The sequence below is a fragment of the Ranitomeya variabilis genome, chromosome 6 (assembly GCF_051348905.1).
Source record: "Ranitomeya variabilis isolate aRanVar5 chromosome 6, aRanVar5.hap1, whole genome shotgun sequence".
Classification (NCBI taxonomy): Eukaryota; Metazoa; Chordata; class Amphibia; order Anura; family Dendrobatidae; genus Ranitomeya; species Ranitomeya variabilis.
Window position 1 is genome coordinate 376,698,663 of NC_135237.1, and position 1,153,433 is coordinate 377,852,095.

At 44.3% G+C, this 1,153,433-nt stretch overlaps 2 protein-coding genes and 1 long non-coding RNA gene across 4 annotated transcripts; all 3 read right to left on the reverse strand.

The window, feature by feature from the left end:
- Positions 1-22,975: 22,975 nt before the first annotated feature.
- Positions 22,976-603,997, reverse strand: GALR1 (galanin receptor 1). 2 transcript variants are annotated; one of them, XR_013216992.1, is made up of 4 exons: positions 603,047-603,997; positions 242,070-242,135; positions 29,635-31,529; positions 22,976-29,317 (listed from the first exon to the last, which is right to left on the reverse strand). XR_013216992.1 is itself a non-coding variant. In XM_077270066.1 (3 exons), exons 1-3 carry the CDS (start codon positions 603,719-603,721, stop codon positions 31,212-31,214), a joined length of 1,059 nt encoding a protein of 352 aa, XP_077126181.1. In that variant the 5' UTR covers positions 603,722-603,997; the 3' UTR covers positions 22,976-31,211. The 2 variants fall into 2 exon arrangements, 1 of the variants encoding a protein (XP_077126181.1); XM_077270066.1 differs by having other exon boundaries at positions 22,976-31,529.
- Positions 603,998-833,994: 229,997 nt separating this feature from the next.
- On the reverse strand, positions 833,995-849,651 carry LOC143783288 (uncharacterized). Its single transcript, XM_077271695.1, has 6 exons — positions 848,260-849,651; positions 848,105-848,179; positions 847,590-847,785; positions 847,274-847,436; positions 846,085-846,517; positions 833,995-834,057 (listed from the first exon to the last, which is right to left on the reverse strand). Exons 1-6 carry the CDS (start codon positions 848,452-848,454, stop codon positions 833,995-833,997), a joined length of 1,125 nt encoding a protein of 374 aa, XP_077127810.1. The 5' UTR covers positions 848,455-849,651.
- A 68,716-nt stretch (positions 849,652-918,367) lies between these two features.
- LOC143781186 (uncharacterized) lies at positions 918,368-922,548 on the reverse strand. The gene is made up of 3 exons (XR_013216608.1): positions 922,232-922,548; positions 919,745-919,868; positions 918,368-918,402 (listed from the first exon to the last, which is right to left on the reverse strand). It is a non-coding gene; the product is annotated as an uncharacterized LOC143781186 (long non-coding RNA).
- Between the last annotated feature and the right edge of the window lie 230,885 nt (positions 922,549-1,153,433).

Genomic DNA, 1,153,433 nt, shown 5'->3' on the forward strand with positions numbered 1-1,153,433 from the left:
TCTGATTTGCCTCTCTAGCAATCCTACGAGCAGCTCTCACTGAAATTTTGCTTGGTATTCCAGACCTCATCTTGACCTCCACTGTTCCTGTTAATAGACATCTCTTAATTATATTTCAAGCTGAGGAAAAGACAACTTGAAAAAGCTTTGCTGTTTTCTTAAAGCCTTCTTCTGCTTTGCGGGCTCCCATCATTTCTATTTTCAGTGTGCTAAACAGCTGCTTAGAAGAACCCATAGCTGCTGTTTTTGGCACAAACTAAAAGGAGGCTGGATTTTTATAAAGCTGGGAAGTGTTCATCACCAGGCCTTATGTAACGATGATAATGAGCAAGCCATAACTCTAACAGGCTTATTAAGGTCTGGAACCTCTGTCAAAGTTATCTGAGCACACAAATTTCAAAGGATGCCCAAACTTTGCATTAACCCATTTTCCTTTTCGTAATTTTAAAATTTTAATAAGTGACAGTATTTTTATAGAATAAAATACAAAGGAAATGTGTCATCTTTTTAACTTTAGCCCTTTTAGAGATCATTTAATCTCCAACTTGCTTAACTGTTCAAAATAACAGTAAATTTGACGTGGGGCTAACAAACTTTGTTCTGTGATAAAGAGATCAAGAAGGAACAGAGACTTACCTCAAAGGGAGAAAAATTTTGGCATCAAAAACAAAATAAATAGCAAACAAAAGGTACAATAAAAATAATTTTTGTTTCAATAACAAATTAAATAGCTGACAAATATGTGCAAAAATAGGTAGCATGCAGAAAATAAGTCACAATGCACATGAACAAAAATATGAATATAAAGTTATAATATGTTTTCAAGCAATGAAGGGAAGTGTACTAAGCAACAGGTGGCCAAATCATTTTTATTGAAGCCCTTAGACTATGGCAGCATTCACACACCTGTGAGTCAGTCTGTGTTTCTGACAGGTTGTGGGATGTAAGTGGTTCTAAAGTTAGTCATATTAAAAAAAATGTTTTTCAAAATATCGCATACAACACTTGGGTGCAATTTTTTTGCATGATCTAAAAGGACAAAATAGCACAAAATAAGGCATTATACAGACAACAGGAGTATAGTGATCTGGAAACAACTTACATGGTACTCTTTTGAGAAAGCACAACACTTACAAGGGCTAAGTAAGTTTTGGTCCAGTTGGTGTTTTTCTGCAGGTCGATGGACCAACCATGAAATGAAATGGTGTAGAGAATTGGATATGCTGCCATGCTGGCATATCTATAGATAAAGAAGCCAAAATACACTTATAATTTATAAATTAATCAGTGTAGTTTTAAATGCATTTAGAATAAAGCCAAAATACTTGTTCAACAATTTTAATTGTATTCTGGACATCTGTACTTATTTATTGAGACTCCAGCAGAGCAGCATATCCGCTTCTCCACACCTTTTTTATCGTCATATTTTGTCACTTTTTCTTCCATTTCCTTCATTCTTCTTCATCACAATAAGTGGGCAGTCCAGCATTGCTATGCCTGTGACCAGTTATTTAGATAGGAAACTACATTTCCCAAGAACTTGCATGTCCGCCAGGCTCCCTGCTTTGTTTTCATATGTGATCCATGTATATAAACTTCTGCACTTGCTCAAGTGCTACTGTCACACAGATGTGCATGCTTTCTATATTTAACAAAAAGTTTAAGGACCAAGAAATGTTTTGTTTACTTTTCCATCAACATAGACATGTGAGAGCTTGTTTTTTGCAGAATGAGTTGGCTAAGTTAACCCCTTCCCGACCTCTGGCGCATACGCTGCGTCATGAAAGTCGGTGCCAATCCGACTTGTGACGCACCGTATGCGTCATGGAGGGATCGCGTCCCTGCAGATCGGGTGAAAGGGTTAACTCCAATTTCACCCGATCTGCAGGGACAGGGGGAGTTGTACTGTAGCCCGGGGGGGGGGTGGCTTTACCCCACGTGGCTACGATCGCTCTGATTGGCTGTGGAAAGTGCAACAGCCAATCAGAGCAATTTGCAATATTTCACCTATGAAAATGGTGAAATATTGCAATCCAGCCATGGCCGATGCTGCAATATCATCGGCCATGGCTGGAAATCCTGATCTGCCCCCCCACTGCCACCGATCTGCTCCCCGGTCCTCCGTTCAGTCCGGTACTCCCCTGCGTCCGCCTGTCCACTCCCCCGTCCTAGTGTCCGCTCCCCCCTGTGCTCCGATCCACCCCCTGTGCTCCGATTCACCCCCCCACCACCCCTTCATACTTACCGATCCTCCCGGAGTCGGTCCGTCTTCTCCCTGGGCGCCGCCATCTTCCAAAATGGCGGGCGCATGCGCAGTGCGCCCGCCGAATCTGCCAGCCGGCAGATTCGTTCAATGTACATTTTGATCACTGTGATATAACCCATCACAGTGATCAAAATAAAAAAAATAGTAAATGACCCCCCCCCCTTTATCACCCCCATAGGTAGGGACAATAATAAAATAAAGAAAATATATATTTTTTTTTTTCCACTAGGGTTAGGGTTAGGGGTAGGGTTAGGGGTAGGGTTAGGGTTAGGGGTAGGGTTAGGGGTAGGGTTAGGGGTAGGGTTAGGGGTAGGGTAAGGCTATGTGCACACATATTCTGGTACTCTGCGGATTTTTCCACAGCGGATTTGATAAATCCGCAGTGCAAAACTGCTGCGGATTTACCGCGGATTTACCACGGTTTTTCTGTGGTTTTTCTGCAGATTTCACTGCGGTTTTACATCTGCGTTTTCTATTGGAACAGTTGTAAAACTGCTGCGGAATCTGCAGAAAGAAGTGACATGCTGCGGAATGTAAACCGCTGCGTTTCCACGCAGTTTTTTCCGCAGCATGTGCACAGCGTTTTTTGTTTCCCATAGCTTTACATTCAACTGTAAACTCATGGGAAACTGCTGCGGACCCGCAGCTGTGGAAACGCTGCTGTGGACCCGCAGCTGCGGACCCACAGCTGCAGAAACGCTGCTGCGGATCCGCAGCATTTTCCGCAGCGTTTTCCGCAGCGTGTGCACATACCCTTAGAATTAGGCTATGTGCACATGGTGCGGATTTGGCTATGGATCCGCAGCGGATAGGCCACTGCAGATTCGTAGCAGTGTTCCATCAGGTTTACAGTACCATGTAAACCTATGGAAAACCAAATCCGCTGTGCCCATGGTGCGGAAAATACCACGCAGAAATGCTGCGTTGTATTTTCCGCAGCATGTCAATTCTTTGTGTGGATTCCGCAGCGTTTTACACCTGTTCCTCAATAGCAATCCGCAGGTGTAATCCACACAAAAAACACTGGAAATCTGCGGTAAATCTGCATGTAAAACGCAGTACCTTTTACCTGCGGATTTTTCAAAAATGGTGCGAAAAAAATCTCACACGAATCCGCAAGGTGGGCACATAGCCTTAGGGTTAGGGTTGGAATTAGAGTTAGGGTTGGAATTAGGGCCGGGGTTGGAAATAGGGTTAAGATTAGGCTTGTGGTTAGGGTTATGGTTAGGGTTAGGGGTGTGTTGGGGTTAGGGTTGTGGTTAGGGTTAGGATTAGCGTTAGGGTTGGGATTAGGGTTAGGGGTGTGTTGGGGTTAGGGTTGTGGTTAGGGGTGTGTTGGGGTTAGGGTTGTGATTAGGGTTATGGCTAGAGTTGGCATTAGGGTTAGGGGTGTGTTTGGGTTAGAATTGAAGGGTTTCCACTGTTTAGGCACATCAGGGGTCTCCAAACGCAACATGGCACCACCATTGATTCCAGCCAATCTTGCGTTCAAAAAGTCAAATGGTGCTCCCTCCCTTCCGGGCCCTGACGTGCGCCCAAACAGTGGTTTACCCCCACATATGGGGTACCAGCATACTCAGGAGAAATTGCCCAACAAATTGTAGGATCCATTTTCTCCTGTTACCCATGTGAAAATAAAAAAATGCGGGCTAAAAAATCATTTTTGAGAAAAGAAAAATTATTTTTTATTTTCACAGCTCTGCATTGTAAACTTCTGTGAAGCACTTGGGGGTTCAAAGTGCTCACCACATATCTAGATAAGTTCCTTGGGGGGTCTAGTTTCCAAAATGGGGTCACTTGTGGGGGTTTCTACTGTTTAGGCACATCAGGGGCTCTGCAAATGTAACATGATGCCCGCAGGCCATTCCATCAAAGTCTGCAATACAAAGCGTCACTACTTCTCTTCCGAGCCCCGGCATGTGCCCAAACAGTGGTTTTCCCCCACATATGGGGTATTAGTGTACTCAGTAGGGTTGAGCGACCTTTACATTTATAGGATCGGGTCGGGTTTCACGAAACACGACTTTTTCAAAAGTCGGGTCGAGTGAAATCGGCCGATCCTATAAAAAAGTCGGGGTCGGGGTCGGCCGAAACTCGAAACCCAATGCAGTGCATTGGGTTTCCAATGGTTCCCAGGGTCTGAAGGAGCGGAAACTCTCCTTCAGGCCCTGGGATCCATATTTAAGTGTAAAATAAAGAATTAAAATAAAAAATATCGCCATACTTACCATCTGATGCGCCCTGGTACTAAGCGGGAACCTTCCTTCCTTAGAATCAGCCTTCCAGGACCTTGCGGTGACGTCGCGGTGACGTCGCGGCTTGTGATTGGTCGCGCAGCTGCCCATGTGACCGCTCGCGCGACCAATCACAAGCCGCGACGTCACCGTGACGTCACCGAAGGTCCTGGAAGGGCTGATTCTTAGGAAGGATGGCTGCCGGAAAGAAGCCAAGGGTGAGTATATTCCTATTAGGTATATACTCACCCTCGGACGCGCCCTGCTTCTTTCCGGCAGCCTTCCTTCCTAAGAATCAGCCCTTCCAGGACCTTCGGTGATGTCACGGTGACGTCGCGGCTTTTGATTGGTCACGCGAGCGGTCACATGGGCGGCCGCGCGACCAATCACAAGCCGCGACGTCACCGCGACGTCACCGCAAGGTCCTGGAAGGCTGATTCTAAGGAAGGAAGGTTCCCGCTTAGTACCAGGGCGCATCAGATGGTAAGTATGGCGATATTTTTTATTTTAATTCTTTATTTTACACTTAAATCTGAATTCCGATACCAATTCCCGATATCTTAAACATATCGGGAATCGGTATCGGAATTCCGGTTCCAGATTCAGAAGATCGCCGACTTCATGGCCGACCCCACACAGGGGTCGGGTTTCATGAAACCCGACTTTGCCAAAAGTCGGCGACTTCTGAAAATTGCCGACCCGTTTCGCTCAACCCTAGTACTCAGGAGAAACTGGACAACAACTTTTGGGTTCCAATTTCTCCTGTTACCCTTGGGAAAATAAAAAATTGTGGGCTAAAAAATCATTTTTGAGAAAAGAAAAATTATTTTTTATTTTCATGGCTCTGCGTTATAAACTTCTGTGAAGCACTTGGGAGTTCAAAGTGCTCACCACATATCTAGATAAGTTCCTTGGGGGGTCTAGTTTCCAAAATGGGGTCACTTGTGGGGGGTTTCTACTATTTAGGCACATCGGGGGCTCTGCAAACGTAACATGATGCCCGCAGGCCATTCCATCAAAGTCTGCAATACAAAGCGTCACTACTTCCCTTCCGAGCCCCGGAATGTGCCCAAACAGTGGTTTTCCCCCACATATGGGGTATCAGCGTACTCAGAAGAAACTGGACAACAACTTTTAGGGTCAAATTTCTCCTGTTACACTTGGGAAAATAAAAAATTGAGGGCTAAAAAATAATTTTTGAGAAAAGAAAAATTATTTTTTATTTTCATGGCTCTGCGTTATAAACTTCTGTGAAGCACTTGGGGGTTCAAAGTGCTCACCACAGATCTAGATTAGTTCCATGGGAGGTCTAGTTTCCAAAATGGGGCCACTTGTAGGGGAGCTCCAATGTTTAGGCACACAGGGGCTCTCCAAACGCGACATGATGTCCGCTAATAATTGGAGCTAATTTTCCATTCAAAAAGCCAAATGGCACGCCTTCCCTTCCGAGCCCTGCCGTGCGCCCAAACAGTGGTTTACCCCCACATATGGGGTATCATCGTACTCAGGACAAACTGCACAACAACATTTGGGGTCCAATTTCTCCTGTTACCCTTGGGAAAATAAAAAATTCCGGGCTAAAAATCATTTTTGAGGAAAGAAAAATTACTTTTTATTTTCACGGCTCTGCGGTATAAACTTCGGTAAAGCACCTGGGGGTTTAAAGTGCTCACTATGCATCTAGATAAGTTCCTTGGGGGTCTAGTTTCTAAAATGGGGTCACTTGTAGGGGAGCTCCAATATTTAGGCACACAGGGGCTCTCCAAACGCGACATGGTGTCCGCTAACGATTGGAGCTAATTTTCCATTCAAAAAGTCAAATGGCACGCCTTCCCTTCCGAGCCTTGCCGTGCACCCATACAATGGTTTACCCCCACATATGAGGTATCGGCGTACTCAGGAGAAATTGCCCAACAAATTGTAGGATCCATTTTCTCCTGTTACCCATGTGAAAATGAAAAAATTGAGGCTAAAAAAATTTTGTGTGGAAAAAAAAAGTACTTTTTCATTTTTATGGATCAATTTGTGAAGCACCTGAGGGTTTAAAGTGCTCACTATGCTTCTAGATAAGTTCCTTGGGGGGTCTAGTTTCCAAAATGGGCTCACTTGTGGGGGAGCTCCAATGTTTAGGCACACAGGGGCTTTCCAAAGGTGACATGGTGTCCGCTAACGATGGAGATAATTTTTCATTCAAAAATTCAAATGGCGCTCCTTCCCTTCCGAGCCTTACCATGTGCCCAAACAGTGGTTTACCCCCACATGTGAGGTATAGGTGTACTCAGGAGAAATTGCCCAACAAATTTTAGGATCCATTTTATCCTGTTGCCCATGTGAAAATGAAAAAATTGAGGCTAAAATAATTTTTTTGTGAAAAAAAGTACTTTTTCATTTTTACAGATCAATTTGTGAACCACCTGGGGGTTTAAAGTGCTCACTATGCCTCTAGATAAGTTCCTTGTGGGGTCTAGTTTCCAAAATGGGGTCACTTGTGGGGGAGCTCCAATGTTTAGGCACACGGGGGCTCTCCAAACGCAACATGGTGTCCGCTAAAGATTGGAGACAATTTTTCCTTCAAAAAGTCAAATGGCGCTCCTTCCCTTCCGAGCCCTGCCGTGAGCCCAAACAGTGGTTTACCCCCACATATGAGGTATCAGCGTACTCAGGACAAATTGGACAACAACCGTTATGGTCTAGTTTCTCCTTTTACCCTTGGGAAAATAAAAAAATTGTTTCTAAAAGATCATTTTTGTGACTAAAAATTTAAATGTTCATTTTTTCCTTCCATGTTGCTTCTGCTGCTGTGAAGCACCTGAAGGGTTAATAAACTTCTTGAATGTGGTTTTGAGCACCTTGAGGGGTGCAGTTTTTAGAATGGTGTCACTTTTGGGTATTTTCAGCCATATAGAACCCTCAAACTGACTTCAAATGTGAGGTGGTCCCTAAAAAAAATGGTTTTGTAAATTTTGTTGTAAAAATGAGAAATCACTGGTCAAATTTTAACCCTTATAACTTCCTAGCAAAAAAAAATGTTGTTTCCAAAATTGTGCTGATGTAAAGTAGACATGTGGGAAATGTTATTTTTTAACTATTTTGTGTCACATAACTCTCTGGTTTAACAGGATAAAAATTCAAAATGTGAAAATTGCGAAATTTTCAAAATTTTCGCCAAATTTCCATTTTTTTCACAAATAAACTCAGAAATTATCGACCTAATTTTACCACTATCATGAAGCCCAATATGTCACGAAAAAACAATCTCAGAACCGCTAGGATCCGTTGAAGCGTTCCTGAGTTATTACCTCATAAAGGGACACTGGTCAGAATTGCAAAAAACGGCCAGGTCATTAAGGTCAAAATAGGCTGGGTCATGAAGGGGTTAATTGTATTATATAATGTACTGAAACACACGGAAAAAAAAATCTAAGTGCGATTAAATGGTGAAAAAAGGCAATTCTACCATTGTTTTCTGGGTTTGTTTTTACAGCAGTCAAATTACCGGAAACATGGTTGTTTAGGTCAGTATAATTAAGATGATACCAAATATCCATCAATTTATTTTCTTTTTAAGTGCTAAAAAAAATCTAAATATTCTAAAAAAAATTGTTTGTGTCCCCATTTTTGCTTGCTAATTATTCCTTTTTAAGAAAACGAGGTGACACAAAAAGAGCAATTCTACTGTTTTTATTTTTTTTATTTTATGACTTTTACAGTGTTTACCAATTGGGTTAATTAATTCCATACTTTAATTGATCAGACTTTTATGAACATTGCAATTCAAACTATGTTTATTTTAGCTTCTTTATTTTTATGGGTGAAAATGAGGTTATTTGGACTTACGTTTTTAATTTGTTTTAAGTCCCCATTGCGGACTTTAGCCTGCGATTGTTGATCACTTATACTATATATACTGCAATACCACAGCTTTGGAGTATAAAGTAAATATCTCAGTCTAGTATGGTTCTCATCCTATGTTCTCATGCAAAAGAATCTGGCCATTTATGCTCTTGCCATTCTGCTCAAATTCTGACAAAAGTTGACTTGAGCTGAGTGTAATCTTAGTGTGATCTGATTCTTTCACATGAGAGAATAGGAGCACTGGTGTGGAGAGGATGGAGAACTTAATTTCTCCATTTTCTCCATAGTCTCTGTGAGCATTAATCGGACTGCACTCAAATGATATCCAAGTGCAGTCTAATGTTTTACATTCACCCATAGACTTTATTGAGTGTGCATGGTCCAATTGGATGCACTTAAAGCATGCTACCGTTTTTTCTCATGCTTACTCAACATAAGAAAAAAGCTTGAGTCGGCACTGTCCGATAATATAAAATTGGGCCTAGTGCTATCCAATAAAATATCGGAGAGCACTAGGCCATCTTATACACTCATGTGAATGAACCCTATGGCTGAGCTTCACTAGGATCAAGATGACAGTGACTTTAGTGGTTCATCCGCAGAGCCACAGTTGTTATATTAACCCATCAGTTCCCTATGATCACTCCATGGAGGTCATTGGGAGGTAGTGAAAGCAGGCATTCCATTTAAATATCAAAGACTAGATGGTGGCCTGATTCTAACGCATTGGGTATTCTAGATTATGTATGTATGTATATAGCAGCCACATAGTATATAGCACAGGCCACATAGTATATAGGAGCCATGTAGTATATAGCAGACAAATAGTATGTGGCCTGTGCTATATACTATGTGGCTGCTATATACATACATAACATACATATTGTAGAATACTCGATGCGTTAAAACAGGCCATGTAGTATATCACTGGCCACGTAGTATATAACAGCCCAAACAGTATATAACACAGCCCACGCAGTATATAGCAGCCATGCAGTACATAACACAGGCGACGTAGTATATAACACAGGCCACGCAGTATATAACACTGGTTACGTAATTTATAGCACAGCCCATGCAGTACAAAACACAGCCCACATAGTATCTAACACTGGCCACGTAGTATATAGCAGCCACGCAGTATATAACACAGCCCACGTAGTGTACAGCATTGTGGGCACCATATCCCTTTTTAAAAAAATAATTAAAATAATAAATAGTTATATACTCACTAGCCGGGATCCAGCGAAGCTCTGGCGATGCGTGCGCGGCTGCCGCCATCTTCTGTTCCCAGGATGCATTGCTAAATTACCCACATGACTTAGCGGTCTTGAGAGACCGCTAAGTCTTCTGGGTAATTTTGCAATGCATCTCTGGGAACGGAAGATGGCGGCAGCCAAGTGCGCCTAGGCGGACTACGGAGGGTGAGAATAGTAGGTTTTTTTATTATTATTATTTTTAACATTACATCTTTTTTACTATTGATGCTGCATATGCAGCATCAATAGTAAAAAGTTGGGGACACACAGGGTTAATGGCAGTGATAACGGAGTGCGTTACCCGATGCATAACGCTGTCCATTACCGCTGGCATTAACCCCGTGTTTGCGGTGACTGTAGGGGAGTATGGAGCGGGCATTGGGCACTGACTCCAGGGGAGTAGGGAGGGACTAATCAGACTGTGGCCATCGCTGATTGGTTGCGGCAGCCATGACAGGCAGCTGGCGAGACCAATCAGCGACTCGGGATTTCCATGATGGAAGTTGCCGACACAAAGACGGAAGTACCCCTTAGACAATTATATATATAGATTGACAGCAGCTTTCAGATGGAAAACAGCCATGGCTGAAACTAAGCGCCAGCTGCTGTGGTTAGAGACAAACTCCAGCTGTAAAATATAGCCTGTTTCTGCAGCGTGGAGAGGAAGCTCAGCTCATAATTCCCTATCCTCTTGAGAATCCTTTCCTAACTCATGAATACAATTATTTTGTGGAAAAGGGGTTAAAAATAGTTTTTCAAAATATCTTACCACTCAAATGTACTTCCAGCAATACATTAGGTTTTTGAGTGCTACTAATTTCAGGTCTTTTGGTGATAAGCTAAGAATTCAGAAAATAAAGAATAATCGATGTGATTTGTCAAGGTTTAGAAGTATGTTGTTACAAAAGAACTTCTAGATAACTCTTATTCCTGGAAACAAATATATTTGTTCTGAATCCAAACCAACATCTTGTTTTATAGCAAATCTGACATGATCACAAACACATGGTTATTTTATTTTATGGTTAGTTTACTTTAAAAGTAAAATTGCTTTCGGTTACTGCTCAAGCTTGGGTTCAAAGACATGTACAGAGTTGTAAATAACCAGATATTTTAAAATTAATTTACTAAATGGAAATATTTGCTGTAGTAACACTAAAGCAAGACCGTGCAGTTGGAGGATAAATGACAAAGTGAAAGCTTTAGTAACAGATTCTTCAATCATGTCTTTAATCCAAAACAAATGAGCTCTATCTTTATCTTACACAATTTATGCATCCATATATTTTATAGCTCCAGAGATTGAGTGTCATAAACAAGAAGTGTACTAGAACAATGACAATAATAGTTACCGTATATTTCACATTTTACCAGGCTGTATTTCTAATTCATACTGCTCTAGGCACTTTAAGTTCTCCTGCCCTGGATTGAAAACTGTCCAGAAATTCCTGAACAATCCGTAAAAGTAGGGCACTTTTTTGTCCTGTCCTTAAAAGAATTTTGAGATATTCATGATTATTTTGAGCTGTCAGAAAATACAGGATTTTTTTAACTGTAATTATTTTACAGTTCATAGTGATTGCTGCTAACGTTTCATATTATTATTATTATTATTATTATTATTATTATTTATTATAGCACCATTTATTCCATGGCGCTTTACATGTGAGGAGGGGTATACATAATAAAGACAAATACAATAATCTTAAACAATACAAGTCATGACTGGTACAGTAGGAGAGAGGACCCTGCACGCGAGGGCTCACAATCTACAAGGGATGGGTGAGGATGCAGTAAGTGAGGGTACAGCTGGTTGTACAGCAGTTTGGTGGATCGGTGGTTACTGCAGGTGGTAGGCTTGTCAGAAGAGGTGGGTCTTCAGGTTCTGTTTGAAGGTTTTGATGGTAGATGAGAGTCTGATATGTTGTGGTAGAGAGTTCCAGAGTAGGGGTGATGCATGAGAGAAATCTTGTATGCGATTGTGGGAAGAGGAGATAAGAGGGGAGTAGAGAAGGAGATCTTGTGAGGATCGGAGGTTGCATGCAGGTAAGTATCGGGAGATGAGGTCACAGATGTATGGAGGAGACAGGTTGTGGATGGCTTTGTATGTCATGGTTGGTTAGGGTTTTGTACTGGAGTCTCTGGGCAATGGGGAGCCAGTGAAAGGATTGATGGAGGGGAGAGGCCGGGGAATAGTGGGGGGGCAGGTGGATTATTTGGGCTGCAGAGTTTAGAATAGATTAGAGGGGTGTGAGAGTGTTAGAGGGGAGGCCACAGAGCAGGAGGTTGGAGTAGTCAAGGTTGGAGATGATGAGGTCATGGACTAGGGTTTTTACAGATTTAGGAATGTACGGATCCGTGAAATATTTTTGAATTGAAGGCGGCAGGAAGTGGAAAGGGCATGGATATGTGGTTTGAAGGAGAGATCAGTGTCAAGGATTACCCCGAGGCAGTGAGCTTGTGGGACTGTAATAAGAGTGGGCAGTCGTTTACTGTAATGGATATGTTCATTGGGAGGGTGCGTGAGATGGGGGAAATATGATGAATTCTGTTTTGTCCATGTTAAGTTTTAGAAATCTAGCGGAGAAGAAGGATGAAATAGCGGACAGACATTGAGGGATTCTGGTTAGTAGGGTGGTGATATCTGGTCCAGAGATGTAGATTTGTGTGTCATCAGAATAGAGGGGATACTTAAAGCTGTGAGATTCTATGAGCTGTCCCAGGCCAAAGATGTAAATGGAGAAGAGCAGGGTCCCTAGGACTGAAACTTGCAGGACTCCAACAGATAGGGGGCGAGGTGAGGAGGTGGTGTTTGAGTGGGAGATGCTAAATGTCCGGTCTGTTAGGTATGATGAGATCCAGGATAGGGTCAAGTCTGTTATGCCAAGGGATGAGAGGGTCTGTAGTAATAGGGAATGGTCCTCTGTGTCAAAGGCAGAGGACAGGTCCAGGAGGAGAAGGACAGACTTGTTTTGCTTGCTCTTGGCAGTTAATAGGTCATTGGGGACCTTAGGGCAGTTTCATTGGAGTGGTGTGACCGGAAGCCAGATTGTAAGCGGTCAAAAAGGGAACAGGAAGGGAAATGGGAAGACAGTTCAAGATGGATGTGTTTGTTCCAGTAATTTTGAGGCATTGGGGAGAAGTGACATAGGGCGATAGCAAGATACAGAGGATGGGTCAAGAGAGGGCTTTTTGAGGGTAGGTGTGATTGAGGCATGTTTAAAGCTTTAGAGGAAAGCACCAGTTGTTAGTGATAGGTTTGAAGAGATGGGTTAGGGTTGGGATTAAGACTGTGGCGAGGTTTGGGATGAAGTGGGACGGGATCGGGTCAAGTGCACTGGTGGTGAGATGCAATCTTGAGAGGAAAGTGGAGAGTCGATCTTCTGTAATGGTGGAGAAGTTGGTTTTGGAAGTGGAGGGCTGGGCAGTTGGGAGGAAGGGACCTGGGGGTTGTCGACCAAAAATGTCTCTGATGTTATTAATCTTCTGCTTGAAAAATGAGACAAAGTCTTCAGCTGAGATGAATGGGGAGGGAGGAGGTGCTGAGAGACGGAGGAGAGAATTGAAGGTGTTGAATAACTGTTTAGGGTTGTGAGACAGGGAGGATATGAGATATGAGAAGTAGGCATGTTGCTGAGGCGAGTGTGGCCTTAAAAGTAGTGAGGGACTGTTTGAATGCGATGAAGTGCTCGTTGGAGTGGGATCTTTTCAGCAGCTAACTTTATTGATTCTGAACTGATATATATTTTTTTTTTTTCATATTTTTTAAACATTGTTTTTACTTTTGCCATGCTTTAATAGCCTCCATTGGAGGCTAGAAGCTGGCACAACTCAATCTCCTCTGCTACATAGAAGTGAAGCTCAGATCGCTCCTATGTAGTAGAATTGTTGCAGTGCTATGAGTGCCGACCACAGGGTGGCGCTCACAGCAAGCCAGCATCAACGACCATAGACCTCTGGTTGTCATGCTGACCCATCGCTGACCCCCGATCACGTGACGGGGTCAGCGATGCACGCATTTCCGGCCGATGGCTAGTTAAATGCCGCTGTCAGCATTTGACAGGGCATTTAACTATAAAGCATACAAGACCAAACCATACATGCACCATCTACCAAAATAGACGATGGAGCACAGATGTATATAGACGGTTCAGTGCAATGAATTATATACACAAAAACCAAAAAAGAAGAAAAGCACCAAAGGAACCAAATAAAATAATATAGAACTTTATTAAATGACACTATAGGAAAACAATAATAACAATAAGGGACATGACAAGGTAAGTTAATGATCACCAAAAAAATGGCAGAGTGGGTCTGACAGGTAAGTATAAGTAATACAAGTAAGTTTACACCCAATAAAACTAGTGTGCTACTAGTTCAGTAAGCACACTTAAAAGAGCAGCCACTGAGAGTGCAAAGGTATATAAATAGTTAAAGTGCATTAGTGCAAAAATATATAACACCTACGCATGTAACACAGGACCGAAACAGTGAAGAAAAAGGGGTAAAGAAATCACTAAATCATACTACCTGAGAAAAGACCCACACTGCCAGGAGCCCCAACGCGCGTTTCGGCGCGATGCCTTCTTCCGGGGGTGTGGCGTACCATTAGATTAATGGGGTATTTAAAGGAAGAGTCCACCAATCCTATGGTCCCTTGTATATGAACGCTGTATTGTAAACTGCGCTTGCGCATACAATAGCGCTGTATAAAGCAGTAGAAGAGAGATCCAATAGGGGCCCAGGATGCAAAACTGACAAAAGAAAAAGCCGTACATGCGCACAACACCTCAATAAAGAGTGTCACACCTACTCATAGGTGTATGCATGATATCACTACGGCAACGGAGAAAAACCTCAGAACAGAGGGAGGACATACCGCGCGTGCGCAAAAGAAGAACATGCGGAAGGCAGTGGCACTGATTGTGCAGCTGTATATCGTAACCCAAGCAACGGAGAGAAACAATGGGAGAGGAAGACACAGGGCAACATTCCGGTCACGACCACCGGTACGGCGTGAATCGGAGAATGGAGCACCGGCATACATTCCTCACACCGATAAAAAGAGAGAACGTTGCTGATGGTAAAAAAAGGGGGAGGGATGAAGGGGACAATACCAGAGTGCTAAGAGGAGTGTAGAGATAAAAACATAGTGAACCTGTCACTAAAAAGTGGCAGGACTGGAGACAGTGAACACTGTGGCCCAAATATGTAAATAAGTGCCATAACCCAGAAAACAGAGACAGGGGAGGATAACGCAAGGCGACAGACTCGGTCACGCTCACCGGTACGGCGCGAACCAAGAACAGAAGCACATGCATATACCTCTCCAATGGTAGGGGATATTCCCATTGAGCCACAGAGGGTTTCGACACAATATACAAAGAAAAAGTGCTAAAAGGGCACAACATGGAACCTAACACAGGGTGTGACTAAAAGATAAACATACACAAAGGAGGGCATATCCATGATGCAATACTGAGTACAAAAAAGTGAAAATTACAAATCTTAAAATGCATAAAAAAAAATACAAACATGTGAATACACATATGTGAAGTGCAAAATAATAAAAATAAGTGATAATGTACAAAATACGGATAAAATAGGATCGGAACATGTTATAAAAATATATATATTGCAGTCCACGCTCTCCTGCCACTTTGTTTATAGTAGAAGGCTTGTCATGTTGAAGAATCCGAATTCCTGGGCGTCATGAAGGATCAAAAGTAAGATGTTAAGGCATCCAATAACACAGGGAAACTAGAGAGAGGTAGACACATGTTAAAACAATAAAACACAATACATAAAAAAAGCCAAATTAAAAAATATGGAAAATGGATGACTCAGAGGAATGAAGAGAAGCTCAAAGTTTCATTGAGTCCGGAGGGTTGTAAGGTTTTAAGTCGCCATATCCAGCGTGATTCTTTTTGAGCGAGGTGGCGACTAAGATTACCACCACGTAAGGTAGTGAGAAGATGATCGATACCTATAACTGAAAAACCTGAGGGATCACAATCATGATAGGTTTTGAAATGTCGAGGAATTGTTTTTAAGTTCTCAAAATTGTTTTCCTTTTTAGCTGCCAAAATATCCAAGACATGCTCACGTACTCGCACTTTTAAAGTGCGCGTCGTGAGGCCAATGTAGATCTTGCCACAAGGGCAAGTGCCATGATATACTACCATAGTGGTACTACAGTTGATAGAGTGCGTGATTAAAAATTCACGACCATCCGAGGATACGAAGTGGGTGGCGTTGTTAATGTTAGGGCAGGCAATGCATTTGCCACAAGGTTTGCAACCCCATCGGGATGGTTTTTGGTTAGGAAAAGTAGGAAACAAGGGGGACGGGGTGACAGGTGGAAAGTAACTCCGTACCAAATGGTCCCCCAAATTGTTGGATCTCCGAGCGACAACTGACGGATACGTTGGCAGATATTGTTTCAGGGTTGGATCGGCTAAAAGTATAGGCCAATACTTAGCCAATGTTCGTGTCATTTCCCTCCACCTTGAATGGTATTGCGTGATCATACGTACCTGTTGATTACTCCTGATTTGTGAATTAGAGAATAGAAGTTGCTGACGGTTAGTATTTCTGGCCCTGTTGTATGCCTTTTTCACACTCCTCTTGCTGTATCCACGAGCCAAAAAGCGTTGTTTCAAATCCTCAGCTTGTCTCTCAAACCCCTCAGTTGTGGTGCAAATTCTTTTCAAACGGAGAAACTGTCCTATCGGGACCGCATTGATCACATGGGGCGGATGGGAAGATGTGGCATGAAGAACAGAATTTACCGATGTTTCCTTACGGAAAACACTGGCACCTAAAAGCCCATCGATCCCTCTCTCCACCAGGACATCCAGAAAATCTATATGAGAAAAATCAAATTTGTAGGTAAGACGTATATTCAATTCATTATTGTTGAGATCCTCAAAAAAAGATTGTAATTGAGAAGGGGTCCCCCGCCAGATCAGGAAAATGTCGTCAATGTAGCGGGCCCACAAAAGGACCCGCTCCATTGACGAACCCCGATCCGACGAGAATAGGTCCCTCTCCCACAGCCCCAGGAACAGGTTGGCGTAAGAGGGCGCGCAAGCCGCCCCCATTGCTGTTCCCTGGAGCTGTAGGAAGAAGGATCCATTAAAGAGGAAAAAGTTTTTGGTTAGTAAGAACTGCAAAAGAACAGTCAAAAAATTGGTATCACTGGGTGAGAGAGAGGTCATGGACAAAAAATAGGAAACTGCCCTCAAGCCATCCTGGTGTCGAATACTCGTATATAACGACTCAACATCACACGTGACAAGGAGAGTATCCTCATCAACGTGGATGGAGTCAATTTTTTTCAAAAAATCAGATGTGTCTTTTAAATAAGATGGAATAGTCTCCACCAGGGGCTTGAGGAAAGAGTCAAGATATCTGCCAATGTTTTCCGTAAGTCCCCCAACCCCTGAGACTATAGGTCTCCCAGGCGGAGTGACAGAATTTTTATGTATCTTGGGCAACAGATACAGTGTTGGGATACGATGATCCTTACCCAAGAGAATGTTCCGAACCTGGGTAGTAATTATCCCATCTGACAAGGCCCGTTGTAAGATTTTTGACAATTCATCTCTATATGCAGTCAAAGGGTTGAACGTCAATTTCTTGTAACAAAGTGTATCACGCAGTTGGCGATGTGCCTCTGCCAGATACAATCTGTTGGGCCAGATGACAATGTTTCCCCCCTTGTCAGCCGGCTTAAATACCACATCCTTAATTTGTTTGAGTCTTTTCAAACTATTTTGTTCAGCAACTGACAAATTATTATGACTAATTGATGTTGAAATCGATTCAAAGTCTTTTGACACAAGTTTAACAAAAATGTCAATATTAGAGCACAGTGACAAGGGGGGAAACTTTTTAGATCTTGGATACAGTGATGGAGGTATCTTACCCAGAGAGGGATTCACATGTTCACGAGCAAGTTCCTCTAACGTTTGAAGAGCCAATTGTTCCTCTGGCAGGGGAAATGCCTGCTGAAGTTCCTCGTTGTGGTACCATTTTTTGAAAAGCAAAGAACGTGCAAAGAAATGTAAGTCCTTCAAGGCCATAAATGGGTCAAAACGCATGCTGGGTGAAAAAGTAAAACCCTTTGAGAGAAGAGAAATTTCATCAGCATTAAAAGAATGTTCAGATAAATTAATTACCTTCGGGGTATCTCTGGATGCCGAATGGTGGGCACCACGCTTGTTCTGAGATGTTTTACGATCCCATTTCCTCTTACCCACATTACCAAAACGAGTTTGCATAGAGTGCTGCGAAGTATCCGAAGCTTCCCCAGAAGACGATACTGAAGAAACAGATGAAGATCTGTGCTCTTGCCCCATGTGACCAATGCGCCTCCATCTATAGGCAGTTTTCTTGGAAAAATCCATTGAATCCCGAATCAATTTTTTAGCCTGGGTAGTCTTAATTTGAGCTTCCCACTCGGTGGAATTTTTGTCCATAGATGCATTAAAAGTAGACAAGGTATCATTACTGGCCACTTTCTTGAATTTTAGATATAGGTCATCAATCTCACTTTCAATTGTAACCAGGGTCTTTTTGTCAAGGTCAATAAGAAGCTCCATAAATTGTATGGAAGCCTTATTGCACACTTCCTCCCAACTGCTTGTGAATTGTTCATCAGAAACGGGGAAGGAGGGAAAAATCTGGATGCGAAGACCCCGTGGGATCAAATTCTTTTTGATATAGTTCTCCAAAAATGCCTTGTTCCACCACAACTTTGTGCGTCTGTATAATAGTCTTTTGATTTGTGTCTGTAACACACTAACATTCCCTGAAATATCCATCTCCATATTAATGGGATCATTATCAAACACTTGAGCAACTACTGTTTGCCATGTTGCATCCCTAGAGCGGTAGTCCATCCTGGTCGGGACAAAAAAAGATCTGTGGGAATCCACAGGGTTAATAATAAAGCATACAAGACCAAACCATACATGCACCATCTACCAAAATAGACGATGGAGCACAGATGTATATAGACGGTTCAGTGCAATGAATTATATACACAAAAACCAAAAAAGAAGAAAAGCACCAAAGGAACCAAATAAAATAATATAGAACTTTATTAAATGACACTATAGGAAAACAATAATAACAATAAGGGACATGACAAGGTAAGTTAATGATCACCAAAAAAATGGCAGAGTGGGTCTGACAGGTAAGTATAAGTAATACAAGTAAGTTTACACCCAATAAAACTAGTGTGCTACTAGTTCAGTAAGCACACTTAAAAGAGCAGCCACTGAGAGTGCAAAGGTATATAAATAGTTAAAGTGCATTAGTGCAAAAATATATAACACCTACGCATGTAACACAGGACCGAAACAGTGAAGAAAAAGGGGTAAAGAAATCACTAAATCATACTACCTGAGAAAAGACCCACACTGCCAGGAGCCCCAACGCGCGTTTCGGCGCGATGCCTTCTTCCGGGGGTGTGGCGTACCATTAGATTAATGGGGTATTTAAAGGAAGAGTCCACCAATCCTATGGTCCCTTGTATATGAACGCTGTATTGTAAACTGCGCTTACGCATACAATAGCGCTGTATAAAGCAGTAGAAGAGAGATCCAATAGGGGCCCAGGATGCAAAACTGACAAAAGAAAAAGCCGTACATGCGCACAACACCTCAATAAAGAGTGTCACACCTACTCATAGGTGTATGCATGATATCACTACGGCAACGGAGAAAAACCTCAGAACAGAGGGAGGACATACCGCGCGTGCGCAAAAGAAGAACATGCGGAAGGCAGTGGCACTGATTGTGCAGCTGTATATCGTAACCCAAGCAACGGAGAGAAACAATGGGAGAGGAAGACACAGGGCAACATTCCGGTCACGACCACCGGTACGGCGTGAATCGGAGAATGGAGCACCGGCATACATTCCTCACACCGATAAAAAGAGAGAACGTTGCTGATGGTAAAAAAGGGGGAGGGATGAAGGGGACAATACCAGAGTGCTAAGAGGAGTGTAGAGATAAAAACATAGTGAACCTGTCACTAAAAAGTGGCAGGACTGGAGACAGTGAACACTGTGGCCCAAATATGTAAATAAGTGCCATAACCCAGAAAACAGAGACAGGGGAGGATAACGCAAGGCGACAGACTCGGTCACGCTTTTTTTTGGTGATCATTAACTTACCTTGTCATGTCCCTTATTGTTATTATTGTTTTCCTATAGTGTCATTTAATAAAGTTCTATATTATTTTATTTGGTTCCTTTGGTGCTTTTCTTCTTTTTTGGTTTTAGGGCATTTAACTAGTTAATAGAGGCGGGTGGATCGCGATTTCACCTGCCGCTATTGTGGGCACATGTAGGCTGTTAAAAACAGCTGACATGTCGCGGCTTTTATGTGGGCTCACCGCCGGAGCCCGGATCAAAGCAGGGGATCTGACCTCGGACATACTATCCCATCCAAGGTCAGAAAGGGGTTAAACTGCCAATAAAAAATAAAATAATAGTCTATTATTTAAACAGAGTGTAAATAGAAGATATTTTTTAAATTACACACACCCTTCAAATGATATAAACTACTTTGCAGGCATTATATATTTACTTGGTTTTATTTATCTTTATATATTTTTTTAATCTGGTTTTATTACAAAATTGTGCTTTTTGCCTTCTACATCTTTTGTTTTGCACTATTTATTGCCCACTGCAGAATTAACTGAGAATCCATCAGTCAGCTAATTATGTTGGAAGTGTTTATAACTATTAACTTTGCACTTATAATCTGCTCTTAACTGAGTTATAACCTTATGAAAGTTTAGCCGAACTGGTTATAAAATTACAGGAACTCAAACGATATAAGATAAGAGTTATACATTTTCCCAAGAGTTCACTGACAGGTTCTCAATAATCTCTGCAGACACCAGTAGACAGTACAATACAGAGTATATAGAATGCAAACAGTGCAAAATGTATTAAGAGACCCAAAAGCAAAAATAATTTCTAGCCAAAAAATATACTGTATGCATGTAATAACAAAAATGGGGAGTAATCATTCCCTGCAGACTGCTTGACACACATTTGACCAATGAGAATGTTCTGGAGTAGGATAAGGAGTTCCAGCTTGTTCTATTAAAACTGATACTGTATGATAGTCAGGGATAAAGAATTATTTTACAGTTAGAATTTATGTACGGTATATATTATATATATATATATATATATATATATATATATATATATATATATATATATATATATATATATATATATATTATATCACATATACATTATACACATATCTGTTATATGCACACATTTATTAATCACTTCTGTGTCTAACAATATAAGATTTTAGAAATAGACCGGATTGTGTTATTTTTTACAGAAAGCCCATTGTTTAGTCATCTGGTATAATTATCGCTTTACCGCAGCTATGAATAATGAAACGTCTCATGAAATATATGAAACATAATTTCTCTTTAATTGCAGAATAATCCAAAGCATTTAAAGAAAGCAAATCAAGAACAAATATATTTAATCTGAAAGGAGAGATTTAATGCTGGAAAGCGTTAGACACAATAATACAATGTCATCTATTGAAGCAGAAAAACATCTCATCACTGGCTGGATAGGACTAGGGATTGGTCTAGGTAGCTAAGCAATTGAAGTTTCAAAGTATGCAATATTTTACATAATGTACATTTCCTTAAATACATGCTTACCATGTACAGTAATGAACAAACGACATTTAAGACAAGGAGTTTTAGGGGGTACCTAATTTTTAAGATTCACTGTACAATACCAAAACAAATAAGAGACACAAGCTTATCAAGGAGAAATTAGAATCCTGCAGAATTAAATAATGTATTGTTTTATTGTAGAGAAGCTTTTGTCATTTTACTCATGATTATTGTGTTAATATAACTCATCCTGTATTTGGCGTCGATTGGGCTCAATGTTTTACGGTAACACTATAGTACAAATTCTGCAAATAGCAGAAATATGTTAATATCGGTCGGTAAAAAAACATCATGATTGACCCGTTCAACAATTTTAGTGTCAATGCAGCAGAGCTTTTTATTTTTTTAGTTTAGCAGAATATTTAGAGCACCACAGGTGTAAAATTGCTGCACATGTTTACCTGCAGCCCTATGGAAAACCTCCAATAGGAGACAACGGCAGGGTGGTGAATGGTAGCAAATTATTAGCTCGGCTCAACTGAATTAGCAAACATCTTACTAACTCATTTTCACAGATAAGAGGCATGCTTACAAATCCAAATTGTGAAATAAGTTTATTAACAAAATGTACAAACTTTCTGCTGCTTGCAATAAACTAATAAAACAAGAACAATTTAAAAACTTCAAACACAACTAATAGAACAAGTGGTTTCTTCAAATTTAGCACAACTTTCCACTTTTAATGACTACCGCAGTATCATAATTATTCAATCCCTTCACAACAAGTGTCTATAGAACCTCTCTGCCATATAACATGATGGTTGATTCACCCAACATCTTCAAAGGGATTCTTGAAAAGTATAATATCGTATGTGATGTAAATTAGATTTAATGGAGAGGAGATGCTCATTCAGGGATGTATGCTAAAAGCTATATTTCGAGTTGAGAAATAATTTTTCTGCAGATATACAGTAAGTCAGTGTTATCCAGCTCAGTCCCCTACGGCATTTAAAGTATGTTTCCTCTGAAATTCTGAAATCTACCTCCTAAGTTGTGCGATACTATTGAGAAAACCTCTTGGCATAATTATTTAGAGCTTAGACACGCTTTAGCTAGCAATTTCCAACATAAATGCATTAAAAAATGAGATTATTGGACATCAACGTTCCCCTAGATTTCTGTCTAATCGCTGAATCCACCAAAATATTGTTTGTGTCTTTCCTATATATGTAGTATTATTGTGGGTAAGAAACGCTACCTCATAATTTGTTTAGTTGCTAAAGTTATACTGTTACATTGTTTCTTTTGTTTCTATTTCAGTGTAATTTCCCCCTATTTGATATGTTGTAACAAACTAAGGCTACGTTCACATTTGCGGTCCTCGCCGCAGCGTCGGGCGCCGCAGCGGCGCCGCATGCGTCATGCGCCCCTATATTTAACATGGGGGCGCATGGACATGCGGCGCACTTGCGTTTTGCGCCACATGCGTCGCTGCGGCGCCCGCGTCGGTGCGCAGAGGACGCAGCAAGTTGCATTTTTGCTGCGTCCAAATTCAATGAAAAAAACGACGCATGCGGCGCAAAACGCAGCGTTGTGCATGCGTTTTGCTGCGTTTTTATTTGCGTTGTGCGTTGCGGCGCCGACGCTGCGGCGCACAACGCAAATGTGAACGTAGCCTAAGTTCTTCCTATGCAGTTTCCCAAGGCCCCCCTTTTCAATCTCACCCTCTTTGTTAAAAAAACAAACCCCACAATTCCCAACCTACTTAACGCTTTCCCCTTACCACTCTCCCCCTTGTTATTTATAAAAGTTTAAATAAAATTTATTGGAAAATAAATTCTGAAATCTTACAGCCAGTGCCTGAGTATCGGGCAGCATGTATCAGCTCACAGGTTATTTAGGTTTTTCTTTTCCTCTGGATCAGCACTATAGGAAGAAATTCATTTACATGTGCATTTTTCAAATTTACCAAATATAAGTATGTATATTCATTTTCCCTAAAAGGCTCCACTGAGTTTTAATTCTGCCATTGTACTTGTGTTTTCTATATTAGTCCTTATGGGTGTGGATGTGTGACTTACTATGTGAATAAATAACTAAAATGAAATCCAACAGTATATATGCTGCCCGACCCAAGGGCAACATGATCAGACACTTGCTGTAGGATCTCAGGCAGGTATGTTTGACCCTGAAACATTGCAGATTTTTAGAGGAAAACATACTAAAAGCAACAGGGAACCTAGCCACACAGTAGACTTGTTGGATAGTCTGGTCCCTGGCAGCTCCTCCCCACCTTGCTTCCTAGACTGACCAGTATCTTACTTTACATGAATACGGGGACAGATCTGTAACTCCATGGGAGTGGGCATGGAGAAGTACGTTTTTCTTGGCCATGTCACAGTATTTCAGAGTCAAACACACCTGCCTGAATTCTTACAGCCAGTGCCTGGGGATGGGGCAGCATGTATCAGCTGTCACGTTTCCTTTAAATTCACTAGAATTTGTAGACCGTTGCAATTTCTTCAATTTATATGTAGCCTTAAGTTATGAAGTGTGAAACCTTTTCTTTCATATTGATGTTCCTTAACTGTAGTTTTTCTTACTGTCTATGCATACAACGTGACCATGGACATAGCTATTCATAGGGTCCATTATGGCCTGTATAAGTGCTAGTGAAGTGCAAAACGGACGTTGTCCGCCATGTCTCACATTTTTTTCTGAAATCCTTGCATCTGCATTTGCAATATTAGCACTATCGCACTTTATGATATTTTCTAGGATGTTAAGAAAATAAAAATGGCCTGATTTACCTGCAGACTGGGTGAGTGCTGCCATTCCTTCTTCTCCTTGAAAGCTTACTATGTGTTTTGTATCTTGCACCACGCTGAATAGGTCTGAGCACAAGGTTATGAAATAACTATATGGGTCATTCAGACACTAAAAAAAGTCTTCAGAAATTTGTGCCATGACAGTCTTCCTTGCATATGTCACTTACTGTACATACCCGTTGTAAACTATGGTCTGTAGATTGAAAAAGGGGATTTTTTTAATTTACTGGTCAGATTAATCATGCAAATATATTGACAATTCAAAATGGTTGGCAAAGATTAGAAAATAAATCTGTTCTCTTTTTATAAAACAGAGCCATTCTGTCCAAATGTTGCACTGGTGTTGCAGTTCAGCCATATTTAAGTTAATACATTTTTTTCAGCATATTTCAGTATAGCTGACACTATAAACAGAATATATAGATTGGTAAATATTTAATATATGGGTATCACACCCGACATACACTATCTGCTCACATGTGATGATTACTTAGAAAGAATAGATTTCCATTGGGTAAGATATAAAAAAATATGTTTTACTAACTGCATATATGGTAATGTATTTTTAGATGATAAAGTCACCTGTAGTTTTAGTCTGTACAATATCATTCAATCTAAAAAAAAAAAAACACAAAAAGTGTGATCTCACTGTCTGGTTATTATAAAATGGATGTCAACACATGTAAAGAAATTTTCAATGTTTAGTAGAGCGATTGAACACATTCTGGTAAAGTCATGAAAATCTGACCTTTTCAAACTAATCGACTGAAAGGATTCAGATCTGGCAGCAACAAATGTAGAGTGTTCTAGATTAAACTATAAATAAGAAGTTTTGCTCTCCAGAGCAATCAAACATTTTTCAGGTCAAGTGTACAATGGGTTAGCAAAAGGTTACTTGCAGTAAAAGCAGCAACACTTTATTTTTACTATTTTGGCTTAATATTGAATTTATCCTCACCATATTTTGTTGAACGTGTTTATTTTTTGGAATAATAGGACAATATATATGGGACACAAAAATTTGCATGTACATGATACTCAAGGTGTAAAGTTGTCAAGTGTGTGTATGCAGCAGAAAGACATTAAACAAAATGCAATATGCACCATAACTATATACCGTAATTAATTGGTGCTGATGGTAGAAGTTCAATAGAAAGGAAATGTGATCATTTTTGGATCCGTCACCAAATTGCACAGTAAAAACTGCATTCATTATAAAATAGATCTCTAATACCAGATGAGGCTGGTGTTCTTATTTCAACATCATATTAGAATGTAAGCACAACGCACCAGCCCATTTCCATTATACCAAGGATGGGCAACACTCCAAAATCAATGAAAGCATACTGACAATAGAGTTATTAAACTCCACCTAGTCATGAAGCGTTAGAGTTTAAAATCAATACCATTATTAACATAAAAAAGACACACACAGTTAAAAATGCCTCACAATCAGAAATATTAATAACATGACAGAGAACAGCGGAATAAGGGTTATGCACATCCAGACAAAAAGATCAATCTTGTTACGTTATATATGTAACATGTATTTCTACCACAGCAAAAATCAGTTTTTTTAAAATGACAATGCAAACCAATAACTAGAGGGCCACATCACCTGAAGGTGCCAACACTTACTATTTATTCCTATATCCTTCTAGTAACGCCAGGAAAAAATTATTACACCGAAGAAAATGAATTGTTCCTCCGTTGTATAGGGCAATTGCCCAGCATTAAATATTGCATTAATCTCAATATAATATGCTCCTGAGCCCCATAACCGCTCAAGAACCTGGCCCAGTCACCAAAGAGTCACCCGCTAATTATGCGTGTTTCACAGGGCAGAAATCTCACCCGGATGCAGGAAAAAATCAGCCAGACCAAAAGACTCTGGCCCATCCCCTATTGCACCTCCCGTTCGGCCCAAATACACATCACAGTGGAGAGTGAAAATAAATCGATACGATATCTTGTCTAATACATATTACCTGGATGTGTCCGCCAAAATACCAGCCTCGTGGCACACTGAAGCTCTGTTACGGAGGGCCATTGATTTTAGACTCTAACGCTTCATGACTAGGTGAAGTTTAATAACTCTGTTGTCAGTATGTTTTCATCATATTAGAATGACTGCATTTGAATGTTTTGCCCTTTGATGTTAAAGTTACCGTAGTTTTGTACTAGTAAAGCTAAAACTGAAATGCTAATTTTAATATCAGAAAAAGCTGGACGTATAATAATATCATGCAGGAAGAAGTTTAAAAAGGGTTACACATTACACAACAGTTATATAAAGAATATAAATTATTTGTCTATGTCATATTGTCCCTGGGAATCTTGGACGGAGGAGAAAATGCTGATATTGTAGGAAACATCAATCATGCCAATGTGTCTGGAATGGCAGCACTAGTCCTCACTAGTCTGGACAAATTTAGATATGGTAAGTTGAAGTGCAAAATTGATTTTGTACAAATATATGCATTAGCTTTAAAAAATATATTTTAATTAGGATGTTTAAAACTCTTGAGGTTGCTTTTAAAGTGTCTATGGACATTTTGTAAATGCAATGTATATGATGTATATACACTTTTCAATGTTAAAATTGCAATACAAAGTAGTAAAAGTTAAGGAATTAAAAGTTGTAGACCACATGGGCAACACCATGAGGAATGTCCCGCTAGTCATGCTCTAGTGATTATGGTGTGGGGTTGTAGAATGTCTGGTAACCAAGCTCCTCTAATCTTCAGAAAACATGTTGTAGCTGCAATTGTGAGCATCGTGTGTAGCTTCTATGTGCTACTATTCCCTGAAGGGTCTCTAGACTTATCTCACACTCATCTAGGAGATATTTGGTCGGCAAATACTAAGGGAACTTGAGCCGTGCGTCTTGGTGATATTCGTCCTAAAGTGCGTTCAGTGTGACCGAACATTCTACAGGCAATTAATCTTAAATGTAGAATGATAGCATTCCAGGTAATGCAAGTGGATGCATTTCTCCATGTGGTGCTGACACTCCATACTAAGTAAATCAAGAAGTTTTGAAAATAATATTTCCATTTGGTCACCACCTGGGATTTCAATAATTCCACAACTTTTCCTTCTTTGCGTTGCAAATGTAATTATATATATTTATATATATTTGGGGGTATATACACATCTATATACAAATATACAGATCATTATAACATGGGAGTACATAAAACAATGGTATATGGAATATTTCTCACCAGCAGCCTGTAGTTTCTTTTTTTTTCCTTTCTGCTGGTTCTTTTTAGTGTTTGATTAATAGTAAGTAGTAAATATTATACAGGAAAGGAGGTTTGAAAACTGCTGTTTGGAGGAGATCGGAAGAGGGCACAATGAAGAATATTTCGTAATAGTTTCTAACAGTCTTAAAATGCATCACAGTTATCTTTGTGCTTCATGCTGTTTAATCAGTTCATGAACGGCCATGATCCCCCTTTCTTAACCAGGCAGGTTTTCGGGCTTTGTTATATAAGCATTTAAATACTATAAAAATTGTTCTCATTTGGATATTCAAATAGTTTTTGCCTTTTTTCCCGATACACGGATATTTATTTTTATGTCTTTTTTTAGGATATTGAGAAAATATGTAAAAAAAAAAGTAATATATGTCCATTTTCTAAGGAAGGGGGAGATTTTGAACATTACATTTTTTTGCTGATGATTTCCCCTGTAACTAGAGTTGTTATATTAGCTCCAGTTACAGGGGAATTTCAGCCTCCTGACTATATAGCAAAGCTGATTGGGTCACCTACGATCCTACAGTTCCTGCTCCTTACCTATAACCAGCAATCAAATGTTCACTGTGTCCAGAGGAAGAAGCACTGTCAATGTTTACTAATCTGTAGACACAAATGCTGGTTCAGTTCTGTATATACAAAGATTAGGAAGGCAAACATGGTAATAAGCAATGTTTCTATTCAGTCTGTGAAGTCAGCCTGTGTCTGACAACCATCTCCCCTCCCCCACAGTTGTCTGATCTGTTTGTACATTAGTTGTGTTTACATGTGCATTTATATTTTCCATTTATCTGTTTGTTTATATACACAATTTGTCTGCTCTAAACATGACTTTGCATCCTATATATTAATGGAATACATTTCTCTAATTCTAAAAATAAAGATCAAATAGAAACCTGATGAACTCGAACTGGATGCAATTTCTGCTTATCTGTTTCATTTTTCTATTCTAAATATAACAGACAAACAGAAAAGATAATGGGCATGCAAAGAAAGTTTAAATTGGCTTAACTCATGCCAGAATGTTGTACCAAGACGTTTAACCCAATATTTGGTGAATTGTAAATTTTTTTTTTAAGCCATGCTCCCCACTCATTTCTGCTAAGTCTCACTCCTTTCAGCAAAGCTGCATTCCTTGTTAGACAAGGTTCTAAAAGACATGTAAAAACACAAATTCAATATGGTAAAAGTGATGAAAGATACATTTTTTTTAGCAAATTGTTGAAGAATTCTGGCACATGTAGCTTAAATAATCACTCTATGTGTAAGACAGTGTTTTGAAGAGAAGGACTGTAAAAAAGTGAAATGTCTGATTAACTACAGCATTACAGTTCTGAAACTGGACCATCTCTAAAGCACATGTAATTTATTACAGATGAGTGGAATTAGAGCCAAATATGACATATTTCACTGCTAAATCTACTGGAAAAACGATGTGCAAAAGGTGGTGTCATTCAGTTGCGCTGCTGATAAAAGTTTGATGGTCGAGATAAAATCAAAGGAATTTAATAGTGTAGGCTTTACAAGTCAACGCATTTCAAGGTTCTGCACGACCTCTTCCTCAGGACAAACACTTATGTTTTGGGTATGAATATAATACATTAAATGTGGCCAAAATATAAATTAAGACTAATGGATTTACATTATTATTATTATTATTATTATTATTATTATTATGTGAGCAACTAGACACAAGTATTGCACTTGAATTAAAAAAAGATACATTTTTTGCAAAAAAAATATATAACTTGCTGGAAAGAATCTACGCTTCACATGCAATTTTCTTGAATTTCTGAAAGATGTTGTAGGTTACATTCCCTATATATACTGTAAAATCCAGAATCCAGAACAGTATCATTAGGAAACATTTTCTATCAGTTTATATCTACAAATGCCATAATATAATGACAAGATCACACCCGTAATTTACATTCTGGGCGGCACGGTGGCGCAGTGGTTAGCACTGCAGCCTTGCAGCGCTGGAGTCCTGGGTTCAAACCCCACTAAGGACAACATCTGCAAAGAGTTTGTATGTTCTCTCCGTGTTTGCGTGGGTTTCCTCCAGGTTCTCCGGTTTCCTCCCACATTCCAAAGACATACTGATAGGGAATTTAGATTGTGAGCCCCATAGGGGACAGTGATGATAATGTGTGCAAATTGTAAAGCGCTGCGGAATATGTTAGCGCTATATAAAAAATAAAGATTATTATTATTATTATTATTCTGTCTTGTCAGTATGCGACCCAAAACTCTGCATGGTTTTATCCCCAAATGTATTTTTTAAATGAAATGTAATTAATTTGCTATAATTTTGATGTGTATTCACATGTATTAGAAATTAATTTTTCATAGAATAGTGAGTTCTAACCTTGGCTACGGAACAGATGGTTACTAGAGGTGGGTGAATGCAGCAAAATTCAAATTTGCCTGTTTGCACAGATTTTCCCAGTAAATTCAAATTTCCGGAGAAATTATTCTCCACAAACTTAGTGTCTCTTATTATTCTCCAGTCTTCCAAGAGCCCAGAGCAGAAAGGACTAGAAGAGTGATGGTGAGAAGCAGAGGGAAAATGAATATTAGTAATTTTTCTAATTTTTAAACTTGATGGCTATTTATGATTCAGAAAAAGAGTGGTCAGCTGCCGCTATTTTGCTGTATCCGCGCAGGAGTGGATAAAAAAAAAATCAGCATTTTGGCAAATGCGGATTTTTTAAAATATAGTGATGAACGAGTATACTCATTACTCGAGATTTCCGAGCATGCTTGGGTGTTCTATCTTGGGCGTGCTCGTATATTATGCTTGTGTCGCCGCAGCTGCATGATTTGCGGCTGCTAGACAGCATGAACAAATGAAGGGATTGTATGTTTGTTACAAATCCCCACATGTATTCAGGCTGTCTAGCAGCCGAAAGCAGCTGCAGTGACACAAACATAATCTATGAGCATGCCCAAGATACTCGGAGAATACCCGAGCATGCTCGGAAATCTCGAGTAACGAGCACACTCGCTCATCACTACTAATATTCAATTGTAGAATTCAGTTGCTCTCAAACATATTAGCTCATCCCTAATGCTACCTGTTAACAATTAGTGGCTACAGTTTAAAGTTAAGACACCTATTATAATGTGTAGTATTATAGATTTTCTGAGCAGTTGGCCAGTTTACAAATCAAACAAGAATCCAAGACTAAAGTTAGTGTTCATGACTCCATTATTCCATTTTTTAAATGTAATACTTTCTTGATTGGAAGTGAAATAATTTTGTTTGAAAAAGAAAATAATAAATAAGGCTAATGTCATGTAAACAAAAACATTTGCATCCAAATGATGCTTTCATAAGTAAAGCAAATTATAGTCTAATAGTGGTTTTAAGAATCAAAACAGTAATTTCATGCTTCCCTAAAAAAATGCATAAAATGTGTCAACCGTTCCTCTAATATGCAGTTAATATGCTAATTTCTGCCTTTAACAAATGCGTAACAGCAGCTAAAAGCACAGCAGCCAGCTAAACTGTATTGATGATAACATTAAATTGGCAACATAATCATTATTTTTTAACATGTTGACATAATAAAAAATATATTTTACAGCTTCAAAAGCATCAAGATCTCCATCTTTCATCTCTTTTGATAAACAGGACTGCACTTTTTTTCTAGACCTACTGTACTATGAGCAATTGCAGCTTTGAGGATGTAAGCTAACTGAAGCAGATGCCAGCTACAATAAATCTAGAAAATGTAGTGGCATTTTCAGCCAAGTATGCTTGTGCTTTGAAATCTTGCGGCTTGCATTAATGAATCTGAGCAAGACCATCGTCGTCTTCTCCGTCACACATGAGTGCAATTTGTAGAGGGTGGGGTCTCCATTTTGTTTTTCATTTCCTTAGCATCACTTTGCATGGAATCGCAGCCTATCTGACATTTAAATACTTGCTTGTAAGCTTTTCGGAAATTTTCAGACAGAAAAGCATAAATGATAGGATTCACAGAAGAGTTACTGTAAGCAAGGCAATGAGCAGTTATTCTGAAGACAAATGAGGCCTGAGTGAGAGGAAAGCTTCCAAATTCTGCCCAGAGATGGATCACATGATGGGGGAGCCACGATATTCCGAACACCACCACAACAACGAGCACTGTTTGAGCAGTCTATAAGATAAAGAATAAAGAAAATTAATATTATGTATCATCAAAACAACAATGATGATGAAATGTGTAAATAATCAAAGTCCAAAATAGCTATTACTGCAAGATAGACAGAATCTATAATATAACGCTGGAAGCGTCACTCTGTCTGAAGACTTTATAGACTGCGCAAGCGCGACGCACCTGAGCAGTCTGGACCTTACGGAGTGATTCAGTACAGGTGACTGTGGTATGCGTAAGCACTGAACGCATACTGCGATATTTCTGGCACTCGCAGCTCTTCCTGTGTTCAACGGTCACGTGTTACCGCTCATTAAAGTAATGAATATGGACGCATATTCATTACTTTAATAAGCGGCACCATGTGACCGCTCAGCACTGGAAGGTGCTGCCGGCCCAGGATGACTGAGAAGCAGGGACATGCCAGGATGGGGTGAGTATAAATGGGGAGGGTGAGCCATGCTATATTCACCTGTCTCCATTCCACCGCCACACTGTGTCTTCTGCGTCTTCTGGCTGTGCGTCTTCTGGCTGTGACGTTCAGGTCAGAGGGTGCGATGACGTGGTTAGTGCGCGTCCTCTGACTGAACAGTTACAGTGAGAGGACCCCAAAGACACAGCAGCACGTGGTGGTGGAACGGGGACAGGTGAATATCGCAAATGTCGGGGGGCCTGAGCCAGTGGCGGCACCGGCACCTGACCCCCATATTGCGCCAGCGTCCCCTGCTGCTCAGGCCCCCGGCACCTCTCCTCCAGCGATGAGAGGTGAGTATGTCATTTTTTTTAAATGGAACTGGAGCAGCATATGGGGCATATTATGGTATGGAGCATCTTATGGGGCCATCAACCTTTAAGGAGCAGCATATGGGGCACATTATGCTATTGAACATCTTATAGAGTCATCAACCTTTATGAAGCATCATACGGGGCATATTATACTATGGAGCATCTTAAGGGGCCATCAACCTTAATGGGACATTATATGGGGCATATTATGCTATGGAGCATCTTATGGGTCCATCAACCTTTATGGAGCATTATATGGGGCATATTATGCTATGGAGCATCTTATGGGGCCATCAACCTTTATGGAGCAGCATATAGGGCATATTATGCTATGGAGAATCTTATAGGGCCATCAACTTTTATGGAACAGCATATGGGGCATAGTATGCTATGGAGCATCTTATAGGGCCATCAACCTTAATGGACCAGTATACGGGGCCTATTATGCTATGGAGCATCTTATGGGGCCATCAATCTTTATGGAGCAGCATGTGGGTCAGCTTATGCTATGGAGCATCTTATGGGACCATTATTAACCTTTGTGCAGCATTATATGGGGCATATTTTAATATGGAGCATCTTATGGGGCCATTATTAACCTTTGTGCAGCATTATATGGGGCATTTTTGGTATGGAGCATCTTATGGGGCCCATCATGAACTTTGTGCAGCAACTTATGGGGCCCGCTATGAACTTTATGGAGCATTATATGGGGCATATTTTGCAAGGAGCAACTTATGGGGCTCCTGATTCAATATGGATATTCAAGAACATTTAACCTAATGATGTCTCAGCGAATTTCACTTTTATTGATGCCTATTTTCATTTTTGAAATTTACCAGTAGCTGTTGCATTTCCCACCCTAGGCTTATCCTTGAGTCAGTAAGTTTTCCCAGTTTTTTGTGGCAAAATTAGAAGTCTCGGCATATACTTGGGTCAGCTTATACTCGAGTATATACGGTACCTATCCGGTATTGCCACGGGGTCTCTTCGGGCTGGAGGGCGGGACATGAATCCTCCGTTGGAAATGGCACATGCGCATAGCACATTTCAGGTGCCAGTTTGGAACTTACGCATCCGGGGATGAGGATTGTGGCCCAGGAGAGTTGTGGCATCGGAATTGGCACCTGCGCAGTCCACGCTTTCCAGCGCCATTTTTAGATACTGAATCTATTTACAAAATATATCAGCCGAGCAATCCAGCCACTTTCTACTGAATATATATACTGTAGAAAATACATCAGCGTAGCAAGCCAGTGACTTTTTACTGCACATGACAGAATGGGGGCGCTGGAAGGGAGCAGCACATTACAGAATGGGGGCATAGGATGGGGCAGCACATGACAGGATGGGGGTGCAGGATGGGAGCAGCACATTACAGAATGGGGGCGCAGGATGGGAGCAGCACATGACAGAATGGGGGTGCAGGATGGGATCAGTACAAAACAGAATGGGGGCGTAGGATGAGAGCACCACATGACATTGATGGGGGCGCAGAATTGGAGTAGCACATACCAGGATGGGGGCAGCACATACCACAATGGGGGCACAGGATGGGAGCAGCATATGACAGCATGGGGGTGCAGGATGGGAGCACCACATGACAGGAAGGGGACACAGTATGGGAGCAGCATATGACTAGATGGGGGCGCAAGATGGTAGCACCACATGACAGGATTAGGGCGCAGGATGGAAGCAGCACATACCAGGATGAAGACCATATACCAATATACATGCTCTCTACCCAGGGGTAGAACGGGTTCAATAGCTAGTATATATACTGTATATCAACGCTGAGATCTCATCTCCCAAGACTTTGGTGCCGAGATCTCCATCTGTGCATGCGCCGCTCCTGGCTGGCAGCCATTTTCTGAGAGTCCAGTCCACCGCATAGGAAACCATGTAACTGTGGGGGCTCTGGACTTTCACAAGATGTCGGCAGAGCCCCCACAGCACCGAACACCTGCAGCACTGAACACCCGCAGGGGCGCCATGAACTGCTTATCCAAACACCCCCTCATCCCAGCCTGCGGCCTGCAGCAACACTCCACTCTTGCCTTCTCCAGGAGCAACCCTGGGACCCCGCTTCACCGCAGCCACCACCCCCAGTAAGCAACAAGATGCATGGATTATAAGAAACACCACCATTTTATTAAAATAAAGGTTTTTTCCCTATTTTTCTCCCCAAAATTTGGGGTGCATCTTATAATCTGCAAAATATGGTATATCTAAAAAAAAAAAAATAGAAGCAGCACACCATTATTGGATCAATTCACATGCAATTTAATTGCCCATAGGGAAATGTTTTGGTCCAGGAATGTGGACCTTTTCTCAGGCTTGAGAAAGGACGTCATTCCGGGAAAGAAAAGTCGCCATATGGGCAATTAAATTGCACGTGAATTGATCCAATAACGGTGTGCTGCCTCCATTTTTTTCATATCATTACCTGGTTTGGTACGTACCTGGGGGAAGTTTTTTTGCACCTCACAAATATTTATTTTTTGTGCTGCTTTTTGTTCTCTTTTCTCTCTCTCTCTCTCTCTCTCTCTCTCTCTCTCTCTCTCTCTCTCTCTCTCTCTCTCTCTCTCTATATATATATATAGGGAGAGAGAGATACATAGGTGCATACAGTAGCAAATAAAAGTTTTGCTTTTTTAATTATTTTTTTTTAAGTGTAACTACTTCTATCTTGTCCAGTTGTTGTGATGACATTTTCCAGGTGATGAATTGAAAGTGCATGAAGTTGTCATCATGCAAGACATTCATTTCAGCCAAAATGCTTTAGAATACAGTTATGGTCATTTAATTACAGAAAACAGACTGCCTAAAGTTTTGCATATACTATTTATTGATCACAACATAGAGAAGTAATTTATTGCTAACAATGCCATAACTGAGTATTTTGTAGCGTAGCGACCTGCTTTACTTACTGCACCACACCGATGGGGCATTGAAGCCACTAGGCTATTCAAGATATCTTATGAGTTCTTGCTCCATTCCATCTGCACATCTGCAAACAATTCATTTTTATTGCTATGGTCACGGGCTTTAACTCATCATCCTTACTCATCCCAAAGATGCTGTCATAGGTTTACCATCTATAGAGGAACAAGAAGACTGCAACGTCTTATTGCTCCCACACCTGCACTGAATAAGAAGCACTTCACCTTCTTAAATGTTGTAAATTTCTATTGGCAGTGCAGGGGTTAATTTGTTCAGCTATGGGCTCTGCTAGTTAGGATCTCAGCTGTGCAATGTTAGCCACTCCTACCCTCTAGATTATCTGGGTCCTAACTAACACACATCCTCAGAGTTATCTTATGCTGCATGACTGGGAGGATTGTAGTTGGTGGTTACTGGAGGAGGCGTTTGGTAGATTTATCTGTGACCATTGCTTGGTTTTGTGAGTGTGAGAATCTCTTTTCTTCTCCTACTTTGGTTTTACAACATCCTCCACTCTCTGATGTAAACCTCTGTTATATGTAAGTATATATTTGTATGCCTATTTTCTGTTTCCTCTGTTTTTGTTGCCTATTTCATCTGGTTGGTGTACTACGGTGTGCACTGCTACTCACCTCTTCCCTGGGTGGTGGAAGGGTACAGGTGGAGGATGGATTCAGGAGATAAGGCAAAGTATGTGGCCTCCGAATCTTAACCTTCAGAAGTAACAGGGAGAGCTAGGGCACCCTCTAGCATTAGGAACAGGGAAGGAGCCTCTTGTCCCGGATCACTTAACAACAGAGTCGTGACAGGTGCTCTATAGGGTTTAAATCAGATGATTGGCTTGGCCATCGCAATAGGCAAACATTTTTATTGGCTAACCAATTTTTTACTAAACTAGATGTGTGCTTAGGATCATCAGATGCAGAAAAGCATCCCAAAACCATGAAATTGCCACCATCATGTTTCATTGTAGGTGTTTGGTACACTACATCATTACGTTTTCCATTTGGGTGGTATATGTAGTGCTTGCCATCACTGCCAAACAGATTGAACTTTTCAACAGATTAATCCGACCTGAACACCTTAGACCATTATGACTCTTTCTATTGTCTGTTTTTTTTGGCAAACTCAAGTCAGACCTTCCAGTTCTTTGCAGATATAAAAGGCTTCTTGACTGGAACTCGTGCATTCAACCCCACTGCTCTTAGCCATCGCACCACAGTTTGGCGACTCACTTTGACCCCATGTTCTTCTTTCATTTCGTGCGAAATCAAAACAGCAATTTTATGAACATCAGATACTGATTGTTTCTTAATAATGAGATCAACTTTGGAGGAAGTTTTCCCTGGTCATCCACTGCTAGGTTTGTCAACTGTTTCATAACCTTCTTTTTCTTTATTACATGTGACAGTTGACTCTGAGAACAGTTAAATTCCATAGCTACCTCTCTTTAGCTTTTGCCTGACTTCACTCTCAGAATAATAAGCTTCCTGATATCTGGTGAAAAATTTGGCTTTATCTTTGCCATGTTTTAACCTAAAAACGCACACCCAAAAAATTTGACTACCAAAAAATTTGACTGCCAATGACCAAAATGCACAACATTTGGCACAGCAAATGTTGAAAATGAACACATAAAGGGCTAAAAAAAATGTCAAACACAATTTTCATCCTTATAGCTTACAGCCATTTGCTTCCAGTTACTAAAATCACCAGAAAAATGGTATCACAACAACCAGACAGAAGTAATCACACTTTTTTTAAAACAGGTATTATGCAGCCTTACTCTTTCTTCTCCCTCCTTTAACCCTCTGTTTATTTCCCAGAGGGTCATGTATCTTTTTTGACCATCTCTCAGGATTACTGAACTGCTCTTAGGGGGGTATAAGCCTTATTTACTTACTCATTATTACAATTTCACTATATTTTGTGAGTCTGCAGGCCTTATCCTGCTGAATTATTTTTGTCTTTGGTACCACGATTGGATTTTGTCATAACATTTGCTATCTGTTAATTTGCAGGATTTGTCCTGGTGAGCCTCATTAGCTCTGGTTACCATCCTGAGTAGCCTAGTGTGTTTTATCATAACACACTCCTGATGTACATAGTGGAGAAAGGTCTCTTTGTGTGTGGGGGGCACTTACAAGGCCTTCCACACTGTTGTTCATTTGTTAGCCTTGTTTTTTTTATTGTTTTTAACTTGTTTGTGGCTTGTCTAACTTTAATTGTCTTAATAAAATTAATATTGCTATTTATTATATTGTTTGTGGAGATCCTTACCTTTACATGCTATTTTCTGCTCTTTGGTCTCACATATATTTTTTAGCGTGTGGTTGGTGATCCCCTATATTATCCATTAGAGGAGCTCTCAGGTTTTTTGTCTCTAGCCATTCCATTCCAGTATCAGTTGAATTCCAACCAGAGTACACCTCATTCTACTTAATGTGCTTCTGATTAGGTGATCACCTGAACCAAATCTTATTTAACAAAGGAAAGTCTAAATAACACTGCTGTGGTGTTCACAATCCTCTTGCAATAGGACAAGCTGGATGGCAAAACAAGTTCTAGTAATATACAAAAAAGCAATAGGAATGAAAAAATAACTTTTAACCATGCCAAAGGAGTTGAAAAGAAAAGTCTTGAGTAAGAAAAAAAGGGCTCAATTCTGGCTTTACTAGCAGAGGGACTCAGTGAGCGTGATGTTGCCTCCATCCTTTAAATTTCTAAGACTGCAGTCCATTACAAGGTCAAGCAGCAGACATTGGGGACAACAAATCTACAGACCGGCAGAGGGTGAAAATGTCTCTCCACTGACAGGGATGACCGTCATCTTATTCAAATGTCACTCAGTAACCACAGGATAACATTAAGTGACCTACAAAAGGAATGGCAAATGGCAGCTGGGGTGAAGTGCACGGCAAGAACAGTTCGTAACAGGCTCCTAGACGCAGGACTCAAGTCATTTAAAGCGTGAAAAAAGCCTTTCATCAATTAGAAGCAAAGGAAAGCCAGGCTGAAGTTTGCCAAAGACCATAAGGAGTGGACTATAGAGGACTGGAGTAAGGTAATCTTCTCTGATGAGTCTAATTTTCAGCTATTCTCAACACCTGGTCATCTATAATAATAATAATAATAATTTTTATTTATATAGCGCCAACATATTCCGCAGCGCTTTACAACTTATAGAGGGGACTTGTACAGACAATAGACATTACAGCATAACAGAAATCAAAGTTCAAAATATATACCAGGAGGAATGAGGGCCCTGCTCGCAAGCTTACAAACTATGAGGAAAAGGGGAGACACGAGAGGTGGATGGTAACAATTGCTTTAGTTATTTGGACCAGCCATAGTGTAAGGCTCGGGTGTTCATGTAAAGCTGCATGAACCAGTTAACTGCCTAAGTATGTAGCAGTATAGACACAGAGTGCTATTAACTGCATAAGGTGTATGAGAACACGATGCAAGGAACCTGATTATGTGTTTTGTTTTTTTTTTTCTATTTTTAATAGGCCACACAGGGATAGTTAGGTTAATGCGTTGAGGCGGTAGGCCAGTCTGAACAAATGCGTTTTTAGGGCACGCTTAAAACTGTGGGGATTGGGGATTAATCGTATTAACCTAGGTAGTGCATTCCAAAGAATCGGCGCAGCACGTGTAAAGTCTTGGAGACGGGAGTGGGAGGTTCTGATTATTGAGGATGCTAACCTGAGGTCATTAGCGGAGTGGAGGGCACGGGTAGGGTGGTAGACTGAGACCAGAGAGGAGATGTAGGGTGGTGCTGAGCCATGGAGTGCTTTGTGGATGAGGGTAGTAGTTTTGTACTGGATTCTGGAGTGGATGGGTAGCCAGTGTAATGACTGGCACAAGGTAGAGGCATCGGTGTAACGGTTGGTGAGGAATATGATCCTGGCAGCAGCATTCAGGACAGATTGGAGCGGGGAGAGTTTGGTAAGAGGGAGGCCGATTAGTAGAGAGTTACAATAGTCCAGACGGGAATGAATAAGAGAAACAGTAAGAGTTTTTGCAGAGTCGAAAGTAAGAAAAGGGCGAATTCTAGAAATGTTTTTGAGATGAAAATAAGAAGAGCGAGCCAGTGATCGGATGTGGGGGGTGAATGAAAGCTCGGAATCAAGGATAACCCCAAGGCAGCGGGCATGTTGCTTTGGAGTAATGGTGGAACCACACACGGAGATGGCAATGTCAGGCAAAGGTAGGTTAGTAGAGGGAGAGAACATGAGGAGTTCAGTTTTTGACAGGTTCAGTTTCAGATAGAGGGAAGACATGATGTTAGAGACAGCGGTAAGACAATCACTGGTGTTTTCTAAGAAGGTCGGAGTGAAAGCAGGAGAAGAGGTGTATAATTGGGTGTCGTCAGCATAGAGATGGTACTGGAAACCAAATCTACTGATTGTTTGTCCAATAGGGGCAGTATACAAAGAAGAGGAGGGGGCCTAGGACTGATCCTTGAGGAACCCCAACAGTAAGGGGAAGGTGAGAGGAGGAGGAACCAGCAAAACATACAGTGAAGGATCGGTCAGAGAGATAGGAGGAGAACCAAGAGAGAACGGTGTCCTTGATGCCGATGGAGGGGAGCATAGTGAGGATGAGCTGATGATCCACAGTGTCGAATGCTGTGGAAAGATCCAATAGAATTAGCATGGAGTAGTGACCATTAGATTTAGCTGTTAGTAGGTCATTAGAGACTTTACACTCTACTGAAACTGCCCTCACTAAAGAGCGGAAGCCAGATTGAAGAGGGTCAAGAAGAGAGTTATCTGAGAGATAGCGGGTAAGACGGGAGTGGACCAGGCGTTCCAGGAGTTTAGAGATGAAGGGAAGATTAGAGACAGGTCTATAATTAGAGGCACAGTTTTGGTCGAGGGAGGGTTTTTTAAGTAATGGATGTATGATGGCATGCTTAAATGAGGAGGGAAAAATACCGGAAGTGAGGGAAAGGTTGAATATTTTTGTTATGTGAGAGGTGACAGCCGGGGAAAGGGACTGGAGGAGATGTGATGAAATGGGGTCACTGGTGCAAGTGGTCGGGCGAGAAGATGCAAGGAGCCTGCTTACTTCTTCTTCAGTAACTGGTTCAAAGTCAGAGAGTGAACTAGATGCAGTGGGGGAGGGAGGACAGTGCCTGGTATGAAGAGATTGGGAGATGATTTCCTGGCGAATGTGGTCAATTTTTTCTTTGAAGTAATTGGCCAGATCTTCAGCGCGGAGATCTGTGGTTGGGGCCTGCTCTCTTGGGTTGAGTAGGGACTGGAAAGTGTCGAAGAGACGTTTAGGGTTATTGGACAGTGAGGTGATGAGGGTGTTGAAATAGGTTTGTTTGGAGAGGTGAAGGGCAGAGTTGTATGTTTTTAGCATGAACTTATAATGGATGAAATCTTCGGGTAGATAAGATTTTCTCCACAGACGTTCGGCGCACCTGGAGCATCGCTGCAGGAAGCGTGTTTGCAGCGTGTGCCACGGTTGTCGCCGTCTGTGTTGAGTTGCTCTATGTATAGGAGGAGCAGCTTCATCCAGGGCACTTTGCAGGGTTTCATTGTAATGGTTCAGAGCAGAATCAGGACATGAGATGGAGGAGATTGGGGCCAATGAGGACTGCAAGTTCTTCATAAGTTTCTGGGTGTTAATGGCCTGTATGTTTCTATAAGTGTGGAAAGTGGGGGTGACCTGAGTGGGATGGCAGTTCTTGATAGAGAATGAAAGAAGGTTGTGGTCAGAGAGCGGGAGAGGGGTGTTTGTGAAATCATCCACTATCCAACCATCTAATGGTTAGACGGAGACCTGGAGAGGCGTACAAGCCACAGTGGCTTGCACCCACTGTGAAATTTGGTGGAGGATCGGTGACGATCTGGGGATGCTTCAGCAAGGCTTGAATTGGGCAGGTTGTTCTTTGCGAAGGACATATGAATCAAGCCGCATACAAGGTTATCCTGGAAATACAGTTGATTACTTCTGCCCAGGCAATGTTCCCTAACTCTGAGGACTGTTTTTTCCAGTAGGACAATGCGCCATGCCACACAGCTAGGTCAATCAAGGTGTGGATGAAGGACCACCACATCAAATCCCTGTCATGGTCAGCCCAATCTCCAGAAGAGAACCCCATTGGACACCTCTGGTATGTAATCAAGAGGAAGATGAATAGTCACAAGATATCAAATAAAGAAGGACTGCTTACATTTTTGTACCAGGAGTGGCATAAGGTCACCAAAAAGCAGTGTGACAGACTGGTGGAAAGCATGCCAAGGCGCATGAAAGCAGTGAATGAAAATCATGGTTATTCCACAAAATGACATGCTGTCAGTAGTTTATAGAATAATAGAAGAATTTACATTTTATTCAAAAATATACCTATAAGGAGAAAAATCTGTGAAACTGAAAATTTTGCAGTGGTCCCTTAATTTTTGCCAGAGCTGTGTATGTGAATATATATATATAGTTATATATATATATATATATATATATATATATATATATATATATATATACACACACTGTACAGTCTAACATTTTTAGGCAGGTGTGGAAAAATATCTTGATGATACTCTGCAGTGAAGTTGCTCCAGACAACTTTGTTTATATCTATTATGTGAGTTATTAATGAAAACTGGCTGAGTGTTCGGGGTCATTGTCCAGCTGAATGAATGTGGAGCAAATTATGATTCTCCTTGATGGCATTGGCAATACATACTGATCATCATTCTGCCTGTATTTCTCAGTGATGAGGATACCATTAATCTTCATTCAATCCCAAACTCTGCTGAAATGCAGCCCCAAATTTGCAATGTCCTATGTGCTTAACAGAAACCTGAAAACACTCTAAGCCCTTAAGCACACAAACTGTCTTGTGTTGTAGTAAAATATTTTAAGTTTTGCCTCATCATGCCACAATGTTTTTGTGCAAAGTTGAGTCTTTGCCATTGTTTCCATGTTAATTGTATTGATTTTGGCTGCCATTCTTCCATGAAAACCAATTTTCTCTAACAGTAGATGGGTGTAGCTTTGCCCCACTGGCTGCTGCCAGGTCTAAATTGATGGTACTGCTGTATATACTTTGATTTTAAAGGGTCGTAAACATGATGTGTTCTTTATCTGCTGCACTAAGTTTCCTTGGCCACCCACTGCATCTTTGGTACTCAATGCTGTCCATATCTTCATGTCCTAAGGGTACACTTCCACGGCCATATATCATGGCTGAGTTGTATGCAGTGTGTTATTAGACAGCACTAGGCCTAGTGTTATACTATAGGGAAGCACAGATATCTGATTATTTTATCATGCCGATTCATAGTGAGAAAATGATCGCAGCATCTGATAGTTGGATCACACTCACCAATTCAAGTCTGTGGGTGAGAGTGAAACATCAGACAGAACTCGGATATCATGCAAGTGCAGTCCAATGTACTCACTCAAGGGTAAGGAAGAATATGGAGAAATTAAGCTCTCAGCCTTCTCCACACCTGTGCTGCAATACTCCTAACAAAAGAAAATTGGATCACACTCAGATGATACTCAGATCAAAATTTGACGGTATTGTAACAGCGTGTCCCTCCCCTGGCCTGTGTCCCTGGACTGCCATGTAATCAGGCTGGAGTCAACAACCAGTAGGGAGGGAACCCTTCCCCATGGAGGGGTGGATCCCAGGACACAGAACAATAGACTCAAGTGTTGGCTGATTCAATTGTGTGGTGACTTGGGAAGGGTGTTATGATCCTGGTGGTTAGAAGACATGAACTGACCTGATAAGTAAACCCAAAAATACGGACAAGCTCTGGGAATGTGGGAACTTTACAGACCGCAATTCTGATCCTATTAAACCACACTACAGGCAGCAGTGGAGCGTTCCTAACTCGGCCTAGACGCCTGAGAAACTAGCTACCCCTAGAGAGAAACAAAGCCTCACTTGCCTCAGAGAAATTTCCCCCAAAGTGTAAGCAGCCCCCCACAAATAATAACGGTGAGTTTAAGGGGAAAACACAAACATAGAAATGAAAATAGGTTTTAGCAAATGAGGCCCGCTAATAACTAAAAAGTCAGAAGATAGCAAGGAATCTGTGCGGTCAGTATAAAATACTACAAAAGTATCCACGCAGAGAATACAAAAAGACCCCCACACCGACTCACGATGTGAGGGGCGCAACTCCGCACCCCAGAGCTTCCAGCTAGCAATAAAATAGCATATTAGCAAGCTGGACTGAAGTCATAACATACTGAGAAACATTTTCAAATAGAAATGAGCAAAAAAGGACTAGCATGAACTTAGCTTCTCACGAGGAGACAGGTCACAAGGGAAGTCCCAGAGAGATCTGAACCAGTACTGAATACAACGACAGCAGGCAACAAGTAAAGGTCCAGATGGAGTTAAATAGGCAGCAGGCCTAGCAGGAAAACGAGGCAGCTGGAGTCCAGCTACAGACCAGCCGTAACACTTAAAGCCACCAGAGGGAGCCCATGAACAGAACTCACAAAGTACAACTCATGACCACAGGAGGGAGCCCGAGAACGGAATTCACAACAGTACCCCCCCATTGAGGAGGGGTCACCAAACCCTCACTGGAGCCCCCAGGCCGATCAGGACGAGCCAAATGAAAGGCACGAACCAAATCGGCAGCATGGACATCAGAGGCAACAACCCAGGAATTATCCTCCTGACCATAGCCCTTCCATTTAACCAAGTACTGAAGCTTCCGTCTCGAAATATGAGAATCCAAGATCTTCTCCACCACATGCTCCAATTCTCCCTCGACCAACACCGGAGCAGGAGGGTCAACAGACGGAACCACAGGCACCACATACCTCCACAACAATGACCTATGGAACACATTATGAATGGCAAAAGATGCTGGAAGGTCCAAACGAAATGACACCGGATTGAGGATTTCCAAAATCTTATAAGGACCGATGAAATGAGGTTTGAACTTAGGAGAGGAAACCTTCATAGGAACATAACGAGATGACAACCATACCAAATCCCCCACACGAAGTCGGGGACCCACACAGCGACGGCGATTAGCAAAGCACTGAGCCTTCTCCTGTGACAACGTCAAATTGTCCACTACGTGGTTCCAAATCTGCTGCAACCTATCCACCACAGAATCCACCCCAGGACAGTCAGAAGGTTCAACCTGACCTGTGGAAAAACGAGGATGAAAACCAGAATTACAAAAAAAAGAACCAGAATTACAAAAAAAAGGCGAAACCAAAGTAGCGGAACTAGCCCGATTATTGAGGGCGAACTCAGCCAATGGCAAAAAAGTCACCCAATCATCCTGATCAGCAGAAACAAAACCTCTCAGATAAGTTTCCAGGGTCTGATTCGTACGTTCGGTTTGGCCACTCGTTTGAGGATGGAAGGCCGAAGAAAAAGACAAATCAATGCCCATCTTAGCACAAAAGGACCGCCAAAATCTGGACACAAACTGGGACCCTCTGTCAGACACAATGTTCTCCGGAATACCATGCAAACGGACCACATTCTGAAAAAACAGCGGAACCAAATCAGAGGAGGAGGGTAACTTAGGCAAAGGCACCAAATGGACCATTTTAGAAAAACGATCACAAACCACCCAGATGACAGACATCCTCTGAGAGACTGGAAGATCCGAAATAAAATCCATGGAAATATGCGTCCAAGGTCTCTTCGGGACAGGCAAAGGCAAAAGCAATCCACTGGCACGAGAATAGCAAGGCTTGGCCCGAGCACAAATCCCACAGGACTGCACAAAGGAACGCACATCCCGCGACAAAGAAGGCCACCAAAAGGACCTAGCCACCAAATCCCTGGTACGAAAGATCCCAGGATGACCCGCTAACACTGAAGAATGAACCTCGGAAATAACTCTACTGGTCCATCTATCCGGGACAAACAGTCTCTCCGGTGGACAACGGTCAGGTCTATCGGCCTGAAAGTCCTGCAGCACCCGCCGCAAATCAGGAGAGATGGCAGACAAGATCACCCCCTCTCTGAGGATACCAGCCGGCTCAGAAACTCCCGGAGAGTCAGGCACAAAACTCCTAGAAAGGGCATCAGCCTTCACATTCTTTGAGCCCGGAAGGTATGAAACCACGAAATCAAAACGGGAGAAAAACAGCGACCATCGAGCTTGTCTAGGATTTAACCGCTTGGCAGACTCGAGATAAATCAAATTCTTGTGATCCGTCAAGACCACCACGCGATGCTTGGCTCCCTCAAGCCAATGTCGCCACTCCTCGAATGCCCACTTCATTGCCAACAACTCCCGATTACCAACATCATAATTCCGCTCGGCAGGCGAAAACTTTCTAGAAAAGTAAGCACATGGTCTCATCACCGAGCCATCAGAGCTTCTCTGTGACAAGACAGCCCCTGCTCCAATCTCAGAAGCATCAACCTCGACCTGAAAGGGAAGAGAAACATCAGGCTGACGCAAGACAGGAGCCGAAGAAAACTGACGTTTCAGCTCCTGAAAGGCCTCAACGGCCGCAGAAGACCAATTAGTCACATCAGCACCCTTTCTAGTCAAATCCGTCAAAGGCTTAACCACACTAGAAAAATTAGTGATGAAGCGCCGGTAAAAATTAGCAAAGCCCAAGAACTTCTGAAGGCTCTTCACTGATGTAGTTTGAGTCCAGTCATAGATGGCCTGGACTTTAACTGGATCCATCTCGATAGTAGAAGGGGAAAAAATAAAGCCCAAAAAGGAAACCTTCTGGACTCCAAAGAGACATTTAGAGCCCTTCACAAACAAGGCATTGGCACACAGGACCTGAAACACCATCCTGACCTGCTTCACATGAGACTCCAAATCATCAGAAAAGACCAAAATATCATCCAGGTACACAATCATGAATCTATCCAGATACTCTCGGAAGATGTCGTGCATGAAGGACTGAAACACGGAAGGGGCATTAGAAAGCCCAAACGGCATCACCAAGTACTCAAAATGACCTTCGGGCGTATTAAATGCTGTCTTCCATTCATCGCCCTGCTTTATACGCACAAGATTATAAGCTCCTCGAAGATCTATCTTGGTGAACCAACTAGCCCCCCTAATCCGAGCAAACAGATCGGACAGCAGAGGCAAAGGGTACTGAAATTTGACCGTGATTTTATTTAGAAGGCGATAATCTATACAGGGTCTCAGAGAACCATCCTTCTTGGCCACAAAAAAGAACCCTGCACCCAAAGGTGACGAGGACGGACGAATATGCCCTTTCTCCAAAGACTCCTTTATATAGCTCCGCATAGCGGTATGTTCTGGTACAGAAAAATTAAAAAGTCGACCCTTAGGGAACTTACTACCAGGAATCAAATTTATGGCACAATCACAATCCCTATGAGGAGGTAGGGCACTGGATTTGGGCTCATCAAATACATCCTGGTAATCCGACAAAAATTCAGGGACTTCAGAAGGAGTAGAAGAAGCAATTGACACCAAAGGAACATCGCCATGTACCCCTTGACAACCCCAACTTGACACAGACATTGCTTTCCAATCCAGGACTGGATTATGAACCTGCAGCCATGGCAGACCCAACACGACAACATCATGCAAATTATGTAACACCAGAAAGCGAATAACCTCCTGATGTGCAGGAGTCATGTACATAGTCACTTGAGTCCAGTATTGAGGCTTATTCTTGGCCAATGGCGTAGCATCAATTCCCTTTAGTGGAATAGGGAATTGCAATGGCTCCAAGATAAAACCACAGCGCCTGGCAAATGACAAATCCATCAAATTCAGGGCAGCGCCTGAATCCACAAAAGCCATAACAGAGTAGGATGACAGAGAGCAAATCAAAGTAACAGACAAAATGAATTTAGGCTGTACAGTACCAATGGTGACAGACTTAGCGAACCTCTCTGTGCGCCTAGAACAATCAGAGATAACATGAGTGGAGTCACCACAGTAAAAGCACAACCCATTCTGACGTCTGTGATTTTGCCGTTCAATTCTGGTCAGAATCCTGTCACATTGCATAGACTCAGGCTTCTGTTCAGAAAACACCGCCAGATGGTGCACAGGTTTGCGCTCCCGCAAACGCCGATCAATCTGAATGGCCAAAGACTGACTCATTCAGACCCGCAGGCGTGGGGAACCCCACCATAACATCCTTAAGGGCTTCAGAAAGACCCTTTCTGAAAATCGCTGCCAGGGCACACTCATTCCATTGAGTGAGCACAGACCACTTCCTAAACTTCTGACAGTAAACCTCTGCTTCATCCTGACCCTGAGAGAGAGCCAGCAAAATCTTTTCTGCCTGGTCTACTAGATTAGGTTCCTCATAAAGCAATCCAAGCGCCAGAAAAAACGCATCCACATTTAGCAATGCAGGATCTCCTGGCGCCAGGGAGAATCCCCAATCTTGAGGGTCACCACGTAACAAAGAAATAATAATTTTAACTTGCTGAGCAGGGTCACCAGAGGAATGAGGTCTCAGAGAAAGAAACAATTTGCAATTATTTTTGAAATTCAAAAACCTAGATCTATCTCCAGAGAACAGCTCAGGAATTGGTATTTTAGGTTCTGACATAGGACTGCGAACTACATAATCCTGAATGCTTTGTATCCTTGTAGCAAGCTGATCCACACAAGAGGACAGACCTTGAATGTCCATATCTGCAGTTGAGTCCTGAACCACCCAGAGATTAAGGGGAGGAGAGAGGATAAACACACTGCAGAGGAAAAAAAAAAAAACCTCAGAGCTTCTCTTATCCCTCTTTTGCGATGCATTAACACTTTACGGGCCTGCTGTACTGTTATGATCCTGGTGGTTAGAACACATGAACTGACCTGATAAGTAAACCCAAAAATACGGACAAGCTCTGGGAATGTGGGAACTTTACAGACCGCAATTCTGATCCTATCAAACCACACTATAGGCAGCCGTGGAGCGTTCCTAACTCGGCCTAGACGCCTCGTTCACAGCCTGAGAAACTAGCTACCCGTAGAGAGAAACAAAGCCTCACTTGCCTCAGAGAAATTTTCCCCAAAGTGTAAGCAGCCCCCCACAAATAATAACGGTGAGTTTAAGGGGAAAACACAAACATAGAAATGAAAATAGGTTTTAGCAAATGAGGCCCGCTAATAACTAAAAAGTCAGAAGATAGCAAGGAATCTGTGCGGTCAGTATAAAATACTACAAAAGTATCCACGCAGAGAATACAAAAAGACCCCCACACCGACTCACGATGTGAGGGGCGCAACTCCGCACCCCACAGCTTCCAGCTAGCAATCAAATAGCATATAAGCAAGCTGGACGGAACTCATCATATACTGAGAAACATTTTCAAATAGAAATGAGCAAAAAAGGACTAGCATGAACTTAGCTTCTCACGAGGAGACAGGTCACAAGGGAAGTCCCAGAGAGATCTGAACCAGTACTGAATACAACGACAGCAGTTAACAAGTAAAGGTCCAGATGGAGATAAATAGGCAGCAGGCCTAGCAGGAAACGAGGCAGCTGGAGTCCAGCTACAGACCAGCCGTAACACTAAAAGCCACCAGAGGGAGCCCATGAACAGAACTCACAAAGTACCACTCATGACCACAGGAGGGAACCCGAGAACGGAATTCACAACAGAAGGGCTGGGATCTTAGGCTGAGGCGAGATCCCTGTGACCATGTGTATTGTTGGAAGCTGCCACATGGGACTGTGTTGTGCCCCTCATCTGCTGGATCTATTGAATTCACTCAAGGTCTATTGCTATTTCCCTGGGGTCAGATTGCTGGGTGGCACCCCCAGATCTACTTCCCTTCTGTGGACTCATTGTGGACTCATTGTGGACGCTGCAGAATTACTTTAATTTGCGTTGTCCCAATTCCCTGTTCCAATAAATCTTGTTAGATTGTTTATCGGACTGGTGTCTCTTTCTGCTCTGTTGCATACCCCGTCACAGGTATGATCTGAGTGTCATTACCATAATTGGCCCAATTCTCTCGCAAGAGAGAATCTACACCAGTGTGATCGTACCTAAGTGGTGAGTATTGCAGGCAAATACTTATCCATTATGCAATAAATCCAAGTAGGCATCTAATTGGCTCCAAAAGAATTCTGCAGCAAGTAAATACTCTAAACATACAGCCAATGTCATCAACAACTATCTTCAAGGTAAAAATCAATAAGGATACCAGGAAATTATAGCATATAGGTATTTTTTTGTTGTTAATTTGCTTTGCAGTTTGTAAAATTAGCTACCAGCACTCCTATTTTTGGAAGTGCTCTTACTTTGCAGAATTTTTACACACCCATCTTAAACTATACAGTAAGGTATATACTGTATATTAGAGACTATGCAATTACAATTTTGCTATGCAAAATGTTATGTTATTTTATGTAACATTGTGTCATAACACGTCTGACAAAGATAGAAAGAACATTACAAGAAATCACTTGAACACTTTCGCCAATTCCATCCTATGCTGGTGATACTATATTGCAAATAACATTTCCATTTTGGCTAATTCAGTGCACTACAAATTTATTTTCATTGTCTATGTACAATGCCATCCATTTTCTTGTACAGTCTAATTAATGAAAGTAAACACAGCATGTCCTTCAAACTTGGTAAGTTAATTAAAATGCCTGCCTCTGTTAATCTTTCTGGATTTGCTGCATTGTCTACTCTGCTCTGTGTGTATAGGTGCTTGGAAACACTGAAAATAATGAAATGTAGCTGAAAATGCCTGTATTAACCCTAGAACGCATACCTGGGGCCTCGCAGGCCTGCCAGGTTACTTGTTTTCTATTTTCTGTAAAAGTACTTTAGTTAGAATTTTGAAAATCTAGGTAATCCTCAGGTATATACCATATATACTCGAGTATAAGCCGAGATTTTCAGCCCAAATTTTTGGGCTGAAAGTGCCCCCTCGGCTTATACTCGAGTCACGGTCGGCGGGTGAGGGGGAGAGGGCACTGAGGCATACTTACCTAGTCCCGGCGATCCTGATGCTCCCCCTGCCCGTCCCACGGTCTCCGTGTGCAGCAGCTCTTCCCCTGTTCAGCGGTCACATGCGACCGCTCATTAGAAAAATGAATAGGCTGCTCCACCTCCCATAGGGGCGGAGCCGCATAATTCATTTCTCTAATCAGCGGTGCCGGTGACCGCTGATAGAGGAAGAGGCTGCGGCACCGAAGACCAGCTGTCCGGGGGAAGGAGCGGGACGCCGGGAGCAGGTAAATATTACATAGTCACCTGTCCTCGTTCCACACGCCGGGCGCCGCGCCATCTTCCCGGCGTCTCTCCGCACTGACTGTTCAGGTCAGAGGGCGCGATGACGCATATAGTGTGCGCCGCCCTCTGCCTGATCAGTCAGTGCAGAGAGACGCCGGGACCGGACGCCGAGGAGCTGCAAGCAAGAGAGGTGAGTATGTGTTTTATTATTTTTATTGCAGCAGCAGCAGCAGCTTTCTATGGCACAGCTTTCTATGGCACATCTATGGGGCAATAATGAACGGTGCAGAGCACTATATGGCACAGCTATGGGGCAATGGTGCAGAGCACTATATGGCACAGCTATGGGGCAATAATGGATGGTGCAGAGCATTATATGGCACAGCTATGGGGCAATAATGGTGCAGAGCACTATATGGCACAGCTATGGGGCAATAATGAACGGTGCAGAGCACTGTATGGCACAGCTATGGGGCAATAATGGTGCAGAGCACTATATGGCACAGCTATGGGGCAATAATGGTGCAGAGCACTATATGGCACAGCTATGGGGCAATATTGGTGCAGAGCACTGTATGGTAAAGCTATGGGGCAATAATGGTGCAGAGCACTATATGGCACAGCTATGGGGCAATAATGGTGCAGAGCACTATATGGCACAGCTATGGGGCAATAATGAATGGTGCAGAGCACTATATGGCACAGCTATGGGGCAATAATGGTGCAGAGCACTATATGGCACAGCTATGGGACAATAATGGTGCAGAGCACTATATGGCACAGCTATGGGGCAATTATGAACGGTGCAGAGCACTATATGGCACAGAGATGGGGCAATTATGAACGGTGCAGAGCACTATATGGCACAGAGATGGGGCAATTATGAACGGTGCAGAGCACTATATGGCACAGAGATGGGGCAATTATGAACGGTGCAGAGCACTATATGGCATAGCTATGAGGCAATAATGGTGCAGAGCACTATATGGCACAGCTATGGGGCAATAATGAACGGTGTAGAGCATCTATATGGCACAGCTTTATATGGCACAGCTATGGGGCCATAATGAACGGTATGGAGCATCTATTTTTATTTTTGAAATTCACCGGTAGCTGCTGCATTTTCCACCCTAGGCTTATACTCGAGTCAATAAGTTTTCCCAGTTTTTTGTGTCAAAATTAGGGGGGTCGGCTTATACTCGGGTCGGCTTATACTCGAGTATATACGGTAGTTGTTAGTAATTTCCAGTTATTCATATATTTTTATGTTACAGACATTTCGGTATAACAACCTTTTTTTGGGACTACCCCATATTCACGCACCTGGGGCCTTTTAGGCCTGTACTAGGTTTACATGTGATACACAGATTTGCTTATCAAGGCAAATTACGGAGGCAATGATCCGATGTGGAATACACTTTCTGGAACATCCAGAGCAAAGAGAAAAAAAAAAGAAAGCGCTGCTGTATTTGTCCAGCAAAGAAGGAAAGAAAATCGGAGCGTTTCTGTTCTACTTGCAGACAAAATGTATGCAAGGAACATTCAGCCGAAAAAATAATATGCGAGAATTGTCGGGGGAATATGTAAAGTTACAAATAAATATTCCTGCACCAAGTTTGCTACAACCAAATAATGTTTTCATAAAAAAATTGCATATAGAATGCCTATATTTGGCGTCCCGTTTACTTACTTTTTTGTTGTTTTATGCACATAATTATGTTTTGAAATATACACATCTTAGGCTGTGTTCCCAGTAGCGCTGGGGTTCGCCAGAAGGGGATCCATAATGGATCTGACCTCCTGGTAACTCCAGGATTCCGCCAGCCTTAGCTGGGGTCATCAGGAGGTCAGATCCATTACGGATCCCCTCCTGGCGGACCCCAGCGCTAGTTGGAATGCATCCTTACCTTGCAATTGTAAAATAAATTTTGAAAAGCATTTTTATTTGAGTTTTTCCATGATAATTGTAAACAGGCCTAAAAGGCCCCAGGTGCGTGAATGTGTAGATTTCTATGGGTATGCGTTCTAGGGTTAATGCACAAAGATGGAAAAAGATTTTCTGTTTTCATTTGTTTTCTGTGACAAACTTTTACATAATTCCCAACAGTTCCCATTTTCTTAGTACAAGAAATTAATAATGGTTTCACATTTTTACTGTAAGTAAAAAATATCAGAAATATAATAGCATTTCTATTGGGATAATTTAGTTATATAATAATATTTAATGAAAGTATTTCATAGTAGACGTAGAATTCCCAACTCATCAGTGCTATGTCCAAATGAATTATTTTAGCACATTGATTGCTATGATATTAGTATTTAAATACATAAAAAATATAGATTTTTTTTTTTTTAAATCACATTAGCCTTTTAGAAAGTTATTTTTCATATCATTTCTAATCTTTCACTTTTTCAAACAAACTAACCTTTCAAATATCATATTTCTGCAAACAATAATGGAAAATTACATGTAAGCAATCTCATCAAAAAGGCAATTAAAGAGAAAATCAATGTAAAAAAATCCAAAGATGTTGTTTAAAATGATTTAATTCAAGCACTGTAGATTTCTGAAAAGACATTTAACAATATTGTTTTTTGTAGCCATTCAATCAATAAAAGATGGTAATTGACCTGTAAGCTTGGGGTGGTTTCCCACCCTGAGAAAATATAATGGAAAATATTCAACAACATAAGATGTTTCTGTAATTATTTGAAATTGTTTATTTTCCAAAATTGTGAATTTGAAAAGCTAACACTTTAAAAACATGTAAAAAAAAAAAATACTGTTATGCACAAGCTACCATCATCTACAATACTGCAGGGTAAAAAGGTCTTTAAGACATAGTGACAAAGCCAATGTTGGCGTTGGTTTTTACACTTTAGAAAGACGACAGTCAGGCATGGAAACTTCTTTCTATTATTGGATCAAGGATCTTCATTTCAGTTAGCGCAGCCCAAGGAATGAATTTTCTTTACCCTCAAGCTTCGTAGTACAGTTCATTCCCCAGCCACGGGGCAGCAGCAATTGATATTGGGCTTTCACAGGAGTTGTGGTTACACAACTTGCTCAAGTGAGCAAATTACCTGGATCTATTTTATCTTTTTATAAAGGTATCACTATCCTGTCTGCTCTGTTTCTCAACAGTGTTTATTTAATTTTGACATTAATGACAGAGCCCTATTATTCAAATCTCACATGTGTCACTTTATATGGTAATACTGGAATGATTCAAAATATCCCAGTGCTTCTGAGAATGATTTGTGGTGACATATTGTACTTTGTTAGTTATACACTAGATGGCAGCCCGATTCTAAAGAATCTGGAGTCTAGAATCCATATATACTTTATTTATTCAAATGTAAGAATAATACAATTAATAAATAATAGTAAGAAAGAACAAAAAATGGCTGCACTCACCAGCTCTTGACAATTCTTGACAGTATGGCACATTTCTGATTGGTCGCTCGCGGCAGGCGGCAACCAATCAGAAAAGTGCCGCGCACCACGAAGGCATATATCTTTGTCCACCCTGAGCGGGTGTAGGACGCTGGTGACGTCACTTATCTCCGGACATTATCTCCGGACAAAGCCACGGAAGTTGGCACAAATTGCCGGAAGTAGTATTCTAGGCAATTATATATTAGATTTTAATGTTATCAGTGTTTACCTTTGAACGTTTATATTGTATTGTCCTGTCACCAGCCATGTGTATGATTATCGGCCGAAAGCCTCTCTGGAACCAATAATCACCCCATGTAAAGGTATCTTTATAAGTTAAAGATTCAGAATACTATGACTTTTATCATATCCTGAACAGTCAAGTTTTTTATGAACCGTTAAGGTTTTCTGGTTGAAGTAAAAAAAACTCTGAGTGTTTACAGTTTGAAACCATAAAATGTTGAAAAATTATGTCATTCTTGAGTATATCACTCAATGGTGCTCATAAACGTGTCAAATTTGATCTATAATATACTTTAATATACGTTACTTTAATCTTTAATATACTTAAGAACAGGGCCCCAGACATCACACAGGGGGTCTGAAACACCGCACAGTGGTCCAAAATATCGCTGTGCTCTGCCTGGGGCCCCATATGCTGCCTGGGGCCCCTGTGCTCTGCCTGGGGCCCCATATGCTGCCTGGGGCCCCTGTGCTCTGCCTGGGGCCCCATATGCTGCCTGGGGCCCCTGTGCTCTGCCTGGGGCCCCTGTGCTCTGCCTGGGGCCCCATGTTCTGCCTGGGGCCCCTGTGCTCTGCCTGGGGCCACTGTGCTCTGCCTGGGGCCCCATATGCTGCCTGGGGCCCCTGTGCTCTGCCTGGGGCCCCATATGCTGCCTGGGGCCCCTGTGCTCTGCCTGGGGCCCCATAGGCTGCCTGGGGCCCCTGTGCTCTACCTGGGACCACTGTGCTCTGCCTGGGGCCCCATATGCTGCCTGGGGCCCCTGTGCTCTGCCTGGGGCCACTGTGCTCTGCCTGGGGCCCCATATGCTGCCTGGGGCCCCTGTGCTCTGCCTGGGGCCCCATATGCTGCCTGGGGCCCCTGTGCTCTGCCTGGGGCCCCATGTTCTGCCTGGGGCCCCTGTAATCTGCCTGGGGCCACTGTGCTCTGCCTGGGGCCACTGTGCTCTGCCTGGGGCCCCATAAGCTGCCTGGGGCCCCTGTGCTCTGCCTGGGACCACTTTGCTCTGCCTGGGGCCCCATATGCTGCCTGGGGCCCCTGTGCTCTGCCTGGGGCCACTGTGCTCTGCCTGGGGCCCCATATTCTGCCTGGGGCCCCTGTGCTCTGCCTGGGGCCCCATATGCTGCCTGGGGCCCCTGTGCTCTGCCTGGGGCCCCATAGGCTGCCTGGGGCCCCTGTGCTCTACCTGGGACCACTGTGCTCTGCCTGGGGCCCCATATGCTGCCTGGGACCCCTGTGCTCTGCCTGGGGCCACTGTGCTCTGCCTGGGGCCACTGTGCTCTGCCTGGGGCCCCATATGCTGCCTGGGGCCCCTGTGCTCTGCCTGGGGCCCCTGTGCTCTGCCTGGGGCCCCATGTTCTCTGCCTGGGGCCACTGTGCTCTGCCTGGGGCCCCATAAGCTGCCTGGGGCCCCTGTGCTCTGCCTGGGACCACTGTGCTCTGCCTGGGGCCCCATAAGCTGCCTGGGGCCCCTGTGCTCTGCCTGGGACCACTGTGCTCTGCCTGGGGCCCCATATGTTGCCTGGGGCCCCTGTGCTCTGCCTGGGGCCACTGTGCTCTGCCTGGGGCCCCATATGCTGCCTGGGGCCCCTGTGCTCTGCCTGGGGCCCCATATGCTGCCTGGGGCCCCTGTGCTCTGCCTGGGGCCCCATAGGCTACCTGGGGCCCCTGTGCTCTACCTGGGACCACTGTGCTCTGCCTGGGGCCCCATATGCTGCCTGGGGCCCCTGTGCTCTGCCTGGGGCCACTGTGCTCTGCCTGGGGCCCCATATGCTGCCTGGGGCCCCTGTGCTCTGCCTGGGGCCCCATATGCTGCCTGGGGCCCCTGTGCTCTGCCTGGGGCCACTGTGCTCTGCCTGGGGCCCCATATGCTGCCTGGGGCCCCTGTGCTCTGCCTGGGGCCCCATATGCTGCCTGGGGCCCCTGTGCTCTGCCTGGGGCCCCATAGGCTACCTGGGGCCCCTGTGCTCTACCTGGGACCACTGTGCTCTGCCTGGGGCCCCATATGCTGCCTGGGGCCCCTGTGCTCTGCCTGGGGCCACTGTGCTCTGCCTGGGGCCCCATATGCTGCCTGGGGCCCCTGTGCTCTGCCTGGGGCCCCATAAGCTGCCTGGGGCCCCTGTGCTCTGCCTGGGGCCACTGTGCTCTGCCTGGGGCCCCATAGGCTGCCTGGGGCCCCTGTGCTCTGCCTGGGACCACTGTGCTCTGCCTGGGGCCCCATATGCTGCCTGGGGCCCCTGTGCTCTGCCTGGGGCCACTGTGCTCTGCCTGGGGCCCCATATGCTGCCTGGGGCCCCTGTGCTCTGCCTGGGTGTAGGACCCTGGTGACGTCACTTATCTCCGGACATTAGCTCCGGACATTAGCTCCGGACATTAGCTCCGGACATTAGCTCCGGACATTAGCTCCGGACAAAGCCACGGAAGTTGGCACAAATTGCAGGAAGTAGTATTCTAGGCAATTATATATTAGATTTGGAACAATAGGTTTTGAGTATTTTATTATAACATATGGCAATTGATGAAAATTTTGAAAAATTTGCAATTATAAAATTTTGCTTATATCCTTAAACCAGTCATGCTACACAAATAAAAGAATCATAATTCACCGCACACTCTACTAGAATGTATGCAAAAATTAATCCAAGTTTATTCAACAATTCAATGTCCAAAATAAGTGCCAAAAACAAATACTTGTGGTGATAATAAAGGTCTAACATTGACCAGCGCATACAGCAAGGCGTGGGAGCGCCGCTACTCAACCACTACACAGCCCCCAACACCAGGTGCTCCATGAACCAGACGGCTACCGATGTTAGACCTTTATTATCACCACAAGTATTTGGGGATTACAAAGGGGCTTCTTCACCTCTACTCTTGCCTTATCCTTCTTCTATATCTGATAACAAATAACCCCATGACTAAGACACGGGAGGGTCGAAAAGTCGATTTTTTTCAATTGTAGTTTACTATCATTTCGGACATTGAATTGTTGAATAAACTTGGATTAATTTTTGCATACATTCTAGTAGAGTGTGCGGTGAATTTTGACTCTTTGATTTTGGTACTTTAACAGTCCATTCCACAAGCACCTCGCCTCTTAGACCAGAGTGTACACCATTTTTTCCTTATGCTACAAAAATAGTTATTAATCAACCTTATCCATATGTCTACTTGACATCAGCATAATTTTTCAAATATATTTCTAGATGTGCTTATATTTTTCATTTATGTTAGTAAGATATTATGAAATTTTTGATAGTGAGATGTGACGACACAGCATTTAATCCTAAATATCCAGACGTCTATTTTCAGTAAGTCAGGAGGCATAGACATATCTTTATGTTGACTATTCTTGTATGTTGAATTGATATTTGTAAATTGATAAATGGTTGTTATTTACCTCTTATACCAGACCCTACAGTTTATTGTACTGTAATCTTTACAAAACAGGGATGTAGGGCCACTGAACAATAATGTTTTGTTGATATGTTGATTACACATTATGCCAGGCCATGCAGTTTGTTTACTTTCAAACATTGAAGGTTAAACTATAAATAATCAATGTGGGTTGACCTAATCACTCCTCCCTCTTGTCCTGTGGATGATGCCTTGAAGAACAGTTGTGAACTATAAAAAGGATATGCCTCTGTAACAAGACATCCAGACATCCAAGAAATCCAAAGAACCAGAGAATCTTTACAAAACCACAGCCAGGAACACTCTACAGGATAGCTGGCAGATTATGGCTCCATCACTAGGGACATTTTACAGGATGCCAGCTTAGGGGACCACATCCCCCGCTGAAAGAATACAGATCTGCTCCATCGACCATCATTTAACCCACGAATACACTTGGGGTAGTAAAGATTTGGACTCATCGGTCACCTGTTCCCCATGGATACATTTGGGAAAGCCAGGTTTCAGACCCACTGGTCACCTGGCTCCATGGAGATGTATGGAGATGCCAGGTGCTGACCATCCTGTCAACTAGTCTTATACCTCAATGGACTGTGAGCTTCCTAAACTTGTTGTTTCCTCCTCTCTGTGCATTCTCCAGGTGGGGATAGTCGGCCCTGGAAACTGTGCAGTCACAGCTGCTCTTATCCTAGAGAGTCAGCAGAAGTATGAGACTATGTAATTTTCACCATCTTGGGTATTTTCTGGGACTATTCTATATGTTATTGTTTGTTGGTAGTTCAATAAATTATTACCACATGGTTTTATGAAAAAATCAAAACCAATTGGTGTAGGGACCAATCAAAACTAGTTTAGCACATGTAATCCCCTTTAAAACTTAGCTTTTAGTACTCTAGGTAAAAACTTAGACCCAAAGCAAACCTTGGTTCAATAACCATATAAATATATAAAATACCACCAATAGGTGACCTGTTGAGGTGCTACAATATAGCCTACTGCTAACCCCTGCCTTGCTGTGGAGGTTGGCACCCTAAGAATCAATTTTTTGGCACCCCCACTCAACGTAGGCTGTCCCTATCTTCCCTATAATCTCCCTATCAATGTAGGTGGGAAAACAATATAGTAGAGAGCAGTGGTGAAAAAGAGTAAACACAATATATAAAATCCCCAACAGATCTCACTGATAATACTACAGCACACCGCCCAGTGGCAAACCAGATAAACCAAATAACCGAATAATACTCAGTCCTTAGATACCCTGTTCATCATGAGTATACGATAATGACATAAACAGATCAATTTGGGGACCGACACAGAAGACCAGAGTATTATAATAATAGATGACAGAAGATCAATTAGCGTGTGCTGACATCACCCCGACGCGTTTCCCCGTTTGTATGGTTCACCAGGAGGAGATAATATGGTGACCGATGCTGCCGCATGCCATATAGATAGATAGCATAAGTCGGCGGTGGTAATGTGTGAGTATAAATAACTCACATCAAATCCGCGTGCCTCAATAGGCCCCGCCCCCAAACACATACAGCGGGATTACATCCGGGTCATAGCAGCGTTCTGACCCCCAATTTAAACTCAAAATGAAACACCACTAATCCTCTTGGCATCTACAGGAGATTGCCATGCTTAAAATAAATATGAAGTGTCAAATTCCTAATGTTAATGAGCTGTTGATTACCTTGCTCATATTATCCCTTCCGGGTTCTGATGTATCCCGGCGCGTACCCACCTCTCTCTTACTCATGCGCACTGGTGATTTATCAAACCTCGCCTGGAGCGCATAGCTAAAGGCAGCTTGCGCTCCACAAGGAGACTGCGTAGTGATTAGAAAAATGGAGAGGGGGGCGTGCCCTCTTGCCGGTAAAAGTATATGTTCAGACTCATACCGCTCAGCATTGAGGAAGCTGTGCTTCGTTACAGTACCATCTAAATTAATAATCCCTCATATAAACAGGAAATAATGAGAAGATATGTATGTTCCAATCTCTCTGGTGAAGAGATTATAGCTTTAGAGAATCTGGAAAAAAACAGAGATGTCATCATTAAAGCATCGGACAAGGGTGGTAACCTGGTGCTTATGGACCAATCTATTTATTTAAAAATGTGCTATCAGTTGCTAGAGGATGCAGACACCTATGAGGTCTTGGATCATGATCCTACTATGAGATATAGTCACGAACTGATAGACATTTTGGATAGTGCAAAAGAGGGGAGCTTGCTATCTCTAAATGAATGGAAATTTTTGACACCAGACAATCCAGTCAAGCCCACCTTCTACGCCCTACCGAAGGTGCACAAGGGTCTGTCCCCCTTAAAAAGGCGCCCAATTGTATCGGGTATTGACTCAGTGACGCAGAATAGTGGGATCTACCTGGACAAATTCCTAAGACCCTTCGTTATATCCTTACCGTCCTATGTCAGCGAAACATCACACCTATTGAGTCAGCTGGAAGGTATTACGGTGGAAACTGACACTCTGCTTGTATCAATAGACGTGGAGGCTCTCTATAGCAGCATCCCGCATGCTTGCGGGATGGAAGCTATAATTCATTATCTGCAGACGAGAGCGATTGAATGTCGTGAACATAATCTGTTCATAGAGGAACTTCTGCAATTTTGTCTTACCCACAATTACTTCCTCTTCGATGGGAAGTACTTCCACCAGCTCAGGGGTACTGCGATGGGGAACCCTTGTGCCCCCACGTATGCAAATATCTTCCTGGGCTGGTGGGAGGAAACCATCATTTTTGGGGAGGGGGAATTGTGGTGGAGTCCGTATATTAGCCTCTGGGCCAGATACATAGACGATATCCTTGTGCTGTGGTCTGGCTCAGAGGCTGAGCTCCAGTGCTTTGTGGAGACAATAAATATCAACAACATTGGTCTCCGCTTCACTCACGAGCACCATGATAGGAGTATAAATTTCCTTGATCTGACCATCTCTAAGGAACTTGATGGGAGCATCAGTACCTGTACGTATCGGAAACCGACATCTACAAATAGCCTGTTGAGATGGACAAGCCACCATCCGGTCCACCTAAAGAGGGGAATACCAAAGGGGCAATTCATGAGAATTAAAAGAAACTGTACGGATGAGGTTATGTACAGGAAACAGGCAAGGGATCTGTACCAACGCTTCAGGGCAAGAGATTACCCCTGTGAGATATTGGATGGCCCCTATAATGAGATTTTGAAGATGGAGAGACAGTCCCTGATAAGAACTAAAGATACCTCTAGTCTATTGAAGGAGGAGACGGTCAGGCGTATTGGTACTTTCGACGGGCAATCAGAGAGGGTCTACCAGGTGCTTAAAAAACATTGGGGGATCCTACTGGCGGATCCCGCTTTGAGGAAATATCTACCATCTAGACCGAGTGTTACATATAGAAAGGGTAGATCAATAGGGGATCGTCTGGTACACAGCCTTTACCAGAGACCACCTAAACCAGGGACATGGTTAGATAGAAGGCCTTTGGGCTTTTGTAGATGTGGGAACTGTACTAAGTGTGACGTCATGTCTCAAGGGAAGGTTTTCAGGAGTGCATCGAATGGGAGAATGTTCTCTCTGAGAGACTTTGGAAACTGCAAGTCCACCGGTGTAATCTATAAAGCCACCTGTACTTGTCCTTTGGACTATATAGGGAAGACTCTGAGGGAGCTTAGAGTCAGGGTTGGCGAGCACCTGGGGGATATCAGACATAAACGTGATACCCCAGTGGCTCGTCACATGAATGACTATCATGGTGGAAATATTCGTGAGATTTCATTTAGTATGATCGAACTGGTGAAACCGAAAATTAGAGGGGGCGATCTGGATAAGATTGTACTAAGGAGGGAGACCGAGTGGATATATAGAATGCAATCAATGTCTCCTAGGGGGCTTAATGAGTGTCTGTCATATACCTGCTTTATTTGAAGAATATTTTTGTGGATTACCTGTATTTGTCTGTCTGTTACGCATAAAACTGTAAGGAAAGATTGGGATATCTTCCATATGAACCCCATATTCATGTATGCTTTAGCATGCTCCCGATTGCAGGGAGATTAATCTTACATCGTAGTTTTTCTACATTATTATCTATGGTTACTGAATATATCTCCAGGCGTCTGGTTACCCCAATTATGTGTATAAGAAAGTTAAAATGAATTTATTTATATGACTAAGCCATTTTTTTGCTATTGCCATGTACAGGAATATGTATTTCTATCATCTTTTATAACTTATTCTAACTTCATTATTTCTCCAAATGTGTATACATATCTTCTCATTATTTCCTGTTTATATGAGGGATTATTAATTTAGATGGTACTGTAACGAAGCACAGCTTCCTCAATGCTGAGCGGTATGAGTCTGAACATATCTTTTTACCGGCAAGAGGGCACGCCCCCATCTCCATTTTTCTAATCACTACGCAGTCTCCCTGTGGAACGCAAGCTGCCTTTGGCTATGCGCTCCAGGCGAGGTTTGATAAATCACCAGTGCGCATGAGTAAGAGAGAGGTGGGTACGCGCCGGGATACATCAGAACCCGGAAGTGATAATATGAGCAAGGTAATCAACAGCTCATTAACATTAGGAATTTGACACTTCATATTTATTTTAAGCATGGCAATCTCCTGTAGATGCCAAGAGGATTAGTGGTGTTTCATTTTGAGTTTAAATTGGGGGTCAGAACGCTGCTATGACCCGGATGTAATCCCGCTGTATCTGTTTGGGGGCGGGGCCTATTGAGGCGCGCGGATTTGATGTGAGTTATTTATACTCACACATTACCACCGCCGACTTATGCTATCTATCTATATGGCATGCGGCAGCATCGGTCACCATATTATCTCCTCCTGATGAACCGTACAAACGGGGAAACGCGTCGGGGTGATGTCAGCACACGCTAATTGATCTTCTGTCATCTATTATTATAATACTCTGGTCTTCTGTGTCGGTCCCCAAATTGATCTGTTTATGTCATTATCGTATACTCATGATGAACAGGGGACGATTATGGTTATCTAAGGACTGAGTATTATTCTGTTATTTGGTTTATCTGGTTTGCCACTGGGCGATGTGCTGTAGTATTATCAGTGAGATCTGTTGGGGATTTTATATATTGTGTTTACTCTTTTTCACCACTGCTCTCTACTATATTGTTTTCCCACCTACATTGATAGGGAGATTATAGGGAAGATAGGGACAGCCTACGTTGAGTGGGGGCGCCAAAAAATCGATTCTTAGGGTGCCAACCTCCACAGCAAGGCAGGGGTTAGCAGTAGGCTATATTGTAGCACCTCAACAGGTCACCTATTTGTGGTATTTTATATATTTATATGGTTATTGAACCAAGGTTTGTTTTGGGTCTAAGTTTTTACCTAGAGTACTAAAAGCTAAGTTTTAAATGGGATTACAATACCACATGGTTTTACCCTCACACTGTGTTGTCTAAGTAGAGTTATGAAAACCAAAAACAAAGAACCTTCACATAAGGCCAATAATTAATAACAATATAAATATATTTATTGAAAAATAATAATAATTAAAAACAAGGCAGATACCACAGGTACAGGAGACCAAGCGGTGGGGCACCCCGCCAACGTCCATAAAACACAGTCCGAGTATACAACGATGAAAGGGGTAAACCTGATGCACATCCCCAATAGTTACCACCATGTGTAAACAAAGGCATATATAAAGTGCAAAAATGATTGCTAAAAGTATATAAAATTCAAAATTTTGCAATGAGCCAGTGATTTACCACCTTATGAACACAGAGGCACATATAGGGTGCAAAGTGATTACATTAAGGTATAGTTACCAATTATTTTTATTATACCTTTCAACCGTGTGTACGTATGTAACAGTATATTACTCAGTGACTGTTGTTCCCTTGCCTGCCTGAGTCTAACACTAATATTATGTTAAACCACTTGTTTATTGCTAATCTTTAGCTTTGTGTATATTGTACTAAGGAATTGGGTCTGTCCAGTAGAGTTGGCTACAGCGTTGTTCAGCGCAAATTCCGCCCATGGTAGCAAGGATGCCCAGTCATCCTGCCTGGCCAAAACAAAATGTTGTAGGTATGTGATCAGGGTCTGGTTGGCCCTCTCTACCAACACATTCGTCTTGGGATGGTAAGCTGAAGAGAGATTCAGCTCAATGCTGAGTAGACGACAGAGCTCTCTCCAGAATCGAGATTCAAACTGGGGACCCCGGTCACTGACAGTTTTGTCAGGCATGCCGTGTAGGTGAAAAACATGCTTAATGAACACCGCCAAGGCCTGTGCAGAAGATACCCGTGGAAGAGGCACCAAGTGCACCATTTTGGAAAAATGGTCTGTGACAACACAGAAAACGGTGCAGCTACAAGACTTGGGTAAGCCCACAACAAAGTCCATTCCAACCATTTCCCAGGGCCTGTCCACCACTGGCAGGGGGTAAAGTAGCCCAGAAGGCTGTTCCTGAGGAGACTGATTCTTGGCGCAGGAGACACACAACAGAATATAGTCTCCGATGTCACGGGCCATGTGCAGTCACCAGTACATACTCGCCAGGAGCTCAGATGTCCTCTTGGTCCCAAAATGTCCACCCACCCTGGATGACTGAACCCAAGAGAGAACCTTCAGTTAAAAATTAGGTGGTACAAAAGTCTTGCCCGGGGCACAGACTCTAGCATGACTGGAGCCATAGTTCTCAGGCTCTCTGAAGGGACAATTTGCCGAGGCTCCTCTCCCCCCTCCTCTGATGACACTATGGAGTGGGAGAGAGTGTTGGCATGAATGTTCTTCTCCCTGGAAAGAAAGTGGAGGGTGAAGTGGAACCTGGAAAAGAACAAGGACCATCTAGCCTGGCGAGAGTTTAGCCACTGGGCAGTTTGCAAATAAACCACATTTTAGTGGTTGGTGTACACTTGGAAGGGATAGCGAGCCCCCTCCAGGAGGTGTCTCCACTCCGAAAAGGCCAACTTCATGGCTAGCAACTCCCTGTCCTCGATGGAGCAGTTCCTCTCCGCCAGTGAGAAGATCTTAGAGAAGAAGAAGCAAGGATGCTTCTGACCTTGAGCATTCTTTTGGAAGAGGACTGCTCCAACACAACGACGGATGAGGCATGCACCTCCATAATAAATGGTTTATCCACATTGGGCCGATGTAAAATGAGAGTGCTAGCAAAATGTGACTTGATAAAGGGCAAGGACTTGGAGACCTCCTCCGACCACAATTTGGGATTAGCTCCCTTCTTGTTGAGGGCAACCAAGGGAGCTACCAAAGTTAAGAAGAAGTAGGGAATGAACTGGAGATAATAGATAATGAACCCCATAAAGTGCTGCACTGCTTTGAAAGAATGGGCCTCTTGCCAGTCCATCACAGCCTGTAGCTTGGCAGGATCCATGGCCAATCCCTTCTCCATCTTGGTATAGAGGGAGTTTGCCCGTAGGAGGTTGAAGACTTTGCAAACTTTTCTCCGGAGGGAGTCTATATCTGGAGAGTAGATGAGAATATCATGCAGATAGACTACGACCAAGGTGGTGAGCATATCCTGGAAGATGTCATTTGCAAAGTCTTAGAAGATGGCAGGGGCATTACAAAGGCCGAAGGGCATCACCAGATACTCATAATGGCCGTCCATGGTGTTAAATGCCATCTTCCATTTGTCCCCCTCATGGATGCGAATCAAGTTGTAAGCACCCCACAGATCAAGTTTAGTAAAAACCCTTGCTCCACGCCACCTATCAAAGATCTCAGATAAAGAGGGTACTTGTTCTTAACGGTGATGGCGCTAAGACCCCTGAAATCTATGCATGGACATAGTTTTCAGCTTTTCTTCTGTACGAAGAAGAACCCTGCCCCTGCAGGTGACACCGACTTCCTAATGAATACTCTTGCCAGATTCTCATGGATGTACTGGGTCATCACCTCCATCTCCGGGAGAGATAATGGATAAAATCGACACAGGGGACGCTCAGCATCAGGCAAAAGGTCAATAGGACAGTCATGGAGGCGGTGAGGAAGAAGGGTCTCTGCAGCCCTCTTGGAGAACACATCCACATAGGGCCAATAGTGCTTTGGGAGAGAGGAGAGATTTGCGGGTACTTCTGTAGCAGCAACCTGAACGTACTCCCTCAGACATCTACCCTCACAGGATTCATTCAATCCCAGAATTCTCCCTGAGGACCACTCAAAATGCAGGGAGTGGTAACATAACCAGGGAATCCCTAACAGGATCTTATCAATTCCCTCGGGAATGACAGGCAGTGAGATGATCTCCTGATGGGAAAGTGACATACAGCAGACAGAATAAATTTGATGGGTTATATATGAGGGTAGAGTCGATCCATTTACCACTCGTATGGTCACTGGTTTGGCGAGCATCACCAGGGGTATTGTGTGGCGTTGGGCGAAGGCAGAAGACATAAAGTTGCCCTTCTCCCCAGAATCCATGCAAAGCTTTACCGCATGAGTGGATGGGCCAATGGTAATTGTCCCATGGAAGGGCAATTTGGAGGAAAATATTGCCATGTCAAGCTTACCTCCTCCAACAACCACTAGATGCTGACATTTTCCCAACCGCTCGGGACATTTCTTGGCATCATGTGGCTCGAATGCCTGAACCGGAGATTCCAGAGGTCTGGGGAAGGTGGGAGCCAGTTGAAACCTCTGCCTACACTGGGCTCGCTCTAACCTTTGCTCGCTAAAACGAAGGTCGATGCGAGTGGAGACCGCTATTAGCTCCTCCAGTGTGGCGGGAGTTGTTATGACCCCAATGGCGAGGGTCTCAGAGGAACGTGGAAGTCTGCAGAATACAAAAATCCAGCTCATAGGGCAGTGGTAACTGGGTTGACCATATATCTACTCCTAACGCCAACACTAGAAGTAGCCGGGGATCATTCCTACGTTGATTCTAGATGACACGCGCCAGCCGGAGAATCTAGCTACCCCTAGTAGAGGAAAACAAAGACCTTTCTTGCCTCCAGAGAAGGGGACCCCAAAGCTGGATAGAAGCCCCCCACAAATAATGACGGTGAGGTAAGAGGAAATGACAAACACAGAAATGAACCAGGTTTAGCACAGAGAGGCCCGCTTACTGATAGCAGAATAAAGAAAGGTAACTTATATGGTCAACAAAAACCCTATCAAAATCCACACTGGAAATTCAAGAACCCCCGAACCGTCTAACGGTCCGGGGGGAGAACACCAGCCCCCTAGAGCTTCCAGCAAAGGTCAGGATATAGATTGGAACAAGCTGGACAAAAATACAAAACCAAAACAAATAGCAAAAAGCAAAAGGCAGACTTAGCTGATATGACTGGAACCAGGATCAGTAGACAAGAGCACAGCAGACTAGCTCTGATAACTACGATGCCAGGCATTGAACTGAAGGTCCAGGGAGCTTATATAGCAACACCCCTAACTAACGACCCAGGTGCGGATAAAAGGAATGACAGAAAAACCAGAGTCAAAAAACTAGTAACCACTAGAGGGAGCAAAAAGCAAATTCACAACAGTACCCCCCCCTTAGTGAGGGGTCACCGAACCCTCACCACGACCACCAGGGCGATCAGGATGAGCGGCATGAAAGGCACGAACTAAATCGGCCGCATGAACATCAGAGGCGACCACCCAGGAATTATCCTCCTGACCATAGCCCTTCCACTTGACCAGGTACTGAAGCCTCCGCCTGGAGAGGCGAGAATCCAAGATCTTCTCCACCACGTACTCCAACTCGCCCTCAACCAACACCGGAGCAGGAGGCTCAGCAGAAGGAACTACAGGCACAATGTACCGCCGCAACAAGGACCTATGAAATACATTGTGAATAGCAAACGACACAGGAAGATCCAGACGAAAAGATACAGGATTAAGGATTTCCAATATCTTGTAAGGCCCAATAAAACGAGGTTTAAATTTGGGAGAGGAGACCTTCATAGGAACAAAGCGGGAAGAAAGCCATACCAAATCCCCAACGCGTAGTCGGGGACCCACACCGCGGCGGCGGTTGGCAAAGCGCTGAGCCTTCTCCTGTGACAACTTCAAGTTGTCCACCACATGATTCCAGATCTGCTGCAACCTATCCACCACAGAATCCACCCCAGGACAGTCAGAAGGCTCCACATGACCCGAAGAAAAGCGAGGATGGAAACCAGAGTTGCAGAAAAAAGGCGAAACCAAGGTGGCGGAACTAGCCCGATTATTAAGGGCAAACTCAGCCAACGGCAAGAATGTCACCCAATCGTCCTGATCAGCAGAGACAAAACACTGCCCATCCTACTACAAAAGGATCGCCAGAACCTGGAAACGAACTGGGATCCTCTGTCTGACACAATATTCTCAGGGATGCCGTGCAAACGAACCACGTTCTGGAAAAACACAGGAACCAGATCGGAAGAGGAAGGCAGCTTAGGCAAAGGAACCAAATGGACCATCTTGGAGAAGCGATCACATATCACCCAGATAACGGACATGCCCTGAGATAGCGGAAGATCAGAAATGAAATCCATGGAGATATGTGTCCAAGGTCTCTTCGGGACAGGCAAGGGCAAGAGCAAACCGCTGGCACGAGAACAGCAAGGCTTAGCTCGAGCACAAGTCCCACAGGACTGCACAAATGACCGCACATCCCTTGACAAGGAAGGCCACCAAAAGGACCTGGCCACCAGATCTCTGGTGCCAAAAATTCCCGGGTGACCTGCCAACACCGAGGAATGAACCTCGGAAATGACTCTGCTGGTCCACTTATCCGGGACAAACAGTCTGTCAGGTGGACAAGACTCAGGCCTATCAGCCTGAAATCTCTGCAACACACGTCGCAGATCCGGAGAAATAGCTGACAAGATAACTCCATCTTTAAGAATACCAACAGGATCAGCGACTCCAGGAGCATCAGGCACAAAGCTCCTAGAAAGAGCATCGGCCTTCACATTCTTTGAACCTGGTAAATACGAGACAACAAAATCAAAGCGGGAGAAAAACAATGACCAGCGGGCCTGTCTCGGATTAAGGCGTTTAGCAGACTCGAGATACATCAGATTTTTGTGATCAGTCAAGACCACCACACGATGCTTAGCACCCTCGAGCCAATGACGCCACTCCTCAAATGCCCATTTCATGGCCAACAACTCCCGATTGCCCACATCATAATTTCGCTCGGCAGGCGAAAACTTCCTAGAGAAGAAGGCACAAGGTTTCATAACAGAGCAACCAGGGCCTCTCTGCGACAAAACGGCCCCTGCCCCAATCTCCGAAGCATCCACCTCAACCTGAAAGGGAAGTGAGACGTCAGGCTGGCACAAAACAGGCGCCGAAGTAAACCGGCGTTTCAACTCCTGGAAAGCCTCCACGGCAGCAGGAGTCCAGTTAGCTACATCAGAGCCCTTCTTGGTCATATCCGTCAAAGGTTTCACAATGCTAGAAAAATTAGCGATAAAACGACGGTAGAAGTTAGCGAAGCCCAAGAACTTCTGAAGACTCTTAACTGACGAGGGCTGAGTCCAATCAAGAATAGCTCGGACCTTGACTGGGTCCATCTCCACAGCAGAAGGGGAAAAAATGAACCCCAAAAAGGGAACCTTCTGTACACCAAAGAGACACTTTGAGCCCTTGACAAACAAAGAATTTTCACGCAAAATTTTAAAGACCAACCTGACCTGCTCCACATGCGAATCCCAATTATCAGAAAAAACCAAAATATCATCCAGATAAACAATCAAAAATTTATCCAGATACTTCCGGAAAATGTCATGCATAAAGGACTGAAAAACTGAAGGCGCATTGGAGAGCCCAAAAGGCATCACCAAGTACTCAAAATGACCTTCGGGCGTATTGAATGCGGTTTTCCATTCATCACCTTGCTTAATGCGCACAAGGTTGTACGCACCACGAAGGTCTATCTTGGTGAACCACTTGGCACCCTTAATCCGGGCAAACAAGTCAGACAACAGCGGTAAAGGATACTGAAATTTGACAGTGATCTTATTTAAAAGCCGATAATCAATACAAGGTCTCAAAGATCCGTCCTTTTTTGCCACAAAAAAGAATCCCGCACCAAGAGGGGAAGAAGACGGACGAATATGTCCTTTCTCCAGAGACTCCTTGATATATGAACGCATAGCGGTATGTTCAGGTACCGACAGATTAAACAGTCTTCCCTTAGGAAATTTACTGCCTGGGATCAAATCTATAGCACAGTCACAGTCCCTATGAGGAGGCAGTGCACTGGACTCAGACTCACTGAAGACATCCTGATAATCAGACAAATACTCCGGAACTTCCGAAGGCGTAGAAGAAGCAATAGACACAGGCAGGGAATCCCCATGAATACCACGACAGCCCCAACTTGAGACTGACATAGCCTTCCAGTCCAGGACTGGATTATGGGTCTGTAACCATGGCAGCCCTAAAACAACCAAATCATGCATTTTATGTAAAACCAGGAAACGTATCACCTCGCGGTGTTCAGGAGTCATGCATATGGTAACCTGTGTCCAATACTGCGGTTTATTTGCTGCCAATGGTGTAGCATCAATACCCCTAAGAGGAATAGGATTTTCTAATGGTTCAAGAGTAAAACCACAGCGCTTAGCAAATGAGAGATCCATGAGACTCAGGGCAGCACCTGAATCTACAAACGCCATGACAGGATAAGATGACAGTGAGCAAATCAAAGTTACAGACAGAATAAATTTAGGTTGCAAATTACCAACGGTGACAGGACTAACAACCTTAGCTATACGTTTAGAGCATGCTGAGATAACATGTGTAGAATCACCACAGTAGTAGCACAAGCCATTCCGGCGTCTATGAATTTTCCGCTCATTTCTAGTCAGGATTCTATCACATTGCATTAAATCAGGTGTCTGTTCAGACAACACCATGAGGGAATTTGCGGTTTTTCTATCACATTGCACCGAATTAGGTGTCTGTTCAGACAACACCATGAGGGAATTTGCGGTTTTGCGCTCCCGCAACCGCCGGTCAATTTGAATAGCCAGTGCCATAGTATCATTCAGACCTGTGGGAATGGGAAAACCCACCATAACATTCTTAATGGCTTCAGAAAGGCCATTTCTAAAATTAGCGGCCAGTGCACACTCGTTCCAATGTGTCAGCACGGACCATTTCCGAAATTTTTGGCAATACACTTCAGCCTCGTCCTGCCCCTGAGACATAGCCAGCAAGGCCTTTTCTGCCTGAATCTCAAGATTGGGTTCCTCATAAAGTAAACCGAGCGCCAGAAAAAACGCATCAAGATCAGCCAATGCCGGATCTCCTGGCGCCAGCGAAAAAGCCCAATCCTGAGGGTCGCCCCGTAAGAACGAAATAACAATTTTTACTTGCTGAGCAGAATCTCCAGATGAACAGGGTCTCAGGGACAAAAACAATTTACAATTATTCACGAAATTCCTAAACTTAAACCTGTCTCCGGAAAACAGTTCAGGAATCGGTATTTTAGGTTCTGACCTAGGATTTCTGATAACATAGTCTTGTATGCCCTGCACACGAGTAGCCAGCTGGTCCACACTTGTAATCAAGGTCTGGACATTCATGTCTGCAGCAAGCATAGCCACTCTGAGGTAAAGGGGAAGAAGAAAAAAAAAAACTCAGAATCTTCTTTCTTATAATCCCTCTTCTGCAATGCATTAAACATTTAATACTGGCCTGGCAAACTGTTATGACCCCAATGGCGAGGGTCTCAGAGGAACGTGGAAGTCTGCAGAATACAAAAATCCAGCTCATAGGGCAGTGGTAACTGGGTTGACCATATATCTACTCCTAACGCCAACACTAGAAGTAGCCGGGGATCATTCCTACGTTGATTCTAGATGACACGCGCCAGCCGGAGAATCTAGCTACCCCTAGTAGAGGAAAACAAAGACCTTTCTTGCCTCCAGAGAAGGGGACCCCAAAGCTGGATAGAAGCCCCCCACAAATAATGACGGTGAGGTAAGAGGAAATGACAAACACAGAAATGAACCAGGTTTAGCACAGAGAGGCCCGCTTACTGATAGCAGAATAAAGAAAGGTAACTTATATGGTCAACAAAAACCCTATCAAAATCCACACTGGAAATTCAAGAACCCCCGAACCGTCTAACGGTCCGGGGGGAGAACACCAGCCCCCTAGAGCTTCCAGCAAAGGTCAGGATATAGATTGGAACAAGCTGGACAAAAATACAAAACCAAAACAAATAGCAAAAAGCAAAAGGCAGACTTAGCTGATATGACTGGAACCAGGATCAGTAGACAAGAGCACAGCAGACTAGCTCTGATAACTACGATGCCAGGCATTGAACTGAAGGTCCAGGGAGCTTATATAGCAACACCCCTAACTAACGACCCAGGTGCGGATAAAAGGAATGACAGAAAAACCAGAGTCAAAAAACTAGTAACCACTAGAGGGAGCAAAAAGCAAATTCACAACAGGGAGTCTCCCTAGTGGGCAAATCGTCGTTCACATGGTCAGCCAGCCTCCGCCAAAATACAGGGATGAGGGCTTTATCCGGCCACTCAAGCTCAGATGCTAAAGTCCAGAAGTGGACGGAAAAATGAATGACCATGGATGAGCCCTGTGTCAGTGCCAGCAGTTGGAGCGTCGTATCATGTGTGGTGCAGTGACCAATGTTACAGCCAGGGGGCGCTGTGTGTGCACTTCAAGATGCACTTGGAAGCATAGTTGTGATGAAACAGTGACTGGCAGTGTTGTGAATAGCCGATATGTATTGCAGAGGTGGGTGGCCCTGTGATGGAAGCCTGGGTATGTTTTGCTCAAGCAGATCTACTGCTGAGGGATTTGTTTACATTGGGAAGGGTTCCAGGTGATTGAAGAGATGGGTGGGTCCAGTCACCTACAAACCCCCCCAAAGAGGCGTGTCTGAACACCTAAGATGGTTTTGTGTTTAAGGACCTGTGGTGATGTCATGCTCACATGACTGGCCATGTGATAGGTACCTGGGTGTGGTTACACCTATGTAAAGGAGGTGTGTGTAGCACATGGTGTGAGTGTTTTGGGAGTCTGTCAGGGTGGACACACTTCCATGTGTCCTGGCTGGACACTGCAGAGTGGCCTGTGAGTTTGGACGGTTCCAAGTGGGGACAGATGTCCTGAACAGCACACAGAGACCATATTTAGGCTGGAGAGCCTGCGTGCTGGAAGGTCAGTGTTGGAGGCTCCTGGGAGTGGAGTCGTCCCAGAAGCACCTAGAGACCATGGACCTGGACGGTCAGTGTTGGAGGCTCCTGGAAGTGGAGTTGTCCTGGAAGCACCTAGAGACCGTAGACCTGGAGAGTCTGTGTTGAGGACCTGGGACTGACGTGAAGTCAGCGTGAGGAGTGGAACTCCTGAAAGGTAACCATGGACAAGGGGATTGTAATATATGGCAGAGAAGATTATCTGCTCCATGAACAGACTGGTGGTCGTGATAAGTTCATGGACATAATGAAATAGACTGTATGTCATGTGGTTTATGAAGTTTAATAAACCAGATTTGACCAGATTTGTGTGAGGTACCGTGCCTGAGTGCTTCAATCCTATGCCAAGCGAGTGTCCCCCAACACACTCAGGTAGCATATCACCGCACATGGGTGACTTGAGGTCCCAAAAAGACCTGTTTCAGAGTGCTCAGGAACCGTGGAGCACTCTGAACCACATGATTGTCGCGCTCCCACAGCGGCATAGCCCACTCCAACGCCCTGTCCGACAACAGAGATATAATGAATCCCACTTTAGCCCACTCTGAGGGGAAACGTGCAGCCAGGAGCTCAAGGTGTATTGCACACTGGTTCACAAATCCCCTACATGACTTGCTATAGCCAGAGTACTTATCTGGCAGTGGGAGGTGGGATATGGTCAGAACAGGGGTGGCAGTGGAAAAAGTAGCTGCAGCCACGCTAGCAGCCTGAACAGCCACTCCGGTAACATCCACAGCCGAAGTTGTGCGCTCAAGAGCCATCAACCTGCCCTCCAGCTGCCGGATATACCGCTGTAGTCACTGTTCGTCCGCCATTACTAACCTGACCCTGGCGCTAGTATAATGTTAGGACTGGCAGAATGCACCAAATAAATATAAATATGGAAATAAGGTGAGTTCGCAGCTCGGGGTCCATCGTGCAGTGATGGTACCTGCTGCTGAGTAATGGCGGCACTCTACAGCGGCATTACACCAAAGTACACATGGGTTAACATAACCCAGTGTGAACAGATGCGAAATCTGTTCCTTCACAGAGCCGCAGAGCACAATAGAACGCTGTACCCTGTTAGCTGACACAGAGTGCAGCAGAGTAGGATCTAGTGGGATCCCTAACGCTCACCCCCACTACACTGGTGATTGAACCCGCTCTGTCACTCAGTGGCTTTTGAGCCCTCGCCTGAGGACGCCCAGAGACAGATGCTGGTTTAAGAGGGAATTCCCACCCTACTCCGACAAAGGTATTGTGCTAAGATTACACTGGTCAACAGCAATTTTGGTGCCAAAGATATTTCATAGAATTTAGGGTATTTTTGGGGTGCTGATTCTGAATATGTCATCAGTTTTGCCAGATTGGCTCAAGTTTTTGAGATTTTTGGTATCTTATTTATAGCACTTGTTGGTAAATGCGACGCATCATCTCATTAATTTCTTTGGATTAGTACTTGAACTGAGCAGTTCTCAATATAGTTTTGTGTTAATTAGTGTTCTAAAAGTTTGTTCATAGCTTGATTTTTGCACTAACTTTATGTTGTTGTCTGTTTTCCAGTGAAAAGCATGAACTCATCAAGAAGAAGTTGTCTTAACGATCCAGACTCATTCTGTTACATTTGTGGTGAATACACACTGCCAAAACATAGAAGAAACATAACAGACTTCGTAAAAAAAGTGTATTTTGCCTATTTTGGGGTTATGCTTGGGGACCAAGACAAGTTTTGGGCACCACACATAGTGTGCAAAGCATGTATCGAATTATTACGAAAATGGAGCAAAGGACAAAGAAAAAGCTTCAAATTTGGTGTTCCAATGGTGTGGAGAGAGCCAAAAAATCATCATGATGACTGTTATTTATGGTAAACACAGGTACAGGCACATCTTCACAATGAGGGACAGGCCTTCTTGCAGATTCCATGTTACTCCCATTTTCGTTTCTTATGCTTATTGAATCCTTGCACTTGCACTGCACAGAAATAACAGTCATCATGATGATTTTTTGGAATCAATACTGCCTGAGTGGCTGTGCTAGTCTCACTGTTAGTATAAGGTTCCATGGGATTCAGGGCCGTCTCACCATCTGGTGCACCAAGACAAGTGCTGAGGCCTTGAACATACAGGGTCCCACTCACCTTCAGGGACACTGGTACGCTATGGGGCCAGTGAGTTGGGAGGCTTGAAGCCAGCGCAGACACTGGGTCCCTTCTCCCATTAAATAGTTTCAAATATTAACCTCTCCCCATTCACAACTGCTCTGGTCTCCTCTGCTTCTCCTCCTCTTCTGACACTCTGTGATATCTCAGTGCAGAGGGCGCGGTGTCGTTACTACAGCGTGCTCTCTGTGCCAAAAGTCAGAAGACTCTGAGGAGACTGGAGCTGCAGGGAACAGGGAGAGGAGAGCATTTCATTAATTATTTTTTAAAATAAATGGAGCATTATATGGGTCCTATTATACTGTATATAGCAATATATGGTACCCATGATACTGTATGTAGAACTATGCAGAGCCAGTATACCGTATGTAGCACTATGTGTGGGCATTATTCTGTTTGGAGCATTATGTGGTGCCCATAATACTGTTTGAGCGACTTTGTGATGCCTATAATACTGTATGGAAGCCTATGTGATGCCTATAATACTGTGTAGAGAACTACAGTTGTGGCCAAAAGTATTGACATCCCTGCAATTCTGTCAGATAATACTCAGTTTCTTCCTGAAAATGATTGCAAACACAAATTTTTTGTTATTATTATCTTCATTTAATTTGTCTTAAATGAAAAAACACAAAAAGAATAGCCCTAAAGCCAAATTGGATATAATTCCACACCAAACATAAAAAAGGGGGTGGACAAAAGTATTGGCACTATTCGAAAAATCATGTGATGCTTCTCTAATTTGTGTAATTAACAGCACCTGTAACTTACCTGTGGCACCTAACAGGTGTTGGCAATAACTAAATCACACTTGCAGCCAGTTATAGATCAACTTGGCACACACGTGATGAAATGCAAGTGAAATTTAATTCAGGAGAGTACATACAATGTAGACGTTTCGGTCATAGACCTTCATCAATGTACCTCTCTCAGAGAGATAACTTGTAAGTGGATTTTAGGAGATTAACCCCGTTTGGTCATCTGATGCAATTAAGTAAAATATGAACGCCAAATGTGGCACTACAGATCTGGTGTCTGGACGCGGTGTCCACCTGGGTCTCCCTCAGAGGTCATGGGTCTTCCAGCAGGACAATGACCCAAAACACACTTCAAAAAGCACTAGAGAATGGTTTGAGAGAAAGCACTGGATACTTCTAAGGTGGCCAGCAATGAGTCCAGACCTGAATCCCATAGAACACCTGTGGAGAGATGTAAAAATAGCAGTTTGGAGAAGGCACCCTTCAAATATCAGGGACCTGTAGCAGTTTGCCAAAGAAGAATGATCTAAAATTCCAGCAGAGCATTGTAAGAAACTCATTGATGGTTACCGGAAGCGATTGGTCGCAGTTATTTTGGCTAAAGGTTGTGAAACCAAGTATTAGGCTGAGGGTGCCAATACTTTTGTCTGGCCCATTTTTGGAGTTTTGTGTGAAATGATCAATGTTTTGCTTTTTGCTTCATTCTCTTTTGTGTTTTTTCATTTTAGACAAATTAAATGAAGATAATAATAACAAAGAATTTGTGTTTGCAATCATTTTCAGAAAGAAACTGAGTATTATCTGACAGAATTGCAGGGGTGTCAATACTTTGGGCCACAACTGTATGTGGTGTCCATAATACTGTATGGAGACCTATACAGTCCATAACTAATGAAAAGTCTGCAGTCACTTTGTGCGCTGTGAGGATTTGCCGGTTTCTGAGTTATTGTAGAATTTACAATAGTGATCACTCATGTAATGTAATAAATAAGTCAAATCTTTGGCATTGTACTATTCTTATTTTTTTTGCCATATCTGTGCATCATGAAACATGGCATGTGTTAAAGGGGCCCACTGAGACTCTTTTGCCCGGGGCCAATGAAAACCTGTAGCTAGTCCTGATGGGATGTACAGACTAATAAGACTGACCCAAATTGAGGGCAAACATCAACGGAGGAAAAAAGCATCCAAACAGCAGGTATCCACAAAGTAATGTAGAGGATGTGAAAAAAGACTCAAATTGATTTATTGTGGTATTATTGTGTAATGAATAGGATTGATACAATTTAAAGACTAAAATGAAAATGAAAACACGTCTCTGCACTATATAGTGTGAACATGTGTGGTAATTAGTACCATAAGCTATCTAAATACAATTTAAAGACTGACATTTTATTACAATATTTTTTTAAATTGGAGCCATAGCCAGTACTTCCCTCTCCCAGTGCAAAGGTGTATTTCACTGCCCTAACACTGTAACCAAATACCCCAGCCAAGGCAACCTGACTTGTTCTGTAACTGAACTGGCAGCTAAGGGTAGGAGCACAGCACCAGTTGCTTGTCTTCTGTTACAAGCCTAATCCAAATGATAGGGATGCAGAGTTTTAAAGGGATCTAAATGTAAATAAAAAACATATTCCATGTGGAACTTGCTCAGTACTATGACCACCATAACATCACATACTGGATTTGGGTTATTCAATAGGTCTACTATATGGAGAGTAAATTTTTACAATGCCCTGCAAACAAGTATTCCAGTTGATGAGGCTAAAGGGAGTGATGTTTGGACCTTTCTAATATCAAATATTTCTGGTTGGAACTAAAGAAATATTACCATAAAAACATGTGAATTTATTGCCACACCTCTACTAAGCTGCAGAGGAATATGACAGATGGTAACACAATTCTCCCAGAAAGAGCTCATTCACACAATTGCATTTTCGGCCTGGGTGCTGTCCATTAGGGAAGAGTAAACCGTGGATGTTCAGGTTCATCGGGTTCTGCTGAATTAGAATTAATAGTCTGGTTCGGTATGCAAAGGTGACCCAGAACCCGATCCCCTTACCAGATAATGGCGACTCAGTGCTTTAAAGTGGCATTAAAATAGTCATAGTAAGGGCTAGGGGGCTGTATAAGGAAGCTAAATTGGGGTAAGGGCAGGACAAGTGACCTGCAAACAAATTTGGATAGAAAAATGACTTAACCCCTTCACCACCTTGGGATGTCCTGCTTTTTGCACTTTTGTTTTTTGCTCCCTTTCTTCTCAGAGACATAACTTTTTCATTTTTTGGTCAATATGGCCATATGAGGGCTTGTTTTTTGGGAGACGACTTGTACTTTTGAATGATACCATCCAGGTTACCATATGGTGTACTGGAAACCAGGAAACAAATTCCAAGTGCTGTGAAATTGGAAAAAAGTGCAATTCTACAATTGTTTTTGAAGGTTTTTTTTTACCATGTTCTCTAAATGCTAAGACTGACCTGCCATTATGATTCTCTAAGTCATTACAAGTTTGCAGATACCAACAATGTATACGTTCTTTTTTATTTAAGTGGTAAAAACAAAACTCAATTGTTTGTGAAAAAAAATTTAACTAGATATGATGTTTGCTTTCGTTGACCCAGGTTATGCAAAAGGAAATACTACACCAGGGCTCATCACTGCTGCCACAGCCGCTGCAACATGTGCAGAGTGGAATTCCATTGTGTTGGAAAATCACTAATCAAACAGTTAACCAGTAGGACGAAAGAGCTCTGTTCTGTAAGGATGCAAGTCAAGGACCTGAGGGGTGCAATTGTCGAAGGTGAGCAGACAGTGACCGTGCTTCCTACAGCATCACATGCAGGTCGGGATAATGGCAGAGAAATTGCTGCATCACCAGGTTGAGGACGTAAGCCATGCAGGGCACATGTATGAGGTTGTCATGGTGAAGGGCCACCACTAGGTTTGCACTGTTATCACACATGGCCTTCCATGGCCCCAGTTTTAGTGGAGACAGCCATTGCTCTAACTTGGCCTGGATACCTGTCCACAACTCTTGATCTGTGAGACTTCGATCTCCAAGGTATATTCATTTAAACACTGCAGGATTACGGTGAGCCAATGGTTGCGCACTACGGAGGTGGGATAGATTCTATCTGCACTGTTGTAATGCATGTCTGATTAAGGGAGAGGTTGAGGGCACAGGTGGAGGCCCTAGAGGAGGTGGAGGAGGCAGAAGCAGTGACAGAGCTGTTAGATACAGAGGCTTGTCCCTCAAGCCTTGGGGATTCCAAGATGGGTGGAGCAGCAAAAAGATTGTCTGCATCATAGTTGCCCAGTGCCCAGTCAGCCAGATGTAATGCCCCTGCCCATGGTTGTTCATCCAGGTTTCAGTGGTGAAATGCACCCTGGCAGATGGATTTTTTCAGGAAACGAGTGAAGTTGTCGGCAACAAGCTGCTGTAGTGCAGGCTCAGCTTTCTTAGAGAAGTAATGGTGACTGGGCAACTGGTACTGGGGGACTGAGATGGCCATAAACTTTCTGAAACCATCTGTATCCACTAGGCAGAAAGGCAGCATTTCTGTGGCCAACAGATAGGAGATGGTAGAGTTCAAGCTCTTAGCTTTGCCATCTGTAAGAGGAAACATTTTTTTATGTGACCACAACTTCCTGACCAAGGGATTGCTGCTGTGTAGCAGAGGGCATAGCATGGAGATCACGACAAGCTACTGGACTGTGAGTGTGGTTCAAGTGAAGATGTTATGGTGGATTGAGAAAGATATGTTGTGCTAAATTACACAAAAGCAGCAGTCATGCCCACTTCCGTAACAGCTGACCAGCTCTCACTCACTCCGACTGTGCTGGGTAAACAATTGTAGTTTCACCTGTGTGAGAAGTCTTGGAACGGTGATGGAGAAGGAAGAAGCAGCAGATGGGGTCAAGTCAACGGCCGGTGGTTGGCGAGGCCCGCTTGTCCGCATTTTAGTGCAGTGAGATTCCCACACTAAGGCATGTTGATCGTGCATGTGCCGGTAGATGAATTAATGAAATTTCTGCCTTTTTTGCAAATTTGACAGATAATGTCTGTTGGGTCATCTTTGGCAGTCTAAAAAAATTGTCCACTCTAGGCAACCCTTGCCACCCCTGTGAACTGCAAACACGTGGACAGAGCTGGCCACAGCCAGAGTTGAAGCTGAAGATACAGTGCTTGTCGTGGATTCATCACTTCATGTCTGTGTGGGAAGCCGCAATGTAACAACCTCATCTTTCTCCTCCACCTCCTCTGCTGAGCTACTCAGCTGCACACCTCTCGGTTCACACCAAGTGGGATATACAACCTCATTGTCATTCTCTCTGTTCTTACATCCCACACCCTGAGAGTTATCCTCATCCTCTTCCTGCCTTGACATCACAGTACAATCTGCCGTCACTTCTGGTATCTGAGTCTCATCAGGATCACCTCCACCCTTGATGGTTAACATCTGGTGGTGAGGGTCTGGATTCTGCTTGGACCATACTTCATAATAACATACCAGAACCGATGTAAGATGACCATATTCATAAGGAATACTGTGATAGACCAGCACCGGCCTATCATCACATCTGGCGTCAGGAAGCAGTGAGTGCTGGGAAACAGTTCCCATTGCAGCAATTGTACTCAATGCTTCACACAGACGCCATCGGGGATGAAGGACGGAGGAGGCAGCCGTGCGCATGCGCTACCCACGGCAGGAAGTAATCTCGAGCCAGGAAGCAGTGAGTGCTGGGAAGCAGTTCCCATAGCAACAAATATACACAATGGAATAGGCCTCCTTGTCCTTCAACTGCCTGAATACCTCACATTCATACATCCTAATGGGCCAGACCACCACGTTCCCCCCTTGTCAGCAGGTTTAAAAACCACATTGCGATGCGCAGTAGATCAAAGAGCGCCTGCCTTTGAATACCAGTTAAATTATCATTTACTCTCCCAGTTCTAAGTTCCTGCATAACCAACTTGAGGACATAACAACAGAGGGGAAAACGTGGTGGACCTAGGAAGAATAGACCTTGGAAAATTACCTGTAGAGACATCAGAAGTTTCCCCTGCCAGTTCCTCAAGGATGCGTAAAGCCTCCTGTTCAGCCCTGGTATCAAGATCCATATTTGATTGGTTCTTGGAATGCAACTTTTTTAAAATCAACTTCCTTGTAAACAAAAAAAGATCCTTCACTGTAGTAAAAAAATCAAAATTATTATTAGGAACAAAAGTTAAGCTCAGGCGCAAGACCTCACACTGAGTATCAGATAACACATGAGAGGATAAATTAATTACCTCTAAAGGCCCCGTCTCACATAGCGATTTACCAACGATCACGACCAGCGATACGACCTGGCCGTGATCGTTGGTAAGTCGTTGTGTGGTCGCTGGGGAGCTGTCACACAGACAGCTCTCTCCAGCAACCAACGATCAGGGGAACGACTTCGGCATCGTTGAAACTGTCTTCAACGATGCCAAAGTCCCCCTGCAGCACCTGGGTAACCAGGGTAAACATCAGGTTACTAAGTGCAGGGCCGCGCTTAGTAACCCGATGTTTACCCTGGTTACCAAAAAAAACAAACAGTACATACTCACCATCTGATGTCCGTCAGGTCCCTTGCCGTCCGCTTCCTGCTCTGACTGAGTGCCGCCGTACAGTGAGAGCAGAGCGCAGCGGTGACGTCACTGCTGTGCTGCGCTCTCACTGTACGGCCGGATCTCAGTCAGAGCAGGAAGCGGACGGCAGGGGACCTGACGGACATCAGATGGTGAGTATGTACTGTTTGTTTTTTTTGGTAACCAGGGTAAACATCGGGTTACTAAGCGTGGCCCTGCGCTTAGTAACCCGATGTTTACCCTGGTTACCAGTGAAGACATCGCTGGATCGGTGTCACACACCGATTCAGCGATGTCAGTGTGACCTCTACGACCAAAAAACGGTCCAGGCCATTCCGACACGACCAGCGATCTCGCAGCAGGGGCCTGGTCGCTGGTACGTGTCACACATAGCAAGATCGCTACTGAGGTCGCTGTTGCGTCACAAAACTTGTGACTCAGCAGCGATCTCGCTAGCGATCTCGCTATGTGTGACGGAGCCTTAAGTTGTTTTTGCTTTTCTTATCTTTTGATTGTGGAGGAGTAATCCTGCGCTTGGTTTTACATTTGTTATGAATCATACTAGTGTATCTCACAGGCCTAAGTCTCTCATTCCACTGTGAACTCACACCTGTGCCCAACAAGGGGTCTTCATCCACAGATGAGACAGAAGAAAATGAATTTGACCGAGTTTGTGAAGGCAATTCCCTTTGGTTTGTAACAGCAGGTCTCCGCCACTCTGATCTACGGGTGCTTTGCAATTTGGTTTTTAAACCTGCTGACAAGGGGGGAACGTGGTGGTCTGGCCCACTAGGATGTATGAATGTGAGGTATTCTGGCAGTTGAAGGACAAGGAGGCCCATTCCACACTTACATATAATCCGGTATCTACCTTTCAGAACAAGCTCCTCCGGATTATTGAATCGGTCGCTCTCTCGGGGAGTGATTACCGAAAAAGTTTTGTATTGCTTATTTGTTCAGTCCCCAGTTACTCCTACGTTTTATCTATTACCTAAAATCCGTAAGGATCCGTTGGTGCCTCCAGGCTGCCCCATTGTCTCTGGCGTGGGAGGGTTATTCAACCCAATCTGTAAGTTCATTGATCATTATCTACATCCTTTGGTGGAGACGCTCCCCTCCTACATCAGAGACACCACTGATGTCCTGCGGAGACTTGACAGCCTTACCCTGGAGCCCGGCATGTTGCTGGTCATGGCGGATGTAGAATCTCTGTACACATATATTGCCCATCAACACGGTGTGAGGGCTGTGGAATTTTTTCTGGGTACAAGTAATCTGGATGTCACGCTGCAAATTTTGATTTTGGAGTTTTTAAATTTTGTTTTGACTCAATTTTTTTTACTTTTAAGGATCTTTTTTTCTGCAGCAACGCGGTACTGCGATGGGCGCGGCATGTGCGCCATCCTATGCTAACCTCTTTCTCGGCTTTTGGGAGAGGGACATTTTCAGGGATGGCACATGCTCTGCCTCCCAGGTAGTGGGTTGGTACCGCTATATTGACAATCTTCTGATAATTTGGCAGGGCTCAGAAACTGATATTATTTTTTTGCTTTTCTCAATACGAATGGGTACAATATTCAACTTACATTTAAATTTCATGAACACCAAATTGATTTGATGGACATCCAGATTTTTGTTGACCATGTTAATATGGTCCAAACAGATGTATTCAGGAAGGAAACTTCCATGAATGCTCTTTTACATGCCTCGTCAGCCCACACTCCATCCATGGTGCGGGCGATTCTGATAGGCCAGTTCCTGTGAATCAGGCGCTTGTGTTCTTCTGATGAGCGTATTGAGATGCAGACGCTGGACCTCCATGATCGTTTTCCTGCGGGTGGTTACAGCAAACGTTGTATTAAAAAGGGCTTTTGGAGACCCAAAACATCCATCTGTGGTCAGCTCCTGTCGGGCTCCAGGAGGGATAGGGATGGTTCCAACCAAATAAGGTTTATTTCGACATACAACAATAGGTGGAACACCATCCAAAATATCCTTAATAAACACTGGCCGATTTTAAAAACTGAGCCTGTTATTGGGGGGGTTGCTCCCTGAGAGAACGCTGATGACAGCAAGGTGGAGTAAAAATTTGAGGGACTCCTGGTTAGGAGCCATTATGGGTCAACTCCTGTCAGGACTCTGAACATTTTTTACCTTTTGTGCATTACTGCCCTTTTCCAAGATGGCGTCTTTGGTCTCATGTGCACTGTGCCTTCCTGCTATAAAACTCCACCCCAGCCTTCGGTCTGTGCTAGAGTATTCTGCCTTGCATCCAGCTCCTGACCTCTGATTACTCCCTGGCTATATACCTGCTCCTGTGAACCTGTGTGGTGATCCTGCTACTCTGCTCTGAGGTCCTGCTGCATACACCAGTTTCAGTAATCCTCCATCTGCTGCTCGTATTTACTTCCATCTGCATTTGCTGGACATGAAAGCGTTTGCTGCTCTGTAAGAACCTGAGACTATTAACCAGGCCTCCCTGGTTGAGCTAAGATATTATTTGAACTGCCTTATAAGCTTATCTATCTGTGTTTTGGACTAAGACAAGGATTAATTAGTGTCAAGTATCCTCAAGAATAATTGTGCTTCATAGACTTTCTGCTTGATTGCATTTTCCTCTGAAGTTCCCTATAGACTGTTAAGCTGCATTTAATATTTACTCCAAGTGTTGTGGACTTGAGTTTCTCTCTGCACCTGTTTGAATCACCGTGTGATAATATAGACTTTACCACTTATAAAACTGTGTCCTGTAGTTGACTTGTTCCATGCAAAGAGTCTCCTGAGTTATCCCCTCTAATTATTGCAACTCCCTCTTTTCCATTCCAAACTGGGAGGCCATGACAGGGTTGTTTTCCGTGTGGGTCATGCTTAGCATGCCGGAATATTGAACGGGTTTCGGATTTCTGTTCATCAGATGGGTTAAAAGAATTTTAAAATCAGGGAATATATTTCATGCAGCAGTGACTTTGTCATATACTGTACTATGCCACATGTCCCTGCAGCTTGATATAAGTTGGTCTTACCTCAAGGGAGTTATGTATTAGAACTAGAGAACATGTGAGGGACATTAAAGCTGCTCAATCGGCCATTGATGTAGTGTCCTTAAAAACGATTCCCCGGCATTTCAGGCTGCGTCATGCCTGTGACTCAGACCTGTTAAAGATCCGCGGTATTGATCGGGTATACTGTGGAATTAGGGGAGGTGACCTTAAGCGCAGGCTGGCACAGCTTGAATGCCGTTAGATTATAACTTTGGATACTGTAACCCCTCTGAGATTAAACGAAAAAGTAAGCTTTTTCTCATTTTTATAACTATGTGCATCTCTTTTGGGATTACCCCTGCCTTACGCAAACAATGTGGATCATCTGCCTTTGGAAAATGAATTTTTAATTTTATTTTAACTCTAGTGTGTTTTTGTGTTTTTCACTTATTTCATGGACATTTTACTGGATTACATATTCTGGCTGTTGACATCACGCCATATCCCTATTCTGACTGACATTCCTGGGGGCAAGTGATGGTTCGCCGGCCTTTTCATCTTTATCTGTGGTAAATCATTATTGGAGTCTGCAGTACATCATGGACACTGGATTATTATTATCATGTGTCTATTAATAATTGTTACATATTTATTCTGTCCTTTTATATTTGTATTTTGATACTGTTAATTGTTGGGGATTTATTAATTTATATGTTTTTTGTATTGCGCCTTATCTTTTGTTACTGTTGACAGTAAATATGGTCACTAGATGATTTCTTGGTATGGGTAGCGCATATGCGCGTTTGTCCCTTCCGTCCTTTATTTTTAACTATATCGGCGTGAAGCATTGTGTATATTTTTTGCTATGGGAACTGCTTCCCAGCACTCACTGCTTCCTGGCCCGAGATTACTTCCTGCCGCGGGTAGCACATGCGCACGGCTGCCTCCTCCGTCCTTCATCCCAGATGGCATCTGTGTGAAGCATTGAGTACAATTGCTGCCATGGGAAACTGTTTCCCAGCGCTCACTGCTTCCTGACGCCAGACGTGATGATAGGCCGGTGCTGGTCCCGCCCCCATGCGCTCGTCAGACGTGGCCGGTGCTAATCTTCTCCTTTCTAGTGAATTGTCTCCCGGCTTCACAGAGGGATATTTAAACCTGTGATATGGCACATTTATACACTGCACCCGAAGAAGCAGCAGCGAAACATGCATTTGGGTACCTGTGCAGCAGCTTTTGGCATCCAATGGGTAAGACATGCTTGTCTGTGACGCATATGCACTTTCTGCACTTTGCCTTTAGCTCTGAAGGAATGCGGTGATTTTGTCAAACTTTAGATTTATTGATTAGCATGTCCTTTTGACAAGCATGGTATTCCTTGCCCATTTATACTAGGCTTTTATGAGGCTACTCTTTTTTATACGCACACATGTGGGGTTATTTTGAGTGTTCTTATTTCACGGGTTGCCTGCCTCTGTCAGTTTGTATCATTGTTCATTAGATCTGTCCAGTACTTCTTGTTTTTTTATTGTGTGCACTGGTTTGCCTTGTTCATATTTAATTATTAATAAAGATATATTTTTTTATATAGAACTTCTCTGGGCATTTGTGATTATTTATTCATTATTAGTGTTGAGCATTCCGATACCGCAAGTATCGGGTATCGGCCGATATTTGCTGTATCGGAATTCCGATACCGAGATCCGATACTTTTGTGGTATCGGGTATCGGTATTGAAACAACATTAATGTGTAAAATAAAGAATTAAAATAAAAAATATTGCTATACTCACCTCTCCGACGCAGCCTGGACCTCACCGAGGGAACCGGCAGCGTTCTTTGCTTAAAATGCGCGCTTTTCCTTCCTTCCGTGATGTCACGGCTTCTGATTGGTCGCGTGCCGCCCATGTGGCCGCAAGCAAGCCGTGACGTAATTTTCAGGTCCTTCTAGGCATTCAGTATTTTAAAATTACGTTCCGGCTTTGTGATTGGTCGCGTCACGGTCACATGGGCGACGCGACAAATCACAAGCCGTGACGTCACGGGAGGCTGGACAGGCGCGCATTTTAAAATGCGCGCGTGTCCTGCCTCCCGTGACGTCCCGGCTTGTGATTGGTCGCGTCGCCCATGTGGCCGCGACGCGACCAATCACATGTTGTGGATTCTGTTGGTGGGCTCCCTCTGGTGGTTACTGCTGGTACTGGGTGACTTTGGTGGGTTGCGGCCTTTGGTTTCCACCTGTCCATCAGAGGCTGGGTGTTTCCTATTTTACCTGGCCTTTCTGTCATTTCCCTTGCCGGCTATCAATGTGTTCAGATGTGCTCTGTTTGGTTCCTGCCTACCTGCTCCCAGATCTTTCAGGATAAGCTAAGTGCTGATTTTCAGTTGTTTGGTTTTTGGTCCAGCTTGCTTAGAATGTCTCTATGCTAGCTGGTTGCTCTAGTGGACTGAGGTTCTCCCCATGTGCCATGAGTTGGCACATGGGTTCTTGTAATCTCAGGATGGTTTTTTTGATTAGGGTTTTTTGCTGACCGCTCAGTCCCCTTTTGTATCATTCTGCTTTCTAGTTTTCAGCGGGCCTCTATTTGCTAAAGCTATATACATCATCTCTATGTGTGTGCCTTCCTCTCATTTCACCGTCAATACATGTGGGGGGCAACTATACCTTTGGGGTTAATTCCTCTGGAGGCAAGTGAGGTCTTGTTTTCTCTGCAGTACTAGTTAGCTCTTAGGCTGGTGCGTGGCGTCTAGAACCAACGTAGGAACGCTCCCTGGCTATCTCTAGTTGCGTTTGTCAGGCGTAGGGCAGCGGTCAGCCCAGGTTCCATCACCCTAGAGCTCGTCCGATATTTGTATACTTTGCTTGTCCTGTGCTATCCCTAGCCATTGGGGATTCATGACAGTATAGCCGGCCTACAAAGTGTTAATTGTTTGGGCTGAAGCAGGAGGAAAAGAAGTGTTCAAGGAAATTTTTTTTTTTTTCCTTCAGAGTTTTGCTGCCTAGCCCTTAATTGCTGTCTAGCTGCTTCTTACCTCCTCTTAACCCTTGAATGGCTCTGATCTTAGCTGTTTATCATGGATGTCCAGAGTTTGGCTTCCAGCCTGAGTAATCTCGCGGCAAAGGTTCAAAACATACAGGATTTCGTTGTTCACACTCTCATGTCTGAACCTAGAATTCCTATTCCAGAGTTTTTTTCTGGAGATAGATCTACCTTCCTGAATTTCAGGAACAATTGTAAATTGTTTCTCTCTTTGAAATCTCGCTCCTCTGGAGACCCTGCTCAACAGGTCAAGATTGTTATATCGTTCCTACGGGGCGACCCTCAGAATTGGGCATTTGCATTGGCACCAGGGGATCCTGCGTTGCTCAGTGTGGATGCGTTTTTTCTGGCATTGGGATTGCTCTATGAGGAACCTAACCTAGAGATTCAGGCTGAAAAGGCTTTATTAGCCCTCTCTCAGGGGCATGATGAAGCGGAAAAATATTGTCAGAAATTTCGGAAATGGTCGGTGCTTACTCAGTGGAATGAGTGCGCCCTGGCTGCAAACTTCAGAAATGGTCTTTCTGAGGCCATTAAGGATGTTATGGTGGGGTTCCCTGCGCCTACAGGTCTGAATGAGTCTATGGCTATGGCCATTCAGATTGATCGGCGTTTACGGGAGCGCAAACCCGTGCACCAGTTGGCGGTGTCTTCTGAACAGGCACCTGAGACTATGCAATGTGATAGAATTCAGTCCAGAAGTGAACGGCAAAATTATAGGCGGAAAAATGGTTTGTGTTTTTATTGTGGTGATTCAGCTCATTTTATATCAGCATGCTCTAAACGCACAAAAAGGGTTGATAAATCTTTTGCCATTGATACTCTGCAGTCTAAGTTCATTTTGTCTGTGACTCTGATTTTTTCACTGTCTTCCATTTCCGTCGATGCCTATGTGGATTCAGGCGCTGCCCTGAGTCTTATGGATTGGTCATTTGCTAAACGCTGCGGTTTTAGTCTAGAGCCTCTGGAAGTTCCTATTCCTCTGAAGGGAATTGATTCTACACCATTGGCTATGAATAAACCGCAGTATTGGACACAAGTGACCATGCGCATGACTCCCGTTCATCAGGAGGTGATTCGCTTCCTTGTACTGTATAATTTACATGATGTACTAGTGCTTGGTCTGCCATGGTTACAAACTCATAATCCTGTCCTGGAAAACAATGTCTGTGCTAAGCTGGGGATGTCAGGGGGTTCATGATGATGCACCTCCGATTTCTATCGCTTCATCGACTCCTTCGGAGATCCCTGCGTTTTTGTCAGATTATAAGGATGTTTTTGAGGAGTCTAAGCTCAATTCGCTCCCTCCTCATAGAGAGTGTGACTGTGCTATAGAATTGATTCCTGGCAGTAAGTTCCCTAAGGGTCGTTTATTTAATCTGTCACTGCCAGAGCATACTGCTATGCGGAATTATATTAAGGAGTCCTTGGAAAAGGGACATATTCGTCCATCTTCGTCCCCTCTGGGAGCAGGTTTTTTTTTCGTGGCAAAAAAAGATGGTTCCCTGAGGCCTTGTATAGATTATCGCCTTCTGAATAAGATTACAGTCAAATACCAGTATCCATTGCCATTATTTACTGATTTATTTGCTCGCATTAAGGGGGCTAGGTGGTTCACTAAAATAGATCTTCGTGGTGCGTATAATCTGGTGCGGATAAAACAGGGTGATGAGTGGAAAACCGCATTTAATACGCCTGAGGGCCATTTTGAGTATTTGGTAATGCCTTTTGGACTCTCCAATGCTCCGTCAGTCTTTCAGTCCTTTATGCACAATATTTTCCGTGAATATCTGGATAAGTTTATGATTGTGTATTTGGATGATATTTTGGTGTTTTCTGATGACTGGGAGTCTCATGTTCTACAGGTCAGGAAGGTGTTTCAGGTTTTGCGGGCCAATTCTCTGTTTGTGAAGGGCTCAAAGTGTCTCTTCGGAGTCCAGAAGATTTCTTTTTTGGGGTACATTTTTTCTCCTTCTACTATTGAGATGGATCCCGTTAAGGTTCAGGCTATTTGTGACTGGACACAACCTACATCTGTTAAGAGCCTTCAGAAGTTCTTGGGGTTTGCTAATTTTTATCGTCGGTTCATTGCTAATTTTTCCAGTATTGTTAAACCTTTGACTGATTTGACTAAAAAGGGTGCTGATGTTGCTGATTGGTCTCCTGCGGCCGTGGAGGCCTTTCGGGAACTTAAGCGCCGGTTTTCTTCTGCTCCTGTGTTGTGTCAACCAGATGTTTCACTTCCTTTTCAGGTGGAGGTTGATGCTTCCGAGATTGGAGCGGGGGCGGTTTTGTCACAGAGAAGTTCTAATGGCTCGGTGACGAAGCCATGTGCTTTCTTCTCTAGAAAATTCTCGCCCGCCGAGCGCAATTATGATGTGGGTAATCGGGAGCTTTTGGCCATGAAGTGGGCATTTGAGGAGTGGCGTCATTGGCTTGAGGGTGCTAAACATCGCGTGGTGGTCTTGACTGATCACAAGAATCTCATTTACCTTGAGTCTGCCAGGCGTTTGAATCCTAGACAGGCTCGTTGGTCATTATTTTTTTCTCGTTTCAATTTCGTGGTTTCATACCTGCCAGGTTCAAAGAATGTGAAGGCAGATGCTCTTTCCAGGAGTTTAGTGCCTGATTCTCCTGGAGACACTGGGCCTGCTGGTATCCTTAGGGATGGGGTAATATTGTCCGCCGTATCCCCAGACTTGCGACGCGCATTGCAGGAGTTTCAGGTGGATAAACCGGATCGATGTCCACCAGAAAGACTGTTTGTTCCGGATGATTGGACCAGTAGAGTCATCTCCGAGGTCCATTCTTCTGTGTTGGCTGGTCATCCTGGAATATTTGGTACAAGAGATTTGGTGGCCAGGTCTTTTTGGTGGCCTTCCTTGTCTAGGGATGTGCGTACCTTTGTGCAGTCTTGTGAAGTGTGTGCTCGAGCTAAGCCTTGCTGTTCACGGGCTAGTGGGTTGTTGTTATCTTTGCCCATCCCGAAGAGGCCTTGGACGCACATTTCCATGGATTTTATTTCTGATCTCCCGGTTTCACAGAAAATGTCCGTTATCTGGGTTGTGTGTGACCGCTTTTCTAAGATGGTTCATTTGGTGCCCTTGCCTAAGTTACCCTCCTCCTCTGAGTTGGTTCCTTTGTTTTTTCAGAACGTGGTTCGTTTGCATGGGATTCCGGAGAATATCGTTTCTGACAGGGGATCCCAGTTTGTGTCTAGATTTTGGCGGACGTTTTGTGCCAAGATGGGCATTGATTTGTCTTTCTCGTCTGCATTCCATCCTCAGACGAATGGCCAGACGGAGCGAACTAATCAGACCTTGGAAACTTATTTGAGGTGTTTTGTTTCTGCTGATCAGGATGACTGGGTTGCTTTTTTGCCACTGGCCGAATTTGCTCTTAATAATCGGGCTAGTTCTGCCACGTTGGTCTCTCCTTTTTTTTGTAATTCGGGGTTTCATCCTCGTTTTTCCTCTGGTCAGGGGGAATCTTCGGATTGTCCTGGAGTGGACGTGGTGGTGGACAGGCTACATCAGATTTGGAATCAGTTGGTGGACAATTTGAAGTTATCTCAGGAGAAGACTCAGCAGTTTGCTAATCGCCGTCGCCGCGTGGGTCCCCGACTTCTTGTTGGGGACTTGGTGTGGTTGTCTTCTCGTTTTGTCCCTATGAAGGTCTCTTCTCCTAAGTTCAAGCCTCGGTTCATCGGTCCTTATAGGATCTCGGAGATTCTTAACCCTGTATCTTTTCGTTTGGATCTCCCAGCATCGTTTGCTATTCATAATGTGTTCCATCGGTCGTTGTTGCGGAGGTATGAGGTGCCCGTTGTTCCTTCGGTCGAGCCTCCTGCTCCGGTGCTGGTGGAGGGAGAATTGGAGTATGTTGTTGAAAAGATCTTGGATTCTCGTGTTTCCAGACGCAAACTCCAGTATTTGGTTAAGTGGAAGGGTTATGGTCAGGAGGATAATTCCTGGGTGATCGCCTCCGATGTTCACGCGACTGATTTGGTCCGCGCCTTCCATAGAGCTCACCCTGATCGCCCTGGGGGTTCTCGTGAGGGTTCGGTGACCCCTCCTCAAGGGGGGGGTACTGTTGTGGATTCTGTTGGTGGGCTCCCTCTGGTGGTTACTGCTGGTACTGGGTGACTTTGGTGGGTTGCGGCCTTTGGTTTCCACCTGTCCATCAGAGGCTGGGTGTTTCCTATTTTACCTGGCCTTTGTCATTTCCCTTGCCGGCTATCAATGTGTTCAGATGTGCTCTGTTTGGTTCCTGCCTACCTGCTCCCAGATCTTTCAGGATAAGCTAAGTGCTGATTTTCAGTTGTTTGGTTTTTGGTCCAGCTTGCTTAGAATGTCTCTATGCTAGCTGGTTGCTCTAGTGGACTGAGGTTCTCCCCATGTGCCATGAGTTGGCACATGGGTTCTTGTAATCTCAGGATGGTTTTTTTGATTAGGGTTTTTTGCTGACCGCTCAGTCCCCTTTTGTATCATTCTGCTTTCTAGTTTTCAGCGGGCCTCTATTTGCTAAAGCTATATACATCATCTCTATGTGTGTGCCTTCCTCTCATTTCACCGTCAATACATGTGGGGGGCAACTATACCTTTGGGGTTAATTCCTCTGGAGGCAAGTGAGGTCTTGTTTTCTCTGCAGTACTAGTTAGCTCTTAGGCTGGTGCGTGGCGTCTAGAACCAACGTAGGAACGCTCCCTGGCTATCTCTAGTTGCGTTTGTCAGGCGTAGGGCAGCGGTCAGCCCAGGTTCCATCACCCTAGAGCTCGTCCGATATTTGTATACTTTGCTTGTCCTGTGCTATCCCTAGCCATTGGGGATTCATGACATCACAGCAAGCCGTGACGTAATTTTAGGTCCTTCAGGATTTTAAAATTACGTTCTGGCTTGTGATTGGTCGCGTCGCGGTCACATGGGCGACGCGACCAATCACAAGCCGGGACTTCACGTAAGGAAGTAAACGCGCAAATTTTAAGCAAACAACGCTGCCGGTTCCCTCGGTAAGGTCCAGGCTGCGTCGGAGAGGTGAGTATAGCAATATTTTTTATTTTAATTCTTTCTTTTACACATTAATATGGTTCCCAGGGCCTGAAGGAGAGTTTCCTCTCCTTCAGACCCTGGGAACCATCTGGGATACCGTCCGATACTTGAGTCCCATTGACTTGTATTGGTATCGGGTATCGGTATCGGATTGGATCCGATACTTTGCCGGTATCGGCCGATACTTTCCGATACCGATACTTTCAAGTATCGGACGGTATCGCTCAACACTATTCATTATTAATGAGTTATATTTGGGAATTTAAAGCTCTTGTTTTCGTTCTTATGTATACTATTGGACCATACTTCGTCCGGCCCCGGATCCAAGATGAAAATAGTTTGGGCATCGGCGCTGAAGCTTTCCTCCTCTGCATTCCGTGATTCTTTGGAGCAGACCTCAGATACCCATGGAATAGAATGTGTGAACAGCTCTTCAGAATGGCCCATATGAGGTTCCGCAGAATCAGTTGGGTGTTTGGAAATTTTTTACGAGGTGCGAAACAAGGGTAATTGGGGTGACACCTATGAGAATTGTACTGTGTGTGATATTAAGGTGGAGGAAGAAGAGAAGAGGCCGCTTGATGCAATGCTTGCCATCGACTCGAGCACATGCTGTTTCTCAGCCTTATCTACCAGGCTTACCGCTGTGCAGCCGCCAAAGAAAGAGGTTGGAGTAGCCCATCCAGTAACAGATGATGTCAGTGGTCTTTGAATAGGATGAGACAGTGTTTGTTCAGTTGAGATTTTATTCATAGTAACACCTAACCCATGAACACGTCAAACACCAACTTTTGATACCTTTTTCACAAACTTTTTTAAAAAATTCTAGTGGAAGTGGTCATCACAGTTTGCAACCTAACCCATCAGAAGAGAAGAGGGATACTTTGTAGTCTGGGTGGTGCCATTGGCTTCATCTGTTGAGGGCACCAAAATACTTTGTCCTGGTGTTGGGTGCAGTGTACACACAGCGGCTTTTTAGCATAGTACTCCCACTAAGACATGAGCAAAATACACAAAGAGTGTTTTTTTCAGATTAAGCAGTCTAATTCTGTCCCTCACTCCAGCTGCATCCTATTCTTACACTAATCAGAGAAGAATGACAGCGGCACTCATGGTCTAGCAGTTATACAGGCCAGGTCATGTGGTGCACCGGAAATATCACAGCCATTCCAATATTGGCATGACTGTGATGACTCAGGAAGTGCCTAAAGCTTAAAGGGAACCTGTCCGCAGGATTGTGCACAGTAAGCTACCTACAGTGTCATGTCGGCGCCATTATACTGATTAAAATGATAACTTTGGTTCATGAAATCCGTCTTATGGTTGTTCTTTAATCTTTATTTTCAGTTTTGTGCTAATTATATGCTTGTGGCCTAAGGCGGGTCTGGAGGGGGGGTCTGCATGTGGTGCTCTGATTAGATAATCATAATGCAGACTGCTGACAGGTCACTGATCCCTCAGTGACCTGCACCCTAGTTTGCATAGTGAATATCTATATATTCTTTATTAAAAAAAAAAACAACCTTCTGCAGCCAGATGCCAGCCATGGCACTTTCTCTGCAGCATAATCACATGTTTAGTGTGCCAATAACATTTTCTTCATGTTATTCAGCTTGGAGAAAATAAATCAATTTAAAAATGGCACCCGCTGTACCTGTGCAGTAGCTGCTATCAGTGTCTGTAGCTGTGATCCGATAGCTGCTAAGGCCCATGTGCTGGTGGCACCATCTTACTGGAGAATAAAAAAAAGTTCTCCATATTTACAGTGAAGGAAATAATTATTTGATCCCTCGCTGATTTTGTAAGTTTGCCCACTGACAAAGACACGAACAGTCTATAATTTTAAGTGTAGATTAATTTTAACATTGAGGGATAGAATATTAAAAATAAAATCCAGAAAATCACATTGTATAAATTTTATAAATATATTTACTTTTTGCAGTGAGATAAGTATTTGATTCCCTACAAACTATTAAGACAGACAAATTAGATGCTCCTATTCAACTCGCTACCTGCATTCAAGACAGCTGTCTTACATAGCGACCTTTATAAAAGACTCCTGTCCCCAGACCCAATTAATCAAACAGACTCTATCCTCTACAACATGGGCAAGACCAAAAAGTTTTCTAAGGATGTCAGGGACAAGATCATAGGCCTGCACAAAGCTGGAATGGGCTACAAAACTAAACATAAGACATTGTGTGAGAAGGAGACAACTGTTAGTGCAATAGTAAGAAAATGGAAGAAATACAAAATGACTGTCAATTGACATTGATCTGGGGCACCATGCAAAATCTCACCTCGTGGGGTATCCTTGATCATGAGGAAGGTGAGAGATCAGCCTAAAACTGCACAGGGGGGACTTGTTAATGATCTCAAGGTAGCTGGGAACACAGTGTTATGATCTGGTGGCCTAGGATCAGCATTGGACGTACTCTGGAGAAGGTGGTATCTATACTGACCGCGGACCCTGAACTTAACACCGCAACTAGAAGTAGCCGTGGGATGTACCTACCAATCCTAGACACCTCGACACAGCCAGAGGACTAATTAACCCTATAGATAGAAAAGGGAAAACTATCTTGCCTCAGAGAAAATTCCCAAAGGATAGGCAGCCCCCACAAATATTGACTGTGAGAGGAGAGGAAAAAACATACACAAACTGAAAACAGAATTTAGCAAAGGAGGCCAATCTAGCTAAAATAGGAAAGATAGGACAGAGAACTATGCGGTCAGTATTAAAATACTATGAAATGTCCACCACAGATAATACAAAAGCTCCACATCTAACTAAAGACAGGGAGGGTAAATCTGCCTCTCCAGAGATTCCAGCTTGGCTGCATAAATCCTTACACAGATAAAGCTGGACAAGAAAAAACATGCAATGCACTGAACAATGAGGCCCACAACATGTGGGCAGAAAAACAAGCACAACTTATCTTGTAGAAATGAACTGCAAGCAGGAGCGACCAGGAAGGATGTGAATCCTCCAGAAACAATGAACAACTGGCACTCACTAAAGGGTGAAGCCAGACTAAATAGCCCCATCCGAAGTGGACACACCTGATGACTGCTGTGAAGGACAAACAGCAGCACTACCACTTATAACCACCGGAGGGAGCCCAAGAGCAGAACCCACAACAGAATTCACAACACACAGTCAACAAGAAAACCATTGGTAACACATTACATTGCAAAGATTTAAAATCCTGCAGTGCCAGCAAGGTCCACCTGCTCAAGAAGGTGCATGTGCAGGCCCATCTGAAGTTTGCCAATGAACACCTGGATGATTCTGTGAGTAATTGTCAGTGTGGTGAGATGAGACAAAAATTGAGCGCTTTGGCATTAACTCAACTTGCTGTGTTTGGAGGAAGAGAAATGCTGCCTATGACCCAAAGAACACTGTCTCCACTGTCAAGCATGGAGGTGAAAACATTATGCTTTGGGGGTGTTTCTCTGCTGCTTTCCTGAGTGACAACCCCCTTCCCTCTGCCAGGACATTAAAAATGAGTCTTAACTTGGTCTTCCAGCAAGACAATGAGCCAAAACATACAGCCAAGGCAACAAAGGAGTGGCTCAACAAGAAGCACATTAAGGTCATGGAGTGGACTGACCAGTCTCCAGACCTTATTCCCATAGACAACTTGTGGAGGGAGTTGAACCTCCTAGTTGCCAAGCGACAGCCTCAAAAACTTAATAATGTAGAGATGATCTGCAAAGAGGAGTGGACCAAAATTCCTCCTGACATAAGTGCAAACATCAACTACAAAAAATGTCTGACTGCTGTGCTTGCCAACAAGGGTTTTGCCACCAAGTATTAAGTCTTGTTTGCCAGAGGATCAACTGCTTATTTCTCACTATAAAATGCAAATAAATTTATATAATTTATACAATGTGATGATCTAGATTTTATTTTTGATATTATATCTCTCAATGTTAAAATTAATCTACTCTTAAAATTATACAATGATCATGTCTTTGTCAGTGGGCAAACTTAAACAATCAGCAAGGGATCAAATAATGATTTCCTTCACTGTACAGAGATATACATTATGCAAACTAGGTGACAGGTCAGTGAGGGATCAGTATACAAAGAAACACCATGAGCACTACTATAGGGGGGGGCTAAGATAGGTCCCCAAACCGTTCAACAGTAGAAATGAAACCTTGCACTCAACTTAATGACCTGATGATTTATTAGTAGTACGCTTAACATGTTAAGTGAGGGATCTACAAGTGAGGGATCAGCAGTCTGCATTATGAATATCTAATCAGAGCACCACATGCAGACCCCTCTCCAAGACCTGCATTAGGGCATGAGGCTATCATTAGCACAAAACTGAAAACAAAGATTAACCCCTTCACCCCCGGAGCTTATTTAGTTTTTTGTCTTCGTTTTTTGCTCCCCTTTTTTCCAGAGCCATAACGAGTTTTGTTTTTGAAAGATGCCATTGGTTCTATCATGTCATGCAACAGAAAACGGGAACAAAACTCCAAGTGCGATGAAATTGCAAAAAAAGTGCAATCCCACACTTGTTTTTTGTTTGGCTTTTTTGGTAGGTTCACTAAATGCTAAAACTGACCTGCCATTTTGATTCTCCAGGTCATTATGAGTTCACAGACATCAAACATGTCTAGGTTCTCTTTTATTTAAGTGGTACAAAAATTCTAAAATGTGTTTAAAAAAATTTGTGCAATTTTCCGTTACCCGTAACATCTCCATTTTTCGTGATCTGGGGTTGGGTGAGGGCTTATTTTTTGTGTGCCGAGCTGATGTTTTTAATTATACCACTTTTGTGCAGATACATTCTTTTGATCGCTCGATATTGCATTTTAAAGGAATGTCACGGCAACCACAAAAACGTAATTTTGGCGCTTTGATTTTTTTTTTCGCTACACCGTTTGGCAATCAGGTTAATCATTTATCTTTTTTAATAGATTGGGCGATTCTGAATGCGGCAATACCAAATATATGTAGGTTTGATTTTTTTATGGTTTTATTTTGATTGAGGCGAAAAGGGGGTGATTTGAACTTTTATATATTTTGTATTTTTTTAATATTTTTAAACACTTTTTTTAAAATTTTGGCATGCTTCAATAGCCTCCATGAGAGGTTAGAAACATCCACTACTCGATCACCTCTGCCACATAGAGGTGATGTACAGATCACCTCTATGCAGCAGAATTACAGGCTTGCTATGAGCGCTGACCACAGGGTGGTGCTCACAGCAATCTGCCATCAACAACCATAGAGGTCTCGAGGAGACCTCTGGTTATGATGGCAATGCACCAATGACCCCTGATCACGTGACGCGGGTCAGCGGTGTACGTATTTCCGGCCACGCGGCCGGCAGCGCATGTTAAATGCCGCTGTCATCGTTTGACAGCGGCATTTAACTAGTTAATGGGTATGGGTGGATCGCGATTCCACTCATGCCCATTGCGGGCACATGTCAGCTGTTGAAAACAGCTAACTTGCCGAGTCTTTGAGGTGGGATCACCGCCTGAGCCCACCTCAAAGCAGGGGATACTGCCAGATGACGTACTACTCCGTCAGCTGGCAGAAAGGGGTTAAAGAACAACCATAAAATGGATTTCACTAACCCAGGTATCATTTTAATTAGTATAACAGTGCTGACTTGACACTGTGTGTAGGTTACTATGCACAATCCTGCTGACAGGTTCCCATTAAAAGCTTGTTAATTGGCTGTGCTGCAGTTGTTCATTAGGCATCCGAACTCGAACAGCAAACCGGACATCCTGTTAAAAGTCCATGTACGGGATTTGGTACTGGACACTAGGTGTCCAGTAGGAATCTCAAACTTTACAGATCGGGTTTGCTTAACCCTATTATCTGTCAAAAATAGCAAGCAGCACAATGGCCAATGTTATTTAATGAGCCAGTGCAGATGAACAATTTTTTTCCACTGAACAGTTCTGCAGCATGATCTACAGTAGTTCCATCTGTAAATCAGATGAGACTCGCCCTTTCTTTATCAGATGCCATACGGAGCCACAGTAGAACATGCATTTTTTATGGATACATTGTAATTCTGTAACTTAGTCTTGTAAATGATTAATAGCTGCTGGTGTAAACAAAATGAATTGTATACAGATTGCACTCAAATGACCAGTGAGAGAAAAATCGTCTGAGTTTTCTAGATGAAACTCTGAACAATTTTTTTATACGCTCATGTGAACCTGACTCAAATGAGGGCCCAAGAGCGCTGTAGCTGAAATAATATGTTCTATGCCTCAAAAGAAACAAAACAAAGGACATTTAAAAACCATAAGTAAAAAATATCTTTTTAAGACAAGTTATTTAGTGCAGCCTTATTCGTTAAAAAAAAACATTTGATGTGTTCAGGTTAATTTCTTAGTATTTAAGCTATTTTCTTAGCAAATCTATTACTCCTTTTATATATCTAACGTTAATTGTACATAATGGTTTGCACTGCCTGTAAATTTTAGTGGCATCTGTTTTGTGTCATTATATTTCTATATGTAATTCCAGAGTTCACCTTTTAGCACATTATCAGTATCATCTGTAACCAAGGAAACATAAGTACCCTCTTTTTGTCTTTTAATGGAAACTAACAGTCAAGTATAGTATATATAAATACTCAACTACAGTAAACACAAATTTCATAGAAAAGAACCCTCTAATAGTGACGCATCATGCATGGTATATATATATATATATATATATATATATATATATATATATATATATATATAACAAAGAAGAATGGACACCAGAGCTATGTAAAAAATATATATAACAACTTTTCTTACAGAATATTTTATCACAGAATTCAATATAGATTCAATATAAACAAAATTAAAATACAAAGTGAAATGACACCTAAATGCCTCGTCGAAGCAGGAAAGTAATAACATAGTTTATATATACGCCTAGACCTCCAGCTGTCAGCTTTATATTGGCTGGTTAAAAATAGAGGGGTTCCCATGCCATATTTTTAAATTAAATTAAATTCATTTTATTTTTATTTTTTTTGACCACTTGCAAAGCTAAAGCAGACGGATGGTGGCTGGCATTCTCAGACTGGAAAGGATAATGGATATTGGCTCTCCTCAGCCTAAAAATAGCAGCTTGCAGCTGCCCCAGAAATGGCGCATCTATTAGACGCATTAATTATGGTGCTTTGTGGTTTATGTCAGCTGTATTAATAATAATAATAATAATAATAATAATAATTTTATTTATATAGCACCAACATATTCCGCAGTGCTTTACAAATTATAGAGGGGATTTGTACAGACAATAGACATTACAGCATAACAAAATAACAGTTCAAAACAGATACCAAGAGGAGTAGGGACCCTGCTCGCAAGCTTACAAACTATGAGGAAAAAGGGGAGACACGAGAGGTGGATGGTAACAATTGCTTTTGTTGTTCGGACCAGCCATAGTGTAAGGATCGAGTGTTCATGTAAAGCTGCATGAACCAGTTAACCGCCTAAGTATGTAGCAGTACAGACACTGAGGGCTATTAACTGCATAAATTGTATGAGAACATGATGCGAGGAACCTGATTTTGGTTTAACTTATATGAATGGGCCACACAGGGAAAATTAGGTTAATGCGTTGAGGCGGTAGGCCAGTCTGAATGTGTTTTTAGGGGACGCTTAACCCCTTTCTGACATTTGACGTACTATGCCATCGAGGTGGGGTGGGCCCATATGCCCACTGATGGGATAATACATCATAGTGATCGGCCGCGCTCTCGGAGGGAGCACGGCCGATCGTGGCCGGGTGTCAGCTGACTATCGCAGCTGACATCCGGCACTATGTGCCAGGAGCGGACACGGACCGCCCCCGGCACATTAACCCCCGGCACACTAACCCCCAGCACACTGCGATCAAACATGATCGCAGTGTGCCGGCAGTATAGGGAAACATAGTGCAGGGAGGGGGCTCCCTGCGGGCTTCCATGAGACCAACGGAGCAATGCGATGTGATCGCGTTGCTCCGAGGGTCTCCTACCTTCTTCTCTCTGCAGGCCCCGGATCCAAAATGGCTGCGGGGCTGCATCTGGGTCCTGCAGGGAGGTGGCTTACCAGCGCCTGATCAGCAATCTTACACTATAACATGATGCCCCCCCCCCGGGGCAATGTTATAGTGTAAAAAAAATATTCAGATGTGTAGAAAATGTTAAAAAAATTCCTAAATATATATATATTTATGTATATATTGTTCCCATAAATATATTTCTTTATCTAAATAAAAAAACAATAAAAATACACATATTTAGTATCGCCACGTCCGTAACGACCCGATCTATAAAACTGTCCCACTAGTTGACCCTTTCAGTGAACACTGTAAAAAAACAAAAAAAAAAAGAGGCAAAAAACAACGCTTTATTATCATACCACCGAAAAAAAAGTGGAATAACACGCGATCAAAATGACGGATATAAATACCATGTTACCGCTGAAAACGTCATCTAGTCCCACAAAAAATGAGCTGCCATACAGCATCATCAGCAAAAAAATAAAAAAGTTATAGTCCTCAGAATAAAGGGATGCAAAAATAATTATGTTTTCTATAAAATACTTTTTATCATATAAAAGCCCCAAAACATAAAAAAATATAAATGAGGTATAGCTGCAACCGTACTGAACCGAAGAATAAAACTGCTTTATCCATTTCACCAAACACGGAATAGTATAAACGCCCCCCAAAAAGAAATTCATGAATAGCTGGTTTTTGGTTATTCTGCCTCACAAATATCGGAATAAAGAGCGATCAAAAAATGTCACGTGCCAGAAAATGTTACCAATAAAAACATCAACTCATCCCGCAAAAAACAAGACCTCACATGACTCTGTGGACCAAAATATGGAAAAATTATAGCTCTCAAAATGTGGTAATGCAAAAAATATTTTTTGCATTAAAAAGCGTCTTTTAGTGTGTGACAGCTGCCAATCATAAAAATCCGCTAGAAAACCCACTTTAAATAGTAAATCAAACCCACCTTCATCACCTCCTTAGTTAGGGAAAAATTTAAAAATTAAAAAAAGTATTTATTTCCATTTTCCCATTAGGGTTAGGGCTAGGGTTAGGGTTAGGGCTAGGGTTAGGGTTAGGGCTAGGGTTAGGGTTAGGGTTAGGGCTACAGTTAGGGTTGGGGCTAAAGTTAGGGTTAGGGTTGGGGCTTAAGTTAAGGTTAGGGTTTGGATTACATTTATAGTTGGGAATAGGGTTGGGATTAGGGTTAGGGGTGTGTCAGGGTTAAGGATGTGGTTAGGGTTACCGTTGGGATTAGGGTTAGGGGTGTGTTTGGATTAGAATTTCAGTTATAATTGGTGGGTTTCCACTGTTTAGGCACATCAGGGGCTCTCCAAACGCGACATGGCGTCTGATCTGAATTCCAGCCAATTCTGCGTTGAAAAAGTAAAACAGTGCTCCTTCCTTTCCGAGCTCTCCCGTGCGCCCAAACAGGGGTTTACCCCAACATATGGGGTATCAGCGTACTCAGTACACATTGGACAACAACTTTTGGGGTTCAATTTCCCATGTTACAAAACTGGGGGCTAAAAAATAATTTCTCACAACACATCTAGATAAGTTCCTTGGTGGGTCTAGTTTCCAATATGGGGTCACTTGTGGTGGGTTTCTACTGTATAGTTACATCAGGGGCTATGCAAATGCAACGTGACGCCTGCAGACCAATCCATCTAAGTCTGCATTCCAAATGGCGCGCCTTCCCTTCCGAGCTCTGCCATGCGTTCAAACGGTGGTTCCCCCAACATATGGGGTATCTGTGTACTCTGGACAAATTGGACAACAACTATTGGGGTCCAATTTTAGCGGTTACCTTTGGGAAAATACAAAACTGGGGGCTAAAAAATAATTTTTGTGGGGAAAAAAATAATTTTTATTTTCACGGCTCTGCGTTCTAAACTGTAGTGAAACACTTAGGGGTTCAAAGCTCTCACAACACATCTAGATGAGTTCCTTATGGGGTCTACTTTCCAAAATGGTGTCACTTGTGGGGGGTTTCAATGTTTAGGCATATCAGGGGCTCTCCAAACGCAACATGGCATCCAATCTCAATTCCAGTCAATTTTGCGTTGAAAAGTCAAATGGTGCTCCTTCGCTTCCGTGCTCTGCCATGCACCCAAACAGTGGTTTACCCCCACATATGGGGTATTGGCGCACTCAGGACAAATTGTACAACAACTTTTGGGGTCCGTTTTCCCCTGTTACCCTTGATAAAATAAAGCAAATTGGAGTTGAAGTAAATTTTTTGTGAAAAAAGTTAAATGTTCATTTTTATTTAAACATTCCAATAATTCCTGTGAAGGGTTATTAAACTTTTTGAATGTGGTTTTGAGCACCTTGAGGGGTGCAGTTTTTAGAATGGTGTCTCACTAGGTTATTTTCTATCATATAGACCCCTCAAAATGACTTCAAATGAGATGTGGTCCCTAAAAAAAATGGTGTTGTAAAAATGAGAAATTGCTGGTCAACTTTTAACCCTTATAACTCCCTAAGAAAAAAAATGTTGGTTCCAAAATTGTGCTGATGTAAAGTAGACATGTGGGAAATGTTACTTATTAAGTATTTTGTGTGACATATCTCTGTGATTTAATTGCATAAAAATTCAAATTTGGGAAAATTGCGAAATTTTCAAAATTTTCGCCAAATTTCCATTTTTTTCACAAATAAATGCAGGTAATATCAATGATATTTTACCACTATCATGAAGTACAATATGTCACGAGAAAATAATGTCAGAATTACCGGGATCCATTGAAGTGTTTTAGAGTTATAACCTCATAAAGGAACAATGGTCAGAATTGTAAAAATTAGCCTGGTCATTAACGTGCAAACCACCCTTGGGAGTAGAGGGGTTAAAACTGTGGGGATTTGGAATTAATCATATTAACCTGGGTAGTGCATTCCAAAGAATTGGTGAAGCACGTGAAAAGTCTTGGAGATGGGAGTGGGAGGTTCTCATTATTGACGATGCTAACCTCATGTCATTAGCAGAATGGAGAACACGGGTAGGGTGGTAGGCTGAGACCAGGGAGGAAATGTAGGGTGGTGCTGAGCCATGGAGCACTTTGTGAATGAGGGTAACAGTTTTGTACTGGATTCTGGAGCGGATGGGTAACCAGTGTAATGACTGGCACAGGGTAGATGCATCGGTGTAACAGTTGGTGAGGAATATGATCCTGGCTGCAGCATTCAGGACAGAATGGAGAGGGGTGAGTTTGGTAAGAGGGAGGCCATTTAGGAGAGAGTTACAATAGTCCAGACGAGAATTAATGAGTGAAACAGTAACAGTTTTTGCAGAGTCGAATGTAAGAAAAGGGCAAATTCTAGAAATGTTTTTGAGATGCAGGTAAAAAGAGCGAGCCAATGATCGGATGTGGGGGGTGAAGGAAAGCTCGGAATCAAGTATGACCCCAAGGCAGCGGGCATGTTGCTTGGGATTAATAGTGGAACCACACACGGAGATGGCAATGTCAGGCAAAGATAGGTTAGTAGAGGGAGAGAGCACGAGGAGTTCAGTTTTTGAAAGGTTCAGTTTCAGATAGATTGAGGACATGATGTTAGATACAGCGGTAAGACAATCACTGGTGTATTATGGCCGCTGACATGAATCCCAGGGGTTAGTAATGAGAGGAGTCTATATGACGCCTGCATTAATAACCCCATAGTCATATCATAATAAAGACACAGACAGAATAAAGTCCTTTATTTGAAATAAACACCCAGACTGCTTTATTTGAAATAAAAAGTCCCCACCCTTTTTCCTCATTTCTTACTGTAAAATAAAAAATAATAAAGCATCTTATTCCTCAGCTGTCAGACGATTATACATTAATTTTCCTCTCCTGAGAAGATTTGAGGATTGCTGGATGTTCCTTTGACCAGGTTGCTACTTCCTACTACCACTTCATCATCCGCTCATAGTAAGACCTGCACCAACAACTTTTATCCCAGCCAAGGGGAAATGACAGCAGGAGGTTCTGAGACTAATCTGTTTCGAGGACAGATCCCACAACGCACCTGAGTTGTGAACTGGGATCAAAACGCAGACACATGAGTGGTTGGTGCCACTCCACCTCAAGCCATGCATGGTGGTGTGCTATAACAGGCAAAATCTGGTAGCAGTTCTTGGCCTTGCCCCAATAACATGGAAAGTTAAATCCAAGAACACTGATGTGTGGATTCGTGGATAAAGATAAAAGAGCAGTCCAAGGTTAAATTATATATTTAAATGCCTTAAGGGCACATGAGACAAAATACTACATACACAATCATTATACATATACTGTACAATGGTCAGATATGCAAATACAGATTAAGTACAAAACATATAAGCAGATGAATCATGTAATTCACCATTTTGATGTTCGACCATGTATGCAGGCCACATGGGGGCATAGGCTGCCAGCTGATTCCCATTCCTCCCAGCATGTTACTCGACGTTCCCCCCTTTTAAAATTGAACAGCAAGTATGACAAAAAGAGAGAGAGCATTTATCCCCTTGGTTGGTAACACTCTTTTCGCCCCTGGGAGGGGCCTTATCCCTCTCTCACCAGTGTTTGAAGCTAAAACTCCCAAAACCTATGAAGAATCATAACTTCCTAAGGAAGTCATAGGGCAGAGGGTTCTGACACCATCGGATCTGGAAGGGCCTTCATTGTGCTTGGAAACCAAATACTGCTTTGCTACCTGGCTTCTACCTGGGGAACTAGAATGTAACGAGACCTGGAAGGCATTCAACCCATTACAGATATCTCGAACATGTAACTGGTGTGTGGCTCAGCCCTCAGCTGTCTGCTTTCCCTTAGCTGATCATTAAAAATAGGGGGCAACCAATGATTTTTTTCAATTATTTATTGCTAATATAAATAAATGGAAAAAAATATGTGAGATCCCCTTTATTTTTCAGAACCAGCTGAGGCTTGGGGCTGTTGTTAATACTCTGGGATTGGGTCAATATCCATACATTTTCCCAGGCTAATAATATCCCAGCTGTTTGCTTAACCTTTGCTGATTATTATAGGGGAGTCTTATTGTAAATAAGACTCAGCCAGAATAAAGTCCTTAATTTGAAATAAAACTTCCCACCCTCTTTAACCCATAGATTTTTTTAAATAAAAATAAACCATATTCCTCACCTGTTCAATGAGAAGATAATCCATATTTGTCCTACGATGCATTCTAACTCTGCTACATCTGGAGTTCATGGCTAAGCACTGGCATGATGCGAGCGCTCAAGTGTGATTCCAGGGTAGAGATAGAGCTGAGGCCGAGATCTCAGCTGCAGCGATGAGCGGTAATGTCAATAAGCAATAAGGTGAGTGGAGTAGGCTACTTCAGCACTGGCAGTGTGTGAACTTTCTCACGAACACAGATGTCAGTGGGGTCACCAGAGTTCATCGATCATGAACTCTGACATCACCACTCAGCACTGTAGCCGAGTTGTCAGGCTCAGCTCAGTGTTTTCCTGGATTCACGGCTGAGCAGTTGCATCATGCCATTGCTCAGCCATGAAATCCAAATGTAGCTGAGTTGGAGCTCATCGTGGGACAGATATAGATTATCTTCAGTTCGGGCAGGTGAGGAATATGGCATTTTTTATTTTACATTTTTTTAAATAAATGTGTAAAAGAGGGTTTAAATAAAGGACTTTATTCTGGCTGTATCTTCTTTATTACAGTCTGACTATGGGGCTATTTATGGAGACAAAATGGGGAGGCCTAAATGGGCACCATATTGTTGGGGGTTGCTGTTGTGGATTCATGTTGAGTAGGGAGATTGTGGAAATATCCTATTGTTTTGTTGGCAGTGTAGCAGCATCATACTGTGTTGTGGAACTATGGGTGGGGGAATCATACTTTGCTGATGGCACTATAGTGCCAATCTGTACATGTGCATGTTTCTCATTAAACTTGATGGGTTTTGGCATTTTTCATGGCCATCATACTGTATAGAGGCCATTAAAGAGATATTGTAGTAGGAGAGAACACTATGAGGCTAAACCACTGTGTTTTTGCCACAATAGGTCCTTCTCCCTGTCTTTAAAAGTTGAGCCATATGACCTTCCATTTCTGCACTTATGTGTCCTTACTCCGCTTACTCCATGTAACATTTATTTTTTGTAGGATGACAGGAATTTTGCTAAGGGGTCTAATGATTTCTTTGTATAACCTTAAAAGATCAATATTATTTCTGAAGGCGGAACTCAAGGACCTTATTTACTTTAATTATTTAGGGACATTATTAGTTTGTATTGGTGCATTCGGGGAGCATTAGTATTTAAGGGGGCATTTGGGGCATTATTATTTTTTTAAGGAAGCACTTGGGACATTATAACCTTCATTCATTCTGTCCAGGGGAAAAAAACAAGCATTATTACTTTCTAGGCAGCACAGTGGAAACATTATTACTTGCTATGGAACACTATTATTGCTAGAGGCACTAGCTTTCTGGCACACTGTCACTGTGTAATTTTTTTTGGGAGGAAGGAAGTGGTAATCATAGTAATTACATTTTTATTTATAGGGGTCATTTGTATTTGTGTTTGTTGGATCAAGGTGAGGATGGGGATGGTACTTAAAATGTGAGAAGTCAAATGTATCTTTCTTACAGACTATGCTGACGAGTCATGGCTGGAAGATGTGTTCAAACTGATTTTGACAAGTTGAAAATAGATGAGAAATGTGAAACAACTTCAATCAGAAATGACATCGCTTGTAAGTCACCATGTTCTATATAATTGTACCATATCTCTCATATGGTTGACAGGAGTGATAATTACCACTATTTATATGGTAATATTGGTCTTTTTAATAGTGTATTATTTGTTTGTTTTAGTAAGTAAAAGTTTAGTGGTGAAACTCGGCCTTTATTTAGTGATAGGTACATGTGCAATGCCATTAACTAGCTAACAATAGGGAAAATTAATCTGCCATAAAACTGAAACCTCTCAATATGTTTGAGTCTGAGTTTCTTGGTTTTCTTTGGAAGGTGGAGAGGGTAATAGTGAATGCCATTTATTGGTTTTCAAGTTATTTTGGGGGGCGTTTGTATACTATCCAGTCCACATATGAACATACCAAATTGTGCAAACAGACAATTTCTAAGTGCGTTATTATTATCTTTACACAATAGAAACAAAGAAAAAGTATCTCACTGATTTGCATATGAGTCAGTTATGCCATTTCATGTAATTGCAAAGCTTCCTTTTACATACTATATGTAACACAATGACACAATGACTGTGTGAGAGTAATCTTTGCTAGCTTTCCATATGAATGTTTTTTCATGTCCGTTCATGTTTTGCATTAATTTATTTTACTCTGTGTAATCATTTGAGAAATACAATCAAATAGTGTTTAAATCATTAATGTTATGATTTTTTAGCATGCAAATAGCCTGTGACATCAACATACAGCAATCACCAATACTAAAATTGCTTACTTACTATAATACCCAGCTTACTAAATAAAAATAATAGGACCTTCAGCCGGTTTGTGCCTTTGGACACTTTCTCAAGGCTCATCAACAAATGACCGAAGGCTGAGTTCTGTCTGTGCTCAATGTTTGTTATTCCTGTTTTGTAAACTGAATATTATAAAGAAGATTTAATAAATGGTCTGGTAACCCTATCTCTATGCTTTAAACACTGTAGAATACACAGCACCGGCGTGTGATTTAATGGTTGCAGCAGTTTCAATTTTTTAGACTAATGGCTAACACCATTGAGTATTGCCATCCACTTTTTCTTTCCTAACTCTGATTTTTACATACAGTGTGTAGTAGATTGGCTCACTCGGCTGTACACGGAGGTAGACACAGGAACACTATTGCTTTATGAATGTCCTTGGTTTATTAGATGTGGCATAAACCAAGGTGAAGCACAAAGTAAACATGGCTCTCTGGACAAAACAGTAAAACAAAACAAAATGGTAGCACTATGCACAGTCCTTGTATTAGTGAGGATCAGCCCGCTCAGGGTTAGCAAGACCCATTGTTCATGTATAAGCAAAACACAAAACACTTCTATGGAGTGTTTCTCTCCAAATGCTAAACAACTACTGCCTCTGAAGGCCAGCTACTTAAGCCCCAGACAACACCCTTGGGTGGAGATAAGGTGGACATCCTCCCAACCACTCTTTGAATGTCCACATAAAACTCAGCCAATTATATAAATAAGCTGTTAACTCCTCACAGCAGTTAGTGTGATGGAAGAAATTCTCTGGGTTTAAATCACTGACGCCATTAAGCGCAGTGAAACATATCTCCTCTCCAGCATGTTACCAGTTACTTTGTCTCAAGTGACATGTCAAATTTTTGGCCCCCTGGTCAAATTTACTGTTATTGTGAACAGTTAAGCAAGCTGAAGATGAAAAGGCCTAAATTTAGCTCCTTAACCCCAAGGGTGGTTTGCATGTTAATGACCAGGCCAATGTTTACAATTCTGACCACTGTCCCTTTATGAGGCTATAACTCTGGAATGCTTGTATGGATCCCAGTGATTCTGACACTGTTCTCGTAACATATTGTATTTCATGTTAGGCCGGGATCACACATACGCGAGATACGGCTGAGTCTCGCAGGTGAAAACCCAGCTCTGGCGCCGGCACTCCGGAGCGGAGCGTGCAGCTCCATGACTTTACTTGTGTTTATTTGTGAAAAAAATGGAAATTTGGCAAAAATGTTGAACATTTCGCAATTTTCCAAATTTGAATGTTCATGCTCTTAAATCACAGAGATATGTCACACAAAATACTTAATAAGTAACATTTCCCACATGTCTACTTTACATCAGCACAATTTTGGAACCAACATTTTTTTCCCAAGTGTGACACCATTCTATAAACTGTACCCCTCAAGGTGCTCAAAACCACATTAAAGAAGTTTATTAACCCTTCAGGTGTTTCACAGACATTTTTCGAATGTTTAAAAAAAAAAAAAATTAACAGCGATCTGACAGGCAATGCAGGAGGCTTGCCGATGACTGCTCTCAGCAGGCACTGACAAGCCGCCTCCCTGCAGGACCCGGAAGGACTCCCATGGCCATCTTGGATCCGGTGGCCTGCAGTGAGGAGACACTCGGAACAACACAATCATATCGCGTTGTTCTGAGGGTCTCAGGGAAGCACGCAGGGAGTCCCATCTGTTATGATCCTTAGTGGTTGAGGATCACAAATTACTCCAGCTAAGTAACAAACATAGGACAAGCTCTAGGGAGGTGGCAAACTGGACTGACCGCAAATCTGAACCTATCCAAACACACTAGAAGTAGCCAGTGAACGTGCCTAAAAATCCTAGACGTGTCGAGCCAGCCTGAGGAACTAACTACCCCTAGAGAGAAAGAAAGACCTCTCTTGCCTCCAGAGAAATAATCCCCAAAGATATAGAAGCCCCCAACAAATAATAACGGTGAGGTAAGAGGAAGGCACATACACAGGGGTGAAAGCAGATTCAGCAAATGAGGCCCACTAATACTAGATAGCAGAAAATAGAAAAGGGAATCTATGCGGTCAGTAAAAAACCCTTACAAAATATCCACTCTGAGATTTCAAGAACCCCCACACCAACTAACGGTGTGGGGGGAGAAACTCAGTCCCCTAGAGCAACCAGCAAGCGAGGAAATCACATTTTAGCAAGCTGGACAAGAAACATAATGAATGCTGATAATCAAAAAATGAACAAACAAAAACTTAGCTTGTCTTGGAGAGACTGGGAGCAAGGTAGTCACAAGGAATCTGAAGAGCACTGAATACATTGATAGCAGGCAAGGAACTGAGTATCCAGGTGAGCTAAATAGGAAACCAACCAAGGATAATGAACCAGCTGATGCTGCCAACCTGCAGAAAGACAACACTACACAGTACCGCTTGTGACCACTAGAGGGAGCCCAAAAATAGAGTTCACAACAGTACCCCCCCTTGAGGAGGGGTCACTGAACCCTCATCAAGACCCCCAGGGCGATCAGGATGAGCCGCGTGGAAGGCACGAACCAAATCGGCCGCATGAACATCAGAGGCGACAACCCAGGAATTATCCTCCTGACCATAGCCCTTCCACTTAACCAAATACTGAAGCCTCCGTCTAGAGATACGAGAATCCAAAATCTTCTCCACCACGTATTCCAATTCGCCCTCGACCAGCACCGGAGCAGGAGGCTCAACAGAAGGAACCACAGGTACCACATACCTCCGCAACAAAGACCTATGGAACACATTATGAATGGCAAGCGATGCTGGGAGATCCAAACGAAAAGACACCGGGTTAAGGATTTCCAAGATCTTATAAGGACCGATGAAGCGAGGCTTAAATTTAGGAGAGGAGACCTTCATAGGAACATACCGAGAAGACAGCCACACCAAATCCCCAACACAAAGTCGGGGACCCACACCGCGGCGGCGATTGGCAAAGCGCTGAGCCTTCTCCTGTGACAACCTCAAATTGTCCACCACATGGTTCCAAATCTGCTGCAACCTATCCAACACAGAATCCACCCCAGGACAGTCAGAAGGCTCAACCTGACCCGAGGAAAAACGAGGATGGAAACCAGAATTGCAGAAAAAAGGCGAAACCAAAGTAGCAGAACTAGCCCGATTATTAAGGGCAAACTCGGCCAATGGCAAAAAAGTCACCCAATCATCCTGATCAGCAGAAACAAAACATCTCAAATAAGTTTCCAACGTCTGATTAGTTTGCTCGGTTTGGCCATTAGTCTGAGGATGGAAGGCCGACGAAAAAGACAAATCAATGCCCATCTTAGCACAAAAAGTCTGCCAAAACCTGGACACAAACTGGGATCCTCTATCAGACACAATATTTTCAGGAATGCCGTGCAAGCGAACCACATTCTGAAAAAATAGAGGAACCAAATCGGAGGAAGAAGGCAACTTAGGCAAGGGCACCAAATGGACCATCTTGGAAAAACGATCACACACCACCCAGATGACAGACATTTTCTGAGATACTGGAAGATCCGAAATAAAATCCATGGAAATGTGCGTCCAAGGCCTTTTCGGAACAGGCAAAGGCAAAAGCAAACCGCTGGCACGAGAACAGCAAGGCTTAGCCCGAGCACAAATCCCACAAGACTGCACAAAGGAACGCACATCCCGCGACAAGGAAGGCCACCAGAAGGACCTAGCCACCAAATCTCTGGTACCAAAAATCCCAGGATGACCCGCCAACACCGAAGAATGGACCTCGGAAATAACTCTGCTGGTCCATCTATCCGGGACAAACAGTCTCTCCGGTGGACAACGGTCAGGTCTATCCGCCTGAAATTTCTGCAGCACTCGTCGCAAATCTGGTGAAATGGCAGACAAAATCACACCCTCTCTGAGAATACCAGCCGGCTCAGAAACTCCCGGAGAGTCAGGCACAAAACTCCTAGAAAGTGCATCAGCTTTCACGTTCTTCGAACCAGGCAGGTATGAGACCACGAAGTTGAAATGGGAGAAAAACAACGACCAACGAGCCTGTCTAGGATTCAGGCGCTTGGCAGATTCAAGATAAATCAGATTTTTGTGATCAGTCAAGACCACCACACGATGTTTAGCTCCTTCGAGCCAATGTCGCCACTCCTCAAATGCCCACTTCATAGCCAACAACTCCCGATTACCAACATCATAATTCCGCTCGGCAGGCGAAAACTTTCTTGAAAAGAAAGCACATGGCTTCATCACAGAGCCATCAGAGCTTCTCTGCGACAAAACAGCCCCTGCTTCAATCTCAGAAGCATCAACCTCGACCTGGAAGGGGAGAGAGACATCTGGCTGACATAAGACTGGAGCTGAAGAAAACTGGTGCTTCAGCTCCCGAAAGGCCTCCAAAGCCGCAGGAGACCAATTAGTCACATCAGAACCCTTCTTGGTCAAATCCGTCAAAGGTTTAACCACGCTAGAAAAATTAGCGATGAAACGACGGTAAAAATTAGCAAAACCCAAGAACTTCTGAAGACTCTTAACAGACGTGGGCTGAGTCCAGTCATGAATAGCCTGGACCTTGACTGGGTCCATCTCCACAGTAGAAGGAGAAAAAATAAAACCCAAAAAGGAGACCTTCTGTACTCCGAAGAGACATTTTGAGCCCTTCACATATAAAGCATTAGCACGCAGGACCTGAAACACCATCCTGACCTGCTTCACATGGGACTCCCAATCATCAGAAAAGACCAAAATGTCATCCAGATAAACAATCATAAATTTATCCAGATATTCTCGGAAGATGTCATGCATGAAGGACTGAAACACAGAAGGGGCATTAGAGAGTCCAAAAGGCATCACCAAGTACTCAAAATGGCCCTCGGGCGTATTAAATGCTGTTTTCCATTCATCTCCCTGCTTAATGTGCACATGGTTATACGCACCACGGAGATCTATCTTGGTGAACCAACTGGCACCCTTAATCCGAGCAAACAAATCAGACAATAGTGGCAAAGGATACTGAAATTTGACTGTGATTTTATTCAGAAGACGATAATCTATACAAGGTCTCAAAGAACCGTCCTTCTTGGCCACAAAAAAGAATCCTGCACCAAGAGGGGAAGAGGATGGGCGAATATGTCCCTTCTCCAAAGACTCCTTTATATAACTCCGCATCGCGGCATGCTCTGGTATAGACAAATTAAAAAGTCGTCCCTTAGGAAATTTACTACCAGGAATTAGATTTATAGCACAGTCACAATCCCTATGAGGGGGCAGGGCACTGGACCTGGGCTCATCAAATACATCCTGATAGTCAGACAAAAACTCAGGGACCTCAGAAGGAGTGGAAAAAGCAATAGACACCAACGGAGTATCGCCATGAATTCCCTGACAACCCCAACTTGACACAGACATAGCTTTCCAATCTAAAACTGGATTATGAGCCTGCAGCCATGGCAGACCCAAAACGACAACATCATGCAAATTATGCAGAACAAGAAAGCGAATCACCTCCTGATGTACGGGAGTCATGCGCATGGTCATTTGCGTCCAATACTGAGGCTTATTCTCAGCCAATGGCGTAGCATCAATTCCCCTCAGAGGAATAGGAAATTCCAAAGGCTCCAGGACAAAACCACAGCGCCTGGCAAACGACAAATCCATCAGATTCAGGGCAGCACCCGAATCCACAAAAGCCATAACCGGGTAGGACGACAAAGAACAAATCAAAGTAACAGACAAAATAAATTTAGGCTGTATAGTACCAATGGTGACAGGTTTAGCGAATTTTTTTAAGCGTTTAGAGCATGCTGAGATAACATGAGTAGAATCACCACAGTAAAAGCACAACCCATTTTGACATCTATGACTTTGTCGCTCAATTCTGGTCAGAGTTCGGTCACATTGCATAGACTCAGGTCTCTGTTCAGAAAACACCGCCAAAGGATGAGCAGATTTGCGCTCCCGCAAACGCCGATCAACCTGAATGGCTAAAGCTATAGAACCACTCAGACTTGTAGGGGTGGGAAACCCCACCAAAACATTCTTAACATCCTCAGAAAGACCTTCTCTGAAATTTGCAGCCAGGGCACACTCATTCCATTGAGTAAGCACCGACCATTTCCGAAATTTTTGACAATACACCTCTGCTTCATCCTGACCTTGAGAGATAGCCAGCAACGCTTTTTCTGCCTGATTCTCAAGATTAGGCTCCTCATAAAGTAGTCCAAGAGCCAGAAAAAATTCATCTACATTAAGCAATGCAGGATCTCCTGGCGCCAGAGAGAAGGCCCAATCTTGAAGGTCGCCACGCAACAAGGAGATAACAATTTTAACTTGCTGAGCGGAATCACCAGAGGAACGAGGTCTCAGAGATAGAAATAACTTACAATTATTTTTAAAATTTTGAAACCTAGATCTATCTCCAGAAAACAACTCAGGAATGGGTATCTTTGGTTCTGACATAGGGCTATGAATAACAAAATCCTGAATACTTTGCACCCGTGCAGTAAGATGATCCACACTAGAAGTCAGAGTCTGAACATTCATGTCTGCAGCTGAGCTCAAAACCACCCAGAGTTCAAGGGGATCAAAGAAGCTAAACAGACTGCAGCAAAGGAAAAGCGGGAGGAAAAAAAAAATAAAAATGTACTCAGGTCTTCTTTTTATCCCACTTCTGCGATGCATTAAACACTTTTTGGCCTGCTATACTGTTATGATCCTTAGTGGTTGAGGATCACAAATTACTCCAGCTAAGTAACAAACATAGGACAAGCTCTAGGGAGGTGGCAAACTGGACTGACCGCAAATCTGAACCTATCCAAACACACTAGAAGTAGCCGGTGAACGTGCCTAAAAATCCTAGACGTCTCGAGCCAGCCTGAGGAACTAACTACCCCTAGAGAGAAAGAAAGACCTCTCTTGCCTCCAGAGAAATAATCCCCAAAGATATAGAAGCCCCCAACAAATAATAACGGTGAGGTAAGAGGAAGGCACATACACAGGGGTGAAAGCAGATTCAGCAAATGAGGCCCACTAATACTAGATAGCAGAAAATAGAAAAGGGAATCTATGCGGTCAGTAAAAAACCCTTACAAAATATCCACTCTGAGATTTCAAGAACCCCCACACCAACTAACGGTGTGGGGGGAGAAACTCAGTCCCCTAGAGCAACCAGCAAGCGAGGAAATCACATTTTAGCAAGCTGGACAAGAAACATAATGAATGCTGATAATCAAAAAATGAACAAACAAAAACTTAGCTTGTCTTGGAGAGACTGGGAGCAAGGTAGTCACAAGGAATCTGAAGAGCACTGAATACATTGATAGCAGGCAAGGAACTGAGTATCCAGGTGAGCTAAATAGGAAACCAACCAAGGATAACGAACCAGCTGATGCTGCCAACCTGCAGAAAGACAACACTACACAGTACCGCTTGTGACCACTAGAGGGAGCCCAAAAATAGAGTTCACAACACCCATCCCTATGCGATGCTTCCCTATGCCACCAGAATGCTGCGATCAAGTTTGATTGCAGTGTTCCTGGGGTTAAAGTGCCGGTAGCTCTCCCTGTCCACTCCTGGCACATAGTGCTGGATGTCAGCTGTGATAATCAGCTGACACCCGGCCACGATTGGACGCACTCCCCCCGTGAGCGCAGATGATCGCATATGATGTACTATCCCATCCATGGGAATTAAGTCCCAGGTCACATGGATGGGATAGTACGTCCAATGGCAGAAAGGGGTTAAAGAAGACACATTTCCTTTTATGTTTTAGGCAAACAAAATATATAAATTGTCATTTTTTACATTTTAAAGTTATAAAAAGGAAAATGAGCTCATGAAAAAGTTTGGGCACCCTTGGAGATTTGTGTGTTCAGATAACATTGACCAAGGTTTAAGGCCTTAATTAGCCTGTTAGGGTTATAGCTTGTTCACTGTCATCATTAGGGAAAGCCAAGTGGGGGAATTAGAATATTGTTGAAAGAAAATTATGATATGGAGGGGATAAGGGAGACATGGCTGGATGAGAGCTATGACTGGACTGTTAATTAAAAGGGCTATTGTCTGTTCAGGAAAGAACATACCAATAAGTGAGGGGGAGAGGTTTCCCTATATGTAAAATCCTATGTGATGCTATATGTGACGATAATGAAAATGTAGAGTTCTTGTGGCTGCACTGGACATCTCATCACATAGGCATTAGTATGGGTGAGCTGGCCTTATTTTGATCACTTTAGCTTCTGATCTGCTTCTTGCTATACCTTAAGTTTTATGTGTATTGCTACAACAGCTATTAAGCATTATAATTTACTAATTTTGGTACTGGCTCCTGTGAAGTTTACTTGGTAATTCCTCAGCCTTCCCTGCTTTGCTTTCTTTCCCCTCCCTCCTCACCCTGGTGAATACATCTGTTACAGTATATGCGAGTGTATATTTTGTATATGTGGAGTTTTAAGTTTACCTTTGTCTTTGTTACCCTGTCCGTCGGGTTGGTGTACTGCAGTGCACAGTAGTGCCCCTTCTTCCCTGGGTGGGGGAAGGGGACTGACATAGAACTAATCTAGGAGATAAGGCAATGGCGGAGGCCCTGACATCTTTACCATCTGAAGTATCCCGGGGAACAGAACGAGCTAGGGCGCCCCTAGTGTTAGGACAAGGAAAGGTGCCCCTGGTCCCAGGTCACTTGCCAGTCGAATTGTGACAGCTTCTTTTTTGTGGAACGGGTTGTCGTTTTCATTGGTACCATTGTAGGACACATGACATTTTTTTCCACTTTCTATTCTGATTTTTGAGAAACTGAACAATATGTATCAATTCATGACTTGCTTTTTGTTGTTTTTTTATACCATTCCACATGTGATAAAATTTATAAGGCAGTTTTATTCTTCGTGTCAGTACGATTACAGCAGTGCAACATTTATTTTTTTATGTTTTGGCACTTTTACACACTAAAAACTATTTTAATCGAAAAAACGTTTTATTTTTGCATCGCTTTATTCTGAGGGCTATAAGTATTATATACTTCCCCTAATGGATCTATATGGTCGCTAGATTTTTGCAGGACAAGATGATGTTTTCAGCTATACAATTTTTATTTATATTCATCTTTTTGATCGCATTTTATTCCACTTTTTGTTTGATGGTATGATGATAAAGCACAATTTTTTGCCTATTTTTTTTCTGTGTTTACTGAAGTGATAAACTAGAAGGGCAGTTTTACAGGTTGGTTCGCTCTAGACGCGACAGTATCAAATGTGTGCTTTTCTCCGTAATTTTTTTTTCATGGGTACAATATATTTTTTTTCATTGAATCATTTTGTAATTTTTTTAATATATTTTTACCCATTTTTTTTTTACTTTTATACTTTGTTCCACTATGGAACTTTCAGTGGACTCTAACTGAAGGTGATTAATGACAACTATGAATAAGAAGAAACTATCAGTTAGCTGAAAGTGAATGTTTCATTTTTGGGGGGGTTTACGATTCTATGATTATATTCCTTAATATTCTTCATGGGAGTTCAAAATTAGCTTATTTCTAAAATAGAGCTCAATATTCCTTACATAGTGCCAGTGATCAATGATAATATTTTCATGTGAAGACCTAAAAAAGTTTTCCTGGATATGATAAATTATTAGTTCTAGAATGGATGGAGTTTGCCTTACAACATCCCGAATACAAGTGCCATATTTCTATCATTGTTTATCCAGGCACACTAACGTATGTACAGTGGTATGCCTGATACTGCACCTCAGGGTGGGACTAGTCATACTTTTGAATGACACAATCCATTTTATCTTAAGGTGTACTGAAAAATAGGAAAATAATTCAAAGTGAAGTAAAATTAAAAAAAAAAATACAATTCTACCATTGTATTTTTGGGTTTTGTTTTCTGGCTAAAATTTTGCACCTGAAAGGCTATGGAAATATGATTATCCTGGTCAGTACCATTAAAATGAAAGAAGCTTGCATGTTTTGTTATTTAAGTGTCGAAAACAATAAATAAGAAATTCACAAAAAGTTAGCTTAAGTCGCCATTTTAAAAAATCCTTAATTGCCATATATACTCGAGTATAAGCCGACCAGAGTATAAGCTGAGGCACCTAATTTTTCCACGGAAAACTGGGTAAGCTTATTGACTTGAGTATATGCTGGGCATACATTGTCCCCTCATCCCTGTCCTGGTATGCATGGCTCCCCCATCACTTTCCTGGTATGCATGGCTTCCCTGTCCCTGTCATTGTATGCATAGCTTCCCGATCCTTGTCCTGCTATGCATGGCTCCCTGGTCCCTGTTCTGCTATGCATGGCTCCCCCATCCCATCCTGGTATGCATGGCTCCTTATCCCCTATCCTACTCACTCTCCAACATGCCCTCACAGCATCTTGGTGGCCCCAGCACCTTTGCAGCATCTCGATGGCTCTCTCTTCCTGCGCTGAGCGATCACGTGGCACCGCTCATTAAGGTGATGAATAAGCACTTTATACCTATTCACTACATTAATGAGTGGCGCCACATGATTGCGCCGGAAGAGCTGCTGGAAGTTAGAACCATTGAGATGCTGCGAAGGCATCGGGACCACTGATATGCTGCGAGGCCACGCTAGTGGGTGAGTAGGATGTCTTCTGGAAGTGGGTGGCTGTCACTGTGCGCTGCTATAAGAGAATGAATATTCAATTCTCTTTAGCAGCGGGCACAGTTACAGCCGCAGCCGGCGGCTTCTACCTCCTGTGACCTGCTGCACCGCCGCTTCCTTCCCCAGTTGGCTTTCTGGACTATTGACTCATGTTTAAGCCGAGGGAGCATTTTCAGCACAAAAAGTGCTGAAAAACTCAGTACACGAGTATATACGGTATTTCTAATTTTTGGTTGATGTGACATTGTGAATATTTGTCTTTTGCATGATGACTAGTGTTGAGCGATACCGTCCGATACTTGAAAGTATCGGTATCGGAAAGTATCGTCCGATACCGGCAAAGTATCGGATCTAATCCGATACCGATACCCGATACCAATACAAGTCAATGGGACTCAAGTATCGGACGGTATCCCTCATGGTTCCCAGGGTCTGAAGGAGAGGAAACTCTCCTTCAGGCCCTGGGAACCATATTAATGTGTAAAAGAAAGAATTAAAATAAAAAATATTGCTATACTCACCTCTCCGACGCAGCCTGGACCTCACCGAGGGAACCGGCAGCGTTGTTTGCTTAAAATGCGCGCGTTTACTGCCTTCCTGTTATGACCCCAATGGCAGAGGGTCTCAAAAATACATACCAAGTCTGCAAACACAAAAACCAGCTCATAGGGCAGTGGTAACTGGGCTTACCATATATCTAATCCTAGCACCACAAATAGCAGCAGCCGGGGAACGTGCCTACGTTGGTTCTAGACGTCTCGCGCCAGCCGGAGAACTAACTAACCCTAGAAGGGAAAAGATAGACCTTTCTTGCCTCCGGAGAAAAGACCCCAAAAGTTGGATACAAGCCCCCAACAAATAATAACGGTGAGGTAAGGAGAAAAGACAAACGTAAGAATGAACTAGATATTTAGCAAAGAGAGGCCCACTGACTAATAGCAGAATATAGAAAGATGACTTATATGGTCAGCAAAAACCCTATCAAAATTTCCACGCTGGATATTCAAGAACCCCCGAACCGTCTAATGGCCCGGGGGGAGAACACCAGCCCCCTAGAGCTTCCAGCAAAATCAGGAATCACATTTAGTACAAGCTGGACAAAAAATATGAGCAAAGCAAATAACCAAAAAACAAGGAAGCAGGACTTAGCTTAATTTTGCAAGATCCAAGACCAGCAGACAGGAGCAAACAGAAAGGAACTGATTACAACGATGCCAGGCACTGGACTGAGAAACCAGGAAGTTTATATAGCAACACCCCTGGACTAACGACCCAGGTGGGTGCCAAACTGAGGAAAGACAATCCCAGAGTCATATCACTAGTGACCACAAGAGGGAGCCAAAAAAGTCTAATTCACAACAGTACCCCCCCTTTAAGGAGGGGTCACCGAACCCTCACCAAGACCACCAGGGCGATCAGGATGAGCAGCGTGAAAGGCACGAACTAAATCGGCCGCATGCACATCAGAGGCAACCACCCAGGAATTATCCTCCTGACCATAGCCCTTCCACTTGACCAGATACTGAAGCCTCCACCTGGAGAGAGACGAGAATCCAAGATCTTCTCCACCACGTACTCCAACTCGCCCTCAACCAACACCGGAGCAGGACGCTCAACAGAAGGAACCACAGGTACAACATACCGCCGCAACAAAGACCTATGGAACATGTTGTGAATGGCAAACGACACCGGAAGATCCAAGCGAAAGGACACAGGATTAAGGATTTCCAATATCTTGTAAGGACCGATGAAGCGAGGCTTAAATTTAGGAGAGGAGACCTTCATAGGAACAAATCGAGAAGACAGCCATACCAAATCCCCAACACGAAGTCGGGGACCCACACCGCGGCGGCGGTTGGCAAAACGCTGAGCCTTCTCCTGTGACAACTTCAAGTTGTCCACCACATGATTCCAGATCCGCTGCAACCTATCCACCACGGAATCTACCCCAGGACAGTCAGAAGGCTCCACATGTCCCGAGGAAAAACGAGGATGGAAACCAGAGTTGCAAAAAAATGGCGAAACCAAAGTAGCGGAACTAGCCCGATTATTAACCCCTTCCCGACCTGTGACACAGCGTATGCGTCATGAAAGTCGGTGCCTTCCCGACCTGTGACGCATATGCTGTGTCACAGAATGATCGCGTCCCTGCAGATCGGGTGAAGGGGTTAACTCCGATTTCACCCGATCTGCAGAGACAGGGGGAGTGGTGCTTCAGCCCAGGGGGGGTGGCTTCACCCCCCCGTGGCTACGATCGCTCTGATTGGCTGTTGAAAGTGAAACTGCCAATCAGAGCGATTTGTAATATTTCACCCAAAAAAACGGTGAAATATTACAATCCAGCCATGGCCGATGCTGCAATATCATCGGCCATGGCTGGAAAACCTAATCTGCCCCCACCCCACCCCACCGATCGCCCCCCCAGTGCTCCGGTGCGCGGTCCGCCCCCCTAATTCGTTCTGTCTGCTCCTCCGTCCTCCTGTCCGCTCCCCCGTGCTCCGGTGCCCCCTCCCTGTGCTCCGGTCCCCCCCCCTGTGCTCCGGTCCCCCCCCCCGTGATCCGATCACCCCCCCTTCATACTTACCGGGCCTCCCGATGTCCGTCCGGCTTCTCCATGGGCGCCGCCATTTTCCAATATGGCGGGCGCATGCGCACTGCGCCCGCAGAGTCTGCCGGCTGGCAGATTCATTTCAGAAGTATTTTGATCACTGCGATATAGCCTATCGCAGTGATCAAAATGAAAAAAAAGTAAATGACCCCCCTTTATCAACCCCATAGGGACAATAATAAAAATAAATAAAATATTTTTTTTTTTTTCTGCTAGGGTTAGGGTTAGAACTAGGGTTAGAATTAGGGTTAGAATTAGGGGTAGGGTTAGGGTTAGGGGTAGGGTTAGGGCATGTGCACACAGTGCGGATTTGGCTGCGAATCCGCAGCGGATTGCCGCGGATCCGCAGCGGATCGGCCGCGGATCCGCAGCGGATCGGCCGCGGATCGGCCGCGGATCCGCAGCGGATCGGCCGCGGATCCGCAGCGGATCGGCCGCGGATCCGCAGCGGATTGGCCGTGGATCCGCAGCGGATTGGCCGCTGCGAATTCGTAGCAGTTTTCCATCAGGTTTACAGTACCATATACACCTATGGAAAACCAAATCCGCTGTGCCCATGGTGCGGAAAATACCGTGCGGAAACGCTGTGTTGTATTTTCCGCAGCATGTCAATTTTGTGCGGATTCCGCAGCGTTTTACATCTGTTCCTCAATAGGAATCCGCAGGTGAAATCCGCACAAAAAAACACTAAAAATCCGCTGTAAATCTGTAGGTAAAACGCAGTGCCTTTTACCTGCGGATTTTTCAAAAATGGTGCGGAAAAATCTCACACGAATCCGCAAAGTGGGCACATAGCCTTAGGGTTAGGGTTGGAATTAGAGTTAGGGTACCGTCTCACAGTGGCACTTTGATCGCTACGACGGTACGATCTGTGACGTTCCAGGGATATCCATACGATATCGCTGTGTCTGACACGCAGCAGCGATCAGGGACCCTGCTGAGAATCGTACGTCGTAGCAGATCGTTTGGAACTTTCTTTCGTCGCTGGATCTCCCGCTGTCATCGCTGGATCGTTGTGTGTGACAGCTATCCAGCGATGCGTTCACTTGTAACCAGGGTAAACATCGGGTTACTAAGCGCAGGGCCGCGCTTAGTAACCCGATGTTTACCGTGGTTACCAGCGTAAAAGTAAAAAAAAAAAACGTACATACTCACATTTCGGTGTCCTTCAGGTCCCTTGCCGTCTGCTTCCCGCTCTGACTGTCTGCCGGCCGGAAAGTGAGAGCACAGCACAGCAGTGACGTCACCGCTGCGCTCTGCTCTCACTGTACGGCGGCACTCAGTCAGAGCGGGAAGCAGACGGCAAGGGACCTGAAGGACACCAAAATGTGAGTATGTACGTTTTTTTTTTTTACTTTTACGCTGGTAACCACGGTAAACATCGGGTTACTAAGCGCGGCCCTGCGCTTAGTAACCCGATGTTTACCCTGGTTACCCGGGACCTTGGCATCGTTGGTCGCTGGAGAGTGGTCTGTGTGACAGCTCCCCAGCGACCACACAATGACTTTCCAACGATCACGGCCAGGTCGTATAGCTGGTCGTGATCGTTGGTAAATCGTTATGTGAGACGGTACCCTTAGGGTTGGAATTAGGGCTAGGGTTGGAAATAGGGTTAAGATTAGGCTTGTGGTTAGGGTTAAGGATAGGGTTAGGGTTGTGTTGGGGTTACAGTTGTGGGTAGGGTTGGGATTAGGGTTAGGATTAGGGTTGAATTTAGGGTTACGGGTGTGTTGGGGTTAGGGTTGTGGTTAGGGGTGTGTTGGGGTTAGGGTTGTGATTAGGGTTATGGCTACAGTTGGGATTAGGGTTAGGGGTGTGTTGGGGTTAGTGTTGAAGTTAGAATTGAGGGGTTTCCACTGTTTAGGCACATCAGGGGTCTCCAAACGCAACATGGCGCCACCAATGATTCCAGCCAATCTTGCGTTCAAAAAGTCAAATGGTGCGCCCTCCCTTCCAAGCCCCGACGTGCGCCCAAACAGTGGTTTACCCCCACATATGGGATACCAGCGTACTCAGGACAAACTGGGCAACAACTATTGGGGTCCAATTTCTCCTGTTACCCTTGCAAAAATAAAAAATTACTTGCTAAAACATAATTTTGAGGAAAGAACAATTATTTTTTATTTTCACGGCTCTACGTTATAAACTTATGTGAAACACTTGGGGGTTGAAAGTGCTCACCACACATCTAGATAAGATCCTTTTGGGGTCTAGTTTCCAAAATGGGGTCACTTGTGGGGTGTTTCTACTGTTTAGGCACATCAGGGGCTCTGCAAATGCAACGTGACGCCCGCAGACCATTCCATCAAAGTCTGCATTTCAAATGTCACTACTTCCCTTCCGAGCCCTGACGTGCGCCCAAACAGTGGTTTACCCCCACATATGGGGTACCAGCGTACTCACAACAAACTGGGCAACAAATATTGGGGTCCAATTTCTCCTGTTACCCTTGTGAAAATAAACAATTGCTTGCTAAAACATCTTTTTTGAGGAAAGAAAAATGATTTTTTATTTTCACGGCTCTGCGTTGTAAACTTCTGTGAAGCACTTGGGGGTTGAACGTGCTCACCACACATCTAGATAAGTTCCTTGGGGGGTCTAGTTTCCAAAATGGGGTCACTTGTGGGGTGTTTCTACTGTTTAGGCACATCAGGGGCTCTGCAAACATAACATGATTCCCGCAGACCATTCCATCAAAGTCTGCATTCCAAATCGTCACTACTTCCCTTCCGAGCCCCGCCATGTGCCCAAACAGTGGTTTACCCCCACATATGGGGTATCAGCGTACTCAGGAGAAACTGGACAACAACTTTTGGGGTCAAATTTTTCCTGTTACCCTTGGGAAAATTAAAAAATTCTGGGCTAAAAAAATATTTTTGAGGAAAGAAAACACATTTTTTATTTTCACGTCTCTGCGTTATAAACTTCTGTGAAGCACTTGGGGGTTCAAAGTGCTCACCACACATCTAGATAAGTTCCCTTGGGGGTCTAGTTTCCAAAGTGGGGTCAATTGTGGGGAGTTCCTACTGTTTAGGCACATCAGGGGCTCTGCAAACGCAACGTGACGCCCGCAGAGCATTCCATTAAAGTCTGCATTTCAAAACGTCACTACTTCCCTTCCGCTCCCCGACGTGTGCCAAAACAGTGGTTTACCCCCACATATGGGGTATCAGCGTACTCAGGAGAAACTGCACAACAACTTTTGGGGTCCAATTTCTCCTGTTACCCTTGGGAAAATAAAAAATTGTGGGTTAAAAAATCATTTTTGAGGAAAGAAAAATAATTTTATATTTTCATGGCTCTGCGTTATAAACTTCTGTGAAGCACTTGAGGGTTCAAAGTGCTCACCACACATCTAGATTAGTTCCTTGGGAGGTCTAGTTTCCAAAATGGGGTCACTTGTGTGGGAGCTCCAATGTTTAGGCACACAGGGGCTCTCCAAACGCGACATGGTGTCCGCTAATGATTGGAGCTAATTTTCCATTCAAAAAGCCAAATGGCGTGCCTTCCCTTCCGAGCCCTGCCGTGCGCCCAAACAGTGGTTTACCCCCACATATGGGGTATCATCGTACTCAGGACAAACTGGACAACAACATTTGGGGACCAATTTCTCCTATTATCCTTGGGAAAATAAAAAACTCCGGGCTAAAAATCATTTTTGAGGAAAGAAAAATATTTTTTTATTTTCATGGCTCTGCGTTATAAACTTCTGTGAAGCACCTGGGGGTTTTAAGTGCTCACTATACATCTAGATTAGTTCCTTGGGGGGTCTAGTTTCCAAAATGGGGTCACTTGTAGGGGAGCTCTAATGTTTAGGCACACAGGGGCTCTCCGAACGCAACATGGTGTCCACTAACGATTGGAGCTAATTTTCCATTGAAAAAGTCAAATGGCGCGCCTTCCCTTCCAAGCCTTGCCGTGCACCCAAACAGTGGTTTACCCCCACATATGAGGTATCGGCGTACTCAAGAGAAATTGCCCAACAAATTTTAGGATCCATTTTATCCTGTTGCCCATGTAAAAATGAAAAAATTGAGGCTAAAAAAATTTTTTTGTGAAAAAAAAGTACTTTTTCATTTTTTACGGATCAATTTGTCAAGCACCTGAGAGTTTAAAGTGCTCACTATGCATCTAGATAAGTTCCTTGGGGGGTCTAGTTTCCAAAATGGGGTCACATGTGGGGAGCTTCAATGTTTAGGCACACAGGGTCTCTCCAAACGCGACATGGTGTCCGCTAACGATGGAGATAATTTTTCATTCAAAAAGTCAAATGGCGCGCCTTCCCTTCCGAGCCTTGCCGTGCACCCAAACAGTGATTTACCCCCACATATGAGGTATCGGCGTACTCAGGAGAAATTGCCCAACAAATTTTAGGATCCATTTTATCCTGTTGCCCATGTGAAAATGAAAAAATTGAGGCTAAAAAAAATTTTTTGTGAAAAAAAAGTACTTTTTCATTTTTACGGATCAATTTGTGAAGCACCTGGGGGATTAAAGTGCTCACTATGCATCTAGATAAGTTCCTTGGGGCGTCTAGTTTCCAAACTGGGGTCACTTGTGGGGGAGCTCCAATGTTTAGGCACACGGGGGCTCTCCAAACGCGACATGGTGTCCGCTAAAGATTGGAGCCAATTTTTCATTGAAAAAGTCAAATGGCGCTCCTTCGCTTCCGAGCCCTGCCGTGCCCACAAACAGTGGTTTACCCCCACATATGAGGTATCAACGTACTCAGGACAAATTGGACAACAACTTTTGTGGTCCAGTTTCTCCTTTTACCCTTGGGAAAATAAAAAAATTGTTGCTAAAAGATCATTTTTGTGACTAAAAAGTTAAATGTTCACTTTTTCCTTCCATGTTGCTTCTGCTGTTGTGAAACACCTGAAGGGTTAATAAACTTCTTGAATGTGGTTTTGAGCACCTTGAGGGGTGCAGTTTTTAGAATGGTGTCACTTTTGGGTATTTTCAGCCATATAGAACCCTCAAAATGACTTCAAATGTGAGGTGGTCCCTAAAAAAAATGGTTTTGTAAATTTTGTTGTAAAAATGAGAAATCACTGGTCAAATTTTAACCCTTATAACTTCCTAGCAAAAAAAAAATTTCTTTCCAAAATTGTGCTGATGTAAAGTAGACATGTGGGAAATGTTATTTATTAACTATTTTGTGTCACATAACTCTCTGGTTTAACAGAATAAAAATTCAAAATGTGAAAATTGCGAAATTTTCAAAATTTTCGCCAAATTTCCGTTTTTTTCACAAATAAACTCAGAAATTATCGACCTAAATTTACCACTAACATGAAGCCCAATATGTCACGAAAAAACAATCTCAGAACCGCAAGGATCCGTTGAAGCGTTCCTGAGTTATTACCTCATAAAGGGACACTGGTCAGAATTGCAAAAAATGGCAAGGTCATTAAGGCCAAAATAGGCTGGGTCATGAGGGGTTAAGGGCAAACTCCGCCAACGGCAAGAAGGTCACCCAATCATCCTGATCTGCAGAAACAAAACACCTCAAATAAGCCTCCAGAGTCTGATTAGTTCGCTCCGTTTGTCCATTAGTCTGAGGATGAAAGGCAGACGAAAACGACAAATCAATGCCCATCTTAACACAAAAGGATCGCCAGAACCTGGAAACAAACTGGGATCCTCTGTCAGACACAATATTCTTAGGAATGCCGTGTAAACGAACCACATTCTGAAAGAACAAAGGAACCAGATCGGAAGAGGAAGGCAGCTTAGGCAAAGATACCAAATGGACCATCTTGGAAAAGCGATCACATACCACCCAGATGACAGACATGCCCTGAGACACCGGAAGATCTGAAATGAAATCCATGGAAATGTGTGTCCAAGGCCTCTTCGGGACAGGCAAGGGCAAGAGCAACCCGCTGGCACGAGAACAGCAAGGCTTAGCTCGAGCACAAGTCCCACAGGACTGCACAAATGACCGCACATCTTGTGACAAGGAAGGCCACCAAAAGGACCTAGCCACCAGATCTCTGGTGCCAAAAATTCCCGGATGCCCTGCCAACACCGAGGAATGAACCTCGGAAATGACTCTGCTGGTCCACTTATCAGGAACAAACAGTCTGTCAGGTGGACAAGAGTCAGGTCTACCAGCCTGAAATCTCTGCAACACACGTCGCAAATCCGGAGAAATGGCTGACAGGATAACTCCCTCTTTGAGAATACCAACTGGTTCTGCGACTCCAGGAGAGTCAGGCACAAAGCTCCTTGAAAGAGCATCAGCCTTCACATTCTTTGAACCTGGTAAATACGAGACCACAAAGTCAAAACGGGAGAAAAACAATGACCAGCGGGCCTGTCTAGGATTCAGGCGTTTAGCAGACTCGAGATACATCAGATTTTTGTGATCAGTCAAGACCACCACACGATGCTTAGCACCCTCGAGCCAATGACGCCACTCCTCAAATGCCCACTTCATGGCTAACAACTCCCTATTGCCAACATCATAATTCCGCTCAGCAGGCGAAAACTTCCTAGAGAAAAAAGCACATGGTCTCATTACAGAGCAACCAAGGCCTCTCTGCGACAAAACGGCCCCTGCCCCAATCTCAGAAGCATCCACTTCAACCTGAAAGGGAAGTGAGACATCAGGCTGGCACAAGACAGGCGCCGAAGTAAACCAGCGCTTCAACTCTTGAAAGGCTTCCACGGCTGCAGGAGCCCAGTTAGCAACATCAGAACCTTTCTTGGTCATATCTGTCAAAGGTTTAACAACGCTAGAAAAATTAGCGATAAAACGACGGTAGAAGTTAGCAAAACCCAAGAACTTCTGAAGACTCTTAACTGACGTGGGTTGAGTCCAATCATGAATAGCTCGGACCTTGACTGTGTCCATCTCCACCGCAGAAGGGGAAAAAATAAAACCCAAAAAGGGAACCTTCTGTACTCCAAAGAGACACTTTGAGCCCTTAACAAACAAAGCATTCTCACGCAAAACCTGAAACACCATCCTGACCTGCTCTACATGCGAGTCCCAATCATCAGAAAAAACCAGAATATCATCCAGATAAACAATCATAAATTTATCCAGATACTTCCGGAAAATATCATGCATAAAGGGCTGAAACACTGAAGGAGCATTAGAGAGCCCGAAAGGCATCACCAAGTACTCAAAATGACCTTCGGGCGTATTAAATGCAGTTTTCCATTCATCTCCTTGCTTAATGCGCACAAGGTTGTACGCACCACGAAGATTTATCTTGGTGAACCACTTGGCACCTTTAATCCGGGCAAACAAGTCCGACAACAGAGGCAAAGGATACTGAAATTTAACAGTGATTTTATTCAGAAGCCGATAGTCAATACAAGGTCTCAAAGATCCGTCCTTCTTGGCCACAAAAAGGAATCCCGCACCAAGAGGGGAAGAGGATGGACGGATATGCCCCTTCTCCAGAGATTCCTTGATATACGAACGCATTGCGGTATGCTCAGGTACAGACAGATTAAAAAATCTTCCCTTAGGAAATTTACTACCTGGAATCAAATCTATAGCGCAGTCACAGTCCCTATGAGGAGGAAGAGCACTGGACCTGGACTCGCTGAATACATCCTGGTAATCAGACAAATACTCAGGAACTTCCGAAGGAGTAGAGGAAGCAATAGACACCGGCGGGGAATCACCATGAATTCCCTGACAGCCCCAACTTGACACAGACATTGCCTTCCAATCCAAGACTGGATTATGGGTCTGTAACCATGGCAGACCCAAAACGACCAAATCATGCATTTTATGCAGAACAAGAAAACGAATCACCTCCCGATGTTCAGGAGTCATGCACATGGTTACCTGTGTCCAAAACTGCGGTTTATTTTCCGCCAATGGCGTAGCATCAATACCTCTAAGAGGGATAGGATTTACCAACGGCTCAAGAACAAAACCACAGCGCTTGGCAAACGACAGATCCATAAGACTCAGGGCAGCACCTGAATCCACAAACGCCATAACAGGGTAGGAGGACAATGAGCAAATTAAAGTCACAGACAAAATAAATTTAGGTTGCAAATTACCAATGGCGACAGGACTAACAACCCTAGTTAGTCGTTTAGAGCATGCTGATATAACATGTGTAGAATCACCACAGTAAAAACACAACCCATTCTGACGTCTATGATTTTTCCGTTCATTTCTAGTCTGAATTCTATCACATTGCATTAAATCAGGTGTTTGTTCAGACAACACCGCCAGAGGATTCGCGGCTTTGCGCTCCCGCAAACGCCGGTCAATTTGAATAGCCAGCGCCATGGAATCATTCAGACCTGTAGGAATGGAGAAACCCACCATCACATTCTTAATGGCTTCAGAAAGGCCATTTCTGAAATTTGCGGCCAGAGCACACTCATTCCACTGAGTAAGCACGGACCATTTCCGAAATTTTTGGCAATACACTTCAGCTTCATCCTGGCCCTGAGAAATAGCCAGCAAGGCTTTTTCTGCCTGAATTTCAAGATTGGGTTCCTCGTAAAGCAATCCGAGCGCCAGAAAAAACGCATCAATATTTGCCAATGCCGGATCTCCTGGCGCTAGCGAAAAGGCCTAATCCTGAGGGTCGCCCCGTAAGAAAGAGATAACAATTTTTACTTGCTAGGCTGAGTCTCCAGATGAACGGGGTCTCAGAGATAGAAACAATTTACAATTATTCCTAAAATTCCTAAACTTAAATCGGTCTCCAGAGAACAGTTCAGGAATAGGTATTTTAGGTTCAGACATTGGACTACTGGTAACAAAATCTTGTATGCCCTGCACACGAGCAGCAAGCTGATCCACACTTGTAATCAAAGTCTGGACATTCATGTCTGCAGCAAGCACAAGCCACTCAGAGGTAAAGGGGAGGAAAAAAGAGAGGAAAGGAAAAAAAAAAAACTCAGACTTTCCTTTCTTGTAATCCAACTTCTGCAATGCATTAAACATTCAACCTTGGCCTGGCATACTGTTATGACCCCAATGGCAGAGGGTCTCAAAAATACATACCAAGTCTGCAAACACAAAAACCAGCTCATAGGGCAGTGGTAACTGGGCTGACCATATATCTAATCCTAGCACCACAAATAGCAGCAGCCGGGGAACGTGCCTACGTTGGTTCTAGACGTCTCGCGCCATCCGGAGAACTAACTAACCCTAGAAGGGAAAAGATAGACCTTTCTTGCCTCCAGAGAAAAGACCCCAAAAGTTGGATACAAGCCCCCAACAAATAATAACGGTGAGGTAAGGAGAAAAGACAAACGTAAGAATGAACTAGATATTTAGCAAAGAGAGGCCCACTGACTAATAGCAGAATATAGAAAGATGACTTATATGGTCAGCAAAAACCCTATCAAAATTTCCACGCTGGATATTCAAGACCCCCCGAACCGTCTAACGGCCCGGGGGGAGAACACCAGCCCCCTAGAGCTTCCAGCAAAATCAGGAATCACATTTAGTACAAGCTGGACAAAAAATATGAGCAAAGCAAATAACCAAAAAACAAGGAAGCAGGACTTAGCTTAATTTTGCAAGATCCAAGACCAGCAGACAGGAGCAAACAGAAAGGAACTGATTACAACGATGCCAGGCACTGGACTGAGAAACCAGGAAGTTTATATAGCAACACCCCTGGACTAACGACCCAGGTGGGTGCCAAACTGAGGAAAGACAATCCCAGAGTCATATCACTAGTGACCACAAGAGGGAGCCAAAAAAGTCTAATTCACAACACTTCCGTGACGTCACGGCTTGTGATTGGTCGCGTGCCGCCCATGTGGCCGCGACGCGACCAATCACAGCAAGCCGTGACGTAATTTTCAGGTCCTGAATGCCGAATTCTAGGTATTCAGGATTGTAAAATTACGTTCCGGCTTGTGATTGGTCGCGTCGCGGTCACATGGGCGGCACGCAACCAATCACAAGCCGGGACGTAATTTTAAAATGCGAGCGTTTCCTGCCTCCCGTGACGTCACGGCTTGTGATTGGTCGCGTCGCCCATGTGACCGCGACGCGACCAATCACAAGCCGGAACGTAATTTTAAAATCCTGAATGCCTAGAATTCGGCATTCAGGACCTGAAAATTACGTCACGGCTTGCTGTGATTGGTCGCGTCGCGGCCACATGGGCGGCACGCGACCAATCACAAGCCGTGACATCACGGGAGGAAGGAAAAGCGCGCATTTTAAGCAAACAACGCTGCTGGTTCCCTCTGTGAGGTCCAGGCTGCGTCGGAGAGGTGAGTATAGCAATATTTTTTATTTTAATTCTTTCTTTTACACATTAATGTTGTTTCGATACCGATAACCGATACCACAAAAGTATCGGATCTCGGTATCGGAATTCCGATACCCGCAAGTATCGGCCGATACCCGATACTTGCGGTATCGGAATGCTCAACACTAATGATGACCAGTCTTTTTATTAATACTATTTTAGGGCAAATAAAATGATTTGATTGCTTCTTAATGCATTTTTTGTGGAGTTGTGGCAAAGGACATTGGAGCTGCGTTGAGAAAGAAAGAAAATGAAGCAATGACCCCAACAGCCACTTCGATGATAATATTTCCTGCATGATGGTAAAGGGCTGGCACAATAACAATTATAATAATAATTATTAATATTATATTAATTAATAATAATAAATGAATATAAGAAATGTATAAATTGGATCACCTCACTGCATTATAAGAGATAACAAGAAAAAATAGTACACAATGGCAACAAAAAGTTATCTCTGCTTACTGAGGAGAGAAGAAATGAGGAAGTGCTTCCATTTCCATTGTTTCCAGGAACATCACTACACTTTATCGGAAGATTGCTTCTCGTGGCTCCACTGTCCTTCAACAGTAGTAAGCATATAATTACAGCTTTCCCTGCCACACTGTAGATTCTCTAGTATTATAACACTGGTGATTATGGTGCTTTCACTCCTATCAGAGCACAGGCCAATGTGGCAACGATGTATGGTGAAGCTGAGGAGAAGCAGGGAAAAATCTTCCAATTTTTCCAATCCAGCTTTATGATGCATTATTAGTCTGTTTGACCTGAAACCCTTTTTTAGCAAAAAATACATTATATTGATATACTGATAGGGAATTTAGATTGTAAGCCCCATTGGGGACAGTGATGATAATGTGTGCAAACTGTAAAGCTCTGCGGAACATGTTAGCACTATATAAAAATAAAGATTATTATTATTATTATTATTATTATTATTATTATTATTATATTGATGCAGATAAAAGGCAGTCATCAGTCACTGGTTAGAGTGGTGTAATAGGCAAGTAGAGGTTAGGGATCCATTTAAGAATACAAGAAACTATGATTCTATTGTATTTTTGATATCTTCTACTAGCATAACAGTCCTCATATTAAGTTGCTCTTAAACATGGCACTCTTGTCTGCTTTAGAAAGCATTTCACAAAAGAATATAGTGCTTCAGTATCCTCTAGGCTTTCTGAAAATCACAACAAAAATAGCAGAGCTCCTATTGAGGCTGTCATCCAGTTTCCTAGACTTTACTCTATTAGTGCACAACAAGGCTGATTTGTCCCTTTGAAAAAAATATCTGGCTACCTCTAAATGAGTTGTAATGGCTTATATCACTACCTGGTATTACATTTGTTAAAGAAGAAAGCTAAGAAACAGCTAAATAAAATTTAAAAAATACTCAAGGGAAGAGAACACTTCACGATTTAATATTTATTGATTTTCTTCTTATTATAAGAATAAAAACAAATATTAAACCTTGAAATGTTCTATTCCCTTGAATCACTGTGTTCTTTAATATTTAACCTATATTGAATTACTCCATATCAAAGGTACACTTTAAAAGTAGAATTAATGACCTCCATTGTCTGCACTGTAGTGTCCCTTTTCAGTAAGTGGCTGGAGAACTTGCAATCGTCAATGTGGCTATAATTAAAAGTGTTTCTATTTTTAATTGTAAGCTTGTGGTAAACTATTTCACTTTTTCATCACGAAGTGTAATAACATCCAGTAGATCTGAAACAGATGTGGATGCCTTAAAACAAATTTCCTATTGAAATAATAAAAATAATCCAATGCATCTTTCATTAGCATCCAAAAATGCTAAATAACACAAAATCTAGCTTTTATACCATTTTAGGCACAAGCTGAATTCAATTACAGGGTGACCAAACACGAAAAGTGAACAACAAACTTTAGGTGAAAATACTGGCCACCAGCTTAATAAAATGTCTTCCTAAGCTTATCAATGCAGATCAAGTGGGCGATGTGGTGGTATGTCAGGCTCTAGACAGCACAAAACAATTTGTGGACTTGATACACTTTGCTTGGACAAAATGTATGCCTTCTTCACGCCTGGTGTTCAACACAGGAATGCATAAACACTGCATGTGTTAGGACAAGATCTTGGATTTGTTTGGATTCAAAGGTTCTTTTCTCCACCCCATTGGCCAGAGTTGTATTTTCTGGATTCCTCGTCTAAATCTCTCTGAAACATTCCATATATATATCTTTTCAACCAATCAAAAAAAAATCAGGCATAACTAATCCCAACACCATTAAGTAATATAATCATTTATTTTCATCCTAGTTTGACAAAATACCCACACTGAAAATATTGGTCTTGCCCACAAGTGCACAAGGTGAGATGGGCTATGGGTCTTACAGAACTAATATAGTATCATAAATAAGGCTACCTTTCATCAGATGAGACAACTATGGCATTTTCATAAAAAAAAGGTGTATAAGCCTTGACTAGGAAATTATAAATAGCACCTCTAATTTTCTCATGGGAAATTACCTAGGATATCATCCACATGCCACATGATTAGCTGTAGTAGAAACAGCAGGGCCAGCTTTACCAGAATTACACTTCTGTAAGAAGTAGGTATAAATTGCTTTTATTTTCTGTGAGTTCAAGATCTGATTAAAGGGATCTTATCAGCAGAATTGTGCACAGTAACCTACAGACAGTGTCAGGTCAGCGCTAGTGTTGAGCATTCCGATACCGCAAGTATCGGGTATCGGCCGATATTTGCTGTATCGGAATTCCGATACCGAGATCCGATACTTTTGTGATATCGGGAATCGGTATCGGGATCGATATTAATGTGTAAAATAAAGAATAAAAATAAAAAATATTGATATACTCACCTCTCCGACGCAGCCTGGACCTTACCGATGTAACTGCCAGCTTCCGTTCCTAAGAATGAACGCTTGAAAGACCTTAGATGACGTCGCGGCTTGTGATTGGTTGCGTGGCGGTCACGTGACCGCTCATGCGACCAATCACAGGCCTCGACGTCATCTAAGGTCTTTCAAGCGCTCATTCTTAGGAACTGAAGCTGCCGGTTACATCGGTAAGGTCCAGGCTGCGTCGGAGAGGTGAGTATATCAATATTTTTTATTTTTATTCTTTATTTTACACATTAATATGGATCCCAGGGCCTGAAGGAGAGTTTCCTCTCCTTCAGACCCTGGGAACCATACAGGATACCTTCCGATACTTGGTATCCCATTGACTTGTATTGGTATCAGGTATCGGTATCGGCGATATCCGATACTTTTCGGGTATCGGCCGATACTATCCGATACCGATACTTTCAAGTATCGGACGGTATCGCTCAACACTAGTCAGCGCCATTATACTGATTAAAATGACACCTTGGTTGAGGAAATCTGTTTTGTGGTTGTTGTTTAATCTTTATTTTCAGTATGTAGTTAATGATATGCTCGTGCCCTAATGCAGACTGCTGACAGGTCATTGATCCCTCAGTGACCTGCCCCGTAGTTTGCATAATGAATACCTAACATACTGAAGAAAGAGACAAAAAACATTTCTGCAGGCAGGTGCAAGCTGAGGCATAATCGCATGGTTAGTGTGGAAATAATAAATTTTCTTGATGTTATTCAGCTAGGTTATCCAGCTACTGCGCGGGCCGCACCATCTTGAACAAGGATTTTTTTTGTTCTCAAGTATGATGGCGCCACCAGCACATGTGCAGTAGCAGCTATCAGACCACAGCTATCGATACCGATAGATGCTACTGCGCAGGCTTGGCAGGCGCCATTTCAAATTTTTTTTCCCTAGCTGGATAGCATCAAGAAAATGCATTATTGCCACACTAAGCATGCGATTATGCTGAAGAGCAGGTGCCATGACTGGCAACTGCCTGCAGAAGGGTTTTTGCCTAAATAGTGAAAAATAACATCAACTTACCCCATTTTGGAAAATTACACCCCTCAAGGATTTCAGTGAGCATTTTGAACCCACAGGTACTACACAGAATTGGATAACATTAGGTCGTCATATTGCAAATTTTCTTTTTTTTCACAAAAATGTTGTTTTAGCCCCAAATTAGTAATTTTCACATAAGATAATAGGAGAAAAGGGACCCCATAATTTGTTAATCAATTTCTCACGAATGTAATGATACCCCATATGTGGTCCAAAATTTCTGTTTGGGCACACGGCTGTGCTAAGAGTGGAAAGAGTGCTATTTGTCTGGAATAGATTGTGAATGCCATGTGTCCCATTTGGAGAGCCCCCTCCCCCTAATGATGCCCTAATGATGCTATTTTGGAATCTACACCCCTCAAGGAATTCATATGTGGGTGTACTAAGCATTTTTCACAAAACTTTATAAAATTTAAATGTTAGAGCAAAAAAATTAATTTTTTACACAAATACTATTTTAGCACCAAATTAATAATTTACACAAGGGCTAATGGGAGAAATTGGACCCCACAATTTGGTATGCAATTTCTTCCGAATGTGATGGTGCCCCATATGTGGTTGAACAATACTGTTTGAGCACACAGCAAGGATCGGATGGCAAGGAGCGCTACTTGGCTTTTAGATTGTAGATTTTGTTTGAATAGATTGTGGGCTCCATTTGCTGAGCCCCTGACATGCCAGAACAGCAGAAACCTTCCCAGGTTCTCCATATTGGAAATTTCACTGCCTAAGAAATTCATCTAGAGATATAGTGTGTATTTTGAACTGCTAGGTGCCTCACAAAAGTTTATAACATTGAAACGTGGAAATATGACATTTTGGCGGTAATTTTTGTATTTGCTGCAAATTTGTCAGGTACAGAACAGTTAATAAGTGAAACTGGAACCCATAATTTGTTGTGCAATTTCTACTGAACGTGGTGATATCCCACATATCGTCAGAAATTTCTGTTAGGCCATATGTCAGGGCTGAAAAGGAAGGAGTGCTATTTGGCTGTTGGAGCACAGATTTTGCTAGAACAGCTAGCGGGAAACATTTGTGGAGCCCCTGAGATGCTAGAACAGCAGAAAAATCCTAAAAGGGACACCATTGTAGAAATTACACCTCTCAATGAATTGATGTACGGCTGCAGTGACTATTTTGTTACATCCACGCCAGGCTTTTTTTTTATTTTTGGAGATTTCCAAACCTACCAGTTTATCAACCATACATTGTGCCCCAATACAGTGTAGAGCCCCCATTCATTGTACCCAGCTTAGGTTTCTGGCAACAGTCTCCCTGTAAATTAAGTGCTCTCGTCCCACTACAATAATGCCAAAGATGTGGTAGTTTACTGTGGTTTAGGCACGGTGGAGCTCAGAAGGAGGGGGCATTTGGTTTTGGGAGAGCAGATTTCACTGGATTTTATTTGAGGGGGCGGGAGCCATGTCGCTTTTCCAGAGTCTTTGTTCTACCAGTAGTGTGGGAAGACCCCTATTGTTCCAGTGAAAAATGACGGACCTGAGTGGGGGCTGGTTTTGTGCAGAATAAATTAGGAGTTTTATTGGTAACATTTTGGGGTACATAATATTTTTTGACCGCATCCAGAATAAGGCTTGAATCACATTCTTGTGTTCTATGCTGAACACTTACGTCAAGGTTTCCATGTAAATTGTACAAAAATGCAATTCAGACGAAGTCCTCAATGGAATCACCCACCATAATGAGGTAGATGGATGCAATTTGGAGTCCGTTTGGCATCTGCTCTGCTGGTATCCATATTTTTAGGCATATGCAAATATGCAGTCATCCACACTTGTGCGTGCGCTGAAAAGCTGACTAAAATTATGAAGCACCGTCAGGACACAGATCAGTCGAAAGTGACTCCATCTGACTCATAAGTGCGTGGTTCCATTGAGGGTTTTGTCTGTATCGCGGTTCTGGGGAATTTACACGGAAACGCAGACATAAGTGCTAAGTGGAGAGTGCAGGATAAATGTGATCTGAAAAATCTATATAGAAAAGAAATACCAAAAATAAAGGATAATATATAAAAAATCCTGAATACTAACCATATATAATTATCATACCGAAAAGAAGCTGTATTCAAAGAAAAATGTATGTAACAAATTTTATTGGATAATTAATCACACAAAGCATAATTAAAATACATGATTGAAGAACACATGATTAAAAAACTAAATATAAAAATATATATGAATAAAATTATACATTTATGTGGGTGAGGGGAACGGGGTGTGCAGAATGAAAAATCATAATAGAGGATGCATTACATACATGTACCTAAAAAAATCAAACATTATGTAAGCCTTTAGCTGGCATGAATATAATGTAGTTAATAATATCAAAATAGAGGTATAGGATAACATAGCAAAAAAAACACCTAATATAAGGCAACATATAACACATGTAGTGATAACAGTTCATATAGGACCAGCCATGCCAGATGCTATTAGATAATAGCAACAATAGTGATAGGTATCAACCCTGGAAAGGCACACCACAGTTCCCCTCACACCAGGGGATGGGTGAGGGGCACCCAAGTCCGACATAGATTTTTATTTGCATTCCATAACTATTGAGTATTGCAAAATACATGAGACGTGTATAAATAACAAATATTAAACATTGTAATCATTATTTTCATTTTTCCTAGAACTAAATACTTAATTTTAGAAATCCCATTGTTAGAATCATAATTAAATAGTTCCTTCCACATGTTTTGAGCAATGTGAAATCAACTGAAAAATGGTGAATGCAAATCATGGAACACACATTGTACATTACAGATAAACCAAGTGCATAGGAAAGACAAACGTCTTTGCAAGCAATCAGGTAGAAAAATGTAGGGGTATCTTCACTTTGTATATATAAGGATCCAATTGAACAATATATTTTAAACAAACCTCACAAACACTTATCAGCCAAAGCAAGAAAACCCTTTGATCAAATCTGTTATGAAACCTTCAGGGATACAGTGAAGTCCATTGGATTGCAAACCCCTTCCATGCACTTGAGTTAACCCTTTCATGTCTGGGTCTGTATTGTAGGGGGCTTAATTGTCTCCTCTCCAAATCGCACCTCACCACCTGTGCGCTCGACCCCTTCCCATCCCACTTTCTCCCCAACCTCACCACCACACTTATCCCATCCCTAAACCACCTCTTCAACCTATCAATATCTTCTGGCACCTTCCCTTCTGCTTTGAAACATGCCACAATCATGCCTATCCTTAAAAAGCCAACCCTCGATCCAACTGCTATGTCCAGCTATCGCCCAATATCATTGCTACCATTCGCTTCCAAACTCCTGGAGCAGCATGTCCACTCGGAAATTTCCTCCCACCGCTCATCTAACTTGCTCTTTGACAATCTACAATCTGGTTTCCGCCCCATCACTCAACTGAGACAGCCCTGACCAAAATCACTAATGACCTACTTACCGCCAAAGCTAATGGACAATACTCTGTACTCCTCCTTCTAGACCTGACCACTGCTTTCGACACAGTTGACCACTGCCTCCTACTACAGATCCTCTCCTCCTTTGGCATCAAAGACCTCGCCCTATCCTGGATCTCCTCGTACCTTTCCAACCGCACATTCAGTGTCTTCCACTTCCACACTACCTCCTCATCCCATCCTCTCTCTGTTGGAGTCCCCCAAGGCTCTGTTCTAGGACCCCTAATCTTCTCAATCTATACACTTGGCTTGGGACAACTCATAAAGTCCCATGGATTCCAGTACCACCTCTATGCTGATGACACTCACATCTAACTCTCTGGCCCAGATGTCACCGCTCTGCTGTCCAGAATCCCAGAGTGCCTATCAGCCACATGCTCCTTCTTCTTTTCTTGCTTCCTCAAACTCAATGTCGACAAATCTGAACTCATCATCTTTCCTCCATCCCTTAGATCTTCATTACCGGACCTGTTATGATCTGGTGGCCTAAGAGCAGCATGGGACGTACTCTGGAGAAGGTGGTACCTGTACTGACCGCAGACCCTGAACTTAACACCGCAACTAGAAGTAGCCGTGGAATGTACCTTTCTCTCCCTAGACATCTTGACACAGCCGGAGGACTAATTACCCCTAGAGATAGAAACGGGAAAACTATCTTGCCTCAGAGAAAATCCCCAAAGGATAGACAGCCCCCCACAAATATTGACTGTGAGAGGAGAGGGAAAAAACATACACAGACTGAAATCAGAATTTAGCAAAGGAGGCCACTTCTAGCTAGATAGAAAGGATAGGACAGAGTACTATGCGGTCAGTATTAAAACACTAGAAAATATCCACCACAGAAAATACAAAATCTCCACATCTAACTAAAGATATGGAGGGTATATCTGCATCTCCAGAGATACCAGCTTGACTAAACAAATCCTTATACAGACCAAGCTGGACTAGACAAAAACATGGAAAAGAACTGAACAATAAGGCCCACAGCATGTGGACAGCAAAAAATCAAGGCCAGAACTTATCTGTGTTGAAATGAACAGCAAAGCAGAAGAGACCAGGCAGGGATGTTAATCCTCCAAGAACAATGGACAACAGGCACTGACTAAAGGGTCAAGCAAGACTAAATAGCCCAGTCAGAATTACAAAAAGTGAACACACCTGATAAATGGTGAGATCCAGAGACAGCAGCACTACCACTTATAACCACCAGAGGGAGCCCAAGAGCAGAATTCACAACAGTACCCCCCCTTGAGGAGGGGTCACCGAACCCTCACCAGAGCCCCCAGGCCGATCCGGACGAGCCAAATGAAAGGCACGAACCAAATCCTCAGCATGAACATCGGAGGCAACAACCCAAGAATTATCCTTCTGGCCATAACCCTTCCATTTGACAAGATACTGAAGCTTCCGCCTCGAAAAACGAGAATCCAAAATCTTCTCAACCACATACTCCAACTCCCCATCAATCAACACCGGGGCAGGAGGATCAACAGAGGGAACAATGGGCACCACATATTTCCGCAACAAAGATCTATGAAAAACATTATGGATGGAAAAAGAGGCTGGAAGGGCCAAACGAAAAGACACTGGATTGATAATCTCAGAAATCCTATAAGGGCCAATAAACCGAGGCTTAAACTTAGGGGAAGAAACCTTCATAGGAACATGACGGGAAGACAACCAGACCAAATCCCCAACCTGAAGCCGGGAACCAACACACCGACGACGGTTAGCAAAACGCTGAGCCCCCTCCTGAGACAACACCAAATTGTCAACAACATGAGCCCAAATTTGCTGCAACCTGTCAACCAGAGAGTCCACCCCAGGAGAATCAGAAGGCTCAACCTGCCCTGATGAGAAACGAGGATGAAAACCAGAGTTACAAAAGAAGGGTGAAACCAAGGTAGCAGAACTAGCCCGATTATTAAGGGCAAACTCAGCCAATGGCAAGAAAGCCACCCAATCATCCTGATCAGCAGACACAAAGCATCTCAAATAAGTTTCCAAAGTCTGATTAGTTCGCTCGGTTTGGCCATTTGTCTGAGGATTAAATGCGGAAGAAAAATACAAATCAATGCCCAGCCTAGCACAAAAGGCCCGCCAAAACCTAGAAACGAACTGGGAACCTCTATCAGACACAATATTCTCTGGAATGCCATGCAAACGAACCACATGCTGAAAAAACAACAGAACCAAATCAGAAGAGGAAGGCAATTTAGGCAAAGGTACCAAATGAACCATCTTAGAAAACCGGTCACAAACCACCCAGATAAACGACATCCTCTGGGAAACCGGAAGATCCGAAATAAAATCCATAGAAATATGCGTCCAAGGCCTCTCAGGGACCGGCAAAGGCAAAAGCAACCCACTAGCGCGGGAACAGCAAGGCTTGGCCCGCGCACAAGTTCCACAGGACTGCACAAAAGAACGCACATCCCGTGACAAAGAAGGCCACCAAAAGGACCTACCAACCAATTCTCTGGTCCCAAAGATCCCAGGATGACCAGCCAACACAGAACAATGAACCTCAGAAATCACTTTACTAGTCCATCTGTCAGGAACAAACAGTTTCCCCACTGGACAGCGGTCAGGTTTATCAGCCTGAAATTCCTGAAGAACCTGTCGTAAATCAGGGGAGATGGCAGAAAGAATCACCCCTTCCTTCAGAATGCCAACCGGCTCAAGGACCCCAGGAGAATCAGGCAAAAAGCTCCTAGAGAGGGCATCAGCCTTAACATTCTTAGAACCTGGAAGATACGAGACCACAAAATCAAAACGGGAGAAAAACAGGGACCATCGGGCCTGTCTAGGATTCAGCCGTTTGGCGGACTTGAGGTAAATCAGATTCTTATGATCGTTCAGGACCACAATACGATGCTTGGCCCCCTCAAGCCAATGTCGCCACTCCTCAAATGCCCCCTTCATAGCCAACAACTCATGATTGCCGACATCATAATTGCATTCCGCAGGCGAACATTTTCAAGAAAAGAAGGCACACAGTTTCATCAAGGAACCATCAGAATTCCTCTGAGACAAAATGGCCCCTGCCCCAATCTCAGAAGCGTCAACCTCAACCTGAAATGGAAGGGAGACATCCGGCTGACGCAACACAGGGGCAGAAGTAAATCGGCGTTTAAGCTCCTGAAAGGCAGAAACAGCCGCAGAGGACCAATTCGTCACATCAGCGCCTTTCTTTGTCAAATCGGTCAGGGGTTTAACCACACTGGAGAAGTTGGCAATGAAACGGCGATAAAAATTAGCAAAGCCCAAAAATTTCTGAAGGCTCTTCACGGATGTGGGCTAGATCCAATCATGAATGGCCTGAACCTTAACCGGATCCATTTCTATAGATGAGGGAGAAAAAATGAAGCCCAAAAAAGAAATCTTTTGTACTCCAAAGAGGCACTTAGACCCTTTCACAAACAAGGCATTATCACGAAGGATCTGAAATACCATCCTGACTTGTTTCACATGAGACTCCCAATCATCTGAAAAAACAAAATATCATCCAAATATACAATCATGAATTTATCAAGATAATTCCGAAATATATCATGCATAAAGGACTGAAACACAGATGGAGCATTAGAGAGTCCGAATGGCATCACAAGTTATTCAAAATGGCCTTCGGGCGTATTAAACGCAGTTTTCCATTTGTCACCCTGCTTAATACGAACAAGATTATATGCCCCTCGAAGGTCAATCTTAGTAAACCAACTAGCCCCCTTAATCCTAGCAAACAGTTCAGAAAGCAAAGGCAAAGGGTATTGGAATTTGACCGTGATTTTATTCAAGAGGTGATAATCAATACAGGGTCTCAAGGAGCTATCCTTCTTGGCAACAAAAAAAAAACCTGCTCCCAATGGTGAAGAAGATGGCCGAATATGCCCCTTCTCTAAAGACTCCTTTACATAGCTCCGTGTGGCGGTATGTTCTGGCACAGACAGGTTGAAATGTCGGCCCTTGGGAAACTTACAGCCTGGAATCAAGTCAATAGCACAATCACAGTCCCTATACGGTGGAAGGGAACTGGACTTGGGCTCATTGAATACATCCTGGAAATCTGACAAAAACTCAGGAATTTCAGAAGAGGGGGAGGAGGCAATTGACATCAAAGGAACGTCACCATGAACCCCCTGACAACCCCAACTAGTCACAGACATAGATTTCCAATCCAATACCGGATTATGCACCTGTAACCAAGGGAAACCCAGCACAATAGCATCATGCAAATTATGCAACACCAGAAAACGACAATCTTCCTGATGGTCTGGCGCCATGCACATGGTCAGCTGTGTCCAAAACTGAGGTTTATTTTTAGCCAACGGTGTAGCATCAATGCCCCTCAAAGGAATAGGACTCTGTAAAGGCTGCAAGGGGAAACCACAACATCTGGCAAATTCGAAGTCCATTAAGTTTAGAGCGGCGCCTGAATCCACAAATGCCATGACAGAAAATGACGATAATGAGCAGATCAGGGTCACAGATAACAGAAATTTACGTTGTACCGTACTGATGGTAACAGAACTAGCGATTCTCTTAATACGCTTAGGGCAATCAGAAATAACATGAGCAGAATCGCCGCAGTAAATACACAACCTACTCTGACGTCTGAATCCTTGTCGTTCAGCTCTAGACACAATCCTATCACACTGCATAGGCTCAGGACTCCGCTCGGAAGACAATGCCATAGTGTGCACAACTCTGCGCTCATGCAAGCGCCAATCAATCTGAATGGCCAGAGACATAGAATCTCTCAGACCAGCAGGCGTGGGAAACCCCACCATAACATCCTTAACGGATTCAGAAACCCTTTCTGAAAATTGCCGCCAAGGCATCCTCATTCCATTTAGTCAGCACAGGCCATTTTCTAAATTTCTGGCAATATGATTCTGCCGCTTCTTGACCCTGACACAGGGCCAACAAGGTCTTCTCAGCATGATCCACTGAATTAGGTTCATCATACAATAACCCAAGCGCCTGAAAAAAGGAGTCTATATTAAGCAAAGCCGGATTCCCAGGTTCCAGGGCAAATGCCCAATCCTGGGGGTCACCACGCAGCAGAGATATAACAATTTTAACCTGCTGGATGGAATCACCAGAGGAACGGGGTTTCAGAGCAAAAAACAGCTTACAGTTATTTTTAAAGCTCAAAAATTTGGACCTATCCCCAAAAAACAAATCAGGAGTTGGAATTCTAGGCTCTAAAACCGGAGTCTGAATGATATAATCGGAAATACCCTGTACTCTCGCAGCAAGTTGATCCACACGAGAAGCCAATCCCTGAACATCCATGCCAGTGCCAAACTCCTGAGCCACCCAGAGGTAATGAGGGAAGGAAAAAAAAAACACAACAGACTACAGAAAAAAAAATGGCTCAGCACTTTCTTTCCCTTCTTCTGAGATGCGGTTAACTCATTGTTGGCCAGTTGTACTGTTTTGATCTGGTGGCCTAAGAGCAGCATGGGACGTACTCTGGAGAAGGTGGTACCTGTACTGACCGCAGACCCTGAACTTAACACCGCAACTAGAAGTAGCCGTGGAATGTACCTTTCACTCCCTAGACATCTCGACACAGCCGGAGGACTAATTACCCCTAGAGATAGAAATGGGAAAACTATCTTGCCTCAGAGAAAATCCCCAAAGGATAGACAGCCCCCCACAAATATTGACTGTGAGAGGAGAGGGAAAAAACATACACAGACTGAAATCAGAATTTAGCAAAGGAGGCCACTTCTAGCTAGATAGAAAGGATAGGACAGAGTACTATGCGGTCAGTATTAAAACACTAGAAAATATCCACCACAGAAAATACAAAATTTCCACATCTAACTAAAGATATGGAGGGTATATCTGCATCTCCAGAGATACCAGCTTGACTAAACAAATCCTTATACAGACCAAGCTGGACTAGACAAAAACATGGAAAAGAACTGAACAATAAGGCCCACAGCATGTGGACAGCAAAAAATCAAGGCCAGAACTTATCTTTGTTGAAATGAACAGCAAAGCAGAAGAGACCAGGCAGGGATGTGAATCCTCCAAGAACAATGGACAACTGGCACTGACTAAAGGGTCAAGCAAGACTAAATAGCCAAGTCAGAATTACAAAAAGTGAACACACCTGATAAATGGTGCGATCCAGAGACAGCAGCACTACCACTTATTCCCACCGGAGGGAGCCCAAGAGCAGAATTCACAACACGGACCTATATATCGCAATCAATGACATCATGCTTTTCCCCGTACCGGAAGTCCGCTGCCTCAGAGTAACCTTTGACTCTGCCCTGACCTTCAAACCGTACATCCAAGCTCTTTCCACCTCCTGTCACCTCCAGCTCAAAAACATCTCCAGAATCCATCCTTTCCTCAACCGTCAATCTACTGAAATGCTTGTGCAAGCCCTCATCATCTCCCGCCTTGACTACTGCAACATCCTTTTCTGCGGCCTCCCTGCTAACACCCTTGCAACTCTCCAGTCCATCCTTAACTCTGCTGCCCGACTAATTCATCTCTCTCCTCGCTACTCCTCTGCTTCCCCCCTCTGCAAATCTCTTCACTGGCTCCCATTCCCTCAGTGTATCCAGTTCAAATGACTAATACTGACCTACAAAGTCATCCATAACCTGTCTCCTCCATATATCTCTGAACTAATCTCCCGATATCTTCCCTCACGTAATCTCCGTTCCTCCCAAGACCTCCTTCTCTCCTCCACACTTATTCGCTCTTCATCCAATCGCCTCCAAGACTTCTCACGAATATCCCCCATCCTCTGGAATTCTTTGCCCCAACACGTCCGACTATCAACCACATTCGGATCCTTCAGACGGAACCTGAAAACCCATCTCTTCAGGAAAGCCTACAGCCTGCACTGACCCCATTGCCTCCTCATCACTACTGAAGCTACCGCCTCAACAACGCCGGAGCTGCAGCAACCCTCAACCTATTGTCTCCTTCCCCATAATCCTGTAGAATGTAAGCCCGCAAGGGCAGGGTCCACGCCCCTCTGTATCAGTCTGTCATTGTTAGTTTGTTTACTGTAAGTGATATCTGTAACTTGTATGTAACCCCTTCTCATGTACAGCACCATGGAATCAATGGTGCTATATAAATAAATAATAATAATAATTTTTGCCTTTGCAACCAATTTTTACAATTCTGACCACTGTCACTTTATGAGGTAATAACTCAGGAATGCTTCAACGGATTCTGGTGATTCTGAGACTGCTTTCTTGGGACATATTGCACTTTATGATAGTGGTAAAATTTGCGTTTATTTGTGAAAAACGTAAATTCGGCTAAAATCGTGAAAATTTTGCAATTTTCACATTTTTAATTTTTATGCCCTTAAATCAGAGAGCCATATTGCACAAAATAGTTAGTAAATAACATTTTCCACATGTCTACTTTACATCAGCACAATTATGGAACCAATATTTTTTTTTGTTAGGAAGCTATAAGGGTTAAAAGTTGACCAGCGATTTTTAATTTTTTCAACAAATTTTATTAAACAATTTTTTTGGCACCACCTCACATTTGAAGTCACCTTGAAGGGTCTATATGAAAGAAAATACCCAAAGTGTCACCATTCTAAAAACTGCACCCCTCAGGGTACTCAAAATCACATTCAAGAAGTTTATTAACCCTTCAGGTGCTTCACTGGAATGAATGAAATGTAGAAGGAGAAAATAAACATTTACTTTTCTTTCACAAAAATTTTACTTTAGGCTTTATGCACAAGTTGCAGATTTGACTGTGGAATTTTCTGTGCAGATTCTGCATTTCTTGGCAGAAAACGCAGGTCAGAATCTGTGCCTTTTTGGCATGTGCACGCGTTGCAGATTTTTGTGCAGATTTCTTCCTTTTTTACCCATGCGGATTTCTATTATGGAATGGGTGCAGAAACGTAGCAGATCTGCAAAAAGAATTGACATGGTCCTTTTTTAATCTGCTGTGTTCTCCGTGCGGATTTTTCCACACCATTAGCATAGCATTTTTTTTGCCATTGATTTACATTGTACTGTAAATCACTTGCGGATTTGCAGTGTTTCTGCGTGGAAAAAAAACGCTGCAGACCCACTGGAAATCTGCAACGTGTTCACATACCCTTAGACCTATTTTGTTTACTTTTTCATGGGTAACAGGAGAAAATAGACTATACATTTTGTTTTGCAATTACTTCTGAGCATGCCGGTACCCCATATGTTGAGGAAATCTACTGTTTGGGCACATGGCAGTGCTCGGAAGGGAATGAGCAGCATTTGACTTTTTGAATGTAAAATATGCTGAAATAATTAGTGGTTGCCATGTTGCGTTTGGAGAGCGCCTGATGTGTCTAAACAGTGGAAACCCCAACAAATGACACCATTTTGGGAACTAGACCCCTTAGGGAACTTATCTAGATGTGTATTAAGCATCTTGAACCCACAGGTGCTTCACAGATGTTTATAAAGTAGAACCGTGGAAATAAAAAAAATAACATTTTTTCCAAATAAATCTTTTTAGATCCATATATTACATTTTTATAATGGTAAATGGTGAAATTGCTCCCTACAATTTGCTGTGCAATTTCTCCTGAGCACACCGATATGCCATATGTGGGGGAATACTACTGTTTGGGCGCATGGCAGGGCTCGGAAGGGAAGGAGCACCATTTGACTTTTGGAATGCAAAATTGGCTGGAATCGATAGCGGATGCCATGTTGCGTTTGGAGAGCCCATGACTTGCCTAAACAGTGGAAACCCCCAACAAGTGACCCCATTTTGGAAACTAGACCCCTCAAGGAATTTATCTAGATGTCCGTTGAGCACCTTGAACCTCCAGAGGCTTCACAGAATTTTATAATATTGAGCCGCCAAAATAAAAAACACATTTTACCACAAAAATGCTATTTTAGCCCCCACTTTTTAATTTTCATAAGGGTAGCAAGAAAAAATGGACCGCAAAGTTTGTTGTGCAATTTCTCCTGAGTATGCCAATACCCAGTATGTGGTGGAAAACTACTGTCTGGGAGCACGGCAGGGCATGAAATGGAAGGAGCACTATATTACAGTGCAGGTTGTGCTACATTGATTTGAGGGGGCCATCTCACATTTGCAGAGCCCATGAGGTGCCAGAACAGCAGAAACCCCCATAAGTGACCCCATTTTACAAAGAACCCTTCTCAATGAGTTCATCTAGGGGTGCAGTGATCATATTGACACCACAAGTGTGTCTCAAAATGTGATACCATTGGGTAGTGAAGAAAAAATAATTACATTTTTACCACAATAAAAATTATTTTAGCCTCAGATTTTACATTTTCACACTGGGAAATGGGTAAAAATGGTGCCAAAATGTGTTACACAATTACTTTTGAACTTGGAAATACCCCATATGTGGCTGTACAGTACAGCTTAGCCACACAGCAATACTCTGGAGGGACGGGGCACTATTTGACTCTTGGAGAACAAATTATTATAGAATAGTTTCCAGACTCTATGTAAAGAGAACCTAAATGCCAGAAAAGCAGAATCACCCAAGTGACCGAAGTTTGGAAATTATACCCCTTTAGGAATTTAACTACAAGAGTGATGATTTTGACTCCATAATTGTTTTCCAGAAACAGGCAGCAGTGGATGTTGCTGAGTGAAAATTTCAAACTGCCATTGTAGTGGCCGGGACACTGTAGTGACCAGTACGTTATGCCCAGCCCATGCTTCTGGAGGCATGCATCCATAAATTAGGCTGGCTCTCATCACTACAGAAATGCCAAACATGTGGATGGTATATTTGGTTTAGGTACACTGTGAGACTCAGAAGGGAGGGGGCATTTAAATTTGGGAGCACCGAATGTCTTTTAGGGCAGTGAGTAACAATAACGCTTTTCCAGAGCCTTTGTAATAGCAGTAACGTGGAAGCCCCCTATATTTCCATTAACAGATGACAGACCTGAGTGAGGACTTGCTTTTTTTGTGGATTGAGTGGAAGCTATTATTGGGAACATTTTACATAACGTTTCGGATCACATTTATCCTGCGCTCTACGCTGAGCACTTACTTAGCGGTTTCTTTCTAAATCTCTGAGTGATGTGACAGATGAAACAGAGGCAGCAGAGTTACCCTTGACTCCGTCTGGCCTCTGCTCAGAGGTGTCCTTTTCAGAGGTGCACAAAACTGGCTGACTGTGCATGACTAAAAAGACGGACACCTCCGGATCACAGGTCTTATGGTGTCCAAAGTGTCTCCATCTGCCTCATTATAGGGAATCTTCCGCCAGGGGATTCATCTGAATCACCTATTTCAGACATTTACTTGGAAACCCCTGTGTAAGCGCTCAGTGCAGTGTGCGGGATAAATGTGCACCGAGCATTACTGCAATATTTGGGAGGCAGAATGAAAAGAATCAACAGCATGTGAAGGATTGGTTTTATTTATTTTTTACGCCGTTCACCTTGCGTTATAAATGATAAATGATTAGGTGACTTTTCTTATACCAGATTTATATCGGGTTTTTATGTTTGGCAGCTCTCACACACTAAAAGACGCTTTTTATTGTAAAAGCATGTTTTTGCATCACTATATTTTGAGAGCTATAATTTTTACATTTTTTGGCTGACAGAGTCATGTGATGGCTTGTTTTTTGCTGGTTGAGCTGACATTTTTATTGGTACCATTTTTGGGCACATGACATTTTTTGATCGTTTTCTATTCCGGTATTTAAGAGACAGAATGATCAAACATCAGGAATTAAGATATATAATATACATATATATATACAGTACAGAGCAAAAGTTTGGACACACCTCCTCATTTAAAGATTTTTCTGTATTTTCATGACTATGAAAATTGTAAATTCACACTGAAGGCATCAAAACTATGAATTAACACATGGGGAATTATATACTTAACAAAAAATTGTGAAACAACTGAAAATATGTCTTATATTCTAGGTTCTTCAAAGTAGCCACCTTTTGCTTTGACGACTGCTTTGCACACTCCTGGCATTGTCTTGATGAGCTTCAAGAGGTAGTCACCGGAAATGGTCTTCCAACAGTCTTGAAGGAGTTCCAAGAGATGCTTAGCATTTGTTGGCCCTTTTGCCTTCACTCTGCGGTCCAGCTCACCCCAAACCATCTAGATTGGGTTCAGGTCTGGTAACTGTGGAGGCCAGGTCATCTGGCGTAGAACCCTATCACTCTCCTTCTTGGTCAAATAGCCCTTACACAGCCTGGAGGTTTGGGGTCTGTATATATATATTTATATATGTGTATACCGTATATATATATATATATATATATATATATATATATATATATATATATATACACACAGTATATACTGTATATATATATATATATATACACACACAGTATATACTGTATATATATATATATATATATATATATATATATATATATATATATACACAGTACAGACCAAACGTTTGGACACACCTTCTCATTTAAATATTTTTCTGTATTTTCATGACTCTGAAAATTGTAAATTCACACTGAAGGCATCAAAACTATGAATTAACACATGTGGAATTATATACCGTATTTTCTGGCGTATAAGACGACTTTTTAACCCCTCAAAATCTTCTTAAAAGTCGGGGGTCGTCTTATACGCCGGGTACAGACAAATGTGCATATGGTGGGTGGGGGGGAGTGATCCCAGCACAAACACTATGCTGCTGCAATGAGGAGCCGCCACTCCCCAGAACAGAGACCCCCACGCTGCCGCAATGAGGTAATAGGGGCTACTCCACTCACACTTTCCTGTGAGACGCCCCCTCCCTTCGTCACCGGGATTACTCCCCACCCCAAAAGGCACATTAGTCACCGGCCCTATAAGACGACATACGGCATATAAGAAGACCCCCGACTTTTAAGAAGATTTCATAATTTAACTGGAAAAGTTGGGGGGTCGTCTTATACGCCCAGTCGTCTTATATGCCGGAAAATACGGTACTTAACAAAAAAAATGTGAAACAACTGAAAATATGTCTTATATTCTAGGTTCTTCAAAGTAGCCACCTTTTGCTTTGATGACTGCTTTGCACACTCTTGGCATTCTCTTGATGAGCTTCAAGAGGTAGTCACCGGAAATGGTCTTCCAACAATCTTGAAGGAGTTCCCAGTGATGCTCAGCACATGTTGGTCCTTTTGCCTTCACTCAGCGGTCCAGCTCACCCCAAACCATCTCGATTGGGTTCAGGTCTAGTGTCTGTGGAGGCCAGATCACCTGGCGTAGCACCCCATCACTCTCCTTCTTGGTCAAATAGCCCTTACACAGCCTGGAGGTTTGGGGTCATTGTCCTGTTGAAAAATAAATGATGGTCCAACTAAACGCATACCGGATCGAATAGCATGCCGCTGCAAGATGCTGTGGTAGCCATGCTGGATCACTATGCCTTCAATTTTGAATACATCCCCAACAGTGTCACCTGCAAAGCACCCCCACACCATCACACCGCCTCCTTCATGCTTCACGGTGGGAACCAGCCATGTAGAGTCTATCCGTTCACCTTTTCTGCGTCACACAAAGACACAGTGGTTGGAACCAAAGATCTCAAATTTGGACTCATCAGACCAAAGCACAGATTTCCACTGGTCTAATGTCCATTCCTTGTGTTCTTTAGCCCATACAAGTGTATTCTGCTTGTTGCCTGTCCTTAGTGTGATAGAAGTATATATATCATGTAGATCTCACTTGCATGTATACTCCTCTATAATCATAAATACTCATATACTCACAGCTAATATATACATTATAATCAATGGTTTAAAATGGCTGACACGAACTAATATAACCCAGACAGATCATATGGTGTTTTCCATCTCAAAAAGCGGAAGTTGGGTCAGATGTCTGAAATAATGTCTAGAATATAGCTGAATCTTGCTGAAACGGCAGACCAAGAGTGTCAGATGTTTGGTGACTGCTGATCAGATGTCTCCACTTTGTCCTAGACACAGAACTCAAGTTTAGTTGCTTAATCCTCTGTCATATGAGCATTAATCACCATATTCCATATATGTTTAGATAACCAATGACAGAGGAGCTAGACAATATGGTAATTAACTAACCACCCCTGACAACCCCTAACCACTCCTTTCTATGTGAAAATATAAAACTATGTATGTACAATAAAGTTTCAGTATTGATGGAATGTTGTACTGTCACAGTTGTGTACAGTCCATTCTTGATGAGCGCTCAAAATACTCAGTCTAATTGGGAGCGGCCGCAGCACACACAGGGATAAGATTTATCCAACCCTAATATTTCCATAACAGAATGGCGCCCAACGGCACGGATGAAACGCACGGGATCCTTCTGACCGGAAATACGGAGGTTGTGGCTGTGGTTTCCTAGCAGCTATTTTACCATGAAGGCCTGCTGCACAAAGTCTCCTCTTAACAGTTGTTGTAGAGATGTGTCTGCTGCTAGAACTTTGTGTGGCATTGACCTGGTCTCTAATCTGAGCTGCTGTTAACCTGCGATTTCTGAGGCTGGTGACTCGGATAAACTTATCCTCAGAAGCAGAGGTGACTCTTGGTCTTCCTTTCCTGGGGCGGTCCTCATGTGAGCCAGTTTCTTTGTAGCGCTTGATGGTTTTTGCAACTGCACTTGGGGACACTTTCAAAGTTTTCCCTATTTTTCGGACTGGCTGACCTTCATTTCTTAAAGTAATGATGGCCACTCGTTTTTCTTTACTTAGCTGCTTTTTTTTTGCCATAATACAAATTCTATTCAGTAGGACTATCAGATGTGTATCCACCAGACTTCTGCACAACACAACTGATGGTCCCAACCCCATTTATAGGGCAAGAAATCCCACTTATTAAACCTGACAGGGCACACCTGTGAAGTGAAAACCATTTCCGGTGACTACCTCTTGAAGCTTATCAAGAGAATGCCAAGAGTGTGCAAAGCAGACATCAAAGCAAATGGTGGCTACTTTGAAGAACCTAGAATATAAGACATATTTTCAGTTGTTTCACATTTTTTTGTTAAGTATATAATTCCACATGTGTTAATTCATAGGTTTGATGCATTCAGTGTGAATGTATAATTTTCATAGTCATGAAAATACAGAAAAATCTTTAAATGAGAAGATGTGTCCAAACTTTTGGTATGTACTGTATATATATATATATATATACGCATTTATTGGTTTAATATGTTTTCTTTTTTCTATTTATTTTGTGATTTTTTTTAACTTTTTTACTTAGTCTCTGTATGGGACATCAATTTTTATTTGTCTGGTCACTGGTCTCTTACAATGCAATACACATGTACTGCAATGCAAGAGACCTGTCAGTTTTACACAGGAATATTGCTTGTTAGAATCAGTCGCAGGCTGAGCCTAACAAGCCACTGTAGCTAGCAGATCCAGAGTTCATTACATGACCTCCGGCTGCCGGGACAATGTGGGATCCCCCGTGATGTGATCAGATCTCATCATGGGGGGCGTCGGAGAGGTGAGTATAGCAGGGGTCTCCCTCTGCTATCTTTTAAATGCCATGATCGTGGCAACTAGAAGATAGCAAAGGGTTAACATCATCCTGATGATGTCATCTGTCAGAGCAACTTCTCTGCACAGGAATCACAGCACTTGCAGGACCCTGGGGGTCCTGAGAGCTGCTAGACCACCCACCGTTGATAAACGTCCGTGCTGCACAATGCCCAGCATACACCAACGTATATCTATCGTGGGCGGTCATGAAAAGGTTAAAGAAAAAAAATAGATGCAATATTCATACCCTACTCTGTAGCCAGTATTTGTTTTACTACAGTAGCTATATAGTAGGGATGAGCAATTTTATTGAAATGGAAATTAATTATCCTCAAATTTCACCAAAATTTTGCCATCTTCATAATAAAGATTTCTTTGCAATTTGCTAAGTGCAAATTTAGCAATATGGTGGCTAACTGTGGATCCCATTTTGCTGAATCAAATGAGGCCAGCTGAAGGTTAAAAAAATAATATACTCACCTAACTGCTCGCCTGTTCTACTACTCCCAGAGCCGGTCATCAGGACTTCTGTACCACTTATTCTCCCAATTTCATCTTCCCTAGTCACGCACAGCTTTGATCAATCATTTTTGATCATCTATAGTATATCAGGTTTTTTTATGTGTCAGTACCTGTGTTTATGTATGCCTCATAAATAAATTGGCTATACTTTCTCTTGATGGCTTTAAAATCGGTTGCACCATACAGTTTAATGTCATTGGGACTGTTACTATACAGTGATTGGAACTTGCATTAGGCTATCTTCACAATTTGCATTTTTGCTGCATTTTGATTGCTGCATTTTAATTCAAATTAAAAGTTGCTTTTTACAGGACAAGCAAAAACTACATAATCTCAGCAACCTCATGCACAAACTTGATTTCTTTTTTTCTGAATTTTTTGAAACCTCCAGCATGTTAATTCTTTCAGCGTTTTTGCATCATTTTTTCACCCATAGAAACCAATGAATAAGTGCAAAAAAGCAGTAAAAATGCAGCACGAAATCTTGTTATTAGTTTTTGCAGTGTTTTTAATGATAAAAAACCTACATGTCCTGTAAATAATCCTATGTCCACAGAGTAGTTTTAGTGGGACCCCAATGTTCGGGGATAGCACTTGAATTAAGAACAAAAGCCAAAAATGAGTTAAACTCCCTTTCTATCCAATATTTTTTATACATTTAGCAGTAAAACAGAGAACAGAGAATATTAAATAAGAGAATCACAAGTCCAAGGAAAATTTCAAGTTAAGTGCTCAGAAGTATATTGAGTTCTTCTGAAAGTGTAGGAAGAAGAAGCCAAATGCTGGTAGTGTAAGAACAAAGTCAAATGTTCATATGCCCAGGAATAAAGCCATATTTATTATTTATTACTGGATATTTATAACTCTGAAGGAGATTATGAAGCCTTATAAGTATAGGCCTTTTTTCCAGACAAGCTGAATAATGTTGGCATATAATACCGATGATACAGTCTGTATGAAATATTTGACTTACTGTTTAAACTTGTGACACTGGTTTCTTGACACATTGTACATTCATTTATAACCTTCCTAAGAATTGCTTTAGTTTCTTTTTTTAGTTTTACTTCCCACCACATGACAAATTTATTTTGTTAAGGTTTTTGGATACAGAAAAAAAACAGTTTCATGCTCAGCTTATATCTGTGTTGTACATCCATTACACAAATTAGCAGATTTGTGAAACTCTTTTAAAACGTAATTTGTTATGATGACCATGCTAGTCATTACACTGGCCTTCATTTGTTTTACTTTGTCTCTAATTGAGGGTATACATTACCAAGTCACCAACAATCTTACAGACTGTGCAGGGCAGAGGTCTATGGTAAAATAAACTACAGATACAAATGGAAGATTTCTTTTTTTGATAAATTGTATTTCCTTTTCATTTACAGCAAAATATAAGTAAACTGTCTAAACCGTAAGCTAAAAAAAGCATGGAGAAAAAGAAATTACTCATGTTTCCGTATCAGCCATACATTTCCATATACCGTAATATAACAAAAAATTCCATAGCAATATATATTTTTTCCAAATCTGAAATCTTTCTTCTATACTGTCCGGTAATTTTATGATATTCAATTATTTTTCAAACTTTGTTTCCCCATCCGGGGGTTTAAAAACACTGCATGATTAAATCCTTTGCTACAGTTAAGAACTTATAAATTAATATTTTCCCTCCACAGGCCATACCTAATATTGTGAACAACCCAGAGTTTTATTTTTGATGTCTATACGTACGTTGCCACAGTGAGTGTTTGACTTTGCGCAGTCTCTTAAAATTTCAAAATGGATGGGATTTATAGAAATCTTATGCCCACTGGGCTTCTTATTAACGCAGCGTAATCTGCGTAATCATAAAGTGACAGTGGTCAGAATTGTAAAAATTGGCTTTGTCATTAAGGACAAAATTGGCTCAGTCACTAAGGGGTTAAAAACCAGAATTTAGTGATGTGAACTTAACAGGCTGAGTGCTGTTGTTTACTTACAGTGAAAGTTTTATCTCTAGGCCATTATCATTGCTGTGACTACCTGCCAAGTACCAAGTGTTCCAACCATGTCAATAGACAATTTACACAGAGAACCTGCTGTGGGTTGGGTTAGCTGTGGTGTGGGTGAGGTTAGCTTTCTCAGCTGTGCTGCATTCTACATCTAAGAACTCTTGATTGTATCACAACTGTTGCACCAAGTAAAATAACAAAGACATCTCTGGATTCAGGGTCACTGTGCCAACATTTTGCTTCTCTCAAATGAGGCAGGAAAAGCCTGGTGACAGATTGCCTTTAAAAAAAGTGTTAAAAATAATACAAAAAATAAACATATGTTGTATTTCAATGTCCGTATGTGTGATCCATCAAAATATTAACCCCTTTCTGACCTCAAACGGGATAGTACGCTTTGATGCAGGGCTCCGGCAGTGAGCCCGCTTCAAAGCCGGGACATGTCAGCTGTTTTGAACAGCTGACATGTGCCCGCAATATCAGCGGGTGAAATCGCGATTCACACGCTGCTATTAACTAGTTAAATGCCGCTGTCAAATGCAGACAGCGGCATTTAACCGGCGCTTTCTGCTGGGCGGCCTTAAATGAGCGCTTCGCTGACCCCCGTTACATGATCGGGGGTCAGCGATGCTTCTGCAGAGTAACCATAGAGGTCCTTGAGACCTCTATGGTTACTGATCCCCGGTAGCTGTGAGCGCCACCCTGTGGTCGGCGCTCACAGCACACCTGATTTTATTCAACATAGCAGCGAACAGCAGATCGCTGCTGTGTAGCAGAGCCGATCGCGTTGTGCCAGCTTCTAGCCTCCCATGGGGGCTATTGAAGCATGGTAAAAGTAAAAAAAAAGGTTAAAAAAAATGTGAAAAAAATAAAAAAAATATAAAAGTTTAAATCTTCCCCCTTTCGCCCCATTCAAAATAAAACAATAAAAAAAACAAACCTGCACATATTTGGTATTACTGCATTCAGAATTGCCCTATATATCAATAAAAAAAGGATTAACCTGATCGCTAAACGGCGTAGCAAGAAAAAAATTAGAAACGCCAGAATTATGTTTTTTTGGTCGCTGCAACATTGCATTAAAATGCAATAACTGGCGATCAAAAGAACGTATCTGCACCAAAATAGTATCATTAAAAATGGCAGCTCGGCACGCAAAAAATAAGCTCTCACTCGACCACAGATCACGAAAAATGGAGACGCTACGGGTATCGAAAAATGGCGCAATTTTTTTTTTTTAGCAAAGTTTGGAATTTTTTTTCACCACTTAGATAAAAAAGAACCTAGATATGTTAGGTGTCTATGAACTCGTACTGACCTGGAGAATCATAATTGCAGGTCAGTTTTAGCATTTACTGAACCTAGCAAAAAAGCCAAGCAAAAAACAAGTGTGGGATTGCACTTTTTTTGCAATTTCACTGCACTTGAATTTTTTTTCCCTTTTTCTAGTACACGACATGCTAAAACCAATGATGTCGTTCAAAAGTACAACTTGTTTCGAAAAAAACAAGCCCTCACATGGCCATATTGATGGAAAAATAAAAAGTTATGGCCCTGGGAAGGAGGTGAGCGAAAAACGAACACGGAAAAACGGAAAATCCCAAGGTCATGAAGGGGTTAAACTAATTAACCCAACTGGTAAATACCACAGAGAGAAAAAAAAATGTGAATAGATTTTTTATTGTATCATCAACACTCCACAAAATTTAAAAAAGAAGTGATATAAACACTATATACAGCTCTGGCAAAAATTAATAGACCACCACATCATTTTACTAAAAAATCTACCTATAAAGAGAAAAATCAGACAAACTGAACATTTTGCAGTGGTCTCTTAAATTTTGCCAGAGCTGTATATCCCAAAATGGTGTCAGAAAAGCATAAGCAACAAAACACCATCCCTCACACAGCTTCATCGCTGGAAAAAGAAAACGTTACATGCCTCAGAAATGGCGACACAAGCATTTTTTTCTTGTATGAATTTGCAATTTTATTTTTTACTTAAGCAGGGGTCACACTTACCATATGGAAAATCGGTCCGAGTCTCCCTGTCGAAAGTCGTACAAGTGTTCTCCGTATGGTCATCCGTATATAATGCGTTTGCAATGCGATGATGTGATTTTCTCACACCTATGTATCCGTATGAAATCCGCATGACATGCGTATGGCTTTACATTTCTCACAGCTTTTCCCCATTGAATTAAATGGCTCAATGGGCTGAAATGAGGAAAATGTGTGCGTATTTGTCACAACTCCAATGGATGGTCTGTGTGGTGTCCGAGTTTTTCTAGCACCTATAGACTTGTATTGGTGAGTCTCAGCCGATATACGAGTACAATTGCAGCATGCCGCGACTTCACTCGCACGCTGAATACGCCCGAGAAAAAAATGATGATATGAGTTGCCCCATAGATTAACAGTAGTCCGTGTGCCATGCGATGTTTTATCGCATAGCACTCGTCCGTATTCTATGCTAGTGTGACCCCGGCCTTAGGCCGGCCTCACACTAGCGAGTTTTACGGACGTAAGAGCGCAGAAATTACGTCCGTAAAACTCGCAAAATAAACGGCACAATTATTCTCAATGGGGCTGCTCCTATTAGCCGTATATTACGGTTCAGTATTATACGGCTTTCTACGGCCGTACAAAATCGCAGCATGCTGCGTTTGTCAGTGTATTGCGCAAAAAAATCGCTAATGAAAGTCTATGGGGGCGAGAAAAATACGGATTCCACACGGACCTGCAGTGTGACTTGCGAGAAATACGCAGCGGTGTTAGTGAAAAGTCGGTAATTCAATTGCCGGCTTTTCATTTCTCCTGCACAAACCCGACAGGATATGAGACATGGTTTACATACAGTAAACCATCTCATATCCCCTTTTTTTTTGCATATTCCACACTACTAATGTTAGTAGTGTGTATGTGCAAAATTTCAGCGCTGTAGCTGCTGAAATAAAGGGTTACATGGCGGAAAAAATTGGCGTGGGCTCCCGTGCAATTTTCTCCGCCAGAATGGTAAAGCCAGTGACTGAGGGCAGATATTAATAGCCAGGAGAGGGTCCATGGTTATTGGCCCCCCCGTGGCTAAAAACATCTGCCCCCAGCCACCCCAGAAAAGGCACATCTGGAAGATGCGCCTATTCTGGCACTTGGCCACTCTCTTCCCACTCCCTGTAGCGGTGGGATATGGGGTAATGAAGGGTTAATGCCACCTTGCTATTGGAAGGTGACATTAAGCCAGATTAATAATGGCGAGGCGTCAATTATGACACCTATCCATTATTAATCCAATTGTTGGATGTCACGTCACGTGTCATGTCACACACATGAGTTAAAAGTAGTTTAATGAAATAAACACAGCGGTTGTTGTAATAATTTATTGTTCTCTCAATCCATCAGGAACACCCTCGCTTGGCAAAATTATAAACGCACAAGATACATACCTTCTGGTGAACCGTCTCGTCCCACGAAGTAATCCATCTGAAGGGGTTAACTAATATTACAGGCAGGAGCCCTGCTAAATGCAGCGGTGCTTGTGCTTGTAATTCCCCGGCGAATGAATGAAATGTAGGTCATTGACCTACATTTCCTTCAGTCGCGGTGATGCGCCCCCTGGTGGATGTCCTCATATGACCTGGAGCGTGGGAAAAAGTTCCCAGGCTGCAGTTCATGAGAACATCCACCAGAGGGCGCCTCACCGCGACTCAATGTAAGTACAGATCCTGCTTTCCTTTCAGCACCCGGGGATTACAGGCACGAGCGAGTGGTTTATCGCAGCTCGTGCCTGTAATATTAGTTAACCCCTTCAGATGGATTACTTCGTGGGATGAGATGGTTCACCAGAAGGTATGTATCTTGTGCGTTTATTATTTTGCCAAGCGAGGGTGTTCCTGATGGATTGAGAGAACAATAAATTATTACAACAACCGCTGTGTTTATTTCATTAAACTACTTTTAAATCATGTGTGTGTGTGTTTTTTAACCCTTTCCAACAATTGGATTAATAATGGATAGGTGTCATAATTGACGCCTCTCCATTATTAATCTGGCTTAATGTCACCTTCCAATAGCAAGGTGGCATTAACCCTTCATTACCCCATATCCCACCGCTACAGGGAGTGGGAAGAGAGTGGCCAAGTGCCAGAATAGGCGCATCTTCCAGATGTGCCTTTTCTGGGGTGGCTGGGGGCAGATGTTTTTAGCCATGGGGGGGCCAATAACCATGGACCCTCTCCTGGCTATTAATATCTGCCCTCAGTCACTGGCTTTACCATTCTGGCGGAGAAAATTGCGCGGTAGCCCACGCCAATTTTTTCCGCCATTTAACCCTTTATTTCAGCAGCTACAGCGCTGAAATTTTGCACATACACACTACTAACATTAGTAGTGTGGAATATGCAAAAAAAGGGGGATATGAGATGGTTTACTGTATGTAATCATGTCTCATATCCTGTCGGGTTTGTGCAGGAGAAACGAAAAGCCGGCAATCGAATTACCGGCTGTTCACAGATATCGTGCTGAATGAAATCTAAATACAGAATATATATATATATGTGTCTCAATGATATATATATATATATATATATATATATATATATATATATATACATACATACTGTATATATGTTTTCCCGAACATTTGAGCACATAAATCCATTAGATGTCGGTTTTGCAAGCCTGCGCGAAAATCTCGAAGTACGGATGCCATACGGATTACATACGGAGGATGCCATGCGCAAAATACGCTGACACACCCTGACTACGGATCAATATTTTGGGAACATTTCTCCGTATTACGGCCGTAGTACGGACGTATAAGTGACGTATTGTCTTACGCCAAGTGTGAGGCCGGCCTTAAAGTGAAAAAGGACAATACAAATTGGATATCTACGTAACTGTATTGACTTGCAGTATTATTCTGCTAGATTTTTGCTTTTTTACAGCAAAATAAGGTTGTATAAACAAAAGCCCCAAAAACAATTTCGGAATTGCAGTTTTTGTGCAATTTTCATTCAAAACTACAACTCATTCCATAAAACAAAAGCTTTCATGGCTCTTGGAAAAAGATTATCTGGTAGAATCTAAGCCTGCAAAGGCAGGGCTTGCTCCTTTCTGCCATTGATAGTTTGTTCTCTGTAATTTGTATCAGTATTTTTTATGCAACCACTTCGCTTGAATAGCATAATAGAATCAATGGTGCTCTAAAAACAAATAATAATGATACGGAAGAAACAAAAGCGAAAAAAAATTGAAAACTGCCCTTTGTGGCTTTTCCCAACTCATCTTCTCTTTTCAATTAAAAACTGCTTTAATCTAACTCATTTTCTATATCAATTGAGATCATTGACAAGAGTCTCTATTAATATAAATAGCTTTTCATAGATCTAACAGTTATCATTTGGTACATACAATCAGTATTGGCATTCTCACCATTGCCAATCTGTCAAATAAAGACAAGTGAATTTTGGTCCACACTGACACCATATACCTTCTTATTTTACTTAGAAGCAGCATGACATTCTGTTCTACATATTCCACTTACTAGGAAGATATTCCATTGCCAAGTTACTTCTATAATATTCTCAGCTTCCCAAAACAGTTACTTATCTTTGTTGTTGCCACTAAATGAAAAGTTTTGCTCTAGTTTGTTCATCTTCAATAATACCAGCCCATTACAATAGCTCACCTCCACTTTGCTGGCATTTGAGTTGAAATGGAGGTCTATGCGTATTACTGATCCAAACACAGGCCATCCATCTAGGCAGTCAAGACTTACTCTCATCTCATCAGTCCATAAAACCTTCGAAAAATCTGTTGTCATGATTTTCCTGGCCCTAACACTAGGGGGTGCCCTAGCTCACCCTTTTTCCCAGGATACTTCAGATGGCGAAGATGCTGGGGCCTCCGTTATTACCCTATCTCATAGATTAGCCCTTCATCTGTCACCTTACCCCACCCAGGGAAGAGGGGCGCTACTGTGCACCACAGTACACCAACACGACGGACAGGGTAACTAAGACAAGGGTAAACTGAAAAGTCCACACACACAAAATATACACTCACATATAACATAGGTATTCATCATGGTGTGTAGGGAGGGGGAAAAGCAAAACAGGGAAGTATAAGGAATTACCAAGCATACAAACCAGACTGCAGTCGCTAATAAATTCCTCCAGCACTCCTTCACAAAACCAACTTCTCCCGCTCCTATGTGTTGCAGCAATTGCTAACTCAGACAAGGACTTGATAATCAAGTCCAGATTTTATAGGGGAAAGGAGTCTTGATTTTTCAACTTGTGTCTTGTTCAGTGTTTCAGTCTTCCTTACCTTTCTCATGTCTCTGAGCACTGAACACCTTGTACTTCTGGGCACAACAGGAGTTTGCAGTTCTGTAATATGACAGCACTGAAGCATAATGGGCTCCTGGTTGATTAACATTTGACTTTTCTCAAATCGTTGGCATATATTGTGCATTTTTTTCTCACCATGTTTTTTGTGACCATATTGCCTATTTTCTGCAGCCCTCCATAAGACTTTTAACCATTTTTGACTTTTCAGAATCAGTTAAATCTTTTTGGCCCATTTTGTCCTGAGGAAATCAAGCTGATTAATTATTCCAAACACCTTTATAAAAGAATGTTGATCTCATTAGGCCTCATCATCCCTCGTTACACAATTATACATCGCCTGATATGCTGCAAACCAATAAGCATTCAAATTTATAAAGCTTGGAGTTGGAAAATATGCATAAAAATCATTATAAAATCAATGTACTCACTTGCATAATAATTGTGCACTGATTGTATTGTTTTAATATGTCTCATATAGGCTGCTAAAGCCTTTTCATTTTCACTGTGTACATAAATACCAAGATTTGTAATCTATGTTGCTCTGTTTAAGGAAGCATTTTAGAGGCATAGCTTCACTAAAAATAAACTTAACCCCTTAAGGACCTGTTGATTTTTAGTTTTTGTACTTTTAAAAAAAAAAAATTCCTCCATTTTTTCAAAAAATAATATTGAAAAAACAGGGCTTCCGACTACAACCAAATCTTCGAGCTTAGAATGTGATGTAGCACTTTACACTCTCATTCCTAGTAGCCTCTGGAAGTCCTGTTGTAGAGTTGGGACACCGGTGCATAACTGTGGAAAGTAGAGGCCCTTAGGCCAAAATAGTGGACAGCTGGTTGGCAAATTTTGGCCTGGGAGGTCAAGCACACAGCGGTGGCCCATTCTTATTGTATTTGCAATATAAAATTCATTATTAAGGTGAGATTAATATATCAAGACTTTGGACAGAAGCAACCTCACCAAAGATCTGTTGGTCATTACACAGAAATGGCACTAGAACCAAACTAACTACTTAGAAGCAATAAGTGCACCAAGCCTCCTACACAGATATTGTACAAAATCGACGCTTAGGCCATGTTCTCATGCAGCGTTTTTGCTGTGTTTTTTTCCTGAAACCAAAATCTGCTCTCTTGGCAATAAAAATGCCCATTTTACTGGCGTTTTGGGGTGCAGATGACATGTGTGCTTTGTCTACAGTGCATGATTAATAAAATGTGATTTATTCACAAATACACCTCATTCCTCATCATGATTCTCCTGTCTTCCCAGTGGGAGTGATCACAAGTATGTGATTTTCAAAGTTGCAGTCAAATGCTGACTAGATTCTCATGTACTTCTCTTAATGTTCAACTGAGAGAAGCACCTCCAGACTCCAGTCCGGAGGTGATTACAACTTTGTGTTCACTACACTGGGAACAGTGGGGAATAATAACATTGTGTGTAAAGTGCATGACTACAATTCCGCAATTTGCAGTGACAGTGGTACTACAGAAATTTATCTAGAACCTGGAAAACCCATAGAGGCAGTAACAAATCCAAATGCACTAACAGTACAAAGATACAATAACAGAATTAACTTTACTGCTACTAGTTACTTATAGATTCTGTAACTGAAGAAACAATCCTGCAAAGATACTTGCAAAGTGTTGGAAGAAAGTTTGTGGTTTGGAAATTGGATGTTATTTTAGAATTCATTCATGTATACCAATCCATTATCCATTGTAAAATAGACAAAACAGTTTACTTAAAGCCTCCCATTAACTTTTTTCCTCTAAATGTGCCTGTATGTACATGTAGTGATGTAGCGTTGTGTCAGTGTGTTTATATACTCATCTTCTCCAATATCCAGTGCTGTTCTGCTCCTCTTCTCAGTGACGTCACCACTCTACAGACTCTCCGCATTACACTACACTCTGCATGACCCAGAAGTGGCCTTTGCAACGTAAACCTATGGAGTGTCAGAATGAGGCACCATATACTCACATTGTAAGGCCTCATACACAAGTCAAAAATTACGCATCAGTGTTTTAATGTCAAAGCCAGGAGTGGAACTTACAGCGAAAAACTATAATTGAAAGAATGACAACTGTTCTGTGCTTTGGAAACACTTTTGTACCACAAAAAGTATATAAGAGAGCACATGACTGGAATATAGAGAAAAATAATTAACTCGCAGGACCTTGGTAACGGGACCCTGTCATTAGTCATTATTCTGGCGCCGCTGAATGTGAGCCCTGCAAACCTCTTCCTACCTGCTGGCATACATGGCTTTTCCTTTAATTTGTAGCCTGGCCTGATGTCATGCATGTGTCGGCTGCTAAAAATGCAATTTTGCCAGGCTGTAAATCAAAAGAGGAGGGGATACCGGGGAGAAGCAGCATGTCTGCAGGGTTCCCTATAGGTGGCCACGGACTACCGATGTGGATACTGAACCACAGTCCTGCAAATAGATTTGTTCATCTGTATTGATATATGATATGTGATGACTACACAGCATCAGATGTTATGCCAGCCATATGTTATCCTGTATATAACATCTGTAGGAGCACAATGATCGCAATCACAGAGGCTGTGACCATGACCAAGCCCGTGGAGTCAGGGGTATACCTACAACTGCCCTGTCTACAGCTGAATGTGCTCTAGTGAGTATCTGCCTAACAGAGTTGGCAGTTGACATTGACCTGCTGCATATGGTGCTAGACGTCACTGCCATGTGCCGTTTGTACCCCGTACAGCAGTATAGAGGAAAAGAGAAGACAATGTTTGCCCAGGATGTGAGAAAAGGTGAGATGTATGGGGTTTTTTGGTGTGTTTAAATCTGTTTGTGGAAAGCACCAGGACAAGGACATTATTCCATTCAGGGCCCCAGACAGAGACATTGTTACAGGACGGAGACATTGTTACATACAGGCCCCTGGAATGCGGCATTATTACAGACAAGGTCCATGACTGGGACATAATTACAGGACAGGGACATTGTTACAGGACTTTGACATTGTTACAGACAGGACACAGGATGGAGACATTATCACATACAGGGTCAAGGAACGGGGACATTATTACATACAGGGCCAAGGACTGGGACATTATTACAGACAGGGTCCAGGATGGGGGACATTATTACAGACAGAGCCCAGGACGGGGACATATTAAACGGGCCCATAGATCTGCTGGTGGGGGATCCAGTCTAAATTTTGAATTTGGGCCCATTGGACTCTGGTTACACTGCTGACCATCTGACATCTGTGCACACAGTACAGCACAACCAGAACACAGAAAAGTATATACTATACTGTGGCTATAGATATTAGATGGTATAAAACAATGTGTACGCTGGATGTGTTATACTGTGCACATATACAATGTTATATGTACTGACTGATCCTCAGCCTACAGGACGTCACATGTTATAATATATGGTTATATATATGGTGTCCTGTATGCTGAGGATCAGTCAGTGCAGGGTTCTGTATACTCCTGTCTGCAGTTGCTGTATCTGACCCTCACTGAGATAGTGCTGCAGATTGAACTTCCTTACAGATCGAGTGAAACTGGAGCCGATGACCCTACTGACAGCACAGTCTTATCGATGTGAAGGTTCAGGCTGCTGCAATAAATCAGACTGTGCCTCAGAGCAACTACATACAGACCAAACACTGCTGTGTATAACATACCAAGAGGTGAGTCTGGTCCTGTCAGCTCCTCACTGGAGGATATTAGAGAGTTCCTGCCTCTCCCCGGCCCTGTGCTGCTGACTTTCTGTATCCTGCTGACAGACTCCTCTCCTGCTAGCTGCAGGCATTCGGCACTGGTAAGTAGAGTTCTGCAGACCGTGTGGGGGGAGTGTCTGAAAATGTAGTGACGCAGCCACCAACACGTGTACAAGTTTAAATGTACAGTGCTCGCACCTGGCATCAGACACGGGAGGCCCAAATCAGCTGCTGAGGGACCAGCCTGGAGTGGCATTTGCTCCTTTGCCCCCCCCCCTGGAAGGGCACTGGGAAAGGTGAGCAATTAGGAGAGAATTATGTTTTTTTTTAAACTTGTGCTTGCACTCTACAGTTCAAAAAAAGGCCACCATTTTGCTGAATGCGAATTACAGAAAAACTGTATGCTGGAGAGCCTAATTCAACTCAAGTAATTTGTTTAATATGTAAGAGCTATAAGCTTATTTTATATTAGCAATATAAAATAATTGGTTTCTGAAAATGGATGTAAAAAAAAGTCCAAATTTCATGGATATACATTTTGGTCTCAAATGTCAGGAAACACTTTTTAATTGAGTAAAGCATAGAACTCATGGGTTTTCTTTAAGCATAGGATCATTTCATGTGAATTTTTGCAATTTTAATTCATATTTGAATAATAAAAATGTGAATCATGTGAATCACTCACAGTTTAATGAAATTACTATGAATACATTTGTTTAAACCTTTTTTCCAGTTTGATTTTTATTAAATTGAATATAATTTTTAAAATAAAAAATAATCTATAGTTTAGCATTTAGTGAACTAAAAGGGTTAACCACAATTTCTTTTTATTGCGGCTTTCCTCACAAAATGACCAGCACTTCTGTCCACAAAATGGCTCCAGACCTGTCCATCAACTATGTCCAATGGAAGGGCATCTTTGCTATATGAGATGTTGGAGAAGGCTGATGGACTGATATAGTCACATGAACCGCCATCATCAGCCATGATATTGGACAGAAATTAGTACAAAAAACTGCATTAACAACAGAAAGTGGCCAATCACTTTAAGACTGTTACCTATTGCTTCAATCTGAATAGTTACAATATGCTGTATGTTCCACTCGTTAATCTTATTCAGCTATGTGTTCTGACTTCACCTTGTTCTTCTTCCAGATAACAGATCTTTTTTCATATGTTATGACATGAGTATGTTAAGCTAGGGCTTTTGGGCTTCTAAGAATTTTACCTTATTTTTTTTTTTGTAACATGATATGCTTGTCTTCTAATTTGAACCAAATGTCACATTGTTCTACTTTGTCCAAGTACAAAAGCGATTTGTTTAATCCAACATTGTTAATATCACACTTCATAATTTGTGTTAACATTTATGGAAATATATTTGGCAAAGTAGAAGAAGAACCAAATGAATTTTTCCATATATGGGGACACCACGTCCTTTATTTGGGGAAAACATTGACATTTCTATAAAAGAGAGAGTGATTAACCAAGCAGTAATTTAATTGCTTGTTATCCTCTGTGCAAATTCAACATTGACGTAGTTTTCACATTATAATAAGGGTAATATGTTTTAGATTTTGTGGTAAAGCAATGCTGTTGCATTGAGTTGTGCAAATGCAAAGCAACCGGTGACTACTAAAAAGTACCATCATCATCATCAACCTCCATCTACTAAACTTCTTGTGTAAACAAATATTGACTAAAAGTCAATGTAGGCCAATAATCAGGAAATGACCATTCTCAAGAACAGGTCATTATTCAACATATGAATTAGCAATACAGTGGCATGTAAAAGTTTGGGCACCTCTGGTCAAAATTAATGTTATTGTTAACAGTAGTGTTGAGCATTCCGATACCGCAAGTATCGGGTATCGGCCGATACTTAGCGGTATCGGAATTCCGATACTTGCCGCGTATCGGATACCGGAATCGGAAGTTCCCAGGATTCAAACTGCACAAATTTGTACAAAATCAGCCAATGAGAATGATTCCAAGTGTGGGCACATCCTGTTCAGCATGGAGGGCCTGAAACTACTGGCAAGGCTGTGATTGGCTGCTGAAATGATGTCATGATGCAGTTTAAAAGTCGCTGGCGCCATTTTGCGATCACTCTGCTGTGAATTCAGTTAGTGACAGGACGCTGTTTGCTGACTGAGGGCCAGTTTAGAGATAGCGATTTGCTTCTTTGTGCTTTTCAAAGGCTAATTTAGCAACCGCTGTGTTCACCTATTCACCTTGCTTTTGCCTTGTAGCGCTGTTTTCACAGCGATCTGCAAGGTCTGTGTGTGTGTGTGTGTGTGAGTGCAGCCCACTCTCTAGTCTGAGTGCAGCCATAGGCCATCCATAGCTGGTTGTATTCAGTTCAGGGAGGGTGGTTCATTGCCTCATACTGTTCTTTTTTTTTTTTTTCAAGTAGTGTAGTCTGCTGCTCATTTTTTCAAAAAATTCCTATTAGTGTCTTTCCACCCGTCTCCAGCTAACTTGTGGAAAAACACTACATAGGATAACGTAGAGGAGGGTTTTTGGGCCTTGCAGCGCCGTTTACGGCTGTCTGCACGGTCTCCGTGTGACTGCAGCTCGGCCTGTAGTCTGTGAGCAGCCATAGCCTGGTTGTCTCCAGCTCAGGGTTCTTCACTGCGTCATACCGTAAAAACAATTTTCCTTTTGTTTTAAGTAGTGCAGGCTGCTGCACATTTTTTCAAAAAATTCCTATTAGTGTCTTTCCACCCGTCTCCAGCTAACTTGTGGAAAAACACTACATAGGATAACGTAGAGGAGGGTTTTTGGGCCTTGCAGCGCCGTTTACGGCTGTCTGCACGGTCTCCGTGTGACTGCAGCTCGCCCTGTAGTCTGTGAGCAGCCATAGCCTGGTTGTCTCCAGCTCAGGGTTCTTCACTGCGTCATACCGTAAAAACAATTTTCCTTTTGTTTTAAGTAGTGCAGGCTGCTGCACATTTTTTCAAAAAATTCCTATTAGTGTCTTTCCACCCGTCTCCAGCTAACTTGTGGAAAAACACTACATAGGATAACGTAGAGGAGGGTTTTTGGGCCTTGCAGAACCGTTTACGGCTGTCTGCACGGTCTCCGTGTGACTGCAGCTCTCTCTGTTGTCAGTTCAGCCCCCAAAAAATAAATAAATAATAAAGTTCACCAAACACACCAGTGACACCACTTTACATTTGTGTAGGCCACATTAGCTCATATTAAAGTCTAGTCCACACTTTAGAAAATTAGTGTTTCTTATACCTGTTAGGAGTTGTTCAGGAATAAGCACACAAAGCCATTAGTACTTTTCTGCTTATCTTTATCAGTCAACCAAGATGAAGAAGGCAGTGAGTAAGGCACGTGGGCATGGGCGTGGAGCAGGGAGAGGACGTGGGGATTCTGTGCCTGCTGCGGGCACCGGTGACTCATCAGCACCCACTTTCACCAGGGAACAGTCCTTCATGCGCAGCTTTGTCGCAGAGCGCCGTACACCGCTGCTGCGTGAAGAACAAATTGAAGCCGTTGTCGGATGGATGGCAGCTAATGCATCAACTTCAATTAGTGCCACATCCTCTCAGACACAGAGCACTGGAGAGCAGCCATCTGTCTCTTCACCACCTGCCAAATTGCCCAGGCAGACTGAGATCCCAGGACAGGAGCCGTCTCTACTTCTGTTCTCTGAATCTCTTGGCTTGGAAACAGGGGGCCAGCCAAGCAGCATTGGAGAAATGGAAGAAGAGGCAGGGTGCAGTGATGCCCAACAGCTTTTTCTCTCTTCCTCTGAAGAGGCGGGTGGGCCAGTGGCTCCGGTCACCACATCGCAGGACGTATCCGCTGATGACACTCAGGTTCCACTTTCTGGTGCGTGCTCTGCTGCTGAGACTACCCAGGAGGAGCAGTTGGGGGCAGAGGGTAGTGTAGATGATGAGGTCCTTGACCCATCTTGGCGTGAGGGACAGGAAGGTGGTGGGAGCAGCTCTGAGGAAGAGATTCCCCGTACGGCCCAAAGAGGGAGAGGGAGGGGGAAGACTGCGGATCCTGCAGCCTCCGCTTTGGCACCCGTTAGGAGCATGTCTCTTCCAAAAGCCAAAAAGGGCGCTCCCAAGACTTGAAGTGCCTGGTCCTTTTTTGACACAGTTGCAGATGACATTTGCTATGTCAAATGCAAGGTGTGTCATCACAAAGTAAAAAGAGGTCAAAATGTCAGCAACCTCAATACCTCCAACATGTGGAAACATGTGCGCACCAGGCACGCGGCGGAGTTAGAAAGACACACTGAAGAGCTAGGCCAACCAACAGCGGCAGTTACCACCTCTTCAGCTCGTGTTGCCTCTTCCTCCAGCTCACACGCAGCTGGTTCGGCTTCCTCCCAGGATCGCCGTGGAAGAACCTCTGGCCCTGTTGTCCAGAGACCCGCTGTAATTCCACCCGCAGCACCACTTTCCCAGTCATCCACACACTCCCAGCCCAGTGTACAGCCATCGGTAGTACAGGCATGGGAGAAAAGGCGGCCTTTCTCGTCAAACCACCCACGAGCACAGGCTCTGACTGCAGTCATTGCCAAACTTCTGTCACTGGAAATGCTGTCATTCAGGCTGGTGGAGACTGACAGCTTCCGTGACTTGATGTCATTCGCAGTCCCACAGTACAATGTGCCCAGCCGCTTTTACTTCAGCAGGCAAGCCGTCCCTGCCCTGCACAAGCATGTGGAGGGACACATAAAACACGTGCTACTGAATGCCGTCAGTAGCAAGGTCCACCTCACCACCGATGCGTGGACCAGTCAACATGGACAGGGGCGATACCTTTCCCTCACTGCCCATTTGGTTAATGTCGTTGAGCTGGGTCCAGATCGTGCGAGTGGCGCAGGACGTGTCCTGCCCACTCCAAGGATTGCAGGAATCCATTCTGTACGCATTGACTCCTCCTCTTACACCAGTTCCTCAGAATCATCGCTGCAGGAGCCGTCACAGTCCACCTCCACATGGACCCGTGATGAACGTTTACCTGTTATGACCGACATGAGCACAGCCGTGGCCAAACGTAAACAGGCCGTCTTGAAATTAATTTCTTTGGGGAATCGAAGCCACACAGCGCAGGAGCTCTGGAATGCCATCAAGGAGGAGAGCGATGTGTGGTTTGTGCCAGCGAATCTCCAGCCAGGCATGGTAGTGTGTGATAATGGCCGAAATCTGGTGGCAGCTCTGGGCCTCGGCAACCTCACTCACATCCAATGTCTGGCACATGTGCTCAATTTGGTCGTGCAGAGTTTTTTGAGGGACTATCCGGATCTTGATGCACTGCTGCACAAGGTCCGCCTAGAGTGTGCTCACTTGCGGTGTTCCAGCACGGCAAAAGCGTGCATTGCGGCTCTGCAGCGCCGACACCGCCTGCCGGAACATCGCATTATATGTGACCTACCTACCAGGTGGAATTCCACGTTACATATGTTGGAGCGGTTGTGTGAGCAGCAGCAAGCTGTAATGGAGTACCAGCTGCTTCAGGCGCAAAGAAGTCGCACTCAGCGCCGTTCAGACTTCACAACCACAGAGTGGGCCACTATGAATGACGTCTGCCAGGTTTTGCGTCCCTTCGATTATTCCACGCGGATGGCGAGTGCAGATGATGCACTAGTCAGCATGACTGTCCCCCTTATCCGCCTGCTTGAAAAATCACTGCAAGCGCTAAGGGATGATGTTGTGGAAGAGGTGGAGGATGAGGATTCACCATTTCCATCATCTTCTGGACAGTCAGCGCCACGTGGTTCCTCACAAACGCGTAGGCAGGGGACAGTTTGTGAGGAGGATGAGGAGGAGTCAATGGAGGAGGAAGACATCCGTCCAGAGGAGGGAGTTACACAATTTTCCAGTAGTCAGTGTGTACAGCGAGGGTGGGGTGATGACGAGCGGGCAGAGATCACGCCTCCAGCAGGGGACAGCGTTTCTTGGGCAGTTGGCAGTCTGCAGCACATGGTGGATTACATGCTGCAGTGCCTGAGAAATGACCGTCGCATCGCCCACATTCTCAACATGTCTGATTATTGGGTGTTCACCCTCCTCGATCCCCGCTACCGGGACAACGTAGAAAGCCTCATCACACCGTTGAAATGGGAGCGAAAAATGCGGGAGTACCAAGACACACTGGTGAATTCCATCATCTTCTCCATTCCAACTGAGAGAAGTGCTGCTAGTGCATTACAAAGCAGCTCAGTGCGTCCAGGCAGTGGTGGAGGCTCTGCACAAAGAGGGAGCAGAAGCAGTGCCTCTGCCCAAGGCAAGACCAGTATGGCCCAACTGTGGCACAGTTTTCTGTGCCCGCCACAAAAGTCTACACCATCACAGACGGCTCCAGTCAGCAGGAGGCAACGGTTCCGTCAGATTGTGATAGACTACATGTCTTGCCCTCTTGCTGTACTCCCAGACGGCTCTTCACCTTTCAAGTTTTGGGTCTCAAAGCTGGATACATGGCCAGAGCTAAGCCAGTATGCATTGGAGGTGCTGGCTTGCCCTGCGGCTAGTGTATTATCGGAACGCGTCTTTAGTGCTGCAGGTGGTGTACTAACTGACCGTCGCATGCGACTATCCTCCGATAACGTTGACCGGCTTACTTTCCTGAAAATGAACAAGGCCTGGATCTCGCAGGAATTTGCCACTCCTCTTCCTGATTAAATAATTAGGTGACTGTCTACGTTATCCAGGTCTCCTGTTGTGTTCATCTTTCTACCACCTGAACTTAAATTCCTGGGCTCCAACACCGCCAGTTGAGGCTCTGAAGTGCCGTCTGCACAGTCAAAACATACGACCCAGTCTTATTGGGTTTCAGTAACGTCAGCTGATCCCCAGCTGTGTAGCCGGCAATGTGTCCTGCGACCGCCACGCTGACACAACAACTGAAATGTAAGGGAACCTGTCCCCCCCCACAAGGCGTTTGTTACTGAAAGAGCCACCTTGTGGAGCAGTAATGCTGCACAAGGAAAAGGTAGCTATTTTTGTTTAGCTCCTTGCACACGCAGAACTTAACACTTATAAAATGTGTCCACTGATACCGTAAAACCGTCCCGGTGGTGGGACTTTCCTTTGTAATATGACGCAGCACAGCTGTCATTCCTACCCCCTTGGCACCGTGCCCCGGCTCCTCAGCGTTGTTTGATTCCGTCCCGGAGCCTGCGCTGTTATGTTATCCCTTGGCCAGGCACACTTAGCGCTGCCCATCTTCTGACATCATTTGGTGTCAGGCAGGCTGGCTGCACCTGTGCGGCCGCGCTGGCCGAGAGCCCGCCTCGCATTGTCTTCTGATTTAATCCCACTGGGGTCCTGAAATCCATGGACATGCGCAGTGCATATCTGAACCTCCGCCTCTCACTCATCTCCCTACGCCTTCTTCAGACTGTGCGCCGTCAGCTGATCACTAATAGCATGCCACGGCCGTGACGCCGCACAGTCTGAAGAAGCCGTAGGGAGGGGAGTGAGAGGCGAGGATATGCACTGCGCATGGCCACGGATCCCAGGCCCGCGGTGGGATTACATTAGACGACACTGCTAGGTGGGCTCTCGGCCAGCGCGGCCACACAGGCGCAGCCAGCCTGACACCAAATGATGTCAGAAGATGGGCAGCGCTAAGTGTGCCTGGCCAAGGGATAACATAACAGCGCAGGCTCCGGGACGGAATCAAACAACGCTGAGGAGCCGGGGCACGGCGCCGGGGGGGTAAGAATGACGGCTGTGCTGCGTCATATTACGAAGGAAAGTCCGACCTCCGGGACGGTCTCACGGTTTCAGGGGACACATTTTATAAGTGTTTAGTTCTGTGTTTGCAAGGAGCATAATGAAAAGAGCCACCTTTTCCTTTTGCATCTTTTGTGCTGCACAAGCTGGATCTTTCAGCTACAAACGCCTTGGGGGGGTTAAAGGTTCCCTTTCGACTTTCTCCAATCAGGCTTCAGCCTACATTGTGTTCCTCTGCTTCTCCTGCTGTCCCTGGGCTCCAACACCGCTAGTTGTTGCCTGGTAGTGCTGTACGCACAGTCAACAGTCGCTCCTCTGTTATTGGGGTTCAGTAACATCAGCTGTTCCCCAGCTGTGTGTGTGGCAATCCCTCCTATCTCCTCCACCTCCTCCTCCTGTCCCTGGGCTCCAACACCACTAGTTGCCGTCCAGAAGTGCTGCCCGCACAGTCCCAACAGTCCCTCCTCTGTTATTGGGGTTCAGTAACGTCAGCTGTTCCCCAGCTGTGTGTGTGGCAATCCCTCCTATCTCCTCCACCTCCTCCTTCTCCTGTCCTTGGGCTCCAACACCGCTAGTTGCCGTCCAGAAGTGCTGTCCGCACAGTCCCAACAGTCCCTCCTCTGTTATTGGGGTTCAGTAACGTCAGCTGTTCCCCAGCTGTGTGTGTGGCAATCCCTCCTATCTCCTCCACCTCCTCCTGTCCCTGGGCTCCAACACCGCTAGTTGCCGTCCAGAAGTGCTGCCCGCACAGTCCCAACAGTCCCTCCTCTGTTATTGGGGTTCAGTAACGTCAGCTGTTCCCCAGCTGTGTGTGTGTGGCAATCCCTCCTATCTCCTCCACCTCCTCCTCCTCCTGTCCCTGGGCTCCAACACCGCTAGTTGCCGTCCAGAAGTGCTGCCCGCACAGTCCCAACAGTCCCTCCTCTGTTATTGTGGTTCAGTAACGTCAGTTGTTCCCCAGCTGTGTGTGTGGCAATCCCTCCTATCTCCTCCACCTCCTCCTCCTCCTGTCCCTGGGCTCCAACACCGCTAGTTGCCATCCAGAAGTGCTGTCCGCACAGTCCCAACAGTCCCTCCTCTGTTATTGGGGTTCAGTAACGTCAGCTGTTCCCCAGCTGTGTGTGTGGCAATCCCTCCTATCTCCTCCACCTCCTCCTCCTCCTGTCCCTGGGCTCCAACACCGCTAGTTGTTGCCTGGTAGTGCTGTACGCACAGTCCCGACAGTCCCTCCTCTGTTATTGGGGTTCAGTAACGTCAGCTGTTCCCCTGCTGTGTGTGTGGCAATCCCTCCTATCTCCTCCACCTCCTCCTCCTCCTCCTGTCCCTGGGCTCCAACACCGCTAGTTGTTGCCTGGTAGTGCTGTACGCACAGTCCCTCCTCTGTTATTGGGGTTCAGTAACGTCAGCTGTTCCCCTGCTGTGTGTGTGGCAATCCCTCCTATCTCCTCCACCTCCTCCTGTCCCTGGGCTCCAACACCGCTAGTTGCCATCCAGAAGTGCTGTCCGCACAGTCCAACAGTCCCTCCTCTGTTATTGGGGTTCAGTAACGTCAGCTGTTCCCCAGCTGTGTGTGTGGCAATCCCTCCTATCTCCTCCACCTCCTCCTCCTCCTGTCCCTGGGCTCCAACACCGCTAGTTGCCGTCCAGAACTGCTGCCCGCACAGTCCCAACAGTCCCTCCTCTGTTATTGTGGTTCAGTAACGTCAGCTGTTCCCCAGCTGTGTGTGTGGCAATCCCTCCTATCTCCTCCACCTCCTCCTCCTCCTGTCCCTGGGCTCCAACACCACTAGTTGCCGTCCAGAAGTGCTGTCCGCACAGTCCCAACAGTCCCTCCTCTGTTATTGGGGTTCAGTAACGTCAGCTGTTCCCCAGCTGTGTGTGTGGCAATCCCTCCTATCTCCTCCACCACCTCCTCCTCCTGTCCCTGGGCTCCAACACCGCTAGTTGCCGTCCAGAACTGCTGCCCGCACAGTCCCAACAGTCCCTCCTCTGTTATTGGGGTTCAGTAACGTCAGCTGTTCCCCAGCTGTGTGTGTGGCAATCCCTCCTATCTCCTTCACCTCCTCCTCCTCCTGTCCCTGGGCTCCAACACCGCTAGTTGCCGTCCAGAAGTGCTGCCCGCACAGTCCCAACAGTCCCTCCTCTGTTATTGTGGTTCAGTAACGTCAGCTGTTCCCCAGCTGTGTGTGTGGCAATCCCTCCTATCTCCTCCACCTCCTCCTCCTCCTGTCCCTGGGCTCCAACACCGCTAGTTGCCGTCCAGAAGTGCTGTCCGCACAGTCCCAACAGTCCCTCCTCTGTTATTGGGGTTCAGTAACGTCAGCTGTTCCCCAGCTGTGTGTGTGGCAATCCCTCCTATCTCCTCCACCTCCTCCTCCTCCTGTCCCTGGGCTCCAACACCGCTAGTTGCCGTCCAGAAGTGCTGTCCGCACAGAGCCAAACACCTCGCCAATGTGTTAGTGGGGTTCAGTAATGCCTGCTGCTCCCCTGCTGTGTATACGGCAACGTGTCCTGCGACCGCCACGCAGGCACAACAAGTTAAGTTTAAGGGAACCTGTCCCCCCCCTCCAGGCGTTTGTTACTGAAGGAGACACCTTGTGCAGCAGTAATGATGCAAAGGGAAAAAGTGCCTCTTTTCGTGGTGCTCCTTGCACATGCTGAACCTAACACTTTTGAAATGTGTCCCCTCACACGGTTAAACCGTCCGGTCGGTGGAACTTTCCTTTGTCATGTGACGCAGCACAGCCGTCATTCTTACCCCCTTGGCGCCGTGCGCCTCCTCCTCAGCGTTGTTTGAATCTGTCCCGGATTCTGCGCTGTTATGTTATCCCTTGGCCAGGCACACTTAGCGCTGCCCATCTTCTGACATCATTTGGTGTCAGGATGGCTGCGCCTGTGCGGCCGCGCTGGACGAGATCCCGCCTCGTAGTGTCTTCTGATTAAATCCCACTGCGGACCTGTGATCCATGGACATTAGCAGTGCATATCTGAACCTCCGCCTCTCACTCATCTCCCTACGCCTTCTTCAGACTGTGCGCTGTCAGCTGATCCCTAATAGCATGCCACGGCCGTGACGCCGCACAGTCTGAAGAAGCCGTAGGGAGGGGAGTGAGAGGCGAGGATATGCACTGCTCATGCCCATGGATCACAGGTCCGCAGAGTGATTACATTAGATGACACAGCGAGGCGGGATCTCCTCCAGCGCGGCCGCACAGGCGCAGCCAGACTGACACCAAATGATGTCAGAAGACGGGCAGCGCGAAGTGTGCCTGGCCAAGGGATAACAAAACAGCGCAGACTCCGGGACAGATTCAAACAACGCTGAGGAGGAGGCGCACGGCACCAAGGGGGTAAGAATGACGGCTGTGCTGCGTCACATGACAAAGGAAAGTTCCACCGACCGGACGGTTTAACCGTGTGAGGGGACACATTTCAAAAGTGTTAGGTTCAGCATGTGCAAGGACCATAATTAAAAGAGCTAAGTTTACCTTTTCCAGCATTAGTGCTGTACAAGATGGCTCTTTCAGCTACAAACGCCTGGGGGGGTTAAAGGTTCCCTTTCAACTTGCTCCAGTGCAGGCTGCGGCCTACACTCTGCTCCACCTGCAGAGCCCGGGCTCCAACACCGCTAGTTGCTGTCCGGAAGTGCTGGCTGCACAGAGAAAAACACCTCGCCAATGTGTCAGTGGGGTTCAGCACCGCCAGCTGTTCCCCTGCTGTGTAGCCGGCAACGTGTCCTGCAACAGCCACGCAGACACAACAGACCCAAAGCTACCGCCAGTGCAGGCTTCGGCCTACACTCTGCTCCCCCTGCTCCTCCTGCTGACCCTGGGCTCTAACACCGCCAGTTGGGGCCCGGTACTGCTAGCTGCACAGAGAAAAACACCAGCCAATGTGTCAGTGGGGTTCAGCACCACCAGCTGTTCCCCTGCTGTGTAGCCGGCAACGTGTCCTGCAACAGCCACGCAGACACAACAGACCTACAAATGCCTCCAGTGCAGGCTTCGGCCTACACTCTGCTCCCCCTGCTGACCCTTTGCTCCAACGCCGCTAGTTGGGGCTCTAGGAAGACAAGCTTGAATAGGTCCCCATCCTGGTTCCAGCACCGTCAGCTGGTTCCGGGCAGAGCCTTTGGCTTAGGTGCCTCCCTCTGGGTATCCGAGTTCCACCAACGTCAGGTGGTCCTTGGTAGTGCTTTCAGGCATGGTTACCTCCTGCTTAGTAACTGGGTTCCAGTAACGTCAGCTGGTCATCGGTAGTTCCATTGGCTCTTGGACCTTCGGCTACCCATCCGGGTTCCAGTACCGTCAGCTGGTTCTCAGCAGTGTCTTTTGCTCTTGTACCTTCTGCTCCCCATCCTGGTTCCAGTACCGTCAGCTGGTTCCGGGCAGAGCCTTTGGCTTAGGTGCCTCCCTCTGGGTATCTGAGTTCCACCAACGTCAGGTGGTCCTTGGTAGTGCTTTCAGCACGGGTACCTCCTGCTTAGTAACCGGGTTCCAGTAACGTCAGCTGGTCCTCGGTAGTTCCATTGGCTCTTGGACCTTCGTGTAGCCATCCGAGTTCCAGTTCCATTAGCTGTTTCTCGGCATTTTCTCAGCCTACTTGTACCTTCTGCTACATTTCCAAGTTCAAGACCCTAAAGACGACGACTCGGAACACCACCCCTAAGATGACGACGACACCAGAGACGACAACCACTGAGATGACGACGACCCTGGAGACGATGACCCTGAAGACCACCCCGATGACGATGACCCCGGAGACAACGACCCTGGAGACGATGACGACCTGGAAGACCGAGAAGCAGAAGAACAAGAGGCTGCAGAGCAAAGAGCAGAAGAACATTAAGCATAAGACTAAATATCAGAGCAAAAGATATTATCTAAATTATAAGCAGAAGACGACTAAGCAGTGTATGGGGGTGAGTCCGTTCCTCCTCGTGGTGCCCCTGGATAAAGCCTGATGCTGCAGGCCAAACTGAACGCGGACAAATGTAACTGTTTTGTGACAGGCAGAACGGAAGGTGTAATCTTCAAACTTTTATAGATAACTACGGGAATGCCTGTCACAAATAAGAATATGATGAAGAAGTTGAATATGAAGAAGATAATAGTAAAATAAAAAGAATATGAACAATGTATGTAACAAAAAAAATAATAGGTAGAAGATGAAGAAGAAGATGAATAAGGTGAAGAAGTTGATGTCAAAGAAGCTGGTGATGAGGATAATGAAGAAGAAAGTGTGGGAGAAGTAAAAAAGAAGGTGAAGGGCATGGAAGTAGTGAAACATCAATATCTGACAAAATAAAAAAAAAAATAACATAGTCAAAATCTTTCTAACGCCGAACGTCATAAAAAACAAAACAAAATCCTGCTATTCTATTAGATTGGGCTAAACCTCTGTGCCTTTAATGTCTCCGCCACGTCCCCCAATACATCCTACATTATTCTTAGTTGTTTTCCTTCATGTAGAATGAACCTACAAGTTGAGAAAGGGTTTATTTTAATTCCGATATTTTCGTCCCATTGACTTGCATTGGGATCGGGTATCGGTATCGGATTAGATCCGATACTTTGACGGTATCGGCCGATACTTTCCGATACCGATACTTTCCGATATCGGAAGGTATCGCTCAACACTAGTTAACAGTTAAGCAAGTTGAAGATGAAATGATCTCTGAAAGGCCTAAAGTTAAAGATGACACATTTCCTTTTGTATTTTAGGCAACAAATATATATTTTCATCTTTAAAAATCCTTATCGCAGCATATAGTCTACTGTAAACAAGTGACATTCTATCAGCACACATAGAATTCAGGGCAGTCTGTCTACATAGGCCATTAACGTCCAACAATTGGCTTACATAAAGCAGATCAGTGACCGTTTATTGGTCTGGATCATGCCCATAAAGCATAAACATAGGGAAAATATTGGACAAATTATTATTCTTCCTGTATAAAATAGCTCCAGGCATGATTTGCAGCATGGTTGTCAGCAAAATTTGACAGCCATCCACAAGCTCATTCATGCCATTCACATCCTAATTGATTATTAATAAAATTGGAAAACAAGTTTAGGTACTGTAAACAAGGCAAAGGCTTTCCCATAAAAATACATGGTGACAATTTTCCACAGTGGGATATATATTTTCTGAAAATAGTGTGTATCTCTTAGCATGCTTAACTAGATGAAATAAGAGGCCTACACTAAGGAGTAGAGTAAAGGTGAGCCACATTTATTTCTAGTTGTGGCTAGCATTTGTGACTTCTCCCTATTAATTTATTAGCAGCCTTTCATCTTCTGACCTTGCTTTGAAGTCACCTATTTTGAAATAGCAAACTGTAACCTTTATTTCAAAAACAAGGGAATAAAGTCATCAAAGTAATATCTACTTATTCCAGACTTCTTTGACTCTGTCTCAGTGTCTCTTAAATAACTATTACTATTATTAGGTTAGTTGATGCAGATCAAAGACTGCGCATAGCTGTGAACCTATGTATGAAGGTAACAAGTGTCTTTTGTGGTGCTGTCTATAACTGAATTGTATAACTACATAAGATATGTCATTAACTCAAACATTTCCCCTTCTATTTGTAACAAATTTAGGCTATATTTATATGGGAATATTTTGTCAATAGACAAATTCTTCACTGGAAATTCTTCACTATTGAAGATGATAGAATCACTTGAAATTCAAAATCATTGGATTCCTCAAATGTTTCGAAAAGAATGGGTTACGTTTTGAGTTATGTAATGCAAACACAGCCTTTTTAATGTCCCACTGACTTCAAGCTACCTGGCTGGATGGTAACCGGCATATTTAAAGGAGGTTCCGATAAACAAAATACATTTTTATTAATAGATTTTGGAATAATAATATGCTACACAATTGGATGTGTTAATAAAAATGTTCATAGGTTGAGATATTCTTATAAATGTGCCCCTGCTATGTACTATGTAATGACTGTTTCTGACCATGCATGGTCTGAACATACCAATGTTTTTGGCCAGGGGCAGACGCAAAAGACTATACGGACAGAACAGCATGGAACCGAGGCAGCAGCCTATGATATTTTGATATGATGAAACAGAAGTTTCATTCTGCCATTGTGACAACCTGGCACACAGCAGAAACATAGATCCCATCTGAACAGCCATATCTATATGTACACAGACTGTGTCCATTCTCAGGAATGTACCTAAGCCCAGATCGCATAGATTTCTGTTTCAACAAATTGGACCAGTGGTAAGAACTATCCCAGTTTTCTATGTGAGTACTGTCATGTCCAGCTACCATTTTAATTTCTGAGAGGTTATTCATGGCGATTGGTGGATTTGTTACATCAAAGTGGTCCGGTTATCTATCACAATTGTGGAAAACCTAAAGTTTATAGAAATGAATCAGGCATGGATCAGTGTAGACTTTCATACACCTACAGCTGATGCCAATGATCAAATCAGCCATACCATCTGGCACTAAACTGCCATGTATCTTCTTGTCTGCTTCATCCTAACTCTCTTCCAAGCTGCTTCTGTAGCAGCCACGCCAGTCAAACATTTCTTGGCTGCCCTCTCTGTTTTATAGTTCTAGTCAGTACTATTTATCCTGGGAAACATATTTTCATGTTATTGCAACCTCAAGAAAAAGCTCCAAAAATGGGGTAATTTTTTAAACCCCTTAACCCACTGAGCTTTTTTCAGTTTTGCTTTTCGTTTTTCGCTCCCCTTCTTCCCAGAGTCATAATTTTTTTATTTTTTCATCAATTATGGCCATTTGAGGGCTTATTTTTGGCGGGAGGAGTTGTACTTTTGAACGACACCATTGGATTTACCATGTCAAGTACTAGAAAATTGGAAAAAAAATTCCAAGTGCGGTGAAATTGAACAAAAATTGCAATCCAACACTTGTTTTGTGTTTGGCTTTTTTGCTAGGTTCACTAATTGCTAAAACTGACCTACCATTATGATTCTCCAGGTCATTACAAGTTCATAGACACCAAACTTGTCTAGGTTCTTTTTATCTAAGTGGTGAAAAAAATTCCAAACTGTGCTAAAAAAAAAAAGCGCCATTTTCCAAAACACCGTTAAGTGATGGCTTATTTTTTGAGCACCAAGCTGACATTTTTAATGATACCATTTTGATGCAGATAAGTTCTTTTGATCGCCTGTTATTGCATTTTAATGCAATGTCACGGAGACCAAAAAAACTTAATTCTGGCGTTTTTATCGCTACGCCGTTTAGCCATCAGGTTAATCCATTTTTTGTCTGATAGATCGGGTGATTCTGAACATGGCAATGCTAAATATGTGTATGTTTGATTTCTCTTTTGTTGCTTTATTTTGAATGAGGCGAAAGGGGGGTGATTTGAACTTGTATTTTTATTTTTATTTTTTTATATATATCCATAGGAGACTAGAAGCTGGGGGTATATGGGGTATCTAGATAGAGGTAGCACCTCTGGTGGAGGGCTTGCCGTGTCCTTTCTGGACAGCTCTTTCCATCTTTGGTGCTCATCTGATGCTCAACACTCACCTGTACCTCCAAGTAGCTGCTAGCATGCGGCAGCAGGTACACCCTGAAACACCGCCTCGGCAGGCGGGCCAAACCAGGTGAGGGTAGCTGGTGGGTTTCTTTGAGACCTACGATGATTTTAAAGGGTTTGCCTACCCTTGCATGTGAAGACTAAATATGGAAGATTCAAGATTCAACAGACAGACAAGAGATTCCCAGCACAGTGTTGTGGAGCACTGAGAGGGCACAGTGAGGCACATATAGGACACTGCTGGCCATCCACTGCACCCTGACCTATTTCAAATTGCTCAGCTAGTTCTTGCCACTGGGGCTCAATAGGTACAGGCGAGAGGGTGAGGTTGACAACTACGCAACTCTTCCTCACTTTAATTCAAGTCAAGCGCAAGTCATGACTTCAACCACTGTGTATCTAAAGTCCTGTGGCGATTTGAGAGTGGCAAAGCAGCAGGTGTGGAGTCACTAGAAGCTGTAGTCATGAGCCTGCATTCAGGTGGCCCAGGCCATATGGTCGTTCCCCACTGGACCGAAGCAGCAGTGGAGTTCGGCAGCCTCCTGGGTGTTTGAGCAGTTCTGTTCAGGATCACTCTGCTCACCTCAATCGAGGACGGAGCTAGAAAAGGTGCCTCAAACATAGTCTGCTTCATTTCACCTGGCCAGCCTACTGCAGCTGTCGGGTTTCCCATACAGCAGTCGACACACAAAGAAAAAGAAAATGATGCTACTCAACCTTGGCACATGGAATGTGAAAACTCTACTGGATAATACTAAGGCAGACAGACCAGAGAGAAGAATGGCATTGGTTGCTAGGGAGCTAGCTCATTACAAGGTTGATATAGCAGCTCTCAGCAAAACACGCCTGGCAAACAAGGGTCAACTGACAGAGCATAGTGGTGGATATACATTCTTCTGGAGTGGTTGAGGCAGCACTGAAAAACGAGAAGCAGGCATGGGATTTGCTATCAAAACTCATCTTGCTCATAAACTTCCCAGACTTCCGAAGGGCATCAACGACCATCTGATGACATTTCAGATCCCACTTACAAACAAGAAACACGCAACTCTGATCAGTGCCTATGCTCCCACGATGACTAATCCGGATGACATTAAAGATAAGTTCTACAATGAACTTGACACATTATTTCAGCAATCCCACAGGCAGACAAGCTCATTATACTTGGAGACTTTAATGCCAGAGTGGGAACAGACCATCAAAACTGGGAAGGGGTCATTGGGAGACACGGCACTGGCAAGTGTAACAGTAATGGCCTGCTTCTCCTCAAGATGTGTGCCACACATGACCCTGTCATCACCAACACTTTATTCCACTTACCCACACATAAGAAGACATCATGGATGCACCCACGCTCGAGGCATTGGCATCTCATTGATTACATCATTGCCAGGAAAAGGGATGAGATGGACTTTAAAATGACGAGGGCCATGTGCGGTGCAGTCTGCTGGACAGACCATCGCCTCATTGTGTGTAAGTGCAGGCTCCGCATCCTGCCTGCGAAGAGACCCCAAGGGCAGAAAACGACAAAGAGGCTGAGTATCTATAAGCTGCAAAATAAAATAATTGCAAGGGAATGTGCTAATGACCTTGATGGCAGACTGTTAAATATACTGCAGGCAGAGGAGATCGGCGTTGAGGAACAGTGGACAATTCTGAAAGACGCTGTTTATAATACTGCTCTGGAGCATCTCGGATCAGCAGCCAGAAATAATCAAGACTGGTTAGATGAAAACGACGAGGAAATAAAGACACTCCTAGAAGAGAAACATCAGCGGTATAAGGTGTATCAAAATGACCCCACGTCGTTAGCTAAGAAAGTGCCTTTACCAACATAAAAAGAAAAGTACAGATCAAGCTACGCGAGATACAGGATAACTGGTTTAGCAAGAAGGCCGATGAAATTCAGGGCTATGCAGATACCCATGACAAGAAACGCTTCTACGATGCGCTCAAAACTGTATATTGACCCCAGTCATTAAGCTCTTCATCTCTGCTTAACGCAGATGGAACTAAGCTGCTGACAGAAAAGAAACAAATTCTGAAACGGTGGGCTGATCACTTTAATAATATTCTTAATCACCCTGCCAATATCAATGATGAGGCTATTGCTCGCCTGCCCCAGGTAGAAATCAACAAGGACCTTGATGTTCTTCCAAGTGGAGATGAAGTCAGGAAAGCAGTAAAACAACTTTCTTGTGGAAAAGCACCCGGAAATGATGCTCTACCTGCTGAGGTATATAAAGCTGGTGGTCCTGCTCTGATACAAACGGTGACCAATCTATTCCAGTATATGTGGAAAAAGGAACAGGTTCCGCAACAGATGACAGATGCCAGAATAATTCACATTTACAAGAGGAAAAGTAGTCGCCAATCTTGTGACAACCAAAGAGGCATATCCCTTCTGTCCACTGCAGGAAAGATATTGGCTCATCTCTTGCTCAACCGCCTTTTACATCACCTTGAGCAAGGCCTATTACCCGAAAGCCAGTGTGGTTTCCATGCTAAATGTGGAACAGTGGATATGGTCTTTTCAGCACGTCAACTTCAGGAAAAGTGCCAGGAGCAACATCGTGACCTTTATGTAACTTTTGTTGATTTGACCAAGGCTTTCGACACAGTCAGTAGAGACGGCCTGTGGAAGATCATGGCAAAATTCGGCTGCCCGAGCAAGTTCATCTCAATCGTCCGGCAGTTCCATGATGGCATGATGGTGAAAGTTCTGAACGATGGAGATGAATCTGAGGCTTTCCCAGTAACAAATGGTGTAAAACAAGGCTGTGTGCCTGCTCCAACCCTGTTCAGTATGCTATTCTCTGCAATGTTAAGTGATGCCTTTAACAACTGTGAAGATGGAATCCAGGTTAGGAAGGCAGTTACGAAAGTGCATGAGACTGTTATCCGTGAATTATTATTTGCTGATGATTGTGCACTTAACGCTAGCACGGAATAGCAGATGCAGCATGAAATGGACTGTTTATTGCATGCTTGCGACAGCTTTGGTCTCAAGATCAACATTAGAAAAACTGAAGTCATGCATCAACCTGTTCCAGGAAATCTATACAAGGGGCCACATATCACGGTGAAGGAGCAAAACCTCAAAGCAGTCAATAACTTTACCTACTTAGGCAACGCACTTTCCCGTGAAGTAACCATAGATGCTGAGGTTAATAACAGAATTGCCAAAGCCAGTGCCGCCTTCAGGAGACTGCGTAAGAGCGTCTGGGAACGAAGGGGACTCAGCCTTACCACCAAGCTAGAGGTCTATTGCTCGGTGGTCCTCACTACACTTCTCTATGCTAGAGAGACCTGGACAGTCTACAGCCGGCATGCTAAACAGCTTTATTATTTTCACATGAGTTGCCTCTGCAGACTCCTCCACATCATGTGGCAAGACTGTCCCGGACACGGCAATTCTGGAACAAACTGGGCTCTGCAGCATTTACACTCTCCTGCTGAAAGTCCAAGCCAGGTGGCCTGGACACGTGGTCAGAAAGCCTGACAGCCGACTACCGTAACAACTGCTTTATGGAGAACTGTGCCAAGGAAAGCGAGCAGTTGGGGGAAGAAGAAGCGCTGAAAAGACTGCCTTAAGGTTTCTCTCAAAAACCTGGAAGACAACACCAGCTTGCCCTAGATCATCCAGGTTGGTGGGGCAGGATCACCTCAGGAGCACGTGCAGCTGAAGATAGGAAAATCTTTGATGCAAAAAGAAAGCGTGCTGTCCGCAAGGCACAAGTAGAATCTGGTGTACTGACCACATCTGCTTCCTTATGTCAAGTATGTGGGTGAACCTTCAGGGCCCGGATTGGACTCCTCAGCCACCTCTGGAACCATAACTACTAATTCTCTTCTAACCCTGAAGTCATGGTCATCTTCGACTATGAAGGACGAACATCAGAAGCTGCCATAGCCCGATTGGCTAAGCTACATAGAGGCGATTATTAGTTTGCCTCTATGTAGCTGAATTACTGACTTGCTATGAGCGCCGATCACTGGGTGGTGCTCATAGCAATCCGGCACTGACAATCATAGAAGTCTCCAGGAGACCTCTGGTTATCATACCGACGGACAGATGACCGCAATCATGTGACAGGGGTCACCGGTGTGCGTATTTAGGCACAATTGCCGGAAGCGCCATTTAAATGCCACTGTCAGAGTTTGACAGCGGCATTTAACTAGTTAATAGCCGCCGGTGGATCGCGATTCCACCCGCGGCTATTGAGAGCACATGTCAGCTGTTCAAAACAGCTGACATGTCCCAGAAAAGATGTGGGCTCACCACTGGAGACCACATCAAAGGAGGGGATACTGAAATCAGCATAAATGTACTCCCGATGTCGGTAAGGTGTTAAAAGGCTTAATAACAATAAGCCATAACTTCTTCATATTCCTAACAGTGCTTCTACAAAACACATGGATAATTTTTGGAAGGCTTTTAAAAAAGATTTTGTAATTGCATAATCATTTTGTGATTAGAAAAACAGCAAATCTCTTTATACTCCCCAAATAGGGACAACTGCTTCACCGAACGTTGTGAAAGTGCCTCGGCTTCCTCCATTTGCATCACTTATCTATAAGCAACAGCAACAGCAATACATTCATATGCCCCCCCCCCCCCCACCAAAAGTTATCATTTTTAAACATTTTCTACAATTTAAATATCCTAAAAAATCTGACATTAAGTATTGTTAATAGAGTTGTCTCACAAACCTAGTACATTTTATGTCATAAATATTTAAATAAAAATAAGTCCCCAATTGGATGTTTAAATAAATGTTTCTGTGCTAAGATAATTTTAAATAATAAATGTGCCCAGGGGCATACCATCCATAGCAGTAACTTAATGTTGACTAGAATGGTGGATCACAGGTTAAAGGCTCCTTGATCCTCCACTCAGCATGAGACTGAGACTCCATGTACTACAGGCACAATGACATCAATACATTGTGCCTGCTTGGCTAAAGCCTCACTACGCACACTGCACAGACTGGATCAGCATGCTGGGGGAATTGGATGACAAAAGTAGTGTCAGTAATTGTTGGGAAAATCATACCGAATTGGTGATTTGAAGGAGCCAATCATACTTAGTGGAGGCTGATGGGGCCAATTATATTTAATGGGATGATAGTGGGGGATAATCATTCTGAATGGGAAGGGGATGGGGCAATTGTACTGAATGGGGCAGTTGAGGGTCAATTACACTGGGGTTCTGGTGGAGGCCAAACATACTGAGTGGGTCATTGTACTGAGCGAAAGGATGTGGGAACCATTATGCTGAGTGGGGGGCTGGTTTGAGCAAATCATACTGAATGCAGGGCTAAATGCTATTTTACTGAATGGGTGCCATAATATTGAGTGGGGAGCTGCTGAGGGCCATAATACTTAGTGGCTGAGTGGGGGAGCTGGTGTAAGCCATTATACTGAGTGGGGACCATTATTTTGAGAGTGGAGCTGGTTGAGATCATTATACTGAATGGGAAGCTGTGGAACCATAACACTGTGTTAAGGTTTATGGGGGACTCTGAGAGCTTCATATTCAGCTGAGAACTGTAAGTGCCCCCTGTGACGGATTGCACAGGGGAAGGGGGTGTCTACTTTGCTCACCTCGGGAGGGGGGAGAGAAAGACCGGGGAGGGATTGGCTCTCTGGCGCCACCATTTGCTCCAGGTCAGTCAGGGAACTGCTCCAAGGGCAAATAATCGCCAGAAAGGCTTCCCTTATAAGTGTGAGTTATTGAGGTTCTCCCACTGAGGGGGGATATATATCACCAGACCAGGCTGGGGATAGATATAAAAACCTCCTAGCCATCACTGCCAGAGTTCCTCATTATCTCAGTACGGTATGCTGCCACCAGTTCCTTATTCGAAATAAACCCCAACTGACAACAGGCTTATATCAGGTCAGGAACCAACCTGGGTAGCATATAATATAACTAACCGAGCATGTGGACAAGGGGATTCATGAATTGAGATAAAAGAGCAGCCCAAGATTAATTTTATATTTAATCGCCGAAAGGTGCATTAGAAATATACATGTGTATATATACAAAAGCAGATATACAGGTATATAGTCAGGAGTGTAGTACAATGGTAGGGCATAGATAGGTTGCAATTATCATGTTATGCAGCATGTGACCAGAGGGAGGCGTTGATGGATCACAGGTCCAAATCTTAGTTACAGGCTTTCCTAGCTGCATCATCTAACTGACCCTCCTGCCAGTAGAAAAACTCCAAAAAGTCCAAAATGAGGGGCTGCCTTATATCTTCTAGGCTGCTGCCTCCCACATTCTGCGCCCACCCCTTGGCTTGTGCAGCCTCTCTCCTCCCATATCTGAAAGTATGATTTTCTGTCCAGAACTGTGGAGGCTCATAGCTTTCCGCCCAAAGCTCTGAATGGAAAGGCAGCGATTCCGCTGGATTTTATCTGCTCATAAAGACTAAATATGCCTACCATATATAATTCCTGGTAGCTATGCTTTGTAACTCAAAAATGCAGAGTGCTACAGGTGGCTGCCGGGCATGGGCATGTGGGGGAAGGAATGACGATTCCGATAATATGCTCTGCTAGGCTCAGAGATATTGCATTCTGTTAATATAAGTCATTTTCCAGATTCAATACCTCAGAGTCTTGCTGTGACTTGTTGTGCCACAATGTTTTCATATGCTTGAGTCAGATAAAAGAATCCACTTTGACTGTAGCTGCACACGAGTTCACACCCTGGTGCTAATTGCTAGTCACCGAGCTTCAAAGGGTTTGTTCCTGGATTTTAAATAAAGAAAAATGATGATCCTGTGGAATCTCAAGAGTGGGGGCACATTTCAGGAGTGGAGAGACATTTTCTTCATCCCTCACACCCCTATACTGAGATGGGCACTGTGGGGGTCCACATTCTGTGGTGGCCCTAATACTGTGTGAGGGGCTGTGGGCATCCTTACGCTGAGCGGTAGGTGGTGGGGACCATCATAATGAGAGTAGAGTTGTAGGGGCCAATATATTGTCAATGCCTGCCTTCTGGTCATCTGTCAAGTCAGCAGTCTTCCCCATGATTGTGAAGCCTCTTACAATAGATTAAGGGACCTTTTTAAAACACTTAGAAAGCCTTTGCAGGTGTCTTTTGTTAATTATATGTCATATCTTGTCTCTCCCTTTGATACGGCCTCCGGCGCTGAGCTCATATATTTTCTTGCACATGACTGCTGTCATGTGATCATAACAGTCGCAGGTAGAATCGCAATCCACCTATGGCTGTTAACATGATAAATGCTGCTGTCAATCTCTGACAACAGAATAAAACTAGGAAAAAAAGACAGCACATTATGGTTTTATCCGAGGGAGATTAAGGTGTATATTCCAACCTGATTTAGTTGTGTATACACAACATTTCAATCACTTAAACATCTAGCTGCTGCAAGTCCAACGGGTCTTGAGACCGGGAAAACACAGATAAGGAGGATTTGTGGATAATCTGCGCTGCTGCTATCCCCTATAATAAATCCAAATCCAGACAGAAAGTACATGCTTTTTTGCTTTATTTAGTCAACGCGTTTCAAAGTACTACAGACTTCTTTTCTTGTTCTGATGAAGAACTCTATAGTACTTTGAAATGCCTTAGCGCCTTTTGCTTTCACCTAGCCCTGCTATGTGTAGCACAAGCGATAAGAAGATCACAGCTTCAAGTCTCTTAAGGAGACTGTTGAAGCAAATAAAAAGTGTAAAAAAATTTAAAAAAATGTTTAAAAATATGAAAAAAATATAGAAAAAGTTCAAATCACACCTTTTTCCCCATTTAAAATAAAACAATAAAAAAAATACATATTTGGCTTCAGAAACGCCCAATCTATCAAAATATAAGAATTATCCCGATTGGTAAATGGCAGAACGAGAAAAAAATTCTAAATGCTAACATTTAGTTTTTTGGTTGCTGCAACATTTTAATAAAATGCAATAGCAGGCGATCCAAAAATTGTATCTACCCAATACTGTATCGATAAAAACGTCAGCTCGGCACACAAAAATAAGCCCTTGCCCAGCTCCAGAAAAATAAAGTTGTTTGCAAATCTGCAATAAGTGGTTCAATACCACCTTTGTTTGCTAGCACTATGTGAATTAATGGAAAAAATAAAAACAACTAATAAGGTGCTCTTGCTGCTGTATGTCAGAGATGCATTGATTCACAGTCACAAATGGAGTAGTGATGATGAGACTGCTACAAGATTTCACTGTAAGAGCAGATATAGATCACAATGCACAGTAAGTGATACCAGTACCACCTGTGCCCATATACGGAATGACACCTTTTCCCAGTGCAAACAATAATTAGAACCTATACAAAATGCACCAAAGAGGGATCCAAATAAAAAGTATACACTTTATTGAAAACATGTTAAAACAGTAACATAGTGTCAACAATGGGATTCAATGATGGAAACTACTACTAGGTGGAACCACATGTCAAAGGCAATTGCAACATACCGGTTATACTAACACCCTACCCAAAATATGCATGTCCTAATTGTATCAGAGGCTGACCAAGCAAAGTGCATAAGTTAATCTGGTATGGAGTGTCCAGTGGTAGACATATAAAAAGCAGGGAGAAATAAAACTGTGCAAACCGGTGTATTACCTTCAGACAAGCGGTGCCACTGAAGGTATAACCGGTATGTTGCAATTGCCTTTGACATGTGGTTCCACCTAGTAGTAGTTTCCATCATTGAATCCCATTGTTGACACTATGTTACTGTTTTAACATGTTTTCAATAAAGTGTATACTTTTTATTTGGATCCCTCTTTGGCGCATTTTGTATAGGTTCTAAAGATTTCACTGTGTATCACTTAAATCTTGGATTTCTATTTACAAACTGAAACAATCACTCCAATTTTTAATCAGGTATTAAACCATTGTCTATTCATATGCTGGATGCTCTGATCCCTCTTATTTTTACATGGTACAAGCATAGAATGGCATTCCTTTGTGAGCCCTAATGTTTTAGGCCGGGATCACACATGCGAGAAATACGTCCGAGTCTCGCATGGTAATACCCGGCATTGCCGCCGTCTCTCTGGAGCGGAGCGTGCGGCCGCATGTATTGCTATGCGGCCGCACTCTCCTCTCCTGAGTGACGGCGGCAATGCCGGGTATTACCATGCGAGACTCGGACGTATTTCTCGCATGTGTGATCCCGACCTAATACTGCCTGTGATAACCCACCTGATTGGCTGTACTACATCAGGTAATCAAATTGCTGCAGGGCATTATAGGTAAAACTGAGCTGTTGCTCTTGACACCATTAGCCCGCTCACTGAGTGGGCAGTATGTGTGAAATGGTTTAGGTCATTTTTTTTTTTGATGATCTGTGTGAATTGAATCTTAGTTTGTCAAATTCACATGGAACTGCGTATTTCAGGAAATTTGACTAGAATTCGATCATACGCTGATTGTTTGGCTCATCTCTAATCACGTTATGCTTAGAGATTGTTTTTGTAAAATGGTAAGTTATCTTACTATAGAATTGTAGAAGCAATATGGTACAGCCTCTGAGTCGCTCTATCTTCGGGCTCATAATGGAGAGTTTTCGAAGATTTCCTCAACGTTTAAAGCAGTTTTATAAATTATTTCATTGTTTAAATATTCTTAAAATCTTAACATAGGTATACTTATTTGAGCTTTGATAAAGATCTTTAGTGATCGAAACGCGTCGCTCTTGTCCCGCTGTGCTTCTGGAGAGCATATTTCCACTGCTTTTAAATTGGCAAAATAAAGTTTCAAACCTGAATTTTACAGATATGGAGCTGGAACAAGTTCTTTTTTTTCCATACTTATTTGTCCTCAATTTTACTGTCAACTCCTGCAAATGTCAAGACTATAGAAAAAGCAATCAAATATGTCAATCATTCTTTCAAGCACATCTGGGGGTTAAATATTTCAGTATTAGTGAAAATAAAAGGTCTATTTATATAATGAAATCATTTTCCACAACTGACTAGTGAGGGAAATTGTGGTCACTGTTCAAATTTTCATGATATGTTAACATATTCATCTTCCCTATTGATATTCAAGGGTTTGAAAAAGTACTTAAGTTAGCAATTATTTTTCTAATATGCATTCAATTTTAGGTGATTGGAGTTTTTACAAATGTGAAAGTAGTTTAATAAAAGTTGCTGACCTTTTCAAAAGTCACTTAACAAGGTAAGTAAATACACTCTAATAAGTTAGGCTCAGCAACATTGCTAAAATTGAAATAATACAAATTTTTATGGCTAGAAATTGTATCTATTGAAATCAATTGAAAATTAATTAACTTTTTTTTTAAATAAATCTATTATGACAGATCAAAATGAATTGGTAGGATTTGTAAGTGAACCATCAAAAATTGTTAAAAAGTATACATTTTAAACGAAGCAGAAATAAATGGATTTGTGAAAAATAATTTTGTCATATATAAAAAATGTAAATGATTTCAAAATAATTAGTTATCCAGAAAGTACCAGCTTCTCATTTTAAAGACTGTGGCCCCATTTTTAGACCATCCTGTGCACCAGCAGAACAGAGTACAAATCTGTCACGTTGTGAATGACTCAAGAGGATGGTGCAGGAGTATCTGGAGCTCAATACCAATGCTATTCAGGGGGATTGGATGCTTTTACATTTTGGTCTTAAAAAATGAAAGAATGGCCTGAGCTCGCCTGTCACGCCTTTTAGGTTTTATCATGCCCGACAGCCAGTGTTCTCTCAGAACGTGTCTTCAGCGCTGCTGGTGGTATCCTAACAGATAAGCACATCCGGCTGTCCCCTCCAAGTGTAAACCGCCTAACTTTCATCAAAATGAACAAGTCATGTGAGTCGCCCGTCAGGGCAGTGGGGTACTCAGTACCGGGTCCGGTTGCAATTAAAGGGGTGGTCATGGTGGCAGCGACCCAGTTCGTGGCCCTGGGCACCCAAGTAAAAGGCACGGTCTTTACTGAGGTTGTGGAAATAATGAAAGTTCGTGACGCCACCTGTGGTTCTCAGTCAGAGGTGACCGATGCTGCTTAATGGATCCTCTGGGGGCGATGGTGCTGCAGCAAAGATGGTATTGCTTCCCACAGGTGAAGTGGTGTCCCCAGGGCTCCCGATGTATTGGGCAGGGATGGCAAATGCTGGCAAATAAAAGAAAGAAACAGGGTTGCAGTCTTTACCTGGTTTAGTGGTGTTAAGCAGCCTCAGTCCAGGGTACTGGCAACAGGTGTAGATGGAGTCCAGGCAGCCTGAAGACAAGTGGATATCCCCTTGACAGGTCAGTTTGTGAACCTTCCACTATGCGCTGGTCTGTAGTCCCTTGCTACCTGTAGCAGTCTACCAAGGTCCTCTATCTTCCCTGTCCAGGGACAGTACAGTTTTTTTGGGGTCTCTGTCCACGGTAACTTCGGGCTCTGATTGCTGCTCTACCTCAGGTATTATGTGGGCAAGTTCCTTTTAGTTTCTTGCCCTCTGGTTCTGCCGTGGGACCTGTAGTTCCTCACAACCTCGGGCTCCCGGTGCCCAGTTTCTGCGCTCAGCTTAGAGAGGCCCAGTCGCAGCCATTCTCTAGCTCCTAAGTCCTTCTGTGCTCCCTCACTGTCTGCTACCAACTGTCAACTGTCTGCTTGTCTGTACCAGACTAACTGAAACCCTTGAACCTGGTTTAGAGCTCCCCCTTCTGGCCTGGAGTCACAATGTGTTGCATGTAAGGTTACCTGCCAAAGGGATTCCTCCTGTCTCCTGGCATGCATTACCCTCCCCGAGAGGAAGGCAATACCACTGTGGTACCTGAACTCCTGTGGTGCCACACATGGATCTTCCATGACTTTTGAACCCCAGTCGGAGATTAGGCAGACTAGGCGATGGTGTCATTTTTAGTGTCATGTATTGATCTCGCATTATAGCAGTCTGTGCCATCTTTGTGGTGTCTTCTGTGCCTTCTGTTGCAACTGCTGCTGATGTTACAAACATATTTTTTAAAAATGTGGAGACTTCAAATTGGGTCTCCATCACATCCGTTGCCTGTAGTGGAAGGTGTGTCTGAATCCTATTATATGGTTTCTACTCTGTGAAAATTTTGGCCAATTTAGTGCTTTGTGACAATTAGCCCCGAAGAATCAAAACATTAGAAACTCCACAAAAATGTACCTGATTTTGGAAACTATACCTCTTCACAGAATTTATCTAACTGTATAATGAGGATCCTGAACCCACAAGTATTTCACATAATTTTAACACAATGTGCCATGGAAATTAAATATTATGGGGGTTTTTCCACAAAAAGGTGCTTTAGCTTAACAGTTCTTAATTTCACAAGGGTAATATAGGAAATAATGGAGTATGTCAATATCCCACATGGGGTTGTAAACTACTGTTTTGGCACAGGGCAGTGCTGGGAAGGGAAAGAGTATAAATTAAATATTAATTAAAAAGGTAAATTTGCTGTGGACATCGCAAAGTGAAACTTGCACATATGCCAGCTTGGCACCCAATACATTGTGTCCCGCTTGTGCTTCTGGAGACATGCATCCCCTAAATCTTTATGTCCTACTTACTAGAGTAATGTCTAATGTGTGGGCACTAACAGTAGATTAGACATAATTTCAGGCTCAAAAGGAATGGAGGCATTTTGATTTGGGAGCACAGATCTTGCTGGATTGTTTGGGGGGTGGACACCATGCCACTTTTTTTGAGTATTTGGAGAACATGGAAAAATGCTATATTTCTTTTGACAGTTGATGAACCTGAAGGGGGCTTTTTTCTAGTAAGTTAAGGTGATGTATTTATTCGTCCTATTTTGGGGTACATAACATCTTGAATCTTTGAATCTCCAAAATATATGTGATTCAGATGGAACTCTCAACGTATCCATTCCCAAAATTTAGGCAGGCACATATACTCTGTCTGGCCTATGTTTAATATTCAGAGATGCACAAAACTAGGGTTGACGGTGCGGACACCGCCAGCAAAGAGGACAAATTGACTCAAAAACGATTCTGTCTGCCCCATTACAGTGAATGATAAACCTACAAAACAAAGTGAATAACCACAGGAAGAAATATATGTAAATATAATCTTATTGATACATAATTTTTTTTTGTAAATGTATACATTAAAATTGTGAGGGTCAATGCACAAAAGAAAATTTGTGACAAATGTATCATATATGGGTATCAGGTAAGTAAGCAGTGTTCTATTCTCAAGTGATTAAAGAATGGTTTGTATATAGCGGATATAGCATAAGTATATTGCAATGAAAGTATTGTATATGTACAGTATGTATATATCCAACAATTGAATTAAAATAAATAGCAAAGCAGCAAAGATCAAATGCAAATATCAGATTATAGACACCAACACAGAAAGTCAGGTACGCAACATTTGCTTTCTCCTTTGGCTTTCTCAGTTCTTGATGTAAAAAGCATTAAAGTACTTTTATATAAATGCCCTTCATTTTGAGGTATAAAATCCTGATGGCAGGTTCCATTTAATGCAGAAGCAGAACAAAAACTCTAGGGTGTATCAAATATAGATACCCCAAAGACTCCTCAAATATGATCAATCACAAATAGCCAAGGGAATCTCCTATATATAATAAAACATAACTTTTAATAATAATAGTATAAAACCGTTTCATGGACGACAAATGTGATAAAGTGCAAACAGTGCTCAAAATACCAGTGCTAATTAAGAAAATGGTTTTGTCTCACCAAATCAGTCGCTTTTTTGCAGGAGCTTTCAATTGTACACCGGGGGAGGGGAAAATAAATATTTTTCTATTCTATCCCGGTCGTGCCCCTGTATTGCTCCTGCCCTGACAAGGGCAGTCCCCAAGTCAGGCTCAATAATTGTACCCACCACAAGTTAGGTAGATTTCCCTACGCGTTTCCTCTCCCATAGGGGAGACTCATCAGGGGAACATATAAATATAAATTGTGGGATATTCTATTTCAGAGTGAGAACCCCTCCGTAGGGAGGCTGTTCCTATGTGTCCAATGCACCTGATTTTGGGTATGGACTATAGTAAGGTGAGACGACGGACGGAAACCAGTCCCCTTAAATAGTTTCCTACTCATTTGAATCAAAAATTCGGCGTCCTACCTCATTTCCGTTAGGTGCACGTTTATAACGGCGCCATTACTTCACATTGTGAATCACATACCGCCATTCCTCTTATACACCTACTTCCGATATACCGGATAGTTCCTCTGCCGCGCATGCCCAATGATGCACAGACACAAGAGGCCAGTTTCCGGTTCAGGTATCCCTATAGCCTATCATTATATCCGCGGCGCTTCAGGGGCCGATATGCGCCTGCAGACTTATAGCGTCGCCATGTTTCTGGCGGTCGCCTTGTTTTTGGAGTCCAACACACCTGCGCACGCGTCCTTAAAGGGAAGGTGCCATAAAAAAAAATTTTTTACAGCAATTGTAAAAATGTAAAGAATTAATGTTTAAATTTTCTTAAAAAATATTTTCATTTGTTTATAATTTAGTAAAATATGAAAAATAATTTGAAAAGTTTTGGAATTTCCACTTTTAAACACTAGGGGGAGCAGCTGCTGAAATTTCAGAAAAACCTAGTGTACAACTAGCTCACATTACTGCACTGCAGTAATTATGGGCGGAGTCTGCTGATGTGTGTGATGTCTCCTCTCCTCCCCTTCTGGGTGTTTGCTAAGGGATAAGAGAAGATGATATTCAGGAACCCAGTGAGCAGCCATTTTGTTGGTGACTGCAGAGTAAGGCTGCCGTCACACTAGCAGTATTTGGTCACTATTTTACCTCAGTATGTGTAAGCCAAAACCAGGAGTGGAACAAATAGAGGAAAAGTATAATAGAAACATCTGCACCACTTCTGTATTTATCACCCACTCCTGGTTTTGGCTTACAAATACTGAGGTAAAATACTGACCAAATACTGAATGTGTGACGGCAGCCTTATACTGACAAGTAGACAGTCACCGAGGATGGCAGGCAGCAAGGATTCTGGGAGATATATGGTGGAGGGAGCAGGGTGACAGCAGCACAGAGTATTTCAGGAGAGCAGTGTGCTGGTCTATAGGGGGGCACCATGTTCAGTGCGCAGAGCAGCCAGGGATTGTACATAGAGCGCTGTCTTTTATACACATGGATGGACCGTCTGCTCCACAGAAATCCAGGAAACATTTCTGCTGATTGATGGCCGGTTCTGATACAGACTTTGCATGCAGACCCCATTCCCCTCCTCAGATCCTGTCTTCTCCATCCTGTCCTGGCGATGTGTGAAAGTGAGACAACAGACGCAGTCCGGGGTGACGCTGGGAAGGAAATGTAGCCATATAGTAACGATAAAAATGAGACCCCTCTCTTCAGCTGCCTCACCAGCCCTGACTGCACCTAACTGAAGGTCATGCTGCCCCCTCTATTACCCCAGACCCGCGTGCAGGTGCTCAGCCAGAACCACCATAGAATGGGTCCGCTTTCTGAAGATAATACTGCCATAGTGTTCTCACATAATACCGCCATATAGATCTCACATAATACCGCCATATAGATCACACATAATACCGTCATATACATCACACACAATACTATCAAATAGATCACACAATACTGTCATACAGTTCTCACATACCACCATATAGATCACACATAATACCGCCATATAATTCTCACCTAGTACTTCCACATAGATCACACATAATCCCACAATATAGTTCTCATATACCACCGTCATATAGTTTTTACATCATTCCACAACACTGAGCAAACATAATATTGCCATATAGATCACATATAATACCGTCACATAGATCACACAATACTTGGCGGCATAATGTGTGATATTATATATATATTATAATATCCCGGCATAATGTGTGGTCTTTATGGGAGTATATGTGATATATATATATATATATCGGCATTATACGTGATCCATATGGTATTGTGCTGCTCTAGGGAGGTGAGAGACGTATGGTGGAAGAAGCAGGGTGACAGGAGCACAGTATTTCAGGACAGCAGTGTACTGGTCTGTGGGTGGGAGGGTGTGCTCACACTCACACGCTCGCAACTGTATACTTATAGCCTTTACTGGCTATTAAAATGGGGGACACCCCCCAAAAAAAGACGTGGGGCCCCCTTATAATTAATAACCATCAAATATTATGCAGACAGCTGCGGGCTGACATTAATAGCCTAGGAAAGGGCCATGGATACTGTCCCCCCCCAGGCTAAAAACATCAGCTCTCAGCCGCCTTTTACAGGCCTTTTCTGGCGCTTTGCCTGGCAATTTCCACTTACCCTGTAGCGGTAGCAAGTGGGGTTCATATTTGTGGGGTTAATGTCACCTCCATATTGTCTGGTGACATCAAGCCCACGGCTTAATAATGGAGAGGCGTCTATAAGGCACCCATCCATTACTAATCCTATAGTTGTATTGTAAATAAAGACTCGGCCAGAATAAAGTCCTTTATTAATCTTTTTTAAACCATACCGAACGCATAATCCTCGACTCCCTCATCTCCCACAACAAAAATAATAAACCACAATGGGGAAAGACACGCAGGGGGGAGAGGAGTGCATAGGAGAGGATTAGATACTGTCTGCTGAGCCGTGTATCTAATCCTGGCCTGTGTGATACCGACAGCTGAGCCGTGTATCTAATCCTGTCCTGTGTGATACCGACAGCTGAGACGTGTATCTAATCCTGTCCTGTGATACCGACTGCTGAGCCGTGTATCTAATCCTGTCCTGTGTGATACCGACTGCTGAGCCGTGTATCTAATCCTGTCATGTGATACCGACTACTGAGCCGTGTATCTAATCCTGTCCTGTGTGATACCGACAGCTGAGCCGTGTATCTAATCCTGTCCTGTGATACCGACTGCTGAGCCGTGTATCTAATCCTGTCCTGTGATACCGACTGCTGAGCCGTGTATCTAATCCTGTCCTGTGTGATACTGACTGCTGAGGACACAGTACACGGGACAGGATTAGCCACCCAGGACAGAGGTAGCAGTGGTAGGTGTATATAGAGGCAGGTAGCAGTGGTATATAGAGGCAGATAGTGGTATACAGAGGCAGGCAGGCAGTGGTATACAGAGGCAGGCAGGCAGTGGTATACAGAGGCAGGCAGGCAGTGGTATACAGAGGCAGGCAGAGAGTGGTATACAGAGGCAGGCAGAGAGTGGTATACAGAGGCAGGCAGTGGTATACAGAGGCAGGCAGGCAGTGGTATACAGAGGCAGGCAGACAGTGGTATACAGAGGCAGGCAGACAGTGGTATACAGAGGCAGGCAGACAGTGGTATACAGAGGCAGGCAGACAGTGGTATACAGAGGCAGGCAGACAGTGGTATACAGAGGCAGGCAGTGGTATACAGAGGCAGGCAGGCAGGTAGCAGTGGTATACAAAGGCAGGCAGGCAGTGGTATACAGAGGCAGGCAGACAGTGGTATACAGAGGCAGGCAGACAGTGGTATACAGAGGCAGGCAGTGGTATACAGAGGCAGGCAGTGGTATACAGAGGCAGGCAGACAGTGGTATACAGAGGCAGGCAGGCAGGTAGCAGTGGTATACAGAGGCGGGCAGACAGTGGTATACAGAGGCAGGCAGTGGTATACAGAGGCAGGCAGACAGTGGTATACAGAGGCAGGCAGACAGTGGTATACAGAGGCAGGCAGACAAATGGTATACAGAGGCAGGCAGTGGTATACAGAGGCAGGCAGTGGTATACAGAGGCAGGCAGGCAGGGTAGCAGTGGTATACAGAGGCAGGCAGTGGTATACAGAGGCAGGCAGGCAGTGGTATACAGAGGCAGGCAGACAGTGGTATACAGAGGCAGGCAGACAGTGGTATACAGAGGCAGGCAGACAGTGGTATACAGAGGCAGGCAGACAGTGGTATACAGAGGCAGGCAGACAGTGGTATACAGAGGCAGGCAGTGGTATACAGAGGCAGGCAGTGGTATACAGAGGCAGGCAGGCAGGTAGCAGTGGTATACAGAGGCAGGCAGGCAGTGGTATACAGAGGCAGGCAGGCAGTGGTATACAGAGGCAGGCAGACAGTGGTATACAGAGGCAGGCAGTGGTATACAGAGGCAGGCAGACAGTGGTATACAGAGGCAGGCAGGCAGGTAGCAGTGGTATACAGAGGCAGGCAGACAGTGGTATACAGAGGCAGGCAGTGGTATACAGAGGCAGGCAGACAGTGGTATACAGAGGCAGGCAGACAGTGGTATACAGAGGCAGGCAGACAGTGGTATACAGAGGCAGGCAGACAGTGGTATACAGAGGCAGGCAGACAGTGGTATACAGAGGCAGGCAGTGGTATACAGAGGCAGGCAGTGGTATACAGAGGCAGGCAGGCAGGGTAGCAGTGGTATACAGAGGCAGGCAGGCAGTGGTATACAGAGGCAGGCAGACAGTGGTATACAGAGGCAGACAGTGGTATACAGAGGCAGACAGTGGTATACAGAGGCAGGCAGTGGTATACAGAGGCAGGCAGGCAGGTAGCAGTGGTATACAGAGGCAGGCAGTGGTATACAGAGGCAGGCAGTGGTATACAGAGGCAGGCAGTGGTATACAGAGGCAGGCAGGCAGTGCTAGGTGGTATATAGGGGCTGGTATCAGTGGTAGATGCATAAGAAAATAAAAACGCTGTACTTACCTTCCGTCCTCTACCAGGAAGTGCTGAGTCATGTTCAGGGCAGAGCAGTGCGACGATCTCCCTGCTCTGCCCTGAACAGGTCGGCAGTGATTGCAGCCTGTAATGTAATACTAAGTACAGGCTGCAATCACAGCTCCTCGCTGCAGATACTTACCCTGGACCCTCGGCAGCAGCTTCTCCCAGCAGCAGCTTCTGCCATCGCACGCACTGAGCTGTGTGTGCGATGGCAGATGGAAATAAAATAGCCGCGATCTCCTCTCACAGCTGTGACGTGGCAGCTCAGTGGGCGTGGCCAAGTCACAGCTGAGAGGCAGGAGATGCGGTCGGGGCCGACCGTTCGCTCCTATGTACATGGCTGCCGTAAGTGAGGTGTGCAAGTGTCGTGCCCAGACACTTACACCCACACTAATGAAAATGGCGGCCTCCAGTGGTGAATGTAAAAGTGAATAAATAAAAAAGTATGAAAGAGGTACATTTACTTTTGTATTAAAAATAATTGATTGTATAATCAATAATTATTAATACAAAAACTAAAATCACGGCACCCTCCCTTTAAAAAAGTCAATACACCTACTCATGGCGTCACTGCATGCCTAGCAACCGCCAGGCTTCACCAGTTACATACTGTTGCGCACGCGCAATTCAAGGACTAGAAAATCCCATTCATGGCGTCACCACATGAGCATTGAACGTCAGGTGTTATGACCCCAATGGCAGAGGGTCTCAAAAGTACATACCAAGTCTGCAAACACAAAAAACCAGCTCATAGGGCAGTGGTAACTGGGCTGACCATATATCTAATCCTAGCACCACAAATAGCAGCAGCCGGGGAACGTGCCTACGTTGGTTCTAGACGTCTCGTGCCAGCCGAAGAACTAACTAACCCTAGAAGGGAAAAGATAGACCTTTCTTGCCTCCTTTCTTGCCTCCAGAGAAAAGACCCCAAAAGTTGGATACAAGCCCCCAACAAATAATAACGGTGAGGTAAGGAGATAACGTAAGAATGAACTAGATATATAGAATCACATTTAGTACAAGCTGGACAAAAAATAAGAGCAAAGCAAATAACCAAAAAACAAGGAAGCAGGACTTAGCTTAATTTTGCAAGATCCAAGACCAGCAGACAGGAGCAAACAGAAAGGAACTGATTACAATGATGCCAGGCACAGGACTGAGAAACCAGGAAGATTATATAGCAACACCCCTGGACTAATGACCCAGGTGGGTGCCAAACTGAGGAAAGACAATCCCAGAGTGATATCACTAGTGACCACAAGAGGGAGCCAAAAAAGTCTAATTCACAACAGTACCCCCCCTTTAAGGAGGGGTCACCGAACCCTCACCAAGACCACCAGGGCGATCAGGATGAGCAGCGTGAAAGGCACGAACTAAATCGGCCGCATGCACATCAGAGGCAACCACCCAGGAATTATCCTCCTGACCATAGCCCTTCCACTTGACCAGATACTGAAGCCTCCGCCTGGAGAGACGAGAATCCAAGATCTTCTCCACCACGTTCTCCAACTCGCCCTCAACCAACAACGGAGCAGGAGGCTCAACAGAAGAAACCACAGGTACAACGTACCGCCGCAACAAAGACCTATGGAACACGTTGTGAATGGCAAACGACACCGGAAGATCCAAGCGAAAGGACACAGGATTAAGAATTTCCAATATCTTGTAAGGACCGATGAAGCGAGGCTTAAATTTAGGAGAGGAGACCTTCATAGGAACAAATCGAGAAGACAGCCATACCAAATCCCCAACACGAAGTCGGGGACCCACACCGCGGCGGCGGTTGGCAAAACGCTGAGCCTTCTCCTGTGACAACTTCAAGTTGTCCACCACATGATTCCAGATCCGCTGCAACCTATCCACCACGGAATCTACCCCAGGACAGTCAGAAGGCAACCACCCAGGAATTATCCTCCTGACCATAGCCCTTCCACTTGACCAGATACTGAAGCCTCCGCCTGGAGAGACGAGAATCCAAGATCTTCTCCACCACGTTCTCCAACTCGCCCTCAACCAACAACGGAGCAGGAGGCTCAACAGAAGGAACCACAGGTACCACATACCTCCGCAACAAAGACCTATGGAACACATTATGAATGGCAAACGATGCTGGGAGATCCAAATGAAAAGACACCGGGTTAAGGATTTCCAAGATCTTATAAGGACCGATGAAGCGAGGCTTGAATTTAAGAGAGGAGACCTTCATAGGAACATACCGAGAAGACAGCCACACCAAATCCCCAACACGAAGTCGGGGACCCACACCGCGGCGGCGGTTGGCAAAACGCTGAGCCTTCTCCTGTGACAACTTCAAGTTGTCCACCACATGATTCCAGATCCGCTGCAACCTATCCACCACGGAATCTACCCCAGGACAGTCAGAAGGCTCCACATGTCCCGAGGAAAAACGAGGATGGAAACCAGAGTTGCAAAAAAATGGCGAAACCAAAGTAGCGGAACTAGCCCGATTATTAAGGGCAAACTCAGCCAACGGCAAGAAGGTCACCCAATCATCCTGATCTGCAGAAACAAAACACCTCAAATAAGCCTCCAGAGTCTGATTAGTTTGCTCCGTTTGTCCATTAGTCTGAGGATGAAAGGCAGACGAAAACGACAAATCAATGCCCATCTTAGCACAAAAGGATCGCCAGAACCTGGAAACAAACTGGGATCCTCTGTCAGACACAATATTCTCAGGAATGCCGTGTAAACGAACCACATTCTGAAAGAACAAAGGAACCAGATCGGAAGAGGAAGGCAGCTTAGGCAAAGATACCAAATGGACCATCTAGGAAAAGCGATCACATACCACCCAGATGACAGACATGCCCTGAGACACCGGAAGATCTGAAATGAAATCCATGGAAATGTGTGTCCAAGGCCTCTTTGGGACAGGCAAGGGCAAGAGCAACCCGCTGGCACGAGAACAGCAAGGCTTAGCTCGAGCACAAGTCCCACAGGACTGCACAAATGACCGCACATCCCGTGACAAGGAAGGCCACCAAAAGGACCTAGCCACCAGATCTCTGGTGCCAAAAATTCCCGGATGCCCTGCCAACACCGAGGAATGAACCTCGGAAATGACTCTGCTGGTCCACTTATCAGGAACAAACAGTCTGTCAGGTGGACAAGAGTCAGGTCTACCAGCCTGAAATCTCTGCAACACACGTCGCAAATCCGGAGAAATGGCTGACAGGATAACTCCCTCTTTGAGAATACCAACTGGTTCTGCGACTCCAGGAGAGTCAGGCACAAAGCTCCTTGAAAGAGCATCAGCCTTAACATTCTTTGAACCTGGTAAATACGAGACCACAAAGTCAAAACGGGAGAAAAACAATGACCAACGGTCCTGTCTAGGATTCAGGCGTTTAGCAGACTCGAGATACATCAGATTCTTGTGATCAGTCAAGACCACCACACGATGCTTAGCACCCTCGAGCCAATGACGCCACTCCTCAAATGCCCACTTCATGGCCAACAACTCCCGATTGCCAACATCATAATTCCGCTCAGCAGGCGAAAACTTCCTAGAGAAAAAAAGCACATGGTCCAATTACAGAGCAACCAGGGCCTCTCTGCGACAAAACGGTCCCTGCCCCAATCTCAGAAGCATCCACTTCAACCTGAAAGGGAAGTGAGACATCAGGCTGGCACAAAACAGGCGCCGAAGTAAACCGGCGCTTCAACTCTTGAAAGGCTTCCACGGCTGCAGGAGCCCAGTTAGCAACATCAGAACCTTTCTTGGTCATATCCGTCAAAGGTTTAACAATGCTAGAAAAATTAGCGATAAAACGACGGTAGAAGTTAGCAAAGCCCAAGAAATTCTGAAGACTCTTAACTGACGTGGGTTGAGTCCAATCATGAATAGCTCGGACCTTGACTGGGTCCATCTCCAACACAGAAGGGGAAAAAATAAAACCCAAAAAGGGAACCTTCTGTACTCCAAAGAGACACTTTGAGCCCTTAACAAACAAAGCATTCTCACGCAAAACCTGAAACACCATCCTGACCTGCTCTACATGCGAGTCCCAATCATCAGAAAAAAACAGAATATCATCCAGATAAACAATCATAAATTTATCCAGATACTTCCGGAAAATATCATGCATAAAGGACTGAAACACTGAAGGAGCATTAGAGAGCCCGAAAGGCATCACCAAGTACTCAAAATGACCTTCGGGCGTATTAAATGCAGTTTTCCATTCATCTCCTTGCTTAATGCGCACAAGGTTGTACGCACCACGAAGATCTATCTTGGTGAACCACTTGGCACCTTTAATCCGAGCAAACAAGTCCGACAGCAGAGGCAAAGGATACTGAAATTTAACAGTGATTTTATTCAGAAGCCGATAGTCAATACAAGGTCTCAAAGATCCGTCCTTCTTGGCCACAAAAAAGAATCCCGCACCAAGAGGGGAAGAGGATGGACGGATATGCCCCTTCTCCAGAGATTCCTTGATATACGAACGCATTGCGGTATGCTCAGGTACAGACAGATTAAATAATCTTCCCTTAGGAAATTTACTACCTGGAATCAAATCTATAGCGCAGTCACAGTCCCTATGAGGAGGAAGAGCACTGGACCTGGACTCGCTGAATACATCCTGGTAATCAGACAAATACTCAGGAACTTCCGAAGGAGTAGAGGAAGCAATAGACACCGGCGGGGAATCACCATGAATTCCCTGACAGCCCCAACTTGACACAGACATTGCCTTCCAATCCAAGACTGGATTATGGGTCTGTAACCCAGGGCAGACCCAAAACGACCAAATCATGCATTTTATGCAGAACAAGAAAACGAATCACCTCCCGATGTTCAGGAGTCATGCACATGGTTACCTGTGTCCAAAACTGTGGTTTATTTTCCGCCAATGGCGTAGCATCAATACCTCTAAGAGGGATAGGATTTACCAATGGCTCAAGAACAAAACCACAGCGCTTGGCAAACGACAGATCCATAAGACTCAGGGCAGCACCTGAATCCACAAACGCCATTCTGACGTCTATGATTTTTCCGTTCATTTCTAGTCTGAATTCTACCACATTGCATTAAATCAGGTGTTTGTTCAGACAACACCACCAGAGGATTCGCGGCTTTGCGCTCCCGCAAACGCCGGTCAATTTGAATAGCCAGCGCCATGGAATCATTCAGACCTGTAGGAATGGAGAAACCCACCATCACATTCTTAATGGCTTCAGAAAGGCCATTTCTGAAATTTGCGGCCAGAGCACACTCATTCCACTGAGTAAGCACGGACCATTTCCGAAATTTTTGGCAATACACTTCAGCTTCATCCTGACCCTGAGAAATAGCCAGCAAGGCTTTTTCTGCCTGAATTTCAAGATTGGGTTCCTCGTAAAGCAATCCGAGCGCCAGAAAAAAAGCATCAATATTTGCCAATGCCGGATCTCCTGGCGCTAGCGAGAAGGCCCAATCCTGAGGGTCGCCCCGTAAGAAAGAGATAACAATTTTTACTTGCTGAGCTGAGTCTCCAGATGAACGGGGTCTCAGAGATAGAAACAATTTACAATTATTCCTGAAATTCCTAAACTTAAATTGGTCTCCAGAGAACAGTTCAGGAATAGGTATTTTAGGTTCAGACATTGGACTACTGGTAACAAAATCTCGTATGCCCTGCACACGAGCAGCAAGCTGATCCACACTTGTAATCAAAGTCTGGACATTCATGTCTGCAGCAAGCACAAGCCACTCAGAGGTAAAGGGGAGGAAAAAAGAGAGGAAGGAAAAAAAAACAAAACTCAGACTTTCCTTTCTTGTAATCCCACTTCAGCAATGCATTAAACATTCAACCTTGGCCTGGCATACTGTTATGACCCCAATGGCAGAGGGTCTCAAAAGTACATACCAAGTCTGCAAACACAAAAAAACAGCTCATAGGGCAGTGGTAACTGGGCTGACCATATATCTAATCCTAGCACCACAAATAGCAGCAGCTGGGGAACGTGCCTACGTTGGTTCTAGACGTCTCGCGCCAGCCGGAGAACTAACTAACCCTAGAAGGGAAAAGATAGACCTTTCTTGCCTCCAGAGAAAAGACCCCAAAAGTTGGATACAAGCCCCCAACAAATAATAACTGTGAGGTAAGGAGAAAAGACAAACGTAAGAATGAACTAGATATTTAGCAAAGAGAGGCCCACTGACTAATAGCAGAATATAGTAAGATGACTTATATGGTCAGCAAAAACCCTATCAAAATTTCCACGCTGGATATTCCAGAACCCCTGAACCGTCTAACGGCCCGGGGGGAGAACACCAGCCCCCTAGAGCTTCCAGCAAAATCAGGAATCACATTTAGTACAAGCTGGACAAAAAATAAGAGCAAAGCAAATAACCAAAAAACAAGGAAGCAGGACTTAGCTTAATTTTGCAAGATCCAAGACCAGCAGACAGGAGCAAACAGAAAGGAACTGATTACAACGATGCCAGGCACAGGACTGAGAAACCAGGAAGTTTATATAGCAACACCCCTGGACTAACGACCCAGGTGGGTGCCAAACTGAGGAAAGACAATCCCAGAGTCATATCACTAGTGACCACAAGAGGGAGCCAAAAAAGTCTAATTCACAACAGTCAGGCTTTAGTAGTTATATGCTATTGCGCATGTATCCTCAAGAAACCAATGCATCATTAGGCTGGCTGTATCACCATTAGTGTTAAGCATTCCGATACCGCAAGTATCGGGTATCGGCCGATACTTGCGGGTATTGGAATTCCGATACCGAGATCCGATACTTTTGTGGTATCGGGTATCGGTATCGAAACAACATTAATGTGTAAAAGAAAGAATTAAAATAAAAACTATTGCTATACTCACCTCTCCGACGCAGCCTGGACCTCACTGAGGGAACCGGCAGCGTTCTTTGCTTAAAATGCGCGCGTTTACTTCCTTCCGTGACGTCACGGCTTGTGATTGGTCGCGTGCCGCCCATGTGGCCGCGACGCGACCAATCACAGCAAGCCGTGACGTAATTTTCAGGTCCTCAATGCCTAATTCTAGGTATTCAGGATTTTAAAATTACGTTCCGGCTTGTGATTGGTCGCGTCGCGGTCACATGGGCGACGCGACCAATCACAAGCCATGACGTCAAGGGAGGCAGGAGACGCGCGCATTTTAAAATTACGTCATGGCTTGTGATTGGTTGCGTGCCGCCCATGTGACCGCGACGCGACCAATCACAGCAAGCCGTGACGTAATTTCAGGTCCTGAATGCCTAATTCTGCATTCAGGACCTGAAAATTACGTCACGGCTTGCTGTGATTGGTCGCGTCGCGGTCACATGGGCGGCACGCAAGCAATCACAAGCCGTGACGTAATTTTAAAATGCGCGCGTCTCCTGCCTCCCGTGACGTCACGGCTTGTGATTAGTCGCGTCGCGGTCACATGGGCGACGCGACCAATCACAAGCCGGAACGTAATTTTAAAATCCTGAATGCCTAGAATTAGGCATTGAGGACCTGAAAATTACGTCACGGCTTGCTGTGATTGGTCGCGTCGCGGTCACATGGGCGGCACGCAACCAATCACAAACCATGATGTAATTTTAAAATGCGCGCGTCTCCTGCCTCCCGTGACATCACGGCTTGTGATTAGTCGCGTCGCGGTCACATGGGCGACGCGACCAATCACAAGCCGGAACGTAATTTTAAAATCCTGAATGCCTAGAATTAGGCATTGAGGACCTGAAAATTACGTCACGGCTTGCTGTGATTGGATGCGTCGCGGCCACATGGGCGGCACGCGACCAATCACAAGCCGTGACGTCACGGAAGGAAGTAAACGCGCGCATTTTAAGCAAAGAACGCTGCCGGTTCCCTCGGTGAGGTCCAGGCTGCGTCGGAGAGGGGAGTATAGCAATATTTTTTATTTTAATTCTTTCTTTTACACATTAATATGGATCCCAGGGCCTGAAGGAGAGTTTCCTCTCCTTCAGACCCTGGGAACCATCAGGGATACCGTCCGATACTTGAGTCCCATTGACTTGTATTGGTATCGGGTATCGGTATCGGATTAGATCCGATACTTTGCCGGTATCGGCCGATACTTTCCGATACTGATACTTTCAAGTATCGGACGGTATCGCTCAACACTAATCACCATGTCTCTGACAGTGCTCTAGCCTTTCAAAATTCAATACAAGTGCGTGTGTATAGGCAGGTACATTAGCTAACTTATCCGATACCTCTGATTCATCTATGTTCGTATGATCAGTTCTCATCACTCATGTCGATACCTCTTGATTAATGCGAGTACGTGTTACTTTGATAATAAGAGTAGGTAAATATCCAATCTGCAGGAAAAATAATACAAAAGAATTATAATAAGGGTGTACAATTGAAAGCTCCTGCAAAAAAGCGACTGATTTGGTGAGACAAAACCATTTTCTTAATTAGCACTGGTATTTTGAGCACTGTTTGCACTTTATCACATTTGTCGTCCATGAAACGGTTTTGTACTATTATTAAAAGTTATGTTTTATTATATATAGGAGATTCCGTTGGCTATTTGTGATTGATCATATTTGAGGAGTCTTTGGGGTATCTATATTTGATACACCCTAGAGTTTTTGTTCTGCTTCTGCATTGTTGGTGTTTCTGTTATGGCTGGTTTCCTGTCGGCAGGACCTGACACTGATTCATGGCTTAACGAGGCCAAAGAGATTTTTTCTGAAAAAACATTTGCCCAGAAAAAATATACTCCAACATACACGGCAGCGTTTAAAGATCTAAATAAATTGTATAAAGAGCATACAAGCTCTTGGTGGGAAATCCAGAGCTAGAAACATACATTAAAAATAACATAGTTCCCAGGGGACTACGCATTACATTGCTACCAGCACCTCGGTGCCGGAATCCACAACTATTAAGCTGTTGGGAGAAGGAGGCAACTAATAGCTCTCTGAGGTTCATGAACTTGTTGGTTTCGGAGGAAAAAAATAATTTTGAAAAACTTAACATCAAACTGAAAGAACAGATAGAAATAGTAACAAAATTTAAAGGAGAAAGTGACTTTAGCATTAAGGAAACACAACTACAGAATTCTATTGAAAAATTTCAATATAAATTAAAGGAAAGGAAACAAACAGTATTTAAGAGATCTCCAGGACTTTAAGGAAAATAAAATCTATCAGGTCCTGGGAGACCGTACGGAGAGAGAGAGAGAAACGGATTTATCCTCGACAGAAACTGACATCTCAGACACAGAAACAAGGCAGAGGCCTATGCGTAGTCGACAGAGGGGTAGAAATAGAGGCCATTCGAGAGGTGGTAATTTTCACTCATATACCAGGCCTGGTTTTTTAGACAACACATACTCCCTGAGGAGCAGAAACCCCTTCAACAAGGATTAGAACTACAAGTGGTTAATCTCTCTAATAGAATAATTAGCGATCTAGAGAGATTGGTACTGAGTAAGGGGATATCCTTTATCCCTACTACTGACTTTTCTGCCTTTGATTGTATCAAGGATATAAATTTATTTGTTAGAAAACTTAGATGGCACAAATTTTTTAAACAGCAAAATAAAAAAACCTGTGTGGGTTTAGATATTCCAGTGGATATGCTGCAGGAGGTACAACTCCTGGCTGAACTGGATCAATTACCACCCTCCTTAACCGGCCAGGGCCCATTCACATCTTTGAAAAAAACAAGTACTAAGATGCCGCCAGTTGGTGGTGATGTTTCCGCTATAGATGTGTTCCTCAACCTAACAACTGATGAGATCAAACAAAAGGAGGGGACACACGTTAGATATAATCTGACGAAGGAACAGGTGGATGCTCTCCAGGGTCTGGAGAGGGACACATCTATAGTGGTAAAACCCTCTGATAAAGGGGGTAATATAGTCATAATGAATGTGGATGGCTACAGGGAGATGTGCCTTTCATTGTTGAATGATTCTACAACTTATGGCCGAGTGTCATGTAACCCAGTAGAAAAAACGAAAAAGGAATTGAAAACCATCCTTGATGAAGCCAAGGGGTATGGACTAATTAGTCAGGGGGAATATGATTATCTCCTTCCAAAACATCCTGTGGTGGCAACATTTTATGCACTCCCGAAGCTACATAAGGGGGTCTGTCCTCTTAAAGGCAGACCCATCGTGTCGGGCATCGGGAGTATAAGCCACAATGTGGGCACATACCTTGATGAGATTTTGAGACCCTTTGTGAGTTCCCTACCATCTTACGTTAGAGATACGGCCGATCTTTTGAGTAAATTGGATAACATCAATGTGGAACCGGAGGTACTTTTAGCCAGTATTGACATCGAGGCACTCTATTCATCCATCCCACACAATTTTGGGATTGGAGGTGTCAAACATTTTCTGGCTACAAGGGGCCGTCAGTGTATGCCTCACAATGAGCTGGTTATCTCCCTCCTGGAATTCGTCTTGCAGAACAACTTTTTTACCTTTGATAGTAAGGTCCTCCACCAGCTCAGGGGCACGGCCATGGGGAATCCCTGTGCGCAGAGCTACGCCAACCTGTTCCTGGGCTGATGGGAGGACACCATCGTATTCCCTGAAAAGTCTATGCACCTGACCAGTAGGGTTGACCTCTGGGTCAGGTTCATAGATGATGTTTTCATACTGTGGCGGGGTACCGTGGCTGAATTTCAGGAATTCATAGAGTTTCTGAACCACAATGAGATGGGCCTGAGGTTCACATATGAGATTGACCCTAGACAATTGGCATTCTTGGATGTTCTAATCACAAAATCAAAAAATGGGGATGCTTTAGAAGCCACCATTTATCGCAAGCCCACCTCCACCAATTCCTTATTAAAGTGGGAGAGTCATCACCCGTTTTCCTTGAAAAAAGGTATACCTAAGGGTCAGTATCTTAGGCTAAAAAGAAATTGCTCAAATGCAAAAGATTTTAAAAATAAGGCTGATGATTTACGTCAAAGATTCTTGATGAAGGGTTACCCCGACTCTATACTGAGGGAGGCATTCAGACATGCAAGCGAACAGGACAGGAGGGGACTGATGGTACCCAGAAGGAAGGTCGAGAATTTGGAGGGGAAGGCTCGACTAATTTGTACCTTTGACAATGGAGCTCAGATGGTGAGGGAAGTAATTCCAAAACACTGGAGTATCCTCCAGATGGATGAGGACACAAAAGAATTTGTTGGTGAGAGACCACAGATCACCTATAGAAAAAGTTGGACAATAGGGAACCGTCTGGTCCATAGCCATTTTGTTACACCGGCGACTAGAGAAACATGGTTACCAAATAAAATCAAGGGGTGCTACCGCTGTGGTGAATGCATAGCCTGTGAACATATGTGTGTGGGTAAGAAATTTGATGGCCCCAATGAGTCCTTTGAAATCAGGGACTTTATTAATTGTAAAACTAAGGGTGTTGTCTACCGCATCATGTGCAGATGTGGTAAGGCATATATAGGTAAAACCACGAGAGAATTCAGAAGGAGGATTGGTGAACACCTAGGTGACATCCGGAATGGGAGAGACACACCCATAGCTAGACATGTTAATGTATTACACAATGGGGACCTCAAGACCATACAGTTTATGGGCATTGAGAAAGTCAAACCACCAAGGAGAGGGGGGGATTTTGACAAGGTTTTGCTCCAAAGGGAATCGAGGTGGATATTCCGCCTTAACACCTGTCATCCGTCAGGTTTGAATGAACAATTAAGTTATGGTTGTTTCTTGTGATATATGAATACTTAAATGAGCCTCAGGACATGGGAGGCTCTATTGCTGTGTATTAGATAGGTTGGAGTCTGGTCTTTGCCTTCTAGGAATACTGAGTCAATAAAACGGAATTTACAGTATCTATCAGGATTTGACAACAGAATACTAGCCATTGCTGTATTTTGTTTATCTATATCTCGGGCTTTAATGTATGGGGTTTGCTACCGAGATTATGGTCTCGTGGATGCTTATGATTAGACGGCTTCTTTCCCCTTATTATAATTCTTTTGTATTATTTTTCCTGCAGATTGGATATTTACCTACTCTTATTATCAAAGTAACACGTACTTGCATTAATCAAGAGGTATCGACATGAGTGATGAGAACTGATCATACGAACATAGATGAATCAGAGGTATCGGATAAGTTAGCTAATGTACCTGCCTATACACACGCACTTGTATTAAATTTTGAAAGGCTAGAGCACTGTCAGAGACATGGTGATACAGCCGGCCTAATGATGCATTGGTTTCTTGAGGATACATGCGCAATAGCATATAACTACTAAAGCCTGACGTTCACTGCTCATGTGGTGATGCCATGAATGGGATTTTCTAGTCCTTGAATTGCGCGTGTGCAACAGTATGTAACTGGTGAAGCCTGGCGGTTGCTAGGCATGCAGTGACGCCATGAGTAGGTGTATTGACTTTTTTAAGGACGCGTGCGCAGGTGTGTTGGACTCCAAAAACATGGCGACCGCCAGAAACATGGCGACGCTATAAGTCTGCAGGCGCATATTGGCCCCTGAAGCGCCGCGGATATAATGATAGGCTATAGGGATACCTGAACCGGAAACTGGCCTCTTGTGTCTGTGCATCATTGGGCATGCGCGGCAGAGGAACTATCCGGTATATCGGAAGTAGGTGTATAAGAGGAATGGCGGTATGTGATTCACAATGTGAAGTAATGGCGCCGTTATAAACGTGCACCTAACGGAAATGAGGTAGGACGCCGAATTTTTGATTCAAATGAGTAGGAAACTATTTAAGGGGACTGATTTCCGTCCGTCGTCTCACCTTACTATAGTCCATACCCAAAATCAGGTGCATTGGACACATAGGAACAGCCTCCCTACGGAGGGGTTCTCACTCTGAAATAGAATATCCCACAATTTATATTTATATGTTCCCCTGATGAGTCTCCCCTATGGGAGAGGAAACGCGTAGGGAAATCTACCTAACTTGTGGTGGGTACAATTATTGAGCCTGACTTGGGGACTGCCCTTGTCAGGGCAGGAGCAATACAGGGGCACGACCGGGATAGAATAGAAAAATATTTCTTTTCCCCTCCCCCGGTGTGCAATTGAAAGCTCCTGCAAAAAAGCGACTGATTTGGTGAGACAAAACCATTTTCTTAATTAGCACTGGTATTTTGAGCACTGTTTGCACTTTATCACATTTGTCATCCATGAAACGGTTTTATACTATTATTATTAAAAGTTATGTTTTATTATATATAGGAGATTCCCTTGGCTATTTGTGACAGGTTCCATTTAAAGCAGAACCTCTTAGAACTTGTTCACGTGAGGTGTTTGTGCCTCATTTTCTCCAAGTATTTTTTAAAAGCAAAAAAAGCACTTTACAGGAAAGTGAATAGGATTTCAGGAATCTCATAAAGAATCTTGAAATGCAGCAAGATAAGAACATGTGATATTGATAAAAATATGCTTTTATTGTACAAAAATAAAGGAAAAAATAAGAAATGCTATTTAGTAGGTTATAACACTTACTGACTTTTCCTTGTTGTCCATGTTGTCTGCTACTGTTAAAGGGGTGGTCCAGGACCTAAAATGTATTTTCTAACTGTTTATCTTTACAACCTAACTGCTGTAATATGCTTTGTTACATAACAACCTACATTTCTCCCTATCTACCTAATTATTAAATGTGTGTTTTTTATACTTTACTTCCTGTGACATTTTGTTTCAAAGGAGTTTCAAACAGGACATCACAGGAGGTTGGGGCTACACTCACCCCCTGCAGCATACATTGCCCCTCCTGGAACAGGACGTCACAAGGGGCAGTGATGTGCAGTTACTCACTAGTGTCTTGCATCGCTACCCCCTCGAAAGAGGTTCTGGATCCTGGGTGATGTACACTGTGGCAGATGTGAGTGCAACGTGGGTACTCTAGTTCTATCTCCATTGCCGCCGTAGATTCTGTGAAAATAGATTTCATCAGCGGCCAGAGATAGAAACAGCAATACCAGCGAAACCCCTACAGCTTCTAATACCACCCTCAAATGAGTCATCATCAGGGGGCAGTGCTGGTGTTACTCACTCCTTACAGTGCCTTACAAAAGTATTCGGCTCCTTGGAACTTTTCAACCTTTTATCACATATCAAGCATAAAGATACCAAATCTACATTTTAAGTGAAGAATCAACAACAAGTGAAACAATTGTGAAGTTGAACGAAATTTATTGCTTATTTTAAATTTTTGTGGAAATTCAAAAACTGAAAAGTGGGGCGTGCAATATTATTCGGCCCCTTTAACTTAACTTTGTTGCACCACCTTTTGCTGCAATTACAGCTGCAAGTCACTTGGGGTATGTCTCTATCAGTTTTGTACATCGAGAGACTGAAATTCTTGCCCATTCTTCCTTGGCAAACAGCTCGAGCTCAGTGAGGCTTGATGGAGATCGTTTGTGAACAGCAGTTTTCAGCTCTTTCCACAGATTCTCGATTGGATTCAGTTCTAGACTTTGACTTGGCCATTCTAACACCTGGATACGTTTATTTGTGAACCATTCCTTTGTAGATTTTGCTTTATGTTTGGGATCATTGTCTTGTTGGAAGACAAATCTCCGTCCCAATCTCAGGTCTTTTGCGGACTCCAACAGGTTTTCTTCAAGAATGGTCCTGTATTTGGCTCCATCCTTCTTCCCATCAATTTTAACTATCTTCCCTGTCCCTGCTGAAGAAAAGCAGGCCCAAACCATGATGCTGCCACCACCATGTTTGACAGTGGGGATGGTGTGTTCAGGATGATGAGCAGTGTTGCCTTTACGCCAAACATATAGTTTGGCATTGTTGCCAAAAAGTTTGCTTTTGGTTTCATCTGATCAGAGCACCTTCTTTCACATGTTTGGTGTGTCTCCCAGGTGGCTTGTTGCAAACTTTAAACAATACTTTTTATGCATATCTTTGAGGAATGGCTTTCTTCTTGCCACTCTTCCATAAAGGTCAGATTTGTGCAGTTTATGACTGATTGTTGTCCTATGGACTGACTGTCCCACCTCAGCTGTACATCTCTGCAGTTCATCCAGAGTGATCATGGGCCTCTTGGCTGCATCTCTGGTCAGTCTTCTCCTTCTTTGAGATGAAAGTTTAGAGAGATGGCCGGGTCTTGGTAGATTTGCCGTGGTATGATACTCCTTCCATTTCAATATGATCGCTTGCACAGTGCTCCTTGGGATTTAAAGTTTTGGAAATCATTTTGTATCCAAATCCGGATTTATACTTCTCCGCAAGAGTATCATGGACCTGCCTGTTGTGTTCCTTGTTCTTCATGATGCTCTCTGTGCTTCAAACAGAACTCTGAGACTATCACAGAGCAGGTGCATTTATACAGAGACTTGATTACACATAGGTGGATCATATTTATCATCACTAGGCATTTAGGACAACATTGGATCATTCAGAGATCCACAATGAACTTCTGGAGTGAGTTTTCTGCACTGAAACTAAAGGGGCCGAAAAATATTGCACGCCCCACTTTTCATTTTTTGAATTTCCACAAAAATGTAAAATAAGCAATAAATTTTGTTAAGCTTCACTTTGATTCTTCACCAAAAATGTACATTTAGTATCTTTATGTTTGAAGCATTATATGTGGTAAAAGGTTGAAAAGTTCCAGGGAGCCGAATACTTTCGCAAGGCACTGTAAATCAGCACCCCTTACGGACGACTTGTTTAAGGGCAGAGCTAGAAGCTATGGGCCGGTGTTGGTGTCACGCACTGCTTCTATGACTGCCTCCAGAAGTTTTGCTTTACAGAAGCTATGGCAGCGGAGATAAAAAAGATCAAGCACTGCACTCACATCTCTCACTGCTTCCATCACTCAGGATGTCTTCAGAGGGGGTGGCGATGCAACAAACTAGTGAGTATCTGCAGCACTACCCCGTATTTCAAGAGGAGCAATGGCGAGTGTGTGCATTCCCACCCTCTTGTAATGTCACATCTAAGACACCTCTGAAATAAAACATCACAGGAAGTACAGTAAAAAAAATACATTTACAGATTAGGTAGATAGGGAGAAGTGTAGTGTGTTGTGTAATAAGGGAAATTACAAATGTACAAACATGGTTACTGTTTAAGGATGTAAATGATGAACTAATAATGATTCTATTTTTGTAATTTGCAATTGTATTTGAATATTGCTGACTAATTCCTAATAAGTTCCCATATTAATAATTGGATAAACAAGCTCCGTTTAAATATAGTTATGTTAGAACACTTTTATGCTGCTTTCCTGCAGTGCAAAATTATAGTTCTCATTATTTAAGAAAGCAATTAAAATAATTGGTATGCAATTACTGAAAAATGTTTATATTCAAAGTATCATCCATAAAGACCTGTAATTTCATGCAACATAACATTAAGAAAACTACTTTTGTGTAAAGTCAATTATTTTGCACAGTTACAAATACAAAGGAACATAATACTTTAAATTTTAGCAAATTTTCTATTTTTGTTCAAAATAGGCACCTACAGTAAACATTTATGGTTGGTACTGTAAAAAAGTGAGTGATTTAATTTTATATGATGCGAGAGCCTCCCGATATTCGCTGAGAAAAAATTTGCCGTATTATTATTATTATTATACATTTTTATAGCGCCATTTATTTATGGCGCTTTACATGTGAATACTGGGCATATATAGACAAATACATTAAACATGAGCAAAAAACAAGGCACACGGGTACATAAGGAGGAAGGACCCTGCCCACGAGGGCTCACAGTCTGCAGGGGATGGGTGATGAAACACTAGGAGAGGGTAGAAGACAAGTCTGCTTAAAGGGAACATGCTTCCTGTCCACGTAGTTGCAGATTATATAAGTGGATTGATTAGACAGTTAGAGCCATTATGGGTGTTTTTTCTGCCTCATGTAAAAAGTGAAAAATTAAGATTCTGTTAGGATGTTTATGGATCATTTTACATTTTGATATAATAGGGAAAATCAGTGTGAAAACAAAATTGCAACTTGCACTAGTCTCTTCCGTATTTCAGATGAGACTCATCTATTCCAGTCCGTAAGTTTACAAACAAAAAATGAATACTTTATGAATCATCTGAATTGCATCTGATTTTTATGGATACATTACAATTAACATAGGAATCTGTATTTGGTCTTTTAAATATTATTAACTATTTTTGTAATAAAAGAATGCCATATGGAGGAAATGAAAATAAAAAAAAACACACATGGATGACACATAAATGGTAGAAAATTGGAATATGGATAACAATATGGATTAAATTGTCTAATTTAAGCCTGTGTGTTGGGCTCTCCATGCATGTGTTGTGACAGTGACACAGCCGGGACACATGCAGCTGAGGTGCCGAACAGCTAATCAGCCGGCGCGCTCCATGTATCCTCGTTCCCTCTGCAGCTTATTCTGTAAGAGCTATAGCTTGCCGAATAAGCAGGGACCCGGTCAAATTCGCTCATCTCTTGTCATGACCACGCTGCTGTCCTGTTACGCTGTGGCACTTTACAGGAAAACAGTGTGCTGTCAGATGTGGGGTGCATCACTCTCACATGTAGGCCACAGGCCTCCGCTGTCTCCCCGTCTCCATCATGAAGAGACTCCGTACACAGCTCAGGTGGCGCTAAGTTCATTTCAACTAACAGAAGTTTACTGGACAGTTCAAGATGAGATTTTAACATGTGGGATAGTGTTGTGAATTCCGTCTGGGCTCCCTCTGGTGGCCTTTAGCGATACTGCGGGTCTGTAGCAGGGCTCAGCTGCCTCATTTCCTGCTATGCTGGTTCCTATTTAATTCCACCTGGACCTTTACTTGTTGCCTGCTGTCGTTGTATTCAGTACTGGTTATGATCTCTCCTGGAATTCCTTGTGACCTGTCTCCTTCTGGAGAAGCTAAGTCTTGCTAGTTCTTTTTGCTCATTGTTTCCTTGAAATTGTTTCTCAGTATATTATGAGTTCAGTCCAGCTTGCTTATATGTGATTTTTTGCTTGCTGGTAGCTCTGGGGTGCAGAGTGCGCCCCTCACATCGTGAGTCGGTGTGGGGGTTCTTGTATTTTCTGCGTGGATAGTTTTTGATAGTATTTTGTACTGACCACACAGATCCCTTGCTATCTTCAGTCTATTTAGCGTTAGCGGGCCTCATTTGCTTAAACCTGTTTTTCATTACTACGTTTGTATTTTGCCCTTAACTCACCGTTATTATTTGTGGGGGGCTGTCTAAACTTTGGGGTTATTTCTCTGAGGCAAGTGAGGCTTTGCTTTCTCTCTAGGGGTAGCTAGTTTCTCAGGCTGTGAAGAGGCGTCTAGGTTTTTAGGTAACGCTCCACGGCTGCCTTTAGTGTGTGTGGATAGGATCAGGGTTGCGGTCAGTATACTTCCCACATCCCGAGAGCTTGTCCTAATATTCAGGTTTACCTATCAGGTCAGTTTGGTGATCCTACCACCGGATCATAACAGGATAGGGCAAAACACTTCTTATTACCAGCTTCCTTAGCACAACTCATCTTCAGCCTTATCATTCATTTCTTCTGGAATATGCCAATGCCCACTGTGTCAGTCAGCCCAGCGATTTTCTGTCCAGTCTGGCAGTGCATCTTTAAGGGGTGTGCTGGAGGCTAGTTTGTGCTCTGCAACCCTCTGCGTACCTGCTTTATGAAACCGGGCATGTTGCATATGTACTGATGTTCATGCATTGTGTATGTTTCATGATTAGGGATAGAGGTAGGGAAATTTTGTATTTGGGTAAGGTTTAGGGTTTGAAGAGGTAAAGTAATACTTAGAATAGAGGGGGGCACTATAGAGTAGGCGTTTAGAGTGAGTTTAGAGAAGAAATAGTTAAGCCAATAGGATGCTAGTTAGCAGAGCTAGAGGAGAATGTGTTCCTGAGGTAGTGAGTTGTTGTTGTGAGGAGAAAGAAGAACAGTGAGCTTATTTACCGCAGCTGTATTATGACAGACGCTCGTCAATCCAGGCCCTATGGGTGGACAGACACATGAGCACGAGCAGATTTGGGCAGCATGAGAGAAACAGCGGCTAGGCTTATGGGAAATGTCCATGATGTCCGAGACTTACGGTCTGACAAGGATTGGCAGAGAGATCCTTTATTTTCACCCAGCATGGGAAAATGGACAGGGAGCACCAGGAACAAGCTAGTCCGGCTACTCAGGGATATGTGGTACTGAAGAATATGATACAGGAACAAATGACAGGAAGAAGCAGGGACAGTTCAGAGGAAAGAATGTCCATCCTGTATGAAGATTGCTGTGCGGTGTCTGTATCTAACCTGGATGAGCTGCGTAAAGTTGTTATGTTTGAATTGAACTTGAACTTTGAGAATCTTTGTGTGTTGCTGAGAAAAGCTGGAATTCTGCAGCCTGAAGAGAACTCTGACCCAAAGGTCGGTGAACTACAGCACACACACACCACACCAGAAAAGGGACATGATGCATTTGTTGCAGGGTGTCAGGGCATATCGGAACAGCAGCCCCTCGGCATGACTACCACCCAGGCCCTCGTTACCTTTCTTCACATGGTTTTATGCCCTTATTTTCCTGTGTGCCAGATGACACAATGCACCCTTTTGCCCCTATGCCTGGCCTTGATCTCCTGACATTACCGTAATGTCTGCCATGGATTCCAGCACAGCTTTCCACTGCTTTGAACATAGGTACATGCTGGCCCTAGCAATCCACTGCACTTAAACTTGACCTTGTTACTCTACAATACAAATGTCCTATACTGCTGCAATGTGCTATGAATATTATACTTCACATTACTATATTAACAGTGCGTATACTACCCCATATCACAGTCTATTTGTAATATACACTAAAATCACAATACATAGTGTTGTGAACTCTATTTTTGGGCTCCCTCTAGTGGTCACAAGCGGTACTGTGTTGTGTTGTCTTTCTGCAGGTTGGCAGCATCAGCTGGTTTGTTATCCTTGGTTGGTTTCCTATTTAGCTCACCTGGATACTCAGTTCCTTGCCTGCTCTCAATGTATTCAGTGCTCTTCAGATTCCTTGTGACTACCTTGCTCCCAGTCTCTCCAAGACAAGCTAAGTTTTTGTTTGTTTATTTTTTGATTATCAGCATTCATCATGTCGCTTGCTGGTTGCTCTAGGGGACTGAGTTTCTCCCCCCACACCGCTAGTTGGTGCGGGGGTTCTTGAAATCTCAGTGTGGATATTTTGTAAGGGTTTTTTACTGACCGCACAGACCCCTTTTCTATTTTCTGCTATCTAGTATTAGTGGGCCTCATTTGCTGAATCTGCTTTCACCCCTGTGTATGTGCCTTCCTCTTACCTCACCGTTATTATTTGTTGGGGGCTTCTATATCTTTGGGGGTTATTTCTCTGGAGGCAAGTGAGGTCTTTCTTTCTCTCTAGGGGTAGTTAGTTCCTCAGGCTGGCTCGAGACGTCTAGGATTTTAGACACGTTCACCGGCTACCTTTAGTGTGTTGGATACGTTCAGATTTGCGGTCAGTCCAGTTTGCCACCTCTCTAGAGCTTGTCCTATGTTTTGTTACTTAGCTGGAGTATTTTGTGATCCTCAACCACTAAGGATCATAACAGTAGAGCAGGCCCTAAAGTGTTTAATGCATCGCAGAAGTGGGATAAAAAGAAGACCTGAGTACATTTTTTTTTTTTTCCTCCCGCTTTTCCTTTGCTGCAGTCTGTTTAGCTTCTTTCATCCCCTTGAACTCTGGGTGGTTTTGAGCTCAGCTGCAGACATGAATGATCAGACTCTGGCTTCTAGTGTGGATCATCTTGCTGCACGGGTGCAAAGTATTCAGGATTTTGTTATTCATAGCCCTATGTCTGAACCAAAAATACCCATCCCTGAGTTGTTTTCTGGAGATAGATCTAGGTTTCTAAATTTTAAGAATAATTGTAAGTTATTTCTATCTCTGAGACCTCGTTCCTCTGGTGATTCTGCTCAGCAAGTTAAAATTGTTATCTCCTTGTTACGTGGCGACCCTCAAGATTGGGCTTTCTCTCTGGCGCCAGGAGATCCTGCATTGCTTAATGTAGATGCATTTTTTCTGGCTCTTGGACTGCTTTATGAGGAGCCTAATCTTGAGAATCAGGCAGAAAAAGCGTTGCTGGCTATCTCTCAAGGTCAGGATGAAGCAGAGGTGTATTGTCAAAAATTTCGGAAATGGTCGGTGCTTACTCAATGGAATGAGTGTGCCCTGGCTGCAAATTTCAGAGAAGGTCTTTCTGAGGCCGTTAAGAATGTTATGGTGGGGTTTCCCACCCCTACAAGTCTGAGTGATTCTATGGCTTTAGCCATTCAGGTTGATCGGCGTTTGCGGGAGCGCAAATCTGCTCATCCTTTGGCGGTATTTTCTGAACAGAGACCTGAGTCTATGCAATGTGACCGAACTCTGACCAGAATTGAGCGACAAAGTCATAGACGTCAAAATGGGTTGTGCTTTTACTGTGGTGATTCTACTCATGTTATCTCAGCATGCTCTAAACGCTTAAAAAAAAATCGCTAAACCTGTCACCATTGGTACTATGCAGCCTAAATTTATTTTGTCTGTTACTTTGATTTGTTCTTTGTCGTCCTACCCGGTTAGGGCTTTTGTGGATTCGGGTGCTGCCCTGAATCTGATGGATTTGTCGTTTGCCAGGCGCTGTGGTTTTGTCCTGGAGCCTTTGGAATTTTCCATTCCTCTGAGGGGAATTGATGCTACGCCATTGGCTGAGAATAAGCCTCAGTATTGGACGCAAATGACCATGTGCATGACTCCCGTACATCAGGAGGTGATTCGCTTTCTTGTTCTGCATAATTTGCATGATGTTGTCGTTTTGGGTCTGCCATGGTTGCAGGCTCATAATCCAGTTTTAGATTGGAAAGCTATGTCTGTGTCAAGTTGGGGTTGTCAGGGAATTCATGGCGATGCTCCGTTGGTGTCTATTGCTTCTTCCACTCCTTCTGAGGTCCCTGAGTTTTTGTCTGACTACCAGGATGTATTTGATGAGCCCAGGTCCAGTGCCCTGCCCCCTCATAGGGATTGTGACTGTGCTATAAATTTAATTCCTGGTAGTAAATTCCCTAAGGGACGACTTTTTAATCTGTCTATACCAGAGCATGCCGCGATGCGGAGTTATATAAAGGAGTCTTTGGAGAAGGGACATATTCGCCCATCCTCTTCCCCTCTTGGTGCAGGATTTTTTTTTGTGGCCAAGAAGGACGGTTCTTTGAGACCTTGTATAGATTATCGTCTTCTGAATAAAATCACAGTCAAATTTCAGTATCCTTTACCACTATTGTCTGATTTGTTTGCTTGGATTAAGGGTGCCAGTTGGTTCACCAAGATAGATCTCCGTGGTGCGTATAACCTTGTGCGCATTAGGCAGGGAGATGAATGGAAAACAGCATTTAATACGCCTGAAGGCCATTTTGAGTACTTGGAGATGCCTTTTGGACTCTCTAATGCTCCTTCTGTGTTTCAGTCCTTCATGCATGACATCTTCCAAGAATATCTGGATAAATTTATGATTGTTTATCTGGATGACATTTTGGTCTTTTCTGATGATTGGGAGTCCCATGTGAAGCAGGTCAGGATGGTGTTTCAGGTCCTGCGTGCTAATGCTTTATTTGTGAAGGGCTCAAAATGCCTCTTTGGAGTACAGAAGGTCTCCTTTTTGGGTTTTATTTTTTCTCCTTCTACTGTGTAGATGGACCCAGTCAAGGTCCAGGCTATTCATGACTGGACTCAGCCCACGTCTGTTAAGAGTCTTCAGAAGTTCTTGGGTTTTGCTAATTTTTACCGTCGTTTCATCGCTAATTTTTCTAGTGTGGTTAAACTTTTGACGGATTTGACCAAGAAGGGTTCTGATGTTACTAATTGGTCTCCTGCGGCCGTGGAGGCCTTTCGGGAGCTGAAGCACCGGTTTTCTTCAGCTCCAGTCTTATGTCAGCCAGATGTCTCTCTCCCCTTCCAGGTCGAGGTTGATGCTTCTGAGATTGGAGCAGGGGCTGTTTTGTCACAGAGAAGCTCTGATGGCTCTGTGATGAAGCCATGTGCTTTCTTTTCAAGAAAGTTTTCGCCTGCCGAGCGGAATTATGATGTTGGTAATCGGGAGTTGTTGGCTATGAAGTGGGCATTTGAGGAGTAGCGACATTGGCTCGAAGGAGCTAAACATCGCGTGGTGGTCTTGACTGATCACAAAAATCTGATTTACCTTGAATCTGCCAAGCGCCTGAATCCTAGACAGGCTCGTTGGTCATTGTTTTTCTCCCGTTTCAACTTCATGGTCTCATACCTGCCTGGTTCGAAGAACGTGAAAGCTGATGCACTTTCTAGGAGTTTTGTGCCTGACTCTCTGGGAGTTTCTGAGCCGGCTGGTATTCTCAGAGAGGGAGTGATTTTGTCTGCCATTTCCCCAGATTTGCGACGAGTGCTGCAGAAATTTCAGGTGGATAGACCTGACCGTTGTCCACCAGAGAGACTGTTTGTCCCGGAGAGATGGACCAGCAGAGTTATTTCCGAGGTTCATTCTTCGGTATTGGCGGGTCATCCTGGGATTTTTGGTACCAGAGATTTGGTGGCTAGGTCCTTCTGGTGGCCTTCCTTGTCGCGGGATGTGCGTTCCTTTGTGCAGTCTTGTGGGATTTGTGCTCGGGCTAAGCCTTGCTGTTCTCGTGCCAGCGGTTTGCTTTTGCCTTTGCCTATTTCGAAAAGGCCTTGGACGCACATTTCCATGGATTTTATTTCGGATCTTCTAGTATCTCAGAAAATGTCTGTCATCTGGGTGGTGTGTGATCGTTTTTTCAAGATGGTCCATTTGGTGCCCTTGCCTAAGTTGCCTTCTTCCTCCGATTTGGTTCCTCTATTTTTTCAGAATGTGGTTCGCTTGCACGGCATTCCTGAAAATATTGTGTCTGATAGAGGATCCCAGTTTGTGTCCAGGTTTTGGCGGACTTTTTGTGCTAAGATGGGCATTAATTTGTCTGTTTCATCGGCCTTCCATCCTCAGACTAATGGCCAAACCGAGCGAACTAATCAGACGTTGGAAACTTATTTGAGATGTTTTGTTTCTGCTGATCAGGATGATTGGGTGACTTTTTTGCCATTGGCCGAGTTTGCCCTTAATAATCGGGCTAGTTCTGCTACTTTGGTTTCACCTTTTTTCTGCAATTCTGGTTTCCATCCTCATTTTTCCTCGGGTCAGGTTGAGCCTTCTGACTGTCCTGGGGTGGATTCTGTGGTGGATAGGTTGCAGCAGATTTGGAACCATGTGGTGGACAATTTGAGGTTGTCACAGGAGAAGGCTCAGCGCTTTGCCAACCGCCGCCGCGGTGTGGGTCCCCGACTTCGTGTTGGGGATTTGGTGTGGCTGTCTTCTCGGTATGTTCCTATGAAGGTCTCCTCTCTTAAATTCAAGCCTCGCTTCATCGGTCCTTATAAGATCTTGGAAATCCTTAACCCGGTGTCTTTTCGTTTGGATCTCCCAGCATCGTTTGCCATTCATAATGTGTTCCATAGGTCTTTGTTGCGGAGGTATGTGGTACCTGCGGTTCCTTCTGTTGAGCCTCCTGCTCCGGTGCTGGTCGAGGGCGAATTGGAGTACGTGGTGGAGAAGATTTTGGATTCTCGTATCTCTAGACGGAGGCTTCAGTATTTGGTTAAGTGGAAGGGCTATGGTCAGGAGGATAATTCCTGGGTTGTCGCCTCTGATGTTCATGTGGCCGATTTGGTTCATGCCTTCCACGCGGCTCATCCTGATCGCCCTGGGGGTCTTGATGAGGGTTCGGTGATCCCTCCTCAAGGGGGGATACTGTTGTGAACTCTATTTTTGGGCTCCCTGTAGTGGTCACAAGCTGTACTGTGTAGTGTTGTCTTTCTGCAGGTTGGCAGCATCAGCTGGTTCGTTATCCTTGGTTGGTTTCCTATTTAGCTCACCTGGATACTCAGTTCCTTGCCTGCTCTCAATGTATTCAGTGCTCTTCAGATTTCTTGTGACTACCTTGCTCCCAGTCTCTCCAAGACAAGCTAAGTTTTTGTTTGTTTATTTTTTGTTTATCAGCATTCATCATGTCGCTTGCTGGTTGCTCTAGGGGACTGAGTTTATCCCCCCACACCGTTAGTTGGTGCGGGGGTTCTTGAAATCTCAGTGTGGATATTTTGTAAGTGTTTTTTACTGACCGCACAGACCCCTTTTCTATTTTCTGCTATCTAGTATTAGTGGGCCTCATTTGCTGAATCTGCTTTCACCCCTGTGTATGTGCCTTCCTCTTACCTCACCATTATTATTTGTTGGGGGCTTCTATATCTTTGGGGATTATTTCTCTGGAGGCAAGTGAGGTCTTTCTTTCTCTCTAGGGGTAGTTAGTTCCTCAGGCTGGCTCGAGACGTCTAGGATTTTAGACACGTTCACCGGCTACCTTTAGTGTGTTGGATACGTTCAGATTTGTGGTCAGTCCAGTTTGCCACCTCTCTAGAGCTTGTCCTATGTTTTGTTACTTAGCTGGAGTATTTTGTGATCCTCAACCACTAAGGATCATAACAACATAGTTCCCATTTCACACTAAATGCACAGAAAAGCATGACACTATTCACTTTACACAATATTGACAACATTTTTCTTACCTCATCTAAGAGCAGCATGATACAGAAAGATACCTGAATCCAATGATGTATCACTTGGTTTACTGGGTGCCATGGTGCAGACACAATCAGAGTATTTAGATTTAGCAAAGCAGCAATGCTGAAAAAGCTGCTCCTGCCCACATTGGGCTCTCTGTGCATAAAGTCTATAGACACGGAGCTGCTTAACACAGAACGAGTCAGACGAGTGAAAGCATGCCATCTAGTCACAGCAATGATAATGATTCTGTGTTTTAACCCCTACCTCATGCTGTTCTCAGATTATATAGAAAAAAATGCTGGAAGATTAAAAAATGTTTAACTTCACCAGCAAAATGTAAAGTACTACGTGTTTTGAAGGTTAAGTTAAAGTCGCATAATGGGCTGGTTTCATGTGGACATTCAAAGAGCGGGAGGGAGGAGGTCCACCATATCTTCACATGCAGAGCTGACAGGACCTGTGTGATGTTATTACCATGTGGTCAGTCACATTATGGAAAGTGTCACATGGTCTTGGGTTTAAATAACTGGGTTCTAGAGGCAGTCTTTGGTCAGCAAGACTCAAAAGAGGATTCACCAGTGGTTTTGTATCTTGAGAAGGAAAGACAGGACCTGTGTTGCTCCAGAGTGGAATGTTACTCACAACGTATGGACTGTATTACAGCATTTTGTTTGCTTTCTTGCTTTCCTGTTTTTGCCCTAAGGGCTGTGTTTACTTTCTACTCCTAGTTGGTTTATACTGCCTTATAATAAACCAAATGACCAACTGAAGACTTAAAGAGACAGTGTTCCCGATTTTCCTACCTCCGTGTACCATGAAGGGGGCTGACTTAACACATTATATATATATATATATATATATATAGCATTTCCCTAGCCTCACCTACTTGTTTAGATGTATGTGTTAACGCAGAAATATTGCTCCTAATGAAGCTTATTCTTTCACACAGTACGACACTGCTTCAATGGCCCCCACAGTGCCAACCACACACAGTATGAAACCATCAAGGACACAGCTTGATATGTATTTAATAGACCCCACAGTGCCAATCACACACAGCATGAAAACCATCAAATCCCCAACACATCACAGTAGGATGTGTACAGTGGCAGTCACACACAATATGATGCGGTCATGGTTTTCTTCAAAAGATAGGATTCTCCCACACACCCCTTTCCCAGAGTGTGTAACTGATTTCATGGCCCCCACAGTGCTCACCACACCACATGCAGTATAAAAACCATTGAGGCCTCCCAAACAGTATGAAATCCCCACACAGTATGATGCCCACAGTAGCCTTCACATACAATATGATGCTCCTACAGTCTTTCCCACATTGTATGATTCTCCCACACACCCACATGCAAAATGATGACCCCAGAGCACTCTAAAATGGTAGGATTCCCCCACCTCACCACCATTAGTATGATGACACCACAGTACATTTACACTCACACAGTTTAATGTCCCCACACAACACCCACACAGTTTGATGTTAATGTGTTGTACCACAAACACTATAATTCACCAACCCCCACAAACACAGTACAATGCCCCCACAACTAACACAGTATGATACCCCTACAGCACCCATACACAGTGTCATGCCTTCAAAGTCCCAGCACACACAGTCAGGGCTGGTTTCAAACAAACTAAGGCCCTGGCAAAATGTTTAAAGTGGGGCCCCAAATGCTCACATATCGCACCATCACACAGAAACATTTCTGTTGTATTTACATGTGCTAAGTTCAGGCAATACTGAAGTCATTTAACGCTTGTTTCCTGGCCTCTTTAAGGTAGGTGCACACGTTCTGTAATTTGGCAGAGCTTTGGATGCAGCACGTCTGCTGTCGGCTACTGAAGGCAGGTGAATCCACATATGTTCATTGAACTGTGCGGATTCACTGCGTCCAATACATTGTATGGGTGAAATTTATCTTGCGGAGACAAATAAAGATAAATTGACATGTTGTAGTCTGGAATTATGCACCGCATGTCCCTCTCGGTGGGTGAGCCGCAGGTGTCTGTGCACACTTAGTGGGCATGGGATTTCTTGAAATCCCATCCACTATGTTGTAACATCTGGCCACTATACGCAACGTCCAAAGACGCATCATTAACTGACCGTGTGCAACTACACTTACTCCGGCAGAGGAAGAATGATTGGTACAGATAATCCTTGATACAGTATTATGCAGGTCCCATATAGTACAAATAGTAAAATGCACTCCCCATGGTCTTTGGTAGCATATACTGCAGCCCCCCTCAGAGTATACTTCAGCCACCCTCAGAGAATAATGCACCCCACTCAGAGTATAATGCAGCCCCACACACACAGTATAATGCAGGCCTCACCCCCTCACACAGTGTAGTGCAGCCCCATTCACGCAGTGTAATGCAGCCCCCCACACATACAGTAAAATGCAGCACCCAAGAGTATAAAGCAGCCCCCCAGAGCATAATGCAGCCCCACACAAAGTATAATTCAGCCCCCCCACAAACACACAGTATATTGCAGACCCCTTCACACACAGTGTAATGCAGCCACCCATACCCAGTATAATTCAGCCCCCCACACAGTATACAGCAGCTCCTTCAGATTATAATGCAGCCCCTAGAGTATAATGCAGCCCCCCACAGACACACACACAATACTCACCTTTCCTCCTTGTTCCCCAGCTGCTCTGACTTCTGCAGAGTGTCTCAGTGTCTCATCAGCTCGACTGCTGAAACACGCCAAATCACAGGAAAAGGAGGAGTGATGCGAGAGGGAGAGTCACATGACGTTCTCTCCTCTATCACTGCTTTCAACTGTATCGGCATCTATAATGCCGATAAATTGAAAGCGCGATGAAGAGAGGAGGCCCTGCACACAGTATAATACCATCACAGTACCCCAACACAAAACATGACACCACCCACATGGTATAATGCCTTCTCTGTCCTCCAACACACAGTATGATGCCCCCACATTTTTTTCCAAACCGTATAAATTCCCACAGCATCCCCCACACAGTATAATGCACCACATAGCAATCCCACACTGCATGATGCCCCCACAGCCAACCCACACACATTATGATGCCCCTGGTGTCCTCATAATGGCTCTCACACAAGCATCACATTAGCCTACATAACTACTCCTCAGTGAGCTGCTCTCTGCTACCCAGTCTTTTAACCTGAGACTGTCAAGTAACCTGAAGTTCTTTCAGTCTCTGTATGGAAGGAATGTTATAAAGCTTTCTGCGAAATTATCCTGTTCAATAGTATACTTAGGACTTAAGACACAGATACAGTTATAGTTGGGAAATACACCAACATCCCAAAACAGCCGGACAGCCCCAAAAATTGGAACTGTCAAACTATATCTGGATTGGTTGGAAGGTTTTCATAAGTATGTAAATTATGCATTAGACTTGCTGGTAAGGAGAAAAAAAGGTAGCATTTATATGCATTAGAATCATATATATGACTTCCCCATAGTACATTATTTTTCACATATTATTGGTTTACCATGACAGCTAGAAAGGGTTTCTGAATGTAATGGAAGCAATATACACTCTACAGGGCTTAAAATTACTTACAAAAAGCATAAGCATGTTTTGAATTACAGCATAAAGCATATCAATACCACAGTCAATAGTACTCAGTTTACACTGTCATACAGATAACCACACTAATAATGTAAACGTCAGTTTTGTCACACATCATGATCAAATTGTGTGAGCTTATTTATCACTTCAAGGCAAACAAAGGCTCAACTGTCTGTAAAGATTTGCTATCTTCAGTTCTATATATGACTATGGTGTGTATTATACTATTATATATGACTATGGGTTGCATTATACTATTATTGATGACCATGGGGGCAGTATAGAGAGACATGAGGCAGAATAGGAGGACATGTGGGGTCCAGAATGGGAGGACACGTGGGGTCCCGAATGTGGTATATTATTACTGTAAGGGCTAATTAAAGGATATTACTTTTGAGGATACAGTTTTCAGTGTGGAGGAGGAGAGGTCATGTTATTGTGCAGGGCAACACGGTCGTTTGTTTTCTTCATCTGGCATAGTGTAGAGGTTGGAGAAGTGATGGCAGTCTGCGCTGGATGAAGATGAAAATGAAGATGAAGGACATCAGCTAGAGACGTCACCGGTGAGTCAGTGTGTTACCTGTACACTGACACTATACACTGTAGACTATATACAGAGCTCCTGTGTATAATGTCACTGGTGATCATTGTATTACCTGTAAAAAACAGCTCTGGCAAAAATAAAAAGACCACTGCAAAATTTTCTGGCTTTTCTCTTTATAGGTACAGTATATTTTTTAGTAAAATTTAAATTGTTCTTTTATTCTATACACTTCTGACAACATGTCTCCGAATTTCCAAGCAATAAATTTTGTATTTTCTTTCTGAAGAGGAGAAACGGTCCGTATTAAAAAAAACAAAACAAAAAACAGTGCTTTCAGACTTCAAATAATGCAAATAAAACAAGTTCATAATCATTTAGAAACAACAATACTAATGTTTTAACTCAGGAAGAGTTCAGAAATCAATATGTTGTGGAATAACAATGAATTTTAATCACAGCTTTCATGCTTCTTGGCATGCTTTTCACCAGTTTTTCACATTGCTTCTGGCTCAAAAATTTAACCAGTTCTTCTTTGTTTGATGGCTTGTGCCTATCCATCATCCTCTTGTTGATTACTTTCCAGAGGTTTTCAATGGGGTTCAGGTCTGGAGATTGGGCTGCCCATGACAAAGTTTTGATGTGGTGGTCTCTTAATTTTTTGCCAGAGTTGTATATGCTATATACAGCGCTCCTCTGTATAATGTCACTGGTGATTACTGTATTATCTGTACACTCACATTGTATACAGAGCTCCTGTGTCTGTCACCAATGATCAATGTATTAAGTTTACACTGACACTATACACTGTGTACCATATACAAAGATCCTGTGTATAATGGCGCTTATGGTAAATTAGTATTATGTCTTTTTTATTAATGCTCAATATTGTAGTATTTGGTCACTATGTGGTTGTAATATGTGGTCCAGCTATGGTGTGGCTGTATTTGTCCCTTGTATGTGGTATTATTAGGTAACCATTTGGTGGTAATGTGTGGTCTGGCCATGGTGTGGTGTTATTATTTGGTAGGTATGTGGTGGTAATATGTGGTCTGGTCATGGTGTGGTGGTATTTGTCCCTTGTATGTGGTATTATAGATCACTATGCTGTGGTAATATGGGGTCCGGCTATGGTGTGGTGGTATTTGTCCTTTGTATGTGGTATTATTGTTCATTTTAAAAAATGTATGTGAAAGAAACAAATAAAAATATACCTAAAAAAAAGCATTGGATATTTTAACAAATATTTAATAGGTTAGAGTAGACTAGGGCCTGGCCAAAATAGTTTACCTTGTAGTGGTGGGGGCTTAAAAAAAAAAATCTTTCAGCCAAAACATAACCTGCTGGCTATGTATGTGATCTGGTGTTAGATGGGAACTGACAATGTTTGATTGGTGAGGACGTGGTGTAGAAGAGAAGTTTCTCCAAGAATAGGTGGTTGGACTGTGGAAGGTTCGAGGATTGAAGGCAGAGCTGGGGTGGAGCCTGGGCAGAGTCTTAAGGGGACCCAAAAATGTTGCCAGTATGGGGCCCTGAAATTCCTAGTGGCAGCCCTGCTTGTATGACCAACACCACCAGCGTCAAAATATTGTGAAAGATTGTCTAGTGAATCTAGTTATTTTATAAGCTGCTGTCGTGAGAAATATGTACTGGTTCTGATTACGCTATTCACAGAAAGGTCTACTATGATATCCTAGCCAAAATATGTATTTTTTAAATAATGTAGCACTTTGGGAACAAAAATGACTTTACAAACAGCATTGGAGTTAAATTTTCTTCAAAAATAGAAGAAATATTAATGTGTGCTAAATGTTGTCCTCAGAATTATTTATCTGTATTATCCATTAATTATGCACCATTTAAAGATGATTCTTAAATTTTGCTCACAGTCACATTAATTTAATCCCTTTCAGCTCGTTGTCAAGACATACAGTCAAATATTTCACATTTTCCCTACTTATGCAATATCTATGGCTAAATAATTGGCTTATTATGAATCTGCCAGGCAGGTCACTGGATTGTAATGCAGTCATAGGTTTCAGTTTTGGATTGAAATCAGTTGATAAATTAATACGTGCTTGCTGCTCTTTTTGCAACTTGAAGCCAAAGCATGTTGAAAATTCAGCTTTGAGCCACAGTGCATCTTTTGCAAGCACAATATGGTAGTTTTTGGCTCTGCATAAATGGTAAAATATAATTTTTATGCTTCTAAATTCTAAGCCACAGATAAACTAAACATATGGAAATCATACAAGGTCATTATTGAACACCATTAATGTTGAAAAATAAAATAAACATTATCTTGATTGCGATGCCAGACTGTTCCACAAGAAGAATTAATGTTAACATATTGGTAAACAAATAGCACAAACTAACTTAATGTTTTTTTTTTTCTAATGGTTCGTGCTGCGGCTGCTGCTGCTATGCAGTGCTTGGGTCCTGGGTTCAAATTCTATCAATGACCACCTCTACTAGGAGTTTCAGTCTTCTTGTGTTTTGGTGGGTATCCTGCTAGACTCCAAATACATACTTATAGGGTATTAATATTGGCAGTAGTCATGACTCATGAGTGAATGTGCTGGGATAAAGTGTTATCCGAACATGCTTGTGTCCTAATTGAGTATCTTCGGTGTGCTTTGAAAAAATGCTTGAGTCCCCACAGCTGCATGTCTCGTGGCTGTTTGACAGCCGCAACATGAAAGATTGCCTAATAAACAGGCAAACCCTGCATGTTTTGTGGCTGTCGAACAGCGGTGAGATAGACATCCACGGCAACTCGAGCATTTTTTCGAGCACCTTATCCAAGCATGCTCACTCATCACTAATTGCGAGCCCAAATGGATATAGTGATGATAATGTCTGTAATGTGCTGTGGAATGATGTTGTGCAGTACAAATAAAATTTTAATAAGTAATGTTACCTAGGCATAAAGCAAGTCATGCTGAGAGTCGTAGTTTCACAGCAGCAGTGGAAGCGCACGTTCGAGACTACTTGGTGTAAAACATATGCTTGTACCTTGTGTTCATAAGGAAGTTTCCTGAATTTTTACTTGTTGCAAGGTATTCTTTATAATAATCAGGAAATCATAAAACATTTTAGCAAGAAATAACCATTAGCCGAAATCGGACTGAGAAAAAAATCGCAGCAAGCTGCGTATTGCTGCGATTCTCGGACGAGACTCGCCAATGCAAGTCAATGGGTGCAAGAAAAAAAAATCGCACAGCACTCGCACCATGCGAGTACTGTCCGATTTTTACGCACCGGTGTCCTTTGAAAAGCCGGTAATTCAGTGCGGTGTACAGTAAAATCACACTGACATGTTAGAATAGAGTAGATATATACACATAGAATAGGTATATATACATATACACTCACCGGCCACTTTATTAGGTACACCTGTCCAACTTCTTGTTAACACTTAATTTCTAATCAGCCAATCACATGGCGGCAACTCAGTGCATTTAGGCATGTAGACATGGTCAAGACAATCTCCTGCAGTTCAAACCGAGCATCAGTATGGGGAAGAAAGGTGATTTGAGTGCCTTTGAACGTGGCATGGTTGTTGGTGCCAGAAGGGCTGGTCTGAGTATTTCAGAAACTGCTGATCTACTGGGATTTTCACGCACAACCATCTCTAGGGTTTACAGAGAATGGTCCGAAAAAGAAAAAAAATCCAGTGAGCGGCAGTTCTGTGGGCGGAAATGCCTTGTTGATGCCAGAGGTCAGAGGAGAATGGGCAGACTGGTTCGAGCTGATAGAAAGGCAACAGTGACTCAAATCGCCACCCGTTACAACCAAGGTAGGCCTAAGAGCATCTCTGAACGCACAGTGCGTCGAACTTTGAGGCAGATGGGCTACAGCAGCAGAAGACCACACCGGGTACCACTCCTTTCAGCTAAGAACAGGAAACTGAGGCTACAATTTGTACAAGCTCATCGAAATTGGACAGTAGAAGATTGGAAAAACGTTGCTTGGTCTGATGAGTCTCGATTTCTGCTGCGACATTCGGATGGTAGGGTCAGAATTTGGCGTAAACAACATGAAAGCATGGATCCATCCTGCCTTGTATGGAGCATCTTTGGGATGTGCAGCCGACAAATCTGCGGCAACTGTGTGATGCCATCATGTCAATATGGACCAAAATCTCTGAGGAATGCTTCCAGCACCTTGTTGAATCTATGCCACGAAGAATTGAGGCAGTTCTGAAGGCAAAAGGGGGTCCAACCCGTTACTAGCATGGTGTACCTAATAAAGTGGCCGGTGAGTGTATATATGTCAGTGAGACACCTATATATGTATATTTATATTTAATGCAGCGCAAGATAGCATTAAAGCCGCTAATTCAATTACCGGCTTTTTCTTTCTCCTTCCCATACCCGACAGGATATGAGACATGGTTTACATACAGTAAACCATCTCATATCCCCCGTTTTTTTGCATATTCCACACTACTAATGTTAGTAGTGTGTATGTGCAAAATTTCGGCGCTGTAGCTATTAAATTTAAGGGTTAAATTGTGGAAAAAATTGTTGTGGGCTCCCGCGCAATTTTCTCCGCCAGAGTAGTAAAGCCAGTGACTGAGGGCAGATATTAATAGCCAGGAGAGGGTCCATGGTTATTGGCCCCCCAGTGGCTAAAAACATCTGCCCCCAGCCACCCCAGAAAAGGCACATCTGGAAGATGCGCCAATTCTGGCACTTGGCCACTCTCTTCCCACTCCCGTGTAGCGGTGGGATATGGGGTAATGAAGGGTTAATGCCACCTTGCTATTGCAAGGTGACATTAAGCCAGGTTAATAATGGAGAGGCGTCAATTATGACACCTATCCATTATTAATCCAATTGTATGAAAGGGTTAAAAAAAACACACACATGATTAAAAAGTATTTTAATGAAAGAAACAAACAGGTTGTTTTAATAATTTATTGCTCTCTCAATCCATCAGCAACACCCTCGCTTGGCAAAATAATAAACACACAATATACATACCCTCCGATAAACTGTCACGTCTAGTGTTGAGCATTCCGATACCGCAAGTATCGGGTATCGGCCGATATTTGCTGTATCGGAATTCCGATACCGAGATCCGATATTTTTGTGGTATCGGGTATCGGTATCGAAACAACATTAATGTGTAAAATAAAGAATTTAAATAAAAAATATTGCTATACACACCTCTCCGACGCAGCCTGGACCTCACCGAGGGAACCGGCAGCATTGTTTGCTTAAAATTCGCGCGTTTCCTTCCTTACGTGAAGTCCCGGCTTGTGATTGGTCGCGTGCCGCCCATGTGGCCGCGACGCGACCAATCACAGCAAGCCGTGATGTAATTTCAGGTCCTTCAGGATTTTAAAATTACGTTCCGGCTTTGTGATTGGTCGCGTCGCGGTCACATGGGCGACGCGACCAATCACAAGCCGTGACGTCACGGGAGGCAGGACAAGCGCGCATTTTAAAATGCGCGCTTGTCCTGCCTCCCGTGACGTCACGGCTTGTGATTGGTCGCGTCGCCCATGTGACCGCGACGCGACCAATCACAAAGCCGGAACGTAATTTTAAAATCCTGAAGGACCTGAAATTACATCACGGCTTGCTGTGATTGGTCGCGTCGCGGCCACATGGGCGGCACGCGACCAATCACAAGCCGGGACTTCACGTAAGGAAGGAAACGCGCGAATTTTAAGCAAACAATGCTGCCGGTTCCCTCGGTAAGCTCCAGGCTGCGTCGGAGAGGTGAGTATAGCAATATTTTTTATTTTAATTCTTTCTTTTACACATTAATATGGATCCCAGGGCCTGAAGGAGAGTTTCCTCTCCTTCAGACCCTGGGAACCATCAGGAATACCGTCCGATACTTGAGTCCCATTGACTTATATTGGTATCGGGTATCGGTATCGGATTGGATCCGATACTTTGCCGGTATCAGCCGATACTTTCCGAAACCGATACTTTCAAGTATCGGACGGTATCGCTCAACACTAGTCACGTCCCACGAGGTAATCCATCTGAAGGGGTTAACTAATATTACAGGCAGGAGCTGTGCTAAGGCACTCGCTCGTGTCTGTAATCCCCGGGTGCTGAAAGGAAAGCTGGGTGATCTGTACTTACATTCAGTCGCGGTGATGCGCCCCTGCTGGATGTTCTCATGAACTGCAGCCTGGGAACTTTTTCCCACGCTCCAGGTCATATGAGGACATCCACCAGGGGGCGCATCACCGCGACTGAAGGTAACTATAGGTAATTGACCTACATTTCCTTCATTCCCCAGGGCTTACAAGCACGAGCACAGCTGCATTATAGCAGGGCTCCTGCTTGTAAAATATTTTAACCCCTTCAGATGGATTTACATCGTGGGACGTGACAGTTCATCAGAGAGGGTATGTATATTGTTGGTTTATTATTTTTCCAAGCGAGGGTCATCACATGGATTGAGAGAGCAATAAAATATTAAATCAACCTGTGTGCTTATTTCATTAAAATACTTTTTAATCATGTGTGTGTGTTTATTTAACCCTTTCATACTATTGGATTAATAATGGATAGGTGTCATAATTGATGCCTCTCCATTATTAATCTGGCTTAATGTCACCTTACAATAGCAAGGTGGCATTAACCCTTCATTACCCCATATCCCACCGCTACACGGGAGTGGGAAGAGAGTGGCCAAGTGCCAGAATAGGAGCATCTTCCAGATGTGCCTTTTCTGGGGTGGCTGGGGGCAGATGTTTTTAGCCACTGGGGGGCCAATAACCATGGACCCTCTCCTGGCTATTAATATCTGCCCTCAGTCACTGGCTTTACTACTCTAGCGGAGAAAATTGCGCGGGAGCCCACGCCAATTTTTTCCGCGATTTAACCCTTAAATTTAATAGCTACAGCGCCGAAATTTTGCACATACACACTACTAACATTAGTAGTGTGGAATATGCAAAAAAAAGGGGGATATGAGATGGTTTACTGTATGTAAACCATGTCTCATATCCTGTCGGGTATGGGAAGGAGAAAGAAAAAGCCGGTAATTGAATTAGCGGCTTTAATGCTATCTTGCGCGGCATTAAATATAAATATACATATATAGGTGTCTCACTGACATATATATATGTATATATACCTATTCTATGTGTATATATCTACTCTATTCTAACCGGTCAGTGTGATTTTACTGTACACAGCACTGATTTGCCAGCTTTTCAAAGGACACCGGTGCGTACAAATCGGACAGTAATACGGATGTCATACGGATGTAAAACGGATGGTGCGATTAAAAATCGCATTGCACTCGCATGACACTCGCATGACAATCGCATACGCTACATCCCTTTTTTCAGTCCAGATTACGGACCGATTTGTCTCTCGCCAGTGGAAATGAGCCCTAATACTTCCAGTAGCTAAACACTATAGCCATTTCCCACAACATTTGAAATGTAGGTGCATGCCATTGTAGCATGGACTTATCATCTGAGCAGCTGATTCAGTGCAAGGGGCCCAAAGGGAGAGTGGTTGCAACTCCAGCTGTACAGCAGTGGTAGGCATTCAGATACTGGGAAGTACAGCTGAGCAAAAGATTTTGGGATTTATGTAAGATATTAACTTCAGCCTTGGTATGAGTGGGTGAGGCTTAACGACATAACAAGTGTGGCTCATGCAGGAACTTGGTGGGATGTTTGGAGACACAGAGTCAGTGGGGTGCTCTAATCCGCTGGCCTGGCTCTCTTTAGAAAGACTGCATGGACCAGGGCTCATGCCATTGAATGCCTGTTCTCTCTTCTCGTAGGCAGAACGCTACTCAGACAACAAAATGTGTGAGGGTAAAACAATGTGGCAATGATTTATTAAACCACCAACCAGCAATAACATATAGAAGAGTTGCAGCAAATGCCCAAGATGGTGCAAATTACAGAGTCTCACCCTTCCGGTGGCCCCCACAGAGAGGAGGTAACGACAATCTTAGGAAGCTAACCAAGAGCAGTGAGGTATGTGGTCTGGTGACCTGATTGTCCTAACCTGGATTCTTCAAGATGTCTCAGAGGGTTCAGTGATGATCAATGAAGCAGTGCTGTGTTCATCCTGCTGGGGTCATGGTCCCCTAAGTTTACATCCTGTAGAATCTCTGGTTCTTTAGAAGGCCTCTGAGAGGCGGTATTTTTATTTGTCAAGAGTGCCAAGCTGGTGTAAGGAGACTTATAGGCTCTTCTGGGAATTTAAATATGCAAATAGCATCTTCTGAGAAAAAGAGGACTTGAACGCTAGCACCACCTGTAGAAAATAGTGATCCTAAAAGTCATTATTAACCCTCCTTTCTCCTAGCCAAAATTATATCACCTGCTTTACAGTGATGAGGGACAAATGCAGCACGACAAATGTCTGTAAATGAAGTGTTGAGTTTGTTAAAAGTTTGAAAATGACTTTTAGAATTCCTGCATCCAATTAGTGGTGTGAGAGATCCTCACTAAAGAGGTTATTTGTTTAGTGCTTGATAAGTGCATATGTGGCATATGTCTAGTGCATGATTGTCATGTATGTGTTGTGGAAAGTGCATAACTAGCATTTATGCAGCACAAATGTAGTGTGTGACTAACATCTGTTTCACGTGTCTAATGCATTACCTCTGTCATAGGTGCCATATGTCTAGTGCATGACTGGTGTTTATATAGCACATTTTTAGTGTGTGACTGGAGAATACAGTACGTGCATGCATCTAGTGAGTGACTAGTATGCATATCACATATTGTATGTGTACTCCATGACTGATACAGGAAAAATACACTGCTCAAAAAAATAAAGGGAACATTAAAATACCACATCCTAGTTATCACTGAAAGAAATATTCCAGCTGCAAATCTTTATTCATTACATAGTGGAATGCATTGAGAACAATAAAACAGAAAAATGATCAAAGTAAATAAAAATTAGTATCCCATTGGACATATGAATTTGGAATGATACAACATAATCAAAGTGGAAAATCTAATTGCAGGCCGATCCAGCTTCAGTGGAATTGCCTAAAGACAAATAAATGATGCTCTGTAGTGTGTGTGGCCTCCATATGCCTGTACCACTTCCCTACAATGCCTGGGCATGCTCCTGATGAGGCCGCAGATGTTCTCTAGAGGGATCTCATCCCAGACCTGGATTAAAGCAACAGTTAACCCCTGAACAGTTTGTGGTGTAACCTGTCGTTGGTTGATTAAATGAGGCATGATGTCCCAGAAGTTCTTGATTGGATTCAGGTCTGGGGAATGGACTGGGGAATGGACAGGTCAGTCCATAGCATCAATGCCTTCATCATGCAGGAACTGCTGACACACTTCAGCCACATGAGGCCTAGCTTTGTCATGCATCAGAAGGAACCCAGGGCTCACTGCACCTGCATATGGCCCCACAATGGGTCTGGGAAACTCCTCCCAGTACCTAATGAATGTAAGGGTACCTTTGTCTAGCACGTGGAGGGCTGTACGGCCCTCTAAAAAAAAGCCTCTTCACAACATTACTGACGCACTGCCAAACAGGTCATACAGGAAAATTTTGCAGGCAGTAAAACATTATCCATGGTGTCTACAAACTCTGTCACATGTCCTCAGTGTGAACCTGCTCTTATTTGTGAAGATCACAGGGCACTAATGTCAAATCTACCAAACTTGGTGTTCTCCGGCAAATGCCAATTGCCTTACACAGTGTTAGTGTTCCCGCACCGAGCGTGACACCAAGTGCAGCATCAGGGGTAGAGGTGAAGGAAGCCCAAAAAGTAGGGAAAGGGGAAGTGGAGACCCCTAGGCAGATTTAATAGCACCTTGCCTCCCCACCATCCCTATATTGGTTCGACACCAATCGCCGAGCAGGAATCTAAGCCCTGTATATCTCTAGAGCTAGGACCTGAATAAGGAAGGGGGATGAGCACTGGTCAGTCCCCACTGTACGCTAAAGAGAAGAAGGGAGACAAACAAGGGGGAAGCAACTTAGCTTGAGCAGACTCAGAGAGGTAACACCAAACTTCCTCCAACAGCACCAGAGAGGAAGTTAGCCAACTTCTATTGCTCCAAGCCTTCCCAAGGGAAAATGTGAATATCACCGGCGACTCCCTGAAGCAGACTAAGAGCCTATAAACACCCAGGTCCAGGTGTGTCAATTAGAGCCAGAGGGAGGTTGTCATTGTGTCAAAAATTCAGAAGGATTAAGAAGGTATCTGCAATGTAAAATGCAGAGACCTTCTGCAGCCAGATGCAGAACGACTGTCTGTAGCTTCTGACACACCCGTGACAGTTGGGCTGTAAGCACAACAACCACTTGTGGACTTCAGACTCTCACACCACCCTCACGGAGTCTGTTTCTGACAGATTGAGCAGACATATGTATGCTAATGGCCTGTTGGAGTTTGTTTTGCAGGGCTCTGGCACTGCTCCTCCTGTTCCTCCTTACACAAAAGTGGAGGTAGCAGTTCTGCTGCTTGGTTGCTGCCCTCTTATGGCCTCCTCCATGTCTCCTGGTGTAGTGGTCTCTCTCCTGGTTTCTGCTCCATGCTCTGGACAATGTGCTGTCAGACACAGCTACCCCTCTTGTCACAGCTCGCATTTATGTGCTATCCTAAATGAGCTGCACTACCTTAACAACTTCTGTGGTATGTGGAAACCACCTCATGCTACTGTCCAGTACATCTAGAGGTGAGAGCAATGACAAAATGCAAAAATGACCAAAGCAAAGACCAAGAAGAATGAGAACAGAAAAATGGTCTGTGGTCACCCCCTGCAGAATCACTCCTTTGTAGGGTTTACCTTGCTAATTGCCTATCATTTCTATATGTTGTATGTTCCATTTGCAAACAGCAAGAGAAATTGATTCACAATCTGTGTTGCTTCATCACTAGACAGGTTGATTTCACAAAAGTTTGATGGACTTGGAATTACATTGTGTCGTTTAAGTGTTTCCTTTCTTTTTAGGCAGTGTATATGTTTGTACCATGTTATCCAGTAGATAGAAACTTATGAAAACTTGAGAGTCCTCAGTGGTTTATATCTTTTAATGGATAACGGAAAAGATGGTAACAAATAGCAGGTTTTCGGGACTGCTCAGTTCTCTTCATCAGGCTCAGTATAACAGAAAATCTGAAGAGTCACATATTTATACACAACAGGACACAAGAATAAAGCAGTAAATAAGACAGGTGATGTGAGAATTAGTTGGGGCCTTAAATATTGGAGAAGTTCGTCCAGGGATTGTAATTCTCCCACAAGGTCTGAGGAACACATTCCTTAATTGATGTAAAAAGACATAAATCCATGAGATGCCTTCATTCCTGCTCTCAATCTGTCAAAGGTCATCGTAAGTTTTTATTCTCACATTCTTCAGTATTTACTTCAGAAGTTACCTTTCCATACCAGCAATTTCATGTCTATGATGCTGTGATCACGGATACAAAAATGTTTGGCCACAGGTAGATCTATTGTTCTTTTTTATTATTGTGCTGCAATGAGAGTTAATCCTCATTCTAAGTTTTTGTCCAGTCTCCCCTAGATACAGACCCCCAGTTGGACATTTGGTACATATAAAGTAGTATACTTAACATCTGTTTGGTATGTCTGTGTGACTGGAGCTTATGTGAGGGCCCAGACACATGCTTTGCACAGGAGCTACAAACTATCAATATATGCCTCTATTGATACTATACAGTCATAAAGATAACCCTTCATAAATATCTTACTAGTTTAGTAAAATATAACATTACCTTTTTCTTTGAAGCTTCTGACTTCTTTGACATGTTCCTTAACTTTTTATGCAAATGGTTAAGAACCTGAAATCATAAGAAAAAAAGAGACTCACTAATCTCATTCAATGGAAAAACATCATATACAGAACCATTAGTTCACTTAACGGTAAACACTTTTAGGTAATTGTAAGACATCCAGCATCTGTTAGTTCACAGTGAAAATTCCAATAAGAAACTACGTTGGCATGTATTAAGATGAATAACATGTCTGATAGACAACTTTACAAGTATTTTCTTTTTCTTTTAAACCAATCTCAGAATAAAAAATATATTACTTGTGGCAGTGCTGGAAAATCAAAACCATGTTTATTAAGGTGATTCAATTCCTCATCTCAAAGTGGATGGTGCAAGAGGGCAGCACTAACTATTGACAGATTCTCATAGTCATACAGTCAATGATAGAGATGGGCGAACTCGAATGGTAAATGTCCGAAGTCTGTAGTGTACATCTAGAGTCTGTGCACGGACTCCAAGCACAAACTTCTCCTGGAAGTCCATGCTGCTGTTCAGGTTTGGCAGCCCAAACAAAGCTTGTTGAAAGGCTGCAGCGCAGCCAATCAGCCATCTTTCGTGTGTGGACACTTCTGGCTCAATCACAGCCATGTTAATGAATTTTAGTTTTGTATCAGTTTATTCTGAGAGATGTTACTTTCTATTTTTTTTGATAAATGGGCCATATTAGGGCTTGTTTTTTTCCAAATGGTTTGGTGGTTTCATTTTTTTTTACATACAACTTTTTGATCGCTTTTTATTCACTTTTTTGTGAGACAGTATGATGAAAAAGCAAAATTTTTGGCATAATTTTTATAATTTTTATTATTTTTTTTCAATCATTTGCCAAGCGGAATACATAACATGCCAGTTTTATAGAGTGGGTTGTTAAAGATGCAGCAATACCAATTGTGTACTTTTTTTATTTCTGTGTTATCACAAACGCTGCTTTTTGAGTGGCGAAATGGATCTTAGTGACTTGTGTGCACTTTTTTGTGTTTTTTTTTACATATTTACCTGTTTTATTTTTTTTTTTCACTTTCTTACTTAGTACCTCTGTGGGACATGTATAATTTTCAGTTTGATCACTTAAGACTACATGAAACTGTCAGTGTCTCACCAATTATGCATGTGAGACTCAGCTTGTAGTTGAATCTCACAGGCCACCATACCCAGGAGTCATCACATGACCTGAGGGCACCATGGTAACCATCGTAACCCGAGTTGTTACGACTGACAGCTGTATTTACGGGGCTAATCAGCCCTATTTGGTCACAAAATTGGCCGGGGCCGATACTGCAGGGTGTCAGCTGTCATGTACCACCTCTATTCCCCTATTCCCAATCATTATTTTAAAATGGCAATGAGGGAATAAGTACCCTTAATGACCCCCATTTTAATGCATATCAGCAGTCATTAAGGGGTTAGGCTGGTTTCATACTTGCGTACGGGAGGGCTGCGGATGGCAGCGTACTTCCTCCCTTCTTCCTCCATGAAACCACACCTACGCTCTGCCTACACTCTGCCTACTTCTCCTTGCGTCCTACGTACCTATCTTTATCATTGGGTATGCAGGTCATGTGAATGTATGCTGATGCCTCCGCATGCAACATTTTGACGCTGCGCCGAACGCAACATGAGCATTTTGTTGCAGTAGGCACAGCATCAAAATGGCGCATGCAGAGGCATCTGCATACATTTACATGACCTGCGTACCCAATGATAAAGATAGGTATGCAGGGCAACGCAGCACGCAAGGAGTAGTAGGTGGAGCATAGGCGAGGTTTCATGGAGGAAGAAGGGAGGAAGTACGCAGCCCTCCCGTACGCTAGTGTGAAACCAGCCTTAAACAACTATAACGCAAAACATTTAGGAATTAATGAGGGATGGAGTAAATACTGAGAGATCTCTGCCTTTGGCACCAAGACTGCTTTCCTAAAATCTAGTCTTAGAACAACATTTTAAATATAGAATTAATATCCATAAATAGGTCACTGATTAATAAAAATTTGCATTGATCTCTTCTGGGTAAATACTAGGTTAATCGGATATCTTTGTCATGCATTGATGTAGAATTTATTATAAGATACAGTGAATAACAGCACCATTCAAACCATTTAGATTGCAACCATAACCCGAATATATATCTATATTTATATGTCATTTTCACCCATTGAATGTGATAGGGAAAACAAAACATTACGGTACATCTAAAAATCATCACTATGCAATTTTTATAGAATGAAACACAATAAAAAAAATATATTCTAAAGCTGCTCAAAATGTGCAAATTGTTGAATTTGCATTGTTGCACACTGTGTCCTGAACTTTTATGCTTTCCCAATCCATGAAATAAGATTTCTGTCAAAACTAACTTCACTTGAACAAATTTAATTGCAGAAAATAATAAAAGAACATATTTGTATGCTTCAGACTTCTGCATGTTCTTTTAATGCCAGTCAAATATTCTTTATATTTTATCAGATCAATCAAAACACAAGTATTTAAGGGTAAAAAAAAATCTATATACTTGCAAATAGGTCTGCTTGGAATTGAAATTGTGACTAAAAATCTATCTTTACGTTAATCCTTTATGCATCCTTTAGATATCAATTCATCCATGTATGAGTCAATTAACATAAAAATAAGTTGAAAAAAAGTTGTGTCCCACTGGACGAAGTATGTTATATATGAGTAAATGTAATACTGAGTAATACATTATAAGCAAGTGAGAAATATTCAGTATCGCATAAACATGCACACCTTTTGATACTATCACACACTTTTATATACTATCATAGAGGTTACCAATGATTATCTGAGGATTAATTTTTTACCACACTGAATGTACATGTGTGCACAAATCATCAAGATCCACAGCTGGCAGCTCCTGTTATAATTGTCTACCAATGAAATCCCAGATATGCTTGACAAGAGATGCTGCAGGTCATGGAAGCACCTGTAGGTCACGCAGACTGCTCACTGCAGCATGAGCCACACAGGGGCCTGGCATTGTCATGTTGTGTTATTTGTGTTTATTCGAGATTAGGCAATTTGGGTACACTAATACATTGATACCCATTTGCTTTCTCTGTACAGCCCTGAAGAATATGATGATTTAATGTAACAAAATGCATTATTATATTAAACAAGCTGTATTATTCCCATCTCCACATGCGTTACTCTCTGCTATAATGAACAGCTTCATATGGATTTCTTTTTCTATGTCTTTGGAAACATTTATATAAATAAGCTAGATGTCAGCAATCATCTCAAAAGCCTGGTTATTGATGCTATAATTAAATTAAATAATAGAGATGCAGCACAATTTTCAATTCAACAGACTACAATCATAATTAGACTGTGCCAAATAATTAAATATCCACTTCTTAGCAATTCATTATTGCTTGCCATGGATTTATTATGGGTGTATTATAAGGATGAGCAAAACCACAAAAAATTGACTTTGCAGATTTCCTAAAAATTTGTAAAGGAAATTCACCTTTTATCTTCTAAAAAAATATTAAAGGTGTTGTTCGGTTATAGAATATTGACAACCTATTCATGAAATTGGTCATCAATATCAGATCAGTGGAGGTCCAATGCCTGGTACCCCCGAGCATAATAAACCTAAGGTAAGAAAACAATAATACTCACCTAGACCTCATCTTCTTCTTGTGGTTCCTTGCTGATGCTGCCTTCAGTCGCGTAAGTCATTGGTCTTCTTGATAGGTCTTTTCCAGTCTTCAGAGCATCCAGTGCTGACAAGATCTTAACCAACATGAAAATGTGCATTTGGCTGTGATGTCATGAGTAGAAATAATTGGGTCTTTTATAATTTAAACTCACTGAATTCACCGAGTGAATCTCAATACAGGAAATTTATTTGAAAATGCATGTGGGGAAAAGGAGAGAAAGAGAGAACCTTCCTGACCATAACAGTTTACACTTTACAGGCAGGGCCGGACTTAGACAAAGTGAAGGCTTGGGGAAAAGTTTATAGCAGGGCCCTAAATGCTAATATATTGCACCATGACATAGAAACATTTCAGTTTACATGGACTTAATTCAGGCAGTTAAATGAACACTTGACAATACTGAAGATATTCCGCATTTGTTTACAGGCATCTTACGCAGGCTTTGGAAGATGATGAGCACAGGATGATCACTAGTAGATCAGTATGTTCCCTTACACCTCATGTTATCAGCAGCACATCTGTATTTCACATCAGATAATGTTCTGCTGAGTACAATGATTTTTGTTGCACCGTACACAATCCAATCACCCGATGAATGAGCCTCATTTTATTTGCTCGGTGGGTGATGTTTACACCTATCAGCTCCTGTGTGCCCTACCAGTATTTATAAATATGGTCATAAAGTTAGAAAAAAGTTTAAAGCTTCACCTTGTTGTTTGTGCTGTAACAGAACCATTCACAATACAGAATTCCGCTCCAAGGAACCGTATTGATCCACAGTAAAAATATGAAGAAACATTCCAAATGATGGCAACTTGATAAAATGTTCAAAGACTTAAGATTAAAATTCATGGTGGTAGATTAGTTTTATCCAGTTGCTGACGTTTAGAATTTTTCTTCATATTTATAAATGTGGACTCTACATACACAGTATGTGACACAAGTACTGCATGTTAACCCCTTCATGACTTTGGGATTTTCCGCTTTTCCGTGTTCGTTTTTCACTCCCCTCCTTCCCAGAGCCATAACGTTTTTATTTTTCTGTCAATATGGCCATGTGAGGGCTTATTTTTTGCGAAACAAGTTGTACTTTTGAACAACATCATTGGTTTTAGCATGTCGTGTACTAGAAAACGGGAAAAAAATTCCAAGTGTGGTGAAATTGCAAAAAAAGGTCAATCCCACACTTGTTTTTTGTTTGGCTTTTTTGCTAGGTTCACTAAATGCTAAAACTAACCTGCCGTTATGATTCTCCAGGTCATTACGAGTTCATACACACCTAAAATGTCTAGGTTATTTTTTATCTAAGTGGTGAAAAAAATTCCAAACTTTGTTAAAAAAAAAAAGAAAAGAAAATTGTGCCATTTTCCGATACCCGTAGCGTCTCCATTTTTCATGACCTGGGGTCAGGTGAGGGCTTATATTTTGCGTGCTGAGCTGGCGTTTTTAATGATACCATTTCAGTGCAGATATGTTCTTTTGATCACCAAAAAAACAACGAAAACTTAATTCTGGCGTTTCTAATTTTTTTCTCGCTACGCTGTTTAGCGACCAGGTTAATTCTTTTTTTATTGATAGATCGGGCGATTCTGAACGCGGCGATACTAAATATGTGTAGGTTTGATTTTTTTTATTGATTTATTGTGAATGGGGCGAAAGGGGGTGATTTAAACTTTTATATATTTTTTATTTTTTTCACATTTTTTTACTTTTTTTTTACTTTTGCCATGCTTCAATAGCCTCCATAGGAGGCTAGTAGCTGGTACAACTCGATCGCCTCTGCTAAATAGCAGCGATCATCAGATCGCTGCAATGCAGCAGAAATGCAGGTGTGCTATGTGCGCCGTCCACAGGGTGGCGCTCACAGCTTGCCGGGATCGGTAACAATAGAGGTCTCAAGGACCTCTACGGTTACTATGCAGAAGCATCACTGACCCCCTCATGTGATGGGGTCAGCAATGCGCTCATTTCAGGCCGCCCGGCCGGAAGCGCTGGTTAAATGCCACTGTCAGCGTTTGACAGTGGCAATTAACGGGCCCTTGCGGGCACATGTCCTGGCTTTGATGCAGGCTCACCGCCGGAGCCCGCATCAAAGCAGGGATTCTGACCTCGGACGTACTATCCCGTCCGAGGTCAGAAAGGGGTTAAAGACATATACACATACTGCTTGTTACAGACACATAAATCCTACAACGAAGCCTGGAGTAAATATACACCCGCTGCCCCGACGCGCGTTTCGCGTTGGGCTTCCTCGGGGGGCCCCCCGAGGAAGCCCAACGCGAAACGCGCGTCGGGGCAGCGGGACTGACACTGGCACCAACAATAATGGGTAAGACAGACATGGCTCTATCGGTCCTTTAATTTGGCCTATATAGGCATAAAGGGTTACATGGGAGACACATATACCGTCAGATATGGTCATCTGAACCGTACTCAGCTTTATACTGAGCGGTGCTCTGCCTGTTAGTGTTTACATGGTGTTACTTGCAGTAGTCAGGGTCCCTGTACGTGTAGGCTATGAGCACTTTGTTTATGTATTTTTGTTCTTTTGTGTATGCTTTATTATAATAAAATTTGAATTTTAGTAAATTATACTTTTGGGTGTATATTTACTCCAGGCTTCGTTGTAGGATTTATATTTGTATGGAGTTGTACCCTGTGATCTATGTCCAGTTAAAGGGTGTTTCCCTGTGATAGAGTTCTTTGATATGTATCAGTGGTATATGTATTTTGTTACAGACACATACAGTGCCAAGAGTGTGCAAAGCAGTCATCAAAGCAAAAGGTGGCTACTTTGAAGAACCTGGAATATAAGACATAATTTCAGTTGTTTCACACTTTTTTGTTAAGTATATAATTCGACATGTGTTAATTCATAGTTTTGATACCTTCAGTGTGAATGTACAATTTTCATAGTCATGAAAATACAGAAAAACCTTTAAATGAGAAGATGTGTCCAAACTTTTGGTCTGTACTAACTATATATATATATATATATATATATATATATATATATATATATATATTTTATATTTAATACAGCGCTAGATAGCAGAAAAGCTGGTAATTCAATTGCCGGCTTTTGCTATCTCCTTCCCAAACCCGATAGGATATGAGACATGGTTTACATACATTAAGCCATGTCATATACCTTCTTTTTTTTACATATTCCTCACTACTAATGTTAGAAGTGTCTGTGTGTAAAATCTTGTGGCTCTAGCTGTTAAAATAAAGGGTTAATTCACGGAAAAAATTTGCGTGGGCTCCCACACAATTTTCTCCGCCAGAGTGGGAAAGCCAGTGACTGAGGGCAGGTATTAATAGCCTAGAGAGGGACCATGGATATTGCCCCCCTCCTGGCTAAAAACATCTGCCCCAGCCACCCCAGAAAAGGCACATCTGTAAGATGCGCCTATTCTGGCACTTAGCCTCTCTCTTCCCACTCCCCTGTAGTGGTGGGATATGGGGTAATAAAGGGTTAATATTACCTTGCTATTGTAAGGTGACATTAATCCTGATTAAGAATGGAGAGGTGTCAATAAGACACATATCCATTATTAATCTAATATTAATGAAGGGTTAAAAAAACACACACATTTGGAAAAAAGTATTTTAATGAAATAAATACACATGGTGTTGTAATATCTTTATTATACGCTCAATCCAATTGAAGACCCTTGTCACCTGAAACAAAGTTAAAATAAAAAAACAACAATATCCCATACCTTTCCGGCGACCAGTCATGTCCCACGCTGTAAATCCATCTGAAGGGGTTAAATAATTTAACAACCAGGAGCTCTGCTAATGCAGCTGTTGCCCCTGCCTGTAAAAACTGGGAAATGAATGGAATGCAGGGGAACATAGCATCGTAGACTTGCGGTGCTGCGCCCCCTGCTGGCATAACCTCATATGATCTCTAGCGTGGGAATATTTCTGAATATTTTCTCACGCTAGAGTTCATATGAGGTTATGCCAGCAGGGGGCGCAGCACCACAAGTCTAGAAAGCTACGTTCCCCTGCATTCCATTAATTCACCAGTTTTTACAGGCAGGGGCAACAGCTGCATTAGCAGGTTCCTGCTTGTAAAATTATTTAACCCCTTCAGATGGATTTACATCATGGGACATGACTAACGCTGGAGAGGTATGGGATATTTTTTTTTATTTTAACTTTGTTTCAGGTGACAAGGTTCTTTAATTGGATTGAGCGTATAATAAAGATATTACAACACCATGTGTATTTATTTCATTAAAATACTTTTTTCCAAATGTGTGTTTTTTTTAACCCTTCATTAATATTAGATTAATATTAATATTAATATTGGATTAATAATGGATAGGTGTCTTATTGACACCTCTCCATTACTAACCAGGCTTAATGTCACCTTATAATAGCAAGGTGACATTAACCCTTTATTACCCCATATCCCACTGCTACAGGGGAGTGGGAAGAGAGAGGCTAAGTGCCAGAATAGGTGCATCTTACAGATGCACTTTTTCTGGGGTGGCTGGGGGCAGATGTTTTTAGCCAGGGGGGCCAATATCCATGGTCCCTCTCTAGGCTATTAATATCTGCCCTCAGTCATTGGCTTTCCCACTCTGGCAGAGAAAATTGCGCGGGAGCCCACGCAAATTTTTACCCTTTATTTTAACAGCTAGAGCCACAAAATTTTGCACACATACACTTCTAACATTAGTAGTGAGGAATATGTAAAAAAAAAGGGATATGAAATGGTTTACTGCTATCTAGCGCTGTATTAAATATATATATATATATATATATATATATATATATATATATATATATATATATATATATATATATATATATATATATATATACACTGCATATATGTTTTCACGAATATTTGAGCCCATGGATCCATTCTATGTCCATTTTGCAAGCCGGCGAGAAAATCTCACCGTACGGATGCCATACGGATGACACACGGATAATTTTTGGAGAAAAAAATCGCATCCTCGCATTGAATACGGATCAATGTTCAGGAGCTTTTCTGCGTATTACGGCCATAAAAATCGGACCTTATTTCCCTACGCTAAGTGTGACGCTGGCCTAAGGGTGTGATAAAGGGGGGTTTTGTTTACTATTTTTACCAAGTTTTTATGGCGGTTTTTATGTTTGGCTGCTGTTGCACACTAAAAGATGCTTTTTATTGCGAAAAATAGTTTTTGCATCACCACATTTTGAGAGCTATAATTTATCCATATTTTGGCCCACAGAGTCATGTGAGGTCTTGTTTTTTGCGGGATGAGATGTTTTTATTGGTACCATTTTCGGACATTTGTTGATTGCTTTTTATTCCAATTTTTGGGAGGCAGAATGAACAAAAACCAACAATTCCTGAATTTCTTTTTTTTTTGGGGGGGAGGAATTAACACCGTTCCATGTGTGATAAAATTGATGAAGCAGTTTTATTTTTTAGGTCAGTATGGTTACAGCGATACCTCATTTATATCTTTTTTATGTTTTGGCGCTTTTATTCAATAAAAACTATTAACCCCTTAATCCCATATGACGTACTATCCCGTCAAGGTGACCTGGGACTTAATTCCCAGTGACGGGATAGTACGTCATAGCGATCGGCCGCGCTCACGGGGGGAGCGCGGCCGATCGCGGCCGGGTGTCAGCTGCCTATTGCAGCTGACATCCGGCACTATGTGCCAGGAGCGGTCACGGACCGCCCCTGGGACATTAACCCCCGGCACACCGCGATCAAACATGATCGCGGTGTACCGGCGGTACAGGGAAGCATCGCGCAGGGAGGGGGCTCCCTGCAGGCTTCCCTGAGACGATTGGTACAAGGAAATGCACTCACCTTGTACCGAGCGTCTCCTCCCTGCAGTCCCCTGATCCAAAATGGCCACGGGGCTGCATCCGGGTCCTGCAGGGAGTACTTCCAGGTGCCGTGCAGTCGCTGGTAAGCCTGCGGAAATGTGAGTGAGATCGCCGATCTGATAGAGTGCTATGCAAACTATCAGATCGGCGATCTGTGATGTCCCCCCCTGGAAAAAAGTAAAAAAGTTTAAAAAAAATTTCCACGTGTGTAAAAAAGAAAAAAAAAATCCTAAATAAAGAAGAAAAAAAAATATTATTCCCATAAATACATTTCTTTATCTAAAAAAAAAAAAAAACAATAAAAGTACACATATTTAGTATCGCCGCGTCCGTAATGACCCAACCTATAAAAACTGTCCCACTAGTTAACCCCTTCAGTGAACACCGTAAGAAAAAAAAAAAAAAACGAGCCAAAAAACAACGCTTTATTATCATACCGCCGAACAAAAAGTGAAATAACACGCGATCAAAAAGAAGGATATAAATAACCATGGTACCGCTGAAAACGTCATCTTGTCCCACAAAAAACAAGCTGCCATACAGCATCATAACCAAAAAAATAAAAAAGTTATAGTCCTCAGAATAAAGCGATGCCAAAATAATTATTTTTTCTATAAAATAGCTTTTATCGTATAAAAGCGCCAAAACATAAAAAAATTATTTAAACGAGATATCGCTGTAATCGTACTGACCCTACGAATAAAACTGCTTTATCAATTTTACCAAACGTGGAACGGTATAAACGCCTCCCCCAAAAGAAATTCATGAATAGCTGGTTTTTGGTCATTCTGCCACGGAATCGGAATAAAAAGTGATCAAAAACTATCACATGTCCGAAAATGTTACCAATAAAAACGTCAACTCGTCCCGCAAAAAACAAGACCTCAGATGACTCTGTGGACCAAAATATGAAAAAATTATAGGTCTCAAAATGTGGAGGCGCAAAAACTTTTTTGCTATAAAAAGCGTCTTTTAGTGTGTGACAGCTGCCAATCATAAAAATCCGATATAAAAAACACTGTAAAAGTAAATCAAACCCTCCTTCATCACCCCCTTAGTTAGGGAAAAATAATAAAATTAAAAAAATGTATTTATTTCCATTTTCCCATTAGGGCTAGGGTTAGGGCTAGGGTTAGGGCTAGGGCTAGGGTTAGGGCTAGGGCTAGGGTTAGGGCTAGGGCTAGGGTTAGGGTTAGGGTTAGGGCTAGGGTTAGGGCTAGGGTTAGGGCTAGGGTTAGGGCTAGGGCTAGGGCTAGGGTTGGGGCTAGGGTTGGAGCTAAAGTTAGGGTTGGGGCTAAAGTTAGGGATAGGGTTGGGGCTAAAGTTAGGGTTGGGGATAAAGTTAGGGTTAGGGTTGGGGCTAAAGTTAGGGTTAGGGTTTGGATTACATTTACGGTTGGGAATAGGGTTGGGATTAGACTTAGGGGTGTGTCAGGGTTAGGGGTGTGGTTAGGGTTACCGTTGGGATTAGGGTTAGCGGTGTGTTTGGATTAGTTTCAGGTAGAATTGGGGAGTTTCCACTGTTCAGGCACATCAGGGGCTCTCCAAACGCGACATGGCGTCCGATCTCAATTCCAGACAATTCTGCGTTGAAAAAGTAAAACAGTGCTCCTTCCCTTCCGAGCTTTCCCGTGTGCCCAAACAGGGGTTTACCCCAACATATGGGGCATCAGCGTACTCGGGACAAATTGGACAACAACATTTGGGGTCCAAGCTCTCTTGTTATCTCTAGGAAAATAAAAATTTGGGGGATAAAATTCATTTTTGTGGGAAAGAAAGGATTTTTTATTTTCACGGCACTGCGTTGTAAACTGTAGTGAAACACTTGGGGGTTCAAAGTTCTCACAACACATCTAGATAAGTTCCTTCGGAGGTCTAGTTTCCAATATGGGGTCACTTATGGGGGGTTTATACTGTTTGGGTACATCAGGGGCTCTGCAAATGCAACATGACGCCTGCAGACCAATCCATCTAAGTCTGCATTCCAAATGGCGCTCCTTCCCTTCCGAGCTCTGCCATGCGCCCAAACAGTGTTTCCCCCCACATATGGAGTATCAGCGTACTCAGGATAAATTGGACCTCAAAAGTTGTTGTCCAATTTGTCCTGTTACCCTTGTGAAAATACAAAACTGGGGGCTAAAAAATCATTTTTCTGAAAAAAAAAAAGAATTTTTAGTTTCACGGCTCTGCGTTATAAACTGTAGTGAAACACTTGGGGGTTCAAATCTCTCAAAACACATCAAGATAAGTTCCTTAGGGGGTCTACTTTCCAAAATGGTGTCACTTGTGGGGGGTTTTAATGTTTAGGCACATCAGGGGCTCTCCAAACGCGACATGGTGTCCCATCTCAATTCCAGTCAATTTTGCATTGAAAAGTCAAATGGCGCTCCTTCCCTTCCGAGCTCTGCTATGTGCCCAAACAGTGGTTTACCCCCACATATGGAGTATCGTTGTACTCAGGACCAATTGCACAACAACTTTTGTGGTCTAATTTCTTCTCTTACCCTTGGGAAAATAAAATATTGGGGGCAAAAAGATAATTTTTGTGAAAAAATATGATTTTGTATTTTTACAGCTCTGTATTATAAACTTCTGTGAAGCACTTGTTGGGTCAAAGTGCCCACCACACATCTAGATAAGTTCCTTAAGGGGTCTACTTTCCAAAATGGTGTCACTTGTTGGGGGTTTCAATGTTTAGGCACATCAGGGGCTCTCCACACGCAACATGGCGTCCCATCTCAATTCCATTCAATTTTGCATTGAAAAGTCAAATGGCGCTCCTTCGCTTCCGAGCTCTGTCATGTGCCCAAAAAGTGGTTTACCCCCACATATGGGGTATCAGCGTACTCAGGACAAATTGTACAACATCTTTTTGGGTCCATTTTCTCCTGTTACCCTTGGTAAAATAAAACAAATTGGAGCTGAATAAATTGTGTGTGAAAAAAAGTTAAATGTTCATTTTTATTTAAAAATTCCAAAAATTCCTGTGAAACACCTGAAGGGTTAATAAACTTCTTGAATGTGGTTTTGAGCACCTTGATGGGTGCAGTTTTTAGAATGGTGTCACACTTGGGTATTTTATATCATATAGACCCCTCAAAATGACTTCAAATGAGATGTGGTCCCTAAAAAAAAATGGTGGTGTAAAAATGAGAAATTGCTGGTCAACTTTTAACCCTTATAACTCCCTAACAAAAAAAAATGTTGGTTCCAAAATTGTGCTGATGTAAAGTAGACATGTGGGAAATGTTACTTATTATGTATTTTGCGTGACGTATCTCTGTTATTTAAGGGCATAAAAATTCAAAGTTGGAAAATTGTGAAATTTTCTAAATTTTTGCCAAATTTCCATTTTTTTCACAAATAAACACAAGTTATATCAAATAAATTTTGCCAATAACATGAAGTACAATATCTCACGAGAAAACAATGTCACAATCGCTAAGATCCGTTGAAGCGTTCCAGAGTTATAACCTCATAAAGGGACAGTGGTCAGAATTGTAAAAATTGGCCCGGTCATTAACGTGCAAACCACCCTCGGGGGTTAAGGGGTTAAAGCTTTTTTTATATAAAAAATTATTGTTTATACATCGCTTTATTCTGAGAGCTATAACTTTTTTATTTTTCTGCTGATGGAGCTGTATGGCAGCTTGTTTTTTGCAGGACAAGATGACGTTTTCAGCGGTTCCATTTTTATTTACATCCGTCTTTTTGATCGCTTTTTATTGCACATTTTGTTCGGCAGTATGATGATAAAGCATTGTTTTTTGCCTCATTTTTTATTTATTTTTTTACGGTGTTCACTGAAGGAGTTAAGTAGTGGGATAGTTTTATAGAGTGGGTCTTTATAGACGTGGCGAATGGCGATACCAAATATGTGTATTTTTATTTATTTTTCTATTTACATAAATAAATGGATTTATTGGAAAAATATATATATTTTTTTCTTTATTTTGGGGATTTAAAAAAAATATATTTTTATACATTCTATTTTTTTTCTAACTTTATAACATTGTCCCAGGTTGGGACATTACTACTATATAAAGTCAGATAGCTGACAAGCAGTGTAGGAGGCTTGACGGTGCCTGCTCTCAGCAGGCACTGACAAGCCATCTCACTGAAGGACCCGGAAGGACCCCGCTGCCATTTTGGATCTGGGGTCTCCATGGAGACCACCGGAACAACGCGATCGCATCGTGTTGTTCCAGTGGGAGAGAGCAGGGAGCCCTCTCCCTGCTCTACTGTATTGTTCTCTATGCAGCTGTCACTATTGATAGCACTAATCATGGGCATTGCGGCGGGGTGTCAGCTGTCTCATACAGCTGACACCCGCACGTGATCACCACGGCGCTCACAGTGAGACCGCACAATCGTGCCACCATACTAGTACTGTGGTTTGCGGCAACGCATTTCCTGCAGAGCAGTACTAGTACGGCGCATGTCGGGAAGGGGTTAAAAATGAAACATTGAATTAAATTACAACCCGAAATGTACCAAATATAATGAAGAAAAAAGAATATACCTGAGCCTATGGCGCAAGTTTGTGTAACCTGCTGCATTCAGGATGTGCACCCACCCTGATGCACGTTTTGGCATACCTTCATCAGGGGGTTGGACACATCAACAGAGAAGACCCCGTTGACAATAAGAGCCTACACTCTACAGAACACAGAGAGTGGACCCTGCTGATCATAAGAACTTACAGTTTAAAGGCAAGAGATAAAAGGAGAGGATCTTGCTGACCTGAAGAGCTTACACTCTACAGAAGAGAAAGACTTGCCCAGTTATTCTGAAGATGGTAAATGACTTTGCTGTACAAACTATGCTCCACTGAGAGACGCCAATCTATGATAGCCAGGAACTGACAACCACTGTGCAAGGTATGATAATCCCTAATATGTTAGGCGAGTTTATTTTTGCTCAGATTTTAGGAAATTGAAATCGAATTCGATCATGTGCAGAACGATCCACTTATCTGTAATAATGAGGCCTACTCAGTGCTGTAGGCTCTGAAGACCAGACGGGACCTGTAAAGATGATCAAAGACCTGCTGTGACTTAAGACTGAAATTTTGTATTAGGTAGACACCTGTGCAGAGAAATCGAGGGTCGTGAGCGTTGAATATATATTTTTTTAGTTAGTTTTTCATTTTTTCACAAACCTTTTGAATCTAGCATAATGAATCTGTATCAGTTGTGAAAATGTAGGCAAATTCAATTTGTCTGGAATTAGAATAATTCATCCCTCTATCATTCAAAATATTCACACACACAAACAAATGCACACTTACACACATACTTGCTAACACATGAATAAATATGTATAAAGACATGCAGAATGCACATTTACACACAAGCTTGAACAAAATTGTTGATAGAAAATGTTTTGATATTTGGATGATGCATATAGAATATCACCATTGTCTACTCTTTAACATGCAACAGACTTAACAGGTAACTATTCAGATTTGAAATATATGAAGTGTACATTATTGCGTACAGACCTCTTCACTGGTTGCTAGAGTAACTGTTGCATATGTTAAAACATAAAAGCTTGCACTGCGTGTTATTAGAACTCATTGGATTAAAGATATAACTTAACCAACATGTTGACAATGTTCATGAACATAATTGACAATGAGCGTATGTCTTTTTTCTCATTATAGCCATCTTCTATAATGTTCACGTAGTATAAGCTGTTTTGCTTGATGTGTATTTTCATTTATGATTTTTTCCTATTACAATTTCTTTTTACATATAAAAATATTTTATTCTATGCATAAAACATGTAGTGCAAACACTACAATCTCTCTATAGGATGGGAGACAACACCAATCTGTGACAAAAGATGGTGCCTATTTAACAAATATATTTAATGAAGCCCTGTCATGATGCTTTAGAAAAGGCAAGCAACACCTATGCCAACAATGAAATATCAGGGTGCAGATATTCTCCAAAAGCAGATTATGCAAAGCACAAGAAAGCGTATGTGACACCCGAAAAAATAAGAATAATTTAAAAAAATCTATTTTTGTTTGCCAAGTTGTATACATAAAATGGAAACTAATAATGTGGAAAAAAACATTGAAATACTAATGATCTGCTTGATACATAGGGAAAAAAATCCAGAAATCACAACCTACAGTATCAGTTTATAGCACAGTTTCAATGTATTCCAGTATGCTTTAATGTTACTGTTGTAGCAAAGTAAGGTAGGATTGAATTAAATGCTAACAATGAAGGTATTAATTAGATGCTCCTGGCTTGCTTTAAGTAAGAATATGGACATGTGTTCACCTTGGTGTATTAGTCTGGTGAATGAAGCAGAGTAGATTGTACTGAAGCTGGTGAGTATCCAACCAAAATGTGAACTGTAGGTGGGAGAGAGACAAGCCAGAGTTTCTTTCTTCATGGAGACTGCATGGGTCAGGTATGAAAGCTGCAGAATAATGTGTGGAGGCTGCAGCCTGTTCAGTATGAACAATGCACAGAGTTGCACACTTCGGTTTGGCACTGGAAGCTGCAGGAGCCCAGGCTGAAGGGGATACTGAGACTGGTGAGATTGCGCCTCTTCCGTGTATGACGTTTGCTCTGGGACAAAGGACTGTAATCTGTTCGGGTGAGCACACACCAATATAAGCTCTTTTTTGGTTTTGAATCCTTTGGAGCTTTATGAAAGCAATAAAACTACCTGTTTAGACTAAAGTGCATTTCCCGTGTGAACGATACCTAATGAGTACATGAGAACCTGAATCCCTACACGGCTAATTTCATGATATTGTGACGTGAAATTTTAAAAGTTTAATATCTAGTCAATAGTAGCACCATGTTTCCAGCACAATACACAATTATTAAAGATGATATCATACAAAATATATAAAAATGAAAATAAACATTGTGGTTTTCATAATGATCTGCTCACTGTAGCTGGGTTAGGGCTGTCCCACACGTCCAGATAATTCCGGTACCGGAATAAATCGGTACCGGAGTTATCCGTGTCCGTGTGCCTGGGAACTCACGGAGGCCATACGTGCGGCACACGTGTGCCGCCCGTATGGCGAGTGGGTACCACACGGAGTGTGTGATACCCACTCTGCATGGTGCTGAAGCTGCGATTCATATCCTCTCTGCAGTAGCGTTTGCTGCAGAGAAAATATGAAGAATAGTGTTTAAAATAAAGATCTATGTGTCCGCCGCCCCCCCACCCCCTGTGCGCCCCCCCGCTGGTCAGAAAATACTTACCCGGGTCCCCCGTCGGCTGTCGCTCCTTCCTGGTCTGGCCGCGGCTTCTAGTGTATGCGGTCACGTGGGGCCGATCATTTACAGTCATGAATATGTGGCTCCACCTCCCATAGGGGCGGAGCCGACTATTCATGATTGTAAATGATCGGCCCCACGTGACCGCATACAGTAGGAGGCGCGGCCAGACCAGGAAGCAGCGAGGGAGCGGGTAAGTATTTTCTGACCAGCGGGGGGGCGCACAGGGGGTGGGAGGGCGGCGGACACATGGATCTTTATTTTTAACACTATTCTTCATATTTTCTCTATAGCAAACGCTGCTACAGGGAAGATATGAATACCGGCTTCAGCACCATGTGGGGGGGACAGCGCTTACTGTAGCGCTGTCTCCTGCACGCACACGGACCCCAGACGGAGAATGTCCGTGTGAGGTCCGTGTTTTACGCGGACCCATTGACTCTATTGGGTCCGTGTAAAACGTGCGCTCCCACGAACACTGACATGTCTCCGTGTTTGGCACACGGAGACACGGTCCGCAAAAAATCAATGACATCTGCACAGATGCATTGATTTTTATGGGTCTACGTGTGTCAGTGTCTCCGGTACGTGAGGAAACTGTCACCTCACTTACCGGAGCCACTGACGTGTGAAACCGGCCTTAGAGTGTACAATTAACTATTTATCACTGGGCAATTTCATTGATGTGTGTTTATTTTTTCTCCCCTTCTTCCAAAAACCATAACTTTTTTACTTTTCTGTCCATTAAACCATATGTTTTTTTATTATTGTCATTCAAGTTGTAGTTTTGAAAGACACCATTTATTTTCACCCATTGTACTGGAAAGTAGGAAATGTGGTGAAACTGCACAAACTCACACTTATTGCAGCATGCACTGTATTGATAAACTGATTGGTCAATATGATTCCATAGGTTAGTACAGTTACGGTGGTACCAAAGTTGTACAGTTTTTTTAAGTAGTGAAAAACGAATTGTAAATTTGTAAAAAAAAAAAAAAAAAAAGTGCTTGTTTCTCTATTTTCCATGACCTAAAACTATTTAATTGAAGGTTTCTTTTTTTGTGTGGTGAACTCATGTTTTTATTGATTCTCAGTTCAATTTACTCTATACAGCATCTACTTGTAGAATTTATCTTAGATTTTGATAGATCAGACTTTTACAGATGCAGCAATATCACGTTTTTTTTTGTAAGTTTTTTAATGCTTGATTTTTAACATGGGGAAAAAAAGGGATAAATTGAATTTTAAGATTTTATTTTATATGTATTTTTAAAAACTTGTACATAGTAAAAATGACTGCTTCTTGTGAATGCCAGCCCAGTTTGCTTGCTATAAATGCCCCTGTCTGAGATTGACAGCATCATGTCAAGGGATGACAGCAATGGATAGAGCTCAGTTCCACTTACTTCTGTTAGAGGCTGATGCCAGATGTATAACACAGCCAACATCGGCCAGGAATGATGCAGGCTCAGTTTCTGAGCCTACAATCGAAGATGGGGACCCGACGTTAAGACATAGAAGTTAGTTTAATGTCAGGAAGGGGTTAAAACAAATGTGAAAATTAAATTCTCATTTATTTCAAACAATAAAAAAGTCCACCTGAAAATGAAATTACTTTTACAGCGCTATTTCACACATGACTAAACTATAACAAATTTCAGCCAGTAATCCAAATAATACTTATTGATGTTAATTATTTTTTAATGTGAGTGGTTTACTGGTTTATGGAATTTTATAAAAAAAAATGTTAAAGGAGTTGTCCTGTCAAAGAATGTTGATGGCCTATCCAAGTGATAAGTAATCAATATCAGAACAGCTGTTAAAAAGATAAGCTATAAATTTCTCCATTGTCCACAGGTGTGAAAATGGTGAATGGAGCTGCTCTGTGCAATTTTGTTCAATGTGTAGCAGCTGGTTTGACATAACATTTCCTGTTGACTGGACAACCCCTTTAGTGATATAGAACACTAAAAGAATATATGTAGGAATCCATGCATTTCTAAAATAATATAATTACAAAAACTAATTATATGAAAATGTGCAGTTTATTGAAAGTGTAATGCGATACAGATTTTAGAAGATAAAATTATGTCAAATAAAAACATATTATATTTTAGAGATACATTTATAGTCCCATACATATAAATCATGAAAGGGATTGTCCAGTCACAGGATATTGATGAATTTTCAACAGGGTTGCAGTACAGGCCCCAATCACCCTGTGTCAGGCGCAATAGGCCTGACAGGAACAGCTCACCCATTTTTGCTTCCCCCTACCTACCAAGGCGGCAGGGAATCCCATGCCCCCCAGGACGTTCCTATCTTTAGGTAATATTTGAAACCCCCTCTCTCGGTTTTACCGCAGTCCTTGTGGAGAGCAGGTGTGACCTCCGTGGCCTCTTGGGCTCATTGCGATTATAGATTCACACTTTTGAAGGTTAGTACTTTCTGGGTTTTTTTTTATCACAATTGTTTATTTAGCTTATTTACAAATGAATAATGCAAAGTTTGTAGATATTTCATAGAAATAAGTAGGGTTTCTTGCAAATAAGAGAGTTTTTGTGGTAGTTGTGAAATTTGAGTACTTTTGTTTTATTACGTTTATGGTTATTAATATTGTTTTTTTGCATCTGATTTTGTGTACTCTCTTTTAATACATCATTTATGAAGGTCATGAATTATTTTTTAAAGTCCATAAATTGAGAAAATGTGATATTATAAGCGGCTCTCTAAGCTGCGCCTGTTAGGCGAACTGCGCGTGAATTCAGGAATACCAGAGATGTGCCTGACCCAGAGTTAAAATGAACAGGAACTATTTTGTAAAACCCAGAAGTGGACACTACACATTTTTATTATATATACAGGTGCTTCTCACAAAATTAGAATATCATGAAAAAGTTCATTTATTTCAGTTCTTCAATGCAAAAAGTCGTATCTTATATAGAGTCAATACAAAGAGAGTGATGTGTTTCAAGTGTTTATTTCTGTTAATGTTGATGTTTATGGCTTACAGCCAATGAAAACCCAAAAATTAATTATCTCAGTAAAATAGAATAATAAACAAAAAACACCTGCAAAGGCTTCCTAGGCATTTAAGAAGGTCCCTTAGTCTGTTTTCAGTAGGCTCCGCAAACATGGGGAAGACTGCTGACTTAACAGATGTCCGAAAGGCAGTCATTGACACACTCCACAAGGAAAGTAAGCTACAAAAGGTCATTACTAAAGAAGCTGGCTGTTCACAGAGTGCTGTATCCAAGCATATTAGTGGAAAGTTGAGTGGAAGGAAAAAGTGTTGTATAGAAAGTGCACAAGCAACCGGGATAATTGCAGCCTTGAAAGAATTGTTAAGAAAAGGACATTCAAAAAATGTAGGGGAGATTCACAGCTGGACATCTGCTGGAGTCATTGCTTCAAGAGCTACCACACAGAGACGTATCCAGGACATGGGCTACAAGTGTCACATTCCTTGTGACAAGCCAATCATGACCAATAGACAATGCCAGAAGAGTCTTACCTGGGCCAAGGAGAAAAAAAATTGGACTGTTGCTCTGTAGTCCAAGGTGTTGTTTTCATATGAAAGTACATTTTGCATTTTATTTAGAAATCAAGGTCCCAGAGTTTGGAGAAAGATTGGAGAGGCCACAATCCAAGCTACTTGAGGTCTCGTGTGAAGTTTCGACAATCAGTGATGGTTTAGGGAGCCATGTCATCTGCTAGTGTAGGTCCACTTGTGTCTTACCAAGACCAAAGTCAGCGCAGCCGTCTTCCAGGAAGTTTTAGAGCACTTCATGCTTCCCTCTGTCGACCAGCTTTTTGGTGATGGAAATTTCCTTCTCCAGCAAGACTTGGCAGCTGTCTACACTGCAAAAAGTACCAATACCTGGTTTAAAAACAACAGCAAACTCGCCTGACCTTAACCCCATAGAGAATCTATGGAGTATTGTCAAGAGGAAGATGAGAGGCACCAGACCCAACAATGCAGATGAGCTGAAGGCTGCTATCAAAGCAATCTGGACTTCCATAACACCTGCACAGGCTGATCACCTCCATGCCATGCCTCACTGATGCAGCAATTGATGAAAAAAGAGCCACAACCAAGTTTTGAGTTCATTTACTGAACATACATTTTAGTAGGCCTACATTTCAGATTTTTAAATAATTTTCCAAGCTGATGTTATAAAGAATTCTAGTTTACTGAGATAATAACCTTTGGGTTTTCATTCGCTGTAAGCCATAAGCATCAGAATCAACAGAAATAAACACTTGAAATAGATCACTCTGCAATGACTCTATATAATATATGAGTTTCACTTTTTGTATTGAAGAACTGAAATAAACTAACTTTTTGTTATATATATATATATTTGTGTGGAGATATATATACAGTATATATATATATATATATATATATATATATATATATATATATATATATATATATATATATATATATATATATATATATATATATATATATATATATACACAGTGCCTACAAGTAGTATTCAACCCCCTGAAGATTTAGCAGGTTTACACATTTGGAATTAACTTGGCATTGTGACATTTGGACTGTAGATCAGCCTGGAGGTGTGAAATGCACTGCAGCAAAAAAGAATGTTATTTCTTTGTTTATTTTTTTTTTAAATTGGGAAAAGTATTTTCAGAGGGTCATTTATTATTCAACCCCTCAACCCACCAGAATTCTGTTTGGTTCCCCTAAAGTATTAAGAAGTAGTTCAGGCACAAAGAACAATGAGCTTCACATGTTTGGATTAATTATCTCTTTTTCCAGCCTTTTCCGACTATTTAAGACCCTCCCCAAACTTGTGAACAGCACTCATACATGGTCAACATGGGGAAGACAAAGGAGCATTCCAAGGCCATCAGAGACAAGATCATGGAGTGTCACAAGGCTGGCAAGGGGTACAAAACCCTTTCCAAGGAGTCGGGCCTACCTGTCTCCACTGTTGGGAGCATCATCCAGAAGTGGAAGGCTTATGGAACTACTGTTAGCCTTCCATGGCCTGGACAGCCTTTGAAAGTTTCCTCCCGTGCCGAGGCCAGGCTTGTCCGAAGAGTCAAGGCTAACCCAAGGACAACAAGGAAGGAGCTCCGGGAAGATCTCATGGCAGTGGGGACATTGGTTTCAGTCAATACCATAAGTAACGTACTCCACCGCAATGGTCTCCGTTCCAGACGAGCCCGTAAGGTACCTTTACTTTCAAAGCGTCATGTCAAGGCTCGTCTACAGTTTGCTCATGATCACTTGGAGGACTCTGAGACTGACTGGTTCAAGGTTCTCTGGTCTGGTGAGACCAAGATCGAGATCTTTGGTGCCAACCACACACGTGACGTTTGGAGACTGGATGGCACTGCATATGACCCCAAGAATACCATCCCTACAGTCAAGCATGGTGGTGGCAGCATCATGCTGTGGGGCTGTTTCTCAGCCAAGCGGCCTGGCCATCTGGTCCGCATCCATGGGAAGATGGATAGCACGGCCTACATGGAGATTTTGGCCAAGAACCTCTGCTCCTCCATCAAGGATCTTAAGATGGGTCGTCATTTCATCTTCCAACAAGACAACGACCCAAAGCACACAGCCAAGAAAACCAAGGCCTGGTTCAAGAGGCAAAAAATCAAGGTGTTGCAGTGGCCTAGTCAGTCTCCTGACCTTAACCCAATTGAAAACTTGTGGAAGGAGCTCAAGATTAAAGTCCACATGAGACACCCAAAGAACCTAGATAACTTGGAGAAGATCTGCATGGAGGAGTGGGCCAAGATAACTCCAGAGACCTGTGCCGGCCTGATCAGGTCTTATAAAAGACGATTATTAGCTGTAATTGCAAACAAAGGTTATTCCACAAAATATTAAACCTAGGGGTTGAATAATAATTGACCCACACTTTTATGTTTAAAATTTATAAAAATTTAACTGAGCAACAAAACTTTTTGGTTTGTAAGATTTATGCATCTATTAATAAATCCTGGTCTTGTTTGAAGTTTGAAGGCTCTAACTTATTTGCATCTTATTAAACCTGCTAAATCTGCAGGGGGTTGAATACTACTTGTAGGCACTGTGTATACACTCACCGGCCACTTTATTAGGTACACCATGCTAGTAACGGGTTGGACCCCCTTTTGCCTTCAGAACTGCCTCAATTCTTCGTGGCATAGATTCAACAAGGTGCTGGAAGCATTCCTCAGAGATTTTGGTCCATATTGACATGATGGCATCACACAGTTGCCGCAGATTTGTCGGCTGCACATCCCAAAGATGCTTCATACAAGGCAGGATGGATCAATGCTTTCATGTTGTTTATGCCAAATTCTGACCCTACCATCCGAATGTCGCAGCAGAAATCGAGACTCATCAGACCAAGCAACGTTTTTCCAATCTTCTACTGTCCAATTTCGATGAGCTTGTACAAATTGTAGCCTCAGTTTCCTGTTCTTAGCTGAAAGGAGTGGTACCCGGTGTGGTCTTCTGCTGCTGTAGCCCATCTGCCTCAAAGTTCGACGCACTGTGCGTTCAGAGATGCTCTTAGGCCTACCTTGGTTGTAACGGGTGGCGATTTGAGTCACTGTTGCCTTTCTATCAGCTCGAACCAGTCTGCCCATTCTCCTCTGACCTCTGGCATCAACAAGGCATTTCCGCCCACAGAACTGCCGCTCACTGGATTTTTTTTCTTTTTCGGACCATTCTCTGTAAACCCTAGAGATGGTTGTGCGTGAAAATCCCAGTAGATCAGCAGTTTCTGAAATACTCAGACCAGCCCTTCTGGCACCAACAACCATGCCACATTCAAAGGCACTCAAATCACCTTTCTTCCCCATACTGATGCTCGGTTTGAACTGCAGGAGATTGTCTTGACCATGTCTACATGCCTAAATGCACTGAGTTGCCGCCATGTGATTGGCTGATTAGAAGTTAAGTGTTAACAAGAAGTTGGACAGGTGTACCTAATAAAGTGGCCGGTGAGTGTATATATATATATATATATATATATATATATATATATATATATATATATATATATATATATATATATATATATACTGTATATGTGTGTGTGTGTTTATGTGTGTATTAGTCCAGGAGGAGATACCTAAGGTTGCATTCAGATTAGCACCAATGCCGCTGATTTGTCAAAGATCGCAGGCTGGGAGGTCATGCAGATCCACTCACTATATGTTTGGAATAAAAATATATACTGTATATACCCTGATACAGTCACTGTGAACTCTAAGATAACTCCAGACTACTTGTTGCCACCACCAGTTGTTTAAACAGACTGGAGGCCTGGATTTGATTCTGGTAGCATATGGCTTCAGGGGTGCAGGCTACAGAACAAAAGGAACAGAACTATTACATTTTCTATTATGCCAAAACGAAGCAGTGTTTATAAAAAAATATGCAAAAGATTTTACAAAGAGGAAAAAAACAATACAGCATATACAGTTACATAAAATAAAATGGATAAAACAAAAAAAAAATTACTACACTAATCACAGATATGATTCAGCCTAGCGAAGAAGAATGCATTGTTTGAAGAATGTCCAGCGGACAGGAATCATGCATACACCAAAGTGTGTCTCTCTTTAGGAACTCAGATCATAATCTGTCTTGAACTTTCATCAGAAAGGCTGGGATCACACTATCGAGTGCATTGAGAGAAAATTGTGTGAGTCTCTTGCATCAATACCCAGCACTGCTGTCATCACTCGGGATCGGAGTGTGCAGGTGCATGTATTTCTAGGCAGCTGAACGCTCCGGTCCCGTGTTCCGGCGGCAGTGTCGGGTATTGATGCGCGAGTTTCTTGCATTGCACTAGCAAGTGTGACACAGGTCATTACATCCACACACACCCCCATGATGACCTTAAGTGGGCTGTCATCAGCCATTCAGGATTTTATGAAATTATAAACTTACTAGATGGTGGCCTGATTCTAAAGCATCGGGTATTCTAGAATATGCATGTATGTCGCTCTGTGAGTGGTGGTTAAATTCCGCACTCAATGAGCGAAGCGTGGTTGAAATCCCGCACAAATTTGCGGCCGGACTGCATTTGGCTGATTGGTTGCGGTTGGCCGGGCACGACTAATCACCGAAGCGGTGTTCAAATCCCGCGGCAATATCGCTGATTGGTCCCGGCTGACCGCTTAGTATATTGCACAGCCACGTAGTATATAGCAGCCACGTAGTATATAGCACAGCCATGTAGTATATAGCACAGCCACATAGTGTATAACACAGCCCACGCAGTAGATAACACAGCCACATAGTATATAGCACAGGCACATAGTATATAACACAGCGATGTAGTATATAGCAGCCATGTAGTATATAACACAGCCCACGTAGTATATAGCACAGCCACATAGTATATAGCACAGGCACATAGTATATAACAGAGTGATGTAGTATATAGCAGCCACGCAGTATATAACACAGCCCACATAGTATATAGCACAGCAACGTAATATATAGCAGTCACGTAGTATATAACACAGAAAGCCACATAGTATATAGCAGCCACATAATATATAGCAACAACGTAGTATATGGCACAGCCACGTAGTGTATAGCACAGCCACGTAGTGTATAGCACAGCCCACGTAGTATATAGCACAGCGACGTAATATATAGCAGTCACCTAGTATATAGCAGTCAAATAGTATATAGCAGCCATGTAATATATTGCAACCACGTAGTATATAGCACAGCCACGTAGTATATAGCACAGCCCACGTAGTATATAGCAGCCACCTAGTATATAACACAGGCAGCCACGTAATATATAGCAGTCACGTAGTATATAGCACAACCACTTAGTATATAGCACAGCAATGTAGCATATAGCAGCCACATAGTATATAACACAGCCCAAGTAGTATATAGCACAGCAACATAGTATATAGCAGCCACATAGTATATAACACAGACAGCCACATAGTATATAGCAGTCACGTAGTATATAGCAGCCACATGATATATAGCAGCCACGTAGTATATAACACAGCCCACATAGTATATAACACAGGCCACGTAGTATATAGCACAGCCCACGTAGTATATAACACAGCCCACATAGTATACAGCAGTGTGGGCACTATATCCCTGTGAAAAAAAAAATTAAAATAAAAAATAGTTATATACTCACCCTCCGGCGTCCAGTGAAGCTGTCCTGATGCGCACGATGCTGCCGCCAGCTTCCGTTCCCTGTGATGCATTGCGAAATTACCCAGATGACGTAGCGGTCTCGCGACCTGCCAGCCGCAACCAATCAGCGACGCGGGATTTCCATTACAGACAGACAAACAGACACACAGAAGTACCCCTTAGATGATTATATAGATAGATGCGACAACTTCTCTTTGGATGATCACAGAAGATCGAGATCAGTGACATAATTTTTATTGGGATTTTATCGTTACCCAGAGACCATACAGGAAATTACTGATGAGAGTTACCCAGTCACTATTGATTTGAACCTTATAGACAGGTGCCACAGTTATTAAGAAACATACATATTCTTCCCCTATTCACCCTGAAGCTGAAAATGTATGTCCCATCACTATTGGATTTATACAGACTCCAATATTCATAATTTTCTTTTGGAGACATATGACTGGGTTGACCATTGTAGCATTTCCCTTGCAGTAAACCACTGTGTCCCTTGAATTCAAAGTTCATTACTTGTGGAGAAAGACTCTTTTGCTATTTATGTGCAAACACAGGTACCCTATTTTTGTCCAACCTTCTGAAAAGAGTTCTTCCTACCTTAACCATTTGCCTGACCAATATATCTCTGGCTCATGCACAAAAGACATATTTCTTGACACTGCAGAGGTCCTTTATTTCCAAAAGGAATTGTCTTATTTATTATTTATTTTTTGCTTTTTAGTCTATAGAGCTATATGATGGCTTATGTTTTGCGGGGTGAGAAAACATTTTTATTTATACCATTTAGGGTTGGATATGACACTTTGATTGCTTGTTACAAAATTTTTGTTGTATTACATCGACCAAAAAGCATAATTTGGCCTTTTTGAATTTTTAAACTTTTACAGAACAGGTTAAAAGGGTTGACTGGTCTAAAATTGCCATGTTCCAATATGTCCGATTTATAAAAATATAAAAATAATTAAGGGGTTCATCTAAAATGAGAAGTTTTGTTAATCCCCCCCAGCGCAATCAATGTGCGTTGCGAGGATCTGCCACTTTCTGAGCCGAATCCGGCAGAGAGTGACTGCAGTCTTATCATTTTATACTGGTCAATCCCTTTAATAATTTTTATATTTTGATAAATCTGACTATTCAAAACACAATGATACTACATATATGTATTTTTCTCAATTAAGGAAAAGGGATGTGATTTAAACTTGTTTTTTTTTTCTTTAATAGTTATTAAAACATTTTTTTTATGTTTCACTGTTCTTGTTAGCTCCCATAGGGAACTAGAAGCTATTATTGTCTCATCACTTGTGCTGCATACAGTAGCTTGCAAAAGCATTCACCTCATTGGCTTTTTACATTTTTTTTACATCATATCCTGTGTGTTAAATATTTATGTAATCCGATATGTGTGTACTGCATCAGCATTAAATAGTCTAAGTTGTTGAAGTGAAGTGAGAAAAATAGGCAAAAATTTAATTTATAGATCAAATAGCTAAAACTTGGCATGTGATTATGTATTCACCCCTTTTGCTATGAAGTCCCTAAAATTTATGATCATGTAGTTAACAATTTTTTACTTTTCAAATTTAGTTAAATCTCTTTTTTGGCCCATTTTTCCTAATGAAAAAAGTTGCCTAATAATTCTGCACACCATGACAAAGGCTGTTGATATCCCTAGGTCACACCCTACTTCATTGCACAAATACACATTTGCTTCATCCAATAAGCATTCAAGTTTATATAACATCTAGTTGGGAAATCTGCAGAAAATTGATGATGATATGGTCAAAATACTCATTTGCTTAACAATTGTGCACACAGTGTAGTTTCATGCATTATTGGCATAAAGTATGTAATAAAATCAATCTATATGGCATATGTTTGGGATCGAGTTCCCGCCTCTGCACAGGGAGAATCTCGAACCATCTCCGCTGTGGTATCCCATTCTTCTCCAGCCACAGTGGAGCCTGCTCAGCGGAGATGTCGGTCCCAGCATCTGGCTCAGCCAGATACAGTGCGGATGGTTACTGCTGCCTTTCCAGGCTCAGCCATTGTAGCCAGTACTGGTCATCGGCTAGCGGACGTCTCTGGGACTAAGTCCTGTTTTTCCCCTTCTGAGCATGCCCAGGGTAAGTGCTCTCATTGGAGGTCGGGGGTCACATGCTCAGGTACTACATCAGCTCCCATTGGTCCTCTTGGAAGGTCCTGATGTGGCACAGGTACTGTAGCAGCTCCCATTGGTCCTCTAGGAAGGTCCTGTAGTTGCTGCAGCTATAAAAGGTTTACATGGCCGCACGGCCATGCGCTAGTATCAACTAACTTATGTGTTCTGCCCCAGTGTGGTCATATGTACTGTATGTGGATTCAGGGTTCGGCTGAAATAAGCCCCTAGAATACCAGCACCTCTGGTGAGGAGTTTTGTGTGAGTGGATTCAGGGCCCGGTTGAAATAAGCCACTAGAATACTGGCACCTCCGGTGAGGAGTTTTGCGTGTGCTATTCTGACTTCATGACCACTGTTCGCTCTATTTGGTAGCTGTGTTCCTCTGTGAGGTTAACAGGGCACAACATTCTCTTGTCTTAAGTGACTGTGTGAAGTAACAGAGTTCACTTATACCGCCATATAGTACCGTAATTTACTAGCAGCGTGTTTTACTCCTGCACAGTGGACCCCGAGTTGCGAATGCACCTATTACTCTATAAATATATATTTGGTGCGTTCCGCCAAACCCTAACATAATACTAGCGCCAAGGTCTGGCTCGTAAACGGCGGATAAACAGCAATCTTTGCAGTACATCCAGCAGCAGGAGGGTAGGTTGGCGGCTCTCGAGCGCTCAACCTTAGCAGTGGATGTTACCGCAGTTGCTGTTCAGGCTGCTAGTGTGGCTGCAGCAACCTTGTCCACTGCCACCCCTGTTCTGACTCTTTCTTGCCTCCCACTGCCAGAGAAATTTTCTGGAGATAGTAAATCTTGTAGGGGTTTTGTGAGCCACTGCTCTATACAACTCAATCTTCTGGCCGCATGTTTCCCCACAGAGCGGGCAAAGGTAAGATTTATAGTGGCTCTCCTGTCGGACAGGGCGTTGGAGTGGGCTACGCCACTGTGGGAGTGTGGCGATCATTTGGTGCAGAGTGCTCAGCTGTTCCTGAGCACTCTGAAACAGGTCTTTTTAGGACCTCGAGTCACCCATGATACGGTGCTCCAACTGTTTGCATTGACTCAGGGCTCGTCCTTGGTCAGCCATTTTGCCATCCACTTCTGCACCCTAGCAAATGAGCTGGAGTGGTTGGATAAAGCCCTTATCCCAATATTTTGGAGGGGGCTGGCTGACCACATGAAAGACACTCTGGCAACTAGGGAGAGTCCTGCCACAATGGAGGAGTTAATAACTTTGTCCACTCAGATTGACCTCTGTTTTCATGAGCGGAGGTTAGAGCGAGCCCAGTGTAGGCAGAGGTTTCGGCTGGCTCCCACCTTCGCCAAACCTTTGGAATCTCTGGTCCTGGTCCCTGAGTCACATGAGGCCATGGAAGTGTCACGAGCGGGATCTAAGTCCCAGACCGCTCATGCACTCACGGTCTGTCATGTTTGTCAGCAGTCAGGACATCCTGCCACCAGATGTCCCCAGCGGTCGAGGAAACGTCAGCGTCTAGTGGTAGTAGGTGGAGGTACACTTGACATGACGACGTTTGACTCCAAATTGTCCTTTAAGAAGACAATTACTATAGGCTCATTCTTTCACTCGGTATAGCTCTGCGTGGATTCTGGGGCAGAGGGCAATTTTATGTCTTCTGCCTTCGCCCAACGTCACGCAATTCCTCTGGTAATGCCAGGTACCATACGGGTGGTAAATGCGTTGACACTGCCCTCTCAGATAACACAACAGACCATCCCTTTCACTCTGTCCATGTCGCCATCTCATCAGGAGATTATACTTCTGCTCATCATTCCTGAGGGATACCTTGGCTACGGCACCAGTCTCCTCATATTGAGTGGTCCACAGGCAACATTTTGGGATGGGGTGAATCTTGTAGGGGTAGATGTCAGAGGGAATGCGTTCAGGTTGCTACTACCGAGGTACCCGCAGATCTATCCTCTCTCCCCAAGCAATATTGGCCCTATGCTGACGTGTTCTCCAAAAGGGCTGCGGAGACCCTTCCACCTCACCGCCCCTATGACTGTCCTATAGACCTCTTGCCTGGTGCTGAGCCTCCCCGGGGTCAAGTCTATCCATTATCTCTCCCAAAGATGGAGGCAATGTCACAGTACATCCAAGAAAATTTGGCAAGAGGATTCATTAGGAAGTCAGTGTCACCTGCAGGGGCTGGGTTCTTCTTCGTGCAAAAGAAGAACAGGGAACTACGTCCATGTGTAGACTACAGGGGTCTTAACGCCATCACCGCTAAGAATAAATATCCCCTGCCCCTGATATCTGAGCTCTTTGATAGGCTTTGGGGAGCAAGAGTATTTACTCAACTAGATCTGTGGGGTGCTTACAACCTGATTTGCATCCGTGAGGGGGACGAATGGAAGAAGACTTTTAACACCAGGGATGGGCACTATGAATATCTGGTGATGACATTTGGGTTCTGTAATGCCCTAGCCATTTTCCAAGACTTTGTAAATGATATCTTCCGGGATATGCTTTCCACCTCGGTCGCAGTCTATCTGGATGATATTCTCATCTACTCTCCAGATATTGACTCCCATTGGAGAGATGTTTGCAAACTCTTTGACCTCTTATGAGCTAATTCCCTCTATGCCAAGTTGGAGAAATGTGTGTTTAAGCAGGAGTCCTTACCTGTCCTGGGCTATATCATCTCCACCCAGGGATTGGCTATGGATCCTACCAAACTACAGGCTGTGTCTTGGACTGGCAAGAACCCCATTCTCTTAAAGTGGTGCAGCGCTTTATGGGGTTCATTATCTATTATCGCCAGATCATTCCTCATTTCTCAACTTTGGTAGCTCCCTTGGTAGCCCTCACCAAGAAGGGAGCAAATCCAAAATTGTGGTCTGAGGAGGTCTCCAAGGCCTTCACTTTTATTATGTCCCATTTTGCTAGCGCTCCCATGCTACCTCGTCCTGATGTAGATAAGCCATTTATAATGGAGGTGGATGCCTCTTCCGTTGGTGCTGGAGCAGTCCTCTTTCAAAAGGATGCTCAAGGTTGGAAGCATCCTTGCTTCTTTTTTTCTAAGACCTTCACACCAGCACCAGCAGAGAGGAATTATTCCATCAGGGACAGGGAGTTGCTAGCAATGAAGTTGGCCTTCTCTGAGTGGAGAAAACTTTTGGAGGGGGCTTGCTTTCCTTTCCAAGTATTCACAGACCACAAGAATTTGGTTTAACTACAGACAACCCAGCAGTTAAATTCTTGCCAGACCAGATGGTCCTTGTTCTTTTCCCGGTTCCATTTCATCCTCCATTTCCTTTCCGGGGAGAAGAACATTCGTGCCGACGCTCTCTTGCTCCATTGTATCATCTGAGGAGGAGGAAGAGGAGCCTCGGCTTATTGTCCCTACCGAGAGACTGAGAACTGTGGCCTCGGTTTCACTAGAGTCTGTGCCTCCAGGCAAAACTTTTGTGCCATCCAGTCTGTGTCCAGAGGTTCTCTCTTGGGCTCACTTGTCCAGGGTGGGTGGACATTTTGGGTCCAAAAGGACATCTGAGTTACTGGTGAGGACATACTGGTGGCCGCATATGGCCCGTGATGTCGCAGACTATGTTCGGGCATGTGTCTCCTGCGCCAAGAACAAGTCTCCTTGTCAACGGCGAGCTGGGTTGCTTTACCCCCTGCCGGTGGCGGACAGGCTCTGGGAGATAGTCAGGATGGATTTTGTGGTGGGCTTACCCAAGTGTCGTAGCTGTACCATTATTTGGGTGATCACCGACCTTTTTTTCCAAAATGGTGCACTTGGTGCCTCTTCCACGGCTACCTTCTGCACGGGTGCTGGCAGCGTTGTTTATCAAACATATCTTTCGCCTACACGGTATGCCGGACAAAATTGTCAGTGACCAGGGTCCCCAGTTTGCGTCTCGATTCTGGAGAGTTTATACAAGTAAAGACTGGCGGGCACCACTACAAGGGATCTCCCATCACATGCCACAAGTACATATAAATAGAGAGCTAAAGAAAAAGAAGGCATGTACAATGTGGGGATCACCAAGTTAGGAATCATATAAATATAATAAATTTTATTGAAAGATCAAGACACACAACACTACAAAGACCTTTAAAAACATATAAATCAACCATAAACATGGTGGATACAAAGACCCATAATAGGGTCTATAACCCTGGTTCACAACACCCCCACCTCTGATAATATGTTCAACATCAGTATAATGTACTGAAAGTAGATATGCTATGCAGTCCCAAATGCAAAAGTATTGAAATTAGCAGGTCTATACTTACACCTGAGCAAAAGGTGCCCATTCAAATGTACCTATGCAGCAATAAAGGTTCCAAAGCACAAGCGATTATATGCAAAGCCAAGATGGTGCATTGCCCAATGCACCATCTTGGCTTTGCATATAATCGCTTGTGCTTTGGAACCTTTATTGCTGCATAGGTACATTTGAATGGGCACCTTTTGCTCAGGTGTAAGTATAGACCTGCTAATTTCAATACTTTTGCATTTGGGACTGCATAGCATATCTACTTTCAGTACATTATACTGATGTTGAACATATTATCAGAGGTGGGGGTGTTGTGAACCAGGGTTATAGACCCTATTATGGGTCTTTGTATCCACCATGTTTATGGTTGTTTTATATGTTTTTAAAGGTCTTTGTAGTGTTGTGTGTCTTGATCTTTCAATAAAATTTATTATATTTATATGATTCCTAACTTGGTGATCCCCACATTGTACATGCCTTCTTTTTCTTTAGCTCTCGATTCTGGAGAGAGCTTTGTTGTCTACTCAGCATCGAGTTGAATCTCTCCTCGGCATATCATCCCGAGACGAATGTGTTGGTAGAGAGGGCCAACCAGACTCTGGTCACATATCTATGTCATTTTGTTTCTGCCAGGCAGGATGACTGGTCATGCTTGCTACCGTGTGCGGAGTTTGCGCTTAACAATGCCGTAGCAGACTCCACCGGTCAGACTCCATTCCTCCTTAATTACAGCCAGCATCTGCGTGTCCCTATGCCCATGCCCGTGTCTTCTGCCTACTCCATTCCATTTGGGCCTCCAAGGAGAGAATAAGGTCCTGATGCTCATCGGCACCCCGCTCTGACCTTTGCTCCTGGTGACTTAGTGTGGCTCTCTGCCCGTAACATCAGGCTGCGTGTTGAGTCCACTAAGTTTGCACCTCGCTACTTTGGTCCCTTCAAGGTCCTGGAACAGGTTAACCCTGATGTCTACCGTCTGGCCCTTCCTCCACGCCTAGGTATCACTGACACCTTTCATGTGTCCCTCTTGACGCCCGTATACATGTCCCGGTTTTCTGAGTCATCTTACAAGGTGAATGCCATTTTGGGGTGCAAAAAGGTGCGTGGAAGAACATTTTATTTGATGGACTGGAAGGGTTATGGCCCAGAGGACAGGTCTTGGGAACCTGCTGAGCACAATCAAGCTCCGCAGCTCATTGCGGCCTTTGAGCATAGCGAGGTCCAAGGAGGGGGCCCTAGGAGGTGGGGTAATGATAGGGTTCAAGTTCCCGCCTCTGCACAGGCAAACCTCAAACCATCTCTGCTGCAGTCTCCCATTCTTCTCCAGCCACAGTGGAGCCTGCTCAGCAGAGACGTCGGTCCCAGCATCTGGCTCAGCCTGATACGGTGCAGATGGTTACTGCTGCCTTTCCAGGCTCAGCAGTTGTAGCCAGTACTGGTCAGCGGCAAGCAGACATCTCTCTGACTAAGTCCTGCTTTTCCCCTTCTTAGCATGCCCGGGGTAAGTCCTCTCATTGGAGGTCGGGGGTCACATGCTCAGGTACTACAGCAGCTCCCATTGGTCCTCTAGGAAGGTCCTGAAGTGGCTCGGGTACTGTAGCAGCTCCCATTGGTCCTCTAGGAAGGTCCTGTAGTTGCTGCAGCTATAAAAGGTTTGCATGGCTGCACGGCCATGCGCTAGTATCAACTAACTTATGTGTTCTGCGTCAGTGTGGTCATATGTATGTGGTTTCAGGGTTTGGCTGAAATAAGCCCCTGGAATACTGACACCTCTGGTGAGGAGTTTTGCGTGTGCTATTCTGACTGCATGACCACTGTTCGCTCTATTTGGTAGCTGTGTTCCTCTGAGGTTAAAGGGGCACAGTGTTCTCTTGTCTTAAGTGACTCTGTGAAGTAACAGAGTTCACTTATACTGCCATATAGTACCATTAGTTACTAGCAACGGGTTTTACTCCTGCACGGTGGTCCCCGGGTTGCGAACGCACCTATTACTCTTAAATATATATTTGGTGCATTCCGCCAAACGATAACCGCATATTAACCCCCTAAACCAAGGAGTTTTTTTGGTTTTATGTTTTCGTTTTTTTGCTCCCCTTCTTCCCAGAGCCATACATTTTTTGTTTTTCCATCAATATGGCAATATGAGGTATTGTTATTTGCGGGATGAGTTGTACTTTTGAAGGCTACCATTGTTTTTACCATGTCATGTACTAGAAAATGGGAAAAACACTCCAAGTGCAGTGAAATTGCAAAAAAAGTGCAATCCCACACTTGTTTTTTGTTTAGCTTTTTTACTGGGGTCACTAAATGCTAAAACAGACCTGCCATTATGATTCTCAGGTCATTCAAAGTTCACAGATACCAAACATGTATAGGTTTTTACTGTTGAAAACAGTTGACATGTCCCGGGAAAGATGTGGGCTCACCGCTAGAGCCCACATCAAAGGGAGGGATACCGACATCAGCATACTATTATGCCCGATGTTGGTAAGGTGTTAAAGTGATAGGAATTGAATATTGTAAACAAATTCATTGCATTTTTCGCACTGAATTTATATTTAAATGTTGCATCTTTTTATTGAATTTTTAAAACAAAAAGACTGAACTAACATTTTGAATAAAATGCATTAAAAATGTAATCAAAAGATAAGTCTAACATTCAAAAAAGGTATTTTTCACGTCTGTGACCTTCTAGGAGGGCAGATTATGTGATGCCAATTAAGACAATGCTTTTTCATAGAAGGGAGGCAAGGAATTGTTATGCCCTTTAATAGATTGAAGGCATTACAATAAAGATAAATTTAAGTATTAGCTAATATCATTTTTGTAGCATTGAAAATGTTATATTACACTGCCTGGGGATTGGGCGTGATTAGTTTTGGAATCATGCTAGGGAGCAGAAACAGAAATATATAAATAAGAAGAAAATGAAACGCTCACAGTTGTAGGCATATTCTTTACATTAACCAATGTAAACCCTCAAAAACTGAAATTCCAGGTAGTGAGGTAGCAAAACATGAAAACTGCCAAGGGGGTGAATACTTTTGTAAGCCACTGTACGTGTCAAGGTAATACATGCTTCTTCCATATTCCTTTTTTTCCCATTGAGCATCCTAGTGCGGTCTCTTCTCCAAAAAAGCAACATACAAGTAACTCACCAGCCCAATGAAGATATCATGAGTGAAGCCAGACCGCGGTTTTTTTTTGCTTTATCTTTCAATTCAAATGTTCACATGTTGATTACAGAAATTGTAGAGACTAAGGCAAGGTTCACATTGCGTTAACAGCAGCCCGTTCACCACAACGCGCTAACAGGCTGCTGTTAGCGCGTTGTGGTGAACGGGCTGCTGTTAACGCAAGTGCCGATATGTCATCGCACTAGCGCAGATACAGCTAGCAGATGCTCTATCTGCGCTAGCAGTGATGGACCCGGAAACGCTGCAGCCCGCATCCCAGGGTCCGTCACTCAATGATGGTACATCGCTAGCGCACGCCCATTGTGGGCGCACGCTATGTGATGCGTCCGACATAGGACATAATGGTGGCATTAATGGCCTGCATTACACCACGTTATGCCGCGGTGTAACGTAGTCCGTCTAACGGACGCAAATAACGCAATGTGAACCCAGCCTAAGCTGAACAGGGATCATAATATGCACCTTGCCCAATTTTTAAGTCTGCAACTTTGTCCATAAGCAGCAAGCTGAGATTTACTACTCTATCATAGCCTGCATTAAGTTTCCCCTAATTTGTGCTATAGTAGCTATTATGTGGGATGAAACTAGACAAGCTAACTACTAGCTTTTAATCACATTAGGGAGCTTGGAACCAAATACACATCAACTGGTTCTCTTACTTTCCTTTCTTGAAACACTTTTCTGGGAAGTAAGCCCTGCATTCTGGTAATACTCCACAAGACATGCAGTTTTGGAAATGTTCTCACCCAGTCATTGAGCCATGAGAATTCTAACAGACCCTTAAGCATGACAAGTGCAATTGTCGGTATACAGTATATTTGCACACAATTTATTTTTGCTACAAAAATAATTGTACTGTATTTCAAAACCTGTAGTCACATACCAATAATCCAATAACAATTGGTATTCCTAGAGATTCTTAGAGTTCTGCAGTAGATTCATTTGTATGGAAAAAAAATGACAAGCCAGTCACTGAAGTTTATTTCTGTCCCTAGAGTTTAAATTATGGAATTTGGAAGATTCTGATCTCTGTTGTGCAGGTTCTCAAAATGAATAATTAGTGGCCATGAGTTTAATCTTCCAAAAGCAATTAACTTGTAAGGTGGGTGACTGAAGATTTATTATTGTACCATATGTCAGTGCAGACGATTTTGGCATAGTTGATGTAATTCACATCTAATTTATTGGCCTTGGAATTCTACAGGAAGGTACTGTGTTAAATTGTGTGCTCTATTAGGAATTTGTTTTCTTGTTGATTATTAATTTTATTATTGAACAACTCCAGTGCTGTTGGTCAATCTCAAAGATTAACCTTGAAAATTTAAGAAAGTAAAAACGTAAAGTTTTGCCTTTCTTAGGAGAAAATATAGAAGAAGGTGAAAAAGTAAATTGTGGGGGTGAGGTTGGGAGAAAAGGGGGTGGGTGGGACAATTGTATGCTGTGGTTTAAAATATGATTTCATAAAGGTGTGGTCTGATACCTAAAATGTCCTTTATAAAAATATAGCCTTATATACCCTAAGCACTTTTGTCATTTGCTCTATTATAAAATGCCCTACACTTCTCCCTATCCTGTTAATCCCTACATGTGTGATTGAAGCAAGGTAAGCCAGCCTAGAGCTTCAATCACCATCTTCAAACAAATTGTCATTAGGAGTTTGAGGGTTTTAATAAAAGCTGTGGAACGGTACTGGGGTCACTCACCCTGATTCTATCAAGGAACACCTGATGACATCTTGTTTCATAGTAAAAGCTCTGACAGGTGAAGACAAAAGCAAAATGTGCATGCCTCGTTGATGTCTCCCTTAGTATCTATCAACATCATAGGGTAAGGACATCTTCACAGGACGGTGAAAAAAGGAACTTGGGTGTGTCACTGCATCGCAAACCTTTGATGATATTCTGTTCTAAGTATATTGACAGATGTTGAGGGGGAAGTGCTTTAAGCCCCAGCCTCCTGATGCTTTGTTTGAGACTCCTTTCAAGCAAAATGTCACAGGAAGTGATTAGGAAGTGAAGCAAAAATAGAATTACACTTACCGGTAATTTCTCCATGACAGCACACAGGAGGTTGCCTCTCTATCCTAATTAGAGACAGGAAACACAAGAGTTTTAAATAGCCCTATCCCTCCCTCAATCCTCAGTGTTTTTCCAAGGACCACGCAGAATGAATGCTTGAATTTTTTATTAACACCAAGGAATCAAGTGAATATAACGTTTTTAGAGGTGGTGGAGGTGGTGGGAATTACCCGTGCTGTTGTGGTGGGTCTTAGAAACCAAATTACTGGTAAGTGTAATTCTCCAGTCCTTATAAGCCACCAACAGGTCATGTTTTCAGGATTTCCTTAGCATTGCTCAGGTGATAATTGCATTATTTGGATAGGCAAGAATTCCATCACCTATACAATACTAAGGAAATCCTGTATACCTGACCTGTTGGTGGATCTTGAGGACCAGAGTTGGGGAGCACTGGTCTAGGCAAAAGATTAATCTGTTGTTCAGAATTTTCGAATATGGTTGCCTAATGAATAGGGCCTGTATCTCGCCCTCCCTTCTTGCTGTTACAATTGCCAGCAATAGAGCTGCCTTACAGAATAGTTTGGCCATTTGGAGCTGTTCCATAGGTTTAAAGGATAGGATATTTGGACCCTTCAATATTATATTTCAGTCCCAAGATGGAACTACATTGTACCATCTTGGATGGTTACTAGAGGCAGCTGTCATGAACCTCTTTATCCATTGGTGGTCTGCCTGGTTTTGATCAAAGTAGGAGCTCAGTCCTGACACCTGGACTTTCAAGGGACTAGGTCTTAGTCCTTTTGATAAGCCATCCTGTAGGATGTCTAGTATTATAGTTATGTCAGTGTGGAATGGATCAATGGGAGAGGATCCATACCAAGCAAAGAAGGTCTTCCATATCTTGGAATAGATGGCATTAGTGACATGTTTCTTGCTTTTTTGCAAGATATTTATGATGGCATCTGAGAATCCCCTGGCTGTCAGGACTGTGGCTTCAGAAGCCAGGCTGCCAAGTGCAAGCTGTGGGGAGCTGGATGACAAATTTGCCTTTGATGTAGAAGGTTGTGGTCTGGCGGCAGGATAAGTGGTTCCTCTGAGTTCACAGGTTTCAGAGCTCCAAACCAGCTCCTCTTTGGCCAAAGAGGAGTGATCAGAATGGTTTTGACCTTGTCTGTTCTGATCTTTTGTAGAGTTCTTGGCAATAACAGAATTGGAGAGAACACATAGGCCAATCTGAAGTGCCCTTGATTGGGTTTCATTTGGACCTTTGGAAAAATAAAGATCTACTTTTGCATTCTGTCGATTTGCAAACAGGTCCACATCTGAGTGACCCCATTTCTTGGTTATTAACTGGAACATTTTCATACTGAAACTCCATTCCCCTGGATTTAGATCCATCCTGCTCAGGAACTCTGACTGGATATTGTTGGATCCCCTTAAATAAAGGGCTGACAAGGACAGAAGATGATGCTCTGCCCAACAGAAAATTCATGCTGAGACTTATTGTAGGCTTTCGAATCTTGTGCTGCCCTGAGGATGTAGATGGGCCACAGTGGTCATATCATCGGAGTAAATTTGGACATAGGTTCTCTGAAGCTTTGACTTAGAAGTAGCCCTCTCACAGCAAACGCTCTTAATACCCTGAAATTGGATGATCGGTCTTCCATTTTTTGGGGGCCAGATTGCCTGAAAGACCTCTCTGCTCTCCAACCTCTTTGCTGACATCCATTGTTAAAAAAGAAACCAGGTGTTGAATCCAAGGTATTCCCTTCACCAAACTTTCCTGCCTGAGCTACCAGTTGATAGATATCTTTACGTGTTGAGAAAGGAAGAGTCTTATGCTGAGAGCTTCTGGAGCTTTGTCCCAGCGAGAGAGGATACATTTTTGGAGGATCCTCGTATGAGCCTGGGCCTAGGGAGCTGTCTTGATACATGCTGTCATTGATCCCAGGACCGACATGGCAGATCTTAAGGACACCTTTTTTGTTTTTTTAGGATCCAAACCTTTGTTCTTACATTTAACTGTTTGGTGACCGGAAGAGAAAATCTCTGATTTTGAGAGTGTAAGAGGATCCCTAAAAAGACCTTCTTGGTTGATGGGGCCAGATCTGTTTTTTTCTGATTTATGATCCAGCCTGATGATGTTAGGGTTTGGAGGACTGACTGGAGATGTGTCGTTAGAATCGGAATAGAGGGAGCCATGATAAGAAATTCATCCAGGTAGGGAAATATGCAGATGTTTTCTTTCCTGATGAATGCTACTACCTTCACCATGATCTTTGTAAATTGTTTGAGGAGCAGAGGATATGCCAAAGGGAAGGACTCTGAACTGAAAGTGGTCCATCTCCTAGTGTGGCCGCAAACCTCAGATGGTAGCTTGAATGAATGGGCACATGGTAATATGTATGCTGGAAATTTATTGTGGCCATGGCAAAGTCTTTCCTGATCAAAGGGGTTGTAGATTTTACGGATTCCATTTTGAAACATCGGCATACAATGTGCTGATTCAGCAGTTTCAAGTTGATAAAAACTCAGTCGGCTCCACTGGGTTTCTTTTTATAAGGAACACACAAGAGTAATGACCTCAGCCCTGCTCTGTTTCTGGAACTGGAGAGATTACCTCTGAGGATAACATTTGTTGGAGTTCTGCTTCTAAGGTTTTCTGTAACCTTGTTGAAGGAAGCAATGTTACTACTAGTCTCTGTGGGGGAAAGGAGGAAAACTCGATTTTTATTCCCCTCTTGACTGAGTCCAGGATTTTGTGGTCTTATGTTATTTTCTGCCATCATGGTAAGAATCTTGAAATTCTGCCCCCTATCTGTTCGGCATCACTTCCTTTCTGAACATTGATTCTGAAAAATACTTCTCCCTCTATCTCCTTCCGGGTAGCTCAATGTCCAGATTTACCTTTCCCTCTGTATTGAGGATTCTGCATCTGAATGGGAAGAAATGGCCTCTTTTTGAGGGATTAAGATTCAGGAAGACTTTTCTTTTGGTCGACAACCTTTTCAAGCAACTCGTCCAGAGCAGGATATCCACTCGACTCCCCATCTTTAACCATAGTGCTCTTTTTGTGGTGATAGAGAGCACCAAAATTCTTGCTGCAATCCGGACAGATTCAGTAAAGGCATCCACAAGGTGGCTGAGACATTCATCCTTAAGGAGGCTACCGATGTCTCTAAGGACTTCCTCAGCAGACTATACATCTTGCAGTTAAGTGGATCCTTAAGTTGGGAGGAGTCCTCAATGGGTAAGGTAGTCTTTTCAGCTATCCTAGCTACCTACATATCCCCTTTGGGAATTTCAGTCCAGCATTTTGAGATGTCTTTATCCAGGGGAAAGCTGTCCTTCAGATCACCTGGGATGCTCAGCTTCCTTTCTGGGAACTCCCATTAATCCAGGATTACATTTTGAATGTTGTTCTGGATAGGAAACACCATTTTCCTTCTAGATCTCAAGCCCTCGAACATCTCATCCTGGACTGTGCACGATCTCTATTTTCTCCTCTTCAACTTCCATCATATTTTTGACAGTGAGTAATAATTCCCCCATGTCCTCAGAGGAAAAAAATAATATTTTATCATCCTCTGTATAACTTGGAGTAACTTCTCCCTTCTCCAACGATTCTTTGGAATGTGCCATTTCTGTGTCTGATAAAGATTAAAGAAAAAGAGCACAAAATATAGTGCACAAAAGGCAATTAAATAGAAAGAGGCTTTATTACAACAACAACAACAATGCCAAGACAGACAAAAAATTCAATTAAAAACAATTAAAATCATGATGGAGTGACATGCAAGACAATGAAAGGCAAGTGAAATAGGAAATGTGCAAAATTAGAAAAATCTTCAAAAATTATTATAAAGGGAGTCAATATTGTGAATACATGATAGATCTGGTATAAAAGAGGCAATGAAAGGATTTCCAGGGAGAATGATGTCAAATGTCCATGGCTGGGAAAAAAATATTGGATGTCTAGCAAACTATGTGATATAATAATGAAATGTTCAAATAACTGTAGTAAGCCAACTGATCAATCTCCCTGAGAATCAAATCATATATAAATACCCACCTGACAATTGTCATACATACAAAATATAAACATGCATGAATCAATGTATGAAGTCATAGATCACCAGAGTGGAGATAGTCCATCAGATGCTCAAGCACACAAGCAAACACTCAGAATGTGTTTGCAACCAAATACTAAGGCAGAAATAAGCCAAATAAGGATCACATGTGTGAACAAGCCCCCATGGTGAGCTGACAGTCACCAAGTTTCTCAACAGAGACCGCACAAATATCTAAACATACTTACAGGAAAGAAATATATCTTGGTACCGTGTTAGCCAGTAGATAGAAAAATATTTAGAATTGAGGTATCAACCACTGAGGACTCTCAATTCTAAATATTTTTCTAAACATACTTACTAAGTCAGCATACCCTAGCTCTGCCCTGATATAATAATGAAATGTTCAAATGACTGTAGTAAGCCAACGGATCAATCTCACTTAGAACCAAATCATATCTAAATACCAACCTGACAATTGTCATATATACAAAATATAAACATGTATGAATCAATGTATAAAGTCATACTGTAGATCACCAGAGTGGAGACAGTCCATCAGAGGCTCAAACACACATGCAAACACTCAGAATGTGTTTGTAACAAAATGCTAAGGGCATTTCTGTGTCTGATTCAGAGCTATCTTCAGGGGCGTATTTCCTCTTTTTTGGCACAGATGTGCCCCCTGAAAATGACTGCAGACACAGATCTAATGGAAGACACATCCATCATAACAACCTCAATCCTACCTTACAGTGTCTTCAGTCAGGATCCTTTTATGCAGCAACTGAGACCTGGACTTTCTCTCATCCAATAGAATGATATCTCCCCTTCTCTGATGTTAGGTCCGGTCTTCTGGACGTGTTTCCCAGATTATAAATTCACGAATTTCATATTTCTCACCAAAATGGTGGTGTTTTCCACCAAGGAACACATGCTGGAAGTGACATTGTGCCTTACTGACTTTGCGGTGCACGTCACTTCCTACAGTGGCTTGCGAAAGTATTTGGCTCCCTGGAACTTTTCAACCTTTTCCCACATATCATGCTTCAAACATAAAGATACCAAATGTAAATTTTTGGTGAAGAATCAACAACAAGTGGAACACAATTGTGAAGTTGAACAAAATATATTGGTTATTTTACATTTTTGTGGAAAATCTAAAACTGAAAAGTTGGGCGTGCAATATTATTCGGCCCCTTTAACTTAATACTTTGTTGCGCCACCTTTTGCTGTGATTACAGCTTCAAGTCACTTGGGGTATGTGTCTATCAGTTTTGTACATCAAGAGACTGAAATTCTTGCCCATTTGTCCTTGGCAAACAGCTCAAACTCAGTGAGGTTTGTTGGAGATCATTTGTGAACAGCAGTTTTCAGCTCTTTCCACAGATTCTCGATTGGATTGAGGTCTGGACTTTGACTTGGCCTTTCTAACACTTGGATACATTTATTTGTGAACCATTCCATTGTAGATTTTGCTTTATGTTTGGGATCATTGTCTTGTTGGAAGACAAATCTCCGTCCCAGTCTCAGGTCTTTTGCATACTCCAAGAGGTTTTCTTGGTCCTGTATTTGGCTCCGTCCATCTTCCCATCAATTTTAACCATCTTTCCTGTCCCTGCTGATGAAAAGCAGGCCCAAACCATGATGCTGCCACCACCAGACCATCTGACCAGAGCACCTTCTTCCACATGTTTAATGTGTCTCCCAGGTGGCTTGTTGCAAACTTTAAACAGCACTTTTTATGGATACCTATGAGAAATGGCTTTCTTCTTGCCACTTTTCCATAAAGGCCAGATTTGTGCACTGTACGACTGATTGTTGTCCCATGGACAGACTGTCCCACCTCAGCTGTAGATATCTGCAGTTCATCCAGAGTGATCATGGGCCTCTTGGCTGCATATCTGATCAGTCTTCTCCTTGTTTGAGATGAAAGTTTAGAGGGATGGCCGGGTCTTGGTAGATTTGCCATGGTATGATACTCTTTCCATTTCATTATGATCGCTTACACAGTACTCTGTCATGAATCCCCAATGGCTAGGGATAGCACAGGACAAGCAAAGTACAAATAAATAACGGACGAGCTCTAGGGTGATGGAACCTGGGCTGACCGCTGCCCTACGCCTGACAAACGCAACTAGAGATAGCCAGGGAGCGTGCCTACGTTGGTTCTAGACGCCACGCACCAGCCTAAGAGCTAACTAGTACTGCAGTGAAAATAAGACCTCACTTGCCTCCAGAGGAATGAACCCCAAAAGATATAGTTGCCCCCTCACATGTATTGACGGTGAAATGAGAGGAAGGCACACACATAGAGATGATATATATAGCTTTAGCAAATTGAGGCCCGCTGTAAACTAGAAAGCAGAAAGATACAAAAGGGGACTGAGCGGTCAGCAAAAAACCCTAATCAAAAAAAAACATCCTGAGATTACAAGAACCCATGTGCCAACTCATGGCACATGGGGAGAACCTCAGTCCACTAGAGCTACCAGCTGGCATAGAGACATAATAAGCAAGCTGGACAAAAAACCAAACAACTGAAAATCAGCACTTAGCTTATCCTGAAAGATCTGGGAGCAGGTAGGCAGGAACCAAACAGAGCCCATCTGAATACATTGATAGCCGGCAAGGGAATGACAGAAAGGCCAGGTAAAATAGGAAACACCCAGCCTCTGATGGACAGGTGGAAACCAAAGGCCGCAACCCACCAAAGTCACCCAGTACCAGCAGTAACCACCAGAGGGAGCCCACAAACAGAATCCACAACAGTACTCCTTGGGATGTTTAAAGTTTTGGAAATTATTTTGTATCCAAATCCGGCTATAAACTTCTCCACAACAGTATCACATACCTGCCTGTTGTGTTCCTTGGTCTTCATGATGCTCTCTGTGCTTCAGAAAGAACCCTTAGACTGTCACAGAGCAGGTGCATTTATATGGAGACTTGATTACACACAGGTGGATTATATTTATCATCATTAGGCATTTAGAACAACATTGGATCATTCAGAGATCCACAATGAACTTCTGGAGTGAGTTTGCTGCACTGAAAGTAAAGGGGCCGAATATTATTGCACGCCCAACTTTTCAGTTTTTGATTATCCACAAAAATTTAAAATAGCCAATAAATTTGGTTCAACTTCACAATTGTGTTCTACATGTTGTTGATTCTTCATTAGTGTTGAGTAGGGTTGAGCGAAACGGATCGTTCATTTTCATAAGTCGCCGACTTTTGGCAAAGTCGGCGTCTCATGAAACCCAACCCGATCCCTGTGTGGGGTCGGCCATGTGGTATGCGATCTTGGCGCCAAAGTCGCGTTTCGTATGACGCGTTTAGCGCCATTTTTTCAGCCAATGAAGGAGTGTGGGCAGAGTGATGGCATAGGGGTTAGGGGCGTGCACGGCTATCATCATTTTATCGCTTGTGCGCAGTAGGGATTTGCAATGTGTAACATGAGATTTTCTGTGCTGGGACGGAGGGGAATATGGGACGGAGGGGGGAGAGAGAGAGAGAGAAAAAAAAATAAAATATCCCCATTGACGTGCATAGGGTTTTGTGTTCCAGCCGATCCTCGACTTTTCGCAGTAATCGGCCGATTTCGCCCGACTCGACTTTTCAAAAAGTCGGGTTTCGCAAAACATGACTCGACCCTAAAAAGGTCAAAGTCGCTCAACCCTAGTGTTGAGCATTCCGATACCCCAAGTATCGGGCATCGGCCGATACTTGCGGTATCGGAATTCCGATACCGAGATCCGATACTTTTGTGGTATCGGGAATCGGAATCGGAAGTTCCCAGTGTATGGTTCCCAGGGTCTGAAGGAGAGGAAACTCTCCTTCAGGCCCTGGGATCCATAATACTGTGTAAAATAAAGAATTAAAATAAAAAATATTGATATACTCACCTCTCCGGAGGCCCCTGGACATCACCGCTGGTAACCGGCAGCCTTCTTTGCTTAAAATGAGCGCGTTCAGCACCTTCCATGACGTCACGGCTTCTGATTGGTCGTGTGCCACTCATGTGACCGCCACGCGACCAATCACAAGCCGCGACGTCATGGAAGGTACTGAACGCGCTCATTTTAACCCCTTCATGACCCAGCCTATTTTGGCCTTAATGACCTTGCCGTTTTTTGCAATTCTGACCAGTGTCCCTTTATGAGGTAATAACTCCGGAACGCTTCAACGGATCCTAGCGATTCTGAGACTGTTTTTTCGTGACATATTGGGCTTCATGTTAGTGGTAAATTTAGGTCGATAATTTCTGAGTTTATTTGTGAAAAAAACGGAAATTTGGCGAAAATTTTGAAAATTTCGCAATTTTCACATTTTGAATTTTTATTCTGTTAAACCAGAGAGTTATGTGACACAAAATAGTTAATAAATAACATTTCCCACATGTCTACTTTACATCAGCACAATTTTGGAAACAAATTTTTTTTTTGCTAGGAAGTTATAAGGGTTAAAATTTGACCAGTGATTTCTCATTTTTACAACAAAATTTACAAAACCATTTTTTTTAGGGACCACCTCACATTTGAAGTCAGTTTGAGGGTTCTATATGGCTGAAAATACCCAAAAGTGACACCATTCTAAAAACTGCACCCCTCAAGGTGCTCAAAACCACATTCAAGAAGTTTATTAACCCTTCAGGTGTTTCACAGCAGCAGAAGCAACATGGAAGTAAAAAATGAACATTTAACTTTTTAGTCACAAAAATGATCTTTTAGCAACAATTTTTTTATTTTCCCAAGGGTAAAAGGAGAAACTGGACCATGGACGTTGTTGTACAATTTGTCCTGAGTACGCTGATACCTCATATGTGGGGGTAAACCACTGTTTGGGCGCACGGCAGGGCTCGGAAGGGAAGGAGCGCCATTTGACTTTTTGAATGAAAAATTGGCTCCAATCTTTAGCGGACACCATGTCGCGTTTGGAGAGCCCCCGTGTGCCTAAACATTGGAGCTCCCCCACAAGTGACCCCATTTTGGAAACTAGACCCCCCAAGGAACTTATCTAGAAGCATAGTGAGCACTTTAAACCCCCAGGTGCTTCACAAATTGTTCCTTAAAATGAAAAAGTACTTTTTTTTCACAAAAAAAATATTTTAGCCTCAATTTTTTCATTTTCACATGGGCAACAGGATAAAATGGATCCTAAAATTTGTTGGACAATTTCTCCTGAGTACACCAATACCTCACATGTGGGGGTAAACTACTGTTTGGGCACATGGTAAGGCTCGGAAGGGAAGGAGCGCCATTTGACTTTTTGAATGAAAAATTATCTCCATCGTTAGCGGACACCATGTCGCGTTTGGAAAGCCCCCGTGTGCCTAAACATTGGAGCTCCTCCGCAAGTGACCCCATTTTGGAAACTAGACCCCCCAAGGAACTTATCTAGAGGCATAGTGAGCACTTTAAACCCCCAGGTACTTCACAAATTGATCCGCAAAAATGAAAAAGTACTTTTTTCACTCAAAATTTCTTTTAGCCTCAATTCTTTCATTTTCACATGGGCAACAGGATAAAATGGATCCTAAAATTTGTTGGGCAATTTCTCCTGAGTACGCCGATACCTCATATGTGGGGGTAAACCACTGTTTGGGTGCACGGCAAGGCTCGGAAGGGGAGGCGTGCCATTTGACTTTTTGAATGGAAAATTAGCTCCAATCGTTAGCGGACACCATGTCGCGTTTGGAGAGCCCCTGTGTGCCTAAACATTGGAGCTCCCCTACAAGTGACCCCATTTTGGAAACTAGACCCCCCAAGGAACTTATCTAGATGCATAGTGAGCACTTATAACCCCAAGGTGCTTCACAGAAGTTTATAACGCAGAGCCGTGAAAATAAAAAATAATTTTTCTTTCCTCAAAAATGATTTTTAGCCCAGAATTTTTTATTTTCCAAAGGGTAATAGGAGAAATTGGACCCCAAATGTTGTTGTCCAGTTTCTCCTGAGTATGCTGATACCCCATATGTGGGGGTAAACCACTGTTTGGGCGCACGGCAGGGCTCGGAAGGGAAGGCACGCCATTTGGCTTTTTGAATGGAAAATTAGCTCCAATCATTAGCGGACACCATGTCGCGTTTGGAGAGCCACTGTGTGCCTAAACATTGGAGCTCCCGCACAAGTGACCCCATTTTGGAAACTAGACCTCCCAAGGAACTAATCTAGATGTGTGGTGAGCACTTTGAACCCCCAAGTGCTTCACAGAAGTTTATAACGCAGAGCCATGAAAATAAAAAATAATTTTTCTTTTCTCAAAAATGATTTTTTAGCCCACAATTTTTTATTTTCCCAAGGGTAACAGGAGAAATTGGACCCCAAAAGTTATTGACCAGTTTCTCCTGAGTATGCTGATACCCCATATGTGGGGGTAAACCACTGTTTTGGCACACGTCGGGGTTCGGAAGGGAAGTAGTGACGTTTTAAAATGCAGACTTTGATGGAATGCTCTGCGGGCGTCAGGTTGCGTTTGCAGAGCCCCTGATGTGCCTAAACAGTAGGAACTCCCCACAAGTGACTCCACTTTGGAAACTAGACCCCCAAGGGAACTTATCTAGATGTGTGGTGAGCACTTTGAACCCCCAAGTGCTTCACAGAAGTTTATAACGCAGAGCCGTGAAAATAATAAATGTGTTTCCTTTCCTCAAAAATATTTTTTAGCCCAGAATTTTTTATTTTTGCAAGAGTAACAGGAGAAATTGGACCCCAAAAGTTGTTGTCCAGTTTCTCCTGAGTACACTGATACCCCATATGTGGGGGTAAACCACTGTTTGGGCATATGCCGGGGCTCAGAATGGAAGTAGTGACGTTTTGGAATGCAGACTTTGATGGAATGGTCTGCGGGCATCATGTTGCATGTTGTTCAACCCCCAAGTGCTTCACAGAAGTTTACAACGCAGAGCCGTGAAAATAAAAAATCATTTTTCTTTCCTCAAAAAAGATGTTTTAGCAAGCAATTTTTTATTTTCACAAGGGTAACAGGAGAAATTGGACCCCAATATTTGTTGCCCAGTTTGTTGTGAGTACGCTGATACCCCATATGTGGGGGTAGACCACTGTTTGGGCATATGCCGGGGCTCGGAAGGGAAGTAGTGGCATTTGAAATGCAGACTTTGATGGAATGGTCTGCGGGCGTCACGTTGCATTTGCAGAGCCCCTGATATGCCTAAACAGTAGAAACACCCCACAAGTGACCCCATTTTGGAAACTAGACCCCCCAAGGAACTTATCTAGATGTGTGATGAGCACGTTCAACCCCCAAGTGCTTCACAGAAGTTTACAACGCAGAGCCGTGAAAATAAAAAATAATTGTTCTTTCCTCAAAAATTATGTTTTAGCAAGTAATTTTTTATTTTTGCAAGGGTAACAGGAGAAATTGGATCCCAACAGTTGTTGCCCAGTTTGTCCTGAGTACGCTGGTACCCCAAATGTGGGGGTAAACCACTGTTTTGGCGCACGTTGGGGCTTGGAAGGGAGGGAGCACCATTTGACTTTTTGAACGCAAGATTGGCTGGAATCAATGGTGGCGCCATGTTGCGTTTGGAGACCCCTGATGTGCCTAAACAGTGGAAACCCCTGAATTCTAACTTCAACACTAACCCCAACACACCCCTAATCCTAATCCAAACTGTAGCCATAACCCTAATCACAACCCTATCTGTTGTGAATTTGGATTCTGGGCTCCCCCGGTGGCTACTGGTGGAATTGAACTGGTGTCTTCATCTTCTCTGTTCACCTGTTCCCATCAAGATGTGGGAGTCGCTATATAACCTTGCTGCTCTGTTAGTTGCTTGCCGGTCAACAATGTTATCAGAAGCCTCTCTGTGCTTGTTCCTGCTCCTAGACAACTACTAGATAAGTTGGACTCTTGTCCATGTTTGTTTTTGCATTTTTGTTCCAGTTCACAGCTGTAGTTTCGTTACTGTGTCTGGAAAGCTCTTGTGAACAGGAATTGCCACTCTGGTGTTATGAGTTAATGCCAGAGTTTTAAAGTAATTTCTGGATGGAGTTTTGATAGGGTTTTCAGCTGACCATGAAAGTGTCCTTTCTGTCTTCTGCTATGTAGTAAGTGGACCTCAAATTTGCTAAACCTATTTTCATACTACGTTTGTTATTTCATCTTAATTCACCGCCAATACATGTGGGGGGCCTCTGTCTCCTTTCGGGGTATTTCTCTAGAGGTGAGCTAGGACTAATATTTTCCTCTGCTAGCATTATTTAGTCCTCCGGCTGGTGCTGGGCATCTAGAATCAACATAGGCATGCTACCCGGCCACTGCTAGTTGTGCGTTAGGTTTAGTTCATGGTCAGCTCAGTTCCCATCTTCCAAGAGCTAGTTCCTATATATGCTGATGCTATGTTCTCTTGCCATTGAGAACATGACAGTTTGACCGGCCCACTAAAGGGTTAAAATCCTTGGCTGAGAAAGGAGAGAAATAAGAAGTCTGCTGAGATTTTTTTTTTTTTTTTTTTTTTTTTTTTCTCCTTCTAATCTTTGAATGGCTCTGTGTCCACCTGTTTGTAATGGATCTTCAGAGTGTAACTGCAGGTTTGAATAATCTCGCCACGAAGGTACAAAATTTGCAAGACTTTGTTTGTCATGCACCTGTATCTGAGCCGAGAATTCCTTTGCCGGAATTTTTCTCGGGGAATAGATCTGGGTTTCAGAATTTTCGAAATAATTGCAAATTATTTTTGTCCTTGAAATTTCGCTCTGCCGGAGACCCTGCACAGCAGGTCAGGATTGTGATTTCCTTGCTCCGGGGCGACCCTCAAGACTGGGCTTTCTCATTGACACCAGGGGATCCTGCGTTGCTCAATGTGGATGCGTTTTTTCTGGCCTTGGGGTTGCTTTATGACGAACCTCATTTGGAGCTTCAGGCAGAAAAAACTTTGATGTCCCTATCTCAGGGGCTAGATGAAGCGGAAATTTACTGCCAAAGATTCCGTAAATGGTCTGTGCTTACTCAGTGGAATGAGTGCGCCCTGGCGGCGACTTTCAGAGAGGGTCTCTCTGATGCCATTAAGGATGTTATGGTGGGGTTCCCTGTGCCTGCGGGTCTGAATGAGTCCATGACAATGGCTATTCAGATCGATAGGCGTTTGCGGGAGCGCAAACCAGTGCACCATCTGGCGGTGTCCACTGAGAAGTCGCCAGAGAGTATGCAGTGTGATAGAATTCTGTCCCGAAGCGAGCGGCAGAATTTTAGACGGAAAAATGGGTTGTGTTTCTATTGTGGTGATTCTACTCATGTTATATCAGCATGCTCTAAGCGCACTAAAAAGCTTGATAAATCTGTTTCCATTTGCACCTTACCATCTAAGTTTATTCTATCTGTGACCCTGATTTGCTCTTTGTCATCTATTACCACGGACGCCTATGTCGACTCTGGCGCCGCTTTGAGTCTTATGGATTGGTCCTTTGCCAAACGCTGTGGGTATGATTTAGAGCCTTTGGAGACTCCTATTCCTCTGAAGGGGATTGACTCCACCCCATTGGCTAATAATAAACCACAATACTGGACACAAGTAACTATGCGTATTAATCCAGATCACCAGGAGATTATTCGCTTTCTGGTGCTGTATAATCTACATGATGATTTGGTGCTAGGATTGCCTTGGCTGCAATCTCACAACCCAGTCCTCGACTGGAGAGCTATGTCTGTGTTGAGCTGGGGATGTAAGGGGGCTCATGGGGATGTACCTGTGGTTTCCATTTCATCATCTATTCCCTCTGAAATTCCTGAGTTCCTGTCTGACTATCGTGACGTCTTTGAAGAATCCAAGCTTGGTTCGTTACCTCCGCATCGAGAGTGCGATTGTGCCATAGATTTAATCCCGGGTAGTAAATACCCAAAGGGTCGTTTGTTTAATCTGTCTGTGCCTGAACATGCTGCTATGCGAGAATATATAAAGGAGTCCTTGGAAAAGGGACATATTCGTCCATCGTCATCTCCCTTAGGAGCCGGTTTTTTCTTTGTGTCAAAAAAGGATGGCTCTTTGAGACCATGTATCGATTATCGGCTTTTGAACAAAATCACTGTTAAATATCAATACCCATTGCCGTTGCTGACTGATTTGTTTGCTCGCATAAAGGGGGCCAAGTGGTTCTCTAAGATTGACCTTCGTGGGGCGTATAATTTGGTGCGAATCAGGCAGGGGGATGAGTGGAAGACCGCATTTAATACGCCCGAGGGCCACTTTGAGTATTTAGTGATGCCTTTTGGTCTTTCAAATGCTCCGTCAGTTTTCCAGTCCTTTATGCATGATATTTTTCGCGATTATTTGGATAAATTTATGATTGTGTATCTGGATGATATTCTGATTTTTTCGGATGACTGGGACTCTCATGTCCAGCAAGTCAGGAGGGTTTTCCAGGTTTTGCGGTCTAATTCTTTGTGTGTGAAGGGTTCTAAGTGTGTTTTTGGGGTACAGAGGATTTCCTTTTTGGGATATATTTTTTCTCCCTCTTCCATTGAAATGGATCCTGTCAAGGTTCAAGCTATTTGTGATTGGACGCAGCCCTCTTCTCTTAAGAGTCTTCAGAAATTTTTGGGCTTTGCTAACTTTTATCGTCGATTTATTGCTGGTTTTTCGGATATTGCTAAGCCATTGACCAATTTGACTAAGAAGGGTGCTGATGTTGCTGATTGGTCCCCTGACGTTGTGGAGGCCTTTCGGGAGCTTAAGCGCCGTTTTTCCTCTGCCCCTGTGTTGCGTCAGCCTGATGTTGCTCTACCTTTTCAGGTTGAGGTCGACGCTTCTGAGATCGGAGCTGGGGCAGTGTTGTCGCAGAAAAGTTCTGACTGCTCCGTGATGAGGCCTTGTGCCTTCTTTTCCCGTAAATTTTCGCCCGCTGAGCGGAATTATGATGTTGGGAATCGGGAGCTTTTGGCCATGAAGTGGGCTTTTGAGGAGTGGCGCCATTGGCTTGAGGGGGCCAGACATCAGGTGGTGGTATTGACTGACCACAAAAATTTGATTTATCTTGAGACCGCCAGGCGCCTGAATCCTAGACAGGCGCGCTGGTCATTATTTTTCTCTCGGTTTAATTTTGTGGTGTCATACCTACCGGGTTCTAAGAATGTTAAGGCGGATGCCCTTTCTAGGAGTTTTGAGCCTGACTCGCCTGGTAACTCTGAGCCCACAGGTATCCTTAAGGATGGAGTGGTATTGTCAGCCGTTTCTCCAGACCTGCGGCGGGCCTTGCAGGAGTTTCAGGCGGATAGACCGGATCGTTGCCCACCTGATAAACTGTTTGTTCCTGAGGATTGGACCAGTAGAGTCATCTCTGAGGTTCATTCTTCTGCGTTGGCAGGTCATCCTGGCATTTTTGGTACCAGGGATTTGGTGGCAAGGTCCTTCTGGTGGCCTTCCCTGTCACGAGATGTGCGAGGCTTTGTGCAGTCTTGTGACGTTTGTGCTCGGGACAAGCCTTGTTGTTCTCGGGCTAGTGGATTATTGTTGCCCTTGCCTATTCCTAAGAGGCCTTGGACGCACATCTCGATGGATTTTATTTCAGATCTGCCTGTTTCTCAGAAGATGTCTGTCATCTGGGTGGTGTGTGACCGTTTCTCTAAGATGGTCCATTTGGTTCCTCTGCCCAAGTTGCCTTCTTCTTCCGAGTTGGTTCCTCTGTTTTTTCAAAATGTTGTTCGTTTGCATGGTATTCCTGAGAATATCATTTCTGACAGAGGGACCCAATTCGTGTCTAGATTTTGGCGGGCATTCTGTGCTAGGATGGGCATAGATTTATCTTTTTCGTCCGCTTTCCATCCTCAGACGAATGGCCAGACCGAGCGGACTAATCAGACCCTGGAGACATATCTGAGGTGTTTTGTGTCTGCTGACCAGGATGATTGGGTTGCTTTTTTGCCATTGGCAGAGTTCACTCTCAATAATCGGGCCAGCTCTGCCACTTTGGTGTCCCCGTTTTTCTGTAATTCGGGGTTTCATCCTCGATTTTCCTCTGGTCAGGTGGAATCTTCGGATTGTCCTGGAGTGGATGCTGTGGTGGAGAGATTGCATCAGATCTGGGGGCAGGTGGTGGACAATTTGAGGTTGTCCCAGGAGAAGACTCAGCTTTTTGCCAACCGCCACCGTCGTGTTGGTCCTCGGCTTTGTGTTGGGGATTTGGTGTGGTTGTCTTCTCGTTTTGTCCCTATGAGGGTCTCTTCTCCTAAGTTTAAGCCTCGGTTCATCGGCCCGTATAAGATATTGGAGATTCTTAACCCTGTTTCCTTCCGTTTGGACCTCCCTGCATCCTTTTCTATTCATAACGTTTTTCATCGGTCATTATTGCGCAGGTATGAGGTACCAGTTGTGCCTTCCGTTGAGCCTCCTGCTCCGGTGTTGGTTGAGGGTGAGTTGGAGTACGTTGTGGAGAAAATCTTGGACTCTCGTGTTTCCAGACGGAGACTCCAGTATCTGGTCAAGTGGAAGGGATACGGCCAGGAGGATAATTCTTGGGTGAATGCATCTGATGTTCATGCCTCTGATTTGGTTCGTGCCTTTCATAGGGCCCATCCTGATCGCCCTGGTGGTTCTGGTGAGGGTTCGGTGCCCCCTCCTTGAGGGGGGGGTACTGTTGTGAATTTGGATTCTGGGCTCCCCCGGTGGCTACTGGTGGAATTGAACTGGTGTCTTCATCTTCTCTGTTCACCTGTTCCCATCAAGATGTGGGAGTCGCTATATAACCTTGCTGCTCTGTTAGTTGCTTGCCGGTCAACAATGTTATCAGAAGCCTCTCTGTGCTTGTTCCTGCTCCTAGACAACTACTAGATAAGTTGGACTCTTGTCCATGTTTGTTTTTGCATTTTTGTTCCAGTTCACAGCTGTAGTTTCGTTACTGTGTCTGGAAAGCTCTTGTGAACAGGAATTGCCACTCTGGTGTTATGAGTTAATGCCAGAGTTTTAAAGTAATTTCTGGATGGTGTTTTGATAGGGTTTTCAGCTGACCATGAAAGTGTCCTTTCTGTCTTCTGCTATGTAGTAAGTGGACCTCAAATTTGCTAAACCTATTTTCATACTACGTTTGTTATTTCATCTTAATTCACCGCCAATACATGTGGGGGGCCTCTGTCTCCTTTCGGGGTATTTCTCTAGAGGTGAGCTAGGACTAATATTTTCCTCTGCTAGCATTATTTAGTCCTCCGGCTGGTGCTGGGCATCTAGAATCAACGTAGGCATGCTACCCGGCCACTGCTAGTTGTGCGTTAGGTTTAGTTCATGGTCAGCTCAGTTCCCATCTTCCAAGAGCTAGTTCCTATATATGCTGATGCTATGTTCTCTTGCCATTGAGAACATGACACCTATCCCCAACACACCCCTAACCACAACCCTAACCGCAACACACCCGTAACCCTAATTCCAACCCTAACCCTAATCCCAACCCTAGCCACAACTGTAACCCCAACACACCCCTAACCCTATCCGTAACCCTAACCACAAACCTAATCTTAACCCTATTTCCAACCCTAGCCCTATTTCCAACCCTAACTCTAATTCCAACCCTAACCCTAAGGCTATGTGCCCACGTTGCGGATTCGTGTGAGATTTTTCCCCACGATTTTTGAAAAATCTGCAGGTAAAAGGCACTGCGTTTTACCTGCAGATTTACAGCAGATTTCCAGTGTTTTTTTGTGCGGATTTCACCTGCGGATTCCTATTGAGGAACAGGTGTAAAACGCTGCGGAATCCGCACAAAGAATTGACATGCTGCGGAAAATACAACGCAGCGTTTCTGCACGGAATTTTCCGCACCATGGGCACAGTGGATTTGGTTTTCCATAGGTGTACATGGTACTGTAAACCAGATAGAAAACTGCTACGAATTCGCAGCGGCGAATTCGCAGTGGCTAATCCGCTGCGGATCCGCGGCCAATCCGCTGCGGATCCGCGGCCAATCCGCTGCGGATCCGCGGCCATCCGCTGCGGATCCGCGGCAATCCGCTGCGGATCCGCAGCCAAATCCGCACTGTGTGCACATGCCATAACCCTAACCCTAACCCTACCCGTAACCCTAACCCTACCCCTAACCCTAACCCTACCCCTAGTTCTAACCCTAGTTCTAACCCTAATCCTAGTGGAAAACGAAAAAAAAAAAAATTCTTTATTTTATTATTGTCCCTATGGGGGTGATAAAGGGGGTGGGGTTTATTTATTATTTTTTTTATTTTGATCGCTGTGATAGAACCTACCACAGCGATCAAAATGTACCTGTAAGGAATCTGCGGGCTGGCAGATTCGGCGGGCGCACTGAGCATGCGCCCGCCATTTTGGAAGATGGCGGCGCCCAGCGAGGAGACGTACGGACACCGGGAGGATCGGTAAGTATGAAGGGGTGGTGGGGGGTGGATCGGAGCACAGGGGGGGTAATCGGAGCACAGGGGGGGTGAATACAAACAAGGAGGGAGCGGACAGGAGGACGGGGGAGCCGGCAGGCGGACGGAGGGGACCGGACTCCATAACGGAGGACTGGGGGGGCGATCGGTGGGTGTGGGGGGGTCACTTGAGTATTTCCAGCCATGGCCGATGATATTGCAGCATCGGCCATGGCTGGATTGTAATATTTCACCAGTTTTTTAGGTGAAATATTACAAATCGCTCTGATTGGCAGTTTCACTTTCAACAGCCAATCAGAGCGATCGTAGCCACGGGGGGGTGAAGCCACCCCCCTGGGCTGAAGCACCACTCCCCCTGTCTCTGCAGATCGGGTGAAAGGGTTAACTCCGATTTTACCCGATCTGCAGGGACGCGATCATTCCATGACGCATACGCTGCGTCATAGGTCGGATTGGCACAGACTTTCATGACGCAGCGTATGCGTCAAAGGTCGGGAAGGGGTTAAGCAAAGAAAGCTGCCGGTTCACAGCGGTAAGGTCCAGGCTGCGTCGGAGAGGTGAGTATATCAATATTTTTTATTTTAATTCTTTATTTTACACAGTAATATGGATCCCAGGGCCTGAAGGAGAGTTTCCTCTCCTTCAGACCCTGGGAACCATCAGGGATACCTTCCAATACTAGAGTCCCATTGACTTGTATTGGTATCGGTATCGGCGAGATCCGATACTTTGCCGGTATCGGCCGATACTTTCCGATACCGATACTTTCAAGTATCGGATGGTATCGCTCAACACTATTCTTCACCAAAAATTTACATTTGGTATCTTTATGATTGAAGCATGATATGTGGGAAAAGGTTGAAAAGTTCCCAGGAGCCGAATACTTTCCCAAGGTACTGTATGCGCACCCAGGCCGACACTACCGGCTTCACTGGAGCAAGGGGAGATGATTATTTGACCTTTTAGTTATCGGATCACCACTATATACTGTATTTTTATGTGCTTATGGCTGCAATCTCTTGCGCAAATGCCTGAGAAAAAATTAACTTTAAATATAAGTATAAAATTATATTATGGAGTTAAAAAAGCTACACTTTATATAGATAATTGCCACATTTTGTTTTCTGCTTGAGAAATGAATTGTGGTAGCTAAGAGTAGCTGAATACTACTGTGATTTTTGGGTGGTCCACTTGACTTACTGCTACAATGCACTTACAAAGCAGAGACAATCATACATCAGAATAAGAAATTACTATATAATCACTGTTTGCCTGATTTTCTTTGGAACTTAACAGCCCATTGACTGCCTTTTTATATTTACAGTATATTTTATACATATTGTTTGCATTTTGACTGTTAGATAAATGAATGGTAAAGAAAAAGGGATCTTATTAAATTATACTGTATCATAACGAATCCATCATATCTGGAGCCTGTAAAACAAAAATTCATTATGCCACTGTGTACAAAGCCTAAAATAGAGACTTAACCTTAACCTGATTTTGTTATCGTGAATTTAAATGTCTCTTCTTGTAGGCAGTCTTTTCTAGGGATAGTGATTTGTGATATAAGAAGACGTTACAGATTGATGACCAATAAGATTTATATACTGTAAGTTCCTTGCTATATATATGTATGCATATATTTGAACCACCAACTTTATCCTGCACATAATTAAGTGTCTTGTATGCAAAATATCATCTTCTATATAATCGTCTAATTCTGTCTGTATGTCTGTAATGGAAATCCCACGTCGTTGACTGGTCACGCCAGCCGCCCGCGACCAATCAACGACAGGTGCAGTCCAGCCGCGAATTGGCACAGGATTTGAACCACGCTTTGCTGATTGGTCGTGCCAGACCGGCCGCGACCAATCAGCAATATTGGTGTGGGATTTAAACTACTACATACATATTCTAGAACACCCGATGAATCGGGCCACCATCTAGTGCTTATATAAGCAGGCGCTGACAGCAGATCTCATTGCGAATTTAAGCCCCCAAGGGTTAATGATTACATGAAATTTTTGCAACAGGACAGTGAAAGTCTTATTCACGATTTGCCTATGAAAGCAATTCTGTCTATAAAAATATGTAAAAAGACAGTTTTCATGAAGTACATGTTACGGCTAGCGGAACGCACCGAATAAATAGAGATGTTTTATTCATATTGGTGCGTTCGCAGCCCGGGGTCCACCGTGCATTAGTACCTGCTGCTAGCAATGGCGGCACGATATGGCGGTATGGACTAACTCACTTACTTCACCGAGTAGTCGTGAAAGAAAAGCACTGTGCCCTGTTAGGCTTCACAGAGGCACAGGCTAACTGCCCACACAGAGAGCAGTCAGTGGTCATGCATGCACACAAAACTCCTCGCCAGAGGTGCCAGCATTCTAGGGGCTTATTTCAGCCGGGTCCCTGAACACATTCAAACACAAACTCCTCGCCAGAGGTGCCAGCATTCTAGGGGCTTATTTCAGCCGGTTCCCTGAAAACATACTCTCGTGACCACACTGGCGCAAAGCACTTAACAAAGAACAATACTAGCGCATGGCTATGTGGTCATGCGAACCTTAAATAGCTGCAGCACGTACAGGACCTTCCAAGAAGGACCAATGAGAAGCTACACCAGAGCGTGAGCACCTACAGGACCTTCCTGAAGGAGCCAATGACCTTAGCTGCAGTATCAGATCATGTGACCCTCGATCTCCACTGAGAGATCTTACTCTGGGCATGCTCAGAAAGAGCAAAGCAGGACGTAGAACCAGAAGTGTCTGCTCGCCGCTGCCCAGCACCGACTTCAATGGCAGAAGCAGGAAAGGCAGCAGTAACTCTTAGCAGAGAGTCAGACTGAGCGAGATGCTGGGACCGAAGTCTAAGCTGAGCAGGCTCCACTGCGGCAGGAGAATGAGAGACCGCAGCGGAGGGAACTCGACCCCTAACAGTACATTAATGTTAAAGATTAACAATGCAAATTGCCTCTTCTGAGAAAAAGAGGACTTAACTCTATAGCGCCACCTGTTGGAAGTAGCGATCCTTCAAGTCACAATGAACCCTTTAATGAGTCGTGCAATATGACTTAGGATAAAAGCCAAATCAGTATCTCAGTTCGCAGACACGGTGTTTCGGGCTGTTGGCCCTCGTCAGTGCGAAGCATGAGAACTGATTTGGCTAGCTGAGAGGCTCTGGACTGGGGTCTAAGGGGTATCGTTTCTCCTTATGGAGAGTGACATACCATCTCTGGCTTGTCAAGGTAAGGAGGCTTATTTGCCGTACAATGCTCCTCTGGGAATTTAAATATGCAAATTGCCTCTTCTGAGAAAAAGAGGACTCTATAGCACCACCTGTTGGAAGTAGCGATCCTACAAGTCACAATCAACCCTTTAACGAGTCGTGCAATATGACTTAGGATAAAAGCCAAATCAGTATTTGCAATACTCGCCACTTTTTTTCCAGGAAATTCAATTTGAAAGCAGAAAAGTACTCTCCAACTGCACTGAAAAACATGACGCTATTCCCTTTTCTTCTCACACTAATCTTTTTCACTGATGTACTGTCATACAAGTAAACTAACCCTTAGACTGAGCGACAATGTGTTTTTGATGTGATCGCTGTCGAACCGCAATGTTTTTGCTGGCATTTCAGAAATTATACCCCAAAAATGCTTTTTTTGCCCAGATTGTGGCAAATAATTGTGAGAGCAGCCTTTCAGTTTCTTCTGTTTTAAGACTTTCTCTCCCAATCGCTATAGTTAAGATATAATCAGCGACATCCTCTAGCTCTCCAGTTTTACTATAAAATGACTGCTGCATTTCCTGCTTCAGCTTTGGTATAGGCTATGATGGTCCCTCCTCATTGGCTGAGATGTCATAGCTGCCAGGCATTATAGGGAAGTCCTCTTGGCTGTGCCCAAAGTTATGCGAGTCTTCTCTGTCTGATACAATCTCCTACCATGTGTAAAAAGGTAGCAGTCATTTTTGGCAGTTTGCGCTGAGCTAATCACAAATTGCTCTATTTCAATGTATCCCAAAAATTCTAATATAAGTCTGATTAACATTAGCAAATTGATTTGCTCATCGTTCCTTATTGTAAACCTATGCTGAAATAAAATGGTCAAATCCCTGTTACAAAGCAGATGTGCATCAATTTGGAATATCAATAGTTGGGCCAATTGGAAAACACTGACCTTTCTATTTCAAATGAATATTTGTAGATATTGTAATTTCTTGTCTCCCGAGTCCTGTTACTAAGCTTTTTGGTCCTTGTCCTTTTTTCCATTCACATGACAATAATGAGCTTAAAGTCAATTCTTTGCAGAGACTTGTCATTAGATTTTGCATTATAATTAGAATAAAAACAGATTTTGTTTACAGCTCAGTGTCCATTTTACAGTACTAGTTGTGTTCTGTTTATTTAACTTGGAGCATGGATAGTTATAGACATCAGTGATTCTCATTTGTCTGCAGAATAAAAGTGCTTATGGCTCAAGCAATTCCTTTTCAAAGTATTCTGTGCCTGAAACATGTCATACATCATTACTCATTAGAAAAGAACATGTGTACACGGTACACCAAGATCATTCATCAAAAAAGCAGGTGAACAACTAGACGTACTAAAATATTTATTAATAACTATCATTCATTTATTAAAAAGACTATCAGTTTTAATTTATCTGAGCATTATTACAAAATTCTCAACTTATTTACAGTTGCTTGGGGAAAAAATGGTCAGACAGATGGAGAAGCTTTTAAAGATTGATCTATGGGGATGGAGGGAATATGTGCTAAAAAGGGGGTAGAGTAGACAGAGTGAGACAGTAGGGGTCAAAGAGGATTTAGGGGAGACTGGAACATGCAAGGAACATAGGAAGGCGAGGAGGAGTAAGACATGTGCTAATAATATTAATTGTCTGCTGGCAAATGCAAGAAGTCTTGCAAGCAAAATGAATGAACTGGAGACTCTTATGTGAGCTGCAGGATATGATGTGATGGGTATTAGGGAAACTTGGCTGGACAAAAGCCATCACTGGATGATAAACATAGAGATTAGCCTACATTTAGAAAGGACTGGAAAGACCAAAATACATACCCCTCCACCTTTCCTATTAAATCCATCTGAAGACCTGTACTCAATGACAACATTTGGGGGAGCTGCAACAATGTAGAGTTAGTATGGGTAAATGTACATGGGGATGGCAATAATGGAATGCTGATAATTGGAGTTTGCTACAAGCCTTCTAATATAGCTAAACAGGTAGAGGATGAAATGTTTCAACACATTAAAAGGCAGCAAATAATAAGAGGGTTCTTATAATGCGGGATTTTAACTATCCAGATATTCAATGGGACATATAATCTTCTGGTTGTGCTAAAAGCTGTAAGTTCTAATCCACAATTCAGAAAAATTATCTCTCGCAGCTAGTAGATGAACCAACCATGTAAATATGCTGGATCTGGTTCTATCTGTGATTCTAGTCACAACTCACAAAAAGACAGCCAAGTCAGAAGTTCCGGGGTCAATACCAAAAGAGCATGTAGTAAACCAAGGGAAAATATAAATATCTATAAAGTTGTAAGTCAGGTCACATTTTAGGGTCAGAATACTATAGAAATAGTGGACAAGCAAAGGGGCAATAACAAACTGGTAGTCAGAACACGGTCCAAAGGTCAGCAGCAGAAGATCAGAACTTACAACACAGAGACGAGGCGAACACACACCAGATAGCACAAGCTTTTGACTGGTAGTAATCTGGGGCAGACAGCTCATCTAAATAGATGGGCAAGTACCAAAAGCAGGGAGCACCTGTGGAAATCTCTGCACCTCCCAGTCTCAGATACGTCAACTGAGCTGTCAATCAAAGCACTGACAGCTCAGCATGCCCCAGCACAGGATAGGATGGCAGAGCTGTCCTTCACCGAGTCCCAGACACTCTGAGCAGGGGAATCATTCAATTTCAGATCTACAGTTCTTCAGGGAGCATTTAGGTTGCAGTGACTATAATATGGTAGGTTTCAAAGTCATTTTCAATCAAACACTCAAAAGGGTAAATGCAAAAACATGGGGTTTTAGGAGAGCTGATTTCAACAAATTAAGGGACGAACTTAATCATGTAAACTGGAAACATGTATTGGTAAATGGGGATATCGACCATAAACGAGGCATGTTTAAGGATATACTACTAGAAGTATGTAGAAAACGTATACCCTCTGGCAATAAAATGTCAGGGAATAAAAAGAAACCATTATGGATAAATATGATGTTAGGGGTCGAGTTCCCTCCTCTGCACAGGGGGAATCTCGGTCCATCTCCGCTGCGGTCTCCCATTCTTCTCCTGCCGCAGTGGAGCCTGCTCAGCGGAGACGTCAGTCCCTGCATCTTGCTCAGTCTGACTCTGTGCTAAGAGTTACTGCTGCCTTTCCAGCTTCTGCCATTGAAGTCGGTGCTGGGCAGCGGCGAGCAGACGCTTCTGGGTCTAAGTCCTGCTTTGCTCGTTCTGAGCATGCCCAGAGTAAGATCTCTCAGTGGAGATCGAGGGTCACATGATCTGATACTGCAGCTAAGGTCATTGGCTCCTTCAGGAAGGTCCTGTAGGTGCTCACGCTCTGGTGTAGCTTCTCATTGGTCCTTCTAGGAAGGTCCTGTACGTGCTGCAGATATTTAAGGTTGGCATGACCACACGGACATGCGCTAGTATTGTTCTTTGTTAAGTGCTTTGCGCCAGTGTGGTCACGAGAGTATGTTTTCAGGGAACCGGCTGAAATAAGCCCCTAGAATGCTGGCACCTCCGGCGAGGAGTTTGTGTTTGAATGTGTTCAGGGACCCGGCTGAAATAAGCCCCTAGAATGCTGGCACCTCCAGCAAGGAGTTTTGTGTGCATGCGTGACCACTGACTGCTCTCTGTGTGGGCAGTTAGCCTGTGCCTCTGTGAAGCCTAACAGGGCACAGTGCTTTTCTTTCACGACTACTCGGTGAAGTAACTGAGTTAGTCCATACCGCCATATCGTGCCGCCGTTGCTAGCATCAGATACTCCTGCACGGTGGACCCCGGGCTGCGAATGCACCAATATCAATAAAAACATCTCTATTTATTTGGTGCGTTCCGCTAGCCGTAACATAATACTAGCGCCATCGTCTGGCTAGTAAATGGCGGACATTCAGCAATCTTTGCGGTATATCCAGCAGCTGGAGGGTAGGTTGGCGGCTCTCGAGAGCTCAACCCCAGCTGTGGATGTTACCGTGGTTGCTGCACAGGCTGCTAGCGTGGCTGCAGCTACCTTGTCCACTGCCACCCCTGTTCCGACATTATCTCGCCTCCCGCTGCCAGAAAAATTTTCTGGAGAGAGCAAATCTTGTAGGGGTTTCGTGAGTCAGTGCTCTATTCATCTCGAGCTCCTGGCTGCACGTTTCCCTACTGAGCGGGCTAAGGTGGGATTTATTCTGTCTCTCTTGTCGGACAGAGCGTTGGAGTGGGCTACGCCGCTGTGGGAGCGTGGCGATCATGTGGTGCAGGGTGCTCCGCAGTTCCTGAGCACTCTGAAACAGGTCTTTTTAGGACCTCAAGTCACCCATGACACGGCGCTCCAACTGCTGGCATTAACTCAGGGTGAGTCCATGGTCAGCCATTTTGCCATCCGATTTCGGACTCTGGCTTCTGAGCTGGAGTGGTTGGATAAAGCCCTCATCCCCATATTTTGGAGGGGCCTGGCTGATCACGTTAAGGACGCTCTGGCCACTAGGGAGATTCCTGCCACACTGGAGGAGTTAATATCGGTCTCTACTTGAATTGACCTCCGTTTTAACGAGCGGAGGTTAGAGCGAGCCCAGTTTAGGCAGAGGTTTCAGCTGGCTCCCACCTTCGCCAAACCTCTCGAATCTCTGGTCATGCTACCTGAGTCACATGAGGCCATGGAAGTGTCACGAGCGGGTTCTAAGTCCCGGACTGCTCGTGCACTCCAGGTTTGTCATGTTTGCCAGCAGTCAGGACATCTTGCCACCAGATGTTCTCAGCGGTCGAGGAAACGTCAGCGTCTAGTGGTAGTAGGTGGAAGTACACTAGACACGGTGACGTTTGCCTCCAAATTGTCCTTTAAGGGGACAATTATTATTGGCTCATCCTCCCACTCGGTAGAGCTCTGCGTGGATTCTGGGGTGGAGGGCAATTTTATGTCTTCTGCCTTCGCCCAACGTCACTCAATACCCCTGGTTATGCTTGCTCAACCAGTGACGGTACGAGTGGTGAATGGGTCGACACTGCCCTCACAGATAACTCACCAGACCATCCCTTTTACTCTGTCCATGTCGCCATCCCATCAGGAGATTATATCTCTGCTCGTCATTCCTGAGGGAATTGATGAGGTCCTGTTGGGAATACCTTGGTTACGGTACCACTCTCCTCATATCGAGTGGTCCTCAGGCAGAATTTTGGGATGTGGTGAATCTTGTGGGGGTAGGTGTCAGAGGGAGTGCGTTCAGGTTGCTACTACAGAGGTACCCACAGATCTATCCTCTCTCCCCAAGCAGTATTGGTCTTATGCGGACTTGTTCTCCAAAAAGGCGGCAGAGACCCTTCTGCCCCATTGCCCCTATGACTGTCCTATTGATCTCTTGCCTGGGTCGAGTTTATCCGTTATCTCTCCCGGAGATGGAGGCAATGTCTCAGTACATTCAAGAGAATCTGGCAAGAGGGTTCATCAGGAAGTCAGTGTCTCCTGCTGGGGCTGGGTTCTTCTTCGTGCAGAAGAAGAATGGGGAACTGCGTCCATGCATATACTACAGGGGTCTTAATGCCATCACCGTTAAGAATAAGTACCCTTTGCCCTTGATAACTGAGCTCTTCGACAGGCTTCAGGGAGCAAGGGTGTTTACAAAACTAGATCTGCGGGGTGCTTACAACCTGATTCGCATCCGTGAGGGGGACAAATGGAAGATGGCTTTTAACACCAGCGATGGGCACTATGAATATCTGGTGATGCCCTTCGGGCTCTGTAATGCCCCAGCCATTTTCCAAGACTTTGTGAAAGACATCTTCCGAGATATGCTCACCACCTCGGTCGTAGCCTATCTGGATGATATTCTCATCTACTCTCCAGATATTGACTCCCACCGGAGAGATGTTTGCAAAGTCTTCGACCTCCTACGGGCAAACTTCCTCTATGCCAAGTTGGAGAAGTGTGTGTTTGAGCAGGAGTCCTTACCTTTCCTGGGCTATATCATCTCTGCCCAGGGATTGGCCATGGATCCTGCCAAACTACAGGCTGTGATGGACTGGCAGGAATTCCATTCTCTTAAAGCGGTGCAGCGCTTTATGGGGTTCATAAATTATTATCGTCAGTTTATTCTGCACTTCTCGACTTTGGTAGCTCCCTTGGTTGCCCTCACCAAGAAGGGAGCAAATCCCAAATTGTGGTCTGTGGAGGTCTCCAATGCCTTTAACTCCATAAAGTCTCACTTCGCTAGTGCTCCCATCCTACATTGCCCCGATGTAGATAAACCTTTCATAATGGAGGTGGATGCCTCATCTGTTGGTGCTGGAGCAGTCCTCTTCCAAAAGGATGCTCAAGGTCGGAAGCATCCTTGCTTCTTCTTTTCTAAGACCTTCTCACCAGCAGAGAGGAATTATTCCATCGGGGACAGGGAGTTGCTAGCCATGAAGTTGGCATTCTCAGAGTGGAGACATCTCTTGGAGGGAGCTCGTTTTCCCTTCCAAGTCTACACAGATCACAAAAATTTGGTGTACCTGCAGACAGCCCAGCGGTTAAATTCTCGCCAGGCCAGATGGTCCTTGTTCTTCTCCCGGTTTCATTTCACCCTCCATTTCCTTTCTGGGGAGAAGAACATTCGTGCAGGCGCTCTCTCTTGCTCCGTTGTGTCATCTGTGGAGGAGGAAGAGGAGCCTCGGCTAATTGTCCCCACCGAGAGCCTGAGAACTGTGGCCCCGGTTTCGCTAGAGTCTGTGCCTCCGGGCAAGACTTTTGTACCATCCGGTTTGCGACCGGAGGTTCTCTTTTGGGCACACTCGTCCAGGGTGTGTAGATATTTTGGTTCCAAAAGGACATCTGAGTTACTGGCGAGAACATACTGGTGGCCGCATATGGCTTGTGATGTCGCAGACTATGTTCGGGCGTGTGTCTCCTGCGCCAAAAATAAGTCTCCTCGACAACAGCCTGCTGGGTTATTATATCCTCTGCCGGTGGCAGATAGGCCCTGGGAGATGGTCGGGATGGACTTTGTGGTGGGTTTGCCTAAGTCTCGTGGCTGTACCGTCATTTGGTTTATCACCGATTATTTTTCTAAAATGGTGCACTTGGTGCCCCTTCCACGGCTACCTTCTGCACGGGCCTTGGCAGCGTTGTTTATTAAACACATCTTCCGCCTACACGGTATGCCAGACAAAATTGTCAGTGACCGGGGTCCCCAGTTTGCGTCTCGGTTCTGGAGAGAGCTTTGTCATCTTCTCAGTATTGAGTTAAATCTCTCTTCTGCTTATCATCCCGAGACGAATGGGTTGGTAGAGAGGGCCAACCAGACCTTGGTCACATATCTGCGACATTTTGTCTCAGCCAGGCAGGATAACTGGGCATCCTTGCTATCATGGGCAGAGTTTGCACTGAACAACGCTGTAGCCGACTGCACAGGACAGACGCCATTCCTCCATAATTATAGTCAGCATCCGCGGGTACCTGTGCCCATGCCCGTGTCTTCCACCGACCCCAGGGTGGCAGACTGGGCTGTGGAGGCATGGGACATTTGGGACCGCACTCACGATGCCATTCGGGCCTCCAAGGAGAGAATGAGGTCTTCCGCCGATGCACATCGGCACCCCACTCCGACCTTTGCTCCTGGCAATTTAGTGTGGCTCTCCGCCCGTAACATCAGGCTGCGTGTTGAGTCCACTAAGTTTGCTCCTCGCTACTTGGGTCCCTTCAAGGTCCTCGAACAGATTAATCCTGTGGTGTACCGTCTAGCTCTTCCTCCACACCTAGGTATCACCGACACCTTTCATGTGTCCCTCCTTAAGCCCGTATACATGTCCTGGTTTTCTGAGTCATCTGCCGGGACATCGGGTTCTTCTACGGACAATTACGAGGTGAACACTATTTTGGGGTACAAGGTGGTTCGTGGCAAAATTTTTTATTTGGTGGACTGGAAGGGTTACGGTCCTGAGGATAGGTCCTGGGAGCCTGCTGAGCGCATTCGGGCTCCGCAGCTCATTGCTGCCTTCGAACGTAGCGAGGCCCTAGGAGGGGGGGTAATGTTAGGGGTTGAGTTCCCTCCTCTGCACAGGGGGAATCTCGGTCCATCTCCGCTGCGGTCTCCCATTCTTCTCCTGCCACAGTGGAGCCTGCTCAGCGGAGACGTCGGTCCCTGCGTCTCGCTCAGTCTGACTCTGTGCTAAGAGTTACTGCTGCCTTTCCTGCTTCTGCCATTGAAGTCGGTGCTGGGCAGCGGCGAGCAGACGCTTCTGGGTCTAAGTCCTGCTTTGCTCGTTCTGAGCATGCCCAGAGTAAGATCTCTCAGTGGAGATCGAGGGTCACATGATCTGATACTGCAGCTAAGGTCATTGGCTCCTTCAGGAAGGTCCTGTAGGTGCTCACGCTCTGGTGTAGCTTCTCATTGGTCCTTCTAGGAAGGTCCTGTACGTGCTGCAGCTATTTAAGGTTCGCATGACCGCACGGCCATGCGCTAGTATTTTTCTTTGTTAAGTGCTTTGCGCCAGTGTGATCACGAGAGTATGTGTTCAGGGAACCAGCTGAAATAAGCCCCTAGAATGCTGGCACCTCCGGCGAGGAGTTTGTGTTTGAATGTGTTCAGGGACCCGGCTGAAATAAGCCCCTAGAATGCTGGCACCTCCAGCGAGGAGTTTTGTGTGCATGCGTGACCACTGACTGCTCTCTGTGTGGGCAGTTAGCCAGTGCCTCTGTGAAGCCTAACAGGGCACAGTGCTTTCTTTCTTTTGAGTTAGGCTATACCGCCATATCATGCCGCCGTTGCTAGCAGCAGGTACTCCTGCACGGTGGCCCCTGGGCTGCGAACGCACCAATATCAATAAAAACATCTCTATTTATTAGGTGCATTCCGCTAGCCGTAACATGACAGCACAAAGTTTAATGAGACTAAAACACAGGGCATTCAAAATCTTGAAGGCCGAAAATACGTATCAGCAGTATAAAGATCACAATGAGAAATGTAAAAAAGAAATCAAGCTAGCAAAGTTAGCTACAGAGAAGCAAATCACCAGTTAAAATAAATCCCAAAAAATTGTATAAATACATCAATGCCAGAAAGAAAAAGAGAAAGATGGTATAGGCCGCTTAAAACACAATAAGATAATAATAGAGGACAAAGAAAAGGCTTAGATATTAAAATAGACACTGTTCACCAATGAACTGACAGCTCCAGGGGTCATTCAACAAGTCAAAAATCAAAGTTCACCATCTGATATAACTAGTTTAACACAAGAAGCTGTACCCCTGAGTCTGAGCAAATTAAACATCTACAATGACATACATAATACATCATGGATATTGTAATGTGCAAAACAGTAAAAACTATGCTCATAAACAATTAAATTATTATTAGCTTCAAATCTTTATAAAGTAGATAATAAGGAACAATCTCAATAGTATTCTGCGGTGATGTGCACACACTGAAATCCAGGTCTGCTGTTCACATTAGAATAGAAGATCCTATTTGGAAGTAAGAGGGGGGTGCATCATTCAATAGCCACACATTATATCACCAAAAAATATCTCATAGGATCACTGAAAACTATGTACCCTAATGCACCTCCTTGACAAGTCCTTAAGAGAGAAGGAGACCAGAAAAAAATATATATACAGGGATGCGTTATATTAGCCCCTCAGGGCTGAAAAGTTAGGTGATTTCACATCTTATGTGTGGGAAAAATATCTGGTGCCAAATCTTGGTGGTTGTGGGTGTTAAATAACCCACTGCAGTTGATGAAGAACACCTCTTCCGATGCGCTCGGGTTTTGAACGCATTGGTGGCCCGCATGAGTCACTACTGATGCATCATTATTGGAGCCAATTCATCACATCCGGCTCCCCATGCGGCAATAATGTACAGTGCAGCAATTGGAGCACATCTATACTAATGAACCGCACACATTACAGGTATGGGTCATAAAAGGGTGCATGGTCATAATCTGATATATTCAAATGAGGAAAAAAGTATAACCGCTACAAAGTAAAATATATGGTGAAATTACATCTAAATCAAAGGCCATATTTCTATAGCGCGATTTGTACTTAAGAGGGGAGCAGCTAAAGTCAATCACTCCAAATAAAACCGACACTACAGTGTAGGAGAGAAAATCCTACACCCTCCTGTAGAGGGAGGATACATAATAGAGTGGTATTAGAGGCCCAAAGAACAACAATTATTGATGACCAATACTAGATATCCTGGATGGGTGTGTCAGAATCTCTTATCTTATAATTAAAGGTTATATTTTCTTTTTTTTTATTATACGATCTACCTTGCTGATCCAATCTAATTGTTGACTGGTAGTTCTATACTTTGCAAGTAAACATTAACAAATCTCAAAGGACAGATTGCATTCATCCACAGATATTAGGGAATTTTACTCGGTAATTGTATCTTATATTCTTAGACTGTCTTGTAACAGGGTTGGTGCCACAGGATTGGAGGATGACTCATGTGTAATGTTGAGCGATACCTTCCGATATGCAAAGGTATCGGTATCGGATTGGATCGGCCGATATCCAAAAAATATCGGATATCGCCGATACCGATACCCGATACCAATGCATATCAATGGGACACAAAATATCGGAATGGTTCCCAGGGTCTGAAGGAGAGGAAACTCTCCTTCAGGCCCTGGGATCCATATTCATGTATAAAATAAAGAATAAAAATAAAAAATATTGATATACTCACCCCTCAGACGGCCCCTGGCTCACCGGTCCAAGCGTCTGCCTCCGTTCCTAAGAATGCAGAGTGAAGGACCTTCGATGACGTCGCGGCTTGTGATTGGTCGCGTGACCACTCATGTGACCGCTCACGCGACCAATCACAAGCCGCGACGTCATCGAAGGTCCTTCACTCCCTGCATTCTTAGGAACGGAGGCACCGCTAAGAGCCAGGGTCCGCCGGAGGGGTGAGTATATCAATATTTTTTATTTTTATTCTTTATTTTTTACATGAATATGGATCCCAGGGCCTGAAGGAGAGTCTCCTCTCCTCCAGACCCTGGGAACCATATGCACCTCACACTTCCGATTCCGATTTCCATATCGCAAAAATATCGGAACTCGGTATCGGAATTCCGATACAGCAAATATCGGCCGATACCCGATATTTGCAGTATCGGAATGCTCAACACTACTCATGTGGTACCAATACAGAAGAAAGGTTAGAAGGTGAATCCAGGCAACTACCTACCAGTAAGCCTGACATCGGAGGTATGCAAAGTTTTTGAGGTCATTATAAGTGATTACCTGCAGAAATATATTGCAGAGAATAATATAATAACTGACTAACTAACTAACTGTGCAACACCAAACCTGCTGCACCAGCCTGGGATGGGGTTTCCGGGACGCCACATCACAGCAATGGATGTGTGGGGGCTCCAGGCTTTCAGAAAACGTCGTCAGAGCCCCTGCACCACGAGCACCACCGAACCTGCTACACCAATCTGGGATGGGAGTCATATCACTGCCAGACCACTGAACACCCACTGTGACCATGCTCCACCAGTGCTGTCAATCCCCCCCCAGTAAGCTGACTGCAAGAAGGACCCCCATTAGACACATTTATTGTTTTTCCACATTTTCCTTCTGAAAATTTGGTGTGCATCTTATGGTCCGGTGCATCTTATAGTCCGAAAAATACATTATATGCAGATGGGTAAGGAATTAGCTAAATGACAGGAAACAAAGTCAGCATAAATGGTACATTCTCTAGATGGGATATAGTTAGCAGTGGGGTACCACAAGAATCTGTGCTATGACAGATTCTTTTTAACCTCTTTTTTAATGCCCTCTTGGATGGAATTGAGAGTAAAGTGTCAGTCTTTGCTGACAACACCAAACTATGCAGGATACAAAAATCTGAAATTGACAGTACAACATTGCAGGGGCGTGACTAGATACCTTACCAAGTCCGACCTTGGATAAACGCAGCTGACAAAACTGCAATCCGAGGAGAGATGAGGGAGGCGGGATCAGGTGCTACACCAGAACTGACCTCAGGTAGTTGGCAGCTGACCCCCAGAGGACATGAGGCAGGAACAGCCAGGAATGGTAGATTTGGTAAATACTGTCTGTCATGGCTGGTATCTTGGCATGCATGGGACTGCACGCACCATAAGCACAGCGCTCATGGATCTGTGAGACGTGTGCATATCCCGGGCAGCAACAAGAGGATGAGTGAGAAGCACAAGACCGTGGCAGTGAGTGTGTTGGCGTCATTGCTGGGAGAGGGAGGCAGAGTGCAGAGATGCCAGCACCACAGCAGGAGAAGGAGAAGGATGGGGAATTGCGGAACCGAGGCAGTGAGAGAGTCAACATCTCTTCCGGATAAGGGAGAGCAGAGATGCTGGCATTACACAAATTTCACAAACTAAGTTCCCATTCCAATAAATGTTAATATCTTTGCAATGGAGTGACATAGCTTAAAAAGTAAAAGAGCATCAGAATAAGGGATGCTCAAGGATTTTAACAAAATATTTAATCAATTTTTTTTCAACAAGTTACAGGTCATCTTTAATTTCTTCTCCAACTTCTATTCGGCAAGAGAAAATATAGCTAGGGAAATGAGATTTCAAGTGTAGATTTCAAAGGTGCAAGTCCAGATTATGGCTCATTTAGACCATTAGTTTTTTATGTGTGAGTTCTTTCTGTGTGTTTCCTGAATTGAACTCATACACATTATGGTTTATGAGGCTGTTCACAAGTCCATGTTTTTTTGCATTCTGTGTTGTCAGCACCACATCATGGAGAAGTGACCCGAGTTACATATGAAACTCACCAAAAGTCAGACAGCACTTGAATCTGTGTGCTATCTGCTTTCCACTGACTGTTAGAAGAAGCTTAAAGGGAATCTGTCACCTTATTTTTTGCATAAAAGCTGTATTTACCGCCATTAGCATTCTGTATTGCTGTAGATAAGCCCCCAATATAAACTGAAAAATTAGAAAAACAAGTTAGATTATACTCACCCAGGGGTGGTCCGGTGCGGTTCGGGTCCGATGGGTGTCACAGGTCCGGGTCCGGCACCTCCCACCTTCGTACGATGTCATCATCCTCCTTGCTTTGTGTCGTGGCTCCTACACAGGAGTACTGATTTGCCCAGTTGAGGGCAGCGTAAAGTACTGCAGTGCGCAGACACTGGGCCTCTCTGACCTTTCCCAGTGCCTGCGCACTGCAGTACTTTGCTCTGCTCTTATCAGGGCAGAGAATTACGCCTGGGCAGGAGCCGCAACAGAAGCAAGGAAGAGGACATCATATGAAGATGGGAGGTGCCAGACCCGGACCTGTGATGCCCATCAGAGCAGAACCACACCGAACCGCTCCTGGGTTAGTATAATCTAATTTGTTTGTCTTATCTTTCAGTATACATCGGGGGTTTATCTACAACATTACAGAATGCTGTAGATAAGCCCCTAATGACAGTGGCCGCAGCTTATATGTGAAAAATGAGGTGACAGATTTCCTTTAATAAAAGACCCATCATTTTTTTGCATAATGCAAAAGTCTAATAAAACTCTAATGGAAATAAAAATTACACATTTGTAAGGGAGGCGGACTGTGCTGCCACATTCGTACCACTGAAGTCACCAATTGAGTGATGTGCACTGTGTTCTGAATCAAATATTGCTATATATATATATCTAATATATAATTGCCTAGAATACTACTTCCTGCAATTTGTGCCAACTTCCGTGGCTTTGTCCGGAGCTAATGTCCGGAGATAATGTCCGGAGATAATGTCCGGAGATAATGTCCGAAGATAAGTGACGTCACCAGTGTCCTACACCCAGGCAGAGCACAGGGGCCCCAGGCAGCATATGGGGCCCCAGGCAGAGCACAGTGGCCCCAGGCAGCCTATGGGGCCCCCAGGCAGAGCACAGTGGCCCCAGGCAGAGCACAGGGGCCCCAAGCAGCATATGGGGCCCCAGGCAGAGCACAGGGGCCCCAGGCAGCATATGGGGCCCCAGGCAGAGCACAGTGGCCCCAGGCAGAGCACAGGGGCCCCAGGCAGAACATGGGGCCCCAGGCAGAGCACAGGGGCCCCAGGCAGAGCACAGGGGCCCCAGGCAGCATATGGGGCCCCAGGCAGAGCACAGGGGCCCCAGGCAGAGCACAGGGGCCCCAGGCAGCATATGGGGCCCCAGGCAGGGCACAGGGGCCCCAGGCAGCATATGGGGCCCCAGGCAGAGCACAGTGGCCCCAGGCAGAGCACAGGGGCCCCAGGCAGAACATGGGGCCCCAGGCAGAGCACAGGGGCCCAGGCAGCATATGGGGCCCCAGGCAGAGCACAGGGGCCCCAGGCAGCATATGGGGCCCCAGGCAGAGCACAGTGGCCCCAGGCAGCATATGGGGCCCCAGGCAGAGCACAGTGGCCCCAGGCAGAGTACAGGGGCCCCAGGCAGCATATGGGGCCCCAGGCAGAGCACAGTGGTCCCAGGCAGAGCACAGGGGCCCCAGGCAGCTTATGGGGCCCCAGGCAGAGCACAGTGGCCCCAGGCAGAACATGGGGCCCCAGGCAGAGCACAGTGGCCCCAGGCAGAGCACAGGGGCCCCAGGCAGAACATGGGGCCCCAGGCAGAGCACAGGGGCCCCAGGCAGCATATGGGGCCCCAGGCAGAGCACAGGGGCCCCAGGCAGCATATGGGGCCCCAGGCAGAGCACAGTGGCCCCAAGCAGAGCACACACCAAATCGGAGGCCGAGGGGCCCCGCCAACCAAATTGGAGGCCGAGGGGCCCCGCCAACCAAAATCGGAGGCCGAGGAGCCCCACCCACCAAATCGAAGGCCGAGCGGCCCCGCCCACCAAAGCGGAGGCCGAGGGGCCCCGACCACCACATCGGAGGCCGAGGGGCCCCGCCCACCAAATCGGAGGCTGAGGGTCCCCGCCCACCAAATCGGAGGCCGAGGGTCCCCGCCCACCAAATTGGAGGCCGAGGGTCCCCGCCCACCAAATCGGAGGCCGAGGGGCCCCGCCCACCAAATCGGAGGCCGAGGGTCCCCGCCCACCAAATCGGAGGATAAGGGGCCCCGCCCACCAAATCGGAGGCCGAGGGGCCCCACCAACCAAATCGTAGGCCGAGGAGCCCCGCCCACCAAATCGAAGGCCGAGCGGCCCCGCCCACCAAAGCGGAGGCAGAGGGACCCCGCCCACCAAATCGGAGGCCGAGGGTCCCCGCCCACCAAATTATTCTTACATTTGAATAAATAAAGTATATATGGATTCTAGACTCCCGATTCTTTAGAATCGGGCTGCCATCTAGTATGTATATATATATATATATATATATATATATATATATATATATATATATATATACGGTACAGACCAAAAGTTTAGGCACAACTTCTCATTTAAAGATTTTCCTGTATTTTCATGACTATGAAAATTGTACATTCATACTGAAGGCATCAAAACTATGAATTAACACATGTGGAATTGTATTCCTTACAAAAAGGTGTGAAACTACTGAAAATATGTCTTATATTCTAGGTTCTTCACTGTAGACACCTTTTGCATTGATGGGATTCTCTCGATGAGCTTCAAGAGGTAGTCACCGGAAATGGTCTTCCAACAATCTTGAAGGAGTTCCCAGAGATGCTTAGCACTTGTTGGCCCTTTTGTCGTCACTCTGCGGTCCAGCTCACCCCAAAACATCTCGATTGTGTTCAGGTCTGGTGACTGTGGAGGCCATTTCATCTGGTGTAGCACCCCATCACTCACCTTCTTGGTCAAGTAGCCCTTACAAAGCCTGGAGGTGTGTTTGGGGTCTTTGGACCATCATTTATTTTTCAACAGGACAACTAAAAGCAAACCGGATGTAATAGCATGCCACTGCAAGATGATGTGGTAGCCATGCTGGTTCAGTATGCCTTCAGTTTTGAATAAATCCCCAACAGTGTCACCAGAAAAGCACCCCCACACCTTCACACCTCCTCCTACATGCTTCACGGTGGGAACCAGGCATGTGGAGTCCATCCGTTCACCTTTTCTGCGTCGCACAAAGACATGGTGGTTGGAACCAAAGATCTCAAATTTGGACTCATCAGACCAAAGCACAGATTTCCACTGGTCTAATGTCCATTCCTTGTGTTCTTTAGCCCAAACAAGTCTCTTCTGCTTGTTGCCTGTCCTTAGCAGTGGTTTTCTAGCAGCTATTTTACCATGACGGCCTGCTGCACAAAGTCTCCTCTTAACAGTTGTTGTAGAGATGTGTCTGCTGCTAGAACTCTGTGTGGCATTGACCTGGTCTCTAATCTGAGCTGCTGTTAACCTGCAATTTTTGAGGCTGGTGACTCGGATAAACTTATCCTCAGAAGCAGAGGTGACTCTTGGTCTTCCTGTCTTGGGGCGGTCCTCATGTGAGCCAGTTTCTTTGCAGCGCTTGATGGTTTTTGCAACTGCACTTGGGAACACTTTCAATGTTTTCCCAATTTTTCAGACAGACTGACCTTCATTTCTTAAAGTAATGATGGCCACTTGTTCTTCTTTACTTAGCTGCTTTTTTCCTTCCATAATACAAATTCTAACAGTCTATTCAGTAGGACTATCAGCTGTGTATCCATCAGACTTCTGCTCAACACAACTGATGGTCCCAACCCCATTAATAAGGCAAGAAATCCCACTTATTAAACCTGACAGGGCACACCTGTGAAGTGAAAACCATTTCCGGTGACTACCGCTTGAAGCTCGCCAAGAGTGTGCAAAGCACTGATCAAAGCAAAAGGTGGCTACTTTGAAGAACCTAGAATACAAGACATTTTCAGTTGTTTCAAAACGTTTTTATTAAGTATATAATTCTACATTTGTTAATTCATAGTTTTGATGCCTTCAGTGTGAATTTACAATTTTCATAGTCATGAAAATACAGAAAAATCATTAAATGAGAAGGTGTGTCCAAACTTTTGGTCTGTACTGTATATATACACACACATTTGTGTCATCTGAATTGTAATGTATTGTGATATAGAGTGTGATAAGGACTGCACAGTATAGGGTGTATAGTGTAAGATAGGTAATAAAGGAGTAGATAGTTGACTGTAGTTCAGGTAATGACATTGCTGTAAGAGAGTTAATGTTTGGGACTAGTTCATAGTGGTAGGGCTTTGTGTTTGGGTAAGTACCGTATTTTTCGGACTATAAGACACACTTTTTTCCTCCCAAAATGTGGAGGAAAATGGGGGTGTGTCTTAGTCTGGATATATTGGCTCTGGCTGTGGTGGGGAGGTGGAGGAGCGATATCGGAGGGGCAGCAGGTCAGAGAGGCAGAAGCTGGTGGCTCTGGTTAACTCCTGTGCCCACTGCTAAAGAGAAATGAATATGCACTGCATTCCAAACCCATGGGCATGGAGGGCAATGAATATTCATTTCTTCCTGGCATCCTGGTATGCTTGATTGGCCCCATCCCCTTGCTGGTATGATTGGCCCTATCCATTTGCTGCTATGATTGGCCCCATCCCAGTCCTGATATCCATGGCCCCATCAGAAAAGATTAAAAAAACAAACCTTTACTCTTACCTTCCTCCGCTCCCTTGCAGCTTCCTGCTCCGGTGTCAGCAGCTGCTTAATGCCTGCAAGCAGCTCATGGCAGGGACGTCATGCGCTGCTCAAAAGCAGAGCACAACTGCCAGAATACTCACCGGGACCATTCAACAGAGATTGCGCTGAGTATCTATTCCTCTTAAGTAGAGCGTAGGGTCAGCCACCTGCTTCCTGCTGTGGCCGGAGGTCACATGTGCCGACACACACACGACCGCCGACCCCAGCAGGAAGTCTCCGGCTGACACTGCACACTACTGAACAGGAATGGATACTCACCGTGATCTCTGATGAAAAGTCCTGGTGAGTATTCTGGCAGCTGTGCTCTGCTTCTGAGCAGAGTATGATGTCCCTGCCATGCGCTGCTTACAAGCATTAAGACACGGCCATTACACAGCACACAGCAGGGGCACATTTCTAAGATTATCTCAATTCTAAAGAAGAGGTAAGTGATTAGTCACAGTGGCCTTCTGGAGGAGGCAACCTTGCATAGAACACAAAGTCACGAGCCCCTGAGCCTGCAATGTTGAAGGTAGCAGGCCTAAACAGGACTGAGTTTGTAGGACTACTGGGAGTCCCGAGCAATATATCCAGAAATAGGAGAAGAAATAGGACTCGGAACCGCTGAAAGAGTAGAGAGACTTGCTAATCAGGACTGTTGCATTCAGGATGGGTTATGGCGATGAAAGGACAAAACAGTGTGCCTGCAGTGTCCTGGAGTAGAACTACAGATGAAGGATGTGGTGTGAGGGAAAATGCTTTATGCTTGTAAAAATGATGACCATATGACTTTGTGCTCGCTATCTTTTGTATATATACTTTGCCAAATTATCGTTAAGTAAAGAAAATATGTTTGAACAGCGGTCTCCTTTATTGAACTGTGGAACGTATGGTCCTGGCCAGCCTGCACCACTGGCCACATGCGGCCTACACAGGCATGATACCCTCACAGTACAGGTTCACACACCCAGCCAGGAGCCACACTTTTATGTAGCAAACCACAGCGTAAAAGGAGACGAGTGCCTCGCCTGTGGCTGCCATCCGGCCCCACGCTACACACTGACCAAAAAATCTCAAAGCTGAAGAAAATTAATACGTTTTTGGCATGTAAAAACATTAATGATATCTTGATTAGCCTTTACTTACATATCTTTGCTTTTTAATTAAGATAGGCAAGTGCAAACAATGCCTCCAGACAAACAACTTTATGAAAACATCCAAAAACATGTTACAGCGATGTGTGAAACTCGAAGACTACAAAACTATTGCTTTAGACCTGGGTGTGCACCAATTCATGATTAGACAAAAGGTCTACAAATAGAGAAAAGTCAGGGCGTTTGATACCTTACCTAGAAACTAAGTTTCATGATAGGTTGAAAAAAGACCTAGGTCCATCAAGCTATGTAACTATATAACTCTGATAAGACAAATCAAAAGCACAATGACAATGATGAAAGAACTGAAAAAACACAAAAAACATTCAATGACACCATGAAAGAAGCTATTGCTGTCCAAAAACTTAATGAAGTGCAATATAATCTCTCAGTTATACTCCTAATGGGCATCTACAAAAGGGAGACGTAAAGGCCTTTCTTAGGCCCATGACTGTCATAGCAACCCATCAACATACTGTACTATTAATTCATCATGGAGGCACTGATAGGGTGACTGATATCTGAAGAGTTAAACAGCAGAATAAAAAGTTCTATGATCCTGGCCATTGCAGCAAAGTGTCAGCTTTAATATACAACCGACATGTTACACAGATGGTTTGGGCACAGCTTCTGTGCTCACATTTTCCCTCTGGGGTACATTTTTTGCACTTTTTGACAACTGTGTATATGTACAGCAGATGTCACCAAAGTTTCAATTGGGAGAAAATATACCTCGCGCTTACTATGAATAGTTTATAACATTTGTATACTAAATTACATCAGACATGACTGCTGAATGATACAGCATATATAACATTCAGTATATTAAGGGCATGTATTATATTGGTATTCTGGAGATAAAATAGGTATGTGGTCTCCAATAAATAAAAAATATATATCATTACATAATTTTTGTTTTTACTCCTTGTTCACTAATTATTTTAGTTTAAAATGTCTTTATTGTTATTTTGGGTGTTAATATAGGGGTTCTGTTAGGAAGAAATATAGTTAGTAGTGATGAGAGCAAGTGCTGGTTACTTGAGTTTGCCGAGGGTGATCGGGTATACACCAAGTAGCGCGGGTGCTCAAGTGAGATGTTTGCATCCCCGTGGCCGCATGTTTCGTAGCTGTGAGACAGCCACAAAACATCCGGCAATCGCCTGACAAACATGGACAATCCTGCCATGTTTTTTGACTGTCCACTAGCTACATAACATTTGGCTGTGGTGACACGAACATCTCACTCGAGAAAACGTGCAACTTGGGGAATACCCGATAACCCTCGGCAAACTCAAGTAACGAGCAGTTGCTCTCATCACTAATAGCAGATCTTTAAAAAAATGGAAATGTAAAGATGGAAATGATGGAAATGGAGATGCTAAAATTATGCACAACTAACTGTGTGATCATAAGACCACACACTAGTGAAACAGGTCCATGTGTGTGTGCGTATGTGGGTGTGACTGTAGCTTCTTTAAACATAGTCCTCCATGGCCCAATACCTACAATTATAACAAGGAAGGAGCCACTCCAGTGTGCAAATACAAACTCTTGTTTACTGATGGAACTGATGAAACATAGTAAACTATTCACAGTGAGCTCAGGTACAAAGCTTGATCAGTACACCTTCAGTTTAAAATTAAGGCACACTTTATTTTTACATATGACAGTACACTTCTTGTAAAAGGAATTACAATTGCAAAACATAGCTGATTTGAGCCCACTTCAATGTAATACCCACGTCACTTCACTAAAGAGTCCAGGTTCAACCTACAGATTGCCTTAGCCCCTACTATCATCTCCTTTGCTGCCTTAGGGGCGCTTAAAATCCACAGCTACAGTATATCTTCCTAGGCTTCCAGCTCCTTAACTAGTAAAGATGAGTTCTTCTTCCTTTATTCTCCAATTTATTGGACATTTCTCTATAGATACCTGTTTCCTTCCTTTGCACACACCTTGCAGCCTAGATGGTCAGACTTACTTTGAACTCTCTAATACTGAGTTAACAGCTTAGTAGAGAATTCTTTTTCTTTAATAATAGCTCCATGCTACAGGGCTTAGCTAACTATTAACTCATCCCTGCCCAAGAGTGTCTAACAGTTCATTGTATACTCCATAATGGCATAATAAACTGAGAGTACTGAACAATAAACCACCAAGCCTCCCTGTTCTTCTATTGCAGACTCCTGAAAACTCACGAGGCCTGGAACACCTGCAATAGATTCACTGTTGCTTTTTGGATTTCAACACAGCCTTTTGAAATTGAGCATTGTCTCCAATAAGTTGTTTCAGGAGTCAGGACCTGTGACCATTCAAATGGAGCAAGATGGATCTATGGCCCAGTCTCCTGTATTGTCGTCAAATGCCACACAGTTGTTGCATGGTGTCCTCCAGGACTCTTAACTGCACCTCAGATCATCAACTCTGAACAGGGCCGGACTGGCCATAGGGCACTTCTGGCAAATGCCAGAAGGGCCGGTGCCAGTGGTGGGCCGCTCAATCCGCCGCCCCCGCCGTCGCATTCAACTATACCGGCGTATAGACGCCGGTACAGTTGAATGCAATGATGGAGGAGAGCGTCTACAGACGCTCCTCTCCCATCATTCGTCGCTCTGCCTCTGACACTGCGGGTGCGCGATGACGTCATATCATCGCGCACCTGCTGTGTCCCGGGCAGACTGCAGCTGCTGAGACAGGAGCAGGAACCAGGAAGCAACGCTGGGCACGAGGAGAGGTGAGGAGAGTTTTTTTTTTTTTTCTGGACTGTGGGGCCATTCTCGGAGGAGGTGAGGGGAGGAAGAGAAGAGATGTGGGCTGTATATAGTTCTCTGTGGGCTGTGCTCTGTGCTGTATACTGCTGTGGGCTGTATATAGTTCTCTGTGGGCTGTGCTCTGTGCTGTATACTGCTGTGGGCTGTATATAGTTCTCTGTGGGCTGTGCTCTGTGCTGTATACTACTGTGTGCTGTATATAGTTCTCTGTGGGCTGTGCTGTATATAGTACTCTGTGGGCTGTGCTGTATATAGTTCTCTGTGGGCTGTGCTGTATATAGTACTCTGTGGGCTGTGCTGTATATAGTACTCTGTGGGCTGTGCTGTGTATAGTACTCTGTGGGCTGTGCTGTGTATAGTACTCTGTGGGCTGTGCTGTATATAGTACTCTGTGGGCTGTGCTGTATATAGTACTCTCTGGGCTGTGCTGTATATAGTACTCTCTGGGCTGTGCTGTATATAGTACTCTCTGGGCTGTGCTTTATATAGTACTCTGGGCTGTGCTGTATATAGTACTCTGGGCTGTGCTTTATATAGTTCTCTGTGGGCTGTGCTGTATATAGTTCTCTGTGGGCTGTGCTGTATATAGTTCTCTGTGGGCTGTGCTGTATATAGTTCTCTGTGGGCTGTGCTGTATATATTACTTTGTGGGCTGTGCTGTATATATTACTTTGTGGGCTGTGCTGTATATATTACTCTGTGGGCTGTGCTGTATACTACTGTGTGGACTGTGCTGTATACTTCTACGTGGGCTGTGCTGTATACTACTGTGTGGTCTGTGCTGTATACTACTGTGTGGTCTGTGCTGAATACTGCTGTGTGGGCTGTGTTATCTACTACGCGAGCTGTGCTATAGTATGCAGGCTGTGCTGTATACTATGCGGTTTGTGCTATTTAATATGCGGGCTTTGCTATATACTATGGGGAGTATATTATATTCTATGGGGGAGGCCATGTTATGTACTATGTGGCTATGTTATATACTATTGTGGGGGTATATTATATTCTATGGGGGAGGCTGCGTTATATACTATGGGGGGCTGCATTATATTCTATGGGGGGCTACATTATATATTATGGGGAGGTGGGCTGTATTATATTCTATGGGGGTTACATACTCTGGGGTGGCTGCATTATACTCTGTGGGGTGGCTGCATTATACTCTGGGGTGGCTGCATTATACTCTGGGGTGGCTGCATTATACTCTGGGGTGGCTGCATTATACTCTGGGGTGGCTGCATTATACTATATGTGGGCTGCATTATACTGTATCGAGGACTATGGGGAATATGTTATACTATATGAAGAACTATGAGGTGCATTATACTATGGGAAGTGAATTGTTCTACATGGATGACTGTGGCGGTGCATTATACTATATGGAGCACTATGAGGATTGTATTATGCTATATGGAGGACTATGAGGATTGTATTATGCTATATGGAGGACTATGAGGAGTGTATTATACTATGTGGAGGACTGAGCAGTGTATTTTAATATATGGAGGACTATAGGGAGTGTATTATACTATATGGAGGACTATGGAGCACATTATAATATATGGAGGACTATGGGGTGTATTTTACTAAACAAGTAAAATGCTGCATATTCGGATTGTTTTTGCTGGAACAAAAAGCCTTGTTGTCAGCAGCACATTGCCAGTGTAAACTGTAGATGTGCTGCTGAAAACATGATACTGTATGGCGATCTGTTAGTGATCTATTAGTGATCGTTCTGTCTCATCATTATTCCTCAGCTGGTGGAAAGAGGCCGGGAAACAAGCGTTGAACAACTTCAGTATTGTCGATCAAACTCGTTTAGCGGCCTGAACTCAGCGCACGTAAATACAACAGAAAGGCTTCTGTGTGATGTGCAATATGTTAGCATTTGGGGCCCCATTTTAAACTTTACCTAGGGCCCCACTTTGCCTAAAACCGGCCCTGCCTACAAGTGTACAAAGATAATATACAGTCACCATGTGACAAGTGGGCCTGTGTAACTTCAAATGCCAGGGCTGAATTTTAGTCCCAGTCCGGCCCTGACTCTGAAGCTCTGATTCACCTGAATTGGGATCCCAAGTACTTCCCCTGAATTTATGCTACTGGCTCACTTCACCCACCTCCCAGTCAGTAGGACTTTATTTCACTTCGTGTATGGGCAGTACTGCTTCAGTTTTGTGATCTCTGTCACTGTCTGTCATTTCAGTGGCTGAACAACACGTTACACTATTCTGCTCTGTCTTTTCCCATGGCATGCCAATTATATTTTTGTAACTGTGGCAGATACCGCTATCTTCATTAACTTTTCTTTGGACGTTTCATACTGCCAACTATGCCACACATGAGAGTACTTTGTAAGAAGAATTTAAGTTACCTGACATAGCTAACCTGAACCTTCCATACTTCTATAGATATCCTATTTTTTTCTGGTCAAAGCCCACTTAATTTCTATACCTTTGCCCCATCCTGGCAGGCCCACTGTTCCTTCACTAAGGCTCCCGGGTCTCGACTACATGTTGCCTCAGCCCCTGTCTATTCATTTCCTGTCTCGGGGTTCCCACTATACCTTCCTGGACTCTCAACTCTGTACTTGCTGCACCTGAGCTCTCTTTCTTGTCTGGTGAAGTGGTTGATAGGATGTCTTCTGTAGAGGGCTGGATATGTCTATATCAAATTGTATGATGTAGATATGAGCATAGGCTGCATCTTTATCTTATTGTATGTGATATACATATTCCCAGCTATATTTCAACTAGACTATGCCCAGCCTCGCTCAATACACTTGCATTGAGAGAGGTCGTGCCCAACTTGTTGGCACATGAACACATGTATGCAAACCACATACTTGCTATCATGTGCCTGCTGCTCCCAATACTGGAAAATCTTCACAGTGCGAGTGATGTGAAAATTCACAAGTCTGCACTCACATAGAATGACTGCAGACTTGTAGTAGCCCAAGAAAACCCCTTTAAGACATTAGGCACTGGGTATGCCTATCTTTTCTTAAGACATCTAGTTTTGTATAGGTAAATATGGTATGAACTGAATTAACTGGAAAACTGAAAGTCACTATTGTATATTTTAGTTTTTAACTGCACATTGTTGGTGGAACATTGAATAGAGTCTTTATCAACTGTACAGTTTCTTAACATAGTGTTCTCTGTTCTCTCAGTTGGATCAGATTTATGTTTACTTCCAACATAAATCTAAATATGACATGTTGTATTTATGACACTGTGTTCAGTCAGCTGTTATTTTAAACCCAAGGCCTTGTGGTTGGGTTCATTTTGCTCACCTAGAGCAGTATGGAAAATAATGCTGTCCAGTATTTTTTTCAGTGGAAATATAAACAATGGAAACACCAGTCATAATAAAACATTTTTTAATTTCGCAATCTGGATTTAATCCTGGACGAAAGTCAAACCTTAAGGAGAAATGGATGAGACTACTTAAACATGGTGATACTTTATAGTTAATAGGCATGCAAAGTAACAACAATCCTTCTACTTATCTTAAGGACTTCCACATTCATCTTCATAGAATAGATTAGTCTGATTGGCAGTAATGTGAACCACAATATCTACTGTACTGTAACAGCAGAGATATATTTGTTGTTTTTTATCTTAACAATAGATTTTATATTAGTTAAGGTGAAAAACACCTTTAATATTATACTAATATGAAACCAGGGGAATCTGGGGGGGGGGGGGCTGTAACCAATAAAGCAAGACATCTGTTCCTTGACCTCCATCTCATCAACAGCAGAAAAAGCTTCCTAGAGTCCAATCAGCAAGAGCAGAAAGCATCCCACTAAAGAAACTCCTGCTGTGCATTATTTTCCTGTTGGATTTTCATCTAGACAAGTGTCTTGTGCCGGACCCAGCCATGATGGCACTATCTCATGCTGTGCTATCTTCCAGCATTTCTGAAAGCCCTCACAAGTGTCTAGATTCCTCATCCTTTTCCAACCCACTGCTTTATACTTCACACAGCAAGCCACGGTGATCTACCTGGTTCTCCTGAGATAAAGAGGCAGCCTAGGTCCACATCTACATCACACCATTTGATATAGAAAGCCTTTCAACCACTCCAAAACTCTCATCCTATAGCTGTCATGTCGGACGCTGTTCATACTAGGGCGTTCGACAGACAGCGGTAATTCTGCTTTTGTCCACTATGCGGTCAGTGGCGTCGGCTAGATTTGGTCTAGCTGGTCCGGGGTTAATTTAGCTGGTGCTCGGATTGGAAGCTGGGTCACGCCCACTACCTTTATATTGTTCTTCTGAACATTGGGCGTCGCCGATTATAGCTTCTGTCTTGTGCTTGGTTATCTCGGTCTGGAGTGGTGGTCTAGGAAAAGGAGTATCGAATCTGGTGGTGTATATTTCCCTTTGTCATATTTTCCTGCTTCCTATATTTGTATTTGTTTTGCCCTGTGCACTTATTGTGTATTCCTGAGTGACTGCGGCGTGGTGTATAATTTCCGTTATCCTTGTCTGTGCTAACTGTGGGTATTGGTTAGTGGTCTCTTCACTGGGTGGTGGGTGGTGGTTTCAGCCTGAGGTTGTAACAGGAGACAGGGTGAGGGTGGAGGCCCAGACATGCACACCATCAGTGTAAACTCTGGGAGAGGGTCAGTCAGGGTTTCCCAGAGTTGAGGGAAATCGCAGGGGCCCGGGTTATTAGCTCTTGCCTACCTAGGTTTCCCATGACACCTAGGTTTCCCGTGACAATAGCGTCATCACTAGTCAAGCACCACAATGTCTTCAACAGATGAAAAGTCATTGTACACTAAAAGGGACTCTCAACCACTGATCTTATAAGGGTCCAATACTCATCCTTTTGAAATTTGCTTCATGAAGCAATGTGACTTAAATCCTACTTCTGAAGTAAGATTTAAGTCACATTGCAGCTTGGGTTAAACTTTCAGAGGAGGAACTCTAATGCCATCCAAATTTGTCACAAATCAGTCTAGTGATTATAAATCAAGGATTTGAGTTTAGATATACAGTATACCCGTGTTTACTTACAACTTGAATATAGTGACAATATAGGCCTTAGAGTCACATTAGGGTAAACAGCCTTCAGCATTCAGACGGTCAAGAAAACCTAAAAGACTTGAGACTGTTTATAATAAGAACTAAAGTGATCCAGAGAACTACAATATGAAGATGGACAGGGCCCATACAGACCTCATGCAGATCAGTGTCCTGTCCATAGCCTTGAACTGCTTATTTCTATACAAGAAAAATGTGAATTTCTCTGGAATAAGACATCAGATCACAGTTATAAAAGTACCATTTTATTCAGCTTCCTATGCCTTACATGCACATATAGACGGCTTAGGAGGGTTGATCCAACTGACAGATTTCCTTCAATCTAAGGGAGGACATTTTTCAGGATCAAGTTAAATTGGAGGAAGCCTACAATACACATATCTCTCATGAGGACGCGTCAATCCCAATTACCTAAAAGACTTTATATAGATGAACAGAGGGCCTACACCAGAGACTACATTAATATTTTAATATTTAATTTTCTTCTGACAATTTAGCTCTCAAGGTATTGTTTCTCTTTTCAAAGATCAATCTAACGTCAAGAGTTTAGGGGTGAATTTGGGGACACATTAATCAGGGGGCATTATTAGTATGCAGGGTCGATCTGGGGTGCCTTGGGCCCACCAGTTTGTGAACAGAGTCAGAATAGGCGGCTTCACAGGAGCGCCAAGCTGGTGATGGGAGTTTTTTAGTGCAGATAGCATGCTGCAGCTCCGGCCTGATGCCTCAGAAGAGGATAAGATTGGATGAAGTAAAAATGGACCGGTCATATGGAGCGCAAGCGACACAGTTCAGTTGGTATTAAAAAGTCTTCATTTAATATTTCCACAACGCATTTCAACGGAATAGTTCCGTCTTCTTCAGGTGGCAGTTAATGAAAATCCTGCTGTACGAACATCAGCCCCTGCACATACAGTGCCTTGCGAAAGTATTCAGCCCCCTGGAACTTTTCAACCTTTTCCCACATATCTTGCTTCAAACAAAGATACCAAATGTAAATTTTTGGTGAAGAATCAGCAACAAGTGGAACACAATTGTGAAGTTGAACGAAATTTATTGGTTATTTTAAATTTTTGTGGAAAATCAAAAACTGAAAAGTGGGGCGTGCAATATTATTCGGCCCCTTTAACTTAATACTTTGTTGTGCCACCTTTTGCTGTGATTACAGCTGCAAGTCGCTTGGGGTATGTCGCTATCAGTTTTGTGCTTCGAGAGACTGAAATTCTTGCAAATTCTTTCTTGGCAAACAGCTCGAGCTCAGTGAGGTTTGATGGAGATCGTTTGTGAACAGCAGTTTTCGGCTCTTTGCACAGATTCTCGATTGGATTGAGGTCTGGACTTTGACTTGGCCATTCTAACACTTGGATACATTTATTTGTGAACCATTCCATTGTAGGTTTTGCTTTATGTTTGGGATCATTGTCTTGTTGGAAGACAAATCTCTGTCCCGTCTCAGGTCTTTTGCAGCCTCCAACAGGTTTTCTTCAAGAATGGTCCTGTATTTGGCTCCATCCATCTTCCCATCAATTTTAACCATCTTCCCTTTCCCTGCTGAACAAAAGCAGGCCCAAACCATGATGCTGCCACCACCATGTTTGACAGTAGGGATGGTGTGTTCAGGGTGATGAGCTATGTTGCCTTTATGCCAAACATATCATTTGGCATTGTTGCCAAAAAGTTCGATTTTGGTTTTATCTGATGAGAGCACCTTCTTCCACATGTTTGGTGTGTCTCTCAGGTGGCTTGTTGCAAACTTTAAATGACACTTATGGATATCTTTGAGAAATGGCTTTCTTCTTGCCACTCTTCCATAAAGGCCAGATTTGTGCAGTGTACGACTGATTGTTCTCCTGTGTCCAAATATTCCAAATATTATTCCAAATAATATGTCCAAATATTGATCACCTATGAAAAAGCAAGAATTCTAGCTCTCACAGACCTGTTCTTTTTTCTTTAAGAAGCTCTCCTACTCTGCACACATTACCTGTATTATGTGCACCTGTTTGAACTCATTACCTGTATAAAAAAGACACCTGTTCACACACAATCACACTCCAACCTCCCCACCATGTCCAAGACCAAAGATCTATCTAATTACACCAGTAACAAAATTGTAGACCTGCACAAGGCTGGGATGGGCTACAAGACAATAGGCAAGAAGCTTGGTGAGAAAGCAAAAACTGGCGGCACAATTATTACAAAATGGAAGAACCACAAGCTGACTGTCAATCTTCCTCGGTCTGTGGCTCCATGCAAGATTTCATCTCGTGGGCTAAGAATGATTCTGAGAAATGTCAGGAATCAGCCCAGAACTACATGGGATTTCAATTACCTGAAAAGAGCTGGGACCACAGTCTCAAATATTACCATTAATAACACACTACGCTATCATGGATTAAAATACTGCAGGGCATGCAAGATCTCCCTGTTCATGCAAGCACATGTCCAGGTCTGTTTGAAGTTCACCAATGACCATCTGCATGATCAAAAGAAGGCATGGGAGAAAGTCCTGTGGTCAGATGAGATCAAAATCGAACTTTTTGGTATCAACTCCACTCAACATGTTTGGAGGAAGAAGGAGGATGAGTAAAATCCCAAGAACACAGTCCCAACCATGAAGCATGGTGGGGGAAACATCATACTTTGGGAAAAGAACATGTATACTCCAGCTCCAGCAAGATGGGTAAAAAAAAAAAATTAAATTTTTCCTTTATATTTTATTGTAAATCCAACATGAAGATAAAAAACAAATCCTTACAAAAGGTAGACCAAACAGGTGATTGTAAAGATATGGCTACGCGTTTCGACCAAAATAGGTCTTACTCATGCCTATGCAGCCCCAAACGTGAGCGCTACACATATAGCACACACAGACCTAAGACACACCCCTCGTGTCACATGATCATTTTGTAAGGTCCTGGAACCACATATATTTTAAAATAATTTCTACAATACTATACAAAACACTTTAAAACATCAACAGTAATGATACATAATTTCATTTCTCCTGTTCATGCCAGCAGGGAAACGGGTATTTAGATTATAGATCCAAAAAGCCTCTCTTGTGAGCAGGCGTCTTTTTAGATCCCCTCCGCGATATGACAAATAAACTTTCTCAATGCCGTGCACTTTCAGAGTTGTTATGTCCCCATTATGTTGCATACAAAAATGTTTTGACACCATAGACATATTCCTATTTGTCATATTACGATTAGTAGCATCTCTAATATGTTCAGTTACACGTGTTTTTAGTCATCATACTTTGGGGGTGCTTTTCTACAATGTGGTCATGTATCATGAGATTTTGGCCAACAAACTCCTTCCCTCAGTAAGTGCATTAAAGATGGGTCATGGCTGGGTCACCCAACAAGACAATAACCCGAAACACAGAGCCAGGGCAACTAAGGAGTGGCTCCGTAAGAAGCATTTCAAGTTCCTGGAGTGGCCAAGCAAGTCTTCAGACCTAAATCCAATAGAAAATCTATGAAGGTAGCTGAAACTGAATTTTGCCCAGTGATAGCCCCAAAAACCTGAAATACCTGGAGAAGAGCTATATGGAGAAGTGGGCCGAAATCCCTACTGCAGTGTGTGCAAACTTGGTCAAGAACTACAGGAAATGTCTGACCTCTGTAATTGCAAACAAAGGTTTCTGTACCAAATATTAAGTTCTGTTTTTCTATGGTCTCAAATACTTATTTAATGCAATAAAATGCAAATTAATTACGTAAATATCATACAATGTGATTTTCTGGATTTATTTTTTATATTATGTCTCTCACAGTTGAAGTGTACCTAAATGAAAATTGAATCCTTTTTTCTTGAGACTTTTTCTTCAGATGATATAGCTCGGATAGCTATTTGATGATGTGGATTTTCCTTGAACTATGTTTTTATTGATGGGATAAACGTTACATTCTATCTGAAGTGCTGGATTAAACGCTCTCTTATTGACTGCCTATACAGAAAAATAGCATATAGAGATATAGCCACATAAATGTCTTCTATTTCCAGCTATTTAGTTCACAAACAAAATGTAAATTTCAGGCAAATGCATGCGCCCCATCTCCAAAAAAATAAGATCTTGTTTCTTAGACATACACCGTTATTAAAGTGGTTGTCCAGGCATGTTACTAAGGTCTTCATGTCCTCTATGTGACTGTAGGCTGCTCATGATTGTGAAGTACGCACACGGTCACAATTCCCCGATATTGCGGGGCGAGTTGTCATTTGACCACATGTATGGGTTTTGCATATTTGCAATCACGTGTAGACTAAATAAGTTGGGCTTCTCTCCATCAGGAGTGAACTGGCAGATAATGGATGAGTCAACTTGAATGCTAATATGCTAATTGCATACAGTCACATGGCCACCTGTCATCGGCATTATCACGTTTTAGCAGTCAGCAGTCATATAGAGTGCTTGCAGACTAATGTCCTAAAGGTACCTTCACACTAAACGACTTTGCAACGATAACGATAGCGATCCATGACGTTGCAGCGTCCTGGATAGCGATATCGTTGTGTTTGACATGCAGCAGCGATCTGGATCCTGCTGTGATATCGCTGGTCGTTGCTGAAAGTCCAGAACTTTATTTGGTCATCAGATCGGCGTGTATCGTCGTGTTTGACAGCAAAAGCAACGATGCCAGCAATGTTTTACAATGGTAACCAGGGTAAATATCGGGTTACTAAGCGCAGGGCCGCGCTTAGTGACCCGATATTTACCCTGGTTACCATTGTAAATGTAAAAAAAAAAAACAGTACATACTCACCTTCTGATGTCCGTCAGGTCCCTGGCTTCCCGCACTGCCTGTGAGCGCCGGCCGGCCGTAAAGCACAGCACAGCGGTGACGTCACCGCTGTGCTCTGCTTTTACTTTACGGCCGGCCGGAGCTCACAGTCAGTGCGGGAAGCAGACGGCCAGGGACCTGACGGACATCAGAAGGTGAGTATGTACTGGGTTTTTTTTACATTTACAATGGTAACCAGGGTAAACATCGGGTTACTAAGCGTGGCCATGCGCTTAGTAACCCGATGTTTACCCTGGTTACCCGGGGACTTCGGCAACGTTGGTCGCTGGAGAGCTGTCTGTGTGACAGCTCTCCAGCGACCACACAGCGACGCTGCAGCGATCGGCATCGTTGTCGATATCGCTGCAGTGTCGCTTAATGTGACGGTACCTTAAGCCTGGACACCCCCTTTAACACATTTTTGAATAAGATTTTTTTTAATTCATCATATGCATATAATTTTATAAAACCAATTCAGAATCACAAAAAAGATGCCACAAATGCGCCACATGTGAATACTTAACTAATGTGTCAGTAGAATGTGTAATCCGTTTCCAACAGCCTACTGTAATTTGATGCTGGAAGGTGCTGGTCTTGAGCTTACAGCTATACCTTTTGACATCACAGTAATAATGCTCCTGCTCCTAAAGTCTAGCAGGAGCAGATCATGTCTATATCCAGACAATGGAAGGGATAACAAAAACATTTTATCACTTCTTCTGGCATCTCTGCTTTAGACTTTATATTGCTTAATTAGCATTATGCCGTATTGGACTCAGCAATTACATGATCAACGGATGTCTGCCAGGTCCAGATGGTTGGCAGATCAGTTCCATCAGTAACCTGTGATACAGCAGGTTGAAGATTTTTTTCCTATAACTTGGGCTCCAATAGATGCCCCAGCTACTGTTACAGTGAAATACTGGGCGATTAATTATGCAACTAATATAAAATATAAGAAAACAGCTTAGCATGAACCATGCTTTATAGCACTTAATTGTCCCGTTATGATCTCCTTTTAGGGCTCGTGCACATAGCCATGCTATCGGTAGGAGTGTGATCTGACAAAACATTGGATTGGATTATAGTGAAGGGCTATTCAAATGTCGATTTTTTTTTCCTTGGACAGAGCCACAGCGGGGCCAAAAAAAAAAAAAAAAGAAAAAGCATGCAGTAGTTTGATGTGATATTTAGATTACACTTGGCCATACAAGTCAATGAGTCCATGGAAAACATCTGAATGCACTTGTTGAGTGCAGTCCAATTTCCACGGACTGACAGATTGGAGAAGATGGAAAAAAAAATTCTCCATCTTCTCATTCGACAGAATTGGATCACACTATGAACATATACTGATCAAACTCTGGTCACAGTTTGATCAGAGTGTCATTTGCATAATTAACCCTATTCTGTCAGATGAGAGATTTGCCCTTGTGTGACCCTAGAATGAAACCCAGGTTTGGACTAGTATGAAATATCATCTGATTTTTATCTAGAAAAATCAGATAACCATCCATGTATCCATGTTTTACTACTATGTGACATGCAAATTACCTCTGTAATATCTGTACATGATCAAATACAGTTTCCTCAGTTAATAATTGTAATGCATCCATAAAAATCAGATGCACTACTAATAATCAGCATAAGAAACCATAATTCGGTGCACTCAGATTTAAACAGGCGAGTCACTCCCAAAATATGGAAAAGATTAGCGCAGGCTGCAATATTTTTCACAAGGACATGTCAAAAAAATGGATTTTTAACTACATTGATCAGTGCACTATTTGATTTTATCATGGACAGCCCATATAATACACTTCTCTGAATAAGCTCTAAGGCCAGGTCATCAAGTGGTTAATAATGTGCAGCACTGCAGTGTTAACTATACCTATTTGCCATTTTTCACTACTGTGCTATCATTTCAAATATATAACTTCTCAAAAAGAAGTTATATGATCCCTTACAGGATATTATTTTATATTAATGCTGCTGACGAAACAATGATGTGGTGGTAGACCGAAAATAAAATCAGGGTAATAAACAGAAAAATTCAGGGACATGCATGCTCATATTGTTCCCAATTGTGTAATACTGGTGCATTGATATATGTGGATGCATAGGCCGGTGCCCAGGAGTTTTGAATATTCATAGGTCAGCACCGCAAATCCTGCACATTCCATTTATGTACACAGTGTAAAGAGCAACAGTCAATAGCAAAACAACATTTATGTCCATAGTCTGCAGTGGACAAGAGCAAGAATGTCCTAGTTCAAGAAATAAATCTTCCCTTTGATTTACTAGTGTTTGTATCATTTTCGATATCATCAGCTGCAATGTGCTGGTTAACAGTTGTAGATAATACTGTTCTGCTTTTTACAAAGAATCATTAAATCTGACATTATAATGACCTGTGTTATATACAATTACCCAACGAAGACCAAAACATAATAAGTGACTCATGTAGATGACTGTGAAACCAATATAGAACAAAATAATCCATAAATATAACATTTGGTTTTGTGATTTCTGGAACTTGGGACAAACATGATAAAATACCAAATGCCAATTATAGAACAGGTAGAATATTTATAGACTTATTTATATGCTAAAATTAAAACACATTAGTTTGTGCCAATTTACATAATGTTGGTGGTAGATGTTCAGAAGTGAATATCACCCAAAGGGGTGGGGAGTGGTTAATTAGCATATATTTACCAATATAACCCCTTAGTGACCCCCATTATGGCTCTCTACGATGGTCACTAAGGAGTGATGACAGGTGAAGGTCTAGCCCCACCTAAAAACAGTCAAGTCATTTCTGAACAACTGGAGGTCCAGATAATAGCATTGCATACGGAGAAGATAGTCTTCCATGTGCTGTCTGTTTTTTTCCATCCATTTTCCTTAGATCATCTGGAGCTGAGAACTCGAGTGCTCGTTCTGGTCTGAAGATCCTGAGAAGTGCTTTGTTGGGGACAGTGGAGTCTCAAGAACTGTCTGGTCTCTAAACATCCAGTTAAGCCACCAGTGTTACCATCTTCACCACCAGGTTTCCTAGTTGCTTACACAATGTATGCTGGTGTAAGGGGGTTGACTTGACTAAAGCCATGAAATATGTTATGGATATTTAATGTTATGGATATTTAAAGGGAACCTGTCACCACGTTTTTGGAAGATGGGATAAAAATAGCGTTAAATAGGGGCAGAGGTGGGCGTTACATTAGTGTGTGTGTTATGCGTTTATTACCCACCTAAGTTGCCGAAATAACTTTGCAAAGTCTCCGTTTTCGCCTGTCAATCAGGCTGGTCAGGTCGCATGGGCGTTGTCTTCCCCCAGATTTGGCGTAGTTTTCCGTTGGTGGCGTAGTGGTGTGCGCATGCCCAAAGTCCGGAATCCTCTTCCAGGGGATTTAAAATAGCGCGGTGTTCGTTATTGCATTGGTGATCGGTGGGCGCGGCCATCTTCCTTTGGCCGCGCGTGCGCAGAAGCGGCGCTCTGCTGGCCGCGGCTTCAGGAAAATGGCCGCCGCGATATCCATCTGCGCACGCGCGGCATCCCGCGGCCATTTTCCTGAAGCCGCGGCCAGCAGAGCGCCGCTTCTGCGCACGCGCGGCCAAAGGAAGATGGCCGCGCCCACCGATCACCAATGCAATAACGAACACCGCGCTATTTTAAATCCCCTGGAAGAGGATTCCGGACTTTGGGCATGCGCACACCACTACGCCACCAACGGAAAACTACGCCAAATCTGGGTGAAGACACCACGCCCATGTGACCTGACCAGCCTGATTGACAGGCGAAAACGGAGACTTTGCAAAGTTATTTCGGCAACTTAGGTGGGTAATAAACGCATAACACACACACTAATGTAACGCCCACCTCTGCCCCTATTTAACGCTATTTTTATCCCATCTTCCAAAAACGTGGTGACAGGTTCCCTTTAATGCTTATTTATGCTTTTAAATAGTGTTGAGCATTCCGATACCGCAAGTATCGGGTATCGGCCGATACTTGCGGGTATCGGAATTCCGATACCGAGATCCGATACTTTTGTGGTATCGGTTATCGGTATCGAAACAACATTAATGTAAAAATGTGTAAAAGAGAATTAAAATAAAAAAATATTGCTATACTCACCTCTCCGACGCAGCCTGGACCTCAGCGAGGGAACCGGCAGCGTTGTTTGCTTAAAATTCGCGCTTTTCCTTCCTTACGTGAAGTCCCGGCTTGTGATTGGTCTCGTGCCGCCCATGTGGCCGCGACGCGACCAATCACAGCAAGCCGTGACGTAATTTTAGGTCCTTCAGGATTTTAAAATTACGTTCTGGCTTGTGATTGGTCGCGTCGCGGTCACATGGGCGACGCGACCAATCACAAGCCGTGACGTCACGGGAGGCAGGACAAGCGCGCATTTTAAAATGCGTGCGTGTCCAGCCTCCCGTGACGTCACGGCTTCTGATTGGTCGCGTCGCCCATGTGACCGCAACGCGACCAATCACAAGCCAGAACGTAATTTTAAAATCCTGAAGGACCTAAAATTACGTCACGGCTTGCTGTGATTGGTCGCGTCGCGGCCACATGGGTGGCACGCGACCAATCACAAGCCGGGACTTCACGTAAGGAAGGAAAAGCGCGAATTTTAAGCAAACAACGCTGCCGGTTCCCTCGCTGAGGTCCAGGCTGCGTCGGAGAGGTGAGTATAGCAATATTTTTTATTTTAATTCTTTCTTTTACACATTAATATGGATCCCAGGGCCTGAAGGAGAGTTTCCTCTCCTTCAGACCCTGGGAACCATCAGGAATACCGTCCGATACTTGAGTCCCATTGACTTGTATTGGTATCGAGTATCGGTATCGGATTGGATCCGATACTTTGCCGGTATCGGCCGATACTTTCCGATACCGATACTTTCAAGTATCGGACGGTATCGCTCAACACTACTTTTAAATATTGTATTTTATTTTTTTATTATTATTTTTATATTGTATTTTTAAGATTTTTTAGGGAGAGCTTGGTACCCTAGTTTGCCCACTAGATGGGGGTGGAGTGATACTCAGCTTGTAAATAGTTAAGTGGTAGGAGCTAACGGCCATTAATCTGGGAAACCTCTAGAATTTGAATTAGTGGGCGGGAGCGCCCTGACAGGGCAGTTAGCTCCATAACGTTTTAAGACAAGAGCCCAGCCATCCATAGCCACAGGCTAAGACAGCAACAGGCCAGGAAAACAGCAAGATAGAGCTACAGTGGGATACAGCAGTGTGGTGCAGAAGCTGAAGGAAAGGCCAGGAGAGTACAGGGATGCAGGAGACTCAGAGAGGATGCTGCGTTACCGTTAAAGGCTGTAGGTCCCTGTAATGTACTGGAGGCCATCAGAAGTACCACAGGAGAAGCTATGGCAGTGCAGAAGGGCAGGTCACTCGCCATGTGGCAACTGACTTCGGGTACAAATGATCTGACGTCTGAGGTGAAATAGACAGAGGAGTGTCTAACCGTGGCAGAGGCAAACAGGAAAGACGCTGAGAGACCGTCTGGGATGGGATGGTCCGACTCGGATACGTGCTGTGTAGCCATGAGAGAAGTGCAGGGAAAGATGAAGAAAAAGTGTATTGTGCAACCTGTGATAAAAGCTGTGGAGTACAAGGATGTGCTGTGTAAAGAAACTAATAAAGTTGTTCATTTAAAAGTTACAATGGACTGTGGCTCAGTTTCTGTGAAATTACCTGGAGAGAGTCCCTTGCAGAAAAGAGGAGACTCTGAAGGTGTTGGAACTGGAGACACAAGTACACTTACTAATGGACATTATGTTTATGTGAGGGGAGGCCAGGGTGTGCAAGAGACTTTTACCTCAGCCACGACTACTGCCCTGGCCCACCCTTACACTGGCATCTCCGAAGGAATGAATGCGGAAGCAATGTGCCCACACAGTCTTTACAATTGTTCCGATGATCTGCTTCCAGGAACCTCCCCACTTTGTGGACGTGTTGTATTGGAGACCAGGCTGAAGATTGACCCAGATGAGGCATCTTCAGTTTCTAGAAGATTAGATGTAAAGTACATCAAGGTGGTGAAATCTTCCAAGGCTCTGAGATCCACTAACCAGGAGGCAGAACTTCAGTTGGTCCTTGAACCTTCCAGGATCGTAGCTGGTCTCACAGTAAAGACTTCACTGTGCATAGTTCCTGATACTACACTAGCTTTGTCTACATGGAGGATGGCTTGATGGAGAGAAGCATTATAGTCGAGAAGATAGTGAGAGATGTAACTTTTCTTCTAGTGGCCTGCAGAGAGCACGGCCCTGCAGATGGTCCTCATGGGCTTGAAGAAAAAGGGGCAAAAGAGGGAAGCACTGTAATGCCAGCATCGGCACCCCTGCATGGTTCCCCTTACTCCTCCATGAAGGGATGCCAGCATATGCATCGCCCCTTGGCCTGTGCTGAGACCCATGTGTCTGAATGAGTACTTCTTGCATCCAGATGGTTATAGCAGTCTCCAAATACAGCCCTGTCTGTGACTCCATGTCAGTATCTGTTTTGTGTGAGAAGTAGCCTGAGTCCAGTCCGTGTATGTGTACTTGATCCCTGGGGTCAACAGATGCAGAGCCGCAGACTGCACACAAGTGGTACCTGGTGGCTACCTGCAGCTCAAGCCTAAGTTCACCACAAGGCTCTCCAGTAAATGCCAGGTAGCTGCTTAGCTATGCTCCTCCTAGGTAAGACCAGCCTCGTGGCACAGTGGGTCCACAAACCACATGCATGACCTGCATAGGTGATGGCTATGGCTCTTTTGTGATTTCCTTGTAAATCCAGTCAAGCAGTGGCATTCTCTTGGAATTTTTTATGGCACTGTCAGCCCATTCTATCTTGTAACTTCCCTTGCTGACCTCCTTTCATTTTAATAATTTTTTTTTATTGAATATCACTAAAATGTTAATTAGTATTAATTGGTTGGTGAGTTCCAGTTCCTCCATTATCCACTCTTGTGTAGTCATATTGCTAATATATTAGAGCTAGGCTGCAATATGTGCTTCCTAGCAGGAGGTGCAAATAAAACTACTTTTATTTTGATTTTGCTGAACTGAATGTGTGAGCTCCACCAACACCTCAAAACACACTGCGTACACAACCGTAAACACATAATAATACATTATGTTCACTTCTGACAATCTACAAAAGGCTGACAAATACACCTATTTCTTAGTCCCTGCCCTATAGGTAACTAGCTGTTTGGGTCCAAGCTCCATTGCCATCTCTTTGTTTTGCTTCTGTATGACAAAATACCATGTTCACGTTCTCAGTTCTACATTACAGACTCACCATTTTGATCACACTACTTTTCTTTATTGAATTTGTATAAAATCATGTCTAATTGTATATCTGTATTGCAAACTACTGTCAGTTATTAACATTGTTTGTTGTCAACAAGGTAATGATTCTTTATCTTATCTCGCTTTGTACCTAATGACTTGTGCAGTTTATGCTGTAAATAAAGCTGTGCTATTTATATGGCTTGTTATATTGTTGGTTTGAATACTTTGCCCTTATTGCTTTCTCTCGATTTCCTGCTCTTATGTTTGTTGTCTGCTTTGGAAATACCTGGATAAATATTGACTAATTAAACAACAGCAAAATAATAAAAATGAAATATAATACTTTTGTTCAAATATGAGTAGGGACGAGCGGATCAGTGGAAGTTTAGGTTCTGGTACCCGAGCAAACTGAATCTGGAAAATGATTCTCTATCGGACTTCTTGGACTCTCGAACTGTAAAACGGACTTCCAGGAGAAATCCGTGTTCAGACTTTAGCACCGGACACTACAAATGTCAAACTTTACAGTTCGGGTTCGCTCATCTAAAAATATGAGCAATCAATTATTTTATAAATGAATCATCATTAATGAAAGTCTTCCTTTAAAGAAACACTAAATATAATTAATTTTGAGGGAAAATTGAACCTCAACCTATGACAGTCTGCAGAACCTAAAATTTTTCATGATTTTATTTATTTTGTTCATATTTTAGAACTTTTGCAGATATTAATTGCAGGTCTTAATTTTCTTCTGTAAAATGAAAAAGTAAACAGTAATCCATATATATCCATATACTCACCTCTCCGGCGGCACCTGGACCTTACCGCTGTAACCGGGAGCCTCCGTTCCTAAGAATTAGCCCGTGAAGGATCTTCGATGACGTTGCGGCTGACGTCGCGGCTTCTGATTGGACGCGTGAGCAGTCACATGAGCGGTCACGCGACCAATCAGAAGCCGCGACGTCATCGAAGGCCCTTCATATGCTCATTCTTAGGAACGGAGGCTCCCGGTTACAGCGGTAAGATCCAGGGGCCACCGGAGAGGTGAGTATATCCATATTTTTTATTTTAATTCTTTATTTTACACATGAATATGGATCCCAGGGCCTGAAGGAGAGTTTCCTCTCCTTCAGACCCTGGGAACCATTCCGATACTTTGCGTCCCATTGAAATGCATTGGTATCGGGTATCGGTATCGGCGATATCCGATATTTTTTGAGTATCGGCTGATACTATCCGATACCGACACTTTCAAGTATCGGATGGTATCGCTCAACACTATTTAGCACGTTAACCCGGTTGGGTGATGTAGTCGAAAAAATGTGTTGTTCTCATTTCAAGGCTTCCTTGTATAGGTTGGCTTATTCTTGGGCGTTCTTTGTGGCTTTGAGGCTGGGGACGCCGGTGTCTCCAAACAAACGTAGAGCAGGAGGTCTTTCAACAGAAGACGTGGAATTTTGGGCTGGAGGTATTTCTTTTGGTATTCGGCGTTCCAAAACTGATAAGTATGGTAAAGGTAAGCGGGTGGTGTTAGGCAGGGTGGATGGTAGTTTGATGTGCCCGCAACGTTGCTTGGAGGAGTATTGGGGCTTATGGTCTGGTAGATCGGGCCCATTGCTTTGTCACCAGGATTGGACCTTTTTGTCGTGTTTTCAGTTCACAGAGGTTTTAAAGAAGGCTTTAGCGGAGTTGGGTTTGGATTTCGGTTTGTACGGGTCCCACTCTTTTCGAACTGGGGCCGCTACAGAGGCTGATAGTTTGGGTTTAGGAGCGGAGGGGATTAAGCGAATTGGGAGGTGGAGTTCGAACCGTTATTTGACCTATGTACGTTGCTAGAGGTTTGTTTTTGGATTTTATTGAGTATGCTGGTATTCAATTGCTGTTCTATTTTTCAGGTTCCTCCCCGTTACTGATGTGGATTTTTGGACACTCGTTCGTGTATTGGGGTGCGTTGCGGGCGGACATCAGGCCGGATGGCAGACAGTTAGGTTTTAGCCGCGATGCCGTAGTGATTCGCTGGTTGGGGTTCCTGTTGTGAATTAGACTTTTTTTGGCTCCCTCTTGTGGTCACTAGTGATATGACTCTGGGATTGTCTTTCCTCAGTTTGGCACCCACCTGGGTCGTTAGTCCAGGGGTGTTGCTATATGAACTTCCTGAATTCTCAGTCTGGTGCCTGGCATCGTTGTAATCAGTCCTTTCTGTTTGCTCCTGTCTGCTGGCCCTGGTTCTTGCAAAATTAAGCTAAGTCCTGCTTCCTTGTTTTTTGGTTATTTGTATTGCTCTTATTTTTTGTCCAGCTTGTACTAAAAGTGATTTTAGGGCCGTTAGACGGTTCGGGGGTTCTTGAATATCCAGCGTGGATATTTTTGATAGGGTTTTTGCTGACCGTATAAGTCATCTTACTATATTCTGCTATTAGTCAGTGGGCCTCTCTTTGCTAAATACCTAGTTCATTCTTACGTTTGTCTTTTCTTCTTACCTCACCGTTATTATTTGTTGGGGGCTTGTATCCAACTTTTGGGGTCTTTTCTCTGGAGGCAAGAAAGGTCTATCGTTTCCCTTCTAGGGTTAGTTAGTTCTCCGGCTGGCGCGAGACGTCTAGAACCAACGTAGGCACGTTCCCCGGCTGCTGCTATTTGTGGTGCTAGGATTAGATATACGGTCAGCCCAGTTACCACTGCCCTATGAGCTGGTTTTTTGTGTTTGCAGACTTGGTATTTATTTCTGAGACCCTCTGCCATTGGGGTCATAACAGTATGCCAGGCCAAAGTTGAATGTTTAATGCATTGCAGAAGTGGGATAATAAGAAAGGAAATTCTGAGTTTTTTTTTTTTTTTCCTCTTTCTTCCTCCCCTTTACCTCTGAGTGGCTTATGCTTGCTGCAGACATGAATGTCCAGACCTTGATTACAAGTGTGGACCAGCTTGCTGCTCGTGTGCAGGGCATACAAGATTTTGTTACCAGTAGTCCTATGTCTGAACCTAAAATACCTATTCCTGAACTGTTCTCTGGAGACCGATTTAAGTTTAGGAATTTCAGGAATAATTGTAAATTGTTTCTATCTCTGAGACCCCGTTCGTCTGGAGACTCAGCTCAGCAAGTTAAAATTGTTATCTCTTTCTTACGGGGCGACACTCAGGATTGGGCCTTCTCGCTAGCGCCAGGAGTTGCGGCATTGGCAAATATTGATGCGTTTTTTCTGGTGCTCGGATTGCTTTACGAGGAACCCAATCTTGAAATTCAGGCAGAAAAAGCCTTGCTGGCTATTTCTCAGGGCCAGGATGAAGCTGAAGTGTATTGCCAAAAATTTCGGAAATGGTCCGTGCTTACTCAGTGGAATGAGTGTGCTCTGGCCGCAAATTTCAGAATGGCCTTTCCGAAGCCATTAAGAATGTGATGGTGGGTTTCTCCATTCCTACAAGTCTGAATGATTCCATGGCGCTGGCTATTCAAATTGACCGGCGTTTGCGGGAGCGCAAAGCCGCTAATCCTCTTGTGGTGTTGTCTGAACAAACACCTGATTTAATGCAATGTGGTAGAATTCAGACTAGAAATGAACGGAAAAATCATAGACGTCAGAATGGGTTGTGTTTTTACTGTGGTGATTCTACACATGTTATATCAGCATGCTCTAAACGCCTAACAAGGGTTGTTAGTCCTGTCGCCATTGGTAATTTGCAACCTAAATTTATTTTGTCTGTGACTTTAATTTGCTCATTGTCTTCCTACCCTGTTATGGCGTTTGTGGATTCAGGTGCTGCCCTGAGTCTTATGGATCTGTCATTTGCCAAGCGCTGTGGTTTTGTTCTAGAGCCGTTGGTAAATCCTATCCCTCTTAGAGGTATTGATGCTACGCCATTGGCGGCAAATAAACCGCAGTTTTGGACACAGGTAACCATGTGCATGACTCCTGAACATCGGGAGGTGATTCGTTTTCTTGTTCTGCATAAAATGCATGATTTGGTCGTTTTGGGTCTGCCATGGTTACAGACCCATAATCCAGTCTTGGATTGGAAGGCAATGTCTGTGTCAAGTTGGGGCTGTCAGGGAATTCATGGTGATTCCCCACTGGTGTCTATTGCTTCCTCTATTCCTTCGGAAGTTCCTGAGTATTTGTCTGATTTTCAGGATGTATTCAGCGAGTCCAGGTCCAGTGCTCTGCCTCCTCATAGGGACTGTGACTGCGCTATAGATTTGATTCCAGGTAGTAAATTTCCTAAGGGAAGACTATTTAATCTGTCTGTACCTGAGCATACCGCAATGCGTTCGTATATCAAGGAATCTCTGGAGAAGGGGCATATCCGTCCATCCTCTTCCCCTCTTGGTGCGGGATTCTTTTTTGTGGCCAAGAAGGACGGATCTTTGAGACCTTGTATTGACTATCGGCTTCTGAATAAAATCACTGTTAAATTTCAGTATCCTTTGCCTCTGTTGTCGGACTTGTTTGCCCGGATTAAAGGTGCCAAGTGGTTCACCAAGATAGATCTTCGTGGTGCGTACAACCTTGTGCGCATTAAGCAAGGAGATGAATGGAAAACTGCATTTAATACGCCCGAAGGTCATTTTGAGTACTTGGTGATGCCTTTTGGGCTCTCTAATGCTCCTTCAGTGTTTCAGTCCTTTATGCATGATATTTTCCGGAAGTATCTGTATAGATTTATGATTATTTATCTGGATGATATTCTGTTTTTTTCTGATGATTGGGACTCGCATGTAGAGCAGGTCAGGATGGTGTTTCAGGTTTTGCATGAGAATGCTTTATTTGTTAAGGGCTCAAAGTGTCTCTTTGGAGTACAGAAGGTTCCCTTTTTGGGTTTTATTTTTTCCCCTTCTGCGGTGGAGATGGACTCAGTCAAGGTCCGAGCTATTCATGATTGGACTCAACCCACGTCAGTTAAGAGTCTTCAGAATTTCTTGGGCTTTGCTAACTTCTACCGTCGTTTTATCGCTAATTTTTCTAGCGTTGTTAAACCTTTGACGGATATGACCAAGAAAGGTTCTGATGTTGCTAACTGGGCTCCTGCAGCCGTGGAGGCTTTCCAAGAGTTGAAGCGCCGGTTTACTTCAGCGCCTGTTTTGTGCCAGCCTGATGTCTCACTTCCCTTTCAGGTTGAAGTGGATGCTTCTGAGATTGGGGCAGGGGCCGTTTTGTCACAGAGAGGCCCTGGTTGCTCTGTAATGAGACCATGTGCTTTTTTCTCTAGGAAGTTTTCGCCTGCTGAGTGGAATTATGATGTTGGCAATCGGGAGTTGCTGGCCATGAAGTGGGCATTTGAGGAGTGGCGTCATTGGCTCGAGGGTGCTAAGCATCGTGTGGTGGTCTTGACTGATCACAAAAATCTGATGTATCTCGAGTCTGCTAAACGCCTGAATCCTAGACAGGCCCGTTGGTCATTGTTTTTCTCCCGTTTTGACTTTGTGGTCTCGTATTTACCAGGTTCAAATAATGTGAAGGCTGATGCTCTTTCAAGGAGCTTTGTGCCTGACTCTCCTGGAGTCGCAGAACCAGTTGGTATTCTTAAAGAGGGAGTAATCTTGTCAGCCATTTCTCCGGATTTGCGACGTGTGTTGCAGAGATTTCAGGCTGGTAGACCTGACTCTTGTCCACTTGACAGACTGTTTGTTCCTGATAAGTGGACCAGCAGAGTCATTTCAGAGGTTCATTCCTCGGTGTTGGCAGGGCATCCGGGAATTTTTGGCACCAGAGATTTGGTGGCTAGGTCCTTTTGGTGGCCTTCCTTGTCACGGGATGTGCGGTCATTTGTGCAGTCCTGTGGGACTTGTGCTGGAGCTAAGCCTTGCTGTTCTCGTGCCAGCGGGTTGCTCTTGCCCTTGCCTGTCCCGAAGAGGCTTTGGACACACATTTCCATGGATTTCATTTCAGATCTTCCGGTGTCTCAGGGCATGTCTGTCATCTGGGTGGTATGTGATCACTTTTCCAAGATGGTCCATTTGGTATCTTTGCCTAAGCTGCCTTCCTCTTCCGATCTGGTTCCTTTGTTCTTTCAGAATGTGGTTCGTTTGCACGGCATTCCTGAGAATATCGAGTCTGACAGAGGATCCCAGTTTGTTTCCAGGTTCTGGTGATCCTTTTGTGCTAAGATGGGCATTGATTTGTCGTTTTCGTCTGCCTTTCATCCTCAGACTAATGGACAAACGGAGCGAACTAATCAGACTCTGGAGGCTAATTTGAGGTGTTTTGTTTCTGCAGATCAGGATGATTGGGTGACCTTCTTGCCGTTGGCTGAGTTTGCCCTTAATAATCGGGCTAGTTCCGCTACTTTGGTTTCGCCATTTTTCTGCAACTCTGGTTTCCATCCTCGTTTTTCCTCGGGACATGTGGGGTCTTCTGACTGTCCTGGGGTAGATTCTGTGGTGGATAGGTTGCAGCAGATTTGGAATCATGTGGTGGACGACTTAAAGTTGTCACAGGAGAAGGCTCAGCGTTTTGCCAACCGCCGCCGCGGTGTTGGTCCCCGACTTCGTGTTGGGGATTTGGTATGGCTGTCTTCTCGATTTGTTTCTATGAAGGTCTCCTCTCCTAAATTTAAGCCTCGCTTCATCGGTCCTTACAAGATATTGGAAATCCTTAATCCTGTGTCCTTTCGCTTGGATCTTCCGGTGTCGTTTGCCATTCACAACGTGTTCCATAGGTCTTTGTTGCGGCGGTACGTTGTACCTGTGGTTCCTTCTGTTGAGCCTCCTGCTCCGGTGTTGGTTGAGGGCGAGTTGGAGTACGTGGTGGAGAAGATCTTGGATTCTCGTCTCTCCAGGCGGAGGCTTCAGTATCTGGTCAAGTGGAAGGGCTATGGTCAGGAGGATAATTCCTGGGTGGTTGCCTCTGATGTGCATGCGGCCGATTTAGTTCGTGCCTTTCACGCTGCTCATCCTGATCGCCCTGGTGGTCTTGGTGAGGGTTCGGTGACCCCTCCTTAAAGGGGGGGTACTGTTGTGAATTAGACTTTTTTGGCTCCCTCTTATGGTCACTAGTGATATGACTCTGGGATTGTCTTTCCTCAGTTTGGCACCCACCTGGGTCGTTAGTCCAGGGGTGTTGCTATATGAACTTCCTGAATTCTCAGTCTGGTGCCTGGCATCGTTGTAATCAGTCCTTTCTGTTTGCTCCTGTCTGCTGGCCCTGGTTCTTGCAAAATTAAGCTAAGTCCTGCTTCCTTGTTTTTTGGTTATTTGTATTGCTCTTATTTTTTGTCCAGCTTGTACTAAAAGTGATTTCTGTTTTTGCTGGAAGCTCTAGGGGGCTGGTATTCTCCCCCCGGGCCGTTAGACGGTTCGGGGGTTCTTGAATATCCAGCGTGGATATTTTTGATAAGGTTTTTGCTGACCGTATAAGTCATCTTACTATTTTCTGCTATTAGTCAGTGGGCCTCTCTTTGCTAAATACCTAGTTCATTCTTACGTTTGTTTTTTCTTCTTACCTCACCGTTATTATTTGTTGGGGGCTTGTATCCAACTTTTGGGGTCTTTTCTCTGGAGGCAAGAAAGGTCTATCTTTTCCCTTCTAGGGTTAGTTAGTTCTCCGGCTGGCGCGAGACATCTAGAACCAACGTAGGCACGTTCCCCGGCTGCTGCTATTTGTGGTGCTAGGATTAGATATACGGTCAGCCCAGTTACCACTGCCCTATGAGCTGTTTTTTTGTGTTTGCAGACTTGGTATTTATTTCTGAGACCCTCTGCCATTGGGGTCATAACAGTTCCAAAGTATGTTATGGCGCAGGTTGTTGTCTGAATTCTCCAAGGCCGTGCGTCTGGATAGAGCTCCGGAGATCTTGTTGGTGCACTTGGGGGGAACGATTTGGGTACGAAATCGGTTAGGGAGTTGATTAGAGACATCCGTTTCGACCTACTGCGCTTGTGGGTTTCTTATCCGAGAGTTCTCACTGTATGGTCGGACATAGTGCCCAGGAGGCAATGGCGGTTGGCCCGATCTTTAAAAGGCATCAACAGGGCTAGGATAAAACTTAACAGGGCTGTGGCAAAGTTTGTATCCAGGAATGGGGGCATTGCAGTGAGACATTTTGAGTTGGAGGCCGGGACCGGTAATTTTTGGAAAGAGGATGGGGTGCACCTGAATGACATTGGTATGGACTTGTGGGCGCTCGCACTACAGGAAGGGGTCGAGAGGGCGTTGGCTGTGGTGGGGCACTCACGAGCCTGAGGTGGTCAGGGCTGTTCGTGGTTGGCAGGGGGCAGGGTTCTTGGAGTTGGTGAGGTTCTATTGGAGGAAGGTCAATTGGATGGGGTTGATCTGGCTTGTGGTTACGGGCTCTGGACGGGGATTGTCCTCGGGAGCTTTGGAGTTTTTTGGCCTGCCCTGAAAAGGGTTACATGGTGCTCTCGAGCTGGTGGTTAAAATGGTTGGGGCATTGTTTGCCTACTTATATGATGCCAGATCTTTTAGCTCCAAGAACCCTCCCCTCAAGGTTTTCAGATGTTTTGTATAATTATAATTTATGCTTTTGTTTGTTAAATAAACTGGCCGCTGTGGCCAAAACTTTCCAAAGAATGTTATGTGTTATGTTTTTATTGCCTATTTGGGTTAAGTAGGGGTGGCGGAATTTGACTTGGTTACAAGTTGAGGGCTTGACGGAGTGGGGGCAGAAAAATCCCCAAAATGGGCTATACGCGGTCATGAGTGTTTCTGGGCCAATACCATCTTGCAGATTCAACTATCAGCAAGATCATTCAGCACTGAGACATTGAGAGAAGATAAGCTGTTTTACTTGGGACATTAAACAACTATGATTTTTTCATCAACATGGAGGATACAGGAAAGAAGACACAAACAAAACCGAGAACTCATACAATATAGTATAGAACACAGAACTATCTGCTTTAAGCTAGTGATAGTCCCTCTACAGCATGAGCCTGCAGTTATTGATGTATGCTACAACCAGAGGGAAAAAGAAATGTGGAAAGGAAGAGACGGGTAGCATTTTCGTACAGCAAACATTATCCACTGTATTCTTTAATCACTCCTATTTACTAAATGCCTGTAGTATTATTAACAATCATATTTAGAAAAAAAGGAGATTAGGTAGAAATAATTCAACACTCTGTGGGTCATAGGATATTCCAAATGTATAATCACATCCCATCAGGGCATCAATCAAGTAGAAAGAAATGAAACTGCACTAATGTAATTCAGTATGTGTAACATAGTACATCTGTTATAGCTGGTAATACACAATGGTCAGTACATCAACTAGTACTCTAAACTAAGAGTGCTGTTTCTTTCATTTCTTATGAACTGAATATTCAGATGAGAAGATGACTTTAAATTAGGGTCATGACTATAGTAAGTGCAAGGGATGCAGTTGCACAGTCACCCCTGAGTTTAGGACACCCCTAAAAAACCATTTGGCTCATATGAGTAGACTAATACTATTAAAGACCATGAACGTTGGGGACCTTGTTGAAAATTATGGTGTGTGCTTACAAGCTTTAATTTGCGCTACTGATCTCTAAATGTGGCAATCTGCATCATGTTTTGATTACAGCAGAACTTAGATATCATGTTACTTTAAAGCACCACTCCAGTATTTTTTTCAGAGTTGAAGTGGTGCTACTAGTCTAAGCCGCTATGGTCCTGTGGTGTTATCTTGTGAATGCAACTTCTGACTGACCAGTGGAGATTAGCAAACTTTTTAAGGCTCGACTTGGATTGGCGAACTTCCTGATGTTCGCCAAACTTATCCGAACCCCACTGAATTCAATGGGAGACAAAATCAATCGCACGGACAGCACCTTCGGGGGGGAGGCAAAAAGCTGCCAAACCAGCTAAAATTAGGGGCAGACACCATGAAAAGTGGCAACAATTGACCCAGGGTACAAATAGTATAATTGCGCAATATAGATGCATGGTACAGGGACTGGGACAGGGTTTAGACCTGCATTTTTAGCTTAAACATTGATCAGTAACAGGTGAATGAGTGACAAGTGTAGGCCTAGTGCTCTGAGAGTCCTGCCAAATTCAGGTAACAAATATGAAAAAGACCCAACATGAAGTCCAAACATTTCCAAAAATTAGTGGTAGACACCACTAAAGTGGCATCGATTGACCCACAGTATAAATTTTTTAATGATGCAGCTTGGATGGATGGGATCAGCGTTACATTTTAGATGTAGCTGATTGCAACTCTTGAGCTGTGTGACTGCGAACTCCAAAGCATATTCATTTAAACACTGCCTGATTGTGGTGATCCCTGGCTGCGCAATACGGAGGTGGGAGGATTCTCTCTGTACTGTTGGATCTCGTGTCTCATTAAGGGAGAGGTTGAGGGCATAGGTGGAGTCCCTAGAGGAGGTGGAGGAGGCAGAAGCAGTGGTGGAAATGTTAGATACAGAGGTTTGTACTGCAAACTTTGAGGATTTCAAGACTTGTGGAACAGCTCCTTACCCACATCCCCCCACAGCCACCAGAGTCACCCAGTGACCAGTCAGAGAGATGTAATGACCCTGGCCATGCTTGCTCATCCAGGGGTCAGTGGTGAAATGCACCCTGGCAGACACATATTTTTTCAAACACCAGGTGATGTGGTCTGTAACATGGTGTAGCACAGGCATAGCTTTCTTAGAGAAGCAATGGTGACTAGCAACTAGTACGGGGGGACGGCAACAACTATCAGCATTTGGAAACAGTCTGTAAACACCAGGAGGAAAGGCAGCATTTTTGTGGCCAACAGATTGGAGATTATGAAGTTCATGCTCTTAGCTTTGACATGGGTAGGAGGAAACATTCTTTTATGAGACGACGACTATATGACTGATGGCTGGCTGCTGTGCTGAGAGTTGGTGGAGTAGGGTGTACGCGACAAACTGCTGGACTGTGAGTGAGGTGCAGGCAGAGAAGTTATGGTGGATTGAGAAAGATGGGATGTGCTCAGTGCCTGAAAACAGTCAAAAACAGCAGGCATGTCCACTTCCATAAGAACTGATGGGTTCTCACTCAACCCAACTGTAGTATGTAAACAAGTGAAGGTTCTGCGGCCGGAGACCTGTGTGAGAGCACTTGCCACAGTGACGGAGGAAGAAGAAGCAGAAGATGTGATTCATCGGGCAGCCGGTGGTTGGCAAGGCCAAATAGGCCGCATTTTAGTGCATTAAGAATCCCAGACTAAGGCATGTTGATTGCACATATGCCAGTTACTGCATGTAGTAGTCAAATTATTGTTATTTTTGCCTCTAATGAGTTGCTTTTTTTCAAAGTTTGCAGAAAACATGAGTTGGGTCATCCTTTGCAGTCTCAGAAAAGGCTATGGAAATTAAACCGTTACCGCCCCTGTGAACTGTAGATCCACAAACTCTGCTGGCCACAGCAACAGTTGTGGCTGAGGATGCAGTGCTTGTTGTGGTTGAATCAATTTGTGTCTGTGTGGGAATCTGCAACATAATCTCCTCATCTTCCTCCACCTCCTCTGCAGATTTACTCAGCCGTGTGCCTCTGGGTTCACACCAAGTGTAATCTACAATCTCATTGTCATCCTCTCAGTTCATCCACTCCTGAGAGTCACCATTCTCCTCTTTCTGCACTGACAGCACAGTACAGTATGCATTCAACTAAAGGTACCTTCACACGAAACGGCATCGCTAATGATCCGTGACGTTGCAGCGTCCTGGCTAGCGATATCATTTCGTTTGACACGCAGCAGCGATCAGGATCATGCTGTGATGTCGCTGGTCGCTGAATAAAGTCCAGAACTTTATTTGGTCGTCCGATCGCTGTGTATCGTTGTGTTTGAAAGCAAAAGCAACGATACCAGCGATGTTTTACACTGGTAACCAGGGTAAACATCGGGTTACCAAGCGCAGGGCCGCGCTTAGTAACCCGATGTTTACCCTGGTTACCAGCGTAAAAGTAAAAAAAACAAACAGTACATGCTCACCTGCGCGTCCCCCAGCGTCTGCTTCCTGACACTTACTGAGCGCCGGCCCTAAAGTGAAAGTGAAAGCACAGCGGTGACGTCACCGCTGTGCTGTTAGGGCCGGAGCTCAGTCAGTGTCAGGAAGCAGACGCTGGGGGACGCGCAGGTGAGCATGTACTGTTTGTTTTTTTTACTTTTACGCTGGTAACCAGGGTAAACATCGGGTTACTAAGCGCGGCCCTGCGCTTAGCAACCCGATGTTTACCCTGGTTACCCGGGGACCTCGGCATCGTTGGTCGCTGGAGAGCGGTCTGTGTGACAGCTCTCCAGCGATCAAACAGCGACGCTGCAGCGATCGGCATCGTTGTCGCTATCGCTGCAGCGTCGCTTCGTGTGAAGGTACCTTAAGTTATTGGAGTCTCATTAGGATTACTTCCACCTCCAGTAGTTAATGTCTGGTGACAAGGGTCTGGATTCTGCTCAGACCCTACTTTGTCTGGCCCCAAATCAAACTGAAAAATATTTTGGGCATTGGTGCGTATGCTCTCCTCCTCTTGAGCCTGTGACTCTTTGAATCAGACATCTGATGCCCATGGAATAGCATGTGTGAACAGCTATACAGACTAGCCCATCTGTGGTTCCCCACAGTCAGTTGGGCAGTTGGAGAGTTGTGGCATGGGGGGAACCAGGGTAATTAGATTGCCACCGCTGAGGACTGTACTTTGTGTGATGTTAAGGAGGAAGAAGAGGAGAGGCCACTTGCTTTTTATGGCCCTCATCTACAAAGCATACTGCAGTGCAGCTGCCAAAGAAAGAGAGTTGAGTAGCCCATCCACTAACCAAAGTTGTCAGTTGTCTTTGGATAGGACAAGCCAGTGTTTTTTCAGTAGAGCTTCCAGGGATATTACCACCTACCCCACATACACCTTGAACACCAACCTATTCCCCCTTCCAGCACAACCTTGCTTTTCCCCATTCATGTTGGATGTACCCTTCCCCTCTTGTAACCAGTTTCTCCACATCCTTAAGCCCAGACATGTTAGTCATCTGTCACTAAATGAACAATCAGTATTTATTTGCGAGATAGTGTGGCTAGACCACAGAATTAGCCCAAAAGATTTATATGCTGAACTGTGGACTGGTGGCTGGACCACAGAATTAGCACAAAATATTTATATGCTAAAATGTGGACTGGTGGCTGGACCACACAATTAGCACAAAGGATTTATATGATGAAATGTGGACTGGTGGCTGGTTCACACAATTAGCACAAAAGATTTATATACTGAAGTGATGACTGGTCACTGTACCACAGAAGCAGCAGAATTATGAATTTATATGCTGAAGTGGAAACTTGTGGCTGCATCACAGAATTAGCACTCCAGATTTATATGCTGTAACTTCGATTTGACACAGGAATCTATCTATCTGATCTAGCTGATAATACAATGCCTAGTTAGCTACTTGCAACAGCAGCCTCACAACGCTGTTACACTCACAAAATGGCGCCAAAGCCACATGTCCACTTATTATATTTAGAGGGACATTTGATTTCGGCAGTCAATGACATAAGCCCTTGTGTTGTGAATGGATTCCGCACCCCGATTGGTTGCCAAAATCTCCACACATTAAGTTAATAATAATTATAAAACAAAATAACAATAATCCGCCATGCCTCTGACCTCTCCCCACCCCCTCCCCTCATCAAACACGTGTCCTCCTCTCATCATATAGCACCACTATCCTAGCCAAAGTCCTCACAAAAGCATTAGTAGAAACTCAATTATTTACCAAACTTTAGCCCAATTTGAGGAAAATGTTCAGAAATTGACATTTAAGATTGGCAAACTTTTTCCAAACAAGTTCGCTCATCTGTACTGACCGGAAGTCAGAAGTAACATTCAAAAGTGCACATTCTAAGTCTATGAGAGCAAGAACGAGGCTCTCAAACTTACATTGAAAAATGACCAAACACTAGAGTGATCAGCAGGTCACAACCTGCTGAAAACTGACAAGAGTGACGCTGATAGAAAGTGAAGACGGCGACTGATAAGTATGTGACTAGGGGCAGAGACCTTAAATTAGAAGCACCACTCTAGAACTGCAATAAAATATAACTCAGGACTGTTGCTTTAACACAAAGGATAATACATTTCTGTCCCCACTGACCAAACATTGCTGGCTTATCCTAAGGCAATACCATTAATGTTCTGAAAACCACTGTAAATAAAAGAATAATCCAAAAAAATATATTATTACACGTACATGTTTTTCATTTTGACAACAGTTATTACTTGTGTTGCATACAGCTTTAGACACAGGCTAAACAATGAGAAAACCGTAAACACATTCCTTTACAAACTTTGAAAGCACAGGTAGGTACCAGTCTGGTATTTCTCTGTGTCCTTGGCAAGGACACTGTCCATAGACCTAGGGCATTTATTGTCATTCGCTTAAAATAATATTAATTATGTACATAACATTTCTGGTAAATATTAGTGTTAGAAACATTAGTACTACATCTGCCAGCAACTCAGTAGCAACTTTGAAGACAAAAACATGAATCTGCTTTTGTTGTGATAAACGTCACTAGGTGTCACTAAATGAATTTAATATTCTGAAAATTGGAATTCAGCATCTGCTAATGTAACAAATACAGATAATCACACTTTACAAGGAAACTGAAAACTAAAAGTGACACTCAACATGTCATTATAGGGGTATTCCCACCTTCACAATCCTATCCCAGTATATAGTAGGTGTAATAATAAAAATAATATTAGCAAATGCCTCCAATTAGAAATGTAGGATAGTTCTTCTGATTTGCTATGTTGCTTACCCTATGTGCTGGGCATTGCAGTAGCTTAGGTATCCATGGTTAATACCACTAACCGCTAACCTACTTTAATGCCCTGCCCATGGTGTAAGCAACACAGCGAATCAGAAGAACTATAGCAACATAGTTATTAAGGTTGAAGGAAGACTTTAAGTCCATCTAGTTCAACCTATAGCCCAACCTAACATGCCCTAACATGTTGATCCAGAGGAAGGCAAAAAAAAACCATGTGGCAAAGAGTAAGCTCCACATTGGGGAAAAAAATTCCTTCCAGACTCCACATACGGCAAACAGACTAGTTCCCTGGATCAATGCCCTATCAAGGAATCTAGTATATACAGTGGGGCAAAAAAGTATTTAGTCAGTCAGCAATAGTGCAAGTTCCACCACTTAAAAAGATGAGAGGCGTCTGTAATTTACATCATAGGTAGACCTCAACTATGGGAGACAAACTGAGAAAAAAAAATCCAGAAAATCACATTGTCTGTTTTTTTATCATTTTATTTGCATATTATGGTGGAAAATAAGTATTTGGTCAGAAACAAAATTTCATCTCAATACTTTGTAATATATCCTTTGTTGGCAATGACAGAGGTCAAACGTTTTCTGTAAGTCTTCACAAGGTTGCCACACACTGTTGTTGGTATGTTGGCCCATTCCTCCATGCAGATCTCCTCTAGAGCAGTGATGTTTTTGGCTTTTCGCTTGGCAACACGGATTTTCAACTCCCTCCAAAGGTTTTCTATAGGGTTGAGATCTGGAGACTGGCTAGGCCACTCCAGGACCTTGAAATGCTTCTTACGAAGCCACTCCTTCGTTGCCCTGGCGGTGTGCTTTGGATCATTGTCATGTTGAAAGACCCAGCCACGTTTCATCTTCAATGCCCTTGCTGATGGAAGGAGGTTTGCACTCAAAATCTCACGATACATGGCCCCATTCATTCTTTCATGTACCCGGATCAGTCGTCCTGGCCCATTTGCAGAGAAACAGCCCCAAAGCATGATGTTTCCACCACCATGCTTTACAGTAGGTATAGTGTTTGATGGATGCAACTCAGTATTCTTTTTCCTCCAAACACGACAAGTTGTGTTTCTACCAAACAGTTCCAGTTTGGTTTCATCAGACCATAGGACATTCTCCCAAAACTCCTCTGGATCATCCAAATGCTCTCTAGCAAACTTCAGACGGGCCCGGACATGTACTGGCTTAAGCAGTGGGACACGTCTGGCACTGCAGGATCTGAGTCCATGGTGGCGTAGTGTGTTACTTATGGTAGGCCTTGTTACATTGGTCCCAGCTCTCTGCAGTTCATTCACTAGGTCCCCCCGCGTGGTTCTGGGATTTTTGCTCACCGTTCTTGTGATCATTCTGACCCCACGGGGTGGGATTTTGCGTGGAGCCCCAGATCGAGGGAGATTATCAGTGGTCTTGAATGTCTTCCATTTTCTAATTATTGCTCCCACTGTTGATTTCTTCACTCCAAGCTGGTTGGCTATTGCAGATTCAGTCTTCCCAGCCTGGTGCAGGGCTACAATTTTGTTTCTGGTGTCCTTTGACAGCTCTTTGGTCTTCACCATAGTGGAGTTTGGAGTCAGACTGTTTGAGGGTGTGCACAGGTGTCTTTTTATACTGATAAGTTTAAACAGGTGCCATTACTACAGGTAATGAGTGGAGGAAAGAGGAGACTCTTAAAGAAGAAGTTACAGGTCTGTGAGAGCCAGAAATCTTGATTGTTTGTTTCTGACCAAATACTTATTTTCCACCATAATATGCAAATAAAATGATAAAAAAACAGAAAATGTGATTTTCTGGATTTTTTTTTCTCAGTTTGTCTCCCATAGTTGAGGTCTACCTATGATGTAAATTACAGACGCCTCTCATCTTTTTAAGTGGTGGAACTTGCACTATTGCTGACTGACTAAATACTTTTTTGCCCCACTGTATAACCTGTAACATTATACTTTTCAAGAAAGGCATCCAGTCCCCTCTTAAATTTAATTAATGAATCACTCATTACAACATCATACGGCAGAGAGTTCCATTGTCTCACTGCTCTTAGGCTAAGTTCACACGTTGCAGAATTGCCGCGGAAATTTCTGCGCCTCCTGCCGCGGGTATATCGCATGCAGAATTAGCATGCATATACCCGCAGAAAACTAGCGTTTTGCAAGCATAATTAGCTTGCAGTATGCTAGAGTTTTCCAAGCGATCTGTAGCATCGCTTGGAAAACTGACTAACAGGTTGGTCACACTTGTCAAACATAGTGTTTGACAAGTGTGACCAACTTTTTACTATAGATGCAGCCTATGCAGCATCTATAGTAAAAGATCGAATGTTTAAAAATAATAAAAAAAATAAAAAACATGGTTATACTCGCCTGCAGACCTCAGCGGCGTCCGTTCCTATAGCTGGAGTGCAGTGAAGGGCCTGCGATGACGTCACTGTCTTGTGATTGGTCACGTGAGTCACATGAGCGGTCACGCGACCAATCACAAGACAGTGACGTCATCACAGGTCCTGAACCACATCATCTATAGGAACGGAAGAGAGATCATGCACCGGAGAGGCGGGAACACTTCGGGGGCCATCAGAGGGTGAGTATAGGACTATTTTTTATTTTAATTCTTTATTTTTTACCAATTATATGGTGCCCAGTCCGTGGAGGAGAGTCTCCTCTCCTCCACCCTGGGTACCAACCGCACATGAACCGCACATGATCTGCTTGCTTCCCGCATGGTGTGCACAGCCCCGTGCGGGAAGTAAGCAGATCAATGCACTCCTATGGGTGCAGAATCGCCGCAATTCCGCAATTTTAATGAACATGCTGCGTTTTTTTCTGGAATGCGATTCCGCTCAGGAAAAAGATACAGCATGTGCACAAAAAATGCGGAATGCATTCTATTACATAGGATGCTTAATGTAAGCATTTTTTCCGCGGTTTTATAGCATTTTTATAGCGAAACACCGCGAAAAAAACGCGAAAAATATGCTACGTGTGCACACAGCCTTACAGTAAAGAATCTGCGTCTGTTATTATGCTTAAACCTTCTTTCCTCCAGACGTAGAGGATGCCCCCTTGTATGGTACATTTCTAATTGGCAGCATATGCTAATATTCTTTTATTATTACACCTACTATATTGCAATAGAATCTTGGAGAAGAGAATACTCCTGTAACAATTACTCTAAGTATCAATTATAATCTAGCATATTAATCTAATCTAATTTAGTCACACTAGGTATAACCTTTTTCTTTAGATTTTGCTCACAAAAGCAGCGAGACAGTTCATTGCCTTACAAGAAACGGTTTCATGGCTTAAAACCGCCACGTAGCAGAAGTCATTTACTTCTTTTTTGCCAAGTAATTTTTTTCTAACTAAGCAAAGTATTTTCTTCTTTTTGGTCTTACCTAATTCTTTGTGGTTACCTAATAACAATCTCTGACAGTAAGGTTATGTGCCCACGTTGCAGGAAAGAAGCAGATTTTTCCTCATCAAAACCGCACACCCTTGCCAGGGACAACACATGTGGATTTTGATGTATTTTATATGCATTTTTCATGCATTTTTTTAAGCTTTTTTTAGCGTTTTTGAGCACAAATAAATTTGGGACAAAAAAAAAAATCATACCAGTCCATATCAGATCATACCAGCCATCATCCAGGACAGGAAGATGGGAATGATCTGGGATTCTCGTCTTCCTGGATTATGGGATGCTCATGGGATGGCATGATGGGATGCCCATGATGTCACTTCCTATTTACTGTGGTTTTGATTTTACAAAACCGCAGTAAATACACTTGAAATCCGCAAACATTTTTAATATTTGCGGATTTCAGGCATTCCAATACAAGTCTATGGCGGCGGAATCGCCACGATTCCGCAAAAAAAACAAAACATGCTGCGTATTTTTCCATGATGCAATTCCACGAGGAAAAATATGCAGCATAGGAACAGCAATTGTGGAATGCAATTAAAATTAATGGGATGCGTTTTGTTAGCATTTTTTAAGTGTTTCCGCAGCGGAAAAATGCTGCGGAAACGCTTAAAAAATGCAGTGTGGGCACGCAGCCTAAGAGAAACAAGCCTTGCACATTGACATTGTGTATTTCTGGTCTTTGAAACATTGTTCCTGCTTTTGACTGGCACTAGCAGATACCTTGCATCTACCCATAGCTCTCCCAAAAAAGGGGTTTCCACTACATTGCTAGCATGCCTATGTAGTAAGAGTAGTGTGAGCATGAGTTTGAATGAGCATGGCAGTATAGTGTCTGGAAACTGTGTTCATTAGGGGTCTTTTGTAACGAAGACATCCGTGTGCACATACCCTATTAGGGTACTTGCAATTCTCCTCTTTGAACCAAGACAAAGAGCCATACTATGTGAAGATCTACTACTATAACATCTTTGTATCAAATAGATGGCCATTTATCATAATTGCCTCCATCTAATACTTCATGAATCCTGCAGTGAATTAATCTTGGCAAACAAGGATTTCCCTGACAAGATCAGTAGTGAATAGTGTTGAGTAGTGTTGAGCGATACCGTCCGATACTTGAAAGTATCGGTATCGGAAAGTATCGGCCGATACCGGCAAAGTATCGGATCCAATCCGATACCGATACCCGATACCAATACAAGTCAATGGGACTCAGGTATCGGACGGTATTCCTGATGGTTCCCAGGGTCTGAAGGAGAGGAAACTCTCCTTCAGGCCCTGGGAACCATATAAATGTGTAAAAGAAAGAATTTTAAAAATTTTAAAATGCGCGCATGTCCAGCCTCCCGGCTTGTGATTGGTTGACCGCGCCGCAACCAATCACAAGCCGGGACGTCACGGGAGGCTGGACACGCGCCCATTTTAAAATGCGCGCGTGTCCAGCCTCCCGGCTTGTGATTGGTTGACCGCGCCGCAACCAATCACAAGCCGGGACGTCACGGGAGGCTGGACACGCGCCCATTTTAAAATGCGCGCGTGTCCAGCCTCCCGGCTTGTGATTGGTTGACCGCGCCGCAACCAATCACAAGCCGGGACGTCACGGGAGGCTGGACACGCGCCCATTTTAAAATGCGCGCGTGTCCAGCCTCCCGGCTTGTGATTGGTTGCGGCGCGGTCAACCAATCACAAGCCGGGAGGCTGGACACGCGCGCATTTTAAAATGGGCGCGTGTCCAGCCTCCCGTGACGTCATGGCTTGTGATTGGTTGCGGCGCCCATGTGACTGCGACGCAACCAATCACAAAGCCGGGACGTAAGTTTAAAATCCTTAAGGACCTGAAATTACGTCACGGCTTGCTGTGATTGGTTGCGTCGCCCATGTGACTGCGACGCAACCAATCACAAAGCCGGAGCGTAATTTTAAAATACTGAATGACCTGAAATTACGTCACGGCTTGCTGTGATTGGTTGCGTCGCCGCCACATGGGCGGCATGCGACCAATCACAAGCCGGGACTTCACGTAAGGAAAGAAAAGCGCAAATTTTAAACAAAGAACGCTGCCGCTTCCCTCGGTAAGGTGCAGGCTGCGTCGGAGAGGTGAGTATAGCAATATTTTTTATTTTAATTCTCTCTTTTACACATTTTTACATTAATGTTGTTTCGATACCGATACCCGATACCACAAAAGTATCGGATCTCGGTATCGGAATTCCGATACCCGCAAGTATCGGCCGATACCCGATACTTGCGGTATCGGAATGCTCAACACTAGTAGTGAATAGTGGATACTGTTTATTTCTACCGGACTCAAACAGAGTGCATAAGTTTTCATTAGTATTGTCATGGTTTCTTGACAAAATCAATGATAACATTTGTCCAGTCACTGAGGTCAATAGAGATGAATATGAATTGGAAACATTTGATAAAATATTGATAGGAAATTATACAAACCGATATCATATGATTAAGCAGAAAAAAGGGGAAAAGCAATATTGTTTGACAAAAGGTTGCAAATTGTCTGATTTCAAGCGCAATTCATAATGATAATAAATACATAAAAATGGGAGTGCTCCAGTTTTAGTGTACCCACACCAAGTTACAGCAGTGATGGGAAATGGCAGCCAATTAATGGTTTAAGTGGCTTAATACCATATACTACTCTACCTTTGGGAAAATAAACTGGTACAGACAGATTTTTTTACTTTTGTTAATACCATTATTATATCGAATTCCTCAATAATTTTGCAAAACATTTGGATTTTTCTAACTCTGAATTTTTTTCTAATTCGCTCCATGCGCATTCAATAAAATAGCTGCTAGATAGGTGCCATTATTTTGAATTGTGAAGGGCAAGAAAAAAATGTAAAAACAAAATTGAGTACTCCCTTTGCCACTCACCTGTTTTTTGATGTGCATCAGCCTCTTTTGCCATCTTCAATCTATGGTAAAGCCTCTACCCCTGGTATCAAGTAGTTCTCTGACGTCATGGTTTATGTCATGATGTTACAGTGTATGTCGTTTGAGGCCTGGTCAGTGTTTTGGGAGATGCATGTCATAATGTCTTGACGTGCACCATGATACCAAAGGCTTACTCAGTACCTGAATCTTCACCACAAAATAAAGATGGCAGAAAAGGCTGTGTCAGTGGCAAGACAGGTTAGATTGTAGGTGAGCATTCATTTTTTTTTCTATTTACACCCCAGAGCATAGCAAGAACAAACATCAAATTTCCTCAAACAATGTGCCAATTTCAAATCTCAGCGGATTCACTCATCTTTAATATACTGTACAAACTGGAGATGACCCCTTTTCCACACTTTCAGAGGAAAATATAGTCCAATTGGTTGCAATAAAACCACCTATTGCACTGAATCCCTTCTCTGAAAGTCAGACAGCACCATACACCAATAGCAATCTAGGCCAGTCTTTGTCAATGGTCCAGTCTACTTACCTAAAGGTCGGGGCTCAAGATATCTGCCAGAGAAAAGACACAGTCCAGCTACCTGTTTAGGTGGTGTGTCAATTTTTTCTGATCTACATCAAGCACTGCAGCCATGGATAAATCATCTATTCCCTGATGTCATATATATTGTAATACTGCTGCTGTTTTTGTGACTTGTTACAGCCTTAGCCCTGGTGGGGGAGCGTTGGATTTGCGGGAAGCACAGAAGGGTCTCCAGGTCAGAAGTTCTCTTAGCATACATCAGCTCAGGAAAAGCTTCCCTGAGCAAGAAATACAGCTTTTCCTGCTAATGCATCAATTTTGACTTCCTTTTGGAAGCTGGAAAAAAATCCCTCAATTTGTCTTTACAGCAAGAATCTAAAAGCATGGCTATCCAACAACCATTCCTTTGTTTGAAGCTAACAATATACCTATCATCTTACAAATAAAAAGAAAAACAATGCAGCTTGGCTTGATTGCTAGCACAGCAGAGGGCTCTTATTGTTCCCCTTCTCACCCCATTGAGGCAGCATTTCATCATAGCCAGCTATGTCATTGTCATCATCACTATCAGCTTCACCTCTTGCTTTCATCTGGGATAACTCAATGTACACCTCCACATCCACCTGCTGCTCCTCCTCTTTGAGTTATTGCTGCATGTAAGAAAGATTGACTTTAGAGTCCCAAAAAGCACTCAATGAACACATACAATTGGATGGTGTTCCTCCATCCCCTATTGTTCCTTCATCCCCTTGCTCAAATTGCAGGCCAGCTTGCTTTCCTAATAGAGAAAGTGATGCTACTTCATGTGCTGATGGACAGCAGCAACTCTTCATCTATTCAATCCTGGATGTCCATGGACTATTTACCTCCTCTAGAGTCTGCATGCTGCAAAAGATTTATCGGCCAGTGCTTGTAGCGCAAAGAAAAATTTCCACACATAGGACTCATCAGCAGCAAGATCTTCGCTATTGTTGAACCTTCTCTATAAACATCTCATGCAACATCACCTGCTCCCAAGCTGAATCTGTAGAAGAAGCAGATCTACCCCTGGAAGATATCTTGACCGATCATTGGGTTCCCCTCTGATGATATATTCTCTACATCAATTTGATGTGGTTCCCAGATCTTGTCTTTTCACATTGAAAGTAATCATTTCTGACTCTAGCAATGTCTGACTGTTCATCTTAAGCCACATTCACATGTTCAGTATTTGGTCAGTATTTTACATCAGTGTTTGTGTGAGTGTGGCTTTTGTCAATAAGTTAACTGGAAGAAGTTGTTGAGAAGTATATTCCTTTGCTCCTAAAATGCTGTGCCTCAAGGAAATAAGTGGCAGAAAAGATAGAGGTGTCATCAACAGAATTGAAAATATGCTATATAAAAAAAAAAACTATTAAAGTGTCAAAGGAGTAGAACTGTGCAAAATACTGACTCAAAACTGACTTGCAAAAGAATACATGCACATTTATCGTGAAACCCACAGAATGAATATGTCAATTGTTATTTCCCTGTCCAAGGTTATGCGACGGGCATGGTTTTTGTTTTTTTTAAGGGAAACGGGTGGCGCTGGCGATTTAAACTTTTACACTTTTTTTAAATATTTTTTTAACCCTTTTTCTTAATTTTTAGTTTATTTTGTAGGCCACATAGGGATTTGAGCAGGTGAGCCTTTGATTCCCAATTATTGCAACATATGAAACATATAGGAAGACTGTGGTCATACTATGAAGGTGTCTGTAGCTGAATTTCACTAAAGGATCAAGATAGTTTTGGGTGCATTCAGCAGGCCACCAGCTGACATGGTAACACATTGGTTTCCCATGATCTCATCCCTGTCATTTAACTGCTGCTGTCAGAGATAGTGTCATTTAAATGGTTTAACTGCAGTGATCGGAGCCAGCTCTGGTCACAGTTATAGGCAGATGGTGACTATTTAGCTGATGTGTGAAGCAGGCTCAAGATATGGAAGGAGATGGACTAGCTGCTGTGTTCCCCCTGAAGACATCAGTGCTACTGTGGTGTAGGATGTGAATAATGTCTTGTTCCTGATATGATTCCTTGTTATAACAATTGTAAATCCCCTGTGGTCTGCAATAATAACTAACAGTCACAAGATATCAATGTCTAGAATGCAGGTGAAGTTTGCCTAGTAACACAACAGACAGAGTTAGTTGAGGGTTAACAGCCAGCCCAGTTTTGGAGGGGAGGCTGAGTGTTAGTGGCATGTCCAGTCAGTGTATACAAGGGCAGGAGTGCACCTGCAGCAGGAATAGTGGGCTGCTAGTGACAACGAGTGCATAATACAGTCGGGACAGCAAATTGCCATAAATACCCTTCGTGTGATACTGTCTAATGGCCAAGGACAACCTCAAGATGGATGTTGTGGTCCAGGGGCACACTCAGCTTGCAAATCTAGATGAAAGGATGGACTCCGACGACAAGGTGTGGAAATTATTGCAATCCAGAAATGCTACTAAAGGTGAGGAAGATCCCCAAGAGCTATGAAAGCCAGAGAGGGGGATATGCCACCTATCCCGAGAAACAGGCCTTATATCCGGTACCAGTGGGAAAGATGACAATCCATTGGGCCTTATCAGTGGCAGATTATAATAGGGTTAATCTGGGTGGTAGCCCAGGGCCCAGTGGTATGGGGGGGCCCTGGGCAACCGCTCAGATTGACCTCGGCCGCCATTAGGGCATTACTGCCCTGACTGGCGTATGGGCCTGGTGGGCAGAGGGGATCCGCATCAGGCCCTGTCTCATCTACCTCACCGGGCCCCCTACAGGCGCTGCGGCAGTAAGGCTATTGACTTGCGGGTGCAAGCCCGCACGTCAATAGTTAACAGCCACCAGCCAATCGGAGGCTGGCAGCTGACATGTGCCGCAGTCAATGTCAGCCGCCGGCGAGTGCATGTTTCACCTGAGTGGAGGGAGGAAGCTTCGCCCGCCGGCCGCCGCAGGAGCGCGGCTTGGTAATTAAGAACTCGTGTTTTTTTTTGTTTTGTTTCTTTTAGAGCGGCGATCTCGGGGCAGAATGCTGGAGACACTGGGGGCAGAAATGCTGGACATGCTTGGGGCAGAAATGCTGGATACACTGGGGGCAATATGCTGGAGACACTGGGGGAAATATGCTGGACACACTGGGGGCAATATGCTGGAGACACTGGGGGCAGGATGCTGGACACACTGGGACAGATTGCTGGACACACTGGGAGAAGGATGCTGGACACACTGGGGCAGAATGCTGGACACACTGGGGGCATCATGATGGACACACTGGGGGCAATATGCTGGAGACACTGGGGGCAGGATGCTGGACACTGGAGCAGATTGTTGGACACACTGGAGCAGATTGCTGGACACACTGGGGGCAGGATGCTGGACACACTGGGGCAATATGCTGGAGGCACTGGGGGCAGGATGCTGGAGACACTGGGGCAGTTTGCTGGACACACTGGGGCAGAATGCTGGACACACTGGGGGCAGAATGCTGGAGACACTGGGGCAGATTGCTGGACACATTGTGGAAGATTGCTGGACACACTGGGTGCAATATGCTGGAGACACTGGGGCAGATTGCTGGAAACACTGGGGAAATATGCTGGACACACTGGGGGCAATATGCTGGAGACACTGGGGGCAGGATGCTGGACACACTGGGGGCAGGATGCTGGACTCACTGGGGGCAGGATGCTGGACACACTGGGGGCAGGATGCTGGACACACTGGGGCAGAGAGATGCTAGACACTGGGGGCAGAGAGATGCTAGACACTGGGGGCAGAGATGCTGGAGACATGGGCAGAATGTAGATACGGGGCATGCTTGGAGACACTGGGCAGAAAGAAAGACATGGGGCAGGATTGGAGACAGATTGTGCAGGATCATGGGGCAGGATGGATACGATGGAGACTGATGGGGCAGGATGGGGAGATCATATTGGGCAGGATGGATACTCATGAGGGCAGGATGGGAGCACATATGGCTGGAGCCAGGAATGAGATACACGGGGCCAGGATGGGGCTAATTAAGGGATATTATTACTTCAGTGATGTATTTATTTTATTTTTTGAGGACACTGTTTTAAATGGGGGGTTCTGTTACTGTGTAGAGTGACGCTATGTCGCCTCTTTTTCTTCATGTGGTGTAATGTAGAAGTTGGGAAAAATTAAGTAATGTGTTCTGCAAGCGGAGCGCGAGATAACTGTGTTATTTCCTGCAGAGACGAGTCCTGGCTGAATGAAGCGATGGCAGTCGGGGCTGGAAGAAAGATGAAGGACTTCACCTAGAGACGTCACTGGTGAGTCAGTGTGATCTATTCTCTGACGCTATACACTGTATACTATATACTGAACTGAAGGGTAAATTGACTAAATCAATGGATGTTTGACTGGTTATAGTATCACACAGCAACTATTTTTCTGGAATAATCTGGTTCAGGTATATGATGACCCCGTCGCATGATCCCATCACATGACCCCGTCACATGACCCCATCACATGACCCCATCACATGACTGGGGGGCCCACAGTGTGAACAGCCCAGGGCCCTGGCTACCTTTAATCCACCCCTGAGCCTTATCCTTTAAACCTGCTTGTAAATACTGTACAGACTTACAGACTGCCATTCTCTAAGTAAAAGTTTGTTTTTTATTAACCATGTGTCTCCTGGATTGTTTGCAGCCCTGGTTCCAGAAAAGGGATTCCTGGAGTCAGAAGAGGACTGTAGGCCACAAGAAAGTGAGAAGCACCACATGGATAGCAGCACACAAGGACTGAGACACCTCTTGTCTGCAGGATGCCGGAGAGAGTGGGAACCAGAGCTCACTCACGAGAACTTCTCTTGGGTACCTTACGTTTACCTTAGTAAATTTGACAAAAATGTGTCGTATCTGCCTTCTATGAGGGGTTGACATGCTCAGCTGCTTTTTAAGGTAGACACAGGAACATTTTGGTAGCAAATTACTTGCTGGTTTATTATAGTCAGCATAGACCAAAGCAGGATTCAGGAAAAATAAGCAGAGCCTTCCTGGCTTAACGGAAAGCAAAACAAAGTGCAAAAGAGTTCTTTCTCTGCAGGTTTCACCTGCAGATGCCACACAATGTCCTCAGCTACTCTTGGAGCCATGTGGGAGTACCTCCTCTCCCAAGTCACAACTACAACTGAATCTCCAGACAGACTTTTTAACCCAGACCATGTGAGGATTCGAGATGAGCGAATTTGATTGGGTCAGGGCTTATTCGGCATTCTATAGCACTTACCGAATAAGCTGCAGAAGGAACCCGGCTTCCTGGATCGTTCCAGCTGATCAGCTATGCAGCTTCATATGTCGCAGTGATCCAGGAAGCCGGGTTCCATCTGCAGCTTATTCGGTAAGTGCTATAGCTTGCCAAATAAGCCCTGATCCGATAAAATTTGCTCATCACTAGTGATGATTGATCACCTGACCGTGACTTCATCTCAGGTCCTGCATGCCGGTGCCAACTCTGCCGGAGGAGATATGATGAGCACCCTCCCTCCTACTCTATGGGTGCCCACATAAAACCAGCCAATGTATACAACTTTAAATTAACTCTCTTAGCATGTAGCATGCTGGAGGAAAAATATCCTGGTTTTACATCACTGATAGCAATATGTGCAGTGACACATATCTCCCTTCCTACAATGTGCCAGTGACCATGTCACATATTCCCTCTCTCTGCCCAAAGCCGGGGGTCTTGACACCTTCAGACACTAAACAAGGAATTTGTGAGAGAGCATCTGCGTTGCCATGTAACTTCCCTGGCCCATGCTCTATGTGGAAAGTGAAGTCATGAAGGGCTAAGAACCACCTAGTCACCCTGGCATTCTTACCCTTCTTCTCTCAACCATCTCTGAGGGGCATGGTCCAACACTAGCTTAAACTTACAGCCTAGAAGGTAATACATCAGTGTGTCCATGGCCAGTTTATGACTAAACGCTCCTTCTCCACAACTGCATATTTCTTCTCGCAGGAACTCTGTTTCCAGTTCATGTATAAGATGATATGCTCTTCTCCATTTATTTCCTGAGACAGCACGGCTCCTAACCCGACTTCTGAAGCCTCGTTCTGAAGCCAAATTCTTTGCTAAAGTCTGGTGCGCCCATAAATGGATGCTTGCACAGATTCCACTTAAGTTCTTGAAATGCCATCTCAGTGTCAGGAGTCCAATTCACCATCGTCAATATGATGCCCATAAGGAGATTCATTAACGGTGTGGCAATGGTGAATTTCGGGATAAATCGCTGGTAATACCCCACAATCCCAAGAAACACCCCCACTTGTTTCTTGGAGAGTGGTTGCGGCCACTTATGAATTGCCTCTATATTATTTAACTGAGGCTTGATTTCGCCTCTCCCAATGATGTAGCCTATGTACCTGGCCTATTCCTTCCCTATGGCACACTTCTTTGGATTTATGATGAATCCAGAGTTCCTCAATGCATCGAGGATCGCCTGTACCTTTGGAAGATTGGAACTTCAGTCAGGGCTAAATATGACAATGTCATCCAAGTAGCCTGCCTGCAGCATATTTCTTATGTGGAGCCAAGATTCAATCCATCGCCCTCTGGAAGGTAGCTGGGGCCCCCCATCTTAGAGAAAGCCGTAGTCTCCTTGGCACTCTGGGACATGGGGGTCTGCCAGTACCCCTTCGTCGGTACCATGCAGGTCCCAGTCACTCAATGAGCTCATCCATGTAGCGCATTGGATACACATCAAAACTGTACACCTCTTGAGCCCACGGTAGTTGTTGCAAAAATGCCACTTGCCATTTGGCTTCGGCACAAAGAAAATGGGACTCGACCATCCACTTCTTGACTCCTCTATCACACTGAGGTCCAGCATTCTCTTCACCTCCTAGCAAATTATCTCCTGGTGTGCTTCAGGGATTCTATAGGGCTTGAGGTTCACCCTTACATGCAGCTCTGTTAGCACGTCGTGTTCAACGACATGTGTGAGCCTTGACAACTCTGAGAACAGGTCACGGTTCTGCTGCAGCAGTTCTCGAAATTGTTGCTTCTGTGCCAGAGTTAGCATCTCAGCAATCATGACCTCCTCCACCTTGGTTTTGGGATTGGCCCCCAGTCAATGAGCATTCAGGGGTTCTCAGTCCTGCCTTGATTTAAGCAAGTTCACATGGTATACCTGGTGCGGCTACCGGGCTGGTGTACCTTGCAATTCACATCCCTGAGTTTTTCCTCAACCTTGCATGGGCCTTGCCACTTTGCCAGGAACTTGCTCTACACCATGCGGATAAGTACTAGTACATGGTCCCCAGGCTGGAATTGCCCTAACCTCGCTGATCGGTTGTAAACCATTTCTTGGGCCTCCTGTGCCTGGAGAGGATGTTCCTTTATGATAGGTATTACATGTGCCATCCTCTCCTGCAGCTGGGCTTCATGCTCAATGACACTCGGCATGAGCTCACCAAGGAAACCTGGGAAGCTGAGGTCCAGGAGCCCTGGTGAATGTCATCCGTAAAGGAGCTCGAATGGTAAGAAGCCAGTGGAGACCTGTGTGACTTCTGATAGAACGTGATTGGGAGCAGATAGTCCCAGTCTCGACCATCCTTCTCAACGACCCTCTTGAGCATGGCCTTCAAGGCCTTATTGAAGTGCTCCATCAAACCATTGGTCTGTGGATGGTAAACTGAGGTGCACAACTGGGCAATCTGGAGGACTCCATATAGCTCCCGCATCATTTTGCTCATAAAAGGGGTACCCTGGTGTCAGCTCCCGGCTATTGAGCATTCCCATTACATACAGTAACATCAAATGCTTCCTTTAATGTAAGGTCTCGAGGTTGAGCCGTCACAAAGTTCTCTTCAGGCACCTCTAAGTCAGGAAAGCTGGGCTCCTCTGTCACAGTCTCATCCTCCTCTCCAGAGGCACATAGGGAAAACTCCACTGTCTTTAATTTTGTCAGAGCTTCTCCCAGATGGGCCCGGCTTTTGACTGGGACACTCTGTACAGCCCCCCTTTCTCCACATGTTCCAAAACAGAAAAAATACTGCCCCAGAATGACAGGATGTATCAAGTTTTTTACTACCCCTACCGCATTGGACTTGGTACCACAGTCTGTTTCCATGGTTACTTTGGCTAAAGGGTAGTCCTTGGCATCTCAGTGTATGCCATGGATGCCCACAAACTTGTTAGAGATTAATTGGTGGGGCAATGCATCACTGATCAGGGTCACCAGACTTCCAGGGTCCAAAAATCCAAAAACCATTACCCCATTGACGGACATGCACACAACTGCGGTCCCTAGCCAGGTTGACTATCCACACTGCAGGCTGGATAGGCATAATAAGAGCAGCACCTGCCTAGACTCCATTCCATGGGATCAGGGGACATATGACACAGGGAGGCTGTGTGTTCAGGATTGTGACAACGCCAACAGACCACGTCATTCATAACAGCCTTAGGGGACACCTCAGCAGGATTGGGCCACCCACCATTTGTGGGTCTAGTCACCCTCCATGGTGATCCCGCACCCTTTTGGGTATCCCATTATGAGTAAGTAGCGATGTTTGGTTTCCAAAGGAATTTCTCAACAACCTGGTATCTCTCAACCAGACTAACCAAATCGTCTGCATTCCGAAAGTTGCCCTGCACAACCCAGGTCTGTATTGGCCTTGGAAGGGAGTGGATGGACCTGACCTTTATGCTTGACCATCTGGGCCGCAGTGGAAGTCTCTGGCTGTAGCCACTTTTGGACCAGATGCAACAAATCAAACATATGAGAGTGAGGAGGTTTGTTGACAGCATACAGACAGTGGTGGACTCGCTGTGCTCTTCCAGACATCATTAATCCCAGGCATGCCAAATTTCAGTATTTAATTTTTCATAATGTGGCACCCCTGAGGGTCCAGTCGCCACAGAGGTACTGCAGCTCAGCAAGAGAGAGAGAAGATCCTGAGAGAAGGAAGGAAGGGGTCATGGAAGTGAGGATTCCACCCTGGGCACCTGAATTCACACCGACCGTCATCAGGTGAAAGGACCAGGTCACAGTGGGGGAACCGGCCCCCAGACTAGTGGAGAACTACAAGGCTCAGCTAGCAAGCTGAAGGATGTGGTTACTGTACGTGCCACAGTAACACACGTTTGCAAAAAAGGCAGCCACATAGGATCAAGGGGACAAGGAGGATGTCGCCCATCAAGATCAGACACTGCTGGCTTGGGACACTGTGTGAGGCGCAGGACAAGAGGGTGAAGCCAGGGCAGACAGATGGTCAGGGAAGGCACATAAGGAAGGGGGTCTCAGGAAAGAGCACCCCAAACTACCTGAGAGCTGGCTTGACCACTGGTCCAAAGGACACAGCACCCTGGCTGGGGAATGCCATATGGAAACCGTGTGTAAAGTGTGGAAACTGAACCCTGCTGTGTCTTCTGAATTATTATTGCATCACCTGCCCTGCATCACAACATTCACCATCATTGACCATAGCATCATAATTGCTCTGGGGTCCAGCTCTACTCTTGAAGAGCTGTAACAACTCTGCTGTATCACCATCAGCCCCAGAGGTCTCCTTAAGCAGCGTCGACCACTCATTGCCGAACACCATGGGTGGCATCACAAACAAATCCCCTATAAACTTTATTCCCCTTTAAAGGGCACCTGTCACCCCGTTTTTTCAGTATGAGATAAAAATACTGTTAAATAGGGCCTGAGCTGTGCAATACAACAGTGTATTTTGAGGACCCTGATTCCCCACCTATGCTGCCAAAATACGTTACCAAAGTAGCCGTTTTCGCCTGTCAATCAGGCTGGTCTGGTCAAAAGGGCGTGGTGTCTTCCCCCAGATCTAGCTTAGTTTTCCGTTGGTGGCGTAGTGGTTTGCGCATGCCCAAGGTCCCGAATCCACTGCACAGGGGAGTTAAAAGAGCGCGATGTGCACTATTTCATTGGTGATCGGTGGGGGCGGCCATCTTCCTTTGGCCGTGCGTGCGCAGAAGCGGCGCTCTGCTGGCCGCGGCTTCAGGAAAATGGCCGCGGCATGCCGCGCGTGCGCAGATGGAGATCGCGGCGGCCATTTTCCTGAAGCAGAGTTCGCATCTCTTCTTCAGGAAAATGGCCGCCGCGGCATCCCGCGGCCATTTTCCTGAAGCCGCGGCCAGCAGAGCGCCGCGGCCAAAGGAAGATGGCGGCCCCCACGATCACCAATGAAATAGTGCACATCGCGCTCTTTTAACTCCCCTGTGCAGTGGATTCGGGACCTTGGGCATGCGCAAACCACTACGCCACCAACGGAAAACTAAGCAAGATCTGGGGGAAGACACCACGCCCTTTTGACCAGACCAGCCTGATTGACAGGCGAAAACGGCTACTTTGGTAACGTATTTTGGCAGCATAGGTGGGGAATCAGGGTCCTCAAAATACACTGTTGTATTGCACAGCTCAGGCCCTATTTAACAGTATTTTTATCTCATACGGAAAAAACGGGCTGACAGGTGCCCTTTAATTGACTTTTATTGGATGCCCAGGGTCACGGACCGGGTCACTGCTGCCGTAACCACCCCATTAGGAACCATTGGACCCTGCCTGAGTACCCCATGGCCCTAGCGGGTGCTCCATTTTGGCATCAAGAACAGGATGGACCGACCCGGTAAGCCCGGGTCTTGGGCGCCTATCATGGGCCGGGTTACCAAATGGCACAAAAGCAGTACCCACCCACTGTAAAGACTTCAATGCAAAATGGACTTGTCCATCAGCCAGAGGATCTGCCTCCTGGTATGGCTGGTGGGAAAAGAAAAACGATCCAACCACAAAGGGTGGAGGATGGAGGGAGCACGTTTGGATGCACGGGAAAGTGTGCTGCAGGAGAGGTGGCAGGGAACCTGGTGAGCACCATGGCGAGTGGTAGATGGAGAGCTCCAGAGCATGGGGTGGAAGCAGTGGACTCCCCCAGCCGACAGGAGGACTTGGACTAGCTGCCAGCAGTGGACCTGGAGTTCCTTGGAGCAAAGGTGCTGGAGTTAGGTCTCCAGCTCCTGGAGATGCAGCTAACTGCAGTCACAAAGTGGAAAGAGGCCCTGCTGAAAAAAGTGTCTGAATGGAGGTTGGCCTAGCGACCGGCAGTGGAGAAGGAGAAGGAGGAGATGGGCACCAGAGAGGAAACAGGTACCAATGTTGCTCCGATGGATGATGAAACCTTACTTTTGGCCCTAAAAAACCCTGCCAGCTCTAAAACCCGGCCAGGCATTTAAGAACTTAGCCTGGGACCGGACAGCAGGCACAGGAGATAAACTAGCGGTGCCACTGCAGCCGGAACTCATGCCCTAGGAGGTGCATTGTGAGAGCGTAGTCATCCGGTGGGAGCACCAGTGGACAGACTTGATGGGGTTGCCAGGGGAGGCCCATGCGGGAGCAGCCTGGGTAGAGACCCTCAGTTGGGAGGACTATTACCGGCAGAAGAAACCCAGGTTGCAAGCAGAGGAGCAGGAGTGCTGATTACTAAGATAAGTTAGACTGAGTGTTTGTGCCATTTAAAGACAATGTGGTCATGGACAGTGAGTGGCCAGAACTTTTATTGTACAAAGTTAGCACTTAATGTGCCCCTTCTTGGTTTTACAGTAAACCTGAAACACTCTACCTTCAATAGAAGACCAAAGAACAAAACCCTCTGGCGTGGCCGAAAAGTGGTCATACGAGGGGACCATCTATGCCCTGTAGCCATGCCCAGGGCCTATGTTACATAGTTACATAGTTATTAAGGTTGAAGGAAGACTTTAAGTCCATCTAGTTCAACCCATAGCCTAACGTAACATGCCCTAACATGTTGGGGGCTTGAGACGGGTTTCCCCATTTTGCACTAAGGACCGGCTCGGGATCTCACTGTAACCTGCTGAACTCGATTGAGAAAAGTTAATTAAGAGAAATAATATGTTTTATGTTTGTAATATTTATATGCAACGTTCAAGGAAAAAATTGCATCCCATAAAGGGAAGAAAGTGTTGACTTGTTTTACTTGTTGGATTGCAATTCAGAAATTGTTTCCATGTTTTAACATTTTTGTTTGCTCTGTTTCAGCCTGCCGGATGTGCTATGTTCAACGGGGGAAAATGTGGCACCCTTGAGAGTCCCATCGTCACAGAGTTATTGCACCTCAGCCAGAGGTGTGGTACTCTGCTCTCGGGTAAGGAGAGGATGCTACCCAGTACCCACACACTGGCACCTTACACTAGACCTCTCCAGGCCAGAGAGGGACTAGGTAAATGGTATGGATGGAGAGAGTGGCAGTTGTAAGGAGTTGTCATGGAAAAAAAGGGAGGAGTTAGTTAATGGTTAGTGAGAGGAGATGAGTGAAGGAGAGCGGACATGGAGAGAGAAGCTCCTGAGAGAAGGAAGGAAGGGGTCCTAGGGGCCAGGGAAGTGAGGATCCCACCCTGGGCACCCGAATTCACACCGACCGTCGTCGGGTGGAAGGACCAGGTTGCAGTGGGGGAACCAGCCCCCAGACTGGTGGAGAACTACAAGGCTAAGCTAGCAAACAGGAAGCTGTGGTAACTGTATGTGCCACAGCCACAGTCTCAAACATTCGCCAAAAAGGCAGCCACATAGGATCAAGGGGACCTGGAGGACATCGCCCAACAAGATCTAAGGCTGCTTGCTTGGGACACTGTGTGTCAAGCGCAGGGCAGGAGGGCAAAGCCAGTGCAGAGAGATGGCCAGGGAAGGCACATTAAAAAAGGGGTCTCAGGAAAGTGCACCCCAAACTACCTGAGAGCTGGCTCGACCACTGAGTCAGAGGACACAGCACCCAGGCTGGGGAATGTCATATGGAAACAGTGAGTAAAGTGTGGAAACTGCACCCTGCTGTGTCCTCTGAATTATTATATGCATCACCTACCCTGCATCACAACATTCACCATCATTGACTTTAACACCATAATTGCCCTGGGGTAACAACTCTGCTGCATCACCATCAGCCCCAGAGGTCCCCTTAAGCAGCGTCGGCCACTCATTGTCGAACACCACAGGTGGCGTAATGAACAAATCCCCTATAAACTTTATTATAAACTTCTCCTGTTCAACCACCCTCTCGAAAACAGTCAAAAAGGCTTCCACATCATTCCCCGGGGTCATTTTCTGCATGGCTCATCTTACCATTTTCTGGGAGTACGAGTCATCACCTGGATATAATGATGAGACCGCCGGCCATTAGCGAACCACCTCTGTGAGGAGCTCCATTTGTCGTGTCAGCGCCTCCTGCTGCTGTGGCTGCTGCTGCTGAAGCTGATGTACTAGCAACTTATTTGTTTTCTTCTGCGCCACTTGCTGCTGTTGACTGCCGAGTTGGTGTTGTTGTTGAACCAGACAAGATGTTTCACAAGCTCCTCCATGCTTCCAGACATCTCGTGCTGAATGGTAGATGTTACCCAGCACATGTAGTTTTCCAAAGCCTCTACGCGTGTTCCTGGAATGCCGCCTGCATTCAAAATACTACATGTGAGGGGAGGACATGTTCAACTGCTTCTCAAAGTAGACACAGGAACGTTTTGGTAGTAAATTACCTGCTGGTTTATTATAGTCCATATAGACCAAAGCAGGGTTCAGGAAAAATAAGCAAAGCCTTCCTGGATTAATGGAAATCAAAACAAAGTGCAAAAAAGACCTTTCTCTGCAGATGTCACCCACAGATGGCACACAATGACCTCAGCTCCTCCTGAATCCACGTGGGAGTGCCTCCTTTCCCAAGTCACAACCACAACTGACTCTCCAGACAGGCTTTTTAACCCAGACCATGTGATGATCATGATCACCTGACCGTGACTTCATCTCAGGTCCTGTTAGTACACATGCCGATGTCGGCTCTGCAGGAGGAGATATGATGAGCACCCTCCCACTCTATGGGTGCCGCCCACATAAAACCAGCCAATGTATACAACTTTAAATTAACCATCTCAATACGTAGAATGCAGGAGGAAAAATATCCTGGTTTTACATCAGTGATGCCAATATGCGCAATGACACATATCTACCTTTATACACTGTGCCAGTGACTGTCACATTTCTTAAGGAGTTAAGCCTGACTAAAGGAGTCATGTGCTGTCTGACTATTGATATAGCATTGCTCTCAACTATATACCTGGAAGGAGTTCTTTTTCACCTAGCTAAAGCTCCATCATGATACCCAATTACCTCCTGCTGCCCTTGACTTCCTTTGAATTCCCAGCATTTTTGTCCAAACTCAATTGGGTTTACATCGGTGTAGTCCACACGTGTCTATTCTAATCAAGGTTTCAGATTATCAATTGTTTTTAGCTCTATTCACACTTCAGTCACTGCAATCAAGGTAATACACCACAGCAAGCTAGTTTCCAGTTTGCTTATATATTTCTGCAGTTTGTGTGAACCTCACCTCTCCAAATAAGAACAAGTTGCCATTACTTCAATGCTATCTTGCTATTAACCATTTTCAAACTACAAGTTACTCAGTGCATACATCCATGCTATACACCATAACTCTTCAAGCAAGCAAACATACCTGATTGTGTAGTTGAGTCGCCCACCAGGGCCTGGGGTACTCGGCACCGGGTCCGGTCGCAATTAAAGGGGTGGTCAAAGTGGCAGTTACCTGGTCCATGCCCTGGGCACTCAAGTTAAGGGCAAAGGTCTTTCAAGAGATTAATAAACTCTATTTGTGACGCCACCTGTGGTTCTCGGTCAGAGGGACCAACGCTGCTAAAAGGGGTTCTCTGGGGTGATGATGCTGAAGCGGGGTCCCCAGGGCTCCCAAGGTGTATGGCACGGATGGTGGGTTGCCGGTAAATAATGGAGGACACAAGGTTGTAGTCTTTACCTGGTTTACTGATGGTTAGGGTTGAGCGAAATGGGTCGGCCATTTTCAGAAGTCGCCGACTTTTTGCAAAGACGGGTTTCATGAAACCCGACCCCTGTGTGGGGTCAGCCATGAGGTCGGCGATCTTCTGAATCTGGTATCGGAATTCCGATACCGAGTTCCGATATGTTTGCGATATCGGGAATCGGTATCGGAATCCATATTAATGTGTAAAATAAAGAATCAAAATAAAAAATATTGATATACTCACCCTCGGACGCGCCCTGGTACTAACCGGCAGGCTTCCTTCCTAAGAATGAGCGCGTGAATGACCTGCGGTGACGTCGCGGCTTGTGATTGGTCGCGAGCGGTCACATGGACAAGCCGCGACGTCATCTAAGGTCCTTCACGCGCTCATTCTTAGGAAGGAAGGCTGCCGGAAAGAAGCAGGGCGCGTCCGAGGGTGAGTATATACCTAATAGGAATATACTCACCCTCGGACGCGCCCTGCTTCTTTCCGGCAGCCTTCCTTCCTAAGAATGAGCACGTGAAGGACCTTAGATGACGTCGCGGCTTGTCCATGTGACCGCTCGTGACCAATCACAAGCCGCGACGTCACCGCAGGTCATTCACGTGCTCATTCTTAGGAAGGAAGCCTGCCGGTTAGTACCAGGGCGCGTCCGAGGGTGAGTATATCAATATTTTTTATTTTGATTCTTTATTTTACACATTAATATGGATCCCAGGGCCTGAAGGAGAGTTTCCTCTCCTTCAGACCCTGGGAACCATAGTATCCCATTGCACTGCATTGGGTTTCGTGTTTCGGCCAACCCCGACCCTGACTTTTTTATAGGATCGGCCGATTTCACTCGACCCGACTTTAGAGAAAGTCGGGTTTCGTGAAACCCAACCCGATCCTATAAAAATAAAAGTTGCTCAACCCTACTGATGGTAGTAGTCAGCCTCAGTCCAGGGTACCAGGTACAGGTGTAGCTGTGGTCCGGCCGGCTTGGAGGCAATAGGAGATCCCTCTCCCAGGTGAGGTCCATAAGCCTTTCCTACTTGCGCTAGTTTGCGAAGTCCCTGCTGCTTGTAGCTTGCTGGCAAGGTACCCTCTCTCTCCTGTCCTGAGACAAGTGCCTGCATGGTGGGCAGTGTGAGCAGTTTTATAGAGTCTCTATCACGACCCGGGCTCATCAGGTTACTGCTTCACCTCAGACTTTGTGTGAGAAAATAGCGTACAGTCCTATGCCCTCCGATTCTGTTGTGCATCCTGGAGTACATCACGACCTCGGGCTCCTGGTGCCCGGTTTCTGCGCTCTGGCTCTGAGGGTGTCCGGTCGCCATTCCCCTCTGAGCCCCTTTCTCTTCCACTGTGCTCCTTTCATCTTAAGCTCCACTACAATCCAACCCTTCAGGTTATCTCTCCCTTTTCCTGGGGCTGCAGATCACACGTTGCTGTTCAGCCCCACTGTCTGCTCTCTGTTTCAGACTTCCTTCCCCTTCAGTGTCTCTCACCAACTGCCTAACCCCTCCTCCAGACTAGAACACTTAAAACTGGGGAAGCTCCCCTGAATCCAGGTCCTGAGCTCCCCCTTCTGGCCTGGATTTGGAAAGTGTTGAATGTGGGTGCGCTTCCTGGTAAGGAGAATCCTTCTTGGCTCCAATTATGATATTACTCTCCCTGAAGGGAAGGCAACATCATTGTAACAATTGGTTACCTGGGGTGTTACATATTTATCTATTACTACTTTCTTCCACCACACCTCTGTAAGTACCAATCAGTTTCCCAATCAGTTACCATTATATTGCTGCTTTCTTGCTATTAAAGGAGTGGTCCGTAGAGTTGAGTGACTTACTTTTTTCGGATCGAGTCGGGTTTCGCGAAACCAGACTTTGTCAAAAGTCGGGTCGGGTGAAATCGGCCGATTATTGTGAAAAGTCGGGGGCTGATTGAAACACAAAACCCAGTGCAAGTCAATGGGGAATCAAAGTCGGCAGTGAGTGGAGGACAGGAAAACACATACAGTGCCCATTTTAATGCCAAAAACATCAATTCTTATTACTTAAGCTTGTCAATCTTAATTTACTTTTTAATAATAGTTAGGCATTGAAAACTCGGGGTCATTTGGCTAAAGTTGTGGGGGGGTAGGGCTGGCTCAAGATTTTCATGGGCCCAGGAAACGCGGAATACGTCATGGCGGTGGAGTGTTATGGTTCTCAATGGCAAGAGAACATAGCCCAGCAAACATAAGAACTAGCTCTTGGAAGGATGGAAACTAAACTGACCATGAACTAAACCTGCCGCACAACTAACAGTAGCCGGGTAGTGTAGCCTGCGTTTTATCCCTAGACGCCCAGCGCCGGCCGGAGGACTAACTAATCCTGGCAGAGGAAAATATAGTCCTGGCTCACCTCTAGAGAAATTTCCCCGAAAGGCAGACAGAGGCCCCCACAGATATTGGCGGTGATTTTAGATGAAATGACAAACGTAGTATGAAAATAGGTTTAGCAAAATTGAGGTCCGCTTACTAGATAGCAGGAAGACAGAAAGGGCACTTTCATGGTCAGCTGAAAACCCTATCAAAACACCATCCTGAAATTACTTTAAGACTCTAGTATTAACTCATAACATCAGAGTGGCAATTTCAGATCACAAGAGCTTTCCAGACACAGAAACGAAACTACAGCTGTGAACTGGAACAAAATGCAAAAACAAACAAGGACTAAAGTCCAACTTAGCTGGGAGTTGTCTAGCAGCAGGAACATGCACAGAAAGGCTTCTGATTACAATGTTGACCGGCATGGAAGTGACAGAGGAGCAAGGCTAAATAGCGACTCCCACATCCTGATGGAAACAGGTGAACAGAGAGGATGATGCACACCAGTTCAATTCCACCAGTGGCCACCGGGGGAGCCCAAAATCCAATTTCACAACAGTGGAGCAGGGAGAGGTAAGTACCGTATTTTCCGGCGTATAAGACGACTGGGCGTATAAGACGACCCCCCAACTTTACCAGTTAAAATATAAAATCTTCTTAAAAGTCGGGGGTCTTCTTATACACCCTATGTCATCTTATAGGGCCGGTGAATATGTGCCTTTTGGGGGGGGGGGGGGAGTGATCCTGATGCCGAGGGGGCGTCTCACAGGAAAGTGAGTATCCCCCATTACCTTATCGTAGCGGTGCAGCGTGGGGGTCTCAGTGCTGGGAGTGGCGGCGGCGGCGGCTGCTGTACTCTGGTGCGGCGGCTGCTGTGCTCTGGTGCGGCGGCTCCTCTTCTGTGTGGGGCCTCTGTGCTGTGAGGTGGCGGTGGCGGCGGCATATCTTTATCCAGTTGGGGCTCCTCCGGCATCTCCTTAGCCCTGGAGGCCCCGCCGCAACTCCATCGGTGCAATGCAGCGGCCATTTTCCCGGAGGCAGCTCAATAGGTGCGATGCGGTGGCCTCCGGGAAAATGGCCGCTGCTCAGATTCAGATCTCGTCCCGAAATCTCGGGACACGAGATCTGAATCTGAGCAGCGGCCATTTTCCCGGAGGCCACCACATTGCACCGATGGAGTTGCGGCGGGGCCTCCAGGGCTAAGGAGATGCCGGAGGAGCCCCAACTGGATAAAGATATGCCGCCGCCACCGCCACCTCACAGCACAGAGGCCCCACACAGAAGAGGAGCCGCGGCACCAGAACACAGCAGCCGCCGCCGCTCCCAGCACTGACACCCCCACGCTGCACCGCTAGGATAAGGTAATGGGGATTACTCACTTTCCTGTGAGACGCCCCCTCGTCATCAGGATCACTCCCCCTCCCCACCCACCATATACACCGGCGTACACGACGATTCCCGGCGTATAAGACGACCCCCGACTTTTAAGAAGATTTTCGGGGGTTAAAAAGTCGTCTTATACGCCGGAAAATACGGTATTTCAACTTTGAAAGTGCTGTGATCCTGAGCAAGCAGGGGGGGCCCACTCGTTGGCACTGGCACAGGGCCCCTCATAGTACGGCGGTGTGTTTGATGGCGGGTGGCGCCTCCCACTGGCAGAGACACTTTTGCATACTATGAGGGGCCCTGTGCCAGTGACATCGCCAATGAGTATGCCATCCCCCACCTGATGAAGGAACCTGTACTTTCATCTGCACCTTCCTCTTTGTCCTCATGTAAGGTGGTATAGTATGTGGGAAGGGGAACCTGACTTTCAGCAGGGTCAGATTCTGGCTGTGTAGAGTGCAAAGGGAATGTAGTGGTCTGGGTCAATGTACCAGCAGACTCATCTAGCAGTGGCTGGGAAATGGGCAGGATGAGGATGAAACAAAGATATAGGCCCAAATAATAAAGTAGGCTAAATGCAGTTCAAAATTGGTAACAGGACTACATAGGTGGCATTACTTTGTTCAGTGGAGGAAAACTAATGAGTGGCAGACCTAGTTAGTAGGCCCAAATAATAAAGTAGGCTAAATGCAGTTCAAATGTGGTAACAGGACTAAACAGGCGGCATTGCTTTGTTCAGTGGAGGAAAGCTGTAATGAGTGGCAGACACAGTTAGTAGGTCCAAATAATAAAGTGGGCTAAATGTCTGCCAAAAAATTGTTCATAAATAAACAGGTGACGTTGCTTTGCTCAGTGTCAGAAAATTGTAATGAGTAGCAGACTAAGTTAGTAGGCCCAAATAATAAAGTGGGCTAAATGTCTGCCAAAAAATTGTTCATAAATAAACAGGCGACATTGCTTTGCTAAGTGTCGGAAAATTGTAATGAGCAGCAGACTAAGTTAGTAGGCCCAAATAATAAAGTAGGCTAAATGTCTGCCAAAAAATTGTTCATAAATAAACAGGTGGCATAGCTAGGTACAGGGGTGGGCTCCTCTGCTGAGTAGCAGACAGTGGTAGTAGGTGCAAAGTATTAACTGGTCTAAATTGAGGCCAGGGCCCCTGTATATTTTAACTATCATCTATCATTTCAACCAGTTTAACCATCTATCATTTCTTCTACCAGACTTCCTCATTTTTTGGAAAATCTAACCAAAATAACAACCGTTATATGGTACTGTAAAACAAGGTAGAAGGTATATATAAACTTGTTGAGAATTTAAATCTCCCTTTTTTGTGGGGAGACTGAACCAAAACTCAGGCCCTGTTCATAAAACAACACAATGTAAGTGGCATAAAGTGGCTGGCTGATATACCACAAATTAACAGGACTGAAATATATCCACTTTGTGAGAATTTGAATCTCACTTTTTTTCTGGGATACTGAACCAAAACTCAGGCCCAGTGTATATAACAACGCAATCTAAGTGGCAGAAAGTGGCTGGCTGGTATACGACAAACTAACAGGACTGTAGTATATCCACTTTGTGAGAATTTGAATCTCCTTTTTTTTTGGAGACTGAACCAAAACTCAGGCCCAGTGTATAAAACAACACAATGTAAGTGGCAGAAAGTGGCTGGAAGATATATGAAAAAATACAAGGACTGTAGTACAATTTCAATCTCCCTACAATGATCTCAGGACAAGTATGGCAGCACTAAAAAGGACTGCTGCACACAAAAGTGTGGACAAATAAACAAGATAACTGTGCAGAAAGGAGCAACAGGATTTTTGCTTTTAAAAAAGCAGTTGGTTTGCACAGCACCGTGCAAACAGCAATGCAGATATCAGGGAGCCTCATAAGGCAGCCTAATAAGGTACAGAGCTGATGCACAAAAATATAGCCTCCGCTGTCCCTGCAAAAAAAGGTGGTGTTGGACAGTGGAAATTGCTACAGCACAAGCAGTTTGGGGGTTAATCTTCCCTCCCTAACTATATCACTTCTTCTGATGAAGCTGCAGCAACCTCTCCCTATGCTAAGATCGGCAGAAGTAAGATGGCTGTCGGCGTGCACGCCCCTTTATAGCCCCTGTGATGCCGCAGAAAGCAAGCCAATCACTGTCATGCCCTTCTCTAAGATGGTGGGGACTGAGACCTATGTCATCACGCTGCCCACACTCTGCGTCCTCCTTCATTGGCTGAAAAATGGCGCTGAAAGCGTCATATGAAACACGACTTTTGCGGGCAGATCGGCGACCTCATGGCCGATCCCACACTAGGATCGGGTTGGGTTTCATGAAACCCGACTTTGCCGAAAGTCGGCGATTTTTAAATTTTTCCGATCCGGTTCGCTCAACCCACTCCATGTGGATGCAGACTTGTGAGTCCTCACATTACATGCACTGCATGCTGTGAGGTGTCTCCTGGGCTTCTGCTAGGAGAGGCAGGTACATGTAGTAGGTGATTTGCATACATGCGGTAACATACTAGCTAGATGGGTGCAGCCCCTCTCAATGAAGTGCATTGAGAGATGCAGACAAGACTAGTCAGAATGTGGACGGAAAAATGCAAATTGCGTACTTGTGGCACCAAAGAATTCTCACATCGCAGTGCATGCGATGTGAAGATTCACAAGTCTGCAGTCACATAGTTTGACTGCAGACTTGTAGCCTAAGGCCAGACAACTCCTTTCACTGCATCTCTGTTGGAAGATTCCAGTATGCATATCCTTTTCTGTTATACCATATTCTTCTCTGTTTTCCCTGTGATTTACTGCACCTTTGCTTGAAGATACCAGACTGCACATTCTTCTTGGTTATCTCTATGATTAATTGCATCCCTGCTCGAAGATATCTGATTCTAATAATGTACATCTATTGATCCCATGTGTATCCTCATGTCTGGCTCTGCTTCATTATTATCTTCATGCTCCCGTTGTCTATCTTCAGTCATGTATAACCTGCTGTTCTGCTCCTTGCTGATCTATATCCATAGAAAAAGTCCACTTTTTTGTTCCATCACCTCCAGTCCATGTTACACACTCTGACATTTGGCTTAGAGAATCCATCTAATCTCATGAGCCCATAGCTTTAATTATACAAGATCCAGAATTGCTGTTTTTATACTCATTCCATCACCCATGAAATATAGTAAAAAGCAATAAAAAAGTTGTGTAGTACAACAAAGTTTTATCACTCAAATCTACATCTTGTCACACAAAAAATGAGCCGTTATATACTGCAGCTATAAAAAATGTAAACCATCAGAGAATATGATGAGATAAAGCCAATTATTATAATTTTTATTTTTTATTAAACTTTATACAGTACTTGAATAAATATAATTAAATGTAGTTTTGTAAACTTATATAAATTTTGTTTCTCTTTTATCGAAATTATAAACAGAATAAAGTTCATATTTGAAAACCGTGTAAAAATGTAAAAAAAAGCCTGCTAATTGCAATTTTTTTTTAATTTCTCACCATACAAAAACTGAACAAAAGTTAAGCAATATGTTATATGTTGTGATTCCACAGACAAATATAGTTCATCACTCAAAAATAACATCTCATATAACTACATTGACAAAATAATACCTAATTTGGGATGCATAATTAATTATTTATAATGAATATATCAATACTTTGGAGTATCAAGAGGTCTTTAACCCCTTTTCAACATTGGGCGTACATTTACGCTGATGTCGGACTCCCTCCCTTTGATGTGTGCTACTGCGGTGAGTCCACCTCTTTCCTGGGTATCTACGGGTATCGGAAAATGGCAGAGTTTGAAATTTTTTTCACCACTAGATAAAAAAGAACCTAGACATGTTTGGTGTCTATAAATTTGTAATGACCTGGAGAATCATAATGGCAGGTAAGTTTGAGCATTTAGTGAATGTAGTAAAAAAAACTAAACAAAAAACAAGTGTGGGATTGCACTTTTTTTGCTATTTCACCGCACTTGGAATTTTTTTTCCCGTTTTCCAGTACATGACATGGTAAAACAAATGGTGTCGTTCAAAAACACAACTTGTCCCTCAAAAATCAAGCCCTCACATGGCCATTTTGACCGAAAAATAAAAAAAGTTATGGCTCTGGGAGGAAAGGGAGCAAAAAATGAAAAATGCAAAACCAAAAATACCTCTGGTCGTTAAGGGGTTAATGGGAATCAAATAAAAGGGGGATACCCATATCTGTCGATATAATAAAAGAATGTACCTTAATAGGGAAATATAAGACCTTTAGATATACCTACCTAGTGCTAATTTAGTACACATATCCTAGGCAGGACCCGAAATATCCTCCTAAAGAAAATATATCTTAAGATAATCAGCATAGAATACGGTTTGATAGACAGGTACAACACTATAAGTACCTCCCCATATCACGAGAGTTTGTGGTTCCAATAGGAGTTAAAGATAATAAATAGCACTTTATCTCTCATACTTTATATGTTTGTTTGTCCTGCCACTGGCACTTTGGATTGAGCAGCACATTTGTCTTTGTTATTTTAATACATACTAATAAGTTAAATTTTATCCCAATTGCTATACCTTACCTGAAAATTGTTGGGACACCACTCTGTAGCTAATTGCTTTGGATAGATAGTATTTTTGCATTCTGTGCAAGTCGGGGTGTGGCCTCCCTCTCCTGAGCTGGAAATTATATTTAAAGGTTTCCCCAGACTGGGGTTCACAGGTTGGGACCTGGTCCTTTTGTCTGCCCTTATTCACACACTGAGGTCAACTCTGACACATGGTAAGGTTTTTAATATTAGACAGCGTAGGTTCCATTCCGATCAGGGGCACCTTTTCGACGGTGGGATGGCTTTTACGTTATTTTTGACCAAAAACAGTATTACTAAGAACTCTGTGTTATTTAAATGCATTTTTACTTGTACTTACTAGTATTTAGTTACAGCAGGGTTTTTTCTTGTAGGTATTGCTTGCTCTATGATCAATGTGAACATGCGTTTATGTGCTGCATGTACTGTATACCAACTTAATCCAAGCTCAATTTTTGTGTTTTGTCTTTGCTTTGGATAGATACAGATTGTTGTATGTAAAGACGCACAACATAACCGTCATCCTCCTGCACTTGGATTATAAGTAATGGCTGGTATTCAGACTCAGTGTCAGTATTTTCTGGATAGACATATCAGTCTTGCCATATTACACGAGAGACTTAAGCTTCTCTTAGGGATCATCCCCCCCTCCCCCCTGCATGATGCTGCCTACTTATGATTGGGCAATGTTACACAGGCTGAAGAAAAAAATCTCTACTTACATTCCAGTGGTTGAAGGGGAAATTAGCGTATCAACTGTACAAACAAATATCTCCATAACAGATGTGAAATAAAAATATGTTTAATTCAGATCTTTAGTCAGTTTGTTATGAAGTTGTCAGTTTATCATGTAAAAAGTGGTCAAATGTCCTCTATAAATGGAAACTGTCAGCTTTTTCATGATGGTTAAAATGTAGGCCGCATGAATCAAAGCCTGGCTGTTTTATTGCATGCATGATTGCAGCCAGGTATCTTTTTTTTCTGAAATGCTGGCATTAAATATCACGCCACTCACCAAAGCTGAAGATGACACTTGTCTGGCACTTCACCTGGCTGTCTTTTCTGATCTCCACTGAAGATGATTGACATGTTATTCCCATTGTGAGGTACCTGTCAATCACCTAGAGCGGCTCTGGGAAATGTCGGCCGGGGGCAGCACTTGTTTAGTCTGGTCTCCAGCGATGGTCACTGGACAGAGCATTTCAGGAAAAAATATACATGGCTGCCCTTGTGCAACTAGTCTCTGATTCATGCTGTCCACAGTTTGGGCACAATAGATCAGGTGACAAGGTCTCTTTTATGGAGTTACTACAGGTTGCTAGATTGTTACTTCAGGTTCCTAGATTGTGATAATCTAGGAACCTGAAGTCTTCATAGCAGGAACCCTGCAGTTTTAGATTCTGTTCTTACCTATTGTAAATTAATGACCGGTTCGCCAGAAATCACATAAGCCCAAGAGTGTAGTACACATCTGAGCATTATGCATTTTTCCCGGAAATGTGCTTATTAATCCAATTAACAGGAATTTGTTTCAGTAACCTATACACTACCTTTGACCCAATCACTGGCTCATGAATAATTGGAGTTGTACTGCATGTAAAGCAGTCCATGAATATCTACAGTAGTTAGACTGCATTCAAAAGAATACAGGAAGCACTAAAACTAGTACTATTTTACATGCTGCCGAATTTACTTTACACCCAGGCAAATTAGCATTCTGTTTTCTGTAAGAATGTCAAATTAATTTCAACAAATTTTCTAAAATGTTACTAGTGAGCCAAACGTCAACATATTACTGAGCGAGAAAGCGTATTTATAATTCAACAGATTTAAGCTAAACTGTTCCCATCTAAAGCCCTGGCACAGTGTTTAGTGCTTTGTAGAAGTAACAGCATTCTGTCTTTCATCATTATAATTAGGTTAGTTATGTGTCAAGTCATGTATACAGAAAAGGGCTCATAATGGCGGACACAATATTTAAGTACTTTTATTTTAACAGATTAGTTTGAGTTGTTCAATCTCCGACATTTCGGCAATTGTTTTCATCATTTGCTTGTTTAGTACTCACCACTAGAATATTAGTGCAGTTTCCTCTCATTATTTTCCTCTTTTAGTTTTTTTTAATATTGTAGTTTTATTGTATTGCATGAGTAACATGATATAATAGATATGTTCTGCATAGAAGTCAGAAGGCACTAATGTAATGTATTGTGATTAATGTATAATGTTATTCATATATAGTGTGTAGGGAAAATCTAGGATTAAGTTTAATATACAAGGTGTAGCACAGGACATAGGGATTACATTAGAAGGGGGAAGATTTATTTGCAGAATATTAGTATAGGAAATTCAGCAGATACTGTTAAAAGATAGTGACCGAAGTTAAGTAGGTGAAAGGTGAAAATTCCTGAGCAACAGACAGCTGGGGCAGACAGGTTATGATACAGTTAAATGTTTGGGACCAGCACAGTTTGGAAGGGGGCAAGGTCAGTTAAGGTGATATTCGTAAGAAGGAAAGCAAAGTTCAAGGGCAATGGGCTAGGCATCAGAAGTACCTATTGTTCGGGCGGTATTGCATCCTGTGGAACCCCCTGTGGACATTCCTGGAACGTCTGTAGTCTTGGGCTTGTGACAGTGACTATGGAGAGCTCTGACATTACTTCCATAATATGGAAGGTGAACAGGGACCTGGAGGGAGTGACATGACAGATTATGTGAGTGCTGCAGAGCCCATCACAAAATTCCTGGGGCTGAAAAGTCTAATAAGCAGAGTGATAGAACAATCTGAAAGAATGGAGAATGTAAACGTCTAGTGTGCCATGAACCTTAGTAACAGAAACGAAGGTTGTGCCCAATGCTGCATGGTGTCATCTACTGAACTGAGGCTGTTAAGTAAAGTTGGACTGGTTAAGCAAAACCGGGTGTCTCTGATTTGTGTGCGGATGTCCCTGGATCCGGAGTAATGGACAGAGGAGTCTTGTGGCTGAACCAGGAGTGTACTACAGCACGCAAAGAGCACATGGAAATTGGTGCACCATTTATTTGAAGGGCGAGTGCAGTTGTGCTAGTTGCACAGAACAATGTGGGACTGTGTTGCTTCCCTTAGGGCAAGGTACTGAAGGTTATCGGTAGTGGCCAGCACAGCCGAAGGTTTGAGTTATGTAAGTGTGTAATGTGTTTTCCCTTATCCAATTTATTTAGCGCTTGTTGTGCATCCCCTGTTGGATTATGAGACTAAGACCCTTACAGGGTCAACCACCCTTTGTGACTAAAAAGGAATGTGTACAACTGCCCCATGAACTCTGTCATATTTCCCTCTGGACTTTGTTTTTATTTAACCTTGAACTTCCATCCAGGGACTGATGGGCAGCACACCTCTCTTTTAAAGGGACCGTACTCTACAGACAGAACGGAGGCAGAAAACTGAACAGGACAACCCAGGAATTGTGCCGGGTCATTGCTCCTGTACTGTTGAAGCAGTTGTGAGTTGGCCATTGAGCTGGTGTGTTTTCATAGGGACACACTATTTGGTTTATAGTGCGTTTCAGGTTGCGGCACAAACGCTGCGGATTCTACCGCAAATGTGAAACTAGCCTAAGGCTGTAATTTTGCACTTAACAGGGTTAGTTTTAAACCATCAAGACATATAAGCCTGCATAGGAATAATAGAATATTTTCAATGAAGGCTGCTTATCAAGATATTTCAATTTTCATTTTAGATGTGTATGACAAATTAATATAATTGCCAAATGTTAAAAAAAGACACAAAAATATTACCTTATAGGCTGTTGGAGAAATCATTAAGGCTACCATATGAGTTTATATAATTTATGGTTGATTTATTTCAATACATCCTTCCTAGAAACTTTGTTATATAAAGTTTATTAATTGGAAAAATAAATATGTACATGCCGTGGTTAAAGTTGCCAAAAAGGAAGTTAATATTTGCATAGCTCAACCGAAGATAGAAAGACAAGTCAAATTACTCATAGTCAGGTAACATCATAGACTGAAGCTTTCAATTACCAACACAGTTTCAGGATATTTAATCATGACTCCCCTCTATAATTTGTAAATTCTTTTTTCTGTATAGTGTATAACTACTGTATATCAAGTCCTATCAATTTAATTAAACACAGTTGGACTCCAATGAAGGAGTAGAACCATCTCAATGAGGATCACAAGGAAATTGACAGCATGTGACTTAGATATGAATGTCTGAGCAAAAGGTCTGAATACTTGTGACCATGTGATGTTTCAGTTTTTCTTTATTAATAAATTTGCAAAAATTACAACATTTCTGTTTTTTTCAGTCAAGATGGGGTGCAGAGTGTACATTGATGAGAAAAAAAAACTTTTTTGAATTTACCAAATGGCTGCAATGAAACAAAGAGTGAAAAATTTAAAGGGAAAGGGGTCTGAATACTTTCCGTACCCACTGTATGCTTATTGAGGGTCAGATCTAATCTTTAACTCAGAATATGTACATTATAAAGGAATTTGAAGAAGAGGTGCTAATTTTTAAAGAAATTACATCAATGTACCTCTTTCTTTTTCATTCATTGTCTCAAAAAGGGTTCCTTGCATATATTTACATACTTTCCTACAGTGCGGCTTCTGATGATGCCTTTGCCGTTAGACGACTGCAACACATTTCCTGTCTATATGTGTGTGCTATATTATAATGCTTCAGAAATATTACATAGGCCCAAAAATAGTTATTTTTTTGTACATCTTGTTGACAGTCCATTGTTTTTCACTTTTAAAACTGCTACACTGTTTCTGTTCCGTAAAGAAGCAATAGTTTTTGGAACGCTTCATAAAAAGTCTTTGGAATTTTTTTTATTATTTTGAGAATAACAAACCTGTTATAGTTCTTAAAAAATGAAAATGTTTTTCCCTTGCAGCCATTAGTTATTCACTTTCAAACCAGCTTACCTGTTCCTGCACCCAAAATAAAGTGTTAATTTTTGGATGGCTTGTGAAAAAGCTTCTTCATTTAGCAAAGAGAAAAAAGCTCTTGATATTCCCCAAAGATCATTTGTGCACACCCCATTTGAAAAAGCCACAGCTTCTTCCATTTGAATCACCTTTGTACTGTATAAACACCATCAGGACAGGCATCTTTAGCTAAAAAGGGATAATTTTGGTACTGTTTTTAGAATATAAGCAGCCTACAAAGTCCGTTAGTCGAGTGTGTTGTTAACTCTTCACAACTTTTAACATACTTGTACTGCCTTTTTGATATGTGCTTGCACGCAGATCTCGCATCTTTCTCTTCACATGACAGCTCATTTAATCAGCCATCATATGCCTTTAACAGCTGCAGGTGGATCAGCGCTGTGCCTGGTGCCCTAAACATATAGAATCCCACTGTCCATGTCACACTCTGTTAGGGTTGGCGGATTGCACCAAATAAAAATAAATAATAAATAAGGTGCAATCGCAACCCGGGGTCCACCGTGCAGTAAACTGCTGCTGGTGTGGACAATGACGGATAAAAATCTAGAGAAAGTTCCTCCTTAAACACACTAAGTTAACTACACAGTGTGAATGGAACGCAGAAAATCAAACCCAGATACTACTCAGAGATGCATAGGGAGAGGAGTACCTACTCAGCTAAAAACTGAGAGGTACAGGGAAGGTGAGTACCAGATCAGCTACCCACCGAGGGGTACAGGGAAGGTGAGTACCAGATCAGCTAACCACCGAGAGGTACACAGACAGAAAGTACCAGCTCAGCTAACCACCGAGGGGTACAGGGAAGGTGAGTACCAGATGAGCTAACCATCAAGGGGTACAGAGAAAATAGGAAGTGTGCAATACCCCGTTAGAACCACTACAAAAAAACACATGGGTTGAACTTGCTCTGTGGTGCAATATCCTGTTAACCCCACAGGGAAATATAGCATACACACGGGATGGAAACATAGCAAAATCCCACAGTCAGCAAGAACACGCAGCAAACCTCCTCTCCGGAGGTGCCGGAATCCTAATGGCACAGGGCCAGCCCTGAACACATGGTGACACAGATCATCGACGTGCCTCTGGTAGCCGATATGGTGCTAAACACGCAAACGCACAGACAGAGGGGTAGCAAATCCACCCACACATACACCAAACACAAGTGACGCTAGCATGCCCGCGTGCTTCACTGAAAGCCCTTATGTGTCATGCTCCACCCCAAACCCTTACGCCCAGTCTGATGAGGCGTCACCTGTGGGCCAATGTGGAGCTGCCACATCACCAGAGCAGAAAACATCCGAGCACCAATGAAAAGGCGCCACATCAAGGACATGCTCAGTAAGGTGATTTCTGGGCTTAGACTGCAGAAAGTGAGGCTGTCTCTGTGTACCACTGGTTACCATAGACTATAGCTGGAGAGCCAGAAGTAACCACACTTTAAAGAGGAGCCTGAGCAACATGCTGGGACCAATGTCTGCGCTAACCAGCAGACCCAGAAGCCGGACCTAAATGGGAGACCAGAGCAACAAACAGTGCCTGCGATACATCCCACCTGGCATGAAAGTCCTGGCCTCTAACACACTCCCATTTTAGTGCCCATAGCATGATCCAATGGTGCCGATGGGTTGCCATGACAGCTGGGGGCCTGCTGAGGACCCACATAGCTGTCATTATGAGCTTCCTGTCAAAGTCATCCCATTGCTGGCGTTGATAGAGGACCATGATTTTAACCATGCACAGCACTTCTGATGCACTGCTTTGCATAGCACAAGCGATCAGATGTTCGCAGCATCAAGTCTGCTAAGGGGGCTAGCAAATAAAATAAAAAGTGATTAAGAAAAGTATTTAAATATGAAAAAGAAACAAGTTCAAATCACTCCCCTTTTGCCCTATTAAAAAAAACAATAAAATAAAATGAAAAATGCACATAATGGTATTGCAGCATTCATAAAAGTCCAATCTATCAAAATATAAAATACAGTGCAATGAGAAAAAAAATCAGAATGCCAGAATTGTGTTTTTTTGATATGTTAGGGATTGGCAACACAAGCAATTTTTTTCTTACAGATTTCCAAATTTATTTTAACCACAAATATAAAAAAACAAAAAAACAACTAAGCATGTTTGGCATCTGTGTACTCGTACTAACCTGGAGAATCATATTGCCTGGTCAGTTTTACCAAATAGTGAACATGGTAAATAAAAAAAAAATTATAATAATTGTGGATTTGACTTTTTTTGCAATTTCAACGCACTTGGAATTTTTCCTCAGTTTCCTGTGCATCACATGATAAAATGAAGGAGGTCATTCAAAAGTATAAATAATCCCGCAAAATACAAGCCCTGATATGGCGATGGGGACTGAAAATAAAAGAAGCTATGGCTCTTGAAGGAAATGGAAGAAAAAGCTAAAGTGAAAAAATGTAAAATCACAAGTTCGTGAAGGGGTTAAATAGTCTTTTGGTTACCACTAGGGATTAGAGATGAGAAAACCTGAACTTAAAAGTTTGGGGTCCGTACTGTAAGGTTAGTGTCCTGTGCGAACTCCGGACACAGATTTCTCCCGGAAGTCCATGTTAATGTTCGGTGTTCCGAGGGAAGTCCAGGAACGAGAGAGAGAGATTTTAGTCTCCAGATTCTAAGTTCCAGTCTCCATTGTTTTCAGTGAGGTTCGGATTCCTGTTCAGGTACAGTTTTGGTAACTGTGTTTGGGTCGGGTACCAGAATCCAAATTTCTACCGGCCTGCTCATCCCTCATCCCTACGAAGTGGTCATACCCATAGAAAACACCTGTCAAGCAGTGACAGGGCATTGGATGGAGAATAATCTTTAAAGAATGCTACAGATGTTTTCTAAGATTAATTTTCACATTATTTGTCATACTAAATAGGAGACCTGAGATCAGAATAATTAATAAGTGATTATTAAAAATATCCAAAATTCAACATATTACCTTCTGTGACCTCTCTTACAGGAGACAGATTCACTGTTACATGAACAAACCAGTTTGCATATAAAAGATATAACAATACTGCTGCAATTTACCACACCGAAACAAGCGTCTGCCAATTACCTTCAGGTAAAATAAACGAGGTAAGATAATCCAAATAGTTCAAGTGATAGATATGCAGAGAGTGTATGCTATTGCTGTAATAAGGTATGTTTTACACATGTGTTCTTTAATGCTGTAAGAGCTTATTCCTATGAAAAAATCAATTCGCTACAGTTTCACTTATGAACTTTTTTTAGGAAAAGAAAAAAAAGAGGAAAAGAGAAAGGAGGAAAGGAGAGAGAGGAAGGAAGGAAAGAATTGTGACTGCTCATAACAATTTTCCATTTTAGAGAGTTAAGGATTGTAAGGTAGCATTGTAGAGATGGGTATCTATTAATGGTGGACTTTGACCAAGTCTTCATTTAGGTAAAACTGGAGGTAAAGAAGTGGCCATGTATGAGTGCTGCCATATTTTGTAGTTTATGAGAGATGGTAAACACTCGACGGTGCCATTATCTAATATGATTAGTGTTGAGCATACCAATACTGCAAATATCAGGTATCGGCCGATATTCGCTGTATCGGAATTCCGATACCGAGTTCCGATATTTTTGTGATATTGGAAATCGGAATCGGAAGTTCCTATAAGTTCCCAGGCATGTGCGGTGCGTATGGTTCCCAGGGTCTGGAGGAGAGGAGACTCTCCTTCAGGCCCTGGGATCCATATTCATGTAAAAAATAAAGAATAAAAATAAAAAATATGGATATACTCACCCCTCCGATGGACCCAGACCGCAGCCGTGCAACCGGCAGCCTCCGTTCCTAAGAATGCAGTGAGTGTAGGACCTGCGATGACATCGCGGCTTGTGATTGGTCGCGTGAGCGGTCACATGAGAGGTCACGCGACCAATCACAAGCCGCGACGTCATCGAAGTTCCTTAACTCTGCATTCTTAGGAACGGAGGCAGACGCTTGCAGTGGTGACAGCCTGGGTCCGTCCGAGGGTGAGTATATCCATATTTTTTATTTTTATTCTTTATTTTTTACATGAATATGGATCCCAGGGCCTGAAGGAGAGTTTCCTCTCCTTCAGACCCTGGGAACCATCCAGGATCACTTCCGATATTTGTGTCCCATTGACTTGTATTGGTATCGGGTATCGGTATCGGTCATATCCGATATTTTTTGGATATCGGCCGATCCAATCCGATACCGATACTTTCAAATATCGGAAGGTATCGCTCAACACTAAACATGATATAAAATAGAGAAAGCTCAATCCATGATCTTTTCCTTTCTGGATTGTGAATGGGAGAGAAGAGGACCTATATTTTCCCTAAAACGGAATCATCACATACTGTATTTAACATCTATGTTGGGATGTTTATGTGGCCATTGTGGTTGGTTCAATAAAGCCTTTGCATCAATAAAAATGTGCACTCCTACACCACAGTTTGATATCTCAGCATCAACCATTTCTTGGTGCACACATTAGTATGTTTACACATTGCTTCATATTTCCTCTTGGAGATAAATTTTATATTACGATTGAGATAAATATCTTTAATAAATATATACAGTTTAATGCATATTTGTGAATGCGGTTCTTTTCCTCACAATGAAATGTGGTATGGACACAACACTTTCTTACTGCACAAGAAAATATCTACGTAGCAACCCATGCCTGAAATTGGCTACTGCAAACAGGTTTGTATAGAAGAAATACATTTTTCCCACCCAATCTTTTAGATTTTGAGTCATTTTACCCCTGAGCTTGGGACATAAGCGACAAACACTGATTGGATGCTCAGCACAGGATCATGTTGGCATCAACATTGTAGTAAGACTATTTCTCAGTGGCAGTGAGGAGGAATATGTTAATTCTTGGAAGTTTTCAGGTGAAATAGAAGCTAATTGTCACCTTTGTGCCTGTTGGTTTATTTAATGTTTTGCGCCTTTTTTAGATTTTTGTGCACTAAATTCATTATTCTATTTGTGCATTTTTTAAGCCTTTTGACATGTACTCTCCTGAGGATGGATGTTTACAGATGATTAATCAATTGCGACTTTTTAGAAAAATCACAAAATTTGGCAAATCTATTCTCCTGTCTCCCCCGGTGTAGCTTAATGGACATCTTTTCAGAAAGTGAGATGTTTTGCATAACTTTGAAAAAGATGCTGCTTTTAACATGGCAATCTCTTTCCCTAAAATGAATCATCAACAAGGGGCAGTGAGAGAGAAGCATTGTGACACCAGTGCCACCCCTACATGATGATTCATGTGAGTGCGGTGATAAAAGCATGGTGAATATAGGCAGCACAGTGATTCAGGTGATTCAGTGGTTAGCGCTGCTGTCTTACATCGCTGGGGTCCTGGGTTCAAATCCCACCAAGGATAACATGCGCAAGGAGTTCTCCCCGTGTTTGTGTGGGTTTCCTCCGGGATCTCCAATTTTCTCCCACACTTGGACTATTGAGAGATAATTGACCTGACAGCCAGACCAGCGCATACTCCTTGCCCCACACCCAGATCACAGACTGTCTACCCTGGAAGTCTCCTGGTATCTTATCTTATTTTAACACATAAGTGCTGAGCTGAATGGACACTTTCTATTTTTCAACTATTTTTGTAACTATATGTAAATATTTTTTGTAAAATAGAAATACACATTTAGAAAATATCAGAATAGGGAGAAATGTAGGAAATTTAATAATAAAGCAAATTACAAAAGTGACAAGAGCTTAAAGATAGGTATTTCTATAAGGCTTTAGAAGGTACTTCTTAAATGACAGGACTGCATTTCATTTTTGAATTTTCAATAAATTCATGAATGACGTGGGTCATTTTAATGAAGTTGATGCAATAAACCTCAGCCGATACCACAAGACAAAAAAAAAAGAAAAAAGTGACTTAAAAAGAAAATGCAAAAGGTTAATCGAGGTCTAAGTGTTCACATTTGGATAAGGGGAAGATCAACCAAAATAATTTATTCAGGAGGGTGAAAATATTTCTGTTTATATTGGATTTAAATATAAAATGCTACAAATATGATATCTCTTAAGAAGTCCTAGCATTTCTGCTCGCTAATGTGACTGAAGAAAGGAGCACTCAATCTTCATATTATATCATTCCTATTACATTAGCACCAAGCAGATGCAATTACTTTTAATCTGTTTGGGATGGGGAATATTATCTGTAATTTGTTTGTACAAAAAATGTTAGTAACAGTTTATAATGTCATACACTCCTGTGGGTAGAGTATCAAGGTAATCCTGCTCTTTTACATTTGTCATATATTCCATATGTCTATCAAAATGTTTTAGACGATATGATTTCCTGAGGTTGCGGAAAGATGAAGAAGATCTGGAATGTCAGTAAAGCTCTATATTGCTTCTGTATTAAATTACTCTTAAACCTCAGCATGCACTGTGCAATGACCCAGTGCATGAATGTAAACAATATAGTGTAGCAATAAGATTTATTATTGCTGGTGTCAGAGAGCATATTGAGCTACATTGTACAAATATCTACTTATCATTGTCAAATGTGAAAAACACTTAACCCCTTCATGACCCAGCCTATTTTGACCTTAATGACCTGGCCATTTTTTTGCAATTCTGACCAGTGTCCCTTTATGAGGTAATAACTCAGGAACGCTTCAACGGATCCTAGCAATTCTGAGATTGTTTTTTCGTAACATATTGGGCTTCATGTTAGTGGTAAATTTAGGTCAATAATTTCTGAGTTTATTTGTGAAAAAAATGGAAATTTGGCGAAAATTTAGAAAATTTCGCAATTTTCACATTTTGAATTTTTATTCTGTTAAACCAGAGAGTTATGTGACACAAAATAGTTAATAAATAACATTTCCCACATGTCTACTTTACATCAGCACAATTTTGGAAACAAAATTTTTTTTTGCTAGGAAGTTATAAGGGTTAAATCTTGACCAGTGATTTCTCATTTTTACAACAAAATTTACAAAACCATTTTTTTTAGGGACCACCTCACATCTGAAGTCAGTTTGATGGTTCTATATGGCTGAAAATACCCAAAAGTTACACCATTCTAAAAACTGCATCCCTCAAGGTGCTCAAAACCACATTCAAGAAGTTTATTAACCCTTCAGGTGTTTCACAGCAGCAGAAGCAACATGGAAGGAAAAAATGAACATTTAACTTTTTAGTCACAAAAATGATATTTAGCAACAATTTTTTTTATTTTCCCAAGGGTAAAAGGAGAAACTGGACCACGAAAGTTGTTGTCCAATTTGTCCTGAGTACGCTGATACCTCATATGTGGGGGTAAACCACTGATTGGGTGCACGGCAGGGCTCAGAATGGAAGGAGCGCCATTTGACTTTTTGAATGAAAAATTTGCTCCAATCTTTAGCGAACACCATGTCACGTTTGGAGAGCCCCCGTGTGCCTAAACATTGGAGCTCCCCCACAAGTGACCACATTTTGGAAACTAGACCCCCCAAGGAACTTATCTAGATGCATAGTGAGCACTTTAAGCCCCCAGGTGCTTCACAGAAGTTAATAACACCGAGCCGTTTTTTAGCCCGGAATTTTTTATTTTCCCAAGAGTAACAGGAGAAATTGGACTGCAAAAGTTGTTGTCCAGTTTCTCCTGAGTATGCTGATACCCCATATGATACCCCATATGTGGGGGTAAACCACTGTTTGGGCACACGTCGGGGTTCGGAAGGGAAGTAGTGACGTTTTGAAATGCAGACTTTGATGGAATGCTCTGCGGGTGTCATGTTGCGTTTGCAGAGCCCCTGATGTGCCTAAACAGTAGAAACCCCCCACAAGTGACCGCGTTTTGGAAACTAGACCCCCAAAGGAACTTATCTAGATGTGTGGTGAGCACTTTGAACCCCCAAGTGCTTCACAGAAGTTTATAACGCAGAGCCGTGAAAATAAAAAATCATTTTTCTTTCCTCAAAAATAATTTTTTAGCCCGCAATTTTTTATTTTCCCAAGGGTTACAGGATAAATTGGACCCCAAAAGTTATTGTCCAGTTTTTCCTGAGTACTCTGGTATCCTATATGTGGGGGTAAACCAATGTTTGGGTACACGTCAGGGCTCAGAAGGGAGAGAGCACCATTTGACTTTTTCAACGCAAGATTGGCTGGAATCAATGGTGGCGCCATGTCGCGTTTGGAGACCCCCTGTTGTGCCTAAACAGTGGAAACCCCTCCAACACTAACCCCAACACACCGCTAACCCTAATCCCAACCCTAACCACAACCCTAACCCCAACACACCCCTAACCCTAGTCTTAACTCTAATTCCTACCCTAACCCTAAGGCTATGTGCCCACGTTGTGGATTTGTGTGTGGATTTTTCCACACAGTTTTTGAAAAATCTGCAGGTAAAACGCACTGCGCTTTACCTGCGGATTTACCGTGGATTTCCAGTGTTTTTTGTGTGGATTTCACCTGCAGATTCCTATTATGGAGCAGGTGTAAAATGCTGCGGAATCCGCACAAAGAATTGACATGCTGCGGAAAATACAATGCAGCATTTCCGCACTGTATTTTCCGTGGGCAAAGTGGATTTGGTTTTCCATAGGTTTACATGGTACTGTAAACGTGATGGAAAACTGCTACGAATCCGCAGCGAGCAATCCGCTGCGGATCCACAGCCAAATCCGCACCGTGTGCACATAGCCTAATTCTAACCCTAATTCCAACCCTAGCCCTAATTCTAACCCTAACCCTAATTGTAACCCTAACCCTAATTGCAACCCTAACCCTAATTCTAACCCTAACCCTAATTCTAACCCTAACCCTAATTCTAACCCTAGCCCTAAGTGCAACCCTAGCCCTAAGTGCAACCCTAACCCTAAGTGCAACCCTAACCCTAAGTGCAACCCTAAGTGCAACCCTAACCCTAAGTGCAACCCTAAGTGCAACCCTAGCCCTAAGTGCAACCCTAGCCCTAAGTGCAACCCTAGCCCTAAGTGCCACCCTAAGTGCAACCCTAACCCTAAGTACAACCCTAAGTGCAACCCTATCCCTAAGTGCAACCCTAAGTGCAACCCTAACCCTAAGTGCAACCCTAAGTGCAATCCTAACCCTAAGTGCAACCCTAAGTGCAACCCTATCCCTAAGTGCAACCCTAACCCTAAGTGCAACCCTAACCCTAACCCTAATGGAAAAACAAAAATAAATATATTTTCTGTATTTTATTATTGTCCCTATCTATGAGGGGTGATAAAGGGGGGGTTATTTACTATTTTTTTTATTTTGATCGCTGTGATAGAACCTATCACAGTGACCAAAATGTACAGGGAACAAATCTGCAGGCCGGCAGATTCGGCGGGCGCACTGCGCATGCAGAAGACTGAGGACACTGGGAGGGACACCGGGACTAGGTAAGTATGGGGGGGTGCGATCGGACAGCGGGGGGGCGGAGGGGAGGACGGGGGGGGCGGAGGGGAGAGGAAGGCGCTTAGGACAGGATGGAGGGGAACAGAACACTGACGGCGGCTGCAGATCGCCGCCGTCAGTCAGTGTGGGGGCCAGATCGGGGTCTCCAGCCATGACCGATGCTATTGCAGCATCGGCCATGGCTGGATTGTAATATTTCACCAATTTTCATAGGTGAAATATTACAGATTGCTATGATTGGCTGTTTCACTTTCAACAGCCAATCAGAGCGATCGTAGCCATGGGGGGGTGAAGCCCCCACCGGGCTGTAGTACCACTCCCCCTGTCCCTGCATGTTGGGTGAAATTGGAGTACACCCTTTCACCCGGCCTGCAGGGACGTGATCTGACCATGACGCATATGCTGCGTCACAGGTCGGATTGGCACAGGTTTTCATGACGCATACGCTACGTCAAAGGTCGGGAAGGGGTTAAACAAAATGTGTTGTGTTGGATACAGATGTCCAAACAGATTTTCCAGACCTGTAAAAAATACACAGAATAAAAGCTATGATATATATGTAGAATATTACAATGGAGTGATGAAACAAATTGAAATTTTAAACGGGCTTGACCAGTGTTCCAAGTTACACTTATCTGTACCAATAGCATAGGGGATAACTTTCTGATTTCATGTTGAAGCTCAATGTAAGCGTGATACGATCGTCGTCTGTATTTGCTCCACTGTTTTATCTGCCTGCTGCTGGTATGATGATGCCACAATAAAGGAATTTGTTGCACGGGATGGTATGTGCCAATCCACTTTCTTCTTTATGGACATTCAGATTCTCTTTCTTTGGAAGTGGCACCTATAATCTCTGGTGTGTGTGCAGCTTCATTAACCTGAGGTCATACAGCTGTGCCTTCGTCCTGCCTCTCTCCCGTGGTATGTAATATCTCCTTTTGTATCCCAAATATCTACTATATAATTGTCTAAGGGTCACTTCCGTCTTTCTGTCTGTCTGTCTTTCTGTCTGTCTGTCTGTCACGGATATTGATTGGTCGCGGCCTCTGTCTGTCATGGAAATCCAAGTCGCTGATTGGTCGCGGCAAAACGGCCACGACTAGGGTTGAGCGAAACGGATTGGACAAATTCAAAAATCGCCGACTTTCCTAGTGTGGGATCGGCCATGCGGTCGTCGATCTTAGCGCCAAAGTCGCGTTTCGTATGACGCGTTCAGCACCATTTCTCAGCCAATGAAGGAGGACACAGAGTGTGGGCAGCGTGATGACATAGGTCTTGGTCCCCACCATCTTAGAGAAGGCTTGCTTTCTGCGGCATCACATGGGCTATAAAGGGGTGTGCACACCGACCGCCATCTTAATTCTGCCGATCTCAGCATAGGGAGAGGTTGCTGCAGCTTCATCAGAAGAAGGGATATAGTTAGGGAGGGAAGATTAACCCCCAAACCGCTTGTGCTGTAGCGATTTCCACTTTCCAACACCACCTTTTTTTGCAGGGACAGTGGAGGCTATTTTTTTGTGCATCAGCTCTGTAGCTTATTAGGCTGCCTTATAAGGCTCCCTGATAGCTGCATTGCTGTTTGCACGCTGCTGTTCAAACCAACTGCTTTTTTAAAAGCAAAAATCCTGTTGCTCCTTTCTGCAGTTTTCTTGCTTATTTGTCCACACTTTTGTGTGCAGCAGTCCTTTTTGTTGCTGCCATACTTGTCTTGAGATCATTGTAGGGAGATTGAAATTGTACTACAGTCCTTGGATTTTTTCAGATATCTTCCAGCCACTTTCTTCCACTTACATTTGTTACACACTGGGCCTGAGTTGTGGTGCAGTCTCCCCCCCCAAAAAAGGGAGATTCAAATTCTCACAAAGTGGATATACTTCAGTCCTGTTAGTTTGTCGTATATCAGCCAGCCACTTTCTGCCACTTACATTGTGTTGTTTTATGCACAGGGCCTGAGTTTTGGTTTAGTTTCCCAAAAAAAAGGGAGATGTAAATTCTCAACAAGTTTATATACACTTTCTACCTTGTTTACTGACTTCTCCAATTCCTCCATTTGCAGCTGCTGAATGTCCACCATAGGCCATTTTTATACCTCCCTAAATGGGCTGACTCCCCCCACAGGGCCGTGGTCACCACCTGGCGCAAGCACCCGTGCGAGTGCCATTTGCCTGGACAGGTGGATGGGTCCACTCTTGGGTGACGGCACTGGCACAGGGTCCCTCATAGTACAAAGAAGTGTCTCTGACGGTGGTGGTGCACAACCAACATCAGACACACCGTTGTAATATGAGGGGCCCTGTGCCAGTACCGCCGCCCACGAGAGAGTGTTCCCCCCAGCTCGAACAGTGATCTACCACTTGCAATACTTACCTCTCCCTGCTCCACCACTGTGTAGTCTGTTGTCATGATCTCAATGGCAAGAGAACATAGCATAAGCATATATAGGAACTAGCTCTTGGAAGATGGGAACTGAGCTGACCATGAACTAAACCTAACGCACAACTAGCAGTGGCCGGGTAGCATGCCTACGTTGATTCTAGATGCCCAGCACCAGCCGGAGGACTAAATTAAGCTAGCAGAGGAAAATATTAGTCCTAGCTCACCTCTAGAGAAATACCCCGAAAGGAGACAGAGGCCCCCCACATGTATTGGCGGTGAGTTGAGATGAAATAACAAACGTAGTATGAAAATAGGTTTAGCAAATTTGAGGTCCACTTACTACATAGCAGAAGACAGAAAGGACACTTTCATGGTCAGCTGAAAACCCTATCAAAAACACCATCCAGAAATTACTTTAAAACTCTGGCATTAACTCATAACACCAGAGTGGCAATTCCTGTTCACAAGAGCTTTCCAGACACAGTAACGAAACTACAGCTGTGAACTGGAACAAAATGCAAAAACAAACATGGACAAGAGTCCAACTTATCTAGTAGTTGTCTAGGAGCAGGAACAAGCACAGAGAGGCTTCTGATAACATTGTTGACCGGCAAGCAACTAACAGAGCAGCAAGGTTATATAGCGACTCCCACATCTTGATGGGAACAGGTGAACAGAGAAGATGAAGACACCAGTTCAATTCCACCAGTAGCCACCGGGGGAGCCCAGAATCCAAATTCACAACAGTACCCCCCCCTCAAGGAGGGGGCACCGAACCCTCACCAGAACCACCAGGGCGATCAGGATGGGCCCTATGAAAGGCACGAACCAGATCGGAGGCATGAACATCAGATGCATTCACCCAAGAATTATCCTCCTGGCCGTATCCCTTCCACTTGACCAGATACTGGAGTCTCCGTCTGGAAACACGAGAGTCCAAGATTTTCTCCACAACGTACTCCAACTCACCCTCAACCAACACCGGAGCAGGAGGCTCAACGGAAGGCACAACCGGTACCTCATACCTGCGCAATAATGACCGATGAAAAACGTTATGAATAGAAAAGGATGCAGGGAGGTCCAAACGGAAGGAAACAGGGTTAAGAATCTCCAATATCTTATACGGGCCGATAAACCGAGGCTTAAACTTAGGAGAAGAGACCCTCATAGGGACAAAACGAGAAGACAACCACACCAAATCCCCAACAGAAAGCCGAGGACCAACACGACGGTGGCGGTTGGCAAAAAGCTGAGTCTTCTCCTGGGACAACCTCAAATTGTCCACCACCTGCCCCCAGATCTGATGCAATCTCTCCACCACAGCATCCACTCCAGGACAATCCGAAGATTCCACCTGACCAGAGGAAAATCGAGGATGAAACCCCGAATTACAGAAAAACGGGGACACCAAAGTGGCAGAGCTGGCCCGATTATTGAGAGCGAACTCCGCCAATGGCAAAAAAGCAACCCAATCATCCTGGTCAGCAGACACAAAACACCTCAGATATGTCTCCAGGGTCTGATTAATCCGCTCGGTCTGGCCATTCGTCTGAGGATGGAAAGCGGACGAAAAAGATAAATCTATGCCCATCCTAGCACAGAATGCCCGCCAAAATCTAGACACGAATTGGGTCCCTCTGTCAGAAACGATATTCTCAGGAATACCATGCAAACGAACAACATTTTGAAAAAACAGAGGAACCAACTCGGAAGAAGAAGGTAACTTGGGCAGAGGAACCAAATGGACCATCTTAGAAAAACGGTCACACACCACCCAGATGACAGACATCTTCTGAGAAACAGGCAGATCTGAAATAAAATCCATCGAGATGTGCGTCCAAGGCCTCTTAGGAATAGGCAAGGGCAACAATAATCCACTAGCCCGAGAACAACAAGGCTTGGCCCGAGCACAAACGTCACAAGACTGCACAAAGCCTCGCACATCTCGTGACAGGGAAGGCCACCAAAAGGACCTTGCCACCAAATCCCTGGTACCAAAAATGCCAGGATGACCTGCCAACGCAGAAGAATGAACCTCAGAGATGACTCTACTGGTCCAATCATCAGGAACAAACAGTTTATCAGGTGGGCAACGATCAGGTCTCTCCGCCTGAAACTCCTGCAAGGCCCGCCGCAGGTCTGGAGAAACGGCTGACAATACCACTCCATCCTTAAGGATACCTGTGGGCTCAGAGTTACCAGGCGAGTCAGGCTCAAAACTCCTAGAAAGGGCATCCGCCTTAACATTCTTAGAACCCGGTAGGTATGACACCACAAAATTAAACCGAGAGAAAAATAATGACCAGCGCGCCTGTCTAGGATTCAGGCGCCTGGCGGTCTCAAGATAAATCAAATTTTTGTGGTCAGTCAATACCACCACCTGATGTCTGGCCCCCTCAAGCCAATGGCGCCACTCCTCAAAAGCCCACTTCATGGCCAAAAGCTCCCGATTCCCAACATCATAATTCCGCTCAGCGGGCGAAAATTTACGGGAAAAGAAGGCACAAGGCCTCATCACGGAGCAGTCAGAACTTTTCTGCGACAACACTGCCCCAGCTCCGATCTCAGAAGCGTCGACCTCAACCTGAAAAGGTAGAGCAACATCAGGCTGACGCAACACAGGGGCAGAGGAAAAACGGCGCTTAAGCTCCCGAAAGGCCTCCACAGCATCAGGGGACCAATCAGCCACATCAGCACCCTTCTTAGTCAAATCGGTCAATGGCTTAGCAATATCCGAAAAACCAGCAATAAATCGACGATAAAAGTTAGCAAAGCCCAAAAATTTCTGAAGACTCTTAAGAGAAGAGGGCTGCGTCCAATCACAAATAGCTTGAACCTTGACAGGATCCATTTCAATGGAAGAGGGGGAAAAAATATATCCCAAAAAGGAAATCCTCTGTACCCCAAAAACACACTTAGAACCCTTCACACACAAAGAATTAGACCGCAAAACCTGAAAAACCCTCCTGACTTGCTGGACATGAGAGTCCCAGTCATCCGAAAAAATCAGAATATCATCCAGATACACAATCATAAATTTATCCAAATAATCGCGAAAAATATCATGCATAAAGGACTGGAAAACTGACGGAGCATTAGAAAGACCAAAAGGCATCACTAAATACTCAAAGTGGCCCTCGGGCGTATTAAATGCGGTTTTCCACTCATCCCCCTGCCTGATTCGCACCAAATTATACGCCCCACGAAGGTCAATCTTAGAGAACCACTTGGCCCCCTTTATGCGAGCAAACAAATCAGTCAGCAACGGCAATGGGTATTGATATTTAACAGTGATTTTATTCAAAAGCCGATAATCAATACATGGTCTCAAAGAGCCGTCTTTTTTTGACACAAAGAAAAAACCGGCTCCTAAGGGAGATGACGATGGACGAATATGTCCCTTTTCCAAGGACTCCTTTATATATTCTCGCATAGCAGCATGTTCAGGCACAGACAGATTAAATAAACGACCCTTTGGGTATTTACTACCCGGGATTAAATCTATGGCACAATCGCACTCTCGGTGCGGAGGTAACGAACCAAGCTTGGATTCTTCAAAGACGTCACGATAGTCAGACAGGAACTCAGGAATTTCAGAGGGAATGGATGATGAAATGGAAACCACAGGTACATCCCCATGAGCCCCCTTACATCCCCAGCTCAACACAGACATAGCTCTCCAGTCGAGGACTGGGTTGTGAGATTGCAGCCAAGGCAATCCTAGCACCAAATCATCATGTAGATTATACAGCACCAGAAAGCGAATAATCTCCTGGTGATCCGGATTAATACGCATAGTTACTTGTGTCCAGTATTGTGGTTTATTATTAGCCAATGGGGTGGAGTCAATCCCCTTCAGAGGAATAGGAGTCTCCAAAGGCTCTAAATCATACCCACAGCGTTTGGCAAAGGACCAATCCATAAGACTCAAAGCGGCGCCAGAGTCGACATAGGCGTCCGTGGTAATAGATGACAAAGAGCAAATCAGGGTCACAGATAGAATAAATTTAGACGGTAAGGTGCAAATGGAAACAGATTTACCAAGCTTTTTAGTGCGCTTAGAGCATGCTGATATAACATGAGTAGAATCACCACAATAGAAACACAACCCATTTTTCCGTCTAAAATTCTGCCGCTCGCTTCGGGACAGAATTCTATCACACTGCATACTCTCTGGCGACTTCTCAGTGGACACTGCCAGATGGTGCACTGGTTTGCGCTCCCGCAAACGCCTATCGATCTGAATAGCCATTGTCATGGACTCATTCAGACCCGCAGGCACAGGGAACCCCACCATAACATCCTTAATGGCATCAGAGAGACCCTCTCTGAAAGTCGCCGCCAGGGCGCACTCATTCCACTGAGTAAGCACAGACCATTTACGGAATCTTTGGCAGTAAATTTCCGCTTCATCTTGCCCCTGAGATAGGGACATCAAAGTTTTTTCTGCCTGAAGCTCCAAATGAGGTTCGTCATAAAGCAACCCCAAGGCCAGAAAAAACGCATCCACATTGAGCAACGCAGGATCCCCTGGTGTCAATGAAAAAGCCCAGTCTTGAGGGTCGCCCCGGAGCAAGGAAATCACAATCCTGACCTGCTGTGCAGGGTCTCCGGCAGAGCGAGATTTCAGAGACAAAAATAATTTGCAATTATTTCGAAAATTCTGAAACCCGGATCTATTCCCCGAGAAAAATTCCGGCAAAGGAATTCTCGGCTCAGATACAGGTGCATGACAAACAAAATCTTGCAAATTTTGTACCTTCGTGGCGAGATTATTCAAACCTGCAGTTACACTCTGAAGATCCATTACAAACAGGTGGACACAGAGCCATTCAAGGGTTAAGAGGAGGTAAGAAGCAGCTAGACAGCAATTAAGGGCTAGGCAGCAAAACTCTGAGGGGAAAAAAAAAAAAATTTCCCTTCAACACTTCTTTTTCTCCTGCTTCAGCCCAAACAATTAACACTTTGCGGGCCGGTCAAACTGTCATGATCTCAATGGCAAGAGAACATAGCATAAGCATATATAGGAACTAGCTCTTGGAAGATGGGAACTGAGCTGACCATGAACTAAACCTAACGCACAACTAGCAGTGGCCGGGTAGCATGCCTACGTTGATTCTAGATGCCCAGCACCAGCCGGAGGACTAAATTAAGCTAGCAGAGGAAAATATTAGTCCTAGCTCACCTCTAGAGAAATACCCCGAAAGGAGACAGAGGCCCCCCACATGTATTGGCGGTGAGTTGAGATGAAATAACAAACGTAGTATGAAAATAGGTTTAGCAAATTTGAGGTCCACTTACTACATAGCAGAAGACAGAAAGGACACTTTCATGGTCAGCTGAAAACCCTATCAAAAACACCATCCAGAAATTACTTTAAAACTCTGGCATTAACTCATAACACCAGAGTGGCAATTCCTGTTCACAAGAGCTTTCCAGACACAGTAACGAAACTACAGCTGTGAACTGGAACAAAATGCAAAAACAAACATGGACAAGAGTCCAACTTATCTAGTAGTTGTCTAGGAGCAGGAACAAGCACAGAGAGGCTTCTGATAACATTGTTGACCGGCAAGCAACTAACAGAGCAGCAAGGTTATATAGCGACTCCCACATCTTGATGGGAACAGGTGAACAGAGAAGATGAAGACACCAGTTCAATTCCACCAGTAGCCACCGGGGGAGCCCAGAATCCAAATTCACAACAGTCTGTGCTGTTAAATCCTTCAATGGCACTGCCAATACAAATTTGTTGAAATGATAGATGATAGTTAAAATATACAGGGACCCTGGCCTCCATTTAGACCAGTCAATACTATGCGCCTACTACCACTGTCTGCTACTCAGCAGAGGAGCCCACCCCTGTACCTAGCTATGCCACCTGTTTATTTAGGAAAAAAATTTTGGCAGACATTTAGCCTACTTACTTATTTGGGCCTACTCACTGTGTCAGCCACTCCTTACAGTTGTCCTCCGCTGAACAAAGCAATGCTGCCTGGTTAGTCCTGTTACCAATTTTGAACTGCATTTAGCCTACTTACTTATTTCGGCCTACTCACTGTGTTAGCCTCTCCTTACAGTTGTCCTCCGCTGAATAAAGCAATGCCGCCTGGTTAGTTCTGTTACCAATTTTGAACTGCATTTAGCCTACTTACTTATTTGGGCCTACTCACTGTGTCAGCCTCTCCTTACAGTTGTCCTCTGCTGAACAAAGCAATGCTGCCTGTTTAGTCCTGTTACCAATTTTGAACTGCATTTAGCCTACTTACTTATTTGGGCTTACTCACTGTGTCAGCCACTCCTTACAGTTGTCCTCTGCTGAACAAAGCAATGCCGCCTGGTTAGTCCTGTTACCAATTTTGAACTGCATTTAGCCCACTTTATTATTTGGGCTTATATCTGTGTTTCCTCCTCATCCTGCCCATTGCCCAGCCACTGCTAAATGAGTCTGCTGGTACATTGACCCATTGGGTTTCGTGTTTCAGTTGGCCCCCGACTTTATGCAATAATCGGTCGATTTCACCCGATCCGACTTTTGACAGTCGGATTTTGCGAAACCCGACTCGATCCGAAAAAAGTAAAAGTCGCTCAACTCTAACCACGACCAATCAGCGACGGGCACAGTCCGGCGGCAAATGGCCACTCCTTCCTCCCCGCAGTCAGTGCCCGCTCCATAATCCCCTCCAGTCAGCACTCACACAGGGTTAATTGCAGCGGTAATGGACCGCGTTATGCCGTGGGTAACGCACTCCGTTACCGCTGCTATTAACCCTGTGTGATCAACTTTTAACAATTGATGATGCCTATGCGGCATCAATAGTTAAAAAATCTAATGTTAAAAATAATAAAAAATATAAAAAATCGTTATATACTCACCGTCCGTCGGCCCCTCGGATCCAGAACTGGCCTTTCCCGCTCCTCGCGACGCTCCGGTGACCACTCCATGCATTGCGGTCTTGCGAGATGATGATGTAGCGGTCTTGTGAGACCTTTATGTCATCATCTCATGAAACCGCAATGCACTCTTGGGTCCAGAATGCCGGGGAGCATCGGTAACTGCTTTGCTTGGATCCGGGGCCAACGGAAGATGAGATTATAACTATTTTTTATTTTCATTATTTTTTTTAACAGGAATATGATGCCCACATTGCTATATACTGCGTGGGCTGTGCAATATACTACGTGGGCTGTGCAATATAATACATGGGCTGTGCAATATACTACGTGGGCTGTGCAATTTAATAAGTGGGCTGTGCAATATAATACGTGGGCTGTGCAATATAATACGTGGGCTGTGCAATATACTACATGGGCTGTGCAATATATTACGTGGGCTGTGCAATATACTACGTGGGCTGTGCAATATACTACGTGGGCTGTGCAATATACTACGTGGGCTGTGCAATATAATACGTGGGCTGTGCAATATAATACGTGGGCTGTGCCATATACTACGTGGGCTGTGCCATATACTACATGGGCTGTGCAATATACTACGTGGGCTGTGCAATATACTACGTGGGCTGTACAACGTGGGCTGTACAACGTGGGCTGCACAATGTACTGCATGGGCTGTGCAATATACTACGTGGGCAGTGCAATATACTATGTGGCTGTGCAATATACTATGTGGGCTGTGCTATATACTACATGGGCTGTGCTATATATTATGTGGGCTCTGCAATATACTACGTGAGCTGTGCAATGTACTACGTGGGCTGTGCAATATACTGTGTGGGCTGTGCAATATACTATGTGGGCTGTGCAATATACTACGTGGGCTGTGCTATATACTATGTGGGCTGTGCAATATACTACGTGGCCTGTGTTATACACTACGTGGGCTGTGTTATACACTACGTGGGCTGTGTTATACACTACGTGGGCTGTGTTATATACTACGTGCGTGGGATGTTATATACTACATGAGCTGTTATATGCTACGTGGGCTGTTATAAACTACCTGGCTGTGTTATATGCTATGTGGGCTGTTATACACTCCGTGGGCTGTGCTATATACTCAGTGGCTGTGCTATATACTCTATGGGCTGTGCTATATACTACACGGGCTGTGCTATATACTATGTGGCTGTGCTATATACTACATGGCTGTGCTATATACTACGTGGCTGTGCAATATACTATGTGGCTGTGCAATATACTACGTGGCTGTGCTATTTATTTGTTATATACTACATGGCCGGCCACGAACAATCAGCGACAGGTGCAGTCCGAATCCTGTGTATTCAATGTATTATTCTAAAATCTTCATAAATAAACTACATACATATTCTAGAATACCCGATGCGTTAGAATCGGGCTACCATCTAGTATATACACTCACCGGCCACTTTATTAGGTACACCTGTCCAACTTCTTGTTAACACTTAATTTCTAATCAGCCAATCACATGGCGGCAACTCAGTGCATTTAGGCATGTAGACATGGTCAAGACAATCTCCTGCAGTTCAAACCGAGCATCAGTATGGGGAAGAAAGGTGATTTGAGTGCCTTTGAACGTGGCATGGTTGTTGGTGCCAGAAGGGCTGGTCTGAGTATTTCAGAAACTGCTGATCTACTGGGATTTTCACGCACAACCATCTCTAGGGTTTACAGAGAATGGTCCGAAAAAGAAAAAAAATCCAGTGAGCGGCAGTTCTGTGGGCGGAAATGCCTTGTTGATGCCAGAGGTCAGAGGAGAATGGGCAGACTGGTTCGAGCTGATAGAAAGGCAACAGTGACTCAAATCGCCACCCGTTACAACCAAGGTAGGCCTAAGAGCATCTCTGAACGCACAGTGCGTCGAACTTTGAGGCAGATGGGCTACAGCAGCAGAAGACCACACCGGGTACCACTCCTTTCAGCTAAGAACAGGAAACTGAGGCTACAATTTGTACAAGCTCATCGAAATTGGACAGTAGAAGATTGGAAAAACATTGCTTGGTCTGATGAGTCTCGATTTCTGCTGCGACATTCGGATGGTAGGGTCAGAATTTGGCGTAAACAACATGAAAGCATGGATCCATCCTGCCTTGTATGGAGCATCTTTGGGATGTGCAGCCGACAAATCTGCTGCAACTGTGTGATGCCATCATGTCAATATGGACCAAAATCTCTGAGGAATGCTTCCAGCACCTTGTTGAATCTATGCCACGAAGAATTGAGGCAGTTCTGAAGGCAAAAGGGGGTCCAACCCGTTACTAGCATGGTGTACCTAATAAAGTGGCCGGTGAGTGTATATATATATATATATATATATATATATATATATATATATATATATATATATATATATATATATATATATATATATAATCGCCAGTTGGGACTTCCGGACGCTGTCCCCGAATCCCATAGGGCACCGCGCCCAAAGAAATCAGTGCGGCCTGGAGCATGGCACAACCCCTCAATGTAAAGATGAGGCTGTTGGTTGCTAGGAGACGGTGGAGGCCTTTGCTGTCTGTAGTGAGAGGCGGGAGTGCTGACATTATGTGTCCTGTGGCGGAGCCTGGTAATAGGACGGAAGGTATGAGCCGTGTGTGTCCCGTCCTCACTGATATCATATATACTGCACAGTACACAGCGCAGACCGCTGGCAGCATTATCTACCACTACACTGATTCTCTGTATACACAGCATACAATGCTCTGCCTTATATATGAGACTTCTCCCCAATAACTCGTGTGCGACCCCCAGTGGACAGATGTTGTCTGGTTACAGGGGAGTAGAGTGGCAACTAATAGCTGACCTTACTACACCCGCAGAGGCTGTCCCCCCAGCTCATACCCATAGAGGTTGTCCCCAGCTTACAGGTGCAGATGCTGTCCCCCAGCTTACACCTGCAGAGGCTGTACACCATTTACACCCGCAGAGGCTGCCTCTCCCAGATTACACCCGCAGAGGCTGCCTCTCCCAGATTACACCCACAGAGGCTGCCACCCAGCTTACACCTGCACAGGCTGTCCCCCCAGCATACACACGTGGAGGCTGCCTCCCCCAGCTTACATCTGTATACAGTATATATATATATATATATATATATATATATATATATATATATATATATATATATTCATTCGCCAGTTGGGACTTCCGGCCGCTATCCCCGAATGCCATAAGGCACCGCGGCAGTGTCACAGTGTGCACAGGCAAGTGACATACGCGTCTCCGCTATTCCCGTGCATGCGCAGGAACAGCCACAACTGCGCGCTCTACCTGCTCTACTCGCGCATGTGTGGTAACGACGTGGCTGTTATTGCGCCTGCGTGGGGAATAGCGGAGATGTTAATTTTACCGCACTCCTGATGCGATAGCATTGGCCTATTTCTAGTATATATAAATATACTGTATAGCTCTAGCAAAACTTAAGAGACCACCACATCAAAATCTGTCATGGATAGCCCATTCTCCAGGCCTGAACCCCATTGAAAACCTCTGGAATGTAATCAAGAGGATGATGGATAGTCACAAGCCATCAAACAAAGAATTGCTTACATTTTTGCACCGGAAGCAGTGTAAAAGACTGGTGGAAAGCATGCCAAGACATCAGAAAAAATGTCAGAAAAAAAATACAAAATGTATTGCTTGGAATTTCAGAGACATGTTGTCAGAAGTTTATAGAATTAAACAACAATTTACATTTTACTCAATAATATACCTAAAAAGAGAAAAATCAGCCAAACTGAACATTTTGCAGTGGTCTCTTAATTTTTGCCAGAGCTGTATATATTGCATCAGAGCAAACTATGTTACAAGCTTCGAAAAATAGAGATTCTATCAAAACTGCAACAAGCAGCCCAAAAAGAGATACATAGCAAGAATCAGGCTGTCCGACACTACATCATGCTGCACTCTGGTTCCACTGCATAATTCTCTTTAATGTATTGTGCTCAAAAGTTCACTTACTGCAGCCATAGTATGATGTTCAGAAGATACGTTGAAGATGGGATGCCCAATATTATTTAATATTATTTAATTATGAACTGCAAGACCACCCTGAGATTTATTTGAGGGCTTAACAGATTTAGAAATCCCTTAAAGGGAACCTGTCACCCCCCCAGGCGTTTTTAACTAAAAGAGTCACCTTGTGCAGCAGTAATGCTGCATTCTGACAAGGTGGCTCTTTTAGTTCTTGGTGCTGTAACTGCCGAAATAATCAGTTTTGTAATTTGTCCTAAATACCTTTTCTTCAGTCAAGGAGGCAGGCCTTTCCCCCCTGTTGCAGACGCCACACAGCCGTCACTCAAATCTTCTTGGCGCCGGGTGCCGCCTCCTCACCGCTGTTTTGAAATGAGCGGGCGCCTGCGCTCTTTTCTCCTGCCTTGGGCAGGCACAGTGAGTGCTGCCTGTCCTCTGTCCTCATATGCAGTCTAGCTGACTGCGCCTGTGCAGCCGCCCTGCCTGTGAATCCCAGCCCCGCAATGTGAATAAATCAAAAGCCACTGCAGGGCTGGGATTCACAGGCAGGTCGGCCGTACAGGCGCAGTCAGCTAGACTGCATATGAGGACAGACGGGCAGCACTCACTGCCCTTGCCCAAGGCAGGAGAAAAGAGCGCAGGTGCCGGCTGATTTCAAAACAGCGTTGAGGAGGCGGCGCCCGGCGCCAAAAAGATTTGAGTGTCGGCTGCGTGGCGTCTGCAGCAGGGGGGAAAGGCCTGCCTCCTTGACTGAAGAAAAGGTATTTAGGACAAATTACAAAACTGATTATTTCGGCAGTTACAGCACCCAGAACTAAAAGAGCCACCTTGTCAGAATGCAGCATTACTGCTGCACAAGGTGGCTCCTTTAGTTAAAAACGCCTGGGGGGGGTGACAGGTTCCCTTTAATTTTGAATGCGAAGTAAAATTAAATATTGTAATTTGAGATCTGAACTCAGACAGAAAATCTTAATTTTAAGCAGTTGAAAGTTACACAGCAGCTTTGGGAGCACAGGGGCATGTCCTCAGTTTTAGAAGCATTAACTTAATGCTCTGACACTTGACCATACTTATGTATGCTACTGAAATTGTATTTATTTTGTATTAAAATCTGTTTTTAAGTATCTCCCAACCACACTTTTTATCCAGTCAAGCAGTAATGTGGTGAAAGTATCTGACTGACTTGATCACTTCATTAACTAAGCCAGACTTATTTCCAATTTTAACTGAGTTTAACTAATCAATTAAGCTAGACATCCATTATCCTTCAAGCATATCACTTGTAGAGATGAGCAAACCTTAAAAGGTTTGGTTCGACTGGGATCGGCAAATTTCTCGATGTCCGCCGGCTTGCCGAACATAACCGTACACAATTTAATTCAATGGGAGGCAGAACCTAACGCTTAGACAATGCCTTCAGGGGGCCAAACAGCTGCCCAAAGAGCTCACAATAGGGGCAGACACCAGGAAAAGAGGCATCAATTGACCAAGAGTAGAAATAGTATAATTGCGCAGCAGGATTCATGTTGACAGGGCTTGGACCTGCATTTCTAAATTAAATTGATCAGTAACAGGTGGATGAGTGATAGGTGTAGGTGCAGCGCCCCAGAGTCCTGGTCGTTGCAGTAATGTCGCTCTGCCACTAAGGGGAGCGATGTTACATCTGATTGCACTAAAGGAGTTCACCTGACCAGGTATCACAGTCACACATTACACTTCACACTCCGGCCACCAGGGGGAGCAAAGGGTTCTATGTATTAGGCCACTCCTCCCACTCTGGTAAAACTGGGGGTTGGATAGGAAGTTAGGAAGAAGCTGACTGGGTTTTGCCCAGGTAACATCTAGTGAGAGGAGAGCGCAGCTTGGGAAGATTCAGGGGGGTCCCTGTCAGGGGTGGGATCCTGACAGAGGCCTAGCGAAAGGACAGATTGTTACGGAGCCGTGCCTGCACCTCATTGCTGTGGCATCTTAAGAAAGGACACGAAGTGAAGTATATTGTGGAGAAGTGAGAAACGAGATCACAGCACAAAGGCGATAGAACCAGAAGGAGTCGTGCCCCGAGATCGGCAACATTCTTCTGAGGCGCGTAGCCGGCGGCCGGAACGCCGAGGAAGTAATAGACTCTACGCATTACTTTGAACTACAGCAGGGCAGTTAACTTTAGGTTGGCTGTCTCACCTTTTACACCTAATGAAGACAACTGAGGCAATTGTGTGAGAGGGGCGTCTCTAGGGTCCCTATAAAATAACTCCAGGCCTACCCCGTCATACGGGTGCATCCTATCCATATCATCTGGGGGATGGAGAGAAAGAACAGAAACATACACAACATTTGTGAGGACTATCCCGTGGTGCTCAGCAGGGAAGTACTACAACACCCAGGCTCTAGTAGGTAGGCTACTGATTTCCACCTGCAAAGGGAACTCTGGATGTGCCTTTGGACCGGCCGGTCTCAGCCAGCCCTGTTAACAGTGCTCTGGATTGCGGATGCCAAAGCCTTCAGTAAAGAGGTAAAGAGACTGCAACCCTGTGTCCTCGTTATTTACTGCGACCTACACCATCACCTACATCTTTAATTGGGCGCCCCTTAGCAGGGCCACGGACCGGGTCTGGCCACCGTGACATCCCCAGAACCGAGAGACCCGATACCGAGTACCTTGCTGCCCTGCGCTTGGGGGCCGCTACATAGGCATGGTGTTGTGACAAATTCAGCCAACCCACGTGAAGGAGACTCAACTTGGAGTCCAAATATTTCCAAATATTAAGGTCAGACTCCTGGAAAAGTGGCATCAATTGACCCACAGTAGACATTTTATAAATGGCACATCAGTCAGGCATGGGCCATGCTTGAGACAAGGTCTGGGCCTGGTTTTAGAGCTTTGAATTTAAGTTAAAATTAAGAAATGGGTGAAAGATCGGTGTAGGCCTGCTGTGCTAGGAGCCCTAATAACTCATACAACAGCTTAAACTGCTTTTATGCTCAGTCACACTCAGGTGGCTCAAATATCTTCGTAGACTACTATTGTTTGCAGTCAGGAATGGGAAATTAATGAGACAGGGTCTGGGCTGGCATTTACATCTTTGAAATTAAGTTGATATTAAGAGGTCAGTGAGGGACCGTATGTAGGCCTGCTGTGCTGGGAGCCTTGCCAAATTCAGGCAACACACATGAAAGATCAAATTTGGAGTCAAAACATTTCCAAAAATAAGGGGCAGACACCAGAAAAAGTGGCATCAATTGACCCATAGTAGAAATTGTATAATGGCGCAGCATGGATGGATGGGACAGGGTCTGGTCAAGCATTTCTAGCTTACAAATTAATCAGTAAGAGGTGTATGAATGACATATATAGGCCTGCTGCTCTGAGACCCCTTCCACTACAGGCAACCCACCAGATGGAGATCCAACTTAGAGTCTCCACATTTCAAAATAATTATCTCCAGTACGCTGGATCACTGCGTTGAGAAACACGTGATGGTGTCTCCGCGGTGTTGGATGTTTTGATCTCCCCGAGGTCATTCATCCTTATGTTTATAGTCTTTTTACTAGGCACTGCTCCTAATAGCCAGTTTCCTACTCCACACTGATGAGGGGCAAATACCCCGAAACAGCTGTCTGTGGATGGATACCATGTTTTGGCATAGGTGGTTTTCCTTTATTGGATACTGCTCTTCCCGTGGTTGTTCCTTCCCGGTGAAAGACCTGGCTATTCATTGCTTGCTTTGAGAAACACGTGATGAAACATGTTCTTTCTTCCCTTGGCATCAAAGACCTCGCCCTGTCCTGGATTGCTTCATACCTATCCAACCGCAAATTTAGCGTTTCCCACTCCCACACTACCTCCTCATCCCGCCCTCTCTCTGTTGGAGTCCCTCAAGGCTCTGTCCTAGGACCCCTACTTTTTTCCATCTATACCCTTGGCCTAGGACAACTCATAAAGTCCCATGGCTTCCAGTACCACCTGTATGCAGACGACACTCAGATCTACCTCTCTGGCCCAGATGTCACCTCTCTGCTCTCCAGAATCCCGAAGTGTCTGTCAGCCATATCCTCCTTCTTCACCTCTCGCTTCCTAAAACTCAACGCTCTCTCCCGCTCCTGAAATCCGCTGCCTCGGAGTAACTCTTGACTCTGCCCTGTCCTTCAAACCTCACGTCCAAGCTCTTGCCACCTCCTGTCGCCTCCAACTCAAAAATATTGCCAGAATCCGTTCCTTCCTCAGTCCACAATCTACCAAAACTCTTGTGCATGCTCTCATCATCTCCCGCCTCGATTACTGCAACACCCTCCTCTGTGGCCTCCCCGCTAACTCTCTTGCACCACTCCAGTCTGTCCTCAACTCTGCTGCCCGCCTAATCCAACTCTCTCCTCGCTACTCCCCTGCTTCTCCCCTCTGCAAATCCCTCCACTGGCTCCCAATCCCCCAACGAATCCAGTTCAAACTACTAACACTGATCTACAAAGCCATCCACAACCTGTCCCCTCCCTATATCTCTGAACTAATCTCCCACTATCTTCCCTCACATAATCTTCGTTCATCCCAAGACCTCCTACTCTCCTCTACACTTATTCGTTCCTCACACAATCGCCTCCAAGATTTCTCCCAAATATCCCCCATCCTCTGGAATTCCATGCCTCAACACGTCCGATTATCCACCACCCTCGGATCCTTCAGACGGAACCTGAAAACCCATCTCTTCAGGAAAGCCTACAGCCTACAATAACCGAGCCGCCGCCTCACCACCGCCAGAGCCACCGCCGCCTCACCCCTACCTTCTGTCTCTTCCCCACTATCCCATAGAATGTAAGTCCGCAAGGACGGGGTCCTCTCCCCTCTGTACCAGTGTGTCACTGTAAACCTGTTTACTGTAAATGATATCTATAACTATGTAACCCCTTTCTCATGTACAGCACCATGGAATTAATGGTGCTATATAAATAAATAATAATAATAATAATGGTGTCTCTGCGGCTTTTCTGCATGCATTTGCATATTTCCCATAAGGGATGGGGGCAGTGTTCTGGATCACTGCGTTGAGAAACACGTGATGGTGTCTCTGCGGTGTTGGATGTTTTGATCTCCCCGAGGTCATTCATCCTTATTTTTATAGCCTTTTCACTAGGCACTGCTCCTAATAGCCAGTTTCCTACTCCACACTGATGAGGGGCAAATACCCCGAAACAGCTGTCTGTGGATGAATACCATGTTTTGGCATAGGTGGTTTTCCTTTATTGGATGCTACCCTTCCCGTGGTTGTTCCTTCCTGGTGAAAGACCTGGCTATTCATTGCTTGCGTTGAGAAACACATGATGGTGTCTCCGCAGCTTTTCTACATGCATTAGCAAAAATACGATGACTTAGAAAACAGACTGGGGAGGAAAAAAACTCATACTATTAGCCTACCTATCAGGACACTGTCCTGATGAAGAAGCTTGTATTACTTTGAAATGCGTTGACTAAATAATGAAAAAACGCATATACTGTACTTTTGGTCTGGACTTGGATTTATTATTTGAGATACCAGCAGCGCACTTTATCTGCAAATCCACCTTATTTTTATTTTCCCGGTCTGATGACACTTTGGACTGGCAGCAGCTGGATATAAAAGTGACTGAAATGCTGTGTATACACAACTAAATCAGGTTAAGTATTACCTTAAACAACTTTATCTCCCTTGGATAAAACCCTATTGTGCTGTATTTTTCCTTCTAGTTTTAGGGTACTGTCACACTCTGCAACTTTCCAACGATCACGACTAGCGATACAACCTGGCCATGATCGTTGGAAAGTCGTTGTGTGGTCGCTGGGGAGCTGTCACACAGACCGCTCTCCAGCGACCAATGATGCCGAAGGCCCCGGGTAACCAGGGTAAACATCGGGTTACTAAGCGCAGGGCCGCGCTTAGTAACCCGATGTTTACCCTGGTTACCATCGTAATAGTAAAAAAAAAAAAACAGTACATACTCACATTCCGCTGTCCGTCAGGGTCCCTCGCAGTCTGCTTCCCGCTCTGACTGAGTGCCGCCGTAAAGTGAAAGCAGATCACAGCGGTGAAGTCACCGCTGTGCTCTGCTTACTTTCCGGCCGGCAGTCAGTCAGAGCGGGAAGCAGACTGCGAGGGACCCTGACGGACACCGGAATGTGAGTATGTACTGTTTGTTTTTTTTTTACTTTTACGATGGTAACCAGGGTAAACATCGGGTTACTAAGCGCGGCCCTGCGCTTAGTAACCCGATGTTTACCCTGGTTACAAGCGAACGCATCGTTGGATCGGTGTCACACACACCGATCCAACGATGACAGCGGGAGATCCAGTGACGAAAGAAAGTTCCAAACGATCTGCTACGATTCTCAGCAGGGTCCCTAATTGCTGCTGCGTGTCAGACACAGCGATATCGTATGGATATCGCTGGAACGTCACGAATCGTACCGTCGTAGCGACAAAAGTGCCACTGTGAGACAGTACCTTTAGGGTATGTGCACACGTCAGGATTTCTTGCAGAAATTTCCTGAAGAAAAACAGAAATTTTCTGCAAGAAATCCGCATTTTTTTTTTGCGGTTTTTTTTGCGTTTTTTTCGCTTTTTTTAGCATTTTGCAAGCGAAATTAGCTTGCAGAATGCTAAAGTTTTCCAATCGATCTGTAGCATCGCTTGGAAAACTGACAGGTTGGTCACACTTGTCAAACAGTGTTTGACAAGTGTGACCAACTTTTTACTATAGATGCTGCCTATGCAGCATCTATGGTAAAAGATAGAATGTTTAAAAATAATTAAAAAAATGGTTATACTCACCTGCAGACAGCCGATCTCCTCAGCGGCGTCCGTTCCTATAGATGGTGTGTGCGTGCAGGACCTTCGGTGACGTCACGGTCACGTGAGCGGTCACATGAGCGGTCTCGCGACCAATCACAAGACCGCGACATCATCGCAGGTCCTTCACACAGAGCATCTATAGGAACGGAAGAGAGCATGCAGCGCTGAGAGGCGGGAACACTTCGGGGGCCATCAGAGGGTGAGTATATCACTATTTTTTATTTTAATTCTTTTTTTTTACCAATTATATGGTGCCCAGTCCGTGGAGGAGAGTCTCCTCTCCTCCACCCTGGGTACCAACCACACATAATCTGCTTACTTCCCGCATGGTGTGCACAGCCCCGTGTGGGAAGTAAGCAGATCAATGCACTCCTAGGTGTGCGGAATCCCCGCAATTCCACATTTTTAATGAACATGTTGCTTTTTTTTCCGCTATGCGATTTTTTCACGGAAAAAAATGCAACATTTGCACAAGAAATGCGGAATACACTGTAAATAATAGGAGGCATATGTTAGCGCTTTTTTTCGCGTTTTTTTCGTGTTTTTATAGCGAAAAAAACGCGAAAAATACTGAACGTGTGCACATGGCCTTAGTCTAATATTTCAAGATATGCAATATACACAAACTTTGAATATATTTCAGCACTGGGGTAATAGGTTCAAATCCCACCAAGGACAACATCTTGAAGGAGTTTGTATGTTCTCCCCATGATTGCCTGAGTTTCCTCTGGGTACTCCGGTTTCTTCCCACACTTTCAAATCACTGATAGGAAATCTAGAGGTTGTGAGCCCCAATGGAGACCATAATTCTAATTTCTGTAAAGCGCTGTGGAATTAATGGAACTATATAAGAGTCAAATAAATAAAGTAAATTAATTTCAATGATATTTGAATTTGATTTCTGGGAATAGCTAATTGTTATAAGATAGAATAGTGATATGCTTAAATTTGTAAATTTTTATAATTTAGAAAACTCCACGGGATAAGATTTTACGTGTTTGTATTAACTTACAGATCTATAACATTTTAATCATACTACCTAGTGTATGTTTTATGGATAACCTGAACAAATAAGAATCTCGATTTTGCTTGGAGCACTCATCTTTAGAGAGTTTCTTTATGCTGGTCCCTTGTCTGGTGGTTTTCGTGAAAACAGACGCGTTAGATGAATAAATAGTAGTTGTATAACCTATACGTCTTCACTTATTGAATACACGCCTGAATATTTCTAGTCATTAGTGGCTCGGATGGTTCAATAGAATAATAATGCCCATGTGCTAGACACGGAGAGTTCACGGGCATCCCCAACTGTTTTTTATTGGCCACAATTCACTGTATCTTGTTCAATTACACTGTTCAAAAGCAAAATTGGTTCAGAGATGAAAACAGTTGAACTTTATTAGTTTGCAGCATCACAAAATTAGTTTTTTTGCCTAAATTTACTGATTGGCTCTAATTTTCAAGATCCAGGAAAGGTTGTTTTTGCTTATGACACCTCTCTTGCAGGCAAATTGCTTCTTTATTATTTCATCATTATTATTGCATTGTTTGCAGCTATTCTAGTACATCATCAAGCTAGTCTATTGAGCCTTCAGGGCTTTTTTTTAATCATTTTAGGGTAACCAATCAAAAAAATGTTAATTCGGCTCCAATGACATAATCCTAATAATTAGTTTCACCTGCTTTAATCCCCTTAGTGACAGAGCCAAATTTTTTAAATCTGACCAGTGTCCCTTTATGTGATAATAATTCTGGAATGCATCAACAAAGCCCAATGATTTTGAGATTGCCTTTTCGTGGCACATTGTAATTTATAATAATGGTAAATTTAGGTTGACATGTTTTGTGTTTATTTATGAAAAAAATATTAGAAATTTGACAAAAATGTAAAAAAAAATTGAGCAATTTCAAACTTTGAATGATTATCCCTTTAATCGAGATAGACATAGCACAGAAAAACATTAATAAACAACAGTTCCCACATGTGTACTTTACATCAGCACCATTTGTAAAATGTTATTTTATTTTGTTAGCTTTTTTGGAGGTTTAAAACTGTAGCAGTAATTTTTCATTTTTTCAAGGAAATTTACAAAATTAATATTTTTGAAGGGCCTATTCAGGTTTTAAGTGACTTTGGGGGTCCTACATATCGGAAAACCTCCAAAAGTAATACCATTTTTAAAACAGCACCCCTTGACATATTGAAACTGCTGCCAACAGCTGCTGGATTGTCAGGCTATGTGCACACGTTGCGGGATTTTGCTGCCAATCCACAGCGGATTTGACCCTGCGGATCTGCAGCTATTTTCCATACATTGTACAGTACCATGTAAACGTATGGAAAACAAAATCCGCAGTGCACGTGCTGCAGAAAAAAACATGTGGAAATGCTGTGGTGTTTTTTTCGCAGCATGTCAATTCTTTGCACGGATTCTGCAGCGGTTTACACCTGCTCCTCAATAGGAATCCACAGGTGTAAAACCGCAAGTGGAATCCGCACAAAAACCACTGTAAATCCGCTGTAAATCCGCGAGTAATCAGCAGTGCGATTTACCTGCGGATTTTGCAAAAACAGTGTGGAAAAATCTGCACACCAATCTGCAACGTGTGCACATAGCCTGACCTGTATGGGGATGCTATTCCCTTATATCTTAGGTCAGTAAAAAAGACGTTTTGGCAGTCATTAAGGGGTTATAAATGCTCTCTGTGTAAGGGATACAGTTTTAGGATTTCTTAACTTAGTTTCTTAGCAAATTCACATTTTTTTTCATATATGCCTTGTTCTTGCATTAACAAAGCAGGGGTTTTGTGGGGAAACTTGACTACTTTGATAAGAAAAGCCTACAACCTATGTTTTGACTGGAGAGTAGAAAATCAGGGCAAGAGTTGGGCTCCACAAATATGCTGCAATAGATGTGCATCACATCTTACCCAGTGGTTGCACGCAACTGATCACACTACCAATTGCTATTTCTGATGAAGGAAATTTTTCGAAACGAGCATCGGGGTGCACGATCTCGAGACGTAGCGACCCTTAAAGGTAAATTAGAATTATATAATTCCTCCTTGCACGCAGTACTTTAATATTAGTTAGTAGTGACCAATTATTGGTCTTTTCAATCTGTAGCACATAGCACTTTTTTTTTTTCACACAGCATTGAGAATTTATATATTTTACACCAACCGCTCTATTTTATTTTTTGCACAGTCATCTCTATGGTTTATGGATTTGTGTATTTATTCTATTTTGCACAATTGAGGAATATATTTATATATAATTGGGTCTGCTGTCAACATTTGATTGATTATATAATCATATGTACCGTATTTTTCGGACTACAAGACACTTTTTCCCCCCCAAAAAAGGGGGGAAAATAGGGGGTGCGTCTAATAGTAGCAATGCAGGCTTACCGTGGTGGCAGAGCTACGGTGGCAGAGGTGGGGTGGCAGAGGTGCGGCAGCAGACGTGCGGGGATGAGGAGGCGCAGTGAGTGGGGTCCCTTTCCTCGGTGAGGTGATGCAGCAGCCCGGTAAGCAGCAGAGCCGGGTGAATCCTGTTAGCGGTGGTGGCGGCCATCTTCTGGAGGCCGCACGTGCGCAGATGGAGCGCTCTGCTTCCCGGGGCTTCAGGAAAATGGCCGCGGGATGCCGCGTGTGCGCAGATGAGGATTGCGGTGGCCATTTTCCTGAAGTTCATGGCTTCAGTAAAATGGCCGCCGCGATCTCCATCTGCGCACGCGCGGCATCCCGCGGCCATTTTCCTGAAGCCCCGGGAAGCAGAGCGCTTCATCTGCGCACCTGCGGCCTCGGGAAGATGGCCGCCACCACCGCTAACAACAGTATTCACCCGGCTCTGCTGCTTACCGGGCTGCTGCATCACCTCTCCGGGGAAAGGGACCCCTCTGACGCCATACCTTTCACTGCGCCTCCTCATCCCAGCACCTCCTCATCCCAGGACCTCCTCATCCCAGGACCTCCTCATCCCAGCACCTCCTCATCCCAGCACCTCCTCATCCCAGCACCTCCTCATCCCAGCACCTCCTCATCCCAGCACCTCTGCCGGTAACCACTGCTGCAACCCTCCCATGGACACCAGGCCGTGGCGTTGCCCACCTAAGCAGGAAGGGACCCTGCTCAGGTGCACGCCGTACCGCATCACCCCACCTCTGCCGACACCATGCCTCCTGTGACCCTGCTCTGCCACCACCAGCCCTCAGGTAAGATACTGTAAATTCGGACAATAAGACGTACCCCCATCTTATAAAAAATCTTTTTTCTGCAATTTTCACCCCAAATTTGGGGTGCGCCTTATGGTCCGGTGCGTCTTATAGTCCGAAAAATACGGTAATTTTTTTAGTCCAGATACGCACACTGATTTTGATTTTTAATTAATTGCCACTAATATTGAATAAAGGCATTTTATAATCTACCTCCTGTGAGGTGCTTTTCTGGTAATCCATATTCTTGGTTGTTTGGATTGTTCTCCCTGTTTGGTGGCATTTACTGTCTTCCACAGAGCACCGAGACTATAGAATCATATTTTTATAATTTTTTATATATATATTTTATATATGTTAATTGAGTGACTTTGGTGTGTCTGTGTTTTAATACAATTGTTATTTCTGCATAATGCTCCCCATTAGAAAAGCAATTTAAAGGAAGAAGTAGTGGACTTTACAGTATCCAAACATTCCATCTGAAGTTCGCTCAGTACCACATACAAAAGAACTGCCAGTTCCAAAAGCACCTGCCAGTTTTTAGCCAACTCTCAGGCACCTTGGGTAAGTATGAGAGAAACTGCCAGAAAAAAGCCAAGTGCTGCATTTTGTTATCTGGCAGTCTCATTGCATTAAATCCAGTCTGCAAATTTCCACGATCCTTTGGATATCTTTTGATAACGTTCAATGATGGTAATTCTAGGGGACTGTGCTGTGTCTCTCACTGATCTGACACTGGTCATTCAGGTGTACTGCTGGGCCACATTTGGACATTTCTAAAAGTTTAGTGAATATATATATTTTTAATCAGAATGGGACATGTTCACAATATATGCCAGCTATGGTCAGTTTCTTTTACAGATTTCTTACAAAACATGCAGTCTTCTGATCAGGGCTGAAGGAGATGATCAATAATCCTTTAAACAAAATTACAGTGACATGTAAAAGATTGGGAACCCCTGGTTAAAATTATTGTTATTGTGAACAGTTAAGCAAGTTGAAGATGAAATGATCTCTAAAAGGCCTAAAGTTAAAGATGACACATTTCCTATGTATTTTAGGCAAAAAATATATATTTTCATCTTTTACATTTTAAAAATTACAAAAAGGAAAATGTGCCAATGCCTTGAAACCTTGACGGTTTGTGTGCTAAGATAACGTTTACCAAGGTTTCATACCTTAATTAGCCTGTTAGGGTTATGGCTTATTCACTATCATTAGGAAAGGTCAGGTGATGCAAATTTGCCAGCTTTATAAAACCCAGTTTCTTCTAACCTTGTGCCAAAAAATAGTCATGGGTTCTTCTAAGTAGCTGCCTAGCACTCTGAAAATGACAATGTTGGAGGTGCACAAAGCAGGAGAAGGCTACAAGGAGATAGCCAGCATTTTCACGTTGCTTTTTTCTCACTTCAAAATATAATTAAGAAATGTCAGTTAACAGGAACAGTTGAGGTCAAAATAAAGTCTGGAAGACCAAGCAAAATTTCAATGAGAGCTGATCCGTAGGATTGAGCAGAGTCTGGAGTTGTGGTACATAGTTCTGCTGTTCAGAGACACCTGCACAAATATGATCTTCATTGAAGGGTCAGGAGAAAACCTCTCCTGAATCCTCACCATTAAATTCTGCATTGGAAGTATGCAAAAGAACATCTAAACAAGCCTGATGCCTTTTTGAAACAAGTCCTGTGGGCCGATCAGGTTAAAATAGAATGATCAATGATCAATAGGTATGTGTGGAGAAAAAGGGCACAGTTTTAAGGAAAAGAAAATCTCACCAACTACTAAGCATGGGGGTGGATCAATCATGCTTTGGGGTTGTGATGAAGCCAATGGCACAGAGAACATAACATTTCACAGGTAGAGGGAAGTATAGATTTAATGAAATTTAAACAAATTATTGATGCAAACATAGCACCATCTATAAAGAGGAAGAGAGTTTTGCATACAATACAAAGGAAATGTGTCATGTTTAACTTTAGACCTTTTGGGATCACTTTATCTTCAACTTGCTAAACTGTTTACAATCACAGTCATTTTGACCAGGGGTGTCAAAACATTGACATGGCACTGTAATTATTGGCTTAAGGTACCTTCACACCGAGCGACTTAACAATGATATCGCTAGCGATCCGTGATGTTGTAGCGTCCTGGATAGCGATATTGTTGTGTTTGACACGCAGCAGCGATCAGGATCCTGCTGTGACATCGTTGGTCGGAGCTAGAAGGCCAGCACCTTATTTCGTCGCTGGATCACCCGCTGACATCGCTGGATCGGTGTGTGTGACACCGATCCAGCGATGTCTTCACTGGTAACCAGGGTAAACATCGGGTTACTAATCGCAGGGCCGCGCTTAGTAACCCGATGTTTACCCTGGTTACCATTGTAAATGTAAAAAAAAAAAACAGTACATACTCACATTCTGGTGCCTCTCCAGCGACCACACAGCGACGAAACAGCGACGCTGCAGCAATCGGCATCGTTGTCTATATCGCTGCAGAAAATAAGAGAATGTACTAATAAACATATTCATCAGCTATTAGGATAGGTGATAAATGTCTGATCACTGGGGCCCTCACAATCTCTTGTCTGCAGTGATGAGTATGAATGAACTAGCGCTAGAGCAAGCAGCTCCATTCATATCTGTTGGGATGTACACTCACCGGCCACTTTATTAGGTACACCATGCTAGTAACGGGTTGGACCCCCTTTTGCCTTCAGAACTGCCTCAATTCTTCGTGGCATAGATTCAACAAGGTGCTGGAAGCATTCCTCAGAGATTTTGGTCCATATTGACATGATGGCATCACACAGTTGCCGCAGATTTGTCGGCTGCACATCCCAAAGATGCTCCATACAAGGCAGGATGGATCCATGCTTTCATGTTGTTTACGCCAAATTCTGACCCTACCATCCGAATGTTGCAGCAGAAATCGAGACTCATCAGACCAAGCAACATTTTTCCAATCTTCTACTGTCCAATTTCGATGAGCTTGTACAAATTGTAGCCTCAGTTTCCTGTTCTTAGCTGAAAGGAGTGGTACCCGGTGTGGTCTTCTGCTGCTGTAGCCCATCTGCCTCAAAGTTCGACGCACTGTGCGTTCAGAGATGCTCTTAGGCCTACCTTGGTTGTAACGGGTGGCGATTTGAGTCACTGTTGCCTTTCTATCAGCTCGAACCAGTCTGCCCATTCTCCTCTGACCTCTGGCATCAACAAGGCATTTCCGCCCACAGAACTGCCGCTCACTGGATTTTTTTTCTTTTTCGGACCATTCTCTGTAAACCCTAGAGATGGTTGTGCGTGAAAATCCCAGTAGATCAGCAGTTTCTGAAATACTCAGACCAGCCCTTCTGGCACCAACAACCATGCCACGTTCAAAGGCACTCAAATCACCTTTCTTCCCCATACTGATGCTCGGTTTGAACTGCAGGAGATTGTCTTGACCATGTCTACATGCCTAAATGCACTGAGTTGCCGCCATGTGATTGGCTGATTAGAAATTAAGTGTTAACAAGAAGTTGGACAGGTGTACCTAATAAAGTGGCCGGTGAGTGTATAGAACAACCAAACAAAACTGCTGCTTTTTTAATCAACTAGCATCCAAGAATAGATGCCAGGAATATGGCTTGGACAAGTGGGCATCAGAGAAGATCAGTATATTCAATGTTAACGCAAAACTTAAAGGGGGTTGTCCCATGAACAAAATATACTTTAATCAACAGGTCTGAAACAAAAATCACATTTGGATGCGTTAAAAAAAAGTATTCCTGTGCTAGGATAATCTTATAAATGTATACCTGTGATGTACTGTGAAATGGTTGTGTCTGACCATGCAGGGACAATGCAAAAGCGAGTGTACAGAGATTACAGCATGGGATTGCTGCTGCTGGCTTCTGTAAGAAAAACATTTCTCTGCCTGGTTAAAAACTTGCTTTACATCACAGAAAGAATCAGCTGTGATCCCCTGCTGTCCTGTCTATATACTCTGTTTTGCTTAAAGGGAACCTGTCACCACGTTTTTGGAAGATGGGATAAAAATAGCGTTAAATAGGGGCAGAGGTGGGCGTTACATTAGTGTGTGTGTTATGCGTTTATTACCCACCTAAGTTGCCGAAATAACTTTGCAAAGTCTCCGTTTTCGCCTGTCAATCAGGCTGGTCAGGTCGCATGGGCGTGGTGTCTTCACCCAGATTTGGCGTAGTTTTCCGTTGGTGGCGTAGTGGTGTGCGCATGCCCAAGGTCCCGAATCCTCTTCCAGGGGATTTAAAATAGCGCGGTGTTCGTTATTGCATTGGTGATCGGTGGGCGCGGCCATCTTCCTTTGGCCGCGCGTGCGCAGAAGCGGCGCTCTGCTGGCCGCGGCTTCAGGAAAATGGCCGCCGCGATATCCATCTGCGCACGCGCGGCATCGCGGCGGCCATTTTCCTGAAGCCGCGGCCAGCAGAGCGCCGCTTCTGCGCACGCGCGGCCAAAGGAAGATGGCCGCGCCCACCGATCACCAATGCAATAACGAACACCGCGCTATTTTAAATCCCCTGGAAGAGGATTCGGGACCTTGGGCATGCGCACACCACTACGCCACCAACGGAAAACTACGCCAAATCTGGGTGAAGACACCACGCCCATGCGACCTGACCAGCCTGATTGACAGGCGAAAACGGAGACTTTGCAAAGTTATTTCGGCAACTTAGGTGGGTAATAAACGCATAACACACACACTAATGTAACGCCCACCTCTGCCCCTATTTAACGCTATTTTTATCCCATCTTCCAAAAACGTGGTGACAGGTTCCCTTTAAGGTACCTTCACACGAAACGACTTTGTAATGATATCGCTAGCGATCCGTGACGTTGCAGCGTCCTCGCTAGCGATATCGTGTAGTTTGACACGCAGCAGCGATCAGGATCCTGCTGTGATGTCGCTGGTCACTGAATAAAGTCCAGAACTTTATTTGGTCGTCCGATCGCCGTGTATCGTTGTGTTTGAAAGCAAAAGCAACGATACCAGCGATGTTTTACACTGGTAACCAGGGTAAACATCGGGTTACCAAGCGCAGGGCCGCGCTTAGTAACCCGATGTTTACCCTGGTTACCAGCGTAAAAGTAAAAAAAACAAACAGTACATACTCACCTGCGCGTCCCCCAGCGTCTGCTTCCTGACACTTACTGAGCGCCGGCCCTAAAGTGAAAGTGAAAGCACAGCGGTGACGTCACCGCTGTGCTGTTAGGGCCAGAGCTCAGTCAGTGTCAGGAAGCAGACGCTGGGGGACGCGCAGGTGAGTATGTAGTGTTTGTTTTTTTTACTTTTACGCTGGTAACCAGGGTAAACATCGGGTTACTAAGTGCGGCCCTGCGCTTAGCAACCCGATGTTTACCCTGGTTACCCGGGGACCTCGGCATCGTTGGTCGCTGGAGAGCGGTCTGTGTGACAGCTCCCCAGCGATCAAACAGCGACGCTGCAGCGATCGGCATCGTTGTCGCTATTGCTGCAGCGTCGCTTCGTGTGAAGGTACCTTTACTCCCTACCCAGGAGATCCAATAATTTTCCTGTACTGTCAGACAAAACAAAGAAAAGTGCAGCTCACCATAGTTGACATCTCTGAATATTCGGAGCACGGAACCGCTGTGTCAGGGCGTGGAGGGATTAAAGAAAAAAGGAAAATCCAGCTCAACGAAATAGTGAAAAAAACGTGTCGTTCCTTTATTCACTTCAATAATATATGTGGAGGATAAAAACATCAGCAACAACAGATTAAGGGTGCTCTGTCACCAGAAACGCGTTGATACTGTTTTTATTTCTGTTGTTGCTGATGTTTTTATCCTCCACATATATTATTGAAGTGAATAAAGGAACGACACGTTTTTTTCACTATTTCGTTGAGCTGGACTGTCAGACAAAGCCATTATGCAATAAAGAGCAGGGGACATTTATAAGATTATCTCAAGCAGAAACATTTTTTTTAACATCCAATTGAGGAACTTATTTTATTCTAAGATCTATCAATTAACTTGTACTTTGTGGGACAAGACCTTTAAGCTAGGTTCTCATTTCGTTTTTGTGTGAGCACTAACAGACAGCATTGCACAGTGAAATTAACCCCGTGCAACGTGTCCGTTAGCGCTCCCATTGCCAGCAATGTTAAAGCGCATTGCAAGCGCGTGTCAGTTTCGGCACGCGCCAGCGATGTGCCGTTGTTCTGTGGCGCGCCTCGGACGCTGCTTGCAGCGTCTGCGGCGTGCCCGAGGTCCGTTCCCCGCTCGGGCAGATCGGGGATCTGCGCTAGCGGGGACGTTTAATGCGACCCCTAAAAAGACATTGCGTTAGCACAATCCACTAGCGCTTAGCGCTAAACGGATTGCCCTAACGCAATCTGAACCTAGCCTTAAGATTTTTTTCACATGAAAAGGTACATCATTATATTTGATCAGCAAAAATTTCCTCTATTGTAGACATTGTTTTAATAACAATCAAGGTTGGCCCTCAACGTTGTTCAAGTTTAAAATGTTGGCCCTCTATGTATTTGAGTTTAACATTCCTGCTTTAAACTATGGAGTTGAATAGAACGCACTAAGCAAAAAAGAACTGGAACTAATGGTGGAACTATTGATAAAGGGAAAATACAAACTTTGCAAGAAATTATAACCCTGGGCAAACTTATCTTACAAATACCCTATGGCTACACTTAAATTTCTCTCCAGGAACATTAGGGGGCAGTTTTAGGAAGTGGAACATGATATTTACTTTAATACACTAATCACAAGCTCAAATGTCTGCATGTGATGGATTTAACACCCACCCAAAAAAAATCTAGACTATGCAAACCATGGACACAATACTTTAAACTAGACACTCATACCTCATACTTTCTATTCTTATACGTTAATCCCAGAGATGGTCAGTTCGGAGGGTGAAATGTGACCCGGACAATAGATTTTTATATGTATATGCATTTATTGATGTGATTCCTTATGTATTACTGATTATTTACAACTTTCCCCCAGCATTCTTCAACAGGCAGCAATATTTGTATTGGAACATTCTAGATTGTTATGCCTGGGAGACTTTAATATGAACCTTGATATTCATTTATATGCACCCAAGCACTAGGCCTGATAATAACCAGAATACCGCAACTTCATATCAGTTTATTTCAGAAGTGGGTTGGATAGATTTGTAGAGACAACAACACCCACTCAAAAATAATTTTCCCGCTATACACCAGCAGCTAGATGATTATCCAGAATAGATTAGGCCTTCAGCAATAGTCTCGTGTTCGAAAGTTTATGTAGCATTGAATACCTCCCTAAGGAAATATCAGTTCATGCACTGATAATGGTACACTTCTAATTAACAGATTGATCGTTCGAAAAGATTTTATACATCCATTTTGGCTTTCTCTGATAGATGAATAAGATAGAATTCCCGAACAATTAATGATGTCTATAGACAGCAATACTGCATGTTTAGATAAATTAATAGTTTGGGACACATTTAAGGCTTATCTAAGGGGCTATATTAGGTCCACAATTTCCTACATTGTGAGAGAATCTTCTAAAAGGGAAATACAACTTGCTGAAAAATGAAGATCTTTGGAGAATGAGTATGTGAGTAACCCTTCTGAGGAATTACTTAAAAATTGGCTTGGGATTTAAGAAAACATTTAACACATTTATTGACGAAAGCTCAAAGACAGTTATTGTTCTCTAAACAAACAAACTTTGAATTGGGGAACCAATCTAGTAAATTCTTAACCTCTCCACAATATTGACTTTTTAATCTAAAAGATAGTGATCTCTTACATAAAGGAAATTTGTCAGCATGTTTTTGCTGTATAATCTGAATACTGCATTAAAAAGAGGCTGAAATGCACAAATTAGAGATGTGTCAATTGGCAAAGTGCGTGCAGCTGTGTACTAACTATGAAGAATTTAACTCTATGAGATTAAAAATGGCAGACTATACTAGTCTGGAAACGCCCCATCCCCCTGTGATAAGTACCTCACTGTCTATGGACTTTGTACATGGAGAGCCTGGTGTGGGCAGGGTTAGCTTTCTCAGCTCTGATTCATTCTAAATGTAAAAGCTTTGATTGTGTCAAAACTGCTGCACCTAGTAATCTAAAGGTACCGTTACACTAAACGATTTACCAACTATCACGACCAGCGATACGACCTGGCTGTGATCGTTGGTAAGTCGTTGTGTGGTCGCTGGAGAGCGGTCACACAGACAGCTCTCCAGCGACCAACGATCCCGAAGTCCCCGGGTAACCAGGGTAAACATCAGGTTACTAAGTGCAGGGCCGTGCTTAGTAACCCGATTTTTACCCTGGTTACCATTGTAAATGTAAAAAAAAAACCACTACATACTTACATTCCGGTGTCTGTCAAGTCCCTCGCCGTCAGCTTCTCGCACTGACTGTGTCAGTGCTGGCCGTAAAGCACAGCGGTGATGTCACAGCTGTGCTCTGCTTTTACTTTACGGCCGGCGCTCACAGTCAGTGCGGGAAGTTCTCGGCAGCAGCGCGTAACCCTGTGGACGCCGGGGGACGTGACAGACATCAGAAGGTGAGTATGTACTGTTTTTTTTTTACATTTACAATTGTAACCAGGGTAAATATCGGGTTACTAAGCGCGGCCCTGCGCTTAGTAACCCGATGTTTACCCTAGTTACAAGCGAACACATCGCTGGATCGGTGTCACACACACCGATCCAGCGATGACAGCGGGTGATCCAGAGACGAAATAAAGTTCTGGACTTCTATCTCCAACCAACGATATCACAGCGGGATCCTGATCGCTGCTGCGTGTCAAACACAACGAGATTGCTATCCAGGACACTGCAACGTCACGGATTGCTGTCGTTCTCGTTGGAAAGTTGCTCAGTGTGACGGTACCTTTAGTGTCACATCTTTGCATTCAGCTTCTCTTTACCTACATTATGCTGCTCTCAGATGAGGTAGCAAAATCCTGCTGAGAGATTCCCTTATAATCTGATCTTATTGCAAGTAGGTTTGAGCAATATGTTAAAGAACTCTATAGCTCCCAACCATACCACACAAATGAGGGGATCAACGAGTATCTAGATCAATTTAAATGACTCCAACTTTCTCCTGAGGTTCAATTATTATTCGTTAATGTTATGAAACTAGATGAAGTTACCAAAGCCATAATGTCGCTCTCTAACGGGAAGGCGCCTGAACACGATGGCATGCCAATAGAACAATATGAAAGATACATAGACAAAGTAGGTCCACTTTTATTGCAATCTGTTTCTGAATCTCTTAAAAGCTTCACCACCTCCTTTTCATGATGCCACCATAATGTTAATTCATCAACTAGACAAAGCAAAGGAGCAGTGTAGCTTCTATTTACCTATACCTCTCCTAAATAGCGGCCCTGCGCTTAGTAACCCGATGTTTACCCTAGTTACAAGCGAACACATCGCTGGATCGGTGTCACACACACCGATCCAGCGATGACAGCGGGTGATCCAGAGACGAAATAAAGTTCTGGACTTCTATCTCCAACCAACGATATCACAGCGGGATCCTGATCGCTGCTGCGTGTCAAACACAACGAGATTGCTATCCAGGACACTGCAACGTCACGGATCGCTGTCGTTCTCGTTGGAAAGTTGCTCAGTGTGACGGTACCTTTAGTGTCACATCTTTGCATTCAGCTTCTCTTTACCTACATTATGCTGCTCTCAGATGAGGTAGCAAAATCCTGCTGAGAGATTCCCTTATAATCTGATCTTATTGCAAGTAGGTTTGAGCAATATGTTAAAGAACTCTATAGCTCCCAACCATACCACACAAATGAGGGGATCAACGAGTATCTAGATCAATTTAAATGACTCCAACTTTCTCCTGAGGTTCAATTATTATTCGTTAATGTTATGAAACTAGATGAAGTTACCAAAGCCATAATGTCGCTCTCTAACGGGAAGGCGCCTGAACACGATGGCATGCCAATAGAACAATATGAAAGATACATAGACAAAGTAGGTCCACTTTTATTGCAATCTGTTTCTGAATCTCTTAAAAGCTTCACCACCTCCTTTTCATGATGCCACCATAATGTTAATTCATCAACTAGACAAAGCAAAGGAGCAGTGTAGCTTCTATTTACCTATACCTCTCCTAAATACAGATTGTAAAATTCTTGTGAAAATCAAAGCAAACAGATAAAAACAGTAATTCTTGAAATTATACACGAGGATCAATCTGGCTTCATGCCAGAGAGATTAACCTCATGTAATATCAGGACAGCCCAAGTACTGACACAAATTAATCATTCACGTAAGGAACAGTGGGCTTTTGCCATGTTGAATACAGCAAAGGCTTTGAATCTATGGAATGGGAACATTTGCACAACATACTTATTAGATTTGGATTTGATGTTAATTCTAAATATAGATTAAAAATATCTAGAATAAACCACATGCCAATGTTTTAGTAAATGGAAAAATATCAGATTTTTTTTATATGGAGAGAGGAATTAAACAGGCATGTCCTCTGTATCCAATGCTCTTTATGTATTGGCAATAGATCCTGTAGCACCGGTGTCCCTGCATGCTTTCCTCCTCCCCTGGCAGGATCGCCGACCCTTGTCCCGCACTTCCTCCTTCTCCTGATGTTGCCTGGAGTCTGCGCACGGCTCACAAATCCCTGGGCACTGTGCTTATAGCGAGTGCTCGTACCTTCCTTCTAAGGGTATGTGTCCACGTTCAGGATTGCTTCAGGATTTGGTCAGGATTTTATGCAGGTAAAATCCTGACCAAATCTGCACCTGAGGTCACTGGCAGGTCACCTGCGTTGTCCTTGAGTTTTTTCTGCAATGTAAGGACATGCTGCGTTCTTAAAAGATGCGCCGCATGTGAGTTTTCTCGGGTGTGCTGCATGCGTCTTTTACTGCATAGTGGAGACAGGATTTCATGAAATCCCCTCCACTATGCTGTAACATCTGGATGCTGCATTTTTTATGCATGCTGCTCAATGCTCCTTCAAAAACTCAGCGTTTCCTGAACGTGGACACATACCCTTAGAAGGACAGATCACGCCATTAAAAAGTGTCCTCAGCCAATGGCTGGGAGAGCTTTATTATTTAAGGCACATGTGCCTAAGGGGAGATGACTGAGCAACTTGTTCACTTTGTTTGCTGCATGATTGCTAGTTCTCAGGTCCCATGTTCTAGTTTATCTTCCAGTAGCTGCCTGTGTCTGCCTGTATACCAGCCGTACTTCCCGTATCTGCCTTCACATGCCAGTGCCTTCCTGTTAGCCATACTTGCCTGCAAATGCCATGTCCACCTGTATACCAGCTAGTCCCTGCCAGCATCTGCTGTGTTCCTGCTGTGCCTTCCTATATCAGCTGAACTTTCCATTTCTAGGTAATTTCTGCTCCCTGCCCCTGGGGGTCAGATGCCATTTGTCCAAGGTCAGTCCTAGTGTCCACCTGGAGTCAAGTCTAACCCCACCATCAGGGGCTCTAGTGAAGAGACAGGTGTTCACCTAGTTACACCCCTCCAGGCTCTCTGCGGACCACAGCACAGTGGTTCCACCACTCCCGTTACATGTTAAAATTTAAGCAAGATGCATCAGTGGAAGGGGTTAGAGCAAACTGCAAAACAGAAAAGGTGGGGTTGTATGCTGACTATCTAGTCCTCTTTCTATCCTATGTTGAACAGTGCCTTCCTAGAGCAATTGATTAACCACTTTGGAGAATTCTCTGGTGTCACTATAAATTGGAGTAAATCAGTAAAAATGCCATTAAGATATAATTTATCTGGTCCTTTAGCTTATCATTTTCTGAGTTGAAGAGAAGTTAAAATATCTTTTGATCAATAATCAATGATAACCCAATTATGAGCAAAAAGATAATGTGTATCTTTTGTGTACTACGCTCAAAAGGAAATTTGATACAAGGTCCCAACTTCCTCTCTCTGGATGGGAGAATTAATCTTTGTAAAGTGATAATTTTTTCTAAATGTCTCTATATATTGGAACACTTCTCTATAGATATTCCTAAAACCTTCTTTAAGAAACTACATAGTGTATTAGAAACATCTATATGGTGCTTTTCACAGCATGACAATGGCAATGGTTCATTTGCAGAGGCCCAAAATCAGGGAGAGTACGCACTGCCCAATCTAGTTCTACCTGGAGTAATTGCACCCAATGCAGTAACCCATATTTTACCATTTTTAAACGGGATCTCTTTTTGGGCAATACTAGAAGGATAAAAAAAAACACAAAAAGGTTTAGCAAATTACTCAAAATGGTAATAAAGATATAGATGAATGTAAACATTCTAAACCTTACTTCAAAATGGGAGAAACTTAATTGTGGGAAACCCCGAATTCACACATGTCTAAAACCTGCAAGATCTAGTATTTTGGAAACAACATAGCATTACAACACTAGACCAAATCTTAGAAAAGCGGGATTTTACTGTTTTAATATTCCCAACAATGCATTTTACAGATATTTTCAATTGTAAAATGTAAAAAACAAAACCAATTTTCTCATCTAAGAATGCTTATTTCACGATACCCATTGATTGGAGTACTTACTACTGAGTCTAAGCAAAGATAGTTGAAAGAGTCACTCACTGTCTCCTTATTTAACATCCTTTATTCCAAATCACAGGGTATTCATGCAGTATGCGTGGGAAGGGGGAAGTGCAGTACAATGGCCATTTTGCGTGTCCACAATGCTTCTACGGGTCCAGGACCTAGCGAGTGAAGCTTTTCACGATCTTTGTTTAGACTAATTTACTCACATATGGGTGGAGCATCACTGTCACGCCTGCTTAAACATTGACCAGGCTCACAGTAGGGATAAAGAATCAAAGTGTTTAACTGTTTAGGGCCAAGCAGCTTTATCTTCATTCTGTACTTACTACCAAGGGTCCCGCTGGTATTACATCTAAACTTTATACCTTCTTGATAAACTCCAAAATGTTCTTAACTAACTGTTGAAAGTAAATAACATCAACTTACACTTCACTAACTTTAGAGCAATGGAATGAGGCCTTAGAGGCTCAGATTTTGGTATCATCAGCTGCAAATAAACATATGCATTTATAGATTTTCCATCAATCCTATTAAACACCCTAAAGATTGCTCTGATTTGGTAGGTTATCTTATTATAATTCTCACATATGTGGGGAATTATAAGCAAATTTTTGGCATCCCATCTGAAAGTTTACGATTTTAAAATAATACTGGACTGCTGGGACTAGATTGACACAAATAATTGGGATACCAGAGTATTGTTTTCCAAAACTTTGTATTTTGGGAATTGTAGATGAGGAAATATGATTCTATTATGATATGATATTTCTTTGAAGTTATATTCCAAGCCAGCATAGCAAAAGCACTGAGATGGATGAGCGGGAAATCTCCTACTATTTCACAATAGAAATAGTTGGTAAATTATATAACACCCTCTGAGAATATACAGTACTTTGTAAGAACAAAGGATGCTCTCAGTTATTGAAACAAAATAAAAAAAAACACATTTTCAACAAGACATGAGGGAGTGATGTGATTCACCCCACAAGCAGCTTCCAGCCAGATTATATCTTCTGCATGCTCACAATAAATATATATATATATATATATACGAAAGTGGTCCATGAACAGACATAGATAAGCTGAAATACTGCATATAAATTGAATTGTAATGTTCCCATTACATTGATAGTTTCCTTCCCTATGAATATATATGTGTCTAGGTTTACACTGTCTAGCTTAAAAATAAACATTCCTGCCAAATCTTTTTTTACAGTATAGTCATCTATGTCCATATATAATATACTGGCATGTAAACGTTTGGGCACCCTGGTCAAAATTGCTGCTATTGTGAACAGTTAAGCAAGTTGAAGATGAAATGATCTCCAAAAGGCCTAAAGTTAAAAGAAATATAAATATTATATTGTACGTGTGTAAATATATATATATATATATATATATATATATATATATATATATATATATATATATATATATATATATATATATATATATATATATATATACACATACTTATATATTTATATTGTAGCCCAGCGGGGTTGGTTCAGTGTGACAGACCGTGACCACAAGAAAAGTTCACAGCAAACGTGTTTAATGTCCACACTCACACAGTGTACAGCATATGGTATCCTCCGGATTGCAGCCGGGAAACAAAACATTCTATGGGAATCCTGTTGCTGAGGGCGATGGCACCACTGTATCACACTGCATGGTGCCAGGAGTTTGCGCTGTTGGCTCTGAGTTAACTCACACAGGCTGAGCTTCTCCAGAGCTGACTGCTCCACAAGTTGCAAACTCCAAACTGACACACCCAACCCTCTGCTACAGGGGTTTTAACAATCAACCTGTGGCCATAGGCCACATTGAAAACCCAGCAGGGGGAAGAAACGAGCTGCCCCGCTACCTTCCTGTAGGCCATTTCAAAAATAAAAGCCCATGGCAGATTTTCCTAAATCTGTCCTGGACAAACAGGTTCCCCAAGACTACCCTTACTTTCATTGTACATTGCAATCTCAGCTACGCCTGAGACTGCAATGCACTCCTGTGGCCTCAGTACACTTCTGAGCATATCCTGGGGGACACATAGTGACCCTCACAGATAACACCGCTCACTGCCTCACAATATGTATATAAATATATATGTATATAAATTTATATGTGTATATAAATATACATATATATATGCGAGGGTCGCTATGTGTCCCCCAGGATGCGTACAGAAGTGTATTGAGGCCGCGAGAGTGCATTGCAGTCAGAGGCATATCTGTTATTGTAATGCAAAATAAAAGTAAGTGTTGGTCTTGGGCAATGTTTTTTGTACATTAAAAGACAGTTGTTTTCAACTTTCTTGTGGTCACTGCCTGTCTGTCACACTGCACCAGCCCCGCTGCACAACAGTCTACTATGTAATCATCCAATTCTGTCTGTTTGTCTGTAACGGAAATCCCGCGTCACTGATTGGTCGCACCAGCCGCCTGCAACCAATCAGCGACAGGCGCAGTTCTGTCAGTCACAGTGCCACGTAGTTCAGTCACATTTACAGAATAAGTTCTGTCACAGTGCCACGTAGTTCAGTCACGTTTACTGAATAAGTTCTGTCAGTCATAGTGCCATGTAGTTCAGTCACGTTTACTGAATAAGTTCTGTCACAGTGCCACATAGTTCACTCACATTTACTGAACAAGTTCTGTCAGTCACAGTGCCACATTGTTCACTTACGTTTACGGAACAAGTTCTGTCAGTCACAGTGCCACGTAGTTCAGTCACATTTACTGAATAAGTTCTGTCACAGTGCCACATAGTTCACTCACGTTTACTGAATAAGTTCTGTCAGTCATAGTGCCATGTAGTTCAGTCACGTTTACTGAATAAGTTCTGTCACAGTGCCACATAGTTCACTCACATTTACTGAACAAGTTCTGTCAGTCACAGTGCCACATTGTTCACACACGTTTACGGAACAAGTTCTGTCAGTCACAGTGCCACGTAGTTCAGTCACGTTTACTGAACAAGTTCTGTCAGTCACAGTGCCACATAGTTCAGTCACGTTTACTGAACAAGTTCTGTCAGTCACAGTGCCACATAGTTCAGTCACGTTTACTGAACAAATTCTGTCAGTCACAGTGCCACGTAGTTCAGTCATGTTTACTGAATAAGTTCTGTCAGTCACAGTGCCACATAGTTCAGTCACGCTTACTGAACAAGTTCTGTCAGTCACAGTGCCATGTAGTTCAGTTACGTTTACTGAACAAGTTCTGTTAGTCACAGTGCCACGTAGTTCATTCACATTTACTGAACAAGTTCTGTCAGTCACAGTACCACATAGTTCACTCACGTTTGCTGAACAAGTTCTGTCAGTCACAGTGCCACGCATAAATATATTATAGTGTCGATGTACTTCTTTCGTCCGATGATTTATTTAAATACAGTTACATATTCATATAATGGTTTATATATATTGATGATCTGTTTAATAATTTTGTTCAGTTGTATTAAGTTCTATGAGCAATAAAATTTAATGATAATGTACATATTTTACCCAGAAAATCTTGTGTATTCATAGCATTATTCTTAAATCTTCATAAATAAACTACATACATATTCTAGAATACCCGATCCGATAGAATCGGGCCACCATCTAGTAAACATATAAATATATTTATTTATTTATTACAGACACACACACTTGCACTATATAATATTTATATTATTTTCCCCCCTAAAATACAAAGGAAATATATAATCTTTATCTTTTAACTTTCATGCCATCTGTAGGATTACATCCTTTTCATTATTGAAATTAAAGGTACACTTTAATAAAATTATAAAAAAATAAAATTAATCTATACAAATAATTTATAGTAAAAAATTAATAAAATAACTTTAGAAATTCTTTAAAAAGCAGTTCACTCAAAATTAAAATGTTTAACCCCTTCACCCCGAAGCCTGTTTTCACCTTCCTGACCAGGCCAATTTTTATAATTCTGACCACTGTCACTTTATTAGGTCATAACTCTAGAATACTTCAAAGGATTTTGGTGATTCTGAGACCGTTTTCTCATGACATATTGTACTTTATGATAGTGGTACAATTTCTTTGTTATGACTTGAGTTTATTTGTTAAAAAAAACAGAAATGTGGCGAACATTTTCAAAATTTTGCAATTTTCAAACTTTTAAATTTTATGCACTTAAATCAGAGAGAAATATCATACAAAATAGTTAATCAATATGTCTAGTTTACATCAGCACAATTTTAGAACACCTTATTTTTTTGTAAGGAAGTTATAAGGGTTAAAAGTTGACCAGCGATTTCTTATTTTTAAAACAAAATTTGCAAAACCATTTTTTTTAGGGATCACCTCACATTTGAAGTGACTTTGAGGGGCCTATATGTTAGAAAATACCCCAAAATGACACCATTCTAAAAATTGGACCCCTCAAGGTACTCAAAACCACATTCAAGAAGTTTATTAACCCTTCAAGTGCTTCACAGGTATTTTTGGAATATGGAAGAAAGAAAGAAATATTTACTTTTGTCACAAAATTTTTCCTTTAGACCTACATTTTTTTTACTTTCACAAGAGTAGCAGGAGAAAATAGACCATACATTTTGTTGTGCAATTTCTCCTGAGCACGACAATACCCTATATTTGGGGTAAATCTACTGTTTGGGCACACAGCAGGGCTCGGAAGGGAAAGAGCGCCATTTCACTTTTTGAATGTAAAATTTGCTGGAATAATTAGCGGGCGCCATGTCGCATTTGGAGAGCCCTAATGTGCCTAAACAGTGGAAACCCCCCCACAAGTGACACTATTTTGGAAAGTAGACCCCTTATGGATCTTATCTAGATGTATACTGAGCACCTTGAACTCCCAGGTGCTTCACAGAAGTTTATAACGTTAAGCCGTGAAAATTAAAACAAAAAAAAACACATTTTTCCCCAGATACATCTATTTTAGCTCCAAATTTTGCATTTTCATAAGGGTAACAAGAGAATTTGATCCTTACAATATATTGTGCAATTTCTCCTCAGTGCAGATAGTCAATATGTGGAGGAAAACAACTGTTTGGGTGCACGGTAGGGCTTGGAAGGAAAGAATCGCCATTTTACTTTTTGATTGTAAAATTTATTGGAATAATTAGAGGATGCCATGTTGAGTTTGAGAGACCCTAATGTGCCTAAACAGTGGAAAACCCCCTCAGTGACCCCATTTTGGAAATTATAACCCTTTGGGAATCTGTCTACAGATGTAGTGATGATTTTGACTCCATGGGTGTTTTCCAGAAAAAGACAGGAGTGGATGTTGCTGAGTGAAAATTGCAAATTGCCACAGTAGTGACCAGTACATTATGCCCAGCTCATGCTCCTGAAGACATGCGCCTGTAAATTAGATGAACTCTCATCACTAGTGATGAGCTAATTTGTTCGGAAAACGGTCGCCATACATAAATTCGGCACGAATATGGCACATTTAGATTTGTTATCAGAAACCAAAGCAAAATTTTGTAAAATCGGTAAAAATTGGAAACATTCGGTAAAAGTGCAGGAAATAATTTGTTTTGTCACAAAAATATTTTCAGCACTTTAGAAACAATAATGGTGGTGTATTATGAGCATTTGGCACATGTTTGATGAGGGGAGGGGGCTTGCAGAGCTCAGAGGCTCCACATTCTTGGAAGCACAGCAGTCATTTTTTTCCTAACTTTATGTGTGCATATTGCAGCTAGCCAATCAGGGCACAGGAAACACCCACAATGTCCTGCCAACTGCTTGTGTCATTGGATGCTGAAATCACATGTCCCTCTCCATAATAGCGGACATCTTGTTTTAGCACCATTTTGACACTGAGGCCGGCATCACACTAGAGAGGAATAAGGAAAAGGGAGAGGCACAAAAACAAAGCATTGCACGTGTACCAATGCTTCTCTATGGGGCAGCTCCCATTAGCCGTATATTTCTCGGACGTATTTTATGGGCTGAGAAAATCGCAGCATGCTGCGTTTGTCAGCGCATTGCGCAAAAAATCTGCCAATGAAAGACTATGGGGGCGAGGAAAATACGGATTACACACGGACCATGTGTGTGACTTGCGAGAAATATGCACCAGTGTTCTATAGAAAAGCCGGTAATTCAGTGTGGTGTACAGTAAAATCATACTGACAGGTTAGAATAAAATAGATAGAATAAATATCTACACTTAGAATAGGTATATATATATATATATATATATATATATATATATATATATATATATATATAGATATATATATATATAATTGTCTAAGGGTTTTTCTGTCTGTCTTTCTGTCTGTCTGTCCTGGAAATCCCGCGTCTCTGATTGGTCGAGGCCACCAGGCCTCGACCAATCAGCGACGGGCACAGCATGGCGACGATGATGTCATAATGGAAATCCCACGTCTCTGATTGGTCGAGGCCGCCAGGCCTCGACCAATCAGCGACGGGCACAGTATCGACGTAGATGTCATAATGCTTGCCATGGCGACGATGATGTCATAAAGGTTGCCTCGACCAATCAGCGACGGGCACAGTCTGCCGCGAATTCTGGAATCATCATTGTCCATATACTACGGGGACATGCATATTCTAGAATACCCGATGCGTTAGAATCGGGCCTGTTGCCTTGACCAATCAGCCACATACAGTAGTAATGACTCCTAAGTATTCACCACATACAGTAATAATGGCCACTGAATCCCCCACATCTATATATATATAATTGTCTAAGGGTTTTTCTGTCTGTCTGTCTGTCCTGGAAATCTCACGTCTCTGATTGGTCGAGGCCGCGAGGCCTTGACCAATCAGCGACGGGCACAGTCTGCCGCGAATTCACCTCGACCAATCAGCGACGGGCACAGTATCGATGTAGATGTCATAATGGTTGCCATGGCGATGATGATGTCATAAAGGTTGCCTCGACCAATCAGCGACGGGCACAGTCTGCCGCGAATTCTGGATCATCATTGTCCATATACTACGGGGACATGCATATTCTAGAATACCCGATGCATTAGAATCGGGACACAATCTAGTGTATATATGTATATATATATATATATATATATATATATATATATATAAAATACAGAGCTAGATAGCTTGAAAGCCGGTAATTCAATTGCCGGCTTTTGCTATCTCCTTATCAAACCCGACAAGATATGAGACATGGTTTACATACAGTAAACCATTTCATATCCATTATATTTTTACATATCCGTCATTAATAATGTTATTAGTGTCTGTGTGCAAAATTTGGGAGCTCTAGGTGTTAAAATAAAGGGTTAAATCACAGACAAAACTGGCGTGGGCTCCCGAGCAATTTTCTCTGCCAGAGTGGTAAAGCCAATGAGTGAGGGCAGATATTAATAGCTTAGAGGGGGACCATGGTTATTGGCCCCCCCGGCTAAAAACATCTGCCCCCAGCCACCCCAGAAAAGGCACATCTGTAAGATGCGCCTATTCAGGCACTTGGCCACTCTCTTCCCACTCCCGAGTAGTGGTGGGATATGGGGTAATAAGGGGTTATGTCACCTTGGTAATGTAAGGTGACATTAAGCCAAGTTAATAATGGAGAGATGTAAATAAGACACCTATCCATTATTAATCCAATATTAATAAAGGGTTAAAAAACACACACACATTATGAATAAAGTATTTTAATTAAATAATCACATGTGGTTTTAATATCTTTATTGTACTCTCAATCCAACTGATAACCCTCGATCTGAAAAAAAGGAAAAATAAGAAAACAACAATATCCCATACCTGTCCGCCATACAGTCATGTCCCAAGATGTAAATCCATCTGAAAGGGCTAAATAATTTTACAACCAGGAGCCTGCTAATGCAGCTGCCCCTGGCTGTAAAAACTGGGAAATGAATGGAATGTAGCTTCGTTGACTTGCGGTGTTGCGCCCCTTAGTGGCATAAACTCATATGAACTCTAGCGTGGGAATTTTTCAGAATATTTTCTCATGCTAGAGTTCCTTTTTTTTTTCAGAAGATCGAGGATCGTCAGATGGATTGAGAGTACAATAAAGATATTAAAACCCCATGTGTTTATTTCATTAAAATACTTTTTTCATAATGTGTATGTTTATTTAACCCTTTATTACTATTGAATTAATAATGGATAGGTGTCTTATTGACATCTCTCCATTATTACCCTGGCTTACTGTCACCTTTCATGCTCTGTATTGTATAATTTACCTGTGATATCCCTGTTATACCTTGTTAACTGGTGTTAGCATTGCAATTTCCCACCATAACTGAGGAAATTAATAGCTCATTGATTGTTCCAACTTTGTATTCCCCTGCAAAATGCATCCAATCACTTGCATTACATATGCATGCTTTGGAAGAACCCATAAAATTTTGAACAGGTCCAGAATGTTAATGGAGGGAGACAGTCAAATATTTATGGGATATAATTAGATATTTTATTTGAGTTAAAATTTGAAGGCTCTAATATAAAACTTATAAGGGAGTTTTTAAATGTGTAAGGCAGGTCATACATATGAGATGACAATGTATTCAGTTTTAGAGATATCAACCTTACACCCCAACAGTAAACTATACTTCTGTATGTTCGTGAGTTAATCATCAGTGCAGTTAGGAAGTGTATTGCTACATTTCGTAGTACTGTTTGTACCTGAGTAAGTAGTATACAATATGCAGAATGTTACTGTAAGGACCTTTTTCCACTTTTAATTTTAATTCAATAACAAGTCTTTGGTCTCTTGTTTTCTTTTACCACTGACCATTCTGTGTAGTATATTCTTAGTAAGTATAGCAGTAGCAGACTTTTTCCACTTTCACGATAGCCATAGTAACCCTTTAACTTATTAGTAGGGTTGAGCGAAACGGATCGTTCATTTTCATAAGTCGCCGACTTTTGGCAAAGTCGGCGTCTCATGAAACCGAGCCGATCCCTGTGTGGGGTCTGCCATGCGGTACGCGACTTTCGCGCCAAAGTCGCGTTTCAATGACGCTAAAAGCGCCATTTCTCAGCCAATGAAGGTGGACGCAGAGTGTGGGCAGCGTGATGACATAGATCTCAGTCCCCACCATCAGGGCAGTTTCTAGCCCAAAAATGACACAGGGCGAGAGTAGGAAATTTCTCCCCCCCCCCCCCCCCCCCCGGCACCGAAAATAATAAACATTATTTTTGTGGGCTTGAGTAATAAATAGAGAGCAGGCTTGTATCTTCCCTTTTTTTAATAAATTATAATTTGCCTTTAACTTATATAGAACTTGGGGAAAAGGGACAAGTATGCTAATTATTAACGGTGAGAACAAAGTTGTAGGTAAATAATATCTATTAATTATTTTGGAAACAGATCCTAAAAATTGTAGGTTGCAGATTTATGAGAAACTGACTCTTCTAGATTTAGCCGCTGCAAAAGCATTAATAGCTTCCGAATAATTCAGCTTTTCTGCCAGTTCATTTTCTATTGATAAAATAGCAAGAGATGATAACCTCTCATCTGTCATTGTGGTACGAAGATATGTTTTTATCAGCTTCAGTTTGCTAAAGCTTCTCTCACTGCTTGCAACTGTAATCGGAATAGTTAGTAATATCCTCATGGCAATCCATATGTTTTTAAACAGGTCATGAGAGTGCGTGTAATTTATGTGCTTCAAAACCTCCAGTGGTGTTATAGAAGAATTTGAAATCATTGGCTGAATATGTTTTAATTCTTCCAGCAATTCATTGCCGTCAATGTCACATTGTAGTTTGTCTACCTCTGCAGTATGGCTTAGCATATTTTCCAACGATTTGCACATATTTTTAAGTTGTTCTTTTTCTGGCAAATCTTTAATGTTGTATAGAAAGCCCCAACATTTATTATGCTCAGACAGTTGTGAGAAACGCCTCTCCAGTGATGCAACCATGTTATCTACAAGAGGGTAGAAAACAGAAATCTTAAAATGTTGCTCTGCATCTGTAATTAACTCATCCTGACTTTCATAGTCAAACAATTTTTTTTTTTTACTGGGCCTTTTATTTATTGTAAATTTAGCTTCGATGCCCAAGTCTGTAGCCATTTCAGTGGCCACGGTCTTTGCAGATTCATAGCCAGAATCACGATATTCTTTTACAAATATGGTACACTTCTTCAACAAATCGTTGCATCGAGTCATCTCCATATTTTTTGACTGCATAGATTTACTTACGATTTGTACCTGAAATAAAAGGTCATACCATACTACCAGTGTGATTAGAAAGGCAAAGTCTTCCAACATCACTGACAGTGACTTTGCTTCAGAAGCAAGAGTGGGATCATCAACCTTTTGCTCCAAATCTAGGAGAGCCTCGTGAATTTCCGGATATTGGGGCTGCTGGGAAGGGAAGGACTAATCCATAGGCAGGGGGTGGGCATTTTTGCTATACTGCTACCACTGTCAGACTAGACTGCAGCCTGTCCTGTCCAGCATTGAAATTGGCAACAGCCAGGCAGCCTAGTCTGACAGTGATAGTGTGTGTGCTTAGCTCTTTGATCACTGTCTCAGGGAGCGCCCGTGCTCAGCCGAGAGCGCGGCGCCCCTGCACAGTATATTGGGACAGGTGAACGGCACGGTATATTGGGGGCAGGTGAACAGCACGGTATATTGGGGGTATGTGAATGGCACCGTATATTGGGGGCAGGTGAACGGCATGGTATATTAGGGCAGGTGAATGGCACAGTGTATTGGGGGGCAGGTGAATGGCACGGTATATTGGGGCAGGTGAATGGCACGGTATACTGGGGGCAGGTGAATGGCACAGTATATTGGGGCACGTGAATGGCACAGTATATTAGGGCAGGTGAACGGCACGGTATATTGGGGGCATGTGAATGGCACAGTATATTGGGGGCATGTGAATGGCACAGTATATTAGGGCAGGTGAACGGCACGGTATATTGGGGGCATGTGAATGGCACAGTATATTGGGGCAGGTGAACGGCACGGTATATTGGGGGCAGGTGAACGGCACGGTATATTGGGGCAGGTGAATGGCACGGTATATTGGGGGCAAGTGAATGGCACAGTATATTGGGGCAGGTGAATGGCACAGTATATTAGGGCAGGTGAACGGCACGGTATATTGGGGGCATGTGAATGGCACAGTATATTGGGGCAGGTGAACGGCACGGTATATTGGGGGCAGGTGAACGGCACGGTATATTGGGGGCAGGTGAACGGCACGGTATATTGGGGCAGGTGAATGGCACAGTAATTTGGGGGGCAGGTGAACAGCAAGGTATATTGGGGGCAGGTGAACGGCACGGTATATTGGGGGCAAGTGAATGGTACAGTATATTGGGGGGCATGTGAATGGCATAGTATATCGGGGCAGTCACTTTTGAGAGAAGAGGCAGATAACTGGGGCATGTCGCTGTCACTGACACCTTTGCATTGTCGCCTGGTGCCAAGTAGAAATCAGCAGGAGCTAAATGTTTCCACATACCAGCGCGGAGCGGAGGTGAGTGGCGGCGCCGAGGTGGCCGCAACCATTATGTGCGGTGCGGGGGGGGGGGCGCGGCGACGCGAGGCGATGATCTGACCGCTCAGCTGTCAGATTTGCAGCTGAAGGTACCTTCACACGAAACGACATCGCTAGCGATCCGTGACGTTGCAGCGTCCTCGCTAGCGATATCGTTTCGTTTGACACGCAGCAGCGATCAGAATCCTGCTGTGATGTCGCTGGTCGCTGAATAAAGTCCAGAACTTTATTTGGTCGTCCGATCGCTGTGTATCGTTGTGTTTGACACCAAAAGCAACGATACCAGCGATATTTTACACTGGTAACCAGGGTAAACATCGGGTAACTAAGCGCAGGGCCGCGCTTAGTAACCCGATGTTTACCCTGGTTACCAGCGTAAAAGTAAAAAAAACAAACAGTACATACTCACATGCGTCCTCCAGCGTCTGCTTCATCACACTGACTGAGCTCCGGTCCCTAAAGTGAAAGTGAAAGCACAGCGGTGACGACACCGCTGTGCTGTTAGGGCCGGAGCTCAGTCAGTGCAGGAAGCAGAGGCTGGGAGACGCGCAGGTGAGTATGTACTGTTTGTTTTTTTTACTTTTACGCTGGTAACCAGGGTAAACATCGGGTCACTAAGCGCGGCCCTGCGCTTAGCAACCCGATGTTTACCCTGGTTACCCGGGGACCTCGGCATCGTTGGTCGCTGGAGAGCGGTCTGTGTGACAGCTCTCCAGCGATCAAACAGCGACGCTGCAGCGATCGGCATCGTTGTCGCTATCGCTGCAGCGTCGCTTCGTGTGAAGGTACCTTGAGTTCGGGCAGGGCGCGCCCGCGCTCAGCACTGAGCGCGGCATCCGCGCCCCTGACAGCCCTTAAACAGCAGCAGCAGCGGGCAGGGGACCACCGGGGCCCGAGGCCTCTCCTGCGCCCCCCGGCCCCACGGCGCCCCGTGTGGCCGCCCTGCCCGCCCTGTTGAAGAAACGGCCCTGCCCACCATCTTAGAGAAGGGCATTGCAGTGATTGGCTTGCTTTCTGCGGCGTCACAGGGGCTATAAAGGGGCGTTCCCGCCGACCGCCATCTTACTGCTGCTGATCTGAGCGTAGGGAGAGGTTGCTGCAGCTTCTTCAGAAGCAGGGATAGTGATAGGCAGGGTACATAAAGCTACAAACCGCTTGTGCTGTAGAGAATTCCACTGTCCAACACCACCTTTTGATTGCAGGGACAGTGGAAGCTACATTTTTTTTTCCTCAGCGCTGTAGCTCATTGGGCTGCACTAGAAGGCTCCCTGACCCTGATAGCTGCGTTGCTGTGCCTGTGTGTACGCCGCTGTGCAAACCAACTGCTTTTTTCAAATCACAAATCCTGTTTTTCCTTCCTTTCTGCACAGCTATCTTGTGTGTTTGTCCACACTTTTGTGTGCAGCAGTCCTTTTTATAGCTGCCTGCCATACTCTTCTGAGATAACTGCAGGGAGATAAATATTGGCAAGTCTGCCTCCGTGCCATTGCTGTGTGTGGCATCTGTCTCTCATTGTGTGCCACCGAAAACACTGTGTAATACTTGGCCATTTTTTATTTTTTTGGGGTACATTCTCCCTTTTCAAAAAAAAAAAAAGTTAGTGGGAGATAAATATTGGCAAGTCTGCCTCCGTGCCATTGCTGTGTGTGGCATCTGTCTCTCATTGTGTGCCACCGAAAACACTGTGTAATACTTGGCCATTTTTTTTTTTTTGGGTACATTCTCCCTTTAAAAAAAAAATAATAGTGGGAGATTAAGATTGGCATTTCTGCTTGAGTGCTGGTCCTGTGTGTGCCATCTGTCTCAAATTATTGGGCCACAGAAAACCTAGTGTGTAACATTGGGCCTGATTTTCATTTCAGTGTCAGGCACCTATAAAGGTATATATAAATCCTACAGAAGTTTGAGTTCACCTCATAAGTTGTTTTACAGGAACAAATAGCGTTACTTTGGTTACGTTTTGCAAACAATGAGGAAGTCTAGTGGAAGAGGTCGTGGCCGTGGGCGGTCATTGTCAGCTGGTAATGATGGTAGTGGTGGTGGAGCATCAGGTGGTCGTGGTAAAAGCAGTACAGCACCTAAGTCTCGAGTTGTTGAGCCAGGTTCGTTGTCTGGCTACATAAGGCCTCGAACGCTCTCTTTTCTGGGAGTAGGAAAACCACTTTTGAAGCCGGAGCAGGAGGAACAAGTATTGGCTTTCATTGCTGACTCTGCCTTTAGCTCTTTCGCCTCCTCCTCGGAAAGTGCCAAATGTCATAGCAGTGCATCGTCAGTGGATGCTCCCGGTCATGAACAAGTCGCTTCCTTGTGTCCTTCACTAACAACAACAGTTAAGGATGCGTCAGTCGACACAACAGGTTACTCCATGGAGCTCTTTACACATACCGTTCCTGGGTTAGACAGTGAAACAGTTAACAGGCCATGCCCATTAGAAGTTGAATCGGACATGGAGTGCACAGATGCACAGCCACAGCCAGATTACTATGCTGTTCCTTTGACTCAGACCAGAACATTGCCCTCGCAGTGTACTGAGGCAGAATCAAACCCAGCGGAGACTATGGTGCCCTGTCACGAACGCTATACCACCGGCTTACACGGTGACACAGACGAAATTGCACACGACATAGAAGAGGAGGTCATAGATGACCCAGTTGTGAACCCCGATTGGCAGCCATTGGGGGAACAGGGTGCAGGCGGCAGTAGTTCTGAAGCGGAGGAGGAGGAGCCGCAGCAGGCATCAACATCACAACAGGTTCCATCTACCGGGCCCGTATCTGGCCAAAAACGTGTGGCAAAAACAAAACCAGTTGGAGGACAGCGTGGCCATCCGGTTAAAGAAGCTCAGTCTGCAATGCCTGAAAAGGTATCCGATAGTAGAAAGAGTGCAGTCTGGCATTTTTTTAAACAACATCCAAATGATCAGCGCAAAGTCATCTGTCAAAAATGTTCAACAACCTTAAGCAGAGGTCAGAATCTTAAAAGTCTAAATACAAGTTGCATGCATAGACATTTATCCACCATGCATTTGCAAGCCTGGACTAACTACCGAACGTCCCTAAAGGTTGCAGCACCCTCGGCCAATGAAGCTAGTCAGTAACGCTACATCCCTTCCCTCCCTGTAAGCCGACCATTTCCCACACCACCTGCAGTATCTGTGCAGCTTTCGTCGCCAGGCCAAAGCAGTCAGGGAATCACCAGGTTAGTAGTAGGAAACACTGCATGTAGGGCACCGGCAAGAATACCATCTCCAACCCTCTCTCAGTCACCCATGTCCACCGGCACCACCACTAGTTCCACGATCTCCAGCTCTCCAGTCCAGCTCACCCTACATGAGACTCTTGTTAGGAAAAGGAAGTACTCATCCTCGCATCCGCGTACACAGGGTTTGAACGCCCACATTGCTAGACTAATCTCATTAGAGATGATGCCCCACCGGTTAGTTGAAAGCAAAGCTTTCAAAGCGCTGATGGACTACGCTGTACCACGCTACGAGCTACCCAGTCGACACTTCTTTTCTAGAAAAGCCATCCCAGCCCTCCAACAACATGTTAAAGACCGCATCGTCCATGCACTCAGGCAGTCTGTGACTACAAAGGTGCACCTGACAACAGATGCATGGACCAGTAGGCATGGCCAGGGACGTTACGTGTCCATCACGGCACACTGGGTGAATGTGGTAGATGCAGGGTCCACAGGGGACAGCAATATTGGGACAGTTCTGCCTAGCCCACGGTCAAGGAAAGAGTTGGCTGTAGGCGTTAGCCCCCCCTCCTCCTCTTCCTCCTCCTCATGCAGAAGCGAGAGCTCGTCCACAGACCACAGTCGCACATCCACTCCATCCGCAGCTGCCACTGTTGCACACCAGGTGTGCCATTATGGGACAGCTAGTGGCAAGCGTCAGCAGGCTGTATTGGCAATGAAGTGTTTGGGCGACAACAGACACACCGCGGAAGTTCTGTCCGAGTTCTTGCAGAATGAAACTCAGTCATGGCTGGGCACTGTACATCTTGAGGCAGGCAAGGTAGTGAGTGATAATGGAAGGAATTTCATGGCTGCCATAGCCCTTTCCCAACTGAAACACATTCCTTGCCTGGCTCACACCTTAAACCTGGTGGTGCAGTGCTTCCTGAAAAGTTACCCGGGGCTACCCGACCTGCTCCTCAAAGTGTGCAGACTTTGCTCGCATATCCGCCTTTCGCCCGTACACTCCAGCCGTATGCAGAACTATCAGCGGTTTTTGAACCTTCCCCAACGTCGCCTAATCATCGACGTTGCAACAAGTTGGAACTCCACACTGCACATGCTTCAGAGACTGTGCGAACAGAGGCGTGCTGTTATGTTTTTGTGGGAGGATACACATACACGGGCAGGCAGTTGGATGGCAGACATGGAGTTGTCAGGTGTGCAGTGGTCGAAGCTACAAGACCTGTGTCAAGTCCTTCAGTGTTTTGAGGAATGCACACGGCTGGTTAGTGCAGACAACGCCATAATAAGCATGAGCATCCCCCTAATGCGTCTGCTGATGCAAAGTTTGACGCACATAAAAGGAGCAGGCGTCTGCAGCCGAGGAAGAGGAAAGCCTTGATGACAGTAAGCCATTGTCTGGTCAGGGCCGTGTAGAGGACGCTGTAGCGGGCGAAGAGGAGGAGGAGGACGAGGAGGATGATGGGGATGAGTACTTTTTGAATGAGGAAGCTTCTCCTGGGCCAACAGAAATTAGTGGCGTTGCAAAGCCGGGTTCTGTTTTTTTAAGGGAGACAAGTGACAGATTTGCCTGTAACTGCCCCTCCAACAAGCACAACCGCAGATTTGACAACTGGAACTTTGGCCCACATGGCGGATTATGCCTTACATATCCTCAAAAGGGACACACGCATTATTAAAATGATGAGCGATGACGATCACTGGTTGGCCTGCATCCTTGACCCTCGCTATAAAGGCAAATTGCAAAATATTATGCCACATGAGAACCTCGAACAAATCTTAGCAACCAAACAAGCTACTCTTGTAGATCGTTTGATTCAGGCATTCCCATCACACAGCGCCGGTGATGGTTCTCACACAAGCTGCAGGGGGCTACATGGCAGAGGTGTTAGAGAGGTGCACAGATCAGAAGTGGCGTTGGACAGAGGGGTTTTCTGACCAGGTTGTGGAGTGATTTCACAATGACCGCAGACAAGACAGGTACTGCAGCATCTATTCAAAGTGACAGGAGACAACATTTGTCCAGTATGGTTACTAACTATTTTTCAGCCCTTATTGATGTTCTCCCTCAACCGACATTCCCATTTGATTACTGGGCATCCAAATTAGACACCTGGCCTGAATTGGCAGAATATGCGTTGCCGGAGCTTGCTTGCCCAGCAGCTAGTGTGCTATCAGAAAGAGTATTCAGTGCTGCTGGTTCAATATTAACCGAAAAAAGGACTCGTCTGGCTACCCAAAATGTGGATGATCTCACCTTCATTAAAATGAACCACTCCTGGATTTCAAATTATTTTGCCCCACCTTTCCCGGCTGACACCTAGCTTTCCTATAAAAAGGTCTTGCTTGTGGACTGGTCTTACTGAGTGTTCAAATCTCTTAATTTGCAGCAGCTGTTTGAACAGCATACGACATGTTTACACATCCCCCAATGGGAAAACTCCCCCCACGGGGCCGTTGTCTCACTCTCGACACTTGGCGCAAGCACCCGTTAGTTACAGTGCTGTTTGTCAGAAGAGGTGGGTGTGCTCACTTTTGGTCGACGGCACTGCCACTGGGTCCCTCATAGTACAATGTAGTGTCTCTGGCGGTGGTGGTGCGCACCCAACATCAGACACACCGTTGTAACATGAGGGGCCCTGGGGCGGTACCGCCGGCCACAAGAGAGTTCCCCCCCCCAGCTCAAACTGTGCTCTACCACGTGCAAAATTATCTCTGACAGCTCCACCAATGTTTAGTCTATGCGCTGACATCATTCAATGCCTGGCACTGACAAACAATACCAATTTGTTGACATCTATGATGCTAGTTAAAGTAGTCTGGGTCAGTGTCCTATATTGACACCAGTAAATACTAATTTACTGCCAAATTACTTTGTCATAAACTCTGCAAATGAGCCCACCCCTGTACCTAAGCATGCCACCCTTTTTTTATTTATAGTTGTTTTGCGAGACATTAACATCTATTTATATTTTGGGAGTACTAACTGTGTCAGACACTTCTTGCAATACTCCTCCACTGTCCACAATGCTGCCTGTGTATCCATGTAACCGATTTAAAACTGCCATGAGCCTATTGTTTGTTATTTTAGGCCTTTGATAGCCTGTCTGCGGCCCCTACTTGCAATACTCCTCCAGTGACCACAATGCTGCCTGGAGTGCCTGCCTGTGTATCCATGTAATGGATTTAAAACTGCCATGAGCCTATTGTTTGTTATTTTAGGCCTTTGATAGCCTGTCTGCGGCCCCTACTTGCAATACTCATCCACTGACCACAATGCTGCCTGGAGTGCCTGCCTGTGTATCCATGTAACCGATTTAAAACTGCCATGAGCCTATTGTTTGTTATTTTAGGCCTTTGATAGCCTGTTTGCGGCCCCTACTTGCAATACTCCTCCACTGACCACAATGCTGCCTGGAGTGCCTGCCTGTGTATCCATGTAACCGATTTAAAACTGCCATGAGCCTATTGTTTGTTATTTTAGGCCTTTGATAGCCGGTCTGCGGCCCCTACTTGCAATACTCCTCCACTGACCACAATGCTGCCTGGAGTGCCTGCCTGTGTATCCATGTAACCGATTTAAAACTGCCATGAGCCTATTGTTCGTTATTTTAGGCCTTTGATAGCCTGTCTGCGGCCCCTACTTGCAATACTCCTCCACTGACCACAATGCTGCCTGGAGTGCCTGCCTGTGTATCCATGTAACCGATTTAAAACTGCCATGAGCCTATTGTTTGTTATTTTAGGCCTTTGATAGCCTGTCTGCGGCCCCTACTTGCAATACTCCTCCACTGACCACATTGCTGCCTGGAGTGCCTGCCTGTGTATCCATGTAACCGATTTAAAACTGCCATGAGCCTATTGTTTGTTATTTTAGGCCTTTGATAGCCTGTCTGCGGCCCCTACTTGCAATACTCCTCCACTGACCACACCAATGCTGCCCTTGTACCCCTGGAACCTATTTAAAAGTTCATAGAGCCTAGTTATATATTTTATTTACTATTACTAAGGCCATGATGGACTACGCTGTACCACGCTACAAGCTAACCAGTCGACACTTCTTTTGCGGGAAAAGCCATCCCAACCCTCCACCAGCATGTAAAAGATCGCATTGTCCATGCACTCTGGCAATCTGTGAGTACAAAGGTGCACCTGACAACAGACGCATGGACCTGTAGGCATGGCCACGGAAGATTACGTGTCCATTACGGCGCAATGGGTTAATGTGGTGGATGCATGGTCCACAGGGGACAGCCTACTAAGTCTGTCTGCAGTCCCCAATTCAAATTGTCCTTCACTGTCTAAATCGTAGCTTCAACCTTCTGGCTTTCGGCCTATAGTATCAGAAATTAAACTGCATTTGGCCTTCAACTTTGGTTACGGCCTACTAACGGTGTCTGCCGCTCACTGGTGTTGTTCTCCACTGTATAAAGCTGAGCTTCCAACTTCTGGCTTTCGGCCTATAGTATCAGATATTAAACTGCATTTGGCCTTCAACTTTGGTTACGGCCTACTAACGGTGTCTGCCCCTCCCTGGTGTTTGTCCTCAACTGAATAAAGCTGAGCTTCCACCTTCTGGCTTTCGGCCTATAGTATCAGATATTAAACTGCATTCGGCCTTCAACTTTGGTTACGGCCTACTAACGGTGTCTGCCCCTCCCTGGTGTTTGTCCTCAACTGAATAAAGCTGAGCTTCCACCTTCTGGCTTTTGGCCTATAGTATCAGATATTAAACTGCATTTGGCCTTCAACTTTGGTTACGGCCTACTAACGGTGTCTGCCCCTCCCTGGTGTTTGTCCTCAACTGAATAAAGCTGAGCTTCCACCTTCTGGCTTTCGGCCTATAGTATCAGATATTAAACTGCATTTGGCCTTCAACTTTGGTTACGGCCTACTAACGGTGTCTGCCCCTCCCTGGTGTTTGTCCTCAACTGAATAAAGCTGAGCTTCCACCTTCTGGCTTTCGGCCTATAGTATCAGATATTAAACTGCATTTGGCCTTCAACTTTGGTTACGGCCTACTAACGGTGTCTGCCCCTCCCTGGTGTTTGTCCTCAACTGAATAAAGCTGAGCTTCCACCTTCTGGCTTTCGGCCTATAGTATCAGATATTAAACTGCATTTGGCCTTCAACTTTGGTTACGGCCTACTAACGGTGTCTGCCCCTCCCTGGTGTTTGTCCTCAACTGAATAAAGCTGAGCTTCAACCTTCTGGCTCTCATTAAGTGCTGTTTTTTTTAAAAATTGGTGGTTACAGCCTACTAACGGTGTCTGCCCCTCCCTGGTGTTTGTCCTCAACTGAATAAAGCTGAGCTTCCACCTTCTGGCTTTCGGCCTATAGTATCAGATATTAAACTGCATTTGGCCTTCAACTTTGGTTACGGCCTACTAACAGTGTCTGCCCCTCCCTGGTGTTTGTCCTCAACTGAATAAAGCTGAGCTTCCACCTTCTGGATTTCGGCCTATAGTATCAGATATTAAACTGCATTTGGCCTTCAACTTTGGTTATGGCCTACTAACGGTGTCTGCCCCTCCCTGGTGTTTGTCCTCAACTGAATAAAGCTGAGCTTCCACCTTCTGGCTTTCGGCCTATAGTATCAGATATTAAACTGCATTTGGCCTTCAACTTTGGTTACGGCCTACTAACGGTGTCTGCCCCTCCCTGGTGTTTGCCCTCAACTGAATAAAGCTGAGCTTCCACCTTCTGGCTTTCGGCCTATAGTATCAGATATTAAACTGCATTTGGCCTATTAGTGTGTTTGGGCCCTTAAAACAGTGTCTGCTGCTCCTGGGTTTGCTACTCCACTCAACAAAGCAATGCCGCCTGTTTAGTCCTGTTACCAATTTTGAACTGCATTTAGCCTACTTTATTCTTTGGCCCTATATCTGTTTCCTCCTCATCCTGCCCATTGCCCAGCCACTGCTAGATGAGTCTGCTGGTACATTGACCTAGACCACTACATTCCCCTTGCACTCTACACAGCCAGAATCTGACCCTGCTGAAAGTAAGGTTCCCCTTCCCGCATGTTATACCACCTTACACAGGGACAAAGAGGAAGGTGCAGATGAAAGTGCAGGTTCCTTCATCAGGTGGGGGGGGCATACTCGTTGGCGACGTCACTGGCACAGGGCCCCTCAGAGTACGCAAAAGTGTCGCTGCTGGTGGGACGCGCCCCCACCGTGCAAACACACCGCTGTACTTTGAGGGGCCCTGTGCCAGTGCCAATGCGAACGAGTGGGCCCCCCCTGCTTGCTCAGGATCACAGCACTTGCAACGTTGAAATACTTACCTCTCCCTGCTCCACCGCCGTGACTTAGTCCACGATTCCTGGGCCCACTAAAACCTTGAACCAGCCCTACCCCCCACAACTGTTGCCAAATGACCTCCAAGTTCCAATGAACAACTATTATTATAAAGTTAATTAAGATTGACAAGCTTCAGAAACAAGAATGGATGTTTTTGGCATTAAAATGGGCACTGTAGGTGTTTTCCTGGCCTCCACTCACTGCCGACTATGCTTCCCCATTGACTTGCATTGGGTTTCATGTTTCGGTCGATCCGACTTTTAGCGATAATCGGCCGACTGCCTTCGACTCGACTCTGGACAAAGTCGGGTTTCACAAAACCCGACTCGATCTTTAAAAAATGAAAGTCGCTCAACCCTACTTATTAGTAGTCAAGGAAGTACATTAATGAACACAGGGCTATATGGATCACTAGTCGGGGAGATGCACACAAAAGCCAGCAAAGAGTATTGGCCAGCAAAGAGTTTTGGGTAATAATGGCATTTGGAAAAAGTGATATGGAGACAAGGTTAAGCTTGTCTCCATATCAGATGACAGCTCATGTACAGGATAATAGATCATATATACGGGAGAACAGTTTTTTTTTAATGAAAAGTTTAGGTTATGTACTATCTTTGACATACTTATATGTTAAGTCATGACTGCAATCATGGGACAGAAATTGTTCTTTATTATAATGTCTATTATGTTCCACCAAAAGGAGATAACAAAGCTGTGAAATTATGAGTTGGCAATTTTCACAAGAGCTGACATGAAAAAGACAGTTCAATTTGCCATTATGTCACACATTAAAATACATTGGCTGGTATACTCAAAAAGAAAAAGGAAAGATGCCATTACCATAATCAAAACTGCTGTAGAATGAAACACATTTCTTGGGTTAATAATAGTAAAACAGGACATAACTGCACAAAAATGCAAATCAGTCAGACAGATGGACAACAAATGGTTTAGCAAATACGCTAAGGTTATATTCACAAAAATGAATCCCTGTATCTGGTCCATGAAACTCACAACATATCCTTGTTAGGGTTTGCGGAACGCACCGAATATATTTATTGATGGGATTGGTGCGTTCGCAACCCAGGATCCACCGTGCAGGAAAGATCCTGCTACTAAGTGAATGGCGGCACAATATGGCGGTATGAACCAGCTCTGTTAACTTCACAGAGTGGCCGAGAAAGCAAAGCTCTGTGCCCTGTTAGACTCTCACAGAGGCACAGGCTAACTACCCAGATGAGAGCAGTCAGTGGTCATGTTTCAGCCAGGTCCCTGAATACACTCATACACAATCTCCTCGCCAGAGGTGCCAGCATTCTAGGGGCTTATTTCAGCTGGGTCCCTGAACACATTCAAGCACATGACCACAGTGGCGCAAAGCACGTAACTTTGGAAGATACTAGCGCATGGCCGTGCGGCCATGCGAGCCTTAAATAGCTGCAGCACGCACAGGACCTTCCTAAAAAGGATTAATGAGAGACTGCTACAGAGCCTGCGTACCTACAGGACCTTCCTAGAAGGACCAATAGATTTGGCTGCAGTACCTGAGCATGTGACCCTTGATCTCCACTGAGAGATCTTACCCTGGGCATGCTCAGTGTGAGCAAAGCAGGACTTAGTCCCAGAAAAGCCTGCTTGCCGCAGATCAGTGCAGGGTACAATAGCAGAGCCTGGAAAGGCAGCAGTAACCCTTTGCACAGAATCAGGCTCAGTGAGACGCTGGGACCGACATCTCCCCTAAGCAGGCTCCACTGCTTCCTATGGAGAATGGGAGACCGCAACAGACACGGATCGAGATTCCCCCTGTGCAGCAGAGGAAACTCGACTCCTAACAGTCCTATTCTTATTATTTTTTGTAGATCAGACTCTTCCATTAAAGAGAACCTGTCATCAGTAGCCCTATTTTGGGATCGGTCTTATGTTAGTGCATCCTCAGAGTACGATTCACAGCAGCAATATAGTTTGGCTATACATCACACTGGACAAGCGCAGGAGATGCGTGTGGGCATCCAGTAGCAGTGGCAGCAGCCATCATACAGCATAAAAATATGATGGGTCAAGCAATGAGATTTCTGGTGTTTTAGGACACTAAGAATCAAAATTAAAAGCCAAGGGATGTGAACCAAGCCTGGCTATGCAGTGGCCATGGCAGAAGCTGAATGGTAAGAAAGGGCATATGGTGGAAAAATATGATGGTCCAGACAAGATGTCTAGCAGTATAGGGTCAATAATGGTAGCTCTGACAGAAACAATACAGTATTGACCAAAAAGATTGCAAATGGCAGCCAGGAGATGTGTGTCTGGCACGGCTGTGCTGCAGCAGGAGCTCTATGGCAGAAAAAAATAAAGGGTCTGGAAAGGATATGTCTGGCAGTGTAAGGCCAGCATTGGCAGCCCTGTAAGGAGGTGGCAGGGACCCTTGTGTGCTTCCTCTCTCCTGAACACCAGGCACATGTGTCACGTGCAGCACAATGTTGTTTTATTAATGTTTTGCCATTGGTGCACTGTAATGTATTTGTCATGTACTGTAATGTGATGTATTGTGCTTTAGCTTAGGGATAGATTAGTGAGTTGTGCAGGACCATAAGGGGTTAAGCAGATGGAAGGGGCAGAGAGCAGAGTAGCACAGAGCAGGGAGATATAGGACAGACACTTCCTGGTTCTGTCAGGCACCCGGGCCGCTCACCCAAGGGGCAGAATGCATACAGTGAGACAGTTACAGGCTGTGGGTGATAAGCCTGCAGATGGCAGTAAGGGACCATCCCCGGCTGAAGAATAGTGCAGTTGGGCACCAGCTCAACAGTTCAATCCCCAAGGAGGATCCGAAGTCTATGACCGGGGTGGGAGCAGCTGAGATGGTGTTCCCGGCACCTTTCCCTATTGGAACCAGACAAGGGCTGACACTGAGCTGGTAATGCTAAAGGTACAGACGGGACACAAACTGTCTAAAGATGCTGCCCGGATGGCATAGGAGAGGAAAGCGCAGACAGGACAGAGCATGGCTAGAGGTACAGCTGTGAACACCAAGAGTAAAGAGAGAGAAATGACAGAGATACTAGAGTCTGCCCATATGGCAGAGAAAGGGAAAGTACAGGAAACATTGCCCTGTATGAACTGTGCTGCTGATGTGAAGAATGCTGATAAGATGTCTCTGTGTTTGAACTGTGCTGTCTGTGAGATGAATATGCTGCTGTCTAGTAAAGTTAAGCTGTTGGAAAAAGACCTTGTCTCTGAAGTGCTTTGCGGAGTTCATGAATGTGGAGCTGGCATGGCAGCAGCTGAGGGAAATCTGACAGAGCCACTGAGTGTGCTGTGGTGCATGCTGTACATGCAGCACAAGGGACTTTATCTTTTTATATGCAAGGTTCTGGGGTGCTCATTGACTGTTGCTTTGTGAACTCGCCCATGACTACCACCCCGTGCCACCTTGTTACAGCCCCACAAGCATCAGTTTAGTGCAGCACTATAAAACACAGTAGACAGCAAGGAGATGCGTAGTTGGCGTGGCTGTGCCAGGGCAGTGGCAGTCAGAGAAGGTGCATTGTAAAAGATAAGATGTGGCAGGCAATGAGATGTCTGATAGTGTAGGGCTAGCAATTGTGACCATGGCAGCAGCAGTACTACAGTTAAGATTACATGAAAGACAGAGAGCAGATGCCCAGCTTAGTGTACAGGGTGGGCCATTTATATGGATACAATTGGGCAGGCCATTTATAAAGTTGGATCCAAAATGGCCAACTTCAAAATGGCCACCATTGTCACCACCCATCTTGAAATTTTTTCTCCCTCCCATATACTATTCTTCCAAAAACAGGAAGTTGATATCACCAACCATTCCCATTTTATTTAGGTGTATCCATATACATGGCCCACCCAGGTCTATCCATATAAATGGCCCACCCTGTAGATTGATAATGGACAGACAAGCAGCTGGTACAGCATCGGCATATGAGAAAGTCGGCGCTGATCCATGTCTGATAAACTTAGAAAAATCTAAGTTGTTCTACACTTGCGGTGGATAACCTTGTCTAATTGGGTGTGACAAAGCCACTGCCTACATACTTCTGACAGCACACTGGAGGCTGGACATTACAGTATGCTGATATCTAGTTCATGACAAAGGTCTAGTATACTAACTCAAAAGACAAAGGGATTGTCACTCAGGGTATCTGCTTGAGAAAGGACAAAGTATATGCATGGTCTAGCAGTTAAGTTTGTGCGTCTGTTTGCAGAAGTGCATCTGCTGAGCACAATGGAAGACAAAATATCAGGTCCATCAAGTCAAATATATACAGCATCTGTTGTGCCTTGGGTACTTGTTGCAGCCCTGACAACACCACAGGAAGGAGAGCATTGCGTATGTGGAGAGTAGTGTTGAGCGATACCATCCGATACTTGAAAGTATCGGTATCGGAAAGTATCGGCCGATACCGGCAAAGTATCGGATCTAATCCGATACCGATACCCGATACCAATACAAGTCAATGGGACTCAAGTATCGGACGGTATCCCTGATGGTTCCCAGGGTCTGAAGGAGAGGAAACTCTCCTTCAGGCCCTGGGATCCATATTAATGTGTAAAAGAAAGAATTAAAATAAAAAATATTGCTATACTCACCTCTCCGACGCAGCATGGACCTTACCGAGGGAACCGGCAGCGTTCTTTGCTTAAAATGCGCGCGTTTACTGCCTTCCGTGACGTCACGGCTTGTGATTGGTTGCGTGCCGCCCATGTGACCGCTACGCGACCAATCACAGCAAGCCGTGACGTAATTTCAGGTCCTCAATGCCTAATTCTGCATTCAGGACCTGAAAATTACGTCACGGCTTGCTGTGATTGGTCGCGTCGCGGTCACATGGGCGGCACGCAACCAATCACAAGCCGTGACGTAATTTTAAAATGTGCGCGTTTCCTGCCTCCCGTGACGTCACGGCTTGTGATTGGTCGCGTCGCCCATGTGACCGCGACGCGACCAATCACAAGCCGTAACGTAATTTTCAAATCCTGAATGCCTAGAATTAGGCATTCAGGACCTGAAATTACGTCACGGCTTGCTGTGATTGGTCGCGTCGCGGTCACATGGGCGGCACGCAACCAATCACAAGCCGTGACATCACGGAAGGCAGTAAACGCGCGCATTTTAAGCAAAGAACGCTGCCGGTTCCCTCGGTAAGGTCCAGGCTGCGTCGGAGAGGTGAGTATAGCAATATTTTTTATTTTAATTCTTTGTTTTACACATTGTTGTTTCGATACCGATACCTGATACCACAAAAGTATCGGATCTCGGTATCAGAATTCCGATACCCGCAAGTATCGGCCGATACCCGATACTTGCGGTATCGGAATGCTCAACACTAGTGGAGAGTGAAAATAGGTATCCCTGTTAGGCTAGGTTCATATTTCGTTAACAGCAGGCCATTCAACACATGCATTAACGGGCTGCTGTTAACACAAGTGCCAATATGTCATCGCGCTAGTGCAGATAGAGCTAGCAGATGCTCTATCTGTGCTAGCAGTGACGGACCCGGAAACGCTGCAGCCCGCGTCCCAGGGTCCGTCACTCAATGATGGCACATCGCTAGCGCACGCCCATTGTGGGCATGTGCTAGCGATGCATCCGACATTGGACTAAATGGCGGCGTTAACAGACTACATTACACCGCGTTATGTTGCGGTGTAACGTAGCCCATCTAACGGATGCCAAAAACGTAATGTGAACCTGGCCTTAGTTGCACAGATGGCAGGCATCCGCTTGGTGAATGCTTTGCAGAGCAGATAATATAGCTTAATTTGGTAATAAGACATTTTGAACTCTGTTTCATATATCAGAAAAAACATACCCCCATTTTCCTTTTATTACAATGCCCCAAAAGCATGGCAATCCAATAGGAATCCCTTTGCTTGATGGTAACAAAAAGCCTGTAATCCCACACGCTTTTCAGCATAAAGCTTGATATGCTTGCCAAAATGACTAAGGACCCTGTTGGTTCACTTTCATCACCCTGCAGTCATGGTTGGTGGTCATGGCCATCATTGTTGTCATCATTTTGACTTTGACTGTTAGCCTCACCTCCTGCATGTGCCAACTCAATGTTTCCCCCAACATCAACTTGCTGTTGCTGCCCCCCACATCTTGCTGCCTATAACAGAGGAACAATCCTGTGTCATGTCCTAAATTGGAACTCCATCCAACCCAAAAAATCATTAACAATTTAGACAAAAATAAAGTGTTATGTTAAAGAAAATTACATTAAAGATTTCCAACATTTTTTTGTTTGCAAAGTTAAAGCAATTTTGTTTTGTCCCTTGCCTTGCGCAAGTGCTTAATCCTGTTCTGATTTCTACCAGGTGAAGTAACCCCAGTAAATGCCCTCAAAAACATTTTATAAAACAAATGATGAAGCAGAGCTCTTAAAAAATGAGGTGCAATTGAAACCAAAGGATTTGTTTTTAAATCAATGTTTGGCCTTTCCACTAGGACCTATACAAGGACCCAATCCTGTGCTTGAATACCATCACAAAACTTCAACCCAGATGCAGGGGAAAAATATGTAATTTCACCAAAGATAATAAAAAAATCTGAATTTTTTTGCAAATAATCAAATAATTTTTGCCCATTTATGTCATGTTAATTGGGGCTTAATTTCCATGTCATTTTTTATATTGGCAGTAAAAAATATATAAATGTGTCTAGTTTTTACATTCTTATATTTATTTATTATCATCAATAAGAATGGTTAAAACATTTTAAATAGTATTCTTATTACCGGGGAAAATATTTTGATATATCGGACATATATTTTTTTAGTGGGGTGGAGCTACAAACTATTCAGACTAGCAGTGTCTTATTTTTGTTATATTTATTTAGGTTTTTTAATTTTATTTTTTCATTTACTTTACACATTATGCTCCCCATAAGGTCTTAAAAGACACTGAGTGCGATGGGGGGCACATTTTAAGACATTAATAAATTAGTTTTACTGCGGATTTCCCCTGCAACTAATAAGACTGATATATTAACTCCAGTTAAAGTGGAATTTCAGCCACTGCCTGCATAGCAGAGCTTATTAGGTCTCCTAGGACGCAGGAACTCCTTCTCTCTACCTACACCCAATAATTACAAGTTCACTGGGTTGAGAAGAAAGCACGGTCCATGATACCACTTCCTAATTTATATATATACAAATGTTGGTTCAGTACTGACTGTGCATATCCTGTGCTGTGTATACAGAGATTAAATAAGTAATAAATCTTCTAGGAAGTCTGGCTGTGCTCAATAGACAGCTTCCCAACCCCACAGCTGCATGATCTTGTCCAAGCTGCTTAGATTATATTTCCATTTTAGTATGTAAGTGCAGATTTGTGTGCGTATTGCCCAAATGTTTATAGCTTATGGGTAGTCCAAAAGTAATTAAACTGTCCTGCTTGTTTGCTGCATATCAAGAAGAAAAAAGGCTGTTATTAAGATGCAGTTATTGATGTATTTTTTTACTTATTTATTTTACTCAGTTATATAACACCATTAATTCCACTGCGCTTTACAAACATTATCACACGGCTCCTGAAGAAGTTCTAGCGAAACGTGCGTTGGGGCGGCATGGACACTCCGGTTACCACATTCATCACAGTAAGGTGTCTTTCCTGGTGCTGTGCCTGCAGTGCGGATAGGCTTGTCTCTTGCCACCGGTTACCTACATAAATGCATTGCCACTTTGGTATATTCTGCTAGCACATTGCACTTTATATTTTGGCTGTCGATACTATGTGGTTTCTATGTTTTCACTGCCACATTGATTACTCTATTCACTTCAGTCAGCTGGTTCTGGATTTTGCATTTGATCTATTTGTGCTTTATTCTTGTCTTCTTATTTTTGTCTTATGATTACATTGCAGTTAGATACTTGTTTTTGTCAACGCCATTACTATCGCATTGCCACTTTCAATCATTGTATTTGCACGTTGCACTTTTTTCTGCCATTGCTGCTTATATATATATATATATATATATATATATATATATATATATATATATATATATGGTCATTTACACTTCCTTTATACCAACTTATTTGTTGATTGAATATTTATATGCATTTTGCACTCTATTGGTAACTTTCGCCCCTGCATTTTGGTGTACAGCAGCCTTTTATTTTGTTTATATGAACAATATGTGAGATACCTAATAAAATTGAATTTTTAAAGGATTATACCATATGGTGGTGGAGGTGTTCAATATACAAATGTTGGTTCAGTACTGCATGCTGTGTGTACAGAGATTAAGTAAGTAATACATCTTCTTTCTAGGAAGTCTAGCTGTGCTGAACAGACAGCTTCCCAACCCCACAGTTGCATGATCTTGTGCAAGCTGCCTAGATTATATTTACATTTTAGAATGTAAGTGCAGATTAGTGTGTGTACTGCCCAAATGTTTACAGCTTATGGGTAGTCCAAAAGTAACTAAACTGTCCAGCTTGTTTGCTACATATCAAAAAGAAAAAAGGCTGTTATTAAGATGCCTTTTGATATCCCAATGTGTAATAAGCTGTGTACTCTGCCATATCCCTTGGCTATAAAGTCCTAAAATGGCAAAGGCTTGGCAGGCCTTCATCTTTTATAGTCCATGTGATACTCCTTGATTTGCTGTGCAAGACAATGCAATGTAATGGCTAAAAGGCATTATAGATCCGACCGTGCGGCCTCACCGATGTCTTGAAACTGCTTATTGGCTGCTGCAATCTTCAGCAGTGTGTGAAATGGCACCTTGGCACATGGACCTTTTTTTGTGATTCTCACAAATCAAATTGTTTGATTTCACAGGGATTTGTGACTTTCATTAAAATCGACTCCAATCCGAATTGATCCAAGCATCTCTAATATAACCCAGATTTATTACTGGTAGATGCCTTCTTTAGAGGGCTGAGTCTTTTGTATGATGATAATTGCTATGCAAAAAAATAAATCCTTTCTTTCTGTGAGTTTAGACACTCTACTGAAGAGTTCTGTAAAAGATTAAGACAATGGCTATTGACTCACAATGGAAGAATCAGTCTCAAATTTGTCTGTTACAAGTGATATTGTCTAATACTTTCTAGGAGATAATAATACATAATCACACTCTCAGTTTTATATGTTTTTCCATAATTGTATCCCTTAAAGAAGACAGGAGATTGTGACAATGCTGTCAAAAATCATCTTGGGTTTCAGATCGTGATTTAACGGATATGCAGAAGCAGTTGAACAAATGGGGTTTTCAACTGTAACGTAAATAGTAATAATGTACATTGGCGTGCACCGGTCAATAAATCCCTCAGCAGATGGAATCAAGATAGAAGATGTGCCAGTTCTGTCATAGGAAAAAAACGAAATAAATCAATAAATGATGCTGCGCTTGAGGGTAGATGCACACTAAAAAGTAAGAAGTTGTAGAAAGGCAATCAACCTATATACAATGATTAGAGGTGCAGCTCCTTTAAAAAAATGGCTTAATAGTTAATTGTAGTCGCTGGAAATAGCTTGTTACACAATGCAGCAGGAGAAACAATGCTCTAAATGTACTTACTGGTAGAAGAAACATGATATGGCAAGTCCCACTTGGAAGCTGCAAAGTTGCATCCTGGCATGTATAACGCCAGGAGCGGAATGTGCTCTACATAGTAGGCGAGATGCCAGGAGGGCGGGGGAGCTGTACAGAGCCAGAGAAGCACTGGCCAGTGGCATCCCTGGATACCAGGCTGGAAAAAATGTCCAGCAGTGTTTGCACGCATAGGAACTATGGAGCAGCACTGGGATCAAAAAGGTTGGTAGCGCTGCTCCGTAGTTCCTATGACGACACCCGCAGACCCAGATAACTAAAGCTGTATCTGACAACTAAGTGTGGTTGCTTTACTCTGTGCCTTGTATTTTTCTTGTTGATCTATTGTTGCCTGACCTTAGACCTTATTCTAACCATCTGTCTATTTAACCCCTGTGCTCTGATCCACTATCCGCCAGGCATTTTGACCTCAGACCTTTACCCTGTCTATGACTGTCTCTTCCCTCTGTTTAGGATGTACCGTCCTGGTTATTGACCTTAGAATCTTCGATTATCCCGACTTTATGGTCGGATTTGGTCTGCTTCTTTTCAAAAACTAAATTCTGCAGCATAAAATATACTTGACTGCATACTTGTCTCAGCTGATTCAAGGTTGTTTCCATACAATCGTCTCTGCTTCAATTATCACATTAATTTCTGCTGATCCACATGTTGCCCTTCATATACAGCTTTATTGCTCCTCACTGTTGATATGTCATCTGGCTACTCCAGAAGTTTAGACACCTTTGGTCCATACTGCTCATTTTAACCTAAAGCTAAGTGAATCCACTTCATTAAGTGATCCCATAACAGCAACCTATTAGATGAACAAGTTGCAAGAATCTAGGCCTTTGCTTCTATTCGTGTCATCACATGTTCAGTTTGTATTTGAACAGATGACCCCTAGAAAACTAATGAATGGATTAGAACTTCCATGAATGGCAGAGCAGATAAAGATATTGATAAAGAAGTTGCTAGGAATGGATGCTGAAGTTTTCCCTCATTAAACATTAAACTTGACTTTCATCTCTGAGTTCTGTAGAAGATAGTAGAGATGAGCGAATTTGTTCGGATTCGGTTCCAAATACAATCGGAATCAAATATTGGTTTTGCAATATTTGTCAAACACTAGTGTTGAGCGATACCGTCCGATACTTGAAAGTATCGGTATCGGATAGTATCGGCCGATACCCGAAAAGTATCGGATATCGCTGATACCGATACCCGATACCAATACAAGTCAATGGGACACCAAGTATCGGAAGGTATCCTGATGGTTCCCAGGGTCTGAAGGAGAGGAAACTCTCCTTCAGGCCCTGGGATCCATATTACTGTGTAAAATAAAGAATTAAAATAAAAAATATTGATATACTCACCTCTCTGGAGGCCCCTGGACATCACCGCTGGTAACCAGCAGCCTTCTTTGCTTAAAATGAGCGCGTTTAGGGCCTTCCATGATGTCACGGCTTCTGATTGGTCGCGTGCCGCTCTGGTGACTGGCACGCGACCAATCACAAGCCGTGACGTCATTCTCAGGCCCTAAACTCCTCATTATCAAGATATAGATACAAAAACGGCCCTAAACGCGCTCATTTTAAGCAAAGAAGGCTGCCGGTTACCAGCGGTGATGTCCAGGGGCCTCCGGAGAGGTGAGTATATCAATATTTTTTATTTTAATTCTTTATTTTACACAGTAATATGGATCCGATACCGATTCCCGATACCACAAAAGTATCGGATCTCGGTATCGGAATTCCGATACCGCAAGTATCGGCCGATACCCGATACTTGCGGTATCGGAATGCTCAACACTATCAAACACAGCCGAACGTCTTTAGAGTCAATGGGAGTAGAAATTACCGAATATGTTTGGACTCGAGCATAAGACAAACATTCGGCATGAACAGTGTTCGAATATGGCCCGAATATGTCAAAATCAGATTCGGGGACAAAATCTAAACAAATTCGCTCATCTCTGGTAGATAGTACCCTCTTGTTTCAGGAGAACGCAGAAATACAAAACTTGGATTTTTTTTCTATCATTTTTTAACTGTTTGCATGTCGCTGAGTCTTGGGGTCCCCCCAGTTATCCAGTAAAATAGTATATGGGAGATAAAACTTGGTGGAATTCAGTTTGACACAAACTGCTTATTGCTGTCGTCTTCTAAATAATTTTCCAATATTTTTGCTTAACAGATTGAGGCATGTTATCGCTGTTGGACTATTGTTGAGAGTTTGAAGCACAGTTTCATTCAGTCTCCTTCCTTTCCTTTAAGAGCAGGATTATGCTTTTTTTTAAGGAAAAGGTTGAAGGATTATGGCTTTGTATTGACCATCGCAAACTCAATACAATTATTTTAATGGTCATTCTTAGATATGTTCAAAGAGCTTCAAGGAGCCCAAGTTATTGCTAAATTAGATCTCAGAGGAGTATATACTCTTATTTGGGCTCATAAGAGAGCTGAGTGTAAGACTGCCTTGATCACTACAGACAGACATTATGAACATCTGATGATTTTTTGTTTCAGCAATGCCCTACCAGTATTTAAAGATTTTAATAGCATAATTTGATACCTAATCAAACTACCCGTGACCACTAAGGTCTCAATATTTGAGATAAAATCATTTATTTGTTAAGATTAAAAATGTGCTTTTCATTTCAGGAGAGTACTGCTAAAAGGTACAGAAACATGCTTTTACTACAGTATTCCATATAGACCCCTCACAGGTGCAGGTTACTCAAAAGATTGGTTGCCAAAATCACATCTCTGGCCATATAAAAAGTGGACATCTTGTTTATCTGGCACCATTTTCTCAATGTCACAGTGCAGAGAAGCTGCTCCTGCTAGTGCTCCAAGTGAACTTGTCAGATATCTGAATAGGGTCCTTTCCTGTGTGAAACCGATCTTACAGCATCGAACCACATTGTGCAAAAACTGTGTGGCAGTCTCCGGAAGCCCCATTTGCTAATCCAAATAGTTTGCGATAAAACTGTGTTTGCACTTAAAAATCATTAGGTCTAATATTGGTGTTCAGTCACGAGGCCCAATTAGCTGATACAGTTTTATCACAAACGATTTTTGTTTCAGTGTGAAATCAGAAGGCCAGATTTCCACTTAAAATAGTTAGGTCTAATATTGGTGATGCAGCGAGGAGGACCAATTAGCTAATCCAAATAGTTTGCGATAAAACTGTGCTTCAGTTGCAAATCAGAAGGTTAGATTTCCACTTACAAATCGTTAAATATAACAGTGTTAAGGCCCCGTCTCACTAAGCGATTTACCAACGATCACGACCAGCGATATGACCTGGCCGTGATCGTTGGTAAGTCGCTGTGTGGTCGCTGGGGAGCTGTCACACAGACCGCTCTCCCCAGCGACCAACGATCAGGGGAACGACTTCGGCATCGTTGAAACTGTCTTCAACGATGCCGAAGTCCCCCTGCAGCACCCGGGTAACCAGGGTAAACATCGGGTTACTAAGCGCAGGGCCGATAAACCCGATGTTTACCCTGGTTACCGAAAAAAACAAACAGTACATACTCGCCTTTCGGTGTCCAGGTCCCTTGCCGTCTGCTTCCTGCTCTGACTGAGCCGCCGTACAGTGAGAGCAGAGCGCAGCGGTGACGTCACCGCTGTGCTCTCACTTCTCACTGTACGGCCGGGAGTCAGTGAGAGCAGGAAGCAGACGGCAAGGGACCTGACGGACATCAGATGGTGAGTATGTACTGTTTGGTTTTTTTTACATTTACGCTGGTAACCAGGGTAAACATCGGGTTACTAAGCGCGGCCCTGCGCTTAGTAACCAGATGTTTACCCTGGTTACCAGTGAAGACATCGCTGGATCGGTGTCACACACACCGATTCAGCAATGTCAGCGGGGCCTCAACGACCAAAAAAAGGTCCAGGCCATTCCGACACGACCAGCGATCTCGCAGCAGGGGCCTGATCGCTGGTACGTGTCACACATAGCGAGATCGCTATGGAGGTCGCTGTTGCGTCACAAAACTTGTGACTCAGCAGCGATCTCGCTAGCGATCTCGCTATGTGAGACGGGGCCTTTATTCAGGCACATTATCTAAGAAGATAAATAGTGATTGTTCTATTAGTGACAGCTGTTGGCCTAAGGTTGTGAAACAGCAGGTTACAAGAGGGAAAGGCTAAATAGAGAGTTAGTGGGAAAAAGCGAGGTTGTAGCAGAAGGGGGAATAGGCTTGGTGTTCGATGTGTACGTGGGTTAGGTGTTAATGTTAAAGAAAGCTCAATGTGGCCAGTCCATATGGCCATGTGAGGGCTTTTTTTTGTGGAATGAATTGCACATTTGAACGACACCATTGGTTTTACCATGTCGTGTTCTTGAAAACAAGAAATAAATTCCGACTGCGGTGAAATTGTAAAAAAAGTGCAATCCCACAGTTGCTTTTTGGGGCATTTTTTTACCATGTTCACTTAATGCTAAAACTGACCTGCCAATATGATTCTCTGGGTCATTATGAGTTCATAAACATCAAACATGTCTAGGTTCTTTTTTATTTAAATGATGAAAAAAAATCTCAAATTTGTTTAAAAAAAAAAAGCCTTTCCGAGACATGTAGCGTCTTCATTTTTCAAGATCTGTGGCTAGGTGAGGACTTATTTTTTGCATGTCTAGCTGATGTTTTTATTGATACCATTTTGGTGCAGATACGATCTTTTGATCATTCTTTATTGTATTTTATTGCAACGTAGCGATGACCAAAAAACCTAATTCTGGCGTTTTAATTTTTTTTTCTTGTTACGCCGTTTAGCGATCGTGTTAATTTTTTTATTTTATTGATAGATCGAGCGACTCTGAATGCAGCAATACCAAATATGTGTATATTTGATTTTTTTTTATTGTTTTATTTTCAAAGGGGGGTGATTTGAACTTTTATATTTTTTATTATTTTAAAAAACCTTTTTTAAAACCTTTTGCATGCTTCAATAACCTCCATGGGAAACTAGAAGCTGCAATACTTTTATCAAATCTGCTATACACAGGCGATGATCAGACCGCCTGTGTGTAGCAGAAATGCTCACTTGCTATGAGCGCTGACTACAGGTTGGCGTTCATAGCAATCTGACAATGACAGCCATAGAGGTCTGCTGCAGGCCTCTGGTTGTCATGCCAACCCATAGGTGTCCTGCGATCATGTGATGTGGTCACCGATGGGCAGGATTAGCAACATGCTTCTGGTAAGCGCGTGTTAAATGCCACTGTCAGAGATTGACAGCGTAATTTAACTCGTCAACAGCCATGGGTGGATCATGATTCCACCCACATCTGTTACAGGCACATGTTGGCTGTATAGATCAGCTATCATATACCTGAAAAGATGTGAGCTCAGTGCTAGAGCCCAGGCCAAACAGAGGGAGTCCAGCATGGGCATACTCTTATGCCCAATGTCGGAAAGTAGTTAACAGTAATGTGCCAACTGTAAGGTTTGGTGAAAGAAGGCTAATGACCTCAAACTCATTGAACATTTTTGAGATGGACTGGAACAGAGACTATGAGCCAAGCCTTCTTGTCCAACATCAGTGTCTGACCTCACAAATGCTCTTCTGGATGAATGGGCAAAAATTGTCACAAACTTCTTATAGAAATTCATTCCATAGGAGGGAAGCTGTTTTTTAGCAATAGATGGGGAACCAACTTCTTATTAATGCCTATGGATTTAGAATGGGATGTCAAATGTCAGGAAGCGTGGGTAAACTCAAAAACGAATATTTACCTCACTTATAAGGAGAAGACACCTGCAGAAGAGATTTGCAGTAGGCCTTTGTCGCCAACTCCTCAGTAGTGTATGGTTTTCTGCTAGGGTTTATAGCAGCCATATAAATATTTATTCTGTCTTTCAACTATGTGCATGGGAACAACAAACGCATTACCAGCTTCCTCATCATTATCACTCTTTGCTTGCTCAGTTATATTGTGTGTATATACAGTATCTTACTTCCTGTTTTACTGGATATCATTTATCAATTGAAATTACATTACATAATATTACATTTTATTATATTTCATTTTGTATTTGCAGCACTTTGTGTTCATCCCCAGTTTCGCAAATTCTTATTTCTTTATGAAATACCTATAGTTCACATGTGCAGACAAAATATTGACACTTCCACAGTATTGTAAAAATATTCAAGTCCTAAGTGTTGCTGCATGCGTTCCCACATTGGATATTAATAACTCATCATTTTTCAAGGGAACCTGTCAGCTCCACTGCATCTCATAAACTCCCAGCATAACTTTAAGTAAGCCTATTCCTTGAGTAGAACAAAGCCCTGAAGGAGTCATGTAATCATTTCTCATTTTTAAAAATTATTTTTTAAGGTTTCTTTCTAATATGAAAATTAGCTGAGGACTAAACTATTTCTGCCTTGGCTCTGGTAGTCCCGCCATCTCAAGCGTGATTGGCACCCACCACACAGGCAATGTGTTTCCACTTTGGAAGAGTTTCCCACTCTCTTGTAATCTGCATCACTAATGCCTTCCTTAGCATGTGCAGTGTGCCAATTTAGCCATGAATATTATACACTAAAGAGTCATTGCACATGCCCAAGCAGGTAGATCACAGAGGAACATAAAGAAATGATGATGATCAATCATACCCAGACAGGTGTTATCAGAAGAGCTGGGGAGGCTAAATCTAAAGAAATCAATTACTTGCCAAACTAGATTTGGATAATTTATACAGGGTAAATTAACATTAAAAGTAGGATAGGTTATATAGCACATTATTGGCTTTGTTCCAATCAAGGAGAAGGCTGGTTTAAAATAGTAGTGGTTTAAAAGGCATAGTGGAGCTGACAGTTTCCCTTTAAATATAGCATATGTTTATATAATGCAAAAGCTGTAAAGACATATTAACAATATTTCAAATTATTTTTTCCCAAAATGCAATTCCATCTCTAATTTCCATTTTACGCTTTATGTATGCTGAGGGTGGGGGTTGGAAAGTAGTCGACAGCCTCACACATACAGATCATGTTATATACAAAGAACCCAGTACCTGGCCCCTCCAATCTAATAGTAACACCTAAGCTGTAGATAGGGATGCAGTTTGTTAGTGGAAATGTCTTTTTAAATAAACACAATACTTTAGCTCCGCTAACAGTAAAGTTACCTTCACACGAAACGACTTTGTAACGATATCGCTAGCGATCCATGACGTTGCAGCGTCCTCGCTAGCGATATCGTTTAGTTTGACACGCAACAGCGATCAGGATCCTGCTGTGATGTCGCTGGTCGCTGAATAAAGTCCAGAACTTTATTTGGTCGTCCGATCGCTGTGTATCGTTGTGTTTGACAGCAAAAGCAACGATACCAGCGATGTTTTACACTGGTAACCAGGGTAAACATCGGGTTACTAAGTGCAGGGCCGCGCTTAGTAACCCGATGTTTACCCTGGTTACCAGCGTAAAAGTAAAAAAAACAAACAGTACATGCTCACCTGCGCGTCCCCCAGCGTCTGCTTCCTGACACTTACTGAGCGCCGGCCCTAAAGTGAAAGTGAAAGCACAGCGGTGACGTCACCGCTGTGCTGTTAGGGCCGGAGCTCAGTCAGTGTCAGGAAGCAGACGCTGGGGGACGCGCAGGTGAGCACGTACTGTTTTTTTTTTTACTTTTACGCTGGTAACCAGGGTAAACATCGGGTTACTAAGCGCGGCCCTGCGCTTAGCAACCTGATGTTTACCCTGGTTACCCGGGGACCTCGGCATCGTTGGTCGCTGGAGAGCGGTCTGTGTGACAGCTCCCAAGCGATCAAACAGCGACACTGCAGCGATCGGCATCGTTGTCGCTATCGCTGCAGCGTCGCTTCGTGTGAAGGTACCTTAAGAGTTCACTAATCCCTGCTTATAGTATGTTGTAATCAGGCTTTTGGCTGACCTTCCCCACCAGACAGTGACCGTTAAAAACAGTTCTATTTTAAAATATTTTACATCTATTTCCTACATTAGACATTCAGTAACAGTATGTCTTCCAGAAGTGCCCTCAAACTAGAACTCATCTCATTAGCGGAAACTGTAGTTAACAATCAGCATAATACAACTCCGAAGTCATAAATAGAGGAGAATAAGCAAACTCAATATATCATTATGGCTCCTCGACATCTAGCAAGTATCATGGAAATTAAACATTCACTATCTCTACGATAACTTCAATAAACTCATCTGCTATTGCTGTAAAATGAAAAACAGACATAAAAAGAGGAATATATTTTATAACTTACATTTGATTCAATTTAAAAATGACATTAGCCGCTGAGGTACTTAACAAAGGAGAACAATAGTTGTCTGTGTTAACATCTTAGGCATTACATTAAATGTAATCAATCACCGATGAATGAATTAATCCTTAGAAATCCATTGAAGTGACAGTAATGAAAATACTGAAAGATATGCAGACAGAGGCGAATTATGTTGTTCACCAAGATCATGCAATGCGTTGAAATGAAATGCTGTATAGATCTGCTATTAAAAGAGATAACGTAAAGAAAGTTATGAGTCCTCTCATTTTTATCCTTGACTTATGTTTGTCCCTCTGTGAAGAAACATCTTTGTGATACTGTTTTGCCTTTTTTTTAACATATTATTCATTTAGCTTTAATATTTCATCACAATATTAAGTATTTTAAATTTTGTCTACATTCTGCACAATTTGTAGATGTTTCTGCTCAGTAAGTTCTACAGTGTCAGATGGGCTATTTAGAACATTACATACTTGAAATTGCAATATATATTTAGTTCCTTGCTTAAAGTCTAACTAATTTCAGGTGACTTCAGAATAAGCTGTGGTGTTAATAAATGCGGAGTAACAACATTTCTGAGTATTATTTGGCATTGACAAATCACAGAATATCAAATGTAAGTGCCAACAAAAAAAATCAAATAATTCACCGACAAAAAGCACTATTTAAAGCGATAGAATAAATGACCACAATAAAACTTAACATTTACTAATATTTTGAATAAAAATACACAACACAACATACACACGACCTAACATAACTTATGGCTGTAAAGATACAGGGTGCACGAAGTCCCTGACACACAAACTATCTGTGCCCTACCTTGCCGCATGGGTTGGCACCCTAAATCCTGCGCAATGGCGCCCCCGCTCAACATAGGCTCTCCCTAACTAACCCTAGTAGGCCTTATCGTGCAGAAAAATAGATCAAACAGCAGACCATGCAATTCAGATAACCACATGTGTAGAATCGTCACTAAAGGTAATGTGCTCTTTTATTGCACTAAGGCCTGTGCAGAAAAGCGTGCTTCGTTAACTTGTAAAGATATTGCACACTTAATTTAATTATTGCACATATCCCCAATGGCCCGTGCAAACCAATGCATTTACTAATATCATAGTTATCGCATATTCATTATTGCACATACTCCATATCAATTCTTACTCCTGCCTATCAGCGGGGGTTGGCACCCTACCGTCCTGCGCAAATGGCGCCCCCACTCCAGTCATCTGACCCTAATACACCCTGTTAAGAGTCTTTTATGTGTATTTTGAATCGTCACGAGTGTGTCTTTCGGTGCACTGTTGCTTTGTACCTGCATTAGTCCGTATAAGGTGTTTCTCTGGGTATTGTTCCCTGCACCTGCATCAGTCTGACAGGGTGTATTAGGGTCAGACGACGGGAGTGGGGGCGCCAATTGTGCAGGACGGTAGGGTGCCAACCCCCGCTGATAGGCAGGATGTATCTAGGCACAGTGAGAGTTTTTTTTATAAGAATTGATATGGAATATGTGCAATAATGAATATGCGATAACTATGATATTAGTAAATGCATTGGTTTGCACGGGCCATTGCTATTGGGGATATGTGCAATAATTAAATTAAGTGTGCAATATCTTTACAAGTTAACGAAGCACGCTTTTCTGAACAGGCCTTAGTGCAATAAAAGAGCACATTACCTTTAGTGACGATTCTACACATGTGGTTATCTGAATTGCATGGTCTGCTGTTTGATCTATTTTTCTGCACGATAAGGCCTACTAGGGTTAGTTAGGGAGAGCCTATGTTGAGCGGGGGCGCCATTGCGCAGGATTTAGGGTGCCAACCCATGCGGCAAGGTAGGGCACAGATAGTTTGTGTGTCAGGGACTTCGTGCACCCTGTATCTTTGCAGCCATAAGTTATGCTAGGTCGTGTGTATGTTGTGCTGTGTATTTTTATTCAAAATATTAGTAAATGTTAAGTTTTATTGTGGTCAATTATTCTATCACTTTAAATAGTGCTTTTTAACATAGTAAGGCCGAAAAAAGACATTTGTCCATCCAGTTCAGTCTATATTCCTATATTCCATCATAATAAATCCCCAGATCTACATCCTTCTTTTTGTTGGTGAATTTTTTATTATTTGGTATTGAGCAGTTTTCAATGTGTATCTCTGCCTCCGTTTCTAATGAGTATGACTCTAATTGTATAGCACCAACTTATTTTGCAGAACTTTACAAATCATAGGGAGCATGTAAAGACAATATAAGACGTTACAGGGTAACACATAATTCACCAATCACCAAGAGGAGCAATAGCCCTGCCTGGAAGCTTAAAATCTATGAAGAAGTAGGTGAGACATAAGGTAAAAAGAGCATTTATTGTGTATGGTGCAGTCATGACTACAATATAGGGGTATTTAAATAACTCTGCACAAACCAGTCACCAGCCAGTATCTGTACAAGTATACTGGTTATAAATAAATACAGGGTTAATATGCTGTTTTTTTTCTTTAATTATTTATTTAGAATAATGTAGTTAGAATTTATTTGAAATACTCCCAACAGCCGCTGCCTGCCTCACTGTTATTAGTCGCAGCAGGCGTAGGCTAATGGAAGTATGAGTCCCATCAGCCGACGCCAGTGTAAACTTGAAACCTCCAATCAAAGCTGCGTGCTCACACTATAATTTGACAGCATGGGAACCGTGCTTTCTGACCAGCGGTAAGGATTTTACTGCCGATCAGAAGCAGTGTTTGCCGCGCTGTCATTAGGTGTTTGGTACGGACTCTGAACTTTACGAAAGGGGTTGTGACTAGGGTTGAGCGAAACGGGTCGATCATTTTCAAAAGTCGCCGACTTTTGGCTAAGTCGGCGTCTCATGAAACCCGATCCGACCCCTGTGCTTGTCGGCCATGCGGTACGCGACTTTCGCGCCAAAGTCGCGTTTCAATGACGCGAAAAGCGCCATTTCTCAGCCAATGAAGGTGAACGCAGAGTGTGGGCAGCGTGATGACATAGGTCCTGGTCCCCACCATCTTAGAGAAGGGCATTGCAGTGATTGGCTTGCTGTCTGCGGCGTCACAGGGGCTATAAAGGGGCGTTCCCGCCGACCGCCATCTTACTGCTGCTGATCTGAGCTTAGGGAGAGGTTGCTGCCGCTTCGTCAGAAGCAGGGAGAGCGTTAGGCAGGGTCCACTAACCAACAAACCGCTTGTGCTGTAGCGATTTCCACTGTCCAACACCACCTTCGGTGTGCAGGAACAGTGGAAGCTATTTTTTTTTTTTTCCTCAGCGCTGTAGCTCATTGGGATGCCCTAGAAGGCTCCGTGATAGCTGTATTGCTGTGTGTACGCCACTGTGGAAACCAACTGCTTTTTTCAAAGCACATATCCTCTTGTTCCTTTCTGCACAGCTATCTTTTTTGTTTGTCCACACTTTTTATTTAATTTGTGCATCAGTCCACTCCTATTGCTGCCTGCCATACCTGGCTTAGATTACTGCAGGGAGATAGTAATTGTAGGACAGTCCCTGTTTTTTTTTTTTTTTTTGTGGGAGATTAAGATTTGCATTTCTGCTACAGTGCCATCCCTGTGTGTGCCATCTCTCACTGAGTGGGCCATAGAAAGCCTATTTATTTTTTCCGTGATTTGTGTTCTAAATTCTACCTCAACACAAAAACACTACATCAATCAGTGGTAGAAAAATATTGGCCTCAGTCAGGGCTTGTGTGCCACTGCTGTGTGTGCTATCTCTTATTCAGTGGGCTATAGAAAGCCTATTTATTTATTTTTTTTTTTTCTTATTATCTGGTTTCTAAAGTCTGCCTGAAAAAAAATAAATAAATAAAAAAACAGTGGGAGAGTAATATTGCCCTTTCAGCTTGTGTGCCAGTCTTGACTCCTGGGTGTGCCACCTCTCTCTCTAATTGTGGGCCATAGAAAGCCTTTTTTTTTTTTTTTTTTTTTAAATATTATTGGGTTTCTAAAGTCTCCCTTAAAAAACAAAAAATACATAAAAAAACAGTGGGAGAGTAATATTGCCCTTTCACCTTGTGTGCCAGTCTTGACTCCTGGGTGTGCCACCTCTCTCTCTAATTGTGAGCCATAGAAAGCCTTTTTTTTTTTTTTTTTTTTTAAATATTATTTGGTTTCTAAAGTCTCCCTTAAAAAACAAAAAATACATAAAAAAACAGTGGGAGAGTAATATTGCCCTTTCAGCTTGTGTGCCAGTCTTGACTCCTGGGTGTGCCACCTCTCTCTCTCATTCAGTGGGCCATAGAAAGGCTATTTATTTTTTTGGTTTTTTTAATATTATTTGGTTTCTAAAGTCTCCCTGAAAAAAAAAAAATACATAAAAAAACAGTGGGAGAGTAATATTGCCCTTTCACCTTGTGTGCCAGTCTTGACTCCTGGGTGTGCCACCTCTCTCTCTAATTGTGGGCCATAGAAAGCCTTTTTTTTTTTTTTTTTAAATATTATTTGGTTTCTAAAGTCTCCCTTAAAAAACAAAAAATACATAAAAAAACAGTGGGAGAGTAATATTGCCCTTTCAGCTTGTGTGCCAGTCTTGACTCCTGGGTGTGCCACCTCTCTCTCTCATTCAGTGGGCCATAGAAAGGCTTTTTATTTTTTTGGTTTTTTTAATATTATTTGGTTTCTAAAGTCTCCCTGAGAAAAAAAAATAAATAAATTAGGTGGGAGATTAATATTGACATTAGTGCTTGAGTGACAGTCCTGCGTGTGTGTCATCTCTGTGATTTTGTGCCACAGAAAACAGAGTGTGTAACATTGTGCCTGATTTTCCTTGTGGTCTCACCAACCTGTTAAGGGATATTGAAATCATACTGAAGTTATAGCTCACCGTGTAAGTTGATTGACAGCAACAAATAAAGTTACTTTGGTTAAGATTTTAAAACAATGAGGAAGTCTGGTGCAAGAGGTCGTCGTGGGCGTTCATTGTCAGCTGGTAATGATGGTAGTGGTAGTGGAGCATCAGGTGGTCGTGGGGATAAAAATATTCCACCTAAGTCTGGAGCTGTGGAGCCAGTTTCATCGTCAGGCTACACAAGGCCTCGAACGCTCTCTTTTCTGGGAGTAGGAAAACCGCTTTTAAAGGCGGAGCAGCAACAGCAAGTTTTGGCTTACATTGCAGACTCAGCCTGTAGCTCTTTTGCCTCCTCTTCCGAAACTGGTAAATGTAAAAGCAGCGCGTCGCTTGTGGATGTTCACGGTCAGGGACAAGTCGCTTCCTTGTCCTCCTCAGCAAAAACTACAACAAGAGAGAAGGATGCAGCAGGCGACACAACGGGTCACTCCATGGAGCTCTTTACACATACCGTCCCTGGCTTAGAAAGTGAAACATTTAACAGGCCATGCCCATTACAAGTAGATTCTGACATGGAGTGCACTGATGCACAGCCACAGCACTATGCTGCTCCTTTGACTCAGACCACCACATTGCCCTCTCAGGGTACAGATCCACAATCAGACCCTGATGAGACTATGTTGCCCCGCCACGAACGCTATACCACCGACCGACACAGTGACACAGACGAAGTTGCACACGAGCTCGAAGAGGAGGTAATAGATGACCCAGTTATTGACCCCGATTGGCAGCCATTGGGGGAACAGGGTGCAGGCGGCAGTAGTTCAGAAGCGGAGGTGGAGGAGGGGCCGCAGCAGGCATCAACATCGCAACAGGTTCCATCTGCCGGGCCCGTATCTGGCCCAAAACGCGTGTCAAAGCCAAAACCTGTTGGAGGACAGCGTGGCCATCCGGTTAAAGCTCAGTCTGCAATCCCTGAAAAGGGATCCGAGTCTAGGAAGAGTGCAGTCTGGCATTTTTTTAAACAACATCCAACTGATCAGCGCAAAGTCATCTGTCAAAAATGTTCAACTAGCTTAAGCAGAGGTCAGAATCTGAAAAGTCTAAATACTAGTTGCATGCATAGACACTTAACCACCATGCATTTTCAAGCCTGGACTAACTACCAAACGTCCCTTAAGGTTGTAGCACCCTCGGCCAATGAAGCTAGTCAGCAACGCAACATCCCTTCCGTCACTGTAAGGCCACCATTTTCCGCACCACCCGCAGTATCTGTGCAGGTTTCTTTGCCAGCCAAAAGCAGTCAGGGTCAGGGAACCACCAGTTTTGTAGGAGGAAATATTGCATCTAGGGCACCGGCGGAAACAATACCGTCTCCAACCGTCTCTCAGTCTGCCATGTACACCGGCACACCCGAAAGTTCCACGATCTCCAGCTCTCCAGTCCAGCTCACCCTACATGAGACTCTGGTTAGAAAAAGGAAGTACTTATCCTCGCATCCGCGTACACAGGGTTTTAACGCCCACATAGCTAGACTAATCTCGTTAGAGATGATGCCCTACCGGTTAGTTGAAAGCGAAGCTTTCAAAGCCCTGATGGAGTACGCTGAACCACGATACGAGCTACCCAGTCGACACTTTTTTTCCAGAAAAGCCATCCCAGCCCTGCACCAGCATGTTAAACAGCGCATCGTCCATGCACTCAGGCAATCTGTGAGTACAAAGGTGCACCTGACTACAGATGCATGGACCAGTAGGCATGGCCAGGGACGTTATGTGTCCATCACGGCACACTGGGTGAATGTGGTGGATGCAGGGTCCACAGGCGACATCAATTTAGGGACAGTTGTGCCTAGCCCACGGTCTAGGAAACAGTTGGCTGTAGGCGTTCGCACCCCCTCCTCCTCCTCCTCCTCGTCCTCCTGCAGAAGCTACAGCTCTTCCACAGAACGCAGTCTGCCAACCACTCCATCGGCAGATGACACTGTTGCACACCAGTTGTCCCATTATGGGCCAGCTACTGCCAAGCGTCAGCAGGCTGTATTGGCTATGAAGTGTTTGGGCGACAACAGACACACCGCGGAAGTTCTGTCCGAGTTCTTGCAACAAGAAACGCAGTCGTGGCTGGGCACAGTAGATCTTGAGGCAGGCAAGGTAGTGAGTGATAACGGAAGGAATTTCATGGCTGCCATCTCCCTTTCCCAACTGAAACACATTCCTTGCCTGGCTCACACCTTAAACCTGGTGGTGCAGTGCTTATTGAAAACTTATCCTGGGTTCTCCGACCTGCTCCTCAAAGTGCGTGCACTTTGCTCACATATCCGACGTTCGCCTGTACACGCCAGCCGTATGCAGACCTATCAGCGGTCTTTGAACCTTCCCCAGCATCGCCTAATCATAGACGTTGCAACAAGGTGGAACTCAACACTGCACATGCTTCAGAGACTGTGCGAACAGAGGCGTGCTGTTATTTATTTGTGGGAGGATACACGGGCAGGCAGTAGGATGGCAGACATGGAGTTGTCAGGTGTGCAGTGGTCTAAGATACAAGACATGTGTCAAGTCCTTCAGTGTTTTGAGGAATGCACACGGCTGGTTAGTGCAGACAACGCCGTAATAAGCATGAGCATCCCCCTAATGCGTCTGCTGATGCAAAGTTTGACGCACATAAAGGAGCAGGCGTCTGCACCAGAGGAAGAGGAAAGCCTTGATGACAGTCAGCCATTGTCTGGTCAGGGCAGTGTACAGGATGAGGTAGCGGGTGAAGAGGAGGTGGAGGACGAGGAGGATGATGGGGATGAGTATATTTTTAATGCCGAACCTTTCCCGGGGGCACAGGAAATTGGTTGCGTGTCACGGCCGGGTTCTGGTTTTTTGAGGGACACAAGTGACGTAGATTTGCCTGCAACTGCCCCTCAACCAATCACAACCGGAGATTTGACAACTGGAACTTTGGCCCACATGGCGGATTATGCCTTACGTATCCTAAAAAGGGACACACGCATTACGAAAATGATGAACGATGACGATTACTGGTTGGCCTGCCTCCTTGATCCACGCTATAAAGGCAAATTGCAAAATATTATGCCACATGAGAACTTGGAACTAATATTAGCAACCAAACAATCAACTCTTGTTGACCGTTTGCTTCAGGCATTCCCAGCACACAGCGCACGTGATCGTTCTCACACGAGCTCCAGGGGGCAGCAGACTAGGAGTGTTAGGGGTGCACACATCAGAAGTGGCGTTGGACAGAGGGGTTTTCTGACCAGGTTGTGGAGTGATTTTGCTATGACCGCAGACAGGACAGGTACTGCTGCATCAATTGAAAGTGACAGGAGACAACATTTGTCCAGTATGGTTACTAACTATTTTTCATCCCTTATCGATGTTCTCCCTCAACCGTCATTCCCATTTGATTACTGGGCCTCCAAATTAGACACCTGGCCAGAATTGGCAGAATATGCATTGCAGGAGCTTGCTTGCCCGGCAGCAAGTGTCCTATCAGAAAGAGTATTCAGTGCTGCAGGTTCAATATTAACCGAAAAAAGGACTCGTCTGGCTACCCAAAATGTTGACGATCTAACATTCATTAAAATGAACCACAACTGGATTTCGAAATCTTTTGCCCCACCTTGCCCGGCCGACACCTAGCTTTCCTATGAAAAGCTCTTGCCTGTGAATTACTTTTCTAATGTCTAATTTGCTGCAGCTGATTGTACAGCATACGACATGTTTACACCTCCCTAAATGGCAAAACTCCCCACAAGGGGCCGTGGTATCGCGACTTGGCGCAAGCACCCGTGAGACTGCTGTTTGTCTGAAGAGGTGGGTGTGCTCGCTTTTGGTTGACGGCATTGCTACTGGGTCCCTCATAGTACAATGTAGTGTCTCTGGCGGTGGTGGTGCGCACCCAACGTCAGACACACCGTTGTAACATGAGGGGCCCTGGGGCGGTCCCGCCGGCCTCAAGAGAGTTCCCCCCTACCCCAGCTCAAAATGTGCTCTACCACGTGCAAAATTATGTCGCACAGCTCCACCAATATTTAGTCTATTCGCTGACATCATTCAATGTCTGGCACTGACAATACAAATTTGTAGACATCTATGATGCAACTTAAAGTAGTCTGTGTCTGTGTCCTATATTGGCACCATTAAATAGTTACTGCCAAATTACAATGTCAGAAACTCAGTAGATGAGCCCACCCCTGTACCTAAGTATGCCACCTTTTTTTTTGTTTTGGTTGTTTTGCGAGACATTAACATCTATTTATATTTTGGGAGTACTGGGACAGACACTCCTTGCACTACTCCTCCACTCACCACCAAGCTGCCTGTGTATCCATGTAACCGCTGTAAAACTGCCATGAGCCTATTGTTTGTTATTTTAGGCCTTTGATAGCCTGTCTGCGGTCCCTACTTTAAATACTCCTCCACTCACCACCAAGCTGCCTGTGTATCCATGTAACCGCTGTAAAACTGCCATGAGCCTATTGTTTGTTATTTTAGGCCTTTGATAGCCTGTCTGCGGTCCCTACTTTAAATACTCCTCCACTCACCACCAAGCTGCCTGTGTATCCATGTAACCGCTGTAAAACTGCCATGAGCCTATTGTTTGTTATTTTAGGCCTTCGAAGCCTGTCTGCGGTCCCTCCTTCCACTAGGCCTCCACTGACCAGACCACTGCTGCCCGTGTACCCCTGGAACCAATTTTAAAGTGCCTACAGCCAGCCAATTTTATTGTGTTAGGCCTTCGAAGCCTGTCTGCGGTCCCTCCTTCCAATAGGCCTACACTGACAAAGGTACACCTGACAACAGACACATGTACCTGTAGGCATGGCCACGGAAGGTTACGTGTCCTTTGTGGCTCAATGGGTTAATGTATTGGATGCATGGTCCACACAGGGGACAGCCTGCTAAGTCTGTATGCAGTCCCTAATTCAAGTTGTCCTCAACTGAATAAAGCTGAGCTTCTACCTTCTGGCTCTGATTAACTGCTGTTTTTAAACACATTGCTGGTTCCGGCCTACTAACGGTGTCTGCCCCTCCCTGGTGTTGCCCTCAACTGAATAAAGCTGAGCTTCTACCTTCCGGCTCTGATTAACTGCTGTTTTTAAACACATTGCTGGTTCTGGCCTACTAACGGTGTCTGCCCCTCCCTGGTGTTGCCCTCAACTGAATAAAGCTGAGCTTCTACCTTCCGGCTCTGATTAACTGCTGTTTTTAAACACATTGCTGGTTCCGGCCTACTAACGGTATCTGCCCCTGCCTGGTGTTGCCCTCAACTGAATAAAGCTGAGCTTCAACCTTCTGGCTCTCATTAAGTGTTTTTTAAAAAACAAAATGGTGGTTCCGGCCTACTAACGGTGTCTGCCCCTGCCTGGTGTTGCCCTCAACTGAATAAAGCTGAGCTTCAACCTTCTGGCTCTGATTAACTGCTGTTTTTAAACACATTGCTGGTTCCGGCCTACTAACGGCTTCTGCCCCTCCCTGGTGTTGCCCTCAACTGAATAAAGCTGAGCTTCAACCTTCTGGCTCTCATTAAGTGTTTTTTAAAAAACAAAATGGTGGTTAGGGCCTACTAACGGTGTCTGCCCCTCCCTGGTGTTGCCCTCAACTGAATAAAGCTGAGCTTCTACCTTCCGGCTCTGATTAACTGCTGTTTTTAAACACATTGCTGGTTCCGGCCTACTAACGGCTTCTGCCCCTCCCTGGTGTTGCCCTCAACTGAATAAAGCTGAGCTTCTACCTTCCGGCTCTGATTAACTGCTGTTTTTAAACACATTGCTGGTTCCGGCCTACTAACGGTGTCTGCCCCTGCCTGGTGTTGCCCTCAACTGAATAAAGCTGAGCTTCAACCTTCTGGCTCTCATTAAGTGTTTTTTAAAAAACAAAATGGTGGTTAGGGCCTACTAACGGCTTCTGCCCCTCCCTGGTGTTGCCCTCAACTGAATAAAGCTGAGCTTCTACCTTCCGGCTCTGATTAACTGCTGTTTTTAAACACATTGCTGGTTCCGGCCTACTAACGGTGTCTGCCCCTGCCTGGTGTTGCCCTCAACTGAATAAAGCTGAGATTCAACCTTCTGGCTCTCATTAAGTGTTTTTTAAAAAACAAAATGGTGGTTCCGGCCTACTAACGGTGTCTGCCCCTGCCTGGTGTTGCCCTCAACTGAATAAAGCTGAGCTTCAACCTTCTGGCTCTGATTAACTGCTGTTTTTAAACACATTGCTGGTTCCGGCCTACTAACGGTGTCTGCCCCTCCCTGGTGTTGCCCTCAACTGAATAAAGCTGAGCTTCAACCTTCTGGCTCTCATTAAGTGTTTTTTAAAAAACAAAATGGTGGTTAGGGCCTACTAACGGTGTCTGCCCCTCCCTGGTGTTGCCCTCAACTGAATAAAGCTGAGCTTCAACCTTCTGGCTCTCATTAAGTGTTTTTTAAAAAACAAAATGGTGGTTAGGGCCTACTAACGGTGTCTGCCCCTCCCTGGTGTTGTCCTCAACTGAACAAAGCTGAGCTTCCACATTCTGGCTTTCGGCCTATACTATCAGATATTAAACTGCATTTGGCCTACTAGTGTGGTTAGGCCCTTGAAACAGTGTCTGCTGCTCTTGGGTTTGCTACTCCACTGAACAAAGCAATGCCGCCTGTTTAGTCCTGTTACCAATTTTGATCTGCATTTAGCCTACTTTATTCTTTGGCCCTATATCTGTTTCCTCATCATCCTGCCCATTGCCCAGCCACTGCTAGATGAGTCTGCTGGTACATTGACCTAGACCACTACATTCCCCTTGTACTCTACACAGCCAGAATCTGACCCTGCTGAAAGTAAGGTTCCCCTTCCCGCATATTATACCACCTTACACAGGGACAAAGAGGAAGGTGCAGATGAAAGTGCAGGTTCCTTCATCAGGTGGGGGGCATACTCGTTGGCGACGTCACTGGCACAGGGCCACTCAGAGTACGCAAAAGTGTCGCTGCTGGTGGGAGGCGCCCCCGCCATGCAAACACACCGCCGTACTTTGAGGGGCCCTGTGCCAGTGCCAATGCGAACGAGTGGGCCCCCCCTGCTTGCTCAGGATCACAGCACTTGCAACGTTGAAATACTTACCTCTCCCTGCTCCACCGCCATGACGTAGTCCATGTTTCCTGGGCCCACTAAAACCTTGAACCAGCCCTACCCCCACAACTTTTGCCAAATGACCCCCAATTTCCAGTGCCCAACTATTATTATAAAGTTAATTAAGATTGACAAGCTTCAGAAAACAAGAATGGATGTTTTTGGCAGTAAAATGTGCACTGTAGGTGTTTTCCTGGCCTCCACTCACTGCCGGCTATGCTTCCCCATTGACTTGCATTGGGTTTCGTGTTTCGGTCGATCCCCGACTTTTAGCGATAATCGGCCGACTTCACTCGACTCGACTCTGGACTAAATCGGGTTTCACAAAACCAGACTCGATCTTAAAAAAATGAAAGTCGCTCAACCCTAGTTGTGACTAGAGATGGGTGAACCCGAACAGTATTTTTTTTTTTTAGAAAGGGCTGCTGCAGATCCACAATCAATGATAGGATGCAAACTTAAAGTGGATGTAAATCCGTACTGCTGGAGATCCAATATATGATGAGAGATGAAAAAAGTATGGAAGAATTTTTTGTCAATGCGTATCGAGGTATTCGTACCTCTTCATTGTGGTTTGTCCAGATAAAAAGGTATAAATACCTCGAACCCCGTTGACAAAAAAAAACGCATCCATACTTTCTTTGGTTTCTCCCTGCATATTGGACATCCAGCAGCGTGGATTTACATCCACTTTATCTGGAAGTTTGCAGTGTAACATAATGGCAGAGTTCTTGATTCCAGTGATTTATCACTTACTGATCTGTCTATTGTCATTGAAAAAGTCACCATTTTCTCTAGCAGTAATCTGAAATTTGAACTCTGAAACTGGCAGCTCTCTGTCCATGTACAGTGTACTTTGAAAGCTGTCAATCAGTGGTGGATGCAAGATTACATAGAGCTCATGAATGTGTGACTGATAGGCAGCAGTTTTATTAGTCCTCTAATGATAATCTGCTGCTGACATTGAGCACCAAAAATACTCTAAGCAGCCCAGTAAATGACTGATTACTGAAATCAGGGCCTCTGGCTCTACATTATACTGCCCTCCTGTTAGGTAACAAAAACCTGGTGATAAATTCCATTTTATAAAAGGAGTTTGTCAGCACAAAATAGTTCAAATAAAGCTTAGGCATGTTGTGCACCCTTGTCCAAATAGCTCAGTACACCTTCTCACTTAATTTGTATTGCATCTATCTCCCTCTACTTCCGACTCCTGTAAATCCAGAACTATCAAGGAAGAGGAAGGTAGAGATAAAAAAAACAAAAACAAAACACAAACAATCATATCAAGCCTTACATGCCAAGTGAGGAGACTTAAGCCACAATGCTCTTCTGGGAAATATGTAAATGGTCTATTCAGCAAGGAAGAGGACTAGAACTCTATTGTCACCTATAGAAAGTAGCAATTCTAAAAGTCAATATTGACTCTCTAACCAACCTTGTCACATGACTTCAGATAAAAGCCAAAACCAAAATCTCAATTTGCAGACACTGTGTTTCGGGGTACTGCCTCTCATCAGTGCAAAGTGTGAGATCTAGTCCTTTTCCTCTCTGAAGAGGCAAATTGCATATTTTCCAGAAAAGCATTGTGACTTAAAAGTCTCCTCACCTTGGCATGTTAGGCTTGACATATAATTATCTGCAACGAGATACATTACCCCTTGGAGCACAAGTCAGACATCTCTCACCCATCCAAACCAGATCTCACACTTTGCATTGATGAGGTGCAGTACCCTGAAACAGAGTGTCTGCAAATTGAGATTTTGGTTTTGGCTTCGAATCCTAAGTCATGTGACAACGCTCGTTAGAGAGTCGATATTGACTTTCAGGATTGCTACTTCCTATAGATGGCACTAGAGTTCTAGTCCTCTTCTATTTGAAATACTCAGTCACACCAATGGTGCGTTAAGCACTTGTACACGGTTTGAGCAGTTATTTTATGATCCTTTTCAAAGAAAATTAAATAAAAATGAATTGTCTGTCTATATGATGTTGGATCCTCTAGAGAGAAACCACACACTCTGGCTCATTGATACAGGTTATGAATAATAAACTCCCCTTTATTAACTGAGGGGGCCCTTGAAGGGTAATTGAAAATGGATTTTGTAAACTGTACAATCTTTTTAAAATGAACGCACTAATAATGAACCTGTGCCTTGTGTTTAATCTAATTCCATTTTTTACATTCTATTTAACAATTAGAAACAATTTCAAGTTCACAACTATGCAATAAGAATGCTTCTCAAAGGGAGTAAATACTTTTTCACAACAGAGAATAATATTTGTGCCTATATTACTCAGAATTTTGCCTGTAAAGTTAAAGTTTAGCTAAAGTTACCTAATAACCTCATTCATCAAGATCAGCTCACATTCATTCCTGGGATGATCTTTTCATTGATGTACATCCCACTGCTCTCCAATAGTTGCATGCATTTCCATAAGCTCCAGACAGATGTTTAGAATATATATTCTACAGTACTGAAAATCCAACCTTTCATATCCCACTGCAAATGATAAATTGTCAAATATGTGCATGTATGTATATATATATATATATATATATATATATATATATATATATATATATATATATATATATTATATATATATATGCAGCGCCCCAGAGTTCTGGTCGTTGCAGTACTGTGGCTCTGCCACTAAGGGGAGCCATGGTACGTTCGATGGCACTGAAGGAGTTCCTCCAATCAGGTATCACAGACACCAATATGTTTCACAGCAGGGCCTCCGGGGGGAGCTAAGGGTGCTATTCATTAGGCCACTCCCCACCATAGTGGGTAAACTGGGGGTCAGGCAGGAAGTTAGATGAGAACGCTGACGGGATTGAACAGAGCAACACCCTGTGGCAGAGGGTGTTGTGAAGGGAGAGACTGTAGGGTCTCTGCCAGGGGTGGGATCCTGGCAGAGGCTTGGCATTGAGAGAACGTAACGGGACCGTGCCTGCTCAGCTTAGCGGCGGTGCCCAAGAAAGGACTAGAAGCGAGGCAGATTGTGCTGAGTGAGAAACGAGATCAAGCAGAAGGAGAATACCAGCAGGGGTTTTGTTGAAAGAGGCAGCACCCTGCTGAGGCGCAATACCGGTGGCCGGAACGCCGAGGGAGTGGATTAGAATACAGCTTCAAGCCATACTCCAAACAGCGGCAGGACAGTCGGTCTCAGGCGGGCTGTCTACCACATATCACCTATGAAGTCTTGGGGGGCAATTGCGGGAGAGGGGCGTCTCTAGGGTCCCGGAAGAACTCCAGGCCTACCTGACAAATGGGTGCCATTCCAACCTGAATACAGGGAAGGGGTGGATTACAGAGGAACATCAAATCGAGTTGTGAGGGAACTTAAGAAACAGACACAACCGTTGTGGGGTCACTTTCCGTGAGCACAGCAGGGAAGGACTACAACACATAGCGCTAGAAGGAAGGCACAGATCTCCACCTGAGAGGAGAACTCTGGAAGTGCCATTGGACCGGCCGGACTTGCGCAGCCTGGTGAACCGTATTCTGGACTGAGGACTCAGAGATCTCCAGTAAAGAGGTAAAGAGACTGCAACCTGGTGTCCTCGTTATTTACCGCGACCTGCACCCCACAACTGCACCGCTACACCACCATTAGCACCACTTATTTCACCGGACGTCCCCCACTGACGGACAGGGCCACGGTCCGGGTCTAGCCACCGTGACAACCCCAGGACTGAGACCTAGAGGCCCGGCTCCGGGTACCCCTCGGCCCTGCGGCGGTGTGGGGGCGCGCCGCATATACCGTATATACTCGAGTATAAGCCGACCCGAGTATAAGCCGACCCCCCTAATTTTGCCACAAAAAACTGGGAAAACTTATTGACTCGAGTATAAGCCTAGGGTGGAAAATGCAGCAGGTACCGGTGAATTTCAAAATTAGAAATAGATACTCCATACCATTCATTATGGCCCCATAGATGCTCCACATAAAGCTGTGCCATATATAATGCTCTGCACGTTCATTATGGCCCCATAGATACTCCACATAAAGCTGTGCCATATATACAATGCTCTGCACCGTTGCCCCATAGATACTCCACATAAAGCTGTGCCATATATACAATGCTCTGCACCGTTGCCCCATAGATAGCTGTGCCATATATATAATGCTCTGCACCATTGCCCCATAGCTGTGCCATATAGTGCTCTGCACCGTTGCCCCATAGCTCTGCCATATAGTGCTCTGCACCGTTGCCCCATAGCTGTGCCATATATATAGTGCTCTGCACCGTTGCCCCATAGCTGTGCCATATATAGTGCTCTGCACCGTTGCCCCATAGCTCTGCCATATAGTGCTCTGCACCGTTGCCCCATAGCTGTGCCATATATATAGTGCTCTGCACTGTTGCCCCATAGCTGTGCCATATAGTGCTCTGCACCGTTGCCCCATAGCTGTGCCATATAGTGCTCTGCACCGTTGCCCCATAGCTGTGCCATATAGTGCTCTGCACTGTTGCCCCATAGCTGTGCCATATAGTGCTCTGCACCATTGCCCCATAGCTGTGCCATATAGTGCTCTGCACCGTTGCCCCATAGCTGTGCCATATAGTGCTCTGCACTGTTGCCCCATAGCTGTGCCATATAGTGCTCTGCACCATTGCCCCATAGCTGTGCCATATAGTGCTCTGCACCGTCCATTATTGCCCCATAGCTGCTGCCGCTGCAATAAAAAAAAAAAAAAAAAAACACATACTCACCTGTCTTGCTTGCAGCTCCTCGGCGCCATCTTCCCGGCGTCTCTCTGCACTGACTGATCAGGCAGAGGGCGGCGCGCACACTATATGCGTCATCGCGCCCTCTGCCTGCAGTCAGTGCAGAGAGACGCCGGGAAGATGGAGACAGCGCCCGGCGTGTGGAACGAGGACAGGTGAATATGTCATACTTACCTGCTCCCGGCGTCCCGCTCCTTCCCCCTGCCTGTCATCGGTGCCGCAGCCTCTTTCTCTGTCAGCGGTCACCGGCACCGCTTCATTAGAGAAATGATAGGCGGCTCCGCCCCTATGGGAGGTGGAGCAGCCTATTCATTTCTCTAATGAGCGGTCCCACGTGACCGCTCAGGGGAAGAGGCTGCGGCACCCGGAGACCGTGGGACAGGCAGGGGGAGCGACAGGAGCCCCGGAAGCAGGTAAGTATATGACAGTGCTCACCCGCCGACCCCACCACCGATCATGACTCGAGTATAAGCCGAGGGGGCACTTTCAGCCCAAAAATTTGGGCTGAAAATCTCGGCTTATACTCGAGTATATACGGTATATATATATTTACAGGACAGAGCAAAAGTTTGGACACACCTTCTCATTTAAAGAATTTTCTGTATTTTCAGGACTATGAAAATGGTACATTCACACTGAAGGCATCAAAGCTATGAATTAACACATGTGGAATTATATACTTAACAAAAAAGTGTGAAACAACTGAAATTATGTCTTATATTCAAGGTTCTTCAAGGTAGCCACCTTTTGCTTTGATGACTGCTTTGCACACTCTTGGCATTCTCTTGATAAGCTTCAAGAGGTAGTCACTGGGAATGGTTTTCATTTCACAGGTGTGCCCTGTCAGGTTTAATAAGTGGAATTTCTTGCCTTATAAATGGGGTTGGGGTCATCAGTTGTGTTGTGCAGAAGTCTGGTGGATACACAGCTGATAGTCCTACTGAATAGACTGTTAGAATTTGTTTTATGGCAAGAAAAAAGCAGCTAAGTAAAGGAAAACGAGTGGCCATCATTACTTTAAGAAATGAAGGTCAGTCAGTCTGAAAAATTGGGAAAACTTTGAAAGTGTCCCCAAGTGCAGTGGCAAAAACCATCAAGCGCTACAAAGAAACTGGCTGACATGAGGACCGCCCCAGGAAAGGAAGATCAAGAGTCACTTCCGCTTCTGAGGATAAGTTTATCCGAGTCTCCAGTCTCAGAAATCGCAGGTTAACAGTGTTAGGGGTCGAGATCCCGCCTCTGCCCAGGGGGAATTTCGAGCCATCTCCGCTGCGGTCTCCCATCTTTCTCCAGCTGCAGTGGAGCCTGCTCAGCAGAGACGTCGGTCCCAGCGTCTTGCTCAGTCTGATTCTGTCCAAAGGGTTACTGCTGCTTTTCCAGCTTCTGCCATTAAAGCCAGTACTGGCCAGCGGCGAGCAGACGCTTCTGGGACTAAGTCCTGCTTTTCTCTTTCTGAGCATGCCCAGAGCAAGATCTCTCAGTGGAGATCGAGGGTCACATGTTCAGATACTGCAGCTAAATCCATTGGTCCTCCAGGAAGGTCCTGAAGGTGCTCAGGCTGTGTAGCAGCCTCTCATTGGTCCTTCTAGGAAGGTCCTGTTCTTGCTGCAGCTATTTAAGGTTCTCATGACCGCACGGCCATGTGCTAGTATTGAATCAGTTTTGTGCATGCGCCAGTGTGGTCACATTTATGTGTGTGTTCAGGGACTCGGCTGAAATAAGCCCCTAGAATGCCGGCACCTCCGGCGAGGAGATTGTGTGTGTGGATCTAGGGCCCCGGCTGAAATAAGCCCCTAGAATACCGGCTTCTCCGGTGAGGAGATTGTATGTGTGTGTGACCACAGCCTGCCTTCAGCTCGGCAGTTAGCTGTGAACTCCTGTGGGGTTAAAAGGGCACAGCGTCTTGTTTCCGTGCGACTCTGTGAAGTAACAGAGGTCGCTTAAACCGCCATATAGTGCTGTCATTTGCTAGCAGCAGTTTCCTCCTGCATGGTGGACCCCGGGCTGCGAACGCACCAATAATAACATCTATATTTACTTGGTGTGTTCCGCTAGCCCTAACAAACAGTAGCTCAGATTAGAGACCAGGTCAATGCCACACAGAGTTCTAGCAGCAGACACATCTCTACAACAACTGTTAAGAGGAGACTTTGTGCAGCAGGCCTTCATGGTAAAATAGCTGCATGATGCTGCATCACCAATGGCACGGACATAGCTTCCCCACGTTCCTACAGGCACCGCCTTTATTGGACTGATTCCTTTTTTCCTCTCTGCACCGCTACCACAAGTGAGGATTTGACAAAGACTGCCCCCGGTCGAATTGTTAACCTTATTGTCTGCAACCTGTATACGTCATAAAGCACTTGGTGATGTCTGTATGCACAAATAAAGATATAATACTTTTGGCATAAATCTTCATACTACTGGAGTGCGGCTGTTTTTACATGGACATTACCTCTTGAAGCTCATCAAGAGAATGTCAAGAGTGTGCAAAGCAGTCATCAAAGCAAAAGGTGGCTACTTTGAAGAACCTAGAATATAAGACATATTTTCGGCTGTTTCACACTTTTTTGTTAAGTATATAATTCCACATGTCTAATTCATAGTTTTGATGCCTTCAGGGGGAATGTACAATTTTCATAGTTATGAAAATACAGAAAAATCTTTAAATGAGAAGGTGTGTCCAAACTTTTGCTCTGTACTATATATATATATATATATATATATATATATATATATATATATATATATATATACATATATATATACACACAGACATATATATAGTATCTTATTTTCTATGTAACGTGGATCGGAAAGATGATTAATAGAGTGAACTCTCTATATACTTGTTGTGTATATCAGCCTTAACACTGTTCCCTTTCAGTGTGTTCCTTTGAAATGTATGTTCACATATGGCTTTTGGCAAAGATGTAAAATATATATTTTTATACAGTGCTTTATTATTTCATGTTGAATACTCCCACAAGACATAACATGTAGAATACGCCTGTAAGACATAATTTTAGAAGTCCTCTATAAAAGAGTATATCGTAAAATGACTTTACAGTCTGGCAATTACAGTATAAGTGATATGAAAATATGCAATTTTAGTATATTTTCTTCCAAAGCGAATATTACTTTAGTCGTTTTGGCAACAATATCAAAACAATGAAGTTCAAGGCAAATACTTGGATAAAATTGCATCTTTATTAATACAACTAAAATGAAACACAATGATGGTATTAGTATAGAGACAACACAAGATCAAATTAATATAGGCAAGCTGAATGCAAGGTGTACACTACTCAAATGTCTACCACGAGACTGCAGCTTGTAACCACATGTGCATAAAATATAACTATATTTGTGCGCTGTCAAGGAGAAACAGTATGGAAAATACAGATAAACCAAGGAATATAAGCTAATAAACAAATCCGCACATGTGAGCCCCAAAATAAGGTATATAAACAAGAGCAGCTACAGTAATGTAGTCAAATTGACATAAGTTATAGCAGCAGGGAATGAGGAACATATAACACCTGATATGGGTTTCACCTGGTAAGTTGTTTCAGGGCTTATTTTTTGTCAATATACAAAATACTGGACGAGAATGAAGGAAGTAAAATGGGCGTATACTCAAGACTATAGAACAGGAGAAGGACTTGGGTATTCTGGTTACAAGTAAGCTGAGCAGCAGTACTCATTGCCAAGCAGCAGAAGCAAAAGCAAACAAGACTTTAGGCAGTATAAAAAGAGAGAAAATCGAGTGATCCCAACATATTACCACTTTATAATATTACGTGTGAGGCCACATCTAGAATATGGGATCCAGTTTTGGGCTCTATATTTAAAAAAGGACATTCAGAAATTAGAGTCCATTCAAATGTGGGCAACTAGATTATTACAAGGGATGGAAGGCCTCTCATATGATGAGAGGTTGGAAAAGTTGAGCTTGTTTAGCTTGGAAAAAAAATATGCTTCAGAGGAGAACTACATTACATGTATAAATACATATCTGGTCAGTACAAAGGACTGGCACATGACTTATTCTTTCCAAAGACCATGCTAAGGACCAGGGGCACTCAATACGGGTGGAAGAAAGGTGATTCTGACAGCTAAAGGATTCTTTAGAGACAGAGCAGTTCGACTGTTGAATGCCCTACCACAACAGGTAGTAATGGCAGACATTCTAACAGTTTTTAAAAAAGGCTGGATGATTTCCTCAATATACAAAATTAATGTAGTGACAAAATGCATAATTGGCGTTTTTGCATTCATTTTTTGCATGCATTTTTTTATGTGTTTTTGTACAGCAATGAATACTTTTTGGAGCTAGATAAAGATAGGTGAAAAAAGGAAACAAGTTTTTTTAATGTAATTTCCTTGTTCAACACCTTCTTTTTCATGCTTATTCACGATGTCCCAGGCTAAAAATACCAGCCCTCAGCTGCCCCAGAAATGGCACTTCATATTTGAAGAGCCAGTTCTGGCACTTAGCCCATTCTCTTCCTGATGTCCTGGTGTAGTCGCACTGGGGTAATGGAATTAGGGGTTGGTGTCAGCAGCTGTCACTAACACCAAGCTCCAGCTAGACACATTCATTACTGAACCTGTATGTAAAGAGTTAAATAAACACACAGAGAATAAAACGTGATATTTGGCAACTGTGACGCACGTGGGGCTATTAAGGCTGCAAGAAAAACGGACAAAAACAATCAAACAAAAAAAAAAATCGAAATGCACTCTGAACAATGTTAATCTATGATTCCCTGCTCATCTGTGATTTTTTTTTTCTTAGCTGAATTCGGACTGAGAAAAAAAAATTGAAGCATGCTGATTGTCCTCGTATATCGGACAAGACTCGCCAATGCAAGTCAATGCATGCGTGTAAAAAAAGCAGGCAGCATACAGGCCATGTGAGTGTCCTTGAAAACGCCGATATTTCATCTGCTGCGTATCGTAAAATCTTTATTATCTAAGTGGTGAAAAAAATTCCAAGCTTTGCTAAAAAAAAATTGTTCCATTTTCCAATACCCACAGCAATTTTTAGTGATCTCGGATTGGGTGAGGGCTTATTTCTTGCGTGCTGAGCTGCCATTTTTAATTATACCATTTTGGTGCAGATATGATCTTTGATCACCCACTATTGCATGTGTGGCGTTCAAAAAAACGTAATTCTGGCATTTTTATTTTTTTTCTTGCTTATCTGTTTAGCGATCAGATTAATCCTTTTTTTATTGATATATCGGGTGATTCTGAACGCGGCTATACCAAATATGTGTATGTTTGATTTTATTTTTATTGTTTTATTTTGAATGGGGTGATTTGAACTTTTATATTTATATTTTTATATTTTTTAAAACTTTTTTTACTTTTGGCATGCTTGAGTAGTCTCCATAGGAAACTAGAAGCTTCCACAATCCGATCGACTCTGCTACATAGAGGCGATGTTCAGATTGCCTCTATATAGCAGATTTACTCACTTGCTATGAGCACCGACCACTGGGTGGTGCTCACAGCAAACCAGCACTGACCACCAAAGAGGTCTCCAGGAGACCTCAGTGTTGTGGATTCTGTTTGTGGGCTCCCTCTGGTGGTTACTGCTGGTACTGGGTGACTTTGGTGGGTTGCGGCCTTTGGTTTCCACCTGTCCATCAGAGGCTGGGTGTTTCCTATTTTACCTGGCCTTTCTGTCATTTCCTTGCCGGCTATCAATGTATTCAGATGTGCTCTGTTTTGTTCCTGCCTACCTGCTCCCAGATCTTTCAGGATAAGCTAAGTGCTGATTTTCAGTTGTTTGGTTTTTTGTCCAGCTTGCTTATTATGTCTCTATGCTAGCTGGTAGCTCTAGTGGACTGAGGTTCTCCCCATGTGCCATGAGTTGGCACATGGGTTCTTGTAATCTCAGGATGGTTTTTTGATTAGGGTTTTTTGCTGACCGCTCAGACCCCTTTTGTATCGTTCTGCTTTCTAGTTTACAGCGGGCCTCAATTTGTTAAACCTATATATATCATCTCTATGTGTGTGCCTTCCTCTCATTTCACCGTCAATACATGTGGGGGGCAACTATACCTTTTGGGGTTCGTTCCTCTGGAGGCAAGTGAGGTCTTTATTTCCTCTGCAGTACTAGTTAGCTCTTAGGCTGGTGCGTGGCGTCTAGAACCAACGTAGGCATGCTCCCTGGCTATCTCTAGTTGCGTTTGTCAGGCGTAGGGCAGCGGTCAGCCCAGGTTCCATCACCCTAGAGCTCGTCCGTTATATATTTGTACCTTGCTTGTCCTGTGCTATCCCTAGCCATTGGGATTCATGACAGTATAGCCGGCCCACAAAGTGTTAATTGTTTGGGCTGAAGCAGGAGAAAAAGAAGTGTTTAAGGGAATTTTTTTTTTTTCCCTTCAGAGTTTTGCTGCCTAGCCCTTAATTGCTGTCTAGCTGCTTCTTACCTCCTCTTAACCCTTGAATGGCTCTGATCTTAGCTGTTTAACATGGATGTCCAGAGTTTGGCTTCCAGCCTGAGTAATCTCGCGGCAGAAGTTCAAAACATACAGGATTTTGTTGTTCACACTCCCATGTCTGAACCTAGAATTCCTATTCCAGAGTTCTTCTCTGGAGATAGATCTACCTTCCTGAATTTCAGGAACAATTGTAAATTGTTTCTTTCTTTAAAATCTCGCTCCTCTGGAGACCCTGCTCAACAGGTCAGGATTGTAATATCTTTCCTGCGGGGCGACCCTCAGAATTGGGCATTTGCATTGGCACCAGGGGATCCTGCATTGCTCTATGTGGATTCGGGCGCTGCCCTGAGTCTTATGGATTGGTCATTTGCTAAACACTGCGGTTTTAGTCTGGAGCCTCTGGAAGTTCCTATTCCTCTGAAGGGAATTGACTCTACACCATTGGCTATGAATAAACCGCAGTATTGGACACAAGTGACCATGCGCATGACTCCCGTTCATCAGGAGGTGATTCGCTTCCTTGTACTGTATAATTTACATGATGTACTAGTGCTGGGGCTGCCATGGTTACAAACTCATAATCCTGTCCTGGACTGGAAAACAATGTCTGTGTTAAGCTGGGGATGTCAGGGGGTTCATGATCATGCACCTCCGATTTCAATCGCTTCATCTACTCCTTCTGAGATCCCTGAGTTTTTGTCTGACTATAGGGATGTTTTTGAGGAGCCTAAGCTCAATTCGCTCCCTCCTCATAGAGATTGTGACTGTGCTATAGAATTGATTCCTGGCAGTAAGTTCCCTAAGGGTCGTTTATTTAATCTGTCACTGCCAGAGCATACTGCTATGCGGAATTATATTAAGGAGTCCTTGGAAAAGGGACATATTCGTCCATCTTCGTCCCCTCTGGGAGCAGGTTTTTTTTTCGTGGCAAAAAAAAGATGGTTCCCTGAGGCCTTGTATAGATTATCGCCTTCTGAATAAGATTACAGTCAAATATCAGTATCCATTGCCATTATTGACTGACTTGTTTGCTCGCATTAAGGGGGCTAGGTGGTTCACTAAGATAGATCTTCGCGGTGCGTATAATCTGGTGCGGATAAAACAGGGTGATGAGTGGAAAACCGCATTTAATACGCCTGAGGGCCATTTTGAGTATTTGGGAATGCCTTTTGGACTCTCCAATGCTCCGTCAGTCTTTCAGTGCTTTATGCACAATATTTTCCGTGAATATCTGGATAAGTTTATGATTGTGTATTTGGATGATATTTTGGTGTTTTCTGATGACTGGGAGTCTCATGTTCTACAGGTCAGGAAGGTGTTTCAGGTTCTGCGGGCCAATTCTCTGTTTGTGAAGGGCTCAAAGTGTCTCTTCGGAGTCCAGAAGATTTCTTTTTTGGGGTACATTTTTTCTCCTTCTACTATTGAGACGGATCCCGTCAAGGTTCAGGCAATTTGTGACTGGACACAACCTACATCTGTTAAGAGCCTACAGAAGTTCTTGGGGTTTGCTAATTTTTATCGTCGGTTCATTGCAAATTTTTCCAGTATTGTTAAACCTTTGACTGATTTGACTAAAAAGGGTGCTGATGTTGCTAATTGGTCTCCTGCGGCTGTGGGGGCCTTTCAGGAACTTAAGCGCCGGTTTTCTTCTGCTCCTGTGTTGTGTCAACCAGATGTTTCACTTCCTTTTCAGGTTGAGGTTGATGCTTCCGAGATTGGAGCGGGGGCGGTTTTGTCACAGAGAAGTTCTGATGGCTCGGTGATGAAGCCATGTGCATTCTTCTCTAGAAAATTCTCGCCCGCCGAGCGCAATTATGATGTGGGTAATCGGGAGCTTTTGGCCATGAAGTGGGCATTTGAGGAGTGGCGTCATTGGCTTGAGGGTGCTAAACATCGTGTGGTGGTCTTGACTGATCACAAGAATCTCATTTACCTTGAGTCTGCCAGGCGTTTGAATCCTAGACAGGCTCGTTGGTCGTTGTTTTTTTCTCGTTTCAATTTCGTGGTTTCATACCTGCCAGGTTCAAAGAATGTGAAGGCAGATGCTCTTTCCAGGAGTTTTGTGCCTGACTCTCCTGGAGACTCTGGGCCTACTGGTATCCTTAGGGATGGGGTAATATTGTCCGCCGTATCCCCAGACTTGCGACGTGCATTGCAGGAGTTTCAGGTGGATAAACCGGATCGTTGTCCACCAGAAAGACTGTTTGTTCCGGATGATTGGACCAGTAGAGTCATCTCCGAGGTCCATTCTTCTGTGTTGGCTGGTCATCCTGGAATATTTGGTACTAGAGACTTGGTGGCCAGGTCTTTTTGGTGGCCTTCCTTGTCTAGGGATGTGCGTACCTTTGTGCAGTCTTGTGAAGTGTGTGCTCGAGCTAAGCCTTGCTGTTCTCGGGCCAGTGGGTTGTTGTTATCCTTGCCCATCCCGAAGAGGCCTTGGACGCACATTTCCATGGATTTTATTTCTGATCTCCCGGTTTCACAGAAAATGTCCGTTATCTGGGTTGTGTGTGACCGCTTTTCTAAGATGGTTCATTTGGTGCCCTTGCCTAAGTTGCCTTCCTCCTCTGAGTTGGTCCCTTTATTTTTTCAGAACGTGGTTCGTTTGCATGGGATTCCGGAGAATATCATTTCTGACAGGGGATCCCAGTTTGTGTCTAGATTTTGGCGGACATTTTGTGCCAAGATGGGCATTGATTTGTCTTTCTCGTCTGCATTCCATCCTCAGACGAATGGCCAGACGGAGCGAACTAATCAGACCTTGGAAACTTATTTGAGGTGTTTTGTTTCTGCTGACCAAGATGACTGGGTTGCTTTTTTGCCACTGGCCGAATTTGCTCTTAATAATCGGGCTAGTTCTGCCACGTTGGTCTCTCCTTTTTTTTGTAATTCGGGGTTTCATCCTCGTTTTTCCTCTGGTCAGGTGGAGTCTTCGGATTGTCCTGGAGTGGACGTGGTGGTGGACAGGCTACATCAGATTTGGAATCAGGTGGTGGACAATTTGAAGTTATCTCAGGAGAAGACTCAGCAGTTTGCTAATCGCCGTCGCCGCGTGGGTCCCGACTTCTTGCTGGGGATTTGGTGTGGTTGTCTTCTCGTTTTGTCCCTATGAAGGTCTCTTCTCCTAAGTTCAAGCCTCGGTTCATCGGTCCTTATAGGATCTCGGAGATTCTTAACCCTGTATCTTTTCGTTTGGATCTCCCAGCATCGTTTGCTATTCATAATGTGTTCCATCGGTCGTTGTTGCGGAGGTATGAGGTGCCCGTTGTTCCTTCGGTTGAGCCTCCTGCTCCGGTGCTGGAGGAGGGAGAATTGGAGTATGTTGTTGAGAAGATCTTGGATTCTCGTGTTTCCAGACGCAAACTCCAGTATTTGGTTAAGTGGAAGGGTTATGGTCAGGAGGATAATTCCTGGGTGGTCGCCTCCGATGTTCATGCGACTGATTTGGTCCGCGCCTTCCATAGAGCTCACCCTGATCGCCCTGGGGGTTCTCGTGAGGGTTCGGTGACCCCTCCTCAAGGGGGGGTACTGTTGTGGATTCTGTTTGTGGGCTCCCTCTGGTGGTTACTGCTGGTACTGGGTGACTTTGGTGGGTTGCGGCCTTTGGTTTCCACCTGTCCATCAGAGGCTGGGTGTTTCCTATTTTACCTGGCCTTTCTGTCATTTCCTTGCCGGCTATCAATGTATTCAGATGTGCTCTGTTTTGTTCCTGCCTACCTGCTCCCAGATCTTTCAGGATAAGCTAAGTGCTGATTTTCAGTTGTTTGGTTTTTTGTCCAGCTTGCTTATTATGTCTCTATGCTAGCTGGTAGCTCTAGTGGACTGAGGTTCTCCCCATGTGCCATGAGTTGGCACATGGGTTCTTGTAATCTCAGGATGGTTTTTTGATTAGGGTTTTTTGCTGACCGCTCAGACCCCTTTTGTATCGTTCTGCTTTCTAGTTTACAGCGGGCCTCAATTTGCTAAACCTATATATATCATCTCTATGTGTGTGCCTTCCTCTCATTTCACCGTCAATACATGTGGGGGGCAACTATACCTTTTGGGGTTCGTTCCTCTGGAGGCAAGTGAGGTCTTTATTTCCTCTGCAGTACTAGTTAGCTCTTAGGCTGGTGCGTGGCGTCTAGAACCAACGTAGGCACGCTCCCTGGCTATCTCTAGTTGCGTTTGTCAGGCGTAGGGCAGCGGTCAGCCCAGGTTCCATCACCCTAGAGCTCGTCCGTTATATATTTGTACCTTGCTTGTCCTGTGCTATCCCTAGCCATTGGGATTCATGACACCTCAGGTTGTCATGCCAACACACTTGTGACCCGCAATCATGTGACAAGGGTCACTGGTGTGCGTATTTCTGGCGCGATTGCCGGAAGCGTGATTTAAATGCCGCTGTCAGAGTTTGACAACAGCATTGAACTGGTTAATAGCTGCGGGTGGATCATGATTCCACCCACGTCTATTGCGGGCACATGTCAGCTGTTCAAAACAGCCGACATGTCCCTGACAAGATGTGGACTCATCACCGGAGCCCATATCAAAGGGAGGGAGTCCGACATAAGCGTAAATGTATGCCAGATTTCACAAAGGGGTTAATAGTCTTGAAAAGGACCATAGATATTGGCCTCATCCCAGACTAAAAAAAAAATCAGATCTCGGCTGCCCCAGAAATGACCCATCCATAAGACACACCAATTCTGGCACTTAGCCTCACTCTTTTGATGGATTTGGTTATCCTACTTGTGTACCACCAGAATTCCTGAAGTGCCGTATCTTCCTAGTTACTAGTAGAGATAGGTCTAAAAGACATCCCAATTACTAACCCCACAGTGATATTGTATATACTGTATATATTAAAAAACGCACACCCAGAATAAAATCCTTTATTTGAAATAATGACAGACTCCTTTAATTAATCTAGATTAAGCCATACACACATCATAGCCCAGTCCACTGAAGCCAATGTCTCCTGTAAATTAATTAATTTAATAAACAACAATATTCCTCAACTGTCCAAAGTGAAATGCGAAATGAGATAATCCATATTGTCCCACAATGATCTTGATGACTTTGAGACTAATGTGACAGCTGGCTACACACTAACACAGGAGGCAATCACTCCTGCAGTGTGTAATGCTGAGCTGTGGTGAGAAAGCTCAAAAGAGTTCATCAGGTGATGTGCCCTAGTGAGCTCGCTGACAGCACTGGTGGGTGAGAATGTAATTATATGCTCCTGTCAGTGTGTTGCCAGCTGCTGGGTAGAACAGTCACATCAGCTGATGTGACTGCTCTATAGGTAATTCTAATCATCACAGGACAGTATGGATTGTGGCAGATAAATGAGGGATTTGGTGGTTTATTTTTGCACTTTTCCAGGTGACATGGGCATTGAGAATTAGGTGTTAAGGTGAGTATATGTTTGGGTTTTTTTTTTTTTTACAGATGACAAGGGCTTCAGGGATTAGGTGTAAGGTGTGGGTTTTTTTGCTGTTGCAATATGTATTCCTTTATTTTACTCAATTTAAGTCAATGAGTGAAAAACGAGGCAAAAAGCACAAATAATTGACATGCTGCTTAATTTACCCCTTAGTGACGGAGCCAAATTTTTGAAATCTGACCAGTGTCATTTTATGTGGTAATAACTCTGGAACGCTTCAACAAATCCCAGTGAATTTGATATTGTTTTTTCGTGACACATTATACTTTATGATAATTGTAAATTTAGGTCGATTTGTTTTGTGTTTATTTATAAAAAATATCAGAAATTTGAGAAAAAAAAATGTTAAAAAATTAGCAATTTTCAAAATTTGAATGATTATGCCTTTAATCCAGATAGTCATGCCACAGCAAAACATTAATAAATAACATTTCCCTTATGTCGGCTTTACATCAGCATCACTTGTAAAATGTTTTTTTTTATTTTGTTAGCATTTTAGGAGGTTTAAAAATGTAGTAGTAAATTTTCATTTTTTTTAAGGAAATTTACAAAAAAATTTTTTGGGGGGACTTAGCCATGTTTGAAGTGCCTTTAGGGGTCCCATATATTTGGAAACCCCCCAAAGTAATACCATTTAAAAACAGCACCCCCTGCCATATTGAAAACTGCTGTCAGGTAGTTTATTAACCCTTCAGTTGCTTTTTCAGGAATTAATGCAAAGAGACAAGACAGAAATGAAAATGTGTATTTTTACCACCTACTGTAAATGCCTCTAACTTCTGAACAGGTTACAAAAGCCGTCAGACTCTTAGACCAGAATTTGGTCATGAATTGCCAATCGCAAACATCAGGACCACAAAATCATGATGTGAGGGCACCAATTGGGTTTAGGAGGAAGCCCCCACAGTCTGTTAACCATTTATAATGATGTAGTCACTATTCAAAGCAGCATCTGAGGGGTTAAACAGATTTGGAAGGTGCAAACACTAATCGTGGCTGATGCAGCAAATTGTCAGCTATAGTGTACAACCGACAGCTGTGGGATTGTCACTTGTATGGGAAGGCTATTCTCTTATATCTCAGGTCAGTTAAAAGACATATTGGCTGTCATTAAGGGGTTAAATGCACAGCGAATCCTGATTGGAAAATTACTGATAGTGTACACAGCACTTCAGGATTCTCATTTACTTAGCTGGCATAAGGATTCCATTGCATTTTTGGGTCAATTCTGTACTGAAAAAACTCCTAAAAAAGCGCAACAAACACAGTGTGCACATAGCCTAACACTAACACACACTTACAAGAAAACTTCAATAAGGGAACGTAAAAATTTTTTCCAGAGGTAAATTGTCTTATACATCTAAAAACATGTTGATAGCATCTTTTTTTTTTGTTTTATACATTGAAGGAAAGTTGTCAGAAATTATACTTAAATTAATCCTTAGCTTCCTCCTTTTATTACAGAAATAGATATTTATAGTCTAAATATGAAAAAAATAAAAATAACAAACAAAACGTATCTGCTGCATTTTTTTTTTTTTTTTTTACCATGAAATCTTACAGGGATTTTCCAGGATTTAATTGTGATTGCCTATCCTTTGGCAATGCCATTTCTAAATAAATAGGTCTTGCCACTACAATGAGCACGAAAACTTCTTCATTGCTTTCCAGGCACAGGAGCATGAATTTGATAGTTGCTGTGCTTTATACACAATTAATAATGAAATGGATGCTGCACTCTTCAAGTGTTATGACATCTTAAGCAACACATAGTGGTCTTAATAGATCCCCTTTGATCTGATATTGATAGCTTATGCTAAAGATAAGCCATCAATATCAAATGACTAGCAACTCCATTTAAACATGTGGAGAGAGAGAAAGAGAGAGAAAGAAAGAGAAAGAAATAGAGAAAGAGAGTAAGAAAAAGAAAAAGAGAAAGTTAGCAAGCCTGCATTTTTCAGAATCTTTTCATGTTTTGAGTCATTAAAATCACACCATTCAGCATATACATTAGAGCAAACATTGGTTCTGGTGAATAGTATGGAAACCTCTCCAGCCAATCCCTTTACCATCCGCTTGTCACCACCACCAAGTTTTAAGTTCATGGTCCTCTGTACTCTTGCCTGTGATTTACAGCTCTGATGAGGTCTCTGATGTTTCTGTACAAGTGAGTGAAAGGTCACAATATCATGACATCACATGGTCGTGAACTGTGACCTTGCGCAATACAGCATATAAACACCCCTTGCCTCATCTAAATCAGAAGTCCAGGCCTAGTATGAAACAGCAAGGGAACTTCATGCCTGGCAGCAGTGATAAGAAGATGCACCAAGGATTGTATGGTGTATAGAGCAGAGTGGAGGAGCTGGAGAGGTGAGCTGTAATAGGACTATAAGTAATATCTTTTTACCTTTTTTGTGTCCTTTATGGTTCAGCAACCTCCATTTTGCAAAAGCGATTTATAAGAATTTAGCATTTTGGCAGATAAAGATTTTTGTAATATGAGTAGAATTCAATTCCACTTGAATACATTTGCTCACCTCTAGAGTCTGTTTATTTTACATTTGTGGATAGAAGGCATGTAATATCTGTAAATCATCATCAACTTTTTATCCTTTTTATATTTTATTATATACTGAAAAAAAAAGTAGAGGCTATGTCAAACTGTGCTTACAATGTGTCCCTTAACAAATGCCAAAATGTAGGTGATAGCTGTTCTTGATGCATTTCACACATGTCAAAGTGAGACCAAATATTAACATTAATAAATTAACACAACATTTTAATCAGAGAACTGTCAAACACAGTAGTCACTGGGTAATATGAATTGGATGAAAGTGTAGGAAATTTTGAGAAGCTCTAAATCCATACCAAAGCAGAATAGTACCATACTAGTACTACTACTACTAATAATAATAATAATTTTATTTCTATAGTGCCGACATATTCTACAGCACTTTACATTTTAGAGGGGGTTTGTACAGACAATAGACATTACAGCATAACAATAAACACATAGATAAAAACAGATACCAAGAGGAATGAGGGCCCTGCTCGCAAGCTTACAATCTAACAGGAAAAGGGGAGACACGAAAGGTGGATGGTAATTGCTTTCGTTGTTCGAACCAGCCAAAGTATAAGAATCGGGTGTTCATGTAATGCTGCCTGAACCGGTTATCAGCCTAAGTATGTAACAGTACAGACACAGAGGGCTATTAAATGCATAAAGCAAGTTAAGAACATGGTGCGAGGAACCTGGTTATAGTAAAATTTTGAATGGGCAACACAGGGATAGTTAGGTTAATGCATTTAGGCGGTAGGCCAGTCTAAACAAGAGCATTTTAGGCCACGCTTAAAACTGTGTGGATTGGGGATTAATCATATTAACCTGGGTAGTGCATTCCAAAGAATTGGCACAGCACGTGAAAAGTCCTGGAGACGGGAGTGGGAGGTTCTGATTACTGAGGATGCTAACCTCAGGTCATTAGCAGAACGGAGGGCACGGGTGGGGTGGTAGATTGAGATGAGGGAAGAGATTTAGGGTGGTGCTGAGCCATGGAGTGCTTTGTGGGAGAAGGTAATAAGTTTGTACTGGATTCTGGAGTGGATGGGTAACCAGTGTAATGACTGGCACAAGGTAGAGGCATCGGTGTAGCGATTGGTGAGGAATAGTGTTGAGCGATACCGTCCGATACTTGAAAGTATCGGTATCGGAAAGTATCGGCCGATACCGTCACAGTATCGGAATCCAATCCGATACCGATACCCGATACCAATACAAGTCAATGGGACTCATGTATCGGACGGTATCCCTGATGGTTCCCAGGGTCTGAAGGAGAGGAAACTCTCCTTCAGGCCCTGGGAACCATATAAATGTGTAAAAGAAAGAATTAAAATAAAAAATATCGCTATACTCACCTGTCCGACGCAGCCGGGACTTCAGCGAGGGAACCGGCAGCGTTGTTTGTTTAAAAATCGCGCTATTACTTGGTTACGTGAATTCCCGGCTTGTGATTGGTCAGGTCGGCCATGTTGCCGGGACGCGGACCAATCACAGCAAGCCGTGACGAAATTACGTCACGGCTTGCTGTGATTGGTCCGCGTCCCGGCAATATGGCCGCCCTGACCAATCACAAGCCGGGACGTCACGGGAGGCTGGACACGCGCTCATTTTAAAATGGGCGCGTGTCCAGCCTCCCGTGACGTCACGGCTTGTGATTGGTTGCGCCGCGATCAACCAATCACAAGCCGGGAGGCTGGACGCGCTCATTTTGAAATGGGCGCGTGTCCAGCCTCCCGTGACGTCACGGCTTGTGATTGGTTGCGCCGCGATCAACCAATCACAAGCCGGGAGGCTGGACGCGCTCATTTTGAAATGGGCGCGTGTCCAGCCTCCCGTGACGTCACGGCTTGTGATTGGTTGCGCCGCGATCAACCAATCACAAGCCGGGAGGCTGGACGCGCTCATTTTGAAATGGGCGCGTGTCCAGCCTCCCGGCTTGTGATTGGTTGACCGCGACGCAACCAATCACAAGCCGTGACGTCACGGGAGGCTGGACACGCGCCCTTTTTAAAATGAGCGCGTTTCCAGCCTCCCGTGACGTCACGGCTTGTGATTGGTTAATGGCGGCCATGTTGCCGGGACGCGGACCAATCACAGCAAGCCGTGACGTATTTTCGTCACGGCTTGCTGTGATTGGTCCGCGGCCCGGCAACATGGCCGCCCTGACCAATCACAAGCCGGGACTTCGCGTAACCATGTAAAAGCGGGAATTTTAAACAAACAACGCTGCCGGTTCCTGCGCTGAGGTCCCGGCTGCGTCGGACAGGTGAGTATAGCGATATTTTTTATTTTAATTCTCTATTTTACACATTTTAACATTAATGTTGTTCCGATACCCGATACCCGATACCACAAGAGTATCGGAATCCCGGTATCGGAATTCCGATACAGCAAGTATCGGCCGATACCCGATACTTGCAGCATCGGAATGCTCAACACTAGTGAGGAATATGATCCTGGCTGAAGCATTCAAGACAGATTGGAGAGGGGAGAGTTTGGTAAGAGGGATGCTGATTAGTAGAAAGTTACAATAGTCCAGACAAGAATGAATAAGAGAATTGGTGAGAGCTTTTGCAGAGTCAAAAGTAAGAAAGGGTCGAATTCTAGAAATGTTTTTGAGGTGCAGATAACAAGAGCGAGCCAGTGATCGGATATGGGGGGTGAATGAAGGCTCGGAATCAAGTATGACCCCAAGACAGCGGGCGTGTTGCTTGGGAGTAATGGAGGAACTACACAAGAAAATGGCAATGTCGGGCATAGGTACATTAGTAGAGGGAGGCCACACAAAGAGTTCAGTTTTTCACAGGTTCAGTTTCAGATACTAAAAATACTTAAACAAAGAGTGATCTTAATAAACCAATCTTAGAAACTGCTTATATACTTCATATCTATTTTATATAAAGTTTTGCATTTTCAGCAATACATGAGCAATATGATTTGCTGGATCATGGTAGAGCAGCCATGTTTGTCTTCTATGACCAGCAGACCTAAGCATTGCAAACTTCCAACTGTCTATCAGCAATGGTGCTGCCTCTTCTGATTAGCAGTTCCTGTGGAGTCAAGACATTGCGATGTGGTACAATAACTTAGTAATGACATCCCAGGTGTCTACTAATCAGAAGTGCTGCCAAGGATGGAAGTTAGCAGTGGTCAGTTCCAGTTGCCATGGAGTACCGGCTTAACCACTGAATCAGGGTCCTATGAATCATTTTGCTCTTCTTTCGTAAACATAAAACCTAATTTCATACATACTACATTGTAAAAACATTTATATTCTAGTTAAGTCATATAAATGTTTTAGTTCCAATTTTTTCTGTGTTGTGCTGTGTCACCTAACTGTATTTCCTCTGAATAGTGGTACCCTAGGAACTACCTACACAGGTATATGTTCAGCAGTCTCATTTAAGTGAACAGGGCCAGTTGCAGTTCTCTACATAGCTGGGAGGAAAGTAGCATTGCTGTGCAGAGAAAACTTAGAAGAGTATGCAGAACTAAATTTACACTGCAGTCCCTTTATTCACAGGATGGGTTAGGGCTAGAGATGAGCGGATCCATGGAGAATAAAGTTTGGTTTAAATTTCCTGAAATTTGTGGTTTCACGTGAATTCGAACATTTTGAGATTCTATTCAGGGTTCGCAAAAATAAAACTTTCCCAGCAAAATTTCCCACACTGCTGAACCATTAGATACTAGGTACTAGGATTATGTAATTTTGCATTGCCGCTTGGGATTCCCCATAATGCCCTGCAGCTTTGACATTTAGTGGATAGTCATATCATGTACAGTGGTGGTTAGTACCAGGGTCATCAAAGATCAGCGGTTCCCAGTGGTGCACAATTTACTTGGTAGAGTCATTTTTCTTCTCCAGTGTCACAAGGTAAGTCTCTCTGAAAGTCTGAGGTTACACTAGCGTTGAATACGGATGAGTGCTATGCGAGAAAACATCGCATAGCACTCAGACCATTGCTAATCTATGGGACAGCTCCCATCACTGTTTTTTTTCTCGGGCGTATTCTGTGTGTGAGAGAAATCGCAGCATGCTGCAATTATACGCGTATATCACCCGAGTCTCGCCAATGCAAGTCTATGGGTGCGAGAAAAAAATCAGACATCACACAGACCATCAGTGTAGCTTGCGAGAAATACGCACACATTTTCCTCATTTAGGCTGCTTTCACACTTGCGTTTTTGTCTGCAGCGTTTTTTGCACAAAAAACGCATGCGTTTTTTTTTTCCTATATTTAACATTGAAAACGCATGCGTTTTTTTGCACATGCGTTTGGTCGCGTTTTCAAACGCATGCGTTTTTTGACTGCATGCGTTCATTTTCAAAAATGCTACCTGTAGTATTTTCTTGCGCGTTTTTTTGCCGCGAAAAAACGCATGCGTTTTTTCGCGGCAAAAAAATGCATTGCTGTCTATGTAAACGCATGCGTTTTTAAGCACATGCGTTTGTTTGCGCTAAAAACGCATGCGTTTTTATAGAAAAAAACCAGAAAACACACTAAAAAGTCACCCACCACCATCAAGGTGATAAAGGGATCCAAACCCTAACCCTAACTCTACCCCTAACCTCACCCCTAACCGTTTAATGAACATTTTCTGACAGTCATATTGCCACGTATTTAAGTGCCACGTATCGCGTATTTCAGTGCCACGTATGCCACGTGCCACGTATTTAAGTGCCACGTGCCACATATATAAGTGCCACGTGCCACATATATAAGTGCCACGTGCCACATATTAAAGTGCCACGTGCCACGTATTTAAGTGCCACGTATTTAAGTGCCACGTGCCACGTATTTAAGTGCCACGTGCCACGTATTTAAGTGCCACGTGCCACGTATTTAAGTGCCACGTGCCACGTATTTAAGTGCCACGTGCCACGTATTAAAGTGCCACGTATTTAAGTACCACGTATTTCAGTTGCACGTATTTCAGTGCCACGTATTTCAGTCACGTTTAGGGTTAGGGTTAGGGGTAGGGTTAGGGTTAGGGTTTTCTTGTTTTTTCTTGTTTTTTCTTGTGTTTTCTTGTGTTTTCTTGTGTTTTTCTATAAAAACGCATGCGTCTAAAAAACGCATGTGTTTTACCGCGTTTACATGCGTTTTTCACACATGCGTTTTTTTTAAAAACGCATGCAGACAAAAACGCAAGTGTGAAACTAGCCTTAAGCCTATTGAGCCATAAAATTCATTGGGGAAAAGCAGTGAGAAATGTAAAGCCATACTCATGTCATACGGATTCCATACGGATACATAGGTGAGAGAAAATTGCATCACCACATTGCAAATGCATTACACACGGATGACCATACGGAGACACTTGTGCGACTCTCAGCAGGGAGACTCGGGCCGATTTTCAATACGGTGTGACCCTGGCCTTATGCAGAGTGTTAACTCTTCTGATCATCTAATGTGTAAACTCTTAAGACAAGGAGGGATCTCTATCTCTCTCTCACCTGTCAAATATAACTAGCAGCTCTTACTTACTCCGGATGTATGCGATTTGTCTGAAGGTGGGGAGAGTAAAGCCAGCATAGACTGGCCACAGGGATTGTGACAATGTCACTTGTACACCGGGAGAGCCAGTGCCGACACCAATGGAACAGCGCCAGCACCGGTGGACAGTATAGAGGTTAATATTTTATTGGGGGGAAAGCATAGGGATTGAGAAGGGGTTGTTTGAGTAGTACCTAACTCCTTTAACCAATGAAGGCTAGTCCTGAAAATCAAAAATTAACTGGTCCTGTAAATCAGAAAGGAACTATATAAGCTGCAAATTATTATTGTGCTTATTTGTTATGTATAAACAACATTTCTGCAAGGAGGTCATTTTATAGCAAGAATACATACTCAAGTTGCTTTAGCAAAGCTCAGATTCAGCAGATGTTTGCTTGTTTGTGAGTTTTCATTCTGAATGTAATCTAATTTCTCTTATTTAATATCTGTGTGAAATGTAATTAGTGTGAAGTTCATATTTTAGTACTGCTGTAGAATTTGATGTCACAGCTAACACCCAGAGAAAGGCCACAGAGCGTGATCTGCCGCTGTAAAAGGGAGATTTTTGATATTATTTACTATATATATAAAAATATTAAAATGGTAGAATATAAACTGTGCATTTATCTATTTATCTACCTACTGAATATATGAAGACTGTAGGGTGGTCACGAAGGCCAAAATTTTGCCCCAGTGGGAACACAATATTTGAAGAAAATACTTAGCATGCCAAACATATGTGACCCCCATGACAGCTGTGATACATGTGCTAAAAGTTTCTAACCCCTGATATACAGTATATACCAACACACACATAATCAATAAACAAGCTCCTAAGTAGTAGGAGAGCCAGACAGCCATTATAGGGAGAGATTCACGGAAATATCAAGGAGAAACTTGTAAAGGAATATACTTGAGCAGCAGACTGACTACAAGACGGGAACAGTCATTTAATGAACATGACTTCTATAATAGTACATGCCTAAATATTTTCAGATCTCCTAGAATAACATAAGACCACTATATTATTATTTTGAAAACTGGAACCAGATCCATAAAAATATTCAGACCTCCTATAATAAAAGTCCCCAAATAAGACCGCTACATTTTTTCAGACCCCCTTTGTGAATATGTGACAAGATAGATGTCCTAACTCGCAAATGTAAAAACAATGGGTATTAATGAAATACAACTAAGAAAGGATAGGAATGCTTTTCTCACAAAACTATATGTTAATCTGCTCAGCTACTCCTGCTTTATACCAAGCTGCCCACAAATATGACTGCATATATGACATTTGTTTTTTACCTTGATAAAGGTGACATTCCAGCACTGAAAAGCATTGGTTATATAAAAGCCTTAATTCTTCATTCTTGGAAGCCTAGGCAAGTAACCGTGATCCCTTCATTACAGTGAATTGTTATCTAGAAGATTTTCTCCTCCAGCCACGGGGCTGAAGCTGCAGATTCTAAGGCTCTTATAGGTGTTGTGTCTCTACACAATGCCCCAGGTGAGCAGTACCATCACTCTCACCCTCTCTCAATTCTCTCGCGGTATTGCCCTATTATGCAATTTTGTTGGAACCATACTTCAGCACAAAAATCACTTGGCATATAGACATCCATACAATGCATGTGATAGGCAATCACAATATGATGATAAAATGGGTCACTAAGATAAAACATAACCAAAAACATGTAGGGGCATATTTATCAAAATGTCTAATTGTGAGACAGTGCAAAGTTAGACTAGACAGTCTTAAAATGCTCCAAAATTATCAAAGTTTGACTGTCTAGTCTAAGTTTGCACCACCTATTAGTTGTATGACTTTGTGCCAAGTCATTTAAAATGTCTCAAATACATAATATGTATGAAAGGCAGATTTGGTGCAAACTAAGACAGAATTAAGGTGCATTTAGCTTTGTAAATAAGCCCCATAGTCCATAAAAATAAAAGTTGTTACAAAATAGTTAATAGTTCTTGATACCAGCAGAAATGAAAAATATACCAATATCTGTGGAAGCAGGAAATGTTTCTCAAATGCAACTGTAAAGTCATAGCTCCCAAATGTCCCGAATTAAGTGAGACTGTTCTCATTTGAGATGTCAGTCACACCATGTCAAGGCCTTGTCCCATTTTCCAATCATTTTCTTCTCTGTCTTCATCACTCTGTAGCTCCTTCTCCTTGGTAGTGAGGAGTGTGGAGTCCAGCATCTCTTACACAATTATTTAGATATTTTATTTTTTCTTGAGATCAGGTCTCTCCAGGAATCAAACTCACAACTTCTATCATTACAGGCAAAAAACAAAGCTACGAACCACATCCTACACTAACAAGTATGGGAGAATTTGTATTCTTGAAGCTGCATTACAGGCTTTGAACCCACAAAAAGATTATGTAGGTACATAGAAATACACTGGTATGTACAGGTGGATCCTTATGTCCCTGTACTTTAGATCAGAGGTGTCAAACGGCATTCCTCGAGGGCCGCCAACAGGTCATGTTTTCAGGATTTCCTTAGCATTCCACAAGGTGCTGGAATCATTCTGTGCAGGTGATTAAATTATCACCTGTGCAATACAAGGAAATCCTGAAAACATGACCTGTTGGCGGCCCTCGAGGAATGCAGTTTGACACCTCTGCTTTAGATGCAAAGAGACAGATTTCTTTGTTCCTACAAAATCACTTAAAAAATAATGAAAAAGAATTACAAAAATGAATTTTCTCTTCTTGAGATCTGATCTCCTCAGGAATCAAACCCACAACCTGTATCATTGTAGGCAGCATAAATAAATGACAGTCTGCACTGTCATGTATGGGAGGATTTCCTCTACTTGAAGCCACCAAAGCCACAGCAGTGTATTTTATGTCCCTGTATTCTAGAGGGAAAATGAAAGCAGTACTTTTTTTCTTCCTATAAAATTACTAAAGTAAAATGAAAAAAGTTACAAAATTGTAATTTTAATGTTTATATATACTTATATATCACAAATCAGCAAATACTGTTGACATATTTTATGTCCATGAAATCGCAATAACCAGCACAACACAGTGATCAGTTTATGGTGTTCGGTAAGTGGCATAAAAAAATGGTATGACCTTTTTTTCTCTAATAACCCCCCCCAAAATGTAATGCAAATGTAATGCTGAGGTTGTATTCACTCATAGAATAAATGCTCCATTATTTCTGCTACTTGTTTTGCACAGAAATTCTACTGTGTTTAACTGTCGAAGCAAATTGGATATGAATTCCAGAAGACTGTACCCACTGTGGGGTGTTGACACACTCAGCTGCTTTCCCAGGTAGACACAGAAACTGTTCTGGTAGAAGATCGATCACCTGCTGGTTTATTGTAGATAGCATAAACCTTGGCATGGTTTAGCAAAATAAACAGAGTCTTGCTGGCATAGAGGTAAACAAAACAAATAAAGTATCACAGAGTCCTTTCTCTGCAGGTTTCAACCTACAGTTAACCTGCACAGTCCTTTAGCTCCTTTGGGAGCTATGTGGGAGTTCCTGCTCTCCCAAGACACGACCCTGCTTTAGGCCTGTCCCACACGTCCAGATAATTCCGGTACCGGAAAAATCGGTACCGGAGTTATCCGTGTCCGTGTGCTCACGTGGCACATCAGTGTGGCACACGTGCGGCAGCAGTGTGCCGCCTGTGTGCCAACTGGGTACCACATGGACCGTGCAGGAGACAGCGCTAGAGATAAGCGCTGTCCCCTGCATCTGGTGCTGAAGCCGGAATTCATTCCTTCTCCCCAGCAGTGTTCGCTGGAGAGAAGGAATGACAAATTATGTTTTTTTTTGTTTGTTTTTAAAATAAAGATCCTTGTCACCACCCCCTCTCACCTCCTGTGCGCCCGCCCGTTGGCATTAAGATACTCACCCGGCTCCCTCGATGCTTCCGCTCAGCGCCGCAGCTTGTCCTGTATGAGCGGTCATGTGGTGCCGCTCATTACATTGATGAATATGCGGCTCCTCCTCCCATAGGGGTGGAGCCGCATATTCATCACTGTAATGAGCGGCACCACGTGACCGCTCATACAGGAAGAAGCTGCGGTGCTGAGAGGAAGCATCGAGGGAGCTGGGTATTTTATTTCCAGTGGGCGGGTGCACAGGGGGTGGGAGGGGGTGGTGACAAGGATCTTTATTTAAAAAAAAACATGATTTTTCATTCCTTCTCTCCAGCGAACGCTGCTGGAGAGAAGAAATGAATGGCGGCTTCAGGACCACGCTGGGGGGACAGCGCTTACTGTAGCGCTGTCTCCTGCACAGCACACGGACAGCATCCGTGTGCGGTACATGTTTTACATGGACCCATTGACTTTAATGGGTCCATGTGATACGTGCGCTCCCACGGACACTGACATGTCTCCGTGTTTTTCAAATGGACACACGGTCCATAAAAACACACTGACATGTGCAGAGACACATTGATTTTAATGTGTCTACGTGAGTCAGTGTCTCAGGGTACGTGAGAAAACTGTCACTACACGTACCGGAGCCACTGACGTGTGAAACCGGCCTTACTCTCATGTCCAGGTATTTAACAACCCATGTGATGGTCACATGACTTTGACGTCGCACAGGTCCTGTCAGGACTCTGCAGGTGGAGATACGTGAACCTCCACCCTCCCGCTCTATGAAGGTCCACTAAAATCAACCCATAACATAGGTTCTGTAACGCTCATGCCCTGACTCGGTGGCAAGAGCAAGAATTGTGACTGTAATGCTCGCATTCTGACTGGGTGGCACGAGTAGGATTGTGGCCCAACCATGCCACAAACCAGACTACCCTGGAGAGGCACGAATAAGCAGCTACCTTGGTGTTCACAGGAGCCTCTAGTGGTGGAGTTAGGCTTCTGTGGCAGGTACCTACTAGGAGCCACTCCAGGGCAGTGTCTGGCTGATCCCACTGGGGGATAGAACACTAGGGACAGGTGCAGGCAAATACAGATGCGCACGACTGGTACTCTGGCAAGCGCAGCAGGCACTCTGGTAGGCAGGCACAGCTGGCATGCTGGCAGGCAGGCGGGCATGCATGGCACTCTGGCAGGCAGGCACAGTTGGCACTCTGGCAGGCAGGCGGACACATCGGCAGGCAGGTGGCTGGTGGGCATGACTGGCAGGTGGGCACGACTGGCAGGTGGGCACGACTGGCACTCCAGCAGGTGGGGTACAGACAGGAGGAACAAGAATTATTTCAGGAAGGACAGGAACACTAACAGGTACATGTGACATAAGGGAATAGGTAAGGACCAGTTCAGACTGGAGGGACAGGAAATGCTTCAGGAGGTACAGGAGCACAGGCAGGTACGAGAGGGATAAGGGAATGGGTAGTAACCAGTACAGACTGGAGGAACCAAGAGCCACAGGGTGAGGGCCGAGAGCAGAGCTGCAGGATGCGGAGAGCAGAGAAAAACCGCAGGATGCAGAGAGCAGAGCAGAACCGCAGGATGCGGAGCAGAGCAGAGCCACTGGATGCTGAGTGCAAAGCACAGCTGCAGGATACAAAGAGCAGAGCTGTAGGATGGGGAGAGCAGGGCCTCAGGATGCGTAAAGCAGAGCCGCAGACTGCATGGAGCAGAGCATAACAGAGCCGCAGGATGTGGAGAGCAGAGCAGAGCCAAAGTATTTGAAAAGCAGAGCCACAGGATGCGGGACAAGAACAGACACAAGGATACACACAGCTGAATAGGGAAGGCAACAGACAAGGATACAAACATGTATAGGAAACAGACTTAGTACAGACTAGGACGGACACGGGAACAAGTTCAGGATAAAGGATACAGACATGGGTATGCAGCTCCCAGGGTGGTGAAAATGAGACACACAGGAAACAGGAACAGGGTTGGGTATACAGCCCCCAGTGTGGCAGAAGCAAAAGTAGAAACAGAACAGGACCTGGCAACTCAGTAGCAGAAAGCAGACTGAGTTTGTTGCTTAGGCATCTCCCTGTGGGTGGAGATGCCTTAAGTACCCAATACCTCTTAGCAATAGGCTGGGGACATATTAGGAAAGTGCACACAGTCTCTATAAGACTCAGGAAGTGCCAGGGCCACCGCAATAAGCATACAGCAGGAAGTATGCAGCAAGCAAGGACATGAGGTTCACAGCAAGGAGCCGGCAGAGGACAGAACTCATAGCATGGCCCATAGTTGTGAGTTAGATGGGAGATGGGAAGCCATGCAGTGATGATGGCAGGGATGTTACAGGTTCCTTTTAACCCTCTCAGCACTTAGCATGCTGGAGGAAAAAAAAACACTGGTTTTATATCACTGACCACAGTATGGCAGTGACATGTATCTCCTTTCATACACTGTGCCAGTGATTCTGTCACATATTCCCCCCCTTGGCCAAACCCATGGCCTTCACCTTCACCTTCAGATATTAAACAGGGAATTCAGGATACAGCATCTGCATTACTATGTAACCTCTCTGGCCTACGCTCTATGTGGAGACTGAAGTTTTGAAGGGCTAAGAACCCCTAGTCACCCTGGTGTTTTACCCTTCTTCTCATTCAACCACCTCAGAGGGGCATGGTCTGACACTAACTTAAACCTGCGGCCCAGCAGTTAGTACTTCAGTTTGTCTATGGCCCATTTTGTAGCTAAACACTCAACTAAGGCATAATTCTTTTTGCAAGAAGAGTGTTTCTGGCTCAGCTATAGGATGGTATGTTATTCTCCATTTATTTCCTGCTTCTGAAGCATCGGTCTGGACCACAAATTCTTTGCTAAAGTCTGGTGCGACCAGAACCGAAGGTTTACACAGAGACCACTTGATCTCTTGAAACGCCATCTCTGTGTCTGGAATCAATTTTACAATTGTTGACTTGGTACCCTCAAGGAGATCAGTTAACGGTGTGGCAATTATGGCAAAGTTGGGGATAAAATATCCCACAATTTTAGCAGCATTTTTTTATGTAGAGCCAAGACGTGATCCATTGCCCTCTGGAAGGTAGCTGGGGCCCCCTGCAGCCCGAAGGGTATTCTGGTGTACTGAAAACACCCATCTAGCATTGAGAAGGCCATCTTCTCCTTGGCCCTCTGGGACATGGGGATCTGCCAGTACCCCTTCAGGTCGCAGGTTGTGATGTACCTTATGGACCCCAGTCCCTCAATGAGTTTATGCATGTGAGGTATCGTGTATGCATCGAAACTAGACACATCATTGAGCCTAAAGGTAATAATAACAAAACCGCCACTCACCATTGGGCTTCGGTAAGAAGATGATGGAACTTGACCAGCCACTTCTTGATTCCTCTATCACCACGAAGACCAGCATTCTCTTCATCTCCTTGGAGATTATTTCCCAGCATGCTCTGGGGATTCTGTAGCATTTGAGGTTTACCCCTACATGTGGCTCTGTTAGCACATTGTGTTCAATGACCTGTATGCACCCTGGCAACTCAGAGAACAGGTCTTGATTCTGTTGCAGCAGTTCACAACATTATTGCTTCTGGGCTGGCATTAGAATCTCAGCAATCTCAACCTCCTCAAGCTTGGGTTTGGGATAGGCCCCCAGGCAAGGAGTTTCCAGCAGTTCATAGTCCAGTCAAGGTTTGAATAAGTTGATATGGTATACCTAGTGTGGCTTCCTGCAACCGGGCTGGTGTACCTTGTAATTCACATGCCTGAGTTTTTCCACGATCTCATACGAGTCTTGCTACTTGGCCAAGAACTTACTCTCCACCTTTGGGATAAGTACTATCACTCAGTCCCCAGGCTGGAATTGCCATAGCCTCGCTGATCGGTTATACACCCTCGCTTAGGCCTCATGTGCCTGGAGAAGGTGTTGCTTTATGATAGCCATTACGTGTGCCATCCTTTCTTGGAGCTTCGTAACATGCCCGCATTCTCCACCACGTGTGCAGGGTTGACACACTCAGACGCTTTCCCAGGTAAACACAGGAACTGTTCTGATAGAAGATCACCTGCTGGTTTATTGTGGATAGCATAAAACTTGGCAAGGTTCAGCAAAATAAACAGAGCCTTGCTGGCATAACAGTAAACAAAACAAAGTATCACAAAGTCCTTTCTCTGTAGGTTTCAACCTGCAGTTAACCCGCACAGTCCTTTTGCTCCTCCGGGAGCTATGTGGGAGTTCCTGCTCTCCCAAGACACGACCCTGCCTGGCTCTCATTTAACAACTCATGTGACGGACCTTGTCCTCACACAGGTTCTGTCAGGACTCTGCAGGTGGAGATATGGTGGACCTCTGCCCACCCACTCTATGAAGGTCCACTAAAACCTGCCCATAACATAGGTTCCTATTAACCCTCTCAGCACTTAGCATGCTGGAGTTAAAAGAAAACACTCTGGTTTTACATCACTGACCACATTATGCGCAGTGACACGTATCTCCCTTCATACACTGTGCCAGTGACTGTCACAGCATCTAAAGACGCTGTTGTACTCTATGATTTTGTTGCTTTTTTCTTGAGGGTTTTCTACATGGAGCCTAAGAATAATGCATATAAAAAACTATAGTTCTTTTTCTAAATGCAGTACAAATGATTTTATGTGCTGTAAAAACACAAAATAATGATGTTTCACATGTACACCAAAAAAGCATCGATTCAAATGCCATAAAAAAAATACCATAAGCAAAGATTGTCATTGCATAGTTGGTGATTACACCTGCAGAAAATAAAAAAATAAAAGTGTGCAGTGTGTGAAAACAGCCTTACGGACACAAAAGAGCCATATGTCATATAGTGAAGATGCATAAAAAGTTATGGCTGCTACATTTGTGATAGAATTAACAGAAAATAAGTCTCATTGAGGACACCAGAAGGTAACAAATTCACAGGCATACAGTCCAGCCACCAGGTGGCACTGATCTGGATGCTGGGCCACAGTCCTGTGAATTGATCTGATCATCTGTAGTCCCAACCATCCTGGATATAGCAGAATGGATTTATGTCTGCGCCATGCAGTCTCGGGAATCTGCTAAATATCCCTCACTGCCACTGTCTCTCTGACAACTCTTCCTACCAGGATAGAAATAAATAGTGTGTAGGTGTGGCTTGGGGTGTGTTTAGGGATGTGGTGAAAACTTACCATGGCACGCCACACTCACCACATGATTTGTCCTTCTTTCTGTTCTTCAAAAGCTGGGAAGTATGGTAAAATAGATAAATAATAAGTACTAGCATTTAGGTTAAATAGTCCCATTTTTTATAGGCTATAGGTTTTTGCACATTCTTGAGGATAAAATCTTCCCAAAAGATTAGGTTATTTGAAGAGGTTAGAGGTAGCTTGCCTTTCATGATTACATGCCATTCCTGATTATATGCTAACTGCTCTGAGATTATTTAGAGGTTTCGGGGAAGGCAGTACATTCCAGTAAAGGATGGATAAATGCATATGATCCTGGTCTTTGTTATTCTGCATTTGTAGCCAAGATTTATTGTTCCATGCAAGCAAACTTCACCGGTCATTAAATCTGTAACATAATGATTTACATTTATTGCTTTCATGAAATTTCATGGATGATTTCATTCCCATGTATGAACTGTATGCAAAGGTCACTACAGAAATTATCTGACCTTTTTTCATACCAATGTCTCTAGCCATAACACAGAGGTGTTTGCTGTTGTGAACCACAAATTAGTCTTTTTCTTAACTATACAAATGAGAGCTCAATCATGTAAATCATGTAAATGATATATAGATGTATACATTAGTAACTAGAGACGAGCAAATATGTGTGATCAACGATCACCAAACATAAATGTGGCACGGATATGGTACATATGGGAGGGGGAAAACCTTTCAAGATGGGTGGTGACCATGGTGGACATTTTGAAGTTGGCCAGCGCATTGATCTGGAATCAGTCAATAATCCCTTCAGCGGATATTAGCTACTCACAAATGGCACCCTTACAAAATCCAGCTGCTGCAGCATCTCAACGAGGATGACCCAAGTCAGCGCCCTGAATTTGCAGAATGGGCAAAACAAAAATTGAAACAGGAACTTCAGTTTACACAGAACATTACGTTGAGTGGTGAGGCAAACTATTTTGGCTGGGCCATTTATATGGATACACCTAAACAAAATAGGAATGGTGACAGTTTTCTTGCGTAGGGAGTCTTGCATTGAAATCTGCTGTAATGACCCGGGTACTGCATTCACCAGACATCAACACAATTTCTATCAGCTCCTCACATGTTAACCTCTGCAACATGTCAATGGCTGTAAACAAAGATAAACTTGTAAATAACTCATGAAAGAATAAAGTTATGTTAACCCCTTAGTGACAGAGCCATTTTGGTACTTAATGACCGAGCCAATTTTTACAATTCTGACCACTGTCACTTTATGAGGTTATAACTCTGGAACGCTTTATCGGATCCCGCTGATTCTGAGATTGTTTTTTCGTGACATGTTGTACTTCAAGTTAGTGGTAACATTTCTTCGATATTACTTGCGATTATTTATGAAAAAAATGGAAATATGGCGAAAATTTTTAAAATTTTGCAATTTTCAAACTTTGTATTTTTATGCCCTTAAATCAGAGAGATATGTCACAAAAAAATAGTTAATAAATAACATTTCTCACATGTCTACTTTACATCAGCACAATTTTGGAAACAATTTTTTTTTTTGTTAGGGAGTTATAAGGGTTAAAAGTTGACCAGCAATTTCTCATTTTTACAACACCATGTTTTTTTTAGGGACCACATCACCTTTGAAGTGATTTTGAGGGGTCTATATGATAGAAAATAACCAAGTGTGACACCATTCTAAAAACTGCACCCCTCAAGCTGCTCAAAACCACATTCAAGAAGTTTATTAACCCTTTACGTACTTCACAGGAACTCAAACAATGTGGAAGAAAAAAATGAACATTTAACTTTTTTTTGCAAACATTTTACTTCAGAACCATTTTTTTTAATTTTCACAACTGTAAAAACAGAAATTTAACCACAAATTTTGTTGTGCAATTTTTCCTGAGTACGCCGATACCCCATATGTGGAGGTAAACCACTGTTTGGGCGCACCGCAGAGCTTGGAAGTGAAGGAGCACCGTTTGACTGTTTCAATGCAGAATTGGCTGGAATTGAGATCGGACGCCATGTCGCGTTTGGAGAGCCCCTAATGTGCCTAAACAGTGGAAACCCCCCACAAGTGACACCATTTTGGAAACTAGACCCCCCAAGGAACTTATCTAGATGTGTGGTGAGCACTTTGAACCCCCAAGTGCTTCACAGAAGTTTATAACGTAGAGCCGTGAAAATAAAAAATCTCATTTTTTCTACAAAAATGATCTTTTTGCCCCCAAATTTTTATTTTCACAAGGGTAACAGGAGAAATTAGACCACAAAAGTTGTTGTGCAATTTCTCCTGAGTATGTCGATACCCCATATATGGGGGTAAACCACTGTTTGGGCGCACCGCAGAGCTTGGAAGAGAAGGAGTGTCGTTTTACTTTTTCAATGTAGAATTGGCTGGAATTGAGATCGGACGCCATGTCACGTTTGGAGAGCCGCTGATGTGCCTAAACAGTAGAGACCCCCCACATATGACACCATTTTGGAAACTAGACCCCTTAAGGAACTTATCTAGATGTGTGGTGAGCACTTTAAACCCCCAGGTGCTTCACAGAAGTATATAACGTAGAGCCGTGAAAATAAAAAAAATCGCATTTTTTCTACAAAAATGATCTTTTTGCCTCCAAATTTTTATTTTACCAAGGGTAACAGGAGAAAATGGACCCCAGAAGCTGTTGTACAATTTGTTTTGAGTACGCCGACACCCCATATGTGGGGGTAAACCACTGTTTGGGCGCATGGCTGAGCTCGGAAGCAAAGGAGCGCCATTTGACTTTTCAATGCAAAATTGACTGGAATTGAGATCGGACGCCATGTCGCGTTTGGAGAGCCCCTGATGTGCCTAAACAGTAGAAACCCCCCAAAAGTGACCCCATTTTGGAAACTAGACCCCCCATGGAACTTATCTAGATATGTGGTGAGAACTTTGAAAGCTCAAGTGCTTCACAGAAGTTTATAATGCAGAGTAGTGAAAATAAAAAAATATTTTTTTTCCAACAAAAAAGATTTTTAGCCCCCAAGTTTTTATTTTCACAAGGGTAACAGGAGAAATTGGACCCCAAAAGTTGTTGTCCAATTTATCCCGAGTACGCTGATGCCCCATATGTGGGGGTAAACCACTGTTTGGGCGCACGGCAGAGCTCAGAAGGGAGGGAGTACCATTTGACTTTTTTAGCGCAAAATTGGCTGTCGTGTTTGGAGACCCCCCTGATGTACCTAAACAGTGGAAACCCCCAAATTATAACTCCAACCCTAACCCCAACACACCCCTAACCCTAATCTCAACCCGATCCATAATCCTAATCACAACCCTAACGATAATCACAACCCTAACCCCAAAACAGCCCTAATCTCAACCCTAACCATAACCCTAATCAAAACCCTAAATCCAAAACACCCCTAACCCTAATCCCAACCCTAACCCTAATCCCAACCCTAATCCCAAACGTAACACTAATCCCAACCCTAATCCAAACCCTAACCCTAATCCCAACTCTAACCCTAACTTTAGCCCCAACCCTAACTTTAGCCCCAACCCTAAACATAACTTTAGCCCCCATCGTCACAAAAAAGTTCAATGTAACCTTTTTTTTGTACGTCGCGTCCGCCATTTCCGCGCATGCGTGGCCGTAACTCTGCCCCCTCCTCCCCAGGATATAGACTGGGCAGCGGATGCGTTGAAAAACTGCATCCGCTGTCCACGTTGTGCACAATTTTCACAACGTGCGTCGGTACATCGGGCCGACGCATTGCGACCGCCCCGTACCGACGCAAGTGTGAAAGAAGCCTAAGGCTACTTTCACACTAGCGTCGTACTCGGCCCATCGCAGTGTGTCGGGCCGATGTACCGACGCTAGCGTTGTAAGCGCCGCACAATGGGTGCAGCGGATGCTGTTTTTTCAACGCATCCGCTGCCCCATTGTGAGGTGCGGGGAGGCGGGGGCGGAGTTCCAGCCACGCATGCGCGGTCGGAAATGGCGGACACGTCGCACAAAAAAGTTACATGTAGTTTTTTTTGTGTCGACGGTCCGCCAAAGCACGACGCATCCGTCGCACGACGGATGCGACATGTGGCAATCCGTCGCAATGCGTCGCTAATGCAAGCCAATGGAGAAAAAACGCATCCTGCAAGCAATTTTGCAGGATGCGTTTTTTCTCCAACGACGCATTGCGACGGAAGCCAAAAAACGCTAGTGTGAAAGTAGCCTAACCCTAACCCTAAATTTAGCCCCAACCCTAACCCTAACCCTAATTTTAGCCCCAACTTGTCTTCTCCTGCCGGCCGGCAGATGGCAGCAGATGGCGGGCGCACTGCGCATGCGCCCGCCATGATGAAAAAGCTGGCTGGCAGGAGAAGACAGAAGAGGACCCAGGGACCCCGGGTGAGTATGATAGGGTCCCCGAATCCCCCTATTTCTCTGTCCTCTGATGTGCGATCACATCAGAGGACAGAGAAATAACTGATCTCTTTTTTTATTTTTTTGCGGTCGCCGGTAAACTGTTAATTACCGGCGATCGCAAAGCAGAGGTCGGTGCAAACCGACCCCGATCATGTTCTTTGGGGTCTTGGCTACCCCGGCAGCAGAGACCCCAAAGATCTTCCGGGTGCCAGGCGGCGGGCGCACTGAGTGTGCGCCCGCCATTTTTTCCCGGAAAAAAGATGGCGGCGCCCATGGGGAGACACGAGGAGCACCGGGGGAGGTAGGTGAGTATTGGGGGGCTATTGGGGGCCATCGGGGACCACATTTCTCTGTCCTCCGATGTGCGATCACATCGGAGGACAGAGAAATTAAACGGCAAATCGCGTTTTGTTTTTTTTTTTGTTGCGACCGCCGGTAAACGGTTAATTACCGGCGATCGCAACTCGGGGGTCGGTAAAACCCCCCCGAATCATGTTCTCTGGGGTCTCGGCTACCCTCGGCAACCGAGACCCCAGAGAAAATCCGACTCTGGGGGGCGCTATTCACTTTTTCCACAGCGCCGTTAATTAACGGCGCTGTGGATTAAGTACCCTTAGCGGCCGCCGTTAAAAGGCGTATCGGCGGTCGTTAAGGGGTTAAAACCAAGCACACCATTGTTTTTCTTGCGAAATTCTCAATAAGTTTGATGTCACATGACCCTCTTCCTATTGGAAAAAATAAAGTTTGATCCAAAATCACCACCCATCTTGAAAAGTTTTCCCCCTCCCATATACTAATGTGCCACAAACAGGAAGTAGATATCACCAACCATTCCCATTATATTTAGGTGTATCCATATACATGGCCCACCGTGTATATTACATAGAAAGATAGAAGAAATGCCAGCAATTCATCTGCTGTGTTCAGCAATATCCCAGTACAACAGGTTAGAATAGAATAGAATAGATATATATATATATATATACACATACACACAGTACAAACCAAAAGTTTGGACACACCTTCTCATTTAAAGATTTCTCAGTATTTTCATGACTATGAAAATTGTGCATTCACACTGAAGGCATCAAAACTATGAATTAACACATGTGGAATTATATACTTAACAAAAAAGTGTGAAACAACTGAAATTATGTCTTATTTTCTAGGTTCTTCAAAGTAGCCACCTTTTGCTTTGATGACTGCTTTGCACACTCTTGGCATTCTCTTGATGAGCTTCAAGAGGTAGTCACCAGGAATGGTCTTCCAACAATCTTGAAGGAGTTCCCAGAGATGCTTAGCACTTGCCTTAACTCTGCGGTCCAGCTCACCCCAAACCTCAATTAGGTTCAGGTTTGGTGACTGTGGTGGTGAGGTCATCTGGCGTAGCACCCCATCACTCTCCTTCTTGGTCAAATAGCCCTTACACAGCCTGGAGGTGTGTTTGGGGTCATTGTCCTGTTGAAAAATAAATGATGGTCCAACTAAACGCAAACTGGATGGAATAGCATGCCGCTGAAAGATGCTGTGGTAGCCATGCTGGTTCAGTATGCCTTCAATTTTGAATACATCCCCAACAGTGTCACCAGCAAAGAACCCCCACACCATCACACATCATCCTTAATGCTTCACGGTGGGAACCAGGCATGTAGAGTCCATCCGTTCACCTTTTCTGCTTCGCACAAAGACACGGTGGTTGGAACCAAAGATCTCAAATTTGGACTCATCAGACCAAAGCACAGATTTCCACTGGTCTAATGTCCATTCCTTGTGTTCTTTAGCCCAAACAAGTCTCTTCTGCTTGTTGCCTGTCCTTAGCAGTGGTTTCCTAGCAGCTATTTTACCACGAAGGCCTGCTGCACAAAGTCTCCTTTTAACAGTTGTTGCAGAGATATGTCTGCTGCTAGAACTCTGTGTGGCATTGACCTGGTCTCTAATGTGAGCTGCTGTTAACCTGCAATTTCTGAGGCTGGTGACTCGGATAAACTTATCCTCAGAAGCAGAGGTGACTCTTGGTCTTCCTTTCCTGGGGCGGTCCTCATGTGAGCCAGTTTCTTTGTAGCGCTTGATGGTTTTTGCCACTGCACTTGGGGACACTTTCAAAGTTTGCCCAATTTTTCAGACTGACTGACCTTCATTTCTTAAAGTAATGATGGCCACTCATTTTTCTTTACTTAGAATTTGTATTATGGCAAGAAAAAAAGCAGCTAACAGTCTATTCAGTAGGACTATCAGCTGTATATCCACTAGACTTCTGACCAACACAACTGATGGTCCCAACCCCATTTACAAGGCAAGAAATCCCACTTATTAAACCTGACAGGGCACACCTGTGAAGTGAAAACCATTCCCGGTGACTACCTCTTTAAGCTCATCAAAAGAATGCCAAGAGTGTGCAAAGCACTCATCAAAGCAAAAGGTGGCTACTTTGAAGAACCTAGAATATAAGACATAATTTCAGTTGTTTCACACTTTTTTGTTAAGTATATAATTCCACGTGTTAATTCATAGTTTTGATGCCTTCAGCGTGAATTTACAATTTTCATAGTCATGAAAATACAGAAAAATCTTTAAATGAGAAGGTGTGTCAACACTTTTGGTCTGTACTATATATATATATATATATATATCGGTGACACACACTGAGGTCACTGCAGTTCATCCCTTTTGGAAATGCAGCCTCAGTGACCAGAGGTAACCTTGATGATGTCATCGATAGTCAGTGAGGCTGCGCTCGCAGTAACTTATTCCCTAGTGGTTGTCAGCATGGATGCATCTTGGCCCCATCCAAGTTGAAAACTATTAATCCCTCAGATATTGATTACAGCGTGGGGCAGAACAACAGACAGCAATGGTATATTGTTGTTTATTTATTCTTGTTTTATTACAGGAGAACTAAGGCTTTGGTGGAATTAGGCATTAGGTGAGCATAATTGTGTTTGTTATTTTTAAATAAAATGGAAAACAGTTTAGTTTCATTTCTAATAAATGACTTAATTCTGGCTGTGTCTTTATTTACCATACAACTATAGGATTAGTAACGGATAGGTGTCTTATAGACACTTCTCCATTACTAATCCGTGGGCTTGATGTCACCTGACAATGCAAAAGTGACATCAACCCCACAAATATGAACCCCACTTGCCACAGTTACAGGGCAAGTGGGAAGAGCTGAGCAAAGAGCCAGAATTGGTGCATCTAATAGATGTGCCTTTTCTAGGCAGCTGCAGGCTGCTATTTTTATGCTGGGGTGCCAATATCCATGGCCCCTTACAAGCCTGAGAATACCAGCCCCCAGCTGTCTGCTTTAGCAAGGCTGGTTGTCGAAAAGGGGGGCCCCACAACACTTTATTAATTAATTAAATAATTTAAAATTCAGCATGTGGACCTCTCTATTCTTAGTTTTGTCTGTCAGTTTTGTTTGGCTTGTTATCAAAAATACAGGGGAACCCTCGCAGGTATTTTTTTTATTTTTTATTTGCAGGGCAGGAGCGGCTGATGAATGCTCCCATCTGTCGATCCTGTTCTCACTGTTATTATCGGCAGCAGGTGCCAGCTGATGGGAGCTGTAGTCCCATCAGCTGACACCAGTGACCGGTGGTAAACTTTATACCTCAGATTACAGCTGAGTGCTCACGCTGTCTTCTGACAGCGTTGGAATCGCAGCTCTGTCCAGACGGGGATGATTTCACTGCTGATCAGAAGCCCTACATGGATGTTTCCTATGCTGTCACACAGCGTGGGAAACACCGGATTTTCTGCTGTGTATGTTTGTCTAAATTCCACAATTTATTTGACGATTAAATCGGCAAATATTGCAAACGAGGTGATCGTGAGCTAAACTGAACATTGAAACATTTGCTCATCTCTATTAGTAACATCTGAAACGTATTCATGATATATTTAAAATTTTGAATAACTAAACCAGAAAACCATAGGTCAGGTTTATTCTGTTCAGCAGAATCTAATGGGCTCTCTTCACCATCTAATGCTTTTAGTAGGAGCTTCTCTACAGGGGCCACAGATTGGGCCTAGAAAGATATGTAGCTAGCCAGGGTCTGAACCAGACCAGACACAGTTTGCAGGGACCGGCAGACTAAAAGAACACAGACTAGTAAGACAATTTCAAGTCAAACCAGAATATACATCCAAAGGTTAATTCACAAGAATGATCAAGGAGAAAGTCAAATTGGAACTTTCATAATACATTTATCTCACATAATGGAATAAGAATACCCATGCTACAATTAGTTCACTGACATATTCCCCAGATTTATAAGTCAGATCAAAATTCTGGGTTTTTTAGAAGTGCAGGCTGCCATGATAGCTAGAAAATAGGGGTAAATGAGCCACCTGGAATGTCTACCATCACAGTCAGTTTTAAAAGTGGCCAAAATGATCACTGGATCATGGGCACATGATTTTGAGATAACCAGCATAAAAAAAGATACATTTGGATAAATACATAATTTTGAAGGAGACCCAACCTCTTTCTCTCCTTACGTGAAAGGGTTTGAGAAGTTTAAGTGATTGTGGATTTTAATGGCAGGATATTATAAATTAGTTGCATCTAAGCAAAAAAAAAGTGTAACTTTGTAAAACTTTGTTATCTCCAAAAGACGAGAACACTTCACATAATCAAAATCTTTGTCAGTGTCAATAGACACCACAGAATTAGGGGAGAAAAGATGACGCAAGCAGTCTCAAGTTTGTGGTCTTTCCTGGTTTCAATAGACTTTGAAGCTTATTTTTAATTCACTCTTAGTTGAAATCACTTAAATTCAATAGTTCAATACATGGAAATACTGTAAAAAAATGTTTAAATGTTACGATGTCTTTTAATATCTGGTCACTTTATAAAAATGAGACCCCCATTGATTGTTGAAAAAACTGCTCTGCATGACTGCATGCACATAGCAGTGTTCGTGCTCAATGGGAAGGCAATGGGCCTTTAACCAGAGTGCAGCATAGACCAACAGATTTCTATAGAGGCCATGTACCGCTCTGAGTGCATGCTCATGCAGAAGCTCAGCACTTTTGTCTGTTGAGAAGCATGGAGCAGAGAATTTTTTTGTTTTCTGGGGGAGCTCAAAAGGGGAATCTTAGGACTGGTCTACAACTAATCTGCTCCACATATTACGAAACGACCAGATATTAAATGGAAAATAGAAAAATAGGTACAGTATCCTTTAAGCCAAACTAAACAAGAACATTAATGTGATTTTTTGATAGAATATAAAAAGAGCAGCCAGCCAGTTACATAAACCCGTGTAGCTCTATCAAGCTGTTAACACTTGCTGAGCGCAAGGTTTTTGGCATTTAAATTGCCTCTTGGTCGATAACCAAATTTCCATTTCAGTGCCAGATATTAAAAACTGACTTTCACCACTTCTCTTGATCCAGAATACGACTTTCTATGTGTACCGTATTCAATTGTAATTTATCATCTTTCTCTCTGTCAAAGTACAGCTCAAGTAAACCAAAAACCATAACACCTTATATGCCAAATTATATGTTCTTTGATGAAAATAACAGCTAATGGTAGCCATGCACATTAGACCATGATCCGCCAAACTTGCCAAAGCAGTGTACTGGATGTTTGGCCGTCTTTTTTTCAGCCTATGACGGATGAAAAGGACAGGCATGTTACATTCCAAAATGCCTTTTTCTTTTGTACTCTGGGAGAGAACAGGCAGTAAGAGGAGCCTGGCAGCAGTTTACCCCCCTCTTTCCACTTAGAATGCAGCAATGCTCAGCTGTATAGTGAACACCCATGAAATAGGAGTCGTGGTGGATTAGCAAGTTAAGTATTGCTTTTTTTCTTTATTTTGACCCATTTCTAGCATTTTGAGACATCTCAAGCTATACTAATGGGTTCTCCATATGTTGGTAAAACATTTGGTACAACATCATTAACAATTGTTGAGCAGAATGAATCTATTAATCCTGGTTAACTCTAACTGAACTACTATCTTCTACGTGTAGCAGAAATCAAGATCTCAAAAACAAAATCCAAAACAAAATCCTTTATCTGGTTAGCAATTGTCTAATTTTAATGAAACTGTAACTAATATGCCATTTTTACCCGGTTCTCAGCTGTGAAAATTGAATCACAGTGTGGTCATCAAATGCTTACATCTATATATATTGCGGTTGAACATTGTGGCCAAGATCTTCTATATACCTGTATAACAAAATATTTTGACCCACAGAATAGATGCTAGAGAAATTAAAGTTTTCTTTGCCAGAATTTAATTTTATGGGCAAACTTTCAATATTATGTAGGAAAAACATGTAGAATTGAGAGTCCTCAGTGGTTGATACCTTTTAATGGCTAACTGAGTGATGGTAACAAATTGCAAGCTTTCGAGGCTACTCAGGTCTCTTCATCAGGCACAAACTAATAGAAATCCTGAAGAATCACATATTTATGCACAATACAGCACAGAAATGTCATAGATAAGACAGGTGACGTGAGGCAGAATTGCTATTAAGTGAGTGATAAACAGTTATGTCCATAAATATTGGAGGAGCTCATAGATAAGGAATGTTTTATTGTCCTCTGATTGGGGTCTGGTTCTGTTATGATGACCCCACATGGTCTGAGGAGCAAATTCCTTAGTTAATGTAAAAAGACATGTAACTATCAAGAAAAGCAACTCTCCTATGGCGCAAAGCAGTGACATCATTGTACAGCCTGCAACGAAATGCTAACATCCTGTTAGGTTTTAAGCTTGAATGCATCATGAGGGACAGACAGTTAATGGCTCCCTGCTCCACAGGAACTTTAAGCTGAATAAGCATCTGAGGATGTAGATCCAGTTGATAATAGCATTGGCCACCAGTGCAAAGCATCAGCCACCATTCTGCCCCAGGCCCAGTAGCACACTCTAACCACATAACCACAATCATTTTGTCCCTGTCAAAGGTGTTAAACAAGATGTATATATCCAACAGATCACTGTCCATCAGCCATCTCTCACCTATATAGTCTACCATGTTAAAAGCATATACAGTAAAGATATGTACTGTATTTTTTATATACTGGCAGGCTATGGTGGATGCCTCTGACTGATATAATCTTTTGGCCATCCATCATTGTATATCTTAGCATTTTTTGTTTTAATTAATGTCACAAGATTCTAGAGAATTGTAAAACTTAACAAATCATGTAACTATCAAAATTAATAAATGGTAAAGTCTGTAGTCATTTAAGTGTGATGCCCCAGGGTCCTAGTTGTCACAGTGCCATTGCTTTCCTCATGGGGTGAGTGATGTCACGCTTGGAAGCGAAGGAAGATTCCTTTTAACAGGTAATTAGCACATAGAACGGTGTTGTATGTTGTGACTCCAGGCCAGAAGGGGGAGCTCTACACCCGACTTCAGGGGAGCTGCTCTCTCTGGTCAGGAGGCAGAATTAGTTGCTAAGCAGTTGCTAGGCAGTTAGGAAGAGTTTGACAGTTAGTGCCGGACAGCAGACTGGAGCAGACTGAGGCAGAAGGATGTGTGAGGAGCCATACAGCCTGAGGTGCTGTAGCTCCTAGATAGCGAGATACAGAAGGAAGAACAGCGTTTAGCTAATATGCCAGAGAGCGAAGCACAGGAGAGTGACAACAAGGGAGAATAGCAGCGACTGGGCTAACTCCCTGATAGAGCGCAGATACCAGTAACCGGAAGACCAAGGTTGTGTCATACTCTAGCAGGCACAGCAGAAACCGGTTGTACAGTACAGTTGACTACATGTAACCTGTCTGCCTTAATACCCAGGAGACACAGTGACACATAGATCCCAGGTCATTATAGAGACCCTGTAAAAAGGCTTGAGCCACCTGTCATATGGGTTTGTGTCCCACTTCAATAAAGGACAGAGATAACTGAGAGGACCATGCTAAGAAGCCATAGGCAGTAAAGAACTACACCACAGCGCTAGAAGGAAGGCTTTTAACTCCACCTGGTAAAGCTGAACTATGAGCTCGCTTCCAAGCCGGCCGGACCCTGCCTGTACCTGTGATCTGGTGCCCTGGACTGTGGCTGCCTGCTACCATCAGTAAACCAGGTAAAAAGACAGCACAACTGCGTCCTTCATTCTTTACTTCACCATCTCCATCTACACATGAGAGCCTTGGGACCTACTTCACCTGTGGGAAGTTATACCATCTGGCTGCCATAACATCACCCCAGAGGACCCCTTTAAGCAGCATTGGTCACCGCTAACCGAATACCACAGGTGGCGTTACAAACTTTCTTTATTTCAAAAACCCCTTTAAAGACCTTCACTTTAACATGGACGCCCAGGGCCACGGACCGGGTCGCCGCCGAGACACATCCCTTTAAATACTGGACCTGGTACCGAGTACCCCACGGCCCCTGGCGGGCGTTCCACTTCCATCTATACATCACCCAAAGTATGCAAAAGATGAAAAAACTTTATTAAATATTACCAGGATAAGGAGCATAGGGAAACAGAGTTCAGCCTAAGCAATGCTGGCAATGTGACTACGACCATATATAATCATATTGCATATCCCTAACCTGCTCAGGTAATTATCTACTCAAAAGTATGAATTTGATACAGAGTGATTATATTAGAAATCTATACCTGTAATTGTGTATAACAGGGTCGGACCTGCAATATGATTATATATTGCCAGCATTGCTTAGGCTGTGATACCTAGCGATACTCATTCAACTTATGTATATACTGTCACCCACGGCTGTGCACCCCTGCATTTCTTACATGTGAAACATGGCATGAACTCTGTTTCCCTATGCTCCTTATCCTGGTAATATTTAATAAAGTTTTTTAATCTTTTGAAAACTTTGGGTGTTTGATCGCTTTTTGCTGCGGTTTGTGTATTAATGTGTTGCGATTACCCCAATACGGTTTATGATATGACCCATAATATAATATAATATAATATGGGATTTTTCCCTGATAGTTGAAAATAACTGATATGGGTATGTGTTCTATGAAGTTGATATGGGGTTCCATCTATACATGTGGCTAGCAACAAATTAATGTACAAAAGGGAACATGAATATTTGAACATCAGGTGAAGACATCAAAGTGGTGGACTTCAGCAGATACTTTGCACATAGTTTTCTTATTTTCCAGATGATTTGGTGTTTTTGCAGCTATTAAGTTTGATTTCACTATCTCTTGCCCTCTTGGTATTTGATGTGTTATGATAGCGAGTTGCAGTTCAGTTTCAGAGTTTCTGTATACACTAAAAGAGTTTAGGAACATGAAGCTTCTGAAGGACAAATATTTTACTGTGGGAATAAAGGGTGATAATGATTAATTTCATGTACAGCCCTGACCTTAAGCTGCAAGACTAAGGACACTTTGTAAATATTTTACATACAGTAAAGCATGGCTGTCCAAGCTTTGTGTATTATAGGGTACATCTGATTTTAATTTGTAAAGTTGCAGTGTAAATACTTTATTAAGAATTCACTTATTTGTTTTGCTGTTGTCATTTATGCTTGTTATGCTTAACCATATTTTTTATAAATTTCAGTTAAAAACCTTCAGAACACTCAGCAATATTCTGACTTTTCAAATATATTTTAAATATTTGTCTTTCTCAAATGTAAAGTGAGTGCTCAACTCAAAAGGAAAATATATATATATTTTTTTTACAATTTATTAGCAGTAGTCCTGTATGCTTTTTTTTTCTTTTTACATCAGTTGAGTTCTGCTCTTACAAAGAGGGCCAAGACAGGCAGATCTTGGAATACAACTAAGCTCCACAAATGGATGTGATGAAAAAAAAACTTCCTTTGCTGAGATAATCTTATAAAGTTGCCCCAACTATGTACTGCGTAATTTCTGTGTCTGACTGTGCTTTCATTTGTGGAAGTCTTAACTCCTTTCCGACATCGGGTGTAATAGTACGCCGATGTTGGACTCTTCCTGTTTGGTGTGGGCTCCAGCACCGAGCCCGCACCTTTCTGGGCACATGTCGGCTGATATATACAGCTGACATGTACCGGCAACAGTGGCGGGTGGAATCGCGATCCACCCACGCCTGTTGACTAGTTAAATGCACATGTCAATCTTTGACAGCAGCATTTACCTCACGCAACTGGGAACTGTGCCATAAATCCCACCCATTAGTGACCACGTCACATGATCGCGGGTCGCTGATGGGTTGGCATGAGAACCAGAGGTCTCCAGCAGACCACTATGGTTGTCATATCCAGATTGCTATGAGCATCACCCGGTGGTCACTGCTCATAGCAAGTGAGAATTTCTGCTACATACAGGCTGATCATTGCCTGTATGTAGCAGAAAAAGTCAAAGTAGTGCAGCTTTTAGTCTCCCATGGAAACTATTAAAGCATGCCCAAAGTAAAAAAAAAAAATGTTTTTAAAAATGTAAAAATTTTTAAAAAATTTAAAAGTACAAATCACCCCCCTTTCAGCCCATTCAAAATAAAACAAACAAAAAAATTAAATATGCACATATTTGGTATCGCAGTTCAATATAAAAAAAAATAAGCCAATTGATAAATGGCATAACAAGAAAAAAAAAGTCAAAACGCCAGAATAACTTTTTTTGGTCGCCGCAACATTGCATTAAAATGCAATAACGGGCGATCAAAAGATCCTATCTGCACCATAATGATATAATTAAAAACGTCAGCTCGGCGCACAAAAAATAAGCCCTCAATCAACCCAAGATCATAAAAAATGAAGCTATGAGTATCGGAAAATGGCACATTTTTTTTTTTTTTAAACTGTTGAATTTTATTTCACAGTTTGAGAATTTAGTGAACATGGTAAAAAAATAAAAATGTATGATTGCACTTTTTTGGAATTTCACTGAACTTGGTTGGAATTTGTTTCAGGTTTTCCAGTACCCGATGCGTTAAAACCAATGGTGTCTTTCCAAAGTACAACTCGTCCTGCAAAAAACAAGCCCTCACAAGGCCATTTGGACCCAAAAAAAAAAAAAAAAAAAGTTATGGCTCTGGGAAGAAGGAGAGCAAAAAAACAAAAATGCGAAAACAAAAATACCTCTGGTCATTAAGGGGTTAAAGAAGTTGGAGTGACTGAAACGCGTTGACAAACCAACATTTAATTTTCCATCTTGGCTTGTCATTTATACTATTTAGAGCAGGTTACTTCCATTATCTGAGACATTTTCATAGTATTTTTTGGAAGCTGATGTAGTTGGAATTTATGTTATTTCAGTGGTTTTGTCACACACAACCCCACAAAGTGAGCATAACTACCTATTTATTCTCTTTTAGCACTTGGATAAAACCCTATTTCGCTTTTGCATCTTGTATCTAGCTTAAACTTCTCAAAATGCTCTCCTCCTGTCTGCATCTGTCAAAGAAACATCACTGGTCTCCTTGAGTCTACCCTAAAGGAAGAGAGCATAGGAGGAACACTCCTCTGGAGACATATTTCCTGGGCTACAACACTCCTTTACGTGCCATTTATATTGCTGCTATCTTTTTGTTTGGCCCATAATTTCCTCAGGCAGCGGGGAATGAATGTGATACCTACTCCTGCACCCTCCTAGCCACACCTCCAAACTCATGTCATGCAGCCAAAAGCATGTTTGGAAATGGCTTACTATCAAGGACTCTTCTATAAGTACACTTTTTTGAAGGTATTAAGCCTTGGGGAGGTGAGGATCTAACTGTTTAAAGGAAAATACAAACAGTTAGAAAATATTAAATTCTAAGACTTTTCTCAAATACATATTAGCAAGCCAGATGATTTTCCTCGCTATTACAATGGTACAGGTTTTAATTTAATTTTAACACACTCAAAATCTAGTAAGATTCTTTCTCCTGGCAGGATCAAATTGCAAGTGGGTTGGAGCAAATTCTATGTAGTATCTAAATGGTGAATGTAGTCTTGTTCTCCGATATGGTTAAGATTTAAGGTCTAGAGATTAATTTATCTGCTGCATGCAGGATATTGTTTTCTATCAACCGTGTAATAAGATGTCCCTATGTATTATGTACCCAGACAAAGAAGGAGGACATAGCCGCTTCTAAAAGGTTAATCTCCAAGATAAAAATTGAATGCTCGTAAAGGGATAATCTGATTTTCTCACTGTATACACATATTCAGCATCAGCAGCCAGAATGAAGGCAAGGCAGTTACAATGAGTTGAAAGATGTCCTCTTGTTACTCTTCCATAAAACCATTGTGTGAAAATGGCACATCATATTCATTTCATTATACTCGTTATCCATTTGAATTTCATTAAAATAAATTCAAAGTCTAGATCGTCTCATAATAATTATAATAATTACTACTGTGAATAATAATAAACACCCAAACTGCCATTATGGCTCCAACAAGTGCTAAGATTAGATGAACAGGAAGGCAGAGACTCTACAAGACGATCAAGAGAACACACCTGCTCATGTGAGCGGTCAGTGCAATATATTTTGTAATCTAGCTCTAAAATGATACATAATAATTCACATGAACAAAAACAACTTAAAAAGCTTTTTTTTAGCACATTTTTACAAGCTGAGATACCCTGGGACATCTCTGAAAGTGTTCTAAAGCTTGATGGAGTGCTATAAATTTAAGATGATAAGCTATTGGAAAATGCTATCTCTTACAAGTAAATATGTTCATTTTATTGTTGGATATATCTTATTATCAGTGCTAATAATTACATCAGCAAAGTTTAAATTTTTATGTCTCAATTTTTAACTTAAGAAGTGTTCCTTTTTTTTGCTTACTGCAGAAAGAAGGGAGCAAACTTGATGTTCCAAATGGATTTCAGCCTCTAATTGTTAATCAGTGTCTGGGCGCATATCTCTCTGGCCAACCGAGAATACTATAGGTTACACATGTTAGAAGCCTTGGGGATTCCAGTTATAAATTGGCTAACTTTTCTATCATGAAAAACACAAACCCTATTAACAAAAAGAAAAAACTCACACAGTAGCCCCGTACATTACTATCAATCAATATACCAATTCATCACAATGATTGTATCTGAAAATAAAACAAATAAAACAACATTGATTCAAAACAAATGCATCAAACATAAAATAGGTTAAAATAATTATTTTTTTTAAATTACTGTTATAGAGCCAAAATACAAACAAGTAAAATTCTTGCTACTGGCAGAGACTTCGGAGCCATAGCCCTTAAATTTTAATCAAAATCCAATTAAATAACCCATTTAAACAAGTCCCCAAACCACACAGCCCTCAATTATGGCATTCTAGTCATGTAGATTACGGTAAATTTATTGAGTGTTAGGGCTTGTGCAAACGACTGAAATAATGGTCCGAGTGAGATCTTACAACCAATGTTATGCTATGGGGCAGTGCACATGTCCGATTTTCAAAAACTGACACAATGAAGGAGATGGAGAATTTTTTTCACCACATTCTCCTCATCCGAGAGAATCGGATCACACTATGATCAGAGTTTATAAGAGTACGACCCGATTCTCTCACATTTGTTTGAACCTTGCCTTAAACTTATTATCTAAGGCTGGAGTGGGAAACTTTTTTTCTGCCGGAGTAATCTGGCTATTTAGACCATCTGTCGGGCTGTACAAAATTATAAACTGGAACAAACGCAATCTGAACATAGAAAATGATATACTCCAGTTAGAAATCGCTAAATACATTTTTGTGTACCAATGGGTGCTGTATCTGTGCTGGAGGATTGAACGGTAAACCATTGGGAATAGTACCAAAATCCTAAAGAGAATGGCGAATCTGTGGTCACAAAAGAGAATGTGGGACATTTGATGTAAATGAAACACACAAACATACATACTCATGTATTATAATATGTATTATAATATAATACAATCAAGAAGCAGTAAAAATAAAAGGTTATGAGAAAAAGGGACCAGATCCAGGTGATGGAAAATAACTGAATAAAGAATATAGGCCTGTTATGTAACAGTGGCTGGTAGCAACAAGCCTAGTTATTAGATATATATGCATATATGATGTACTAACGTAACAAATAATATTGCACAAGCCGAAAAATAGCTAATGTAAACAAATACTGGTTGAAGGGGTTAAAAGATATCTTGAATGACATGTTCATGTCTTTAATAACATGAAAGGGTGAGTGGGGCGCTCAATATATTAGAACAACAGACAAAGAAATAGTCCACATTGAATCATAAACGTGGCCAGCCTCAAGACGGTATCACCGGAGTGAAGGCATTGTGGTGACTACTGCGAGAATCCCAAAGTGCTTCCGAAAAAACTCCCAACCCAAAAAATTGCTTCAAGCAGGATAGGAAAAATTATGTACTAATTATGCTTCAGGCAGAGACTGGTATGCAATATTAGAAAGTACTTGGGCAGATATTACATGACACAAGGTGCACACCCCGACACGCGTTTCGGAACAAGTCCTTAGTCACCGATGTGTGTATATATCTCTCTCTTTCACTTTGCTTTCATTCTGCTCCTACTTCTCTCTCCATAAGCTTTAAAAAGCAGCTGCAAAAGTACAGTTAAGTGAGCTGGTAGTCCATTTTAATTTGACCAAGATGGATTTGAACTGTTTTTTTTTTTGTTTGTTTGTTTTTAGAGTAAATGAAGAGTTCAAAAGGCAGGAATAATGAAATAAGTGGCTTAATCATAAAGAGAAATCATATTTCTTTTATAAGTTATAATGCAAGATTTCTTAGATTTTCTTGTACTATTATATAAAGTTTGTTCTCATTTTGACTACTGGAGATAACTGCTTGCTTGCTGTTAACTTCATCCACCCCTGCATTCCCATAAAGAGTGAATGGAATGGTGCTTGAAGATAAGTTAGCCAATCACCCACTTGTAGTGATTTTGCACATGGACTTAATGAGCAACTGAATTTTACACCATTTTTATAAACCATGTCATCTCTGAACTAAGGATCACTGTTTTTATTCTTGCTTTTAAATATTTGTCTCTTGTTTCTTATATATTTAGTGTCATAATTACAATAAGGATCTTTTCCATGATGCATTTTCTTGAATAAAGTCGGCCTGGACACAGATCTTCAAAATTTCATCCCGTGCAATATGACCGTCGGATCCAGGACATTGCTGATTATATTAATGCACATTTTCACTTTAATATCATGTCACTTTAACATTATATTAATTTATAGTAACTTTATCACTGATGTATTATTTTATATTAGTCATATATTTTGTCACTTCATTATCAGTGTTACTGTGTATGTTATCACGTTGTATTATTTGCCATGAATTGTATATTAATTGTTATTGTATTTATCTATTTTTATCATAAGTATTTCCTTTCACTAATTTAGATGTATGCAGCATTTCTCCAGGGCCCGCATACTGGGCAAATTTGATGAAATAAGTATTGCACATTATATCTGTGGACCGTCTGTTTGTATTCAATACGTTACCTTGGTGGTTGCTTTGTGATCATAGCGGCGCTAGTGCGCATGTCTCTGACGCGGGCAAGGGCTGCGGCATAGTCTCTGGCGCCCTCTTCTGACGTGTGCGGGTCAGTGACGTCACCGGTAAATCCCGGTGACCCGCACCGCCATATTGGCGCCTGTGATGATGCGGCTTGCGGCGCCCGTATTCGTCATAGACATGCGCCGTCGTTTTATAGTGCACTGCCATGCACTATAAAAAAACTGGATTGGGAGACATGTATGCTACGCGAGCCCCCCGACGAAGCTGTGGGCAAAACGCGCATAGGGGCGCGTGTTGACACACATGGACAAGGAGAAGGGTAAGAGGACAGCATGACACTAGCTCTCTTATATTGTTAGGATGACGGTCACTTGACTATAGGGTATATCCCTTCCTACTCTGTAATCATACCTATTACTGTGGTATATTAAGCACTGGCACTTTAAATTATAGATTCCCCTCTTTGTCCATGGTGCAACACTGGTTCTGGTGCACCCAGTTCTCAATATTCATATGACTCTGTGATAATTATTGTCTATTTTTCTGGATTGTAAATATTTTTTGTTTTGTTTGTTTTTTCCGTATATTTATCAATAAACATATATACTTTTATACTTCTATGAGTTATATACTTCGTGTCTTTTGGTTCTGATTGAGTTTGAAGTATCTCAGGGTACTATCCCGATGAGTCCTGGATGATCCAGACAGGACTATTTTCTATGTAGTTATGGTTTCTGTATCTGAGGTTTTGTTTCAAATTTTACTGTGGGTAGCAAGTGTTTTTCTTGGAATGCTGTGTTTTTTTGTCGCCATGCATAACGCCTTTTTGTATGACCAAACAACTCAATCTTGGTTTCATCAGTCCGCAGGACCTTCTTCCAAAAAGAAATTGGCTTCTCCAAATGTGCTTTTGCATACCTCAGCCGACTCTGTTTGTGGCGTGCTTTCAAAAACGGCTTCTTTCGCATCACTCTCCCATACAGCTTCTCCTTGTGCAAAGTGCGTTGTATAGTTGACCGATGCACAGTGACACCATCTGCAGCAAGTTGATGCTGCAGCTCTCTGGAGGTAGTCTGAGGATTGTCCTTGACTGATCTCACCATTCTTCTTCTCTGCCTTTCTGATGTTTTTCTTGGCCTGCCACTTCTGGCCTTAACAAGAACTGTACCTGTGTTCTTCCATTTCCTTACTATGTTCCTCACAGTGGAAATTGACAGGTTAAATCTCTGAGACAGCTTTTTGTATCCTTCCCCTGAACAACTATGTTGAATAATCTTTGTTTTCAGATCATTTGACAGTTGTTTTGAGGAGCCCATGATGCCACTCTTCAGAGGAGATTCAAACAGGAGAACAACTTGCAAGTGGCCACTTTAAGTAGCTTTTCTCATGATTGAGCTTTGAACTTCATAGCCAGGTGAATGCAATGAGGTTACAAAACCAAAAAAAGTTCTTTAGTAAGTCAGTAAAAAGTAGGTAGGAGTATTTAAAACAAGAAAATGATAAGGGTGCCCATACTTATGCACCTGTCAAATTTTGTTTGAATGCAGATTGCACATTTTCTGTTAGTACAATAAACCTCATTTCAAGGCAGAAACATTACTGTGTCCAACAGTTATTAGATATATGAAACTGAAATAGCTGTTGCAAAAAAAACAATTTTTATAAAACATTAAGCTTAAGATTAGTAGGGGTGCCCAAACTTTTTCATATAACTGTATATACACACATACACACAGAGTCTGAATACATATACAGTACTATATAATTATTCCTAAAAAATTATTGAATCAATGGAAGAATAAAGTTAAGGGGTTGGAATGTTCTTCACTCTTAAATAAGGGGAACAATAAAGATAGTTCTCTGAAAAGGATACCATTGCTTACTACATTCTGCGAGGAAAGTAAAAATGTAGCCAGTATAGTAAAATGGCATTGCTCCATGTTAGGGAAATGCCTACCTGAGGTAGAAGAATTTAAATCTCCACCAATAATCTAGTATAAAATGTCTAAAAACATGAAGGACAAATTGGTTCAGTCAGATATAGGTTCCATTAAAATTACTCAATCTTCTCTTACTGGCAAATGTAGGACTGGCTGCTATCCTTATCTTAGTTGTATCAATTGTGGGAATATGTTAAAGAGTGATTCGTTTCAGCACCTTGTCTTTAAAGGAAGTTTTCACCATTGATCATTATTTAACTTGTTCATCAGAGTACAGGTCCTTCTCAAAAAATTAGCATATAGTGTTAAATTTCATTATTTACCATAATGTAATGATTACAATTAAACTTTCATATATTATAGATTCATTATCCACCAACTGAAATTTGTCAGGTCTTTTATTGTTTTAATACTGATGATTTTGGCATACAACTCCTGATAACCCAAAAAACCTGTCTCAATAAATTAGCATATTTCAACCGTCCAATCAAATAAAAGTGTTTTTTAATAACAAACAAAAAAACCTTCAAATAATAATGTTCAGTTATGCACTCAATACTTGGTCGGGAATCCTTTGGCAGAAATGACTGCTTCAATGCGGCGTGGCATGGAGGCAATCAGCCTGTGACACTGCTGAGATGTTATGGAGGCCCAGGATGCTTCAATAGCGGCCTTAAGTGTTATGACCCCAATGGCGAGGGTCTCAGAGGAACGTGGAAGTCTGCAGAATACAAAAATCCAGCTCATAGGGCAGTGGTAACTGGGTTGACCATATATCTACTCCTAACGCCAACACTAGAAGTAGCCGGGGATCATTCCTACGTTGATTCTAGATGACACGCGCCAGCCGGAGAATCTAGCTACCCCTAGTAGAGGAAAACAAAGACCTTTTTTGCCTCCAGAGAAGGGGACCCCAAAGCTGGATAGAAGCCCCCCACAAATAATGACGGTGAGGTAAGAGGAAATGACAAACACAGAAATGAACCAGGTTTAGCACAGAGAGGCCCGCTTACTGATAGCAGAATAAAGAAAGGTAACTTATATGGTCAACAAAAACCCTATCAAAATCCACACTGGAAATTCAAGAACCCCCGAACCGTCTAACGGTCCGGGGGGAGAACACCAGCCCCCCTAGAGCTTCCAGCAAAGGTCAGGATATAGATTAGGAACAAGCTGGACAAAAATACAAAACCAAAACAAATAGCAAAAAGCAAAAGGCAGACTTAGCTGATATAACTGGAACCAGGATCAGTAGACAAGAGCACAGCAGACTAGCTCTGATAACTACGTTGCCAGGCATTGAACTGAAGGTCCAGGGAGCTTATATAGCAACGCCCCTAACTAACGACCCAGGTGCGGATAAAAGGAATGACAGAAAAACCAGAGTCAAAAAACTAGTAACCACTAGAGGGAGCAAAAAGCAAATTCACAACACTTAAGCTCATCCAGAGTGTTGGGTCTTGCGTCTCTCAACTTTCTCTTCACAATATCCCACAGATTCTCTATGGGGTTCAGGTCAGGAGAGTTGGCAGGCCAATTGAGCACAGTAATACCATGGTCAGTAAACCATTTACCAGTGGTTTTGGCACTGTGAGCAGGTGCCAGGTCGTGCTGAAAAATGAAATCTTCATCTCCATAAAGCATTTCAGCCGATGGAAGCATGAAGTGCTCCAAAATCTCCTGATAGCTAGCTGCATTGACCCTGCCCTTGATGAAACACAGTGGACCAACACCAGCAGCTGACATGGCACCCCACACCATCACTGACTGTGGGTACTTGACACTGGACTTCAGGCATTTTGGCATTTCCTTCTCCCCAGTCTTCCTCCAGACTCTGGCACCTTGATTTCCGAATGACATGCAAAATTTGCTTTCATCAGAAAAAAGTACTTGGGACCACTTAGCAACAGTCCAGTGCTGCTTCTCTGTAGCCCAGGTCAGGCGCTTCTGCCGCTGTTTATGGTTCAAAAGTGGCTTTACCTGGGGAATGCGGCACCTGTAGCCCATTTCCTGCACACGCCTGTGCACGGTGGCTCTGGATGTTTCCACACCAGACTCAGTCCACTGCTTCCTCAGGTTCCGGTCACCTCTTCTCGTTGTACAGCGTTTTCTGCCACATTGTTTCCTTCCAACAGACTTACCATTGAGGTGCCTTGATACAGCACTCTGGGAACAGCCTATTTGTTGAGAAATTTCTTTCTGGGTCTTACCCTCTTGCTTGAGGGTGTCAATGATGGCCTTCTTGACATCTGTCAGGTCGCTAGTCTTACCCATGATGGGGGTTTTGAGTAATGAACCAGGCAGGGAGTTTTTAAAAGCCTCAGTTATCTTTTGCATGTGTTTAGAGTTAATTAGTTGATTCAGAAGATTAGGGTAATAGGTCATTTAGAGAACCTGTTCTTGATATGCTAATTTATTGAGACAGGTTTTTTGGGTTATCAGGAGTTGTATGCCAAAATCATCAGTATTAAAACAATAAAAGACCTGACAAATTTCAGTTGGTGGATAATGAATCTATAGTATATGAAAGTTTAATTGTAATCATTACATTATGGTAAATAATGAAATTTAACACTATATGCTAATTTTTTGAGAAGGACCTGTATGTGATTTACTTTTTGCAGTGTCCATGCAATTTTGGTAGGTAAGGGAAGCAACATGGGATTTCAAAATGAGGATTAACCATCACAGATACCCGAGTCGCAAAAAGAGGTTTGATCTGCCAGTGTCCAAACATTTTGTTGAGAGCGGAAACTCAGAAAAAGAAAATTTAGAATCATTGATCACATACCTACTTTAAGGAGGGGTGGTGATAGAACTAGAGTGTTAAAAATAAAATAATTGCAATGGATTAGAAGAATAATTACATTAAAGCTACACGCACGCAACACAGAATTAAAATTGCTGGTCACTTTATAGGTAATCTTGTTTACCTTCAATTGCCAACATGAATGTTCTTTTCCTCTGTGATATAGTTATTAGGCATTAATTATTTTTATGCTTGTATTTTTCTAGATCGCATCACAGCTGAGGAGTTTTCTGAGATACATGACTAATCACACTAATGAAGATCCAGAGATGTTTATATTTGCATGTCTTGTAGACATGCAAAGTGGACCTACACCAGCAGATGGCATGGCTCCACAAACCATCACAGATTATGGAAACTTCACAAAAGACCTCAAGCACCTTGGATTGTCTACACCAAAAGAGAACGCCTCATATACCAATCAAAGAGGCTACAAAAGGAGGGAAACATATATACCTCCACATCAACATGTGTACTAATAGAGAAACAGACTGGAGGAGCAATTTCCAATATTAAACCGTTTATTAGTTAAAATAACCACAGTACAAAACAATACATAAATAGAATGATCAATGAAAAAGGAGTACAAATCAGATGGAACTGCCCATCTGTGAATTGATGTCAGCAGAAAAAGAAAAAAACAGGAGCAACACCCAAAGACCATGTAGACCAAAATGAAAAACCCAGGGAGCTATATGATTGTAAGCTCTAAAACTTATACCAGGGGCAGTCAATCAACATTAATATATTGGACAGCGATGAAGCCTCCTTCAAAATATAATAATGCCACCAATATTGCACCAACCAATAAGCCTAAAATAACCTGTTAACCATATCATAACATATCACGGCATGAGGGCATAAGGGCAATAGTATATATATATATATATATATATATATATATATATATATATATATATATATATATATATATATATATATATATATATATATATATATATATATATATATATATATAATACCTGTGGTCATGATGGCCCAAGTGTCTGACCCGCACTAAACACCTCGACGCGCGTTTCACCACGCCAGTGGCTTCGTCAGGAGGTAAGTAGGCCACAAATATGATCCCTTTATATATAAAAGGGTTTAAATTACAATTACCATCAGCTCTGTGTGGCGCGCTCCCGCCATGTTGCGTCGCGCTGAGGAGGACGGCGCCCATGATGCACGTCACCACGTCACATGACCCAGGTCAGCTGACCCGCCCCGTGACCATGGCGACGCGTCACCAATGCAGAGCGCCGTCCGCCACAGCGTGAAGCAGCGCATGCGCGGTGCGCGCACTGGCCGAGTAAGGAAGAAGTGGGTGAGTATAACAAAGCAGAAATTACATGATACGGGACCCCCCGCCCCTCAGGCTAGTACCGAGAAACTAAAGGTGACTGCTATTAAAAGGGGCCATAAGCTCTGACCCGATATCCGGTATAGGCAAGAGGTACCCATCAGGTCTGAGCCTAAATAATATATCCCTGACAGGAAAAACACACAAATCAACAATGGGGATATTTGCATAGCATAAATGCCAATCTCACCATATGTCCATAAAGAATGTATACCTTGGATTGTCTGTCTCACCACTCTTCCTCCAGACTCTGTGACCTTGATTTCCAAGGTCTAGTGTGAAGTATCCACATTCAATTGTAATTTTGGGAGCCATGTCATCTGCTAGTGTAGGTTCACTGTGGTTTATCAAGACCAAAGTCAGCGCTGCCATCTACCAGGAAATTTTAGAGCAATTCATGCTTCCCTCTGCCAACAAGATTTTTGGAGATGGAAGTTTCATTCTCCAGCAGGACTTGGCACCGGTCCTCACTGCCAAAAGGACCAATTCCTGATTTAAAAACAACAGTATCACTGTGCTTGATTGGCCAGCAAACTTGCCTGACCTTAACCCCATAGAGAATCTATGGGGTATTGTCAAGAGGAGGATAAGGCACCAGACCCCACAATGCAGACGTGCTGAAGTCTGCTATCAAAGCAACCTGGGCTTCCATAACACCTCAGCAGTGACACAGGCTGATCGCCACCATGCCAAACCGCATTGATGCAGTAATTGATGCAAAAGGAGCCCCGACCAAGTATTGAGTGCATTTATTGAACATACATTTCAGTAGGCCAACATTTTGGATTTTAAAATCATTTTTTCAAGCTGGTATTATAAAGTATTCTAGTTCACTGAGATTATGACTTTTGGGTTTTCATTAGCTGTAAGCCAGAATCATCAACACTATCAGAAATAAACACATGAAATAGATCACTCTGTAATGACTCTATATAATATATTCAATTCACTTTTTGTATTGAAGAACTGAAATAAATCAACTTTTTGATTATATTCGAATTTTGTGAGATGCACCTGTATATGTCATATTTTAAATGTTAAAAATTACGAAAAGGATAATGGACTGATGCAAATGTCTGGGCACCCATTGGAGATTTGTGTGTCCAATACTTCTGACCAAGCTTTCAGACCTTAATTAGCCTGTTAAAGTTATGTCTTGTTCACATCATCATTAGCAAAGGCCAGGTGATGCATATCTCCCAGCTTTATAAAAACCCAGCCTCCTCTAACATTGTGTCAAAAACAGCAGTCATGGGTTTTTCTAAGTAGCTGCTTAGCACTCTGAAAATGAAAATGGTGTAGGACCCACAAAGCAGGAGAAGGCTATAAGCATTTTCAATTAGCCCTTTCCTCAGTTCGAAATGAAATTAAGAAATGGCAGTTAACAGGAACAGTGGAGTTCAAGATAAGGTCTCGAAAATCAAGAAAACTTTCAGTGAGAGCTGAAATTGTAGGATTGCTAGAGAGGTAAATCTGGACTGCAAAAGACCTTCAGAAAGATTTAGCAGATTCTGGAGTTGTGGTACATTGTTCTACTTTTCAGAGACACCTGCACAAATATGACTTTCATGGAAGAGTCATAAGAAGAAGATCTTATTTGAATCCTCAAAATACAATTCACCAAAAGGGGTATGCAAAAGAACACCTAAAAAGCCTAATGCATTTTGGAAACAAGTCCTGTGGACCGATGAGGTTAAAAAAAGCCTCTTTAACCACAATGATCAAAGGCTACAAAATTTCAGCAAAAGAACATCTTGCCAACCATTAAGTATGGGGATGAATCAATCATGCTTTGTGGTTGTGTTGCAGCCAATGGAATGGAGAACATCTCTTGGGTAGAGGGAATAATGGATTCAATGGAATTGCAACAAATTCTTGATGCAAACATAACACCATCTGCAAAAAAAGATGAAGTTGAAAAGAGGATGGCTTCTACAAATAGCTAATGATCCTAAACAAACATCAAAATCCACAATAGACTACCTCAAAAGGTGCAAGCTGAAAGTTTTACAATGGCCCTCACTGTCTCCTAATCTGAACATCATTGAAAACCTTGGCTAGACCTCAAAATAGCAGTACATGCAAGACGACAAAGGAATTTCACAGAACTGTAAGAATTTTCCAAGGAAGAATGGATGAAAATCCCTCAAACAAGAATTGAAAGTCTCTTGTCAGGCAGCAAAAAAGCATTTACAATTTGTGAAAATTTCAGAAGGGGGTGCTACTAGGTAGTAACCATGCAAGGTGCCCAAACATTTGCATCTGCCTACTTTCCTTTTTGTAATTCTTAAAATGTAAAAAAAATTACAGTATATTTTTGGGCCTAGAATACAATGGGAATGTGTCATGTTTAACTTTAGACATTTTAGAGATTATTTCATCTTCAACTTACTTAATTGTTCACAATAACAATAAATTTCACCACGGATACCCAATCATTTATATGCCACTGTATAGAGGAGTAGAGACGCTCACCGACCAAACTCCCAACACATTTTTCACAAACGCTTTTTCAGGGCCTGTTTATCAGTAGCACAACTTTGGGGTATAACCAAACTAATGCCTTACTTTTATTAACTCTTCATGGAAAACAAAACAAAACAAACAGCCACTGTACAAAGGAAGGAGAGGGTACCAGGCGATCACTATCAGAGGAGTGTCAGAGAAAGGTGATTTTTTTTTCTTTGGCTTATTCAAAAGGGCTAATCTAAAGAAAATCCATGCCAATTATGCACTTTTTTGGTGCAAATCCCTATATTTGCTCTGGAAATTTGGCAATGTAAATGTAGCATGTGCAGACACAGCCATAGTGTTTACATGTTGTTTGGTGGCCTTTTCAAGGTAGTGGGGGAGGTGTTTGAATAAAGCAGAGGTCTGGTGATATAAATTGGCAATAATTTCAACTGTGACTTCATTTTTTATTTATTAAAATTACTTAATTTTATACAGCAAATGTTTGAAAAATTGGATTCAAGAACTCTAAACATAAAAATTGAAAATGAAAAATATAGATAAAAAAAACGGTAATTAGACATACCGGTAATTATATTTCCAGGAATCCATCCTGACAGCACCATGGAGGACGTCCTTCTTATCCGCAGTGGGACAGGAAACCACGAGAGTTCAAAAGGACCCTCCCCCTTCCACCCTTCAGTGATTTTTCAAGTAATACTTCTGGATGGATGCAAAAAGAATTTATTTGAACACAACAAACATGTATACAAATGTTACTTCACATAGGTATGTATTACATGTAATATAGGGAGGGAACTACCAGTGCTGTCAGGATGGATTCCTGGAAATATAATTACCGGTATGTCTAATTACCGTTTTCCAGGTCACCACCTGACAGCACCATGGAGAAGTACCAAAGGAGACTTTTTGGTTCTAGGGCGGGACTACTGCGTGAAGCACCTTCCTGCCAAAGGCTAGCTGAGATGACACAACGTCTAGTTTGTAATGCCTGGAAAAGGTACTAAGACTGGACCAAGAGGCAGCCCTGCAGATCTGATCTGCCGAAGCGCCCCCTTTCTCTGCCCATGAGGTGGCCATTGCCCTAGACGAATGAGCTTTTAAGTTGTCTGGGGGATTCTTACCCTGTGCTTTATAAGCTAGGCTAATAGTGGACTTTATCCATCTAGCGATGGTAGATTTTGAGGCTTTTTTCCCCTTATTTGGGCCTCCAAATAGAATGAATAAATTAGTATCCTGTCTCCATGCCCTAGTCGCCTCTAGATACTTAAGGACAGTTTCCCTAACATCCAAGTTATGATAAAACCTTTCTTTTTGGTTTTTGGGAGACTGACAGAAAGATGGAAGTACTACCTCCTGATTTATGTTTGAGTCTGAGACGACTTTCGGAAGGAAGGCTGGATCCAGCTTTAGAACCAGCCTATCCTCAAAAATCTGCAGATAGGGGTTTTGAACAGAGAGAGCCTGGAGTTCCCCTAGCCTTTTAGCTGACGTAATGGCCACTAGGAACGCCGTTTTGAGGGAAAGATTAGAGATGTTTATATCCTCAGCTAAGTCAAAGGGATCTTTGCATAACTCATTAAGGACCAGGTTAAGATCCCAAGGAGGGATGGTTTTCCTGATCAAGGGTCTCAGTCTTGAGACTGCCCTGGAAAAACGAGCAATCCAGGGATGGGAGGCTAGAGAGGAGTCATAAAATACACTGAGGGCTGCCACCTGGACCCTCAGAGTACTTGGTTTTAGACCCTTTCTAAATCCTTCCTGCAAGAAATCAAGGATCTTGGGAATGTTAGGGCAATCAAGATCAACTATCGTATCTCCACAAAAACTGCAGAACCTCTTCCAAATTTTTAAATAAATTGCAGAGGTCACAGGTTTTCTACTTGCTTGGAGAACGGAGATGACTTCTTCCGATAGACCTCTTGCTTTCAAGATCTGGCGCTCAGGATCCAAGCCGCTAACTGGAGGCTGTCTGGGTTCTGATGAAGAACCGGGCCCTGGAGAAGTAGATCTTTTCTTTTTGGAAGGAATAGAGGTTCTTCCACTGCTAGTTTTCTCAACAAGGGGAACCAGCTCCTCTTGGGCCAAAACGGAACCACCAGGATGACCCGAGCTCTGTCCTCGTATATCTTCCTCAGGATTCTTGGGATAAGTGCAAGAGGGGGAAAGGCGTAAAGGAGACCCCTGCTCCAAGACTGGGAGAGTGCATCCACTCCTGTCGGATCTTCCCGAGGGTTTAGAGAGTAGAAGGTTCTGACCTTTGCGTTCTCTCTGGTGGCGAATAGATCCACTTCTGGAGTTCCCCATCGCTGGCATAGATTGATGAAAACTTCGTTGTTCAGTTCCCATTCTATGGCTGACAGCCTTTTTCTGCTTAGAAAATCCGCCACCTGGTTCCTTGATCCTTCCAGGTGAACTGCTGAAATCGAGAGGACTCTTCCCTCCGCCCACCTGAATATTCGATCTGCAAGATGCTGTAATCTTAAATGCCTCGGACCTCCCTGATGACGTAGGAAGGCTACCGTCGTCGTATTGTCCGAGAAGACTTTCAGGTGCTTGTTCTCTAGCAGATGTTGGGCTGAATAGAGGACCTTCCAGACCGCGTGGAGTTCTCTGTGGTTCGAGGAATTCATCCTTTCCTCTGGGCTCCATTGTCCTTGATAAAATCTTCCTAGGACATGACCACCCCATCCCTGTTGACTTGCGTCTGTGGTCACAGTGATAGCTGGAGAGAGGATCCATGGTACCCCGATCTGTAGGTTCTCTGGGACCGTCCACCATCGGAGAGATCTTCTGACCTGAAGGGAAAGACGGAACTCCCTGTCCAGAGACGTCTGTCTTCTGTCCCAGGAAGTGAGGACTGCTCTCTGTAGGTGACGAGAATGAAATTGGCTCCAGTTGACGCAAGGAATGCAGGCCGTCATCATTCCTAGGATCTTCATTGCGTCTCTGATGGACACTCGGCTTCTTGAAAAATGGAGAATTTTCCTTATAATGTCGACCCGCTTCTTGTCTGGAAGAAAAGACACTCTGGCGTTTGAGTCTAGGATAACACCTAGAAATTTTATTCTCGATCTGGGGGTTAGGTGGGATTTTGACCAGTTTACCACCCAGCCTAAATTCTGCAGAGTGGAGATCACGAATTGACAGTCGATCCTGAGCTGCCCCACAGAATCTGCTGTCAGAAGGAAATCGTCTAGATAGGGTACTATCGTGACATTCTGATTTCTCAGATAAGCCACTATCTCCACAACGATCTTTGTAAAGACCCTGGGCGCTGTTGCTAACCCAAAGGGAAGGCAGCAAAACTGGTAATGGTAGATCTTTCCGTCTTTTTCTACCGCAAATCTGAGATATCTTTGGTGATCTCTGTAGATTGGAACATGGTAATATGCACTTTTTAGGTCTAAAGTGCACATTACCATGTCTTTGCCTAAAAGGGGAATTGTGGAACGAATGGATTCCATTTTGAACCTCTTGTACACCAGAAATTTGTTCAGGGGTTTGAGATTTATTATGGTTCTGGATTCTCCGGTGGGCTTTTTTATAGAGAAGAGGCCTGAATAATGACCCCTTCCTATTTCCCCCTGAGGAACTGGGGATATTGCTGCCATCTGCAGAAGATCCTGAATGTCCGACCACATAGGGGAGACGGAAGAGAGATGTATGTTGGACACGAAGTATTTTTCTGGGGGAAGAGAGCTGAACTCTATTTTGTACCCCTGAGAAATGATCTGGCGGACCCAAGGACTTTTGGTAATTCTTTCCCACGGTACCTGAAAGCCCAATAGTCGCCCTCCTATTCTGATGGCGTCATTTCTTTCGAAATTCTGTTTTGGAAGTTGAGGGACCTGAATCCCTGTACCTGTTCCTGTCTCTGTCTCCCCCTTTTTGGTAGCTCCACCTCCCCTGCTTGCCTTTACCCCTGTAGTCTGACCTCTGACCGTAATAGGGTCTGCGAAAGGGCTGGTATTTTCTCTTTTTTTCCTCTGGAAACCCCTTCTTTTCGTCAGAGGCTTTTTCCAGGATGTCGTCAAGGATAGGTCCGAAGACCCTTCCTCCTAAGAACGGGATGGCGCACAGCTTGTTCTTAGAATGAACGTCACCTGACCAATTTTTCAACCAAATAGCACGTCTGGCTGCATTCGACAAAGACTGACCCCTGGCTGTAAACCTAACCGATTCTGCTGTAGCATCTGCTAAAAAACCGGTTGCCAGCTTCAACAGAGGAATTGCATTAATAATGGTTTCCCTAGGGGTTTTGGATGATAACTGATCCTTCAAGTCGTCTACCCATAAATGCATCGCCCGTGCTACAGACGTGGCCGCTATGTTCGTGCGGATTACTGCTGCCGAACTCTCCCAGGACCTCTTTAAGAGTCCATCCGCTTTCCGATCCATCGGCTCCTTTAAATTAGAGGAGTCCTCGAATGGAATGGCGGTTCTCTTGGAAACCTTTGCCAGAGGAATGTCAATCTTTGGGATGTCCTCCCAGTCCTTGACATCTTCGTGATTGAAGGGGAGGCGGAGTCTAAAGTCTTTAGGAATTGACAATTTCTTTTCTGCCTCCTCCCATTCCTCTATAATCATAGAGCGAACGTGAGCATTGACAGGAAAGACCTTTGAGGTGTGAGAGCGCAGCCCCCCAAACATCTCGTCCTGCACTGAAGGGGTAGACGTGGGTTCTTCAATCTGCATAGTCTGTCTAACAGCACCCAACAGTTCCTCAATATCATTAGATGAGAAAAGATATCTTTTCCCCTTCTCTGGGGGATCTCTGCTCAATTCCTCCTCCTCTAGGTCGGATTCGAAAGAGCTGTCCACGGACGACAGATCAGATTCTCTCTGCCTTTTCCTGGATTTCTGGGAATCCTGGGGGTCAGGCTGCATGGGCTGGGGAAGCGATAGGCCGGATATTGAAGCCTGCACTTCTTCTCTGATTATGGTCCTCATGTTCGTCATCAGAGCGGCCTGCTCTTCCCCCAAGATACGACTGGTGCATGACTCGCATAAGGACTTCTGCCAGGAGTCTTTCAGTTTTATGGCACAGAGGGGACATTTCTTGCCTCTCCCAGATCTCTTAACCGTTGAGGCCTATAATATATAATATATATAAAGGGGTAATTTCCTTATAAGGTCTCCTTTATGAGGGGGCAGGGCCTGGGACTTACATGCGCCTGGGGCTCCTGCAGCGTATCAAGCTTTGGATTATCCTCCATTTTCGCTCGACAAGCCACCCCAGCCCACACATACCTTTTATACCGATGCCGCCATGTTCCGGACCTCCCATCAGGGTAGAAGGAGATGAAAGACGCCGAACCCATGCTGCCGGCCGCGACCCGGAAGTGACGAGCGCAGCAGCCGCGAACCGGAAGTGACTCGTGCAGGAGCGCGAACTCCGAAGCGCCGCGCTCCCCTATCGTCACGCCGATTCCCGCTCTCCAGGATGACCTGCCATACCCCCGAAGCGCTTGGTCAGGACTCCGCCACGCAGAGGCGCCGTTGCAGGTACATCGTGGTTCTTGCGTCCAGGGTCGAGAGCCCCCAGGGGGGAAGCGACCCATAAACCAGGAGCAGCGCTTACACTGGTTAAAGCTGAGTGACCCTATATTACGGGTATCAGCTTGGCAGATTCTTCCAGCGGGAAGGAAGAGGCCGAGCCCCCCCGATCCACGCTGTCTGCACGGAACTGACGGGACTCTCGTCGTTCCCATCCACAGTGGGACAGGAAAAACACTGAAGGGTGGAAGGGGGAGGGTCCTTTTGAACTCTCGTGGTTTCCTGTCCCACTGCGGATAAGAAGGACGTCCTCCATGGTGCTGTCAGGTGGTGACCTGGAAAACCTTATTCTACATTCACTATTCAATTCACATAAAAAATGATAGGGCAAAAGCACTGATATCCCTACAAAGAAGGAGAGTATAAAATACTGAGAAAATGAAACCTTCAAAACACCTGCCAGATTATTCTTGTCAAAATGATATCCGTTTACTGTTACTAAGTGAATTTCAACCTAAGCATACAAGAACAAACTTGGTAATATTTTCATGAAATATATATTTTCCAGAAGTGCTAGACATAAGAGGATTTAAGGAAAAGAAATAACCTTTATTTAATCCATCCATAAAATAGGCTTTGAAACCTATCAGCCAAAATTGCCATTATCAAGAAAAAAAATGAGCAAGAGTAAAACACAAGTGTGTCCATTCTTATCAGATATTCTTTTCCTGGGTAAAAAGCCTACACATTTAAAGGGCATGTAGGATCCAACATTAATTAAAGGAAATATCCGGAACTTTGGAAAAAAAGTGCCTAAACACTAACAGTTGCTACCTACCGGCGCTGTTCCTCGCCAGCACAGAGCGGTCACAGGTAGAGATGAGTGAATAGTTCAATGCTCGGTTCTGATTATAATTACTGAATTTGTAATATGCGCTGATTTGTTAGTTGAATGTTTGACTAGTATAGCCAAACACCATTGAAGTAAATGAGAGGCCAAAACAAATGCATACACAACACCTTAAAATGGGCCCAAAATCTGCCAAAGCACAAATTAGGGGCAGACAACAGAAAAGTAGCCTAAATTCATCCACAGTACAAATTTTAGAGTGGCATGGCAGCAATCAGTCATGCATGGAGGTATCAGGATCTGGGCCAGCATTTACAGCTTTGAATTGAACTTCAAATTAAGACAAGGTGGGGGAGACTTCAATGTAGGCATGCTGTTCTGGGAGCTCTGATACCACATGCAACAGCTCAACCTGCTTTTATGCTCAGCCACACTCAAATGGCACAAATATCAGTTTTGTAGACTACTATTGTCAGAAAAATATAAGGATAGTAACATAAGTAAAGGCACAGATGATTGGCCTCGGGGAGACCAAAACATCCAACACTGCGGAGACACCATCACGTGTTTCTCAACGCAGTGATCCAGAACACTGCCCCCATCCCTTATGGGAAATATGCAAATGCATGTAGGATAGCTGCGGAGACACCATCACGTGTTTCTCAACGCAAGCAGTGAATAGCCAGACCTTTCCCCGGGAAGGAACAACCACGGGAAGAGCAGCATCCAATAAAGGAAAACATCCAATAGAGGACAACCACCTATGCCAAGCATGGTATCCATCCACAGACAGCTGTTTTGGGGTGTTTGCCCCTCATCAGTGTGGAGTAGGAATCTGGCTATTAGGAGCAGTGCCTAGTAAAAGGCTGTAAAGGCACAGATGATTGGCCTCGGGGAGACCAAAACATCCAACACCGCGGAGACACTATCACGTGTTTCTCAACGCAGTGATCCAGAACACTGCCCCCATCCCTTATGGGAAATATGCAAATGCATGTAGGATAGCTGCGGAGACACCATCACGTGTTTCTCAATGCAAGCAGTGAATAGCCAGACCTTTCCCCGGGAAGGAACAACCACGGGAAGGGCAGCATCCAATAAAGGAAAGGTCTGGCTATTCACTGCTTGCGTTGATAAACACGTGATGGTGTCTCCGCAGCTATCCTACATGCATTTGCATATTTCCCATAAGGGATGGGGGCAGTGTTCTGGATCACTGCATTGAGAAACACGTGATGGTGTCTCCGCGGTGTTGGATGTTTTGGTCTCCCCGAGGCCAATCATCTGTGCCTTTACAGCCTTTTACTAGGCACTGCTCCTAATAGCCAGATTCCTACTCCACACTGATGAGGGGCAAACACCCTGAAACAGCTGTCTGTGGATGGATACCATGCTTGGCATAGGTGGTTTTCCTGTATTGGATGTTTTCCTTTATTGGATGCTGCCCTTCCCGTGGTTGTTCCTTCCCGGGGAAAGGTCTGGCTATTCACTGCTTGCGTTGAGAAACACGTTATGGTGTCTCCGCAGCTATCCTACATGCAGTAACATAAGTAATTGACTCAAAGGAAGTGGAGGGCTGCCGGTCTTGGATGCCTACTGCTACAGGCAAAAAACATGAAGGCTCAACCAGGAGACAACACATTTCCAAAATATAGTGACAGGCACAACCAAATTGGCATCAATTTCACCAGAGTACAATTAGTATAATATGGACTGACACCTCTTCCACTACAGCAGATGGAGACTTACAGGCAAGGTTGTGGAACCACTGTGCCGTAGCCCTCAGAAAGCCTGGAGGGGTGTAACTAGGTAGCCTACCAAATCTGATCTCAGAAAAGTGGAAGCAGGCAAAAACCGGGACCAAAGGAGAGACAAGGAGGTGGCACCAGGTGCTACTCGGGGCTGACCTACAGAAGGTGGCAGCTGGCCCCTAGAGTGGGTAAGCTGCTACAGCCAGAAGGAGGGATGAAGAATGCAGGCAGGTACTGTAGGGACACTGGAACCATGGGTGCCGATGGGACTGACTGAGGAACAGAAAAGCAGTGGCAGGTGCACGCTGGACTGTGTATTATACAGATGTGCACTGGCAGGTGCAGGATGGACCGAGTATTATAGAGATGTGCACTGGCAAGTGTGGACTGGACTGGATGTTACACAGATGGGCATGACAGGTTCAGGCTGGACCAGCTGATGGACAGAAGAGCACAGACTGTAACGAGCAAACGATTACAGGGTGAACAAGTAGACGGGTACAGGGCAGACAAGCAGATGGGCGGACCTGGGGAACCTGTCATCTACTGTAGCTAAAATGCAGGCTGGTGGGCCTCACCAACCACCCTATCAAACACATGTTCTGATTCTTCCTCCTCCCTCACTGTGGCAAGTATTGTCACACAGGTCTCCGGCCGCAGATCCTCAATTCTTTACCAGCTACAGTCGGGGTGAGTGAGAGCCCATCAGCTGATATTGAAGTGGACATGCCTGCTGTTTTTGACTGATCTTACATACCAAGCACACCAAATGTTTCTCAATCCACCAAAACATTTCCGCCTGCACATCTCTCACAGTCCAGCAGCTTGTTGTGCTTACCCTACTCCACCCTCTGTCAGAACAGCAGTCAGCTCTCTTTTGTGCAGTTGTGCTCAGATAAAAAATTGTTTCCTCATACAGATGCCAAAGCTAAGAGCTTGAAATTTACCACCTGCAATCTACTGTGACAGGGTCACTGGAACAGTGTACGAGGGGTGATATGTTTCACTGCACATGTTGGTATCAGTGGTATGAAACCAAGATATTTTTCCTACAGCACACTAAGTGATGGGAGGGTTAAAGAAAGCTGCATACTTAGGCTGGTTTTATGTGAGCACTCAGAGTGGGAGGGAGAGTGCTCACATATCTGTTCCTGCAGAGATGACACCGGCATGTGTACTAGCGGGACCTGTGGTGATGTCACAATCATGTGATCATCACATGGACCTGGTTAAATACCTGGACATGAGACACATTCTGGGTGGTGTGTTGGGAGAGGGAACACTCCCATGGAGGTTGGTGTTTGCTGACTTCAATAAACCAGCAGGTGTTTCACCGCCAAAGTGCTCCTGTGTCTACCTGAGGAAGCAGCTAAGCGTGGCAACCCCTCACACTACTAATGATGATAATAACCGTTATTTATATAGCGCAAACATTCCGCAGAGCTTTACAAGTCAGCAGTTCATATAAAACGGTCAAAGGTTTCAAAATTTACAATAATCAAACAATTAAAGCTAAAATAATGACAACCATGCTCCTCAGAGCTTTCAATCTATAATGAGGTGGGTGTGAGGTGGCCAGGGTTGTAGTCATGGTGAGGGGCTGATGTGCTCCCGCACTCTGGCACCCCGCAAATAAATTGTAATGCTCTGTCTGGTGTGTGTTGCATGATGAACAGAACATTCACATTAATCTCTGGGATCTCTTCCAGTCCTGTTACCCTGGTTCCCATTCCAGAGTCCACAAAAATGATTCCAGACTTAGAATTCATTTCCAACAAATCAACTTTACTCACATACAGAAGCTCCGGTACAAAGACAATACAGTTCGTTTTCTTTTGCAGTTCCTGACCTTTCCCTGTACTTTCTGATAGTCCTAGTCCTGAAGACATTCCTTCCACCCCTGCAGCTCATGTGCCCTTAGGTCCACTAGTTTCAGTCGATCTTCCATCCAGCTTCCCTTGGAAGAAGTAAACGGCATCAATAATTCTGCCTAGTCCTGGCCGTATGCCCCAGATAATCCCAGAATGACCACTGATCTGTAAAGCGACCACATGCATGCTGCTCTTCCTGGGGTCCCATATGTCCTTAATCTTCTCCATCCCCTTGTCTAATCTGTCTCCTCTTTCCATACCACCACCACACACACTGATCTTTATCAGGAAGTTCCTAAACTCATGTACACTATGCTCAATTCTAGCTCCTCCCAACCTGGAAAGCCCCCCATTTCTTAACCAGATCTTTTCCTAACCTTATCTAATCTCCTGATCTACAGTGCCCCTCACTGTACTAAACCGTATCTTAAACATTGCTTTTACTAAACCTTACTATTAGACTGTATCTCCCTATCTCTATCCCTAGTCCCTAAAGATGCATAACTCACACATTACACAAACATCATAACATTATTTAGCATCTTACTACACCATAAAACATTACCACATAATACACCATTTTATACGTAAAATGTACCCGTTTTATTACAAAGGGATATGAAGGGATGTAGGGCTTGACTTGACCCCAACACACCCCTTATATGGGGGGTGACACAAAGTACAGGTTCTTATTTACAAAGGTGGTCCAATCATCTTGATGAGATTTGGTAGATAAAGGCTGCATGAGGCTTTTGAGTACATTTGAGTTTGATGGCCTATTATGTTCAGAAAAGTACAAAGAATATGCTATAAATAAACATAACGTTGATTAGGGAACATGATAGGCCACACTAAACAGATGTGTTCTTAGGGATGCCCTAAAAATGTGTACGTTGTGGTTATACTCCTAATTTCATGGGGGAGAAGGGGATAGAAGCCAGTTATTTAGGTAGGAGATTGAACTGAGATGAACAAAGACCAGATCAAGGGTGTTACAGTCTTTGTGTGTCTCAGAGGTTGAAAGTTGTGAGACTCCATGAGAAGTGGCTAGAGATAGAAGGTGGGATGCATTTGGGGAGGTGGGGATGGTGAAGTCTCCCAGGATAAGGGTTGGCAATTCAGGGGACATGAAGTGTGGCAGCAAGGCAGAAAAGTGGTCAAGGAAGTGGGTGGGTGAGCTTCTGGAATGGTATACCCTGATGATGTGAACCTCAAAAGAAGAATGGCATCCAACGGATCTGTATTTATTTATTTTTAGCACAACTGGTGGTGGCAGCGAGGAGTGTGCAGTTATCGTGGATTTAGCAATGATCGTATGGCGGTATACACATATTCCATGCATTGAAATCCGGAGGTGGATATGCCGTGCGCTCACTATTAGTTTTCTAAGAACTAATTATTGTTAACAGTCTGCAGCTTCATCGTTTGAGCATCACCCAATCGTGTAATGTTCTCAATGATAGGGGCCAGGTAAGACCTCTTGTCTCCAAAGATCACAGTGGGTGGTTCTGAGTGACTCATGGCCTGTGATCTCTGTGATTATTGGATTGCAAATCCAATCTGTTGGCCATGGAAATGCAGCCTTTCCACTTTGTGGATACAGATGGTTATTGAAATCAGATAGCCATCACAGTCCCCCAGTACCAGTTGTACAGTCACCAAAAAAGATGTGCCTGCGCTACACCAGCATGTCGCAGACAACATAACCCATTCCCTGAAAAATTATATGTCTGCCAGGGTGTATTTCAGCAAAGACACCTGGACAAGCAATCATGGACAGGGGTGTAACATCTCACTGGCTTAGCATTGGGTGACTATTTTGGCTGTGGCTGCAGTCGCGGAAGGGGCTGCTCCACAAGTCTTGGAATCCTCAAGGCTTGCAGGGCACTTGGGGGATGGAGAAATAAACCACTACACACCATAAGGAGAACTAAACGACTAGACAACAGGGGTTGAAGAAACTACTAAGCAGCTAGGGTTGGAGAATGAAACAAATACACACCAGAACATGAAGCACTAAACTAATAGACAACAGGTGTTGGAGAACTAAACTAATAAACAGCTTTGGTTGAAGAAATAAACCAGCACACACCAGGGGATGCAGAACTAAATCACCACACACCAAGGTGTCACTAGTAGTGTTGAGCATTCCGATACCGCAAGTATCGGGTATCGGCCGATATTTGCTGTATCGGAATTCCGATACCGAGATCCGATATTTTTGTGGTATCGGGTATCGGTATCGAAACAACATTAATGTGTAAAATAAAGAATTAAAATAAAAAATATTGCTATACTCACCTCTCCGACGCAGCCTGGACCTCACCGAGGGAACCGGCAGCGTTGTTTGCTTAAAATTCACGCGTTTCCTTCCTTACGTGAAGTCCCGGCTTGTGATTGGTCGCGTGCCGCCCATGTGGCCGCGACGCGACCAATCACAGCAAGCCGTGACGTAATTTCAGGTCCTTCAGGATTTTAAAATTACGTTCCGGCTTTGTGATTGGTCGCGTCGCGGTCACATGGGCGACGCGACCAATCACAAGCCGTGACGTCACGGGAGGAAGGAAACGCGTGAATTTTAAGCAAACAACGCTGCCGGTTCCCTCGGTAAGCTCCAGGCTGCGTCGGAGAGGTGAGTATAGCAATATTTTTTATTTTAATTCTTTTTACACATTCATATGGATCCCAGGGCCTGAAGGAGAGTTTCCTCTCCTTCAGACCCTGGGAACCATCAGGAATACCGTCCGATACTTGAGTCCCATTGACTTGTATTGGTATCGGGTATCGGTATCGGATTGGATCCGATACTTTGCCGGTATCGGCCGATACTTTCCGATACTTTCAAGTATCGGACGGTATCGCTCAACACTAGTCACTAGACACCAAGTCTTAGAATCCCCAGAGCTTGTGGGACAAACCTCTGTATGTGACAGTTCCTCCAGTGCTTCTGCTACCTCCTCTAGGTACTCCACCTGCACCATCAACCTCTCCCTTAATCAGGGAATCTCCCTTAATCAAGCAGTTGTTCTAAAACTGTAGAGAGAAACCCCCTCCACCGTCGTACTGCGCATCTAGGGCTCACCACAATTGGGCAGTGTTTAAACTAATATGCCTTGGATATCACAGTGCAACTGCAAAGCCAAATATCAATCTATAGTGGATGGCAAGAGACCCTGACATGTGAAAGCTGGGGGGGCTAGTTAGCCACGCCCCCCAAAGAAGCACATCGTGAAACGTGCGATGGGGTCCCCTTTTTTCTCATCCTACAACAGGTTGTTTTCCTTGTGTCTCCGTATGTCTAAATAGCCCCCGACTTTCACATGTCAGGGTCTCTTGCCATCCACTATAGATTGATATTTGGCTTTGCAGTTGCACTTTATGGATGGGAGCATTGATTAATTAATTTGTTTATTCCTGTGTCATATAGTTACTTATATATGTCTTGAAGGTCCAGTGACCACGTATAATTAATGCACTATGCAATTTATATGATTTGATTTGATACAGTTAAGGTTCAACAGGATTGATTGAAATTCATTTGATCAATGCATAATTTCCTTTCCTTAATACTTCATATATACCCTCTGACTTTGAAAAAAAATATTCATAGACCTGCGTACTAACTTTGCTGGACTTGGCACTATGGTGTCACCACCCTTTGAAATTTAATTTTAAATTGGTTTATTTTGCCTTTTTATCTGTTGTTTTCTATGTATTATCTATATATGTAATAAACTTGAACATATAATTTTCAATATTGCTTGACTATTCATTTGTTATTTGGTTATTTATCAGTAACTTGTCACAGCATTTACACGTTTCAGGTAAAGTCGTCACATACAAAAATCTGCATAAAGAGCCAGAAAATCCAAAAAGGTAAGAAGCCAGTCCATATGAAGTATTTCAACTACTCAATACACATCTTCCATTGTTCCAAGTAAAATGTGAAGGAATTTGCCATCCTATTTGTACTATTTAGAGCAATGGCCTCATTGTCCACCCTAAACTCACACAGTGCATTAAAAGCCACTTGCAAGAAGAGATTTATTGCATCATCTGCTAAACAGTCAGAACCCTCTGTACCCCCCAATACAGAATCAGAGTATAGAACCTAAGCTAGTAAGATAAGCAACTGCAAAGGGATTCATCGAGAAGGCACCTGGTGTACCAATGACATGGCAAATATTAAGATGAAATAGACTATTGTTCCAGTATTGTTTCCACATTATAATTTCTAACACAGATTGTCATGGATTCATCCAGGTTATCATTGACTGTGACCACAGACTGTATACTTCCAGACATCTCAGAGACTATTACTATTTGCCAATTGTGACTGATCGTATTGTTTTTCAAGATGCAAATTTGTTGTTTTTATTATTACTTTCAAGAACAGTATATCACCAGTGTTTCTGCAGCTTGCAGAGTACCAGGTTCCAAATTACAATATCAGTAAATTCTATTACTGAATTTTCTGTCTTCGTGAGAGTTACAACAAACTTATTTGAATTATGAGTTATTAAATACCAACATTTGGAACGTCAGGCTGCAGAACAATGCATTACTTTGTATGAATTACACATTGTTAGAAAACATGCAGGTAGCAAAGGAGGAGGTCAAAGCATAATGAAAGAGGTCAACATCGCAGACAAATTTGCTTCAGTAAATCAATTTGTTTTAAGAAATAAATCATATCAGGAGCCAGAACAGGAAGGGCCTTTTAAAAGATTCCATCATTTCCAGAATGACCATTCCTGAATTATTCTTAAAACGGATTAAACTATAAAATGCAAAAAAATAAAGAATTGTCACAAAGACATTAAAATAAGCAAGAAGATAAGCTGTCTCTAAATGTGCAGTTTTTATACAACTCTATGTTATGCTGAAATTATATGAAATATCATTTTTATGCTTTTATGTGTGGGGTTAATAGGAGCATTGAAAAATGGTACAAAATTACTCTTGAGTTAGTTGCAATGTTGTAGGAAAGCAGTTTGTAGAATTTTTCATGATTAAGAAGATGCAATTACTTTAAGGATACATTTTCTGCAGATACCAATTTAAAAAGCAATGTGACGGCAGAACCTCAGGCTAATCCCATAGAAAGGAAGTTATGGAAACTGATCGTGCCATAGAAGTGAGATGTAATTCCGTCAAGAAAACATTAAAGAAATAAACCATTTTTCATAAGAATAAAATGAATAAAGTATGAGAAAATATTCAATTTAAAACAGAACAATATAAACAAATGACTCAACCATCATCAAAAGATTATAGAGATCGATAGATAGAAATTGTAATGAGAATACATAATTGCAATTAGTGTGATTATCTATAATATATAGCCAAGTGCTTTAGACTTTAGAACTTAGCAGTATGCTCCACCGCATGCCATATGAGAGAGTTATACATCTTTGTACCATTTTAGCCAGTAGATAGAAAAATATAAAAATTTGGGAATCCTCAATGGTCGATACCTTTTAATGGCTAACTGAAAAAATGGTAACAAATTGCAAGATTTAGAGACTACTCAGATGTCTTCATCAGGCATAGAATAATACAAACTCTAAAAAATCACATATTTATTTATTTACAAGAGGGGACCTGAATAATGCAATGTATTAGAAATGGAACACCATGTGGTGGCACATAGAATAAGAATATAATGGAACCCCAAGGAAATCCATATGCACGAGGCATCAAAGATAACACTATGTCCACTATGTGTTTCAGAACATAAGTACAACTTTAACTATTATATTCTGTTTCAGATAGAAAACCTGTATATATTAGCTATTTCTTTATCAAAAATATAAGACAAATGACTCAAACACCGAGCATCATAGAATAAACAGGATTTCTTTAACCCCTTAACGACCGCCGATACGACTTTTAATGGCAGTAGTTAAGGGTACTTAAACCACAGCGCCGTTAATTAACAGTGCTGTGGGTTGCGATCACCGGTAATTAACCGTTTACCGGCGGCCACAAAACAAAATGCGATTTGTCATTTAATTTCTCTGTCCTCTGATGTGATTACACATCAGAGGACAGAGAAATGCGGTCCCCGATCGCCCCGATACTTACCTGTGTCCCCCAGTGCTCCTCGTGGTTCCTCATGGGCGCCTCCATCTTCTTCCCAGAAAAAAAAATGGCGGGCGCATGCGCAGTGCACCCACCAGCCGGCACCCTGCAGATCTTTGGTGTCTCGGCTGCCAGGGGTAGCCGAGAACCCAAAGAACTTGATCAGGGTCGGTTTTTACCGACCCCCATTTTGCGATCGCCAGTAATTAACCGTTTACTAGCGACCGCAAAAAAAAATGCGATGTGTCTGTCATTCTCTGTCCTCTGATGTGATCGCACATCAGAGGACAGAGAAATAGGGGGATCGGGGACCCTGTCATACTTACTGGTGTCCCTGGGTCCTCCTGCGTCTCCTCCTGACCGCCAGCTTCTTCCTCCGGTAAGAAAATGGCAGGCACATGCGTAGTGCACTCAAAAAGTCAAATGGTGTGCCCTCCCTTCTGAGCTCTGCCGTGCACCCAAACAGTGGTTTACCCCCACATATGGGAAATCAGCGTACTCAGGACTAATTGTACAACAACTTTTGGGGTCCAGTTTCTCCTATTACCCTTGCAAAAATGAATAAAATTGGGGGCTAAAAAATAATTTATGTGGAAAAAAAATATTTTTTTATTTTCACGGTTCTGCATGAAACTTCTGTGAAGCACTTGGGCATTCAAAATGCTCACCACATATCTAGATAAGTTCCTTGGGGGTCTAGTTTCCAAAATGGGGTCCCTTGTGGGGGTTTCTACTGTTTAGGTAAATCAGGGGCTCTGAAAATGCAACATGACACCCGCAGACCATTCCATCAAAGTCTGCATTTTAAAACTTCACTACTTCCCTTCCGAGCCCTGATGTGCGCCCAAACAGTGGTCCCCCAACACATGAGGTATCAGCGTACTCAGAACAAATTGTACAACAACTTTTGGGGTCCAATTTCTCCTGTTACCCTTGGGAAAATAAAAAATTTGGGGCTAAAAAAATCATTTTTGTGGAAAAAAAATATTTTTTTTATTTTCAGGACTCTGCATTATAAACTTCTGTGAAGCAATTAGGGGTTCAAAGTGCTCACCACACATCTAGATAAGTTCCTTTGGGGGTCTAGTTTCCAAAACAGGGTCACTTGTGGGGGGTTTCTACTGCAAGCGCAACATAACGCCTGTAGACCATTCTATCAAAGTCTGCATTCCAAAATGGCGTTCCTTCCTCTCTGAGCTCTGCCATTCACCTAAACAGTGCCCCCCACACATATGGGGTATCAGCGTACTCAGGATAAATTGTACAATAAATTTTGGGGTCCAATTTCTCCTGTTACCCTTGTGAAAGTAAATATTTTGGTGTGAAAAGATCAGTTTTGTGGAAAAAATATGATTTTTTATTTTCATGGCTCTACATTATAAACTTCTGTGAAGCAGTTGGGGGTTCATAGTGCTCACCACACATCTAGATAAGCTCTTTAGGGGGTCTAGTTTCCAAAATGGGGTCAATTGTGGGGGGTTTCTACTGTTTAGGTACATCAGGAGCTCTGCAAATGCAACATGACGCCCGCAGACCATTCCATCAAAGTCTGCATTTTAAAACATTACTACTTCCTTTCCGAGCCCCGATGTGTGCCCAAACAGTGGTCCCTCCCACATAAGGGGTATCAGCATACTCAGGACAAACTGGACAATACATTTTGGTGTCCAATTTCTCCTGTTACCCTTGAGAAAAAAAAATTGTGGGCTAAAAAATAATTTTTGAGGAAAAAAAAGGATTTTTTATTTTCATGGCTCTACGTTGTAAATTTCTGTGAAGCACTTGGGGGTTCAAAGTGCTCACCACACATCTAGATAAGTTCCTTAATGGGTCTAGTTTCCTAAATGGGGTCACTTTTGGGGGGTTTCCACTGTTTAGACACATCAGGGGCTCTCCAAATGCAACATGGCGTCCGATCTCAATTTCAGACAATTCTGCATTGAAAAAGTCAAATGAATCTCTTTCTCTTCCAAGCTCTGCCGTGCGCCGAAACAGAACTTTACTCCCACATATGGGGTATCGACGCACTCAGGAGAAATTAGACCACGAAAGTTGTTGTGCAATTTTTCCTGTTACCCTGGTGAAAATAAGAATTTGTGGGCGAAACAATTATTTTTGTGTAAAAAAATATGATTTCTTTATTTTTACGGTTCTACGTTATAAACTTCTGTGAAGCATTTTCGGGTTCACAGTGCTCACCACACATCTAGATAAGTTCTTTAAGGGGTCTAGTTTCCAAAATGGTGTCACTTGTGGGGGGTTTCCACTGTTTAAGCACTTCAGTGGCTCTCCAAACACGACATGGCATCTGATCTCAATTTCAGCCAATTCTGCATAGAAAAAGTCAAACAGTGCTCCTTCTCTTCCAAGCCCTGCCGTGCACCCAAACAGTGGTTTACCCCCACATATGGGGTATCTGCATATTCAGGAGAAATTGCACAACAAATTTTGTGGTTTATTTTCTCTTTTCACACTTGTGAAAATAAAAAAAAATTGGTTCTGAAGTAAAATGTTTGCAAAAAAAAAGTTAAATGTTCATTTTTTCCTTCCACATTGTTTCAGTTCCTGTGAAGCACAAAAAGGATTAATAAACTTCTTCAATATGGTTTTGAGCACCTTGAGGGGTGTAGTTTTTAGAATGGTGTCAAGTTTGGGTATTTTCTGTCATGTACACCCCTCAAAGTGACTTTAAATGTGAGATGGTCCCTAAAAAAATGGTTTTGTAAATTTTGTTGTAAAAATGAGAAATCGCTGGTTAAATTTTAACCCTTATAACTTCCTAACAAAAAAAATGTTGTTTCCAAAATTGTGCTGATGTAAAGTAGACATGTGGGAAATGTTATTTATTAACTATTTTGTGTGACACATTTCTCTGATTTAGGCCGCCGTCACACTAGCAGTATTTGGTCAGTATTTTACATCAGTATTTGTAAGCCAAAACCAGGAGTGGGTGATAAATGCAGAAGTGGTGCATATGTTCCTATTATACTTTTCCTCTAATTGTTCCACTCCTGGTTTTGGCTTGCAAATACTGATGTAAAATACTTACCAAATACTGCTAGTGTGACGGCAGCCTAAAGGATATAAAAATTCAAAGTTTGAAAATTGCAAAATTGTAAAAATTTGTGCCATATTTCAGTTTTTTTCATAAATAATCGCAAGTAATATCGAAGAAATGTTACCACTACCATGAAGTACAATATGTAACGAAAAAAACATCTCAGCAGAATCAGCGGGATCTGTTAAAGCGTTCCAGAGTTATAACCTCAAAGTGACAGTGGTCAGAATTGTAAAAAAATTGGCTCAATCATTAAGTACCAAATTGGCTCTGTCTCTAAGGGGTTAAAGAAAAAACAACATGTAAAAAAACAAACAAAAAACTTGTTACATCCTGCAAGATGAGAAAGACAGAGAGACAGACAGAGAGAGAGAGAGACAGAGAGACTGAAGAGACAGAGAGATTGAGAAAGCAAAATGGATACGAATCCTCAGGGACTTGTCAGGAGGGGAACAGTGTCCTGCATCCTCCTCACTGCACAGTGCAGTCACCTACAGCCTGAGATCCTACTTACAGAGCAGTCCTGTCTCCTGTCCTGCTCCTATATGCAGGGCTCAGGTAAGGAAGAAGCAGCGTCCTGAAGTCTCTTCAGCTGACACCACACAGCCTGCAATGTGTGCTTGTCTGCAGTATGCCAGAGGCAGAAGGTACAGTGCTGGCACCCAGTGTCCCCGGGCACATGCTCCACTACAGAACAGACCACAGCAGTGCAGGGAGATTGTCTCCCTGCTCTACTCCACAGCTTAACAATATTGGCGTGCACAGCAGGCTGACATAGCTAAGGGTAGCTTAGCTCTGGATGGGCCCCCCTGAGCACTGGGTCCGGCATGACCGCACCCTCTGCCCCCCTGGTATCTATGCTACTGATTCCAGGACATTCCAACACACTAACCATTTAGTCTATAGCCTCAGCAGGTGCTTCGAGGAATCCAGTCCACTCCAGGACATTCCAACACACAGGCTATACAGGAACTCACACTCAACCATGTGACCCACACTCTGGTCACATTACATAGTTGTAACCACACCCACAGGTGGGTGGTGTGTGTGGCTAGTTTGACCTGCCTAGCTCTCAAACGAGCCCTGCAAGCCTCCCTCTACTGCACTCAGTGGGCACTCTGGTGCAAGGTGAGAAATGTTCTCCTTTGGCTCCCCTTTTCATGTCCACCATGCCGGGCATATTTAATTGGTTAAATGCCTTATAGAACAGGTGGACCCTTACATAGACATTCCCTTAGGTCTCCACAAGTGATTGATTGTACTAAAAGGACCTTGACTTATAAGAATGAGGGATTTGTCTTCTGGGATATTAAAAGGAGGTTGTTGACCTCACCAAAATTACTTCATTACTGTGTTGGTATAATGATGAACTTGCTGTTGTACTGAGTGCTATTAATATCTGGTGTATTTTGTCATAGCACATCCATTACTTTGTTTGTGTTTTTAAATTATTTGTATTGGTGTAAATAAAGTCTTTTTTCACTTTTATACAAAACTCCTATTGTTCTCCGTTTTTTCATAAAGCCAATTAATGGAGCTGTACGAGCTAATTCAGTGACTAATAAGGGTCACAATATGAATCTGGAAATTGTCATACTACTATTGTGCCACATAGTGTGTGCAGTAATAGGGACACATATGACAGCAGCGGCTCAGTATTGGGGTATCAGCAGGATGAGGAGTTTGTGCAGGTTGGTGATAGATGTGATGGGGCTGGAAATGTGAGCATTCAAATGTGTTTTTGTTGTATTCTCTGTAGCCGAGTCCTGACTGGAGAAGTCGTCATGTCGGTCTGGGACAAATGGAATAGACAGAAAAAAATGAACGATTCGATCAGAATGAACATCAGCTGTAAGTCACTATCTGTAACTGTGCTGTAATCTCTTACAGGTTCTGCAGCACTGGTATCTACCACTATACGGTCACCATATGGCAAAAGTGTTAGTCTTTGTTTACTGATTTATTTTCAATTACAGCAGGATCATTTGCTGAGGCTCCCCTATACCCATGATTAAAGTGTGCCACCATAGTTGTAACCAAGGGTTAGGGGCCCACTCAGATGGTTCGCCCCCCTGAGCTGAACCCCTAGCTATGCCACTGCCTGGAATAGACTGGATTCCTGGCAGCACATGGTGAGACCATGGACTGAAGGCCTGTGTGTTGGAAGTGCCTGGGACTGGACTTCCTGAATAGTACATGGAGAGGCCATATCTGCAGAGCCTGTGACGGCTACTGTGTTGGGGAAGCTACAGTTCCTACTGCGGGTCTGGACTATCTAAGGTGCCTGGTCACAAGGACGGTGACCCCAGTGAGGCAGCTTTCCCCTGGGAACCAGGACTGACAGGAGTCATTGTGTGGAGCCAGAGCTCCTGTAAGGTAACTACAGATAAAGGGGGTTACGGGCAGAGAAGTTTCTGCCATTGGAACAGACTGTCGGTGGCTAATGTGTTCCATTGATGTAAATAATGAACTGTTTGTGACACGGTTTATGAAGTTTTATAAACCGGATAGACTGTTTATGTGGAGAAACTGTGCCCGAGTGCTTTAATCCTGAAGCCAAGCGGGTTTCCCCAACCCACTCGGGTAGCACCTCACATTAGATTAAAAAATATAGTCAAAAATACAGTTTGCTCTTGAACATTACAAATTGAAATCTGCAGAGTGGATTATGATTAGATGTGAACTAAATGTCAGATTTTTGGAAATTGGAGAAGACACAATGCAAGTAATACACAGAGAAAAGGCACAATACACTTGTAATGCAGACTATCCTTGAGTGGCTCTCTGTCAGCTTTGTGACATGCCCACACTGCACAATTTCCATAATAATCATGCAATCTAAATAGATTGATCACCTGTTTAACAAGCAAAGCACTTGTGTGTGTACAAAAGATCATTGTCCTAGGCAGTACATTGCACTGTTTAAATAGGCACGCAAAATGGCAGCCTTTGTATACCAAATGATTTATTAAGATATGTTTTTGTACATAGGCACATACCTGGATCGAGCAAGGAGAAGACAGCCTGGGGCTGTGGTAGACTAGTCACATCTTCAGGGTAAAAAATAACTAGCACGAATCAGGCAGCCAATCTCTGATTTATGCAGTCCGTCATTCAGACACTATGAATCTAGTGACAGGTTCTGTTTAAATTGCCCTACTTTTTTATGCAGAATGTATCCACAGGTAAAATTCTTATTAAATATGGATTTATCCTATAAATGTTACATACATTAACTCATTTTTATATATGTATGAAGAAGTACCAATATTTTATTTGTAGCAAGAGACTATTTATTAGAAGTGTTAAGGGATTTCAACAAAAGGCGTTGATAAGAAAGAGGTTATTTTACAGAAAAGTGTCTCCAGAAAGTAAATATTCAGAACAACAAATCTACAGTTATAATTAAATGTAGCTAATGAAAGCGTAATTCATGGGGCGATACTTGTGAAAGTATGCGAATGGAGTTAGTGTGATCTAATCATGGTGAAATCCTTTTCTCATTACAGAGGTAAGTAGGAGCTTTAGTCCATTTAAACAAAACGTATAACCTAAAGCAACTAGAAAGACACTGAATTGCATAGGAATCCTAAATTAATATTTTCTTAAACATAACACAGAAGATACAGTATGTAGATATGTGAGCATTAATCAGGCAATAATTTTAAAAATAAGATCTTAAACAGGGACGGTTGAATAATAAAATGTAAAATGATTCAAGTTTCATGTACAGGATTCAAGTATGGTAAAAAGAAAAACACAGATTTTTGACACTTTAGTTTGTTTACCCTTTTCGCATTACCATTTTTGGACAAATCTCCAGTTATTTTATGTTTTGATCTCCATTCTCATACAGAAAAAAGCTTAAAACTTTACTCCATTATTAGACTCTTGTCCATGCTCGTTCTAAATGTATGACTCCCCACCAAAACCCAAAAATGCACTGTTTACTTGTAACAGAAAACCAGAAGAATTCTAAATTCAACTTCAGCGAGTAAATCAGTGTGTTTTACATTAAAATAAAGAGATTAACAGTTAGCCAGGTTTGTATGGAGTAATTCACTTATAATCCTCTTTAAATAAAATATATGATAACTTTTATTCATTCAATAAAATTTCCATTATCATATGCATTGTGAGGCAGTGAGGGGATCATATTCGAGGGTCGGTATGTGTCCCCCAGGATGCAAACGGAGTATTACTAAACCCGCTGGAGTGCAATGCAGTCAAATATATAGCTGTGGTTGTGGTGTAGAATAAAAGTAAGATTGGTCTTGGACAAGCTATTTGCCCAAGGCGGATTTAGGAAAACCCAGCATGGGCTTTTATTTTTGGAGCGAACTACAGGATGGTAGGGGGTTCTCTCCCTCCAGGCTGGGTCTTACAAGTGGTCAATGGCCACAGATTCCATTTAAAAGCCCTGCAGCAAAGGGTTGGGTGTGTCAGTGTTGGCTTGCAAACTGCAGACCAGGTGGCTCTGTAACATCCGGCTTAGGTGTGCAGTTAACACAGAGCCAAGAGAAGCGAACATTTGGTGCCCTCTCAACATGACATGGTGATGCAGTCGCCCATGGCAACCGGTCTCGGATACGGACCGTTTTGACTCCCCGTTTGTGATAGGAAGTATACTGTTGTTTTCCATTTGTAAGTTTCTTTTGGACATTAAAGACACTTTGCTTTCCTGTGATCCCTTCCTATCTGTCGTACTGCACCAACCCCACTGTACTATAGCATGTATAAAAGACTTAGTATTTATAAAAATTCTTGTTAAACTGGTGAGAGATCCTGGTATGATCTTGATTTTATGTATGGCTTGCACATGGTCTTTATTTTTTCTTCCATTAAAGGACTAAAATGCTAAAAAGAAAACAATGTCCATTGTCTCTTAAAGAAGCACTCCCGTCAAAGTTTTTACCCTCTTAATGTATTGCAACCATCATGTTATATGGCATTTTGTACTTACAATTGCTTATTTTGCCTTTCTACCAAGTTAATTCTTCTTTTTTCTCTGCTCTATGTTGGAACAGGAAGTCTCTTTTCCCTACATGTATCATTCCCCTCTTCAACTCTTGATCCAGCCATTCCATGCCCCCCCCCCCCAGGGACTTTTCCCTGCATGAGTCATCACTGCAAAAGAGACTTCCTATTTCTACATAGAGTTTAAAAAGATCCAGCTAGTTAGTTTTTAATCATGTGATGCCATAGACTTACTGGATAAGAGAAGAATTAATTGGGCAGAAAGGTAAAATGAGCAACAGTACGTTCACAGTGTGATATAATATGATGATTGCAATATATTAAGAGATTAAAAACTGATGTCATTTACAACTGAGAGGTGACTTAGGAATGTACACTGCAATTATAATGATGATGAACCCAATTGTTGTGATTCCGTTCGTGGGCTCCCCCGGTGGTCTCTTGTGGTACTGGTGTCCTGCAAGCTTTGCCTTCTCAGTTCACCTGTTCCTATCAGGATGTGGGAGTATCCTATTTAACCTTGCTCCTCAGTCATTCTAATGCTGGCCATCAATGTATCCAGAGTGATTCTGTTGCATGTTCCTGCTCCCAGTTTTCTGCTCAGCTAAGTTGGACACTTTAGTCCTTAAGTCTATTTTTGTATGTTTTGTCCAGTTTGCACTTATGTGAATCTCTGCAGCTGGAAGCTCTTGTTGGGCTGAAATTACCACTCCAGTGGCATGAGTTGTCACATGAGTTAAGGTAATTTCAGGATGGTGTTTTGAAGGGTTTTGCAGCTGACCGCGAAGTCCTCTGTTGTATCTTTCTGCTATTTAGTTAGTGGGCCTCTCTGTGCTAAATCTGCTTTCATACTACGTGTGTCTTTTCATCTGCTCTCACCGTTATTATATGTGGGGGGCTGCTATCTCCTGTGGGGACATTCTCTGGAGGCAAGCCAGGACTGTGTTTTCTTCTACCAGGGGTAGTTAGTTCTCCGGCTGGCGCGCGGCATCTAGAGACAACGCAGGAATGCCCCCTGGCTACTTCTAGTGTGGTGTGTAGGTTTAGCATCGCGGTCAGCTCTAGTTTCCATCACCCGAGAGCTTGTCCGTTTATTCTATGCTTCTGATGTTTCCTTGCCATTGGAAACCATAACACCCAATCAGAACTGACAGTTCTTCAGAATGTACAGGGTGGGCCATTTATATGGATACACCTAAATATAATGTGAATGGTTGGTGATATCAACTTCCTGTTTGTGGCACATTAGTATATGGGAGGGGGAAAACTTTTCAAGATTGGTGGTGACCATGGCGGCCATTTTGAAGTCAGCCATTTTGTATCCAACTTTATTTTTTCCAATGGGAAGAAGGTCATGTGACACATCAAGCTTATTGAGAATTTCACAAGAAAAACAATGGTGTGCTTGGTTTTAACATAACATTCTTTCATGAGTTATTTACAAGTTTATGACCGCTTATAAAATGTGTTCAAAGTGCTGCCCATTGTGTTGGATTGTCAATGCAACCATCTTCTCCCACTCTTGACACACTGATAGCAACACCACAGAAGAAATGCTAGCACAGGCTTCCAGTATCCTTTGTTTCAGATGCTGCACATCTCATATCTTCACAGCATAAACAATTGCCTTCAGATGACCCCAAAGAAAAAAGTGTAAAGGGATCAGATCGGGAGACCTTGGTGGCCATTTAACTAGCCCACAATGACCAATCCACTTTCCAGAAAACTGTTCATGTATGAATGCTCGGACCTGACACCCCTGTGCTAGCATTTCTTCTGCGGTGTTGCTATCAGTGTGTCAAGAGTGAGAGCAGAGGATTGCATTGACAATCCAACACAATGGGCAGCACTTTGAACACATTTTATAAGTGGTCATAACCAACTCATGAAAGAATAAAGTTAGGTTAAAACCAAGCACACCATTGTTTTTCTTGTGAAATTCCCAATAAGTTTGATGTGTCACGTGACACTCTTCCCATTTTAAAAAATAACTTTATTCTTTCATGAGTTGGTTATGTTAAAACTAAGCACACCATTGTTTTTCTTGTGAAATTCCCCATATGTTTGACACTCTTCCCATTTTAAAAAATAAAGTTGGATCCAAAGTGGCTGACTTCAAAATGGCCTCCACAGTCACCACCGATCTTGAAAAAATTTCCCCCTTTCATATACTAATGTGCCACAAATAGGAAGTTGATATCACCAACCATTCCCATTTTATTTAGGTGTATCCATATAAATGGCCCACCCTGTACTTTGTTTTTTTATTCATCTTAAAAGGGTTGTCCTGTGAAAACAAGCTATTATCTATGCACCATATAGGTAACTTAATGATCGGAGAAGGTTCGACCATGGAAACCCACACCAATCAACAGAAAGAGGGACCTTTATTCCCCATTAGAATTAAGCATTGTTATACATGTTCGATCGTCACTCCATTTATTACCCGTGGAGCTGTCAAGCATTGCACTCTGCTTTTTCCTGCAGCACCACAGAGAATGAATGAAGCAGCAGTCAGGCATGAACACTAACTCATTTAGTTTTTCTCTTTCCTGTGGATAATGTAATTTCACTAAACAACAATTATAATTTTTGCATTCTGTTATAGACTAAAAATTCTAGACTTTAATATTGTATCTGTAGGGGAGCAATGTATTTTTCATACGTAGAACTAGAAACAATCCCAATAAACTTTTTGACACCTTTTACTCCCTTCTCAGGCCAAAAGCACAAGCCCCTATCACAGACATTTGTGCTGATGACCTGGCCTCTCACTTTATAGAGAAAATAGACAAAATCTGTCAGGAAATCTGCTCCCAGCCACTTGCTGCATTTCCCCTGGCTCACTCTCCACATTTGAGCCCATCACAGAAGAAGTCTCCAGGCTCCTCCTCTTCTCATCTGACTACATGCACTACTGACCCCATTCCCTCACACCTCCTCCAGTTGCTCTCTCCAGTCATCACAACTCACCTAACTACAATCTTTAATCTCTCCCTCTCCTTGGGCTTCTTCCCATCCTCCTTCAAACACTCTATCATTACTCCACTACTAAAGAAGCACTGCACAAATCCTCTGGAATGCTCTACCCCAAGAAATTAGGACCATTCACAATTTGCATATTTTTAGGGGCTCCCTCAAAACATATTTTTTCAGAGCGGCTTATCACATTCCCTAATAAAAGTAATTTTATGTGTAAGGGCGCGTGTGTAGCCCAATTCACTATCCCCATCTATGCCCCACACCCTGAAGATGGCTGGACCATCATTGTAAATACATCATTGTAAATAAGCTCCTGTACTTTGTATCTCCCACCTCATTGTAGATTATAAGCTCCCACGAGTAGGGTCATCTTATTGTGCTTTAATTATTGCATTGTTAACGTTGCTACTTATGACTTGCGTTTGAAACTGTTAAACTGTAAAGCGCTGCGGACTATGTTGCCGCTATATAAATAAAGATTATTATTAGAAATACTCAGCTTTCATTCACTTTATCTAGCAACACTAGTCGTAACTACCAATTAAAAGGCACTGATTGGAAATGGCAACAGCTAGTATCAAATTCAAAAATGAGCTAAAAAATGTAACTTCTACCTCACTAATTCAAGGCCAAAAGCAATCTCATGATCTGTATCAATGGTAGGGACATCATAGATGGGAAGGGTGCATATTTTAATGAATTGGGATCATTTAGTTTTCAAAAATGCCTGTGGTGCTCAAAACAGAGAGCATCCTTGATTGCAAAATATCAATTAATGCACAATGTTAATATTGTTGTCTTTTAGGCTATGTGCAAACAGCGTAATTAGGATGCTGATGCAGGCATCCCCAGGTGAAGGTACTTCAGGAAAATGCCAATAGTTTTCAAAAGGCTGCTCTGTTTGTGGCTTTACATTGTTCTTGTGAAAGCTTTCTCTCTATACTGTTAAGAATGAACATCTAACTTCTTTTAACCACTTCAGGGTTTCCAAACGCTGAAGCGGTTAAAAAAAGTGTTGTTTTGCCATTGCTGTGCATTATTTTTATTTTATGATGCGCTTTTGGCGTGATTTTTCAAGCAGATTCCACCCGGAAAAAGATTCTGTGTGCAGATACACTTAACTCCTTTCTGACATTGGGCATAATAGTATGCCAGTGTCATACTCGCTCACTTTGATGTGGGCTCTGGCGCTAATCCCACATCTTTCTGGCACATGTAAGCTGTTTTGAACACCTGACATGTGCCTCTAACAGCCACAGGTGGAATAGCGATCCACCCACGGCTGTTAACTAGTTAAATGCCACTGTCAATCTCTGACAGTGGCATTTAACGTGCGCTTCCAGCAAGCATGCTGGAAATCCAGCCCATTGGTGACCTCGTCATGTGATTGCGGGTCACCGATGGGTTGGCATGACAGCCAGAGGTCTCCAGCAGACCTCTATGGTTGTCACCGCCTTATTACTATGAGCGCTGCTCGGTGGTTGGCGCTCATAGCAAGTTAGCAATTCTGCTACATACAGGCGATCTGATCATCGCCTTTATGTAGCAGAGCCGATTGGATTAGGAAGCTTCTAGTCTCCCATGGGGACTATTGCAGCATGCCAAAAGTAAAAGAAATGTTTTTTACAAATAAAAAAAAAATAAAAATATAAAAGTTCAAATCATCAACCTTTTGCCCCATTCAAAATAAAACAACAAAGAAAAATCAAACAGACAGATATTTGGTATCGCCACATTCAGAATAGCCCAACCTATCAATATAAAAAAATAATTAACCTGATTGCTAAACGGTGTAACGAGAAAAATGTCAAAACGCCAGAATGATGTTTTTCGGTCACTGCAGCATTGCATTAAAATGCAATAATGGGCGATCAAAAGATCGCATGTGCACCAAAATCATATCATTAATAATGTTAGCTTGGCATGCAAAAAATAAGCCTTCACCCAACGCGAGAGCATGAAAAATGGAAACACTATGGGTATTGGAAAATGGCGCATTTTTTAATTTTTTTTCTTCTTTTTTTACAAATTTTGGAATTTTTTTGCCACTTAAATAAAAAATAACCTATATATGTTTGAAGTCTATGAATTCGTAATGACCTGGAGAATCATAATGGCAGGTCAGTATTAGCATTTGGTGAACATGGTAAGAAAAAAAAAAAACACTGTAGAATTTCACTTTTGTTTTGCAATTTCACCGTACACAATATGTTAAAATTAATGAAGTCATACAAAAGAAAAACTTGCCCCACAAAAATCAAACCCTCACATGGCCATTTTGACCAAGAAATAAAAAAGTTATGGATCTAGGAAGAAGGGGAGAAAAAAATGAAAATGCAAACCCAAAAATACCTCTGGTCCTTAAAGCATTAAAGACGTTTCCCACTACTACTTTAAAGGGACTCTGTCACCTGAATTTGGAGGGAACAATTTTCAGTCATATGGGTGGGGTTTTCGGGTGTTTGATTCACCCTTTCTTTACCCGCTGGCTGCATTCTGGCTGCAATATTGGATTGAAGTTCATTCTCTGTCCTCCGTAGTACACGCCTGCGTAAGGCAAGATTGCCTTGTGCAGGCATGTACTACGGAGGACAGAGAATGAACTTCAATCCAATATTGCAGCCAGCATGCAGCCAGCGGGTAAGGAAAGGGTGAATCAAACACCCGAAAACCCCGTCCATATGACTGAAAATTGTTCCCTCCAAATTCAGGTGACAGAGTCCCTTTAACACCGATGACCTATCCTTACGATAGTATGAAAGACTCGACACTCATCAATATACAAGATAAGAGGATGAATAATTTATTTTGTGCAATCCAATATATATCATGTTGCACTAACAATTGACGTTTTGGTCTACCATCCAGACCTTCATGAGAAAGGTTGGAGATTGCTAAAGAGAGGAAGGATACCCTTGTAGGCACACTGTGGTATTCCACAACCTACACTGTGGTAATTGCGCTCATTACCACAGTGACGGCTGACGCTTGCCACAGTTTGGCGAAAAGTATATCTTTCATCTCCAACATTTCTGATGAAGGTCTGGCTGGTAAACCAAAACGTCAATTGTTATGTCACTTTGCACATTCTTGGAATGCTCAAGATAAAGTACTCATCCTCTTATCTTTATATTGACAAATGCCAAACATTTCCTACTATTTTAAGGATAGGTCATCAATATTAAAGTAGTAGTGTAAAACCTCTTTAATTTAGCCACAGTATTGTATATACTTGTAATAAGAGACCTCTAGGAACCTTCTGTCATTCACAACTAACTGCCATTGATAGCAGGCTGCCTTCTGTCAATAGATTGCAGATATAAGTGACTAAAAAAAAAATCCACATAGGCCCCTACTGCTCCGGAGAGTGATTCTAATAATGGCATATTAGGAAACTGCCTGGAGCATCACTTAAAGCCATCTAAAATGATACAGTAGTATAAAAGCTATTAAAACTTGACATGGATGAAGCTTTATCCTGAACAAAACATTTAATGATATATTCTATCAATTTTGAAGCAGTGAGGTATAAAAAAAATACTGAACAAAAAAAAGATCAGCTTTGAGAACTGTCAGAGGAATTGCTGTATATTCCCATGACACAGTGTACAAAGTTAGCAACAGGTGCAACTGAAAAGCAGCTCAAAATGAAATTTGACTTGATGGCTACTTCACACTGGTGATGGATAATGGTTTTCCAATATTTCCTCAATGAAGCATGCATGCGGTAGTTCAGCGTGTACTTGCTTTGTAAATTGGGTAATTGTGTAAATCTATCAGAGTCTATGATGGAAGTAAAACTTTTTAACAATGTTATGGTCTCGTATGTGAAGTTTAGAAAATTCTTCAGATCATGTGTATATCATGCACACAAATTACATACTCAAATTACACAGTCCTATTTGCTTCTTGGTTATTTTAAAAATCTGCTCATGACTTTTTCAGTAACAAACCCAGTATTTGTAAATTAGGCATGGGATTAAATAACCTGATATGTGTCTTCTTAGCAATTCATTTTACCATATGTCGCATATTTTATCTTGGGCTATTTTTATATTCTGTCTGGGGTACCTGAGCCTATTAAAATAAAAAAATGGCATGTTAAAAAAAAAGGTTTGCAATCTCGATAAATTACCGTTTTGGTTTTTTATAAGGCCGTGTTATATTTCTGACTTAAATGCCGCTTAAGAGGGTTATCTAAAATAAGAATACATTTATCTCCTGGGAAAAGACTGCATTTGGCTTCATTTCACTGTTGATTTAATGTGTTTGTGTGTGGAAAAATGAAAATAAATGTTTTTGTAATACTTTTTCTTATCTATGGAGTAAGTTACAGGAAATTGAGGGCATAAAAGGATAAAGGTGAAAATACACATTTACCACTTGAGCTACTGTAGCTATAAAGCATATGTCACAAACTAAATGGAACCTGTAATGAGATTCATGATGCACGAACCACTTCTCTCTGCCCTGCCCCCCCACCAGACTATAAAGTCTCTCCATGAGAGGCCTGTCAGTATAGCGGACCAAAAAGGTATTTTCAAAAATAGAAGTGTTTTTTCAATCAATTATCAAAATGTCAAGTGAATAGAGGAAAAATCTAAATTAAGTAATTATTTAGAACTGGCAGCTATACCCATCATGCAGAACAGCAGCCAAAAACCCATACCTTCAATATGGCAACAATACCAAGAAATTCAACAATGCATAAAAACATAGGTACTGGATGCAGTAAAATTGCAGCATGTGCTTTTGACTGATGAGTCATCAACATGTAAAATATTTGTCTGTAAAAGAAAGCAGTTTGCCAAAGGGTAAAGAAGAATGTTACAAAAACGGTCTGCAGGCAACAGTAAAGCATGGTGGAGATTTCTGGCTGCATTTCAAAGGAAGTGGGGGATTTGGTCAAGTATAAGGATGTCCTTAACGATGGGAAATACAGGCAGATAGGTAGCCATGATGCAGGTTGTGTCTGATTGGCTCCAAATTGCAGCAGGACAATGACCTCATGCATGCAGGCAATGTCATTAAGGACTATCTTCAGCGTAAACAAGTAAAAGCAGTGATGGAAGTGTGGCCAACAACAGAGCCCTGATGTCAATATCATTGAGTCGGTCTGGGATTACATAAAGAGACAGAAGGCCCTGTGAAGCCTTTATCCACAGAAGATCTGTGGTTAATTCTCCCAGATGTTTGGAACAACCTCTCGCTTGAGTACCATTAGAAACTGTGTGCAATTCACAGTGTATCTGATCAAATGACAAAATGCTATTAAACATTTTTTTCATACCATTTTTCATTTGCAGCATTTTTTACACACCTGCCAAAAATGTATATATGTATTATATAAGCAATGCATTAGTACAACACAACAACTCAAACCTTGACTGCTTTCAAGGATTTATTTAAAAACAACAGGGACTTAGGATAACCCGTAATTTGGAAACTGCAATATGTCTTGTTCACTATAATTTTCTATGGATTGGACACGGCAGAATTATTGAACTGTGAAACCTAGCAACAAAGTATATTATCAAATAGATCCCTTCCTTCAGCGTTGTACAATGTGGATCTATAATAAGAAGAATTTTTTGTGTTAGTTTGGCGAAAAGCTGAAAAGTATGATTGTTATTCAGAAAACGAAATAATGTCCATTTAATTATTCAGGCTTTGCTTCACTGCAGTAGCATACTATGGGCTAGGAAATTAGGGAATCTGTCACCAGTTTTTTCTAGTATAAGGTACAGACAGACCTGATTCATTTATTGAGCTGCTTGCTGTAGTTTTGATAAAGTCATTGTTTCATCAGCAGGAGGTTATCACTAGAAGACTAGTAAATCTGCTGTTATGTAGTCCTCCATATTCATAACCTCTGTATTACCCCGCCTTCACCACTTAATGGCTACACCCTGTGTACGCAGAAAGCTGTCAATCAGTGATGTGGGCGGGGTTATACAGAGCTCAGCATTTGAGCATTGCCAGATCTGCAACAGATAAAATCATGTTCTTATCAAAACTGCAGCGAGCAGCCCAGTAACACACATCAGCATGTCTGTCCTATATCATACTGCTCTAGACTAGTGAAAACATAGTAACATTCATTTTAAAGACAAATGTGAACAGTGTCACTTAGTTGAGATAGTCGCGATAGGAGTTTTTAGTTTGTTCCCATTAGCTCTTATTCATCAGATGTATATAAGTTTGAGATTACCAATTCTTACCAGAGCCAAGAGCCATAGGCTCTTTAAGAAACACCTAACTTTCTGAGAACTCAAATGACTGGAAAAAGACATTAGAACAAATCAACTCTTAATTTGATTTCAAAAGTGCAAATTTAAGGTGCATTAGTACTGTAAATTTAAGCCCGTTACACACCCTCCAACTGGCTACATATGAGTCAATCATTGGTAGTTTAATAGCCTGCTTAGACTGACTACCTGTATTTCCATGTGCACAGAATGACAAGTACTATGATCATTGTGTGTGCAGCGCCCCAGAGTCCTGGTCGTTGCAGTACTGTGGCTCCGCCACTATGGGGAGCTACGGTGCGTCCGATGGCACTGAAGGAGTTCATCTGATCAGGTATCACAGACACCAATACATTTCACAGCAGGGCCTCCGGGGGGAGCTAAGGGTGCTATTCATTAGGCCACTCCCCACCATAGTGGGTAAACCGGGGGTCAGGCAGGAAGTTAGATCAGAAAGCTGACTGGATTGGACGAAGCAACACCTAGTGGCAGAGGGTGTTGTGGAGGAAGAGACAGTAGGGTCTCTGTCAGGGGTGGGATCCTGACAGAGGCTTGGCATTGGAAAGAACGTAATGGGTCCGCGCCAGCTCCGGGAAGCGGCGGGACCCAAGAAAGGACTAGAAGCGAGATAGATTGTGCTGAGTGAGAAACGAGATCAAGCAATAGGAGAATTCCAGTAGGGGTCGTGCTGTAAGACCGGAGCAATACCCTACTGAGGCGCATTACCGGTGGCCGGAACGCCGAGGGAGTATTATAACATTCAGCTTCAAGCAATACTCTAAACAGCGGCAGGACAGTCAGTTTAAGGCGGGCTGTCTAACACATATCACCTATGAAGTCTTGGGAGGCAATTGCGGGAGAGGGGCGTCTCTAGGGTCCCGGAAGAACTCCAGGCCTATCCGACAAACGGGTGCCGTTCCAACTGTAACATCAGGAAGGGACGGAAGATTAGAAGAACATCATTTAATCGAGTTGTGAGGGAACTTAAGAAACAGACACAACGGTTGTGGGGTACTTTCCGTAAGCACAGCAGGGAAGGACTACAACACATAGCGCTAAGAAGGAAGGCACCGATTTCCACCTGTGAAGTGAACTCTGGAGGTGCCATTGGACCGGCCGGACTTGCGCAGCCTGGTGAACCGTATTCTGGACTGAGGACTCAGAGATCTCCAGTAAAGAGGTAAAGAGACTGCAACCTGGTGTCCTCGTTATTTACCGCGACCTGCACCCCACAACTGCACCGTTACAACACGACTTCCCCCACCGGACGTCCCCCACTGACAGACAGGGCCACGGACCAGGTCTAGCCACCGTGACAACCCCAGGACTGAGACCTAGAGGCCCGGCTCCGGGTACCCCTCGGCCCTGCGGCGGTGTGGGGGCGCTCCATGTGCACTTTGGCTGTGGTTCTAATGTCATATCAATATGGCGGCAAACACTCAGCGAGCTCAGCAGCTCTGTGTAGATGGAAAAGCCCCTCCATAGCCCCTAAGCTATGCACTGTTGACTTTATGTCAGTGCCTTAGCTAATGCCAGACACCGGGAGCAGTGGAAGAGACTTACTGGAGGACCCATGGAAGACAAGTACAGGGTAGCTTGCTATGTTTTAAACTGGAGCCAGGGCAGACAATTCTCTAAAAGGGAACGACCCATTAAAAAATTACTTCACCCAATAAATGAGAGCTTTGCTTGTTAATAAAGTCATTGGCTATTCTGGATTAAGTGTCCTTCGTTATGCTCACTGCCAATTTATTCATCCATATATCTTTTTAAATCAATAGAAGGATTGAAACAAGACATGGTAAAAATCTGTCCTCGCTTCTAACCATCCGGATCCACTTAAGATACAGGAAAATAACAATCTCCTATGTTGTGTAAAAGGTGTTTCTCGGAGGATGCAGAACAACACACAAAGCATCAAAATGATGTAAAGCATTAGTCAAAGCACTGCTCCTATTGGGCTCCATTAATATCTAATAGAGTCTGAGTCATGGATGAGCGTGTGACATTCAGAGCGCGTGAGAGATGAGTTGTCTGTCAGTTAAAATTACGTTTGGACAGTTCAAGATTATTAATTCTGCTTCAGATGTTCATAGAAATACTAATTTCTCATCTTAAAATAAGATAAATTATGAAGCTTGAAACCTAATATCCTATCTAAAACATTTTTGTTAATTGCGTTGATGTGGCTCAAAACCATGGAAATGAAGGATTGACTGATTTATATTCGTGTATGTGCAAAATCATTCCAGATGCAGCAACCTTGACTCATTCCAAAAAAAATAATACAGGTGATGTTTTATGATCATGTCAGAAATCAAACTGGGAACAATCTAATTTTTTTTTTTACAAAGGCTAGATCTAGAGAAGATTGTTGAACAGCTTTTAAACCATTAGACTGCTACACTACAAGTTCTAGGACATGTAAATTTTACTTAGAAACTGGAGTACATTTCTTGTAGTGGCACAAGCTGGCTGAAAGATGAGCCAAATTTAAAAGGCACATGCATTTGATTCCAGTGTACTCTTTAACAAGGTTGGTGTGCAAATCATCAATATTAATTCATCAGCGATCAGTAGTGGTCCACAAAACTCAGACCTGCACCAATTAAAGTTTAGAAAGGGCTGTAACCCATTAAAATTTAGCTTTAGAGTTTAGTTAAGCCAAAAACTTAGATAACAAACATGTTTTATAGAGAATTAAGAGGATTAGAGGAGATCCATAAAAAACTCAAAAAGTTATCAAGGACGAGAAAAAAAAATAAAAAAGATTAGACATAGTGTATATAGTACAGTAAAACACAGTATAAAGGCCTTCCTAATAAAGAACAAACATGTGAAGAATTTTAAACACCAGGGGGAAAGGGGAGAGAGAGCTCTGGCAGACCAGAAAAGCAAATAGTTGCTATGATTGTGCAACAACTTACATGGAAAAATTGGTAAAATGCTAAAAATCTAAAACTAACCCAGCTAGTTCATGTACAGACTAGAGATTCTGACCCCGCAGTCCCTAGCAAATCCCCCATGGGCTGGTATAGGTCTAACAACAGACTACACGATGGCAGCTTGGACCTATGCTGCCTGAAACCAGAGGGCAGAGTAGATTGCAATTTACCTACAGAAGGGAAGGAAGGAGTGTGGAGATAGAAAGATTCCAGAGTGAGTTAAAACAAACCACAAAATAGAAAATGAAAAGATAAGGTACATGCTAGAGAGTTTGTCGCTTACCTCCTAAACAAGAAACAGAAGATCGGTACAGGGTGAAAAGCATAATCAGCAGAGAGATACCATAGCTGGTATTTCACTGACTGGCATAAACAATGGGAATATTGCTGGACATCCAAATGAGAATATCAACAGCATGGGGAAAGTATATACAGTATAGCTGCAACCAAAATGTGATTACTCAGACAAATGAATAAATTAAAACACCTGTCAACCTAAAAAGATTAAAGCAAAGATACCAAACACTGAGAAATAGGTGCAACTGCTCTGTCTCAGCGGATAGAGAAGCTGACGATAAAGCACAGGCTCAAGATTTTGAACCCAGAGGCATGATATTAGTTTACAGGAGAGAGAGGACCCCACTGACCAAAAAAAGAGACTTCACTATACAGTAGATCATAACAGCTGACACTTTGCAAGAGATAGATCAAGAGGATCTTGCTGACCATATGAGCATACACTCTTTAGAAGAAAAAGAGTTAAGCAGTAAATCTTGAGAAACAACTCTGCCATAGAAACTGTGTTACAACAGGAACCACTGATCTGTGATGGCCCCGGTACTGGTCACCACTGTACAAGGTATGATAATCTGTATGATCTCATGGCTGCAGCACATTTCGGGGAAGCAATGCAAAATGACATTAGCCCACATTCTTATGCTTCAGTAGTGTGGAAATGGTGTTCCACAAGTTTTTTTTTTCTTCTTCTTGTGAACCATGAATTGAATCTCAATATGTCTGTACTTGTGTGAAAATTTAAATTAGACTACAACTTGATCCTCCATCGAATGATCAGCTCATCTCAACATACAACCTCCATGATACATGTTAAAAGGCATCAATGGATAATGAATATATCAGAACTGATGTGATATCTAAAGGACATCTAAGTAGATAGCTTAAGTTAAATTTCCACTGAAAATGCAAAACTATGTTAGTAAAATCAGAAGTCTGGGCAGTAGCCAAAGGGAGATAATTCTACTTGCAGAAGAGATCAATGCTGCAACATTGTACAACATGAAGTTTAGTAATGTTGGCTGTCACTTCTCCTAAACTCGTAGATCTGTTACTGAACATTCTGATAAAAAGGTTATCTTCTTCTAATCAACTCAATGTCTAATCTATTAGAACATGGCCTAATCACATTTTTGGGTAAAGGGTAAAAGTTAGCAATGTTTAAGTAAAGTGCCACCTTTTTATGTTTTCTTTACCCAAAATGTTGCCATTCCTTAATATTGTCCACAGTGATTTTATTTCTTGGATGAATTTCCTGCACGAACCCACAATGCTGCTATGTGTAGTTCCTCCACAACTATTGGCACACAGACATTTTTTATGTTACTACAAGTAATAAACATTTAAGGCATTGTCCAGTCTATAGAAACAAGTCCGCAGTAACGCTATGGGACTACAGAATTGTGAATCTCCAGTGTCAGGCCAGTTGAGTGACTGTTTCTCAAAGTAAGTGTATTGTACGAGGCCGGAAACAAGTCTAGTTGGACTGTGGCCATGAGTATACTTACTGTATCACATACTTGAGGTCATGTGACTGCTGTTCCTGGTGCTGATACTTGAGAAGCGTGTACTGTAAGGATTCACAAGTCTGTAGTCACAGAGTGACTTTAGACTGGACATCCCCTTTAAGATATATAAAGCTGGATACAAAACTGTATAAAGGATTATAACTAACAACTAATAATGATGGCATAAAAATTCTAAAAAAAAAAACCCTTTATGGAATATCACCAACTTCATATACCTAAATAACATATTTTCGAAAACCAGAAAACAAAAAAATAAAATTTTCATGTTTTTAAATTATAATATTTGCATTTTCTTGATACTTTAGCAATAAAAACTGTTGTCTATAAGATATACAATTGATAATATGGACTCTGATGTAGTTTACTGCTAAAGCACTAATCTCAAGGCTGATAGGAGTATATGTTCAAATACATCAAAATCACAAATTTAGTCTTTAGGCTTATGCACATTTTGTGTGTTTGATATTCCTTGAAATCTTATCCTTCATATCAATACATATCCAATCTATCTACGATGACTGTAGAGGAACCTTATTACATTTTAGCAGCCGCTACATATTTTCCAGTTTGGTTTGATACTATGCAGCTGTTGATATGTAGATATATACAATACAAATGAAATATTATAGAGATTGCAGAATTACGTTTAGATAACTGTCGTCAGTGCCGGTATTCAGATTCGCAATCAATTTGAACATTTTTAAATTTAGAAGGATTTTAATTGCATCTAATTAAACGTAGGGATTGAACTGCTCTGGAGTTTCTTTCCCATACAGGTGGGAAATGAGATGTTTGCCGCGTACGGCTAAAGAAAATGTAAAATCATACATTTTCTTTTGACCAATTTTTCTGGGTTTTTCAGACAATGCTTGTACAGGTGTTACCATTGCAGAGATCTATTACTGTGAGGGGACAATGTGGAACAATTACTATACTGGGCACAAAGGGTTGGCACTATTACTGTGTGGGATATTGGCACTGTATGGGTGACAAATTTGTTGTGAAAGACTTTTAACCATCTGCAACACTTGTTTGACTTTTTTTTTTAGAGTAACTTCGTTAGTTATGAGGGCACCTGGACAAGCAGAAGTCACAATATTGGAGGAAAAATAGCAGGATGGTACAGGTTAGCAGGAAAGGATGCTTCTGTAGAGGGTGAAGAATGGTAGAGGGTAGCAAATAGGTTGGCTTTTAGACAGCAAACTTTGCAGGAACAAGTCATGCAGGCTTGGGCCAGATGGAGAATAAAGAGGAAAGGGAACAAATTTATACCCAGTGACTCACAGATGACATTTGTACTGTATTCACTTATATGGTCTGCAGAATGCCAGTTTAAGACTGGTACCTACCGCTATACGGTCAATATGTTGTCGCCTTTACATAGTGGTGCAACATGGTTCCTGTATAAACTATTATTTAGAGGCACTGTACCCTACAACTGGCTCTGTTTAATAATCGAAATGTGACTGCCTTTTTCCTTGAGCTTTGGCAGCCACTACTTTTACTCAAAGGGTCTGCATGGCCAGACCATGCACTTTGTGTACACTTGCTAACTAATAGTACCATTACTGTTTTTTCTCAGCAGAGAAGTAATAAGACAATTTGGGCATAGTATAGTAGTCCATCTGCTGCCCAGAAAAGGAGAATAGCAACTATTCTCCCTGATCTCCATCAGTGACATCTTCTGCACAGTAGTAGGAGCTATGAGAACACAAATGAAGTACAGTTTTCACAATACTTTGAGTACAACCAAAGCTTCATAATGATGTCTTTTTACCACAACCTGTCTATAGCCTCTCACCTAGCCAAATCAGTTCTCATGCTTCGCACTGACGAGGGCCAACAGCCCGAAACACTGTGTCTGCGAATTGAGATACTGATTTGGCTTTAATCTTAAGTCATATTGCACGACTCATTAAAGGGTTGATTGTGACTTGTAAGATCGCTACTTCCAACAGGTGGCGCTATAGAGTTAAGTCCTCATTTTCTCAGAGGAGGCAATTTGCATATTTAATTTCCCAGAGGAGCATTGCATGGCGAATAAGCCTCCTTACTTTGACAAGCCAGCTGGTATGTCACTCTCCATAAGGAGAAACATTACCCCTTAGACCCCTACCACAACCTGGTGAGATAATCCTGCTTTTACCCTGCTTACTTCTGTGACTTTAGGGTATGCAATTCACATACAATCTATTTTGGTAGCAAAAGTGTGATTCCAGCATTCAGGGACACCATTAGGTCATTACTGCCCTTACTGTTGTATGGGGCCTAGTAAGCAGAAGTAAAGACTGCCCCCCCTCTTTTGCTTCTGCTCATGTGTGCCAATGCAGGAAGCCTTTCTGAAGCTCCACGGAACAGCCATGCAGCTTCATGGGAGTTCCTCTGCCTCTTCTGTTTTGCACTGGTGATGGAGCGTATGCGGTGATGTCATCGTGTATGCGCTGGCATATGTGTGTGCCACTCGCCAGGAAACCAGAAGCGGAGCTGTGCCTCCAGGGGATCATAGGAAAAGTAATAAACTTTTTTTTAATAAAATGAATTAAATGGACTCGGAAGAGGGGGGTGAGCAAGTGATGATGAATTGAGGGTGTGGAACGGGGGATAGTGAATGATGTATGGAGGTGGGGGACCGTAAATAATGATGAGTTAAGGGGACGAAGCAAATGATGAATTGAGACTGGGGGATGGGGACAGCAAATTATAATGAATTGAGTGTGGAGGAGACCAAATGATGAATTAAGGAAGCGGGTGGATGAGAGGACATGACATAATAAATAGGGGCAGAGAGTGATGCAATGTAAATATAATGAATCGGGGAGTGGAAGATACTGAATGGTGGGCATTGAGGATGCCGGAGTGTGACTGGTAATGAATTGGGTAATGAATTGGGGGAAAGAGTACAGGTACTAATTTATATATTTATTTGGTAGGAAAAGTAGCTATTTATAGCTAGTGGGGGCACAATGGTGGATTACAATTTATATTTGGGTTGGTGGGTGGCATAACTATTTATATATCTTTGGCGGGTGCACATCTATTTTCAACTGTTTAGTGTAGAAGTTGGGGAAAAAGTGTGGAATGTGCTCTTGAACTGGTGCTCTAGATTGTGTGCTATTTTCTGCAGAGACGATTTCTGGTTGGAAGAAGTGATGGCGGTCTGTGCTGGATGAAAGAGAAAAGCAAAGATGAAGGACTTGATCTAGCGATGTCACCTGTGTGTCAGTGTACTACCTGTACACTTACACTATATACTGTATATTATATACAGAGCTTCTGTGTATAATGTTACTGATGATCACTGTATTAGCTGTACACTATACACTATATACAGAGCTCCTGTATATAATATTACTTATGGTAATATAAGTATTGGGGTTTTTTGTAATCAGTATTGTAATTTTTCTATGTATTGGTAATAGGTGATCTGGGCATGGTGAAACTGTATTTTTTTCCTGCACATGGTACTATTCAGTTACTATGTGGTGGTAATATGAGGTCCAGGCAGATGTAATTTGTCCGGAGTTGGGGAGAGTGAAACCAGAGTTGCTTGGTCACAGGGTTTACATGACATAATGGCAGGAAAGCCCATGCTGACATGCACAGCGGAGCGGCACTGTCACCAAAGGCGAGTATAGAGGTTATTATCTCGCAAGGGGAAAACATAGGGACTGAGAATGGATTGTCTTAGTAGCTTACAACTCCTTTAAGTGTTTTTTGGCAGATTTATCCACTTCAGGTTCTGAAAAATGCCTGGTGGAAAAAAAAGGCAAGTGCATGTCACTTCTTTGGAGCAGAATCAGCTCCAAACTAGACACTGTCCAGCCAAAAGGCAGCAAAAATACACTTCAGAAAAAAATCTTCCAAAACTCTTTCAAAACCACAGCAGGTAAATCTTCAAGAAAGAAAAAACTCCTCAAAGATGGAACTTTTCCTGAAGCAGTTTTGGCTTGAAAAATGCAATACTTTTCAATTTCTCAGAAAATTGTATTAACAAAGCCATGCATTGAAGATTAAGTAGTTGGTTTGTATCACACCATGCACTAAATGCATTTTTCCTTCTCTTATCTACTCGGATGTTGAGCTTTGGTAGGGATACACTTTGTCACTACTATATTCTTTTGTTTCAGCCTTTAGTCTTGGTCATTTTTCATACTGTCAGATACACTTTACTGCAATCTATATTGTTATGAATAAAAAATACTATGAAAACTGTTCCTTCATCATTAGTTGTATTTATTAGAGTTACTATTTTATTATATTTTTCTGGCATTTATTAAAAATGTATTTGTTTTATAACTACTTTGATGATTTTGTTAGGTGCATTCTATATACAGTATTTTGGTCAAATACACAATATTAAATAGCTAGCTGTTTCCAGCCAGCTAACGCTCGGCACGCTCATTGCTATCTAATTAACGCTGCTGATGATTAAACTAGAGTAAATAATGACAACAATCCTATGATTTAGTCGATATTGTTGTTGTCGATCAGCTACTGCATCGTTGTCTGGATTTTTCTGCAGCCTGTGAGATGGACCTGGCGACTCTTCTTGGCTCATTTTGTTTTGGAGAATGCGGATGCAATTAAATGTACGTTTACCTTGGCTGAAGTGGTTGAATTACATAGAAAGGAAGTGCTGCATGTGGTAATGTGGGGGGCCGGAGCCTCGTGTGGTAATGTGTGGGGACAGAGCCTCGTGTGGTAATGTGGGGGAACGGTGCATCATGTGGTAATGTGTGGGGACAGAGCCTCATATGGTAATGTGTGAGGACGGAGCCTCGTGTGGTAATGTGTGGGGATGAATCCTCATATAGTAATGTGGAGGGACGGAGCCTCGTGTGTTAATGTGTGAGGAAGGAGCCTCATATGGTAATGTGTGGGGACAGAGCCTCGTGTGGTAATCTGTGGGGACGGAGCCTCGTGTGGTAATGTGTGAGGATGGAGGCTCGTGTGGTAATGTGTGGGGATGAATCCTCATATAGTAATGTGGAGGGACGGAGCCTCGTGTGTTAATGTGTGAGGAAGGAGCCTCATATGGTAATGTGTGGGGACAGAGCCTCGTGTGGTAATCTGTGGGGACGGAGCCTCGTGTGGTAATGTGTGAGGATGGAGCCTCGTGTGGTAATGTGGGGGGCGGGATTATGTGTGGTAATGTGGTGGGGGGCGGGATTATGTGTGTTAATGTAGTGGGGGAGCGGGATTATGTGTGGTGATGTGGTGGGGGGCGGGATTATGTGTGGTGATGTGATGGGGGCGGTATGTGTGGTGATGTGGTGGGGGAGGGATTATATGTGCTAATGTGGTGGGGGGCGGGATTATGTGTGGTAATGTGGTGGGGGGCGGGATTATGTGTGGTGATGTGGTGGGGGCGGGATTATGTGTGGTGATGTGATGGGGCGATATTATGTGTGGTGATGTGGTGGGGCGGGATTATGTGTGGTAATGGGGGGGCGGGATTATGTGTGGTAATGTGGTGGGGGCAGGATTATCTGTGGTAATGTGGTGGGCGGGCAGGATTATGTGTGGTAATGTGGTGGGGATGGGATTGTGTGTGGTAATGTGGTGGGGGCGGGATTGTGTGTGGTAATGTGGTGGGGGGCGGGATTATGTGTGGTGATGTGGGGTGCGGGATTGTGTGTGGTAATGTGGTGGGGGCAGGATTGTGTATGGTAATGTGGTGGGGGCGGGATTGTGTGTGGTAATGGAGTGGGGGGCAGGATCATGTGTGGTGATGGGGTGGGGGCGGAGCTACTGTGCAGGGGGCGGGATTAGCGAGTAATCACGATGCTATATATATATATATATATATATATATATATATATATATATATATTTTTTTTTTTTTTTTTCAAACCATTAACTAAAGAGTGAGAACCAGCAGACCTGCACTGAACAAATGATCAACAATACTAAGGATCTCTGTGACTCTGTAACTACCTTAAAATATCTCTCTATTTTAAAACTAAATGACATTGGTTTCATCTTGAAAGTTATTTGTATGTATGACAGCTTTCCTTACAAGAGCGGGTACACAGGTAAAGCTGTCAATCACTATGTTTTGGCATGAAGATCGATTCATAGACTCACTCTGTGAGTCCAGGCAGAATATAAATTGTAGTTTTGCACACAATACTTCCAAAGTATTTTAATCTATTAGTTTACATTACTTTACACATGTGCTGCTGGTTATTTTGATCATTTCTATCTCTTTATTAGTTATTTGTGATGTGCACATTTTAGAATGTAGTCTTGATCAATTATTGTTTTTCGCATCAACCCTCACACATCACTATCTGATGTATTTTCTTCAACTAAAACATAGCCAAGACAATACTCTGTAAACCAAATCTAGCAACAGAAACAGTACAAATATTTTTCTTAGTCTAGAACTCCAGGCTAATAGCTCTTACCTACTTTGATATAGTGTAATAAGCCAACGTACTGAGTGAGAAGTCAGGCTAATGATACATTTTCACTGTAAATCCTTAGTATTGCCACTTACTGATAACAAGCAGAAAACTTGAAAATGAGAGTACAGAATATTTTAGAGATTCAAAACTTTTTACTATAGAGTGATTAAAGGGTTATTCCCAACAATGATTATTGAGAGAAAGGTAATAATGGTCTAATCGGTTGGTGTCTGCTGCTAGGATCCCCATCAAAATCAAGTATGAATGCATATATAGCCATTACTGCATTTCAGTGGTGCATTTCAAAATCTCATTCTTGATAAAACACAGTGGACCTTTACCGGCAGATGGCATGGCTCCCTAAACCATCACTGATTGTGAAAACTTCACACTAGACCTTGGAAATCAAGATCCCAGAATCTGGAGGAAGAGTTGTGAGGCACACAATCCAATCTGCTTGAGGTCTAGTGTGAAGTTTCCACAATCAGTGATGGTTTGGGGAGCCATGTCTATCTGCTGGTGTAGGTCCACTGTGTTTTATCAAGATCAAAGTCAGCGCAGCCGTCTACCAGGAAATTTTACAGCACTTCATGCTTCCCTCTGCTGACAAGCTTTTTGGAGATGGAAATTTCATTCACCAGCAGGATCTGGCACTGGAACACACTGCCAAAAGTATACTATAACTGGTTTAAAAACCACAGTATCATTGTGCTTGATTGGCCAGCAAACTCGCCTGACCTTAACCCCATAGAGAATCTATGGTGTATTGTCAAGAGGAGGATGAGATACACCAGACCCAACAATGCAGATGAGCTGAAGGCTGCTATCAAAGCAAACTGGGCTTCCATAGCACCTCAGCAGTGCCACAGGCTGATCACCTCCATGCCATGCCGCATTGATGCAGGAATTGATGCCAAAGGAGCTCCAACCACGTATTGAGTGCATTTACTGAATATACACTTCAGTTGGCCAACATTTCAGATTTTAAAATCATTTTTCAAGATGGTGTTATAAAGTATTCTAAATTTACTGAGATAATGACTTTTGGGTTTTCATTGGCATAATCAACATTAATCAACATTAACAGAAATAAACACTTAAAATAGATCACTCTATTTGTAATGAGTCTGACTCTATATGAGTCTCACTTTTTGTATTGAAGAACTGAAATTAATTAAATTTTTGATGATATTCTAATTTTGTAAGAGGCACCTGTTTTTATACACACTTCCACTCCGTAGTATAATGTGACTCTTTACCCACTCTATATACAATACAATCCTGCAGTAAATAACACCTCTCAACCTTTTTATATGCAACCTCATCCCACAGCACATTACTCCTCACAAGCCCCCAAATACAGCCTTCCTCTGAAGAATATCCCTCCTTTCAGATGCCTCTACATACAATACTATCCCGCAGTGCATCATTTTTCTGAGCCCTTTCCATATACCAATGAATTCAGCAGTACATTGCCTCTCAGCGCCATCGTGTACCACCTCACTCTTTTCTGCTCCCTCTGTATAAATTGTAATGTCAGTGCCGGCATCTCTGCGCGATGACCGCTTCTTCTCCGAGCAGGGATACCGACATGTTCACTCCCATACTGTTCCAATCCTTGCATCAGCTTCTTCCTTCCAGGACCTGTGAATGGCACGTAGGTCTCCCGGAAGTGTGAGCACTTCAGTAAATGTCCCCACAAAATAGCTGGGAGATATCAAGTACTTAAGGAATCCTCCCTTGTAGTGAGGTGCTGGAGAGTTGTTAGTTGTATCTATCCTACCTAAACCGGATCAGGTCTGTCTTATCCGAAGCTGACCTTGAACCTGTCATGGCTTTACCTAATCTCTCATCCCCATCTGTACCTCGTTCTTCTCCTGTCCAGTCTGAACTAGCACCTGAGATCTTGTACCCGAGTCCATCCTGTGTTCCTGAACCTGCCCTGCCTGTATTGGTTCCAATGTCTGTCCTGTCAACTAGCCGTTCCGCATTCATCCATTTTGTGAACCAGTTCATGGCCAATTCTGACTCAGTTCATCTCTGCCCCTTTGGGGTCAGTTTCTGCAGCTCAGGGGTCTGTGTCCTGGAGTGGTACCTGGCATCCACCTGCAGCTCAAGTCTAACCACACCATCAGTTGGTCCAGCGAAGAACCAGGTGGTTGCTTAGTTATGGTCCCCCAGGCTCTTCTCTGTCCATGACACAGTGGTTCCACAACCAACAGTGTACCATAAAGGACAAATAAGCAGTATATCATTGTACTTAGCCCCTTTATATGCATTGGAGTACAGTGCTCTTTGCCTCTTGCATATAAAATGCACATCCTGTACTATATCCCACCTCTCGGCCCCTGTAAAAACAGCCTTAATCCTGCAGTATATCCTTAATCTCGGCTTCTATATGTACAGCTCCCATCCTGCACGCGGTATACTGCTCCTTTGCATATACTGCCCCCATCTTTAATAATATCCCAATATTCAGCCCCTTATATATACACAGCCCCCATCCTGCAGTACAGAGAAGCTCTAGGGCCCCGGTATATACATTTTCTATCCCACAGTATATTGCTCCTTTCATTCATCTCTATATACAGTCCCCATACAGCAACATCTCTGCGTCCCGTATTCTTCTCCAGAGGGTAGAAAGAATAGTGTTCAGATGAACACTGCATGCTGCCCCATGCTCCTGTACCTTGCTTTAAAATATCTGTAGCCGCATTTAAATTTGTAAAATGCTTTGTGCCTGATAGAGATTATGACACAGTCATTGGTGATTTTATAAGTAAATGTTGCTAAAGCACCCAGGACCCAGGCGGTAATATTGAATGGCTGTGGAGCATCTGCCCTTTTGTCACTTGGCTAGCCGGCCCCTGGCTTCCACAGATCAGAAAGTCAGTAACTATCCTATAGATAGGTGACAACTTTCAATGTTTGGAATTATGCTGCAAATCACTTTAAAAAAATTCTCTCCTCAATATTAAAATAGCATCACCTAAAATTAAAAATCATGGAATTATAAAAAGTTGTTTATCCAATATTTGTGAACAACAAGGATCTAACACTGCTCATCATTCACATTTTGCCCAACTGTATGTACGACATCATAGACAAGATTGCAGTAACATTGCATAGATGATGATAGCCATAGAAAAAAGTTCACTAGTAATTAGACTTAGAAGAATGGGGCACTCACCACTTGGCATTAAAAAGCTACTTTATTGCAACTTCAATATCAGGGAATGTTGAGACAAAATTCAAGTCATATGTTTTTAACATGAAACAACTGTTAGCCAATTTTGTCTCGATATTTCCTTATTAGTGGAATTGCAATAAAGTAGACTTTTAACGCCAAGTGGCGAGTACCACATTCTTCCAATTCTATAGTCATGTTTATGATATCAAATGATGAAAAAAATGGAAACAAAATGTTCAAATATCTTTATTTATTCCATACAGAGTGTGAGCACAATGTGCAGAAATAAATGCAATTAGGCCGGCGTCACTCTAGTGTAGAATACAGATGAGTGTTATGCGAGAAAACATTGCATAGCACTCAGACCAGTGTTATTTTATGGGGCTGATCACATCTGCGATTATTGTCCCATGCCGAATCGGCATGATAGAACAATCGCAGCATGCTACAATTGGCTCCGAGACCCCGAGTTTCAGCTCACTCATACCCATTTAAGTCTATGGAATCGAGTGACACAATGCACATCACTCGGATATCATCCGAGGGCGGTGCGATATATGCTGGCAGTGAAGGAGATGGAGAAATTACTTTCTCTGCCTCTGAGCTCCGATTCTCTCTGTACAAGAGGCTCGGAGCACAGACACATGACACTCGGCTCCCGCTCGCAGCAGAGCAGGAGCCAAGGGTCATTAGCATATCGCATCTGATGTTCTAGCATCGGATGCCATACACTTGTTTGACCCCGGCCTTTCTTGCCTTCTCATTTTATTAATGTGTTTATTAATGATTCTCTAAGGAATGTTTTGCTGAGGTGAATTCACATCAGCTACTTGCATTTCTCTTTGCAATTGCTGATTCATGACTTCCCAAATGTACTCGATGGGAGATAAGTCTAGAGACACTGCAGGCCATGGTACAATGTTTAAGCCATGCAAGCTGCTTACAGTAATGCCAGCAACTTGTGGTCTGGCATTGTGATGAAAAATGGCTGCTGGGATATTTTGGAGAAATGGCTGTTCCATTGGGTCGATGACCAAATAAATGTAATGGCAAGCTGTTATCATACCTGGAATAAACACAATAGGGGTCTGGCCATTGTACATTACGACTTCCCACCACAATCCTAGAAGTAGGAGGTGATGTTCTTCATGAAGGTCTCTTCATGAAGTTGCCCATGAAGCCTCCAGACCAATCTCCAGCCAACATTGCATCCGAGAGAAAAGTAGAACTTGTCACTGAAACTTCCAATCCAGGCTCCATTGATATTTTGCTCTTTATTTTGATAGAATTTAAGAGAGGTGGCATGAGGTCAAGGGGCCTTCATGAGGAAAGGTCCTATCAGTCCTGCTCCCAGGATTGTGTGGCAAATCATAATGTATGTTAATCTTTGTGGCCTGCAACATCTCCAGACATGCTTCCCATTGATCACATCTGGGATGTCATTGCTCAGCAATTGCAAAGGAAACTGCCAGCAGCAGTTCTTGATGATTTGCATATGCAAGTGCATTCAGTGCTGCTGAACATTCTTCAGACAACCATTAATAATCTCAGTGATAGCAGCCAAGGTGTGTAAATGCGTGGAATTCTGAGTGTCGCTCATAATTTATACTGTCTAAATTAACATGTCTATTAATTTTGTGATTTTCAGAATTCCAGAATGTATAAGGCTTAATACATGAAAAAGAAAGGGTTTTTTTCCGAAAGGTTCTGTAATTTTCTAGTTTACCTTACCAGTTTCAAAACCTATGCCTGCTGTCTATGAATGGAAACATTCATTCTTCCTTAGGAATCGATCTTGGTAATAAGCTAAGCATTTTTCTTTATTTTACGTATTGCAGAAAAATATTTATGTAATTTAGAAAAAAAAAAAAACACAAATATTGCAGCATAACCATTGCAAAATACCTAACAAAAAAAACATATTTGATCCAACATCACCAAAAAAAAGATCTCATGGACATAAAAGGATTTTCTGGGATTTGCCCAGTAGCAAATAGAGAAACATCCTGAATCCTCGTGTGTTAGTAATGTTGCACAGTTGATACATGTTGGTACCAAAAGTGGTGAGGTCTCATACATCAATCATCTGTATACTGCTGTCAATCAGCTCAGGCCATTGATTGGTGGCAGTGGTCAGATGATTAATGTGTGTTATGTCATCACTTATAAGGGGAGAGTAATGCTTTTCTATTATTTTATAGCATTCTCTTTCATTATGTAAATTGCAAGAAATCCTTTTAATAAGAGATGTAGACTGTACAGTTTGGACTAGGTGTGGTCGTGATACAACCAATACCATAACAATTGATACTATTTTATGGTTTGACGTTTCACCCTTCCCTTCTTTTTAGTGTAATTTCAATATTCTGCAGATTATTCTCATTTAATGTCCTAGGACATCACTAAATACGCAAACCAGAACCCTTAGAAATCAGAATTTACAGTACAGTATAAGTGTAATAAAATGCAAATTGTAAAAAGGAGTAAACTAAATAAAGCGTATCAATAAAGATCTGTTTAAAAATATAGAAAATATCAGAGTGAAAGTGCCTTACCTCAATGATCAGCAAATTGTGAAGTTATCTCAAAGGCATCCAGAATAAAAGCTCTGTTTATTCATGAACCAGTAGGACACGTTTAGATCATGCAAGTAAATACATCGTCTAATTACTTTTTCCTAGAGGGTAAAGTACTGCACCGTTTATTTTTATGGCCTATTGTTTCTTCCATCACATAAGGAACAAAGCTTCAATCAACCAAACAATGGAAATTGTAATATAGTTATTCTATGAAGTATAAGCAAAGAAGTGGCAGACGGTTGTTCATGAAGACAATATATGTGAACAACAACTGGAATTAACCTACTCTTGTATCTTCTCTTTTCAATTTAATGTCTACACTGAAAAAACATCAATTTAAAGATACTGCTGAAAAGAGTATTATTTGTTTGCATTCCTGCCTGCTACAAGTCATTGTTGAAGCCTAATAGAAGAAAATTGTAGGTTGAATGCGCAGGACTTATAGGTGGTCAGAGGAGGCATGGATCAATAGCATGCTAGCTCCAATTAGTGGCATGCTGACACTTGGCTTCCCAGAACAATAACATACCAACAGTTCAGGTCCCACTTCAGGGAGGAATAAGCAACAGCAATGTTACGCCAACAGTCTTTCAAGGTGCTACAGGGAAGACGCTGGAGACGGGACGTTTCTACATGAGAGATAAAATTCTATGAACACACACACATATAGAGGTAAAAATATAGAAAAACAAGCAGGAATCCAATTAAAATGATCAAAAGGAGGAGGACTCTATTAGCCCATGTGGCAACATTTTGGATCCACACTAGAACCACATGGACTACTGTAATAAAGAGTCCTCCACCTTTTGATCATTTAAATTGAAGTCCTGGTTGTTTTTCTATTTTTTTTATCTTATTGGACTTATGAGTATGTGTCCGGAAAGCCCTACACCCATCACTGAAGACTTTGGTGTTGTGTCACACAGAATAGATAGATATGGTAGTGCAAACCAAATTATAGTGCCCACCACAAAACCTGAGATCTCCAAAGAATTTACTACATTTTATGAATATAATCCTCATCTTTACAGAGGGAGCTCTTTTGATACTAGCATCTCATCCTGTGCAGCATGCAATACATTTATCAACGGGGCGCGTTCATGTAGTTTTAATGAAGATAGTTTAGGACTAAAACAACAGGTCAGACCCTATGCAGTACAAATTGTGCTTGGGTCAACCACCTTTTCCATATTACTCAACTTGTACACTGGATAAAGGAGATTAGTTTTTTCAATACGATGCTCACTCTGAACACCATATTTTACAATATACTGATAGATCTATTCCATGCAGTCCTTGTTCTTGCGTTCCTTCCCAGAGCACATGATAAAACTGGATGCCTGCAACCAGCACTAGGAGGAGCTCAGTGCATGTGAATTTTTATGAAGTTGTCATTAAACTCAATGGAAGCTGTAATGATTTCTATGCACCAAGCTACCCCTAATGGTGGCTGCAGGAATATTCCACAGGTCTATGAGGGGGGAACAGGACTTGTGTTCTGGACCTTTTTCTAAACATGGGCTTCACAGCAGTCGTCTACCTCTGTTGAGAAATCTTCATGTCCTGTTTCAGTTGCGAGGCAAAAGGCAACAACTAAAAGAATATGTGATCATAGCGATGCAAAACACCCAGGCAGTAGTAAAAAGTAGCATTTAGGAATAAGTAGAACACACCAATATTAAAGTGCTGAACCCTCACACCAAGGAGTCTCAGGACATATACAAGAATATAGAGACTATAGCTTATCCGCCATCACTCTGTGCTTTACACCTACCTTATTAGTCACAGTGACATTAACTCTTTACACTCAGCCTGCTGCACTTTTTACCCTTTGCTAACAATGTGTAACCACGCTGGATTTATCAGTGTTTCTTGGTCATTCTGTGCTCCAGTTTGGCAGTATCTTGAAGTCTGCAGTTGAGTTTCGGCGAACGATCTACTATTCTTGTAATATGTCACTCTGACACCTGGTAACTTCTAGGAATACATTCTAAGCTTAAGAACATTTCTGTTGAGACTTTGAGATGATCAGAGATGCTTCATGCATGTTCTGTGGACTATTGTAAACAAATAAATAAATATATATTTTTAAAAGGTTTTTTTTTTCTTAAGCTGAGACCCTCATTCCCCAGTGAAACAGTGAATAGTGGAGGAACATTACAGAAGTAAATACTACATTCAGCATGAGGAAAATGAAGCATTGTACTGTTCTTATTGAAATCAATGGGCTGCCCATGTAATGCACTGACATGCTGGGTCCAACAGAGTGAAACAGCATTCATGTAGCTGCTTTCCACTCTGGCTAATAGATAAGGGTCGCTGAATGGGTTGCCTGGGATTAGAAAAAAAAAAAAGACTTTTCTTCCAGTAACAGCGCCACATCAGTTTACTTGCGGTCACTGGTATTGCAGTTCAGCTACAGATAGGTTGAGATGCAGGACAAGAAACAGTCAACTGACAAACGTGCTGCTGGTTCCCAAAAAGAAGAAAACACTTATTTTCTAATTCTAGACAATTCCTTTAATGGATCTCTTCCTCCTCAGAGAATTCTCTAACAGGACATCTCCAGGAGTTCCTTAAAACAACCATCTCCATAATTCACATCTACCTGGTATAGCTAAGAGTTTTTCTCTATTACTAGACATATTAAGATTTTATGTAGTGTCTGTTAACTACTAGTCTGAGTAAATGATAATCTTAGATCAGTGACTATTTACATAAGCAGCATGGTGGCTCAGTGGTTAGCATTGTTGCTTTGCAGTGCTGGGGTCAAGTCCCACCAAGGACAACATCTGCAAAGAGTTTGTATGTTCTCCCCGTGTTTGCATGGGTTTCCTCCTACACTCCAAAGACATACTGATAGTGAATGTAGATTGTGAGCCCCAATGGGGACATCAATGGTAATACACGTAATGCGCTGCTGAATAAGATGGTAGTATATAAGCAAAGCATAATAATAATAATAATAATAAATAATAATAAATAGATTTCAAGGGATGTATGTTACTACTACAGATTAGTTGTTGGTTACATCCTTGCTGGCCAAAACCAAATTGGGGACACTTTGATGCACAGATATATCAGAGCTGAGTACAAGGTGTAGAATTATATATATGACATGGTGAGTGGTGACATTACATTAATTTTTCTTTATGGTTTTAAAAAAAGATATGTAGGTAAACACCCAAAGCAATCATGATGCCCATTAATACAGTTATAGAAGGTTTAATGTATTTCGAGGTTATACACCCCTTATATTGTCAAAGTTCAGTTTATTTTGTATTTTACTTATAAAAGTGTTTTTTCACGTGTTCATATTTGCCACCAGGCAAGGTCACAAATCTACAGTTTCTCTAACTTTACAAGGATTAAGGAGAGATATAAAGCAATAATTATAGTGTGTCCTGTTTGTCAATAAGCTTTGGTAAATATAGAAATAAGTCTCTGCGGACACGTCAAGAGTATTCATTCCATTGCCATTGAATTAATTCATGCTCTTAACTGTGCACATTAATAGTCTCAGCCCCATACAGAAGCAACAGGTATAATGACAGTTCTGCTAAAGAGAGTGTGCAGGCTCTCAGTGTCTGATAGGATTGGGCTCTAATGCTAATTTAATAAGGAATTACAGCAGCTAGTACTAAGGAAAAGTAATTGCTATTAAGGGTCTATAATGTATGCACTAACATGAAAGAACCAGCTCCATAGACACATGTGTATAGATTCATTGGTAGTAGAAGGTGGATTAGTGTAGATGGCTTGGACACCTGCCATCTCATTAGCATTGTAGTGTATGAACCTGCATCCAGCTCCTGCAAACAAGACTTTGTTGGACACGTTCAGGAGACATAATATGCACACATACTACTATTTTATGGAATTACCTTGGCATAGCAGAAAGAAATGAGAAGCAGAGGGAGCAGGTACCCAAACACAAAGGTGCAAACCACATAAATCCTTTTGTGCTTCAGATTTGGCCAGAACTCCCAACAGAAGGTCTGGTTGTTGCTCCTGTGGATCAGGCGTTGATTGTAGGCAACAGGGCAAGCCATGGCAATGGATAGGATCCAGATGAGGATGACTCCAAGCAGAGCATTTCTTGAAATACGAATGGAAGAAGACCTTCTGGAGTGCACTATAGCTACATAGCGATCAACTGACATAGCAGACAGTGTGAAGATGCTCACCAGCATGGAGACAGTGAAGAAGTAGTGAATGAACTTGCAGATGAATGCTCCAAGCACCCAGGTTGGCAGGACATAGACAGTGGACTGGAAAGGGATGCAGAACAGAAGGTAAGCAAGGTCAGCAATGCTCAGGTTCAGGATGAAGATGTTGGTGGTGCTACGAGGTTTGCCAGGCTTGTTTCTTGCCAAGACTGTGATGACCAATGAGTTGCCCAAGACCCCTAGAGCAAATATGATGCCAAACACCACCAGAGTAATAACATTGTCTATGCCAATTCCCAAAAGTGGCTTTACAGATGGTAGTTCATCAGATCCATTTGCTTCCAGGGTAAACCCCTCACTCTTGTTCCCTAGCTCTGTAATATGATCCATGTCTTCAGCCAGTCAGATAGACATGCACTGATCAGCAGCAGTCACTGGTGCTTCAGGTCAGGATGGACTTTGCTGCACAGAACTCTCACTGTAAAAGCCAGCAAGTGATGAAGAACAGCAGGTGAGGACTATGTAAGAAAGTGCTGGGAGTTGTGGGAAGCAGCAGGACAGGGAGCTGACAGCACTTCGCTCTGTGCTTCCTCTTGTGTGACTGTTCCTCTCAGCCTGGAGTTTTCACCTCCTCCCTCATGTTCTATCAGCTGACGATGCTGAAGCTGCTTTCTTATTCGTCCAGTCTACTATTCAGGGCTGAAGTTGATTTCTAATTCACCAGTGTCTTAATCACTAGGTACCTAGCATTGGTGTTTTAATGCTTCAGTAATTAAATAAAGATTATAGCACATATAAATAAAATAATTCCAGTGCACAGCTAAGAGGGAAGCTGAAAGCAACCTAGAGTCAGAAAATATAGGTGTAAACATGAGACTCAAGGTGAGCACTTGGAAATGATATGTCAAGAGGCTAATAACCTGTAAGCCTCTGATTTCACACTGCAGCCACACATTAGGATGATCCATAAAATTCAGATGATTCTCCATTCTTGCCATAGGAACTGGTATCATAGGGGGTAGACAGCCAATTTAAATAATAATTTTACAGGGTTAAATTGCACAACACCTGTGAGCTTACATGGCTAACACACAGGTAGGGATGCTCGGCAACAAAATCACTCCAGTCCAGCCTGTCGCAAGAGGTTTTGGCCATGAATACTGGCAGTAAAATATGTTGTGAGACAAATATTACATTTTTGGAAAAAGTTGGGGTCTGTGCACATATTGCATTTTTGACTCTTTTTTTTTTCCGCATTTTTTTCTGCGCAGTTTTGTCATAAAACTTGGATGATATTTTAGTCCTAGCAAAGTGAATGAGAATCCTGAAGTCTCATGCGCACGTTGCTTATTTGTGACTTACAGATTTGGTGCAGATGTAAATCTACAGCCTGACAATTCTTTCAGCGTTTTACTGCAGATTTCACTCATACTAATGAATGGGGAAAAAATCTACAATAAAAAGCATGTAAAAAAAATGAAACAAAAATGCACATATTTTATGCTGCGGTTTTCCTGCTAAGAGATGCCGAAATGATGAAGAAATCTCTGCAGCAAATACATAATGCATTCTCATATCTTTAAGTTATGTTCACATGACAGGGGATATCTAACGCAGAACTGGTGGCAGCATACCGAACTGTGTTAGTGAGGAACTCTGCCGGTGAAGGCCAGGAGGTTAATATATATAACCCCAGCCTGTACTGGTGATATACACTCACCGGCCACTTTATTAGGTACACCTGTCCAACTTCTTGTTAACACTTAATTTCTAATCAGCCAATCACATGGCGGCAACTCAGTGCATTTAGGCATGTAGACATGGTCAAGACAATCTCCTGCAGTTCAAACCGAGCATCAGTATGGGGAAGAAAGGTGATTTGAGTGCCTTTGAACGTGGCATGGTTGTTGGTGCCAGAAGGGCTGGTCTGAGTATTTCAGAAACTGCTGATCTACTGGGATTTTCACGCACAACCATCTCTAGGGTTTACAGAGAATGGTCCGAAAAAGAAAAAAAATCCAGTGAGCGGCAGTTCTGTGGGCGGAAATGCCTTGTTGATGCCAGAGGTCAGAGGAGAATGGGCAGACTGGTTCGAGCTGATAGAAAGGCAACAGTGACTCAAATCGCCACCCGTTACAACCAAGGTAGGCCTAAGAGCATCTCTGAACGCACAGTGCGTCGAACTTTGAGGCAGATGGGCTACAGCAGCAGAAGACCACACCGGGTACCACTCCTTTCAGCTAAGAACAGGAAACTGAGGCTACAATTTGTACAAGCTCATCGAAATTGGACAGTAGAAGATTGGAAAAACGTTGCTTGGTCTGATGAGTCTCGATTTCTGCTGCGACATTCGGATGGTAGGGTCAGAATTTGGCGTAAACAACATGAAAGCATGGATCCATCCTGCCTTGTATGGAGCATCTTTGGGATGTGCAGCCGACAAATCTGCGGCAACTGTGTGATGCCATCATGTCAATATGGACCAAAATCTCTGAGGAATGCTTCCAGCACCTTGTTGAATCTATGCCACGAAGAATTGAGGCAGTTCTGAAGGCAAAAGGGGGTCCAACCCGTTACTAGCATGGTGTACCTAATAAAGTGGCCGGTGAGTGTATATCCCCCCTCACTGGGAGTGCCTCAATAACTCGTAGCTATAAGGGAAGCCTTTCCGGCAACTATTTGCCCTCGGTGCAGTTCCCTGACTGACCTGGGGTAAGTGGTGGCGCCAGAGAGGCGATCCTTAATGGATCATTCTCTCCTTTCCCCAGAGGTGAGTGAAGTCGATACACCACTTTCCCTATATGATTTTTCACTGTTTTTGGTAAGGGGTGCACACGTGTGGGGTTTGACGCGTCCCTGCAGCAAAGTATACCTGTAGCTAAGTATCCAGAAACTGCAGTTAATTCAATGACAGTTAGTCAGGGCAGGAGTAAGGACCCCACACTATGTCTCTGTCTCTTTTGGGTATGTCTACCGATTAAACACTTCTTAATAATTGGACCTAGCTTGTCTATTAACCCATCTAAAGGTACCTTCACACGAAACGACATCGCTAGCGATCCGTGACGTTGCAGCGTCCTCGCTAGCGATATCGTTTCGTTTGACACGCAGCAGCGATCAGGATCCTGCTGTGATGTCGCTGGTCGCTGAATAAAGTCCAGAACTTTATTTGGTCGTCCGATCGCTGTGTATCGTTGTGTTTGAAAGCAAAAGCAACGATACCAGCGATGTTTTACACTGGTAACCAGGGTAAACATCGGGTTACCAAGCGCAGGGCCGCGCTTAGTAACCCGATGTTTACCCTGGTTACCAGCGTAAAAGTAAAAAAAACAAACAGTACATGCTCACCTGCGCGTCCCCCAGCCTCTGCTTCCTGACACTGACTGAGCGCCGGCCCTAAAGTGAAAGTGAAAGCACAGCGGTGACGTCACCGCTGTGCTGTTAGGGCCGGAGCTCAGTCAGTGTCAGGAAGCAGAGGCTGGGGGACACGCAGGTGAGTATGTAGTGTTTGTTTTTTTTACTTTTACGCTGGTAACCAGGGTAAACATCGGGTTACTAAGCGCGGCCCTGCGCTTAGCAACCCGATGTTTACCCTGGTTACCCGGGGGCCTCGGCATCGTTGGTCGCTGGAGAGCGGTCTGTGTGACAGCTCTCCAGCGATCAAACAGCGACGCTGCAGCGATCGGCATCGTTGTCGCTATCGCTGCAGCGTCGCTTCGTGTGAAGGTACCTTTACTCTTTTACCATGTTTACATATGCCCTTACATTGTTTGCTCCACTAATCCTCACTCTCCTTCACTATCTCAAAACCCAAGCACCCTAACCAAATAATCATCTCCCCTTTCCTCTTTCCTCCTCACCTGACCGCCTCTGCTGACCTGCTCCTCAACCTCAGATCTTTCCTAATAAAACATAAAACAAGCCGGCCACTCTCTCCCACCTGCTCTCCCTCTCTCTGCTTCACCTCACTGCTGGTGACATATCTCCCAATTCTGGACCCCCATAGCTAATACTTCTCATTAATTCCCCCTCCTACTGCTCTGTATCTAATATGAACTACAGCAATCTCTCCAACATATAATCCATGTCCTTGATGACCACCCCCCTGTTCCTTCTCTTTGGAACCCTCTGAAATGCCGCTTCATCTGCAATAAGCTTCATGTGATTCATGACCTCTTTCTCTCTTGCAATCTTGCCTTCCTCGGCCTCACAGAAACATTGCTGACACCCTCCGACACTGCTTCCCCTGCTGCACTGTGTTACGGCGGCCTCCACTTCACCCACACTCCTCGCCCCGGCAACAGACATGGTGGAGGAGTGGATCTTCTCCTTTCTACTAACTGCACCTTTAAGCCAGTTCCAGCTCTACCCTCCGTTATCCTCCCCTCTTTTGAAGTCCACTCCGTCCGCATATACTCTTCTTCCAACCTCCAAGTGGCTGTCATATACTGAAATCTGGGCCCGGCCACAGCCTTTATTAACCAATTCTCTTCATGGCTTCTTCACTTTCTTTCCACTGACATTCCCCCTATCATCATGGGTGACTTCAAAATCCCTTTCAGTCAACAGCCTCCAAACTCCTGTCCCTTACTTCATCTTTTGGGCTTACTCAGTGGTCCTCCTCAGCCACCCACACAGACAGACATACATTAGACCTGATCTTCACCAGTCTCTGCTCTCTATCTAACCTCACAACCTCCCCTCTCCCTCTATCTGACCACCATCTACTCACTTTCTTATCCCTGTCCTCCTAACCTGTCAACAAGGTCCAGCAACATGCACAGCCCCGCAGAAATCTCGCACACTTTAGACACCTACATGCTCTCTGACTCTATTCTACTACTGGCATCCATATCCTCACTACACGACACAGACAGTGCCACTCTCGCATCATCTATTGACACGGTCACCCCTCTTGTTCATGGCAGAGTGCGATGTATCAATAGTCCAATGCCCAAACCCCATAACCTCCCTATCCAACATTACTGAAGGGGACCTTAATTGTCTCCTCTCCAAATCACACCTCACCACTTGTGCACTAGACCCCATCCCACCTCCTCCCCAATCTCACCATCACACTTATCACATCCCTAACCCATCTCTTCAACGTATCATTAACTTCTGGTACCTTCCCTTCTGCTTTCAAACATGCCACAATCACGCCTATCCTTAAAAAGCCAACCCTGGACCCAACCGCTGTGTTCAGCTATTGCACAATATTGCTGCTCTCATTCGCTTTCAAACTCCTGGAGCACGCCCACACTGAACTTTCCTCCCACCTCTCATCTAACTTGCTTTTTGACAATCTACAATCTGGTTTCCATCCCTGCCCTGAGCAAAATTACTAACTATAAAAACTTGATTCCAGCTCACTCAGTTGCTCTATGCTCATCCATCTGGGGCTCAGAAACCGGCCTCGCCCTTGCCTCACATCAAGGATAATAGAAAAAATTGTAGTCCTGCTCATCAGGACTGGATTTTCCTTTTCTTTTTCAAAAGAAAATATAGTGTATACAAAAGAAAAATTTACATGGTCGACATGACCCAGTCTACACGTTTCGACTGCATTAAGCAGTCTTACACATGACTCATGATGACATGAGTAAGAATGCTTAATGCAGATGAAACACGTCGACTGGGTCATGTCGACCATATAAATTTTTCTTTTGTATGCACTATATTTTCTTTTAAAAAAGAAAAAGAAAAGGAAAATCCAGTCCTGTTGAGCCAGACTTCAATTTTTTCTAAAATTACTAATGACCTACTTACAGACAGTACTCTAAACTCCTCCTTCTAGACCTGTCCTCTGCTTTCGACACAGTTCAACACTGCCTCCTACTACAGATCCTGTCTTTGGCATCAAAACCTCACCCTATACTGGATCTCCTCAAACCTTTCCTTCCAAACATTCAGCATCTCCCTCTCCCACACTACCTCCTCATCCCACCCTCTCTCTGTTGGAGTCCCCAATGCTCTGTTCTTGGACCCCTACACTTCTCAATCTTTACGCTTGGCCTGGGACAACAAGTCCCTTGGATTCCAGTACCACCTTTATGCCTATGACACTCAGATCTACCTCTCTGGCCCAGATGTCACCTCACTGCTGTCCAGAATCCCAGAGTGTCTATCAGCCATATCCTCCTTCTTCTCCTTTCGCTTCCTCAAACTCAATGTGGACAAATCTAAACTCATCATCTTTCCTCCACCTCACAGATCTTCCTTAACTGATCTTTCTATCACAATAAATGACATCACGCTTTTCCCCGTATCGGAAGTCCTCTGCCTCATAGTAGCCCTTAGCAGGGAAAATGAAGATGGGTCTCAGGAGCGCAGAAAGAAGACTCAAACACCAGGTTGTAACTGCCCACCTGATGAAGACGGTGTTATCCATTGGAACGCGTTCTGGTTCAAATCCAACCTGGTGTTTGAGTCTTCTTTCTGCGCTCTGGAGACCGATCTTCATTTTCCCTGCTATCGCGTCCTCCACTGGAGGTGTTTGGCTGGAAGCTGCAGGGGACTCTGCACCTTTTCTTCCCTCTCCCCTCTCTGGGTCTACCTCCTGGCGTTCCACTACTAAACTGCCTTTTACTATAATTCATAGTAGCCCTTGACTCTGCCCTGTTCTTCAAACTGCACATTCAAGCTCTTTCCACCTCCTGTCGCCTCCAGCTAAAAAATATTTCCAGAATCCGTCCTTTCCTCAACCCTCAATCTACTAAAATGCTTGTGCATGCCCTCATCACCTCCCGCCTCGACTACTGCAATATCCTTTTCTGTAGCCTCCCTGCTAACACTCTCGCACCTCTCCAGTCCATCCTTAACTTTGCTGCCTGACTAATTCATCTCTCTCTTCGCTACTCCTCCGCTTCTCCCCTCTTCTTCACTGGCTCCCATTCCCTCAGCGTATCCAGTTCAAATTACTAATACTGACCTACAAAACCAACCATAACTTGTCTCCTCTATACATCTCTGAACTAATCTCCCGATATCTTTCCTCACATAATCTCTGGTCCTCCCAAGACCTCCTGCTCTCCTCTACAATATCAATCAGTCTGTGATTGTTAGTTTGCTTACTGTAAGTGATATCTGTAATTTGTATGTAACCCCTTCTCATGTACAGCACCATGATACCAATGGTGCTATATAAATAATAATAATAATAATAATAATGTTGGATTTTTGCTACTTTTTTATGCAAATTAAAAGATGCTTTTTACAGTAACAGCAAAAATGATAAGATTTCAGAAATCTCACGCACACACTTGTTTTTTCTTTCCTGTTTGAATTGGAAAACGGCAACTTTTTTTATATAAAAATCTGCAGCACTTAAATTCATCCAGCGTTTTGCAAGGTTTTTGCAGTGTTTTTGCACCATAGTACAAGTGCAAAAACAATGCCAGAAACGAAACCATGAGTTTTTGTTGAGTTTTTGCTTTTGCTGCTTTTTGTTAGCAGCTTCTTTCATGCTAAGAGAGCAAGTTTTGGCTGCAGAAACAAAACGCAGCAAAAAAGCAAAATGTGAACTTATCCTTACTGGGATTTTCAAAGGAATAAATGATTTTGGCACACTTTATTTACTCATCTAGCATACAAATAGGGATGCCTGTCATCAAAATTATTCCATTCCATGTGGCTAAATGCAGTTTTTGGCACTTATATAGTTATTTAGTGATTAGAATGAATAGCAGATGTTTTCAAAGGGTTAAATGCAATGAAGCCATTTTTCTCACACTGCAAATATACAGGTAGCTAAGCGCTACATCACAATCATCCAAGTTTAGACTGGCCTGAAGAGCTTCAAGACTGGCATGAAAATGGACAGTGGGTGAATTTTTACTGTTTTCAATAGTAATTTAACAATTTGGTGTTTTAGAGGGTTAAATGACTATGTGTCACTGTTCTCACACTGACTTCACACAGAATGAAGTAATACCTTGCATAAAAGGCCCTAAATCGGGACTGTCCCAAATGGTTCTGGGGATAAGAAAGAAACATTAAAATAAACAAATGACTATAAATTACAGAATTGAATAAACACTTGGATTATTGATCTCCCACTGACAATTCACAGACTCCAGGCTAGCCCAAAAGTAATTTTTAAAATTCTGATTAGCTAATTAGCAAGTCATTTTAACTAGTTTAAAGGGAACCTGTCACCTGAATTTAGCGGGTCCTTTTTTGGGTCATATGGGCGGTGTTTTCGGGTCTTTTATTAACCCCTTTCTTTCCCGCTGGTCGCAAAATTGACTTGATGTTGATTCGGTTCCCTCCCTAGTTAACGCGTGCGCAAAGCAATTTTGCCTTGCGCACATGCAGTATGCTTTGCCCAACTGTGGGCAAAGCCGAAAACCATTAGTGCGCATGCGCCGGTGCACTATGTCCCGGAACACAGCTAAATACTTCCGGGACATAGTGTGCTGGCGCATGCGCACTAATGGTTTTCGGCTTTGCCCGCAGTTGGGCAAAGCATACTGCGCGTGCGCAAGGCAAGATTGCTTTGCGCACGCGTTAACTAGGGAGGAAACCAAATCAACATCAAGTCAATTTCACAACCAGCGTGCGGCCAGCGGGAAAAAAAGGGGTTAATAAAAGACCCGAAATCACCACCCATATGACCGAAAAAAGGACCCGCCAAATTCAGGTCACAGGTTCCCTTTAATTACTTATAGCCACTGATCTTATGCTGCCAACACGTGGATGCTAATGCCCATTATCAAAATCTTTCGAGTTGTGGTAATGAATATTGACATCAAATTACCACATTTTATTATTTTTAATTAAGTATCAGTTGTTTTCGAAGGGTTAAATTATTTTTTGCCACTGTTCTCACACTATGAAAAGCAGTGGTGAAACCGCAGCTCTATCACCCCCTGGTAGCGGGAGTATCAATAGTTCCAATCAAAACACTTGACAAAACATCGGATTGCTGTTTTCCAAGGTGATCCTTTAGCACTGCAAATGTCTCATTACAACAAACAACTTGAATCACTCTGTAAGGACCCCTTTTACACGTCCATTTTTAATTGCTGTATGTGGTCCATTTCTTAAGGACCAAAAGTATGGCCATACACACATCCATTGTATTCAATGTTGGTGCATATATGTCAGGTTTTTCACATGTCCATGCGTCCATTTGAAAAACCCACAGACATGTACCGTATATACTCGAGTATAAGCCGACCCGAGTATAAGCCGACCCGAGTATAAGCCGAGACCCCTAATTTTGCCACAAAAAATTGGGAAAACTTAATGACTCGAGTATAAGCCTAGGGTGGAAAATGCAGCAGCTACTGGTAAATTTCAAAAATAAAAATAGATACCAATAAAAATAAAATTGATTGAGACATCAGTAGTTTAAGTGTTTTTGAATATCCATATTGAATCAGGAGGCCCATATAATGCTCCATACAGTTTAAAATTAAAATATGCCCCATACAGACATTTGCCCCATACAATGCTGCACAAATGTTGATTATGGCCCCATAAGATGCTCCATAGAATAATATGCCCCATATAATGCTCCACAAATGCTGATTATGGCCCCATAAGATGTTCCATACAGATATTTGCCCCATATAATGCTGCACATGGCCCCATAAGATGCTCCATAGAGATATTTGCCCCATATAATGCTGCACATAGCCCCATACAGATATTTGCCCAATATAATGCTGCACATGGCCCCATAAGATGCTCCAAACAGATATTTGCCTCATATAATGCTGCACATGGCCCCATATAGATATTTGCCCCATATAATGCTGCCCACGGCCCCATACAGATATCTGCCCCATATAATGCTGCACATGGCCCCATAAGATGCTCCATACAGACATTTGCCCCATACGCTGTTGCTGCGATTAAAAAAAAATTAAAAAAAATGACATGCTCACCTCTCAGGCCCCCGAAACTTGCTATATTCACCGGTCCGCGTTCCACCAATGGCCACCGCTGTGTCTTCCCCGCCCTCCGCACTGACTGCTCAGGCAGAGGGCGGCACACACACTAATCACGTCACCGCGCCCTCTGACCTGAGCGTCACTGCAGAGGACGGGGAAGACGCAGCGGCGTCCGTCGGTGGAACGGGGAACAGGTGAATATCACGCACTGTGTTATACTCACCTGCTTCTGGCGCAGTGCAGTCCCTGGTTCTCCGGGTGCTGGCAGCTTCTTCCTGTAGTGAGCAGTCACCGTTACCGCTCACTGCAAGAAGACGCTGCCGGCACCCAGAGAACCAGGGACCTGCAGGGACTACGCCAGGAGCAGGTTATTATTATGACATGAAACAAACACTGGCGCACTACTATTGCATAATGTAAGCTAAAAGGGGTGCGGAAGCGTGGTAATGTAACATAGCAAACAAAAAGAACAAAGAAACCACTCTAGAATACCGCACACCACTGATAAATGTAATATGAAAAAGGCAAACTTTTATTGATACAACCAATTTAGAAACATCTAAAAAATCCCACCATCACCCAGATGATCTTGCCAAAAATAACACAAGGTCAGAAAATTACATGTGTAAGACAATTGTTATCCAAATATGACAAAATATAATACAGAAAAACTATATATCATATGACCTCGTATGAAATAGCATGAATAGCTAATCAACTCCCCAGGGCTGGAAACATACGCAAAACATGTGTGGATAGATGGATAAACACAGATGAATCTGGGTGATTGAGCATACACCCCTATATCCCATAAAGTCTGTCCTGTATGCCAAAAAAGTATCAATGTACATGGAAAAGCAAGGGGTAGTGGCGCAAATCAAAGTTATTTATCAGCAGAATAACACAGCCACAGCGGTAACCACCGCAACCATAAACCTAATAATGTATCAGGGCGCATGGTGCCCTTGGTTTGTGAGTATAAACATGACTTCAATGTGGCACCAATAGAGACCTGAATCCAGCCATGTGTGAATCCCACATCTAAAAGACAGCCACCGGGAAAAGAGAAGAGGCCGGGATCAGCGTGGGGACGAACCACACACACAGAGGGCGGCACACACACTAATCGCATCACCGCGCCCTCTGACCTGAGCATCACTGCAGAGGATGGGGAAGACGCAGCGGCGGCCGTCGGTGGAACGGGGAACAGGTGATTATCGTGCACTGTGTTATACTCACCTGCTCCTGGCGCGGTGCAGTCCCTGGTTCCCGGGTGTCGGCAGCTTTTTCCTGTAGTGAGCAGTCACCGTTACAGTGCCATATTCATTACTGTAATGAGCGGTATCATGTGACCGCTCACTACAAGAAGACACTGCCGGCACCCAGAGAACCAGGGACCTGCAGGGACCGCGCCAGGAGCAGGTGAGTATTATTACACAGCTGCTGCTCCCCTCCCCTGCCGACCCCTACGTATGACTCGAGTATAAGCCGAGAGGGGCAACTTTAGCCTAAAAAAATGGGCTGAAGTTCTCGGCTTATACTCAAGTATATACGGCAATTTTATTTTGCACAGCAAGGACAAATGTGTGTTACACATGTGCACACGAATGACAGATGGATGACATCCGTCTGTCATCCGTGTGACATGGCGGCGCCTGGTAAAAAATGGTACAAATCATGCTGTGACTGCAAAATTGGTTGCGCAATTTCTTCTGAATACGCCGATACCCCACATGTTGGGGAAAACTACTGTTTGGGCCCACGGCAAGCTCAGAAGGGAAGGTGAACCGTTTGACTTTTTCAATGCAAAATTGACTAGAATCGAGGGCAGACCTCTTGTTGCCTTTAGAGAGCCCCTGATGTGCCTTAGCAGTGGAAAACCCCCACAAGTGACCCCAGTTTGGGAACTATACCCATAAGGAATTTTGTCTAGATGTGTGGTAAGCACCTTGAACCCCCAGGTGATTCACAGACATTTAGAACATATAGCTATGAAAAAAAGTCAACTTTTTCCTGCAAAAATGTTATTTTAGCCCAATTTTTTTATTTTCACAAGTCAAGCAGAAGAAAATGTATAGCAACATTTATTGTGCAATTTCTCCTAAGTATGCTCATCCCCCATATGTGTAGGACAACTACTGTTTGGGCCCAAGGCAGGGATCAGAAGGGAAGGAGCACCGTTTGACGTTTTGAACACAAAAATGACTGGAATCGAGAGCGGACGCCATGTCGCATTTGAAGAGCCACCAATGTTCCTAAACAGTGGAAACCCCCAAGTGACCCCATTTTTAAATATAGACCCCTCAAGAAATTCATCTTGAAGCTTGATGAGCACTTTTAACCCCCAGGTGCTTCACATAAATTTATGAAGTAGAGCCACATGTTTTTAGTTTGGCAAGGATAGCAGGGGAAAATGGACTGCAACATTTGTTGTGCAATTTCTCTTGAGTAAACGCATGCCCCATATGTGAGGGAAAACTGCTGTATGGGTGCATGGCAGGGCTCAGAAGGGAAGGCGTGACATTTTGGAAAGCAGATTTTTGTGGCATGGTCTTCAGGCATCATGTCGCGTTCAGAGAGCCCCTGATGTACCTAAACAGTGGAAACCCCCTCAATGACCCCATTTTGGAAACTATACCTTTCAAGGAATGTACCTTGATGTGTGGGTGAGCACCTATAACCCACAGGTGCTTCCCAAAATTTTGCAACATTGAACTGTGAAAATGAAAATGAAACAATTTGTTTTTTCCACAAAATGTTGTTTTAGGCCCAATTTTTTCATTTTCACAAGGTTAGCAGGAGAAAATAGACCCCAAAATGTGTTATGCAATGGCTCCTGACTACAGTGATACCCCATATATGGGTAAAACCTACTGTTTGGGGGTGCACAGCAAGGCTCTGAAAGGAAGGAGTGATGTTTTGGAATGCAGACTTTGATGGAACATTCTGTGGCCATTATGTCACGTTTGGAGAGACCCTAATGTTCTGAAATGGTGGAAACCTCCCATGAGTGACCCTATATTGTAATTGATCCAGTGTTCTCTAGGTATGTGAATTTTATGCAGTGACATACATAAGTCGAGAAGAGTGCAACAAGTTGGTAGAGTGTATCATGTTGGTTTACCTGAGTGGTGTAGAGTACATCAGGTTGGCATCCGTGAGTTGTATATATTTTATTAGGTTGGCATTTTTAAGTTGCTTAAGTCAGAAATTAATTTAGTAGTCCATGGATGTGTGGCACAGTTTGGAGCCTTGTTTTATACAGGTTTGTCTTGGCAGGTGTCACATTGATAAGTGGTTTCCTTTCGTATCCACGCAGATGTCCCGTTGGGGAATGTACATCTCAGCAAACTTGTTGTTCAAGCAATCAATGACAGGCCATAGTGGGTCAAAATTGAGGTCATCTTGGGGAGGACATTGTGAATTATCATTGTAATGCAAACATTTTTGGATGGCCTCAAAGTATTTATGGGTTAATGCCATGCAGAACAGTGGATTGTTGTATCAAACATCAACACTCCAATATTGCTGAAGTTTTGGCTTTTTCACTTACCGACGTGACAGAAAAAGCCCAAAAGCTTCATCAGTTCTACTGCGTCTACAGTCCAGTTAGAAAATGATTAATCATAGAATAATAGAATGTTAGAGTTGGAAGGGACCTCCACGGTCATTGTATCCAACCTGTCATGGTTCCCAATGGCAAGGGAACGTAAAAAACACATAAGTAACGAACGAGCTCTCGGGTGATGGAAACTCGAGTTGACCGTGAGCTAAATCTACCACACAACTAACAGTAGCCAGGGAGCATACCTACGGCTTCCTATATGCCACGCGCCAGCCGGAGGACTAACTACGCCTGGTAGAGGAAGAAACAGACCTGGCTTATCTCTAGGGAAATACCCCAAAAGATGATAGCAGCCCCCCACATGTAATAACGGTGAATTAAGAGGAAAAGACATACACAGTATGAAAGTAGATTTAGCAAAGAGAGGTCCACTTACTAGATAGCAGAAGGATACAAAAGAGGACTTCACGGTCAACTGAAAACCCTTTCAAAAACCATCCTGAAATTACTTTAAGACTCCTGTGTCAACTAATGACACAGGAGTGGCAATTTCAGCCCGCAAGAGCTTCCAGATACAGAGAATTACAAAACTGCAAACTGGACAAAAGGTACAAAACAAAAGGACAAAGTCCACTTAGCTGATCAGCAGACTAGTAGCAGGAACATGCAACCGAAGGCTCTGGTTACAATGATGACCGGCAAGGAAATGACTGGAGAGCAAGGCTAAATAGGAAACTCCCAAACACTGATGGAAGCAGGTGAACAGAAGAAGCAAAGTGCAAACAAGTCACCAGTACCACCAGCAACCACCAGGGGAGCCCAAAAAGCGGATACACAACAGTACCCTCCCCTTAAGGAGGGGGCACCGAACCCTCACAAGAACCGCCAGGGCATTCTGGATGAGCCCTATGAAAGGCACGAACCAAATCCGAGGCATGAACATCAGAGGCAGTTACCCAAGAATTATCTTCCTGACCATAGCCTTTCCATTTAACCAGATATTGAAGTCTCCGTCTGGAAATACGGGAGTCCAAGATCTTCTCCACGACGTACTCCAATTCACCCTCCACCAGCACAGGAGCAGGAGGTTCAGTAGAAGGAACCACCGGTACCTCATATCTCCGCAACAACGACCGATGGAACACATTATGGATAGCGAAAGATGCCGGGAGGTCCAAACGAAAGGAAACAGGGTTAAGAATCTCCAAAATCCTATAAGGACCGATGAACCGAGGCTTAAATTTGGGAGAAGAAACCCTCATAGGGACAAAACGGGAAGACAACCACACCAAGTCCCCAACGCGAAGGTGGGGACCAACACGACGACGACGGTTAGCAAACTGCTGAGTCCTCTCCTGGGACAATTCCAAATTATCCACCACTTGTCCCCAAATCCGATGCAACCGATCCACCACCGCATCCACTCCAGGACAATCCGAAGATTCAACCTGACCAGATGAAAAACGCGGATGAAACCCTGAATTGCAAAAGAAAGGAGAAACCAAAGTGGCAGAACTAGCCCGATTATTAAGAGCAAACTCCGCCAACGGCAGAAAGGCAACCCAATCATCCTGATCCGCAGACACAAAACACCTCAAATAAGTCTCCAAAGTTTGATTAGTTCGCTCCGTCTGGCCATTGGTCTGAGGATGGAATGCAGACGAAAAGGACAAATCAATGCCCAACCTGGCACAGACTGCCCGCCAAAATCTAGACACGAACTGGGTACCCCTGTTAGAAACGATGTTTTCCGGAATACCATGCAAGCGAACCACATTTTGAAAAAACAGAGGGACCAACTCAGATGAGGAAGGCAACTTAGGCAATGGCACCAAATGAACCATTTTAGAAAAACGGTCACACACCACCCAGATGACAGACATCTTCTGAGAAACAGGGAGATCCGAGATAAAGTCCATAGAGATGTGCGTCCAAGGCCTCTTCGGAATAGGCAAGGGCAACAACAACCCACTAGCCCTAGAACAACAAGGCTTGGCCCGAGCACACACATCGCAAGACTGCACAAAAACACGCACATCTCGAGACAGGGAAGGCCACCAGAAGGATCTGGTGCCAAAAATTCCCGGATGACCTGCCAGAGTAGAAGAATGAACTTCCGAGATGACTCTAGTGGTCCACTCGTCAGGAACAAACAGTCTACCAGACGGACAACGATCAGGTCTATCCGCCTGAAATTCTTGCAAAGCATGTCGCAAATCTGGAGAGACAGCAGACAAAACCACTCCATCCTTAAGGACACCAGCAGGTTCAGAATTCCCAGGAGAGTCAGGCTCAAAACTCCTAGAAAGAGCATCTGCTTTCACATTCCTAGAACCCGGTAAGTACGAGACCACAAAATTAAACCGGGAAAAGAACAACGACCAACGTGCCTGTCTAGGATTCAGGCGCCTGGCAGACTCCAAATAAATTAAATTCTTGTGATCAGTCAAAACTACCACCTGATGTCTGGCACCCTCAAGCCAATGACGCCACTCCTCAAATGCCCACTTCATGGCCAAAAGCTCCCGATTACCAACATCATAGTTTTGCTCGGCGGCCGAAAATTTTCGTGAAAAGAACGCACAAGGTCTCATCACTGAGCAGTCGGAACTTTTCTGCGACAAAACCGCCCCCGCTCCAATCTCGGAAGCATCGACCTCTACCTGAAAGGGAAGAGAAACATCAGGCTGGCGCAACACAGGGGCAGACAAAAAGCGGCGCTTAAGCTCCCGAAAGGCCTTCACGGCAGCAGGGGACCAATTGGCAACATCAGCACCCTTTTTAGTCAAATCCGTCAGAGGTTTAGCAACGCCAGAAAAACCAGCTATAAATCGACGATAAAAATTAGCAAAGCCCAAGAATTTCTGGAGACTCTTCAGAGAAGTAGGCTGCGTCCAGTCGTAAATAGCCCGAACCTTGACAGGGTCCATCTCAATAGAAGAAGGGGAAAAAATATACCCCAAAAATGAAATTTTTTGAACCCCAAAAACACACTTTGAACACTTTACACACAAAGAATTCTCCCGCAAAACCTGAAAAACCCTCCTGACCTGCTGAACATGAGACTCCCAGTCATCAGAAAAAATCAAAATATCATCCAAGTACACAATCATAAATTTATCCAAATATTCCCGGAAAATATCATGCATTAAGGACTGAAAGACAGAAGGTGCATTAGAAAGGCCGAAAGGCATTACCAAATACTCAAAATGGCCCTCAGGCGTATTAAATGCGGTCTTCCACTCATCCCCCTGCTTAATTCGCACCAAATTATACACCCCACGAAGATCAATCTTAGAGAACCACTTAGCCCCCCTTATGCGAGCAAACAAATCAGTCAGCAAAGGCAACGGATACTGATATTTGACTGTAATTTTATTCAGGAGACGATAATCAATACAAGGCCTCAGAGAGCCATCCTTTTTAGAGACAAAGAAAAAACCGGCTCCTAAAGGTGATGAAGAAGGACGAATATGTCCCTTTTCCAGGGACTCCTTAATATACTCGCACATAGCAGCATGTTCAGGTACAGATAGGTTAAACAAACGACCCTTTGGAAATTTACTGCCAGGAATCAGATCTATGGCGCAATCACAATCCCTGTGAGGAGGGAGTGAACCAATCTTAGGCTCTTCAAAAATATCACGATAATCAGACAAAAATGCCGGAATCTCAGATGGAATAGATGACGAAATGGACACCATAGTAGTGTCCCCATGAGCCCCCCGACATCCCCAGCTTAACACAGACATAGCCTTCCAGTCAAGGACTGGGTTATGAGACTGTAACCATGGTAATCCAAGCACCAAAACATCATGTAAATTGTACAACACAAGGAAGCGAATCACCTCCTGATGGTCTGGAGTCATACGCATAGTCACTTGCGTCCAGAACTGTGGTTTATTACAAGCCAAAGGTGTAGAATCAATACCCTTCAGAGGTATAGGAACTTCCAGAGGCTCTAAATCAAACCCACAGCGCCTGGCAAAGGACCAGTCCATAAGACTCAGAGCGGCGCCCGAGTCCACATAGGCATCCACGGTAATAACTGATAATGAACAAATCAAGGTTACAGACAAAATAAATTTGGACTGTAAAGTGCCAATTGAAATGGACTTGTCAACCTTCCTAGTACGCTTAGAGCATGCCGATATAACATGAGCAGAATCACCACAATAGAAGCATAACCCATTTTTACGCCTATAATTCTGCCGCTCGCTTCTAGACATAACTCTGTCACATTGCATTTTCTCTGGCGTCTCTTCAGAAGATACCGCCAAATGGTGCACGGGTTTGCGCTCCCGCAAACGCCGATCAATCTGAATAGCCATTGTCATGGACTCATTCAGACCTGTAGGCGCAGGGAACCCGACCATAACATCTTTAACGGCATCAGAAAGGCCCTCTCTGAAATTTGCCGCTAAGGCGCACTCATTCCACTGAGTAAGCACAGACCACCTACGAATTTTTTGGCAGTATATCTCCGCTTCATCTTGCCCTTGAGATAGGGCTATCAAAGCTTTTTCAGCTTGAATCTCCAAATTAGGTTCCTTATAAAGCAACCCTAAAGCCAGGAAAAACGCATCCACATTGAGCAACGCAGGATCCCCTGGTGCCAATGAAAATGCCCAATTTTGAGGGTCACCTCGCAGCAAAGAGATTACAATCTTAACCTGCTGGACAGGATCTCCTGAGGAGTGAGGTCTGAGAGAAAGGAATAATTTACAATTATATTTGAAATTCAAAAACCGAGATCTATCTCCGGAAAACACCTCTGGTGTAGGGATTTTAGGTTCAGAAATAGGAACATGTATAACAAAATCTTGTAAATTTTGAACCTTCATAGCAAGATTATTTAAACCTGCAGCCAAACTCTGGACATCCATGTTAAACAGCTAAGGTCAGAGCCATTCAAGGGTTAAGAGGAGGTAAGAAGCAGCTAGACAGCAATTAAGGGCTAGGCAGCAAAACTCTGAGGGAAAGAAAAAAAAAAAAATTTCCCTTCAACACTTCTTTTTCTCCTGCTTCAGCCCAAACAATTAACACTTTGTTGGCCGGTCATACTGTCATGGTTCCCAATGGCAAGGGAACATAAAAAACACATAAGTAACGAACGAGCTCTCGGGTGATGGAAACTCGAGTTGACCGTGAGCTAAATCTACCACACAACTAACAGTAGCCAGGGAGCATACCTGCGGCTTCCTATATGCCACGCGCCAGCCGGAGGACTAACTACGCCTGGTAGAGGAAGAAACAGACCTGGCTTACCTCTAGGGAAATACCCCAAAAGATGATAGCAGCCCCCCACATGTAATAACGGTGAATTAAGAGGAAAAGACATACACAGTATGAACGTAGATTTAGCAAAGAGAGGTCCACTTACTAGATAGCAGAAGGATACAAAAGAGGACTTCACGGTCAACTGAAAACCCTTTCAAAAACCATCCTGAAATTACTTTAAGACTCCTGTGTCAACTCATGACACAGGAGTGGCAATTTCAGCCCGCAAGAGCTTCCAGATACAGAGAATTACAAAAACTGCAAACTGGACAAAAGGTACAAAACAAAAGGACAAAGTCCACTTAGCTGATCAGCAGACTAGTAGCAGGAACATGCAACCGAAGGCTCTGGTTACAATGATGACCGGCAAGGAAATGACTGGAGAGCAAGGCTAAATAGGAAACTCCCAAACACTGATGGAAGCAGGTGAACAGAAGAAGCAAAGTGCAAACAAGTCACCAGTACCACCAGCAACCACCAGGGGAGCCCAAAAAGCGGATACACAACACCAACCCCTGCTCAATGCAGAGCAGGATTCACTAAACCATCTCAGATAGATGTTTGTCCAGCTTATGTTTGAAGACTTCCATTGAAGGAGAAGTCGCCACCTCTCATGGCAGCCTGTTCCACTTATTGATCACCCTTACTGTCAATTTTTTTTTCTGATATCTAATCTGTATCTTCTCACTTTCAACTTCATACCATTGCTTCTTGTGTTTCCATGTACAAATGAAAATAAGGATTATCCCTCTACACTGACATCCCTTCAGATATTTGTATAGAGCTATTAAGTCTCCTCTTAGCCTTCTTTTTTGCAAACTAAACATTGTCAGATCCTTTAATATTTCCTAGTAGGACATACTTTGCAGTCTGCTCACCATCCTGGTAGCTCTTCTCTGAACTTGCTCCAGTTTTTCATTCCCTTTTTTAAAATATGGTGCCCAGAGCTAGACATAGTATTCCACATGAGGCCTGACCAAGGAGGAGTAGGGGGGGATAATTACTTCATTTGATCTAGACTTTATGCTTCTCCTAATATATCGGAGATCTGTGCTTGCCTTTTTTGATGCTGCATCACACTGTTAGCTCATGTGCATTCTGTAATCTGTTAGTATACCCAAGTCTTTTTCACTTGTGCTGTGGCTTAGTTCTATTCCTGACATACATGAGGACATGCACACATATGCAGACATGCACAAACACACCAGTACATGAATATATCATCTGAACCATCAGTACATGGTAAATCAATTGAAATGTCAGGTCAGCCCAAAATACTTTTGTATCGCATGAACCTAGAACTCCCAGTATGTCCTTAACAATGGAGATATTGGGAGTTGTTACCAGTCATCATCACAATGCGGACCATACAGGAAGCACAGTACTGATTAGAATTAGAGAATTAGTATCACAAATAAACATTAACATCCAGGTACCTTACTGTACCCCTGCATCACATTACCCCAGCATAATGTTACCTCCTTCTGTGCCCTCGCACTATCCCCCTATACTGCCGCCTCTTCATACCTCCCTCCATACTACCAAGTCTATGTTTTGTATCTCCTTACACTTTTCTCCCCATACTATCTCCTTACACATCATTCCCTTTAATAGCTTCTCACACATCTCCCATTCCTCATACTGTCTCATCACACATCCCCTCTCGCTCTCCATACTGTCTCCTCACACATCCCCCACTCTCCATACTGTCTCCTCATACATCCCTCATCCCCATGTAATTTCCCCCTCCTCCCTTCAATCACTACACTGTTTTTTGACACATTTTACCCATGCTATCTCCTCAAATTTCTCCCCCTTCTCTCTCCAATTATCGACATTGTGCAAGCTTTGGAAGTTTCTCGACACTGAGCAAGCAGGGTGTTTTAGAGCAGATTCCCGTGACGTTGGCACACCCCAGCACGTCAATCAGAGTGCATGGACATTGACAATATCAAGAGGCCATGACTGAAAGAAAATGTAGCCCCACCCTATAACTGATAGAGAAGGTACTATATAAGGATAAAAAGTGATTTTGGAGATGATTACAGTGCCGTTTTGATTGAAAATAATGTGTTAGTGATGCACATTTCATCACTAACAACAAATTGGGGACAGTTTAGTTGCTAAAAATGACATGGCAGGTTCCCTTTAAAAAAAACTGAAAAGTCTTAACATATGCACAGCAAGTCGTTCTTACATTGCAACGCGTATTTTCATTCATTTTAGAGTTTATTAGTATATTATTTTAGGCAATTTATGGAGCGGATCCACCGGAAAAATATGTTGTGTGAATATACCTTTAGTCTGACTTACTTGTTGGGTGCGTGAGAACTTAAGGTGCTTAGGGTAGCAAGAACATCAAATACAGCCCTGCTGATATTGGAAGACAGTATCTAGCACTAGTGGAGGACTATAACTAGCAGTGTTTTATTATAGGCTCAAATGCAAGCATCTGGGCTGCCATCCAAGTAGTAACTTTTGTTTTCGCCTTTAAAGGTCTGATTGACATTTTCAAAAAGAGGGGTACTGGGTCCTTTTGACATCCATTGTTAAGATGAAGATCAAGGATTTACTGGCACGTAACGATTGACTATATATCCGTTGAAATACATAAGCAAATCTTTTATCTCACAACTATATTGTGTACTATAAAAGCACCATTAGCTAGGCACATAAGAGTGTCTTTCAGTGTGCGAAAAATACCATCTATATAATGTTACCAAATTATTCTTATATGGTGCCATAAATATTATGCATTTGTGAACCAAATACAATGTAACGCCTTATAACGATGTCATACATCATCTACAACCATCAAAGTGTTGCTGAACTGATAGCGACATAGCCTCCAAACAATATTACCATGTCCAGATACCTCTTGTACAGTGCCTTGTACCGTAAACAGGGCGTTTACTATTTTTAAAGATTGCTTTTATTATTACACACGTTTCTTACAGTCTTTGAGCACCTATTTTTTCATTGCTGTACTGATATTTTCTCCTATAGTCCTACCTTTAGTTATTGCTTGTGAAATGACAGAAACCTGAGTTGCAGGTAAATCAGGACAATAAAATGTGTCTGTATTACGGCCATGTTAGTCTAGACTAAGTTCTGAAGTGATCAGACGCAGTCACAGACTACATAACTATCGTGTGCAGTGACTCACACATGATTGTAGACTTTTTCTTTCTTTTCTTCTTCATCTTGCTGAGATTGATGTAACAATGTCCTCTGATGACTATTCCTAATATTCATTATATCCTATTGTGTTATCTTGGCATTATTTTGATAGGTTATTACATGGCACTGCATGGGTTATTTGCTGTTCTTATAAGATATTCTTTGACTTTTATGGCACTTTAATATTCTACTATGATATTGTATGGTTTGCTCTTAAAGGGCATTGTCTGGGTGATGGAGTGTGAATAAAGTGCCTTGCTTTAGGGGAGCAAGGAGCACATGGAAATGATGGGTGATGTAATGTAGAGGTGTATCGAAGGATGGATGCCAGTGGGCTTCTATTTTGCAAGAGTAACAGTAATGCAGAGTAAATGCTGCCTGTGTCTCTCTTACATCCAAGTGCGAGCTGCTACCTTAGGGCAATTGTTCCACTAAGCTAATGTGAATGATAAGAGAAAAAGAGGGTTATCCATTGAATAGATTATTTTCGCAAATAAAGTGTTGTTAATAGTGTTGAGCGATACCGTCCGATACTTGAAAGTATCGGTATCGGAAAGTATCGGCCGATACCGGCAAAGTATCGGATCTAATCCGATACCGATACCCGATACCAATACAAGTCAATGGGACTCAAGTATCGGACGGTATTCCTGATGGTTCCCAGGGTCTGAAGGAGAGGAAACTCTCCTTCAGGCCCTGGGAACCATATAAATGTGTAAAAGAAAGAATTAAAATAAAAAATATCGCTATACTCACCTGTCCGACGCAGCCGGGACTTCAGCGAGGGAACTGGCAGCGTTGTTTGTTTAAAATTCGCGCTATTACTTGGTTACGTGAATTCCCGGCTTGTGATTGGTCAGGTCGGCCATGTTGCCGGGACGCGGACCAATCACAGCAAGCCGTGACGAAATTACGTCACGGCTTGCTGTGATTGGTCCGCGTCCCGGCAACATGGCCGCCCTGACCAATCACAAGCCGTGACGTCACGGGAGGCTGGACACGCGCTCACTTTAAAATTGGCGCGTGTCCAGCCTCCCGTGACGTCACGGCTTGTGATTGGTTGCGCCGCGGTCAACCAATCACAAGCCGGGAGGCTGGACGCGCTCATTTTAAAATGGGCGCGTGTCCAGCCTCCCGTGACGTCATGGCTTGTGATTGGTTGTGCCGCGGTCAACCAATCACAAGCCGGGAGGCTGGACGCGCTCATTTTAAAATGGGCGCGTGTCCAGCCTCCCGTGACGTCACGGCTTGTGATTGGTCAGGGCGGCCATATTGCCGGGACGCGGACCAATCACAGCAAGCCGTGACGTAATTTCGTCACGGCTTGCTGTGATTGGTCCGCGTCCCGGCAACGTGGCCGACCTGACCAATCACAAGCCGGGAATTCACGTAACCAAGTAATAGCGCGAATTTTAAACAAACAACGCTGCCGGTTCCCTCGCTGAAGTCCCGGCTGCGTCGGACAGGTGAGTATAGCGATATTTTTTATTTTAATTCTCTCTTTTACACATTTTAACATTAATGTTGTTGCGATACCCGATACCCGATACCACAAGAGTATCGGAATCCCGGTATCGGAATTCCGATACAGCAAGTATCGGCCGATACCCGATACTTGCAGCATCGGAATGCTCAACACTAGTTGTTAATATGCCCACAAAGATTGGGTAGGAAATGGAACACTTTATACTATAGCTTTCTAAACACTGTCTCTAATTATAGGGGCATGCTGTATAAAGAGAATGCTGCTATAAAATATTAAGTCCCAGATTCTAAAGTAGAACTCAACCTGAACCAGAATGAAAGTGAAGAATGAAATTGGAACTGCAAAAGCTCCAGTACTATACTGGTCCTACCACAGCAACGGTCAGACTGCTTAGACCTAGTTAAAATGTAAAATAAGTGATTTTTATCATTTATCATTGTATACAGATATTGTTTTTATCATTACAAAATATCTGTGAATTTAAGTAGTTTGAAGACATTACACACATTAAAGGGGAACCTGTCAGTTCCAGAGAAGCTGTTTACCTGCACCTTAGTCATAATCGCAAATGTGCAGGTATATAGTAAATGGCATCTAAATCCTGTTTAGGACGACTTACAGAAGCAGTGGCTTAAGGGAGAAAATGACTTTTTTTTCTACCTGCTGCTCCCTTGGTCATTGGGGAGGTGCAGGGGGCTGTTACAGTCACTGCTCACTTTACAATGAGCTCGGCTGGAACCACTCCCTGGAACTTTGGTTGACAGCCTTTTTCACAGTGTACTTGTGAAGAGCAGGCTGTCATAGTACAGGGGAGATACAGTACAGACCAAAAGTTTGGACACATCTTCTCATATAAAGATTTTTCTGTATTTTCATGACTATGAAAATTGTACATTCACACTGAAGGCATCAAAACTATGAACTAACACATGTGGAATTATATACTTAACAAAAAAGTGTGAAACAACTGAAATTATATCTTATATTCTAGGTTCTTCAAAGTAGCCACCTTTTGCTTTGATGACTGCTTTGCACACTCTTGGCATTCTCTTGATGAGCTTCAAGAGGTAGTCACCAGGAATGGTCTTCCAACAATCTTGAAGGAGTTCCCAGAGATGCTTAGCACTTGTTGGCCCTTTTGCCTTCACTCTGCAGTCCAGCTCACCCCAAACCATCTTGATTGGGTTCAGGTCTGGTGACTGTGGAGGTCAGGTCATCTGGAGTAGCACCCAATAACTCTCCTTCTTGGTCAAATAGCCCTTACACAGTCTGGAGGTGTGTTTGGGGTCATTGTCCTGTTGAAAAATAAATGATGGTCCAACTAAATGCAAATCGGATGGAATAGCATGCTGTTGCAAGATGCTGTGGTAGCCATGCTGGTTCAGTATGCCTTCAATTTTGAATAAATCCCCAACAGTGTCACCAGCAAAGCACCCCCACACCATCACACCTGCTCCTCCATGTAAAGTCCATCCGTTCACCTTTTCTGCGTCGCACAAAGACACAGTGGTTGGAACCAAAGATCTCAAATTTGGACTAATCAGACCCAAGCACAGATTTCCACTGGTCTAATGTCCATTCCTTGTGTTCTTTAGCAAAAGCAAGTCTCTTCTGCTTGTTGCCTGTTCTTAGCAGTGGTTTCCTAGCAGCTATTTTACCATGAAGGCCTGCTGCACAAAGTCTCCACTTAACAGTTGTTGTAGAGATGTGTCTGCTGCTAGAACTCTGTGTGGCATTGACCTGGTCTCTAATCTGAGCTGTTATTAACCTGCGATTTCTGAGGCTGGTGACTCGGATAAACTTATCCTCAGAAGCAGAGGTGACTCTTGGTCTTCCTTTCCTGGGGCGGTCCTCATGTGAGCCAGTTTCTTTGTAGCGCTTGATGGTTTTTTGCCACTGCACTTGGGGACACTTTCAGTTTTCCCAATTTCTCGGACAGACTGACCTTCATTTCTTAAAGTAATGATGGCCACTCATTTTTCTTTACTTAGCTGCTTTTTCTTCCCATAATACAAATTCTAACAGTCTATTCAGTAGTACTATCAGCTGTGTATCCTCCAGACATCTGCACAACATAACTGATGGTCCCAACCCCATTTATAAGGCAAGAAATCCCACTTATTAAACCTGACAGGGCACACCTGTGAAGTGAAAACCAATCCCGGTGACTACCTCTTGAAGCTCATCAAGAGAATGCCAAGAGTGTGCAAAGCAGTCATCAAAGCAAAAGGTGGCTACTTTGAAGAACCTAAAATATAAGACATAATTTCAGTTGTTTCACACTTTTTTGTTAAGTATATAATTCCACATGTGTTAATTTATAGTTTTGATGCCTTCAGTGTGAATGTACAATTTTCAGAGTCATGAAAATACAGAAAAATCTTTAAATGAGAAGGTGTGTCCAAACTTTTGGTCTGTACTGTATAAGAAAAATGTGGATTTCTTTGAAATAAGACATTGGACTGCAGATATCAATGTATCATTGCATTCAGATTCCTATGACTTACATGCCCATATAGATGATTTAGGAGGGTTGAACCTACTGTCAGATTCCCTTTATAGCATCACACATGCAGAAGACCAGAGAGTTACCTTTCAGACCCCTTTGTCTTTCTAAGTGATGCCAGTTCATACTAATATCAATATGTACAAATGGAAACACAGGACAATGTGCTTAGCTGCTGCTTTCATCATGTTAGACAAAATTTTAATTGAACGCTAAATTTACACATCAAAATTTTTCTTCCAGTTAGAAGTACCTCTCCAATTAATCATTAACAGTTTTATTGTCTGAGCCGGCTTTTTAATACACTGACATATTGTCATCTGACTGGAACATTTTTTTACAGGAAGCGTTCCCATCATAGGTAAATAAACTGTGTTAATCACCAATCTTTGCCATTACTGTTTATGTGCTGTCATTTTAGTTACGCTGTTCAGCATTTGGAATATTGAGACATGAAATCCTGTTGGGTAGAAATGATTTTTTTCACCTTTTTTACGTGTAGGTAACATTGACCATTTTCTTCTTGGGTCAAAATGAATATCAGCATTTATGAATGCACCTTAAAGAGATTGTCCGAAACATAATAATGAATTTAATAGTAATGTTTAACTATTTAATTTAGAACAACTAACAACTTTTCTAATGTACTTTAATTTATTATTCCTTACTGTTCCTTCTCTACTCTAACATCTTATCTGTATTTATTTTTTCTTACTTTTAAAAACATCCCGCATCGGGGGTTCTCAAACTGGACATCATCAGTTGGCTGGTTCTACAGTCACTGGCGCAGCTGCTGTCATCGTCATCACTCATGAATGGGATGTCATCAGGAGGGTCTTGTTCAGGGTCTGGGCTAGTCTCTTCTACACTGAGCATGCAGTGGTTGTCAATTCTGACCCATGCTATGTATGTGCTCCCTGCTTGCCGTTATTATACTTCTAACACGTACTGACAGTGCACTACCCTGGTGACTATAAACTAGAGTTGACAACCGTCCAGAAATCCCAGGACACGCCATAAAAATTGGGCACTGTCCATAAAAAAAAATGTATGCCGCTTGTGATTTTTTTTAAAGCTGATGAAACTTTTACAGATTATTTGACTGTAATTATCATTATTTTAGCTTTTTCTGTGAATGCAGCAGATGTCTTCATATCAGAATTAGGGGCTACACTATGTTACTTATAATCATAATGAATTTTTTACTAATTCTTAATTTGTCCATAAAAACTATTTTGTCTATCATTTTTTGATAAGCCATCCAGAAAAAAAAATTAACAACCCTGCTATATAGAGAAGTGACGAGCCGGCAACAGAGCGCTCTCTTGCTGGTTTGTCACTTTTCTTTATAGCCGTCAAGGGAAAGAAGTTAGTAGACAGAGAACTAAAGGGAATTTTTAACTGAAGTACATTAGAAAAGTTGTTAGCATTTTTTAATTAAATAGTTTGAAAGTAATATTAAATTTCCTCATAGGTTTTGAACAAGATTTTATAGAGAGTCTTTCCGCTCTAAAATCCATATCAAAGTGAGACCAGGTCCTTATAGAGGATCTTGTGTTTACAAGATCCATATGTTCTTTTTATAGTTTTAGCAAAAACCTTCATTGTGTTTAAATGATGCAATGTGGGAGAAAGGGTGCCCCGGTTCACATAAACCCATCCTGGTGCTCCTAGCACATAATTTACATAATACTAGGTGCTAGGAGCACCAGGATGGGTTTATGTGAACTGGAGGACCCTTTATCACACATTTTTGGCGACTCGGATCACCTCATTTCTTAAAATTGTTCAGCATTGTTTTAAATACAGATATGGCTCTTCTTTGTGCAAAGTTTCCTGCCTTTGCTTTCTTTTATATGGATTCTGGAGCTGGTAGACTTCCTTTAGCCTCTTAAGGACTGAGCCACTTTGTACGTTTACGTTTTTCCCACAAAAATGTTGCTTTAGCCCCAAATGTTTCATTTTCACAAGGATAACATGAAAAAATTAATGATGCAGTTTGATGTCCAATTTCTCCTGAGTAAGTCAATGTCCCATATATGATAGAAAACTACTGTTTGGGCATGTGGAAGGGCTTAGAAGGGAAGTAGCACAGTTTAACCCCTTCACAACCTCCGCCGTACTTGTACGGCGGAGGTCGCATCTCTTCCTTTGATGCGACCTCCAGCGGTGATCCCACATCAAAGCCGGGACATGTCAGCTGTTTTGTACATGTGCATTTTGTGTATTTTCATGCAAGCTTTATACAGATCCACCAAAATGGGCAGAGTTTGGGTGGGATGGGGGAACAATAGGGTGTGATGCCTGTTATTATTCATAACAAGTTGTAGCATACCATGTGCCACAAATCTTACTCCAATCCTTGACTAGAGTAAGATTTATGGAATGACAAACATAGATGCACACCAGTTCTCAGACTTTCCTTGTTCATAAAGTGGCAAGTATCTTTTATTGAATCATGTGCCGTGGAATCCATCACACCTCTCATCATGACTGGTGTGAACAACACTGGTATTGAGAAATGAAAGATTAAATCTAAGATGTCATTTTTAATCTTATCTTGTACACAGGGTTTGAGGTTAAAAGCTGCACTGGCAATTTAACAAATGGATGACATTATAGGATGATTTAAAGCATCTCAAATCAAAGTGATGTTTTTATCTTTTAAGGCTACGTTCACATTTGCGGTCAGCGCCGCAGCGTCGGGCGCCGCAGCGGCGCCGCATGCGTCATGCGCCCCTATATTTAACATGGGGGCGCATGGACATGCGTTGTGCTGCGTTTTGCGCCGCATGGCCGCAAGCGTTGGACGCAAGAAACGCTTCAAGTTGCATTTTTTTTGCGTCCAACTTTCGGTCAAAAAGGACGCATGCGGCGCAAAACGCAGCGTTTTAGCGTGCGTTTTGCCGCGTTTTTGTTTGCGTTGTGCGCTGCGGCGCCAACGCTGCGGCGCACAACGCAAATGTGAATGTAGCCTAAGACCAATTTTCAATTATTTTATGTAATTAACTTACACTGTATAATTATACTGAAATTGTATGTGTTTTACATGGCTGCTCTTGTATATTTACTAACGGTTCTGATCTTGTTCAGGCTTTTTGAGTAACTTGAATGGGGCTAAGATGAAGAAAACAATCCATGGACAAAAGTGACACTGTTTTGGGGATAAAATATCTTCATTTCTTACAGCATTAAAATGCTACAATTAAAAAAACACAGCAGAAAACTTAAAAGGATTAGAGTGAAAAGAAGTTATCACTTATTCACTGTATAGGTGACAACTTGTTGATCAGTGACCAAGTGTCACTGATCAGCATTTTTATCCCCAACAGAGAACTGTTATCCCCGTTACAAAATGGCATGATAGGTTGGACATCCAATCGCTGCTCCATTCATTCTCTTTGGACTTGCTGGAAAAAGCTGAGCTCAGCCCTCAGCAGCCCCACAAGGAGTTATTGGAGCACATGTTGCATATGCTCACTGCAGCTTTATTCTAACGAGGATAAAAGTGCAACCATTCTACTGATCAGTGCAGGTCCTTGGACTCTCATTGATCAAGCCATCATCTATACTTGTTTTCACTGGACAACCGTGTTAAGGCAATTGTCCAAGTTAATTAATAAGCAGTCCACAGGTACCAATACTTCTAAAATCTATAATATAACGCTGGGAGCGTCACTCTGTCCGAAGCCTTTATAGACTGCACAAGCGCAAGCGCCGGCGCAGTCTGGACCCCACAGAGTGACGCTCCCAGGAGATCACGGTATGCGTAAGCACTGAACGCACACCGCGATCTCCAATGGAGAAGTAGGGACGAGCCAGGAGGGTGAGTATGCAATATTTACCCCGTTCCACCGATGCGCACTGCTCTGTCCTCCACATCCTCTGCCTGTGATGTTCAGGTCAGAGGGTGCGATGACGCGCTTAATGCGCGCCGCCCTCTGACTGAACAGTCACAGCCAGAGGATGTGGAGGATGGAGCAGCGCGCATGGGTGGAATGGGGGGACAGGTGAATATAGCCAGTGTTGGGGGCCTGAGCTAGCGGCAACTCCGGCACCTGACCCCCACAGCTCGCCGGTGTCCCCGCCTGCTCAAGCCCCCATCACTCGGCGCCCAGCACCACCACGCACAGCCGCCCGCACTCACCACAGCCACGCACAGCCACCAGCACTCACCACAGACACGCACAGCCGCCCGCACTCAACACAGCCACGCACAGCTGCCCGCATTCAGCACCGCCACGCACAGCCGCCTGCACTCAGCACAGCCATGCACAGCTGCCCGCACTCAGCACAGCCACGCACAGCCGCCCGCACTCACCACAGCCACGCACAGCCGCCCGCAGTCAGCACAGCCACGCACATCCGCCCGCATTCAGCACCGCCACGCACAGCCGCCCTCACTCACCACAGCCACGCACAGCCACCCGCACTCACCACAGCCATGCACAGCCGCCCGCACTCACCACAGCCACGCAGACCCACCCGCATTCAGCACCGCCATGCACAGCCGCCCGAACTCAGCACCGCCATGCACAGCCGCCTACACTCAGCACAGCAACGCACAGCCACCTGCATTCACGACAGCCACGCACAGCCGCCCACACTCAGCACAGCTACGCACAGCCGCCCGCATACAGCACCGCCACGCACAGCCACCGGCACTCAGCACCACCACGCACAGCCGCCAGCACTCACCACCGCCACGTACAGCTGCCCGCACTCAGCACCGCCACGCACAGCCGCCCGCACTCACCACAGCCACGCACAGCCGCCCGCACTCAGCACAGCCACCGGCACTCATCACCGCAACGCACAGCCCCGGCACTCAGCACCGCCACGCACAGCCGCCAGCACTCACCACCGCCACGTACAGCTGCCCGCACTCAGCACCGCCATGCACAGCCGCACGCACTCACCACAGCCACGCACAGCCACCCGCACTCAGCACCGCCACGCACAGCCGCCCGCACTCAGCAATGCCACGCACAGCCACTCGCACTCACCACAGCCACGCACAGCTACTCGCACTCAGCACAGCCACCGGCACTCAGCACCGCCACACACAGCCGCCGGCCCTCAGCACCGCCACGCACAGCCGCTCGCACTCAGCACCGCCACGCACAGCCGCCCGCACACAGCACAGGCACGCACAGCCGCCCGCACTCAGCACCGCCACACACAGCCACCCGCACTCACCACAGCCATGCACAGCCGCCCGCACTCAGCACTGCCACGCACAGCCGCCCGCACTCACCACAGCCATGCACAGCCGCCCGCACTCACCACAGCCGCCCGCACTCAGCACACCAACGCACAGCTGCCCGCACTCAGCGCAGGCACGCACAGCCGCCCGCACTCAGCACAGCCACGCACAGCTGCCCGCACTCAGCACAGCCACGCACAGCCGCCTGCACTCAGCACAGCCACGCACAGCCTCCCACAATCACCACAGCCACGCACAGCCGCCCGCACTCAGCACAGCCATGCACAGCCGCCCGCACTCACCACCGCCACGCACAGCCGCCCACACTCAGTACAGCCGCCCGCACTCAGCACAGCCACGCACAGCCGCCCGCATTCAGCACAGCCACGCACAGCCGACCGCACTCAGCACCACCACGCACAGCCGCCGGCACTCAGCACCGCCATGCAGAGCCACACACACTCAGCACCGCCAAGCACAACCGCCCGCATTCAGCACCGCCACGCACAGCCACCCGCACTCAACACAGCCACGCACAGCTGCCCGCACTCAGCACAGCCACGCACAGCCGCCCGCATTCAGCGCCACCACGCACAGCCGCCAGCACTTACCAGAGCCACGCACAGCCACCCGCACTCAGCACAGCCACGCACAGCCGCCCGCACGCAGCACAGCCAAGCACAGCCGCCCACATTCAGCACCGCCACGCACAGCCGCTGGCACTCAGCACCGCCACGCACAGCCGCCCGCACTCAGCACAGCCACGCACAGCCGCCCGCACTCAGCACTGCCAAGCACAGCCGCCCGCACTCAGCACAGCCACGCACACCCGCCCGCACTTAGCACAGCCGCCGGCACTCAGCACTGCCACACACAGCTGCCGGCACTCAACACCGCCATGCACATCCGCCCGCACTCAGCACCGCCACGCACAGCCGCCCATACTCACCACAGCCACGCACAGACGCCCGCACTCAGCACAGCCACGCACAGCCGCCCGCACTCAGCACCGCCATGCACAGCCGCCCGCACTCACCACAGCCACGCACAGACGCCCGCACTCACCACAGCCGCCGGCACTCAGCACCGCCACGCACAGCCGCCCGCAATCAGCACCGCCACGCACAGCCGCCCGCACTCAGCACCGCCACGCACAGCCGCCCGTACTCACCACAGCCACGCACAGACGCCCGCACTCAGCACAGCCACGCACAGCCGCCCGCACTCAGCACCGCCATGCACAGCCGCCCGCACTCACCACAGCCACGCACAGCCGCCCGCACTCACCACAGCCGCCGGCACTCAGCACCGCCACGCACAGCCGCCCGCAATCAGCACCGCCACGCACAGCCGCCCGCACTCAGCACCGCCACGCACAGCCGCCCGTACTCACCACAGCCACGCACAGCCGCCCGCAATCAGCACTGCCACGCACAGCTGCCCGCACTCACCACAGCCGCTGGCACTCAGCACGGCCACACACAGCCGCCGGCACTCAGCACCGCCACACACAGCCACCCGCAATCAGCAACGCCACGCACAGCCGCCCGCACTCAGCACCGCCACGCACAGCCGCCCGCAATCAGCACTGCCACCGCACAGCCGCCCGCACTCACCACAGCCGCTGGCACTCAGCACCACCACGCACAGCCCCCGGCACTCAGCACCGCCACGCACAGCCACCCGCACTCAGCACCGCCACGCACAGCCGCCCGCACTCAGCACAGCCACGCACAGCTGCCTGCACTCAGCACAGCCGCCCGCACTCAGCATTACCACGCACAGCCACCCACGCTCACCACAGCCATGCACAGCCGCCCACACTCAGCACAACCATGCACAGCCGCCCGCACTCACCACAGCCACGCACAGCCGCCCGCACTCAGCACAGGCACGCACAGCCGCCCGCACTCACCACAGCCACGCACAGCCGCCCACACTCACCACAGCCACGCACAGCCGCCCACACTCAACACAGCCACGCACAGCCGCCCGCACTCAGCACCGCCACGCACAGCCGCCCGCACTCACCACAGCCACGCACAGCCACTCGCACTCAGCACAGCCACGCACAGCTGCCGGCACTCACCACAGCCACGCACAGCCGCCCGCACTCACCACAGCCGCCCAGACTCAGCACAGCCACGCACAGCCGCCCGCACTCAGTACCACCACGCACAGCAGCCCGCACTCAGCACAGCCACGCACAGCTGCCCGCACTCAGCACCGCCAAGCACAGCCGCCGACACTCACCTCCGCCACGCACAGCAGCCCGCACTCAGCACCGCCACGCACAGCCACCCGCACTCAGCACCGCCACGCACAGCCGCCCGCACTCACCACAGCCACGCACAGCCGCCCGCACTCAGCACAGCCGCCGGCACTCAGCACCGCCACGCACAGCCGCCGGCACTCAACACCGCCACGCACAGCCGCCCGCACTCAGCACCGCCACGCACAGCCGCCCGCACTCACCACAGCCACGCACAGCCGCCCGCACTCAGCACCGCCACGCACAGCCGCCCGCACTCAGCACCGCCACGCACAGCCGCCCGCACTCACCACAGCCACGCACAGCCGCCCGCACTCAGCACAGCCGCTGGCACTCAGCACCGCCATGCATAGCCGCCGGCACTCAGCACAGCCACGCACAGTGGCCTGCACTCAGCACAGCCGCCCGCACTCAGCACCACCACGCACAGCCACCCACACTCACCACAGCCATGCACAGCCGCCCACACTCAGCACAGCCACACACAACCGCCCGCACTCAGAACAGCCACACACAGCCAACCGCACTCAGCACAGCCACGCACAGCCACCCGCACTCAGCACAGCCACGCATAGCCGCCCGCACTCACCACAGCCACGCACAGCCGCCCACACTCACCACAGCCGCCCGCACTCAGCACAGCCACACGCAGCCGCCCGCACTCAGCACCACCATGCGCAGCTGCCCGCACTCAGCACAGCCAAGCACAGCTGCCCGCACTCACCACAGGCACGCACAGCCGCCGGCACTCAGCACCGCCACGCACAGCCGCCGGCACTCAACACCGCCACGCACAGCCGCCCGCACTCAGCACCGCCACGCACAGCCGCCCGCACTCACCACAGCCTCGCACAGCCGCCCGCACTCAGCACCGCCACGCACAGCCGCCCGCACTCAGCACCGCCACGCACAGCCGCCCGCACTCACCACAGCCACGCACAGCCGCCCGCACTCAGCACAGCCGCTGGCACTCAGCACCGCCATGCATAGCCGCCGGCACTCAGCACAGCCACGCACAGTGGCCTGCACTCAGCACAGCCGCCCGCACTCAGCACCACCAAGCACAGCCACCCACACTCACCACAGCCATGCACAGCCGCCCACACTCAGCACAGCCACACACAACCGCCCGCACTCAGAACAGCCACACACAGCCAACCGCACTCAGCACAGCCACGCACAGCCACCCGCACTCAGCACAGCCACGCACAGCCGCCCGCACTCACCACAGCCACGCACAGCCGCCCGCACTCACCACAGCCACCCACACTCAGCACAGCCACACACAGCCGCCCGCACTCAGCACCACCATGCACAGCTGCCCGCACTCAGCACAGCCAAGCACAGCTGCACAGCTGCCCGCACTCACCACAGGCACGCACAGCCGCCCGCACTCAGCACAGCCATGCACAGCCGCATGCACTCACCACAGCCGCCGGCACTCAGCACCGCCACGCACAGCCGCCCGCACTAAGCACCGCCACGCACAGCCGCCCGCATTCAGCACAGCCACGCACAGCCGCCCGCACAGCCGCTCGCACTCAGCACCGCCACGCACAGCCGCCCGCACTCAGCACAGCCACGCACAGCCGCCCGCACTCACCACAGCCACGCACAGCTGCCCGCACTCACCACAGCCACCTGCACTCAGCACAGCCACGCACAGCCGCCCGCACTCAGCACCACCACGCACAGCCGCCCGCACTCAGCACAGCTGCCCGCACTCACCACAAGCACGCACAGCCGCCCTCACTCAGCACAGCCATGCACAGCCGCCCGCACTCAGCACAGCTGCCCGCACTCAGCACAGCCACGCACATCAGCCCGCACTCAGCACAGCCACTCACAGCTGCCCACACTCAGCACAGCCACGAACAGCCGCCCACACTCAGCATAGCCACACACAGCCGCCCGCATTCAGCACCACCACGCACAGCCACCAGCACTCAACACCGCCAGGCACAGCCTCCCGCACTCAGCATAGCCACACACAGCCGCCCGCATTCAGCACCACCACGTACAGCCACCAGCACTCAGCACCGCCAAGCACAGCCGCCCGCACTCAGCACCGCCACGCACAGCCGCCAGCACTCACCACAGCCACGCACAGCCGCCCACACTCAGCACAGCCGCCGGCACTCAGCACTGCCATGCACAGCTGCCGGCACTCAACACCGTCATGCACAGCCGCCCGCACTCAGCACCGCCACGCACAGCCGCCCGCACTCACCACAGCCACACACAGCCGCCCACACTCAGCACCGCCACGCACAGCCGCCCGCACTCAGCACCGCCACGCACAGCCGCCCACACTCAGCACAGCCGCTGGCACTCAGCACCGCCACGCACAGCCGCCGGCACTCAGCAAGGCCACGCACAGCCGCCCGCAATCAGCACTGCTACGCACAGCCGCCCGCACTCACCACAGCCACGCACAGCCGCCTGCACTCAGCACAGCCGCCCGCACTCAGCACCACCACGCACAGCCACCCACACTCACCACAGCCATGCACAGCCGCCCACACTCAGCACAGCCACGCACAGCCGCCCACACTCACCACAGCCACACACAGCCGCCCGCACTCACCACAGCCACGCACAACCGCCCGCACTCAGAACATCCACGCACAGCCAACCGCACTCCGCACAGCCACGCACAGCCGCCCGCACTCAGCACCGCCACGCACAGCCGCCCGCACTCACCACAGCCACGCACAGCCGCCCGCACTCAGCACAGCCGCTGGCACTCAGCACCGCCACGCACAGCCGCCGGCACTCAGCACCGCCACGCACAGCCGCCCGCAATCAGCACCGCCACGCACAGCCGCCTGCAATCAGCACAGCCACGCACAGCCGCCTGCACTCAGCACAGCCGCCCGCACTCAGCACCACCACGCACAGCCACCCACACTCACCACAGCCATGCACAGCCGCCCACACTCAGCACAGCCACGCACAGCCGCCCGCATTCAGCACCGCCACGCACAGCCGCCCGCACTCACCACAGCCACGCACAGCCGCCCGCACTCACTACAGCCACGCACAGCTGCCTGCACTCACCACAGCCACGCACAGCCGCCCGCACTCATCACAGCCGCCCGCACTCAGCACAGCCACGCACAGCTGCCCGCACTCAGCACAGCCACGAACAGCCACCCACACTCAGCACAGCCACGCACAGCCGTCCGCACTCAGCATAGCCACACACAGCTGCCCGCATTCAGCACCGCCACGCACAGCCACCGGCACTCAGCACCGCCAAGCACAGCCGCCGACACTCACCTCCGCCACGCACAGCAGCCCGCACTCAGCACCGCCACGCACATCCACCCGCACTCAGCACCGCCACGCACAGCCACCCACACTCAGCACAGCCACGCACAGCCGTCCGCACTCAGCATAGCCACACACAGCCGCCCGCATTCAGCACCGCCACGCACAGCCACCGGCACTCAGCACCGCCAAGCACAGCCGCCGACACTCACCTCCGCCACGCACAGCAGCCCGCACTCAGCACCGCCACGCACAGCCGCCCGCATTCAGCACCGCCACGCACAGCCGCCGACACTCAGCACCGCCACGCACAGCCGCCGGCACTCAACACCGCCACGCACAGCCGCCGGCACTCAGCACCGCCACGCACAGCCGCCCGCACTCACCACAGCCACGCACAGTCACCCGCACTCAGCACCACCACGCACAGCCATCCGCACTCAGCACCGCCACGCACAGCCGCCCGCACTCACCACAGCCACGCACAGCCGCCCGCACTCAGCACAGGCACGCACAGCCGCCCGCACTCACCACAGCCACGCACAGCCGCCCACACTCACCACAGCCACGCACAGCCGCCCACACTCAACACAGCCACGCACAGCCGCCCGCACTCAGCACCGCCACGCACAGCCGCCCGCACTCACCACAGCCACGCACAGCCACTCGCACTCAGCACAGCCACGCACAGCCGCCGGCACTCACCACAGCCACGCACAGCCACTCGCACTCAGCACAGCCACGCACAGCCGCCGGCACTCACCACAGCCACGCACAGCCGCCCGCACTCACCACAGCCGCCCAGACTCAGCACAGCCACGCACAGCCGCCCGCACTCAGTACCACCACGCACAGCAGCCCGCACTCAGCACAGCCACGCACAGCTGCCCGCACTCAGCACAGCCACGAACAGCCGCCCACACTCAGCACAGCCACGCACAGCCGTCCGCACTCAGCATAGCCACGCACAGCCGCCCGCATTCAGCACCGCCACGCACAGCCACCGGCACTCAGCACCGCCAAGCACAGCCGCCGACACTCACCTCCGCCACGCACAGCAGCCCGCACTCAGCACCGCCACGCACAGCCACCCGCACTCAGCACCGCCACGCACAGCCGCCCGCACTCACCACAGCCACGCACAGCCGCCCGCACTCAGCACAGCCGCCGGCACTCAGCACCGCCACGCACAGCCGCCGGCACTCAACACCGCCACGCACAGCCGCCCGCACTCAGCACCGCCACGCACAGCCGCCCGCACTCACCACAGCCACGCACAGCCGCCCGCACTCAGCACCGCCACGCACAGCCGCCCGCACTCAGCACCGCCACGCACAGCCGCCCGCACTCACCACAGCCACGCACAGCCGCCCGCACTCAGCACAGCCGCTGGCACTCAGCACCGCCATGCATAGCCGCCGGCACTCAGCACAGCCACGCACAGTGGCCTGCACTCAGCACAGCCGCCCGCACTCAGCACCACCACGCACAGCCACCCACACTCACCACAGCCATGCACAGCCGCCCACACTCAGCACAGCCACACACAACCGCCCGCACTCAGAACAGCCACACACAGCCAACCGCACTCAGCACAGCCACGCACAGCCACCCGCACTCAGCACAGCCACGCATAGCCGCCCGCACTCACCACAGCCACGCACAGCCGCCCACACTCACCACAGCCACCCGCACTCAGCACAGCCACACGCAGCCGCCCGCACTCAGCACCACCATGCGCAGCTGCCCGCACTCAGCACAGCCAAGCACAGCTGCCCGCACTCACCACAGGCACGCACAGCCGCCGGCACTCAGCACCGCCACGCACAGCCGCCGGCACTCAACACCGCCACGCACAGCCGCCCGCACTCAGCACCGCCACGCACAGCCGCCCGCACTCACCACAGCCTCGCACAGCCGCCCGCACTCAGCACCGCCACGCACAGCCGCCCGCACTCAGCACCGCCACGCACAGCCGCCCGCACTCACCACAGCCACGCACAGCCGCCCGCACTCAGCACAGCCGCTGGCACTCAGCACCGCCATGCATAGCCGCCGGCACTCAGCACAGCCACGCACAGTGGCCTGCACTCAGCACAGCCGCCCACACTCAGCACCACCAAGCACAGCCACCCACACTCACCACAGCCATGCACAGCCGCCCACACTCAGCACAGCCACACACAACCGCCCGCACTCAGAACAGCCACACACAGCCAACCGCACTCAGCACAGCCACGCACAGCCACCCGCACTCAGCACAGCCACGCACAGCCGCCCGCACTCACCACAGCCACGCACAGCCGCCCGCACTCACCACAGCCACCCACACTCAGCACAGCCACACACAGCCGCCCGCACTCAGCACCACCATGCACAGCTGCCTGCACTCAGCACAGCCAAGCACAGCTGCACAGCTGCCCGCACTCACCACAGGCACGCACAGCCGCCCGCACTCAGCACAGCCATGCACAGCCGCATGCACTCACCACAGCCGCCGGCACTCAGCACCGCCACGCACAGCCGCCCGCACTAAGCACCGCCACGCACAGCCGCCCGCATTCAGCACAGCCACGCACAGCCGCCCGCACAGCCGCTCGCACTCAGCACCGCCACGCACAGCCGCCCGCACTCAGCACAGCCACGCACAGCCGCCCGCACTCACCACAGCCATGCACAGCTGCCCGCACTCACCACAGCCACCTGCACTCAGCACAGCCACGCACAGCCGCCCGCACTCAGCACCACCACGCACAGCCGCCCGCACTCAGCACAGCCACGCACAGCTGCCCGCACTCACCACAAGCACGCACAGCCGCCCTCACTCAGCACAGCCATGCACAGCCGCCCGCACTCAGCACAGCTGCCCGCACTCAGCACAGCCACGCACATCAGCCCGCACTCAGCACAGCCACTCACAGCTGCCCACACTCAGCACAGCCACGAACAGCCGCCCACACTCAGCATAGCCACACACAGCCGCCCGCATTCAGCACCACCACGCACAGCCACCAGCACTCAACACCGCCAGGCACAGCCGCCCGCATTCAGCATAGCCACACACAGCCGCCCGCATTCAGCACCACCACGTACAGCCACCAGCACTCAGCACCGCCAAGCACAGCCGCCCGCACTCAGCACCGCCACGCACAGCCGCCAGCACTCACCACAGCCACGCACAGCCGCCCACACTCAGCACAGCCGCCGGCACTCAGCACTGCCATGCACAGCTGCCGGCACTCAACACCGTCATGCACAGCCGCCCGCACTCAGCACCGCCACGCACAGCCGCCCGCACTCACCACAGCCACACACAGCCGCCCACACTCAGCACCGCCACGCACAGCCGCCCGCACTCAGCACCGCCACGCACAGCCGCCCACACTCAGCACAGCCGCTGGCACTCAGCACCGCCACGCACAGCCGCCGGCACTCAGCAAGGCCACGCACAGCCGCCCGCAATCATCACTGCTACGCACAGCCGCCCGCACTCACCACAGCCACGCACAGCCGCCTGCACTCAGCACAGCCGCCCGCACTCAGCACCACCACGCACAGCCACCCACACTCACCACAGCCATGCACAGCCGCCCACACTCAGCACAGCCACGCACAGCCGCCCACACTCACCACAGCCACACACAGCCGCCCGCACTCACCACAGCCACGCACAACCGCCCGCACTCAGAACATCCACGCACAGCCAACCGCACTCCGCACAGCCACGCACAGCCGCCCGCACTCAGCACCGCCACGCACAGCCGCCCGCACTCACCACAGCCACGCACAGCCGCCCGCACTCAGCACAGCCGCTGGCACTCAGCACCGCCACGCACAGCCGCCGGCACTCAGCACCGCCACGCACAGCCGCCCGCAATCAGCACCGCCACGCACAGCCGCCTGCAATCAGCACAGCCACGCACAGCCGCCTGCACTCAGCACAGCCGCCCGCACTCAGCACCACCACGCACAGCCACCCACACTCACCACAGCCATGCACAGCCGCCCACACTCAGCACAGCCACGCACAGCCGCCCGCATTCAGCACCGCCACGCACAGCCGCTGGCACTCAGCACCGCCACGCACAGCCGCCCGCACTCAGCACAGCCACGCACAGCCGCTCGCATTCAGCACCGCCACGCACAGCCGCTGGCACTCAGCACCGCCGCGCAGAGCCGCCCGCACTCAGCACTGCCACGCACAGCCGCCCGCACTCGGCACCGCCACGCACAGCCGCCCGCACTCAGCACAGCCACGCACAGCCGCCCACACTCAATACAGCCACGCACAGCCACCCGCACTCAGCACAGCCACGAACAGCCGCCCGCACTCAGCACCGCCACGCACAGTGGCCCGCACTCAGTACAGCTGCCCGCACCCAGCACAGCCACTCACAGCCACCCGCACTCAGCACAGCCACGCACAGCCGCCCAAACTCAGCACAGCCCCGCACACCTGCCCGCACTCAGCACCACCACGCACAGCCACCCGCACTCAGCACCGCCACACACAGCCGCCGGCACTCAGCACCGCCACGCACAGCCGCCGGCACTCAGCACCGCCACGCAAAACCGCCCGCATTCAGCATCGCCACACACAGCCGCCCGCACTCAGCACCGCCACGCACAGCCGCCCGCACTCAGCACCGCCACGCACAGCCGCCCGCACTCAGCACAGCCACGCACAGCCGCCCGCACTCAGCACAGCCACGCACAGCCGCCCGCACTCAGCACAGCCACGCACAGCCGTCCGCACTCAGCACAGCCACGCACAGCCGCCCACACTCAGCACCGCCACGCAGAGCCGCCCGCACTTAGCACCGCCACGCACAGCCGCCCGCCCTCAGCACAGCCACGCACAACCGCCCACACTCAGCACCGCCACGCACAGCCGCCCGCACTCAGCACAGCCACGCACAGCCGCCCCCACTCAGCACCGCCACGCACAGCCTCCCGCACTCACCACAGCCACGCACAGCCGCCCGCACTCGGCACCGCCACGCACAGCCGCCGGCACTCAGCACAGCCACGCACAACCGCCCACACTCAGCACCGCCACGCACAGCCGCCGGCACTCAACACCGCCACGCACAGCCGCCGGCACTCAGCACCGCCACGCACAGCCGCCCGCACTCACCACAGCCACGCACAGTCACCCGCACTCAGCACCACCACGCACAGCCATCCGCACTCAGCACCGCCACGCACAGCCGCCCGCACTCACCACAGCCACGCACAGCCGCCCGCACTCAGCACAGGCACGCACAGCCGCCCGCACTCACCACAGCCACGCACAGCCGCCCACACTCACCACAGCCACGCACAGCCGCCCACACTCAACACAGCCACGCACAGCCGCCCGCACTCAGCACCGCCACGCACAGCCGCCCGCACTCACCACAGCCACGCACAGCCACTCGCACTCAGCACAGCCACGCACAGCCGCCGGCACTCACCACAGCCACGCACAGCCACTCGCACTCAGCACAGCCACGCACAGCCGCCGGCACTCACCACAGCCACGCACAGCCGCCCGCACTCACCACAGCCGCCCAGACTCAGCACAGCCACGCACAGCCGCCCGCACTCAGTACCACCACGCACAGCAGCCCGCACTCAGCACAGCCACGCACAGCTGCCCGCACTCAGCACAGCCACGAACAGCCGCCCACACTCAGCACAGCCACGCACAGCCGTCCGCACTCAGCATAGCCACGCACAGCCGCCCGCATTCAGCACCGCCACGCACAGCCACCGGCACTCAGCACCGCCAAGCACAGCCGCCGACACTCACCTCCGCCACGCACAGCAGCCCGCACTCAGCACCGCCACGCACAGCCACCCGCACTCAGCACCGCCACGCACAGCCGCCCGCACTCACCACAGCCACGCACAGCCGCCCGCACTCAGCACAGCCGCCGGCACTCAGCACCGCCACGCACAGCCGCCGGCACTCAACACCGCCACGCACAGCCGCCCGCACTCAGCACCGCCACGCACAGCCGCCCGCACTCACCACAGCCACGCACAGCCGCCCGCACTCAGCACCGCCACGCACAGCCGCCCGCACTCAGCACCGCCACGCACAGCCGCCCGCACTCACCACAGCCACGCACAGCCGCCCGCACTCAGCACAGCCGCTGGCACTCAGCACCGCCATGCATAGCCGCCGGCACTCAGCACAGCCACGCACAGTGGCCTGCACTCAGCACAGCCGCCCGCACTCAGCACCACCACGCACAGCCACCCACACTCACCACAGCCATGCACAGCCGCCCACACTCAGCACAGCCACACACAACCGCCCGCACTCAGAACAGCCACACACAGCCAACCGCACTCAGCACAGCCACGCACAGCCACCCGCACTCAGCACAGCCACGCATAGCCGCCCGCACTCACCACAGCCACGCACAGCCGCCCACACTCACCACAGCCACCCGCACTCAGCACAGCCACACGCAGCCGCCCGCACTCAGCACCACCATGCGCAGCTGCCCGCACTCAGCACAGCCAAGCACAGCTGCCCGCACTCACCACAGGCACGCACAGCCGCCGGCACTCAGCACCGCCACGCACAGCCGCCGGCACTCAACACCGCCACGCACAGCCGCCCGCACTCAGCACCGCCACGCACAGCCGCCCGCACTCACCACAGCCTCGCACAGCCGCCCGCACTCAGCACCGCCACGCACAGCCGCCCGCACTCAGCACCGCCACGCACAGCCGCCCGCACTCACCACAGCCACGCACAGCCGCCCGCACTCAGCACAGCCGCTGGCACTCAGCACCGCCATGCATAGCCGCCGGCACTCAGCACAGCCACGCACAGTGGCCTGCACTCAGCACAGCCGCCCACACTCAGCACCACCAAGCACAGCCACCCACACTCACCACAGCCATGCACAGCCGCCCACACTCAGCACAGCCACACACAACCGCCCGCACTCAGAACAGCCACACACAGCCAACCGCACTCAGCACAGCCACGCACAGCCACCCGCACTCAGCACAGCCACGCACAGCCGCCCGCACTCACCACAGCCACGCACAGCCGCCCGCACTCACCACAGCCACCCACACTCAGCACAGCCACACACAGCCGCCCGCACTCAGCACCACCATGCACAGCTGCCTGCACTCAGCACAGCCAAGCACAGCTGCACAGCTGCCCGCACTCACCACAGGCACGCACAGCCGCCCGCACTCAGCACAGCCATGCACAGCCGCATGCACTCACCACAGCCGCCGGCACTCAGCACCGCCACGCACAGCCGCCCGCACTAAGCACCGCCACGCACAGCCGCCCGCATTCAGCACAGCCACGCACAGCCGCCCGCACAGCCGCTCGCACTCAGCACCGCCACGCACAGCCGCCCGCACTCAGCACAGCCACGCACAGCCGCCCGCACTCACCACAGCCATGCACAGCTGCCCGCACTCACCACAGCCACCTGCACTCAGCACAGCCACGCACAGCCGCCCGCACTCAGCACCACCACGCACAGCCGCCCGCACTCAGCACAGCCACGCACAGCTGCCCGCACTCACCACAAGCACGCACAGCCGCCCTCACTCAGCACAGCCATGCACAGCCGCCCGCACTCAGCACAGCTGCCCGCACTCAGCACAGCCACGCACATCAGCCCGCACTCAGCACAGCCACTCACAGCTGCCCACACTCAGCACAGCCACGAACAGCCGCCCACACTCAGCATAGCCACACACAGCCGCCCGCATTCAGCACCACCACGCACAGCCACCAGCACTCAACACCGCCAGGCACAGCCGCCCGCATTCAGCATAGCCACACACAGCCGCCCGCATTCAGCACCACCACGTACAGCCACCAGCACTCAGCACCGCCAAGCACAGCCGCCCGCACTCAGCACCGCCACGCACAGCCGCCAGCACTCACCACAGCCACGCACAGCCGCCCACACTCAGCACAGCCGCCGGCACTCAGCACTGCCATGCACAGCTGCCGGCACTCAACACCGTCATGCACAGCCGCCCGCACTCAGCACCGCCACGCACAGCCGCCCGCACTCACCACAGCCACACACAGCCGCCCACACTCAGCACCGCCACGCACAGCCGCCCGCACTCAGCACCGCCACGCACAGCCGCCCACACTCAGCACAGCCGCTGGCACTCAGCACCGCCACGCACAGCCGCCGGCACTCAGCAAGGCCACGCACAGCCGCCCGCAATCATCACTGCTACGCACAGCCGCCCGCACTCACCACAGCCACGCACAGCCGCCTGCACTCAGCACAGCCGCCCGCACTCAGCACCACCACGCACAGCCACCCACACTCACCACAGCCATGCACAGCCGCCCACACTCAGCACAGCCACGCACAGCCGCCCACACTCACCACAGCCACACACAGCCGCCCGCACTCACCACAGCCACGCACAACCGCCCGCACTCAGAACATCCACGCACAGCCAACCGCACTCCGCACAGCCACGCACAGCCGCCCGCACTCAGCACCGCCACGCACAGCCGCCCGCACTCACCACAGCCACGCACAGCCGCCCGCACTCAGCACAGCCGCTGGCACTCAGCACCGCCACGCACAGCCGCCGGCACTCAGCACCGCCACGCACAGCCGCCCGCAATCAGCACCGCCACGCACAGCCGCCTGCAATCAGCACAGCCACGCACAGCCGCCTGCACTCAGCACAGCCGCCCGCACTCAGCACCACCACGCACAGCCACCCACACTCACCACAGCCATGCACAGCCGCCCACACTCAGCACAGCCACGCACAGCCGCCCGCATTCAGCACCGCCACGCACAGCCGCTGGCACTCAGCACCGCCACGCACAGCCGCCCGCACTCAGCACAGCCACGCACAGCCGCTCGCATTCAGCACCGCCACGCACAGCCGCTGGCACTCAGCACCGCCGCGCAGAGCCGCCCGCACTCAGCACTGCCACGCACAGCCGCCCGCACTCGGCACCGCCACGCACAGCCGCCCGCACTCAGCACAGCCACGCACAGCCGCCCACACTCAATACAGCCACGCACAGCCACCCGCACTCAGCACAGCCACGAACAGCCGCCCGCACTCAGCACCGCCACGCACAGTGGCCCGCACTCAGTACAGCTGCCCGCACCCAGCACAGCCACTCACAGCCACCCGCACTCAGCACAGCCACGCACAGCCGCCCAAACTCAGCACAGCCCCGCACACCTGCCCGCACTCAGCACCACCACGCACAGCCACCCGCACTCAGCACCGCCACACACAGCCGCCGGCACTCAGCACCGCCACGCACAGCCGCCGGCACTCAGCACCGCCACGCAAAACCGCCCGCATTCAGCATCGCCACACACAGCCGCCCGCACTCAGCACCGCCACGCACAGCCGCCCGCACTCAGCACCGCCACGCACAGCCGCCCGCACTCAGCACAGCCACGCACAGCCGCCCGCACTCAGCACAGCCACGCACAGCCGCCCGCACTCAGCACAGCCACGCACAGCCGTCCGCACTCAGCACAGCCACGCACAGCCGCCCACACTCAGCACCGCCACGCAGAGCCGCCCGCACTTAGCACCGCCACGCACAGCCGCCCGCCCTCAGCACAGCCACGCACAACCGCCCACACTCAGCACCGCCACGCACAGCCGCCCGCACTCAGCACAGCCACGCACAGCCGCCCCCACTCAGCACCGCCACGCACAGCCTCCCGCACTCACCACAGCCACGCACAGCCGCCCGCACTCGGCACCGCCACGCACAGCCGCCGGCACTCAGCACAGCCACGCACAACCGCCCACACTCAGCACCGCCACGCACAGCCGCCCGCACTCAGCGCAGCCACGCACAGCCGCCCCCACTCAGCACCGCCACGCACAGCCTCCCGCACTCACCACAGCCACGCACAGCCGCCCGCACTCGGCACCGCCACGCACAGCCGCCCGCACTCGGCACCGCCACGCACAGCCGCCCGCACTCAGCACAGCCACGCACAGCCGCCCGCACTCTGCACAGCCACGCACAGCCGCCCGCACTCAGCACCACCACGCACAGCCGCCCACACTCAGCACAGCTGCCCGCACTCAGCACAGCCGCCCGCACTCAGCACAGCCACGCACAGCTGCCCGCACTCAGCACCACCACGCACAGCCGCCCGCACTCAGCACAGCTGCCCGCACTCAGCACATCCGCCCTCACTCGGCACAGCCAAGCACAGCCACCCGCACTCGACACAGCAGCCTGCACTCGGCACAGCCACCCGCACTCGGCACTACCACGCACAGCCGCCCGCACTCAGCACAGCCGCCCACACTCAGCACAGCCACCCGCACTTGGCACAGCCGCCCGCACTCGGCACAGCCGCCCGCACTCGGCACAGCCGCCCGCACTCGGCACAGCTGCCCGCACTCGGCACAGCCGCCCGCACTCAGCACAGCCGCCCGCACTCAGCACAGCCGCCCGCACTCGGCACAGCCGCACTCGGGCCGGAGAGAAAGATGGGAGCAACATATGGCAGAATGGAAACAGGAACAGGCAGAATGGGGGCAGCACATTGCAACAGAATGGGGGCATAGGATGGGAGTAGCACATGATAGAATGGGGGCACACACATGACTGGATGGGGGTGTAGGATAGAGCAGCATATGACAGGATAGGGGCACAGGAAGGGAGCACATGACAGGATGGGGACACAGGATGGAGAAGCACATGACAGGATGGGGGCGCAGGATGGAGCAGCACATGACAGGATGGGGGCGCAGGATGGAGCAGCACATGACAGGATGGGAGAGCATATAGCAATATAAATGCTCGCCACCCGGGCATAGAACGGGTTCAATAGCTAGTAAAGTATAAAGATATCAGTCTTTTACTCCTCTCAGTGCTTCATCCCTGATTCTCTCCACTGGTCCTATGTTTACATGTCAAAGCCTGTACAACCGCCATTACTGCTGCAGCCAATCATTCATGTTGTAACCATGGATATCTAAGCTACTGTAATGCACTGCACATTAGGTAAATGGCATAGCTAATCAGAAGAACTATACTACATTTCATTGGAGGTATTTGCTTATATTATTATTATTATTATTATTTTTACACCTTCAACATGTTGGGATAGGATCTTGGATGTGGGAATGCCCCTTTAAAACATTCTTAAAGAAAAGTCTATGTTGCCCTTAGCAGCGAATTAGAGTTCAGCCTTCATTTGCTATAGTGCTTTAGAAAAATGAAAACAGAGCTGTGATAGGTTGCAACAAACAGGTTTTTAGACAGTTCAACAAATGTTACATTGTGAAGTAGATGCAGTATGTGTGGACAGGGAGCAGTCTGTCTCTAGAAGGTATAATCCATCTGAACTTTAATCGTAATTGTTAAAAAATTAATACATTGAAAATGTAAACTGTAAGTCTAGTCATTTTAAAATTTTAATCACTCTTTTAAATAATAATATTTTTTAGAAAAGTAAAATCAGATCTAACAATCACTTCAGTACGATGAAATTTAGAGCACACCCAAGAACGCAGCCTTCCCTAGCAGAAAATTCAGCACATAGTGTCTGCGCTCTTTCCTGGAATATGGTTCTCTCTGCCAATATATTTTATATTTTGAGGATTTTTTTTTTATTATTTATAGTAGAGTATTAGTTGAAAGAAGAAAAATATGTTAAGCCTGAATTCAGAGACAATACGTAAGATGTGGTGCTTAAAAAATGTCTGCGTATGTTCTGCCAACATGAAGAGGTTACTGTCCACTAGTTCCAATTGCTCCATTCAGGGGGGAGGCTTTAGTTTCTGTTGTTGGCATAATGGTTATGTTGCCATATAAAGAGCGGAAAATGCTTAGCTGCCTCTCTACAATTTATAGAGGAAATGTTATATGTAGTACTAATAGTTGACATCTAGCAAAAATGGCTGATTGGGTTTTATTTGGTCTGCTTCTATATGTGGTACAAGTACAGAATATGAGGCACAATTACAGCATTTACTGGTAGCATTAGCTAATAATACACTCTGTGACTCATATAATGTTTTATTGGAAATGTTTATTAGCAAAGATGAGTGAGTAGATCAGAGAAAGATCAAATTTGAGTCGAATGTTTGAAAATTCACAGTTTCATGAGAATTCACACATTTTGAGAGTTAATTTGCGGTTCACAAAATAAAACTTTTTTTCCTGCACAATTTCCCATATTGCTGAATCACCGGAAAGAGGGCTAATGTCTTTTTGTGTGGCCGTGCTAGCTTCCTCATAATGCCGCTATTATATCTTACAGATTATCATGCCTAGTATAGTGGTGGTCAGCATCTGGGTCATCACAGATCAGCGGTTCCCAGTGGAGCATAGTTTGTATGGCACAGTCGCTTTCCATTTCCAGAGTCACTGGGTGAGTCTCTCTCTTCTTTAGATTGTAAACTCTTATGGTCAGCGGATCCTCTCTCTTCTGTAGGTGTAAACTCTCATGGTTAGCATTGTCCTAATTTTCGCTCTCTTGTAGAGTGTAAGATCTTATGGTCAGTGGGGTCCTCTCTTCTGTAGAGTGTAAGCTCTCATGGTCAGTAGAGTCCTCTCTCTTCTGTAGAGTGTAAACTCTTATGGTCAGCGGATCCTCTCTCTTCTGTAGGTGTAAACTCTCATGGTTAGCATTGTCCTAATTTTCGCTCTCTTGTAGAGTGTAAGATCTTATGGTCAGTGGGGTCCTCTCTTCTGTAGAGTGTAAGCTCTCATGGTCAGTAGGGTCCTCTCTCTTCTGTAGAGTGTAAACTCTCATGGTCAGTGGGGTCCTCTCTCTTCTGTAGAGTGTAAGCACTCATGGTCAGTGGGGTCCTCTCTCTCTTCTGTAGAGTGTAAGATCTTATGGTCAGTGGGGTCCTCTCTCTTCTGTAGAGTGTAAACTCTCATGGTCAGTGGGGTCCTCTCTCTTCTGTAGAGTGTAAGCTCTCATGGTCACTAGGGTCCTCTCTCTTCTGTAGAGTGTAAACTCTCATGGTCAGTGGGGTCCTCTCTCTTCTGTAGAGTGTAAGCACTCATGGTCAGTGGGGTCCTCTCTCTCTTCAGTAGAGTGTAAGATCTTATGGTCAGTGGGGTCCTCTCTCTTCTGTAGAGTGTAAGCTCTCATGCTCAGTGGGGTCCTCTCTCTCTTCTGTAGAGTGTAAGCTCTCATGGTCAGTGGGGTCCTCTCTCTCTTCTGTAGAGTGTAAGCACTCATGGTCAGTGGGGTCCTCTCTCTCTTCTATAGAGTGTAAGATCTTATGGTCAGTGGGGTCCTCTCTATTTCTCTCTCCTGTAGAATGTAAACTCAGCAAGCTTCTCTCCTTTATCTCTCCTGCAGAGTGTAAGCTCTTTTGGTCAGTGGGGTTCTCTCTGTCTTCTGTAGTGTGTAAGATCTTATGGTCTGCAGGGTCCTCTCTTCTGTAGAGTGAAAGCTCTTATGGTCAGCAGTTTCCTCTCTTTCTCTCTGCTGTAGAATGAAAACTTTTATGATCAGCAAGCTTTTATCTATCTCTCCAGTAGAGTGAAAGCTCTTTTAGTCAGCAGGGTCCTCGTTTTATCTCTCCTGTAGAGTGTAAGCTCTTATAATCAGCTGGGTCCTCTCTCCTGCACAGTGTTAGCGCTTATATTCAGCAGGATCCTCCTTCTCTCATCTTCCCCACATATATTTTTCAAGCAATTACAGCTTTCCAGTATTTAAATTTGAGAGAAATCTTTCACCGTGATGGATAAAAGTTTGGTAAAGTCGGGGAATTCGAATTTCAAAGCATCCGATCATCCCTACATAATAGGCACGGTTTTCCCTGAGCACTTCAATATCTTGATAAATTGCAGAAATATATTGATTGGCTGTCTGCCTATAAAATTAGTTTATCATGTATATGAAATGAGTGCTGTATACTGTATATGGGTGAAATTACATTGTGAGCCTTTTGGAGAAAGGGACTCATGAGAAAAAATGATCTGTGTACAGTGCAGCAGAATATGTTGTTGTTATATAAGTAACAACAAAAAGTAAGTAATTTGCTTAAGAATTGTAGTGTAATTGCTTTGATGAATCGGGCCATGTTTGGTATGGGGGAATTTGCGTGCTCTGCATACAGCTCTGACTTCAATCCCTCAAAAACATTTGGAATTTTCACTTACATATTATATTCCATGATATTATTTACATGTCAGGTGCTTTGTTTTTTGCTGACTAATAGTTAAAATAAAAAAATCACAACTTTCCAAACAAAATTCCCCAAGTGAATGAGTCAGCGAGAAAAACAGAGAGCACACTGATACCACACTAGTAGAATCCTTGTGAATTTTTTCACTAATAGATGATAAACTTCATGAGTTGTTTTGGGCTTTTTTTGCATATTAAAAAACACTAATGGTACATAGATAGTGAAATCTGACAAACTTTATAAAAAAAACTGATCCATCCCACTGCTGATAAATGGTTTGGATTTTGTTGCTGTTGAGAAAAATCACTGATGTGTGAAGTTTGCCACGTAGCTACAAATGGAGCCAAACTCCATAGTAACCCTTTTACTCCGGAGTTTTTTTCGGTTTTGCATTTTCGTTTCGCTCCCGTTCTTCCCAGAGCCATAACTTTTTTTTATTTTTCCATCAATATGGTAATGTGAGGGCTTGTTTTTTGTGGGATGGGTTGAACGACACCATTGGTTTCAACATATTGTGTACTTGAAAATGGGAAAAAAAAAACAAGTGCGGTGAAATTGCAAAAAAAAGTGCAATTCCACAGTTGTTTTTGTTTTGCTTTTTTACTATGTTCACTAAATGCTTAAACTGACCTGCCATTATGATTCTCCAGGTCATTATGAGTTCATAGACACCAAACATGTGTAGTTTTTTTATCTAAGTAGTGAAAAAAAATTCCAAACTTTGTTAAAAAAAAATTGCGCAATTTTCCGATACCTGTTGCGTCTCCATTTTTCGTGATCGTGGGTTGGGTGAGGGCCTATTTTTGCTCTGTGAGATGACTTTTTTAATGATACCATTTTGGTGCAGATACGATCTTTTGATCACCCGATATTGCATTTTAATGCAATGTCACGGCGACCAAAAAAAGTTATTCTGGCGTTTTGACATTTTTTCTTGCTATACCATTTAGCAATCAGGTTACCCCTTTTTTTATTGATAGATCGGGTGATTCTGAACCCAGCGATACCAAATATGTATATGCTTTGATTTTTTTAATTGTTTTTTGATATTTTTAAAAATGTTTATTTTTTTTACTCTTGGCATGCTTCAATAGTCTCCATGGGAGACTAGAAGCTGCCACAACCAGATCAGCTCTGCTACATACAGGCGATGCTCAGATCGCCTGTATGTAGCAGAATTACTCACTTGCTATGAGTGCCAACCACCAGGAGTGGCTCATAGCAATCTGGCAGTGACAACCATAGAGGTCTGCAGGAGACCTCTGGTTGTCATGCCAACCTATCGGTGACCCGCGATCACGTGAAATGGGCAGATTTCCAGCGCGATTGTCGGAAGCACATGTTAAATACTGCTGTCAGCATTTGACAGTGGCATTTAACAGGTTAATATCCGCGTGTGGATTGTGATTCCACCCATGGCTGTTCTGGGCACATGTCAGCTATTCAAAACAGTTGACATGTGCAGGGAAAGATGTAGGCTCACTGCCAGAGCCAACATCAAAAGGAGGGTGTCCGACATCGGCATGCTATCACTCCCGATGTCGGAAAGGGGTTAAAGAAACTCTCCGATGTCCACATATAGCATATCTCTGAAATGCATTGATACCCAAATTAATAGCTACAGACTGAAGAAAAGGAGATGTCCAGCTGCTGTAGTACTAATGTCGTGCCACAAATTGCTTAACAGATAGATAATAATAACCTTTAGCCCCAACATACAATGCAGAGTATTCTAGGTATGAGAGCTTACAATCTTACTCATTTTGGTTTCATAGCTGATATAACTGTGCAATACATTACGACTTCCATGACAGAATATCTGCAAAATTCCCTAACGAAACCTATATGAGGGTTCACTTACCCCTTGAGAACTCGATTCATTATTCATATCACTTGAAAAAGTTACGAATCGTGCAATTCTTCATAACGATGCTTTCCTGCCTTTATAAGTGACTACTTACTCTGTCTTTTCCATATTTTCAACAACTTCTGGCAAATGACTCTCATTATCTCACAATGTTTGCAACTCCTCTTGGGCATGACAGAAGCTGTTCAACAAGACGTTTGTTTGCTTTAAATGAGGCCCGGGATTTTCTTTACCACATAGAAGCAATTAGTGACAGTAAACAGATTACATAAAAATGTGCTGAGCTTATCATGGCAAGATTCTTGGTAATAATACTTTGCCAACTTGAGAAATGCAGGCTTATAAAAACATATAGACAGCCAGGCAGACAAAGACTGACAACTAGATAGATAGATAGGGTACAGAGGAGGTATAAAGAGCATGATAAGATGTGGCGGTATATGAGGCATGGACACATGGAAATATTGTTGTTTGACCACCATCAATTTCCCTGTGGATACTAGCCCCAAAATATAGGCAAGTGCGAGATCCAGAAATGCATACAAATGGCTCATGGTGCAATCAGGCAAAAGTGTGGGTGCCATTTTGCTTTATCCATATATGATAAAGTTTAGTGAATCTCCAACTCCCCCCCCCCCCCCATTAAAAAAAAAAAAAAGAAAGTCTAGCTATGGCTAGTGTCTAGAGTAAATCCTATACTTCTCGTCTGAAAGCCCTGGAGTAAGATCTTTGAATACTGTACATATACTGTAGTTACAATCACAATTGTGAAAATTAGGCTTATCTGCTGTTTGAAATAAACTAATGATGCAAGAAGAATTTAAATAGCTAAGCGCAAATAATATAACAAGAGGTTTCTCCAAATTCAATACTAACTGACACGTTTAATGACTGTTGTTATCTCAGAATTATTTAACCCCTTCATGACAAAGGTCTATGATAGGTAGGAGAGCCCCTTTGGTTGTTTTGACCTGCAGAAAACATGATGCATAGTCAGACACCAGCTTCTGGAAGAGTTCCTAATGCTTCTTAGCCCAGGCTTCCTGAGCTATGGCCTACAGTTCACTAATATTCTTCGGTTGTCAAGAGAGTAATCTAGAAAGTTAAGAAAAGAGGTTATTGCATTGCACAACCGAGGGAAAAGATGAGAAAAGAGGAAACGCATTGAATATTTCTAGAGATAGAGTTGGAAGCAAAGAGCACAAGTTCAATATTACAGAAGCACAAGATACTCTACTTGGATAAAGCAGAAAGAGGAAGGCAACACCGGATGCCACTGGATTCCTGAGGATGCAGGTCGTCAAAAACCTTGAAGTGACTGCAAAAGACTTGCTGCCAGATATGATTGCCAGTAGGCACAGTGGGTTCAGTTTGCACAGTAAAGAACATACTAAAGGGTAAAGGTCTCCATGTCTGAGCTCCAAAGCTTACATCTCTAAGGAATAACAAACAAAAGTAAAGTGGGATCAAATGCACTCAACACCACGTTCTGTGGAGCGAGGAAATGCAACTGGAACTTTTCAGGCCGATGGATCAGCGATATCTATTGAAGAGGAAAAATGAAACATATACATAAGAGAGTACCAAAATAAATAAATGTAGTCACATCATGATTAATTATAGATCTTTACTTTCTATAAACTGAATAAACATATACATTTGGACCCTCACTAATTGGCAAAATACAGGCGCTTTCACATACTCTTTGAAGACTTCTGCCATTTGAAATGTCTGGTACAATCGTGATATCAGCCTCCTTTATTATGACGTCTTTGTAACATGTAAAAATGTCACGTTTGGTGGATTTTCCCTTTACGTTCTTACAATTATGGCTCTTTCATCATAAGTATCGCATTTAATTATTATTTGAAACTGACCTGCATTATTTTTCATATATACCATACAAACAACGATAATTACATTGTAAAATTGTTTTATTCACTGTTAGTTATCGACTTGAAATGTCTGGTTTGAAAATATACAAAAAAGGTTGCACTCTATCGTGCCAAAGCATGTCTAATATGAAATACATAAAATTTGAATAGCAAAATGGCTTTTGAACATTACTATTGCTATTCATATTTCATGTATTTCATATTAGACATGCTTTGGCATGATAGAGTGCAACCTTTTTTGTATATTTATGTATGGAGGTAGCTGCTCCTGGTATGCACCTATTCACACTAGTTTGGATGTGCCAGTCTTTTTTCTGTCATTTCTATGTTAGCTGACTGACTCAGCACTCCTCCCATCACCATGTGGTTTTTAATTGCATCTCATCACACTTGGTCCCGGCCAACTCATATGTAGGCTTTGCTGAACAGAGGTGTCCACATTCACCCAGGCATACAGACAGACATTGGCCTTCGGTAAGTGTTCACATTTGGACAGGGAGGTCAGGGACCCATCAGTTTTATGAGACCACCTTGACGACGGTTGATGGGCTCACACTATTTGATTATATCAAATTCTGTGCAAAGCGTCTCTTAAATATTTTCCTAATGTTCAAAAGCCATTTTGCTATTCATACTTCATGTATTTCATATTAGACATGCTTTGGCACGATAGAGTGCAACCTTTTTTGTATATTTATGTATGGAGGTAGCTGCTCCTGGTATGCACCTATTCACACTAGTTTGGATGTGAGAGTCTTTTTTCTGTCATTTCAATGGTTTGAAAATATGTCCTGTATATTCACATTATTTTATGTTCATGACTTTTAACTGCAAATGCAAACATTATTATTGTTATTTCTACTTGCAATACCAATGTCAGGAGAAGACAGAAGATATTGTGCAAGTAGAGAGATGAGAGCTCACATTTTCCTTTGCCTCCAATCTACTTTATTGGTGTTCTTCAATTACATTTTATTAGGATACTTTGAACATTTTGTTGAGCTCTGTGTTGATGGTGCTAATGAGAACGTGATCTGATTTGACCAGTGTTTCCTTCTACATTATATGGAATAATGGACCAAAAGTAGTAATGTCTATTTAAAACTTTCTCAATTTTATTGACTAGCTTCAGCTACCCACTTGTTCATACAGCATCACCAGTCTGGACCGCCATCTGGTCCTATAATAATAATAATATTTATTTTTATATAGCGCTAACATATTACGCAGCGCTTTACAGACATTATCATCGCTGTCCCCAATGGGGCTCACAATCTAAATTCCTTATCAGTATGTCTTTGGAAAGTTGGAGGAAACCGGAGTGCCGGAGGAAATCCACGCAAACACGGAGAGAACATACTGTACAAACTCTTTGCAGATGTTGTCCATGGTGGGATTTGAACCCAGGACTCCAGTGCTGCAAGGCTGTAGTGCTAACCACTAAGTCCTGATCATAAAGATAAACACTAAAGTGCCAGTCTGATGCCATGGCTGCCTATAGCTTACAAGCCAAACTTAAATGGTGAGGACCTCCCAGATCCATGGGTGGATGGCACTTTTATTTGATAAAATATGTGGTAGAAAAGTTTGGTATTGACTCCCAATCCTGTGTCCATATGTCTCATAGTCTTCAGTCCCTTTTCACCATATCACGTGACCAAACTAAAGCTAAAGAGGATTTGGTTGTTGCGCTGGTCTCGGTAAGATAAGGATAAATTTAATTTGTTTTCTGAGAGGCATTTTTAATTTTATGGAGCAGTAAGAGAGCATTGACATTCAGTAAATGTCATTTCACACATTATTATTACTTAAATGGGCGCTTGGCATTAAAAATTCCAAGTGGGATAAAATGGTGAAAAAATTGGTCTTCACCTTTGTAACTATAGTGGAATTGCATCAAGTTCAACCTTCCTCACCATTGTTTTTTGTTTTGTTATTACAACATTCTCTGTGATGTAAGAATGAGCTGGTAATACCATTCTTCTGGTCTGTACTATTGAGGCAATACCAACCTTTATATTTTAATGGTTTTAAAAAAATTCAGAAGCTTATAAAAAAAATGGAGCTGTATGGTAGAACAAAGGAGACATTACTACTTTTTAAGCAGCACAATTGATGGAGTTTTTACTCTGTGGGGCAGAAAACATGACTCTTTTACGGTGTTGTGAACAATATAGTACACTGTTTAGTACTTTTATTTTTTGGGACATTATTGTTTTCAGTACAGTTATTTTTAGTGACTTACAGCTAATGTTCTTTCTGATTTAAGTCGCCCAAGTCACCTGTCTTTAACATCTTGTCCAGATCGACATGACAACTTCCTCAAGCCATTACTTTTTTGCAAAGTCTTCAAGACAGAAACGTACTGTATGAGCTGTCACACTTCTAGTACATCTCCATCTAATCCCACACTAGAAAATTCTCCATCTTGCTGTTAACACCAATTCTATACTTGTTGCTGTCTTAGTTACCCCTAGTAGGCTCCTCCTTTATAACATAGAGCCCTAAATACTATATTTCAGCATAAATATAGATATTCACTCAACTACTCCCAAACACAGTATCTTGGCAGACAGACCCTGAAAACAATAATGTCCCAAAAAATAAAAGTACTAAACAGTGTACTATATTGTTCACAACACGTAAAAGAGTCATGTTTTCTGCCCCACAGAGTAAAAACTCCACCAATTGTGCTGCTTAAAAAGTAGTAATGTCTCCTTTGTTCTACCATAAAGCTCCATTTTTCAAGCTTCTGAATTTTTTTAAAACCATTAAAATATAAAGGTTGGTATCGCCTCATTTGTACAGACCAGAAGAATGGTATTACCAGCTCATTCTTACATCACAGAGAATGTTGTAATAACAAAACAAAAAACAATGGTGAGGAAGGTTGAACTTGATGCAATTCCACCATAGTTACAAAGGTTGAGTCCAATTTTTTCACCATTTTATCCCACTTGGAATTTTTAATGCCAAGCGCCCATTTAAGTAAAAATATTGTGTGAAATGACATTTACTTAATGTCAATGCTCTCTTACTGCTCCATACTTACCAGGCCTGTCATTCATCCTGCCTGTGCCTGAGTGCAGAGAAGCCAAGGGCGCGTCCATAAATCCCAGGCTCCTGCATCATAGAGCCAGAGGCAGCATCAACTAAGAGGAGAGGAAGGGGCCCCTTATAACATATTTTGCAGAGTTCATGCACCACACAGACGACAACAGACTCAGGTTCCGGCCCCCTTCCTCTCCTCTTAATGTAGATGCTGCTACTGGCACTATGAGAGAACAAAACATTTTAGCAGCCAATCAGGCCCCTGTTCTTCAGGGCACCTATGCAGCTGCACCGGTGGTATGTCTGCCCCTGCTGTAATCAGCTATAGTATAGAGTCTACAGACATGGTATCCACCATTGTATGGTTATTGTACTGGGTAATAGCATCTTTTATACAGTAACAGAAGTGTATGTTGCTGAGGTGTCCTGTATACTCTTGACAACCCACCCATCACATTCCATGATCCATCTAGCAATGCGGGTTGGGCAGGTGCCCAGGGTACTTTGCTACAGTAGGACCAGAATTTATGATCACAGCCCTGTCACAAGTGCAACATTACACCATGCTGTCACATTACATTACTTCTAGAGATGAGCAGATCAAACAAAATTCAAATTCACCAGGTCGCTCAGATTTTCCAGGGAAATTTGATTTACAGTGAAGTTATTCTCCACAAATTGATTGTTTCTTGTTATACTTTGAAGTCTAGAGACACGTAAATGTAGAATGTAGGAAATAAAAGCTAACACCCACCTCACTGCTCACCTGGTTGGCTGCCCCTGCTGCTCACTGCTTGCACTCTAGTCATTTGTGACTCTTCTTTCCATGGTTACACGCCAGTTTTCCACTGTCTCCATGCTAGGCCAAGACTTCTGACTGCAACTAGATCTTGGATGTCACCACATGTTGTGTTGATGCGGTACACATCATGATATCACAACATTTTGACACAGATAGTAGATGACCACTGTGCTGTGCATGAACTGTATGTGGGCCCTTTGTAGCTCAATAATACACAACTTGACTTTTTAAAGGTGGAATTAAGTCCTCTTACCTCTTGGGACTCAGTGTGGATGCGCAGATTGCAGTAATAGTATGTCCACTCCTGGATTTTATACTAAGGAGTACATCAGAACCTAATGATGTGAAGTGACCTTCCAGGCCTGGTCTCAGCCTAGAGTTGAAGACATTGAGGATGCGACTCGTGGCTGCAGAGAGGAAAGCATCAGATGGCAGAGAGGTGAGTGATAAGGTAAGTGAGTAATACTTTTCTTGTTATTTAACCTTTGTCCGGCCCTTTTGGAGCTTGCCACTATTTAGTTGAGTTCACTCAGTGAATTACAAAAAAACTGTAATATTTTACTTTACTTTCTCACATAATTTTCACCATCCCTATTTATTATTCTACATGAACATCAAAACTAAACCTTTCAGTCAGTGTTAAGCAAAATGTCTAAGTAAATATATTGCTTAGTGTGAATCTATATACAGTATATAAAGCTGAGTGTATGTATGTGTGTGTATGTATGTATCAAGCCACGCCCACTCCACATAGCTACATTGTTAGCGCACATGGGCGGAGACACATTCACCTCGAAAGCCACCCTGCAAGACTCACCACTGCGACATCCCAGCTGCTGCAAGCTACAATCAAAGCCCACTGCCTTCAGAGGCCGCATCTAGTTCCATCATGTCTAGAATGGAGTTGCTCCTGTGGGGCATGACGTTAATGGAAATGGAGGAGCCTCATGGATTACACCGCTGCGTTCATAACAGGAAGTTGCTGTGCACATTTGAGGGGAAGAGAGGAGTGAGGTGAAAATGAGAGGAGTGAGGTGAAAATGAGAGGAGTGAGGTGAAAATGAGAGGAGTGAGGTGAAAATGAGAGGAGTGAGGTGAAAATGAGAGGTGTGAGGTGAAAATGAGAGGTGTGAGGTGAAAATGAGAGGTGTGTGGTGAAAATGAAGAGATGTGAGTGGAAAATGAGAGGCGTAAGGGGAAAATAGTGGAGTAATCAGAAAATGACAGGTGTGAGGTCAAAATAACAGGTGTGAGGAGGAAAATGAAAGGAGTGAGGGGGATAATGAGAGGTGTGAGGGGGAAAATGAGAGGTGTGAGGGGGAAAATGAGAGAAGTGTGGGGAAAATGAGAGATGTGAGGGAAAAAATGACAGATGTGGGGGGAAATGAGAGGCTTGATGGGAAAATGAGAGAAGTTAGGTGTTGCCGCAGTATGAGGCTGTGTATAGAGAAGAGTGAGGTGGTGAAGGTGGAGGCTGTATATAAGGCCACATTCAACGTTCAGTATTTGGTCAGTATTATACCTCAGTATTTATAAACCAAAACCACGAGTGAAAGATACAGAAGTGGTGACATGTTTCTAATATACTTTTCTTCTGATTGTTTTACTCCAACCTTTAGCTTACAAATACTGAGGTAAAAATACTGACCAAACAACGTGTGAACGAGGTCTAAAGGAGAAAAGTGTGGTGCTGCAGAAGAAGTAGGCTGTGTATACGATACACTTTATTGCAATTAGTGCAATTTCAAGTGATCAAGTGTTTCCAATTGTATATGGAAGAGGAGTGTTAGGTGCTGCCAGAGGAGGCGTCTATTTGAAAATAAAATACTATCAATACTTGGGTAATCATTTAGTTAATTTGTGTTGCAAATCTGTAGTGTTGATGTGAAATGTTTTATGTGCAATATAATCATTATAATTTGTTATAACTAACCACAGTTAGTTACTATGCCCGGGCAACACCGGGCTCTTCAGCTAGTATCTTATAATATGACATCAGTGCAATGTCCATAATGAATATATGGAAATTATAGACTTAGGTTGCTGCTTGTTGCTGAATATCTACATAAAAAGTTAAAAAGTTTAATTATGAGTGCCTCTTAATCACTACATAAGAACATATGGTTACATTTATTAAAATAGTAGGTCTTTCCTTTAAAAATCTGATGAGGCCCTTGTTATTCATCCTTGATACCAATGTGGTTTGCTACTGTTTTATTTTTAATGAATTTAGCTCTACTGCTTTACATATGAAATCTGTAAACTCCCTTCAGCTTCCATAAATTGATGTAATTAAACGGCCGATTGTGTTTTTATATTACTGTACTTTATTCCAGTTTTGTTCAGATGTATTCTTCTTGTTGACCACTAGAGGGCAGCTGAAATAAAATAAATAAGGTCCTGACTTGCGAAGCATTTGGTTTGTCAATGCCTGCAAACTACACAAATGTATTAATGCCTTATGACAGCTATAATCATGGTGCATCGTGGGATATATACTTGGTCATATTAGTAAAGAAGTAATAGGTGCTTAAACAGTGTTCTCCATCAGCGTGCTACCATAATGGCTCAAATATTAATTTGAAAATCAGTTCTAAAATTTAATTTCCTGGAATTCCCTTCTATGTCATCAATGCAGGCCAGTTCTGTAGCCGCTTCTGACTTGTTGCTTGTGAGAATTCTGAGTGACAACCAATGCTTCCCCCAAAAGTTCTTGCAATATCCTCTATACTTTTAACTATTTAAGGACCAAGAAATGTGCAGCCTTTAGAGCCACACTAAGGCTACTTTCACACAACAGGTTTTATGTTTCAGGCACAATCCGGCAAGTTTTTAAAAAAACGGATCCGTTTTTTGCACCGGATCCGTTTTTTTCTCATAGATTTGTATTAGCGCCGGATCGCGCCTGATGGCCAGACGTTTCATCCGTTTTTTCCTGATCCGTCCAAATAGTCGTTTCCGGCGGACGGAGAAAACGTCCAGATGAACATTTTTTCGTCCGGCGAAAAAAGCGCACAGTGACGGAACCGGCCAAAAACGTGTGAAAAGATGAATCCGGCGTCCGAATCCGGTATTTCCAGCATTTTCCATTGAAATCATACAGATCTCTCTCTCTCCCCTTTTCCAGGAAGTCAATGTAAACTCCATATTAAAAATGAAAACCGGATCCGGCACAAAAACGGATCCGTTGCATCAGTTTTTACACTATTTGCAACGGATCCATTTTTTTTAAACATTAGCCGGATTCTGCCTGAATCAAAAACCTGATGTGTGAAAGTAGCCTAAAATGATCAATTTTAGCTTTATCATTGCATTCAAGAGCAATTGGCTTTTCTTTTTTTTTGCATCAGCGTAGCAACATGGAGTCTTGTTTTTTTTTAAGAAATAACTGTAGTTTGTACACATACTATTTTGAAATTTATCTGAATCCTAGTTTCTTGTTTAGTTAGTAAAGGGGTGTTCTGAAATCAAAGTAAATTAAATTCTAAATCCCTATGTATGTAGTCCCTTATTCTACGCTATTTTCTAATATACTTGCATTACAAATTTCCAATCCTTCCCTAACTACACTACCTGCTTTTTCTTTTTTATTACCCTACTTCCCTTCTGATGACACTTTGAGAGTCCCAGTGCATGCTGGGATATTCAAACTAAGTGTTATTAGGGGATAGTCAAAGCTGCAGCCCCTGCTTCTGCATTTTCAGGGACCCTGTTTTCTCGTGCTGGGCTAGTCCTTGCTGTGTCCTGTCTGATGTGCACAATCACAGCACGCGCTCCGTTGTTGGCTCAGTTCAGTAGTAACCCGTAGGCAACAGAGTGGTGTCACAAGACCTGGCCTGCAGTAGACCAGTGACGTCACTTACCGTGGCGGCACTAGTCTCCTGCAGGCAGGGTAATGTAACACTGCTCTGTTGCCGGTGGGTTACTACTGAGATGAGCCAACAACAGAGCGCGTGCTGTGATTGTTCACATCACACAGGACACAGCAGGGACGAGCCCAGCCCCTGAAATGAGTGTCACTGATAACATTTCAGGGAGGGTGCAGGGGCTGCAGTTGTGACCACAACCTCTGCCCACTGATAACACTATCCCAGCATGCACTGGGATACTCAAATGAATTATCATCACACAGGAAGAGAAAAAAAATAGAATATCTGTTAGAGTAGAGAGGGAAGGATAGGGAATTTTTAATGCAAGTATATTAGAAAATAGCTTAGTGCCATAATCTAACTAGACAGGGATTAAGAATGAAGTTTACTTTGACTTAGGACCACCCCTTGAAATTCTGTGGGGAAGAATAAAAACCTCCACACTGTCCTGTCATGTTTTTACATGGCTCTTTATTGACCATAAATGCAGGGTACAGTATGACAGGTATGAGGATACCAGATATGGACGGTTTATAGTTTTGTATTTTTTTTTTAATTAAATATAATGAGTTTCATTTTTTTCTTTGTTTATAACATGAATTGGCTGACAGAAAAAAAGTCTTTAGAAGTTCAAGGTATTTGAGGAAATAGATAACATTATGGAAAGGAAGGAATGCATTAATGGAAAAGCTGTTCTGCTTTTTGTGCATTTTTTGCATTTCCTGTTCCTTTAATTCCAATACAAGCCTGACAGTGACACAACTCGTTAGACACAGACATGTATCTAATTTGCAAGCTGATTTTTTCATTTTTATTAGGTCAGCAATAGGATGCAAGGTACAACTCATTGTTATCTATCTTCCTCTGATGAGAACTAATGAAAAAGGAAAGCTACTTGCAAATTGGAAACATGTCTGCATATAATTGGTTGGGCCCATTCTAAGTCAATGATTATGGAAACCTCGTTAGCCAGGGAAAGTCTTTAGCAATGCAATCTCTGCATTAGTGTATCCTTATTTTAATAATATGTCTACAGGCGTAATATGCTAAGCATAAAATAGGAATGTGCTGTAAAGAAATAATATGTATTTTCCTTTAGCTATATTTTTTTATTTAAAAATGCAAAAAAATAAAATTTTGATGCTTTTAAATAAATGTTCAAATCGTGGACCTTGCAATGTAGATCATATGAGGTAGAAATAGGGAACAGAGGTTATTATGGAGATAGATGAGTCATCTCCGGGTTCATGTAGAGGTCTGTAACGTGCATCTGCCCCAATCACAGGAAAAAGTCATATACACAGATGATCTATTCTATCTTTATAATGCCGGGCCGATTCTTGGTATATTTGTAGTAATATGAGACTTCTGATAAATAATACATTGTAATAGATGCTTAAAGAATATACCTAGAACTACAGTATGTATGAGCTGGAGTCACCAAGTAAATGTTCTCTGTTATCGAATCCTATAATTGTAGTATTATGGGGCTGGGTTGCTGCGTGAGCGCGCTCCATTCACCCACTGCCAGGTTGCACCATATGTATACGGTGCATGTCGTGAAAAGGTTAAATACGCACATACTGTATTAGGCAATGCATACTGTTTGCAAAGGAAATTAGTAGATAATAATAGGAATTTAAATGTCCATGATTTCACTATAACTCATCAATGTATTGATTAAAAGGAATTGGGACATATGAGAAATTAAAGCTGGCTGAAAGAAGGGGTGGAAACGGAAAATAAAAAATTATAGGCAGGAAAACAGAAAAAAGTTACAATTAATTATATATATATATTATATATACATATACATATAATAAATATATATATACAGTACAGACCAAAAGTTTGGACACACCTTCTCATTTAAAGATTTTTCTGTATTTTCATCACTATGAAAATTGTAAATTCACACTGAAGGCATCAAAACTATGAATTAACACATGTGGAATTATATACTTAACAAAAAAGTGTGAAACAACTGAAAATATGTCTTATATTCTAGGTTCTTCAAAGTAGCCACCTTTTGCTTTGATGACTGCTTTGCACACTCTTGGCAATCTCTTGATGAGCTTCAAGAGGTAGTCACCGGAAATGGTTTTCCAACAATCTTGAAGGAGTTCCCAGAGATGCTTAGCACTTGTTGGCCCTATTGCCTTCACTCTGCGGTCCAGCTCACCCCAAACCATCTCGATTGGGTTCAGGTCTGGCGTAGCACCCCATCACTCTCCTTCTTGGTCAAATAGCCCTTACACAGCCTGGAGGTGTGTTTGGGATCATTGTCCTGTTGAATAATAAATTATGGTCCAACTAAACGCAAACCGGATGGAATAGCATGCTGCTGTAAGATGCTGTGGTAGCCATGCTGGTTCAGTATGCCTTCAATTTTTAATAAATCCCCAACAGTGTCACCAGCAAAGCACTCCCACACCATCACACCTCCTCCTCCATGCTTCACGGTGGGAACCAGGCATGTAGAGTCCATCCGTTCACCTTTTCTGCGTCGCACAAAGACACGGTGGTTGGAACCAAAGATCTCAAATTTGGACTCATCAGACCAAAGCACAGATTTCCACTGGTCTAATGTCCATTCATTGTGTTCTTTAGCCCAAACAAGTCTCTTCCGCTTGTTGCCTGTCCTTAGCAGTGGTTTCCTAGCAGCTATTTTACCATGAAGGCCTGCTGCGCAAAGTCTCCTCTTAACAGTTGTTGTAGAGATGTGTCTGCTGCTAGAACTCTGTGTGGCATTGACCTGGTCTCTAATCGGAGCTGCTGTTAACCTGCGATTTCTGAGGCTGGTGACTCAGATAAACTTATCCTCAGAAGCAGAGGTGACTCTTGGTCTAACTTTCCTGGGGCGGTCCTCATGTGAGACAGTTTCTTTGTAGCGCTTGATGGTTTTTGCAACTGCACTTGGGGACACTTTCAAAGTTTTCCCAATTTTTCAGACTGACTGACCTTCATTTCTTAAAGTAATGATGGCCACTCGTTTTTCTTTACTTAGCTGCTTTTTTCTTGCCATAATAAAAATTCTAACAGTCTATTCAGTAGGACTATCAGCTGTGTATCCACCAGACTTCTGCACAACACAACTGATGGTCCCAACCCCATTTATAAGGCAAGAAATTCCACTAATTAAACCTGACAGGGCACACCTGTGAAGTGAAAACCATTTCCGAAGACTACCTCTTGAAGCTCATCAAGAAAATGCCAAGAGTGTGCAAAGCAGTCATCAAAGCAAAAGGTGGCTACTTTGAAGAACCTAGAATATAAGACATATTTTCAGTTGTTTCACACTTTTTTGTTAAGTATATAATTCTACATGTGTTAATTCATAGTTTTGATGCCTTCAGTGTGAATTTACAATTTTCATAGTGATGAAAATACAGAAAAATCTTTAAATGAGAAGGTGTGTCCAAACTTTTGGTCTTTACTGTATATATCGTATTTTGCGGATTATAAGACACATTGGATTAAAAGACGCACCCCAAATTTTGAAGAGAAAAATAGGAAAAAAGACTAAACTTTTTTTGTAATAAAATGGTGGTACATTTTATAATCCATGTGCCTTTACGCTTACCGGGGTCCGGGGTAGCGGCTTCAGTGAAGTGGGGTCCCAGGGTCGAGGAGGAGGCAAAAGTGGAGCATTGTTGTAAGCCACAGGGATGAGGGGGTATTCGGATGTGCGGCTTGCCACTGCAGGTGTTAAGTGCTGCGGGTGTCCACTGCTGCAGGGGTCTACTTACATCTTGTGAAAGTCCAGAGCTCCTGCAGTGACATGGTTTCCTATGCGTTGGACTGGACTCCGGGAAAATGGCTTCCTGCCAGGGGCGGCGCATGTGCAGATGGAGATTTCGGCACTGAGGATTCAGCTCGTCTGGTTTTAATCACATGATGTGGAGTACTTCATTAACTATTTATTCTTTTTAGTTGGAGGTCTTCTTACTAGTGATGGTGATTCCCGCAGATGTTTGGGTTAGTCAGATTTGGCCGAACGTAAAAAAAAAAATTGGTTCTGGTACCAGAACGGTACCCAAACTAGAACCAAATGAATCCGATGCTCGAACATCCAGTGTTTCCCACTGTAGTAGATCAGCTCACTCGGCTGCACATGGAGGTAGACACAGGTAAATTGTCTCTTTAAGACTCTCACTGGTTTGTTAAGGGTGCTGCATAAGCCAGTGCTCAATTAACAAAAGTAAACAAGGGTCTTCCTGTCCTAAGGAAAAATAAAACATAACATACAGCAAAGTCCATGTTGTTGCAGGGATCTGCCCATTCAGGAAAGTCACATATAATGGTTTAGCTTCCTTGTCAGGACCCATATCACTGGAATTCCACTCCCCAACATACCAAACACTGAATGACTCTGAAGATATCGATGTCGAGATAAGTTGGACAACCTCCCACCTGCTCTATGGTTGTCCACAAAAACTCAGTCCTTAAAATGGCCGATTAACTCCTGTGGAGACACAGATGTCGGCAGGAGCCCCAGTTCGCTGGCCGAAACTGCATGGACCAGGAATTGTCCCACAGAATGACCACTCTCCCTTTAACGTGGGCATAACGCTACTTAGACAACACAGTGTAAAGGTAAAACAGTGTAGCAATACTTTATTGAACCACATAACAGGCTGATAACACATAGAACAGTTCCAGCAAAATAGCCCCAAGATGGTGCACATTATGGAGTCTCACCCTTCCGCTGACTTACCGGGATAATAGCAGCTGTGACTTCAGATTTTCCAGGGTCATTACCCCACCTGTGACACGCACACAGAGAGGAGATAACGACAAGCGTAGGAAGATGACATTGAGTCCATACACGGTACAGTCCATTGAGTCCATACACGGTACAATTGATCCGAGGATCACAACCTGGCTTCATCTTCCAGGGTCGGTTACTCCACCTGTGGCACATACACAGAGAGGAGGTAATGATGCATAGGAAGATGACAGTCCATTGAGGTACAAGGCCAGTTAACCCGAGAGTCACAACCTGGCTTATCACACTTATCCATGGTTCAGCATTGGTCAATGGAGCAGATCTGTATTCTTCCCACCGGGGTCGAAAACCCCTAGGTTGGTTCCTGTAGAATGATAGATCTGTGTCCCTCATGATGGAGCCATGATGAAAAAATGGCTGCTGTCCTGTCTCCTTTTGGGTGTATGGATGTCTTTGCAGGATCTCTCTGGCTGCTTCTCTCTCTTAGTCTCTTAATACAGAGATATGTAACCTATTATTAGTTTAACGAGTGTCTGTCAGTCCAGCATCACAGATAAAGGAAGAATAGTGATGACCAAGTCACCTTTTTTGATTATGTGATCTATTTGCATAGATTTTCCTCCTCTGTTTAAGATGCAAACAAACTGACAGGCAAGGACAATGCATCTAATTAACATATCAGCATATCAGATAATATTAGAGGTAAATATTTGTCCTACAAGAAGAGTCAATAATTCAGACAACAGTTTATGATTATGTCTGGAAAATTAAGATACAAGGCTGTGTCTTCACATCCACTCTCAGCACATAGTGTGCTGGAGGAAACCTCTGGGTTTCAAATCACTGAAGCTAGTAGCCTCAGTGAAACATATGTCCCCTCCAGCACTTTGCCAGTGACTTTGTCACACTTCTCTGTCATCTATATGACAATGTAAGAAAAAATGGCTCTTTTTAGCGGTAACTTTGTTACCTCTGGGAAGAGCTCTGCAGTTCCCATGCTGCCACACAGATGACAGCATGTAAGCCAGCAGCTATGATCGGCGGTAAAAGGTTACCACTGGTCACAGACATCAGATGATGAGAGTACTACTCTCATCATCATACTCCTGGTTTCGCTGATAGCAGCGAAAGCAGGAGTATGATGATGATAGTACTCACCAGCCAGAGCCTGTGCAACAAAGAATTAAATAAAAAAATATCATGGGGTCCCCTCTATGCTTCTTAACTAATACAGGTAAAGCTTCCGTCTGCAGGCTGCAGTCCTCAGCTGTCAGTGTTATCTTGGCTGGTTATCGAAAGTAGAGAGGTCCCCAATCCACTTTTTTTTAATTATTTAAATAAATAATTTAAAAAAAACTGTGTGGGGTTCCCCCATTTTTGACAACCAACCAAGCTAAAGCAGACAGTTGTGGACTTGTGCTCTCAGACTGGGAAAGGGCCATGAATATTGTCCCTCCCCCAGTCTAAAAATAGCAACCCGCAGATGGCCCAGAAAAGGTGCATCTATTACATGCGCCAATTCTGGCACTTTGCCTGGCTCTTTTCACTTTCCATGGTGGACTGACGGACACTTGTTAAACTAAAAATAGGTTACATGTCTCTGTATTAAGAGACTGAGCGAGAAAAGCAGCCAGAGAGATTCTGCAAAGACATCCATACACCCACAAGGACCAGAGACAGGACAGCAGCCATTTTACATCATGGCTCCATCACGAGGGACAATACTATTGTATTGGGGTTGATGTCAGCTTTGTAATGTCAGCTGGTATCAAGCCCAGTGATTAGTAATAGAGAGGCATCTATCAGACGCCCCCATTACTAACCTCATTGTAAAATGTAATAAAGACATAGACAGAGTAAAGTCTTTTATTTGAAATTAACACAAAGGCTCCTTTATTTGAAATAAAAACTCTGACCCTCTTTTACCCATATATTCATCAAAAACTAAAATAAGAAAGCAAAGTTATACTCACCTTAATGCTGTTAATCTATTAATGCCATGCCCAACAATGATCCAGATGGTTTGCAGAGTGGTCGCATCACTGATGCCAGCAATCTCACACTGAGCAGAGAGTGAGATCGCAGCTGCATGTGACTGGCGGTGACGTCATTTTGGTTACCCCTGGTCACAGGCATATCTTATCATACTTCTCTCAGTGTGTTCCAGCTGGCATGAAGAACTGTCGCATCACTGATGTGTCTGCTCTCCAAACCATCCAAATCATCGTGGAACATGGCCATTAATGGATTATTGCTGGAAAGGTGAGTGTATCTTTGCTTTTTTATTTGAATTTTTGATGAATAAATTGGTAAAAGAGGGTCTGAGAGTTATATTACAAATAAAGGAGTCTGAGTGCTTATTTCAATTAAATTACTTTACTTTATCTCTGTCTTTATTACATTTGACAATGGAGTTAAAAATGGGGGCATCTGATAGATGCCTCTCCATTGCTAACCCGTGGGCTTGATGTAAAATAATCATAGTATGATAGAGTTAGAAGGGATGCCTGGGTTATCTGATCTAATCCCCTGCTCAATGCAGGATTCACTAAATCATCCCAGACAGATGTCTGTCAAGCCTCTGAAGACTTCCATTGAAGAACTCCCCATTTCTTGTGGCAGCCTGATCAACTCGTTTATCACCCTCTCTGTCAAAAAGTTTTTTCTAATATCTAATCAGCATCCATAAAACAGCTCACATTAATCCCACAATAATTACTCTACATGCCACCGCACCAGGACAAGTGGGAAGAGCCGAGCAAACCATGAGAATTGGTGCATCTAATGGGTTCACCTTTTCTGGGGTGGCTGCTGTTTTTAGGCTAAGGAGCATCAAAATCCATGGCCCCTTCCAAGTCTGAGAATACGAGCCCCCAGCTGTCTGCTTCAGCTTGGCTGTTTATCAAAAATGAGGTGGAACCCCACGCTTTTTAGTATTATTATTATTATTATTAATAATAATAATAATAACATTATAAACTTATTATTTATTACAATAATTTTAAAAAATGGCATGGATACCCTTCATTTTTTTTTATAACCAGCCAAGATAAAGCTCACAGGCATGCGTTGCAGCCTTTCAACAAGCTTTGTTTCGGGCTGCGGAACCCAAACAGTAACACAGACTTCCTAAAGAAGTGAGTGTTCGAAGTCTCTGCATGGACACTAGGTGTTCGGTACAGACCCTGAACTTTACCATTTGGGTTAGCTCATTAATACTTCTTACATACTATAGTAATTCTGGAACTAAATCCAGGGCAAAGGTTGAAAGGGACAGGAAATACAGTGGGGAAAAAGGTATTTAGTCAGCCACCAATTGTGCAAGTTCTCCCATGTAAAAGATGAGAGAGGCATGTAATTGACATCATAGGTAGACCACAAATATGAGAGTCAAAATGAGAAAACAAATCCAGAAAATCTCCTGTCTGATTTGGCAAGATTTATTTAGCAAATTATGGTGGAAAATAAGTATTTGGTCATTAACAAAAGTTCATCTCCATATTTTGTTATATATCCTTTGTTCACAATCACAGTGGTCAAACATTTTCTGCAACTCTTCACAAGGTTGGCACACACTGTTGTTGCTATGTTGGCCCATTCCTCCATGCAGATCTCCTCTAGAACAGTGATGTTTTGAGCATGTCGCTAGGCAACACGGACTTTCAACTCCCTCCAAAGGTTTTCTATGGGGTTGAGATCTGGAGACTGGCTAGGCCACTCCAGGACTTTCATATGCTTCTTACGAAGCCACTGCTTCATTGCCCTGGCGGTGTGCTTGGGCTCATTATCATACTGAAAGACCCATCCACGTTTCATCTTCAATGCCCCTGCTGACAGAAGGAGGTTTGCACTCAAAATCTGATTATACATGGCCCCATTCCTTTATTCATGTACACTGATCAGTTGTCCTGGTCCTTTTACAGAGAATCACCCCCAAAGCATGATCTTGCCACCCCATGCTACAAAGTAGGCATGGTGTTCTTTATATGCAACTCAGCATTCTATTCCTCCAAACATGACGAGTTTTGGTTGTACCAAACAGTTCTACTTTGGTTTCATCAGACCACATGACAATTTCCCAATACTCTTCTGGATAATCCAAATGTTCTCAAGCAAACTTCAGATGGGCCCAGACATGTACTGGCTTAAGCAGGGGGACACGTCTGGCACTGCAGGATCTGAGTCCCTGGTGGCGTAGTGTGTTACTGATAGTATCCTTTGTTACGGTTTTCCCAGCTCTATGCAGGTCATTCACTAGGTCTCCTCATGTGGTTCTGGGATTTTTGCTTACCGTTCTTGTGATCATTTTGATCCCACGTGGTGAAATCTTGCGTGGAGCCCCAGATCGAGGGAGACTATCAGTGGTCTTGTATGTCTTCCATTTTCTTATTATTGCTCCCACAGTTGATTTCATCACACCAAGCTGTTTGCCCATTGCAGATTCAGTCTTCCCAGCCTAGTGCAGGGCTAAAATTTTGTTTCTGTGGTCTTCGACAGCTCTTTGGTCTTCACAATAGTGGAGTTTGAAGTGTGACTGTTTGAGGTTGTGGACAGGTGTATTTTATACTGATAAAAAGTTCAAACAGGTGCGATTACTACAGGTAATGAGTGGAGGACAGAAGCCTCTTAAAGAAGAAGTTACAGGTCTGTGAGAGCCAGAAATCTTGCATGTTTTAGGTGACCAAATACTTATTTTCCACCATAATTTGCAAACTAAATCTTGCCGAATCAGACAAGGTGATTTTCTGGATTTGTTTTCTCATTTTGACTCTCATAGTTTTGGTCTACCTATGGTGTCAATTACAGACCTCATCTTTTCAAGTGGGAGAACTTGCACAATTAGTGGCTGACTAAATACTTTTTTCCCCACTGTTTTTCTCCACAGGTGAGTGCAGCAGTTTGTTTTAGAGGTTATTATTTGGGTTTTTTTTCTGTCTTTGGAAGTCATACTGCAGTGCAGCATTTACATTAGTAGTCTGTTTTCTGCTAACAGTCCATAAGACAATTTGCATTTTGTTGACAAAACATTCTTGTTTGCAATGTTACTTTTCTAAAAAATAAGTTGCCTATAATCAACCTAGACATGCATTTTAAAAATTTTTTTTTAGAAATTTTGCAATAATGGTTGCGCATCTCTGCTGTAAGTAGTTTTGCAGATCCCTATTTGCTATTATTAGCTACAAGTAAAAAAAAACATATCTCTGTTCACATGTCCAAAGCTGTGTTTGGCAAAATCTAGAATGTGTGAAAGTACACACCCCCAGAGAAAACTCTTAAGAAGCACCCAGTTGGACTGCAAGCAGAAATTTCACAAACTGTGCTTCAAAAGCAATACATTTGAATATTTTTGCAATGGATCCTGTTGTGAATTCTGCTTTTGGGTTCCCTCCAGTGGTAGTAGGTGGTAATGCAGTTGTCCCTGGGTTGCAGTCCTGGTCAGGTGTGTCTGCTGATTGCAGTTCTGACTGGGGTTTTTAGGTGTGCAGGATTCATTAGTCCTTGCCAGTTGTCAATTGTTGTTGGGAGGTGTGGACCTCTGCCTGGTTCCTCCTGTCTTTCTGCCAAATCAGCAAAGATAAGTGTCTGTTTTTTTTTTCCTGTGGCACACTGTTATGATCTGGTGGCCTAAGAGCAGCATGGGGCATACTCTGGAGAAGGTGGTACCTGTACTGAGCGCAGACCCTGAACCTAACACCGCAACTAGAAGTAGCCGTGGAATGTACCTAGCGCTCCCTAGACATCTCGACACAGCCGGAGGACTAATTACCCCTAGAGATAGAAAAGGGAAAACTATCTTGCCTCACAGAATATCCCCAAAGAACATGCAGCCCCCCACAAATATTTACTGTGAGAGGAGAGGGAAAAAACATACACAGACTGAAATGAGAATTTAGCAAAGGAGGCCACTTCTAGCTAAATAGAAAGAACAGGACAGAGTACTATGCGGTCAGTATTAAAACACTAGAAAATATCCACCACAGAAAATACAAAAACTCCACAGCTAACTAAAGACATGGAGGGTATATCTGCATCTCCAGAGATACCAGCTTGGCTAAACAAATCCTTATACAGACCAAGCTGGACAAGACAAAACATGGAAGATAACTGAACAATAAGACCACAGCATGTGGACAGCAAAATCAAGGCCAGAACTTATCTTGTTGAAAAGAACTGCAAAGCAGAAGAGACCAGGCAGGGATGTGAATCCTCCAGGAACAATGGACAACTGGCACTGACTAAAGGGTGAAGCAAGACTAAATAGCCCTGTCCAAATTGCAAAGAGTGAAAACACCTGATAAATGCTGTGATTCAGAGACAGCAGCGCTACCACTTACAACCACCAGAGGGAGCCCAAGAGCAGAATTCACAACAGTACCCCCCCATTGAGGAGGGGTCACCGAACCCTCACCAGAGCCCCCAGGCCGATCCGGACAAGCCAAATGAAAGGCACGAACCAAATCATCAGCATGAACATCGGAGGCAACAACCCAAGAATTATCCTCCTGGCCATAACCCTTCCATTTGACAAGATACTGAAGCCTCCGCCTCAAAAAACGAGAATCCAAAATCTTCTCAACCACATACTCCAACTCCCCATCAACCAAAACAGGGGCCAGAGGATCAACAGAGGGAACAACGGGCACCACATATTTCTTCAATAAAGATCTACGGAAGACAATAAGGATAGCAAAAGAGGCCGGAAGCGCCAATCGAAAAGACACCGGATTAATAATCTCAGAAATCCTATAAGGACCAATAAACCGAGGCTTAAACTTAGGGGAAGAGACCTTCATAGGAACATGACGGGAAGACAACCAGACCAAATCCCCAACCCGAAGCTGGGAACCAACACAGCGACGATGGTTAGCAAAACGCTGAGCCCCTTCCTGAGACAACACCAAATTGTCAACAAGATGAGCCCAAATTTGCTGCAACCTGTCAACCACAGAGTCCACCCCAGGACAATCAGAAGGCTCAACCTGCCCTGAAGAAAAATGAGGATGAAAACCAGAGTTACAAAAGAAGATGAAACCAAGGTAGCAGAACTAGCCCGATTATTAAGGGCAAACTCGGCCAATGGCAAGAAAGCCACCCAATCATCCTGATCAGCAGACACAAAGCATCTCAAATAAGTTTCCCAAGTCTGATTAGTTCGCTCGGTTTGGCCTTTTGTCTGAGGATGAAATGTGGAAGAAAAAGACAAATCAATGCCCAGCCTAGCACAAAAGGCCCGCCAAAACGTAGAAACAAACTGGGAACCTCTATCGGACACAATGTTCTCCGGAATGCCATGCAAACGAACCACATGCTGAAAAAACAACGGAACCAAATCAGAAGAGGAAGGCAACTTAGGCAAAGGTACCAAATGAACCATCTTAGAAAACCGGTCACAAACCACCCAGATAACTGACATCCTCTGGGATACCGAAAGATCCGAAATAAAATCCATAGAAATATGCGTCCAAGGCCTCTCAGGGACCGGCAAAGGCAAAAGCAACCCACTAGCGCGGGAACAGCAAGGCTTGGCCTGCGCACAAGTCCCACAGGACTGCACAAAAGAATGCACATCCCATGACAAAGAAGGCCACCAAAAGGACCTACCAACCAAATCTCTGGTACCAAAAATCCCAGGATGACCGGCCAACACAGAACAATGAACCTCCGAAATCACGTTACTAGTCCATCTGTCAAGAACAAACAATTTCCCCACTGGACAGCGGTCAGGTTTATCAGCCTGAAATTTCTGAAGAACCCGTCGTAAATAAGGGGAGATGGCAGAAAGAATCACCCCTTCCTTCAGAATACCGACCGGCTCAAGGACCCCAGGAGAATCAGGCAAAAAGCTCCTAGAGAGGGCATCAGCCTTAACATTCTTAGAACCCGGAAGATACGAGACCACAAAATCAAAATGGGAGAAAAACAGGGACCATCGGGCCTGTCTGGGATTCAGCCTTTTGGCAGACTTGAGATAAATCAGATTCTTATGATCGGTCAAGACCACAATACGGTGCTTGGCCCCCTCAAGCCAATGTCGCCACTTCTCAAATGCCCACTTCATAGCCAACAACTCACGATTGCCGACATCACAATTGCGTTCCGCAGGCGAAAACTTTCGAGAAAAGGAGGCACACGGTTTCATCAAGGAACCATCAGAATTCCTCTGAGACAAAACGGCCCCTGCCCCAATCTCAGAAGCGTCAACCTCAACCTGAAAAGGAAGAGAAACATCAGGCTGACGCAACACAGGGGCAGAAGTAAATCGGCGTTTAAGCTCCTGAAAGGCAGAAACAGCCGCAGAGGACCAATTCGTAACATCAGCGCCTTTCTTCGTCAAATCGGTCAGGGGTTTAACCACACTGGAGAAGTTGGCAATGAAACGGCGATAAAAATTAGCAAAGCCCAAACATTTCTGAAAGCTCTTCACGGATGTGGGCTGGATCCAATCATGAATGGCCTGAACCTTAACCGGATCCATTTCTATAGATGATGGAGAAAAAATGAAGCCCAAAAAAGAAATCTTCTGTACTCCAGAGAGGCACTTAGACCCCTTCACAAACAAGGCATTATCATGAAGGATCTGAAATACCATCCTGACTTGTTTCACATGAGACTCCCAATCATCTGAAAAAATCAAAATATCATCCAAATATACAATCATGAATTTATCAAGATAATTCCGAAATATATCATGCATGAAGGACTGAAACACAGATGGAGCATTAGAGAGTCCGAATGGCATCACAAGGTATTCAAAATGGCCTTCGGGCGTATTAAACGCAGTTTTCCATTCGTCCCCCTGCTTAATACGAACCAGATTATATGCCCCTCGAAGGTCAATCTTAGTAAACCAACTAGCCCCCTTAATCCTAGCAAACAGATCAGAAAGCAAAGGCAAAGGGTATTGGAATTTGACCGTGATCTTATTCAAGAGGCGATAATCAATACAGGGTCTCAAGGAGCCATCTTTTTTGGCAACAAAGAAAAAACCTGCTCCCAATGGTGAAGAAGATGGCCGAATATGCCCCTTCTCCAAGGACTCCTTCACATAGCATGGCGGTATGTTCTGGCACAGACAGGTTGAAAAGTCGGCCTTTAGGGAACTTACAGCCTGGAATCAAGTCAATAGCACAATCACAGTCCCTATGCGGTGGAAGGGAACTGGACTTGGGCTCACTGAATACATCCTGGAAATCTGACAAAAACTCAGGAATTTCAGAAGAGGGGGAGGAGGCAATTGACATCACAGGAACGTCACCATGAACCCCCTGACAACCCCAACTAGTCACAGACATAGATTTCCAATCTAATACCGGATTATGCACCTGTAACCATGGGAAACCCAGCACAATAGCATCATGCAAATTATGCAACACCAGAAAACGACAATCTTCCTGATGGGCTGGCGCCATGCACATGGTCAGCTGTGTCCAAAACTGAGGTTTATTTTTAGCCAACGGTGTAGCATCAATGCCCCTCAAAGGAATAGGACTCTGCAAAGGCTGCAAAGGGAAACCACAACGTCTGGCAAATTCTAAGTCCATTAAATTTAGAGCGGCGCCTGAATCCACAAATGCCATGACAGAAAATGACGATAATGAGCAGATCAGGGTCACAGATAACAGAAATTTAGGTTGTACAATACTGATGGTAACAGAACCAGCGATTCTCTTGGTACGCTTAGGGCAATCAGAAATAACATGAGCAGAATCGCCGCAGTAAAAACACAACCTATTCTGACGTCTGAATCCTTGTCGTTCAGCTCTAGACACAATCCTATCACACTGCATAGGCTCAGGACTGTGCTCGGAACAAAAAGGCCATAGTGTGCACAACTCTGCGCTCGCGCAAGCGCTGATCAATCTGAATGGCCAGAGACATAGAATCACTCAAACCAGCAGGCGTGGGGAACCCCACCATAACATCTTTAACGGATTCAGAAAGACCCTTTCTGAAGATTGCCGCCAAGGCATCCTCATTCCATTTAGTCAGTACAAACCATTTTCTAAACTTCTGGCAATATGATTCTGCCGCTTCTTGGCCCTGAGACAGGGCCAGCAAGGTCTTCTCAGCATGATCCATTGAATTAGGTTCGTCATACAATAACCCAAGCGCCTGAAAAAAGGTGTCTACATTAAGCAATGCCGGATTCCCAGGTTCCAGGGCAAATGCCCAATCCTGGGGGTCACCACGCAGCAGAGATATAATAATTTTAACCTGCTGGATGGGATCACCAGAGGAACGGGGTTTCAGAGAAAAAAACAGTTTACAGTTATTTTTAAAGCTCAGAAATTTGGACCTATCCCCAAAAAACAAATCAGGAGTTGGAATTCTAGGCTCTAAAACTGGAGTCTGAACGATATAATCGGAAATACCCTGTACTCTAGCAGCAAGTTGATCCACACGAGAAGCCAATCCCTGAACATCCATACCAGCGCCGAACTCCTGAGCCACCCAGAGGCAAAGAGGGAAGAGAAAAAAAAAACACAACAGACTACAGAAAAAAAAATGGCTCAGCACTTTCCTTCCCTTCTTCTGAGATGCGGTTAACTCATTGGGGGCCAGTTGTACTGTTATGATCTGGTGGCCTAAGAGCAGCATGGGGCGTACTCTGGAGAAGGTGGTACCTGTACAGACCGCAGACCCTGAACCTAACACCGCAACTAGAAGTAGCCGTGGAATGTACCTAGCGCTCCCTAGACATCTCGACACAGTCGGAGGACTAATTTCCCCTAGAGATAGAAAAGGGAAAACTATCTTGCCTCAGAGAAAATCCCCAAAGAACAGGCAGCCCCCCACAAATATTGACTGTGAGAGGAGAGGGAAAAAACATACACAGACTGAAATGAGAATTTAGAAAAGGAGGCCACTTCTAGCTAAATAGAAAGAACAGGACAGAGTACTATGCGGTCAGTATTAAAACACTAGAAAATATCCACCACAGAAAATACAAAAACTCCACAGCTAACTAAAGACATGGAGGGTATATCTTCATCTCCAGAGATACCAGCTTGGCTAAACAAATCCTTATACAGACCAAGCTGGACAAGACAAAACATGGAAAATAACTGAACAATAAGACCACAGCATGTGGACAGCAAAATCAAGGCCAGAACTTGTCTAGTTGAAAAGAACTGCAAAGCAGAAGAGACCAGGCAGGGATGTGAATCCTCCAGGAACAATGGACAACTGGCACTGACTAAAGGGTGAAGCAAGACTAAATAGCCCTGTCCAAATTGCAAAGAGTGAAAACACCTGATAAATGCTGTGATTCAGAGACAGCAGCGCTACCACTTACAACCACCGGAGGGAGCCCAAGAGCAGAATTCACAACAGCACACATGCTGTGTGCTTCACAATTCAGTGCTATTGTTTGTGTTTTCTTGTCCAGCTTAGATTGTGTCAGTATTTTCTCAGTCTTGCTGGATTCTCTGGAATGGCAGATATACATTCCATGTCTTTAGTTAGATTGTGGAACTTTTTGTATTATCTGTTGTGGATATTTTTGGAAGGGTTTTAATACTGACCGCTTAGTATTCTGTCCTATCCTTTCCTATTTAGCTAGAGTGTCCTCTTTTGCTAAATCCTGTTTTCTACCTGCGTGTGTCTATTCTTCTTCTACTCACAGTCATTATTCGTGGGGGGCTGCCGATCCTTTGGGGGTCTGCTCTGAGGCAAGATAGCATTCCTATTTCCATCTATAGGGGTATTTAGTCCTCCGGCTGTGTCGAGGTGTCTAGGGTTTGTTAGGCACACCCCACGGCTACTTCTAGTTGCGGTGTTAGTTCAGGATTTGCGGTCAGTACAGGTTCCACCGACTCCAGAGAACATTTTCATGCGGCTCCAAGGTCACCGGATCATAACAGTACAACTGGCCAATAGTGAGTTAAATGCATCTCAGAAGAAGGGAAGAAAGGTGTTGAGCCATTTTTTTATGCAGTCTGTTTTGTCTTCTCTTCCCTCTTTATTTATGGGTGGCTGAGGAGTCTTGTGCCAGCATGGATGTTCAGGAATTAGCTTCTCATGTAGACCAGCTTGCTGCTAGGGTACAGAATATTTCTGATTTTATTGTTCAGACTCCTGCTTTAGAGCCGAAGATTCCTACTCCTGATTTGTTTTTTGTTGATAGGTCCAAACTTTTGGGTTTTAAAAACAATTGTAAACTGTTTTTTGCTCTGAGACCGCGATCCTCCGGTGATTCCATTCAGCAGGTTAAAATTGTCATCTCCCTGCTGCGTGGCGATCCACAGGATTGGGCATTTTCCCTGGAATCTGGGAATCCGGCCTTGCTTAATGTGGATTCCTTTTTTCAGGCTTTAGGATTATTATATGATGAACCGAATTCTGTAGATCAAGCGGAGAAAACCTAGTTGGCCCTGTCTCAGGGTCAAGAGGTGGCAGAATTGTATTGTCAGAAATTTAGAAAATGGTCTGTGTTGACTAAATGGAATGATGATGCTTTGGCGGCAATTTTCAGAAAGGGTCTTTCTGAATCCGTTAAAGATGTTATGGTGGGGTTTCCCACGTCTTCCGGTCTGAGTGATTCTATGTCTCTGGCCATTCAGATTGATCGGCGTTTGCGGGAGCGTCAAACTGTGCGCGCTGTGGCGTCGTCCTTAGAGCAAAGTCCTGAGCCAATGCAGTGTGATAGGATTTTGTCTAGAATGGAACGACAAGGATTCAGACGTCAGAATAGGTTGTGTTATTATTGTGGCGACGCTTCTCATGTCATTTCAGTCTGCCCTAAGCAGACAAAAAGGATCGCTAGTTTATTTACTATCAGTACTGTACAACCTAAATTTCTGTTATCGGTGTACTTGATCTGCTCATTGTCATCATTTTCTGTCATGGCGTTTGTGGATTCAGGCACCGCCTTGAACTTAATGGATTTTGAGTTTGCCAGGCGTTGTGGTTTTCCCTTGCAGCCTTTGCAGAACCCTATTCCTTTAAGGGGGATTGATGCTACACCTTTGGCTAAAAATAAGCCCCAGTTTTGGACACAGGTGACCATGCACATGGCGCCAGCCCATCAGGAAGATTGTCGATTTCTGGTGTTGCATAATTTGCATGATGTTATCGTGCTGGGTTTCCCGTGGTTGCAGGTACATAATCCTGTGTTGGATTGGAAATCTATGTCTGTGACTAGTTGGGGTTGTCAGGGGGTTCATAACGATGTTCCTTTGATGTCAATCTCCTCTTCTTCCTCTTCTGAAATTCCAGAGTTTTTGTCTGATTTTCAGGATCTATTCAATGAGCCCAAGTCCAGTTCCCTTCCACCGCACAGGGACCGTGATTGTGCGATTGACTTGATTCCAGGCAGTAAGTTTCCTAAGGGCCGACTTTTCAACCTGTCTGTGCCTGAACATACCGCCATGCGGAGTTATGTTAAGGAGTCTTTGGAGAAAGGGCATATTCGGCCATCTTCTTCACCGTTGGGAGCAGGTTTTTTTTTGTTGCTAAGAAGGATGGCTCCTTGAGACCTTGTATTGATTATCGCCTCTTGAATAAGATCACGGTCAAGTTTCAATACCCTTTACCTTTGCTTTCCGATTTGTTTGCTAGGATTAAGGGGGCTAGTTGGTTTACGAAGATTGACCTTCAGGGGGCATATAATTTTGTTCGTATTAAGCAGGGTGATGAATGGAAAACTGCGTTTAATACGCCCGAAGGCCATTTTGAATACCTTGTGATGCCATTCGGGCTCACTAACGCTCCATCTGTTTTTCAATCCTTCATGCATGATATCTTCCGGACTTATATTGATAAATTCTTGATTGTATATTTGGACGATATTTTGATTTTTTCCGATGATTGGAAGTCTCATGTGGAACAGGTCAGGATGGTATTTCAGATCCTTCGTGACAATGCTTTGTTTGTGAAGGGGTCTAAGTGTCTCTTTGGGGTGCAGAAGGTTTCTTTTTTGGGCTTTATTTTTTCTCCCTCATCTATGGAGATGGATCCGGTTAAGGTTCAGGCCATTCATGATTGGATTCAACCCACATCCGTGAAGAGCCTTCAGAAATTTTGGGGTTTTGCAAATTTTTATCGCCGGTTCATTGCTAACTTCTCCAGCGTGGTTAAACCCTTGACTGATTTGATGAAAAAAGGCGCTGATGTGGCGAATTGGTCCTCTGCGGCTGTCTCTGCCTTTCAGGAGCTTAAACGCCGATTTACTTCTGCTCCAGTGTTATGCCAACCAGATGTTTCTCTTCGTTTCAGGTTGAGATGGATGCTTCTGAGATTGGGGCAAGGGCCGTTTTGTCTCAGAGGGATTCTGTTGGTTCTTTGATGAAACCGTGTGCCTTCTTCTCCCGCAAGTTTTCACCTGCTGAACGCAATTATGATGTCGGCAATCAGGAGTTGTTGGCTATGAAGTGGGCGTTTGAGGAGTGGCGACATTGGCTTGAGGGAGCTAAGCACCGTATTGTGGTCCTGTCCGATCATAAGAATTTGATTTACCTCGAGTCTGCCAAACGGCTGAGTCCTAGACAGGCTCGATGGTCCTTGTTTTTTTCCCGTTTTGATTTCGTAGTTTCGTATCTTCCAGGTTCTAAGAATATTAAGGCTGATGCCCTTTCTAGGAGTTTTTTGCCTGATTCTCTTGATGTCCTTGAACCGGTCGGCATTCTGAAAGAAGGGGTGGTCCTTTCTGCCATTTCCCCTGATTTACGGTGGGTTCTTTAGGAATTTCAGGCTGATAGACCTGGCCGCTGTCCTGTGGGGAAATTGTTTGTTCCTGACAGATGGACTAGTAGAGTGATTTGTGAGGTTCACTGTTCTGTGTTGGCTGGTCATCCTGGTATTTTTGGTACCAGAGATTTGATTGGTAGGTCCTAATGGTGGCCTTCGTTGTCACGTGATGTGCGTTCTTTTGTGCAGTCCTGTGGGACTTGTGCGTGGGCCAAGCCTTGTTGTTCCCGTGCTAGTGGGTTACTTTTGCCATTGCCGGTCCCTGAGAGGCCCTGGACGCATATTTCTATGGATTTTATTTCTGATCTTCCGGTTTCCCAGAGGATGTCGGTTATCTGGGTTGTTTGTGACCGGTTTTCTAAGATGGTTCATTTGGTGCCTTTGCCTAAATTGCCTTCCTCTTCAGAGTTGGTTCCGTTGTTTTTTCAGCATGTGGTTCGTTTGCATGGTATTCCGGAGAATATTGTGTCCGACAGAGGTTCCCAGTTTGTTTCTAGGTTTAGGCGGGCCTTTTGTGCTAGGCTGGGCATTGATTTGTCTTTTTCTTCTGCATTTCATCCTCAGACAAATGGCCAGACCGAGCGAACTAATCAGACTTTGGAAACTTATTTGAGATGCTTTGTGTCTGCCGATCAGGATGATTGGGTGGCCTTTTTGCCATTGGCCGAGTTTGCCCTTAATAATCGGGCTAGTTCGGCTACTTTGGTTTCGCCTTTTTTTTGTAATTTTGGTTTTCATCCTCGTTTTTCTTCTTTTCGGGTTGAGCCTTCTGACTGTCCTGGTGTGGATTCTGTGGTTGACAGGTTGCAGCAGATTTGGGCTCATGTGGTGGACAATTTGGTGTTGTCTCAGGAGGAGGCTCAATGTTTGACTAACCGTCGTCGATGTGTTGGTTCCCGGCTTCGGGTGGGGGATTTGGTTTGGTTGTCTTCCCGTCATGTTCCTATGAAGGTCTCTTCCCTTAAGTTTAATGGGGAGTTGGAGTATGTGGTTGAGAAGATTTTGGATTCTCATTTTTCGAGGCGGAGGCTTCAGTACCTTGTCAAATGGAAGGGTTATGGCCAGGAGGATAATTCTTGGGTTTTTGCTTCTGATGTCCATGCTGCTGATCTGGTGCGTGCCTTTCATCTGGCTCGTCCTGATCGGCCTGGGGGCGCTGGTGAGGGTTCGGTGACCCCTCCTCAAGGGGAGGGTACTGTTGTGAATTCTGCTTTTGGGTTCCCTCCGGTGGTAGTAGGTGGTAATGCAGTTGTCCCTGGGTTGCAGTCCTGGTCAGGTGTGTCTGCTGATTGCAGTTCTGACTGGCGTATTTAGGTCTGCAGGATTCATTAGTCCTTGCCAGTTGTCAATTGTTATTCGGAGGTGTGGACCTCTGCCTGGTTCCTCCTGTCTTTCTTCCAAATCAGCAAAGATAAGTGTCTGTTTTTTTTTCCTGTGGCACACATGCTGTGTGCTTCACAATTCAGTGCTATTCTTTGTGTTTTCTTGTCCAGCTTAGATTGTGTCAGTATTTTCTCAGTCTTGCTGGATTCTCTGGAGTGGCAGATATACATTCCATGTCTTTAGTTAGATTGTGGAACTTTTTGTATTATCTGTTGTGGATATTTTTGGAAGGGTTTTAATACTGACCGCCTAGTAATCTGTCCTATCCTTTCCTATTTAGCTAGAGTGGCCTCTTTTGCTAAATCCTGTTTTCTACCTGCGTGTGTCTATTCTTCTCCTACTCACAGTCATTATTCGTGGGGGGCTGCCTATCCTTTGGGGGTCTGCTCTGAGGCAAGATAGCATTCCTATTTCCATCTATAGGGGTATTTAGTCCTCTGGCTGTGTCGAGGTGTCTAGGGTTTGTTAGGCACACCCCACGTCTACTTCTAGTTGCGGTGTTAGTTCAGGATGTGCGGTCAGTACAGGTTCCACCGACTCCAGAGAAAGTTTTCATGCGGCTCCAATGTCACCGGATCATAACAGGATCCATGCAGTTTAAAATGAAAGAGTGGTAGAATCAGGGGATAGCCGGGATTTTTATAAAATATTTCACTTGACTATTTGGAGCAAGTGACAAGTCCTCTTTAATATTTGAGTTGGTTTACATCTATTACAATACTGATCCTGTTTTTCACCACACATTATAACATTTTTGTGTGTGAACACGCTCCTGCCACGTCCGCTAAGCAATTTTAAGACCGTGGTTGCTGCTGGGCAGCATAAGCATTGCTCAGCCAAAACCTAGACTGGAGTTTCTTTCTATTTGTTCTGGTACTTAAGGGGTTAACTTTGATTAGATTTCTGCTGGAGCCATAGGCAGGGTTTCTTGCTGTTTAAACCATCAGCAATCAGTCCATGGCTGCCAGTTATAGCTTTTCTGCTAGTTTTGCTGCTGGTTCTTTGGTATCTTCTGTTATTAGTGAATATCCTGTCATTAACCCTGGCTTTAGCCCCTTACTACCCTCTTGCTTTACCATTCTATGTAGGTGCAGTGCCCCAAAGTCCTGGTCGTTGCAGTAATGTTATTCTTCCACCAGGGGGAGTGATGTTACGTCTGGAGGCAATAAAGGAGATCTTCTGTCCAGGTATCACAAACACACACAACACACTTCACACTCCAGGCCGCCAGGGGGAGCTAAGCTTCTATCTATTAGAGCACTCCTCACAGTTAGGTAAAACTGGCAGTTTGGATAGGAAGTTAGACAGTCAGAACCCGATGGAGTTTGGCAGAGGCTGGCTGGAGCGAGCTCCAGCCAGATCCAGACTTCGGTCTGCGGAGGACGATGGTCCACGGACATTGACAGGAAGTGTATTGCAGTGAGTGAGAAACGAAGTCATAGCAAAAGGAGAGGAAATCAGAAGGAGTTCTGTCCTGTGAGAGGCTGCCTCCTTCTAAAGCGCAGGAATCCCGGTGGCCAGAATACCGAGGGAGTAAGGATCTCTATGCTTTACTTCAGAGACTGGCAGGACAGTTAGTTCCACGTTAGCTGCCCGACCTTATACCCAGGAGGCATGGTGGCAACTTGTGGGGGCTGGGGCATCTCTAGGGTCCCTATAAAAAGCCTCAGGCCATCAGTCATATGGGTTTGTCCTACCCATACCATCTGGGGGACAGAGAGAAAGAGACTTAACATCTACAACAGTTGTGAGGACCTCACCGAGTTGCTCAGCAGGGAGGGACTACAATACACAGGCGCTAGAGGAAGGCTACTGAATTCCACCTGGATAAGGGGACTCTGGATTTGCCTTCAGACCGGCCGGACTCAGCCGACCCTGTGATCTGGTGCTCTGGACTGTGGACACCTAAGCCTTCAGTAAAGGTAAATGTAGCGCCCCCACTGCCGCAGGGCCGAGGGGTACCCGGTACTGGGCCTCTGAGTCTCTGTTCTGGGGTTATCACGGTGGCTAGACCCGGCCCGTGACCCTGCTGAGGGGCGTACAATGAATGTGGAGGTATAGGATATGGTAATGATGTTATGATGTGGTGCAGGTCGCAGTAAATAACGAGGACACCAGGTTGCAGTCTATTTACCTCTTTACTGAAGGCTTCAGGATCCTCAGTCCGGAATACGGTTAACCAGGCTGCGCAAGTCCGGCCGGTCCGATGGCACCTCCAGAGTTCCCTTTGCAGGTGGAAATCTGTGCCTACCTTCTAGCGCTTGTGTGTTGTGGTCCTCCCCTGCTGTGCTTACGGGATAGTCCCCACAACTGTTGTGTCTGTTTCTGAAGTTCCCTCACAACTCGATTATGATGTTCTGCTTCATCCCCCAGATGATATGGCTAGGACGCACCCGTATGACGGGTAGGCTCGGAGTTCGTCCGGGACCCTAGAGTCGCCCCTCTCCAAATGTTGCCCCCTATGTCTTCTTAGGTGATTTGAGTGAGACAGCCCGCCTATAACTGACTGTCCTGCCGTAGGTTTGAAGTAAGGCCTGGAGCTCAATACTTCCTCGGCGTTCCGGCCACCGGCTACGCGCCTCAGTAGGAAGTTGCCTCGTCTTACAGCACGACTCCTACTGGTGTTTCTCCTTGTTGCGTTGATCTCGTTTCTCACTCACCACAATAAACCTCGCTTCTTGTCCTTTCTTGGGGTACCGCCGTGATGAAGTCCAGGCGTGGTCCCATAACGTTCTCTCTGTTCGCTAGGCCTCTGTCAGGATCCCACCCCTGACAGGGACCCCCCTGAATCTTCCCCTGCAACACCCTCTGCCACAGGATGTTGCCTGGTTCCAACCCAGTCAGCTTCTCACTAACTTCCTACCTAACCTGTTGTGAACTCTATTTTTGGGCTCCCTCTAGTGGTCACAAGCGGTACTGTGTAGTGTTGTCTTTCTGCAGGTTGCAGCATCAGCTGGTTCGTTATCCTTGGTTGGTTTCCTATTTAGCTCACCTGGATACTCAGTTCCTTGCCTGCTATCAATGTATTCAGTGCTCTTCAGATTCCTTGTGGCTACCTTGCTCCCAGTCTCTCCAAGACAAGCTAAGTTTTTGTTTGATCATTTTTTGATTATCAGCGTTCATTATGTTTTAGTCCAGCTCGCTAAAATGTGATTTCCTCGCTTGCTGGTTGCTCTAGGGGACTGAGTTTCTCCCCCCACACCGTTAGTTGGTGTGGGGGTTCTTGAAATCTCAGAGTGGATATTTTGTAAGGGTTTTTTACTGACCGCATAGATTCCCTTTTCTATTTTCTGCTATCTAGTATTAGTGGGCCTCATTTGCTGAATCTGCTTTCACCCCTGTGTATGTGCCTTCCTCTTACCTCACCGTTATTAATTGTTGGGGGCTTCTATATCTTTGGGGATTATTTCTCTGGAGGCAAGAGAGGTCTTTCTTTCTCTCTAGGGGTAGTTAGTTCCTCAGGCTGGCTCGAGACGTCTAGGATTTTTAGGCACGTTCACCGGCTACTTCTAGTGTGTTTGGATAGGTTCAGATTTGCGGTCAGTCCAGTTTTCCACCTCCCTAGAGCTTGTCCTATGTTTGTTACTTAGCTGGAGTAATTTGTGATCCTCAACCACTAAGGATCATAACAGTATAGCAGGCCAAAAGTGTTTAATGCATCGCTGAAGTGGGATAAAAAGAAGACCTGAGTACATTTTTTTTTTCCCTCCCGCTTTTCCTTTGTTGCAGTCTGTTTAGCTTCTTTCATCCCCTTGAACTCTGGGTGGTTTTGAGCTCAGCTGCAGACATGAATGTTCAGACTCTGACTTCTAGTGTGGATCATCTTACTGCACGGGTGCAAAGTATTCAGGATTTTGTTATTCATAGCCCTATGTCAGAACCAAAGATACCCATTCCTGAGTTGTTTTCTGGAGATAGATCTAGGTTTCAAAATTTTAAGAATAATTGTAAGTTATTTCTATCTCTGAGACCTCGTTCCTCTGGAGATTCCGCTCAGCAAGTTAAAATTGTTATCTCCTTGTTGCGTGGCGACCCTCAAGATTGGGCTTTCTCTCTGGCGCCAGGAGATCCTGCATTGCTTAATGTAGATGCATTTTTTCTGGCTCTTGGACTGCTTTATGAGGAGCCTAATCTTGAGAATCAGGCAGAAAAAGCGTTGCTGGCTATCTCTCAAGGTCAGGATGAAGCAGAGGTGTATTGTCAAAAATTTCAGAAATGGTCGGTGCTTACTCAATGGAATGAGTGTGCCCTGGCTGCAAATTTCAGAGAAGGTCTTTCTGAGGCCGTTAAGAATGTTATGGTGGGGTTTCCCACCCCTACAAGTCTGAGCGATTCTATGGCTTTAGCCATTCAGGTTGATCGGCGTTTGCGGGAGCGCAAATCTGCTCATCCTTTGGCGGTATTTTCTGGACAGAGACCTGAGTCTATGCAATGTGACCGAACTCTGACCAGACTTGAGCGACAAAGTAATAGACGTCAAAATGGGTTGTGCTTTTACTGTGGTGATTCTACTCATGTTATCTCAGCATGCTCTAAACGCTTAAAAAAAATCGCTAAACCTGTCACCATTGGAACTATACAGCCTAAATTTATTTTGTCTGTTACTTTGATTTGTTCTTTGTCGTCCTACCCGGTTATGGCTTTTGTGGATTCGGGTGCTGCCCTGAATCTGATGGATTTGTCGTTTGCCAGGCGCTGTGGTTTTGTCCTGGAGCCTTTGGAATTTCCTATTCCTCTGAGGGGAATTGATGCTACGCCATTGGCTGAGAATAAGCCTCAGTATTGGACGCAAATGACCATGTGCATGACTCCCGTACATCAGGAGGTGATTCGCTTTCTCGTTCTGCATAATTTGCATGATGTTGTCATTTTGGGTCTGCCATGGCTGCAAGCTCATAATCCAGTTTTAGATTGGAAAGCTATGTCTGTGTCAAGTTGGGGTTGTCAGGGAATTCATGGCGATACTCCGTTGGTGTCTATTGCTTCTTCCACTCCTTCTGAGGTCCCTGAGTTTTTGTCTGACTACCAGGATGTATTTGATGAGCCCAAGTCCAGTGCCCTGCCCCCTCATAGGGATTGTGACTGTGCTATAAATTTAATTCCTGGTAGTAAATTCCCTAAGGGACAACTTTTAAATTTGTCTATACCAGAGCATGCCGCGATGCGGAGTTATATAAAGGAGTCTTTGGAGAAGGGACATATTCGCCCATCCTCTTCCCGTCTTGGTGCAGGATTTTTTTTTTGTGGCCAACAAGGACGGTTCTTTGAGACCTTGTATAGATTATCGTCTTCTGAATAAAATTACAGTCAAATTTCAGTATCCTTTGCCACTATTGTCTGATTTGTTTGCTCGGATTAAGGGTGCCAGTTGGTTCACCAAGATAGATCTCCGTGGTGCGTATAACCTTGTGCGCATTAAGCAGGGAGATGAATGGAAAACAGCATTTAATATGCCCGAAGGCCATTTTGAGTACTTAGTATTGCCTTTTGGACTCTCTAATGCTCCTTCTGTGTTTCAGTCCTTCATGCATGACATCTTCCGAGAATATCTGGATAAATTTATGATTGTTTATTTGGATGACATTTTGGTCTTTTCTGATGATTGGGAGTCCCATGTGAAGCAGGTCAGGATGGTGTTTCAGGTCCTGTGTGCTAATGCTTTATTTGTGAAGGGCTCAAAATGCCTCTTCGGAGTACAGAAGGTCTCCTTTTTGGGTTTTATTTTTTCTCCTTCTACTGTGGAGATGGACCCAGTCAAGGTCCAGGCTATTCATGACTGGACTCAGCCCATGTCTGTTAAGAGTCTTCAGAAGTTCTTGGGTTTTGCTAATTTTTACCGTCGTTTCATCGCTAATTTTTCTAGCGTGGTTAAACCTTTGACGGATTTGACCAAGAAGGGTTCTGATGTGACTAATTGGTCTCCTGCGGCCGTGGAGACCTTTCGGGAGCTGAAGCACCAGTTTTCTTCAGCTCCAGTCTTATGTCAGCCAGATGTCTCTCTTCCCTTCCAGGTCGAGGTTGAAGCTTCTGAGATTGGAGCAGGGGCTGTCTTGTCGCAGAGAAGTTCTGATGGCTCTGTGATGAAGCCATGTGCTTTCTTTTCAAGAAAGTTTTCGCCTGCCGAGCAGAATTATGATGTTGGTAATCGGGAGTTGTTGGCTATGAAGGGGGCATTTGAGGAGTGGCGACATTGGCTCGAAGGAGCTAAACATCGTGTGGTGGTCTTGACTGATCACAAAAATCTGATTTACCTTGAATCTGCCAAGCGCCTGAATCCTAGACAGGCTCGTTGGTCGTTGTTTTTCTCCCGTTTCAACTTCGTGGTCTCATACCTGCCTGGTTCGAAGAACGTGAAAGCTGATGCACTTTCTAGGAGTTTTGTGCCTGACTCTCCGGGAGTTTCTGAGCCGGCTGGTATTCTCAGAGAGGGAGTGATTTTGTCTGCCATTTCCCCAGATTTGCGACGAGTGCTGCAGAAATTTCAGGCGGATAGACCTGACCGTTGTCCACCAGAGAGACTGCTTGTCCCGGATAGATGGACCAGCAGAGTTATTTCCGAGGTTCATTCTTCGGTGTTGGCGGGTCATCCTGGGATTTTTGGTACCAGAGATTTGGTGGCTAGGTCCTTCTGGTGGGCTTCCTTGTCGCGGGATGTGCGTTCCTTTGTGCAGTCTTGTGGGATTTGTGCTCGGGCTAAGCCTTGCTGTTCTCGTGCCAGCGGTTTGCTTTTGCCTTTGCCTGTTCCGAAAAGGCCTTGGACGCAAATTTCCATGGATTTTATTTCGGATCTTCCAGTATCTCAGAAAATGTCTGTCATCTGGGTGGTGTGTGATCGTTTTTCCAAGATGGTCCATTTGGTGCCCTTGCCTAAGTTGCCTTCTTCCTCCGATTTGGTTCCTCTATTTTTTCAGAATGTGGTTCGCTTGCACGGCATTCCTGAAAATATTGTGTCTGATAGAGGATCCCAGTTTGTGTCCAGGTTTTGGCGGACTTTTTGTGCCAAGATGGGCATTGATTTGTCTTTTTCGTCGGCCTTCCATCCTCAGACTAATGGCCAAACCGAGCGAACTAATCAGACGTTGGAAACTTATTTGAGATGTTTTGTTTCTGCTGATCAGGATGATTGGGTGACTTTTTTGCCTTTGGCCGAGTTTGCCCTTAATAATCGGGCTAGTTCTGCTACTTTGGTTTCACCTTTTTTCTGCAATTCTGGTTTCCATCCTCGTTTTTCCTCGGGTCAGGTTGAGTCTTCTGACTGTCCTGGGGTGGATTCTGTGGTGGATAGGTTGCATCAGATTTGGAACCATGTGGTGGACAATTTGAGGTTGTCACAGGAGAAGGCTCAGCGCTTTGCCAACCGCCGCCACGGTGTGGGTCCCCGACTTCGTGTTGGGGATTTGGTGTGGCTGTCTTCTCGGTATGTTCCTATGAAGGTCTCCTCACCTAAATTCAAGCCTCGCTTCATCGGTCCTTATAAGATTTTGGAAATCCTTAACCCGGTGTCTTTTCGTTTGGATCTCCCAGCATCGTTTGCCATTCATAATGTGTTCCATAGGTCTTTGTTGCGGAGGTATGTGGTACCTGTGGTTCCTTCTGTTTAGCCTCCTGCTCCGGTGCTGGTCGAGGGCGAATTGGAGTACGTGGTGGAGAAGATTTTGGATTCTCGTATCTCTAGATGGAGGCTTCAGTATTTGGTTAAGTGGAAGGGCTATGGTCAGGAGGATAATTCCTGGGTTGTCACCTCTGATGTTCATGCGGCCGATTTGGTTCGTGCCTTCCACGCGGCTCATCCTGATCGCCCTGGGGGTCTTGATGAGGGTTCGGTGACCCCTCCTCAAGGGGGGGTACTGTTGTGAACTCTATTTTTGGGCTCCCTCTAGTGGTCACAAGCGGTACTGTGTAGTGTTGTCTTTCTGCAGGTTGCAGCATCAGCTGGTTCGTTATCCTTGGTTGGTTTCCTATTTAGCTCACCTGGATACTCAGTTCCTTGCCTGCTATCAATGTATTCAGTACTCTTCAGATTCCTTGTGTCTACCTTGCTCCCAGTCTCTCCAAGACAAGCTAAGTTTTTGTTTGATCATTTTTTGATTATCAGTGTTCATTATGTTTTTAGTCCAGCTCGCTAAAATGTGATTTCCTCGCTTGCTGGTTGCTCTAGGGGACTGAGGTTCTCCCCCCACACCGTTAGTTGGTGTGGGGGTTCTTGAAATCTCAGAGTGGATATTTTGTAAGGGTTTTTTACTGACCGCAGAGATTCCCTTTTCTATTTTCTGCTATCTAGTATTAGTGGGCCTCATTTGCTGAATCTGCTTTCACCCCTGTGTATGTGCCTTCCTCTTACCTCACTGTTATTATCTGTTGGGGGCTTCTATATCTTTGGGGATTATTTCTCTGGAGGCAAGAGAGGTCTTTTCTTTCTCTCTAGGGGTAGTTAGTTCCTCAGGCTGGCTCGAGACGTCTAGGATTTTTAGGCACGTTCACCGGCTACTTCTAGTGTGTTTGGATAGGTTCAGATTTGCGGTCAGTCCAGTTTGCGACCTCCCTAGAGCTTGTCCTATGTTTGTTACTTAGCTGGAGTAATTTGTGATCCTCAACCACTAAGGATCATAACACTAACCCCCAGTTTTACCAGATTGTGAGGAGTGGCCTAATACATAGCACCCTTAGCTCCCCCTGGAGGCCAGACTGTGAAGTGTATTGGTGTTTGTGATACCTGGTCAGGTGTACTCCTTCAGTGCCATCAGACGTACCATAGCCCCCCTTAGCGGCGGAGCATCAGTACTGCAATGACCAGGACTCTGGGGCGCTGCACTCCCCCCCAGTTAAATCCAGTACTCCTGGACTGGGAAGAAAACAACAATACATGTCAGCAAAAAGACATACAATTTTGAAATGCAATAACAATAAGCAGATTTGAACAGAGCTTCCCTTTATGGGAGGTGAGGACACTTGAACGTTACAAACATGGTTAAATACTTTAAATAACATACTATAAATAACTTTTCTGACCCAACCGGGTATTCTACTAAGTGCAAATTTTTGAACAATAATTTAACAATGCCTTTAAGGACGTACACGCTGAATCCACTAAAGACCTTCTTATAAAACACTCTAAGGCTAATCAACTTTTCTTCATTTTCCATCTTTCCATCTGCAGGACCGCCTGTCTATCTGCCCCAGGCCTACTGCCTCTCGTTCTGTTGCAGGACCACCCCTTTCCACCCGGGCCTACTGCCTTTCTGCTACTATACACAGTATAGAACTTATCTTCCTTCTCTCAGTTCAGGATCACCGAGCCATCTCTGTATGGCTCCTAGGAGGACTCACCGACTAACCCCATCTGGGTTCACTTCCTGTCCTCATTCTTCTAACAACATCATTAAACATTTCTCACAATTAACTAGCTCACTACATATAACTCTCATATGTAAGCATTATTAGTAGGGTTGAGCGACCTTGACTTTTTTAGGGTCGAGTCATGTTTCACGAAACCCGACTGTTGGAAAAGTCGAGTCGGGCGAAATCGGCCGATTACTGCGCAAAGTCGAGGATCGGCTGGAACACGAAACCCTATGCACGTCAATGGGGATTTTTTTTTTCTCTCTCTCTCTCTTTCTCTCTCTCTCTCTCTCTCTCTCTCTCTCTCCCCCCCTCCGTCCCAGCACAGAAAATTTCGTTTTACACATTCCAAATCGCTACTGCGCACAAGCGATAAAATGATGATAGCCGTGCACGCCCTAACCCCTATGTCATCACTCTGCCCACGCTCCTTCATTGGCTGTAAAAATGGCGCTAAACGCGTCATACGAAACGCGACTTTGGCGCCAAGATCGCGTACCGCATGGCCGACCCCACACAGGGATCGGGTCGGGTTTCATGAGACGCCGACTTTACCAAAAGTCGGCGACTTATGAAAATGAACGATCCGTTTTGCTCAACCCTAATTATTAGTACTTCCTTTCAAAGCATCATCATTCTGCAAGTGCTATGGATGAACGTTCCCTTTAAGAAGGGACCAAGTCTCTATGAGGTAGTGCAACTTCTCAAGCTGCAAGTCCGCATGCAGCAAGGACTCCGGTACTGCTTCCAGGAACAGTTTCTTCGCAAAGAGTCCTTTTCTTTGTAAAACCAGTAGAGGGCACCTTTAAGAAGAAGGTGCAAACTATTTACAATGAGTTTGTAATCATGCAGTGTTCATGATCCAGCAGTTCTTTTCAACAATGATAAGACGAGAAAAACAAAAACAAAAGCAAAAGAAGGGATCCCGGGTAAACAAAGGGATCCCTTTAAGAGTTAACCCTAGTCGGGTTGTAGCAGCAAAGAAACACATAAAAGGACGAACGGTTAACTATATACAGGTTCAAAATATTAGGACATTTACTTGAACCACTCAGGAGGCAGCACCGGTGGAGGCAACCCCTTTGGATATTGCCTGCCGCCTGGCACTGCGTAAGGGGGTTCGTTGTCCCATCTGGGGGTCTGCGTACCCACTGTCTTCAGTTCTGGGGCAGCAGGGGCACCGACCACCTGAGGAGGCGCCTCCTTGGCCACGACGGTGGTTGAGGTGACGATGCTGCAGGTCGTGGTTTTGACAATGGTGCACGTTGGAGTGACCACGGTGGTCTTGGTGATGATCGTGGGCTGACCACAAGGGGGCACCTTTGCTATGGGGGACAGCTTCACCGGCACCTTAGTTGGGGGTGTCACGGGGTTTCGCTTCTTATGGACATTCAGGGCGAACCACCCCTTTCCCCAAAATGTCGGGTGTAAGAGACTTCGTCCCCCGGGTAGAGATCCCGGTCTGGATGGCCCTCTCTGCGATGAGACTCCACATCCCGCCGGTTGACGAAGACTTCGGGGTACAGGCCCGGCTCTTTTATAAAGCCCCAGCCTCCGCGGAGCTTGAAGGCGACGGCGGTGCACTGCCAGCGCGGGGCCTGATGAGTGGTGGGGTCCTTGCGGGCCCGGTCCTTGACCGCCAAGTCTTTTTGGTGGTAGGCCTCTAGTCCGGCCTGGTACGCCTTTTCCTTCTCCTCCCACTGCTGTTCCAGCTGGGCCTGGTATTCCTCCCAGCTCAGGGCCTGCACCATCTCCCCTTCCTGTGTCTTCACCCCGGGGAACCCCATGAGGTTGGATCCTGGGCTCACCCAGCGGCACACTGTGCGCTCCGCATGGACCTCACACAGCAGGGTAGTTGGTGGAATCGGGGCTTTCAGGAAGTGTTCCATACCCGTTGCCTCCTCCCATGGTAACAGGCGCTGGAGTCTGTGTGTCCCAGGGAGAGGGGGTGCCGCGACGGGGTCTATCAACAGACCCTCAGCCAGCGGGACAGGGTAGGCGGACTCACCAGTCGGTGTAGGCCCCTCCTCCTTGGTCGGCTCCGCTGGCGGTATGGTCGATGGGAACGTCGGCTGGAGTTCCGGCAGCGACGCAGGGTCAGACGTTGGAAGGTCCTCCACCGGCGCCTCCATCCGCAGCTGGAGGAGTTGTTCGATCAGGCCCTCCATTTCAATCTGCAGAAGGCCGGTCCCAATCGCGGAGAGCTGACCACTGTGCTCGTCCGGGTGGCTGGGGGAGTCCTCAGCTCCGACCCCGCATTCCTGGTCTGAGCGACTGGTCATGGCGTCCTCCACGTGGGTCGCTTCCTGGTCTTTTTCCCGCTCTCTCCTTCGTGGGCGGTTTCGTTTTCTCTGCCTCCGCCCACCATTGAGAATCAGGAGGTGGATCTCGACTGCTGACGGACACGTCCTCAAGATACAGAAATATTTAGACTGGGCGGCCATTGTCTTTCGCGCTCTTCAGCTGGTCCACGCCTACTCCACGCCCCTCTTCTCCTCCTGCGCTCTCCTCAGCGCTGTAATTGCGGCTGGTTTTGGCGGCAAATGGCCATACACAGTCTAAGCAATAAGTCACAGTCCAAGTATAATAAATCACAGTTCAAGGCACACATGACCTGATTCTTCAGGCTTAAGTAGATCCTGTTTGTGATGCCAAGTTGTAGCGCCCCCACTGCCGCAGGGCTGAGGGGTACCTGGTACCGGGCCTCTGAGTCTCTGTTCTGGGGTTGTCACAGTGGCTAGACCCGGCCCGTGACACTGCTGAGGGGCGTACAATGAATGTGGAGGTATAGGATATGGTGATGATGTTATGATGTGGTGCAGGTCGCAGTAAATAACGAGGACACCAGGTTGCAATCTCTTTACCTCTTTACTGAAGGCTTCAGGATCCTCAGTCCGGAATACGGTTAACCAGGCTGCGCAAGTCCGACCGGTCCGATGGCACCTCCAGAGTTCCCTTTGCAGGTGGAAATCTGTGCCTACCTTCTAGCGCTTGTGTGTTGTGGTCCTCCCCTGCTGTGCTTACGGGATAGTCCCCACAACTGTTGTGTCTGTTTCTGAAGTTCCCTCACAACTCGATTATGATGTTCTGCTTCGTCCCCCAGATGATATGGCTAGAACGCACCCGTATGACGGGTAGGCTCGGAGTTCTTCTGGGACCCTAGAGTCGCCCCTCTCCAAATGTTGCCCCCTATGTCTTCTTAGGTGATTTGAGTGAGACAGCCCGCCTATAACTGACTGTCCTGCCGTAGGTTTGAAGTAAGGCCTGGAGCTCAATACTTCCTCGGCGTTCCGGCCACCGGCTACGCGCCTCAGTAGGATGTTGCCTCGTCTTATTGCACGACTCCTACTGGTGTTTCTCCTTGTTGCGTTGATCTCGTTTCTCACTCAGCACAATAAACCTCACTTCTTGTCCTTTCTTGGGGTACCGCCGCGATGAAGTGCAGGTGCGGTCCCGTAACATTCTCTCTGTTCGCTAGGCCTCTGTCAGGATCCCACCCCTGACAGGGACCCCCCTGAATCTTCCCCTGCAACACCCTCTGCCACAGGATGTTGCCTGGTTCCAACCCAGTCAGCTTCTCACTAACTTCCTACCTAACCCCCAGTTTTACCAGATTGTGAGGAGTGGCCTAATACATAGCACCCTTATCTCCTCCTGGAGGCCAGACTGTGAAGTGTATTGGTGTCTGTGATACCTGGTCAGGTGAACTCCTTCAGTGCCATCAGATGTACCATAGCCCCCCTTAGCGGCGGAGCATCAGTACTGCAACGACCAGGACTCTGGGGCGCTGCATAAAGAGACTGCAACCTTGTGTCCTCATTATTCTCTGTGCCTTGCATTATCCACCATCACATCACCACCTACACTTCTGGGAAGCCCTGGAGATACACTTCACCTGTGGGAAGGTATACCATCTTGCTGCCATAAAATCACCCCAGCGGACCCCTAAGCAGCGTCGGTCACCCTGACCGAATACCACAGGTAGCATCACAAACTATGCGTTTAAAGACCTTTCCCAAAACCATAAAAACTCTTCTCTTTATTGGACGTCCCTCAAAGGGCCACGGACCGGGTCAGGCCACCGTGACATCCCCTGAACTGAAGGACCCGGTGCCGAGTACCCCATTGCCCTTGCGTGGGGGTGCTCCATAGGTTTCTCAATTTACTTGTTTTTGAAGTTGCATTCCTGACTTCCCCTTGCCTGCCTGTCCTGCTGACTTACTAGCTGGCAGTACTGCCTGTGATACATATGTGCTGGAAGATACCTCACTTCAAATATTTCTCTGTTAGTTATGTGATTAACTGCTGGAATATACCAGATTCCTATACATCTGCTACTCCAGTGTATATCAGCGCACCAGGTTCTGTTTCATCTAATATTTTCTGCTTCACTTGTTTTCTCCTGTCCTCTTGAATAAGCTCCTGTCTTGGTTCTTGCTGACCCAAATGCTGTATGACAAGACCTAGTCTAATCTGCACCATTGCTGCTGTCAGCACTGCTCACCCTGAACTACAATTTAGAGAATGCAGTACACTAGATGAGGCCCTCACAGAAACTGAAGAGTGACACCATTGTTGAACATAATAGCAATGAGATCACATTAGGTGAAATGCTATAGCTTTTATAATGCAGCATAAGTCAAAAATGTATTTTTGACAGGGGTGCCCACACTTTCTTTTACCTGAATTTGATTATGGACTCATATCACAAAAAAAATGTACAGGATATTCCAGCTCATGGTAAAAATTACTTTATTTCTTAAAAGATATTAACAATTTCTCCAAAATTGCATGATGCACTTAACAGCATGTTTTGAATGCTGTCTAGTGTTCTTTGTAAAGCTTTGTTTAAGCTTTAACAAAAATGCTGAATAGCTTTTGAAAAGTGTTGCTTTGTGCATCATGTATTTAGAGAAGATAAAGTGAGTTTTACCAGGAGCTTGAATACCCTCTACAGTTTTCCATTGTTAACACGATTGGTCGGATTGTGGTTCCGTGCATACTGGAACTTTAGAATAAGCATTGATGTGCTGGCATCCTCTTTTCTGCTGATTCTCATACAAAAACACCCGACGTTAACATATAGACACATATAGTGGAAGTCATAAGGAATTGTATGGCTTAGAAGTTGAGCCGGTTCCCTACTCAGTAGGTGACAGCTTTGATAGGCCTTATTCACACGTCCATGAAAAAATCGTACCAGTGTCATCAGTGTTGTGCATCAGTGTATCATCAGTTTGTCCATTTTTACCATCAATATATCATCCATGTGCCCATTTTTACCATCAGTGTTTTTACCATCAGTGTGTCATCCGTGTGTCCGTTTTTTTCCATCAGTGTGTCATCCATGTGTCTGTTTTTCCCATCTGTGTGACATCCGTTTATCCATTTTAACCTTCTGTGTGTCATCCATGTGTTGGTTTTTACCATCAGTGTAATCCGTGTGTCTGTTTTTACCATCAGTGTGTCATCCGTGTGTCAAAAAAGTAATTACAAAGCTTCTCCTATACTTTACAACAGAGGTGTCAAACTGCATTCCTCGAGGGCCGCCAACAGGTCATGTTTTCAGGATTTCCTTAGCATTCCACAAGGTGCTGGAATCATTCTGTGCAGGTGATTAAATTATCACCTGTGCAATACAAGGAAATCCTGAAAACATGACCTGTTGGCGGCCCTCGAGGAATGCAGTTTGACACCTCTGCTTTACAATGTTAAGTACACACTGCAAATGGATGCCATCTGTGGCCGTACGTGTTGTACCACACATGTTGTACTTAATCATGACCACACCATGATTTAGGCTTGTTGCTGAAATGCATCGTTTTCATTTATGTGGACTATCTGTACTGTTGCCTACACTAGTTGTACGGTTTTAATGTATTAATTAAAAGTTACATTTTTTACTCTACCTCTGAATTTGAGCTATTCATCGCTGGAGACCACCTTTTTCCTTTGACTTGCTGATTGCATCCTAGACTGGGATGTCTCCGTGCATATGATTACTATGAAGAAGGTGCACAGCATTTTGGTGAGCTAACTTTCCTTTTTCCCTCTCCCTGTTAGTATGCATTATAATGAGTGCATGTTATAGGAAATAAGATTAAACACAAGTCTACAATGCCGACATGTGAATAAGGCCTTATAAAGATGACACTTGTCTGCAACTTCCATGATCAAAGCTAGTCACAGCATATACAGTATTTTTTCAGACTATAAGACGCACTGGACCATAAGATGAGCCCAAAATTTTCATACTAAAAATAGGGTAAAAAATTAATGAGTCAAATGAGGGTCCGTCTTACAGTCCAAATTCAGCTTACGGTGGATGAGGCGGGTCGGCAGCACTGGTGGAGTGGGGTCACAGGAGGTGTTTGGTGGTTCAGCAATTATCTGACTCCCATCCCTTGTGCTGCAGGTTCGGCGGTGTTCAATGGTGTGGGGGTTTTGCTGACATTTTGTGAAACCCCAGAGCCCCTGCTCTTCCATTGCTGTAATGCAGTGGCCTCTTGGAAAATGGCCACCGGATGCAGCGCATGCGCAGGTTGAGATCTTGGCACTGAGATCTCATCTCCGAGATCTCATTGCTGAGATCTCAATCTGCACATGCGCCACCTCAGGAGGCCATTTTCCCAGAGGACACCGCATTGTGCAGGGGTCCTGGGCTTTCAAAAAATATCGGCGGAGCCCCCACCCCACCGAGCACCGTCAAACCTGCCACACAAGCCTGGAATGGGAGTCAGATCATCGCCCTGCAGGGTCAGACCACAAACCCCCCCCTCTTCCCATCCCAGAGCCAGCAGAATTGCCTGACTCCTGCTGTTGCCACAGTCCTGGTAAGTACATTCGGATTATAAGACACACCCCATTTTTCACCCAAATTTTTTGGGGAAAAAGCGCGTCTTATAGTCTGGAAAATATGGTAAGTGGATGAATACAAAGCTCTTCTGTCAGGAGGGACTAAAAATGGTATATACACTGTGTTCCAAATTATTATGCACATAGAGTTTAGGAGTGATAAGGTTAGAATTTTTTGTTTGTCATTTAAACTCATTGATGGTGATGTGTGTCAGGGCTCTTTATATCACTGAAAGCAATTGCAGATACCTGTGCAAATTAGTTTGGCAGGTGTGTCCAAATAAAGGCAAGACTACTTAAGAAGGCTGTTCCACATTATTAAGCAGCCTACATTTTTTGCCAAAATGGGAAAGAAAAAGGATGTGTCGGCTGCTGAGAAGCAACAAATTGTGGAGTATTTAGGTCAAGGCATGACTACAATCAACATTGCCAAGACACTTCATCGTGATCATCGCACAATCAAGAAGTATGTAGCTGATTCCCAGCACACACATGTGCATGCTGATAAGGAAAAATTGAGGACTCTTTCCAACAGGCAATTGCGTAAGGTTAAAAGAGCAGCTGCAAAAATGCCTTGTCATAGCAGCAGACAAGTTTTTGAAGCTGCTGGTGCCTCCAACGTCCCCAGAACAACAAGATGCAGGGTCCTTCAGAGGTTTGCAGCTGTGCGTAAGCCATCCTGTCGACCACCTCTATCCACGGCAACAAGCAGAAACGATAAGGCAATGGAAAACAGAATTTGCATAGTGAGAACTCAGAAATGGATTTTTTCTTAATTCACACAGACTTAATATAAATCATCTAGCTGTAGTTATATAGGCTGACAGAACTTGACAGTCGCATTTCCTTGTGTAAAGTAGAAAGGGATTCAAATATTTATATGTCTTGATTCACATTAGATGGTTAATCTATGAAATGAAACAAGGATATGTAAAAGCTTGATAGAAAATAAAAGCAGCCAGAGGCAATCAGTACTAACAACAATAATGTAAAAAGCATAATTATATTATTTATGAAAACAATTGCAGAGAAAATGTTGACAAGTGAAAGAACGCAAACAGGAAGACTACAGATGTCATGTTCTAACTAGTTTTCTTAGCAGTAAGACAATAAGACAATTAGTGCTTCATGGGGATAGCAATGTCTACTCTTCACCCATAAACTTTGCTTGAATTTGGTAAATTATTCCAGTTTCTCATTAATCCCTTAACAACTGTGGATACGCTTTTTTATGCCAGTCATTAAGGGGCTTTAATCCTCAGTGCTCCTTTTTATAGTGCTGAGAATTAAGTCTATAGCACCCCCTGACTGGCAAAAATGCTATGGATGTCAGCTGTAACTGACCCCCTGCGATAGCAGTCCAGATCAGTTTTAGTACCAATTGGGGCTGATTATCCTCCTTAGATGCTGCTGTCAATTGCGACAGCAGCATCTAGAGGGTTAAAAGGAAAGGGCTAGCTTATTAAACATACAGGTCCAGAGCAATTTCAGGTACTGATAGGTGCCATCACACCCAAATGTCATCTAATGATAACCTCAGGGTACAGTGGCTTGTTAGACCCCAACATTTCCTCTTCCCAATGATATACAATTCTTTGAGGCACCTGTGCATTTAAAATTCTCACTATACCCCTAGTTATATCACTAAACCCATTAGGTAATGGAATTTCTAATATTGGGTCCCTTGTGATGGTTTCTGCTGTTCTGGCACCTCTGAGGTTCTACCAATTGAGATACAAGCTATTAAAACGAAATCTGAGTTCATCCCATCCTATCCCCACTGTGTGCTTAAACAGCAGTGTAAAACCACATATCTGGTGCTCCCACATTTGATAAAAACTTCATAAGAAATTGTCCTATCCATTTACTCCTATTACACCTCATGTGAATTAACACTTTGAGGTTAAAGAAAATTTTTAGTCGAACGATCTTAAACTTTTGTTTTCACAGTCCAGTGGTGCCACGGTCTTTCAGGTAAATCCCTTGGCACATTTTACATTCTGGCTTTATGGTCACTGCTCTCCTTTGCCACTGGATGTTATCTGATTCTATGTACTCTTTTTTTTGTGCCCTTAGTGTACTCCTACTTTCTAATATACCTTACATCTATGTATTCTTAATCCGCACATTTTTGACTGCACTTTGCACTTTTTGAGCTGACCTGCATATTTATTATTACTTCTCTGCCATTGGGTTTTATTGCCTGTATAAAACTATGGTGTCCACCATTTTTCGGCTTTCCATTGTCAATTCCCTGTTACTTTTCTTATGTCTTTATGTTTGCAATTTTATTGTCATTTAATAAAGCTTTGTACTTTTAGTATATTGGTTCTTTTTGGTGCTTTTTTCCCTTTTTATGATTCTCATTATTGTGGTACTGAACATTCTTTAAACGTCCTTGCACCCCTGTACACTGTTCCCTTTAATAGTGGTGCAAATTGTGGGTGTTGGCTTGATAAATAGGATTCTACAGTCCTCCACATAGTATAATGCACCACATAGTCCTCCATATAGTATAATGTGCACCACAGTCCTCTATATTGAATAATGTGTTTCTCATAGTCTGCAATATATAAAAATACACCACTCAGTGTTATGCCACTTTACTAGTGTTTGGCAATAATTTTTTGAAATGTGGAGACTCCAAGTTAGGTCTCCATCTGGTGGGTTGCCTGTAACGGAAAGGGTGTAAGAGCCCCATTATACTATTTCTACTCTGGAGAAATTGATGCCACTTTAGTGGTGTTTGCCCCTAATTTTTGGAAATATTTGGATTCCAAGTTAGGTCACCTTCATGTATGTTGCCTGTAGCATTAGGGCTGTCAGACTGACAAGCCACCACTGATTTTCAGTCAACTACCTGTGTTACTATCCTTAAATTTTTCTACCAATAGTAGTCTAGGAAAATTATGTTTGTGCCACCTGAGTGTGGCTGAGCAGAAAAGCAGTTTGAGCTGTTGCATGAGGTATCAGGGCTTCCATCACAGCCGGCCTACACTGATTCCTCACCCACCTCGTCCTAATTTAAACTTAAATTCAAAGCTTTAAATGCTGGCCCAGACCTTGATGCCACATGCATGGCCCTATTGCTGACTGCTGCTGTGCCATTATAAAAAGTTATATTGTGGGTCAATTGATCAGTCAGTTACCTGTGTTACTGTTGCACTCGATGAGTAATTTTCTATTTGCCTCAGTATATTCGAGTGACCCACCCAGAATGTTTGGCGCTTTATTTGCATCCAATGAACATGCTGGGCTTGCTTGCCAATCACAATAATGCCGGCACCATCTTTGTTGTTGCATTACTGTGATTGGTTGGCCTTACAGCGTGATAGGGGATATTTAATGCCTGCCAGAGCCATCTTGCACACATTGCAGTGGAAACAGCATAGTGAGAGTGTAGTGTGAGCATAGGGAGAGTGAAAGCAGTGTATAGGGAGAGCTTGATTCCAAAAAGCTCTTTTAAGAGGTCTTGAGGGTGAAGATTAGTTCTTTGTTAGGTGGAGATAGCATAGGGAGAGATTTAATACCAGGGAGAATGAAAGGCAGGCACCTGGGTTTTATCATCTTTGCAAGTACATGCTGAAGATCTCTGCTAGTTTGCCTTGTGTTGTATAGTTTAGGAACAGACTGGGATTAGGGAGAGATGGGCAGGGTTTCATCCACTACGATAATATACAAAGCAGCTCTTTTTAGAGTCGTATGATATTAGTTAGTACCAGCATATACTAAACCATTTTTTTGCAGCTACATAATGTTCCTACATACCACATATACATTTTTTTTCTTTATAGCTAATATTCGTCAGTGCCAGCATATAGTAACATCCTTTTTAAAAACTAATTGCTCAATAACATTCCTACCATATTGCTGAAATAGTTCATATTTATCTAGCAGTTGTGCGACTAGAACAAAACCTGCTGATCTACTGAAACGTCACTATTTACCAGTAATTACCCTGAGTCTGCTGTTGGTGTTTCTCATCAAGGTGATAGAAAATTGTTTAATGAAATTTTATATTGGTTCAATAATTGGCGTATCTTTATCTAGCAGTTGTGCGACTGTCACAAACCCTGGAGAGATATGCAAAAGTCACAATTTACCAGTGGCCATAATATTCTTTAGTCTGCTGTTGCCGTGTGTCAGAAAGGCGATATAACAAAAACACAAATTTTCTATTGGTTAAGTAGCATATCTTTATCTAGCAGTTGTGTGACATTTGCAAAGTCTGTGTCTCAGTTCCACCCCTCAATGTGTCTGGGATGCAGTTACTGACAACTTGGCAGGTCCAATTTGGTATAGGGGTGTGATTGAACTGTCAGTACTTTGACAGCTTGGCCATCAAATCTGGTACAGGGGCTTGCTGAACAGCCAGTGTGTTGATTGACAGCTTGACTATCCATTCTGAGACTTTGAAGCATCGGCTGTCTCCAAGTGTTCGATATTCCAGGCAATTGCCATGAATCTCAACTGATCTGTGTCTCCCAGAGCTTTGACAGATGTACATTCAGCTTTTGAGGTTTGTTCTCCTGTGCCTTGAGTTTTTTATGCTTGATCTGTTGCCTGACCTTGGACTTCATTCTGACCATCCATCTGTTTAACCCCTTCAGCTCTGATCCGTTATCCTCCTGGCACTCTGACCTCGAAACTTTACCTAACTATGCTTTTGTCACATCCTTTGGTTTATGACGTACCCTCCTGGCCTCTAAGCTTGGACTCCTTGACCATTCTTTCTCACGGCTTTGCCGTGAAAAGTCACTAGAGTCACAGCATGCAGAGATGAGCAAATTACACTATTTACCAGTAATTTCCCTGAGTCTGCTGTTGGCGTGTGTTATAAAGTCCATATAAAAAAAAAAAGTTTGACTCTTTGTAGTCTGCCACACTTGGCACAGTTCATGACCAAATGCCTCTCCCAAGACCTTCGCATGAAACACATTTTGTCCACCATGAAATACTGGCTGTATTTTATCTCTCATGTCGGAGGCAGACATACCATTTTCAGTGCATGCATGCTAGAGGCCCATTATGGAAGACTTGCTGAAAAGATTACTCTCAGACAAAGCTGTTGGCAGAGGTACTGGCTCTTTTCACCTAGAAGAATTACACCAACTGGGCCATTTTCATGAAACGTCACATCAGCAAGGGCTATCTGTGGTTGTTACACAGAAGGAGGAGGGAGAAGTTGACCAAGATGGTGAAGAAGTACTTAAATGACCACACTAACATTCTTCTTTAGCGCAATCCTAACGGATAGGCACACACGGCTGTTAATGGAAAATGCAGATAGGCTGACTTCTAAAATTGAACAAGGGCTGGAATTCCTCTGACTTTATAAGCCCCACGGATGACAGAAGCCTAACGTAAATGCAGCCCAAATGTTTTTCTTGGAAGTTGTCTTAAAGTTCATTCCTTAGTATTCAATCCCATTTTGTTCAGAAAATCACGTCCTACTCCTCCTGCTTCTGCAATAAGTACTTAGTGGTCATATATGTATACCCCGACATGGGAAATGTTTTAAAATTTTTGGAAATCTTTGTACATTGTGCAATAATGAAACTTGTACTCCCTATCTCTACCTATTCTAAAAACTGCAAAATATATTGTGAGGTCCCCATCACGGTCTCTTTCAGCGTGTATGATACAGACCCCTTGGGTAATTTTTGGAAAACTTTACACATTGTGCAATGGTCAAATTCCAACTCTCAATCTCTAAATATTCTATTATTATAATTTTTTCAATGTAGTGCCCTTCTCATGGTCTCTTTAAGTGTGTATCTGGGAGCCTGATGTTGATTTTTAGGTCTGCACTTGAACACTGTGGAACATCAATGCATTAATATGCTCCACACAGTTCTTCAGGTTTCAGCCTCACACAGAATAATAATATGAGTAATGAAACATGATCTACTGTATATATATGCTGCTAGTTTGAAAATCTTACCCACACATCCCTTTATAAAGGGAAATTTGACATAATACCTCTGTTAGCATACACCATATACTGCTCACATGCACAGCACCCCAGTAGGTGGACGCAATGCCTGGGTACAAAAACTGTATCTGAGAGTGAAACCACTGATCCTTCCCCTGTGTAACGTTCTTCCCAATCTGCTGTCCAGCAAGGAGGCGCTGATGCCTCTTGCCCAAAACCTGCAGTTGCACAGACACAACAGTCAGCAACCAGGTCTAATTTGTTGTCCCAGCATTGTTCAGTAGTCCCTTGACAGCGAATATGTCTCTTCCCAGATTGTTAGATAGGGCATGCATATTTGTTAGCACTTTACATTGTCCGGTGCTTGCCAAAGACCATTCCTGGCTTTTTCAGGCTCCTAAATGAGACTTGTGTCTCTTTATTAAACTGTCACTTCCCTTAAATTTTCTAAATTTGGGTAAAAAAAATGTTTGTGTGCTATTGCCCAGTTTCTGTACATTTTAAGCACGTCTAAGAGACTGGGTTAATATGCTCCACAGACCTATTCAGGCCGCAGCCTTACATATATTGGTCAATGCCACGCTAAGGCCTTTACCTGAGCTCTGTATCTTTGCCTGTCACCTGAGTAATACACTCCAAAGACCTCGTCACTCACTGGGACATATCATGTATAGTGTTGAGCGATACCTTCCGATATTTGAAAGTATCGGTATCGGATTGGATCGGCCGATATCCAAAAAATATCGGATATCGCCGATACCGATACCCGATACCAATACAAGTCAATGGGACACAAATATCGGAAGTGATCCTGGATGGTTCCCAGGGTCTGAAGGAGAGGAAACTCTCCTTCAGGCCCTGGGATCCATATTCATGTAAAAAATAAAGAATAAAAATAAAAAATATGGATATACTCACCCTCGGACGAGCCCTGGCTGTCACCGCTGCAAGCGTCTGCCTCCGTTCCTAAGAATGCAGAGAGTGAAGGACCTTTGATGACGTCGCGGTCACGTGAGCGGTCACATGAGCGGTCACGTGACCAATCACAAGACCACAACGTCATCGCAGGTCCTACACTCACTGCATTCTTAGGAACGGAGGCTGCCGGTTGCACCGCTGAGGTCCAGAGTCCGTCGGAGGGGTGAGTATATCCATATTTTTTATTTTTATTCTTTATTTTTTACATGAATATGGATCCCAGGGCCTGAAGGAGAGTCTCCTCTCCTCCAGACCCTGGAAACCATACGCACCGCACACGCCTGGGAAGTTATAGGAACTTCCGATTCTGATTTCCAATATCACAAAAATATCGGAACTCGGTATCGGAATTCCGATACAGCGAATATCGGCCGATACCCGATATTTGCAGTATCGGAATGCTCAACACTAATCATGTAATTACTTCAAGGTTGCTCAAAACAAAACCATGCAAAAGAGAAATTCTGCCTGGTTGTATAGTTTCCAGAAGTAGTGTGTAGTCTTGTACAGATTGGTCAATGGCACTCCTGTCTCTTTCCCTTGGGGAGGCTGGTTCCAAGTAAAATAAGGCTTGTACCTTTTCCTGACATGGGTTTCATGTCTGACAGAATGACCACAGTACAGGCCCTCGCTTGCATATACTGTATTCAGAATTTAATTCAAAATGCTTTTGGTGTCTGATAGAATCCAATTTACTGACATTGAGAATGCAGCTCCCCCAACTCCTGTATTATATTCACCTTACAGCGACTTCACCCGCTATGACAGTGGCTCCATTTGGGATGCGGTGGCCAAAATGAACTGTGGAGCTAAGAAAACTCAGGTTTCATGGCACTTGCTGGCCCTCTGAAAATTTGAAGCGAGGGCCACATAATGACATGTTGATGGAAGCTTTGGTGGTGGTGGGCGACGCCCAAAATTCAAATGGGCATGTTTTAGCTGGAATTGTAAACTGATGGGGAATATGTATTCCACTATCTAGCTAACAATTTGGAATGAGAGAGGGAACTTCCAAATGTAGATGTGAGAGCTCTCACAAATGTTAAAGGAAAAACTAAAGTCACCGGTGGGTTTGGAGCTGGCGCGATCCCCTGTGTATCATTGGTATGTTTACATTTTCAACTGTATACAGTATGTCGCTAACCTAAAAACAATGATATTGCTATACTATTATTGAGGTAGAACTCTCTGTATACTAAGCTCTATGTGCTGCACTTGTCATTATACACCATGTGTACACATGGGGATTTGCTGCTTTATTCCTTGATTCCATGCTGTGTGTTGCCACGTATCCCCAATGTTCTGTCCATGTTCTTTGTCTTTTATTTATTGAATAAAACTTTCTATGAATTTCTATATATTTGGACTATGGCACTATTTTCTGTTTAGTGGTTTAGCTCTATGCGAGTATTAGTGTGTCCCACACTTTTCCAGTTACAGGTCTATTATATGGGAAGTTCCCTGATGATAGCATGATATAGTCATATTTTTGCCTGTTGTGTTAGCCTTGTTTTCAATGCATGGCCTATTGCTGACTGCTGCTGTGCCAGTTGCAAGTTTCCACTCTGGGTCATTTGATGCCACTTTTCATTATGTCTGCCCCTGTTTGTGAAGCTTTTTGTCACCCCATAAGGTGTTGCATATACATTTGGCTTGGCTACCATTGAATCTAATGGCGTTTGGGTACGTTCAGCGTTCCGAACTGAACCTTGAAAAGTTTGCTCATCTATCTCTATTCTTGACCAACTTTGCACATACTGCATCGGGGCTTTTGGCCCACTCCTCCATCCCTATCTTCTCCAGATCTTTCAGGTTTTGGGGCTGTCCCTGGCAAACATTGAGTTTCAGCTCCCTTCAAAGATTTTCTTTTGGGTTCTGGTCTGGAGGCTGGCTAGGCCACTCGATGACCTTGAAATGCTTCTTAACGAGCCATGCCTTAGATGCCCTGGCTGTGTGTTTCTGGTCATTGTCATTCTGTAAGACCCAGCCACTACCTATCTTCAAATGCTCTTACTGAGGGAAGTATGTTGTTGGCCAAAATTTTACGATATATGACCCCATCCATTCTCCTTTCAATGTGGTGCAGTTGTCATGTCTCCTTTGCAGAAAAGTGCCCCAAAGGATGATATAATATGTGTCCACATACAGCATTTGGCATTTGCCCACATATAATAGCAGACTGCATATATTCCAGACCAAAGAATGGCATGATTTTCACAAGCCACATGGAAAAGAAGTGTTGATCAAGTAAAGGAAGGCAGCACCAGATGGAAGAACTGAAGATGAGCGATGATTTGCAAGTGCATTCATACACCGCTGATGCACTTGCCAACTAAATTGCATATTAATTAAAAGCATGGTTTCTCAAAAAAATAGTAACAAATTGCAAAAAATATAGAATATTGATTGCTGGACAAAAATCTATACAGATCACTCATTGCAGCATGAAAATTCCGCTGACTGGTTTACTGAAAAAGACTTTTAAACTTTCATGAGTGCATTCAGCATTTACTAATGACACATCTATCATGACTGTCCTGCTACTTTGCAGTAAACAGGTTTATTTGTTCAGTTATTTGGATTACAAAATTACAATTTGGACTCTACAGCTCCAGTCACATTTTGATATTCACTGAGCTTGTTTCCTGTAATAAATTTCTTCATAGCTTTTTCCTCCTGCTATTTTAGCACTAAACTTTTGGAGAAATGTCATTTTACTTAAGTATTCAGCAAAGAGAAATTCCCTTATCATCTCTCACAGTAATACTGATAGTGTCAATTGCACCCTGCAAGCATTTGCATTTCTTATAAAAATAGGATGCATTCTCACGGTAAGAATTGTTATACCGTTCTATTTTCTTTATTATAATATTAGGAAGTTTTAAGAGTGACAATTAATCAACTGCAAAAAGTTCCTTTACTCCACAGTCTGACAGGTGTGGTAAAATGAAAAAAGGGTATAATTCCAAAGCATTATATAGTGTGCACAAGAAGAGAAAACTCAGCAATCAATTGATATTGTACAGGTGCTTCTCACAAAATTAGAATATCATCAAAAAGTAAATTAATTTCAGTTCGTTAATACAAAAAGTGAAACTCATATATTATATAAAGTCATTACAAACAGAGTGATCTATTTCAAGTGTTTATTTCTGTTAATGTTGATGATTATGGCTTACAGCCAATGAAAACACAAGTCATTATCTCAGTAAATTAGAATAATTAACAAAAAACACCTGCAAAGGCTTCCGAAGCATTTCAAAAGGTCCCTTTGTCTGCTTCAGTAGGCTCCACAATCATGGGGAAGACTGCTGAATTGACAGATGTCCAGATGGCAGTCATTGACACACCCCATAAGGAGGGTAAGCCACAAAAGTTCATTGCTAAAGAAGCTGGCTGTTCACAGAGTTCTGTTTCCAAGCATATTAATGGAAAGTTGAGTGGAAGGAAAAGTGTGGTAGAAAAAAGTACACAAACAATGGGATAACTGCAGCCTTGAAAGGATTTTTAAGAAAATGCAATTTAAAAATTTGGGGGAGATTCACAATGAGTGGACTGCTGTTGAAGTCAATGCTTCAAGAGCCACCACACACAGACGTATCCAGGACATGGGCTACAAGTGTTGCATTCCTTGTGTAAAGCCACTCATGACCAATAAACAATGCCAAAAGAGTCTTACCTGGGCCAAGGAGAAAAAGAACTGGACTGTTGCTCAGTGGTCCAAGGTGTTGTTTTCAGATAAAAGTAAATTTTGCATTTCATTTGACAATCAAGGTCCCAGTGTCTGGAGTAAGAGTGGAGAGGCACACATTTCAAGCTGCTTGAGGTCTAGTGTGAAGTTTCCACAATCAGTGATGGTTTGTGGAGCCATGTCATCTGCTGGTGTAGGTCCACTGAGTTTTATCAAGACCAAAGTCAGCGTAGCTGTTTAACAGGAAATTTTAGAGCACTTCATGCATCCCTTTACCGACAAGCTTTTTGGAGATGGAAATTTCATTCTCCAGCAGGACTTGGCACCAGTTCACACTGCCAAAAATACCAATACATGATTTAAAAATAATAATTTCACTGTGCTTAATTGGCCAACAAACTCGCCTGACCTTAACTGCATAGAGAATCTATGGGGTATTGTCAAGCAGAAGATGAGAGACAAGCTGAACGCTGCTATCAAAGCAATCTGACCTCTATAACACCTCAGCAGTGCCACAGGCTGATTGCCTTTATGCCACACTGCATTGATGCAGTGTTTGATGCAAAAGGAGCCACTACCAAGTATTGAGAGCATTTACTGAACATACATTTCAGTAGGCCAACATTTCGAATTTTAAAAGCATTTTGCAAGCTGGTGCTATAAAGTATTCTAATTTACTGAGATAATGACTTTTAGGTTTTCATTGGCAGTAAGCCTTAGTCTTCAACATTAACAGAAATAAACACTTGAAATATGTAACTCCTTTTGTAATGACTCTATATAATACATGAATTTCACTTTCTGTATTGAAGAGCTGAAATAAATTAAGTTTTTGGTGATATTTTAACTTTGTGAGAAGCACCTGTATTTGTTGCTTTAGTGATTCCTAAATTGATTCATTGGAATCATGGAGTTCCTTGTAGGGGTCCCCATAATTCTATATACTTGATTGTTGCAATGGCAGCAATTTGATAATGTACAACTGCATTTATCAATGTGATCAAGATATCTCTGATGAAATTTAATTAAAAGGAAAGACGATTGCATCAAATACCATACTTTTATAATTGTTAACGCTTTTTTAAACTGTAGACGTAAAGATACAGCATTTCTAATGCAGCATGTGATATCACATGCAAAAAACTAACTCTTGACAATTAACACAACAAAAGCAAATTAAGTTGAACATCTAAGTATATGCATGCACGTTGAGTATTTGCTAGCAGAAATTTCTGCAAGGTTTCTGCATCTCTGGGCAGCCAAAATGTGTGTTTTTTGCATATGCTTTTGTAAAGCAATGAAGGCTTTTTTTGAGCTAAATATATTTGAAAAAAAAATGTTTTATGATGTAATGCCAACACGTTCTTTTTAATTCTGATGCAGTAGCATCAGAGTAATTGGATTAGGTCTTGCTGTCAGGAGTTGTTGCTGACACCAAGCCCTAAGTTTAGTAATGAAGAGTTGTAAGCCAGACGCCCTCATTACTAAAGCGGAAAGTAAATAGTTAAATAAACACTCACATTGTCACCAGCATATGTAGGAGCATTAACAGAATGAACCTACATAGGTTGTAATCAAACAGCAACTGGCAGAAATCAACATGCACCACGGTACCTGTTAATTTTTACAAAAAATGAAAAAAATTGCATGGGCTCCTGCATAATTTTCATAACCAGCAGAAGGAAATGCGATGGCTGATTGCTGATGTTAATATTCTGGGAAGGAGCCAATAGCTATAAATGTTCCCAGGCTATTAATATCAGTTCACAGCTGTTTTCTTAGCCTTTAATAACTAGTTTACAGGGAGATTAGTGGTAGGACTCGCAAGTAATGAGGATCCTTGACGTTGGGTGGCGAGCTGCTCTATTTTGTCAAAAATATTAACCAATACCTCATTTAATCATATGCATTGATTTTTTGCACTTTTTATCGTTTTATTTTGCAGGATGTGGCCAGGCCTCTTTTTGTTGGCTTGGTTTATTGGGGTGTCTGTCCCTGTGTGCTGCATACTATAGTGCTGGGCAGCCCGCCTGTTAGTACACGGGCGTCATTAATAGGCTGCAAACCAAACACTGTGCATTACACTTACCTGCGTGACTGGTGTCCTATGCAAGCTATATCAATGTGCATTTTTTCTACTAGGCAGCCAACCCCTGGAATGTCTGGTTAGTGTGGGGGTGGCTGTTTTTATCAGTAGTTTGCACCTGTGCTGCCCCTTGCCTTTATCAATGGAGGCCTGCTGCATCCTGCTAGATGTGCATTTGTCATCAGACAGGGTTTTGGGAAGGCTGTATCTTATGGTATGTGTTTTTTAGTTTACAGGGAGATCCCAGAAAAAAATTGATGTAGGATCCCCCTATAAAACCTGACCAGTAAAAGCTAGGCAGGCAGCTACAGGCTGATTTTAATAGCCTAGGAAGGGAATAGCTACGGATATTGTCCCTCTTCCTACCTAAAAACATAAACTTTCAGCAACCTCAGAAATGGCGCATCAATAAGATACGCCAAATCTCGAGCTTAACTCAACTCTTCCCACTTGCCCTGATGCATTGGCAAGTGGTGTGATAATATTGAGGTTTATGTCAGCCTTGTATTGGCAGCTGACATGAAGCCCAGGTTAGTAATGGCGAGGCGTCTATAAGACACCCTGATTACTAACCCCATAGTAAATGTTTGTAAATAAAATACACCCAGAATGAAGTCCTTTATTTGAAAAAATGACATACTCCTTTATTAAATCTAAATCTACCATACTCACCGAACACCTAATCAACGATGCTCATGTCCCCCATAAACAATAAAAAATAATAAATGACTTTATACTCTCCTGTCTGATATAATTCATGTAATCCAGAGTGTCCCACGGCAATCTCACTTATAAAACAGTCACATCGGGAGATGTGACTGCTCAAACCATCCACCGGCCACACAATGACAGGAGCATCATCGCACCCACAGTGTATAGCGTTGAGCTGCCGTTAGAGTGGGCTCACAAGTTCATCAGCTGATGAGCTCAGGTGAATTCACTTATGGTACCACCGCTGCGTGAGAAAGTTGGATAAAAAACACTAAAAGTAAGCACAAGGAATGACATGATGCAGAATATAATGCACTGCAAATACCCAAAGGAAAATTACTGATCATGTGCACCTCACTTCAAGATTCTCACTGAATTAGCTGGCATAAGAATTCCATAGCATTATTGGCCCAATTCTGCTCAGAAAAAATGCAGCGAAAATGCACCATAAATGCACAGTATGCACACAGCCTTTATGTTAAGTTACAGTTTTCTTTTCTGCATTGGAATACCTTTGTAATTTTAAGAAAGGACCGCAACGAACCGCAAATGTTTGTTCACGCAAAAGAAACTTTGAATGATGCATATGTCATCTGCTCCGTATACGGTAAATGAGCAGCCACAATACACTGACTGCAAAGGCATGCTTTTGTTATAACCATAGTGTGGTGCCCAGGCTTGTTTAATGCTTGCTTTGTCAATAATCAATTTAATACTTGTCAGAATAAAAAACCATGGTTTTAAAGTCTACATGAATAGAGAGGGAATTTATCATTGTAGAATAAGAAAGGGACAGACTTTAATTTTCAAAGTATGAACAGTCCAGATACAGGTGCATCTCACAAAATTAGAATATCTTCAAATAGTGAATTTATTTCAGTTCTTCAATACAAAAAGTGAAACTCGTATATTATATAGAGTCATTAACCCCTTCATGACCCAGCCTATTTTGGCCTTAATGACCTTGCCATTTTTTGCAATTCTGACCAGTGTCCCTTTATGAGGTAATAACTCAGGAACGCTTCAACGGATCCTTGCGGTTCTGAGATTGTTTTTTCGTGACATATTGGGCTTCATGTTAGTGGTAAATTTAGGTCGATAATTTCTGAGTTTATTTGTGAAAAAAATGGAAATTTGGTGAAAATTTTGAAAATTTTGCAATTTTCACATTTTGAATTTTTATTCTGTTAAACCAGAGAGTTATGTGACACAAAATAGTTAATAAATAACATTTCCCACATGTCTACTTTACATCAGCACAATTTTGGAAACAAATTTTTTTTTTGCTAGGAAGTTATAAGGGTTAAAATTTGACCAGTGATTTCTCATTTTTACAACAAAATTTACAAAACCATTTTTTTTAGGGACCACCTCACATTTGAAGTCAGTTTGAGGGGTCCATATGGCTGAAAATACCCAAAAGTGACACCATTCTAAAAACTGCACCCCTCAAGGTGCTCAAAACCACATTCAAGAAGTTTATTAACCCTTCAGGTGTTTCAGAGCAGCAGAAGCAACAAATAGGGGAAAAATTAACATTTAACTTTTTAGTCACAAAAATGATCTTTTCGCAACAATTTTTTTATTTTCCCAAGGGTAAAAGGAGAAACTGGACCACGGATGTTGTTGTACAATTTGTCCTGAGTACGCTGATGCCTCATATGTGGGGGTAAACCACTGTTTGGGCGCACGGCAGGGCTCGGAAGGGAAGGAGCGCCATTTGACTTTTTGAATTAAAAATTGGCTCCAATCTTTAGCGGACACCATGTCGCGTTTGGAGAGCCCCCGTGTGCCTAAACATTGGAGCTCCCCCACAAGTGACCCCATTTTGGAAACTAGACCCCCCAAGGAACGTATCTAGAAGCATAGTGAGCACTTTAAACCCCCAGGTGCTTCACAAATTAATCCGTAAAAATGAAAAAGTACTTTTTTTTTCACACAAATTTTCTTTTAGCCTCAATTTTTTCATTTTCACATGGGCAACAGAATAAAATGGATCCTAAAATTTGTTGGGCAATTTCTCCTGAGTACGCCAATACCTCATATGTGGGGGTAAACTACTGTTTGGGCACATGGTAAGGCTCGGAAGGGAAGGAGCGCCATTTGACTTTTTGAATGAAAAATTATCTCCATCGTTAGCGGACACCATGTCAGGTTTGGAGAGCCCCTGTGTGCCTAAACATTGGAGCTCCCCCACAAGTGACCCCATTTTGGAAACTAGACCCCCCAAGGAACTTATCTAGATGCATAGTGAGCACTTTAAACCCTCAGGTGCTTCACAAATTGATCCGTAAAAATGAAAAAGTACTTTTTTTTCACACAAAATTTTTTTTAGCCTCATTTTTTTCATTTTCACATGGGCAACAGGATAAAATGGATCCTAAAATTTGTTGGGCAATTTCTCCTGAGTACGCCGATACCTCATATGTGGGGGTAAACCACTGTTTGGGTGCACGGCAAGGCTTGGAAGGGAAGGCGCGCCATTTGACTTTTTCAATGGAAAATTAGCTCCAATCGTTAGTGGACACCATGTTGCGTTTGGAGAGCCCCTGTGTGCCTAAACATTGGAGCTCCCCTACAAGTGACCCCATTTTGGAAACTAGACCCCCCAAGGAACTAATCTAGATGTATAGTGAGCACTTAAAACCCCCAGGTGCTTCACAGAAGTTTATAACGCAGAGCCATGAAAATAAAAAAATATTTTTCTTTCCTCAAAAATGATTTTTAGCCCGGAGTTTTTTATTTTCCCAAGGATAATAGGAGAAATTGGACCCCAAATGTTGTTGTCCAGTTTGTCCTGACTACGATGATACCCCATATGTGGGGGTAAACCACTGTTTGGGCGCACGGCAGGGCTCGGAAGGGAAGGCACGCCATTTGGCTTTTTGAATGGAAAATTAGCTTCAATCATTAGCGGACACCATGTCGCGTTTGGAGAGCCCCTGTGTGCCTAAACATTGGAGCTCCCCTACAAGTGACCCCATTTTGGAAACTAGACCCCCCAAGGAACTAATCTAGATGTATAGTGAGCACTTAAAACCCCCAGGTGCTTCACAGAAGTTTATAACGCAGAGCCATGAAAATAAAAAAATATTTTTCTTTCCTCAAAAATGATTTTTAGCCCGGAGTTTTTTATTTTCCCAAGGATAATAGGAGAAATTGGACCCCAAATGTTGTTGTCCAGTTTGTCCTGAGTACGATGATACCCCATATGTGGGGGTAAACCACTGTTTGGGCGCACGGCAGGGCTCGGAAGGGAAGGCACGCCATTTGGCTTTTTGAATGGAAAATTAGCTTCAATCATTAGCGGACACCATGTCGCGTTTGGAGAGCCCCTGTGTGCCTAAACATTGGAGCTCCCGCACAAGTGACCCCATATTGGAAACTAGACCTCCCAAGGAACTAATCTAGATGTGTGGTGAGCACTTTGATCCCTCAAGTGCTTCACAGAAGTTTATAACGCAGAGCCATGAAAATAAAAAATTATTTTTCTTTCCTCAAAAATGATTTTTTAACCCACAATTTTTTATTTTCCCAAGGGTAACAGGAGAAATTGGACCCCAAAAGTTGTTGTGCAGTTTCTCCTGAGTACGCTGATACCCCATATGTGGGGGTAAACCACTGTTTTGGCACACGTCGGGGAGCGGAAGGGAAGTAGTGACGTTTTGAAATGCAGACTTTAATGGAATGCTCTGCGGGCGTCACGTTGCATTTGCAGAGCCCCTGATGTGCCTAAACAGTAGGAACTCCCCACAATTGACCCCACTTTTGAAACTAGACCCACAAGGGAACTAATCTAGATGTGTGGTGAGCACTTTGATCCCTCAAGTGCTTCACAGAAGTTTATAACGCAGAGCCGTGAAAATAAAAAATGTGTTTTCTTTCCTCAAAAATATTTTTTTAGCCCAGAATTTTTTAATTTTCCCAAGGGTAACAGGAAAAATTTGATCCCAAAAGTTGTTGTCCAGTTTCTCCTGAGTACGCTGATACCCCATATGTGGGGGTAAACCACTGTTTGGGCACATGGCGGGGCTCGGAATGGAAGTAGTGACGATTTGGAATGCAGACTTTGATGGAATGGTCTGCGGGAATCATGTTACGTTTGCAGAGCCCCTGATGTGCCTAAACAGTAGAAACCCCCCACAAGTGACCCCATTTTGGAAACTAGACCCCCCAAGGAACTTATCCAGATGTGTGGTGATCACGTTCAACCCCCAAGTGCTTCACAGAAGTTTACAACGCAGAGCCGTGAAAATAAAAAATAATTTTTCTTTCCTCAAAAAAGATGTTTTAGCAAGCAATTGTTTATTTTCACAAGGGTAACAGGAGAAATTGGACCCCAATATTTGTTGCTCAGTTTGTTGTGAGTACGCTGATACCTCATATGTGGGGGTAAACCACTGTTTGGGCGCACGTCAGGGATCGGAAGGGAAGTAGTGACATTTGAAATGCAGACTTTGATGGAATGGTCTGCGGGCGTCACGTTGCATTTGCAGAGCCCCTGATGTGCCTAAACAGTAGAAACTCCCCCACAAGTGACCCCATTTTGGAAACTAGACCCCAAAAGGATCTTATCTAGATGTGTGGAGAGCACTTTCAACCCCCAAGTGTTTCACATAAGTTTATAACGTAGAGCCGTGAAAATAAAAAATAATTGTTCTTTCCTCAAAATTATGTTTTAGCAAGTAATTTTTTTTTTTGCAAGGGTAACAGGAGAAATTGGACCCCAATAGTTGTTGCCCAGTTTGTCCTGAGTATGCTGGTATCCCATATGTGGGGGTAAACCACTGTTTGGGCGCACGTCGGGGCTTGGAAGGGAGGGCGCACCATTTGACTTTTTGAACGCAAGATTGGCTGGAATCAATGGTGGCGCCATGTTGCATTTGGAGACCCCTGATGTGCCTAAACAGTGGAAACCCCTCAATTCTAACTTCAACACTAACCCCAACACACCCCTAACCCTAATCCCAACTGTAGCCATAACCATAATCACAACCCTAACCCCAACACACCCCTAACCACAACCCTAACCCCAACACACCCGTAACCCTAAATCCAACCCTAATCCTAACCCTAATCCCAACCCTACCCACAACTGTAACCCCAACACAACCCTAACCCTATCCTTAACCCTAACCACAAGCCTAATCTTAACCCTATTTCCAACCCTAGCCCTAATTCCAACCCTAAGGGTACCGTCTCACATAACGATTTACCAAAGATCACGACCAGCGATACGACCTGGCCGTGATCGTTGGAAAGTCATTGTGTGGTCGCTGGGGAGCTGTCACACAGACCGCTCTCCAGCGACCAACGATGCCAAGGTCCCAGGTAACCAGGGTAAACATCGGGTTACTAAGCACAGGGCCGCGCTTAGTAACCCGATGTTTACCGTGGTTACCAGCGTAAAAGTAAAAAAAAAAAAACGTACATACTCACATTTCGGTGTCCTTCAGGTCCCTTGCCGTCTGCTTCCCGCTCTGACTGAGTGCCGCCATACAGTGAGAGCAGAGCGCAGCGGTGACGTCACTGCTGTGCTGTGCTCTCACTTTCCGGCCGGCAGACAGTCAGAGCGGGAAGCAGACGGCAAGGGACCTGAAGGACACCGAAATGTGAGTATGTACGTTTTTTTTTTTTTTACTTTTACGCTGGTAACCACGGTAAACATCAGGTGACTAAGCGCGGCCCTGCGCTTAGTAACCCGATGTTTACCCTGGTTACAAGTGAACGCATCGCTGGATCGCTGTCACACACACCGATCCAGCGATGACAGCGGGAGATCCAGCGACGAAAGAAAGTTCCAAACGATCTGCTACGACGTACGATTCTCAGCAGGGTCCCTGATCGCTGCTGCGTGTCAGACACAGCGATATCGTATGGATATCCCTGGAACGTCACAGATCGTACCGTCGTAGCGACCAAAGTGCCACTGTGAGACGGTACCCTAACTCTAATTCCAACCCTAACCCTAACGCTATGTGCCCACTTTGCGGATTCGTGTGAGATTTTTCCGCACCATTTTTGAAAAATCCGCAGGTAAAAGGCACTGCGTTTTACCTACGGATTTACAGCGGATTTCCAGTGTTTTTTTGTGCGGATTTCACCTGCGGATTCCTATTGAGGAACAGGTGTAAAACGCTGCGGAATCCGCACAAAGAATTAACATGCTGCGGAAAATACAACGCAGCGTTTCTGCATGGAATTTTCCGCACCATGGGCACAGCGGATTTGGTTTTCCTTAGGTGTACATGGTACTGTAAACCTGATGGAAAACTGCTTCGAATTCGCAGCGGCCAATCCGCTGCGGATCCGCGGCCAATCCGCTGCAAATCCGCGGCCAATCCGCTGCGTATCCGCTGCGTATCCGCTGCGTATCCGCGGCCGATCCGCTGCGTATCTGCTGCGTATCCGCTGCGTATCCGCTGCGGATCCGCTGCGGATCCGCTGCGGATCCGCTGCCGATCCGCTGCCGATCCGCTGCGTATCCGCTGCCGATCCGCTGCGGATCTGCGGCCGATCCGCTGCGTATCCGCGGCCGATCCGCTGCGGATCCGCTGCCGATCCGCTGCGGATCCGCTGCCGATCCGCGGCCGATCCGCTGCGTATCCGCTGCCGATCCGCTGCGGATCTGCGGCCGATCCGCTGCGTATCCGCGGCCGATCCGCTGCGTATCCGCTGCGTATCCGCTGCGTATCCGCTGCGGATCCGCTGCCGATCCGCTGCGGATCCGCGGCCGATCCGCTCTGTGTGCACATGCCATAACCCTACCCCTATCCCTACCCGTAACCCTAACCCTACCCCTAACCCTACCCCTAGTTCTAACCCTAGTTCTAACCCTAACCCTAGTGGAAAAAGAAAAAAAAAAAATTCTTTATTTTATTATTGTCCCTATGGAGGTGATAAAGGGGGGGGTTATTTATTATTTTTTTTATTTTGATCGCTGTGATAGAACCTACCACAGCGATCAAAATGTACCTGTAAGGAATCTGCCGACTGGCAGATTCGGCGGGCGCACTGAGCATGCGCCGGCCATTTTCCAAGATGGCGGCGCCCAGCGAGGAGACGGCCGGACACCGGGAGGATCGGTAAGTATGAAGGGGTGGTGGGGGGGGGTGTCGGAGCACAGGGGGGGTGATCGGACCACAGGGGGGCTTTATTCACACAAGGAGGGAGCGGACAGGAGGACGGGGGAGCCGGCAGGCGGACGGAGGGGACCGGAGGACTAACGGAGGACTGGGGGGGCGATCGGTGGGGTGGGGGGGTCCACTTAAGTATTTCCAGCCATGGCCGATGATATTGCAGCATCGGCCATGGCTGGATTGTAATATTTCACCAGTTTTTTAGGTGAAATATTACAAATCGCTCTGATTGGCAGTTTCACTTTCAACAGCCAATCAGAGCGATCGTAGCCACGGGGGGGTGAAGCCACCCCCCCTGGGCTGAAGCACCACTCCCCCTGTCTCTGCAGATTGGGTAAAATCGGAGTTAACCCCTTCACCCGATCTGCAGGGACGCGATCATTCCATGACGCATACGCTGCGTCATAGGTCGGGAAGGCACAGACTTTCATGACGCAGCGTATGCGTCAAAGGTCGGGAAGGGGTTAAAAACTGAGTGATCTATTTCAAGTGTTTATTTCTGTTAATGTTGATGATTATTGTTGAGCATTCCAATACTGACTTATTGGGTATCGACCGAAATTTGCTGTATCGGAGTTCCGATAATGAGTTCTGATACTTTTAGAATATCGAATACCGGAATCAGAAGTTCCCATAATGCAATGAGCCAGTTTGATTTTATTCAGCCAATGAGGATCCTAAGAAGTGTGGGCACATCCTGTTAGGCATGTTAGGCATGTTAACTAATGGCATGGCTGTGATTGGCTGCTGAAATTATGTCATGATGCACTATAAAAGCCGCCGCCGCTATTTTGGGTTTACTCTGCTGTGAATTTACTTAGGGACAGGACGCTGCTGTTCTGACTCTGAGGGACAGTTTGAGCTAGCGATTTGCTTTAGTGCTTTACTCAGGCTACTTTAGAAACCGCTGTGTGAGAAGCTTTCTTTTGCCTTGCTGCGCTGTTCACGGCTGTCTGTGGGGTCTCTCTGTGTGAGTGCAGCTCACGCTGTAGTGTGTTCTGCAGCCACCTCCGGTTGTAGTCCACTCAGCATGCGTCACTGCCTCATACATTGTCCCTTTTTGCTTTAGTGCTGCTCATTTTTCCTGATTTCTCCTATTAGTGTGGCTCCATCCGTATCCAGCTAGGTTGCTTGCAAACACTATATAGGAGTAGATAGAGGAGCCTTTCTGCAGCCTTGCAGCGCTAGTGCACAGCTCTCTGCACTGTTCATGGCTGTCTGCAAGGTATCTGTGTGTGAGTGCAGCTCACGCTGTAGTGTGTTCTGCAGCCACCTCCGGTTGTAGTCCGCTCAGTGTGCGTCACTGCCTCATACATTTTCCTTTTTTGCATTACACTGTGTTCCAAATTATTATGCACACAGAGTTTAGGAGTGATAAGGTTAGAATTTTTTTGTTTGTCATTTAAACTCATTGATGGTGATGTGTGCCAGGGCTCTTTATATCACTGAAAGCAATTGCAGATACCTGTGCAAATTAGTTTGGCAGGTGTGTCCAAATAAAGGCAAGACTACTTAAGAAGGCTGTTCCACATTATTAAGCAGCCTACATTTTTTGCCAAAATGGGAAAGAAAAAGGATGTGTCGGCTGCTGAGAAGCAACAAATTGTGGAGTATTTAGGTCAAGGCATGACTACAATCAACATTGCCAAGACACTTCATCGTGATCATCGCACAATCAAGAAGTATGTAGCTGATTCCCAGCACACACGTGTGCGTGCTGATAAGGAAAAATTGAGGACTCTTTCCAACAAAGCAATTGCGTAAGGTTAAAAGAGCAGCTGCAAAAATGCCTTGTCATAGCAGCGGACAAGTTTTTGAAGCTGCTGGTGCCTCCAACGTCCCCAGAACAACAAGATGCAGGGTCCTTCAGAGGTTTGCAGCTGTGCGTAAGCCATTCTGTCGACCACCTCTATCCACTGCAACAAGCAGAAACGGCTCCAGTGGGCCAAACGATACATGAAGACTGACTTCCAAACTGTTTTGTTCACCGATGAGTGCCGTACAACGCTCGATGGTCCAGATAGATGGAGTGGAGGATGAACACCCCATAAAAACACGGCTAAGGGGCCAACAAGGAGGAGGTGGAGTAATATTTTGGGCTGGAATCATGGGGAGAGAGATTGTCGGCCCCTTTATGATCCCTGAAGGGGTAAAGATGAACTCCATAATCTATGTGGAGTTTCTAAAACAACACTTCCTGCCATGGTTCCACAGCAAGATCATTTTCATGCATGATAATGCACCGTCTCATGCTGCAAAAAACACATCTGCATCTCTGGCTGCTATGGGCATAAAAGAGGACAAACTTATGGTGTGACCACCATCTTCCCCTGATCTCAACCCCATTGAGAACCTCTGGATCATCATCAAAAGGAGTGTCTATGATGGCGGGAGGCAGTTCACATCTAAGCAACAGCTCTGGGAGGGTATTCTGTCTACATGCAAAACAATTGAAGCAGAAACCATCCAAAAACTGACAAATTCAATGGACGAGAGAGTTCAGAAACTTCTTTTGAACAAGGGGTCCTACGTGCAAATGTAACATCAGCTAGAAAAAAGTTTTCACTTGAAAACTGTTTGATTTCATTTTGTAATAAGCTGATAATGCTTATAACTTCACAATTGACCATTTTTTTGTTCAAAATTAAAAAAAAGGTTGAAAACTCTGCTGTGCAGAATAATTTGGAACATGCATTTTGAGTGTTTATTTTTTTTAAAAAGATACTGTTTTCATAGGCAGTTTTTTTTCCAAAACATTGCAATTATACTAGAATAGTAGATGACTGGAAAATAACAATGACTGCAATTCAGATAGGTAATTTAGAAAAAATATGAGGAAATATTATTTGCATAATAATTTGGAACACAGTGTAGTGCTGCTCATTTTTCCTGATTTCTTCTATTAGTGTGGTTCCATCCGTATCCAGCTAGATTGCTTGCAAACACTATATAGGAGTAGGTAGAGGAGCCTTTCTGCTGGCTTGTGCCCTGCAGCCCCAGCCAGATTAGTATTAGCATATTTTTTGGAGCCTCATCTATTGCATCGTAGGTTACCTTCCTGCATTGTAATAGCTACAAAAACTTTGTGATACTATTGGTTTTACATCTTTGGGCACATCCAGTGTCTTTTTGTGAAAAAAAAAAAAAGGAAATAAAGTTCACCAAACACTCCACTTTACAGTTGTGTAGGCCACATTAGCTCATATTAAAGTCTAGTCCACACTTTATAAAATTAGTGTTTCTTATACCTGTTAGCAGCTGTTCAGGAATAAGCACACTAAGCCCTTAGTACTTTTCTGCCTATCTTTATTAGTCTACCAAGATGAAGAAATCAGGGAGTAAGGCACGTGGTCGTGGGCGTGAAGTTTCTGCAGGGAAAGGACATGGGGATTCTGTGCCTGCTGCGGGCATCAGTGACTCAGCATCCCCCAGTTTTACCAGGGAACAGTCCTTCATGCGCAGCTTTGTAGGAGCTCTCCATAGCCTACTGCTGCGGGAGGACCAAATTGAAGCCGTTGTCAGATGGCAGCTAATGCATCGACTTCAATTAGTTCCAGATCTGTTATGATCCTTAGTGGTTGAGGATCACAAAATACTCCAGCTAAGTAACAAAACATAGGACAAGCTCTAGAGAGGTGGTAAACTGGACTGACCGCAAATCTGAACCTATCCAACACACTAAAGGTAGCCGGTGAACGTGTCTAAAATCCTAGATGTCTCGAGCCAGCCTGAGGAACTAACTACCCCTAGAGAGAAAGAAAGACCTCACTTACATCCAGAGAAATAATCCCCAAAGATATAGAAGCCCCCAACAAATAATAACGGTGAGGTAAGAGGAAGGCACATACACAGGGGTGAAAGCAGATTCAGCAAATGAGGCCCACTAATACTAGATAGCAGAAAATAGAAAAGGGAATCTATGCGGTCAGTAAAAAACCCTTACAAAATATCCACACTGAGATTTCAAGAACCCCCACACCAACTAACGGTGTGGGGGGAGAAACTCAGTCCCCTAGAGCAACCAGCAAGCGAGGAAATCACATTTTAGCAAGCTGGACAAGAAACATGATGAATGCTGATAATCAAAAAATAAACAAACAAAAACTTAGCTTGTCTTGGAGAGACTGGGAGCAAGGTAGTCACAAGGAATCTGAAGAGCACTGAATACATTGAGAGCAGGCAAGGAACTGAGTATCCAGGTGAGCTAAATAGGAAACCAACCAAGGATAAAGAACCAGCTGATGCTGCCAACCTGCAGAAAGACAACACTACACAGTACCGCTTGTGACCACTAGAGGGAGCCCAAAAATAGAGTTCACAACAGTACCCCCCCTTGAGGAGGGGTCACCGAACCCTCATCAAGACCCCCAGGGTAATCAGGATGAGCCGCGTGGAAGGCATGAACGAAATCGGCCGCATGAACATCAGAGGCGACAACCCAGGAATTATCCTCCTGACCATAGCCCTTCCACTTAACCAAATACTGAAGCCTCCGTCTAGAGATACGAGAATCCAAAATCTTCTCCACCACGTACTCCAATTCACCCTCGACCAGCACCGGAGCAGGAGGCTCAACAGAAGGAACCACAGGTACCACATACCTCTGCAACAAAGACCTATGGAACACATTATGAATGGCAAACGATGCTGGGAGATCCAAACGAAAAGACACCGGGTTAAGGATTTCCAAGATCTTATAAGGACCGATGAAGCGAGGCTTGAATTTAGGAGAGGAGACCTTCATAGGAACATACCGAGAAGACAGCCACACCAAATCCCCAACACGAAGTCGGGGACCCACACCGCGGCGGCGGTTGGCAAAGCGCTGAGCCTTCTCCTGTGACAACCTCAAATTGTCCACCACATGGTTCCAAATCTGCTGCAACCTATCCACCACAGAATCCACCCCAGGACAGTCAGAAGGCTCAACCTGACCCGAGGAAAAACGAGGATGGAAACCAGAATTGCAGAAAAAAGGCGAAACCAAAGTAGCAGAACTAGCCCGATTATTAAGGGCAAACTCGGCCAATGGCAAAAAAGTCACCCAATCATCCTGATCAGCAGAAACAAAACATCTCAAATAAGTTTCCAACGTCTGATTAGTTCGCTCGGTTTGGCCATTAGTCTGAGGATGGAAGGCCGACGAAAAAGACAAATCAATGCCCATCTTAGCACAAAAAGTCCGCCAAAACCTGGACACAAACTGGGATCCTCTATCAGACACAATATTTTCAGGAATGCCGTGCAAGCGAACCACATTCTGAAAAAATAGAGGAACCAAATCGGAGGAAGAAGGCAACTTAGGCAAGGGCACCAAATGGACCATCTTGGAAAAACGATCACACACCACCCAGATGACAGACATTTTCTGAGATACTGGAAGATCCAAAATAAAATCCATGGAAATGTGCGTCCAAGGCCTTTTCGGAATATGCAAAGGCAAAAGCAAACCGCTGGCACGAGAACAGCAAGGCTTAGCCCGAGCACAAATCCCACAAGACTGCACAAAGGAACGCACATCCCGCGACAAGGAAGGCCACCAGAAGGACCTAGCCACCAAATCTCTGGTACCAAAAATCCCAGGATGACCCGACAACACCGAAGAATAACTCTGCTGGTCCATCTCTCCGGGACAAACAGTCTCTCTGGTGGACAACGGTCAGGTCTATCCGCCTGAAATTTCTGCAGCACTCGTCGCAAATCTGGGGAAATGGCAGACAAAATCACTCCCTCTCTGAGAATACCAGCCGGCTCAGAAACTCCCGGAGAGTCAGGCACAAAACTCCTAGAAAGTGCATCAGCTTTCACGTTCTTCGAACCAGGCAGGTATGAGACCACGAAGTTGAAACGGGAGAAAAACAACGACCAACGAGCCTGTCTAGGATTCAGGCGCTTGGCAGATTCAAGGTAAATCAGATTTTTGTGATCAGTCAAGACCACCACGCGATGTTTAGCTCCTTCGAGCCAATGTCGCCACTCCTCAAATGCCCACTTCATAGCCAACAACTCCCGATTACCAACATCATAATTAAGCTCGGCAGGCGAAAACTTTCTTGAAAAGAAAGCACATGGCTTCATCACAGAGCCATCAGAGCTTCTCTGCGACAAAACAGCCCCTGCTCCAATCTCAGAAGCATCAACCTCGACCTGGAAGGGGAGAGAGACATCTGGCTGACATAAGACTGGAGCTGAAGAAAACCGGTGCTTCAGCTCCCGAAAGGCCTCCACGGCCGCAGGAGACCAATTAGTAACATCAGAACCCTTCTTGGTCAAATCCGTCAAAGGTTTATCCACGCTAGAAAAATTAGCGATGAAACGACGGTAAAAATTAGCAAAACCCAAGAACTTCTGAAGACTCTTAACAGACGTGGGCTGAGTCCAGTCATGAATAGCCTGGACCTTGACTGGGTCCATCTCCACAGTAGAAGGAGAAAAAATAAAACCCAAAAAGGAGACCTTCTGTACTCCGAAGAGGCATTTTGAGCCCTTTACAAATAAAGCATTGGCACGCAGGACCTGAAACACCATCCTGACCTGCTTCACATGGGACTCCCAATCATCAGAAAAGACCAAAATGTCATCCAGATAAACAATCATAAATTTATCCAGATATTCTCGGAAGATGTCATGCATGAAGGACTGAAACACAGAAGGAGCATTAGAGAGTCCAAAAGGCATCACCAATTACTCAAAATGGCCTTCAGGCGTATTAAATGCTGTTTTCCATTCATCTCCCTGCTTAATGCGCACAAGGTTTAAAGCACCACGGAGATCTATCTTGGTGAACCAACTGGCCTGGATCTCGCAGGAATTTGCCAGTCCTCTTCCAGATAAAATAATTGGTTGTCAATGGTATCCAGGTCTCCTGTTGTTTTCATGTTTATACCTCTTGAACTGTAATCCCTGGGTTCCAACACCGCCAGGTGCTGCTCACAAGTGCCGTCTGCACAGTCAACACTTGCTCCAATGATATTGGGGTTCAGTAACATCAGCTGATCCCCTGCTGTGTGTATGGCAATTTCTAATGGTCTGTCCACATTCACACTACTACTGATTTTAAACTTGCTCCAATTAGGCCTCTGCCTCCACTCTGTTTCTAGTATTTACCCTGGACTCCAACACCGCCAGTTGCTGCTCAGAAGTGCCGTCTGCACAGTCAACACATGCTCCAGTGTTATTGGGGTTCAGTAACGTCAGCTGATCCCCTGCTTTGTGTCCAGCAATTTCTCCTGTTCTGTCCACATTCACACTACTACTGATTTTAAACTTGCTCCAATTAGGCCTCTGCCTCCACGCTGTTTCTAGTATTTACCCTGGGTTCCAGCACCGCCAGCTGTTTCCCGGCAGTGTCTTTGGCACGGGTACTCCCTCCTGTCCAGCCTGGTTCCAGCATGCTAGCTGTTTCCGGGTAGTGTCAAGGTCACTTTGCCTCCAATACGTTGTCCTGTCGTGTTGCGGTCGGGTTAGCCGACTCTATGGTGCCTGCTGTTTAGGTGCTTCCTATGTGGGCTGCGGGATCTGGCAATGAAGGCTGGTTCTGTAGTGGCAATAGGACAAACACCACCTGTAGGACTGTGGGTCTCGGTAACTCCGGTCAGCTCGCGACCTTGCAACTTTTTTTTTCATGTGTACCTTCTGCTGCCTATCTGAGTTTCAGTACCATTAGCTGGTTCTTTGGAAGTCAATCTTGAATATGTCCCCCTGGATTCCAGTAACATCAGCTGGTTCTAGGCAGTGCCTTTGGATTAGGTGCCTCCTTCTCGGTATCCGAGTTCCACCAATGTCTGCTGGTCCTTGGTAGTGCTTTCTGGCACAGGTACCTCCTGCTTAGTAACCGGGTTCCAGTACCATCAGCTGGTCCTCGGTAGTTCCATTGGCTCTTGTACCTTCTGCTACCCATCCAGGTTCCAGTTCCATCAGCTGGTTGTTGGCAGTTCCTCAGCCTTCTTGTACCTTCTGCTACATTTCCAAGTTGAAATTTTTTGAAATGGTTTTTGGTAATCACTCTGGATCTCCCTGATGATGACCCTGAAGACGATGACCCTGAAGACCACCCCAAAGAAGACGACCCCGAAGACGACGACCCTGAAGACGACGACCCTGAAGACCACTCCGAAGAAGATGACGACCCCGATGACGATGACCCTGAAGACCACCCCAAAGAAGATGACGACCCCTTTGATGATGACCCTGAAGACAACGACCCTGAAGACAAAGAACAAGAAGACAACCACCAAGATACAGAAGAATGTAAAATAAAAGAATAATAGGAAGAAGGTGAAGAAGAAGAAGATGAATAAGGTGAAGAAGAAGTTGATGAAAAAGATGCTGCTGAGGATGATGAAGGAGAAAGTGTGGGAGAAGTAAAAAAGAAGGTGAAGAGCATGAAAGCAGTGAAACATAAATATCTGACAAAATATAAAAAAGCTTAACATAGTCAATATCTATGTAACTCCGAACGTCTTAAAAAAAAATGTAATTCCTGCTATTCCATTTGATTGGGCTAAACCTCTATGCCTTTAATGACTCCTCCACCTCCCCAATACATTCGCCATTATTCCTAGTTGTTTTCCTTCATGTAGAATTAACCTACAAGGAAAGAAAGCGTTTATTTTCATTCCGATATTTGTGTCCCATTGACTTGCATTGGTTTCCGGTGTCGGAATCGGCGATATCCGATATTTTTTGGGTATTGGTCCGATCCAATCCGATCCAATATTTCCCGATATCAGAAGGTATCGCTCAACACTATTGATGATTATTGATTACAGCTAATGAAAACTCAAAAGTCATTATCTCAATAAATTAGAATATTTTATATCACCAGCTTGAAAAATGATTTTAAAATCAAAAATGTTGGCCTACTGAAATGTATGTTCAGTAGGGTTGAGCGACTTTCCCTTTGTTGAGGTCGAGTCGGGTTTCACGAAACCCGACTTTCTCAAAAGTCGAGTCGAGTGAAATCGGCCGATCTTCTTGAAAAGTCGGGGTCGGGGATCGGCCGAAACATGAAACCCAATGCAAGGTAATGGAAAATCTGTATATTTTTATATTTACTTCAGCGCGATATATGTGAAAAGCCGGTAATTCAATTGCCGGCTTTTCATTTCTCCTGCCTAAACCCGACATGATATGAGACATGGTTTACATACAGTAAACCATGTCATATCCCCCTTTTTTTGCATATTCCATACTACTAATGTTAGTAGTGTGTATGTGCAAAATTTTGGCGCTGTAGCTATTACATTTAAGGGTTAAATCGCGGAAATAATTGGCGTGGGCTCCCGCGCAATTTTCTCCGCCAGAGTGGTAAAGCCAGTAACTGAGGGCAGATATTAATAGCCTAGAGAGGGTCCATGGTTATTGCCCCCCCCCCCTGTGTTGTGAATTCCGTTCTTGGGCTCCATCCTGTGGTTGCGAATGGTATTTTTGGGAGTTCTGCTCTTGGGCTCCCTCTGGTGGTTTCAAGTGGAACTTAGCAGCTGCGTTCACTAATCGGTTTCCTGGCCTTGTTATTTAACTGGGCTTTTGGCTTTAGTGGATGCCAGCTGTCAATATATTTCCTGTGGATTCAGTCCTTTCCTGGAAGTTCTCTGTTGGCCAGTCCATTTTCAGCTTAAGATAAGTCTGCTACTTTTTGGGTGTTTCCCTGCTTATGACCTTCTGTTCAGTTCAATTTATGTCTCTTTTGTCCAGCTTGTCATTATGAAATATTCCGGCTAGTTGGAGGCTCTGGGGTCGCAGATTTGCCCCTCCACACCGTGAGTCGGTGTGGTGGTTATTTTTGTAAACTCTGCGTGGACTTTTAGTTTTTGTGCTGACCGCACAGTAGCCTTTTCTATCTCTGTCTATTTAGATAGTTTGGCCTCCTTTGCTAAAAAATCTAGTTTCATTTCTGAGTTTGTCATTTTCCCTCTCCACTCACCGTCAATATTTGAGGGGGGCTATCTTCCTTTGGGGGTTTCTCTGAGGCGAGATAGCTTTCCATTTTCCATCTTCAGGGGTAGTTAGTTCTTAGGCTGTGCAGAGGCGTCTAGGCAGAGATAGGAACGCTCCACGGCTATTTCTAGTGTTGGTGTTAGGAGTAGGGATTCCGGTCAGTAAAGTTACCACCTCCTCAGAGCTAGTCCTATTTTTGTTTTACCCACCGGGTCATTTCAGCGCTGCTCCTTAGTGAGTCCATGATTGGTTTTGCCCACCAGGTCATCTCAGTACCGCTCTGTACCCACCAGGTCATAACAGTACAGCTGGCCCACAATGTGTTAAATGCATCTCAAAAGAGGGAAGAGAAAGTTCTGAGTCATTTTTTTTTTTTTTTGTGTTGCTTGTTTTGTCCTTTTTTTTTCCCCTTGATTTTTGGATGGTGCAGGAGCTTGGTGCTGATATGGAGGTTCAGGTTTTGTCTGCACGTGTTGATCATCTCGCTGCAAGGGTACAGAGTATCCAAGACTATGTTGTTCAAACTCCTGTTTCTGAGCCTAGAATTCCTATTCCTGATTTGTTTTCTAGGGATAGATCTAGGTTTTTGAATTTTAAAAATAATTGCAGATTATTTTTTGCTCTGAGACCCCGTTCCTCTGGTGACCCCATTCAGCAGGTGAAGATTGTTATTTCTCTGTTGCGTAGCGACCTGCAGGACTGGGCATTCTCCCTTGAGCCAGAGAATCCTGCATTGCTCAATATAGATTCGTTTTTTCAAGCGCTTGGACTGCTTTATGACGAACCCAGTTCTGTGGATCAGGCAGAAAATTTTTTGCTGGCTCTGTGTCAGGGTCAGGAAGCAGTAGAGATATATTGTCAGAAATTTAGAAAGTGGTCTGTGCTTACAAAATGGAATGAGGATGCCCTGGCGGCTATTTTCAGAAAGGGTCTTTCTGAAGCTCTTAAAGATGTTATGGTGGGGTTTCCCACGCCTGCTGGTGTGATGTATTGTACATAGTCTGTTTAGAGTCTTGTGCTTGGGTGCGAGGAAGACACAGTAGACACAGGTTTAGTTATGACTTGCTTGTATTACTGCATACAAGTATGCCACAGGAAAAAAGGCTTTACACAATTGCAGGTACACAGGCAGGAGACATGGCAGATGACACGGCAGATCAGAATAAACGTTGAGTTCAACATGAAGCACAAACTGGTTCAGAGTCTCTCTCTGTGTTACTTCCCTTGCAAATGTAGATTAGCATGCAGCAGAGTTCCAGTGTCCACAAATACCAAGTCCAGACTTCCAGGAGCAGGTCACAGGCTGACTGCAGACATGATTCAGAAGCACTGATTGAACAGCTGAGGCTGCTTATAAAGGCAAGAGACAGAGAACAGGGCGGAAACAAGGAAGCTAGAAACTCCATACTGACTCAGGGCAAAGTAGCTACAACAAGACAAAGCAAAAATGGCGACGGAAAACTTAGGTTTCAATAACAGAAAACAACAGCAAATGTAGCAAAAATACTGAGAACCTTACATTACTCCCCCCTGATTGACAGCCTCTGGATGACCTCAGAGCAGGCTTGTCTGGGTACCTCTGATGGAACTGGCGGAGTAAGCGAGGAGCATTAATGTTATTAACCGGTTCCCATGAGTTATCCTCAACTGGGTAACCCTGCCATTTAATCAGATATTGTAGCCGATTCCTATATAATCTGGAATCCAGAATCTTCTCAACCACAAATTCCTCCTGACCATCAATCAGCACCGGATCAGGATGGGGAGAAGAACGTCCAGGGAATGTATTGGGTACTGCTGCCTTTAGTAAGGAAACGTGAAAGACAGGGTGAATTTTCATAGTTCCGGGCAGTTGAAGACGGCAAGCAACGGCACTTACAATCCTACTGATCTTATAGGGTCCAATGTACTTATGTCCCAATTTGGATGATGGGATTCTCAATTTAAGGTTTTTGGTTGATAGCCAGACCAAGTCTCCTACCTTGAAAGCTGGTGCAGGTTTGCGAAACTTATCTGCTGCTCTTTTATACCTTTCCTGAGCCAATTGCAGATTTTCCTTTAGCAGATCAATATTGCGTTGTAAAGACGTGATTCTTTCAGCCACAGCTGGCAATGGCGTATCTATGGGAAATTGAGGCAGAATGTTAGGATGATAACCTAGATTGGCATAAAAAGGAGACTGCTTAGTGGAAGCGCTCTGAGAGTTATTATAGGAGAACTCAGCCAGTGGAAGTAAATCCACCCAGTCATCCTGTAGGTGGCAGATAAAGCAGCGGAGATACTGCTCCAGGGTCTGATTAGTCCGTTCTGTTTGTCCATTAGTCTGGGGATGAAAAGCAGAAGAAAGGTTTACTTTAATGTCCAATGCGGCACAAAAATTCTGCCAAAACCTTGAAGTGAATTGCACTCCTCGATCAGAAATGACCTCATCTGGTACTCCATGCAAGCGAAACACATTTTGAATCATTAAATCTGATGTTTGTTTAGCAGTGGGTAAGCCGATGCAGGGAATAAAATGAGCCGCCTTTGTTAACCGATCCACTACCACTAGAATGGTGTTTTTCCCTTGCGAGGTTGGCAACTCCACAATGAAATCCATGGAAATGGATCCCCATGGACGGGTAGGGGTGGGTAGGGGTTGCAATAGACCCGTTGGCGAGGAACGTGGTGTCTTGCATCTCGCACAAACTTCACATGAAGTGACATAGTTTAGAACGTCCTTTCTGAAAGTGGGCCACCAAAAGAAACGTGAAAGAAATTCCTGTGTCTTTAGAACTCCTCTATGCCCAGCTATCTTAGAATCGTGGATGAGTTGCATTACTCTTAATCTGACCGTTTCAGGTATATACAGGCGTTGCCCCTGAAACCACACACCACTCTTATAAACAAGACTTACGTCTCTAGGAGGTTGTGCCAGCAAAGAATCCGCATGGTATGCTTCCTTGATGTCTTTGAGTAGGTCTTGATTATGAATCACTCCCAGGAATCTAGAATCAGGAAGAATAGTCTTAGGAGGAGTAGGTGGACGGGTCTCTGTTGAATGGATCCTAGAGAGTGCATCAGCCTTTCCATTGTGCGATCCGGGCCTATAAGAGATTATGAAATTAAATTGGTTTAGGAAAAGATTCCAACGAGCCTGACGAGGAGTCAGGCACTTAGCCGACCTTATAAATTCAAGGTTGCGGTGGTCAGTTAGGACGACTATTTGCTGTGCAGCTCCCTGAAGAAGGTGTCTCCATTCTTTGAATGCGGCAATAATAGCTAGCAATTCTCTATTGCCTACATCATAGTTCCTCTCAGCTGCAGATAACCGCTGGGAAAAGAAAGCACAGGGATGAAGCACATTCTTCTCACCTGTCCTCTGAGAGAGAATAGCTCCGATGGCACAGTCTGAGGCATCCACTTCTATTATAAAGGCAAGTTCAGGGTTGGGATGCACTAGGATAGGAGCTGTGGTAAATTTATCCTTCAGACTGGAAAATGCTTCTTGAGCTTGAGGGGTCCAAGTGAAGCTAGACGCTTTCCGGGTAAGTTGTGTGATAGGTGATACTACCTCAGAAAAATTCCTAATAAAACGTCTGTAGAAGTTGGCAAACCCGATGAAGCGCTGCACTTCCTTCACATTCTTAGGAACTGGCCAATTCTTGATGGCTTGGGTCTTGCTTCCATCCATACTAATTCCTTGTGTAGACATTACATACCCCAGAAATTGAATTTCGGTCCGATGGAATTCACACTTCTCAAGTTTAATGTAAAGATGGTTTTGTCTTAGGCGTTCTAAGACCATTCTCACGTGTCCATGATGTTCCTCTGTGGAGTTAGAAAAAATCAGAATATCATCCAGATAAATCACCACGAATGTATCCAAAAGATCCCTGAAAATGTCATTCACCAAGTGTTGGAAAGTGGCTGGGGCGTTACACAGACCGAAAGGCATAACTAGATATTCAAAGTGTCCGTAGCGTGACCTGAATGCAGTCTTCCATTCATCCCCAGGTCTAATACGGACCAAATTATAGGCCCCACGGAGGTCCAGTTTAGAAAAAATCTTGGCATGCCGTACTCTCTCCAATAACTCAGGAATCAATGGCAATGGATAACGGTTTCTAATAGTAACCTTATTGAGTTCCCGATAATCTATGCAGGGTCTAAGAGATCCATCTTTTTTCTTCACAAAGAAGATGGGTGCACCTGCAGGAGATGAAGAGTGGCGTATGAAGCCCTTGGCTAGATTTTCGTCAATATAGTCCTTCAACGCCTTTAATTCTGGCCCTGCCAGAGGGTAGATCTTACCAAAGGGTATTTCTGCTCCGGGCAATAATTCAATTGGACAATCGTATGGACGATGAGGGGGAAGCTGGTCAGCGTTCCTTTTGTCACATACATCCGCATACTCCTGGTATATAGCTGGTAGTTCAGAGACTGACGTGGGTCTCTTAGGAACCGAACAAGCTGAAACTTCTGGACCCATCTGTTTCTCTGGAAAATGCAGCTCCTTGGTCTCCCAGTTAATTGTAGGGTTCTGAGCCTGCAGCCATGGTAGCCCTAGAATAATGGGGAAGTGGGGAGAAGAGATGAGCATAAAAGACAGCCTCTCCTGATGATTCTTACCCATAAGGACCTTCAAAGGCTCTGTTTCTTGATCCACTGGTCCAGAGGTTAGCAGGGAACCATCCACAGTCTCCATCTGTAAAGGAGTAGCCTTCTTCACTGAACGTATCCCATGTTTCTGGGCAAAGGAGATGTCCATAAAATTACCGCTTGCCCCTGAGTCAATCATACCAGAGCTAGACACCCAGACCGAGTCAACCCAGAGCTTGATGGAAAGAAAGCAATGAGACTTGTTCTTACAGCTCAGCTGAGACACTGCTGAGGAAACTTGAAAAACTGCCGCATTTACACAGTCATCAGAATCCGAAATAACAGAGTTTAAGTCCGAGAAATCAGCATCTATCGCTGCAGATCTTTCTGGAGCCTGAGGTTCAGACATGACTGATCTCCTTTCACAACACTCACAGTGAATGACTGCTGCAGTAGTTTTACGAGAACGGCTGGGGCAGTTGATAATGAAGTGCCCTGACTTACCGCAATAGAAACATAGATTTTCCTTTAAGCGATGTTCTTTGCGTGCGTCACTAACACGTCTCTGTAAAGAGTCTACCTGCATGGGTTCAGGTTCTGGTTCCCGTGTGATCTTGCTCAGAGGGTCCCTAGCTGGGGAGGAAGGTAGGAAATGGTTAATGCGATTATTTTCAGACCATCTCTCCTGTCTGCGTTCAGTAAGACGGGCATCAATACGGATGCAGTAGTTAATAAAGTCACCTAACGCAGTGGGAGGGTCAGCACGAGCAAGTTCATCTTTAATCATGGGAGACAACCCTTTCCGAAAGATAGATTTTTTGGCAGAACTGTCCCAAGTGGTATCGAGGGCCCATCTCTTGAAATCCAAGGCATATTCAACTACTGAGCGCTTACCTTGGCGCAAAGTTAACATGGCTGCTTCAGCTGTCGCACCTCGGTTAGGGTCATCAAACACCTGCCCCATGGCTGAAATGAAAGCATCCAAATTATTCAAACACTCATCCTCAGTCTCAATCAGGGGGTTTGCCCACATCAGAGCTTTGTTGGAGAGCAGCATAATTATAGTAAGCACTTTGGACCGTTCCGAGGTAAATTGCGAGGCATGTGCAGAAAAAAAAAGTTTGCATTGGTTAATAAACCCCCTGAATTTTTCACGTTCACCACCAAAATGAAAAGGGGGTAACTTGGGAAACCCAGATCCCGGAGGTAGGGGTGGTGCCCGGACTCGTTCCTCCAATGCCTCAATCCTGGCTCGTAAATCCTGAGTATTTTGTCCGAAAACTTGCAGATTGTGGTTGTTCAGATCCTGCAGACTTGCAAAGCTGGTCTTTAAAGCCTGTATATCCGCAATTATTGTATCGGTAATTCCACACAAGTCCTTTAAGCGAGCCTCCATTTTCCCAGATCCTTTAAGGCAGAAGTGCTAGAAAAGGAAAAAAAAAGCACACAATAGTGTTTACCCGTGGTAACACACCTGGCTGGAAAGAAGGGAATGCGCTCACCTGAAATGGTTGTGAGAAGTCACAACCACTGTCATCACAGAAGGTATAAATGAAATATCTTCCCAGATCCTCTAAGGCAGAAATGCTGGAAGAGAAACAAGGGCGCACAATAGTGTTTACCTGTGGTAACACACCTGGCTGAAAATAAGAGAATGCGCTCACCTGAAATGGTTGTGAGAAGTCACAACCACTATCATCGCAGAAGTATAAAGGATACACGGTCCACAGCAGACTCGGCGTCCTCAGACCCAGCAGACACTAAAGTTGGCTTCTGAATCTTGTGATGTATTGTACATAGTCTGTTTAGAGTCTTGTGCTTGGGTGCGAGGAAGACACAGTAGACACAGGTTTAGTTATGACTTGCTTGTATTACTGCATACAAGTATGCCACAGGAAAAAAGGCTTTACACAATTGCAGGTACACAGGCAGGAGACATGGCAGATGACACGGCAGATCAGAATAAACGTTGAGTTCAACATGAAGCACAAACTGGTTCAGAGTCTCTCTCTGTGTTACTTCCCTTGCAAATGTAGATTAGCATGCAGCAGAGTTCCAGTGTCCACAAATACCAAGTCCAGACTTCCAGGAGCAGGTCACAGGCTGACTGCAGACATGATTCAGAAGCACTGATTGAACAGCTGAGGCTGCTTATAAAGGCAAGAGACAGAGAACAGGGCGGAAACAAGGAAGCTAGAAACTCCATACTGACTCAGGGCAAAGTAGCTACAACAAGACAAAGCAAAAATGGCGACGGAAAACTTAGGTTTCAATAACAGAAAACAACAGCAAATGTAGCAAAAATACTGAGAACCTTACAGCTGGTTTGAACGAATCAATGTCTCTGGCCATTCAGATTGATCGGCGCTTACGTGAACGTAAGGAGATGCACAATATGGCGGTGTCCTCTGGGCAGAGTTCTGAGCCTATGCAATGCGATAGAGTTTTGACGAGAGCAGAACGGCAGGAGTTCAGATGTCAGAATGGGCTGTGTTTTTACTGTGGTGACGCTACTCATGCTATCTCTGACTGCCCGAAACGAACTAAGAGGGTTGCTGAGTCGGTTACCATCAGTACTTTACAGCCTAAATTTCTCTTGTCTATTACCCTGATTTGCTCATTGTCATCCTTTTCTGTAATGGCATTTGTGGATTCTGGCTGTTGTGAATTCTGTTCTCGAACTCCCTCCGGTGGTTATGAATGGTACTTCGGTGAGTTCTGTCCATGGACTCCCTCTGGTGGCTGTGAGTGGAGCTGCTGGCTCTGAGGTTCCTTCCTCAGCTGACCTCGTTTAGTTCTAGGCTTCTGCTCTATTTAACTCCACTTAGATCGTTACTTGATGCCAGCTGTCAATGTTCTAGTACTGGTTCAGTTCTCTCTTGGATCTTTCAGATGACCTGTCTACTCCAGCAAAAGCTAAGTCCCTGCAGGCTTATTTGTTTTCCTCTCCTTCAGACCCTGGGAACCATCAGGGATACCGTCCGATACTTGAGTCCCATTGACTTGTATTGGTATCAGGTATCGGTATCGGATTGGATCCGATACTTTGCCGGTATCGGCCGATACTTTCCGATACCGATACTTTCAAGTATCGGACGGTATCGCTCAACACTACTGCTGAGTGTAATTATGATGTCGGCAATCGGGAGTTGTTGGCTATGAAGTGGGCATTCGAGGAGTGGCGACATTGGCTTGAGGGAGCCAAGCATCGTGTTGTGGTCTTGACCGACCATAAGAATCTGATTTACCTTGAGTCGGCCAAGCGCTTGAATCCTAGACAGGCTCGGTGGTCTTTGTTTTTCTCCCGTTTTGATTTTGTGGTCTCGTATCTTCCGGGATCTAAGAATTTGAAAGCTGATGCCTTGTCTAGGAGTTTTTTGCCTGATTCTCCTGGAGTCCGTGAGCCGGCTGGTATTCTCAAGGAGGGGGTGATTCTTTCTGCTATCTCCCCTGATTTGCGGCGGGTGCTTCAGGAGTTTTAGGCTGATAGACCCGACCGCTGTCCTGTGGGGAAATTGTTTGTTCCTAATAGATGGACTAATAAGGTGATTTCTGAGATCCATTGTTCGGTGTTGGCTGGTCATCCTGGGATCTTTGGAACCAGAGATTTGGTTGCCAGGTCCTTTTGGTGGCCTTCTTTGTCACGGGATGTGCTGTTGTGAATTTGGTTTCTGGGCTCCCCCGGTGGTTTCTGGTGGTACTGCACTTGTGTGCTTCATCTCCTCTGTTCACCTGTTTTCCATCTGGATGTGGGAGTTTTCTATTTAGCCTTGCTCCTCAGTCATTTCTATGCCGGCCAACAATGTTACCAGAAGCCTTTCTGTTGCATGTTCCTGCTCCTAGACAACTATCAGCTAAGTTGGACTTGTTGTCCTAAGTTTGTTTTACATTTTTGTTCCAGTTCTCTGTGATTGAATATTTCTGAGGCTGGAAGCTCTTGTGAGCTGAAATTGCCACTCTGGTGTCATGAGTTGATATTAGAGTCTTAAAGTAATTTCAGGATGGTATTTTGAAAGGGTTTTCAGCTGACCGTGAAGTTCCCTTTTCTGTCTTCCTACTATCTAGTAAGCGGACCTCAATTTGCTAAACCTATCTTCATACTTCGTATGTCAATTTCCTCTAAAATCACCGCCAATATATGTGGGGGCTACTGTCTGCCTTTTGGGGAAAATTTCTCTAGAGGTAAGCCAGGTCTGTATTTTCCTCTGCTAGGGTCAGTTAGTTCTCCGGCTGGCGCTGGGCGTCTAGGGATAAAACGTAGGCACGCTACCCGGCCACTGTTAGTTGTGCGGTAGGTTTAGCTCATGGTCAGCTCGAGTTCCCATCTTCCAAGAGCTAGTCCTTTTGTATGCTTTTTACGTTCTCTTGCCATTGAGAACCATGACAGTTTGGCCGGCCAAGAGTTAAAATAATTGGCAGAAGAAAGGAGAGAAAAGAAGTCTGCAGAGATTTTTTTTTTTTTTCCTGAGTTTGCTCATTAGTTGATTCACTAGCATCTCTGCTTACTGCAGCCTTCGTCTCTCTCTCCTTCTAATCCTTGAATGGTTCTGATTTCACCTGATTAATATGGATCCTCAGAGTTTAGCTACAGGTTTGAATAATCTCGCTATGAAGGTTCAAAGCTTACAGGATTTCGTTATTCATGCTCCTACATCTGAACCTAGAATTCCTTTACCTGAATTTTTCTCTGGGGATAGATCTCGCTTCCAGAATTTCAAACATAATTGTAAATTATTTTTGTCTCTGAGATCTCGCTCCGCTGGAGATCCTGCACAGCAGGTCAGGATTGTAATTTCCTTGCTCCGGGGCGACCCTCAGGATTGGGCATTTGCTTTGGCACCAGGGGATCCTGCGTTGCTCAATGTGGATGCGTTTTTCCTGGCTTTGGGGTTGCTTTATGAGGAACCTCATTTAGAAATTCAGGCTGAAAAAGCCTTAATGGCCCTGTTTCAAGGGCAAGATGAGGCTGAAATATACTGCCAAAAATTTCGTAAGTGGTCTGTGCTTACTCAGTGGAATGAGTGCGCCCTGGCGGCGAAATTCAGAGAGGGTCTCTCTGATGCCATTAAAGATGTTATGGTGGGGTTCCCTGTGCCTACAGGTCTGAATGAGTCCATGACAATGGCTATTCAGATTGATCGGCGTTTGCGGGAGCGCAAACCTGTGCACCATTTGGCGGTGTCTACTGAGAAGACGCCAGAGATTATGCAATGTGATAGAGTTCTGTCCAGAAGCGAACGACAGAATTTTAGGCGAAAAAATGGGTTATGCTTCTATTGTGGTGATTCAACTCATGTTATATCAGCATGCTCTAAACGTACTAAGAAGGTTGATAAGTCTGTTTCAATTGGCACTTTACAGTCTAAGTTTATTCTATCTGTGACCCTGATTTGCTCTTTATCGTCTATTACCGCGGACGCCTATGTCGACTCTGGCGCCGCTTTGAGTCTTATGGATTGGTCCTTTGCCAAACGCTGTGGGTTTTATTTAGAGCCTCTGGAAGTTCCTATACCTCTGAAGGGTATTGACTCCACGCCATTGGCTAGTAACAAACCACAATACTGGACACAAGTAACTATGCGTATTAATCCGGATCACCAGGAGATTATTCGCTTCCTTGTGTTGTATAATCTACATGATGTGTTGGTGCTTGGATTGCCATGGCTGCAATCTCATAGCCCAGTCCTCGACTGGAAAGCAATGTCTGTGTTAAGCTGGGGATGTCAGGGGACTCATGGGGATGTACCTTTGGTTTCCATTTCGTCATCTATTCCCTCTGAGATTCCGGAATTTTTATCTGATTATCGTGACGTTTTTGAGGAGCCTAAACTTGGTTCACTACCTCCGCACAGAGATTGCGATTGTACTATAGATCTGATTCCGGGCAGTAAGTTTCCAAAGGGTCGTTTATTTAATCTATCTGTGCCTGAACATGCTGCTATGCGGGAATATATTAAGGAGTCCTTGGAAAAGGGACATATTCGTCCTTCGTCATCTCCCTTAGGAGCCGGTTTTTTCTTTGTAGCTAAAAAAGATGGCTCTTTGAGGCCGTGTATTGATTATCGGCTTTTGAATAAAATCACGGTTAAATATCAGTATCCTTTGCCACTGCTTACTGATTTGTTTGCTCGAATAAAGGGGGCCAAGTGGTTCTCTAAGATTGATCTTCGTGGGGCGTATAATTTGGTGCGAATTAAGCAGGGGGATGAGTGGAAAACCGCATTTAATACGCCTGAGGGCCATTTTGAGTACTTAGTAATGCCTTTTGGTCTTTCAAATGCCCCTTCAGTCTTTCAGTCCTTTATGCATGACATTTTCCGTGATTATTTGGATACATTTTTGATTGTGTATCTTGATGATATTTTGATTTTTTCGGATGACTGGGACTCTCATGTCCAACAGGTCAGGAGGGTTTTTCAGGTTTTGCGCTCTAATTCCTTGTGTGTAAAGGGTTCTAAGTGCGTTTTTGGGGTTCAAAAGATTTCGTTTTTGGGGTACATTTTTTCCCCCTCTTCCATTGAGATGGACCCTGTCAAGGTTCAGGCTATTTGTGATTGGACGCAACCCTCTTCTCTTAAGAGTCTTCAGAAGTTTTTGGGCTTTGCTAATTTTTATCGTCGATTTATAACTGGTTTTTCTGATGTTGCTAAACCGTTGACTGATTTGACTAAGAAGGGTGCTGATGTTGCTGATTGGTCCCCTGCTGCTGTGGAGGCCTTTCGGGAGCTTAAGCGCCGCTTTTCTTCCGCCCCTGTATTGCGTCAGCCTGATGTTACTCTTCCTTTTCAGGTTGAGGTTGACGCTTCAGAAATCGGAGCTGGGGCGGTTTTGTCGCAGAAAAGTTCCGACTGCTCCGTGATGAGACCTTGTGCGTTCTTTTCTCGTAAATTTTCGCCCGCTGAGCGAAATTATGATATTGGTAATCGGGAGCTCTTGGCTATGAAGTGGGCTTTTGAGGAGTGGCGTCATTGGCTTGAGGGGGCTAGACATCAGGTGGTGGTATTGACCGACCACAAGAATTTGATTTATCTTGAGTCTGCCAGGCGCCTGAATCCTAGACAGGCGCGCTGGTCGTTATTTTTCTCTCGGTTTAATTTTGTGGTTTCTTACCTACCAGGTTCTAAAAATGTGAAGGCGGATGCCCTTTCTAGGAGTTTTGAGCCTGATTCCCCTGGTAATTCTGAACCTACAGGTATCCTTAAGGATGGAGTGATATTATCTGCTGTTTCCCCAGACTTGCGACGGGTCTTGCAGGAGTTTCAGGCGAATAGACCTGATCGTTGCCCGCCTGGTAGAATGTTTGTTCCTGATGATTGGACCAGTAGAGTCATCTCGGAGGTCCATTCTTCTGCGTTAGCAGGTCATCCTGGAATCTTTGGTACCAGGGATTTGGTGGCTAGGTCCTTCTGGTGGCCTTCCCTGTCGCGAGATGTGCGAGGTTTTGTGCAGTCTTGTGATGTTTGTGCTCGGGCCAAGCCTTGTTGTTCTCGGGCTAGTGGATTGTTGTTATCCTTGCCTATTCCGAAGAGGCCTTGGACTCACATCTCCATGGATTTTATTTCTGATCGCCCTGTTTCTCAGAAGATGTCTGTCATCTGGGTGGTGTGTGACCGTTTCTCTAAGATGGTCCATTTGGTTCCCTTGCCCAAATTGCCTTCCTCATCCGAGCTGGTTCCTCTGTTTTTTCAAAATGTGGTGCGCTTGCATGGTATTCCGGAGAATATCGTTTCTGACAGGGGAACCCAATTCGTGTCTAGATTTTGGCGAGCGTTCTGTGCTAGGATGGGCATTGATTTGTCTTTTTCGTCTGCTTTCCATCCTCAGACTAATGGCCAGACCGAGCGAACTAATCAGACCTTGGAGACTTATTTGAGGTGTTTTGTGTCTGCGGATCAGGATGATTGGGTTGCCTTTTTGCCCTTGGCGTTGTTTGCCCTCAATAATCGGGCTAGTTCTGCCACCTTGGTTTCTCCTTTCTTCTGTAATTCGGGGTTTCATCCTCGTTTCTCTTCCGGTCAGGTGGAGTCTTCGGATTGTCCTGGAGTGGATGCTGTGGTGGAGAGGTTGCATCAGATTTGGGGGCATGTGGTGGACAATTTGAAGTTGTCCCAGGAGAAGACTCAGCATTTTGCCAACCGCCGTCGTCGTGTTGGTCCTCGTCTTTGTGTTGGGGACTTGGTGTGGTTATCTTCTCGTTTTGTCCCTATGAAGGTTTCTTCTCCTAAGTTTAAGCCTCGGTTCATCGGCCCGTACAAGATATTGGAGATTCTTAACCCTGTGTCCTTTCGTTTGGACCTCCCTGCATCTTTTTCTATTCATAATGTCTTCCATCGGTCATTGTTGCGCAGGTATGAGGTACCGGTTGTGCCTTCCGTGGAGCCTCCTGCTCCGGTGTTGGTTGAGGGTGAGTTGGAGTACGTTGTCGAGAAGATCTTGGACTCCCGTGTTTCCAGACGGAGACTTCAGTATCTGGTCAAGTGGAAGGGCTACGGTCAGGAGTATAACTCTTGGGTGACAGCCTCTGATGTTCATGCCTCCGATTTGGTCCGTGCCTTTCATAGGGCTCATCCTGACCCTGGTGGTTCTGGTGAGGGTTCGGTGCCCCCTCCTTGAGGGGGGGTACTGTTGTGAATTTGGTTTCTGGGCTCCCCCGGTGGTTTCTGGTGGTACTGCACTTGTGTGCTTCATCTCCTCTGTTCACCTGTTTTCCATCTGGATGTGGGAGTTTTCTATTTAGCCTTGCTCCTCAGTCATTTCTATGCCGGCCAACAATGTTACCAGAAGCCTTTCTGTTGCATGTTCCTGCTCCTAGACAACTATCAGCTAAGTTGGACTTGTTGTCCTAAGTTTGTTTTGCATTTTTGTTCCAGTTCTCTGTGATTGAATATTTCTGAGGCTGGAAGCTCTTGTGAGCTGAAATTGCCACTCTGGTGTCATGAGTTGATATTAGAGTCTTAAAGTAATTTCAGGATGGTATTTTGAAAGGGTTTTCAGCTGACCGTGAAGTTCCCTTTTCTGTCTTCCTACTATCTAGTAAGCGGACCTCAATTTGCTAAACCTATCTTCATACTTCGTATGTCATTTTCCTCTAAAATCACTGACAATATATGTGGGGGCTACTGTCTGCCTTTTGGGGAAAATTTCTCTAGAGGTAAGCCAGGTCTGTATTTTCCTCTGCTAGGGTCAGTCAGTTCTCCGGCTGGCGCTGGGCGTCTAGGGATAAAACGTAGGCACGCTACCCGGCCACTGTTAGTTGTGCGGTAGGTTTAGCTCATGGTCAGCTCGAGTTCCCATCTTCCAAGAGCTAGTCCTTTTGTATGCTTTTTACGTTCTCTTGCCATTGAGAACCATGACAATGTGCGTTCCTTCGTGCAGTCCTGTGGGATTTGTGCCCGGGCTAAGCCCTGCTGTTCTCGTGCTAGTGGGTTGCTTTTGCCCTTGCCTATCCCTGAGAGGCCCTGGACGCATATTTCCATGGATTTTATTTCCGATCTTCCTGTGTCTCAGAAGATGTCTGTCATCTGGGTGGTTTGTGACCGGTTTTCTAAAATGGTCCATTTGGTACCTTTGCCTAAGTTGCCTTCCTCCTCTGATTTGGTTCCTTTGTTTTTCCAGCATGTGGTTCGTTTGCATGGTATTCCGGAGAATATTGTGTCTGACAGAGGTACCCAGTTCGTTTCTAGGTTTTGGTGGTCCTTTTGTGGTAGAATGGGCATTAATTTGTCTTTTTCTTCGGCATTTCACCCTCAGACAAATGGACAGACGGAGCGAACCAATCAGACCTTGGAAACCTACTTGAGATGCTTTGTGTCTGCTGATCAGGATGATTGGGTTACCTTCTTGCCGTTGGCCGAGTTTGCCCTTAATAATCGGGCTAGTTCGGCTACTTTGGTTTCGCCTTTTTTTGCAATTTCGGTTTTCATCCTCGTTTTTCTTCAGGGCAGGTTGAGCCTTCGGACTGTCCTGGGGTGGATTCTGTGGTGGACAGGTTGCAGCGGATTTGGATTCATGTGGTGGACAATTTAACATTGTCTCAGGAAAAGGCTCAACGTTTTGCTAACCGCCGTCGGTGCGTTGGTCCCCGGCTTTGGGTTGGGGATTTGGTCTGGTTGTCTTCTCGTCATGTTCCTATAAGGGTCTCTTCCCCTAAGTTCAAACCTCGTTTTATTGGTCCTTATAGGATTTCGGAAATTATCAATCCGGTGTCTTTTCGTTTGGCCCTTCCAGCTTCGTTTTCCATTCATAATGTGTTCCATAGATCTTTGTTGCGGAGATATGTGGTGCCCATGGTTCCCTCCGTTGACCCTCCTGCTCCGGTGTTGGTTGAGGGGGAGCTGGAATATGTGGTGGAGAAGATTTTGGATTCTCGTCTTTCAAGGCGGAAACTTCAGTATCTGGTCAAGTGAAAGGGTTATGGCCAGGAGGATAACTCTTGGGTTTTTGCCTCCGATGTCCATGCTGCCAATTTGGTACGTGCTTTTCATTTGGCTCGTCCCGATCGGCCTGGGTGCTCTGGTGAGGGTTTGGTGACCATTCCTCAAGGGGGGGGTACTGTTGTGAGTTCCGTTCTTGGGCTCCATCCTGTGGTTGCGAATGGTATTTTTGGGAGTTCTGCTTTTGGGCTCCCTCTGGTGGTTTCAAGTGGAACTTAGCAGCTGCGTTCACTAATCGGTTTCCTGGCCTTGTTATTTAACTGGGCTTTTGGCTTTAGTGGATGCCAGCTGTCAATGTATTTCCTGTGGATTCAGTCCTTTCCTGGAAGTTCTCTGTTGGCCAGTCCATTTTCAGCTTAAGATAAGTCTGCTACTTTTTGGGTGTTTCCCTGCTTATGACCTTCTGTTCAGTTCAATTTATGTCTCTTTTGTCCAGCTTGTCATTATGAAATATTCCGGCTAGTTGGAGGCTCTGGGGTCGCAGATTTGCCGCTCCACACCGTGAGTCGGTGTGGTGGTTATTTTTGTAAACTCTGCGTGGACTTTTAGTTTTTGTGCTGACCGCACAGTAGCCTTTTCTATCTCTGTCTATTTAGATAGTTTGGCCTCCTTTGCTAAAAAATCTAGTTTCATTTCTGAGTTTGTCATTTTCCCTCTCCACTCACCGTCAATATTTGTGGGAGGCTATCTTCCTTTGGGGTTTTCTCTGAGGCGAGATAGCTTTCCGTTTCCATCTTCAGGGGTAGTTAGTTCTTAGGCTGTGCAGAGGCATCTAGGCAGAGATAGGAACGCTCCACGGCTATTTCTAGTGTTGGTGTTAGGAGTAGGGATTGCGGTCAGTAAAGTTACCACCTCCTCAGAGCTAGTCCTATTTTTGTTTTACCCACCGGGTCATTTCAGCGCTGCTCCTTAGCGAGTCCATGATTGTTTTTGCCCACCAGGTCATCTCAGTACCGCTCCATACCCACCAGGTCATAACACCCCTGGCTACAAACATCTGCCCCCAGCCACCCCAGAAAAGGCACATCTGGAAGATGCGCCTATTCTGGCACTTGGCCACTCTCTTCCCACTCCCGTGTAACGGTGGGATATGGGGTAATGAAGGGTTAATGCCACCTTGCTATTGTAAGGTGACATTAAGCCAGATTAATAATGGAGAGGCGTCAATTATGACACCTATCCATTATTAATCCAATTGTATGAAATGGTTAAATAAAACACACACACAATATTGCAAAGTATTTTAATGAAATAAACACACAGGTTGTTGTAATATTTTATTGTTCTCTCAATCCACCTGAAGACCCTCGCTCTGTAACAAAGGAAACATAATAAACCAACAATATACATACCATCTGTAGATCTGTAACATCCCACGATGTAAATCCATCTGAAAGGGTTAAAATATTTTACAGGCAGGAGCTCTGCTAATGCAGCTGTGCTCGTGCCTGTAAACCCCGGGGAATGAAGGAAATGTAGGTCAATGACCTATAGTTACCTTCAGTCGCGGTGATGCGCCCTCTGCTGGATGTCCTCATATGACGTCGAGCGTGGGAAAAAATTCCCAGGCTGCAGTTCATGAGGACATCCAGCAGGGGGCGCATCACCGCGACTGAAGGTAACTATAGGTCATTGACCTACATTTCCTTCATTCCCCGGGGTTTACAGGCACCCACAGCTGCATTAGCAGAGCTCCTGCCTGTAAAATATTTTAACCCTTTCTGGCTTAATGTCATCTTACAATAGCAAGGTGGCATTAACCCTTCATTACCCCATATCCCACCACTACACGGGAGTGGGAAGAGAGTGGCCACGTGCCAGAATAGGCGCATCTTACAGATGTGCCTTTTCTGGGGTGGCTGGGGGCAGATGTTTGTAGCTAGGGGGGGGGCAATAACCATGGACCCTCTCTAGGCTATTAATATCTGCCCTCAGTCACTGGCTTTACCACTCTGGTGGAGAAAATTGCGCGGGAGCCCACGCCAATTTTTTCCGCGATTTAACCCTTAAATTTAATAGCTACAGCGCCGAAAATTTGCACATTCACACTACTAACATTAGTAGTGTGGAATATGCAAAAAAAAGGGGGATATGACATGGCTTACTGTATGTAAACCATGTCTCATATCATGTCGGGTTTAGGCAGGAGAAATGAAAAGCCGGCAATTGAATTACTGGCTTTTCACATATATCGCGCTGAAGTAAATATAAATAAATATATATATATATATATATATATATATATATATATATATATATATATATATGTGTGTCTCAATGACATATATATATATATATATATATATATATATATATATATATATATATATACAGTATATATATATATATATATATATATATATATATATATATATATAATATATAACGAAACCCGACTTTGGAGCGAAGATCGCCGACGGCTGACCCGATCCCACAGTGAGATCGGGTCGGGTTTCACGAAACCCGACTTTCCCAAAAGTCGGCGACTTTTGAAATTGGCCGATCTGTTTCGCTCAACCCTAATGTTCAGTAAATGTACTCAATACTTGGTTGGGACTCCTTTTGCATTAATTACTGCATCAATGCAGAGTGGCATGGAGGTGATCAGCCTGTGGCACTGCTGAGGTGTTAAGGAAGCTCAGGTTCCTTTGATAGCAGCCTTTAGCTTGTCTGCATTGCTGGGTCTGGTGTCTGCCATCTTCCTCTTAACAATACCCCATAGATTCTCAATGGGATTAAGGTTAGGCGAGTTTCTGGCCAATCAAGCACAGTGATACTTTTGTTTTTAAAGCAGGAATTGGTATTTTTGGCAGTGTGGACAGGTGCTAAGTCCTGCTGGAGAATGAAATTTCCATCTCCAAAAAGCTTTTCAGCAGAAGGAAGCATGAAGAGCTCTAAAACTTCCTGGCAGACGGCTGCGTTGACTTTGGTCTTGATAAAACAGTGGACCTACACCAGCAGATGACATGGCTCCCCAAACCATCATTGATTGTGCATACTTCACACTAGACCTTGGAAATCAAGGTCCCAGATTCTGGAGAAAGAGTTGAGAGACAGACAATCCAAGCTGCTTGAGATCTAGTGTGAAGTTTCCACAATCAATGATGGTTTTTGGAGCTATGTCATCTGCTGTTATAGGTCCACTGTGTTTTATCAAGTTTATCTTGCTGAATCTGCCCTCTGTATATACCCTTCCCCCACCCAGAGTAGAGGGGTGTAGTAGTGTACCATAATACACCAACCAGACTAACAAGTAATTACAGGGATAAAGGAAAATACCAATCATACAAATATACTCACACAAACAACAGAGGTATACATTGGGGAATGGAGGATGGGGTAAAACCAAAGTAGGAGAAGAAGTGGAATTGGCACACTCCCAAAACCTAGCAACAGGCACAAATAAATCCATGAAACACATTCTCAAATAAAAACTACCAACCACCAACCTAGAGCCATGCGCCATAAACTGGCTCTGACAATGACTGCTTGCCAGGGCCCAGATTCTATAGGATCTGAGAGTGGCTAACAGTGCACAGCTGAGCCTTAAGGGAGGAAAGCTTCCAGGTGCTCTAAACAGAGCCTATTAATCCCTGCACTGAAAAAACAAACTTGCACCATTTAATACGAAGTTGAAGTGCTATTAATCAGTGCAGGAGTAGAAGACATCAGACGCTGTTGTCTCCTGGGTCCTCTCTGTCGCGGTAAACCCGTGACAGTATCCCGACTTCTACGAGAGACCGCTGGTTACTGAGGTTACTCAGCAGAATCCTGCTGACAGTTTCTCATTAACACTAACTTTAATGTGTGAAGAATAATTTTAAAATTGTCATGTTTTCCTGATGTCTTTTCACACAAATTGTTTGTCTGCAGAGAATATCCCAGATACTTAAATCTTAGTTTAAGATTACTATGCCTGCTTTTAGCGATTATCTTTTACCAAACTTTGCAGCTAAGAACACACTGGTAATTACTTCTAATGTCAACCAATATGGAAATAAAAAAGCAGTATTAAGGGAAATACGCATTCATTAGTAAATTAATGAGAGGTAAAATTTCTACCAAGAATGTATATTTTCTCCCTTTATTTACTCTTTACCTTTAAACAACCCTAATTTTTAATATATGTATATTTTGTGAATTGTGTTTACTAAAATTATACTTACTGTACATTTGAATATTTGAGGTTGGTTTGTGTGTAGAGATGAGCAAATTTACTTGAGTTCCCTCTTATTCGGCAAGCTATAACACTTGCCAAATAAGCTGCAGAGGGAACCCGGCTTCCTGGATCGTGCCGCCAAAGCTGCATGTGTCGCGGCTGTGTGACAGTCACGACACATGCATGGAGAGCCCAACAAACAGGCTGTCTATGCATGTGTAATGACTGTCACACAGCCGTGACACATGCAGCTGTGGCGCCGATCAGCTGATCGGCCAGCGCGATCCAGGAAGCTGGGTTTATTTGACAATCGCTATATCTTGCAGAATAAGAGGGAACCTGAGCAAATTCGCTCATCTCCTTTTGTGAGCACCTTTGGTGTTCATTTGTAGGTTGAAATATTGGTTTAATCAACTTTACAACAATCTTGATGGGAGATTTATACCATTATGTCTCTAGCTGAAAGATATATATGCTATACAAATATTTGCAAAGATACATGCAAAAATGTTATAAAATAAACGGAATAAAATACTTCTATACTTCTTACGAATTGGATCCATGAGAGCAAGAGAAAAGAGAGGGGCAGATGATTGTATTTGCTTATAATCCAGTTTTAGGCCATATTTATGTTGTCGGACATATTTTCCCCCCAAAGAACCTCCCAGTCAAACAATATGTCCATCTTCATACTGAATATACTTAAAGCATGCCATGCATACCACACATGAATATGATATATCCATAATCCAGGGAGATATTGTATTCCTATGGGTTGCTAGTAGAGATGAGCGAACCTTTTAAAGGTCAGTCCAGTTAGGAGCGGGAAACTTTGCAATATTTGTTGAACAGTTCATCAAATGTATTCGAAACCTATTGAATTCATTTGGAGGCAAAACCAAACAGATAGAAAACACCTTCAAGTGGGCATCAATTAACCAAGAGTACAAATATTTAAATTGATGCATGGGACAGGGCCTGGGTCAGGGCTTGGACCAGCATTTCTTACTTAAACATTGATCAGTAACAGGTAGATGAGTGACAGGTGCAGGCCTGGTGTTTTGAGAGCCCTGCCAAATTTGGACAACACACATGAAGAAGACCCAACTTGGAGTCCAAACATTTCCAAAAATTAGGGTAGACACCAGGAAAAGTGACATCAATTAATCCACAGTAGAAATTTAATAATGGCACAGCAGCAGTTAGCCATGGGTCATGCATGAGGCATCAGGGTCTGGGCCACCATTTACAACTTTGAATTTAAGTTAAAATTAAGAGGTGGATGAGGGACTGGTGTAGACCTGCTGTGCTAGGAGCACTAATACGTCATGCAACAGCTCAAAATGTTACTCTGCTCAACCACACTTAGGTGACACAAATATCAGCTTTGCAGTTTACTATTGTTAAAAACATTTAAGGATAGCAACACAGGTAGTTGACTGAAAGTACCGTATTTTTCGAATTTTAAGAGATACTTTTTTCCCAAAGTTTTTTTGGGGAAAGTGGGGGTGCGTCTTATAATGCAGATATACCTTAACGGTACCGTTGCTGCAGGCCACAGGCTGGGATGAGGGGGTGTCCGGCGGTGCTGCGAATGCCTGGCGGTGCTGCAGGGGTGTCCAGCGGTGCTGCGGGGGTGTCTGACGGTGCTGCAGGGGTGTCCGGCGCTGAGATCTCATCTATCGAGATCTTGTTGCCGAGACCTCCATCTGCACATGCACTGCCCCCACGGTGGCCATTTTCCCAGAGTCCACCGCACAGGAAACCATGAAAGTGCAGGGGCTCTGACCTTTCACAAAATGTCAGCAGAGCCTCCGCAGCATCAGACACCCCGAAGCAGCAGCAGACACCCCTGAAGCACTGCTGGACACCCCCGCAGCCGTGCCGGACACCTTTGCAGCACCGGAAACCCGCAGCAGCACCAGACACCTGGAGCACCCTCTCATCCCAGCCTGAGGAGTGCAGCATCATCCCACTCCTGCCTCCTCAAGCAGTGACCCTGGGACCCCGCTTCACCACACCTACCACCCCCGGTAAGCAATAAGACGCATGAATTATAAGAAGCACCACCATTTTTTTTTTTTAATGTTTTTTTCCTTTTTTTTCCTCAGAATTTGGGGTGCGTCTTATAATCCGGAGCGTTTTATAATCCAAAAAATACGGTAAGTGCTGGTTTGTCTGTCTGAGAGCCCTACTATTACAGGCAACACAAATGAAAGAGACCCCAACTTGGAGTCCAAACACTTCCAAAAATTAAGGGAAGACATCAAGAAAAGTGGCGTCAATTGATTACAGTAGAAATTTTAAAATGGCACAGCATGGATGAATGGGACAGGACCTGGCCTAGCATTTCTAGCATACAAATTGATCAGTAACAGGTGGATGACTGACAAGTGAAGGCTTGGTGCTCTGAGACCCCTTCTGCTACAGGCAATGGAGTCTCCACATTTCAAAGAAGTATTGGCACACAACTAGTGTTGAGCATTCCGATACTGCAAATATCGGGTATTGGCCGATATTCGCTGTATCAGAATTCCGATACCGAGTTCCAATATTTTTGTGATATCGGAAATCGGAATTGGAAGTTCCCAGTGTGTGGTTCCCAGGGTCTGGAGGAGAAGAGACTCTCCTTCAGGCCCTGGGATCCATATTCATGTAAAAAATAAAGAATAAAAATAAAAAATATGGATATACTCACCCCTCCGGCGGACCCTGGACCTTAGCGGTGTAACCGGCAGCCTCCGTTCCTAAGAATGCAGTGAGTGTAGGACCTGCGATGACGTCGCGGCTTGTGATTGGTCGCGTGAGCGGTCACATAAGCGGTCACGCGACCAATCACAAGCCGCGACATCATCGAAGGTCCTTCACTCTGCATTCTTAGGAAAGGAGGCAGACGCTTGCAGCGGTGACAGCCAGGGGCCGTCCGAGGGTGAGTATATCCATATTTTTTATTTTTATTCTTTATTTTTTACATGAATATGGATCCCAGGGCCTGAAGGAGAGTTTCCTCTGCTTCAGACCCTGGGAACCATCCAGGATACCTTCCGATATTTGTGTCCCATTGACTTGTATTGGTATCGGGTATCGGTATCGGCGATATCCGATATTTTTTGGATATCGGCCGTTCCAATCCGATACCGATACGATACCGATACTTTTGAATATCGGAAGGTATCGCTCAACACTACACACAACACTAAAATGTCATCAATTTCCCCAGAGTAGAAATGGTATGTTAGTGCTCTGAGACCCCTTCCACTACAGGCAACTCACCAGATGGAGAGTAGAAATGATCAAACCTTTCAAGGATTGGTTCGATTTGGCAAACCTGTTCGCCGAACGTACCCGAACCCAATTAGACTCAATAGGAAGCGAAACCAAATGTATACGCAGCACCTTAAAAGGTGACAAAAAGCTTTGCAAACAGACAAAGTTAGGGCAGACACCATGAAAAGTAACATAAATTGACCCACAATTTGATAATTTGCTAATGGCACAGTAGCAGTCAGTCATGGACCATGCATGAGGTTTCAGAGTCTGGGCCAGCATTTACAGCTTTGAATTCAAGTTTCATTGAAGATCTGTTGGTTGAGGGAGTCTTCTTTGCAGGGAGCCCTGAAACCTTATGCAACAGTTTCGGTTTTTTTTCCACAGCCACACTCAGATGGCACAAACATACATTTCACAGAGTACTATTGGTAGAAAAATAAGTAAAGTAAGGATAGTAACAGATAATTGAGTGAAAGTAAGTGCAGGTCTACCTGCGTTGGAGTACTACTTCTACAGGCAACAGACATGAAGGGGGTGCAACTTGGATTCTCCACATTCCAAAAAATTATTGTCACACACCACTACAGTGGCATTAATTTCTACCGGGTAGGAACAGTATAATAGGCCTCTTACACACCTTTCACTACAGGCAATCCACCAGATGGAGACCCAACTTGGAGTCTCCACATTTAAAAAAATTATTATTACACACCACTAAAGTGACATAAATTCTACAGAGTAGAAAAGTATAATAGGCCTATGACACACTTTCCACTACAGGTAACCCATTAGATGGAGTCCCAACTTGGAGTCTCCATATGTCAAAAAAATATTGTCACACACCACTAAAGTGGCATCAATTTCCACACAGTAGAAACAGTAAAATAGGCCACTGACACACCTCCCACTACAGGCAAACCACCTGATGGAGATCCAGTTTGGAGTCTACACATTTTAAAATGCTATTGTCATACACCACTAAATTGGCATAAATTTCCTCATAGTAGAAATAGTATAATAGGCTTCAGACACACCTTTCGCTACAGGCAACCCATCAGATGGAGACCCAATTGGAGTCTCCACATTTCAAAACATTGTGTGTAATGTCAGCAGCAGTACCAACAGCAGGCACAGAAGTCACGACTGCAATAATGTGAGATCAATGCATTACACGAAAAGCTACACCATCGCCTAGTCTGCCCAATCTGCGACTGGGGTGCAAAAGTCATTGCAGATCTTTAGCTTGTTCATTTTGATGAAAGTTAGGCGGTCTACAGCAGTGCTGAAGATACGTTCTGAGAGAATGCTGGCTGCTGGGCATGACAGGACCTCCAAGGCATGACAGGCGAGTTCAGGCCCCTCTTCTATTTTTAAAGATCAAAATGGAAAAGGATCAAAATTCCCTCAGATGGCATTTATATTGATCTCAATATACCTCTGCATCATCTTCTCCAGTCGTTCACTATGTATCAGACTTGTACTCTGTTCTGCTGGCGCTCGGACTGGTCTAAAAAATGTGTGAAATGACTCACAGAAATTGCTTACGCCACTTGCACTGCTGCTACTGCTGCTAATGTTTTTGCGGTGACTAGTGTTGAGCGATACCTTCCGATATTCAAAAGTATCGGTATCGGATTGGATCGGCCGATATCCAAAAAATATTGGATATTGCCGATACCAATGCAAGTCAATGGGACACAAATAAAGGAACGTAAATAAGCCCTTTCTGTCCTTCTATATGCTGTGCCAGAGGGGGGAAGAGTGTGGGCGGTGCGTGGGCGGACACTGAGTGTCTGTGTGTGCAGGCGGGGTCTGTGAGGGCCTGCCAGGGATCTGTACGTGCCTTCCGGGGCTGTATGCAGCGTGTAGGGGATCTATGCGGCATGCCGGGGCTGTATGTGGGCTGCCCGGGCTCTATGCGGCGTGGGGGGGTCTCTGTGCAGCATGGGGAGTCTCTGTGCGGCATGGGGGGGTCTCTGTGCGGCGTGGGGGGTCTCTGTGCGGCGTGGGGGGGCTCTGTGCGGCGTGCTGGGGCTCTGTGCATGTGTGCAGGCATCGTCCGATGGGACTACAAGTCCCATCGGACGATGCCTGCTACACTGACCGTGATTGACACATTAGCCAATGATGGGACAGTAGTAGTCCCATTATCCGGCTAATGTGTTGAATGAAAAGACAAAAAAAATACTACATGCTACATACATGCTACATACATACATAATACATACATGCTACATACATACTGCATACATACTACATACATACTACATACATACTGCATACATACATACATGCTACATACATGCTACATACATGCTACATACATACATACTACATACATACTACATACATGATACATACTGTACATGCTACATACATGCTATATACATGCTACATACATACTACATACATGCTACATACATACTGAATACATACATACATACTGCATACATACTACATACATACATACATACTGCATACATACTACATACATACTACATACATACATACATACTGCATACATACATACATACTGCATACATACATACATACATACTACATACAGTACATTCATACATTACATACATGACATACATATAGACATACAGTACATTAAACATAGATTACATACTCACCATTACTTGTCATTTTGATCCCCGAAGCCAGTGTCATCTGTAAAAAATATGAAAAAACAAACAACCAATATACTCCCTGTCCACAGAAATCCACGAGTGTCCCACGACGATCTCCCATGGAGAATGGCAGCAACAGCTGTTGCGGATGCTCTCTATGGGCCCCAGAAACACAATAACGTGAGGAAGGTATTCCTCCGCCGCTGTAAAAAAAAAGTCCCTAGTCTCACTTTATGGCATTGCTGTATAAGAAATTTTCCCAGGCAGCAATTGCCATAAAGTGAGACTTTGATCTCAGGTGCCCTCAGTGATACACTGCAGGAGCCATTGCCTCCTGTCAGTGTGTCACTGAGGGTCCTATAGAGCAGTGACATCACCCGATGTCACTGTTCTATGGGGGAGATCATCATGGGATACTCATTATTATTTGGACTACAGTGGACAGGTAGTATGCGGTTTATTATTTTATGTTTTTTGCAGGCGCTGAAGTATGGTAAGTATGGTGAAATGAAGAATATTAAAATACTTTTTTCTAATGTGTGCGTGTTTTATTAACCCTTTCTTACTATTGAATTAATAAACGGATAGGCGTCTTATTGACGCCTCTCCATTATTAACCCGGCTTAATGTCACCTTACAATAGCAAGGTGACATTAACCCCTTATTACCCCATATCCCACCGCTAAACGGGAGTGGGAAGAGAGGGGCTAAGTGCCGGAATTGGCGCATCTTACAGATGCGCCATTTCCGGGGCGGCTGCGGACTGGTATTTGTAGCTGGGGGGGCAATATCCATGGCCCCTCTCTAGGCTATGAATATCAGCCTGCAGCTGTCTGAGTAGCCTTTCTGGCTATAAAATATAGGGGGACCCCACGTCATTTTTTTTGGGGGGTCCCCCTATTTTAATAGCCAGTAAAGGCTACGCAGATAGCTGCAGGCTGATATTCATAGCAGGCTACAAATATTGGCCCCCAGCCGTAGGCTTTCCCCCTCTGGTGCAGAAAATTGCGCGGGAGCCAACACCATTTTTTTCTGTTTTTTTTTTTTTTTTTATTCAACCCTCATAAAGGCCTGTTTCACACCTGCGTCGGTACGGGTCCATCGCTATGCGTCGGGCCGACGTACCGACGCACGTTGTGAAATTTGTGTCCGACGTGGGCAGCGGATGCAGTTTTTCAACGCATCCGCTGCCCATTCTGAAGTGCGGGGAGGAGGGGGCGGAGTTTCGGCCGCGCATGCGCGGTAGAAAATGGCAGATGCGATGGACAAAAAAACGTTCACTGTATGTAGTATGTATGTATGTAGTATGTATGTATGTAGTATGTATGTATATAATATGTATGTAGTATGTAGTATGTATGTATGTAGTATGTATGTATGTATGTAGTATGTATGTATGTAGTATGTATGTATGTAGTATGTAGTATGTATGTACTATGTATGTAGTATGTAGTATGTATGTAGTATGTATGGAGTATTTTTCTTTTCATCATTCAACACATTAGCCGGATGATGGGACTACTACTGTCCCATCATTGCCTAATGTGTCAATCACTGTCAGTGTAGCAGGCATCGTCCGATGGGACTTGTACCCACACGCCACACAGAGACACCCCGCACGCCGCACAGAGACCCCGCACACCGCACAGAGACCCCGCACGCCCACAGACACCCCACACAGAGACAACCCGCACGCCACATAGAGACCCCGCACGCCGCACAGAGACACCCCACACGCCGCACAGAGACACCCCGCACAGAGACACCCTGCATGCCGCATAGAGCCCTGGCACACACGCAGAGAGCCCCACGGTCACGCACAGACACCGCCCGCACACGCGCACACGCACACATGCAGTCTCCGCCCACGCACCGCCCACACTTCATTATACTGCATAATTTCACTATAGGAACTTCCGATTCCGATTTCCAATATCGCAAAAATATCGGAACTCGGTATCGGAATTCTGATACAGCGAATATCGGCCGATACCCAATATTTGCAGTATAGGAATGCGCAACACTAGCGGTGACACATTGATATTCCTGGGGTTGGAAGTCTAGAACTGCAATGCACACTGTGTGCCTCACTGCTGTCTTGTGGAAAATCACTCTTAAGATTGTCTACAAGCGTATCTCGATACTCCAGAATGTGCGCGTCTCTTTCTAGGGGGGAGCATCTGGCAAAATTTACTCTAGTACCTTGGATTTAACAGAGTGCCAGCCCAGTAGTTAGCACTATATCTAACCATAAGAATATGGGTATCAACCTTAAGATAGTGAAGCAAGAAGGCTCTCATGTGTCGGACGCTTCCATGAGGTCCAAGTCCATGGTGTGTTGGTGGCAGGGTAACACTCAAGGTTGCTTCCTCCATCTCCTCCTACCAACTATGGACAACAGAGAGGGGATCATTATCCTATTCATCTCCTGACTTTTGCGAGCCATCACCTTTCTCCTCGTCTTCCTCCATTTGTTCCTCGGCTCCTGAAGCTTCTCTAACAATTTGTCTGGTACCATGAGTTCCCCTCTGTTACTGTAATCCAGCCTCCCATGGAACCTGCCTGTGCAATGAAAGTCAGGATCTTAGAGATACAGTATTGTTATCCCTTCAGCATCCTCTGCTGCTCCTACCTCTTCCTCTGTTACCACCACCTCCTCCTGCAGACTATTCAAAGTGCGCTCCGGCATGTAGATGACCGGAATAGTGATGCAGATGACGGCATTGTCAGCACTAATTATCTTATTAGCCATTTTGAAACTGTGCAACAGGGTGCAGAGGTCCTTCATCTGTGCCCACTCTGCAAGAGTGATTTGCAACACGTCCATAGTGCATTGACCAAAGCTATGCAAAATAACATACTGCACCAGTGCTCATCGTTGTTGCCACAGTCACTGCAACATATGCAGAGTGGAATTCCACCATGTCAGAACATCGCAAATCAAATGGTCAACCGCTAGGCCAAAAGGCGAAGCAAGCTGATGACCTGTGGGGTGCGATTGTTAGAAGTCAGCACACAGCGAACGTGCTTTCTGCAGCAGCACATCCAAGCTGGGATAGTGGTGAAGAAGTTGCTGTACCACCAGGTTGAGCCATGTAATGCACGTGTGTGAGGTTGCCCCGGCTTAGGGCCGCCACCAGGTTTGCACTATTATCGCACACGGCCTTCTCTGTCTTCAGGTTCAATGGAGACAGCCATTGCTCTAACTAGGCCTAAATAGCTGTCCAAAACTCTTGAGCTGTGTGGCTGTGATCTACAAGGCATATTAATTTTATCACTGACTGATTGAGTTCAGCCTTGACTGCACAGTACGAAGCTGAGGGGTGATTCTCTCTGCACTGTTGAAACGTGTGTCTCATTAAGGAAGAACTTGAAGGCACAGGTGAGCTGAAGGTGGAGGAGCCAGAAGCAGTGGAGGAAGTGTTAGATACAGAGGTTTGTCCCACAATCTTTGGGGATTCCAAAACTTGTGGAGCAGCCCCTTGACTGCCTGCCCCCACAGCCAAAAAAAATCACCCAGTGCTCAGTCAGTGAGATGTAGTGCCCCTGACCATATCTGCTCATTCAGGTGTTAGTGGTGAAATTCACCCTGGCAGACATAGATTTTTTCAGGGAACTGTTGATGTTGTCTGTGTCATGCTGGTGTAGCGCAGGCACAACTTTCATAGAAAAATAATGAGGACTGAGCAACTGGTACTGGGGACTGCGTCGACCATCACTTTTCTGAAACCGTCTGTATCCACCAGGCAGAAAGGCAGCATTTCTGTGGCCAAAAGATTGGAGATGTGGAGTTCAAGCTCTTAACGTTGGTATGCATAGGAGGAAACATTCTTTTATGTGACCACAACCACGTTATTGAGGGCTGGCTGCTGTGCTGAGAGAGGGTGAAATAGGGTGAATAGGACAAACTGCAAGTGAGGTGCAGGCAGAGATGTTATGGTGGATAAAGAAAGATGTGTCATGCTTGGTATAACCAAAACAGCTGACGGGTTTTCACTCACCTCGAGTGTAGGATGTAAACTAGTGGCATTTCTGCAGCCGGAGACCTGTGTGAGAACACTTGTCATAGCGATGGATGAGGAAGAAGCAGCAGATGTGGTTGATGGGATGGCCGGTGGTTGGCGAGGTCTGCTAGTTGGCATTTTAGTGCAGTGAGATTCCCAGACTAATGCATGTTGATCGCACATGTGCCAGTTCATGCATATAGTAGTTAAATAATTGCAACTTTTGCTTCTACTGAGTCTATTTTTTGAAAATTTGGCAGATTATATGAGTTGGGTCATTCTTGTGGTCTAAAAAAAGGCCCAGGCTAGGCAACCCCTGCTGGCCCTGCAAACTGCAGACTTGCGACCGGTCCTGGCCAAAACCACAGTTGTGGCTGAGGATGCAGTGCTTGCCATGGTTGCATCACTCTGTGTCTGTGCGACTATCTGCAACTTAACCTCCTCATCTTCCTCCTCTTTCACCCCCTCTGCTGAACTACTCAGCTGCCTGCCTCTGAGTTCACACCAAATGGGATCTACAACCTCATCGTCAACCTATCTTTTCTCCCAGTCCTCACCCTGAGAGACAGCCTCCTCTTCTTCCTGCCCTGACACCACAGTACAATCCGCGTGTGTCTCTGGTATACATGTCGGATAGCTGCGGAGACACCATCACGTGTTTCTCAACGCAAGCAGTGAATAGCCAGACCTTTCCCCAGGAAGGAACAACCACGGGAAGGGCAGCATCCAATAAAGGAAAACATCCAATAGAGGACAACCACCTATGCCAAGCATGGTATCCATCCACAGACAGCTGTTTCGGGGTGTTTGCCCCTCATCAGTGTGGAGTAGGAATCTGGCTATTGGGAGCAGTGCCTAGTAAAAGGCTGTAAAGGCACAGAAGATTCGCCTCGGGGAGACCAAATCATCCAACACCGCGGAGACACCATCACGTGTTTCTCAACGCAGTGATCCAGAACACTGCCCCCATCCCTTATGGGAAATATGCAAATGTATGTCGGATAGCTGCGGAGACACCATCATGTGTTTCTCAACGCAAGCAGTGAATAGCCAGACCTTTCCCCGGGAAGGAACAACACAGGAAGGGCAGCATCCAATAAAGGAAAACATCCAATAGAGGACAACCACCTATGCCAAGCATGGTATCCATCCACAGACAACTGTTTCGGGGTGTTTGCCCCTCATCAGTGTGGAGTAGGAATCTGGCTATTAGGAGCAGTGCCTAGTAAAAGGCTGTAAAGGCACAGAAGATTCGCCTCGGGGAGACCAAATCATCCAACACCGCGGAGACACCATCACGTGTTTCTCAACGCAGTGATCCAGAACACTGCCCCCATCCCTTATGGGAAATATGCAAATGCATGTCGGATAGCTGCGGAGACACCATCACGTGTTTCTCAATGCAAGCAGTGAATAGCCAGACCTTTCCCCGGGAAGGAACAACCACGGGAAGGGCAGCATCCAATAAAGGAAAACATCCAATAGAGGACAACCACCTATGCCAAGCATGGTATCCATCCACAGACAGCTGTTTCGGGGTGTTTGTCCCTCATCAGTGTGGAGTAGGAATCTGGCTATTATCTGGCTAGAATCTGGTACACATGTCTCATCAGAATCACCTTCTGGTGATGAGGGTCTGGATTCTGCTCGGACTCTACTTCATTTGGCCCTGGATCCAATATGAAAAAAATTTGAGCATCGATGCATATGCTTTCCTTTTATGTGAATCTTTGGAGCATACCACTTTTTCCAATGGAATAGAATGTGTGAATAGCTCTGCAGAATGGCCCATCTGTGGTTCTCCACAATCAGTTGAGCCTTTGAAAAACTGTGACACAGGGGGAAACAAGGGTGATTGGGGAGGCACCTTGGAGGATTGTACTGTGTGAGATGTTAAGGTGGAGGAAGAGGAGGAGAGGACACTTGATGTGGCGCTTGCCATCCACTGGAGCGCATGCTCTTTCTGCCCTTCATCTACAAGGCGGACCACTGTGCTGCTGCCAAGGTAAGGGAGTCGAGTTGTCCGTCCTGTAACAGATGTTGCCAAAGGTCTTTACAGAGGATGAGATGGTGTTGGTTCAGTTGAGCTTTCAGTACCATTACCACCTACCCCACGTAAACTTGGAATACAAAGCCTATTACCCCTTTCACCGCATATTAATTTTTTCGCTTTCATGTTGGATGTAATGCAACCCTAGGCCCAGATCTGTCAGTCACTTGTCACTAAATTAACTATCAGTATTTATTGGCTGAGATAGTATGGCTGGACCACAATATTAGAATAAAAGATTTATATGCTGAAATAATGACTTGTGACTGGACCACTCAAATAGCACCAAGGATTTACAGGTGTGTTAGGGCTGGCAGAACGCACCAAGTAAATATGTATGTTAAATAGGTGCGTTCACAACCCAGTGTCCACCGTACAGGAGCTAAACCTGCTGCTAGCAAATGGCGGCGCTATATGGCGGCGCTATATGGTGGTATAAGCAAACTCTGTTACTTCACAAAGTCGTAAAGATATGAAAACGCTGTGCCCTGTTAACCTCACAGAGGATCACAGCTACCTAACTGAGCAAAAGCAAAGAGTGATCATGCAGTCAGCCCAGCACATAAACAACTCCTCTCAAGTGGAGCCGGAATTCTAGTGGCTATGAGCCAGCCCTGAATCCATACACACAAAACTCCTCACCGGAGTGCCGGTATTCTAGGGGCTTAATTCAGCCAACCCTGATCACATGCATACATGACCACAAGATAGCAAAAGCTCATAACATAGGTTGATACTAGCGCATGGCCGTGTGGCCATGCAAACCTTTTATACTGTAGCTGCAGCAGACAAGAACCTTCCTAGTGGTCCAATTGGAGCCGCTACAGGACCTGAATGTGTGACCCCCGACCTCCAATGAGAGGTCCTCCCGTGGGCATGCTTAGTGTGTGCAAAGCAGGACTTAGTCCCAGAAAAGCCTGCTCGCCACTGACCAGTGCTGGCTGCAAAAGCAGAGCCTGGAAAAGCAGTAGTAACCCTTTGCACAGTATCAGACTGAGCGAGACACTGGGACCAACATCTCCATGGAGCAGGCTCCACTGCGGCTGAAGTAGAATGGGAGACCACAGCAGACATGGTTTGAGATTCCCGTGTAGCAGTGGGAACTCGACACCTAACACAGGTGCTTCTCACAAAATTAGAATATCATCAAAAAGTTAATTTATTTCAGTTCTTTAATACAAAAAGTGAAACTCATATCATATAGTCGTTACAAACAGAGTGATGATTATGGCTTACAGCCAATGAAAACCCAAAAATCATTATCTCAGTAAATTAGAATACTTTGTAACACCAGCTTGAAAAATCATTTTAAAATCCGAATTGTTGGCCTACTGAAATATATTTTCAGTAAATGCAATCAATACTTGGTCTGGGCTCTTTTTGCATCAATTACTGCATCAATGTGGCGTGGCATGGAAGCGATCAGCCTGTGACACTGCTGAAGTGTTATGGAAGCCCAGGTTGCTTTGATAGCAGCATTCAGCACATCTGCATTGTTGGGTCTGGTGTCTCTCATCTTCCTCTTGACAATACCCCATAGATTCTCTATGGGGTTAAGGTCAGGCGAGTTTGCTGGCCAATCAAACACAGTGATACTGTTGTTTTTAAACCAGGTATTGCTACTTTTGGCAGTGTGGACAGGTGAGAATTGCTGCTGGAGAATGAAATTTCCAGCTCCAAAAAGCTTGTTGGCAGAGGGAAGCATGAAGTGCTCTAAAATTTCCTGATAGACGGCTGCGCTGACTTTGGTTTAGCTAAAACACAGTGAACCTAAACCAGAAGATGACATGGCTTCCCAAACCATCACTGACTGCGGAAACTTCACACTAGACCTCAAGCAGCTTGGATTGTGTGCCTCTCTACTCCTCCTCCAGACTCTGGGACCTTGATTTTCAAATGAAATGCCAAATTTACTTTCATCTGAAAACAACACCTTGGACCACTGAGCAACAGTCCAGTTCTTTTTCTCCTTGACCCAGATAAGACTCTTCTGGCGTTGTCTATTGGTCATGTTCTAGATATGTCTGTGTGTGGTGGCTCTTGAAGCAATGACTCCACCAGTCGACCACTCCTTGTGAATCCCCCCTAGTTTTTGAATAACCTTTTCTTAACAATCCATTCAAAGCTGCGGTTAGCCCTGTTGCTTGTGCACCTTTTTCTACCACACTTTTTCCTTCCACTCAACGTTCCATTAATATGCTTGGATACAGTACTGTGTGAACAGCTAGCATCTTTAGCAATTATCTTTTGTGGCTTACCCCCCTTGTGGAGTGTATCAATAACTGCCGTCTGGACATCTGTCAAGTCAGCTGTCTTCCCCATGATTGTAGAGCCTACTGAAACAGACTAAGGAACATGTTGAAATGCTTAGGAAGCCTTTGCAGGTGTTTTTTGTAATTTTTTTTAATTTATAAAGATAAAGACTTCTGGGGTTTTATTGGCAGTAAGCCATAATCAGCAACATTTACAGAAATAAACACTTGAAATAGATCACTCTGTAATGACTCTATATAATGTACGAGTTTCACTTTTTGTATTGTAGAACTGAAATTAACTTTTAGATGATATTCTAATTTTGTGGGAAGCACCTGTAGATACTCAAATGTGGACTGGTGGCTGGATGCACAATTAGCACAAAGGATTTATATGGTGAAATGTGGACTGGTGGTGGAACCACAGAAGTAGCACAAATGATTTGTATGCTGACATGTGGACTGACCGTTACTTCCAAACAGAAATCATGTGTGAACCGGTGCTCACTAAGAGTAGCCATCTCCATATACAATATAACCAACAAATAAAGTAGCACTCTGTAGCACTATAACATGTAAACATGAAATATGAAATTTGATTTGCATTACTGCACTAGAAATTATGAAAAATTGAGAATACTTAGCATATAAATTGGCCAATACATGTGTACCCAGCAGCCACGATAAGGTGATTCTCATTGCTGGGAACCTACCTAATGTGAACTCTCTCTTAGCCTAAAGTTTACATTTACATGGGAAGGTAGGATCCTGCTATAATTAAAAACACCTGAAGCTGAGGGATGGAGTGATCAGTCAGAGAGCCAATGTATCCAAATATCAAAAGACTGATGGTCACTTCCAAACAGAAATCAGATGTGAACAGGTGCTCACTAAGAGTAGCCATCTCCTTATATAACCAACAAAATAAAGTAGCACTATTAAGCACTATAGTATGCAAATATGAAATTTGAATTAAATTATTGCACTAGAAAACATGAAAATTGAGAATACTTAGCGCATTCAAAATGTGGACTGGTGACAGGACCACAGAATTAACACAAAGGATTTATATGCTGAAATATGGACTGATGGTGGGACCAAATAATGAGTACAAAAGAATTATACCCTAAAATGTGGACTCATGGTGGGGCAACATAATTAACACAAAGGATTTGTTTGCTGAAATGTAGACTAGTGTCTGGACAACAGAACTAGCTCAAAAATGTATATGCTGAAATGTGGACTGGTGGCTGGATTACATAATTAGCACAAAGGATTTAGATGCTGAAATGTAGACTAGTGGCAGGACTACAGAATTAGCACAAAGGATTTAGATGAGGAAATGAGGACTGGTGGCTGGACCACACAATTAGCACTCCCTATTTAGATGCTGGAAGGTCAATTTGACACAAGATACTATCTATCTGTACTAGTTGAGAATAAGATGCCTAGCTAACTATCGGACTACTTGCAGCAGCAGTAGCCTTGCTATGCTCTTACAGTCACAAAATGGCACCGATGCCATATGTCTGCTTTTTATAACGAGAGGGATATGTGACTTTGGCAGCCAATGACATGAGCCCTTGTGTCTGGAAGTTGTGGATGGTTTCAATGCCTGGATTGGCTACCGGGATCTCCACACATTAAGTTAATTAAAAGAGTATTAAAAAAAAGAATAACAGTCTGCCGCTTCTCTGATTTTTCCTTACCAACTCATCAAACACCCCCCACTCAGCATACAGCACCATTATCCTAGCCACTGTCCTAACAAAAGCATTAGTGAAAACTCAACCACTCACCCCAATTTTGCTGAATTTAGCCAATTTTGAGGTAAATGTTAGGGAATCCAAACGTAAATCTGAATGTGTGACATTCATGCCGAATTTGAGATTGGTGAACATTTTCCGAACAAGTATGCTTATCTCTAGTTGCCAGCTGCAGTGGGGAAAAATGTATTTTGTCAGCCACCAATTGTGCAAGTTCTCCCACTTAAAAAGATGAGAGAGGCCTGCAAATGACATCATAGGTAGGCCACAACTATGAGAGTCAAAATGAGAAAACAAATCCAGGAAATCACATTGTCTGATTTGGCAAGATTTATTTTGGAAATTGTGGTGGAAAATAAGTATTTTGTCATTAACAAAAGTTAATCTCAACATTTTGTTAAGTATAAACTTTGTTGCTGATGACAGAGGTCAAATGTTTTCTGTAAGTCTTCACAAGGTTGGCACACACTGTTGGTGGTATGCTGGCCCATTCCTCCATGCACATCTCCTCTAGAGCAGTGATGTTTTGGGCCTTTCCCCACTGTATCAAAACTTTTGCAGTTCTACCCACAGATTTAATTATATTCCTTGATTATGGATATACAGTACAATTAATTTTTTTCAAACTCAGATTTTATTAACTTGGAATGAATAATATTCTATGTCCAAGTCATGTGAGGTCTTTGATATGGAGACTATTTAGTGAGGGGCGAACTCATGGATTTTTGTGTCTGGCGGATTCGGACGATTATTTGCTAAAAGTTCAGCTTATGTACCAAATCAGTACCCGAACTCAAATCCAAACCCTGACCCCATTTAAATAAATGGAGGGCCCGAACATCCATTGTTTTCCACTCTGTCATCTGCCACGACAAAAACTAGCTCTCATTGGTGGTTAGATTGTTGCCTCCGGTCAGAGAGCTGTGGTTCACACAGATGACAGCATGTGAGCCAGCAACTGTGACTGGAGGTAAAATAGTTACTACTGGTCACAAACGTCGACTGATGACAGAGTACTAGTCTCATCAACCTACGTCTGCTGTGCCTGCTGTTAGCTGATAGGAGGCAGATCAGTAAGAAAAAGGATGAGAGTATTCATCTGCCAGAACCTGAGCTTTAAATAAATAATAAAAGAAAATTACGTAGGTTCACTTTTATTCTTTTTTAACCAGCACAAGCAAAACTGACAGCTATGGGGGCAACCCTCAGCTGACAGCTTTATCATGGCTGGTTATCAAGAATAGAGGTGTCCCACAAAGTTTTTTTAAACATTATTTATATAAATAATTTAAAAAAACGGCATGGGGTCCCCCCACTTTTCACAACCAGCCAAGCTAAAGCAGAGAACTGGGGGCTGGTATTCTCAGACTTGGAAGGGTCCATGGATATTGGCCCTCAGCCTAAAATTGGCAACCTGCAGCTACCCCTGAAAAGGCACATCTCTTTGATGCGCCAATTCTGGCACTTTGGCCTCCTCATTTCACTTAGCTTGGTGTGGTGGAAAGTGGGGCAATAGGTTTGGAGTTGATGTCAGCTGTTTTTTGTCTAATGACATCAAACCCACTTGATAGTAATGGAGAGGCATCTGTAAGACATCCCCATTACTAATAGTTAGATTGTAAAAAAGACAAAGCCAGAATAGAGCCCTTCAATTGAAATAAAGACACTTAAACCTTTATTTTAAATAAAAATAAAAGCAAAATTATATTCACCTTCACGCCTAATCCACTGAATGTCATGTCTCCATGTAAAAGACAGAAAATAATAAACCACCATATTTCTCACCTGTCCTACATGAAGATAATCCTCCAATGGCCATGTCCCCTGTAAAAAAACAAAATAATAAACAACCGTATACCTCACCTGTTCAACAAAAAGATAATCCATATCTGTCCCATGAAAATCCAAATGATTTACAGAGCAAATCACATCAGTGACTGTTCTCCATGCCAGCCGGCTCACACTGAGATAGGAGGGTGTTGACATTTCAGATTTTAAAAAAATCATCAATCAATCATCAACATTAACAGAAATAAACACTTGAAATAAATCGCTCTGTTTGTAATGACTCTATATAATATATGAGTTTCACTATGTGTGTTGAAGAACTGAAATAAATTAACTTTTTGATGATATTCTAATTTTGTGGGAAGCACCTGTACTATCCCCTCCTTATTCTCTCATTAACATATTCCTTATCACTATATGAAATGCTTTAATATTTAACTTAATTGGGTAGTCTATCATTCAGACAACTCCTTCTCAATTCAGATCTTTCCTCCTCCGGCAAAATAATAACACCTATAGTGTACCCGCCACTGCTGCTGGCACTGTCCCTTGTAATGTCACAATCACAGGTGGTCCCTGAGGCCAATCAGTGCTGGCTTCACTTCCCCTCCTTACTTACGATGCAACTGACAACTGGAGGAAGCAGGAGATCAGCTGCAACTTTCAATTCATCCAGATGTCTGATTTATTCAATGGAAGGGAGAGTGAAGCTAATTGTCTGCATGGATAGCAGGACATTGTTATGTCAAGCAAGCCCAGGAACAGGCAATGCCAATATCAGAGGTGAGCATACGTGTTATTATTAAACCCCTTCACCCCGAAGCCTGTTTTCAACTTCCTGACCAGGCCATTTTTTTTCAATTCTGACCACTGTCACTTTATGAGGTCATAACTCTGAAATGCTTCAATGGGTCCTGGTGATTCTCGTAACATATAGTACTTTATGATAGTGGTAAAATTTCTTCAATTTCACTTGCGTTTATTTGTGAAAAAAACGGAAATTTGGCAAAAATTTAGAAAAATTTGCAATTTTTAAACATTTAGTTTTTATGCGCTTCAATTAGAGAGTCATATCATGCAAAATAGTTAATAAATAACATTACCCACATGTCTCCTTTACATTAGCACAATTATGGAAACTTATTTTTTTGTTAGGAAGTTATAAGGGTTAAAAGTTGACTCATTTATACAACAAAATTTGCAAAACCATTTTTTTTTTAGGGACCACCTCACACCTGAAGTGACTTTGAGGGGCCTATATGACAGAAAATGCCCAAAAGTGACACCATTCTAAAAACTGTACCCCTCAAGGTACTCAAAACCACATTCATAAAGTTCATTAACCCTTTAGGTGCTTCACGGGAATTTTTTGAATGTTTAAAAAAATTGAACACTTAACTTTTTTCACAAAATTTTTACTTCAGATCCAATTTGTTTTATTTTACCAAGGGTAACAGGAGAAATTGGACCACATAAGTTGTTGTATAATTTGTCCTGAGTATGCCGATACCCCTTATATGGAGGTAAACCACTGTTTGGGCACATGGCAGAGCTCAGAAGGGAAGGAGCGCCGTTTGACTTTTCAATGCAAAATTTGCTGGAATTGAGATCGGGCACCATGTCGCGTTTCGAGAGCCTCTGATGTGCATAAACAGTGGAAACTCACCACAAGTGACACCATTATGGAAATTAGACCCCCTAAGGAACTAATCTAGATATGTGGTGAGCACTTTGAACCCCCAAGTGCTTCACAGATGTTTATAATGTAGGGCTGGAAAAAAAAAATCATATTTTTTTCACAAACAATGATTTTTTCACCTCAAATTTTTTATTTTCCCAAGGGTAACAGGACAAATTGGACCTCAAAAGTTATTGTCCAATTTGTACTGAGTACGCTGATACCCCGTGTGTGGGGGTAAACCACTGTTTGGGCGCATGTCAGAGCTCGGAAGGAAAGGAGCGCCGTTTGACTTTTCAATGCAAAATTGGCTGGAATTGAGACCGGACACCATGTCGCATTTGGAGAGCCCCTGATGTGCCTAAACAGTGGAAACCCCCCAAAAGTGACACCATTTTGGAAATTAGACCCCCTATGGAACTAATCTAGATGTGTGGTGAGCACTTTGAAACCCCAAGTGCTTCACAGAAGTTTATAATGTAGAGCCGTAAAAAAAAATCATATTTTTTTCACAAAAAATGATCTTTTCGCCCAAAATTTTTTAGTTTCCCAAGAGTAAGAGGACAAATTGGACCCCAAAAGTTGTTGATCAATTTGTCCTGAGTACGCTGCACACTGATAACCGATATATGGGGGTAAACCACTGTTTGGGCGCATGGCAGAGCTCGGAAGGGAAAGAGCGCCGTTTCACTTTTCAATGCAAAATTGGCTGGAATTGAGATCAGAACTCATGTCGCGTTTGGAGAGCCTAAAAAGGGGAAACCCCCCACAAGTGACCCCATTTTGGAAAGAAAACCCCCTAAGGAACTAATCTAGTTGTGGGGTGAGCACTTTGAAGCTAGAATTGTTTCACTAAAGTTTAGAATGTAGAGCCATGAAAATTAAAAAATCGTTTTTTCCACAAAATGATATTTTAGCCCACAATTTTTTAATTTCCCAAGGGTAACAGGAGAAATTAGACCACAAAAGTTGTTGTCCAATTTGTCCTGAGTACGCTGATACCCCTCATGTTGGGGGGGAATGACCGTTTGGATGCATGGCAGAGCTCGGAATGGAAGGAGCGCTGTTTTGGAATGCAGACTTTGATAGAATGGGCGTCACGTTGCGTTTGCAGAGCCCCTGATGTAGCTAAACAGTAGAAACTCCCACAAGTGACCCCCATATTGGAAACCAGACCCCCAAGGAACTTATCCAGATGTGTTGTGAGAACTTTGAACGCCCAAGTGTTTCGCTAAAGTTTATAATGCAGAGCCGTGAAAATAAAAAATATATTTTTTTCCATGAAAATGATATTTTAGCCCCCAATTTTTTATTTTCCCAAGGGTAACAGGAGAAATTGGACCCCAAAAGTTGATGTCCAATTTGTCCTGAGTACGCTGATACCCCATATGTGGGGGGAACCACCATTTGGGCGCATGGCAAAGCTCGGAAGGGAAGGAGCGCCGTTTGGAATGCAGACTTGGATTGGTCTGCAGGCGTCACGTTGCATTTGCAGAGCCCCTGATGTACTTAAACAGTAGAAACCCCCCACAAGTGACCCCATATTGAAAACTAGACCCCCCAAGGAACTTATCTAGATGTGTTGTGAGAACTTTGAACCCCGAAGTGTTTCACTACAGTTTATAACAGAGCCGTGATAATTCCACAAAATTTTTCTTTTAGCCCCGGTTTTGTATTTTCCCAAGGGTAACAGGAGAAATTGGACCCCAAAAGTTGTTGTCCAATTTGTCCTGAGTACGCTGATACCCCATATGTTGGGGTAAACCCCTGTTTGGGCACACGGGAGAGCTCGAACGGGAAGGAGCACTGTTTTACTTTTTCAACGCAGAACTGGCTGGAATTGAGATCGGACGCCATGTCACATTTAGAGAGGTCCTGATGTGCTTAAACAGTGGAAACCTCCCCAATTCTAACTCCAACCCTAACCCCAATGCACAACTAAGCCTAATCCCAACCATAACTCTAACCATACCCCTAACCCAAACACAAACCTAACCCTAATCCCAGCCCTAACCATAACCCTGACCACACCCCTAACCCCAACACACCCATAACCCTAATACCAGACCTAATCTCAACCCTAACTATAACTCTAACCACACCCCTCACTGTGACACACCTTTAACCCTAATCCCAACCCTAACCCCAACCGTAAACATAAACCAAACCCTAACTTTAGCCCCAACCCTAACCCTAACTTTAGCCCCAACCCTATCCCTTACTTTAGCCCCAGCCCTGACCTTAACTTTAGCCCCAACACTAAAACTAACTTTAACCCTAAACCTAACTTTAGCCCCAACCCTAACCCTAACTTTAGCCCCAACCCTAACCCTAACGTTAGCCACAACCCTAACCCTAACCCAAATGGGAAAATGGAAATCAATACCTTTTTTAATTTTGTTATTTTTCCCTAACTAAGGGGGTGATAAAGGGGGTTTGATTTACTATTTATAGCGGGTTTTTATAGCGAGTTTTTGCTTGGCAGCTGTCACACGCTAAGAGACGCTTTTTATTGCAAAAAAATAGTTTCTTGCATCACCACATTTTGAGAGCTTTAATTTATCCATATTTTGGCCCACAGAGTCATGTGAGGACTTGGTTTTTGCGTCACGAGTTGACTTTCTATTGGTACTATTTTCGGGCACATGACATTTTTTGATCGCTTTTTATTCCGATTTTTGTGAGGCAGAATGAACAAAAACCAACAATTCCTGAATTTCTTTTAGGGGGGCGTTTATACCATTCCACGTGTGGTAAAATTGATAAAGCAGCTTTATTCTTCGGGTTAGTATGATTACAGCGATACCTGTTGTGAATTTGGTTTCTGGGCTCCCCCGGTGGTTACTGGTGGTACTGAACTTGTGTGCTTCATCTCCTCTGTTCACCTGTTTCCATCAGGATGTGGGAGTTTCTATTTAGCCTTGCTCCTCAGTCATTTCTATGCCGGCCAACAATGTTACTAGAAGCCTTTCTGTTGCATGTTCCTGCTCCTAGACTACTATCAGCTAAGTTGGACTTGTAGTCCTAAGATTGTTTTGAATTTTTGTTCCAGTTCTCTGTTTTTGAATATTTCTGAGGCTGGAAGCTCTTGTGAGCTGAAATTGCCACTCTGGTGTCATGAGTTGAGATTAGAGTCTTAAAGTAATTTCAGGATGGTGTTTTGAAAGGGTTTTCAGCTGACTGTGAAGTTCCCTTTTCTGTCTTCCTACTATCTAGTAAGCGGACCTCAATTTGCTAAACCTATCTTCATACTTCGTATGTCATTTTCCTCTAAAATCACCGACAATATATGTGGGGGCTACTGTCTGCCTTTTGGGGAAAATTTCTCTAGAGGTAAGCCAGGTCTGTATTTTCCTCTGTCAGTCAGTCCTCCGGCTGGCGCTGGGCGTCTAGGGATAAAACGTAGGCACGCTACCCGGCCACTGTTAGTTGTGCGGTAGGTTTAGCTCACAGTCAGCTCGAGTTCCCATCTTCCAAGAGCTAGTCCTTTTGTATGCTTTACTACGGTCTCTTGCCATTGAGAACCATGACAGTTTGGCCGGCCAAGAGTTAAAATAATTGGCAGAAGAAAGGAGAGAAAAGAAGTCTGCAGAGAATTTTTTTTTTTTTTTTTTTCTGAGTTTGCTCATTAGTTGATTCACTTGCATCTCTGCTTACTGCAGCCTTCGTCTCTCTCTCCTTCTAATCCTTGAATGGTTCTGATTTCACCTGATTAAAATGGATCCTCAGAGTTTAGCTATTGGTTTGGATAATCTCGCTATGAAGGTTCAAAGGTTACAGGATTTTGTAATTCATGCTCCTATATCTGAACCTAGAATTCCTTTACCTGAATTTTTCTCCGGGGATAGATCTCGCTTCCAGAATTTCAAACATAATTGTAAATTATTTTTGTCTCTGAGATCTCGCTCCGCTGGAGATCCTGCACAGCAGGTCAGGATTGTAATTTCCTTGCTCCGGGGCGACCCTCAGGATTGGGCATTTGCTTTGGCACCAGGGGATCCTGCGTTGCTCAATGTGGATGCGTTTTTCCTGGCTTTGGGGTTGCTTTATGAGGAACCTCATTTAGAGATTCAGGCTGAAAAAGCCTTGATGGCCCTGTCTCAAGGGCAAGATGAGGTTGAAATATACTGCCAAAAATTTCGTAAGTGGTCTGTGCTTACTCAGTGGAATGAGTGCGCCCTGGCGGCGAATTTCAGAGAGGGTCTCTCTGATGCCATTAAAGATGTTATGGTGGGGTTCCCTGTGCCTACAGGTCTGAATGAGTCCATGACAATGGCTATTCAGATTGATCGGCGTTTGCGGGAGCGCAAACCTGTGCACCATTTGGCGGTGTCTACTGAGAAGGCGCCAGAGATTATGCAATGTGATAGAATTCTGTCCAGAAGCGAACGACAGAATTTTAGGCGAAAAAATGGGTTATGCTTCTATTGTGGTGATTCAACTCATGTTATATCAGCATGCTCTAAACGTACTAAGAAGGTTGATAAGTCTGTTTCAATTGGCACTTTACAGTCTAAGTTTATTCTATCTGTGACCCTGATTTGCTCTTTATCGTCTATTACCGCGGACGCCTATGTCGACTCTGGCGCCGCTTTGAGTCTTATGGATTGGTCCTTTGCCAAACGCTGTGGGTTTAATTTAGAGCCTCTGGAAGTTCCTATACCTCTGAAGGGTATTGACTCCACGCCATTGGCTAGTAATAAACCACAATACTGGACACAAGTAACTATGCGTATTAATCCGGATCACCAGGAGATTATTCGCTTCCTTGTGTTGTATAATCTACATGATGTGTTGGTGCTTGGATTGCCATGGCTGCAATCTCATAACCCAGTCCTCGACTGGAAAGCAATGTCTGTGTTAAGCTGGGGATGTCAGGGGACTCATGGGGACGTACCTTTGGTTTCCATTTCGTCATCTATTCCCTCTGAGATTCCGGAATTTTTATCTGATTATCGTGACGTTTTTGAGGAGCCTAAACTTGGTTCACTACCTCCGCACAGAGATTGCGATTGTACTATAGATCTGATTCCGGGCAGTAAGTTTCCAAAGGGTCGTTTATTTAATCTGTCTGTGCCTGAACATGCTGCTATGCGGGAATATATTAAGGAGTCCTTGGAAAAGGGACATATTCGTCCTTCGTCATCTCCCTTAGGAGCCGGTTTTTTCTTTGTATCTAAAAAAGATGGCTCTTTGAGGCCGTGTATTGATTATCGGCTTTTGAATAAAATCACGGTTAAATATCAGTATCCTTTGCCACTGCTTACTGATTTGTTTGCTCGAATAAAGGGGGCCAAGTGGTTCTCTAAGATTGATCTTTGTGGGGCGTATAATTTAGTGCGAATTAAGCAGGGGGATGAGTGGAAAACCGCATTTAATACGCCTGAGGGCCATTTTGAGTATTTAGTAATGCCTTTTGGTCTTTCAAATGCCCCTTCAGTCTTTCAGTCTTTTATGCATGACATTTTCCGTGAATATTTGGATAAATTTATGATTGTGTATCTGGATGATATTTTGATTTTTTCGGATGACTGGGACTCTCATGTCCAACAGGTCAGGAGGGTTTTTCAGGTTTTGCGCTCTAATTCCTTGTGTGTAAAGGGTTCTAAGTGTGTTTTTGGGGTTCAAAAGATTTCGTTTTTGGGGTAAATTTTTTCCCCCTCTTCCATTGAGATGGACCCTGTCAAGGTTCAGGCTATTTGTGATTGGACGCAACCCTCTTCTCTTAAGAGCCTTCAGAAGTTTTTGGGCTTTGCTAATTTTTATCGTCGATTTATAACTGGTTTTTCTGATGTTGCTAAGCCGTTGACTGATTTGACTAAGAAGGGTGCTGATGTTGCTGATTGGTCCCCTGCTGCTGTGGAGGCCTTTCGGGAGCTTAAGCGCCGCTTTTCTTCCGCCCCTGTATTGCGTCAGCCTGATGTTACTCTTCCTTTTCAGGTTGAGGTCGACGCTTCAGAAATCGGAGCTGGGGCGGTTTTGTCGCAGAAAAGTTCCGACTGCTCCGTGATGAGACCTTGCGCGTTCTTTTCTCGTAAATTTTCGCCCGCTGAGCGAAATTATGATATTGGTAATCGGGAGCTCTTGGCTATGAAGTGGGCTTTTGAGGAGTGGCGTCATTGGCTTGAGGGGGCTAGACATCAGGTGGTGGTATTGACCGACCACAAGAATTTGATTTATCTTGAGTCTGCCAGGCGCCTGAATCCTAGACAGGCGCGCTGGTCGTTATTTTTCTCTCGGTTTAATTTTGTGGTTTCTTACCTACCGGGTTCTAAAAATGTGAAGGCGGATGCCCTTTCTAGGAGTTTTGAGCCTGATTCCCCTGGTAATTCTGAACCTACAGGTATCCTTAAGGATGGAGTGATATTATCTGCTGTTTCCCCAGACTTGCGACGGGTCTTGCAGGAGTTTCAGGCGGATAGACCTGATCGTTGCCCGCCTGGTAGACTGTTTGTTCCGGATGATTGGACCAGTAGAGTCATCTCGGAGGTCCATTCTTCTGCGTTAGCTGGTCACCCTGGAATCTTTGGTACCAGGGATTTGGTGGCTAGGTCCTTCTGGTGGCCTTCCCTGTCGCGAGATGTGCGAGGTTTTGTGCAGTCTTGTGATGTTTGTGCTCGGGCCAAGCCTTGTTGTTCTCGGGCTAGTGGATTGTTGTTATCTTTGCCTATTCCGAAGAGGCCTTGGACTCACATCTCCATGGATTTTATTTCTGATCTCCCTGTTTCTCAGAAGATGTCTGTCATCTGGGTGGTGTGTGACCGTTTCTCTAAGATGGTCCATTTGGACCCCTTGCCTAAATTGCCTTCCTCATCCGAGCTGGTTCCTCTGTTTTTTCAAAATGTGGTTCGCTTGCATGGTATTCCGGAGAATATCGTTTCTGACAGGGGAACCCAATTCGTGTCTAGATTTTGGCGAGCGTTCTGTGCTAGGATGGGCATTGATTTGTCTTTTTCGTCTGCTTTCCATCCTCAGACTAATGGCCAGACCGAGCGAACTAATCAGACCTTGGAGACTTATTTGAGGTGTTTTGTGTCTGCGGATCAGGATGATTGGGTTGCCTTTTTGCCCTTGGCGGAGTTTGCCCTCAATAACCGGGCTAGTTCTGCCACCTTGGTTTCTCCTTTCTTCTGTAATTCGGGGTTTCATCCTCGTTTCTCTTCCGGTCAGGTGGAGTCTTCGGATTGTCCTGGAGTGGATGCTGTGGTGGAGAGGTTGCATCAGATTTGGGGGCATGTGGTGGACAATTTGAAGTTGTCCCAGGAGAAGACTCAGCAGTTTGCCAACCGCCGTCGTCGTGCTGGTCCTCGTCTTTGTGTTGGGGACTTGGTGTGGTTGTCTTCTCGTTTTGTCCCTATGAAGGTTTCTTCTCCTAAGTTTAAGCCTCGGTTCATCGGCCCGTACAAGATATTGGAGATTCTTAACCCTGTGTCCTTTCGTTTGGACCTCCCTGCATCTTTTTCTATTCATAATGTCTTCCATCGGTCATTGTTGCGCAGGTATGAGGTACCGGTTGTGCCTTCCGTTGAGCCTCCTGCTCCGGTGTTGGTTGAGGGTGAGTTGGAGTACGTTGTCGAGAAGATCTTGGACTCCCGTGTTTCCAGACGGAGACTTCAGTATTTGGTCAAGTGGAAGGGCTACGGTCAGGAGGAGAATTCTTGGGTGACAGCCTCTGATGTTCATGCCTCCGATTTGGTCCGTGCCTTTCATAGGGCTCATCCTGATCGCCCTGGTGGTTCTGGTGAGGGTTCGGTGCCCCCTCCTTGAGGGGGGGGTACTGTTGTGAATTTGGTTTCTGGGCTCCCCCGGTGGTTACTGGTGGTACTGAACTTGTGTGCTTCATCTCCTCTGTTCACCTGTTTCCATCAGGATGTGGGAGTTTCTATTTAGCCTTGCTCCTCAGTCATTTCTATGCCGGCCAACAATGTTACTAGAAGCCTTTCTGTTGCATGTTCCTGCTCCTAGACTACTATCAGCTAAGTTGGACTTGTAGTCCTAAGATTGTTTTGCATTTTTGTTCCAGTTCTCTGTTTTTGAATATTTCTGAGGCTGGAAGCTCTTGTGAGCTGAAATTGCCACTCTGGTGTCATGAGTTGAGATTAGAGTCTTAAAGTAATTTCAGGATGGTGTTTTGAAAGGGTTTTCAGCTGACTGTGAAGTTCCCTTTTCTGTCTTTCTACTATCTAGTAAGCGGACCTCAATTTGCTAAACCTATCTTCATACTTCGTATGTCATTTTCCTCTAAAATCACTGACAATATATGTGGGGGCTACTGTCTGCCTTTTGGGGAAAATTTCTCTAGAGGTAAGCCAGGTCTGTATTTTCCTCTGCTAGGGTCAGTCAGTCCTCCGGCTGGCGCTGGGCGTCTAGGGATAAAACGTAGGCACGCTACCCGGCCACTGTTAGTTGTGCGGTAGGTTTAGCTCACAGTCAGCTCGAGTTCCCATCTTCCAAGAGCTAGTCCTTTTGTATGCTTTACTACGGTCTCTTGCCATTGAGAACCATGACAGATACCTCATTTATATTTTTTTATGTTTTGGCACTTTTACACAATAAAAACTATTTTATATAAAAAATTATTGTTTTTGCATCACTTTATTCTGAGAGCTATAACTTTTATATTTTTCTGCTGATGATGCTGTATGGTGGCTTTTTTTGGTGGAACAAGATGACGTTTTCAGCGGTACCATGGTTATTTATATCCGTCTTTTGATCACATTTTATTGCACTTTTTGTTCGGCAGTATGATGATAAAGCATTGTTTTTTGCCTCGTTTTTTTTTTTTTTTTTTACGGTGTTCACTGAAGGGGTTAACTAGTGGGATAGTTTTATAGAGCGGGTCGTTACAGATGCGGCGATACCAAATATGTGTACTTTATTGTTTGTTTTTGTTATTTACATAAATGAATGGATTTATTGGAAAATATTTATTTATTTATTTTGTCTTTATTTTTTTTATTTTTATTTTTTTACTTTCTTACATTGTCCCAGGGTGGGAGCAGGCGCTGGCAAGCCACCTCAGTGAAGGACCTGGAAGGAGACCCATGGCCATTTTGGATCCGGGGACTCCTTCCAGAACACCGGAACAACACGATCACATCTCATTGTACCGGTGGGAGAGCGCAGAGAGCCCCCATCCCTGTGCGATTCCCCTCTATGTTGCTGTCACTATCACTGTCACTGTCGCTAGCGCCGATCGTGGGCATTGCTGCGGGGTGTCAGCTGTCACATACAGCAGACGTTCGCACGCGATCGCCGCGGTGCTCACTGTGAGACCGCGCGATCGTGCCGCCGTACTAGTACTGCGGTTTGCAGGAAATCAATTCCCACAGAGCAGTACTAGTACGGCGCATGTCGGGAAGGGGTTAAGTGTTCGGAAAGATAGGGATGGAGAAGGGGTTGTCCAGGTAGTGAACACCCTCTTTACGTCAGGAATGTTAGTGTGGCATGAGGTATAACCTGGACTAAAGGCAAACCTGTATCATATGTTGTACTTTCATCCATGTTTGATAAGTTACCATATTCTTTGAAATGTGCTGCTTTGTTAATTATTTTCAATAAATAAACAGTGGTTTAGCTTTTTTTACATACAGAATAAAAATATTTTCAAAGATCAAATAGTAATTTAAGCCATTATTTAATTTTCATGGAAAAAAAATAATCTACCGTGCAATTTATGTACCTCCACCAAACTGTGCAAAATTAATGATATTTTTATTGATGTTTTTACCCTCATTAGAGTAGTTGTATCTACTCCAACACAAGAAAACGCAATGAAAAGAAATAAAAAAGTAAATGAGTGGTATGGTATATTTGAAAGGCAGAAAATGTACCCAGATTTCTTACAGAAGTGGAAGAATTCTCCAAGGAAGCATGGTTGAAAATACCTCAAACAAAAATTCAAAGACTCTTGCCTGGCTACAAAGCGTTTACAATCTGTGATACTTTCAAAGGGTGTGCTACTAGGTACTAACCATACAGGATGCCTAATTTTTTGAATTGACCTATTTCCTTTTTTGTAATTTTTATAACGTAAAGAATATATATATATATATATATATATATATATATATACTTTTGCATGCTACTGTACATTTCAACCCCTTTCTGACATTAGACGTGCTATCTCTGTGAGGTGATCATACAAAATGCCGTGTGCACTACTGGAAAGAATGGTGCTAAGGATAGGTTCCCACACCTTCATGGACTATGAAAAAGAACCTAGCACTCAACTTGATGCTTTGAAGTGGATTTTATTGTAGTGGTACTCAAAAAACGTTTCGGTCCTACATATGGACCTTCGTCAGTAACGTACTAGAGAGTAGTAAGAGGACCATAGGGTCAAGAGGCACGAGGAAGCGGCGTCTTACTTGTGCGCCAGATAGGAGCGGTACTGCGGAGACCGTGACAGATAATGGCGAGGACAGACGCGGATTCCACCGCTCCTATCTGGCGCACAAGTAAGACGCCGCTTCCTCGTGCCTCTTGACCCTATGGTCCTCTTACTACTCTCTAGTACGTTACTGACGAAGGTCCATATGTAGGACCGAAACGTTTTTTGAGTACCACTACAATAAAAATCCACTTCAAAGCATCAAGTTGAGTGCTAGGTTCTTTTTCATAATCTCTGTGAGGTGGTCTGGGCCCCTATGACCACCGATGGGATGGTACGTCATCACTTATCAGCCGCGCTCACGGGGGAAGCATGGCCGATCGCGGCCGGGTGTCAGCTGATTATCACAGCTCATATCCGGTACTATGTGCAAGGAGTGGTCACGTACCGCCCCTGGCACATTAACCCCCGGAACACTGAGATCAAACATGATCGCACCTTTCTGGCGCCATAGGGAAGCATCACGCAGGGAGAGGGCTCCCTGCGTGCTTCCCTGAGACCCTCAAAACAACGCGATGTGATCGCGTTGTTCCAAGCGTCTCCTCCGTCCTCCTCCCTGGCCTCAGATCCAAGATGGCCACAGAGGGCCTTCCGGGTCATGCAGGACGTGGCTTGCAAGCGCAGACGCCGGCAAGCCTGCAGCACTGCCTGTCAGATCGCTGATCTGACACAGTGCTGTGCAAAGTGTCAGATCAGCGATCTGACACTATATCATGATGTCCCACCCTGGGATAAAGTAAAAAATTTTAAAAAAAATATTTACATGTATATAAACAAAAACCTAAATAAATAAAAATATATATATTGTTCCAATAAATACATTTCCTTTTGTAAATAAAAAAACCAATAAAAGTGCACATATTTCGTATCGCCGCGTCCTTAACGACCTGACATATAAAACTGTCCTACTAGTTAACCCCTTCAGTGAACACCGTAATAATGAAAAAAAGAGGAAAAAACAAATGCTTTATCATCATACTGCTGAACAAAAAGCGGAATAACATGTGATCAAATGACAGATATAAATAAACATGGTACAGCCGAAAATGTCATCTTGTCCCACCAAAAATGAGCCACCATACAGTATCATCAGCAAAAAAATAAAAAAGTTATAGCCCTCAGAATAAAGCGATGTAAAAATAATCATTTGTTCTATAAAATAGTTTAGTTTTTATTGTATAAAAGCGCCAATATAAATGAGGTATCGCTGTAATCGTACTTACCCGAAGAATAAAACTGCTTTATCAATTTTACCAACCAAAAACCCGCTATAAATAGTAAATCAAACACCCCTTTTTCACCACCTTAGACAGGGAAAAATAATAAAATTAAAAAAAGTATTTAATTCCATTTTCCCATTAGGGTTAGGGTTAGGGTTGGGGCTAAACTTAGGGTTAGGGTTGGAGCTAAAGTTAGGGTTAGGGTTAGGGATAAAGTTAGGGTTAGGGTTGGGGCTAAAGTTAGGGTTGTGGATAGAGTTGGGGTTAGGGTTTGGGTTATGTTTACGGTTGGGATAGGGATGTGTCAGGGTTAGGGGTATGGTTAGGGTTAGGATTAGGGTTAGGGGGTCTGTTGGAGTTAGGGGTGTGTTGGGGTTGGGATTAGGGATAGGGGTGTGTTTGGGTTAGAGGTGTGGTTAGGGTTGGGATTGGGTTAGGGGTGTGTTGGGGTTAGGGGTGTGGCTATTTTTGGGATTAGGACTAGGGGTGTGGTGGGGATAGGGTTGGAGTTAGAATTGGGAGGTTTCCACTGTTTAGGAACACCAGGGGCCCTGCATCTTTTCAAATGCAACATGACGTCAAATCTCAATTACATCCAATTCTGCATTGAAAAGTAAAATGGTGCTCCTTCCCTTCCGAGCTCTGCCATGCACCCAAACAGTGGTTTATCCCCACATATGGGGTATCAGCATGCTCAGGACAAATTGTACAAAAACGTCTGGGGTCCAATTTCTCCTGTTACCCTTGGGAAAAAAAATTGGGAGCGAAAAATCATTTTTGTGAAAAAAAAATTTTTTTTTATTTTTGCAGCTCTACATTTTAAACTTCTGTAAAGCACTTGGAGGTTCAAAGTGCTCACCACACATCTAGATAAGTTTACACTTGGTAAGATAAAACAAATTGGAGCTGAAGTAAATTTTTTGTGAAAAAAAGTTAAATGTTCATTTTTTTAAACATTCCAAAAGTTCCTGGGAAACACCTGAAGGGTTAATAAACTTCTTGAATGTGGTTTTGAGCACCTTTAGGGGTGCAGTTTTTAGAATAGTGTCACACTTGGGTATTTTCTATCATATAGACCCCTCAAAGTGACTTCAAATATGATGTGGTCCCTAAAACAAATGGTGTTGTAAAAATGAGAAATTGCTGGTCAAATTTTAACCCTTTTAACTCCCTAACAAAAAAAAAATTGGGTTCCAAAATTGTGCTGATGTAAAGTAGACATGTGTGAAATGTTACTTATTAAGTATTTTCTGTGACATATCTCTGTGGTTTAAAGGCATGAAAGTTCAAAGTTGGAAAATTGCGAAATTTTTAAAATTTTTGCCAAATTTCCGTTTTTTTTTTCACAAATAAACTCAAGTAATCTCAAGGAAATTTTACCACTAACATGAAGTACAATATGCACGAGAAAACAATATCAGAATCACTGGGATCCATGCAAGCGTTCCAGAGTTTTAACCTCATAAATGGACAGTGGTCAGAATTGTAAAAATTGGCCCGGTCATTAACGTGCAAACCACCCTTGGGGGTAAAGGGGATAAATATGTGTCCAGAAGATAAAGGGTGTTGCTTTTGATATAATTGTTGGTTGATACAAATTTGCTTTTAAATAAATTTTGACATATATAAAAAATTATCAGTAGCAATTCAGAGTCAAGTAAAGTATGCTAAAAGAAAAATGGACATAGAATTTCTCGTGTTGACTTTGCTCATTCTTACCCAGTCTAAACAGTATAACTAAAAAGGGAACAGCAAAGGGGACATATTATGTGCACCGAGTTACATAAAAAAAGAATAAAACTGATTAATATCTTGAAAAATATAAACATATGAGTGCAAACAAGTCAACTACATGTACACCAATGTTGCAATGTGTAACACGAACCCTGTGTTATTGCCAACAGTTGGAGCGCCGTATCATGGGTGACACGAGGTCCTAAAAAGTCCTGTTTCAGAGAGTCCAGAAAGAGAGGAGCACTTTGCACCACACGATCTTGCGCTCCCACAGCGGCGTTGCCCACTCCAACGCCCAGCCCGACAAAAGGGATAAGATAAAACCCACCTTTGCCCATTCCGTAGGAAAGCGTGCAGCCAGAAGCTCTAGATGTATGGAGCACTGACTCACAAATCCCCGCCATTGCTTACTGTCACCTGCAAACTTGTCTGGAAGTGGGAGATGGGATAAAGTCGGAGCAGGGGTAGCAGAGGACAAACTGGCTGCAGCCACAGTAGCAGCCTGAACAGCGACTGCGGTAACATCCACAGCTGAGGTTGTGCATTCTAGAGCCGCCAAACTACCCTCCAGCTGCTGGATGTACCACTGTAGATGCTGATCATCTGCCATTTACTAGCCAGACCCTTGCACTAGTATTCTGTTAAGATTAGCGGAACACACCGAGTAAATAGATGAAGTTATTGTGTGTTCGCAGCCCGGGGTCCACCATGCAGGAGGAACCTGCTGCTAGCAAATGGCACTATATGGCGGTATAAGTGAACTCTGTTACTTCACAGAGTCGCCGACAAAAAAAAGCACTGTGCCTTGTTAGACTCACAGGAGTACACAGCTAATTGCTGAGCTGATAGCAGTCAGTGGTCTTGCTCACTCCAAAATATGTCTCCAGTAGTGTTGAGCGATACTGTCCGATACTTGAAAGTATCGGTATCGGAAAGTATCGGCCGATACCGGCAAGGTATCGGATCTAATCCGATACCGATACCCGATACCAATACAAGTCAATGGGACACCAAGTATCAGACGGTATCCTGTATGGTTCCAGGGTCTGAAGGAGAGGAAACTCTCCTTCAGGCCCTGGGATCCATATCAATGTGTAAAAGAAAGAATTAAAATAAAAAATAGGGATATACTCACCTCTCCGACGCAGCCTGGACTTTACAGCCGTAACCGGGAGCCGTTGTACCTAAAAATGCGCGCTTGAAGGGCCTTAGATGACGTCACAGCGCTCTGATTGGTCCGTAGCGGCAGCTACGGACCAATCAGAGCGCCGTGACGTCATCTAAGGCCCTTCAAGCGCGCATTTTTAGGTACAACGGCTCCCGGTTACGGCTGTAAAGTCCAGGCTGCGTCGGAGAGGTGAGTATATCCCTATTTTTTATTTTAATTCTTTCTTTTACACATTGATATTAATCCCGATACCGATTCCCGATACCACAAAAGTATCGGATCTCGGTATCGGAATTCCGATACCCGCAAGTATCGGCCGATACCCGATACTTGCGGTATCGGAATGCTCAACACTAGTCTCCAGTCCTCAAAAGCTAATTTAATAGCGAGTCACTCACAAATCCAAACAACACAGCATCTGTCAGCAGATGAAAGTTTTCTAGAAAAAAATACACATGGCCAAAGGTTAGTAAGAGTTTTGGGTTCCTGAGATAATACGGCCCTACACAGACCTCCGAAGAATCCACTTCCACAATGAATGGTTCTTTGAGATCAGGTGTTATTCGGACTGGAGGAGACATAAAACACTCTTGAAATTTTCTAAAAGCCCTCATAGCATACAGTGACCAAACTTTGAGTGTGAGATCAGTAAGAGGTTTAGCTATCTGAAAAAACCCTAATGAACTTTATATAATAGTTGACAAACCCTAAAAATCGTTGCAACACTTTAAGGGCACTAGGTTGATTCCTATCTAATACAGCCTGCACCTTCCCAGAATCCATCTTAAGCCTGTCACATAGTGACTAGGGATAACGAACGCCTATCTGATCCCTCGAAGTAGGGGGTGCCCTAGTCTATCCATGTCCCCTGGATTGCCCTGGAAGGTGGAGATGCCGAGGTCACATACCTTGCTGCGCTCCTATCTTAAACGTTATATGTTCCCTTCTCCACCAAGGGAGGTGTGAGGTTAAAGTGTATATGATTACACTAACTAGACAGAAAAGGGAAGACAGATAGGCATGAAAGAAAACTACAATCTTACAAATACACTCACAAAACAACAGAGTGGAACACGGGGGAGGGATAGGTAGAAAACATAAAATAGGAGAGGATGAAGATAAACATGCAAACGTACTCCATGTAAAAATCTTCTGAACAACTCTCTAATGACCTACTTCAAACATTAAATGTATCCTCTAACACCTAAACAGGAAGTAAAACTATCATTGGCAATTCCAAAGTGCCAGTGGCGAGTATATATACCAGAGGGGAGTGGTCAACACCGAACAGGACAATTCGAGATGGAGAGCTCCAGGAGATCATTTGAAATGATTAACAGATGGAGTGACAGCCAAGGAAAAAAACTGCACTGTTTAATAGGATGGTGAAGCAGTTCTAATCAGTGCAGGGTTTTGTCTGACTAGACGCTGTGATCTTCTGTTCCCTCTCTGTCACAGTATTCCAGTGACAAAACCATTCAGCTAGTAAAATGAACCACAGAAATGAAATTTCCTAACAAGAAAAAATATATTTTTCTAATGTAGCAAACAAAGAGTTCTCCCTTAACTTTTGTAATGCTGCATGGACATGTTTCTAGTAGGGATCAGAATCAGATGAAAAAATTAACATACCTTCAAAGTAAATTGCAATAAACCATCCAAATAAATAAGAAAGTACAGTATATCATTCATAATACTTTGAAATACTGAAGGTGCTTTGGTTAACCCAAATGCCATGACAAGATTCTGAAATAAACCCTGAGACGTTCAAAACGCTGTTTATCCACTCATCACCCTTCCGGATGCATATCATATTGTAAGTCCCTCTAGCATCAAGCTTAGAAAACCACTTAGCTGAGAGGTGTATGACCAGGATCCAAGGGGTAACATTTCTCTTTGCAGAGAGTGACATGTCAAGCCTAACATGCCATGGTGAGGAGACTTTTAATTTGCAATGCTCCTCCAGGCGTCATACATAGAAATAGATCGTGCATGCATATAATCAAATGACCATGCTGTGCTGAAATATCCTGATATCTGCATAAAAACAGTTGTTTCCAGATGTCAATGAATACAGGTGACGGTGAACAATTGCAGCTCTCTCTCAGCTTAAATATTTGTACACCAGTGTGTACCAAATTGCCAGTGCAATCCTTGACATCTGAGAATAGTGAATCCTGCAGATACAATGATTGCAAGGGTGATGTAAGATACATAGTGTCCAGCATTCATAGATGAATACCACTGTGGGAGAATATCCCCCAGTAACTAGCTAATCATAGAAGTGATAACATAAAATGGCATGCATATTTAAAAGTTATTATAGAAGTCAGGACTACAATTGCATGTATTAATGCTGCTTAGCAAACTGAGAGATGTACATATTACCTGTGCAAGTCAGAGCTGACACGTGAATGTCGGCTGCACTCTGAAGCACTAGCAAAACGCGTCTCGGTGATACGAGAGGCAGTGTGCAGCCGGCATTCACGTGTCAGCTTTAACTTGCACAGTTAATATGTTCACCTCCACTTGTCTTCATTGATGTCTGGAAATAACTCTTTTTTTTGGATATCAGAATATTACAGCACAACATGGTCATTTGATTACATGCATGTAAGATCTATTTCTATGCACAATGGCTGTGCACAGGTATAATTATGATTTATGCATAGCCATATGTATGACAATTACTAGTAATCTGTTGCAGCTGCTCTCTTTTTGTGTTTTTTGTTTCAAGCACCTTTTTATCTATCTTGTTATTGTCTCGTATTTTATAAATTGTTTTAAATTTTGGAAATAAAGTGCTGCAGCTCCTAGATAATGAGATACCGAAAGAAGAACAGTGTTTAGTGAGCACGCAGGAGAACAAAGCACAGGAGAGAGACACCAGGGGAGCATAGCAGCATTTGGGCTACCTCCCTAGCCAAGCGCAGATACCGGTAGCCGTAAGACCGAGGTAGTGTCAGACTCTAGGAGGCACAGCAGGAACCGGCAGGACAGCTGGACTACACATCACTTGTCTGCCCTAATTGTTATGGACCTGGTGGTTAGGTGTACCTGGAATGACCTGATGGTTAAACTAAAAGACAGGACAAGCTCTGGGAAGTGGGAACTCTGCTGACCGCAATCCTAATCCTATAACACACACACTAGAAATAGCTGTGGAGCGTACCTAACTCTCCCTAGACGCCTCTTCACTGCCTAAGAGCTAACTACCCCTAAAGATAGGAAAATAAGCCTTACCTTGCCTCAGAGAAAATCCCCCAAAGGTAAAGGCAGCCCCCCACATATATTAACTGTGAGTTAAGAGGAAAGTCACAAACACAGGGATGAAACAGGTTTCAGCAAAGGAGGCCAGACTTACTAAATAGACAGAGGATAGGAAAGGGATCTATGCGGTCAGCACAAAAATCTACAAAAAGCCACGCAGAGTGTGCAAAAAGACCCCCGCATGACTCACGGTGCGGAGGTGCCACTCTGCAACCCAGAGCTTCCAGCTAGCAAGGCAATATCATGTTAGCAAGCTGGACTAGAACTTAGCAAGTACTAAGAAATATATTCAGTACACAATGAACAATAAATGAACTAGCAGGGACTTAGCTTCTGCTGGAGTAGACAGGTCATCAGAAAGATCCAAGAGAGATCTGAACCAGTACAGATACATTGACAGCTGGCATGGAGTAACGATCTGAGTGGAGTTAAATAGAGAAACCAGCCTAGCCGCAAACGAGGGCAGCTGGGAAGCAACCTCAGAACCAGCAGTTCCACTCACAGCCACCAGAGGGAGTCCACGGACAGAACTCACCGAAGTACCATTCATGACCACAGGAGGGAGTTCGAGAATGGAATTCACAACAGTACCCCCCCTTGAGGAGGGGTCACCGAACCCTCACCAGAGCCCCCGGGCCGATCAGGATGAGCCAAATGAAAGACACGAACCAACTCGGCCGCATGGACATCGGAGGCAAAAACCCAGGAATTATCCTCCTGACCATATCCCTTCCATTTGACCAGGTACTGAAGTTTCCGTCTCGAAATACGAGAATCTAAAATCTTCTCCACCACATACTCCAACTCCCCCTCGACCAACACCGGAGCAGGAGGGTCAACGGAGGGAACCATAGGCACCACATATCTCCGCAACAACGACCTATGGAACACATTATGGATGGCAAAAGAAGCTGGAAGGGCCAAACGAAACGACACAGGATTGAGAATTTCAGAAATCTTATAAGGACCAATGAAACGAGGCTTAAACTTAGGAGAAGAAACCTTCATAGGGACATGACAAGACGACAACCAAACCAAATCCCCAACACGAAGTCGGGGACCAACACATCGACGGCGGTTGGCGAAACATTGAGCCTTCTCCTGGGACAATGTCAAATTGTCCACTACATGAGTCCAAATTTGCTGCAACCTGTCCACCACAGAATCCACACCAGGACAGTCCGAAGGCTCAACCTGCCCTGAAGAAAAACGAGGATGAAAGCCAGAATTACAAAAAAAAGGCGAAACCAAAGTAGCCGAACTGGCCCGATTATTAAGGGCGAACTCAGCCACTGGCAAGAAGGTCACCCAATCATCCTGATCAGCAGAAACAAAGCATCTCAGATAGGTCTCCAAAGTCTGATTAGTTTGTTCGGTTTGGCCATTTGTCTGAGGATGGAAAGCCGAAGAGAAAGACAAATCAATGCCCATCTTAGCACAAAAGGACCGCCAAAACCTTGAAACAAACTGGGAACCTCTGTCCGACACGATGTTCTCCGGAATGCCATGCAACCGAACCACATGCTGGAAAAATAGTGGAACCAAATCAGAGGAGGAAGGTAATTTAGACAAGGGTACCAAATGGACCATCTTAGAGAAGCGATCACAAACCACCCAGATGACCGACATCCTTTGAGAGACAGGGAGATCTGAAATAAAATCCATGGAAACATGCATCCAAGGCCTTTTCGGGACTGGCAAGGGCAAAAGTAACCCACTGGCATGAGAACAGCAGGGCTTGGCCCGAGCACAAGTCCCACAGGACTGCACAAAAGAACGCACATCCCGCGACAAGGAAGGCCACCAAATGGACCTAGCCACCAAATCTCTGGTACCAAAAATCCCAGGATGACCAGCCAATACAGAACAATGAACCTCAGAGATAACTCTACTAGTCCATCTATCAGGGACAAACAGTTTCTCTGCTGGACAATGGTCAGGTCTATCAGCCTGAAACTCCTGCAGCACCCGCCGCAAATCAGGTGAGATGGCAGACAGAATTACCCCCTCTTTGAGAATACCAGCCGGCTCAGGAACTCCCGGGGAGTCAGGCACAAAACTCCTTGAAAGGGCATCGGCCTTCACATTCTTAGAACCCGGAAGGTATGAAACCACAAAATTGAAACGGGAGAAAAACATGACCATCGAGTCTGTCTAGGATTCAACCGCTTAGCAGACTCGAGATAAGTCAGATTCTTGTGATCCGTTAAGACCACTACGCGATGCTTGGCTCCCTCAAGCCAATGTCGCCACTCCTGGAACGCCCACTTCATAGCCAACAACTCCCGATTGCCAACATCATAATTACACTCAGCAGGCGAAAACTTTCTAGAAAAGAAAGCACATGGCTTCATCACAGAGCCATCAGAACATCTTTGAGACAAAACAGCCCCTGCTCCAATCTCAGAAGCATCAACCTCAACCTGAAAAGGGAGCGAAACATCTGGCTGACACAACACAGGGGCTGAAGAGAAACGACGTTTCAACTCCCGAAAAGCCTCAACGGCCGCAGAGGACCAATTCACCACATCAGCACCTTTCTTGGTCAAATCAGTCAACAGTTTAACAACACTAGAAAAATTAGCGATGATGATGAAGCGACGGTAAAAATTAGCAAAGCCCAGGAATTTCTGAAGGCTCTTCACAGATGTAGGCAAAGTCCAATCATAAATGGCCTGAACTTTAACAGGATCCATCTCGATAGAAGGGGAAAAAATGAAGCCCAAAAAGGAAACCTTCTGAACTCCGAAGAGACATTTAGACCCCTTCACAAACAAAGAATTAGCACGAAGGACCTGGAACACCATTCTGACCTGCTTCACATGAGACTCCCAATCATCCGAAAAGACCAACATATCATCCAAATATACAATAATGAATCGATCCAAATACTTTCGGAAGATGTCATGCATAAAGGACTGAAACACAGATGGAGCATTAGAAAGCCCGAATGGCATCACCAGGTACTCAAAATGGCCCTCGGGCGTATTGAATGCTGTTTTCCATTCATCGCAATGTTTAATACGCACAAGATTATACGCCCCTCGAAGATCTAGCTTGGTGAACCAACTAGCCCCCTTAATCCGAGCAAACAAATCAGACAGTAGAGGCAAAGGGTACTGAAATTTGACCGTGATTTTATTGAGAAGGCGGTAATTTATACAAGGTCTCAGAGAACCATCCTTCTTGGCCACAAAAAAGAACCCTGCTCCCAACGGTGACGACGATGGGCGAATATGCCCTTTCTCCAAGGACTCCTTTATATAACTCCGCATAGCGGCGTGTTCCGGCACAGATAAATTGAAAAGCCGTCCCTTAGGAAATTTACTACCAGGAATCAAATTAATAGCACAATCACAATCCCTATGAGGAGGTAGGGCACTGGATTTGGGCTCATCAAATACATCTCGGTAATCCGACAAAAACTCAGGGACTTCAGAAGGAGTAGAAGGAGAAATTGACAATAACGGAACGTCACCATGTACCCCTTGACAACCCCAACTGGACACAGACATCGATTTCCAATCCAATACTGGATTATGGACCTGTAGCCATGGCAAACCCAACACGACCACATCATGCAAATTATGCAACACCAAAAAGCCAGTACTGAGGTTTATTCTTGGCCAAAGGCGTAGCATCAATTCCCCTTAATGGAATAGGATACTGCAAGGGCTCCAAGAAAAAACCACAGCGCCTGGCAAACTCCAAGTCCATCAAATTCAGGGCAGCACCTGAGTCCACAAATGCCATAACAGAGTAGGATGACAAAGAGCAAATCAGAGTAACGGACAAAAGAAATTTAGGCTGTACAGTGCCAATGGTGACAGACCTAGCGAACCGCTTAGTGCGCTTAGGACAATCAGAGATAGCATGAGTGGAGTCACCACAGTAAAAACACAGCCCTTTCTGACGTCTGTGTTCTTGCCGTTCAGCTCTGGTCAAAGTCCTATCACATTGCATAGGCTCAGGCCTCTGCTCAGAGGATACCGCCAAATGGCGCACAACCTTGCGTTCACGCAAGCGCCGATCGATCTGAATGGCCAAAGACATTGATTCATTCAGACCAGCAGGCGTGGGAATCCCCACCATAACATCCTTAAGGGCTTCAGAAAGACCTTTTCTGAAAATTGCTGCAAGGGCACACTCATTCCATTGAGTAAGCACAGACCACTTTCTAAACTTCTGGCAATATACCTCCGCTTCATCCTGACCCTGACACAAAGCCAGCAAAATTTTCTCTGCCTGATCCACAGAGTTAGATTCGTCATAAAGCAATCCAAGCACCAGAAAAAACGCATCTACATTAAGCAATGCAGGATCTCCTGGCGCAAGGGAGAATGCCCAGTCTTGAGGGTCGCCACGTAACAAAGAAATAATGATTTTTACTTGCTGAATGGGGTCACCAGAGGAGCGGGGTTTCAAAGCAAGAAACAGTCTACAATTATTTTTGAAATTCAGAAATTTAGATCTATCCCCAGAAAACAAATCAGGAATTGGAATTCTAGGCTCTAACATAGGATTCTGAACTACATAATATTGAATGTTTTGTACCCTTGCAGTGAGTTGATCAACACAAGAGGACAGACCTTGAATGTCCATATCTACACCTGAGTCCTGAACCACCCAGAGGTTAAGGGGATAAGAAAGACAAAACACACTGCAGAGAAAAAAAAAATGGTCTCAGAACTTCTCTTATCCCTCTATTGAGATGCATTAACACTTTGTGGGCCAGCTGTACTGTTATGGACCTGGTGGTTAGGTGCACCTGGAATGACCTGATGGTTAAACTAAAAGACAGGACAAGCTCTGGGAAGTGGGAACTCTGCTGACCGCAATCCTAATCCTATAACACACACACTAGAAATAGCTGTGGAGCATACCTAACTCTCCCTAGATGCCTCTTCACAGCCTAAGAGCTAACTACCCCTAAAGATAGGAAAATAAGCCTTACCTTGCCTCAGAGAAAATCCCCCAAAGGTAAAGGCAGCCCCCCACATATATTAACTGTGAGTTAAGAGGAAAGTCACAAACACAGGGATGAAACAGGTTTCAGAAAAGGAGGCCAGACTTACTAAATAGACTGAGGATAGGAAAGGGATCTATGCGGTCAGCACAAAAATCTACAAAAAGCCACGCAGAGTGTGCAAAAAGTCCCCCGCACCGACTCACGGTGCGGAGGTGCCACTCTGCAACCCAGAGCTTCCAGCTAGCAAGGCAATATCATGTTAGCAAGCTGGATTAGAACTTAGCAAGTACTAAGAAATATATTCAGTACACAATGAACAATAAATGAACTAGCAGGGACTTAGCTTCTGCTGGAGTAGACAGGTCATCAGAAAGATCCGAGAGAGATCTGAACCAATACAGATACATTGACAGCTGGCATGGAGTAACGATCTGAGTGGAGTTAAATAGAGAAACCAGCCTAGCCGCAAACGAGGGCAGCTGAGGAAGCAACCTCAGAACCAGCAGTTCCACTCACAGCCACCAGAGGGAGTCCACGAACAGAACTCGCCGAAGTACCATTCATGACCACAGGAGGGAGTTCGAGAACGGAATTCACAACACCTAATACCCATGAGGCACAGTGGCACATAGAACCCGGGTCGTGATAGAGACCCTATCTAAAGTCTCGAGCCACCTGTCATACAGGTTTGTGTCCTAACCTTCATGGAGGACAGAACGAATTGTGAGGACCTTGCCAGAAGCCAAAGGCAGTAAGGGACTACAACATCACCACACTAATAGGAAGGCTTCTAACTCCACCTGGTAAAGGGAACTCTGAATTTGCTTCCAAGCCGGCCGGACACTGCCTGTACCTGTGATCTGGTGGCCTTGACTGTGGCTGCCTGAAGTCTTCAGTAAACCAGGTAAAGAGACTGCAAACCTGTGTTCTCCGTTCTTTACTGCACCACTCACCATCCTCATCTATACACTGGGAGCCCTGGGGACCTACTTCACCTGTGGAAAGTTATACCATCTCAGCTGCCTTAACATCACCCAAGTGGACCCTTTTAAGCAGCGTCGGTCACAACTGACCGAATACTACAGGTGGCGTGACGAACACAAACTTTATTTAAAATCCACTTAAAAGACCTTTCCCTTTATCTGGACATCCAGGGCCACGGACCGGGTTGCAGCCACTGTGACATCACCTTTCATTGCGACCGGACCCGTTACCAATTACCCCCCTGCCTGGCGGGCGACTCACACATCCAAACAATAGTGAAGTTCTTGGCACACACGGGTAAGGAAGTCTGGTGTAACAGAGTGAATAACATCTGTGTTTTCTCTGTTTTAAGTGATTAATATAGTTGATACATTCAATTTACACATGTTGCTTCACATAACCCCAAAAGTAAAAGTCTAAGGGCTTCAGATCCAGGGATCGTGGTGGCTATGGCTTGACAGAACCCCTGCCTATCCACCACCTGGGAATGTTCTATCCAGAAACTCACTAACAATGGTGGCGCATTGTGGATGAGTGCAGTCCTGTTGAAAGATGACACCTTCTGGAAATTGTGGCACTGCATACAATTCCAACATGTCAAGATGCCTTTTAAAAAGTACAAACTTATTTAAATCACAATTATTAAACATACCATATATAACATATTAGCATAGGAAAATTACAAAACATATATCTTAAACATTATAATAAAAAAAGAAAGACTGGCTGTATGTCAGGAGTAACCAATGGGGCCACCAATAACCAAGTATCTATCACTAGTGTTGAGCGATACCGTCCGATACTTGAAAGTATCGGTATCGGAAAGTATCTGCCGATACTGGCAAAGTATCGGATCTAATCCGATACCGATACCCTATACCAATACAAGTCAATGGGACTCAAGTATCGGACGGTATCCCTGATGGTTCCCAGGGTCTGAAGGAGAGGAAACTCTCCTTCAGGCCCTGGGATCCATATTACTGTGTAAAATAAAGAATTAAAATAAAAAATATTGCTATACTCACCTCTCCGACGCAGCCTGCACCTTACCGAGGGAACCGGCAGCCTTCTTTGCTTAAAATGCGCGCGTTTACTGCCTTCCGTGACGTCACGGCTTCTGATTGGTCGCTTGCCGCCCATGTGACAGCGACGCGACCAATCACAACAAGCCGTGACGTAATTTCAGGTCCTGAATGCCTAATTCTAGGCATTCAGGATTTGAAAATTACGTCACGCCTTGTGATTGGTCGCGTCGCGGTCACATGGGCGGCACGCGACCAATCACAAGCCGTGACGTAATTTTCAAATCCTGAATGCCTAGAATTAGGCATTCAGGACCTGAAATTACGTCACGGCTTGTTGTGATTGGTCGCGTCGCGGTCACATGGGCGGCACACGACCAATCACAAGCCTGTCATGATTTCCCAATGGCATGGGAACATCAGAAACACAAAAATAACAGACTAGCTCTCGGGTGATGGAAACTCAAGCTGACCGTGACCTAAATCTACCACACAACTAACAGTAGCCAGGAAGCATTCCTACGGCTGCCTAGATGCCATGCGCCAGCCGGAGAACTAACTACGCCTGGAAGAGGAAGGAACAGACCTTGCTTACCTCTAGAGAAATTCCCCAAAGATGATAGTAGCCCCCACGTATATTAACGATGAGTTCAGAGGAAAAGACATACACAGTATGAAGGTAGATTTAGCAAAGCGAGGTCCACTTACTAGATAGAGGAAGGATACAAAAGAGGACTTCACGGTCAGCTGAAAAACCCTTTCAAAAAACCCATCCTGAAATTACTTTAAGACTCCTGTGTCAACTCATGACACAGGAGTGGCAATTTCAGTCCACAAGAGCTTCCAGTAACAGGAAATGACAAAACTGTAAACTGGACAAGAAAAACAAAACAATAAGGACAAGAGTCCACTTAGCTGATCAGCAGACTAGTAGCAGGAACATGCAACTGAATGACTCAGGTTACAATGATGACCGGCAAGGAAGTGACTGGAGAGCAAGGCTAAATAGGGAACTCCCAAAACTGATGGAAGCAGGTGAGCTGAGGCAGAAAAGCACACACAAGTCTCCAGTACCACCAGCCACCACCAGGGGAGCCAAAAAGCGGATCACAACAGTACCCCCCCCCTTAAGGAGGGGGCACCGAACCCTCACAAGAACCGCCAGGGCGACCTGGATGAGCCCTATGAAAGGCACGAACCAAATCCGAGGCATGAACATCAGAGGCAGTTACCCAAGAATTATCTTCCTGACCATAGCCCTTCCATTTAACCAGGTACTGGACTCTCCGCCTGGAAATACGGGAGTCCAAGATCTTCTCTATAACGTACTCCAATTCACCCTCAACCAGCACAGGAGCAGGAGGCCCAGCAGAAGGAACCACCGGCACCTCGTATCTCCGCAACAACGACCGATGGAACACATTATGGATAGCGAAAGATGCCGGAAGGTCCAAACGAAAGGAAACAGGGTTAATAATCTCCAAAATCCTATAGGGACCGATGAACCGAGGCTTAAATTTAGGAGAAGAAACCCTCATTGGGACAAAACGGGAAGACAACCACACCAAGTCCCCAACACGAAGGCGAGGACCAACCCGATGCTGGCGGTTAGCAAATCGCTGAGTCCTCTCCTGGGACAAATTCAAATTGTCCACCACTTGTTCCCAAATCCGATACAACCGATCCACCACAGCATCTACTCCAGGACAATCCGAAGACTCCACCTGACCAGAAGAAAAACGGGGATGAAACCCCGAATTGCAAAAGAAAGGGGAAACCAAAGTGGCAGAACTGGCCCGATTATTAAGAGCAAACTCCGCCAACGGCAAAAAGGTAACCCAATCATCCTGATCCGCAGACACAAAACACCTCAAATACGTCTCCAAAGTTTGATTAGTTCGCTCCGTCTGGCCATTAGTCTGAGGATGGAAGGCAGACGAAAAAGACAAATCAATGCCCAACCTGGCACAGAATGCCCGCCAAAATCTAGAAACGAACTGGGTACCCCTATCAGAAACTATATTTTCAGGAATACCATGCAAGCGAACCACATTTTGAAAAAACAAAGGAACCAACTCAGATGAGGAAGGCAACTTCGGCAATGGCACCAAATGAACCATCTTAGAAAAACGGTCACACACCACCCAGATAACAGACATCCTCTGAGAGACAGGAAGATCAGAAATAAAGTCCATCGAGATGTGCGTCCAAGGCCTCTTCGGAATAGGCAAGGGCAACAACAACCCGCTAGCCCTAGAACAACAAGGCTTGGCCCGAGCACACACATCACAAGACTGCACAAAAACACGCACATCACGAGACAGAGATGGCCACCAGAAGGATCTAGCCACCAAATCCCTGGTACCAAAAATTCCAGGATGACCCGCCAGCATAGAAGAATGAACCTCCGAGATGACTCTACTAGTCCAATCATCAGGAACAAACAGTCTACCAGGTGGACAGCGATCAGGTCTATCCGCCTGAAACTCTTGCAAAGCACGTCGCAGATCTGGGGAAATAGCGGATAATATCACCCCATCCTTAAGGATACCTGTAGGTTCCGAATCACCAGGGGAATCAGGCTCAAAACTCCTAGAAAGGGCATCCGCCTTCACATTCTTAGAACCTGGTAGATATGAGACCACAAAATTAAACCGAGAGAAAAACAACGACCAGCGTGCCTGTCTAGGATTCAGGCGCCTGGCAGACTCAAGATAAATCAGATTCTTGTGATCAGTCAAAACCACCACCTGATGTCTAGCACCCTCAAGCCAATGACGCCACTCCTCAAATGCCCACTTCATGGCCAAAAGCTCCCGATTACCGACATCATAATTTCTTTCGGCGGCAGAAAATTTTCGAGAAAAGAACGCACAAGGTCTCATCACTGAGCAATCGGAACTTTTCTGCGACAAAACCGCCCCCGCTCCGATCTCGGAAGCATCGACCTCAACCTGAAAGGGGAGAGAGACATCGGGCTGGCGCAACACAGGGGCAGACGAAAAGCGGCGCTTAAGTTCCCGAAAGGCCTCCACAGCGGCAGAGGACCAATTGGCAACATCAGCACCCTTCTTAGTCAAATCCGTAAGAGGCTTAGCAACACCAGAAAAACCAGTTATAAATCGACGATAAAAATTAGCAAAGCCCAAGAACTTCTGAAGACCCTTTAGAGAAGTAGGCTGCGTCCAGTCACAAATAGCCCGAACCTTGACAGGGTCCATCTCAACAGAAGAAGGGGAAAAAATGTACCCCAAAAAGGAAATCTTTTGAACCCCAAAAACACACTTAGAACCCTTTACACACAGAGAATTCTCCCGCAAGACCTGAAAAACCCTCCTGACCTGCTGAACATGAGACTCCCAGTCCTCAGAAAAAATCAAAATATCGTCCAAATACACAATCATAAATTTATCCAGATATTCACGGAAAATATCATGCATAAAGGACTGAAAAACTGAAGGCGCATTAGAAAGGCCGAAAGGCATTACTAAATACTCAAAGTGGCCCTCAGGCGTATTAAATGCGGTTTTCCACTCATCCCCTTGCTTAATTCGCACCAAATTATACGCCCCACGGAGATCAATCTTGGAGAACCACTTAGCCCCCCTTATGCGAGCAAACAAATCAGTAAGCAGCGGCAACGGATACTGATATTTGACAGTAATTTTATTCAGGAGTCGATAATCAATACAAGGCCTCAGCGAGCCATCCTTTTTAGAGACAAAGAAAAACCCAGCTCCTAAAGGTGATGAAGAAGGACGAATATGTCCCTTTTCCAGGGACTCCTTAACATATTCTCGCATGGCAGCATGCTCAGGTACAGATAGGTTAAACAAACGACCCTTTGGAAATTTACTGCCTGGAATCAGATCTATGGCGCAATCACACTCTCTGTGGGGAGGGAGAGAACCAATTTTAGGCTCTTCAAAAATATCCCCAAAATCCGACAAAAATGCAGGAATCTCAGAGGGAATAGATGACGAGATAGGAACCAAAGGTATGTCCCCATGAGCCCCCCGACATCCCCAGCTTAACATAGACATAGTTTTCCAGTCCAGTACTGGGTTATGAGATTGTAACCATGGTAATCCAAGCACTAAAACATCATGTAAATTATACAACACGAGGAAGCGAATCATCTCCTGATGGTCTGGAGTCATACGGATAGTCACTTGCGTCCAGAACTGTGGTCTATTACAAGCCAGAGGTGTAGAATCAATACCCTTCAGAGGTATAGGAACTTCCAAAGGCTCCAAATCAAACCCACAGCGCCTGGCGAAGGACCAATCCATGAGACTCAGAGCGGCGCCAGAGTCCACATAGGCATCCACGGTAATAACTGATAATGAACAAATCAGAGTTACAGACAGAAGAAATTTAGACTGTAAAGTGCCAATAGAAACAGACTTGTCAACCTTCCTAGTACGTTTAGAGCATGCTGATATAACATGCGCGGAATCACCACAGTAGAAGCACAAGCCATTTTTGCGCCTATAATTCTGCCGCTCGCTTCTTGACAGAATTCTGTCACATTGCATTTTCTCTGGCGTCCCTTCAGAAGATACCGCCAAATGGTGCACGGGTTTGCGCTCCCGCAAACGCCGATCAATCTGAATCGCCATTGTCATGGACTCATTCAGACCTGTGGGCGTAGGAAACCCCACCATGACATCCTTAACGGCATCAGAAAGGCCCTCTCTGAAATTTGCCGCTAGGGCACACTCATTCCACTGAGTAAGCACAGACCATTTACGAAATTTTTGGCAGTATATCTCAGCTTCATCTTGCCCTTGAGACAGGGCTATTACAGCTTTTTCAGCTTGAATCTCCAAATTAGGTTCCTCATACAGCAACCCTAAAGCCAGAAAAAATGCATCCACATTGAGCAACGCAGGATCCCCTGGTGTCAATGAAAATGCCCAATTTTGAGGGTCACCTCGCAGCAAAGAAATCACAATCTTAACCTGCTGAACAGGATCTCCAGAGGAGTGAGGTCTGAGAGAAAGGAATAATTTACAATTACATTTGAAATTCAGAAACCGAGATCTATCTCCGGAAAATACCTCTGGTGTAGGAATCTTAGGTTCAGAAATAGGAGTACGTATAACATAATCTTGTAAATTCTGAACCTTCGTAGCAAGATTATTTAAACCTGCAGCCAAACTCTGAGGGTCCATCCTTAAACCGGAGAGATCAGAGCCATTCAAGGATTAGAAGGAGAGAAAGGCAAGGCTGTAAATAGAGCAGAAATACAACTGAGCCAACTAAGTAGCAAACATGAGAGGAAAAAAAAAAAAAAAAAATCTACAGACTTCTTTTACTCTCTTTTCTTCTGCCAATTACTTTAACAGCGGCCGGTCATAATGTCATGATTCCCCAATGGCATGGGAACATCAGAAACACAAAAATAACAGACTAGCTCTCGGGTGATGGAAACTCAAGCTGACCGTGACCTAAATCTACCACACAACTAAAGGTACCGTCACATTAAGCGACGCTGCAGCGATAGCGACAACGATGTCGATCGCTGCAGCGTCGCTGTTTGATCGCTGGAGAGCTGTCACACAGACCGCTCTCCAGCGACCAACGATGCCGAGGTCCCCGGGTAACCAGGGTAAACATCGGGTTGCTAAGCGCAGGGCCGCGCTTAGTAACCCGATGTTTACCCTGGTTACCAGCGTAAAAGTAAAAAAAACAAACAGTACATGCTCACCTGCGCGTCTCCCAGCGTCTGCTTCCTGACACTGACTGAGCTCCGGCCCTAACAGCACAGCGGTGACGTCACCGCTGTGCTTTCACTTTCACTTTAGGGCCGGATCTCAGTCAGAGCAGGAAGCAGACGCTGGGAGACGCGCAGGTGAGCATGTACTGTTTGTTTTTTTTACTTTTACGCTGGTAACCAGGGTAAACATCGGGTTACTAAGCGCGGCCCTGCGCTTAGTAACCCGATGTTTACCCTGGTTACCAGTGTAAAACATCGCTGGGTATCGTTGCTTTTGCTGTCAAACACAACGATACACGGCGATCGGACGACCAAATAAAGTTCTGGACTTTATTCAGCGACCAGCGACATCACAGCAGGATCCTGATCGCTGCTGCGTGTCAAACGAAACGATATCGCTAGCGAGGACGCTGCAACGTCACGGATCGCTAGCGATATCGTTTAGTGTGACGGTACCTTAACAGTAGCCAGGAAGCATTCCTACGGCTGCCTAGATGCCATGCGCCAGCCGGAGAACTAACTACGCCTGGAAGAGGAAGGAACAGACCTGGCTTACCTCTAGAGAAATTCCCCAAAGATGATAGTAGCCCCCACGTATATTAACGGTGAGTTCAGAGGAAAAGACATACACAGTATGAAGGTAGATTTAGCAAAGCGAGGTCCACTTACTAGATAGAGGAAGGATACAAAAGAGGACTTCACGGTCAGCTGAAAAACCCTTTCAAAAAACCCATCCTGAAATTACTTTAAGACTCCTGTGTCAACTCATGACACAGGAGTGGCAATTTCAGTCCACAAGAGCTTCCAGTAACAGGAAATGACAAAACTGTAAACTGGACAAGAAAAACAAAACAATAAGGACAAGAGTCCACTTAGCTGATCAGCAGACTAGTAGCAGGAACATGCAACTGAATGACTCAGGTTACAATGATGACCGGCAAGGAAGTGACTGGAGAGCAAGGCTAAATAGGGAACTCCCAAAACTGATGGAAGCAGGTGAGCTGAGGCAGAAAAGCACACACAAGTCTCCAGTACCACCAGCCACCACCAGGGGAGCCAAAAAGCGGATCACAACACAAGCCGTGACGTAATTTTCAAATCCTGAATGCCTAGAATTAGGCATTCAGGACCTGAAATTACGTCACGGCTTGTTGTGATTGGTCGCGTCGCCGTCACATGGGCGGCACGCGACCAGTCAGAAGCCGTGACGTCATGGAAGGCAGTAAACGCGCGCATTTTAAGCAAAGAAGGCTGCCGGTTCCCTCGGTGAGGTGCAGGCTGTGTCGGAGAGGTGAGTATAGCAATATTTTTTATTTTAATTCTTTATTTTACACATTGCTATTAATCCCGATACCGATTCCCGATATCACAAAAGTATCGGATCTCGGTATCGGAATTCCGATACCCGCAAGTATCGGCCGATACCCGATACTTGCGGTATCGGAATGCTCAACACTATCTATCACTCTTATTAGAGTATTGCACTAGTCTGCCAGGACAGCTCTTGAAATAGTGTCTCCAACACAATCTGCCCTATCTAGGCTAGGTGATAGTTCCTATGTCTACTATCAAACTTTAGTAATGCCTGTTATGCTGATTTATATATAATTTTGTCTACCATGCTCATTCAGCATGATGGTATAGACATATTGTTAGTCCAAAATCCTAACAGGTATACTACCTGCCGGGCAATAGTCCAGCATGCAGACAAAACAATATAACAAGATCTTAAGATATACTCATAGTGTGAACCTGGATGGTGGTCCCGTGGCACACCTCGACGCGCGTTTCACCGCCTCTGCAGTTTTGTCAGGAACTATCACCTAGCCTAGATAGGGCAGATTGTGTTAGCTAAATGCTTCGGTCCCAAGTGCCGGGTATTGATGCAAGAGACTCGTGCGAGAGTCTCGCAAGTGTGACCCCGGCCTAACGCAGATTTTGTGTGTGTGTGTGTGTGTGTGTGTGTCTTTATTTAACTCTTTATGTACCATTTGATTATGTTTATTACTAAACATAGGGCTTTGTATTATCTATCCATCTTTCTATAGATTTATCTATCCATCTATCTATAGATATACTGTATCTATCTATATATCTATAGATATACAGTACAGACCAAAAGTTTGGACACACCTTCTCATTTAAAGATTTTTCTGTATTTTCATGACTAAGAAAATCGTACATTCACAATGAAGGCATCAAAACTATGAATTAACACATGTGGAATTATATACTTAACAAAAAAGTGTGAAACAACTGAAATTATGTCTTATATTCTAGGTTCTTCAAACTAGCCACCTTTTGCTTTGATGAATGCTTTGCACACTCTTGGCATTCTCTTGATGAGCTTCAAGGGATAGTCACTGGAAATGGTCTTCCAACAATCTTGAAGGAGTTCCCAAAGATGTTTAGCACTTGTTAGCCCTTTTGCCTTCACTCTGCGGTCCAGCTCACCCCAAACCATCTCGATTGGGTTCAGTCTGTTGACTGTGGAGGCCAGGGCATCTGGCGTAGCACCCCATCAGTCTCCTTTTTGATCAAATAGCCCTTACACAGCCTGGAGGTGTGTTTGGGGTCATTGTCCTGTTGAAAAATAAATGATAGTCCAACTAAATGCAAACCAGATGGAATAGCATGCCGCTACAAGATGCTGTGGTATCCATGCTGGTTCAGTATGCCTTCAATTTTGAATAAATCCCCAAGAGTGTCACCAGCAAAGCACATACACACCATCACACCTCCTCCTCCATGCTTCACGTTGGGAACCAGGCATGTAGAGTCCATTCGTTCACCTTTTCTGCATCGCACAAAGACACCGTGGTTGGAACCAAAGATCTCAAATTTGGACTCATCAGACCAAAACACAGATTTCCACTGGTCTAATGTCCATTCCTTGTGTTCTTTAGCCCAAACAAGTCTCTTCTGTTTGTTGCCTGTCCTTAGCAGTGGTTTCCTAGCAGTTATTTTACTATGAAGGCCTGCTGCACAAAGTCTCCTCTTAACAGTTGTTGTAGAGATGTGTCTGCTTCTAGAACTCTGTGTGGCATTGACCTGGTCTCTAATCTGAGCTGCTGTTAACCTGCGATTTCTGAGGCTGGTGACTTGGATAAACTTATCCTCAGAAGCAGAGGTGACTCTTGGTCTTCCTTTCCTGGGGCGGTCCTCATGTGAGCCAGTTTCTTTGTAGCGCTTGATGGTTTTTTGCCACTGCACTTGGGGACACTTTCATAGTTTGCCCAATTTTTCGGACTGACTGACCTTCATTTCTTAAAGTAATGATGGCCACTAGTTTTTCTTTACTTAGCTGCTTTTTTCTTGCCATAATACAAATTCTAACAGTCTATTCAGTAGGACTATCAGCTGTGTATCCACCAGACTTCTGCACAGCACAACTGATGGTCTCAACACCATTAAGGGTATGTGCAGACGTTGCATCCTGGTGTGTGGATTTTTCCGCACTGATTTTGATAAATCCGCAGGGCAAAAGCACTGCGTTTTTCCTGCGGATTTATCACAGTTTTACCGTGGATTTACTGTGGTTTTTGTGCCGATTCTGCTGCGGTTTTACACCTGCGGTTTTTTAATATGGAGCAGGTATCAAACCGCTGCAGATTCCGCACAAAGAATTGACATGCTGCGTAAAAAAAACCGCAGCGTTTCCGCGCGTTTTTTTCCACAGCATGTGTACAGCGGTTTTTGTTTTCCATAGGTTAACATTGTACTGTACACCGCATGGAAAACTGCTGTGGATCCACCGCATCAAAAACGCTGCAGATCCGCAGCAAAAAACGCAACGTGTGCACATACTCTAATAAGGCAAGGAATGCCACTTATTAAACCTGACAGGGCACACCTGTGAAAACCAATCGCGGTGACTACCTCTTGAAGCTCATCAAGAAAATGCCAAGAGTGTGCAAAGCAGTCATCAAGGCAAAAGGTGGCTTCAATTGTTTCACACTTTTTTGTTAAGTATATAATTCCACATGTGTTAATTTATAGTTTTGATGCCTTCAGTGTGAATTTACAATTTTCATAGTCATGAAAATACAGAAAAATCTTTAAATGAGGTGTGTCCAAACTTTTGGTCTGTACTGTATATCTATAGATATATAGATAGATACAGTATATCTATAGATAGATGGATAGATAAATCTATAGATAGATAGATAGATGGATAGATGGATAGATAATACCAAGCCCTATGTTTGGTAATAAACATAATCAAATGGTACATAAAGAGTTAAATAAAGACACACACACAAAATCTGCGTTACACTCGCACGAGTCTCTCACATCAATACCCGCCACTTGGGACCGAAGCATTTAGTCGTGTAACATATTATCCCTTTAAAAAATTGAATTTTTATTAAGATATATTAAAAGGTACCACTTCCCAGTGAAAGCGAAAAAAGAAATTTATAATAGACAAATCTACTGGGTGCACCTGCCCTAAGCCAATGACACTACGCTCCCCTACTAGCCCTTCCTAACAGTGGAGGTTGGCACCCTGATAGATAATTTGGCGCCCCCACTCCGCGACGGCTGATACCTACTGGCCCTATTAAGGACCTAACCGGCTATAGGAGGGAAAACATAAAGCAATCAGCAGAAATGAAGAAAGCGTAGGTGAACTAAACTAAGGTGCACACAGGTAATGTCAACTTTCCTTATTGAAGCCCAAATTAGGGCGATGACACTACCATAGACATATACTTAAAACATGTAACACATTACACTCATGAAAATTTTTTTTCTCTTAAATAAATATGTCAGTTCTATTGCACAGCCTAAGCAAATATACAGCTATGTGCATAGAGGGTAGAAAATCAAAAGGAGAGACATAAATACCAAATGACCTGGTTCGGTCCAAATTAAAGCCTGTGCATAACAGCACTCCCCTGTCGGCATTGGGTAGCAATTAAGATAGATAAATAAGACAGTGTATCAACACTGTTGTACACCTGAAAACATTTTCCATTACCCATATGCAAAAATGATAGCCAGCGGTAAGTGTCTATGTTTATACACAATGCGGTGGACCAATAAATGATTTTAAAGGCAGCCAGTAACAAGGGGTATTGACCCCCACACAAAAACACTTAGCTGTCTGTGATACGCCCTGTGATCACAGACAGCTAAGTGTTTTTGTGTGGGGGTCAATACCCCTTGTTACTGGCTGCCTTTAAAATAATTTATTGGTCCACCGCATTGTGTATAAACATAGACACTTACCGCTGGCTATCATTTTTGCATATGGGTAATGGAAAATGTTTTCAGGTGTACAACAGTGTTGATACACTGTCTTATTTATCTATCTTAATTGCTACCCAATGCCGACAGGGGAGTGCTGTTATGCACAGGCTTTAATTTGGACCGAACCAGGTCATTTGGTATTTATGTCTCTCCTTTTGATTTTCTACCCTCTATGCACATAGCTGTATATTTGCTTAGGCTGTGCAATAGAACTGACATATTTATTTAAGAGAAAAAAATTTTTCATGAGTGTAATGTGTTACATGTTTTAAGTATATGTCTATGGTAGTGTCATCGCCCTAATTTGGGCTTCAATAAGGAAAGTTGACATTACCTGTGTGCACCTTAGTTTAGTTCACCTACGCTTTCTTCATTTCTGCTGATTGCTTTATGTTTTCCCTCCTATAGCCGGTTAGGTCCTTAATAGGGCCAGTAGGTATCAGCCGTCGCGGAGTGGGGGCGCCAAATTATCTATCAGGGTGCCAACCTCCACTGTTAGGAAGGGCTAGTAGGGGAGCGTAGTGTCATTGGCTTAGGGCAGGTGCACCCAGTAGATTTGTCTATTATAAATTTCTTTTTTCGCTTTCACTGGGAAGTGGTACCTTTTAATATATCTTAATAAAAATTCAATTTTTTAAAGGGATAATATGTTACACGAGTTTTGATTTTCCTTTTTTCAAGAATCCTGTTTTCATGTGTCTATAGACCGAAGCATTTAGCTACATAGAAATACATGCAGCTGAGATGTGATGTGACCGCTCTACAGGACCTCCAGTGACACACTGACAGGAGAAAATGGCTCCTGCAGTGTTATCACTGAGGGTTCAATGGAGTTCATGTTCTCACTTTATGTCACTGCTGCTTGAGAATTTTCTCACACAGCGTTGCCGGTGACAGCATGAACTCCAGTGACCTCTGACGGCGGAGTGATCCACTGTGGGAGGATACCTGCCGTCAGTGTATCACCGGAGTCATATGACAGCTCTACATGGGAGATTGTCATGGGACAATCATTATTAAATGTATTACATCAGAACAGGGAGTATACTCTTGGTTTATTATTTCTTTTTTTTTACAGGGCATCGGGGATTAGCTGAATGGTGAGTATGTACTGTATGTGTGTGTATGTGTTTTTTTTTTTTTACACAGTAGCCGGATGTTGGGATTACTACTGTCCCATCATCGCCTAGCTGCCACTGTAGCAGGCATAGCCAGATGGGACTAGTAGTCCATCGGATGATGCCTGCCTACATACAGACCCACACACACACTCACACACACACAGCCCCACACACACCTGCACGCAGACACCCACACACACACAGATACACAAAGACACCCTCACACAGACACGTACATCTTCTCCACACACACAGTCTCCGCCCACACACATAGTCTCCACCTACACTTCACCCACACACTCTTCTTCCTCCTGATCTAGAACGTTTCTCTCACGCAACTCCGCAGCAAAATTGCAGATATTTTTAAACCTGCAGTTTTGCTGCGGATTTGCCTGACTCCATGGTAGTCAATGGGTGCAGAAACGCTGCAGATCCACAAAAAGAATTGACATGCTGCGGAAAATAAAAGGCTGCAAATCCACCCACATTTTTCCACAGTATGTGCACAACAATTCTCAATTTCCCATTGACTAACATTGGTGGTGCACTACACTGCGGATTTGATGCAATTCCGTGCATCCAAAAATGCAGCGGAAACGCATCAAAATCCACAACATGTGCACATAGCCTTAGGATTGCTACTTCCTTTAGGTGGCACTAATTCTAGTCCTCTTTCTCTCGAAAGAGACAATTTGCATGTTTCCTAGAGGAGTATTACGGCTTAAAAGTCTCCTCACCTTGGCCTGTCAGGTTTGACATGTCACTCTCCCCAAGAAAATATGTTACCCCTTGGATCCTGGTCAGATGGCTCTCACCCAGTCAAACAAGATCTCAAACTTTGCATGATGAGGGGCAGTACCCTGAAACACAGTGTCTGCAAATTGAGATTTTGGTTTTGGCTTTTATCCTAAGTCATGTGACAAGGCTCGTTAGAGAATCAATATTGATTTCTAGGATTGCTGCTTACTATAAGTGGCACTAGATTTCTAGTCCTCTTCCTCTCTGATGAGACAATTTGCATTGTGACTTTTAAAGTCTCATCACCATGACATTTCAGGCTTGAAGGAGAAACGTTACCCTTGGATCCTAGTCCTGGGCTTTAACCCCAAGCTTTTATACATTTTTGGCACAATGTTAAAGCTCCTGCAACCAATCAGGAGCAGGTCAGACCTCCTGCTATCAGACACAGACCCTGGAGACAAGATAAAAGCACTGTATTACCAATTCTGTCTTCTATTTTGATGGCTTTATAGTATTGAATTAGCACTATGTAGTATGCAGATTCATCCACTGTGCCGATACTTCTGTAGGACATGGTGATCACTTGATGTCATCTCTACTCTGAGGCCGGTGTCACACTTGCAACTGCAATGGGAGAATCTCGTGCAAGTCTCTCGCCTCAATACTCGGCACTGCCACCAGTGGTTTGGACCAGAGCATTCAGCACCATAGAAATACATGCAGCCACACACTCCAGTCACGAGTGCCAGTGGCAGTGCCAGGTATTGAGGTGAGAGACTTACGTGAGTTTCTCGCATTGCAGTTGCAAGTGTGACACCGGACTAAAAGTGACTATTGTCCCTGAAAGGGGCTATTTTTTCCTGAAACTGTGATTCATATGGATGCCTTAGATACAGTGAAAAAAAAGATCAATACAGTAAATCAAAAATGTTTGCCAGAAATCTTTGATGATCTCTTGGGAAACAAATTATGTAAAAAATATATAAGATTTTATAGACATAAAAACATGCAAAAATGGTAATAAGATGTAAGAAACTCCAACAGCAAAAAATATAGAGCTTTTTCGTATGAAATACATTTTATTACATACATTTAAAAAGCTACGCATATTAGGTATCAGCACAAACACAATTTATTAATTTAACAGTTTATTTGGTATTAAATGTAAACAGTAAAAAATGTCAAGAAAAAACATATTTTTTTTTCAATATTTCGATATACAGTATGTAACATATATCAAAGTCTTATGCAGCTACTTCAGTTAAAAAATAAAGAAAAGAAGATGAAAAAAGCAAGAATTTTTCCACTGCTCCGTTTGTCTGACTTTTGATGTGGCGCTGACTAGCTGACTAGTGATGAGTGAGTATGCTCGTTACTCGGGTTTCTCTGAGCATGCTCAGGAGGTCTCTGAGTATTTCGGTTTGCTCGGAGATTTAGTTTTTGTTGACGCAGCTGCATGATTTGCGGCTGCTAGACAGCTTGAATACATGTGGGGGTTGCTTAACAAAATGGCAATCCCCACATGTATTCAAGCTGTCTAGCAGCAGCTGAAAGAAGGCAGCATCTTTAAGGGTATTTCAGACATGATTACCAAAAGGATAAAGACTCTGAATATGTATCTCTGAAAGAGTTAAGATTGCTACACCCTTTGAAATCAGTTGTTTTATAATCATTACAGTGTAATGTACTTTCAATTAACAGAAAACATTTATCAAACTGGTCATGCATGTTAGCAGCAAACTAAATGGAACAAAACTGTATAAATTATCCGGCACTAATGAACTTGAAAACAACTTTGTATAGAATACATTAGGTAACTAATTAAGTATTGTCACAGCATTAGAATACATTTTCTTTATGTTCATTTTACATTGTTTATTATAGATTAATAAATACAGCATAGTACATTAGATTAGAAAAGCAGATTGCAGTTAACTAATTAATTTCTGTATAAAGAATAATGCTATATATTCAGATCATGAATTGCACTGACATAGGTGCCCTTACAACTTAGGAAGCTGTTGTCCGCCAATAGCTATCTCTATCGATACTCCCATTCACATGAAGAAGCACAAGCCAGATACCTTCAATGATGGTTGTCTCCATAGAGGATAAAAAGATGGGAAATTTAAATTTAAACTGTCTGATCCTTCCTTTTACCCCAACATAATTTGCTAAAAATTAGGAGACCTCCAAAGTCCAAACACAATAAATGGTTAGCCAATCTCACCCAAATCAGCAGGTTTGACAGACTTTCATCTCATGTGTATGGGGGTTTTAGGTGAAGCTGAATTTTTTAGTGAAGCAATGAGATGAAAGTTATATTTTACCCCACTGTCTACTTTGGGCATTAAAGGGAATTTGTCTTCAGAAAATGACCTATTATTTAAAACAAATTTTTATGTTAAATGTATTATTTTAAATTTTTGTTTAACTTTTTTTTAAATTTGTCATATCTCAATCAGGGCCCGTTTTAGACAAATTGGGGCCCTGGGCAAAAGTTTAAAGTGGGGTCCCAAATGCTCACATATTGCACTATCACACAGAAACATCTTGGTTGACTTTACATGCGTTGAGTTCAGGCCATTAAATGAGCATGATCGACAATATTGAAGTCGTTTGACACTTGTTCCCATGAGGAAGAATGATGGGGACAGATAGTCCTCGATACAGTGTAATGTGGGTCCCATATAGTACATATAGTATAATGTACTCCCCATGGTCTTTGATAGAGTATAATGAAGCCCCCTCAGAGTATAATGCAGCCCCCTCAGAGTATACTGCAGCTCCCCTCAGAGTATACTGCAGTCCCACACACATAGGATAATGCAGCCCCCTCAGAGAATACTGTAGCCACACTCAGATTATACTGCAGCCCCCTCAAAAGATATTGTCACCCCTCTCAGAATATACTGCAGCCCCCCTCATAGAGTATACTGCAGCTCCACACACACAGTATAATGCAGTCCACACACACACAGTATAGTGCAGCCCACACAGTACACACACACAATAATTATCTCTCGCCATTCCCTGCTGCTCCAGGCTCTCCTCTGGTCTCATCAGCTCCACTGCTGGCAGAGTGTGGTGCACAATGATGTGACATCATCGCACGCCTGCTGAGTCACAAGCAGAGGGGGACGATGGGAGAGGGAGTGTCATCTGACGCTCTCTCCTCCATCACTATGATGCCGATAAGTTGAATGTGCGATGCGGGGGCAAAGCCAGGTCCCTTACAGGGCCACATAGTGGCTGGGTATTAGCGGCACGTCACTGGCAGGGGGCCCCGGGAGGAGTAGAGGCACTCGGCAGCTGTTTGGTCTGCCTGCCCCTTACGCCAGCCCTGATCACAATATTTACCACCACTCCAGAAATCTTGCCGTTTTCCCACTAGCTGCAATGCCTAATTTCAGACTCATGGGCCACAATTCATCCAAGTGTTTACACTATAAAATTTTAGTAAATACTTTGAAAAGTCACATTGCGAAGTTGTGTAAAACTTTTGCAACTTTTGGCGTTTTTACTTCACTTTCATTCAGCTCAGGTGCCCTGGTTACAGAACCTGTCTGAGGTGATGTACTCATTGAACTGTTTTAACAATATCTATACCACTCTGGTTGAAATTGTACCTATATTTAAGCATTGAGCCTTGTTTGTAGGTATAATGTGTAGCATTCCTCCTTTATTTACTTTCTAGGGTTAAAATGTGATGTGCTGTGATCACTTATTGTGATGTCTCTGATGCAGCAATATGGGTAGAGACTGCTTTATAATATGGGCCCAATGCACTTTTTATTGAATTAACAGGTTTCTCTGACCTATATATGCCGCTTCCACCACCTGGTTACTGCTCACTTAGCCCATAGGAATTTCTTTCCAAGCTCTGTAGCAGTTTCATATCCAGAGACCTGAGGCAGTTCAGCTATATTTCCTGCACCTTCTCCCATTGGTGGTCATTTTTCCACCCTGTTTCGTATATTTGTTAATTATTTATGCATTATTAAAGAATTTAATTTTATCTTTAGCAAGAATCTCTTTTGTTTCCTGCGGCGGTATATACAGCTGCTAGGGATTGTGCATGTTTTTACTTTTTTGGAAGTGTCTAGCATCGGAATGTTTTGCATTTGAGGCATATGTGACTAATCTTTAACTTTAGACCTTTTAGAGATAATTTCATCTTCAACTTGCTTAACTATTCACAATAACAGTAATTGTGACCAGGGGTGCCCAAACTTTTACATGCCACTGTAATGTGTATGTGTGCATGTCATGTGTCTGTGATATGTGTATGGTGTGCTCATGCAGATATCTTGTTTATACAGTGGCATGTAAAAGTTTGGGTAACCCTGGTGGTGGAAGGATATTATACAGAGGGGCAGTGTGCGGGGCACATTTTGCTAAGGGCAGAGTAGAGGATGTTTTCCAGGATATAGCAAAATGTATTAATACAATTTTACAAATGTTTTTCTTACTTATCTTATGTAGACACAACAGCAGCAGATATGAGAAAATATTTAAAAATTAACTTTTATTCTAAATAATTAATCCAAGAGCATGTTAGGCAGACATGAAATGCCAGCTTTCAATCACTTCTTATGATATGGGTGCATATGAAGCGATGGCCGGGGGACCACCCCGGTGCAGGAGGGCTACTGTACACAAGATGAGGTGCAAATAACAAAGGGTAGATTTATTGGGAGGCAAGGAACGAAGTGAATGAGGAAGATGCAAACAGGGGTATACAATGGCAAAAGACAATTTACAAGAGTTATAAACTTTATCTTTTCCGTAAAATAGCACGGTGCTCCAACTATTACAGACTCAAAATATGTATAACAAGCAAATGTAAACAATAAACAAGTGATGATGCTACTCTACATATAACCTCCCTGGCCTTTACTAAGCAGCCCACACAGCTCCCGAGTACTGACTATTGAAGCCTACACTAGGCCCTAATAGGTGCACCAAACAGGAACAAACTCACGGTGATGTTGGAGAATCAGCTCCAGTCCCAGGGGGCCCCCAGCAGTCTAATATGGTGGTGCGCACGGCTTTCTTTCAGCTATGTGAAGCGTGGTCTTCTCCTTGCTTCTGGATCCTAGGGATGCTCCTGGTAACTGTAAATCCCTTTCTCTGTATCTTCGTGGCTCTCTTGCAGCTATATCAGGACACAGTTCTCTCTTTCAGCTATCAGCACAAAAAGTCCTCTCTGCAGCAGCCTCAGCTCACACAGGCTGCTCCAGCTCCACACCTGCACTCTGCACAGAACAGTTAATTACTCTGACTATTGCAGGGGAGAAGCAGAACATTCCATCATGCCAGATAAGAGGGTGCAGCCTCTTAAAGTGACAGCGTGTTCCTTACTGTCCATAACAGCACTACCCTCTTACATGCCTCCCTTCTTAATGATGGTCGTCCTTGGCCATCACAGCATCAGGGTCAAAGTGTAATGGAGGAACGTGCAATGCGGAAACAGCACCTATAGAGGAGGCAACAAAGTTGTAAAAACAGACAGAGCACACTGTTCTACATATCGGACTGGTGGAACCCCTGCATTAGACCTCTTGGATCTCCGAAGCTCTTGGCTGTCAGGCAAGGCTTGACTATCTTCCAGAGGAACACTTGTTGCAGGAGACATTGTGAGCTCTTGTCTGGTCTCGTCCTCGCATGGCGGTACCGGTACATCCCTGGGATTACCATCTCTGTGTGGCTGAGGACCCTCTACAGTGTCAGAGACGATCCGCCACTCATCATCGATTTCACCATCAGGCATGACAGATTCAGGAAGTGGAGTAGCGCCTTCAGGCGACAATGGCATAGAACAGACCTCAGACCGGCAAGGCCGCAGCATATTTCTGTGAAGTACTCTAGGGACGGATGCCCCAGTCTCAATGTGTACCTTGTAGACAGGGCCATTAGCATACACTCGCTCGATAACTTTGTACAGCTGTACTTCCCGTCTCTCACTTAGTTTTCCCTTGGGGCGTTTCTCTCTGACTAATACTCGGTCCCCAGGTTGGAGCGGTAACTATTGAGTCGGTTTGCGGCCCGTATGTTCTTTTTCTTGCAGCTGCTGACCCGCCAACTGCCGTATCGTTTGCAATCGATGCCGATGCTCTTTCACCCATGAGGTGACAGTTTGCTCCATCAACTCCTCTAGCTGTTCCAAATTCAGCTCAATGATCTCTCGTCCAGCTCTTCCAAACAACAGTAGATAGGGGGTGTAGCCCGTGGTGGAGTGGACCCAATTGTTGTAGGTCCAGACCAATTCCGGCCGATAGTCTGGCCAACACGCCTTCTTATCCTCCTCCAACATTCTCAGCATTTGAAGTAAGGTTCGATTGAAGCGTTCACAAGCTCCGTTGCCTTGAGGGTGGTAAGGAGTGGTCCAGGACCGCTCGATGCCATACATACAATACAATTCTTCCATCACCTTGCCTTGGAAAAATGCGCCTTGGTCGGAGTGGATGCACATTGGGCACCCATACACCCGGATGAAGTCTTGACAGATGGCTCGCGCCACCGATTCCGCAGTCTGATCTCTAGTCGGAGTGACTACTACGAACTTAGAGAAATGATCGGTCATCACCAAACAGTATTGCAGCCCCCAGGCCAAGTGTCCCATGAGGAGATAGTTGGTCATCAAGACTTCTAGCGGTTCCTTAGTTTGTATGGTCTGGATGGGTGCCCTCTGTTCGGTACTCTTAATGAGGTCACATACTCAACACTGCCAGCAAACCTCTTCCACCACAAACTCCAACCGGGGGCAATACACATACCGCTGTAACCATTGGTAGGTCTTTGTGGGGCCGAAGTGCGCTCCGAATTCGTGGGCTTCTTTAGCTACTTCTTGAGCCATTCTTCCTGGTATGACCACTTGCCACCTTACTTCCATATCTTTTGGCTGTTGTCTCTTACGATATAGCACTGACTCTCGCACTTCCACTCTATACGACTGGTGTAACACACTCCTCATTTCAGAGTCCAGATCATCTTTCTCTTGTTTGCCAGGCTTCCACTTTTGAGTTATCCACCATTTCATCTGTCTCAGCCCTTCATCTTCATCCTGAACGTGTCCCCATTCCTCATTGGTTCTCCCCAGGGACCAGGGTAATGCGCAGGCCTCCCTTCTTGACTGGGCCGCAACCATTGGGGGCTTAAACTTATGAAAGTCTGGGGTTTCCTCCTCTTCGAGTTGCTCATCAAGATCCCCCACTGGAGTCTCCACAGTCACTCTTGACAGCCCATCAGCATTTGCGTTTTCAGTAGCAGAGCAATAACGGATGGTAAAGTTGAACTTGGCTAGGCGAGCCACCCACCGTTGTTCTAAGGCCCCCAATTTAGCATTCTCAAGGTGGGCCAGGGGATTATTGTCTATTCGAACTTGAATCTTGGTACCTGTCAGGAAGCCTGCAAACTTTTCTGTTATGGCCCACACCAGGGCCAGGAGCTCTAACCGGAAGGAGCTGTAATTGTGAGGGTTTCTTTTGCTGTCTCGCAGGGACCTGCTGGCATACCCAAAGACTCTCTCATGTCCATCCTGTATCTGAGAAAGTACAGCACCGAGTCCATGAAGGCTACCATCTGTGTACAACAGGAACGGTTGATCAAAGTCTGAGTAGGCCAAAATTGGGGCTGAGGTAAGGGCATTCTTTATAGCCTGGAAGGCCTCATCTTGTCCCTGTGCCCAGGGGATGTGCTGGGTCTTCGGCACTCCATCGGTCCCCCTCAGCAACACATTGAGAGGACCCGCCACCATCGCGAAGGCTTTAACAAACCGGCAGTAGTACCCAGTGAGTCCCAGGAAGGCCTGGAGTTCTCTCACTGTTCGAGAGACTGGCCACTTCTGGATAGCAGCCACTTTTTCTGGTGATGGCAGAACTCCATCTTGTGACACTATGTGGCCCAGGTACTCAATCTCTCTCTTGAAGAGGTGGCACTTTTTTGGCTTCACCTTCAGGTTATGAGCTCCCAGTCTTCCGAGTACCTGTCCAAGCCAGGCAAGGTGTTCTTCGAATGAGGCCGAAAGCACAATGATATCATCCAGATAGATCATGGTAGCATCAAAATTTAAGTCTCCCAAACACTTTTCCATCAGCCGTTGAAATGTGCCTGGAGCATTGGAGAGCCCGAAGAGCATCTGGTTAAACTTGAACAGCCCCATAGGGAGGATGAAGGTGGTTTTCTCTTTGTCTTTCTCAGCCACGGCTACTTGCCAGTATCCTCTTGCTAGGTCCAGGGTGGAGAAGTACTTGCTGTTAGGTGTCGAGTTCCCACCTCTGCACAGGGGGAATCTCAAGCCATCTCCACTGCTGTCTCTCATCCTTCTCCAGCCACAGTGGAGCCTGCTCAGCGGAGACGTCGGTCCCAGCGTCTGACTCAGGTAGATACTCTGCGCCTGTTTACTGCTGTTCTTCCAGGTTCTGCCATTAAGACCAGTGCTGGGCAGCGGTGAGCAGACGCTTTTGGGACTAAGTCCTGCTTTTCACCTTTTGAGCATGCCCAGGGTGAGATCTCTTATTGGAGGTCGAGGGTCACATGCTTTGATACTGCAGCCAAACCCATTGGTCCTCCAGGAAGGTCCTGAAGGTGCTCATGCTCTGTGGTAGCCTCTCATTGGTCCTTCTTGGAAGGTCATGTACCTGCTGCAGCTATAAAGGGTTTGCATGGCCGCATGGCCATGTGCTAGTATCAAATCTGTTATGTGCATGTGCCAGTGTGGTCACATTTATGTGTGTTCAGGGACTCGGTTGAAATAAGCCCCTAGAATGCCGGCACCTCCGGCGAGGAGATTGTGTGCGTGGATTTAGGGCCCAGGCTGAAATAAGCCCTTAGAATACCGGCTCCTCCGGTGAGGAGATTGTATGTTTGCGTGACCACAGACTGCCTTCAGCTCGGCTGTTAGCTGTGAACTCCTGTGGGGTTAACAGGGCACAGCATATTGTTTCCGTGCGACTCTGTGAAGTAAGAGTTCACTTAAACTGCCATATAGTGCCGTCATTTGCTAGCATCAGGATCCTCCTGCACGGTGGACCCCGAGCTGCGAACGCACCAATAATAACATCTATATTTACTCGGTGCGTTCCGCTAGCCCTAACATAATACTAGCGCCAGGGTCTGGCTAGCAATGGCGGACAAACAGCAATCTTTGCAGTACATCCAGCAGCTGGAGGGTAGGTTGGCGGCTCTCGAGTGGACAACCTCAGCTGTGGATGTTACCGCAGTAGCTGTTCAGGCTGATAGCGTGGCTGCAGCAGCTTTGTCCACTACCACTCCTGTTCCGACCCTATCTCGCCTCCCGCTGCCAGAAAAATTCTCTGGTGATGGCAAATCATGTAGGGGTTTCGTGAGCCAGTGCTCTATACACTTCGAGCTCCTGGCTGCACGTTTCCCTACAGAGCGGGCAAAGGTGGGATTCATTATGTCTCTCCTGTCGGACAGGGCGTTGGAGTGGGCTACGCCGCTGTGGGAGCGTGGCAATCATGTGGTGCAGAGTGCTCCGCTGTTTCTGAGCACTCTGAAACAGGTCTTTTTAGGACCTCGAGTCACCCATGATACGGCGCTCCAACTGTTGGCATTGACTCAGGGCTCATCCTTGGTCAGCCATTTTGCCGTCCACTTCCGCACCTTAGCATCTGAGCTGGAGTGGTCGGATAAAGCCCTCACCCCTATATTTTGGAGGGGGCTGGCTGACCATGTTAAGGACGCTCTGGCCACTAGGGAGATTCCCGCCACACTGGAGGAGTTAATAGCTGTATCTACTCGTATTGACCTCCGTTTTAATGAGCGGAAGTTAGAGCGAGCCCAGTGTAGGCAGAAGTTTCGGCTGGCTCCTACCTTCGCCAAACCTTTGGAATCTCCGGTCCAGGCACCCGAGTCACATGAGGCCATGGAGGTGCTACGAGTGGGACCTAAGTCCCGGACCGCTCATGCTCTTAGGGTCTGTCATGTTTGCCGGCAGTCAGGACATTTTGCCACCAGATGTCCTCAGCAGTCGGGGAAACATCAGCGTCTAGTGGTTGTAGGTGGAGGTTCACTTGACTGTTATGATCTGGTGGCCTAGGAGCAGCATGAGACGTACCCTGGAGAAGGTGGTACCTGTACTGACCGCAGACCCTGAACTTAACACCGCAACTAGAAGTAGCCGTGGAATGTACCTATCACTCCCTAGACATCTCGACACAGCCAGAGGACTAATTACCCCTAGAGATAGAAAAGGGAAAACTATCTTGCCTCAGAGAAAATCCCCAAAGGATAGACAGCCCCCCCCACAAATATTGACTGTGAGAGGAGAGGGAAAAAACATGCACAGACTGAAATCAGAAATTAGCAAAGGAGGCCACTTCTATCTAAAACACTAGAAAATATCCACCACAGAAAATACAAAATCTCCACATCTAACTAAAGATATGGAGGGTATATCTGCATCTCCAGAGATACCAGCTTGGCTAAACAAGTCCTTATACAGACCAAGCTGGACAAGACAAAAACATGGAAAAGAACTGAACAATAAGGCCCACAGCATGTGGACTGCGAAAATCAGGGCCAGAACTTATCTTTGTTGAAATGAACAGCAAAGCAGGAGAGACCAGGCAGGGATGTGAATCCTCCAGGAACAATGGACAACTGGCACTGACTAAAGGGTCAAGCAAGACTAAATAGCCCAGTCAGATTTGCAAAAAGTGGACACACCTGATGAATGCTGCGATCCAGAGACAGCAGCGCTACCACTTATAACCACCGGAGGGAGCCCAAGAACAGAATTCACAACACTAGACACGGCGACGTTTGCCTCCAAATTGTCCTTTAAGGGGACAATTACCACTGGCCCATCCACTCATTCGGTAGAGCTTTGCATGGATTCCGGGGAGGAGGGCAATTTCATGTCTTCTGCCTTCGCCCAACGACACGCAATACCTCTGGTGATGCTCGCCCAACCATTGACCGTACGAGTGGTGAATGGGTCGACACTGCCCTCACAGATTACACACCAGACCATCCCATTTACTCTATCCATGTCGCCGTCTCATCAGGAGATAATATCTCTGCTCGTCATTCCTGAAGGAATTGATGAGGTCCTCTTAGGGATACCTTGGCTACGGTGCCACTCTCCTCATATTGAGTGGTCCACAGGCAGGATTTTGGGATGGAGTGAATCTTGTGGGGGTAGATGTCAGAGGGAATGCGTTCAGGTTGCTACTACAGAGGTACCCGCAGATCTCTCCTCTCTCCCCAAGCAATATTGTCCCTATGTGGACGTGTTCTCCAAAAGGGCTGCGGAGACTCTTCCGCCTCACCGCCCCTATGACTGTCCTATTGACCTCTTGCCTGGTGCTGAGCCTCCCCGATGTCGAGGCAATGTCTCAGGACATCCAGGAGAATATGGCAAGGGGATTCATTAGGAAGTCTGTGTCACCTGCAGGGGCTGGTTTCTTCTTCGTGCAGAAGAAGAACGGAGAATTACGTCCATGCATAGATTACAGGGTTCTTAACGCCATCACCGTTAAGAACAAGTACCCTCTGCCCCTGATATCTGAGCTTTTTGACAGGCTTCGGGGAGCAAGAGTGTTTACTAAACTAGATCTGCGGGGTGCTTACAACCTGATTCGCATCCGTGAGGGGGACAAATGGAAAACGGCTTTTAACACCAGGGATGGGCACTATGAATATCTGGTGATGCCCTTTGGGCTTTGTAATGCCCTTCCGTTTTCCAAGACTTTGTAAATGATATCTTCTGGGATATGCTCTCCACCTCGATTGTAGTCTACCTGGATGATATTCTCATCTACTCTCCAGATATAGACTCCCACCGGAGAGATGTGTGCAAAGTCTTCAACCTCCTACGGGCAAATTCCCTCTATGCCAAGTTGGAGAAGTGTGTGTTTGAGCAGGAGTCTTTGCCTTTCCTGGGCTATATCATCTCGGCCCAAGGATTGGCTATGGATCCTGCCAAGCTATTACAGGCTGTGATGGACTGGCAAGAACCCCATTCTCTCAAAGCGGTGCAGCGCTTTATGGGGTTCATTAATTACTATCGCCAGTTCATTCCCCACTTCTCAACTTTGGTATCTCCTTTGGTTGCCCTCACCAAAAAGGGAGCAAATCCCAAGTTGTGGTCGGAAGAGGTCTCCAAGGCCTTCCTCTCTATTAAGTCCCACTTTGCTAGTGCTCCCATTCTACATCGCCCCGATGTAGATAAACCTTTCATAATGGAGGTGGATGCCTCATCTGTCGGTGCTGGAGCAGTCCTATTCCAAAAGGATGCTCAAGGTCGGAAGCATCCCTGCTTCTTTTTCTCTAAGACCTTCACACCGGCGGAGAGGAATTATTCCATCGGGGACAGGGAGTTGCTAGCTATGAAGTTGGCCTTCTCGGAGTGGAGACATCTCTTGGAGGGGGCTCGTTTTCCCTTCCAAGTTTTCACCGACCACAAGAACTTGGTCTATATTCAGACTGCCAAGCGGCTAAATTCTCGCCAGGCCAGATGGTCCCTGTTCTTCTCCCGGTTTCATTTCACCCTCCATTTTCTCTCCGGGGAGAAGAACATTCGTGCTGATGCTCTCTCCCGCTCCGTAGTGTCATCAGCGGAGGAGGAGGAACCTTGGCTTATTGTCCCTTCTGAGAGTCTGAGGACTGTGGCTCCAGTTTTGCTAGAGTCTGTGCCCCTGGGTAAGACTTTCGTGCCAGCAAATTTGCGACCGGAGGTTCTCTCTTGTGCTCACTCGTCCAGGGTGGTTGGACACTTTGGGACCAAAAGGACATCTGAGCTTCTGGCGAGGACGTACTGGTGGCCGCATATGGCCCGTGACGTCAGAGACTATATTCGGGCGTGTGTCTCCTTCGCCAAAAATAAGTCTCCTCGACAACGGCCAGCTGGCTTACTTTATCCCATGCTGGTGGCAGACAGGCCCTGGGAGATGGTTGGGATGGACTTTGTGGTGGGCTTACCCAAGTCCCGTGGCTGCACCATTATTTGGGTGATCACCGACCATTTTTCCAAAATGGTGCATTTGGTGCCTCTTCCACGGCTACCTTCTGCACAGGCTCTGGCAGCATTGTTTATTAAACATGTCTTTCGCCTACATGGTATGCCGGACAAAATTGTCAGTGACCGGGGTCCCCAGTTTGCGTCTCGGTTCTGGAGAGAGCTTTGTCGTCTACTCAGCATTGAGTTGAATCTCTCTTCAGCATATCATCCCGAGACGAATGGGTTGGTAGAGAGGACCAACCAGACTCTGGTCACATATCTGCGACATTTTGTTTCTGCTAGGCAGGATGACTGGGCATCCTTGCTACTGTGGGCGGAGTTTGCGCTTAACAATGCCGTAGCCGACTCCACTGGTCAGACTCCATTCCTCCTTAATTACGGTCAGCATCCGCGGGTTCCTGTGCCTATGCCCGTGTCTTCTGCCAACTCCAGGGTGGCAGACTGGGCTGTGGAGGCACGGGACATTTGGGACAGCACTCAGGATGCCATCCAGGCCTCCAAGGAGAGAATGAGGTCCTCCGCCGATGCACATCGGGCCCCGCTCCGTTCTTTGCTCCTGGCGACTTAGTATGGCTCTCTGCCTGTAACATCAGGCTGCGAGTTGAGTCCACAAAGTTTTCACCTCGCTACTTGGGTCCCTTCAAGGTCCTCGAACAGGTTAACCCTGTGGTCTACCGTCTGGCCCTTCCTCCACGCCTGGGTATCACCGACACCTTTCATGTGTCCCTCTTAAAGCCCGTATACATGTCCCAGTTTTCTGAGTCATCTGCCGGGACATCGGGTTCATCTTCGGATTATTATGAGGTGAACGCTATCTTGGGGTGCAAGATGGTATGTGGCAAAAAATTTTATTTGGTGGATTGGAGGGATTATGGCCCAGAGGACAGGTCCTGGGAGCCTGCTGAGCATATTCGAGCTCTGCAGCTTATTGCTGCATTCAAACGTAGTGAGGTCCAAGGAGGGGGGCCATGTTAGGTGTCGAGTTCCCGCCTCTGCACAGGGGGAATCTTGAGCCATCTCCACTGCGGTCTCCCATCCTTCTCCAGCCGCAGTGGAGCCCGCTCAGCGGAGACGTCGATCCCAGCATCTGACTCAGGCAGATACTCTGCGCCTGGTTACTGCTGTTCTTCCAGGTTCTGCCATTAAGACCAGTGCTGGGCAGCGGCGAGCAGACGCTTTTGGGACTAAGTCCTGCTTTTCACATTCTGAGCATGCCCAGGGTGAGATCTCTTATTGGAGGTCGAGGGTCACATGCTTTGATACTGCAGCAAAACCCATTGGTCCTCCAGGAAGGTCCTGAAGGTGCTCAGGCTCTGTGGTAGCCTCTCATTGGTCCTTCTTGGAAGGTCATGTACCTGCTGCAGCTATAAAGGGTTCGCATCGAAGTGTTCCTGCCTCATCTGAACATAATTAAAAAATGTATCCGGGTTCTGCCTCAACTCCATGTAGAGAGTTGAATACACGCCCCGGTCATCCGCTGTGCGTTTATTGGATGTATCCATAGGCATCGCTGGTGACGTTGCTGTTGAAGGATCCTCCGTCTTGCTGCTGCCTCCTTCCCCCGAACTATTATATCCAGCCGATTGGTCTCAAAAATAACATCAGTAACTACGTTCGCAATCTTCACAAGCACTCCTTCCATCTCTGCAACTTTTTCTAAACCCTGTCAAAGATGACCTGTAAAAACAGTCAATATATAGTTTCCCTATTTTCCAGTAGCCAATCACATTTGGGAGACTCCCATTTTTAGCCATGGAAAACAGATCCATCAAAAAAAGGGTGGTAAAAACGGATCCATCAAAATACTGGATGCGTTGCATCCGTTTTTCACTATTTTTGATGGATCCGTCGGTACATCGCGCCGACACATTGTGACGGGCGCCAGACGACGGAAGTGTGAAAGTAGCCAAAGAAATAATGCAAAAAATGTGGCCAATTCTGTACTTAATATCCCATATCCTGGTATATGTGGTCCCTTCATCCCCATCCTGATACACATGGCCCCTCATCCCTATCCTGGTATGCATGTCCCCTTCATGCCTATACTGGTATGCATGGCTCTGCCATCCCTGTCCTGGTGTGCATGCCTCCCTTATCCCTATCCTGGTATGCATGGCCCTTATCCCCATCCTGGTATGCATGGCTCCCTCATCCTTATCCTGGTATGCATATCCTCCTTATCTCTATCCTGGTAGGCATGGCTCCCTTATCCCTATCCTGGTAGGAATTGTCCCCCTTTATCCCCATCTTGGATGCAAAACCCCATCTCATCCTAGTATGCATGGCCCCATTCTTATCCTGGTATGATTGGCCCCCCACCCCCATCCTGGTATGCATGGCCCCATCAGAAAACATAAAAAAAAATTACACTTACCTTCCCGGCTCTCCCTCGCAGCATATTATTCCATTGCCAGTGATGTCATGTGCTGCTTGCAAGCTGAAGTGCAGCTGCAATAAATACTCACTGCTCTGCACACCGGGACTGTGTGCGAGCAGTGAGTATTCATTGCTATTCAGTAGAGCGCACAGTGCCACTGGAATCCTTCTTCAACTTCTCCATAATTACATCACAGAGCTGGTGGAAGTTGGAGACCTTGCACACCCCTATGTTCCATTTGAGGATACACCACAAATGCTCAAGAAGGTTTAGGTCTGAAGACATGCTTGGCCAGTCCAGCACCTTTATCCTCAGTTTCTGTCAGATGACAGCGTGAGCTAGCAGTGTGACCAGCAGTAAGAAGGTTACCACCAGTCACATGCATCGGCTGATGAGAGAATGCCATCAACCTATGCCTGCCATTGAGAGCTGACACCGCTGATGTCACTGTTAATAGCGGCAGCAGGTGTCGATGATGAGGGTAAAGGTACCGTCACACTCAGCGACGCTGCAGCGATATAGACAACGAGCCGATCGCTGCAGCGTCGCTGTTTAGGTCGCTGGGGAGCTGTCACACAGACAACTCTCTCCAGCGACCAATGATCAGGGGAACGACTTCGGCATCATTGAAACTGTCTTCAACGATGCCGAAGTCCCCCTGCAGCACCCGGGTAACCAGGGTAAACATCGGGTTACTAAGCGCAGGGCCGCACTTAGTAACCCGATATTTACCCTGGTTACCAATGTAAAAGTAAAAAAAAAACCACTACATACTCACCTTCTGATGTCTGTCACGTCCCTCGGCGTCCGCGCTGCTGCTCAGAGCTTCCTTCACTGAATGTGTCAGGGCCGGCAGAGCACAGTGGTGACATCCCCGCTGTGCTCGGCTTTACGGCCGGCACTGACACATTCAGTGCAGGAAGCTCTGAGCAGCAGCGCGGACGCCGGGGGACGTGACAGACATCAGAAGGTGAGTATGTAGTGTTTTTTTTTTTACTTTTACATTGGTAACCAGGGTAAATATCGGGTTACTAAGCACGGCCCTGCGCTTAGTAACCCGATATTTACCCTGGTTACCATTGTAAAACATTGCTGGCATCGTTGCTTTTGCTGTCAAACACGACGATACACACCGTCCTAATGACGAAATAAGGTGCTGGCCTTCTAGCTCCAACCAACGATATTACAGCGGGATCCAGATCGCTGCTGCGTGTCAAACACAACGATATCGCTATCCAGGACGCTGCAACATCACGGATCGTTGTCGTTCTCATTGGAAAGTTGTTCAGTGTGAAGGTACCTTTAGAGTCCCAAAAGCCCCCACCTGCTGTCATCGTTTGAACTTTAAGATAACTTTCATTCTCCTCTGCTCGCGCTGATTGCCGGTGGCAGAGCAGGAGAGAATGATGAGAGCTGTCCTCTGGACCTGCCACCAGGGAACAGAGCTTTCCGTAGTGCTTCTTCCCTGGTGGCTGGTCGTGTGGTACTGATGCGGCACATGGGTGGCACACGGTTGCCACACGTGTGCCACACGTATTATTCACACGAACACTGATATCTCCGGTACCATTTTTTCCTGTACTAGAAATATCAGGATGTGTGAAACTGGCCTAATGCTGTATATAAGCCCCCAACCCGACCTACAAGAGAGGAAAAATATTTTTTATTATACTCACCTATGGGGCGGTCCTGTCCGATGGGTGTCACTGGTCTTGGTCTGGCACCTCCCATCTTCACATGGTCCCTGTCCTCCTGCTTGCTTCGTGTGGATGGCGCATCCCTTCATCATCCACACAGTCTCCTCGGCAAAGCGCTCCTGCACAGGTGTACTTCTTTGCTTTTTTGAGGGCAGAGCAAAGTACTGCAGCGTGCATGCACAGGGGCTCCTTGGACCTTTCCTGGCACCTGCGCACTGCAGTATTTTGCTCTGCCCTTAACAGGGCAGAGAAGTGTGCCTGCACAGGAGTGCGGTGCTGAGGAGACTCGTCATCCACACAAACCAAGCACGAGGGCAGCATCACAAGAAGATGAGAGGTACCGGACCAAGACAAACGACACGCATCGGACCGGACCGCCCAACAGGTGATTATAACAAAAGTTATTTTTCTTCTCTTACAGGTCGGTTTGGAGGCAGATATACAGCATTATAGAATTATAGTCAATAAAACTAACTTTATTAAACACTACACAAGTAATCCTCACAAAAAAACACTGAAAAAAGGAAGTTTTGTATGCAACGTTTTTCCTGCCAAGAGAGCTGGTTTTGACTGCTTAAAGAACCCTGCATCTGAACATAGCCTAATAATTTCAGAATGCAAAGGTGTCCACAGCCAATGCTGAACACCTTCTACCTCCATTTCAATTGTACTTCTTTCTGAGCGACATTATCTATTAGTTTCTATTGTACCTGAATAGCATTGCTATTCTCCTTCACAAATGTAAACTTTCTTAATTAGAAAAACCTAATTAAAAAAGGTTACAATAAGAAACAACATTGCCTAGTATATGTTGGGGTCTTGTAGTTTAATTCTTGATATTTTGATGAAATACAGAAAAAGTGTTTCCCTTTTAAGATATGTTTAATATCTTCTGAAGTGAAAAAATATTTCATTTGTTTTACCAATTATTAATAAAGTTTGTTAATGCCTGACTGGCCACTAATTATATGTTTGCCTATTAATGTAGCAAGTTGAAGCTTTTGTGTTAGGAATCTTAGCAATATATTATTTGGCTTATAGGCAAGAACATCTTGCAATTATATTTTTATTTAATCTTTTATGTTTTTAATATTAAGAATCATTTAAATCATCTGAGTTCAATATTTTGATGAGATTTTCTTTTGGGTCAAATTTGTTTTCCTTCAGCTTAGATAATGTTTTATCAGCTAGTTTACATGGGGGCATATTTGAAGATTAAGGAGGTGGGGCTTTATCCCCAGGCACAGCCGAAAAGGGAGGGGGGCGCTGGTGGGATGGCTAATGTAGGTGTGGGAGGTGTCTATTATGCGGTGGCATTTTGCCACCACCTATAAGTGGTAATATCTGAGCCAATTATCAAAATAACATCAGGCTCAGATAGCTACCAGTTCCCTGCATCCAATTATACTAATGTCTTTAAGGTGATAGTATAAGTTCAGCCCTACATGATCATCCTATCATGATCACTCCTCTACCACAGGAGGTAAATGGTGAGAATTAAATTATGAAATTGGTTGAATATATCCTAATGTTGAAACATATTGAACTTACACACATTATTAATTACACACATTATTAATTGAAATCTTACAGTTTCTTCCTCTAGAGAGCCAATGGTGCTGACTTCCCGAGCACAGCAACTATTGGACGTAATGTGTCCCTGAAAGCTCACTATATGCTGCAGGCATGAAGTCCTTGTCATCTGTGTGGGGTTACGTAGAGGCGCTTTGTGCCACCTATTGCCGTTCACGTAAAAAAAATGTATGTGCCTGCTCATAATTAGTCAGACTACAGTGATAACCACGCAATTATTCCTCACCCTAACACACCCCCAGAAGAAGCTTGCTGAAACATGCATCGGGGTGGAGGGACACAACACCTGACAGAATTGTGCAGTGGCAGATTCACTTGATAAGGTACTATTATCCTTATACAATTGTGATTACACCAACATTCTGTTTTTACATTGAAATTTGTAGAAAGTTAATGTTCTCAATGTTGCCTTTTTTTAAGAAATGATTTTGCAGTAATTTAGTTTGGCCACTAGAGGTGACCATGGAGTAACAGAAAGCTCTGGAAACAGGAACTTGTGAACTCTGGCTTTTGTGGGGTAAATTGAGAGAAGGAACCCTGCCTGAGAGACTCAGAAGAATCCAGAGACTGAAGTGATCCAATTTGGACAGTGTGATCCAGAGGGAGCAGCTCCTGTGAGTAAACTGAGATGTGTGACCGGTCATCCACTGTTTAGTTAGTTAGGGAGAGTTAGATAGAAGTCGCAGCATACTCAAGAACACTCCTGTTACTGAGACTACCCATGGGCTGAAAGAGATTGCGTGAGCTCCTGTATAGCTCTGATACAAACGTGAATGCCATAGAAGAGCTATGTGAAATACTACTGGGACCGGAGGATTTGATGACCTAGAAAGCTGATAAAATTCAGTGGCCGGACATCAGAATAACAAGTCCAGTTGTCTACTGTTGAGTATACCGTATTCCGTTAGGGCGTCTGCCCTGAGCATTCACAAAGAGGACATTACACTGTGTACATATTGTGTTGGTTTAAGTGATTTGTCTCATAAATATATATATATTTTAAGGAGAAAACAGGGTAGCTGGAAGCTATTGTAATTAAGGCAGGAGGCGAGTGTAAGGTTATATACCTGAGAGGACCACGTGTCACGGTCGCAGTAGAACCCCATATAGGCCCTGTACTGGATAAGGGAGGGAGTGACATAGTCTTTGTAAAGTCTTACTCCTATCCGTGAAGCACTTGGGATCTCTCAGGCTGCATAATTTGTATTGTGTGGTATGTGGCTGTTGTGGTCCATATTTTGTTGAAAAGTAAAATCCTGTTATGTGTTTTACAAGTTATAAAGAGAAGCTGGTTTGGTATCAAATCGTGGTCAGAGTCGTTCATAGCAGCGCCGTATCCCATTCTCAAACAACGACCTGCCTACCGGTCGTTACAATCTGAGCATAGAGCAGATTGAAATCAGTGATTATTCATATCCTGGATCAATGCTGTCCTGGGACAAATCTATTTTTGGTTTCCAGACTGTTGTGTTTATTATATTATATTGAAGTGTTATGCAGTAGCTCTTTCTTTATAAAAAAAAATGATTTTTCTCTGTTGTTCTTGACTAAAGTAAAAGGTTTTACAAAAAGTGATTTTCTGTTGCAAAAGTAAGAAGACGTAAAAAAATCATAAAAATCATGTATAACCGTAATTGTATTGACTCATAGAGTAAACGTAACATGATTTTTACAATACAGTGCATGCTACTGTCAAATCATGACTTAAAAAGTGTTCGTAATGTCTTATTTACCCAAAGTAGTACAAATAATATCTACACCTTGATCTGTAGAGCACAAACCATCACATACATTTGTCTACTGAAAATAAAAGATGTTATAGGTATCATATTATGGTGATCAAAAAAAGGTTTTTTTAAAGTCATTTTTTGTGTAAAAGTAGCAAAACATGAAATAAACCTATATAAATTTGGTATTGTTGAATGGTATCAACACATAAAATAAATATATCATAGCAATTATATAATGTCAACAATGTGTTTTTTAAAACATATATGCAATATACTCAGTTACTATTTTTTGGTTCATTTTGCCCCCGAAAGACTGTAATAACAAGTAGTAAAATGTTGCATGTACCACAAAATGGTACCAATAAAAATAAAGTTTGTCACACAAAAATAAAAAAATAAGCTCTAGTGGGGGCATTGTTAAGCTTTTTTGTATATGTATCAAAAGCCCCTTTCATAGCATATTTTGACATTGTAGCCTTTTTTTAGTATCATAGCGACATCAATTGGGTCTGTTGGGCACTAATGGTGTCTGTCATATGGCAGATGGAGCAAAGTGTTGTGAACAGAGTCTAAATCAAGCAAAATATAAAATCCATGCATCAGTTTATATTGACAATTCCGCTTGCTTACCATCTGTCTCTTATTTTATTTGACAAAAGCTTATTTGTCTAGCATTTCGTTTTCTCTTGGAGAATATAACGTAGGATTAATGTCACTTATGCACCATCTCGGGTGCTTCTAGGCTTATTGCAGTGCTGTTGAACTTTGCTACTGTATGAATAATATGAAATTTCATCTTTCTTGGATACATTTTCCAACGCGTTATCTTAGAACCAATTCTCACTTCTCTGGAGGAAATATGTGATGGAGTCAATGATACAGTAATGGTGTCTTTTTGTTCTGTTCAGTGCTTGTCAATGTAGTCTTATTTCCTGTGACTGTAAATTGTTTACTGGCTCTGCAGATTTTCTGGATTCATCTGTCGGCTTATACATAAGACTTGTCTCATGCAATTTTTGTAAGCAGAGACAGCAATTACTTTTTTTTTCTAATGGTGTTTAAATATAATTATTGTTTCAGAACTAATATCATTTTTTTATTTAGTGTGGTAAATCTAAAATATTAAATGCAGCATAATCAACAATACTAATACTTTGAAAAAGTTTTTTTTATAAGAAAATTGCTATTATCATCTCTCCAAGGAATATAATTAAATTTCCTGATAATAAAAACCATATGTCTGCTGGTCCATCTGATTTATAAAAAAAAAAAAATGCAATCCTGTAAATTAGCCCTTGCCTCATGCTTTTTTGACATTCTCATACATCATATACAAATTTTCCCTTAGTGGTTCTCTACTTTAGTTTTTTATGACAATGCATGTGGTAATTATTATTTAGACATTTATACTATACTCTGTGATGTATATACTTGATGGTGATGCTATAGGTATTATCCTATGCAAGCTAAATTTTCTCTATGCAAATAATTATCAACTGCTTTCAACATTTTTCATGCTTCCATTACTGTTACCATCCATTTATTTATATTATGTGATATGAATGATTAACTGGTCAGTGCCTATTGAAGCCCTTGTTTCATTTACTGTGCCAGCATCCCTTTGTGTCACGAGGCACCTTATTATTTAACTCTTATCTTCTATTTTTTTATACTAAATCAAAACATTTTAAACATACAGCTCTGGCAAAAAATTAAGGGACCACCACATCAAAACCCTGTCATGGGCAGCCCAATCTCCAGACCTGAACCCCTTTGAAAGCCTCAGGAATGTAATCAAGAGGATGATGGATAGTCACAAGCCATCAAACAAAGAACTGCTTACATTTTTACACCAGAAGCAATGTGAAAGACTGGTGGAAAGCATGCCAAGACGCATGAAAGCTGAGATTAAAAATCATGGTTATTCCACAAAATATTGATTGCTTAACTCTTCCTGAGTTAAAACATTAGTATTGTTGCTTCTAATTGATTATTATCTTGTTTTCTTTGCATTATTTGAGGTCTGAAAGCACTGGGTTTTTTTGGCCATTTTTCTTTGTCAGAAAAAAATACAAAATTTATTGCTTGGATCTTCGGAGACATGTTGTCAGAAGTTTATAGAGTAAAAGAACAAAATATACCTATAAAGAGAAAAATCAGACAAACTGAAAATTTTGCAGTGGTCTCTTAATTTTTGCCAGAGCTGTGTATTCCTCCTCTTCTTGATTCTAGATTCACTTCCAAAATCAGGGTTAAGCTATACAATATGAAGTGTTAACTTATAGTGACTAAGGTTTTTTTTTCACTAATATGTATAATCAACTTCAACAGTAAAATTACGTAATAACCTGTTCAGAAAAATACTGCTTTATAAAAATATGGAGCCAACCTTTGATGCCATAGGTCTTCCAGGAAAGTTAACCAGTGACTTGGATATTAGGAAGTATACATAGGATAGGTGTAACATAGTTACATAGTTATTAAGGTTGAAGGAAGACTTTAAGTCCATCTAGTTCAACCCATAGCCTAACCTAACATGCCCTAACATGTTGATCCAGAGGAAGGCACAAAAACCCCATGTGGCAAAGAATAAGCTCCACATTGGGGAAAAAAAATTCCTTCCCGACTCCACATACGGCAATCAGACTAGTTCCCTGGATCAACACCCTATCAAGGAATCTATTAAAAATAAACAGTAACATTAAACTTTTCAAGAAAGGCATACAGTCCCCTCTTAAATTTAAGTAATGAATCACTCATTACAACATCTTACCTCAGAGAGTTCCATAGTCTCACTGCTCTTACAGTAAAGAATCTGCGTCTGTTATTATGCTTAAACCTTCTTTCCTCCAGACGTAGAGGATGCCCCCTTGTCCCTGTCTCAGGTCTATGATTAAAAAGATCATCAGAAAGGTCTTTGTACCGTCCCCTCATATATTTATACATTAAAATAAGATCACCCCTTAGCCTACGTTTTTCCAAACTAAATAGCCCCAAGTGTAATAACCTATCTTGGTATTGCAGACCCCCCAGTCCTCTAATAACCTTGGTCGCTCTTCTCTGCACCCGCTCTAGTTCAGCTATGTCTTTCTTATACACCGGAGACCAGAACTGTGCACAGTATTCTAAGTGTGGTCGAACTAGTGACATGTATAAAGGTAAAATTATGTTCTCCTCATGAGCATCTATGCCTCTTTTAATGCATCCCATTATTTTATTTGCTTTTGTAGCAGCTGCCTGACACTGGCCACTGAATATGAGTTTGTCATCCACCCATACTCCCAGGTCTTTTTCATTGACGGTTTTGCCCAGAGTTTTAGAATTAAGCACATAGTTATACATCTTATTACTTCTACCCAAGTGCATGACCTTACATTTATCCCCATTAAAGCTCATTTGCCATTTATCAGCCCAAGCTTCTAGTTTACATAAATCCTCCTGTAATATAAAATTGTCCTCCTCTGTATTGATTACACTGCAAAGTTTAGTGTCATCTGCAAATATTGAAATTCTACTCTGTATGCCCCCTACAAGGTCATTAATAAATATGTTAAAAAGAAGAGGACCCAATACTGATCCCTGTGGTACCCCACTGCTAACCGCGACCCAGTCCGAGTGTGCTCCATTAATAACCTCCCTTTGTTTCCTATTCCTGAGCCAGCTCTTAACCCCTATCCCTGAGCCAGCTCAGTGTAGTTGGAAACTGGAATAATAGAAAAGCATACTACTGTATGTATCACCAATAATACTGCCACATTTAGCATCAAGTATTAAATTTATTTCAATCACTATTTTAACCTTAGAGCCCTACATTACCCAAATATAAATATTAACATTTAATTGTCACCTGACTTCCCTGCTGTAATCCACTGTATCCCTTACTACTGCTTCCCCCTTATGGGCAAGTTTAATTGTTAGTGCTATATTCAGCTGTAATTAATCCACTGTTTGTGTCTCTATACTAGTTAAATTTGGATGTTCTAATTTAGTGATTCCCATCTCCCTCTGCAACTGATTAATATCCAATTTTATAGCTGTAATGAAAGTTCTATAGCTGAGTGGATTATAGTGTAAAATAATTTCTTATGGATAGATAAAAATCTGACAGTTTGACACACAGGCCCAAGAGGTTTTAAGATTTGTTCAGAAAACCATTTTCCAATTTAACCAATTTAAAAAACGTATGTAAATCCACGTCTTAGTTGAAGCAATTAATTCTAGTCCTAAGGTAAAAAGATAGTCCTTTACTCCAAACGAATAACTCTGCTGATGCCAAAGTATATTTATCACCAGGACAGTTCCAGCACATGTAGATTGAAGACAAAATAGGAGAGCTCTATGATGAAGTCCTGATGATAAGAAACAGGGAAGAGTAAATGGATTATGCTCACTTGGTGGAATTGTGCAGGTCAGGCACAACTCTGATGAGAGTAGTAGTAAAGTGGTATTACTCATTTAGACTGCTGTTCGACCTGTTAAAGCTGACAAAGCAGTTCATTAAAGCAATTGTGGCAGGCGCTGTCACGATGCAGGCAAGGAATAGAAGGTGTAGAAAAACAGCAAACATAAGAAATATAAATGTTCATTGTTTTTAAATATTAAAAATTAATGTCCATTGTTTTTCTACACTTTTTCATCCTTATCTTCATTGTGACAGCGCCTTCCACAACATTTTTTCCTCAGTTTTTTTGCCTTGCAACCAAATGTAGATTGTCCCTCTTCCCCACATTTTGGGTACATGATGTCCTTCTTTGTGTAAACATACTCTTTGCACCCTCTGTGTGGGTTCCTGATACTTTCTTGGGTTTTGCTGGAGAAACTTGTACCTCTGTGGTAACAAAGAACATAGAAAGCCACAAAGTAGTGGAAGACAATGTATCACATATACCCACTTATCTGGTCTCTACATAGTCATTACCATTATTTCTAGGTAGAAAATAAAAATTCAGGTTCACCTTTTTTTGGACTGTTGTAAACATCACCATTCAAGTAATTATCTGAATTACATCACCATTTTCTCCTCTTATTAGTCTCTGATTCACTCTTAACTTAATCCAAAGACATTTGATTATTTTTAATTTGTCAAACTCCTTGATTATTAGAAAAAGGATTTACAAGGATTTACAAGGCACTCCAACAAGGTCGGTGAAAACGGTTTCCTTTATTCAGGCATAAGGTGCCACTTAAGGTTAAGGCATAAGGTGCCACGTGGATTAAAATCATCTGACGCATTTCTGGCGCGGTACTGCTCCCTTAGTAATAGGCATATCAAAGAAGACATCTGGGCGAGTATATATACCAGTTGCTATCCAATCAACGAAGAATGGTAATGACATTTCCTATGCACCGTGTGTGACACACTGACAAACTGGTTACTTAACCCCTTTACCCCCAAGGGTGGTTTGGACGTTATTGACCGTGCCAATTTTTAAAATTCTGACCACTGTCTCTTTATGATTTTATAACTCCAAAACACTTCAACGGATCTTGGCGATTCTGAGACTGTTTTCTCGTGACATATTGAACTTCATGATAGTGGTAAAATTTCTTCAATATAACTTGCGTTTATTTGTGAAAAAAACGGAAATTTGGCGAAAATTTAGAAAATTTCACAATTTTCAAATTTTTAATTTTTATTCTGTTAAACCAGAGAGTTATGTGACACAAAATAGTTAATAAATAACATTTCACACATGTCTACTTTACATCAGCACAATTTTGGAAAAAACATTTTTTTTTTTTTGCTAGGAAGTTATAAGGGTTAAAATTTGACCAGCAATTTCTAATTTTTACAACAAAATTTACAAAACCATTTTTTTAAGGGACCACCTCACATATGAAGTCACTTTGAGGGGTCTATATGGCAGAAAATGGCCTAAACAGAGGACACCCCCCACAAGTGACCCCATTTTGTAAACTAGACCCCTTAAGGAACTTCTCCAGGTGTGTGTTAAGCACTTTGAACCACCAAGTGCTTCACAAAAGTTTATAACGCCCGGGCTGGCGTGAAAATAAAAAATCCTATTTTTTCCACAAACATGATCGTTTAGTCCCCAATTTTTTATTTTCTCAAGGGTAACAGGAGAAATTGGACAGCAAAAGTTTTTTTCCAATTTGTCCTGAGTACGCTGATGCCCCACATGTGGGGGGAACCACTGTTTGGGCGCATGGCAGGGCTCAGAAGGAAATGAGCGCCGCTTGACATTTTCAAGCTAAAAATTGGCTGGAATTGAGATCGGACGTCATGTCGCGTTTGGCAAGCCCCTGATATGCCTAAACAGTAGAAACCCCCCACAAGTGACCCCATTTTGGAAACTTGACCCCCTACGGAACTTATCTAGGTGCTTGGTGAGAATTTTGAACCCCCAAGTGCTTCACTAAAGTTTATGACGCCCGGCGTGAAAATAAAAATTCCTATTTTTTCCACAAACATGATCGTTTAGTCCCCAATTTTTTATTTTCTCAAGGGTAACAGGAGAAATTGGACCACAAAACTTGTTGTCCAATTTGTCCTGAGTACGCTGGTACCCCATATTTTGGAGAAAACTACTGTGGGCACACTTCGGGGCTCGGAAGGGAAGTAGTGACGTTTTGGAATGCAGACTTTGATGGAATGGTCTGCTGGCATCATGTTCCATTTGGTGAGCCCCTGATGTGCCTAAACAGTAGAAACTCCCCACAAGTGACCCCATTTTAGAAACTTGACCCCCTAAGGAACTTATCTAGGTGTGTGGTGAGAATTTTGAACCCCCAAGTGCTTCACTAAAGTTTATGACGCCCGGCGTGAAAGTAAAAAATTCTATTTTTTTCCCACAAAAATGATCTTTCAGTCCCCAAATTTTTATTTTCCCAAGGATAACAAGAGAAATTGAACCCCAAAAGTTGTTGTCCTCAGTACGCTGGTACCCCATATGTGGTAAAAAACTGTTTGGGCACATTGGGACTCAGAAGGGAAGCAGTGACGATTTGGAATGCAGACTTTGATGGAATGGTCTGAGGGCGTCATGTTCCGTTTGCAGAGCCCCTGATGTGCCTAAACAGTAAAAAAACCACAAGTGACATCATTTTGGAACCTAGACCCCCAAGGAACTTACTTAGATGTGCCCCGTCTTTGCAACTAATCTACTGGTTCCTGTAAAGTAAATTAGTGCATGGAGGTGTGGTACAATTTGAAGCAATCCTTCATACACAGGACAGGTTTGTTGGGGCAGGTGTCGCATTGATAGATGGTGTCCTTGCGTATTCCTCTTTTATAGCACACTCAGCACCTTTTTTGCCACTTACCTTTTCTTCCAGTTGGTGGGATCACCCCGGGAAAATGCTGACCTTGTACGATATGAGCACCCTCAGTTTCGGAAGTACTGGGGCTCGCTCCTTTCCTCGTGCCAAACATCAGGGTCTTAACCACTACCTCCTGGAACTGAAGGTATGACGTATCAGTGTGTCGTGCACATCGTTACAGCAAGAAAGCATTGAGCATTGCCATTTGTATGATGTACATGGACAGCTTTTTGCACAACACCTTGGCCTTTCTCAAAGCACTGTACGGTTGGAGGAGTTGATCGGAGAGATCAACCCCCCCTATGTTTTTGTCGTACCCCAGTACACAGTCCGGTTTGCAGACCTCGTACAGTGCTGAGGGCGCTGCCATCACCGTGTATGGTGGTCAATAGATGGACATCCCTCTTGTCCTTGTACTTGACCACCAGCAGGTGGTCGCTACATTGGGCTTTGCTCTCACCTTTTCTGAGCATCTGCCCAAGTAGCATCTTCGGCAGGCCTCTCTGATTTTTGTGGACAGTACCACAGGCTGCGGTACCTCGCACAGAGAGGGATTTGTAGAGTGGGATAAGAGTGAGTTATCGGTGTAGAGGTGATAACCTTTATCCAGCTGTGGGTGCACCAAATCCCACACAATTTTCCCACTAACTCCCAGGATAGAAGGACACTCAGGTGGTTCAATCCTGCTGTCCTTCCCTTCGTACACTCTTAAGCTGTAGGTGTACCCTGAGGTACTCTCACACAGCTTGTAGAGTTTGATTTCGTACCTGGCCCTCTTGTTAGGCAGGTATTGACGGAATCTGAGCCACCCCTGAAAATGAACCAAGGACTCATCCATGCAGATGTCCCTTTGGGGCACGTACACTTCAGCAAACTTTTTGTTGAAGTGTTTGATGACCGGCCAAACTTTGAACAGACAGTCAAAATTGGGATCATCTCATGCGGGACACCGTGCATTATCGTTGTATTGCAGGAACTTATGGATGGCCTCAAAACGCGTCATGACTATTCGGAACACTGGAGTGTTGTATAAAATATCAACACTCCAATATTGCTGAATTTATAGCTTCTTCAGGATCCGCATATGAAGGTCTAGGCCCCAAAACTGCATCATTTCAACTGTGTCTACAGGAGACCAGTTAGAAAATGATAAACCGGGGTTTTGCTCCAAAAATTGCCGAGCATACAAATTAGTTTGCTCCACCATGAGGTTAACAAAATCCTCAGCGAAAAAGACTTTAAAAAAGTCTATTTCTGTGAGGCTAGTGGTGTCAAAATTGATTCCTGATTCTGCCACAAAATCAGGAATCAGTGGCTCGTAATTTTCAGGGGGCGAGGTCTATACGGGGTCCGAAGAGGGGCGCGCTGGTTCATCTTCAGGAGTGGGTGCTGCTTCATCTTCATCTTCATCTTCATGAACAGTGGGCACTGCTTCTGTCCGGCGACGTCTGCGTGGCGGTTCTGCAGGACCTGAGGAGGAAGATGATGAGGAGGAAGAGGAGGAGAAAGAGGATGAAGAATCTGAAGAGTAAAGGAATGTGGGATCCTCTCCCTCGCTATCAGTGTCAGAGTCAAGGAAAGAATATGCCTCCCCTGCTGAATAGCGCTGCTGGGACAAACGGGACGAGCGGGACTTTTTTTTTTTAGTATGGTGCTTGGGTGTACTTTATTGGTAACTGTGTATGTGTGTGGGGGATAGTGTTTGGTGCAAACTATTCTGAAAACAAAAAGCTAAAGGAAAAAAAAGGAAATAGAGAGAAAAAAAATACCTGTGAAAGGAAAAGTCTAAAACAGCAGGCCCTAGCTCTGATAAGTGAACTTTGTCACTTATCAAAGTTCGGCAGCTGCTGGATGTGCACACGGGGATGTGGAGGAAAAGATAGAAATGAAAGGCACGGGTTTAGACGCAGCGGTTGGGTGCGCGCACGGGGATGTGGAAAAAAAAAGAAACGAAAGGTACGGGTTTAGACGCAGCGGCTGGGTACGCACGGGGATGTGGAAAAAAAAAGAAATGAAAGGCACGGGTTGAGACGCAGCGCCTGGGTGCGCGCATAGGGATGTGGAAAAAAAAGAAAGGAAAGGCACGGGTTTAAACGCAGTGGCTGGGTGCGCACGGAGATGTGGAAAAAAAAAAGAAACGAAAGGCACGGGTTTAGACGCGGCAGCTGGGTGCGCGGACGGGGATGTGGAAAAAAAAAGAAACGAAAGGCACGGGTTTAGACGCAGCGGCTGGGCGCGCGCATGGGGATGTGGAAAAAAAAGAAACGAAAGGCATGGGTTTAGACGATGCGGCTGGGTGCGCGGACGGGGATGTGAAAAAAAAGAAACGAAAGGCACGGTTTTAGACGAAGTGGTAGGGTGTGCGCACAGGGATGTGGAAAAAAGAAACGAACGGCACGGGTTTAGACGCGGCGGCTGGGTGCGCACGGAGATGTGGAAAAAAAAAAGCAAAAGGCACAGGTTTAGACGCGGCGGCTGGGTGCACGGACGGGGATGCAGAAAAGAAAAGTGAGCACGAGTGTTGATCGGTGAACTGCGTCACCAATTAATGCTCGGCGGCGCTAAGGTGGTGAAAAAGAAAAGCGAGCACGAGTGTTGATTGGTGAACTGCGTCACCAATCAACTCTCGGTGGGCACGGACGGACGCGGCACAAACTGAGGGTGGAGGGGGAAAGGGAAGGGGGAAGGGGGGTGAAGAGAGATCGGGCCGGGATCAGGGATGAACACTTACATTTGTAGTCTCTTCTTTCTTCTGTCTTCTATCTTCTGTCTTCTTTCTTTTTTCTTTAGCAAGAATTGTGGTGTCACAGGCTACTGTGGCACCACAAGTCTCAGCACAGGAGGGGATCTGTCAGCATGACCGCTCTGCAGGAATCCTCAACAAGTGTGAGGATTCCTGCAGAGCAGTCACACAGGTCAGGGAGAGGTGAGACAGGTAACAGAGCGGTCATACCGCTGCTGTGGCCTGTCATTGGTGGGATCGAATGATCACATCGATCCCACCAATCAGAGGAGGCCCTGGTGACGCCGGTGTTGCTAGGCACCAGCCTATGTTTGAAGCTCACAGCTCTGATCATAGGCAGGTCACCGGCAGGTCACCAGCAGGACACAGCGCGATCACACCGCTGCTGTGCCATGTGATTGGCACGATCGACGATCACATCGATTGTGCCAATCAGTAGCTGCAGGCTCCGGAGTAGGATCTAACAGGCAGGGCACAGCAGGCAGGCACTGCAGGCTCCGGAGCAGGAAGTTACAGGCAGGGCACAGCGCGGTAACACTGCTGCTGTGCCCTGCGATTGGTGCGATCGTCGACCTCGCCAATCTGGGGGTTTTGGCCAATGCCTGGCATTGCCAGGCACCGGCCCCAGGATCGAGTATATCGGTACTCGATCCTAGCCTGGGACCTCACTGCTTCAGCCAATCTGATTGGCTGAAGCAATCAGAAAGGCTGTGATTGGCTGTTCAGAATTGAACAGCCAATCACAGCGATTGGGAGGCTGGGGGGCGGTGCCATACCCCAGGATGCCGAGGCCATCTTCCGTAAGGTAAGATGGCGTCAGAATTTTGATGCGATCACCGCGACTTAAGTCGCATTAAAGGACATGACGTACTATCCTGTCAGTGGTCATACGGGCCCACCCCACCTCGACGGGATAGTACATCATATGTCAGAAAGGGGTTAATATAAGAGTGGTCTTTCTACGTTTTTTGACTCAGTAGAGTTTGAATTATGTTTGTTTTCAGCACTAGGAAAATGACCAGAAGATGTATCTGTCATAATCTGTACTATTGTAGTCCAATGAAGAAAAATACACAGACTTTTTGGGTTTAAAGTTGCTGCCAGGAGTTAGATTTTTAAGTGCAGATTTCATGTGACCAGGGATTACACCTCCATGTGTAATCCTTGTTGTTTTTGTAGTCAGCTGTATTTCTTTGTAGTTTACTTTTATAATATGACCTTCCAGTGATTTAATATTTTCAGTCATGCGTCCACTCAAATTCTCATACTCGGTAAGTTTGTTGAAGTTTATTGCGATACACAATATGTAGTATATTACATTAAATGCCTCTTATGTGAAGTGCTGTACATCGGCTGTATGATCCACAAGCTAAAAAAATGCATGAAAACTTGATTCCAGCTCACCTAGTTGCTCTATGCTAATCCACCTGGGGCTCAGACATTGGCCTTGCCCTGGCCTCACATCAAGGAAAATAGAAAAAAATTAGAGTCCAGCTCAACAGGACTGGATTTTCCTTTTCAAAAGAAAATATAGTGCATACAAAAGAAAAATTTACATGGTCGATATAACCCAGTCAATGCGTTTCAACTGCACTAAGCAGTCTTACTCATCATGAGTCCTGTTGAGCCAGACTCCAATTTTTTCTATTTTCCTTAAAAAAACTCATATCTGAACATGCCTCTAATATAAATAACTTGAATAGCTCTTATTCATGAGCATCCAAGCATTTTGTAAATGTCCATAAAGGAGATCTGACACAATTCGTGTTTTTTGGCTTGGAGAAAGCTTCTTATCCCGAATGAGGCGGTAATCAACATAAACTTGAGAGACAATCCATGCTTAGCTGAGTATAGGTCTGGCAGAGGTCTGGGACTAACAGCCCAGTTAAGCAGCCAGGCAATCACCTGGGACAATGAACAACTGGAGACAGTCAGCATCTTACAGTCTCAGATTGGATGGCCGAGCTGTGAATTAAATCACCGACAGCACAGCAAAAGTAATGACAGCTTCAGCATGCCCTGTACCATTGGATGGTTGAGTCGTCTGTAACTGCATCCCAAACACACTGAGGGGTGGAATTGTGACAGGGGCAACAGTAGGGATCTTAGTAATAAAAAAATATCCAATTTGTGGTTTTTCTCTGTTTTTTGTGTTGTCTCAATACACACAAAGACAATAAACATTTGTATAGCGAAACATGTAATTGCAATAATTTTCTAGGAGAAACACTTCCTTTTCTGGAACAATTTCAAGGGTGCCAACACTTTCAGCCATGACTGTAAACAGTTATGAAAAAAAAAACATGAAAAAATATACAATGGCATTTACACATATGTAATAATGCATAAATAAGTGCCCATGCACCAATATCAATTAGTGTATATCCCATATAAAAGTCACAAATAATAAATATAGGTACAGTGGCATGTATAAGTTTGGGCACCCCTAGACAAAATTACTGTTATTGGGAACAGTTAAGGCTACGTTCACATTTGCGGTGTGCGCCGCAGCGTCGCCGCCGCAACGCACAACGCAGACAAAAACGCAACACAACGCATGCACAACGCTGCGTTTTGCGCCGCATGCGTTCAACGCATGCGGCGCAAAACGCAGCGTTTTTTGTAAACGCAGTTGCGTTTCCAACAAAAAACGCAGCGTTTTGCGCCGCATGCGTTTTTTGTGCAGTGAGTCATTCTTCATCCCACCCACCAAAAAAAGTGTCTACACAATAGATAAGGGCCACCAATGGCTAGAAGAGGGTTGGTGTTTATGTAATTGTGTATATATACCATGGCAGACATGAATTCCTCCCATTTGCTGGTATTCATGATGGAGCGTCCCTTGGACAGTGTTATCATGGATATGGAGATGGATTTAGCCTTGGCTCATGCCTATGCTGTCGCCTGTGCTCATCAAAGAGAAAGAGAAAAACGGAGATGGATTCATCGCAGATTTTGGATACACCCTATCTTGGAAGTCCGGGAGAGCCGTGGAGCATACCATAGCTTGTTTGGCGAACTGAATGAGAACCTGGAGAAGTATTTCGAGTACACCAGGATGTCTCAGGAGAGCTTCCGGTATCTTCTGCGTCGGGTGGAAGGAGCCATCAGCAGGCAGGATACTCAGCTCCGGAGAGCTATATCCGCAGAGGAGCGGCTGCTGGTGACTCTACGGTACGTAGCTGTTTGAATGACTTGAGATATGTTCGGCTACGTTCACATCTTCCCTTTTTTTTTTTTTTTTTTTCTTAATTTTTGTTGGGGGTGGTATGGTCAATGTACTTTTAGGCTGTGTTTCTACGGTCAGTAAGCTTGTTTGACGCTGCAGCGTCAAACAAGCAGCGTCCAGATGTTCCAGCATAGTGGAGGGGATTTTATGAAATCCCGTCTCCACTATGCGTGGAAACCCGCACGCGGAGGCCCTGCGACTCCGGACATGCTGCGCGTCTTTTCAGAACACAGCATGTCCGTACACCTTGCGGGGACGCAGCGTCCCCGCAAGGTATATCACAGGGCCCTACGGCGAGGGGTGCGATGATCCCGGATGTGTACTGTACACATCCGGCACCATTGCGTCCCAGGAAGGGGGCGGGGCTTATCGCCGACCGGCTTCGCCGCTGCAACGATAGCGCCGCGTCTCCGGACAGTGGAGACATACCCTTATAAATTGCAATGTACTAATGTAATTTCTTTATCTTCTTGGCAGTTTCCTGGCTACCGGAGAGACCTTGCGATTCCTTCAATTTCAGTTCCGGATTGGAGTCTCCACTCTCTCGGGAATTATTGCTGAGACCTGCCGCGCTTTGTGGGATAACCTCCGGGAAGAATTTTTACCCGTCCCTACAAGCGATATCTGGTTGGCCAACGCCGAGAAATTTGAGGAAGTGTGTTCGTTTCCAAACTGTATTGGCGCGGTGGATGGCAAGCACATTCGTATTACCAAGCCAGGGAAAAGTGGATCCCTTTTCTATAACTACAAAAAATATTTTTCCACTGTGCTGATGGCAATTGCCGGTGCGGACTGCCGTTTTCTGGCAGTCGACATTGGTGCTTTTGGCCGGTCAAATGACTCGCGCACATTCAAAGAGTCTGATATGGGCCAAAAATTATATGGCAACAATTTCAATTTCCCCCAGCCACGACCTCTTCCCCACACCGAAGGCCCTGCGATGCCATTTGTTGTGGTTGGGGATGAGGCATTCCAAATGTCTGCCAACCTATTGAAACCCTACTCAAGTCGGGGCTTGGACCACACGAAAAGGGTGTTCAATTACAGACTGTCCAGGGCCAGAAGGACTGTGGAGTGCGCCTTTGGCATCCTTGTCTCTAAATGGCGGATATTAGGATCCGCCATTAATCTGAAAACTGAGACAGTGGATGAGGTGGTGAAGGCGTGTGTGGTTCTCCACAATTTTATTCTGGCCAAAGAGAGACTGAACGTTGATCTGGATGAAACCATAGCCAACCCATTGCCCAATTTCCATGATCATCCTCTGAGGTCAAGCGTGGAAATTGCGCAGATGAGGGACCGTTTTGCGGCCTATTTTGTGTCAGATGTTGGCCGTCTGTCATGGCAAGATTCAATGGTGTAATAAACTGTTGGACTGTATTCTGGTGTGACTATGCTAAAAATAGTTCACCAATGTAAATGTGCCTTATCTAAAAAACTTGTAAACCTTTGTTTTTAAAATGTTGTGTTTTAATAAAAAAAATTTCTTACGTTTTCTACCATGCTTCCAATACAAAATTTATACCATACCATATTTATTTGTTTGTCAGATCGCCGTGTATCGTTGTGTTTGACAGCAAAATCAACGATACCAGCGATGTTTTACACTGGTAACCAGGGTAAACAACGGGTTACCAAGCGCATGGTCGCGCTTATGTTTACCGTGGTTACCAGTGTTAATTGTAAACTAAAAAATAAAAATAAATATACTCATCTTCGCGTCCCCTGGCGTCCACTTCCTGCACTGAGTGAGCGCCGGCCGTAAAGTGAATGCACAGCACAGCGTTGCTGTGAGGGACGTCACTCAGTCAGTGCAGGGAAGCTGACGCCGGGGGATGCGATTGTGAATATTTTTTTTTTTTTTTCATTTTACACTGGTAACCAGGGTAAACATCGGAAGTGCGCCCTGCGCTTAGCAACCCGATGTTTAACATGGTTACCCGGGGACCTCGGCATCGTTGGTCGCTGGAGAGCGGTCACACAGACAGCTCTCCAGCTCCCAAATAGCGATGCTGCAGTGAATTGCATCGTTGTCTGTTTTGCTGCAGCATTGTTAAGTGTGAAGGTACCTTTACAGTATGTGTCCACGTTCAGGATTGCATCCTGAATTGCTCAGGTTTTTTCATCAATATTTGTAAGCCAAAACCAGGAGTGGAACAATTAGGAAAAGTAGAATAGAAACATATGCTCCACTGCTGTATTTATTACCCACGCCTGGTTTTGGCTACAAATATTGAATTAAAATCCGGACCAAATTCGGATGCAATCCTGAGCGTGGACACATACCCTTTTTCTTTGAAAACAACTCATACACTTTAGTGTTTGGAAACACCTCATACAGCAATGAACGACACCCAAAGAAACGGTCAAATTAAAAAATCCAAAAATACTGTCTGACATTGCATATATGAGGCGTTTGAAGCACAAATAAACGGCGCACGGAGTGAATTACCGAGCATTGTACTTGAAAAGAAGACCAAATATTGTATACAAAAAAATAAATTTTTATTGGGGGGAAACAGAAAAAAAGGGAAAAGCAAATTAGGGGGTATCAACATCCGAGGGGGGATCAACATCCGCTACCAGCGGTGACCGGTAGCTTCGAGTTCTGGACCTGAGAGTGGGAGTGGTAGAGGAGGAGGAGCCGCCATACTGAAGGAGGCTTGAGGGCAGGTCCAAACCCCCCGCAGGGTACACTGGGGAGACCGCCTCGTCAGTGGAGGAGGGAGGAGGCAACACAAGCCGCCTTCTTTTTTGGCTTGGTTGGCCCTGGCTGCTCCTGCTGTGGCTAGAGCCACGACGAGATGGTGTGTGTCCTGGAGCAGCCAGAACCTGTGCCTCTGGGTGTGTGTCTGTGTGCCTCCTCTTATGTTTTCTTTTTTTTTTTTCCCTGCCTTCGGCGGCATCTCCCCCAGAAGCACTCCTACGGGAGGATGAGGGCCTGGCAGGAGCAGGAGTGGGCCGCACACTGGTATGGTGGCTGTGGTGGCGTCGCCCGGCACTTGGACCAGGGTGGGGTGGCTGGAGTGACTCTGCAGCAGTAGTCGGAGTCACGCTAGCCAGCGACGGCACTACGGGCAGTGTCGCTGACTGCGCGACCCGAGACTGCTGCAGAGCCCTCACGTAAGAATTGTGGCAGTCCTGCATCACCGAAATCTGGAGTTCCGGCGTAAGGTTTTCCACCAAGCCCTTAGCAATTGTGCTTAAAAAATGTTTTGCCGGATTTGTGAGCTCGGCTTCCAGGATTTCAAGGCGCCGTCCCATACTGGACATTTCATCTCTCAACGCCTTGAAACCGTTCTGGAACACCGTGCCCAAGTGCAAAAATTCAGGCATGACTGACCTGTCCGAGGCCCGCTGGCGCTGTCGGGAATTCCCGAACGAAGGTGCGCCAGAGGCCTCGGGCAGGGGAAAACCTGACGTACCGGCAGCCGGTTCTCCAGATGATGGTGGTGCAGGCCTGCTGTCGCTGTGGGATGGCTGTGACGGCTCAGATGGCGATCCATGAAGTTCCGCTTCACAGGGGGGAGCTCGCTGGAGGGTGCTGCTGTGTGTCCTGTGAAAAGATAATGTAAAAATTAGTCTTCAATTAATAAACTATCACATACGCCAACTCCTGTAAAAAAATGTTCATTACATGACACAACAAAACATTACAATCCCCTGTCTCTCACTCTGTGTGGCCTATAATAAATTGCTGATTGTTATCGCCAGCTGACCATTAGGGCTCACGATAACAATCATGGACATACCGACGGCAGAAAATGACTGTACATTCCCTCTGCCAAAGGCAATGCATACCCCTGTCATATTTTGAAAAAATTTTGGTGTGAAATAATAATTTCAAGATGCCGTCTATGTCTCAAAAATAATAGAAAATTTAAGGTCTATAAAAAAAAAATTTAAAAAAAAAAACAAAAAAAAACTTTGCTGATCTGATCGCAGGAATGTCCATGACGTTAGGATCTTGTGATCGAGACGTCATCATTATTCCTGCGATCAGAACTACACTGACTCAGAACGTAACCTGTCATGGACTACAAGGACTCTCGCTTAACCTAAAAAAAATACCGTGGATGGCCAATATGCTACGCTGACTACATTGATGGCCAAGACACTATGTGCCTGGGAAATGTACTATGTGGATACGTGGCTAGAACGTGTACTATGTGGCTGCGATATAGTGGCCTGCAAACATACTATGTGTGTGGATGCACAATGTACGTGGCTGGGCAATGTACTATGTGGCTGTGCAATATATGTGTCTGGGCAATGTCCAATGTGCAATATGGTATGTGGACAAAATACTTACTGTCGGCGGCCAAGGATTGGTCTTAGGAACTGTAATTGTCGGTTGTATTTATATGGAACCGACTTGGCCGCAGCAGCACCACTCCTCGATTGCTCCTCCTCAGCACGCAGCCCCTTATTGAAACGGTCCTTCATGGATCGCCATCTGGTCCTCAACTTTGTCACTGTGAATGCAAAGAAAAAAAAAGGTTACATATGTAGCATTTTAAAATGATAAAACAACCGTGTGTGATGCAAAGTTTAGGCGTTGATAGCATCACACACGGTTGTGTTTATCCTGGCAAGATGGGTCATAGCAGCGTATCAGCAATACTCACTAAAGGTGCCTTTGTCCTTGGCGGAGGCACTGTCAAAGCCATCCCACAGCGACTTTGCCACCTCTGCCCACAAACGCCTAGAAACCACCTGGTCCATGTGCCGGGGGTCACGGCTGTCCCACAACGGGCCACGCTCCTGGATGCTGGAGATCAGGAGCTCCACATCGATACTCTCCCTGTGGTCCCGTTGTGAAACCTAGAAAAAATAGAAAAAAAAAGGTTACAAATAGGCAAATATAAACAACCATCATCAGCACCTGGCATGATTTGTACCTTTGCCCTATCCTTTGCCATTTTATGTATGTATATTGATGGTTTCTAAACCTGTATTTTTGAATGTTTTTGTGCAGGGAGTTCAACTGTATGTTACCTTCCCCCAAATACTTGCTGCCCTGAAAAGCTATATGTAATTAAGCTTAGTAAACAGCCCTAGTGAAACCAGGTTGCTCCTAATGTTCCTCCCAGCAGGATGCCACAAAAAAAAAAAAGATAAAAAAAAAAAAACAAATACTCACTTGCCGGCCTGACGACCCATCTTGGCACCGATCTCCCTGCTCCCGCTGTGTGCCTTCCCCCTCACTTGAAGAAGCCTGTAAAAAAATGTATACAAAAATTAGTGACAATGCTACAAATGGCAGCGAATAGTAAGCAACTGGACATAATTACTCACCGCACTCCCCCTCGCCGATTGCCTATGTTCAGACTCTGACTCACTCGTCATTCTTGCAAGTTTGCTCTGCAATGAAAAAATGAGCAAAAAATCACATTCAAAGCAATGCCACATACAATAAAACATTAAAACAACCACAATTGACTGTTGACTGATAGGACAATGCAAACTCAAAAAGCGACACCACAACGCCATACATTACAAGAGAAGACAATAGAAGAAACAATACAAGAATAGACCCAAACAAAATTAAGCAAAAATAGACACCTATGTCCAAATTTAAAAAAAAAAAAAATAAAAAAATAAAGAGGAAAAAAAAAGGCACAATGAAATAGCAAACTGCACGCCATACTTTACAATAGCAACAAGACATGATCCAAAACAACACCATCTGGTGACATCTACCACAGAAATACATCTGAAAAAGGCGATAAATACCATTATAGATAATAAGCAATAAACATTACAGGACAATATACAGCAACCAAAAGAAAAACCATAGTCAAATAGAAAAGAGAACACAAGAAATTTTTAAAAAAGGGCCCAAACTAAAAAAAAAAAAAAAATAAATACTACACACTTGGCTATGGAAACATTCAAGACAGGAGATATATATATGGAAGCCATACAGAAAACGAATGGCATATAGCAGCACGGAACAATACAATACAAATGAAACATCATAAATGTAGCCCCCCACCAGCAAGAAAAGACACTCAAGGAAAGAAAAAAAAATGCCAACAGCATAATAAAACCCAGCAAGACATGAGCCTAGAAAACGCCATACGGTTACCCCAACAATAGAAGCCAGAAAAAGACATGCACCACAAATTTTACAATAAAAAATCTTACAAAAAAAAGGCATTGAACATCCGCATGACACAAGAACAACCAAAATATAAATCCAAAACCAATCCAAACCCAGCAAGGCCGCACACAAGAAACGCCAGCATATATCAGAAACACATTAAAAAAAATGTTATTATTCAATAACAACCTACAGTGCCATAACCGTACAATATCACAGAGCAAACATTGCACAAATTAAATCAAAAAAAAAAATAAAACACAGAAAAAAAATTATGCAAAGAGAAATATATACTTACAGGTTTGGAAAGCAGGTTGCTCCTCTCAGTGTCTTGTGTGGATAGCCTGGTGAAAGACAATGGCAAACCCCCACCCCTTTTTTTATATATATAGTGCTTTTTTTAAGTGTCTAGACAAAGTCTAGACAATGTTTTGCATTTTTGTAAGAAAAACGCATGCGTCGTACAACGCATCACGACGCAAGTACTTGCGTCGTCTGCGTTGTCAATGCAAGTCAATGGGAAAAAAGGCGCATCGACGACGCAAACACGACGCAAACACGACGCATGCGTTTTTTAAAAAGTCTGCGCCGCCCCAAAAATGCAACATGTTGCGTTTGCCGCGCCCTGGCAGGTGCGCCCTAACGCCGCATGCGGCGTACGACGCACCACAACGCATGACAACGCATGTACATGCGGCGCCATGCGGCCCCAATGTTAAAGATAGGGCCGCACGACGCATGCGGTGCGTTGCGGCGGCGACGCTGCGGCGCACACCGCAAATGTGAACGTAGCCTAAGCAAGTTGAAGATGAAATGATCTCTAAAAGAGCTAAAGTTCAAGATGAACAAACAGCGACTGTGAAGGGAGAAATGCACAATAGGGTAAAACCCTAATATAGGAGACAGTAAAAACAATAGGTTTTCTCACCTTAAGTGGTTGTTTGAAGACACAACCGCTATAAAGGTTAAGATAGCCAGCTGCCGTTGCCCAGTGGCTGGGGGAAGGGTCCTCCAGAGGGAAATAACCAAAACAGAAAAACACATGTTTAAAAATTGGCTGCCCTGCTGAAAGGAAGTCTTTTGCTGCAATATTCATTGAAAGGTTCTTTATTGTCCACTACGCATTTCAATGCTAGACCTAATATTAACCAACAGGCCAGACCGCATATCAAATATAAGTGTTGGGGGTCACTTGGGGAATAGTGATCACAAAATAATAAGTTTTCATGTAACCTTTAATAAGATGGGTAGTAGGGGGGTGACAAGGACACTAAACTTCAGGAGGGCAAATTTCCAACGGATGAGAGAGGATCTTGGTGCAATTAACTGGGACGATATCCTGAGACACAAAAATACACAAAGAAAATGGGAGACATTTATTAGCATCCTGGATAGGACCTGTGCACAGTATATACCGTATGGGAATAAACATACTAGAAATAGGAGGAAACCAATATGGCTAAATAGAGCTGTAAGGGGCGCAATAAGGGACAAAAAGAAAGCATTTAGAGAATTAAAGGAAGTAGGTAGTGAGGAGGCATTAAATAAATACAGAAAATTAAATACATTCTGTAAAAAGCAAATCAAGGCAGCAAAGATTGAGACAGAGAGACTCATTGCCAGAGAGAGTAAAAATAATCCCAAAATATTCTTTAACTATATAAATAGTAAGAAACTAAAAAATGACAGTGTTGGCCCCCTTAAAAATAGTCTGGGTAAAATGGTGGATGAGGATGAGGAAAAAGCCAATATGCTAAATGACTTTTTTTCATCAGTATTTACAAAAGAAAATCCCATGGCAGACAAAATGACTAGTGATAAAAATTCCCCATTAAATGTCACCTGCTTAACCCAGCAGGAAGTACAGCGGCATCTAAAAATAACTAAAATTGACAAATCTCCGGGCCCGGATGGGATACACCCCCGAGTACTGCAGGAACTAAGTACAGTCATTGATAGACCATTATTTTTAATCTTTAAAGACTCCATAATAACAGGGTCTGTACCACAGGACTGGCGTATAGCAAATGTGGTGCCAATATTCAAAAAAGGGGCAAAAACTGAACTCGGTAATTATAGGCCAGTAAGTTTAACCTCTACTGTGGGTAAAATCCTGGAGGGCATTCTAAGGGATGCTATGCTGGAGTATCTGAAGAGGAATAACCTCATGACCCAGTATCAGCACGGGTTTACTAGGGACCGTTCATGTCAGACTAATTTGATCAGCTTCTATGAAGAGGTAAGTTCAGGACTGGACCAAGGGAACCCAGTGGACGTAGTATATATGGACTTTTCCAAAGCTTTTGATACGGTGCCACACAAAAGGTTGTTACATAAAATGAGAGTAATGGGGATAGGGGAAAATATGTGTAAGTGGGTTGAGAGCTGGCTCAGGGATAGGAAACAAAGGGTGGTTATTAATGGAGCACACTCGGACTGGGTCGCGGTTAGCAGTGGGGTACCACAGGGGTCAGTATTGGGCCCTCTTCTTTTTAACATATTTATTAATGACCTTGTAGGGGGCATTCAGAGTAGAATTTCAATATTTGCAGATGACACTAAACTCTGCAGGGTAATCAATACAGGGGAGGACAATTTTATATTACAGGATGATTTATGTAAACTAGAAGCTTGGGCTGATAAATGGCAAATGAGCTTTAATGGGGATAAATGTAAGGTCATGCACTTGGGTAGAAGTAATAAGATGTATAACTATGTGCTTAATTCTAAAACTCTGGGCAAAACCGTCAAGGAAAAAGACCTGGGTGTATGGGTGGATGACAAACTCATATTCAGTGGCCAGTGTCAGGCAGCTGCTACAAAGGCAAATAAAATAATGGGATGTATTAAAAGAGGCATAGATGCTCATGAGGAGAACATAATTTTACCTCTATACAAGTCACTAGTTCGACCACACTTAGAATACTGTGCACAGTTCTGGTCTCCGGTGTATAAGAAAGACATAGCTGAACTAGAGCGGGTGCAGAGAAGAGCGACCAAGGTTATTAGAGGACTGAGGGGTCTGCAATACCAAGATAGGTTATTACACTTGGGGCTATTTAGTTTGGAAAAACGAAGACTAAGGGGTGATCTTATGTTAATGTATAAATATATGAGGGGACAGTACAAAGACCTTTCTGATGATCTTTTTAATCATAGACCTGAGACAGGGACAAGGGGGCATCCTCTACGTCTGGAGGAAAGAAGGTTTAAGCATAATAACAGACGTGGATTCTTTACTGTAAGAGCAGTGAGACTATGGAACTCTCTGCCGTATGATGTTGTAATGAGTGATTCATTAATTAAATTTAAGAGGGGACTGGATACCTTTCTGGAAAAGTATAATGTTACAGGGTATATACACTAGATTCCTTGATAAGGCGTTGATCCAGGGAACTAGTCTGATTGCCGTATGTGGAGTCGGGAAGGAATTTTTTTCCCCATGGTGGAGTTACTCTTTGCCACATGGGGTTTTTTTGCCTTCCCCTGGATCAACATGTTAGGGCATGTTAGGTTAGGCTATGGGTTGAACTAGATGGACTTACAGTCTTCTTTCAACCTTAATAACTATGTAACTATGTAACTATGTAATGCCGTACTGGCATCTTTATTAAGCATAAGTAAAAAAACAACAGGTTACACAGGCTGGTAAATGGAGGTTTTTATAGACCAAAATGGGTGCCAAAATACTTAGGGAACCCCCCACTGAGGGATGGGCTGGGGTTCAAATTTAAAAAAGGAGGCATAGAAGACAGAAAAAGCTGGAATAACAAAAGAAAAAAAATGCTCTGAGGGTTTGGAGTTAAAATTCAAAGGGAGGCCTGGAAGAAAGAAAACAAAAGGATGGAAAAAAATGGTGTTCAAAGTGCAAGAATTACTACCATAAAGAGCTGATATGACACATAAGGAAAAAGAGAGAAAGTGTGTAACTATAACACTAGAAATACCAGTAATGGAAAATTGCTCGAACATGAATAAAGAAAATGTATAGGACAAGGGATTAGAACATTGCAGAAGAATAACATATAAAATATGAGAAAGAGTGGGAGGACTAATACATAGAGCCATGTCAGCAATTAAATGAAACGTGAGGAAAAATAAGACAAGGGTTGGTGAAAGAAGCAACACCGTGGAAACAAAAAGGACATGAGTAGGATAAAAGGACAGTCAGTTAGTGAGGAGGTAACAAAGATTTACATGTGGCTAACCTGGAAGGAGGCTGAACTGATAGAAGTGTAGGAGGGGGAGTGTGAGTACAAAATAGCAAATGGGCAATTACAGGTTTGATGCAAAAATTGCATTTAAAATCTCCAGTGAGAAAAAAGTTTTGCTAAAATAGTAGGGTGTACAAGAAACAAATAAATAAAAAAATATAAATATATAAAAAAAATATATATACAGTGCCTTTCAAAAGTATTCGGCCCCCTGGAACTTTTCAACCTTTTCCCACATATCATGCTTCAAACATAAAGATACCAAATGTACATTTTTGGTGAAGAATCAACAACAAGTGGAACACAATTGTGAAGTTGAACGAAATGTATTGGTTATTTAACATTTTTGTGAAAATTCAAAAACTGAAAAGTGGGGCGTGGAATATTGTTCAGCCCCTTGACTTTCAGTGCAGCAAACTCACTCCAGAAGTTCATTGTGGATCTCTGAATGATCCAATGTTGTCCTAAATGCCTAATGATGATAATTATAATCCACCTATGTGTAATTAAGTCTTTGTGATAGTCTCAGGGTTCTGTTTGAAGCACAGAGAGCATCATGAAGACCAAGGAACACAACAGGCTGGTCCGTGATACTGTTGTGGAGAAGTTTAAAGCTGGATTTGGATATAAAATGATTTCAAAACTTTAAACATCCCAAAGAGCACTGTGCAAGTGATCATATTGAAATGGAAAGAGTATCATACCACTGCAAATCTACCAAGACCCGGCCCTCCCTCTAAACTTTCATCTCAAACAAGGAGAAGACTGATCAGAGATGCAGCCAAGAGGCCCATGATCACTCTGGATGAACTGAAGAGATCTACAGATGAGGTGGGACAGTCTGCCATAGGACAACAATCAGTCGTACACTGCACAAATCTGGCCTCTATGGAAGAGTGGCAAGAAGAAAGCCATTTCTCAAAGAGTGTCATTTAAAGTTTGCAACAAGCCACCTGGGAGACACACCAAACATGTGGAAGAAGGTGCTCTGGACAGATGAAACCAAAATCGAACTTTTGACAACAATGCCAAATGATATGTTTGGCGTAAAGGCAACACAGCTCATCACCTTGAACACACCATCCCCACACCGTCAAACATGGCGGTTGCAGCATCATGGTTTGGGCCTGCTTTTCTTCAGCAGGGACAGGGAAGATGGTTAAAATTGATGGGAAGATGGATGGAGCCAAATACAGGACCATTCTTGAAGAAAACCTGTGGGAGTCTGCAAAAGACCTGAGACTGGGACGGAGATTTGTCTTCCAACAAGACAATGATCCCAAACATAAAGCAAAATCTACAATGGAATGGTTCAAAAATAAACGTATCCAGGTGTTAGAATGGCCAAGTCAAAGTCCAGACCTCAATCCAATCGAGAATCTGTGGAAAGAGCTGAAAACTGCTGTTCACAAATGATCTCCATCAAACCTCACTGAGCTCGAGCTGTTTGCCAAGGAAGAATGGGCAAGAATTTCAGTCTCTCAATGTAAAAAACTGATAGAGACATAGCCCAAGCGACTTGCAGCTGTAGTAGTAGCAAAAGGTGGCGCAACAAAGTTGTAAGTTAAAGGGGCCGAATAATATTGCACTTTTCAGTTTTTGAATTTTCACAAAAATTTTAAATAACCAATAAATTTCTTTCAACTTCACAATTGTGTTCCACTTGTTGCTGATTCTTCACCAAACATTTACATTTGGTATCTTTATGTTTGAAGCATGATATGTGGGAAAAGGTTGAAAAGTTACAGGGGTCCGGATACTTTCGCAAGGCACTCTATGTTGGGAGTGAAACAAATTAAAAAAGGGTGGTATGGAATGTTGTGTTGTTTGGAACATCAAAATGAGCTGTAGAGAAGAGAATTTAATTGAGGAATAGGAAGAAATAAGCTAACAAGAGGTATTGTGAATACTCTAGTTTAAAATAAATATATGATGCAAAAAGTAAAATATGGGGTTTTAAGGGGAAGTAGCAGTAAGGGCCGTAAGATGGTAGAAGCCGTGAATTCACGTTCATTTTTGAAAGTGTGACACTAAATAAAAATAGAAATTGATCTAAGTGAAACATGCATCAGTAGTATAAAAACATATACATACAGTATTGGGATAAGCCAAAAAATGTAAAAAGTGATCAGCATGAGACACAGGTTATGGATGCTAAAACTGTTAATGTAAAAGCATATATAAAATATAGTGGGTAGTTCCCTAAGTTTTTTGGTCTATAATTACCTCCATGTACCAGCTTGTGTATCCTCTATTTTTTCTTACACTAGATAAAGATGCCAGTACGGCATTGAAATGCATAGTGTACAATAAAAAACCTTCCAATGAATATTGCAGCACATTTAGGAATGTCTCTGACACACACATACTGTAGCTGGGAATTCATCAATCTTGTCTTTTACACACCAGTTTTAATGAAAAGTCCACTGTAGTAAGACACTTTCTTCATCTCTTTCTGGCTAATGTAACCATATATTTATATTTAAAGAAAATTCATTATATTCTTTAGGTAAAAGTAAAAAGCCTATAATTTTGCAACAGTTGGTAATAATTTCTCAGCTACCTTTCCAAACAGTGAGTGTGTCTTAGCAGGAAGGTGGGTTGCATTTTTACTGCTTGACATATTAGCTATAATTTATGGTAGAAAGTATTATAATATAATATAAGTTATCGGCACACAGCTCCTCTGCCCTGTCAGCTGATTGTCCTGCATATGAACAGCTATACTCCACATGTGCACACGACACTGAGGACTAAGAGCGCTATACGTGTTCAAAACACATCCAGTTATTCAAGACATTCCTTCCTCCAGTATGCATTGGTTTGTCAAGCGGCGTACTTTTTAAATTTGTCCAAATAAAGACTTTTGATTTTATTTCCTGAGCTGGATACCTTCATTTTCATGCACAAGTACCTGGCATCAAGCAGAGACATTTCCGTGCTCGGATCAAATTTTTCATGGGCTGTGAGAATACTATCACAAGGGTGAGCTGAATCATTTTCTTTTTTCTGCACATGTGCACAGGACAAGTTGCTGACAGAGCTGAAAGAGCTTAATAACATCGGTAGTTCTCCTAGCAGTTAGCCCTGTCAGCTGGTTCCTGAGTTCTCAGTGACATCGGCACTTCTCAGTGCTTTCTTTTCTCCTAGCTCTTGTGTTGCCTATGAGCCATATAAATTCAAGCAAGTGTGCCTGAGGACAAACAATAAATGTGTTATGCACTACACAGTCCAATTTAGACTAGGCTAACATTAGAGACAGATATGATTTAGACAGATATCTATTGATAGTGAGAAGTGACGGTGTCCCTGAGTGCACAGGAACAAGGTGAACAGGCATAAGGAGCAGTGTGGTAAACATTCAGGAGTAATGCCAATGTCACTGAATTCTTTCCTCCTTGTTGGCTGATTGTCCTGTGTGTCTGTGTGATTTCACTTAGAAGTGCCGATGTTAATGAACACACAGGACAATCAGCTAACAGGCAGAGGAGCTGTGTGCTAACATGAAGATAACTCTGGCAATCCCTGTTTGCCAGAGGCGAGTATAAATAAGAGAGAAGTGTGGCCAACTCAGAACAGCTGAGAGCATTAAAGCAATCTAGAATCCTGGAGCACTCAACTGAAGCAGATTAATCCCTGCACTGCTAGAAGAAATCTGCACTGCTTATTATGAAGGTGAAGTGCTTCTAATCAGTGAAGGAGTAAGAGATATTAGACAGTGTCGTCTTCTGGCTGTTCTCTGTGGTGGTAAACCCATGACACTAGACTTGACAATCTTTTTCCACTCTTCCATGCAGTGCCACTTCAAATGTGTCAGATTGCGATAACATCTGCAAAGTGCAGCGCCCTTTCAAGGTGAACCCACAGATTAATTGCATTCAGATCTGGGCTCTGGCTGGACCATTTAAGAACCTTTATCTTGTTCTGGTGAAGCCATTCTTTTGTTGATTTGGAGGTGTGTGCACGGTCATTAAGGTGCTGAAAGGTGAAATTCCTCTTCATCTTTAGCTTTTTGGCAGAGACCATAAGGTTTTGATGCAAATTTGTTTTATATTTGGAACTGTCCATAATTTCCTCCACCTTGGCTAAGCATAATGCTGTCTAATAATTAATATGATGGCAGTATTTAATTTTAATTTTATTTAGCATTATTATTAATAATATTAGTCTTGCAGTGAACCTTGATATTCATCAACATCGAGTAAGCTAAAAAAGACCCCTTTCTAGGGAAATGAGTCTGTGGGGAGTGAGATTGGTAATATTGGCCAGCATTCTTTCCAATGTCTTGTCTGAATTTAAGTGTCAGTCTGGCTCTGGGCAAAATCAAAGGTGCACTCGTAAGACTTGCATTTCTGTATTTAAGCAGCACAATCTGCACTTTAAGTATTTCAAAGGCTGTGGCTTGTTACACATCATAGAAAACCACATTTTACTAATCATAAGTATATTGTGGGAAAGCTTCAATTTTCCTCTGGGTCTCTGGTTTGAACTATTATTTCCTGAATACAAATCTGAATTGTCAGCTAAAAAGAAAACCTAGATTGCATTAGATCTTTGATAAATATACAGCACCCCTCATGAATTATACAACTATTTTATAGCCTCATGTAATATGCATTACCCAGTGATTTTCTCCAAATCCTGCAAATAATCCAAAATTGTTTCTCAAAGATCTGTGTATAATAACATAATAGTGCTTACAAAGTGCCCAAGGATCTTCACATCATTTAAGTCATTCAGTGTATTTTTTTGTCTTTCTCACAGTTTACGTTGTGTGTTTTAATTTTTATTACATAGTTTTTGAAATGTTATTATGGGGAAGAAGAATACTAAAAACAGTTAATTTCTAATGATATTTATGCAGCATGGAACATTCAGTATAATGACAACCACATTGCACAATTGTTGCTATATTTATCATGCAATTCAATTCATTTGGGTCAATAGTGAGCAAATCTAATACACATATCACTAAATGATCTTCAAATAAACTTAATATAATGACTTAATATATTTATTAGTCTAAAGAAAAATCATAAGCTTGGGAATTAGGTTGTATCATAATATTAAGCATAGTTGTTCACAATACTAACAAAATTATGTTACTTTACAACCTACCATGTGCTAACTAAACACATTATACATACATATATTGTTCATTATGCAACATTTGCTGTCAAGTTAATGTTTTGGGCTTTAAAATGCTGATGTAACTAGCATCCAACTACTGAAAGGAGAATATATCCTCAGCTGTGAATGTTGGTTGATATGCAGGCAACTCATATTAATCATGATTTTAATAATAATCCTAATTATGGTATATAGCTCTAACATATTTTGGAAAAGCTGACAATTTCAAGTACACATATTCTTCCTTACATAATCAGACAGTACAAAGTGACAGACTGCTTAACAATTGTAATAAAAGGGGTGCGGTTCCTGTTATGATCTGGTGGCCTAAGAGCAGCATGAGAAGTACACTGGAGAAGGTGGTACCTGTACTGACCTGAACTTAACACCGCAACTAGAAGTAGCCGTGGAATGTACCTAGCACTCCCTGGACATCTCGACACAGCCGGAGGACTAATTACCCCTAGAGATAGAAAAGGGAAAACTATCTTGCCTCAGAGAAAATTCCCAAAGGATAGGCAGCCCCCCACAAATATTGACTGTGAGAGGAGAGGGAAAAACATACACAGACTGAAATCAGAATTTAGCAAAGGAGGCCACTTCTAGCTAAATAGAAAGGATAGGAAAGAGTGCTATGCGGTCAGTATTAAAACACTAGAAAATATCCACCACAGAAAATACAAAAACTCCACAGCTAACTAAAGATATGGAGGGTATATCTGCATCTCCAGAGATACCAGCTTGGCTAAACAAATCCTTATACAGACCAAGCTGGACAAGACAAAAAACATGGAAAAGAACTGAACAATAAGGTCACAGCATGTGGACAGCAAAAAATCAAGGCCAGAACTTATCTTTGTTGAAAAGAACTGCCAAGCAGGAGAGACCAGGCAGAGATGTGAATCCTCCAGGAACAATGGACAACTGGCACTGACTAAAGGGTGAAGCAAGACTAAATAGCCCAGTCAGATTTGCAAGAAGTGAACACACCTGATAAATGCTGCGATTCAGAGACAGCAGCGCTACCACTTACAACCACCAGAGAGAGCCCAAGAGCAGAATTCACAACAGGTTCCCCTCACAAGAGTATGCTATATTAGGATGTTGGGGTGACATATAAAATAAAAAATGTTTGTGTTGTACAATGGTGATGGCCACAGACAGACAGAATTTTATTATTTCAATTGTAAACGAGCTTTTACAAAGTTTTTGATATATCATAAAGACTTTTCAGAAGTGTTTTAAATAGTGGGTGATTTGGATAATGAGTCCCACAACAATTCTTAAAATGAAAGGGCAGAATCCAGGAGTCTGTCTTTAGACTTGGAGAAGAGAGTATGAAAAACATATTGCTAATACTGATAAACAGCACTTGCCTGTCAATCATGGGAGGTATGACATTTGTGTTGGTGCCTGTTCCCTTTATTTCCTCTTCTGTTTTCGGGTGATGCAGGGCCAATACACAGTAAACGTGCTGTCATGTAGTGCCTTGGGACTGTAGGTGCCAACCAGGGTCCTAGCATTAGGGAGAAGCCATAGTTTATCAATGTCCCCTGGATTACTCCTGAAGGCGGAAACACCAGATTCACGTGCCATGTTATGCTACGATATCACCCCTGATTTGTCCCCGCGCCCAACCAGGGACGGGGAAGCTGAAATCTATAGGATTGCACTTAAAAGACAAACAAGGGAAGATGAAGTAGAATTAAGTTGGCACTCAATGGATGATAAGAAGGTAATTTAATGTAGTCCACACATGGTATAACATACAAATCAGTTATTATGACCTTCCTCAGTGTACTATAACAGAAATATAAAAAATGAATTCATAAAGTGAAAATCAAATAAAGTATATACATCCCCGTCGGATAATCAGTCATAATCAGACATTAAACAAAAATATGCAAACAATTTACTGGCACAGTGTACCATACGATAGAATATCCCCAAGATGAGGAGTATAGAGATAAGTACATATTATGCTGGAAGCAAAATCCACATAAGAGGGAAATGTAATGATAAATATATAGCATCCCTAGGAAGGGGAAGGAGGTGATAGGGAAGAGGATAAGGAAAAAGACCTACCCGACTGCTTGGTGGAACAATTGTAGGAAATATTATTAGGACTCAGTGTCCCTCAAGAATATAGCCTGTTGATTAAATGTAATCCAAATAAGTAGTTAGTACTAGGGTTGAGCGAAAAAGATCGGCACTTTTCAAAAGTCGCCGACTTTTAGCAAAGTCGGGTTTCATGAAACCCGACCCGATCCCACTCTGGGATCGGGTCGGCGGTACACGATCTGTAATCCAAAGTCGGGTTTCGTTTTTTATATATATATATATATATATATATATATATATATATGTCATAGAGACACACATATATATATATATATATATATATATATATATATATATATACATATATATTTATATATATATATTTATATTTACTTCAGCGCGATAATGTTGAAAAGCCGGTAATTCAATTGCCGGCTTTTCATTTCTCCTGCCTAAACCCGACATGATATGAGACATGGTTTACATACAGTAAACCATGTCATATCCCCCTTTTTTCTGCATATTCCACACTACTAATGTTAGTAGTGTGTATGTGCAAAATTTCGGCACTGTAGCTATTAAATTTAATATTTAAATCGCGGAAAAAATTGGCGTGGGCTCCCGCGCAATTTTCTCCGCCAGAGTGGTAAAGCCAGTGACTGAGGGCAGATATTAATAGCCAGGAGAGGGTCCATGGTTATTGGCCCCCCCTGTGGCTAAAAACATCTGCCCCAAGCCACCCCAGAAAAGGCACATCTGGAAGATGCGCCTATTCTGGCACTTGGCCACTCTCTTCCCACTCCCGTGTAGCGGTGGGATATGGGGTATTGAAGGGTTAATGCCACCTTGCTATTGTAAGGTGACATTAAGCCAGGTTAATAATGGAGAGGCGTCAATTCTGACACCTATCCATTATTAATCCAATTGTATGAAAGGGTTAAAAAACACACACACACATGATTAACCCCTTAGTGACAGAGCCAATTTGGTACTTAATGACCAGGCCAATTTTTACAATTCTGACCACTGTCACTTTATGAGTTTATAACTCTGGAACGCTTCAACGGATCCTGCTGATTCTGAGATTGTTTTTTCGTGACATATTGTACTTCATGTTAGTGGTAACATTTCTTCGATATTACTTGCGATTATTTATGAAAAAAGTGGAAATGTGGCAAAAAAAATAAAAATTTAGCAATTTTCAAAATTTGGATTTTTATGCCCTTAAATCAGAGAGATATGTCACAAAAAATAGTTAACAAATAACATTTCCCACATGTCTACTTTACATCAGCACAATTTTGGAACCAAAATTTTTTTTCGTTAGGGAGTTATAAGGGTTAAAAGTTGACCAGCAATTTCTCATTTTTACAACACCATTTTTTTTTTAGGGACCACATCACATTTGAAGTCATTTTGAGGGGTCTATATGATAGAAAATAACCAAGTGTGACACCATTCTAAAAACTGCACCCCTCAAGGTGCTCAAAACCACATTCAAGAAGTTTATTAACCCTTTACGTGCTTCACAGGAACTGAAACAATGTGGAAGGCAAAAATGAACATTTAACTTTTTTTTGCAAACATTTTGCTTCAGAACCATTTTTTTTTTATTTTCACAAGAGTAAAAACAGAAATGTAACCATAAATGTTGTTGTGCAATTTCTCCTGAATACGCCGATACCCCATATGTGGGGGTAAACCACTGTTTGGGCGCACCGCAGAGCTTGGAAGAGAAGGAGTGCCGTTTGACCTTTTCAATGCAGAATTGGCTGGAATTGAGATCAGATGCCATGTCACGTTTAGAGAGCCCCTGATGTGCCTAAACAGTGGAAACCCCCCACAAGTGACCCCATTTTGGAAACTAGACCCCTTAAGGAACTTAACTAGATGTGTGGTGAGCACTTTGAGCCCCCAAGTGCTTCACAGAAGTTTATAAAGTAGAGCCGTGAAAATAAAAAATCGCATTTGTTTACACAAAAATGATCTTTTCACCCACAAATTCTTATTTTCACAAGGGTAACAGGAGAAATTAGACCACAAAAGTTGTTGTGCAATTTCTCCTGAGTACATTGATACCCCATATGTGGGGGTAAACCACTGTTTGGGTGCACCGCAGAGCTTGGAAGAGATGGTGTGCCGTTTTACTTTTTCAATGTAGAATTGGCTGGAATTGAGATTGGACGCCATGTCGCATTTGGAGAGCCCCTGATGTGCCTAAACAGTAGAAGCCCCCCACAAGTGACCCCATTTTGGAAACTAGACCCCTTAAGGAACTTAACTAGATGTGTGGTGAGCACTTTAAACCCCCAGGTGCTTCTCAGAAGTTTATAACGTAGAGCCGTGAAAATAAAAAATCACATTTTTTCTACAAAAATGATGTTTTTGCCCCAAAATATTTATTTTCACAAGGGTAACAGGAGAAATTAGACAACAAAAGTTGTTGTGCAATTTCTCCTGAGTACATTGATACCCCATATGTGGGGGTAAACCACTGTTTGGGTGCACTGCAGAGCTTGGAAGAGAAGGAGTGCCATTTTACTTTTTCGATGTAGAATTGGCTGGAATTGAGATCGGACGCCATGTCGCGTTTGGAGAGCCCCTGATGTGCCTAAACAGTGGAATCCCCCCACAAGTGACACCATTTTGGAAGCTAGACCCCTTAAGGAACTTATCTAGATTTGTGGTGAGCACTTTTAAGCCCCAGGTGCTTCATGGAAGGTTATAGCGTAGAGCTGTGAAAATAAAAAGTTGCATTTTTTTTTCAAAAATGATCTTTTTGCCCCCAAATTTTTATTTTGACAAGGGTAACAGGAGAAATTAGACCACAAAAGTTGTTGTGCAATTTCTCCTGAGTGTGGCGATACCCCATATGTGGGGGTAAACCACTGTTTGGGCGCACCGCAGAGCTTGAAAGAGGAGTGCCGTTTTACTTTTTCAATGAAGAATTGGCTGGAATTGAGATCGGACACCATGTCGCGTTTGGAGAGCCCCTGATGTGCCTAAACAGTAGAAACCCCCCACAAGTGACCCCATTTTGGAAACTAGACCACTTAAGGAACTTATCTAGATGTGCGGTGAGCACTTTAATCCCCCAAGTTCTTCACAGAAATTTATAAAGTAGAGCCGTGAAAATAAAAAATCCTTTTTTTTTCCTCAAAAATGATTTTTTAGCCTGCAATTTTTTATTTTCTCAAAGGTAACAGGAGAAATTGGACCCCAAAATAAATTTATTGTGCAATTTATGCTGAGTAGGCTGATACCCCATATGTTGGGGTAAACCACTGTTTGGGCGGATGGCAAAGCTCGGAAGGGAAGGAGCGCCGTTTTGGAATGCAGACTTTGATAGAATAGTCTGCGGGCGTTATGTTGCATTGCAGAGCCCTTGATGTACCTAAACAGTAGAAACCCCCCACAAGTGACCCCATTTTGGAAACTAGACCCCCCAAGGAACTTATCTAGATGTGTGGTGAGAACTTTGAATGCCCATCTGCTTCACAGAAGTTTATAATGCAGAGTCGTGAAAATAAAAAATATTTTTTTTTCCACAAAAAAGATTTTTGAGCCCCCACATTTTTATTTTGACAAGGGTAACAAGAGAAATTGGACCCCAAAAGTTGTTGTCCAATTTGTGCTGAGTACACTGATACCCCATGTGTGGTGGGGACCACTGTTTGAGCGCATGGCAGAGCTCAGAAGGGAAGGAACCCCATTTTGGAATGCGGACTTTGATAGAATGGTCTGCGGGCATTATGTTGCGTTTGCAGAGACCCTGATGTACCTAAACAGTAGAAACCCCCCACAAGTGACCCCATTTTGGAAACTAGAGCCCCCAAGGAACTTATCTAGATGTGTGGTGAGAACTTTGAATGCCCAAGTGCTTCACAGAGGTTTATAATGCAGAGTTGTGAAAATAAAAAATAATTTTTTTTTCCACAAAAAAAATTTTGTAGCCCCCAAGTTTTTATTTTCACAAGGGTAACAGGAGAAATTGGACCCCAAAAGTTGTTGTCCAATTTATCCCGAGTACGCTGATGCCCCATATGTGGGGGTAAACCACTGTTTGGGTGCACGGCAGAGCTCGGAAGGGAGGGAGCACCATTTGACTTTTTGAGCGCAAAATTGGCTGTGGCGTTTAGAGACCCCCTGATGTACCTAAACAGTGGAAACCCCCCAAATCTAACTCCAACCCTAACCCCAACACACCCCTAAGGCTTCTTTCACACTTCAGTTGTTTGGCGTCAGTCAGCTCTGACATAGTGACGGATCCGTCACAATTGTTGAGAAAACGGTATTAACGGATCCGTTTTTTTGACGGATCCGTTACTTGGGGGTTGTCTGGGAAAAGTATCTACTTTTTGGAGCATGCGCAATTGAAAAAGCGGATTGGGGCGACGGATCCGCCGAAATGACGGTAACAACGGATCCGTCGCCCATAGGCGGCCTTTCTATGGAATGACGAACGCGACGGATCCGTCGCGAACCGCCATTTCGGCGCAGACAAAAAACTTTAGAATGGCCGTCAATGTCTAGATGACGTCCGCCAAATTTCGACGGATCCGTCACATGGCGGATGGAACGGACGACCATCCGCCACAATCTGTCGCTAATGCATGTCTATGGGAAAATAGCGGAACCGCCAAAAAAAATGGCGGATCCGCTATTTGATGAAAATGGCCGTTTCAGACTGATGCCAAAAGACTGAAGAGTGAAAGAGGCCTAACCCTAATGCCAACCCGATCCATAATCCTAATCACAACCCTAAGGATAATCGCAACCCTAACCTCAAAACAACCATAACCCTAATCAGAACCCTAAATCCAACACACCCCTAATCCTAATCTCAACCCTAACCTCAAACCTAACCCTAATCCCAATACACCCCTAATCCCAACCCTACCCTTAACCCTAATCCCAAACCTAACCGTAATCCCAAACGTAACCCTAATGCCAACCCTAATCCAAACCCTAATCCCAACCCTAACCCTAACTTTAGCCGCAACCCTAGTCCTAACTTTAGCCCCAACTCTAACTATAGCCCTAACTTTAGCCCCAACCCTAACCCTAACCCTAAATTTAGCTCCAACCCTAACCCTAAATTTAGCCCCAACCCTAACCCTAAATTTAGCTCCAACCCTAACCCTAAATTTAGCCCCAACCCTAACCCTAACCCTAGCCCTAACCCTAACCCTAACCCTAGCCCTAACCCTAACCCTAACCCTAACCCTAATTTTAGCCCCAACTCTTCTCTCCTGCCGGCCGGCAGATGGCAGCAGAGAGCGGGCGCACTGCGCATGCGCCCGCCATTTTGTTTGTCTAGGAAGAAGCCGGCCGGCAGGAGAAGACACAGGAGGACCCAGGGACACCGGTAAGTATGATAGGGTCCCCGAATCCCCCTATTTCTCTGTCCTCTGATGTGCGATCACATCAGAGGACAGAGAATTACACATCACTTTTTTTTTTTTTTTTTTGCGGTCGCCGGTAAACAGTTAATTACCGGCGATCGCAAAACAGGGGTCGGTAAAAACCGACCCCGATCATGTTCTTTGAGGTCTCGGCTACCCCCAGCAGCCGAGACCCCAAAGATCTCCCAGGTGCCGGCCGGCGGGCGCACTACGCGTGCGCCCGCCATTTTTAAGATGGCGGCGCCCATGGGGAACCACAAGGAGCACCGGGGGAGACAGGTGAGTATCGGGGGGGCATCGGGGGTGACCGGGGACCCCATTTCTCTGTCCTCCGATGTGCGATCACATCGGAGGACAGAGAAATTAAATAAGAAATCGCGTTTTTTGGTTTTTTTTTGCGATCGCCGGTAAACGGTTAATTACCGGCGATCGCAACTCGGGGGTCGGTAAAAAACCCCCAAATCATGTTCTCTGGGGTCTCGGCTACCCCCGGTAACCGAGACCCCAGAGAAAATCTGACTCTGGGGGGCGCTATTCACTTTTTCCACAGCGCCGTTAATTAATGGCGCTGTGGTTTAAGTACCCTTAGCGGCCGCCGTTAAAAGGCGTATCGGCGGTCGTTAAGGGGTTAAAAAGTATTTTATTGAAATAAACACACAGGTTGTTTTAATATTTTATTGCTCTCTCAATCCACATGAAGACCCTCGCTTGGAAAAATAATAAACCAACAATATACATAACCTCTGATGAACTGTCACGTCCCACGAGGTAAATCCATCTGAAGGGGTTAAAATAGTTTACAGGCAGGAGCTCTGCTATAATGCAGCTGTGCTCGTGCCTGTAAACCCCGGCGAATGAAGGAAATGTAGGTCAATGACCTATAGTTACCTTCAGTCACGGTGATGCGCTCCCTGGTGGATGTCCTCATGAACTGCAGCCTGGGAACTTTTTCCCACGCTCCAGGTCATATGAGGACATCCACCAGGGGGCGCATTACCGCGACTGAAGGTAACTATAGGTCATTGACCTACATTTCCTTCATTCGCCGGGGTTTACAGGCACGAGCACAGCTGCATTATAGCAGAGCTCCTGCCTGTAAACTATTTTAACCCCTTCAGATGGATATACCTCATAGGACGTGACAGTTCATCAGAGGGTATGTATATTGTTGGTTTATTATTTTTCCAAGCGAGGGTTTTCAGGTGGATTGGGAGAGCAATAAAATATTAAAACAACCTGTGTGTTTATTTCATTAAAATACTTTTTAATCATGTGTGTGTGTGTTTTTTAACCCTTTCATACAATTGGATTAATAATGGATAGGTGTCAGAATTGATGCCTCTCCATTATTAATCTGGTTTAATGTCACCTTACAATAGCAAGGTGGCATTAACCCTTCATTACCCCATATCCCACCGCTACACGGGAGTGGGAAGAGAGTGGCCAAGTGCCAGAATAGGCGCATCTTCCAGATGTGCCTTTTCTGGGGTGGCTGGGGGCAGATGTTTTTAGCCACGGGGGGGCCAATAACCATGGACCCTCTCCTGGCTATTAATATCTGCCCTCAGTCACTGGCTTTACCACTCTGGCGGAGAAAATTGCGCGGGAGCCCACGCCAATTTTTTCCGCGATTTAACCCTTAAATTTAATAGCTACAGCTCCGAAATTTTGCACATACACACTACTAACATTAGTAGTGTGGAATATGTAAAAAAAAGGGGGATATGACATGGTTTACTGTATGTAAACCATGTCTCATATCATGTCGGGTTTAGGCAGGAGAAATGAAAAGCCGGCTTTTCAACATTATCGCGCTGAAGCAAATATTAAAAAAGTATGCTTCCCCATTGAATTGCATTGGGTTTCGTGTTTTGGCCGATCCCCGACCCCGACTTTTCAATAAGATCGGCCGATTTCACTCGACCCGACTTTTGAGAAAGTCGGGTTTCGTGAAACCCGACTCGATCTCAAAAAATGAAAAGTCGCTCAACCCTAGTTAGTACAATATGCGGTAATTGCTAGTGGTAGTAGGAAGTCATAACAGTCCATTGAAAAACGTTTTCTATAGTGTCAAGTGCCTTCCGGTGTGCAGAGAAGTGCAGGACCTCCATTGCGGTGCCCACCACTGGTTGTTAGGTGTTAAGGCTTTAGTGCCCAGGTAAAATAAGGCTGGAGGCAGGACTAAGAGTACTCAGCGCTACCTATCAGTGCTGTGACCGGAAATGACATCACCAGATGTGACGTGGTGGTGTACTCCGGTAGCCGGATTTACATGGTAAATGCATTCCACTTTAATTGGTAGCAGATTATGTATTCAGGGACCGGAAATGCATGCGTTCCATAGACAGGAAGTGGGTATAAGTTATGGAGAATTGCATTTCACATGCATTATTCCATTGTTGTGAGAATTAACTCTGCAGAAGAGAACCTATATGAATGTGTCTGGCAGTCGAGCAGACATTATAGGAATGGGGAAATCCATAAAACCATCAGGAAACATTGGAACGTGCTACAAACAGCCCATCAAGACATCCAGGAATTTCAACAACTCTTTCTCATCTGTTTCAAATGAGCTACCAACTTCAAGGATTGCCTCATTAGAGCAGACATCGGCACATCACATCAGTCTAAAAAACAATGTTTCCTTCAGAACTCCAAAACAGGTACCATTCCTTGTTTACAATGTCATCAATGCAATAACGTCGTTAAAGATAACGTGATCCATCATCCCCATTCAGGCAAATTGTATTCCATCAAAGACTTCTTCACTTCACCGTATTAAATGCCCCTGTGGCTTGCTATACATCGAAGAGACCACCCAACTGATCAAAGATCGGGTCTCTAAACACAAATCTACTATCAGGTGCAAGAGTCTTCTCTTACCTTTACCCCATCACTTTATCTCTGCAGACTACAACATAACTCAACTTAAATTTCAAGTGATCGAATATGTGCCCCCCAAGGCGAGGTAGCGATCGTACACGCACCTTAAAGTGTAGAGAGGCCTATTGGATACATGAACTTCAAACACTGACTCTGAAAGAGCATAACGGGAAATATGATCTATTATTCTTTTTATAACAGACATTTGAAAGACAACACTTTCCCCTATACTTATTCATATCCCTAGTTATTCCCCACAGGGAATGACCACTCTAGGGACTAATTTATCCCCTAAGATAATAAGAATCTCTTGTGTGAATAATTCTCTGTGTGTGTGGAATGTTAACATTTATTAATTCTGTGTATCCTTTTTACAGAGTCCTTTGTATTGAATTCAGCTGCGAGTTCCCCTGCTTCATGACCTCCTCCATCGGATTTCCATATTATTATATTGCCTGCTCAACTGCCAGACACATTCATATAGGTTCTCTTATGCAGAGAGGTTGCGCTGAGTACTCTTTAGTCCTGCCTCCAGCCTTCAATTACCCAGGCACTATAGCCATAACAACCTAACAACCAGTAGTGGACAACGCATTGGAAGCCCTGCACTTTTCTGCACGCCTGTAGGCACTTGACACCATGGAAAACTTCTTTCAATGGACTTGTACGACTTCCTACTACCACTAAACAACTATGTACAGGATTTTAGGCACAGAGGGAACCCCTAAACAACAGTGGACACAGGATCTATTGTATCAGTTTCAACATCATTTTCTCGCAATAGACTTCCCCCTCTTTACCTTGGAAGATGCGGACTCAGCTTATGAGCTTGCCTCAAAGTTAGGGACACAACATATGATGTATATACAGTGGTGAAAATAATATTTGATACACTGCCGATTTTGAAAGTTTTCACATGTGCAAAGAATGGAGAGGTCTGTAATTTTTAGGCATTTGATACAATAGATAAACAGAACTTAATATTTGGTACAGAAACTTTTGTTTGTAATTACAGAGGTCAAATGTTTCCTGTAGTTCTTGACCAAGTTTGCATACACTGCAGCAGGGATTTTGGCCCACTCTTCCATACAGATTTTCTCCAGATGTTTCAATTTTCGGGGCTGTCGTTGGGCAGCATTGAGTTTCAGCTCCCTCCAAAGATTTTCTTTTGGGATCCAGTCTGGAGACTGGCTAGGTCACTCCAGGTGTAACAATTATGTTATGTCCTCCTAGGAGATTTGGAGTTAGGAAATCATTACGTATTGTGAATTACAAGTTTTCCATTTAGCCTGTGTGTTTTGTTCCCCATATTCAATGGATTTGGTTTCCTTTGGTACTGAAGAGGTTAATGACCCTTTCTATGCTGGTTAGGATCATGCAGCTCAATTTCACAACTGCTCCTGACCTGCTCATTTCTTTTCTCTTTAGAAAATCTGGCCAGACCTTTTCTTCTTCACCAATGAATGTTTACTTCCTGGTTTGCTGGATTTGCTGTGCTGAAGTTGGAGATCATTGTTGCTGCCGGAGATTGTTGTTTGATATTTTTGGGTGTATGCTTTCTTCATTGTTACATTCAAATTCAGTTTGTACATTCCTACCCCTCCCTATGTTCCTCACTACCTTTGGTGAGCGTTTTGTATGTTAGTTGCTTTTGTTATCCCTGTTTGTGTTATGTGTTTATACAGTAGCATTTCTGTCCAGGTCTCCTGGTGAAGGGGACACCTTAGGATATAACAGGAGAACAGTAAGGCACATGGCCCAAACCTCCTCTCCTTTAGAGGTACCTTTGGGAACGGGGATAGTAAGGGCCCCAGTTTATTGGACGGTGCACGGACCCTTTCTCTAATCTTGTACAATCACAGCGTGACACCAGGATCTTGAAATGCTTTTTACAGAGCTACTCCTTATTTGCTCTGACTGTGTATTTCAGGTCATCCCTTTAATACGGTGCAGTCGTCCTATCCCCTTTGCAGAAAAGCACCTCCAAAGAATTTTCCCCACCATACATCATGGTTGGGACAGTGTTCTTGGGGATGCACTTATCCTTCTTCGTCCAAACATGGTGAGTGAAGTTGATACCAAAAAGTTCTATTTTGTTCTCATCTGACCACATAACCTTGTCCCATGCCTCCTCTGGATCATCCAGCTGGTCATAGGTGAACGTCAAATGGGTATGGACATGTGCTGACACGAGAAGAGGAATCTTGCCCGTCCTGCAGGATTTGAATCCATGACAGCATAGTGTGTTACTAACTGTAATGTTTGAGGTAGTCCCAGCTCCCTTCAGGCCATTGACCAGGTCCTCCCTTGTAGTTCTGGGATGATTCCTGACCTTTCTCAGAATCATCCTTACCCCACAAAGGCGACATCTTGCATGGAGCCCCAGACTAAGGAATATTGACAGTCATCTTCTAATAATCTCTTTCTAATAATTGTGCCAACAGTTGTTGCCTTCTTACCAAGCTGCTTGTCTATTGTCCTGTAGCCTAGACCAACCTTGTGCAGGGCTACAATTTTGTCCATGGTGTCCTTAGACAGCTGTTTAGTCTTGTTCATGCTGGAGAGGTTGGAGTGTGATTGAGTGCTTGACAGGTGTCTTTTGCATAGGTATCAAGTTCAAGGTGCAATTAATACATGTAATGAGTTTAGAGTTGGAGTAGGAGGGCTTCTTAAAGAATTCTTGCTGGTTGGTAGGTGATCAGATACTTATTTCATGTAATAAAATTTAATTTAATTATTTAAAAATCATAAATGATTTTCTGTTTTTTCTACTTAGATTCTGTCTCTCACAGTTGAAGTGTACCTATGATAAAAATTATAGACTTCTCCATTTTATGTAGGTGGGAAAACTTGCAAAATCGGCATTGCATCTAATACTTATTTTCGCCACTGTATACATCAAATGTCATGAAGGAGTTAAAGGCGTTTTATGACCTTATGGTAATGATAATCTTCCATCAGCATAGTTTATCAATATCATAAAGCCAGAAAGCTTTTTTAATGTTACAAAGGCTTATTGTTTAGCACATGTATTTCCCACAAGCACGGTTGCAAGCTTCATGATGGATGGATGTTTCAAAAACTACATCAAAACTACATGTAAATCCAATCCCACAATCTTAAAGTTTTTCTGCTGTATAAATCAAAATATTTTATATTTTAGCAACAATTTCAACAAATTATAGAATATGAATGAAATATTCTAAAATAGTTTATTTACTGAAGATCCATACATATGTTTACATTCCCCCATGGTCACTACTTTATCTGAGCCCATAATCACTACTTTATCTTTAACTTTTTATTCCACATATCCAAAAAATTGATACCTGAAAACATTTCCATACATATTTGTGAAATATGAGAACAGCTTCTTAGAATTTTCATTAATATTAACTTTTGAATAAAAATATGTAAAATGGATGAAAATTGATAATAAGGTCGAGAAAATGTTCATGCTTAGAAAATTATTTATCAGGCGTTTAGTCAGTACTTTTTATACAAGCTTAAGAAGCTATTATCTGTGAAATTCCATGCCAAGACTATTTTTTCTTCAACCATTTTTATAACAGAGTTGAACATTCACAAAATGAAAAGCAATTTAGATAATACACAGCAAAAATGTTACAAGAAAATGTCGAACACTCCAACATGATGAATATTATAACAATCAGAAAAAGATTAGTAGTCAGAGAACTTAATCTGTAAAAAAAGTGATAGGGCCTAACAATTTACAGCCACAATATCTTGCCACTCTGAAATAGAGATTTGTGGGACGATTACACCAAATGATGATAAAAATGTGTAGAGAGTTATCAGATGAAATTTAAAGAAAAATAAACGTGACAATAAGTAATGTATTATGTAGTGAAAAAAGAACTAATTTAAAGCAGGAACATTATGACTTGACATTTCTAATCACATACTCAATAAATTTGTAATCTAGTACATGTATTTGAAAATTTACACATTAATCATTGTTGAACAGCACTAGATTATAACCTACTGAAAAGTATGGCTATATAGTTGGAAAGCTTTGTACTAGAGCTGGGCAGACACCTGGATGTTCGAGTCTGGCGGCTTCGGCCAAACAGTTACAAAAAGTTCGGGTTTGGGTACCAGAACTGTACCCAGACACGAAACCGAACCTGGAGAATGGGGGGCTCGAACATCCAGTGTTTGCAACACTGTCATGTGCATGACAGCGCGACAAACACTGCTTATGATCGGCGGTGAAATCATCTCCGGAGGTCAGAGAGCTGCGGTTCCCATGCTGTCAAAAGACAGCGTGAGCGCTCAGCTGTGATCGGAGGTATAAAGTTTACATCCGGTCACTGGTGTCAGTGAATGGGACTACAGCTCCCCTCATCCGACACTTGTTGCTGCTAATGACAGCTAAAGCAGGAGCGGCTGATGGGTGTATTCATTAGCTAGCTCCTGCGCTGTAAATAAAAAATTAAAAAAACACCCTGTATTTTTGATAACCAGCCAATCAAAACTCACAGCTGGAGGCTGCAGTAGAAATCCTTGCCTGAACGAAGAGATTGCAGAAGAAAAGTCTTTCGTCCATCCCTACAGGATCAAACCTCTCAGTATAGAGGAAAATGAAAAGCAGGGTGCTGCAGTCACCCCAAAGGAGGAAAGGGCAGAAACATTTTACTATTGGAGAGCCCCCAGACGCAGGGCCGTGGGGTACTCGGTACCGGGCTTCTCTGTCTCAGTTCTGGGGTTGTCACGGTGGCTAGACCCGGTCCGTGACCCTGCTAAGGGGCGTCCAATGAAAGTTGTAAGTGGTGGTGGTGCAGGTCGCGATGAATAACGAGGACACAGGGTTGCAGTCTCTTTACCTCTTTACTGAAGGTTTCAAGGTCCTCAATCCAGAGTACGATTAACAGGGCTGTCTGAGACCGGCCAGTCCGATGGCACCTCCAGAGTTCCCTTTGCAGGTGGAAATCTGTGCCTACCCTCTAGCGCCTGTGTGTTGTAGTACTTCCCTGCTGAGCACCACGGGATAGTCCTCACAACTGTTGTGTCTGTTTCTGATGTTCTTTCCCACAACTTATGTCTGTTCTGATGTTCTTCTCCGTCCCCCAGATGATATGGATGGGACGCACCAGTATGACGGGTAGGCCTGGAGTTCTTCCGGGACCCTAGTGACGCCCCTCTCCCACAGTTGCCCCCTATGTCTGCTTAGGGGATTTAGGTGAGACAGCCAACCTATAATTAACTGTCCTGTTGTTGGTTTGAAGTAATGCTTGGAGCCCAATACTTCCTCGGCGTTCTGGCCACCGGCTACGCGCCTCAATAGGATGTTGCCTCGATTTTACAGCACGACTCCTATTGGTGTTATCTCCTTTCTGCTTTGATCTCGTTTCTCACTCTCCACAATAAACCTCGCTTCTTGTCCTTTCTTGAGATACCGCCGCGATGTAGTGCAGGCGAGGTTCCTTAACGTTCTTTCTTGTTCGCTAGGCCTCTGTCAGGATCCCACCCCTGACAGGAACCCCCCTGAATCTTCCCCTGCAACACCCTCTGCCACAGGATGTTGCCTGGTTCCAACCCAGTCAGCTTCTGTCTAACTTTCTATCTAACCCCCAGTTTTACCAGATTGTGAGGAGTGGCCTAATACATAGCACCCATAGCTCCCCCTGGAGGCCAGACTATGAAGTGTATTGTTGTCTGTGATACCTGGTCAGGTGAACTCCTTCAGTGCCATCAGACGTACCATCACTCCCCTTAGTGGCAGAGCATCAGTACTGCAACGACCAGGACTCTGGGGCGCTGCACTCCCCCCGGTTAAATCCAGTACTCCCGGACTGGGAAAAAAAAAACAATACATGTCAGCAAAAGACATACAAATTTTTAAATGCAATAAACAAGTAATAAGTGGAAATAACAGTGCTTCCCTTTATGGGAGGTGAGGACTCTTGAACGTTACAAACATGGTTAAATATCTTAAATAACACACTATAAATAACTTCTATTACCCAGCCGGGTATTCTACTGAGTGCAAATGCTGAACAATAATTTAACTTTGCCTCTAAGGACGTGTAAGCTGAATCCACTAAAGGCCTATGATAAAACTTCTAAAATATAAATTAACTTTCTTCATTTTTCCCTTCTAAGTGCAATATTTTCTTTTTATTCTATGATTTGTCTTATGCAGGACCACCTGTCTATCTGCCCAGGCCTACTGCCTCTTTCTTAGTACAGGATCACTGAGCCATCTCTTTATGGCTCCTAGGAGGACTCACCCACTAACCCCTTCGGGTTCACTTTCCTGTCCTTATTCTCTAGCACATCATTAAACATTTTCTTATAATTAACTAACTGGCTACATATAACTTTTCTATGTAAAACATTATTTCTATTTACTCTTCTTTAAGGCAACGTTATATATTGAATGCAACTGGTGAACATTCCCTTTAAGAGGGAACCAAGCCTCTTTGAGGCAGTGCAAGTACTCATGTTGCAAGTCCGTGTAAGGCAGGAACTCCGATGCTGTTTCCAGGAACAGTTTCTTCGCAAAGAGTCCTCTTTCTTGTAAAACCAGTAGAGGGCACCCTTAAGAGGGTGCGAACTATTTACAGAGCAGTTTGTGAACCATTCACTGTCCATGATTCGGTAGTCTTTAAAACAGTGGTGAACAAAACAAAAAGGCAAAATAGGGATCCCGGGTCAACTAAGGGATCCCTTTAAGAGATAACCCTGGTTGGGTTATAGCAGCAGAAAAACACAAAAAGACGAACAGTTAACTATTTACATACTCGTGGTTCCGAGGTTTATCCTCACAGAAGGTTACACTGCATCAATTGGTGACGGACACTCGCCGGCCGGGAAGGCTATAGTTCTCTGTCCTCGGCGGATGCAGAATCAGTATGATTGGTTGGTCTCCCAGACGCGGTCAGATCACCCGGCGTCTGGATTCGAATGTCAGCTGTGGTTGCAAGTTCAGTAGCGGCAATGATGCACACCGTGGCGACAGTAGTGGCATTGATCAAATCTGGGTTAGTCGTAGTCGGGACAGCAGGTGGCGCTACGGCCGGCTCGCATCGTTGGACGTCTCGAGCGCACCACCCCTGCGCACTCCGGTGGCGAGTATAGGTCACCTGGTCCCCTTTACATGGTAGCTGATTGTCATATCGATTGCGGGACGGGGTTTTCACATTGTAGCTGGTAAAGAAGATTTCAGTCGGCAGTCCCGGTTCTTGTATAGAGCCCCAACCCCGCTTCGGGTGGAAGGCTAGTACAGTCCCCTGCTTGACCGAGTTCCTCCTATTGTGTTCAGTCTTTGGTCTCTGTACTCTCGGTCGGTCATTTGGTTCTGTCTCTTTTTGGTTTTGCCATTGTCGAATTAAGCATTGCTTATACTGTTCCCAGGTGAGCACAGCAATGCTGAGGCCCTCCTGCCTGGCCCCATCTGGCCCGATCCGTGGGGTGTCCCACTGGAAGGTCACCCCCTCTGAGCTCACATCTAGCGGTTTCCCCATCGTTGTTGGTAGCGGAGGCACCAGCTTCTCCATGGTGCCTGGGGTTAGTATTACTAGCTCAGCGGTGAAAATTCAGTTATTGTCAGGCTGGGGAGCGGTCACGGGAGTAGGGTCGATCGGGAGAGCAGGATCGGTCGGGGGAGCAGGGACACTTTCCATACCTGCGTCTGATGTGATTCCACCGATGTCGATCTGTTCCGTTGACAAGGACACTGGAATCGGCTGCAGCTCGGACCGCGGTTCTTCCAGGGCGGTCTCCTGGCACGGCTCCAACCCCCATTGCTTCGCATCGGCTGGCTCCAGATTTGGGATATGCCGGCCCGGCTCCAAGAGATCCAGATCCTCCAGCTGCGGTGGGTTCGGATCCGACTCCGGTTGGTGGGGATAGACCGGGATCACTTCGCCGTCGCTCGGGTACTCGCTGTTCATCTTCGCTGCCTCGCAGTCGACGGCTGCACATGCACCTGGCTCCGCCATTCCTTCGGGGTGGGGCTCCTTCTTCCCCTCATTCCCGCCGTTGCAAATCAGGGGGCGGTTCTCCTCTGCTTCTGGGCAGGTCGTCATCTCGCAGCAGTAGTCGGAGGGGGCGGTCGCCACTTTTGGCGCCGCTTTGGTAGTCTCCTCCCATGGCACGCCCTTCTTCTGCGCTCTCCATGGTGCTGCAATGGCGGTGGTTTTGGCGGGAACTTTTGGCGATGATGGCAATGCACAGTCTTTGCAATAAATCACAGTTTAAGCACAGTTCAATCACAGTTCCAAGGCACACATGACCTGATTCTTCAGGCTTAAGTAGATCCTGTTCGTGACGCCAAGTTTGGAGCGCCCCCAGACGCAGGGCCGCGGGGTACTCGGTACCGGGCTTCTCTGTCTCAGTTCTGGGGTTGTCACAGTGGCTAGACCTGGTCCGTGACCCTGCTAAGAGGCGTCCAATGAAAGTTGTAAGTGGTGGTGCGTGGTGCAGGTCGCGATGAATAACGAGGACACAGGGTTGCAGTCTCTTTGCCTCTTTACTGAAGGCTTCAAGGTCCTCAATCCAGAGTACGGTTAACAGGGCTGTCAGACCGGCCAGTTCTATGGCACCTCCAGAGTTCCCTTTGCAGGTGGAAATCTGTGCCTGCCTTCTAGTGCCTGTGTGTTGTAGTACTTCCCTGCTGAGCAACATGGGATAGTCCTCACAACTGTTGTGTCTGTTTCTGATGTTCTTTCCCACAACTTATGTCTGTTCTGATGTTCTTCTCCGTCCCCCAGATGATATGGATGGGACGCACCCATATGACGGGTAGGCCTGGAGTTCTTCCGGGACCCTAGTGACGCCCCTCTCCCACAGTTGTCCCCTATGTCTGCTTAGGTGATTTAGGTGAGACAGCCAACCTATAATTAACTGTCCTGCCATTGGTTTGAAGTAATGCTTGGAGCCCAATACTTCCTCGGCGTTCTGGCCACCGGCTACGCGCCTCAATATGATGTTGCCTCGATCTTACAGCACGACTCCATTGGTGTTATCTCCTTTCTGCTTTGATCTCGTTTCTCACTCTCCACAATAAACCTCGCTTCTTGTCCTTTCTTGAGATACCGCCGCGATGTAGTGCAGGCGCGGTTCCTTATCGTTCTTTCCTGTTCGCTAGGCCTCTGTCAGGATCCCACCCCTGACAGGGACCCCCCTGAATCTTCCCCTGCAACACCCTCTGCCACAGGATGTTGCCTGGTTCCAACCCAGTCAGCTTCTGTCTAACTTTCTATCTAACCCCCAGTTTTACCAGATTGTGAGGAGTGGCCTAATACATAGCACCCTTAGCTCCCCATGGAGGCCAGACTATGAAGTGTATTGGTGTCTGTGATACCTGGTCAGGTGAACTCCTTCAGTGCCATCAGACGTACCATCACTCCCCTTAGTGGCAGAGCATCAGTACTGCAACGACCAGGACTCTGGGGCGCTGCACTATGTCAGAACCAGCAACAAGACAGACAATGACTACAGAGCAGTAGCAGAAAGTATCTCAAGATTGCTTTCCCAGTGGCAGAAAATGTCCTTAGATCAGGGGGTCCAGAAATCCATCAAACAAGGAATAAGGAGTTCTTCATCTTTCTCCTACAGTGCTTGAGGATAACTTACCTTTCATCCCAGAAGTTATAAAACACCCTTATATCCGGTCTCCAAGATTTATTATCTTCAGGTGTAAAACCTCCAGTTCCAGAGGTAGAATGTGACAGAGGTCAATATTCTCATCTGTTTCTTGTAAAGAAACCAAGTGAATCTTACAGAATAATCAAAAACCTAAAACCTCTAAACCATCACATTACCTACAGAAGGTTCAAAATGGAATCCATAAAATCATCCCCTGATAGGGGAAAACTTTTTCTTGGCAACCATTGACTTTAAGGACACTTATTACCTTGCCCTCTTTCATCCAGTTTACTCAAAAATCTTGAGACTTGGGGTTACCCAGAGATGAAAAATGCTTCACTTCCAGTTCAATGTTCTGAAATTTGGAATTTCATCAGCATCGCAGGTATTTACGAAAATTATGACAGAGGTAGTTGCATCTATCAGGGAGCAGGACATTTGCATTATTACTTATGGCGATTATCTCCTGATTATGGCTCCCTCTGTAGCATTGCTCAGACAACACCTACAAAGAACCCTTCAAATTCTACCATCCCTGGGGGGGCTGATGAATCCTCAGAAATCAGACTTTGTTCCTTCCACCAGAAAGGTCCTGCTGGTCTCTCAAACACAAACATCCTTTTACCAAAAGATGTATGCAAAGGAAAAAAGGGAAGGGGAAAAAATTCAGCTCACCAGTTTGAAGCAGAAGTCCATGTGTGCAAGCTTGCTCAGGAACAAAAGTCTTGATTGGCTCAGCATTAAATTCACGCATGGAGGTGCCTGGATCAGAGACGTTGTCCACAACAGAAAAAAAGGGAAGTAAATCTCCAGCGTGAAACTTGGATAAAAGTTCATATATATGCAGCGGGATGTAATCCCAAAAAAATTAAATGTATTGAGCAATTGGACTAAAACTTAACTTTTAATAAATGATCTCCTCGATAGGTAGGACACCAGCAATGTAGCATGACAGCGTAGTTGTCAATAGGCACCTTCATATTAAGCCACACAAATGCTCCCCTCTGTCTCGTACCCCCTTATGAATACCTTTAATAAGTGTAATCCACACAAAATAACCAAGTTTGGTCGTCTATATTTCAAATATAGTCTTTACATCCCTCCGCCTTGTATACAGTATATCCCCTCTATCTTTCTAATGTAGGGATCTGTAGGGATAGTTAGCTAGGGATAGTCTTCGTTGAGTGGGGGCGCCATCTGCGCAGGGTCCTAAGGTGCCAACCTCCACGTAGGTAGGGTCCCAGTAGTATAGGTTTCCTTATAGGGCATGCAGACTTCCGAAGGTCTGTGGTGTCCCCTATGTTAAATTATGACTGACATGCCATTAAGCCAACATATCTGCATTTATTTGGTAATTTTTGCCTTCCCCCTCTCTGGCTTCTTTTTATCCCATTAATGTTGTTGGTATAAGTGTGAAACCGGAGTAAAACCGGACCATAACTTAGGGATAAACGGAGCAATACTGTGCAATTCCAATTTAGGTTGCCTCCATTTTAGTATGGTTGCTTGAAGCTCTTATATGTGCAACATTGCACTTTTCAAGCAGCCTCTTAGGCAATATCCCCCCCAGATCACATTTCTGGAGAGGTGCTCCTATATCAGTTATGTCCTCACATTATTGCATTGTTCTGGAGGGCCTGTAATGATAATGCCTATATAAAATATTGCGTTCCATCGCACGGTCTTCATGCGTTCCATGCCTTGCGCATGTGCAATTTTACCATCGGGCAGACCGGAACTGAGGTCACAAGGACCGGAAGTGTGGCGCACGCCGAGAATGGTGAGCAATTCATCGCGTTCCGGCTTTTCTATATATAAAGGAGACACAAGCGGGCGTCAGGTAACGCAGCCTCGCAGGTATTCCTGTCACTCCCCTGATGAGTCCTTGATAGGACGAAATGCGTCGGGAGACGCTATCTGACACTAATGAGGCCGGGAATTCCTCTCACATAAAGGCAAATGGGTGAGATTACACCATGTTATTGTGATATCAGGCGTTCTGGAGCTTGAACAATTACGATAGATTACATATGTCCTAAATGACTGAAGCAGAATATTATTGAAATACACGTGGGAGCCGCTACATATGGGAGAGGCATTTGAGTATCCCAGAAGATGTGTGTATGATTGTATGGGTTTCGTCATGACTGTGTTTTCTCGGCCTTTATGCTGCTTATGTATATGCTGATTCAATTTGGTTTGGGTACATATCCAGTTTGAATACTGGAAGATGACATTACGCATTTTGTATGTGGTATCTTGATATTTATTTATGCAACTAAGGTTAATTTGGCATAGATAACCTAAATGCATCTTCTAGCTGATACAGTATAGATACCCTCTTTTTTCCTGCTATTTCTTTTGAATACTGACATACCATCCTTGAAGCAAGAACTATTATACGCTCTGGGTCTGTTTTGAGACAGCAGACCAGCACAGGCGTATTAGTTATTCCCTACGTACCCTTTTGTGTCCACAAGAGTGGGCGCAGCCCCTCCTTGGATAAAAGTTCAATTTATTTAGACAAATCCATTAAAATCCTTGTTTTATAGTGGTACAGCAAGTGATGGAGTACATGATACGACCAACGCGTTTTGACCTGTTAAGGTCTTAATCACGGTATTACCATGATACTTCTTGGATAAACGAATTATCAGTAAGTCAACTTCCATTTTCTCCACACCTTGAGTGATTATTATCATACATATATTAAACAAGTCTATCCATCCATCCATCCATAGGACCATATTCAAAGTTGTGTTGTTTTATTTTTCTTTAATAGTCTGGGGGACTATGAAATATTATTAATCTTTCTGCCCTCTTTATTCTCTGCACATTACTGTCTATTCTGTTTCCTTAAAATCCTCAAATAACATTCCATTTTCTTTTCTTATTCCATTTTTATATTATCACATAAAAATGTAACACGTTGTCGTATGATACCAGCTTGATTTATGTGCTCGGAGACTGCTCTGGATAAAACTGTTGCTGAACAACATAAAATGAAATTAATTTTAAGAGTCTGAACATTAAAAAATATGTTTTAATAGCTGAAAAGAATACTTATTGAGCCATCAAGTCAGCATTCATTTGCACACAGTATATTGAGAATATAAAGTATATTAATAGCTGTGTAATAATGATGATTATAGTCAATTTAGAGCAGAAATGAGGTGACGTTATTTAAAACCTTTCATGTTTCATATTATGTTTCATGTCATGAAGGGTTTAAAGAGCAGTTGTTATTTTAATTTTTATTTAATGAATGTGCATATATTTTAGTGCTGTACTCATTTATTTTCCATAATTTGCACATATATCTACTATATATCTATATAGGTATGGATATACAGAATACTGAAATAAACAGCATATCCATCTATACAGTGGGGGAAAAGGTCCCACTGCCAATTTTTCAAGATTTCCCTCCTACAAAGAATGGAGAGGACTGTGATTTTTATCATAAGTACACTTCAACTGAGAGAGACAAAATCTAAAGAATAAAAAACAGAAAATCATAAATATGGTATGATTTTTAAATAACTAAATTGAATTTTATTGCATACAATAAGTATTTGATCACCTATGAAAAGATGTTAGTTTTTTTAAGAAGCTCTCCTCATTACCTGTATTAATTGCACCTGTTTGAACTTGTTACCTGTATAAAAGACACTCAATCGCACTCCAACCTCTCCAACATGCCCAAAACTGAATATCTGTTTAATGACACCAGGGGCAAAATTGTGGACATGCACAAAACTGGGATGGGCTACATAAAAATATACAAGCTGCTATGTGACAAGGCAACAACTGTTGGCGCAATTATTAGAAAATGGAAGAATCATAAGTAGTGTTGAGCATTCCGATACCGCAAGTATCGGGTATCGGCCGATACTTAGCAGTATCGGAATTCCGATACCGAGATCCGATACTTTTGTTGTATCGGGAATCGGTATCGGGATCGATATAATGTGTAAAATAAAGAATTAAAATAAAAAATATTGCTATACTCACCTCTCCGACGCAGCCTACACCTTACTGAGGAAACCGGCAGCCTTGTTTGCTTAAAATGCGCGTGTTTACTGCCTTCCGTTCCGTCTAGGCATTCAGGACCTGAAAATTACGTCACGGCTTGTGATTGGTCGCGTGCCGCCCATGTGACGCGACGCGACCAATCACAAGCCGTGACGTAATTTTCAGGTCCTGAATGCCTAATTCTAGGCATTCGGGACCTGAAAATTAAGTCACGGCTTGTTGTGATTGGTCGCGTCGCGGTCACATGGGCGGCACGCGACCAATCAGAAGCCGTGACGTCACGGAAGGCAGTAAACGCACGCATTTTAAGCAAACAAGGCTGCCGGTTTCCTCGGTAAGGTGAGTATAGCAATATTTTTTTATTTTAATTCTTTATTTTACACATTAATATGGATCCCAGGGCCTGAAGGAGAGTTTCCTCTCCTTCAGACCCTGGGAACCATCAGGGATACCGTCCGATACTTGAGTCCCATTGACTTGTATTGGTATCGGGTATCGGTATCGGATTAGATCCGATACTTTGCCGGTATCGGCCGATACTTTCCGATACCGATACTTTCAAGTATCGGACAGTATCGCTCAACACTAATCATAAGATGACTGCCAATCTTTCTCAGTTTGGTGCTCCATGCAAGATTTTATCTTGTGGGGTAAGGATGATTTTGAGAAACGTCAGGAATTAGTCGAGAACTGCAAACCTGAGGACCTGTTCTATGACCTGAAGAAAGCTGGAACCACAGTCTCAAACATTACCATTATGGATTAAAATCCTGCAGGGCACGCAAGGTCCCCCTGCTCATACCAGCACATGTCCAGACCCAATTGAAGTTAGCCATGGGAGGCATGGGAGAAGGTCATGTGGACAGATGAGACCAAAATAGAACTTTTTGGTATCAACTCCACGCACCATGTTTGGAGTAAGAAGAAGGATGGGTACAACACCAAGAACACTGTCCCAACTGTGAAGCATGGCGGGGGAAACATCATACTTTGGTGATGCATTTCTTCAAAGCAGAAAGGACAACTGCACCGTATTAAAGGGAGGATGGATGGTGTAATGTATCGTAAGATTTTGGGCAACAACCTCCTTCCCTAAATAAGAGTATTGAAGATGGGTCGTGGCTGAGCCTTCCAGCATGAAAATGACCCAAAACACAGCCAACTAGGGAGTGGCTTCATAAAAAGTATTTCAAGGTCCTGGAGTGGCTCAGCCAGTCTCCAGACCTGAACCTAATAGATACTCTTTGGAGAGAGCTGAAACTCAATGTTGCCCAGCGAGAGCCTTGGAACTTGAAAGATCTGAAGAAGATCTGTATGGAGGAATGGGCCAAAATCTCTGCTTCAGCATGTGAAAACATTGTCAAGAACTTCTCACCTCTGTAATTACAAACAAAAGTTTCTGTACCCAATGTTAAGCTCTGTTTTTCTACTGCATTAAGTACTTATTTCATGCAAATTAATTATGTAAAAATCATACAATGTGATTTTCTGATTTTTTTTTTAGATTCTGTCTCTCACAGTATTTCCGGCTTTACTCGGTGGGAGTTCGGGTCACTGCCCTGCAGGGATTGTCTGCCACACACTGTAATGCCGCAGCCATGTTGGTTGTGGCATTACAGTGATTGGCTGGCCGCACAGCATCATCATCAGGTCTATATTAGACCGGACGCCGCACTGCTTGTCACAGTCAGCACCGGACTCAGCCAGTGTAGGGAGAGTTGCTGTTGAGATATGGAGAGATTTTCAATTTTATTAGGTCTTGTGGGTATACTATCTGTAATACACAAATCCATCTCAACCAACAGTCCCCCTGAGGACTAATCAAGGTGTATATAGATACACCTTTTACCAGACTCTCCCCGCTCCAATCTGTCCTGAATGCTGCTGCCAGGATCATATTCCTCGCCAACCGTTACACCGATGCCTCTACCTTGTGCCAGTCATTACACTGGCTACCCATCCAATCCAGAATCCAGTACAAAACTACTACCCTCATCCACAAAGCACTCCATGGCTCAGCACCACCCTACATCTCCTCTCTGGTCTCAGTCTACCAACCTACCCGTGCCCTCCGCTCTGCTAATGACCTCAGGTTAGCATCCTCAATAATCAGAACCTCCCACTCCCGTCTCCAAGACTTTACACGTGCGGCGCCGATTCTTTGGAATGCACTACCTAGGTTAATACAATTAATCCCCAATCCCCACAGTTTTAAGCGTGCACTAAAAACTCATTTGTTCAGATTGGCCTACCGCCTCAACGCATTAACCTAATTATCCCTGTGTGGCCTATTAATAAAAAACAACAACATAATCACGTTCCTCCATCATGTTCTCATACACTTTATGCAGTTAATAGCCTCTGTGTCTGTACTGTTACATACTTAGGCAGTTAACTGGTTCATGCAGCTTTACATGAACACCCGAGCCTTACACTATGGCTGGTCCAAATAACTAAAGCAATTGTTACCATCCACCTCTCGTGTCTCCCCTTTTCCTCATAGTTTGTAAGCTTGCTAGCAGGGCCCTCATTCCTCCTGGTATCTGTTTTGAACTGTGATTTCTGTTATGCTGTAATGTCTGTTGTATGTATAAGTCCCCTCTATAAGTTGTAAAGCGCTGCGGAATATGTTGGCGCTATATAAATAAAATTATTATTATTATTATTATTATTATTATCAGTGCTGGGCAGGCAGGCAGTGTAAGTGGGTAAATAGATATCAGTGCTAGGCAGGCAGGCAGTGTATGTGAATATATAGATATCAGACCTAGGCACGCAGGCAGTGTATGTGGCAGACTTCATTGCAGATAGCAAGAGGGTCCATTGCAGTTCTGTCTGCTGCTGCCTATTACAGATATTTATATACATAGTCCCAGGTATCAGGGACCAGGAATAATTTTTTGGGGATCTTAATCCTGATTATTTTCTTTAAAAGCAAGCCCACCCTTTCTCTGCTCCATTTGCTGGTTGGCATTGCAGAATACAGCCAGATCCTTTCTATATTACAGCGTAAAAATCCAGCTATTTTAAACAGGAGTTTGGCCATCACACGGATCACATCTCAGTGCATTGAAAATTCTGCCATTTGTGGCCTACTGTTAAATTTTGCTGTAGTGTCTTAGATAAGTCACCAGTTTTCTGAAAAAAAAAGTTACCTACAGGACAGATATTTTAAATGGGTTTGGCCATCACACAGATCGCCTATCATTGCAGTCAAAAGTGTGCCATTTGAGGCTTCAATTTAAATTTTGTTGCAGTGTCTTAGGCAAGTTATTGACACCAGTTTCCTGAAAAAAAATATTTACCTACAGGCCAGATATTTTACACTGGGGTTTGTCCGCCAAACGGATCGCATATCAGTGAGATCAAAATTCTGCAATTTCAGGCCTCAATTTAAATTTTGTTGTAGTGTCTTAGATTAGTGTTGAGCATTCCGATACCGCAAGTATCGGGTATCGGCCAATACTTGCGGGTATCGGAATTCCGATACCGAGATCCGATACTTTTGTGGTATCGGGAATCGGTATCGGGATTAATATTAATGTGTAAAATAAAGAATTAAAATAAAAAATAGGGATATACTCACCTCTCCGGCGGCTCCTGGACTTTACCGCCGTAACCGGGAGCCATTGTACCTAAGAATGCGCGCTTGCAGGGCCTTAGATGAGGTCACTGCGCTCTGATTGGTCCGTAGCAGTCGCGTGCTTTGTGCTTTGTAGATGTCACTGCTTTGTGATTGGTCGCGTAGCGGTCACGCGACCGCTACGCGACCAATCAGAAGCTGCGGACGTCTTCTAAGGTATTTCAAGCGCTTGAAAGACCTTAGGTGACGTCACTGCTTTGTGATTGGTCGCGTAGCGGTCACGCGACCGCTACGGACCAATCAGAGCGCAGTGACCTCATCTAAGGCCCTTCAAGCGCGCATTCTTAGGTACAACGGCTCCCGGTTACGGCGGTAAAGTCCAGGCTGCGTCGGAGGGTGAGTATATCCCTATTTTTTATTTTAATTCTTTATTTTACACATTGATATGGATTCCAGGGCCTGAAGGAGAGTTTCCTCTCCTTCAGACCCTGGGAACCATCAGGGATACCGTCCGATACTTGAGTCCCATTGACTTGTATTGGTATCGGGTATCGGTATCGGATTAGATCCGATACTTTGCCGGTATCGGCCGATACTTTCCGATACCGATACTTTCCGATACCGATACTTTCAAGTATCGGACGGTATCGCTCAACACTATCTTAGATAAGACATCAGTTTGCTTAATAAAAATTATAGTTACCTACAGGTCAGCTATTTTAAACAGCGGTTTGGCTATCACAAGGATCACCTATCAGTGCCGTCAAAATTGTGCATTTTCAGGCCTCAATTGAAATTTTGTTGGAGTGTCTTAGGCAAGTTATTGACACCAGTTTGCTGAAAAAAAATAGTTACCTACATGCTAAATATTTTACACTGGGGTTTTCTGTCACATGGATCACATATAAGTTTGCTCCAAATTCAGCAAATTTTAATGAATGTTGAAAATATTGTACTCCATTTAAAATGGGCAAGGTGCATGGCAAGGGACAGGGAAGTGGACGTGATGGTGATGGTGCATTCAGAGGCCGAGGTCAAGGCTGTGGGCAAGCTGAAATTGTGTCACAACAAACACCCACATCTTCTCGCCCGACCTTTCTGTCCCAATTACTAGGGTGTTGTGATTTTGCTTTTTGCTCCCTCTAGTGGTCATTAGTGATTTGACTCTGGAGCTTCTGTCTTTTCCTATATCCTCACCTGGGCCGTTAGTTCAGGGGCGTTGCTATATAAGCTCCCTGGACCTTCAGTTCAATGCCTGGCATCGTTGAAATCAGAGCTAATCTGTTGTGCTCTTGTCCTATGATCCGGGTTCCTGTATTTCAAGCTAAGTCTGCTTCCTTGCTTTTTGCTTTTGTTTTGTTTGGTATTTTTGTCCAGCTTGTTCCAATCTGTATCCTGACCTTTGCTGGAAGCTCTAGGGGGCTGGTGTTCTCCCCCTGGACCGTTAGATGGTTCGGGGGTTCTTGAATCTCCAGCGTGGATTTTTATAGGGTTTTTGTTGACCAGATAAGTTATCTTGCTATATTCTGCTATTAGTAAGCTGGCCTCTCTTTGCTGAACCTGGTTCATTTCTGTGTTTGTCATTTCCTCTTACCTCACCGTTATTATTTGTGGGGGGCTTGTATCTTGCTTTGGGGTCCCTTTCTCTGGAGGCAAGAGAGGTCTTTGTTTTCTTCTCCTAGGGGTAGTTAGATTCTCCGGCTGGCGCGAGTCATCTAGCGATCACCGTAGGCATGATCCCCGGCTACTTCTAGTGTTGGCGTTAGGAGTAGCTATTTGGTCAACCCAGTTACCACAGCCCTATGAGCTGGATTTTTGAATCTCGCAGACTTACACGTTCCTCTGAGACCCTGTCCACTGGGGTCATAACACTAGGGGACTGCAGCAGCACACCACTATCGAACCCAGACCAGTGTCAAAAGGTTGTTGATTGGATAGCGGATAATGCTTCCAGTCACGTTGCAGCCACCACCACTCTGTCTTTCACATGGTTAAGTCCGAGTAACCGTGAGTCTGGAATGCATATTCCTCACCCTGATGTTCCTTCCTCCCACCATGCCGAGTGCCTGGAGACAACTGACCCCACATTTGGACACTCTGAAGAGCTGTTCACTTTTCCATTTATATATGCGGCCTCTCACTCAGTCTACTTAAAGCAGGGCGGGAGGAGATCGCACGTAGCGATGCCCAATATTTGAGCAGCCACGGTCACATGAAGGCGATGGTGGGAAAGTATCACAAGAGGTGGACGATGATGACACACAATTGCCAGAAAGTCAGGAGGAGTACCAGGGTGCAGAAGTGGAGGGTGAGGTGGTGGATGATGTAGTAACTGACCAAAGCTGGCAGGAGGACATGCAGAGCTAGGACAGCAGCACACAGGGAGAGGGAGGCGTAGCACCCCAGCAGGCAGGAAGAAGCAGTGTGGTGGCAGCAGACAGAAAGCAGGCTACCGTTCCCCGTAACACCAACATGATGGTAGTTGCCAATACAACTGTTAGGTCTTCCCCAGTCTGGTGGTATTTTAAAGAATCTGCCGATAACCCCAGAAAGACCATTTGCACCACCTGCCAAGCCAGCATCAGCAGGGGTAGCAAAACTACCAGCCTGACCATCACCAGCATGATCAGGCACATGGCAGCAAAGCACCCGACTTTGTGGGCCGAACCCCAAGGTCCAGGAACAGTGTCTGTGGGTGAGACGAATGCTTCTTCCCCTTTTGTGCGTGCAAGCCAATCCCCTGTCCATGGTGCATGTGAAGATGCCTCTTGCCCTGCACCTGTCATTGCACCCACTCAACTAGCACCATCAGCAAACACGTCCACGTCCTTGTCCCAGTGCAGCGTTCAGTTGTCCATACCCCAGTCCTTGGTAAGCAATTGCAAATATGCAGCCAACGCTACTAAATTCACCCATTTCTTGACTGCTTGCACTCCAAAAAATGCCTTTTAGGCTCATGGAGATGAAAGCTTTCCGCAACCTGATGGCAGCGGCAGTCCCTTGGTACTCGGTCCCAGCCGCCACTATTTTCACGTTGTGCCATCCTAGCATTATACAAGTATGTGTCCCACAACTTTCTGTCTCTTATTCCAGAAGCAGACAGGTCTACTAAAATGGGGCACTACCAGTGGGCCCTTGTTGTGGAGCTATTAAAAAAATTCCCATCTGAAAACGCTGGCAGCAGAGGTCATAGTTCATTGGACAACCAAGGAGTACAGGTGAGAGAGACACAACTCCAATCCAGCAGAGGCAGGGGAACACTGGCAAAGTTCTGGGAGAGTTTTTTCAGACTGGCCCTGACGCGCAGGGTACTCTCACAAGGAATGCAAAGTTTTGAAAGATGCTGAGGCAGTACCTTGCTGACCGTACCAATGTCCTCCGTGATTCCTCTGTACCTTATAATTATTGGGTATCCAAGCTGGATACGTGGCATGAACTGGCTCTCTATGCCTTGGAGTTCCTGCCCTGCCACTAGCGTTTGGTCAGAGAGGAGTTTTTAGTGCTGCTGGTGGAATTATAACTGATAAGCGCATCGGCCTGACAACTGAAAATGCTGACAGGCTGACTCTTATAAAAATGAACAAGGGCTGGATTGGACCAGGCTTCTCTACACTACCGAATGATAGTATAACATTTTCCAGATTCAAATTGTGACTCCAATTAGTCACCAACTAAGTCAATATATCTCCACATGTGAACTAATGAAAACACCGGAGAAACCGGGGAAGCTTTTTTATATAAAAAATATCAAAAAACTTTATTAACAAATACAAACAATTAAAAACACAGACAAAGTCATGAAAGTGTTAATGAACAAAGACACCAGATATGAGTGGCCCTCAGTGCAATAATACATATATCCTTGCATCAGTGCATTTAACAAATATATCAAGTGAAGATCAAATTCTCCTAAAGATATCCCAGGCAAAACACAACCCCCAACATAAACAGTAAAGGTCATTGCCACACAAGCAATCTCTTATAGTAACCTATGGGAGTGTGTACTGTATATAATGCACCACCAGTTTTGTGAAACATCTAGCCGTGAAATGTACCCGGCCTGGTGGGTCTACGAATGAATACCAATAGAGAGTGTATGTCTCACCTGAAACTGAGGGCCCACTGCACGTACCCCTGGGGTACTCTTTAGGAGAATTTGGTCTACGTGACTGGCCAATATACTACGTGACTGGGCAGTATACTACGTGGCTCTGTGCGGTATACTACGTGACTGGGCAATATACTATGTGGCTGGGCAATATACTACGTGGCTGGGCAATATACTATGTGGCTGGGCAATATACTACGTGGCTGGGCAATATACTACGTGGCTGGGCAATATACCATGTAGCTGGGCAATATACTACATGACTGGGCAATATACTGCGTGACTGGGCAATATACTACGTCACTGGGCAATATACTACGTGACTGGGAAATATACTACGTCACTGGGCAATATACTGTACTACGTGACTGGGCAATATACTATGTGGCTGGTCAATATGCTACGTTGCTGGGCAATATACTTCGTGGCTGGGCAATATACTACGTGGGCTGTGCAATATACTACGTGGCTGGGCAATATACTATGTGGGCTGCGCAATATAGTACTGTTGTGAACTATACTTTTTGGCTCCCTCTTGTGGTCTCTAGTGGTTTGGCACTTGGATTGTCTTTTCCCAGGTTGGTACTCACCTGCTTCGTTAGGCCTGGGGTGTTGCTATTTAAACTTCCTGGATTCTCAGTCCAGTGCCTGGCATCGTTGTAATCAGTTCAATTCTGTTTGCTCCTGTCTTCAGGTCCAGGTTCTTTGCAAGATAAGTTAAGTCCTGCTTTCTTATTTTTGTTTATTTGCATTGTTCTTATTTTTGTCCAGCTTGTACAAAATGTGATTCCTGATATCGCTGGAAGCTCTAGGGGGCTGATATTCTCCCCCCTCACCGTTAGTCAGTTTGGGGGTTCTTGGATATTCAGCTTGGATATTTTGCAGGGTTTTTGCTGACCATATAAGTCATCTTACTATCTTCTGCTATTTAGTCAGTGGGCCTCTCTTTGCTAAAATCTAGTTCATTCTTACGTTTGTCTTTTCTTCTTGCCTCACCGTTATTATTTGTTGGGGGCTTGTATTACTTTGGGGTCTTTTCTCTGGAGGCAAGAGAGATCTTATTTTCCCTGATAGGGTTAGTTAGTTCTCCGGCTGGCGCGAGACGTCTAGGATCAACGTAGGCACGTTCCCCGGCTACTGTTAGTGTTTGTGCTAGGATCAGCTATATGGTCAGCCTAGTTACCACTTCCCTATGAGCTGGTATTTATGTTTGCAGACTTTGCTTTAATCTCTGAGATCCCTTGCCATTGGGATCATAACAGTATGCCAGGACCATTAATAGTTAATGCATTGCTGAAGTGGGATTAAAAGAAAAGAAGTTCTGAGTTTTTTTTTTTTTCCTTTCTTCCTCCCCTTTATCTCTGAGTGGCTTGAAGCTTTGCTGCAGACATGAATGTTCAGACCTTGATTACTAGTGTGGATCAGCTTGCTGCACGAGTGCAGGGCATTCAGGATTTTGTTGTTAGCAGTCCTATGTCAGAGCCTAAGATACCTATTCCTGAGCTGTTCTCTGGAGATCGATTTAAATTTAGGAATTTTAGGAATAATTGTAAATTGTTTCTATCTTTGAAATCTCGTTCGTCTGGAGATTCAGCTCAGCAAGTGAAAATTGTTATCTCCTTCTTACGTGGCGACCCTCAGGATTGGGCTTTCTCGTTGGTGCCAGGAGATCCGGCATTGGCGGATGTTGATGCATTTTTTCTGGCGCTCGGATTGCTTTGTCAGGAGCCTAATCTTGAAATTCAGGCAGAAAAAGCTCTACTGGCTATCTCTCAGGGCCAGGATGAAGCTGAGGTGTACTGCCAAAAATTTCGGAAATGGTCCGTGCTTACTCAATGGAATGAATGTGCTCTGGCCGCAAATTTCAGAAATGGCCTTTCTGAAGCCATTAAGAATGTGATGGTGGGTTTTCCAATTCCTACAAGTCTGAATGATTCTATGGCATTTGTGGATTCAGTTGCTGCCCTGAGTCTTATGGACTTTTCGTTTGCCAAGCGCTGTGGTTTTGTTTTGGAGCCTTTCAAAGTTCCTATTCCTCTCAGAGGAATTGATGCTACGCCACTGGCGGAAAATAAACCGCAGTATTGGACACAAGTGACCATGTGCATGACTCCTGACCATCGGGAGGTGATTCGTTTTCTTGTTCTGCATAAAATGAATGATTTGGTCGTTTTGGGTCTGCCATGGTTACCGACCCATAATCCTGTTTTGGATTGGAAGGCTATGTCTGTGTCGAGTTGGGGTTGTCAGGGAATTCATTGCGATTCTCCGCCGGTGTCTATTGCTACTTCTACTCCTTCAGAAGTTCCTGAGTATTTGTGTGACTATCAGGATGTATTCAGTGAGTCCAGGTCCAGTGCTCTTCCTCCTCATAGGGACTGTGACTGCGCTATAGATTTGATTCCTGGCAGTAATTTTCCTAAGGGACGATTATTTAATTTGTCTGTACCCGAGCATGCCGCGATGCGTTCTTATGTCAAGGAGTCTTTGGAGAAGGGGCATATTCGTCCATCCTCTTCCCCTCTTGGTGCGGGATTCTTTTTTGTGGCCAAGAAAGACGGGTCTTTGAGACCTTGTATAGACTATCGGCTTCTGAATAAAATCACTGTTAAGTTTCAGTATTCTTTGCCACTATTGTCAGACTTGATTGCTCGGATTAAGGGTGCCAAGTGGTTCACCAAGATAGATCTTCGTGGTGCGTACAACCTTGTGCGCATTAGGCAGGGAGATGAATGGAAAACTGCATTCAATACGCCCGAAGGTCATTTTGAATACTTGGTGATGCCCTTTGGGCTCTCTAATGCCCCTTCAGTGTTTCAGTCCTTTATGCATGATATCTTCCGGAAGTATCTGGATAAATTTATGATCGTTTATCTGGATGATATTCTGTTTTTTTCTGATGATTGGGATTCTCATGTAAAGCAGTTCAGGATGGTGTTTCAGGTTTTGCGTGATAATGCTTTGTTTGTGAAGGGCTCAAAGTGTCTCTTTGGAGTGCAGAAGGTTTCCTTTTTGGGTTTTATTTTCTCCCCTTCTGCTGTGGAGATGGACCCAGTCAAGGTCCGAGCTATTCATGATTGGACTCAACCCACGTCTGTTAAGAGTCTTCAGAAGTTCTTGGGGTTTGCTAATTTCTACCGTCGCTTTATCGCTAACTTTTCTAGCATTGTTAAACCTTTGACGGATATGACCAAGAAAGGTTCTGATGTGGCTAATTGGGCTCCTGCAGCCGTGGAGGCCTTCCAGGAGCTGAAGCGCCGGTTTACTTCGGCGCCTGTTTTGTGCCAGCCTGATGTCGCACTTCCCTTTCAGGTTGAAGTGGATGCTTCTGAGATCGGTGCTGGGGCTGTTTTGTCGCAGAGAGGCTCTGGTTGCTCTGTGATGAGACCATGTGCCTTTTTCTCTAGGAAGTTTTCGCCTGCTGAGCGGAACTATGATGTTGGTAATCGGGAGTTGTTGGCCATGAAGTGGGCATTTGAGGAGTGGCGTCATTGGCTCGAGGGTGCTAAGCATCGTGTGGTGGTCTTGACTGATCACAAAAATCTGATGTATCTCGAGTCTGCTAAGCGCCTGAATCCTAGACAGGCTCGTTGGTCATTGTTTTTCTCTCGTTTTGACTTTGTGGTCTCATGCCTGCCTGGTTCGAAGAATGTTAAGGCTGATGCTTTTTCCAGGAGCTTTGTGCCTGACTCTCCTGGAGTCTCGGAGCCAGCTGGTATTCTTAAAGAGGGAGTAATCGTGTCGGCCATATCTCCTGATTTGCGACGTGTGTTGCAGAGATTTCAGGCTGGTAGACCTGACTCTTGTCCACCCGACAGACTGTTTGTTCCTGATAAATGGACCAGCAGAGTCATTTCCGAGGTTCATTCCTCGGTGTTGGCAGGGCATCCGGGAATTTTTGGTACCCGAGATTTGGTGGCTAGGTCCTTTTGGTGGCCTTCCTTGTCACGGGATGTGCGGTCATTTGTGCAGTCCTGTGGGACTTGTGCTCGGGCTAAGCCTTGTTGTTCTCGTGCTAGCGGGTTGCTTTTGCCCTTGCCCGTCCCGAAGAGGCCTTGGACACACATTTCCATGGATTTCATTTCTGATCTGCTGGTGTCTCAGGGAATGTCTGTCATCTGGGTGGTGTGTGATCGTTTTTCCAAGATGGTCCATTTGGTACCCTTGCCTAAGTTGCCTTCCTCTTCCGATCTGGTTCCTTTGTTTTTTCAGAATGTGGTTCGTTTACACGGCATTCCGGAGAATATCGTGTCCGACAGAGGATCCCAGTTTGTGTCCAGATTCTGGCGATCTTTTTGTGCTAAAATGGGCATTGATTTGTCGTTTTCATCTGCCTTTCATCCTCAGACTAATGGTCAAACGGAGCGAACTAATCAGACACTGGAGGCTTATTTGAGATGTTTTGTTTCTGCGGACCAGGATGATTGGGTGACCTTCTTGCCATTGGCTGAGTTTGCCCTTAATAATCAGGCTAGTTCCGCTACTTTGGTTTCGCCATTCTTCTGCAACTCTGGTTTTCATCCTCGTTTCTCCTCGGGTCATGTTGAGTCTTCTGACTGCCCTGGGGTGGATTCCCTGGTGGATAGGTTGCAGCGGATTTGGAATCATGTGGTGGACAACTTGAAGTTGTCACAGGAGAAGGCTCAGCGTTTTGCCAACCGCCGCCGCGGTGTGGGTCCCCGACTTCGTGTTGGGGAATTGGTTTGGTTGTCTTCTCGGTATGTCCCTCTGAAGGTCTCCTCTCCTAAGTTTAAGCCTCGCTTTATTGGTCCTTATAAAATTTTGGAAGTTCTTAACCCGGTTTCTTTTCGTTTGGATCTTCCTGTGTCGTTTGCCATTCACAACGTGTTCCATAGGTCTTTGTTGCGGCGGTACGTTGTGCCTGTGGTTCCTGCTGTTGAGCCTCCTGCTCCGGTGTTGGTTGAGGGCGAGTTGGAGTACGTGGTAGAAAAGATCTTGGATTCTCATCTCTCTAGACGGAGGCTTCAGTATTTGGTCAAATGGATGGGCTATGGTCAGGAGGATAATTCCTGGGTGGTCGCCTCGGATGTTCATGCGGCCGATTTGGTTCGTGCCTTCCACGCTGCTCATCCTGATCACCCTTGTGGTCTTGGTGAGGGTTCGGTGACCCCTCCTTAAAGGGGGGGTACTGTTGTGAACTATACTTTTTGGCTCCCTCCTGTGGTCTCTAGTAGTTTGGCACTTGGATTGTCTTTTCCCAGGTTGGTACTCACCTGCTTCGTTAGGCCTGGGGTGTTGCTATTTAAACTTCCTGGATTCTCAGTCCAGTGCCTGGCTTCATTGTAATCAGTTCAATTCTGTTTGCTCCTGTTTTCAGGTCCTGGTTCTTTGCAAGATAAGCTAAGTCCTGCTTTCTTATTTTTGTTTATTTGCATTGTTCTTATTTTTGTCCAGCTTGTACAAAATGTGATTCCTGATATCGCTGGAAGCTCTAGGGGGCGGATATTCTCCCCCCTCACCGTTAGTCGGTTTGGGGGTTCTTGGATATTCAGCGTGGATTGTTGTGGTCCGCTTTTTGGGCTCCCCTGGTGGTGGCTGGTGGTGCTGGAGACTTGTGTGTTCTTTTCTGCCTCGGCTCACCTGCTTCCGTCAGTTTTGGGAGTTCCCTATTTGGCCTTGCTCTCCAGTCGCTTCCTTGCCGGTCATCATTGTAACCTGAGTCTTTCAGTTGCATGTTCCTGCTACCAGTCTGCTGATCAGCTAAGTGGACTCTTGTCCTTTTTGTTTTGTATTTTTTGTCCAGTTTACAGTTTGTCATTTCCTGTTACTGGAAGCTCTTGTGGACTGAAATTGCCACTCCTGTGTCATGAGTTGACACAGGAGTCTTAAAGTAATTTCAGGATGGGTTTTTGAAAGGGTTTTTTAGCTGACCGTGAAGTCCTCTTTTGTATCCTTCCTCTATCTAGTAAGTGGACCTCGCTTTGCTAAATCTACCTTCATACTGTGTATGTCTTTTCCTCTGAACTCACCGTTAATATATGTGGGGGCTACTATCATCTTTGGGGAATTTCACTAGAGGTAAGCCAGGTCTGTTCCTTCCTTTTCCAGGCGTAGTTAGTTCTCCGGCTGGCGCATGGCATCTAGGCAGCCGTAGGAATGCTTCCTGGCTACTGTTAGTTGTGTGGTAGATTTAGGTCACGGTCAGCTTGAGTTTCCATCACCCGAGGGCTAGTCTGTTATTTTGTGTTTCTGATGTTCCCATGCCATTGGGGAATCATGACAGTATGACCGGCCGTGTTAAAGTAATTGGCAGAAGAAAGGAGAGTAAAAGAAGTCTGTAGATTTTTTTTTTTTTTTTTTTCCTCACATGTTTGCTACTTAGTTGGCTCAGTTGTATTTCTGCTCTATTTACAGCCTTGCCTTTCTCTCCTTCTAATCCTTGAATGGCTCTGATCTCTCCGGTTTAAGGATGGACTCTCAGAGTTTGGCTGCAGGTTTAAATAATCTTGCTACGAAGGTTCAGAATTTACAAGATTATGTTATATGTACTCCTATTTCTGAACCTAAGATTCCTACACCAGAGGTATTTTCCGGAGATAGATCTCGGTTTCTGAATTTCAAATGTAATTGTAAATTATTCCTTTCTCTCAGACCTCACTCCTCTGGAGATCCTGTTCAGCAGGTTAAGATTGTGATTTATTTGCTGCGAGGTGACCCTCAAAATTGGGCATTTTCATTGACACCAGGGGATCCTGCGTTGCTTAATGTGGATGCATTTTTTCTGGCTTTAGGGTTGCTGTATGAGGAACCTAATTTGGAGATTCAAGCTGAAAAAGCTTTAATAGCCCTGTCTCAAGGGCAAGATGAAGCTGAGATATACTGCCAAAAATTTCGTAAATGGTCTGTGCTTACTCAGTGGAATGAGTGTGCCCTAGCGGCAATTTTCAGAGAAGGCCTTTCTGATGCCGTTAAGGATGTCATGGTGGGGTTTCCTACGCCCACAGGTCTGAATGAGTCCATCACAATGGCGATTCAGATTGATCGGCGTTTGCGGGAGCGCAAACCCGTGCACCATTTGGCGGTATCTTCTGAAGGGACGCCAGAGAAAATGCAATGTGACAGAATTCTGTCAAGAAGCGAGCGGCAGAATTATAGGCGCAAAAATGGCTTGTGCTTCTACTGTGGTGATTCCGCGCATGTTATATCAGCATGCTCTAAACGTACTAGGAAGGTTGACAAGTCTGTTTCTATTGGCACTTTACAGTCTAAATTTCTTCTGTCTGTAACTCTGATTTGTTCATTATCAGTTATTACCATGGATGCCTATGTGGACTCTGGCGCCGCTCTGAGTCTCATGGATTGGTCCTTCGCCAGGCGCTGTGGGTTTGATTTGGAGCCTCTGGAAGTTCCTATAACTCTGAAGGGTATTGATTCTACACCTCTGGCTTGTAATAGACCACAGTTCTGGACGCAAGTGACTATGCGTATGACTCCAGACCATCAGGAGATGATTCGCTTCCTCGTGTTGCATAATTTACATGATGTGTTAGTGCTTGGATTACCATGGTTGCAATCTCATAACCCAGTACTGGACTGGAAAACTATGTCTGTGTTAAGCTGGGGATGTTGGGGGGCTCATGGGGACATACCTTTGGTTTCTATCTCGTCATCTATTCCCTCTGAGGTTCCGGCATTTTTGTCGGATTTTGGGGATATTTTTGAAGAGCCTAAAATTGGTTCTCTCCCTCCCCACAGAGAGTGTGATTGCGCCATAGATCTGATTCCAGGCAGTAAATTTCCAAAGGGTCGTTTGTTTAACCTATCTGTACCTGAGCATGCTGCCATGCGAGAGTATGTTAAGGAGTCCCTGGAAAAGGGACATATTCGTCCTTCTTCATCACCTTTAGGAGCTGGGTTTTTCTTTGTCTCTAAAAAGGATGGCTCGCTGAGGCCTTGTATTGATTATCGACTCCTGAATAAAATTACTGTCAAATATCAGTATCCGTTGCCGCTGCTTACTGATTTGTTTGCTCACATAAGGGGGGCTAAGTGGTTCTCCAAGATTGATCTCCGTGGGGCGTATAATTTGGTGCGAATTAAGCAAGGGGATGAGTGGAAAACCGCATTTAATACGCCTGAGGGCCACTTTGAGTATTTAGTAATGCCTTTCGGCCTTTCTAATGCACCTTCAGTTTTTCAGTCCTTTATGCATGATATTTTCCGTGAATATCTGGATAAATTTATGATTGTGTATTTGGACGATATTTTGATTTTTTCTGAGGACTGGGAGTCTCATGTTCAGCAGGTCAGGAGAGTTTTTCAGGTCTTGCGGGAGAATTCTCTGTGTGTAAAGGGTTCTAAGTGTGTTTTTGGGGTTCAAAAGATTTCCTTTTTGGGGTACATTTTTTCCCCTTCTTCTGTTGAGATGGACCCTGTCAAGGTTCGGGCTATTTGTGACTGGACGCAGCCTACTTCTCTAAAGGGTCTTCAGAAGTTCTTGGGCTTTGCTAATTTTTATCGTCGATTTATAACTGGTTTTTCTGGTGTTGCTAAGCCTCTTACGGATTTGACTAAGAAGGGTGCTGATGTTGCCAATTGGTCCTCTGCCGCTGTGGAGGCCTTTCGGGAACTTAAGCGCCGCTTTTCGTCTGCCCCTGTGTTGCGCCAGCCTGATGTCTCTCTCCCCTTTCAGGTTGAGGTCGATGCTTCCGAGATCGGAGCGGGGGCGGTTTTGTCGCAGAAAAGTTCCGATTGCTCAGTGATGAGACCTTGTGCGTTCTTCTCTCGAAAATTTTCTGCCGCCGAAAGAAATTATGATGTCGGTAATCGGGAGCTTTTGGCCATGAAGTGGGCATTTGAGGAGTGGCGTCATTGGCTTGAGGGTGCTAGACATCAGGTGGTGGTTTTGACTGATCACAAGAATCTGATTTATCTTGAGTCTGCCAGGCGCCTGAATCCTAGACAGGCGCGCTGGTCGTTGTTTTTCGCTCGGTTTAATTTTGTGGTCTCATATCTACCAGGTTCTAAGAATGTGAAGGCAGATGCCCTTTCTAGGAGTTTTGAGCCTGATTCCCCTGGTGATTCGGAACCTATAGGTATCCTTAAGGATGGGGTGATATTATCCGCTATTTCCCCAGATCTGCGACGTGCTTTGCAAGAGTTTCAGGCGGATAGACCTGATCGCTGTCCACCTGGTAGACTGTTTGTTCCTGATGATTGGACCAGTAGAGTCATCTCGGAGGTTCATTCTTCTACGCTGGCGGGTCATCCTGGAATTTTTGGTACCAGGGATTTGGTGGCTAGATCCTTCTGGTGGCCATCTCTGTCTCGAGATGTGCGTGTTTTTGTGCAGTCTTGTGATGTGTGTGCTCGGGCCAAGCCTTGTTGTTCTAGGGCTAGCGGGTTGTTGTTGCCCTTGCCTATTCCGAAGAGGCCTTGGATGCACATCTCGATGGACTTTATTTCTGATCTTCCTGTCTCTCAGAGGATGTCTGTTATCTGGGTGGTGTGTGACCGTTTTTCTAAGATGGTTCATTTGGTGCCATTGCCGAAGTTGCCTTCCTCGTCTGAGTTGGTTCCTTTGTTTTTTCAAAATGTGGTTCGCTTGCATGGTATTCCTGAAAATATCGTTTCTGATAGGGGTACCCAGTTCGTTTCTAGATTTTGGCGGGCATTCTGTGCCAGGTTGGGCATTGATTTGTCTTTTTCGTCTGCCTTCCATCCTCAGACTAATGGCCAGATGGAGCGAACTAATCAGACTTTGGAGACGTATTTGAGGTGTTTTGTGTCTGCGGATCAGGATGATTGGGTTGCCTTTTTGCCGTTGGCGGAGCTTGCTCTTAATAATCGGGCTAGTTCGGCCACTTTGGTTTCCCCTTTCTTTTGCAATTCGGGGTTTCATCCCCGTTTTTCTTCTGGTCAGGCGGAGTCTTCGGATTGTCCTGGAGTAGATGCTGTGGTGGATCGGTTGTATCGGATTTGGGAACAAGTGGTGGACAATTTGAATTTGTCCCAGGAGAGGACTCAGCGGTTTGCTAACAGCCAGCGTCGGGTTGGTCCTCGCCTTCGTGTTGGGGACTTGGTGTGGTTGTCTTCCCGTTTTGTCCCAATGAGGGTTTCTTCTCCTAAATTTAAGCCTCGGTTCATCGGTCCCTATAGGATTTTGGAGATTATTAACCCTGTTTCCTTTTGTTTGGACCTCCCGGCATCTTTCGCTATCCATAATGTGTTCCATCGGTCGTTGTTGCGGAGATACGAGGTGCCGGTGGTTCCTTCTGCTGAGCCTCCTGCTCCTGTGCTGGTTGAGGGTGAATTGGAGTACGTTATAGAGAAGATCTTGGACTCCCGTATTTCCAGGCGGAGACTCCAGTACCTGGTTAAATGGAAGGGCTATGGTCAGGAAGATAATTCTTGGGTAACTGCCTCTGATGTTCATGCCTCGGATTTGGTTTGTGCCTTTCATAGGGCTCATCCAGGTCGCCCTGGCGGTTCTTGTGAGGGTTCGGTGCCCCCTCCTTAAGGGGGGGGTACTGTTGTGGTCCGCTTTTTGGGCTCCCCTGGTGGTGGCTGGTGGTGCTGGAGACTTGTGTGTTCTTTTCTGCCTCGGCTCACCTGCTTCCGTCAGTTTTGGGAGTTCCCTATTTGGCCTTGCTCTCCAGTCGCTTCCTTGCCGGTCATCATTGTAACCTGAGTCTTTCAGTTGCATGTTCCTGCTACCAGTCTGCTGATCAGCTAAGTGGACTCTTGTCCTTTTTGTTTTGTATTTTTTGTCCAGTATACAGTTTGTCATTTCCTGTTACTGGAAGCTCTTGTGGACTGAAATTGCCACTCCTGTGTCATGAGTTGACACAGGAGTCTTAAAGTAATTTCAGGATGGGTTTTTGAAAGGGTTTTTTAGCTGACCATGAAGTCCTCTTTTGTATCCTTCCTCTATCTAGTAAGTGGACCTCGCTTTGCTAAATCTACCTTCATACTGTGTATGTCTTTTCCTCTGAACTCACCGTTAATATATGTGGGGGCTACTATCATCTTTGGGGAATTTCACTAGAGGTAAGCCAGGTCTGTTCCTTCCTTTTCCAGGCGTAGTTAGTTCTCCGGCTGGCGCATGGCATCTAGGCAGCCGTAGGAATGCTTCCTGGCTACTGTTAGTTGTGTGGTAGATTTAGGTCACGGTCAGCTTGAGTTTCCATCACCCGAGGGCTAGTCTGTTATTTTGTGTTTCTGATGTTCCCATGCCATTGGGGAATCATGACAGTGGATATTTTGCAGGGTTTTTGCTGACCATATAAGTCATCTTACTATCTTCTGCTATTTAGTCAGTGGGCCTCTCTTTGCTAAAATCTAGTTCATTCTTACGTTTGTCTTTTCTTCTTGCCTCACCGTTATTATTTGTTGGGGGCTTGTATTACTTTGGGGTCTTTTCTCTGGAGGCAAGAGAGATCTTATTTTCCCTGATAGGGTTAGTTAGTTCTCCGGCTGGCGCGAGACGTCTAGGATCAACGTAGGCACGTTCCCCGGCTACTGTTAGTGTTTGTGCTAGGATCAGCTATATGGTCAGCCTAGTTACCACTTCCCTATGAGCTGGTATTTATGTTTGCAGACTTTGCTTTAATCTCTGAGATCCCTTGCCATTGGGATCATAACAAATACGTGGCTGGACAATATACTATGTGGGCTGCGCAATATACTACGTGACTGGGCAATATACTACGTCACTGGGCAATATACTACGTGGCTGGACAATATACTACGTGGCTGGGCAATATACTATGTGGGCTGTGCAATATAGTAAGTGGCTGGGCAATATACTACGTGGGCTGCGCAATATACTATGTGGGCTGGGCAATATACTACGTGGCTGGACAATATACTACGTGGGCTGCACAATATACTATGTGGGCTGCGCAATATACTACGTGGGCTGCACAATATACAACGTGGGCTGCGCAATACACAACGTGGGCTGGGCAATATACAACGTAGGCTGCGCAATGTACTATGTGGGCTGTGCAATGTACAACGTGGACTGGGCAATATACAACGTGGGCTGGGCAATATACAACGTGGGCTGCACAATATACAACGTGGGCTGGGCAATATACAACGTCGGCTGCGCAATATACAATGTGTGCTGCGCAATATACAACATGGGCTGGGCAATATACTACGCGGGCTGCACAATATACAACGTGGGCTGCGCAATATTGAACGTGGGCTGCACAATATACAATGTGGGCTGCGCAATATACTACGTGGGCTGGGCAATATATAACGTAGGCTGCGCAATGTACTATGTGGGCTGTGCAATGTACAACGTGGGCTGCGCAATATACAATGTGGGCTGGGCAATGTACAACGTGGGCTGGGCAATATACAACGTGGGCTGGGCAATATACAACGTGGGCTGGGCAATATACAACGTGGGCTGCACAATATACAATGTGGGCTGGGCAATATACAACGTGGGCTGGGCAATATACTACGTGGGCTGCACAATATACAATGTGGGCTGCGCAATATACAACATGGGCTGGGCAATATACTACGCGGGCTGCACAATATACAACGTGGGCTGTGCAATATTGAACGTGGGCTGCGCAATATACAACGTGGGCTGCGCAATATACTACGTGGGCTGCGCAATATACAACGTGTACTGTGTGGGCTGCGCAATGTACTGCGTGGGCTGTGCTATACACTATGCATACATATTCTAGAATACCCGATGCGTTAGAATCGGGCCACCATCTAGTTTTTTATATAAAAAAGCTTCCGCTGTTTCTCCGGTGTTTTCATTTCACCACCGAATGATAGCAGCGTAGCAAACTGAAATCCAGTGTCTTTTTTTGGGAGGTCTATTCCCATGCACCTCTTCACACCCACACATGGGTATATGCTTCCTGATTTTGGCTATTTGCTGTCCTCCTTCTCCTCATCTTCATCCTACACCACCAGATCACCAGGGTAACCGTGGTGCAAGACCCACATAATTTTTTAAAGGGTGCTTATGATGCCTGTACCAAAAAAAATGGTTATACAGTATGTTCATGTATAACCCCCAGGGGTAAATGTTTGTCAGCCCATACACTTAGAGCATGGGCATTACAAGCATAGGAGACCTGCTCCTTTGTAATGGGAACATTTTTTATGAGGCTCTACTCCACGTCTCGTCATAGTGGCATTGGTGTGCGCCCAAATTTTTAGCAGCTCTTTCATTCACTGAATAGGCAAACAGTATGGGAGACCCACTTCATAACAATAGGAAAACTGTTTTATGAGGCCCTCCTCCATGTCTCTTCTAAGGGGTATTGAGGTGCGTCCAAATTTGGGCCAGCTCAAGCATTCACTGCAAACAATATAGGAGACCCACACCCTTTTGGGCCTACGCCCCCTGTTGGGACCCCCAGTATGGAGTGGGCTGCTTTCCCATGGAACCTTCCATCCCCGGTATCTCTCGACCAGTCCGACCAGTTCATCAGCATTCTGGGGATCACCCTGGGCAACTCAAATCTGTGCGTGCCTTGACAGGGGTGCACAAATCGGTCCATCACCACCAGTTCTACTATCTGCACAGACATAGAGGACTCTGGCTGCAGCCACTTCTGGACCAGGTGCAACAGGTCAAATATTTGGGAGCGCGATGGTTTGTCCCTGTGATATGCCCAACGATGAACCCGTAAGGCCCTGAGAGAAATTGTTACTCCCAAGCTTGCAAGAATCTCCTTTTTTAGCTTGCCATACTCTTTAGCATCCTGCAAAGCTAAAACATTGTATACTTTCTGGGGTTCCCCCATCAAGTATGGAGCTACTGCCTGTGCCCACTGCTCTGGCAGGAGTTTCTCCCTCTCGGCAACTCTTTTTCATACACTGTCAGGAAAGCATCAACATTGTAATTCTCCATTGTAGATTCTTAAGCCTCAACAATGCAGTCCTCCACTGCATGTTGTTCAGCTTCAACAATGCAATTCTCCACTGCAGTTTCTTCAGCTTCAACATTGAAATTCTCTGCTGCCGGGTCTTCAGCCTCAACACTGCAATTGACTGCAGGTTCTTCAGCTTCAATATGGCAATTCTCCACTGCTGGGTCTTCAGGATCAACACTGCAATTGACTGCAGGTTCTTCACCTTCAATATTGCAATTCTCCACTGCCAGGTCTTCAGCCTCAATACTGCAATTGACTGCAGGTTCTTCAGCTTCAATATTGCAATTCTCCAAGACCGGGTCTTCAGCCTCAACACTGCAATTCACTGCATAGGCAAACAGTATGGGAGAACCAACTTCATAATAATGGGAACATTGCTTTCAGGTGGCCATCCTATATGTCCAGGGGTGCATGGAGCTGTGTGTGTATGAGGTGTATGGAGCGGAGCTGTGTGTGTATGAAGTGTACGGAGCGGAGCCGTGTGGGTATGAGGTGTACGGAGCGGAGCCGTGTGTGTATGAGGTGTACGGAGCGGAGCCATGTGTGTATGAGGTGTACGGAGCTATATAAATAAAGATTATTATTATGGGGTGCCTCTAAATTTGAGGCAGGGCAGACCTTGCATTCACTTAATGGGCAAACAGTATAGAAGTACATACTTCCTAATAATGGGAAAATTGCTTTCAGGTGGCCATCCTGTACATCTGTTCAAAGGGTTATTGGGATGTGTCCACATTTGAGGCAGGCCTTGCATTCACTTAACGGGCAAAAAGTATGGGAATACAAACTTTGTAATAATGGGAACACTGTTTTCAGGTGGCCATCCTGTATGTCTCTTCAAAGTGTTATTGGGGTGCGTCCACATTTGGGGCAGGCCTTGCATTCACTTAATGGGCAAACAGTATGGGAGTGCCACTTCACAAAAATGGGAATATTGCTTTCAGGTGGCCATGCCGTACGTCTGTGCAAAGGGTTATTGGGGTGCATCCACATTTGGGGCAGGCCTTGCATTCACTTCATGGGCAAACAATATGGGAGTATCAACTTCCTAATAATGGGAACATTGCTTTCAGGTGGCCATCCTATATGTTTCTTCAAAGGGTTATTGGGGTGCGTCCACATTTGGGGCAGGCCTTGCATTCACTTAACGGGCAAAAAGTATTCGAAAACCAACTTTGTAATAATGGGAGCATTGATTTCAGGTGGCTATCCTGTACGTTTCTTCAAAGGGTTATTAGGGTGCCTCTAAATTTGAGGCAGGGCAGACCTTGCATTCACTTAATGGGCAAAACAGTATGGAAGTGCCAACTTCCTAATAATGGGAACATTGTTTTGAGGTGGCCATTCTGTACATCTGTTCAAAGGGTTATTGGGGTGTGGCCACATTTGGGGCAGGCCTTGCATTCACTTAACGGGCAAAAAGTATGGGAATACCAACTTTGCAACAATGGGAACATTGCTTTCAGGTGACCATCCTGTATGTCTGTTCAAAGTGTTATTGGGGTGCATCCACATTTGGGGCAGGCCTTGCATTCACTTAATTTGCAAACAGTATGGTATGACCAACCTCATAATAATGGGAACATTGCTTTCAGGTGGCCATCCTGTACGTCTGTTCAAAGGGTTATTGGGGTGCGTCCACATTTGGGGCAGGCCTTGCATTCACTTAATGAGCAAACAGTATGGGAGTACCTACTGTGATGAGGCTGCAGTGCAGTTTAGCGCAACCTCCACCAGGGTGTGTTGGTGAGGGAAGAGAGGTTGCACACTCACAGCGTAGCAACACTGAACAGCCACACAGGTATCATAGGTAATAAAAGAGTGGTCAGACACGCAGAGTCAGGAGCAGAAGTACAAGAGGTAGCAGCAATGAACAAAGTCAGAGACAAGCCAGGAGTCAGAGCCAAATGGGAGCATCGTATCCAAAATGAGAGATGTAAGACAGTCAGGGGTAAAAGCCAGAAGTCAAAGACGGTTGGGGAATGAGGTATTAGATACGGAAAGCAAGAGGCGGTGTACCGAGATCTAGCCGAGTCACACACTGTAAAGAAAACTACCAGACGAACACTATGTCAGGGATAGGGAACAGGTCTCACACAAAAACGAGAAGTCAGAGGCAGAGGAATCACCAGGGTATATGGGTCAGCTGCTGTAGCCTGGAAGCATGAACTATCACTGATGCTAGCCAGCAGACTGCAGACGACTGAAAAAGCCCAGCCAGCTCCAAAAAGAAGCAGAGGGTGTTAACCCCCTAATAACCAGTCCAGAGAGAGGACAGCAGAAACCAAACTCTGGACTGGATCATGACAGTACCTCCCTCAATGGGGGGGCCACAGGACCCAAAGGCTTCCCTGGACAATGAGCGTGAAAAGCACAGACCAACTGATCCGCATGGACCGAACATGCTGGCACCCATGACTGGTCCTCAGGACCGTAACCTTTCCAATGGACCAAGTACTGAAGTGAACAGCAGATTATACGAGAATACACCACCTGTTCCACCTCATACTCAGTCTGGCCATCCACCACAACAGGCGGTGGGTGCGAGGGAGACTCACATGAGGAAGGCACCGACGGCTTCAGAAGTGCCTTATGGAACACATTGGGGATCCGCAACGACGTAGGCAAGTGCAGGCGAAAGGCCACAGGATTAACCACCTCTAAAATTTCATGAGGGCCAATAAACTTGGGACCCAACTTAGCAGAGGGAATCCTCAATCTTATATTCTTGGTGGATAACCATACCTTATCCCCCACCTGGTAAACCGGCCCCACAGAACGTCGTTTATCCGCAAAAAATGTATATTTGCCCTGAGCCTCCCAATGTTTCTCTGAACCACCCTCCAGACCTCCCCCAACTGCAGGAAGGCTGTATCAGCCCCTGAACACCCCGAATCAAGCTGGGAAAACTCACCAAAGTGGGGGTGAAACCCATAGTTGTAGAAGGATGGGGAAGTACCAGTGGACTGATTGACAAGATTATTGAAAGAAAATTCTGCCATGGGTACCGCAGAGTACCAATCATCCTATCTAGATGTGGCAAGACACCGTAATATCTGCTCCAAAGACTGATTGGTCCTTTCAGTCTGACCGTTGGTCTCGGGATGGTAGGCCAATGAAAAGGTTAGACTGATACCCAGCCTTTTACAAAAAGCCCTCCAGAATTTTGCCACAAATTGCACCCCTCTATCAGACATCACACTGACAGGCACACCATGCAATCGGACCACATGCTCAATGAATAGTTTTGATAGAATCTCAGCATAAGGTAGGCCCGCCAACAGTACAAAATGCGCCTGTTTACTGAACCGATCAACAACTGCCCAGATCACAGTTTTGCCATTAGAGGGGGGAAGATTGGTGATAAAATCCATGGACAGATGAGTCCACAGTCTATCTGGAATTGGCAGTGGCACCAATTCCCTGGCCGGTTACGGGGGGTTTTTGTGCTGGCACAATTTTCACAGGTGGACACAAACCCAGTGACGTTAGAAGCCAACGAGGGCCACCTAAACAACCTAGTGATGGCTTTACACGTGGCCAAGATTCCAGGATGCCCACCCAGAGCCGAGTCATGGAACTCCCGAAGCACCCTTATTTGATACTGAACAGGTAAAAAGAGCTAATTATCAGGTTTGGACAAAGGAGCAAGTGATTGGGCCTCATGAATCTCTTGTTCCAATGCCAAGGACACAGCAGCTACCACCACTCTGCGCTGAAGAATAAAGGAAGGAGGTTCAGGAGGTGATATTGGATCTGGGCTACGATATAAAGCATCAGCCTTAACATTCTTGGACCCTGGTCTGAAAGAAATAGAAAAATGAAATTGGGAAAAAAAAAGTGACCACCTTGCCTGTCTCGGCGTTAAACATTTGGCGGACTCGATGTAAGACAGGTTCTTGTGATCCATAATGACAGTGATAAGATGGACAGCCCCCTCCAAAAAATGCCTCCATTCTTCGAACGCCAACTTAATGGCCAATAGCTCCTGGTTACCCACATCATAATTTTTCTCGGCAGAGGAAATTTTTTCCAAAAGAACGCACAGGGTCTTAAGTTAGTCAACGTGGTGGGCCCCTGAGACAACACAGCCCCCACTCGCACCTCCGAGGTGTCCACCACCAATACAGGGGCAGTCATGAAACAGTTCTTCAAGGAGGAAAATGCCACCACTGCTGAAGCTGACCAGTCCTTGAGATCAGCCCCCTTACGAGTTTAATCAGTGAGGGGTTTGACCACCTGAGAAAACCCCTTAATAAGTTTTCTATAATAAATAGCAAAACTCAGAAAACGCTGAAGACCCTTGAGATCTCTGGGTTGCACCCAATTCACAATAGCTTATACCTTCCTAGGGTCCATGCGAAACCCCTCTACAGACAAAATGACACCAAGAAAGGACAATTCTTGAGCAAAAAATGAACACTTCTCTGGTTTAGCAAATAGTGAGTTCTCCCTAAGCCTCTGAAGAACCGCCCGGAGATGGCCCAAGTGACTCTGTTTGTCAGAAGAATATATGAGGATGTCATCCAAATAAACAACCATGAAATGCCCAATAAAATCTGAGAAAAACATGATTCATGAAATTCTGGAACACTGCTGGTGCTTTAGTCAGGCCAAAGGACATAACCAAATTTTCAAACAAACCCTCAGAGATGAGAAATGTAGTTTTCCACTCATCCCCTTCACACATACGGATGAGACTGTATTCTCCCCGGAGGTTCAATTTAGAGAACCACCTGGCCCCCAACAATTTATTGTGCAAATCGGATATAAGTGGGATGGGATAAGTGTTTCTTATAGTGATTGTATTCAGTTCTCGAAAATCGAGACATGGGTGTAAACCACCATCCTTTTTCTTCACAAAAAAGAACCCCATTGTCACAGGAGAGTCAGATGGCCAAATGTGCCCTTTACAGAGCCTATCAAAGATATACTCCTTCATAGCAGCTCGCTCAGGGCCAGAAACGTTGTATAACGGGCTTTGGGCAATTTGGCACCAGGAACAAGATCAACAGCACAATCAAATGGATGGTGTGGTGGTAGAACCTCAGCCTCCTTCTCAGAGAACACATCCTCAAAATCCTTCAGGTACTCTGGAATACCCTCCAGACCGACGGATGACACAAGTACAGTAGTGAGGTAATTTTTACTACAATTAGGACCCCATTTAACAATGTCCGGAGATTCCCAGTTTATCACAGGATTATGTAATTGTAGCCAGGGGAACCCCAACACCAGGCAGATTGTCCATAACAAAACATGAAATACATTCCTGGTGTAGGGAACTCACTTTAAAGAGAAACTCCTCAGAAACACAATTAATGACATTATTAGCCAGTGGTGTTTTGTCAATGGCTACAACATGAATAGGAGTCTCCAGCCTAACTGTCCCTAGCTTACACTTGGTCACCAAGTCAGAGTCAATAAAATTCATGGATGACCCGCAATCCACGAAGGCAGAAGTAGGCATGGAGCCACTCCCACAACAAAGTTTCACTTCCAATAAAACTTTTGATAATGTAGAAAAAGATACCTGCGAGTCTAGGTGACTTTCACGACAATCACCCAGACTCAGCCGCTTTGTGGTCAGTGGACAGGAGGGGATCTCTGCAGTAAAAACGCAGTTTTCCTACATGTTGCCATCTCCTCTCCTTTTCCTCAAGGTTGGCGGCCCCCGCCTAAATAGGTTCAGACGGGGGAAAAACAACAGAACCAGCAGGGAGCAACAAAACCTCTCGCTGTGTAACACCTCTCTCCCGCAGCCTCCGATCCATACGGATAGCCTGAGTCATAGCTTCCTCTAATGAGCTGGCAGGAGGATGGAGAGCCAGAGCGTCATTCAGGTAAACCGACAGTCCACTCCTGAACTGACATCTTAACACGGAGTCATTCCAAGACACCTCAGTGGACCATCGACAGAACTCAGAGCTGTACCACTCAGTTGAGTGCTTTCCCTGAACCAGACTCATAATAGTGTCCTCTGCCAACCTGACATGGTCCGGTTTATCATAGATAAGTCCTAGGGCCTCAAAGAACCTATCTACCGACATCCGTTCAGGAGCAGTAGGGGGCAGTGAGAAAGCCCAAGATTGGGGTCCCTCCCTAAGTAAGGTGATAATAATCCCTACCCGCTGAGTCTCATTCCCAAATTATCGGGGTCTAAGAGAAAACAATAATTGGCAATTCTCCCTGAAGGCACGAAATGTATCTTTTTCGCCAGAAAAGGTGTCAGGAAGCTTAACTGAAGGTTCTAGAGAGTGCAAAACAACATCTACTGAATCACCAGGTCGACTAACAGCATGAGGGGTGGTTCCCTGCAAGGTCTTAACAGTCTCTGTCAGCTTTTTTCTTAAGTGAATATGAGACATGGCAAGGATCTGATGTTCCACCGAAAAATCCTGCATCATCTGTGTCACACTGGACACTTGATCTGCCAAAATACCAAGCGGATCCATGACCAGAGAAAAAAAATGCAAAATCCCCTTTTAAATGTGTGGTCAGTAGTAATGTGATGAGGCTGCAGTGTAGTTTAGCGCAACCTCCACTGGGGGTGCTAGTGAGGGAAGAGAGGTTGCACACTCACAGTGTAGCAACACTGAACAGCCACACAGGTGTCACAGGTAACGAAAGAGTAGTCAGACAAGCAGAGTCAGAAACTGTCAGGAGCAAAAGTACCAGAAGTAGCAGCAATGAACGAAGCCAGAAGTCAGAGTCAAATGGGAGCGCGGTATCCTAAATGAGAGGCGTAAGACGGAGCTAGGGGTACAAGCCAGAAGTCAAAGCTGGTCAGGGAACGAGGTATCAGAGATAGAAAGCAAGGGACTGAGTACTGAGATAAGGCCAAGTCATACACTGTAAAGAATACCACCAGACAAACACTAAGTCAGGGAAAGGGTACAGGTCTCAGCCAAATACGGGAAGTCAGAGGCAGAAGGATCACCAGGACATATGGGTCAGCTGCTCTAGCCTGAAAGCATGAACTATCACTGATGCTGGCCAGCAGACTGGAGAGGACTGAAAAAGCCCAGCCAGCTCTAAAATGAGGCAGAGGGCATTAACCCCCGCATGACCAATCCAGAGAGAGGATAGAAGAAACCAAACTCTGGACTGGATCGTGACACCAACTTCGTAATAATGGGAACAATGCTTTCAGGTGGCCATCCTGAAAGTCTGTTAAAAGGGATATTGGGGTGCGTCTAAATTTGATGCAGGGCAGGCCTTGCATTCACTTAATTGGCAAACAGTATGGGAGTACCAACTTCCTAATAATGGGAACATTGCTTTCAGGTGGCCACCTTGTACGTCTGTTCAACGGGCTTTTGGGGTGAGTCCACATTTGGGGCATGGCAGGCCTTGCATTTACTTAATGGGCAAACAGTATTGGAGTACCAACTTCCTAATAATGGGAACATTGTTTTCAGATGACCATCTTGTATGTTTGTTCAAAGGGTTATTGGGGTGAGTCCACATTTGGGGCAGGCCTTTCATTCACTTAACGGGCATACAGTATGGGAGTAAAAACTTCGTAATAATGGGAACATTGCTTTCAGGTGGCCATCCTGTATGTTTGTTCAAAGGGTTATTGGGGAGCGTCTAAATTTGGGGCAGGGCAGGCCTTACATTCACTTCATGGGCAAACAGAATGAGAGTACCAACTTCCCAATAATGGGAACATTGCTTTCAGGTGGCCATCCTATATGTTTCTTCAAATGGTTATTGGGGTGTTTCCAAATTTTTGGCAGCCCTGCCAATCACTGCATAGGAAATAACAGTATAGGAGACCCACTGTTTAATAATGGAAACAACAAAGCAAAGCCGGCTGATGGATGAATAGTAGACCATCTGATGGGCCTATAAAAATAGGCTTGATGACTTTCAGAGTCCCTCCTTCATAAATGAAACAGGATGTGTCTAATGATGTGTTACACATCACATGGACAGATAAGGTTGTAAAATGTTAAAATGACATTTCCCAGTGACTGCATTTGTCTTGGTTGAAAGCAATGCTAAAATTGAAAAACACACAAAAAACTCTATGTGTGAACATAGGCCAAGGTGTGGAGGAGCATTTTTGTTGTTGGTTATTTATTTTGCCTTATATAGAAATCATTACCCTGGAAAGGAGGTTCCTTAACATATTTCACAAGAAAATCCATTTTGGTTTCGTTTTTGTATGTTTTATTGTGAGTCTTTAAAAGTGGCGTAAGACTCTGACAACATTGTTCACAGCAATGACCTGGGAATCAGAAATGCTTCCCATTGAATAATAGTGACTCTATAGTCCCCCAGGGGGCAACTGTAAAAATGCTCGCGTTTCCCATAGACTTACATTGGGCTTGTTGCTGGGGTCGAGCACCCGAGCATTACAACATGCTTTACCCGAGCAATGAGCACCCGAGTATTTTAGTGCTCGCCTATCACTAGATGCAGTGCTTTTCATGGTTCCATCATTCTGTATCTGTGTGGCAAGATGCAACGTAACCTTTTCCTCTTCCTCTTCCTCCACCTCCTCTGCTGAGCGAGTCAGCTGCATGCCTCTGGGTTCACCACAAGTGGGATCTACAACCTCATCCTTTGTTCTCCCTCTCCTTGCACTCAGAGTCACCCTCTTCCTGCCTTGATGGCACAGTACAGTCCTCATGCGCCTCAGTTATCTGAGTCTCATCAGGATCACCTCCACCCCAGGGGTTAACATCTAGTGATGAGAGTCTGGATTCCTATCAGACCCTTCTTCACCCAGCACTGATCCAACTGAAAAATTTTTGGGATATCGGTGCAGATGTTTTCATCCTCTTGAGTCTTTGAATCTTTTGAACAGACCTCTGATGAGTATGAAATTGAATGTGTGAACAGCTCTGCAAACTCGTCCATCTGTGGTTCCCCACAGTAAGTGTGGAGAATTGTGACGTGGGGGTAAACAATGGTATTTGGAGTGCCACCTCTGCGTACTGTACTGTAAATCATGTTAAGGTGGAGGAAGAGAAGGAGAGGTCAATTGATGCGACACTTACCATCCACTTGAGCACATGCTAAAAGTCATAGATTAGGGCATACTGCAAGCTCACTGCCTAGGGGTAACCCTGATCTCTGACCTCTTCTTCAAAACACATATCCATGCCCTTTCCACTTCCTGCCCTCTACAACTCAAAAATAATTCCTGGATCCGTACAATCAAGAATCTGCAAAAACCCTAGTCCATGTACTTATCATCTTCTGGCTTGACTACTGCAACCTCTTGCTTTGTGCCCTCCCTTCCAATAGTCTTGCACGCCTCCAATCTATCCTTTAGGCCCCGTCACACATAGCGATTTACCAACGATCACGACCAGCGATACGACCTGGCCGTGATCGTTGGTAAGTCGCTGTGTGGTCGCTGGGGAGCTGTCACACAGACAGCTCTCTCCAGCGACCAACGATCAGGGGAATGACTTCGGCATCGTTGAAACTGTCTTCAACGATGCCGAAGTCCCCCTGCAGCACCCGGGTAACCAGGGTAAACATCGGGTTACTAAGCGCAGGGCCGCGCTTAGTAACCCGATGTTTACCCTGGTTACCAAAAAAAACGAACAGTACATACTCACCATCTGATGTCCGTCAGGTCCCTTGCCGTCTGCTTCCTGCTCTGACTGAGTGCCGCCGTACAGTGAGAGCAGAGCGCAGCGGTGACGTCACCGCTGTGCTGTACTTTCACTTTCACTTTGCGGCGCTCAGTCAGTGTGGGAAGCAGACGGCAAGGGACCTGACGGACATCAGATGGTGAGTATGTACTGTTTGTTTTTTTTTACATTTACGCTGGTAACCAGGGTAAACATCGGGTTACTAAGCGCGGCCCTGCGCTTAGTAACCCGATGTTTACCCTGGTTACCAGTGAACACATCGCTGGATCGGTGTCACACACACCGATTCAGCGATGTCAGCGGGACCTCAACGACCAAAAAACGGCCCAGGCCATTCCGACACGACCAGCGATCTCACAGCAGGGGCCGGGTCGCTGGTACGTGTCACACATAGCGAGATCGCTACTGAGGTCGCTGTTGCGTCACAAAACTTGTGACTCAGCAGCGATCTCGCTAGCGTTCTCGCTATGTGTGATGGGGCCTTAAGCTCTGCTGCCTGACTAATCCACTTATCCACCCACTATTTCCCGGAGTCTCCTCTCTGTCATTCCCTTTACTGGCTCCCCTTTACCAAAAGACTCCTTTTCAAAACCCTAGCCATGCCATTCAAAGCCATCCACAACCTTTCTTCTCTATACACTTGTGACCTAATCTCCCGGTATGTAACTCTGATCCTCACAAGATCTCCTTCTCTAATCCCCTCTCATCTCCTCTTCCCACAATTGCATACAAGATTTCTCCCATGCATCCCCTCTACTCTGTAACTCTCTACCCCAACATATCATACTCTTGCCTGCCATGGAAACCTTCAAAACGAACCTGAAGAACCACCTCTTCCGGCAAACCTACAACGTACAGTAGATATCGTTCCACCATTCTGCTGTACAAGCAGCTCTATCCTCATCTGTTGAATCCTCACTAGTGATGAGTGAATAGCATTGTTGCTCTGTCTCCCCAAGCATGCTCGGGTGATCTCCGAGTATTTGTTAGTGCTCGGAGATTTAGTTTTCATCGCCTCAGCTGCATAATTTACGGTTGCTGGACAGCCTGAATACATGTGGGAATTCCCTAACAAACAGGCATTCCTCACATGTATTCAGCCTGTCTAGCAGCTGTGGTGACGAAAAAACTAAATCTTGGAGCACTAACAAATACTTGGAGACCACCCGAACGTGCTCAGAAAATCTCGAGTAACGAATATACTCGCTCATCACTAATCCTCACCCATCCCTTGTAGACTGTAAGCCCTCACCGGCAGGGTCCTCTCTCCTCCTTTATCAGTCAGTAACTTCCATTGTTTAAGAATATTGTACTTGTGTTTATTATGTATTCCCCTTTACACATGTAACACACCATGGAATAAATGGTGCTATAACAATAAATAATAATTAGTGATGAGCGAGTGTTCTCGTTACTCGAGCTTCTCTGGTCTTCTCCAAGTATCTTGGGTGTGATCATAGATTATGTTTGAGTCCCCACAGTTGCATGATTTGCGGCTGCTAGACAGCCTGAATACATGTGGGGATTCCCTAACAAACAGGCAATCCCTGCATGTGTTCAGGTTGTCTAACAGCCGCAAATGATGCAGCTGCGGGGACACAAACAAAATCTACGAGCACGCCCAAGATACTCGGAGAACAGCCGAGCATGCTCGGAAAACTCAAGTAACGAGCACACTCGCTCATCACTAATAATAGTAATAATAATACCACTGTGTGGCTGCCAAAGAAAGGGAGTTGGGTAGCCTGTCTAGTAACAGAAGTTGTCAAAATGCTGTGCAATTATACTTTTTCTACTCTGGGGAAATTGATGCCACTTTAGTGGTGTGTGATAATTTTTTAAAGTGTTTGGTCTCCAAGTTGGGTCTCCTTTTTGTATGTTGCCTGAATTAGCCAAGGCTCTCAGAGCACCAGGTCTATAAATGTCTCTCATCCATCTGCTACTGATCAATGTTTGTACTCTGGGTCAACTGATGCCACTTTTCCTGGCTTCTGCTCCTAAATGGAGCTGTTTTGGCAGCATTTTGGTCTCTCTGAAGGTGTTGTCTACGCCTTTGGCTTTGCCGCCCATTGAATTCAATGAGGTTTGACGAACCATTCAACGAACATGTTCAGGAAACATCTGGGCATTCGCCGAACAGAACCTTAAAAGGTTTGCTCATTATTATTATTATTACTAGATGGTGGCCCGATTCTAACGCATTGGGTATTCTAGAATATGCATGTCCACGTAGTATATTGCCCATCCATGTAGTATATTGCCCAGTCACATAGCATATTGCCCAGCCACGTAGTATATTGCGCAGTCACGTAGTATATTGCCCAGCCATGTAGTATATTGCCCAGTCACGTAGTTTATTGCCCAGCCATGTAGTATATTGCCCAGTCACGTAGTATATTGCCCAGCCACGTAGTATATTGCCCAGTCACATAGTATATTGCCCAGCCACGTAGTATATTGCCCAGCCACATAGTATATTGCCCAGTCACGTAGTATATTGCCCAGCCATGTAGTATATTGCCCAGCTACGTAGTATATTGCCCAGCCACGTACTATATTGCACATCGCCGGAGTATACAGCACAGAGCCACGTAGTATACAGACTTAAAAAAAAAAACATATACTCACCTTCCGAAGGCCCGTTGAAGTCCTGGCCCTGTGTGCGGTGCACGCAGCAGCTTCCGGTCCCAGGGTTGGCATGAGCGCAGAACCTGTGATGACGTCACGGTCACATGACTGTGATGTCATGGTAGGTCCTTCTCGCAGGACCTGTGATGACGTCGCGGTCACATGACCGTGACATCATGGCAGGTCCTTGTCGCATACCATCCTTAGCACCGGAACCTGCTGCTTGCATGGAGCGGTCACCAGAGCATAACGAGGAGCGGGAAAAGCGGCGGAAGGTGAGTATATAATTATTATTTTTTATTATTATTTTGTACATTAGATCTTTTTACTATTGATGTTGCATAGGCAGCATCAATAGTAAAAATTTGGTCACACAGGGTTAATAGCAGCGTTAATGGAGTGCGTTACACCGCGGCATAACGCGGTCCATTAGCGCTGCCATTAACCCTGCGTGAGCGCTGACTGGAGGGGATAATGGAGCGGGCACTGACTGCGGGGAGGAAGGAGTGGCCATTTTGGCGCCGGACTGTGCCTGTCGCTGATTGGTCGTGGCTGATTGGCCATGACCACTCAGCGAGTTGGCTTTCCGTGACAGACAGAGGCCGCGACCAATGAATGTCCGAGACAGACAGACAGACGGAAATACCCCTTAGACAATTATATAGTAGATTATTATCAGACATTTTTATAGAGCCATTTTTCCCATGGTGCTTTACATGTGAAAAGGGGCATACATAGACAAGTACAATAAACATGAGCAAAAACAAGGCACACATAAGTACAGAAGGATAGAGGACCCTGCCTGCAAGGGCTCACAGTCTACAAGGGATCGGTGAGGATACACTGGGAAAGGGTAGAGCTAGTTGTGCGGCGGTTCAGCAGCCTGAGGATCACTGCAGGCATGTCGGAAGAGGAGAGTCTTCAGGTTCTTTTTGAAGGATTCTGTGGCAAGCGAGACTCTGATTTGTTGGGGTAGAGAGTTCCAGAGTATAAGGGAAGCACAGGAGAAGTCTTGTATGCAGTAGTGGGATGAAGAGATGAGAGGGGAGTGGAGGAGGAGATCTTGAGAGGATCGACGGTTGCGTTGTAGGTAAGTACCGGGAGACCATGTCGCAGATGTATGGAGGAGACAGATTGTGGATGGCTTTGTATGTCATAGTTAGGGTTTTGAACTGGAGCCTCTGGACAATAGGAAGCCAGTGAAGGGCTTGGCATAGGGGAGAGTCTGGGGAATAGCGGGGAGACAGGTGGATTAGTCAGGCAGCAGAGTGTAGGATGGATTGGAGTGGTGCCAGAGTGCTAGAGGGGAGGCCAGAGAGTAGGAGGTTGCAGTAGTCAAGGTGGGAGATGATAAGGGTGTGCACTCATGTTTTTGTGGTTTCGTGGTCAAGGAATGAGCGGATCCAGGAAATATTTTTGAGTTTGAGACAGCAGAAGGAGGCAAGGGCTTGGATATGTGGTTTGAAGGAAATGGCAGAGTCGAGGATCACCCCGAGGCACCGAACATGCCAGACTGTGGAAAGTGAGCAGCCATTGACATTGATGGATAGGATTGGTGGAGGGGTAGAGTGAGAAGAGGGAAAGATGAATTCTGTTTTGTCCATGTTCAGTTTTAGAAAGCAAGCAGAAAAGAAAGATGAAATAGCAGACAGACATTGTGGGATTTTGGTCAGTAAGGAACTGAGGTTAAGTCCAGATAGGTAGATCTGCATGTTATCAGCATAGAGATGATATTGTAAACTGTGGGATTCTATGAGCTGTCCCAGGCTGAAGGTGTAGATGGAGATGAGAAGGGGTCCTAGAACTGAGCCTTGGGGAACACTGACAGACAGGGGGCGAGGTGCAGAGGTGGTGTGGGAGAGGGAGACACTGAATGTCCGGTCTGTTAGATATGATGAGATCCAGGATAGGGCCAAGTTTTTGATGCCAAGAGATGAGAGAATCTGTAGCAGGAGGGAATGGTCCACAGTGTCGATGGCAGAAGACAGGTCCAGGAGAAGTGGAGAAAACACCGTGTGCACTGCTATAATAGGTGCAGAGACTAGGTACCCAAATCCTTTAATAGATAGAAAGAAGAAGTCTCGCACTCAACTTAAGTATATTTGCAGATTTTATTTGGTGCTGATGTAGCACTGGGGAAACGTTTCAGCCTCAAATAGGCTTTCGTCAGTCACTACAACATTCAAAAAGAACAAAATATAATACAGTGTATAAACAGCCGGGTACATTCAAACAAAACAAGGTATATACAATTTATCCAAGGAGCCATTTTAGAAAAATAATGAAAAATCTTATATCGGAGCACAACCATATACAATATTCCCGCTCAAAAATAACGATCAACGGTGGACGAGACATATTTCGGGAGAAACACATACCGTATTGTGTCTTTTTTCGTATAGACACCTACAATTGTCTGTATACCGGTCATGTGTGGTGCCTAAATAAGTGCAACAAGAGGAAGCAAAAGAGAGCAATAGTGCATAACTCAGTGGACCGGAGTGGTATGCAGGGTAGTACAATAGGTGGAGCAGTGATACTTACACTAGGGCATTGCCTGGTGGGAGCATATGGAAATAATCGGAAACAGAACTGCTGAAAAGATTATGTAGCTCTAATGGAGAAGAGAGGGAGGAGGGATGTAGATTTATGCCTATAATGCGATATGTTATATATAATATAATATAAGCATGATGACCCTTTCTGGTGTCATACCTCTGATGAGGTGGCCCGAGTAGAGGGAGACATATGCCGGAGGTAACCGGCTGGAGGATCCGTGGGCTGTGGAAAACATAAGTGGGACTGAGTACATATATAAATACAGGGTGTAGTGTCCCTGGAGCCCGTGGTGTTCACATACCTGAGGAGATGCCTTAGTAGAGAGGACCTGATCCTAGCAGACGCGGTATCCACCGCTTGTCTGGGGATCATACTGCAAGCGGCGCTATTTTTATCCCCAGTGTGCGTCTGACCGGAAGTGACGTTGTAAGATGGCGGCCGGACCGGAAATACCTAGCCGTGTGTGTCAGATGGGTGCATGCGTTCCACGGTTGCCGTGGAGATGCGTACCAACATATCTAGCGGTATTAACAATGAAAAAACCGCTTATGTTTTTTTATATCATAAGTTATATCGCATAGAGCCTGCTTTTTGGGTGATTTACATATGATATTGATAATAGATAAGCTGTTTCAGTAGTAGCGTAGCCAGGTAGGCGGATCTACATATGAGAGCTATGGATAACCATAGGCTGTAGGTGTAGGTGTTTCCCAATCGGCTGGGTTGGTGAGAAATGTAACTAAATGGAAGGAAATAAAAGAAACGGTGGTAAAATGTCCTGTTATGAGCTCTTAAAATGGGATACTACTGGTATAACAAGGTGGTATAGTAACCATATAAATGGTCATGCACTATATGTGGGTAAAAATCCCTCAATGTGAGTGACCTGCTCAGTGCCTTGTATGGACCATAGGTGATACATGTTAAACCAACAGGGTGCTATTAGTGGCACGTACATAAACCGGGGTGTCGATAGATAAGATGGATTTCGACGTGGACCTTGGTGAAAAGTGGCACAGTGAATAGTGCACGATCCAGTGAAGACATGTGCTGTGGCAGTCATCATCAATATAGTCGATTCTATAAAATGAGAAAAAATATATCAGTATATATCAAGACAGATCATATAGAATTAAAACAATACAGCAATCATCCTGATCTATGGGATAATTCCCTTTAAATGAATGCAGATATCTCATAGTCCCTGTTGAGTCCTTTTGGGGATAATGTGTCCAGGGAGTGAATCCAGTACGCCTCACGTTTTTTAAGCATAAGTACTCTGTTACCCCCCCTGCGCTGTATGGGAACATGTTCAAGAACCTGAAACTGTAACTGTGAGATATTGTGTCCTGATGTATGAAAGTGATGGGGTAATGGTAATAAAAGATTATTGCACCGTATGGTAGATTTGTGCTTGGATATGCGATCCCTGATGGGTTGCGTCGTTTCCCCTACGTATAGGAGCCCACAGGGGCATTTGATCACATACACTACGTAGGTTGAGCTGCATGTGAAGTATCCCCGGATTTTAAACTCCTTACCGGAGTATGGGTGTCTGACTACATTCCCTTTCAATACATTGTTACATTGAACGCAGTTTAAACACGGGAAGGTACCTTCCCTTGGAGTGCCAAAGAAACTCTGTCTCTTGGTGATTTTGGTACCAATGTCTGCTTTTACTAGATTGTCTCTCAAACTGGGAGCCCTTTTGAAACATGGGAGAAATGGTTGTTGGAACTCTTTTACTTTGGGAAAGGCCTGGGAAAGTATAGACCAGTTACTGCGTATTGCTCTGTGGAGTTTGTACATGTACGGATGAAATGAATGTACGAAGGGAATGCGTAGGGATGTGTCCATCCTAGGTCTGCTCACCGTAGTTCTGGAAGTCTCTAAAAGAGATGAGGGATAACCCCTGGCCCTAAATTTCTCAGTCATTTCCTGTGTGCGTAGCTCTCTTATATTACTATTGGAGACTATGCGCTCTACTCTTCGGTATTGTGCCTTTGGTATGGATTTTTTAGTGGATGGAGGATGGAGACTTTGGTAGTGTAGGAGACTGTTCCTATCTGTGCTTTTTGTATATAAATCCGTACTAAGGAAACCATTCAAATCTTTGACTAGCATAGTATCCAAAAAGTTCATCTCCCACATGTGACTGTTCATGGTGAAGGTGATACCTGGCCATGAGGTGTTTAGGAAGGATAAGAAGGTATGGAGGGTCTCCTCCGAGCCCCGCCATAGACAGAAGACGTCGTCTATATATCTCTTCCAGATGATGACATTTTCTTTAAACAGGGGGTTAGGGTAAATACAACTCTCCTCAAAATGGACCATGTACGCGTTTGCGTACGGTGGGGCTGCGTGCGATCCCATCGCGGTCCCCCGTTTTTGCAAGTAAAACGTATCCTCAAAAAGGAAAAAATTGGAGGTGAGTATGACCCTTAAGAGGTCGATACATAATGAGGTGTGGTCTATGTCGCTCTTGTTGCCTTCCAATAGGTGACGAACAGAATGGATACCTTCTTCATGGGGGATTGAGGTGTACAAGTCCCTCACGTCAAGGGTCACCAAGAGGGCATTGACTGGAACTGTATCAATTTCTCGGATCAATTGTAGAAATGATCCTGTGTCTAATAGAAAAGATCTAGACGCCTGAATTAGAGGGGTGAGTATACGTTCAACATACCTGGCCAGGGGGGACAGGATCGAATCCGTGGAGGCCACTATGGGCCTTCCAGGTGGATTATCCAGATTCTTATGAACCTTAGGTAGTGTATAAAACACAGGTATAATTGGGTTAGGGTTCATCAGGAAACTGCACGTTTTGTCATCCAAGACTCCTAGATCAGTGTATTTGTGGAGGATAGTTTCAATAGTGTGGCGAATTTCATGTGAGGGATCCTTCTCTAATGTCTGGTAAATAGAGCTGTCCCTCAGTTGTCTCATGATTTCTGCCAAGTATTTAGACTTGTCCATGATCACTAGGGCCCCTCCCTTGTCTGCCGGTTTCATAATAATAGACTGATCCCCCTGGAGATTTTTTAAGGAATGCCTCTCCTCTACTGTCAAATTTGGTGGATAAAACAGACTACCTTTCTCAATATCACCCCTAAGGGATGTAAATGCATCCAGTACAAAATTCACGAAGGTTTCGACCGCATGGGAGGATTGTGGAGGTCTGAAATGACTTTTATTTCTCAGACCCAAGCTAGATGAAGATAACAATTTAGGATCACTGCCAATAGAGGCCGTGTCTACACCTGGTGGGATAGTGGAGAAATATGCTTTTAGTCTGATGGAACGAAAAAACCTCTGGAGGTCCATGTCGAGTTCGAAGGTGCGACACCTGTAGGATGGGCAGAATGATAGTCCCTTTTGCAAGAGTGAGTGTTCGGCCACACTTAAAGTGCGGGAGGAAATGTTTATAACTAAATTGTCCATACCTTCGGTTGGGTGGTTCTGTAGGTTTCTTGATTCCTTCTTGTGTTTCTGTCCCCGTCTCGTCTTCTTGTGGGGTAACGTCGTTGTCCTAAAAAAGGGAAGCTTGATACTGCTGTAGACGGTGCCGATTCGTGGTCCGACCCCGAGGTAGATGGATCTGAAGATGTTTGTGGATTCGGACGGGTACTGGTACGCTTTGAGTTGTCCTGCCATCTATAGACGCGGTTGTTTTTGTAGTCCTCCGCGTCCCTTGCAAATTTGTTGCGTTTCCTGGCTTCAATGTCCCTCTTGTGTTTGGTGATCCGGTCCTGGATTTCAGCTTTGAGTGAAGTCAGATCTTCAGGTGAACCTGTGGCAGACAACTGGATTTCACTGGTTTTAATGTTCTCAGCGCAATCCGTAATAGCACGTTGTAAGTGCTCCACTGTAAGGGTAATCAAATCTAGGGAACACCCTCCATACCTTCATATCCTTCCTAAACACCTCATGGCCAGGTATCACCTTCACCATGAACAGTCACATGTGGGAGATGAACTTTTTGGATACTATGGTAGTCAAAGATTTGAATGGTTTCCTTAGTACGGATTTATATACAAAAAGCACAGATAGGAACAGTCTCCTACACTACCAAAGTCTCCATCCTCCATCCACTAAAAAATCCATACCAAAGGCACAATACCGAAGAGTAGAGCGCATAGTCTCCAATAGTAATATAAGAGAGCTACGCACACAGGAAATGACTGAGAAATTTAGGGCCAGGGGTTATCCCTCATCTCTTTTAGAGACTTCCAGAACTACGGTGAGCAGACCTAGGATGGACACATCCCTACGCATTCCCTTCGTACATTCATTTCATCCGTACATGTACAAACTCCACAGAGCAATATGCAGTAACTGGTCTATACTTTCCCAGGCCTTTCCCAAAGTAAAAGAGTTCCAACAACCATTTCTCCCATGTTTCAAAAGGGCTCCCAGTTTGAGAGACAATCTAGTAAAAGCAGACATTGGTACCAAAATCACCAAGAGACAGAGTTTCTTTGGCACTCCAAGGGAAGGTACCTTCCCGTGTTTAAACTGCGTTCAATGTAACAATGTATTGAAAGGGAATGTAGTCAGACACCCATACTCCGGTAAGGAGTTTATAATCCGGGGATACTTCACATGCAGCTCAACCTACGTAGTGTATGTGATCAAATGCCCCTGTGGGCTCCTATACGTAGGGGAAACGACGCAACCCATCAGGGATCGCATATCCAAGCACAAATCTACCATACGGTGCAATAATCTTTTATTACCATTACCCCATCACTTTCATACATCAGGACACAATATCTCACAGTTACAGTTTCAGGTTCTTGAACATGTTCCCATACAGCGCAGGGGGGGTAACAGAGTACTTATGCTTAAAAAACGTGAGGCGTACTGGATTCACTCCCTGGACACATTATCCCCAAAAGGACTCAACAGGGACTATGAGATATCTGCATTCAATTAAAGGGAATTATCCCATAGATCAGGATGATTGCTGTATTGTTTTAATTCTATATGATCTGTCTTGATATATACTGATATATTTTTTCTCATTTTATAGAATCGACTATATTGATGATGACTGCCACAGCACATGTCTTCACTGGATCGTGCACTATTCACTGTGCCACTTTTCACCAAGGTCCACGTCGAAATCCATCTTATCTATCGACACCCCGGTTTATGTACGTGCCACTAATAGCACCCTGTTGGTTTAACATGTATCACCTATGGTCCATACAAGGCACTGAGCAGGTCACTCACATTGAGGGATTTTTACCCACATATAGTGCATGACCATTTATATGGTTACTATACCACCTTGTTATACCAGTAGTATCCCATTTTAAGAGCTCATAACAGGACATTTTACCACCGTTTCTTTTATTTCCTTCCTTTTAGTTACATTTCTCACCAACCCAGCCGATTGGGAAACACCTACACCTACAGCCTATGGTTATCCATAGCTCTCATATGTAGATCCGCCTACCTGGCTACGCTACTACTGAAACAGCTTATCTATTATCAATATCATATGTAAATCACCCAAAAAGCAGGCTCTATGCGATATAACTTATGATATAAACAAACATAAGCGGTTTTTTCATTGTTAATACCGCTAGATATGTTGGTACGCATCTCCACGGCAACCGTGGAACGCATGCACCCATCTGACACACACGGCTAGGTATTTCCGGTCCGGCCGCCATCTTACAACGTCACTTCCGGTCAGACGCACACTGGGGATAAAAATAGCGCCGCTTGCAGTATGATCCCCAGACAAGCGGTGGATACCGCGTCTGCTAGGATCAGGTCCTCTCTACTAAGGCATCTCCTCAGGTATGTGAACACCACGGGCTCCAGGGACACTACACCCTGTATTTATATATGTACTCAGTCCCACTTATGTTTTCCACAGCCCACGGATCCTCCAGCCGGTTACCTCCGGCATATGTCTCCCTCTACTCGGGCCACCTCATCAGAGGTATGACACCAGAAAGGGTCATCATGCTTATATTATATTATATATAACATATCGCATTATAGGCATAAATCTACATCCCTCCTCCCTCTCTTCTCCATTAGAGCTACATAATCTTTTCAGCAGTTCTGTTTCCGATTATTTCCATATGCTCCCACCAGGCAATGCCCTAGTGTAAGTATCACTGCTCCACCTATTGTACTACCCTGCATACCACTCCGGTCCACTGAGTTATGCACTATTGCTCTCTTTTGCTTCCTCTTGTTGCACTTATTTAGGCACTACACATGACCGGTATACAGACAATTGTAGGTGTCTATACGAAAAAAGACACAATACGGTATGTGTTTCTCCCGAAATATGTCTCGTCCACCGTTGATCGTTATTTTTGAGCGGGAATATTGTATATGGTTGTGCTCCGATATAAGATTTTTCATTATTTTTCTAAAATGGCTCCTTGGATAAATTGTATATACCTTGTTTTGTTTGAATGTACCCGGCTGTTTATACACTGTATTATATTTTGTTCTTTTTCAATGTTGTAGTGACTGACGAAAGCCTATTTGAGGCTGAAACGTTTCCCCAGTGCTACATCAGCACCAAATAAAATCTGCAAATATACTTAAGTTGAGTGCGAGACTTCTTCTTTCTATCTATTAAAGGATTTGGGTACCTAGTCTCTGCACCTATTATAGCAGTGCACACGGTGTTTTCTCCACATAGACGTTACCTGTACGTAGTTGCACGCTATAGAGCCATGTCCAATCTTCCCACATTCTCTTAAAACGCGGAGGAAACCGCCAATATCCTCGCTCAATCTAAATTATCAAGTGACTTTCTACTTATTCCACCACGTGAGGTTCGTGGGCGGGATCTAGAACGAGAACTCAGGTCCCAGACAAACCTTGAGCTTCATTGTGCCACTCTGTCAGAGTATATACGTGTACAGAGAATCCCGAGGGGACTAAGGGTTCCTCTACGCCCTACGTTATTTAAGGATTCACCTGATTTTTGTACTAAATTCGAGCACATTCTCAACAAGTGTTCCCTAGATTTGATTACCCTTACAGTGGAGCACTTACAACGTGCTATTACGGATTGCGCTGAGAACATTAAAACCATTGAAATCCAGTTGTCTGCCACAGGTTCACCTGAAGATCTGACTTCACTCAAAGCTGAAATCCAGGACCGGATCACCAAACACAAGAGGGACATTGAAGCCAGGAAACGCAACAAATTTGCAAGGGACGCGGAGGACTACAAAAACAACCGCGTCTATAGATGGCAGGACAACTCAAAGCGTACCAGTACCCGTCCGAATCCACAAACATCTTCAGATCCATCTACCTCGGGGTCGGACCACGAATCGGCACCGTCTACAGCAGTATCAAGCTTCCCTTTTTTAGGACAACGACGTTACCCCACAAGAAGACGAGACGGGGACAGAAACACAAGAAGGAATCAAGAAACCTACAGAACCACCCAACCGAAGGTATGGACAATTTAGTTATAAACATTTCCTCCCGCACTTTAAGTGTGGCCGAACACTCACTCTTGCAAAAGGGACTATCATTCTGCCCATCCTACAGGTGTCGCACCTTCGAACTCGACATGGACCTCCAGAGGTTTTTTCGTTCCATCAGACTAAAAGCATATTTCTCCACTATCCCACCAGGTGTAGACACGGCCTCTATTGGCAGTGATCCTAAATTGTTATCTTCATCTAGCTTGGGTCTGAGAAATAAAAGTCATTTCAGACCTCCACAATCCTCCCATGCGGTCGAAACCTTCGTGAATTTTGTACTGGATGCATTTACATCCCTTAGGGGTGATATTGAGAAAGGTAGTCTGTTTTATCCACCAAATTTGACAGTAGAGGAGAGGCATTCCTTAAAAAATCTCCAGGGGGATCAGTCTATTATTATGAAACTGGCAGACAAGGGAGGGGCCCTAGTGATCATGGACAAGTCTAAATACTTGGCAGAAATCATGAGACAACTGAGGGACAGCTCTATTTACCAGACATTAGAGAAGGATCCCTCACATGAAATTCGCCACACTATTGAAACTATCCTCCACAAATACACTGATCTAGGAGTCTTGGATGACAAAACGTGCAGTTTCCTGATGAACCCTAACCCAATTATACCTGTGTTTTATACACTACCTAAGGTTCATAAGAATCTGGATAATCCACCTGGAAGGCCCATAGTGGCCTCCACGGATTCAATCCTGTCCCCCCTGGCCAGGTATGTTGAACGTATACTCACCCCTCTAATTCAGGCGTCTAGATCTTTTCTATTAGACACAGGATCATTTCTACAATTGATCCGAGAAATTGATACAGTTCCAGTCAATGCCCTCTTGGTGACCCTTGACGTGAGGGACTTGTACACCTCAATCCCCCATGAAGAAGGTATCCATTCTGTTCGTCACCTATTGGAAGGCAACAAGAGCGACATAGACCACACCTCATTATGTATCGACCTCTTAAGGGTCATACTCACCTCCAATTTTTTCCTTTTTGAGGATACGTTTTACTTGCAAAAACGGGGGACCGCGATGGGATCGCACGCAGCCCCACCGTACGCAAACGCGTACATGGTCCATTTTGAGGAGAGTTGTATTTACCCTAACCCCCTGTTTAAAGAAAATGTCATCATCTGGAAGAGATATATAGACGACGTCTTCTGTCTATGGCGGGGCTCGGAGGAGACCCTCCATACCTTCTTATCCTTCCTAAACACCTCATGGCCAGGTATCACCTTCACCATGAACAGTCACATGTGGGAGATGAACTTTTTGGATACTATGCTAGTCAAAGATTTGAATGGTTTCCTTAGTACGGATTTATATACAAAAAGCACAGATAGGAACAGTCTCCTACACTACCAAAGTCTCCATCCTCCATCCACTAAAAAATCCATACCAAAGGCACAATACCGAAGAGTAGAGCGCATAGTCTCCAATAGTAATATAAGAGAGCTACGCACACAGGAAATGACTGAGAAATTTAGGGCCAGGGGTTATCCCTCATCTCTTTTAGAGACTTCCAGAACTACGGTGAGCAGACCTAGGATGGACACATCCCTACGCATTCCCTTCGTACATTCATTTCATCCGTACATGTACAAACTCCACAGAGCAATACGCAGTAACTGGTCTATACTTTCCCAGGCCTTTCCCAAAGTAAAAGAGTTCCAACAACCATTTCTCCCATGTTTCAAAAGGGCTCCCAGTTTGACAGACAATCTAGTAAAAGCAGACATTGGTACCAAAATCACCAAGAGACAGAGTTTCTTTGGCACTCCAAGGGAAGGTACCTTCCCGTGTTTAAACTGCGTTCAATGTAACAATGTATTGAAAGGGAATGTAGTCAGACACCCATACTCCGGTAAGGAGTTTAAAATCCGGGGATACTTCACATGCAGCTCAACCTACGTAGTGTATGTGATCAAATGCCCCTGTGGGCTCCTATACGTAGGGGAAACGACGCAACCCATCAGGGATCGCATATCCAAGCACAAATCTACCATACGGTGCAATAATCTTTTATTACCATTACCCCATCACTTTCATACATCAGGACACAATATCTCACAGTTACAGTTTCAGGTTCTTGAACATGTTCCCATACAGCGCAGGGGGGGTAACAGAGTACTTATGCCTAAAAAACGTGAGGCGTACTGGATTCACTCCCTGGACACATTATCCCCAAAAGGACTCAACAGGGACTATGAGATATCTGCATTCATTTAAAGGGAATTATCCCATAGATCAGGATGATTGCTGTATTGTTTTAATTCTATATGATCTGTCTTGATATATACTGATATATTTTTTCTCATTTTATAGAATCGACTATATTGATGATGACTGCCACAGCACATGTCTTCACTGGATCGTGCACTATTCACTGTGCCACTTTTCACCAAGGTCCACGTCGAAATCCATCTTATCTATCGACACCCCGGTTTATGTACGTGCCACTAATAGCACCCTGTTGGTTTAACATGTATCACCTATGGTCCATACAAGGCACTGAGCAGGTCACTCACATTGAGGGATTTTTACCCACATATAGTGCATGACCATTTATATGGTTACTATACCACCTTGTTATACCAGTAGTATCCCATTTTAAGAGCTCATAACAGGACATTTTACCACCGTTTCTTTTATTTCCTTCCTTTTAGTTACATTTCTCACCAACCCAGCCGATTGGGAAACACCTACACCTACAGCCTATGGTTATCCATAGCTCTCATATGTAGATCCGCCTACCTGGCTACGCTACTACTGAAACAGCTTATCTATTATCAATATCATATGTAAATCACCCAAAAAGCAGGCTCTATGCGATATAACTTATGATATAAACAAACATAAGCGGTTTTTTCATTGTTAATACCGCTAGATATGTTGGTACGCATCTCCACGGCAACCGTGGAACGCATGCACCCATCTGACACACACGGCTAGGTATTTCCGGTCCGGCCGCCATCTTACAACGTCACTTCCGGTCAGACGCACACTGGGGATAAAAATAGCGCCGCTTGTAGTATGATCCCCAGACAAGCGGTGGATACCGCGTCTGCTAGGATCAGGTCCTCTCTACTAAGGCATCTCCTCAGGTATGTGAACACCACGGGCTCCAGGGACACTACACCCTGTATTTATATATGTACTCAGTCCCACTTATGTTTTCCACAGCCCACGGATCCTCCAGCCGGTTACCTCTGGCATATGTCTCCCTCTACTCGGGCCACCTCATCAGAGGTATGACACCAGAAAGGGTCATCATGCTTATATTATATTATATATAACATATCGCATTATAGGCATAAATCTGCATCCCTCCTCCCTCTCTTCTCCATTAGAGCTACATAATCTTTTCAGCAGTTCTGTTTCCGATTATTTCCATATGCTCCCACCAGGCAATGCCCTAGTGTAAGTATCACTGCTCCACCTATTGTACTACCCTGCATACCACTCCGGTCCACTGAGTTATGCACTATTTCTCTCTTTTGCTTCCTCTTGTTGCACTTATTTAGGCACTACACATGACCGGTATACAGACAATTGTAGGTGTCTATACGAAAAAAGACACAATACGGTATGTGTTTCTCCCGAAATATGTCTCGTCCACCGTTGATCGTTATTTTTGAGCGGGAATATTGTATATGGTTGTGCTCCGATATAAGATTTTTCATTATTTTTCTAAAATGGCTCCTTGGATAAATTGTATATACCTTGTTTTGTTTGAATGTACCCGGCTGTTTATACACTGTATTATATTTTGTTCTTTTTGAATGTTGTAGTGACTGACGAAAGCCTATTTGAGGCTGAAACGTTTCCCCAGTGCTACATCAGCACCAAAAAAATCTGCAAATATACTTAAGTTGAGTGCGAGACTTCTTCTTTCTATCTATTAAAGGATTTGGGTACCTAGTCTCTGCACCTATTATAGCAGTGCACACGGTGTTTTCTCCACATAGACGTTACCTGTACGTAGTTGCACGCTATAGAGCCATGTCCAATCTTCCCACATTCTCTTACAACGCGGAGGAAACCGCCAATATCCTCGCTCAATCTAAATTATCAAGTGACTTTCTACTTATTCCACCACGTGAGGTTCGTGGGCGGGATCTAGAACGAGAACTCAGGTCCCAGACAAACCTTGAGCTTCATTGTGCCACTCTGTCAGAGTATATACGTGTACAGAGAATCCCGAGGGGACTAAGGGTTCCTCTACGCCCTACGTTATTTAAGGATTCACCTGATTTTTGTACTAAATTCGAGCACATTCTCAACAAGTGTTCCCTAGATTTGATTACCCTTACAGTGGAGCACTTACAACGTGCTATTACGGATTGCGCTGAGAACATTAAAACCATTGAAATCCAGTTGTCTGCCACAGGTTCACCTGAAGATCTGACTTCACTCAAAGCTGAAATCCAGGACCGGATCACCAAACACAAGAGGGACATTGAAGCCAGGAAACGCAACAAATTTGCAAGGGACGCGGAGGACTACAAAAACAACCGCGTCTATAGATGGCAGGACAACTCAAAGCGTACCAGTACCCGTCCGAATCCACAAACATCTTCAGATCCATCTACCTCGGGGTCGAACCACGAATCGGCACCGTCTACAGCAGTATCAAGCTTCCCTCTTTTAGGACAACGACGTTACCCCACAAGAAGACGAGACGGGGACAGAAACACAAGAAGGAATCAAGAAACCTACAGAACCACCCAACCGAAGGTATGGACAATTTAGTTATAAACATTTCCTCCCGCACTTTAAGTGTGGCCGAACACTCACTCTTGCAAAAGGGACTATCATTCTGCCCATCCTACAGGTGTCGCACCTTCGAACTCGACATGGACCTCCAGAGGTTTTTTCGTTCCATCAGACTAAAAGCATATTTCTCCACTATCCCACCAGGTGTAGACACGGCCTCTATTGGCAGTGATCCTAAATTGTTATCTTCATCTAGCTTGGGTCTGGGAAATAAAAGTCTTTTCAGACCTCCACAATCCTCCCATGCGGTCGAAACCTTCGTGAATTTTGTACAGGATGCATTTACATCCCTTAGGGGTGATATTGAGAAAGGTAGTCTGTTTTATCCACCAAATTTGACAGTAGAGGAGAGGCATTCCTTAAAAAATCTCCAGGGGGATCAGTCTATTATTATGAAACCGGCAGACAAGGGAGGGGCCCTAGTGATCATGGACAAGTCTAAATACTTGGCAGAAATCATGAGACAACTGAGGGACAGCTCTATTTACCAGACATTAGAGAAGGATCCCTCACATGAAATTCTCCACACTATTGAAAGTATCCTCCACAAATACACTGATCTAGGAGTCTTGGATGACAAAACGTGCAGTTTCCTGATGAACCCTAACCCAATTATACCTGTGTTTTATACACTACCTAAGGTTCATAAGAATCTGGATAATCCACCTGGAAGGCCCATAGTGGCCTCCACGGATTCGATCCTGTCCCCCCTGGCCAGGTATGTTGAACGTATACTCACCCCTCTAATTCAGGCGTCTAGATCTTTTCTATTAGACACAGGATCATTTCTACAATTGATCCGAGAAATTGATACAGTTCCAGTCAATGCCCTCTTGGTGACCCTTGACGTGAGGGACTTGTACACCTCAATCCCCCATGAAGAAGGTATCCATTCTGTTCGTCACCTATTGGAAGGCAACAAGAGCGACATAGACCACACCTCATTATGTATTGACCTCTTAAGGGTCATACTCACCTCCAATTTTTTCCTTTTTGAGGATACGTTTTACTTGCAAAAACGGGGGACCGCGATGGGATCGCACGCAGCCCCACCGTACGCAAACGCGTACATGGTCCATTTTGAGGAGAGTTGTATTTACCCTAACCCCCTGTTTAAAGAAAATGTCATCATCTGGAAGAGATATATAGACGACGTCTTCTGTCTATGGCGGGGCTCGGAGGAGACCCTCCATACCTTCTTATCCTTCCTAAACACCTCATGGCCAGGTATCACCTTCACCATGAACAGTCACATGTGGGAGATGAACTTTTTGGATACTATGGTAGTCAAAGATTTGAATGGTTTCCTTAGTACGGATTTATATACAAAAAGCACAGATAGGAACAGTCTCCTACACTACCAAAGTCTCCATCCTCCATCCACTAAAAAATCCATACCAAAGGCACAATACCGAAGAGTAGAGCGCATAGTCTCCAATAGTAATATAAGAGAGCTACGCACACAGGAAATGACTGAGAAATTTAGGGCCAGGGGTTATCCCTCATCTCTTTTAGAGACTTCCAGAACTACGGTGAGCAGACCTAGGATGGACACATCCCTACGCATTCCCTTCGTACATTCATTTCATCCGTACATGTACAAACTCCACAGAGCAATACGCAGTAACTGGTCTATACTTTCCCAGGCCTTTCCCAAAGTAAAAGAGTTCCAACAACCATTTCTCCCATGTTTCAAAAGGGCTCCCAGTTTGAGAGACAATCTAGTAAAAGCAGACATTGGTACCAAAATCACCAAGAGACAGAGTTTCTTTGGCACTCCAAGGGAAGGTACCTTCCCGTGTTTAAACTGCGTTCAATGTAACAATGTATTGAAAGGGAATGTAGTCAGACACCCATACTCCGGTAAGGAGTTTAAAATCCGGGGATACTTCACATGCAGCTCAACCTACGTAGTGTATGTGATCAAATGCCCCTGTGGGCTCCTATACGTAGGGGAAACGACGCAACCCATCAGGGATCGCATATCCAAGCACAAATCTACCATACGGTGCAATAATCTTTTATTACCATTACCCCATCACTTTCATACATCAGGACACAATATCTCACAGTTACAGTTTCAGGTTCTTGAACATGTTCCCATACAGCGCAGGGGGGGTAACAGAGTACTTATGCCTAAAAAACGTGAGGCGTACTGGATTCACTCCCTGGACACATTATCCCCAAAAGGACTCAACAGGGACTATGAGATATCTGCATTCATTTAAAGGGAATTATCCCATAGATCAGGATGATTGCTGTATTGTTTTAATTCTATATGATCTGTCTTGATATATACTGATATATTTTTTCTCATTTTATAGAATCGACTATATTGATGATGACTGCCACAGCACATGTCTTCACTGGATCGTGCACTATTCACTGTGCCACTTTTCACCAAGGTCCACGTCGAAATCCATCTTATCTATCGACACCCCGGTTTATGTACGTGCCACTAATAGCACCCTGTTGGTTTAACATGTATCACCTATGGTCCATACAAGGCACTGAGCAGGTCACTCACATTGAGGGATTTTTACCCACATATAGTGCATGACCATTTATATGGTTACTATACCACCTTGTTATACCAGTAGTATCCCATTTTAAGAGCTCATAACAGGACATTTTACCACCGTTTCTTTTATTTCCTTCCTTTTAGTTACATTTCTCACCAACCCAGCCGATTGGGAAACACCTACACCTACAGCCTATGGTTATCCATAGCTCTCATATGTAGATCCGCCTACCTGGCTACGCTACTACTGAAACAGCTTATCTATTATCAATATCATATGTAAATCACCCAAAAAGCAGGCTCTATGCGATATAACTTATGATATAAACAAACATAAGCGGTTTTTTCATTGTTAATACCGCTAGATATGTTGGTACGCATCTCCACGGCAACCGTGGAATGCATGCACCCATCTGACACACACGGCTAGGTATTTCCGGTCCGGCCGCCATCTTACAACGTCACTTCCGGTCAGACGCACACTGGGGATAAAAATAGCGCCGCTTGTAGTATGATCCCCAGACAAGCGGTGGATACCGCGTCTGCTAGGATCAGGTCCTCTCTACTAAGGCATCTCCTCAGGTATGTGAACACCACGGGCTCCAGGGACACTACACCCTGTATTTATATATGTACTCAGTCCCACTTATGTTTTCCACAGCCCACGGATCCTCCAGCCGGTTACCTCTGGCATATGTCTCCCTCTACTCGGGCCACCTCATCAGAGGTATGACACCAGAAAGGGTCATCATGCTTATATTATATTATATATAACATATCGCATTATAGGCATAAATCTGCATCCCTCCTCCCTCTCTTCTCCATTAGAGCTACATAATCTTTTCAGCAGTTCTGTTTCCGATTATTTCCATATGCTCCCACCAGGCAATGCCCTAGTGTAAGTATCACTGCTCCACCTATTGTACTACCCTGCATACCACTCCGGTCCACTGAGTTATGCACTATTGCTCTCTTTTGCTTCCTCTTGTTGCACTTATTTAGGCACCACACATGACCGGTATACAGACAATTGTAGGTGTCTATACGAAAAAAGACACAATACGGTATGTGTTTCTCCCGAAATATGTCTCGTCCACCGTTGATCGTTATTTTGGAGCGGGAATATTGTATATGGTTGTGCTCCGATATAAGATTTTTCATTATTTTTCTAAAATGGCTCCTTGGATAAATTGTATATACCTTGTTTTGTTTGAATGTACCCGGCTGTTTATACACTGTATTATATTTTGTTCTTTTTGAATGTTGTAGTGACTGACGAAAGCCTATTTGAGGCTGAAACGTTTCCCCAGTGCTACATCAGCACCAAAAAAATCTGCAAATATACTTAAGTTGAGTGCGAGACTTCTTCTTTCTATCTATTAAAGGATTTGGGTACCTAGTCTCTGCACCTATTATAGCAGTGCACACGGTGTTTTCTCCACATAGACGTTACCTGTACGTAGTTGCACGCTATAGAGCCATGTCCAATCTTCCCACATTCTCTTACAACGCGGAGGAAACCGCCAATATCCTCGCTCAATCTAAATTATCAAGTGACTTTCTACTTATTCCACCACGTGAGGTTCGTGGGCGGGATCTAGAACGAGAACTCAGGTCCCAGACAAACCTTGAGCTTCATTGTGCCACTCTGTCAGAGTATATACGTGTACAGAGAATCCCGAGGGGACTAAGGGTTCCTCTACGCCCTACGTTATTTAAGGATTCACCTGATTTTTGTACTAAATTCGAGCACATTCTCAACAAGTGTTCCCTAGATTTGATTACCCTTACAGTGGAGCACTTACAACGTGCTATTACGGATTGCGCTGAGAACATTAAAACCATTGAAATCCAGTTGTCTGCCACAGGTTCACCTGAAGATCTGACTTCACTCAAAGCTGAAATCCAGGACCGGATCACCAAACACAAGAGGGACATTGAAGCCAGGAAACGCAACAAATTTGCAAGGGACGCGGAGGACTACAAAAACAACCGCGTCTATAGATGGCAGGACAACTCAAAGCGTACCAGTACCCGTCCGAATCCACAAACATCTTCAGATCCATCTACCTCGGGGTCGGACCACGAATCGGCACCGTCTACAGCAGTATCAAGCTTCCCTTTTTTAGGACAACGACGTTACCCCACAAGAAGACGAGACGGGGACAGAAACACAAGAAGGAATCAAGAAACCTACAGAACCACCCAACCGAAGGTATGGACAATTTAGTTATAAACATTTCCTCCCGCACTTTAAGTGTGGCCGAACACTCACTCTTGCAAAAGGGACTATCATTCTGCCCATCCTACAGGTGTCGCACCTTCGAACTCGACATGGACCTCCAGAGGTTTTTTCGTTCCATCAGACTAAAAGCATATTTCTCCACTACCCCACCAGGTGTAGACACGGCCTCTATTGGCAGTGATCCTAAATTGTTATCTTCATCTAGCTTGGGTCTGGGAAATAAAAGTCTTTTCAGACCTCCACAATCCTCCCATGCGGTCGAAACCTTCGTGAATTTTGTACAGGATGCATTTACATCCCTTAGGGGTGATATTGAGAAAGGTAGTCTGTTTTATCCACCAAATTTGACAGTAGAGGAGAGGCATTCCTTAAAAAATCTCCAGGGGGATCAGTCTATTATTATGAAACCGGCAGACAAGGGAGGGGCCCTAGTGATCATGGACAAGTCTAAATACTTGGCAGAAATCATGAGACAACTGAGGGACAGCTCTATTTACCAGACATTAGAGAAGGATCCCTCACATGAAATTCTCCACACTATTGAAACTATCCTCCACAAATACACTGATCTAGGAGTCTTGGATGACAAAACGTGCAGTTTCCTGATGAACCCTAACCCAATTATACCTGTGTTTTATACACTACCTAAGGTTCATAAGAATCTGGATAATCCACCTGGAAGGCCCATAGTGGCCTCCACGGATTCGATCCTGTCCCCCCTGGCCAGGTATGTTGAACGTATACTCACCCCTCTAATTCAGGCGTCTAGATCTTTTCTATTAGACACAGGATCATTTCTACAATTGATCCGAGAAATTGATACAGTTCCAGTCAATGCCCTCTTGGTGACCCTTGACGTGAGGGACTTGTACACCTCAATCCCCCATGAAGAAGGTATCCATTCTGTTCGTCACCTATTGGAAGGCAACAAGAGCGACATAGACCACACCTCATTATGTATCGACCTCTTAAGGGTCATACTCACCTCCAATTTTTTCCTTTTTGAGGATACGTTTTACTTGCAAAAACGGGGGACCGCGATGGGATCGCACGCAGCCCCACCGTACGCAAACGCGTACATGGTCCATTTTGAGGAGAGTTGTATTTACCCTAACCCCCTGTTTAAAGAAAATGTCATCATCTGGAAGAGATATATAGACGACGTCTTCTGTCTATGGCGGGGCTCGGAGGAGACCCTCCATACCTTCTTATCCTTCCTAAACACCTCATGGCCAGGTATCACCTTCACCATGAACAGTCACATGTGGGAGATGAACTTTTTGGATACTATGGTAGTCAAAGATTTGAATGGTTTCCTTAGTACGGATTTATATACAAAAAGCACAGATAGGAACAGTCTCCTACACTACCAAAGTCTCCATCCTCCATCCACTAAAAAATCCATACCAAAGGCACAATACCGAAGAGTAGAGCGCATAGTCTCCAATAGTAATATAAGAGAGCTACGCACACAGGAAATGACTGAGAAATTTAGGGCCAGGGGTTATCCCTCATCTCTTTTAGATACTTCCAGAACTACGGTGAGCAGACCTAGGATGGACACATCCCTACGCATTCCCTTCGTACATTCATTTCATCCGTACATGTACAAACTCCACAGAGCAATACGCAGTAACTGGTCTATACTTTCCCAGGCCTTTCCCAAAGTAAAAGAGTTCCAACAACCATTTCTCCCATGTTTCAAAAGGGCTCCCAGTTTGAGAGACAATCTAGTAAAAGCAGACATTGGTACCAAAATCACCAAGAGACAGAGTTTCTTTGGCACTCCAAGGGAAGGTACCTTCCCGTGTTTAAACTGCGTTCAATGTAACAATGTATTGAAAGGGAATGTAGTCAGACACCCATACTCCGGTAAGGAGTTTAAAATCCGGGGATACTTCACATGCAGCTCAACCTACGTAGTGTATGTGATCAAATGCCCCTGTGGGCTCCTATACGTAGGGGAAACGACGCAACCCATCAGGGATCGCATATCCAAGCACAAATCTACCATACGGTGCAATAATCTTTTATTACCATTACCCCATCACTTTCATACATCAGGACACAATATCTCACAGTTACAGTTTCAGGTTCTTGAACATGTTCCCATACAGCGCAGGGGGGGTAACAGAGTACTTATGCCTAAAAAACGTGAGGCGTACTGGATTCACTCCCTGGACACATTATCCCCAAAAGGACTCAACAGGGACTATGAGATATCTGCATTCATTTAAAGGGAATTATCCCATAGATCAGGATGATTGCTGTATTGTTTTAATTCTATATGATCTGTCTTGATATATACTGATATATTTTTTCTCATTTTATAGAATCGACTATATTGATGATGACTGCCACAGCACATGTCTTCACTGGATCGTGCACTATTCACTGTGCCACTTTTCACCAAGGTCCACGTCGAAATCCATCTTATCTATCGACACCCCGGTTTATGTACGTGCCACTAATAGCACCCTGTTGGTTTAACATGTATCACCTATGGTCCATACAAGGCACTGAGCAGGTCACTCACATTGAGGGATTTTTACCCACATATAGTGCATGACCATTTATATGGTTACTATACCACCTTGTTATACCAGTAGTATCCCATTTTAAGAGCTCATAACAGGACATTTTACCACCGTTTCTTTTATTTCCTTCCTTTTAGTTACATTTCTCACCAACCCAGCCGATTGGGAAACACCTACACCTACAGCCTATGGTTATCCATAGCTCTCATATGTAGATCCGCCTACCTGGCTACGCTACTACTGAAACAGCTTATCTATTATCAATATCATATGTAAATCACCCAAAAAGCAGGCTCTATGCGATATAACTTATGATATAAACAAACATAAGCGGTTTTTTCATTGTTAATACCGCTAGATATGTTGGTACGCATCTCCACGGCAACCGTGGAACGCATGCACCCATCTGACACACACGGCTAGGTATTTCCGGTCCGGCCGCCATCTTACAACGTCACTTCCGGTCAGACGCACACTGGGGATAAAAATAGCGCCGCTTGTAGTATGATCCCCAGACAAGCGGTGGATACCGCGTCTGCTAGGATCAGGTCCTCTCTACTAAGGCATCTCCTCAGGTATGTGAACACCACGGGCTCCAGGGACACTACACCCTGTATTTATATATGTACTCAGTCCCACTTATGTTTTCCACAGCCCACGGATCCTCCAGCCGGTTACCTCTGGCATATGTCTCCCTCTACTCGGGCCACCTCATCAGAGGTATGACACCAGAAAGGGTCATCATGCTTATATTATATTATATATAACATATCGCATTATAGGCATAAATCTGCATCCCTCCTCCCTCTCTTCTCCATTAGAGCTACATAATCTTTTCAGCAGTTCTGTTTCCGATTATTTCCATATGCTCCCACCAGGCAATGCCCTAGTGTAAGTATCACTGCTCCACCTATTGTACTACCCTGCATACCACTCCGGTCCACTGAGTTATGCACTATTGCTCTCTTTTGCTTCCTCTTGTTGCACTTATTTAGGCACCACACATGACCGGTATACAGACAATTGTAGGTGTCTATACGAAAAAAGACACAATACGGTATGTGTTTCTCCCGAAATATGTCTCGTCCACCGTTGATCGTTATTTTTGAGCGGGAATATTGTATATGGTTGTGCTCCGATATAAGATTTTTCATTATTTTTCTAAAATGGCTCCTTGGATAAATTGTATATACCTTGTTTTGTTTGAATGTACCCGGCTGTTTATACACTGTATTATATTTTGTTCTTTTTGAATGTTGTAGTGACTGACGAAAGCCTATTTGAGGCTGAAACGTTTCCCCAGTGCTACATCAGCACCAAATAAAATCTGCAAATATACTTAAGTTGAGTGCGAGACTTCTTCTTTCTATCTATTAAAGGATTTGGGTACCTAGTCTCTGCACCTATTATAGCAGTGCACACGGTGTTTTCTCCACATAGACGTTACCTGTACGTAGTTGCACGCTATAGAGCCATGTCCAATCTTCCCACATTCTCTTACAACGCGGAGGAAACCGCCAATATCCTCGCTCAATCTAAATTATCAAGTGACTTTCTACTTATTCCACCACGTGAGGTTCGTGGGCGGGATCTAGAACGAGAACTCAGGTCCCAGACAAACCTTGAGCTTCATTGTGCCACTCTGTCAGAGTATATACGTGTACAGAGAATCCCGAGGGGACTAAGGGTTCCTCTACGCCCTACGTTATTTAAGGATTCACCTGATTTTTGTACTAAATTCGAGCACATTCTCAACAAGTGTTCCCTAGATTTGATTACCCTTACAGTGGAGCACTTACAACGTGCTATTACGGATTGCGCTGAGAACATTAAAACCATTGAAATCCAGTTGTCTGCCACAGGTTCACCTGAAGATCTGACTTCACTCAAAGCTGAAATCCAGGACCGGATCACCAAACACAAGAGGGACATTGAAGCCAGGAAACGCAACAAATTTGCAAGGGACGCGGAGGACTACAAAAACAACCGCGTCTATAGATGGCAGGACAACTCAAAGCGTACCAGTACCCGTCCGAATCCACAAACATCTTCAGATCCATCTACCTCGGGGTCGGACCACGAATCGGCACCGTCTACAGCAGTATCAAGCTTCCCTTTTTTAGGACAACGACGTTACCCCACAAGAAGACGAGACGGGGACAGAAACACAAGAAGGAATCAAGAAACCTACAGAACCACCCAACCGAAGGTATGGACAATTTAGTTATAAACATTTCCTCCCGCACTTTAAGTGTGGCCGAACACTCACTCTTGCAAAAGGGACTATCATTCTGCCCATCCTACAGGTGTCGCACCTTCGAACTCGACATGGACCTCCAGAGGTTTTTTCGTTCCATCAGACTAAAAGCATATTTCTCCACTATCCCACCAGGTGTAGACACGGCCTCTATTGGCAGTGATCCTAAATTGTTATCTTCATCTAGCTTGGGTCTGGGAAATAAAAGTCTTTTCAGACCTCCACAATCCTCCCATGCGGTCGAAACCTTCGTGAATTTTGTACAGGATGCATTTACATCCCTTAGGGGTGATATTGAGAAAGGTAGTCTGTTTTATCCACCAAATTTGACAGTAGAGGAGAGGCATTCCTTAAAAAATCTCCAGGGGGATCAGTCTATTATTATGAAACCGGCAGACAAGGGAGGGGCCCTAGTGATCATGGACAAGTCTAAATACTTGGCAGAAATCATGAGACAACTGAGGGACAGCTCTATTTACCAGACATTAGAGAAGGATCCCTCACATGAAATTCTCCACACTATTGAAACTATCCTCCACAAATACACTGATCTAGGAGTCTTGGATGACAAAACGTGCAGTTTCCTGATGAACCCTAACCCAATTATACCTGTGTTTTATACACTACCTAAGGTTCATAAGAATCTGGATAATCCACCTGGAAGGCCCATAGTGGCCTCCACGGATTCGATCCTGTCCCCCCTGGCCAGGTATGTTGAACGTATACTCACCCCTCTAATTCAGGCGTCTAGATCTTTTCTATTAGACACAGGATCATTTCTACAATTGATCCGAGAAATTGATACAGTTCCAGTCAATGCCCTCTTGGTGACCCTTGACGTGAGGGACTTGTACACCTCAATCCCCCATGAAGAAGGTATCCATTCTGTTCGTCACCTATTGGAAGGCAACAAGAGCGACATAGACCACACCTCATTATGTATCGACCTCTTAAGGGTCATACTCACCTCCAATTTTTTCCTTTTTGAGGATACGTTTTACTTGCAAAAACGGGGGACCGCGATGGGATCGCACGCAGCCCCACCGTACGCAAACGCGTACATGGTCCATTTTGAGGAGAGTTGTATTTACCCTAACCCCCTGTTTAAAGAAAATGTCATCATCTGGAAGAGATATATAGACGACGTCTTCTGTCTATGGCGGGGCTCGGAGGAGACCCTCCATACCTTCTTATCCTTCCTAAACACCTCATGGCCAGGTATCACCTTCACCATGAACAGTCACATGTGGGAGATGAACTTTTTGGATACTATGGTAGTCAAAGATTTGAATGGTTTCCTTAGTACGGATTTATATACAAAAAGCACAGATAGGAACAGTCTCCTACACTACCAAAGTCTCCATCCTCCATCCACTAAAAAATCCATACCAAAGGCACAATACCGAAGAGTAGAGCGCATAGTCTCCAATAGTAATATAAGAGAGCTACGCACACAGGAAATGACTGAGAAATTTAGGGCCAGGGGTTATCCCTCATCTCTTTTAGAGACTTCCAGAACTACGGTGAGCAGACCTAGGATGGACACATCCCTACGCATTCCCTTCGTACATTCATTTCATCCGTACATGTACAAACTCCACAGAGCAATACGCAGTAACTGGTCTATACTTTCCCAGGCCTTTCCCAAAGTAAAAGAGTTCCAACAACCATTTCTCCCATGTTTCAAAAGGGCTCCCAGTTTGAGAGACAATCTAGTAAAAGCAGACATTGGTACCAAAATCACCAAGAGACAGAGTTTCTTTGGCACTCCAAGGGAAGGTACCTTCCCGTGTTTAAACTGCGTTCAATGTAACAATGTATTGAAAGGGAATGTAGTCAGACACCCATACTCCGGTAAGGAGTTTAAAATCCGGGGATACTTCACATGCAGCTCAACCTACGTAGTGTATGTGATCAAATGCCCCTGTGGGCTCCTATACGTAGGGGAAACGACGCAACCCATCAGGGATCGCATATCCAAGCACAAATCTACCATACGGTGCAATAATCTTTTATTACCATTACCCCATCACTTTCATACATCAGGACACAATATCTCACAGTTACAGTTTCAGGTTCTTGAACATGTTCCCATACAGCGCAGGGGGGGTAACAGAGTACTTATGCCTAAAAAACGTGAGGCGTACTGGATTCACTCCCTGGACACATTATCCCCAAAAGGACTCAACAGGGACTATGAGATATCTGCATTCATTTAAAGGGAATTATCCCATAGATCAGGATGATTGCTGTATTGTTTTAATTCTATATGATCTGTCTTGATATATACTGATATATTTTTTCTCATTTTATAGAATCGACTATATTGATGATGACTGCCACAGCACATGTCTTCACTGGATCGTGCACTATTCACTGTGCCACTTTTCACCAAGGTCCACGTCGAAATCCATCTTATCTATCGACACCCCGGTTTATGTACGTGCCACTAATAGCACCCTGTTGGTTTAACATGTATCACCTATGGTCCATACAAGGCACTGAGCAGGTCACTCACATTGAGGGATTTTTACCCACATATAGTGCATGACCATTTATATGGTTACTATACCACCTTGTTATACCAGTAGTATCCCATTTTAAGAGCTCATAACAGGACATTTTACCACCGTTTCTTTTATTTCCTTCCTTTTAGTTACATTTCTCACCAACCCAGCCGATTGGGAAACACCTACACCTACAGCCTATGGTTATCCATAGCTCTCATATGTAGATCCGCCTACCTGGCTACGCTACTACTGAAACAGCTTATCTATTATCAATATCATATGTAAATCACCCAAAAAGCAGGCTCTATGCGATATAACTTATGATATAAACAAACATAAGCGGTTTTTTCATTGTTAATACCGCTAGATATGTTGGTACGCATCTCCACGGCAACCGTGGAACGCATGCACCCATCTGACACACACGGCTAGGTATTTCCGGTCCGGCCGCCATCTTACAACGTCACTTCCGGTCAGACGCACACTGGGGATAAAAATAGCGCCGCTTGTAGTATGATCCCCAGACAAGCGGTGGATACCGCGTCTGCTAGGATCAGGTCCTCTCTACTAAGGCATCTCCTCAGGTATGTGAACACCACGGGCTCCAGGGACACTACACCCTGTATTTATATATGTACTCAGTCCCACTTATGTTTTCCACAGCCCACGGATCCTCCAGCCGGTTACCTCTGGCATATGTCTCCCTCTACTCGGGCCACCTCATCAGAGGTATGACACCAGAAAGGGTCATCATGCTTATATTATATTATATATAACATATCGCATTATAGGCATAAATCTGCATCCCTCCTCCCTCTCTTCTCCATTAGAGCTACATAATCTTTTCAGCAGTTCTGTTTCCGATTATTTCCATATGCTCCCACCAGGCAATGCCCTAGTGTAAGTATCACTGCTCCACCTATTGTACTACCCTGCATACCACTCCGGTCCACTGAGTTATGCACTATTGCTCTCTTTTGCTTCCTCTTGTTGCACTTATTTAGGCACCACACATGACCGGTATACAGACAATTGTAGGTGTCTATACGAAAAAAGACACAATACGGTATGTGTTTCTCCCGAAATATGTCTCGTCCACCGTTGATCGTTATTTTTGAGCGGGAATATTGTATATGGTTGTGCTCCGATATAAGATTTTTCATTATTTTTCTAAAATGGCTCCTTGGATAAATTGTATATACCTTGTTTTGTTTGAATGTACCCGGCTGTTTATACACTGTATTATATTTTGTTCTTTTTGAATGTTGTAGTGACTGACGAAAGCCTATTTGAGGCTGAAACGTTTCCCCAGTGCTACATCAGCACCAAATAAAATCTGCAAATATACTTAAGTTGAGTGCGAGACTTCTTCTTTCTATCTATTAAAGGATTTGGGTACCTAGTCTCTGCACCTATTATAGCAGTGCACACGGTGTTTTCTCCACATAGACGTTACCTGTACGTAGTTGCACGCTATAGAGCCATGTCCAATCTTCCCACATTCTCTTACAACGCGGAGGAAACCGCCAATATCCTCGCTCAATCTAAATTATCAAGTGACTTTCTACTTATTCCACCACGTGAGGTTCGTGGGCGGGATCTAGAACGAGAACTCAGGTCCCAGACAAACCTTGAGCTTCATTGTGCCACTCTGTCAGAGTATATACGTGTACAGAGAATCCCGAGGGGACTAAGGGTTCCTCTACGCCCTACGTTATTTAAGGATTCACCTGATTTTTGTACTAAATTCGAGCACATTCTCAACAAGTGTTCCCTAGATTTGATTACCCTTACAGTGGAGCACTTACAACGTGCTATTACGGATTGCGCTGAGAACATTAAAACCATTGAAATCCAGTTGTCTGCCACAGGTTCACCTGAAGATCTGACTTCACTCAAAGCTGAAATCCAGGACCGGATCACCAAACACAAGAGGGACATTGAAGCCAGGAAACGCAACAAATTTGCAAGGGACGCGGAGGACTACAAAAACAACCGCGTCTATAGATGGCAGGACAACTCAAAGCGTACCAGTACCCATCCGAATCCACAAACATCTTCAGATCCATCTACCTCGGGGTCGGACCACGAATCGGCACCGTCTACAGCAGTATCAAGCTTCCCTTTTTTAGGACAACGACGTTACCCCACAAGAAGACGAGACGGGGACAGAAACACAAGAAGGAATCAAGAAACCTACAGAACCACCCAACCGAAGGTATGGACAATTTAGTTATAAACATTTCCTCCCGCACTTTAAGTGTGGCCGAACACTCACTCTTGCAAAAGGGACTATCATTCTGCCCATCCTACAGGTGTCGCACCTTCGAACTCGACATGGACCTCCAGAGGTTTTTTCGTTCCATCAGACTAAAAGCATATTTCTCCACTATCCCACCAGGTGTAGACACGGCCTCTATTGGCAGTGATCCTAAATTGTTATCTTCATCTAGCTTGGGTCTGAGAAATAAAAGTCATTTCAGACCTCCACAATCCTCCCATGCGGTCGAAACCTTCGTGAATTTTGTACAGGATGCATTTACATCCCTTAGGGGTGATATTGAGAAAGGTAGTCTGTTTTATCCACCAAATTTGACAGTAGAGGAGAGGCATTCCTTAAAAAATCTCCAGGGGGATCAGTCTATTATTATGAAACCGGCAGACAAGGGAGGGGCCCTAGTGATCATGGACAAGTCTAAATACTTGGCAGAAATCATGAGACAACTGAGGGACAGCTCTATTTACCAGACATTAGAGAAGGATCCCTCACATGAAATTCGCCACACTATTGAAACTATCCTCCACAAATACACTGATCTAGGAGACTTGGATGACAAAACGTGCAGTTTCCTGATGAACCCTAACCCAATTATACCTGTGTTTTATACACTACCTAAGGTTCATAAGAATCTGGATAATCCACCTGGAAGGCCCATAGTGGCCTCCACGGATTCGATCCTGTCCCCCCTGGCCAGGTATGTTGAACGTATACTCACCCCTCTAATTCAGGCGTCTAGATCTTTTCTATTAGACACAGGATCATTTCTACAATTGATCCGAGAAATTGATACAGTTCCAGTCAATGCCCTCTTGGTGACCCTTGACGTGAGGGACTTGTACACCTCAATCCCCCATGAAGAAGGTATCCATTCTGTTCGTCACCTATTGGAAGGCAACAAGAGCGACATAGACCACACCTCATTATGTATCGACCTCTTAAGGGTCATACTCACCTCCAATTTTTTCCTTTTTGAGGATACGTTTTACTTGCAAAAACGGGGGACCGCGATGGGATCGCACGCAGCCCCACCGTACGCAAACGCGTACATGGTCCATTTTGAGGAGAGTTGTATTTACCCTAACCCCCTGTTTAAAGAAAATGTCATCATCTGGAAGAGATATATAGACGACGTCTTCTGTCTATGGCGGGGCTTCACCATGAACAGTCACATGTGGGAGATGAACTTTTTGGATACTATGGTAGTCAAAGATTTGAATGGTTTCCTTAGTACGGATTTATATACAAAAAGCACAGATAGGAACAGTCTCCTACACTACCAAAGTCTCCATCCTCCATCCACTAAAAAATCCATACCAAAGGCACAATACCGAAGAGTAGAGCGCATAGTCTCCAATAGTAATATAAGAGAGCTACGCACACAGGAAATGACTGAGAAATTTAGGGCCAGGGGTTATCCCTCATCTCTTTTAGAGACTTCCAGAACTACGGTGAGCAGACCTAGGATGGACACATCCCTACGCATTCCCTTCGTACATTCATTTCATCCGTACATGTACAAACTCCACAGAGCAATACGCAGTAACTGGTCTATACTTTCCCAGGCCTTTCCCAAAGTAAAAGAGTTCCAACAACCATTTCTCCCATGTTTCAAAAGGGCTCCCAGTTTGACAGACAATCTAGTAAAAGCAGACATTGGTACCAAAATCACCAAGAGACAGAGTTTCTTTGGCACTCCAAGGGAAGGTACCTTCCCGTGTTTAAACTGCGTTCAATGTAACAATGTATTGAAAGGGAATGTAGTCAGACACCCATACTCCGGTAAGGAGTTTAAAATCCGGGGATACTTCACATGCAGCTCAACCTACGTAGTGTATGTGATCAAATGCCCCTGTGGGCTCCTATACGTAGGGGAAACGACGCAACCCATCAGGGATCGCATATCCAAGCACAAATCTACCATACGGTGCAATAATCTTTTATTACCATTACCCCATCACTTTCATACATCAGGACACAATATCTCACAGTTACAGTTTCAGGTTCTTGAACATGTTCCCATACAGCGCAGGGGGGGTAACAGAGTACTTATGCCTAAAAAACGTGAGGCGTACTGGATTCACTCCCTGGACACATTATCCCCAAAAGGACTCAACAGGGACTATGAGATATCTGCATTCATTTAAAGGGAATTATCCCATAGATCAGGATGATTGCTGTATTGTTTTAATTCTATATGATCTGTCTTGATATATACTGATATATTTTTTCTCATTTTATAGAATCGACTATATTGATGATGACTGCCACAGCACATGTCTTCACTGGATCGTGCACTATTCACTGTGCCACTTTTCACCAAGGTCCACGTCGAAATCCATCTTATCTATCGACACCCCGGTTTATGTACGTGCCACTAATAGCACCCTGTTGGTTTAACATGTATCACCTATGGTCCATACAAGGCACTGAGCAGGTCACTCACATTGAGGGATTTTTACCCACATATAGTGCATGACCATTTATATGGTTACTATACCACCTTGTTATACCAGTAGTATCCCATTTTAAGAGCTCATAACAGGACATTTTACCACCGTTTCTTTTATTTCCTTCCTTTTAGTTACATTTCTCACCAACCCAGCCGATTGGGAAACACCTACACCTACAGCCTATGGTTATCCATAGCTCTCATATGTAGATCCGCCTACCTGGCTACGCTACTACTGAAACAGCTTATCTATTATCAATATCATATGTAAATCACCCAAAAAGCAGGCTCTATGCGATATAACTTATGATATAAACAAACATAAGCGGTTTTTTCATTGTTAATACCGCTAGATATGTTGGTACGCATCTCCACGGCAACCGTGGAACGCATGCACCCATCTGACACACACGGCTAGGTATTTCCGGTCCGGCCGCCATCTTACAACGTCACTTCCGGTCAGACGCACACTGGGGATAAAAATAGCGCCGCTTGTAGTATGATCCCCAGACAAGCGGTGGATACCGCGTCTGCTAGGATCAGGTCCTCTCTACTAAGGCATCTCCTCAGGTATGTGAACACCACGGGCTCCAGGGACACTACACCCTGTATTTATATATGTACTCAGTCCCACTTATGTTTTCCACAGCCCACGGATCCTCCAGCCGGTTACCTCCGGCATATGTCTCCCTCTACTCGGGCCACCTCATCAGAGGTATGACACCAGAAAGGGTCATCATTAGTGTTGAGCGATACCGTCCGATACTTGAAAGTATCGGTATCGGAAAGTATCGGCCGATACCGGCAAAGTATCGGATCCAATCCGATACCGATACCCGATACCAATACAAGTCAATGGGACTCAAGTATCGGACGGTATTCCTGATGGTTCCCAGGGTCTGAAGGAGAGGAAACTCTCCTTCAGGCCCTGGGATCCATATAAATGTGTAAAAGAAAGAATTAAAATAAAAAATATCGCTATACTCACCTGTCCGACGCAGCCTGGACATCAGCGAGGGAACCGGCAGCGTTGTTTGTTTAAAATTCGCGCTTTTACTTGGTTACGTGAAGTCCCGGCTTGTGATTGGTCAGGGCGGCCATGTTGCCGGGAGGGACGCGGACCAATCACAGCAAGCCGTGACGAAATTACGTCACGGCTTGCTGTGATTGGTCCGCGTCCCGGCAACATGGCCGCCATTAACCAATCACAAGCCGGGACGTCACGGGAGGCTGGACACGCGCCCATTTTAAAAAGCGCGCGTGTCCAGCCTCCAGTGACGTCCCGGCTTATGATTGGTCACGGCGCCATGTTGCCGGGACGCGGACCAATCACAGCAAGCCGTGACGAAATTACGTCACGGCTTGCTGTGATTGGTCCGCGTCCCGGCAACATGGCCGCCATTAACCAATCACAAGCCGTGACGTCACGGGAGGCTGGACACGCGCGCTTTTTAAAATGGGCGCGTGTCCAGCCTCCCGTGACGTCCCGGCTTGTGATTGGTTGCGCCGCGGTCAACCAATCACAAGCCGGGAGGCTGGACACGCGCGCATTTTAAAATTTTAAAATGTGCGCGTGTCCAGCCTCCCGGCTTGTGATTGGTTGACCGCGGCGCAACCAATCACAAGCCGGGACGTCACGGGAGGCTGGACACGCGCCCATTTTAAAATGCGCGCGTGTCCAGCCTCCCGTGACGTCACGGCTTGTGATTGGTTGCGTCTCCCATGTGACTGCGACGCAACCAATCACAAAGCCGGGACGTAATTTTAAAATCCTTAAGGACCTGAAATTACGTCACGGCTTGCTGTGATTGGTTGCGTCCCGGTCACATGGGCGGCACGCAACCAATCACAAGCCGGGACTCACGTAAAGGAAAGAAAAGCGCGAATTTTAAACAAAGAACGCTGCCGCTTCCCTCGGTAAGGTGCAGGCTGCGTCGGAGAGGTGAGTATAGCAATATTTTTTATTTTAATTCTCTCTTTTACACATTTTTACATTAATGTTGTTTCGATACCGATACCCGATATCACAAAAATATCGGATCTCGGTATCGGAATTCCGATACAGCAAGTATCGGCCGATACCCGATACTTGCAGTATCGGAATGCTCAACACTAGTCATCATGCTTATATTATATTATATATAACATATCGCATTATAGGCATAAATCTACATCCCTCCTCCCTCTCTTCTCCATTAGAGCTACATAATCTTTTCAGCAGTTCTGTTTCCGATTATTTCCATATGCTCCCACCAGGCAATGCCCTAGTGTAAGTATCACTGCTCCACCTATTGTACTACCCTGCATACCACTCCGGTCCACTGAGTTATGCACTATTGCTCTCTTTTGCTTCCTCTTGTTGCACTTATTTAGGCACCACACATGACCGGTATACAGACAATTGTAGGTGTCTATACGAAAAAAGACACAATACGGTATGTGTTTCTCCCGAAATATGTCTCGTCCACCGTTGATCGTTATTTTTGAGCGGGAATATTGTATATGGTTGTGCTCCGATATAAGATTTTTCATTATTTTTCTAAAATGGCTCCTTGGATAAATTGTATATACCTTGTTTTGTTTGAATGTACCCGGCTGTTTATACACTGTATTATATTTTGTTCTTTTTGAATGTTGTAGTGACTGACGAAAGCCTATTTGAGGCTGAAACGTTTCCCCAGTGCTACATCAGCACCAAATAAAATCTGCAAATATACTTAAGTTGAGTGCGAGACTTCTTCTTTCTATCTATTAAAGGATTTGGGTACCTAGTCTCTGCACCTATTATAGCAGTGCACACGGTGTTTTCTCCACATAGACGTTACCTGTACGTAGTTGCACGCTATAGAGCCATGTCCAATCTTCCCACATTCTCTTACAACGCGGAGGAAACCGCCAATATCCTCGCTCAATCTAAATTATCAAGTGACTTTCTACTTATTCCACCACGTGAGGTTCGTGGGCGGGATCTAGAACGAGAACTCAGGTCCCAGACAAACCTTGAGCTTCATTGTGCCACTCTGTCAGAGTATATACGTGTACAGAGAATCCCGAGGGGACTAAGGGTTCCTCTACGCCCTACGTTATTTAAGGATTCACCTGATTTTTGTACTAAATTCGAGCACATTCTCAACAAGTGTTCCCTAGATTTGATTACCCTTACAGTGGAGCACTTACAACGTGCTATTACGGATTGCGCTGAGAACATTAAAACCATTGAAATCCAGTTGTCTGCCACAGGTTCACCTGAAGATCTGACTTCACTCAAAGCTGAAATCCAGGACCGGATCACCAAACACAAGAGGGACATTGAAGCCAGGAAACGCAACAAATTTGCAAGGGACGCGGAGGACTACAAAAACAACCGCGTCTATAGATGGCAGGACAACTCAAAGCGTACCAGTACCCGTCCGAATCCACAAACATCTTCAGATCCATCTACCTCGGGGTCGGACCACGAATCGGCACCGTCTACAGCAGTATCAAGCTTCCCTTTTTTAGGACAACGACGTTACCCCACAAGAAGACGAGACGGGGACAGAAACACAAGAAGGAATCAAGAAACCTACAGAACCACCCAACCGAAGGTATGGACAATTTAGTTATAAACATTTCCTCCCGCACTTTAAGTGTGGCCGAACACTCACTCTTGCAAAAGGGACTATCATTCTGCCCATCCTACAGGTGTCGCACCTTCGAACTCGACATGGACCTCCAGAGGTTTTTTCGTTCCATCAGACTAAAAGCATATTTCTCCACTATCCCACCAGGTGTAGACACGGCCTCTATTGGCAGTGATCCTAAATTGTTATCTTCATCTAGCTTGGGTCTGGGAAATAAAAGTCTTTTCAGACCTCCACAATCCTCCCATGCGGTCGAAACCTTCGTGAATTTTGTACAGGATGCATTTACATCCCTTAGGGGTGATATTGAGAAAGGTAGTCTGTTTTATCCACCAAATTTGACAGTAGAGGAGAGGCATTCCTTAAAAAATCTCCAGGGGGATCAGTCTATTATTATGAAACCGGCAGACAAGGGAGGGGCCCTAGTGATCATGGACAAGTCTAAATACTTGGCAGAAATCATGAGACAACTGAGGGACAGCTCTATTTACCAGACATTAGAGAAGGATCCCTCACATGAAATTCTCCACACTATTGAAACTATCCTCCACAAATACACTGATCTAGGAGTCTTGGATGACAAAACGTGCAGTTTCCTGATGAACCCTAACCCAATTATACCTGTGTTTTATACACTACCTAAGGTTCATAAGAATCTGGATAATCCACCTGGAAGGCCCATAGTGGCCTCCACGGATTCGATCCTGTCCCCCCTGGCCAGGTATGTTGAACGTATACTCACCCCTCTAATTCAGGCGTCTAGATCTTTTCTATTAGACACAGGATCATTTCTACAATTGATCCGAGAAATTGATACAGTTCCAGTCAATGCCCTCTTGGTGACCCTTGACGTGAGGGACTTGTACACCTCAATCCCCCATGAAGAAGGTATCCATTCTGTTCGTCACCTATTGGAAGGCAACAAGAGCGACATAGACCACACCTCATTATGTATCGACCTCTTAAGGGTCATACTCACCTCCAATTTTTTCCTTTTTGAGGATACGTTTTACTTGCAAAAACGGGGGACCGCGATGGGATCGCACGCAGCCCCACCGTACGCAAACGCGTACATGGTCCATTTTGAGGAGAGTTGTATTTACCCTAACCCCCTGTTTAAAGAAAATGTCATCATCTGGAAGAGATATATAGACGACGTCTTCTGTCTATGGCGGGGCTCGGAGGAGACCCTCCATACCTTCTTATCCTTCCTAAACACCTCATGGCCAGGTATCACCTTCACCATGAACAGTCACATGTGGGAGATGAACTTTTTGGATACTATGGTAGTCAAAGATTTGAATGGTTTCCTTAGTACGGATTTATATACAAAAAGCACAGATAGGAACAGTCTCCTACACTACCAAAGTCTCCATCCTCCATCCACTAAAAAATCCATACCAAAGGCACAATACCGAAGAGTAGAGCGCATAGTCTCCAATAGTAATATAAGAGAGCTACGCACACAGGAAATGACTGAGAAATTTAGGGCCAGGGGTTATCCCTCATCTCTTTTAGAGACTTCCAGAACTACGGTGAGCAGACCTAGGATGGACACATCCCTACGCATTCCCTTCGTACATTCATTTCATCCGTACATGTACAAACTCCACAGAGCAATACGCAGTAACTGGTCTATACTTTCCCAGGCCTTTCCCAAAGTAAAAGAGTTCCAACAACCATTTCTCCCATGTTTCAAAAGGGCTCCCAGTTTGAGAGACAATCTAGTAAAAGCAGACATTGGTACCAAAATCACCAAGAGACAGAGTTTCTTTGGCACTCCAAGGGAAGGTACCTTCCCGTGTTTAAACTGCGTTCAATGTAACAATGTATTGAAAGGGAATGTAGTCAGACACCCATACTCCGGTAAGGAGTTTAAAATCCGGGGATACTTCACATGCAGCTCAACCTACGTAGTGTATGTGATCAAATGCCCCTGTGGGCTCCTATACGTAGGGGAAACGACGCAACCCATCAGGGATCGCATATCCAAGCACAAATCTACCATACGGTGCAATAATCTTTTATTACCATTACCCCATCACTTTCATACATCAGGACACAATATCTCACAGTTACAGTTTCAGGTTCTTGAACATGTTCCCATACAGCGCAGGGGGGGTAACAGAGTACTTATGCCTAAAAAACGTGAGGCGTACTGGATTCACTCCCTGGACACATTATCCCCAAAAGGACTCAACAGGGACTATGAGATATCTGCATTCATTTAAAGGGAATTATCCCATAGATCAGGATGATTGCTGTATTGTTTTAATTCTATATGATCTGTCTTGATATATACTGATATATTTTTTCTCATTTTATAGAATCGACTATATTGATGATGACTGCCACAGCACATGTCTTCACTGGATCGTGCACTATTCACTGTGCCACTTTTCACCAAGGTCCACGTCGAAATCCATCTTATCTATCGACACCCCGGTTTATGTACGTGCCACTAATAGCACCCTGTTGGTTTAACATGTATCACCTATGGTCCATACAAGGCACTGAGCAGGTCACTCACATTGAGGGATTTTTACCCACATATAGTGCATGACCATTTATATGGTTACTATACCACCTTGTTATACCAGTAGTATCCCATTTTAAGAGCTCATAACAGGACATTTTACCACCGTTTCTTTTATTTCCTTCCTTTTAGTTACATTTCTCACCAACCCAGCCGATTGGGAAACACCTACACCTACAGCCTATGGTTATCCATAGCTCTCATATGTAGATCCGCCTACCTGGCTACGCTACTACTGAAACAGCTTATCTATTATCAATATCATATGTAAATCACCCAAAAAGCAGGCTCTATGCGATATAACTTATGATATAAACAAACATAAGCGGTTTTTTCATTGTTAATACCGCTAGATATGTTGGTACGCATCTCCACGGCAACCGTGGAACGCATGCACCCATCTGACACACACGGCTAGGTATTTCCGGTCCGGCCGCCATCTTACAACGTCACTTCCGGTCAGACGCACACTGGGGATAAAAATAGCGCCGCTTGTAGTATGATCCCCAGACAAGCGGTGGATACCGCGTCTGCTAGGATCAGGTCCTCTCTACTAAGGCATCTCCTCAGGTATGTGAACACCACGGGCTCCAGGGACACTACACCCTGTATTTATATATGTACTCAGTCCCACTTATGTTTTCCACAGCCCACGGATCCTCCAGCCGGTTACCTCTGGCATATGTCTCCCTCTACTCGGGCCACCTCATCAGAGGTATGACACCAGAAAGGGTCATCATGCTTATATTATATTATATATAACATATCGCATTATAGGCATAAATCTGCATCCCTCCTCCCTCTCTTCTCCATTAGAGCTACATAATCTTTTCAGCAGTTCTGTTTCCGATTATTTCCATATGCTCCCACCAGGCAATGCCCTAGTGTAAGTATCACTGCTCCACCTATTGTACTACCCTGCATACCACTCCGGTCCACTGAGTTATGCACTATTGCTCTCTTTTGCTTCCTCTTGTTGCACTTATTTAGGCACCACACATGACCGGTATACAGACAATTGTAGGTGTCTATACGAAAAAAGACACAATACGGTATGTGTTTCTCCCGAAATATGTCTCGTCCACCGTTGATCGTTATTTTTGAGCGGGAATATTGTATATGGTTGTGCTCCGATATAAGATTTTTCATTATTTTTCTAAAATGGCTCCTTGGATAAATTGTATATACCTTGTTTTGTTTGAATGTACCCGGCTGTTTATACACTGTATTATATTTTGTTCTTTTTGAATGTTGTAGTGACTGACGAAAGCCTATTTGAGGCTGAAACGTTTCCCCAGTGCTACATCAGCACCAAATAAAATCTGCAAATATACTTAAGTTGAGTGCGAGACTTCTTCTTTCTATCTATTAAAGGATTTGGGTACCTAGTCTCTGCACCTATTATAGCAGTGCACACGGTGTTTTCTCCACATAGACGTTACCTGTACGTAGTTGCACGCTATAGAGCCATGTCCAATCTTCCCACATTCTCTTACAACGCGGAGGAAACCGCCAATATCCTCGCTCAATCTAAATTATCAAGTGACTTTCTACTTATTCCACCACGTGAGGTTCGTGGGCGGGATCTAGAACGAGAACTCAGGTCCCAGACAAACCTTGAGCTTCATTGTGCCACTCTGTCAGAGTATATACGTGTACAGAGAATCCCGAGGGGACTAAGGGTTCCTCTACGCCCTACGTTATTTAAGGATTCACCTGATTTTTGTACTAAATTCGAGCACATTCTCAACAAGTGTTCCCTAGATTTGATTACCCTTACAGTGGAGCACTTACAACGTGCTATTACGGATTGCGCTGAGAACATTAAAACCATTGAAATCCAGTTGTCTGCCACAGGTTCACCTGAAGATCTGACTTCACTCAAAGCTGAAATCCAGGACCGGATCACCAAACACAAGAGGGACATTGAAGCCAGGAAACGCAACAAATTTGCAAGGGACGCGGAGGACTACAAAAACAACCGCGTCTATAGATGGCAGGACAACTCAAAGCGTACCAGTACCCGTCCGAATCCACAAACATCTTCAGATCCATCTACCTCGGGGTCGGACCACGAATCGGCACCGTCTACAGCAGTATCAAGCTTCCCTTTTTTAGGACAACGACGTTACCCCACAAGAAGACGAGACGGGGACAGAAACACAAGAAGGAATCAAGAAACCTACAGAACCACCCAACCGAAGGTATGGACAATTTAGTTATAAACATTTCCTCCCGCACTTTAAGTGTGGCCGAACACTCACTCTTGCAAAAGGGACTATCATTCTGCCCATCCTACAGGTGTCGCACCTTCGAACTCGACATGGACCTCCAGAGGTTTTTTCGTTCCATCAGACTAAAAGCATATTTCTCCACTATCCCACCAGGTGTAGACACGGCCTCTATTGGCAGTGATCCTAAATTGTTATCTTCATCTAGCTTGGGTCTGGGAAATAAAAGTCTTTTCAGACCTCCACAATCCTCCCATGCGGTCGAAACCTTCGTGAATTTTGTACAGGATGCATTTACATCCCTTAGGGGTGATATTGAGAAAGGTAGTCTGTTTTATCCACCAAATTTGACAGTAGAGGAGAGGCATTCCTTAAAAAATCTCCAGGGGGATCAGTCTATTATTATGAAACCGGCAGACAAGGGAGGGGCCCTAGTGATCATGGACAAGTCTAAATACTTGGCAGAAATCATGAGACAACTGAGGGACAGCTCTATTTACCAGACATTAGAGAAGGATCCCTCACATGAAATTCTCCACACTATTGAAACTATCCTCCACAAATACACTGATCTAGGAGTCTTGGATGACAAAACGTGCAGTTTCCTGATGAACCCTAACCCAATTATACCTGTGTTTTATACACTACCTAAGGTTCATAAGAATCTGGATAATCCACCTGGAAGGCCCATAGTGGCCTCCACGGATTCGATCCTGTCCCCCCTGGCCAGGTATGTTGAACGTATACTCACCCCTCTAATTCAGGCGTCTAGATCTTTTCTATTAGACACAGGATCATTTCTACAATTGATCCGAGAAATTGATACAGTTCCAGTCAATGCCCTCTTGGTGACCCTTGACGTGAGGGACTTGTACACCTCAATCCCCCATGAAGAAGGTATCCATTCTGTTCGTCACCTATTGGAAGGCAACAAGAGCGACATAGACCACACCTCATTATGTATCGACCTCTTAAGGGTCATACTCACCTCCAATTTTTTCCTTTTTGAGGATACGTTTTACTTGCAAAAACGGGGGACCGCGATGGGATCGCACGCAGCCCCACCGTACGCAAACGCGTACATGGTCCATTTTGAGGAGAGTTGTATTTACCCTAACCCCCTGTTTAAAGAAAATGTCATCATCTGGAAGAGATATATAGACGACGTCTTCTGTCTATGGCGGGGCTCGGAGGAGACCCTCCATACCTTCTTATCCTTCCTAAACACCTCATGGCCAGGTATCACCTTCACCATGAACAGTCACATGTGGGAGATGAACTTTTTGGATACTATGGTAGTCAAAGATTTGAATGGTTTCCTTAGTACGGATTTATATACAAAAAGCACAGATAGGAACAGTCTCCTACACTACCAAAGTCTCCATCCTCCATCCACTAAAAAATCCATACCAAAGGCACAATACCGAAGAGTAGAGCGCATAGTCTCCAATAGTAATATAAGAGAGCTACGCACACAGGAAATGACTGAGAAATTTAGGGCCAGGGGTTATCCCTCATCTCTTTTAGAGACTTCCAGAACTACGGTGAGCAGACCTAGGATGGACACATCCCTACGCATTCCCTTCGTACATTCATTTCATCCGTACATGTACAAACTCCACAGAGCAATACGCAGTAACTGGTCTATACTTTCCCAGGCCTTTCCCAAAGTAAAAGAGTTCCAACAACCATTTCTCCCATGTTTCAAAAGGGCTCCCAGTTTGAGAGACAATCTAGTAAAAGCAGACATTGGTACCAAAATCACCAAGAGACAGAGTTTCTTTGGCACTCCAAGGGAAGGTACCTTCCCGTGTTTAAACTGCGTTCAATGTAACAATGTATTGAAAGGGAATGTAGTCAGACACCCATACTCCGGTAAGGAGTTTAAAATCCGGGGATACTTCACATGCAGCTCAACCTACGTAGTGTATGTGATCAAATGCCCCTGTGGGCTCCTATACGTAGGGGAAACGACGCAACCCATCAGGGATCGCATATCCAAGCACAAATCTACCATACGGTGCAATAATCTTTTATTACCATTACCCCATCACTTTCATACATCAGGACACAATATCTCACAGTTACAGTTTCAGGTTCTTGAACATGTTCCCATACAGCGCAGGGGGGGTAACAGAGTACTTATGCCTAAAAAACGTGAGGCGTACTGGATTCACTCCCTGGACACATTATCCCCAAAAGGACTCAACAGGGACTATGAGATATCTGCATTCATTTAAAGGGAATTATCCCATAGATCAGGATGATTGCTGTATTGTTTTAATTCTATATGATCTGTCTTGATATATACTGATATATTTTTTCTCATTTTATAGAATCGACTATATTGATGATGACTGCCACAGCACATGTCTTCACTGGATCGTGCACTATTCACTGTGCCACTTTTCACCAAGGTCCACGTCGAAATCCATCTTATCTATCGACACCCCGGTTTATGTACGTGCCACTAATAGCACCCTGTTGGTTTAACATGTATCACCTATGGTCCATACAAGGCACTGAGCAGGTCACTCACATTGAGGGATTTTTACCCACATATAGTGCATGACCATTTATATGGTTACTATACCACCTTGTTATACCAGTAGTATCCCATTTTAAGAGCTCATAACAGGACATTTTACCACCGTTTCTTTTATTTCCTTCCTTTTAGTTACATTTCTCACCAACCCAGCCGATTGGGAAACACCTACACCTACAGCCTATGGTTATCCATAGCTCTCATATGTAGATCCGCCTACCTGGCTACGCTACTACTGAAACAGCTTATCTATTATCAATATCATATGTAAATCACCCAAAAAGCAGGCTCTATGCGATATAACTTATGATATAAACAAACATAAGCGGTTTTTTCATTGTTAATACCGCTAGATATGTTGGTACGCATCTCCACGGCAACCGTGGAACGCATGCACCCATCTGACACACACGGCTAGGTATTTCCGGTCCGGCCGCCATCTTACAACGTCACTTCCGGTCAGACGCACACTGGGGATAAAAATAGCGCCGCTTGTAGTATGATCCCCAGACAAGCGGTGGATACCGCGTCTGCTAGGATCAGGTCCTCTCTACTAAGGCATCTCCTCAGGTATGTGAACACCACGGGCTCCAGGGACACTACACCCTGTATTTATATATGTACTCAGTCCCACTTATGTTTTCCACAGCCCACGGATCCTCCAGCCGGTTACCTCTGGCATATGTCTCCCTCTACTCGGGCCACCTCATCAGAGGTATGACACCAGAAAGGGTCATCATGCTTATATTATATTATATATAACATATCGCATTATAGGCATAAATCTGCATCCCTCCTCCCTCTCTTCTCCATTAGAGCTACATAATCTTTTCAGCAGTTCTGTTTCCGATTATTTCCATATGCTCCCACCAGGCAATGCCCTAGTGTAAGTATCACTGCTCCACCTATTGTACTACCCTGCATACCACTCCGGTCCACTGAGTTATGCACTATTGCTCTCTTTTGCTTCCTCTTGTTGCACTTATTTAGGCACCACACATGACCGGTATACAGACAATTGTAGGTGTCTATACGAAAAAAGACACAATACGGTATGTGTTTCTCCCGAAATATGTCTCGTCCACCGTTGATCGTTATTTTTGAGCGGGAATATTGTATATGGTTGTGCTCCGATATAAGATTTTTCATTATTTTTCTAAAATGGCTCCTTGGATAAATTGTATATACCTTGTTTTGTTTGAATGTACCCGGCTGTTTATACACTGTATTATATTTTGTTCTTTTTGAATGTTGTAGTGACTGACGAAAGCCTATTTGAGGCTGAAACGTTTCCCCAGTGCTACATCAGCACCAAATAAAATCTGCAAATATACTTAAGTTGAGTGCGAGACTTCTTCTTTCTATCTATTAAAGGATTTGGGTACCTAGTCTCTGCACCTATTATAGCAGTGCACACGGTGTTTTCTCCACATAGACGTTACCTGTACGTAGTTGCACGCTATAGAGCCATGTCCAATCTTCCCACATTCTCTTACAACGCGGAGGAAACCGCCAATATCCTCGCTCAATCTAAATTATCAAGTGACTTTCTACTTATTCCACCACGTGAGGTTCGTGGGCGGGATCTAGAACGAGAACTCAGGTCCCAGACAAACCTTGAGCTTCATTGTGCCACTCTGTCAGAGTATATACGTGTACAGAGAATCCCGAGGGGACTAAGGGTTCCTCTACGCCCTACGTTATTTAAGGATTCACCTGATTTTTGTACTAAATTCGAGCACATTCTCAACAAGTGTTCCCTAGATTTGATTACCCTTACAGTGGAGCACTTACAACGTGCTATTACGGATTGCGCTGAGAACATTAAAACCATTGAAATCCAGTTGTCTGCCACAGGTTCACCTGAAGATCTGACTTCACTCAAAGCTGAAATCCAGGACCGGATCACCAAACACAAGAGGGACATTGAAGCCAGGAAACGCAACAAATTTGCAAGGGACGCGGAGGACTACAAAAACAACCGCGTCTATAGATGGCAGGACAACTCAAAGCGTACCAGTACCCATCCGAATCCACAAACATCTTCAGATCCATCTACCTCGGGGTCGGACCACGAATCGGCACCGTCTACAGCAGTATCAAGCTTCCCTTTTTTAGGACAACGACGTTACCCCACAAGAAGACGAGACGGGGACAGAAACACAAGAAGGAATCAAGAAACCTACAGAACCACCCAACCGAAGGTATGGACAATTTAGTTATAAACATTTCCTCCCGCACTTTAAGTGTGGCCGAACACTCACTCTTGCAAAAGGGACTATCATTCTGCCCATCCTACAGGTGTCGCACCTTCGAACTCGACATGGACCTCCAGAGGTTTTTTCGTTCCATCAGACTAAAAGCATATTTCTCCACTATCCCACCAGGTGTAGACACGGCCTCTATTGGCAGTGATCCTAAATTGTTATCTTCATCTAGCTTGGGTCTGAGAAATAAAAGTCATTTCAGACCTCCACAATCCTCCCATGCGGTCGAAACCTTCGTGAATTTTGTACAGGATGCATTTACATCCCTTAGGGGTGATATTGAGAAAGGTAGTCTGTTTTATCCACCAAATTTGACAGTAGAGGAGAGGCATTCCTTAAAAAATCTCCAGGGGGATCAGTCTATTATTATGAAACCGGCAGACAAGGGAGGGGCCCTAGTGATCATGGACAAGTCTAAATACTTGGCAGAAATCATGAGACAACTGAGGGACAGCTCTATTTACCAGACATTAGAGAAGGATCCCTCACATGAAATTCGCCACACTATTGAAACTATCCTCCACAAATACACTGATCTAGGAGACTTGGATGACAAAACGTGCAGTTTCCTGATGAACCCTAACCCAATTATACCTGTGTTTTATACACTACCTAAGGTTCATAAGAATCTGGATAATCCACCTGGAAGGCCCATAGTGGCCTCCACGGATTCGATCCTGTCCCCCCTGGCCAGGTATGTTGAACGTATACTCACCCCTCTAATTCAGGCGTCTAGATCTTTTCTATTAGACACAGGATCATTTCTACAATTGATCCGAGAAATTGATACAGTTCCAGTCAATGCCCTCTTGGTGACCCTTGACGTGAGGGACTTGTACACCTCAATCCCCCATGAAGAAGGTATCCATTCTGTTCGTCACCTATTGGAAGGCAACAAGAGCGACATAGACCACACCTCATTATGTATCGACCTCTTAAGGGTCATACTCACCTCCAATTTTTTCCTTTTTGAGGATACGTTTTACTTGCAAAAACGGGGGACCGCGATGGGATCGCACGCAGCCCCACCGTACGCAAACGCGTACATGGTCCATTTTGAGGAGAGTTGTATTTACCCTAACCCCCTGTTTAAAGAAAATGTCATCATCTGGAAGAGATATATAGACGACGTCTTCTGTCTATGGCGGGGCTTCACCATGAACAGTCACATGTGGGAGATGAACTTTTTGGATACTATGGTAGTCAAAGATTTGAATGGTTTCCTTAGTACGGATTTATATACAAAAAGCACAGATAGGAACAGTCTCCTACACTACCAAAGTCTCCATCCTCCATCCACTAAAAAATCCATACCAAAGGCACAATACCGAAGAGTAGAGCGCATAGTCTCCAATAGTAATATAAGAGAGCTACGCACACAGGAAATGACTGAGAAATTTAGGGCCAGGGGTTATCCCTCATCTCTTTTAGAGACTTCCAGAACTACGGTGAGCAGACCTAGGATGGACACATCCCTACGCATTCCCTTCGTACATTCATTTCATCCGTACATGTACAAACTCCACAGAGCAATACGCAGTAACTGGTCTATACTTTCCCAGGCCTTTCCCAAAGTAAAAGAGTTCCAACAACCATTTCTCCCATGTTTCAAAAGGGCTCCCAGTTTGACAGACAATCTAGTAAAAGCAGACATTGGTACCAAAATCACCAAGAGACAGAGTTTCTTTGGCACTCCAAGGGAAGGTACCTTCCCGTGTTTAAACTGCGTTCAATGTAACAATGTATTGAAAGGGAATGTAGTCAGACACCCATACTCCGGTAAGGAGTTTAAAATCCGGGGATACTTCACATGCAGCTCAACCTACGTAGTGTATGTGATCAAATGCCCCTGTGGGCTCCTATACGTAGGGGAAACGACGCAACCCATCAGGGATCGCATATCCAAGCACAAATCTACCATACGGTGCAATAATCTTTTATTACCATTACCCCATCACTTTCATACATCAGGACACAATATCTCACAGTTACAGTTTCAGGTTCTTGAACATGTTCCCATACAGCGCAGGGGGGGTAACAGAGTACTTATGCCTAAAAAACGTGAGGCGTACTGGATTCACTCCCTGGACACATTATCCCCAAAAGGACTCAACAGGGACTATGAGATATCTGCATTCATTTAAAGGGAATTATCCCATAGATCAGGATGATTGCTGTATTGTTTTAATTCTATATGATCTGTCTTGATATATACTGATATATTTTTTCTCATTTTATAGAATCGACTATATTGATGATGACTGCCACAGCACATGTCTTCACTGGATCGTGCACTATTCACTGTGCCACTTTTCACCAAGGTCCACGTCGAAATCCATCTTATCTATCGACACCCCGGTTTATGTACGTGCCACTAATAGCACCCTGTTGGTTTAACATGTATCACCTATGGTCCATACAAGGCACTGAGCAGGTCACTCACATTGAGGGATTTTTACCCACATATAGTGCATGACCATTTATATGGTTACTATACCACCTTGTTATACCAGTAGTATCCCATTTTAAGAGCTCATAACAGGACATTTTACCACCGTTTCTTTTATTTCCTTCCTTTTAGTTACATTTCTCACCAACCCAGCCGATTGGGAAACACCTACACCTACAGCCTATGGTTATCCATAGCTCTCATATGTAGATCCGCCTACCTGGCTACGCTACTACTGAAACAGCTTATCTATTATCAATATCATATGTAAATCACCCAAAAAGCAGGCTCTATGCGATATAACTTATGATATAAACAAACATAAGCGGTTTTTTCATTGTTAATACCGCTAGATATGTTGGTACGCATCTCCACGGCAACCGTGGAACGCATGCACCCATCTGACACACACGGCTAGGTATTTCCGGTCCGGCCGCCATCTTACAACGTCACTTCCGGTCAGACGCACACTGGGGATAAAAATAGCGCCGCTTGTAGTATGATCCCCAGACAAGCGGTGGATACCGCGTCTGCTAGGATCAGGTCCTCTCTACTAAGGCATCTCCTCAGGTATGTGAACACCACGGGCTCCAGGGACACTACACCCTGTATTTATATATGTACTCAGTCCCACTTATGTTTTCCACAGCCCACGGATCCTCCAGCCGGTTACCTCCGGCATATGTCTCCCTCTACTCGGGCCACCTCATCAGAGGTATGACACCAGAAAGGGTCATCATTAGTGTTGAGCGATACCGTCCGATACTTGAAAGTATCGGTATCGGAAAGTATCGGCCGATACCGGCAAAGTATCGGATCCAATCCGATACCGATACCCGATACCAATACAAGTCAATGGGACTCAAGTATCGGACGGTATTCCTGATGGTTCCCAGGGTCTGAAGGAGAGGAAACTCTCCTTCAGGCCCTGGGATCCATATAAATGTGTAAAAGAAAGAATTAAAATAAAAAATATCGCTATACTCACCTGTCCGACGCAGCCTGGACATCAGCGAGGGAACCGGCAGCGTTGTTTGTTTAAAATTCGCGCTTTTACTTGGTTACGTGAAGTCCCGGCTTGTGATTGGTCAGGGCGGCCATGTTGCCGGGAGGGACGCGGACCAATCACAGCAAGCCGTGACGAAATTACGTCACGGCTTGCTGTGATTGGTCCGCGTCCCGGCAACATGGCCGCCATTAACCAATCACAAGCCGGGACGTCACGGGAGGCTGGACACGCGCCCATTTTAAAAAGCGCGCGTGTCCAGCCTCCAGTGACGTCCCGGCTTATGATTGGTCACGGCGCCATGTTGCCGGGACGCGGACCAATCACAGCAAGCCGTGACGAAATTACGTCACGGCTTGCTGTGATTGGTCCGCGTCCCGGCAACATGGCCGCCATTAACCAATCACAAGCCGTGACGTCACGGGAGGCTGGACACGCGCGCTTTTTAAAATGGGCGCGTGTCCAGCCTCCCGTGACGTCCCGGCTTGTGATTGGTTGCGCCGCGGTCAACCAATCACAAGCCGGGAGGCTGGACACGCGCGCATTTTAAAATTTTAAAATGTGCGCGTGTCCAGCCTCCCGGCTTGTGATTGGTTGACCGCGGCGCAACCAATCACAAGCCGGGACGTCACGGGAGGCTGGACACGCGCCCATTTTAAAATGCGCGCGTGTCCAGCCTCCCGTGACGTCACGGCTTGTGATTGGTTGCGTCTCCCATGTGACTGCGACGCAACCAATCACAAAGCCGGGACGTAATTTTAAAATCCTTAAGGACCTGAAATTACGTCACGGCTTGCTGTGATTGGTTGCGTCCCGGTCACATGGGCGGCACGCAACCAATCACAAGCCGGGACTCACGTAAAGGAAAGAAAAGCGCGAATTTTAAACAAAGAACGCTGCCGCTTCCCTCGGTAAGGTGCAGGCTGCGTCGGAGAGGTGAGTATAGCAATATTTTTTATTTTAATTCTCTCTTTTACACATTTTTACATTAATGTTGTTTCGATACCGATACCCGATATCACAAAAATATCGGATCTCGGTATCGGAATTCCGATACAGCAAGTATCGGCCGATACCCGATACTTGCAGTATCGGAATGCTCAACACTAGTCATCATGCTTATATTATATTATATATAACATATCGCATTATAGGCATAAATCTACATCCCTCCTCCCTCTCTTCTCCATTAGAGCTACATAATCTTTTCAGCAGTTCTGTTTCCGATTATTTCCATATGCTCCCACCAGGCAATGCCCTAGTGTAAGTATCACTGCTCCACCTATTGTACTACCCTGCATACCACTCCGGTCCACTGAGTTATGCACTATTGCTCTCTTTTGCTTCCTCTTGTTGCACTTATTTAGGCACCACACATGACCGGTATACAGACAATTGTAGGTGTCTATACGAAAAAAGACACAATACGGTATGTGTTTCTCCCGAAATATGTCTCGTCCACCGTTGATCGTTATTTTTGAGCGGGAATATTGTATATGGTTGTGCTCCGATATAAGATTTTTCATTATTTTTCTAAAATGGCTCCTTGGATAAATTGTATATACCTTGTTTTGTTTGAATGTACCCGGCTGTTTATACACTGTATTATATTTTGTTCTTTTTGAATGTTGTAGTGACTGACGAAAGCCTATTTGAGGCTGAAACGTTTCCCCAGTGCTACATCAGCACCAAATAAAATCTGCAAATATACTTAAGTTGAGTGCGAGACTTCTTCTTTCTATCTAGGTCCAGGAGAAGGACCTGTCTCTCATCTCTAGTATTGAGCACATCAGCAGCTTTAATGGCACAGTACTCTCACAGGCGGGGTTGCAAAGTTAACACAGCGGCTTACAGGTACTATAATCTCACAAACGAGGTTGCAGAGTACACACAGTTGCTTTTTTTACCGCACTCCTACAGATAAGGGTTGCAGAATACACCAAGCGGCTTTCTATATAGTACTCCCACAGGCGAGGTTGCAGACTACATACACCAACTTTTTTGCACTTTTGCACGGTGCACAGCTAGATTCTGTATCTCACTCCAGTTGAGTCCTGTCCCTAAGCTAATAAGAGCAGAATGGTGACAGCACTTATGATCTGGCCTTTATACTTGACAAGACTGTGATGGCTCCGAAAGTACCCACAGTCCAAAAGCTTGTTGATTAGTTCCTCTGCAGCTTTTCAACAAGCTGTAATAGTCTAGCAAAGTTGAACAGGAAAACAGATGCAGATTAAAAAGTCTGTGCTCGAGGTTCATTGCCAGACCTTGATCTTTACCTTTCTACCTTTTGGATTCGCTCATCCCTAGTCAGCAACTCTGATGATGTATGAGGTTCTGAGGTCAGTGATTGGCTGCAATGATGTGATACAGTGATGTAGTGTAGCTGCAATTTGTCCTGTTCCATTTGAATTACAATTAAATATTTTTCTTCATCCCTAAAACACTAGAAAGCAACAGCAAGGCAGCACAATATTTCTAGTTTTTAATGAAAAAAATCTAAAATCAGTATCAGTCAAAGACAGTGTGCTTGCTTGTGAACGAGTTTTTGTATTTGTTGTGAATTACTTTTTGTGAAGTTATTAATAAATGTTTTTCGATCTCTGCTAAAACACTATGAACCACCGCTAGTGCAAGCTATTCAGGCAGAGGTTCTACCAAATACAGGCAACAGTTGGCTTCCTATGCCTTTGGCAAACAGAAATGTGGAAAAATTATAGCTCTCAAAATATACATAAAAACCCGATATAAATCTGGTGTTTATGTAATTGCATCATTCGGAAAAATAAAGTTGTCTAATCACTTATACCGTACGAGGAACAGCATAAAATGTTTTAAAAAAAATTCTTTACCTGCAGTTTATTTGTTCATTCTGCTTCAGCTCATATTTGTCCTGCACTCTACACTGAGCACTTATACTGGGGTTTCAAGTAAATTTCCAAAATACATGGGAAATGAGGGAGTTAATGGCTCCCTCAGGTGTTTCATCTGAATCACGTCACTCAGAGATTTAGATGAAAACCCCAAAGTATGTGCTCAACATACAGCGCTCAATAGGTGTGTTCGCAAACGTTATCTAAAATGTTCCCAATAGAAGCTTCAAATCAATCCCAAAAAACGCAAGTTCCCACTCAGGTCCGTCACCTGTCATTGAACATATAGGGGGCTTTAACGTTACTGGTAGTACAAAGGCAACAAAAAACAAAATGGCTCCTCGCACCCCAAAAGGAAGCCAGCAAATTTTGTGCTTCCAAATTTAAATTGCCCATCTCCTTTCTGAGCCCCACAGTGTATCTAAGCCACATTTAGTGTCCTCATGTTTGGCATTTCTGAAGCAATGAGAGCCCACTTAACTTAGGGGTGTATGTCTCCAGAGGCATGAGCTTAGCCCAATGTACTGGTCTCTACAACAGCAGTTTAAAAATGGGTAGACATGGATTCACTCTGCGCTGCTGAATAAGTCAAAGTCCAGACGTATGTCATATAGGTTGTGGCTTTATTCAATGTGTTTTGAAGTTCTCAGATTCCTTCATCAGATAAAACACCACAGATGTACAGATACAAACATTTCAAGAGATCATAAATAGACATGCAAGTTCAAATTCTGGCGCCAATATGACCACCTGACAGACAATGTCAGAGTTCACAAGGAAGACACATGACATGTTCACGATTAAAACTTAAAAATATGTTAAAATGATACATAATATTATTTCCTTGTTTTTAACAGGAATATAAGAAAAAACTACGAAAAAACTAAGAAAAACATAAAAGAGAACAACATATGAAAAAAAGGGACAAGAACCTGCCATCCCAAAAATGAGCAGCATGCAAAATTGCATCCAACCATGTTTTTGTTTTAAAATTTATTTTAATTTTTTTTATTTAAAGAAAAACATGGTTGAAAGTAATTTTAAAGTATACATCGTTTATTATACAATTTTATCATATAATTATTAATTAATAATTTTTAATTTGTATTAATAAAACCTACATCTCTTTTAGATAGGTCTTTTTTAACTAAAAAAACCTCAGCTAATATAGCTGTGGGCGCAACTGCATCAGGAGAATACAACCCCTGGCAAAAATTATGGAATCATCGGCCTTGGATGACGTTCATTCAGTTGTTTAATTGTGCAGAAAAAAAGCAGATCACAGACATTTCACAAAACTAAAGTTATTTCAAATGGCAACTTTCTGGCATTAGGAAACACTAAAAGAAATCAAGAACAAAAAATGTGGTAGTCAGTAATGGTTACTTTTTTTAACCAAGCATAGGGGAAAAATTATGGAATCACTCAATTCTGAGGAAAAAATTATGAAATCACCCTGTAAATTTTCATAGCCAAAAATAACACCTGCATCAAATTAAATCTGCTTGTTAGTCTGCATCTACAAAGGAGTGATCACACCTTGGAGAGCTGTTGCACCAACTGGACTGACATGAATCAAGAAAGGCCGTACGGGGCCCCGGGCCATCATGGGAGGCCGCCATGACGGGGTCACATTGCGAGCAGCCAGCGCCAAAAAAGGGGGGTTTATAAACATTAGGGGGTTAACACGGGCTGCGTGTGAGTTTTTTGAATTTGGGAGGGGGAGGGGTTAAACAGGAGATGATAGGAGGAGTTATGGGGGCGGTGAACTTGCTGGGCGGGAAAAAGAGATAACCGCCATATCCACGTCAGACACATCACCGGAGCGTTCACTCACCTGCCTGTTTGTGAGAGAACGAAGCTTCGGTTTGCCGACATGGAGGTGGACGCGCTCCTGCAGAGCCTCCGAGATGCGGCCAGCACGCAGGGTACTGCGTGGCTGCAACAACATGTGAGCAGCCTTCTCCAGGGGGTGGCGGCTGGATCTCCCCAGGTCCCCACCGGAGGGCGCCGGCTGCGGCGGTCCCGCCCGCCGGCACACCTAAGCCCTGACGTCCCCCCTAGGGCCCGACGCCGAATTAGGAGCCCCTCCGGGGACCCTCCAGCTAGTGGCGCACGCCGCGGGACCGCTGGTCCACGTGGGCGAGCTGGGAGGAATCCTGGCACACAGCGGGGCCTACAACGGGGGGAGGCGTCAGCCTCCTCCTCAACACCAGGATCGCGCAGGGTGTCGGGACCAGGAACGGCCGGAGCCTCTATGTCAGGTGAGCCGGCTCGACGAGGGGCAGACAGGAGAAACCCAATACGAGGGCCTGCTTCACAGGTGCCTCAGCGGGGGATGGATCACGGGCGGCTGCCAGCCGGCTCTAGCAGCACCGCGGGTCCGGCTGCATTGAGGAACAACAGAGGGCCGCCGGTCTGTGCTGCACAGACATCGCCTCCATTTTTAGCAAATAGTGATCGTCAACGGCAGCAGTCCCCAGATAATGCAGGCTCTCACTCGTCGACGCAGACTGTCACAAGTCCCCTGAGAGCATCAAGGAGAGCGTCTCTCAGCAGCACTCACATGGACCATGGAGCATCAGACCACGGAAGGATGACAGAGGACGTGAGATCACATCAGGCTACTGGATTGTCGGCTGCCGGGTCCACAGCGCTCGGGCAGCTTGGTGAGGACACTTCTTCTTTATCTTATTCCCCTGTGTTAACTTTACCGGGGAGTGGTAGCCAGGGTGGGGTTCCTGGGGGGGTTAGTGGGGGGTTAAATATGCTTATGCATGGGCTGAGGGAGTTAGCTTGCCTGTGGGGTGCTGGGGGGGTCAGGTCGGGGCCACCCCATCTACTGCTTGGTTGGGTGGTACGGGTAGGATATATGGACAAGGCGGCACGTGTGGGGAGGTCTCCAATGTGCCGGATAGGGATGTATTGGGAAATTTAAGGAACGAGAGCAGGGGGGCCGATGCGGCCATTTCCTCAGCTACGGTATCGGTACCTAGCCAGGCAAGTGACTTGGAAAAAGATGATACAGTGAGGTTAGATGATACAGCACGCGGTGAAGTCTACGTGTGTTTTGAAGGCCCTTTGGGCGCTCATCTTAAAAGCGAGATTAGGGAAAAAATATGGAAGGGGGAGTACGTGGAAATTTTTTCTTTGTTGCCTTTGGAACGGTTTAACTTAGACAGGGCGAGAAGAGATGAGTCAAAAAAGGAGGATGAAGAAAAGAGGAGGTACAGATTGATCCCAAGAACTTTTACAAATTGGCTTCAGGCATTTGCCATTTTGGCCAGCGTAATAGGGGAGAAGGCTCCTGAAAATTGTTCGGGATTATTTTGCTATATGGACGCTATAGGTGAGGCTTATCGGGTGTATGGTGGTATCGGATGGTTAAGATATGACGAGCAGTTTCGTCAGAGGAAGGCAGTCAGGCCTAGCATTCGGTGGGATCACAAGGACATCGCTCTTTGGATGCGGGTGATGGTCCCATCCAGAGCAGGGAATAGCACTCAGTCCTTTCCCGGGAGCGCGGGGGGATATAGTCAGTCAGGACATTCAACGGCCATGCAAAAGGGCTTGTGCTTCGCATTCAATGAGGGGTCTTGTAAATTTGGCGCAAAGTGCAAGTTTAAACACGAGTGCACAATCTGCGGCGGCACGCATGGATCATCAAAATGTTTTAGGGGAAGCAGACAGAGAGGAGCGGAGGGAGTTGAAAAAAGGGGTGACACCAATTCGGCTGGAAGAGATGGTGCATTATCTAAATAGATACCCAGATAGGATGGCAGCGAGGTTGTTGGAGGACGGTTTCAGGGACGGTTTTAGAATCCCATCAGTTAATACGGCAGCAAATTTTTCTAAAAAGAATTTGAAATCAGCGAGACAGTTTCCTGAGGTGGTGACGGAAAAGTTAGGAAAAGAAGTCAGTTTGGGCAGGATGGCAGGTCCTTTTTCTAGTCCTCCTTTACTGAATTTGAAGGTATCGCCGCTAGGTATAGTTCCGAAGAAAGAACCCAATAAATTTAGGATGATACACCATTTGTCTTTTCCTAGGGGATCGTCCGTGAATGATGGCATTGATCCGGAATTGTGCTCGGTGGTTTACACTTCTTTTGATGCAGCTATGCATTGGGTTCGTTTGTGCGGTCAGGGCGCCAAGTTAGCAAAGACAGATATAGAAGCAGCGTTCAGGCTTCTACCTGTCCATCCAGATAGTATGCATTTGTTAGGGTGTTATTGGAATGGAGGTTATTTTGTTGACCGTTGTCTTCCCATGGGGTGTTCCCTATCCTGCGCGTATTTTGAAACCTTTAGCTCCTTTTTGGAATGGGTGGTAAAAGACGTGTCAGGTTTAGATGCATGTATACATTATTTGGATGATTTTTTGTTCATAGGGGCAGCCCAGACTGCTGACTGTTCGATACTATTGCATTCAATGGAAAAAGTTGCTAAGAATTTTGGGGTCCCGTTAGCTGCAGATAAGACAGTGGGCCCAGTTACTGTTTTGAGTTTTTTAGGTATCGAAATTGATTCGTTGGAAATGGTTTGTAGATTACCTGTGGAAAAAATTGGTGCATTGCGTGAAGAAGTGTTTAGGGCGCACAGGGCGAAAAAATTGAGATTGCGTGAGGTACAGTCGTTGTTAGGCAAGCTAAACTTCGCTTGTCGGATCATGCCGATGGGTCGAGCATTTTGCAGGAGGTTATCATTGGCAACCGCAGGTGTAAAATCCCCCGTTCATTTTATTAGATTGAGAAAAGAATTACGTGATGATCTGGCAGTTTGGGCGAGATTTTTGGAGGATTACAATGGTAAGTCTATTTGGATCGAGCCGGTAATAGATGCAGACGCTTTGGGCCTGTTTGTTGCGGTGGTTGACGGAAGCGGTTTTGGATTGTTTTTTCAGGGTGCTTGGCTGTTGGCAGAATGGCCTGTTTTTTGGAAAGAACAAGGGTGGTCAGCAAATCGCGTGTTGACGCAATTGTTTCCCATTTTGGTGGCCTTGTCGTTATGGGGCAAGGTTATCATGAATAAGAAAATACGTTTCCCATGTAGGTCAGAAAGTGAGGCGAGGGTGCTGAATTCATTGTCAGCGGATTCCCCATTAGTGGTAAAAATTTTGCAACAGATGGTCTTTTTCGGTTTGTCGTATAACTTGTGGATCGTAGCTGAAGTCAGGTCATTGGAGAGTAATCCAGTTGTTGTCGCTCTTTCTCATCTCCAGGAGGAACGTCTTCGAGAGCTGGTGCCTCAGACGGAAGCAGAGGGCATGGAGTGTCCGGTAGAGTTGTGGAATCTTCCTGGCGGGCTTTAGATGGTCTATTGGTGAACTCTTTATCAGTTAGGACCTGGAAGCAGTATGATCATGCATGGAGGGTCTGGGAAGATTGGATCCGTGGTTTAGGGGAGTGTTTACAGGATGAACCCAGATTGCTTTTATTGATTGGTCACCTAAAAGAAAAGGGTTGGTCCGTTTCGAAATTGAATAAGTTGATAGCAGGGCTAGCATTTGGTTTTAAGGCAAGGGGGGTCAAGGATGTGATGAAATCATTTCTGGTGTGTCAGGCTTTGAAAGGATGGAGAAAGGGTTGGAAGGTTGAGGATTTGAGACGTCCTGTTTCGTACGAGGTGCTTTTGGTTTTAGGCGCACAGTTGCTGTCGGTATGTTTATCGCGATGGGAAATTGACCTTTTCAGAGTAGCTTTTGCTTTAGCCTTTTTCGGTGCATTTTGCCTTGGGGAGTTGGTCAGCCCCTCCAAATTAATAAAAGGGGGGTTACGGAGGGAGGATGTTAATGTGTTTGATGACAGAGTGGAGTTTTTACTGCGTTTTTCTAAGACTGATGTTTGGGGTAGAGGTTGCAAAGTGGTGTTGTTTGCGGTTCCGGGTTCCATTATGTGTCCAGTATTGTGCGCGAATAGTTTCACTAAACGTGGGGGCGTTTTATCCAACCCCTTTCTGATTCATGAAGATGGGTCCTTTTTGTCGCGATTCCAGTTTATCGCAGTGTTTAAACGGTGTTTGGCAGCTGGGGGTATTTCGCCCACAAATTACAGTGGACACTCGTTTAGGATTGGGGCGGCCACCGAGGCGGCCAGAAGAGGTCTAGGTGAAGATGTGGTCAAGAGAATTGGTCGGTGGGAATCAATCAGATTCAGATCTTATGTCCGCCCTGAGTTAGTGGAGTAGGATTTATTTGCTTCGGGAATGATGGTTTTTTTTTCTTAATGATGTTTTTGTTGTTTATTTTAGGCAATACATCCCGTTTGGTCTGGATTTTAGGCCATTCTTTCGTGTTCTGGGCGGCACTGAGGGCGGAGGTTCGGCCCGACGGGCGGCAGCTGGGGTTCCAGAGAGACTCCGCGACGTTGCGTTGGATCGGGAAGCGCGGGATGGTCTGGAGTCAATTCCTGCCAGAATTTCATCGATTTGTACGTTTAGATCGGGCCCCGGATTTGGTGGTTGTGCATTTGGGTGGGAACGATTTGGGGAAAAGACCTTGCCGGGAACTGATAAAAGACATAAAATTTGACATGTTACGGTTGTGGGCGTCGTTCCCAAAACTGTTGGTTGTATGGTCTGACATAGCCCCTCGCCACACCTTCCGAGGGACAAGGTCAGTTGAAGGTATAAACAAGGCAAGGATCAAAGTGAATAGGGCAGTTTCACGTTTCATGTCACGAAACGGAGCAGTGGTTATTCGGCACGTTAATTTGGAATCTGGAAAAGGGGAATTTTGGAGGTCGGATGGGGTTCACTTGAATGCGGTGGGAACAGACATGTGGTGCTTGGCCATTCAAGAAGGCATTGAAACCGGCCTAAAAATTTGGAGGGACATAAATGTCTGAGATGGCAGAACATTTATGTTGGTGGCGGGGGAGGGAGGTCCTCGGAGTTGGTGGAAAGGGCGTTGGAGGATTGCAGGGGGGGGGATCTCTATTGGTCCTGGACTCCCCGGAGTGGTTTATGAGTGGATGTTGGTGATCCGTCTGTGGAACGGATAATCATGGGATTTGGTATTTGTTGGTTTTGGCCGGGCTGGTCATTAGCTGCCTCCGAGCTGGTGCTTTGCGGCTGGGGGTAAGACTAAGCCTGGAGGCCAAAAAATAGGAATATTAAGGAGAACATAGGAAAACCTTATTTTGGGCTTCGAGGACCATCCCTTCCGAGTTTGGGTTGTTGTTATATTTTTGTAATTGTATGTTAATAAAAAGGCTGCTGTGGCCATTTAATCCAAGATTTGGTGTTACGTCATTTTTGGGTAATTTTTAATCAATGTTGCTGTAGGGTGGGGGTGGAATAGTTAAAAGTTTTTGGGAATTGGGGTATAGTCATCTTAGGCGCTTGTGAGTCAAGTGTACCCCACACGTCATGGCTCCAACACAAGAGATGTCAATTGAAACAATGGAGAGGATTATCAAACTCTAAGGGTAAATCATCATGCAATGTTGCAAAAGATGTTGGTTGTTCACAGTCAGCTGTGTCTAAAATCTGGACCAAATACAAACATGGGAAGGTGGTTAAAGACAAACATACTGGTAGACCAAGGAAGACATCAAAGTGTCAAGGCTGGAAACTTAAAGCAATATGTCTCCAAAACAGGAAATGCACAACAAAACAAATGAGGAACGAATGGGTGGAAACTGGAGTCAACGTCTGTGACTGAATGGTAAGAAACCGCCTAAAGGAAATGGGATTTACATACAGAAAAGCTAAAAGAAAGCCTTCATTAACACCTAAACAGAAAAAAAAGGTTACAATGGGCTAAGGAAAAGCAATTGTGGACTGTGGATGACTGGATGAAGGTCATATTTAATGATGAATCGCGAATCTGCATTGGGCAAGGTGATGATGTTGGAACTTTTGTTTAGTGCCGTTCCAATGAGATTAATAAAGATGACTGCCTGAAGAGAACATGCAAATTTCCACAGTCATTGATGATATGGGGCTGCATGTCAGGTAAAGGCACTGGGGAGATGGCTGTCATTACATCTTCAATAAATGCACAAGTTTATGTTGATATTTTGGACACTTTTCTTATCCCATCAATTGAAAGGATGTTTGGGGATTATGAAATCATTTTTCAAGATGATAATGCATCCTGCCATAGAGCAACAACTGTGAAAAGATTCCTTGAAAAAAGACACATAAGGTCAATGTCATGGCTTGCAAATAGTACGGATCTCAATTCAATTGAAAATCTTTGGTGGAAGTTGAAGAAAATGGTCTATGACAAGACAAAGCTCCAGCCTGCAAAGCTGATCTGGCAACAGCAATCAGAGAAAGTTGGAGCCAGATTGATGAGGAGTACTGTTTGACACTCATGAAGTCCATGTCTCAGAGACTGCAAGCTGTTATAAAAGCCAGAGGTGGTGCAACATAATACTAGTGATGTGTTGGAGTGTTTTTTGTTGGTTTGTTTTTCATGATTCCATAAATGTTTCCTCAGAATTGAGTGATTCCATAATTTTTCCCCTATGCTTGGATAAAAAAAGTAACCATTACTGAGTACCACATATTTTGTTCCTGATTTCTTCTAGTGTTTCTTAAAGCCAGAAAGTTGCCATTTGAAATTACTTTAGTTTTGTGCCATGTCTGTGATCTGCTTTTTTTCTGCAAAATTAAACAACTGAATGAACATCCTCCAAGGCCGGTGATTCCAAATTTTGGCCAGGGGTTGTACTATGGTGCATGCTGTTCATTTTTGAGATGGCAGGTTCTTGTCCCATTTTTTTTCATATGTTGTTCTCTTTTATGTTTTAAGCTTTTATGCTTTTAAGGTTTAATCGTGAATATGTCATGTGTCTTCCTTGTGAACTCTGACATTGTCTGTCAGGTGGTCATATTGGCGCCAGAATTTGAACTTGCATGTCTATTTATGATCTCTTGAAATGTTTGTATCTGTACGTCTGTGGTGTTTTATCTGATGAAGGAATCTGAGAACTTCAAAACGCATTGAATAAAGCCACAACCTATATGACATACGTCTGGACTTTGACTTATTCAGCAGCGCAGAGTGAATCCACGTCTACCCATTTTTTTCCTTCGGGTGGACATTTTTGGACCTGTGGATCTGCTGCAGCGAATACTATCATAAGCCATAAACTGGCTCTATCTGGTGAGTACAATCCTATTGTGTCTAACCATCTGAATCTCGTATAAGACCCTATATTGTGCTATTTCTCCTACAGTACCTATTACAACAGCATATTGCAATTTTCACTTAGCAATATCCACTACTGCTTGTTTCTGAAAAATATCAATGGAGTCAAAATCGTCACTACACCTGTAGATAAATTCCCAAAGGGGTATAATTTTGAAAATGGGGTCACTTGAAGGGGAATTCTGCTCTTCTAGCACTTAGGGGCTCTGTAAAAATCTGTGCTCCAGGAGGAAAATAGCACTCTGTCACTCCAGAGTCTTGCCATGTGGCTAAGCAGCATTATTCAGCCACATATGGGGTAGTTCAACATGCAGCAGAAATTTAGTTGCCATTTTCCAGTTTGAAAATGTAAAATCGGGGCTAAAACAAAATTGGGTGGTTAAAATGTAATTTTTTTTTCTTCATAGCCCAATAAGATAAAATTCTGTGGCTCACTTGTAGTGTCAATATGATAACTGCACCACAGGTGAATTCATTGAGAGGTGTAGTTTGTTAAATTGGGTTATCTGATATGAGGTTCTGCTTTTCTGGCACCTAAGGGGTTCTACCAATGTGACATGTCCCAGTCCAACCAGTCCAGCAAAAACTGAACTCTATATGGCTCTTCTTCCCTTCTGAGCTGTGCACTGTGCCTCAAAAGGAGTTTTGGAACACATATGGGGTATCAGAGTACTCAAGAGAAATTGCATAACTTTTTGGGTCCATATTCTCCTGCTGTCCTTGTGAAAATTAAAAAAATTGAGGCTAAATCTACATTTTTGTGTGAAAAATATTTTTTATTCATTTCCACACATCAACATTATAAAATTTTGTGAGGCACCTGGTGGTTCAACACATCTAGAAAGATTCCTTGAATGGTCTAGTTTCCAAAATGGGGTCACTTGCTGATGTTTTCCACTGTTTAGGCATATCACAGACTCTGCAAACTCGACATGACACTGGCACACCATTCCATTAAAGTTTGAATTCTAAACCATCACTCCTTCTTTTCTGAGCCCTGTCATGCACCCAAACAGTAGTTTAGGCCCACATGTGGGGTATTTGCAAACTCAGGAGAAATTGTACAACAAATTTTGGGTTCTGTATTCTCCTGTTACCTTCTGAAAATAAAAAAGGGGGTCTAAAATAATCTTTTTGTTGGAAAAATGTGATTTTTTTATTTTCACGGCTCTCCATTATAAACTTCTGTGAAGCACCAGGGGGTCCAAGATCCTCCCCACACATCTAGATACATTCATGAGGGGGTCTAGTTTTCAAATTGGTAGCACTTGTGAGGTATTTCTATTGTTTAGGCACATCAGGGGCTCTCCAAATGAGACATGGCATTTATTATTCCAGCAAGTTTTGCATCCAAAAGTCAAATGGCACTCCTTCCCTTTCGAGCCCTAACATGCACCCAAACAGTAGTTTTCCCCCACATATGGGTTATTGGTGTACTAAGGAGAAATTGCACAACAAATTGTACAGTGCAATTTCTCCTGTTAGCATTGTAAAAATGCAAAATTTGGGGCTAAAATACATTTTTGGGAGAAAATGTGATTTTTTTTATTTTCACGGCTCAATGTTATATCCTTCTGTGAAGCACCTGGGGGTTCAAGGTGCTCTCCACACATCTAGATAAGTTTCTTCAGTGGTTTAGTTAAGGTACCTTCACACTAAGCGACGCTGCAGTGATATCGACAACGATGCCGATCGCTGCAGCGTCGCTGTGTGGTCGCTGGAGAGCTGTCACACAGACAGCTCTCCAGCGACCAACTATGCCGAAGTCCCCGGGTAACCAGGGTAAACATCGGGTTACTAAGCGCAGGGCCGCGCTTAGTAACCCGATGTTTACACTGGTTACCAGCGTAAATGTAAAAAAAAAACAAACAGTACATACTTACATTCCGGTGTCCGTAACGTCCCCCAACGTCTGCTTCCTGCACTTACTGTGAGTGCCGGCCGTAAGGCACAGCACAGCGGTGACGTCACCGCTGTGCTCTGCTTTTACTTTACGGCCGGTACTCACAGTCAGTGCGGGAAGCGGACGGCGGGGGACGTGTGACAGACAGCAGAAGGTGAGTATGTACTGGGTTTTTTTTTACTTTTACAATGGTAACCAGGGTAAATATCGGGTTACTAAGCGCGGCCCTGTGCTTGGTAACCCGATATTTACCCTGGTTACCTTTGTAAAACATTGCTGGCATCGTTGCTTTTGGTGTCAAACACGATGATACACGCCGATCTGACGACCAAATAAAGTTCTGAACTTTCAGCAATGACCAGCGATATCACAGCAGGATCCAGATCGCTGCTGCGTGTCAAACACAACGATATCACTATCCAGGACGCTGCAACGTCACGGATCGCTATCATTATCATTGTAAAGTCGCTTAGTGTGAAGGTACCTTTACCAAAATGGTGTCACTTGTGAGTGGTTTGCACTGTTTAGGCACATCAGGGGCTCTCCAAATGCAACATGGCCCAAACAGTGTTTTTTCCCCACATATAAGGTATTGGCATGCTCAGGACAAATTGCACAACAGATTTTGGGGTCCAATTTTTTTCTTGTGAAAATTTTAAAAAAATGGCTCTAAATTTAAAATTTTTTGTGAAAAAAGCTAAATGCTATTTTTTTCCCTCCACATTCCAAAAATTCCTGTGAAGCACCTTAAGGGTTAATAAACTTCTTGAATGTGGTTTTGAGCATCTTGAGGAGTGCAATTTTAAACATGGTTTCACTTTTGGGTATTTCCTATCATATAGACTCCTCAAAGTCACTTCTAATGTGGTCCCTAAAAAATGGTTTTGTTGAAAAAATTAGAAATTAGACATCGCTGGTTAAGTTTTAACCCTTATAACTTCCTACCATAAAAAAATGTTTCAAAAATTGTTCTGATGTAAAGCAGACATGTGGGAAATGTCATTTATGAACTATTTTGTGGTTTCAGTTGAAGAGTTTCAGAGGTATTACTACATAAAGTGACGCTGGTCATAATTGTAAAATTTGGCCTGGTCATGAAGGTGAAAGCATCCTTAAGTGGCTAAAGAACTTTATTTTTGTTTTTGTGAAAGGTCTGGCTGATTCAAATTAACAAAAGGGATAAATGTTGGACTGCTTTTTTAATTTAAAAAAACATGAAAAATCTCTCAGTGCGCTGTGTTACTACATGAGCTGTCAGTTAGTACAGGGCTACCTGAGTGTCTAAGGTGAGGTCAATTTGATATTATTAAGACTGTATCGGCATTAAAGAGTTTTAAAGGAGTTGGATGCAGTCTTTCTAGAGTATTGCAATTCGCTGAGAATAAAATTATTTTGAAAAATTATCCGAACCTGGCGAATTTTAATTTCAAAAGATTTTATCATAATATATTGCCTATTAATAAAATCTTAGACGTCACTGAAGAGGTCAAATAAAGTATATGCCAATATTCTTATGCTTTACAGTTGTCAAACATTATTTGTGTCTTACTTTGTACTCCCCTGCTACTGGGGAACTTCTTTTTTGCTTTTTTCATTCAGTACTGATACTACGTAAGTAATAGGCTGACACATAGGTGCATTTAGTTATAAATTTAGAGCTGGCTCTTCAGTTGTTTTTGGTACACCACTTCATGTTATTGTCATACGTTTCTACCACAAGCGTCTACACTAAGAGGAATGAGATGCATCTTCCAGTTTTGCCGCACTTGATCAGTAAGTATCTCTACTTTTCTTCAGTTATAAGTTACAGCCGCTGTGAACCTTTCCGCTTCCATGGAATTCTAAGTGCTTTTACACAAACTGAAGTGCAGACTAAAAATAAAGTAGAACATGCAGTGCTGAGAAAAAGTATTTCAAAATTTAGATTTTTGATTTTTGCAAAAAAAAATTAAAAATTAGACAAAAGGCATTTTAAAGGAGAATGCAACATGGTCTGTTAATTAAACTACTATTGCACTTTATTCCTACTTCTATTTTAGATATAAAAAGTATGGCATATATTTACTAATGTGCTAAAAAAAATTCATAGTTAGGCTCGGACTGGCCTTCAGAAGAAAAGGGAAACCTCCTGGTGGGCCCCAAGGCAGGAGTGGGATCCCAGGCTCTCACTCTCTTATCTAATCAGTGCTTGGGTATTTCAATTAGGCATTGCCTAAGTAAATAACACTGTATATTTATTCTTTCACAACTTATCTGATGTCTATATCTGTATTGAGAGTAAAAATAAATCTTATAACCAACAATGCTTTGATCACAATAGTGCTTTGTATTCAGGTATTGTTATTTTTATAGAAATCTATTAATACCATTATGACTCTGGTCCACCTTATTTAATGGATGATGTTTCCATAACCATGAGCCAAGTGTCCAAGAACATAAAAGAGTCATACACGCACAGCGTGAGAAAGCAAGTTCATACCAATGTGATTTAAAGACATGTACAACCAGTGCAGACTGCAGGTGTGGGTGCTCCATGCACCATACTGTAGGAGAATGTGACGTTTGGCCAGATTGGCATGCTCTGTACCGATCGTTAGTAATAAAACACCCCACCGAAGTAGTATAGAACATGTGGCCCAAATGCAGGACAGGATCGCAAGCGTGATGCTGATCGTGAGGGAGAGCCTCCTTAAAAAACACAAGAGGCCCAGGTAAGGGCTTACAAACAGTCAGCAAGATTGACACAGTATAGCACTGAAGACCAGGTGTATATGTTGATCCCCACAGTGAAAAATAAATTACTGGACAAGTGGCAAGGGCCATACAAGGTGGTCAAAAAGTTGAGTGATGTCAACTACAAGGTCCACCAACCAGCGAGAAGAAAGCTGTACCAGGTGTACTACATTAACCTGCTGAAACTGTGGCAAGACAGGGTTTTGGTGGAAGCAACGTGCCTAGGGACCAATCCTGATGGCATGGTAGAGGATGTAACGGTCACAGAGACTCTATCGCTGGTCCAGATACAGCAGTGCTGTGAGTTGCTTCAGCCGAACTGGGACCTGTTTACGAAGTTTCCAGAATGTTCGCAGGTTGTGGAGCATGAAATTCTGACTGAACCTTATGTGAGGGTGAACTAAAAGCTGCATCAGATTCCCAAAGCCCGCCATGAAGTTATCTCTAAGGAGGTGAGGAGAATTTTGAGTCTGGGCATCATTGAGGAGTCAAAGAGTGGCTGGTCCAGCCCTATTGTCCTTGTACCGAAGCCAGATAGACAGTGGCGCTTCCCTTATGACTACAGGAAGCTAAATGAGATCTCCAAGTTCAATGCCTATCCGAAGCCCTGCCCCGGGTCAATGAGCTCACTGAGAGGCTAGAGCCAGCCAGATATATTGCCACCCTGGTCTTAACAAAAGGGTACTGCCAAATTCCCCTGTCCCCAATTGTCAACAAGAAGATGGCCTTCTCTAAACTTGATGGGTGCTTCCAATATACCCGGATTTTTTTCATACTACAAGGAGCCCCAGCTACTTTCCAGAGAGCCATGGACAATGGACCGGAACCTAGCCTCTCACAAAAAGTATGCCACCGCTTATTTGGATGACATTGTGATCTTATGTCCGGATTGGAGAAGTCACCTGCTGAAGATCTAGGCAATACTGAGGAAGGCAGGGTTTACTATAAACTCAAAGAAGTGCGCTGTGGAGAAAGAAGAAACAAAATACTTGGGCTACATTGTCAGGAGGGGCGAGATAAAGCTGCAAATAGACAAGGTGGAGGCAATCCAAAAGTGGCTACAATCGGTCTCCAAAAAGCAGATCAGGGCGTTTCTCTGAATTGTGGGATACTATCAGCAATTTATGCCTAATTTTCCCATGATAGCCACCCCCTGAGGAATTTTTTCAAGGGCACAAAGATGTCAAAGGCCAAATGGTCCTCTGAAGCATAGATGGCATTCCAGGAGTTGAAACTCACCCTGTTCAGACAGCCGGTCTTGACCACAACGGATTTCACTAAGAAATCCGTGCTCCAGACGGATGCCTCAGACAGGGTGGGAGCTGTGTTGTCCCAGAAGATAGATGGGGACCATCAATCAGTCCTATACCCGAGTGTTGTGAATTTACCTTTTTGGCTCCCTCTAGTGGTTACTAGTGATTTGACTCTGGGAATGTCTGCCATCCCTTGTATGCTCACCTGGGTCGTTAGGTCAGGGGTGTTGCTATATAAGCTCCCTGGACCTTCAGTTCAATGCCTGGCAACGTTGTAATCAGAGCTAATCTGTTGTGCTCTTGTCTACTGATCCTGGTTCCTGCTAGATTAAGCTAAGTCTGCTTTCTTGCTTTTTGCTATTTGTTTTTGTTTGCATTTTTGTCCAGCTTGTACATAATCTGTATCCTAACCTTGCTGGAAGCTCTAGGGAGGCTGGAGTTCTCCCCCCGGGCCGTTAGACGGTTCGGGGGTTCTTGAATTTCCAGAGAGGATTTTTGATAGGGTTTTTGTTGACCATATAAGTTATCTTACTACATTCTGCTATTAGTAAGTGGGCCTCTCTTTGCTAAACCTAGTTCATCTCTGTGTTTGTCATTTCCTCTTACCTCACCGTTATTATTTGTGGGGGGCTTGTATCCAACTTTTGGGGTCTATTCTCTGGAGGCAAGAGAGGTCTTTGTTTTCCTCTTCTAGGGGTAGTTAGTCCTCCGGCTGGTGCGAGACATCTAGCGACCAACGTAGGCATGTTCCCCGGCTACTTCTAGTGTTGGCGTTAGGAGTAGATATATGGTCAACCCAGTTACCACTGCCCTATGAGCTGGATTTTTGTACTTCGCAGACTTACTTGTTCCTCTGAGACCCTCGCCATTGGGGTCATAACACCCGAGCAGGAAACTCTCCTGTTAAAAGAACTATGTTATCGTAGAAAAAAGAGTGCTTGGCCATCAAGTGGGCAATCGACACTCTGAGATACTACCTGTTAGGTAGGGAGTTCAGGCTGGTTCCAGATCATGCGCCCCTGAGATGGATGAGGAAAAGGAAGAGGAAGAATACTAGTGTGACTAGATGTTTTTTAGTACTCCAGGAGTTTAATTTTCATGTCTAGCACAGGCCAGGGAAGCTGCATGGGAACGCAGGTGCCCTGACCAGACTCTCCTGTTTAGTGAGTGAAGGTGCCAAAAACCCCAACTTTTGGCAGAGGGGGGATATGTGACAAAGTCACTGGTAAAGTGCTGGAGGGGAGATATGTTCTGCTGCGCTTAATGGGGTCAGGGATGTAAAACCCAGAGATTCTCCTCCTTAAGTGCTGCGAGGTGTTAACATTTAATTTGTTTAATGGCCTGGTTTTTTGTGAACAACCATAGAGCGGGTGGCAGGTATTTCACCTTATCTCAACCCCAAAGAGTGGTCTGGGGCTTAAATAGCTGGCTTTCAGAGGCAGTCATTGCTCAGCATATGAGGAGAGAGGAACTCAAGGAATGTGTTGATCCTAGAGCTAAACTAAAGCTGGAGGTGTTTCTAACCCTGAGTGGGGCAGATCTCTGCAACTGCAGAGACTGTGAGACAGTGTCGGATTGGGGTGACAAGGGCCCACCAATAACATTGACTTTGGGGGGGCCCACTTTTCACCTGCATGCAAATAGTATACTACCTTCATTCAAAAATTTACATATATCTCTATATAATAATAAACTGGGTAGCGGAGTTAATGAATGATGAGATGCTGCTTTTTTCTGTACAGAAAGAATCAAGTGAATTATGCCAAGTACTGCCCATATAGTGGGGATGGAGCCCAGATCTACACAGGTGCCTACCGGGGGATTCCCCTGTTACCCTGTGGGCCAGTCCGTGCCTGCTGTGAGATGCCATTTTGCTTTGTTTTGCCCGAAAAGCTGTGTTTATTTTTGGTGCATGTTTGTTTATGCTGCATACAAAATAAACCAATGGATGATTTCAAGAGACACTGTACCTGTGTCCACCTCAATGCGCAGCCGAGTAAGCTGATCTACAACTATATACAGTGGGTACGGAAAATATTCAGACTCCTTTAAATTTTTCACTTTTTATTTCATTGCAGCCATTTGGTAAATTCTAAAGAGTTCATTTTTTTCTCATTAATGTTCACTCTCCACCCCATCTAGAATGAAAAACAAACCAGAAATGTAGAATTTTTTGCAAATTTACTAAGGGAGAAAAACTGAAATATCACATGGTCATAAGTATTCAGACCCTTTGCTCAGTAATACTTATGACCATGTGATATTTCAGTTTTTCTTTTTTAATAAATTTAATAAATTTTCAAAAATTTCTACATTTCTGTTTTTTTTGTCAAGATCTGGTGCAGAGTGTACATTAATGTGAAAAAAAATATCTTTTTTGAATTTACCAAATGGCTGCAATGAAACAAAGAGTGAAAAATGTAAAGAGGTCTGAATACTTTCTGTACCCACTGTATATGCAATATACATATCTGTCATGTATTACCTGACCCATGTGGTGTATAGAGTACATATATGTATATACAGTTCTGGAAAAAATTATGAGACCACTGCAAAATGTCCAGTTTGTCTGATTTTGTTGACCAAGTTTGCACATACTACAGCATAGATTGTTACAGCTCCCTGAAAACATGTTCTATTGGGTTCGGGTCTGAAGACTGTCTAGTCTACTCCATGACCTTAAAATGCTTCTTAGGCTGGGATCACACTTGCGAGTGCAATGCGAAAAACTTGCGCGAGTCTCTTGCATCAGTACCCGGCACTGCCGCCAGCACTTGGGAGTGGAGCGTTCAGCTGCATAGATACACATGTAGCCGCACGCTCCGGTCCCGAGTGCCGGCGGCAGTGTCGGGTACTGATGCAAGAGACTCGCACAAGTTTTTTGCATTGCACTCGCAAGTGTGACCCCGGCCTAAGAAGCATTTTAAGGTCATGGAGTAGACTAGACAGTCTTCAGACCCGAACCCAATAGAACATTTTTTCAGGGAGCTGTAACTCAATGTTGCTCTGCAACAGCTCGAAACCTGAAAGATCTGGAGAATATCTGAATAGAGGAGAGTTCCAAAATCTATGCTGTAGTATGTGCAAACTTGGTCAAGAACTATATTAAACAGACCTCTGAAATTGCGAACAAAAGTTTCTGTAACAAATACTAAGTACTGTTTTTCTATTGTATCAAATATTTGTTTTATGCAAATGAATACATTTATGCAGACGGACTCCAGATAAATAAGGGTACTGTCACACTCTGCAACTTTCCAACGATCACGACCAGCGATACGACCTGGCCGTGATCATTGGAAAGTCGTTGTGTGGTCGCTGAAGAGCTGTCACACAGACCGCTCTCCAGCGACCAACGATGCCGAAGGCCCCGGGTAACCAGGGTAAACATCGGGTTACTAAGCGCAGGGCCGCGCTTAGTAACCCGATGTTTACCCTGGTTACCAGCGTAAAAGTAAAAAAAAAAAAAAAAAACGTACATACTCACATTCCGGTGTCCTTCAGGTCCCTTGCCGTCTGCTTCCCGCTCTGACTGAGTGCCGCCGTAAAGTGAAATGAGATCACAGCGGTGACGTCACCACTGTGCTCTGTACTGCCTTACGGCCGGGAGTCAGTCAGAGCGGGAAGCAGACGGCAAGGGACCTGAAGGACACCGGAATGTGAGTATGTACGGTTTGTTTGTTTTTTACTTTTACGCTGGTAACCAGGGTAAACATCGGGTTACTAAGCACGGCCCTGCGCTTAGTAACCCGATGTTTACCCTGGTTACAAGCGAACGTATCGCTGGATTGCTGTCACACACAATGATCCAGCGATGACAGCGGGAGATCCAGTGACGAAATAAAGTTCCAAACGATCTGCTACAACGTACGATTCTCAGCAGGGTCCCTGATCGCTGCTGCGTGTCAGACACAGCGATATCGTATGGATATCGCTGGAACGTCACGGTTCGTACCGTCGTAGCGATCAAAGTGCCACTGTGTGACAGTACCCTAAGAACATTATTCCCACTGCCTCTCCATTTGTAAGAAAATGCCTAATTTGATTACCTTGGCTTATCTATGGACTCATCACACTTCCCACCCCCTAACAAATGTCCTACTGTAGAATTCTTTAAATGTTGTGCTTGTTTCTTATTAATCTGTTTGTAATCTTGCCTGAAGAAAGAGCCACTGTGCTCTGAAAGCTTGCAAACATATTGTTTTCTGGTTAGCCAATAAAGGTATCACTCCTAGAATACTTCTGTCATCATTGGGCAGAAAAGTATTCACATCGATTTTTCTGGCTAACACGGTACCACAATACAATTTGTTATTGTACATAAAAAAAAAATACAACTTTTCAAAGCTTTTGTACCAGAATTCCTTCATGAGCACTTTGATGAATCAGGTCCTATGAGTTCTCCTAAGGCCGCGTTCAGACATTCATTTTTTTATGTATGAGTTATATCCATGATTTTCAAGGACAAAACAAGGAATCATTAAAGTCCATGATGCAAGTCACACATCTATGTCTTTGTGCAGACCATGTGTCTGCAAAAAAAATCACAGAAACATGTCTGTGTCATGCTGAGTAAACAATAAGTAAGTGCATAACAGTGGGAAGAGGGAAGGGGGAGCCCAAACACTAGGGAAGAGGGGAGTGGAGACCCCTAGGCAGATCTAAAATCACCCTGTCTGCCCTAAATATCCCTATATAGGTTCTGCACCTATCGCCAAGCAGGAACGTAATCCATGCCTGACCCTAGGAATAGGCCCTTCATAGGGAGGGGAGATGTGTGCACTAGCCAGTCCCCACTAAAAGTAAAGACAGAGAGGGTAGACGGATGGTGCGGAAACACTTAGCTTGAAAAGACCACTGAGATGTCACCCCAGCAATCCTCCAAGGGCCCTCAGGGAATACACTAACTGACTGATAGAACTTCCAACAAGACTGAGGCAAGTATGAGCTAACACTGGCACCAGACTGCAGCAATTAAATGTATTTAAACCTTCAGGTTTGTGATTAGCAGCAGAAGGTGGAGATAACTATTGGGTGCTAGAGTGAGAAGGATATCACTCCATAACAGAGATGCAAATATCAAGAAGGTGCTTGAGCTAAACGCAAAGACCTTCTACAGCCGGATCCAGGATGACTGTCACACCAGACACACCCGTGACAGGCTGTTTTTTATCACAATCACAGATCAAAATCACCCATACAAGTCTAGCGGTCCATAAAAATCCTGGACAGCACACGGATGGCATTTGTATGCAATTTGTATGTTTTCTTTGATTAACATTGTGATGGATAGAAGAAGCTTTGTAATTTAATTGTCTCCATACGTGAAAACCATTGATTAAACACTGATGGTAAAATTGAAACACTGGCTAAACACTAGTCAAAATTGAATGCAAAACATTGATAAAAAAGTTTACATACGTGAAAAATCATGGACGTCTGAATGAGACCTAATACTGTATTGAACTTCTTTCAAGGTCTCTAATGCAAACACAGCCATAGTAATTTTAAAGTGACCTCATCATGTAAGTTGGTTTCTAGCTGGTAGTAATCAAGAGCCCATTTGATTACTGCACTACACTGCACTGATAGACTTTTCACACATCTTTAAATAAACAGTTCAAAATGTATCCCTCTTAGTCTTTTGTTATCATGTCACTACCTGTAAGTCCAGGAGAATGGCTAAAAATTTCCTGTATGAGGTCAAGCAAGGAATTGACCATGAATGTTATGATGAACAGTATTATTATTATTTATTATTATTATTTATTTCTATAGCACCATTGATTCCATGGTGCTGTACATGAGAAGGGGTTACATACAAGTTACAGATATCACTTACAGTAAACAAACAATGACGGACTGATACAGAGGGGCGAGAACCCTGCCCTTGCGGGCTTACATTCTACAGGATTATGGGGAGGGAGACAGTAGGATGGGGGTTGCAGGAACTCCGGTGTTGGTGAGGCGGTAGCTTCGATAGTGATGAGGCGGCAGCGGTGTCAGTGCAGGCTGTAGTCTTTCCTGAAGAGATGAGTTTTCAGGTTCCGTCTGAAGGATCCGACTGTGGTTGATAGTCGGACGTGTTGGGGAAGAGAGTTCCAGAGGATGGGGGATATTCGGGAGAAGTCTTGGAGGCGAATGGATGAGGAGCGAATAAGTGTGGAGGAGAGCAGGAGGTCTTGGGAGGACCGGAGATTACGTGAGGGAAGATATCGGGAGATTAGTTCAGAGATATATGGAGGGGACAGGTTATGGATGGCTTTGTAGGTCAGTATTAGTTATTTGAACTGGATACGCTGAGGGAATGGAAGCCAGTGAAGAGATTTGCAGAGGGGGGAAGCAGAGGAGTAGTTAGGAGAGAGATGGATTAGTCGGGCAGCAGAGTTAAGGATGGACTGGAGAGGTGCAAGGGTGTTAGCAGGGAGGCCACAGAAAAGGATGTTGCAGTAGTCAAGGCGGGAGATGATGAGGGCATGCACAAGCATTTTAGTAGATTGAGGGTTGAGGAAAGGACGGATTCTGGAGATATTTTTGAGCTGGAGGCGACAGGAGGTGGAAAGAGCTTGGATGTGCGGTTTGAAGGACAGGGCAGAGTCGAAGGTTACTCCGAGGCAGCGGACTTCGGGTACAGGGGAAAGCATGATGTCATTGATTGCGATAGATAGGTCAGGTAAGGAAGATTTGTGGGATGGAGGAAAGATGATGAGTTCAGATTTGTCCACATTGAGTTTGAGGAAGCGAGAGGAGAAGAAGGAGGATATGGCTGATAGGCACTCTGGGATTCTGGAAAGCAGAGCGGTGACGTCTGGGCCAGAGAGGTAGATCTGAGTGTCATCAGCATACACGTGGTACTGGAATCCATGGGACTTTATGAGTTGTCCCAAGCCAAGTGTATAGATTGAGAAGAGTAGGGGTCCTAGAACAGAGCCTTGGGGGACTCCAACAGAGAGAGGGTGGGATGAGGAGGTAGTGTGGGAGTGGGAGATGCTGAATGTGCGGTTGGAAAGGTACGAGGCAATCCAGGATAGGGCGAGGTCTTTGATGCCAAAGGAGGAGAGGATCTGTAGTAGGAGGCAGTGGTCAACTGTATCGAAAGCAGAGGACAGGTCTAGAAGGAGAGGAGTACAGAGTATTGTCCAGTAGCTTTGGCGGTAAGTAGGTCGTTAGTGATTTTGGTCAGGGCAGTCTCAGTTGAGTGATGGGGGCGGAAACCAGATTGTAGATTGTCGAACAACAAGTTAGATGAGAAGTGGGAGGAGAGTTCAGCATGGACGTGCTGCTCCAGGAGTTTGGAAGCGAATGGGAGCAGCGATATTGTGCGATAGCTGGACTTAGCAGTTGGATCGAGGGTTGGCTTTTTAAGGATAGGCGAGATTGTGGCATGTTTGAACGCAGAGGGGAAGGTGCCAGAAGTTAGTGATAGGTTGAAGAGTATGCATGTAGGGTCCTGGATTTAATTTCCGAGATTCACCATACCAACCGACGCCACCACTTTTTTACACAATGTAGAATATAGTATTATTGCTTTCACAGAAGGTTGATATGTCACAATCATTTTTTTTTCTTTATATCTGTTTTAGAATCCAAATTTTACATCCATACAGGTCACATCAATAAAGCACTATGTTGCACATGTGGGCTTTTAGTTAAGCACCTACCTAGCACCAAGGGAGTCGGATATTTAAGAAAAAAGAAAAGAAGTGGAAGTTTAATTGGTCATGTCTGTTTTTGCTCACTTGTTTTACTAAATCAGTTTGAACATGCTTCACGTATACTGTTTCTACCTATCACATTTTACTTTCGGTACATTGAGACAGGGTCACTGGCACAGTGCAAAAGGGGAGATATGTGTCACCTCGCATGTTGGCGTCAGTGGTATGAAGCCAGGATATTTTTCCTTCAACAAACTAAGTGTTGGAAGGTTAAAGAAAGCTGCATACATGAGCTGGTTTTATGTGAGCACTCATAGAGTGGGAGGGAGAGTGCTCAGCATCCTACACCGGCATGTGTACTAGCAGGACCTGCGGTGATGTCAAAATCATGTGATCACCACATGGTCCCGGTTAAATACCTGAACATGAGAGACAGTCTGAGTGGTGTGTTGGGAGAGGAAACACTCCCATGGAGCTCCAAGGAGGAGAGGAGGACATTGCCAGGTGTCTGCAGGTTGAAACCCGCAGAGAAAAAGATTCGGTTATACTTTGTTTTGTTTTCCTTTAAGCCAAAAAGGGTCTGCTTTTGTTTTCTGAACCCTGCCTTGGTGTATGCTGATTTCAATTAACCAGCAGGTGTTTCACCACCAAAGTGTTCCTATGTTTACCTGAGGAAGCAGCTAAGCATGGCAACCCTGCACAAAATGTACTGTACCTACCAATCATTGCTATTTTTACAGGGCTCTTTTTGGCAAGGTTTAAAAAATTAGGAAAATATTGTCAAAAATTACAGTGTTGAACAAAATACTAGATTGCTGAGTGGAGCTGGGAAAAAAACAGCAGTCGTGGTATGCAGTCCTTAAAAATGGTTACAGGGAACTAGGAAAGAAGCTGAAGGCCAGGACCTCCAAAGTGGTATTTTCAGAAATACTGCCAGTCCCACAAGCGTCACTAGAATGACATCGGGAGCTTAGGAATATAAATACGTGGCTTAGAAACTGGTGCAGAAAGGAAGGGTTTGGCTTTGGAGAACTAGGCTGACTTCTCTGTCGGCTACAGGCTCTATGGTATGCATGGGCTGCACCTCAATTGTGAGGGTGAAGCTGTGCTTGAGGAAAAAAATGGTAAGACGGATGGAGGAGCTTTTAAACTAGGATCTGGGGGGAGGGAGGGTAGTTGTGCTGATAGGGGGATATATTGAGTAGACACAGAGAGGGAGACAGTAGGGGTTAATGAGGATTTAGGGGGCCTGGGATATGCAAGGAAAATAGGGAGCTGAGTAGGAGTAACAAATGTGCTAATAGTATTAAATATCTGCTGGCAAATGTAAAAAGTCTAGCTAACAAAATGAAATATCTGGAGACTCTTCTGTCAGTCACAGGATACGATTTTGTGGGCATTATGAAAAACTTGCTGGATGAAAGCCATGACTGGGTAACAATTGTAGATGGTTATGCTATATTTAGAAAGGTCAGGAAAGACAAAAAGATGGAGGGATGTGTATTTTCGTGAAATCTGAAAACTGAAAACCTGTGCTCAATGACAACATTGGGGGAGCTGTGACAATGTAGAGTCAGTATGGTGACATGGTACATGGTGATGGCAATAATATAAAGCTGTTGATTGGAGTTTGCTACAAGTGTCCTAATATAGGTGAACAGGTAGAGGATGAAATGCTGCAACAAACTAAAAAGGCAGCAAATAATAATAGGGTCCTTATTACGGGGTATTTTAAAGGGAACATGTCACCCCATTTTTTCCGTATGAGATAAAAATACCGTTAAATAGGGCCTGAGCTGTGTGTTATAATAGTGTATTTTGTGTACCCTGATTCCCCACCTATGCTGCCGAAATACGTTACCAAAGTCGCCGTTTTCGCCTGTCAATCAGGCTGGTCTGGTCAAATGGGCGTGGTGACATCGCTGTTTCTTCCCCCAGATCTTGCTTATTTTTCCGTTGGTGGCGTAGTGGTTTGCGCATGCCCAACTACCGAATCCACTGCACAGGTGAGGAAAAAGAGCGCGATCTGCGCTATTCCCCTGGTAATCGGTGGGGGCGGCCATCTTCCTGAGGCCGCACGTGCGCAGATGGAGCGCTCTGCTGCCTGGGGCTTCAGTAAAATGGCCGCGGGATGCCGCGCGTGCGCAGATGGAGATCGCGGCGGCCATTTTCCTGTAGCCGAGTTCGCATCTCGCGCCATTTTCCTGAGGCCGCGCGTGCGCAGATGGAGCGCTCTGCTGCCCGGGGCTTCAGGAAAATGGCGCGAGATGCAAACTCAGCTACAGGAAAATGACCGCCGTGATCTCCATCTGCGCACGCGCGGCATCCCGCGGCCATTTTCCTGAAGCCCCAGGCAGCAGAGCGCTCCATCTGCGCACGCGCGGCCTCAGGAAGATGGCCGCCCCCACCAATCACCAGGGGAATAGCGCAGATCGCGCTCTTTTTCCTCACCTGTGCAGTGGATTCGGCAGTTGGGCATGCGCAAACCACTACACCACCAACGGAAAAATAAGCAAGATCTGGGGGAAGAAACAGCGATGTCACCACGCCCATTTGACCAGACCAGCCTGATTGACAGGCGAAAACGGCGACTTTGGTAACGTATTTCGGCAGCATAGGTGGGGAATCAGGGTACACAAAATACACTATTGTAACGCACAGCTCAGGCCCTATTTAACGGTATTTTTATCTCATATGGAAAAAACGGGGTGACAGGTTCCCTTTAACTACCAGAGATTCAATGGGACAAAGAATCTTCTGGTTGTGCTAAATGCTGCAAGTTTTTATCCACAGTTCAAGACAATTACCTCTCTCAGCTAGTTGATGAACCAACCTGGGGAGGTAATCTGCAGGATCTGGTTCTGGCAAATAGGCCAGATACAATTTCAGATCTACAGGTCAGCGAACATTTGAGAAGCAGTGACCATAATATGATAAGTTTCAATGTAATTTTCAATCAAACATTGAAACGAGATCTGAATCTGAGCAGCGGCCATTTTCCCGGAGGCTGCGATGCGGTGGCCTCCGGGAAAATGGCCGCTGGGGGCGGCGCATGCTCAGATTCAGATCTGAATCTGAGCAGCGGCCATTTTCCCGGAGGTCACCGCATCACAGCAATGGGGCTGCCGGTGCCTCCGGGCCTGGAGGAGATGCCGGAGGAGCCCCGACACTGCAAGAAGATGCGCCGCCGCCCCACAGCACCCACTGCACGAAGATGCGCCGCCACCCCACAGCACAGAGCACCCACGGCACGAAGATGCGCCGCCGCCCCACAGCACAGAGCACCCACGGCACGAAGAGGAGCTGCCGCTCCCAGCACAGAGACCCCCACACTGCTGCAATGAGGTAATAGGGGGATATACTCCACTCACACTTTACTGTGAGACGCCCCCTCTCTTCGTCATCGGGACCACTCCCCCCCACCCACCATATGCACATTTTATCTATACCCGGCGTATAAGACGACCCCCGACTTTTAAGAAGATTTTGAGGGGTTAAAAAGTCATCTTATACGCCGGAAAATACGGTAATACAAATAACTTAATGAGACTTTTAATCAAAAATGAGGAATTAAAACTTGTGGAGATACAAAAAGATATAGAAAAAATTAATATCACTCTTGAAGCCTATAAAACTTTTCCACAATATGAACTGTTGTGAAATTGGATTCTGGGCTCCCCCGGTGGCCACTTGTGGAATTGTACTTGTGTGCATCATCCCCTCTGTTCACCTGCTCCTATCAGGATGTGGGAGTCGCTATATAACCTTGCTCCTCTGTCAGTTTCATGCCGGTCAACAATGTAATCAGAAGCCTTTCTGTGCATGTTCCTGCTACTAGACAACTCCCAGCTAAGTTGGACTTTTGTCCTTGTGTGTTTTTGCATTTTGTTCCTGTTCACAGCTGCTGTTTCGTTACTGTGTCTGGAAAGCTCTTGTGAGCGGAAATTGCCACTCTGGTATTATGAGTTAATGCTAGAGTCTTAAAGTAATTTCTGGATGGTGTTTTGATAGGGTTTTCTGCTGACCATGAGAGTGCCCTTTCTGTCTTCTTGCTATCTAGTAAGCGGACCTCGATTTTTGCTAAACCTATTTTCATACTACATTTGTCATTTCATCTAAAATCACCGCCAATATATGTGGGGGCCTCTGTCTGCCTTTTGGGAAAATTTCTCTAGAGGTGAGCCAGGACTGTCTTTTCCTCTGCTAGGATTAGGTAGTTCTCCGGCTGGCGCTGGGCATCTAGGGATAAAAAAACGTAGGCATGCTACCCGGCCACTTCTAGTTGTGCGGCAGGTTTAGTTCATGGTCAGTATAGTTTCCATCTTCCAAGAGCTAGTTCTCATATATGCTGGGCTATGTTCTCTCGCCATTGAGAATCATGACAGTTTGACCGGCCAAAAAAAAGGGTTAAATTACTGGCTGAGAAAGGAGAGAAAAAAGAAGTCTGCTACAATTTTTTTTTTTTTTTTTTTTTTTTTCCCTCTAGTTCTGAGTGTGCTCTTAATTGAATCACTTGCTAGTCTGCCTATACTGCAGCCTTCCTCTCTTTCTCTCCTTCTAATCCTTGAATGGCTCTGTGTTCACCTGTTTCAAATGGATCTTCAGAGTGTAGCTACAGGTTTGAATAATCTCGCCACAAAGGTACAAAATTTGCAAGATTTTGTTGTTCATGCACCTATGTCTGAGCCTAGAATTCCTTTGCCTGAATTCTTCTCGGGGAATAGATCTCACTTTCAAAATTTTAAAAATAATTGCAAATTGTTTTTGTCCCTGAAGTCTCGCTCTGCCGGAGACCCTGCACAGCAGGTCAGGATTGTAATTTCCTTGCTCCGGGGCGACCCTCAAGACTGGGCTTTTGCATTGGCACCAGGGGATCCTGCGTTGCTCAATGTGGATGCGTTTTTTCTGGCCTTGGGGTTGCTTTATGAGGAACCTCATTTAGAGCTTCAGGCGGAAAAGGCCTTGATGTCCTTGTCTCAGGGGCAAGATGAAGCTGAAATATACTGCCAAAAATTCCGCAAATGGTCTGTGCTTACTCAGTGGAATGAGTGCGCCCTGGCGGCGATTTTCAGAGAAGGTCTCTCTGATGCCATTAAGGATGTTATGGTGGGGTTCCCTGTGCCTGCGAGTCTGAATGAGTCCATGACGATGGCTATTCAGATCGATAGGCGTCTGCGGGAGCGCAAACCTGTGCACCATTTGGCGGTGTCTACCGAGAAAACGCCAGAAAATATGCAATGTGATAGAATTCTGTCCAGAAGCGAGCGGCAGAATTTTAGACGAAAAAATGGGTTGTGCTTCTATTGTGGTGATTCAACTCATGTTATATCAGCATGCTTTAAGCGTACTAAGAAGCCTGACAAGTCTGTTTCAATTAGCACTTTACAGTCTAAGTTTATTCTATCTGTGACCCTGATTTGTTCTTTGTCATCTATTACCGCGGACGCCTATGTCGACTCTGGCGCTGCTTTGAGTCTTATGGATTGGTCCTTTGCCAAACGCTGTGGGTATGATTTGGAGCCATTGGAGGCTCCGATACCTCTGAAAGGGATTGACTCCACCCCATTGGCTAGTAATAAACCACAATACTGGACACAAGTGACTATGCGTGTTAATCCGGATCACCAGGAGGTTATTCGCTTTCTGGTGCTGTATAATCTACATGATGTTTTGGTGCTGGGATTGCCATGGCTGCAATCTCATAACCCAGTCCTCGACTGGAGAGCTATGTCTGTGTTAAGCTGGGGATGTAAAGGAACTCATGGGGACGTACCTTTGGTTTCCATTTCATCATCTATTCCCTCTGAGATTCCTGATTTCTTGTCTGACTTTCGTGAAGTTTTTGAAGAACCCAAGGTTGGTTCACTACCTCCGCACCGGGAGTGCGATTGTGCCATAGACTTGATCCCGGGTAGTAAATACCCTAAGGGTCGTTTATTTAATCTGTCTGTGCCTGAACACGCGGCTATGCGAGAATATATAAAGGAGTCCTTGGAAAAGGGACATATTCGTCCTTCGTCATCTCCCTTAGGAGCCGGTTTTTTCTTTGTGTCTAAGAAAGACGGCTCTTTGAGGCCGTGTATTGATTATCGACTTTTGAATAAAATCACGGTTAAATATCAATATCCGTTACCACTGCTTACTGATTTGTTTGCTCGTATAAAGGGGGCCAAGTGGTTCTCTAAGATTGATCTCCGTGGGGCGTATAATTTGGTGCGAATCAAGCAGGGGGATGAGTGGAAAACCGCATTTAATACGCCCGAGGGCCATTTTGAGTATTTGGTGATGCCTTTTGGTCTTTCAAATGCCCCTTCAGTCTTCCAGTCCTTTATGCATGACATTTTCCGCGATTATTTGGATAAATTTATGATTGTGTATCTGGATGATATTCTGATTTTTTCGGATGACTGGGACTCTCATGTCCAGCAGGTCAGGAGGATTTTTCAGGTTTTGCGGTCTAATTCCTTGTGTGTGAAGGGTTCTAAGTGTGTTTTTGGGGTTCAAAAGATTTCCTTCTTGGGATACATTTTTTCCCCCTCTTCCATCGAGATGGATCCTGTCAAGGTTCAGGCTATTGGTGATTGGACGCAACCCTCTTCTCTTAAGAGTCTTCAGAAATTTTTGGGCTTTGCTAACTTTTATCGTCGATTTATTGCTGGTTTTTCTGATGTTGTAAAACCATTGACTGATTTGACTAAGAAGGGTGCTGATGTTGCTGATTGGTCCCCTGATGCTGTGGAGGCCTTTCGGGAGCTCAAGCGCCGCTTTTCTTCCGCCCCAGTGTTGCGTCAGCCTGATGTTGCTCTTCCTTTTCAGGTTGAGGTCGACGCTTCTGAAATCGGAGCTGGGGCGGTGTTGTCGCAGAGAAGTTCCGACTGCTCCGTGATGAGACCTTGTGCTTTTTTTTCCCGTAAATTTTCGCCCGCCGAGCGGAATTATGATATTGGGAATCGGGAGCTTTTGGCCATGAAGTGGGCTTTTGAGGAGTGGCGTCACTGGCTTGAGGGGGCCAGACATCAGGTGGTGGTATTGACTGACCACAAAAATTTAATTTACCTTGAGTCTGCCAGGCGCCTGAATCCTAGACAGGCGCGCTGGTCGTTGTTTTTCTCTCGGTTTAATTTTGTGGTGTCTTACCTACCGGGTTCTAAGAATGTTAGGGCGGATGCCCTTTCTGGGAGTTTTGAGCCTGACTCCCCTGGTAATTCTGAGCCCACAGGTGTCCTTAAAGATGGAGTGATATTGTCTGCCGTTTCTCCAGACCTGCGGCGGGCCTTGCAGGAGTTTCAGGCGGATAGACCTGATCGTTGCCCACCTGGTAGACTGTTTGTTCCTGATGATTGGACCAGTAGAGTCATCTCTGAGGTTCATTCTTCTGCGTTGGCAGGTCATCCTGGAATCTTTGGTACCAGGGATTTGGTGGCAAGGTCCTTCTGGTGGCCTTCCCTGTCACGAGATGTGCGAGGCTTTGTGCAGTCTTGTGACGTTTGTGCTCGGGCCAAGCCTTGTTGTTCTCGGGCTAGTGGATTGTTGTTACCCTTGCCTATCCCGAAGAGGCCTTGGACGCACATCTCGATGGATTTTATTTCGGATCTGCCTGTTTCTCATAAGATGTCTGTCATCTGGGTGGTGTGTGACCGTTTCTCTAAGATGGTCCATCTGGTTCCCTTGCCTAAGTTGCCTTCTTCTTCCGAGTTGGTTCCTCTGTTTTTTCAAAATGTTGTTCGTTTGCATGGTATTCCGGAGAATATCGTTTCGGACAGAGGGACCCAATTCGTGTCTAGATTTTGGCGGGCATTCTGTGCTAGGATGGGCATAGATTTGTCTTTTTCGTCTGCTTTCCATCCTCAGACTAATGGCCAGACCGAGCGGACTAATCAGACCTTGGAGACATATTTGAGGTGTTTTGTGTCTGCGGATCAGGATGATTGGGTTGCTTTTTTGCCTTTGGCGGAGTTCGCCCTCAATAATCGGGCCAGCTCTGCCACCTTGGTGTCCCCGTTTTTCTGTAATTCGGGGTTTCATCCTCGATTTTCCTCCGGTCAAGTGGAATCTTCGGATTGTCCTGGAGTGGATGCTGTGGTGGAGAGGTTGCATCAGATTTGGGGGCAGGTGGTGGACAATTTGAAGTTGTCCCAGGAGAAGACTCAGCTTTTTGCCAACCGCCGTCGTCGTGTTGGTCCTCGGCTTTGTGTTGGGGACTTGGTGTGGTTGTCTTCTCGTTTTGTCCCTATGAGGGTTTCTTCTCCTAAGTTTAAGCCTCGGTTCATCGGCCCGTACAAGATATTGGAGATTCTTAACCCTGTGTCCTTCCGTTTGGACCTCCCTGCATCCTTTTCGATTCATAATGTTTTTCATCGGTCATTGTTGCGCAGGTATGAGGTACCGGCTGTGCCTTCCGTTGAGCCTCCTGCTCCGGTGTTGGTTGAGGGTGAGTTGGAGTACGTTGTGGAAAAGATCTTGGACTCTCGTGTTTCCAGACGGAAACTCCAGTATCTGGTCAAATGGAAGGGATACGGTCAGGAGGATAATTCTTGGGTCACTGCCTCTGATGTTCATGCCTCCGATCTTGTCCGTGCCTTTCATAGGGCTCATCCTGATCGCCCTGGTGGTTCTGGTGAGGGTTCGGTGCCCCCTCCTTGAGGGGGGGGGTACTGTTGTGAAATTGGATTCTGGGCTCCCCCGGTGGCCACTTGTGGAATTGTACTTGTGTGCATCATCCCCTCTGTTCACCTGCTCCTATCAGGATGTGGGAGTCGCTATATAACCTTGCTCCTCTGTCAGTTTCATGCCGGTCAACAATGTAATCAGAAGCCTTTCTGTGCATGTTCCTGCTACTAGACAACTCCCAGCTAAGTTGGACTTTTGTCCTTGTGTGTTTTTGCATTTTGTTCCTGTTCACAGCTGCTGTTTCGTTACTGTGTCTGGAAAGCTCTTGTGAGCGGAAATTGCCACTCTGGTATTATGAGTTAATGCTAGAGTCTTAAAGTAATTTCTGGATGGTGTTTTGATAGGGTTTTCTGCTGACCATGAAAGTGCCCTTTCTGTCTTCTTGCTATCTAGTAAGCGGACCTCGATTTTTGCTAAACCTATTTTCATACTACGTTTGTCATTTCATCTAAAATCACCGCCAATATATGTGGGGGCCTCTGTCTGCCTTTTGGGAAAATTTCTCTAGAGGTGAGCCAGGACTGTCTTTTCCTCTGCTAGGATTAGGTAGTTCTCCGGCTGGCGCTGGGCATCTAGGGATAAAAAAACGTAGGCATGCTACCCGGCCACTTCTAGTTGTGCGGCAGGTTTAGTTCATGGTCAGTATAGTTTCCATCTTCCAAGAGCTAGTTCTCATATATGCTGGGCTATGTTCTCTCGCCATTGAGAATCATGACAATGAACTTTCTCTTTCCAAAATGAAAGAAAATATAGAGACATTGGAAAAAGATATAATGAGTCGTAAAAAACGCAAATCTGAGAGAGATCTGAATGATTATTCCACGGATAAAGTCTATGAGTGGGGAATGTGGAATAAAACCCACAAATCCCCAAGACCTATTCTGAGAATCAGCCAGTCTCACAAAAAACTGACAAATAAACCACATGTGGGTTTTTTTACCATCAGACCCAGAATCCTCGGACACAAATTGCAGTGATTCGGATGTCTCTTTGGATAACAATACATTTGAAAATAGGAAAAGGAATTACAAGCCTTCAAAAAACGGAAGAGACGGGGTGGAAGAAAACACAAGGGATCCACCTGGGGTGGTCACCAGGCACATGAGGAAACAAAAGTGAATGAAGACTTTAATGTGGTTTAATCTCTCGTCTCAAGATTTGACTAAATCAGGGGCGGACTGGGCCAGGTGGCAGGAGTGCATATGCCCCCCGGGCCGGTGCCTGAGCAGCTGCACAGGGCCGCTGGAGGACCGGCAGCGATTTTAATACATAGCGCGCCGCATCCCTCCAGCCGGCCCTTTAAAACTAAGCCAGGTCCTGTGTGCGCGCGTTGCCCGCGCTGATAAGTGCCGCGGCGGCCCACGCTAGTGCGCGAGCACGGCCGCGGTCCTAGTTCCTGCGCGTGCTCGTCTGCTGCCCGTGTCAGCGCGGGCAAGCAGGAGACCACGCGCGCACATTTGAAAAGGCCGGCGCGCATAGGACGCCTCCACCTGACCTGACTGTGTCTGACGCTGGCCGGCCTGTACCAGCGTCAGAGAAGACTGCTCACCAATGCCTGGGATCCTCTTCACTGCCGACGCTGGAGAGGACCCAACACATCTCAGCCCTTCATCCTCCCGACCTCCCCCCCCCAATCTCAGGGACCTGGGTGAGTCCCAAGATGATTTTTTAATGTATATACAGCAGTTGCACCTATATAATGTGTATAGACTGCTATATATACGTTATATAGGTGATACTGCTGTATATAATCACTATACCACTAAAATGTATGTATAGCAGCCTATATCTTATATAGGTGACACTGCTACTGATGCGTATATACCTTATATAGGTGACACTGCAGTGTGTGTGTATACATACTGTATATACAGTATACTGTACACACACATGTATGTATACACATATATGTACATGTATACACAGCAGTACCACCGATATAATGTATATACACATAAGTAGCAGTGTTACCTATATAAGATGTAGACTGCTATACATACATTATATAGGTAGTATAGTGATTATATACATCAGTATCACCTATATAATGTATATTTAGTAGTCTATACACATTATATAGGCAATACCGCTACTGATGTGTATATAGGTGATACTGCTGTGTATATATGTCGTTATATAGGCTATACTGGTGTGTGTGTGTGTATACACACACACACACGTACATATATACACAACAGTATCACCTATATATAACATATATACACATCAGTAGCAGTATTGCCTATATAATGTATATAGACTGCTGTATACATGATATATAGGTGATACTATCATTATATACAGCAGTAGCAGTATCGCCTATATATCGTGTATCCAACATTTGCAGTATCACCTGTATAATGTATATACTACTGCATATACGTTGTATAGGTGATACTGCTGTGTATAGCAGCACTATCTATCTGTGTCTAATATATATATATATATATATATATATATATATATATATATATATATATAATTTTATTTTATCAGTTTCATCTATATAATGTGTGTACACCAGTCACAGTATCACATACAATATATAGGTGATACTACAACTATACACATCAGTCGCAGTGTCAACTATATATTGTATATACAGTAGCTTCAATGTGATATATATTCAGCAGTCGCGGTGTCTCCTATGTACATCAGCCTCTGTGTCTCCTACGTGATGTATGCATCATAACATAGTATAATTCTGTCCTAATTACCGTATATTGTAGAGATGTGTGTGTGTATATTTTTTGAATATATATATATACAGTATATATATATATATATTACATAGAGAGAGAGAGTGTAGAGATGTTTGTATAGTATGGCGCTATGTATATATATATATATACAATATATAGTTGACACTGCGACTGATGTGTATAGTTGTAGTATCACCTATATATTGTATGTGATACTGTGACTGGTGTACACACACTATATATACACTGCTGCCACATCTCTACACTATCTACTATATAATTGTCTAAGGGTCACTTCCGTCTGTCTGTCACGGATATTCATTGGTTGCGGCCTCTGTCTGTCATGGAATCCAAGTCGCTGATTGGTCTCGCCAGCTGCCTGTCATGGCTGCCGCGACCAATCAGCGACGGGCACAGTCCGATTAGTCCATCCCTACTCCGCTGCAGTCAATGCCCGGCGCCCGCTCCATATTCCCCGCAGTCACCGCACACAGGATTAATGCCAGCGGTAACGGAGCGCGTTATGCCGCGGGTAACTCACTCCGCTACCGCCGCTATTAACCCTGTGTGACCAACTTTTTACTATTGATGCTGCCTATGCAGCGTCAATAGTAGAAAGATCTAATGTTAAAAATAATTTTAAAAAAATAAAAAATCATTATATACTCACCTTCTGCCGCCTTTCCCACTCCTCGCAACGCTCCGGTGACCGGTCCATGCAAGCGGCAGGTTCCGTTGGCAAGGATGGTCTGCGAGAAGGACCTGCCGTGATGTCACGGTCATGTGACCACGACGTCATCACGGGTCCTGAGTGCCTGCGCGAGAAAGACCTGCGATGATGTCACGGTCAAGTGACTGCGACGTCATCACACCCTGGGACCGGAAGCTGCCGCCTGCACGGCACACAGGCGACAGAACTACAAGGGACCCCTCGGAAGGTGAGTATATGTTTATTTTTTATTTTTTAACCTGTGACATACATGGCTGGGCAATATACTACGTAGCTGGGCAATATACTACATGGCTCTGTGGTGTATACTACGTCGCTGTGCAATATACTACGTGGCTCTGTGCTGAATACTACGTCACTGGGCAATATACTACGTCACTGGGCAATATACTACGTGGCTGGGCAATATGCTACGTGGCTGGGCAATATGCTACGTGGCTGGGCAATATGCTACGTGGCTGGGCAATATACTACGTGGCTCTGTGCTGTATACTACGTAACTGGGCAATATACTACGTGGCTGGGCAATATACTACGTGGCTCTGTGCTGTATACTACATCGCTGTGCAATATACTATGTGGCTCTGCTGTATACTACATCGCTGTGCAATATACTACGTGGCTCTGTGCTGTATACTACGTGGTTGGGCAATATACTACGTGGCTGGGCAATATACTACGTGGCTGGGCAATATACTACGTGGCTGGGCAATATACTACATGGCTGGGCAATATACTACGCGGCTGGGCAATATACTACGCGGCTGGGCAATATACTACATGGCTGGGCAATATACTACGCGGCTGGGCAATATACTACGCGGCTGGGCAATATACTACGTTGCTGGGCAATATACTACGTAGCTGGGCAATATACTACGTGACTGGCCAATATACTACGTGGCTGGGCAATATACTGCGTGGCTCTGTGCTGTATACTACATTGCTGTGCAATATACTACGTGGCTCTGTGCTGTATACTACATCGCTGTGCAATATACTACGTGGCTCTGTGCTGTATACTACGTAACTGGGCAATATACTACGTGGCTGGGCAATATACTACATCACTGGGCAATATACTACGTGGCTGGGCAATATACTATGTCACTGGGCAATATACTACGTGGCTGGGCAATATACTACGTGGACATGCATATTCTAGAATACCCGATGCGTTAGAATCGGGTCACCATCTAATATAATATATACACCGCTCTATATTCCTTAACACGGTATATAATATGCCTCTGTGTATATAATAGATTGTAGTATACCGTATAAACTCATGTATAAGCCGAGTTTTTCAGCATATTTTTTTTTGTCCTGAAAACACCCCCCTCAGCTTATACACGAGTCATTGTCCCAGAAAAACGGAGGGGGAGCAGCGAGTCACAGAATATTCCAGTGCCGTGAATATTCATTTCTCTTATAGGGTTCACAGCCACAGCTGCTGGCTTCCAGCACACATCCTACTTACCTTCCCTGCGCTCCCTCGCTGCATCTTGTTCTGGCGCCAGCAGCTCTTCAGACCGAGCGATCATGTGTCTGCCTCTCATTAAGGTAATGAGTATTCACCCCTCTCCACTCCCATAGGCGTGGGTAAAGGCCGGGGACACACTGGTGCGAGATACGGCCGAGTCTCGCTGGTTAAAAGCAAGCTGTGGCACCTGCACTCCGGAGCGGAGCGTGCGGCTCCATGTATTGCTATGCAGCTGCACGCTCCGCTCCGGAGTGCAGGTGCCACAGCTTGCTTTTAACCAGCGAGACTCGGCCGTATCTCGCAGCAGTGTGTCTCCGGCCTAAATATTCATTATCTTAATGAGTGGGGGACACGTGATCACCCAGCCACAGGAGCTGCTGGCACCAAAACGAGATGCTGCGAGGGCATGCAGGGAAGGTAAGTAGGATGTGTTTTTTTTTTTTTATCGGAACCATGCATACATGAACAAGGACGGAGCCATGCATAAAAGGACGGGGATAAGGAGCCATGCATACAAGGACGAGGATAAGGAGCCATGCATACAAAAATGGGAATAAGAGGCCCATGCATACAAGGACGGGGATAAGGAGTCATGCATACAAGGATGGGGATAAGGAGCTAAGGAGCCCATGCAGACAAGGATGGGGATAAGGAGCCATGCATACAAAGACGGGGATGAGGAGCCATGCATACAAGGACGGGGATAAGGAGCCATGCATACAAGGACTGGGATAAGGAGCTCATGCAGACAAGGATGGGGATAAGGAGCCATGCATACAAAGACGGGGATGAGGAGCCATGCGGACGGGGGAGCCATGCAGACAAGGATGGGGATGAGGAGCCATGCATACAAGGACTGGGATAAGGAGCAATGCATACAAGGACAGGGATGGGGGGACCATGCATACAAGGACAGGGATGAGGAGCTATGCATACAAGGACGGGGATAAGGAGCCATGCATACAGGGACAGGGGAGCCATGCATACAAGGACGGGGATGTGGGGACAATGCATACCTGGCTTATACTCGACTCAATAAGCTCTCCCAGTTTTGCAAAATTAGGTGCCTCGGCATATACTTGGGTCGACATATACTCAAGTATATACGGTATATTGTGAGCTGTGTATACTTCTACTGTCCTGCATAAATGGTGTAATTCTCAGTATCTATTCTTATTATGTATGTGTGTGTATCTGTCTATCACTCTGATTAATTGTGAGAAAAGTAGCGTACTTCTTATTGGCCCATGTGGCAACGTTTCGGATCCGTAACTGCACATTTCTCTGATATGGAAGTGAAATGTTGCCACATGGACTAATATAGTGTATAAAAAAAATCGGTTCCATTTTCTTCCACAAAAGTGGTACGATTCTCTTCTCACTTGCTGTCCGTGTGCAGTCGTTTTTTTTTTTCCTCAGCAGATGTTGCAGTCTGATACACGGCGAGTCAGACCATTGAGAAGATGGAGAAATTAATTTCTCCGTCTCCTCCACACTTGTGCTGCGAGAGCATTGGAGCACGGACACTCGGATCATGCTCACAGCAGAGCAGGAGCCAAGTAGCATTGGCAGATCACATCCGACGCCATATGCTAGTGTTATTCCACCCTAATGAGCACCTGTATTAAAGGGAACCTCAACCCCCCCCGGCGTTTTTAACTAAAAAAGCCATCTTGTGCAGCTGTAATGCTGCATTCTGTGAAGGTGGCTCTTTTAGTTCTGGTCCCTTCCAACGCTGAAGTAATCATTTTTAGAATTTGCCTGTCATACCTGTAGTTTGTCAGGGGGGCATGTCTTTTCCCCCCTGACACAAACGCCTCCCTCAGTACTCTGTGTGCCAGGCGCCACCTCCTCTTCCTTCATTAGCGTCTCCAGCGCCTGCGCTGTAAGGTTTTTTTCGGGCATGCGCAGCTTGCGCTGCCCTTCCAACTTACAACGCAGGCGCCGGGGGCACTAATGAAGGAGAGGAGGAGGCGCCTGGCTCCGGAGCAGATACTGCTGGGCGGCAGGAGGAGCCCTGGTCCCCTGTGAGGGAGATGGCACCTCTGCTGTGAGTCCTCTGCAGAGCGGTCACTGGGCGCTGTGCTCCTCAGTCCTCTGCCATCCTCTGGGCTCTCCTCATCCCCAGGGTGTCCCTGATGCCTGCCTGCGGTGTAAAGAGCACCATGTAAATGGACCTGTGTTCGATCATGCGCACTGCGGCGCCATTCACATGTGGCTCTTCAAATAACGCCTTTAAGAGAAGTGTTGAAGGGCAGGACAAAGTATAGCAAAATTCACTGATCGGGATGGGGAGTGTTATAGTATGTGGGCTGGTGGGGTTTGTGTGGCAGGGCTGTTTTTTTTTGTCCCAGTCCGGCCCTGTGTGTGTGATTATACAGTGTGTGCGTGAGATTATACAGTGAGGCTGTGTGTGAGATTATACAGTGAGGCTGTGCGTGTCATTATACATTGGGGCTGTGCGTGTCATTATACAGTGGGGCTGTGCGTGCGTGTGTGTCACTATACAGTGGGGCTGTGTGTGTGTCATTAATTATACAGTAGGGTTGTGCATGTGTGTGTCATTATACAGTGAGGCTGTGCTTGTCATTATACAGTGGGGCTGTGCCTGTCATTATACAGTGGGGCTGTGCGTGTCATTATACAGTGGGGTTGTGTGTGTGACTGTCACTGTATACAGTAGGACTGTGTGTTTTATATATATATATATATATATATATATATATATATATATATATATATATATACACTCACTCACTGGCCACTTTATTAGGTACACCATGCTAGTAACGGGTTGGACCCCCTTTTGCCTTCAGAACTGCCTCAATTCTTCGTGGCATAGATTCAACAAGGTGCTGGAAGCATTCCTCAGAGATTTTGGTCCATATTGACATGATGGCATCACACAGTTGCCGCAGATTTGTCGGCTGCACATCCCTGATGCGAATCTCCCGTTCCACCACATCCCAAAGATTTCATGTTGTTTACGCCAAATTCTGACCCTACCATCCGAATGTCGCAGCAGAAATCGAGACGCATCAGACCAAGCAACGTTTTTCCAATCTTCTACTGTCCAATTTCGATGAGCTTGTGCAAATTGTAGCCTCAGTTTCCTGTTCTTAGCTGAAAGGAGTGGTACCCGGTGTGGTCTTCTGCTGCTGTAGCCCATCTGCCTCAAAGTTCGACGCACTGTGCGTTCAGAGATGCTCTTAGGCCTACCTTGGTTGTAACGGGTGGCGATTTGAGTCACTGTTGCCTTTCTATCAGCTCGAACCAGTCTGCCCATTCTCCTCTGACCTCTGGCATCAACAAGGCATTTCCGCCCACAGAACTGCCGCTCACTGGATTTTTTTTCTTTTTCGGACCATTCTCTGTAAACCCTAGAGATGGTTGTGCGTGAAAATCCCAGTAGATCAGCAGTTTCTGAAATACTCAGACCAGCCCTTCTGGCACCAACAACCATGCCACGTTCAAAGGCACTCAAATCACCTTTCTTCCCCATACTGATGCTCGGTTTGAACTGCAGGAGATTGTCTTGACCATGTCTACATGCCTAAATGCACTGAGTTGCTGCCATGTGATTGGCTGATTAGAAATTAAGTGTTAACAAGAAGTTGGACAGGTGTACCTAATAAAGTGGCCAGTGAGTGTATATATATATATATATATAATATATATTCATTCGCATGCTTGCAGTCACAAGACCACCTGTTCCCGGCACCAGAGAATCCTCACAGTGTGCACGATATGGGGATTCACACACAGTGACTTTAGACATGTAGCTTAAGATCCAACAACCCCTTTAAGGATGGGCCGTGACTCATGGGCCACTGCTGTGTGGTTGCCCCCCAGGCTAAAATTTGCCAGCCAGCCCCTGCTAAAGATCAACTGAATGTTCTAGCACTGGGCCTTAATTTTGTGCTGGACACAAACTTTGATTTATTTATGACTACTTTGGATATAAATAAATTTATTTGGAACTTAACTGTAAAGAAACATTTCCTAACAGACGAGAATGAAAAAACCGCAGAGACTAGTAACAGTAATGTCAATGAATATGGGAGCTTAGATTTTAAGGAGCAAATGGCAGACAGACTTTGAAGACTGATCAGAGGACAGGAAGAATAAGAAAATAAACCAGTCATTGAAGTTTGATACTAAGAATCCGTACTTTTACCCTATACAAACTCGAGTTTATTGTATGGATAACTTTCAGGAGATGATTGAGAAAGATCTGAAAAACCTGAAAGATAATTCTGATCGAGTCAAAAGAAGGGGTAATAATAATCTTCCCTACAAACAGAGGAAAGCTCTCAAAGAGTTAAAAGAAATGAAGAATATTATAATTAAGAAGAGTGATAAAGGTGGCATGAGAGTGATTATAACAAAAAAATCTTGGAGTTACTATCAGATAAAGAAACCTATGAAAAATTGAGAGGAAATCCAACTAAAGAATTTAATGAACAGATCTATACGATCATTGAAGATTGCTTAAGTTTGGGAGTATTAAGCAAAAAGCAAGCAGATTATCTATATGTATCACATCCCAAATTACCGATATTATATGGATTGCCTAAGGTGCATAAAGGAAATGGACTCCCAGCAATGAGACCTATAGTATCGGGAGTTGGATCCATGAATGAACATTTATGCGAATGGGTAGACTCACTTCTTCAGCCCTTAGTGGTGCATCTTTCTGGGTACATCAAAGACTCGAGAGAGGTGTTGAGAATTTTTTTGAAAAAAATTTGGTTGAAAGAGTTCTCCTGGCTCTGCTGTGATGTGTCACTGTACACATGTATACCTCACGACTTAGCCATGAGGGCGCTAAAATTTCATCTTGAAAGTTTCAGTGACTATTCTCAGGATCTTATAGACTTCCTATTGCAAGTAACATTTTTTCTTTTAAAACATAATATTTTTTCTTTTGACAATATTCTTTATGTGCAAAAAATGGGCGCACCCAAGGAGGCTAAATATTCCCCGTCCCTGGCTAATTTAACTATGGCATATTTGGAACATCAATTCATTTATTCGGTGGACAACCCTTTTTTGGATGATCTCATTTGGTATGGTAAATACATAGACAACACCCTTATTATTTTGGGTGGTCATGCATCTACCATACCAAATTTTATAGATTATATCAATTCCAATGAATATGGTATTAGATTTACATACAAGTACAATAAATCTCAGGTATCCTTTTCAGATTTAGAACTAATTGGAATTGAAGACCAGACTATCATTAGTAAGATGTGAAACCCATCAGTGGGAATACTGTCCTACACACTGCCATCAATACCGGTAGGAGAATACACTAGGTTAAAGAGGAATTGCAGTAGAGAAGCAGATATGAATGTAGAATTTGTGAATTTACAAAGAAAATTGGGGAAACGCAAATACCTTAATTGGCCTCTTAAAAGAGCAAGTGAGATAGTCAAAAGTAAAGAAAGGGATAGTCTTTTGATGCCTAAATTAGTGGACAAACAAATAAAAAACAATAACAATAAAAAACCTTATGTATGTCTTCAAAACAGTCCACAGTTTAATCAGATAAAAGATATAATCTATAAGCTCTTATCACTTTTACATGAAGATAACACCCTGTCTGGACTTTTAAAGGAGGGCATAAATGTAGTTGCTAGAAAGGCCCCTTCGATTGGTAATATTATATCCCCGGGTCTTTATGTGTCTAAAACCTGTTATGATCTGGTGACCTTGGAGCCGCATGGGACTTTCTCAGGAGTAGGTGGAACCTGTACTGACCGCAAACCCTAAACTGACACCGCAACTAGAAGTAGCCGTGGGGTGTACCTAACACATCCTAGACACCTCGACACAGCCGGAGGACTAAATACCCCTATAGATGGAAATGGGAATTCTATCTTGCCTCAGAGCAGAACCCCAAAGGATAGGCAGCCCCCCACAAATATTGACTGTGAGTATTAGAGGAAAAGACACACGCAGGTAGAAATCAGGATTTAGCAAAAGAGGCCACGCTAGCTAAATAGGAAAGGATAGGACAGAATACTATGCGGTCAGTATTAAAACCCTAAAAATATCCACAGCAGATAATACAAAAATTCCATCATCTAACTAAAGACATGGAATGTATATCTGCTTCTCCTGAGAATCCAACTTGACTGAAAATATCCAAGCACAGTCTAAGCTGGACAAGAAAAAACCATGAATAGCACTGAATTGTAAAGCACACAGCATGTGTGCTGTAGAAACAAAAACCAGACACTTATCTTTGCTGATTTGGCAGCAGGGCAGGAGGAACCAGACAGAGATGCAAAACCTCCAAGAACAATGGGGAACTGGCAAGGGCTAATGAATCCTGCACACCTAAATATCCCAGTCAGAGCTGCAATCAGCAGGGACACCTGCCCAGGATTGCAACCCAGGGACAACTGCATTACTATCAACAACCACCGGAGGGAACCCAAGAGCAGAATTCACAACAGTACCCCCCCTTGAGGAGGGGTCACCGAACCCTCAACAGAGCCCCCAGGCCGATCAGGATGAGCCAGATGAAAGGCACAGACCAAATCAGCAGCATGGACATCAGAGGCAAAAACCCAAGAATTATCCTCCTGGCCATAACCCTTCCATTTGACAAGGTACTGAAGCCTCCGCCTCAAAAAGCGAGAATCCAAAATCTTCTCAACCACATACTCCAACTCCCCATCAACCAACACAGGGGCCGGAGGATCAACAGAGGGAACAACGGGCACCACATATTTAAGCAATAAAGATCTATGGAAGACATTATGGATAGCAAAAGAAGCCGGAAGGGCCAATCGAAAAGACACCGGATTAATAATCTCAGAAATCCTATAAGGATTAATAAAGCGAGGCTTAAACTTCATAGGAACATGACGGGAAGACAACCAGACCAAATCCCCAACCCGAAGCCAGGAACCAACACACCGACGACGGTTAGCAAAACGTTGAGCCTCCTCCTCAGACAATACCAGATTTCCATCACATGAGCCCAAATCTGCTGCAACCTGTCAACCACAGAATCCACACCAGGACAGTCAGAAGGCTCAACCTGCCCCGAAGAAAAACGAGGATGAAAACCAAAATTACAAAAGAAGGGCGAAACCAAGGTAGCCGAACTAGCCCGATTATTAAGGGCAAACTCGGCCAATGGCAAGAAAGCCACCCAATCATCCTGATCAGCAGACACAAAGCATCTCAGATAAGTTTCTAAAGTCTGATTAGTTCTCTCGGTCTGGCCATTTGTCTGAGGATGAAATGCGGAAGAAAAAGAAAAATCAATGCCCAGCCTAGCACAAAAGGCCCGCCAAAACCTAGAAACAAACTGGGAACCTCTGTCAGACACAGTATTCTCCGGAATACCATGCAAACGAACCACATGCTGAAAAAACAACGTAACCAAATCAGAAGAGGAAGGCAATTTAGGTAAAGGCACCAAATGGACCATCTTAGAGAACCGGACACAAACAACCCAGATGACCGACATCTTCTGGGAAACCGGAAGATCAGAAATAAAATCCATAGAAATATGCGTCATGGGCCTCTCAGGGACCGGCAAGGGCAAAAGCAACCCACTAGCACGGGAACAACAAGGCTTGGCCCGCGCACAAGTCCCACAGGACTGCACAAAAGAACGCACATCACGTGACAAAGAAGGCCACCAAAAGGACCTACCAACCAATTCTCTGGTACCAAAAATACCAGGATGGCCAGCCAACACAGAACAATGAACCTCAGAAATCACTCTACTAGTCCATCTATCAGGAACAAACAGTTTCCCCACTGGACAGCGATCAGGTTTGTCAGCCTGAAATTCCTGAAGAACCCGTCGTAAATCAGGGGAAATAGCAGAAAGGACCACCCCTTCTTTCAGAATGCCGACCGGTTCAAGGACCTCAGGAGAATCAGGAAAAAAACTGCTAGAGAGGGCATCAGCCTTAATATTCTTAGAACCCAGAAGATACGAGACCACGAAATCAAAATGGGAAAAAAGCAAGGACCATCTAGCCTGTCTAGGATTCAGCCGTCTGGCTGACTCGAGGTAAATCAGATTTTTATGATCGGTCAAGACCACAATACGGTGCTTAGCTCCCTCAAGCCAATGTCGCCACTCCTCAAACACCCACTTCATAGCCAACAACTCCCGATTGCCGACATCATAATTGCATTCAGCAGGCGAAAATTTACGGGAAAAGAAGGCACACGGTTTCATCAAGGAACCAACAGGATCCCTCTGAGACAAAACGGCCCCTGCCCCAATCTCAGAAGCGTCAACCTCAACCTGAAACGGAAGAGAAACATCCAGTTGACGCAACACCGGGGCAGAAGTAAATCGGCGTTTAAGCTCCTGAAAGGCAGAGACAGCCACAGAGGACCAATTCGTCACATCAGCGCCTTTCTTCGTCAAATCGGTCAAGGGTTTAACCACACTGGAGAAGTTAGCAATGAAACGGCGATAAAAATTAGCAAAGCCCAAAAATTTCTGAAGGCTCTTCACGGATGTGGGTTGAATCCAATCATGAATGGCCTGAACCTTAACCGGATCCATCTCTATAGATGAGGGAGAAAAAATAAAGCCCAAAAAAGAAACCTTCTGCACTCCAAAGAGACACTTAGACCCCTTCACAAACAGAGCATTATCACGAAGGATCTGAAATACCATCCTGACCTGTTTCACATGAGACTCCCAATCATCGGAAAAAATTAAAATGTCATCCAAATATACAATCATGAATTTATCAAGGTAAGTCCAGAAGATATCATGCATGAAGGACTGAAAAACAGATGGAGCATTAGAGAGCCCGAATGGCATCACAAGGTATTCAAAATGGCCTTCGGGCATATTAAACGCAGTTTTCCATTCATCACCCTGCTTAATACGAACAAGATTATATGCCCCCCAAAGGTCAATCTTCGTAAACCAACTAGCCCCCTTAATCCTAGCAAACAAATCGGAAAGCAGAGGTAAAGGGTATTGAAACTTGACCGTGATCTTATTCAAGAGGCGATAATCAATACAGGGTCTCAAGGAACCATCCTTCTTAGCAACAAAAAAAAATCCTGCTCCCAACGGTGAAGAAGATGGCCGAATATGCCCTTTCTCCAAAGACTCCTTAACATAACTCCGCATGGCGGTATGTTCAGGCACAGACAGGTTGAAAAGTCGGCCCTTAGGAAACTTACAGCCTGGAATCAAGTCAATAGCACAGTCACAGTCCCTGTGCGGTGGAAGGGAACTGGACTTGGGCTCATCGAAAACATCCTGAAAATCAGACAAAAACTCTGGAATTTCAGAAGAGGAAGAAGAGGAGATTGACATCAAAGGAACGTCATTATGAACCCCCTGACATCCCCAACTAGTCACAGACATAGACTTCCAATCCAACACAGGATTATGTACCTGCAACCACGGAAAACCCAGCACGATAGCATCATGCAAATTATGCAACACCAGAAGTCGACAATCTTCCTGATGGGCTGGTGCCATGCACATGGTCACCTGTGTCCAGAACTGGGGCTTATTTTTAGCCAAAGGTGTAGCATCGATTCCCCTTAAAGGAATAGGGTTCTGCAAAGACTGTAAGGGAAAACCACAACGCCTGGCAAACTCAAAGTAGATTAAGTTCTAAGCGGCGCCTGAATCCACAAACGCCATGACAGAAAATGATGACAATGAGCAAATCAAGGACACAGATAACAGAAATTTAGGTTGTACAGTACTGATGGTAAATGAACTAGCGATCCTCTTGGTACGCTTAGGGCAGACTGAAATGACATGAGAGGCATCGTCACGATAAAAACACAACCTATTCTGACGTCTGAATCCCCGTTGTTCCGTTCTAGACAGAATCCTATCACACTGCATTGGCTCAGGCATCTGCTCTGAGGACAACGCCACAGCGCGCACAGTTCTGTGCTCCCGCAAGCGCCGATCAATCTGAATGGCCAGAGACATAGAATCACTCAGACCGAAAGGCATGGGAAACCCCACCATAACATCTTTAACGGATTCAGAAAGACCCTTTCTGAAAATTGCCGCCACAGCATCATCATTCCATTTGGTCAACAAAGACCATTTTCTAAATTTCTGACAATACAATTCTACCGCTTCTTGACCCTGAGACAGGGCCAACAAGGTCTTCTCCGCTTGATCCACAGAATTTGGTTCATCATATAATAATCCTAAAGCCTGAAAAAAGGCGTCTACATTAAGCAAGGCCAGATTCCCAGATTCCAGGGAAAATGCCCAATCCTGAGGATCGCCACGCAGCAGGGAGATGACAATTTTAACCTGCTGAATGGAATCACCAGAGGATCGAGGTCTCAGAGCAAAAAACAGTTTACAGTTGTTTTTAAAACTCAAAAATATGGACCTGTCCCCAAAAAACAAATCAGGAGTAGGAATCTTAGGCTCTAAAACTGGAGTCTGAACAATATAATCAGAAATACTCTGTACCCTAGCAGCAAGCTGGTCTACACGAGGAGCTAATCCCTGAACATCCATGCTAGCTCAAGATTCCTCAGTCACCCAGAGAAAAAGAGGGAAGAAAAGACAAAGCAGGCTACAGAAAAAAAAATGGCTCAACACCTTTCTTCCCTTCTTCTGAGATGCATTTAACTCATTGCTGGCCAGTTGTACTGTTATGATCTGGTGACCTTGGAGCCGCATGGGACTTTCTCAGGAGTAGGTGGAACCTGTACTGACCGCAAACCCTAAACTTACACCGCAACTAGAAGTAGCCGTGGGGTGTACCTAACACATCCTAGACACCTCAACACAGCCGGAGGACTAGATACCCCTATAGATGGAAATGGGAATTCTATCTTGCCTCAGAGCAGAACCCCAAAGGATAGGCAGCCCCCCACAAATATTGACTGTGAGTATTAGAGGAAAAGACACACGCAGGTAGAAATCAGGATTTAGCAAAAGAGGCCACGCTAGCTAAATAGGAAAGGATAGGACAGAATACTAAGCGGTCAGTATTAAAACCCTAAAAATATCCACAGCAGGTAATACAAAAATTCCACCATCTAACTAAAGACATGGAATGTATATCTGCTTCACCTGAGAATCCAACTTGACTGAAAATATCCAAACACAGTCTAAGCTGGACAAGAAAAAACCATGAATAGCACTGAATTGTAAAGCACACAGAATGTGTGCTGTAGAAACAAAAACCAGACACTTATCTTTGCTGATTTGGCAGCAGGGCAGGAGGAACCAGACAGAGATGCAAAACCTCCAAGAACAATGGGGAACTGGCAAGGGCTAATGAATCCTGCACACCTAAATATCCCAGTCAGAGCTGCAATCAGCAGGGACACCTGCCCAGGATTGCAACCCAGGGACAACTGCATTACTATCAATAACCACCGGAGGGAACCCAAGAGCAGAATTCACAACAAAAACCACATCAAAAACCTGCATGGAGTGCAAAGGTTTCTACAAGCGTGGAACTACCTCCTGTAGTACTTGTTTGTCTAGTCTAACTGGTAAAATTTTTTACAATTCAGATAAATCCGAGATTCACAATATAAAACAATTTATTAATTGTCATATCAAAAATGTAGTTTATAAAATAAATTGTGAAGAATGTCAATTATCATACGTTGGTTGTACTACTAGAAAATTAAAAACAAGAATATCCGAACATTTAAGAGATATGAATAATTTTAATAGTAGTAATAGAAATATTTCAATGGTGGCAAAACATTTTGTTACCCACCATGAAGGACGTATATCAGCTATGACAATTCAAGGTATAGAGGTAGTAAAGAATCCCCAATGGGGAGGTGACATTAAGAGACGCCTCCTGACTAGGGAGGCATTTTGGATATACAATCAACAGACTAGATTTCCAAACGGCTTTAATACGTGGAACAAAATCATGTATCACTACTGTTAATTGTTAATTGTTTTAAACATTAGGATGTTAGAAATTTAATGTATTTAGTATTGTTGTTTTTTCATATTAGCAATGAGTCCGTAACGTAATTTGGTTTGATCAAATGCAGGACCTGCAGTGGATTATGTGACCGATAGAGCCGTCAAGATGGGCTCATGGACATTAGAAAAAGACGGCTTTTGCGGTCATAGAACTAAGCATGGATTAAGATCTATGTTGATCGAAAAGCGTTGCTTTATCTTGTTGTCTTTTCTGTTTACATCCAGGATGTGCAAGGATTGTATTTTCACTAAGAAGTTTTAATGGATTGATTAAAGAAGTTAATTATTTTAAGGAGCTGGAAAGTGGATTTTCTTATACTTTTTATCACTGCACGTCTGAGTCCGGATGGAGTTCCGCACACCTGTGGTTTGTCCGTGAGCTGGCTTGGGCTTTCAGCCCAATTATTTTGTTGTTGCAAGTAAGGGTGCTCTCTCACAGTGGCACTTTTGTCGCTACGACGGTACGATCCGTGACGTTCCAGCGATATCCATACGATATCGCTGTGTCTGACACGCAGCAGCGATCAGGGACCCTGCTGAGAATCGTACGTCGTAGCAGATCGTTTGGAACTTTCTTTCGTCGCTGGATCTCCCGCTGACATCGCTGGATCGGTGTGTGTGACACCGATCCAACGATGCGTTCACTTGTAAACAGGGTAAACATCGGGTTACTAAGCGCAGGGCCGCGCTTAGTAACCCGATGTTTAACCTGGTTACCATCGTAAAAGTAAAAAAAAACAAACAGTACATACTCACATTCCGGTGTCCGTCAGGGTCCCTCGCAGTCTGCTTCCCACTCTGACTGACTGCCGGCCGGAAAGTAAGCAGAGCACAGCGGTGACGTCACTGCTGTGATCTGCTTTCACTTTATGGCGGCACTCAGTCAGAGCGGGAAGCAGACTGCGAGGGACCCTGACGGACACCGGAATGTGAGTATGTACTGTTTTTTTTTTTTTACTTTTACGATGGTAACCAGGGTAAACATCGGGTTACTAAGCGCGGCCCTGCGCTTAGTAACCTGATGTTTACCCTGGTTACCCGGGGCCCTCGGCATCGTTGGTCACTGGAGAGCGGTCTGTGTGACAGCTCCCCAGCGACCACACAACGACTTTCCAACGATCACGGCCAGGTCGTATCGCTGGTTGTGATCGTTGGAAAGTTGCAGAGTGTGACAGTACCCTAATACAAATGCCTTAAAACATTCTCTCTCATTCTGGAATTTGGCAAATATTAATAATTATGGTAATCCTAATTGACCTAAAATGGGAAAAGTTTATTCTGATTTCACGTCAGATATTGAGAAAAACATGCAGATGTGTCTTTTTATACAGTGTATGCAAACTGCTAGCTTCAACTGTAAATGGGGCATGTTTATGGAAATACTACTAGAATCCTGTAGAAAAACTATATCCTTTGATAATAAAATATCAAGGAGTGAAAAGAAGCCATAATGGATAAATAAAACAGTACGAAGTTTAATAAGACAAAAACAATGGGCATTCAAAATCCTGAAGGACGATAATACAGACATAGCATTTCAGGAGTATAAAGATCTAAATATGAAACGTAAAAAATAAATCAAACTAGCAAAGTTATCTACAGAGAAACAAATCACCAGTGACATTAACCCCTTAACCCCTGGAGCTTTTTTTCGTCTTTTTGTTTTCGTTTTTTTGCTCCCCTTCTTTCCAGAGCCATAGTTTTTTTTGTTTTCCGTCAATATGGGCATGTGGGGGCTTATTTTTTGTGGGGTGAGTTTTACTTTTGAACAATACCATTGGTTTTACCATGTCGTGTAACAGAAAACGGGAAAAAAATTCCAAGTGCGATGAAATTGCAAAAAAAGTGCAATCCCACACTTGTTTTTTGTTTGGCTTTTTTGCTAGGTTCATCAAATGCTCAATCTGACCTGCCACTATGATTCTCCAGGTCATTACGAGTTCATAAACATAAAAGATGTCTAGGTTCTATTTTATCTAAGTGTTAAAAAAAAATCCAAATTTTGGAAAAAAAAAAAATTCTGCAATTTTCCGATAACGGTAGTGTCTCCATTTTTCGTGATCTGGGGTTGGTGAGGGCTTTTTTTTGCATGCCGAGCTGACATTTTTAATGATACCATTTTGGTGGAGATATGTTCTTTTGATCGCCCGTTATTGCATTTTAATGCAATGTCGCAGTGACCAAAAAAGCCTAATTTTGTCGGTTTGATTTTTTTCTCACTACGCCGTTTAGCGATCAGGTTAATCCTTTTTTTATATAGATCGGGCAATTCTGAACGCAGCGATACCAAATATGTGTAGGTTTGATTTTTTTTATTGCTTTATTTTGATTGGTGCAAAAGGGGGGTGATTTGAACTTTTATATATATATATATATTTTTTTTTAAACACCTTTTTTTTTATTTTGGCATGCTTCAATAGCATCCATAGGAGGCTAGAAGCATGCACTACTCGATCGCCTCTGCTACATAGAGGTCATGCACAGATCACCTCTATGCAGCAGAATCACAGGCTTGCTATGAGCGCCGACCACAGGGTGGCGCTCATAGAATTCTGCCATCAACAACCATAGAGGTTTCAAGGAGACCTCTGGTTGTGATGGCAACGCACTGATGACCCCCGATCACGTGCGGCCGGCAGCGCTTGTTAACCCCTTTCTGCCAGCTGACGGAATAGTACATCAGCTGGCAGAACCCCCGCTTTGAGGTGGGCTCCGGCTCAAAGCCGCGACATGTCAGCTGTTTTGTACAGCTGACATGTGCGGGCATTGAGCACGAGTGGAATCACGATCTGCCAGCGCCCATTAACTTGTTAAATGCCGCCATCAAACGCTGACAGCGGCTCGCACACCTGACCCCCGTCACATGATCGGGGGTCATCAGTGCATTGCCATAACAACCAGAGGTCTCCTTGAGACCTCTATGGTTGTTGATGGCCGATTGCTTTGAGCGCCACCCTGTGGTCGGCGTTCAAAGCGCACCTGCATTTCTGCTACATAGAGGTGATCTGTGCTTCACCTCTATGTAGCAGAGGCGATCGTGTAGTGCATGCTTCTAGCCTCCTATGGAGGCTATTGAAGCATGTCAAAATAAAAAAAAGTGTTTAAAAATATAAAAAAATAAAAAATATATAAAAGTTCAAATCACCCCCCTTTCGCCCCAATCCAAATAAAACAATTAAAAAAAAAATCAAACCTACACATATTTGGTATTGCCGCGTTCAGAATCGCCCGATCTATCAATAAAAACAAAGGATTAACCTGATTGCTAAATGGCGTAGCGAGAAAAAAAATCAAAACACCAAAATTAAGTTTTTTTGGTCGCCGCGACATTGCATTAAAATGCAATACTGGGCGATCAAAAGAACGTATCTGAACCCATATGGTATCATTAAAAATGCCAGCTCAGCTTGCAAAAAATAAGCCCTCACACGACCCCAGAGCATGAGAAATGGAGACGCTACGGGTATCGGAAAATGGTGCAATTTTTTTTTTTTACCACTTAGATAAAAGAGAACCTAGACATGTTTGGTGTCTATGAACTCGTAATGACCTAGGGAATCATAATGGCAGGTTAGTTTTAGCATTTGGTGAACCTAGCAAAAAAATCCAAACAAAAAACAAGTGTGAGATTGCACTTTTTTGCAATTTCATCGCACTTGGAATTTTTTTCCCATTTTCTGTTACACGGCATGGTAAAACCAATGGTATCGTTCAAAAGTACATCTCATCCCGCAAAAAATAAGCCCTCACATGGCCATGTTAACAGAAAAATAAAAAAGTTATGGCTCTGGGAAGGAGGAGAGCGAAAAACGAAAACGAAAAAACGAAAAAAGCTCCGGGGGTGAAGGGGTTAAATACTGATGTCAGCGTTTGACAGCGGCATTTAACTAATTAATGGGCATGGGCAGATCACGATTCCGCTCGCGCCCATTGCGTGCACATGTCAGTTGTCGAAAACAGGTAACATGTTGTGACTTTGAGGTGGACTCACTGCCGGAGCCCACCCCAAAGTGGGGGATACTGCCAGCTGACGTACTATTCCGTCAGCTGGCAGAAAGGGGTTAAAATAAATGCCCAAAAATTATATAAACACATCAATGCAAAAAAGAAAAAAGCAGATGGTGTCAGCCCCCCAAAATACGATGATAACAAGATAATCATAAAGGACAAAGAAAAAGCTGAGATATTAAACGAACACTTCTCATCCATATTCACCAATGACCTGTCTGTTCCAGTAATCTTTCAAAAATACAAAAATCAAAGTTCACCACCTGATATAACTAGTTTAACACAAGAAGAAGTGCGCCTGCGTCTGAGCAAATTAAACGTTGACAAATCCCCTGGTCCAGATGGCATTCATTCACTGTAACTGAGGGTATTGAGCTAAGTGATTGACAGACCGCTGTTCTCAAATTTTTCGACTTTCTTGTAAAAGGGTTGGTGCCACAGGATTGCAGGATGGCTATAATGGTACCGATATTTAAAAGGGTATTCCCTTCTCCAAGATATTATCCCAATATGTAGTAGGTGTAATAATAACATTAGCAAAAAGCTCCAAAAAAAATTACAGACCTCTCCATTATTTGTAGTTGGGAAAACTTGCAAAACTGGCAGTGTATAAAATACTTATTTTCCTCACTGTACCTCTTGTTAGAAATGTTGTATAGTTTTTCTGATTCACTATATCTGTTTATTCATATGCATACATTTCAGGACCTTAGATATCCAAGGTTATGACCACTAGCAACTAGCTAACTAACTGTCACTATATAAGTGGATATAACCATGGATACCTAAGGTCCTGCAATACCTGCACATGAAGAAAGAGACATAGTGAATCAAAAAAGTACACTACATTTCTAATTAGAGGTACAGTGAGGAAAATAGGTATTTTATACACTGCCGGTTTTGCAAGTTTTCCCACCTGCAAAGAATGGAGAGGTCTGTAATTTTTATCGTAGGTACACTTCAACTGTGAGAGACAGAATCTAAAGATAAAAACCAGAAAATCACATTGTTGATATTTAAATAATTAAATTGCATTTTATTGCATGGCATAAGTATTTGATCACCTATCAACCAGCAAGAATTCTGACTCTCACAGATATGTTCGTTTATATTTAACCCCTTTCTAACATCAGACGTACTATGCCGTCGAGGTGGTATGGGCCCGTATGACCACCGACGGGATAGTACGTCATCACCAATCAGCCGCGCTCAAGGGGGAGCGCAGCCGATCGGGGCCGGGTGTCAGCTTACTATCGCAGCTGGCATCCGGCACAATATGCCAGGAGCAGTCACGGACCGCTCCTGGCACATTAACCCCCGGCACACTGAGATCAAAGATGATCGCAGTGTTCTGGAAGTATAGGGATGCATCGCGCAGGGAGGGGGCTCCCTGCGTGCTTCCCTGAGACCCTTGGAGCAACGCGATGTGATCGCGTTGCTCCGAGGGTCTCTTACCTCCTCCTCCTGCAGGGAGGAGGTTCCAAGCACCTGCTCAGAGCAGGTGTCGGGAAGCCTCCCTGCTGTGCCTGTCAGATCGCTGATCTGACACAGTACACAGCAAAGTGTCAGATCAGCGATCTGACCCTATATAGTCATGCCCCCCGGGACAAAGTAAAAAAGTAAAAAAAAAAAATTACATGTTTAAAATTCTTAAATAAAGAAAAAAAATTTGTTGTTGCAATATATACATTTCTTTATCTAAATAAAAAAAACAATAAAAGTACACATATTTAGCATCACCGTGTCCATAACGACCCAACCTATAAAACTGTCCCCCTAGTTAACCCCTTCAGTGATCAAGACGCTTTATTACCATCCCGCCAAACAAAAAGTGGAATAACACGTGATCAAAAAGAAGGATATAAATAACCATGGTACCGCTGAAAACATCATCTTGCCCCGCAAAAAGTGAGCTGCCATACAGCGTCATCAACGAAAAAATAAAAAAGTTATAGTCCTCAGAATAAAGCCATGCAGAAATAATTATTTTACATATAAAATAGTTTTTATCATATAAAAGCGCCAAAACATAAAAAAATGATTTAAATGAGGTATTGCTGTAATCGTACTGACTCGAAGAATAAAACTGTTTCATCAATTTTACCAAACATGGAACGATATAAGTGCCCCCCAAAAGAAATTCATGAATAGCTGGTTTTTGTTCATTGTACCTCACAAAAATCGGAATAAAAAGCGATCAAAAAATGTCACGTGCCAAAAAGGTACCATTAAAAACATCAACTCGTCCCGCAAAAAACAAGACCTCACATGACTCTGTGATCCAAAATATGTAAAAATTATAGCTCTCAAAATGTGGAGATGCAAAAACTATTTTTTGCAATAAAAAGCGTCTTTTAGTGTGTGACGGCTGCCAATCATAAAAATCCGCCAAAAAAAACACTATAAAAGTAAATCAAACCCCCCTACATCACCCCCTTAGTTAGGGAAAAATAATACAATTTTAAAAAATGTATTTATTTCCATTTTCCCATTAGGGTTAGGGTTAGGATTGGGGCTAAACCTGGGGTTAGGGTTGGGGCTAAAGTTAGGGTTAGGGTTGGGGCTAAAGTTAGGGTTAGGGTCGGGGCTAAAGTTAGGGTTTGGATTACATTTACGGTTGGGATTAGGGTTAGGGGTGTGCTTAGGGTTATGGTTGAGATTAGGGTTAGGGGTGTGTTTGGGTTAGGGTTTCAGTTAGAATTGGGGGGTTTCCACTGTTTAGGCACATCAGGGGCTCTCCAAACGCAACATGGCGTCCAAACTCAATTCCAACCAATTCTGTGTTGAAAAAGTAAAACAGTGCTCCTTCCCTTCCGAGCTCTCCCGTGCGCCCAAACAGGGGTTTACCCCAACATATGGGGTATCAGCATACTCAGGACAAATAGTACAACAACTTTTGGGGTCCAATTTCTCCTGTTACCCTTAGGAAAATACAAAACCGGGTCTAAAAAATAATTTTTGTGGAAAAAAAAGATTTTTTATTTTCACGGCTCTGTGTTATAAACTGTAGTGAAACACTTGGGGGTTCAAAGTTCTCACAACACATCTAGATAAGTTCCTTGGGGGGTCTAGTTTTCAATATGGGGTCACTTGTGTGGGTTTTCTACTGTTTAGGTACATCAGGGGCTTTGCAAATGCACTGTGACGCCTGCAGACAATCCATCTAAGTCTGCATACCAAACGGCGCGCCTCCCCTTCCGAGCTCTGCCATGCGCCCAAACGGTGGTTCCCCCCATATATGGGGTATCAGCATACTCAGCACAAATTGGACAACAACTTTTGTGGTCCAATTTCTCCTGTTACCCTTGGGAAAATACAAAACCGGGGGCTAAAATATGATTTTTGTGGAGAAAAAAAGATTTTTTTTTCAAGGCTCTGCGTTATAAACTGTAGTGAAACACTTGGAGGTTGAAAGTTTTCACAACACATCTATATAAGTTCCTTAGGGGGTCTTCTTTCCAAAATGGGGTCACTTGTGGGGATTTTCAATGTTTAGGCACATCAGTGACTCTCCAAACGCGACATGGCATCCCATCTCAATTCCAGTCAATTTTGCATTGAAAAGTCAAATGGCGCTCCTTCCCTTCCGAGCGCTGCCATGCGCCCAAACAGTGGTTTACCCCCACATATGGAGTATCAGCGTACTCAGGACAAATTTCACAACAACTTTTTAGCTCCAGTTTCTTCTGTTACCCTTGGGAAAATAAAAAATTGGGGGCAAAAAATGATTTTTGCGAAAAAATATGATTTTTTTTATTTTTACGGCTCTACATTATAAACTTCTGTGAAGCACTTGGTGGGTCAAAGTGCTCACCACACATCTAGATAAGTTTGTTAGGGGGTCTACTTTCCAAATGGTGTACCTTGTGGGGGTTTCAATGTTTAGGCACATCAGGGGCTCTCCAAACGCGACATGGCGTCCCATCTCAATTACAGTCAATTTTGCATTGAAAGGTCAAATGGCGCTCCTTCCCTTCCGTGCTCTGCCATGCGCCCAAACAGTGGTTTACCCCCACATATAGGCTATCAGCCTACTCAGGACAAATTGTACAACAACTTTTTGGGGTCCAATTTCTCCTGTTACCCTTGGTAAAATAAAACAAATTGGAGCTGAAGTAAATTTTTTGTGAAAAAAGTTAAATGTTCATTTTATTTTAAACATTCCAAAAATTCCTGTGAAACACCTGAAGGGTTAATAAACTTCTTGAATGTTTTTGAGTACCTTGAGATGTGCAGTTTTTAGAATGGTGTCACACTTGGGTATTTTCTATCATATAGACCCCTCAAAGTGACTTCAAATGTGATGTGGTCCCTAAAAAACAATGGTGTTGTAAAAATTAGAAATTGCTGGTCAACTTTTAACCCTTATAACTCCCTAACCAAAAAAAAATTTGGTTCCAAAATTTTGCTGATGTAAAGTAGATATGTAACTCATTAAGTATTTTGTGTGACATATCTCTGTGATTTAAGGGCATAAAAATTAAAAGTTGGAAAATTGCGAAATTTTAAAAATTTTCACCAAATTTCCGCTTTTTTTCTTCACAAGTAAACGCAAGCAATATCAAATAAATTTTACCACTATCATGAAGTACAATATGTCACGAGAAAACAGTGCCAGAATCATCAGGATCCGTTGAAGCGTTCCAGAGTTATAACCTCATAAAAGGACAGTGGTCAGAATTGTAAAAATTTGCCCGGTCATTAACGTGCACACCACCCTTGGGGGTAAAGGGGTTAAAAAGCCCTCCTACTCTGCACTCATTAACTGTATTAATTGTGCCTGTTTGAGTTCATTACCTGTAAAAAGACACCTGTCCACACACTCAGCTAATCATACTTCAACCTCTCCATCACGGCCAAGACCAATGAGCTGTCTAAGGACATCAGTGACAAGACTGTAGATCTGCACAAGGCTGGGATGGGTTGCAGGACAACAGGCAAGCAGCTTTGTGAGAAGGTAACAACTGTTGGCACAATTATTAGAAAATGGAAAAAACACAAAATGATTGTCAATCTTCCTCAGTCTGGGGCTCCAGGCAAGATCTTGCCTCTTGGGGTAAGGGTGATTCTGAGAAAGATAAGAAATCAGCCCAGAACTACATGGGAGGACCTAGTCAAATGACCTTAAGAGAGCTGGGACCACAGTATCAAGCATTACCATTAGTAACACACTACACCGTCATGAATTAAAATCCTACAGGGCATGCAAGGTCCCCCTGCTCGTGCCAGCACATGACCAGGCCTGCTTGAAATTCGCCAAAGACTATCTGGATGATCCAGAGGAGGCATGGGAGAAGGTCATGTGGTCAGATGAGGCCAAAATAGAACTTTTGGGTATCAACTCCACTCACTATGTTTGTAGGAATATGAAGGATGAGCAGTACCCCAATAACACTGTTCCAACATTGAAGCATGGTGGGGGAAACATTATACTTTGGAGGTGCTTTTCTGTATTAGGGGATAGTTCCACTGCATAGTATTGAAGGTAGTATAAATAGGGTCACGTATAGCGAGATTTTGATCAACAAAAGGGCTTTGAAGACAGGTTGTGGCTGGGTCTTTCAGCATGACAGTGACCTGAAATACACAGCTAGAGCAAGTAAGGAGTGGCTCTGTAAGAAACATTTCAAGGTCATGGATTGAACTAGCCTGATTCAGACCTGAACCCAAAAGAAAATCTTTGGAGGGAGCTATCCCTTTCATGACCTTGGGATTTTCCCTTTTTCCGTGTTCGTTTTTCGCACCCCTCCTCCCCAGAGCCGTAACTTTTTTATTTTTCCATCAATTTGGCCATGTGAGGGCTTATTTTTTGCGGAACGAGTTGTACTTTTGAACGACATCATTGGTTTTACCATGTCATGTACTAGAAAACAGGAAAAAAATTCCAAGTGCGGTGAAATTGCAAAAAAAGTGCAATCCCACACTTGTTTTTTGCTTGGCTTTTTTGCTAGGTTCACTAAATGCTAAAACTGACCTGCCATTGTGATTCTTCAGGTCAGTTCGAGTTTATAGACATCTAACATGACTAGGTTATTTTTTATCTAAGTGGTGAAAAAAAATTCCAAACTTTGCTAAAAAAAAAAAAAATGCACCATTTTCCGATACTCGTAGCGTCTCCATTTTTCATGATCTGGGGTCAGTTGAGGGCTTATTTTTTGCGTGCCAAGCTGGTATTTTTAATGATAGCATTTTGGTGCAGTCATGTTCTTTTGATCACCCGTTATTGCATTTTAATGCAATGTTGCGGTGACCAAAAAAACGTAATTCTGGCGTTTAAAATTTTTTTCTCGCTACGCCGTTTAGCGATCAGGTTAATGCTTTTTTTTGTATTGATAGATCGGGCGATTCTGAATGCGGCGATATCAAATATGTGTAGGTTTGATTTTTTTTATTGATTTATTTTGATTGGAGCGAAAGGGGGGTGATTTAAACTTATATATTTTTATTTTTTTCACATTTTTTTACTATTTTTTTTACTTTTGCCATGTTTCAATAGCATCCATAGGAGGCTAGAAGGAGGCACAATGCGATCGCCTCTACTACATAGCAGCGATCTGATGTTCGCTGCTATGTAGCAGAAATGCAGGTGTGCTGTGAGCGCCGACCACAGGGTGGCGCTCACAGCTGCCGGAGATCAGTAACCATAGAGGTCTCAAGGACCTCTATGGTTACCATTCAGAAGCATCGCCGACCTCCGATCATGTGACGGGGTCGGCGATGTGATCATTTCCGTCCGCCCGGCCGGAAGCCGTAGTTAAATGCCGCTGTCTGCATTTGACAGCGGCATTTAACTAGTTAATAGGCGGGGGCAGATCGCAATTCTGCCCGCGCCTATTGCGGGCACATGTCAGCTGTTCAAAACAGCTGACATGTCCCGGCTTTGATGCGAGCTCACCGCCGGAGCCCGCATCAAAGCAGGGCTTCTGACCTCGGACGTACTATCCCGTCCGAGGTCAGAAAGGAGTTAAGGAGAAGGGCAGAATCCCTGCCGCAGTGCATGCAAATTTGGTCAAGAACTACGGGAAACGTCTGACCTCTGTAATTGAAAACAAAGGTTTGTACCAAATATTAAGTCCTATTTTTTATTGTTTCAAATACTTATTTCATGTAATAAAATGCAAATTAATTATATAAAAATCATTCAATGTGATTTTCTAGATTTTTTTTTAGACTCTGTCTCTCACAATTGATGTATACCTATCATAAAAATTACAGATCTCTCCATTCTTGGTAGGTGGGAAAATTGCGAAATCTTGCTATATCACTGTGTTTGCTAATATAATTATTGTACCTGCTACATATTGGGATAGGATTTTGGATATGAGCATACCCCTTTAAGAAAGGTAATAATGTGGATCCAGGTAACTACCGTCTGACATCAGTAGTGTGCAAAGTTTTTGAGGACATCATAAGAGATGACCTGCAGAGATATATTACCGAGAATAATACAATAAATACCAAACAGCTTGGATTTATGAAAGATTGGTTGTGTCTAACCAACATATTGTGTTTCTATGAGGAGGTAAATGCAAATCTGGATGATGGTCATGAGGCTAATGTGATTTATCTGGACTTTGCAAAGGCATTTGATACTGTACCACACAACAGCCTTATATTGAAGCTACACAAGCAAGGAATGAGTGAAACTGTATGCAGATGGATAAGGAATTGGCTAAATGGCCAGAAACAAAGAGCTGTCATAAATTGTATGTTCTCTAAATGGGATGTAGTCAGCAGTGGAGTACTGCAGGGATCTGTGCTAGGATTTATTCTTTTTAACCTCGTTTTAACGACCCAAAGTATGGAATTGAGAGTAAAGTATCAGTCTTTGCTGATAACATAAAGCTATATATGGCATTAAAATCTGACCTTGACATTACAATATTGCAAAACAATCTGGATAAGATGTCTGAATGGGCAAACATTTGGCAAATGAGGTTTAATGTAGAATAATGCACCTAGGATGGAGTATTCCTATTGCTACATACAGATTAAATGGGATCATACTTGGGACTACAGAACAGGAGAAGGACTTGGGTATTCTGGTTACATGTAAGCTTAGCAGTAGCACTCAATGTCAAGCAACAGCCACCACAAAATCACACAAGACCTTAGGGCTGTCCCACACGTCCAGATAATTCCGGTACCGGAATAAATCGGTACCGGAGTTATCCGTGTCCGTGTGCCTGGGAACTCACGGAGGCCATACGTGCGGCACACGTGTGCCGCCCGTATGGCGAGTGGGTACCACACGGAGCGTGTGGTACCCACTCTGCATCATGCTGAAGCCGCGATTCATATCTTCTCTCCAGCAGCGTTTGCTGCAGAGAAAATATGAAGAATAGTGTTTAAAATAAAGATCCATGTGTCCGCCGCCCTCCCACCCCCTGTGCGCCCCCCCCCGCTGGTCAGAAAATACTTACCCGCTCCCTCGCTCCTTCCTGGTCTGGCCATGGCTTCTCCTGCATGCGGTCACGTGGGGCCGATCATTTACAGTCATGAATATGTGGCTCCACCTCCCATAGGGGCGGAGCCGACTATTCATGATTGTAAATGATCGGCCCCACGTGACCGCATACAGTAAGCCGCGGCCAGACCAGGAAGGAGCGAGGGAGCGGGTAAGTATTTTCTGACCAGCGGGGGGGCGCACAGGGGGTGGGGGGGCGGCGGACACATGGATCTTTATTTTTAACACTATTCTTCATATTTTCTCTACAGCAAACGCTGCTGGAGAGAAGATATGAATACCGGCTTCAGCACCATGTGGGGGGGACAGCGCTTACTGTAGCGCTGTCTCCTGCACGCACACGGACCCCAGACGGAGAATGTCCGTGTGAGGTCCGTGTTTTACGCGGACCCATTGACTCTATTGGGTCCGTGTAAAACGTGCGCTCCCACGAACACTGACATGTCTCCGTGTTTGGCACACGGAGATACGGTCCGCAAAAAATCAATGACATCTGAACAGATGCATTGATTTTTATGGGTCTACGTGTGTCAGTGTCTCCGGTACGTGAGGAAACTGTCACCTCACGTACCGGAGCCACTGACGTGTGAAACCGGCCTTAGGATGTATCAAAAGAGAGAAAAAAAATCCCACGATCTCAACGTATTATTATCGCTTTATAAATCACTTATGAGACCACATCTAGAATATGGGATCCAATTTTGGGCTACACATTCAAAAAAGGATATTCAGAAGTTTTAGAGTCAGTTCAAAGATGGGCAAAAAGATTGTGGAAGGCCTCTCATATGATGAGAGGTTGGAAAAGTTGGGCTTGTTTAGTTTGGAAAAAAGATTCTCATTTACATGTATAAATATATGTCTAATCGGTACAAAGGACTTGCACATCATTTATTCCTTCCAGAGACCATACTAAGGAACAGGGTGCAATCATTATGGGTGGAAGAAAGGCGATTCAAGCAGCTAAATAGGAAAGGGTTGTTTACAGTTATAGAGTAATTATGAGTTATAGAGTCAGTATGTGGAATGCCTTCCCACAAGAGGTTGTAATGCCAGACATTATAACAGCTTTTAAAAAAAGGCTGGATGATTTCCTCAATGCGCATAACATTGTGGGTTATAGTTAAATTAGTGACAAAATGTACAATTGGTGGAGAAAGGTTGAACTTAATGGACCTAGATCTTTTTTCAACATATGTAACCTTGTAATTATGTATGGTAAAAAAAAAAAGCAGTGGCATTGGATGGGGTGCTATAAAAAAAAAAAAAAAAACATACCATGACATACATGAGAGCAACACTAGAAGTAGCAGATGCACAGCCACCACCATTGGCACTGGCTGTCTGGGTAGTAGTACTACCAGTCACAGGCAAAAATTGGCCAACTTTCCATCTGGCTAGTGTATTAGTGTGTGGATAGTGGAGGAAATTATGGAATACATGACAAACATTTGTTTTAATCATAGGAGGATGATGTTACCTCCAACAGTGACACTATTAGTTTGAGCCATTGATGTGCAATTAATGGTCTGACTGACCACAAATAACTAAGAGGGATAACACACCTGAACAGGTGCATACCAAAAATAAGCAATTTATATATCAAAATACGAAAATGGTTGCACTCAATTGCGTTAAAGCATATCAATGTGAAATACATGAAGTGAGAATAGCAAAATGGCTTTTGAAATTTAGGAAAAATACACATGAGACATTCAGCACAAAATTTGGCCAAATAGTGTAAGCACATCAACCGGCGTCAAGGTAATCTCATGAATCTGATGGATCCCTGACCTAACTACCCAGAGTGAACGCTTTTTATAAAAAATATGAAAAGTCTGTCAGTGCACTGTGTTTATAAATAGGCTGATGGCATTAGGAAACCCATTACTAAAAAAACAGCATGGTGCCCCAATTTTTGACAACCAGCCAAGCTAATGCAGACATTTGTGCCTGGTATTCTTCCCATTTGCCCGGTGGTGCACCGCTCCTGGCACTTTAACCCCCTAAATGCTGTGATCGAACTTGATAAGGCAGACGGAAGACAGCACCTCTGCCCTTGTATCTGATCGTTGCCATGGTGACCCGATGTCATCATGACGACATCCAAGTTACCAGAGCTAGCAAGGTTGCAATGTCGTGCTTAAAACATGCTAAGCAACTTTGTCAGTGCACCACTGACAGTTTGCATAGCATAGTGATGCTGCTGCATCCCCATGCTATACAAGCGGCCAGCCTGTGAAAAATGAAAGTCCCATAGTGTGAAAAACAAAAAAAAGTTAAAGAAAGATAAAAAAAGTTTTTAAAAAATTGAAAAAATATTTTAAAAAAAAATTTAAAAAAGTATTTAAAAAAACAAAATATATTGTGCGCATTATTTTTTTGAAAAAAAATATTAACAATAAAAGTACGCATATTTTGTATCGCTGTGCCTGGAGCGAGCCAACCTATAAAATTGTTAAAGGAGTTAACCCCTTTATTGAACACCAAAAAAAAAAAAAAAAAAAACAAGGCAAAAAACAATGCTTTATCATCATACTGCCGAAAAAAAAGTGGAATAAAATTTAAAAGATTAAAAAGACGAATATAAAAAAACATGGTACCGCTGAAAATATCATCTTGTCCTCCAAAAAACAAACCATCATACTTCTCCATCAGTGGAAAAATAAAAAAATTATAGCTCTCAGAATAAAATTATGCAAAAATAACTTTTTTCTATAAACTTTTTTTATTGTGTAAAAGCGCCAAAGCTTAAAAAAAGATATGAATCCTATTGACCCGAAGAATAAAACTGCTTTAGCCATTTTACTATATGTGGAACGACATAAACCCCTCCCCCATCAAATCCTGAATTGCTGGCCTTTGTTCATGTTGCCACCCAAAAATCTTAGTAGAAAGCGATTAAAAAATGTCATGTGTCCGAAAATGGTACCAATAAAAACGTTAACTCGTCCCGCAAAATAGCCCTCACATGACTCTGTCGGGTGAAATAAGGAAAATTATAGTTCTCAAAATGTGGCGATGCAAAGTTTTTGCAATAAAAAAACGTTTTTTAGTGTGTGAAAGCAGCCAAACATAAAAAAAGCTATGTAAATCTGGTATCGCTGTAATTGCACCTACCTGAGGAATAAATAAAACCAATTCTTCACCTGCTGTTTTGTTCATTCTGCCTCCTAAAGATTGCCGCAAGGCTCAGCGCACATTTATCCTGCACTCTGCGCTTACACTGGGGTTTCTGTGTAAATCTTTGAAATACATGCGTGATTCAGATGGAACCTCTGGTGGAAGATTCCCTATAACGAGGCAGGTGGAGGCACTGTGGATGCCATATGACCTGTGATCCGGTGCTGCCCGTCTTTTTAGTATTGCATCAGAGTGCCGTTGGCCACAGTTTTGTGCACTTCTGAAAACAAGGACACTGCTAAACAGAAGCCAGATGGAGTCTAAAGTAACTCTGCTGCCTCATTATAGTGATTGGATTCCTCGGGGGTTTCATCTGAATCACGTCACTCAGAGATTTAGATGGAAACCCCAAAGTACACAATAGCTCTGGAAAAGGGAAGTGACTATTTGCATCTCAAAAAAATTCAACAAATTCTGCGCTCCCAAATCCAAATGCCCCTTCCCTCCTGAGACCCACAGTGTACCTAAACCACATGTAGCGCCAACATGTCTGGCATTTCTGAAGTGATGTGAGCCAGCCTAAGTTATGGGTGTATGTGTTAGGCATCGGAATTCTCCCACTGCATGGGATAGATTCCAAGCCTTATCTGCCTCTGCAGTCTCCCATTCATGTTTAGCTGCTGCGGGTGCTGCTGAGCATAGATGTCAGTCCTAGAGTCTTGCTTAAGCTCGTGGTGTTCATTTGGTTACTGCTGGCTCTGCAGCCAAGTCTATGGTAACCAGTGATAGGCAGAGGCGACCTGTCGCTCTGGAGTCTAAGTCCAGAAGTCACCTTACTGATCATGTCCGTGATGTGGTGTCTTCCTATTGGTGGCCAGACGTGTCCGGCTCTTGTGATGTGGCAGCTGCGGATTGGCCCCTGGACATCACCTTGTCGACTGAGCACGAATGTTTGTGGTTGGAGCCTAAGGTATAAAAGACCACCAGCGTCACCCATGGGCATGCTAGTATTATTTATGTGTCGCTATGTGAGTGGAGCCTCTATCACTCTGTCTGCATGTGTTGTATGTCTGCCTAGATTTGTGACTGTACATGTAGGCAGGCAGCTAGTGTCAGTGGGGGCAATTAGCTACTTGGCTTAGCATCTGTGTGCTGTTAGCAGAGTAGAGTTTCAGATCAAGCTCAACCCTAGTCAGAGTATTATGCTCAGCATCTGTTTTGTTTCTGTGTGCGATTGACACAGCTCTGTTGCAGAGCAAGGTTTTTCCTCGAGTTTTCCTTCTGACTTTTATCAAGGCATAGCACTCAGTATACATTTGTTGAGTACCTCTCTGTGGAGTAACGGAGTTTGGTGCTTAGTGTTCCATTCACACTGTGTGGTGTTAACATAGTGTGACCAGGCAATCGCTCCAGAAGTATAAGCTGGAAATAACGTACCGGTGACTGCAATGTACTGGTCACTACAGTGAGGTCACTTCTCACCGCCAAGTCATGAGTCAGAATGGTCAAGGAGTCCAAGGTCAGAAGACAGGAGAGTACGTTTTAAACAAAAGGAAGAGACATAAGCATGGTCAGGTATCGTTCCAAGTCAGAATACTAGGAGGATAATGGATCAGAGAAAGGGGCGTGGCCTGGCTATGGAGGAGTGAGGACACACTTCACCTCAGCTCTCTTCTCCAGGCCGAGAATAAGCCCAATGTGAACTCCCTGGAGCGTTTTGCTCAGAACATGAGCTGTAGGAGAAAGGAGAGATCAGCCTGCAGCAGATCCAAGAGCCTCTCATCCAGCAACAGAGGCATACAGAACTTGCTTCTGGTAACCCCAGCCAGTAAGGGTTGCAAAAACATGGCCGCCGCCCCATCCAGCTATGCAGATGCCTTGGGGCTACAGGAGAGCGAAGTGAGAGCCCGAGAAGGAGAGCAAGATCTTGTACAGACTTCAGCTCCCATACCATCACTCAGTGCTGCAGGAGTTCAAGCAAGGAGGTCGTCTAAGCAGCCTGTGAGCACAGCACACGGGGATGGGCTGCTGTATCCCTTAACCATGAATGATGACTAGTGTTAAGCATTCCGATACCGCAAGTATCGGGTATCGGCCGATACTTGCGGGTATCGGAATTCCGATACCGAGATCCGATACTTTTGTGGTATCGGGTATCGGTATCGAAACAACATTAATGTGTAAAATAAAGAATTAAAATAAAAAATATTGCTATACTCACCTCTCCGACGCAGCCTGGACCTCACCGAGGGAACCGGCAGCGTTCTGTGCTTAAAATGCGCGCGTTTACTTCCTTCCGTGATGTCACGGCTTGTGATTGGTCGCGTGCCGCCCATGTGGCCGCGACGCGACCAATCACAGCAAGCCGTGACGTAATTTTCAGGTCCTCAATGCCTAATTCTAGGCATTTAGGATTTTAAAATTACGTTCCGGCTTGTGATTGGTCGCGTCGCGGTCACATGGGCGACGCGACCAATCACAAGCCGTGACATCACGGGAGGCAGGAAACGCGCGCATTTTAAAATTACGTCACGGCTTGTGATTGGTTGCGTGCAGCCCATGTGACCGCGACGCGACCAATCACAGCAAGCCGTGACGTAATTTCAGGTCCTGAATGCCTAATTCTGCATTCAGGACCTGAAAATTACGTCACGGCTTGCTGTGATTGGTCACGTCGCGGTCACATGGGCTGCACGCAACCAATCACAAGCCGTGACGTAATTTTAAAATGCGCTCGATTCCTGCCTCCCGTGATGTCACGGCTTGTGATTGGTCGCGTCGCCCATGTGACCGCGACGCGACCAATCACAAGCCGGAACGTAATTTTAAAATCCTGAATGCCTAGAATTAGGCATTGAGGACCTGAAAATTACGTCACGGCTTGCTGTGATTGGTCGCATCGCGGCCACATGGGCAGCACGCGACCAATCACAAGCCGTGACATCACGGAAGGAAGTAAACGCGCGCATTTTAAGCACAGAACGCTGCCGGTTCCCTCGGTGAGGTCCAGGCTGCGTCGGAGAGGTGAGTATAGCAATATTTTTTATTTTAATTCTTTATTTTACACATTAATATGGATCCCAGGGCCTGAAGGAGAGTTTCCCCTCCTTCAGACCCTGTGAACCATCAGGGATACCGTCCGATACTTGAGTCCCATTGACTTGTATTGGTATCGGGTATCGGTATCGGATTAGATCCGATACTTTGCCGGTATCGGCCGATACTTTCCGATACCGATACTTTCAAGTATCGGACGGTATCGCTCAAAACTAATGATGACCAGGACTGGCACAGCACAGACATGGATGCACAAGTGTCATGAATCCCCAATGGCTAGGGATAGCACAGGACAAGCCAAGTACAAATAAATAACGGACGAGCTCTAGGGTGATGGAACCTGGGCTGACCGCTGCCCTACGCCTGACAAACGCAACTAGAGATAGCCAGGGAGCGTGCCTACGTTGGTTCTAGACGCCACGCACCAGCCTAAGAGCTAACTAGTACTGCAGAGAAAATAAAGACCTCACTTGCCTCCAGAGGAATGAACCCCAAAAAGATATAGTTGCCCCCCACATGTATTGACGGTGAAATGAGAGGAAGGCACACACATAGAGATGATATATATAGCTTTAGCAAATTGAGGCCCGCTGTAAACTAGAAAGCAGAACGATACAAAAGGGGACTGAGCGGTCAGCAAAAAACCCTAATCAAAAAACCATCCTGAGATTACAAGAACCCATGTGCCAACTCATGGCACATGGGGAGAACCTCAGTCCACTAGAGCTACCAGCTAGCATAGAGACATAATAAGCAAGCTGGACAAAAAACCAAACAACTGAAAATCAGCACTTAGCTTATCCTGAAAGATCTGGGAGCAGGTAGGCAGGAACCAAACAGAGCACATCTGAATACATTGATAGCCGGCAAGGGAATGACAGAAAGGCCAGGTAAAATAGGAAACACCCAGCCTCCGATGGACAGGTGGAAACCAAAGGCCGCAACCCACCAAAGTCACCCAGTACCAGCAGTAACCACCAGAGGGAGCCCACAAACAGAATCCACAACAGTACCCCCCCCTTGAGGAGGGGTCACCGAACCCTCACGAGAACCCCCAGGGCGATCAGGGTGAGCTCTATGGAAGGCGCGGACCAAATCAGTCGCATGAACATCGGAGGCGACCACCCAGGAATTATCCTCCTGACCATAACCCTTCCACTTAACCAAATACTGGAGTTTGCATCTGGAAACACGAGAATCCAAGATCTTCTCAACAACATACTCCAATTCTCCCTCCACCAGCACCGGAGCAGGAGGCTCAACCGAAGGAACAACGGGCACCTCATACCTCCGCAACAACGACCGATGGAACACATTATGAATAGCAAACGATGCTGGGAGATCCAAACGAAAAGATACAGGGTTAAGAATCTCCGAGATCCTATAAGGACCGATGAACCGAGGCTTGAACTTAGGAGAAGAGACCTTCATAGGGACAAAACGAGAAGACAACCACACCAAATCCCCAACAAGAAGTCGGGGACCCACGCGGCGACGGCGATTAGCAAACTGCTGAGTCTTCTCCTGAGATAACTTCAAATTGTCCACCACCTGATTCCAAATCTGATGCAGCCTGTCCACCACCACGTCCACTCCAGGACAATCAGAAGACTCCACCTGACCAGAGGAAAAACGAGGATGTAACCCCGAATTACAAAAAAAAGGAGAGACCAACGTGGCAGAACTAGCCCGATTATTAAGAGCAAATTCGGCCAGTGGCAAAAAAGCAACCCAGTCATCTTGATCAGCAGAAACAAAACACCTCAAATAAGTTTCCAAGGTCTGATTAGTTCGCTCCGTCTGGCCATTCGTCTGAGGATGGAATGCAGACGAGAAAGACAAATCAATGCCCATCTTGGCACAAAACGTCCGCCAAAATCTAGACACAAACTGGGATCCCCTGTCAGAAACGATATTCTCCGGAATCCCATGCAAACGAACCACGTTCTGAAAAAACAAAGGGACCAACTCAGAGGAGGAGGGCAACTTAGGCAAGGGCACCAAATGAACCATCTTAGAAAAGCGGTCACACACAACCCAGATAACGGACATTTTCTGTGAAACCGGGAGATCAGAAATAAAATCCATGGAAATGTGCGTCCAAGGCCTCTTCGGGATGGGCAAGGATAACAACAACCCACTGGCCCGAGAACAGCAAGGCTTAGCTCAAGCACACACTTCACAAGACTGCACAAAGGTGCGCACATCCCTAGACAAGGAAGGCCACCAAAAAGACCTGGCCACCAAGTCTCTAGTACCAAATATTCCAGGATGACCAGCCAACACAGAAGAATGGACCTCGGAGATGACTCTACTGGTCCAATCATCCGGAACAAACAGTCTTTCTGGTGGACAACGATCCGGTTTATCCACCTGAAACTCCTGCAATGCACGTCGCAAGTCTGGGGATACGGCGGACAATATTACCCCATCCCTAAGGATACCAGTAGGCCCAGAGTCTCCAGGAGAGTCAGGCACAAAACTCCTGGAAAGAGCATCTGCCTTCACATTCTTTGAACCTGGCAGGTATGAAACCACGAAATTGAAACGAGAAAAAAACAACGACCAACGAGCCTGTCTAGGATTCAAACGCCTGGCAGACTCAAGGTAAATGAGATTCTTGTGATCAGTCAAGACCACCACACGATGTTTAGCACCCTCAAGCCAATGACGCCACTCCTCAAATGCCCACTTCATGGCCAAAAGCTCCCGATTACCCACATCATAATTGCGCTCGGCGGGCGAGAATTTTCTAGAGAAGAATGCACATGGCTTCATCACCGAGCCATTAGAACTTCTCTGTGACAAAACCGCCCCCGCTCCAATCTCGGAAGCATCAACCTCAACCTGAAAAGGAAGTGAAACATCTGGTTGACACAACACAGGAGCAGAAGAAAACCGGCGCTTAAGTTCCTGAAAGGCCTCCACGGCCGCAGGAGACCAATCAGCAACATCAGCACCCTTTTTAGTCAAATCAGTCAAAGGTTTAACAATACTGGAAAAATTAGCAATGAACCGACGATAAAAATTAGCAAACCCCAAGAACTTCTGAAGGCTCTTAACAGATGTAGGTTGTGTCCAGTCACAAATAGCCTGAACCTTGACGGGATCCATCTCAATAGTAGAAGGAGAAAAAATGTACCCCAAAAAAGAAATCTTCTGGACTCCGAAGAGACACTTTGAGCCCTTCACAAACAGAGAATTGGCCCGCAGAACCTGAAACACCTTCCTGACCTGTAGAACATGAGACTCCCAGTCATCAGAAAACACCAAAATATCATCCACATACACAATCATAAACTTATCCAGATATTCACGGAAAATATTGTGCATAAAGGACTGAAAGACTGACGGAGCATTGGAGAGTCCAAAAGGCATTACCAAATACTCAAAATGGCCCTCAGGCGTATTAAATGCGGTTTTCCACTCATCACCCTGTTTTATCCGCACCAAATTATACGCACCGCGAAGATCTATCTTAGTGAACCACCTAGCCCCCTTAATGCGAGCAAACAAATCAGTTAATAATGGCAATGGATACTGATATTTGACTGTAATCTTATTCAGAAGGCGATAATCTATACAAGGCCTCAGGGAACCATCTTTTTTTGCCACGAAAAAAAAACCTGCTCCCAGAGGGGACGAAGATGGACGAATATGTCCGTTTTCCAATGACTCCTTAATATAATTCCGCATAGCAGTATGCTCTGGCAGTGACAGATTAAATAAACGACCCTTAGGGAACTTACTGCCAGGAATCAATTCTATAGCACAGTCACACTCTCTATGAGGAGGGAGCGAATTGAGCTTAGGCTCCTCAAAAACATCCCTATAATCAGACAAAAACGCAGGGATCTCAGAAGGAGTAGATGAAGCGATTGAAATCGGAGGTGCATCATTATGAACCCCCTGACATCCCCAGCTTAACACAGACATTGTTTTCCAGTCCAGGACAGGATTATGAGTTTGTAACCATGGCAGACCAAGCACTAGTACATCATGTAAATTATACAGTACAAGGAAGCGAATCACCTCCTGATGAACGGGAGTCATGCGCATGGTCACTTGTGTCCAATACTGCGGTTTATTCATAGCCAATGGTGTAGAGTCAATTCCCTTCAGAGGAATAGGAACTTCCAGAGGCTCCAGACTAAAACCGCAGCGTTTAGCAAATGACCAATCCATAAGACTCAGGGCAGCGCCCGAATCCACATAGGCATCGACGGAAATGGAAGACAGTGAAAAAATCAGAGTCACAGACAAAATGAACTTAGGCTGCAGAGTACCAATGGCAAAAGATTTATCAACCCTTTTTGTGCGTTTAGAGCATGCTGATATAACATGAGCTGAATCACCACAATAAAAACACAATCTATTTTTCCGCCTATAATTTTGCCGTTCACTTCTGGACTGAATTCTATCACATTGCATAGTCTCAGGTGCCTGTTCAGAAGACACCGCCAACTGGTGCACGGGTTTGCGCTCCCGTAAACGCCGATCAATCTGAATGGCCATAGCCATAGACTCATTCAGACCTGTAGGCGTAGGAAACCCCACCATAATATCCTTAATGGCCTCAGAAAGACCATTTCTGAAGTTTGCAGCCAGGGCGCACTCATTCCACTGAGTAAGCACCGACCATTTCCGAAATTTTTGACAATATATTTCCGCTTCATCATGCCCCTGAGAGAGGGCTAATAAAGCCTTTTCAGCCTGAATCTCCAGGTTAGGTTCCTCATAGAGCAATCCCAATGCCAGAAAAAACGCATCCACACTGAGCAATGCAGGATCCCCTGGTGCCAATGCAAATGCCCAATTCTGAGGGTCGCCCCGCAGGAAAGATATTACAATCTTGACCTGTTGAGCAGGGTCTCCAGAGGAGCGAGATTTTAAAGAAAGAAACAATTTACAATTGTTCCTGAAATTCAGGAAGGTAGATCTATCTCCAGAAAAGAACTCTGGAATAGGAATTCTAGGTTCAGACATGGGAGTGTGAACAACAAAATCCTGTATGTTTTGAACTTTTGCCGCGAGATTACTCAGGCTGGAAGCCAAACTCTGGACATCCATGTTAAACAGCTAAGATCAGAGCCATTCAAGGGTTAAGAGGAGGTAAGAAGCAGCTAGACAGCAATTAAGGGCTAGGCAGCAAAACTCTGAAGGGAAAAAAAAAAAAAAAAAAATTTCCCTTAAACACTTCTTTTTCTCCTGCTTCAGCCCAAACAATTAACACTTTGTGGGCCGGCTATACTGTCATGAATCCCCAATGGCTAGGGATAGCACAGGACAAGCCAAGTACAAATAAATAACGGACGAGCTCTAGGGTGATGGAACCTGGGCTGACCGCTGCCCTACGCCTGACAAACGCAACTAGAGATAGCCAGGGAGCGTGCCTACGTTGGTTCTAGACGCCACGCACCAGCCTAAGAGCTAACTAGTACTGCAGAGAAAATAAAGACCTCACTTGCCTCCAGAGGAATGAACCCCAAAAAGATATAGTTGCCCCCCACATGTATTGACGGTGAAATGAGAGGAAGGCACACACATAGAGATGATATATATAGCTTTAGCAAATTGAGGCCCGCTGTAAACTAGAAAGCAGAACGATACAAAAGGGGACTGAGCGGTCAGCAAAAAACCCTAATCAAAAAACCATCCTGAGATTACAAGAACCCATGTGCCAACTCATGGCACATGGGGAGAACCTCAGTCCACTAGAGCTACCAGCTAGCATAGAGACATAATAAGCAAGCTGGACAAAAAACCAAACAACTGAAAATCAGCACTTAGCTTATCCTGAAAGATCTGGGAGCAGGTAGGCAGGAACCAAACAGAGCACATCTGAATACATTGATAGCCGGCAAGGGAATGACAGAAAGGCCAGGTAAAATAGGAAACACCCAGCCTCCGATGGACAGGTGGAAACCAAAGGCCGCAACCCACCAAAGTCACCCAGTACCAGCAGTAACCACCAGAGGGAGCCCACAAACAGAATCCACAACACACAAGGTACACTGATGGCAGCTGGTCATTCTAGCCAGACTCAGACATGGCATGCAGAATCTGGTTGGGGGTTAACCCTTGATGAGACCCAGAGGCAGAAAGGGTGTTCTGAGGAACTGCCTCCCCCTCACTTTCACCAGGGTGCACTACAATCCCCAGCGGTGCAGCAGGAGCTAATTCCCCTTTGGAGGAGACTGCTGCTTCTCCTGCTCATCCCAGGGGAGGGGACACACATTCCTCTGCCATACAAGCCTCAGTAGTTGTAGCAGAGCTGATTCAGCTACGAACCAGGCTAACAGCTATTCCTACAAGAGAGGACATGGAGACATACATAACACGGCTGGAGCAGGCTTGCAGGTTAGAATTGAATACTCTGCGCACTGAAGTTAAACAAGTAGATACTCAGGTCCAGGACCATACTAACAGAATCCAAGATATTGAAAGGAAGATGCTTTCCCATCTGAAGTCTCTAGACATATACTCCAGCCAGCTTCACTACCTGATAGAAGCCCAGGATGATGCAGAAAACAGGGGAAGGCGCAATAATCTGAGGATACGGGGTCTACCTGAGTCACTAGAATCTAAAGATTTTTCTCACACATTGCAATGCATTTTCAACAGAATTCTGGGTGAGCCTCCTGAGAAGGAGATTGAACTGGACAGAGCTCACAGAGCATGTGACCCAGACCGTTCACGGGACGTGATATGCCGCATTCATCACTATGTACAAAAAGAAGCCATCCTGCAGAGGCTCAGAGATGGATCCTCTGTTCTATTCCAAGGATCAAACATTCTAATCCTACCGGACCTGTCCCACCTTACTTTGCAAAAAAGAAGAGCATTGAGACCTCTCTTGGATTTGCTTCGAGATCATAACTTGCCTTATAGCTGGGGGTATCCATTCCGTTTGCAGGTCCGTCATGCGGGCCGCATGCATATCCTCAGGTCCCCATCGGACATCGCATCATTTACATCAACCTTGAACCTCCCTCGGATTGAAATTTTGGACTGGCCTACTATTCCAGTGGAGGCCTTTGGCGGATTAAACCAACGTCTGCCGAGGGCCACTCAACACTGGGGCAGGAGGGGGCGGGAATCTTTCCCTCCTCCTTGAGATCTGTGGTCTGGGGATGATTTCCTTTCAAAATTAATGCACTATTCTGATATGCAATAATATGTGTCCATGTTTTGCTTTCAGATACTGATTGTGGGATGTTGCTCCAGTTATCTTTATTTGTAACCATCATCAGGTTATTAATGTTTTCTTCACCCTGGGGCTTGTTGACCTTCTCCCCCTTCCCTAGACATAGATAACAGGTTAATAATAGTCTTGGGCAAGGGAGGGTCCTGGGGCTTATATTCTGATTATTTGACTATACTCTGTTCTCCTTGGTTTTTACATGGGGGTGGTGGCATTTAGGGGGCAGATTTAGCTCTGGTGTCGTCTCGGCCTGGTGAGGGGAGCCCCTCTATGGAAAGCATAGTCCCCACCGGGAATTCACGTCACATTGTTGGACGTTAAACAATTTTCCCAACAATACTTGTGCACTTCGCACATTATTTGGTACATGTTCTTTTGTATCTTAGTATACTCACTCTAACCTAGTTAGTACGTTTGTCTGTTTTCTTCCCTTACATTTTTCTTCTCTCCCCTGCTGACTCTTCTTTTATATTTTCCTTTCTCTTCCCTCTACTCACTCCTGTGTCTGCTTCTGTCCCTTCTTCTTTCCTCCCCCTCCCATAATTTTTTTTTTTTTAAATTTATTTATTTATTTGTTTATTTTCCTTTTTTTTCCCCTTTTTTTCTTTTTCTTCTTGCTTCTCTTTTTCTTCTTTCTCTCCCTTTTCCTCCTCTGTTTCTAAAGTACTTTACCATTACCATGGAACGGATTAACATAGGATCCATCAACGTCCGAGGGATGAATGTCCCTCAGAAAAGGTCCCAGATCTTGTATGATATGCATAAAAAGCGGACTCACATCCTCCTGCTCCAAGAGACTCATTTCAAGGCTGGCTGTCTCCCCACCCTGAAGGATCGATATTATTGCTCTTGGTTTCACAGCCCTAACCCCGACTCAAAGTCAAAAGGGGTCTCAATAGCCCTACATAAGTCATTGGTCCATTCAGTCCTGGATTCTAGGATTGACCCAGAAGGTAGTTACATTCTCCTAAAACTTCGCATTAACTCAATGGTATTCACCATAGCTAATTGGTACCTACCCAATAAAGATCCGACTTTAGCTTGTTCCGCTATTCTGTCGCTCCTGTCGGATTTCAGGGAGGGGACTCTGATTGCAGGCGGTGACTTCAATTTTACCCTTGATCCAGAGGTGGATACTTCATCTCAGCGTCATTTCTTGCCCCGTAGACGTATCAATGCTTTTAAACGTAGGATTCAGAACCTACGCCTGGTAGACGCCTGGAGAGTCCTGCATCCTACGGATAGGGACTATACGTATTACTCCCCGACTCACTCTTCATACAGCCACATTGATATGCTGTTAATAAGTCAGCATGCCCTGACCTGGCAAGCCCAGGCTTCTATTGGTCACATCGCCTGGTTGGACCATGCTCCGGTGTTTCTCCATCTTATCCCACCAAATGGCCTTCATTGACCATGGACATGGTGTCTCAACGATAACTTACTTAAAGACCCTCTATGCACTTTGGAGATTAGCAAAGGTAAATATGACACATACCCATGGTAATACAATAATTTACAATAAGGCACTGAATACCAAGTTATATACCATGCTAGAAATAATAGGACATAGAAGCCTATCATCAATTACTACATAGAAAACGAAAAGAAACGATGATCACAAGGCCAAAGAGTATGAGAAATAACCAAATTTTATTAAATAACACCCATATAAAAACATAGATCACAGTGTAAAATAGGGGAAGCACACCTATCCATAAGACACCATCATACATAACATATTACGCGCATACCCAGGATATATGTAATGATAGCCTGCAGTGATATATTCGGGCGGTACAAATATACAGACTGACCAAATGGCACTAATGTAAGTCTATAATGACAACTTGCTATGACATATTGGGACGATATAAGTGCATAAACTAACCAAATGATCCTAATATAGGTCTATAATGACATGTAGCCCAATCATTGTCCACAAGATAATCTCACTCAGTCATATGCAGTATATAACTGCACAGCAAACGCCCGTCCATAATACACTGCTGCCCAAAGTATAAACCTCCGCCCCCATACTATATAGTACACATGGCTAAAAAGCCTTGTAGTGCCCGTGTAATACCTGCTCAGTGTGGTGGGGGACCGTGGTCACTCCTGCGGTAGCGCGTGCGCCCCGACGCGCGTTTCGGTCACCTTTCTCAAGGGGCCCCTTGAGAAAGGTGACCGAAAGGCGCGTCGGGGCGCACGCGCTACCGCAGGAGTGACCACGGTCCCCCACCACACTGAGCAGGTATTACACGGGCACTACAAGGCTTTTTAGCCATGTGTACTATATAGTATGGGGGCGGAGGTTTATACTTTGGGCAGCAGTGTATTATGGACGGGCGTTTGCTGTGCAGTTATATACTGCATATGACTGAGTGAGATTATCTTGTGGACAATGATTGGGCTACATGTCATTATAGACCTATATTAGGATCATTTGGTTAGTTTATGCACTTATATCGTCCCAATATGTCATAGCAAGTTGTCATTATAGACTTACATTAGTGCCATTTGGTCAGTCTGTATATTTGTACCGCCCGAATATATCACTGCAGGCTATCATTACATATATCCTGGGTATGCGCGTAATATGTTATGTATGATGGTGTCTTATGGATAGGTGTGCTTCCCCTATTTTACACTGTGATCTATGTTTTTATATGGGTGTTATTTAATAAAATTTGGTTATTTCTCATACTCTTTGGCCTTGTGATCATCGTTTCTTTTCGTTTTCTACTTTGGAGATTAGGAAGTCTACCTCAGAATTTCTAGAAATTCATGAACGTGACCAGACGTCCCTTCCTAACCAGTGGGAAACACTTACTGTAAGTGTGTTATAAGGGGTCTTTTGATTAAGCATGGCTCTAGATTGAAAAAAGAAAGGGCCTCTCTAATTCCCAATCTGCTCCAGCAGATTAATACATTGGAATCCTCACATAAACAATCTTTATCCTCTTCTGTGTATGCAGACCTGTTAAAAGCAAGGGAGGAGCTTAGGGTCCTACTGGATCAAAAATATTCCCGTCAAAAAATCAGATTCCATCGATTTATGTATGAACATGCGGATAAATGTGGCAGGGCATTGGCTAGGGTGCTACATCCCAGAAAGGACACTAGTTATATCCCACAAATCATGCAGATCGGAAGGGCCCGCACACAGGATCCAACCCGAATTACCGAATCCTTTCGAGCTTATTATAGTGACCTTTATAATATTAAGGGACAATTCAGGGACATGTCAGCTTCATCTCTTCACCTTAAAATAAACGACTATATCAGACAAAACGCCCTTCCAGCTGTCCATCCTGAACTCGCAGACTCTCTGGAGGAGGACTTTTCAGAGGAAGAGATTTCTGGCATTATTAAATCAAATCCTGTGGGAAAGAGCCCAGGGCCTGATGGGTTCACACCAAAATTTTATAAGGTATTTAGCGAACAGCTTGTCCCTTTCCTAACAAAAGTCTTTAGTTCTGTGTCAGAGGGATCCCCATTTGTGCCCCAGTCCCTGGAGGCCCACATCAGCATTTAACCAAAACCAGGGAAAGATCCATTGTTAATTTCCAATTATAGGTCCATCTCTTTGATTAATGTGGACATCAAAATATTTTCGAAGGCCCTGGCTAATAGGTTGGCACCTTTATTACTCGGGGTTATTCATACAGATCAAGTAGGGTTTGTCAAGGGCCGAGAGGCCAGAAATAATACGTATAAAACTCTTCTCCTGATGGCTCGGGCGAGGTCCAGATCACTCCCATTGTGATTGCTTTCGGTTGACGCAGAGAAGGCCTTCGACTGGGTCAGTTGCAGCTTCATGTCGGCTTCCTTGCATCAATTGGGCCTGGGCACCCAATTTATTGAGAAGATTCTATATATAGGGGCCCTACAGCTAGGGTTAGGGTTAATGGGTTCCTGTCCTCCCCTATCCACATCAACAATGGTACACGGTAGGGGTGTCCTCTGTCCCCTCTCTTGTATGTATTGATAATGGAACATCTGGCAATAGCCATTAGAAAGAACCCCAGCATTCACGGTATTCCAGTTGGGGTAGGTCAATGTAAATCGGCCTTATATGCAGATGACCTTCTCATGTTTATATCACAGCCTCGCATTTCCTTCCCCTCCATAGTCAAAGAATTTGAGACATTTGGCCATCTTAGTAATGTTAAAGTGAATTATTCTAAATCAGAGGCCCTTAATATAACTTTATCTAGAGATGAAGTTCAACATCTTAAAGATAATTTTCTCTTTAAATGGCAGCATTAAGATACTTGGGAGTAACCATCCCGACAGATCATACTAAACTATATTCTTTAAACTTCCAACCCCTTTTGGATAAGACTTTGAAAGACTTAGGTAGCTATGATAAGCGGAAGCTCTCATGGTTCGGCCGTATAAATGCGATAAAAATGGATGTACTTCCTCGTTTCCTGTATATTTTCCAGACAGTTCCTCTAATTCCTCCTCCTTCTTTCATTTCCAGAATAGAATCAGCCATCTCGAGATTTGTGTGGGGGGGTGGTAGTCCCCGGATCGGCATGGGTACTTTATATAGGCACAAAGGCTCAGGGGGCGCGGGTCTTCCAAATTTCAAATTGTATCACAGAGCAGCGCTATTGACACGCATGCTAGACTGGCAGTTCCACAGTTCAGACAAACAATGGATGGAAATAGAACAAATTAGCTCTACAATTCCACTCCATAACCTTCCATGGATCAGCCCTAAAAGTAGAGGTCAATTCAGTTCTGAAGCTGACCTCCTTAAAGATACACTTAGAGGATGGGATCTGGAGACCCGCAGAGGCTCTCTGTCCTTAGGCAGCGGACCGCTTACGCCTCTCTTCTCTAATCCGGAGTTTCCCCCGGGGGTGGAGAGGGATCGTTTTATTGGGTGGGAGAGAGGGGACAATACCAGATGCTTTCATGTCCTCAAGGGTTTGGCCATGCCCGCTTTCGAATCAGTGCAGCCGTTAGAGGGAGGGGGCCCTTCTGATTGGTTGGAATGCCTCCAACTAAAATCCTTCCTCTCGTCTCCAGAGGGCGCAGGCTCATACTCCTCCATTCCTACGCCGTTTGAAAAGCTTTTCCTGTTGGGGTCGCCGCCTGCACATGCTGTCTCCTTAATATATGCTCTTTTGAACCAAAATACCAAAGACAAGTTCCCCAAGTATGTGGAGAGGTGGGGGGGTGAGTTGGGAGTTGCCATATCAGAGGCGGAGTGGAGGAAGGCGTTCGTATATTCACATAAATTCTCTATTACCTGTGCCGCACAGGAAAAGAATTACAAAATTCTCACCAGGTGGTATCGCTGTCCTGATGTCTTACACGCCTCTTTTCCCTTCATCTCCGATAGGTGCTGGCGTTGTGGAGTAGAGAGAGGTACCATGCTACACATTTGGTGGGGATGTAAGCTTATTAAGCCATTTTGGGATTCTGTCTTTTCCGCTTATCAAGCCATTAGTGGTCATTTGGTGACCAACTCCCCCCAGGTGGATTTATTATCTATCCTCCCAGGCTCGTTTCGCTTCCAGAAAAAAGGGCTCCTAAGATTCTGCTTAACTGCTGCGTGCACTGTGATTCCGAGACATTGGAAATCCTCCCAATCTCCTAGTGTGTCTGAATGGGTCAAGGAGATGACCAGCCTTCAAAGTATGGAGGAATTGTCCGCTGAGGTTAACAGTTCAATGGAGAAATATCTGCAGGTCTGGAGTCCTTGGATTTTGTTTATGGACTCTCAGGACTTTCAATCCCTCTTTTCTAAGCCATAAGGAAGATAGATTGAACAATACGGGTTAGATGGACATCATTATAGGGGTGCAAGTTGCCCCCTTCTATATCAGACTCCATGGTTCCTCCCCCTCCCCCCTTTTTTTTCATCCTCTCTCCTCCCTCATATTCCTCTTCTTAGTCTCATTCTTTCCATTCGTGTTTATACCATTATTACTTGGAGTGACCTAGCTCCTCTTGTTTGGGTCGCTCTCTTTCAGAGGATACCTCATATGTTTCACCAAAGGTCCTACAGTCTCCTTGGATAGGGGATACCTACATCTGCCATGGATTTTTTTTTTCTTTTCAGATCTTGTTGGATTTGATTGAAAATGATTTTGACCTGAAAGTTATACTATTTCGGGACTTGTTGGTTACAGGTCTTGATATACAGTTGTATATGAGATTTCTTTTTGTACTCAATACTTTTTATGTTGTTGAATCCTTTGTTCCTTGTTTGTTTTGAAGTTCTTTTCAATAAAAACCAGATTAAACATAACGGATCAGAGAAGAAGGGGTTAAACAGACAGATGTTCAAAACTAAGCCAAAGGTCAGGAAACAAATGATCAAGCTTAGAGAACTCAAGGCACAAGGAGTACAAACCTCACTAACTGAATGTACATATGGCAGAGGTCTGGGAGAAACAGCTGAGACAAGTAGCATGGCAATAACCCAGGATAATGAACACTTGGAGACAGCCAACGCTTCCCAGTCTCAATTTGGATAGTCGACCTGTCAATCAGCACACTGACAGCTCAGCACGCCACTGTACCAGATTGGATGGCCAAGCTGTCAATCACAATATTGACAGCTTCAGCACACCCCTGTAGCAGATTGGACAGCCGAGCTATCAGTATCTGCATTCCAGACACACTGAGGGGTGGAACCGTGACAGGCAGTTTGCAATGAAAGCACCTAATGCTCTATGGTTTACTAATTGAATACAGACAAATTTTTAAGTGCTTTTTTGGTATCTTATATAACTCCAAAACTTAACAGAAAGCATCTAATACTGTGTGGATCACTAATTGAATCCAGATACATTTTTAAATGCTTTTTTGGAGTCTTAAATGTGATCGAAATGTAACAGAAAGTACCTAATACTCTATGGATGAATAACAGAATCCAGACCAATTTTTCAATGCTTTATTGAGTCCTATATACCACCGAAATGAATTAAATCAGGAAAAAAATTGGAACGTAAATATGTATAGTACCGTATTTTCCGGCATATAAGACGACTTTTTAACCCCTGAAAATCTTCTTAAAAGTCGGGGGTCGTCTTATACGCCGGGTATCGTCTTGTACGCCGGGTGTATATGGTAGGTGGGCGGGGGGGGAGTGGTCCCGATGACGGAGAGGGGGCGTCTCACAGGAAAGTGTGAGTGGAGTATGCCCCATTACCTCATTGTAGCTGCAGCGTCAGCGTGGGGTGCTGGGAAGCGGCGGCGGCTGCTCCTCTTTGTGCCGCATGGGTGCTGTGGGGCGGCAGCTCCTCTTTGTGCAGCGTCGGGGCTCTGTGCTGTGGGGCCCCGCCGCCGCATCTTAGTGCACTGAGTGCAGAGTCGGGGCTCCTCCGGCATCTCCTCAAAGCCCGGAGGCACCAGCAGCTCCATTGTTGCGATGCGGTGGCCTCCGGGAAAATGGCCGCTGGGGGCGGTGCATGCTCAGATTCAGATCTCGTCCCGAGATCTCGGGAGACGAGATCTGAATCTGAGCATGCGCCGCCCCCAGCGGCCATTTTCCCGGAGGCCACCGCATCGCAGCAATGGAGCTGCCGGTGCCTCCGGGCTTTGAGGAGATGCCGGAGGAGCCCCGACTCTGCACTCAGTGCACTAAGATGCGGCGGCAGCGCCCCACAGCACAGAGCCCCGACGCTGCACGAAGAGGAGCCGCCGCCCCACAGCACCCACGCGGCACAAAGAGGAGCAGCCGCCACCGCTCCCCAGCACCCCACGCTGACGCTGCAGCTACAATGAGGTAATGAGGCATACTCCACTCACACTTTCCTGTGAGATGCCCCCTCTTCGTCATCGGGACCACTCCCCCCCCAAAAGGCACATTAGTCACTGGCCCTATAAGACGACATACAGCGTATAAGACCACCCCCGACTTTTAAGAAGATTTTATATTTTAACTGGAAAAGTTGGGGGGTCGTCTTATACGCCGGAAAATACGGTATATACATATATATGTGTATGATGAATTTCTACACTCATAAAGGCTTTGCAGAAAATGCCTAGCCAGGAAAAAGTTATATGGAGAGTTTTAGGGGTCGAGTTCCCTCCTCTGCACAGGGGGAATCTCGGGCCATCTCCGCTGCGATCTCCCATTCTTCTCCTGCCGCAGTGGAGCCTGCTCAGCGGAGACGTCAGTCCCAGCGTCTCGCTCAGTCTGACTCTGTACAAAGGGTTACTGCTGCTTTTCCAGCTTCTGCCATTGAAGTCAGTGCTGGGCAGCGGAGAGCAGACGCTTCTGGGACTAAGTCCTGCTTTTCTCGTTCTGAGCATGCCCAGAGTAAGATCTCTCAGTGGAGATCGAGGGTCACATATTCAGATACTGCAGCTAAATCCATTGGTCCTCCAGGAAGGTCCTGAAGGTGCTCAGGCTCTGTAGCAGCCTCTCATTGGTCCTTCTAGGAAGGTCCTGTACTTGCTGCAGCTATTTAAGGCTCTCATGACCGCACGGCCATGCGCTAGTATTGAATCTGTTATGTGCATGCGCCAGTGTGGTCATTTATGTGTGTTCAGGGACTCGGCTGAAATAAGCCCTTAGAATGCCGGCACCTCCGGCGAGGAGATTGTGTGCGTGGATTTAGGGCCCCGGCTGAAATAAGCCCCTAGAATATCGGCTCCTCCGGTGAGGAGATTGTATGTTTGCATGACCACTGACTGCTCTCTGATGGGCAGTTAACCTGTGCTCCTGTGAAGTCTAACAGGGCGCAGAGCTTTCCTTTCTTGGCTACTCTGTGAGGTAACAGAGCTAATCTATACTACCAAATAGTGCCACCATTTACTAGCAGCAGGTTCCCCTGCATGGTGGACCCCGGGCTGTGAACGCATCAATAATAATAAACATCTATATTTACTCGGTGCGTTCCGCTAGCCCTAACAGAATACTAGCTCCAGGGTCTGGCTAGTAAATGGCAGACATACAGCAGTCCTTGCGGTACATCCAGCAGCTGGAGGGTAGGTTGGCGGCTCTTGAGAGTACAACCTCAGCTGTGGATGTTACCGCAGTTGCTGTACAGGCTGCTAGCGTGGCTGCAGCAACCTTGTCCATTGCCACCCCTGTTCCGACATTATCTCGCCTCCCGCTGCCAGAAAACTTTTCTGGAGATAATAAATCTTGTAGGGGTTTCGTGAGTCAGTGCTCTATATACCTCGAGCTCCTGGCTGCACGTTTTCCCACAGAGCGGGCAAAGGTGGGATTTATTGTGTCTCTCTTGTCGGACAGGGCGCTGGAATGGGCTAAGCTGCTGTGGGAGCGTGGCGATCATGTGGTGCAGAGTGCTCTGCTGTTCCTGAGCACTCTGAAACAGGTCTTTTTAGGACCTCTAGTCACCCTTGACACGGCGCTCCAACTGCTGGCATTGACTCAGGGTTCGTCCTTGGTCAGCCATTTTGCCATCCACTTCCGTACCCTAGCATCTGAGCTGGAGTGGTCGGATAAAGCCCTTATCCCCATATTTTGGAGGGGGCTGGCTGACCATGTGAAGGACGCTCTGGCCACTAGGGACATTCCCGCCACACTGGAGGAGTTAATAGCTGTCTCCACTCATATTGACCTCCGTTTTAACGAGCGGAGGTTAGAGCGAGCCCAGTGTAGGCAGAGGTTTCGGCTGGCTCCCACCTTTGCCAAACATCTGGAATCTCCGGTCCTGGTCCCTGAGTCACATGAGGCCATGGAAGTGTCACGAGCGGGATCTAAGTCCCGGACCGCTTGTGCACACAAGGTCTGTCATGTTTGCCAGCAGTCAGGACATCTTGCCACCAGATGTTCCCAGCAGTCGAGGAAACGTCAGCGTCTAGTGGTAGTAGGTGGAGGTACACTAGACATGGCGATGTTTGCCTCCAAATTGTCCTTTAAGGGGACAATTACTATAGGCTCATGCACCCACTCGGTGGAGCTCTGCGTGGATTCTGGGGCGGAGGGCAATTTTATGTCTTCTGCCTTCGTCCAACGTCACGCAATACCCCTGGTGATGCTAGCTCAGCCAGTGACGGTACGAGTGGTGAATGGGTCGACACTGCCCTCACAGATAACACACCAGACCATCCCTTTTACTCTGTCTATGTCGCCATCCCATCAGGAGATTATATCTCTGCTCATCATTCCTGAGGGAATTGATGAGGTCCTGTTGGGGCTACCTTGGCTACGGTACCACTCTCCTCATATCGAGTGGTCCTCAGGCAGAATTCTGGGATGGGGTTAATCTTGTGGGGGTAGGTGTCAGAGGGAATGCTTTCAGGGTGCTACTACTGAGGTACCCGCAGATCTATCCTCTCTCCCTAAGCAATATTGGCCCTATGCGGATGTGTTCTCCAAAAAGGCGGCGGAGACCCTTCCATCCCACCGCCCCTATGACTGTCCTATTGATCTCTTGCCTGGTGCTGAGCCTCCCCGGGGTAGAGTCTATCTGTTATCTCTCCCAGAGACAGAGGCAATGTCTCAGTACATTCAAGAGAATCTGGTAAGAGGGTTCATCAGGAAGTCAACGTCACCTGCAGGGGCTGGGTTCTTCTTCGTGCAGAAGAAGATTGGGGAACTGCATCCATGCATAAATTACAGGGGTCTTAACGCCATCACCGTTAAGAATAAGTATCCTCTGCCCCTGATATCGGAGCTCTTTGACAGGCTTCGGGGAGCAAGGGTATTCACAAAATTAGATCTGCAGGGTGCTTACAACCTGATTCGCATCCGTGAGGGGGACGAATGGAAGACCGCTTTTAACACCAAGGATGGGCACTATGAATATCTGGTGATGCCCTTCGGGCTCTGTAATGCCCCAGCCGTTTTCCAAGACTTTGTTAATGAATAATTATATCTTCCGGGATATGCTCTCCACTTCGGTCATTGTCTATCTGGATGATATTCTCATCTACTCTCCAGATATTGACTCACACCGGAGAGATGTTGGCAGAGTCTTCGACCTCTTACGGGCAAATTCCCTCTATGCAAAGTTGGAGAAGTGTATGTTTGAGCAGGAGTCTTTACCTTTCCTGGGCTATATCATCTCTGCCCAGGGATTGGCTATGGATCCTGCCAAACTACAGGCTGTGATGGACTGGCAAGAGCCCCATTCTCTTAAAGCGGTGCAGCGCTTTATGGGGTTCATTAATTACTATCGCCAGTTCATTCCCCACTTCTCCACTTTGGTAGCTCCCTTGGTACCCTCACCAAGAAGGAAGCAAATCCCAAATTGTGGTCCAAAGAGGTCTCCAAGGCCTTCTCTTCCACTAAGTCGCATTTTGCTAGCGCTCCCATCCTACATCGCCCCGATTTAGATAAGCCATTTATCATGGAGGTGGATGCCTCATCCGTTGGTGCTGGAGCAGTCCTTTTCCAAATGGATGCTCAAGGTCGGAAGCATCCTTGCTTCTTCTTCTCCAAGACCTTCACACCAGCAGAGAGGAATTATTCCATCGGGGACAGTTAGTTGCTAGCCATGAAGTTGGGGGGTCGTCTTATACGCCGGAAAATACGGTATATACATATATATGTGTATGATGAATTTCTACACTCATAAAGGCTTTGCAGAAAATGCCTAGCCAGGAAAAAGTTATATGGAGAGTTTTAGGGGTCGAGTTCCCTCCTCTGCACAGGGGGAATCTCGGGCCATCTCCGCTGCGATCTCCCATTCTTCTCCTGCCGCAGTGGAGCCTGCTCAGCGGAGACGTCAGTCCCAGCGTCTCGCTCAGTCTGACTCTGTACAAAGGGTTACTGCTGCTTTTCCAGCTTCTGCCATTGAAGTCAGTGCTGGGCAGCGGAGAGCAGACGCTTCTGGGACTAAGTCCTGCTTTTCTCGTTCTGAGCATGCCCAGAGTAAGATCTCTCAGTGGAGATCGAGGGTCACATATTCAGATACTGCAGCTAAATCCATTGGTCCTCCAGGAAGGTCCTGAAGGTGCTCAGGCTCTGTAGCAGCCTCTCATTGGTCCTTCTAGGAAGGTCCTGTACTTGCTGCAGCTATTTAAGGCTCTCATGACCGCACGGCCATGCGCTAGTATTGAATCTGTTATGTGCATGCGCCAGTGTGGTCATTTATGTGTGTTCAGGGACTCGGCTGAAATAAGCCCTTAGAATGCCGGCACCTCCGGTGAGGAGATTGTATGTTTGCATGACCACTGACTGCTCTCTGATGGGCAGTTAACCTGTGCTCCTGTGAAGTCTAACAGGGCGCAGAGCTTTCCTTTCTTGGCTACTCTGTGAGGTAACAGAGCTAATCTATACTACCAAATAGTGCCACCATTTACTAGCAGCAGGTTCCCCTGCATGGTGGACCCCGGGCTGTGAACGCATCAATAATAATAAACATCTATATTTACTCGGTGCGTTCCGCTAGCCCTAACAGAATACTAGCTCCAGGGTCTGGCTAGTAAATGGCAGACATACAGCAGTCCTTGCGGTACATCCAGCAGCTGGAGGGTAGGTTGGCGGCTCTTGAGAGTACAACCTCAGCTGTGGATGTTACCGCAGTTGCTGTACAGGCTGCTAGCGTGGCTGCAGCAACCTTGTCCATTGCCACCCCTGTTCCGACATTATCTCGCCTCCCGCTGCCAGAAAACTTTTCTGGAGATAATAAATCTTGTAGGGGTTTCGTGAGTCAGTGCTCTATATACCTCGAGCTCCTGGCTGCACGTTTTCCCACAGAGCGGGCAAAGGTGGGATTTATTGTGTCTCTCTTGTCGGACAGGGCGCTGGAATGGGCTAAGCTGCTGTGGGAGCGTGGCGATCATGTGGTGCAGAGTGCTCTGCTGTTCCTGAGCACTCTGAAACAGGTCTTTTTAGGACCTCTAGTCACCCTTGACACGGCGCTCCAACTGCTGGCATTGACTCAGGGTTCGTCCTTGGTCAGCCATTTTGCCATCCACTTCTGTACCCTAGCATCTGAGCTGGAGTGGTCGGATAAAGCCCTTATCCCCATATTTTGGAGGGGGCTGGCTGACCATGTGAAGGACGCTCTGGCCACTAGGGACATTCCCGCCACACTGGAGGAGTTAATAGCTGTCTCCACTCATATTGACCTCCGTTTTAACGAGCGGAGGTTAGAGCGAGCCCAGTGTAGGCAGAGGTTTCGGCTGGCTCCCACCTTTGCCAAACATCTGGAATCTCCGGTCCTGGTCCCTGAGTCACATGAGGCCATGGAAGTGTCACGAGCGGGATCTAAGTCCCGGACCGCTTGTGCACACAAGGTCTGTCATGTTTGCCAGCAGTCAGGACATCTTGCCACCAGATGTTCCCAGCAGTCGAGGAAACGTCAGCGTCTAGTGGTAGTAGGTGGAGGTACACTAGACATGGCGATGTTTGCCTCCAAATTGTCCTTTAAGGGGACAATTACTATAGGCTCATGCACCCACTCGGTGGAGCTCTGCGTGGATTCTGGGGCGGAGGGCAATTTTATGTCTTCTGCCTTCGTCCAACGTCACGCAATACCCCTGGTGATGCTAGCTCAGCCAGTGACGGTACGAGTGGTGAATGGGTCGACACTGCCCTCACAGATAACACACCAGACCATCCCTTTTACTCTGTCTATGTCGCCATCCCATCAGGAGATTATATCTCTGCTCATCATTCCTGAGGGAATTGATGAGGTCCTGTTGGGGCTACCTTGGCTACGGTACCACTCTCCTCATATCGAGTGGTCCTCAGGCAGAATTCTGGGATGGGGTTAATCTTGTGGGGGTAGGTGTCAGAGGGAATGCTTTCAGGGTGCTACTACTGAGGTACCCGCAGATCTATCCTCTCTCCCTAAGCAATATTGGCCCTATGCGGATGTGTTCTCCAAAAAGGCGGCGGAGACCCTTCCATCCCACCGCCCCTATGACTGTCCTATTGATCTCTTGCCTGGTGCTGAGCCTCCCCGGGGTAGAGTCTATCTGTTATCTCTCCCAGAGACAGAGGCAATGTCTCAGTACATTCAAGAGAATCTGGTAAGAGGGTTCATCAGGAAGTCAACGTCACCTGCAGGGGCTGGGTTCTTCTTCGTGCAGAAGAAGATTGGGGAACTGCATCCATGCATAAATTACAGGGGTCTTAACGCCATCACCGTTAAGAATAAGTATCCTCTGCCCCTGATATCGGAGCTCTTTGACAGGCTTCGGGGAGCAAGGGTATTCACAAAATTAGATCTGCAGGGTGCTTACAACCTGATTCGCATCCGTGAGGGGGACGAATGGAAGACCGCTTTTAACACCAAGGATGGGCACTATGAATATCTGGTGATGCCCTTCGGGCTCTGTAATGCCCCAGCCGTTTTCCAAGACTTTGTTAATGAATAATTATATCTTCCGGGATATGCTCTCCACTTCGGTCATAGTCTATCTGGATGATATTCTCATCTACTCTCCAGATATTGACTCACACCGGAGAGATGTTGGCAGAGTCTTCGACCTCTTACGGGCAAATTCCATCTATGCAAAGTTGGAGAAGTGTATGTTTGAGCAGGAGTCTTTACCTTTCCTGGGCTATATCATCTCTGCCCAGGGATTGGCTATGGATCCTGCCAAACTACAGGCTGTGATGGACTGGCAAGAACCCCATTCTCTTAAAGCGGTGCAGCGCTTTATGGGGTTCATTAATTACTATCGCCAGTTCATTCCCCACTTCTCCACTTTGGTAGCTCCCTTGGTACCCTCACCAAGAAGGAAGCAAATCCCAAATTGTGGTCCAAAGAGGTCTCCAAGGCCTTCTCTTCCACTAAGTCGCATTTTGCTAGCGCTCCCATCCTACATCGCCCCGATTTAGATAAGCCATTTATCATGGAGGTGGATGCCTCATCCGTTGGTGCTGGAGCAGTCCTTTTCCAAACGGATGCTCAAGGTCGGAAGCATCCTTGCTTCTTCTTCTCCAAGACCTTCACACCAGCAGAGAGGAATTATTCCATCGGGGACAGTTAGTTGCTAGCCATGAAGTTGGCTTTCTCTGAGTGGAGACATCTCTTCGAGGGGGCTCGCTTTCCCTTTCAAGTATTCACAGACCACAAGAATTTGGTTTATTTACAGACCGCCTAGCGGCTAAATTCTCGCCAGGCCAGATGGTCCTTGTTCTTCTCTCGGTTTCATTTCATCCTTCATTTTCTTTCCGGGGAGAAGAACATTCGTGCCGACGCTCTCTTTCTCTCCGTGGTATCATCATCTGAGGAGGAAGAGGAGCCTCGGCTTATTGCCCCTTCTGAGAGCCTGAGAACTGTGGCCCCGGTTTCGCTACAGTCTGTGCCTCCGGGCAAGACTTTTGTACCATCCAATTTGCGTCCGGAGGTTCTCTCTTGGGCTCACTCGTCTAGGGTGGGTGGACATTTCGGGACCAAAAGGACATCTGAGTTACTGGTGAGGACATATTGGTGGCCTCATATGGTCCGTGACGTGGCAGATTATGTTCGGGCATGTGTCTCCTGCGCCAAGAACAAGTCTCCTCGTCAACGGCCAGCTGGATTGCTTTACCCTCTGCTGGTGGCAGATAGGCCCTGGGAGATGGTCAGGATGGATTTTGTGGTGGGCTTAGCCAAGTCTCGTAGCTGCACCATTATTTGGGTGATCACCGACCATTTTTCCAAAATGGTGCACTTGGTGCCTCTTCCACGGCTACCTTCTGCACGGGCTCTGGCGGCGTTGTTTATCAAACACATATTTCGTCTACACGGTATGCCGGACAAAATTGTCAGTGACCGGGGTCCCCAGTTTGCGTCTCGATTCTGGAGAGAGCTTTGTCGTCTACTCAGCATTGAGTTGAATCTCTCCTCAGCATATCATCCTGAGATGAATGGGTTGGTAGAGAGGGCCAACCAGACCCTGGTCACATATCTGTGACATTTTGTCTCTGTCAGGCAGGATGACTAGGCATCCTTGCTACCGTGGGCGGAGTTTGCGCTTAACAACACTGTAGCTGATTCCACCGGTCAAACTCCTTTCCTCCTTAATTATGGCCAGCATCCGTGGGTTCCTGTGCCTATGCCCGTGTCTTCTGCTGACTCCAGGGTGGCAGACTGGGCAGTGGAAGCACGGGACAATTGGGACCACACTCAGGATGCCATCTGGGCCTCCAAGGAGAGAATGAGGTCCTCCACAGATGCACATCGGCGCCCTGCTCCGACCTTTGCTCCTGGCGACTTAGTGTGGCTCTCCGCCCGTAATATCAGGCTGCGTGTTGAGTCCACTAAGTTTGCACCTCGCTACTTGGGTCCCTTCAAGGTCCTCGAACAGGTTAACCCTGTGGTCTACCGTCTGGCCCTTCCTCCACGCCTAGGTATCACCGACACCTTTCATGTGTCCCTCCTTAAGCCCGTATACATGTCCTGGTTTTCTGAGCCATCTGCCGGGACATCGGGTTCGTCTACGGACGATTACGAGGTGAACGCTATTTTGGGGTGCAAGGTGGTACGTGGCAAAAAAATTTATTTGGTGGACTGGAAGGGTTATGGTCCTGAGAGCCTGCTGAGCACATTCAGGCTCCACAGCTCATTGCTGCCTTTGGGCGTGGTGAGGCCCAGGGGGGGGGCCCTGGGGGGGTAATGTTAGGGGTCGAGTTCCCACCTCTGCACAGGGGGAACCTCGGGCCATCTCTGCTGCGGTCTCCCATTCTTCTCCTGCTGCAGTGGAGCCTGCTCAGCGGAGACGTCAGTCCCAGCATCTCGCTCAGTCTGACTCTGTACAAAGGGTTACTGCTGCTTTTCCAGCTTCTGCCATTGAAGTCAGTGCTGGGCAGCGGCGAGCAGACGCTTCTGGGACTAAGTCCTGCTTTTCTCGTTCTGAGCATGCCCAAAGTAAGATCTCTCAGTGGAGATCGAGGGTCACATGTTCAGATACTGCAGCTAAATCCATTGGTCCTCCAGGAAGGTCCTGAAGGTGCTCAGGCTCTGTAGCAGCCTCTCATTGGTCCTCCTAGGAAGGTCCTGTACTTGCTGCAGCTATTTAAGGCTCTCATGACCGCACGGCCATGCGCTAGTATTGAATCTGTTATGTGCATGCGCCAGTGTGGTCATTTATGTGTATTCAGGGACTCGGCTGAAATAAGCCCCTAGAATGCCAGCACCTCCAGCGAGGAGATTGTGTGCATGGATTTAGGGCCCCGGCTGAAATAAGCCCCTAGAATACCGGCTCCTCCAGAGAGGAGATTGCATGTTTGCATGACCACTGACTGCTCTCTGATGGGCAGTTAACCTATGCTCCTGTGAAGTCTAACAGGGTGCAGAGCTTTCCTTTCTTGGCTACTCTGTGAGGTAACAGAGCTAGTCTATACTGCCAAATAGTGCCACCATTTACTATCAGCAGGTTCCCCTGCACGGTGGACCCCGGGCTGCGAACGCATCAATAATAATAAACATCTATATTTATTTGGTGCGTTCCGCTAGCCCTAACAGAGAGTCATCCACACACCCTTGAAGGCAACAACTGGAGGTCCTCAATCAAAAATTGAATATTAAATAGACTTTATGTGCTGCTTTTATCTGGCCAGGTGGAAAAGTGGAGGCTAATGCAGACTTTGTTCATTTTTATGAGAGTGAGCTTGTCTGCATGTTATGACCCACCCTGCAGCACTAAAAACTCATTCAGACAAGAATCTAGGGGCAGGGAAACACAACACCTCCAAGGCATAGAGGGACAGTTCATGCCAGGTGTCCAGCTTTGGGACCCAACAATTGAAGTGGCAGAGGACTTAAGAAATATGCTACCTTGGTTGACCAGCTATTGCTTGACTATCGATAAAAACTTTTCCCTCCTTGTCAAAAATTGTCAGTCATCAGGCTCTGAATGCTAGGATGGTGTCAGGAAATTTGCCTATGCCTTTGACAGTGTACCCCTGACTCTGCTTTGTCTCTTCCTCCCCTTTCCTCCTTGGTTGGGCTGCGAAGCTTGCCCCCTGCTGCTAGTGTTGTCTGATGAGAATTTTTTCAACATGTTTTCAACAGTGACCTTTTTGTATAGCACCATTTTAGAAGACTTCTCCGCCTCAGGAAGAAGAGATGCAAAGTTCTCTTTGTAGCGCGGGTCTAGCAGGATGAATAACCAGTACTCTTTTTGGCCAAGATAAACGTAAATCGTGGGTCACAGGAAAGGCAGCGGTACATACATTTGGCAATATGTGCCAAGTTCCCTACAGCCAACACTTTCCTTTCTCCATCATGATGATGACTCTCCATCTTCTCCTCCTCCCTTCTTTTCCTCCTCATTCTCATACTCAACCCATTCAGGTAGGAGAGACTGGAGGAAGGTCGTGTGGGTATTATCCTCTGTTGTGCTAGCCATCCGCACCTTTTCCTCCTCCTCCTCAGCCTCCACACCCTCAGTCAGTGATCTGGTACTTGCATGTGCTATTGCAGCACTGCTAAAGCAGCGGCAGTTGTAGCTGATTTTCGTAAATGGGCACTGATGCAGCATACCTTGACCAGAAGCTCTGGAAAACCTGGGTATGTTTTCAGAAACTACTGAACTACCAAGCTGAGCTAATCTGTCATGCATAGTACGTGTGTGAGCCACCAGGTTATTCCCATTATCACACCTAACCATGCCTGGTTGGAGGTTCTGCAGCAAAAGCCACAGATCTCTATGATCTGTTATTCTTTTAAGTAACTCTGGTCGTGGTGTGCAGTTTCTCTCGTAGACAAATTAAACACAAAAAACCTGTTGCTGTTTCACTGAGGCGGTGCTGCAGATCTTCCAGCTTCCTGCTAATGTGGACGACATGCTCTGTGATGATATGTGGGAGATGTAAAATGAGGAGGAGCGGAAGGAAATGCAGGAACTGATGTATGAAGTGGAGAAAACCCTCTTAGAAGTAGAGCCAGCAATCCTCAGCTTTGAGAGCACATGTGTCGTGCCAGGGTGTGACTCAATTCCAGCCTCCCCAATGTGCACACAGTGTGCTGTCAGGGAAATGTAAAATCCCTGGCCACAAGCGCTTGTCCATGTGTCCATTGTTAAATGGACAATCCCAGTAACCACATTGGTAGGGGTAGGGGTGATGATCCTGGACACATACTTGTACAAACTAAAGGCGCCACACTAGGAGCAAAAGTGGCAGCTGGGGACCGAGTACCGAGGGACAGCTGCTGCCATGAGTCGGCAGGAGTCCTCCATGTCAACATGTCTGTCCATTTTGTAACATGCAGGGTGAGAGACCATGATCAAGATATGATGTGGTAAACAGCTCCTCAGAGTGTACTAGTGTGGGATCACTAGTTTCTTCGGACTGAACATGGTGGGAGGAAGAAGGACCAGGGTGAGAATTAAGTGATCCAGACTGTTGGCTGGTGAGACTAGACTGTGTAGAAGACTGGGTTTTGCTGTCAAGCATGCTGGAAGCATTATCTGCTATCCAACAGACCACCAAATCACACTTCTCTAGCTTCAGACTTGGTGAACCGTGCCTACCTGCAAAGTGGGACAGGAACCTATGTGACGTGGATGGCCGTGTTTATTGTGCTCCAGTAACAGACGTAGTTGCACCTGCCCCATGTCCTTGGCATCTGTGTGCACCATCATCAGCACTACCTCTTCCCTGTCCCTTACCGCACTACTTATACATTTTCTATTTGCTAGGTCTCATGAAACCAGGTTTACTTTTAATTTAAAAAAAAAGGTCACCTGCAGCAGTCAAAGCTTTTTTGGGGAGTTTAATACTGTATGTACCACAAATCATGTTATATTCTATGAATGAGTAATGGAATTCAGAAACATTTTTCAATGTTTTTTTTTAGTGTTATATAACACTAAAATGTATGACAGAGCACATAATAGTATATGGATGAGGTATTGAATCCAGAAAAAAGTTTTACCGCCTTTTTGGACTGTTATGTAATACCGAAATGTACCACAGACTACGTAATATTATGTGGATGAGTAATTGTATACAGAAAAATGGCTTTTTGGAGGGTTATATAACACAGAAATGCTTCACAAAGTACCTAATACTACATGGATGACAATGTGGTTAACTGCTGCAGCTATATATTTAGCAACGGACTACCTTATGACTGCCTAGACACTGTGTTCAACCACTCTTCCTCTCTAGGCTAAATGCACAAAAATGTATTTGATACAAATAGAAAAGCACAAAATTAACCCTTACAAAGATTGTTGGTATGATGGTCCAGCCTCAGCACCTGTATCAACACTACAGGACTCTGATTCATTAAACTGTGCACACACATGCCTAGACAAGCACTCTCTCCCTCCAGTAACAACTGACTCAGAGTTGTTTAATGGTGTAAGTGAGACAAGCCTTGCAGTCCCTGTCCTTTTTGATCCCCTGATGATGTCACACAGCCACTATCAAGATGGCTACAGCATTACAGTTACACGCAAGCAATCCCCGCATGTCTTTTGGCTGTGTAACACCAAACATGCGAGGTGGGTCTTGAGTTTGAAATCGAGCACCGGCTCGATTGATAACCATAACAGGGTATCACCGAGCACATTCGCTCATCCCTAGTGTTTACTCAAGAAAATTCAAAAAGTAGGGAGAAGGAATAACACCCATGCATTATGCTAACATCTGTGGCTTCCTTGAGTCAGACAATAATTATACAGTGGGTATGGAAAGTATTCAGACCCCTTTAAATTTTTCACTCTTTGTTTCATTGCAGCCATTTGGTAAAATCAAAAAAATTATTTTTTTTTCACGTTAATGTACACTCTGCACCCCATCTTGACTGAAAAAAACAGAAACGTAGTAAATTTTTTGCAAATTTATTTAAAAAGAAAAACTGAAATATCACAAGGTCATAAGTATTCAGACCCTTTGCTCAGTACTGAGTAGAAGCACCCTTTGGAGCTAGTATAGCCATGGGTGGTCTTGGGAATGACTCAACAAACATTTCACACCTGGATTTGGGGATCCTCTGTCATTCTTCCTTGCAGATCCTCTCCAGTTCCATCAGGTTGGATGGTGAACATTGGTGGACAGCCATTTTCATGTCTCTCCAGAGATACTCAATTGGGTTTAGGTCAGGGCCTCTGGCTGAGCCAGTCAAAAATGTTCACAGAGTTGTTCTAAAGCCACTCCTTTGCTATTTTAGCTGGGTGCTTAGGGTCACTGTCTTGTTGGAAGGTGAACCTTCGGCCAAGTCTGAAGTCCAGAGCACTATGGAAGGGGTTTTCATCCAGGATATCTCTGTACTTGGCCACATTCATGTTTCCTTCAATGACAACCAGTCATCCTGTCCCTGCAGCTGAAAAACACCCCCATAGCATGATACTGCCACCACAATGTTTCACTGTTGGGCAGGTGATGAGCAGTGCCTGGTTTTCTCCACACATATCGCTTAGAATTATCACCAAAAAAGGTCTATCTTTGGCTCATCACACCAGAGAATCTTACTTCTCATAGTCTGGGAGTCCTTCATGTGTTTTTTAGCAAACTCTTTGTGCGGCTTTCATATGTCTTGCACTGGGTAGAGGCTTCTGTCGGGCCAGACTGCCATAAAGGCCTGACTGGTGAGGGCTACAGTGATAGTTGACTTTGTAGAACTTTCTCCCATCTTCCTACTGCATCTCTGGAGCTCAGCCACAGTGATCTTGGAGTTCTTCTTTACCTCTCTCACCAAGGCTCTTCTCCCTCAATTGTTCAGTTTGGCTGGATGGCCAGGTCTAGGAAGACTTCTGGTGGTCCAAAACATCTTGCATTTAAGGATTATGGAGGCCACTGTGCTCTTAGAACCTTGAGTACTGCAGAAATTCTGTTGTAACCTTGGCCAGATCTGTGCTTTGCCACAATTCTGTCTCTAAGCTCCTTTGCCAGTTCCTTTGACCTCATGATTTTCATTTGGTCTGACATGCACTGTGAGCTGTGAGGTCTTATATAGACAGGTGCATGCCTTTCCAAATCAAGTCCTATCAGTTTAATTAAACACAGCTAGACTTCAATGAAGGAGTAGAACCATCTCAAGGAGAATCACAAGGAAATGGACAGCATGTGACTTAAATATGAACATCTGAGCAAAGGGTCTGAATACTTATGACCATATGATATTTAAATTTTTCTTTTTTATTAAATTTTCAAAAATGTCTACATTTCTATTTTTTCAGTCAATATGGGGTGCAGAGTGTACATTAATGAGAAAAAATGAACCTTTTTCAATTTACCAAATGGCTGCAATGAAACAAAGAGTGAAAAATTTTAAGGGATCTGAATACTTTCCGTACCCACTATACCTTATATCTGTGACAACATGCCTATTTAATGCAAAGACCAAATCGTACCTTCAACAAGACTTTTTTTTACCAGCGGTTTTATTGCGTTGTTCATTAATTGTTAAATTTGTGCACTTTAAGGCTTTACTTGGTAGATTTCTCGTCCCTTTCACCTGCAGAATATTCATGTAATTCTATATGTTTTAATAATATTTTATAATCTTCTGTATTTGCACATAATCCATTATTTGATCTGAATACACAGTTATCAGCCAATTATTTTTTTAATGCAAAATGCTAATACTGATTAAATGTACTTACTCTTTCATGCTTAAAAATGTAGTTAATGTATTAATTGTATGAATTTATTTCATAAATACTTTACTCTGATAATTTTTTTTTCTTATATACCTTTATATGACGCTGTTTTTCTGCTCACTTTCAAGGTTAAATTTAGTTTTGCTTCTTTTCTGTTACCAGAGTCCACTTCATTATTGAAACTCAAATGGCAGTTACATAGTCAGTGAGAAGCTGTTTATTCATGTTCCTGTCTCATTTTCAAGGACAAGCCATCATAGAAATAATTGAGAATAAAGTAAAGGACATGATATAAATGAAAATGAGCACAAATGAATAGCAAAATGTTTTAAATTGCTCAACACTGTACGTTCAGAACTAACAAAAGAAAATATAATTAGTCCTTTTATTAAACATCAGATGGTTACCCCCTGCTTAAAGGACGCACAATTAACACAATGTGTGAACTGAAAAAAGTATTCAGAAAACTAGTGCGTCCAAGTAAGATATGTAGGAACACCTGTTCTACGCTACATACAAGTAAACTTATAAAAAACTGCGTATTTTGAACAATCCCTATAACAATCTTTATTTGTACTTAAAAACATACATATAGAATTAAAAAACAGTAGCCAAAGCATGCTTGTAATTGAGCCAAACAGATATAAAGTGGCACCATCCAGGGCCGGACTGGCCATCGGGCAGTTCTGGCAAATCCAGAAGGCCGGTGCCAGTAGTGGGCCGCTGCACACATTCAACTATACCGGTGTCTATGACGACGGTACAGTTGAATGCAATGATGGAGGAGAGAGCGTCTGACGATGCTCCCTCTCCCATCATTCTCCGCTCTGCATCGCGCTGACACTGTGGGTGCGCGATGACGTCATAACATCGTGCACCTGTTGTGGGGCCGGGCAGTGAAGCGGCAGCCGCCGAGACCGGAGCAGGGAGAAGCGCGGACACGGGGAGAGGTGAAGAGTGTGTTTTTTCTTTAACTGGACTGTGGGGCTATTCTCGGGGGGGGGGGGCTGTACTGTATACTACTACATGGGCTGTGTGTGCTGTATACTACAGTGTGGGCTGTATACTACTATGTGGGCTGTGTGTGCTGTATACCACTGCGTGGGCTGTATACTACTACGTGGGCTGGGTGTGCTGTATACTACTGCGTGGGCTGTATACTACTACGTGGGCTGTGTGTGCTGTATACTACTGTGTGTGCTGTATAATATGTGGGCTGTGTGTGCTGTATACTACTGTGTGGGCTGTATACTACTACATGGGCTGTGTGCACTGCATACTACTGCGTGCGCTGTATACTACTAGGTGGGCTGTGTGTGCTGTATACTACTGTGTGGGCTGTATACTACTACGTGGGCTGTGTGAGCTGTATACTACTACATGGACAGTATACTACTATGTGGGCTGTGTGTGCTGTATACTACTGTGTGTGCTGTATACTACTACGTGGGCTGTGTGTGCTGTATACTACTGTGTGGGCTGTATACTACTATGTGGGCTGTGTGCTGTATACTACTGCGTGGGCTGTATACTACTACGTGGGCTGTGTGCTGTATACTACTGCATGTGCTGTATACTACTGTGTGGGCTGTATACTACTACGTGGGCTGTGTGTGCTGTATACTACTGCGTGGGCTGTATACTACTACGTGGGCTGTGTGTGCTGTATACTACTATGTGGACAGTATACTACTACATGGGCTGTGTGGGCTGTATACTACTGTGTGTGCTGTATACTACTGCGTGGGCTGTGTGTGCTGTATACTACTGTGTGGGCTGTATACTACTACGTGGGCTGTGTGTGCTGTATACTACTGCGTGGGCTGTATACTACTACGTGGGCTGTGTGAGCTGTATACTACTACGTGCACAGTATACTACTATGTGGGCTGTGTGTGCTGTATACTACTGTGTGTGCTGTATACTACTATGTGGGCTGTGTGTGCTGTATACTACTGTGTGGGCTGTATACTACTATGTGGGCTGTGGGCTGTGTGCTGTATACTACTGCGTGGGCTGTATACTACTACATGGGCTGTGTGCTGTATACTACTGCATGTGCTGTATACTACTGTGTGGGCTGTATACTACTACGTGGGCTGTGTGTGCTGTATACTACTATGTGGACAGTATACTACTACATGGGCTGTGTGTGCTGTATACTACTGCGTGGGCTGTGTGTGCTGTATACTACTGCATGGGCTGTATACTACTACATGGGCTGTGTGCTGTATACTACTGTGTGGGCTGTATACTACTACATGGGCTGTGTGTGCTGTATACTACTGCGTGGGCTGTATACTACTACGTGGGCTGTGTGTGCTGTATACTACTGTGTGGGCTGTATACTACTGTGTGGGCTGTGTGTGTTCTATACTACTGTGTGGGCTGTATACTACTACATGGACTGTGTGTGCTGTATACTACTGTGTGGGCTGTATACTACTACATGGGCTGTGTGTGCTGTATACTACTGCGTGGGCTGTATACTACTACGTGGGCTGTGTGTGCTGTATACTACTGTGTGGGCTGTATACTACTGTGTGGGCTGTGTGTGTTCTATACTACTGTGTGGGCTGTATACTACTACGTGGACTGTGTGTGCTGTATACTACTGTGTGGGCTGTATACTACTACGTGGGCTGTGTGTGCTGTATACTACTGTGTGGCCTGTATGCTACTACATGGGCTGTGTGTGCTGTATACTACTGCGAGGGCTGTATACTACTACGTGGGCTGTGTGTGCTGTATACTACTGTGTGGGCTGTATACTACTACGTGGGCTGTGTGTGCTGTATACTACTGTGTGGGCTGTATACTACTATGTGGGCTGTATACTACTGTGTGGGCTGTGTGTGCTGTATACTACTGTGTGGGCTGTGTGTGCTGTATACTATTGTGTGGGCTGTGTGTGCTGTATACTACTCTGTGGGCTGTGCTGTATACTACTACATGGGCTGTGCTGTATACTACGTGGGCTGTACTATATTATGCAGGCTGTGCTATATACTATGTGGGTTGTGCTATATACTATGCGGGTTGTGCTATATACTATACGGGTTGTGCTATATACTATGCGGGTTGTGCTATATACTATGCGGGCTTTGCTATATACTATGTGGGAATATTATAGTCTATGGGGGAGGCCGTGTTATATACTATGTGGCTGTGTTATATACTATTGTGGGGGTATATTATATTCTATGGGGGAGGCTGTGTTATATACTATGGGGGGCTACAATATATATTATGGGGAGGTGGGCTGTATTATATTCTATGGGGGGCTGTATTAGATTTTATGAGGGACGATTGCATCATACTCTTTGATGAGGCTGCATTATATTCTATGGGGAGGTGGGCTGTATTCTATTCTATTCGGGGCTACATTATATTCTATGGGGGCAGTATTATATTTATATTCTATGAGGGGTGATTGCATCATACTTTGAGGGGGCTGCATTAAACTATGAGGGGGCTGCATTATGTTCTATGGGGGGTTACATTATACTCTGTGGTGTGGCTGCATTATACTCTGTGGGGTGGTGGCTGAATTATACTATATGTGGGCTGAATTGTACTGTATCAAGGACTATAGGGAATACGTTATACTATATGAAGAACTATGGGATGCATTATACTATGGGAAGTGAATTGTACAACATGGATGACTATGGCGGGGCATTATACTATATGGAGCACTATGAGGAGTGTATTATGCTATATGGATGACAATAAGGAGTGTATTATACTATATGGAGGACTGAGCAGTGTATTTTAATATATGGAGGACTATAAGGAGTGTATTATACTACAGTACAGACTAAAAGTTTGGACATACTCATATAAAGATTTTTCTGTATTTTCATGACTATGAAAATTGTATATTCACACTGAAGGCATCTAAACTATGAATTAACACATGTGGAATTATTTACTTAACAAAAAAGTGTGAAATAACTGAAAGTATGTCTTATATTCTAGGTCCTTCAAAGTAGCCACCTTTTGCTTTGATGACTGCTTTGCACACTCTTGGCATTCTCTTCATGAGCTTCAAGAGGTAGTCACCGGGAATGGTCTTCCAACAATCCCCATAAGATGCTCCATGTAGACATTTGCCCCATATGCTATTGTTGCAATAAAAAAAAATCACATATTCACCTCTCGTCGCTCAGGCCCTCGGCACTTGCTGTATTCACCTTCTCCCCGTTCCACCACCGCCAGCCGCCGCTGCATCTTCCCTGTCTTCTGCACTGATTGTTCAGGCAGAGGGCAGCACGCACACTAATCGCGTCATCGCGCCCTCTGACCTGAGGATAGGGAAGACGGAGTGGCGGCGCTGGAACGGGGAGCAGGTGAATATCGCGCACTGCGTTATACTCACCTGCTCCTGGCGCGGTCCCTGGTTCCCCGGCACTGGCAGCTTCTTCCTGTATTGAGCGGTCACATGGTACCGCTCATTACAGTAATGAATATGCGGCTCCACCCCTATGGGAGTGGAGTGGGGTCCATATTTATTAATCAGCGGTACCATGTGACCGCTCACTACAGGAAGAAGTTGCCGGCGCCGGGGAACCAGGGACTGTGCCAGGAGCAGGTGAGTATGATTACACAGCTGCTGCTCCACCTCCCCTGCCAACCCTAGGGTATGACTCGAGTATAAGCCGAGAGGGGCAATTTCAGCCTAAAAAAATGGGCTAAAATTCTCGGCTTATACTCGAGTATATACGGTATATATATTTATCCATATAAAGGATATTTTTCGTAGATCATTAGCAGAGCAGAGAGTGCAGAGAGTGCAGGTAGGTTGGTACATAGAGATGAGGCTATAAAGAGATTAGTGTTGAGCACTCCGATACCGCAAGTATCGGGTATCGGCCGATACTTGCGGTATCAGAATTCCGATACCGAGATCCGATACTTGCCGCATATCGGATACCGGAATCGGAAGTTCCCAGGATTCAAACTGCACGAATTCAGCCAATGAGGAATGATTCCAAGTGTGGGCACATCCTGTTCAGCATGGTGGGCATGTAACTACTGGCAAGGCTGTGATTGGCTGCTGAAATGATGTCATGATGCACTATAAAAAATGCTGCCGCCCTTTCTGGCTCACTCTGCTGTGAATTCAGTTAGTGACAGGACGCTGTGTTCTGACTGAGGGCTAGTTGAGATAGCGATTTGCTTCTTTGTGCTTTTCCCAGGCTAATTTAGCAACCGCTGTGTGTTCACCTTGCTTTTGCCTTGCAGCGCTGTTTTCACAGCGATCTGCAAGGTCTCTGTGTGTGTGTGTGTGAGTGCAGCCCACTCTCTAGTCTGTGTGCAGCCATAGCTGGTTGTATTCAGGTCAGGGTGGTTCACTGCCTCATACTGTTCTATCCTTTCCATTGTCCTTTTTTGCAAGTAGCTGCTGCACATTTTTTTCAAATAATTCCTATTAGTGACTTTCCACCCGTATCCAGCTAAATTGTGGAAAAACACTACATAGGATAACCTAGAGTAGTTTTTTTGGGCCTTGCAGCGCCGTTTACGGCTGTCTGCACGGTCTCCGTGTGAGTGCAGCTCGCCCTGTAGTCTGTGTGCAGCCACAGCCGGTTGTATCCAGCTCAGGGTGGTTCACTGACTCATACAGTTCTATCCATTCCATTGTCCTTTTTTGCAAATAGTGCAGCCCGCTGCACATTTTTTCAAATAATTCCTATTAGTGGCTTTCCACCCGTATCCAGCTAAATTGTGGAAAAACACTACATAGGATAACGTAGAGGAGGTTTTTGGGGCCTTGCAGCGCCGTTTACGGCTGTCTGCATGGTCTCCGTGTGAGTGCAGCTCGCCCTGTAGTCTGTGTGCAGCCACAGCCGTTTGTATCCAGCTCAGGGTGGTTCACTGACTCATACAGTTCTATCCATTCCATTGTCCTTTTTTGCAAATAGTGCAGCCCGCTGCACATTTTTTCAAATTATTCCTATTAGTGGCTTTCCAGCTAAACTGTGGAAAAACACTACATAGGATAACGTAGAGGAGGCTTTTGGGGCCTTGCAGAGCCGTTTACGGTGGTCTGCACGGTCTCCGTGTGAGTGCAGCTCTCCCTGTTGTCAGTTCAGCCCCAAAAAAATAAATAAATAATAAAGTTCCCCAAACACACCACTTTACAGTTGTGTAGGCCACATTAGCTCATATTAAAGTCTAGTCCACACTTTAGAAAATTAGTGTTTCTTATACCTATTAGGAGCTGTTCTGGAATAAGCACACTAAGCCGTTAGTACTTTTCTGCTTATCTTTATCAGTCAACCAAGATGAAGAAGGCAGGGAGTAAGGCACGTGGGCGTGGGCGCGAAGCAGGGAGAGGACGTGGGGATTCTGTGCCTGCTGCGGGCACCGGTGACTCATCATCACCCAGTTTCAGCAGGGAACAGTCCTTCATGCGCAGCTTTGTCGGAGAGCGCCGTACACCGCTGCTGCGTGAAGACCAAATTGAAGCCGTTGTCGGATGGATGGCAGCTAACGCATCGACTTCAATTAGTGCCACATCCTCTCAGACACAGAGCACTGGAGAGCACCCATCTGTCTCTTCACCACCTGCCAAATTGCCCAGGCAGACAGAGAGCCCAGGACAGGAGCCGTCTCTACTTCTGTTCTCTGAATCTCTTGGCTTGGAAACAGGGGGCCAGCCAAGCAGCATTGGAGAAATGGAAGAAGAGGCAGTGTGCAGTGATGCCCAACAGCTTTTTCTCTCTGAGTGAAGAGGCAGGTGGGCCAGTGCCTCCGGTCACCACACTGCAGAACGCATCCACTGATGACACTCAGGTGCCACTTTCTGGTGCGTGCTCTGCTGCTGAGACTACCCAGGAGGAGCAGTTGGTGGCAGAAGGTAGTGTAGATGATGAGGTCCTTGACCCATCGTGGCGTGAGGGACAGAAAGGTGGTGGGAGCAGCTCTGAGGAAGAGATTCCCCAAACGGGCCAAAGAGGGAGAGGGAGGGGGAAGACTGCGGATCCTGTAGCCTCCACTTTGGCACCCGTTAGGAGCATGTTTCTTCCAAAAGCCAAAAAGGGCGCTCCCAAGACTTGCAGTGTCTGGTCCTTTTTTGACACAGTTGCAGATGACATTTGCTATGTCAAATGCAAGGTGTGTCATCACAAAGTCAAAAGAGGGAGAAATGTCAGCAACCTCAATACCTCCAACATGTGGAAACATGTGCGGACCAGGCACGCGGCGGAGTTACAGAAACACATTGAAGAGCTAGGCCAACCAACAGCGGCAGCTACCACCCTCTTCAGCTCGTGTTGCCTCTTCCTCCAGCTCACACACAGCTGGTTCGGCTTCCTCCCAGGATCGCCATGGAAGAACCTCTGGCACTGTTGTCCAGAGACCCACTGTAATTCCACCCGCAGCACCACGTTCCCAGTCATCCTCACACTCCCAGCCCAGTCTACAGCCATCGGTAGTACAGGCATGGGAGAAAAGGCGGCCTTTCTCGGCAAACCACCCACGAGCACAGGCTCTGACTGCAGGCATTGCCAAACTTCTGTCACTGGAAATGCTGTCATTCAGGCTGGTGGAGACTGACAGCTTCCGTGACTTTATGTCATTGGCAGTCCCACAGTACAATGTGCCCAGCCGCTTTTATTTCAGCAGGCAAGCCGTCCCTGCCCTGCACAAGCATGTGGAGGGACACATAAAACACGCGCTACTGAACGCCGTCAGTAGCAAGGTCCACCTCACCACCGATGCGTGGACCAGTCAACATGGACAGGGGCGATACCTTTCCCTCACTGCCCATTGGGTTAATGTTGTTGAGCCGGGTACAGATCGTGGGAGTGGCGCAGGACGTGTCCTCTTACTCCTCCTCTTACACAAGTTCCTCAGAATCATTGCTGCAGGAGCCGTCACAGTCCATCTCCACATGGACCCGTGAACGTTTACCTGTTACGACCGACATGAGCACAGCCGTGGCCAAACGTCAACAGGCCGTCTTGAAATTAATTTCTTTGGGGAATCGAAGCCACACAGCGCAGGAGCTCTGGAATGCCATCAAGCAGGAGAGCAATGTGTGGTTTGTGGCAGCGAATCTCCAGCCAGGCATGGTAGTATGTGATAATGGCCGAAATCTGGTGGCAGCTCTGTGCCTCGGCAACCTCACTCACATCCCATGTCTGGCACATGTGCTCAACTTGGTCGTGCAGAGTTTTTTGAGGGACTATCCGGATCTTGATGCACTGCTGCACAAGGTCCGCCTAGAGTGTGCTCACTTGCGGCGTTCCAGCACGGCAAAATCACGCATTGCGGCTCTGCAGCGCCGATTCCGCCTTCCGGAACATCGCATCATATGTGACCTACCTACCAGGTGGAATTCCACGTTACATATGTTGGAGCGGTTGTGTGAGCAGCAGCAAGCAGTAATGGAGTACCAGCTGCATCAGGCGCAAAGAAGTCGCACTCCGCGCCGTTCAGACTTCACAACCACAGAGTGGGCCACTATGAAGGATGTCTGCCAGGTTTTGCGTCCCTTCGATTATTCCACGCGGATGGTGAGTGCAGATGATGCACTAGTCAGCATGACTGTCCCCCTTATCTGCCTGCTTGAAAAATCACTGCAAGCGCTAAGGGATGATGTTGTGGAAGAGGTGGAGGATGAGGATTCACCATTTCCATCATCTTCTGGACAGTCAGCGCCACGTGGTTCCTCACAAACGCGTAGGCAGGGGACACTTTGTGAGGAGGAGTCAATGGAGGAGGAAGACATCTGTCCAGAGGAGGGAGTTACACAATTGTCCAGTAGTCAGTGTGTACAGCGAGGGTGGGGTGATGACGAGCGGGCAGAGATCACGCCTCAAGCAGGGGACAGCGTTTCTTGGCCAGTTGGCAGTCTGCAGCACATGGTTGATTACATGCTGCAGTGCCTGAGAAACGACCGCCGCATCGACCACATTCTCAACATGTCTGATTATTGGGTGTTCACCCTCCTCGATCCTCGCTACCGGGACAACGTACAAAGCCTCATCACACCGTTGAACCGGGAGCGTAAAATGCGGGAGTACCAAGACACACTGGTGAATTCCATCATCTTCTCCAGTCCAAATGAAAGAAGTGCTTCTAGTGCTTTACAAAGCAGCTCAGTGCGTCCAGGCAGTGGAGGAGGCTCTGCACAAAGAGGGAGCAGAAGCAGTGCCTCTGCCCAAGGCATGACCAGTAGGGCCCAACTGTGGCACAGTTTTGTGTGCCCGCCACAAATGTCTACACCATCACAGACGGCTCCAGTCAGCAGGAGGCAACGGTTCCGTCAGATGGTGACAGACTACATGTCTTGCCCTCTTGCTGTACTCCCAGACGGCTCTTCCCCTTTCAAGTTTTGGGTCTCTAAGCTGGATACATGGCCAGAGCTAAGCCAGTATGCATTGGAGGTGCTGGCTTGCCCTGCGGCTAGTGTATTATCGGAACTAGTGTTGAGCATTCCGATACCGCAAGTATCGGGTATCGTCCGATACTTGCGGTATCGGAATTCCGATACCGAGATCCGATACTTTTGTGGTATCGGGAATCGGAATCGGAAGTTCCCAGTGTATGGTTCCCAGGGTCTGAAGGAGAGGAAACTCTCCTTCAGGCCCTGGGATCCATATCCATGTAAAAAATAAAGAATTAAAATAAAAAATATTGATATACTCACCTCTCCGGAGGCCCCTGGACATCACCGCTGGTAATCGGCAGCCTGCTTTGCTTAAAATGAGCGCGTTCAGCACTATCCATGACGTCACGGCTTCTGATTGGTCGCGTGCCGCTCATGTGACCGCCACGCAACCAATCACAAGCCGTGACTAGTGTTGAGCATTCCGATACCGCAAGTATCGGGTATCGGCCGATACTTGCGGGTATCGGAATTCCGATACCGAGATCCGATACTTTTGTAGTATCGGGTATCGGTATCGAAACAACATTAATGTGTAAAATAAAGAATTAAATTAAAAAATATTGCTATACTCACCTCTCCGACGCAGCCTGGACCTCACCGAGGGAACCGGCAGCGTTCTTTGCTTAAAATGCACGCGTTTACTTCCTTCCGTGACATCACGGCTTGTGATTGGTCGCGTGCCGCCCATGTGGCCACGACGCGACCAATCACAGCAAGCCGTGACGTAATTTTCAGGTCCTGAATGCCTAATTCTAGGCATTCAGGATTTTAAAATTACGTTCCGGCTTGTGATTGGTCGCGTCGCGGTCACATGGGCGACGCAACCAATCACAAGCCGTGACGTCACGGGAGGCAGGAAACGCGCGCATTTTAAAATTACGTCACGGCTTGTGATTGGTTGCGTGCCGCCCATGTGACCGCGACGCGACCAATCACAGCAAGCCGTGATGTAATTTCAGGTCCTGAATGCAGAATTAGGCATACAGGACCTGAAATTACGTCACGGCTTGCTGTGATTGGTCGCGTCGCGGTCACATGGGCGGCACGCAACCAATCACAAGCCATGACGTAACTTTAAAATGCGCGCGTTTCCTGCCTCCCGCGACGTCATGGCTTGTGATTGGTCGCGTCGCCAATGTGACCGCGACGCGACCAATCACAAGCCGGAACATAATTTTAAAATCCTGAATGCCTAGAATTAGGCATTCAGGACCTGAAAATTACGTCACGGCTTGCTGTGATTGGTCGCGTCGCGGCCACATGGGCGGCACGCAACCAATCACAAGCCGTGACGTCACAGAAGGAAGTAAATGCGCGCATTTTAAGCACAGAACGCTGCCGGTTCCCTCGGTAAGGTCCAGGCTGCGTCGGAGAGGTGAGTATAGCAATATTTTTTATTTTAATTCTTTATTTTACACATTAATATGGATCCCAGGGCCTGAAGGAGAGTTTCCTCTCCTTCAGACCCTGGGAACCATCAGGGATACCGTCCGATACTTGAGTCCCATTGACTTGTATTGGTATCGGGTATCGGATTAGATCCGATACTTTGCCGGTATCGGCCGATACTTTCCGATACCGATACTTTCAAGTATCGGACGGTATCGCTCAACACTAGCCGTGACGTAATTCTCAGGTCCTAAATTCCTAGAATTCGGAATTTAGGACCTGAGAATTACGTCACGGCTTGTGATTGGTCGCGTGGCGGTCACATGAGCGGCACGCAACCAATCAGAAGCCGTGACGTCATGGAAGGCCCTAAACGCGCTCATTTTAAGCAAAGAAGGCTGCCGGTTACCAGCGGTGATGTCCAGGGGCCTCCGGAGAGGTGAGCATATCAATATTTTTTATTTTAATTCTTTATTTTACACAGTAATATGGATCCCAGGGCCTGAAGGAGAGTTTCCTCTCCTTCAGACCCTGGGAACCATCAGGATACCTTCCGATACTTGGTGTCCCATTAACTTGTATTGGTATCGGGTATCGGTATCGGCGATATCCGATGCTTTTCGGGTATCGGCCGATACTATCCGATACCGATACTTTCAAGTATCGGACGGTATCGCTCAACACTAATCGGAACGCATCTTTAGTGCTGCAGGTGGTGTACTAACTGACCGTCGCATGCGACTATCCTCCGATAACGTTGACCGGCTTACTTTCCTGAAAATGAACCAGGCCTGGATCTCACAGGAATTTGCCACTCCTCTTCCTGATTAAATAATTGGGTGACTGTCTACAGTACTATCCAGGTCTCCTGTTGTGTTCATCTTTCTACCACCTGAACTGTAATTCCTGGGCTCCAACACCGCCAGTTGAGGCTCAGAAGTGCCGTCTGCACAGTCTAAACATACGACCCAGTGTTATTGGGTGTCAGTAACGTCAGCTGATCCCCAGCTGTGTAGCCGGCAATGTGTCCTGCGACCGCCATGCTGACACAACAACTGAAATGTAAGGGAACCTGTCCCCCCCCAGGCGTTTGTTACTGAAATAGCCACCTTGTGCAGCAGTTATGCTGCACAAGGAAAAGGTAACTATTTTTGTTTAGCTCCTTGCACACGCAGAACTTAACACTTTTAAAGTGTGTCCACTGATACTGTAAAACCATCCCAGAGGTGGGACTTTCCTTTGTAATGTGACGCAGCCCAGCCGTCATTCCTACCCCCTTGGCGACGTGCGCCACCTCCTCCGCGTTGTTTAATTCTGTCCCGGAGCCTGCGCTGTTATGTTATCCCTTGGCCAGGCACACTTTGCGGTGCCCGTCTTCTGACATCATTTGGTGTCAGGCTGGCTGCGCCTGTGCAGCCGCGCTGGATGAGATCCCGCCTCGCAGTGTCTTCTGATTTAATCACACTGCAGGCCTGGGATCCATGGGCATGCGCAGTGCATATCTTCACCTCCGCCTCTCACTCATCTCCCTCCACCTTCTTCAGACTGTGCGCCGTCAACTGATCCCTAATAGCATGCCACGGCCATGACACCGCACAGTCTGAAGAAGCCGGAGGGAGGGGAGTGAGAGGCGAGGATATGCACTGCGCATGGCCACGGATCCCAGGCCCGCGATGGGATTACATTAGACGACACTGCGAGGCGGGATCTCGGCCAGCGCGGCTGCACAGGCGCAGCCAGCCTGACACAAAATGATGTCAGAAGATGGGCACCGCAAAGTGCGCCTGGCCAAGGGATAACATAACAGCACAGGCTCCGGGACGGAATCAAGCAACGCTGAGGAGGCAGCGCATGGCACCAAGGGGGTAGGAATGACGACTGGGCTGCATCACATTACAAAGGAAAGTCCCACCTCCGGGATGGTTTTACGGTATCAGGTGACACACTTTAAGTGTTTAGTTCTGTGTTTGCAAGGAGCATAATGAAAAGAGCCACCTTTTCCTTTGGCATCCTTTGTGATGCAAAAGCTGGCTCTTTCAGCTACAAACGCCTTTTGGGGTGGGGGTTAAAGGTTCCCTTTCGACTTGCTCCAATCAGGCTTCGGCCTAAATGGTGTTCCTCTGCACCTCCTGCTGTCCCTGGGCTCCAACACCGCTAGTTGGTGCCTGGAAGTGCTGTCCGAACAGTCAACAGTCGCTCCTCTGTTATTGCGATTCAGTAACGTCAGCTGCTCCCCTGCTGTGTGTGCTGCAATACCTCCTATCTGCTCCTCCTGCTGTCCCTGGGCTCTAACACCGCTAGTTGGTGCCTGGAAGTGCTGTCCGCACAGTCAACAGTCGCTCCTCTGTTATTGGGGTTCAGTAACATCAGCTGCTCCCCTGCTGTGTGTGCTGCAATACCTCCTATCTGCTCCTCCTGCTGTCCCTGGGCTCTAACACCGCTAGTTGGTGCCTGGAAGTGCTGTCCGCACAGTCAACAGTCACTCCTCTGTTATTGGGGTTCAGTAACATCAGCTGCTCCCCTGCTGTGTGTGCTGCAATACCTCCTATCTGCTCCTCCTGCTGTCCCTGGGCTCCAACACCGCTAGTTGGTGCCTGGAAGTGATGTCCGCACAGTCAACAGTTGCTCCTCTGTTATTGGGGTTCAGTAACGTCAGCTGCTCCCCTGCTGTGTATCCGGCAACGTGTCATGCGACCGCCACGCTGGCACAACTAACAGACATTTACATGCCTCCAGTGCAGGCTTCGGCCTACACTCTGCTCCTCTGGCTGTCCCTGGGCTCCAACACTGCTGGTTGCTGCCCGGAAGTGCTGTTTGCACAGAGCCAAACACCTCGCCAATGTGTTAGTGGGGTTTAGTAACGTCAGCTGCTCCCCTGCTGTGTATCCGGCAACGTGTCATGCAACCGCCACGCTGGCACAACTCAAATTTAAGGGAACCTGCCCACCCCCACCCCCCCAGGCGTTTGTTACTGAAAGAGCCACCTTGTGCAGCAGTAATGCTGCAGAAGGAAAAGGTGGCTCTTTTAATTATGCTCCTTTCAAAGGCTGAACTACACACTTATGAAATGTGTCTCCTCACACCGTTTAAGCATCCCGGAGGTGGGACTTTCCTTTGTAATGTGACGCAGCCCAGCCGTCATTCCTACCCCCTTGGTGCCGTGCGCCGCCTCCTCAGCGTTGTTTGATTCTGTCCCGGAGCCTGCGCTGTTATGTTATCCCTTGGCCAGGCACACTTAGCGCTGCCCGTCTTCTGACATAATTTGGTGTCAGGCTGGCTGCGCCTGTGCAGCCGCGCTGGACGAGATCCCGCCTCGCAGTGTCTTCTGATTTAATCACACTGCGGGCCTGGGATCCATGGGCATGCACAGTGCATATCTTCACCTCCGCCTCTCACTCATCTCCCTCCACCTTCTTCAGACTGTGCGCCGTCAGCTGATCCCTAATCACATGCCACGGCAGTGACACCGCACAGTCTGAAGAAGCCGGAGGGAGGGGAGTGAGAGGCGAGGATATGCACTGCGCATGGCCACGGATCCCAGGCCCGCGGTGGGATTACATTAGACGACACTGCGAGGCGGGATATCGGCCAGCGCGGCCGCACAGGCGCAGCCAGCCTGACACAAAATGATGTCAGAAGATGGGCAGCGCTAAGTGTGCCTGGCCAAGGGATAACTTAACAGCGCAGGCTCCGAGACAGAATCAAACAAAGCTGAGGAGGCAGCGCACGGCGCCAAGGGGGTAGGAATGACGGCTGGGCTGCGTCACATTACAAAGGAAAGTCCCACCTCCGGGACGGTTTAACGGTGTGAGAGGACACATTTCATAAGTGTCTAGTTCAGCCTTTGAAAGGAACATAATTAAAAGAGCCACCTTTTCCTTTTGCATCATTAGTGCTGTACAAGATGGCTCTTTCAGCAACAAACGCCTGGGGTGGGGGTTAAAGGTTCCCTTTCAACTTGCTCCAGTGCAGGCTTCGGCCTACACTCTGCTCCTCCTGCTGACCCCGGGCTCTAACACCGCCAGTTGGCGCCCGGAAGTGCTAGCTGCACAGAGAAAAACACCAGCCAATTTGTCAGTGGGGTTCAGCAACGCCAGCTGTTCCCCTGCTGTGTAGCCGGCATCGTGTCCTGCAAATGCCACGCAGACACAAGAACTGAAATTGAAGGGAACCTGTCCCCCCCCCAGGCGTTGGCGTGTGTAACAGCCACCTTGTACTGCAGTAATGCTGTATTTGTACAAGGTGGCTCATTAAGTTACTCTCCTTGCACACGCCGAACGCAACACGTCTAAAATGTGTCTCCTGAGACCATTAAACCATCCCTGAGGTGTGACTTTCCTTTGTAATGACACGCTGCACCCCCCTTGGTAGCGCTGCCCGTCTTCTGACATCATTGTTTGGCTGGCTGCGCCTCTGCGGCCGCCCTGCCCAACACAACGCCCCTCTGTGTCTTATTTATTTTGACTGCGAGGGTGTGATTGACGGGCATGAGCAGTGAATATCTTCGCCTGTTGTCACTCATCTCCTTCCGCCTTCTTCAGACTGTACGGCTTCATGGCCGTGGCATGCGATAAGGGATCAGCTGACGCCGCACAGTCTGTAGCAGGTGTAAGGACCCGAGTGAGAGGCGAACATATGTACTGCGCAAGGCCATGAATCCCAGCCCCGCAGTGTGAAACAATGTAAAGACACTGCTGGGCTGGGATTCATGAGCATTGCGAACCGCACCAGCCGACATCAAATGATGTCAGAAGACGGACAGCGCATGGCCAAGGGATAACGCTACAGCGCAGACTCCTGTACAGCAAAATGCGATGCTCAGGAGGCCGCGCCAAGCACCAAGGTGGTATTTTTGCCATCTGTGCTGCGTCTCATTAAGAAGGGAACTCCCTCCTCCAAGACAGTTTTGACTGTATAAGGGCCTAAATGTGGTACGTGTTTCATTCAGTGTGTGCAAGGAACAAAATTAAAAGAGCAACCTTTGACTTGGGCAGCATTACTGCTGCCCAAGGTGTGGCTCTTCTAGTTTGTAACACCTGAGGGGGGGTTAAAGGTTACCTTTAAAATTGGTTCAATTAGGCTTCGGCCTACACTCTACTCCCTCTCCTCCTGCTGACCCTGGGCTCTAACACCGCCAGTTGGCGCCCGGAAGTGCTAGCTGCACAGAGCAAAACACCCACCACTCTGTCAGTGGGGTTCAGCACCGCCAGCTGTTCCCCTGCTGTGTAGCTGGCAACGTGTCCTGCAAAAGCCACGCAGACACAAAGCTGCCGCCAGTGCAGGCTTCGGCCTACACTCTGCTACCTCTCCTCCTGCTGACCTTGGGCTCTAACACTGCCAGTTGGAGCCCGGAAGTGCTGGCTGCACAGAGCAAAACACCCGCCACTCTGTCAGTGGGGTTCAGCACCGCCAGCTGTTCCCCTGCTGTGTAGCTGGCAACGTGTCCTGCAAAAGCCACGCAGACACAAAGCTGCCACCAGTGCAGGCTTCGGTCTACACTCTGCTCCCTCTCCTCCTGCTGACCCTGGGCTCTAACACCGCCAGTTGGGGCCCGGAAGTGCTAGCTGCACAGAGAAAAACACCAGCCAATGTGTCAGTGGGGTTCAGCACCGCCAGCTGTTCCCCTGCTGTGTAGCTGGCAACGTGTCCTGCAAAAGCCATGCAGACACAAGAACTGAAATTGAAGGGAACCTGTCCCCCCCCAGGAGTTTGTATGTATTACAGCCACCTTGTACAGCAGTCATGCTGCATTTGTGCAAGGTGGCTCATAAACTTATTCTCCTTGCACACGTGGAACTGCACACGTCTAAAATGTGTCCCCTGAGACCATTAAAACGTTCCTCAGGTGTGACTTTCCTTTGTAATGACACGCAGCAACCCCGTTGGTAGCGCTGCCCGTCTTCTCACATCATTTTTTGGCTGGCTGCGCCTCTGCGGCAGCCCTGCCCGACACAACGCCCCTCGGTGTCTAATTTCTTTAGACTGCGAGGGTGTGATTGATGGGCATGAGCAGTGAATATCTTCGCCTGTTGTCACTCATCTCCTTCCGCCTTCTTCAGACTGTACGTCTTCATGGCCGTGGCATGCGATAAGGGATCAGCTGACGCCGCACAGTCTGAAGCAGGTGTAAGGACACGAGTGTGAGAGGCAAACATATTGACTGCGCAAGGCCATGAATCCCAGCCCCGCAGTGTGAATTAAGGAAAAGACACTGCGGGGCTGGTATTCATGGGCATCGCGAACCGCACCGGCCGACATTAAATGATGTCAGAAGATGGGCAGCGCTAACCGCTCATGGCCAAGGGTTAACACGACAGCGCAGACTCCTGTACAGCAAATAACGATGCTCTGGAGGCTGCGCCCAGAACCAAGGTGGCATTCTTGACAGCTGTGCTGCGTCTCATTACGAAGGGAACTCCCGCCTCCAAGACAGTTTGACTGTATAAGGGCCTAAATGTTGTACGTGTTTCATTCAGCGTGTGCAAGGAACAAAATTAAAAGAGCAACCTTTGACTTGGGCAGCATTACTGCTGCCCAAGGTGTGGCTCTTCTAGTTTGTAACACCTGAGGGGGGGTTAAAGGTTACCTTTAAAATTGGTTCAATTAGGCTTCGGCCTACACTCTGCTCCTCCCGCAGAGCCTGGGCTCTAACACCGCCAGTTGGTGCACGGAAGTGCTAGCTGCACAGAGAAAAACACCCGCCAATGTGTCAGTGGGGTTCAGCAACGCCAGCTGTTCCCCTGCTGTGTAGCCGGCATCGTATCCTGCAAATGCCACGCAGACACAACAGACCTCCAAATGCCTCCAGTGCAGGCTTCGGCCTACACTCTGCTCCCCCTGCTGACCCTTTGCTCCAACCCCACTAGTTGGGGCTGTAAGAAGACAGGCTTGAATTGGTCCCCATCCTGGTTCCAGTACCGTCAGCTGGTTCCGGGCAGAGCCTTTGGCTTAGGTGCCTCCCTCTGGGTATCCGAGTTTCACCAATGTCAGGTGGTCCTTGGTAGTGCTTTCAGGCACGGGTACCTCCTGCTTAGTAACTGGGTTCCAGTAACGTCAGCTGGTCCTCGGTAGTTCCATTGGCTCTTGAACCTTCGGCTACCTGTCCGGGTTCCAGTACCGTCAGCTGGTTCTCGGCAGTGTCTTTTGCTCTTGTACCTTCTGCTCCCCATCCTGGTTCCAGTACCGTCAGCTGGTTCCGGGCAGAGCCTTTGGCTTAGGTGCCTCCCTCTGGGTATCCAAGTTCCACCAACGTCAGGTGGTCCTTGGTAGTGCTTTCAGGCACGGGTACCTCCTGCTTAGTAACCAGGTTCCAGTAACGTCAGCTGGTCCTCGGTAGTTCCATTGGCTCTTGGACTTTCGGCTACCCATCCGGGTTCCAGTACCGTCAGCTGGTTCTCGGCAGTGTCTTTTGCTCTTGTACCTTCTGCTCCCCATCCTGGTTCCAGTACCGTCAGCTGGTTCCGGGCAGAGCCTTTGGCTTAGGTGCCTCCCTCTGGGTATCCAAGTTCCACCAATGTCAAGTGGTCCTTGGTAGTGCTTTCAGGCACGGGTACCTCCTGCTTAGTAACCGGGTTCCAGTAACGTCAGCTGGTCCTCGGTAGTTCCATTGGCTCTTGGACCTTCGGGTAGCCATCCGAGTTCCAGTTCCATCAGCTGTTTCTCGGCATTTTCTCAGCCTTCTTGTACCTTCTGCTACATTTCCAAGTTCAAGACCCTAAAGACGATGACCCGGAAGACCACCCCTAAGATGACGACGACACCAGAGACGACAACCACTGAGATGAAGACGACCCTGGAGACGATGAACCTGAAGACCACCCCGATGACGACGACCCCGGAGACGACGACCCTGGAGACGACGACGACATGGGAGACCGAGAAGCAGAAGAACAAGAGGCTGCAGAACAAACAGCAGAAGAACATTAAGCATAACACTAAATATCAGAGCAAAAGATATTATCTAAATTATAAGCAGAAGAAGACTAAGCAGTGTATGGCGGTGAGTCCGTTCCTCCTCGTAGTGCCCCTGGATAAAGCCTGATGCTGCAGGCCAAACTGAACGCGGACAAATGTAACTGTTTTGTGACAGGCAGATCGGAAGGTGTAATCTTCAAACTTTTATAGATAACAACTACGGGAATGCCTGTCACAAATAAGAATATGATGAAGAAGTTGAATATGAAGAAGAATAATAGTTAAATAAAAAGAATATGAACAATGTAACAAAAAAATTATAGGTAGAAGATGAAGAAGAAGATGAATAAGGTGAAGAAGAACTTGATGTCAAAGATGCTGATGATGATGAAGAAGAAAGTGTGGGAGAAGTAAAAAAGAGGGTGAAGGGCGTGGAAGTAGTGAAACATCAATATCTGACAAAAGAAAAAAAATCTTAACATAGTCAATATCTTTGTAACTCCGAACGGCTTAAAAAAAAATTAAAATTCCTGCTATTCTATTTGATTGGCTAAACCTCTATGCCTTTAATGTCTCCGCCACCTCCCCCAATACATCCTACATTATTCTTAGTTGTTTTCCTTCATGTAGAATGAACCTACAAGGAAAGAAAGGGTTTATTTTAATTCCGATATTTTCGTCCCATTGACTTGCATTGGTATCGGGTATCGGCGAGATCCGATATTTTGCCGGTATCGGCCGATACTTTCCGATACCGATACTTTCCGATATCGGAAGGTATCGCTCAACACTAAAAGAGATGCAATGCTGTTGTGAGCATTGTGGTTAAGAGTGATAAGTTAATATTGTACTTTGTAGATGATACTGTATAGTACTTTGGGGTGAAAAATACAGGTCACATTTTGAACAGTGCGGTATCTCTGTCGGATGCCTGATTTCTGTGTGGGCTGCAAATTTGGGCATTTCAGGCCTACATTCACCTTTTTTTGCGGTGTGTTACCCTACTTATTAACAACAGTTTGGTAAAAAAAAAAATTGATACCTACAGTCCAGGTATTTTAAACTGTGGTTTTTACGCACACTGATCACATATAAGTTTGATACAAATTCAGCCATTTGTAGTGACCGTGGAAAATATTTTAGTCCATTTAAAATGGGAATGGCTTGTGGCAAGGGATGGGAAAGTGGACATAATGCTGATGTATGCAGAGGCCCAGGCTGTGGGCAAGTAGAAATTGGGCCATAACAATCACCCACATCTTCTCGCCCAACCTTTCTGTCCGAATTAATAGGGAACAGCAAAACATGACTATTGCAGCCATAGCAGTGCCAAAAGGTAACTGGTTGGATAGTGGATAATGCTTCTAGTCACTTTGCCACCACCACCAGCACCCTGTCTTCCATACAGTCAAGTCTAAGTAGCCATGAGTCTGGACGGCATTTAACTCACCCTGATCCTCCTTCCTCCCACCATGTCAAGTGCCCAGAGACAATTGATCTCACACTTAGACACTCCGAAGAGCTGTTCACTTTTCCATTTATAGATTTGGGCCTCTCACCTGGGCCACTTGAAGCAGGCCAAGATGAGATGGCATGTAACGATGCCCAAGTATTTGAGCAGCCACTGTCACATGAAGGTGACGGTGGGAAAGTGTCACAAGAGGTGGACAATTATGAGACACAATTGCCAGAAAGTCAGGAGGAGGAACAGGGTGCGGATGTGGAAGACGAGGTGGTGGATGATATAGTAACTGACCCACAGGCCATTTGCACCACCTGCCATGCCAGCATCAGCAGGGGAAGCAAAACTACGGTTTACAGTATCATCTTTATGCTGATGACACACAGATCTACATCTCTGGACCAGATATCACCACCCTACTAACCAGAATCCCTTAATGTCTATCCGCTATTTCATCCTTCTTCTCCGCTAGATTTCTAAAACTTAACATGGACAAAACAGAATTCATTGTATTTCCCCCATCTCACGCGACCCCCCAACAAACCTATTTATTACAGTAAACGGCTGCCCACTCTCCCCAGTCCCACAAGCTCGCTGTCTCGGGGTAATCCTTGACACTGATCTCTCCTTCAAACCGCACATCCAAGTCCTTTCCACTTCCTGCCGCCCCAAACTCAAAAATATTTCATGGATCCGTACATTCCTAAACCAAGAATCTGCAAAAACCCTAGTCCATTTCCTCATCATCTCCTGCCTCAACGTCTTTAACCTTGTGCTTTGTGGCCTCCCCTCTATCACTCTCGCACCCCTCCAATCTATTCTAAACTCTGCTGCCTGACTAATCCACCTGTCCCCCCGCTAGTCCACGGCCTCTCCCCTCTGTCAATCCCTTCACTGGCTCCCCATTACCCAGAGACTCCAGTACAAAAGCCTCACCATGACATATAAAGCCATCCACAACCTGTCTCCTCCATACATCTGTGACCTCGTCTCCCGGTACTTTTCTGCACGCAACCTCCAATCCTCAAAAGATCTCCTTCTCTACTCCCCTCTTATCTCCTCTTCCCACAATTGCATACAAGATTTCTCTTGCACATCACCCCTACTCTGGAACTCTCAACCACAACATATCATACTCTCACCTACCATCGAAACCTTCAAAAAGAACCTGAAGACATACCTCTTCCGGCAAGCCTACAACCTGCAGTAAACACCGATCGACCAAACCGCTGCATGACCAGCTCTATCCTCACCTACTGTATCCTCACCCATCCCTTGTAGATTGTGAGCCCTCGCGAGCAGGGTCCTCTCTCCTCCTGTACCAGTTGTGACTTGTATTGTTCAAGATTGTTGTACCTGTTTTTATTATGTACTGTATACCCCTCCACACATGTAAAGCGCCATGGAATAAATGGCGCTATAATAATAAATAATAATAATAATAACTACCAGCCTGACCACCACCAGCATGATCAGGCACATGGCAGCAAAGCACGCGACTTTCTGGGCCAAACCCTAGGCTCCAGGAACAGAGTCTGCGGGTGACACCACTGCTTCTTCCACTGTTGTGAGTGCAAGCCAATCCCCTGAGAAAATACACCTGTCGTTGCCGACACTCAACTAGCACCATCATCAAGAACGTCCAGTCCTTGGGACGCAAGCACAAATGTGCAGCCAACGCCCCTCAGGCCACGCTACTAAATTCGCACATTTCTCTTTTGCTTGCGCTCGAAATGTGCCTTTTAGGCTCGTGAAAACAGAAGCTTTCCGCAATCTGATGGAGGCAGCCGTCCCTCAGTACTTGGTCCCCAGCTGCCACTATTTCTCCCGGTGTGCCGTCCCGGCATTACACAAGCATGTGTCCCACAACATTACCCGTGCCCTCAACAGTGCAGTTACTGGGAAACTCCACCTAACCATGGACACTGTGCTTGACAAGTGCTTGTCATGGTTCTCAACACACAGAGAACATAGTTGAGCATACAAAAAGGACTAGCTCTTGGAAGATGGGAACTCGAGCTGACCGTGAGCTAAACCTATCACAACAACTGAAAGTGGCCGGGTAGCGTGCCTACGTTTTATCCCTAGACGCCCAGCGCCAGCCGGAGAACTGACTGACCCTAGCAGAGGAAAATACAGACCTGGCTCACCTCTAGAGAAATTTTCCCCAAAAGGCGGACAGTAGCCCCCACAAATATTGTCGGTGATATTAGAGGAAATTGACATACGAAGTATGAAAATAGGTTTAGCAAAATTGAGGTCCGCTTACTAGATAGAAGGAAGACAGAAAAGGGGACTTCACGGCCAGCTGAAAACCCTATTCAAAATTCCATCCTGAAATTACTTTAGAACTCTAATATCAACTCATGACACCAGAGTGGCAATTTCAGTTCACAAGAGCTTCCAGTCTCAGAAATATTCAAACACAGAGAACTGGAACAAAAATGCAAACAAACTTAGGACAAAAATCCAACTTAGCTGAAAGTAGTCTAGGAGCAGGAACATGCAACAGAAATGCTTCTGGTAACATTGTTGGCCGGCATAGAAATGACTGAGGAGCAAGGCTAAATAGAAACTCCCACATCCTGATGGAAACAGGTGAACAGAGGAGATGACAAACCCACGTTCAGTACCACCAGTGACCACCGGGGGAGCCCAGAAACCAAATTCACAACAAGTGCTTGTGGGCAGGGCAGGTACATTCTCCTCTTCAGACTCCATCTCCGAAATGAACACGTCAGTCACAAGCTGGAAGCACTGCAGCATTGCCTCAGCCAAGTGGCAACAGGCTGTGCTGAAGCTAATATGCTTAGGTGACAAACCGCACAATGCTGAAGAGTTATGAACAGTTCTGAAAGAGCAGGCATATCTGTGGCTGACACCGCTAAACCTACAGCCAGGCATGGTTATGTGTGACAATGGCCAGTACCTGGTGGTGGCAAGGCGAGCTCACACACATAACATGCCTGGCCCATGTGCTTAACCTCGTGGTTCAGCTGTTTCTCAAAACCTACCCAGAGCTGCCGGATTTGCTTGTCAAAGTACGCCACCTGTGTGCCCATTTTAGAAAGTCAGCTACAGCTTACGCTGCCCTTGCTGTGCTTCAGCAGTGTTTGCAACTACCGACTCACCGACTAGTGTGTGATGTCCCCACATGTTGGAACTCTAGACTGCAGATGGTAGAAAGGAATTTTGAGCAGAAGAGGGCAGTTGCTGACTACCAGCATCAACAAGGCCATCGGTATTTAATTCAGACACCACACATAAGACATCAGGAGTGGACGTGGATGTCAAACATATGTACTATCCTACAAAACTTTGAGGACTCTATCAAGATGGTGAGCTGCGATGATGCCATAATTAGCTTCACCATCCCACGTCTCTGTCTTCTGAAACACTGTCTGCTCACAATCAAAGAGGATGCATTGCAGGCAGAGCACGGTGAGATGGAGCAAGGAAGAATACAGGCTGATTACACAAAGCCCAGCATCATCTTATCCCAACGTGGATTGGTTGACAATGAGGAAGAGGAGGAGGAGGAAGAGAAGGAGCTAGGTTCATGCGCTATAGACGGTAATACAATCACATCTGTCATACTGTCTGTTTAGCGTGGATGGCCTGAGGACAGGGATGAGGAGGAGGAGAGCATGGTCAGTCGTCCTCTTGGTGAGAACACAGAAGTCTTGTCTGTTAGCAGTCTGGCATGCATGGCTGAGTTTATGTTACGCTGCCCTGACCGTGACCCTCACATTCTCAAAATTTTGAATGACAGTCATTACTGTTTGGTGACACTTCTAGACCCACGCTACAAGGAGAATTATCTATCACTTATTCCCAAAGAGGACAGGTCTACTAAAATGGGACAGAACCAGAAGGCCCTTATTGCAAAATTATTTAAAAAATTCCCATCTGAAAACGCTAGTGGCAGAGGTCACAGTTCTTTGGACAACCAAGGTGTACAGGCGAGAGAGACTCAACTCCAATCCAGCAGAGGCATTGGAACACTCTCAAAGTTCTAGGATAGTTTTCTCAAACCCTCCTATCGCACAGGCCCTGAGGTACAGGGTACTCTCAAAAGGAGTGTAAAGTTTGGGAAGATGCTGAGGGAGTACCTTGCTGACCATACCAATGTCCTCCATGATTCTTCTGTGCCTTATAATTATTGGGTCTCAAAGCTGGATACGTGGCATGAAATGGATCTCTACGCCTTCCAGTTTCTGGCCTGCCCTGTCACTAGTGTTTTGTCAGAGCGGGTTTTTAGTGCCGCTGGTGGAATTATAACTGGTAAGCACATCCGCCTGTCAACTGAAAATGCTGACAGGCCGACTGTTATAAAAATGAACAAGGGCTGGATTGGGCCAGACTTCTGTACACCACTGAATGATAGCAGCGTAACAAAAACTCAAATCCAGTGTCTTTTTTTTTAGAGGTCTATTCCCACGGTTCCTGATTTTGGCTATTTTCTGTTGTCCTCCTCCTTTCCTCATCCTCATCATCCACCATCACTAGATCACCAGGGTAACCGTGGTCCGTGATGCAACACCCACATAATTTTTTTAAAGGGTGTTTATGATGCCCGTACAAAAAGTAATGTTTATACAGTATGTTCAGTTATACCCCCAGTGGTAAATGTTTGCATTACAAGTATAGGAGACCCTCTCCTTTATATTGGGAAACTTTTTTCATGAGGCCCCCCTCTACATCTCTTGAAAGGGGCATTGGAGTGACTCAAAATTTTTGCCAGCCCTTGTATTCAATGCATAGGCAAACAGTATAGGAGACCCACTTCCTAATAATAGGAAACTTGTTTTATGAGGCCCTCCTCCACGTCTCTTCCAAGGGGTTTTGGGGTGTGTCCAAATTTGTGGCAGCTCTTGCTTTCACTCCATAAGCAAATAGTATGGGCACCCCACCTGTTGGGACCCCCAGTATGGAGTGTGCTGCTCTCCCACGGAACCCTCCATCCCATGCTGTCTCTCGACCAGTCCAACCAGTTCATCGGCATTCTGGGGATTACTCTGGGCAACCCAAGTGTGTTCGAGCCCCTGCAGGGAGTGCACAATCCAGACTATCACAACCCATTCTAGCATCTGCGCAGGCGTATATGACTCTGGCTGCATCGACTCCTGGACCAGGTGCAACATGTCAAACATTTGGGTGCTCGGTGGTTTATTCTGCTGATACGCCCAACGATGAATCGGCTGCGCCCTGATAGTCATTGTTACCCCCAAGCGTGCAAGAGTCTCTGTTTTTAGCTTACCATACTCTTTAGCATCCTGCAAAGCTAAATCATAGTAAGCTTTCTGAGGTTCCCCTGTCAAGTATGGCGCCAGTACCTCTGTTCACTGCTCTGGTGGGAGTTTCTCCCTTTCGGCGACCCTTTCAAACAATGTCTGGAAAGCCTCATCATTGCAATTCTCCATTGTAGAATCTTCAGCCTCAACAATGCAGTTCTCCACTGCATGTTGTTCAGCTTCAACAATGTAATTCTCCACTGCAGGATCTTCAGCTTCAATATTGCAATTCTCCAGTGCAGGTTCTTCAGCTTCAATATTGCAATTCTCCAGTGCAGGTTCTTCAGCCTCAACACTGCAATTCACTGCAGGTTCTTCAGGATCAGCTCTGCAATTCTCCACTGCTGGTTCGTCAGCCTCAACACTGCAATTCTCCACCTCCGGGTCTTCAGCCTCAACACTGCAATTCTCCAATGCAGGTTCTTCAGCCTCAACACTGCAATTCACTGCAGGTCCTTCAGCTTTAATATTGAAATTTTCCAGTGCAGGTTCTTCAGCCTCAACACTGCAATTCACTGCATAGGTGAACAGTATGGGAGTATCAACTTCCTATTAATGGGAACATTGCTTTAAGGTAGCCATCCTGTACATCTGTTCAAAGCAGTATTGGGGCGCGTCCACATTTGTTGAAGGCCTTGCATTCACTTCATGGGCAAACAGTATGGGAGTACCAACTTCCTAATAATGGGAACGTTGCTTTCAGGTGGCACTCATTTACGTCTGTTCAAAGGGTTATTGGGGTGCATCCACATTTGAAGCAGGTGTTGCATTCACTACATAGGCAAGCAGTATCGGAGTATCAACTTCCTAGTAATGAGAACATTGCTTTCAGGTGGCCATCCTGTACGTCTGTTCAATGGGTTATTGGGGTGTGTCCACATTTGGGGAAGGCCTTGCATTCATTTCATGGGCAAACAGTATGGGAGTACCAACTTCCGAATAATGGGAACATTGCTTTCAGGTGGCCATCCTGTACGTCTGTTCAAAGGGTTATTGGGGTGAGTCTAAATTTGAGCCAGAGCAGGCCTTTCATTCATTTCATGGGCAAGCAGTATAGGAGTACCAATTTCCAAATAATGGGAATGTTGCTTTCAGGTGGCCCTTATTTACATCTGTTCACAGGGTTATTGGGGTGCATCCACATTTGGAGCAGGTGTTGCATTGACTGCATAGGCATACCGTATGGGAGTATCAATTTCCTAATAATTGGAACATTGCTTTCAGGTGGCCATCCTGTACGTCTGTTCAAAGAGTTATTGGGGTGTGTCCGCTTTTGGGGAAGGCCTTGCATTTACTTCATGGGCAAACTGTATGGAAGTACCAACTTCCTAATCATGGGAACATTGCTTTCAGGTGGCATTCGTTTACGTCTGTTCAAAGGGTTATTGGGGTGCAACCACATTTGGGGAAGGCCTTGCATTCACTTCATGGGCAAACAGTATGGCAATACCAACTTCCTATTAATGGGAACGTTGCTTTCAGGTGGCACTCTTTTACGTCTGTTCAAAGGGTTATTTGGGTGCTACCACATTTGGCGAAGGCCTTGCATTCACTTCATGGGCAAATAGTATGGGAGTACCAACTTCCTAATAATGGGAACATTGCTCTCAGTTGGCCATCCCGTACATCTGCTTAAAGGGTTATTGGGGTGCTTCCACATTTGACGAAGGCCTTGCATTTACTTCATGGGCAAACTGTATGGGAGTACTAACTTCCTAATCATGGGAACATTGCTTTCAGGTGGCACTCATTTACTTCTGTTCGAAGGGTTATTGGGGTGTGACCACATTTGGGGAAGGCCTTGCATTCACTTCTTGGGCAAACAGCATGAGAGTATCAACTTCCGAATAATGGGAACATTGCTTTCAGGGGGTTTCTGAGCATGAACTGCCCATTTAAGGTCATTCCACAGCATCTCAATCGGATTAAGGTCAGGATTTTGACAAGGCCACTCCAAAGTCTTAACTTTGTTTTTCGTAAGCCATTCAGAGGTCGACTTGCTGGTGTGTGTTGGATCATTGTCCTGCTGAATAACCCAAATGTGCTTCAGCATGTGGTAACAAACAGATGGCCGGACATTCTCTTTCAGGATTTTTAGACAGCAGAATTCATGGTTCCATTTACCACAACACGTTTTCACACTACCACCACTATATTTTACTGTTGGTATGATGTTCCTTTTCTGAAATGCTGTGTTACTTCTACTCCAGATGTAATGGGACATACACCTTCCAAAAAGTTCAACTTTTGTCTCATCAGTCCACAGAGTATTCTCCCAAAAGTCTTGGGGATCATCAAGATGTTTTCTGGCAAAACTGAGATGGCTTATGTTAAAAGAAATGTGGAGAATTAGGTGTCATCAGCATAAAAAATGTTACTGAAAACCCAATCTGCGCATTATTTATAAAACATGTCTAATTTTTAGAGAAAAGATAAGGGAACTTAGAACTGAACCCTAATTGGTAAGGGGAATAGGAGCAGGAGAAGAACAAGGAAATGACATCCTGAAGAAGTTCTCAGAAAGGTAGGGGAAGAATTAAAAGAGAGCTGTATCCTTGAGATTGATAGAGTGGAGTATAGTGAGGAAGCTCTTGTGATCCATGGTGTCAAATGCAACAGAGATAACCAGTAACATAGTAACATAGTTAGCAAGGCCAAAAAAAGACATTTGTCCATCTAGTTCAGCCTATATTCTGTCATTATAAATACCCAGATCTACGTCCTTCTAGATAACCTAATAACTGTTAGATAGAATTGATAGTGGTTCTATTGAACCACTCGACTGAGTTCGCCATCACCTCCTCAGGCAAGGAACTCCAGATTCCCACTGCCCTAAGGCCATGTGCACACGTTCAGGATTGTTAGCGTTTTTTTCGCGTTTTTTTCGCTATAAAAACGTGATAAAAACGCGAAAAAAACGCTAACATATGCCTCCTATTATTTACAAGGTATTCCGCATTTTTTGTGCAAATGTTGCGATTTTTTCCGCGAAAAAATCGCATAGCGGAAAAAAAAGCAACATGTTCATTAAAAATGCGGAATTGCGGGGATTCCGCACACCTAGGGGTCCATTGATCTGCTTACTTCCCGCACGGGGCTGTGCCCACGATGCGGGAAGTAAGCAGATTATGTGCGGTTGGTACCCAGGGTGGAGGAGAGGAGACTCTCCTCCACGCACTGGGCACCATATAATTGGTAAAAAAATAAGAAATAAAATAAAAAACAGTCCTATACTCACCCTCGATGTCCGGCGCTGTGTTCCCGCCTCTGTGCTGCACGCTGGCTGGTTCCTGTAGCTGGTGTGCGCTGAAGGACCTCGCCGAATGACGTCACTGTCCTGTGATTGGTCGTGAGCGGTCATGTGACCGCTCACGTGACCGGACCGTGACATCACGGAAGGTCCTGTGCGCACACGCCAGCTAGAGAAAGAGGAACGGACGCCGCTGAGGAGATGTCTGGGTGAGTATAAGCATTTTTTTATTTTTTTTATTATTTTTAACATTCTATCTTTTACTATAGATGCTGCATAAGCTGCATCTATAGTAAAAAGTTGGTCACACTTGTCAAACGCTATGTTTGACAAGTGTGACCAACCTGTCAGTCAGTTTTCCAAGCGATGCTACAGATCGCTTGGAAAACTTTAGCATTCTGCAAGCTAATTACGCTTGCAGAATGCTAAAAAAACGCGAAAAAAACGGAAAAAAAACGCAAAAAAAAAAATGCGGATTTCTTGCAGAAAATTTCAGGTTTTCTTCAGGAATTTTCTGCAAGAAATCCGCAACGTGTGCACATACCCTTACAGTAAAGATTCCTATGTTGGTGGAAAAACCTTCTCTGCTCCAGACGTAGAGAATGCCCCCTTGAGACCGTCACATTGCTTGGTATAAACAGATCCTCAGAGAGATATTTGTATTGTCCCCTTATATACTTATATATGGTTATTAGATAGCCCCTCAGAAGAGGTTAGTAGGATCAGAAGGGGTTAGTGCGCATTAGAATTCATCACCTTTCCCCCATCTCACTTGACTCCCCCAACAGACCTATCCATTAAAGTAAATGGCTGCCCACTTTCCCCAGTCCCACAAGCTTGCTGCCTCTGGGTAATCCCTGAAACTGATCTCTCCTTCAAACCATATATCCAAGCTCTTTCAACTTCCTGCCGACTCCAACTCAAAAATATTTCCTGGATCTATACATTCCTCAACCAAAGTTCTGCAAAAACCCTAGTCCATGCCCTCATCATCTCCCGCCTTGACTACTGCAACCTCCCGCTCTGTGGCCTCCCCTCTAACACTCTCGCACTCCTCCAATCTATTCTAAACTCCGCTGCCCAACTAATCTACCTGTCCCCTCACTATTCCCCAGCCTCTGCCCTCTGTCAATCCCTGCACTGGCTACCCATTACCCAACAACTCCAGTTCAAAATCCTAACCATGACATACAAAGACATCCACATGTGTCCTCCATACATCTGTGACCTCGTCTCCCGGTACTTACCTGCACGCAACCTCTGATCCTCACAAGATGTTCTTCTATACTCCCCTCTTATCTCCCCTTCCCACAATCGCATACAAGATTTCTCCAGCGCATGCCCCATACTCTGGAACTCTCTACCCCAACACATCAGATTCTCGCCTACCGTGGAAACCTTCAAAAAGAACGTGAAGACCTACCTCTTCTGACAAGCCTACAACCTGCAGTAACCACCGATAGACCAAACTGCTGAACGACCAGCTCTACCCTCACCTACTGTATTTTCACCCATCCCTTGTAGATTGTGAGCCCTCGCAGGCAAAGTCCTCTCTCCTGTACCAGTCGTGACTTGTATTGATTAAGATTATTGTACTTGTTTCTTATTATGTATACCCCTCCTCATATGTAGAATGCTATGGAATAAATGGCGCTATAATTAATAATAATAATAATAATAATAATAATTAGATTTAGCTGCTAGTAGATTGTTAGCGACTTTAATAAAGGCGTTTTTTGTAAAATGTAAAGAGTGAGAAAACAGATTAAACAGGGTCTAAAAAGAGATTTATCTGAAAGATAGCATATAAGATGAGAGTGAACCAAAGATTCCAGAAGTTTAGTGATAAAGGGAAGATGAGAGACAGGTTGGTAGTTAGCAGAACTGTTCTAGTTAAGGGATGCTCTTTTAATAGGGGATATTAACTGGGTGTTTGAAGAAAGAGGGAAGCATGAAAAAATGAGGATACATAATTTAGATTGGTACTGATGGGAGATATGTATTGCAAATTCTTTTTGAGTTACTGGGCATTGATGGCACATACGAGATTTTTACATGTGCCATAAGTAGTGTTGAGCGATACTTTCCGATATCGGAAAGTATCGGTATCGGAAAGTATCGGCCGATACCGTCAAAATATCGGATCCAATCCGATACCGATACCCGATCCCAATGCAAGTCAATGGGACGAAAATATCGGAATTAAAATAAACCCTTTATAAACTTGTAGGTTCATTCTACATGAAGGAAAACAACTAAGAATAATGTAGGATGTATTGGGGGACGTGGCGGAGACATTAAAGGCACAGAGGTTTAGCCCAATGTAATAGAATAGCAGGTTTTTGTTTTTTTTTTATGACGTTCGGCGGTAGAAAGATTTAGACTATGTTAATTTTTTTTTATTTTGTCAGATATTGATGTTTCACTACTTCCACGCCCTTCACCTTCTTTTTTACTTCTCCCACACTTTCTTCTTCATTATCCTCATCATCAGCTTCTTTGACATCAACTTCTTCACCTTATTCATCTTCTTCATCTTCTACCTATTATTTTTTTGGTTACATTGTTCATATTCTTTTTATTTTACTATTATCTTCATCATATTCTACTTCTTCATCATATTCTTATTTGTGACAGGCATTCCCGTAGTTGTTATCTATAAAAGTTTGAAGATTACACCTTCCGTTCTGCCTGTCACAAAACAGTTACATTTGTCCGCGTTCAGTTTGGCCTGCAGCATCAGGCTTTATCCAGGGGCACCACGAGGAGGAACGGACTCACCCCCATACACTGCTTAGTCTTCTTCTGCTTATAATTTAGATAATATTTTTTGCTCTGATATTTAGTGTTATGCTTAATGTTCTTCTGCTCTTTGTTCTGCAGCCTCTTGTTCTTCTGCTTCTCGGTCTTCCAGGTCGTCGTCGTCTCCAGGGTCGTCGTCTCCGGGGTCGTCGTCATCGGGGTGGTCTTCAGGGTCGTCGTCTCCGGGGTCGTCGTCATCGGGGTGGTCTTCGGGGTCATCGTCTCCAGGGTCGTAGTCATCACGGTGGTTGTCGTCTCTGGTGTCGTCGTCATCTTAGGGGTGGTCTTCCGGGTCATCGTGTTTAGTCTCTTGAACTTGGAAATGTAGCAGAAGGTACAAGAAGGCTGAGAAAATGCCGAGAACCAGCTGATGGAACTGGAACTCGGATGGCTACCCGAAGGTCCAAGAGCCAATGGAACTACCGAGGACCAGCTGACGTTACTGGAACCCGGTTACTAAGCAGGAGGTACCCGTGCCTGAAAGCACTACCAAGGACCACCTGACGTTGGTGGAACTCGGATAACCAGAGGGAGGCACCTAAGCCAAAGGCTCTGCCCGGAACCAGCTGATGGTACTGGAACCAGGATGGGGAGCAGAAGGTACAAGAGCAAAAGACACTGCCGAGAACCAGCTGACGGTGCTGGAACCCGGATGGGTAGCCGAAGGTCCAAGAGCCAATGGAACTACCGAGGACCAGCTGACGTTACTGGAACCCGGTTACTAAGCAGGAGGTACCCGTGCCTGAAAGCACTACCAAGGACCACCTGACGTTGGTGGAACTCGGATACCCAGAGGGAGGCACCTAAGCCAAAGGCTCTGCCCGGAACCAGCTGACGTTACTGGAACCAGGATGGGGAGCAGAAGGTACAAGAGCAAGTGTCTGCGTGGCTTTTGCAGGACACGATGCCGGCTGCACAGCAGGGGAACAGCTGGCGGTGCTGAACCCCACTGACACATTGGCTGGTGTTTTTCTCTGTGCAGCTAGCAGTACCGGGCCCCAACTGGCGGTGTTGGAGCCCGGGGTCAGCAGGAGGAGGAGATGGAGCAGAGTGTAGGCCGAAGCCTGCACTGGCGGCAGCTTTTGGGTCTGTTGTGCCTGCGTGGCAGTTGCAGGACACGTTGCCGGCTGCACAGCAGGGGAACAGCTGGCGGTGCTGAACCCCACTGACACATTGGCTGGTGTTTTTCTCTGTGCAGCTAGCAGTACCGGGCCCCAACTGGCGGTGTTGGAGCCCGGGGTCAGCAGGAGGAGGAGATGGAGCAGAGTGTAGGCCGAAGCCTGCACTGGCGGCAGCTTTTGGGTCTGTTGTGCCTGCGTGGCAGTTGCAGGACACGTTGCCGGCTGCACAGCAGGGGAACAGCTGGCGGTGCTGAACCCCACTGACACATTGGCTGGTGTTTTTCTCTGTGCAGCTAGCAGTACCGGGCCCCAACTGGCGGTGTTGGAGCCCAGGGCTCTGCAGGGGGAGCAGAGTGTAGGCCGAAGCCTAATTGAACCAATTTCAAAGGTAACCTTTAACCCCCCCTCAGGGGTTACAAAGTAGAAGAGCCACAGCTTATGCAGCAGTAGTGCTGCACAAGTCAAAGGTTGCTCTTTTAATTTCGCTCCTTGCACACGCTGAATGAAACACGTATAACATTTAGCCCTTTAAACAGTCAAACTGTGTTGGAGGCGCGAGTTCCCTTTGTAATGAGACGCAGCACAGATGTCAAGAATCCCACCTTGGTGCTGGGTGCAGCCTCCTGAGCGTTGTTATTTGCTGTACAGGAGTCTGCGCTGTCGTGTGATCCCCTGGCCTAGCGCTGTTAGCGCTGCCCATGTTCTGGCATCATTTAATGTCGGCCGGTGCGGTTCGCGATGACCATGAATCCCAGCCCCGCAGTGTCTTAACATTGTTAAAACACTGCGGGGCTGGGATTCAGGGCCTGGCGCAGCACATATGTTCGCCTCTCACACTCGGGTCCTTACACCCGCTTCAGACTGTGCGGCGTCATCTGATCCCTTATCGCATGCCACGGCCATGAAGCCGCACAGTCCGCAGAAGGCGGAAGGAGATGAGGGACAGGCGAACTGATGCACTGATCATGCCCGTCAATCACACCCTCGCAGTCCCAATAAATAAGACAACGAGGGGCGTTGTGTGGGTCAGGGCGGCCGCAGAGGCGCAGGCAGCCAAACAATGATGCCAGAAGACGGGCAGCGCTACCAAGGGGGTTGCAGCGTGTCATTACAAAGGAAAGTCACACCACCGGGACGGTTAAATGGTCACACAGAGGACACATTTTAGACGTGTTTTCAGTTCCACATGTGCGAGGAGAATACGTTTATGAGCCACCTTGCACACATGCAGCATTACCGCTGTACAAGGTGGCCTTTAAAACGTACAAACGCCTGGGGGAGGGGGGACAGGTTCCCTTCAATTTCAGTTCTTGTGTCTGTGTGGCTTTTGCAGGACACGATGCCGGCTGCACAGCAGGGGAACAGCTGGCGGTGCTGAACCCCACTGACACATTGGCTGGTGTTTTTCTCTGTGCAGCTAGCAGTACCGGGCCCCAACTGGCGGTGTTGGAGCCCGGGGTCAGCAGGAGGAGGAGATGGAGCAGAGTGTAGGCCGAAGCCTGCACTGGCGGCAGCTTTTGGGTCTGTTGTGCCTGCGTGGCAGTTGCAGGACACGTTGCCGGCTGCACAGCAGGGGAACAGCTGGCGGTGCTGAACCCCACTGACACATTGGCTGGTGTTTTTCTCTGTGCAGCTAGCAGTACTGGGCCCCAACTGGCGGTGTTGGAGCCCAGGGCTCTGCAGGGGGAGCAGAGTGTAGGCCGAAGCCTAATTGAACCAATTTCAAAGGTAACCTTTAACCCCCCCTCAGGGGTTACAAAGTAGAAGAGCCACAGCTTATGCAGCAGTAGTGCTGCACAAGTCAAAGGTTGCTCTTTTAATTTCGCTCCTTGCACACGCTGAATGAAACACGTATAACATTTAGCCCTTTAAACAGTCAAACTGTGTTGGAGGCGCGAGTTCCCTTTGTAATGAGACGCAGCACAGATGTCAAGAATCCCACCTTGGTGCTGGGTGCAGCCTCCTGAGCGTTGTTATTTGCTGTACAGGAGTCTGCGCTGTCGTGTGATCCCCTGGCCTAGCGCTGTTAGCGCTGCCCATGTTCTGGCATCATTTAATGTCGGCCGGTGCGGTTCGCGATGACCATGAATCCCAGCCCCGCAGTGTCTTAACATTGTTAAAACACTGCGGGGCTGGGATTCAGGGCCTGGCGCAGCACATATGTTCGCCTCTCACACTCGGGTCCTTACACCCGCTTCAGACTGTGCGGCGTCATCTGATCCCTTATCGCATGCCACGGCCATGAAGCCGCACAGTCCGCAGAAGGCGGAAGGAGATGAGGGACAGGCGAACTGATGCACTGATCATGCCCGTCAATCACACCCTCGCAGTCCCAATAAATAAGACAACGAGGGGCGTTGTGTGGGTCAGGGCGGCCGCAGAGGCGCAGGCAGCCAAACAATGATGCCAGAAGACGGGCAGCGCTACCAAGGGGGTTGCAGCGTGTCATTACAAAGGAAAGTCACACCACCGGGACGGTTAAATGGTCACACAGAGGACACATTTTAGACGTGTTTTCAGTTCCACATGTGCGAGGAGAATACGTTTATGAGCCACCTTGCACACATGCAGCATTACCGCTGTACAAGGTGGCCTTTAAAACGTACAAACGCCTGGGGGAGGGGGGACAGGTTCCCTTCAATTTCAGTTCTTGTGTCTGCGTGGCTTTTGCAGGACACGATGCCGGCTGCACAGCAGGGGAACAGCTGGCGGTGCTGAACCCCACTGACACATTGGCTGGTGTTTTTCTCTGTGCAGCTAGCAGTACCGGGCCCCAACTGGCGGTGTTGGAGCCCGGGGTCAGCAGGAGGAGGAGATGGAGCAGAGTGTAGGCCGAAGCCTGCACTGGCGGCAGCTTTTGGGTCTGTTGTGCCTGCGTGGCAGTTGCAGGACACGTTGCCGGCTGCACAGCAGGGGAACAGCTGGCGGTGCTGAACCCCACTGACACATTGGCTGGTGTTTTTCTCTGTGCAGCTAGCACATCTGGGCCCCAACTGGCGGTGTTAGAGCCCAGGGTCAGCAGGAGGAGCAGGGGGAGCGGAGTGTAGGCCGAAGCCTGCACTGGAGCAAGTTGAAAGGAAACCTTTAACACCCCCCCCCCCCCCCAGGCGTTTGTAGCTGGAAGAGCCATCGTGTACACCACTAATGCTGGAAAAGGTAAACTTAGCTCTTTTAATTATGGTCCTTGCAGATGCTGAACCTAACACTTATGAAATGTGTCCCCTCACAGCGTTCAACCGTCCGGTAGGTGGAACTTTCCTTTGTCATGTGACGCAGCACAGCCGTCATTTTTACCCCCTTGGCGCCGTGCGCCGCCTCCTCAGCGTTGTTTGAATCTGTCCCGGAGCCTGCGCTGTTAGGTTACCCCTTGGCCATGCACACATTTCGCGCTGCCCGTCTTCTGACATCATTTGCTGTCAGGCTGGCTGCGCCTGTGTGGGTGCGCTGTCCGAGATTCAGCCTCGCGGTGTCGTGTAATGTAATCCCACCGCGGGCCTGGGATCCGTGGCCATGCGCAGTGCATATCCTCACCTCTCACTCCCCTCCCTACGGCTTCTTCAGACTGTGCGGTGTCACGGCCGTGGCATGCTATTAGGGATCAGCTGACACCGAACAGTCTTTAGAAGCCGTAGGGAGGGGAGTGAGAGGCGAGGATATGCACTGCGCATGGCCACGGATCCCAGGCCCGCGGTGGGATTACATTACACGACACTGCGAGGCTGAATCTCGGACAGCGCACACACACAGGCGCAGCCAGCCTGACAGCAAATGATGTCAGAAGACAGGCAGCGCGAAATGTGTGCATGGCCAAGGGGTAACCTAACAGAGCAGGCTCCGGGACAGATTCAAACAACGCTGAGGAGGCGGCGCACGGCGCCAAGGGGGTAAAAATGACGGCTGTGCTGCGTCACATGACAAAGGAAAGTTCCACCTACCGGACGGTTGAACGCTGTGAGGGGACACATTTCATAAGTGTTAGGTTCAGCATCTGCAAGGAGCACCACGAAAAGAGGCACTTTTTCCCTTTGCATCATTACTGCTGCACAAGGTGGCTCCTTCAGTAACAAACGCCTGGGGGGGGGGGGGACAGGTTCCCTTAAATTTAACTTGTTGTGCCTGCGTGGCGGTCGCAGTACACGTTGCCGTATACACAGCAGGGGAACAGCTGGCGGTGCTGAACCCCACTAACACATTTGCGAGGTGTTTGGCTCTGTGCGTACAGCACTTCTGGACGGCAACTGGTGGTGTTGGAGCCTAGGGACAGGTGGAGGAGGAGGAGGTTGGAGGAGGTTGGAGGGATTGCCACACACACAGCAGGGGAACAGCTGACGTTACTGAACCCCAATAACAGAGGAGGGACTGTTGACTGTGCGTACAGCACTTCTGGACGGCAACTGGCGGTGTTGGAGCCCAGGGACAGGTGGAGGAGGAGGAGGTTGGAGGAGGTTGGAGGGATTGCCACACACACAGCAGGGGAACAGCTGACGTTACTGAACCCCAATAACAGAGGAGGGACTGTTGACTGTGCGTACAGCACTTCTGGACGGCAACTGGCGGTGTTGGAGCCCAGGGACAGGTGGAGGAGGAGGAGGTTGGAGGAGGTTGGAGGGATTGCCACACACACAGCAGGGGAACAGCTGACGTTACTGAACCCCAATAACAGAGGAGGGACTGTTGACTGTGCGTACAGCACTTCTGGACGGCAACTGGCGGTGTTGGAGCCCAGGGACAGGTGGAGGAGGAGGAGGTTGGAGGAGGTTGGAGGGATTGCCACACACACAGCAGGGGAACAGCTGACGTTACTGAACCCCAATAACAGAGGAGGGACTGTTGACTGTGCGTACAGCACTTCTGGACGGCAACTGGCGGTGTTGGAGCCCAGGGACAGGTGGAGGAGGAGGAGGTTGGAGGAGGTAGGAGGGATTGCCACACACACAGCAGGGGAACAGCTGACGTTACTGAACCCCAATAACAGAGGAGAGACTGTTGACTGTGCGTACAGCACTTCTGGACGGCAACTGGCGGTGTTGGAGCCCAGGGACAGGTGGAGGAGGAGGAGGTAGGAGGAGGTTGGAGGGATTGCCACACACACAGCAGGGGAACAGCTGACGTTACTGAACCCCAATAACAGAGGAGGGACTGTTGACTGTGCGTACAGCACTTCTGGACGGCAACTGGCGGTGTTGGAGCCCAGGGACAGGTGGAGGAGGAGGAGGTTGGAGGAGGTTGGAGGGATTGCCACACACACAGCAGGGGAACAGCTGACGTTACTGAACCCCAATAACAGAGGAGGGACTGTTGACTGTGCGTACAGCACTTCTGGACGGCAACTGGCGGTGTTGGAGCCCAGGGACAGGTGGAGGAGGAGGAGGTTGGAGGAGGTAGGAGGGATTGCCACACACACAGCAGGGGAACAGCTGACGTTACTGAACCCCAATAACAGAGGAGGGACTGTTGACTGTGCGTACAGCACTTCTGGACGGCAACTGGCGGTGTTGGAGCCCAGGGACAGGTGGAGGAGGAGGAGGTAGGAGGAGGTAGGAGGGATTGCCACACACACAGCAGGGGAACAGCTGACGTTACTGAACCCCAATAACAGAGGAGGGACTGTTGACTGTGCGTACAGCACTTCTGGACGGCAACTGGCGGTGTTGGAGCCCAGGGACAGGTGGAGGAGGAGGAGGTTGGAGGAGGTAGGAGGGATTGCCACACACACAGCAGGGGAACAGCTGACGTTACTGAACCCCAATAACAGAGGAGGGACTGTTGACTGTGCGTACAGCACTTCTGGACGGCAACTGGCGGTGTTGGAGCCCAGGGACAGGTGGAGGAGGAGGAGGTAGGAGGAGGTAGGAGGGACTGCCACACACACAGCAGGGGAACAGCTGACGTTACTGAACCCCAATAACAGAGGAGGGACTGTTGACTGTGCGTACAGCACTTCTGGACGGCAACTGGCGGTGTTGGAGCCCAGGGACAGGTGGAGGAGGAGGAGGTTGGAGGAGGTTGGAGGGATTGCCACACACACAGCAGGGGAACAGCTGACGTTACTGAACCCCAATAACAGAGGAGGGACTGTTGACTGTGCGTACAGCACTTCTGGACGGCAACTGGCGGTGTTGGAGCCCAGGGACAGGTGGAGGAGGAGGAGGTTGGAGGAGGTTGGAGGGATTGCCACACACACAGCAGGGGAACAGCTGACGTTACTGAACCCCAATAACAGAGGAGGGACTGTTGACTGTGCGTACAGCACTTCTGGACGGCAACTGGCGGTGTTGGAGCCCAGGGACAGGTGGAGGAGGAGGAGGTTGGAGGAGGTTGGAGGGATTGCCACACACACAGCAGGGGAACAGCTGACATTACTGAACCCCAATAACAGAGGAGGGACTGTTGACTGTGCGTACAGCACTTCTGGACGGCAACTGGCGGTGTTGGAGCCCAGGGACAGGTGGAGGAGGAGGAGGTTGGAGGAGGTTGGAGGGATTGCCACACACACAGCAGGGGAACAGCTGACGTTACTGAACCCCAATAACAGAGGAGGGACTGTTGACTGTGCGTACAGCACTTCTGGACGGCAACTGGCGGTGTTGGAGCCCAGGGACAGGTGGAGGAGGAGGAGGTTGGAGGAGGTTGGAGGGATTGCCACACACACAGCAGGGGAACAGCTGACGTTACTGAACCCCAATAACAGAGGAGGGACTGTTGACTGTGCGTACAGCACTTCTGGACGGCAACTGGCGGTGTTGGAGCCCAGGGACAGGTGGAGGAGGAGGAGGTTGGAGGAGGTTGGAGGGATTGCCACACACACAGCAGGGGAACAGCTGACGTTACTGAACCCCAATAACAGAGGAGGGACTGTTGACTGTGCGTACAGCACTTCTGGACGGCAACTGGCGGTGTTGGAGCCCAGGGACAGGTGGAGGAGGAGGAGGTTGGAGGAGGTTGGAGGGATTGCCACACACACAGCAGGGGAACAGCTGATGTTACTGAACCCCAATAACAGAGGAGGGACTGTTGACTGTGCGTACAGCACTTCTGGACGGCAACTGGCGGTGTTGGAGCCCAGGGACAGGTGGAGGAGGAGGAGGTTGAAGGAGGTTGGAGGGATTGCCACACACACAGCAGGGGAACAGCTGACGTTACTGAACCCCAATAACAGAGGAGGGACTGTTGACTGTGCGTACAGCACTTCTGGACGGCAACTGGCGGTGTTGGAGCCCAGGGACAGGTGGAAAAGCAGAGGAACACAATGTAGGCCGAAGCCTGAGAAAGTCGAAAGGGAACCTTTAACCCCCCCCAAGGCGTTTGTAGCTGAAAGAGCCAGCTTGTGCAGCACAAAAGATGCAAAAGGAAAAGGTGGCTCTTTTCATCATGCTCCTTGCAAACACAGAACTAAACACTTATAAAATGTGTCCCCTGCAACCGTAAAACCGTCCTGGAGGTGGGACTTTCCTTCGTAATGTGACGCAGCACAGCCGTCATTCCTACCCCCCCGGCGACGCGCACTGGCTCCTCAGCGATGTTTGATTCCGTCCCGGAGCCTGCGCTGTTATGTTATCCCGTGGCCAGGCACACTTAGCGCTTCCCGTCTTCTGGCATCATTTGGTGTCAGGATGGCTGCGCCTGTGCGGCCGCGCTGGCAGAGAGCCCGCCTCGCAGTGTCTTCTGATTTAATCCCACCGCGGGCCTGGGATCCATGGACATGCGCAGTGCATATCCTCGCCTCTCACTCCCCTCCCTACGGCTTCTTAAGACTGTGCGGTGTCACGGCCGTGGCATGCTATTAGGGACCAGCTGACACCGAACAGTCTGAAGAAGCCATAGGGAGATGAGTGAGAGGTGGAGGTTCAGATATGCACTGCGCATGTCCATGGATCCCAGGCCCCCAGTGGGATTAAATCAGAAGACACTGCGAGGCGGGCTCTCTGCCAGCGCGGCCGCACAGGCGCAGCCATCCTGACACCAAATGATGCCAGAAGACGGGCAGCGCTAAGTGTGCCTGGCCACGGGATAACATAACAGCGCAGGCTCCGGGACGGAATCAAACAACGCTGAGGAGCGGGTGCGCGGCGCCGGGGGGGTAGGAATGACGGCTGTGCTGCGTCACATTACGAAGGAAAGTCCCACCTCCGGGACGGTGTTACGGTATCAGTGGACACATTTTATAAGTGTTAAGTTCTGCGTGTGCAAGGTGCTAAACAAAAATAGCTACCTTTTCCTTGTGCAGCATTACTGCTGCACAAGGTGGCTCTTTCAGTAACAAACGCCTTGGGGGGGGGGACAGATTCCCTTACATTTCAGTTGTTGTGTCAGCGTGGCGGTCGCATGACACATTGCCGGCTACACAGCTGGGGATCAGCTGACGTTACTGAAACCCAATAACACTGGGTCGTATGTTTTGACTGTGCAGACGGCACTTCTGAGCCTCAACTGGCGGTGTTGGAGCCCAGGAATTTAAGTTCAGGTGGTAGAAAGATGAACACAACAGGAGACCTGGATAACGTATACAGTGACCTAGTTATTTAATCAGGAGGAGGAGTGGCAAATTCCTGCGAGATCCAGGCCTTGTTCATTTTCAGGAAAGTAAGCCGGTCAACGTTATCGGAGGATAGTCGCATGCGACGGTCAGTTAGTACACCACCTGCAGCACTAAAGACACGTTCCGATAATACACTGGCCGCAGGGCAAGACAGCACCTCCAATGCATACTGGCTTAGCTCTGGCCATGTATCCAGCTTTGAGACCCAAAACTTGAAAGGGGAAGAGCCGTCTGGGAGTACAGCAAGAGGGCAAGACATGTAGTCTGTCACCATCTGACGGAACCGTTGCCTCCTGCTGACTGGAGCCGTCTGTGATGGTGTAGACTTTTGTGGGGGGCACAGAAAACTGTGCCACAGTTGGGCCATACTGGTCTTGCCTTGGGAAGAGGCACTGCTTCTGCTCCCTCTTTGTGCAGAGCCTCCACCACTGCCTGGACGCACTGAGCTGCTTTGGAATGCACTAGCAGCACTTCTCTCAGTTGGAATGGAGAAGATGATGGAATTGACCAGTGTGTCTTGGTACTCCCGCATTTTTCGCTCCCGGTTCAACGGTGTGATGAGGCTTTCTACGTTGTCCCGGTAGCGAGGATCGAGGAGGGTGAACACCCAATAATCAGACATGTTGAGAATGTGGGCGATGCGGCGGTCGTTTCTCAGGCACTGCAGCATGTAATCCACCATGTGCTGCAGACTGCCAACTGCTCAAGAAACGCTGTCCCCTGCTGGAGGCGTGATCTCTGCCTGCTCGTCATCACCCCACCCTCGCTGTACACACTGAGTACTGGACAATTCGGTAACTCCCTCCTCTGGACGGACGTCTTCCTCCTCCATTGACTCCTCCTCATCCTCCTCACAAACTGTCCCCTGCCTACGCATTTGTGAGGAACCACGTGGCGCTGACTGTCCAGAAGATGATGGAAATGGTGAATCCTCATCCTCCACCTCTTCCACAACATCATCCCTTAGCGCTTGCAGTGATTTTTCAAGCAGGCAGATAAGGGGGACAGTCATGCTGACTAGTGCATCATCTGCACTCGCCATCCGCGTGGAATAATCAAAGGGACGCAAAACCTGGCAGACGTCATTCATAGTGGCCCACTCTGTGGTTGTGAAGTCTGTACGGCGCTGACTGCGACTTTTTTGCGCCTGAAGCAGCTGGTACTCCATTACAGCTTGCTGCTGCTCACACAACCGCTCCAACATATGTAACGTGGAATTCCACCTGGTAGGTAGGTCACATATGATGCGATGTTCCGGCAGGCGGTGTCGGCGCTGCAGAGCCGCAATGCGCGCTTTTGCCGTGCTGGAACGCCGCAAGTGAGCACACTCTAGGCGGACCTTGTGCAGCAGTGCATCAAGATCCGGATAGTCCCTCAAAAAGCTCTGCACGACCAAATTGAGCACATGTGCCAGACATGGGATGTGAGTGAGGTTGCCGAGGCCCAGAGCTGCCACCAGATTTCGGCCATTATCACACACTACCATGCCTGGCTGGAGATTCGCTGGCACAAACCACACATCGCTCTCCTGCTTGATGGCATTCCAGAGCTCCTGCGCTGTGTGGCTACGATTCCCCAAAAAAATTAATTTCAACACGGCCTGTTGACGTTTGGCCACGGCTGTGCTCATGTCGGTCGTAACAGGTACACGTTCATCACGGGTCCATGTGGAGGTGGACTGTGACGGATCCTGCAGCGATGATTCTGAGGAACTGGTGTAAGAGGAGGAGTCAATGCGTACAGAATGGATTCCTGCAATCCTTGGAGTGGGCAGGACACGTCCTGCGCCACTCGCACGGTCTGTACCCGGCTCAACAACATTAACCCAATGGGCAGTGAGGGAAAGGTATCGCCCCTGTCCATGTTGACTGGTCCACGCATCGGTGGTGAGGTGGACCTTGCTACTGACGGCGTTCAGTAGCGCGTGTTTTATGTGTCCCTCCACATGCTTGTGCAGGGCAGGGACGGCTTGCCTGCTGAAGTAAAAGTGGCTGGGCACATTGTACTGTGGGACTGCCAATGACATCAAGTCACGGAAGCTGTCAGTCTCCACCAGCCTGAATGACAGCATTTCCAGTGACAGAAGTTTGGCAATGCCTGCAGTCAGAGCCTGTGCTCGTGGGTGGTTTGACGAGAAAGGCCGCCTTTTCTCCCATGCCTGTACTACCGATGGCTGTAGACTGGGCTGGGAGTGTGTGGATGACTGGGAAAGTGGTGCTGCGGGTGGAATTACAGCGGGTCTCTGGACAACAGGGCCAGAGGTTCTTCCACGGCGATCCTGGGAGGAAGCCGAACCAGCTGCGTGTGAGCTAGAGGAAGAGGCAACATGAGCTGAAGAGGTGGTAGCTGCCGCTGTTGGTTGGCCTACCTCTTCAGTGTGTTTTTCTAACTCCGCCGGGTGCCTGTTGCGCACATGTTTCCACATGTTGGAGGTATTGAGGTTGCTGACATTTTTCCCTCTTTTGACTTTTTGATGACACACCTTGCATCTGACATAGCAAATGTCATCTGCAACTGTGTCAAAAAAGGACCAGGCACTGCAAGTCTTGGGAGCGCCCTTTTTGGCTTTTGGAAGAGACATGCTCCTAACGGGTGCCAAAGCGGAGGCTGCAGGATCCGCAGTCTTCCCCCTCCCTCTCCCTCTTTGGGCCGTACGGGGAATCTCTTCCTCAGAGCTGCTCCCACCACCTTCCTGTCCCTCACGCCAAGATGGGTCGAGGACCTCATCATCTACACTACCCTCTGCCCCCAACTGCTCCTCCTGGGTAGTCTCAGCAGCAGAGCACGCACCAGAAAGTGGCACCTGAGTGTCATCATCAGCTGATGCGGCCTGCGATGTGGTGACCGGAGCCACTGGCCCACCCGCCTCTTCAGAGGAAGACAGAAAAAGCTGTTGGGCATCACTGCACCCTGCCTCTTCTTCCATTTCTCCAATGCTGCTTGGCTGGCCCCCTGTTTCCAAGCCAAGAGATTCAGAGAACAGAAGTAGAGACGGCTCCTGTCCTGGGCTCTCTGTCTGCCTGGGCAATTTGGCAGGTGGTGAAGAGACAGATGGCTGCTCTCCAGTGCTCTGTGTCTGAGAGGATGTGGCACTAATGGAAGTTGATGCATTAGCTGCCATCCATCCGACAACAGCTTCAATTTGTTCTTGACGCAGCAGCGGTGTACGGCGCTCTGACACAAAGCTGCGCATGAACGACTGTTGCCTGGTGAAAGTGGGTGCTGATGAGTCACCGGTGCCCGCAGCAGGCACAGAATCCCCACGTCCCCTCCCTGCTCCGCGCCCACGCCCATGTGCCTTACTCACTGCCTTCTTCATCTTGGTTGACTGATAAAGATAAGCAGAAAAGTACTAACGGATTCGTGTGCTTATTCCTGAGCAACTCCTCCTAACAGGTATAAGAAACACTAATTTTCTAAAGTGTGGACTAGACTTTAATATGAGCTAATGTGGCCTACACAAATGTAAAGTGGTGTAACTGGTGTGTTTGGTGAACTTTATTATTTATTTCTTTTTTGGGGGCTGAACTGACAACAGATAGAGCTGCAGTCACACGGAGACCGTGCAGACAGACGTAAACGGCGCTGCAAGGCCCAAAAACCCTCCTCTACGTTATCCTATGTAGTGTTTTTCCACAAGTTAGCTGGAGACGGGTGGAAAGACACTAATAGGATTTTTTTAAATAAATTAGCAGCAACCTACACTACTTGAAAAAAAAAGAAAATTGATTTGGCGGTATGACGCAGTGAACAACCCTGAGCTGGAGACAACCAGGCTATGGCTGCTCACAGACTACAGGGCGAGCTGCAATCACACGGAGACCGTGCAGACAGCCGTAAACGGCGCTGCAAGGCCCAAAAACCCTCCTCTACTTTATCCTATGTAGTGTTTTTCCACAAATTAGCTGGAGACGGGTGGAAAGACACTAATAGGATTTTTTTAAATAAATTAGCAGCAGACTACACTACTTGAAAAAAAATTAAAATTGATTTGGCGGTATGACGCAGTGAACAACCCTGAGCTGGAGACAACCAGGCTATGGCTGCTCACAGACTACAGGGCGAGCTGCAATCACACGGAGACCGTGCAGACAGCCGTAAACGGCGCTGCAAGGCCCAAAAACCCTCCTCTACTTTATCCTATGTAGTGTTTTTCCACAAATTAGCTGGAGACGGGTGGAAAGACACTAATAGGATTTTTTTAAATAAATTAGCAGCAGACTACACTACTTGAAAAAAAATTAAAATTGATTTGGCGGTATGACGCAGTGAACAACCCTGAGCTGGAGACAACCAGGCTATGGCTGCTCACAGACTACAGGGTGAGCTGCAGTCACACGGAGACCGTGCAGACAGCCGTAAACGGCGCTGCAAGGCCCAAAAACCCTCCTCTACTTTATCCTATGTAGTGTTTTTCCACAAATTAGCTGGAGACGGGTGGAAAGACACTAATAGGATTTTTTTGAATAAATTAGCAGCAGACTACACTACTTGAAAAAAAATTAAAATTGATTTGGCGGTATGACGCAGTGAACAACCCTGAGCTGGAGACAACCAGGCTATGGCTGCTCACAGACTACAGGGCGAGCTGCAATCACACGGAGACCGTGCAGACAGCCGTAAACGGCGCTGCAAGGCCCAAAAACCCTCCTCTACTTTATCCTATGTAGTATTTTTCCACAAATTAGCTGGAGACGGGTGGAAAGACACTAATAGGATTTTTTAAAATAAATTAGCAGCAGACTACACTACTTGAAAAAAAATTAAAATTGATTTGGCGGTATGACGCAGTGAACAACCCTGAGCTGGAGACAACCAGGCTATGGCTGCTCACAGACTACAGGGCGAGCTGCAGTCACACGGAGACCGTGCAGACAGCCGTAAACGGCGCTGCAAGGCCCAAAAACCCTCCTCTACTTTATCCTATGTAGTGTTTTTCCACAAATTAGCTGGAGACGGGTGGAAAGACCCTAATAGGATTTTTTTTAATAAATTAGCAGCAGACTACACTACTTGAAAAAAAAAAAAAAGAACAGTATGAGGCAATGAACCACCCTCCCTGAACTGAATACAACCAGCTATGGATGGCCTATGTGGCTGCACTCAGACTAGAGAGTGGGCTGCACTCACACACACACACACACAGACCTTGCAGATCGCTGTGAAAACAGCGCTACAAGGCAAAAGCAAGGTGAATAGTAGGTGAACACAGCGGTTGCTAAATTAGCCTTTGGAAAGCACAAAGAAGCAAATCGCTATCTCTAAACTGTCCCTCAGTCAGCAAACAGCGTCCTGTCACTAACTGAATTCACAGCAGAGTGATCGCAAAATGGCGCCAGCGACTTTTAAACTGCAGCATGACATCATTTCAGCAGCCAATCACAGCCTTGCCAGTAGTTTCATGCCCTCCATGCTAAACAGGATGTGCCCACACTTGGAATCATTCTCATTGGCTGAATTTCTGCATTTTGAATCTTTGAACTTCCGATTCCGGTATCCGATACGCGGCAAGTATCGGAATCCCGGTATCGGAATTCCGATACCGCAAGTATCGGCCGATACCCGATACTTGCGGTATCGGAATGCTCAACACTAGCCATAAGATAAAAATATTAGGTAGAGATGAACAGATTAGGGAAAATTATAATTCACCTTTCTGAGAAGATTTTCTGGGGAAATTACATTTTTTGAGAAGTTCTTTTCCATGAATTTAATGTGTTATTATGCACTTGGGTCTCTCCAAAGCCCAGAGCATAATAAAAGTACAACTTAAAAAAATAGAATAAAACCCTCATACTTACCTAATTACTCACTTCTCCCGTCCTTTTGCTCGTCACCATTTCCCTTACATTTTTGGCACATCTTCAGATGACCACTGCTTGCTCTGAAATCCCCCAGGGCCGGCGTTAGGGGCAGACTGACCAGGCAGCTGCCTGGGACCCCTGCTCCCCCTGGGGCCCCCAACTAGCGGCAAGTCACGCAGCCACTATGGGGCTCCTGTGAGGCAAGGGGCCCACCTGCCGCCAGCGCCGACTCCCCCGCCACATTGAACTATTCCGGCATCTACCGGTACAGTTCAAAGCAATGATGGAGGAGAGAGCATCACCTGACGCTCCCTCTCCCATCATTCCCCTCTCTGCCTCTGAGACTGTGGATGCGAGTCATCGTGCACTCACTGTTTGCCAGGCAGTATAGCGGCAGCCGCCGACTCAGGAGCAGGAGGCAGCGCGGGCACAGCGAGAGGTGAGGAGCTTGTGTTTTTTGTTTTTTTACTAGACTGTGGGGCCATTCGGGAGGGGAGAGGAGGGGAGTGTAGGGGGGATATGGGCAGTGCTGTATACTACTGTGTGGGCAGTGTTGCATACTACTGTGTGGGCAGTGCTGTATACTACTGTGTGGGCTGTGCTGTGTACTACAGTGTGGACAGTGCTGTATACTACTGTGTGGGGAATGCTATATACTACTGTGTGGGCAGTGCTGTATACTACTGTGTGGGCAGTGCTATATACTACACTGTGGGCTGTGCTGTATACTACAGTGTGGGCATTGCTGTATACTACTGTGTGGGCAGTGCTATATACTACACTGTGGGCTGTGCTGTATACTACAGTGTGGGGAATGCTGTATACTACTGTGTGGGCAGTGCTGTATACTACTGTGTGAGCAGTGCTGCATACTACTCTGTGGGCAGTGCTGTATACTACTCTGTGGGCAGTGCTGTATACTACTCTGTGGGCAGTGCTGTATACTACTGTGTGGGCTGTGCTGTATACTACTGTGTGGGCAGTGCTGTATACTACTGTGTGGGCTGTGCTATATACTACGTGGCTGTACTATATACTACTATGTGGGCTGTGCTATATACTATGGGGGTATATTATATTCTATGGGGAGGCTGTGTTATATACTATGTGGCCGTGTTATATATTTGGGGGGTACATTATACATTATATTCTATGGAGGAGGCTGTGTTATATACTATGGGGGGCTGCATTATATTCTGTGGGGGGCTTTATTAGATTTCATGAGGGATGATTGTATCATACTCTTTGATGGGGCTACATTATATTCTATGGGGAGGTGGGCTGTATTATATCCTGTTCGGGGCTAGATCATATTCTATGGGGGGCTGTATTATATTTATATTCTATGAGGGGTGATTGCATCATACTCTATGAGGGGGCTACATTATACTATATGGGGGGCTGCATTATATTCTATGGGGAGGTTACATTATACTCTGTGGGGGGTTACATTATACTCTGTGGGGTGGCTGCATTATACTCTGTGGGGTGGCTGCATTATACTTTGTGGGGTGGTGGCTGCATTATACTATATGTGGGCTGAATTATACTGTATCGAGGACTATGGGGAATACATTATACTATATGAAGAACTATGGGGTGCATTATACTATGGGAAGTGAATTGTACTACATGGATGACTATGGCGGTGCATTACACTATATGGAGCACTGTGAGGTGTGTATTATGCTATATGGAGGACTGAGGAGTATATTTTAATATATGGAGGACTATGAGGAGTGTATTATACTATATGGAGGACTATGGGAAGTGTATAATACTATATGGAGGACTATGAGGAGTGTATTATGCTATATGGAGGACTATGGGGCACATTATATTATAAGGAGGACTATAGGGTGTGCATTTTACAATATGGAGGACTGTGGTACACATTATAATATAAGGAGGAGTATGGGGTGTATTATACTAAACAAGCAAAATGCTGCATATTCATTGGGTGATTAGATTGTTTATGCGGGAACAGAAATCATTGTTCTCAGCAGCACATCGCCGGTGTAAAGTGTAGATGTGCTGCTGATAACATGATACTGTATGGTGATCTGTTACTGATCTACTAGTGATCGTTCTGTCCCCATCATTCTTTCTCAGACGGTGGAAAGAGGCCGGGAAAGAAGCATCCAACGACTTCAGTATTGTTGATCACACTCGTTTAGCGGCCTGAGATCAGCGCATGTAAATACAACCGAAATGCTTCTGTGTGATGTGCAATATGTTAGCATTTGGAGCCCCATTTTAAACTTTGCCTAGGGCCCCACTTTGCCTAAAACCGGCCCTGAATCCATGGATTCTCATGATGATCTGAGACTTTCAACTTTGATGTGGCCTAAAAGGGTTCTGTGCTTATGCATCCAAAAACTCACAGTAAAGGTCATGATGTCACGTTACTTACCTAATAAATCCATCATCATTCAAAGAGCATTGTTGCAAAGCTCTCCACCAGTCCATTTTGAGGTGAAAATACTCCGAAAATACAGGTCATTACTGCAACCCTTTACTGGCCTTAGGGACCTATCATTTAATTTTTTTAACTACTTCTGAACCATCCTATAAATGTTAGGGCAGTACATGTTCCCTGCTGCAGTGACGTTTTAAAATATTATTGCAAAGTAGAGCATGTTAGGGTTGGCGGATTGCACTAAATAAAAATAAATAATAAAGTGCAATCGCAACCCGGGGTCCACCGTGCAGAGATGGCAAACTGCTGCTGGTGAGCAATGATGGAACAGACAGTGAGCGATTGCCTGTACACGCTGTGTTAACGCCACACAGTGTGACCGGAACACTAAGCACCAAACTCCATAACTCCACAGAGAGGTACTGAACCAATGTATGCTGAGTGCTATGCCTTGCTAAATGTCACAGGGAAAACATAAGGAAAAAACTTGCTCTTCAACAGAGCAGTGTCAGTTGCACACAGAAACGAAACAGATGCTGAGCATAATACCCTGAGTAGGGTTGAACGTGCTCTGAAACTCTACTGTGCTAACCGCACACTTGTAGGTAACAGATGCTAAGCCAAGTGGCTAAATGTCCCTACTGATGCTAGCTGCCTGCATTCATGTACAGTCCCAAAGCTGGACAGACACAAAACTCAATGCAGACAGAGTGGTAGAGTCTACAATCCCATAGCCACACATAAATGATACTAGCACACCCGTGGGTGCCATTGGGAGTTTTTTATACAAAAGATTCCACCCCAAATCCTCATGTCCAGTCGGCCAAGACATCGTCCGTGGGCTAATCCGGAGCGGCCACATCACCAGAGCTGGAGACGTTCGACCACCAATAGGAAGAAGCCACTTCACGGACATGCTCAGTAAGGTAATTTCTGGAACTAGACTCCAGAGTGTCAGGTCGCTGCTGCCTATCACTGGTTACCATAGACTTGGCTGCAGAGTCAGCAGTAACCAAACAAACACTACGAGCCTGAGCAAGACACTGGGACCGACATCTATGTCCAGCAGCACCCGCAGTGGCCGAACCTGAACGGGAGACCACAGAGGCAGATAAGGCTTGTGATCTCTCTCGTGCAGCAGGAAAATCCTGATGCCTATCAGAGCGGCTGTGGAAGTGAGAAGCCAAACTGTCAGACATAGCTGGAATACCCATAGAAAATGTAGAGGCATCCTTGCCTTCTCTAACACTGTATATCTAATGTTAAAAAATTGGTTTACACACAGAGTAGGAAGCACTAATGCAGATCCTATTGATCCAGTAATCATGTGATTGCTTTGAGTAGGGAGGGAGCTGCTAGGTATGAGGAGACAACATCATGCATGTTTTCAAGTCATACAGCGACTCAGTTTTCTGTTTTTCTTCAGTATTTTTGTATTCAGTACAAATAGGGTGTGGCACCCTTTTCACGGAGCTGGAAGTTTATATATATATATATATATATATATACACTCACCGGCCACTTTATTAGGTACACCATGCTAGTAACGGGTTGGACCCCCTTTTGCCTTCAGAACTGCCTCAATTCTTCGTGGCATAGATTCAACAAGGTGCTGGAAGCATTCCTCAGAGATTTTGGTCCATATTGACATGATGGCATCACACAGTTGCTGCAGATTTGTCGGCTGCACATCCCAAAGATGCTCCATACAAGGCAGGATGGATCCATGCTTTCATGTTGTTTACGCCAAATTCTGACCCTACCATCCGAATGTCGCAGCAGAAATCGAGACTCATCAGACCAAGCAACGTTTTTCCAATCTTCTACTGTCCAATTTCGATGAGCTTGTACAAATTGTAGCCTCAGTTTCCTGTTCTTAGCTGAAAGGAGTGGTACCCGGTGTGGTCTTCTGCTGCTGTAGCCCATCTGCCTCAAAGTTCGACGCACTGTGCATTCAGAGATGCTCTTAGGCCTACCTTGGTTGTAACGGGTGGCGATTTGAGTCACTGTTGCCTTTCTATCAGCTCGAACCAGTCTGCCCATTCTCCTCTGACCTCTGGCATCAACAAGGCATTTCCGCCCACAGAACTGCCGCTCACTGGATTTTTTTTCTTTTTCGGACCATTCTCTGTAAACCCTAGAGATGGTTGTGCGTGAAAATCCCAGTAGATCAGCAGTTTCTGAAATACTCAGACCAGCCCTTCTGGCACCAACAACCATGCCACGTTCAAAGGCACTCAAATCACCTTTCTTCCCCATACTGATGCTCGGTTTGAACTGCAGGAGATTGTCTTGACCATGTCTACATGCCTAAATGCACTGAGTTGCCGCCATGTGATTGGCTGATTAGAAATTAAGTGTTAACAAGAAGTTGGACAGGTGTACCTAATAAAGTGGCCGGTGAGTGTATATATATATATATATATATATATATTTATAGTCCCTCTAAAACTGTGTCCAGTTGGGACCCCTTGACTCTCTGCCACTGTTCACACTAGGTAGGTTTTAACATTAGAGAGTGTAGGTACTGTCCCAATTGGGTATACCTTGTTGTGGTGGGACAGCTTTATGCTTTTTTTGATCAAAACAGTGTTTACTAAATATTATTTATTGCACTTGCTTTTTTACTTATTTGTTTTCATTAGGGTATATGCACACATTGTCTTCTCTTTGGTTTTGTTTGTTTCCATGGCCAGTGTATACATGCTTTACCATCATGCATGTTTTCAAGTCATACTGCGGCTCAGTTTTCTGTTTTTCATATGTAGCCAGGAGGAAACATTTTCCTTGTAACTGGGGCTAGTATACCATTCCCAGTAACAGGGGAAATCAGATTAAAAAATGCATATTATTTAATTTTTGAATTACCCTTGTTAAAAAAGTGTCTAATGTATAAAAATAAGTGTTACTGAAAGCAAACAAAAAAATTTAAATATGTATTTTTAAACCTGTTTGGTTATTTTAAAAAAAATTTAAAAATAGACATGTATTTCCATTATTTTCCCACCGAGCAGGATATCAGCAAAAAAAAGGGTATGAAAATAACATAAAAAATAGACCCTATGTATCACAAATAAAAGGTGAAAAATTATTTGAATGTTCAAACAAGAAAAAAAATTACATTGATGCCTCTTTAAATTTTATGTTTGGATGAACAAAAAAAAGGCCGGTGAGGAACAAGGGGTAAATGGCCTGGTCTTGAAATGATAAACATATTAATTTTGATGATTGTAATACTTAAAAATATATATTTTTATGGTTCATTACCTCTGCCCTGCAGTCTTTATAAATAGTGCACTGCATGTTTTTCGAAATATTTTCAAATTATTACAACTGCCAGTAGTTTAAATGACTAAAATGAATTGTAGATAATGAACTTATTTTGCCACATGAATCATCTGCATGAAAAAAATACCTGATGTGACCCAGACAGCTCTACAGTTGACATGGATTCTGAGAATTTGTCCTGACTGCTACTTTTAGGAAGGACATTTGCTTTTTTAAAATGAATCATGTGTATTATTAGAAATTATTATTTTAAGATAACATGATACAGCACTTCTCTCAGAATGTAACATTCATGGAGGCAGCATAATGATGCAGTTTATGTTAGATATCAGTTTCTGCTTCCTTTGCCTGTCGTAAATACATTGTGAATAAATATTATATCTACAAACTACAATTATTCAAGTGCCTAGACATTTCAGGGATTATCATGATTTTATCTAGCTTTACTGAAGATGCAAAACCCCCCAAAAAACCGATTCACTAAATCAGGCGATCCTGAAACCAAGTGCGGTAATTCTTTGTGTTTTCATCCAAGTACATATTCATACATGGCTTTTTAAGTTAGTGTGGCCACTGGGGATGAGTGGACCTGTGTAAGTTTGGGTTTGGCCGAACTTTAGTCTGGTTTCTGTTCGGGTTCCAGAAATGTGCCAGAACTTGGACCTGAACACAAACCCCGTAGAAATAAATTGAGACCCGAACTTTGGAGCTAGAAAATATCTCTCTCTCCTCGAACTCCCAAACTGTAAAACAGACTTCCAGGAGAAGTCCATATTCGGAATTCAGCAGCGGACACTAGTTGATACTCATCTCTAGTGGCCACAAAATTAGGTAACCAAAACATTTATTAAAATAACAATATAGTTGCCAACCTCTATTAGTTATACAATTTATTAAAGTTTAATTTTAAACCAAACATTCGACATCCAGTAAAATCAAGTATACGTTTAACCTATAGATTTTTATTTCACATGAAAGTCTAAGGCTGTGTTCCCATGAGGAGCATTTGGTGAGTTTGTGATCTTAGAAATAAAGAAAATGTGGCAACCAGTAATAGTATTCACCAAAGCTCTCTATGATAAATTATACACTGCTCAAAAAAATAAAGAGAACACTAAAATCCCACATCCTAGATATCACTGCATGAAATATTCCAGTTGTAAATCTTTATTCATTACATAGTGGAATGTGTTGAGAACAATAAAACCTAAAAATTATCAACGTAAATCACAACTAATATCCCACGGAGGTCTGGAGTTGGAATGATGCTCAAAATGAAAGTGGAGAATGAAGTTACAGGCAGATCCAACTTCAGTGGAAATGCCTCAAGATGAGGGAATGATGCTCAGTAGTGTGTGGCCTCCACGTGCCTGTATGACCTCCCTACAACACCTGGGCATGCTCCTGATGAGGCAGCGGATGGTCTCCTGAGGGCTCTTCTCCCAGACCTGGACTAAAGCATCCGCCAACTCCTGGACAGTCTGTGGTGCAATGTGACATTGGTGGCTGGTGCGAGACATGATGTTCCAGATGTGTTCAATCGGATTCAGGTCTGGGGAATGGGCGGGCCAGTTCACAGCTTCAATGCTTTCATCTTGCAGGAACTGCTGACACACTCCAGCCACATGAGGTCTAGCACTGTCCTGCATTAGGAGGAACCCAGGGCCAACTGCACCAGCATATGGTCTCACAAGGCTACCTCTGGCAAGCACATGAAGGGCTGTGCGGCCCTCCAGAGAAAATGCCACCCCACACCATTACTGACCCACTGCCAACCGACCGGTCATGCTAAAGGTTGTTACAGGCAGCAGATCACTCTCTACAGCATCTCCAGACTCTGTCACATCTGCCACATGTGCTCAGTGTGAACCTGCTTTCATCTGTGAAAAACACAGGGCGCCAGTGGCGAATTTGCCAATCCTGGTGTTCTATGGCAAATGCCAAGCATCCTGCACGGTGTTGGGCTGTGAGCACAACCCCCATCTGTGGACATTGGGCACTCAGACCATCCTCATGGAGTCAGTTTCTAACTGTTTTTGCAGAGACATGCACATTTGTGGCCTGCTGGAGGTCATTTTGCAGGGCTCTGGCAGTGCTCCTCCTGTTCCTCCTTGCACAAAGGCTGAGGTAGCGATCCTGCTGCTGGGTTGTTGCCCTCCTATGGCCCCCTCCATGTCGCCAGGTGTACTGGCCTGTTTCCTGGTAGCGCCTCCAGTCTCTGGACACTATGCTGACAGACATAGCAAATCTTCTTGCCACAGCTCGCATTGATGTGCCACCCTTGATGAGCTGCACTACCTGAGCCACTTGTGTGGGTTGTAGAGTCCGTCTCATGCTACCACGAGTGTGACAGCACAACCAACATTGAAAAGTGACCAAAACATCAGCCAGAAAGCATTGGTACTGAGATATGGTCTGTGGTCCCCACCTGCAGAACTGCTCCTTTATTGCGTGTGTCTTGATAATTGCCAATAATTTCCATATGTTGTCTATTCCATTTGCACAGCAGCATGTGAAATTGATTGTCAAACTTGATTTACTTGGAGTTATATTATGTTGTTTAAATGTTCCCTTTATTTTTTTGAGCAGTGTATATACATAGCATGGAGTACCATAAAACTTAACTTTTAATGAAAGTATGATTTAAATTTTCACTCAATAACCACAGAAATAAATTTTTAAAAACAATGCATATTCTTGCACATGTGCCCTGTATATAACACCATAACCTTAAAGTGCCCATAACGACAACAGTGGAAATTAACCAGAGAAGACAGGGCTGGAGGTAGAGGAATGGTAAATATACTGTACCTATAATCCCCTGCCATGCCCCAAGTAAGGACTCCTGCCCAGACAAGGACAGTACCCAAGCAAAGCCCTAATAGTAGTTACCCCCAACAGATACAGGTGAGATCTTGCCACTTTGAATTACTTGCATTGTTGTCATCGTGGGCACTTTAAGGTTATGGTGTTTTATATAGGACATATGTGCAAGTATACAGTATGCTTTGTTTTTATCTATCTCTGGTTGTTGAGTGAACATTTTAATCATACTTTCATTAAAAGTTAAGTTTCATGGCATTCCATGCCAGTTATATAGAGATTTTGATGTTGTAGATTTTCTGCAGCATTTCTGCACCTATTAGTCAAATTAGTTTATTTGCGTTTTTTTTTTTCATTACGTTTTTGAGAGTGTTTTACATGTGTTTTGTCGCATTTTTGATAGTACAGTTTTGTCTCTTTTTGGTATGTGATTTTTTAAACTAAGCTGTTCTGTTTTTGATGATTCCTGGTATTTGGCTTTGACAAAGCTGTATTGACAAAGTCATGTGTAGATTAGATGTGTTTTTAGTATTTCCGGATAAACATACAAAAAATACATATGCGTATTTTGCCTGTAGATTTTCCACATGCAGCGCAATTCTATGGGGAAAAACTGTACACAAAACTCTGTGTACCCGCATGAGGAATTGACATTTTGCTGATTTCAACACATTGTGCAGATCAGTTAAAAAGTATAAAAAAGCACAGTAGGCACGAGATGTTTATAAATCACATCCACTTTCTTGGAATTATGTTGTGCAGTGTTTTTTGAACAGCAAAAATATGCGCGTCTACAGCTCACTGAAATTTCATCTGGGCCTATTATGCTAATGATACTTTTCTCAAACTCTGTCAGAGTTTGATCCGAGTGCCATCTTACTGTGATCGGATTGTTTCGCATCAGGGAATTGCAGTACAGGCGCAGAGAAGAGCTTAGTTTCTCCATCTTCTTTATTTTCTCTGTGAGTGTACATCGGACTACACTCTGATGACATCTTAGTGCAGTCTAATGTTTCACACTCACCCATAGACTTGTATGTGTGTGCGTGATTTGAATATTGGAGCCACTCGCTGCATGCTATGGTTGCTTTCTCATGCCAGATCTGCACTATCCCAAAGTCTCATAGCCATCTACCATGCTAGACTCCAGTGTGAGTGAACCTTTCCTGGGTGATTTGTCTCACATAATACATTGTTTCTCCTCTAATCTTCTGTTAGTAACCGATCAGAGGAGAAAGAGTGTGACAAGTGCTTGTGACAAGAGCTTTGTCAGTGAGCAATCTTGTGACACTGTAAAAATCCAAGCACAAATCTATAGATCCCCATTTCCAAGTTAGTCCCATCAATTTATTAGTTAGGATATAGGGTTTGATAGGGTAAGTGCTTAGTATAGTATAAGTTGATTAGGCAAATTAGATTAATAGTTAATTAATTAATGTATTTATATTCTGAAAATTATCATTAAGGCTAGGGTTAGGTTTAGGGTTGATCGCAATTGTTTTACCAATAAATTATTACTAGTTCCATCAATTATTTGATTAGTTAGTTGCATTAATCAATTTACCTCAATCAATTAGTTACCTTAATCAATTAGTTAAGGTCATCACATAAGTAAGTTAAAAATGTATGTTAATCAGTTAGTTAAGCTATCAATTACTTAAGTAAATAATTTAGTTGCGTTAATCAATTTGATCGTTTTTTTGTTTTCTACTAAAATATATCTAATACTGTAGATTGTACATTTGTATATAAAAAGTAATAAAATGTCAACTCAATTTTATACTGCAGACGAGGCGTATGCCCTTTTATGTTCTGACAGTGAAGAAAGTATAATGTCAGATGGCGATGATGATTTTGAGAGCTTTAGTTTCAGCGACAGTGATAGCTCAGAAATGAGCAGTGATTCTATTCCATCCTCAAAAATGACAAGTTGCTATACTTAATTCTTGCAGCAGATACTGACACGTACCACTTGTCCGTGTCGGATACTAAAAGGTTATATAAATAATAATATATCCGCGCTAGGAATAAACCCCTCTCTGTTTATATGACTCAGTAATCCAGAAGAAAAGAATCTTTTCTTTATATTTTGAACCAGTCCTAATTGTATGTAAAATATAGGACAAAGCGAGGGTCCTATGTTTTTTGCCAACCCCCACTAAACTCTTTTCAGAGTGAACATATAAAGTGTTATTTAGTGATATGAGTACACACTCACCCTTCTAAGGAGATCTTGTATGGCTCAGTGTGTTTCTCCGTTCGTTTGTGCCCGTAATGGTAGTCCTTTTCCTTCGTCCCAATGTCCGGATCAATGTATAGCCAAGGATGTGTGTGGGTGGTAAGCGCTGCCCCGGCCGGTGGAAGGGTGAGTGTGTACTCATATCACTAAATAACACTTTATATGTTCACTCTGAAAAGAGTTTAGTGGGGGTTGACAAAAAACAAAGGACCGTTGCTTTGTCCTATATTTTACATACAATTAGGACTGGTTCAAAATATAAAGAAAAGATTCTTTTCTTCTGGATTACTGAGTCATATAAACAGAGAGGGGTTTATTCCTAGCGCGGATATATTATTTTTTATATAAGAGAGGTAAATAGCTTTACTGGAGAAATATCTCCATATCAGGGAACAATGTCCAGTAAAAGTGATATGTGATGTGCCTAGTAATAGTGACTTGGCACATGTCAATGTACAAGGGGCTTTGCCACTTGATGAAGCATTTCCCAGGTGGAAGGCTTTCAATTAGGCTACTACATTTATCTCTGATTTTAATGCCATTCCTGGTATAAATGTGGAGATGGAAAATTTTGGAACAGTTAATTTTTCATTTGTTTATGACAGATAGGTTGCTAAAGCATATTGCCTTCCAAACAGATGGATATGCTTCCCAGTTTATCAGTCAGAATCCACGATCCTATTATGCTAGGATACACATTCGGTCTTGCTCATCCATTCGCCCTGTTCAAGCCACCCCTATGTTTTCTGTCATTCTTCCTAGGACCCACTATGAAATGCTCATGAGGTTTTGCCATTGTAACGACAATAGTCAATGCCTTCCCAGAAATGCCCCAGAACATGACAGACTAGAAAAAATCAGACCAATTATCAAAGAGTTCGCAGAAATGTTCTTAAGGCTCTACACCCCAACACAAAACATTTCTGTTGATGAGTCCCTTGTAAAATTCAAAGGAAGACTGCAACTGAATCAATTTATTCCATCTAAGATGGCAAGGTTTGGAATAAAACTCTATAAAGTGATCAAAAGTTCCTCAGGATAACCATCAGTTTTTCGCATTTTGAGGGGAAAGATAGCCAACTAAATTCACCAGGATGCCCTAAATATCTGGGGACATCTTGAAGAATAGTTTTGGAAGTAATAAGTCAATTTTTATAAAAAAAAAAAAAAAAGCCTATAACCTGTATATAGACAATTACTGCATCAGCATATGTGAATAATAATGTGATTTTGAGTGCGAACCTCCTTCCATCAGCAAGGGCTTTGAAGATTTAACGTGGATAGGTCTTTCAGCATGATAATGATCCTAAGCACTTCACCAGGGCAATGAAGGAGTGGCTTCGTAAGAAGCATATATAGGTCCTTGAGTAGCTTAGCCAGTCTCCAGATCTCAACCCCATAAAAAACCTTTGGAGGGAGTTGAAAGTCCGTGTTGCCCAGTGAAAGGCCCAAAACATCACTGCTCTAGAGGAGATCTGCATGGAGGAATGAGCCAACATACCACCAACAGTGTGTGCCAACCTTGTGAAGACTTGCAGAAAATCTTTTGACCTCTGTCATTGCCAACACAGGATATATAACAAAATATTGCGATTAACTTTTGTTAATGACCAAATACTTATTTTCCACCATAATTTCCAAAATAAATCTTGCCAAATCAGACAAGGTGATTTTCTGGATTTGTTTTCTCATTTTGACTCTAATAGTTATGGTCTACCTATGATGTCAATTACAGGCCTCTCTCATCTTTTTAAGTGGGAGAACTTGCACAATTGGTGGCTGACTAAATACTTTTTTCCCCACTGTATGTAGCTGCTAATGCATTCATATGTCTTATACCCAAGGTAATCAGGTCCATTTGTATGTCAAACTTTGTCAAAGAACCCCTTGTTTTATATTACAGACCCCAAACAAGAAGAGATCCATTGTTGTGATAAAATGATTGGTGTTCAGCTAGGGAACTGAGGTGAAGCAGATAGGAAAGACCGAAAGTCCCAGAGACGCGAGTAGTGTGCTCCTATATACCTACTGAAATATCAATATTTACCTAAAAAAAGAGGAAATATGATACGATACATTCCATTTTGTGTCTGCGGTCTCCATCTTGTTTTAAAACTCCTGAGTCTTTGTGAACAAATAACACTGATGGGGAAAGTTTCACATTTCTATTCAGCCCCCTAAAGTTCCTATTGGCTACATATTTAAGGGTGTACTTTTCATTTATCTGTGATATGACATAGGTAGTTGCATGTACTAACAAAGCATAAATCCTGAATACACCATACAAGGCTGTGCAGTATTGATTTCTCGAGGACTCATAAAACAGATCTTATTTATTTGGAGTTCATATACTAAGCTATAGTGTTAAGTAATCACCACCATTAACATATCCTCAGAATCAGAATATAGAAGAGCAAGGAGGATAGCCCTATATATAAAACTTAACTTTTAATAGATAGCATATAAAATAAACAACTCAACTAACACAAACAAAGAAAGTGCTCGTGTGAAACAGTGCTCAAGTAATAAAAATTGGTTAGATCTCACCAATAGTAGTAGAGCGGAATGTCTCTCCAAAGTTGGTGTACGTATGGTCACCAACAAAGACCTCTCAGTGTCCTTAACCGGAGGTCCATCGTCCATATAAAGGGAAAGGGGCTGGATAAAGGGTGTGTGCTGCCTTCCCTGTATGTCTTGTTCCAGCTCCTGTCCTGAGAAGGACAGGCCCCAAGTGATCCCTAACTATGGACTCCACCAACCCATGGACCATACCCAATTCTCCCAACGCGTTTCATGTCCAATACCAGGCACTCATCAGGGGAGTAGAAATGCCAGTCAAAACTAGCCAGGAGTCCAATCAAAATGCAATAGATAGTCCTTTTTAAGAGATCCTTTTAAACATATGAGAGACCCGCAGTGGCTGGGTACCCATGTTACTATCTGTGTTACTGGTGGCAATCAAGGATTGACACCAGTAACACAGATAGTAACATGGGTACCCCTGATGAGTGCCCGGTATTGGACATGAAATGCATTGGGAGAATTGGGTATGGTCCATGGGTTGGTGGAGTCCATAGTTAGGGATCACTTGGGGCCTGTCCTTGCTGCCAATCAAAAGAATGTTAATCATACATAATCCCTATAGTACAGTTTTTCTCGTTGATGCATTTTAGGTACTTTATTACAAAACTGAGTTTAGCATTGTTGTTTTTTTAACAGCAAAAAATTAACTTTCAGATATTTAGATTTGACTTCCCAGTCATTGACGATGAACTAAGGACACAGTGTATTGGAAAAGTTGTTTATTTTCTCAGCTAAAATGAAAAGTTCTGAAAAGTTACAGTACAGGCAGAGGATAATGGACATAAATATTCATTAGACATTTTCACTCATTTTACTTTAAAACTGAGGCAGAGAGGAATGTCATAAATTTTCATTTTTAAATCACAATAGAGACAAGATATATTAATCAATCTATTCTGAACACCAGCATCTCAAGTGTAGTCAGATAAAACATACATTTTTTCATCTGCAGTTGAATGGATTCAGATTATGCTGTGAAATATATTTCAATAGACAGGAATAAGAACAACGAGCCTCTAAATTATGCACCACAATATCTTAAATAATTGTAGCAAGGGCTAAGAGGAAATCTTAGTTTTAGCTAAATATATTTCATGATTCAGCTGTTACTGGTAGAAAATTCTGAAAACTGAATAATAAAAAAAACATATTCATGTAAAAATCAGAAAGTCTTGTAGTTCACTTTATCACTCAGTCCTAAAGCAACTGCATTTGATACAACCAACAAAGAATGTGTGTTCTTTCTGTATTCTTTGAAAAAGGGTTCTGTAAAATTAGCAAATCAGTCTACATAGACTGGAATTTGGGCACCCCTTACTAATTCTTCCACTAAGCAAGAGTGACAGGAGTTGCACCAAGCTCTTAAACATTTACCTATGTAATACCATGAAGCATAAAAGCACTTATCTTAGAACTCTAAAAGCTCTGCATCACTAGGATAAAAATCCCTTGATTTTAAATAAGGTAGTTCAAAACAGAATTACAAAGTTAAATATTGCTTTATTGCCTGGATTTAAACCTTGGTAGCTTCATTCACTAAGAGTATTTAAATGCTTGAATAGCAGATTTAGTCATTTACAGTTTGTCAAGAAATAACAAATGTCTAGTAGTTACAAAGATAAGTTAAATGCATTTGAATATCAATGCATATCTTCTGGAGATGAGAAAATTGATTTGATGCACTACATGTCGAATTTCAAAGAAATTTGCAGGAATAATTTGCTATTCGATTCTCGCAAATCGCCCAAAATATCTCATTTTAATCTTTGAGTACTACTGCTCAGCTTACTTGTAACCAGAATACTGGATTAGAAGCAGGCCTTATTTAGCATGCCCACATCCAAGGATAACAATCAGGTGATGCATTCCTTCCAGTCATGTCCAGTATTGTGAACTCTGTTTTTGGGCTCCCTCTTGTGGTCACAAGTGGTACTGTGTGAGTGCTGTCTTTGGGCTCCCTCTGGTGGCTCTTTGTGTCATTCTGCAGGTCTGAGGCTGGATCAGCTGTCTCGTTATCTGTTAGCTGGTTTCCTATTTAGCTCACCTGGACTATCAGTTGTTGCCTGCTGTCGATGTATTCAGTGCGATTTTGATCTCTCCTGAATTCCTTCGCTATCAGTCTCTCCAAGAGAAGCTAAGTTTTCTGTTTGGTTATTTTTTGCTCATCAGTGTTCAATATGTTTCTTGGTTATTTATTTGTCCTTGTCCAGCTTGCTAATATGTGATTTCCTTGCTTGCTGGTAGCTCTAGGGTGCTGAGTTTCTCCCCTCACACCGTTAGTTGGTGTGGGGGTTCTTGAATTCTCAGCGTGGATATTTTGTATAGGGTTTTTTACTGACCGCACAGTTCCCTGCCTGTCTTCTGCTATCTAGTATTAGTGGGCCTCATTTGCTGAATCTGTTTTCATTTCTACGTTTTGTATTTTCCCCTTACCTCACCGTTATTATTTGTTGGGGGCTTCCTATATCTTTGGGGTCATTTCTCTGAGGCAAGTGAGGTCTTACTTTCTCTATAGGGGTAGCAAGTTTCTCAGGCTGCGTCGAGATGTCCAGGAATTTAGGCACGTTCACCGGCTACCTTCAGTGTGTTTGGTTAGGATCAGGTTTTGCGGTCAGTCCAGTTACCACCTCCCTAGAGCTCATTCTATGTTCAGTAACTTAGCTAGTGCATTTTGTGATCCTCAGCCACTAAGGATCATAACAGTCCAGTGAGCAACTCTCTGCTCACCTGAACTTCAGGGTGCACATATTCCCATCATTGACTAACACCAGGCAAGGCAGTGTCCTGTGCTGCCTGGCAACTGGGAGACCCAGCATCCCATGTCTCTTGGCCGCGAAACCAGTGGGAAGCACGGCGTCTTGTACTCTCACATTTCCCACCACTTCAATACATGAGGTTACACTGTGTGTAGTCACACCAACCAAGTACACATTAGCTCCACGTCCAACACAGATAGACCAGGGGATCAGTCTGGAAAGCGGAAGAGGACGATTGTGTCCATGGTAGGTATTCCTAACAGTAATCTTCTGGTATTTGTGAAAATGTACTTTAAGTTTTCAAAATTCACTTTCAGCAAAGCTAATTCCTTAAATTTTGTGTCCACATTTGACTTTGCTATTTGTGTGGTGCACATGGATTTTTCTATCTATCTACAGTCCACTTTTCTACTTTCCAAAATAGTATGCTCCTTTTCTAATTTATTGACCCCTTTATTTTCTGCCTTCTTCTCCCTCATTATCCATAGTTAAATACTCTTACACCTCTTCTAGAATTCTGTAGCTTGACAAAGGATATTTTCTTCGATTCAGGTGCATTTTATCTGCGGAATACAGATTGTACCCCAGTGAAAAGTATTCTCGGAAGTACCTGGTCGTACCTCTGTCATCCAGCATGACATTGTTACCAAGCATCACGTAAGGGTACGAATTAAACTGTACCATGTGCCCGAGGCCAGGAGACAATGCATTACGAGTGAGGTAAGACAAATGCTCCAGCTGGGAGTAATTGAGGAATCCCTGAATGGCTGGGCTAGCCCGTTTGGGCTAATCCCGAAGCCAGACGGTTCTGTAATGACTTCCGTAAATTAAATGAGGTGTCAAAGTTTGACCTTTACCCAATGCCCTGGGTGGATGAGCTGACCGAGCAACTGGGTCAGGCCCAGTACTTTACAGCCCTGCACAGCATCAAAGGGAAAGATAGTTTATATAGTCACTTAGGGATAAGTAATAAAAATACAGATATGAGGAACAGATATAGAGGAAAATACGTAAAGTGCATGTAAACTAATGCAATGCCAAGTAGCCTTACCAACAAAATGGAGGAATTGAAATTAATATTGTTGGAAAAAAAATTATGATATATTGTGGATAAAGAAGACATAGCTAGAAGAAATATATGACTTGGCTGTTAATTTACAGGGCCATTGTCTGTTCAGGTAAGATAGTATAAAAAGCATGGGGATGGGTTAGCTTATATTTAAAATCTTCCATAAAGCACATCATGCATGCTAATATGCAGGTAGAGTCAATATGAATGAATATAAAGTCAGAAACACTAATAAAATTAAAAAAAAGAATAATGAATGCGGCAGAAAACATCATCATAAAGAAAATGGATGAGGCAGGGAATCAGGGAGAAGTAATTATTATGGTGGACTTTAATTACCCTAATATTATTTGGGAGTAAAAACTTGCAAGTCCAGTGAAGGTTTTTGATTATAATAAAAGACATTTACTTTTCACAACTGGTTATGGACCCAGCAAGAGGGGGCAATTTGTACGCATCGGCTAGATAAAATATTAAACGTACAGATTGGGGGTCACTTGAGTAAAACTGTTTATGATTAGTGTTGAGCATTCCGATACCGCAAGTATCGGGTATCGGCCGATACTTGCGGGTATCGGAATTCCGATACCGAGATCCGATACTTTTGTGGTATCGGGAATCGGTATCGGGATTAATATCAATGTGTAAAAGAAAGAATTAAAATAAAAAATAGGGATATACTCACCTCTCCGACGCAGCCTGGACTTTACCGCCGTAACCGGGAGCCTTTGTACCTAAAAATGCGCGCTTGAAGGGCCTTAGATGACGTAACAGCGCTCTGATTGGTCCGTAGCGGTCGCGTGACCGCTACGCGACCAATCACAAAGCAGTGACGTCACCTAAGGTCTTTCAAGCGCTTGAAAGACCTTAGGTGACGTCACTGCTTTGTGATTGGTCGCGTAGCGGTCACGCGACCGCTACGCGACCAATCAGAAGCTGCGGACGTCTTCTAAGGTATTTCAAGCGCTTGAAAGACCTTAGGTGACGTCACTGCTTTGTGATTGGTCGCGTAGCGGTCACGCGACCGCTACGGACCAATCAGAGCGCCGTGACGTCATCTAAGGCCCTTCAAGCGCGCATTCTTAGGTACAACGGCTCCCGGTTACGGCGGTAAAGTCCAGGCTGCGTCGGAGGGTGAGTATATCCCTATTTTTTATTTTAATTCTTTCTTTTACACATTGATATGGATCCCAGGGCCTGAAGGAGAGTTTCCTCTCCTTCAGACCCTGGGAACCATACAGGATACCGTCCGATACTTGGTGTCCCATTGACTTGTATTGGTATCGGGTATCGGTATCGGATTAGATCCGATACTTTGCCGGTATCGGCCGATACTTTCCGATACCGATACTTTCAAGTATCGGACGGTATCGCTCAACACTATTTATGATATAATACATTTTTATGTATCTTTAATATGGTGTATATTAGGACTGCAAATACACTATTTTTCAGGAAGGCTAATTTCACTGTTCAACATACAGCTCTGACAAAAATTAAGAGGCAACCACATCAAAACTCTGTCATGGGCAGCCCAATCTCCTGACCTGAACCCCATTGAAAACCTCTGGAATGTAATCAAGAGGATAATGGATAGTCACTAGTGTTGAGCATTCCGATACTGCAAGTATCGGGTATCGGCCGATACTTGCTGTATCGGAATTCCGATACCGAGATCCGATATTTTTGTGATATCGGGTATCGGTATCGAAACAACATTAATGTAAAAATGTGTAAAAGAGAGAATTAAAATAAAAAATATTGCTATACTCACCTCTGCGACGCAGCCTGCACCTTACCGAGGGAAGCGGCAGCGTTCTTTGTTTAAAATTCGCGCTTTTCTTTCCTTTACGTGAGTCCCGGCTTGTGATTGGTTGCGTGCCGCCCATGTGACCGGGACGCAACCAATCACAGCAAGCCGTGACGTAATTTCAGGTCCTTCAGGATTTTAAAATTACGTTCCGGCGTTGTGATTGGTTGCGTCGCAGTCACATGGGAGACGCAACCAATCACAGCAAGCCGTGACGTAATTTCAGGTCCTTAAGGATTTTAAAATTACGTCCCGGCTTTGTGATTGGTCCGCGTCCCGGCAACATGGCCGCCATTAACCAATCACAAGCCGTGACGTCACGGGAGGCTGGACACGCGCGCTTTTTAAAATGGGCGCGTGTCCAGCCTCCCGTGACGTCCCGGCTTGTGATTGGTTGCGCCGCGGTCAACCAATCACAAGCCGGGAGGCTGGACACGCGCCCATTTTAAAATTTTAAAATGGGCGCGTGTCCAGCCTCCCGTGACGTCCCGGCTTGTGATTGGTTGCGCCGCGGTCAACCAATCACAAGCCGGGAGGCTGGACACGCGCCCATTTTAAAATTTTAAAATGCGCGCGTGTCCAGCCTCCCGGCTTGTGATTGGTTGACCGCGGCGCAACCAATCACAAGCCGGGACGTCACGGGAGGCTGGACACGCGCCCATTTTAAAAAGCGCGCGTGTCCAGCCTCCCGTGACGTCACGGCTTGTGATTGGTTAATGGCGGCCATGTTGCCGGGACGCGGACCAATCACAGCAAGCCGTGACGTAATTTCGTCACGGCTTGCTGTGATTGGTCCGCGTCCCGGCAACATGGCGCCGTGACCAATCATAAGCCGGGACGTCACTGGAGGCTGGACACGCGCGCTTTTTAAAATGGGCGCGTGTCCAGCCTCCCGTGACGTCCCGGCTTGTGATTGGTTAATGGCGGCCATGTTGCCGGGACGCGGACCAATCACAGCAAGCCGTGACGTAATTTCGTCACGGCTTGCTGTGATTGGTCCGCGTCCCTCCCGGCAACATGGCCGCCCTGACCAATCACAAGCCGGGACTTCACGTAACCAAGTAAAAGCGCGAATTTTAAACAAACAACGCTGCCGGTTCCCTCGCTGAGGTCCAGGCTGCGTCGGACAGGTGAGTATAGCGATATTTTTTATTTTAATTCTTTCTTTTACACATTTATATGGATCCCAGGGCCTGAAGGAGAGTTTCCTCTCCTTCAGACCCTGGGAACCATCAGGAATACCGTCCGATACTTGAGTCCCATTGACTTGTATTGGTATCGGGTATCGGTATCGGATTGGATCCGATACTTTGCCGGTATCGGCCGATACTTTCCGATACCGATACTTTCAAGTATCGGACGGTATCGCTCAACACTAATAGTCACAAACCATCAAACAAAGAAGAACTGCTTACATTCTTGCGCCAGAAGCAGTGTGAAAGACTGGTGGAAAGCATGCCAAGACAGACGCATGAAAGCTGAGATTAAAAATCATGGTTATTCCACAAAATATTGATTTCTGAACTCTTCCTGAGTTAAAACATTAGTATTGTTGTTTCTAAATGATTATGAACTTGTTTTCTTTTATTATTTGAGGTTTGAAAGCACTGCTTTTTCAAAAATTTTCACCATTTCTTATTTTCAGAAAAAAAAATGTATTGCTTGGACATGTTGTCAGAAGCTTATAGAATAAAAGAACAATTTACATTTTACTCAAAAATATACCTATAAATAGAAAAATCAGACAAACTGAACATTTTGCAGTGGTCTCTTAATTTTTGCCAGAGCTGTATTTTCAAAAATTGTCAGGTTCAGCTATGAAATGAACCGTTCCTTAATGATTTTGACCTCCTGAATTTAAATCAGCTTTCATGCGTCTTGGCACGCTTTCCACCAGTCTTTCACACTGCTACTGGCGCAAAAATGTAAGCAGTTCTTCTTTGTTTGATGGCTTGTGACTATCCATCATCCCCTTGATTACATTCCAGAGGATTTCAATGGGGTTCAGGTCTGGAAATTGGGCTACCCATGACAGGGTTTTGATGTGGTGGTTTCTTAATTTTTGCCAGAGCTGTATTATGAAGAGTCATTACAAACAGAGTGATCTATTTCAAGTGTTTATTTCTGTTAATGTTGAGGATTATGGCTTACAGCCAATGAAAACCCAAAAGTCATCATCTCAGAGTATAGTAGAATACTTTATAACACCAGCTTGAAAAATTATTTTAAAATCCAAAATGTTGGCCTCATCTGCATTGTTGGGTCTTGTGTCTCTCATCTTCCTTTAGACCAGTGTTCCCCAACTCCAGTCCTCAAGAGCCACCAACAGGTCATTTTTTCAGTATTTCCTTAGTATTGCACAGGTGATAATTGCATCACCTCCACAGGCAATAATTCCATCTCCTGAGCAATACTAAGGAAATCCTGAAAACATGACCTGTTGGTGGCTCTTGAGGAGCGGAGTTGGGGAACACTGCTCTAGACAATACCCCATAGATTCTCTATAAGGCTAAGGACAGACAAGGTTGCAGGCCAATCAAGCACAGTGATACTGTTGTTTTTTAAACCAGGTATTGGTACTTTTGGCAGTGTGGACGTGTGCCAAGTCCTGCTGGAGAATGAAATTTCCATCTCTAAAAAGCTTATTGGCAGAGTGAAGTGCAGCGCCCCAGAGTCCTGGTCGTTGCAGTAATGTCGCTCTGCCACTAAGGGGAGTGATGTTACGTCTGATTGCACTAAAGGAGTTCACCTGACCAGGTATCACAGACACACACTACACTCCACACTCCGGCCACCAGGGGGGGTGGTTCTATCTATTAGGCCACTCCTCACACTCTGGTAAAACTGGGGGTTAGACAGGAAGTTAGGGAGAAAGAGCCCGGGAGAGTTCGGGAGAGGACCTGTCAGGGGTGGGATCCTGACAGCGGCCTAGCAAAAAGGACAGATCGTTACGGAGCCGTGCCTGTAAGGTATAGCGGCAGGCTCCTTAGAGAGGATACGAAAGCGGAGTATATTGCGGAGAAGTGAGAAGCGAGATCACAACGCAGAGGAGATAGAACCAGAAGGAGTCGTGCCCTTAAGACCGTGGCAACATCCTTCTGAGGCGCATAGCCGGTGGCCGGAGCACCGAGGAAGTAAGAGACTCTACGTACTACTTCAAACAGCAGAAGGACAGTTATTTATAGGTTGGCTGTCTCACCTAAATCACCTAACGAAGACAAAGGAGGCAATTGCGGGAGAGGGGCGTCTCTAGGGTCCCAGAATAACTCCAGGCCTACCCCATCATACGTGTGCGTCCTATCCATATCATCTGGAGGACGGAGAAAAGAACATCAGAAACAGACACAACAGTTGTGAGGACTATCCCGTGGTGCTCAGCAGGGAGGTACTACAACACACAGGCGCTAGAAGGTAGGCACTGATTTCCACCTGCAAAGGGAACGCGGGATGTGCCTTCGGACCGGCCGGTCTCAGCCAGCCCTGTTAGCAGTGCTCTGGATTGTGGATCCTGAAGCCTTCAGTAAAGAGGTAAAGAGACTGCAACCCTGTGTCCTCGTTATTCATTGCACCTTGCACCATGCATCACCATCACATCTTTCATTGGACGCCCCTTAGCAGGGTCACGGACCGGGTCTAGCCATCGTGACAACCCCAGAACTGAGACAGAGAGGCCTGGTACCGAGTACCCCGCGGGGGCACTCCAACTTGGCATCACGAACAGGATCTACTTAAGCCTGAAGAATCAGGTCATGTGTGCCTTGGAACTGTGTTGGATTGTGCTTGAACAGTGACTTATTGCAAAGACTGAGTATTGCTGTTTGCTGCCCAAAATCCGCCATTGCTGCGCTGAGCGGAGCACGGAGGGAGGAGCCATAGTTTTGTGGGCGGAGCCGGCTGAAAAGAGCGCGGAACGAGAAACCGCGGGGAGGTGCCGACTCCGGAAGAGGAACCCTGGCCCCGGCAGGTTAGCAGGGGGAAGGAACAGCCATGTCGGACCCCGGAGGGGCAGAGGCGGCGGTCGCAGCCACAGACGCGGGGGCACCTCCAGGCCCCATAGTAGATGCAGCCGCGGGCCTTATACCGCTTGGCTCCCACCATACTCTGGAGAGTCCCATACGTTAACTGACTTTAAGGAGGGGATTTGCAGCCTGCTCGAGTTTTATCCCTTGACAGAGCCTCAGAAAGTTCATATGATAACGAACCAACTCTTTGGAGCGGCCTTGAGAGAAGTGAAGTCCTGGCCCGCCGCAGATAAGAAGACTGCGCAACAGATCTTTGCAAAGCTTAAAACCACCTTTGACACCCGCACCGCTACAGAAATTAAACTGACATTTTATGGATGCAAGCAAAGACCGCAGGATAGCTTACGGGACTATGCCCTTAATCTGCAGGAGGCACTGAGGGCCATTAAGCAGAGTGATCCAAGCGGTATGCAAGATGAAGATAAACTCCTAAAAGAGCGGTTCATCAAGGGGCTCCTGTGCAGTCACCAAAGGGCCCAGCTACACTTACTAGCCATGCAGAATCCCGAAGTGACTTTTGCGCAATTTAAAGATAAAGCCATCCAAGCACTACCAGAGCGACAGCCCAGCCGTGCTGTACTTCCTAGGCGTCAAGCCCTCACGTACCACCAGGAGGTGGCGCCGGAAGCACCCGTCTCCGCCGAGGCCGATGCCCAGATCCTGGAAGACAACTCCCCTGCAGGACTACGCCTCCAGATGCAAGAGATGACCAAGAGCGTTGCTGCCCTAGCCCGGACCGTCCAGTCCCTTCAGGAGGCCCCCAAGGAGAAGATCCAGCTGGATTCCGGACCGGAAGATGTCCCCTGGCCGCGACAGCGGAGGATTCCATCGACCAGAGGCAGAGACGACGATCGCTTTCATCGGGATGGATGACCTATTTGCCGCCGCTGCCACCAGGTGGGCCATCTTGCAAGGTACTGTCCTTTAAACGAGCAACCCCTGGGGCAAAGGGCCAACCCCCAGGAGTAGGACGGTCAGGCCCGCAGAATTGGAGAGCCAAGTACATTGGAAGGCGACCGGTCCTCCCTATTGTGATTGACGGTATCCCCATGAACGCTTTGCTGGACATGGGTTCCCAGGTGATGACTATGCCTTACATCCTTTATAGACGTTATTGGGAGGACACCGACATTACCCGTGTCCCTGATAATGATTTCTCCATAATAGCTAGTAATGGTCAGCCACTGCCACAAGTGGGGTATAAAGAGGTCACCATTAAGGTGGGGCGGGTAGAATTGGAGGCCCAGGGAATTGTTATTGTTGATATTGACCGACATGAATGTAACCCCATGATGACCATCGGTACTAATGTCATTGAAAATTGTCTTGCAGAAGTTATTGTCTTGTAACCCGAAACAGCGGGTTACAGTGAACAACGTGCCTTGCATAAAGAAATCAGAGCTCTAATGCAGAGACAGCAAGTGGAGTTGACTGGTGGTGAGATTGGCCGGGTCACAGTGAGTGATTCAAACCCCATTGCGATACCCCCCATGAGCGAAATGTTGATATGGTGTCGGGCGGCCATAGGCCTTAGGGGTAAAGACTATCAGGCCCTGGTGGAACCTGTGTATTCAGATAATAGGCCTACCCTCCTGACAGCCAGAGGGGTGGTTGATGTCCATAAGGGGAGGGTGCCAGTACGTGTTCTTAACTGTGGGGAGGAAGAAGTCCACCTAACCAAATATGTCACGCTTGCCAAGCTGTTTACTGTTAATAATAGTGTGATACAGGCACCTGGGCCCTTGGTTCCGTCCAGCACTGTGGAGGACAACGGCTCTTCAGGGCAAATGAAAGATTGGTGTCGGGAATTGCATGTGGGCACTGATTCTACCCCATCTCACCAGACACAGGGGGCTTACAGGGTGGTTCATGAATATGAGCGGGTATTCAGCAAACACCCCCTAGTTTTCGGGCAGGTAAAAGGGATTCAGCATCATATCCCCACGGGAGATAACCCACCCATCAAAGAGAGATACCATCCTGTACCCCCAGCTCATTATCAGTGTGCCAAGGACATGTTACGAGAGATGAAGGAGGCTGGGGTAGTGAGAGACAGTTGTAGCCCCTGGGCAGCTCCATTAGTCCTCGTTAGGAAGAAAGATGGCACCATGAGGATGTGTGTGGATTATAGGCAACTAAATCGCATTACACATAAAGATGGATACCCCCTGCCCAGGATAGAGGAGTCCTTGGCTGCCCTAAAGTCTGCTAACTACTTCTCTACCTTGGATCTCACCAGTGGGTACTGGCAGGTTCCCGTGGCAGAGGCGGACAAGGAGAAGACGGCCTTCACGACGCCGATGGGTCTCTGCGAGTTCAACTACATGCCCTTCGGATTGTGTAATGCCCCGGGAATGTTTCAGAGGATGATGGAGTGCTGTCTGGGACACAAGAACTTTGAAACCGTGCTGCTCTATCTGGACGATGTTATTGTCTTCTCTAAGACCTATGAAGACCATTTGAAGCACCTGGCCGAGGTGTTTGAAGCTCTGTCCAACTTTGGCTTAAAGGTGAAACCGTCCAAATGCCACCTACTAAAACCCAAAGTGCAGTACCTGGGCCATGTGGTGAGTGCCGAAGGAGTGGCCCCAGACCCCGACAAGGTCACGGTGATCAAGGACTGGCCGAAGCCCGGTAACCTCCATGAAGTCCGGCAATTCCTTGGGTTGGTGGGCTACTACCGGAGGTTCATCAAGGACTTCATCAAGAAGGCCGCGCCGTTGCAAGACCTGTTGGTGGGCCAATCCAAGAAACCCAAGGGTAAGAATACCCCATTTGATTGGAACAACGGACTGGAAGGATCGTTCACCTGCTTAAAATCGGCGCTGACGGGAGAAGAGGTACTGGCTTACCCTGAATATGACCAACCGTTCGTATTGTATACGGATGCCAGCAACTTGGGCTGGGAGCTGTGCTGTCCCAGGTCCAGAAAGGCAAGGAAAGGGTAATCGCTTACGCCAGCAGGAAACTTCGCCCAACTGAAAGGAACCTGACAACTATAGTTCCTTTAAGCTGGAGTTCCTCGCCGTCGTTTGGGCTGTGACAGAGAGGTTCAAGCACTACCTGGCCTCAGCAAAATTCACCGTCTTCACAGATAATAATCCACTAACGCACTTGGACACAGCAAAACTCGGCGCCTTGGAGCAGCGGTGGATGGCCCGGTTATCCAATTACGATTTCACCATCAAGTACCGGGCGGGGCACAAGAATGCGAATGCCGATGCATTGATCCGAATGCCTCACTTGCTCGAGACGGAGGAAGATGCAGAAGCATTTGAAGAGTTCGAGCTGCCCGCTTTCCATCGCCCCAAGGCCACCCAGTGTTCCCATCAGGTGGAGGCCAGGCTCAGGAATAAGCAAGGCACCCCGTTGAATCCCCTACCCCACCATGGGTGGGCAGAGAACCAGGATGGTGACCCTGCGGTCCGTTGGGTGAAAGAGCTCCAGACGCAGGCGGGTTTGCATCCCGGCCCGGAAGATCCACCGGAGGCATTACAGTTGCGGAAGGAGAGGGGCAGACTGTTTATTTACGATGGCAAGCTGTGCCGGAGGAGCGTTGACCCACGCACCCACGAATTGGTATGGCAGATTGTGGTCCCAAGACAAGATGTGCCAATGGTCCTGGGAGCGTACCACGATGGGGCAGGACACTTCGGATGGAGGAAGCTGGAGAGGCTGCTCCGAGGGAGGTTCTACTGGGTTGGTATGAAGAAAGCCATCGAGAAGTGGTGCCGAGAGTGTGGCCCATGCAGCCTATGCCGGAAGGATCGTGACAGCCAGCGGGCTCCCTTGCAGCCCATCATCACCAAACGACCGCTTGAGCTGGTCGCGCTGGATCACGTGAAGCTAACACCTAGCCGGTCATACCTATGCTCTCACCATCGTGGACCACTACTCCAGATTCCTGGTAGTTGTGCCGGTCAAAGATCTAACGGCTAGAACAGCCGCTAAAACCTTCCAGCAGTACTTCTGTTGACCTCATGGGTACCCGGAGAAGGTACTGACCGATCAAAGGCCAGCATTTGAAGCGGAAGTGTTCCAGGAGTTCTGCAATCTGTATGGATGTAAGAAGATCAGAACCACGCCATACCATCCACAAACCAACGGGATGTGTGAGAAGATGAACCAGGTGGTGATCCACTTACTGAAGACCTTACCTGTGGAGAAACGGAACTTGTGGCCCACAAAGTTACCCGACTTGGTGGATATGTACAACCACATCCCTGTGAATTCCACCAACTGCACCCCAGCATACCTGATGTGAGGGAGGTCTAGCAAGTTACCTGTTGATCTGGACATGGGAGTCCTGGCCCCCAGGATATCTCGCCAGATGCGGACTGGGATACCGAGAGGCAACAAAGGTACCGCAAAGTACAAGAATGTGTGGAAAGAAGTCTCGCCCAAGCCCGACAAAAACAAGAAAGGGATTACAACCGGCATGCTCCTGCGACTCCCTTGTCACCCGGGGAGCAGGTACTCAAGCGAAAGCGGAGACTACACAAGCTTGATGATCAATGGGAAGCGGAACCATATACCATCCTGCCATCTGATTTCAACAATACCAAGGTCTGTCTCATCAGCAAGGATGGAGGGGAAACCTCAACGGCAATATCCAGAGACCACCTTAAGATATGCCCTGATAAGCTGAGAGATGGGGAAACAGACCCCGGCACGCCTCCGCCCATGGAAGAGGAGAAGATGATACACACTGTTCTTGGTGATTTTCCCCAGTCTTGGACTCAAATAAACCAGGCCATTGTGGTACCTGTCCTAACGTTTCGTCAACTGACACCGCCAGAACTAAATGTGGAGCCAGGTCATCCTGACCCACAACCGCAGTGGACCCCACTGGAGGATGCCATGCCAACCGTTGAACCGGTCAGACCTCTCTCTGCTATCGATGAATCTGCCATGCCCATCGGTCGTAGCAGCAGTCCTGAGAGCCCCAGCCTGCCAGTGCTACCCAGACTCACTAGAAGTGTAGCTAGGAGACAGTGCACTACACCAGCAGTAGCCAGCCTAGCGGGCCCTGTTAGGTCAATAGCCACTCCTGAACTGCGGAGATCTACACGTAGCACCAAGAATCAAACTCCACTTCGCTACAAAACTTGGAGATACTAACAATAGCTACTATTTGGTTGAAAATGTTTATGTAAGTTTCTTGTTACAGTTAAAAAAATGGACAATGGAGTGATGGAGAGTGAATTGCTCCAAAACTTTCACAGGAACCCCTTTGTTTACCCGGGGCCCTTGCTGTTCAAGGTTGCACCTACTGAACTGGGAGTCATGAACTGTGCATGACCAAATTTTTGCAACGTTCAAGTGTCCTCACCTCCCATAAAGGGAAGCACTGTTATATATTCACTTGTTCATAGCATTTATTTGTTTACAGTGTTTCAAAATTTTGTGTGTTTTCTAATGACATGTAATGTTGTTCTTCTTTTCCCAGACTGGGAGTACTGGATTTAACTGGGGGGGAGTGCAGCGCCCCAGAGTCCTGGTTGTTGCAGTAATGTCGCTCTGCCACTAAGGGGAGTGATGTTATGTCTGATTGCACTAAAGGAGTTCACCTGACCAGGTATCACAGACACACACTACACTCCACACTCCGGCCACCAGGGGGGGTGGTTCTATCTATTAGGCCACTCCTCACACTCTGGTAAAACTGGGGGTTGGACAGGAAGTTAGGGAGAAAGAGCTCGGGAGAGTTCGGGAGAGGACCTGTCAGGGGTCGGATCCTGACAGCGGCCTAGCAAAAAGGACAGATCGTTACGGAGCCGTGCCTGTAAGGTATAGCGGCAGGCTCCTTAGAGAGGATACGAAAGCGGAGTATATTGTGGAGAAGTGAGAAGCAAGATCACAGCGCAGAGGAGATAGAACCAGAAGGAGTCGTGCCCTTAAGACCGTGGCAACATCCTTCTGAGGCGCGTAGCCGGTGGCCGGAGCACCAAGGAAGTAAGAGACTCTACGTACTACTTCAAACAGTGGCAGGACAGTTAACTATAGGTTGGCTGTCTCACCTAAATCACCTAACGAAGACAAAGGAGGCAATTGCGGGAGAGGGGCGTCTCTAGGGTCCCAGAATAACTCCAGGCCTACCCCGTCATACGGGTGCGTCCTATCCATATCATCTGGGGGAAGGAGAAAAGAACATCAGAAACAGACACAACAGTTGTGAGGACTATCCCGTGGTGCTCAGCAGGGAGGTACTACAACACACAGGCGCTAGAAGGTAGGCACTGATTTCCACCTGCAAAGGGAACGTGGGATGTGCCTTCGGACCGTCCGGTCTCAGCCAGCCCTGTTAGCAGTGCTTTGTGGATACTGAAGCCTTCAGTAAAGAGGTAAAGAGACTGCAACCCTGTGTCCTCGTTATTCATTGCACCTTGCACCACGCATCACCATCACATCTTTCATTGGACGCCCCTTAGCAGGGTCACGGACCGGGTCTAGCCACCGTGACAACCCCAGAACTGAGACAGAGAGGCCCGGTACCAAGTACCCCGCGGCCCTGCATCTGGGGGCGCTCCAGAAGCATGAAGTGTTCTAAAATTTCCTGGTAAATGGCTGCGCTTACTTTAGTCTTGATAAAACAAAGAAATCTGAACATTGCCTGCTTGGAGATTCTACTGGCATAGCCTAGAACCTGTGAGCTCAGCCTTACTCTTGGACAAATCCAAATCTCTAACACAGTTCACTTTGTGCTATAAGGTGTGGTTCAATTGATATTGATGACAGAAAGTCTGGGTCATGAGAGTAAGACTCACTTGACTCGACTGAAAATGTTTCTGGTGCTTTTGGAATCTGCAGCTCTTCTGTATGCTGTACTAGGCATATTGCAGATGGAATGTTTGGATACTGTAAAGTATACTTCTTTGAAAATCCCTTGCTATTTGGGGCACCATGCAGAAATATCAATTGGTAGTGTAATTGATTGGCTCTCTCCAGATCATTGGGACCTTAAAAGGCATAGATTGCCTCTTCCCATGCAACCACTCGGTAAAATTTGATGCATATCTATTGCAACTTATGTGTGGAGCCCATCTCATGTCCTGATCTCCTGTTGTGCAGCAAAAATACAGGTTGAAGGCTTTCCTTATCATGGGAGTCAAGTTTCACCTATGTGACTCAAAAGTGACTTCTTCGCATATGTAGCAAAAACTATACACTTTGTAAATGTAAGAATGAGGCATATATGAAAAAAATGTTTAGAAACATGTTAATATGCCAAAAAACTAAGCTCAGAAATCCTAAAACTGTATACATTCCACAACGAGCATTTATAAAGTTGGTGATGCAACTGTAATTAGGATTACGTCATCAGAGCTGAGTTAGCATTTTTTAATAGGTGATCAAATACTGATGGCTCAATAGACAAAAGAGATGATGTAATAGACTAGCTACTAACATAGCAATAATGATGATGAAATAATAAAGACACAATTTTATATATGCCTGCATGAAGGGTGTCATAAGTAATCAAAATCAGAGCCAATCAACAAATTTAAGCATCTCATTTATTTTCAGCATTACAAAATTAGTTATCTCCAACTGCTTTTGATTCTGAACCAATTTGGCTGAAGAACAGTGTTTCCATCTGCTAAAAGATGATCTTAGTGCTATAAACTGAGACAATGTGCTTGAAAATAAAATTAAACAAAGCAAATGGGAAGCTTTCATAAACATTCTGAATATGCCCTATGAGAGCAAATCAGCTGGAAATAGTAGAAAACCACTAGGCTAAATAGAGCTATCACGGGTACAATAAATTATTAAAAAAAACAATGCGTTTAGGAAATAAAAGCAAGGAGGGTATTAACAAGGCATTATATAATCATTGCAAAAAAGTGAAAAGTGTGAAAAAACTAATTCGTGCAGAAAAAATTGAGACAGGGAGGCTTCTTGCCAAAGAGTGTAAAATAGTCTAAAAATATTCTTCAGTGACATAATCAGTAAGAAATTTAAAAAATTATAGCCTTGGGCCCCTCAAAAAAAATCTGAATGACAAGGCTGAAAGGGATGAGGGAAATTACAATCTATTAAGCGTTTGTGAAATTTTCGGTAAGGCCTGGAAATTTCAGACCTCTACTGTGGGCAAAATCTCTCAAGGTTTTCTAAGACATACTGTCCTGGAGTATCTCAATAAAAGTAACTTCAAGACCCAAAATGAACATATGGTCTGTTCAAAGTAATGTGATCAGCTTCCAAGAGATGGTAAGTTCTAGAGGAAAATATGTGTAATTGAGTTTGCAACTGATTCAGTGATAGCAAACAGAGTGTGGTCAACACACTCAAATTGGGTCACAGTTAATAGTGGGGTTCCCAAGGAGTCAATATTGGGCCCTACTGTTTTTAACATATTTTTAATTGACTTATAGAGGGCATATAGTGCAGAATTTAAAGATTTGCAATTACACTAAACTCTGCAACAATAATTTAGCATTACAGAAGACAATTTAATATTATAGCGGGATGTATGCTTGGACTGAGAGATGGTAATTGAAGCTTAATGTAGATAAAAGGACGGTCATGCACTTAGGCCAAGAAAATAAAATGTATAATTATTTACTAACTGGTAAAGCATTGGCTAAAACTGTCACTGAAAAAAAGATTTGGGCATATGGGTGGACAGCAAACTCAACTTTAATGACCCAGTGTCATGCAACTGCTGTCAAGGCAAATAAAACAATGGGATGCATTAAAAGATACTAGTGATAAGAATATAGTTTTGCCTCTATGCAAGTCACTAATGTGACCAGACATAGGATATTGTGTAGAATTTTGTCTGCAGTGTACAAGAAGGACATAGCGGAAGTAGAGTGGTTGCAGAGAAGAGCAACCAAGGTTATTAAGAAAATGGATGAATAGCAATAACAAGACCGGTTATCAAACTTGGGGTTATTTAGTTTGGAAAATGAAGTCTTAGGGGCAATCTAATTACAATGTACAAATTTATGAAGGGACAGTACAGAGATGATCATCTAATGATCATTTTATGCCTAGACCTGCAACAATGACAAAGGGTTTTTCTCTATATCTGGAAGAAAGAAGGTTTAATAATAATCACATATGTCAATTCTTTATTGGAAGAGCATTGTGATTATGAAACTATCTGATATGTGATGCTGTACTGGTTGATTCCCTAAAAAAGTTCTAGGAGGCCTCCATGCCTTTCTTGAAAAATATAAGATTACATGTCATGTGTACTAGATTCTGGAATGGTAAATTCATCCTGAGAATTATTCTGATTGCCGTATGTGGAGTCTGAAAATAATATTTCCCCTAATATGGGGCACTTAGTTTTCCGTAAAATGGGGCACTTAACATTTTTTTGCTCTCTTAGATCAACATGTATAGGTTGAACTTGATGAACTTATATCTAAATTCAACCCTAAAAACTTTGAAAGTATACATAGAAGCTGCAAAAGCCCCCAAGGTTTTAAAACTTTATTGCAAAAATGCATTTTATCCAAAAAATATATGCACTTAAAGGGAACCTATCACCCCCAAAATGGCTGGTGAGGTAAGCTCACCGGCATCAGGGGCTTATCTACAGCATTCTGTCATGCTGTAGATAAGCCCCCGATGTTACCTGAAAGAGGAGAAAAAGATGTTAGATTATACTCACCCAGGGGCGGTCCCGGTGCGGTCAGGTCGGATGGGTGTCTCCGGTCCGCTCCGGCGCCTCCCATGTTCATTCCATGACGTCCTCTTCGGGTCTTTACGCCGCGGCTCCGGCGCAGGCGTACTTTGTCTGCCCTGTTGAGGGCACAGCAAAGTACTGCAGTGCGCAGGCGCCGGAAAGGCCAGAGAGGCCCGGCGCCTGCGCACTGCAGTACTTTGCTCTGCCCTGAACAGGGCAGACAAAGTACGCCTGCGCCAGAGCCGCAGATGCCGGTGAGCTTACCTCACCAGCCATTTTGGGGGTGATAGGTTTCCTTTAGGTAAAAAAATGCCCCCAAAAATGTCTCATCATGGATATGGAAGATGTATTTCTGGGAAAAGTATAAAAATAAAATGGACAAAACTGTACAAAAATGATCCTGTAAAAAAATAGAAAAAAATATTTTTACTGCAACCTCTATAGTTCTGAATTGTAATGGTACTGCCATGCGTCGGAGTTTGAACCTTTGAGCCTGTGCTTGGCTTCTCTGTCTGCCGAGGTGATAGTCTCATTTGGATGTTCTGCCATACTAATGCAGTTTAAGCCAGTCAGTGACCAGCTACAGTTGATCTTTCTGCTGTTTATGTTCTTTACCCTGCATCTATTTTCTTTTTCTTTTTAGGAATTAGGCGGCATATTCCCTAACAGTGCATACTTAATCCTTTATTTAGTATTTCTTGGTTTGTTATACTCACCCTGAGATCTTTTTCTATGTCAGCACTTTTTCCCTTCTGTAGGTAACTTGCACTCTGCTCTGCCCTCTGATTCTTTAGGAGAAACGTGATGAGTTTGAGGGCCTTCAGGCAGCATTGCTTCAATTTGCCATCGTCTAGTCAGTGTTTGGGGCTATTTCATCTCATGTAGAAACCACTAGGGATGATGGGGTCAGAATCTCTAGCCTGTACAGGAATCGGCAGGACAGTGGCAATTTTTAATGTGTTACGTATTTTTCCGAGTGAGTTGATACACTATTATAACATCTACTTTTGAAATTTTTTGACAACTACTTTAGTTAACTAATACATACACCTAAGCAATAAGTTAAAATTAACCCTTCACTGGTCAGGTCACTGGAACATATATTATTAATTCAGAGATTGTAGTTTTTAATGGCTATTAGAATTACACTTCAGAAAGATAAAAACATATTGGTGATTAAGAACTTAAAGATTTTTTTGTCATAGAAATATATTAATCATAAATTATAGTCTTACTAATTAATTCTTATACGTATCTGATCTTGGCAACTTGTCCAAATATTTTCAATCTTTAAAATGATGGTTTATCATTATTTGTATTAACTAAAAGACATGAGAATAACTGACACACAATTGTCCTTTCTGCATGGGCTGACAACTTATTCCATCATCTTATTACGAAGAATACATGTTATTTAAAATAGACTAAACATGTTTTAACAATTGCTTAAACAGTGTTTTTTTAATCATAGTTGTTCTGCAATGTTATTTAACATTAATAGTATGTCAATAAATTTGCATGGATGTTTCTTTTTAATAGAGCAGTGGGCAGCTATTTTTTTTCTCCACTTAATCCTTTTATCGAAACTGATATGTGCTTTGCTCATCTTCCTCATTGTTGGTTGAGTGGCTTTATGTAGATCAATGTCAATTTCATGATGATGCTCCTGAATAAAAAAAATTGTATTGTATTTTGAGGATCAAACATTCATACTAAGGCAATAAAAGCACAATATGTCATCCGAGGCCATTCCTGTAGGTGAAATTACTACAGCAACCTTCAATATGTAGAGTACAAATAAGCTTTGAGGCATTCATTTCAGGTCTTCCCATCACACTGGATTATGAAAACAAAGTAATACAAAAAATATGCCCAGTACTCGAATTTCAAGTAAAATTTAAAGTTAATGAAACCAATATAATATTTCAGGCAGGACAGTATTCTAACATGTATGGCTACTGTACTAAAGGTACCTTCACACTAAGCGACTTTGCAACGATAACGATAGTGATCCGTGACGTTGCAGCGTCCTGGATAGCGATATCGTTGTGTTTGACACGCAGCAGCGATCTGGATCCCGCTGTGATATCGCTGGTCGTTGCTGAAAGTCCAGAACTTTATTTGGTCGTCAGATCGGCGTGTATCGTCGTGTTTGACAGCAAAAGCAATGATGCCAGCAATGTTTTACAATGGTAACCAGGGTAAATATCGGGTTACTAAGCGCAGGGCCGCGCTTAGTAACCCGATGTTTACCCTGGTTACCAGTGTACATGTAAAAAAAAACAAACAGTACATATTCACATTCCGGTGTCTGTCACACGTCCCCCGCCGTCCGCTTCCCGCACTGACTGTGAGTGCCGGTCGTAAAGTAAAAGCAGAGCACAGCGGTGACATCACCGATGTGCTGTGCCTTACGGCAGGCACTCACAGTCAGTGCAGGAAGCAGACGCCGGGGGACGTTACGGACACCGGAATGTAAGTATGTACTGTTTGGTTTTTTTTACATGTACACTGGTAACCAGGGTAAACATCGGGTTACTAAGCGCGGCCCTGCGCTTAGTAACCCAATGTTTACCCTGGTTACCCGGGGACTTCGGCATCGTTGGTCGCTGGAGAGCGGTCTGTGTGACAGCTCTCCAGTGACCACACAGCGACGCTGCAGCGATCGGCATCGTTGTCGATATCGCTGCAGCGTCGTTTAATGTGAAGGTACCTTTACTCTTGTTGACAGCACAGTTCAATCCTGATATCAGAAAAGTATTAATCCTAAAAGATTTCTTTGAGAAAAAGCCAGCTCACAATAAAATATCACAAGAAAAGCTTCAAATATAGAAAAACATTTCAACATACGGTATGAAATATATACAATATGAAGATCTGGATACATGAGCATTTTAAAGGAGAAAGCAATAGAATAATAATAATCTTTATTTTTATATAGCGCTAACATATTCCACAGCACTTTTGTAGTTTGCACACATTATCATTGCTGTCCCCGATGGAGCTCACAATCTAAATTCCCTATCAGTATGTCTTTGGAATGTGGGAGGAAACCCACGCAAACACGGGGAGAACATACAAATTCCTTGCAAATGGGATTTGAACCCAGGACTCCAGCGTTGCAAGGCTGCAGTGCTAACCACAGTGCCACTGTGCTGCCCTGCCCTGCTAATATTAACAAAAAATTAATAGGAAAAGTGTACCTTACCACCTCCTTATATCCTTACAATATCTTCACATTTGTAGTCCTAGTTATTGAAAGGATTAATCACTATTTGTGTCAATTATAAATGCGTTTGGGTTAATCAGACATTTAGGTATTTCTGGTGAAGTTATGACGACGGTTATAGTAATGTAGTTATGTACTGATGGTGGTTCTCGTGATGTAGGTATGTACTGTGGGTGGTTCTGATAATGTGTTCATATACTGATGATAGTTCTGATGATGTATTTATGTACAGATAGTGGTTCTAGTGAAGTAGTCACATACTGATGATGGTGGTTCTTATTATTAGGGTTGAGCGACATTTGCTTTTTTAGGGTCGAGTTGGGTTTTGTGAAATCCAACCTTCTCGAAAGTCGGATCGCGTGAAATCGGCCGATTCTACTGCAAAGTCGGGCTCCGGACCGGAACACAAAACCCAATGCAAGTCAATGTGGATTATTTTTTTTTTATTATTCTCTCTCTCTCTCTCTCTCTCTCTCTCACTCTCTCTCCCCTCCGTGCAAAGCATGTGTTGTGTTTGACTGCGGAAATCACTGCAGCCCAAACGGTAATATGGCTCTATGACGCCGCAGAAACCAGGCCGGAACCTATGTCATCACGCTGCCCACACTCCTTAATTGGCTGAAAAAATGGCGGGGAAGGCGTCATACAAAACGCGACTTTGGCACCAAGATCGCCGACCACGTGGCCGATCCCACGCTGGAGTCGGGTCAGGTTTCACGAAACCCGACTTTGCCAAAAGTCGGCGACTTTTGAAAATGAACGATCCGTTTCGCTCAACCCTACTTATTATGTATTCATGTCCTGATGGTGGTTATGGTGATGTAGTCATGTACTGATGGTGGTTGTGGTGTGTACTTACAATTGTTCATTTTGACCTTATACTCAGTAATTTTTTCTCTTTTCTCTGTTCTATGTAGAAATACAATGTCTCTTTTCTCTGAAGATTTCATTCCCTTCTTCAACTCCTGACCAAGCTGCTCCTCCTCCCCCTTGCCAGTGACTTTTGCAGTGATTCGTGGCTAATACGGAGAAAATTGACTTCCTGTTTTTACATAGCACTTAGAAGGATTCAGCTAGTCTTTTCAATACTGTGATGTCATATAAATAATAGAAAACAGAAGCATTAACTGGGTGGAAGGACAAAATGAGCAATTATAAATATACATTGCTATATCTTATGATGACTGCAATGTACTAAGACTATAAAAGCTTTGATGGGAGTGCTTCTTTAATTTATTAAACTTGATATTAGATCATTTTTGGGTCAGTCTGCTGGGTTAAAATACAATCACATGAATGAAGCCATATACTCGTATGTCAGCCAAACAAGTTTTTGACTTAAGCCCCCATACACTGTAGAGGGCTGTCCTATCATCCAGGTGTCTGCTTATTTATATTTAGCAAGTAAACGTGTGCACAGCTTCAACAGGAGGTGCCCAGGTAGGTTCCAACACCTTAATCATATATAAGAAAGACCTGGCACTCAACTTATATGCAAGCGGTTTATTATCAAGTAACAAAATGTTTTGGTCACGAATTTGACCTTCATCAGTTACATATTGTAGATGGTGAAGAGAAAAATGTGCCAGAATAGGCAAGCCATGATAAGCTTCCTTGGTTTATAGGAAGAAGTGTAGTATGGATTAATGTTATAACATCCGAATGTGTGGCGCTGCAGAGGGTAATAAGTTTGTACTGGATTCTGGAGTGGATGGGTAACCAGTGTAATGACTGGCACAAAGTAGAGGCATCGGTATAATGATTGGTGAGGAATATGATCCTGGCTGCAGCATTGAGGACAGATTGGAGAGGGGAGAGTTTGGTAAGAGGGAGGCCGATTAGTAGAGAGTTACAATAGTCCAGACGACACTGAATAAGAGAAACAGTAAGAGTTTTTGCAGAGTTGAAAGTAAGAAAAGGGTGAATTCTAGATATGTTTTTGAGATGCAGATAAGAAGAGCGAGCCAGTGATCGGATGTGGGGGTACATGAAAGCTCGGAATCCAGTACGACCCCACGGCAGCGTGCATGTTGCTTGGGAGTAATGGTGGAACCACACACGGAGATGGCAATGTCAGACAAAGGTAGGTTAGTAGAGGGAGAAAACATGGGGAGGTCAGTTTTTGACAGGTTCAGTTTCAGATAGAGGGAGGACATGATGTTAGAGACAGCGGTAAGACAATCTCTGTTTTTTTCTAAAAAGACAGGTGTGATATCACAAGAAGAAGTGTATAATTGGGTGTCATCAGCATAGAGATGGTACTGGAAACCAAACCTACTGATTGTTTGTCCAATAGGGGCAGTATGCAAAGAGAAGAAGAGAGGGCTAGGACTGATCCTTGAGGAACCCCAACAATAAGGGGAAGGTGAGAGGAGCAACCAGCAAAAGATATAGTGAAAGAGCGGTCAGAGAGATAGGAGGAGAATCAGGAGAGAACGGTGTCCTTAAGGCCAATGAAGCGGAGCATAGTGAGGAGGAGCTGATGACCCACAGTGTCGAATGCTGCGGAGAGATCCAAGAGAATTAGCATGGAGCAGTGACCATTAGATTTAGCTGTTAGTAGATCACTAGAGATTTTAGTGAGGGCGGTTTCAGTAGAGTGTAAAGAGCGGAAACCAAATTGATGAGGGTAAAGAAGAGAGTTATCTGAGAGATAGCGGATAAGACAGGAGTGGACCAGGCGTTCGAGGAGTTTTGAGATGAAGGGAAGATTAGAGACAGGTCTATAGTTGGCGGCACAGTTTTGGTCGAGGGATGGTTTTTTAGTAATCGATGTATGATGGCATGCTTAAATGAGGAGGGAAATATACCGGAAGAGAGAGAGGTTGAATATTTTTATTAGGTGAGAGGTGACAGCAGGGGAAAAGGACTGGAGGAGAAATGACGGAATGGGGTCACTGGTGCAAGTGGTCGGGCGAGAAGATGCAAGGAGCCTGCTTACTTCTTCTTCAGTAACTGGTTCAAAGTCAGAGAGTGAGCTAGATACAGTGGAGGAGGGAGGACAGTGCATGGTTTGAGGGGATTGGGAGATAATTTCCTGTCGGATGTGGTCAATTCTTTCTTTGAAGTAATTGGCCAGATCATCAGCACAGAGATCCATGGTTGGCGCCTGCACTCTTGGGTTGAGTAGGGAACGAAAAGTGTCAAAGAGAAGTTTAGGGTTATTGGACAGTGAGGTGATGAGGGTGTTAAAATAGGTTTGTTTGGAGAGGTGAAGGGCAGAGTTGTATGTTTTAAGCATAAACTTATAATGGATAAAATCTTCGGGTAGATTAGATTTTCTCCACAGACGTTCAGTGCACCTGGAGCACACTGCAGGAAACGTTTTTGCAGCATGTGCCACGTTTGCTGTCTGTGCAGAGTTTTTCTATGTATAGGAGGTGCAATTTCATCCTGGGCACTTTGCAGGGTTTCATTGCAATGCTTCAGTGCAGAATCAGGACATGAGAGGGAGGAGATAGGGGCCAATGATGACTACAAATTCATCATAAGTTTCTGGGTGTTAATGGCCTGGATGTTTCTATAAGTGTGGAAAGTGGGATGACCTGAGCGGGATGGCAGTTCTTGATAGAGAATGAAAGAAGGTTGTGGTCAGAGAGCAGGAGAGGGGAGTTTGTGAAATCATCCACTGAGCAGGGTATGTATGAGCTATACATACCTCCAGCCAGTGGGTGCAGTCTTGCTCTCCATACACTTATACACTTATATGGAGCGAGGCCACTCCCTCTAGTCAGACACGTCCACTGGCTGACTCCATCCCTCGACGGGGCACGGTCTCGGCTCAATTCAATTGTATGGAGAGCAAGGGTCTGAAACCGACGAACCTCAGCAGTGCACAGTGTGCAGTGTGCTGGGGGGGATTCGTAAGTCTGCAGTCATGCAGAATGACTGCAGACTTATTGGATTTGACTGTACAACCCCTTTAAAGAATTAGAAATTAATACATCTCATCTTCTTTATTCTTTTCCTTTTAAAAAAAAATACAGCAACTCAAGATGTTTTCCTGAGCAGCTCATATTGCTGATAAAAAGACAGTTCTAAGATTATTATTACTTTTATTACTGATGAGCGAGTGGGCTCGTTACTCGAGTTTTACGAGCATGCTCAGGTGTTCTCCGAGTATCTTGGGTGTGCTTGTAGATTATGTTTGTGTTGCCGCAGCTGCATGATTTGCCTGAATACATGTGGGGATTCCCTAACAAACAGTCAATCCCTGCATGTTTTCAGGTTGTCTAACAGCTGCAAATCATGCAGCTGCGGCGACACAAGCATAATCTACGAGCATGCCCAAGATACTCGGAAAATGAGCAGACTCACTCATCACTATTAACTACCAAAACTGTAGAGCAACCTTTGGTTAGTCAGCGAGAGAAATTTGCGGGGGGTTATTTTTCCATTCTGGTGAGTTCTAAGGCCACAAGAAAAAATTAAAGGATTTGTCCAATACTGGGCAATCCCTTCTTAACTGCTAAGGTGCCCCATGTAATAAAATTACATCCATCCATCTCTTTGTCTACATGAGTCATTTGACACAACAATATCAAATAACTACCAGGAGAAACAACACTGACTCTGGAGGAATAATTCCAGTCCAGCAGGTGCTAATGTCTTTCATTTTTTCTAGGACACTATAGCAGTTTAGAATGAGTTTTCCCAATAAAGGACAACTCCTTTAAGTCCCTTTGGCAGAATGCAAGGCACTTGAGTATGACAAAGTATTGAGATTCCCTTTAGTCACATCTTAATTCAGGGTAGAAGTCAGACTTTCAAATGAATCACTTAAAAAAAACAACATTGAAGTAGTTAAAGAAAAGCCAAGGTCCGATTGTCTCACATAGACACAGAATTTGGAGTCTGAATTCTAAATTTTCAAATCCTAGTAAAATATGTAAGTTCATTTTAGGGTCACATTGAGTTATGCTTAAGAAGCTTCTGATTTATGTTCCATGAAATTACTCTTGAATGTAGCATGCTAATGACAACAAATATCAACATTTTAATACTATTTTTAGACATTGACAGTATCAAGGTATTTAAATAGCCTGCCATCTAAGTGATCTGAATAGTGAAGCAATTTGCTACTTTATTGATGATTGCAGATTTTTTCAAAACACTTACCATCAAAACTATTTGTTTTCTTGTGGCAGTCCTTATGATGTCGTGAGTTTAAGAATAACTATACTCTGTACACAATATAATTGAGCTATTTTTTAACACACCTATAACTTAAAGGGAACTTATCACATCCAGAGACACTATTTACTGGCATATATACAGTGGCTTGCGAAAGTATTCACCCCCTTGGCTTTTTTGTTATTTTGTTACATTACAACAAACTGTGTTTGATTATTTTTGTAATCCAGTTTGTGTGTGATGTATCAGCACTAAATATTCTAAGTTGCTGAAGTGAAGTGAAAAAATTTAGGTATCAATTCAATTTATGGGATCAAATAACTAAAAATTGCCTTGTGCATTTGTATCCACATCTTTTGCGAAGAAGCCCCTAAACAATTACCTTCATAAGTCACATGCTTAGTGAAAAAAAGTCCACCTACAGTATGTGCAATCTAAGGGTCACATGGTCTGTCAGTATATATACAATTTTTCTGAGAGGCCACAGAGGCTGCAACACCATTAAGCAAGAGGAACCACTAACCAAACAACACCATGATGAACAAAGAGATCTCCAAACAAGTCGGGGACAAAGTTGTTGAGAAGTACAAGTCAGGGTTGGGATATAAAGAAATATCCCAGCCTCAGATGATCCATCGAAGTACCATCAAATCTTCTATCATTAAATGGAAAGGACATGGTTTTCTGCAACAAACCTGCCGAGACAGGGCCACTCACCAAAACTCTTAAGGAGTTGTACAGTTTCCAGACTGGAGTGTCCATCCATACGACCTCAATAAGCTGTACCTCCAAAGAGGTGGCCTTTATGGAAGAGTGGGCAGAAAAAAAAGGCTTTAATTACACACAAAAACTGTAAGACTTATTTTAAGTTTACCAAAAGACATATGAGAGACTTCTTAAATATATGGAGGAAGGTGCTGTGGTCAGATGAGACTAAAATTGAACTGTTTGGACACCAAGGTAAATGCTATGTCTGGCTTCAAACCAACACATCTTATCACCCCAAGAACACCATCCCCACAGTGTAACGTGGTGGCAACATCATTCTGTTGGGATGTTTTTTGGAAGCAGGGACAGGGAAAATAGTCTGAGTTAAGGGGAAGATAGATATTCTTGAGCAAATCCGGTTTCATTCTGTCAGTGATTTGAGAGTGGGATGAAAGCATACTGCAATAGCAACACTCATATGGTTTAAGTGGAAAAGTGTAAATGTTTTAGAGTGGCCTAGTCAAAGCACCGACCTAATCCAAATGAGAATCTGCGATCAGACTTGAAGATTGCTGTTCACCAGAGGAAACCATCTAACTTGAAGGAGCTTGAGCAGTTTTGTCTTGAGGAATGGGCAAAAATCCCAGTGGCAAGATGTGGAAAGCTCCTGGAAACTTATCCAAAGCGACTTGCAGCTGTAATTGCTGCAAAAAGAGGCTCTACAAAGTACTGACTTTTGGGGGGGTGAATCGTTTTGCACACTGAAGTTTTTGGTTATTTTGTCCTATTTGTTGTTTACTTCACAATAAAAATAAAAC

Bases quoted from the DNA above. Each gene is read 5' to 3' on its own strand.
- GALR1 (XM_077270066.1), bottom strand. From the start codon at position 603,721: ATGGATCATATTACAGAGCTAGGGAACAAGAGTGAGGGGTTTACCCTG. The intron at 242,136-603,046 runs GTAATTCCATAA...TTATGATTTCAG, and splicing joins TTTCTTTCTGCTATGCCAAG to GTTCTTAACCATTTGCATAA. The intron at 31,530-242,069 runs GTAATGTTATAT...TTTATCTTATAG, and splicing joins CAGAAGCTTCAAAGAAAAAG to ACTGCTCAAACAGTGCTCGT.
- LOC143783288 (XM_077271695.1), bottom strand. From the start codon at position 848,454: ATGGCGTTGTGGTGTCGCTTTTTGAGTTTGCATTGTCCTATCAGTCAA. The intron at 847,786-848,104 runs GTGAGTATTTGT...TATTTTTTCTAG, and splicing joins ATGGGTCGTCAGGCCGGCAA to GTTTCACAACGGGACCACAG. The intron at 834,058-846,084 runs GTGAGGGCTCTG...TCTTATCATCAG, and splicing joins AGGACTGCCACAATTCTTAC to GACTTCATCATAGAGCTCTC.